Source organism: Emys orbicularis, chromosome 10 (genome assembly GCF_028017835.1).
Source record: "Emys orbicularis isolate rEmyOrb1 chromosome 10, rEmyOrb1.hap1, whole genome shotgun sequence".
NCBI lineage: Eukaryota > Metazoa > Chordata > Testudines > Emydidae > Emys > Emys orbicularis.
The window spans coordinates 20,230,973-21,237,618 of record NC_088692.1 but is presented as its reverse complement, the minus strand read 5'-3'; the positions used below and the strand labels follow the sequence as shown (position 1 = coordinate 21,237,618).

The window sequence follows — 1,006,646 nt, the reverse complement described above, 5'->3', positions numbered from 1 at the left end:
GCGCCCGCGAGAGAGCGCGGCGGCCGCGGGGTGCACGGGCTCCCTGCAGCATCCAGCTGACGGGCAAGCGCTGTCACCAAGGGGAAAATCCGATTTGGTGGGCAGTGTGGGTATGAGCGAGGGAGATGCGGATTTGGAAAGCTAAATCCGTCTAGCGAGGCGCCTGCCTGAGCCCCGGCGACGCCTCCTAGGCTGACAGTACCAACAAGCACAGCCAGAGCAGCCCCCTTCAGCTGGAGCTGGCCACTGCTCCCAGGCATTCGGTTATATAACATGGGCCTCTGCGAGGAGGGTGTTTCACACACGAGCCAAGGTGCAATAGCTGCTCCTCCCCCTCCCTTCCGAAGCCCTGACCTGTACATCGCGGCCTCTTTCTCCCCGGCCCATTCCCACCCCCCAGCTGCAGCAACTGGCCCGTTGTGAGAGAGGAGCTGCCCGCCGCCTGGGGAGAGAGCGTTCCAGTGGGGATTAAAGGGACAATCAGACACATGGCTCAGCCCTTCTGGAAATAAGAGATAAGAGGGACTGAGAAATGCTAGAGGCAGATGTCTGGGACGAGGCTGGAAACCTCGCTGAGGTGATACCCCCGATGCATTTCTTCAGGAGAGCCCAGAGAGTCACGTGGGAGACGAACAACGACCTTTGCACCAGTTTGCAATGACTTCGCTTTTACTCCGCACCTTTGGATTCTGACCTCACGTCCCTCAAAATGGGGGCAGGATTTGAACATATACGAGAATTATATGGTACTTGGAGGGCGGGGAGAGAGGCTGCCACTTTCCTGATACTTGAAGAGAACCGTTTACTATGTAAAACCCTTCTTACACCCTAATCCTCTTATCAGTCTCTTAAGATTCACTTACCCATATAACGAATGCAATAGAGGCCAGAACAATTATAAACGTGTGTGTATGAGACTATGGCTATTACATGGCAGGGAGTGTAAACATGGTGCACTAGTTCTAGCCAATGCTATGGAATGATCCTACATTCTTGTCTTTCATACCTGAACTCCCGTGGATCAGCTATTTAAGAAAGCACTTTATCAGCCAGTAAGGCTGGCTCCAGAGGACATCCTTACACCGCCGGCTATCAGATGTACAATTAAAATAACTTCCCTCCCAACGCGGCTTTGATCCTAGGAAAGACTTCTCAATGATTCACTCCATCCTGGTTACTCTACTTTCTCATCTCCACCACTTGGTTGGAAATCACCCGCAGAAATAGTGAGAACATTTTCCTGAATACTGTGCTGCCACCAAATGCTAGGAGAAGTCCATTAAAGTGTGGCTTAGCAGACTGTGGGCTGTGTTTTAAAGCAGCTTCCCATCTCCTCTTCGTATATCTCAGATTGCCTCACCAGGGCCTCTTTGCTGTTATCTCTAAGGAAGAGAGGCTTGCTGATGGGGCTCTGAAGCTGCATGTGCAGGGTGGCAGGTCGCAATTTGGTGGTGGTTCTTCCCCATCTTTGCGAGAGGGCTGGATTGCCGATGCATTTCCAGCGCTTCAGCCAACTTCCTATGGGAATTGTTAAGAGTCAGTAAATAAGCAGAAAGGTGAATCAGAGGACAAAGCAGACGTTTGGAATCGGAGAGGGCTGTAGTTAGCTAATTGCGATCCTTTGCCATCTCTTAAAAATAGACTCTAAGTACAGTGAGTCTACTGAGCGTTTTGACAGGAAGCCTGGCATCCCTGGCCAGTGGGTAGGAAATAAAGCCGTGAAATTCCACAGCAGAGGAAAACAATCAGTTCCATTCAAATCCAGCTTTCTTTGGTGTTAATATTTAATTCCTAAAACCTCCATCTTCATCTCCCTCTCTTTTCAAATCTCATCAGCAATCATCTCTCTCCTTCCTTGCCTATATTTCTCTCTGCTATTATTTATTATTTAACTCTGTAAAGCACTTTGTGGTACAGTTTGTACTGAGGATGCTGCACAAAATGAAGCTGTACCATATTTATAATCACATACAGAGATATAGGTCCCAGGCCTGCCAAGCACTTGAGAAGGTGTGTCACTTTGCAAACCTGAGTGGTCCCATGGATTTCACTTGTTAGGCAGGTGCTAAAGTGCGCTGCAGGATTGGGGCCATAAATATATAGATATAATAAAATTATAAATTAAATACAAATCTGGGCTGTTAACACTAATTTAGTTGAACCAGAGATAACAATGGAAAGATTTATTAAATTCTAATAAAGGCAAAACCTGAAGGATTAAAACCAGATTCTAATCTCAGTTACACCAGGAACTCCACTTACTTCACTGAAATGAGATCAGAATCGGTTCCTAAGTGATTTGCCCCGCGGAGTAGCACTGGGAAACACAAGGCATAATTCAAAGCCCATTGAAACCAACAGAAACACTCTCACTGACTTAAGCAGGGGTTTGGACCAGACCTATAACTCTTTAATTTGAAGTCCCTACTCCAATTACACTCTCTGCCTTATTTTATTTTATTTTATTTTTGTATTGCCATAGCACTTAGGAGCCCTAGTCATGGACCAGGACCCTATGGTACTAGGCCCGCTACAATTTATTTTTAAATGACTTCAATTACAAAATATAGTTGTTAAAAAGAATTGTAAATCATCAAAATGTGAAATCATTAAGTATAATAAATATTACAAAAGAAACAAGAAATGACTGTAGTTTACCCTTATTTCAGACACAGATTTCTCATTGAAAGCGATGGAAGTTTGCACAATGATGGGGTAAAATATGGGCCATTATGTGACAAAGGAAGTATTGCTCAACATTTAGGGCTTAATCCCAAACCCACTGAAGTCAGGGAATAGATTTCCATTTACTTCAATGGATTTTGGATCAGATTGTTAGACTTTTACAGTTTTAAGCTACGGTCTATCACTTTTACTTGCTTCCAAAACAGTTGAAAACTTTCACGATAATTATTTTCCCAACTCATACCTATGGGGTCACTCTGCTGCCCTTACTCAGGCAAATAGTCCTTAGCCATATGAGTAGTCCATTGCAGGATCAGGCTTTACATAGGATCAGATCCTACTATGACTTCCTCTCCTCTTCTCCCCCCCTCCTTCCCCAGTACTCCCATTGATTTCACTGAGATTTTCAGATGTGAATCAATGACAGGATGTAGCCCAAATTTGTTAAAATAACAGGCTTCTTGCTGGGAAGTCCTGTAGCAGTAAAAAGCCAGCTCTCAATGAGAGTTAGCTAAACAATTCAAACATCATTAGTAGCAGTAGCATTTCAGTAGCACCTAGCTCCAATCAGAGTCCTGTTGTTCTAGGCACTGTACAAACAATTAATAAATGGTGTAGATGTTAAAACCATGATCACAATCTATAAAAACGTTATGAAGTTTGTTAGTAGAGTCATGTTCTTTACATCAGCAACACATGGTTTCCACCAAGTTACCACCAAACACTATAGTGATGGACACTTCATATATTTATCTAATAAAAATATTACTAGAATTGTTCCTGGCAGGCATCCTTATCAGTCCCAGCAGTCAAACTAAGGATTACATGGGCATGGAAACAGGATGACTTTCTCACCATTAAACATGGTCTGTCTGCATCAAGGTTGAGCCAAGTTGATGAGGCATTGAGGAAGTTTGCCATACCACTGCCCGTGCTGTGCTTGTTTTATGGCTAAACAGACTTTGGTCTCTAAGTGCATCAGGCAGCACCATTCATTAAACATGTAAAATAATTTAGTTTGTATCACTATGTGTATAATATGTTGTTTTAGTATTGTATTTCACTATCTAAGGTGTCATAAACAGATAGTTAAGGGTTAATGCCTCTTTTACCTGTAAAGGGTTAAGAAGTTCACCTAGCCTAGCTGACACCTGACCAGAGGAACCAATGGGAGGACAAGATGGTTCAAAAGGAAGGAGGGAAGTTCCCTTTGTCTGGGTCAGTTTCACTTTTGATCGGAGGGAAAAGCTCCAGAATTCAGCCTCTTATCAAGTAGTGAGTATTAGTGAAGGAAATAAATAGGTTTATGTTTATTTCTTTGTAACCTGTCTTGTGCAATTAGAGGAATAATCAAATTGGGTATTTGGGTATTTTTTGTGTTGTGGGAGAAAGGAGGGGGGGGGATGGTTAATTTCTCCTTGTTTTAAGATCCAAGGGGGTTGGATCTGTGTTCACCAGGAAACTGGTGAAGTCTCTCAAGGCTGCCCTGGGAAGGGAAGTAGTACTAGGGAGTGGTGGCAGCCAGACCAGATCTAAGCTGTTAATTGAGCTTAGAGCTTCTCATGCAGGTCCCCCACATCTGTACCCTAAAGTTCAGAGTGGGGAAGAAACCTTGACATAAGGTATTAGAGCTAATCACTACAGCATCTCTTTATTGACAATGAGGAAGTAAGGTTAACAACCTTCAAGCAAGGTTGAAAATCAAGCAAGAAATAATAATTATGAATTAAACTGAATGTTGAGAGCATTTTGATAGGCAAGTACTCTAGCGATGCTGTGTACAAACCAATTGCAATTGACATGTTTAATAAATCCATATTTCATATTTTTCATTTTATAATAACAATATTGACTTCAGGGCATTTCCCTGGGATTAATGACTGACTAGGGTGAAAGGCTCAGTAGAGGGCCATAAGCCATCAATTCCTTCTAACCAGTCATTAATGCCCTGCACCTCAATCATTATTATTAAACAGACATTCCAGAGTCATGAAAATTACTACAACAGTAGCCAGACAGTACTCGATCCCTAGACAGTACTGATGCGAGGGGCATTCTCTCTTCTGAGAAGAAGTGTCGTATCAAACAAAGGAGATGATTCCTCTATACAAGTCCTTTTTCATGCTGTTTTTGGAGTACTGAGTACAGTTTTGGTCACTGATCTTTAAAGAGGACATTTAAGTGTTAGGAAGTGTCCAGAGGGTAGCTTGAGACATGGGGGAAAGGGTTCAAGAACTAAATATGTTCAGCAAGGAGGCTGCAGGAGAGCTGTGGTTTACAAATTCTCAAGGTGGTCCCATGATTTACTATATTTTTTTTGAACCTGGTTTGTTTCTTTGTAATACCTAAATGTTCTCCTTGATGGTGATGCAGCATGCCACCCTGAGCCCTGACTGAGGTCAAGTTCCTCCATTAAGAAAAGGCTGAACAAGTGCAATGGCCCAATTACCATCATACCAGTCCATCACTGTCTGAAAATCTGGCTATTGTGGTTTGATACTAAATCTACCTTTCCTGTTTCATTTTTTCTTTGGCACGTGTCTCAGTCCACTCTTGAACTCCTTTGGACCTTTCAATTAAAAAACATTCACTCACACATAATGAGATTGTAACAGAATGAGCTAGGTCTGAGAAAATGCTGATGTAGAAGTGCAATTTTTAATATTTTATTTAAATTAGCTTCATATGACAAGCATGTAACAGTGGGCTCACCAATGATATTGCCAGGCCAATGGCAAGCACTTCATGAGCTAAAGCTAATTAGCATGCAAGGCATGTTTTCCTGACTCACCCGGGGAAAATAGTTCACTGCAGTTCTACAATATTGAAACTACGTTTAACACCTGATGTTGTCCTTTTCAATCCTAGTGTAAAACTGTAAGTTTAGTAGTTGCTTAAGTTTGGGTATTTTCTCTCTTTGAATGGAGATAAAGAACCCTTGACAGTTCTAGTTGTTTAAGGTTAGATTATTCAATTCTACAAATTCAGTTTAATTTAAAATGTAATCTGAGTACTTGTAAATATATGAGGGAATCCATTTACAATGCACAGGTTATCTGTATATACAGAAAAAGGAAACATGCCAAGAAGTCCACAAAACTTTAAGCAGAATAGTTGATAAACTAGGTGTGCCCAAATTTGTCTGTTGCATGGCTATGACTTTGTCTCTGGAACACAGCAAATTGTCAGTTAATTTCTATCTTCTGCAGCATTGATATGGCTTGTGAATTATAATAGTATTTGCAAGTACATGAAAATAACTTATGTTTCTTCTCATTAAAAATCAGGGCTGTCTGCAGAATTCAGAACTATGGGTAACTTGCCCTGGGGTTTGTGGACTATTGCAATTAAACGAGTGGCCACTGCAGATCATTCCAAACTCATGACAATAGAACCTTTATAGCACACCACATTGTCATGTATTCTGGACATGCCACTTGTTACTGAAAAAAATGTTTTAGGAATGTTTTAGAAACTCATCAAAAAGAAATTAGGACTGGATTTTGTCTCCGTCTACCTGTAAAGCCAGATGCCTTTGTTCTCATGAGTTCAACTGTGAAGTGCTCAGAGGGAGCCATAAAACCGTTTTAAAATTGACTAAAATAGCATTAATATGTCACGCATTTAAAGGCAATGGGAGAAATTCTGTACCATGTGTGAGCTCAGCTCAGGCACAGTGGAAGGTGCACTGCAGGGAGAAATCCATGATCCTGTGCTGCCTGGCCCTGAGAGTAGCTGACTCACACTACTGCTTAAGGTCTATAAGGGTATGTCTACACCCAGCCGCTAGTTCGGCGGCTGGGAATCGAAGTTCTGGGTTCGACTTATCGCGTCTTGTCTGGACGCGATAAGTCGAACCAGGAAGTGATCGCCGTCGACTGCGGTACTCCAGCTAGACGAGAGGAGTACCGCGGCGTCGACGGGGGAGCCTGCCTGCCGCGTGTGGACCGAGGTAAGTTCGAACTAAGGTACTTCGAACTTCAGCTACGTTATTCACGTAGCTGAAGTTGCGTACCTTAGTTCGAATTGGGGGGTAAGTGTAGACCAAGCCTAAGTGACCCTGTGCTAGTGGAGGATCACATGTAGCCAAGCTTTACTCTAGCATGCCTTTTCTCCACCCCTAGAATACCCTGGACACATTACTTCGCTCCCCATATGCCAGAGGAGGGGGCAGCTGGTGCAGTATGCAGCTATCTTACCTCTGCCAGCTTTATGCCAGTGATTTTTCTAGAGCTAGAAGTGAGTAGTGGGTCTTGGGGAAAGCTGGGTATCTTTTATTTTCCAGTGTTATAAAGCTGCTGGTCTACATTTTCAAAAGTGCCCAATGATATTGGATGTACCAATTTTAGACACATTTCAGGAGCCTAATTTTCAGAGCGTAGGTGCTCAGCACTTCTGAAATGCTGTCTCAAGTCAGGCACCCAAAATCATGAGTCACTGTTTTGAAAAATTAGACCACCATTTTTAGTGGTGCATGCCCACAAGATAGTGAACTTTAAAGCCATGATATTTTCATATATAGAAAAGTACTTGCCCATCCTGGTCATGGGTTTTTTTGTTTTGGTTTTTTTGAGGGAAGAAAATTTCACATTTGAAAAAAGAAAAGGCAACATTTTGCTGTCAGGTTGATATTTTTAAACATGTCAGCAGTCTGAAGTTACTCAGGGGTTTAGAATGGTAAATTAAGTCACAGGAGAGATGGAATAGTAGGCATACAGCAACTAAGCTGTCGGAGCTATGATAAACTAATTTAGTCCATGGATCTGCAATTTTTCACATGGAAATCAGCTGCAAATATGTGGTATATTTATGTGGCCAACAATTTCAAATTTGTTTGCCAAAATTTACACACTCAAGGTCTGATTCAGTGTCCACTGAAGTCAACAATTGTCTTTCCATTGGCTTAAATGGGACTTGGTTTGGACCTCTCTCATTCAGAGGGCTGAGACTCACAAACACTGAAGTCAATAGAAATTCTGAGTGCTCCATGCGTCTGAAGGTCATGTCACCTAAGAGCCTAATAATGGATTTAGAAATCTAAATTTAGACACTCAAGTTTGAAAATGAGAGGGGTGTGCGCACAAATGAACATGCATGTATATCACTAGGTTTCCAGGCAGACCGTAAAAACAGCCTCTTCTTAACTTTACTCAACAGTCAATCCATAGAGTAGTATTGGAATTGACCCCAGAGGGATTTTCTTTTTTGCCTCCTAAAATCTATGATCCATGCATACTAATAGCTTGGCCAAAAAAGTATGAAGAGATCAAGATGCAAATGCAGCTTCATATATTTTCTTTCTAAAAAGGCATTGTGATATGGTTAATATGATTTATCATTTAGTATTTTTCAACACAGTACAATCCTCTGTAGCTTGAACAAAAAGAAATCCTTCCAATCTCTCTACTCTTTGCATCATGATAGTAGTACATTGAAGAATAAATGTCTTAAGTAAATAAAGTGCTCTGTGGAAAAGCATGTTTGTTATTAATACTTTGTTGTCTTTTTTTCTTGTGGTTTTGCAAACTGGGTTTGCTTGAGGTATTTTTATTTTGAAAGGGCAGTGATTCCCACAGCTGATAATTAATAGGATAGATAAAAAGGTTTTAACAGTAATGTAAAATGCACACCACAGAGTTAGGAGAAGTAGTGCGACAAGGTGCTGAAAGCAGATCCTGAGATGTCATTTGTTGCCACATTTTCTTAAATCAGCATATTATCTCTAACCTGCTAAATATCATCTAATTTTAATAACACGTTTAGGGTAGTAGCAGCTAATACATGTATAGGACATTCCTGCAGACTACATTAAGGTTAGACTTAATACAACATGCTGGCAACTAAGATCTACAATTTTTAGAATATTTTATATTTTGAATCGTCTCAAAATAGTGGTACGGGCTTACATGTAATGGAGATGTTCTAACTGTACCTGAGCATAGAATGGAAATCATATGTCTATAGGGGCAGCTGTAATTTAATTATTTTTAAAGGGCAACTCCCAATCTTGTTGGGTGAATGTGGGAGTTAGTCTGTCATTCACACCCACACACCTGATAAAAAGCTGGCCACTAAAGAGGCAATTTTGTAATTTATGTACACCTTGTACAGCCTTTAAATATGATTTCCCAGGTTTAAAAATCAATGGGATTTTTGCCATTGACTTCAATAGGGCCAAGATTTCACCTTCAGGGTCACGGTGTGATACCCATTCTCACGCTGAGTAGTCCTTTACTCCACGTGGAGTTTCATTAGTTTCAATGGTGCTACTTTAGAAGAAAGGTGCTATTCATTGTGAGCAAGAATATCAGAAGCTGGTGCTAAAGATGGCTCCCTGCCTATAAACACAACAGGATACAGGCTAGAGACAGAAAAGGTTGAATAAATGATCAAAAACAAAATGTGGCTGAAGAAAATCTAAGGGCCACTTTCTGACCTGTGCTGGATGGATGCCTTTGGGGCAGGAGGTGGTGGAAGGAGCCTTTTATTACCCAGACACCTTACAGTCCAGTGCAAGATAGCTAGTGCTCAACAGTGTATTAACAGAGAGGCCAGGGTACCATGCCCATCAGCATACCCAAAGAGGCATGGTCTACCAGCCTGGTGATTTGACCTCACACACAGCTCACTAGCTCATATGCTCAGGTGTGCAGCATGCACTAGCAGTGAAACCAATATAAAAAATCAGTAGTGTGTTCCACAACACTTGTTAGCACCCCTGCAACCTTTCAGCCATCCTGAGCCATTTTTCTGCACCCTAACTGAATGGTTCTGAGAGCAGAGAGACTGTCTCACTCTCCAAGATCAGGGCCTACCACTACAGTTACATTACACGGGAACAATGGGACAGTCATTTTCATTTCAGTGGCAGGGAGAGTATTCTCAGCAACTGGCCCATGGCTAGGTAATTCACATACTGAAATGTAAAACCCATTACTCTAATCTGTGCTTTCCATAATAATACTAACAAAAATAATGAAGCCATCTCCCCTAGGAGTTGGACAGAAAGCTAGAGATCCTTTATTGTATTTACTCTGAGAATTTGTAAGGTGCTCTGATACCATGGTGATGAGCATGGTATAAATGCCTAGCTAGATGGATGGATCCAGCTGGCACCTCTCAGCTCCTCCCACACACACCATGGTGCTCACCAAAGCAAGCATATCAGTTCACGTTTCTTATTAAGTGTATGGGAACATATTTTGCAGAAATGACACCCATAGCAAACAAACAATACTTTGCACACTTGATTAACATATAAAAACAAATATATAAATAAATATACAGTGTTCTTCCAATGAAAAAGCCCTTCATAGATCTATCTGTCTGTGTCATCTTAAAGAGGATATACACAAAATGATATTACCCTGCTTGTCCAGATAATGTTTATTATTCAAAGGTTTAGAAAGACTCATCCAAGTTGAGTCCTAACTTGCACTCTTGCTATTTACATAGGATTTGTAGAGAGATACCAGTTTTTCTTATCTCAAAGATAAATATTTACTATATCAGTCTTTGCATCATAGTCTGTGTCAGAAATATCCCAGAGATAACACAGATCTCTTAAGGAAACCAAGATTTTGAAAAGTAATGGAAACTTCTATAGTTTCACAAACTATTTCAAGGTTGGAAAGTATTTACTTTGCCTGTCGGACTTTTCCTAGTTTTGAATATTAAGCACTTTACTATTTTTGCATAATTCAAACTTTCACAACTTAAAAAAAAAACTGATTCCCCAAACAAAACTACTCCCGCAACTGGCAATTATCAGTATCCTTATTGGTAGTGTCAGCAGAGGGCAAAGACTGAATAGCTATAGAAAAGGAGCTAAACTTCATCTCTAAAAGTAGTTATTCCCAGGTCTGACTGAGGGCACTTTAATGGGCCAATGTAGGAGCAACTTGCACCGTTGCTTCAGAAAGACCTCTTAGGTCCAAAGCCTTACAACTGTCCTGTACAATTATCCAGCAGCTGTAACTAATACTAAAATATTTGTTTTCTAAAGAAACACTTTTCAAATGGTGTAATTAGTTACTAAGGCACTGTATTGGGCAAATTGCTGGATGCTTTCAAAACAATTATATTCATAAGATAAGAAAAAGACAAACAGTGGGGCAAATAAAAATGGGTGCAATTTTAATTGATTTAAATGGGATTAGCACGCCCTTTCACCAGGAGTGAATTTGGTCCTGTATCTGCATGAATTGCAAAATTCTGATTAACTGGTTTTTATCCAGAGTTCAGTTAATATTAAAATATGGAAATCAAAGCTTTGGTACTGGTACCATAACTTTTTTTTTAAACCAAAGACTCCAATGACCAAGACCTAATAGAAGTTAGAAGAGTAATCTCTTTCTATCTCTCACCTCTCTCTTGCCATTAAAAATGATCAGTTTCTTGCTTTGTATTAAATCAGATGGTGCTTATTTCCCTATTGAGGAATGGGAAGGGAGAAAACAACTCAGTTGCCCAAATTGAAGCTGCACTTCTGTAATACTGGAACCACACAGACTTATTTTTGCCTTTGAAGCACATACTGGAAGTTCTGCTACCAGTTTATTATATCATTATTTTTAGCCAACAGATGCTTCTCCAGGTCAGGGCTTCCCAACCTTTCACAACACAAGTGTCTTGTCTTTATTTACAATTTTATGTGGATTTCAAATATCATATCACATATCAAGCCTGCTTGTCATGGGCTAGGCCCAGAGGCCCCCGTGCTGGAGACCTCAGGGTCCTGCCACACCCATCCCTGGAAAGAAGCAATGGTGCTAAGTCCTCCAAGTGGCCTAGAGAGGTTGCAAAGGGCTAGCCAATCAGAGAGGCTACAGGGAGCAGCCAATCAGGGCCCAGGAGAGCCATATAAAAAGAAGCTGCAGCGCCAGATCCAGTCAGTTCCTTGCTGGAGTCAGAGGAGTACAGTGGGTGCTCTTGGAAGGGAGCTGCAGCACCATGGACAGCTCAATGCTGGCCGGGACTAGGGAAGAAAGAATGAGCTCCTGGCTGGCTGATGGGCCTGAATGAGGAAGAGCTCTAGGGTAAGGGTGCAGCATCAGTGAAAGCTGAGCCTGAAGAGAAGTAGTCCAGGGAACTGAAAGCAGTTTTGCTAAAGGGATACAGTGGCATGTGTCTGCTATTTTTAGGGTCCCTGGGTGGGGTCTTGGAGTAGTGGGTGGGCCTGGGTCTCTCTCCCCCGCGTAGGCTCCTGGGTGAGGTGGCCTACAATCACAGTGATAAACACTCAGAAGGGGATTTGAACTATGCAGTGTCCAAGCTGGGGCCAGAACAGACCAAGAGGGTAAAACCATTGCCTCTAGGGAGGAAGCCCTGGGGGTATGGCCTGATACCAGGGCAGGGACTGTAGACTGCAGACACACCTGACCAGAAGGGGTGCTCATGAGAAGTGAGTGCCACCCTGTTAGCCTGCTGTATAGGATTCAGTGGTTAATGTCTTAAAGTAGAAGATCCCTCTCAGTACATGTCCAGCAGAAGCAGCTTGCAAAGCCCTGTTCTAGGATCGGATTTCACCCCATGTCCAGAGGCAGCACTATACCTATGCACTATTTAAGGCCCATAAAACCCTTGAAATTATGGAGTCTCATGTTGCTGTTGACATATGATTCAGCAAACACTGTAGTTGAACACATGTATGTGAAGTCAAACTAATGTGACAACTGCAAACCCAGTTATATGTGGGACAGACAAGATTATCCATGCCCACTAAAGATTATCTGAGCTATATAAACATCCAGTTTATATGATTATTCAATTTATACTACATTATTTACCACCTGTGTACTGTACTAATATTTAAGCTGTTTGACTCCAGCTTATCTGAAAATATTTCTAAATGAATCTGACTTCCAATTTAATTTGACCATCTTGCTAGCAAATTAGCTTCAAAGTTTTCGGGGGGGACTAACACAATACCTGCTTCCCTATCCTTATGTTCCTGCAGAGAATATGATGATGCCCATCTTGGACATAATCTAGGTGTAATTATGCATGCTACATAGGGTGACCAGATAACAAGTGTGAAAACTTGGAACAGGAGTTGGGGGGGGGGGTGAGAGAGTTATAAGCGCCTATATAAGACAAAACCCTGAATAGTGAGACTGTCGCTATAAAATTGAGACTTCTGGTCACCCTAATGCTATATTGCCAGTGGCTCAGCAGAGGTATTCCAAAGAATGGATTCAAATGAGAATTCCTTGACATATTTACCGGAAATAATCGAGCACTATGGTGTCATGTTAGATTAGGTTTAAAAGTGCTTGAGTACTGGTGAAGACAACAAGGTGCTGTGCAGTTTGAAATTCAGAAATGAAGTGAATACATTATAAACATGACTGATATGTGTCTGTTACACACTGGAATAAAAAACTATATACTAAATTTTATATATCCTGATTCCTACTGAAAGAGAAACATTAACTGTTAAATCCAATACTACAAATCAAGTACAAATAGTATAGCAAAATCTCTACCTATTGTATCACATTTATCCTAGAGAAAATAACTATTTTACATGCTGACCAATATCACCTCCAGGAAGTAAAAACAATAGGGAATGATTAAGATTATAACATCTCCCGAGAGGTACCACTTCTTGGGAAGGCTCACATATTCTGGTTGACACTGGATTCTCCAGAGACCAACACACAAAGAAAGGACTTTTGGATAAATAGGCTGATCTTCAACTGAGTCAGGGCTTTCAGTCTGGTTCAGGATCTAAGATGGATGAACTTGTAAACACAGGGAAAACCCAGTTGTGGGTTGGAAGGACTAAAAATTACAAGATCCCTTAGGTTGGAGTTGGGGGTTACATCTAGTAAACTTTTTAGCATGCATGTAGGTTCTCTTATTGTTATGTTTTTCTCTGTAATGCTTTTACCTTAAGAATAAATGTGCTTGCTTAAAAGGAGCTATGCAGTAACTTATAACTGTAGGCCTCAGAGAGAAAGCAAAGCACAGGCGCTGGCCTTTTTAAGCAGTCTGGCTTTCTGGGGATATCACAGAGAGAGGCAGGGAGTGGTGCAGCCTTAAAATTTCCTGTTAGGAGGAAATGAGATGTGGATCTCTGCCTAAGAGAGGTGACTGCTAGGAGCCAGAAACCTGAAGTGGGTGCCCTTGCTGGACTCTGGTAGGGGAACACAGGTGTAGTTGCCTTGAAACTGACCTGCATCATACCAATTTTCTGTGCACCCCACCTCTCCACTCAGTATCAGGTCATATTCCCCTTTAAGGCCTTCAGTGGGTTACAAATGGAAACCTTGTGATTATCTCAGCCCCAGGTGAAATAATGAGGAAAAAGAGGGAGGTGGTTCTTTGTCAAGGCCTAAAAAACTCAACATTTTTAGGGTCTAAGTGTAGCGATGCAGTATCAGTGGCTGACCCTGAGGCATCAGCTATCTGAAAAAATACACTTTAACTGTAAATGCCATGAGGTGAATACAACAAATGATTGATAGGAAATGGACCTCTACAGAACTAACCATTTTACGTACAACTTCTGTCTTTTCCACAGACTTAATTAATAATAATAAATTGTTATGCTTCCTTGATGTTAAGGTCAGCAGATAAATGGTTTCATTTTGCTACCTTCACAAAAGCTCTGATAAGGGAGATTAATGCCCAAATGCTACCAACCTACACTCTAAGAAAAACATGGACTTATCTGGCTCTTTTTCCACAGCCTTAAATGCTTAGGGATATATCATGCTTCATGAACTTGTAGTTTCTAATGACATCATGTACACCATAATGTAAGTCATTAAGAATTTTCTCCTGCTGTAAATTTCCTTTTTCATGACTTCCTCCTATATACTTATACCACCCTAAGCATTTCTTAAGTTTAGAAACGCTGATAGAACTGCAAAAGAAGCACAGTCAATTAGTTCCTTCATTTGAATAATTAAACATTTTAAATATTCCCTCCATACCTTATGTTCAGCTATAAATATATTATTAATAGTCAGCCTGTACTCTGTACTGCAATAGAGTGTAGGCACATAATTCCTAGCACCTGGTGTGGGAATATTTCCTGACACTCTGAATTTACTTGCCCACTGACAAAAAGTATCTTGTTCTAATTCATGCCCATTTCACACTGTAATAATTATACTGTATGACTGTTGTACTTCTCTCTTTATGAAATTTCAACACAAAGTTAATCAAAGAAATTGTTGTGGCTGATGAATCCATCCTACTGTGTTCAGCAAAAATGTTGATCATGCTGTTCACTATTTTTAGGATGTTACTTTGTTGTTCATCCCAATAGTTTAACCTGTAAATGACTGTACAGTCCAAATACCTAGGTTTAGTTGCTCCAGCTTCTATTCTGAATGAGCTTAATCAATCTGTCACAATTCTAAGGATAGCTGCACCTCTGAACCCTCTCTGATTTTTCAAAGTGCACCCTCACAGGTGTCAGGCCTCATGCCTTTACCTCTACTGGGTTGGATTCACATACTGTAGTTCCCACTCTTAGACTAGGTTCTGGGCTACCATGCTTACCCAACAGATCCAGCCATGCTGGGTACCTGCAGGTCTCCCCTTCAGGATCTTGTGCCCAGTGGTAAATACAATGATCAGATAGCTTTCTCTAACCAAAATGCTGGTTAATTTAACAGGAACAAAGTATAACGTAAGAGAGAGGATTTTAAAACAACAAAAGGTCTATTTGCATGTCTACCTTACCTAAAGCCCTAGTATCCTGTGAAGGTGGTGTGGCAGGCCTAGCTGCTTGAGTGTCAGTCTCTTCTGTTCTACAACAGTAACTGTCCCTCCCTAAAGAGACAGTCACTTGTATCCACCCAGAAATCCTTTGTCCTAGTTTCTTGGGATTTTGGTTCTTCTGTCTCCATAAGCTCAGACTCCACCCCTTGAAACTAGCCCAGTGATCTCAGCAGAGTGTTGGAGGTAACACAGCAAGGTGAATGGCCCTAGCAATGTCTAGCTTTAGTGTTTGCTTGTACGGTGTACTTCAGGATCTATCACCACCCTTTCTGACAATCCTGCTACTGAATTAACTCAATATATGCATACAGTAAACATCACAATAACCAGATCAGCACATAATACTGATAAATTATTACAGGAAACTCCAAATTTGTGTCATAATGTGTTGAGTTTATTAGTTTTAGCTTTAGGGAACATATGAAAACTTCAGAGGAATAACTTCTGAGACAGATACCACTTTTATGGAAGAGCTATGCTCCCCTCCTTCTCCCCCCCCATCTCTTATCAAGGTAACACATTATCAAGTGGCCACAATCCAGGAACCAGAAGCAGAATGCACTGCACATGTTTGCAATTCATTTACCAAGGATTATTGTTAATATTTAGGGTCATATACTTCCCCCAACTCCATGCCTGCAAATTCCATTGACATCAACAGGAGTTCTGCTGTGGCTAATGGTCATTTTAGTCCCTGAATTATGACATGAGACCCTGACATATTTTAGAATTGTATTTTAGTAACATCTCCTCATCTCTAGTGCAGAACTCCCATTCTATAGGAAAAGTCGTTACTATTCCATCTTCCACCCCAAAAGTTAAATCCTAGAAATGTCACCGAGAAACCAGAATTTTTTGTGTTTGCACATCTCGACACTGACGGGAGACTGGGAACATAAGATTTGAGGGCGCATTGCACAGGGACTCTAATACAGCATTCTCATTAATGGGAATGGTTGATGGGAATCAAAGAACCAAACCCCTTCATAGATAAAGATCTATTCGGTCAAATGCAGGCACCCCCAAAAAAGCAGGAGAGGAGACATTTCTTCCACCTAGCAGGCCACTTAAATGCTGACATTAGCCAAACCCCTGACAATTAAAGAGCTCTGTTACATCCAGTAGTTCTGCAGACTGTGGACGGGTGGGGTGGGGATGCGGTCAGGGCTCTCCAAATACTGAGATGTACAGAAGGTCAGGAAACAGATGCTGGGAGAAGTAAATGCTTCACCTTTCAGCAGCAGGTGTATGGAGCTCTCAGCAGTGTCTTATCCCCAGGGTAATTTTAGTCACTCTCTGCATTTGCCCTGTGCCAATGCCTGACAGGCCCTCGTCATGTTTGCCAACACTCCACACATCCCCTTTGCACTGCTCATAATAGAGAGGCCAGAACATGACCTTTAAAATATCTCCTTGTGTATTGATGGCATTCTATTAGTAAAACAAACAAAGAGAATGGAGTTTGATTTACAGAGATAGCATAGCCTGTCATTCTGGGCAATCCTAAATTATTTGGATGTCTTCCTCTAATACAGTCTGTTGGGGAGAAATTGAGATCCACAATTCATACCCCTGATTTGTCATTATTAACAGTGACCTTTTTTGGCTGCAATGAATCTAAGTATAATACATTGTTTTGGTTGTGCAGTCCATCCAGGAGTTATTATCCCATTGTGGTAAATATGAGGTCTGCATCAGAATGGACTGTAGAATTATTGTTTTTTGTTGTCTTGTTCTGCAATAATCATATCAGACCATGAATTTCAAGAACGAATTTGACATCTCATCCAGGTTTTTTTTAAGGGTTTGATCCAAGGTGTCCAATCCAAAAGGCTTTACTTTCCTTACAATATGACACTTAAAATGTGGGCAGGTTTTAAAGCCTACACCTGACACATCTTGCAGAGTCGTTTATAGCTTGGTTCCATCTGTTGATTTTCATTCTTGCGGCGAGTCCCACTGCAATCTCATGATAGTGGATGCTATTTTCTGAGATGTTTTGATAGGAGAGGATCTTTTGACCATTTATTTCAGCTAATATTTCCCTTGACAGAGGATAGATCATTTGATGATTACCTGTTCTGTTCATTCCCTTTGAAGCACCTGGCATAGGCCACTGTCGGAAGACAGGATACTGGGTTAGATGGACCATTGGTCTGACCCAGTATTGCCATTCTTATGTTCTTATGATTTTAACTTTCTTCCCAAGGTGCTTTATCACATGGCCATAGAGGTGATCCAGCTCAGGTGACTTGCGTGGTTTGAGCTTCCATATTGCAACTTCTTACTCGCGTATGACAGAACTTTCTAAAGCCATGGTACTCAGATATGTGTGCACGTTTAATTCTCCATCTTTCCTCCTGAATAATCCATCTGGCATATTTTGCAACAACCCTATCCTTATCATTATATATGAGCCTACTAGTCTTGGTGTTATGTTCGACTAGCATATTCAGACTTTTTGTCATCTAATTCCACTACACCTCCACTTGGGGATTTTGGTATTTTTTAAATTGCAAGCCTTAGTCTGTTTGTTCTCAGTTCACTTCAGTATCATCCACAAATATTTTAATCTGAGGATCCAGCTGTTTACGAATCTCTTCCTACTGCCTTCATCTATTTTCACGGTGACCTCTTTTGAGGCTTCATTTCATTTTCAACTGTCCTCTTCATCTCCAGGGCCTGTTCAACTTCAAATCAAACTTGATTCCTTTCTTTAAGATTTTTTTCATGCCAGTATCATTCCAACATCGGACCCATTTATTCCTCTTGGGATGCTCTTTTTACTGTTTTTCTGCACAGCAGATTAAAAAGAATGAGGTCTTTTTCAAGGTTGTTTCATAGGTGTTTGAGAAATAATATTCTCAACTTTAAAATAGGACTAGTCACTTTATGAAAGCTCTACCTCCTATTTATCAACTGAAAGCAGACACTTTTCCTATTCCAACAAGTGAGTACAGGTCAGGGAACACTTCCAACATCCTCCAACACATTCCCTGTGCAGCTCATGGACATGCTGCTGGTCACCAGAGTTGTATCTAATGCTGACTGTGTGGCATGTGATCTTGACGTATAAGTCATAGTGCCATCATTCAAGACAACTAAATCATTGTCAGCAATAATGCTAACCAGCAAAGTTCCATTAAAATCATTCGTTCTGTTCCCCCCCACAAAAAAACTTCACTTTTGGCATTGAAATCTCCACAGATGAGTTTCCCAATGCTATCACAAGATTGTTCTTATCAGTTGGGCTGACATCAGGATGGTAGACATTGACAACTCTTAACTCCTTGCCCCCAAACTTGAACATGCATACTGAGTTAGCTTGTATCACTGTCATCTCATATATTTCCATATCTTTCATGTTTGTCTCCCTAACAATAAACATCAGACCTCCACCAGCTCTTCCCCTGCATTCCTTTCTCAAGCAGTCAAAACCCATAATAGATACACTTTGTATAGCAGCAACAGAGATATTTTCCTCATAAAGAACTTTTTCAACTTCTGATACAGTTCTGGATGCCCATTGCACTCAAATGCATGATGTTAAAGGTGGCAGTAGCATTTTTGTTGACACCTCCCTTGGAAACCACAAGAGGTGATGTTTGGTTTCCCCATGTAGTTGCATCGTATTTCTGAATGCTCTTCTGAAACTTCATGGTGGGAATATGCTTGTCAGAGCCCCATTAGCCAGAGATTCCCTCTGGAAACACTCCACTATTACAATGAGGTGGGGATGCTCTTTACTTGCAACTGCAGAGTTGGAATAGACTTGTACCATTCTAAACAGAATATTTCATATTAGAACTAATGGAAGACTCTGACCTCTCAGCAACAACAGGATAACACTTTTAAATGCCATGGTTGTCTAACATTTATCCAGTGAAAGAGAAATTATAAAAATAAGGTCCAGTCCCATGAGGTGCTGAACACATCCTGCTAGGTGCTAAATGTTAAGTTCAATGGGAGTTTAGGATACTTAGTACCCTACAGCAGTAGTTCTCAACCAGGGGTCCGGTGGACCCTTACGGGGCCTCGAGCAGCTTTCATGGGGGCCTCCAAGGAGGGCCAGCATTACTTGCTGGGGCCCAGGGCAGAAAGCCGAAGCCCCACCGCCTGGGGCTGAAGCACAGGTCCCTAAGCCGTGCCACCCAGGGCTAGGGCTGAAGCTGAAGCCTCAGCAATGTAGGTTCATGAGGGCCTTTGTGGCATGCGGCCCCGTGCAATTGCCCTGCTTGCTACCCCTAATGTCGGCCCTGGCTTTTCTATGCAGAAAACCAGCTATTGTGGCACAGGTGGGCCATGGAGTTTTTATAGCATGGGGGAGGGGAGACAAAGAAAAAGGTTGAGAACCCCTGCCCTACAGGGCGTGTGTTTTAATCGGTTGGTCTCACACACACAATCTCAAATGATTTTTAGTGGGATCCTATCAGGTTTTACAGCTGGCATGACTGAGGAACAAGGAGATAGGGTTTTTTTTTGTTTGTTTGTTTTTCTTCAGGGTCACACAGTGAACTTGCAATTCAGGCAAGCTTTGCATCTAGAGTTTCTCTCCTGCTCAGTCCTTTGCTTTAAGACAACACTACTTCTATACCCTGCCTGCTACATATACTTGCAACCAAATGACAACAGTGAAAAATACTTTTAATGGTGTGAGCCCATCTGGAGCATTGGTGAGTGAGTTTAATTTGTTGATTCTTGCCTGCTGCATAGTGAAGGTATTTTGAATGTGATCATCTCCCAGCAATGGTAGGAATGTACTAGTAAGGAGACAAGTAACATCCACTGATAAAAATCCCATTACCTCCATTATATTCAGCAACAGAAGATATTCAAAGGGAGTTAAAGCCTATTTTTCCTCATGTACATTAAAATCTGTTTCCTTCAGAACAGCTTCATTTAACACTTGGGCATGTTGCATTTGCACTATAGATTTTTAGAAATGTTGTTGTGTGAAAGACCTCATTAATCCCCAGGGTGATACAAACACCAGCAGACATTGTGTGCTGCTATCATTTGGGGACCTGTAATAGTGTAAGTGCAATGGTGAGAGACACTGAGAAATGTCAGTGTAAACCAGGTGCCTGAGAATTCTTTCACTGGAATCTAGTACATACACTGAGGTGGGAAGACATCATAGCCCATCTTTGCCTACAGCTCCTGGGATCAGGCCTGGTTGTTGGTGCTGACCTATCTTGTCAGGCTGTCCAACTATTTTAAGTATTTCCAAAGTATGCATCACTTTAATATCTGAACACTTATGTCCTGTAGAGGCCTCTCTGCCTAGCGTTCCTGTGGACATAGAGGAAACTATGGTTAGTACACAAGCAGTGTAACAGCTCAACAAATTAATAGAAAAAATATATCTTTCTAGCTAGCTAATATGCAGCCAGTATCTTAATAATGGGCAGTAAGCCTGAGATAAACCCCTATATAAGAGCTGTATGTGTTTTACAGAGGGTAGGGTAAGAGACTGGAGAATCTGCTCACTTGTTTTCCCATTTAAAGAAAAATGGTTTCTCATAACTAAAACCAAGAAAGGACCACATCGCAAGCAAGCTTATATTAAGGGCACTTTGCAGGAAATGGTTATACTTTATTCCTGAAGTATGTTTCATTGACTTGTGTGCTCAGAACTATGTTCCACAGAATTGTGAGTGCTCAGAACTTCTGACAAGCAGGCCCACTGAATATATTGACATAATAGAATATAGAACTTGTGTGGCTGGAATGGCTGTGGGAGACATTACAGGGAAGCCAGCAGATTTCCACCCAGAGTGGATTTTAAAAACACCTGCCATTTGGTGCAATCTGATGCCTTCCAAAGACAAAACAAGTTTTTTATGCTCTCCGGGGATGCATAATTTCTGGCAGAGATGACTGAGTAGTGTCCAGTGAGAGGTGACTCCATCAGAGACAGTGAATTACCTGACCTCTCCCTTCAATTGGTAGTGGCTCAATTTTCAGGCTAAGGGATGCAAGCATTTCACTGCTAGGAGTGATAGACTGAAAAAACAAATAAGATGCTGTTTAAAGAAAAAAATCTCTCTGAAGCTATAGCATATTTCTATTGTCAGATAGAAATTCCCTTTCAAGGAACTAGTTTGTAAATTCAAGTGTCGTCCAGATGAGCATTATATGCAGACTTCTGGAATAAGAGACAAGGTGGGTGAAGTAATATCTTTTGTTGGACCAATGTCTGTTGGTGAGGGAGACAAACTGTTGAGCTACACAGAGCTCTCCTTCAAGTCTGGGAAAGGTACTTAGTGTCACAGCTAAATACAAGGTGGGACATCAGGAGGTTTGGCATGTCTAAATCAGTGGTGCAAAAATGTGCATATTTTTTGCATGCTTCTATTTTTAGAAGTGCCCCTGCTATCTCAGGCCAGCAGGGAGGAAGTCACTCCCTTGGGTGCTAGTTCAGTCTGCCAGAGAAATGGGAAGGTTGGGAGTTTTGCCCTTTTAATACTGGCTGGTTCCCCCCCCCCCCCCCCCCGCCCCCAATCCTCCTGCCTCATTCCAGTACAAGGTTGGGAGAATTGACAGTTGAACTGTTCCTGGTGTAAACCCAAGTGCAGCACACAGGAAGGAGGCATCTGGCAAATATGGGATGAGGAGAAGTTTAGCACGGATCAGGGCACCCCTCATCTCTACCCTCATTCCCTTGTATGAAGAAGGGTGATGGAAGATAGAAATATCTGTCTGAATCTCAGTGCCTTACCTCATAGACTCATAGACTCATATACTTTAAGGTCAGAACGGACCATTATGATCATCTAGTCTGACCTCCCGCATGATGCAGGCCACAAAATCTGACCCACCCACTCCTCAAATAATTCTCTCCCATGACTCAGCTGTTGAAGTCCCCAAATCATGATTTAAAGACTTTAAGTCGCAGAGAATCCTCCAGCAAGCGACCCCTGCCCCATGCTGCGGAGGAAGGCGAAAAACCTCCAGGGCCTCTGCCAATCTACCCTGGAGGAAAATTCCTTCCCGACCCCAAATATGGCGATCAGCAGAACCCCGAGCATGCGGGCAAGATTCTCCAGCCAGACCCACATTGACCATTGATACTAATTACCAGCGATGGCATGTTATTGATTTATTGACTAAAATCACATTATCCCATCAAACCATCCCCTCCATAAACTTATCAAGCTTAATCTTAAAGCCAGAGAGGTCTTTCGCCCCACCGTTTCCCTCGGAAGGCTATTCCAGAACTTCACCCCTCTGACGGTTAGAAACCGTCGTCTAATTTCAAGCCTAAACTTCCCGACGGCCAGTTTATATCCATTTGTTCTCGTGTCCACATTAGTACTAAGCTGAAATAATTCCTCTCCCTCCCTGGTATTTATCCCTCTGATATATTTAAAGAGAGCAATCATATCCCCCCTCAGCCTCCTTTTGGTTAGGGTAAACAAACCGAGCTCCTCGAGTCTCCTTTCATACGACAGGTTTTCCATTCCTCGGATCATCCTAGTAGCCCTTCTCTGTACCCGTTCCAGTTTGAGTTCATCCTTCTTAAACATGGGAGACCAGAACTGCACACAGTACTCCAAATGAGGTCTCACCAGCGCCTTGTATATTGGAAGCAGCACCTCCTAATCCCTACTAGAAATACCTCGCCTAATGCATCCCAAGACCGCATTAGCTTTTTTCACGGCCACGTCGCATTGCCGACTCATAGTCATCCTGCGATCAACCAGGACTCCGAGGTCCTTCTCCTCCTCCGTTACTTCCAACCGATGCGTCCCCAGCTTATAACTAAAATTCTTGTTAGTCATCCCTAAATGCATCACCTTACACTTCTCACTATTAAATTTCATCCTATTACTATTACTCCAGTTTACCAGGTCATCCAAGTCTCCCTGCAGGATATCCCGATCCTTCTCCGAATTGGCAATACCTCCCAACTTTGTGTCATCCGCAAACTTTATCAGCCCACTTCTACATTCGGTTCCGAGGTCAGTAATAAATAGATTAAATAAAATCGGACCCAAAACCGAACCTTGAGGAACTCCACTGGTCACCTCCCTCCAACCTGACAGTTCACCTTTCAGTACGACCCGCTGCAGTCTCCCCTTTAACCAGTTCTTTATCCACCCCTGGATTTTCATATCGATCCCCATCTTTTCCAATTTAACCAATAATTCCTCATGTGGTACCGTATCAAACGCTTTACTGAAATCGAGGTATATTAGATCCACCGCATTTCCTTTATCTAAAAAATCTGTTACTTTCTCAAAGAAGGAGATCAGGTTGGTTTGGCATGATCTGCCTTTCGTAAAACCATGTTGTAATTTGTCCCAATTGCCATTGACCTCAAGGTCCTTAACCACTTTCTCCTTCAAAATTTTTTCCAAGTCCTTGCCTATTACAGATGTTAAACTAACAGGCCTGTAGTTACCCAGGTCACTTTTTTTCCCCTTCTTGAAAATAGGAACCGCATTAGCTATTCTCCAGTCCAACGGTACCACCCCCGAGTTTACAGATTCATTAAAAATTATCGCTAACGGGCTTGCAATTTCTCTCGCCAGTTCCTTTAATATTCTCGGATGAAGATCATCCGGTCCGCCCGATTTAGTCCTGTTAAGCTGTTCGAGTTTGGCTTCTACCTCGGGTACTGTAATGTCAACCCCCCCTCCTTTATTCCCCTCTGTCACACTGTCTCTATTCCTAAACCCTTCATTAGCCTCATTAAAGACTGATGCAAAATATTCGTTTAAACATTGTGCCATGCCTAGATTATCCTTAATCTCCACTCCATCTACAGTCTTCAGCGGTCCCACTTCTTCTTTCTTTGTTTTCTTCCTATTTATATGGCTATAAAACCTCTTACTATTGGTTTTAATTCCCCTCGCAAGGTCCAACTCTACACGGCTTTTGGCCTTTCTCACTCCATCTCTACATGCTCTGACCTCAATAAGGTAGGTTTCTTTGCCGATCCCTCCCCTCTTCCACTCTTTGTACGCTTTCTGCTTTTTCTTAATCACCCCTCTGAGACGCTCATTCATCCAGCTCGGTCTAAATCTCCTGCCTACGATCCGTTTTCCCTTTCTCGGGATACAGGCCTCCGACAGCTCCTGCAACTTCAACTTGAAATAATCCCAGGCGCCTTCCGCCTTTAGATCCATAAATATGTTAGTCCAATCTACTTCCCTAACTAGTCGCCTTAATTTATTAAAGTTAGCCCTTTTGAAATCGTAAACCTTAGTCTCCAATTTAATTTTGTTAATCCTTCCATTTAGTTTAAACCGAATTAGCTCATGATCACTCGAGCCAAGGTTGTCCCCTACAACCATTTCCTCAATGAGGTCCTCACTACTCACCAAAACCAAATCTAAAATGGCATCCCCCCTCGTCGGTTCAGCAACTACTTGATGAAGGAATTCATCAGCTAGCACGTGTAGGAAAATCTGAGCCCTATTATTGTTACTAGCATTTGTTCCCCAATCTATATCCGGGAAGTTAAAGTCTCCCATGATTACACAGTTCCTATTAGTATTTACTTCCCTAAAAACATTAAAGAGTTCCCTGTCCATATCCAGGCTAGATCCCGGCGGTCTATAGCACACCCCAAGCACTATCCCAGGGGAGGCTCTAGTAGTTTTTTTACCCAATGTGAGTATTGCCCAGACAGACTCCGTCTTATCCATTCCATCACTTATTATTTCTTTACAGTTTACCTCATTATTGACATACAATGCTACTCCCCCACCTTTACCTTTGTTCCGGTCGTTCCTAAACAGCACATACCCTTCCATACCTGTACTCCAGTCATGACTACCGTTCCACCACGTTTTGGTTATTCCTATGATATCCGGTCTCATTTCTCGGACCAGGAGCTCCAATTCCTCCATTTTGTTACCTAGGCTTCTCGCATTGGTGTATAAACATCTATTCCTATGATATCCGGTCTCATTTCTCAGACCAGGAGCTCCAATTCCTCCATTTTGTTACCTAGGCTTCTCGCATTGGTGTATAAACATCTTAATTTATGCCGTTTAGCCTCCCTCCCATTTGTTATCCGATTTGGTACGGACACTGTACAGCTAGTATGATCTATTAGTCTAGTATCCATCCCCCCCGTCTTCCTTATGTCCAATCTCCTCCCCCCGGCTATGTCTGTTCTTGTCTCGTCACCTTCCTTCTCAGTGTTGTAATTTGGCGTGGAGATTAACTGGACATCTCCCAACCGTCTCCCCTCTACTGAGGTTATGACATAGAGCCATGCCCTCCTGCATTTAACCATTGTTTCTGCCTGGTAGGGCTTGGAGTACTGTTCACCCCTGTTGTTAAATGAATTAATAAATCAGCCTGCTGTGTAAAACTCATCCTCTGTGTGTTGTCGTATTTCGCCTGCATGTCTGCATCAATATGGGATTCCGTGTAGTGTAAGGATCTCCTTCTCTTTTCTCCCTTTATTCAAGATTTGTAACACAGTTTGAGATATTTGGATGAAGGAACCTAGAGAAGTGCAAAATACTATTATTTATCACTAAGATAATATTGAAAATGGAAGCTTTAGATTTGTTTAAAATGATCCTTAATGGAATAGAAAGGGTGCTTGAAATTCTCTGCAACAGAAGCTCTGAGCAAAGCTGGAAGATAGTCCACACTAGAACACAGAAAATATCAAGTAATATTTAATTCTGCAATCATATTTTTTGCAAATTAAACTAAAATGTTTATAATATCAATTATCCATTCTGAGTCCATCAGTCTCAACTCATTTTCTTCAGTCATTACCTGAGTTGTAAAGACCTCAGATGGGTCATTTGTGCTTAATTTAATCTGTGACTTTTCCCAGAATAGTCGCTTTGTTCATTTCCAGTTTTAATTACAGAGAAGTATTTTGTTCTGCAACATATCCAGCACATCCAATATATGAAAGGATAGAAAAGCCATAGCAAAGTATATGTATGTTTCAATAGATGATCATTGTTTCAGGAGGTTCAGTGATTAACATATCAGTTCTGTTCGTTAGCATAGGTTATATTGATAAAACAGTTGGTAAAGTAAGTACATAGCATGTTAATAGCTGTTACACATTGAGAACACTGCACACTGCCTGAGTAAATGGGCAATGCAGAGGGGAATGCTATAAATGTTTGGAGGGACAGAATCCTTTCCCTCCCTGGACCTTAAGTAACAGCAGAGCTTCTCTTTTTCTGCTGCTGCTGCAATCTACGAGTGAGGCTACAGCCTAAAGGGAAACTAAGCAGCCTTGGCAGCTCTTGTGGCCAACTCCTACAAAAGAGGTATATGGCTGGTTGAACCATAGCATCCAAGTTTCCCTGCCACACCCTGGCTGTAACTGCACCCAGTCACTGAGAGGACAGTCCTTTAGGGGCTCTGCCCTGTCTGCATGGGCTCTCTGCATCCTGTCCTCTTTGTACAGTGGAAAGGAAATGAATCCTCTATCATTTCTTCTGTCCTCACTAAGGCAACAATTCCTCCTCAGTGAATGTGATTTAATGCTTCTGTTCTTTACTTAATTTGGTATATCCAATGTGAATGATGCATATGCTTCTCAAACAAAATTATTTGGCTAAACAGGTGACCTGAAAAGTGTTCTCCAGAGAAGACTAGAATTAACGTTCATGATATTTCTAAGGTAAAACCAAGCCATGGAAAACAGAAACCCTCTTTTTGAAGAGGCAGGGAGAAAGAAAAGTCTCAGCCCTCTTTCCGGGTCACCTGTAACAAAACAATGTATCCTATCCAATCTGAGAGGATTTCTCTCTACATGTCTAGTTCAAAAAAGGATCTGAGGGCTATGATTGTTTGAATCTTTTTCTTTTGCCATTTCAGAAATAGCAACTGCACTTTAATCATCTTTTTCCCCCAATAAAATGTCTTTTATCAACAAAGGAGAAAGGAATCTGAAAAAGCAAGATGGACCATGCATACAAAAGCCAAAACTAAATCTAGCTTCTTTTGCTAGACTAACCTTGCACATTAATGGGAAAGTTCACTTTATTTAAAAATTAGACAGTTCAAGCTCTAAACTTCAGATCTGGATCTGATCTTTCCCAAAGTTAAGGATACTTGAATCTGGGTTTTTGATCCAGGGCCACCTAGTAGTAGCCCTTAAGGCCTGATTTTTAAAAAGGTATTTAGGCACCTAAAGGTACAGATAGGTACCTAGTGAGATTTTTTTCAAAAGCAGCTAGGCACTTAACTGATTTTTTTTTTCTGGTACCTTGGGTTGTCCTTCAATCAATACTTATGACATCAGGTTTGCACCATGGCTAACTAATGCTGAGTAACAATGGTGTAGTATAGTCAATGTGTTCCTCCCCCCCACCCCACTTAGGCCAGGAAAGGATTTAGGGCAGGGGCGGGCAAACTTTTTGGCCTGAGGGCTGCATCAGGTTTTGTAAATTGTATGGAGGGCTGGTTAGGGGAGGGGGTTGTGGCCTGGCACCCACCTCCTATATGCCCCCCCCCGGGACTCCTGCCCCATCCAACCCCCCCATTCCCTGACAGCCCCCTGAGACCCCTGCCTCATCCACACACTTCCGCTCCCTATCTCCTAACTGCCCCCAGACCCCCGCTGCCCCATCCAACCCCTCCTCTCATTCCTGACAGCCCCCCGGGACCCCTGCCCCATCCAACCACCCCTTCTCCTGCCGCCACCACCATGCAGCACAGAGACTGAGTCAGACCGGGCTCTGCAGCTGCGCTGCCCCAGGAGCTCACAGCCCCGCCGCCCAGAGCATTGCGCCGGCAGCGGAGCGAGCAAGCTGAGGCTGCGGGGGAGGGGGGACAGCAGGGGAGGGTCCGGGGGCTAGCCTCCTGGGCCAGGAGCTCGGGGCCCGGGCAGGACGGTCCCACAGGCCGGATGTGGCCTGTGGGCTGTAGTTTGCCCACCTCTGATTTAGGGAGAAGCCTGTGATAATACTGTCAACAAAGGCTCTCTTTAGGTAGGGAGCAAAAGAGTCAGGATATCCAGCAGATTCAGCAAAGAATCTCCTTTGTATTTATTAGCAGTGAGTCCTTTCTCTTCTTTGTTATAATGGATTCTATAAATGAGCCCAATCCTGTGAGGTGCTGAACACTACCTAACCTGGTCTGCACCCTTCCCTGGAATCAAGCTTGCAGGAAGTGCTCAGACTTGCAGGACTGGGCCCCAAGTTTACATATATAAGCAGCACGAAGGTCAGGAACTTATGTATGTTAAAATATTATGACGAACATTTTCAGACGTAGCCTCTAACCTGAAATGCCTCCATTTTTTGGGTGGCCAACTTCAGACACCTTGAGCTTGGTTTGCTAAACACTCAAAAAACTCCAGTTACAATATTGCAAACATGGACAATATCTAGACAGAATCTGTATCCGTGTCAAGAATGGGAATTCAGTGTGCAAAACAAATTGAGTTAAATAATGTATTTAACACATTACATCAACTTTTATATCTCTCATAGTTACAATGATTCAAGGAATATATTATAGGTTTCTTGAACAAATGGAGCCTGCCCACACTAAATGAGTCAGATAAAAATCAATTACATTGTAGATTCTTAACTGTGGAAACAATCAATGTCACTTTAGTCCCCTCCTTAGCAACAGCAGATCGGTTCTGGTCAACAGATTTTCAAGTTGGTTGGTGCAAAATATTTTTTATTTTCTTCATATCTTAAGAAAAAAAGTAATATTTATTTGAGTTCCTTTGAGCATTGAAGGCTCCTTGCTATTGAAGGACAGGAATTAGTAAAGATTTATTTCTTGCCTTTGTCTTCTTTGAACAGGATAAGCATCATTGTAATGACTCACTCACACTTATTTAGTATGTCCCAAGTTACTTTCCCTTCCCATAATCAGATGGAGGGCCCCATCTCAACCTATTTAACAAATGCCAAACTGCTGCCTTTGAAACTGACATTGCAGGAGGCTTTCATAAAATAGAATTTTGAATACTTTGGGCTAAATTTTACCATCAGACACATAAACTCAGATCCCACTGAAGTCAATGGGAATTTTGCATGAGTAAGGACTTGGTAAAAACTGAATGGAGACCTCAAGATTTGGCACATCCCATTTTTCTTTAGGCACATCCTGTTCTAGTCATCCATGAACCTTACGCGCTCACCATTCTTCTGAATCACCCAGTTTACTTTCCTCCTAATATTAGAGTGGTCTGCTGGCATGCATCTCTTAGGACTGACTGGTATTTCTTGTGGTTGGATTGGTTCTTTCCTGGATAGTGTAGGATTGTGATAGGAGTGGGTGGCTGCAATATGGCACCAAAACAGTTTTCAAGCATTATTAACTTTGTCCTTTTTTGTGTGTGTGTGTAAATATGATTTCTTCACAAGTGTTATAACTACAGGTCTACTTAAATCCTGGAGAAATCACACATTTTTCACAGCAGATAACAAATTTTGCAGACGTGTTCATACAGAATATATGCAAGTATTGTACTGTACTACTGTTACCTTTGTAACTTGCCCTGGATAAGGAAGTCCGCTAAATTATTAATAAAAAGTATAATACTCAAAGTTGTACATAAAGCTTAGAAATACATGTTTATGCTTACCTAAATAAAATATCAGAGGGGTAGCCGCGTTAGTCTGAATCTGTAAAAAGCAACAATACTTCTGTTAGTCTTAAATGTGCCACAGGACCCTCTGTTGCCTAATAAAATAGTCCATTTTATTTGTAAATGCCAGCATGCAGCATCCACCAGCAGTTGCAACTGACATATTCTGTCTCTGTGGGGTTACTCCTGGGGGAATTCTGCACCACTGCATGCACCACTGCATGCGTGCATAATTAATGAGCCACGCATATTTTTAATTTTTTGTGCAGAAAAAAAGCTTCTGCTGAAAAGTCGCTGCAGTTCTGCCTTTTGCCCACCAGAGGGCGCTGTGGTGATAGGACACAGCAGCAGCTCCCAGCCAGCTAGGGAAGAGAGCTTTCTTCCCAGCTGGCCAGGTCAGGCCTGAGATGGGGCTATGGGGAGACAGTCAGCGTGGGGTGCTGGGGGGGGGGTCAGAAAAGGGCTCATAAGGGCTAGTGGGGGAGGACAGACAGGGGAAGGAACTGAATGGGATTGGAGGCATAGGGCCACGAGGGAGGGGAGTGAAGGGCCACATGATGGTTGGGGTGCAGAGCTACATAGGGACAGAGGGTGTCTGAGTGGGGGCCCAGAGACACATGGGGAGGGGGTGCAGGGCCACATGGGGATGGAGGGAGTAGGTTTCAGAGTGGGCATGAAGGGACACCTGTGCCTGACTGAATGGAAGAGGCTAGGGGTCAGCCAGGGTCTGCATGGGGGAAGCTCACGAACGGTCCCTCCCCACCCCCCCAAAAAAAATTGTTCCGTACTTTCCCACCCATACCCAACAACCCTCCAAGTTCACACCCAGGCTCCTTCCTAGCAATTATTTCCCTCTCCCTCAACTCCTCCAGACCCCTGACTCACCCAAGCCTTTGAACTGCTTCTGGGGGGTGGGGGGAATACAGTTGTATTGTAGTTTAAATGAATTAGTACTCAGTTCTGTATTAATATGCCTAGTAAGGAATCTATTTGTCAAAAAACAATTTCTGAATTTTGTTTGTTACAGACATATTTGCTGACAGGTATTTTGGAATAAATGACCAAAAATAACTGAAAATGGTGTGATTATATTGTGTTATTTTGGCAAAATATGAAGAATTTTGCAGAACTTGAAATTTTTGTTGCAGAATTTTTAATATTTTGGTGCAGAATTCCCCCCCCCACCCCCGGAGTATGGGGTGAATACCTGTCCATATGCTGAAATTGCATGTTCTGCATCCACAGAATTGGTAGGAACTGTAAGGCAGCATTTTGCCAGCTTGCAGCGATTTGGAAACCAATCACAAACAGAGTCCCAAAACTCAGTTACTTTTACTGGCATCTGGTATTCTTTGACAAAGGTCAAGTAAGCAGCACATTTATTGTCATGATCTTTCTCCCACCCAGAAATTGCTTGAGTTAGCTCAGGGTCAAAACACAGAAAAGACACCTGATTTAGGTAAAAAATGTGAATAGCACTCAAAAAGTAGGTATCTGGTTATTTAAACCAAGATGGTAGTACCTGGAGTACTGGTTTAACTTCTGCTATGGACTAGAACATTTCTTGTCTGAGGCTATTTTCAGCTTGGCAGTCTGAAAGTTGTTGCGATGCCATATCTTCAGTCCATATGATCAAATCTATCAGTTTGTTGTATGCTTTGAATCAAAACTGGCCGACTTTCAAACCATGTTAGAAGTTGCATGAACTGGATTGCATTCTCAACCATGACCTTCACTTGTTCTTCAGTGTTGCTCTCTTTTAACAGATTAGAGACTTTAAGCACAGAATGTGTGATTTCAAGCTCCTCAACCACAAATTGTTGGTAGTATTTAATATTCCTTGCATGGTAAGTGTAACAGGGTGCTGGCCAGGAGAGCCTGAGCCAGGCCCCTGTTAGCCCAGCTCCAATTAAGAGGAATTAATTGGCCTTGACTGGGTGTGGCTCGCCTAGGGTCTTGAGGAGAAACACCTGCGGGCCTTATTAGCAAAAGGGCTATATAAAGCTGGCAGGAAAGAAGCCAAAGGGGGGAAGAGGAAAGGAAGGAGCCTGTGGCTGTAGATCCCTGCTGGCTGAGGAAGCTAGCTGCGCCCCCAGGTGCTGGCTTGAACAGACTGTATATAGATGGTGGTGGGAAGTGACACTGCGAATAAAAGGGCACTGGTGCTTGCACTCTAAGCGCTCTCTGGCTGATTTGTGGCACAAGCAGCACAGGGCTCCATTACACGTGGGGGCTTGTCCGGGATATCGGAGCCAGCGAATGTGGTTGGTGACTCAGAAATGGAGGAGACTCTACAATGGCTGGTAAAACAGCAGGAACAGATGCAGCAGGCCCTACAAGGTTTCCAGCAGTCCCACCAGGCTGAGAGACAGGCCTTACTAACCTGGCAGGCTGAACAACAGCGGAGCCTGCAGGAGTTTATCCGGGAGCAGACCGGCGTACAGGAGCAGCTCCTACAACGCATGGTGAGTCCTGCAGGAGGGGAGGGCACCTGGCCGCCGGGCTGGGGACTTTGCAAAATGAGCCCAGCGGATGATCGGACGCCTTCCTTGGGACCTTCGAGCAGGTAGCCATGGGCGCCGGGTGGGAGAGGGCAACGTGGGCCCTCCGACTGGCTCCGTACTTGACAGGCGAGGCTCAAGCACCTATAAGGCCTTGAGTGAGGAACAGGCCCAAAATTATGAGGCAGTAAGAGCGGCCATTCTGGACCAGGTCAGAAGTTCCGGACGGCCCGGTGGACAGCGGCAGTGCGGCCCCGGGTGTATACCCAGAGACTGATGGACTGGGCCACATGCTGGCTGAGGCCAGAGGCGCATACCATGGGGGAAATAATGGACACCCTGCTCCTCAAACAATTACTGCAAAGCCTCCTTGAAACCATTCGGGTCTGGGTGAGGCGACACCAGCCCGGCACCGTCGAGGAGGCCGTCAGATTGACAGAAGAGTACATCGAGGCAGAGGGTCCCCGGAGGGAGGACCGACCCTGGAAGGACAGGGAGCTGGGGAAGAGGCAGGCAGAACCTTTTTACGGGAGAAGCCAGGAGAAGAAGGGGGAGCCCTGAGGAGTGCCCAAAAGGCCCACCAGGCTGACTTGTTGGCACTGTGGGAGACCGGGTCACACAAAACGGGACTGCCCAGATATGGTGGGCGTAATTTTGTGGATGGACTGAAGTTGAGGGGCGAAAAGAGGGGCAGAAATTGTCCACCATCCCCGTGAGGATTGGGAGGAAACCCCAGACCGGCCTGGTAGACATGGCTTCAGGCTGTTCACTCATACAAAGGGGGCTGGTGAAGCCGCACGGGCTGGTGGCGGGGGCAAGGGTGGCCCTCGAGTGCATCTATGGGGACAAGAAGTCCTGCCCTGTGGCCCAGGTGCCCCTGGAAGTGAGGGGCCACTTTAAGTGGAAGCGGGTGGGCGTGCTGGAGGGGCTACCATACCCGGTGGTGTTAGGTAGAGACTGGGGCCCCTTACCTAGAAGGAGGCGGAAGGGTGCCGAACGGGGGGGTGGATATCCTAAGCCCTAGGATCCCAAGAGGGGCAAAGCCCCATTGGCAATGAAAAGACTCCTAGACAACAGAGCCCAGAGAAGGTGGACCCGCGGGAAGGGTATATGGGGGAGCTGGCCAGCCTGAGCCCTTTAGAAGGAGGGACGGGGCAAGTGGAGCCCCCCACAACACCGCTCCCCGTGGACGGGATCCAGAACCTGTGCGGTAGTGTGGGGGAAACTGAGGCGCAGGAGGTCCCACCACAGGGCGGGATGGATCCGGACCCCCATCAAAGGTAGAGGGGGAACGGACGATGGGACGCCTGCCGAGGTGTGACTGATGTGATGACCTACGAGCAGAGGCGGAACTATGGGGGCAGCCACTCCCTGAGCAGTGTACGTTCTGCAGGAGGGAGATGGAGCAAACATCAGCAGATGTGGCCGGGGATCGCTCGGCCAAGGCCGGGGAACTTCCCCGGAGCGGGCCCCCTGGGAAAAGGCCGAGGTCGGCCGGACCTTGCGGCTCCTAAGTGGGGAGACCTGTAACAGATGAGCGGCAAACAGCGGAGGCTAACAGAGGGAGTTTGCCTGTGGAGAGCCCACTGAGCCTTACATCTCGCGGGCTTCTGTGAGTTGCTGCAACAGCTGAGGAAGCTCTTAGAAGGAAGGTGATATGGAAGGTGAGTGTTCAGTTGTAACCTGCACAGGTTGTGCCATGTTTGTCTTTCTTCCACAGGACAGAAGCGACTTTGTCTGTACAAAGTGCAAGCTGGTCTCCATATTGGAAGAGAAGGTTCGAAGTCTGGAGAAACAAGTATCGACCCTGCGTTGCATACGAGAAAATGAAGATTTCCTGGACAGACGTCAGGATATGCTTCTACAGGCACAACGTTCTGAAGAATCGGAGCAGGTTGCGCAGAGGGGACTGAGGGACGGTGAAGAAAATTGGCAGCATGTGACCTCCAGAAGAAGGAAGAGGAGCGTCCATGTACCAGCAATGGAGATACAGGTGAGCAACCGTTTTCATGTTCTCTCCACAGGTACTAATGCGGAGAGTGGAGTAGATGATACATCTGAGGGAAGGGAGCAGAAGGAGACTCCACCGATTGGAAGGCATGAGATGCACTGTCCTAGGGATGGGGGTTCCACGACCACCGCTCCCAAGAGAAGGAGGAGGGTGGTGGCGGTCGGGGATTCCCTCCTCAGGGGGACTGAGTCATCTATCTGCTGCCCCGACCGAGAAAACTGAGAGGTCTGCTGCTTGCCAGGAGCTAGGATTCACGATGTGACGGAGAGACTGCCGAGACTCATCAAGCCCTTGGATCGCTACCCCTTCCTGCTTCTCCACGTGGGCACCAATGATACTGCCAAGAATGACCTTGAGCGGATCACTGCAGACTACGTGGCTCTGGGAAGAAGGATAAAGGAGTTTGAGGCGCAAGTGGTGTTCTCGTCCATCCTCTCTGCGCAGGGAAAAGGCCTGGGTAGAGACAGTCGAACTGTGGAAGTCAATGAATGGCTACGCAGGTGGTGTCGGAGAGAAGGCTTTGGATTCTTCGACCATGGGATGGTGTTCCAAGAAGGAGGAGTGCTAGGCAGAGACGGGCTCCACCTAACAAAGAGAGGGAAAAACAGCTTCGCAAGCAGGCTGGCTAACCTAGTGAGGAGGGCTTTAAACTAGGTTCACCGGGGGAAGGAGACCAAAGCCCTGAAGTAAGTGGGGAAATGGGATACCGGGAGGAAGCACGAGCAGGAGAGTGCAAGAAGGGAGGACTCCTGTCTCAGACTGAGAAAGCGGGACAATCAGCGAGTTATCTTAAGTGCCTATACACAAATGCAAGAAGCCTGGGAAACAAGCAGGGAGAACTGGAAGTCCTGGCACAGTCAAGGAACTATGATGTCATTGGAATAACAGAGACTTGGTGGGATAACTCACATGACTGGAGTACTGTCATGGATGGATATAAACTGTTCAGGAAGGACAGGCAGGGCAGAAAAGGTGGGGGAGTTGCATTGTATGTAAGAGAGGAGTATGACTGCTCAGAGCTCCGGTATGAAACTGCAGAAAAACCTGAGAGTCTCTGGATTAAATTTAGAAGTGTGAGCAACAAGGGTGATGTTGTGGTGGGAGTCTGCTATAGACCACCAGACCAGGGAGATGAGGTGGACAAGGCTTTCTTCCGGCAATTAGCAGAAGTTACTAGATCGCAGGCCCTGGTTCTCATGGGAGACTTCAATCACCCTGATATCTGCTGGGAGAGCAATACAGCGGTGCACAGACAATCCAGGAAGCTTTTGGAAAGTGTAGGGGACAATTTCCTGGTGCACGTGCTGGAGGAACCAACTAGGGGCAGAGCTCTTCTAGACCTGCTGCTCACAAACCGGGAAGAATTAGTAGGGGAGGCAAAAGTGGATGGGAACCTGGGAGGCAGTGACCATGAGATGGTCGAGTTCAGGATCCTGACACAAGGAAGAAAGGAGAGCAGCAGAATACGGATCCTGGACTTCAGAAAAGCAGACTTTGACTCCCTCAGGGAACTGATGGGCAGGATCCCCTGGGAGAATAACATGAGGGGGAAAGGAGTCCAGGAGAGCTGGCTGTATTTTAAAGAATCCTTATTGAGGTTGCAGGAAAAAAACATCCCAATGTGTAGAAAGAACAGTAAATATGGCAGGTGACCAGCTTGGCTTAACAGTGAAATCCTTGCTGACCTTAAACGCAAAAAAGAAGCTTACAAGAAGTGGAAGATTGGACAAATGACCAGGGAGGAGTATAAAAATATTGCTCAGGCATGCAGGAGTGAAATCAGGAAGGCCAAATAACACTTGGAGTTGCAGCTAGCAAGAGATGTTAAGAGTAACAAGAAGGGTTTCTTCAGGTATGTTAGCAACAAGAAGAAAGTCAAGGAAAGTGTGGGCCCCTTACTGAATGAGGGAGGCAACCTAGTGACAGAGGATGTGGAAAAAGCTAATGTACTCAATGATTTTTTTGCCTCTGTCTTCACGAACAAGGTCAGCTCCCAGACTGCTGCACTGGGCAGCACAGTATGGGGAGAAGGTAACCAGCCCTCTGTGGAGAAAGAAGTGGTTCGGGACTATTTAGAAAAACTGGACGAGCACAAGTCCATGGGGCTGGATGCGCTGCACCCGAGGGTGCTAAAGGAGTTGGCGGATGTGATTGCAGAGCCATTGGCCATTATCTTTGAAAACTCATGGCGATCGGTGGAGGTCCCAGATGACTGGAAAAAGGCTAATGTAGTGCCCATCTTCAAAAAGGGAAGGAGGAGGATCTGGGGAACTACAGGCCAGTCAGCCTCACCTCAGTCCCTGGAAAAATCATGGAGCAGGTCCTCAAGGAATCAATTCTGAAGCACTTAGAGGAGAGGAAAGTGATTAGGAACAGTCAGCATGGAATCACCAAGGGCAAGTCATGCTTGACTAACCTAATTGCCATCTATGAGGAGATAACTGACTCTGTGTATGAGGGGAAAGCAGTGGATGTGTTTTTCCTTGACTTTAGCAAAGCTTTTGATACGGTCTCCCACAGTATTCTTGCCAGCACGTTAAAGAAGTATGGGCTGGATGAATGGACTATAAGGTGGATAGAAAGCTGGCTAGATCATCGGGCTCAATGGGTAGTGATCAACGGCTCCATGTCTAGTTGGCAGCCGGTTTCAAGTGGAGTGCCCCAGGGGTCGGTCTTGGGGCCGGTTTTGTTCAATATCTTAATTAATGATCTAATGATTAATGAATTAATGGAGGATGGCGTGGACTGCACTCTCAGCAAGTTTGCAGATGACACTAAACTGGGAGGAGTGGTAGATATGCTGGAGGGTAGGGATAGGATACAGAGGGACCTAGACAAATTAGAGGATTGGGGCAAAAGAAACCTGATGAGGTTCAACAAGGACAAGTGCAGAGTCCTGCACTTAGGACGGAAGAATCCCATGCACTGTTACAGACTAGGGACCGAATGGCTAGACAGCAGTTCTGCAGAAAAGGACCTAGGGTTTACAGTGGACGAGAAGCTGGATATGAGTCAACAGTGTGCCCTTGTTGTCAAGAAGGCTAACGGCGTTTTGGGCTGTATAAGTAGGGGCATTGCCAGCAGATCGAGGGACGTGAACATTCCCCTCTATTCAACATTGGTAAGGCCTCATCTGGAGTACTGTGTCCAGTTTTGGGCCCCACACTACAAGAAGGATGTGGAAAAATTGGAAAGAGTCCAGCGGAGGGCAACAAAAATGATTAGGGGGCTGGAGCACATGACTTATGAGGAGAGGCTGAGGGAACTGGGATTGTTTAGTCTGCAGAAGAGAAGAATGAGGGGGGATTTGATAGCTGCTTTCAACTACCTGAAAGGGGGTTCCAAAGAGGATGGATCTAGACTGTTCTCAGTGGTACCTGATGACAGAACAAGGAGTAATGGTCTCAAGTTGCAGTTGGGGAGGTTTAGGTTGGATATTAGGAAAAACTTTTTCACTAGGAGGGTGGTGAAGCACTGGAATGGGTTACCTAGGGAGGTGGTAGAATCTCCTTCCTTAGAGGTTTTTAAGGTCAGGCTTGACAAAGCCCTGGCTGGGATGATTTAGTTGGGAATTGGTCCTGCTTTGAGCAGGGGGTTGGACTAGATGACCTCCTGAGGTCCCTTCCAACCCTGATATTCTATGATTCTATGATGCTTTCTGAAGTATTCCCTTAGTTTTGGATTCATTTTTTTTCTAAAGGTACATTAGCAGCCTTGAAAGCCTCCACTAGCTCCATTGTAGTGCTTCCCCCCCCCCACCCCCGACTACTTTCAATCATTCTTGTAAACATCATGGACACTTTCGCTTGTTTTTTGTTCTGACCTGTAGCCTCTGTACGTGCTTTTTGTTTAATATGCAATTCAGACTCAAAATGGCAACCAATTATGTTTTTTCTGAACAAATCCAGAGTCACATTGTAAGATGAACAAAACAATTTACCACCTGAACCTTACTACATATAAGGTTCTCCATGGGTACTGCTTCACACTAACCAAAGCTGAAATGTTCTTTGCTTTTTTTGATTTGTCAGCCATCTTTATGTACAACAATCTTTCACTCAACCTGTTTGTGCTCACTTATCATAAATGTTGACACACTCTCAATCAACAATCTACTGTAGTGACTGCTGTGCTCACTTTAGTCTACGCCATGCAACTATCCACTATGATGATTGGAATGATATTGCATGATTATAGACAACTGTTTTTGCATTGTGGCAATCACAAGTTTAGCAGCATATTTTTTGACTAATACATATTTTTATTTTGAAGGTTAATTTTGTTGTTGATCCCATATTTCACATTTCTGTGAAATGGTGATCTAAGTAGGCCTCTAGTTATAACTGTTAGGGCTGTAATCCATTCTCTTATTGTAGGGTTGCTGCAAGTTTATGGTGTTTTGAATAGTATAGTGTTAAAATCAGATTTTATTCATTATATTCCTTATTTAGCTAATCCTTCTAAATCTGTATTGTCCCTTAACAAACACAAAGATGTGGTCCTTTGTATATCAAGTTTTATTTCCCTTATTTTGTCTAACTCTTCCCTCAAGGACTTGTGTATATATATCAGGACACATCAGAAACAGATGTTGATAATCCTATGTGTGTTGTTTACACCCCCAGCATTCACTGGATTCTCTGAATTCCAGATGGCACATAGACTAGAATGACTATCTATAAGATTAGAATGGGTTTAGCTTCAAATGTGCATCTGTCTGTTTTGTAACTTTAATTCCTTGGTCTAGACCGCCCTGCTCGTTTCACCTTTAGTATTCCTCCATACTTGCCTACTCTTAGTGAAGGAAGAAATCATATTGCAAGTAGCTCTTTCTTTCAATACATTTTTGAACTACTGTTCATCAGAAGGTGGTGAATTTAAAAATTAATTACTTGTTATATTAGTGCTTTATTTAAATCTCTCAGGAGTGCATAGAATTATACCTTAAATTGCAGCAATTGATATTGGAAAGATTAGAAACTGAATTTTCCACAACTTTCTAATGGTTAAGAATTCAAACTGTAGAGCAGGGGTTCTCAACCTGGGGTACATGTACCCTTGGGGATATGCAGAGGTCTTTCAGGGGGTACTTCCAACTTATCTAGATATTTGTCTAGTTTTACAACTGGTTACATAAAAAGCACCAGGGAAGTCAGTACAAACTAAAATTTCATACAGACATTGACTTGTTACACTGAAATGTAAGTACAATATTTATATTCCAGATGATTTTATAATTATATAGTAAAATGAAAAAGAAAGCAATTTTTCAGTAAGTGTGCTGTGATGCTTTTGTATTTGTCTGATTTTATAAGCAAGTAGTTTTTAAGTGAGGTGAAACTTGGGGAGGCGGGTACGCAAGACAAATCAGACTCCTGAAAGGGGTAAAGTACTCTAGAAAGGTTGAGAGCCACTGCTGTAGAGTGTGTAGTCTACTGTGTATAGTCCTAGACCAAGTCTTAGCAGACCTGGATTCTATTCCTATCTTTACTGCCGTCCTGCTAGATGACCTTGAACAGGTCACTTCCCCTTTCTGTACCTTTGTTTCCCTTCCCAGCTTTTGTCTGTCTTGTCTATTTAGGTTCTAAAGCTCTTCAGGGCAGGGAATGTCTTATTGGGTGTTTATACACTACCTACCACCAGTTTGGACACAGCACATACAAAAAGAACTCCTTCTCCCTCCCAGTCTGTGTGTGACTACTTAATCTGCTGCTGCCTTCAAAGAAAAATGAGGCTGGCTGGCTGGGGCTGCTGTCCACTGTGCTGTACAATTCCTAAGGCCTCCAGGAAAGCACACTGGAGCCATTACAAGCACAACTTATCAGAGGACGCTGATCCTGGAAAGGTGTCAGGAAGAACAGAAGGTGAACATGGGGGTCAGAGTGAGAGAGGTTGTGTCTTTGGTTTTAAAAACAAAAAGAATTTAAACAAATCCTTTGTAGAGCTGTATAGCATCTTGAATAAAAAAAAATGTTAGGAGGAAAGGGAACCGTGAACTGAACTGAAAAACAGCCTTTAAAGACAGCATGAGCCTGAGGCAATTGTTGTTACTTTGCCTGCCCGTGCTTTTAGGGAGAAACAGATTCACTGTGTTGCACAAATAAGGAGACAGTTGAACCCCAGAAACTCCCAGATGCCCTTATATTTTAATTTAAAAGACAGCCTATATTGGGGGCAGATTCAGTTCCTGTCTCACGGGCCCACGCTTTGGCTTTCACACAAGAGCCATCGAGCTGGGCACAGGCACCGCAGGCCAGCACTCCGGCTGCCTCCGTGCAAAAGTTTGCAGCGGCGATGTCCGCTCAGGGCGCAAGTGTTTTCACTCTGTGCTGTGACATGGTGCTGAAAACGCCTGAGCGAAGTGCAAAACTGCCCGCCCCAGTGGTGCTGCCTCGCCCGCCCCTCAGGGGCTGGATTCCTCCCTTTGCCGTCCTCCCTCCTGGCCAGGAGCCAGGTAGGGCTCGTCCCGCTGTCTCCCCTTTGCTTCCCCCTGGCTGATCCCGCGCTTCCCTCGGGCCCCGCCCCCGCCCCTCGTGCGGAGACGGCCCCTCCCCTCCCCTCCCCGTCGGCCCGGCCCCAGCGCTGGCTCCCGGGTTTCCCTATCCCGAAGCGCAGCAGCCATCTGGCGTTTCGGGACGCGGCTGCAGTTAGGCGGACGCTATGGCCGAGGAGCGGGACGTGTTCCTGAGGGCCCGGGGCAGGACACTGAGCGCCTTTCGCGAAGGTACGCGGCCGCCTGGAACTCGGCGCCCGGCGGAACGTTTGTGTGGGGGGCGCGGGTTTCCGCTGGGCTCTTGTCACCGGGGCGCTACCAGGCTTTGGGGGGACGGATGCGCAGGCCCCGTCTGGCGGGGTGCGGGAGGCTGGGGGAGCCAGGGGCGGGGGTGAGGGTCTAGGAGAGCGTGCAGATGCGTTGGCTGCGGGGTGGGGCTGACCACCAGGAAATGGGGCCGCCGAGCGGCGGAGGGTTACGACTCTAGCAAGGACTGTGGAACCGCGGGGGTCCGGTCGCGCCGTTGCTGTGGGGCCTGGTGGAAGGGTCACTGTCTTCCCAAGCCGCGGTGGAGGGGTCACTGGCAGCCCCCGCCCGCCACAGCGCAGCAGGAGGGCGCTTCACGTACACTCCCGCCCGTCCGCGCCGGACTCCGCAGTCTGAGGTGTCCTACACCCGTGAACTACCAGCGATAAGATGACTCCGGTTCCCATTGCCCTGCTCCACTTACTGCAGGGCCCCTCACCCCGAGTGATTAACTCTGTTAGACACAAACATCAATCCATAATATCAAATATCAAATATGACATAGAGTTGGCCACTAAGTCTAGTAGGCTGCCTCCCTCGGTAGTTCATGGCTGGTGTGTTTGAGACTATTGACTGCCCCTGGCCCATTCATACCACCTCCTAGTAACGCTTAATTCTTTGTAAGTGGTCTGGGTGATGATCAGTTTATGTCTTGATGTACGAGTTTAAGGTTACCATTATGTCAGATTTCATAATTACACATAGTCCCAGGTAGTTTATGGCTAGGTTAACAAAGATTGATTTAATATATCTTGAAAGTCAGATGTAGAAAAGGTGTAGATTTTATCTCTGTATTTGTCCTTGAATTGGTTTGCTGAGGTGGCTAGAGCGCTAAGGGCACAAAGCACCAGGCAACTTTGTCATATTTTCTTGCCTTCTTGGTGTTCATTGGAAATATTTGGTCTTATTGCCAAATTTAAAAAACAAAATCACCAATTTTGAGCCTGTGAAATACATGTTCACTCATTCTGGCAACCTATTAGTTACCGATGGGCTTGGTGGTTTGGAACAAAGCACTTAGCATTCTTGGAACAGGTAATAGACCAGCCCCCTGGTTACATCAGCTGTATAGTGAAATCTCAAGGAAGGAATATCTAGTAACAGCGAAAACATTGCTGAACAAAACTAGATCCAAAAACTTAATGAAATATGGTTGTATGAGAAGAGCAACAAACAAAATTGTCCCAAACCACATTCTTTACAAGTGTTTTCTTTTTGCCTCATATCATCTGGTAACCTGGTATCCTTCAGATACCTCCAATAAAATCATCTTTCTGCAAACCAGTATTGGTTTGGACTTACAAACTTGTGTTCAGTGTTTATCTGCCACCTCTAGCTGAGATGTTTCCTTGTTCTAGATTTAGTCTGTTCTTTTGAAAAAGGCTAAAGTTCAACGGAAGAAATGTTTAAATTATAAATAAAGTGCTGGAAAATGCAGATCCCAGGCTCCATAGGCCCAAGATTCTTCCATCTGAAAATGAAAAATATTTGTTCACATTTTGGGCTGGGGTTCCCAAATGTCTTTGTTGTTAATCTGTTCCACAGACATCATTCTGTTCACGAATCTCTCAACTACTTTGAGATGCCTCTCACTTGTAATGTTATTCTGGCATAATATTTTTTTTCAAAAAACATGAAAACACTACCCATGGGCCTCATTTCCTTTTCTTATTGTTTCTTTTGCTAATCCCTCCTTCTACATTCTATCCCAGAATTTGTGTACTCAGCTTTCACACTGCTAGTTGTAAATGGATCCATATTGACTTTAGGCTTGTTTTTTTTTACAAACTTTCCTCCAAATTCCTCATTGTCTAGAACAATTATAGTGTTTCAGTTAAGCTGCTTGGCCCTCTGTAGTTTAGATAACTAATTTTGCCAAAAAAAATCACACATTTTAAAATGCTTGGTTTGCCCAATACAGTGTATTGTAAACAATTTTTTTGGAATTGTATAGTGCAGTTTGAAAATGTGATCATATTTATCTAATGCCATAGCTAGGGCCCTGTCAATTTCACGGTTGTAGGATTTTAAAAATTGTAAATTTCATGATTTCAGCAATTTAAATCTGAAATTTCATGGTGTAGGGATCCTGACCCAAAAAGGAGTGTTGTCTGGGGGGGGGAGGTCGCGGTACTGCTACCCTTACTTCTGCGCTGCTGCTGCTGGTGGCGCCACTGCCTTCCCAGATGGAGAGCAGTGGCTCCTGGCAGGGAGCCCAGCTCTGAAGGCGGAGCTACCGCCAGCAGCAGCACGTTATGGTTGTCATGGGTTCCCCCTGGGGTGCCACCTGGAACTGGGGTACCACTGAGCCCCCTGACCAACCAGCCTGGGCTCCCACTCACACTACTGATGTGACCAGCTGCAAAACTTTCCAACTTGCACTTTCACCAGCATTCATACATGTAGGGGCATACCCAGCTGCAGTTACACATAGGCTCTCTAACCACCAGCTTCCCAGCCTGGGACCTCAGAGCAGTACTGTCCTGCCCTCGTCAAATCTGGCCAGTATATGGGTTTAATACCCGGTCTGCCTCTTCCTCAATGTGAAGAGAACAATGCACACTTATAACCAAGGAGAGATTTTCCCCAACCACTCTAGTCAAAGCTCACTGGTTTAGATTAAAACAAAAACAAGTTTATTAACTACAAAAGATAGCTAAAGTGATAGCAAACAGATTAAGGCAGATTATCTAGCAAATAAACAAAAAAAAATGCAAACTAAGCTTAATATACTTGATAGATTGGATACAATTTAGCAGATTCTCACCCTAAGAGAGGATACAAGCAGGCTGCAGATTCTTAAGGCACAAGCTGCATTAGCTTTACAGCTTGGGCTTCTCAGGTCTTTATACACAGGCTAGAAATCCCTTTAGCCTGGGTCCAGCATTCCCTCCAGTTCAGTCTTTGTTCCTCAGGTGTTTTCAGGAGTCTTCTTGTGTGGGGAATGAAAAACCACAGATGATGTCACTGCCTGCCTTATATAACTCTTGCGAATGGCAGGAACCTTTTGTTCCAAAGCTTGGTTCCCAGACCAGTTTGTGGAAAAATACTGACATCCCAAGATGGAGCCCAGCATCATGTGGCCTGGTCACATGTCCTTGTAGAGTCATACCAGCCATCACTCTCAGGCTGTTGGTAGCCTTCTCAGGAAGGCTCACCAGGTGGAAGATAAGCTTCTCCTAAGGCCTATTGTTCTCCCTAATGGCTCATTGCCCTGAATAGGCCCTTCCCAACCAGCTATCTAGACTGAAAGCATCTTGTCTAGTGGGCATTACCTAGGTGTAACTACATTTGAAATACAGAGACAGTCAATATTTATAAGTTCAGATACAAAAATGATACATGTATACAAATAGGATAATCATATTCAACACATTTTAAATTTCCCAATGACTCCTCTCAGACTTACCTTGCATAAAATGCATCATAATTATGCTACAACCATATCATAATAATATCACTATGAAGAGTGGGGTGCAGTGTCATAATGGTATTGTCGCCTTCACTTCTGCACTGCTGCTGCCTGCAAAGCTGGGCCTTCAGTCAGCAGCTGCCACTCTCCGGCCACCCAGCTCTCAAGGCAGCAGCACAGAAGTAAGGGTGACATGGTACGGTATTGCCACCCTTACTTCTGTGCTGCGGCTCGTGGAGCGCTGCCTTCAGAGCTGGGTGTTTAGCCAACAGCCGCTTCTCTTCTGTGCTGCCTTCAGAGCTGGGTGGCTGAAGTAAGGGTGGCAATACGCAACCCCCCTAAAATAACTTTGCAATTTCCCCCCCCCCCCCGGCAACTCCCTTTTGGATCAGGACCCCCAGTTTGAGAAACGCTGGTCTCCCCCATGAAATCTGTATAGTATAGGGTAAAAGCACACAAGACCAGATTTCGTGGACTGACGTGTTTTTCATGGCTGTGAATTTTGTAGAGCCCTAGCCATAGCTCCGTAGAAGTGCAGCAGAACTTCTAAGGGCAAAGGATTTGGAGGAATAGGACAGATAGTTTTCAACTGTATAGGAAGCAGGCAAAATAGAGAAAAGTGATTGTACAAGTAGCAGTACTGGCAAGCAGCCACTAGTTTGTGGAGTAGAAAAGTATGTTAAGGGAAAGGAATTTTTTGTTACTACCTTGGAACTCTTTGTTGCAAGTGACTTTTGTGGAAAGTTCTGCCAGATGCACGTTATGCTTATGTAATAAAATCTATATATTGTGGATAGTCATTTGAGAAAAGCCTTATATATATATATATATATATATATATTTTTTTTTTTAAACGAGGCTTTAAAAATTCCTCAACACATTTTACATTTAGAATACACTATTTTACAATTGCTAGTTAAATAAGAAACACTTAATTTTAACAGCATTAAGACCACCCCAATTTATTTAAAGATGATTTAAGAACTAGCTTGTTTTTCTTACCTCTTCCCCAAGGTGATGGATATCACAGTTGTTAGAGTCCCAGCCACTATTTCCACCTTGTTAGCAAGTTTTGTGATGCTTTGGATGATGGATGCTGTATAAAAATAAATTTGTATGTCTCATCTAGGGAAATACACACTTCTCCGGGCCAGCTCAGATTTTCACAACAATTAGGCAAACTTATGGCAGGTTTTGACTAATGCACCATGATTTCACGTTGCCATAACATATATTCCACCTCCCTCCAAGCCTTTTAAAAAACTTCTTTAAAAAGTCCGTGTTTTATATAATGGGATTAAATGTTAACATTTGGGGGTGAAGATGAAAAGGAATGGAAAATCCAGTGGCAAGAGGTCAGCCTTTCACAGTACTCAGTGCACGCAAACCTATTTTTCTTAAAATAATCAGGTTAACAGATGCCACTCACATACACTTATTGCCTAAGTATCTTTTAAATCTTTGTATTTTGCTAATGCATATTGTAAATATATATAAGAAACGTTTTTCAGCAGAAGGTCATGGAACAGTTTACGTTGGCCAAGAAGCAAAAGCCTCTTACATACATTCTATGGTGGTTGCTAAGACAAGACTTTATTAAATAACCCTCTGTCTTCTGGTGGTTTGCCTGATAGATGAAATCAGTCTTTGTACCTGCTCATAGAAGCAATAATGGCAACATTTTTTAAAGTCACAATTAGTGAGAATTTTTGAGTATTGAACAGGAAATTATAAATTATTTACTACAGTGTTCTCCAACCTTTTTACGCCCAAGATCACTTTTTGAATTTAAGGGCAACCCAGGCTCTACCCCGCCCCTTCCCCCAAAGCCCTGCCCCGCTCACTCCATCCCCACCCCCTCTCCTTCGCTTGCTCTCCCCCAACCTCACTCACTTTCACCAGGCTGGAGTAGGGGTTTGGGAGGAGGTGAGGGCTCACGGCTAGGGCCAAGGGCTTCACAGTGTGGGAGGGGGCTCTGGGCTGAGCCTGGGGCAGTGGGTTGGGGTGCAGGAGGGGGTACAGGGTGCTGGCTCTGGAAGGTGGGGCAGGGGGTTGAGGTGCAGGTGGGGATATGGGGTGCTGGCTCTGGGAGCGGGCTCAGGGTTGGGGTGTGGCCTCCCGCTGGGCAGCACTTACCTCCAGCGGCTCCCGGTTGGTGGTGCAGCATGGCTGCCACTAAGGCAGGCTTCCTACCTACCCCGGCCCCATGCCGCTCCTGAAAGGGGCCAACATGCTCCTGTGGCCCCTGGGGAGGAGCCCAGGGGCACATGGCTCCGTGCGCTGGCGCTCTCTGCAAGCACTGCCCCTGCAGCTCCCATTGGCCAAAGCTCCCCGGTCTCAGCCAATGGGAACTGTGGCAGTGGTGCTTGCAGGCAGGAGGAGTGCGTGGAAGGAGACCCCTGGCCGCGAAGCTGCACTGGCCACTTCTGGGAGCGGGTGGGGCCGGGGCAGGCAGGGAGTCTGTCTTAATGGCAGCCCCACTACACCATGGGAGATTGCGATCAACTGGGAGATCCTCTAGGATTGACCAGTCAATCATGATCGACCGGTTGGTGACCACTGATTTAGTAGAAGCACTTTATTTTTGAAAAACAAGCTGGCTCTGGGCTGATAAGAGTGAAAATACATTTCCTTGGAGGAGAACTGCAAAGCAGGAGGGAAAAGTTTTGCCCCTTTACCTTCTTTCTGATGTATGAAGATTGTCTTGTTTGTTTCTTTAAAAATATTAGGGTCTCACCTCTCTCCCTCTGAGTCAGCATCCTCTCTCCCACTTCACGCAGAGGGAGATCTATAGCTTAGCTTACAACCAAATGTAACATCACTTAAAACCTTCCAAGATTTTGCCAGGACTCACCAACAAAGGAAGGGAAGTGGGAACCCGATATTTCTGACATTCCATGTTTTAAAAACAAACAGAAGGCAAGCTTGGGGTAATTTTTATTTAAATGAGTGTAAATGGCAACCCAAAAATATTTTTTTGCTTTGCAGTTCTTGTTTAACCATAGTTAGCACGCAAGACAGGTTATTTCAGTGTTAATTTGTGGGGTTGTGGGGAGGTGAGTTGAAATCCCTTGAGCACTTGTCTGTCAACAGGCATGGCTGTTTCTTGGTTCTGTTTGGTTTAAATTCTTATATTGTGCTCATGCCCCTGGCATATCAGTGCCTCTGTTCTCCTTCAGTGCCATAGTGTCCATGTAGATATTGTTGTCAAGAAAAATGAATTTTATATGGACTGTCTTTATTTCATGAAGTGTCATGGTGTCTGAAAATGCCATGGTTGGTGTCTCAAGCCAAATAGTTAGTGTCTGTTTACAATGGATAATATGACCAATTTATATAAAAAGTGTATTTTATGAATGGGAAAATATGAGAGAACCGAAGAATGGCAGAGAAGATTTCAAAAAGTCATGCCAAGACATCAAGAGCTCCTTTCTGAAGACCATGAGTAAAGGCTTAAGACCCACACAGGTCACTGAAATGCCTTTCCTTGTGCCAGATCAGTCTCTCTTCTAGTGAGCTTTCCTCCTGCTCTGCATTGCTACTAGTGTGTTAGGATTAATTAATTGAGAGGTCACAGAAGAATTAATTGAGAAGTTCAAGATGTTATTGGTTCCCTCTTCTAAGTTCTCATTATTGACTCCTGAGGAAGCTATCACCTGTATCCCGTGTGTGCATGTAGACATGGTTGGAGTAGAACAAGAAGCAGAAACTGCTGCTGAAATAGGGGCACAACAACATGACATTCTGGAGCTGGCCGCCTTCTATGGCAGTTGTTTGGTACGCATACCAGTACTGGAGGCACAGGAACATAACATTCCTTGAGAATAAGAGTTCTGGGTAGCGAGTCAGTACACGCAAGTGGCTCAGGATCTTTCTTGAGCTCCAAAATGAAACTTCTGTATGTACAATGGACATTAGTGCAATAGTGGTTTGCAAAATACAAATTATTGAAGATATTTATGAAAGCTTCTGAAATTATTAAATGTACAAGATCGTATGCCATATTAGTGTCTCTTTGAAAGATACCGTGTATAGTGTAGCATCAGTATAAGTCTCGTACAAAGTTATTTGCTAAGGCAGCTCTGTTTGGGAGTAAAATGTCGTATTGTCAGTTCAAATATAATTCTAGCTATTGTAAAAATCTAGGGTTTTCTTTAGCTTTTATATGATGTACAGCTATGGTATTCTGATTTCTCTGTCATTTTCGGAGTTATGCATCCATGTGTTGCATAAATTGTTACATTTAGGTAAAGGACAGTAAAAGCACTGAAGAATCATGGCAAAAATATCTTCTGCTGGTGGACTGTTTTGATTTGTGGGTAGTGTTTCCCTTTTAAAAAAACCCTAAACTGCCATTGTGTAACTTTAATGGGGTGTAGAAGGGAGGGGAGATGTTATGTTCACAACAAATTGTAATCAAAGATCAATACATTCAGCCGAAAATGAAAAATTAAGCTAGAACCAGTATGGAGAAATGTTCCATGTGTGGAGATTTCATATAGCTAGTCTAATAACTCCTTAAGTAGTGTTGTGTCACACCACCATATTGGGAAAACAAAGTATTTTTTGAGTGACCTTGTAAATAAATAATTTCTCAGCTGGTAGAGGCTTAGAGCAAAGTGAATGTTATATCCCTGTCCCCAGAGGGACTGGCTCTTGACAATTCTAGTTCCTGTATGCATTTGTGGGGCATAGAATTCTTCCAGAGTAAGAGATTTGTGTTACTGTAGGGAGAGTTGTGGCACAGGCTATCTCTGTTGTTTGTTTAGGGATCATTTGACTGGATATTGAGTCATAAGGACACTAGATCAATTTAATTTTAAAATGTGAAACCATGCACATACCTTCAGAAAGTGAAACCTGAACTAGGAAATGTGAATTTTACCACTGCATGTAGCGCCTCTGTAGCTTGGAAAAAGGAGTCAAGAATTCAGCCTTGTTGACCAGCTAAACTTCTAGGCTGAGATTCCAGAAAGCTCCACCCAGGCAGATGTCTTTAAGCCGTTTTGTGCTTTCAGGATTCTGGGCTCGTTTGGGGCCTTTGTGCAACCTCCAGCATAAATTGGAGCAGCCAGTTAGCTGGCTATTCCACAGCTCAGAATCCCCCAGAGCGCTGTGCTATGTCCCTGTCCCCTCATGACTCCAGATCCACTCTTGGCATGACCCTCATTCCAGGTTTTCAGAGGGTGTAGCATTGAGTCACCTTTGATAACTCAGTGTGGTGCCTGTTGCTGAGGGGATTTTTCCTTGACCCCTTGTGGGGAAGGAGGGCAAAGTCCCTCCACAGTAACTCATTTAGGCAGCAAAACTGTAAACTATGATAACATAAAGTAAGACTAGAGGTTGTTTGACAGTAAGACTTTGTATGTAATGGGAAACACAACTCACTTTGTAGTGAGACATTCACCATAGTTTAGTCATTGATGAGATGCTAATAGCTTTTCAAAGAAGTTACTCAAACTTGTAATCCAATGACAATAGAAAGTAATTTTATTTTACTTCTTGATGCCAAGTGGTGGTGGGTTTAGGAAGGCTAAACTAAAAGCATTGGGGAAGAAATGAGGAAGAAATCCTGTATATACAGGAAAAAGAATGGGGAGTACTTGTGTCACCTTAGAGACTAAAATAAATAACAAATTTATTTGGGCATAAGCCTTCGTGGGCTAAAGCCCGCTTCATCAGATGCATGCAGTGGAAAATATAGTAGTAAGATTATATATATAATACACACACACACACACACACACACACACACACTGAGAACATGAAAAAATGGGGGTTGCCATACCAACTCTAAGGAGACTAATCAATTAAGGTGGGCTATTATCAGCAAGAGGAAAAAAAACTTTTGTAGTGATAATCAGGGTGGCCCATTTCAAATAGTTGACAAGAAGGTGTGAGTAACAGTAGGGGAAAAATTAGCATGGGGAAATAGTTTTTAGTTTGTGTAATGACCCATCCACTCCCAGTCTTTATTCAAGCCTAATTTAATGGTGCCAGTTTGCAAATTAATTCCATTGCTGCAGTTTCTCATTGGAATCTGTTTTTGAAGGTTTTTTTTGGTTGAAGAATTGCAACTTTTAGGTCTGTAATTGAGTGACCAGGGAGGTTGAAGTGTTCTCCAACTGGTTTTTTAATGTTATAATTCTTGACGTCTGATTTGTATCCATTTATCCTTTTGCATAGAGACTGCCCGGTTTGGCCAATGTACATGGCAGAGGGGCATTGCTGGCACATGATGGCATATATCACGTTGGTAGATGTGCAGGTGAATGAGCCTCGGATGGTGTGGCTGATGTGATTAGGTCCTATGATGGTGTCCCTTGAATAGATATGTGGACAGAGTTGGCAACGGGCTTTGTTGCAAGGATAGGTTCCTGGGTTAGTGTTTTTGGTGTGTGGTTGCTGGTGAGTATTTGCTTCAGGTTGGGGGGGCTGTCTGTAAGCGAGGACTGTCCTGTCTCCCAAGGTCTGTGAGAGTGAGGGATCGTCCTTCAGGATAGGATGTAGATCCTTGATGATGTGCTGGAGAGGTTTTAGTTGGGGGCTGAAGGTGACGGCTAGTGGCGTTCTGTTTCTTTCTTTGTTGGGCCTGTCCTGCAGTAGGTGACTTCTGGGTATTCTGGCTATGTCAATCTGTTTCTTCACTTCAGCAGGTGGGTATTGTAGTTTTAAGAAGGCTTGATAGAGATCTTGTAGGTGTTTGTCTCTGTCTGAGGGATTGGAGCAAATGCGGTTGTACGTTAGAGCTTGGCTGTAGACAATGGATCATGTGATGTGGTCTGGATGAAAGCTGGAGGCATGTAGGTAAGTATAGCGGTCAGTAGGTTTCCGGTATAGGGTGGTGTCATAACTATAAAGGGAAGGGTGACAGCTCTCCTGTGTACAGTGCTATGGAATCCCTCCTAGCCAGAGACTCCAAATCCTTTTACCTGTAAAGGGTTAAGAAGCTCGGGTAACCTGGCTGACACCTGACCCCAAGGACCAATAAGGGGACAAGATACTTTCAAATCTTGGGGGGGGAAAGGTTTTTGTGTGTGTCCTTTGTTTAAGTTGTTGTTCGCTCTTGGGACTGAGAGGGACCAGACATCAATCCAGGTTCTCCCCATCTTTCTAAACAAGTCTCTCTTATTTCAAAATTGTAAGTAAAAGCCAGGCAAGGCGTCTTAGATTTACTTTGTTTTCTCAACTTGTAAATGTACCTTTTACTAGAGTGCTTATCTTGTTTGCTATACTTTGAACCTAAGACAGAGGGGATTCCTCTGAGCTCTTTAAGTTTAATTACCCTGTAAAGTTATTTTCCATACTGATTTTGCAGAGATGATTTTTACCTTTTGCTTTAATTAAAAGCCTTCTTTTTAAGGACCTGATTGATTTCTCCTTGTTTTAAGATCCAAAGGAGGTTTGGATCTGTATTCACCAGGAGTTGGTGAAAGGAAAGAGGGGGGAAGGGTCAATTTCTCCTTGTTTTAAGATCCAAAAGGGGTTTGGATCTGTATTCACCAGGGAATTGGTGAAGGTCTCTCAAGGCTTCCCAGGGAGGGAATTCTTAAGATGGTGGCAGCGGACCAGAGCTAAGCTGGTAAATAAGCTTAGAAGTTTTCATGCAGGCCCCTACATTTGTACCCTAAAGTTCAAAGTGGGGATACAGCCTTGACAGGTGGTGTTTGTGACCATCGCTTATTAGCACTGTAGTGTCCTGGAAGTGGATCTCTTGTGTGGAGTGGTCCAGGCTGAGGTTGATGGTGGGATGGAAATTGTTGAAATCATGGTGGAATTCCTCAAGGGCTTCGATGGTCACATAAACACCACCCTATACTGGAAACCTACTTACCGCTATACAGGGCTGGTGCTACCATTTAGGCAGACTAGGGCGCCAAGATTTGGGGGTGCCAAAAAGCGGTGCCCCCATTTTTTTTTTTTTTTTTACAGTTTTCCTACGCCCCCTCCCCGAGCGTGCGGTCGCCACTCCATTTCTCCCGCCTCCCAGGCTTGCAGTGCCAATCAGCTGTTTGGCGCTGCAAACCTGGGAGGGGAGGAGAATTAGAGCGGGGGCGGTGTGCTCGGGGAGGAGGTGGAGCAGAGGTGAGCTGGGGTGGGGAGCTGCTGCGGGGGGGGGGCGCCTCAGGGTGGGGGGAGGGGCGGGGAGCTGCCACAGGGTGGGGGGGGGCACAAGGTGGAAGTTTCGCCTAGGGCACGAAACTTCCTTGCACCGGCCCTGCCGCTATACTTACCTACATGCCTCCAGCTTTCATCCAGACCACATCACACGATCCATTGTCTACAGCCAAGCTCTAACGTACAACCGCATTTGCTCCAATCCCTACTCATTCTTTTTGCTGATACAGACTAACACGGCTACCACTCTGAAACCTGTATATACAGGAATACTTTAGGGAAACAAAGGAACAACAGCTGTTAAAAAGTACATAGAATGATGGTTGAACAGTCAAAATAATGGGAACCAGCTGTTGCAGAATTTTGCATCTTTTAAAAATACATTATAGAGTGATTACCAATGCCATAAAAGGATCATTCAAAGCTGTAAAACCAAAAGTCAGCACGCACACCCTTACAATTTAGGGCACTCTGCATATCCAGCCCAGCACGTGAAGAAATTCTAGTGGTTCCTCAGACTTCTGTTGCTTAGAGAATAATTAGTGTTCTGCATTTTCAGTTTTTATTTGTTTAAAAAAAAAAAAAAATCTGGGAAATTTAGTGTTTATTTTCCAAACATTAAAACTGGAATGAAATCAGGTTAAAAGAGAAAAATCGGGAGTGGGAAAAAGAAAAACAAAAAAACTTTTGTAATATGCACATTTTACTACAGTGTAACTGAAACTATTTTTAAATGTAGAAAGGTACGTTTTGTCTCTCTCAGAGCTCGTAGTTTTTCCAGAAACCTGGTTTGCGTACACTCGCATAATTTTCTTCCAAGTATTCTCACTCATGTTAAGCCTCTTGCTTTCTTGGAGGTAGCCCAACTTTGAAAAGGTGCTCTCTGAATCAATAGATCCAGGGCTACACTCAAAGCTTGCCATGCCACTTTGCTGAAGTTGGGAAGTGTGTCTTGATGATTGTTCCAAAAAGCCAGCACATCCAGTTTTGCATTGTCAGAGTTAGGCAAGTTCATGAAAGTAGTAAATTCCCCTTTCGGATTTGAAATTCCATCGTCCGTGGCAAATGATTGAAACACTCTGGCATAAGTCATAGTCTGCTGCAGAATTCACCTTGAGAAAGGTGACACCTAAAATGACATTCCAAAAAGGATCTTTGGCATCAAACACTTTGGGGTTCAGATTACAGGTCATGGTCATCTCCCATTTCTTGCTGAGCATTGTGTTGAAGGTTTTGAATGCTTTTTTGGTTTTCTCATGCTCTGGGGTCAGAAGGATTTCCAGAAACAGCTGGGTTTTCTTGATGTACGTTTCTCTTGCAGCTGAGATTTTGGTTGTCAGGATCCAGTAAACATCTGTATTTGCAAATGTGTTGGCAATAGCTGGAGAAAACGCCAGTGTTTTCTGTGTGTCACGCAGTGATTCCAAGTTTTCAACGATGAATATTACCTTGGTGCACAGAATCTGGAGGTCATTCTGGTTATTTGCTAGTCTCGTCAGTGTTTCCGCTTTAGAACCAACAAACTCAGGATGATCGAGGAGATGCATTAGCACAGTCCACACATTATTTACATGATAGTCAACAAAGTACAAGCTCATTAGCCAACGTGGCACAAAAGGGGTAGGTAACACTGATCTACAATTTTTGAGAAGTCGTCTGCTTCAGAGATTAAAATGTGCTATTTATTATGTATTTTGATGTGCTGAATTCAAATATGACAATTAAAACAACTGATTGGCTACTGTTTCTAAGATATTTAAGTTTTTACATTTTATGTCTATGTATATTGTGTAGATAGTAGAGTTTTAATCATAAATTGTAAACCTAGGTCTCTTCATGTGTTTATGGTTGCTTTACATGATAATATTTCACCTGTCCTGTTTATGTAACACTTTAAAAATCAGCAAAAGGGTTATATCAATAAAATCTATTATGAAACAAAAGGCAAAAAACTATTCTGTACATAGTTTAGTCCTATTCAGTGTCTACTCGGCGCTTCTTGGCTTGTCTCTTGTATTTATTAAATGGAGCATCTCTTGTCACTGTCCAGCAATAGTCTGCAAGCATTGATGGGCTCCATTTGCCCTGATAGCGTTTCTCCATTGTTGCAATGTCCTGGTGAAATCGCTCGCCGTGCTAGTCGCTCACTGCTCCGCAGTTCGGTGGAAAAAAATCTAGATGAGAGTGCAAAAAATGTATCTTTAGTGACATGTTGCAACCAAGGCTTTTGTATGCCTTGAGGAGGTTTTCCACCAACAACCTGTAGTTGTCTGCCTTGTTGTTTCCGAGAAAATTTATTGCCACTAACTGGAAGGCTTTCCATGCCATCTTTTCCTTGCCACGCAGTGCATGGTCAAATGCATCATCTCGAAGAAGTTCACGAATCTGAGGACCAACAAAGACACCTTCCTTTATCTTAGCTTCACTTAACCTTGGAAATTTTCCACTGAGGTACTTGAAAGCTGCTTGTGTTTTGTCAATGGCCTTGACAAAGTTCTTCATCAGACCCAGCTTGATGTGTAAGGGTGGTAACAAAATATTCCTTGATTCAACAAGTGGTGGATGCTGAACACTTTTCCTCCGAGGCTCCAATGACTGTCGGAGTGGCCAATCTTTCTTGATGTAGTGGGAATCTCTTGCACGACTATCCCATTCGCAGAGAAAACAGCAGTACTTTGTGTATCCAGTCTGCAGACCAAGCAAGAGAGCAACAACCTTCAAATCGCCACAAAGCTGCCACTGATGTTGGTGATAGTTTATGCACCTCAAAAGTTGTTTCATGTTGTCATAGGTTTCCTTCATATGGACTGCATGACCAACTGGAATTGATGGCAAAACATTGCCATTATGCAGTAAAACAGCTTTAAGACTCGTCTTCGATGAATCAATGAACAGTCTCCACTCATCTGGATCGTGAACGATGTTGAGGGCTGCCATCACACCATCAATGTTGTTGCAGGCTACAAGATCACCTTCCATGAAGAAGAATGGGACAAGATCCTTTTGACGGTCACGGAACATGGAAACCCTAACATCACCTGCCAGGAGATTCCACTGCTGTAGTCTGGAGCCCAACAGCTCTGCCTTACTCTTGGGTAGTTCCAAATCCCTGACAAGGTCATTCAGTTCACCTTGTGTTATGAGGTGTGGTTGAGAGGAGGAGGATGGGAGAAAATGTGGGTCCTGTGACATTGATGGTTCAGGACCAGAAGTTTCATCCTCTTCCTCTTCTTTGTCTGACTCAAGTGAGAATGATTCTGGTGCATCAGGAACCAGCAGTCCTTCTCCGTGGGGTACTAGGCGTATAGCTGATGGAATGTTTGGATAATGCACAGTCCACTTTTTCTTCTTTGACACACCTTTCCCAACTGGAGGCACCATGCAGAAGTAACAATTGCTGGTAAGATCTGTTGGCTCTCTCCAAATCATTGGCACTGCAAAAGGCATAGATTTCCTTTTCCTGTTCAACCACTGGCGAAGATTTGTTGCACAAGTGTTGCAGCATATGTGTGGGGCCCACCTCTTGTCCTGATCTCCAATTTTGCAGCCAAAATAAAGGTGATAGGCTTTCTTAACCATAGTGGTTATACTGTGCTTTTGTGATGCAAAAGTCACTTCACCACAAACATAGCAGAAGTTATCTGCATTGTTCACACAAGTACGAGGCATCTCTGCTCACTTTGGCTAAACAGAAATGTGTCCCTTTGCAAAATCAAACACTGACAAATAAGAGAGCACGACACTGTATGATTTCTAGAGCTGATATAGGGCAATTTGTTCAGCAGAGTGATGTAAGCTTCGTTAGGATTGCATCATCCATGACTTCTAGGAATAACATGATGCAATTCATATCATGTATGACGCAATACCAGCTTCAGATTGCATCATTCATTGTTTTGCCTAAAAAGCAAGTACTGTCCAAACCCAGTCATAGATTTATTCAGAGATCCAGTCAAAGATGTATTTTAGTCATTTCTGGTTTAAATTGAGATCCCTTCCCTTTATAACTCACTTATCCTCCGCCATTCCCAAGTCAAGGGTCGTATATACTGACCCAATAGCATATCTTGAAAACTAGAGCCAATCAACAATTTTAAGCATCATTTTCATTCTCAGTGACCCAGAATTAGTAAAGTTTGACTACATTTATTTCAGAAACATTTTGGCTGTAGAGCAGTGTAATCAGCAGTCGACTCTGCACTCGTCTCGCATTGTGTAAAACAAAGCCTTCAACTTGTTCGCATGCTTGAAAATGGCCCCAAACCTAATGATGCAAGATTTCACATCTTTCATTTCTTCTGTAGCAGTAGCTGTTGACAGCACAATGTTAATCAGATGAGCAGGACAGGTAATGTGTAGCAACTCCGGGTTCTGATTGAGTTTAATCTCCTGTGCAAACTTAGCCATGGAGGAAGTCAAATCTGTGTTAGTTGTGGCCACATTGTACCAAGTTAGTTGGTACATCTCAAACATGTCAGTTACTTCTGTGTCACATCAGCACAAAATAATTCACTTTGAAATAAAAAAAACTAAAACAAAAGGCCAAGAATTGGATGGTCCAAGGCATCAGGAGACTCGTCAAAGATCAGACTAAGAATGAACTGATGGAAATGTGATGTCATCAGTTTAGATACAAGTATCGTCATTTTCTTTCAGATATTTATGAGTGAGGTTGTCTGCATTCGGAAGGGTTTTTGCTGGTGGACAGTATTGTTGCACAAAGTCACCAATAGGCTCCGCTGCAATTAACAGTGGTTGTCTGGCGAAACAGAGAACACACAAATTCATTGATACAATTATGCTGTGTCCTCTCTTTCATTAAAACCCTGGTGAAGCTCCTGATATTGAGTGCTTATTCCAAAGCTCACTTTCTTCTTTAAGCTACTTGTGTTGCTTGCTTTCGACATGCTCCTTTATTCTGTCAGCATGAGCACTGACCTCAATGCTGCAGTAATTGCAGCACAATGCATCCTCCTCACTCTGGTCTTTACTTTTCTTGAAAATTTTTAAGTACTGATTTTCTTGTTGGTATTCAGGCACAAATTTGCATTTTTGTCCCACATTTACCTTCTCTTTATCTATGGAGGATTGATTGATTACATTCAGCGCCGCACTAAACAGATGCAAAAAAAATAGGCGGTCAGTGTCTCCTTGTGAGCCAGTCGTACTGCGATATTAACATTGTTTGATTTTTTTTTTTTTTTCCTGACTTCCATCATGTGTGTTCTGTGTTTTACACTGAGAAACTGTTTCAATCTCAGAGCTGCAGGAAACAACAATCACATAAAGCATTAGTGTTTAACAAAAATAAATACCTGAAAAAAATAGAGTGGATTGATTTAAAATGGTGTAAATCAGTTAAAACTGAACTCCTTTTAATTAAAAAAAAAAAAAAAAAAAAAACCCTAGTAATTTATTGGTAAAAATTGAAAACATGGAACACTAAGAATAATCTAGCTTCTGGAAACAGAAGTGTATCCTCCTCCTCCTTATTGATTAAAACTCAGTTAAAAACTTTTACACCTTTTGCCGCACCTGACACATGTTTGTGGAGAAGCTATTATATCTGTTTCTCATGACTACATGTGGGAATTAGGAATTAGTGATGTTGCAGTCCATTGTTCAGACATTGGCCTTATTTGAGACTGTAGCATTACAGCCACCATGGAGATGGCGAGCCAGTTTTTAATTCTCTGGACTCTGCTAAATTATATGATGTTTCAACTTCAACTAAGATGGAAAGGATGCTTACTAATGTGGAATCTCTAGTCATTTGATGCTCTCCCTTTGAATAACCCTTGTGTTTATGTGATTATATAACCTACCCAAAGGGGTATGAAAAATGTACCTGACCTCCACTAACATTGAGGACTAAAACACCTAGCTAGAGTGATACCTGCACACTCTTAAAAAAGCCATTGCCCGTTGCAGTTTTGAAGTACAAAACTGCTGTGCAGTATCTAATTGTAATATTGTCCATGAACATTTTATTTATGAATAATCTTTCTTCACACAGGGTTTTGCAGAGGTTTACACTAAACTGGTGCAAACTGTGTAAAGAGTGGTTTATCTTGGATTATCTTAAATCTGTTCCTAATCAATTTAAGATACAGTATAATAAGGCTGGTTTAAACCAAAATACATTAGTGTACTTTTGCATTAGTGTAACCAAATTGGTATAAAATTGCACCGAGTATTAATTAAGAATTAGTAAACTGGTGGAGCTCTGTGTAAATAAGCCCTATTTTTTAAAAAAAGGAACTTACTACTTGGACTGACCAAATAGCAGAAAAAAGTGTTGAATATATTATGTATTGATCTTCATTGTTGTTTACTATGTAGCTGATCTAATACTACAAAAATATAGCTATTGACTAATTTCCGTGGCATTGTTGACTCATTTAATCAAACAGTATATTAACCAAATACTGTTTGCCCATCCCTGCTTATTGCAACTCTCAGTTTTGATATATCTTCTTCCCCTTCCTGGCTTCACTCAATTTCTTCTTTTTTCTTTCTTATAATAGGTGATGGTGTAACTTTTCCTGCATCATTTCAGTTTCTCTTTCCTCTGTTTATTCGCAATCCTTCCATTCCCATGTCTCTTTCCCTTTCTCCATTATAAGTTCTTCTGCCACTTCTCCTCATAGAATCTCTCTGTATACTGAACTTCTCTTTTCTAATGTATCCCAACAGTCTCTCTGTCCCCATATCACTCACACCAATACATGTACATTTAAGTCATGGGAACTTTCATACACCTATAAGGTAGAAGACTAAATTTACTAGCCAGTAACCAATTAGTATGAAAAAAGTAGATGTCCTTGTTGTCAGGGCCAGTAATCAGGTGATGAGCCAACTGTGTAGCTCAAGTTGTTGAAAAAGGGGTGGGTGCTGGGATTCTTTCTTTGACCCTGTTCAGGTGGTTCATTTTTGTGTAAACCTCTGTTTAGTATGTGTCTGATAAAATTGAAGCCCTCAGCCTTCTCTAACTTCTGGAAGAGAGAAGTACTTTCTCCTTGTTCCTCTGTGCTGCTGCATGGGCATTTCTGATGGGGTGCCTTATACTCTACTTTTCCCAGAGACTCCACTTTTGTATTCTCCTGTAGTGCTTGCCTCCTGTGTTGCTCAGAGCTTTCCAGAGCAGCAGTGAAACTGACTTGGTTCTTATCAGTTTCACAGCTGCCTACAGAGTTCTCACTAGCAGCAGTGAAAACTGAGAGGAATATGGTCTGTTCTCATTGTGTAGCAGAATGGAGAAACTTTGAGCAGGAACAAGCAGCACCAGACAGCCTGACCTGGGAAAGCTTCCTACTCCTCCAAACTGAATAGCTTTTTCAAATCCTCCTTTTCCTTACTAAGTCACAGAACATGTCTGCTGAGTTAGAACCCTCAGAGATGCAGGCTTCCTTAACTCATCTTTATAGCTTTTCACTTCAAAAAATCTAAGTTGATTTCTCTGCCTAAACAATGTCTTCGATGCAGCATATAAACTGATTTTTATGACAGTCGTATTTCTCATTTTCCATGCAAGACACATGAAATAAAAACCTAAATTATGTTGTGTCATTCAGCCAGTTCCAAAAGGATTCTACAGAAAACAGATGGATTGATGGATCATTTCACTTCTCTGAATAAAAACCTGTCTGAATGAGTTTTCTAATTTGCAAATGTTAAAGGTTGCATTTCAGATTTAAAAACTAATGGATAAAGGTTTTCAGTCTGTAAAATGTGAGATTTAGTGGTATTATTAATGTACAAGAGGACGATGACTATATGAATTGATAGATGATGTTAGCTGACTATAAATTGTTTTATTTAACAATTACATTTTAAATTAAGTGAAATGTAGGAACCTACATTTGGCAAAGAGATGTGGCACTAATGGCAGCAGTTAATAACTTAGAACTGATCCTGACATCTCTTGCTTTTGCTGTTGAAGGAGAGGAAAGTGGAATGGCGTGCGTTAAGAATAGCAGTTACTTTTGCCAGTCTGTGTTTTGAGTTTCAATTTTTTTTTTAAAGTGTTTCCTCCTAAAGGATCCCCAAATCAGGCTACTTATTTAGTTGGCTAAATATGGGTTTAGGAGCCTATTTTTTTTAAATTTGTTTTTGATTTTTAAGGGCTTATCTGAAAAAAACTGACTTGCTGTAGGTTGCCTAGAAATCAATGTAGCTACCTTGGAAGGATGAAGTTCTGAGCTCACCTTGATAACATTTGAATCTGTAGTTCCAGGGGCGCTGAGCGTGTTTCTATGCTAGCCTTTTATTATATTTTAATTCCACTATTGCAGTTACCACTATTCCAGCTATTATGTTGTGTAACCCTGGTCAGAGAGAATTCTGGTGGAAATACAGTTCTCCTTGTTCTGAAGCACTATAGTGGTAGAATGTGGGTTTTTCATCATGAATTTAATAAAAACAAACCAACCCACTTATCTAATAAACAAGCTCCAGGACTTCAGACAGCTACCAGTGAATGTTTTAATTGTAGATATTAAAGCAAGGATAAAACTAAAAGGGGTAAGACAAAGGGCTTGTCTACACCACAGGTTATGTTGGTACAATTTATGTCACTCAGGGATGTAAATAAGTTACACTGACCTAAACGCCGGTGTGTACAGCGCTATGTCGGCAGGAGAACGTCGGTGCAGCTGCACCACGGTAGCGTTTCTAGTGTAGACTAGCCCAAAGTGAGAGTCAGACAAACCTTAAAGAAGAGCATAAAAGGGAGAAACCCAGCTGCAGTAGTCCAAAACCAAACACTTGGAATGCAAGGAAATGCCTTTAGACAATCAGGGCAGCAACAGTATACTTTTGAAAAGTTTGTACTGTAGTTTAGAGAAAAGTTGGGACACCCACGTTCTCTTATCTCTAGCAGAATATGGTCTTAGCTATTCATGGACAAGTAATGAGAAATTTTTTCTTAGCCTGCTTTGCTATCTACATTATTTAAGGTTTTTTTTTGTGATACCCATTACTGAGATATCTGACGCACAAAAGTACAAAAAATTAACGGAAACTACAAAAATCCTATTCTTTCCTTCCATAAGTTTCTGGTCTTAAGTGGAGCGTGGGGGAAGCTGTACACATTTTAGTTTGCCTCCAGGCTCATACATTTTTATTCTAGGTTTCAGTCAGGAGCCATTATGAGCATCCTAAATTAAGGTTTCCATTTGACCCTTCCAATTCTCACTAATGACTTTGAGGCCCAATGTAAATGACCGAAGCTAGCAAATAAAAAACCAACAATAAAATAAATTATTTATAATATTTCATAGTATATTAGTAAATGTTGTGTAGCATTTTGAGACGGAAAAGCAGATCAGTAGTAGTAATATGAGATCTCCTTATAATGCTGTGTTATGGGAGTGGGGAGAGCCTTTTGTAAGTCTAAATAGTAAAACTAAAATGTATGAGAGCAGGCTTGAAAAATTTGCCAGAGAATTAAAACTACCAGCCCAAAGTTCAAGTCAAGGAGGAAGGTGATATGCCTGGACCTCACTGCCAATTGACCTTATTGGTATGTCTACACCACAGTTAGACTCCTGCGGCTGGCCTGTGCCAGCTGACTTGGCCTTATGGGGCTCGGACTGCAGGGCTGTTTATTTGTAATGTAGCTTCCAGGCTCAGGCTAGAAGCCCGGGCTCTAGGACCTAGTGAGGAGAGAGGGTACCAGCCCGAGCCTAGGAAAGTTCCTGCCCAAGCCTCATAAAAGCAATTCAGCTGGCATGGGCCAGCCCAGAGCTGCTGGGAATGAGGAAAGAATGCTGCGATTCCTACTGGGTTGCTGTCCTGCATCCTATACAGGGGATGTGTCTCTAGCTAGCAAGAGCTTTGCACTAGTGAGTGAATTTTTCAAGCTTTCTCTAGTATGGTAAGAGCAAAAAGCATTTAACATAGTAATAATTTTAAGTGGATTCCTTCTGACACCATAAAATGTAGTGTGTTTTTAATTTGTTAATTAAAAAGGCAATAATTGAAAATTAATCTCTTATGTTCCATGCTATTGAGCTATGTTGTAGTCCTGAAGTTTTAAGCACCATTTGCTTTGTTGTTGGTATGCTTTTTTTCTAGTCATCCTGTAGCCACAAGTCAGCATTGCATAATTACAATAAATAAAAATGCTCTAATCTGTTATAGGGAAATATTATGCTTTTGCTTACTCTATTAAAGTATTGTGCCTACTGTATTAAAGTGGCCTTCATTTAAAGAAAGTTACTCTTCACCTTGATAATACAGGGAAAATTTCCTTTCCCTTTAAGATTTTACTAATATATATATATATATATATTTTTAAAGATGATGAATGTCAATGGAAAGCCCCTTTCTACTTCATCCAAGGAGCGGATCCCCAGTTTGGACTGATGAAAGCCTGGGCAATTGGTGACTGTGACAATGGAGGTGATGAATGGGAAGAGGAGATCAAATTAACAGAGCAAGCTGTGCAAGCCATTAACCAGTTAAACCCCAAGCCTAAGTTCTTTGTACTGTGTGGTGACCTCATACATGGTATGCCAGGTAAGACTGTTAAAATGTACACTGGTAATCATATTCCCATTTTCTTTTTTAATTTTCGATGTGATATACAATTACCTTAGCTTTACAGTCAGGCATAGTATAAGATACTATATAGTATCGTGTTCTCATGGATGTGTACTTCTAAGCCCATGCTTGAAGTAGTATTCTGACCTCTCCAGTTGACTCCCTGTGCCATTCATGTATGCTAGCTCTGCCTCTCTGTTAGTAACTTCTTCCTGTGGCTTAGAGAAATTTGCTGTTAGAATGAAATATAATTTTCAAGAGGACATGTAAAAGTACTTTCACCAAAAGTATTACTTTCATAAACAGTATAGGGACTCCAGCCAGGTGACAGAGCAGTGCTGGGGAGAGAACCAAGGAATAGCCATGCATTTGAGTACCTAAAGGGAGTTGAGTTTGGGGCCTAATAGAAAATCTTCAGCGAGATATTTCTAATGCTTAATAGAACCTTCATCTTAAAAGTAATATACTCGATCTTAAAATGCCCTAATACAATTCAGAGAGTAGAATTCTAATCCATTATTGCAGGACTACGAGATCAGACTAGTGTTATATACTGAAGCAGGCTACAACAGAACATATACAAATATGGATTACAAGATTTAGCTGTTCCTTACTTTTGCAACTAGACCAGTAAATTTTCTTTACCATAACTGTTCTTTTTGTTTAAAAAGAAAAATAATTTTACTGGAAGTGTATAAATAGTTTCAAAGACTTTATGGGGGTTTTCTTATTTAAAAACCTCAACATCTTGGCAATTTTAATTAGAAGCCCTAATTGACGTTAGGGGGTTATAGGCCACAGAACTTTTTTTTTTAAATCTGTACATGGTTTTGATAATAGAAAAGCATAGGAAACCACCAAATTTAAACTTCCTAATGAAATAATCTGTTAAACTAAGCAAAATAACATAAGAGTATTGGATAGTTCAAGCAATTGATCATAGGATATGGTCTTTCATCTCTAGGTCACTTCACTGGTTTATTTAAATGCAGGCATCATTTAAAGTATTAACTCAAGCTGCTGCTGCTTACGATTTGCTGTCTCTTCCATTTTCTTGTATTTTGCTCTCACTCAGGATCACTGGTTGTTAACATTTTATGAATTGTTGATTGTGTGTTTTATTGTTATCTTTCTCCAATGCTTTGGATTAAAGGTGCTCCATAAATAAAGAGAATATGATGTAATCATAAAATACTTAATTTCAAACAAAATTATTGTTACACAGTGGTAAAAATATACAGTATGTTTGGTACTTAGGTTGTCGTATAGGATTTCCCTTCACTTTTTAAATTGAACTCCCAAATTGAACATCATAAAATCAATATAAAATTGTAAAACTTATTCTCCCTCAGAAGGGAGAAAAGACTAAAGGGTCATGATCCTACATCAATGGAGGCAAAACTCCCATGAACTTCAGTACTGCAGCAGATCACTTGCTAATCTCTCCATTGCATAAGGGATTGCCACATCTTTTAAAGAGTCTGACTTTCCCAGTACAAAATTGTAATGAGATTTTTCAACAAATATCCCCAGTTTGTTTTGTTTGTTTTGTTTGTAGTAATATTCCAAATTTCTTGCTTCCGGTATCCCCAGGTGGATGGAGGGGGGGAGGAGAGAGAGTGCACGGGAAACTCCAGAAACCAGCTATAATATTTCTGCTGCATCTGTTGGAGGACTTCCAGTCACCAAATTAAATAATGCAGTAACCTAATATAAAACTGGTATGTTGGATTTCACCTTGCATGGGTATTTCCCGAAAGTCATTAACATAAAATGTCTCTTAAGCCTCTGAAAAGAGTTTTGTCTACTCAGGACTCATGTCCATATAACAAGCTCCATCATAAGTCCTCTTGTTAAAAATTTCAGAGGGACTAAGGACTGAGTGGGCGTAAAGCCTGATCTATCCTCTCATCTCTAGACGGTGTCTGTACAGATCAGGTTCGGGCAGGACAGACTGCAGAAATATGTATGCTGTCACCCTTGTAATATTTTTTTTTTTTTTTTTTTTTTTTGGTGGGGTGGGAGTTGGATAGTGGACTTTTCCAACCAGTATTATCTGTCTAGCACAGTGATACTCAGACTGACTCTTGTGAACTGCAAGTGGCTCTTTAATGTGTCTCCTGTAGCATGTGATATTAAAACACTGTGTGATTTTTATTATTAATCAGGATGCCTTTACTATTACTTTTTTACTTACCCAATTGTAGTTGATAAATAATAATACTTGTTCAGTCATTTTGCTGTGAGAATATATACAGATATAAAAAACTAAATATTTCCCCTGTCACACTGTTTAAATATGAATATATAATACTATAGTAAATGAAATCATGAATTCACACTACTGTGGCTCTTTTGGGTAATGTTGATCGTTAATTTGACTCCTGAACCACTGAGGTCTAAGTATCACCGGTCTGGCAACTTTCATGAACATAGGGCTCTCATTTATCGTAAAACTTAAACAAATTTGTCAGAGTATGGCAAATTGTTATCAAATAGTCATCTTAGTTACAAAATATATGAATGTTAAACTGAACAGATTGTAGAGCTAAGACTACTTATGTTCTGTATAGTGTATTTGCTATGCATTGTATAAATATTGGCAGCAGCCTATTGCAATTTCCAAGTTGTAGCAGGAGAGAGCAGTTTCATTTGGCTTTTCACCTTTGTCTCATCTCTTCTTTCTGGTGTAAAGATAGCTAGTAACTATAGGTAGTACAGGTATATCTTTCTTTGATACTATGTAAATGTAAACGTAATCTTAAATCAATGAAGCAATATTCTATACATCTGCTTTATGCTTATTAGACACTTTATGGAGAGCTAAGGAAATAGTTTATTAAAGGAAAGTGTAGCTCCTACAAGAACAGCTCTTTCATTGCTTTACATTCTGTTTACATGTGTTTAAGTTTATACGAACGATTTACTGACGCTTTTTATAAATACATTTTATAGCCAGTAATTTGTCTTTCTGTCTAAACTGAAAAGAGACAAAGATGCTAAAGTAAATCATTCTTTGGCTAAGAGACTGTGTGTGCAATCTCATCACGGGCATAAACTCCGTCAATGTTCTTTGGATGTTTGCCCAAAAGGTCATTGAGACTTGCTTGAAGCAGCAAGTGGAATGGAAACACAGTCAGAAAAATATTCTATAGAAGATAAGTACAAAAAGAAGGATTCTGGTTTAATCATAAATGAATGAACATAAAAATATGGATGCCTTGGAGGAACTGAAATTTTTGGTGGGGTCTTGTATTTTTTTTCCTAACATTTTCTTTCACTTATTTGCAGTAAGCTTTTGGAATAATCTTAAATAAAAATTATTTCAAAAGGAGAATAAATGGAATAATAAATCAACTAAAAGAGAAGAAAATTTTGAAAACAAACCCAAATCCTAAAGAAGTCATAATGAAACACTTACTGAAAATGTTTTGAAAAATGTGTGTGGAAACAAGTCTGGATGGTTGATGGATATTTTATTTCTTCTTTTTTTTTTTTTTTTTAAATACAAGGCATTTTGCAATGAATCAAGCTCTTGGTTCCTTAACAACTCATTTGCTGTGCTTTCTCCACCAAAATTTCAATCCCCTGACATTAGAATTAGTTGCTACAGAGATTTTTATCTGATATTATCCTCTCTAATTTCCTTGTAATAACATTTGCTTCTAAGAAAACTTGAAAGTAGTGCAATCACATCTCTAGTTCCCTGCCAAGTTCCCTTTCTCACTTAAGGATTCAGATGGCTTCATTTGTTCCGCTTTTACCAAAGTAAAACTCTTTACCAGACTTCCTCTTCTGACACACACGAGTGTTTGTAATACACTGTTCTTTGTTTCCTTTCCGCAGTCACATGGTTTGGGTCAAGATTACAAAAAAAAAAAAAAATACCCTGTCACATGTCCATTGACTCCAGTGGCTATTGTTATGCTTGGATTTAATATTTTTTAACCACAATTAAAAATCAGAGTGACATTCTCTTGTCATTCAGAGATGCCATAATTAGACTGAAGCAAAGCTAAATCAGCAACTGATTACTGTGAAAAAAATGACCTGATTATGGAAATCATCATAGGACTACTTAAATTGGTCTGTAAGTGCTTTCACTTTGTTATGCCAAGAATTTGAAGTTGTAGAAAAACCTTCTGCAGCATTAAGGAGCAAAAGGCAAACTGCTTGAGAATTTAAGTATTTTTTGTTATGAATAATTAATTGATTTTTGATGTTTAAAAAATTACCTCCTTCCAAGTAATATGTTTCTGCGATGTATAACCATCAATAATCGGAGGTCTTAAAACTTAACTTTTAAAATTCAATCCAACAGACATTTCTATCTAAACAACGGGGAGTATACCCGCATAGCCATGGCACTGTAGTTATGCTGACATAGCTGTGTCTACACTGTGGGGTTGACATCAACTTGAAGGGCTTTTTCCAACAGTGAGGAACACCACCTCCACAAGTAACTGTAGTGCTGTCAGTGGAAATGTCGAGGTGTGGATTTTTCATAGCCCTAAGCAACTTAGATATGTCGACCTAAACTTTAAGTGTAGACCAGGCCCGGGACAGCTCATGTGTGTGAAGTTACTCAGATGCATCAAGTGTTTGGAGTATTGGCATCTAATATATTTTTGTCAGGTTTTTTTCTTTTCCTTTTAATTCTTTCTGATTTCACTATTTTTATCACCATTCAACATAAGATTATTTGGATCTACACTAATACATTTGTAGTGAAGAGGTACTGACTTCATTTCATGCTTTTCTGCAGTGGAGTTTTTCTAGTGATCTATGTCAATTTGTTTAATCATTTTAGTTCCATAATGTATTAGGAGGAAAGGCTAAAAAATGTTTCCTCAATGGACATAAATCACCAAAGGCATAAGAGGAGGCAATCCTTGATTTCAGTCTGACAGTAGTGAATTTGGCCCATTAATATTTCTAATTGATATATATCAAATTGATACGAGCTCTCTAGTTCAGTTGTGGTTTTAAACTACACTTAAGCTGACAAAAATAATGTTAATCAAAGAGTACTGCAGTTGTTTTCCCAATATGGTTTTTGCTTAAGAATGTCAGATTAAAGTTTGAATACATTTTTAGCATCCATGGATTTCATATTATTATCTATACTCTCTTGGATTGTATTTAAATTTTTCTGTGCTCAACTTCCATCTCAATCAGTTAAAAAAACAAAAAACCCTACCCATCTTAAATACATTTGTAACTAGGAGGAACACATTAAGTATGTAGAGCTTTGACTATGACTGAATTCTAAAGCACCGCAGATTTTTGGTCGAAATGATGTCAAGACCTTTAAACAGGGACTCCAAGAAGTCTCAGGATTCCAACAGCTAAGAGTGATGAATAGAATCCTGATCAACTAAGCTAGGAAGCAATCAAGCAAAACACTTGTTATCCATTACACATGCCATTAAAGGAGCTAAGTAATCAGTGCCAATGTCTCAGTATGTAGATGCTGATTAAAAGTGATTTATACTCAGAACATTATTTTGAAAAGTTTTTCTTGATTATGTAATCAGAAATAGTGTTACCAAGAATAGTTAACCTAGTATTGTGGCACTAAATCAAGAATTTTACGAAATACAGTTGCAGAATAAGGTATTACTAAAAATAACTTTTTCTACAAGCTCCTTAGATATTTATAACTAGATGTATTGTGATCACTGAAAACTTTTTTCCTAAAGACTTCTATGTGTATATTAAGTCAGCATAATTTGGTATAGCGAAAATGTTAACCTGCAAAGCACAAAAATGCCATTGATTGGATAATTTGCTTGTTTCACTGCTTTGCTGCAACTTTCTAATGATCGTATATTGAGTTCTCTAAATCTTCCTCTTTAAATTATAATTTTCATCTTTTTTTAACCCTTAGTGCAGGTCTACACTACAGCTAGGGTCGACACTCTGAGATCGATTCACTGGCGGTCGATTTAGCGGATCTAGTGAAGACCCGCCAAATCGACAACAGATCTCTCTCCAGTCGATCCCTGTACTCTACCCCTGATGAGAAGAGTAAGTCGACGGGAGAGTTTCTCCCGTCGACCCCCCCCACGGTGTAGACCGCATGGTAACTCGACCTAAGGTACATCGACTCCAGCTATGTTATTCACGTAGCTGGAGTTGCATAGCATAGGTCAACTTACAGCAGTAGTGTAGACATAGCCTTAGAAAGTTGTTTCTGCCAAATAGCATTTCCATTATTTTTATGAACTAAATTTAAACACATTATAATAATTTTAGCCTCAACATAGGTTGTCAATTTTGTATTTATTTTTTAAAATAAATACAACAGCCCTGTATTTAACTTACATTAAAAATGGTTTTTTTATTTATTTTTAAAAAAATAATTGATTTTTATCCATCCTGGTGGTCATATTATGGAAAAACCTGTACAATGCAATGGAATAAATAATATAGGACAAAATGTTGAGTCTCTGTAATGACATAGGCCTAATGATGATGTACTCTTAAATTCTCCAGGTGCAATGAGAGGTTCTGAAAATTTGGCTTAGGCTAATATCCACTGATTTCAAATCTATGTGCCTCTGTTGGAAAATCCCACTGGAACTGCATCTTTAGGTGCCTAAGTACCTTTGACTATCTGGCCCATAGCGTCCAGTGCAAAGTGAATAATAATAGGACTCTTGAATTTGATGTCTTTAGGTTTAATTTCTACTCTGGGAGTAGAAATTTTAAAATTACATCTAGATACTATTTATTAATTTCTATTATAAAATTAATAAATGTTAATATATAATGGGCAACCTTGTCAGAAGCTGACTTTTTTTGTCCACTAATGCACTTGCAGCATCCATTGTCAGCTTCAGAATATCAATGATGTTGCCCTTTTCCAGTTACGTGGACATGGTATGTATGTCTTAGTCTGCACTCAAACCTACATCCTTCACTAAGGTGGTTTGGTTGAATCCCTAAACTGTAAAAACCCCAGTTCTGGAATATAATTTTTTTGCATGGATCAGCTAGCAAAGGTGTCTTTTCTGGAACCCTGCTGCTGGACACCTAGTACCTTCTCTTCGATGTGTCTAGTTTGCATTATTAAATGGCCCAAAGAGGACTAGAATTGCCATCTAAGATGAGACGGAAGATGAAGTAAGTAAATTAATAAATAAATTGGGGATGATCTGAAAATCAGAACTGTTTAAAAGCTGAAACAGCTGAAAGGACACATTTCCATTTAGCACTCTGATCCCCTTTGCCGTTCTGTGGGAGACGACTGATGGACAGGCTGTGATGGTTCTTTGTGCTGCATTTTGATTTAACGTACGATACAGTGCTTCCCTCTTCATTTCATAATAGTAGTTTTATTTTGCCAATTGAAAATGGCTACAACAGACTAATATGTCGAATACAAAGGGCTGGATTCTTTGCTGGGGTAAATCAGCATAATTCCATTGAAGCTGAGAGGTTTACACTGATTTACACTAGCTGAGAATCTGACCCCAAATCTTTTGTACAGCTGAGTTGCCTTGAGGAAACTTGCTTACATTCTGTAACTTCCTTATGACACTACTGCTTGTTATTAACTTGATATACAGCTTGTATATAAATTGAATCTTTTAAAGTCCACTATATGATAGACTGTTAGGGCAGGTGTTTAATTGTGTTTCATGAATTGTATGGTGAGTGTAAGTACATGCTGTGACCTCTTACATGCTTCAGTTATCTCCAACTGTAAATTAGATATAGCTGTTAGAGACTAAATGAAACAAGTCTTGTCTAATAATGTTTATAATCGAAAAACAAGTAGAACCTGATTAACTTGATCTGTTAGCAATGTGATAATGGACCAATGAACAAATGTTTATGCTTTCACTGTTTTAGATCAATGCATTTGTGTTCATATGTTAATTAGAAAAAATTAAAATCACTAGAACTGGAAAGTATTATGGCACTTCAGCTTCATTGTGATTACGTATGCTAATTGATCTGGTTAAGTGAAGGAATAAATCCCTAATCTTTAATGTCTGCTCAAGTGCTGCTCAGGTCATAATGTGCTAAGTAATCTGACACTAGCATCTAGTTAGGCAAGCCCTAGTAGTAGAACTCTTCATTCTCTGCATATTTGTTCTCATTTTTAGTCTTGTATCCCTAGGTTGCTGAATTCAACCCTTTCTAATGGTCATGCTTCAACACTTTTGGGGAAAAAAATTAGCTCTGGCTGAGGTGAATTGATCATAATGAGTATAACAAACTCCCTATTGGATGGCATGGATGGTCCTGTGGTTAGGGCACAGGAGTGGTGATGGGGCAGTCAAGGTTCTTTTGCCAGCCCTACCATAGATTTCCTGTGTGGTCTGGGGTTAGAGCATGAGTCTGGGAACTGGGAGATCGGGATTCCAGTCCTGGCTCTGCTAATGACTTTAGATCAGGGATGGGCAAACTTTTTGGCCAGAGGGCCACTTTGGGGTTGCGCAACTGTATGGAGGGCCGGGTAGGGAAGGCTGTGCCTCCCCAAACAGCCTGGCCCCACCCCCTTTCTGCCCCCTCCCACTTCCCGCCCCCTGACTGCCCCCCTCAGAACCCCTGACCCATCCAACCCCCCTTGCCCCTTGTCCCCTGACCGCCTCCTCCCGGGACCCCCGCCCCCTATCCAACCCCTCTGCTTCCTGTCCCCTGACTCCCCCGGCCCCTATCCACACCCCCACCCCCGCCCCCTGACAGCCCCCCGGGACTCCCACCCCCTATCCAACTGCCCTCTGCTTCTCGTCCCCTGACTGGCCCCTCCCGGGACCCCCACCCAACCCCTCTGCTCCCTGTCCCCTGACTGCCCTGATCCCTATCCACACCCCCGCCCCTGACAGCCCCCCCCGGGATTCCCACCGCCTATCCAACCGCCCTCTGCTCCTCATCCCCTGACCACCCCCTCCCGGGACCCCCTGCCCCTAACTTCCCCCCCGGGATCCCACCCCCTATCCACATCCCTGCCCCCTTGACAGGCCCCCCAGGACTCCCACTCCCAACCCTCCCTGTTCCCCATCACCTGACCCCCCCCCCCGAACCTCTGCCCCATCCAACTGCCCCCTCCTCCCTGACTACCCCCCAGGACCTCTTGCTCCCTTACTCGCCCCCCCCCCCCCCCGCTCCCCGCCCCCTTACTAGCAGCAGGAGCTCGCAGCCGCGACACCCGACCAGAGCCAGCTGTGCTCCCCATGCTGCCCAGTGAGAGCGGCGGGCCAGAGCGTGGCCTGCGCGGTGGCGTGGCTGCGGGGGAGGGGGGGATAGCGGGGGAGGGGCTGGGGACTAGGCTCCCCAGCTGGGAGCTCAGGGGGCGGGCAGAACAGTCCCGCAGGCCGGATGTGGCCTGCGGGCTGTAGTTTGCCCACGTCTGCTTTAGATGATCCCTTTTTAATGTTTCCTCTTACTTTAGGAGACTAAACTAATTATTTGACACAGGCAGAAAATAGGAGTGTGTGAGGTGCACCAGTTGCAAAGGCCCCCGTCATTGTGAGATATACCCAGATAATTCTGGCAAGTGACCTGCACCCACATGCTGCAGAGGAAGGTGAAAAAACCCTAAGCTACTCTTGGCTCTAGTTTCTTCCCAGGAGTTCACATCACTGTGGGGGTTTTCGACTTCAAAGAAGTTTTCTCTGAGCGAGACACATGTTTCACTTTTTAAATCTACCTGCATAGGCCAATTCAATCCAGCCACATGTTTTCTTTTAAGTTACTAAATTAGAAATAAATTGAAGTCTGTTACAGTCCCATGCCTTACTCTCTTGGTATATCTGGTGGATACATTCTGGTTGCATTTTTTTTCTGTTAATAACACAGTCAAAGATTAAACTATAAGCACCGCATCAGAGGGCACTGCTGGAATGGTTAGCCCACATTTGGATGAGTGAGTTTGATCAAGAAAACATTAATTAGAATTCTTTAGCTCTCTTTCTCAGAACTAAACAAAATTGTCAGTTGTGTGTGGGCATTGATGGTGACGTGTATTTAACATAAATCTCCACTGCTGTCAAAATCCACTAATTTCCCTGAGTTATAGCATAGTATCAAATTATATATTATTATTATTTTGGCTTTATATTTAGGTTATCCTCTTATCTTTGTGTACATGTGAAATGTAATGCTTGTGCAGAGTGCTAGATTGGTACTCTAGAGAGGCTAACATCTTCTGTTTATCCACAGAAGAGATACAGCCTAAGTAACTGCTGTGCAAGCTTCGCCATGCTTTTCCCCCCAGCATGCCTCTACTGTGACCTGGAAGGCAACACCTCTACTAGTGAGAGAGTAGCTCATTCTGCACAGTCAATTCAGTTCTCTTCTGAAATTGATGATAAGGTGGATCACTGTCCACTGGAAATGTGACTAACCCCAAAGATTTAATGGACATTGGGTGATGTTTGCACTAAGAGCAATAAACTGTGGCATAGAAGGGCAATTCTTCATTTTCAAACTTTAAAAAATGCTAAATGTGTAAATAGAGTAGGAGGTTGTGCTTAGAAAAATAATAGACGTGGGTAACTTAAAATTGGAAAGGAGAGAAAAGCCTGCAACAACTGCTTAGTAGAGAGGCAGTTAGAGGTAGTTTGTGTGTGTCATTTATATATTTGTGCATGTGTTTATAGGACTGCATAGACAATTTTTTAAAAACTAATGATACCTTAGTCACTTTGCCTGTATGTTTAATTCCTTTCACAAAGCTTTGTCTATGCTTTGTCTTTTTAAAAAAATAAAAAAATAAAAATTTGTTTAATAAAAGATTGGAAGCTCTTCGGGGCAATTCCTGTGTCATGGTCTTTGTACAGCATTTAGCATGATGGGGGTCTCCAGTCCTTTGGGCATAGGTGTAATACAAATAATAATAGTAATCACATGTTGATAAACTAATATCTCTAGCATCACCTCTGCCCGCACCAATCTGAGCTGACTTAGAACTGGCAACTGCTAAGTGAAAGACTCTGTACGTGACTGTTACTGCATTTCTTTTTATAGCTGATAAATTCTTTAAATGTTCTTATTCATCTGAGCCACATTTAATCAACTTCTGTTAAAAAATTTTAATTAACTTCTAGTTTGTTTTTTAGCTCTTTTCACTTGTATTTTATAATTGCCAGAAGAAGAAACTCCCGAGAGCTGGCCATGTTACTCTTCTAGGATAGGGCTGCTTTGTGCTATTTCAGGCCTCTTAAGCAGGTCTGTTTACTGGAGAATTTCTCCCAACTAGGGGATACTCAGGCACCGTAGAGCTGATTCTACACCATTCTCCCTGTGACCCTAAGAGTGCTGACTGGCAAAAAGGGTTCAATGTCATGTAGCAGCAACTTCTGTCAGGCCTGAGAAACACACTATACCTAACATATAGTTGTCATGGTATTTATCTATAAAGAATGCAGTGTATGGTATCAAATGAGAACTTATATCACATTGGTCATCATAATCGTTGTGTGATGTATGTAGGGGTAACAATTAAAAAGTTGTATGCATGTACTAAAAATATGCTCAAGCCATATAACCAGGGAGAGTTGGTAAACAAGATTGTCCCAGAGAAAGAAATGTTGATATGCCCATCTGCCTAGGTCTCAAATGTAAATGGAGTAGGGTAAGCCAAAGTCTGTGGGAATTATATTTGCCTCTGAAGTCAACAGGAAAAGCAAATCATGTAGAGGATGGGAAAAGGAGCCAGGGTGCCAGCGTTCTGGGGAACAAACAACAATACTTTTCAGAGATTTACTGGACTAAAAGGAGAAGGGAGAAAAGACTTTTTGGTTATACATCACTGAGGGAACAAAGAGGTCAGTCTGTCTTGTATCTCTGAAGGGTGGATCTCCAGCCATGGGAGTTGGTAATAGAGGTGGCTTTAGGTGAGAAACTGCCTTACACAGGACTGTAGCTGGATAAGTTGAATTTTAGTTACTAGAAATTGTTATACTTTTGTTTTATTGTTACCATTTTCGGTTTCTATTATCTTTGCTTATCACTTTTCACTTTTAATAAAATTATTCTTGGTTTTACTATAAATTCATCTCGGGCTGTAATATTATAGGAAAGTATAAATCCTCAGCTGATAGGCTGGTATGTGTACTATCTCTTTACAGACAGCGTACTTGGTACTTTCTGATGTTGTCCAGTGATGGGATGGATGCTGCAGAAGAATCCTCTTCCGGGGGGCTCAGGGTATTGGGGTGCAATGCAAAGTAAGGGCTGGTTTGGCTAATAAACTGGGGTGGCAGGGAGTTGTCACTCAGTTTAGCACCAGCAAATCTCTCTCGCTAAGGCAGCGGCATAACAAGGTGACTTACAGTTCTGAATGCCCAGAGAAAGTGTCATACTCCCTCCTTCCCAGGTGGTGGTGGAGGTGGTGTGGCCAGGGTATCCCTGCATCCTACCAACCCCTGATGTCTGGAATTGCTCTTGCAGTGGTCAGCTGTTAGAGCTGACACAGATTAGATAGGCTGCTGTTGGTAAACCTGATGCCCAAATGACCCCAGAATCAGTAAGGTGGTAAGGTGACTTAAAGCCACCTTTTTGCCCTGCTGCCTCAGCTATAGCTGTGGATCCAGGGCCCATATGGTTTTATGTATTGCTATATCCTTTTGAAGTATTATTCATTAAGGGCCTGATGCCCATCATCTGTAAAGGAGAGATTCCCTCCCTCCTACCAAAGGATATTGGGACTTTTTATGTCATTTCCAAGATTTTAGTGTTTGAGATAGTGTAGTAGGAGAGGACCATAAGGAAACACCATAGCTTTGCAGAGCATTGCAGTAAGATTTTTAACATTTCAAATGAAATTAAGGGTATGGGGTTAACTATGCTTAAATATGTTAGGGTCACATAATTACTGTATGATTTCCTTTATTCAAGTCTAAAAGTTAGGAAAATATCTTTGATAATTGCCATATGCATTAAGTAAATTGACTTTCTGGTGGAATGTACATTTTGCTTGCTTTCATTTGCTATTGTGTGCTTTCTCTGTGTGTTCTTCTGTTTACATACCTGCCAAGATATCTTTCAGATCCTTAGCATGCTAAATGCAATGAGTATGATCAGCCCAGTAAAATGACAGAAATTGATATTTCTTCAGACACAAAAACTAGTTGTAGTTTTAGAGAACAGAGGGGCAGCTGGGGAGAATTAAGCTGAAACTGTCAAGTTTAAATAAGCTGCCGAATTCTGGACAGGATAGTAATAGAAAACATGAGGGATTGTTATCAACCATGACATCTTATTAAAACGTGCAGTGGGATGTTCTGCACTGATCAGATATCAAGTTAGAATTTGAGTTATGAAAGGATGTTTTTCAACAAAGCAAAGCAAAATCTACATTTTAAAATATTTTTCTGAATAGTTATCAATGTTATCACTTTTAAAATATCGCCATTCTTCTGCTTGACCTGTCAGTATCTTATTCTTTATTTTTCCCCACCTGTTTGGTCCCAGACAACTCAGCATGGAATCTGTTCAATCCACTGATGCCATCCAAAGCCTATACCATGGGGACTTGCTCTATTTTGGGATAAGGACTTAAGACATAGGGTTGGTCATGAGTGGGTTACTCTAGTTTTCAACCACATATTCTTTCTATAAAAATAACAGGAGTACTTGTGGCACCTTAGAGACTAACAAATTTATTAGAGCATAAGCTTTCGTGGGCTACAACCCACTTCTTCGGATGCATATAGAGTGAAACATATATTGAGGAGATATATATACACACATACAGACAGCATGAACAGGTGGGAGTTGTCTTACCAAGTCTGAGACTTGGTAAGACAACTCCCACCTGTTCATGCTGTCTGTATGTGTGTATATATATCTCCTCAATATATGTCTGAGACTTGGTAAGACAACTCCCACCTGTTCATGCTCTCTGTATGTGTGTATATATATCTCCTCAATATATGTTTCACTCTATATGCATCCGAAGAAGTGGGTTGTAGCCCACGAAAGCTTATGCTCTAATAAATTTGTTAGTCTCTAAGGTGCCACAAGTACTCCTGTTATTTTTGCGGATACAGACTAACACGGCTGCTACTCTGAAACATATTCTTTCTATGCTGAGGTTCTCTTTTATCCATTTGTTTATTTAATGACGATCCAACTCAGCAAGGTTCTTAAGCAAGTGTCACTTTTTACATATGTGAATACTCCCATTGAAATCAATGGAACTACTCACATGCTTAAAGTTAAGCCTGTGCTGAAGTCCCTTGCTGATTTGCAGCCCTATTGTAGTTCTCCGCCTTAGCTGCTAAGGCAGCATGTGCAATCCTCCTCATGCTCCTGCGTACTGAGGTTGTCATTTGTGTAGCTCTCCCAGGATTTCAGGACAAGGCAATCTGTTCCTGAGCTCAGGTCACTCCTTTCATCATTCTGTATGCTACTTGTCATAATTGTAAAATTATTAGGTATTCATTATGTAATGTATTTAAGTACCAGTAGTGCTGATTAGTACAGCGTTCTGTATAATGAAAAAAATCCTCTTTCCTTTAGTTATCTGAAAATGTTTGCGTTCTTCACCTGCAAGCCTAAGCATTAGTATAGGCCTACAGCTACCTTTCCCCCCTACCAACTTGTCTATAGAGCACCATCTATCTTCAAAGGAACATTGATGTAAAATGTTGTATTGACTGTATTTATTTAATCAGTTCAGCCAGTATGCCGATGTTGATAGGCTCAGTATATTAAGCATATAGTACAGTAGAACCTTGGAGTTACGAACACCAGAGTTACAAACCGACCAGAGTTACAAACTGACCGGTCAACCACACACCTCATTTGGAAGCGTAAGTACACAATCAGGCAGCAGCAGAGACCAAAAAGAAAAAAAGCAACAGTACGGTACTGTGTTAAACATAAACTACTACAAAAATAAAGGGAAAGCATTTTTCTTCTGCATAGTAAGGTTTCAAAGCTGTATTAAGTCAATGTTCAGTTGTAAACTTTTAAAAGAACAAACATAATGTTTTGTTCAGAATTATGAACAACTTCCAATCCCGAGGTGTTCATAACTCTGAGGTTCTACTGTATCCAAAATGCACTTATTTATCTTTATAACTTGTCTATTTGCCAGTGGAGCAATTTAAATCACCTGACTTTTTTTTTTTTTAAATAAGTTTTTTTTTATATATAAAACCGCAACCTGATTTGACCTATTTTGTTTGTTTGTGCTCCTTTCTGTCTGCCTTTATGCACCTGTCGTCTCTTGTCTTGTACGTAGACAGTAAGATCTTATGTGGTTGTACAGTAGCTAACACGGGGGGGTGGGGGGGTCCTATTCTGTGTCTGGAGCACCTAGATGCTAGCACAATATAAATAATAATAATTTGAAAATGTGTATCATAGCAATTGTAGTTGAATATTTCAACTGCACTAAATTATAAGCTGCCCACTAGAATGGAATGAAAACTCTCTATTAAATTGAATACTTGTTGAATTGCTAGTAAAAAAACTACTCTCTTTCCTCAAACTGAAACTTTAACTGCTCAGCAGGATTGTCTGGCTATGTGGACTCTCTCCTCAGGCCCTACGCTACCAGCACTCACAGCTATCTTCGAGACACCACTGACTTCCTGAGGGAACTACAGTCCATTGGTGATCTTCCAGAAAACACCATCCTAGCCACTATGGATGTAGAAGGTCTGTAAACAAACATTCCACACAAAGATGGACTGCAAGCCATCAGGAACAGTATTCACGACAATGTCATGGCAAGCCTGGTGGCTGAACTTTGTGACTTTGTCCTCACCCACAACTATTTCAGATTTGGGGACAATTTATACCTTCAAGTCAGTGGGACTGCTGTGGGGACCCGCGTGGCCCTACAGTATGCCAACATTTTTATGGCTGACTTAGAACAACACTTCCTCAGCTCTCGTCCCCTAGCGCCCCTACTCTACTGACGCTACATTGATGACATCTTCATCATCTGGACCCATGTGAAGGAGGCCCTTGAGGAATTCCACCAGGATTTCAACAATTTCCACTCCACCATTAACCTCAGCTTGGACCAGTCCACACAAGAGATCCACTTCCTGGACGCTACAGTGCAAATAAGCGATGGTCGCATAAACACCGCCCTATACCGGAAACCTACTGACCACTGTACTTACCTACATGCCTCCAGCTTTCATCCAAACCACATCACACTATCTATTGTCTACAGCAGTGGTTCCCAAACTTTAACAGCCCATGAACCCCTTTCACTAAATTGTGAAATCTCGTGAACCCCCTCCTAAAAATGAATATTTTCAGGGTTTTAAGTTTAAATTTCCTCAGTGTGATGGATGCCCCAACTGCCGGGCCCCGGAATCTATGAACCTCTGAAAAATATTTTTAATTGAAACTTTTTTTAACGAACATAGAAAAACCAGAAACCAAAAATGTTTCTGAAAAATGTTTTTTTGGCTTTTTTTTTTTTTTTTTTTTTTAAAAGGTTTCTAATTAATTAATAAAAATAAATTCATTTTTGGTTTTCAAAAATCAGAAAATGGTCCATTTTCAAAAACTGTTTTCATGAAACATTTTTCCGTTTCAGTTTTTTTTGTAAAATTTTCTTGGGGAATTTTGAAAAATGTGAAAAAAATTCAAAACTTTCTGTGAAAAATGCTTGGTATTTTTCACCCACCTCTAGTTTCGGGTGAGGTTGTGGCTGGTGGTAACAAGGAGGGCCGTGGTTCTGGCTTTAGATGAGATTTTGGCAAATTCCTGGGGCTGGGGTTCGGGCTGCCAGCTCCCCCGCTGACGGGGCTCGGGCTGCCAGCCCCTACTGCCTGGCCCCGCTGTCCCTGGGGCTCGGGCTGCCAGCCCCGTGCAGAGTGCTGGGGTTCGGGCTGCTGGCTCCCCTGCTGACGGGGGCAGGGCTCAGGCTGCCAGCCCCTACTGCCTGGCCCTGCTTTCCCTGGGGCTCAGGCTGCCAGCCCCGCGTGGAGCGCTGTGGTTTGGGCTGCCGGCTACCCCGCTGACCGCTGGGACTCAGGCTGCCTGCCCCAACTGCCCGGCCCCGCTCTCCCTGGGGCTCAGGCTGCCAGCCCCGCATGGAGTACTGGGATTCGGGCTGCCGGCTCCCCTGCTGACGGGGGCAGGGCTCGGGCTGCCGGCCCTGCTCTCCCTGGGGCTTGGACTGCCAGCCCCACGCGGAGCGCTGGGGTTCGGGCTGCCGGCTCCCCTGCTGACGGGGGCAGGGCTCAGGCTGCTGGCCCCAACTGCCTGGTTCCGCTCTCCCTGGGGCTCGGGCTGGGGTTCAGGCTGCCGGCTCCCCCGCTGATGGTGGCAGGGCTCGGGCTCCCAGCCCCAACTGCCCGGCCCCGCTCTCCCTGGGGCTCGGGCTGCCAGCTCCTCTGCTGACGGGGGCAGGGCTTGGGCTGCCGGCCCCAACTGCCCAGCCCCGCTCTCCCTGGGGCTCGGGATGTCTGCCGTGCAGCCGGGTCCCACCTGCTGTCTCCAATGCCCGGGGTCCTCTGTCCACCATTAGTGAAATTTTTCTGGCGAACCCCCTGTAATGTTCTGCGAACCCCAGTTTGGGAACCACTGGTCTACAGCCAAGCTCTAAGATACAACTGCATTTGCTCCAATCCCTCAGACAGAGACAAACACCTACAGTATCTCTATCAAGCGTTCTTAAAACTATAATACCCACCTGGTGAAGTGAAGAAACAGATTGACAGAGCCAGAAGGGTACCCAGAAGTCACCTACTACAGGACTTGCCCAACAAAAAAAAGTACAGCCCCCAACTAAAACCTCTCCAGCACATCATCAAGGATCTACAACCTATCCTGAAGGACAATACCTCACTCTCACAGACCTTGGGAGACAGGCGAGTCCTCGCTTACAGACAGCCCCCCAACCCGAAGCAAATACTCACCAGCAACTACACACCACGCAACAAAAACACTAACCCAGGAACCGATCCCTGCAACAAACCCTGTTGCCAACTCCGTCCGCAGATCTATTCAAGGGACACCATCATAGGACCTAAGCATATCAGCCACACCATCATTCACCTGCACATCTATCAATGTGATATATGCCATCATGTCCCAGGAAGCCCCTCTGCCATGTATATTGGCCAAACTGGACAGTCTCTACACAAAAGAATAAATGTACACAAATCTCAGACATCAAGAACCAGTAGGAGAACACTTCAGTCTCCCTGGACACTCAATAACAGACTTAAAAGTGGCAATTCTTTAACAAAAAAAACTTCAAAAACAGACTCCAACGAGAAACTGCAGAACTGGAATTAATTTGCAAACTGGACTGAATAAAGACTGAGAGTGGATGAGTCACTACAAAAAGTAATTTTCCCTCTGCTAATATTCACACCTTCTTGTCAACTGTTGGAAATGAGCCACCTTGATTTCATTGGCCTCGTTAGCACTACAAAAGTAATTTCCCCTCCCTTGGTATTCACCCCTTCTTGTCAACTGTTGAGAATAGGCCTCTTCCACCTTAATTGAATTGGCTCGTTAGCACTGACCCCTCACTTGGTAAAGCAACTCCCATCTTTTCATGTGCTATAATATATATTCTGCTTACTGTTTTTTTCACTCCATGAATCTGATTAAGTGGGTTTTAGCCCACAAGAGCTTATGCCCAAATAAATGTTGTTAGTCTCTAAGGTGCCACAAGAACTCCTCATTGTCTTAACTAGACGATCTCTAGTTGGCTTGATTGACTGCCATGGTTTTGCCGTAAGAGTTCTGATACCACATTGTTGCATCAGGCAGCTTGACTTGTTTGGAAATGGGTAAAACATCCAGCATAATGCTGTCTCTATGAAATCATTAACTAAATGAGGTGTTGGATATGGAACATATGTGAAGACGTCCCAGCCTTATCTGTGTGATCAGAATTAATGATGGTATAATGAATGGCAGCATCCATATATAGCACCTTTCCTCTAGAAGGAATTTCTAAGTTCTTAAAAGTCTAGGTCATATTCAGGCCTGGTGTAATTAGGGACAAATTCCTTTGTGGGTAAAGCCAAACTTGGCCCTCTATCTTTCATACTACTTTATTTTGCCTATTGCTGAAATGCAGTCATCTCTGGGATGGAATATCATTCTGTACCATCAATGCAAGGCAATACATTTTAAGAGGTGCAGCAAAGAAAAATGTGTCCTGTTGAAATTTACAGATGGAACATAATCACCAATGCTGGAATTTGGCAAGGGCATCAAGATTAGTAAAGAGCAGAAAATATCACTGAATATGAAATAGGTCTCTGAAGTTTAGATGCGATTATTCTAGTATTTTGGTAGGTGATTTAGGGTTCAATAAAAAAATTTGCTTACCCCTGCCTACTACTAACCAAGTGCTATACGAATATGCATTTTTCATATAAGGAAAAAATATAGTTTAAAAAAGTATTATGGGGATCCCCTAGTATCCCTTAGTGATTTGCTTATGTCACTGGTGCTTTACTTGCATTTATGACCTCTCACCCACCATTCCTAAACTCTTGTGGAAGACACTAGTATACTTAGCAATTGATACAGAATAAAAGACCCTAGTAAATAATGTTTCAGACTGTCATATTCAAAGCTTTTTTATTTTATTTTTCAAGTGCTATGTTAAATAATTCATTTCATTATTGTAATGAATAAGCTCCAGTGAGCCCTGTAATGTGCATTGAATAGGAGAGATTCTGGAATGCAGTGTATCATTTTGATTTATAGTTCTGGGGCCAGAGAGACTGCACCTGAGCAGCACTTGATGAAGCTGAGGACGGGGGAGTGGTTAAAGGTGGTTTCAAACCTCCTTGATTCTTCCCCTTCCTGGGACCTAGCTCTAGATCGCTCTTATTTTGTTTGAAGTGTTTGATTTTTGTCCATAGATTGTATTGAGAAATGTAAACAGCTCAGGGCATATGTGGTCCTCCATCCTTTGTGTTTAGCAGTCTTCCAATTCAATTTGCTCACACTCTCTAGAGAAGGTACAAAGTTTATTTCTTTAGGAACAATGTGTTTAATTTAATCAGGCATTTTTGGCCTGATGGATAAGATCAAGCAGAGTTAAATCTAATAAAACTTCAATCCACGAACCATGTCCTCTCTGGGGATGGACTCAATGCTCTACTAATAGTTAATTATTTTCAATCTCTAAGTACTACAGTCCTCAAAAACACAGGGACCAAATTCTGTACAAGCCCAATAAACTGTGTCTGCACAAAAGATCATGGGATCTAGAAATTACAAAACATATCAGACTGAAATTCTGGATATAGTAAAGTTAATATATTGTCTCTCGAAACTTGTCAAGTAATTCATCTAGCCACAGAAAAAATAGAGTACAAGTGAAGTATGTGATTTTACACAGAGTAGTGTGCAGCAAATATTCTTTGTTTGCACATTTGGATTTCCTTGTAGCAGTGACTGAACTTTAATCCAGGAGAGAGATTATTTGCTGAGGTACAGTTTTAAGACTGAATTTTAGTCATTTTGTCCACAAGAAGGAAAAACTGCTGATCTTGATGGAGGCAGAGAACTGTGTTATGTGACTAGTCCATGTCAAGACAAGATATCCATGCTGTAGTGTATAGGAATTTGGGTAGTATTGCTTTTAATAGTCTGGGATCCCACTAGTGGACCTCCCTGTCTTCTATTGCAGAAGAGCTCCCAAACTATTTAAAGCAGTACTACTCAATTCCTTTACACTACACATTTGCACAGCAAATAACATTTCTGTGCATTCCCGAATTTGGCAAGGCTTTCAGTAATTTCAGATAGGTAGATGTTCTCCATGTGAAAAAAGTAATAGTGATAATATTTGCCAAGATTTTCAAAAATTGGTGCCTAATATTAGGCTTCTAAGTTCATATTTAGGCACTTAGATAAGTGGCCTGATTTCCAAATCATTGCTGCTCCCACTGACTTCACTGCTCAGCAACTTTTGAAGATCAGGTCACAAGATGTATTAGGCACATTGATTTTTTTTTTTTTTTTTTAACTATACAATACTTGTATAAAGGTGCCTTTACAAACCATGATTAGTGCACTGTAGAGGGTGAAGTTATTTCTGTTCAGAAGAGAGAGCTTTAGAATTAAGGAACATCAAAGTTGATAGTGCTATTGTCTAGGTAGAGCTAAGGTTTCATTTCAATTTATAATCACTAACGTTTTAAAACCATTATTTTTCAATCCATTCTGAGAGACCTACTAAAGGGATTATTTTGGGGGCATTTATAGGGTTGTCTGAGAAGCATATTTTATTCAGTGTGGAACAGACGGAGGAAAAAAATACACCACTCAAAATTCTCCCAATGAAAGGCCTATATTTTAAAATCCAATGTTTTCCCTAGCCATAAAGGGGCATGACAATTATAAATATTCTAAACCATTTTACTTATGAGGCATTTCTGAGCCTGAAAAGGCACTGAACACTTGATTGCAATGGGGTCGAGGTTACATAGCACATCCCAAGAGGCTCTAAGTATCCTTCAGTGCTTTTCTCAAAAAGGGAGACTGAGATAATATTAGGCAGAAGCTCTATCTAGCTGTTGACATTTGGTCAAAAGAAGTCAGCAACACTTACACTGTAAAGGTATACAAAGTGGTAAACTTTAGCATAGTTTTACAATTGATTTAGTCTAATTGACATGCTTTCCAAACAAGAGCCTACAGTACTTGTACTTTATTACATAAGGATACTGAATTATCTTGTTCACATTTTAGCAGTTGTGGTACTTGAATAAGGTTTGAAGCCCTTTGGTGCTGCTAGTGGAATTTGGCACCCGATATGTGCTATGGATATAATGCTGACAATCTGTATTCAGGCGCAGAAGCAGAATTTATGCACTTGTGAACTGAACAATTCACAGAGAAATGACAGCTCCCATACAAAGTTTTAAGGTTGTGTGCATTGAATTATCAGCAAAATCTACAAAGAAAAGAAATACTTGAAACTTTTAAATATTTTTTTTCAAAGTGCTTTCCCCATAGTATATAATAAGTTATTGATCACTCGTCTTTGGTCAAGAGTCACTTTTGTTATTGCTGTTATACTGTCATTAATCTTGTGATAACGGTCTCCTTTGTCTTTGTAACTGTAAATAAAAGCTTTTCATATAAAATTGAAGCATTACTGCTTGCCCAAAAGGGACGGGGACACCTTTTATAAGGTCTGCTTTAATAAATAGGGATTTTATTTTAATTAACAATACTGTAGTTTATAAAAAAAATTCCCTTCCCCATTCAAAATTTGACAGCATAAATTCTAATGTATTTGTTTTGTCTGCTTATATGGCCATATTACTGTGGTTACTGGTTTTAAAAAAAATCATACTTCCAATGATATTTAAAATATGGTGATGACTTTAAAAAGTGACTGTAAACATGTCACATAATTAGAACACACATTTACTCCTTTTTGTCTTCTCGGAGCTGATCTGCTTAGTTTACTGACAGAAACAAGTTTTTGTTTTTTAACTACCATCACCATTGCACAGCTGTGCAGAAGCCAGCTGTATTCTATTTCATCTCATGCATTTTCAGCAAAATCAGTAGCTAAATCCTGATTCCAGGATCTTTGTTGGGTGGTGTGGAAGAAAACCTTCCACTTCCACAGTGGTGATTCATGATGGAGTGCGAAGTAGGAAGAGTACAACTTGATTTTTCAGATACCAGGCTGAGAATTCAGAGATGATATTTAGAAAAATGCTTGCTCTGGTGGTTAAACTGCTCAAGTTCTACATGAGTCGTGGGAGAATAACTGTGGAATATTAACATGTCTGACATTGCCTCAAGTAACATGAACTGATTTACTGCTGATGGACTGTGCACATGTGTTCTGGATTTGATCTAGTCTCCTGCCAATAAGTAACTTAAACTAATTGAATAATTTTTTCATGTGACTGTGTGTGTGCTATTTTTAAATTTGTTGTTAATTAGGAAGAAGCCAAAACTATCACAAACTTTGATGGTTTAGATATAATGGAATCCACATCCAAAGAACACTTGACTATTTTTTCTCCAAACCCTCAGCCCATTGGTAATTTTTAAGTCCAAAGACTTTCTAGATGGAGCAAAAACTGTCAGAGGGGTTTTATATTCCCTATAAAAATTCATTATATTTGTACATTACTATGAAAATATTTATTTGTGCAATTATCTGATTTCAATAAAAGCTAATGGAGCGCTCACGACCGCCAGACAACTTAGTATGAAATTGTATTTGCTATAATCATCCCATGAGCAGGGAAGTATGAAATATACTCAATGCATGGTTTACCTCTTTGACAATATATTTTTGGCTTATGGGAACAAAGGAGCCATAGTGCAGTGAAAAAGAATTGTATCTGTTGAGCAAGTGTACTCTCATTTTATTCATGTGCTATGTCCTAATCCTGCAATGAGATCTGCTGTAGTGGATCTTGTGCCCTGGATGAATCTTGTTGACTTTAACATAATGTTACCACTCTTCCTATGCTCAGACATTGTTATAATCTTTAACTACATGAACATATAACACAATATCTATCAACTTTCTTCTAAAACCTTAGATATATATTTACTTTGCAGAGTCTGCTAATTTAACTGGGTAGTCTTGCCAATAATATTTATTTAATGTTTTGTTTTGATGTATACTGAGATCAGGTGTTGAAGATGCTAGTTTGATTTCCTCCCCTCCCCCCATATCCTAGCAAAGATTTCATCCATCAAAATAAAATTATTTTTTTTACCACATCTTTATTTTTTCTTCTGTATAGGTGTAGATAGATTAGCTACAAATATTTATTGAGCCAGTGGCAATGATTCCCAGCCCAAAGAGGTTTGATTCCATATATTATTCTCTCAGGTTGTTAGGCTGCACACTCACTGTGGTATCTAAGAACCGACAAATATAATAACAATCCCATTTATTTGTGGTATGAATGAGGTGTAGCTTATATATACTGTGTGCATTCTGCATAACAAACCATTTGTCTGGCACATTATACAGTACAGAAACTCTGTTGTATAGTGTTTGCTTCCTCATTTGTCTTCTTGGAACTGTCCTTTGTTTTAAGGAAAGATCATTAAGTGAAATTCTATGTCCTATATCATTTAGGCGGTCAGACTAGATGATCATCATGGTTCCAGTCTCGTTTTAAATTCAGTGAATTTTGAAAAGGTGTATTTCAGGCCTTTTTTCTGACCATCTGAACTGAAAATTGTTTTCTACTTCTTCCTCCTTGGATGATGATGATCCATGTCCAACCAGCACCAAGTTTGATTCTGAGTTCATCAAGCTGGAATGAGATGGGGAGACCTCAATGTGCTAGTTTTCATGGAGTCAGTAGGAGACAACATGATCTATTGGGTACTGAACTGGGAGTCCTGGGATTCTTTTCCAGAGTCTGCCACAGACCATGGATGAGCTGCTTCACCATTCTGTCCCATCAGTCTGTTTTGCCTATTTAAATTGTAAACTCTTTGGTGCAGGGACTGTTTGCTACATTATTCTGTTAAGAGAACTGGTTTAAGAGTTCTTTTGCAGATATAAGCTGCATTCCTCTAGGATGGGTTGCCAGTATATTTTATCAGTATATCTATACTGGCAAACCACAGTAAGTATAGACAAGGCCTAAGACAGCAGAGTAGGGAAATTTCCCTTTCAATCTTTGCACTTTCATCAAAACAACTTTTTTAGTTTTCTGGTTGAATATAGTTGTTGGTTTTTTGTTTTTTGTTTTTTATCTTGTAATGGGACTAGAGCCACAGTTTGGTGAAAATATTTGCAGTAGATATTAGACATGTTGATAATGCCTCAGTAGGAGATGAAAAATATTATGAAGGCCTCAGAGCTCATGAGCTTCTTCTAAAAAAAGCAGTAACCGACTCTCAGAATATATTTAAAGTTTGCGTAGCTAAACTTCACCTCCATGCCTCTTGAACAAAAATAGCAATTGGAAACTAGTAGTTTGTGTCTTCAGTGGTGCTCTATTAACTTTTTTGTAACTTTTGTGTAATTATGCTAGTCTTGTCATGGTAACAATCGGAAACAAAGCATTGGCAGTGTTGGGCTGCACTTGATATGCAAGGACTAATTTGCTAAGGTATGTGTGTGGATAAAAGAGCGGAGTGTTCTTAAATGAAGCATAGTGATTATTTTCACAGCAGAAGGTGGAACAATAATTTGAAGGACTAGGTAGTTAAATGGACACCTGTGCAGCTGAAAACTAGGAAAAAAGCCTGAGTTCACAGTCATCGGTATAATGCAATGCATTGAAACTCCAGGAATAGTTAAGCTGCTGAAAGGTTCTTTTCTCCATTTGTTTTTTATTTCACTGTCATTTCAGAAATATAATAATCCATTATGAGCTCGTACTGTAGTAAAATTTTTGTATTGCTTACTTCAATATAGAATGCCCCAATATCAGCCTCTCATATCTTAGCTGTGGTAAAATGGCTATTTTAATTCCCAATGAAAAGATTCTTTTAGGTTTCTTTATAAAATAGGAAGCAATGGGTAATTTGTACCAGTGGTGTATTCATAGAATCATAGGACTGGAAGGGACCTCAAGAGGTCATCTAGTCCAGTTCCCTGCACTCCTGGCAGCACTAAGTATTTTTTAGACCATTCCTGACAGGTATATGTCTAACCTGCTCTTAAAAATCTCCAATGATGGAGATTCCACCACTTCCCTAAGCAATTTATTCCAGTGCTTAACCACCCTGACGGGAAGCTTTTCCTAATGTCCAGCCTAAACCTCGCTTGCTGCAATTTAAGCCCGTTGCTTCTTGTCCGATCCTTAGAGGTTAAGAAGAACAATTTTTCTCCCTCCTCCTTGTAACCTTTTATGTACTATAAAGCTGTTATCATGTCCCCTCTCAGTCTTCTCTTTTCCAGACTAAACAAACCTAATTTTTTCAATCTTCCCTCATAGGTCATGTTTTCTAGACCTTTAATCATTTTTGTTGTTCTCTGGACTTTCTCCAATTTGTCCACATCTTTCCTGAAATGTGGCACACAATACTCCAGTTGAGGCCTAATCAGTGTAGAGTAGAGTGGAAAAGTGACTTCTCGTGTCTTGCTTACAGCACTCTGCTAATACATCCCAGAAGGATGTTCGCTTTTTTTTGCAACAGTGTTACACTGTTGACTCATATTTAGCTTGTGGTCCACTATGATCCCCAGATCCCTTTCTGTAGTACTCCTTCCCAGGCAGTCATTTCCTGTTTTTGTATTGTCTTATTAAACTATGGTTTCAATCACTCCAATGAATAGGTATATATGTCTTTGCGCGGAGTAAAAATAAGAGACATTTCCTGGGTGATATTTGGACTTCAATCTCCAGTTTTATCAATAACACATATACTATCGTGTTTACTAAAAAGATGACATGAAACATTTTGCCTATCACAGCACAGACTTTAACCCAGAAGGAATATATTTTAAGAACATGACCACATGGAGATTATAAAATGTGGAGTATCCAATGTGCTCTTCTTGCATATATTAGTTTGAATTGTTAACCCACACGCATTTGCAATATGTTGTATTTCTGTAGCAACTTAGGAGCCCTAATCATGAACCAGGACCCCATTGTTCTAGGCACTGTATAAACCAGGGGTCGGCAACGTTCGGCACGCGGCTCGCCAGGGTAAGCACTCTGGCGGGCCGGGCCAGTTTTATTTACCTGCTGACGCGGCAGGTTCGGCCGATCGCGGCCCCCACTGGCCGCGGTTCACCGTCCCGGGCCAATGGGGGCGGCGAGAAGCGGCGCGGGCGAGCGATGTGCTGGCCGCGGCTTCTCGCCGCCTCCATTGGCCCGGGACGGCGAACCGCGGCCAGTGGGGGGCCGCGATCGGCCGAACCTGTCGCGTCAGCAGGTAAATAAAACTGTCCCGGCCCGACAGGGTGCTGGTACCCTGGCGAGCCGCGTGCCGAACGTTGCCGACAGCTGGTATGAACGCAACAAAAAGATGAACCCTGCCCTAAAGATCTTACAACCTAAGTATAAAACGAGGTCCAACAAATGGATGCGGACAGATGGGGGAGTACAAGGAAACAGACAGCATTGGTCAGCATGATAGACAGCGGTCTCAGTACACCAATGATTGTCAAGTTCTTTGTACACATCACAGAAAAGGAGAGTTCTGAGGAGAGTTTTGAAGGAGGATAGTGAGGTAGCTTTGTGGATGTTAACTGGACCTCCTCTCAAGTGTGAGGGGCATCATGGGAGAAAGCACGAAGGTGCTTGTTTGAAAATTTAACAAGTGGAAGTTGGAGGCTGGCATCATGGACTAAAGGGAGGTGGGAGTTGACGCACCAATAGTAGATGAGTGTGTAGAGTTCTGCTGTGAAGGGCCTTGAAATGAAGACAAATAGCTTATGTTTATGATAAAGAAGGGGGACCCAGAGGAGGGATGTAAAGAGAGGGATGACGTGGTCAAATAAACTGGTTAGGAAAATGATATTTGTATGCTTTTGTCAAGGCCAGAGAGAAAGATGTTGCAGTAAATGAGACATGAGTTGATAAGACCATGGATGAGAGTTTCAGCTGTGTGGATGGATAAGTAAGGATGTAGAGATGTTCTGCAGAAACAATTAGCAAGATTTAGACATAGCCTGGATGTAAGGATACAGAGAGAAGTCTGAGTCAAAAATGCCACTCAGCTTATGGGCCTTAGTGGCAAGCAGGATGATCACAGTGATTGGAGGAAACGGGAAGTTTTAAGAGCTGTTTTAGCCATGTTGAGCTTGAGCTGATGGCTGGATCCACAAGGAGACGTCAGAGAGACCGGCCATGATTTTAGTTTAGGGTATGTCTATACTACTCGCCGAATCGGGCGGGTAGTGTTTGATGTATCGGTGATCGATTTATCGTGTCTTGTCTAGATGCTATAAATCTATCCCTGAATCGACGCCTGTACTCCACCTCGGCAGGAGGAGTAAGCAGAGTCGACGGACCGTGAGGACAGCCAGGTAAGTCGAACTAAGATACTTCGACTTCAGGTACACGAATAGCGTAGCTGAAGTTGTGTATCTTAGTTCGAAACCCCCACCCGCTCCACCAGTGTAGCCCAGGCCCAAGTCAGAAGGAGAAAGTTTGGAGAAAGAAGTAGGCCTGGGAATCATCCGCGTAGAGATAGTAATTGAATTTGTGTTTGCAGATGAGATTACCCACAGATAAGGTGTTGAGGGAGAAGAGAAGGGGACCAATGGCAAAGTCCTGAAGAACCCACAGAAAGAGGTAGGGGGCTTGAGGAAGATTCTCCAAAGGACACACTGAATGAGTAATTAGAGAGATACAGGGAAAACCAGGAGAGGACAGAGGCACAGAAGACAAAAGAGGCCAAGATTTCAAGAAGAGCATGGTAGGTGGTGGCAAGAGCAGCTGACAGGCCAAGGAGGATGAGGATGGAGTACTGCTTCTGAGCTTTGGTAAGGAAGGATTCTTTAGAGACTTTGGTGAAAGCAGTTTCAGTGGAGTGCAAGGGGTGAAAGCCAGATGGAAGAGGTTCTAAGTTGGAATACTGTATATGTACCTTTGTCTTAGAGTGCTGTTTGTAGTGATCATGTGCATTTCTTTGAATGGGCCTAATTGTCTTTTTTTACAGTGATGTAACTCCACTGACATCATTGTAAATGAAAGAAGAAACAGGTCCAATATTCATTCCTCCATCAGTGGTGCTGTGCCATCTTTTGACTCTTTTAGACTTGGTACTATTTCTGCCTGAGAATTCCATTTTGGTATTATTCTTACATAAAATGCAGTTCTTCCCAGTCTTCAGTCTATCCCTGTAAAACCAAATTTGAGGAGGACAAAGCTAATTAGAAAGCCCTTTCTGACCTGGAGGAGGTCAGATAGAGAAATCATGCAGAATAGAGAGTCTATATGTTGTGCTGTGTCAACTCTATAGCCAGTAGAGTTGTATGAGTCCATGTCCATTGTTGACTAGTCTGATTATTTGGCACCCAAATTATAGGATGCAGGGACAACTGGGCACTGCAGCCCCCACTGACCTGGATAATAGGACTCCTCCAATGATTAACTCTCCTGTTATATGGTGCCTGACTAGACAGCCACCAGAACCCAAAGGGAACCACATCTCACCATCCTTACTGCATGTCAGTGGGAGATGTCCAGATGCAGCACACCTAGCCCATGTCCACACTAGCAGGGGGTTTGACCTAAGATACGCCACTTCAGCTACGCTATTCGCATCTTTGGTAGACTTACCTGGCCGTGAGGACGGCGGCGAGTCGACTGCTGCCGCTCCCCCGTCGACGCCTCTCGCGAGCTGGAGTTCCGGAGTCGACGGGGAGCGCGATCGGGGATCGATTTTATCACGTCTGCACTAGATACAATAAATCAACCCCCAATAGATGGATCACTCCCCGCACAAGTTTGCAGTCGGTAGTGCTGGCTGCCCTAGAAAAGTTTACCCACCACCGCAGGTGGTAGTATCTTGGTAGTGAGGGCTTATAAAAATAGTATCAGCTTGAAAGAAGATCTATATTGCATAATTTCTCTGTAATAATTGCAAAGGAGGGTGCACTCTAACATAAATGAAGAGTTGTCTTTTTGATGCAAAATTCACAATAAAACACGTTTACAAAACCACAAATCTGTGGCCCCAGTTATGTGGTGTTTTAAAGCATATTTGTAGCTAATGTATTGAAAAACATCATTTTTTTTAATATGTAGGTTCCCTCTGCATTGCTACCAAGGTGAGTTGTAGCATGGATTATTAGCAGAAGGATTATTACCTTTGCAGAATAAACTGCAAATACTACTCCTGCTGACTACAGCATGTTTTGGCAAAGACATTTGCAAAATAGACTTCTTCCTTTCTTGAAATGTGCTCTAAGTGAGAGAAGAAAGGTTGTCTTGACTTTTTTGAGCAATACATTATTGGAAATGTTTAGAGAAATAGAGACTTACAAATAACTTACAATAGAAAGATGTTCTGCATCAGAGATGTTGGCATTTCCCCTTTATATTTTTGCTCATGTCACTCAACTTTCAAAAAATGGTACAACAGAAAGCTCAAAGGAAAATTGCAGACAACTATACTCTAGTGACAGTTCTAGCTTCTTTATATTCCTTAAAAGCAAAACTATCCTTCATGGGCTATTAATTTTTAAAGTCATTTATCTTAGAGCAAAGCTGTATGTACAGAACATAATATATAACATCAACATAGTATGGTGTAGCTAGTGACTGAAGGCATTGTGACATTATAACTCCAGGATAAACTGAACAAAAATGAACTGTTCATTACTTTAGTTATATCCACCCTGACACTTCCCAAGTCAAGTTTCCCTGTCATGCCTTCCAGCAGTCCTCCTCCTCTCTCTGCCATTTTCACGCTTCAAGAAACAGCTACAATAAAATACAAGACTAATAAATATCACCTCACTTTTATTTAACCTTCCCCACGGTGAACACTATGTTGATATGTGTATTAGATTACATACAGTATACTCCTGTTCATCCAAGTAGGATGGGGGACATGGATTGTATTGAGATAATTGGGAGTTTGGATAATTGAGAGGCCATTGAATAAGCAGTGGGGAAAACAAAAGTGCTATCACTTTCTTTCTTTAGAAAAAGAGTGCACATTTATTGAAAAGTAGATAAGCACAAACAAATCAGGTTGCCAGCAAATACTAGCTCACACAAAGCACACTGAATACATAAGCAGTCACAGTAATCAGCTACAATACATCAAAGAACTCTGTTATAGCAACCTGCTTTTTAGTACCATTTAATTTTTCTACTGTCTGCATGCATGCATAACTTTTGGAGTAGCAAGACGTACAGGTAGTTAACGTTCTCCTGACTTCATCCAGAGTAAACAGTTGTTCAGTGCAGCAACTGCTGTCCGGTAGTTGATCCAAAGGTGCTGCTATCTTTGACTCTTCCTTGTCATCCTCTTCAGCTGCGTCCATGAACTATATAGTGACCACTATGTTGGTCATTTTGTATACTAAGAGGCAATGTGGTCCATTGAATTGGATACTGAACAGGGACTTGGGAGACCTGGGTTGTATTCTCTGCTATGCCAGTGCCCTATTGTATGACTTGGACTCTGGACAAGTTATTTCTGTTTTTTTACTGTGTGCCTGGGGTCCCCTCTCACTCTTTATCCATCTTGTTTAGTTAAATTGTAAGCACTTAGCTAAGGGACTCTCTATTTGTTCTGGGCACTGTGCCTGGATGCTCAACCTCAGTGAAGCCTCCAGGTGCCACTGTAATATAAATAACATCTAGGTCCTTAGCTCTCCATTTCTGTTGCATACACACACATTGCTACCTTTACTCTTCCTTGTTCTCATTTTTAAAAAATAAACAAATATGTATAAATTGTCTGGACCTTTACTAAAAATACGAAACCAACTATTTAATTCTCCTAAAATTACTCTTTTGACCACTTAATACAACCACCGAGGCTCTTGGGGGCAGAGACCTTGTTTTTTGTTTTGATGGCTAATTTTTATTGTTGTAAGGCACCCTGTATACCTGTGTTGCTATATAAATAAAACTCTACTAATTGAGGAAACTACTGCATTGCTGTCAAAGTGTCAGGGCTTCTTCCTTCATGTAGCCATTTGCATTTTTCAAGCTTTTTGCCACTCCTGTACTAGTAGTAGTAGTAGTAAAACACTAGAGTAAACTTCTGTCATTTGTTAGATTCAAAATGAAAGTGGTAAGGTGATTATTTTAAGCTTGTGTTTTTGTTAAATTTTCAATTCCTTTTTTAAAAGTCACTAGTAACATTTATTTAAAGTCAAGGCTATATCAGCATTCAGACCCTAGAAACTTTGAAGAAGCATGAAAAAGAAATTGTATAAACCTTATAGTGTTAGGTGCAATTAAAATAAACTTTTGTAATAGATTTTATATAAAATCTATGTAGTTGAGAATTTTAAATTTGTTTAAGTGAACATGTTTTTCATAGTTGTTACATTTATGGTCACCACTGCAATGTGAGTCTCAATTCAGATCTCCTGGTAAAGAAAGACTTTTTTAAAAAAATCCAAACCCATTTTTATAAAAATGGCTTCTTGGATTCTAAAATCCAACTATGTGAAATTTACCTTTGTAACATTGTTCCTTTAAGTAAAATACATATCTTTTTTTAGAAATGTAATACTTTAATTCATTTATAATAAACGCATAGCAACTGTCTCTATATTTAAAAAGTATTCTTTTCTCAAATGTAGAACAAACTTTTTCTACTTTTATTTAATGTAAAATAAATAAAAACACTCTTCAAAAACACATTTTTCCTAACTTTTCATGACATCGTGTATGTTTCTCCAGTGATTAAATATACATGTCCCAAGAGTAATAGGACTTCCTGTCAGCAGAATGATACTTTAGACAATCGTATTATAAATCCAGCCATGGGGGGAGGAAACAAATTGGTAAAGTGCACAATTACCCCTCCTTAAAATTAATCCCATGTTCTATTAATTGTTAAAATAATCTTGTATTATCTCAATGAATTTCTGCAGGACACTAATTGTTTTTGCTGAAGCAGTTCTAGTAATGAACAAAAACTCCATTCTTTTACGTAGCTATAAAGTATAAACCAGATGTTTCATCAGTTGCTACCTTGTACACAAACTTGAATTAAACCTTCCAGTGATTCTGCATTTTCCTCAATGGATCATCAGTCTGTATGATGTACCTAGCCTCTGTTTGCCAGAAGCTGGGAATGGGTGACAGGGGATGGCTCACTTGATGATTACCTGTTCTGTTCATTCCCTCTGGGGCATCTGGCATTGGCCACTGTCGGAAGACAGGATACTGGGCTAGATGGACCTTTGGTCTGACCCAGTGTGGCTGTTCTCATGATGGAAAAAAGGGGAGAGAGATTGTGTTTGATGCAAAATACTGACCATGCATCCTTATGGCATCTACTGTTGGGCAATCTGTCTAAATTGTCTTCGGCAGCCTTGTGCATTGAAAGGTATAGAGAATGGCAGAATACTGGCCATGGAAGGCAGGAAGGAGGGAGGCATGAAGGAAACAGACAGCAGAGAAGGCATCAAGCTTAGATGACTGATGGATATATTAAAAATATAATTAAAGAATAACATTGTACATTTTGTCTGCTGCATATTTGCTTTATCTTCGTAGCAGTGTCATTTGGTTTTTACTGTCAATGCTGTCTGTATAAACAAAATTAAGTGGTGGTGGTGGAGGAAGAGTGTAGCATAAACATAAAGGGTAAAATCCTGGTAAAATAACTCAACAATTCTTTTTATAGGAACTCAGTGGCGAAAGGACCAAGAACAAGATTTGAAAAATGTCCTGAAGAACATTGACCAAGACATTCCATTGGTATTTGTCAGCGGAAATCATGATATCGGCAATGTTCCAACACCTGAAACAATAGATGATTATTGCAAGCACTGGGGAGATGATTACTTCAGTTTTTGGGTTGGAGGAGTTTTCTTTCTTGTGCTTAACTCTCAGTTATACTTTGATTCCTCTAAATGTTCTGAGTTAAAGCAGGCCCAAGATGAGTGGCTTAATGCACAACTGGCTGTAGCTGAAAAACGGAAGTGTAAACATGTAATAGTATTTCAGCATATTCCTCTATTTCTACAAAACCCGGATGAAGACCATGACTATTTTAACTTGGAGAAGTCAGTTCGGCACGAGCTGATGGAAAAGTTTCATAAAGCAGGTATCGTTACTTTTTGCATTTGACTGTTTTTTCTTTTCAGCACTGTGATGTGAACAGCTCATATCCTGGGATACAATAAGTGGACATTGGTGGCATTTGGGTTAAGAGCTCCCCACAAAAAGAAGAGCTGCAGTCACAATAAAATGTCCCTGCTGCATATCATCATGTATTTTACCTTGATCACCTTAGCTTCGTTGTCCATTTAAAAAATGTGCTCTGCGTTAACCAGTAGCAAAAAAGAATAGGTACGGTGGTTCTAAAGCAATGACCTAGAATGTCACATACATGGTTTTTGGGGGTATGTAAGTCTATGCCTGTGTGTGTCTGTTCCCTCCAAAAATAATTGTCAATATTTTATTTCCCAAGCACAAAAACTATCACAGTAGTCCAGCAAGGATCTTTGAATGTTAACATTTTAAAGTACAGTTATTGTTTAAAACAAAAACACCACCACCACAAAGCTATCCCTTGGTACTGTTAAAATTTTAACCTTTTCTATCACAGAGCTTCTCTGACATTGCAATATACCTCACAGATGCATTATTACAGAATCATACTCTGCCACATTTTATTTTCGTTATTAGATCCCTGCTGCCAGTCTGACCCTAATATGAAACAAAATGTCCCAGGGGGATGGGAAATAATATAAGAGGTAGAAGGAAAAGTATCATCTTTCAAGACTGTCCTGGAAGATCATAGTGGAGGTTCTTGTACAAAATATAATCCTTCCATTTTATCCTTTTAATCTTTGTGAATGAAATTGTTTAGCATTTTTTAAGAAAAATACAATATGCATATCTGTTTATGGAGTTTTTAAAGAGCTGTTCATATCAGTACTAGTTTAATAGGAAATATCTTTAATAGGGTAAATACTTATACATTGTTTTAAAGTGTTTTTAAAATGTATGTGTGAGATATTGTTACTTAGGCGTTGTCTACACTGCAGAGTTTTATTACCAAAAGGCAACTTTTGGCAATGAAACAATGGAGGTGTACACACTGCAATGCCACTTTTGGTAACAAAACTCTTCAGTTTCAGCGAATAAAACCACCTCGATGAGAGGCACAGAGCTTTTTGCGACAAAGCATTAGTGTAGATGCTGCCGTTAATTATATCCCTATAACTGGCTTCCCCCAGTATCCCACAATGCCTGCCATGACTGCTCTGCTCACTGTTTTGAATTTGGCTGCCCTGCATTCCTGCTACACAGGAATGAACCCCTCCCCTTTCAAAGCTCTGTGAAGTTCTGATAGCTAAGCATGCCGCTCAGCTCCCGCAGCAAAGAGGAAATCATTAACAGGGAATGCTGCTGTCTCCCACGCTATGGAACACAGAGGCAGGCAGGCAGAGGCATAGGGTGTGTGTGTGTGTGTGTGTGTGTGTGTGTGTGTGTCAGAGAGAGAGAGAGAGAGAGACTGAGACTGCTGTGCTGTGCTGTGCAGGGAGGCGGGGGCTGATGTTGGGGGTATCCCCCTCCACCGCCTCAGGACTGGTTGCTTCTGGTGGTTGGCTGAACTTAGAGACAGCATGCCGACACACTCCCTCTCCCCCGACACACACCCTGTCTCTCTCACATACGCACGTCCCCTCCCTCTCTCTTTTACTCCCCCAACACACACTCTGTCTCTGTGTTCCCACACACACACTCCCCATCACATGCTCCTCTCCCCCCCGCAAACTTCAGTTGAAAAGTGGCTGGCAATCTAGCAGGATGCCCATGGAACGATGGGATTGTGCAACCTACATCATGTGATGCTGTACTTGTCCCATGAGGCATTGCAAACCCTTCCCAAAGAACCCTGCGGCCAGTTGCACAGTGGAATAGCTACCCACAGTGCACTGCTCTCTATGCCAATGCGAGAGCTGCTAGTGTGGATTTACTCTGCTGACACAAGGAGCATAGTGTGGGCATGCAATAGCAGTTTAAAGTGCTTTAATTAAAGCGACAAAACTCTGCAGTGTAGACAAGGCCTAAAATTAAATGGGTGTCATAAGTCTCCCGTAGGTAAATAAGCAGTAATGTAGAGTCAAAACATTGTTGTCTTCCAAGTTTATTTTCATTCGGTTGACTTACTAATATTTGATACCATTTTATAATTGTGACATTATTCCTTTGATATCAGAATTAATTTATGTAAAATGCCTTCATTGTAACTGATAAATGATACTGCATTAAGGCACTAGTGCATTATATACTCCTGGGGGAATTCTGTACCTAAAAATTCTGCACATTTTCAGATTCTACAAAATTCTGCATATTTTATTTGTCAGAAAAACACAATATAATCACACCAGTTTCAATTATTTTTGGTCACTTATTTCAAAATACCTGTCAGCAAGTATGTCTGTAACAATACAGACAACAAAAAAGATTCAGAAAATGTTTTTTGACAAATAGATTCCTTATTAGGCATATTAATACAGAACTCTGAGTAATAATTAATTTAAACTACAATACGGAACTGTATTTCCCGCACCCCTCAGAACCAGTGAAAAGGCTTTAGGGAGTCAGGGTTAACGAAGGAGCTGAAGGAGAGGGAAGTAATTTCTGGGAAGGAGCCTGGGTGTGAACTTGGAGTGTTATTGGATATGAGTGGGAAAAGTATGGATGAGGTTTTTTGGGGGGGCGGAGAGGGACTGCTAGGGAGCTTCCCCCAGGTAGACCCTGGCTGACCCCTAGCCTCTCCCATTCAGTCAGGCACATCTGCCCCTGTGTCCTTGCACCCCCTATCCACATGTGTCCTTCCGCCCCATTGAGACACCCACTCACCCATCCCCATGTGGCCCTGCACCCCCTGTCCCATGTGTCTTTGTGCCCCCACTCAGCAACCCACTTGTTCCTATGAAGCCCTGCACCCCTCCCCCTGTCCCCATGTGACTCTGTGCCCCCACTCAGCCACTCCCCCTCCCCCTGTAGCTCTGCACCTCCCCCTTCCTCTGCCCATGTGGCTCTGCACCTCTGCTCCCATTCAGCCCCTGCCCCAGTCTGTCCTCCCCCACTACCCCTTATGAGCCCCGTCTGACCCCCCAGCAGCCCACGCTGTCTGTCTCCCCATAGCCCCCGTCTCCTGACCTGGTCCAGCAGGTGCTGTGAAGAAGACCGGCTCTTTCTCTTCCCCAGCTGGCTTGGAGCGGCTGCTGTGTTCTAGCACCACAATGCCCTCTGATGGGCAAAAGGCGGAACTATAGCAAATTTCCCGCAGAAGCTTTTTTCTGCACAAAATATTAAAAATATGCACTGCTCATTAATTATGTGCACATGCAGTGGTGCAGAATTCCCACAGGAGTAATAGTGTTACTGAAAACTAGCATTCCACTTGCCTTTTAAAGTTCACGTTGTACAGTGCTTCTCCCTATCAGAATATTTCACAGAACTACATCTTGCATAGTCTTATCCTGCCATTAAACTGAAACTTGGTTGACTGAAACTTTTATCAGTATATAAAGGTCAATCATTCCTATTTTCTGGCTGGTCGCAACCATGTTAACACTTCAAAGAGCTATCTGTTCAGATAATGTTTTACAGAGTTAATTAATTTAAAGATAACATAAAATAGTACATGGCTGTGGTATTTAACTTGGTGCATCCCTGGCTTTTTTACAGTCTTTCTTCTCACAGTGATATTTCATATTCATTTGTCTAAGACATATTGGTAGCTGTAATAAAAAGTCAATACTTAAATATGTTAAAACTTTATCAGAGCACCAAGATAGCTTTAATTTATGGGGAAAAGAGACAGTAATAAAAGACCACTCTAATGAACAAATCACCCACCCCCACATAATAAGAGGCACATTCTGTTTGGTTCACTTACAGATATTTTAATGGATAATTCTGGCTTATTCTACAGAACAAGTAAATGATTTAATAACTAATAACAATCAGTCAAACATTTGTATTAATTAAACAAATGAAATGAGGATAAAGTGCTAGGAAGCTAGCAATACAACAGCCTAACTAAATAAGCTGTGAAAAATTCTCTGAATCAAAAATGGAGAGCTCTCTGTGGCTCTGAGTTTCCTTAGTAACAGATGCATTCTGCTTCCATTTTTTTTTATTCTCTTGAAGAGCCTTCTTTGTATGAGTATAAAAAACAGTTATCGTGGTAGCACAGATGTGTAGTGACACCAGTTATTTTCTATTTTTATGCTTTTCCCAAGAATTAATCAATTTCAGCACGTCCTTGGTTATGAAATTGGTTTTCCCCATAATTCACCTCATATATACGTGGAGGAAAGAGAGAGACAATAGATAAAGTCCCAGTGTACTCTGTTTGCTTATTTAAAAAAAAAAAAAAAGACACACACACTGGCTCTTGCAGGTTTAACCTTTTGATCCCTTAATATTTATTCTAATTTCCTGGCTCTAATCTGAGAAAATTATTCCGTCTTTTTAATGAAAGGTCTTTTAACACCCCTCCACGCCCTCTCCCGCCAATGTTCTAGTACTTTTCTCTCCCTCAGTGGGAATGACTTGAAATGCTATACAAAATGGTTTGTAACGATGAAAAATTCTAGTAAATTCTCTTCTGTAAAGGTTAACAAGATATTTTTGTCTGAAATTGGAATATTGTTCCTGTTTTTAAAATCTGTCTCTCTAATATCAAAAAGCAATTTTAATGTTGGGGGAGGGCGGGGAAGAAATTGCCAGGGAAAGTGAGATAGGGAAAACATTTGCACTTAATAAAGGGCTATATAGCAATAGGTAAACTTGGTTGTACTATAAATGAAGAAAAAACACATGGAGATACACCTCTACCCCGATATAACGCGACCCGATATAACGCGAATTTGGATATAACGCGGTAAAGCAGCGCTCTGGGGGGCGGGGCTGCGCGCTCTGGCGGATCAAAGCAAGTTCAATATAACGCGGTTTTACCTATAACTCAGTAAGATTTTTTGGCTCCCAAGGACAGCGTTATATCGGGGTAGAGGTGTATTTAGGAAGTAAACAGGGTGTTTTAGCATTCAAATATTGCATAAAGTTTCTTCAGATTAATTAACTTGATTTAGAAACTTCAATATCCTTTTCAAGTTTAGAGCTCAGATTTGGTGCGGTTACTCTAATAATCAGTTGCATGTTAACATAATGTTTTTAATTTGATTTCAATATCTCATTCGTTACAAGCAAAGATAAAAGACTAACTGGCAGAAGCTACATCTGGTGCGAAATGCTGAATTACATTTCTCACGTTAGAAGTGTCCTTAACAGTTGGGCTAATTAAAGATAAAATCATGTCCTTAAGATAAATATTTATAAATTGAAAATCTGGCATTTGTAAATGAGTACTATTACTTTATGAAGTTAAACCATACCGATAACTATATATCTAACAAATTATCCATTTTCCTTCCTATAGTCAAAGAGATTTTTGGTTTGGAGTGTAATAGTAGATCAGCTCAATCCAAAGCAGTTTTTATCAGCAAATAGAAATTTGTTTCTGAAACCATAATGCTATAACTTCTGAGTTTTAGGCCTCTGTTTGAAAAGGCTGGTCTCCCTTATGTGCACGCACATTCTTTCTCTTGCTATGTGAAGGTGAAGAAAACCTATGTGAAACCTATGGAGTGAAAACATATTTGACCTACCCTAACACTTGTTCATGTTAGGATTTGCACCTACAACATCAGTTAGAGCCAATGGATTCTAAAGGAGTTGTATGCATGCTCAGCTGTTCACATTTTAATAGTGCGTACACAGGTGTTTGCACCTGAAAAGTGCAGGCTCAAGTGTATGTGTACACAGTTTTGTATGTGAAAGGCTGGGTGCAGGTTGAGCTGAAAACTTGGCAAATATATATTGTTTCTTAAAACTGAACCATTGTTTATTTCATACAAAGCATAATTAATTGTGACTCTATTTTATTTAAATTAGCATAGTTTTGTCAGTAAATTACATACATTTCTGTGACTTGAAAATGTAACTACAGTTCAATTTAAGTACCCAATCCTGCCAACACTTAGTACTCTGAGTACACGAGTGACATCCATGGGACTGCTTAGATCAGTAAGTGCTTCACCCAGTAAAGTGATTGCCGATAGCCCTAATTCAGCAGAACACTAATGTGACGTTTAAGAGTTTTGTTGAATTAGGGACTAGTTTAGTGGGCAGATTTATAGACCAAAGAGATTAGGGAAGAGGAGTTTGTGGTCAGGGATGACACCAAGATTACAAACAGTGTTTTGTGAGAGATTTTGAAAAGATGATTTTGTGTCCAAGAAAGTACTACTTAGAAATGCGGAGTTGAAGAAAACCTCTTGTTTCTGGTAATGGAATCTAACAAACAAGTATAAGTCTGATTGCCTAATTAGAGAACATGTTGATATATTTTTTCTTTGCATAAATTCTACAGGAGTCCTGCATCAGTGCATTTATTAATTAATAAATTTCAGTAAATTCTGATGAAAACTTTAAAGGCACTTGTAACTAATCCCTACCCATTTTATCTTTTTAATACTGCTCCAAATTACACTATACTTCTTTAAAGCCTAAGGATTGAGAGTTGAACTCAATATTTGTTCTCCAGCTAAATTTGCAATATTTTCTGTTTTATAAAAAACACGTCAGGTTAGTAACAAGTTCTCACTGAACTGTAGTTTTGGATGCTCAAGACTTTATTTTTATAACGGAGCATAATTTAAACCATGACTTTTTTTGGTTGCTTTGCTTTCAAATATGCCAAGCAGTTAACCCAAATTGGGGAATACTTGCCTTCAAAATTTCATTGTAAACACTTTTAATGGATATTCTTCAATTTAAAAAAAAAAATCCGAGACCAAGGCCTTGTAAGCTAAATATTCCTACTGAGTTTATTTTGCAAATAAGTTATAAGCTTTTAATGAGGCAAAGGCAGACCCTTATATGGTACCCCATTTAGATGCTGGTTTTGTAGCTTGATCCCTCACCCACTGAAGTCATGTGTGTTGGATCAGGCCTTTGATTCTTCTGTTATTATTTAAAACATAGTCTCCACTTGCTGAACTAAGGGAGAGCTTTCCTAAGTAAGGTCTGTGGGAACCGGCTTACTGACAACAGGGAATGGTTTCTAAATCCATTCTCTTATACTTAGAATTCAGTATTTGTAAATCTAGCTCAACCTGCATTTTCATGATTAATATTAGCATGAAGGGGCAGAAGTAGTATATGGCTTACGAAAAAGAATACACAAAATGCACATATGAGACTGGCACTTAGATTGGATTTTATCGATTACGAAACTGACGGTGGCATTCACACACAGGCACGATTTTAATTCCTTGACAGTTTTATCAGTGTACACGTCCTTCTGTCAGACCACACTGAACAGGAAGTGATTGCTTTTTAGAGAATAACGTGAAAATTGTCTCAGCATTGTGCAGTCCTGCTAATATTACCCCTACTATTGTATTCACATCTGTGCTTGGTGCTATAGCACATGGTTGGCAGATGGCATGAGGTGAATACTCTGGCTCTTTGAGTTGTAATGAGAGAGAGAAATCAATTTCATTCCACAAGAGAGAGATATGGTGGTGTGGAAGATTACTAAAAACTGTCATTTGCTTTGTAGCACTGGAGTCTTGAAAATGATGTGGAGCACCTGACTAGGAAAAAAGGCAGTGATGTGGAAGTTCCTGGGTTGTGTCTGTGCTGTAAGAGGAACACTCTGAAGTGCAAAATCATTTTGAGATTTTCCTGTACTGGCCACAATGCATGCTTGGAATTTTAGAAAAATTACTGCATGCCTGTAGTGAAAGGAAAATCTGTTTGGGCCTAATGCTTCTGGGGAAATGCTTGAGAACACTTTGTCACAATGTGAGTTGTGACTTACACCATTGCATGTGCCAGAAACTTCTAAGTTCTTCTAATAAAGAAAGAAATATTTTTAGAGTAACGTCTATCTGAGCCATGGTGCTGTTTGGTTTTGCTTGCATGCCTGTTAAACTCTGCTACTACTAACAAACAGTGCAGATAAAACTATTGTTTGCACTCTGTGAGATTTCTGACCTTAACATAAGTACTCCCAAACTCCTACCCTTTTATTTTTACTTCCACTTCAATTCTCTTGCTGCCCCACCTCTTGCTCCTACAGTCTTTGGCATAAATCTGTGCAGCATCTGCATCACTTTCTGTTGGCACAGTTCCTGACCTAGTGTAGCCAATGCTGATTGGGTAAGGGGAGTGAGGCTGGGAATTTTTTTATATGTATATTCCATTTTAAAATGTAACTTGATTTTATTATAAGTCTTATCTAATTACTCAAACAGTATAATAAATCTGTGATTTGGAGTTTGAAGGTAGGATGATGTTGGTGCTTATATATACCTTAGGTTTTTTTGTTTTGTTTTTTGTTTTGTTTTTTTAAATAGCTCGCCAATCTAAGAAAACATGATCTTGATCCTGCACCATTCAAGTTGATGGAACTTTTCCTATTGATTCTGAATAGGAATAGAATCAAGGACCATGTGATTAAGTACTTTGATGAACTGGGACCTTAAAGGAGCCATCAACCTAAAAAAATATTTTTTCTTACATTCTCCAGAGAGTGAGTGGAAAGTTCAAGAGAAATAATACTCTACCTATTACATATTTATTATGTCATTCATATTTCCACGGACTAAGCCCTCCTCATTCTGCTACAGTCTCATTAGCTAAGGAAAGAGTTTATGTAATGGAAGCTTCATTCTTACTAAAAAATGCTGCTTTCATCTCCTATGCTGATTATCCCAGGCATGCTCTCCCTACTTACAGTTCTATAGTTAATTTTGATATTGGTAATTCTTTCCTTGCATAACATCACACACTAACTTTGCCCATATAGCTAGGCTGAGCAGTATTTGGATCCAGATTGGGGCTAGGCTATGAATTAACTCCTAGATAAAGAGAGGGAGGGTTCAGAATCTAGACTCCAGTATGGGCTCATTTCTGTTTGCATTAAGCAGATTGTTTTGTAAGTACAAGTTACCATGTGGAATTACTTTTAACAAATGTCAGTCCTTCAAGATAACATTTCCTCATTTATTTTTCATGCTATTTTAACTTGTTAAGAGCTCACTTTTCAGTTATCACAATTTAGATTCCCTGTGTGATTGGAATTCTCTTATTGTTTTAAAATATGCCATTGGTGTCCGATAATTGAATGTATCTTATAATTTCGTGAAACTAGAAAAACAAACATTTTTCATGACATCTGACCATCATTTTGCAGTTTTTTTCCTATCACTTTTTTGGCCAGACTGATTTTAAGGAACTCATTTGATCATTTCAAATCTAATGCATTTAGTCTAGTAAAGTTCTGTTATAGCTCCTCGTTCCTATAAACTATAGAACTCTGCAGCTCTGAGCTATTCCTACACAGAGCACTGGTGATTTTCAGTGGAAGTCATAATTTGATGCATGAAAGTGCCAGTCAAAACTACTCCTCTTTCAGGTTGTCGTTTAAGTAACACACCTGTCGTCAGACATTTAATGCTGAGGGTAGTGCTCTCACGTTGACCTGTTTGAGAGCGCTTCTTGTGGACTGTGATAGCCTGTACCCCTATGTTCACCCTTTTACTAAACTATGATACATTTAATACATAGTATGCCTTATGAGGTATCATTTGAAGGACTATAAAAGGAGAGAGGAGATGCACAAATTGTTCCTCCTTTCTCTCTACCCATGGCATCCACAACTTCTGAAGAACTAAAGAAACCACTTTGGACTGGGGGAGAGATCCTGACTGAAAGATTCAGCCAGTATGACTGCTAAAACATTTGCTTTGAATTCACTCAACTTGTTAAATTAGGCATTAGTTGCGATTTACTTTTATTTTCTTGTAACCAATTCTGACTTCTATGCCCCATTACATGTAATCCCTTAAAATCAATCTTTCTGTAGTTAATATACTTATTTTATTGTTTTATCTAGCCCAGTGTGTTTGGACCGTAGTGTTTGGGAAGCTCCATTTGGGATAACAGGATTTGTGCCTATCGTTTTCTATTTAATAAAATGACAGAATTTATATGAGCTTGTGTTGTCCAGGAGAGGCTGGGCAGTACAAGACATACATTTCTGGAGGAAAGTCTGGAACTGGAAGTTTGCCGGTGTTGCTCTGCAGTGTAAATCAAGGGTGCCTGGCTGTAGCACTCTTGCAGTATAACAGAGTAATTTACATGCTGGAACCTGTGTATGAGCAGACCAGCAGTGTAAAAGGCACCCCAGGCTGGAGAACTGAGGGGACACAGCTGTTCATTGGTCCAGATTGTACCCTGGGGGATGTCACAGGGACATTTTATTTATTTATTTATTGCCAGGAGCCTCCAGGAACATAGTGTTCAGGACTGCTGCTGAGCAGGTTGACTGGTGTTCCAGTAGCTCTGCTGGAGTGGACAGAGCTAATGGAGTGCTGGTCAGGATGCTCCCTGCCTTGCCAAAAGACCAGTGATAGTTGACCCCCTACTTATTCCTGATTTCATTGGGGAATTGCGAGAAGAGCCCCTGGCTCGCTCTCACACAGAAAAATTCCCTCGGGTTGTGAGAGGGAATTGTATTGCCATTTTCTCCTCTGGCCCGTATGGGGAGAATACCCATTCCCAGGACCTTTGCCTATCCAAAATATTTACATGTATATGCTTGGGTAGCTCATAGTGGAACAGGTGAAAAACATTAATAAGATGCAAATATTTTAAATAGTTCCTATAGAAATGTAAATGCAAATTTCACAATGAAATATAGCACTGGCTGCACAAAATGTACAATACCAGACAGTTTTCTTTTTAATTAAAAAAGGGGGAAAGCCTGACATTTATCTTGTAAAAATAGACATTTTAAGGCTAAATAGACAAATAGCCTTTATATTAGGCTACAGTGTGTATAAAGATGAAGATAATCAGTCTGAGGTTAAGATTGTTCCTTATAGATTCACCCACGTATGGGGTGGGAGCGATTCCAGACTTTGTGCTCTGTGGCATGCACTCTTCTTCCCCCCCACCCTGCCCTTAAAAGGGTATAGTGAATGCTCCACTTAATGGCCAGCCAATTCTGTTGGTCCATGTGGAGACCTAGCCCTTCTTTCTTCCAGGCTGTTAAGGCTGGCTAAAGGCACTAGCATCACACAGTTCTTGCACTTATTCCATTACTAAGGGAAAATGAGAGTAGAGCAGTACTGACTGAGGGGGTGGGAAGGGCTTGGAATCACAAAAGTGTAATTAAACAATAAGGCAGGACTGGGGTGTAATTATTGTGATAGAATTACCCTTCCAGGGCTTATGATGCATTACACACAACTAACTTCCTGTGTTCCACTACAGTGCAATTATATCATAATCACGCTGACCCCTTTTCCCTGGTGCTGCAAAACTGATATTCTAATGGGTAAGTAAGAATATATTTCATTAGAAGAAGATGGCGCTGCAGTTTTAAAGTTCTAAATAACTTCACTCTGCACTCTTGCTGACAGAGGAATATACTTCTTTAGGATGTTCAGCATGTGGCTTCTACTCAAAGGTGAAACCTTTCCTCGTCTGTAGTGAAGATTTAATTTCTAACAATTTTAGCTACCTAGATGTTCTGTAATTGTTTCTAATCCTTTAAAATTCTGGTCTGGCCGCTTCTACATTCCTCAGTGTTGTAGTTGTGAAATTAAACATGACTGCTAGGCCCTGAAGGGAGCGGAATATCTCAGGACCAAAAAGCCCAGGCTTGTATATAATTTCTTGTCAGAACAGTGCACTGCAGGTTGCTTCTGGTTGTACTGGGATTACCCAGTACCATAAACTGTTTTTTCATATCCACAAAGGATACATGATTTCCCCATCAGAAATCCTGCAGCATACTTGGACATGTCAATTGTATTTATAATAGAACAACCAAAACCTGCAGAGTAATTTGTGTATTTACTCATTTTAAAAACAGTTTCAGCAAAGTTCCACCATTGAAAAGAGGTCAAAATGTAACCTAGACTCTGGAATCTAGACCAGTGGTTTTCAACCTTTTTTTCACTTGCGAACTTCTACAAAATTTCAAAGGGAGGTGTGGACCACCTTAGAAATCCTAGTCATAGTCTGCAGAACCTCAGGGATCCGCAGACCACAGGCTGAAAACCACTGAGCTAGACCATATGTAATGCTTTTGACAACGCATCAACATTTAATTGATATCGTGATTATGGGTGTGGTATTAGAACTACTGAATAGCATAGCTAGAATGAATGCATTTGCTTCCAAATAAGTAACAGGAAGCTCAATAAACCTCTGATAAAAACCTTTAATTTTATAATTTTCCTGTTTAATTTCTGCATCCAAGAGCCAAAACCAGACAGGTTCTGATTGCCCTCAGCTCCCATTGATGTCAATGAGAGTTGAGGACACTGAACATCACAGGATCAGACCCTGACTCTTCACATTTGTACATATTTCTGAATCTTGTACAGTAGGAACTCCCTGGAGCCCCCACTTACAGCAGGTGTCCTGCATCTATCCTTTCCCAGTAAGTTATGCACATAGTTTAGCAGGATCTACTGGACCTTCTCTTTCAGAAAGGCCCCTTTAATTTAGCCTGCTGTTTTGGGTAATAGAGAGTTAAGAAAAAAAGAGGCTCTGGAGAATGCTGATAAATATTATCCTTCTCACAAAAAGCTACTGCAGCTCAAAAACATCCAAACCAAAGAGAGCTTGTCACTCCCCATAATCACTTCTTATTTGGTATGTTGCTCAATAACTTTTGGTTTTTAGATACTAGGCTCTCATACATTAGTATTCGTGGGGGAGGCAAAAATATTTAAAAGCATTATTTTTAATTCCCCTTGAAAATATGTACCATACAAGAAACTGTTACGAATTCTAACAGAAATTAAAAATGAATAGGGTATTCATGTAATGCCCTTGAATATTTCTCCAAAATGTGATTATTCTTTTTTTTTTTTTGCTTGATCAAGCATCCATATAAAGTGTGTTTAAAAGGTAGCATTTTGAATTACATAAACTACACGCTGCTTTCTGAAGGAATTTTATTCTTCCTTTACCTGTTCCACTGGTTAATACATATAGTTTGAAAGTTTGAGCCAAAACAACATAATCCAATGTTTATATTGGTTAGAATAAAAACAGGGACCTTTTAAAACTTATTTCATGGTCAAGATTTTCAATAAATGCAGAGTTATCAAAATTTTGCAACAACTGTTAAGTATCATTTGAAGATAAACTACACATTGTCCATTGATTAAATATGTCATGAAGCAGATGCTGCTAATGGGCTGCTGTGCTCACAGAACTGATACGCAGAAACTCATTTAAAGTCCATTACTAGGACAGCATGATTAGGGAAAAAAACCCCACAGTCAGTTATTTGGAACTACCATATCTTGTTGCCTTGTCAAAATCAAGTCAATGAGAACAGTTTTGTTGACTGGAACCATTAAAAATAGTCTCCATTCTCCTCTTAATGGCATGGTTTTATACTAGGATAACTATTAACTTCAGCAGAGTTACTCTCGATTTACCCCCTGTTAGTGGGATCAGAATCAAGCCCTGTATTTAGGCACTATTTTAAAGGAAGTTCAGGAATTTTTGAACTGTTTATTTGTGTTCAGGTGGTTGTGAAAGTTCATCTTGGGTCTACAGACAAGAATGTCAATGTTCTCAGGCATTTGTACACAATCTGAGTGTAGTTTCAGTTCAGATCGTTAGAGGCATGGTGATGTAGCTGATTGATTCATGTCTTGAAGACCTGATATAAAATCGCATTTCAATCAAAAGTGAGTTTGGTGCTAGTAGACACTTTGTCAGCATCATAAATCTTGACAGATCTCTGCATGATCGTTAGTCTCTGTTTGAGCGATGGTCATGACTTGGATCAGCAGGAGTTACAGAAAACAGGCAGCTATGATTCTCTGGGATGATGAAACTCTCATTGGTCATGAAAGACTAGTTCAAGCAGATGACAGAGCTTTTTCAACAGCCAGCCCACAACTTTCGCGCTTCCTATAGCACCAGCTGCACTTCATGTACAGTACCTTCCTATAGCTGAGGGTAATAAGGAATCCAACCACCTTCAGTACAAAGCCATATGTAGCTAGATTTAACATTCAATATGCGTTTGCGAGCGCACTCTCTGTGAGTGAGAGAGAACTGACCAGACAGTAAAACCTCCTAATTCTGTTTCTTCTCACAGTGGGGAAAGAAGAACATGGGAATGACAAGTTTGTTTTTTGTTAGAACTTCTCTACCTGCCTCTGGAGTGAAAGAGTATCGTAAATGGGTGTCTTTGTAGATCACTCACAGTTTATTTAAATTTTGTAAGACATTCTGGTATCATAATGATAGGTATAATATAATATAAAATCTAGATACAGTAGTTTTGCAGGTCAGGACTAGGGGAGCATCAGCAGAGATAAGTGTATTAAAATGTTATACAGTAACTACCTGCACTGTTCCTGGCTCTGTCCAGTGCATTTAATTTCTTGCTTTCCTGAGCACTTTAAAAAAAAAAAAAAAAAAGGCAAGTATATAATGAGTAGTCTATTATGCATGAATAGTAATTGATGCAACAGGTCCTAGTTTTTGTGAACAGGTTCTGTAAAACATTCTGTGTTACATAATTTTGGTTTAAAGCATATTTCATAAAACTGATCTAATGTATACTTGTGAAGGTGCTAATGCTTAGACATTTCTTGGCACAGTGGTTTATGATTGCTTTGTACTTCCTCTCTTGGTACCAGAGGTTTTACTAACAGCTAGTTCAGAAATCAACACCATGCCTGCAACATGAAGAATTAGCAGCCATCCACTGCTTTAATCACAATACTTTCTCTAACATAGCGGGCAGCACCATGCTCTTTGAACATAGCAAGTTATACAGAATTGTATTTAACTTATCCAAACATATTCTGAAGCAGGACATGAAATGATGCCTGCCTGGACAAAATGCAGCATTCTTTCTAATAGAATGTATTTCTGAAATAATAATTTGACAGTACTACTTGAGCAAAACATTCTAAGTGAATAAATTAAATTTGAGTGCATTACACATTTTATAAGATTCTTTTTATGTTCAAGATCAAAAGTAAGAGAAAAGTAAATTGCCTGCTTGTCATCTTAGTATTATTGCATTGAGTGGTTCACCCTGGCTTCTTATGGTGATAAGTTGAGTGTAGTTGAGTGAATAAAAATAAAAACCCAAACCCAAACTGTGCATTAGTGAAGGAAGAGGTTTCATCAAATAGACTTCTGTTAAAATACAGCAGAGACCTGTTTCTGTTTCTTTGTTCAAGATGTAACATGCATTTTTGGCCAACATTTTCAACTGAAGGTGCCTGTAGTTAGACACCAAGGGCCAGATCCATAAAAGAGCTTTAGGCACCTAAGTCCAACATGTGGGCCCTCCCTGAGATTCTGAAAATGCCCACTGAGCTGTCACCTAACCCCTAAATCCCAGGCACTTAAGTTTCCTCCAGTGGGCATGTGCAAAACTTCCTATCTCCTGCCACTGCCAAGCACCCTAGCTAATAACTAATCTCTGGGATTCTCAAGCAAGTTGTTCTCCTGCCAATCTTGCGGGTGGGGCCCAGTCTTTCTCTGAGCCATAGAAGACAGCTGAAGGTAAGCAGGGTGGGATTTTTTGGCACTTACTGTATGCATCCAGTTGTTAGAGCACTTAGCTGGGATGTGGAAGAATCAGGTTTGAATCTCGACTCTGCCTGAATTGGAGCTGGGACTGAACCTAGATCCCACGCTCCAGGAGAGTGCCCAAGCAACCAGGCTATTGGGTTTTATGGGGTGGGGCTTTCTCAGTGTCTCCCGTTGAAGCTGTTCTATTTCGTATAAATAATTAATTATTTCTCGGAGCCGGGACTTGCAGAAGACTTGTGTACATCCGTAGCCATTGGCTATAGTGTCAGTCTGTCTTGTGAATATTTAAATGATTTATACAAAGTGAAACCGCTTCAATGGGACAGTTTGAGACCCACCCCCTTTTGGAAGGTGGGACACCCTGGGTTCAAGCCCCTGCTCCAGATGAGGCAGAATAGGGATTTGAAAACAGGTCTCCCACCTTCAAGGAGCGTGTCCTGGCATCTGGGCCATTGGCTATAAAGGTAGTGGTAGTGGCATTGATGCTATTTCAGTGCTGTATTAAAGGATTGCCTTGATAAGTGTAGCTAAGTCAGATTAGCATCAATAAACATTAAATATGCTGGGGAGGGGGAACAGACCCATTAAATTGCAAAGCTGAAAGTGCTTCATATGACCTAACCACATTTTGTAACTAACCACATTTTAATTTCCCATAGGGTGTATGAACTTGTTGCAGTATGGTAACAGGCCCCCTAAACAAGTTTTGAGATTGACAAGGTGGGTGGGGTAATATTTTTTTTTTTTTTTTTTTTATTGGACCAACTTTGGTTGGTGGAAGTAGGGTGACCGGATGTCCCGATTTTATAGGGACAGTCCTGGTATTTGGGGCTTTTTCTTATATAGATTTCTATTCTCTCTTCTCCACCCCTTCCACACACACACATGCGCGCGCGCACACACACACACACCTCCTGACCTGATTTTTCACACTTGCTATCTGGTCACCCTAGGTGGAAGAGACAAGCTTTTGAGCTTCATGGAGCTCTGACTCAGGTCTGGAAAAGGTAACCAGCGTGTCCTAGCTAAATACAAGGTGGCACAGCTTGTTACGCATAAGGGTTTAACACGTGTTGCAAGAAACCACTTAAAAGGAAGTGGGCATTGAACAGCCCTGCAGTCATAGGACAAAGAAGCCTTACTAGGTTACAGAGTGTTGTAATGAGCAATAAAACACCAGTGTCTGACCATGATTTTAGTGTCTAGCAGCATTATGACGTTAAGTTACAATGCTCATCTTTTGAAGGTGTGCAGGTTTCCTTGACAACGACCCCCCTGCTTGCAGGGCGATTTGGTTGGTCTGGCTGAGTGAAAGAAACAGTGCTTTATGGCTGGGGGAAGAGGGGGAGATGAAAACTGCTGCAAAAGGGGGAGAGTGGTCACTGACTCCTCCCTTGGGAATGCAGGGTTTGAAAAGGAGCAGCATGGTGCCTGGAGCCTTCCTTTTCACAGGGTAGAATAAATGCCACCTGCAGGTAGGCTCTGTTTGAACAGGGCGTGGGTGGCAGAATGCAGGCTGGTGCAAGGGGCCAGCTTCAAGCAGTGGAATGTGCTACGGCCTCCTGTGGGACAACCCAGCAAAGCCAATGGGTCACAGTTGTGGGCTGGGTTTTTAATGGGGGTTCTTATCCCCTCTATGCAAAATAATAATGAAAGTCAGGGGTGGGGTTTGGCCATGTTGTGAAGGCAATATTTCCACAAGAATGAATTCTGAGCCATAGTGGCAGGACCATCCAACCAATTGCCGGTAGACAACTTGTGGGTTTTCCCCAAGGCCAGCTTCAAGTAGCAACGGAATGGGCTATGGCCTCCTGTGGGACTACCCCAGCAAGGCTGTTGCGTCAAATTTGTGGGCTGGGTTTAATGGTGGTTCTTATCCCCTTTATGTACAATAATGATAATGAAAGATGGGTGAGGTTTGGCCATGTTGTTAAGACAGTAATTCCACAAGTATGAATTTGGGGGTACAGTGGCAGGGCCATCCAACCAATTGCCTGAGTACAACTTGTGGGCTTTGCCTTGAGGCTTGGCTCCCGGAAAGGTTCCAGGGAATTACATTGCTTCATAACCTCTCTGGGGTTAACAATGGCATAGCACACGCCTTGTCTCATTTTCAGGTCCACTGATTTCTGGAGTTGGCACCAGGAGCCAGCTGGGAACCCAGGCAGATGCCACTAGCACTATGGAACCTTGGCGCAGAATGGTTGTCAGTGTGGTGCAGCGATTAGTTGCTCCACGCACGTGGCAGAGCTACGAGAGAAGTTTTAAAGATTTTATGCAATTTCAGGATCAGGAAAGCCAGTCAATAATATGGCCCATTATAGAGGAACAGGTACTGAGGTACATGCTGTCGTTGGCAACCCGTCAACTGGCATCCTCCACAATCTCGAATCGCCTTTCTGCTGTTACATTCGTTAGTAGGCTAAATGGTTATCCTGATCCTTGCAGTAGTTTTTTTAGTTCAAAGGTTTTTGGCTGGGTGGTCCTGTTCCGGTGGCCCCAGGGTGGATTCCCGTCGTCCCATCACGGTTTACATACTTAGGGATCTCGTGCAGATCCTTGGCGATGTATGTCATTGTTAAACTTATGACAGTCAAAGATGGGTCAAGTTGGCCGGGGTGAATCTGTTATCCTCCGGAAGGGTGGTGAGTCTGGGGTCTGCCCAGTTCAGGCTTTAAAGGTCTATAGAGTTATACGGCTGAAGAGGAAAGGGCTCCTTTTTATGTATGGTGATGGGAGTCCCCTCACAGCATAATAATTTGTTACCATGTTGAGATGGGGGCTGATGAGGTTGGGGCTGTCAGCCCATGAATTTGGTTCCCACTCATTCAGAATCGGGGTGCCAACAGCAGCAGCACTGCCTCTGCTTCCATACCTAGCTATCGGGCTTTGGCATTCGGATGCGTACCAAACATATGTAAGACCTCAGATGGCAATTCAGCATTATATTGGACGACCAGCCATGCAGACATTGGTGTGGATCTGCGGGCACAGTATTGTCTTTTAGGCTCATAGGTGCTCATCCAGGTTGCCCAAGGATTTGCAGGTGGGCTTCAGTGGTGAAGTGATGCGATAGTTGGCATGCAAGGAGGGGCATGTTATGGGGTCAACTAATACCGATGCTATATGCTGTGTGGTCCCATCAGCGGCCCCCAGATATAATTGTGGTGCATCTTGGGGGAAATGATTTGGGAATGCTTGAAGGAGTGGAACTAATGCTCAGAACAAGGAGGGACTTGGGGCTGATCCTTGAACTTTTTCCAGGAGTTAGCATTATTTGGTCAGACATGCTTCAGCGCAGGGTCTGGCAGGGAGCCGTGAGCCCCCGCAGGGTGGACAAGGCAAGGAGGTATGTGAACAGGGAGGTGGCCAAATTCCTTGGGACCACAGGAGGGACAGTAATTTCACAACCTGGCCTAGTATATGGGGCAGCAGAGTTGTTTCTGGAGGATGGGGTTCACCTGTCCGACTTAGGTGCTGTCATGTTTTAACTGATATAAAAGATGGCATTAGGAGATGTCTGGGAACCCGACTGGGTTTGGGGAGGAGGCAGCCAAGCTAATATGCCTCCTTGTGGCCGATGTCCAGTGCAGGAACCCCATAGGAAAGTGACCGGATAAATGGCTTAGAAAAGGACTTAAAAAAAGGTGTTCATTAAAGGAATGAACTGGGGTGGTTGGGGACTCCTATGATTGGTACGGCAGGGAGCCAACCCCCCATTCTTATAACCCACCTTAACCCTCCTACGAGTGGGGGGGGGGTGGATGGTAAGGTCCCGGCAATGGATTTGCTGGAGGGACTGGGAGGGAAAAAGAGGGGGAGCTGGTGGGAGCCCTTCACCCCTGGTATGGTAAGGTCCTGGCAATGGATTTGATGGAGGGTCCTGGATGGAAAAAGAGGGGGAGCTGGTAAAAGCCCCCCAGCTAATTATGGCATAAACTGCACACTGTTATCTGCCGGGTAGTCCCAGACATCTAATAATAAAGTTGCGGTCTGATTAAACCCATGTCAACTGTCTCCCGTCCTCCTTTTGGCATAGCCAGACAATGAAGAGTGAGAGGTCACATGAAGGTGAACGCTTTTCACAAAGCACTCATTCTGTTAAGTGATGGGGTGTTTTTGTGTCTCATCATTTTTCTGTGCGAGTTGAGTGTAGTATCATCTGGTTTCACCCACATAGTTGTTGGGGCATTTAGTGTACTAGGTGAGTTACACCACATGTTGTGCTAGGCATATGTAGGACCCATGGCTCTCAAAAACTGTGTTGTGGGTATTTATCATTGTAGCAGTGGCGGGACATCTGAAAGTTTTGCATCTGTTGTTAGGCCAGGGCCTGGTGCAGCTTTGAATTGGTGGGTCCTGGTCTGTGGGAAACTTGCTTCTGATGTTGAGGTTGCAGGGACAGGAGAGGGAGGGAGTGTTGTATGAAGGCCAGAAGAGGGGTAGTTGTTTGATACCCCATATGGTTTCCAACTCTTCACACTCGTAGTTGTCACCTACTTCCCCAGTCAGTGCGGGGGTACTTTTTCTGTATTATCTCTCTTTCACCAACAGAAGTTGGTCCAATTACCTTACCAACATTGTCCCTCGTAACCCTGAGACCAGCATGGCTACTACAGCATTGCAAACAAGTTTTGAGTTGTCATAGAAGGAGGTACAGCACTAAGATCAGGGCAAAACACAAGACTAAAGTTACCTATCAGACTGCATCTTGCTGTGCTACTTATGGTGCTTTTATTTCCTCTCTTACTGCTTTTCCAATTATAAAGAAAATACAACAGTAAGGGGTTTGGTTTGGGGGGGAGGGCAGCTTGTCACTGCTGGCCGTTTTCTTTCAGACCAGTAGGATTCTGGGGAAGGCAATAGGATGTCACTTTAGGAATACACCAAACAACTTCCAGCTGAAGAGAGATTATTTTCCTTTCCAAGTTTAAAAAAAAAAAAAATTGTCACACAGGTTAACGTCTCCTCACAGCTATATCACTGTAACTTTTTCATAAAAGACCAGGAGATGAAATTGAGTTCTCAGATGACATTTTCTGCCTTCTGTGGAATTGTAGAGAAGAGCCAAGAAAAGTGACAGTAACAGGAGGAGAAGGGGGGAAAATAGGCTGCAGTGGAACTTGAAGAAAAACTGCTTAGAATTTATCTGTAAAAGTGACAATATTTTCTTGAAAAAACTTAGAATTTCCCCTCACACTGACAGCACTAACTCTCTTCCCATTTCACCTAGAAAGTTATTTTACATAGCCACTAATACTAAAGGTTTAATGAAAGGTATGGGACATAAATTTATTCTTGCAGCTTTAACCCAGAGGTAGCCATATTGTATTTCTGAATGAATATATTGCAATGTTTTGATGGAGCTGAGCAGGCCTTTCATTCTACTATAGGAGAAAGTCTTACAACATAGTACTCTACAAGCAGATTAGTGTCAGGACAGAGGGGAACATGTCAGAGATAAAGGAGGTTGGTGGGTTTATTGGGGTGGAGTAGGTTGGAAGAAGTAGGTAGGAAAGGATTTAAAGGAAGAGAGAGGGTGAGGTTGGTGGACGAGAGGTGGGGAGCTGGAGCATTCTGTCTCTAGACCTGGAACAATTATATATCCATGCTACATGAATGACTGCTGTAAGTGGTGAATCATAGTGGGGGAAAGGCCAATCAAGTGATCAGGAAGGCAAGAAGGGTGGAGGTAATGTGAAAGGAATAAATTGTACAAAAATATGCTTGGGTTTCTGTTACCTTGTTATCCCCATCCATTAGTTTGTTTCATACAACTGCTGTGTCTTTCGTAAACAGATTGTAAGCTTTTGGGGCATGGGCTGTCGTCTTATTGCATGTTTATGCAGCACCTAGTGCAATGGGAGCTCGAGCATTGATCGTACACTAAAGGCCCTAGCAATAATAAAGGGAAATACGAGCAGCGCATTTGATATAGTGAACATTAAGTTGTATAAAGAGTGGGGAGACATGAAAGGAGAAACAGGTGCATGTTATACTTTTTACAGAAGCATATTTTATATCTTTTTTTAGAACCATATTCCCTTTTATAAAAAAAATTCCTCCACTAGTATCATGACCATATAGCCTTCACAATGCAGTGCTTTTCACTGAGGCTGGATAAAGGAACAGGAAACTCCAGAAATCATATTTTACATATAAATATTGAGACACTTGTTTAAAGTAAAAACAATACTGCTCCTGCATATAATGTGATTAATAAATATAAAAATTCAGGGAGAAGCAGTTTTTTTGCTTCATCCTGTTTATGAAGTTCCTTAACCTTTGCATGATGAGGAAATCTTGAGTAAAGATTTTTTTTTTTTTAACCTCTGGCATTCATTAAAACTAATCACTCAATCCTGCTGTAGTGAATTGACCTATGATTGATACTCTGGCTATGTGAATGTAAGCATCTGGATAACTGTGAATAGGCTCATGTTGGTAAGGTTTAGAGAGGAGGACTCTAAAGAGAGAATTTTTTAAACATATGGGATGGGGCTGATAAGAGGGTAAAAGCAGAGAGAACAAACAGGGACTACCACATACTCAGTGCAGAACAGTAGAATGAAGCCAGCAGCAGGACCATAGGGGCTCCAGTACAGAACAGGGTTATTTTCCTTTAATTTGCATGCACATGGTTTGGAGAAAGTGATTGATAACACCTACGAAACAAAAACAAACAAACAAAAATCTGTTAAGGTTATTTTTCAAGTCTTGCACTGTGAGATTGTATATTCCACCCAAGCCCTGCCCAGTTTTGGTACACTGCAGTGCTATTATCATCATCTCACTTAGAATAGCTGTCTAGGTTCCAAGGATTATCACATGGGGCATTCTGTTGACTGACTTCAGTGAGAATCTTGCCTGACTAGGGACTGGAGGATGAACTCCCCCCTCTCTTGAGACTAGGGTGGGCATTTATAAAATAAAACTGGGTGACAAAATGGCAGATGAAATTCAGTGTTGATAAATGCAAAGTAATGCACATTAGAAAATGTAATCCCAACTATACATATAAAATGATGGGGGTCTAAATTAACTGTCACCACTCAAGAGAGATCTTAGAATTATTGTGGATAGTGCTCTGAAAACATCCACTCAATGTGCAGCGGCAGTCAAAAAAGCGAACAATGTTGGGACTCATTAAGAAAGGGATAGATAACAAGACAGAAAATATTATATTGCTGCTATTTAATCCTTGGTACGCCCACATCTTGAATACTGGGAGTTTTCAGCTTGGAAAAGAGACAACGAAGGGGGGATATGATAGCGGTCTATAAAATCATGACTGGTGTGGAGAAAGTAAATAAGGAAGTGTTATTTATTCCTCATAACACAAGAACTCGGGTCACCAAATGAAATTAATAGACAGGTTTAAAACAAACAAAAGGTAGTATTTTTTCACACAACGCCCAGTCAAGCTGTGTAACTCCTTGCCTGAGGAGGATGTGACGGCCAAGACTATAACAGGGTTAAAAAAAGAACTAGATAAATACATGGAGGATAGGTCCATCGCTGGCTGTTAGCCAGGATGGGCAGGTATGGTGTCCCTAGCCTCTTTGCCAGAAGCTGGGAATGGGCAACAGGGGATGGATCACTTGATGATTACCTGTTCTGTTCATTCCCTCTGGGGCACTCGGCATTGGTCACTATCAGAAGACAGAATACTGGTCTGACCCAGTATTGCTGTTCTTATGTTAAAAAAAAAAAAAAAAAAAAAAGTCTTTAAAAGCATGATGGCTACAGCCCATTTTCCACAGAACCTTTTAAAGATCTGCTAAATCTTCTGGGTTTTTTTTAAAAAAACTAGTTTGCTAGATTCATACAGCTAAGTCAAGGAAGTAGTCTTTTTACGTTTATTATGGTGAATTATAGATATCACTTTTATCCTAGGCGGATTCAAATTTGGTGTGTTGCACTGGAATATTCATTTTGATCAAAAACTGAAATGGGACTACTTTTTGATAAGTGAGTAAGGAGGACTCCACCGCTGATAATCAAACTGATATTTCACTAGTCATTACGTATGTTCTATTGGGTGCACAGCAGCAGAATACTTTTCTGTTTAGAGAAGTTCAAATGGCTTTGAAAGCCTAGTTAATTTTTTCCCACAAGCAAGTGAAGACTGTTGGCCTACTTTATATCCTCTTTCAAGGCATTTAGAGGCTGTTCATGCCCTCCCACGGACCCTGCAAGTTGGCAAAGTCTGAGAGCTCAGGCTGCAGCCGAAGCCCAAACATCTACACCACAATTAAACTTGGCACAGGCCAGCTGCGGACATCTAGTTGAAGTGGAGACCTATCCCCAGGCCCAATCAAGAGCTCATCTAGAAGGAACGCCAGCGTATCCCTGGTTGGGAGACAAACTGGATTTCTTGTCCATTCAAGAGCACCATGAGGATCACGTTCTCAGAATTCCCTGAAACACATAGATTTGTGAAGCATTTGAGCGGGAAGTTCATGAACGCCCTTTGATATTCAGGCTTTAGAAGGCAAAATATCATGTTTCAAGCCCACAGCTTCAGGTACTGTAAGTCCAGGAGTTAGGAGGCTCAAAGATGCTGAAGTGATATCTATAGGAATCAGAGATGGTGGGTGGCTGGGCCAACCCTTCTGCTAACTTCTTGAAGATTCAATATCTCAGTTGACATGATGATGTGTGAATTGCCATCTGCTTAGGCAGATGACCCTTAAGCTGGCTGCTCTTTTGTTCAAATTTATGTAGTTTTAACCAGAGTGGCTTACTGTAAACCAGTTTTAATCTTTTGCATTTGTACTTTTTAGTTATTTTCTTAAAGAAAGCTTGATTCTCAGTGGCTGGTAACCATTAAACTCTGATTTGCAGCTCAGGGCATGTATGACCCATTAATGCGGAGCAAGCTGAGGTGTAAATCGGCAGTGCTCCAGTGTGCCACACAGTCACTCTGCCTGTGGACAGAAAGTTCCCCAGTGCACATTGGGTAAGACAGTACTCACTAGAGAGTTTTCAGTGCACAGCAGTAGGGTCCCCACAGCCGGTGCGTGTGCACTATGCTGGAATGCTGGATATTTGCACCCCAGCATGCTGTTAGCTCTTGTATAGACAAGCCCTAAATAGAGCCTTTACACTAAATTTGGTACTGTTTGCTAACCAGGAGAATACATTATACCTATTTATTAAAGAATATAAAACACTTTCAGCTTCTTAATTTATTAGTTAAAATGCATCATTCACCCTTTTCTGTTTACTAGATTGACTTTTTACTTGTGATTTGTATCAAGCTGAATTTGGATGGAAATTGGAATTCAATTAAAAATGCACAAAAACTAGCATTTTAAATTGTTTTAATTAAAGAAAACTACCTTAAATGTGCAGATACACAAGTTTAGTTTTTAATGCAAAACACATTTTGTATTAAAACTGATTTATTAAACAGAGGAAGTATTATCTGTAGTTAGTGAAATGGATTGATTATTTCAGGCTACTACTTCCTTTAAGATTTCAGATGTAGTAGATCTTATCCTCACACCTTATTTTTTATTCAGATTGGAGGACAACAAGTTTTTCTTCTTTTTCAAACTTTAAACTGAGCTGGCCAAATAAACTGAAATGAAAAAAATATTCTCTCTGTCCTCGCTGCTGCTGTCAAAAGGTGTTTTAACATTTTCACAAACAGTGGTTACAGATGGTTAGAGTGACTTCCACCAGATCAGTGATTAGACTTTAAAACTTTGTCAAACTTGTACTGCTTAAATATTGTAATAGACTATACTAAATTTAGGCCTTAATTAAATTTGAAATTATTACAGAGGCTCTATTTTTTAAATAAACTTGTATTTTATTTGAATTTATTAAAAAATTCTGTTTTTACCTGTCCTGGTTGTAATCATTAGATGCCTTATGTTGTGAACTGCTTGGCGAGCACACAGTGGGCGCTAGTTTAACAAAAAAAATTCCTGCTCTTGGAGCAAGAGAATTTCCCTTGCTTCATTCAGGATTTAATTTGTACTTTCTTGTTCCCCTCCTAAAGTACCAGTAAGTCATGCAGGTCCTATTGTTGCTTGTCACATGAATGATCAACAAATCCAAAGGTTATCCTAACAATAGAGGAAACACTACCCTTTTGAAATGATGGTGACTCTAGCAAGTTGTTCTGCCGAGCTTCCTGGAACAATAATTTGCCTTGAATTAAAGGGGGCCTCTGAACTCCCTCCATAGTGCTGAAGATGAATCTGGTTGCTGATTCTGGAAATACTCTTAGCATGAAAGTAGCTCTGTCAGTACTGTTTTGTTTAGGCTGTTTAAACTGTGGTTTAGCTGTAATGCACACAGAGATGGCTATTTCAGTATTCCACTCAAACTGCGGCTTTGATGATACACTGCTGTATCTGATCAAACAACTTTGTTGGTGTTGTCGCTGACACTGAAAGCAGCTAACCATATATTTTTAAATCTGTATCTCTATCTTTTAAAAAAGGAACCAAACTAGGTTGCTTTCTTATTCCCAATACCTCACAGAAATGAATAAAGTTAAATACTGCATTATTCCTCATGGAGGGGCGGGAAAAAGTCACTTTGCCTACACATTAAACAACTTACATTCAGCCTTACAGTGAATTTCTGTGCTAACATTTCTTAGCTTTAAGATGCTTGATTTAGAGCTTATTTTGTTTTATTTTTTGGCCTATTTAAACACAATGTTAATTTATTAGAAAATGGCTAGTCTAGGAATTATAGGTTGCATGTCTTGCTACCATAGGTAAGTAGTATGCAAAGTTTTTAATATAGCACAACTGTATCTCAACCTGTGTAGTGAGCTACATGCACCTAAATGTTGCACTTACATGCCTAAAGAGTGCTTACATCCCTTAGTAAATTTGGCCCCAAGCGATTTAGTAGCACAAGTTCTATTGACTTTCAATGGAAGGTATGCTCCTAAGTAACTTAGGTGCTTTTGAAAATCTTACTTTCCATTCACTTTTTAAATTACCATGAATAGTATTCTTAACTAACATCAGGTATAAAAGTCCTTCTATAGTGATACTAACCTAAAGTATACAATTAAATCATATGCATTGTATGTGATGATAAATTATAAAACAATTTTCAGATTTTTCATCCATCTGGTCCGGTAGTGTTTTCAAGCAGAATGGGATGGAATAGGATTAGATGCGGCCTTAGGGAGTTTGTAATGGCCTGACATGCAAATAATTTTGCTGGTTTTGTGGTCTTGTTTGTTCATTTTGGAGGTTCTAAATCTGTTTGTGAAATTTGCTATTTATGCTTAATTCATATTTCTAAGTTGTACTGTATCTGAAGTGATTTGCATTAAGTGTGAAAGCAATGCACATTAGCAATAAATAGCTGTAAGAATACATTTATGTTTAAATTACATGCTACATCTATTGGCATTCACCGGAAAAAAAAGAGAGATGAAAATGCCAATTTAGGTATGTATGATGGTCAATATTTCATATTTGAGTTACCATGCTCCTTTAATTAGTCCCTGCAGATGGAATTATGAGACCATTTTTATTCTTGCAGTATTTTTTTAAAGTACCAGAAATGGCATGGAGTTCCTGCTTCAGGCAGCATGCGTGGTGGACTGTCCAACAGCCCCTGGGGTCCTTGGCTCTAGAACCAGGTGGATGGGCTGTCAGGAAATCAGGCCAGCTTCCATCAGAACTGCTTCAAAATTGGACTGTCTACATGAAGCAGTTTGATTCTGATGAAGCGGCAAAGTTTGAAAACTAGGGCTGTCGATTAATCGCAGTTAACTCAGGCAATTTAACTCAAAAAAAATTAACTGTAATTAAAAAAAAATTAACCGGGTTTAATCTCCCTGTTAAACAATAGAATACCAGTTGAAATTTATTAAATATTTTTGGATTTTTTTCTACATTTTCAAATACTGATTTCTATTTTAACACAGAATACAGAGTGTACAGTACGCACTTTATATTAGTTTTTATTACAAATATTTGCACTGTAAAAATGATAGAGAAATAGTATTTTTCAATTCACCTCATACAAGTACTGTAGTACAATCTCTATTGTGAAAGTGTAACTTACAAATGTAGATTTTATTTTTTTTTTGTTACATGGACTCAAATACAAAACAGTGTAAAACTTTAGAGTCTACAAGTCCACTCAGTCCTACTTCTTGGTAAGCCAATCACTAAGACAAATAAGTTTGTTTACAGTTACGGGAGATAATGCTGCCTGCTTCTTATGTCACCTGAAAGTGAGAACAGGCATTCGCATGGCACTTGTGTAGCCTGCATTGCAAAGTATTTACGTGCCAGATATGCTAAACATTCGTATGCCCCTTCGTGCATCAGCCACCATTCCGGAGGACATGCTTCCATGCTGATGATGTTCATTTAAAAAAATAGTGCGTTAATTAAATTTGTGACTGAACTCCTTGGGGGAGAATTGTATGTCTCCTGTTCTGTTTTACCTGCATTCTGCCATATATTTCATGTTATAGCAGTCTCGGATGATGACCCAGCCCATGTTGTTTGATTTACAAATACTGGCACTGCAGATTTGACAAAACGCAAAGAAGGTACCAATGTGAGATTTCTAAAAATAGCTACCGCACTCGACCCAAGGTTTAAGAATCTGAAATGCCTTCCAAAATCTGAGAGGGATGAGGTGTGGAGCATGCTTTCAGAAGTCTTAAAAGAGCATCATTTCACTGCAGAAACTACAGAACCCGAACCACCAAAGAAGAAAATCAATCTTCTGCTGGTGGCATCTGACTCAGATGATGAAAATGAACATGTCAGTCTGCTCTGCTTTGGATCGTTATCGAGCAGAACCCGTAATCAGCATGGACGCATGTCCTCTGGAATGGTGGTTGAAGCATGAAGGGACATATGAATCTTTAGCGCATCTGGCACGTAAATATCTTGTGACGCTGGCTACAACAGTGCCATGCGAACACCGGTTCTCACTTTCAGGTGATGTAAACAAGAAGCGGGCAGCATTGATTACATTTGCAGGAGATAAACTTAATTGTCTGAGCGATTGGCTGAAGTAGGTCCGAGTGGACTTGTAGGCTCTAAAGTTTTACATTGTTTTATTTTTGAATGCAATTATTTTTTGTACATAACTCTACATTTGTAAGTTCAACTTTCATGATAAAGAGATTGCCCTATAGTACTTATATTAGGTGAACTGAAATATACTATTTCTTTTGTTTTTTACAGTGCAAATATTTGTAATAAAAAATAAATATAAAGTGAGCGCACTGTACACTGTATTCTGTGTTGTAATTTAAATCAATATATTTGAAAATGTAGAAAACATCCAAAAATATTTAAATAAATTGCAATCTATTATTATTTAACAGTGCAGTTAATCACGATTAATTTTTTAATCGCTTATTAGAATTTTTCTGATCAGCTCTACAATCTGTTAAAGCATTTTTAATCCCAAGATCTCAAAGCACGTAATTTTTATGAAGTATAAAATATTTGTTTGCTTCCTCTTCCTGCCACCATTTATGTCTGTGAGCTTTCCCCAAATCCCTGCTGCCTAGAGCTAGTATTTGGGTCACACTTTAGGGCAGGGATCGGCAACCTTTGGCACGCGGCCCGCCAGGGTAATCCCCCTGGCGGGCCAGTTTGTTTACCTGCCGCATCCGCAGGTTCGGCCGATCGTGACTCCCACTGGCCGCGGTTCGCTGCTCCAGGCCAATGTGGGCTGTGGGAAGCGGCGCGGGCCGAGGGATGTGCTGGCCGCCGCTTCCCGCCGCCCCATTGGCCTGGAGCGGCGAACCGCGGCCAGTGGGAGTCACGATTGGCCGAACCTGCGGACGCTGCAGGTAAACAAACCAGGTAATACCCCTGGCGGGCCGCGTGCCAAGGGTTGCCAATCCCTGCATTAGGGGATTACCTGAACAGAGTTCTTGAGGATAAGGCACAATTTTCTCCCCAGTTGTCTCTAGCAAGAGATTGAGTCAAAAGTATTTCTTCTTTTCAAGGCCATAGTGATGTTACCTCAATATGGTTTAAAATACAAATGGTGTAATTTAAAAACAAGATTAATTAAGTATACAGAGAAAAATTAGATTACAAACAAAATCATTGTGTAACATACTCTGCAAGAGTTAATTCACGTTATTATAGTACCTCTTTCTCTTTGCAGCTTGTCAGCCTCTCCACTCCAGGTAGTTTTCATCTTCCTTCCCCTCCCATCTAACTTAGAGGCCTCTTACACGTTTCAGGTTTCTTTGATGTGCCTGGCTTATTTATATTCCAGACATCCTTCATAAAGGGGTGTATCTCCCAATACCTCTGGACAGGAGGTCTGTCTTCTCATCCTGTAATACACAAATAAGGGAGCCACCTAGGCAGACCCATCATATCTGACCACAGCAGTGTTACTGAAGGAATATTGGGACTCAGAAAAATCATCCTCAAACCATTCACCACACAAAGGGCCAGCTTCCTCCAGAAACTCCACAAAATTATCAGGTTCCCTCAGAACTCCATCCTTGCCACCATGGATGTCAGCTGCCTATACACCAACATACCTCACAATGATGGCTGCCTGCCTCAAACATTTACAAGATAATGTACAACGCTCAGATATCCACCCCAAAACTTGTCCATTTCATCCTTACCCGTAACTATTTTACATTAAACATACACACCATAGGAACAGCCATGGGTACTAGGATGTCTCCCCAGTATGCCAACCTCTTCATGGACCACTTTGAGGAAGAATTTCTGGATAAATGCACCCTGAAACTAGTCATATACCTGAGCTACATTGATGATATTTTTATCCTCTGGCAGCTAACCTACAGACCCTCAAAGATTTCCACCACAATTTCAATTACCAGCCCTCCATTAAACTCTCGCTAGAACACTCTCACACTAGCATCAACTTCCAGGACACCACGATCAGGTTCAACAATAGAACCACAACAAACCCACGGATCGCCACACCTACCTTCACAGATCCAGTAACCACCCCAAACACACCAAGAAATCTTATCTACAGCCAGGCACTCAGATTCCACAGAATATGCTCTGAGGAGAACATCTGGGATATACATCTTAACACACTTAAAACTGCCTTCACCAAACAAGGGCACTCCACCAGAAAAGTAGATCGCATCATAGAGCAGGCCACCCAAATACTGCCAGGAGAACCTGCTTTGATACAAAAATGAAACCCCTTTTGACTGCACACCCCTAAGTTGTCACCTACCAACCATATGGGGTAACAAACCATGATAACCCATACTCAATGGTGACCACAGCCTAAAAGAAATCTTTCCTGAATCCCCCACCCCTTTCTGGCTTTTAAACAACCCCCCAACCTCATCATCAGCAAGGACTCAAAGCAGCACCAGACCCTGTCAGAACAACAGATGCAACAACCTGTAGACATCTCTCCAATGCTATGATTTGCAACACCCCACATAACACACTTCCCAATATCCAGGGGTCCTGCACATGTCTATCACAACATGTGGTACACCTCATCGAATGCATTAAGGGCCACAACAACAATGTGGATGAAACCCAGCAATCACTACACTGTTGAATGAATTCACACAGAAAAAAACATATCACTTGTGGGTGAATACTTGTCACAAACTGATGTTCTTAGATGACCTGTTCTTAGATGACCTCAGTCCTCATCCTCAAAGGAAACATGCATGACACCTTCAAAAAGACAAGAGCTTAAAGTCATAACTTTGCTAGACATTAAAAATAGTGGACTGAATGGCGACACTGTTGTGCTAAGCCATAAATCCAATTTAGAAATCCAATTAAATACCCCACACCCCACCCCATTACTGGAGAGGTGTTAGCGGGCCACTTTCACTTGAATAGTCCCTTGAAATATGTAGTAACTAGTATACTATACAACTCTGTTCCACCTTGTATTTAGCTGAGACATTTTCCAGATCTGAAGAACTCTGTAAAGGCTCAAAAACTTTTGTCTCTCACCAACAGAGGTTGGCCCAATAAAAGGTATTACCTTCCCCACTTTGTCTCCCTTCTCATCCTGTGTCTGTCCTATGTTTTAAAGTCATTCACTCTTATAATCATTATCCCTTTGAGTAAACAGGTTTGAGGGTCCTGTTACCTTTAGTTCTCCAAATGTTAATTGGAAGGTAATGTGTGGATCCAACAATTGACTTTCCGCTCCTATCTACATGCACCATCCTCTGGTTAATTGCTTGATTTAGAATTACAAAAGGACTTTCAACAACACCATGCTCTCACATTTTTACTGTTTCTGATCAAAGGAGTATTGGGAAAATAGCTGGCTTGAATCGGAGTTTAAAGATATGGGGCTCCAATATTTTTAAAGGGATTGGGAGGTTAGTTGGTCTGAATATCAATATGTTGCTAATATTTATTTTCTTCTTAAATGTAATATCATGTAACTGATTCCCTACTAATTTCACAATTTCTGAATCCATTAGATAAAAAATGTCCATTAAGAAAATAAGGGTAAGCACGACAAGTTGTAGCTGTTCTTAGTCATAAATATCTCTTCAATTATAGTGGCTGCATAAGCCTAAAAAAGGAGATCAGACTGGTTTTAAGCTCATTTTCTTCGTAGGCTGTAAGTGTTAACTAAATATATATCATAAATATAATAATATATATTATTTTTAAACAGGCATTAAAGCTGTATTTTCTGGACACTACCATAGGAATGCTGGAGGGTCCTACAAGGATCTAGAGATGGTGGTTTCATCAGCAATCGGATGTCAACTGGGAGAAGATACCCATGGGCTTAGAGTGGTCATTGTCACAGCTGAGAAGATTGTTCACAGATACTGCAGTTTAAATGATCTGAGTAGCCAAGGAATGGAAAAAGAGCTGATGGATTTGATTAAGCAAAATTAGCCATTTTCTAACTGACAAGTCTCCAGTTTTTTTTTAATTCACATCTTTTATTTCACAGATAGAAACACCAACTCAGCAAAAACAAAAAAGCCTACCACGGGCTGAAGATGATTCCCAGTTGTGTATTATGCACCAAAATAGTTGTCTTAACTCATTACCATCCTAAATAACAAAGCAGAAAGGTATGCAGAGATATTTATACCTTTGAGGGGAAATGAAACCAATTATAATATGAAAAATAATAGAAGTAATGCTATCACTATTGATTTTGTAATGGGAAAGAGCTATTCTGGGGATTAGCTGCTCTATTCCTGGATCAGACTTTTATAGCTAAGTAAGCATATCCATGAGTAGAAGCAGTGGCTTCTGGATGACAAACTCAACTCTAGTCCACCCTTCTGTTCTAGTTTGGCCAGCAAGATGCATCTCAAAACCATTATACTTAATGTTCTCTATTAAGTTCTTGATAATCCTCCAGAAAGTGACAAAGTACATGTGGCATGTTCGTATTTAGTATGGGCTAATCCAAAGCCCTTTGAAGTCAGAGAGAAGACTTTCATTGACTTCAGTGAGTTTTGGATCTCACCCTATTTCTGCTTCCTTCCAGTTGATGTCATCTCCCATCCCTAGCCTTTACTTCTGTAATATCTTCAGAACCACTACAGCAATCAGAGCAAACTGGATTCGTCTCTGCTTAGCAAATCACCATTGTGGGTGCTGTAAGAGAGACAAGACTCACAATTTGGGTCTGCAGGAGTGGAGGTTAGAAAAGCCTGTAAACTAAGAAAATATAATAGGAAAGCCATAAAGAGAAACTAAATATAGAAGAATCATTTTACCGTTGCTTTTGGCATTTAACCGCAATTAAATTTGCTATTGAGAGTTCCCTGTAAGAGCATATCCTCTTTAGAAAACAGCTGACTCCTAGACAAATGGAGATTTATGGATGTCCATAAAGAACACATACAATATTGTAGAGACAGAATACATCATCTCTCTTGTACATATAGAAATGTCATTTCTATAAGAGGATAGTAGAGAGATTTAGATATGTGAGAGACGTGCCCCTCTGTACCCCGAGTTAGTTTCGGTGAAGTCTCCGAAAGCCTGTCAGGTAGTTTATTACTTAATTTTAACTGTCAGCTTTTCCATGGAGATGCTCCACACTACATGATAGGGAGGCTGAGGAGATTCTGACATTTGTCAGGACTATTCTGGCTACTGACCGCACAAATTGAATAATTAATTAGGGTGAAATTTCAAAGTTGTGCTTAATACAGGGAAATATTTTTATAAATAGGCAGACAGGAAAACCAAGGTATAGGCTGCCTCCTACACAGCCATAGATGCCTCAGCAGGAATCAGTTTATCCACACAACCCATTATATAGCTTTCATGGTTTAAGAAAGGTTTAGAGCAGAGGTGGGCAAACTATGGCCCACAGGCCTGTCCTGCCTGGCCCCTGAGCTCCCGGCTGGGGAGGCTACCCCCGGCCCCTCCCCTGCAGCCTCAGCGTGCCACTCCTACCGGGCGGCGTGGCTGGCTCCAGCGTGGTAAGGGGATGGGGGGGGGTTGGATAAGGGGCAGGGGATACCAGGGGGCAGTCAGGGGGGGTTGGATAGGGGACAGGGTCCAGGGGAGTGGTTAGGGACGGGGGTGTGAATAGGAGTTGGGGCAGTCAGGGGCTGGGAGCAGGGGGCAGTTGGATGGGGCGGAGGTTCGGGGGGGGGTCAGGGGATGGGGAACAGGGGGTTGGCGTGGGAGTCCCGGGGGTCCTGTCAGGGGGTGGGGGGGGTGATAGGAGTCGGGGCAGTCAGGGGACAGGGAGCGGGGGGGGGTTGGGTCCGGGAGGGGACAAGGAGCGGGGGGGTTGGATAGGTCAGGGGTTTGAGGGGGGCAGTCAGGGGGGCCAGGCTGTTTGGGGAGGTACAGCCTTCCTTACCCGGCCCTCCATACAGTTTTGCAACCCCGATGTGACCCTCGGGCCAAAAAGTGTGCCCACCCCTGATATAGAGCCTCCAAGTGCCCTTACATAGTTGGATATTGTTTTAATAGTCTGGTTTTCAAGACGCCACCTCAGATTTGGCAGCTAATTTCCTTCACTAAGGCTAAGGACCAGATTTATAAAGATATTTAGGCTTGAGTTTCAAAAGCATCTAGGTGCCTAACTTCCATTGATTTCAATAGTAGTTAGGCACCTAGTAGAATTTTCAAAAGTGCCTATATGTAGCTTTAGACACTTAAAAATCTGGCCCCAAATGTGTTGAGAGTTCTTTGTCCTTACTGCTAGTTAATGCTTTAGAGTGGTGCTCCCCTTACAGTTTGTTGCAGAAGGAAGGGTATTCCAATGTTACTTATATCATTTAAGTATGTCAGTTCAGGTTATGGTAGCTCAGCGGAAAGAGCGGAGAGTATGATAAGCACTGGATGGTTCTGTTGGTTTTGCCCCATATATTAGAGTGAGCAGAAAAAAAATAAGGTGGTTCATTTAATTGTGAGGATGATATTTGGGAGAGCCGAGAGAGATTTGAAAGAACGGTTTTCCGTAAACATGAGAAATTAATAGAATGGGTATGAATGAGTGGTTCTAAAAATTTTAGAATTTATGATTTTATAAATGATATATACACAAGTGGAATGATAAAGCATGAACGTGTTTATGCAGAACCATTTTAACTATACAAACTGATAACTCAAATTTCAACATTAATTCATATTGTATAAATAGCTCCAAGTTTGCTTTTTATAAGAGATTTTTTACCATAAATTGTTCATTGTCTTCTCACTAAAGAGCGTTACTACACTGTAAAATCTTTTTAAATCCAATTAAAAAAAAATTATATTCCAAATATTGTGTACCTTGTGATTTCTAAGACTATTTTAACTGTTACAAACCCTTGTAAAAACAAAAAGATACTAGCTTTATAAAATACAAAAGCTTCTGGTGTCACATTGTTGAATTCAAATATTAGATTTACTGAATCTTATACTTTATTTGAATGGAACTAATGTTCCAGAAGTTTTGGTTTCATTTTATATATATTAATTTTCATGATTGAGTGAAGTATAAGAAGCTTCAGGAATTATACATTAATCATACAGTCTACCATGAGAAATAAATATACTGTATAAATCAGGGCTTTCAAGTCTTATTAATAACGAATCTTTCAGATCCATTCATGACGCTATGCTGGAATAAAATAAATACAAGGTTCACTGAGCCAGTGGTGCCAGCCTTGTTGCCATAGGCCCACTTCTATCATGGGTTTGCTTTTTTCCTAGGCCACTTCCTATCCTGGAGAAGTCCTCCTGAGGCTGAAACCCAGCGGACTACCCTGTCCTCCTTCAAATCCCTCCCTAAAGACCCACACTTCGACCTAGAAGAATATAAGCTGCGAGGCAGCTGTATGTTTTTTGAAAACGGAACTAACATGATGTGCTTAGTATCACCCCACACATTTAATGACGTTTAGGGATAAAACTTTGATCAGCTAAAAGTGGGGGATACTCTGACTGCAGGACATCTACAGCGGATGGCTGCCTGTCCTGCTTACCAGCAGCTGGCTCAGCAGCAAATCTCCAGTTAGCCCTCCAGCTAAGGAGAAGTAATTGCTACTTTTAAAAAAAAATCCCAAAATGTCTGATGTGTGGTCAAGTTTGGCAGACATTATGGGCAACAGGAGGTTTACCCTGGCATCCCCACTCATCCTCCACTTCACACAGCACAGCGTTTGCACAGCCTCTGCAGTGTGTATGTGCACATGCTTCCTGCTGGCTTGCAGGGTCAGCCCCTTATTGTCTGTATAATTAGAAGACCAATACATTTTAATTGGGAATTAGAATCTTGGTTACGGTGACAGGAACAATACCAATCAGCAGCAGCTAGTGCCAGTGACGTGTGAACTAGCTGTGTGTGCCTGTTTTTCCAGAGGAAGGATGCAACATGTGTCCATACTTTATTACAAAACAGGTGTCACTTTCCTGATTTTAGTCATGTTACACCCTTTTTATTGCTTAGGAAAGTACAGTAGTGTCCCAGCTGGCTATTGCAAGAATATACAAGCAAATGTCTAAAACATTTCTTAACCTGAAGGTTAAGAGATTTGAAGCAAGGGTATCTCGCATATTAAAATACATTATAAAAAAAATGTTTGTAACCTGGAACTTTATCGTGGATAATCAACACAAAAGGTAGGTTGAGGCATCGTGGTGCAAGATAAAGAATACAAGTTGCTACAAACCTGGACAGCAGATCTTTTGGGGAGTCTTATCAGTGTCTCATTCACTGATCAGATGAGTTTTCAATTCTAGATCAATTCACATTTATTAAAGCAATGATTAATACATATTTCTGGTTTTTAAAAAATAAGGCCCAATTCTGAAGATCTTGGGGAGAACGGGCAAGGGGGGGCAGGAAAGGGTGGTGGAAATCGAATTAATGGAAGTTCTACCCAGGTAATGACTGCAGGCTTGGATCTGTAGTAATTATATTTACTCTAGTCACTTTGGAAAAAATAAGTTAAAAGCTATTTCATATGCCCAAGGCCCCATTCTGAATTTTCTTTTACAATCATATTTTCCTTTAAGATGTTTTTCTCTCTCTCTCTCTCCTGTTATATTGGAGACCATTTCCCCCATATAGTTAATGAAACTGACTACGCACAAAATACTGTCAGATGCACTAAGCAAGCAAACTGAAAGAAAAAATCTAGTCGCTTAGTCTTTATAGTTGCTGCTTGTAACAACAGCAAGTAAGAGAAATGTCAGACAGACATGTGATTTAAAAGTTGATAGTGCCCCTTCAATATTGTTTGATTCAAGCCTAATCAGCCTGGATGAACCACATTGCTAGAATGGGGACACTGATCTACATTACTAAGCCATTAGTTTCTCCTGAATATGAAAGTAAAGCAGGAATATATACATACAGATCTTGGTGAGGATCTGATTACAGAAGTGACTCATGTATAGTCTTATCTCTAATAGTGGGGGGGAAATTAGATACACAAGCAAGGTCTAATATTTTTCAAACCGAACATGTTTATTCTAATTTTTCAGGAGTTTTAAATGAAATGCCAAGATGTTAGAGGTGATCAAGCTGATTACATAATTTGCCATCCGTTCAAACTTGGTTCATCTTCTAGGTTATAAGTAGAGCAACACTAGCTACGTTCGGAAGTGCTCAGAGGCAACATTCTTAGTAAAAACAACGAGGAGTCCTTGTGGCACCTTAAAGACTAAAGTTACTAAGGTGCCACAAGGACTCCTCGTTGCTGATACAGACTAACATGGCTACCCCTCTGATTCTTGTTAATGTGTGTCTAGGCATATCTAACATAAACCCCATATAAGGTGTTGACAAAAAATGAAAACCCTCTTTTCTGTAAGAGTTTTTAAACTTTGTGGGAGGTTTTAAAGCTGAATTTATTGACTTTTTGTTGGGGAGGGAGGAAACTTTAATGACCCATTTTGAACAGAAGGTAATCAACACTGGAACTGAGCAAATAATTGACTTATTAATTTGGCTTCCAAACAAAAAAAAACCCAGAAAAATAAAAAATGGTTCGGTCAAACGAAAACTGTCCTTTTTAACCTATCAAACAACAAGCTTTTCAGTTTGAACTAAATGTTTTGTTTGACTCAAAACAATTTGTTCTAGGTTTTCATTATGTTTTTTGGTGTTTCATTTCCAGTGTTCCCGTGTACTTAAATACATAAGTACTTTGAAGCACTCTACTTATTATGTTGTACTTAGTACCTGTATTTAAGTACATTTTAAAGTTATTTTATATAGCTTCTTTTTAATTTGCAAGTACTTTTTCAAAATAGATTTTTGAAACAATCACATCTCTTCCAACTGTCCCAGATTCTGGAGGCCCCCAGACCCCACTATCCCAGCTTGGGCGCTTCAGACCCTGAGCTCCAGCTTCCAGGCTTCTTTCTGTTGATCCTGGTGGTGTCTGATTGGTCATTCAAACAGGCGGTTGGGAGACTCACTCCCCAGCCCAACAGCAGTGGGGAATGGGAGACTGCCAAGAAGGAACCATCTTCAGGATGGTGTGCTGGAGATTATTGAAGAGAAATGCCCATTTCATGGAATTGATGCTGTCTGTACATATTTTATACATATATATAAATAAAATGGAAGCAAATTTATAAATTTACATTTAAGAAATTTTTTCATGGTTATTCCATGCTTGTGTCTATGAATAAAATTTCATTGTTGCGCTTCTCTCTTCCACGATGTGCTTATATTATTTAGGTAGTTGTCCGTATATTGACTAGACAATGCAGGGAATAGGGGAGCTAAAAGTATTTGCACTTATGCTTATAAATACATAGTACTATTTCTACAGCATATTTGAAAGTACTTCTGTAACAGTGTAATTGGCACTTATATTTAAGTCCATTTTATCAATATTTAACAGCAACACTGTCATTTCAAAATGAACTGTTTTGAATTAAAATTCCAATTTTTTGGCAAAACTATTTGCCAGATTTGACAAGAAGTAGTGTAAAGGTTCCAGTGCCCTGTCAAATATATCTTGCAGTGCATTTACTATTTGCTGAAAAACAAATTCATCCAGCTCTAGTCAATACCCCTAAAACAACGAGGAGTCAACTTCTGCTTCAGGTCCATTGGCCTAAATGGACTTGTATCAATGCAGGTGAGAGCAGAATGTGACCTAATTTTCAATCCAAGTGCTGGTAGATTCTTTACCACAGTGGAATTGCTTGGCAAATACCACCAGTGTTTTTAAAAAAATCAATTTCTACCAGCAAAAAATGACAAGTTTGTTGGAGTCATTTACTTTGCCAGGCATAATTAGCTAATTTAGTATTTATACTGATGTCTTAACTAATTAGAAATGGCAGAGGTCCTTATGGTCACAGTGTCTCATCTTGTTTATGTACAGAAAAATAATTCATACTGCGGTAATTTATGAGAGTCCACCCATGGAGACACTCTAATTATCATTCAAGAAAACAAGCTTTTGATGTTGTGGAGATATTTCTCTCTCTCCAACAGGGCTGATAATTTTAACTCCTGTCAGTGTATGAGTGGCTTTGGAGTGGGATGCCATGAAAACCTCAAACTGCTGATGAAACAAAGAATAATTGAGTTCTCGTGTATTTCTATGGCCCCTGGACTCACTCTAGGTGGAAAAATGTATAATCAAATGACCACAATTCATCTTAGTTTCCTGAAAGCAGCTAAAAGTCTAAGGTTCTCGCTGAAGAATTTAATCATGTGTAGAAATGTCAGGTTAAAAACACCAGAACAATCTGTGAAAGAAATCTAATTCTTCATAATTAAATTCAATCTGAAGGAGAAACCTGTGATCAGGGTGCTCACTGGACATTCAGAATAGCTTTGGCAAAACAGACGGTTCTGAACTGCCAATTTGTTTTTCATTTTAGTTTCAGAAGTAAATGCCTTTCTTTATCCCTGAACCCCCCCAAAGTTTACCCCTTGAAACTGTGTATTTGTTGTTTGAATGCAGTGACTCTTCCCTCCTCCCCTTTTACCTTTCTTGGTCCAACACTGTCTGATCTCATGTTTTTTTGTAACTGATGATAGGGTGTTAGTAGTGCAAGATGTCACTATTGTTTTTTGGGGGTTGTTTTTTTGTTTTTGTTACAGTATGCATGTTTATAAGCAAGGCAAAGTCCCTGTGCAGGAATGATTCAAACCATGGATTGAAGAGCATTATTTGAGGAGTTCTCGTTATTTAATTATATAGTTTTGTGGTGGTTCTTAATTACTTTTAGGTGTTTCAGTTTTAATACAATCAGAGCATGAGGGGAAGGAGCACAGAGCTGAGAATGCCAAAAGAAAAGCTAATCGCGAGAAGTGGATTTTGAAGAAGGGAGAGACGGAAGGTGATCGGGGTATAGAAAGGCTGTACCATTTAAAAGTGCACAAAGGGAGGTCTGGGAGGAGAAGACTCATGCAGAGGGGGATTCTAAACTGGAAGTGACTAATGAAAAAATGGCACTTTCTAAGCCAACAGACCTGCTTTACTTTAAAAAGGAAAAAAACATAAATTTTCCACTCCTAAACTTGCAGAGCCAGCACAACCGTGAGAGAATGAACTGAGTTATCCTGCTTCTTGTGCATCAACAGAATTATTAACATAGGCCTGGTCTACACTACGTGTTTAGGTCGACTTTAGCAGCGTTAATTCGAATTAAGCCTGGACACGTTCACACGACGAAGCCCTTTCTTTCGACTTAAAGGTCCCTTTAAACCGGTTTCTTTACTCCACCTACGACGAGGGGATTAGCGATAAAATCGGCCTTACGGGGGTCGGAATTAGGGTAGTGTGGACGGAATTCGATGTTATTGGCCTCCGGGAGCTATCCCACAGTGCTTCATTGTGACCGCTCTGGACAGCACTCTCAACTCAGATGCACTGGCCAGGTAGACAGGAAAAGCCCTGCGAACGTTTGAATTTCATTTCCTGTTTGCTCAGCGTGGAGAGCACAGGTGACCACACAGAGCTTATCAGCACAGGTAACCGTGATGGAGTCCCAAGATCGCAAAAGAGCTCCAGCATGGACAGAACGGGAGGTACGGGATCTGCTCGCCATATGGGGAGATGAATCAGTGCTAGCTGAACTCCGAAGCAGTAAACGAAATGGCAAAATATTAGAAAAGGTCTCCAAGGCCATGAAGGACAGAGGCCATAACAGGGATGCACAGCAGTGCCGCGTGAAAATTAAGGAGCTATGGCAAGCCTACCACAAAGCCAGAGAAGCAAACGGAAGGTCCGGGGCAGAGCCGCAAACATGCCGCTTCTACGCGGAGCTGCATGCCATTCTAGGGGGTGCAGCCACCACTACCCCAACCGTGTGCTATGACTCCCTCACTGGAGAAACACACAGGGAAGCGGGTTCGGGGTACGAGGAAGATGAGGATGGAGATAATGTAGATAGCTCACAGCAGCAAGGAAGCGGAGAAACCGGTTTCCCCAACAGCCAGGATATGTTTATCACCCTGGACCTGGAACCAGTAACCCCCGAACTCACCCAAGGCGTGCTCCCATCCCCTGAGGGCACACAGGGGACCTCTGGTGAGTGTCCTTTGTAAATATTACACATGGTTTAAAAGCAAGCGTGTTTAATGATTAATGATTAATTTGCCCTGGCAATCGCGGCCAGTACAGCTACTGGAAAAGTCTGTTAACGTGTATGGGGATGGAGCGGAAATCCTCCAGGGACATCTCCAGAAAGCTCTCCTTCATGTACTCCCAAAGCCTTTGCAAAAGGTTTCTGGGGAGGGCTGCCTTATCCCGTCCGCCATGGTAGGACACTTTACCACGCCAGGCCAGTAGCACGTAGTCTGGAATCATTGCATAACAAAGCATGGCAGCGTATGGTCCCGGTGTTTGCTGGCATGCAGACAACATCCGTTCCTTATCGCTCTTTGTTATCCTCAGGAGAGTGATATCATTCATGGTCACCTGGTTGAAATGGGGCGATTTTATTAAGGGGATATTCAGAGGTGCCCGTTCCTGCTCTGCTGAACAGAAATATTCCCCGCTGTTAGCCACGCGGTGGGGGGGAGGGGTGAAGTGATCATCCCAGAGAATTGGGTGTGGGGAGGAGGGGAGATAGTTGGGTTTGTGCTGCATGTTAACCCTGAAACCGCAGCCCCTCCTTTTACATTGCAAACCCATTTCAAATGGCCAACCCAACGGGTGCTTGGTATGGGAAATGAGAGCGCTACTGTTTGAAACCATTCCCACATGTTAAGAAGGTTAAAAAAGCCAAAAGACTGTGTCTTACCATGGCTGCCTGCAAGCCGAAATCTGTGGCCTGGCACTGCGTGAGTGATCTCTCACACCAAACCGGCAGGCCCTCAATATAAGAGGAAAAATGCGACCTTGTAATGAAAGCACATGTGCTGTGTAATGTAAACAGCAAAATTTAACGTGAAAGAGTGTACCCATTGTTCTCTAAAATGTGTCTTTTTTAACCACCTCTCCCTTCTCCTCCACCAGCTGCAAATGTTTCTCCTTCACAGAGGCTAGTGAAGATTAGAAAGAGAAAAAGGAGGACGCGGGATGACATGTTCACAGAGCTCCACATGTCCTCCCACGCTGACAGAGCACAGCAGAATGCGTGGAGGCAGTCAATGACTGATTACAGAAAAGCACAATATGCACGAGAGGAGAGGTGGCATGCTGAATTGCGGGATGAACAGAGCAAGTTGCGGGCTGAAGATGATAGGTGGCGTCAGCTTGCAGACAGAAGGCAAGAGTCGATGCTCCGGCTGCTGGAGCATCAAACTGATATGCTCCAGTGTATGGTTGAGCTGCAGGAAAGGCAGCAGGAGCAGAGACCGCCGCTACAGCCCCTGTGTAACCAACAGCCCTCCTCCCCAATTTCCATAGCCTCCTCACCCAGATGCCCAAGAACACGGTGGGGGGGCCTCCGGCCACCCAGTCACTCCACCCCAGATGATTGCCCTAGCATCAGAAGGCCGGCCTTCAATAAGAGTTAAAGTTTTAAACTGCAGTGTGTCCTTTTCCTTCCCTCCTCCCCCACCCATCCCGGGCTACCTTTGCAATTATCCCCCTAGTTGTGTGATGAATTAATAAAGAATGCATGAATGTGAAGTAACAATGACTTTATTGCCTCTGCAAGCGGTGCTCGAAGGGGGGAGGGGAGGGTGGGGTGGTTGGCTTACAGGGAAGTAGAGTGAACCGGGTGGGGGGGGGCAGAGGGTTCATCAAGGAGAAACAAACAAGTTTCACACCGTAGCCTGGCCAGTCACAAAACTCGTTTTCAAAGCTTCTCTGATGCGCACCGCGCCCTGCTGTGCTCCTCTAACCGCCCTGGTGTCTGGCTGCGCGTAATCAGCGGCCAGGCGATTTGCCTCAACCTCCCACCCCGCCATAAATGTCTCCCCCTTACTCTCACAGATATTGTGGAGCGCACAGCAAGCAGCAATAACAATGGGGATATTCTTTTCGCTAAGGTCTGAGCGAGTCAGTAAGCTGCGCCAGCGCACTTTTAAACGTCCAAATGCATATTCCACCACCATTCGGCACTTGCTCAGCCTGTAGTTGAACAGGTCCTGACTCCTGTCCAGGCTGCCTGTGTACGGCTTCATGAGCCATGGCATTAAGGGGTAGGCTGGGTCCCCAAGGATCACAATAGGCATTTCAACATCCCCAACGGTTATTTTCTGGTCTGGGAAGAAAGTCCCTTCCTCCAGCTTTCGAAACAGAGCAGAGTGCCTGAAGACGCGAGCATCATGTACCTTTCCCGGCCATCCCACGTTGATGTTGGTGAAACGTCCCTTGTGATCCACCAGGGCTTGCAGCAGCATTGAAAAGTACCCCTTGCAGTTTATGTACTCGGTGGCTTGGTGCTCCGGTGCCAAGATAGGGATATGGGTTCCGTCTATGGCCCCACCACAGTTTGGGAATCCCATTGCAGCAAAACCATCCACTATGGCCTGCACGTTTCCCAGAGTCGCTACCCTTGATATCACCAGGTCTTTGATTGCGTTGGCTACTTGGATCACAGCAGCCCCCACAGTAGATTTGCCCACTCCAAATTGATTCCCGACTGACCGGTAGCTGTCTGGCGTTGCAAGCTTCCACAGGGCTATCGCCACTCGCTTCTCAACTGTGAGGGCTGCTCTCATCCTGGTATTCTGGCGCTTCAGGGCAGGGGAAAGCAAGTCACAAAGTTCCATGAAAGTGCCCTTACGCATGCGAAAGTTTCGCAGCCACTGGGAATCGTCCCACACCTGCAGCACGATGCGGTCCCACCAGTCTGTGCTTGTTTCCCGGGCCCAGAATCGGCGTTCCACGGCATGAACCTGCCCCAGGAACACCATGATTTCCACATTGCTGGGGCCTGTGCCTTGTGAGAGGTCAATGTCCATGTCAATTTCCTCATCACTCTCATCGCCGCGCTGCAATCGCCTCCTCGGCTGGTCCTGGTTTTGCTTTGGCATGTCCTGGCTCTGCATATACTCCAGGACAATGCGCGTGGTGTTCATAGTGTTCATAATTGCCGCGGTGATCTGAGCGGGCTCCATGATCCCAGTGCTAGCTATGGCGCCTGGTCTGAAAAAAGGCGCAAAACTAGTATCTGACGGACCAGGGGAAGGAGGGAGGGAGGGAGGGAGGGGCGAGTGACGACATGGCGTACAGGTACAGGGAATTAAAATCAACAAAGGTGGCTGTGCATCAGGGAGAAACACAAACAACTGTCACACAGAATGCCCCCCCCCCCCAAAGATTGAACTCAAAACCCTGGGTTTAGCAGGCCGTTGATTTCACGGCGGGAGGGGGAAGCTAATGAATACAGAACAAATCTATTTTTTACATCTTAAGACGACGGTGCAGCATGACTGATAGCCCTCGGCATCTTCTGGGTGCTTGGCAGAAAATACTGGGTGCTTGGCAGAAAATACTGGGTGCTTGGCAGAAAATAGCATACTACGACTGATAGCCATCATCATCAAGACAGTTCGATAGGACTGAGCATGTCTGCCCAGGTGCCCATGATTGACAGCCACTGCAGTACGATGACGACGGATACCAATCATAATATACCATCTTCTACCAAAAAGCAAGGGGCTGCTGCTGTGTAGCAATGCAGCCCCACGTCTGCCAGCCCCATGTCTGCCAGCACCCAGATCGCCCTCGGCCTCTTCTGGGCGCTTGGCAGAAAATACTGGGTGCTTGGCAGAAAATAGCATACTACGACTGATAGCCATCATCATCAAGACAGTTCGATAGGACTGAGCATGTCTGCCCAGGTGCCCATGATTGACAGCCACTGCAGTACGATGACGACGGATACCAGTCATAATATACCATCTTCTACCAAAAGGCAAGGGGCTGGTGCAATGCAGCCCTACGGCTGCCAGCACCCAGATCGCCGATGAAAACTATCAGTCATGCTGCACCGTCTACCGCCAAAAGGCAGTTAGCTGCTGCTGCTGTGTAGCAATGCAGTCCCACGTCTGCCGGCACCCAGATGACATATGGTGACGGTGAGCTGAGCTGAGCGGGCTCCATGCTTGCCGTGGTATGTTGTCTGCACAGGTAACCCAGGTAAAAAGGCGCGAATCTATTGTCTGCCGTTGCTCTGATGGAGGGGGAGGGGCTTGACGACATGTACCCAGAACCCCCCGCGACACTGTTTTGCATCATTCGGGCATTGGGATCTCAACCCAGAATTCCAATGGGCGGCGGAGACTGCGGGAACTGTGGGATAGCTACCCATAGTGCAATGCTCCGGAAGTCAACGCTAGCCTCGGTACTGTGGACGCGGTCCGCCGACTAGAGCACTTAGAGCATTTTATGTGGGGACACACACAATCGGCTGTATACAACCGATTTCTATAAAACCGGCTTCTATAAATTCGACCTAATTTCATAGTGTAGACATACCCTAAGTTTCTCAGGTAAGACACATTTCTACCTTCAGGGAATCCTCTGCAACCCAAAAGAAGGCACTGGGATTGCACAGCCATCAAGAAGGGCAGAATTTTGCCCCCCCAAAAGGAAGAACTCCAAATGGATTTTTAGATCACAGTGTCAATTTCAGAGCTAGCAATGAGAAACAATATATTTTCTTGGACCAAATTAAGGCAATTTGATCTGGAAGTCTAGACACAATTGGGAACAGGCACACTGCATAGAAACAGAGGCCTTAGCTAAACTGCTTTTTCCTAGTGGAAGACACGGCCTGAGATAGAGGAAATACAACCAATGGTGTAGAAAGAGCACCTCAGTACAGAGAAATCCAGTTTTTGCCATAGGGTGGGTTTTACCAAACACATTCACAAACTAACTTTATGCCATAAAGCCATCAACAGTCAGCGTTTCTTTCTATCTCAGTTGGCTGACAAGTACTTAACACACACTATGGTGCTAGTTGAGGGCACAGATCCCCTTGCAGGAGGTACTCTGTCCCTGGCAAGATTGGGCTCCTTCTGACTGCTTTTGTACACCAACATCACAACGAAAAATATAATGCTCAGTGGTGCTGATTTCAAGAGCTTGTTATCATGTTGGTGGTTTTAGAGCCTTAGGAGAATAATTATGTATGAGTCCAACATAAGTAAATATTCACCATATTAAAACATTTCAGTGCTTAAAAGACCCATGCTCCCTCAATCCGTGTATTTCCTTGTGCGAGCCACTGAAGGCAAATGCAGTATTGTTTCCACTAATATTAACGCTGTCAATAAGCCTCTTTTGTTAATGTTCTCACTAAGCCGCCTTTGCAACTGCAGTTTGAATACTAATACGCTAATGTCCTTTGAAAGAGACACTTGTAGGTATGATAATTATTGTCAAGAATCCCTGCCACACAGAACTCTGACAGAAGCTCCCTAGCACTGTGATATGCACACATCGGCCACAGAATTCCAGCTTGTATAATGACATAGTGATATGAGGGCAATGCCACATCAATATTCTACCATAACTGTTATCTCAACATTGCAAGGGTACATCTTTCTGCCAACTCAGTTCTGAGCCCTAAGAAGTCACAACATCAAACAGTACTGGGCTCTCGTGAGGATATGCTCATTATTTAAAAAAAAAAGACAACTCCTGATGTTTTGACAGGGATATTTCCCCAAGATGGCATAGGCAGAGCAGACAAATGAAATCCTATGGAGTGACAGCTATCCCTAGCAGATGAAAGAAGGTCCGCTAAGAGACTGTAGAAACAAATAACTTCTAAATGCTGCAACCTTCACTCCCAGAATGTGGCTAACCCAGCGTAGTTCTGAATCCACAAAGAGGGAATGCAGTTACCTTACTCCATGCTACCTCAAGAGAGGAGCAAGTGATGTAGGCTACAGTCAGTGGCCCAAAAGTCTGTCACTGTACAGACCCAGCTATAATAGTGTAGCAAACTACCCCTCAACTGTATTACAACGCCTGCTCTACAGCAGTAACAGCCACAGCGCTGCTCAGTGCCAAGCTGCTGTGAGGAAGGACTCCTTTCCCATCTCTCACACCTTACCGCTCCTGTACAAAGCCAGTTTATATTGGCCTGGTCCAGGCAAGGCAGGCTTCTGCTGTCAGCCTGGCAGGGTTACTGGGCACATGAAGAACACAAAGAGAGAAACTTTGTCAATTAGGTAAATTAGGTTGAATTCATCCCTGCAGTCCTCTGGTATCAACAGATTTGGGTCAGATGCACACCTCTTGTAACTCCATGGGTAGCGATGGAACAATACGCGGGATATACGTGGCCTGGTAATTACAGGTTTGTACATTTTTTTGTTAATATTTTTTTAAATAAAAATTGTTCCTTTGGAACACTAGCAGCAGTTTGCTTCCATGCTAGCTCCCGTAACCCCCCACAAAGCAATTTTATTAATCATCCCCAGGTCGGGAAAGTCAAAGCTGTTAGATGCTGCTATTGGGACACATTTTCATTAAAAAGATCTTGTACAAACACCATCGATGGTTAGTATAGCGAGACCAGTGTGGCAACGATCACGATAACCATTAGATTAAACTCCTGTCTAAAGAAAATCCAACTCCAATACCACAGATGTAAAAAAGAAAAATAAGCAAGCTTAAAGTGACTGAGATAAACCACTCTCTTTAATCACCCGGGTGAAAAATAAAGCCATGCTTCCATTCACAGGAGGGAGCAAAAGGTGACAGCTTTTTTTTTTAATGACATTTTCATCTGTTTTCTAGAAGTAACACTATCCATTAGAACTTTTATCACTTGCAGGAGGTTGACTGACTAAGGACACCTTTTTACCTCTAAAAGACCTGTGAAAATGCTTCCCATTTAAAAAGCCGAGTGCTATTATCTAAACTTTGGGTGACTAGTAACTGACAGAACATAAATATTGCTCAGTGCTTTAAATGTATCCTCCTTATATTACTCTAAGCTTATTGTAAAACCAAAGAAAGACTTTGGCTCAAAGGCTGCAAAAAGAGGCTGAAATTTCTAACAAGCTGATAACTCCAGTAGTTTGACCTTCCAACACTGCATAAGAGTCCAATCACAGTCCTTCATACAAGAATTGGTCTTCCTCCACAATTTCTGCATAGAAGAGGAGGAAGACGGCTCTGTACTCTCCTACTGTGCAAGGGACATTTAAAGTCATGCAGCTGGCAACTTACGTATTATAGAGGAAGTGATTAGACAACAGAGATTATTTAACTATTTGTCACCATGCAAAATGTCAACTACCAAACCAGTGACTTATATCTGGATGAAAAGAGGACATGTCCATATACAGAAGTGTATCAAAATCTACTTAAATACTCAGGATTTAATAGTGACCATTAATACAGCACATTGGCTTTATAGGGTGTGCATAGGGTTTTTTTTTTTTAAATCTTTCCTAGTGGATGCTTTTAGTTTAATAATGCTGATTGATTTCCATTTATACTACAATCCAGTGCTGAAAAGTCTTCATTAGCTGTAACATGTTCAAACATTATCAGTAAGATACTGATTCCACCAGAAATGAGACAGGGACTAGGATCTGTAACATGCTTTTTATATGAGCAGTCTATCTCATCCCAATAACGATCAGAGTTTCAATCACTGGAGAAAGTAGAACTGACTCCGTTACCATGACCTAATGTGAACAGAGAAGAAATAGACTGATTAGAGTTTAGAAAACAGTATCCGCTATTGCTGTGTAGCAGTTTAGCCCAGGAGCTAAATGCATATTCAGAAGTCAATTTCTCCATACTCTCTGCCCAAAGAATGCTTTTTCTTCCCTCTTATCTTGGGGTATGTCTACACTACGAGAGTAGTTCGATTTTACTTAAATCGAATATGTGGAATCGATATTACAAAGTCGAACGTGTGTGTCCACACTAAGGACAGTAATTCGACTTTGTGAGTCCACACTAACGGGGAAAGCGTCGACATTTGAAGCGGTGCACTGTGGGCAGCTATCCCGCAGTCCCCGCTGCCCATTGGAATTCTGGGTCGAGCCCCCAATGCCTTCTGGGGAAAAAAATGTGTCGAGGGTGATTTTGGGTAACTGTCGTCATCCGACCGTCACTCCCGCCCTCCCTCCCTGAAAGCGCTGGCGGGAAATCAGTTCGCGCACTTTTCTGGTCAGTGACAGCGCGGACGCCACAGCACTGCGAGCATGGAGCCCGCTGCGACCATCGCTGCAGTTATGGCCGTTGTCAACACCTCGCAGCTTATCATCCACCTTTCCCAGAGGCAGATGCTGAGAAATCGGGCGAGGAGGCTATGGCAGCGCGGTGAGGACCTGAAGTCTGAGAGTGGCACAGACCTGTCACAAAGCACGGGACCCCGCGCTGAGGACATCATGGTGGCAATGGGTCATGTTGATGTTGTGGAACGGCGATTCTGGGCCCGGGAAACAAGCACGGACTGGTGGGACCGCATAGTGCTGCAGGTCTGGGATGAATCACAGTGGCTGCGAAACTTTCGCATGCGTAAGGGAACTTTCCTTGAACTTTGTGAGTTGCTGTCCCCTGCCCTGAAGCGCAAGGACACCCGGATGCGAGCAGCCCTGACTGTCCAGAAGCGAGTAGCCATAGCCCTCTGGAAGCTTGCAACGCCAGACAGCTACCGGTCAGTCGCGAACCACTTTGGCGTGGGCAAATCTACCGTGGGGGTTGTTGTCATGCAAGTAGCCAACGCAATCGTTGAGGTACTGCTCTCAAAGGTAGTGACCCTGGGAAACGCGCAGGTCATCATAGATGGCTTCGCCGCGATGGGATTCCCAAACTGCGGTGGGGCTATAGATGGAACTCACATCCCTATCCTGGGACCGGACCACCAGGCCAGCCAGTACATCAACCGAAAGGGCTACTTTTCAATGGTGCTGCAAGCACTGGTGGACCATAGGGGATGTTTTACAAACATCAACGTCGGATGGCCGGGCAAGGTTCATGACGCTCGTGTTTTCAGGAACTCAGGTCTGTTTAGACGGCTGCAGGAAGGTATTTATTTCCCGGACCACAAAATAACTCTTGGGGATGTGGAGATGCCTATAGTCATCCTCGGGGACCCAGCCTACCCGCTAATGCCCTGGCTCATGAAGCCCTATACTGGCGCCCTGGACACTGAAAAAGAACTCTTCAACTACCGGCTGAGCAAGTGCAGAATGGTGGTGGAGTGTGCTTTTGGCCGTCTCAAGGGGAGATGGAGAAGCTTACTGACTCGCTGTGATCTCAGCGAAACCAATATCCCCATTGTTATTGCAGTTTGCTGTGTGCTCCACAATCTCTGTGAGAGCAAGGGGGAGACCTTTATGGCGGGGTGGGAGGTTGAGGCAAATAGCCTGGCTGCTGATTACGCCCAGCCAGACAGCCGGGCGATTAGAAGAGCCCAGCAGGACGCGCTGTGCATCCGGGAGGCTTTGAAAGCTAGGTTCCTGAGTGAGCAGGGTAACCTGTGACTTTTAAGTTTGTTTACAGAGAAGCTGAACCTGCCCCCGTTTCTTTACCCAGTAAATGTTCACTATCCTCTCCAGTTACATACCCCGTTCCCCCCCTTCCAACACACGTTTAAAAATAAAATCACTTGAATTTTGTTAATGAACACCGTTTTCTTTATTACTGTTTTCGCGGGAAAGTGTTGAACCTGGGACGCAGACTGTGGTGGGGAGTGGGTGTAGTGTAGTGATGCAAAGGACGCTTCTAAACTCCAGGAATGACAGGCTCCGCAGTGGTGGACTGATTGTTTCAACGGAGCCTGCCACCCCTCCTGGTCGTGACTCTGTGTGTGGGGGGGCTATGTGACTTTGTGGCAAGGGGAGGACAGTTACAGATCCCCTGCTGCGTGGCTCTGTGATCCAGGATAAGGACCGCTGCATAAGATCTCTAACTGCCCTCCCCCGCCACAAAGTCACAGAGCCCCCCCCACACACAGAACATGAAAACCACCTCCCAGACTGACCAGGGTAACTAGTGACTGCAATGTGTGTGTGCCCTGCTGCTGAACCTGCCCCCGTGTCTGTACCCTGCTAAAGGTGTCTGTCCTGTCCAATTACCAACCCCCTTCCCCCCCTTCAGACAGACTCTCCTCTAAAAGAACATGATGGAAACAGTAATTAACAGAAACGTATTTTTTATTAGCAACTACACATGAAACTGGGGGGTGAAACTGGGACGGGGGCTTGGGTGAGGCGGGAAGGAAAGGACTTATCAAATTTTGGGGAATGAGAGCCTTCTGGTACTTGAGCAGTCTGCAGGGGTGGAGTGAGAGTTTTCACGGACTCTGCCGCCCCTCCTTCTTTGGACTTTGGGTGAGGGGGGTATGGGACTTGGTGGCGGGGGAGGGCGGTTACAGATAGACTGCAGCGGGGCTCTGTCCTCCTGCCTCCGGTCCTGCAGAACATCCACAAGGCGCCGGAGCGTGTCCGTTTGCTCCCTCATTAGTCCAAGCAGCGTTTGAGTCGCTTGCTGGTCTTCCTGCCGCCACCTCTCCTCCCATTCCATGTGTGATCGGTGCATTTGGGACAAGTTCTCCCTCCACTGGGTCTGCTGGGCTGCCTGGGCTCGGGAGCAGCCCATAAGTTCCGAGAACATGTCCTCCCGTGTCCTCTTCTTCCTACGCCTAAGCTGCGCTAGCCTCTGGGACTGTGATGCCAGGGTATTTTGGGAGACAGTCGCAGCTGTGGGATGGGAAAAAGGGAGTGAATTCCTCAGAAAGATAAATTTTTGGTTGAACAAAGAACATAGTCTTTCTCTGTGAACAAGACCATGCACAGCACCTATCACATGCGCACTCAGGACAAGGTCGAATTTTCGGCCTTCGCATTCAGTGCCTGGGGTCTTGCAGTGCAGATCAGAGAAGCGGGGCAGGACACTGGAATTTGTGTAGCAGGCCAACATGGTAAGCCATAGACTTGTGGCTGCTTAAAACTTTAATAATAGCACTGGCCTCCTTTCACGTTGAAAGCAATGCCAGTCCCTGCTGCCAGCAATCCGGCAAGCATGAACTCTGCCCCTGTCCCACCCCCTCGCGGCTGTCCCAGGGAAAGATCCCTGTATGCTGCCCCTCTCCCGCCTCCACCGCGTGGCTGTAAACTGCCGGTTACAGTTCTGTAAAGGAACAGGCAAGCAGTCCCAATACTAACATTCCCCTACCTAATTCAAAGCAGGTCACCATGAGCGACATCACTCTGATGAGGATTTCAGAGACGGAGAAAGAAAGGATGCTTCGGGAAAGCCTGCAAAGACCAGGGCCGTATGCCGCCATGCTCTGCAGGGCAATGATCCCGGAGTACTTGCTTGTCTCCTGGCGCGGAAACGTTTCTACTACGGAGGACCCAATAAGGCCGCTCTCCCCAGGAACCTGATGCAAAGGCTTTCCAATTACATCCAGGAGAGCTTCGTGGAGATGTCCCTGGAGGATTTCAGCTCTATCCCCGGACATATAGACCAGATTTTACTGTAGCTGCACTGGCAGGGACTAAACAGTAGAGCGGCTTGGGCAGAACAATCATGCTAAACCGGACATTGTTAGAATTTTTTTCAGTAATTGCACTGCCAGGGACTGAAACGTTAAGCGCCTAGGGCAAAGTAATCATGCAAAACCCATTGTTAATATTGTTAATATTCCTGTTCTGTTAAAAATTAATGTTTAGATGTTTAAAACACTTACTGACTGATCCTTCCCCTGATTCTGTGTCCGGGTTAACGCCTGGGGACGGTTGGTAGGGGATCTCTGTAAGGGTGATGAAGAGATCCTGGCTGTCGGGGAAATCAGCGTTCTAAGCGCTGTCGACTGCCTCGTCCTCCTCATCTCCTTCCTCATCTTCCCCGTCCGCTAACATGTCCGAGGAACCGGCCGTCGACAATATCCCATCCTCAGAGTCCACGGTCAGTGGTGGGGTAGTGGTGGCGGCCGCACCTAGGATGGAATGCAGTGCCTCGTAGAAACGGGATGTCTGGGGCTGGGATCTGGAGCGTCCGTTTGCCTCTTTGGTCTTCTGGTAGCCTTGTCTCAGCTCCTTGATTTTCACGCGGCACTGCGTTGCATCCCGGCTGTATCCTCTCTCTGCCATGGTTTTAGAGATCTTCTCGTAGATCTTTGCATTCCATCTTTTCGATCGCAGCTCGGAAAGCACGGACTCATCGCCCCACACAGCGATCAGATCCAAGACTTCCCGATCAGTCCATGCTGGGGCCCTCTTTCTATTCTGAGATTGCATGGCCATCTCTGCTGGAGAGCTCTGCATCGTTGCCAGTGCTGCTGAGCTCGCCACGATGTCCAAACAGGAAATGAGATTCAAACTGCCCAGACAGGAAAAGGAATTCAAATTTTCCCGGGGCTTTTCCTGTGTGGCTGGTCAGAGCATCCGAGCTCGGATTGCTGTCCAGAGCGTCAACAGAGTGGTGCACTGTGGGATAGCTCCCGGAGCTATTACCGTCGATTTCCATCCACACCTAGCCTAATTCGACATGGCCATATCGAATTTAGCGCTACTCCCCTCGTTGGGGAGGAGTACAGAAGTCGAATTTAAGAGACCTCTATGTCGAACTAAATAGCTTCGTGGTGTGGACGGGTGCAGAGTTAATTCGATGTAACGGCGCTAAATTCGACATAAACTCCTAGTGTAGACCAGGCCTTGGAAGGCTGCCATTATAAGGGAATTGTTGGGACATATTTGGCAAACTAACCTTATTTTAATAAAATCCATACAAGTAATATTTTCAGTGCAACTGGTTTAAAATTTAGAATTAGCTTTGCAGCCCAAATTCATTAGTAGAATTAGTCTGCAGTAAAAATCAGAATATCAGTGTATCTATAAGATTTGAGAAACTAGCAAAACAAGCATAGTAATACATATGGAATGGAGGAATACACATGGATTGGAAGAGAGAAGGGACTACGCTAAAGCAGTAGATGCAATACTGTAAGAATTTACCTGGTAATAGATACTTTTGTAAGGGCTCTAACTGGTATTTACAAAAGTATTTATTTTAATGCTGTTATTTAACCAATAATTGGGGCAGCAGTTTGTTGATGATAATCTTAAAATAAATCTAACTCCTCTTTTTTAAATAATACATATACTTAATGCCTCTCCTCATTGGCCTCTAAGAAATAGCACTATAAATTGTTATTTTGTTTCCTCATCAGAGACGTGCTGTATCTTTGGGTAGGTCTACACTAAGAAATTAAGTCGATTTTATAGAAGTCAGTTTTTTAGAAATCAATTTTATACAGTCAATTGTATGTCCGCATTAAGTCAGCGGAGTGCATCCTCACTACCATGGCTAGCATCAACTCACGGAGCAGTGCACTGTGGGAAGCTATCCCACAGTTCCCACAGACTCCGCTGCCCATTGGAATTATGGGTTAAGCGCCCAATGCCTGATGGGGCAAAAACATTTTCGCAGATGGTTTTGGTTACATCATCACTCTCCCCTCCCTACCTCCGTGAAAGCAATAGCAGACAATCATTTCGCACCTTTTTGCCTGGGTTACCCATGCAGACGCCATAGCATGGCAAGCATGGAGCCCGCTCAGCTCACCGCTGCTGTTGTGAGCATTGTAAACACCTGGCGCATTGTACTGCAGTATGTGCAGAACCTGGCTAAGAGACAGCAGCACGAGGACAACTGTGAGGAGGACATGGACACAGCCATTCCTGAAAGCACAAGCTGTGGCAATTGGGCCATCATGGCGGCAGTGGGGCTGGTTGATACTGTGGAACACCAATTCTGGGCCTGACAAACAAGCACAGACTGGTGGGACTGCATAGTGTTGCGGGTATGGGATGATTCCCAGTGGCGGCGAAACTTTCGGATGCATAAGAGCACTTTCCTGAAACTCTGTGAGTTGCTTTCCCCTGCCCTGAAGCACAGGAATACCAAGATGAGAGCTGCCCTGACTGTTGAGAAGCGAGTGGCGATAGCACTGTGGAAGCTTACAACGTCAGTCAGGAATCAATTTGGAGTGGGCAAATCTACTGTGGGGACTGCTGTGATTCAAGTAGCCAATGCAATTGCTGGCGTTCTGTTATCAAGGGTAGTGACTCTGGGAAATGTGCAGGTCATAGTGGATGGCTTTGCTGCAATGGGTTTCCCTAACTGTGGTGGGGCGATAGACGGAACGCATATTCCTATCTTGGCACCAGACCACCTTGCCAACCAGTACGTAAACCGCAAGGGGTACTTCTCAATGGTGCTGCAAGCACTGGTGGATCACAAGGGATATTTCACCAACATCAATGTAGGATGGCCGGGAAAGGTGCATGGCGCTCGCATCTTTAGGAACGCCGGGCTGTTTGAGCAGCTGAAAGAAGGGACTTACTTCCCAGACCAGAAAATGACTGTTGTGGATGTTGAAATGCCAATAGTTACCCTTGGGGACCCAGCCTACCCCTTGCTCCCATGGCTCATGAAGCCATACACAGGCAGCCTGGACAGTAGTAAGGAGCAGTTCAACTATAGGCTGCGCAAGCGCAGAATGGTGGTAGTATCTGCCTTTGAACGTTTAAAAGCTCGCTGGTGCTGTTTGCTGACTAGGTTAGACCTCAGCGCAACCAATATTCCCATTGTTATTACTGCTTGCTGTGTGCACCATAATATCTGTGAGAGTAAGGGGGAGATTTATGGTGGGGTGGGAGGTTGAGGCAAATTGCCTGGCTGCCAATTTTGAACAGCCAGACACCAGGGTAATTAGAAGAGCACAGGTAGGTGCGCTGCACATCAGAGAGGCTTTGAAAACCAGTTTCATGACTGGCCAGGCTATGGTGTGACAGTTGTGTGTGTTTCTCCTTGATGCAAACCCGCCCCCTTTGTTGATTTTAACTCCCTGTAAGCCAACCACCCCACCCTCCTTTCAATCACAGCTGGCAAAGGAAATAAAGTCACTATTGTTTTGAAACCATGCATTCTTTCTTTAGTAATTAAAAAAAAGGGAGATAACTGATAAGGTAGCGTGGATGGGGTAGGGTGGGGTGGGGGAGGAGGGGGGGAGGGAAGGACAAGGCCACATTGCTTATTGTAGCCACACTACAAATCAAAACTGTTTGAATGACAGCCTTCTGTTGCTTGGGCCATCTTCTGGAGTGCAGTGACTGGGTGTCCGGAGCCTCCCCCTGCGTTCTTGGGCGTCTGGGTGAGGAGGACATGGAACTTGGGGAGGAGGGTAGGCAGTTGTACAGTAGATGCAGCGGCGGTCTGTGCTCTTGTTGGCTTTCCTGCAGCTCACCAGATGCCTGAGCATGTCCGTTTGCTCCCCCATTAGCCTCAGCATCGCCTCCTGCCTCTTCTCATCGCGCTCACTTAATGCTTTCCTGGACTCCGTCACTGAATGCCTCCATGCATTACGCTGTGCCCTATCAGTGCAGGAGGACTGCATGAGCTCGGAAAACATGCCATTGCGAGTGTGGTTTTTTTCGCCTTCTAATCTGCGATAACCTCAGGGACGGAGATGATAGGGGGAGCATAGAAACATTTGCACCTGGGGGGGGGGGGGATAAAAAGGGAGAGTAAAATTTAAGATGATACATTTCTGAGAACAAAAGGGAGACTCTTTCACAGTGAATCAAGCAATTCACAGCATCCAGAACATGTGCTTTAGGTACAAGATCACATTTTGCCTTTTATATTGAGCGCCTGCTGGTATGGTGACACATCACACACGGCTGGGCAACAGAATTCGGTTTCCAGGCAGCCATGGTAAGCCAAAGGGTACGTGGGTTTGGCTTCTAACACCTTGATAACATGTGGGAATGTTTTCAAACTGCAGCGCCCTCCTTTCCCATAGCGAGCTATGCCGGTTGGGTTTGCCATTTAAAAGGAAGGGCTGCGGTTTTCGGGTGGATGTGCAGCACACACCTCCCCCTACCCCTCCACGTGGATATTTGGGATGATCCCTTCACCACCACCACCCCCGCCGCATGGCTATTCTCAGGGATGATCCCTTTTAGCCAAGCGCAAACAGCCCAGCATGAACGGGGTCCTTTTACTGTTCCCTTACAAAAATTCCCCTACTTCAACCAGGTGACCATGAATGATATCACTCTCCTGAGGCTAATACAGAAAGATAAAGACCAAATGTTGCTTGAATGCGACCAAAACCCAGGACCATTCGCTGCCATGCTTTATGCTGCAGTGATTCCAGACTACTTGCTACTGGCTTAGCATGGTAAAGTGTCTTACCATGGAGGACGAAATAAGACAGCCCTCCCCAGAAACCTTCTGCAAAGGCTTTCAGAGTACCTCCAGGAGAGCTTCATGGAGATGTCCCTGGAGGATTCCCACTCCATCCCCAGACACGTTAACAGACTTTTCCAGTAGCTGTACTGGCCGCGAATGCATCCCAAGTCTTCAGGGCAAATCAAATATTAAACACTATTGCTTTTAAACCCTGTACTGTAGTTACAAATGTGCACTCCCAGAGGGGCCTTCTCCGCCTTCAGGGTCGGGGATCCCGTCTTGGGAGGGTATTGGCTCCAGGGTGATGAAAAGGTCCTGGCTGCTGGGGAGAACGGATTCACCACTTGCCTGCTACGCATTCTCCTCCTCCTCATCCACAAAATCCTCCTCCGTGTTGCATGAGACTCCCCCCTTGCAGGTGTCCACGGACAGTGGTGGAGTAGTGGTAGGGTCCCCACCTAGAATGCCATGCAGCTGATCATAGAAGCAGCATGTCTGAGGCTCTGACCTGGAGCGACCGTTTGCCTCCTTTGTCTTTTGGTAGGCTTGCCTGAGCTCCTTGACTTTCACGCAGCACTGCTGTGTGTCCCTGTTGTAGCCTCTGTCCATCATGCCCTGTGCGATTTTGGCATATATATCAGCATTTCTTCGTTTTGATCGGAGTTCTGCCTGCATAGATTCTTCTCCCCATACAGCAATCAGATCCAGTGTCTCCCGTTCGGTCCATGCTGGAGCTCGTTCGCGATTCTGGGGGGACTGCATGGTCACCTGTGCTGCTGAGCTCGCCACGCTGACCAAACAGGAAATGAAATTCAAAAGTTCCCGGGGCTTTTCCTGTATATCTGGCTAGTGCATCGGAGTTGAAAGTGCTGTCCAGAGCGGTCACATTGGAGCACTCTGGGATAGCTCCCCGAGGCCAATAACGTCGATTTGCATCCGCACTACCCCAAATTCGACCCAGGAAGGTTGATTTTTGTGCTACTCCCCTTGCCGGGGAGGAGTACAGAAATTGATTTTAAGAGTCCTTTAGGTCAACAGAACAGGGTTGCTTGTGTAGACTCATTCATTATAAAATCGACCTAACGCGGCTAAATTCGACCTAACCCTGTAGTGTAGACCAGGGCTTTGACTGATCAATGGTATTTCACTCAAATCCTCTCAAGTTTATTTTTAAGTCTTCAGCATTTTAATTATGCGCCCTTGCCTTTGGGTTCCTAGAAATCCAATTTAAGTAGAGAACATTCAACTGGTGCTTGTATTAACTTAGTATTGAAGATAAGCATAACCATGACGTTTCTAGGCTCCTAAAAAGTATCATAACGTAAGGCAATTAAATACTTTACAATTTACTGCTCATTGTATTTTATTTCTCCATGTTTTTTGTATTAGCAGCAAAGGAGGTTATTCTATCCCAGATGACCTTAAGTATTAATTCCAAAACTGATCAAGATTAGCATCAATAAACTCAACATTTAGGTCAATATTAGGAGCTAGAAGAAAAAAATTACTTGAAAATGTAGATTTGCCAAATCCAACATTCCCAGCCTAACATATAGCTCACTCAGAGCAGGATTACGTTCCTCTGAGCTCCAAATCCTAGGCTCTTATTCAGCAAAGTATTTAAGCATATCAGCAAAAATGCTTAAAAGTACCTTGCTAAATTCATGGCCCTTCTCATCACCATTTTTAAACTTGCGCTCACACATGTAGAACTCCACATCTCTGCTATGCAGGATCAAACTCCATGTCTACTTTTTTTCAAAAGAAGAAAGGACAGTTTTCATGTAGCGCACACACACACACACACTCTCTCTCTCTCTCCCCAAGTTATTCAGAGGTTTCAGGAGTAACCTGAGTCTATAGGGAGTGTCATCAATAAAGAAAGCTAGCGTACCAGGTTTGAGGTCTGCAGGCCTGGAGTGTACACTTCAAAGGCTCCCATAATCTTAGAGCTAGGTGAGCTATCTAGCTTTGGTGCAGACACTGCAATCTGGGGTGGAGGGAACCCACAGCTTAATGAAGACAAGCTGATTAACTTTCCCAGTGCTAGTTGTACCTACTTCAGACACTGCACTGTGGGGGCTCGAGTGTAGTGAAAACCTTTTCCGACACTAAGCAGCTCTGGAATAGAGGTGGTGTTTTGAAGACCCCTAGACACTGAAGATATTTTGGTTAGCCAGCAGAGGCTATGCCCCATAATTAGGGGACCGGGAGTACAATCATCACAGTAGCACATGGTGCCATGCTCTGGCAAGTGCCAGATTAGGGATTTATCAGAAAGACACAATAAAGCCCATAATCAAATCTCAGTTAAATAAGAATATAATCAGGATTGTGCAGTACACAGTACATATATAAATTGCCCCTTTTTTGGTCTAAGTGGCTAGCCACTCTTTGGGGCATTTCCAGGATGTTTCCACTGGGGAAAGAAATTGATAAGACAAGACTCAGGTATTTCCTTGTGTACCTTCTTTGCATATAAACAGGATTGCACCTAAGTCCTATTTCCCTTTTTACAGTAGAAACAGACAGGAGGCAGACAGTTTCCATGCTAAGAAATCCAAGCCTGCCCTTCCAGCGAGAACTGCGCCTCTGCTCCCTCTTGGGTCACACTCAAAACTGCATCTCTTGCTTTCTGCCTTGCATACACATCTGCAACCAATCAAATCAAAGTTTGTTTACCTGCCGCATCCGCAGGTTTGGCCAATTGCGGCTCCCACTGGCCGTGGTTTGCCGTCCCAGGCCAATGCGGGCAGCGGGAAGCGGTAGCCAGTACATCCCTCAGCCCACGCTGCTTCCCACCGCCCCCATTGGCCTGGAGCGGCAAACCGCAGCCAGTGGGAGCCGTGATCAGCCAAACCTGCGGACACGGCAGGTAAACAAACCAGCCCGGCCCGCCAGGGTGCTTACCCTGGCGAGCCGCGTGCCAAAGGTTGCCAACCCCTGGACTAGGTTATGAATATTATTTTTTTATTGCCTGATGGTTAAGTAAAATTTTGTAATAACCTTGGATTTAAAGCGACATTAATGAAAGACACTGTGCTGCATATTTAAAAGGAAGATGTTGGTAAACTTGGTTAAATTTAATTTTAATGATCAAGGTCTCATGTTCCATATGATCTATTATAATATGCAGATAATAAATTATGTACCCTTGACAAAATATATGAGCAAGTCCCAATCAGGAGAATAACATTTTTTTTTAAAATTCAGCCAATGTTATTAAGCACCTTATTTTTGAAATATAATTAACAGTTGATTCATAATGAGAACAGCTGCTTACCTTTTGAACACGCAGTCTGGTGGGCTGAGCAGAAAAGGATTGAGTTTTTCTTTTGAGACTCAGCATGGTGGTTTAAAGAGTACAAGATGAATTGTTGCAATTTACTTTGATCTGACATAACTTTGTTTCTAGGCTGTCTCAGTGCACTATTTGATAGTTTTTTCTAAAGAGGATTATATCTTTTCCCTCCTCATTTCAAGATTAATGGCTGGCTGTAAATAAATAAATTCCATCGCAAAAAGTGTCCATACTGGCACAGAGCATATGTATTTGTGGAAAGCACTATGAAACAGTTAAGGATAGATAGATAGATAGATAGATAGATAAAGTAAACAGAGTTTATTAAATTGTGCATTCTGTGGAGCTTACTGCATTCTTGTCGGTTTGCATTGACTGATCAGTCCAGTTATTTCTTTACATAAGAACAGTCTTCTCTACATAGCAATTCTAGAGCAGTTCAGTCTTGCCCATTATATTTCCAAAGGAATCTTCCAAATGGAAGAAAGGAAGGAAGGAAGGAAATGACTCTGTATGACAGCTAAGCAGATTAACATTTCTCTATAAATACAATCTCTTGTAATGCAGCACCATTCTACACATCATTCTTTGATGCAGTGCAACGGAATCATGATGCAACATGAATGGTACTGGCCTTCAGCTCTAAGTCACTTTCTTAAATCTAGCATTAGTAGTGACAGAACATAATACAAGGGTTGATTTCTAACCTATGTAAAGTAAGTGGATTGTCCAGAGGTGAAAGTAAGCCGATACTTTAAAGCGCCGCCAGAGCTCGGGGCTCCCTGCAGCGGCCGGAGCCCCTGACCCTTTAAATCACCACCGGAGCTCTGCCGCCACTGCCCCGGGGTAGCGGTGGCAGGGCTCCAGCGGCACTTTAAAGGGACCGCGGCTCCCCGCAGTGGCAGGAGCACCGGGCCCTTTAAATCCCCACCGGAGCCCTGCCGCCGCTACCCCAGTGGCGGCAGGGCTCCTGCGGTGATTTAAAGGGCCCGGAGCTCCACGGTGGCTGGAGCCCCAGGCCCTTTAATTTGCCCCTGAGCCCTGGGCCACTTACCGGTAGGGGCGGGGGGGCTCCGGCCCCCGGAAGGGGTGGGGCTGGGGGTCAGCATCCCCCAACCAACCCTTTCAGGCCACCTGGCCCACGCCGCCTGGGGCTCCCGTGTTGATTTAAAGGGCCCGGGGCTCCGGATGCCGCTGCTGCGCTAGTGGCAGCAGCATCCAGAGCCCCGGGGCCTTTTAAATCGCCGGCTCCAGGGCAACTGCTCCCTTTGCCCCCCCCCCACCCATCGGAGGCTGCGGGGGAGGGGGGACAATGGGGCAGGGACATTAAAGCACTGCAGGGCCCTTTGCCGCGGCAGCACTTTAAGGACGGTCCTTTGCTGCGGCAGTGCTTTGAGGATCCTTAAAGCGGCTCCGTAGCAAAGGACTGTCCTTAAAGCACTGTCGTGGCAGCACTTTAACGTCGCTGCCCATCCCCTCTCCCCCCGTTGGCAGCCCTGCCAGTATGGACCCTACCGGCAGGACTGCCAACAGGGGAGGCAAAAGGGGCAGGGACATTAAAACACTGCCACAGTGGCGCTTTAATGTGGGCTGGGTATGGGCCGGATTCGGGTTCTTACTGGTATGGAATACCGGCCCATAACAGCTCACTTTCACCCCTGGCCCCGGGGCTCCCAGCTACCACCCTGCAGCTGGTAGCTCCAGGATGATTTAAAGGCCCTGGGGCTCCCAGCCACAGCCAGAGCCCCAGGGCCTTTGAATATTGAAAGGCCCCGCCTCTTCCGGTTGAGGCCACGCCCCTGCTCAGGACTCTGGCGTACCGGTAAATCCTTTAAATTACTTTCACCCCTGGGATTGTCTCAGACCAATTTCTAATAGAGAAGTATTCATATCACATATCACCACCACTCCGTTTGGCACCTTCATTGTCAGTTGCAGAGAGATCAAGAACAGAAAAGGAGACTAAATTAACATAGCGTAACTGACTCCATTGCAAGGTGTGTCACTCCAAATGTTGTGATACACCAGTTCCCCAAACCTGGTAGCATGCTGGTTGTACCACAACCTCAGAGAGACAACCATTGTAGGCACTCCAAACTGTAGGCTTTAAGCGCTTGGTGTGCTCCCAAGAACACTTGCACATTTCAAATAAGCTAGAGGATTTCTTGATTATTGGAGGTTAACATGGCACCCAGTAACAACCCAACAGGTTCACTACAGTATGTTCATTAGTCCTAATTCCTCCAAGGCCAGGTTGAAAAGGAAAGATTAGAGGAAGTTTACATTGCCAATCTGACAACTTTCATCTTTGTTTTTAAACCAGCTAAAATGTTGGTTCAGAGCTGGAGCCTGTAACGTGCTGCATGTTCTGGCCCCGACCTAGCAAAGCACTTAGCTTAATTTTCAGCACATAAGCAGCCCCCATTGAAGTCAGAATCCCTAGGAAGAAGTTGCAATTCATCAATATTGTTTAGGTGAAAATATTACAAAATACTATTTTCACTCATTATTGTGCCCAAAACATAAGAGCCACAAAAGTGCCAATGTGACATAGGCACCTAAGGCCCAGAGAAAGTCAATGGAATGTAGGTTACAACATGATTTAGGTGCTTTTGAAAGTTTTACCCACTTTCAAGTAGGTTGGGCCCTAAATTAATATTGTGCAAAATAACAAGTTTTATAAAACCCATTATGTTTTCCCAGATTAAATAAGAGAGACACACACACACATAATCTTCCTTTAAGGGTACACTTTTGATTTAAACTGTGATAGTTAAATAATAAAGGCCCGATCCAAAGCCCATGGAAGTCAATGTAAAGTCTCCCATGCATTTCAATGGGTTTTGAATGACGCTATAAAAGTGTTTGAATACTAAGGACTTGTCTACACTTAAAACGCTGCAGCAGCACACATGTACTGCTGCAGCTGCACTGCGGTAGCACCTCTGTGAAGACACTACTATGCCGACATGAGGGCTGCTGCCATTGGTGTAGTAATCCACCTCCCCAAGAGGCAGAAGCTAGATTGACGGGAGAATTCTCCCATCAACCTGCTGCTGTCTACACTGGGGGTTGGGTCATTTAACTGCATCATTGAAGGGTGTGGATTTTTCACACTCTGAGCAATGTAGTTATACCAACCTAATTTCCTGATGTAGACCAGGCCTATGAGAGCAAGTATCTAAGTACCTCAGTCTCATAGCCATTTCCTTTCTTCACTTCACAATGTGCCGGAGGTAGAAAAAACTAAGTAACATTTTAAAATCAACCTCATTGTGAAGTCTCAGTTAGTGAAGACATCTGATGTACAGCAGCAAGTCTCAAATGTGTTTTTCCCCTTACTATTTCTGTAATAAAGAGCCTAAAATGGTGTCAAGTGCATCCTGTGCTATCATTTGTTTCTCAGTAGGGGAAGTTAAAGGACCTCTTCTCTGACTCTGACATTGATTCCACACTCATTACTTTAATTCTCTCATTGAACTGTCTTGTTCCCAGTGTTTCCACAAGAGGTACTTAAAAGCTGTCTCCAACCGTGCACATACTTCTTTATAGTGAGACAGAATGTGTTAAAAAGATACAATGAGACTCCTGTGGGTTCTCATTTTGATAAGTCAGACAGAGTTGTGTCAACTTAAATTTGACAAAATGGTTTTAAATTTGTATTTGTGGCAAGAACCTACTAATGGAATTGTTCATTTAGCTCTATATTTTCAGAATGTTTAATGGAGAAGGAGAAAAGGGGAAAGAGGAATTCAAAAGACGGGTGGTTTTTCTTGTTCAGTTGAACTTTCCTTGCTAACTTGCACCATAACTGCAAGTAATGCATCACTGACTGTTCAAATGCATTGTGCCTTTTTATCACCTCAGCCCTGAGCACCCATTGTTACAGTGATGGGCACCGAATAAGACATGTGACTAATGCATTTTAATGCACTTAGAAGTCTTGGTAAAAAAACATTTATCAGACAGAGCATTTTAATAAAAAAATCAGTTTAATAAAAAAAGAGTTTGTATAGTCTTACAGTTTTTGCAAAGCAGAACTGAGTTTCACTCAAATTAAGATTTTAAAAGGCTTCAGAAACATGGTTCAAAAACATTTGATATGCTGGAATTGTTTGCCACTTTATGAGAAACATCAAAGGAGAAAAATTAAAATCTTAATAATCCTCCAAAAAATCCTGATTTGATGACTTGACCCTGGTATTAAACTATTTTGGAATGGCTGCATTCAGCAATGCTAATGTGTCATAAGTATTTTGTTCCTGGATATCAGAATTTACTAATCATAGTAGAAAACTACCAAAGATACTGGGACATTTTAGTACATAGTATCTAGCAGCAACCAAAAAATCAATGGAAGTGGTGTTGCTGCTTTGCCCTACTTATAATTTATTATTCCATATTATTAGTCAGAGCTAGGGTCGGTCAAACATATTTGCTGAATAATTCATTCAATTAATTTCATAATATATTTTCAATAAATTATTCAATAATTTTTGTATTATTCATGCAGTTTTAGCATGACACAATATAGTTTTCAAGCATTTATTCAGTGAATTTTGAAATAACATTTAATAGCTTATTCAAAAAAAATTAAGCAATTATTCACCCAGGCCTGGTCAAGAACTCAAAATTGCTCTTTTTACAAAATAATATATTGTTATTGGCAACACGTCACCAGGACACCATGTTCAGCTGTGGGAAGAAATCTTGTGGTGATGGTAGTTTTTGTTATGCAAGGTTCTGAGCAGAGGGAGCTGGGCAAGCAGCAAGAGAGTTTGCTCTCTACCTTGGTCTCTGATTGGAGTCAATTCTTGAAGTACCTGGGAACTGGGCATTTGGTGTCAGGCTGAAAGGAAGAACTGTCCTGCATGCTGTTTGACCATCTCATTTCAGGACTTATGTATGTATGTAATTAAAATAAGTTCCACTTAGACATGGGTGGCGCGTAATGGAGGCTAGGGGAGGCTAAGCCTCCCCAAACCTCACGCCACTGGGTGGGGTCTGTGGCAGATTTGGGAGTCCCTGAAATATCCCCCCGCCATGGCCCCGGGGCTGGAGGAACTCTTGCTCCCTACCATGGTCCTGGAGCCTTTTCTGATCTCAGGAACACAGCTTGGGAAGGGAGCAAGTGGGGGGCGGGGCCTCAGGGGAGACAAGGTGGAGTGGGGCGGAACAGGGGTGGGGCCATGAGCGAAGGGGCAGAACAGGGACAGGGCCGTGTGCGGAATAGGGCGGGTCCACAGGGAAAAGGATGGGGGCACAGGGGAAAGGGGCAGAACATGGGAGGGGCTCTGGGCTCAGAGCTCCAGCCAGGGCAGAGAGCTCTCAGCCCACCCCCTCCCCCGCCCCGGCTCGGGCCACGAGAGAGAGAGGCTGAGCTCTCAGCCTGCCCCCCTCCAGCCCCAGCTGGGGCCAAGCTCTCAGCCTGCCTCTCCTCCCCCGCCCCAGGTGGGGCCACAGGAGAGAGGGGCCGAGCTCTCAGCCTGCCTCCCCTCCCCCACCCCAGCTGGGGCCATGGGAGAAAGGGGCTGAGAGCAACAAGCAGGGGCGGGGCCTTGGTTGGAAGAGGAGGGGTAGGGGACTAGCCTCTCCAAGGGGAATGCTTCACCCACCACCCATGCACTCTAGAATATACCTGTACTCAGTGTCACCGATTTCTCCTCCAGTGGGAAGCCAAACTGCAAGGCCTTGGACATCTCCCACCACATAATCTTTTAAAAGAAATCTTAAACAGCCTCCAATTCCCACCCTCCTCCCTCCCAGCCACATATACAGAGGTATTCTGTTTGGTTATTTAAGAGATCTCTTTTCCCTAAAGTGAAATTTTTGCACATATGCAAAGTCCCAAACTGAGCTCTCCAGAGGCTGAAATTTTGTCTGTCCACATGGTAGGAACAGCACAGGCAGCAGAAGTGCAGGCTTCCCTTTATCCCTCAACTGGATGAAAGTATCACCAAGGAGTGAGAAGTTACTTCAACCTTTATGGCCACTCTCTAAGGCTGCCGGCAAAGGTGCAAATTGTGACAGCAACTCATTATACACAGCCATAGGGGGCAGTGGTTTCAATCATCGTTGGTAGTTAAGTAGTAGTAGTACCCTGCTCACCAGCAAGCTGTAGATTGCATGGTGAGTTACACATGCTGAGTCAGGATAGGGAGGCTGATTCTCTTTTACCTACAGCAGGGTAAAATAAGGAGCAATTGCACTGAAACCAACAGAATGACACCAGTGTAAATGAGAGGAGAATCAGGTGCAGTGAATAATGGTGTTGAGGTAGTATCCCCACCTTGCAGCGCCAGCAACAAAGGGGATTTTGGCTGCTGTTAATGTTTGTATACATTAATGTATTGCTCCAGAAAGGTACCACATTGACAACTCTTAAATCTAACTATTTGCTATCCAGAAGACTGGCACAGCTAAGCTGCAGCACTGTTATATTAAATCAAAAACCTCTTCTATAAATATGAATTAATAATAAAAGATTCTAACTCCAAGTTGGAGGTACTGTCGCTGGGGCCAAGAGGATTTGTCTCTCTATTCAGTTCTTTGTATCTATTCTGAAACCACCACCACCTAGGTTGCAAAGGCTAAAAAGCAACAATAGTAAGAGGCCAAACTGGCTCCATCAGGAGCTCTTTAATGACCTGAAATTTAAAAAAAAAAGGAAACTTACAAAAAGCGGAACATGGACAAATTGCTAAGGAGGAGTACAAAAAAGCTCAAGCATGTAGGGACAAAATCAGAAAGGCAAAGGCACGGAATGAATTACACCTAGCAGGAGACATAAAAAGAAATGAAAAGAGGTTCTATAAATACATTAGGAGCAAGAGAAAGATGGGAAAAAGAGATAACTGATGACACCAAGAAAGCTGAGGTGTCTAATCCCTACTTTGCTTCAGTCTTCACTAAAAAGATTAACAGTGATCAGATACTCAACACAATTAATATTAACCAGGGGGGAGAAATGCAAATCAGAATAGGGAAAGAACAGGTTAAAAAGTATTTAGGTAAGTTAGATGTGGCAGGACCTGATGAAGTACCCCTAGGGTACTTAGGGAACAAACTGAAGCAATCTCAGAACTGTTAGCAATTATCTTCAAGAATTCGTGGAGGACAGGTGAGGTCCAAAAGAATTGGAAAGGGGCAAACACAGTAACTATCTTTAAAAAGGGAAACAAAAAGGAGAATTATAGACCAGTCAGCCTAACTTCTATACTTGGAAAAATTCTGGCACAAATTATTAATCAATCAATTTATAAAAAGCAACAGAGGGTCCTGTGGCACCTTTAAGACTAACAGAAGTATTGGAGCATAAGCTTTCGTGGGTGAATGCCCACTTCATCAGACGCAAGTAATGGAAATTTCCAGAGGCAGGTATAAATCAGTATGGACATAACGAGATTAGTTCAATCAGGGAGGGTGAGGTGCTCTGCTAGCAGTTGAGGTGTGAACACCAAGGGAGGAGAAACTGTTTCTGTAGTTGGATAGCCATTCACAATCTTTGTTTAATCCTGATTTGATGGTGTCAAATTTGCAAATGAACTGGAGCTCAGCAGTTTCTCTTTGGAGTCTGGTCCTGAAGTTTTTTTGCTGTAAGATGGCTACCTTTACATCTGCTATTGTGTGGCCAGGGAGGTTGAAGTGTTCTCCTACAGGTTTTTGTGTATTGCCATTCCTGATATCTGACTTGTATCCATTTATCCTCTTGCGCAGTGACTGTCCAGTTTGGCCAATGTACATAGCAGAGGGGCATTGCTGGCATATGATGGCATATATAACATTGGTGGACATGCAGGTGAATGAGCCAGTGATGTTGTAGCTGATCTGGTTAGGTCCTGTGATGGTGTTGTTGGTGTAGATATGTGGGCAGAGTTGGCATCGAGGTTGGTTGCATGGATTGGTTCCTGAGTTAGAGTTGTTATGGTGCAGTGCGTGGTTGCTGGTGAGAATATGCTTAAGGTTGGCAGGTTGTCTGTGGGTGAGGACTGGCCTGCCTCCCAAGGTCTGTGAAAGTGAGGGATCATTGTCCAGGATGGGTTGTAGATCACTGATGATGCGCTGGAGAGGTTTAAGCTGAGGACTGTAAGTGATGGCCAGTGGAGTTCTGTTGGTTTCTTTTTTGGGCTTGTCTTGTAGCAGGAGGCTTCTGGGTACACGTCTGGCTCTGTTGATTTGTTTCCTTATTTCTTTGTGTGGGTATCATAGTTCTGAAAATGCTTGGTGAAGATCTTGTAGGTGTTGGTCTCTGTCTGAGGGGTTGGAGTAGATGCGGTTGTACCTCAGCGCTTGGCTGTAGACGATGGATCGTGTGGTGTGTCCGGGATGGAAGCTGGAGGCATGAAGGTAGGCATAGCGGTCGGTGGGTTTTCGGTATAGGGTGGTGTTAATGTGGCCATCGCTTATTTGTACTGTGGTGTCTAGGAAGTGGACCTCCCGTGTAGATTGGTCCAGGCTGAGGTTGATGGTGGGGTGGAAGCTGTTGAAATTGGGGTGGAATTCTTCCAGGGTCTCCTTCCCATGGGTCTAGATGATGAAGATGTCATCAATGTAGCATAGGTAGAGAAGGGGTGTGAGTGGACGAGAGCTGAGGAAGCATTGTTCCAGGTCAGCCATAAAAAAGTTGGCATATTGTGGGGCCATGCGGGTGCCCATGGTGGTGCCACTGGTCTGGAGGTATATATTGTCACCAAATTTGAAATAATTGTGCGTGAGGATAAAGTCACAGAGCTCAGCAACAAGTTGTGCTGTGTCATCATCAGGGATACTGTTCCTGACAGCTTGTATTCCATCTGTGTGTGGGATGTTTGTGTAGAGAGCCTCTACATCCATGGTGGCTAGGATGGTGTTTTCTGGGAGGTCACCAATGCATTGTAGTTTTCTCAGGAAATCAGTGGTGTCACGGAGATAGCTGGGAGTGCTGGTGGCGTAGGGTCTGAGTAGGGAGTCCACATATCCAGACAGTCCTTCAGTGAGAATGCCAATGCCCAAGATGATGGGGCGTCCAGGATTTCCAGGTTTGTGGATCTTGGGTAGTAGATAGAATAACCCCGGTCGGGGCTCTAAGGGTATGTTGATTTGTTCCTGTGTGAGTGTAGGGAGTGTCCTGAGTAGATGGTGCAGTTTCTTAGTATATTCCTCAGTGGGATCTGAGGAAAGTGGCCTGTAGAATTTGATATTGGAGAGTTGTCTAGCAGCCTCCTTCTGGTAGTCAGACCTGTTCATGATGACAACAGCACCTCCTTTATCAGCCTCTTTGATGATAATGTCAGGGTGGTTTCTGAGGCTGTGGATGGCATTGCGTTCTGCACGACTTAGGTTATGAGGCAAGCGATGTTGTTTTTCCACAATTTCTGCCTGTGCACGTTGGCGGAAGCATTCTATGTATAGGTCCAGACAGTCATTTCGACCCTCAGGAGGAGTCCATGTGGAGTTCTTCTTCCTGTGTTGTTGGTGGGAGGGTATTTGTGTATCAGTGCGCTGTTCAGTGTTATCTTGAAAGTATTCTTTGAGTCGGAGGCGGCGAAAGTAGGCTTCCAGATCACCGCAGAACTGTATCATGTTCGTGGGGGTGCTGGGGCAAAAAGAGAGTCCCCAAGATAGGACAGACTCTTCTGCTGGGTTGAGTGTGTAGCTGGATAAATTGACGATATTGCTGGGTGAGTTAGGGGTACCCCTGTTGTGGCCCCATGTGGCAGGTAGGATTTTAGACAGCTTACAGTCCTTTTTCCTTTGTAGAGAGGTGAAGTGTGTAATGTAGATCTCCTGTCTTATTTTAGTAAAGTCCATTTGTGTGGAGGGTTGGTTATTTATGAAAGTCTCCAGGTTGGAGAGCTCTTTCTTGATGTTTTTCTGTTTGCTGTATAGGATGCTGATCAGGTGGTTTCTCAGTTTCTTTGATAGTGTATGGCATAATCTCGCACTGTGGTCTGTGCAGTATGTAGATAGCAATGGATTTTTCATATGGACTCATACCAAATGGACTCATACCAAATGGACTGAAGGTGAAAAATCCATTGCTATCTACATACTGCACAGACCACAGTGAGAGATTATGCCATACACTATCAAAGAAACTGAGAAACCACTCTGATACTTGAATCAATTTATAAACACCTAGAGCAGGGGTCGGCAACCTATGGCACGCATGACAAAGACAGCACATGAGCCGATTTTTAATGGCACGCTGCTGCCTGCTAGGGGTCCCGGCCGCCAGCCCCGCTCAGCCCGCTGCTGAACCTGGGCCGGCAGCGGGCTGGGCGGGCACAGCGGCCGGGACCCCGGCAGGCAGCAGCATGCCATTAAAAATCCTGCCCAGCCCAGCCTGCTCTTCTCCACCCCCCACCCACCACTCTCTCCTGCGGGGGCAGGGGGCAGAAGCTTGGTCCTACCGGCTGCTGCTGCAGGGCAGCCTCCACCCGCAGCCAAACTCCCTCCTCCCCCGCCTCTTCCCCCAGTGTGCTGGGTTCCTGCCCCTCCTCCTCTCCCTCCCTGCGGCCGAACAGCTGATGGCCCTAGAGAGGGAGGGGGAGAAGCGGAGCCGGAACCGCAGCCGCAGTGTGCTCGCTGCTCCGGAGAAGAGGCAAGGACGGGGCCTTGGGGAAGAAGGGTGGAATCAGGGCATATCCCCTCCAGCCCCCTGTCGTGAGCCACTCAGGGCAGGGGGCTGGGAGAGTCCCCATGATTCCAGCCAACACCCCCAGGCCCCTGCCCTGACTCCTGAACCCCCCACACCACCCCAGCCCTCTGCCCTGAGCCCTGCACCCCCCACGCCTCCCAGGCCCCTGACCTGACCCATGCACCTCCCTCACACACACACAGCCCCCTGCCCTGACCCCTGCACCCCCCCATGACCCCAGCACCCTCACACATACCCAGCTCCCCCACACTCCATGCCCTGACTCCTGCACCCCCTCACATGCCCACAGCCCTCTGCCCTGACTCCTGCACCCTCCTCACACACCCCCATCCCCCTGCCCTAACTCCTGCATCCCCCACACATACCCAGGCCCCCCACACCCCATACCCTGACTCTTGCACCCCCCACATCCCCACCCCCACCCTGAGCACCAAATGGAAGCTCCTGCCCCCCCCCACATTCCTACCTGCACCCCTCAAACCAAATGGGAGCTGCCCAGATAAGCACTCCACACCCAAACCTCCTGTCCCAATCCTGAGCCCCCTCCCTCATTCTAGCTCCTGGCCAGACCCTACACCCCAACCCCCAGCCTGCTCCTTCACTCCCAGCCCTGTGCTCAGTGAACTCCCACCCTCAGCTCAGTGCAGAGAGAGAGGAAGAGAATGGGCTAAAACCAAGGAGAAGGTAAGTACCCACTCTATGTGGGCAGGGCCGGGACCCCAGACTGGCAGTGAGCTGAGTGGGGCCGGCAGCCAGGACCCTGGCTGGCAGGAGCCAGCGGATGGAACCCCAGACCAGCAGCGGGCTGAGCAGCAGCGGACTGAGCCGCTCAGCCCACTGCCAGTCTGGGGTCCCAGCCGCCGGTCCCGCTCAGCCTGCTGCTGGTCTGGGGTTCTGGCTGCCGGCCCTGTGCCAGCCGGGGTCCCGGCCGCAGGCCCTGCTCAGCCCGCTGCCAGCCTAGGTGAATGGAACCCCAGGCCGGCAGCGGGCTGAGTGGGCCGGCAGCGTAATATCAGCATTTTAATTTAATTTTAAATGAAGCCTCTTAAACATTTTGAAACCCTTGTTTACTTTACATACGACAATAGTTTAGTTATATAATATATAGACTTATAGAGAGAGACCTTCTAAAAAATGTTAAATTCTATTACTGGCATGCGAAACCTTAAATTAAAATGAATAAATGAAGACTCGGCACACCACTTCTGAAAGGCTGCTGACCCCTGACCTAGAGAATAATAGGGTCATAAGGAAGAGCCATATGGATTTGACAAGAGAAATTAGACTAGTTTGGCATGCTTTGTTTTTTTTGACAGGGTTACTGGCCTAGTGGATGGGGGAAAGCAATAGACATGGTATATTTTGATTTTAGTACAGTAATTTTGATTTTAGTTTAGTAAGGCATTTGACACAGTACCATATAACATTTTCATGAGCAAACTAGGAAAATGTGGTCTAGAGGAAATTACTATAAGGTGAGTGCAAAACTGGTTGAAAGACTGTACTCAAAAAGTAGTTATCAATGGTTCACTATCAAACTGGACATCTCTGGGGTCCCACAAGGGTTTGTCCTGGGCTTGGTACTAGTTAATAATTTCATTAATGACTTGGATAATAAAATGGACAATATGTTAATAAAATTTGCACAACACCAATCATTTGAAAGACAGGATTAGAATTGAAAATGACCTTGACAAACTGGAAAATTGGTCTGAAATTAACAAGATACATTTCAAGAAGAACAAGTTTAAAGTTGTACACTTCTGAGGGAAAAAGGTCAAATACATAAGTACAGAATGGGGAATAACTGGCTAGGCAGTAGTACTGCAGACAAGGATCTGGGGGGGATAATGGATCAGAAATTGAATACAAGCCTATGATGTGATATAGCTGCAAAAAAGGCAAATATCATTCTGGGGTGTATTAGATATGCTTGCTTTGATCTGCTTAGCTCTTGGAAGTCCAGGGGCTCCGGGCTGCTGGCCCTGCGCTGCCCGGAGTCCCTGTCTGCCATTAGGGATTTTTTCCCCAGAGAAATCCCTGTAACATTTTGCAACCCCCAGGGGTTCACAAACCCCAGTTTGGGAACCACTGATCTAGAGCAAGGGAGATTTAGGTTAGATATAGTTGGAAAGTTTTTTCCTAATAAGGATAGTTGGTAACTTATTACAGTACTTAAGGGAAACTGTGGAATCCCTACCATTGGAGGTTTTAAAGAACAAGTTAGAGAAACATCTGTAAGGGATGATCTAGGTATACTTGGCCCTGTTCTAAGGGGCGGGGAAGGGGGTGAGGACTAGATGACCTCGAGCGGTCCTTTCTAGACCTACATTTCTATGGCTGATTTATAGTTGATTCTGAAAGGTCTTTGTTTGTTGGACAAACATGGAGGTTTCTAATGGTCTGTCAATGATCTTGTTACCATACGTAGCACACTCAGTGAATGCATGATTAGAACTCATGCCCCCCATCTTTAGAATATAGATTACACTTCATATTGACAATAAAAGTTATCCAGGCAGATGCACTTCAGAAAGATTATTGCACTCCTTGTACGCTTTGGCCTTAATCCACCAGAGGCATGTTTTCCATTTTTGTCACAGAACACTACAGTAGGTTTTAAAAACGCATTTTTTCCAGGCTGAAAAAGATTTCATAAATACCAAATTTAAATGAAACTCTTTCAATACATAGCTTTGAATGGGAAAAAATTCTTAGTGAACCTTCCCTTCAAGAAGAGCGATCCAGATGAACCCTGCATCTGGCTAAAAGTCCCTTGATGCAGCATGCTGCTTAATAGTCCTCAGGAAATCACAAGCTAGAGTTATATTTCTAAATAGGCAAGCCTTTGACCACTACTACTTAAGAGAAATGACAATCTAGTCCAAGGGAAACCTTGAGTTTTAATTGAGATGTATACAGACGAAGTAGGTAGTGGATGTGTGAAAAGTTGTTTTCACACCCGTCTTCAGCACTGTGTGCTATTTTAATTTAACAACTTTTTATTTAGTAAAATCAGCTCTCAAGATACCTTTGGCCACTCCAACTTGTTCCCATGATATATCTTACACAAAAACACCAGGCAACTACAGCTACATAAGCATAACTGGGGGGGTCGGGGCAGGGATTGTACCTTCAAAAGACCAAATGGGTCGCAATCTTCAGAAACAACCACTAAATTTGCCTCCACTAAACTTACCACGTCAATGGTCTGGAACTTGACAATTCTTTATGAAACTCTTTTGCCATATTATTGAATTTCTGTCTGTCACAAGAAAAGCAGACATGAAAACTCATCTTTCAGCTGACAGCTATTTCAGTTACTATCCCCTTTACTATTCCATCTAGACATAGCAGCATAAGAGAGCCAGTCCAGATGATCTAATGATTCCCTCAGCTAAAGCGTTTATTAAAAAGATTGAAACCCATAGTCAATGAAGCACAGAGTCTAAAAGCAAAAGGACGATTCTATAGTTCTTACTTGCAGAGCACATCCTGGTGGTACTCAGGAATTGGATGACCCTTTCTCTAATTTAAAAAGCTATTTCTCATGGCAATAGTGGATGGGGGAATTCTGCAGCACAAAGTGTCTATTTTCATGTCAACAGCCAAGACACCCTTATAGCCCTTACCTTTTCCATAAGGGTGCTAGTACCTGAATACAGAGAACAAAGCAGCACATTTGGAGGAGACTATGTGCACACACTGGACTGGACAAGGAGAGCAGCACATTTTGGGCACGCTATAAATAGTACAGCTGGTTCACAATCATTCCTCAAAATCATTTTTAATATTTTGTGGACACCACCCCAAAACATCCTCACATACACTACTTTGGTTTTCTAAAACCAAAAGAACAAAACTTCTCAGCTTTCTGAAAAAAATAGATTTTCTTAAAAAAACCTGAAAAGTAGTTGTTTTTCATGAAAATTAATATTAAAAATCCTTAAAATCATGTGAAAAACTCACATTTTTTTATCCAGTCTCATACATAATTGGCCAGTTTTCAAAAAGAGCTGAGTACTCAGCAGCCCCTACTGATTTCTATGGGAGCTGGGCAATTCTTGTGAATCTGGCCACTTCATTTAGGCGCCTAAGTGGAAGCAGAGTTCTTTTGAAACTCGGAGTCAACAACAAGTTGTATTACACAGAAAACTAGCCCCATTTATATCAGCTGAGCTACCAGCCCTCAACACACTTGAAAAGAACTTTTGCAAGCTTAACACACTGTAAATCCCATCCGAGCTTACTGCTGCCAAAGCAACTCCCTGTAAAATGGCCAAAGAGCACTAGAACCAGTCTGTGCTACTGTCCAGGGAGGTAACAATAAGACTGATTAACTGCAGGTTATTTTATCTGCTGATTACAGTCCATTTAAGTCCTCTTGCTCCCCATTCACCTTTCATAGTATCTCTGCTGTCCCTGGCTAGCTCCATCTGATCACAGAATGGGAGACATTTTGCCTGTGAGCATTGCTTCAATTTCATTGAAAACATCCAGATGGACTCACTTCCACATGCAGATGGACTGTAGGGAAAGGACAGCAAAGCTTGCTGAGTTGAGTCCCACTGACTGTAGTAGTAAATGGTAGGATTCTGAATAAGGGGGAAATTAGTAAATTGGCAGTTTTCACAAGATAGGAAAAACACACCCCAAAAATGCTAAAGTTGTGATCAAATTGTGGGAGTTGGCAATACTGGCTTTCAGGACTGTGGTCAGTCCTGGATCCAGTGGTATTCAATATTTTCATTAATGATCTGGATATTGGAATGGAAAGTAGGCTTCTCAAATTTGCAGATTACACCAAAATGGGAGGGGTTGCAAGCACTTTGGAGGACAGGATTAGAACTAAAAAATGACCTGGACAAATTGGAGAATTGGTCTGAATTTAACAAGATGAAATTTAGTAAAGACAAGTGAAGTAGTTTGCACTTAGGAAGGAAAAATCAAATGCACAACTACAAAATGGGGAATAACTGGCTAGGTGGTGGTACTGCTGAAAAGGATTTGGGAATTATAGTGGATCACAAATTGAATATGAGTCAGCTGTGAAAAAGGATAATATCATTCTAGGGTGTATTAACAGGAGTGTTGTGTATAACACACAGGAGGTAATTATCCCGCTCTACTCAGCACTGGTAAGGTCTCAGCTGGAGTACAGTATCCAGTTCTGGGTGCCATACTTAAAAAAAGATGTGGACAAATTGGAGGGAGTCCAGAGGAGAGCAACCAAAATGATCAAAGGGTTAGAAAACCTGACCTATAAGGAAAGGTCAAAAAAACTGGGCATATTTAGTCTTGAGAAAGGAAGAGTGAGGTGGGACTTGTTAAAGTCTTCAAATATATAAAGGGCTGTTAGAAAGAGGGCACTGATCAATTGCTCTCCACCTCCACTGAAAGTAGGACAAAAAGTAATGGGCTTGATCTGCAGCAAGGAAATTTAGGTTAGCTATTAGGAAAAACTTTCTAACTATAAGGGCAGTTAATCTCTAGAATAGGATTCCAAGGGAGGTTGTAGAATCCCCATCATTAGAGGTTTATAAGAACAGGCTAGACAAACACCTCCCAGGGATGGTCTAGGTTTACTTGGTCCTGCCATAGCACAGAGAGCTGGACTTGATGACTTTTCAAGGTCCCTTCCAGCCCCACATTTCTATAATTCCATATAAGGCCTTTGTCTTGGTACTGCATGCCATTTAGATTAAGCAATTAGAACGATACAAAATCAACATGGTACACGCTAACTGGATTAAAAACTGGTTGATAATTCTCAAAATGTAATTGTAAACAGGGAATTGTCATTGAACGAGTAAGTTTCAAGTGGGTCCTGCAGGGATCGGTTTTTGGCCCTACACTATTTAACCTTGCTATTAATGACCTGGAAGAAAACACAAAATCATTACTGATAAAGTCTGCAAATGACAAAGATTGGGGAAGAGGTAAATAATAAAGAGGATACGTCACTAATATAGAGCAATCTGGATCTCTTGGTAAACTGGGCACAAGCAAACCATGTGTTCAATACAGCCAAAAGTAAGTTCATACATCTAGGTAAAAAGAATTTAGGACACACTTACAAGATGGGGTATTCTATCCAGGAAAGCAGTGACTCTGCATGGACTCCCAGTGCAACGCAGTGGCAAAAAGGGCTAATGTGATCCTGGGATGTATAAACAGAGGACTATCAAATAGGAAGGTTATATTACCTCTGTATTTGGCACTGGTGCAGTTGCTACTGGAATAGTTACTGGAAACCAAGTCTGGTCTCCACACTTCAAGAAGAAAAAGTGTTGAAAAATTGTAGAGGGTTCAGAGAAGTGCCACAGGAATGATTAAAGATTGGAAAACATGCCTTATAGCGAAAGACTCAAGAAGGTCAGTCTATTCAGCTTATCAAAGAGAAGATTAAGGTTTGACTTAATCATAGTCTATAACTACCTACATGGGGAACAGAAATTTAATAAAACAGGGCTCTTCAATCTAGTAAAGATATACTAAGATCCCAATGACTGGAAGTTGAATCCAGCCATATTCAGACTAGAAATAAGGTGGAAATTTTTATCAGTGAGGGTAACTAACCCCTGGATCAACTTACCAAAGTCTGTGGTGGATTCTCTATCACTCAAAAATTTTAAATCAAGATTTGATGTTTTTCTAAAAGATATGCTCTAGTTCAACCATCGCTATTGGATATGAAACAGTAATACATTTAGGTCAGACTAGATGTCCACAGATGTCCTTCTGGACTTAAAATCTATGAATTTGGCCAGACACTGATGTCAGTATAACGCCGACAGACCCCGGTTGTCAGCAGGCAGGATCGAACCGGGGACTTCTGGAGCTTAATACATGAGTCTCTACCGCATAAGCTAAAAACCAACTGACTATTAGTTAAGGCTGTAGAGCAGATGCGTTAATCTCTCTCTAAGTGGCCTCAATGCTACTAGATGGGCTGGAACACCACATCCAGAAGGTGTGTGGGTTACATTAGCACTCCCATTGTTAGGGTTTGCTAATGCCACAGAACTCAAAAGACAGAAAGGAATCAGGACACTGGATTTAGCTCATAATTGAAAGTCAAAGATAAACAATGATAAAAGTTAGAAATACAACACAGAAGACTCATAGTCTCTGACATGACCAGTGGTAAGGTCTCAGGTAAGCAAGTGGCTATATTACCAACTAGCAGGATAAGACTTTAATCAAGCCTTTCAGCATGATAGGCAGTGGTGCAGAGGTCTGGGCCTTCCAGTGGTCTGGGAATAACTGATATTGAAATTAATAAATGTCAGTAATATTCTTTGCAGGCTAGAAAGACACAGAAAGAGGTGAACCAAGCAACTGAATCGGAGCCTTCATGATCAAATGCAATGCTTGGAAATGATTACCAAACATTTAGAGTGGCCTTTATGTGCACTCTATTGGAGCTCTGCACACAAGAGTTGTGTAATGCTAATAAAGAATGTGTAGTGATATTCTGAAGGTAATTGTAACATCACCCTACTCCCCTACTATTACATTGCTAAAGGCTCATTCTTTGCCCTTTTGTACAAGGTTGTGTGCTAAGGAAACAGTATTATTTTCCATTTCGTGCAAGTTTTAAAACTTGACAGGTCAAAAGAGCACCCAAGATGAAATAGTTTTATAATCTCATTTGGCATTCAGCACAAAATATTTATGAAATATGCACAAAGATCTTGATGTCACATGTTCACAGTTCTGCCGTGTCCCACAATTTTATTATGTGATAGAAAATGCAGTGTTACTGAAGGACTCAAAAAACAACTCTGATTGACTTTGTATTCAGGGTTGTTGTTTTTCTCTCTCTCACTCTCTCTCTTCTGTCAGCAAATTGGAACTCAAAGTGCATGAAGTCTTGGGGTATGTTTATACTACCCACCGGATTGGCGGGCAGCGATCAATCCAGTAGGGGTCGATTTATCGTGTCTAGTCTAGACGCGATAAATCGACCCCCGAGCGCTCTCCCGTTAACTCCTGTATTCCACCACTGCGAGAAGCGCAGGCAGAGTCACCGGGGGAGCAGCAGCAGTCAACTCACCGCAGTGAAGACACCGCGGTGAGTAGATCTAAGTACATCGACTTCAGCTATGTTATTCACGTAGCTGAAGTTGTGTAACTTAGATCAATCTCCTCCCTCCCCCCCCCCCGCAGTGTAGACCAGGCCTTGGTGTTTACAGTGACATGAAGTGTCTATAATACTTATAGCACAATATAATCCCATTACATGATAAAGAAAACCATAACTCCTTTGTAGCAATGGAGCAATGGGACAAGATTATTTTGCATGAATACATTGAATGTAAGTTGATTTTTTTTTAAATCCGTATTGTGAAAACTTGTAATTTTTATTTCCTGGGGGAGAGTGCCAGTCTGAGCACTTGATGACTGTAGCTAGCTTTTGTGTATCCATTTTTCTCTCATTTCATATGGAATACAAATCTAGGCATTAAAAAAAAGAGAAAAGTGTTTTTTATTGCTTCATAGTACTTGAGCCTAATATTGCTGACACATAGCATTCCTGATGCTAAATCATTTACAGAGATGGGTCTCTTTGTCTAGACAACTTTCATGGCTCAGCAAGATTTTTGCCAAGATGGTATGTAGAATTATAGCTGTGGGCCAGATCCTGAAGAACGCTGAGTATCTCTTAGGAAATGCTGAGTTGTCCTCTGCTCCCATCAATTTTTTAAATTGTTATTTAGGGGTTTTTTAAATAAATATACTCAGGTACGTATTGCATATGAAATGAGAAGAAAGCGGAAGCACAAACGTCAGCCATAGCAGAATAGCCTATACCAGGAGATTGCCAACCACATCTTCTAGCAAGTTACACAAATCTAATATATCACAAACTTACTGCTGTAAAACTAAGTATCAATGCTCAGATTCCTCCTGTATACAGTATATATCCTATATTCCTTATGAGCTCTATACAGTGTTTTGGAAGTAAAGAAGGGGACAGATGAGTGCACTTTATTGTTACTATCAGTCTGGGGAATGAAAAATATAAAGGTAAAATGGACAACAGAATCTTTGGAAATACCTGCATTAATACTAGTGCTGCTACTTAGGAATTCTTAATGTAGTTGCTCCTTTAGTTCAACTGGGACGGGCCTGTGCTTTTGATGCAGGTTCAATCCCCACAGACAACTGTGGTGCTGGGATGCTGTCATGGTTACTTAATTCAATATATTTACTACAGCATTATTAAATTATTCTTGCCAAAAGAGGACATATTTCCATAAGCTAACTCACAATATTTACAAGAGAAAATGGAAAAGAAGCACCAGTTTGCTGAAATAGTTGGTGTTGCCAACTCTTGTGCTATTTGGTGTTTTTCTGAAAGTATCAGTTCCTGAAGACAAATAATTAGGTAAAAAACCTCAGCTTTCATTTAAAGACAAGGTAAGTGCTTATGGTTGCTGAGACGACTTGAAAGCAATCCAAATGCATCCTAAAGGCCCATAAACCAAAATGCAAAGAAAAAGAATGGAAAAAATATATTTTGAAAATCTCATTATTTGTAAGTCAATCTCATGATTTTGCGGGGCCTGATTCATTTTCTGAACATTTAGGGTTGGAAACGCTGAATACTCCGTTTAAAACAGGGCCCTGCCTTAGACTTGGCTGAAGCAATGAGGATCTTTCTGAATACCTCTTTTTGCCAGACATTGCTGGTTTATTGGCTCTCAAGACGTATGACATGCTTCATTTGTCTGGATATTGCTTACAGTAACTGCATTTCTTTACTTCTCCTATTTGCCTTTCACTTGTCATTTCTGACATGTGATATGGGCGGTATACCGAATGTATCTAGCTTACCAAATTATAAACACAAGAAAGATGTCATCACTGTACTGACAGGTTTTCTTTGGACAGCACAACAGATGGATATTGTAGGCCAGAGATAATGGGGATGGATGACCTCTCAAAAATATCAAATCTTAGAAGCTGAGGAGTATTGGTTCACATCATTCAGATTATGCTATAGTGTACAGGGGTGAAAAATTGCTCTTGGCCCTGTAAGTCCTCTCTAAATCATCCAGTTTCCAATATAGCACTAGTTCTGTGTTCCTTCTCAAAAACACTGTGCTTGGGAACCAGTTATTAACTAAGCTAAGGTAGAAAAAAAATGCAAAAATCCCGTGAGGGCTGCTCAACAAAAATACACACAGAGTCAAGAAATTCAAAAGTTAAGGTTCCAGCAGCAGTATCAACTCAGCTGCAATGCACATCCTGTATGTTTAATACCTCCACGCAAGCAGACTCTACCCCACTGAAGTCAGATGTGATCACATGATAGTATAATATAATTTTTTCAAAAATGATAAGTGGGTTTGTTGATCAGCTCATTACCAACATATATATGTAGCCATTAAAAATGGTTAAATTATCTCTGCTAGCATCAAAGAATTCTGATCTTTTCCCATTTTTATCCATCATATTTTCTTCTCTGTTTCAATAAGAGATTACTTTAAAATTCAGGTTGTCTATATTATTCAGATGTATTTCTCCTTGCTGCCAAGACTGTGGAAAATTAAAACTAAGAAGCTTAGGCATAATCCCTATATATAGTCATGCTACTGCCCTTCCACCATCCCCCATTAAATTTTGCCTTGTAATAATAAATTACATATTGTTAGAAAGTAATATACTTCTTAGTGCTCTCTCAGCTACATTTCTTGCCCTATCCTGTGATGAAAATAAAGAGAGATGAGTTGTGATATTTTCAACATAATCAATAGTAATGTTCATAGTGCCTACCTGCATGCTCTTACAATATCAAACCACATTCCCAGCTGGTGTAAATCTGTGTAGTTCAACTGACTTCATTTTACATCATCTAAGGATTGGGCCCATCTTCTATACGTTAAAATCTACATTTGTCTTCTTATACTTATTATTAAGGCTACATTTTAGTCACAGGTATTTTTAGTAAAAGTCATGGACAGGTCACGGGCAGTAAACAAAATTCATGGCCTGTGACCTGTCCATGACTTTTATTATATACCCCTGACTAAAACTTGGGGTGGGCGGCCCTGAGGGTGCTGCAGGTGTGCGTGGGTGCTGGGGGGGGGCACCGTGGGTGCCCGGGGAAGCACCGTGGGTGCAGGGGAGGTGGGCGCGGCATGGGGAAGCACTGCGGGTGCTCGGGAGGGGGGATTGGGGAAGGCTCCCTACCTAGTTCCTGGGAAACTGTGACCCCAGCTCCTAGCTCCACATGCTGCCTCCGCTCCGCCTGAAGCCCTTGTTCTGCAGCTCCCATTGGCTGGGAACCACAGCCAATGGGAGTTGCGGGGGCGGTGCTGTGGGCAGAGGAAGCACCTGGAGCTAGGAGCTGAGGGAGGGGAATTCCTATCGCACTTCCAGGGAGCTCCCCCGAGGTAAGCACTGCCCAGCACACCAACCCCCAGCCCTCAGCTCCCCACACCCAAACTCCTGCTGCTGGGGAACCGGGGGTTGAGACTTCCCCAGCAAGTGGCTCCTGCCCCAGCCACACCTGCAGAAATCATGGAAAGTCACGGATTCCGTGACCTTCATGACAAACATAGAGCTCTACTTATTAGTGACAGTGAATGCTGCAGATTCTACATGCCTGAAGTGCACTTTTTATTCTCTCTCTCTCACACACACACACGCACACACACACACACTCTACATTTCCCAAGTTTCATCTTATTAGAGGAGAAAAAATAAAATGGCTCTTCACAGTTTTAATTAGTAGAACATTACTAACTGCATGGTCTGCCTTTCTCCAGTTAAAGGCTTTTTTTATTTTCTATACTATCGTACAGTTTGTTTCTCAATTAGTAAATGAGATATTGTTACATTACATTATTTTGTGGCACTTTTCAATATAAACAAATGCTTCGTTGCCTGGGAACTGCACACAGATACCAAGCCAGGAAATCGTTTGTGCATTTGGGAACATTTTCCACTGATTTCTGGTGTGGCTAAAGCGAGTCAGAAAGCAGGATGGTGTTCCAGCAGATTTGTACACAGCAGAAAACTGGCTTATTTGTCTCAGAGGCATTTACAGACCTCCAATATCTACCTGCAAAAGTATTTAGACACTAACTTGAGTGATTCCTGTTACTGAGGTAACAATGGTATCATGGGCTAAATAAAGTCCAAAATGGAGATATATTAGCCTGGGATACAGTTATTACTGAAATATCTAATGAACAATATTTCTGACAAGCAACTGATTTAAATAGATTGGAGGGTTTTTTTGGTTTGTTTCACGAGATCTGGATGACATGACAAGTTTAAGTGAACATGTTTCTTGGGGACATGTGGATGGGAAGTTCTGAAAGCAAAGTGCTGTCATCTGCATACTGTAGTAACTGAAAACTATCTGTACAATGGTGACCACAGAGCAGTAACCACAGAGCATCCATACCCTTTGACAGCCTGAGACCAATCTATTTCCAGAATAATTTATAAGGAAAATATTAGAACCAACTCATCTTTGTGACACCTGCACCCGAAATAAACTGCTCTTCCTGACATAAGCTGTTTTTTCTTGCAAATCCAAGTCTCAGTTAAGATGTATTGGTTATAATGTTTTCATATCTGTCTTTTATTTCCCCCCACCCTAAGCTATGTCTCTGAATGCCATAACACTCGCCTATAACAGACCAACTGCTTCTGCCAACTAGCAGTTGGGCAAAACCACAAGACAGAAAGAGAAAGGATCTTTAAGGCCCTGATTCTGCAAACTTCTTCACACAAGGAAAAGCAGTCCCTGCATGGGGAGTAACATTTTATCATACACAGGACTCCGATGAACATACAGAATTGGTGATACGCCTGCTTTTGTTTTTAATTCCAGTAGTATGGTTTCTGTATAAACTGTCTACCATTCCCTTTGCTTGATATGGGAGATAACTCAGTTCTTTAAAAATGGAAGCTATGTGGGCAAATAAGGAAATCGTTGTCAATACAAAATCTTCTAATAAAAGGAGTAATTAGCTGAAGAATACAAAGTGCAGCACTACTTGTAAGTTTGTAGCATGGTTTTCCTGCCATTGTTCATTAAAATGTCTATTTTATGCACACTGAACTACATATTCCCACATTTCACCAACTCACACTGAATTTGAATAAGCTACTGCAATTATTACTCCTCTTGTACTCATGGGGAAAGGTAGCTGATCTTTGCTCATGTCTGTGCTCAGCACTCTGTGATGTTGAAAGAGCATGCAGGTCATGGGGGAAATTCACTCACTAAGGATATTTCCCTGAAAGAAGCCATTTGAATTTCCAGTGTTTGGGTGGGTCTCAAAAAAAAATTGCATATAGCAATAACATCGCAAGTGGTGCATCAGCAAGAAAACATCCCTTACCAGCTTTAAAGTTAGTTTGCTTGCAGGACTGTACTCGTCCTCATTAGAACCGTTTTTAATTTGCAGATTTGTTTAAACAGACACCAGCACTTACAGTAGCTGTTATCTGCTGTTGTGTTAAAACACAATGGGAAAGATAGTACAGTACTTTCAGCTATAAAATGTGTAGGACACCAGAAAAGACAGTTACCTTTTCTGTAACTGGTGTTCTTCGAGATGTGTTGCTCATGTCTATTCCACAATAGGTGTGTCTGCTCACCGCGTGCACCGGTGCCAGAAGTTTTCCCCCTAGCAATACCCGTAGGGGAGCGCCCCAGCAACCCCTGGAGTGGCGCCTCCATGGCACTGTATAAGGGGTGCTGCGTGCTCCCTCCACCCTCAGTTCCTTCTTGCCAGACAACTCTGACAGAGGGGCAGGAGGGCGGGATGTGGAATAGACATGAGCAACACATCTCGAAGAACACCAGTTACGAAAAGGTAATTGTCTTTTCTTCTTCGAGTGATTGCTCATGTATATTCCACAATAGGTGATTCCAAGCTATACCTGTGGGTTCACAAATTCTCAGGACGGTGCACAGCTCTGCCGAACCCGGCGTCATCCCTGGTCTGGGAGACGATCGCATAGTGAGAGGTGCACATGTGAACTGAAGACCATGTGGCAGCCCTACAAATGTCCTGAATGGGGACGTGGGCCAAAAAGGCAGCCGACGAGGCCTGCACCCGAGTCGAGTGCGCTTTCATAATTGGTGGCGGAGGGATTCCTGCCAGGTCGTAACAGGTAGGGATGCAAGAGGTGATCCAGTTGGAGAGCGGCTGAGTGGAGATCGGCCGACCTTTCATGCGCTTGGCCGAGGCAACGAACAGTTTCTGAACGGCTTACTCCGCTCCAGGTAAAAAGCCTGAGCCCATCTCACATCCAGCATGTGTAGGTGGCGCTCCTCACTGGATGCATAGGGCTTGGGGCAGAGGACTGGCAGAAAAATGTCCTGACCCATGTGACAGGCAGAGATGACCTTCGGGAGGAACGAGGGGTGTGGGCGGAGCTGGACCTTATCCTGATGAAACACCGTGTATGGGGGCTCAGAGGTCAGGGCCCTGAGCTCTGAGACCCGCCTAGCCGATGTGATCACAACCAGGAAGGCTACTTTCCACGAGAGGTGTGACCAGGAACACGTGGCTAGCGGCTCAAACGGGGGCCCCGTGAGATGGGCCAACACCAAGTTTAGGTCCCACTGCGGGACTGGGGGCCTAACATACGGGAAGAGACGATCCAAACCCTTAAGGAATCGGCCAGTCATCACATGGGAGAATACTGTGTGGCCCTGCACTGGCAGATGGAAGGCCGATATGGCCGCCAGGTGCACCTTGCCTGACGAGGGCGCCAGGCCCTGGGCTCTAAGGTGAAGGAGGTAGTCCAGGATAAGCTGGATCGGGGTGGCCACCGGGGAAATGCCCTGTTCATCTGCCCATCTGGAAAACCGAGACCACTTTGCCAAGTAGGCTCGGCGCATGGAGGGCCACCTGCTTTCTAGGAGGATGCGCTGAACCCCTTCCGAGCACGTCCTTTCCTCCCTACCTAACCATTGAGCAGCCTCGCCGCTAGGTTGGGGTGGAGGAGGTGGCCCTGGTCCTGGGATAGCAGGTCGGGCAGGACGGCAACGGCCATGGCGGGGTGACCGCCAGGCCCGTGAGAGTCCCTTACCAATGCTGTCTGGACCATGCCGGGGCAATCAGAAGGACCCAGGCCTTGTCCGTCTTTCTCTTTCCCGGGACCTTGCCGACCAGCAGGAACGGGGGAAAGACATAAAGAAACTGGCCTGACCAGGACAGGAGGAAAGCATCGGAGATAGTGCCTCGTCCCAGCCCGGGAGCAGAACCGGGGACAGCGACGGTTCTGCCAAGTCGCAAACAGGTCCACCTAGGGATATCCCCACACTCTCTGGGTGGAGAGACCACTCGTGCTGAGAGGAGAAGTCCCTGCTCAAGTGATCTGCCCACGCATTCCGGGCGCCCGGTAGATGGAAGGCCTGTAGGCAGATGTCGTGGACTATACAAAAGTCCCACAGCCTGAGGGCTTCGCAGCAGAGGATCGAGCCCCACCTTGCCTGTTGATGTAGCACATGAAGGCCACGTTGTCCATGAAGACCCTGACCACCCGGCCCTCCAGATGCAAGCGGAAGGCCATACATGTCAGCTGTACTGCCCTGAGCTCCTTGACGTTTATGTGTAGGGTCAGATCCCGAGCCAACCCCAGACCTTGGGTCTGAACGTTTCCCACATGGGCCCCCCATCCCAGGTCCGACGCGTCGGACACCAGCTCCAGCAATGGGGCCCTGCCTCTGAACGGGACCCCTTGGAGCATGTTTCTCGGGGAGGACCACCACCGTAGGGAGGTGATCACTGATTCGGGTACTGTGAGGACTTTGTCCCTGGCTTGGGAGAACTCCAAGGCCAACCAGAGCTGGAGGGGCCTCATCCTGAGTCTGGCATGATGGACCACATACGTGCACGCCGACATATGACCCAAGAGCTGGAGGCACGCTCTGGTTGTTGTCCCCGGAAACCTTGTGACCGTGTCGATGAGCCCCTTCAGGGTCTCGAACCTGTCCGGTGGCAGGGAGGCTCTGGCTGACGAGGCATCCATCAAAACCACCTCCCAGGGGTGCCCAGACAGTTCTCATCAGGGATCCACCCTCAATAAAGCTTCCTTTCTCCAATCGGTTGTGTGCTTTCCTCCCAGAGTGGTCGCGGCTGACCTCGGACCGATGGGTCCTTAACACCATCTCCCGGGGCTACACCCTCCAGTTTACTTCCCCCCCCAACTACGGCCAGCCCCATCCCTTCTGGGGGACCCCTCGCACGAGGCCCTGATCGAGCAGGAGGTGGGGCGGCTCCTGGGCCTAGGAGTGGTGGAAGCAGTACCCGGGGAGTTCAAAGGCAAGGGGTACTACTCCCACTATTTCCTTATCCCGAAGGCCAAAGGGGGGCTCAGGTCCATCTTGGACCCATGAGGCCTGAATCAGTACATGATGATGCTCAAGTTCCGCATGGTTTCCCTGGCCTCCATCATCCCCTCCCTGGATCCCGGGGACTGGTACGCCGCCCTCTACCTGCAGGATGCGTACTTCAACATTCATATATTCGAGGAGCAGAAACGCTTCCTCCGTTTCATGGTGGGGCAGGAACACTACAAATTTACAGTAAACTGGAGCAGACCCGCGACGGCGAGACGCCAGCGATCGACGCCCGGGGCTGTGGAGGCAATGCCGTGGCAGGGTCCTGGAGCGGGATGCCGAACGGGAATGACGTCGACGTCCGTGCCGTGACTGGCTACAATAACCCCTCCGAGACGAGAACCTTTAGCGACGTCTGCCTCGGTCCCGTCGGTGTTCGCTCCTCAAGGCAGAGCGGTGCCAAGAGTCTCAGTCAGACGGAATCCAACCAGACAGCCTGGTGGGCGTCGAGGGCGATCCACGTGGACTTTGCCCTGAACGGACGCTGGGTGGCGAATGGCGTCGGGAACGTTCCCTTGACCGAGACCGGTACCGAGCTGGGGGCGACTGCGGAGATCCCAGTGGCGGCTTGCCTCTGGAGCACGGGGCCAACATGGGCAGTGCTCCTGGTACCGGCATGGACATAACATCCCGGGTCGCCTGCAGGGCATCCGGACATCCAGGGAGACCTGCTCCGAATGGGCCGGGCTACTCCGCTCAACTTGAGTCGGAGGCCTAGTGGCCAGTGGGGAATCGAAGACTTCCCAACATGGGTCTAGCCTCTGTCCCGGGTTTACTCCGGTGCCGCAGCAAAGAAGGCCTCTTTCTAGCATTCTTGGAATGCCCCATGGACAGGGAGCGGTGCTGACTAGTTGATGGTGCCGAAGGGTTGCCATGCACCGACACCGTGGTGCCCAGTGCCGACTCGGAGCGGCGCACCAGAGCCGGGGTCAGCACCGACTCCATCAGAATAGCCCAGAGCCTAATGTCCCTTTCTCTCTTGGTCTGAGGCTTAAACAACTTGCAAATCTTACAGCAATCGCTGAGATGGGTTTCCCCCAAACAGCGCAGACAGTCCGCGTACGGATCACTCAGTGACATAGATCGCCTACAAGTGTCGCACAATGTAAAACCCGGGGCACGGGGCATGCCCTGGCCTGGGCGCTCTAACAAAACTAAACTAACTAAACAACTAACTAACTACAGGTACCATACACTGAACGAACAAGCAGTTTTGGGGACAAGCTACAGCAAAGCTGGAGCAAAGCAGTTCTGAAGCACCTTCACTGGCGGCAAGAAGGAACTGAGGGTGGGGGAGCACGCAGCGCCCCTTATACCACGCCATGGAGGCGCCACTCCAGGGATCGCTGGGGTGCTCCCCTACGGGTATTGCTAGGGGAAAAACTTCTGGCACCTGTGCACGTGGCGAGCATGCACACCTATTGTGGAATACAGATGAGCAATCACTTGAAGAAGAATTTATATTTACCCTGGACACTTGATGTAAAAACCATAATAAAATGGCAATCCCAGTGATACCCCAGGAGCAGAAAAACATACTTCCAAAGATGTATCTGATTATGATGTGAAAATTATTAGGCTATTTCTCAGTGCTTCCCTATCAAAATTTCATGCCCTGTCCTCTGTTGAAAACCAGAGATAAGAGTCAGGATATTTTCAACACAATCAATAGTAATATACTGCCTACTGCCTTCCTGAATTCCCTTGATAGGTTCTGAACATGAAGATCTATATATTTGTCTCCTGATATGTATTAGTGACGGTAGCAGACTGCAATTGTTTAGCAAGATCAGAATACTCATCAGAGGACTCCAGATATTATATTTCCCTTGACCTGCTTAATCTGCTAATGCATTTCCCCCCTATAAATGGTGCCATATAGATATAAGAAAATTTTAAGAGAGAAATTTAAGAGCAGAAATAGTTGCAAAAACCAAAATCTCTGACTTCTCTTCTGGAATGCACCCAGACTTTACTACCTGTTTATGTTGTGTGCATGCAGGATCTATGGGAAAAGATAAAGGCCTCACCTTCGGGGGAGGAGGGAAATGAAAGAATAACTGATCAAAGCAATTGTTTCTGCCTGTTTGATTACAAAGAGGAATGACAACAACAGAGAGGCTCCGGGTCACTTGTTACAATACCTTCAGCAAAAGTGACTGTCTGAATGCTAATCACGTGGGGAACTAGATGGCTCAGAAGACTGGTAATGGGACACGGAACCTTTCACCTTGTCTGCAGTGATCAAAAAATGTTATCATCATGTCACCCTCGCTGATCGTCTCTGTCCAATCCATAGTAAACAGGTGTTAGTGTGAAGCCTCAACAGACAGATAAAGGACTGGAATGCAATGACCATCCTCAGGCAGTCCCTCCTCCTCGATTTTGAGACAGGGCATTGTGGGGAAGTGTGTGCTGTCATCATCTGGTCTGTAAATAGAGGACTTCAATATCCCAGGCCAGATTATACAAACACTAAATTTACTTTAAAAAAGAAAAAGGGTCACTAGAGAATTATTTTGGTGTAGCTATTCAATTCTGCTACAATCAAATGTGTTTAAGGTACTCACAAGTATGGAGGGCTTCTAAAATAAATCTCTTTTAAAGCAAGATTTTTCAAATACATTTTACCTTAGAAATGTTATCTGTTGAACAATTCGCAAGGTCCACTAGAGACTCTGCACAGCGTGCAGGATCCAAAGAGCACACACAGCTTGGGTCCCTGTGGGATTTGTGGATCTGTTGGGGTTGCTGCAACCTCTACAGGGATTCTGTCCAAAAATAATTATTAATTTTTTTTTTAACTTAAGGAAATTCCCAAGCAAAAAAACTTTGTTACCTCATCTTAAAAAAAGCCCTTAAGAGAATGTGAATTGTCTCAAAGCTCATAAATGTTTGAAAGCCTGGAAATTCCCTTTAACATGTAAAACATGAGTGTTCGGATATGTACACTTGACACCAAACCTGATGCCTCAACGCTACCCTGTATCACCACGCTGAGAACAGAAACTGTAAGACAACCTTATCCATTTATCACACTTTTGTGTGAACTAATGAACCTGTGCAGTGGAAATGACTTTATTTGAAATGTTAACTGCTGCACAGGCAAATAAGCAGGCTGCATGCAATGTGATACGGTAGCTCTTCATGGATTTAAATACAGAGTAACACAGCACAAACCAACTACCCTGAATATCAGGGAACTATTTTGGTCTAAGGATGGACAGCCATGATCTCTATAATGACTCCTTTGATCTCTGCACTATCATTCTGTCCGTCCATTTTATTTTTACTTCTATCTGTAATATGCAAACTACAAAATCCATGCAACTAGATACATCTTTGAACTTCTACTATATCAATATGAATGTTGTTGAATATTTAGTAGTAGTTTGAATAAGATTTGTTATATGTTAAACTGCAAATCTGTTTCTCTTTTCTCCTAAGCAGTTTGATACTGATAATTACACACAGGCGTGTGTTTGCATGCGTAAATCTTGGATCTCAATACTTACTTTTTCTACACAAATCTTTAAAATTACACTAAAAGACAAGATTAGAGGCGGCACATAGACTAGCCCTAATTTGAATCCATTCTGTATCATAAAAAAGGAACGCAGTTGGAAAGGAGCAGGAGCATGAGCAAAGAGAGATTTATATTCTGTAACTGAGTAGAACAGACCAGAAGGTGAGTAAATGTCAATGCAGGGAACCTGAATCATTCTTTTTACAACTGACCCAAAGCCAGAGCTTGCATAGCTTATTTACATACCTCCACTTCTGCTCTTATTTGCAGTCACTAAAAACAAGCAGACATGGTGCTGTTGGCAGATTCTTCACCTCTTAAAATTCAGAGCTTAGAAAAGAGAATTTAGAATGTGTAACCCAGGGAAATGGGTGTTTGTTTGTTTTACAGAACAAAACCTGTGAACACTGGAAGTCTGAAAAATAATGTATGGGAATATTTCTATTAGGTTTTGGTTTTGTGAACCTGTTTACGCTCGGGCTCCCACCATTGCTAGCGCCCCTGGTGGTTAACCAGTATTAGCAACAATGGTTCCTAAATGTTTCAAAAAATGTCCCTGTTACAGAAAGGGCTAAAGAGATAAGCACTGAAGAGGCAGTAAACTGAAGCTCTACAAAACAGCAATTTACAGAAGTATGAAAAAGGAAGGAGGAAGTAGGACTGAGATCCCTGGCAGTCTGCAGCTTCCACCCACACCCTTGCCAACTGTGGCAAGAATGAAAAAGAAAGTTTCAAGAATTTGGAGTCCAATGGCCAAATTCAGCCTGGGTGTAACTATGAAACCCCAGGACTTGCACCCACGTCCACTGGGGCTGAACTCAACTGTAGATATTTGAAATAGAAATCCTGCAATAGGCTGTGAACCTACACATCAGGACTTGTTTCAGTGCAGTCCAAGGAGGAAGAAGAAATACTATTCCACAGCAATAGAGGTCTAACCGCACATGTCACATACACACCTTTATGATGGCATCAGAAAGGGCTCAGCAGATCTGGAGGCTTTTTCTGAAGGGTCCCTTATGTTTTCAAACTTTTCTGGTATGTCCAATTGAAAAACTCTGCTGAATAGCCCTAGCAACATTGGAATTCTGACAATTATCCTGAATAGTGTTGCTCATTTGGGAAAGAGTTTCTGAGCAGCAACGCAGGGCCATAGTGCCTGCACTGAGTGGCTATGGAGCACTGAGCAGTTTGCTCTCCTCCTTCTCTCCCCAGCTAGAAGACCAGGTAGCACAAGTCTCCATGTCCTATTCCTCCACCACACAGCAAAGAAAAAAGAACACCTCCCTAATCCTCTCCTTTTGAGAATCTAGCAGAACCCTTCCTTCAGTCTCTGTGAGGAGAAGGAAAGCGAAGTCCCATTACCCTTCAGTCAGTGTGGAGATGGAGGACAGGGAAAGGTATCACATACACCCCATCCCAACCCTAGTGCCACTTTCCTCTGACTCTGCATGAGAATAGATAGGGAAGACAAGAGACCTGAGGGAGGACTCGAGGAAAAGGTTACACCTTGCATGGTTTCCGTGAGCAGGGAGAAGAAAAAAGGACCTCCTCCCATTATTTAGGAGAAGGAAAAGGAAACAACCTACAGCCCTGTGTCACTGTAGGGGAAGGGGAGGAGGAAGAAATGGACCCAACACTCAGAATTCAAGCAACGAGGTAGTCAATAACTCCCAATGCCAAATGTGCACCAAGTCCTAAGAGTTGAATCCGTGCACTTCCCTACAGTTGATTCTTAATTAAGAAATGCTTGTGGCTTTACTTAAGCATGGTTGAGGTGTAAGCAGGGGTCCTAAAAAGGTAAAGACCACAATAGGTTTTTTCCTCTCTTTTTCCTTCTCTAGTGTCTTGGACTCTTCTCTTCTTCCCTTCTTCCCCACTATTTATTTTACTTTAAATTTCACCACTAGCTTTCACTAAGATAGCTCTCTGACTGGGAGCTTAGCAAGGTTTTCCTATTTAAAAAAACAAAACACACCCCACTACACAAGCTTGCTGAGAGACAGCTTTTCCCAAACCCTCACAGCTCTGCATAACATTCAAGAATGCGAACACCTACACTTTACTAGAGATGGAGCTGTAATGATCCAAAACATTCACAAGCAATGTGTACAATCAATACTCACTGGGAAAACATGGCCTGTGACTGCCTCTGCTCCCTGATTCATAATGAATGAATTATACACCCACACTTCAAGCACAACAGTGAAAAATATTGTGCTAGATGTATTTTTTTTTTAATAAAATATTTAGTTTGGGGGTTTTACTCCCCACATGGATTTTCCCCATGCCCACTGTGTTATCTTCTTAACTCTTTGGCACAAAGAATTATCAGAGTGCTTTCAAGTGTGCAACTGACTCACTAACACAGAAAGATTTAATTTACTTTTTGAACCACTGTATTATAGTCTAGAGGATAATAGGAATCTGCATCATACTATAATGCCCTTGCTCCTTGAATTTTTATACTGCAGTTGGCCACCACTGAGCAGATAAGATGTGGAAGACGTTCTAATCCATTTTACTCCACAGACATTTGTGAGTTTTTGATCTTTGACATGTGTAGGCTACTAATAAGCTATTATGCCACCCTTCTTGGCCTAAGCAGCGATTCCTTGTCATTTACCTCTCATTCAGAGAAATTGTGAACCTGTTCCTGCTTCAGAGATGAAAGTTGTCCAAAGTTCTGAGCTTAGATTCTTGTTAAGTAATGAGGGAGAGAAAGGATCAACACCCTGCTCCAAGGAGTTTCTACTACAGAAATGTGCAGATTAGGCTTAAAGCCACCCATAGTCAATGCATATTTCACTTAGCCTATGAAAGACTCAGCTATCTATATAAAGGAAATGGTAAAAGGGGGCCCCTGAGGCAAAGCCATTCCCAGTGCTGTGTAAAATATGATGCAGAACTGTAATTATATATAACAAAGAAATGTAGTATCTGCAAATAGGAAGTTACATAACTGGGAAACTAGGGATCTGGGTTTATTTGTAGCTTTTTCCATTTATAACTTCAAGAAGTGACATGAGTCCACTGAGTCAGAGAGAGTGTAAGGTAAAACACATCTCATATGCCAGGTTGTCAGTAATTTAAGAAAGCTTGTATAATTCTTCTTCATCAACCTATTTCTTAATTTACTACAAACTATTCTGTTAGTCTCATATGAAAATGCATTGCAGCAATTTAAGAATAATGATACATTGTACTGTATACAGCCTTAATGAACCACATGGGCTCTAATGGTTAGAACAAGGGATTAGGCATTCACATTCCTGAGTTCCATTCCTTGCTCTCTCACTGACTCACTGGGTAACTAGAGAACCTTTTGTAGTCCTGACCCATGTCATGTGATACAAGCCAAGAAATAAAAGCCAAACTTTTATCAGCACTCCTGTGTGTCACAACTTTATTGCACTGGGCAAGTTATTAGCCTCTACTTCCCTCCGTTTCCCCATTTATAAAATGAGGACAATAACATTTACTGACCTATGGGATGCTGAGGGGCTAGATTAATTAACACTGGTGGCACGGTTTGGATACAGTTGGATGTATGATGCTGTAGAACTTCAAAGAATTCTTATATTAGTAGTAGTACATAAAGATGTCTGATGAATGTGATGAATAATATCTAAAGGAATATATGCCCAGAACACAAACCAGACACTTTCTGAGACTTGGAAAGGTTGGATTTATATGGTTGACTGGTTACATTGTTGGTTCCAGATGGTATTGTCATGGGAGGTGCCAAAATACCATGATTCTCAGCTGGCCCCAAACTACTAAGTACCTGGTCCAGTATTTCAGGCCTGGCTGGAAACAGGAAGGGACAAATATCTCAAGGAAACCTGTTCTCAGCAGATTCCAGCTCCATTTTGCAAAGCTAAGTAATTTGGATGGTTACCAAGCTTTTTGAAGGTTGGGCATGAATAATAATATGAATTTAGCAATGAGAGCTGATTAGGAATATAAAATACTCTAATTGGGTTAATTCAGGCAATTTGCTATGGATTTTTTTTTAAACAAAGTCAGCCTCGATCAGTGGGTGACCATTTAAGACAGTAAGAAGGGAGTGATGACCATGATCTCTTTGAAAGTCCCTGGACCAAATTAAAAGTTTTTATTTTGATTCAATCTTTCCCTTTTCAGCTGAGCCTCAACCTTAGCCTCCATTTTTGTAGGTAGAATTTTGTTGGTTCAGACAAGTACTTAGACATCTATCTGTCTTTGCACCCACAGTGAATTACAAGCAAAGCAAGATAGTGCAATTATTTACAGGCACAAGGTATGTTTTTATTTCTCTCTTGCTCTCTCATATACACACAAAACTACTCAACATTGACAATCAGGCCCAAGAGTGGCAGGTGGAGAAGCATTATCCAATTCACTGCTCCTTTTTCTGTGAGTTTTTAAAGTAATGATTAGTAAACCTTTTAAATATTTCGTGTCATTGTGGCTCATATGGAATATTTATTTTAGCCTAGAGCTTATCCTGAACCAAACCTGGAGATCCACACGCCACTGAAAGGTTATGGAATGTCAGATCTAGAACGAGGATGGTCTTTAGATTTTTCCTGTGGGTTTCACAGGGAGATGCACTGCTGAAGTCTGGATTCTGTTGAGTGCAGAACTACTCCATCTTGTTGGTGAGAGAATTACAAATATTTTATAAATTAAGTAAATGTTAGCAAAAGTTGTGTTACTTTGACACTTGCTTCTCTATTAATTGGTGAGCCATTCCATCCCACTATTCACTTATAATCTTGTTTAATTTGTGAACAAAGAACAGAACGAGCAAGGTAATCAGCGGAGAAAATATTATAAAGGTTACCGCATTTAAGAACCCCGGAGTATTTCTTGCTGAATGTATTGGGCATTAGATGTCTAATGCCTAATTCTGAATCCAAACAAAAAAACAGCAATCCATTCTGTCCAGATTCACAGTAATAAGAACAGGAAATGATAAACTGTAACCAATTCAGTCATTGGATAAGTACAGTCCACAAATGCCTTTCCAGATACTACTGTATATCAAGCAGTACTGGGAGACTAATGCCCACTCTAAGACAGCACAACAGTAAGGGCTAAAACCATTTTTTAAAATCTACTTTATCTTTCCTCCAGGCTAGAGCAGGGACTTGGGAGGAGGGAGAAGGAGAATGGCAGTGCATACAGAGTCTTGTAGTTTAGCAGTCAACTACATTCCTGTAGCATGCAGAGAAAGAGCAGCTTTTGTTACCTCCTATGGGCCCAATTCTGCCAACCAACTTCTGTGGGAGTTGAGGGCAGGTTCCAAGGGGCTGCACAGACCCTGTGGTGAAATGTGGCCTGGAGCTAGGAAAGGCCCCAAAAGGGAGGCTTCAAGTGCTCAGTGTGTATTGGTACCGCTCCTCGCTCTTCCCTCCCTCACCCTACTCAGAGAGTGTGAGCAGAGCATCCCTCACTACCTCAGAACAAAGGCCACCAACAGATCCCTGCAGCAACAGCAGGGGGATCCTGAGTCCTCCACCCCTTCTTGGCACCGTCCTGGCTGGCTGGGAGGAACTGGGGCCCAGGCTGATGGTGTAAGAGAGAGCGCTGGGCCTGCACTGCGTGCTACTTCCCTGGCGGTTGCCCACAGACCCAGGCTCATTGTTCCCTCACTCAGGTAAGCAGCAGCCCTGGCTTCCATGAGCAGGAGAGGTACAGGAAAAAGATCCCTCCCTTTCTGCCCTCCCCACTCTCCCCTCCCCCCCACCTGGCCTGAAGAGAGAGGGAAAGAAGATCCCTGCCCCTCTGTGAAGGAGACTCCTCACAGCAAAGATATGCTGAGAGGGAGAGAGTCTGGGGGAGAGGGGGGAGACAGGGTACAGTGTGAGGATGTACCATCGCCATAGCAATGAAGTAGAGTGTGTGTGTGGGGGGGGATATGTGTGGCATATGTGCTTGCGCTGGCCCTGGAGCAAAGCAACTTAACGAGGCATTCAGCACCTCACAGTATCAGGCCAACTGTCTCTCCCCAACCTCCACACTTATTTATAGACTTGGACCATTGTGAAGTCCTGAGGAATAGCTTGCCAGCTAGTAGTGCAATGTTGAGAATTCTAGTTCAAGGTTAATCACCAGCCCTAAAAACAACAACATTAAAATAATTATTAAAAGGAAAAATATCATTAAACTTTTGATTCCTAGCAAGGAGTGGGAGGAGGGCAGTCTCTTTGCAGGAACAAAATATGAAATACTCATTAACAAACTGGAATGGCTAGTAATTGGAAACATCTTTCATTTGTGAAAATTCCTCAGAGCTGTCAAGTCTCATTGCAAAGAAGGAGAATCTGGCAGATGCTTTGTCCAGAGGGAAAAACTTGTTGGAGGAAACGTAGTTACCTCGGTAGCTTTGAGATGGGCTGTAAGAGAGAAGCATATTTACAGCTCTTCAAAAAACCCTAGTAGAGAGGTTTATGTCCTGCTGGAATCAGGGATGCACTAATAATGAGCTGGAAGGAGACAAGATTCTTAAGGTGCTCCCCATTTCAAAAACAAAGTCCAGTTCTAGTCAGGATCTGGACTGAAAAATTCCTAGATCTAGGTGTCAGAGCTGGTCAGAAAATTACCTTCAACATGGAATTCGGAAAACACCTGCCAGCAAGTTGTCCAACCAGCTGTGTTGCTTTCATACTCTGACTTCAGCCTTTCTTAGCAGATATCCTGTTATTATTAAGGAGGGTGACAGGTGTCTAAAATTGGACAAGATTGGAAAGGTTGACAGAAAATGAGTCTCGGAAGCTGGTAGTACTGATTCACCTCTTATCAGGAGGGCCCTGGCTCCTGGGTTTTTTCAGAAAAAAACATTGACCTACTCTTCAGGGAGACAAGAGTCTACTCAGAGGGTCTATATAGTACATGTGTACTTTCTCTCTTGGCTGGGCTCAGAAAATAAAGATTCTTTTTAGAGAATTGATACCATCCTTGATTTTGGATTTCTGTCTGGCAAGGTAAATAACATGAAGGACGTTGAGTGAATAAGGCTTTTTCCTCAACTTTATGCATCTTTTATCCTTTTGCAATATGAAGAAAGGAATATACACACTGCTTCTAAGGACATATAATTTGAGCAGACAAATTTGCATAGTCTAGTTTTAATGATGTTCTGGAGAACATTTCAATGACTCTTGACCATTAGCAACTTTGATCTTTCAATTTCTCTTTCATTAGGGCAACCAACTTGTGGTTGAAATATGAGCCGTGGTTGACTGGAATTCCTGTTTTATCTGGTGAGATATGAACTCAGCTTTTTCTTGTTTTTGAGAGAGTGTGTGTGTGTGTAAGTGTATTTTCATCCTTTTATGCTGGAGTCTTATACCATTTAGTTGGTTTGACTAGGCGAGTACATTACTATTTTCTCGCTCCCAATTTTGCCTTAGAAGTTACGTGCACATATTAACACCTACACTAAATATGTCTTTGTTAGACCTTTCTAGATGTTTATTCAGTTTCAAATAGGAGGCTGCAGAAGAGCTTCTTTGTAGAAGTAAGACACTAAATGAAATTCTACCTTTTATTCTTCTTTGTAAGTCCTGATCTCAGCAGTACTCCCTTATATGGTGTATATAGTTATGAAATTGTTAATATTCTTTTCTCTTTACTTTACCTTTAAATGTGAAAAGTCTTTGCTGCAGAGGAGTGCAGCAGTATTATGAGGCAGTTCAGGATGGCTGCTATTAGAGAATGAGATACGCACTGTGCGCTCTCACTTATATTCCTTTTTGTTTTGTTTTCCCTAATCTACAATAAATTGTTCAAAATGGCAAGTACCTCTTGCAAATTTTACACAGGAAACAACAGTCTATATCAACCATCATAAAGAATATTATTCCACCTTTCCTATGTTTGTGATCTTTCCAGAGATACTGAAGTTACTGGCACTACAAGTGTACATAATGCCACACTGGACATGACAGGCAATGACTGGGTTTTTACTTCTCCAAAATTCAAGTGCTGATATGCTATCATCCCAGGGCACTTCATGCTCCATGTACAAGTCAAAATCATGCTTGAACTCCTGTGCCTTGCAAGGGAAAATACACACAATAGTTTCATAATCACTAAAACTGTGTGACATCTGAGCCTTGACAAATAAATCAAACATTTTACAGTTGGCAGAAAGAGATCCTGATGCATAGAGTCTGTCGGGTTCATTGTGGGATATGGCTGCCTTCAGTTTGCTTTGAAATTCTGATGCAAAAACATGCACTGCAGTTTAAAGGAATTGCCTTTTGGAGTCCATTGAGTTGCGTTCACTTCTTTTAAGGTATTATGTACATTATCAGCAACTTGTAAATTGCAGTTAAGCAGTGTATCAATGCACTGTATTGGGGTGTGTTTCCATTTGCAAATGAACCTGATGGATTTTCCCCAAAAATACAAAGATAACTTGCAATACAGTTTTCGCTGGTTTCCATCACACTAGATTATCCAGCATAGTTTCATTGCCTTCTTTGAGGTGACTGCATCTTCTTCTTTAAAGTCGGTCACATTGTCCCCATATGCATGAATGAATTTTGCTGCCTCAAACCAGGAATACCAGCGTGATGGCACAACATGAGGTGGCACATGCAAACTCATTGGCTCACACTTTTACTTTCACAGACTTTATAAATTGCTCAGCTTTGCCTGTTGGCATATATAAATATCACTAGAATATGTACCACAAAGGTGTTGACGTCATGGAACACATCAGTTTTGATTGCATGCCCAATGGCTACATGCAAAAGATAAGCAATATATGGAACGTGCAGTAGATGTGGATACTTTTCTGCAAAGTTCTTTACTAAGCATTACTGTACATTGCAGAGTCATTTCTTGATTGACACAAAGTTTTCCCAAGTTTGGCCAAACTCTCACAACACTCCTTGAATCCAAACTGAAGTGACCCCCTCATTGCACTGCAGAACAGAGAATTTGAATAGAATAGAATAGTATTTATTGATTTATTTTTGTCATTGTAGAACATTGCAAGGATGTTAATTGCTGGCTTTTTAGAAAGCTCTATGGTAAGTGAATAAGCAGGGCTCAGTGACAGCGAGGCTGCAGTGGGCTCACTGTGCAACTGAGGGGGCCCAAAATACCCGATCCCACAGGCTCTAGGTGTGAGGGAGGTTGCACTCCTGGCCTGCAGAGCAGAGACTCCTGCCCAGAGCACGCCTCATCCCCTCACTTCTAGCTAGTGAACGGGGTCAGCAGCAGGGCAGCTGGGGGCTCCTTGCGTGGCTACAGGGTCGATGACAGCAAGGCTGCATGGGTCTCCCTGACCAGGCAAGGGCCCAGGATACTGGATCCTTTTAGGCAGTAGGTGCAGGGGAAGCTGTACTCACTGATTACTGTCCATGGATTTTTTTTAAATGTTGATTTGGGTGTATCAAGTGAAATTGACACTTACTGCTGGCTAATGATTTAAATCAAATCCTTCTTCAAGCCTAATTATGGACATTCCTCAGAGAGACCATTGGGTTTCCATTTGTCAGAATTTTCCTCTCACATGTATGTTTTACTGTCTGCTTGCACCTTGACTACTTGTGGTTTTCATAGATTATTTTTTGTTTTGTAGGCAGCATTTCAGGGTCTCCCAGAGCTCAGTCTTTGGTCTTTCACAGCTGTGATTTAAATATTGCCTTTGGCTGATCTAATTTATCAGCATAATATTAACTTTCATAAGTCTGATGTTGATTAACCTTGAGTTTTCTCAATGCTGATTCTAGTATTTTATAAGGACTGAAAGTTTTAGGAATTTAAACTTTGTTCAATTGAAGATCCCCAAATGCAGACGCTAGTCTAGTGGTTTTGCTTAAGGCAATTTGCAGATTGGACAACAGACTAATTGAATCGAATCAGTCCACTGTTTTCTTCATGTCAGGAATTCTGCATACGTAGGCCAAGCACTCTGCCGTAATGCTTATCTTTATCTTGGTTTTGTCTAGAATGCCTTTTCAGTCATCTAGACACAGGGCCGGTGCAACCCATTAGGCGAAGTACTAGCATTTGGGGGGCGGCATTTCGGGTCCTTTGGCGGCGACCGCGGCAGCCGGATCTTCGGCCGCCCCGGTTGTCGTCGGCATTTAGGCGGAGGGAGCTGGGGCAGGGGGGCGCGGGGAGGGCCGCCTGCAGCAAGTAAGGGGGGGGGCGGCACACAGGGGAACTCCCCGCCCCAGCTCACCTCTGCTCCGCCTCCTCCCCTGAGCACGCCGCTCCGCTCTGCTTCTCTCCCTCCCAGGCTTGCGGCGCCAAACAGCTGATTGGCGCTGCAAGCCTGGGAGGCGGGAGAAGTGGAGCAGCGACGGCGTGCTCGGGGAGGCGGCGGAGCAGAGGTGAGCTGGGGTGGGGAGCTGCCGCACAGCTCCCCGGGCCAGGGGGAACTGCCGCGGGGGGGGGGCCTCAGGGCGGAGGGGGGGTGGGGAGCTGCCGCGGGGGGGTGCCTTAGGATGGAGGGGGGGCGGAGAGCTGCTACAGGGCTCGGGGAGGGGGGGCACAAGGTGGAAGTTTCGCCTAGGGCGCGAAACATCCTTGCACCCGCCCTCTCTAGACATGACTGTTTCTAGATTAGTTGATCCAAACAGGTGGTTTGTAACCCAAGTCAGAATGCCAGGGATGAGGATATTTACTCCTGTTTCAGTCTAATCATAGTGGCTGCTGGTCTTGGGTAAAAATACCCAAAGGGTTTCTTTTATTCCTTTGCAGGAGTAGGCGCTGTCATCTCTTTCCTCCATCAGAGCAGCAAAGTCCTTTTGGTCTACCCTGGTTCTTAAGAATAGTGGGTGAAATTTTCAGCCAAATTTACCAAGCTCTACTCAGTAAAAATGGGAATGGGAGAGAATAAATAGTTTTATAGCACCATTTACCCAGCCACGCCCCCCCACACACACACACACACATACACTGATTATGGGGCTGGCCAAAGCAAGGATGGCCCTAGCACATATTAGACCAGCCTCGGTGCTGCTCTAACTCACACAGACAGATGATAACTCTCAATGGACACTCTACCAGCCAGAGGCTTCTGGAATAGGGTTGCCAACCCTCCAGGGTTGTCCTGGAGTCTCCAGGAATTAAAAATTAACCCTTAATAAAAGATTATGGCCTGTGCTGAAACCTCCAGGAATATGTCCAACCAAAATTGGCAAATTCTGGAACAAAATCACATTGACATGCTTCTTGAAAGATTCCTTATTCAGAATCCTTATTCCTTATTCATTTATGCATATGCTTAAAGGTCAGCTTGTGTTTAAGCACTTTACTCCATAGGGATAAACTTAAGGATGTGTTTAGGTTCTTTCCTGAATTGGGGCCTTAATAGGAGATCAGAATCTAGCCCAGTATGCTAATGGTCTCCATATTTTTTCCCTGTCAACACTACCTCCTCTTTGTCCTCACTCAGGTTTTTAGTTAATATTCTTTTGTTTTAATAAATTGACTTAGTTCAGGCTGGGCCTTAGCAGGTTTGTATTACTTTAAAGGTAGAGCTCTCAATAATCTAACCATAGAGCTAACACTGAGAACTCTGTGTAACAACAGATGTGTTCTTCACAACATGTTCACAGCCATAATAAAGATTTATATAAAACTTTGGCTAGTATATTTTTTTCTTTGCACATTGCATGGCATTTTCACCAGGTGGTCTTTAATTTTGCAAGATGTTTGAATTTTGTAATTTTTATCACGCAATTATTCAGTGCAGCCACTTGTGCTACTGGAAAGCAGCTTTTCATGGTGATGGAAATGGAAGTAGGTCACTTGCTAAAATGAAAAGCAAGTTTATTCCTGCAAAAACTGCCATTTCACAAAAATGAAAACGCAAGAATTTCCAGAGGAACCCACTAAATAATGTGCTTTTCATTAATCCAGTGAAAAATCAATTTGTGCTGGCATCATAAACAATAAGAATACATTTTCACTTAGCTCCATTAGTAAATACTGTTGTATTAGATGTATAAGATAAACACCCTGGAATTCTGTAAGTAGAACATTTAGGAATGCAAATATAAATGGTAGGTGAAAAGTACTTTCTACTGGCTGTAATAAATATGGCTCTTCAAGGAGAAAAGCAGTTGGAATATAAAGATATGTATTCCTGATTCTGAAGAAAAGTCTGCTTTGCTTCATGCAGCATAGAAAATTATTCAAGTATAGTTCACCTTCTAAATACAATTATACCAAGGTTTCTTAATGCCCCTGAAATTAAAAAATTACTTATTTGGCACACAATGAAATTACAGTTTTAACCACTTCAATATATGCTACAACTCTGTTTAGAGCATGAGCCCTTTTGTAAACACTAGGCTAACTGCACAATAAACTTTTTCTACTATGTTACTCTAGTATTTTTTATAATACCATTTACTGTAGCCTCATTTTCTCAGGTGGCTCCTTTTGGGGTAGCATTATACACAATCAGTCAGCGTTATGTGCTTCAAAATTGCCTCTGATGCTTTTCTTTCATACTAAAAAGACTCTGTAGTACATTATACCACTTTACAAATGAAGTCTTTTATGTACATATGTAAATTGGTTTCATTTATTTATGCCAGTGGCCTGTATGCTCTAATTGTGTAACTGGTGAGTAAACAACTTTTTTCTGCCTGAATTATTTCTTTTACAAGTTATATTTATGTGTTTCATGCCACTCACTCTAAAAAAACCATTTATTCATTAGTTTTTAACATTGTGTGGTTCCTCTGCCAAAGCAGTAACACAGTTTTGGCAGCTTTGCAGCAGGTCAGTTTCTTGTTGGAGAAGAAGTTAATGACAGAGACACAGAGTCTCATTTATTTATTTATGGTATTTATGCAAGTCCTGTTTATCTTGAACAGAGATGTCCAAAACAGCAGCATGGCTTCACAGCTCCCAGCTGCAGAAACCCCAGCCAAGAAGCTAGTGCAGAGGTCCCCAAACTGAGGGGAACATTCGGGGGGCGAGGTGGGGCCTGGGCCAGCCCCCACTGGGGGGGGAGCACCACCCAGTTCCGCTCCACTCACAGTTCTGATCTGATCCTGGCCCCGGCTTCACTCCCAGCCTCAGCCCTGACTGCGGCTCGGCACCTGGTCCTGGCCATGCCTCCAGCCTGGGCCCCTGCCTGCAGTTCTGTTCCAGGCCCTGGCCCTGCTCCCAACCCCCTTATTATCCCTGTCTGCTTCCCCCTTCCCCCCCCCCCCCCCCGGGATCTGCAGCCCTGCTTCCAGCCAGGCATGGGGGGGGGGGTGTTGGTGGGTGAACAGAAGTGGGGGGGGGCGACCCTGAAAAGTTTGGGGACCACTGAGCTAGTGTGTGCAGCCTGGTACTGGAAGAACAGAACTCTCTGACTTTTGGTCTTTGTCTCCTTTCAGCACACTCTTTGTTCCTGTGTCCTGCCTGCCATCTGTAACCACAGCTGCCAAAGCCCTCAGCCTTACACCACATGGTATAACCACTTGGAGACTAGTGGTCTCTTCCCTGATCATAGGCTAGTTCAGTGATACTCAGACTGAGGCTCCCGAGATGCAAGTGGCTCTTTAACGTGTCTCCTGTGGCTCTTTGCAGCACATGATAGTAAAACACTGTGTGATTTAATTATTAACCAATCAGGATGCTTTTACTATGCTATTAACCAATTGTAGTTGATCAAATAATAATACTTGGTCAGTCATTTTGCTGTGAGAATAATATATATATGTATAAACTAAATATTTCCCCTGTCATACTGTTTAAATATGAACATATAGTACTATAGTAAATGAACCAATAAATTCACACTACTGTGGCTCTTTTGGGTAATGTTGATCACTAATTTGGATCCTGAACCACTGAGGTCTGAGAATCACTGGGCTAGTTCATCTAGGCCCTGGGATTTAACCCTCCTTTTGTCCAGCTGTTTTGCAACATGAAGGAACTCTTCACACTTTCAACTATAACCAATGTCCACTGGAGCTGAGTTCTCTGAGCCTCTCCATTCACACAAGAGAGTACTTAACACAACTCCATTTAACAACCATCAGGGTGTGGCTGCTGCTGCCAGCCCATGTGGGGTCCTTTGGGTAAGCCTCTCTATTTTAACTCTTTCTGTGGAAAGTTTTATATCAAGCACTCATGAATAAGACATAAAACACTTACCCTGGTAGCCAATAATTTCTATGATATGGTCAAAAAAGCAATTTCCTTCCATGAGAATGTGGCTCAGAAAAACAATGACAGAGAAAAATAGGAAACACAACCATGATATGAGCTTAACCTCAGAAACTGTCTGGAGAAGGCTGGCTCCGCAGAGACAAGTTAATGGAAAAACAAATCCCCTGGACTGAACAAACTGATATTGCTTATTAGCGCTCTGACACTTAAACTGTGGTCCTGACCCTGCTCCCTGTGAAGTCACTGGCAAAACTCTCAATGACTTCCTTAAGAGCAGGATCAAGCCCATTAATATCTGCCACATTGTATATTTTTCACATATGCCAGAGAAATCGCTTTACTATTCATGAAGGACATTTTACATTACCAGCTAGCACTTTTACCTTTATTAAAGCAGCCATCACTAGAGTCACTCAATATTTTTTTTCAAAAAGCAAATCTATAAAATGCTCACTTCTTTAAAAAAAGAACAGAAATAAACATGCTTGTCCATTTGTGAAGCCAACTAACAACCATGACAACAAGCCAATTAGGCAGTAACAGATGCTAAGAAAAGAATGGGTGAAAAATGCTTGTGTAACCCCTGCTTGCTCAGAGTGGCATTTTGTCCCCCTCTAGTGATGGCTAGACCAGCTAGAGATTGATGAGCCTGCTACAGCCTGGGCTAAGAGACATATATCTTTTAGCTCATGCAACAGAAGCTCATGCATTTAGCTCCAGAGGTCCCAGGTTTGGTCCCCTCTGCCAACACTCCTGTGAGGGTTGGTGTTATGCTTGCAAGGATTTTAAACACTTCAGTGAAAGCTCTTCTAAAGATGTTTGTTAATTTTGTTTTTATTTCCATCCTTCTCCTACTAAACCCCATTATTAGATCTCTGACCTGCAATAAAAGGAACATGACATGAGCTGTATGCTCACCATTTCCCATTAATTATGTGCTATCTGTAATTAACAGATAATAATGCATGGTTTGATTCAGAAAAGCATCCAGAAATATCTTATCTGGAGATTCCTGGTCTAGAATCTCAAGCTTTCCATTATTCTTCAGGTTCCATTTAGATCAGAAATAGGCTACTCTCTCAGTGTATAAGAATGTCATCCTCTCCAGAATGAGAAAGGGAAAAGTAGAGAAAAATATGGCAGAAGTTGAGAGCAGCCAGCAGACAGGGATATTTAATAAACAGTTTCCAGTTTCCCATCTGCCAAATGTAGAGGGCTGGCCCACAGAAAGGAATGTTGGTAAAAAGTTCCTATAAGAGGGCAACTTTTCATCTGGGAAGATCAATATGGAGATAGTCACAAAAGTACTTCTGGGTTAAAACAGCTTGTATGCTTTATATATTACCACTCTGTCTGATAACACTTCCACTTCAGATCTTAGGCAAAAAGGGAGCATAGAGAAGGGCATGAAAATGAAGGAAAGTTAAACACTAATTTTCTGAGGCTTAAAAGCTTTGGGTTAAGTTTTAGGCAACTATTTAGGCTAGGCCATTTCCCCCCTGAAACGGAACCAGCACTGTCATCCCATAACTGCTGGGTTTGAAATGAATTAGTATTAGTGGTAGAAGTCATAGCATTGGTCAAAATTGGCTCCTGTTAGGATCAGATTCATTGTACTAGGTACTGTGCAAACACATATGAAGATGCAGTCTCTGTCCCTGAAATGATTACAACAAACTATTCCTCTTTGTAGGAAAAAGAATTGTGCGATTCAGGTACACAGATCTTTTGGTGTTTCGATTAAAATTTTAATTCACTGTGACTTACACATTATTTTCATAATTAGGAATATTTATTGAGTATGTTTCTGTTTAGTATAATCAGTATAATAACACTAATAATTAGTATAGTATTATAACTAAGGCAAAATAACACATGGTTCAGGAAAGTTAGAGCTATACTTAGCTGCTTCTCAAAGCTTCATCCTCTATGAAATTGAGAGGTAGTGTCGTCCAGTGAATAGGATACCAACAGGGAGCTGGAGGACCTGGGTACCATACTTGTCTCTGCATTGAACTATTTATATGGAGTTGGGCAAATCGCTTAACTTTTCTGTGCCTCCATTTCCCCATCTGAAAATGGGCATAATGATATTTACCCTGTTCTCTAAAGTGCTTTGGGGTCTTCTGCTGAAAGTGACTATAAAGTGCTGAATATTCATTATTACTGCAGATGTGCTTTATAGATTTCAGCTTGCGCCCACTGTTAAGTTATATGGCTAAGAGTCAATACAAGTAAGTCATTTATGGTACACCCTCTCTCCTCTTTTATCAGTGTTTCAGAAGAGAAAGGTAGAAAAACTGGCCCAGTAAAGAACAGCATGAAATAGAATAATTTTTCAGTCTGAGTATTAAAACTCTGCATTGAGGCACTGTGGCATATTGGAGCACCTCACAAATGCTCCAGTCTTGTGAGTTACTGAGCACCCTCCATCTCACTGATAACAATGAGCTTGAGGATGTTCCGTACTGCACAAAAGCTGCACCTTATAGCATCAGGTCTATACATCCTTCCTCTGAACTAATCGCTTTGCCAGAGCAAACCCTGTGTTCTACTACAAATGTAATGAGACATTATGACAAACTATAACCTAAAACTTCAGAAAGCTCATAATTAATGAACATCCAGGCAACATTGAATATTTTGAAGATACTGTGATCCAATTTTAAACAATCGTGATATGTAAAAATACGGTAATGGTATACCAATGGATGTATATTTTCATAGATATATTGCCAAATGAATTGTTCATGTGGTATCATGACATTTTAAATCAATAATGAAAACTTGGTCATACCTCTCCATACCCCTCCTGTGTGCAGAAATCCCTCTCTCTGTTTTTCATCTCGTCCTCCTTTACCTAGGCCCTCTGTTCCCCCAGTTTTAAGGTGTGTCTTCACTGCAGAGTTAACTTGAGTTAACCTAGCCTGGCTATGACCATGTGGTATCATGACATTTTAAGACCAGTAGAAAGAATGAAGGCATGCCAACACTCTCCACTGATAAATCAAAGAAGAATACAACCTGAAGCACTAAGCATAGTTTGTAGATGAATATACTGTAAAAGCAGCAACGAAGACGTAAGAAGATGGCTTTGTATTTAGTTTTGATTGTTTCTGACAATGTGGGAAAACCAGTCATCAGCACAAGATAAAGAGAGATTCTTATCCTCTGTGCTGAGATCACCGGGTGTATTAAAGGGGCTGTATTAAATACAGTGAATAAACACACAATGTAAGAACAAAATCCTATATTAGATATTCACAGTCACTGGCAGGGCCGGCTCCAGCATTTCTGCCGCCCCAAGCAAAAAAAAAAAAAAAAAAAAAAGCCGCGATCCTAGAGGGAGTGAGGGACCTGCCGCCCCCGAATTACCGCAGGTGCCGCCCCTCTCCCTTGGCCGCCCCAAGCACCTGCTTGTTAAGCTGGTGCCTGGAGCCGGCCCTGGTCACTGGATGAATTCATAGTATTTTTTAAAGTCCCATTTGTTTAGAATTTCTTTGGCCTAGGTGTTTATACTGGATAGATTTCAAGTCAAGCTTTTAAACTTTGTGGTTAATGTTTTCTTTTGTTAAATACTGCAAAACATTCCTTGGAAAGTTGAAAATATTACAGCTATATACTGGTATTAAATATAATTAATATAATATACTGTGTATATATCATGAATCGTGATCCAAACCCCCTGAATGTATTTGATTGATCTTTAAAAAGAGGTTTTGGCACTTTCTGACCAAATCTTCATCTGGTGTAAATCATTGTAGCTCCGTGGCAGTCAACAGAGCTATGCCAATTTACACCAGCTGACTCTCTGGTCTTCTGTTTAACTTTTAATTTAACTACTTTTAATGAGTAAAAAATGAGGAATACATAGATGATGGTAGAGCACTGGTAACAAATTTTACATAACATAAATGGTTAATAACTATACAGAGATTTTAACATTATACATTATTGACAGGTTTTGAAAATTTTGCCTGGTGCCTACTCACATAAGGACTAAGCCAAATAGACCAGGCAAAATACACCTACGCTAGCCTTCCATACACAATGCCAAACTTATTCATGTTACATTGCCAGATTGTCTCTCTTGCAAAATACACAATTTCCCCCCCAAATCAATCCTGCATTCCCAAATTAATGCTGCTGCCACCTCATTATTAACTCAATTAAAGCTCATTCTCTCCTCCCCACCCTTGATAAATCAATAATGAAAACTTGGTCATACCTCTCCATTCCCCTCCTGTGTGGAGAAATCCCTCTCTCTGTTCTTCATCTCGTCCTTTTTTACCTAGGCCCTCTGTTCCCCTAGTTTTAAGGTGTGTCTTCACTGCAGAGTTAACTTGAGTTAACCTAGCCTGGCTGTGACCAGCCATACTGCAAAGCACTACCTGAGTTACTGTGTTCTCACTGGTGCTGCACTCCTGTGTGTATGTCACTAGGCCTTCTGGGTCTGCTCTGATTCTTTCCCAATGAACCATGGGAGAACTTGTCTGTCCTTCTGGGCACCTCAGGTGAGGGATATGGGAAGCCATTAGAGGACTATCAGCAATTGAGTAGTTCTTGAGTGTCCTTGCTGTAAAGTGGATGGGTTACCAGCCTGAGCTCTAACTCATCCCCACTCCCAAACAGAGCCAGTTGCCAGGTTAAAGCACCACCAAACTCAGATGAGATGATTTTGTGTGCAGACAGGATGGGGTTCAAGGCAACACCCAAGTAAGAGTGTGAGTTAGCCCTGCAGTGATGACATAGACAGGCCTAGATTAAGCAATGTGCAGACTGTGCACTTGCAAAGGGCCCCCGATTTCAGAGGGGACCCTGACAACTGGAGATGGGGGGAAATGAATGGTGTCACACCAGGTTGAAATGCCATTCGCTCAAGTTTGGCCTGGCTGTCCCTCCATCATGATGGACAGGCGGTTGCACCAAACCTGAGCAGTGCAGGGCTGTGTGAGTATGGAGTGGGAGCTGGGATTGGGAGAAGCCACCCTAGCCTGGGATGGGAGCAGAATGTTAAGCTGTGGATGGGGGGCTAGAAAGGTCCTGGGGGTGGTGGGTGAGGGACAAGGGATGGGTGAGGTGTGAGTTGTTGGTGGGCTATGGGGAAGTGAGGAGTGTTGGGGGGCAGTGGGATGAGTTGTGGGGGCTGTGGGGACTCAGATGGTGGGGTGTGGGGGAGGATGTTGGGGGCTGTGGCTGGTGGGCTGAGGGATTGGGACTGTGGTGAGCAGCATGTATGGCACGTTGCTGGGATCGGTGGGATGGCTGTCAGGATAAGTGTGGGCTGGTGCAGAGTTGTTGTGGTATATGTGGGGCGGGAGGGGCTTTCAGGGGCCTGTGTGTGAGGTGGAGTATGTATGGGGAAAGGGTGCTTTGCTGTCTCGTTTACAGAAGGCGAGGAGGGACCCAATTTCCATAGTGCACAGGGCCCCAGAATTCTTTAATCCGGGCCTGAATATACCCTTAAAGTAGCAGGGGCTCTGCTTTCCCTTCTTGTGAAAACATATAGTGGCTCAAACTGCCCTGACCCTGCCTTGCCCTCTATCTGTACCTGGACCTGCTCCCCTCCCAGCCTCAGAAAGATCTAGTAATTCAGGCGCCACTCTGCTCTATCTTTACCCTGTGAAAAGGAACCAGCAGTTTGGAACCCATTCTGCTGCCTTCCTCATTCCCTCCTGTCCTGTTAAAGGAGCACAATGGTTACTCTACTCCTTTCCTCCCCTTCAGAGACAAGACCCAATTCAGCCCAGCCACCCAAGGGAAAATGTCTACTCTCCCTGAGGTGGTTCAAGCCCTCATGTCAGTTCACAGGCAATTCAATGTTAACATTTTCCAACATTAAACACTAACACTATAAATGTGTTTATAAGAATCCTCACAAAATTACAAAATGATGAAAATGAAGAAAAACCAAAGCTAAATGCATTAAAAACAAACCGCTGAGGGGGGTAGTAAAATCAAAGACAGGGGAATGTTAAATGCAAGGAAAAAGAACATCATTTTAGGTAATTATATGGCCCCCTATCAACATGGTATCTGAGTGGCGCCCAGTCTTTAATGTATTTATCCTCACAACACCCCTGTGTGGTAGAGAAATGCTATTATCCTCATTTCACAGATGGGACACTGCGGCACAAAAAGGCTAAGTGACTTGCCTAAGATCACCCAGGAAGTCAGACTACGGCAGAACAGCAAACTGAATCTGGCACTCCCAAGTCCTAGGCTACTGGCCCAGCCACTTCACCATCCTTCCTCTTTCTGACTAATCTTCATGTGTCAGGTATCCATCCGTGTTAGACAGTGTTATCAACAATGTAAAATCATAGCCCCCATAACGATTCCACCCAAAACATTCACTTTCATTTTATAAGAATACAGAAATAATGGCAGAGGCTGAAGTCAATGGAGTGGCTGTTGCTGACTGCCTCAGAATCAAGACCAAAACTACGCAAGCAAGAGCCAAGATTCATGTTCACAACCACTTGATACATAGCAACACTTGCATGTGGCCAGTCAGGCATCTAAATGGCCAGGTGTGCATGCAAATCCCTGACTTGCACATGGCCACCGGATAATTTGCAAGAGTACATTTGCCTCATTTTAAAAATTGAGCCCAAACTGTTTAGAACAGACTTGTTGCCATTTTCTGATCATCTGCTAGTTTTTTCATTGTCTTGATGTCTCACACCCCATGGAATCAGGGAATGGTATGTGGGAGTTTGTTCCTCTTCTATTATTCAGCAAGGGAACCTCCAGCATCTGACCAATATATGTGAAATTTACCTTAGCAGTTTTCAGTGATTTAACTGCCATTTCCAAGAGACCCAGAAACACCTCTAAGGAGCCAAGTGGTAATTTAGAGCCAATAATTTTAAATTATAAAAGTTTGATCCAAAATCCAGGCATGTTTGGCACTCTCATCATATATGGATAAAGGTACTCCTTTCCCCTGCAATGCTCTGCACCATATATATGTGCACTGATATTTGTAGGGTATGAAGGAGTGAAATATTTTAAAGTTTCATTAGATCCCTCACATATGCTGATTCTTCTAACACTCAATCTCCTCTTGTAACTTTTCTTCTTCATTACTATTGTGGTAACTAGAGGGATGCAACCATGATAGGGGGCCCCATTGTGCTAGTCACTGTACAAATACGCAGTGAGAGATAGTCTGTGCTCTATACTTATAATCTAAATAGATGAGACAGCCAAGGGGCACAAGTATTATCCCCATTTTACGGATCGGGAACTGAAGCACAGAAAGATAAAGTCACTTGCACAAGATCACATAGGATCAAGAACTTAATTCAGATCTCCTGAGTCCCAGTCCAATGCCTTAACCATAAAACCATCCTTCCTTCTTCCTTATTTCATTTGGTTGGAAGCAGTAGTACCTCTCCTTGGCAAGGGATGATCCCACTCTTAACCTACTGATTTGGGTACGTTTGCACATTAATTTAAATGAAAACAGAAACTATGCATATTAAAAGATTGCAGTAGGCTTAAGCTGTTTTTTTTTAACCAAATTAATGATCTTTAGAGATTAAAGAGTTTTCTTATATAAAAGTGTGATTTGACTCTGGGAAGTCACTCTGTTATAATGTTGTTTTGGGGAACCATGTTTATTGTTCCTCAGTGGCTCCAGAACAAAGATATTCAAGCTTACAAATTAAGAGGCTCTTTCTAGCTGGCATCCTTGCAGACCACTAGACATAGAGGCAAAGAGGGGAAATGAAATTTCCAAAAAGGAGTGCTGGAGAGAAACAAACCCTCCAAGTGCTAGCATCACTGATTGGCTGCCACTCTCCTTGGCTTCCTAGTCTAAACTAGTCACCAGGGGCTATGATTTAGGCAAAGGTGCTCTAGTTTCCTTGCAATGTGGCAGCCACTGAAGTATCATAAGGAGAGGAGCTGTAAGCTTCATCTACCAAGGAATCCCCTGTGTACTTCTTGTCACTAGGATATACCAGTCTAAGGCAAACCTGGAGAAAGCATACTTAGCTCATAGTAATTTGAATTCTTCAAGATGTGTTGTTCCCATGTGTAGAGCACTTCAGGTTGCATATGCGCTCAGGACCAGGGATTTTTCCCTAGCAGCGTCAGTCTGATCTGTGCATAAGCCACTGCTCTCCTCGTGTACTGGACTGAGAGGATAAAAAGGACTGCAAAACCACCATGCCAGTAGAGTTCCTTCTCTACTGCCAGTTCCCAGTAGGATAAACCAGCTAGCAGGAAAGGCTGGCAGGTAGTGCATTACACATAGGGACAACACCTCGCGAAGAATTCAAGTAACCCATCCTTCATTGAGTGATTGTCCTTATGTGTAGGGTACTTCAGGTGATTCGCAAGCAGTGTCTCTTTAAAGGAGTGTCCTGGATTCCTATGACACAACAGATTGCAGAATTGCTCTGTCTAGAAAAAGCATCAGAAGCAGCTCAAGGAGAAACTTTACCTCCTGCAGAAGAATGTTCTTGTGAGGACGAGGACAGGGCTGTGGGGTGGGTGTTAGGGAGAAAGAGAGAACTGGATATTGTGCACTGAGAAGACAACCTCTAGAACCCATCTGACCATCATGATTTTTGTCCAGGGAGATAGGTTGTGGGAAAGTCAGTCTCCAAAGGGAGGGGAAACCAGAAGGGTTGTGCAGATCCAGAGAGACAGTTGGTTCATGGCTGGCTCTCAGAGGTTCTGTCAAAACATCAGTTTCAAAGGTGGTGGTGGTGGATGGGAAGCAAAAAAAATGGTTGAACTTGGGCACCCTTTCTATGCATCCTTTGATGCTTGTGTGGTGATTTGTAGTGCCACTGGTGGATGGTGCTTGTTGTCTGAATTGGGGCTTACTGGGTTTTCTGTTGGTTGCAGGTGTGTAAATACCCAGCAATCAAAGTGTGGCTTAAGAGTCTTTCAACAAGTGAAGAGACTCATCCATCTTTCCACGAACAGATCCATCACAATCTAATGGAAAATCTGCCACCATGATTTGAATCTCCTTTGGGATTCCTGAGGAGGAGAGTCATAATAAGAGTCTCATCACCACAGCAGACACCATGGACCTCACCACTGGGTCTGCCATGTCTAAGGCAGTCTGAAGTGCTGATCTCATTATCAGCTTTCCTTTGTTAATCGGGGTCTGGAACTGATATCTCATGTCCTGAGGCACCTTATCGGCAAAGCTTGTCAACTTACCGTACCTAGTAAAATCATACTTGGCCATCGGAGATGGCCAGCTTGAGACTCAAAACTGAGAGAACCTGAGGAATACATCTTTCTTCCAAGGAAGTTAAAGGTAGTTGCTTCTTTGTCATGTGGTGTACATCTGGCTTGTCTCTGTCTGCTTGGTGGCCACTGACACTACTAATGAGTTGGGAGATGGGTGAGAGAATAAACATTCTGACTCTTTCTCAGGTATGAAACACCTCTTTTCAGCCCGCTTGGATACTGGTGAGATCATGGTGGGTGTCTGCCAAAGAACACGGGCAGAGTCGAGAATGTCCTCATCAATAGGAAATCGCTTGAACCCAAGTGTAGTGAGGCCGAGTGGCCTCCCTCTGAGCGGGAGAGCGAGGGACCATTACACTCCCCTTGGAGGGCGGAGCCTAGATCGCCCTATCCACCTCGCCGGAAGTACCGGGGTGTGGCCGGAAGAATAAAAGGCCGGCCCTGCAGCACAGTTGGGGGAGAGCCTGTGGAGGGGAAGGACGCTCTGCCGGTTCGGCCACGTCCCAGAGCAGAATCTTAACCAGGCGGGGTCCAATCCACAGACGCCGATGAGGACTGGCCCGGAGTGTCTGCTTCCGTCTACCCCGAGGAGCCGGAAGAGACTTGGAAGCTAGAGGTACCGAACTCCAGGGTGGCAGGAAGTGGACAAGGGGCAGCCCCGGAGCAGCTGGCTGCGGAGCCAGGTGTGGCCCCGTCGGCGTGTTGCGGCTGGATCCCCACCAACACTGGGGCAGCCAATTCTGCCCCTGCCAGGGCCCTGGGCTGGGACGCGGTGGAGTAGGGTGGGCCCGCGTCCCCCTGTCACCCCACCCCGGGGTGGCTGACCCCCTATACTGTGCAAGGAGGCTCTAGCTCTGAAGAGGAGCTTCCTGTACCAGTCACCTGTAAACTGTTTTGTTTGCTGGCTGCCTGAGCTCGACCCAGGCTAAAGCCAGCCCTGAAAGACTGTTTTGTTTGCTGGCACCCTGAGCCTACTCAAGCCCAGGCTCCAGCTCACATGTGGACTGTTTTGTTTGCTGGCTGCCTGAGCCCTGCCCAGGCCAAAGCCAGCCATGAGACTGTTGCTTGCTGGTAGCCTGAGCCTCTCCAAGCCCAGGACCCAGTCCCCCTGAAAGACTGTTTGTTTGCGGCTGCCTGAGCCCCACCCAGGCCACATCCAGCCCGGATAGACTCGGTTTAAGGGCTGACTGCTTGAGCCACCTAAACCCAGGCTTAAACCTGACAGAGACTATTAACTGCCCAGCCCTATTGAGGCTCTTGCCTGTCTTGCAGACTCTGGTCCTAGCCAGGCAGGACCCGCCTGAGTGGCCTCCCTCCGAGTGGGAGAGTGAGGGACCATTACACGTGGTGGAGAATGCAGGCACCGTCCCCTCCCCTGAGATAAGGGGACAAGCCAACCGCAAAGCTTGATAGAACCCCTCCACCCTCCACCGGGATACAGAGGATGGAGGTTGAAAGGTTAATCAAGTGGCTAGCCGAGAGCCAGCAGCAGCAGCAACAGCTGCTGCAACAACTCGGCAATCAGCAGCAGCAGCTGTTGGCGGCCCAAAACCGTGAGCAACAACAGCAAAGCCTGCAGCAGCTTGCAGCCCTGGGACCACCCAACCCCAATGGGGCAACAGGACCCGTTCACCCAGTTGTGCCCGTATGCCTGACCAAGATGGGGCCTGCTGACAACCCCGAGATGTTTTTAATTACCTTTGAGAGAGTTGCCTCCGCAGCTAAGTGGCCATTGGCCCAATGGGCCACTTTATTGGCACCGTATCTAACGGGCCCGGCCCAAGCCGCTTACAGGGCACTTCCTGTGGCCGAAGCCCATGACTATGAGTGACTACGCGAGAAGACGTATACGCTGGGAGCCCGACCCAGAGTGGTAGCCCAGCAGGTGAGAGAGCCATGCTGGCGGTGGCTACAGCCAGAACTGCGTATGGGGGCCGAAGTAGCAGAACAAGTGGCACTCGAGCACTTTTTGCATATCCTTCCAGCACGCAGAAGGACTTGGGTCATGCACCACCGCCCAACTACGCTGAGCAAGGCCGTGGCTTTGATGGAGGATTTTCTCGTGGCCGAGACACCTGGAGGACTAGGGCCCCGTCCCCCAACTGCCATGCCGGTCCATTCTCGTGAAGAGAAGACCCGGGGCCAGAGGAGCGAGCACCGACCTGTCCTAAGACCCTTGGATGGACGTGTGGTCGGCCTGGCCCGCCGAAGACCCCGGATAAGCGGGGCCTGCCAATAGATGCCCCCATCGAAGGGAGGCTCCAGGCCGTGGAGGCACCTGCTCCATCACCTATTGTGTCAGACCTGAACTCAACCTGTTTCACCTGTGGCCACCACGGACACCTCCGTCGAGAGTGCCCGATGATGAACTGCAGTTTTGGGCAGGTCTGCTCGGGGGAGGCCTGGGCCCGTAAGCAACCCTCGGGTAAATTGACTATCCCCATTATGGTGAATGGAGCCCCCGTCTCTGCGCTCATTGATTCGGGGTGTGGGCAGACGCTTGTCCGCCAGGGTCTCGCCCCTTTGCCCGAACCATCACTAGGGGTCATTCAGCTCCAGTGTATCCACGGGGATGTGCGACCTTACCCCAAGACCCCGGTGACCCTGACTGTAAAGGAGGAAACCCGGATCCTGATGGTTGGGCTAACCCCGAAGTTGGTGTACCCAGTCATCCTGGGCTGAGACTGGAAGGGCTTCACGGGGCTCCAGCGAACAATGGCTGATAGGGACTCGCCTGCAGGAACCACCCTTGGAGGTGCTTGCGCCCACCCACCTCCTGGGTTTTCCAATAAGACCCTTGGAGGTGAACCTATAGAAGATGCGGAATAAGCCCTGGAGGACCCCAATGGGGAGGACCAGTCTGCTGGCCCCCCAAACCCGGACAGCCCGGAAGGAGGGGAACCCGGTCTGGCCTGGATCCTGGCCCGATTCTACAGCTGCATCGGGAAGTCAGAGACTTTTGCAATTCTTGCCCAGAGTGTCAACGAGCCGCTCCGAAGGGAGTACCGAAAGCCCCTCTCGTTCCGTTGCCTGTCATAGGCACTCCTTTTGAGAGGATAGCTATGGATCTTGTGGGGCCCCTGCCCAAGAACGTTGCGGGATTCCAGTATATCCTAGTGGTCCTGGACTATGCCACTCGGTTCCCAGAAGCCATCCCACTTCAAAGCATCACAGCCTGGATGATTGCTGCTGAGCTCCTGAAAATCTGTGCCCAGATAGGCCTTCCCCGGGAAATCCTGACCAACCAAGGCACCAATTTTACATCCAAGCTTCTGCGCCAAGTCTGTGACCTCCTGGGGATAAAAAAATTACAAACTTCTGTCTACCACCCCCAGACAGACAGACTAGTGGAACACTTCAATCGCACGTTGAAGCATACGTTGCAGAAGTTCCCCCCGAAAGATATGTGCCAGTGGGACCAGCTGATCCCCCACCTGTTACTGGCCCTCCAGGAGGTGCCTCAATCTTCAACCAAGTTCTCCCCCTTTGAGTTGCTATATGGCCGACAGCCCAAGGGGCTACTCGACCTCATGAGGGAAAACTGGAGGGAGGCGCCATCCCCCTCACATAACCTTCTCCAGTACGTCCTGCAGCTCCAGGAACAACTGTCTCAGGTGGGGGACCTGGCAAGGGAAAACCTACAGAGTGCCAAGAAAGCTCAAGAGAAGACGTATAATCAGGGATCCTGCGTGAGGACCTTTACGCCAGGTGAGAGGTTATTGCTCCTACTCCCGTCGGAGGAATCGAAGCTGTTAGCATGGTGGCAGGGGCCTTATGAGGTTATTCATCAAGTCAGGCCGGTCACCTATGAAGTGTCCCAACCTGACAGAAAGAAGAAAAAGCAAATATATCACGTCAACTTGTTGAAGGCCTGGTGGTAGCGGGAGGCGCTCTTGATCACACTGTACCCCCCTGAGCCTGAACCTGAACTACCGGTTCCCATGACCCAGAAGAGCCGCAATTGGGAGATACCTTGACTGAGGAACAACTGAAGCAGGCCAAGGGGCTGGTAAAGTCCTTCCCTAAAACATTTACCGCGAGACCCAGACAAACCACACTGATGCAACATAAGATAGTAACCAACCCAGGGGAGGTCATACGAGAGACCACCAGGCCATTGCCACGCCGTATGCATGAAATAGTGGAAAAGGATGTACAGACCATGCTAGAGTTGCGGGTAATTGAGAAATCGCAAAGTGACTGAGTACCAGTGGGCATAGGGGGTTATTATCTTTATGACAGTAGTGAGATATCCTGGAGACTCCAAAGTTCTATCTGGGCTCAATCCCCTCAAACAGGCCGCCTGGGGCACAGTCTGGGGACGGGTGTCTGTCAAAGTCCTTTTCCAAGAGACCCAGAAACACCTCTAAGGAGCCAAGATCCAGCAGGGAATCCATCGGTACCAGAAGAGGTGGTTATCACCTGCCTCTGCTCGTTGATCGTACCAGTCTAGTTTGACCCCTATTTGTAGACAGGCACAGAAAGGGGTACTTTAGAGATATTGATACTGACTAACATCCCAGTGCTGTATATTGAGGTCTGAAGAGTAGTGACGACTCTGGTTCTAGGAGCAACAGAAAGTCTTTCAGACATGGGAAATAAGCCAGAGTCAATGGAGATGTCTCCACAGCTTGGATGCTGAAGTAGAGGGCACTTATCCAGCAGTATTGACAAGGGTTTTGGTGATGAAGAAACAGTCCCAGGGTGCTTTGTTTTTTCCTCTCTAAGAAGTCCTAGTCCATTCCTTCCTGGTATCAGAGGGTCTCTCTTTTTAGAGGGCTTGGACTAGGAACCTTCCCTTTTGTCCTTGTGGGAGCACATACATCTCCCTTCCCCATCTGCTCTGGATCTGGTTTCCAGAGTTTCTTGGAGCAAGGGGCCAGGCCCACTGACAGAAATTCCAGGCCCCAGGACCAGGGCTGTCCTTGGGGGAGGTGGGTCCCGGGGCGGAAGTGACAAATCCGTAACTTCTGGGACAGCCCACGCCGGCCGCGGGGACCTCCCAAGCTCAGGGCCCGGAGCGGTCTCGCGCACCTAGGCATCCTGCAGCCCGCTCGGGTGATTTAAAAGGGCCCGGGGCTCCCGGCCATCGCTGCTAACCTCTTTGTCTCCCACCTGTCGGCAGGCCCACCAGGGGGGCTTGGAGGGAAGAGTGGGAAAGCGAGATCTTAGAGCCACCCTGGGACTGAAGAAGAGGGGCCACACTTTCCTTCTTCAGGCCAACATATAGGGTCAGAGGTTGCTCCCACATTCATGGCTTCCTCCATGAGTAATTTGAAGGCCAAAACTTCCTGGACTGTTTAATTCTGCCCACAAATGACCTGCAGATAGTGCACCTGGAGGGGGACATGGGTTTTCCCCAGGCAGTCTGGACGGGTGTTGTGAAAGTCCATGACTAGGAAGCATTTGTGTCACTTTATGCAGTTTTTTGAAGCCAGGGATCCTTGGCATACTCCCCCGCAATGGTTGAAAGACTGAGGGGTGTGTGTGTATGTATGGGAGGGGGAGGTTCAGCAACAGCTCCCCACCCTGGAGTGGGATTCCAAAAATTGGAAACCAAACCCTGAAGCTATCTCCTAACCGGCTATACTATGAAACAAACAAACTATGAAAATTTAAAATCTTGTAAAACTATTTAAGAGAGAAGCTGAAGTGGCCAGCACAAACACTGAAACTCTGTCCTAGACCACAAGTGGTAAGAAGGAACTACGTGGTGGAAGTCCCGCAGCCCCCTTTGTCCCCTTGGTGCAGTGCACAAGGAGAGTGGGGGTGCACGCATGGAGCAGATGGACACTGCTAGGAAAAAATCTCTGGTCCTGGGAGCATAGAGCATACGTGCAAACTGAAGTGTATTACACATAGGGACAATCACTCAAAAAAAAAATCTTCTCCATGTCCTTATTATGAAGTATGTAAATGTTAAGGTAAATCTACTCTGACAATGATCTTAAATTAATTCACACTGTAGTATGACCAGAAATAATCCATGTGTAGTGGGAGAATAATCACCATTCAGATACAGCCTTTGTTTATAGTTAGTGGAATAAAATGATCACTCCTCAGTCCATTCAGAGGGATTTCCATTTATTTTAATGGAAAACAGCACCATTTGCTTCACAAAAACCAAAACAGCTCTTTAAGGATGTAAAGAAGGAATCTTTTTCACATTCCCTGATTATCCTAAATATTGCGATGATTAAACTAGATAAATTATAGATTTATTAAAAATTCACTACTGTCTCGTAGGGGATTTGAAAATGTACAGCATGCTATAATGTTCACTGTAAATCAAAAGGTGTTCTCATCAAAGAGTAAGAGAGATCAATATTGTTCGCTGGATAATACTCTCATCAATATAAAGTGAGACTTTTATGGCTATATTAAACAATGGTGGGAGAGACTTCTTTTTAGATTGTAAAATCATTGGGCAGAGGACCGGCTTTATTTGTTTAGTACAGCACCTAGCACAAAGTTGGTGCTTCGTAAATAATAATAACGCCAGCTAAAGAAAGAAATCTTGCTGAAGAAGCATTGAACTGGGACTACTTCAAATCTTGATTTCACCAATTGCAGTATGAGATTTCTTGAAGTCAGCATCCAAACAAAGATTTTTATCCAATCATACTTAACAGCACTAGAAGCTGTATAGATGAAACTCCAAGGTTTTAAAACAATTTCTATTGCAATCAAACCTTTGAGATTTGTCTTCTGAGAATAAAAAAACCAGATGTGAAAATGCTTTAAAAAAAACAAAACAAAAGAAAACAAAACAAAAACCAGCTACTTCTGGACTAGGTATTTATGAGAAACTTTTCGACAACTCCACTTTTCCTAAGTGTTTCATCCCTACGTTGGTAGGGTACATGATATGTATTTCTCGTATAAGATAAAAAATACCAGTTTTCCTAGAACACTTAATTACATCCTTCCTTGGGAAGCAAGAAAGGAGTGGGGGAACATGTGGAATGTGCACCTTCTCTTTCCATTTAACAGTGAATCAGTTGCAAGTTTGATAGAGAGGGGAGAATGCCCTCCTCTGGAATTATTTTCTCCCACATTTGCTTCTGTGCGTCACCTATACTGGCAGTTTCATAGAGCTCAGGGGAAAGATCAGTCTTTCTGGCAATTGCTCATACTGATTTGTTTGGTCTTGCCTTTAATCACTAGATATTCCTCCGAGAGGAGGATGAACTTGTGGTTAAGGTACTTGATTGGGAGCCAGAAAATATGAGTTCAGTGCCTAACTGTACCACAGACTTCCTGTGTGACCTTGGACAATTCACTTCTCTCACTGTGGCTCAGTTCCTCAACTCTGAAATAAAAACAACTCTTCCTCCCCTTGTTTGTCTTGTCTACATAGACTATAAGCTCACTGCGGCAAAGACCATCCTTTACTATGTGTATGTATGGTGCTTTGCACTGAAGTCTGTTAATTTATGAGTATACATATGAAAATGTGTGCATGTGTACATTTCAGTAATATCTGTGTGCAACTGGATTAGTAGCATATATTGTGTGTCTGATTTATCTGAAAACGGACATTGTGAAAAGGTTAGAGATGTTCATTATATATTCTCTATCTTTGCCTGTTGTCTGGTGTGTGGAGATGCAAAGACTGTCATTTAAGACTATTGTAATTGATTATTAAATAATATATCATTGAGAGGTCAGAGTTCAAATTGTATTTCAATGAAATTATCAGTTCTTTGACGTGAAGAGAACTAAAAACGGGTGTTAGGAAGTGTGTTGATGTGGTGGAACATATGACGGCAGTGTGCCAGTACCTGGATATGGGTATTACATGGCATGTGGATGTTACCTTAATTTATCATTTCCTTGTTTTCAGGTGTATGCTTTATTGTAAGGAAATACCCTTGACCATCCTTAACTCTTTTTGTAAGATAACACCTGCATTAAGGATCCCCTCCAATTCCCATTGAATTTAATGAAAAGATTCACACTGACTTCACAGCATCCCTAACCTTTCCCTCTTCCTTAAAATAAATTAATTAAATAAATAATAATTAATAGAGGAGTTCCAGAACTGGGGAACGATCACAGTCATATAGGTTGTACATTCTTGGTCACATCTCTACTCTGACAAGATACAATTTAACCTCAAGTTGCACCTGATTTGTATAGACCACAGGGAACAGTTATATAACAGAGAACAATTAAAATTAGACAAAACACAAAAAAGCAGGCAAAGGTTTTATAAGCCAAAGCCTAGAAGATTCATTAATGATTTATGTCCAAATTCCTTTTTACACTAGCATAATTTAAATACACAGTATCTGCTTCAAAATCAGAATTCCAAAACTGTGCTTACATGTAATTTACGATTACTTGCATTTTGCTTTTGCCTTATAAACCACCACCTTACAAACCACTTTCATTGCAGCTTACCCACTACCTTTCCCTTAGATAATTTGGTTTCTTTATGGGTGTTTCACTGGCAGTCTGCAGGTTCTAAATCATATATAATGAACCAATCTTAAGTATGTCTCTGTAATAAGGCTTTATAGTACTTGTGAACTGGATCAGCGTGTGGTAGGCCCCTGCACAGTAAAAGTCTTGTCATGGATGACACTTCTCTGTGGGACACTTGAAATTTTATTTCTGAGTGGCAGAATTAGGGATTCTTCATACTTTCCTAATGACAGTTATAGTCAAACATGCCTCACATTTTTACCTCTGAGGATGAAAGACCTCTCTGTGCTAACTGCAGGAGGCTATTCGTTAAAGATGCAATCCAGGTAACAACATTAGAGTGTTCCACCTTTGACTTGTTTTTTTCTTTCCTATTTTAAGATGAATGAGTGCAAACCTAAAAAGGAATATTTAATTTGTGGTCAGCAATTGTATATAGAAAAAGGTCCAAATGTGGCCCAAAACCCACCCTCAAATTTGAATGTTGATAACGGAAAATTCTCTCTACTCCATTTACTGTAGATCTTGCTATATACTCCATTGCAGTGCTGTGAGTGGTGCTGTTTTTTCCCCTTCTACAGTGAAATCCAAATTCAGTAAATAATTGGGTAATCATAGAGCAAAGAAAGCAGTTGGGGAACATGTTTGTTGGATTAAAGATTGACCTTAACTATTTATGATGTCTTTATAAAGTGCTTTCCTGTAGGCAGTAGGAGCCTAATTTAATAACAGTAAAGGGCATGAAGAAGTTGGATAGTCATTTATGGAAACAGATATTTTACCCATCCAGCAGGGATAATGGAAGTTGTGAATTTTGTAGGCTTTCTTGAAAATTTTAATTCCAAGATTTAACACACTTACTCATATTTTTTGCTATTTTAGTAAACTAGGAGATGAATCACAGAGTGTCAGAATCCAGGCACAACACATAGTATTACATAACGAGTCATTTGTTTTATACTGGAAATGTTGGCAAACTTACGTGTGTACAAGCTGACTGCTCTGCCGAGTGCTCATTTCAGCTTTTTACTTCCAGGCAAGCACTTTATACACTAATCAACTGCACTGTGACTATAGAGTTTAGTATGTTCTGTTTTGCTTCTAGTAATAAAGATGTACAGCTGACTCAGGAAAAATCGTTAGGGCTAAATTTGACATTTAAGACCCACACCAGGTGCCCGATTTATTAGTGCTTATACAAATCCAAATTAAAATCTATTAATTATTAACTGAGGAAAACTTTCAAACTGCAATTAGAGTAAAGAGAACAACGTTTTTCTCTATCTCAGGCATAGTCAACCTAAACGTCAGTTTTTGTACAGATTTGGGGCCTGACCATATAAGGTCCTAAGCAATTGATTTCAATAGGCATTGAGAGGGCGCGGCCAGCCCCTGCAGAAGGCACTCAGCACCTCACAAAACTGTCGCCCCCTTAGCTACAGAAAACTGGCTACAATGTTGAATTGTGCATATTTTTGAAACTCCACTCATGTAATAATGGCATTTTTTAACAGTGTCCAAACATGCATATTAATCAAGAACCTCCGATAGAGTACGATGTACTGTATGGTGACAGACAGAGCTGCTCTTGCCATTGGAACAACATCACATTAACATTTGTACCAGCTACCTAGCATACAGTAAGTGATAATTATTCCAAATTACATTTTCCTTTAATTCGGCCAGTGATTCTACCATAAATACTATAACTAACCTTTGTCAATATATGCTGTGAAACACTAATTTTTGTGGGAGCCAGCAGACGGCATTATTTTTTGGTTAAATGCTTATTGCTTCTTATTGGTTTTTTTTTTTGTTCCTATCACCCATGAAATCAAAATAAGCTTTGCACTGAAAAATATTTTGAGTGCAATCAAGAAGCCCCTATAATCCAATACAAACTGGAGTAAAGACTGCAGGATTGGGTTTATGAGTAATTGCTCAACACGGGGCCAAACATTCAAAAGCACCCTTTCAGAGCTCTGTAACACAAGGCTGTTTTATTCCATTCTTATTCTGCCCTCATCACCATAATATTAGAGTACCTTTCAGCAGTGTATTCAGCAACATGACTAACATCGGTCATGTGTTGTTTGTTCTCTCTCATCCTCATCATTCTCATTCACAACACAGAATTCTTTGTGCAGCGTAGTGTTTAGTATTGGTAGGGTTTGGTTTGGTTTGGTTTAAAAGAAATGTACACACACTCTGTGTTTATGTTGGAGAAGGCAGGTTGAGGAAATGTTCCTTGCACTTGGAACAGATGGTGGTGAGGTCCTGGCTCGTTCCACAGCCTTGAACCAGCCCCTGAGAAAGCTCTGTCTCAGCTGCTATTGAATGCACCCTCAGCTCCCACTGAAACTAATGGCAGGGAGAGCACTCAGCACCTCAAACTATTAGGCCATCAATTCGCACCCTCAATTTTGAGCACATGCAAATCAAGTAGCACATTTGAAGGCCTGGCTGATGTGATGCCCAGCATTTTTATGAGCCAGGATCTTAGTTTTAGAATTGTCTTCAGACAAATCATCTGCACTTTCCCAATATTTTTTTCAGTTCTCTTTCCAATATTCCACCTTTCATCAAAAAACATCCTAAACAAACAGCCATCTGGGCAGGGTTGGCTGTCTTCAGGCTTTAGTGGGGCTTTTAAACATAGGCAGAGACTGAGATTCCCTTTCCTTTGAACATAGAATAGAATAGCTTCAGCCTTCTTGCAGGCTGAACATGTCACAAAGAAGTATCCATCTGTGCGTATTGCACAGGAGCAGATTAGTTTCATAGCAGACTGCTGGAGAGCTGCCTCCACAGACTGATCATGCTGATTGTACATATAACAACACTTTGAACACCCTAAACACTGCTGTCTCTGCACTCTCTGGTGGTGGTACCATTTCTCACTCCGAAAATGGGTCAAGGGGCACACTTTGGATTGTCATGAACCCACAGACTCAAAAGACAGAATGACTATTGCAAAGCAAAATCACTTGACAAAGTAAGTAATTGTAAATAAATTTCATCCAATACATAAATAAATGAATATAGTACCTAAGTGTCTAACAGAATTCCATGCTACAGTACTAGCTTGGGCCATGAACAGGTGAGTTTCTAAGTAAGAGAGGATTACTATGGAAACAAAAGGTGATCACACGTAATTAAATATGAAACTACATGAGATGTCTACATAAATTATCTAGCACACATTCTGTTTGTTAAATGAAATTGTATTGTCAGGTTAGATCATTCATGTTTTCCTCAGTTTCTATGCCCCATTTTAGTTTGGACAGAATGCATCTCTGTGGACTTAATCAGAGTTTCACACCTTTTACGATCAAGACAGCAGAAGAGGGCTGGATGTTTCTCTCCTCTTGCCCATCAATGGCAGCCTTCAGTCAGCCAGTGAGATTTCTGGGCAGCCTAAGTGAGGATTACCATTATGATATACATGAAAATCTGTCTAGCAAGGGCATAAATTCTTTGGGCCATATCTGGCCCAGTCTATACACCTGTGCAGGGGTTTAAGGCTCATTAAGGTCCCCCAGCCCCATCACCACAGGGCCTCCCTGAACCTTGAGGCCAGGTACATAGAGCAAAGTAGCCATAGAGTAGTAGTAAGTGGCCAACCCCACATACTGAGAGGGTGCTGGGGTGATGGAGTAGAAACCTGCAAGTTACCATGTCCCTGAAGCAAAAGGGGAGTAGGGCAGCACAGCTACATGTGGCCCCTTACACAAGAATTTGTATATGCACAGTCTAGATCCTTGCATGCACTGGTTAACTGCAAACAGAATCATTTTAATGGTTCCCAATGAAATCATAAATGTTTACAACCTCCTTATACTAGCCAGGGCTATTGATCAAACAATGTGCCAGGTGTTCAGCTGGTGTAAACTGGTGTAACTCCATGCCAATTTACACCAACTGATTTGGCCCTTTATTTTTAAATGAATTATCACTGCTTGTGGAAGGCAGTAGTTTGGCAGTCATGGAGACTGAAATACTCTATGTACCCACACGAGAGTCCAGCATGGGCAGAGACATCCATTCTAGTTAATGACTGTGATGCAACGACTTCTAAGGATCCTCCTTTTCGGATGAGAGGGGCGTTCATTGTCCAGAGCCAATTCAATCTTTGACTCCCTAGTGTGGCTCCTCAGCTAATTTTCAAAGAAGTTAATAAAATTTACTTGAACCAACATTATTTACTAATTTAAGTAATTCCTACTAGACATTTTAGAGTATTAACCTTAACTAGCTAATTAGCTCATGCATTATCTGTGTAATGAATCACGTACTATCAGTGCAATGAATCCTAATGAGTATGGAAAACATTCATTAGAAGGAAATCTGATTAATTTAAATTGCTGTTATTATTTTAGCACGAGATCTTTATATCAACACTCTGTGCAATAAAATAAATACTTTCATGAGAACATGGATACAAATAAGGGCCAGATCTTTGACCCTACGTAAGTCCCATTTACACTAGGCCAGCAGCACAAAGGAAACTTAGTGAAGCAGCTGTATTACATTAGCATGAGGGAATCTTCAGCTGGTGCATTCTGTTGCTCCACATAGCAGGATGTATTCAGGAGTGGGCCAGGGGATAGATCAAAGCACAGTGCACTCCATTACGCCTGGCCTCTTGGGGGCCATTATCCACCATTGCAAGTGAGCGTAGCCCTGAGGCTCAGTTCTACTAGAGCTGACTCCGGATCTTCCATTGCATTTTTAATACTATGAAGAGCTTAATTTGTTTTCTGTACTGGAGGTGAGGGGTTAGATTTGTAGTACACTGGATTAGATGGCTACAGTACAGGAAAATGAGTCCATGGAGAAATTGACATGAAACTTTCAGCCAGCTCTAAGTTATCCTGTTTTGGCACACCCTGTGCAAGAATGAGCACACAGCAGTTCTTGCACAAGGTGCAGATGAGGTCGTTAGTTTTCATTATTCTACTTGTGCATACAAAATGGCTGCTTATCTACTTTTGAAGGTGCAATCATTTGTCTGTGCACATGGTGAGTGGCAAACAGAAACAGAGGCTCGGGCTGAAAGCATGACAAAGTCAGGTCAAATTTCTTCTCTCAGATCTGCATTGTCAATCTGAAGTCAGTATTCTGCTGTTTCTGCATGTCCAGATTTCCCATTAATCACATCTCAACGGGAGTTCTGCATAATATAGTGTGGTCAAAGGGAGTTCCAATCATGCAGAGAGAGCAGAATATCATAGTCTAGCTCTGTCATGCAGAGAGGAGAACTTTATCTGCACTGATTAGTACAGCAGACAACAGAGTATTTGTTAATTATTGACTTATCCAAAAGGATCCTGTGGCTTGACAGAATCCTTAACACATTCGTTATCTACTCGAATGCATCTCATCATGGAACATATGGTGGCACTGTGCTGCAATGCAGGAATTTTTGTTTTCTTCTCTATATACATGCATACGTTTATATATATTGTAACTCTCACCTCATTTTGCTGTGTGGGAAGAAGCTCTCTCTTGTGTTTACTCTTTCCTATTGTTTGTTTAATTATCCTCCGGTTTTGTTACTTGCAATCAATGTATGTACTGGTGTATCTGTCTCCAGATCACTTATTTTTATAAGACAGTTCATCAATCCTATTCTGTTTTTAATAATGTTAATCATTGAAAAAATCAGCCAGATGGATTAAAAACATGCAAATAATGTCTTAAAGTACTGCAAAATGCCTCATCATATTAACTGCTTGCAGTTAAAACTGCAACTCTGGATACACAATTAATTTTGTATTCCAGTACTGTGTCAAGCAAAAGCCTATTGAGGGTTTGAGTTGCTTCATGATAAATCTAGGAGTTAAATTGTACAAAGTATTAGTTTGTATCTCATGTTCAGATCAGAAAAGCAGTTCCTTCAAACAGCCCAACAGTTTAAAGAGTTCAGTGCCGAGGTCATCATCGATTTTTCTTTAGTCTTCCACTTAAGGAATAGACTGGTTTGGTAGATCAATGAAGTCAAACTACACATTTCTGATTCCAAATTATTTTATGGTGTTACCTTCTATAATTTGTGTCAATTAATGCACACACCATTTGCACCAGATGAAAATAAAATAGTGTGATACCCCCTGTGATTATAACACAGTTGTTGATATTTGTAATATGGTATGCCATTATTTAAGACTTAGTTATTAAATTGGATTTCCCAAAGTAACCAGGGAAGGCTTAGTAAGATCTTTAAGCAAGGTTTGAATAGGGTAAAAAATCATTTATTTTTATTTCATAAAAACCCAGAATGACCCAATACAGACATTCAGTCCTGAATAGAAATGTAAAAGTAAAAGCAAAACATTAAACAATAACTCACACAAAATACTCACTTTCAGATCTGATGGCTATTTCACTAATCCAAAATCTTCTTGGTCTAGGATTAGAATGCAGCATGAAGCACTGTTCTATTCAATTTGGCTATCTTCTTTGTGATGTCATACCAGCATTCTATAGCATATATCTGCACCCTTATTACCAGACACAGCTGGGCATGGAAGTGGGGCAAAGGGAAAGAGACAAAACAATTGTTTTAAGTGGCCTCTCATTCCCCCTTCCTCCATGAATCCAGATTCTTTTTGAAGGCATTTGAGGTCCTTTGATCATTTAAACCTCATTTTCATATAATACATGAAATTGGGAGTTTTAATTTTTATAATTGAAAATGAGATTTGAAAGCAGACACTGGAACCTCAAACTGTTGTGAAAGGCACTTGAACTCATGGAGGAATTTGCAAGAAGAAGGACCCAAACAGATGGGGAACCTGGTGGGAAATAAAGTTAAGAAATATAAATTTAATAACAAATATATTCAAAATGGTACAAAAAGGTGCTTAATTTTTTCATTGCTATTTTCTCTTAACCTATAACTATTTTTCACACAGAAAATATATGTAGCAAGCCTCTCAAAATCATTTTTATCACATCTTTTTCTTAATGAAACATAAAATTAAGGATCCATCCATGCCAAAGTGAGTATTAGCAGGCTGTTACTGCACTCCTCAGGTACTGGGAGGGACTCTACTTTTGGCATTGTGCCTCCCAACACAACCAGTAGCCTACACACATATCAGAGCCTTATAGTTCAAAGTATTATACATTTTCCCCAATGAACTTGACTCCTAATATATTAAAGAAAAAATATATTAAATTCGCATGAAAGGTCTGACACATCCACAAAAGCAGAGTTGAAGGGATCCTCCAAATTCTAACCTCATTCTAACCTAGAACTTAATTTATCTAATTTATTCCCAGGCTCTGTAGTTAATTTGGGGGCAGGTGTTAATCGAGCATGATTTCCACTTAAGTCAATGGGTCTGCATGACCGAGGCTAACAAAATCAGGCTTTTTCTATACTATGTCCTGTATGAGTCATTGTTTTATGTTCTCTTTGACAGGGAATCATATAGTCCCAAACACATGCCTAATATTAAGCACATGAGTAGTACAAATTCACATTAACAGCCCCATTGATTTTGCATGTGTAAAGATTATTTGTCTGAGTAAGGGTGTCCAGAACTGTTAATTTAATGGAATTTATCGAGGCTGGTATTTTCAAAGGAATTCATGGGAGTTAAGTGTCCAACTTCAAGTGACTTTCAAGGCCCCTTTGAAAATCCCAGGCCAATTTAGTTATAGGATATTCCAACACAGACAACAGGACTCTGATCTTAAAAGATGAAGCAGCAACTCCATTATTGTTAATATAATTATGTGTAATTTGCTGAATATTTTTCTTACTGGAAGCAGTGGTAGAAAAGTTCAAGTCATTTCTATTGGCGTTTGCACAATAAAAATAAACAGAAGCAGCCCTGCTAGCAAATTGGTGACAAAACAATATTCTTATCACATAATACATGCCAGCACTGATTCTGCTTTTTCTACACAGCATTTACTATGTAATGTTCCTATGTACAATATCATGCCGAATTCACAAAATCCTTTCTGAAATGGATGAAAGTATTTTATTTCAGCTGGTCATTGCATGGCGTAAGTACCATGCCACAATATTGCATAAAGAGATGTTGCATGGTAAGGAAAAATCATTTGATGCTGTCATTTAAAAAAAAAAGTTTTTTTACGATACAAAAAGGCTTTAGCCTACATTAAGGATTAACTGTTCAGTTCTGTTCTTAAGCAAGACAAAATAAAGCTTATGAAATCCCCAAAAACATTTTTTCCTGCTGTGTAAATTATAACCATATATATGGACTGAAACTTTTCTGTTCAAAACTTAGGACCCAGACTGACAAGTTGTATAGGCACATTTTTTTCTAAACAGGATTTAAAATTACTAAAATGTGAAAGGTTCAGCATTCATAGTTGATTAGTAAACAGTACTGTTAATGACAGCTGTATCCTTCAGCACTGCTGTGTTAAACTGCACTGTAACTGTCATGACTAACTGATCATAAGTTTGCTTGCTAGTTTTAAAAAAAACCTCATAAAGGACTAAGCACCTGAGCCTACAAACCCCCTTTCATTTGATAGTTCCACTGATTTCAGTGGGTCTTACACAAGCGTAATCTCTATTTACATGAGGAGTTTCACCAGTTTTAATGGAATTACTCACCTGACTATGTTGTAAACAAGCAGACCCTTCCTGCCTGTATAATTATTTTAAATTACAACTTCTTTTGTTACCTAACACTTGACTAAGTATACACAGAAGGTCCAATTTAAGCTTTCCACTCATCTTAGGCACCCAAATTTAGCAGCTGGGTTTTCGCATAAGTACTTACATACCAAGTATGCATTTTAGGTATGTAAATACCAATCTGGATATCTAAATATATGATTTCTCTGGGATCCAAATACAGATACTTGGACGCTGAACATAAGAAAGTAACCAAATGAAATGAAATAAAATAATGGCCTGTCCAAGTAAGCCTAATTCCTGTTAAGAAAATGCATTTCTGGATAACAATTTTGTATATCACACTGGCTAAATGAGATTTAATACTTTTGGCATTTATTTAGTGCCTTTCATCTAAGGCCTGGTCTACACTAGGAGTTTATGTCGAATTTAGCACCGTTACATCGAATTAACTCTGCACCCGTCCACACCACGAAGCTATTTAGTTCGACATAGAGGTCTCTTAAATTCGACTTCTGTACTCCTCCCCAACGAGGGGAGTAGCGCTAAATTCGACATGGCCATGTCGAATTAGGCTAGGTGTGGATGGAAATCGACGGTAATAGCTCCGGGAGCTATCCCACAGTGCACCACTCTGTTGACGCTCTGGACAGCAGTCCGAGCTCGGATGCTCTGACCAGCCACACAGGAAAAGCCCCGGGAAAATTTGAATTCCTTTTCCTGTCTGGGCAGTTTGAATCTCATTTTCTGTTTGGACATCGTGGCGAGCTCAGCAGCACTGGCAACGATGCAGAGCTCTCCAGCAGAGATGGCCGTGCAATCTCAGAATAGAAAGAGGGCCCCAGCATGGACTGATCGGGAAGTCTTGGATCTGATCGCTGTGTGGGGCGATGAGTCCGTGCTTTCCGAGCTGCGATCGAAAAGACGGAATGCAAAGATCTATGAGAAGATCTCTAAAGCCATGGCAGAGAGAGGATACAGCCGGGATGCAACGCAGTGCCGCGTGAAAATCAAGGAGCTGAGACAAGGCTACCAGAAGACCAAAGAGGCAAACGGACGCTCCGGATCCCAGCCCCAGACATCCCGTTTCTACGAGGCACTGCATTCCATCCTAGGTGCAGCTGCCACCACTACCCCACCACTGACCGTGGACTCTGAGATTGGGATATTGTCGACGGCCGGTTCCTCGGACATGTTAGCGGACGGGGAAGATGAGGAAGGAGATGAGGAGGACGAGGCAGTCGACAGCGCTTACAACGCTGATTTCCCCGACAGCCAGGATCTCTTCATCACCCTTACAGAGATCCCCTACCAACCGTCCCCAGGCGTTAACCCGGACACAGAATCAGGGGAAGGATCAGTCAGTAAGTGTTTTAAACATGTACACATTTATTTTTAACAGAACAGGAATATTAACAATATTAACAATGGCTTTTTCATGATTAGTTTGCCCTAGGCGCTTAACGTTTCAGTCCTTGGCAGTGCAACTACTGAAAAAAAATCTAACAATGTCCGGTTTAGCATGATTGTTTTGCCCTAGGCGCTCTACTGTTTAGTCCCTGCCAGTGCAGCTACAGTAAAATCCGGTCTATATGTCCGGGGATAGAGCAGAAATCCTCCTGGGACATCTCCACGAAGCTCTCCTGGAGGTAGTTGGAAAGCCTTTGCATCAGGTTCCTGGGGAGAGCGGCCTTATTGGGTTCTCTGTGGTAGGAGACGTTTCCGCGCCAGGAGACAAGCAAGTACTCGGGGATCATAGCCTTGCAGAGCATGGCAGCATACGGCCCTGATCTTTGCAGGCTTTCCCGAAGCATCCGTTCTTTCTCCGTCTCTGAAATCCTCATCAGAGTGATGTCGCTCATGGTGACCTGCTTTGAATTAGGTAGGGGAATGTTAGTATTGGGACTGCTTGCCTGTTCCTTTACAGAACTGTAACCGGCGGTTTAGAGCCACGCGGTGGAGGCGGGAGAGGAGCAGCATACAGGGATCTTTCCCTGGGACAGCCGCGAGGGGGTGGGACAGGGGCAGAGTTCATGCTTGCCGGATTGCTGGCAGCAGGGACTGGCATTGCTTTGAATGTGAAAGGAGGCCAGGGCTATTATTAAAGTTTTAAGCAGCCACAAGTCTACGGCTTACCATGTCAGCCTGTTACCCAAATTCCGCTGTCCTGCCCCGCTTGTCTGATCTGCACTGCAAGACCCCAGGCACTGAATGCGAAGGCCGAAAATTCGACCTTGTCCTGAGTGCGCATGTGATAGGTGCTGTGCATGGTCTTGTTCACAGAGAAAGACTATGTTCTTTGTTCAACCAAAAATTTATCTTTCTGAGGAATTCACTCCCTTTTTCCCATCCCACAGCTGCGACTGTCTCCCAAAATACCCTGGCATCACAGTCCCAGAGGCTAGCGCAGATTAGGCGTAGGAAGAAGAGGACACGGGAGGACATGTTCTCGGAACTTATGGGCTGCTCCCGAGCCCAGGCAGCCCAGCAGACCCAGTGGAGGGAGAACTTGTCCCAAATGCACCGATCACACATGGAACGGGAGGAGAGGTGGCGGCAGGAAGACCAGCAGGCGACTCAAACGCTGCTTGGACTAATGAGGGAGCAAACGGACACGCTCCGGCGCCTTGTGGATGTTCTGCAGGACCGGAGGCAGGAGGACAGAGCCCCGCTGCAGTCTATCTCTAACCGCCCTCCCCCGCCACAAAGTCCCATACCCCCCTCACCCAAAGTCCCAAGAAGGAGGGGCGGCAGAGTCCGTGAAAACTCTCACTTCACCCCTGCAGACTGCTCAAGTACCAGAAGGCTCTCATTCCCCAAAATTTGATAAGTCCTTTCCTTCCCGCCTCACCCAAGCCCCCGTCCCAGTTTCATCCCCCAGTTTCATGTGTAGTTGCTAATAAAAAATACGTTTCTGTTAATTACTGTTTCCATCATGTTCTTTTACAGGAGAGTCTGTTTGAAGGGGGGAAAGGGGGTTGGTAATTGGACAGGACAGTCACCTTTACCAGGGTACAGACGCGGGGGCAGGTTCAGCAGCAGGGCACACACACATTGCATTCACTAGTTACCCTGGTCAGTCTGGGAGGTGGTTTTCATGTTCTGTGTGTGTGTGTGGGGGGGGCTATGTGACTTTGTGGCGGGGGAGGGCGGTTAGAGATCTTATGCAGCGGTCCTTATCCTGGATCACAGAGCCACGCAGCAGGGGATCTGTAACCGTCCTCCCCCTGCCACAAAGTCACATAGCCCCCACACACAGAGTCCCGAACAGGAGGGGTGGCAGGCTCCGTTGAAACAACCAGTCCACCAGTGTGGAGCCTGTCATTCCTGGAGTTTAGAAGCGTCCTTTGCATCACTACACTACACCCGCTCCCCACCACAGTCTGCGTCCCAAGTTCAACACTTTCCCGCGAAAACAGTAATAAAGAAAACGGTGTTCATTAACAAATTTCAAGTGATTTTATTTTTAAACGTGTGTTGGAAGGGGGGGAACGGGGTGAACGGGGTATGTAACTGGAGAGGATAGTGAACATTTACTGGGTAAAGAAACGGGGGCAGGTTCAGCTTCTCTGTAAACAAACTTATTAGTCACAGGTTACCCTGCTCACTCAGGAACCTAGCTTTCAAAGCCTCCCGGATGCACAGCGCATCCCGCTGGGCTCTTCTAATCGCCCGGCTGTCTGGCTGGGCGTAATCAGCAGCCAGGCTATTTGCCTCAACCTCCCACCCCGCCATAAAGGTCTCCCCCTTGCTCTCACACAGATTGTGGAGCACACAGCAAGCTGCAATAACAATGGGGATATTGGTTTCGCTGAGATCAGAGCGAGTCAGTAAGCTTCTCCATCTCCCCTTGAGACATCCAAAAGCACACTCCACCACCATTCTGCACTTGCTCAGCCGGTAGTTGAAGAGTTCTTTTTCAGTGTCCAGGGCGCCTGTATAGAGCTTCATGAGCCAGGGCATTAGCGGGTAGGCTGGGTCCCCAAGGATGACTATAGGCATCTCCACATCCCCAAGAGTTATTTTGTGGTCCGGGAAGTAAATACCTTCCTGCAGCCGTCTAAACAGACCAGAGTTCCTGAAAACACGAGCGTCATGAACCTTGCCCGGCCATCCGACGTTGATGTTTGTAAAACGTCCCCTATGGTCCACCAGTGCTTGCAGCACCATTGAAAAGTAGCCCTTTCGGTTAATGTACTGGCTGGCCTGGTGGACCGGTCCCAGGATAGGGATGTGAGTTCCATCTATAGCCCCACCGCAGTTTGGGAATCCCATCGCAGCGAAGCCATCTATGATGACCTGCACGTTTCCCAGGGTCACTACCTTTGAGAGCAGTAGCTCAACGATTGCGTTGGCTACTTGCATCACAACAATTCCCACGGTAGATTTGCCCACGCCAAAGTGGTTCGCGACTGACCGGTAGCTGTCCGGCGTTGCAAGCTTCCAGAGGGCTATGGCCACTCGCTTCTGGACAGTCAGGGCTGCTCGCATCCGGGTGTCCTTGCGCTTCAGGGCAGGGGACAGCAACTCACAAAGTTCAAGGAAAGTTCCCTTACGCATGCGAAAGTTTCGCAGCCACTGTGATTCATCCCAGACCTGCAGCACTATGCAGTCCCACCAGTCCGTGCTTGTTTCCCGGGCCCAGAATCGCCGTTCCACAACATCAACATGATCCATTGCCACCATGATGTCCTCGGCGCGGGGTCCCATGCTTTGTGACAGGTCTGTGCCACAGACTTCAGGTCCTCATCGCGCTGCCGTAGCCTCCTCGCCCGTTTTCTCAGCATCTGCCTTGGGAAAGGTGGATGATAAGCTGCGAGGTGTTGACAACGGCCATAACTGCAGCGATGGTCGCAGCGGGCTCCATGCTCGCAGTGCTGTGGCGTTCGGGCTGTCACTGACCAGAAAAGTGCGCGAACTGATTTCCCGCCGGCGCTTTCAGGGAGGGAGGGCGGTGGTGACGGTTGGATGACGACAGTTACCCAAAACCACCCTCGACACATTTTTTTCCCCAGAAGGCATTGGGGGCTCAACCCAGAATTCCAATGGGCAGCGGGGTCTGCGGGAACTGTGGGATAGCTGCCCACAGTGCACCGCTTCCAATGTTGACGCTTGCCCCGTTAATGTGGACTCACAAAGTCGAATTACTGTCCTTAGTGTGGACACACACGTTCGACTTTGTAATATCAATTCCACATATTCAATTTAAGTAAAATCGAACTACTCTCGTAGTGTAGACATACCCTAAGATTCCAATGCACAGCACACAATTACAACTATGTAATTCCGTAAGCTTCCACAAGAAATTCAACAATAATACAGCCCATTTTTACAAAAAGTTAATTAGCTAAAAACAAAATCCAACCTGGCAGATTATAGGAAAGAGGAGTTCCAATTTCTCTGTCTCAGTAGTAAAAAGAAATTGAGGGAGAATAAAGGACGGAGGTCCCTTTATAGCCTCCTTTACGAACATGTGGCACGTGCATGCAAAGCCCATGAAAACTGCTGCCTTCCCAAAAGGTTCTAAGCTTTCACACACATCCCAAATCTGTAGATCTGTGCAGGCAATCTCTGAAGCAGCTTTATTGTTCCTGTTTTATGAAGGAAGAAAATGGAGGCAGAGGGAGATTAAAATGAGTCTAATTTTCAAAACTGTTTGATACCACATGGCAGGTCATTGGCAGACAGAAGAAAAGAACTCAGATCCTTGTGATTCAGTCCCCTGCTCTAACTCCTAGGCAACACTGGATCTAACAAAACAATGGAGTTATATGAAAACTATGATTTCAGAATAGAATGCAGGTAGTGATCTTTAACTATTCCACTGTATTTGAAATAATTATAAGAAAATATAAAAAGGTCCAAGGTGACGTGCTCTTTGTCAAATAGGTCAGTTTGTCTTATATAAAACAAAAGGTTTGCTTTTAATGTTTGAAATATTCCCATTAATAATAATGTTTTCATTAAACTCTTTTCTCCCTAATACTTCTGGGATTCCAAGACCCCATTTAATTGTATTGGTTTTTGCTTGGAACATATTTTCAATGGCAAATGTGTTTTTCTAACAGCAACATGGAAGACAAGATGAGAATATAATTGAAAGATGTTTACTGTTTTGTTTTCTTATTTGTTTGGTTGACTGTACATCTGATATCCATGTCTCTTAGATTTCACACATCAAATAATCTTCATCAGACACAATGAATGAGAATATTAATCTAATTAAAACCAGATGCCTAGTACATTGTTTTGGAAATTTAGCCCAAAGTATATTTGTATTAACTTTGCACATTTAAAAGGTGAAAATAAATCACAGATCGCTGTTTTTAAACAGCCGAGTACCACAAATAGGCTGCAAACATGCTATCTTTTACCATACAAAATACCAATTTTTTATTTTCTTGTTAGTATAGTGGCATATTTAAATGAAATTATAACAAAATTACCACAGGATATTTCAAAAGAAATATTTAATACAACAAAGTATTTAGAAAATTATATATACATTTGTTTAAAAATTCTATCATGTAAACATTAACATAACATGGTTTACAAATAATATAAAGAGTTTATAGATGCTTATCTGAATACTATATATACATATACGCTACCTTAAAATTAAAATAATCTTGCCTATTTTCTAAGTTGTGTAACAAAAACAAAAAGGAAACCCTATTGCCAGCAGGTTTGGTCCCAGACAAAAGGGTATTTTAGTCTATTTTGCTCAATAGCCAGGGCTTCTTAGAAAGTGCAGACCTTCAGAATTATGATTTCTTTTCCTTTAAATTCATTATATGTATATACTCTTTTAACATTTCAAATTATCCATGTGAAAAAATCAACTACCAGTTTAACGTTTCTCAGCGACATGGGCACTGCTACTGAAATATTGGTAAACATATTCCCATATGAATGTATTTGATCGATTCCTTCTTAAATATTACAGTGAATTACTTGTGTGTAAATTCATGTCAATATAAACAGAAAAAACAAGAGTTCTTATTAATAAGAAATCTGTATTGATAGATTTCCAGATGAGATTTCATAAATAATGCAATTTATATGTAAGAGGACCATAAAGTGAACTTTTGGGGGGGGGGGGGGAGCACAGAACATGTAACAACATTTACTGGGCCACACCATTGTCCAGCAACAGAGCAGAACAAAGGGTACAAAGCAAACATTTAATCTTTTCTTGAAAGTGTAATAAAACATAATGCACATCAACTTATAGTTTTAAACATTATTTATAATAGCACTAGTTTAATATATTAAAATGATTTTTAAGACATTGCACATATCTAATGCTACAAAACCATGCATTCAAAATGGCTGAATGCTCAGCAAATTAATATTTCATGTTGTGGTATGTGAGATAGGCCAAAAAAAAAAAATAACGAGGAAATGGTAAGGAGACAACTAAGTTCATTAGTCTCATGATCCAAGATGATGGAGCTTGAATGCATTTGCAGGAGTGGCTCATTCAAGCACCAGCAGGAGGGTGCTGCTCCTATTGATCTTAAGGACTCAATTCTGCTGTCATCTGGGCTCTGATAATCTAGTTTTCCCATATGCCTGAAGCTCCCATTGGTAGAACAGAACACTGGAGTCAAGTTAACTCTGTTGTGACAACATATCCTATATGCCTTTGTGCCATTTGGTGACCCTCCTATCTCAGAAGATAGCACCTGATCTCAGAGCAGAATTTTGGCCATGACCTCACCTGCTTCCAAAATATCTGTTCCACAGGATTCCCATGGAATTTGGGTAACTCTAAGAACACCCACACATAGTATTTGGAATTATGGGATGAAGGACAATAAAGTGTTTTTTTTCTGAAACCTCAAACACAAAAACTGTGTAGAATCAGAGAGGTCCCAGTGGCATTTTGAAGCAACGTAAAGAGAATGGCTACCACAATGCAAACAGAAAGTGAAATCCTCGAATAGAGTAATCTCATTGGCCAATAGGTGCCTTTTTAAAGCAAATAGAATTTATTTTGCTTGCTTATACACTCTAATATCAGGGTAGGGTTAAAAGCTTCAAATCAGTTTAAAAAACTTATGTGGCCATAGTTTGCAAATAGCTAATTTTATAAGATCTCTCCTCTCCCCTCAGGAATGTAACACATTTGAGGGTTTTCATTTATTTATTTATAGGTACACTTGGCTAATAAATATTAATTGATCTGGAAACTGTCCTATGGGATAATTCACTTTCCCACAGTCTTGGCAGCCCTATGCACAATAGCTAAGTGTAGGGAAGAGGAGCAAATCTGAGACTAAGAAAAAAGGAGGTTGGCGTGGGAGTCCCACGAAACATACTCCTGTAAGTATGACACTAGTTAGGAACAGAATCTGTCCTTTCTAGCAACTTAAACCTTAGATTATTGGTATATACTCCTGTTCAGCTTGTCCAGTTTACTTCCCTGCCTACCTCTTAGCTGATGTAACGCCTTTTCCATCTCCTTACTCTCCTCACGTGCTGGAAGTTAGCTCCTCCCTCCAACACATTCAGGCGAGAGCCTCATGTTGCAACATGTCTTTCATTGACACTGGTCTCAACTCCCTTCTGCCAGCTTCCATGCTAGTTCCTCCCCAACTCCTGCACGACCTTCAGTGCAATCCATTTCCCCCTATTGGCGCCCAACCTGAGCGGAAGTCACGTTGAGAAAGTGAGCCACAAGAGGAGAGGCAATTCGGATTAACTCTGAACTTCTGAAAGCCTGAAGCCTTTATTTTACAGTTTGCCCCCAACAGCAACAGAGGAAACTTTCAATCATCTGTTACAAAACCGGGAATTAGTCAGTTTCCCAAGTATTAAGAGTTTAATATTTTCCCTATTGAAGCTGGATTGATTCAGTTGCTATATTTGGGCAGGCGAGATTTATACATCAACTAGAGTCTGGACCAGCCTGCAAAATTCTGGGTTTTCTAGATTGAGGCCCATTTCTAAAACAACAAAACACAGCTCTTCACTTCTGACATACTGATAAGAAAATATCACCATGTTAGGTCATTAATATGAACTTACAGACAGCATCACTAGATCACTCAATGCTCATTCCAGGTCCCATTTATTACTAGCTAGCTGTTCTGAACCAGTCAACCCTATATATAGGTTCGAAGTAGGTTCAGTGATTTGATAGCTTGAAAAGGCATTGTTCTGTACAATAAAACATTCATTTCACAACAACAAAATGCACCTTAACATCTGGGTCTTATTTGTGAGCCAAAGTCAAATTTACTGCCATTATGCAGTATCTGCAAATATTTATCATATTAATCCCATCACAATGGTTTACAACTTGCAGTACATTTTATAAAATTATACAATTTGTTTACAACTAACCATGTGACAATGTTTTTTAAACAGGACTGGCTTAGAAATTATGAATCCTTCCACCAATGTGTGATTTAATAGACAGGTCAAGTTAAGCCTTTGCTATTGTGTCATTATCCTGCCTCCAATTAATCTTGGGATTTTTTTTTGTTTTGATTTAAATGGGAAATTTGATTTAAGACAGGATTTAAGTCAGTGCATTAAAATCTGTGTATAGAATGCAGAAATCTCTAAATAGACAAGATTCTGAATAACTGTAGTCAATATTTAACAAATTAATACTGACAGACAATCCCAGCTGTAATAAAACTGAAACTGTCTGCTGTCTACTTTATGTTTCTTAGGAAGTTATTTATTTTGAATGTAATAGAAAAACAGCATTAAAAATCTTTTTTACAATTTCTTTTAAGCATTCACAAAAGATTCCAGATTAAGACCCTGGAGATTTAAACTGTATATATACATAGGGCCCTATGAAATCCATTTTATTATTGTGTATTTTCAGATTTATTATTTTCTGATTTCTTTTTTTTCCATTAAAAAAAATTAATTAAATCTTCTCCAGCGCTGGGGTCGTGGTGGGGACATAAAGCTCCTCTGGACCCAGGTCCACAGTGAGGAGACAACTTTATTTTTTTGTATAGTGCTGGATTTTTTTTAGTGCTGGATTCATGTTTTTGTTTTTATTCCGCGATTCCATCCATGTTCTCGCTAATGCGGATTTCATAGTGCCCTAATATATAGCACAGGTACTGAATAGGAGGTAACACTGCAAGTTTCTCTATATTGTCCTGACACTGTGCTACAATCCTAAACTTAAAAGGCAACTCTATAAAAGACAGGACTATTTGATTGTTAACCTAACTGCTCAGATCACCACAAATGACTGGTGTTCAGTGATGTACATGCTTATCTACCAAGAACTGGATTGAACCCACCAACTCATTTTGCATAGGCCACTGATCAGCTATCAGAAAGTCACAGCTTTCAGTCACTACCAATCTGGGTTAAATTTGCGAAAGCAGTGTTTCATAAACAGAACGGCATGTATTTAATTAAATGATACATGGGAGAAACTGAAAGTATTCTTATACACTTACTAGAACCATTGTTATGATTACAGTATTTTTATGCATATATGATATAACCCTACTAGATTCTTTAAACTAGATGGTCAAGATTTTCAGTGCCAAAACATTTTAAAGGGCCTGATCATCAGAGGATGAGTTTTTAGCACTAACTGACTGACTAACTAACTAGGCCCCATTTGGCTCAGGTGCCAAAAATTAGGGCATCCAAAATCAGTAGGCATTTCTGAAAATCTTGGCCAGAATCTTTAGAACACTAAATTCTATTCACCTAACTCATGTGAGTAGTCTCATGGTACTCATGTGAGTAAAGCAAGCAGGATCTGGCTCATATTGTATAATCTGTTATTGAATGTTTCTACTGAGATTGCAGGCTTATGGGGGGTGTTGAGTGCAGGGAGCTCAGGGGTTGGGGCCTGGAGGCAGCGGGTCTGAGTGCAGGGGGGATGCAGCTGCAGGGGTTGAAGTTCAGTGGGGTGGGGTTCAGGTATGGAGGGCTGGGGGGGTTCTTAGTTGTAAGGGGGAGGTTTGGTGGGAGTGTCTGGGTATGGGAGGTCCAGCTGCATGGTGGTTGGGTGGATGGGGGAGCAGGTCCCCATACAGAGACCTCCCCCCACAGCTGTGAAGCGATGAGGGCAGGAAGCAGGGGAGGATGCGGAGCTTCCTGCAGCTGTGGGAGTGTGTGGGGGGGTTCTGGGTGTGGGTCTGACACAGCCCCAGCCACTCCTTGCAGGGGAAGAGGAAGTCCCATCCTCTCCTGCCTCCAGCCCAGCTGGGACTAGCAGCTGAACCCAGCTCAGGGTAGGAGTCACTGGCTGGGTGTCCCCAGCTCTGCGATGATTTACCTCTCCATTGGCTGCTCCAGGTGCCTGAAATGATGTACCTGCACAGCTAGGGAGTGGTGCATGACTGCTCTTGCAGCTTCCCTTTGCTTCCCTGTCAGAAAGTCATTTTTCTGCGGGGAAGCAAAAAAATCTGCAGGGACATGAATTCGGTGCAAGCGCAGTGGCGCAAAATTCCCCTAGGAGTAATTTTATGCTAAAATTAGCAGAGAACAACTTGTTCACTGTAAACAAGTCCAGTATTTTTGCATATTTATTCATATACTAAAAATTAGGCAAGGCAAATTAATCAGGAGAGAGAAAGAGATAATTTAAAGAGCCAATAAGGACAGTTTTAAAAATATGGATAGTACATGTCATTCTATGTTTAGCACATGTGTATCTGCTAAATTAGTTTCCTTACCATTTGCAGCTTTTCAAAGATGGGGGTGGGGGAGCTGTACATTGTGAACTATTTTCTGAAGATGAAAACAGATTCATGTGGTAAACACATCTAAATCCAATTCTCCCCAAAGGAATTTATGCAAGGTAGGCTTTCAGTTCAATCTGTAATTCAATATTAGTAGGCAAAATTTGGCACATGAATTACAGATTACACTCCTGTCAATCTTGTAAAGCCTTTAGACCTTTTAAAGAAATGAATTCTTAGTCTTTCAAAGTGGAACTCACATTCAATCTATGAATTTTTCAACAAAGACAAACTTCAAAATATAAGATATGCATCAAATTAATTGGTTCGGAGAGGCTTTACAGATTTTATTATTTTTTATTTTTAAACAAACACCCCACCCTACTGGATTCAAACACCAATATTAACTCATTTTCTGATGCAACCAAGACATCTAGCTTTTCTGATAAGCTGCTTGTTGGGATTCATTTGTAAAGGAGCTCTCTTATAGATGTGCAGAAAATACTGCAGTAGCAGATAAGATTGCAAGTAACAGAACAATATTTCATTTCTGGGACACAATTTTTCTTTTGGGGTCTCGCGTGTTAATACCTGGTTGCTGCTGGTTGCCTTTTCCCATCACTCAGTGCAATCTATGATAGTGTATGTCAATGTTAGGATTACAGGACTCGTTCTTCACACTCAGAAGCCAGGTCTGCAACCATTATTCACTTTGAGCAAACCTTATTCATGCGAGTCGTCCAACTGAAGTCAATAGGGCTACTCGTGAATAAGTGCCACAAAATGGGACAAAGGCTTGAAGAATATGGGTCTCAGTTCGTTAGACCTTTTAAAATAGCTCTACATTCAAAAAAGTGCATTAATAATAAGTGGATTCTTTTTCTGAAAAAAACCCAACCCCTTAGGTTTCTATAACTACTGTCAGGTTTTAACATAATACACTGACAGTCAATAACAAAAATGAACCACGCTGCACCTTTAAGTGGGGGGCCATTGTCCGGCTTGCTGAGGGAAAGGAAACAGTGTTTTAAGGGTGAGGGAGTGAGGTCAGAAGCTGCTGCAAAAGGGGATGGGGTGAGCGTGGCGACACTGACTCATCCCCTGGGACCGGAAGGGTGAAGGAGTTGAAGAAGGGCAAGTCCGGGCATGAGGAGCTCTTTTCCCACAGAGCAGGTGAGTCAGCACCTACCTTTCCCTCCCCTCCCCTTCAGGTGGCAAAATACCAGGTTTGGTCAGGACCTGCTGTGGGCATCACGCTAGCCGTTCCTTTTAGGGCATCTGGGAAGGACTTTTTCCCTCATCAGCAGATTGGCCTAGGTGGGGTGGATTTTTTTTTGCCTTCCACAGCAGGTTCAGGGATGGTTTTGTTATGGTTAACAGTGAAGGGAGTTAGGCTATATGTCGCAACTCATTATGTAAGTGTGGGGCGGATGTCCAGTTCAGGCACTCCACAGTGAAGGTGTACAGTGACTGGATAAATGACTTGGTAAAGGACTTAAAACGGAGGTGTTGGTTAAAGTAATGGAACAGGGTGGGAGGGGGGCTTCAGGGCTCCTATACATGGTATGGCAGGGAGCCAACCTCCCTTTCTTACAGCCCACCTTAACCCTCCTACAAGGGTGGTGGTGGATGGTAAGGTCCCAGCAATAGGTGGCTGGGGGACCTGCATGGAAAAAGATGGGGGCTGGCAGAAGCCTTCCTGGTAGTAACTGAACGAACATGGAGTTACCTGCATGATACACTTTTATCTGCTGGGTGGTCACAGACATCTAATAATAAAGTTGCAGTCTGATTAAAACCATATCAAGTGTCTCCTGTCCTTCTTTCAGTATAGCCGGACAATATACCAACCTATGGGAACACAGATTATCCAAACAACTTGTGAGAAGAGAGTTGTTCTGGTGCACAGGTAAAGCAGAATATATTCTTCAGTAAACATGAATGAATATTGGTTAAGACTCTATACATGGGGAAAAAAAGATTGCTAAAGCATAGTTTACTGCCTGTGGCAGTATAGCTAACAGATGTTGTGAACTGGATTCCAGTTGATCCATTTCAGGATTTCCAGCACTTGTAACAATTATTCTCCCAGTTTTCTTTAGTTGTTCTCACAACATTGTTACAAGTCACTTTCCAGTAAAAAGGTGACAGGCACTTTCAACTTAGGCAATCTTTTAGCAACAGCAATTTATGTCTTATAAAGTAGTTGTAAGAATGCCCAAATGTCCCCTTTCTTTATGCTGAGAGACTGTTTTTATAATAACATCAGCAAGAAATCAATAACAGAACAAAGCCAAATGCTGGAAAACTCTATTCTGTAACATGTTAACTTTGTGTTTCCTTTTTTGCTAAACTCCTTGAGCTGACTTGTACTGCACCTTGCCTTGCAGCAAAAACAAAAATTTCAATAGAAAATTATTAGAATCTCCATTTTGGTAGAATTACTCTTCACAAGTGAGAGCTTCTGGGAATATCTGACTAGAAACATACAAAAGCTATTTTTGCCCTCTCTACTGTTTTTTCTTCCGTCATTTACTTTGTAACGTTTATAAAAGACTCTTGAGTGCATCAGAGGATCATAATGAAAAAGCAACAGTCATTCCATGTCCAAAAGGCAATGGGTTAGGAAAGTTTTTTTAAGTACAACTTTCTGACAAATATTGATTAGTGATAATTACAGTTGTACTTCTAAGAAAAAAATAATATTCTCCGAACATGATGCACACAGATCTCAGGAACAGAAATAGATGGTATGAGTGTAAGAGACACTACAGCACAAACAAGGGACTCATAGTAGTGGAGTAAGTTTAGAAGAAAAGAGAAAAGAGAATGCTTTACAAAACAAAGGAAGTGTGTACAATTTGCTGAGTGCCCCATGAAGAGCCCTCATATTCCATTGGGAAAATGCTTGCTGCTTTCAAAAGTAACCTGTTAAATCAGAATGATGAACCTTAGTATTGAGAGTCTCCTTTCAGGAATTAACTCAATGCAGCTGTATTCTCCCCAGGGCCTTTCATAATCAACAGTATAGGATAGGTCAGAATCACAGGGCAGTTTAAAGTACATGGTGCTGATGTTCACAATTATACAAAGGGTCAGAGATCACCACTTTGAGGCTCCAGGTTCCGTGGCTCCCTTTGATGGTGTCGAGATAGCTTTGGAAAGCGGGTAGCCACTCTTGAGCGATTGCTTTTGCTTACTGGTTCTCCCACAGGTTGGATATCACTAGGAAAAAAGAAAAAGAAAAACACCAGGATAAGTTCATGTTGTGTGTAAATTCTCCTGTAGTTATTCTAAATGTAGAAAAAGGAGATGTTATGAGAATCCAGCCCATGATGGCAAAGTACAGTACATATCTTTAACGACATGGACCTGCATTATTTATACTGCTAACTGGAGTCTGAATTACAAATGCGCTCTTGCAAAAATGAGAACAAGTAGTACTTTATAGAAGACTGTAATTTCTAAGATAAAAACATAACTCAATGGGCTGAAGTTCAGAGATGGCATTAAAAGCATTTGAAAGTGATATATGTAAAGGCAAACTAGACAAAAGCTTGGATGATGCCCTAGTTAACGTTCTTCTAATTATGGATGGATGTATCCTTACGTGATGAAATACATTAGTAACACACTGCTGCTGGGAATTCTTCATTCTATTTTGGCCCACAACAGACTATGATCTTACATGAATGAGTCTTCTGAAAACAACTTACTTGGAAAGCAAATACTCTAAGAACAAAAAGCAGTAACGGAAATTTCTGGTTACATAGGTGTCATTCAGAGGCTATAGACACCTCCAAAAACTACAGCAGAAAGGAATAATGTTGTACTTTTGCCATACTTTTAGAGGACTCTACAGGTTTTAAAATTATACAGTTTACACACGTCTCAATCAACATCACTGATTAGCATTTCACAAACCAGCCAAATGATAACAAGGTTATGCAGCATGCAAAGTCAAAGTTATTTTGACATGTAAAAATCAGCTATTTATACCAATATTCAATCTGAGTTGATGAATTAAGAAGAGAGATGCTCTTCTGCAGTCTTTACTATTTTGGCTGAAAGCTGATGTATTTTTGAAGCAAACAATGCATTAACTCCATGTAGATCTCTTCTCCCTGCAAGATGACACTTACCACTGTGCAGAGAGCCTGCCTAAGGCTTATTTCCTTCATAAAAGCACTTGGAGAGCTACTGATGAAAAGCACTGTATAAGAGGTGGGTATTATTATTATAGGCACACTTAGATTCCATTTAAGATGTATTTTGAGGGCTTAAATGGGATGGACCTAAGTGGAACATAGGCCTCGTACAGGCTCTGTTCAAGGGTGCAAAATTCACCCTCAGGGAGCAGAGTATTTTAGTAAGGTAAGTCAGTCAACAGTACTTCATTTTGTCAGTGGTAACCATAGTTTTGTAAGGCTAATAAACAGATGCCAATATTCCCCAACATAATGGACAGTGGGTTCCAGAAAATACCCTGCCAAAATCAGTTGCTAAATTGAAAATGTTAGCAGAAAATAATGCTTTTCAAATAGCAGTGTGAAGTTTCATTGTTGTGCATTTCCCTAGCAGAATAGTTTGAAGTAGCCTCAGTTTCGAGACAGCCTTAAGTATATTGATTTTAACTAAGTTCACTAAAGTTCCTACTACAGAACTTATTCTTTCGCTGTGACCAGAAAGTCCGCAACATGAAAATAATTGCATAAAATTCTCATCAATCTCAAAACTTCTTAGCAACTCACTTGTTCTTCTTGTGTAATAGTAAGGTTTACAAATTACCACTTTAGTGTTTTGCTTGCTTGTCAATAAAATCAAAACACTAAAATTTAGCTGGGTTCATAATCTTACTCTGTGGTAGCCATAGATAATTAGATATCCATTTCAATATTTCCAGATTTTATGATTTTTCATTTTGTGACATCACAGCCCTGGAGAATCCAAATTAACAAAAGCTATATGCAGTACCTAGAAGATCCTGCTTTCTGAATCAATTTCAATTGCGTATATTAATGTTACTTCTATTCTCTTTTTATTATTATAGGTGCTGAGGGAGAGAATTTATTACTACTTATGATTATACTATTATTACCATATTAATACACCAATTATCCAAGGTAGCAAAGAGCATCATCATTAACTCAAATGAGTCTGCCAGTTGTATGATGTCATCTGCCCAAACTAAGGAGTTTAACTGTAGATCATCCAATGTCACATCCTCCAACTCATCTAACATTCTTAATGTTTAAGAACATGAAGAAAAGCGATAGTGATTCCATATCCCCTTGTCTTACACCAAACTGACTTGAATAAGTTGCTTAATTCTCTACCAATTCTTACAGCACAGTAATAATTTTTATACATAGCTTTTATAATTGCAATCATCTTATCTGAAACTCCATATGATTTTGCTACTTTCCACAATGCTTTTCTACAAACCAAATCAAATGCCTTTGTGAAGTTGATGAAAACACCAAACATCTTTAACCCCCATTCTCACTTTTTGTTCCATCAACTGTCAGAGCATGAATAATTAATAAATGCAACTTGGACTTGGTCTGAAGTTGCACTGTTCCTCGCTTACTAATTTTTCTAAAACTGGCCTTAATCCATTGACAATTACTTTCATCATGATTTTTCCCAGTACTGACGATATGCTTATACCTCTATAATTATCTGAATTTGCAGGATCTCCTTTCTTCAAGATTGGCCCAACTATTGCCTTTAGCCAGTCATCTGGTGACACCTCTTGTTTCCATACCTTTTTCTATATTTTTTCTAATGCTTCAAATGCACTTGTCCCATTGGCTTTTAAGCAATTGAGCTGTTCAGTTGTCTGTTTTTTAACTGCTTCACTTGCTCTATTTCTTCTTCTGATGGTAGTACAGATGTCCATTCTCTTTGAAAGCTGCCCTGTTCACCTAGCATGACTAGAATGCTTGCATCTGGATGAACTACAGGGTTCAGACTTTGTCAGAATGCTCCTTCCGTACTTCCAGCACCACTTTGGCATTTGTTGTTAGTTCACTGGTAGCCTTTTTTGCCGCTTGCATTGTTGGCCTGATTGTGTTTCCATATAACTTAATCTTTTTGTATATTATTTTCATATCTTGATTTCTGGAGGTCTACTCTAGTTGCTGAGCCTCTTCTTTCCAAAACTGTTGCTTGTCCAATCTTTGTAATTTCTTCACCACTTTGCATAATGCTTTTACTCCTTCCGCTCTCCCAGCAGACTTGTTTGACTTGTTTACACGTTTACAGTGATGTTCTTGTTTTGTTGCTTGTCCAGCTTTTCCTTGTTTGCTTATGCCTTCCAGTAACTTCCTCCACTGTGTTTTATGTTGTTTCCTTGAATATTTCCCAGCCACACTATAGGGAGATTTCTTCATCATCACAAATTAATAACTTGAAAGGCCTTCCAAGCATCACCTTTTATGCCTCCCTCATAGAGTTATCCTTTATCTTATCAAGATAAAATTTAGTTTCAGTTGCCACATCTTTTTTTCCTGGACATTAACTGAATTTTTCCCATGGATGATCACTGCCACACTCAGCATTTCTGTAGACTAATATCCAACAGTGACAGTCTATGCCTTTTACCGATAATAATGTGGTCAGTCTGGTTTCTGGTTTGACCATCTGGTGAGTTCTATGTAACCTTGTCTGTGTCTTTGTGAAGAAACCAAATACCACCAATAATTAGATCATGCATCTCAGAGCAAGTTTTTAACTTTTTCCAATTATTGTTTACCATCATGATGCTGTGTGGTCCAACACTATTCATTTGCTTACCATGTCCATTACTAAACTTTGCATTCATAGATCCCATTATCAGGATCATACCATGATCAGGAACCTCATCTACAGTATTATCCAGCTGCTGATAGAATCCATCCCTCTCTTCTGCTGGTGCGTAACAACAGATCACTGTTATGCATAGTTTATCGTAAGCAGTAGTAAACTCTGCTATGACAATCCACTCAGACACCTGTTTCCAGCGGTTCACTGAAGTAACTGTTTTCTTGTCCACTGTTATAGCAACCCCATCTCTATGCTTTGCGTGTCCACTTGAATGACCAGAGTAAAAGAAAGTGTAACTTCCACCTCTCAACTCTCCTGTACTCAGCCAATGTGTCTCTTGTATGGTAGCAAAGGAAACTTGTAATGTCCTTAACTCTTCTGCTACTAGCTCAGTCTGGCCTGGAGCAAATAGAGTTCTAACATTCCAGCTTGTCATACATGTAATATGTTCAGCTGTTATCTGAAATCCATGACCATTTCCATTTGTTAGGCCTGATAGTCTGGGTCGAAATGTGTATAAATCCATTTGGTTTGCTATCCTGTTTCTATAACAAGTGAGTTTCGGATACAATGACTTTTTAGGCCAATCCACCCTATCCAGCTCATGGGAATGCTATGTTATAGCCTGCTGGTCTCCTGGAACAGGTATCAGCAGTTCCACCCTAGTCACCTGTCTTCCAAGGCTAAACTGGAAGTAATAAAAAATAAATATATATAATTTTCATTATACATAAGCATCAGATTTACAAAAGGGAAGAAATAAACAAATTTTGCCTTGACTGGCATTTCTCATAATAAACAAGATTACCATTAACGCTAGGATTCAGTTTGCCAGAATGATGGCCACTGCTGACAACTGGTAGGATCATGCAGCAAAACAGACAGTTATTGACTATCCAGTAGTTCATGCTGTATGTGAAAACAGTGTTATATACATCTAGTGTAACTCAGTGCTTGTTTTACTAGAAGTATCTTTTAATACACAAGCTCCTCCTGCTGGCATGTTCATGAATTATCAGTGTTAGCCCAATAGGAAGCCACTCACCCTTGCTTTTGACGGAAAGAAGAGAATCCATCAAAAGAAAGGAGAAAGAGTTAAAAGGGTACAAAATGGATTTTCTCCTAATAAGGAATTATGGATCAATAGGACAACATCTTAACTAAGAAGTGTGGACTGCTTGGAGTATATCTGATTGGATGGAAAAAACCAAAATAGTGTGAATTAAGGATAAAAATACCAAATTCTGTTATCAGTTCCATTGGTGTAAATCCAGAGTAACTCCATTGACTTAAATGGAGCTACTCCAGCTCTACAGCAGTGTAACTGAAAACAGAATCCTAGAGCATTTGGCTTAATGATGAATTTTTTAAACCTTTTTTTAACATCACAATCTAAATTTTATTTAAATCTAGAATTATTTTGCTTAGTTTATTAAAAAAACATGTATGTAGGATTTAAAAATGCAATATTATAATACAGAAATTGGATTTCCACCCATCTACCACTCTTTTCTATGGAAACAGCCACCAGCAGCTGAAATTCAGTTTCACCTGCTAGTGCCCAGATCCGCTTCCATGGAAACAGATGTCGCATGGGCAAAAATAAGTTAGGAGCTTTCAAGACATATTTTAAAAAAAATCTTCCCCTTATCTTAGTACAATCCATTCTATGCACCTTTCAGTGGTCCTGCCAGCATCTCTAGCAAATACATATAAAGGCAACAATTCAGTGCAATGTATTCTCTCTCAAATTATTTTTACCAACAGCTTTCTGGGCACATTTATGTGCAGTGCTCTTGTCACTCTCCTTTCTAATTTGTCCTTTGCTATAAGAACAGATTTACCAGCATTTGTATTTAAGGACAAACCTTTTGGCTACCATTAGTCTCCAAGTTTAGGGTTGCCTGTATTAGGCTGGTTCATTTGAATATCCAGGTCTTTCTTTGTTTCATCACCTCATATACATCACAATCTTTGCAGGGTATATTTTGTAGGCTAACTCTGGTGGGAATTAGAATACCGCTCAAGTGTTGGCCTATTCAGCAGAAGAGCTTCCAGTTCTTTTTTACACTCTTCATTTGTTTGAGCCAGAAGATGAATGCATCCTGCTGGGACAATCAATTCCTTTTCCCCATTAAGTCATTTTAGCTTGTATGCATTCCTGATTACTCTGCCCAGCATTTGTTTTGGATACCAATTCAGTTTAATTGATTTTGTCATGGTGTCAAATTCTGCCTGAGGTGCATCTGTAGATAACAGCTTAGAATAACTGCTCTTTTTAATGACCTTCTGGTTCTTTGTTACTTTCCCCCCAAAAAGAGCTGTCTGTTGGTGGAGTCAACCAGTCACCAGGTGAGAGCTGCAGAAGGAAGTGGTTCATCTGAATAGCATCCAGGAACATGAGGATTTCATCCACAGGACGCAAGTGGAAACATCTGGGGCCGAGGATGCTAGCTGACTACAGATGACTACAGCAGCACCAGAGGAGGAAGAAGAACTGGCTGCTCTATGGGGAAGAGACTGGCTGTTGGCCACTTAGGACAATAGATAGTGCTCCACCTATCCCTCCACCCCATCCATTGGTCAAGAACCAATAAGCTGTTCTGGCAACAGGAAGTGAGGAACAGACACCAATAGCTGAGGAGGAGGCACTGCCTCCCCAAAGCTGGGAGGCTCACATGAGGTCCTGGGAGGTGTGCTGCCTGCCTGAAGCCTGCATCTGAGACGTTAAGAGAAATGTTGTCAAGGCTTAGCCGTCCCTCTGACTACTCCTCCATGCTGCTCATCCACATGGGCACTAATGATACTGTCAGGCATGACCCTGAGCAGATCAGCAGTGACTACAGGGCTTTGGGAGTGAAGATGAAGGAGTTGGGGGCACAGGTTGTGTTCTCATCTATCCCCACAGTTGAGCTTAAGGGCACAGGCGGGGATAGGCACATCCTGAAGATGAATGCATGACTGTGCAGATGGTGTCGGCAAATGGGCTTCAGCTTTCTTGAAAATGAGAGCTATTCCAGGAAGGAGAACTGCTGGAAAGAGATGGGGTTCACCTGACCAAGAAGGGGAAGGGCATGTTTGTATGCTAACTCACTAACCTACTGAGGAGGGCTTTAAACTAGGTTCAGAAGGGGCAGGCGACAAAAGCCCATAGGTAAGCATAAAAAAGGTGACCTTCTCAAGGAACTATATGTTATGGGGGACATGAAAAATTACAGCAGGGTCATAGGAGCAACAAGAGGGAAGTCAGTGGGGGAATTTGCTCAACATCTTAGGGTACGTCTATACTTACCTCCGGGTTCGGCGGTAAGCAATCGATCTTCTGGGATCGATTTATCGCGTTTTGTCTAGACGCGATAAATCGATCCCGGAAGTGCTCGCCGTCGACGCCGGTACTCCTGCTCCGCGAGAGGAGTACGCGGAGTCGACGGGGGAGCCTGCCTGCCGCATGTGGACCCGCGGTAAGTACTTTGTAGTTCGAACTAAGGTACTTCGACTTCAGCTACGTTATTCACGTAGCTGAAGTTGCGTATCTTAGTTCGAACTGGGGGGTTAGTGTGGACCAGCCCTTAGATATCTATACACAAATGCAAGGAGTATGGGGAACAAACAGGAAGGACTGGAAGTATCATTACATAAGCTACATTATTACTTAGGTGGCATCAGAGATTTGGTGGGATAAATCTCACAAATGGAATATTGGTATAGAGGGGTATAGCTTGTTCAGGAAGAACAAACAGAGAAAAAAGGAAGGAGGCACTTTATTACACATCAAAAATATATACACTTGTTCCGAGGTCCAGAAGGAGGGGAGAGGCAAACCAGTTGAAAGTCTCTAGGTAAAGATAAAAGGGGTAAAAAATAGGGGTAACTTCAGGAAGAGGAGGTGGATGAGGCATTTCTAGAACAAATAGCAGAAATATCCAAAACACAAGACCTGCTAATAATGGGGGACTTGAACTACCCAGATACCTGTTGGAAAAGTAAAACAGCAAAATACCATTTCCAATAAGTTCTTGGAATATATTTTTGTTTCAGAAGGTGGTGGAAGTTATTAGGGAACAACCACTTTAGACTTGATTCTGACCATCAGGGAGGAATTGGTAGTGAATCTAAAGATGGAAAGCAATTTGGTTGAAAGTGATCATGAAATGATAGATTTAATGATTCTAAGGAAAGGAAGGAGTGAGAGTAGCACAATAAGGACAACGAACTTAAAAAAAATAAAAGCAGACTTTAACAAACTCAGAGAAATGGTAGGTAAGGTTCCATGGGACAAAAATCTGAAAAGCTAAGAGATAAAGGAGTTCAGGAGAGCTAGCATTTTCTTTAGACGACAGTGTTAAAGGCACAGCTGCAAACTGTTCTGATATGAAGGAAACGCAGAAAGAGTAGTAAGAGGCCAATATGGCTTCTCCAGGAACTCTTTAATGAGCAGAAAATCAAAAAGGAATCCTACAAAGAGAGGAAACATGGACGCATTGATAAGGAGGAGTACAAAAGAAAAGCAGAATCATATAGGGACAAAATGAGAAAGGCTGAAGCACAAAATGAGTTACACCTAGCAAAGGGGATAACAGGCAATAAGAAGAGGTTCTTTAAATACGTTAGGCGAAAGAGAAAGACAAAGGTAAGTGTAGGGCCTCTACTTAGTGGGGGAGGGGAGCTAATAACTGACGGCATCAAGAAGGCTGAGGTGTTTAATGCCTATTTTGCTTCAGTCCGCACCAATAAGGTTAATGGTGACCAGATGCTCAACACAATTAATATTAGCAACAGAGAAGGAATGCAAGCCAAAATAGGGAAAGAACAGGTTAAAGAATATTTAGATAAATTAGATGTATTCAAGTCAGCAGGGCCTGATTAAATTCATCCTAGGGTACTTAAGGAATTAGCTGAAGCAATCTTGGAAATGTTAGCAATTATCTTTGAGAACTAAAGGACAACAGGTGAGGTCCAAAACATACAAAGGGGAACAAAGAGGAACCAGGGACACACAGACCAGTCAGCCTAACTTCAACACCTGGAAAGATACTGGAACAAATTATCAAACAATCAGTTTGTAAGCACCTAGAGGATAATAGGGTTATAAGGAATACCCAGCATGGATATGTCAAGAACAAATCATGCCACATCAACCTACTTTGCTTCTTTGTCAGAGTTACTGGCTCTGGCCCAGTAGCAGTAGACATGGTATATCTTGATTTCTGTAAGGCTTTTGATGCAGTCTCACATGACATTCTCGTAAGCAAACTAGGGAAATGTGGTCTGGATGAAATTATTATAAGGTGGGTACACAACTGGTTGAAAGACTGTTCTCAAAGAGTAGTTATCAATGGTTCCTTCTCAGACTGGGAGGGCATCTCTAGTGGTGTCCCAACGGGGAACAGTTCTGTGTCTGGTACTATTCAATATTTTCATTAATAACTTGGATAATGGAGAGGTGAGTATGTTTATATAATATGCAGATGACACAAAGGTAGGAGGGCTTGCTAGCACTTTGGGGAGAGAATTAGTATTCAAAAGAACTTAAACAAATTGGACTGAAATTGACAAGATGAAAGTCAATAAAGTGCAAAGTATTACACTTAAGAAGGAAAAATCAAATGCACAATTACAAACTGGCTTGAAGGTAGTACTGCTGAAAAGGATCTAGTACTGCTGAAAAGGATCTGGGAGTTAAAGTGGAACACAAATTGAATGTGAGTCAACAATGTGATGCAGATGCAAAAAAGACTACTGGTGTATTAAAAGGAATGTCCTACATAAGACACAGGAGGTAATTGTCCTGCTTTACTTAGCACTGTTGAGGTCTTTGCTGGAATACTGTGTCCAATTCTGGGTACCAGACTTTAGGAAAGTGTATGGATAAATTGAAGAGAATCCAGAAAAGATCAACAAAAATGATAAAAGGTTTAGAAAACCTGAACTATGTGGAAAAGTTAAAAAAAACTGGGCATATTTAGTCCTGAGAAAAGGAGATTTAGGTTAGAGATCAGGAAAAACTTTCTAAGTATAAGGATGGTTAAGTTCTGGAGAATAGGCTTCGAAGGGAGGTTGTGGAATCCCCATCACTGGAGGTTTTTAAGAACAGGTTGGATAAACATCTGTCCAGGATAGTCTAGGTTTACTTGGTCCCACCTCAGCACAGGGGGCTGGACAGTTCCTTTCCAACCCTACATTTCTACAATTCTATGTTGGGGATTGTGTGTCAAACTGTAAACTCAGATTGTGTGTTTGCTTTCTATATATGGCCATTTGAATTGCATCACTCTGTTGTCCAGTGGTGAGAATGTGCTCAGAGACTGTCTCTATAACAGGGGTCGGCAACCTTTCATAAGTGGTGTGCCGAGTCTTCATTTATTCACTCTAATTTAAGGTTTTGCATGCCAGTAATACATTTTAAAGTTTTTATAAGGTCTCTTTCTAGAAGTCTATAATATATAACTAAACTATTGTTGTATGTAAAGTAAATAAGGTTTTAAAAATGTTTAAGAAGCTTCATTTAAAATTAAATTAAAACGTAGAGCCTTCCGGACCGGTGGCCAGGACCCGGGCAGTGTGAGTGACACTGAAAATCAGCTCGCGTGCTGCCTTCGGAACGCATGCCATAGGTTGCCTACCCCTGCTCTATAATAATGGCATTTAGACTTTGGCTTTAGAATAAAAGTGTTCAATGTACACATGGATTTATTTATTATTTTTGCTACTATTATAATTATCTTTCCAGTACAGTGGAGAAAATCATTGCAATGACTATGTATTGAAAATATTGAAAATATTGGAGTAATTAAAAATAGAGAAGACTTTTATGCATCAGGATTCACAATACATTTTACATGCAAAAATGAGAGGAGTAATGTTCATTTGTTTGACAAGTAGCAATTTCAACTCACTGATACAACGCTGGATTATAGTGACTAGCCAGGGACTTCCTCCTTCATATTCTCAAGTCGTTTGCATTCAAATAGTGACAGATTGAGTGTAGACAGCCTTAATTACCAAATTAACTTTTAAACAGCTCATAATCAATATGTTTGGCATTAGAAGTAACAACAGACAGAACAGGATGAAATAGTAAAAAATGAAGCATGTAAACTATTTACAGAAAGCATGTTCTGAGACACTAACGTATTTGCAACTAATAAAAGACAATTTTATCACTATAAAAATCGTAAGCCACGCAACTCCAAATTTTTACAAAAGAAAGCAAGCAGAAGCCACACCACCCCCTCATCCTACAGGGGTGAGAAATGGAGATATTTGTCATCTCCTCTTACATCCCCTACTCTCTGCCTCTATCATATCAAGAATATTTGAAAAGTTAAGTCTTCTACTGCTGAAATCACCAACTTACCTCCTGTGCTACTATGATTCAGTTTCCTCACTAACTGATAGGAAAGCCATCACCATCTGATTGGACTACTTCAGTCAAATCTTTTAATCTTATTACTGCTTTAGATTGCTTTGTCTTGGTTGAGCCCACCTTGTTCACTACCAAACCCAGCTTCTCATGGACCACCTCTGCATCACCAGAGCTGTGGGTTTTAAAGAGATGTAGGTGCAGATGGAGGAGGGATGTAGTAGGGCTGTTAGGCCTGGTCTACACTATGACTTTAATTCGGATTTAGCAGCGTTAAATCGAATTAACCCTGCACCCGTCCACACAACAAAGCCATTTATTTCGAAATAAAGGGCTCTTAAAATCGATTTCTGTACTCCACCCCGACGAGCGGAGTAGCGCCAAAATCGATATTGTCATTTCAAATTAGGGTTAGTGTGGCCGCAATTCGATGGTATTGGCCTCTGGGAGCTGTCCCACAGTGCACCATTGTGACCGCTCTGGACAGCAATCTGAACTCGGATGCACTGGCCAGGTAGACAGGAAAAGCCCCGCGAACATTTGAATTTCATTTCCTGTTTGCCCAGCGTGGAGAGCACAGGTGACCACAGATAGCTCAGCTCATCAGCACAGGTAACAATGCAGGCCGATAATCGAAAAAGAGCACCAGCATGGACCGTACGGGAGGTACTGGATCTGATCGCTATATGGGAAGAGGATTCAGTGCTAGCAGAACTTCGTTCAAAAAGACGAAATGCCAAAACTTTTGAAAAAATCTCCAAGGGCATGATGGAGAGAGGCCACAATAGGGACTCAGATCAGTGCCGCGTGAAAGTCAAGGAGCTCAGACAAGCCTATCAAAAAACAAAGGAGGCAAACGGTCGCTCTGGGTCAGAGCCGCGGACATGCCGCTTCTACGCCGAGCTGCATGCAGTTCTGGGGGGGCCGCCACCACTACCCCACCTCTGACCGTGGATTCCGAGGCGGGGATAATCTCATCAGCTACACCTGAGGATTCTGCAGACGGGGAAGAGGAGGAGGAGGAGGAGGAGGATGAGCTTGCAGAGAGCACACAGCACTCCATTCTCCCCAACAGCCAGGATCTTTTTCTCAGCCTGACTGAAGTACCCTCCCAACCCTCCCAAGCCAGTATCCAAGACCATGACCCCATGGAAGGGACCTCAGGTGAGTTTACCTTTTAAAATATAAAACTTGTTTTAAAAGCAAGCGTTTTTTAATGATTACTTTGCCCTGAGGACTTGGGATGCATTCGCGGCCAGTACAGCTACTGGAAAAGTCTGTTAATGTGTCTGGGGATGGAGCGGAAATCCTCCAGGGACATCTCCATGAAGCTCTCCTGGAGGTACTCCAAAAGCCTTGCCACAAGGTTTCTGGGCAGTGCAGCCTTATTCCGTCCTCCATGGTAGGACACTTGACCACGCCATGCTTGCAGCAAGTAATCTGGTATCATTGCATGACAAAGCCTGGCAGCGTATGGTCCCGGTGTTTGCTGGCATTCAAGCAACATCCGTTCTTTATCTCCCTGGGTAATCCTCAGGAGAGTGATATCGCTCATGGTAACCTGGTTGAAATACGGGAATTTAATTAAGGGGACAGAGGTGGCTGTTCCTACTGGGCTGTTTGCCTGTGGCTGAAAAGAAATCCTTTCCTGCAGTTAGCCAAGTGCGGGGGGGGCGGGGGGGGGAGGGAAATTGGCCCTGAGCTTTTCGCGTTTGGCTAGCAGGGATCTTCCCTGTTACCAGCCACGCGGTGGGGGGAGGGGTACAGCGATCATCCCAGATAATTCATGGCGGGAGGGGGGGCCGGGGGGGGGTTAGTTTGGTTTCTGCAGGGATCTTCCCTGATACCAGCCATGCGGTGGGGGGAGGGATAAAGCGATCATCCCAGAGAATTGGATGGGGGGGGGGTTAGTTTGTTTTCTGCTGCTGAAGGTTAACAGGAAAACCGCAGCAGTCAACGGGCTTTGCTTGGTATGTGGGAAAGGAGGGCACAGAAGCCGAAAGACAATGGCTTACCATGGCCGCATGCAAGCTGAATTCTGTTGCCCGGACCTGCGTCTGTGATCTCTAACACCAAAGCCACAGGCACTCAATATTAAGATGGAAAATGCGACCTTGTACTGAAATCACATGTGCTATGTAATGTGAATAGTGTTGTTTACCGTGAAAGAGTATAAGCATTGTTCTGTAAATGTATCATTTTAAAAACTTCTCTCCTTTTTTTCAACCCTCCCTCCAGCAGCTGCAAATTTTTCAAGCCTCCCTCCTCCGTCCCGAAGGCTATCTCAGATAAGGCGGCGGAGAAAGAGGACGCGAGACGAGATGTTCACGGAAATAATGGAATGCACCCGCAATGAAAGAGCTCATTTGAATGAGTGGAAGGACACGGTATCTAAATTTAGGAAAGATGCCAGTGAACGTGAGGTCATGAGGGACGCTCGAGATGAGAGGTGGCAGGCTGCAACGCTGGGGCTGCTGCGTGATCAAACGGACATGCTCCGGCGTCTGGTGGAGCTTCAGGAACGGCAGCAGGATAACAGACTGCCGCTGCAGCCGCTGTATAACCTCCCTCCCCCCTCACCATGTTCCATATCCTCCTCACCCAGACGTGTAAGAACGCGGGGGGGGGGGGGGGAGGCTCCGTGCACCCTCCCACTCCACCCCAGTGGACAGCCCAACCAAAAGGCTGTCATTATATTGAATTTTTTCAGTGGCCTTTTACTTCCCTCCTATCCTCCTCCCAAACCTCACCCAGATTACCTTGTCGGTTCTCTCCCTATGTTTATAATCAATTAATAAAGAATACATGATTTTTAAATGATAGTGACTTTATTTCCTTTGAAAGCAAGCTGGGGGAAGAGGGAGGCTGGGTTCCTTACAGAGAATGAGTCAATAAAGGGGGCGGGTTTTCATGAAGGAGAAACAAACAGAAATTTCACACTGTAGCCTGGCCAGTCATGAAACTGGTTTTCAAAGCTTCTCTGATGCACAGCGCTTCCTGGTGTGCTCTTCTAATCGCTCTGGTGTCTGGCTGCGCGTAATCAGCAGCCAGGCGATTTGCCTCAGCCTCCCACCCCGCCATAAAGGTCTCCCCCTTACTCTCACAGAGATTGTGGAGCACACAGCAAGCAGCAATAACAATGGGGATATTGGTTTGGCTGAGGTCTGAGCGAGTCAGTAACGATCGCCAGCGACCTTTTAAACGGCCAAATGCACATTCTACCACCATTCTGCACTTGCTCAGCCTGTAGTTGAACAGCTCCTGACTCCTGTCCAGGCTGCCTGTGTATGGATTCATGAGCCATGGCATTAAGGGGTAGGCTGGGTCCCCAAGGATAACTATTGGCATTTCAACATCCCCAATGGTTATTTTCTGGTCCAGGAAGTAAGTCCCTTGCTGCAGCCGTTTAAACAGATTAGTGTTCCTGAAGACGCGAGCGTCATGAACCCTTCCCGGCCAGCCCACGTTGATGTTGGTGAAACGTCCCTTGTGATCCACAAGTGCTTGCAGCACCATTGAAAAGTACCCCTTGCGGTTTATGTACTGCGTACCCTGGTGCTCCGGTGCCAACATAGGGATATGGGTTCCATCTATCGCCCCACCACAGTTAGGGAATCCCATTGCAGTAAAGCCATCCACTATGACCTGCACATTTCCCAGAGTCACTACCTTTCGTAGCAGCACCTCAGTGATTGCTTTGGCTAGTTGCATCACAGCAGCCCCCACAGTAGATTTGCCCACTCCAAATTGATTCCCGACTAACCGGTAGCTGTCTGGTGTTGCAAGCTTCCACAGGGCTATCGCCACTCGCTTCTCAACTGTGAGGGCTGCTCTCATCTTGGTATTCTGGCGCTTCAGGGCAGGGGAAAGCAAGTCACAAAGTTCCAAGAAAGTGCCCTTACGCATGCGAAAGTTTCGCAGCCACTGGGAATCGTCCCACACCTGCAACACTATGCGGTCCCACCAGTCTGTGCTTGTTTCCCGGGCCCAGAATCGGCATTCCACGGCTATAACCTGTCCCATTAACAGCATGATCTCCAAAGCACCGGGTCCCGCGGTTTGATAGAATTCCATGTCCATATCCTCATCACTCTCGCCGCCGCGCTGCCGTAGCCTACTCCTCGCCGCCTGGTTTTGCAGGTTCTCGTTCAGCATAAACTGCACGATAACACGTGAGGTGTTTACAATGTTCATGACTGCTGTCTTGAGCTGAGCGGGCTCCATGCTTGCTGTGGTATGGCGTCTGCACTGTTCACCCAGGAAAAAGGCGCGAAACGGTTGTCTGCCGTTGCTTCCCTGGAGAGGGGGGAGGATATACCCAGAACCACCTGCGACAGTGTTTTGGCCCCATCAGGCATTGGGATCTCAACCCAGAATTCCAATGGGTGGAGGAGACTGCGGGAACTATGGGATAGCTACCCACAGTGCAACGCTCCAGAAATCGACGCTAGCCCCGGTACATGGACGCACACCACCGAATTAATGTGCTTAGTGTGGCCGCATACATTCGACTTTATACAATCTGTTTCCAAAATTCGAATTATATAAATTCGGATTAATCCCGTAGTGTAGACATACCCTAAGATCTCCCACTCTGTAAATCCAACAGCCTCATTGGAGCAGGGATTCAGGCAGCATGAGATGACTCCGCCTTAAGAGTGGAGCAAAGGCCAAGGAGCAGGTGCGCAACTACTGTGTTGCCTAGTTGGGAGCATTCCTCTCCCCCATTCTCCTTGAGACCCTCTTGCTCCAAGCCCAGGTCTTTGGATTTGGAACAATAGGATGATGCATCTCTCAGCAATGGAACTCACATTTTTTTCATCTTTGTTCAGATATTCCCCTTAGTAAATAAGCTTCTAAGCTGCTCTGCTCTGAGTTTTGCAAATACACCGCTTAGAAAATAATTAAAAATAAACACATGGCACAAAAGTTTAATAAGATTATTTTTAATAATGAAATCCTTTTTGTTATTAGGATAAGAGTGAACAGCATGATAAAAAGAAGTTGTGATCAAAAAAATCTTGTTTTGATCAACCAAGTCCTTCATTTTTAATTAGTCCATCAAATAAAGAAGTTTCAGCTGCTTTTCTGAAAGTAACCTCATCATTTGTCTTAGAAGGTAACAGGAGTGACATTAACACATGCAACAATGTAGAAGAGAGTCAAAGAAACCCTTTATTAGAGAAAGATTAGGATTTTGATGGGTGTTAACTAAGAAATAGTAAATAGGATAGGAGAAAAAATAAAGAAATGGGAAATAACTTTCACAGCAAAAGCTCTTCCTATTATCTTTTATTACAGATGACAACTTACGTGCTGACAATATGCTTGATACTGTGGACATCAAGATGGCCTCTAGTCTAAAGAGCTTTTGAACAGAGAAAGGCCTCACCTTGGATAAAGTTTTATAGACTTTTGGAGTTTTTAAAAGCTATTATTTTCCATTTCTTTCCTGTGTTAGCCTCATTAAAATACTAGACTTTTATGAAGGGATTTGATTGAGGAGAGGGTTGAAGCTTGACATTCTGGATTTGGAAGTACATTTCATAAATCTCATCAAGATGAGATGAAGATGTAAACAAAGGGGGCATTTGGGCTGGCGTTGAAGAAGTGCAAGGGACAAGAAGGAACATGATATGTGAGGAGGAAGTTGTGCAGTGTATTAAAAAACAGGCAAGGGGAACCTAGTAGAGCAAATCAAAGAGGGGTATGACATTGTCTGACCACTAAATAATTTTGGTTGTAGCATTTTAGCTGGATCAAAGAGGAACTATGTGGACATCACGGAGAACAGCAAGGAGGTGGCCACAATAATCAGCAACAAAAGCTGATTTCACATAGCAGCAAGTTAAAAGCAAAAAACAATCAATCTCAGTAACTAAAACCAGGTGGAATTTAAACAGAAAAACATACTAAAAAAGCGTCAGTATCTCTGGAAAGATTTAAATAATAATGAACCTTCGCTATAAGTGCTTTTGAGAAAATCTTGGAAACCCAATCTTCACTTAGGCCTGGTCTACACTAGGAGTTTATGTCGAATTTAGCACCGTTACATCGAATTAACTCTGCACCCGTCCACACCACGAAGCTATTTAGTTCGACATTGAGGTCTCTTAAATTCGACTTCTGTACTCCTCCCCAACGAGGGGAGTAGCGCTAAATTCGACATGGCCATGTCGAATTAGGCCAGGTGTGGATGGAAATCGACGGTAATAGCTCCGGGAGCTATCCCAAAGTGCACCACTCTGTTGACGCTCTGGACAGCAGTCCGAGCTCGGATGCTCTGACCAGCCACACAGGAAAAGCCCCGGGAAAATTTGAATTCCTTTTCCTGTCTGGGCAGTTTGAATCTCATTTCCTGTTTGGACATCGTGGCGAGCTCAGCAGCACTGGCAACGATGCAGAGCTCTCCAGCAGAGATGGCCATGCAATCTCAGAATAGAAAGAGGGCCCCAGCATGGACTGATCGGGAAGTCTTGGATCTGATCGCTGTGTGGGGCGATGAGTCCGTGCTTTCCGAGCTGCGATCGAAAAGACGGAATGCAAAGATCTACGAGAAGATCTCTAAAGCCATGGCAGAGAGAGGATACAGCCGGGATGCAACGCAGTGCCACGTGAAAATCAAGGAGCTGAGACAAGGCTACCAGAAGACCAAAGAGGCAAACGGACGCTCCGGATCCCAGCCCCAGACATCCCGTTTCTACGAGGCACTGCATTCCATCCTAGGTGCGGCCGCCACCACTACCCCACCACTGAACGTGGACTCTGAGGATGGGATATAGTCGACGGCCGGTTCCTCGGACATGTTAGCGGACGGGGAAGATGAGGAAGGAGATGAGGAGGACGAGGCAGTCGACAGCGCTTACAACGCTGATTTCCCCGACAGCCAGGATCTCTTCATCACCCTTACAGAGATCCCCTACCAACCGTCCCCAGGCGTTAACCCGGACACAGAATCAGGGGAAGGATCAGTCAGTAAGTGTTTTAAACATGTACACATTTATTTTTAACAGAACAGGAATATTAACAATATTAACAATGGGTTTTGCATGATTACTTTGCCCTAGGCGCTTAACGTTTCAGTCCTTGGCAGTGCAACTACTGAAAAAAAATCTAACAATGTCCGGTTTAGCATGATTGTTTTGCCCTAGGCGCTCTACTGTTTAGTCCCTGCCAGTGCAGCTACAGTAAAATCCGGTCTATATGTCCGGGGATAGAGCAGTAATCCTCCTGGGACATCTCCACGAAGCTCTCCTGGAGGTAGTGGGAAAGCCTTTGCATCAGGTTCCTGGGGAGAGCGGCCTTATTGGGTCCTCCGTGGTAGGAGACGTTTCCGCACCAGGAGACAAGCAAGTACTCGGGGATCATCGCCTTGCAGAGCATGGCGGCATATGGCCCTGGTCTTTGCAGGCTTTCCCGAAGCATCCGTTCTTTCTCCGTCTCTGAAATCCTCATCAGAGTGATGTCGCTCATGGTGACCTGCTTTGAATTAGGTAGGGGAATGTTAGTATTGGGACTGCTTGCCTGTTCCTTTACAGAACTGTAACCGGCGGTTTAGAGCCACGCGGTGGAGGCGGGAGAGGAGCAGCATACAGGGATCTTTCCCTGGGACAGCCGCGAGGGGGTGGGACAGGGGCAGAGTTCATGCTTGCCGGATTGCTGGCAGCAGGGACTGGCATTGCTTTGAACGTGAAAGGAGGCCAGGGCTATTATTAAAGTTTTAAGCAGCCACAAGTCTACGGCTTACCATGTCAGCCTGTTACCCAAATTCCGCTGTCCTGCCCCGCTTGTCTGATCTGCACTGCAAGACCCCAGGCACTGAATGCGAAGGCCGAAAATTCGACCTTGTCCTGAGTGCGCATGTGATAGGTGCTGTGCATGGTCTTGTTCACAGAGAAAGACTATGTTCTTTGTTCAACCAAAAATTTATCTTTCTGAGGAATTCACTCCCTTTTTCCCATCCCACAGCTGCGACTGTCTCCCAAAATACCCTGGCATCACAGTCCCAGAGGCTAGCGCAGATTAGGCGTAGGAAGAAGAGGACACGGGAGGACATGTTCTCGGAACTTATGGGTTGCTCCCGAGCCCAGGCAGCCCAGCAGACCCAGTGGAGGGAGAACTTGTCCCAAATGCACCGATCACACATGGAACGGGAGGAGAGGTGGCGGCAGGAAGACCAGCAGGCGACTCAAACGCTGCTTGGACTAATGAGGGAGCAAACGGACACGCTCCGGCGCCTTGTGGATGTTCTGCAGGACCGGAGGCAGGAGGACAGAGCCCCGCTGCAGTCTATCTCTAACCGCCCTCCCCCGCCACAAAGTCCCATACCCCCCTCACCCAAAGTCCCAAGAAGGAGGGGCGGCAGAGTCCGTGAAAACTCTCACTCCACCCCTGCAGACTGCTCAAGTACCAGACGGCTCTCATTCCCCAAAATTTGATAAGTCCTTTCCTTCCCGCCTCACCCAAGCCCCCGTCCCAGTTTCATCCCCCAGTTTCATGTGTAGTTGCTAATAAAAAATACGTTTCTGTTAATTACTGTTTCCATCATGTTCTTTTACAGGAGAGTCTGTTTGAAGGGGGGGGAATGGGGTTGGTAATTGGACAGGACAGTCACCTTTACCAGGGTACAGACGCGGGGGCAGGTTCAGCAGCAGGGCACACACACATTGCATTCACTAGTTACCCTGGTCAGTCTGGGAGGTGGTTTTCATGTTCTGTGTGTGTGGGGGGGGGCTATGTGACTTTGTGGCGGGGGAGGGCAGTTAGAGATCTTATGCAGCGGTCCTTATCCTGGATCACAGAGCCACGCAGCAGGGGATCTGTAACCGTCCTCCCCCTGCCACAAAGTCACATAGCCCCCACACACAGAGTCCCGAACAGGAGGGGTGGCAGGCTCCGTTGAAACAACCAGTCCACCAGTGCGGAGCCTATCATTCCTGGAGTTTAGAAGCGTCCTTTGCATCACTACACTACACCCGCTCCCCACCACAGTCTGCATCCCAGGTTCAACACTTTCCCGCGAAAACAGTAATAAAGAAAACGGTGTTCATTAACAAATTTCAAGTGATTTTATTTTTAAACGTGTGTTGGAAGGGGGGGAATGGGGTGAACGGGGTATGTAACTGCAGAGGATAGTGAACATTTACTGGGTAAAGAAACGGGGGCAGGTTCAGCTTCTCTGTAAACAAACTTAATAGTCACAGGTTACCCTGCTCACTCAGGAACCTTTCAAACCTTTCAAGCTTTCAAAGCCTCCCGGATGCACAGCGCGTCCCGCTGGGCTCTTCTAATCGCCCGGCTGTCTGGCTGGGCGTAATCAGCAGCCAGGCTATTTGCCTCAACCTCCCAACCCGCCATAAAGGTCTCCCCCTTGCTCTCACACAGATTGTGGAGCACACAGCAAGCTGCAATAACAATGGGGATATTGGTTTCGCTGAGGTCTGAGCGAGTCAGTAAGCTTCTCCATCTCCCCTTGAGACGTCCAAAAGCACACTCCACCACCATTCTGCACTTGCTCAGCCGGTAGTTGAAGAGTTCTTTTTCCAGTGTCCAGGGCGCCTGTATAGGGCTTCATGAGCCAGGGCATTAGCGGGTAGGCTGGGTCCTCGAGGATGACTATAGGCATCTCCACATCCCCAAGAGTTATTTTGTGGTCCGGGAAGTAAATACCTTTCTGCAGCCGTCTAAACAGACCAGAGTTCCTGAAAACACGAGCGTCATGAACCTTGCCCGGCCATCCGACGTTGATGTTTGTAAAACGTCCCCTATGGTCCACCAGTGCTTGCAGCACCATTGAAAAGTAGCCCTTTCGGTTGATGTACTGGCTGGCCTGGTGGTCCGGTCCCAGGATAGGGATGTGAGTTCCATCTATAGCCCCACCGCAGTTTGGGAATCCCATCGCAGCGAAGCCATCTATGATGACCTCCACGTTTCCCAGGGTCACTACCTTTGAGAGTAGTAGCTCAACGATTGCGTTGGCTACTTGCATCACAACAATTCCCATGGTAGATTTGCCCACGCCAAAGTGGTTTGCGACTGACCGGTAGCTGTCCGGCGTTGCAAGCTTCCAGAGGGCTATGGCCACTCGCTTCTGGACAGTCAGGGCTGCACGCATCCGGGTGTCCTTGCGCTTCAGGGCAGGGGATAGCAACTCACAAAGTTCAAGGAAAGTTCCCTTACGCATGCGAAAGTTTCGCAGCCACTGTGATTCATCCCAGACCTGCAGCACTTTGCGGTCCCACCAGTCCGTGCTTGTTTCCCGGGCCCAGAATCGCCGTTCCTCAACATCAACATGACCCATTGCCACCATGATGTCCTCGGCGCGGGGTCCCGTGCTTTGTGACAGGTCTGTGCCACTCTCAGACTTCAGGTCCTCACCGCGCTGCCGTAGCCTCCTCGCCCGATTTCTCAGCATCTGCCTCTGGGAAAGGTGGATGATAAGCTGCGAGGTGTTGACAACGGCCATAACTGCAGCGATGGTCGCAGCGGGCTCCATGCTCGCAGTGCTGTGGCGTCCGCGCTGTCACTGACCAGAAAAGTGCGCGAACTGATTTCCCGCCGGCGCTTTCAGGGAGGGAGGGCGGGAGTGACGGTTGGATGACGACAGTTACCCAAAAGCACCCTCGACACATTTTTTTCCCCAGAAGGCATTGGGGGCTCGACCCAGAATTCCAATGGGCAGCGGGGACTGCGGGAACTGTGGGATAGCTGCCCACAGTGCACCGCTTCCAATGTCGACGCTTGCCCCGTTAGTATGGACTCACAAAGTCGAATTACTGTCCTTAGTGTGGACACACACGTTCGACTTTGTAATATCAATTCCACATATTCGATTTAAGTAAAATCGAACTACTCTCGAAGTGTAGACATACCCTTAGAGTACACCAGAATTCTCCCATAGCTAGCTGAGCCTTAAAACCCTGGACAGAAAACTCAAAAGACTTAACATTTAAATTAAAGTATTTAGGTGGACCATACTTCAATCTAGTCATCTTCTCAGCTTTGCATGAGCAGTGGCCTCTCTCCATAAACACACATCTCCCAAAGGTGTCCCACACACCAACATGCGAAATACAGGGTTGCTAAAAAAAGTTTAATCTCCAACACACCAGTGAATTATGCAATATCAACTTGTGCTTATGTTTCCTGTCTTTGAATGACTCATTTTGTATGTCGTTCTGCTGGCAGAACCACTCAGCTTTATATTTTTCACACCATAATGCACAGGACAGCATACTTGAAAAATCAACAGATTCAGACGGGCTTCCATTGATTTATGTTTCAGATGCATTGGCAAAGAAATAAAGCAACAGAAAATGGGATTTTTTTAAAATAATTTTAAATCTGGACTATGTTCCCCAAGATAAATATAATATGTAATTATCCATCTGCCCTTAATGAATGCTCCCTACCATTCATGAATTATCAGGTGTCACCTAACTTTAAAATAATAATTAATTAGTTCATTTCATGGGATTAGCATTACAAGAAAATTTAGATTTTATTACTGATTATTGTGACCATCTCCTTACTGGTAGGTCCCATACTCCTTTATATATATATAAAATTTAAATGGCAGTAAACCTGAATGGCTGATGTATTTGCAGCACTTAGCTTATGTTGAACCACTTCAAATAAATTTCCTCATTACACTATTCTCTGCAAACATATCCCTCAAGGGCAACTGAACTGTGATACAGACCTTCTGAAATGTCAGTAACAAACAGTAAATACTAATGTTCAAGAACTTTGCTTGCGATATTTCTGAGCATGGATTACATAAGTATATTATGCCAAAAGTGTTTGCAAATGCCACACGGTGCCAAAAGAAAAGTCACAAATAGATACCCAATATAAATATTGCCCTTTCTTTAATGTACAGAGATTAATTACAGGCTCTGGGACCTGATTTGGCTAGGTGTTGAGCGTGGACAATTCTTGGGAGGTGCCTATTGCACCCTATTTCCAATGAAAGAGTAGAGTACTCATTATCTTGCAGATCTGATGCCATGAAATATATTTTGTCCCCAAATCTGCAGAATGTCCAGTTCTGTGGTGATACATTCTGTGATGAAAAAGTGTGGGGTGGGGAGAGTTGTGCCTGCTCGGGAGGAGGAAGCATTGTTCTATTCTCCTGGTCTAAAAGGAGATATGACCTGAGGTTTTCACTGCCTACCAGCAAGGTAGCATTCAGTGCAGACCCTGTATGCATATCTCACTCCATCTTCCTTGGAGTTCAGGCTCCTCTGAGCCACACAGAATCATGCCCAGAAGAACACGGGGAATGGGGGAATTCAGACTCCCCCTCCTGTTGATGCAAGGAACTGTCACTGGCTTTGGATTTGTGAGTGCAGAGCCACTAATCCATTCTACTTCAGAGAGAAGCATGCAGCCTCCATTGGGTCAACTGAACACATACATAGGGCTAGGATGACCAGATGTCCCGTTTTTAAAGGGACAGTCCCGTTTTTGGGGACTTTTTCTTATGTAGGCGCCTATTACCCGCCTATTACCCGCCACCCCCTGTCCTGTTTTTTCACAGTTGCTATCGGGTCACCTTACATAGGGCTGCTGTTCTACGACATCTTTCACCCAGCCCTTGTGGCGATCTTTGTGGATTTCATTTAAATAAAAGTTAATGCTTAGCTTAACTGGGTTCTTGGCAACCATCTTACTGAGCTTCTCATCAAAAAGAATTCAAGCTGATCATTTTGAGACACAGATGATTTGCTTTGAATGCATGTTCCAGGACTTAAATCAGAGTTGGTGGCTGGCCACTGGAGTTAGCTGTCTTGGTCCTTGTTACCAGCCTCATGGAGTCCATGGATATGTCTGCCATGAACACAGTAAATAGAGAGATTTTTCTAAGTACAGACTTGAACTTGTCATAGTTCTCAGGATGAGGCTTGTTGGGTCCTGGCATCTAGACACTGTAGTTCTAATGAAGCATGTATTTGCTAAAGAGTCTGAATGGGTCAGTGAAGAAACTCTGAAATCCCTGTCAATGTGTACAGCCTCTTGGGAGGAAATGTCCCTCAGCAGGAATTACCACATCAATTCCCAAGGTTGATACTGCTGCAAAATAAAACCAAACTTTTTACATATAAAAATTATGTAGTTTGTGATTTCCAAAATATGTATTAGTGAGGAAATTATTTTAAAGGTTATGCAGTTCAACAGAATGGCTTTACTGAGCTCAGAATTAAACCACATTAGTAGATATCTTATACTACCTCAAAGTACACTGCATTTTTATATAGTACTATAAATAACCGTGGACTCTTGAATCTTTCAATTCCATTTATGAATTTCTCTTTATCTTATGCACATACATTTAAACAGATATTTAACTATTCGATTGCATGTATTAGAGTCTTGGAAAGTCTTAGTTAATTTAAATTTTAAAGAATCACTAAAGGAATTACATAATATTTCGAAGCTTGGGGGTAGGGCATTTGTCAACAGTGGAATGACATATCTCCATCCACTAGGACCCCTCATGACACACTATCTACCTTAAAAGGCTCAATCTTTATCCAGCTGAATCTGGACTGAGCCTTGGAAAGTGCCTCTTCTTTAAACTCTCGCAGGCTTTAGTGGGTTCTACATCCCCAAGAATGTGAGATCAGGTTTTGAAGAATACCAGATCCTACTGTGCATTACAGAACAATACATGTACACATGTACAAAGCAAATGTCAAGAAAAAACATTGTTTTTAAGTATGTAGTGTTGTTGTAGCTGTGTTGGTCCCAGGATATTAGAAAGACAAGGTGGGTGAGGTAATCTTTTATTGGACCAACTTCTGTTGGTGAGAGAGACAAGCTTTCGAGCTTACACAGAGCTCTTCTTCTGGTCTGGGAAACTAAATACAACGTTTGAACAGATTGTTTAGCATAAGAAAGTAACACATATTTCAAGGGACCATTCATGATGAAGTAGTCCATTAACACCCCTCCAGTCATAGGGAGGAAAAGAGGGGGAGAGCACGGGTGGAGGTTGTTAGTGGTTACAGAATTTTGTAATAAGCCATAAATTCAGTGTCTTTATTCAGTCCATGATTTTTAGTGTCTAGCAAAGTAGTTTTTAAGGCAAAAATAGCTATTGAGGGTCATGGATCCCAGAGCTACCACAGGCCACTTGAACTTGTCCATGGACAATTTGCACGTCATCCATGCTCTAATCAACTGACCAAAGGACTTCTTATTAAACTATTTATTTGTTTTATTAGCTTACAAAATGCTTCACTGGTGGTAGTTCATGAAGATGACTCCCCAGTACCTTATTTTCTGTAAGAAATGGTTACTTGCTTTAACTGTGGTTCTTCGAGAAGTGATGCAGATGTGTATTCCACTTAGATGCGTGCGCACCTAGTGCAAGGAGCCTTTTGCCTAACAGTACGCATAGACGGGTGGCACTTGTGCCTTGTGGCTGTGGTCTCTCCCCAACTATATGAGGTGACGCTGCCCCAACCCCCCCCCCAGTCCCTTTGCACTGAAAGCCCATGAGAGGAGACTCTGATGCAGAGGGGATAGAGGGTGGGTTATGAAATACATGTCTGCATCACATCTTGAAGAACCACAGTAACAGTAAGTAACCATTTCTTCTTCTTTGACTGAATGCAGACATGTATTCCATTTAGGTGTCTCACAAGCGGGGACCCCAATCTGGAGGCAGGACTCGAAGTTTACTGAAATAGGGATCACAGGACCGCCCTTCCAAGGTCCACATCTGCTCTGGTCCATAAACATATGTATGGATGACCATGTGGCTGCCCTGCAAATGTCTAGTATGGAAATGTCACTGAATGCTATTGACATTGTTTGCGCCCTCATGGAGGAAGCCCATATCTGCTGAGGAGGTGCAGCCAAAGCTATCTCATACACAGTCTTGATATGGAATGTTATCTATCTAGAGATGGTCTGTGCAGAGATCTCTTGCCCCTTCATGTGGTCTGCATATGACAGGAACAGGCAAGGTGAAGCACGAAACGGTTTAGTCCTGTCTAGATAAAAGGCTAGACATTGCCGGATATCCAGAGTGTGGAGGCACTGTTCTACTGGAGAGAATGTGGTTGAGGGAAAAACAGGTAAATACACCATCTGATTCAGATGAAAATGAGAGACCACCTTGGATAAAAACTTGGGCATGGTTGCAGCGTTACCCTGTCCCTGGAGAATTGAGTGTTAAGGCGGCTCAGCCACCAAGGCCTGCAACTCACACACTCTTCTTGCAGATGTCATGGCTATCAGGAATGCAGTTTCCTGAGACAGGGGGGCAACAGACAGGATGCCAGGGGCTTGACTGGAGGGCCCATTAGAGTCGCCAGCACCATGTTTAGGTCCGAGAGGATGTAAATGGCGAGGATGTAAATGGAGAAGCCCTTTCAGAAACTTTGTCACCATGGCATTGGAAAAAAATTGATTTTGCCTGAATATGGGGATGAAACGCTGATATTGCTGCCGAATGCATTCAGCGAACTGAGTGCAAGGTCCAATTTCTGAAAATGTAGCAGCTACTCCAAGATGTCCTGGATTGAAACCCATGTCGTTTGGGTCCTATGGGCCAAGGACCACACCAAGAACCTCTTCCACTTTGCTGACTAGGCTGACTAGTGGAGGACTTCGTACTGTAGAGTAGGACCTGCTGAACAGCCGCCGAGCACTGCTCCTTCGCTTCATTCAGCCATATAGCAGCCATGCCGTAAGCTGCAGGGAGCTGACTGCAGAATGGAGGATGCGGCCATGCTCCTAAGTGAGCAGGCCAGGATGGACAGGAAGCAGTATAGAACGCTGAACCAACAGAGCAAGGAGCTCTGAGAACTAGCACTGTCTCGGCCATGTTGGAGCAATGAGGATGAGCTTGGCCCGATCTGCCTTGAACTTGGGGATGATCTGAAGAATGATCGGAATAGGAAGAAAGGCGTACAGTAGAGTCAACTGTAAGCTGCAGAGGAAGGTGTCTGAGAGGGAGCCAAGCCTGAGGCTCCCCCAGGAGCAGAATAGGTACACATTGTTTTCCCTTGTCGCAAACAGGTTGATCACAGGGATGCCCCATGTTGCAAAGACGACTCGGAAAACACTCGCCTTCAGGGACCACTCATGGCTCAGGGAGAAAACCCTGCTGAGATTGTCCGTTAGATGATTTTGCACTCCCAGCAAGTGGACTGCTACCAGAGTGATGTCTTTTTCGATGCAGAATTGCCTCAGGTTGATCGCCTCTAGGCAGAGTAACCTGGAATGTGCTCCCTCTTGTTTGTTCACATAGTTCAATACTCCAGAATGAGAGGTGGCAGCGCTCTCCAAGCCCGAGGGCAATCTTCGGCCCAAGGAGGGCCTCGGTACCAGATCAGGCCATATGGCCTGTTCAAGCAGGTGCTGCTTAAGGTGCAAGTCCCATGCCACCTGAGTCCACTTCCAGAACAATCTACAAATTGAACAACACACTTTAAGGTGGGTCTTGCTGAGATAAAGCAAGCACCGCACTGGGGGTCGTCCCTCCACATGAAGGACAATGTTTAAACCTCTGTGAGGGCATCACTGGGGCACTATCTAGCAACTAACACTATCTACTGACCACTAACTAACTATATACAATAAACTAGGCTAAGACTAAATGCGAGACTGTGAAACTACAACCACACTGAGCTCCAGCTCCAGCTCCAATAGTGAGAAGGAACTGAGGGGACACTTCGAGTGGTGCCTCCTGCCAGGGGAGGAGCAACAGCCACGAGACATGAGAGCCCCCCGCCACCCCCCTTTATGGGTACTGCTAGGCAAAAAACTCTCAGGCTCCGGCACACAGGGTATGCACACACTTAAGTGGAATATACGTCTGCATCTACTCAAAAAATAGAGACTTGCAGATGGTTCCTTTCTCCTGAATACAGGTTCTTTGAAACACTCCCTGAAACTAGCTGCTAGCATGCAGTCCTTAGCTACATATACTGGTATCCTACTGTGCAGATCTAGGGCTGCCAATCTTCTTAAAATGCTCTTCATAAAGAGATAAATAGCAAGCAATTATAGATCAGCTAGCTTAACATCAGTCATAGGAAAATATTATAAACAATTTGTGGGGATTTAGTGAGGGAACTCTTTAAAAAGCAAAATTTCATTACAGAGAATTGACATGGATATAGGAAAGGGAGGTCTTGTGGGGTTCTTTGAAGATATTACAGCAGTGGTAAACAATGGAAGTGCTGTGAATATCACATTCTTAGTTTTTAAAATATCATCATAGTATTCCATAGCAAGTATTACTGGCTAAAAAGAGGCAAATGGCATGTTTAGGGAAAAACTGGCTCAGAAACAGGAAATTTCCGCAAACAGCAATTTATCTAGATGGAATAAAAATACTTGTGGGTTATACATATGTCACAAACATGGTGGAGCTCTCCAGATGATAAACTGAAGAATTGTGTAGTCAATTGAATTTATCATGCACTTTTACCACCTTATCTGCATTCTTCCCACTAGTCAATCACCACAGAGACTGCTTCTAATATTCCAAGTCTCTGAGCAGCTTTAAACAACTGTTATTAAAGAAAAATAAATAGCCAGGAAAAACTGACTTCTGATTTTTATAACTACGTTTTTTATTTCAATTTGTCGGTTAGGTCAGCTGGATGCTCTCTGATCTCTTGGACACTGCATGCAGTATGAGCATGTAAGTTAATTTGTAAAGGGTTTGTGGATTATCCTATAGATCTGTCTCATATGGAAAAGTCAGAAATTGAAAACCACAATGATGACACAAGTGAGACTGGGTTCAGGTTATTACAAAAGGGAACAGACTTGCTAGACTAAGTGATTTTTTTCCTGACCAGCAATTCTTTGGCTTGAACAGGTATAGGAAGGTATTAAAAGGAGCCCATAATACCAGTTTTCAAAGTGTGCCAATTTCTGCTACTTCTTTTTTCCTTCTAAACTGATCAGGGCCAAGGTTATTATTTTTGATCCATGCAAAAGGTGACCTGAAAAAATGGAATAAAATTGAATTTGTCGTTTTTTGTTTCTCTATGATGTATAAAGAATGCCTGAAAACTTTATTATCCCCACACTTCAAAAAAGGGGTTTGCTTGTTTTTCTGTTTAAGAAAAAAGAAAAACCTAAGAAATATCAGAAAAGTTAAATCTGGACTTCCCCGATTGTACTAGAAGACTCATGAGGGCCTCAAATGTGCACTGCAAGATTTTTTCAATCCTTAATTCATGAGGGAGGGGAGTTAAATCTTTAACAAAGGTATACTTTAGTCCAAAGAATTTATTATACATTGGAATTAGATAGATATTAAACAAACAAACAAACAAACAAAAAGATCTTTAAATTGGCTGACTAAAATTCCCTTCCACTCTCATTCAGTCAGCTCAGCGTTCAGTCTCCTATCTTTGGTGATGCTACAGGCTCACTAATTCTCTGCTCAGCCATTGAGTTCCAATGATATAGAACTCAATATGTTTGACACTGTTGAAAAAGAGTTAAAATCAAAGATATGAAAGTTAAATATGACGTTAGCAGCATTAGCTGAACGGGGTGTGATCCTGAATTTAGTATGAACTGGTTTTAACAAAGACAAAGAGTATGAACTTGGCTACAAAAAAACAAGGACTAATCTGACCAGAATGTTCTTAGATTAAAATAAGGCCATTTGCTCCTCTCCCTTCCTCCCCCGCCAGGAGTCTTTTTTGAAAGACTCATATTGGTTCTGAATAATGTAAAGTGTTATGGGAAAGTAGAAAAAACAAAAGGTCTAGTTCAGAGAGGACTGAGGGAGATGACTTATAAAAAAATGGGGGTAGGGGGGAAAGATTCCTAGAAGTAGGAAATACAGAGAAAAACAGAATGTGAGTGAGAACACAGATCTGAAAGTAAATAGCTGTAAATCCAGCAACTGGACTACGCAGTATGTAGCTACAAAAAATTTTTCAGAATGAAAGCCTAGGTAAGAGGTTAAAGGTTCTTCTTAGACCTTATTCAAAAAAAGCTAAGGTCTGACAACTCAGTACTTCAATGAGAGGCAAAATTACTCCTCAGGACAGAGAAAGATATTTCTGTACCTTACGGGAATTATTTAGGATGTCAGAAGATGTCTAATACTTCCTGAAGAGTTTGGGGTCAAATCCAGAGGGAGAAAGCTGTATTTCTATGTTAAAGGAAAGGAAAAAACACTCCTTAAAATTTAACTACCTTCCAGGAGGTCTCCTTCATTCACAATAACTTGTTTTAACTCCGTTTTCCAGTTTTTACTAGTCACATTTATAAGATTTTACTACTAGAACACTTTTTTTTTGTAATAAGCAGAAAAAAAAGATAACAGTTGAACAGTCACAGGCAATTGCAATCCATATTAAAGACCATTTGTGTAACGAGCTAACAAGGAGATATTGAGCTTAACTATTAATCAAAAACATGGATTTACAAAAATAAGGCAAACTGAAAAATATTCGATTGGGTGAGCTCTTCAGTAACAAACTCCATATCTATATTTAACCTCATTTTTCAATGATAGCATCATCTTCTAGTTAGCAGCTCCACAAAAACCAAGGCTGACTTTTAATTATGAAGCTGGATGAATTAGTTTTTAAAAAAAAATTACCAAGGAAATGCAAAGAAATATTAGCAAATGGGTTTACATGCTATATATGGTGAAAGAGCTGAGACAATTAGCTTTAAACGTCAATGAAAAAAATAATTGATAATGTAAAAAGAATAACTAAAATGTTCTGACAAATTGATCAGACTGTGATTACAGTCAAAAGTCTTATCTGTATTCTGACGGCTTACAGAGTTGACTTTATGGTTCTTGCAGCACATTTTTTTCTGGGTGATCTAATGGCAATAACTGGAATTTTGTAAGAGTGAGTTCCTTGCCTGGATGAAAAAGTTTCCTAATGGCGGTTAACTAGCAAGAAGGGAGAAGAACTATTTACAAGAAGTAGCGAGAAGCTGAGAAAAAAATGCAGCTCATATTGACTATGTATACTGACACCAGTACTCTGCTATCAACAAGATAGTTGAGGTTCAGTTTCCACCAGTGCATAAAATACAGCCAGGGCTGCTGTTGTAAACTGGCATAGTGTCAGTGACTTCACACAATGTGAAATCATTACATAGAAATATGCAAGTAAGTAATTAACACACACAGTTTGCTCCTTTTTTGTTATAAGCAGGTTTTTGGACTCCATTCAGTGACATTCATCATATCTCCACTTGTGTTATCTGAATATAATGCCATTTGTAAACTCTTGTAGTCCATGTTCTCCCTTCCACAATTTGATCTCAGTACAAGAAAAATGAAAAGACAAACTGAGAGCATAAATTAAAGCTGCCCCTGGGAGCCACTGACTTGCATGACAAACAGTTGCCCTGAAATTTACTCAATAAAAGCTTTATAACTGCTTTGACAGTTCATAGTTTTATGATATTTTCTTAAATGCGGTAGACGCATAGAAGTTTGGTTTTAAAATAAGATATTTAGATGGTCTTTCACTAATTCTTAATCAAATACATTGTGCAGCAAGTCAATCTTTACTAACTGTCATTTGTAATCAGAGTCACAAAATAATCACACAATAATGTGCAGCTAATGCATTATAATTGTTGCATCACTCTGTGATGGCACTGTGTTATTTCAAGTCATCAAGTTGATGTAATGTAACACTTTTTATACCATGAAAGGAATACAGTTAAAATACAGTGTTAGACAGTCATCCAACATTTACCACTCTTTTAGCATTTTCCAAACTTATTTTTCAGCAACATTTTTGTATGTTATTTTTGTAGTATGCTTAGCTCTCTGTTTTTTCTTGATTTTTTTCTCCTTAAGTACTTATTTCTAAGGACACGGTGACTCATGTTTTAAAAGTAAAAATAGGGTTTATTGGTAGAGTATTTAAAAACGTGTCCCTGCTGAATTATGTAAATTGGCCTTACTCCAAATTCCTGCATGGCGGTGATCTTACCAACTCTCAGAGGAAGAGCAGGAGCTGCTGGAAGAGACTAGGGAAATACACCCACAGCCATACTCACAGCAAATACAGGAAAAGCTGAAAAAGGGAGCAACACTTGCACACATGTACATCTTGGAAAGCTTTTCATTCCTGTATTTAACCTAGCAAGGTCTTATCAATTTGCCAGTCAAGCTTTATATATTAAGCAAAAATTATGGACTTCCAATGACACGAACATAACAAAAACTCACCCCGAGTATGCTCAGTGATTCAAAACTACTTCTAATTTTCCTAGAAATTCGCCTGTTAAGTGTTGTGACAGATGTGAGACCTTAGAAGCATGGAAAGTTCAAAAGACTATTACACTGAGATGTACCAGATGCTATGGGCACAGGGATTACTTAGGCCTGGTCTACACTGGGGGGCAAAAGGGGAGGAGATCAATCTAAATTAATAATGTAGCTGAACTCAACATACTTAGATCGATTTACTGTGGGGTTTTCACCATGGTGAGTCGACTGCTGCCGCTCCCCCGTCGACTCCACCTGCGCCTCTCGGGGCAGTGGAGTACAGGAGTTGACGGGAGAGGACTCAGTGGTCGATTTATCGCGTCTAAATGGGTAGTGTAGACATACCCTTACAAACTTTTATCTGTATTTGTTATATATACACCTTTGAGCTAGGAATTTTATTCTAGCTCGATGGGGGCGGGTTACAAAGTTTCCCACAGGAAACCCCAGTGGGGGTAATTACTGCAAATTCCCCAGAGCAGGATACAACTTCAGAGAAGTATCACCCCCTGGAGGGAATTGCTTTTGCATATACTGGTTCATATCAGGTCCATGAGGCCCAGCAGACAAAGAACAGGCTTTTGCTACAAAGGGACAGGCTGAACTAAGTCAGAAATCCTAATTTTGATCCTTGAATTGACAAGACTCTGTAACCAAGAGGGCAAACCATGCTGGAAGGATTGGAAGGCATCACTCAATCTACTTCCTCTTTGCCTTCAATCACTCTGATCTTTCCCAACATTCTTATCCTTCTTTCTCTCTTCCTCTCTTAATCATTCTCCCAAGCAGAGGTGAAAGTAAGCCGGTACGCCCCGGTACAGCGTACCAGGGCGGCCTGGCTTCCCCAGGCGGTAATTTAAAGGGCCTGGGGCTCCCAGCAGCGGCTGGAGCACCAGGCCCTTTAAATTGCCGCCAGAGCCCCACTGCTGGAGCCCTGGGGTAGTGGCAGTGGGGCTCCGGGGGCTATTTAAAGGGCCGGGCCTCCCGCTGCCTCTACTGCCCTGGGCCCTTTAAATAGCCGCCGGAGCCCCGCTGCCGCTACCCCAGGGCTCTGGGGCCTATTTAAAGGGTCGGGGCGGTAGAAGCAGGGGGGTCCTGGGCCCTTTAAATAGCCCCCAGAGCCCTGGAGTAGCGGCGGGGCTCCGGGGGCTATTTAAAGGGCCCGGGGCTCCCGCTGCCTCTACGGCCCCGGTCCTTTAAATAGACGCCGGAGCCCCTGGCTGCCGGAGCCCTGGGGTAACAGTGGCAGCCAGGGGCTCTGGCAGCGGTTTAAAGGGTCAGGGGCGGTATCGGCGGCCGAGCCTTGGGCCCTTTAAACTGCTGCCGGAGCCCCTGGCTGCCGCTGCTACCCCGGTGGGGGAGGGCACTTACCAGTACAGGGCGGGCTGGGGCTGGCTGTGACCCCCCCATCCCCGCCCCTTCCGCCCGAGGCCCCGCCCCTTCCGGGGGCCAGAGCTGGCCCCAACCCAGCCCTGTACCGGTAAGTCCCTATTTCTACTTTCACCCCTGCTCCCAAGATTAAACTCTTCCCCTCTCCTAATCAAATCTATCCCTCAATCAAATCAATCCTCCCCATCAGAGTAAATTCCTCCCCTAACTCTACATCTAAATCAATTCATTTCTGCTTTGCTACTTAGTCATCAGTCTATCCCTCAATTAAATTGATTCACACTTACTCATTTAGTTCATGAAGCTGTTTGCACTTAGCTCACATTTGGCAGGTGTTCTTCACAACCACATGGACTAAAAACTAATTATAAATTAAAGCTAAAATTCTGCGGTCTGATGGACTTCATCTGTCACTAGAAAGGCCAGTGTGCTATATTCTGCTCAGCCTTGGACAAGCTCTAGCTCTAGTGATAAAACTCCCACTGAGTCTGAGATAAATTTTTGGTTCACTGTCCCACGCCTCCAAAACATCTATTAGCACCAAGGAAATGGTCAGTTTCAGGTATTTTTGGTATGTAATTTAATATAGATTATGAATCCTTGCTCACTGGTAAGGAGTTATTTTAATAATCTTTTTGCAGCCAGTGGAACTACTCATGTGAATAACTGCCCACTAATGTAAGGAACTCACAATTTCTCTCTTTTCAAACACTTATTCTTTTACTTTTGTGCTCTGTGGTTTTATCAGTTTAAACTTAAATCCAAAAATTCTAAGAACACTTTCTGATGCACCGCAAACTCCATACAGTAGTAATGTCTTCTTGGATTAAATAGAATAACCATGATTCATTTGTGTTGCCAGCTAGTGAATAGGAGCGGCTAATGGGAGTTTTGCAAGGGAGTTTAGAGGGGAAGTGTGTGTATGTGTGGGGGTAGATAAACTTAACATTCTTTAAACTTAAAGACAAAAACATCCCCTGATAAAAATAAAACAATAACAAAGGAACAAGATTCAAGAGTAAAAAGATGATGCAGGCAGAAGTCCAGCAACAGAGTGGGGGCTATTCAGTTTATTGCACCCAATGCACCATGCATGATTACCTGCCCTATGGACAGGTGGCGTATGTGTGTATTCGGTAAAAGGAGCTCCTTGCCGTCAGAGACCGTGAACAGGCTTTGGAGACCAGAGTGGCTGAACTGGAGGAGCTAAGGGAGACAGAGAGGTACATAGATGAGACTTTCTGGGACACATTAGTATGGTCCCACCCCCCGTCTGACAGCCTCTGTGCCGTTGAGGAGGATGAAAGTCTCAGGGAAGGAGAACATCCAACTGGAGTAGAGGGAAACAATCCCATAGTTGTGATCCTCCTTCCAGATGACCTTGTGGTATCCTCTCGCACTGAGGATACCTCTCCGGGGAGGGAACACCAGTTATTAGGAAGAGACAGGTATTAGTAATTGCCATTTCCATCATTGGAAACGTAGATCGCTGGGTTTGCGATGACCAGGAGAACCGCATGGTGACTTGCCTGCCTGGTGCGAAGGTTGCGGATCTCTCAAGACATCTAGATAGACTTATGTGTAGTGCTAGGGAGGAGCCGGTGGTCGTTGTACATGAAGGTACCAATGACATAGGGAAGGATAGGAGAGAGGTCCTGGAGGCCAAATTTAGGCTGCTAGGTAAGAGATTGAAGTCCAGGACCTCCATGGTAGCATTCTCTGAAATGCTTTCAGTTCCACGCACAGGGCCAGTTAGACAGGTAGCCCTGCAGGGTCTCAATGCGTGGATGAAATGACGGTGTAGGGAGGAGGGGTTTAGATTTATTAGGGAACTGGGGAAACTTTGGGGAAAGGGGGAGCCTATACAGGAAAGATGGGCTACACCTAAACCAAAATAGAACCAGATTGCTGGCACTTAAAATTAAAAAGGTAGTTGATCAGTTAAACTAAGGGCTGGGGGAAAGTCAACAGGTGCAGAGGAACACGTGATTAGGACAGAGACATCCCTTAGGGGAGGATCTACTAATGGAGATTCTCTATGTCCTAGTAAGAAGGAGTGGATGGAAGATGATAAAATACAGGTAGGATTTGATGAGAAACAGTCAAATGACAAAAAGTCCCATTCAATTACATCATGTAATGGCAGACAGCTAAAAAGTGACAAGTTTTTAAATTGTTTATATACCAATGCTAGAAGTCTAAATAATAAGATGGGCGAACTAGAATGCATCATATTAAATGAGGATATTGATATAATAGGCATCACAGAAACTTGGTGGAATGAGGATAATCAATGGGGCACAGTAATACCAGGGTACAAAATATATCGAAAGGACAGAACAGGTCGTGCTGGTGGGGGAGCGGCACTATAGGTGAATGAAAGCGTAGAATCAAATGAAGTAAAAATCTTAACCAAACTGCGCCATAGAATCTCTATGGATAATAATTCCATACTCTATTCATAAGACTATAGCAGTAGGAATATATTACCGACCACCTGACCAGGATGGTGATAGTGACTGAAATGCTCGGGGAGATTAGAGAGGCTATTAAAATAAAAAACTCAATAATAATGGGGGATTTCAACTATCTCCATATTGACTGGATACATGTCACCTCAGGACAGGATGCAGAGATAAAGTTTCTTGACACCTTATATGACTGCTTCTTGGAGTAGCTAGTCCTGGAACCCACCAGAGGAGAGGCAATTCTTGATTTAGTCCTAAGTGGAGCACAGGATCTGGTCCAAGAGGTGAATATAGGTGGACCGCTTGGTAATAGTGACCATAATATAATTAAATTTAACATCCCTGTGGCAGGGAAAACACCACAGCAGCCCAATATTGTAGCATTTAATTTCAGAAAGGGGGACTACACAAAAATGAGGAAGTTAGTGAAACAGACATTAAAAGGTACAGCACAAAAAGTGAAATCCCTGCAAGCTGCATGGAAACTTTTTCAAGACACCGTAATAGAGGCTCAACTTACATGTATACCCCAAATTAAAAAACATAATAAGAGAACCAAAAAAGTGCCACTGTGGCTAAACAACAAAGTAAAAGAAGCAGTGAAAGGCAAAAAGGCATCCTTTAAAAAGTGGAAGTTAAATCCTAGTGAGGAAAATAGAAAGGAGCAAATGAAGTGTAAAAATATAATTAGGAAGGCCAAAAAAGAATTTGAAGAACAGCTAGCCAAAGACTCAAAAAGGAATAGCAAAATTTTTTTTAAGTACATCCGAAGCAGGAAGCCTACTAAACCACCAGTGGGACCACTGGACGATCAAGATGCTGAAGGAGCACTCAAGGACGATCAGGCCATTGCGGAGAAGCTAAATGAATTATTTGCATCGGTCTTCATGGCTGAGGATGCGAGGGAGATTCCCAAACCTAAGCCATTCTTTTTATGTGACAAATCTGAGGAACTGTCCCAGATTGAGGTGTCATTAGAGGAGGTTTTGGAACAAATTGTTAAACTAAACAGTAATAAGTCACCAGGACCAGGTGGTATTCACCCAAGAGTTCTGAAGGAACTCAAATGTGAAATTGCAGAACTATTAACTGTAGTCTGTAACCTATCATTTAAATCAGCTTCTGTACCAAGTGACTGGAGGATAGCTAATATGATGCCAATTTTTAAAAAGGGCTCCAGAGGTGATCCCGGTAATTACAGGCCAGTAAGCCTGACTTCAGTACCAGGTAAACTGGTTGAAACTATAATAAAGAACAAAATTGTCAGACACACAGATGAACATAATTTGTTGGGGAAGAGTCAACATGGTTTTTGCAAAGGGAAATCATGCCTCACCAATTTACTAGCATTCTTTGAGGGGGTCAACAAGTATGGACAAGGAGGATCCAATGGATATAGTGTACTTAAATTTTCAGCAAGCCTTTGATATGGTCTCTCACCAAAGGCTCTTAAGCAAAGTAAGCTGTCATGGGATAAGAGGGAAGGTCCTCTTGTGGATTGGTAACTGGTTAAAAGATAGGAAACACAGAGTAGGAATAAATGGTCAGTTTTCAGAATGGAGAGAGGTAAATAGTGGTGTCCCCCCAGGGGTCTATCCTGGGACCAGTCCTATTTAACATATTCATAAATAATCTGGAAATATGGGTAAACAGTGAGGTGGCAAAATTTGCAGATGATACAAAACTACTCAAGATAGTTAAGTCCCAGGCAGACTGCAAAGAGCTACAAAAGGATCTCTCAAAACTGGGTGACTGGGCAATAAAATGGCAGATGAAATTCAATGTTTATAAATGCAAAGTAATGCACATTGGAAAACATAATCCCAACTATACATATAAAATGATGAGGTCTAAATTAGCTCAAGAAAGAGATCTTGGAGTCATTGTGGATAGTTCTCTGAAAACATCCACTCAATGTGCAGCGAAGGTCAAAAAAGCGAACAGAATGTTGGGAATCACTAGGAAAGGGAGAGATAATAAGACAGAAAATATCATATTGCCTATATATAAATCCATGGTACACCCACATCTTGAATACTGCATGCAGAGGTGGTCACCTCATCTCAAAAAAGATATATTGGAATTGAAAAAGGTTCAGAGAAGGGCAACAAAAATTATTAGGAGTATGGAACAGCTTCCATATGAGGAGAGATTAATAAGACTGGGACTTTTCAGCTTGGAAAAGAGATGACTAAGGGGGGATATGACTGAGGTCTATAAAATCATGACTGGTGTGGAGAAAGTAAATAAGGAAGTGTTATTTACTCCTTCTCATAACACAAGAACTAGGGGTCACCAAATGAAATTGGCAGCAGATTTAAAACAAACAAACAAAAGGAAGTATTTCTTCATACAATGCACAATCAACCTGTGGAACTCTTTGCCATAGGATGTTATGAAGCCAAAAGACTATAACAGGGTTAAAAAAAGAAATAGATAAATTGATAGGTCCATCAATGGCTATTAGCCAGGAGGGACAGGGATGGTGTCCCTAGCCTTTGTTTGCCAGAAGCTGGGAATGAGTGATAGGGAACGGATCACTTGATGATTACCTGTTCTGTTCATTCCCTCCGGGGCACCTGGCATTGGCCACTGTCAGATGACATGATACTGGGCTAGATGGATATTTGGTCTGACCCAGTATGGCCGTTCTTATGTTCTTAAAATGTTTAATAGGGCTACTTGAAAGTAAGGTCTAAAAAATGGGCTTTGTGTTATTTCAAAATGACAATACTTTCCAGAAACAAAAAATTACTCCTGTACTTTTAGGGACAGGATAAGCCTTCCAATTGCTAGACTGTGTAAAAATCACTAGTGCTTATATCCATTTTGGAATTGATGCCACTTTTACAGAGAAATGCTTCCAGCTTTCACAAAGGGTGCCAATGTTTCTGAAAAGCAAACAATGTTAAATAGATTACTTGACACCTTTTTCCAAAGTCAAATCCTTTCATGCAATCAAAAACAGGGAAGGATGCTTTGAAGTGTTGCATACTTAATTGTATTAGCATTTCCAGTGTTTCATGTTTTATAACTAGGATGTGAAAATCTGCTCCAGATTCAAATTTGGTAGAAATGGCCTTAAGGAATATTGGTTTTGTTATAAATTATGTACGTGTAACGACAGAATAAATGTAGGATGGCTTTTTGTCAGAAGTAGCTGTTGATTTAGCTAGCACTTAATCCACAATGTACAATCACTTTTAGTATTTTGAAAAACAAATGGAAACATATAAACTGTGAAAAGTAAAATCCGCAGTGTGTATATAGATATACATATAGATATACATATCTATATACACATAGATATAGATATATATACTCTCTATAGATATAATCTATCACACATACACACACCACTGCAGAAACTCTTATGAGGTTTGGTAAATATACATTAGAAAAATATAAGAGAATGTCCTTTTATTCAGTTTAGGCTACATTCCTCTGACTTAGATCATTTACATGAAAAGCTCTGCCTTTTATCTGAATTTCTATTATAAAAATAAACTCATCTCCCCCATTTCATTCAGAGAAACAGAGGATTTTATGGTTTTTTAAACTATATTCAAATTCTAAATTAACTAACAATTTTCTATCCTAATTTCATTTTCAAATTCAATATTTCAAGTTAATTTTCAAATGTTAAGTTTTTAAGATTTTACTTACAGAAGCTGACAAAGAAATTCACAGTTAAAACAGAAACTCTGTACTCCACCCACCACTGAAATACGGACAGCATGGGACTGAGAGAAATTTGGATACGAGTTGTTTCAAAAATTTCCTCTCAGTGTTTGATAAAACAAAAACAGTCATTATTATTATTTAAGATGTTGAGTCACAATATAACTAGAAAACTAGCAACTGTTGTTCAGAGTCTCCAAATCAGATGAGGTGTGCCCAGGGCAAGGCTATGGGGTAATGAAAAAGGTGCCTTAAATTACTTTTGCAGTCCCTGATCCTGGGGCTGGAAGATGCTTTCCCTGGCACAAATATGAGCAGACTTCGTATGCTTACTACTCAAGACCCTCAGGGATCATTTTGATTGAGGAGTGTCAGAATATAGAGATGCCATGGATATGCCCCTACAATCCATGTGCCAGGAGAGGGGTAGCATAGAAGCAGCTACAGCACCCCTAGATTCTCCTTATGCGGAGGGAATGCTCATGGGGCTATTTAGGATGGGATTACAGCTTCTTCAAGCATGGGAGAGTCACATCCCTTTAGGTCTTTTATGCATTTATGGTCTTATTTTACCATTAATTTTTTCTTCTTTCACAGACTAATCAGAAAGTATTGTATTTGTTTTAGCAAAATATATATATTTGGTGTTACTGTTTTTAATCTACAACTGCAGGAGAACATATTTACTTTTTTAAATTTTACAGAATAAAATATAGAGACCTTGATTCCTATCCACATTGGTTTTATGCTGGCATAACTCCATTCATATCAATAGTTACCCCCTGATATACACCAGTGTGACTGAAATCAGAATCAAGTACATGCTATCATTGTATATTAAAATGTGTTCTATTTAAAGTTTTCTAAACTACAACATATCTTAAAGAAAGATTTTAATTAAAAATTGAATCAGGGTTATTCTGTATGGATTTCCTTCTGCCTTCTTTCAGGTAGGGGGAGTGTATTTATGTTGTGCAGACTTTGAGGAGATGTAAGGAAAAATCCCAACTGTATTATTAATCACCTTTAAGAGAACAAAGAAGTGTAAACTACTTTCATAAAATCATTAACTGATCTTTGCTATCCTGCAGGCAAAAACACTACCACTTCATTGGAAGTATAAATCACCAGGTTTTTTTAGGACCCAACAGACTTCCAGGCAAATGCTATTACAGCTTATGCTGAATGATTAAATTGGTCCATTGGGAGTCATTCATGACCGTGGGAGACCTACCCTCATAAATATTATGGGTGCCTAAAGCTGGTCCTGTTAGCACTTCATTATAGATTTTTTAGTAATATTACTGTGAAAATTCATTAAAAAGTTGCAAGCTCCCCTGCTATGATGAGGTTTCTATGTGGCACAATTAAGTTTTCTTTAAAAAAAGGTACAAAGTCCAATAGGATTACATTCATTTTGCCACATTCCGATTCAGCTGAAACAGCAGAAGTCCAGAGGAGCTCCACGGAGATCAGAATCTAACCCATTCAATTCTTTGGGGGAAAAGAATCCCTAAATTATCTTCCTTCCTTCCTGTTCATGAGCATCTCAGACAACGAGAACAGGTGAACATGTGACAGCTTTTCAAAAACACTGTGTTCTAATTGTCCTGTTTGTCGGCTGAACTGCTACACACCAACCCAAAAGAGTCACTCACAAGCATCCATTTTTTTTCATCATTATAACGACTATAATAGGAAATTTGAGACAAGGAAAAGAAAGTGCAACCATATTAGTGAAAGAATATCAAAAGTCCTTCGTTCAGCCTAGGTTTCATTGATAAGGATCAACCCATATTCCCTCCATCCTACAGGAACCAAAATTCATGATGCCAACCACTTATCAGACTATTTAAGTCCCTACATAGCCTGAATGTGACTGCCTTTGGCTCACAGAAATTATAGATGGAAACCAAAGAGGGAACATAAATCGAGGAGGAACTACATCTTAAGTTGTGAATGAAATTTTTGTAGTATTGCTAGATGCTGCTTTATAGAAATACAGAGAAACATGAATATAGAATCTAGATTCTAGGACTGGAAGGGACCTCGAGAAGTCATCGAGTCCAGTCCCCTGCCCTCATGGCAGGACCAAATACTGTCTAGACCATCCCTGATAGACATTTATCTAACCTACTCTTAAATATCTCCAGAGATGGAGATTCCACAACCTCCCTAGGCAATTTATTCCAGTGTTTAACCACCCTGACAGTTAGGAACTTTTTCCTAATGTCCAACCTAAACCTCCCTTGCTGCAGTTTAAGCCCATTGCTTCTTGTTCGATCCTTAGAGGCTAAGATGAACAAGTTTTCTCCCTCCTCCTTATGACATCCTTTTAGATACCTGAAAACTGCTACCATGACCCCTCTCAGTCTTCTTTTTTCCAAACTAAACAAACCCAATTCTTTCAGCCTTCCTTCATAGGTCATGTTCTCTAGACCTTTAATCATTCTTGTTGCTCTTCTCTGGACCCTCTCCAATTTCTCCACATCTTTCTTGAAATGCGGTGCCCAGAACTGGACACAATACTCCAGTTGAGGCCTAACCAGTGCAGAGTAGAGCGGAAGAATGACTTCTCGTGTCTTGCTCACAACACACCTGTTAATGCATCCCAGAATCATGTTTGCTTTTTTTGCAACAGCATCACACTGTTGACTCATACTTCGCTGTGGTCCACTATAACCCCTAGATCCCTTTCTGCCATACTCCTTCCTAGACAGTCTCTTCCCATTCTGTATGTGTGAAACTGATTGTTCCTTCCTAAGTGGAGCACTTTGCATTTGTCTTTATTAAACTTCATCCTGTTTACCTCAGACCATTGCTCCAATTTGTCCAGATCACTTTGAATTATGACCCTATCCTCCAAAGCACTTGCAATCCCTCCCAGTTTGGTATCATCTACAAACTTAATAAGCATGTTTTCTATGCCAATATCTATGTAGCATCAAGCGATCACTCCTGACACCATACCAATTACATCACCAAAGAGCTGTCAATTCCTCACCATCATGGCTCTGCTTAAGAGGTCATTCTTGAAATGCTAGATGACTTTCCTCAGGAAAAGGTTTACAACTAAAGAATGCTACACTTCAGGCCAGATCAAAACTGGTGTCGAGTGGAGTAGCACCATTAACATCAATGCAGCTATGCTGATTTACACCAGCTGAGGATCTGGTCTAATCGGTATACTCATATAGCTCACCTCCTACCTTAAGCAACTTGTTGTCTATGTGTTTGTCCTACACAGTCAAACCAGCACCTGTGTTAATGATCAACCTCTATGGACAGGATGGAACATTATGTCCCTGTTTACCTGGGGTTTTTTTTGTTTTAAGACAGAAACTGGGCAGCTGGGGAAGAAAATTCAGATAGAAAGCATCCTCTGGATGTTGTTAAAGCTCTCCCTTTGGGGGGGGGGGGGGGAGTGTTTGTTTGGCATTTTCTAAGGTTTTCTGAGTATAGTTCCTAAAGTATTAAGGTCGGAAACTCCTCCTTTTGTCTCCCTTATGAATTCTGTGTGTTTTAACATATCCATTGTACATGAACAAAAAAACCTAAAGGGTGCAGTTAAAACAACCTCTCTGACGAGGGCTTGTCTACACTTAAAACGCTGCAGCAGTGCCGCTGCGCCGCTGTGGCACTTCAGGGAAGACACTACCTACAGTGACAGGAGGGGTTCTTCCATTGGTGTAGGTAATCCGCCTCCCATCACCCTATTGCTGTTAACACCAGGGCTTAGGTTGGTTTTACTGCCTCCTCCCTCAGGGGTGTGGATTTTTTACACTCCTAAGTGACTTAGTTATATCGACCTATTTTCCTAGTGTAGACCAGGCCTGAGAGAAGGATGTTAAGGGAATTTTATAATGTACTTGTTGCTTTTCTGTTTTTCTTTGCTAGACAGCAAAATCCTTTTCTTCCTCTCTCTCCCTTTAGGCTGCATTGCCTAATCGCTCAAAAGCTTCTTTGTAAAAGGACTGCTTCTGCCACTACCTTCTAGCCCCTGCAGGGGTGGGTGCAGCTTTGGTGGAAACCCAAAATACTGGGATTTTAAACTTTAGGAAGGAATTATCCAAACATTTTACAGATTTTAAATATTAAAACAGACATGGAAATCTCAACTGGTTTACTAGTTGAGATACTGTGATACTAATGTACTTGCACTGAACTGATCAGGTATGCAGTACTTTTCATTTGTATGATCGGTGTAGTATTTCTCTTAAAAAAGGAAAACAGGATTTATAGTTGCTATTATACTACATAACACACATATCCAGTCTTACTTTCCAAATCATCATCAGAATGGATTAAAAATTCTAAGAAGTTACAGAAACAAAATGGGAAAAATGCTTTATTGTTTTAAAGATTAACATTTAATGTTTTAAAAACAACTTAAATTTTTTTCAATTCATCTTATTACTAAGTAACCGTAGTAAAGATAGTTTTCTGAAATATTTTTCTTATTCGTGTTTTAAAAAGTTGATGGTAATTGCAACTTTTTCTACTAAAAATAACAGATGCCCTCCAGATGTATTTTAATCTTTCTTGCTTTCCAAACTAAATTTGACATGTTATCTGCAATAAGGTAAAATGGGGAACTGATGCCAATTACATCTTACGTTACAGAAATACTATTCTTAGGCAATGTTAAAATTATTCTGTTATTTGGCCAATTTTTGTTCCATAAATCCTAATACAGAAAATGGTCAAAATAAATAAATAAAATGCTTTCAAAATCCAGAATACCATTTTGCTATAAAAAAGTTTTGCAAAACTTCCTTGCCCGTTCACTCAGACAAGTAATTATTTTCCCCACAAGCCAGAAAAATATCATTAGTTCACTGCATTATCATCACCATTGGAAAGGTGACAAGGATATTTTAAAATTTTTATGTGTGGGCTAGTAAGGTTGACTGTTTTGCAAGCCTGCTGTAATGAAAAAATAAAACCATGTTATAACAAGAGTCCCGAAATAGCAGTTCCTTTCCCTTTTGGTTAATGTTGCTCTAATTGTCATTAGACAATGATACAGGACATGACCCAAATCCAACTGAGCTTCCAATTGACTTTAATGGACTTTGGATCAGGACCTTAATTATTTATGTTTGTTCCCATAGGAGCAAGTTTATTTGACAATTTTTGCTTTACAGTTTAAAAGTGTATCACTTGTAATTATTTGGAGGATTTACTTCGATATATAATTCATGCTTGTGCAAAAATAATGGGCATATATATTGGCTTGAGCTGAATCCATGTTGTAATTTATTAAGTGTATCTGTGTAAAATATTCTACATATTTGAACTGGACGATAATAGAGAGAGAACTGGAATGACTTCCAGCATCAAAGCTAGACTTAATGCAATATCCAAGTGGGTCTTGTTTAGTGCTGACTTCTTTTTTTTTTTTTTTTTTTTTTTAAATAAACAACCATGACTTTTCAGTGAAGCCTTTTGGATTAAAGATACCCCTCTGACAAAACTACGCAGCTCCTTTCCATTTCTTTTCCTGCTGTTTTTAAAACAATTAGAGATTTCATAAGAGTCACAGAGTTTAAGGCCAGAATGGAACATTAGTTCATCTAGTTTGAACTTCTGCATATCTTAAGGGCTTATCCAGTTACCCATTTTACCCAGTTACCCCTGTATGGAGTCCAATAACTTGTGTTTGCCTAAAGCATAGTTCCAGAAAGGCATCCAGTCTTGATCTGGAGATATCAAGAAGAATCCACCGCTTTCCTTGGTGGTTTCTTCCAATGGTTCATCACCCTGACTGTTAAAAATTTTAGCCCTATTTCCAATTTGAATTTTTCTTGCTTCGGCTTCCAGTTACTCGTTCTTGTTTTGTCTTTCTCTGCTAGATTAAAAAACCCTGTAGTACCCAGTATTTTCTCCCCAGGAAAGTACTTCTACACTGTAATCAAGTCACCTCTCAATCTTCTTTTTGATGAACTAATCCAGTGGCTCTAAACCTTTCCAGACTACTGTACCCCTTTCAGGAGTGTGATTTGTCTTGCGTACCCTCCCCCCTCAAATTTCACCTCACTTAAAAACTACTTGCTTATAAAATCAGACATAAAAATACAAAAAAGTGTCACAGCACACTATTACTGAAAAATTGCTTACCTTTCGTTTTTAACCATGTAATTATAAAAAGAAATCGATTGGAATATAAATATTGTACTTTACATTTCAGTGTATAGTATATAGAGCAGAATAAACAAGTCAATGTCTGTATGAAATTTTAGTTTGTACTGACTTTGCTAGTACTTTTTATATTACCAGTTGTAAAACTAGGCAAATATCCAGAGAAATTGGAGTACTTCCTGGAAGACTTCTGCGTACCCCCAAGGACATGCGCACCCCTGGTTGAGAACCACTGAACTAAACTAAACTTCTCACTGTAAGACATTTTCTCCACCCTTGGAATCATTTGTGTGGCATTTTTGCTGCACTCTCTCCAAATTTTCAACATCCTTTAAAAAATATGAAGACCAGAACTGTATGCATTATTCTAGTATCAGTCTTATCCATGACGTATACAGAGATAAAATCATCTCTCCACTCCTATTCACTGCTCCTCTGCTAATATAGCCAAAAACTGCATTAGCCTTTTTTGCCACAGCATCACACTGGGAGCTCATGTGGGGCCATATCCTTAGCTGGAGTAAATTGTCATGGCTCTATTAACTTCAAAGGAGCTATGACAATTTTCACAAATTAAGGACATGGTCCAGACAGTGTATTTTTAAAACAAAAACTTAACTCCAACTACCAATTCAAGAGTTTTAAAACTTGTCAACATTTTCACTCAAGATACTAGGAAATCATAGCTCTTTGGGGCAGGAACTATCTGTTCTGTCTTTGTACTGTGTTTAGTACAATAGGATCCTTGTCCTTAACTAGGGCTCCTAGGCATTATGATAATAAGACAAATACTAAATGATAACTGTTGTTATAATGTATATTAGAGGTAGGGGTCCACTCACTGCGGGAGCACCTCCTCCTGGTTGCTCTGGGGATTAGCTGGTTCCAGTTCTTACACCCTCTCCTGTCAGTTCCTTGGCCTGTGGGTCCCTCTTTCTCTGGGACTCGGGGTGCTTCTTCTTTGTGACTAAGCCCTTTGGCCAGGTCACTATAGTCTTCCCCTTCCAGGGTAACAAAGTCTCTCCGGACAACCATCCTAGGCAGTCTGCACTCCACTCACTGGTCTGTGCCACTTCCCCTGTGGCAGGAACCTGGGCTTGCTCACTACTCTGGGTTCCAGCCCAGGGACCCTTCAGCACACAGGCAAGGTCTGTTCAGACCCCAACCTTGCTGTTCATTCCCTGGGCTGCTTTCTACTCGCCTCCCACAGGCTTTCTTCTCCACCCTTCTGTCTTCAGGGTACGACCTTCCCTCAGGGCTAAAGTCCTACTCTCCTCTCTCTATTGCATAGAAGATGGCTGCAGACTTCCTCACTACAGCCCTTTGTGTTGCCAGTTTATCCTAGTCCCACCCCCACCCCCACCTGCTCAGGTGACCATCATCCTCCAATCAAGGGTTGCTCCTCCAGCCTAATCCCATAATGTGGGGCCTATCACACTAACTGGCCCTTTCTGAGCTTCCTTAACTCTTTCAGGGCTGGTGTGGGGTGCACACTCCACCACAAGAGATTCCTAAATTTGTTGGTCTGTTCTTAGAAACAGGAAGTTGTTCAAGAAACACACTTAAAATAATAAAGGGAAGGGTGAAATAAGGACAGAAGAGGTGAATGTGAGAAAAACAAACACAAGGCAAAGTGGGGGCAGTGAGAGTTTGAAGGAGAGAAAACAGGGATTTGGAAAAGAATGGAGTAAGAAAGGAACGGGAAACAGTCTTGAAGTGAAGAGAATGAAAAAGGAGGCCATGAAAAGAAAGAAAATGGGTGAGAGCAGATGATGGCACAGTGAAGTCTTCAGTCCCTTCCACTTTATTTCTTGGATAAGGTGTTAATGCTCTAGGTTTTCAGAAGTGCAGAGTATTCGGTGCAAACATATATGAGTGGAAAAAGACACTGGGTCCCACTCTCCCTTTGCTGCTGCTAGTAGTGAGGGAAAGGACTGCCCCTCAAGGAAGTGTCAGGAGAGGTGATCCTTCCAACGAAGAGACTCTCAGATAGGGCTCTTGCCTTTCAAATATGATGTGGGAGGTGGGGCATCTTACAAGATTCAGTTATTATGCTCTGTGCCCAGTGCTTCTGGCATGGTGCTCAGGGGTCAGGCTGACAATGGCCATGTGTAATATCACTAGGCTGCAGCAGTGAGGAACCAAATGCCAAACACCTCCCCCACAGTAATATTCCTATTCCTATTCATTATTCTAATCCCTGAGCCCGTGCCACTTCCCGCAGCCCCCATTGGCCTGGAGCGGCGAACCGCGGCCAGTGGGAGCCGCGATCGGCTGAACCTGCAGACGCGGCAGGTAAACAAACTGGCCCGGCTTACCCTGGCGGGCCGTGTGCCAAAGGTTGTTGATCCCTGTTCTAATGGATGTAAAAAAGCAGTAATCAGATACATTACTACTCTGAATAATTCAAACATGTTTATAGAATATTAAAGAATATTTTATATTTCAGCTATTTTTATTTAGTTTTAAAACCCATCTGAAGGATTTTAACTTGCTGACGTTTCTATGAAAAATCAACTGGGGAAGCAGTTGCCAATCATTTCATGTGTGATCCCTGGTTCTTAGCATTACAGTTCATTACTACATTACAGACATACTAACTCTTGCGAATTGATTGGGACAGTCGCGATTTCTGAGTAAAATTAAGCCTCACTCACGACCTTGTGCTAGAATTCTCAAATATCAGGATTTTTTTTCAACCCTGGCACAAATGTATTTCCATACAGGAGTTACCCCACCCTAAACAAAGGAATGTGTTAATTCCAAAGTACTTTGAAAGAAAATGAAAATTAATTTACATATCAGATTAACAAGCTCTCAAGCTAACAAGAAACAATGTGGCTACACCCCAGCAGGGAAGAGAAACTTCATCTAAGGCCTTGGCTACACTTGCAGCTGTACAGCGCTGTGAGGTAAACCTGTCTTCTTACAGCTGAGTAGGGAAAAGCGCTGCAGTCTGTCCACACTGACAGCTGCCAGTGCAGTGGTGTGGCCACACTTGCAACATTTGCAGCTGTGTTGGGAGCGGTGCATTATGGGCAGCTATCCCAGCATTCATGTGGCTGCAACATGCTTTTCAAAATGGGGGGGGGGAGGGATTGTGACAGGGAGTGTGGGGGGAGAGAGAGTGCTTTTTGGAGCATGTCAGCTCTCTATTTTGCAAGTTCCGAACTCCCGGCCCCCTGCTCATTCATTTACTCACTCAAAGCAAGCTGCAAACTGTTTGCTTTTCTCTGTGGTACGAGCTTTGAAACCGGCACTTCCGCATTCCTGCAGCCGGTCACAACAATGGAGAGGATTGGCCACTTGACAAGGTGATTAGTACAGCGCTGCAAGCGTTTACACTCACACCCGTGAGTCGTAGCCACTCCGCTGCAGCTGTTATTCCTCTCGGAGATGTGGAGTACCTGCAGCGGTGTACCCAGGGAGATACAGTGCTGTAAGTGCCCTGCCAGTGTGGATGGGGAGTGAGTTACAGCACTGGGGGAGGCTTTACAGCGCTGCAACTTGCAAGTGTAGCCAAGGCCTAAGATAGAAGGGTGGGGGAGAGCCAACCTTCAAATAAGCAATTGAATCAATTGAAAAAAATTCCTGACATTTGAGAATTCTAAAAGTGAGGCTTACTTTTACTTAGGGCTAGTCTATACTGGCAACGCTAATGCGCTGCTGTGGCAGCACTTTAACGTGCCTTGTGTGGTCGCAGCGCAGCGCTGGGAGAGAGCTCTCCTAGCGCTCTAAAAAACCACCTCCACAAGGGGTGCGGCTCCCAGCGCTGGGGCACTGTTTACACTGGCGCTTCACAGCGCTGCAACTTGCTGCGCTCAAGAGGGTGTTTTTTTCACACCCGAGTGAGAAAGTTGCAGCGCTCTTAATTGCCAGTGTAGACAAACCCTTAGAAATCCTATCAGCCGCTCCAGGTATGGCTGGGGCTCCAGCTGTCAGCCCTGGGTGGTTGCTCCCGTGCCAGCCTGGGAAGAGGGAGAGAGGACCCCACTGCAGCCCACCCCCAGGCCTGTGGAGAGTGAAGAACCCTAAGAAGCAGAGGGTGCTGCAGGGGGCCTAAAGTGAGGAGGGTGAGGGCTGATGGGGTGGGGGGGCTGTATTGATGGTGGGTTCTGAGCAGATGGGGTAAGTGCTGGGAGGGTGAACTGAGGGTGGTGGGGGGTCTGACTCATGATTTTTTATCTCTACAAGTTGGCAATACTGACATTATTACATCACATGCAAAGATTCTAGAACAGGACCTAAGAATAGGATTATAGAAAAGAGTGATCCACCTGGGGGAAGGAAATGAAAATCATACTGTGGATAAATACAACAATATTTCAACAAAGATTTTTATTCCAGTTTATTCTTGAATTATCTGCAAACCAAAGAAGAGCTGCTCATTATATTTCCCCCATTTAACCCAATCTCAAAAAATTATTTTTCTTTATTGGTTATGGAGCCAGTTCTTTGTTAATAGAATTTAAGAGACACCTGCTGCAACGCAGGAACGACTAAACGTCTAAAGTGTTCAGTGCGTGTCAGTTGGTTGTTACCAAGGAAACAGGATCACTGCTGTAATGACCCAAAACTGTAACTGGCTGCATGTTCTATTTTTGAGAAAAATGTTAACCTATTCCTAGACTGCTAGAAGATAAGCATGTTACAGTGATAATCTGCATGGGTTAGAAAACATCCTTCCTGCCAGAGGCAGGGATACTTCTGTGTTCATTTGCTGGCAATAGGGGAGTAGGATAAAGAAAGAGAAACAAGTTTTGCCAGGAATGACAACCATTCATTTCTCCTGAATGATCTGTCTTTCATTACTAATCCCCTTTATTACTGGGAGGGAAAGCTAGAAAAAAACCATGTTTCAATGCCTGGGGTCACAACCAACATACGCATACACAAAAAGCAATTAATCATGGTATATAACTAAACACAACCCAGCATGGGCCTGATTTTTCTTAAGTAGGAGTAAAAATGTGTCAGGTGACAGCATAGTTACATTGTATAAACTGATGGGTAAGCTTTGTTAAGCAGCAACCTACCCAAAATGTAATTAAAACAGCTCTGCACATTATTAAAGAGGGAAGAGAGGACGCAAGCTTAGGTGCATTGATGGTTGCTTATTTTCATGATAGGCAAACTGGCATTCTCACTTTCCCATAGGGCACATTCCATGATTTGAAAAAGAGGGAGAGGGAACAGAATCTAAAAGACACACTGGCGGCAAAAACAGTACAAAGTTTTAAGCTGGTGCTTGAGGAGCACTGTAGGGAGTTTGCTGTAGTATTGAATATCATTTCTTGTTTTCACTGTATTTCCAGTTCATCTTGGGGTTTTAGATGCACATCTGTTTATAGTGAAAAAAGAGAGCTACATACCGAGTGCATTTTGTATGCTTGACTTAAACCCTTATCGTTAATCTTCTTGCTTTAAATTTTTGCCCCAAAGACCTTGAATTAAAAGCATTCTCTAGAGCACTGCTGGTATATTTGTAAATACAAGTGCCACACACTTTTCTTGCTGTATGTCAATAAATGTATATACATAATGTCAGCATTGCCTGATTTGATTTGATTTTTTTCCTGATACAAAACTAAGGAAGCATTTCTACTTTACTCAAATGGCAACTGTAAAAGCTGATAAGCTCTCAAGTGTTCCCAACTCTGGCTGGATAGCATTCAAGTACTGTATGCACTAAATTATTCCCTTCATGAGCCCTCTAAAGGTAGCTTTGCATACAGAGAAGCTTGATGGCATCTACTTGATGGGAATATATTCATAAATACCCATGATTTAGCTATTTGTGAGGATTGTTGAACAATTCATAGCAATTAACTCTGCAGAGCTAAGTCTTATTGTAGTTATTTAGATGCTAATCTAGTTTAAGAGTCATACTGCTTGAGAGTGAAATGGATTTTTGCTTTTTAGCAAGATTTAATATAAAATGTGAGATTTTATAATACAAAGAAAACCTTCAGTATTACACATTTATTTCATGGCATGCCAGTTTGATAGAATACCATCAAGAGTAAGCAACACTGACCCAGGCGTGTTCTTTGAGGTATCTCAGACCTGAAACTGTGACAAGGTTAGGTGTTTCATTAGGGCTAGATCAGAGGGATACATTTTGATTATGAAAAAAATCAAAAGCATAACACATGAAAAAATTGTTTGAATTATATTTATCCTGGACGCTAAAATACTTCAGAACAAAAATGCCTTAAAATATTGCATATATTTTAAAGGAAGTATGGATTAGCTTCAAAACACTTTGGCTATATTCTCCACTAGTGAGCTGTACGCTACAAAAGTTGTTACAGTGTAATGTTGTAGAGGGAGGAGGAGGCAGCGAGGGCTTGCAATGAGCCTTAGGGCTTGTCTACACTGGCAGTTTACAGCGCTGCAACTTTCTTACTCAGGGATATGAAAAAACACCCCCTTGAGCGCAGCAAGTTTTAGTGCTGTAAAGCACCAGTGTAGACAGGTGGTTTTTTTAGAGCGCCACGACCACACAAGGCATGTTAAAACACTGCCAGTGTAGACTAGCCCTTAGGTTTTCTCCCAGAAGTTCAAATTCCCTCTATAACCAGGAAAACATATCTGACATGACATGTTTATATGATTACTGCACATAGTTCATGTGCTGTATTCAATACACAGTTTTAAACAGACAACTTTTTGGAAGCTTCTGAAAACAGACAAACCTAAAAGCTTAGAGAATTCTTTTAGAAAAGTGTGAACTCTAAACTATGGAAACTGGGACTTCCTGTGATGTCTTAGGGCACGTCTTCACGCTCTAAAAACCCCACCTCCACGAGCGAGAAAGTTGCAGCGCTGTAAAGTGCCAGTGTAGACAAGCCCTGGTCTATGCCTGGCAGAACCAGAAAATAAAAGGATTTGGACAAAAAAAATTAAAAAATACAGTTAGGGACAGTGACTAATTCTCCACTAAGATGCCCTGGTTGAGAGTTCTCATGAGAGAGCTGACAGACAAAGCGGACAACAATCTGCGGTACTGATAGCAATCAAGGAATTCAAAATAATATAAATTAAGGTCCTGATCCAGCACTGAGAATCATGAGGCTCCACATGGGCACAAGAGCTGCCTGTGCACGATTGGGCCTTTATCATTCCTGAAGGGTGACAAAATATATTTTTTCCTCTGATTCTAAAAGAAAAATGAAATCTAAAAATGAATTTTGAGCTTACAGACATGACTCATCAACACCAAACCTGCTTTTGTATCAATCCCCCCAAAACAGAAAAGAGTTAACTTGATAAACACATTTCAAAATTCCTGTGGAAGAAACCAAGAAAAAAATAAATTATTACAGCTCTTGAAAAAATAGATGTATAGCCTTGCCACATTCATGGTTATATCACTGTGCAACCCAACTAAATTTTATGATGTATTGGAGCAAAGATAAGATCAAATGGCTACATGACTAATACCACTAAGAACTATGATTTTTTGGTCAAGCAAATCAGAAAAAGTTCACAGGGAAATAATCCATGGATTTCTAGAGTTCAAAATATGGGAACATGTGAAAAAGAGACTAGTACTTCCAAGTGATATTTCAAAACTGATCATCATTTGCAAAATCTTAGAAAGTTATACCTGATTTATCAAAATATATAAAAAATGGGTATTTAAGAAATTTATTTGACAACATTGAGCTAAAGTACTTCCCACATCTGCCAGAACAATAAAAGTTATGACAGGGATTTTGTATCTTCCTACAGTTAGTTTAAAAAAACATAAGAATTGGAGAATTAAACTAGATTTTTCTTCAGGAGAGGACTATATAAGATAGATAATCAGATCTCTGTTAAAAAAATATAAAAAATCAGTACATTATATGCACTATTTTCCCTTACAAAACAGCAGGGCGATATTGACAATATGAGGTTAGGTGCGGGGAATTGAACCAGCAAATCTCTCCAGAGAACTGGAATGACTATGAGCAACACAGGTTCCCCTTCATGAAGAGAATATGAACAGAAAATTTTGATTAGATATTTTCGCACACCAGTCTTACCAAACGACAGAGACACAAAGTTCTCAGCAAAATGCTGTACTGGATGCCTTATTCGATTGTCCCAATCTGAAAGGCTTCTGGTCTGATGAAAGAACTATTTAAGAGATACAGCACCTAAATTCCTCTTACTAAAGTCTAAGGGAAGTACCCTGATTTGCTGAAACTAAACAAACTAAACATGTGTTAGTCTTAAAGGTGCCACAGGACTCTCTGTTGCTTTAAACAAAGAGAAATACCTATTTAGATCTCTTGCTACAATAAATGTATATCATCACTCTAGTCCCAATCCTGGGAAACAAATTGAGTGTGTGGGCAGACCCCTGAACCTGCATAGGGACAGTTTAACTTCAATGGAGCTCTACACTGGCACATGGGGACCACCCACATAGTTTTCTTTATAGGACTGGGGCACACGGGCTGCAAAAACAAACATCAGTTGAACAGTGTCCACATCTGCTGCATATTAAATTAAACAAGTTGAGACCTGGAGCTACTGACTGAAATGCAGGAGACAGAGTCAGAATTTTTAACTAGCTTTTTAGTCTGGGCTAACTTCAATTTCTTGAAGTTGACCGGAATGAAAAATTAAGAGAAATGAAAAAACTTGCTGTCCTCCCCCCCTTTTAAATATTAACTGAACTATTTGAGGAAAAACAGAAGACCAAGTGGGATGAACTTATAAAAATATCACTGGTAAAACTGTAAATAACAATACACATATTCACTATAACTTGTAGTTTATCCTGTTCAAATCCTGGTGTAATCTTTTTATATTTGTTACCCTCTATTAACACATATGCAAAAACCTGTCAATAATGTTGTTCGTCTCTGATAAAATATTAATAACGATGGATATTATTTTTCCTGATTAAAAATTGCCATTATGAGCTCTAGTTAGTAATACTTTGACCCCACCAACTTCTGCAACTCAGCATCTTTAGCACTGTATTCAGACTCAGCAGACATCTCCAGTATAATGGCTTTTTGGAATGTATCTTCATCAATATCTATTGTATAAAGACTGGGAATGCTATTGATATTAATAACACTGTACAGCGTTGACAAGTCCCAAGATGCCAATTTATGGGGAAGAAATCTCTATGGCTGCAATGAGTATTTAGACACACTCACTCAGTACTGTTATTGAAGGAATAAGAAATTGTTCATAGTCATACTGTAACATCATAAAGAAAAAAAAATACAGACACAATAGACAATACCTACCCTTGCAGTTCCCTGAAATGCTTATGGAGTACAGTAATCTGAGGAAAAGACACCACTCAGTTATGGATGGCTCTGATTCTACACTGGAGTCAGTTATTGATACCTTTGATTCTACATTAGATTCAAAAACCAACATACATTAGATTCAGTTATTGATGGCTCTGGGTTGAAATGGGAATTTCATTAACTTTCTTCAGGGTGTTGCATGCATGGTGGAATGAACAATTTTATATTTTGGATTATTGAGGCAACCATCTGGATAGCTGATCTATGTATGGCTTTCCCTGGGTCAATCCACAAAGTGTAGGCATTATTTAAACTGAAGAGCTTTAAAAAGAAAACCTCTCTAAAAGCTGAAGGATAAGGAAAGAATATCTTAAAAGCATAAAGTCCTCAATCAAATAGGAGCCAATAAACACCTTGACTACAGGACAAGTTTGATATTTAATGTGGGGGGGAAAGAGGGAGAGTGTGTCAAAGATTTTGAATCCCGACAAATGAGCTCTGGCAAGGATTCATGTCTGCATCTTATGGTTAATCCATATTTGGGCTGCTGTTAATATATGCTGTATGGCAGGGATCAAAGTTTTAATCACTTGATGAAGAAAGAGGGAGAACTCATTAGTTTGAGCCCAACACTTCCCTTAGGCACCTCTGTGGAGGATGCATACATGCAGAGCTTCCTAATTTGCTACTCTGGAGAAATTGAGCTTGTTGCTCAACAGGTTAGCTTGTTATCTGCAAAGTCAAGAACGACAACCATGTGCAGATTCTTCATTTTTAATAGATGAAGGCTTACTGCAAAGATAGTGAAACGTTCAGTTTTAGAAAACCAAAAATAACAATAATACTACTAATAATAATATTGCTAGCCAAGGCTCAAGAACCAATCTTTAGAACTCTTTCTTACTGCTTTTTTCACAATATACCAAGTCTTCTTCTCCACATTAAGTGCCCTCGGTCTCTTTTCCTGTTTGATCTCCCTTCCATCATGTCCTTTTTTGTTCCTCCTCTCATGTTTTCTGTCCTCTACATTCATTCACCTGTATAATCTTCCTTTCACATTCACAAGCATGTTCACCTACTTATAACAGAGACATTTCAATACATTCAATACATTTGTCATTCCCTCCATTGCCTCCGTCTCCAAGATTTAAGTTCCTTCATAATATTAAATAAAGATTATATGCCATTATAATACCATTTGCCAGGTACCCATTGCCTTTCTCCCCCCAAAGCTAAAAAGTTTGAGCTCCAGCAGACCGGGATTGTCCATCAAGAACATCCTTGTTGTAATTCTCGGCTCCATAAGGAGAGTTGTGGTTTCTTATGTAGCTTGGTGCCAAATCACTCAGAGTTTCAAAAATTAAAAATAATACCTTCAATTTCAGACTAAAGCATATGGGTAACCAATGTGCTACAGAGAGTACTGGCTAATTATGCTCATGTCTACCCACTTCATTAAGTACTGTATATGGGGCACTATATTCTACACTGGTTAAAACTTCAAAATGGTCTTTCTGAGACGAACTGCTGACCTAGTACTGTCTTAACCCAGTCTCCCCAAATCCAGTTAATCTAACGTCACAGTGAGATATCACATGCTGGGGCAGCACTTCCACTAGCCCTACCTTCACAATTGACTATGCTTATGCCAGTGGAATAGGTTTCCCATACAATATGTCTGTCATCAGTAAATCATTAAAAAGCTCCACTATATTCGTTTCAAAAATCAAAACATTGGCCCAAAAGTAGCACATTTTTGGTACATGATTTCCTTCATTGTCTTCACTTGTTTACCAAAGTTTATATATCTAATGTATTTTTACTTCAATTATCAGAAAAACTATAGTAACGCTGTACTATTACAAGGTAAATATCAGACAATATCTCTATACAGTATTACGACCAAATCATTCAGTTAACCTGACAATAAGTTAGCTTCATTAGCATAGATCAAGAATTAGAAAGTGGCTTTGCCAATTTTAGGAGACTTCTATTATATTTCTTTTTTAAAAAGCCACATATTTAAGCAAATGGTATTCCCAGTTTGCTTTTTTAAATTATGTTCCTCTTTATCAAACACAAGATGTTTACTTACTGTTACAGGGTGCTACATATTGAGCTAGATCTCACTTAATGCAATAGCCAGCTTGACAACATGAGCTGCCACTACTAAGAAGGATGCATTCAGGTACAAATCTGGCCACTGGCCACTTTGCTTCAGGACGTGTTAGATAAATATTGGCACTCCTGCATTGAGAGTCATGCATCCTTTTTTATAATTTTTAACATAATTCTTGATGGCAAATGTTACAGAAGTACAGATATTGTTCCTTCAGAAATTAATCTATTCAACAGTGTAATTTAACAACAATATTTCTTATCATGCTATTTTGCAGCATTTGGGTTTTTTAATTTGATTGGTAATCAGACCTGGCCCCAGAACAGAATTATTGGCACCATATATGCTGCAAAATATAAACATAGACAACAATGCTATCTTATTATTCACTGCCTTGTGAACTTTTGGCTGCAACTCCAGACCTAACAAATGCTGTGACAGGAGGAAAAGAAAAATCCTGAACATGCTACTCATTATGTGACAGTTAATACTACCAAGGACTGCACTGGTATTTAGAAAACAATGTGAATCATGAAATGGCATCAGGTGAAACATGCACAGTTACATCTTAACCAGCAGAATTTTAAACATTCATGACTCTAGTGGTATGCTGTATGCTCAGATACATGCTGACCGCTTGCTTGTCAGTATTTTCTGAAAAACATACATGATATAAGTGATCTAATAGTTCTCTCTCTGCTACAAACCATGCATTCTAACCAGGTAATGCCAAAGATATTGGCCCATTGACTATTAAAATGCACACTTATTTGAATAAGTAAATGCATATCATTATAATATAATTATCTACCTATCTAAATATATTCCATACTTACTGGCTGTTTCCTACACAGCAGAATTACTTCACATAACACTGCTCTACAGCCAAAATGCTTCTGAAATAAATGTAGTCAAACTTTACTAATTCTGGGTCACTGAGAACGAAAATGATGCTTAAAATTGTTGATTGGCTCTAATTTTCAAGATATGCTATTGGGTCAGTATATACGACCCTTGACTTGGGAATGGCGGAGGATAAGTGAGTTATAAAGGGAAGGGATCTCAATTTAAACCAGAAATGACTAAAATACATCTTTGACTGGATCTATGAATAAATCTACGACTGGGTTTGGACAGTACTTGCTTTTTAGGCAAAACAATGAATGATGCAATCTGAAGCTGGTATTGCGTCACACATGATATGAATTGCATCATGTTATTCCTAGAAGTCATGGATGATGCAATCATAACAAAGCTTACATCACTCTGCTGAACAAATTGCCCTATATCAGCTCTAGAAATCATACAGTGTCGTGCTCTCTTATTTGTCAGTGTTTGATTTTGCAAAGGGACACATTTCTGTTTAGCCAAAGTGAGCAGAGATGCCTCGTACTTGTGTGAACAGTGCAGATAACTTCTGCTATGTTTGTGGTGAAGTGACTTTTGCATCACAAAAGCGCAGTATAACCACTATGGTTAAGAAAGCCTATCATCTTTATTTTGGCTGCAAAATTGGAGATCAGGACAAGAGGTGGGCCCCACACATATGCTGCAACACTTGTGCAACAAATCTTCGCCAGTGGTTGAACAGGAAAAGGAAATCTATGCCTTTTGCAGTGCCAATGATTTGGAGAGAGCCAACAGATCATACCAGCAATTGTTACTTCTGCATGGTGCCTCCAGTTGGGAAAGGTGTGTCAAAGAAGAAAAAGTGGACTGTGCATTATCCAAACATTCCATCAGCTATACGCCCAGTACCCCACGGAGAAGGACTGCCGGTTCCTGATGCACCAGAATCATTCTCACTTGAGTCAGACGAGGAAGAGGAAGAGGATGAAACTTCTGGTCCTGAACCATCAATGTCACAGGACCCACATTTTCTCCCATCCTCCTCCTCTCAACCGCACCTCATAACACAAGGTGAACTGAATGACCTTGTCAGGGATTTGGAACTACCCAAGAGTAAGGCAGAGCTGTTGGGCTCCAGACTACAGCAGTGGAATCTCCTGGCAAGTGATGTTAGGGTTTCCATGTTCCGTGACCGTCAAAAGGATCTTGTCCCATTCTTCTTCATGGAAGGTGATCTTGTAGCCTGCAACAACATCGATGGTGTGATGGCAGCCCTCAACATCGTTCACGATCCAGATGAGTGGAGACTGTTCATTGATTCATCGAAGACGAGTCTTAAAGCTGTTTTACTGCATAATGGCAATGTTTTGCCATCAATTCCAGTTGGTCATGCAGTCCATATGAAGGAAACCTATGACAACATGAAACAACTTTTGAGGTGCATAAACTATGACCAACATCAGTGGCAGCTTTGTGGCGATTTGAAGGTTGTTGCTCTCTTGCTTGGTCTGCAGACTGGATACACAAAGTACTGCTGTTTTCTCTGCGAATGGGATAGTCGTGCAAGAGATTCCCACTACATCAAGAAAGATTGGCCACTCTGACAGTCATTGGAGCCTGGGAGGAAAAGTGTTCAGCATCCACCACTTGTTGAATCAAGAAAGATTTTGTTACCACCCTTACACATCAAGCTGGGTCTGATGAAGAACTTTGTCAAGGCCATTGACAAAACACAAGCAGCTTTCAAGTACCTCCGTGGAAAATTTCCAAGGTTAAGTGAAGCTAAGATAAAGGAAGGTGTCTTTGTTGGTCCTCAGATTCGTGAACTTCTTCGAGATGATGCATTTGACCATGCACTACGTGGCAAGGAAAAGACGGCATGGAAAGCCATCCAGTTAGTGGCAATAAATTTTCTCGGAAACAAGAAGGCAGACAACTACAGGTTGTTGGTGGAAAACCTCCTCAAGGCATACAAAAGCCTTGGTTGCAACATGTCACTAAAGATACATTTTTTGCACTCTCATCTAGATTTTTTTCCACCGAACTGTGGAGCAGCGAGCGACGAGCACTGCGAGCGATTTCACCAGGACATTGCAACAATGGAGAAACGCTATCAGGGCAAATGGAGCCCATCAATGCTTGCAGACTATTGCTGGACAGTGACAAGAGATGCTCCATTTAATGAATACAAGAGACAAGCCAAGAAGCGCCGAGTAGACACTGAATAGGACTAAACTATGTACAGAATAGTTTTTTGCCTTTTGCTTCATAATAAATTTTATTTATATAACCCCTTTGCTGATTTTTGAAGTGTTACATAAACAGGACAGGTGAAATATTATCATGTAAAGCAACCATAAACACATGAAAAGACCTAGGTTTACAATTTATGATTAAAACTCTACTATCTACACAATATACATAGACATAAAATGTAAAAACTTAAATATCTTAGAAACAGTAGCCAATCAGTTGTTTTAATTGCCATATTTGAATTCAGCACATCAAAATACATAATAAATAGCACATTTTATCTCTGAAGCAGACGACTTCTCAAAAATTGTAGACCAGTGTAACTGAAACCTCAATTGCTGTGTACACAATACGTGCATGTATATAGTACAGAATAAAGAGAAAGGGACTCCGCTTGCTCAGGGCAAAGCCTCTATCTTAATCATCATTTTTGCTAGTTTGTTTATGCTAGGGTTACCATATTTCAACAATCAAAAAAGAGGATGGGAGGAGCCCCGCCCTAGCCCCGCCCCCATCCTGCCCTAGCCCCGCCCCTCCCACTCCCCACCCCCCTCAGAATCCCCAACCCTCCCCCCCACTCCTTGGCCCCTGACTGCCCCCTCTTGGGACCCCTACCCCTAACTGCCCCCCAGGACTCCACCCCCTACCTAAGCCTCCCTGCTCCTTGTCCCCTGACTGCCCCCTCCTGAGACCTTCCTCCCATCCTAACTGGCCCCCTAGGACCCTATCCCCTACCTGTCCCCTGACTGCCCCCTCCTGAGACCCTCCCCCCATCCTAACTAGCCCCCTAGGACCCTACCCCCTACCTGTACCCTGACTGCCCAAAACCTTACACCCCCAACCCCCAGACAGCCCCCCCTGAACTCCCGATCCATCCAACCCTGCTCCCTGTCTCTTGACTGCCCCCTCCAGAACCTCCCTGCCCCTTCTCCGACCCCCTGGCCCCCTTACCGTGCCGCTCAGAACAGAGAGCTGCAGAGCAGCGCGCTCGGCAGCAGGGGAGGGGGGAGCAGGGAGAGGAGCTCCAGACTGCCGGAGGCCCGAGGCGAGTGGCCGGCGGGCGATCTGTGAATGCAGGGAGGGAGAGGAGGGGAGTGGTCTCAAGTTGCAGGGGAGAGGAGGGGGAAGCGGAGGAGGGGCTCTGGCTGCCAGAGCCCTGTTTGAGTGGCACGATCCGGCCGGCTGCCCTGTCAGCCGCGCGTGCTCTGCATGGAGGGGAAATCCGGACATTTACAAATTCCCCCCGGACGCGAATGGTAACCCTAGTTTATGCTCCATACTTCACAGAATAACCATTTTTAGGATTTTTTTAAGTTTAATGGAACCAATTTTTTGGTATCCTTCCTGTCAGCAAAGACATCTTTAGCAAAGGGTCATAATGCTGCCTTAGTATCATAAACATTGTGGAGGAAGAGAACAAATCCAATGTTTTAGAAACCTCTAAACAGCTCAAACTCATTTTCTGTAAATCATAATCTTATATTTTAATAACTTCTACCTGATGATCAGCCAGGGCTAAAAACAAGTGCTGCAACCAACTGGAGATAGGGATTCATAGCATTTCAATGGGATAAAACTCCTATACTTGAGCCTTGATGAATCATGAAATACTGGACTTCAATCCTGCCACTAGTCTAGGGGCTGGTCTACACTGCGGGGGAGGGGGAGGATCGATCCAAGATACGCAACTTCAGCTACGCAAATAGCGTAGCTAAAGTCGAAGTATCTTGGATCGAATTACCTGGGGTCCAGACGGCGCAGGATCGACGGCCGCGGCTCCCCCGTCGACTGCGCTACCGCCGCTCGCTCTGGTGGAGTTCCGGAGTCGACGGTGAGCGCGTTCGGGGATCGATATATCGCGTCTTAACGAGATGCAATATATCGATCCCGGATAAATCGATTGCTACCCGCCGATACGGCGGGTAGTGAAGACGTACCCTAGGACTGAATACTGCCTGTCCTCCAAATCAGATCAATGTCTTTTTGAGAGGGAAATTCTATAAATGGGATGAAGGGAGCTAATGGGTTTGCGGCAGGTTGTTTATAAAAATGGTTTCTGGCTGAAAGTTGCATTGCACTCGTGCCAGAGATAGACTGAGAAGTTAAAGTTAAAAGGTTAAATTTCACAATACTCCTTCTCTTCCCCACATTTGGGTTGTCAGCTCACATTCGAAGTCAAGACCAACAATGCACAAAATGTAGTGTAATATATGACTGAATGCCTCTATAATTCATTAACACAGGTAGAATGAGAACTTGACAATTACCTTTGACAGTAGTCAAGTATCAGAGGGGTAGCCGTGTTAGTCTGAATCTGTCAAAAGCAACAGCGGGTCCTGTGGCACCTTTAAGACTAACAGAAGTATTGGGAGCATAAGCTTTTGTGGGTAAGAACCTCAGAAGTGAGGTTCTTACCCACGAAAGCTTATGCTCCCAATACTTCTGTTAGTCTTAAAGGTGCCACAGGACCCGCTGTTGCTTTTGACAGTAGTATACACTAGACCAGGGGTCGGCAACATTTGGCACGCGGCTCGCCAGGGTAAGCACCCTAGCGAGCCGGGCCAGTTTTATTTACCTGCTGACGCGGCAGGTTCGGCCGATCGTGGCCCCCATTGGCCGCGGTTCGCCGTCCTGGGCCAATGGGGGCGGCGGAAAGCGGCGCGGGCGAGCGATGTGCTGGCCGTGGCTTTCCGCCGCCTCCATTGGCCCGGGACGGCGAACCGCGGCCAGTGGGGGCCGCGATCGGCCGAACCTACCGCATCAGCAGGTAAATAAAACTGGCCCAGCCCGCCAGGGTGCTTACCCTGGCGAGCCGCGTGCCGAACGTTGCCGACCCCTGCACTAGACCTCTCTCTGTAGGCCTGGCTATCACAAGCCTTCCATGGGCAGAATTCCAATTGAACAGGGAGTTCTCTGTGCCAAAGGTCATCAGGATGTTGTCTTAAGGGATCCCTTCTCCACTCTCTACACTAATGCCCCCATCTGTCAATGCCCCCACAGATCTTATTTAAACCTGTATTTCATGAACACTTCAGTGAGAAGCTGTTTTCTTTTATTCTTCGTACTTGAACAGTGTCCACATCTGCTGCATGTTAAATTAAACCATGTTGAGACCTGGAGCTACTGACTGAAATGCAGGAGACAGAGTCAGAATTTTTAACTAGCTTTTTAGTCTGGGCTAACTTCAATTTCTTTGTCCCTTTATTTTAAAATGTTTTGAAAGTAACCTTGAAAATTTGTTCAAAATGTCTTTAATGAACGTAGTCGCATATATAGTACATGCAGCTCTTCACTGTAATTTTCTCATCAGATTTGCTTAGTTTATCAGTCAAAACAACACTAGCAGCACTACAGGTATTAAAAGGAATAATCTTTTTATCTGCTCCACATATAATTATATACCATTAATAATCAATCTCAGGTTTTAAATGTTTCTGGTGACCACACTAGTACTGCCAGTTATCACTGAAGAAAGGATCATAAGAAACTTTTCCCCTAGGGTGACCAGACAGCAAGTGTGAAAAATTGGGACGGGGGTAGGGGGTAATAGGAGCGTATAGAAGAAAAAGACCCCCAAACCAGGACTGTCCCTATGAAATCGGGACATCTGGTCACCCTATTTTCCCCAGAAGTTTGGTTGTTTGATCTGCAAGACTTATGAAATCAGACATTTAATTTTTAGAAGTTAACTGAATTAATAGGTCAAATTAGTAGGTGAATAATCTACAACAAGATCTTTGGCTTGTGGTGGCTGGCAATGGCTTGGAGGTGAAATCCACCTGTCAACCAAGGCCAGAGGGCAGATCCCAGGGACACTCCACTACCCCTCCCTGGAGCAACTCCCTCCATGGAGCACTCTGGGAAAAGAGTGTATTGTTTAAGCAATAAGATAAGTCAGGAAGATAACAAACAGTTAATTTCTGTACAATTACAATTTGATTTGGAAAACATGAGACTGAAAGATGAGTGACATTAATCACCCCAGAAATGCAACTGCCCTGAAATATACTGCCAGGATTGTCATATTATGAAATGGAAATTATATGGAAAAATAAGGAAAACAGTTACAACCATATATTTATTCAGCATTACTGTCATCACTGACAGGTGATTATTCCTACAGTGTCCGACTATTTCATAATGCTATAGAAAATATCTTTTAAAATCACTCTTTAAAATATATCAATTATTAATCCATTCAAGAAAATATTTCCTTAGAATCCACTCCAGTCTATTTTACCAGAAAATTTTCCAATAAAAATTATTGAGGATTCTATCTTCTACCTGTTTTCAAACATTCTGTCAATGAACTGTAGCTCCAAGAGAACTAACCGTACCAACCTCAGGAAGTGCAACTTGACTGAACATACTGTTAAAACTGGTAAACCTCTGAGGTTAGTTTTTAATACTTTTAAAAGCATTCCATATCACTGATTTTAGTTAAACATTCATCTAGGCTTTTCTAAATATGTCCTTTACATTGTTATAAAGTATAATCAGGGATCTATAAAAGCAAGTAAGTAAAAATGGGTACTCAACAGAGCTGCTCTTTGCATGTATTGACTAACATCTGCTTACTTTGCTGATGAATAAGCTTTTACTACACATTTTACTTCTATTACCACGGCAGAGTCAATACAACTGTGGAGGTTGGAACTGTATTCAATTCTGGTTTGTTCATCAATAGAATATTTTAAGTTATAATTGCCAGCAGAGGAATAGTGTGCCATAATAAGTAGTAAAATGTAGAATATGTGTCTTGGTAGCTAACAAATACAGGTAAAAAAATTGTGTATGTATAACATCTGAGTGAGCAGTTGCTGGCTTAGCTAACAACTGGATGGAGTAGAGTTTCTTTGCATTATGGAAAAAGTTAGGGTGCACAAACTTGAATGCATATGGCTTGACTTTCAGCTCTCCGGTTGAGACTTCAGGGATGCCACAGGGGGAAAAAAAGTTTTGAACTTGTAATATGAGCATGTTTGATACAGAAATCATTGAGGTTACATCTACACTGCCAAAAAATCCAACTCAACCTAAAACAAAACCCTGCGGAAATGAGTCTCAGAGCCCAGTGACTGGTATTGTGAGGTTTCATGGTTCGTCTCAGGGTATGTCTGTCTAATTTTTTCCATCCTCGTGTGGAATAAATTTAGTTATGTGCACCGAGGTAATGTACGCCACTAGTAGAAACAAAAAACCTATATAATATATATTTTTAAAAAGTTACCATATGGATGATTACTCCAGCCAGGACAGGTTAGGCATTTTAGAACTCACTACTCAAAGAATTAAATTTAAGTATAAGAGAGAAATAAAAATTATGAAATGCATAGACCAGTCAAAACACTAAAATAACACACTTTGAAAGATTAAAATTACAGAGAATACATGTGCGTTGCAGGAAATACCAAGAAGTAACAAAAATAATACAAGTATGTGTTTGGATGTGAGTGTGAAAGACTGTGTGTGTGTGTGTGTAGACACAGTGTGTGTGTGTGTGTGTGTGTGTGTGTGTGTGTAGACACAGTGTGTAGAGAGACAGCCTCTGTGCGTGTGTATGTGGAGAGAGTCTATGTGTCTCTCTACACACACACACACACACACACACACACTCACACTCACTCACTCTGTTAGACTCTGTGTGTGTGTGTATGTGGAGAGAGTCTATGTGTCTCTCTACACACACACACACTCACTCTGTTAGACTCTGTGTGTGTGTGTGTGTGTGTGTGTATAGAGGCTGTGTGTGTGTGAGACAGATAGACAGACAGAGATTGTGTGTGCTGGGGAAGTCTCTGAGAGACCGTGCGCTGTCTCTTTAAGGTAAAGGTACTCACTCACCACCCGGAACCACGTTCAGACCTCAGACCCTCGGGGCTATCCCTTCTCCCCTGCTGGGGTACAAGGGCAGGGTGAGAGGGACACCCTGACATCAACAGCCCCGCTCTGTGCATAGCCAGCAGGAGGGTCCCAGGAGCAGCAGGAGCTCCAAGGCAGAGGGCAGGAGCAATGTGGCTGCATAGCAGCGGGGGAGGGGCACCTGACTACATGCTGCTGTCTGGATGTGAGTAGCTCTGCTAATCAACTGCACGGCACTTCAATCATTCCTCAGCGGCCGCCCACACGCGCAGCTTAGAGGGAACACAGATCTACACTGCAAAAACAAAACAAAAACCTAAAGCAGCAAGTCTTAGAACTAGGGCTGTCAAGAGATTAAAAAAATTAATCGCGATAAATTGCGCTGTTAAACACTAATATAATACCATTTATTTAAATATTTTTGGTTGTTTTCTACATTTTCAAATATATTGATTTCAATTACAACACAGAATACAAAATGTACAGTGCTCACTTTATATTTATTTTGATTACAAATATTTGCACTGTAAAAAAACAAAAGAAATAGTATTTTTCAATTCCCCCATTACAAGTACTGTAGTCCAATCTCTTTATTATGAAAGTTGAACTTACAAATGTAGAATTATGTACAAAAAAAACCTGCATTCAAAAACAAAACAATGTAAAACTTTAGAGCCTACAAGTCCACTCAGTCCTACTTCTTGCTCAGCCAATTGCTGAGACAAACAAGTCTGTTTACATTTGCAGGAGATAATGTTGTCTGCTTCTTGTTTACAATGTCACCTGAAAGAGAGAACAGGCATTCACATGGCACTGTTGTAGCAGAGGTCGCAAGATATTTACGTGCCAGATGTGCTAAAGAGTCGAATGTCCCTTCATGCTTCAATCACCATCCCAGAGGACTTGCATCTATGCGGATGATGGGTTCTGCTCGATAACAATTCAAAACATTGTGGAACAATGCACGTTCATTTTCATCATCTGAGTGAGATGCCATCAGCAGAACGTCGATTTTCTTTTTTGGTGGTCGGGTTCTGCAGTTTCTGCATTGGAGTGTTGCTCTTTTAAGACATCTGAAAGCATGCTCCACACCTCGTCCCGCTCAGATTTTGGAAGGCACTTCAGATTCTTAAATCTTTGGTCTAGTGCTGTAGCTATCCTTAGAAATCTCACAAAGCTTCTTTGTGTTTTGTCAAATCTGCAGTGAAAGTGTTCTTAAAATGAACAACATGTGCTGGGTCATCATCTGAGACTGCTATAACATGAAATATATGGCAGAATGCGGGTAAAACAGAGCTGGAGGCATACAATTCTCCCCCAAGGAGTTCAGTCACAAAGTTAATTAACACATTTTTTTTAACGAGCATCATCAGCATGGAAACATGTCCTCTGGAATGGTGGCTGAAGCATGAAAGGGCATATGAATGTTTAGCATATCTGGCACATAAAGACCTTGCAATGCCAGCTACAAAAGTGCCTTGCAAATGCCTGTTCTCATTTTCTGGTGACATTGTAAATAAGAAGAGGGCAGGATTATCTCCTATAAATGTAAACAAACTAGCTTGTTTTAGCAGTTGGCTGAACAAGTAGGAGGACTGAGTGGACTTCTAGGCTCTAAAGTTTTACAGTGTTTTGTTTTTTAGTGCAGTTATGTAACAAAAAAAAATCTACATTTGTAAGTTGCACTTTCACGATAAAGAGATTGCAACACAGTACTTGTATGAAATGAATTGAAAAATGCTATTTCTTTTATCATTTTTACAGTGCAAATATTTGTAATAAAATAATAATATAAAGTGAGCACTGTACACTTTGTATTCTGTGTTGTAATTGATGGCAATATATTTGAAATCTATTGTTTAACAGTGCGATTAAAACTGCGATTAATCGCAATTAATTTTTTTGAATTAATCATGTGAGTTAACTGTGATTAATTGACAGCCCTACTTAGAACCTAGGTCAAGTGAAGACCAGTGTAGATGTTCCCTCTCAGGCAGGAACCCAGGTTCTGAGATCCACCCTCCAACCTGACTGGAATGCCTACATTTTTAGCCCTATAGTGGGAGCACGGCAATTCCAAGTCACTTGGCCTGGGCTCAAAGACTTGCTGCTGCTACAGTTCAGGTTTTTTTTTTTTTTTTTTTTTGAAGTGTAGACAAACCCTGACACAAATCATGAAACCTCACAATACCACTTTTACAAAGTCGCTTTTCAGAATAGAACCACACTTAAAATAAATGGTATGTTAAAATTACATACAATTTTTAAGATGTAGATTTTTAAGATTTTTAAATGAGCAGAACAGAGAATAATGTTCTGATTGTTGAAAAAGTTGCCTATAATTCTGATATATGTATTTATCAAGAGTTAACATGTGCCATTCTTTGGACAGACTGAAGTTTTAATTTAAAAAATAAGTGTACTTGCTATAACAAGTGCTACTGGTATACGACATACCAATCATGAGTACAATTGTTCACTATGTCTGAGCACAGCCTTTCTTTTTAAATGGGCAGTGGCAGCTTCAGGCGCTTGATTACAGCAACCCGATTCAGTGCTGCCCAGCCCCAGCATGAATTAGATCAGGAGGGGACCTGAACTTTCTAAACTGGAGAATCCGTCTGAGTGTCCAGTTCTTCACTACATATTGAGTTGGCTGTTGAAATTTGCCTATTTATAGATTTAAGTACAAAAAAAGTGTCATCTATATACTATGAAATGAATCCTATCTATGAAGGAAACTGCTAGACCAATTTTGTGTTTGGTCTAATACAGCATTAAAATGTAACAGCCATGAACCAGCATTAAAAATATCTTGTAGAAAGAGATTCACATCAAAAAGAGAAGATGAGCATATTCAGATGAGAGCTTATAGCATTAGGAATCACAGGCCATTTAAATTTCCATCAAGAACCACCAGTATTTGCTATAGCAATGAAAAGGAAATGTTAGCAAACTGGTTCAAACAGCCATATTACAGACTGCTAACCATATCTAGGCCTCAAAACAAAGTTTGTTTTCACTTTATAACAATGGCACACTATTTCATTACAAATCATTTGGGCAATCAGGTCAGTGCTTAAATTATTGTATAAAACCATTGTACTTAAAAAGAAAATAAACAGACACTGAAGTCCTAGTTCTAGGTAGCAGCACTATTAATTAACTTCAGGTGTTTAATGTTCAGTGTGTATGTTTAAAGACATTATTTTTAAAATTTCCACTGAACATTTTCACATTTTAGGACCTCAAGTGAATTAATATTCCTGGCCCTAAAAATTTATAGACATAGGGCACCACATGAGGTGGAACTAACTGCTCTTGGATTATTCCTTTTTACATTGTTGGGAGTGTTGTGTGTAATTTTTGAGTGACAAGAAAACACTCAATGTAAGTACATGCAATTATTTTTCATTAATTATTTTTGTTATTTTACATTTCAGTGCTTTCTAATACATAGCTTCTGTGCCCTGCGGGTTTTTTTTTACTTGTATTATAGAATTCTATTTTCTGCTCTCCTGAGATAACACTAATCTTTGCTTCACAATCTGAAAGCTCGACCCACAATTGTTTGGTATCTGTAAACCGTTTTCAAGAGAAAGGTAACCCCTTCAGGAAACATATACATTTTTTTACACAGCTTAAATGGAAATACACATTACATCTAGTTTATCACTACATTAATTTATAATTAATATTTTACAATAAATGTGCTTTATTAAAAGTAGACATCTACAGATTGGAAAAAAATACAGATAATTTCAAGTACAAAATCAAGGTTTCTATCAAAGGATGTAATAAAGTTATCAACATAAGGTCCAATTCTTGTAAGTTGTTGAGTGCTTTCAGTTCCCATGGAAGGAGTTCAGAATTGCCAATGAGATGAGAGATAGGAGGCTCTTATGGGAGAGATGGGGCAGGGAGGGTTTGGTGGTAGAACTGAATCACAGTCATTTTGGATAGTATTTAAAACCCATCAGTGTTAATGCCATTTCATGACGCTCAATTAAAGGAGAAAGAGTCCCCAGATGAGACACTGGGATGATGTTGCCTTCTCTGGTTCATTGTTTCTGTCTATGTCTGAAGGGTCCTATGATATCACTGATATAATTATTGTCTAGGTGAAGAGATAAACTGACCCTGATACCTCTGTAAAAAAGATCTCATCATTTATCACAACCGAGAGCTGCCTGGGAAATATGCTGAGGTATATTTGTTTGTTTATTTTTAAGCTCTTCCAGGACCTCATTAATATTCTCATTGGAAATGGTCTATTCCAGCAAAGAGAGGGCTCTGACATTTTTCCTAATTCCATTTGAAAAAATGCCTCAGAAAGGTTCCCAGGATTTATGGGAATTTGAACTCTTCTCCCACAATCCTTGGGCTCCCAGAAAACTTCTGCAAACAAGTGCTGGAAACTGTGGGACAGGTACTCAGAGTGCAGCACAACTGTAACAATGGATCAGAGTGCTAGTGTGTACATGGGTAGAAAAGCACCCAACCGATGGCTAACATGGATGCACCACCACAATTTGCCTTGGTGTAATCCCACCAGTTCATTGGGTGTGAAATGAAAAGTGAAGTTGAAGTGAAAAGATACTTCTCATGCTTTGTGTAGCGTGATGTGTTATCGCAATGCATTTCATATTAAAACAGGACCTTAAAAGGCACTATATAAAAATGCTGACACCTTACTCAAAAGACTTTTGCTCTCTATGTGAAAGCTGCTAACTTTCATGACTAAAATGATTGTTTACTGCTTTTTTCACCTATTATCACTGAAGAGCCAATACAAGTACAGAAGAGTGAGCTTGTGCATCACCAAAAGAATTGTTAACTGGGTCCCTGATCTTTCAAGCTTCTGAACAAGGGTGAACCCCTGGGCCTGGACCTAAATTCTATTCACAGAGGCCTGGGGCCTAAATTGTATTTACAGAATCTTTACAAGAATACAGCTTGACTTTAAGATTCCAGGTTGAGTATACAGGGCTGGGCAGTTTTAAAAAACACCCTCCTTTTTATTTGACAGCTTTAACTGAGGCAAATATAGAACTCACAATGCTATTTTTACAAAGTCATTTTTCAGAATAGAACCACAAAGAAAATCAGATCAAATTATCTCTATAAGGTGCTCAATAAAAACAATGAAGAACCTCCAGAAAATCTGAGCTATCATTGGTTTTATGACAGTAGTATTCATCATCTCATATTTCACAATGTTAACAGCACAATCACTGTTAGTAAATCTGTACAACTAATGACCTTTTGGAAAGAATCTTTAAAATGTGACAAATTCTAATAAGTGGAATTAAACATTCAGTGCTAGAATACAGTTCCTGTTAAAATTTGTAAATAATCCATTATAGATTCAGTAGCAAACTACTACTTTTTACATAATTTAATTACTGCAAGGGCAAAATTTTATGCACGACTCCAAAGAACTATTTATCAATTTATTTTATCCAGAGTAACAAGTTTTTTTTTCTCATCTAATTTTAACTAGTGTCTGTTCCAAATTATTGTATCCTTTTCTACTTATTTTGATGCCAATTTTGCTCTGTTGCCACAAATTCTTTATGAGCTTCCCCAAAGACACCGTTATATTGATTGTTACAACAACTGTGTCCTTCCAGGCCCAGGATGTTGCTTGAGCTCTGGTGGAGTGAGCCTTAATTGTCAGTGGGAGAAGTACACTGGCCAGCTGATAACAAAGTGAGATAAAATGTGTAATACCCACTTTGACAATATTTGGGATGAAATAATCTGGGGACCTTGGAGTGGCCAGTTATGGCCACAAATAGATGCGGGGATAGTGTTAAAAGATTTGGTTTTCTCAATGTATTATAGCAGAGCTCTGGCTATGGCTAGAGTATGTAGCTTCCTCTTCCCTTGCATGAAATGAGGTTTAGGAAAGCACAAAGGTTGATTGGTTTAGGTGGAACTCAAACCATCTTTGGAAAGAATTTTGCATTAGGTCTAAGTATTCATAGGTGCCGACTCAGTGGGTGCTCTGGGGTTGGAGCACCCCTGGAAAAAAATAGTGGGTGTTCAGCACCCAGCAGCCACAGCTGTTTGGCAGCGCCCCCGATCATCTAATCTGGGAGGCCGCCAAACAGCTGTTTGGCAGCTCGGGGAGGAGCTTGGGGGAGAGTGGACAGCAGTGAGTGGCAGGCAGGCAGGGCCTTGGGGAGGAGGTGGAGCGAGGACGGGGCCTTGGGGGGGAGTGAAGGCGGGGCCGTAGGGGAGGGGCAGAGCAGGGGCAGAATGAAGGTGGGGCCTTGGGGGAAGGAGCAGAGCCTATGTAAGTGCCACTTTTTCTTTATGGAATGGAAGTATACAGGGGTTCCACCATCAATGTCCGAAGCTTGCTCCCTCTTCTTGAAGGGTATGTCTACACTGCCGCTACAGTGGCACAGCTATGGCACTGCATCTGTGCTGCTGTAGTGTAGACGCTTCTTACATCAACGGGTTTTTTTCTTTTGATATAGTTAATCCATCTCTCCAACAGTCATTAGTTAGGTCGATGGAATAATTCTTCTGTTAACTTAACTGCATCTGTACCAGGGGTTAGGTCAACCTAACTACAGCACTGCCGCTGCAAAATTTTTCACAGTCTGGAGTGACATAGCTAGGTCAATCTAATTTTTAAGTGTAGACCAGGCCTGAGATTAAGATGGTGGATGGATCACTCTGAGAGGGGCTGAGCACAGAGCTCCATAAGCTTCAAAAGGACAATGATGAGGGTCCCATGCTGGAGTAGTATCTCTGACTGGTGGGTAAGCAGGCAGTAGGCCCTTGTGAAATTTGGACACTGTCAGATGAAGGAAGACCAAGAACAACTGTATTGGTAGATGATATGCCGATGTTACTGCCAGATGGACATTGACTGTGCTAAATGAAAGTCCAGTATGTTTTTACGACAGCAAAGAGTCAAGAATTTTCAGTATCGGGGCCCACATGGAGAATCTTTTTCATTTGGAGAAGTATCTCTCATAGATAGCTTTTGCCTTTAGGTTCTCCCACCAACACAGCTACTGCTGCTTATGGGGGATGCAGTAATTAAGTCGATGGGAGAGCTCTCTCCCATTGGTTTAAAGCATCTGCACTAGCATTGGTGCAGCTGCACCACTGTGAGCTCTGTAGTGTATACATAGCCTAAGAATGTTTTGAACAATATCCAATTTTTGTTTGCAGCTAGGTAAATTCAGACCATATCAATTCAGTTAATCTGTACCTTAGTTATATCTAGATATTTTATTGTGCACCAAACATTTTTATCTGCTTTTTGGTGTGTTTGCTTTTTTACCTGAATAACTATTCATAAATAAAGTAAATGAATAACTATTCATTTACATTTTTATCTGCTTTTTGGTGTGTTTGCTTTTTTACCTGAATAACTATTCATTTACAATTGAAAAGACTTTGGGCCAAATTCACCACTGGCATAAGTGGATGCAACTCCATTTAAGTCAATGAAATGCATAAGCTTATATCAGTGGCAAACATAGGCTCTTTGCATCCATTAATTCTATCCCTTCCTTTGGGAAATTCACAGAATAGCACTAATAGTAGCTCTTGATGGGCAACATATGTTATGTCCTGATAGCAAGAGGGAACATGATTCTGGTTGGCAAAATAGGGTGAGATACACAATGATCTCAGAATGATGAGAGGATAAAAATTTTTTTGAGAACTCAAGCAGAAAAACCAAGTAAACAAGTACTAGACAACAGTGCAATATGTTCTTTGTCAACTGATGTTCCACTTGTTGTTTCAGTTAGAATTGAATTATAATCCCAGACATGAAAGGCCAGTGATTATCAATCAAATCATCCAGCTCTAAACTGAATTTAAAGTTGCAACTTCCATATTACTAATAATGCTGATAAGCTATTAGCAATTCACATTTCACAAAAATATGTTTAACAACCTTAAAAGTAAACATTATAGGAGAAAGAGAAATAATGATTTCATTTGAAAATTCAATTCCAAATGCGGGTTACAATGTACATTACTTCCCTCATTTGTTTAAGAAACAAAGTGAAATACAGCATTTCCTAAGAATTAATTTCTTTAAAAAGAATTAATAGAAAATTCTCTAATGATCTTTTAAGTGACAAAATGTAAAACTATTTAAATCATCACAACCTGTAGCCAATTTACACAAATTGAGTTATTTGGAGAAGGAGGTAAGTTTTTATGCCTCTACAAATGATATCCCGCCATTTATGCCAGCAACCTCAATATGTCATGTCAAATTCACTTTTACTTTGACAAAACACAGGAACAACTAAAACAACGAGAATGCCACAAAATATATTTTGGTATTCTTCCCATTTATCTATCAGTCTTTTGTAAGGAACAGGCTACTGGAAAAGCACAGATGAAGGTACAGAGAAATCAGAAGCCATCATTATATACAGACAGAGAGAAATTAAAAGATGACATGACTGTGTACCTTTGTGCAATTCTTATTTTCAACATAAAATTGCTTCTGGCTTTAAAGTGAAACGAAATACCACTGAGATTTTAAGAGAGTCAGCAAATTTTGTTTTCACACACTCAATATGTCAGACGCAATTTAAAGTGTAAGACAGGGAATGCTAGCTCATTAAAACTTGAGATATGCATACAATTTTACTTTATAACAAAAAGAACCTGGTGGTATCTTGGACAAACATACTGAAATTATGGAAATTTCCCTGTCAGAGAATGACAAGCAGAATTAGACTATGGAAGCAAGTTTTCTAATAAATGTCGGTTTTTTTCCCAGTCAACTTTCTATCCATAGAGATCTTTGCCCTGGAAAATACTACATTTCAACTTGCACGTCTCAAATGCAGCACAATATAGTGCAATTAGTACAAGCGACAAAGGAGGTTTGTTTTTTCTGGAATATATCGTACTTAATTGGGCCCTGTTTCTGCAAACTGATCCACTCGAGTGGATCCCAGTGGAGCCCCAGAAATGGAGTCTTAGTGTGTAAATTCTTTGCACTGTTCAATGAATATACAGATTGTACATGTGCAGTAACTATATATGATTAGATACTACCTGAACCAGATTCAAAGGGCAGTATGCTCCAGAGGAGATTGGACTGGATTAGGGGACAGATAACCTGGGTTCTTCCTGACTCTGCCACTCACCTGCCATGTGTTAAGCACTTTGAGAACTATTGATAAAAAGAGCTATCATACTTAGCTCTGATAAAGTCTAGAATTTCACCTCAACTACTTCATGTTTCACCTGAGCTAACAGCACCGTTTCATTATAAAATTGCAGTCATATCTGGGCCCCATTCCTGCTGCTATTGTGATCAATGACAGAACTCCCAATGGCTTCAGTGGAAGCAGGGTTGGGGCCTTCAAGACTTTAAGCATATCCTGGCTCTACTCCTACAGGTGCTGAGTTCCTTCTGAAAGATTCTGCTTGCTCTCATTTCCCATCATTCAGTATCTTGCTGGATAGGCCCCTGTTACATATTCAGGCCAAAAGAAGATCAGACATAACACAGTGCGCTTCAAGACAGTGTCAGAGAGAGAGAGACTGACACCATACTCCAAAAAACATTTCATTAATGTTACTTATCATTTTAATATTTTTTAAATAACACATATTTTAAAGGGCTGTGCTTACAACAAAATGGAAAGGTAAAAGAAAAATGCTATTCTGATATGGTGATACATTAATGTTAAAATATTCTAACACATGACCAGGTTATATGGAAGTATGTCTGGCCATTTTCTCCTATCTTTACATTTACACAACTATATTATTGTACCTGGAATAGTAATATTACTCCCTTCCTGTAGTAAGTGAAACAGTACACAGATTGCAAAAGTTCTGCATTTTCCTAGAAAAATTAGTCAGATTCCTTTAATTCTTTATTTTGGCCAGTATATAAAACTTAAATGGGGGGAGGGAGAGAAGAGGGTAGAATGGAGCACCAAAAAATAAAAACAAATCTCCCCAAAACCCAGAGAGTACAATTTTCAAAAGTACCCAATGACATTCAAAAGGACTTAGGCTCCTAAATCATTTAGATGCTTTTGAAAATTTTATAATCCGTAGTGGCCTTTATTCAAAGAAACATTTGAAATGCTGAAAAAAAAATACAGTAGATGTATAATTTCTTTAAACATATCAAAAGCATTTATCGTGTTAGTGGGCTTCTTTCTATAATAAAATGGAGATTTCAGTGGTGATGCATTACATTTTAAGTTAAACTGCAAAGAAAAAGGCTTAACATTTTGTTGAGTACTGCATGTCCATTAGACACATACTTACACAAAAAAGGGCATCAGTTGAATAAGAGTCTCTTTTTTGGGGCTAACTGTGAATTCTGGCACAGTTTGAATAATTTTGTTCATAACATTCCGTAAGTAATTTTGTAGTTGTTTGCGTCGTTCCTCTACAAACTTTGCATCCTGCAGAAGAAAAAAAAAGTTGAATATTACAAAAGATTTTTTCCATTCTAAAATGCCAGACAGCAATAATGACATGAATTCTGATTGATGACTTGTGCTTATCTCAGCCACCTGTAGCAACATATTATCTAACACATTTGCAGTCAGTGTAGACAGGGACAAGTCATGTTCAACATTATATAACTTGGTTATGGATAAAACCCTGTCCATGACTATCTGACATGATGCTGAACATAACTTATCCCTGTCTACCCGGAGTGTATTCTTCCCTGAGAGAAAGGCCTCTTCCGTGGACTAAATGTTTTCTTTTAAAGGACTGTTATTGAGGCCCAGATGTCAGGCTCTTTCAGGACTAGCAACTTATACAATCCTTTAGGGAAATGGAGGTACTTTTCCTCCCTTCCAAGAAGTTTATTAATTCCTCCTCTCCCTGCCCTCACATCATGAACTTTTCAGAGGCTGGATACATACACCTCATGATAGACCCATATTTAACTATAAGAGCAGACATATCTCCCTCCGTTTAGTAACACCTTTTGTTAACGAAATTTTACACAACAGTCTATTTTTTTAACTAGCATAATGTAGCATTGGTAGGATGCTTTGGAAAAGAGATTTTATTTAAGTGTTAATGTTTTACGTCTCTGGCACCAATGAATGGAGATAACTGTACCATTCCTCATTCCACTGTGAGATTTACAGACTGAAAGCCTAACAATAGTACGTCTACTTAGATTTCATAACTTAAAAACATGCATATTTTTGTCTGTGGGAAACACAATTATAGTAGAGTATAATACAATCTGTCAGCAAGCATAATACACTTTAGTGAGACTGTAATGGATTTACTGAGAAATCAGACTCTTTTTTGTATTAGAGCCAACAAGCTATATCTCAGAAATTCAGGCATTCTTCTCACCTGGTTTAAATGTCAGAATATGCTCTTCAGCAATGAAGCCTCAAACTATTATAAGACAATTATAGCTTTCAAAGGACGAGTAGAGTTCCTATTTTGTGTAAAATGTGTCTAATCAACCATTGTTATGAATCTTTTCAAGAAAAGTGCTTAGAAATGTACAAGTTCCTGTTTCTTGCTAAAAAAAGATATGTTTAAAATGTTACCAAACCATTCCATTTAATCAAAAACAAAAAATTAATAGGCTGGGTTGCCACATATTGGATTTGAGTTTAAGGTTAGCTCTTCTCACTGGTAGAGTCGGCTTTTCCCGGCATAAGGCTTAAATGGACACCTGTCTGGATTTTGAAGCAGTACTGTAAAGTTCTAAGAAGTTTTGCCATCTTTGCCATTAGGAAAAGTTGGCATGACATAGGTATTTTTGGAAGAAGGGTTCTTCCCGAAGAAGACAGGGTTCTTCCTAAAGAAGAAAATGAAGTGGGATCCCGGAGGACTGGCTTTCCAAAATAATTTAAATATTAATGTAATTTAAAAAAACAACAACAACAAATATTAAACATTTAGAGTTGCCTTGTCAAATATTGGAAAGAAAGGCTCCAATTTTGCAAATGCTTATGCATGTGCTTAACTTTAACTGCCAATATGTATTCTGTTCCCAGATTGCTAAATGTATAAGCCCCGTCTACAGGAAGGAATTTTACAAAATTCAGTGCAACCATCAATTGAGCTGAACTGGCTGGAGCCCTAATGTAGACAAGGCTCCTGCAACTGGATGCATTTTTACCACTGTGTCAATTAAAACTGCGTCTAAACAACATGGGATGAAACTCTAAGCCTCTGAAGTAAGTGGCAAAACTCACATTGACTTCAACAGATCCAAGATTCTATCCATGTTGTTTAACTTGGTTAAAAGCACCAGAAAGTGCCACAGTAGGACTCCCACTGGTAAAATATGTGGGATTTTTTGTAAAATTATCTGGCAAGGACATGACCACAGAATACACTACACACTTTCTCTCCTACCTCACAACACCTTGCCTTGTATAATGTTATAGAACTAGCAGAAATACCCAACTTCTACATATTATATTTGTATTAGCCATATGCTATAGTATATACTAGTAATATATTTAAAGCAGTAGTATAGTAGATTCCTATGTTAAAAAAATAGTCTTGTGTTTCTGTTATAAGTCTTTTCTCCTATTGTTTATAAAGAATCTGTGTGCATTTATCTGATAATAAATGTAATCTAACGGCATTCATACTCAAAGGCTTCTAAAGGTTATGCAAAGCCTATTTTGTCCCCCCTCTAAAAATTCTAAACATATGCAGAGTAAAACAAATATGGGCATTTAAGTAGGTGAACATCCACACCTAAAAGACCACAAGAGAAACTTAAAAGGAGAGAGGCAAAAATGATCACTGTAAAATATGGTAACAGTCATAAAGGTTCTCTCATTGTCTGCTTAATTCCTGCCAATAGCAGCAGTTACAATACTGAGAGTTTGAATAGATATTTCAAGAGTAATTGTTGGACTGGATTATCCATGGACAGCAGGTATCTGAACTCCATTTCACACTATCAACTGCTCAAATCTATTCAAGGGACATAGGTATTCAAGGGACACTATCGTAGGACCTAACCACATCAGCCACACCATCCGGGGCTCGTTCACCTGCACATCTACCAATGTGACATATGCCATCATGTGCCAGCAATGCCCCTCTGCCATGTACATTGGCCAAACCGGACAGTCTCTACGCAAAAGAATAAATGGACACAAATCTGACATCAGGAATCATAACATTCAAAAACCAGTAGGAGAACACTTCAGTCTCTCTGGTCACTCAATAACAGACCTAAAAGTGGCAATTCTTGAACAAAAAAACTTCAAAAACAGACTCCAACGTGAAGCTGCAGAACTGGAATTAATTTGCAAACTGGATACCATCAGATTAGGCCTGAATAAAGACTAGGAGTGGTTGGGTCATTACAAAACCTAAACTTAATTTCCCCAATACTAATTTCTCCCTACTGTTACTCACACCTTCTTGTCAACTGTCTGTAATGGGCCACTCTCTTACTACTTCAAAAGTTATTTTCCCTCCCTTGGTATCCTGCTTTTAATTGATTTATCTCATTAGACTGACCTCACACTTGGTAAAGCAACCCCCATCCTTTCATGTATTTATACCTGCTCCTGTATTTTTCACTTCATGCATCGGATGAAGTAGGTTCTAGCCCATGAAAGCTTATGCCCAAATAAATTTATTAGTCTCTAAGGTGCCACAAGGACTCCTCGTTGTTTTTGCTCTGATGTAGATACTGTTATGAATAGGAATGGTAATTTTTGACAGAATCAGAAAGTTTATAGTTTAGCTGTGCAAAAATGTATTCAACTGTTACTAAAAATTATTCTTAAATCTATAAACTGAATACAGTACATATAAGGAGTTAAGATTAGTCTGTCTACAGAAGAAAGTATTGTACAGTACAGGCTTTAAATGCTAACCATTTTCCTTCAAATGAATCATTTGCCGTTAAAGATTGGTAGTACTGAATTTACCACCACTACACACGACAGTTTGAGAAAAAAATGCATCAAAGTATCAACCAGGTGTTTTTTAATGATTATTGAAAAATAATTTTTGAAAAATTCTTTACGAGTAAACTTGCGCTACTTTGCTTGATGCAATCCACTCTCTAAGGTCTCTCTTTTAGCACATCATGCTCAGAGCACAGTGACTGCTCATACCAATCAGAGAAACAGCTTTCTCCATGTTCTACTGCAATGCAGAAGGCTAGACAAATGTACTGCTGAACAGAGCTCTCTATACAAGCTGCTAGAAGATACTAACAGCAGGAAATCTAATGCTTGTAGATACATAATAGTTAGAATGGAAGATAATATTAATACTATAGGAAATTATTGCTGTATTGGAATGCAACTGTATTTATTGTTTTTGTCTATTTAAACTGTTACATTAGTTAAGTAAATTTTATATTTCCCACTTTCCTATTTAGTACTGACACATTTTCCATTCAATGCTGTTTCAATGTACTGTAAATCTAGAGACTTAGTATAGTGCCTGCTGAGCTGCTAATCTGCACAACCCAATTTCACCTGCATGTGGAATTCTAACACTAACATACAATATTAAAAAGTATTTTTAGTTAGAATGAATTTTGCACTCCTAGGACCACCTGCTTCTCCCACATATGCTACAGATCAGGCATTCACAAACTTTTCATAGTGCAAACTACATCTTAATAGAGAGATGGTCTCCTAGACTGCTTCCTCTCCCATTCAAAATTGTGTGGAAAACTGCTCCTCCCATTCTTAATTGTAAAATATCGCTGTGACAACTATAGCAACTGCTTATATGACAAAGTCATATTAGCAATATATTTTAGCTATCTTTCGTGTGATAATTACTCTATCCTTTTAGAAAAAAGGTTAATTAAATGGCCTCTACTTTTGTCCTTCATTTCATCTTCTCTCCCATCTATTTTGTTGCTCTTTCCCTTCTGCTCCCCTGATCTTGCTTCTTTGCTGCTTGGCTCCCTTCTCATTTTCTGTATGTTCTCCCTTGTTGCTTGTTCTTCCATTACCCTGGGACATGCTACCTTGTCACTTGGCCCTTCTTCTCTGTTCTCCTGGTTATGCTATCCAGTCATCTGGTTCTCTATTTCCTCTGTGCCCCTGGACATAATGCCTGTACCATTCTTTTGCTTAACCATTCTTTTCTCCCCGATGTTTCTCTTCTGCAGATGGCTGACAGTTCCAGTTCCTTGAGGGAGCCCGTTTACATTCCTCCTATATACCAGTGGGTTTTATAGGGGCAGCTAGGCTGAGGGCAGATGTTGCACTCCATTAGCAGGGCCGGCTCCAGGCACCAGGCAACCAAGCTGGTGCTTGGGGCGGCACCTGGAGGGGGGCGGCGCGGCGCTCGGGCCGCCGGGGAGAGCGGGGCCACAGCCGGGCTCGCCGCCCAAACCCCCCCCCGCGCCCTCTCCCCCCGGCTGCCGGGGGGAGAGCGGCGAGCCCGGCCCTCTCGCTGCCCTGCCCCCGGCGCTCTGGCCACCGGGGGGAGAGCCGAGCCCCAGCCGGGGCTCGCCGCCCTCTCGCCGCCCTGCCCCCGGCGCTCTGGCCGCCGGGGGGAGAGCCGAGCCCCCGCCGGGGCTCGCCGCCCTGCCCCCGCCGGGGCTCGCCGCCCTGCCCCCGCCGGGGCTCGCCGCCCTGCCCCCGGCGCTCTGGCCACCGGGGGGAGAGCCGAGCCCCAGCTGGGGCTCGCCGCCCTCTCGCCGCCCTGCCCCCGGCGCTCTGGCCACCGGGGGGGGAGAGCCGAGCCCCAGCCGGGGCTCGCCGCCCTGCCCCCGCCAGGGCTCGCCGCCCTGCCCCCGGCGCTCTGGCCGCCGGGGGGGGGGGGGGGGGAGAGCCGAGCCCCTGCCGGGGCTCGCCATCCTCCTCCCAGGGCTCCGGCCGCCCTCCCCTCCGGCGCCCTCCCCCCGGCCGCCGGGGGGAGAGCGGAGCCCCCGCCGGGGCTCGCCACCCTCGCCCCGGGGCTCCGGCCGCCCTCCCCCGGCGGGAGAGCGGAGCCCCCGCCGGGGCTCGCCGCCCCCCCGGGCTCCGCCCCCCCCCGTGGAGGGGGGGGGGGCGGCCGGAGGCTTTTTTGCCTGGGGCGGCAAAAAAGCCAGAGCCGGCCCTGTCCATTAGTAACTTTTATTTCTGCTTAAAGTAGAATTCGTTTAGTTATATGGCTAAAGATGGTTTTTACTTGTTAATTTTTTGGTAACAGAATTCATGTTTCTCCAATGTGGCCAGGGTCACCCAAGTCTTTGAAAGCAAAATTCGTCATATTAACACAAAAATTAAAATTCCCCATACCACCAAGTGAAAAGAGCGCAAAGTACACCCAGTTTCCAATGGTTCCATGCAAGTATGTGGCATATAAAATATTTTGTTTATTAAAATCACTAAATGTACTGTTTATTAAATGTAGACTCTATTGTTTAAATACTTCAGTTTGCAAAATCTGCTACAAGGATAGTTTAAAAATCTTCAGGCAACTGAAAACAAATTTATCTAATTTTTATATAATTTCTGTAATCACAGTTAATTTAAAAAACAAACAAACAAACATACATATATCTGAATGTGTTCATGTATGTCATTCCAAAGCCAACAAAATTTAACATCAGGTCTGTAAAGCTAAGGTGCATTGTCCTTCATGGATCATGTTTCTTATGAATAGCTTTTGAGTACCCTCTGTATTTCTTTGTATGAAAAGCAGTCAGTCGGCTAAGGACACCACTTAACTGTGCATGTACCAGTGCTCTAAATAGGCATATTTGAAACTCTTCTGGTTTAGCTCCTAAGATCCCCAATCAAAGAATACATTAGAAATGACAATTTTGGATGAAAGCCCAGCTTGTAGAAACTGCCTAACAGCTCTGGTAGTCACTTGATGAGGTCTTACAGCTTGTGATTTCACTGTTTTTCTGCTGCTACTTTCCTATCATAATTCAATTATGCATTAAAAAGTTAATAGAGAATATTGAGAGTTAGGTCTTGCTTAAAAAAAACAGTCAAGGCTATTAAGATTTTTTTAAATAAATTCTTAATTTTATTTTGAGACCAAAAACTGATCGTTTTAAATTAAGAAAAGATGTTTCATAACAACCAAATATTTTGAAGGAAAACTGTTATAATATTAATAAAATAAAGTTAAAGTGACAAAAAATTAAATGCAGTGGGGCATGCATTTCTTTCAAGTTAATTGAAAATGAGCAAATAGTAAAATGAATAATTAAAACCACAATTCAAACAAGCAAATACTGAATACATCATGCAGATAATGACACTAATTGCTGCTTTCCATTGAATGTCTGTATGAACCTTCTATACAATGACCTTGACCAACTGTGATAGTTATTGAAAAGGTTTACTTTCTGCAGTATGTTTCAGTTGTGTATGTGGTTTTAAAATAGTACATATTCTGAAAGGACGGAAGTCACTTTACTAACCCATATCTGAAAACTACAGACAACCAACTTCCACCTTGCTTTTAATTAATCATTATACCTTTAATATTGTTGGGTGTGAAATTCACACCCCTGTGCAAAGGGCCAACACAAAAGGTATAAACCACTTAGCTCCCACTTTGATGAATTAAGTGAGAACTAAGTGATCTATAAGCCTTGTGTTGGCCATCTACATAGGGTGAATTTTACCCTGAAAACTAGAGATATGGTACACTTGGGAATGTAGTTATTCTATAGTGCAGCTTGTTTCATTATTCTGAGGTGTGCATATGGATCACAACATAATGTAAAAATATTTCTGAAAATTTATTGTTATTACAAGTTTTATCTTTTGAGTGTGAAGCAGCAATAATTTAGTAATTATTTCTAGAGACCAATATATAATTGCTAATTGGTAGCAAGAACTTCCTTTTACTGTCAATTTAAAAATTCTCATAGGGGACATCAGTGTGCAATGAATAGTTAGTCATTATGGAACTATTTAATGGTCTCACAAACATTACCAAGTAGTTTTTTTTAAAAGAAGCATCTGTTAATAAGTTAACAGAAAAGCTGAGCAAAACATCTCCATCCAATTGAAAGAAAGTTCAAAGTACTTTTCCTTCCTTAGCGGAGATCTTTCGTGTTCAACATCTAATATCAATGCTTAGAATTTTGATCATGCACTAAGGAACTTAAGATGTCCTGGTTTTGGGGGCAGGTGGGAGAGGGCAGAGACCCCTCTTATTTTGTGAAGTATGGTTTACTTGTTTCATACATTTCTAAATCCAGATCAACATTTTATATCTTACCCAACTATATTATGATGAATCACCATTTTCAGACACATCTTTGACACAAACTAGGAATGATTCACAGTTTCATTTCACACATTGCAGGTATGGAACAATAAAACTAGGAAGTTGAAGTCTAGTTAAATAAACACACAAAGATGTGAGCTGAATACCAGGCTTCTGTTTTTATAAGCGTATGCAAGATTAAGCATATAATGCAATCCAACATGGACTGTAGCGGGGTGAACACCCGCTCCAGCCCGGAAAGAGTTGGAAAAGCCCTGCAGAGGGCTGGGGCGGGGCCAGGGAGTAAAACCCTGGCTGATTGGGGAAGTGGCTGCAGCTGGGGCCACGCCCCCAAACCAAGGAACTGGGCCTTATAAGAAGGCCTGGGAAGCCAGAAGCAGCAGTCTCTCTCTGACTGGAGAGGGAGATAGGCCTGGCTGCTTAGGAATGCACCCAGGGGACCTAGAGGAAGGTGAGAGCTGGGGAAAGGCCTTAGGAGCTAGGAAGCCCTAGGCCAGCAACTCCCCAGGCTGCAAGGCCCAATTCTAGCCCACCTAGGTATTGGACTTGCAGAGGGGCAGTGTGAGGGTGGGTAAAGGCAGCCAGTCCAAACTCCTTTGCCTATGATGAGTGGCTGATACTGCAGTCTGCCCCAGTGAATGGGGGTTAGATGGAGACTGGGCAGTAGCCAAAACTAAGGCAAAGTGGGGATAGTGGGTGGGGGATCCCCTGGGTGGGGAAACCCAGAGAAAGTGGGATACTGCCAGGGGGGCAGCACCCAAGACAAGGGCACTGGGGTCCTGAGAGGGACACAGGAGGGGCCTGTGGCAAGCGGAACACTGGCCTGCAGAGGGTGCTCCTGGGTCAGAGCTAATTCCCGGAGATGACCAGCAGGAGGTGCTGCAGGGGTGAGTCTGTGCTGTGCTACAGGACCATACTAAAAAAAAATTCCTATTACACCATTTTATGTACGTAGTTATGTCAGAGACTAATATTTAAGTATGACTAGCTTTAACAGCTGTCTTATAAAATTATTACTAGCAATTACACAACACTGGTCCTTTATTTGATTATTATACTAGGAGTCTAGTCTATTATGACACATGATGTGTGAGTATGACATGCTGGGTGAAATCCTGGCCCTACTGATTTCAAATGGGAAAGTCATTGACTTTGAGGAGGATTTCATCCCATGTATTTTTGTCCTATCACTTCAATCAGTAAGGTTTTCAGGCATTCATATATATATATATATATATATATATATATATATATATACAACTAACCATTCATATAGTACCAAATCTGACCGTTTTTAACCTTTAATTTTCCTCGGCAATAATATTTTCAACTAAGTCATTACAATTACATTAACATTTGTTTTTCATATAAAAATGAAGTTTTCTCCTAGTTTCATTTATAGGCATAGTACAGTTATTTAAAAAACTCTTCATAGCCAAAAACACATAGGTAGGTAATTATAACCACGGAAGCAGAATGTTGAATGTATGCATTGCCAATTCCTTAGGTCAAAACAAGGAAATTCACTTACTGCAGATAATTATTGCATACAGGAATTCTCAAACTTAAACTCTGCATAATGTCAGAACATGTTTTGGGATGGCGATTTCCTATTTAAAAGTGTTCATTTTAGTCTTTAAAATGCAACTACTTTCCTGATGTTTGTTCTAATAAAATGCAGCAAAACTCCCAACATTAGTTATCAACATGCAGCTTTTAGCAGACAACAGTTCAGAACACTTTGATGGTATATATTTTATCTCTTATACAAATACTGAGTGATCTATCATTAAATTTTGCCATAGATTATAATATTTATTATTTATATTACCTTACCAACCTAGGTACCTACTCATTGACCAGGGCCCCATTGTGCTAGTGCTGTGCAAGCACTGAACAAAAAGAAGGTTCCTGAACCACAGAGCTTGAACTCTAAGTATAAGACAAGAGACAGACAGATGGTGGAGTACAAGGAAACTGAGACAATATTGGTCAGCATGATTGGCAGCAGTCTCAGCGCACCAGCAGCCAAAGGGCTAGTCTACACTTACCCGGTAGTTCGACGGCTGCGGATCGAAGTTCCGAGTTCGATTTATCGCGTCTGGTGTGGACGCGATAAATCGAACCAGGAAGTGATCCCCGTCGACTGCGGTACTCCAGCTCGGCGAGAGGAGTACCGCGAAGTCGACGGGGGAGCCTGCCTGCCGCGTGTGGACCGCGGTAAATTCGAAGTAAGGTATGTCGAATTCAGCTACGTTATTCACGTAGCTGAATTTGCGTACCTTACTTCGACTTGGGGGGGTAAGTGTAGACCAGGCCTAACACTGCCAATTTTTTTGTAAGCATCATGGAAAAGGAGAGTTTTGAGGGCTTTGAAGAAGGAAAATGAATTAGTTTTGCAGATGGTCCATTGTCCTCACCTGATACACTGAAAATCCAGGTCAAAATCATTCAATTTGAATGTATTTACTTTGTGGTACTAGGCCTAATACCCAAAATCATGCTGCCTAGAGTGGCTCATGTTTGTGAGTGCCTACCTCAGGGCAGACTGTCAAAAACAGGGCAGAAACTCCAAATTGGTGGTATGTGCTAAAATTATATTTCACCAATCCAGTAACAAATATGAACTCCTGGATCACTATCGTAGTCTTACGATGGAGTCACAGACAGTCCCTTTGGCTTCTCCAGTCTAGCTTGCTACCCAAACAAGCTGAACTTAGTGATAGTCACTTATACCAAAAAGTTGAAAAATATTCAGGTTAGTTCCAGTCCCAAGAGACCAGTCACTTATCTTGGATCAATTGGTACCCTATAGTAGATAATGTTTTCACCCCTCAGCTCATACACCAAAGACAATGCCAGTAGCCCATCCTGTAATAACCTAAAGATTTATCAACAAGTAACAAAATAAGATAGGTTAAAGCAAGCAAACGTATACACACAAAGGAGTTACCATCTATGATTCCTAAAGATGACAGATGTGGTAATCTGTTGATTCAGAATGCCTTTCATAGCAGACCCAGGTTGACCCTGGGAATCTTTACTTTAATTTAGTGTTTCTGGCCCTGTGAGTTCAAACAGCAAAGAGAACCATTTCTTCTTGCGAGCATCTTTATATAACTTCCCCCCAGGATTTAAGCCAATGAGACAAGGGCTCATGCATGTAACTTCTTCATGGGTGGATGGGGCAATCAACAAAGCTTTTTGTCTTAGATGGTCCAGAAAGTCTTGATAGTCCACTTGATGGGTGGCCACTCTTCTGTCTGAGTTCACAAGTTCAGAGTGGATATTTTTACTATTATAAAACACACATTTTACCTTGTAGCATGGAATACAGACATTATAAATCAGATTAATGCATGCAGCAATTTACAAGCATTTCATCGAGTCTAAATACATTCTAATAAGACTTATACCTTTTCTGAATAAAATTAACATATAGGTGAGCTGGTTTGGTTTCCAGTTATGAGTTTGTCAGTTCTTAGCTAACGCCTATGGCCTTTGCCAGAGCTGACACTTGGTTTACCAGTGTCACACCCAATACCAGGTTTACTATCAGGAATTACTTTGCCACACAGTAGTTGCTGCCAGGTAGCAGTGAAATAAGAGTGGGCTCAAGCTCCTCACATACAAAATACAGTTGGTACATAAAAGGTCAAGACAGTAATTGTCCCAGAGCTTGGCCAGTTCTTTCAGAAACTAAGCTTATAAATAGGTGACTGCCCAGGTGAATATCATTCTTTTCAGTGGACCTAATTATCTGCAACAAATATTTTCTTAGGATTATGATTACTAAATTATATGTTTCTTTGCACACTAAAGGTCCTGGGCAAGATTCTGCTTTTAATTATGCTGATTAGCGCAGTAATTTTATATACTTTGGTTGAGTTACTCTTGATTTGCAGCAGTATTACAGAGAGTGGAATTTGTCCCTATGTCCACTTAAGTTTCTTTTCAGAGAAGTCAGATTAATCTTGTATGAAGTCCTTCACCTCCATCCAGTATTTGGGGCACTTAAACAGGTTATGCCAAAGAACTGTCAGGGAGAACTTGTTGATATTGATTTTAGGAATGTATCCCCCTCACCTGCCAACCTGAAACCTTAAACTCCCTATTTGGGTGAAATGGGAAATTCTTGCTCTGAATAGTGGATAGTCTGAGAAGATCATTGAAAGACGAGAGCTTGCAGGAGGAAAGATCCAGATGCCATAGTCAGACTGAGAACAGGGTTTATAGGTCACTGGCATCTGCAATTTTGGAAGTGTCTAGTTTGGTTTTCTGTAAACAATTTCTGTTACTCCTGGGTTGCCTACCATCTCTTATGCTCTAGAAAGGACTGAGGAGGATGTTTCTCAACAAACAAAAAAGAGAAGTGGCCTGGTATTGCGTATTTTCTGGTCTGTTCGCATCTCTCAATGCTCTCAACTTGGTTTGGCTGAGAATTTGCAAATGTCAGAATTTTACTTATCTTAAACCTTGGAAGTATTTATTATAGGGGTTGGTAGAAAACAAGTTAAGATTCTAAGTGTGTGTGTGTGTGTGTGTGTGTGAGAAACACATTTTTTGCACTTTCCTCACGCCAGCTGAGGTCTAGATAGACAGTGCAGTTTTTCATACCCTGTTGAGGAGCAAGATGAATAATTTTCTCTGTACAAGTTCCAGCTGAAGACATCAGAACCCCCCCACCACCACCAGCTTTCCACCAAATCCATGCGTGCAATATTATTCTATAAGACTGTTAAACAATTTTAAAGAGAGATGAGGACGCACATTTTTTCCTAAACATTATTGCAACTGTCTTTACCTAGGATAGACATCTTTACCTAAACAATGTTCTCCTTGAAAGAAAAGCTTTCATGAAATCTGACACTGATAGAAATGTTATAAAGACCACACGTAAAATACTATGGATTTCGATAGAATGTTCTGCATTCTCTACTACACAGTGAAAACATACACTATTGCGGCTATGTGTGGGACCAAATTCATCCCTAGTGTAACTCTCTTACTTACAATAGTCTTTGACCCACTGTGTCAATACACAGAAAAAAAAACTACACAAAAAGGCATCTAAACTTTCACCGCTTATATATACACTAACTGACTTATTCTATTCTGAACATAACATCTTTTTGGCGGGGGGGAAGGAAAGGAATATTACTGTTCCTGCCAAAAATTTCTTCCGTCTTCTATACACCGGCTACACTTCCTCTGGGTTTTCTTCCCCCTTTTCCAAAGTCAAAAGAAAGCTCTTGGTAACATTCATTGATTAAAGTTTCATCCTCCTCAGGATTCTGAATAAAGGTAAATGATAGCCAGGGAGAGAAGAATTTAAGACCTTATGAAGGCAAATTCATATAATGCAAATTCAGCAGTACTGCAATGCCTTTCAATATATCCTAATTTTCTTCACCTATTGATACTCTCTCACTAACCCTGTACCCAAATACTGTATATAGTCGAGTTCTGAGAAGTTTTCTTTGTCTATTAGATTTTTTTTTTAAAGGATTTAAAATTTATCATGTCCCTGAAAGCTTTCACATAAGACCTAGTTAGTGTAAAAATTCACTTACTGAGGAATTACAATAATTGTATAATATATGCATATGCGCATAAATACATACACATAAAAATATACATACACAGATAAATCAGCAAAGTTACCCTTGCTCAAGATTAAGTATGCAGATTTGAACACATGCATGCACACACAGTGGGAACAGTGCATCTTTGTGGGTGAAATTTAGACATCAGCATTGAAAACCTGGATTTTAATAATATTAAGAGTTGGATTTAAACAGTTCAGAGTAAGGAAAATCAGTGTAGAGGTGGAAGGCTGCGATGGTGTTCAAGAAATAAAATGCACATTTTGCATTGCTCAACAATGACCTCTCTCCAGATTAAGAGGCAACATTAATCAACTCCAGTAGGACACTTGGATAGATGGAGTGAAGGAGACAGAGTATGAGGCTGACTCAATGCTTAAGGATATTTAGATAGTTCAAGTGGAATGGAAGCAAGGGAACAGGGAGAATCATAGGTAATACTGCTTTTTCATCCACAGAGAAGAGAGATCCTATAGTAATGTTTGCCAAACTATGGCCCTGATTCACGAGATCACTAAAGTACATGCTTATCTTTAAGCATATGCTTACGTGCTTTGTTGAATCACGCTCCAAATGAACACCAGGATCTTATTTCCTCAACAAAATGAAGGATTTTTTTAATTAAAGAATTTTACTTGCCATTGTCACATACATCGCTTTTTTAAAATAGGCTTTGGACTAGTTTGTTTTGGATGGAAACCAGCAGATTCTGTAGATCTAAAAATCTTTTTACAGACTGTTTTGAAAAACTGGTGCAGTGCTATATTTGTTTTCAAGCCACATCCCAAAAGGATATTTTTAAAATATTGGTATGCAAATGTTATCTATTACTATTTCTTTAAAAAATTGCTACTACACCTCTACCCCGATATAATGCTGTCCTCGGGAGCCAAAAAATCTTACTGCATTATAGGTGAAATCGCGTTATATCAAACTTTCTTTGATCTGCCGGAGTGCACAGCCCTGCCCCCCCCGGAGTGCTGCTTTACCACGTTATATCCGAATTCATGTTATATCAGGTCGCGTTATATCGGGGTAGAGGTGTATCTATAGCACATTAATTATTGCATAGGGTTTGACAATTATTAAAATAAAATATAGAAACTTTTAAAATACATTTGCACTATAGAACATACTGGCTCTTTCCTGTCCCCAATTCTGGAAAGCAGATGTTTAAGTATTGCCCTGAATCAGGACCATAGGTAGATCTGCTTGTACAATGCCATGTTTAGAGTCTTTATGAAAACACCTCAGGAGGACATGCAGAAGAATGACGACGAACACATGAATGCGTTTAAAGCAGCTGGTCACAACTTTAATACCTTTAATGTTAAAGGGGGGAGGGCTAGTCCCCCTTGAACTACCAGGGCATTAATTGGGTCCAGTGAGGGGCTGACTTCTAGACCATACAACCAAGCCAGGAGGGTTGGCTTCCTCAGTTAAACCCCTTCTATTCAATTCATGATTCAACCCAATGCTGCAACCCATCACCCTCCCCCTGAGAAGAGGAGCTCAGTCTGCAAAAATTTAAGATCTCTTTTCAATCCACAGCTAACAGGGTCCACCAGTCACTCCTGGGTCCTGTGCTTAGATTTACTCCATGAACTGACTCACAGGAGCTGGGTTTATCGATACTCTTACCGATACTGGCTACAAGTTGTGACATTACTTATTGAGATTATTATCCCTTACTCATTTTTTTTTAAAAACACACGATGCCTCATATTTTTATTATCCCCACATGCCAGCCCTCCAGGATACTGTGGGGAAGTGAAAACACACTGGACACCCTACCAATCCTGCCAGACAGAAAAAGTCCTTTCTGGTACCAAAGGTTGAGTAAGTTAGACATATAGCCAGTGTGGAAACCCAGCTCTGACAGCTACACCACCTATAGGGCAGCTTTGAGCAGCAAAAATGGCTGCTGTATGCCCAGGAATGCTTAAAAACATGGAAATTGGCTAGGGATGGGGAAGGGAGGAGAGGGTTACTGGAGCCAATCTGCTTTCTCTATCCCTCACTTCAGATTTGGCCACTGGGTGACTAGGGTGGGTGGAACTATACTCACTTCACCGCAGTCCCACTGGACATACATTCCCCACAGGTATTCTGGGCAAAGGAAGAGGAAGGGGGTGGCGGGTTCAAAGGGAACACTCAGCTGCTAACCGGAATGTCGAAGGTGGCCATTCCCTGCCTCTCTGATCAAAAATCCCTCTTCCCACACTAAGACAGGAAGGGATAGTAGATGGAATCTTTGGACTCTGCTGAATAATAAGAATTTAGGGAGGGATTCAGGTGTATTTTTAAAGCACCTAGGACACATCTGGCACTAAATAATACTGTACCTAAATTCTTAGACCATAAAGAGCTTGTGTTTATCAAAGTTCATGTGAAATGTTTGTTAAAATAAAGTTACTGTTCATGTGTATTAGCCACTTTCAAATAAAATAATTCTATGTTTTAAAATAGATTTTCTAACCCACTGGCAAAGAATTTACATTCCTGATAAACTGAAATTTTGCAGGCAGTAAAACAAGCAAAACCTTTTTTTTGATTGTACAAGTATCAAAATGCATCTGAGGAAAATATTTCACTCCCATTATTTGAAAATAAACTTAATTTCACCAAAATATTTATGAACACTCTCTTTGGCGGAGATCATGTGCCAAGTTTCTGCCCACAGCAAAGTGTTAATGCCAAATTACAACCCAGTAAATGAGGGTGTACAACTGAAATCTTGACAGTTTTTCAACTACAATGGTTTTAGCATGCAATATGACACTATAAACCTGAAATTCAGAGTCTGAATAATATTTTATATTAGCCTATTTTGCAATTTTCATTACAGGAATGGTACTTCCAACTTGCAGTTTGAGCAGTTTCAGACCAATGTTGGCCTTTAATATACATTGTTATTGCCTAACAGGTGGTTAACACTGGTATTCAGCGATTATTAATGGGACAGCTCACTTAAAATGTCCCAAATACTTTTCACAGACTATTTGAAGCAGTACATTGTCGTCATTATTGGGCATGATTTATGGATACGTAAAATATTTCTATATTACAGGTTTGACACTGCTGTAATCAACACAAAATGCACCAATTTTGTTGTCCAAGAGAATGACTGCACCGTAACTAAAAGTGGGGCAAAAGTTGTCTGGGCTTACCCAAAGAAGGCAGCTCTGCTTTGTGGTGGTTTGGGGGGGAAGGAGGAAGGTCAGAAACTGCTGCAAAAGGTGCTTTGCAGCAGTGACTCACCCCCCCCCCCCTTCCCACAGGAATGTGCATAAAGGTACGAAACCTGGGTGGGGCAAGTCTCTATGTCCAAGCAGCAAGGAAGCCAACACCCACCCTCCCTCCCCTAGTGGAGGCAAATTGGAGGCTGGGTTAGGACCTGCTGTGGGCATTACGCTAGTCACCCCTTTAAAATTTTTCCCACACCATCAGAATTGGCTTCGGTGGAGTGTGTTTTTTTTTTTGCCTTCCTCACAGCAGGTGTGAGGATAGACCTTTTCTGGTCAATAGAAAAGGTGGTAGGCCATATGTTGCAACTTATTTTGTAATATTGGGTGGATGTTCAGTGCAGGTACTCCATAGGGAGGGCAGCCAGTGACCAGATAAATGGCCTGGTAAAGGACTTAAAAGGAGGTCCTGGATAAAGGAACAGAACGGGGGAGGGGGTTCGGGGACTCCTATGACTGGCACGGCAGGAAGCCAACCCCCTCTGTTCTCATAGCCCTCCTAAACCCTCTCACGAGGCTGGTGGATGGTAAGGTCCAAGCCATGGGTTGGCTGGGGGACCTGGATGGAAACAAAGGGGGGCTGGTGAAAGCCCCGGAAAACTGAGTTGAATAAGCATGGATTAAACAAAGGGATGCTGGTGAAAGCCATGGAGAATTGATTTAAATAAGAATGGATTTGCATGCACTGTACACTTTATCTGCCGGGTAGTCCAAGACATCTATATAATAAAGTTGCGGCCTGATTAAAACCCATAACAAGTCTCCTGTCCTTCTTGCGGTATACCCAGACAACTGTTTAGCATTTAACCTCTTTTATTGTTAATGCTGAGAGAACAACTCAGTCGGGGCCCTATCTGACTCCAGTTAAAGTCAGCAGAAAAGTGCTATTGACTTTAATAGGAGCGGTATCAGGTTCTAGAATACCAGGCAATGCATACTCTCACACACATAGCTGGCAGTGCTCTTACGCAAAGAATAATCTGTTAGTTCAATAAGAAAAGAAAGTCAGATACTTTTATTCTTGCCTTGAAGTTCTGTAAAGAGTCAACTTCTTTGCCGGTCAGTCTTAATCAAAATGCCTATTATATTTATGTTCATGGCACCAAAGTGGTAGCCTAACAGTAGGGTTGGCAGTCAGAGGCCCTTGTGGGAACTAATTAAACCTTAGATTGCTGAGCCAGTTTCAAACAGCTTTGCACTGAAAGATTAATTAGATAACTGTCTATTTCCACAAATATAACAAGGAAGATGGTAACATACACTCACATAAAACCATGGACATTATTTAGGCTCAAAATGCCCACCCTATTCTCATGTGTCAGGACAGAACTCACTCACAATAAAAAAAATAATTTAAATTTATATAAGGTCTGTATCCACATACGCTATTTCTCTCACACTAAGAATGAATATGCAAATAGCACCCCAATATACCACAGTCATTTCATCTTTATGAGACTTTAAATGCTTTCATGTTAGTGTTTCTGAGGTATTATTTCCTCGGTAGCATATTTTATTTTATTGTTTAAAATTTATGTGTGGTCTGCTGGTGTGGTAAATTTTTGAACAACTTAATCCAAGTAAGCAGTATAGCTTAAGCAACAGTGAGTTGCTCTTATGGGAATGAATGATTTGGTTCATAGTTTTCATTAGGACTAAATCTAGCCATTCTTTGAAGCATCTGATGCAGCTAAGATTAACAGGACATTGGCAGTTACGGGCAGGTGTGTCCTGTGCAACAGCAATCCTCCCAGCACAGGTCTCCTCACTACCAGGGCCGGCTCTAGGTTTTTTGCCCCCCACCGTTGCCCCACACACACACCTCCTGCCGCCCCAGCCCTGGGCTCTCCCCCCCACCCCCTTCCTTCCACCTGGGTCACTGGTAACTCGCTCCCAGGGCAGGTTATTCAGCAGGAATTTTAGGTGTGCACAGAACACAGACAGGATTGGTTCCCATATGGTTACAGAACTGCAGTAAAGTGGAACAATTTTCAGCTTGTGTGATTGGAGGATATCTGGATGCATATTATAAGACTGTCCTCCATAAATGAGGAAAAGTTGAGGTGCCTTTATTATTCTTTTGTTCCACTCATTCTTTCTATGGGGAATTTGCCAATGCAATATCACTGTCTTCCGTACAAACAAACAAACAAAAAAGGCAATGGCTGTTGAAAATAGCAATTCCAGTCCTAATAACCACCTGGGAAGCATTTCTTGCTCAATTTATTCTACTTTTTCTACAGCAAGTTACAGTGGATCAGTATATTTGATTTGGGAGAAATGAAGTAACAGCCGCCCAAACTGAGCTTGAGCACTCCTGAATTTTGAGGTGTTCAAATCTGGAAGGCAGGTGCTGGGGGGGGGGGGGGGAAGGGGGGGGCTGTGGCTCCGCAGGGGAGCACGGCAGCATGTATGCAGCAGCGTGTCTGGCGCTGCGCGAAGCCAGACACGCTGGTCTGAGTGGCACGGTAAGGGGGCTGGGGGGTTGGAGAAGGGGTAGGGGGTTCCGGGGGGGCAGTCAAGGGACAGGGAGCAGGGGGAGTTGGATGGGGCGGAGGTTCGGCGGGCAGTCAGGGGCAGGGAGAGGGGGGGTTAGATGGGCCGCCCCTGCTCACTACAGGCTTTTCACACTTTGCTGCTCTTATTAGCAAGTACACCCTTGATTAGCTTGCCAGGTAGTACTTGTTGCTAACAGCAGCATACATTCTAGCCAGATACAAGTAGTTAGCTCTCCCCCTCTTCTAGAAAATCACAATGCCGTGTGCCCCTATGTGCTGGCTATTATGTACTATTCTGCCTGGTTGATTGCAAGAGAATTGTAGGGAGAAAGGAGGTAGAGAAGATCTCTATACCACAACAGTGCAGAAATGTAAGACTTAGAAATGATCACTTGAAATATCGTATTTGTTTTTACTGCTGTATTTCTGCTGCCTCGGCCGTTCCCCTGTAATGTTTGGAAATAATGAGCAAACTAGATAAAATACATGGAAAGAAAGTGACCTCTCAAACTGAATGTCGGAGGCTCCCCCCTCCTTCGCCTTCCCCCATCCCCCAGTGCCTCAGCACACTGCATCCAGGAGCGGCCCTGGACAGCGCTGCAGCGGCGTAGCTCGGGCGGGGCTTGAGGTCCTCCCGCTTGGAGCCCCGTGGTAAGGGGGCGGGGCAGCGAGCTCCGGCGGGCCGAACGGCAGGAGCTCCTGGACGCGGCTCGCTGAGGCTCGGGAAGAGGCGGGGGTAAGCGGCATGGTAAGCCCCTCTGAGCAGGGCACCCCCCGACCGCATCCGCCCCCAGCCCTGACCCCCAACTCCGAGCCCAGCCCCTCTGAGCTGGGCACCCCCCGACCCCCAGCTTCGAGCCCAGCCCCTCTGAGCCGGGCACCCCCCAGCCCTGACTCCCAGCTCTGAGCCAGGCGCCCCTCTGAGCTGGGCACCCCCCGACCGCATCCACCTCCAGCCCTGACCGCCAGCTCCGAGCCCAGCCCCTCTGAGTCGGGCACCCCCCCAGCCCTGACCCCCAGCTCCGAGCCAGGCATCCCCTGACCCCATCCCCCCCCAGCCCTGACCCCCTGCTCCGAGCCCAGCACCCCTCGACCCCGTCCCCCGCAGCCTTGACCCCCAGCTCCGAGCCCAGCCCCTCTGAGCTGGGCAACCCCGACCCCATACCTCCCCAGCCCTGACCCCCAGCTCCGAGCCCAGCCCCTCTGAGCCGGGCACCCCCCCCAGCCCAGCCCCCCCCAGCTCCGAGCCCAGCCCCTCTGAGCCGGGCACCCCCCCTAGCCCAGCCCCACACAGCCCTGACCCCCAGCTCTGAGCCCAGCCCCTTTGAGCCGGGTACCCCCTGACCCCATCCCCCCACAGCCCTGACCCCCAGCTCTGAGTTCAGCCCCTCTGAGCCGGACACCCCCCTGACCCCATCCCCCCACAGCCTTGACCCCCAGCTCTGAGTCCAGCCCCTCTGAGCCAGGCACCCCCCTCACCCCCGCAGCCCTGACCCCTAGCTCTGAGCCCAGCCCCTCTGAGCCAGACACCCCCCGACCCCATCCCCCCCACAGCCCTGACCCCCGACCCAGAGCCCAGCTCCCCACCCAGCCCTAGGCAACAGTAGCACCACCCCCAGGCAGCGACAGCCCATTGGCACCAACCATCACCATCACCCAGCAACAGCCCATAATGTAATTGCAAATGTATACATACCATTAAAGCATTTAATGTTTTTAAATAATGTATTTCATGTATTTTAAAATCATTAAAAATTAATTTTTGAATGTATTTACTGGTTATTTTTTACATTTCCAAATACATGTTACTATAGTATTGCAACTTTTTTTTATGGAAGGGGCCCCTGAAATTGCTTTGCCCCAGGCCCCCTGAATCCTCTGGGCGGCCCTGTGCAGAGCCCCCCGGACCGGTGGCCAGGACTTGGGCAGTGAGTGCCACTGAAAATCAGCTCACATGCTGCCTTCGGCACGTGTGCCATATGTTGCCTACCCCGAACTAGAGTTTGCTAATATGTGAGAACTGTATCAAGCATTTTTCCTACATATACTCATGAACTATGGGTGAAGAAGTGCCAAACTGATAAAAGGGACCTAGTAACTAGAATTTACAAATAATGGAGTTAATACAAATATCTACAATTTTAAGTACTGTGTGAATATACAATAGTTCAGGAAATGTTTGTAGACATTATCTGAGAAATTGCCCTACCACAGAAGGTGCTGAGTGCTCCCAACTCCCATGACCAGTTCTCAGAAACTCAAGTCAGAGTAATTCTAGTTTAATGATTGACTTTATTTCTTTGAGTATCCTAAGGTGGATAACATTGTTGCCCCTTCTTCCAAAGTCATTAGTGTTGCATTTCTGACACCAGGGTCAGCACTCTGCCAAGTGGTAGCACAGATCCTGGCCTTGCTGGGTCGTTTCTGGCAGAGTAAAAATCAGTGACATGAAGTCTGTATATATTGTCTAAATGTAATTTCCTTGATTTGCACTTGTATACGAGTCCTGAAATAAGATGGTCAATTAGCATGGACAATCCCTTCTTTCAGGAATCTCAGCCCAACACCAATGTATAATTCCTAGGGAGTAACTCTGCCTCAAGAACTGTCTCTAATCAGAGAACAAGGCAGAAAGCAAATTCTCCTGCTGCTCATATAGTTCCTTCTCCAGAACCCTGCATAACTGCAAACCATCAGCAACACAGCATGTTTTCCTAACAGTCTAAAGTTAATCACATATTAAGAAAAATAACTTGGAAGACTATCTGTAACAGTACCACGTGAGGACAGCTGCCATAACATTATAACTCTAAAACTGTAGTAACACACAGACCCACAGCTTGTTTAAGAAATTATGAGTAAATTCATGAATAAATCATTTTCAGGGCTGCCCAACAGCCTGATAGAGCCATTTTAATTGAAAGAATGAAATACAATTAAATAATAACCCCTACAGTAAGAAAGTAGACATGGCAATTCTCTATTATTTTATATAGTTACACAAACTACAGTAGAAAACTGCAGGCTTTAGAGGTCTCTTGTTTCTAATAATCTTTTTTTCCTATTATGATGACTTGGGAGATTCATCTAGTGCTCTCTTTTTCAGCCCAGTATAATTAAAGATCAGAAATCTTATAAATAACACTAATAAAGTAACAGAATGGTCCAAAAAGTTTGAAAACCCCCCAACTTTATCCAGTAGCCTAAGTTGGAGCAGTAACCGTCAGCTACAATAGTTGTACTCTGTCTCAGTGCTCACAAATGCTGCAGTTTTCTTTTTTCCTTTTCTCTTTCTCAGCAAGTCTGAAAACCTCCTAAGGAGCAATAAAAAAAAAAAAGGGAAGAAACTGCACAAAAGCACCAAATGTAATTTTGAAAGTCACCTCCAATACATCCTCCCCTTAAAAATCTGCAGTATCCACACAATCAGCAAGGTACAAAAATCATTCTCAGAAGTCTCCAGGAAGCAGCAGTTCACTAACAGTAGTGTCCTCTGTCAGAATTCAATAAATTGATTCCCTTATCCACTGAAAGTAACCTTCAAACAGAACTTCTTTGCTGATAATGTGCCTCATATTTCTCGCTTGGGTGTGAGTCTAGTAATCCAGGATGAGGATGCCTGCTGAAGTTTGGCTATAGAGAGCCACAGAACTGAGGGTGGTTTGCTACACTGAGCCAGATGATGGTTGATGTAGCCTTCTTTAGGCTAATTTCTCCTTTGACGTGTTTCAACCAACTATGCTCTCTGGGGAATTCTCTCTTTTTTTTTTTTAAGTTAAAATTAGATAACTGAAGGATATTCTTCTGCAGTGCATATTAACTAAACTGAATGTACTTTAGGATATTTTAATATATTTGACATCTGATTAACTGATCAGTAAGTTCCCAGTGGTTTGTTTGAGTTCCTTTTAAAAACCTCTGAGAAGGGTTTTTGGAGGGTGCTGACATAGCCATATGCAGGATGCAAGACCTCTCCCTCTGGGCTAAGCATCTTCCAAACCGCTCCCCTTCTCTAAATTTATTCCAAGAATTATTGCTAAATCCTACCACTTTTCTCCCTATGTCACTACCAAAATCCATTCCTTCTGCTAAAACTCTTGCCATTCTTTGATCATTTCTCACCTTGACTGATGTAACCTACTTTTCTCTGGCCTGCTCCCAGTAACTTTCTCCATACAATCTACTCAAATGCTGCTGATAAAGTTACTTTCTTTTCCAGCTACTGACCATTTCACCACAACTTTTGACCCCCATCACTGGTTTCCTCTCTTTTATAGCATTATATTCAAATACCTAACCCTTATCTTTCAAGGCACTACATAATCCCCCCTACCACTCTGTTTCCATTTCCATGTCACTCCTAGTCCCAATTTTTAATACAAACTCTCTCTTTTTCTATTCTCAGTCTTGGATCTTCTTTCATTTTAATCCCAAATTTAGAGCAGCCTCAATCTTCTTTCTTGCTTAGTTCACTCTCTTCTTGTCCTTCAATTCTTCTATGAAGCTTTCCTACCCTGGTCTGGTCCTCACTGTTATTTCCACAGCCTTCAGCACCAGAGTTGATTGATGTTCCATTGATCTTTACCATGAAAGAGCAGTTGAGGATAACATGTGAAAGAACACGTGCTTTAAATTTAAAATGGAGCAACTTAAATATTAAAGAAATCGTTATCTTCATTATAGAAATGTTTGTACAATGCATAATCTATCCATTGGGGATGTGACATTCTATAAAGGTAAAACATGATCTATATGATAGAAGAGACTAGCGTTTAGGGATGCATACAAAGAGCTCACATAGATTCACCTCTTACAGACTGGGATGTTACACGATGGCTGATCTCTTGACAACCCTTTGTTAATGACAGCTCATGCACTTTCTACTGCCACTTTACCATGCACGGATGATCAGCACACCCAGGGAGCTGTCCTTACAGAGGGGAAGCACTGGTGGGAAAGAGTCTAAGACACTAAATAAATTCAGGAGTCCAAAGCTACACCTGCCTCTATGTCCACTTGATCATAGATCCCAGACCAAGCTCAACAGGCTACTCTGCCACTCATCCAGAGTTGCCGGAACTATGCACTGGCTTGTCCTGGTTTCCTCCCCACACTATGACTGTGGAGCAGTTTTGCAGCCAATAACTCATATGGTGGAAGAATCCCCAACTCAACATCTGGTGATGGTTTACCATATCTAGCCTCATTTGATACAAAGGCTATCCTCTGTTTAAGGAACCTGGACATCAAGCTCTGATATCTGCATAAAAGAGAAAAACAGATTTACCATAACTCTCTTATTTTCTGTTGTTGTTTTTTTTAAGAGCGATACAAGTTGGCAGTATAGCCTTTAGTAATTATAGGAAACCACCCCAACATCCTCCTGTGGTAGATTAATTTATACAGCCAATTGCTTGGTAGAAGTTATGTTGCTGGTAAAGTATTGTCATACTGGTGCTTCAGCGAAAGGATACTACAATATCGGGTCCTCTGTTCTCTTTGGCAGGCTACGTTTGCAAAGTGATGACGACTCCCAGCTTAATCAGAAAGTCACAGTAATATGCACAGTTTTGTCTACCTGATGTGTATTAGTATGTGTATTTATAGTAGTAGGACCATTGCCAGCAGATCGAGGGAAGTGATTATTCCCCTCTATTCGGCACTGGTGAGGCCATACCTGGAGTATTGCGTCCAGTTTTGGTCCCACCACTACAGAAGGGATGTGGACAAATTGGAGAGAGTCCAGCGGAGGGCAACGAAAATGATTAGGGGGCTGGGGCACATGACTTACGAGGAGAGGCTAAGGGAACTGGGTTTATTTAGTCTGCAGAAGAGAAGAATGAGGGGGGATTTGATAGCAGCCTTCAACTACCTGAAGGGGGGTTCCAAAGAGGATGGAGCTCGGCTGTTCTCAGTGATGGTAGATGACAGAACAAGAAGCAATGATCTCAAGTTGCAGTGGGGGAGGTCTAGGTTGGATATTAGGAAACACAATTTCACTAGGAGGGTAGTGAAGCACTGGAATAGGTTACCTATGGAGGTGATGGAATCTCAATCCTTACAGGTTTTTAAGGCCCGGCTTGACAAAGCCCTGGCTGGGATGGTTTAGTTGGTGTTGGTCCTGCTTTGAGCAGGGGATTGGATTAGATGACTTCCTGAGGTCTCTTCCAACCCTAATAGTCTATGATTCTATGTGTCCTTGTTCATTTCTGCTTTATACAATATACTGAACTGTAGAGAATGGCATGCACTCAGAGATCTAGAGGCAAAATTTGTTAAGATTTTTCCATAACTCTAATAGAAAACAATGAAAAACAAATAAACGTGGATTTTAGAAATGCCTCATGGAACACACAAAATGTTGTAAAATTATGGGGAAACACAATAGCCTACTAATTAGGCTTGAGGGATGGACAGAGAGAAAAAACATTTCAGATAAAAATAAACCACATAAAATCAGAAATTATAAAATCCAGGTTTGGCTGAACAAATCAATATGAGAACTGACCTAATTAGCATGGCTTTCTTTAGTGTTTCTTGCAAAGTATAATAAAATAATATTATATATTAAAAGTTCCACCACATTAAAAGATACATTACAGAAGGATATATTTTTTTTAATTTCACTAAATACTTTATGTAGATATCTGAAAATGGAGGACAGAACAAAACAGGAAAAACAACAGTATCTGATTTTAGCCACATAAACACGGTTGCTAAAATTAGATGCCCAAATCAGTACTCACATGTGGGATTTATCCTAATAAGGTAATCTTCATTTGAATAATGCATTTAGACAGATATTGACAAATTATGGATTAAGTCATACAGTTAGTCTACATGGATAAAATAAGAGATTCCAACAGAAACAGAATGTATTAAACACATATTGTGACACTGCATGTGGTGTCTGCTTGGGGAGTGTGTGGGATTGAAAAAAATACTACTGCCCCATCCTGTTTGAAAACATGACCCAAACTACATTTTTCACCTTCCAAAACACATTTCTCCATGTAAACTAGAAACATGTAAATATATAAAGTACCAAACTTCTTTAAAAGTAGGTGGGAAGCAAAAATCACTCCCCCACTCAACACTTGGGCTCCTATCCACAATTCTTCTCCCCATATTCCACTCTCCTATTTTAATTTCAGGGCCATAGAATAATAAGATATAGATATTAGGTAATGCTAGCCCATCTCCCTGTTAAGTAGGACTGTTCCCTAAGCATATTTTCTAGCACTTTCTCCAATCTATTTTATAAATATTGCAATACTGAACATCTTCTTAAACAACCAATTTGTTCCTGGGTGCATCTTATTACATTTCTGAAGAAAAATAAACGAACAAAAAACACACCGCAGTACTTTCCTCTTAATCAATGCAAAGACAATAAAACTATGGGAGATTGTGCTGGATTTTATTCAGGTTCATATATCATCAAAAGAATTAACTAAATTTCTAATTGCAGAGTATTCATTACTGATAACATACAAGTGAGACAACACATACACTCACAGACTAACAGATTCCTTGTTAAATGTGTAAACTGGCAATTAGAAGAAAACATTTACTGGCAAATTTATATGGTCTGTCACAGCCACAAAAAGAATGCAACCCCCCAACTGCATTTTTTATAGAATTACTTGATCAGGACATCCAGGTAAATGAGTCACAGACAGAGAATGATTTTAAACATTAGGCTGCTGCAAGTTTATAAACTTTTAGTAAAACCAAGGGGGTAGCTGCCACCTAAAACAAGAGGTAATATCCAGTAAAAAAAAAAAAAAAAAAAAATAGCCAGTAAAAGAAAAACCTGGCTTTGAGCCAGACCAGGAGGAAAGGGTGGGTGGAAAGCAACTCTTAGCCTAACCCTTCATTGCCCCCAACAATGGATTCACCACACAACTGACATCCCAATCGCCATCCCTTTTGGTGGGGGAGGAAGAATGTAATACTTAAGATCTTCCTACACACTATCAGGGTCAATGTATAGAACCCTCTTACGATCTGATTTACCATGGGAGCTGTCTTCCCATCCGTTAGCTTACACACACGCCAAAAAATGGGACAATTCTGTCATTATTATAATTGACACAAATATATAGCTGTAAGTGGTCTGGTAGCAACATCTATTATTAACGGTGCCCAACGTTTCCCACTATAAGACCCCGTTCTAAATTGCTCTAAATTTGATAAGTTATTTGAGCTAAAATTTTCCCTATCCCATGTCTGCCTCAGATTTTTATTTTTTTATTTATTTCATAGACAATCTTAATTCTGTCACTTTCTCACTTTTGAGCCAAGATATCATCCTCAAAGAGACTGTCTAGGAAGGAGTACTGCAGAAAGGGATCTAGGGGTTATAGTGGACCACAAGCTAAATATGAGTCAGCAGTGTGATGCTGTTGCAAAAAAAGCAAACATGATTCTGGGATGCATTAACAGGTGTGTTGTGAGCAAGACACAAGAAGTCATTCTTCTGCTCTACTCTGCGCTGGTTAGGCCTCAGCTGGAATATTGTGTCCAGTTCTGGGCACCACATTTCAAGAAAGATGTGGAGAAATTGGAGAGGGTCCAGAGAAGAGCAACAAGAATGATTAAAGGTCTAGAGAACATGACCTATGAAGGAAGGCTGAAAGAATTGGGTTTGTTTATTTTGGAAAAGAGAAGACTGAGAGGGGACATGATAGCAGTTTTCAGGTATCTAAAGGGTGTCATAAGGAGGAGGGAGAAAACTTGTTCATCTTAGCCTCTAAGGATAGAGCAAGAAGCAATGGGCTTACACTGCAGCCAGGGAGGTTGAGGTTGGACATTAGGAAAAAGTTCCTAACTGTCAGGGTGGTTACACACTGAAATAAACTGCCTAGGGAGGTTGTGGAATCTCCATCTCTGGAGATATTTAAGAGTAGGTTAGATAAATGTCTATCAGGGATGGTCTAGACAGTATTTGGTCCTGCCATGAGGGCAGGGGACTGGACTCTACGACCTCTCGAGGTCCCTTCCAGCCCTAGAATCTATGAAACCTTTTAGATACTTGAAGACTGTTATATCCTCCCTCAGCCTTCTCTTCTTCAGACTAAACAAATCCATTTTTTCCAATCTTTCCTCATAGGTCATGTTTTCTAGAGCTTGAACCATTTTTGTTGCTCTTCTCTGCAATTCCTTCAATTTGTCCACAACTTTCCTGAAGTGTGGTGCCAGAACTGGACACAGTACTCCAGTTGAGGCCTTATCAGTGTTGACTGGAGTAGAAGAATTACTTCTCGTATCTTGCTTACAACACTCCTGCTAATACATCTCAGAATGATGATTATTTTTTTTTGCAACAGTATGACATTGTTGACTCATACTTAATTTGTGATCCACTATAACCAAAAGATTCTTTTCTGCAGTACTCCTTCCTAGGCAGCCATTTCCCATTTTCTATTTGTGCAATTGATTATTTTTTCCTAAGTGTAGTACTTTGCATTTGTCCTTCTTGAATTTCAGATCATTTCTCCAGTTTGTCAAAATAATTTTGAATTCTCATCCTACCCTCCAAACTGTTTGTAAACCCCCCCCCCCCCACGACTCCCGAGCTTGGCATCATCTGCACACTTTATAAGTATAATCTCTATACCATTATCCAAATCATTTATGAAGATATAGAATAGAACCAAACCCAGGACAGATCTCTGTGGGACCCCACTCAGTATGCCCTTCCAGCTGACTCTGAACCATTGATAACTACTCTCTGAGAGTGGTTTTCCAACCAGTTGTGCACCCACCTTATAGTAGGTTCATCTAGGCTGTTTTCCAAGTTCATTTATGAGAAAGTCATGTGAGACAGTATCAAAAGCCTTACTGAAGTGTATTTTTACACACACACACACACACACACACACACACACACACACAGCCTTCTGCATAACTAAACTGAAGCTCCAGATGGTGTGGGAAAGGTTAAAAACAACAACCCAAAGCCTCAGGATATTAGCCAATTTTGCCCGTCAACAAATTTGTTCCTGACCTCAAAAAGGCTATCCATCCAGGCCTACAACATACCTGAACAATCAGCTAAGGCAACTTCAAGAATAATTCAGGTGATGGCACTGGGCCCCATGAGCCTTTTAAGCTCAAGGGACCAGTCAAACAGAGGGCTTTTCCAAATCAGACAATTCCAGACCAGAGAGGCCTACAGTGCTGGAGATCCCCTGGTGGTCTAACCAAACTCTCTTTCCTTTGTTGAGATGGAGGGGTGTATGTGGGGTTAATTTTCAGAGCATAATAGTACTTTAAAAGGCTGCATTATTATCACAAATTTTACTCTTGGGAAAAAATAATTGATAACATTTATCTGCATATAGCTGGGTATAATATATTCTCATGAAACAATATGCATATAATATTCGATACTGCATTTATCAAATTTACTGCCTTATTGCTAAATTAATTAATTTAATCAGTCTTTAAGAGTTGTTTCTTGGATTATCTTGAACCACAGCACAGTCTCAAAGCTAACAGGTGGTGAGAGGAACTGAGTAGCGGCTGGTGCGCTCTGCCCTTATATTAGGTTGACCAGATAGCAAGTGTGAAAAATCAGGACGGGGGTGGGGGTAATAGGCGCCTATATAAGAAAAAGCCCCGAATATTGGGACTGTCCCTTTAAAATCAAGACATCTGGTCACCCTACTTTATATGCCCTCGACACAGAGCACGAGGAGTCTCATGCATCCTGTATAGATGCTGCTGGCCTAAAGATTCCGAACTTGAGTGCATGAGGCACATAATGTGGACAAGTACTTGAAGGGAAACATTTCATTATTAACCAATTAAAATGAAACTTTGATAGTGAAAATAAGCACTATTGCACATGGAAGATAAAAACATTTCACATCCATTGTGCTTCATAAACTCACTATCAAAATTAAAATGCTAGTTAAAACACAGATATAAAATGCACTATGTTTGAAGAAACTTGGGTTTTCACAAACAATAATGGGAATTCCACACAGTTTAGAAAACAAACTATTAGGCAACATTCACACTGAGCAGAGACCACAAGGTATAGATAGTAAATCTCATCACTTGCCCCATAACCTCAGCCATGCTGAACACAACGCCATCTACAGCCTCAGAAACAACCCTGACATCATTATCAAAAAGGCTGACAAAGGAGTTGCTGTCGTCGTCATGAATAAATTGGAATATGACCAAGAGGCTGCTAGACAGCTCTCTAACACCACATTCTACAGGCCATTATCCTCTGATCCCACTGAGGATTACCTAAAGAAACTACACCATCTGCTAAAAAAACTCCCTGACAAAGCACAGGAACAAATCTGTACAGACACATGCCTAGAACCCCGACCAGGGACATTCTATTTGCTACCCAAGATCCATAAACCTGGAAATCCTGGATGCCCCATCATCTCAGGCATTGGCACCCTAACATCAGGCTTGTCTGGTTATGTGGACTCTCTCCTCAGACCCTACGCTACCAGCACTCCTAGCTATCTTCGAGACACCACTGACTTTCTGAGGAAACTACAATCCATCGGTGATCTTCCAGAAAACACCATCCTGGCCACTATGGACGTAGAAGCCCTCTACACCAATATTCCACACAAAGATGGACTACAAGCTATCAGGAACAGTATCCCCGATAATGTCACAGCTAACCTGGTGGCTGAACTCTGTGACTTTGTCCTCACCCACAACTATTTCACATTTGGGGACAATATATACCTTCAAGTCAGCGGCACTGCTATGGGTACCCGCATGGCCCCACAGTATGCCAACATTTTTATGGCTGACTTAGAACAACGCTTCCTTAGCTCTCGTCCCCTAATGCCCCTACTCTACTTGCGCTACATTGATGACATCTTCATCATCTGGACCCATGGAAAAGAAGCCCTTGAGGAATTCCACCATGATTTCAATAATTTCCATCCCACCATCAACCTCAGCCTAGATCAATCCACACAAGCGGTCCATTTCCTGGACACTACTGTGCTAATAAGCGATGGTCACATAAATACCACCCTATACCGGAAACCTACTGACCGCTACACTTACCTACATGCCTCCAGCTTCCATCCAGGACACACCACACGATCCATTGTCTACAGCCAAGCTCTAAGATATAACCGCATGTGCTCCAATCCCTCAGATAGAGACAAGCACCTACAAGATCTCTATCAAGCATTCTTAAAACTACAATACCCACCTGCTGAAGTGAAAAAACAGATTGACAGAGCCAGACGAGTACCCAGAAGTCACCTCCTACAAGACAGGGCCAACAAAGAAAATAACAGAACACCACTAGCTGTCACCTTCAGCCCCCAACTAAAACCTCTCCAGCGCATCATCAGAGATCTACAACCTATCCTGAAAGATGATCCTTTACTCTCACAGATCTTGGGAGACAGACCTGTCCTCGCTTACAGACAACCCCCCAACCTAAAGCAAATACTCACCAGCAACCACACATCACTGAACAAAAACACTGACCCAGGAACCTATCCTTGTAACAAAGCCCGATGCCCACTCTGTCCACATATCTATTCAAGTGACATCATCATAGAGCCTAATCACATCAGCCATACCATCAGGGGCTCGTTCACCTGCACATCTACCAATGTGATATATGCCATCATGTGCCAGCAATGCCCCTCTGCCATGTACATTGGCCAAACCGGACAGTCTCTACGCAAAAGAATTAATGAACACAAATCTGACATCAGGAATCATAATACTCAAAAACCAGTGGGAGAACACTTTAACCTGTCTGGCCATTCTATGACAGACCTGCGGGTGGCTATCTTAAAACAGAAAAACTTCAAAAACAGACTCCAACGAGAGACTGCTGAGCTGGAATTGATATGCAAACTAGACACAATCAACTCAGGATTAAATAAGGACTGGGAATGGCTGAGCCATTACAAACATTGAATCTTCTTATCAAACTGTCTGTACTGAGCTATCTTGATTATCACTTCAAAAGTTTTTTTTCTCTTACTTAATTGGACTCTCAGAGTTGGTAAGACAACTCCCACCTGTTCATGCTCTCTGTATGTGTGTATATATATCTCCTCAATATATGTTTCACTCTATATGCATCCGAAGAAGTGGGTTGTAGCCCACGAAAGCTTATGCTCTAATAAATTTGTTAGTCTCTAAGGTGCCACAAGTACTCCTGTTCTTTTTGCGGATACAGACTAACACGGCTGCTACTCTGAAACCTGAAATAAATCTCATTGATTACACTGCTCTACAGCCAAAATGCTTCTGAAATAAATGTAGTCAAACTTTACTAATTCTGGGTCACGAGAACGAAAATTATGCTTAAAATTGTTGATTGGCTCTAGTTTTCAAGATATGCTACTGGGTCAGTATATATGACCCTTGACTTGGGAATGGCGGAGGATAAGTGAGTTATAAAGGGAAGGGATCTCAATTTAAACCAGAAATGACTAAAATACATCTTTGACTGGATCTATGAATAAATCTATGACTGGGTTTGGACAGTACTTGCTTTTTAGGCAAAACAATGAATGATGCAATCTGAAGCTGGCATTGCGTCATACATGATATGAATTGCATCATGTTATTCCTAGAAGTCATGGATGATGCAATCATAATGAAGCTTACATCACTCTGCTGAACAAATTGCCCTATATCAGCTCTAGAAATCATACAGTGTCGTGCTCTCTTATTTGTCAGTGTTTGATTTTGCAAAGGGACACATTTCTGTTTAGCCAAAGTGAGCAGAGATGCCTCGTACTTGTGTGAACAGTGCAGATAACTTCTGCTATGTTTGTGGTGAAGTGACTTTTGCATCACAAAAGCGCAGTATAACCACTATGGTTAAGAAAGCCTATCACCTTTGTTTTGGCTGCAAAATTGGAGATCAGGACAAGAGGTGGGCGCCACACATATGCTGCAACACTTGTGCAACAAATCTTCGCCAGTGGTTGAACAGGAAAAGGAAATCTATGCCTTTTGCAGTGCCAATGATTTGGAGAGAGCCAACAGATCATACCAGCAATTGTTACTTCTGCATGGTGTCTCCAGTTGGGAAAGGTGTGTCAAAGAAGAAAAAGTGGACTGTGCATTATCCAAACATTCAATCAGCTATACACCCAGTACCCCACGGAGAAGGACTGCTGGTTCCTGATGCACCAGAATCATTCTCACTTGAGTCAGACGAGGAAGAGGATGAAACTTCTGGTCCTGAACCATCAATGTCACAGGACCCACATTTTCTCCCATCCTCCTCCTCTCAACCACACCTCATAACACAAGGTGAACTGAATGACCTTGTCAGGGATTTGGAACTACCCAAGAGTAAAGTATCAGGGGGTAGCCGTGTTAGTCTGTATCTACAAAAACAACAAGGAGTCTGGTGGCACCTTAAAGACTAACAGATTTATTTGGGCATAAGCTTTCGTGGGTAAAAATGAAAGGTTTTTACCCATGAAAGCTTATGCCCAAATAAATCTGTTAGTCTTTAAGGTACCCAAGAGTAAGGCAGAGCTGTTGGGCTCCAGACTACCGCAGTGGAATCTCCTGGCAGGTGATGTTAGGGTTTCCATGTTCCGTGACCGTCAAAAGGATCTTGTCCCATTCTTCTTCATGGAAGGTGATCTTGTAGCCTGCAACAACATCGATGGTGTGATGGCAGCCCTCAACATCGTTCATGATCCAGATGAGTGGAGACTGTTCATTGATTCATCGAAGACGAGTCTTAAAGCTGTTTTACTCCAGAATGGCAATGTTTTGCCATCAATTCCAGTTGGTCATGCAGTCCATATGAAGGAAACCTATGACAACATGAAACAACTTTTGAGGTGCATAAACTATGACCAACATCAGTGGCAGCTTTGTGGCGATTTGAAGGTTGTTGCTCTCTTGCTTGGTCTGCAGACTGGATACACAAAGTACTGCTGTTTTCTCTGCGAATGGGATAGTCGTGCAAGAGATTCCCACTACATCAAGAAAGATTGGCCACTCCGACAGTCATTGGAGCCTGGGAGGAAAAGTGTTCAGCATCCACCACTTGTTGAATCAAGGAAGATTTTGTTACCACCCTTACACATCAAGCTGGGTCTGATGAAGAACTTTGTCAAGGCCATTGACAAAACACAAGCAGCTTTCAAGTACCTCCGTGGAAAATTTCCAAGGTTAAGTGAAGCTAAGATAAAGGAAGGTGTCTTTGTTGGTCCTCAGATTCGTGAACTTCTTCGAGATGATGCATTTGACCATGCACTGCGTGGCAAGGAAAAGACGGCATGGAAAGCCTTCCAGTTAGTGGCAATACATTTTCTCGGAAACAACAAGGCAGACAACTACAGGTTGTCAGTGGAAAAGCTCCTCAAGGCATACAAAAGCCTTGGTTGCAACATGTCACTAAAGATACATTTTTTGTACTCTCATCTAGATATTCTTCCACCGAACTGCAGAGCAGTGAGCGACGAGCACGGCGAGCAATTTCACCAGGACATTGCAACAATGGAGAAACGCTATCAGGGCAAATGGAGCCCATCAATGCTTGCAGACTATTGCTGGACAGTGACAAGAGATGCTCCATTTAATGAATACAAGAGACAAGCCAAGAAGCGCCGAGTAGGCACTGAATAGGACTAAACTATGTACAGAATAGTTTTTTGCCTTTTGTTTCATAATAAATTTTATTGATATAACCCTTTTGCTGATTTTTAAAGTGTTACATAAACAGGACAGGTGAAATATTATCATGTAAAGCAATCATAAACACATGAAAAGACCTAGATTTACAAGTTATGATTAAAACTCTACTATCTACACAATATACATAGACATAAAATGTAAAAACTTAAATATCTTAGAAACAGTAGCCAATCAGTTGTTTTAATTGTCATATTTGAATTCAGCACATCAAAATACATAATAAATAGCACATTTTATCTCTGAAGCAGACGACTTCTCAAAAATTGTAGACCAGTGTTATCAGGAAAATAGGACATTTTATGGGCAGGAGATAACCCAAAGGCTTCATTTGAATTAGCATGTATTAATCTGCCATACTTGCTTTCCACAAACACTGATCTAACTCCTGTTTTTAACAATCTTTATTATGTATTTCTTGTCTCTTGTAGACAGTTCCAAACTGCTACTCAGAATGTGTGCCAACAAATCTAATTATTGAACAGATGACCATTCTTTATCAATCCACTTAATTATAAATATTTGATGTCAAATACATTTGTAGACTCATTAAACTACTGCCAAACAATTTAATTTCAAGCCACGCATCATTTTTGTTGACAAAAGCTTTCTCTGTACTCACTAAAGTGTTTTTTAAACCTCCAAACATCTAGTCTCAATCTTCTCTTTCACAAAGAGTACAGATCTACCAAAGATTCTGTAACCTTTCAAATGTCTTAGATCTTCAATTCTTTGTATCTTTCAGGTTGCCCTTTGCTATATCTTCTCAATTTCCTTGTTGATACATGGTGATCAGAAAAGTGCACACTATCCCAAATGTGATCTCAGTAAGTTCTTTAAGCAACGCTGGAATTATTTGATTCAGTTGACGTTTGTTTACTATCTTTGCTAAGCATTGTGCTATAGGGCTTATACATTTTATTGTGTATGACTTCCAGATTCTTGCCCCATTCATTGTTTTATAGACTATCATTCAGTAAACATTCAAACAGCTCATCCCAATTTCCTTTATCTGAAGAAAAAATATAATCATGTATACAGTGGAAATCACTCAGTGTTTACTATTATCCCAAAATACTTTCCTCAGGGAAATGTGATCTACAGTGCAGTACACCGCTTTATAGAGGCGTTGAAATATCAGCTTTGTATCAGCAATATGTAATCTGCTAAAACTAAATGGTAAAATTTTAATTTGCAAAACTTTTATGTAATAATATACATTATTGTTGCAATTTATAATAATTAAATGAATAGAAAGTTATATGCAAGAAATCAGTTAAATGTTTTAAAGACAAATAATTTTTCAACTCTGTATAGGTACTATATTTAATATCATTTGTCATGACTGTGTTATCTCTAAGGGCAAAATTCTGTCCTCTAATATACATTGAAGCAAATGGGTGTCACTCTCATGGACTTTATTATTAGATATGCATTACAGGGCAGATTTGTCCCCACCACTGGACTGTATTAAATACTCCAAACAGTGAGATATCATCCTACTACAAAGGTGAATGCCTTACACTTGCAACTTGTGGCAGGATAAGCCACCTCTGTGGTTTAACCAGAGGGTCAGGATGAAATTCTAAAGAGAACGTGCTGCTAATTCAGTGGTCCCCAAACTGTGGCGTGCCCCCCAAGGGGCGTGGAGGAATGTTCGGGGGGCACAGTGGGACCCGGGCCAGCTCCCAAGGGGGGTGGGGAGGGAGGGCCACCCAGCCCCGCTCTGCCCCCAGCTCTGCTTCTTGTCCTGGCCCCAACTGCGACTCTACTCCCAGCCACAGTCCCAGCTTCAGCTCTGGCCCCACTCCCAACTGTGGCCGCACTCCTGATTGCGGACCCCAGTTCCTGGCCCCGGCCCCTGACCACAGCTCTGTCGCTGCTCCTGGGCCCAGCTCCCGACTGCGGCTTCCAGGGAAGCATAAACCCGGGTGGGGAGGGGGGAGCGAAAGAGTTTGGGGACCACTGTTTTAATCTACTTTTTAAAAGATTTCCCTTCTTATTCTGTGATGGTGTGTACAAACCCTGCACAGGTAAAGAAGGGGTTAAGCAGCTACTCTGGGCCCAGTCCTTCCTACCCCACTATACCTGCAAAGCATGTTTAGCTTGGAGGCGCTCAAAGTGAGAATAGACCAGCTCAATTAGGGGGCAAACAGTGGAGGTGAACTGACCTACACTGAGTTCCTGGAAAGCACTACTGGTGATCAAGCTGCCTGATGCCTCTGGCTGTGGTGACTTTACCGGACACACAGAGAAGGGACTTTTGACACTAAGAAGGTCTGAGACTTTACCTTTTTTTTCAGTTGTTTAATGTCTTTACTTCATCTGTTGGGAAACTGGGCACTAGTAGGAAGTGATCCAGGGAACCAGCAGTATAGCACTTCTGGATGCAGTACTTAGCTGCCTGCCAGTGGGCCTTGGATCAGAACCTAGTGGAGAGGGCAGGCCCAAGTTCCCCTACCAACTCATGGATGGTGAAGAAGGCAGAAAGCCTACCCCCTCATCCGGGGGAAATCAGCACAAGAGAAGACCCTGAAGTCAGAAGGATCAAGACTCTGAGACCTCAACCCAGGGGAGAACTAGGGCCCCTTAGTCGACCAACAGGACTACCCTTTGCTAGACTCTATGTATCCCAAAAGGAGTGGACATAAATGTGTGACCTGGCCAGAGGGCCAAATCACAAGAGGGGCAGACCATAGCAGGCCCAGGATGATTGTCTGCGAGGGGCACCAGGATAGGAGAGAGTCTGCTATGCCCACACTTGGCCACAAAGGGGTGTCTGCAGTGAGTGAACTCATTCACACATTCCCAATCAATTAAAAAAAAAATATTTGAAAACTGTTTACAAGAGGACAGTGCTTCCAGATCGTTTGCCTGCATAATTAGCAGTAATAGTCATACAGTAAGCTAAGTAACTGTTACTGATTTCTTATCCTTAATTTGCCTTATACATACTTAAAGTTATACTGGATAAAAAAAACTGATCTAATCCTGAATGAGTCACAGTGGTGCAAGGCTGTACACTGTACAGTGAGTCACATAAAAATAGCCTGTAATTTCAGAAATTCTGAAACAGTTATAAGTAATAAAAAGATCATCGTTTCCACCTGTCACAGTGACTACTGGGGTTATTTAGTACAGAAATCTCATACTGCACCAAAATGTTACACTTCATAGAAAGTGATTGGGATGATCAATCAAAAGACCATTCCTGTCTTGAAAACTTGATCACCCCACTTCCTGATATGAAAGCATCCAAGAGTCTCAGACCACTAGGACAAAACTTGGCAAATGACTGGTAGAGCTGCATGGCTTCAGACACATGAAGGTCAAAGACGCTGAAACTTTGTACAATTACACACTTCTGAAACAAATGAGAGGCTAGACAGAGTATTATTTCCAGTGGGCAATCTGCAGAACTCTAATATTCCAGCTTCTAGTAATAAAATCTTGTCCAGTAAAAGGAGTTTGATCCTTATACTTTGAAAGGCCCTTTTGTAATACAAATTAGATAGCCGACTTCAAATTAGGTGCATATTGAGGGCTTAATCTTGTCACCTACCTCTTCATACCTAGTGTGTCTGGAATACAAAGATGCTCCAGGTTAATCAGTCTGAGTATACTCAATCAGAAATGTTTCAAAGCAAAGAGACTTCTTCAAAACCATACTTTCATTCTAGCGGCTTTGGATTTTCCTCTCATTCTCCAGAATTCTGAAATTATACTATCATCACAAAATGGCAATGATGTAAAATCATTAAAAATAATTAGCAGTTATAAGTGGGCTTTCTATCTGGCTAAATATTAAGGCCCCCCCCTTTGATTTTTCCCCTGTACCCCAGTAAAACCTACATGATATGACATGTCACATTGTACATTATTACTTCTGTCATATCATGAAATAATGTAAACATAAAAATATGTAAAAAAAATTAAAATAAACTTTGAAAAGAAAGGTAGGTTACTTATCATGCAGTAAACCGGAATGCTTTGAAATGCCTTTGTCCACGTGGATCCCACTGTAGGTGTGTGCGCCTCGTGTGTGCAAACCTGGAATCTTTTAGCTAGCAGTGTCCATTGGTGTTGCCTTGTGCATTGTCATGACCCCTAGAGAGAGGGTAGAAAGCACCCCCAACTGCCATTCAATTCCTTTACTAATATGGAAATCCATGTAGGATGACCACATGTCCCGATTTTATAGGGACAGTCCTGATATTGGGGGCTTTTTCTTATAATAGGCACCTATTGCCCCTCACCCGCATCCAGATTTTTCACACTTGCTATCTGGTCACACTAAATCCATGTCAAAACTCCAAATCAGTGGGAAAGAAAGAAGGGTGGGTTGTAGGAGCCATGTGGACAAGGGCATCTCAAACAACTCCAGTTACTGTAAGGTAAGTAACCTCTTTTTCTTCTTTGAGCATTATCTACATGGATCCCATTCTAGGTAAGTGGCCAGCAGTTATGCTCCAAGGAGGTGGCTGTTTGGAGTCCCTATCTTAATAATGACTGTAGAAAACCTTTGCCCAACTGAGCATCTGATCTAGAACTGTGACAATGGAGTAGTGACTGGTGAATGTATGAACCCAATTCCAGGTAGCTGTTCTATAGATTTCAGAAATAGAGATCTCTCTTAAACAAACAAACTGCAGATGTCAGCAGGGCCCTAGCTGAAACGAAAGGGAATCAGAAATTTATTCAGAGAATATTCAATCTTAATGCAATCTGCATCCCATTTGGAAAGTCCCTGAGATGAAACAGTCTGATCCTTCAACTTATTACCAAAAGCCACTAAAAAAGTCTAGGTAATTTACAAAAATGTTTTGTCCTAGAAACATAAAAGGACATAACCCTATGTACATCTAGTGTATACAGTTTAATCTCCCCAGGAGAATCAGGTAGTTTAGGAAAAAGCCATGGTAGATGTATAAACAGATTGATATGAAAGTCCAAGATTATTTTTAGCATAAATTTAGGGTGCTGTTACTCTGTCTTTATGTAAGACAATAATGATGACCCTGGCATTAAAGCCTGAATTCCTACCATTCTGCAGGTGGAGGTAAGAGCAACTACAAAAAGTGCCTTAACAGAGAGGTGAAACAAAGAGCAGTGGCTCAAATGGAAGGTCCATGAAAGATGTGAGTATTATATTCCAGTCCGAAGTGGGAAAAGGCACCTTAGTATGTGGAAACATGAGTCAGACTTTTTATATATCTAGATACTGCAGGTGGGGGGGGGGGGAGAAGAGTAACTGTCAAAAGGCAGATGATATGCTGAAAGCGCAGCAAAGTGGACTCTACAGAGCTAAGTGAAAGTAGAGCATGTTTTAAAGACAATAAATAGCCCAAGGTGATTCATAGAGAAGAATCTTGGGGTTGCACATGATTCTGAATAGACCACAAAAAGAAAAGCTTCCACTTTCCTTGATACATCTTTCTGGTTGAGGCCTTTATGCTTTGGATCAAAATCTCTTGAATAGCTTCCAAGCAAGATCTTTCCACAGAATTCAGCCAACCAGATTCCACACTGTTAAGTTTAGACAACCTGGGTTCAGTTGAAGCATGAGGCCTTGGCTCTGAAAAGTGATGTCCGGTAGATTTGGAAGTGTAAGAGGTGGACTTCTGGATAGATACCTGAGGTCTGAATACCAGAACTGGTTCTCCCAGGCAGGGGCTATAATTATCACTCAAGCATTGTCTGGGTGATTTGTCCATGGGCAATGAGAAGGAGCTGAGGGGCAGAGGGAGTCTTTTATCCCTCACCGAAGTGGGTGTGAAGGGCACAAGCACAGCCCCAAGGGATACGGCTGACTAAAAGATTCAGGGCTCACCCACACAAGGCGCACTTACCTGCAGAGGGATCCATGTAGACAAATGCTTGAAGAATGAAAATGTAGTTGTGAAATGAGGTTTCCAGTTTTGTTTTGTTTTCAAAATGAAATTTTCAGAATGATTTTTTAAAATTTCTGTTTCAAGGAGCATATAATATACTAATCACAGCTGCTAGTGGAATCTGAAGCCATCATTCAGCTGCCACACTGGGCACACCAAAGTACATGCCTGTGCTCTCTGAACAGGCAGAAAATAACATCATAGCTAACTGCAGAAGTGCCACAATATGCTGGATATGTGTTCTACCTGTGTCATTGTAGGGCATGCCTAATAGGATAACAGTAACACAAGTCACAGGAAGTGCTGTATGGATCAGATCCTATAACACTAAATTTTTCTACTTTAAAAACACAAATAGACAAAAAGGCAGATATTGAAAATTGTGAACAAATGACTTTCACAGATTATATCATTTTAGCCCAAAATGACATTGCTTAACATTATCATCTGGTACCTGACTTCCTGAGAAACTGCCTCTTCCCCAAATATCATAGAATCATAGAATATCAGGGTTGGAAGGGACCACAGGAGGTCAAGTAGTCATCCATCAATTGGATGTTGTGGCTCCAATCAGCAGATATGCTTGAGCTGACAGTCCCCTTGTTTCAAAGGGGGGGGGGGTGCTAGTGGCATGGAGATTTCAGTGAAGGGTTCTTGACTCTGGAATTTACTCTGCATTAGGCTCCTGATCTAAAATAGTGTGTATTTCCCTACCCTCCAGGGCACAGTGCAAGCCCCATCTACGTGGGAGAGAACTAAGCCATGTGGTGTGGTTGGGAATTTTAACAAGGAATTTTATTTTCTCTACTTTGTAGTTCACCTAGTTGATAAATTTATTAGTTGGGCTGGTGCTGATCTAGGTTGGGTCAGCTGATTTAATTTCTGTTATTTCTTCTGGATTAATACTCTAGTTATGTGCAAACACTAAGAAATATAAGGAGAGGTGCTCTTTTATGGCTTTATAATGTTGTAAAAGTACAAGAACATGGAATGAAAATGTATAATTAATGTATTATAAGATTAATTGGACTGGTTTTCCAGATTTTATGTTACAGAAATTGAACCCATTAAAATTCTTAATGTAACCCCCAAAGAGATTATCTCCATTCCTCGGGCTCTGTACACTGGTACCTCAGGGAGAGGCAGGCTAATCCCTGATAGGAATGGGGAGTCAAGGGCAGACTCAGAGCGCTCAGCAACCAAGAGGGAGAGAGAGGAGAGACACTATTTAGAACAGGGCTCCTGTTGGCTTGGGGAAAGATTACAGGCATGGCTGCACAGAGGAGGGGGCAGAGTCAAATGACTGACAAGGGAGAGCCGAGGAAGAAGAGCTAGCTTGGCCAATAGGAAGTGGGGAGAAGCCATTTTGAGAGCAGCCTGGAGCCAGCCACAAAAAGGGCAGGACTGGCTGTGTGGGGAGCTGGGGAGTCCTAGGCCTGCAGGCAGGGTTCCCCCTGAGTACTGGCCTTGGGGACCTGAAAGCAAAATCCCTCAGCTGGGCTTTTCCCTCTCCAAGGTGACTCCCAGTTTGTAGAGCTTTGTTGGGAAAACTTCCTCCAGCCAGGCTGAGTTAGCCCTCCAGCTCTCTAGGTGAGATCAGTCACCACATGGCCAGCTCTGGCTGCTAGTCCAGGGCTGCCGCCTGTTGTGAGTGTGTCTGAGCGCTAGGGTGTGAGACTAAAGTTTGGATTTTAGTATAGTTGTGTAATCTGCACCCTGATCCGTGCACCCCTTCATGATGAGGGGAAATCCTGGCACCAGAATCATGAAGAGAACGCCTGCCAGCGGTGATTGTCAGCCTTCTGCAATGACTGAGGAGTCCATAGCCATCTCTGAACCTGAGGATCCATCACAGAGTTGTGAATGCACTATCTTTTAGTTAGCTAGTCAGGGAAATTTTCTGAGGGACTCCCTACTTCCTGATGTGTCCTCAAGCCAGGAGATAAGAACATAAGAATGGCCTTACTGGGTCAAACCAAAGGTCCATCTAGCCCAGTATCCTGTCTTCTCACAGTAGCCAATGCCAGGTGCTTCAGAAGCAATGAACAGAACAGGAAATCGTCATGTGATCCATCCCCTGTTGTCCATTTCCAGCTTCTTGCAAACAAAGGCTAGAGACACGTAGTAAGGGTTTGGGGATTTTATTACCTGCTGCCTATTAAATCTGTGGAGGGACTTACCACCTTATCCCACTTGTGAGTATTGTAGGCTGTACTAAACTCAGGCCTGGTCTACACTAGGAGTTTATGTCGAATTTAGCACCGTTACAGCGAATTAACTCTGCACCCGTCCACACCACGAAGCTATTTAGTTCGACATAGAGGTCTCTTAAATTCGACTTCTGTACTCCTCCCCAACGAGGGGAGTAGCGCTAAATTCGACATGGCCATGTCGAATTAGGCTAGGTGTGGATGGAAATCGACGGTAATAGCTCCGGGAGCTATCCCACAGTGCACCACTCTGTTGACGCTCTGGACAGCAGTCCGAGCTCAGATGCTCTGACCAGCCACACAGGAAAAGCCCCGGGAAAATTTGAATTCCTTTTCCTGTCTGGGCAGTTTGAATCTCATTTCCTGTTTGGACATCGTGGCGAGCTCAGCAGCACTGGCAACGATGCAGAGCTCTCCAGCAGAGATGGCCATGCAATCTCAGAATAGAAAGAGGGCCCCAGCATGGACTGATCGGGAAGTCTTGGATCTGATCGCTGTGTGGGGCGATGAGTCCGTGCTTTCCGAGCTGCGATCGAAAAGACGGAATGCAAAGATCTACGAGAAGATCTCTAAAGCCATGGCAGAGAGAGGATACAGCCGGGATGCAACGCAGTGCCGCGTGAAAATCAAGGAGCTGAGACAAGGCTACCAGAAGACCAAAGAGGCAAACGGACGCTCCAGATCCCAGCCCCAGACATCCCGTTTCTACGAGGCACTGCATTCCATCCTAGGTGCGGCCGCCACCACTACCCCACCACTGACCGTGGACTCTGAGATTGGGATATTGTCGACGGCCGGTTCCTCGGACATGTTAGCGGACGGGGAAGATGAGGAAGGAGATGAGGAGGACGAGGCAGTCGACAGCGCTTACAACGCTGATTTCCCCGACAGCCAGGATCTCTTCATCACCCTTACAGAGATCCCCCTACCAACCGTCCCCAGGCGTTAACCCGGACACAGAATCAGGGGAAGGATCAGTCAGTAAGTGTTTTAAACATGTAAACATTTATTTTTAACAGAACAGGAATATTAACAATATTAACAATGGCTTTTTGATGATTACTTTGCCCTAGGCGCTTAACGTTTCAGTCCTTGGCAGTGCAACTACTGAAAAAAAATCTAACAATGTCCGGTTTAGCATGATTGTTTTGCCCTAGGCGCTCTACTGTTTAGTCCCTGCCAGTGCAGCTACAGTAAAATCCGGTCTATATGTCCGGGGATAGAGCTGAAATCCTCCTGGGACATCTCCACGAAGCTCTCCTGGAGGTAATTGGAAAGCCTTTGCATCAGGTTCCTGGGGAGAGCGGCCTTATTGGGTCCTCCGTGGTAGGAAACGTTTCCGCGCCAGGAGACAAGCAACTACTCGGGGATCATCGCCTTGCAGAGCATGGCGGCATACGGCCCTGGTCTTTGCAGGCTTTCCCGAAGCATCCGTTCTTTCTCCGTCTCTGAAATCCTCATCAGAGTGATGTCGCTCGTGGTGACCTGCTTTGAATTAGGTAGGGGAATGTTAGTATTGGGACTGCTTGCCTGTTCCTTTACAGAACTGTAACTGGTGGTTTAGAGCCACGCGGTGGAGGCGGGAGAGGAGCAGCATACAGGGATCTTTCCCTGGGACAGCCGCGAGGGGGTGGGACAGGGGCAGAGTTCATGCTTGCCGGATTGCTGGCAGCAGGGACTGGCATTGCTTTGAACGTGAAAGGAGGCCAGTGCTATTATTAAAGTTTTAAGCAGCCACAAGTCTACGGCTTACCATGTCAGCCTGTTACCCAAATTCCGCTGTCCTGTCCCGCTTATCTGATCTGCACTGCAAGACCCCAGGCACTGAATGCGAAGGCCGAAAATTCGACCTTGTCCTGAGTGCGCATGTGATAGGTGCTGTGCATGGTCTTATTCACAGAGAAAGACTATGTTCTTTGTTCACCCAAAAATTTATCTTTCTGAGGAATTCACTCCCTTTTTCCCATCCCACAGCTGCGACTGTCTCCCGAACTACCCTGGCATAACACTCCCAGAGGCTAGCGCAGATTAGGCATAGGAAGAAGAGGACACGGGAGGACATGTTCTCGGAACTTATGGGCTGCTCCCGAGCCCAGGCAGCCCAGCAGACCCAGTGGAGGGAGAACTTGTCCCAAATGCACCGATCACACATGGAACGGGAGGAGAGGTGGCGGCAGGAAGACCAGCAGGCGACTCAAACGCTGCTTGGACTAATGAAGGAGCAAACGGACACGCTCCGGCGCCTTGTGGATGTTCTGCAGGACCGGAGGCAGGAGGACAGAGCCCCGCTGCAGTCTCTCTCTAACCGCCCTCCCTCGCCACAAAGTCCCATACCCCCCTCACCCAAAGTCCCAAGAAGGAGGGGCGGCAGAGTCCGTGAAAACTCTCACTCCACCCCTGCAGACTGCTCAAGTACCAGACGGCTCTCATTCCCCAAAATTTGATAAGTCCTTTCCTTCCCGCCTCACCCAAGCCTCCGTCCCAGTTTCATCCCCCAGTTTCATGTGTAGTTGCTAATAAAAAATACGTTTCTGTTAATTACTGTTTCCATCATGTTCTTTTACAGGAGAGTCTGTTTGAAGGGGGGAAGGGGGTTGGTAATTGGACAGGACAGTCACCTTTACCAGGGTACAGACGCGGGGGCAGGTTCAGCAGCAGGGCACACACACATTGCATTCACTAGTCAGTCTGGGAGGTGGTTTTCATGTTCTGTGTGTGTGGGGGGGGCTATGTGACTTTGTGGCGGGGGAGGGCGGTTAGAGATCTTATGCAGCGGTCCTTATCCTGGATCACAGAGCCACGCAGCAGGGGATCTGTAACCGTCCTCCCCCTGCCACAAAGTCACATAGCCCCCACACACAGAGTCCCGAACAGGAGGGGTGGCAGGCTCCGTTGAAACAACCAGTCCACCAGTGCGGAGCCTGTCATTCCTGGAGTTTAGAAGCGTCCTTTGCATCACTACACTACACCCGCTCCCCACCACAGTCTGCGTCCCAGGTTCAACACTTTCCCGCGAAAACAGTAATAAAGAAAACGGTGTTCATTAACAAATTTCAAGTGATTTTATTTTTAAACGTGTGTTGGAAGGGGGGGAACGGGGTGAACGGGGTATGTAACTGCAGAGGATAGTGAACATTTACTGGGTAAAGAAACGGGGGCAGGTTCAGCTTCTCTGTAAACAAACTTAATAGTCACAGGTTACCCTGCTCACTCAGGAACCTAGCTTTCAAAGCCTCCCGGATGCACAGAGCGTCCCGCTGGGCTCTTCTAATCGCCCGGCTGTCTGGCTGGGCGTAATCAGCAGCCAGGCTATTTGCTTCAACCTCCCACCCCGCCATAAAGGTCTCCCCCTTGCTCTCACACAGATTGTGGAGCACACAGCAAGCTGCAATAACAATGGGGATATTGGTTTCGCTGAGATCAGAGCGAGTCAGTAAGGTTCTCCATCTCCCCTTGAGACGTCCAAAAGCACACTCCACCACCATTCTGCACTTGCTCAGCCGGTAGTTGAAGAGTTCTTTTTCAGTGTCCAGGGCGCCTGTATAGGGCTTCATGAGCCAGGGCATTAGCGGGTAGGCTGGGTCCCCGAGGATGACTATAGGCATCTCCACATCCCCAAGAGTTATTTTGTGGTCCGGGAAGTAAATACCTTCTTGCAGCCGTCTAAACAGACCAGAGTTCCTGAAAACACGGGCGTCATGAACCTTGCCCGACCATCCAACGTTGATGTTTGTAAAACGTCCCCTATGGTCCACCAGTGCTTGCAGCACCATTGAAAAGTAGCCCTTTCGGTTAATGTACTGGCTGGCCTGGTGGTCCGGTCCCAGGATAGGGATGTGAGTTCCATCTATAGCCCCACCGCAGTTTGGGAATCCCATTGCGGCGAAGCCATCTATGATGACCTCCACGTTTCCCAGGGTCACTACCTTTGAGAGCAGTAGCTCAACGATTGCGTTGGCTACTTGCATCACAACAACCCCCACGGTAGATTTGCCCACGCCAAAGTGGTTCGCGACTGACCGGTAGCTGTCCGGCGTTGCAAGCTTCCAGACGGCTATGGCCACTCGCTTCTGGACACTCAGGGCTGCTCGCATCCGGGTGTCCTTGCGCTTCAGGGCAGGGGACAGCAACTCACAAAGTTCAAGGAAAGTTCCCTTACGCATGCGAAAGTTTCGCAGCCACTGTGATTCATCCCAGACCTGCAGCACTATGCGGTCCCACCAGTCCGTGCTTGTTTCCCGGGCCCAGAATCACCGTTCCACAACATCAACATGACCCATTGCCACCATGATGTCCTCGGCGCGGGGTCCCGTGCTTTGTGACAGGTCTGTGCCACTCTCAGACTTCAGGTCCTCACCGCGCTGCCATAGCCTCCTCGCCCGATTTCTCAGCATCTGCCTCTGGGAAAGGTGGATGATAAGCTGCGAGGTGTTGACAACGGCCATAACTGCAGCGATGGTCGCAGCGGGCTCCATGCTCGCAGTGCTGTGGCGTCCGCGCTGTCACTGACCAGAAAAGTGCGCGAACTGATTTCCCGCCGGCGCTTTCAGGGAGGGAGGGCGGGAGTGACGGTTGTATGACGACAGTTACCCAAAACCACCCTCGACACATTTTTTCCCCCAGAAGGCATTGGGGGCTCGACCCAGAATTCCAATGGGCAGCGGGGACTGCGGGAACTGTGGGATAGCTGCCCACAGTGCACCGCTTCCAATGTCGACGCTTGCCCCGTTAGTGTGGACTGACAAAGTCGAATTACTGTCCTTAGTGTGGACACACACGTTCGACTTTGTAATATCGATTCCACATATTCGATTTAACTAAAATCGAACTACTCTCGTAGTGTAGACATACCCTCAGTCAGCCACATTGCTAATTGCTGCACAGAAGATATTGTGGTCACAGGTCATCAAGGGGCCCTACAAAGTACACATGTACCAATGGGACACTAATTGTGTGTTTGCTGTATCAGGTCACGTGACTGGGGAAATTCAGTATGGGCACCGGTGACCCTGAGAATAGTGTTTTACCCTGTTATATTTATCTCCTGTTTAATAGAATTATTGTGTTAAATATATTGCATGTGTGTGTGTTATTTCTTGAAAATCTCCAACTATCTGGCAAATAAGTGGGGGGTGGAGGGGTTACCCCGTGATTAGAATTTTCTTCCTAAGCTGTCCTTGGTGACCCTGCCAGGAAAGAGTAATGGGGGTGCAGGCACCCCCAATTTAATTCATGTGGAAAGAAAAATAAGTTGGCAGGCTCCAGAAGAACCCAGGCCTGTCCATCAAAACCTGTAAGGAGATTGGCACTAAGGAAGGTAACCGGGTAGATAGGTGGCGCTACATAACTTTTTTCAAATATACTCAATGTATAGTATACTATTTTTGAAAACTACATGATAGTAACTACTATATAAAAATAATAGTATATAAATTCCCATTAGTACAGTATCTGATCCAGCAGTAGCTTTAAATGCTAGAATCCACTGGCACTGAAATCTAGAAAAAATATAGAATGGAAGTTTGTATTTCACACCATACAAAATCAAAGCGAGTACTAATGAGTACAATCTCCAGTTAAAAGATTCTTTAATATATAACTTAATTGAGGGAATTATATTTGCAAAGCCTTCTTCATTTAGTAAATGTATGCTAATTTCTAAAAAAAATATTAGACAGAGGTGGATATTAGAAAGAGGTAATTTTTAGTAGCTGCCTGTGAAGCATCAAAGTATCAAGTTTGCTCCTGAGAAATCTGCTCCCACTGCCCAAATGGTACAGCAAAGTCAGGTGCAAAACAGTAATGGAGGGAGAGATTTTAGCAAGAGGCAGCTGTCCCTCTTTCTTTTTAAAAATCACAGCTCACTACTGCATTAGACAACACTGAAGAACTAATGGGATGGAGAGCAGTTGCTACTATAAGCAACACAGCCCCTGATTCAACAAAGCATTTAAGCACATATTTTAGTACTTTAGACATCAATGGGATTTAAGCATGTACTTCAAGTTAAGGATGTGTTTAAGTGCTGTTCTGAACCAGGGCCCCAGAGCTTCCACTTCCTGCCCTAAGCTTTTACAATGTAACATTCCTTTTGTAACAAAATTGTACTCTTTTTAGCTGTTTCAAGTAAGCAATGAGTAAGCATCTTTCAAGCATGCCCTTCCAACATTTACACTATTATACATGTATCAGTTATATAGAATTGGTATGATTCATTTTTGTAAAAGTATTTCACACAAACATTGTAGGAGTATTTATTATTAAACAAAACTACATTTTCTATAAGAGCAATAAAATCATAAAAGTGGAAGTCCTGCATATGTAATTCACGAACACAGCTATGACAATGCATACAATGTCAAACTAACTTGTATAAACTGTGTTCATGATTTTTCATGTCAGTCTAGTATTGCACAAGAAATGTAATCAACAGGTTCACAAATACACAATAAGGTTCTTAGAGTTTCTTTTGCACCACATTAGCAAAATGCACTGTACACTAAAAATGAAGTGCACACATAAGAATATGTATTGAATCTTGAACATTTAACAGTATATACACATTAGCAAATTTGATTGCTAGATGCCGTAAGTACAAGGATTTCCTGAGAAACAAAAGAGCTGCTATGTTAAATCAAATGTGAATACTGAAGATAGGACAATTATACAGTATCCTGCCCTTTGGAAAGTTTCTGATTGTCTTGTTCTTGTATTATAAGAAAGGTTCCTATATTTACCTTAATTTAGTTTTCATCATTTTGTATACCTTTATAATATCCCCTCTTCTTTGTCTCCTCTCTAAACAGTCCTAATCTTTTCAATGTCTCCTCACATAAATACTTCTAAGTATTTTTATTGTCTATCTCCAAATCTCCTCTATTTTGTCTTCCCTTTTAAAAAAAATAGGGTAACCAGAAGTGAACACAGTATTCCAGGAAGTGCATAATTGAATTATATACTGCCATTATAATAATAATTTAGTACTATATTATGGTGAACATTATTTGCTTTTTTGATTGCTGCTGCACATTTTCCAAACGATGTTTACAATTATGTGCATGGGGTACATAATGAATGAAGCAAGTTTATGTTGTGAAAGAGGTTATTGCCAGTTAACCCACTGTCTCATTCACTACAGAAGCTGTAAGGGGAGGAAGGGTTGCAGGGAAAGAAAGGATGGATGGTTAAGACAAAGGACTGAGCCCATGACAACTGGGTTCTACCCCAGCACGTTAACAATTTATATAATACTGACGAAGTCTCTTAAAACAAAAATTTCAGAACTGGCCATTAATTGTCATTTTCATTTTGAGTACTAGACTCAAGATACCTAGGATGATTTTCAGACACTGAGCACTCACAACTACAATGGAAATCAGTGAATGCTGTGGGTGCTCAGCAACTTTGAAAATGCAGACCAGTGAGGTCACAAGATGGACATCCAGATATTGAAGCAACTAATATCAGGCGATACTTTAGAGGATGTTGGCTTTCCCTACCTGACAGGGTTGTTATGAAAAATTCATTAATGTTTTTAGATTACTGTGGCTATAAGCACAATAGAAAAACAGATTAAAAATTTGACATTCAGTGCAGTGTTTGGATGGTGTGTAGTAAATAAAGCATGGGACCATGTACAGAATGAGGAGGATAAAAAGAAATATTTAACAGATACTTCACTGAGGACCATATATTCTGTGCATTGAACAATGCAGGGCTCCTATAGAAAAAAATAGTACAGTCTGTGATCATGTAATTAGACATAGTGTCATACTGCCTATGAATAAGCGAGCCAAATTAAAGCTGCAGAGGTAACCTTATGGCATTTTTTAAACTTTTGAGCATTTTACTTTGTAATCTTAACATTTTTTTTAATGGAATATAAAAATGTGTCTGTGTGTGTGTGCGCATGTGTGTTTAGGTTTTTTGTATGAATGTTTTACAATGTAGGTATGTGTAGCCTTGTTATGTTGTAAAAGACTAGTTGAACAGTAGGTAGACATTAACTTACACTGCCAGGCAACTTTCTGCCTGGTGAATAAGATTTAAAAAAAAAAAAAAAACCACACATAATATAAGATGTGTAACCTATATATTGTCATTCTCATGTATTTGCAATTAAAAGCTTTGCTTTCTAAATCTTACCATTCCAAAAGAAAGATATCCTGAGGAAATTTTCCATATCCTTTTGGGTATCTTAAAACAACATGCAAATATACCTAACACTGATTAAAGACAGCTACATGTACAGAAATAGAAAGCTACTGCAGTGATCGACGGCTGTTCTGCACTACAGAAGCAATGGCAGGATTACCATTGACTTTAAGGGGAGCAGGTTTGAACTGTTAGAGACAATGAACAGTAGTGCTTTAAAATTGTGACAAAGTTCCTCCTCTACCTTGGTGGGTCCTGCGCTTATTGGCGGATTTGCTCGCCTCACAGATTCACCATGTGGGTCAGGAAACAGCGCAGAGACCTTCCCGTCTGGTAGAAGCCACAGTCCAGGTCAATTCCTCCTGTGTCTGATCAGGAGTTGGAAGTTTTGGGGGGAACCCAGGCCCGCCCTCTACTCCGGGTTCCAGCCCAGGGCCCTGTGGACTGCAGCTGTCTAGAGTGCCTCTTGGTACAGCTGCGCGACAGCTACAATCAGGGCCGGCTCTAATTTTTTTGCCGCCCCAAGCAGCAAAAAAAAGCACCGCCCCGCCGTAACACCCCCCCACCGAGCGCCGCGCCGCCGAACCCCCCCCCGCTGAGCGCTGCCGAACACCCCCCGCCAAGCGCCGCGCTGCCGAACACCACCCGCCAAGCGCCGCGCTGCCGAACACCACCCGCCAAGCGCCGCGCTGCCGAACACCCCCCGCCGAGTGCTGCACTGCTGAACCCCCCCGCGCGGAGCGCCGCCAAACACCCCCGCCCCCGCGGAGCGCCGCCGAAACCCCGCCGAGCACCGCGCCGCCGAACAGTCCCCGCTGAGCGCCGCGCTGCCGAACACCCCTCACCCCCCGCCGAGCGCCGCGCTGCCGAACACCCCCGCCCCCTGCGGAGCGCCGCACTGCTGAAGCCCCCCGCGCGGAGCACCGCCATCACCCCCCGCCGAGCGCCGCGCCGCCGAACCCCTCCCCGCGGAGCGCCGCACCTCCAAACACCCCCCGCAGAGCGCCGCACTGCCGAACCCCCCCCCGAGCACCGCCAAACACCCCCTGCCGAGCACCACGCTGCCGAACCCCTCCCCGCGGAGCGCCACGCCGCCGAACACCCTCCGCCGAGCGCTGCGCCGCTGGAACCCCCCCCCGCCAAGCGCCACGCTGCCCCCTGCCACCCCAAGATTGGCCATCCCTTACCAGGTGCCGCCCCAAGCACGTGCTTGGTTGCCTGGTGCCTGGAGCCAGCCCTGGCTACAATTCCCTGGGCTACTTCCCCATGGCCTCCTCCCAACACCTTCTTTATCCTCACCACAGGACCTTTCTCCTGGTGTTTGATAATGCTTGTACTCCTCAGTCTTCCAGCAATATGTCTTCTCACTCTCAGCTCCTAGTGCCTCTTGCTCCCAGCTCCTCGCATACACACCACAAACTGAAGTGAGGTGCCCTGATTAGCTAGCCTGTCCTAATTGATTCTAGCAGTTTCTTAATTGGCTCCAGGTGTCTTAATTATCCTGCCTGTCTTAATTGGTTCTAGCAGGTTCCTGATTACTCTAGTGCAGCCCCTGCTCTGGTCACTCAGGGAACAGAAAACTACTCATTCAGTGACCAGTATATTTGCGCTCTACCAGACTCCTGTACCCCACTGGTTTGGGTCTGTCACAAAATGTACACAAGAATTCCAAAGAAATCAACTGATACAATCACAGACTTGTAGACATCTTTAGGACATATATACACGTGTAAACACACAAAATATCTAGAGACACAAAATTTGTTAAGGACTAGCATTGGGGATTTCACTGATAGGTGACTACTGCAGAGGTCACAGGTAATTGTGTTTGTTGATCTACTCTTGGAGGAGGGAGTTATGTGGGGGGGCGGGGGGGTTGCTAATACTGAGGGCTAGCTACAGAAAGAGTACCTATATTTTGATTGCATGAACTAAAAATGATGAATGAGTGCTGCATTCAGCACTTTCTCCCAGGTAGAAGAGTTATGTTAGATCTCTGTAGAGTTCTTTCTGGGTAGTTGGACAATCAAGGCAAAGTGATTCTCTTCCAAACCTAAAGCACTGTGCATTCTTTTCATATTAGGTATCAGATGTTTTAAAGAAGAGCAATGGATATCATGCAGATATGTCAGTATTCAGTGTAATGGTACCATACTCAATTCCTACATATTCAGACAATCATTGAATTCACATAATTGGTGGAAAGTGAAGAATGGTTTCTATTTTTTGATATGTCATCTACTCGGGGGTTGAATTTGATTAGTTGTTAGGTCTTTTCCATCAATTACTGAGATCTGTTCTTCAGTCATTGCAGGTTTTCTAATGTGGGAACACCAAGTGACTGCATTCATATTATCATTATGGGACCCACAGAGAATGAGAAGAATAGGACCAGGAAATATTTATGCATTATTAATATGTAACTAGTCCAACACCTGTTTTGAAAAATTAGCCAGTATGAGTGTTTAGGAGAGCAACAACACTATATGTTTTAAATTTATAAAACATTTGGAAAATAAGGGTAAGAAAACTGTGCTCGTCCTAGGATAAAGACAACTGGGGCTGAGAGTATGATTATGTACAAAAGCATAAAGGTAATATTATTGTAACTTTTATAATTTACAAGGATCAATTATTCCTGTAATTTTATATGGGCAGGTTAAGAAGTAATGGGTTTAAGCTGTAACAGAAAAAATATAAGCTACATATTAAGGAAAACTATCAGACATAAGAACTATTAGGCAATGGGCAAGATCCCCGAGGTTGTGGAAATGCCATCAATGCAGTAATTTAAGACAGAACTTGAGACGTATCAGGGAGGATTAACTATTAAATAAATCAATCCAGTTCAAGGTGCAGGTGAATGGACTAGAGTACCATTCCAACTCTATTCTACAAAAGTTGATATAAAATACCCTAATTCTTTTCAAAATGCATATAGTCTGGCATTTGATGTGTATGCACATCATATTGCAATGGAATGGCAGTAGTCATTCCATTGTGAAGATTGCCACTGAGTAGAAACTTATAAGCACAGTTTTGCCCTTTCCACTGTAAAATAGGCAACGAACAAACAAAAAAACCCTCATATCACTGGCCTCAAAATTGGTAGCTCAGATCTGGAGGCCCAAAGAAAGGAAGTCCTGCACTTGAAAATCCTAAGAGATCTGGGGGAGGGAGAGCAGAGAGAGAGCAGAGGGCCTCTCCCCACAAGCCTTAGTAATGAACAGTAAGTGAAGACCTTTTTTGGAGCTGAGGACCCTACCACAGCTGTGGGTGAAGCCACAAAACTACATGGGGTCTCCATGAGGGGAGAAAATCCATCAAGTCTTAAATGCTCATCAGTCCCCCTCTTGAGACTTAAAAGATCCATTCCCCACAAGCATTTGGGTCATAGGAGTCGTTCACCTCTCCCCGCCCTCAACTTTAAGCCATTTATCTGGAGCCTCCTCCAACTCCCTAAAAGTCTCATTTGGCTCATTTAGGATTCAGAAGCCAATTTTGGTTCATTTGGGACTGAGGAGCCTTTTAAGGATCTGGAGTGATTGCCAAGAGGCCTATTAAGATCACTGAGGAGGATGAAGCTTTGCTGAGCACCCAAAGGCTTCCCAGGGCAGGCCACAAACCTCCTAAGGTGGGAGGTCAGAGGTAGTAGTGGAGTTCATCCCATTGTGAGACCTAGGGAGCATCAGGAGTTGAAAGGCAAATGGGGAAAGAGTCATTCCCCATGACCCTCTCCAAGTATGGGGAGCACTACGAGGGGTAGGCCACATTCCCCAGGCCCTCCCTATAGAACATAGGAGGAGAACCCCAGTCCTTTAGACATTAGGAAATTGACCGGAGGGGAGTACTCCTTGTGGAGGTGAATTATGGAGAGAGTGCAGGCAAAGTTAAAAGCATAATGGAATATATACAAGGTATCAGCAGACTGAATGAAAGACTATGATGTTTCAAATATGAAAAAACATTGCTGGAAGTAAGAAACCACTTTGTACGTGTTTGTAGATAAAAGTAGATCTTCAGTAAATTGATAGCAAATCATGACCAATATTGGTATAAGACATGTTTTAAAAAGGTATAGAACAAGTATTCACAATGCAGTTCAGATCCTTCAACATTACATGAAATGACCCATAGCTCACTGCACAGAAAGTGTCAGGTGTGAGATGGATATATATTGAATAGCATCACTATGAAAAAACATCTGCCCTGTCAGAGTCAAAGCACAAAACAAGGAAAGAGAACAAGAACAACCGCCTTGGTCTTTTCCCATTCTTACTCTCCTCTGCAATGCAAGACAGATATTGTGAAGAAATTCTGCTTATCCTAGTAAGGATTATATCACTGAAAGTTTTCTGACATCCATTTGTTCTCAGCTCAGAAAGATCACTGATAGCAAGTATTCTATGTGAAGTTCCGATGTGTAAAAAGAAACATTTGTTATATTAAAGTTTTAAATGTACTGCTATGATCATAATTCTCTATCAATTTGTGTGCATAAATAATTCAATGTAGTTCTGGTTTAAATCAAAAACATTTGGACGGGATGAGTAAGTTTTTAACTGCATTACATTAGTTTTAATTTAATATACACCTCTACCCCGATATAACACGAATTTGGATATAGCACGGTAAAGGGGGGCGGGGCTGCGCACTCCAGCGGATCAAAGCAAGTTCGATATAACGTGGTTTCACCTATAACGTGGTCAGATTTTTTGGCTCCTGAGGACAGCGTTATATCAGGATAGAGATGTATTTAAAATGTGTTGCCTGAGTACTGTAAAACAAGGTCACAAAACTGAAATCAAGTAGACTCTCTTCTCTGCAATGTAAAAGCAACGTTACTTACCCATAAGGAATCTTCCTTCTTTTCTCTCTGTTCTCTTCTTTATACTAATTTGTGATGGATTATGATGTCAGGTGGAATGAGGACAAATTATATATATATATATATATTAGGCTCTATCATAACTGCCTATACAATAGACTGATGTTTGCCCATTTAAAAGTGTTAAGACTAAATTCTAATTGTAGATATGTGATTCTGAAGAGACCATGAACTTAGAACACAATTTATTCTAGAGATAAACAAATGGAAGGAACAAGTGCACAGCAAACATAATAATCATACCAAATAATACACTGTATTCTAAATCTTACTGTTTTACAATTGTTAAATATTTTCACCTTTCACAAATAATTGCCATTGTATACAATTTCAGCAGTGTCAAAATTACAGACATCTGATTTCCTGGAATTTGACTGTTGTCATTCAGTTGCAACACTATTCTCTTTCCCCATTTTCTTTGTGACAAAGCTTCAGGACTCTCTGAACTTGTACCTGCATTCTCTCATGTCTCTATTACAGTAGGTTGGGGAGTTAAAAGCACTCCATATACTGTTCCACATGATTGTCTTCTTGGCAGGTTCACTCTTCAGTGCTCAAGTACTCTCTATAGAAATATGCTGGATAGCATTTTGTGACTTTCTGCACTAGTAGATCTAGGCCATTTCAGAGAACATTTGGTATCATTCTTTTCAGAGAGAATCCAGTAAGTGTCCCTGGAGTTGCACTAAATTTGAGAGGTGTGACTAACAACAGGACAGAGAAAAGGCCCAGCAGCTCCAGGAGGAACAGGAAGAAAAACACTACTGATTGCCAAATATCTCAATTTTGGGAAGAAGGGCTCTGAATGCATTTCTCATAAATAACATACTATAAGACATCCAAAGGATTTTTGCTGATTCTTGTCATCTGACAAGTTTTCAAGGAGCAAAATAACCTGGTTTAATAGTTTATATGAATTCACACTTCATCTTTATGAAATTGAGAGCGATAAACCCCCAGAGTTGATACTGTGTGCAGATGGTAATAAGAGCCTTGCAGAAGACAAACAGGAAATCAGAAGCCAGTTGTAACTTTAACTATGGGAGGACTCTGTCCCCCGCCATAATTCTGACCTAAGAGCAACAACTTTTATTGAAATAATTCTGTACACCCGAAAGGCCACATGTTCTAGTAGCAACTGAAAAGGAAGGGAACCATATGGCCCAGAATCATCACCAGCTTTTTCCTCTTGCATTACTCATTACATTACTATCTATCTAAAACCTATATTGGACCACCTAATCGCAAGGCTCAGATGGACCTGCATTATTCCAAGACATAGACACAATCCCATGGAAATTATTGTCCCAAGAAATCCAACTCCCTCTGGCATAGGAAGGTAGCTCAATGGCATCTCCCCATCTTTCAATCATCCATTGAGCGTAATGCTTCCTATGAGGCTACTTGTACTGTTGTTCAAGAATATGCCACCAAAAGTTGTGATTTAGTTAAATGAAAATAAAACTGAACATGTGCTTATGGTTAGAGCCCTGCAAATCCGTGGATATACGCTTTATATCCATGGACCATTTTTGTGGCTTGTGGCTCGGATGCAGATACAAAATTTGTATCCCCGCAGGGCTCTGCAGCACACACTCACCAGAGTAGCTGTAGAACGGAGCAGGTGTCACCCAGCCCAGCCCTCAGGCTCCAGCTCAGGGCTCTGAATCATGCAGCAGAGGGCTGCGATATGTGGCAATAGCCTGCTGGGAATTCTGGGAGTTGTAGTCCCCAACTTGCTCAGATGAAAAAGTTAAACTACAACTCCCAGAAGGGAGCGGGACTGTGCAGTGAGCCAAGCGCTGCATGCGTTAGAGCCGCCACTGCTACGTAGGGGTGTCTGAGTCCCCCACTGGGAGGGCGGCACTGCACATGAGGGCCCAGGATTGTAGCTTCCCTGCCCGGGACAGGGAAGGAGGTATGGCAGGGGAGGGGGACAGGCGGCAGGGTAGGAGATCTCTGGGGACAAGTGGGGGACATTGGGGGGGGTTGGCACAGCCCTGCGTCACTGCTGTGCCCTGCAAATCCACGGATATCTGCATCTACGGATGTCTGCAGACAATTTTTGCAGATCGGATGTGGATACAAATTTTGTATCCGCGCAGGGCTCTACTTATGTTTATAGAATTATTATCTACACAGTATAACCCATTCTACTGCACAAAAAGTCTAAGCCCGCACAAAAAATGTGCAATAACCTTAAAGGCGATCCACACTGCATAAGTGCACAGACAACTGAATCTAAATGGCAGGAATACTACTATACACTATTCTGTGGAAATAAACAAATGTGTGATGATGGGGAGTTCTGCAGAATACAGCAGGAGGTGCAGCAGGTAAGATGATGCTATACGGGTGGCACAGAGACAGAGATACCACAACTGACCAATAACACTGGTCTACAATTTTTGAGAAGTCGTCTGCTTCAGAGATAAAATGTGCTATTTATTATGTATTTTGATGTGCTGAATTCAAATATGACAATTAAAACAACTGATTGGCTACTGTTTCTAAGATATTTAAGTTTTTACATTTTATGTCTATGTATAGTGTGTAGATAGTAGAGTTTTAATCATAAATTGTAAACCTAGGTCTTTTCATGTGTTTATGGTTGCTTTACATGATAATATTTCACCTGTCCTGTTTATGTAACACTTTAAAAATCAGTAAAAGGGTTATATAAATAAAATTTATTATGAAACAAAAGGCAAAAAACTATTCTGTACATAGTTTAGTCCTATTCAGTGTCTACTCGGCGCTTCTTGGCTTGTCTCTTGTATTCATTAAATGGAGCATCTCTTGTCACTGTCCAGCAATAGTCTGCAAGCATTGATGGGCTCCATTTGCCCTGATAGCATTTCTCCATTGTTGCAATGTCCTGGTGAAATTGCTCGTCGCTCACTGCTCCGCAGTTCGGTGGAAAAAAATCTAGATGAGAGTGCAAAAAATGTATCTTTAGTGACATGTTGCAACCAAGGCTTTTGTATGCCTTGAGGAGGTTTTCCACCAACAACCTGTAGTTGTCTGCCTTGTTGTTTCCGAGAAAATGTATTGCCACTAACTGGAAGGCTTTCCATGCCGTCTTTTCCTTGCCACGCAGTGCATGGTCAAATGCATCATCTCGAAGAAGTTCACGAATCTGAGGACCAACAAAGACACCTTTCTTTATCTTAGCTTCACTTAACCATGGAAATTTTCCACGGAGGTACTTGAAAGCTGCTTGTGTTTTGTCAATGGCCGTGACAAAGTTCTTCATCAGACCCAGCTTGATGTGTAAGGGTGGTAACAAAATCTTCCTTGATTCAACAAGTGGTGGATGCTGAACACTTTTCCTCCCAGGCTCCAATGACTGTCGGAGTGGCCAATCTTTCTTGATGTAGTGGGAATCTATTGCACGACTATCCCATTCGCAGAGAAAACAGCAGTACTTTGTGTATCCAGTCCAAGGTCTGGTATTGCAGACCAAGCAAGAGAGCAACAACCTTCAAATCACCACAAAGCTGCCACTGATGTTGGTCATAGTTTATGCACCTCAAAAGTTGTTTCATGTTGTCATAGGTTTCCTTCATATGGACTGGACTGCATGACCAACTGGAATTGATGGCAAAACATTGCCATTCTGGAGTAAAACAGCTTTAAGACTCGTCTTCGATGAATCAATGAACAGTCTCCACTCATCTGGATAGTGAACGATGTTGAGGGCTGCCATCACACCATTGATGTTGTTGCAGGCTACAAGATCACCTTCCATGAAGAAGAATGGGACAAGATCCTTTTGACGGTCACGGAACATGGAAACCCTAACATCACCTGCCAGGAGATTCCACTGCTGTAGTCTGGAGCCCAATAGCTCTGCCTTACTCTTGGGTAGTTCCAAATCCCTGACAAGGTCATTCAGTTCACCTTGTGTTATGAGGTGTGGTTGAGAGGAGGAGGATGGGAGAAAATGTGGGTCCTGTGACATTGATGGTTCAGGACCAGAAGTTTCATCCTCTTCCTCGTCTGACTCAAGTGAGAATGATTCTGGTGCATCAGGAACCGGCAGTCCTTCTCCGTGGGGTACTGGGCGTATAGCTGATGGAATGTTTGGATAATGCACAGTCCACTTTTTCTTCTTTGACACACCTTTCCCAGCTGGAGGCACCATGCAGAAGTAACAATTGCTGGTATGATCTGTTGGCTCTCTCCAAATCATTGGCACTGCAAAAGGCATAGATTTCCTTTTCCTGTTGAACCACTGGCGAAGATTTGTTGCACAAGTGTTGCAGAATATGTGTGGGGCCCACCTCTTGTCCTGATCTCCAATTTTGCAGCCAAAATAAAGGTGATAGGCTTTCTTAACCATAGTGGTTATACTGCGCTTTTGTGATGCAAAAGTCACTTCACCACAAACATAGCAGAAGTTATCTGCACTGTTCACACAAGTACGAGGCATCTCTGCTCACTTTTGGCTAAACAGAAATGTGTCCCTTTGCAAAATCAAACACTGACAAATAAGAGAGCACGACACTGTATGATTTCTAGAACTGATATAGGGCAATTTGTTCAGCAGAGTGATGTAAGCTTCGTTATGATTGCATCATCCATGACTTCTAGGAATAACATGATGCAATTCATATCATGTATGACGCAATACCAGCTTCAGATTGCATCATTCATTGTTTTGCCTAAAAAGCAAGTACTGTCCAAACCCAGTCATAGATTTATTCACAGATCCAGTCAAAGATGTATTTTAGTCGTTTCTGGTTTAAATTGAGATCCCTTCCCTTTATAACTCACTTATCCTCCGCCATTCCCAAGTCAAGGGTCGTATATACTGACCCAATAGCATATCTTGAAAAGTAGAGCCAATCAACAATTTTAAGCATCATTTTCGTTCTCAGTGACCCAGAATTAGTAAAGTTTGATTACATTTATTTCAGAAGCATTTTGGCTGTAGAGCAGTGTAATACCAAACCCGCCACTGGCTGGCGGATACCATGATATCACCTCAGCACTATAACCTGTTCTCCGGCCCTGACCCAGCATCCTAGAGCAATTGGTAGTTATTTTCTCATTGTAAATCAGTGTAAGACTTTATGGGATCTGATATGAGAGTAGGGGAAATGACAGTGGGTCTACATATCATTAAGGTAGATATGTAGACATCAGCGAAAGTGTTGGATGAATATCGAATTTGTATAAAAATTAGTAGTGAATAGGTGGCTCACTTGCTAATTTTTGTAAGCTACTGATTCTATGAGCTGAAATTGTAACTTAGAAATAATAATGTTTTATGTAAGGTAACTGAGAATGGAAGATTCAAAAAGCTCACAAGAAGCTTTCCATAATTTAATGAAAACTGGGATCAGGGCCGGCTCCAGCTTTTTTGCCGCCCCAAGCAGCGGAAAAAAAAGAAAAGAAAAGAAAAAAAAGGAAAACCTGATTGAGCTCCTGCCGAAGTGCCGCTGAAGAGGAAGAGACGGAGTGAAGGACCGCCGCCGAATTGCTGCCGAAGACTAAATCGGAGCAGCCACCGAAGTGCCGCCGAAGACCCGGACATGCCGCCCCAATAACGGACGGAGTGCTGCCCCTTTCTATTGGCCACCCCAGGCACCTGCTTCCTTCGCTGGTGCCTGGAGCCAGCCCTGACCAGGATGATATTCCATCACACAAATCATGTCTTTTTTTTTTAAGTCAGAGTATTAATATGTATAATTTCTACTACAAAACTAACCATTAGAAGCTTAACACAGATACATTTTACCTTCTTCTAATTCATGGAAAGGACAAAATGCTGCCAGATGGACTTTCAGTGAAGTAGTCTGTACCCTGATAAGTAAGTACATTAACTCATGTCTTTATCTTGGTCAGGTAAATACTGTATACACATTACAGATCTGTGCAGTGCTCCTCACCCTAAGATCCTTGGAAACAACTCAATATTCCTGTAACTAAGGACTTATCAAGGTGGCCTTCCCTTAAAATGCCTAGCTGTGCTCCTTCAAATTTCTGTTGGCACCAGGACAGCTTTATTCAGCCCTTGCTAGTAATTCAGTACATTACTAATTTATTTTATTTTGAGATAAACATTATTTAGAGTACAAATTTATGAAATGGCCAAATGCGTTTATAATTACTCTCAGTCTCCAAGATGCAAGACTTGAATATGTTTGTGGGTGCTAAACAAGCCATCTAGGTGCATGCCCTGTGATGAAGTGGGAATTTTCCCTTGTTATGTTGTGTGTGTCCGGCTGTTTTGCATGGATGCTGTGTGTGACTTTTGCGGAAACTGCTCCAGCTGCCTGCAGGAATGCTATGGCCGCCCTTTTGTAACCTGAGACCCAGGAGAGGAATGCGACCAGGTGACTCTGGCCCGGGAAGCGAGGAGGAGCAACGGGCAGGGCAGGGGCCAGGCAGCTGGAAGCGAGTCAGTCTCGGCTCTGGGCTCCCCCAAAGATGGACTTGTCTGAAAGTCACTGATTTCTGTGCTAACAAGTTCTGCCCTACGCTGTGTTCCTGTCGACTAATAAACTTTCTGTTTTACCATCTGGCTGAGAGTCACGTCTGACTGCGGAGTTGGGGTCCAGGGCCCTCTGGCTTTTCCAGGAGCCCCGCCCAGGCGGACTCGCTGCGGGAAGCGCACGGTGTGGAAGGGGATGCTGAATGCTCCGAGGTCAAACCCAGGAAGGTTGAAGCTGTGGAAGCTTCTTCCCCTGGAGACAGTCTGCTCAGAGAGAGGAGGAGGCTCCCCCAGAGTCCTGACTGGCTTCGTAGGGAGTAGTAGTTCCAGAGCATCACCCTGGTGACTACGTGACTTGCCCCCACCTTGTTAATTTGAATGTATCCTCTGTGAAGACAAATAAGTTAACAAGTCTATAAATTTGTGCTACTGTATTTCTCACATATGATTTCCATTGGACTCTCACCCAGAAGCTAATTATGATTCCTTCTTCATGGCCCTGGAGGACCTCAGACCCAGTGGAAATGTTATCACTGCAGAGGCAGTGTGATAAATGAAGGGGGTGGGGGGATAGCTCCCTTTTATGGACACCCAGCCAGCCAGTTAGCTATAAAATCCCTCTTGGTAGCTGTTCTCTACTTGCTTTACCTGTAAAGGGTTAAAAAGTCTGACTGCATGCATAGGTAAAAGGAAGTGAGTTGGTACCTAGTCAAAAGAGCCAATGGGAAGGCTAGAACTTTTTAAAATTGAAACAAGACTCCTCTTTGTCTCTCTGTTGTTGTTCTCCCGAGAGAGGAGACGCAGAACAGGAACAGGGCTGAACTATGCTGTAGGAAGCTTTAAGCCAGGTAGGAATTGCTTATCTGAAACCCCAGATATGTAAGTAAATCAGGGAATGTCTAGGAAGACGCAATAAGGGTTATTTCTTTTATTTTTTATTGGCTTGTGGACTCCTCTGTGCTAACCCCCAAATGCTTTTGTTTTGCTTGTAACCATTAAGCTGGTCCTCAAGAAGGTTATTCTTGATGTTTAATTTTTGTAAGTGGGTTTTTAAAATCTAGCAAAAGCCTAAGTTCCAGATGTATTTTCCTTCTTTTTGTGTTTAATGAAATTTACCTTTTTTAAGAACAGGATTTTATTTTTGATGCCCTAAGAGGTTTGTGCACATGTAGTTTAATTAGCTAGTGGCAACAGCTGATTTTCTTTCTCAGCTCTTCCCTGGAGGGAGGGTGAAGGTGCTTGAGGGTACCCTACAGGAAGGAATTCCCAAGTGCTCCTTCCTGGGTTCTCAAAGGGTTGGGTTTTTTTTGCAATTGGGTGGTGGCAGCATCTACCCATCCAAGGTCAGAGAAAAGCTGTAACCTTGGGAGTTTAATACCAGCCTGGAGTGGCCAGTATTAATTTTAGAATCCTTGCGGGCCCCCACCTTCTGCACTCAAAGTGCCAGAGTGGGGAATCAGCCTTGACAGGCAGTGAAACAGGATCTGTGAAGCTAGTACATGGATATGTAGCTTGAAATCAGAAGCCAGTGTGCACAGGGAGGAAGGAAGGAGGGAAATCCCTCCTTCCCCTCACAAGGCAGGGTTTGGCAGTAAGCCAGGTAGGGGCAGGCAGGGCTGGCTCCAGGCACCAGCCGACCAAGCATGTGCTTGGGGCAGGGCAGCGCTCGATTTTTTATTTATTTATTTATTTTTTTGATTCGGCGGCGCGGCGCTCGGAGCGGGGGCTTCGGGCGGCGTGGTGCTGGGGGGGCGGGGCTTCGGGCGGCGCGGTGCTCGGAGGGGGCGGGGGCTTCGGGCGGTGCTCGGAGGGGGGCGGGGCTTCGGGCGGCGTGGTGCTCGGAGGGGGCGGGGCTTCGGGCGGCGCGGTGCTCGGGGGGCAGGGCTTTGGGTGGCGTGGTGCTCGGGGGGCAGGGCTTCGGGCGGCGTGGTGCTCGGAGGGGGCGGGGCTTCGGGCGGCGTGGTGCTTGGGGGCGGGGTCTTGGGGGGGCTGGCGCGGTGCGGCGCTCGGAGGGAGGGCAGGGGCTTCGGGCAGCGCGGCGCTTGGAGGGGGCGGGGCTTTCGGTGGCGTGGTGCTGGGGGGGTGGGGATTTGGTGGCGCGGAGATTTGGTGGCGCTCGTGGGGGAGAGGGGGTACGGCAGGGCGGCTCTCTTCTTTTTTGCCTGGGGTGGCAAAAAAGTTAGAGCCGGCCCTGGGGGCAGGGCTACTGAATCCAATACTAGCTCTGTGGAGCATGGACACTGAAGCAGTGGGCACCTATTGCAATACCTAAGCTGCACAATCAGCTGTAGAGAAGCATCACTGCTACTTTGCATCCTAGGGTATGTGCATGACTTCTCAGTCCCTGTTCCCTAGCAAGCCCAGCTGCTCAGTCTTGGAGTGAGGTGGTGGAGAGTTTATTTGGACCCAAGTCAGAGCTGCCATTTTTGAACTTTCAGGATCCACATCCATTGAAATCTTAGTGCCCACTAAAGATTCTGGAAAAAATGTAAACCATCTTCTCTTATTTGTTTTCTTGCTGTTTTAAATTACTTAATATCATAAATGCACAACAACTGCATTCATCCTTCCAAGGTAGATATCTATCACAGCTACAACAGATTACATTATTGGCAAATATGCTGGTATTATGGTAAAATAGATGGCTTAAGGAGGACAATATATAAAGGAACAGGTATCCACTGGTAAACATTTTGCTTAATATTTTTGCTTTCTTTTTCCATCATTCTATCTGTGCAGTAGGATAGGTTTAACATTTCCTTGAAGATAATTGACGAAGGGCTAATGGTATAACACGTGCATGAATGCAAAAAAGATAAAAGCCCTGATAACTGTTGATACTAAAATTGATGAAGGCAATACTCAATGGTCTACTACAGGAGATATATCAAAATGTGATGTAAAACAAATATTTTACTGGGTTAGCTCAATGTGGCTTTCATCTTTTGACTCTAGAAAAAGAAAATAATTCTCCTTCTCAACAGTTACTATAAAAATTATGCATGTCTCTAATTACAGGAAATATATTGTATTGTTCTTATGTATTGTTCCTGAACTAATGTTATGCCCTGTAGATATTTCATGAGCCTGGGATTAATCAAAATATTTTGGTAATTGCTTGATCAACACTAGACATATAACTGCAGTTCATTCCCTCTATCTCTACTGAAGCTGCAACTGAGCATAGAGACAATATTTGATGTGAACAGCCCACCCAGCAGTTAGCATTTCCTAAGCCTATAGAACAAGGAAATATGCTTTTCTTATTTCCATCAATCTTTTTTAACTAATCGGTTATTATTATTTTCCTTCAATTTTACACAGTTAAACATTAACAAATTGGCATCAAAACAGATCATGCACCAGTGTAGTGGCTATTAGAATAACTCTGCATCCATAAGATATGCTATTATTAAAATATGCCCATCAGACTCTTGACCTTGCTGAATATCTAACCTCTAACACTCAATCTGTCTGTGATAATAAAGTACGTTTTAAGAATTCTCCAGATCTGCTCTGGGCAACAATCAGTGTACTTAAGAGAAGCAATGATATCTTACTCTGCCAAAAAGAAAAGGGATCAAAGAACAATCACTACTAGACAGGAAAATTATAAGTTTAGAGTGATGACTATATTGATAACTACAATTCTTAAAAATCGAGTAGTTATCAGAGACATATTTAGATTCTTTAGTAATTAAAAAAAATATCTACCTAGCTGATACTACATATTGGATTGATTATATAAATGAGAGACTACAACTGATCATTTTGTAACCAGATTGGTTTATATTATACAGGATGTAAGACTAAATCAGCGGTTCTCAAACTGTGGGTCGGGACCCCAAAGTGGGTCGCGACCCTGTTTTAATGGGGTCGCCAGGGCTGGCGTTAGACTTGCCAGGGCCAAAGCTGAAGCCCGAGCCCCACTGCCTGGGGCCAAAGCCGAAGCCTGAGGGCTTCAGCCCTGGGTGGCAGGGCTCGGGTGATAGGCACTCAGCCTGGGTCTGAAACCCTTGAGCTTCGGCTTTGGAACCCCTGCCCGGGATGGCGGGACTCGAGCGGGCTCAAGCTTTGGTCCCTGCTCCTGGGGTCATGTAATTTTTGTTGTCAGAAGGGGGTCGCGGTGCAATGAAGTTTGAGAACCCCTGGACTAGATGATCTAATGATCCCTTCTCTCCTTAAAATCTATGAATTATTAAAGTCATTATACAAAGTTGCAAATATACAGTAGCTACCGGTAAATATGATGAAAGCAGAGCAAATAGACTGTATTGAAATTATGAATACTATATTAAATGTACGTAAATAGGCCACAATGCACATGAAATGGTACTTCTGATCTGAAGGGTACTTCCGTTTAAAAAAAGCAACTTAGATGCAGAACACATTAATGGTCATGAAGAGAATAATTATATGGCTTCCAAAAGAGTTTCCCAAAGGAGTCAGAATGAACAGCAAGCCTTACTCAGACTGCAACACTTGAGAGAACCATTTTTAAAAGTACAAGATGGGAGATACTTATCTGAATATATCTATCCATCTATTTAAAGTACATATATGGACCCCATTATTGCAGTATCTGAATGACTCACAATCTTTAATGGAAGTACCATAATTCCCATTTTACAGATGAGACACTGAGGCACAAAGAGACTAAATGACTAGTTAAAGTCACACAGGAAATCTGTGGAATGTATATGGAAATTGTTTACAGTTTACATTGATGGGTCAGGGATTAATATATACAAATAGGTACTGCTACCATATTTGTTGGATGGAACATAAAGTAGTAAAGGTTTCCTCCTTAAATATACATTCAGCTTTCAAGAAGTGTATTTTTGCTTTTGTTTCCATTTTGGTTTGCACGGTTTTATTTTTAGTGACTTTAGGACTTATTTAATAATTGGACGTAAATGTATTTGCAGGTGGTGAAGATAAAGGTTATACATAACTCCCTTATTTGTATGGCCTGGTTGTCATTAGAAAGTTTAATGAGGATTCCTAAATCCATAAGAATCACACTTTCCATGACTGGAGGATGATGCCACAATGTGTGCAGAGAAGCTGCTTGCACCTGGTCTTTTCTCCGATTCCCTACGTCAACTCAGCAATTTATTGTTTGTTTCGTTGAAAATGGTGGGGAGGAGAAGAAACAGGGTTAGCGTCTAGGCGCTCTCTCTCTCTCTCTCTCGCTCTCACAGAACTCATAACCCAGGAGGAGGCCCTATGGTGGCTTTTACATCTTCCCAATTCTGGGCTGCTCCTGGTGGCTAAAGTAGACCCCAACATAAGTTATGCAGCCCATCAGGGTTGTCTAAGCTATTGCAGGCTGTCCCCACCTGCTGCCTGCCCCCGCTTGTCCCCAACCCGCAAAACTGATAGGAAGCAGTGCTGTCCAGAATCTGTACAGTGCTACTTGCTGTGACCCCACCCTGACACATTCCCCCTACCTCCAACACCCCTCCTATGCTGGGGTCTGCAAGGGAATCCTCGAAAAATAGCCTATGACTGTTTTCCTCAGTTCCTGTACCACGGAAATTCTCGCGTCAGCTGGATCCAGGATTTTAAGAGTACCTTTATATAACTCTAGCCTCTTCACACTGCACAGAGAGGTGGTGAGTATCTCACCCTTAGCTGTCCTGGTAATGGGCCAGCTTTTTCAGAAACCCTGGGAGCTCAAAATAAGAAAGTGTCAGCAGTCCATACTAGTGCATGATCTCACATGGTTCTGCCAACATGCTGAGAGGGGCTAAATGGCTTGATATACCCTGGGGTGGGCTTAGGGTGACCAGATGTCCCAATATTGTAGGGACCATCCCAATATTAGAGGCTTTGTCTTACTTAAGCAACCTATTACCCCTCCCCGTCCCAATTTTTCACACTTACTATCTGACCACTCTAAGTGGGCTGCTGGGGGAGATGAGCACTCACATGATTATAAGGAGCATCTCATAACAGTATTGGAGGTCAGGAAGGAACATTTTCTTGTAGCACACTAACCAAGCTAGTTTCCTTTTCTTTGAGCCTTCCCCCTGGAGCACACTGAAGTGGGCCTCCCTGGGTGAGGACATGGGTGTCCATGAGTGGGGAGGGCTCATTGTTTACACATGGTTTACTGCAAGGAGACATTAAGAGCTGTATGCTAGAAGCTGTTATTAGAGTAAAGTTCCTATTTTTAAGAAAGGAAAAAAAAGTGACCCAGATAACTACAGGCCTGTTAGTTTGACATCTGTAGTATGCAAGGTCTTGGAAAAAATTTTGAAGGAGAAAATAGTTAAGGACATTGAGGTCAATGGTAATTGGGACAAAATACAACACGGTTTTACAAAAGGTAGATTGTGCCAAACCAACCTGATCTCCTTCTTTGAGAAGGTAACAGATCTTTTAGACAAAGGAAACACAGTGGATCTAATTTACCTCAATTTCAGTAAGGCATTTGATACGGTTCCACATGGGGAATTATTAGCTAAATTGGAAAAGATGGGGATCAATATGAAAATTGAAAGGTGGATAAGAAACTGGTTAAAGGGAAGACTACAACGGGTCATACTGAAAGGTGAACTGTCAGGCTGGAGGGAGGTTACTAGTGGAGTTCCTCAGGGATCAGTTTTGGGACCAATCTTATTTAATCTTTTTATTACTGACCTTGGCACAAAAAGTGGGAATGTGCTAATAAAGTTTGCAGATGACACAAAGCTGGGAGGTATTGCCAATACAGAGAAGGACCAGGATATCATACAGGAAGATCTGGATGACCTTGTAAACTGGAGAAATAGTAATAGGATGAAATTTAATAGTGAAAAGTGCAAGGTCATGCATTTAGGGATTAATAACAAGAATTTCTGTTATAAGCTGGGGACGCATCAGTTGGACGTAACAGAGGAGGAGAAGGACCTCGGAGTATTGGTTGACCACAGGATGACTATGAGCCGTCAATGTGATATGGCCGTGAAAAAAGCTAATGCGGTCTTGGGATGCATCAGGCGAGGTATTTCCAGTAGAGATAAGGAGGTGTTAGTACCGTTATACAAGGCACTGGTGAGACCTCATCTGGAATACTGTGTGCAGTTCTGGTCTCCCATGTTTAAGAAGGATGAATTCAAACTGGAACAGGTACAGAGAAGGGCTACTAGGATGATCTGAGAAATGGAAAACCTGTCTTATGAAAGGAGACTCAAAGAGCTTGGTTTGTTTAGCCTAACCAAAAGAAGGCTGAGAGGAGATATGATTGCTCTCTATAAATATATCAGAGGGATAAATACCAGGGAGGGAGAGGAATTATTTAAGCTCAGTACCAATGTGGACACAAGAACAAATGGATATAAACTGGCCATCAGGAAGTTTAGACTTGAAATTAGATGAAGGTTTCTAACCATCAGAGGAGTGAAGTTCTGGAACAGCCTTCCAAGGGGAGCAGTGGGGGCAAAAGACATATCTGGCTTCAAGACTAAGCTTGATAAGTTTATGGAGGGGATGGTATGATGGGATAGCCTAATTTTGGCAATTAACTGATCTTTGACTGTTAGCGGTAAATATGCTCAATGGCCTGTGATGGGCTGTTAGATGGGGTGGGATCTGAGTTACTACAGAATTCTTTCCTGGGTGTCTGGCTGGTGAGTCCTGCCCACATGCTCAGGGTTTAGCTGATCGCCATATTTGGGGTCGGGAAGGAATTGTCCTCCAGGGCAGATTGGCAGAGGCCCTGGGGGGTTTTCACCTCCCTCTGCAGCGTGGGGCAGGGGTTACTTGCTGGAGGATTCTCTGCACCTTGAAGTCTTTAAACCACGATTTGAGGACTTCAGTAGCTCAGACATAGGTTAGGGGTTTGATACAGGAGTGGGTGGGTGAGATTCTGTGGCCTGTGTTGTGCAGGAGGTCAGACTAGACGATCATAATGGTCCCTTCTGACCTTAAAGTCTATGATTCTATGATAAAGTCACTGCAAATACTGTACTTGGGTCCACATTGCCTAGGACATTTGTTATTAACTTCACTTGATAGACAGGAGTCTCTTGTTCTAACAGTTGATTGTCTTGGCCTCCTTTCTTAAATCTTGGACTCAGGTCAGGAAACAGCTGTGCTAAGGACCTTAAGGGATGCGGGACTTATGTACAGGTCTTATGTATAGATCCCTTCACAAAAGTACATCTTCCACCTCGACATTGGTATGGTTTGGGAGTTGCGTCCTGTCTGCTTCATCATACCATTGTTGAAAACATCTGATAGGTATCCTTGTGGCTATTGGTTATTAGGACTACGTGCATTACTAGCTGTTGGCCATAACTGAAGCTTGAGACATTTCAATAAAATTCAACCTTGATTTTTAATCCATTTACCAGAATCTTGTGTTTTATTTCTGTATCCCTCCAAATGGCATCAGCAAACATCGAATATTTAAAAACAAAACAACTAGAGACCACATTGACTGCATAGTACAATCTGAATTTTCTATCTGTAAATAATTTACTCAGTATAACTTCTGAGACTACTGAGAAATTGATTAATTTAAGTCCTATTACAGACGAATAAATTAACAGGAACGACTAATTGTAAAGTTACCAGTATTTGATTTAGTTCAGATTTTCTGCACAGACTTGTATATCAAACCTTGGTCAAAATATAGACTAAAGACCCCACCATCATTTCTTTTATACATTGAAATATTTAATTGCACATACTGAACCTGAAAACCTCCTACATATACAATACCTTTTAGACATATGTCTCTGAAAACCTACCCTTATCACCTGCATAGATTTGTAAGCAATAGAAATCATTGCTTGTTTTTACTAATCCTCTTAAATCAGGAATTAGTTTAACACATTAAAAGGTTAATTATGAAGCACTGTTTGCATTAAATAACTAAAAGGAATATATAGATCAAGTATTCAATTCACTATGCCCTACGATTTGTTCCTCGTTTCTCAACTGGGAAAATTATGGTTTGTATTGTGCATTTCATGAGATACATCATTCACAGCTACATCAAATATAATTGATATACTCACCTGCATTCATGTTCTATTTTGTTAGGATTAAATTTCTGATTATAACTTTCACTTTAATGCATTCAGTATTTAATTTCACAATATTAATAAATGTTGAGAATACGCTTTCCTTTACCTTGTTTCCAATGGCTTTTTTGGGTGGGAAGTTAAGGGTCCTTACTTGGTGGTATTTATTCTGTAGCTTGTGATGCAAGCTTCTGAATTCTGCATATCTTCGATAAACATTCCATTCATCATCTTTTATTCTGATATATACCTGCAAGTATAGACAAGAAAAGATCAATTTTAAAGGCAATCATTACATTCATTTTGTCTCTCTTTGTTAAAAGTACTGTTTGTCAACTACCTTCACCTTTATGACATAACACTCTCAGTAGTTTTAGGACTATTTACCTACAACTACATCCAACTGCAAACAGTCATCAAGTGTAGATATGTCTATTCAACAGGTCATTAATCTAATTCTCTTTTATTGGATTCAGTGGTGACATACATTAACTTGCTCATTATTACAAGACAGGGCTGCAATTTTGTGGTAAGATAGCTGCTAATGCTTTCTGTTGCCATGGTTTTCAGCAGGTTCTACTGACCAGTGCACAAAGAAAAAATTAATCTGATATAATTTACATTGATTTATGTACATTTAATAGTTTTCCAACTTCACACATGAATTTCTAGTCATAATTCTTAAGTCACAAACTTTATTTACTCATCATCGTTATGCTGAAGCAAACCACATCCTTCACGAATGAATGGGTTTTTTTAAGAAGTCAAAATGTATTATAAAATACTGGAGTATAAACTACTGAAATGTTATTATTTGGAAAATAGAAGCAGTTTTCTCTCTCTTTTTATTTTTTTGTACAGGACGTGTAGTATAATTTCACATACTGAATGTTTTTGCCACAGCTCAATTACTTTCATGAGGGTACTACCAATAATGTGCTAAATGTTCTCCTCCCTGAGGGAAAACCCATAGAGAAGGAAAACATGCTCACAAAACTCTGAGAATTAATTAATGGCTCTGGAAGTATGTTCTCTATTGGGAAAAGGGGTTTTAACCTTATGGAGGGAGCAGGCAAGGCATGGCTCTAAAACCCAGAAACTCCACAATGATCTCAGGACCCAACACCATGACTGAGGGCATTTGGGACTAGTGTCCTCTTTGGTGTGACTTCTTGCTTTCCTACCCACAGCTTCCTTGCGGAGCTATGTTTCCATTGCTTCCCTCTGCAGCACCTGTGCCCTATTCTTCCCACCCCAAACTTTCTAGTATTAATGACTTCCGCAGTTTACATAATATGCTAGAGCAGATTAGAACTGATGAGGCAAAACTGCCATATTTCTTCAACAGCATTTTTAGAAGTTTCCAGATTACTGAGATGATGATCATCTGAAAAAAGTAGTGCTAATGATATCAGAGACACAATGATCAAAAAGAAAACAGAGGAAACAGGAATAAGCAAGAAAAAAGCCAAAGCAAAAATATTCAAACTCAGGAGACTAAAATTAAATATCCAAATCCACATTCAGATACCTATATAATTGGCCTGATTTTCAACAGTGCTGAGGATCTAATTATTTTATTTAGGTGCCTAACTTTCAATACGAACATTTAAACATTTCATGGCAATTTTTTAAAGTATTACAGAAGATAATCACTTTTACAGTAATAGTGAAAAAGTCAAGAGATGAATATAGACTTCAGAAAACTATTTAGCATAGTATTTCATACATGGTGCCATGGACTCCTAAGGGAAACAAGGTTCCCAACCCCAAACCTGTCATAACTATAAACAGATAATGGACAAAAGTCCAAGAATTCAAACAATACAATGATCACAATTAAAATGCAATATTTCTAACAGTTACCACACAAATAGTATTTGAGTTACTATGGTACTGTGTACTATAGTACAGGCAGTAATCATAGTATTGTGTGATAACTTGTTAAATGCAAGCTTGTAATGGTTACCACGGTACAACACTTCACTTGCTCTTCATAATTATGATGGTAGATTCTGCTGGAGAAAGCAGAGCTGTTGAGTTTGGTCTACTTAGATTATATACGAACACACAAAACTACAGGCAATTGTATTTGTCAATAGGAACTCAGGTACTACAGTGATGGGCTCTAAAAATAGGTAGACCACATGGCCAAGTATTTAAAGAGCAATACAAATTTTAAAATAATAGCTAGTGAAATAGCTCTGCTAACTAGATTTAATAGGGAATTAAGATAACGTGACTTTATCCCCTCAGCTCTTTCCCCACCTTTCTTTAATCACTATGTTTAAAATATATTACTTTGGCATATATAAGTATTATTCAGAATTTTTCAGGCTCCTTATAAAACAAAGTATACCTAAATTATTTTAATGTAGTTATTTAATATGGAATTCCTATTTTTACTATTCAACTACAGAGAAAATTGTAATTTGGTGAATCATGCAATTCTATGTTACCTAGTAAGGTGTAACCTGTAGTTAAGTAATTAAGGAGTCTAATACACTGTAATTGAATATTTTAAAGACCGCAAAAACAGATTCATTTGTTGTATACATCGTTAAAGATTTTACTTGTTGTTCTTTGAAGAACATAGATATTGATTTCTTTGAGACTGTAAGATGTGAAGAACTGACACTAAGAGCCCTGTGTCATATTGAATTTATTGACGATCATATAATAGAGTCTGAAAGGCATATTAAAGTTCCTGCTTTAGTACAAGCATTTACAGCTTTATTATCTCAACAGGGAATACTATTCAGAAGCCAAGTTATTTCAAGACCATTAATCTCAACTCACTTGGGAAATCAAAGAAAATAAGCCCTAAATGTTAAAAAGATTGGTTAAGCTTGTTTTAGTTTAGTGCCCATAAGGCATGCAGATGGCTACTGTTAGGCAAATGAATTACAAAACGAGAGTATAGAAGGGTGGAGAACAAAATGTCTCTATAGTTGATTTACTACTATACATCACTAAATCAAGCAGCCTGGTACATGTTGGGTTAAAATCCTGACCCTACTGAAGTCAATGGGAGTTTTGCCATTGACTTCAGTGCAGGCAGGATTTCATCGCTGGCCTTTAATTACGAATTCAGCCTAATTTCTGACTATTAAATAAGCAACAACCCTAAAACAGATGCTATGATAACATCGACAGCCACCTTGAGGAACTGGGGACCTCAAATTGTGCCAGCAGAGTAGGAAAGGTCTTCAATATCATGAAATAATCTATCAAAAATGAATATTCTATATAACAGAAACTAGCACAAGTTATTTGAACCAAATTTAAAAAAAATAAACAAATGGTCAGTTCTCAATAACCTTCATACAGCAAATATAAGCCATTAATATCAATATCTTGCCAAGAATCCTATTCCTTTTCTAGTGTCTACTCATGCCTCTCCCAAACCACTTCCCTGATTATTTGTTTGTATTTATTATGATTTCATTAGTGTGGCATCTACGCACCAGACAAGCACCTCTTTGAAGTAGAAGAATTTTATCTACATTTAACAGATGGGGAAACTGAGACAAAAAGAAAGAATAAGTGATTTGCCCAGGAAGCCTGTGGCAAATTTGAAACCAGATCTCCTAATTCCCAGTCCAGTGGCCCTTCCCATTTTAGCAGAAGTTTAATCAGACCAACAGGAGAATGGCAACTCCTTGTGGTACTGGTGAGAGGAAGCACTATGCTACAGGAATGATATCATTCTTAGATAACGGAGAGAATAAACAAGAAAAATCCAGATACCAATTCTAACATTAACATTGATTTTTTTATACAGCATTTTTTCACTATAATCCATTGTTCTAGGGCGTAGACCAAAGTCATATATAATTTGACCCTGCTAGTCTCTAAACATTTAGTTTTATTAAAATAGAGAAGAAAATGATTGTCCAAACAAAGCAAGGTCCTACACTTGACTTGATGGTATTTCTCTCTGTTTGGCTGTAACATGATAACTTTTGAATGCTGCATCTGATCAATTCCAAAATTTCAAGGAATGTTCTAAGCATCAATGGGCAGAACCATGTTGATTATGGTCAAAGTCAGAAAACTATAAGGGCAAAATGATGGACACATGGAGTCCCTGACATCTGGCTAGCAGACCCATCAACTTCCACCAGTTCTGTAATAGTCTATAGATCAAAAGAAATGCATGAGGGCATTAGCATCTTCCAGCATAACATTACTCCCCATCTCAGCTCTGCCCATTGTCCCTGAAGAAGAGCTCTGTGTAGCTTGAAAGCTTGTGTCTTTCAGCAACAGAAGTTGGCCCAATAAAAGATATTATCTTACCCACCTTATCTCTTGATTGTCCCAATACAGTTTAGAATGTTGACACCCTCAAATGATTATTGGCCAGATGGAAAGAAAAGAAATAAACATTTGGGTGAAGTATAGGGAGACAGGGTACACAGAGCTCCTGGAATAGGAGACCCTGGTATAAGGGAAGAAGGGCATACAGAATACCTGCATGATGGAGAGAGATGGAGGGTGTGTGTGTGCTGGGAGTCCTTGAAATAGAGAGAGATGGGAGGATGGCACACAGGGAGCTTATGATGGGGAAATTTAGGAATGCAAGAAGTCCCTTGTGTGCACCATGCACTTGGCCTATACAAACAACAAAGTATGCCATCCTCTAGTTAATTACTCAGCATTTTCTCATTGACATTGTTCAAATTCATGTCCGTTCTTGTGCCAAAAACAAACTATAATGCTACAATTTAACAATTACATATAATATCGTCCTCTTCTGATCTAACAAATAAATAAATAAAAAGATAAAGTTAACTTGTAAAACTGCAGATGCTATTTTAAAATCATGTTTTAGAATGCTTAAAAACTCTAAGGCTTATTCATTGGTCAATTTAAAAATCAATTCCAAGACCCTCTGTATCCCAGCTCACACTGGTTTTCTGACAGATGTTTCTTTTTCCTCTGATAATCGGTTTCCTCAACTAACTCCATTAAGTAATTTTAAATTAAAGATCCCCTTACACATTAAATCAGACTCTCTCCAAGAATGGTTATTTAATTGGAGAGCAAGGATTTTTGCTTGAACATTCTATCATCTGTCTACCAAAGAAAAAGTTAGCACTTTTGTCTGTAGTATAGAAGTATTTTCCATCAACACTATCTCAAGCAAAGGCTGATTGGCAGCCTCCCTTTGTGGCCATGATATACCACATTTGAAAGACAGATGCTAATTAATACACACTAAGAATTAATCTACAATCTTCTACTCTCAAAGAGCCCTGAAGATTTGAAGAGAAGTGACTAAAATAACTGTTGTTGTAATCCTGTTTTGCAGACAGCCAGTTGGTGATATATCTGCAGTGTTTTTAGAGCCATATTGAAATTATTGTGATAGTATTGTCATAATAAAGTCAGTTCATGGCCCTTAATTCTGCTTCTCAGGGCAGAATGATTCTGTCCCCAGAAATCTCTAGTCAAGCAGCACACTATGTTAAGCGCTGTTAAACTCCGGAAGATTCCATAATCACATTCTAATATAATGCGTGCATTTATACTGATATTGTGTTCCTGTGTGCTTTCTTTTAGAGTATAAGCTTTTTGCTTTGGTCCTGATATTGCAAATTCTTGTGTGGCTCACAGAGAAGAAGTTGTCTGTAGGGTTCTATTGTTGAAGCTGATTGTGGTGTCCAGGAAATTTATGCTGGTGTGGGCATGTTTGGTGGAGTGCTAGAGAGAGTTTGATGGATGGGTAGAAGTGGCTGAAGTTGTGGTGGAAATCTATGAGGGGAAGTTAGGTTATCTGTCCAGATGATGAAAATATCATCGATGTAGCTCAGGTATATGATTGGTTTTGTAGTACATTTGTCCAGAAATTATTCCTCGAAGTGGCCCATGAAGAGGATGTTATATTGGGAAGTTATATGGGTTCCCATAGTTTGAACAAAGTGTTTATTGTTGAATGTAAAGCTGTTACGGGTGAGGATGAAATGGATGAGTTTGGCGACGTGTTTGAGCTGGATATATCTGAGTGTTGTCCATTATCTTATATATATTTGAGGCAGGCAGCAATTTCATCATTGTGGTGGATATCGGTGAATAGGGAGGTGACATGCATGGTGGCAAGGATGGTGTTCTGAGGGAGGTTGTTAATATTGCAGAGTTTCTGAAGCAGTCGGTTGTGTCCTGGAGAAAACTGGCCCTTTGTGTGGTGAGTGATTTAAGGATGGTTTCTATGAGTCCTGATATCCTTTCAGTAAGAGTGCCATGGACAGGTATGATGGGTCTGCCTGAGTCCTGATATTCTTTCAGTAAGAGTGCCATGGACAGGTATGATGGGTCTGCCTGAGTTCCCTTGTTTGTGTATTTTAGGAAGCATGTAGAAGGTCCCTGGAATGGGTATGTGGTGAATGAGCTTGTATAGTTTCTCTTGGAGTTGTTTGGGGAAGGATTTGATTATATCCCTAAATTCCTAGGAGAATTGTGGTGTGAGGTCTTTGAGTTCTTGGTAGTAGGTGCTGTCAGAGAGTTGTCGGTTGGCCTCATTGACATAGTCATCATGGCTGAGGACTAGGATGATGTCCTCTTTGTCTGCTGATTTGCTCACTATTTGGTGGTTGGATTTCATGGACTAGACAGCTCTCCTCTTGGTGGTGGAGATTGTGGTAGATGTGATTCCTGTTAAGGAATCCACCGTCGATTTTTTCCACCAAAGCTATCAATTTAATGATCAAGAGTGTTGGTTTCATCTACTGTGGCATGTCTGATTAGATTATTCTTTTTTCTTATGATTGTCAGTGGAGACATGGTAGTTGCGGGTGGGGTCACCTTTGTTGTGAAAGAATTCTTTGAGGCAGAATCAGTGAAATTCTTTGAGGCAGAATCTAATTCTCCACATAGTTAGTATGGTATCAGGTTCTGTGGTGGGGAAGAAGTACAGTTCCTGGGAGAGTACAGATCATTCAGCACTGGTTAGAGGTAGTCTTGATAAGTTGATGATATTGGAGTGTTATGGATCCTGGTGTAATGGTTTCTCCCGGAGGTGATGTTCTCTGTATGTTGTGAAGCTGGTTGCAGTTTTTTGTTTTTGTACTAGGTGGCTATGATATTTTTGGGGGGTTTCTTGCATGAGCTTCAGGTAGGTTTCCTGATTTTTTTTCCTTCCAGTGTGTGGGAGCATGTGATGATTTCTTGTTTCTTTTGCATAAATAATAATTTATTTGTGAGCAGCCTGCCTATTATGCAAGCCAAAAAACTTCTAGTTTCCCTACCATAACCTGGTGTGACATTGTCCAATTAAAATATAACCATGCAAATCATTATTGCTACTACTATTATATAATTGCAACGAATCTTATACAAAACATAACTCATGGTCAGAAAGGGTTAAACAGCTTGCAGGCTAACTAACCCAAAGCCTACCTTTAAAGACATGTTACAAATGTTAATTAGGGCCATTGCATGCTAAATAGGCTAGAATTTTGAAATGCAAACCTATGTTGTTAGAAGTTAGAGGTAATAGTAATTGTCTGTATCTTAAGTGCTACCCCTGTAAAGGGACATTACCTGTCTGTCACTATAGCTACTAATTCAGAGATCAAAAGGGAATATTAACATTTAAATGAATCTTGGGTGAAGTAATGTCATTGTTTATATGTCTCTTTGAAGTTTGTGATAGACTGCCTAATGAATAAGTTGCCCTATGTTAAGTTGTGTAACTAATCACTAGTGGAGTTTAGAAAGCAAAAGGAACAGGAGTACTTGTGGCACCTTAGAGACTAACAAATTTATTAGAGCATAAGCTTTCGTGGGCTACAACCCACTTCTTCGGATGCATATAGAGTGAAACATATATTGAGGAGATATATATACACACATACAGAGAGCATGAACAGGTGGGAGTTGTCTTACCAACTCTGAGAGGCCAATTAAGTAAGAGAAAAAAAACTTTTGAAGTGATAATCAAGATAGCTCAGTACAGACAGTTTGATAAGAAGCAAGTGTGAAAATACTTACAAGGGGAGATAGATTCAATGTTTGTAATGGCTCAGCCATTCCCAGTCCTTATTTAATCCTGAGTTGATTGTGTCTAGTTTGCATATCAATTCCAGCTCAGCAGTCTCTCGTTGGACTGTGTTTTTGAAGTTTTTCTGTTTTAAGATAGCCACCCGCAGGTCTGTCATAGAATGGCCAGACAGGTTAAAGTGTTCTCCCACTGGTTTTTGAATATTACGATTCCTGATGTCAGATTTGTGTCCATTAATTCTTTTGCGTAGAGACTGTCCGGTTTGGCCAATGTACATGGCAGAGGGACATTGCTGGCACATGATGGCATATATCACATTGGTAGATGTGCAGGTGAACGAGCCCCTGATGGTATGGCTGATGTGATTAGGCCCTATGATGATATCACTTGAATAGATATGTGGACAGAGTTGGCATCGGGCTTTGTTACAAGGATAGGTTCCTGGGTCAGTGTTTTTGTTCAGTGATGTGTGGTTGCTGGTGAGTATTTGCTTTAGGTTGGGGGGTTGTCTGTAAGCGAGGACAGGTCTGTCTCCCAAGATCTGTGAGAGTAAAGGATCATCTTTCAGGATAGGTTGTAGATCTCTGATGATGCGCTGGAGAGGTTTTAGTTGGGGGCTGAAGGTGACAGCTAGTGGTGTTCTGTTATTTTCTTTGTTGGCCCTGTCTTGTAGGAGGTGACTTCTGGGTACTCGTCTGGCTCTGTCAATCTGTTTTTTCACTTCAGCAGGTGGGTATTGTAGTTTTAAGAATGCTTGATAGAGATCTTGTAGGTGCTTGTCTCTATCTGAGGGATTGGAGCAAATGCGGTTATATCTTAGAGCTTGGCTGTAGACAATAGATCGTGTGGTGTGTCCTGGATGGAAGCTGGAGGCATGTAGGTAAGTGTAGCGGTCAGTAGGTTTCCGGTATAGGGTGGTATTTATGTGACCATCGCTTATTAGCACAGTAGTGTCCAGGAAATGGACCGCTTGTGTGGATTGATCTAGGCTGAGGTTGATGGTGGGATGGAAATTATTGAAATCATGGTGGAATTCCTCAAGGGCTGCTTTTCCATGGGCCCAGATGATGAAGATGTCATCAATGTAGCGCAAGTAGAGTAGGGGCGTTAGGGGACGAGAGCTAAGGAAGCGTTGTTCTAAGTCAGAACACATCTGACTGAACAAAAATACTGACCCAGGAACCTATCCTTGTAACAAAGCCCGATGCCAACTCTGTCCACATATCTATTCAAGTGACATCATCATAGGGCCTAATCACATCAGCCATACCATCAGGGGCTCGTTCACCTGCACATCTACCAATGTGATATATGCCATCATGTGCCAGCAATGTCCCTCTGCCATGTACATTGGCCAAACCGGACAGTCTCTACGCAAAAGAATTAATGGACACAAATCTGACATCAGGAATCATAATACTCAAAAACCAGTGGGAGAACACTTTAACCTGTCTGGCCATTCTATGACAGACCTGCGGGTGGCTATCTTAAAACAGAAAAACTTCAAAAACAGAGTCCAACGAGAGACTGCTGAGCTGGAATTGATATGCAAACTAGACACAATCAACTCAGGATTAAATAAGGACTGGGAATGGCTGAGCCATTACAAACATTGAATCTATCTCCCCTTGTAAGTATTTTCACACTTGCTTCTTATCAAACTGTCTGTACTGAGCTATCTTGATTATCACTTCAAAAGTTTTTTTTCTCTTACTTAATTGGCCTCTCAGAGTTGGTAAGACAACTCCCACCTGTTCATGCTCTCTGTATGTGTGTATATATATCTCCTCAATATATGTTTCACTCTATATGCATCCGAAGAAGTGGGTTGTAGCCCACGAAAGCTTATGCTCTAATAAATTTGTTAGTCTCTAAGGTGCCACAAGTACTCCTGTTCTTTTTGCGGATACAGACTAACACGGCTGCTACTCTGAAACCTGTCAGAAAGCAAAAGGTTACATCAAAAGCCTATTGTTTATCCAGAACTGTATGGTCAAGTGGATGTTAGAAAACTGTATAAAAGACCGTTGGGTCCTGATTCTGTCATCTCAGATCTGCTTGATGATTCAAAGCAGGGGAAGCTTAAACCACAAGATTGGGATCCCAGTGCTGACTGGTCCGTCCTGAATATGATATTGGACATTGGACTATAACCTATTAACTAAATTCTAAAGGAACTCTTTGCAACTACATAGCTCACCATCTCTGCTACGTATCTGAACCTCAAGAATTGAACTCATGTCTTTATGTATATTGATCTTTTAACCATATTTTCTCTTTTGTTTTTTAATAAATTGGGTACCTGGATGGAGGCCTGAGGCTGGGTTGCTTTAAGGGAACTGTGTTGTTGGGTTTGGGGCAACCAGTGAGATAATAAAGAAGCTGTTTTATGCTGGCTTGGTAAATTTAGGTATTGAATTATCCACTAGCTTTGGGGTTTGTCTGTCCCATTCTCCGCAGTTCACCCTAACTGAATGACCTCAGCTGGCCCCCACAGGGACCCTGGTCACACCTGGTCAGTGCCAGATCAACTTTTTCTGATCATCCTGTGCTTTGCTGTACTCCATTTCAAATCCACACTTGAGCAAGTGAAGATTAGTAGTAAATTTAACAACAGGTTTTAGGCATACTTGATTTCATAGAATCATAGAATATCAAGATTGGAAGGGACCTCAGGAGGTCATCTAGTCCAACCCCCTGCTCAAAGCAGGACCAATCCCCAACTAAATCATCCCAGCCCGGGCTTTGTCAAGCCTAACCTTAAAAACCTCTAAGGAAGGAGATTCCACCACCTCCCTAGGTAACCCATTCCAGTGCTTCACCACCCTCCTAGTGGGAAAGTTTTTCCTAATATCCAACCTAAACCTCCCCCACTGCAACTTGAGACCATTACTCCTTGTTCTGTCATCTGCTAACACTGAGAACAGTCTAGATCCATCCTCTTTGGAACCCTCTTTCAGGAAGTTGAAAGCAGCTATCAAATCCCCCCCCCCCCATTCTTCTCTTCTGCAGACTAAACAATCCCAGTTCCCTCAGCCTCTCCTCATAAGTCATGTGCTCCAGACCCCTAATCATTTTTGTTGCCCTCCGCTGGACTCTTTCCAATTTTTCCACATCCTTCTTGTAGTGCGGGGCTCAAAACTGGACACAGTACTCCAGATGAGGCCTCACCAATGTGGAATAGAGGGGAATGATCACATCCCTCAATCTGCTGGCAATGCCCCTACTTATACAGCCCAAAATGCCATTAGCCTTCTTGGCAACAAGGGCACACTGTCGACTCATATCCAGCTTCTCGTCCACTGTAACCCCTAGGTCCTTTTCTGCAGAACTGCTGCCTAGCCATTCAGTCCCTAGTCTGTAGCAGTGCATGGGATTCTTCCATCCTAAGTGCAGGACTCTGCACTTGTCCTTGTTGAACCTCATCAGATTTCTTTTGGCCCAATCCTCTAATTTGTCTAGGTCCCTCTGTATCCTATCCCTACCCTCCAGCATATCTACCACTCCTCTCAGTTTAGTGTCATCTGCAAACTTGCTGAGGGTGCAGTCCACTCCATCCTCCAGATCATTAATGAAGATATTGAACAAAACTGGCCCCAGGACCGACCCTTGGGGCACGCCACTTGATACCGCTGCCAACTAGACATGGAGCCATTGATCACTACCCGTTGAGCCCGACAATCTAGCCAGCTTTCTGTCCATCTTATAGTCCATTCATCCAGCCCATACTTCTTTAACATGCCGGCAAGAATACTGTGGGAGACCGTATCAAAAGCTTTGCTAAAGTCAAGGAATAACATGTCCACTGCTTTCCCCTCATCCACAGAGACAGTTATCTCGTCATAGAAGGCAATTAAGTTAGTCAGGCATGGCTTGCCCTTGGTGAATCCATGCTGACTGTTCCTGATCACTTTCCTCTCCTCTAAGTGCTTCGGAATTTGACAGAGACTATCCAAATTATTATTCTGGAAACAAAAAATGTATCCTGTACATTAGAATAATCATTTTAAGAAATCAGACTCTATTAAACTATTTCTGTTGGCAAATTAAATTTGTTTTCTCTTCCCTTTAGTTTATCTTTAAATAATTCTTGAGAGTACTTTTAGCACACATTTTCATCTACAGACTTTAGTTCTTAGTACATAAAGACCTCTTGTTTCAGGAATAAGGGAGGAAAATAACCATACATTCATAGAGATGCTTTAATCTCTACCAGACATACAACTTTTGGTAAAGTTCTAAAGAAGTCACAAAAGGCTTCTGCGATAACAAGTTGTTGGGTTCAGAGAGAGGAATAGTTGCTTTGAATGGATGAGAAGATTTATTCTCAAACCTATCCAACTTAACAGAACATGTACATCTTAAAGTTTCTACAAGTGCCAGTGTGAAAGAAAAAAGAGAAAACACTTGCGCTGAAATCCTGTCCACACTGAAGTCTATGACAAAACTCTTGTTCAAACTTGGTTTTCCAAGAAAATTATTAATTTGAACAGTTGTCTTTATCTGGGAGAAGATTTATATAGTGCACTCCATTTTGATGACACTGGAAAAAAGTCTAATTAAACAGATTTATACTTCTTATTTACGTAGTAAGGATAAAGTACAAACACTTTTACTGTATACAAGATGTGAATTTTGGTTACAGAAATGCAAATGAATAAAGACCCTTCATTTGGCATTCCGTCTGAACTCCCACTGACTTCTGTCAGAGTTCAACACATGGAATTATTTTAACATATTACACCTTACTGTCCCTAAGTACTGGACCTTTAATTCCTTCACTGTAAATGTCACTGTTCTATGGATTAGTATCCCATGGCCCTAAAAAAAAATTTCATTTTGATGTCTGAAATGCCTTTTTTATGTTTTGTGTTTCTAGTGTTGCTTCATTAGTAAACAATTTCTCAAGAATAACTATAAATGGGGCCTGTATTTTTAAAGGGTCATCGAAGTTCCAAATCTATTTTCTTTCCTTAAATAGCATAGGGCATGAAATCATTTGTTTGATAGTGGTCTGTACAAATATATGTATTAACTAAGTATTCTCACTGCTATATCAAATGACAATTATTGTAAGTTCATGCTGATAAGATATCAATACCACCAACCGCCAGTTATGAAAGTATTTAGAAGAAACTTTTTAGTTCACTGAGCTATGTAAATTGAAATAGACAAAGAAAAAATACACACTGGTATTTTTTTTCCTGAAAAAGGTTTTTAATTTTAAAAATGTATGAATTGAAAATGTACCCTCTCTCAGCAGAGTTGTTTTTTAGCAGGTCCAATGAAGGTGAGAAAAGTAAAATTGAACTAAATGCTCATGGCTGGGAATCTGTACTCTTCCAGTCAGCTGACTGGCCCCTATCTGTCCTCCTTACAAACATAACATTTCTTTCCATCCTCCCAAAATAGCCCATCGCCGCACTAGAGGCCAGCTTTGTGACTGGGATAGGAGCCAAAGACACAGGCCTCCATCCAGCCTACGGCCTCCACCTGGTCCGGAGACACTGTCTGCCTGAAGCCTTTGTTAGCCATTGTTCAAGAGCGTAACACATTGGAATAATTTTGCTATTAGTTAACCGGTGTGGGGGATTTGTACTGTTTAATTTTTTTCCCCAGCATTCTCTTCAACTGTAAACATATCATACATGTCTTGCTATGTTTTTCCTCCCAGGTGTCATGGTGTAACATGCTGCTGGGGACACCCAGAGCTGTGAGTCACCTTTCTGCCTCAACAAAAGTGAGCTTTGCTGGAGATTAGATGGTGTGTCAGCTCCCAGCCACACTGGCCTGTCTTCCTTACCAACAAACTCCAAGTCTCTCCCAGCCCAAACCTTGCCTAGCAGATAACAATCAGTGAACTTCAGCCCCCGAGCACCTCAGAAAGGTTTCTCTGCAATGTGCAGCCCCTATCACTGAACATTTATACAAGATACTAAGTTCACTGCTCTTTTAAAGAGTCAGTACAATATAGTTTATTAACTCAACTGGGGTAAACACACACTTCCCTTCAAACACAGCACTGAGTTGTTTCATAATAAAAAATAAAACAAATTTATTAACAACAGGACATAGGTTAAGTGATACCATGTAGAAGGAATTAAACCTAGAAATGGTTACAAACAAACAAAAATAAAAAACTTTGTAATGGCTAAGACCTACATTAACAAGCTACAGTCTTTGTTCAAGGTAGTTTCCTCAGTAAACTTTCTTTCCCAGCAATAGTTGGCTAACTCTTAGCCAGGATCCCCACCGAGTCCAGGTGTGGGTTTTCCTTGTCTCATCAGGTGAAGGATAATCCAAGTCTTTCTGTTTCCCTTATATCTCAATCTGGCTTTGTTTCAAGGGTCAAATTGATCCCCTGGGGTTCAGTATCCTGTTGCTTATGGGGCAGGGGCCACTCATAGATTCATAGATTCTAGGACTGGAAGGGACCTCGAGAGGTCATCGAGTCCAGTCCCCTGCCCTCATGGCAGGACCAAATACCGTCTAGACCATCCCTGATAGACACTCCATCTCAATTAAGATGCCCCTTGGTTTGTCCCAATGTGATGATTCCTGCTGCAATTTTACAATATCAATGTTGTCTTCCTGCATCCTCCGATATAAATGAATAGCCTAGTGAATTTGGCCACACCTGGTTTGAGGTGCTGGCCTCTTTTCTTTGTCTTGAGAAAACCTGTTTATCCACTCCCCCAACATGCTAGCTGTAAACACCTTTTAGGCTATGTCTACACTGCCACTGCAGCCGTGCCGTTGTAAGATGCACAGTGTAGCCGCTCTTTGTCGCTGGGAGAGAGCTCTCCCGGCAACTAAATAAAACCACGCCGAATAAGGGACAGTAGCTTCATCGCCAGGAGAGCATCTCCCACCGACAAAGCGCTGTCCATATTGCTGCTTTTTGTCGTTAAAACTTTTGTTGTTCAGGGTTTTTTTTCACACCCCTGAGCAACAAAAGTTTTAACAATGAAAGTACAGCGTAGACATAGCCTTAGTCACAGACTTTAAAGCATAATATAAGTATATAATATAAGTGAGTATCCATAATTCCACACACTTCATTGTCACATACATTTCACAATGATATTATTGACATTCTTGATATTAATTTGATAGTTTTCAAATTATACCTTACAAGGCATATTTTGTTCAGATATCATTGCAGCACTGTAGGGGTGAACACAGGGGTGCCTAGGTGCATACATGGATTCTGTGATTTTCATGGTTTTTTAAAAATATGACTTTGGGCATTTTTATATTAGGTAGATATGATGGTAAAGACCAGAGCCTGTAAGCCTTCCTTTCACCCACAGCCAGGCTAAGAGAAAGCAGAAGTGCAATGACAATACTGCAACAATACAAAGATAACCAGTGAACAGTACATGATTTTAAGTCTTCCAAAGAAGAGGAGGCTCTCCCTTCCCCAATGTTTATTTATTTATTTATTTATTTGGGGGTGGGGGGTTAAGTTTAAACTGATAAATTGAGTTCATACCTAACTCGCTTATCTCAACTAAAGCACTGTTCCTAGTTACTTACAGTAAACTAGGGAAATATAAGTTACATAATGTAAAACATTTGAGGTATAAAACTATGTCTGAGACACACTGACATTTTTACTATATGTCCAAGACTTCTGTCCTTTTCATAATGATCACTCTGCAATATGCCATGACATAAATGCTGTAACAACACAATTAATTCTTTGTTTGAAGTGATACACACATTACACAAAAAATGATCCAGTCTTAAAGTTAACATCTACTTGGGACAATGCTCCAGATTATAAATTCCAATTATTATTTTAACCCAATATTTTGCAATTATTAGAATAAAGACAAAACATGTAATTCATGCTCTTTGTGTAGTACAGAGCCTACAATGGTTTTGTGGCCTTCTGCTGAAGATGAAATGAGCATACATTAACTAATATAATAATCAGACAGGAAGGATGATAAAGGTCAACTCATTTAGAAAAGGGGAGAAGCATACATTCATTCATTTCAACGAGATGCCCAAGTATGTACCTGAGAACAGGATTTGGCCCTAATTTTTCCTTGTGCTCTTGCCGCTCTACCTTGGTAAGTGACTAAAAAAAATCCATTATTCATTAACTTTGGTTCTAAGGATTTAGTTTCTTTTCTTTTATTCAGATTTATTAAGTGTTTTTGTCCAGCAATATATTTAATTTCTAACACTGCTGCTTTGGGGGCCAGTTATTGAGCTCTAGAAAGTTGGTTTATGCTAAGAAAGCAGCTGACTGCACCAGCTGCAATTGGCAAAGCTAGAGCAAGCAATCCTCACTAGCCTGGGGAGAATTGCACTAAAGAAAGACTCAGGCTAGCAAAGTAATGCTGAAATTAATTCCTGCTAATCTATCTTGTGAAAGATGAATAGTATCTGCAGTTAGAATATTAAATATTGAAACTGTGGCTGCAAGAAGGCATTTCTTCATGGTTTATTTTAAATATTACCACAACTAAAATGGCTCAGGAATGTTACTGTTTTCTGTGTCAGTCCTAACAGCAGCATAGATGTCCATTTTTCCTCACATTGGTATTCTACAGTTTAAACTCACTCTTTGACAGAATAGCAACTCCAGCCAACTCCTGGTGAGTTAGTAGGAGACCAAATCTGTTTTAAAAGTCTAAACACACAGGGAGAAAAATAAACAAAATAAAACCAATACCAAACTTCTGAACTTTATGGGTTGCATAGCAATTTGTATGTAAAATAGAAGGTTGATTGAGCAATACAAAAGGGCAATATAAAATAGAGCATTGTTTTCAAGTAATAAAGTTACATTAATATGAAAATGAAAAAATGAGTTAATCTACAAACTTGGCATTTCACTCAGCAAGGTGAATTCACCACCATTAAGAACTCCCATGTCATCAAATACCACCACTTCCTCAAAAATGGAAAGCACATATCAGTGTTATGGACTCCAAGCTGATGATGTTCTTAAATTCTCTGATACTTTGGTTCAATAATCTCAAACAATTAAGCGAAGGAATACTTTGAGAAGCAGTAATCCAACAATAACACACATCAGGTCTGTAGTAGTTTATAATGTATACACAGCCATGAGTTTGCTTTCTGTTGTCTCTCTCAGACATTTAATCTAAAAAGGGATCTACTGCCAAACTGTTTAAGAATAAGAAAACTTTTTCTTTGCTTTAATTGTTATTCCCGAATGCTCATTATAGATCATGTCTTCTTTTAGTACGTGTTTATACTACTTTTGTAAATTTAAAAATACTGGATATTTCTGGTATAGGTAATGTAGGTTCAACTGCAGCCAATAAGCCCTTTCTTATACCATATGAGAAGTCAATGAAGGTTTAATGTTAGCTATTTGTACATGACAGCATAATAAAACCTTGTTATAAAAGGAATAGTTTAAGGTGTTGATGTAGAGAAAATTACTCTCTGTTTCTCAGTCTATTGGCACCGACGAGCTTTCAGAATCTGTAAAAGTTCTGAAATAAACAGCAGCTGACAAGTGCTGTGGTGTAGTCAGAGGGTACTTTAATTTACAAGATTTTGGATGGAAGCTGCAAAACCAGATTATCTTAATTAAATTGGAGTATACCCTCTGTTCCCCTTCCTTTACAGTATGCTTTTCAGAAAATGAACTATATATATTTCACAATCTATTTGGGAAGCTTTTATCAAAGTGATTTGAACACCAAGAATAAATAGAAGAAACAAAGGTGTATACCCATAGCAGAAGTACATAATAAGAAGAAAGCAGATGTATTTTCAGACTTGCCTAGAGAACAATGGGATTCTGTTAGGAATATAAATCCAAGGTGAATTCTCTAAAGTTAGCCCCAAAGTGTCACAAATAAACACAGATGCAAATTATATTTTGACACAGCTGCAAGACTGCATTTATGGTTGCTAAGTTTCCTCTTTGAAAATCACCCAATTTAAGAATTCCTGCAGTAATCGTTTCAGAGTAATGAAAAACAAACAGAACAATGGAACATTTCAGCTGGGATATGAGCAGCTTTGTGTGTTTCTTTCTAATGTATATTTAGCAGAGACATATTAGTAATTACAAGGAAGAAACTTTTATCTTAACAGTACTATATTTTACTTGCACAGACACCACACACACACACATCTTAATGCATTTTAATGCATATGCAATTTAAATTATATATTTTAATTTATAATCAACTTTTTAATGAATAATAGAAATCATAAAAATAACCAGCACGTAGCATCAAATACAGCCAGGGAGTGCATAAGCCACAAGAGTGCCATCATCATTCCACCAATTAGAGGTAAACTGGTAGTAGAAATGCCAAACTTTTCATGGGTATTGCCCCAAAACTCTGAACACTGAGTACTTGAGGCCATATGGCCAAATCATGAAGTCATTCAGGAAAAACTTCCACTGCAGTCATTGGGACTTCATAAAGACTGCAGAACCAGGTCTATAATCTTCTATGGTATGATTACAAGAGGAAGGGAGCATTTGGGTTTCTCCCACACAAGTCTTTTCTCCCTTGGCTGGATCCATTAAAAAAAAAAAAAAAAAAAAAAAAGATACTCCTGTAATCACTATACGAAACTTAAGGTGTCATTTGGATGGTAACCTACATAACACATTAGTTCTTTGAAAAACCAATTTTGTTTTTTCTATCATTTATTATATACAGATTAACATCCCTGTATTCAAGCCTACTTATTAAGTTTAAATTGTTGTGTTTTTGTTTCAGAAAAAAATTGTTAAATGAAAAAAATTGAACACACGTAGGTAAACACCACCTTTAGAAGGGTTTGTCTTATGTTCTTAAGCACAGGAAAGAGGAAAATTACAATAGCTAGCAAGGGACAATGGATTTGCACTGTTGTCTTGATTTTTAATTTTTTTAAGTTTTTATAAGAGGCTGTCTCTCTGATTGCTCTCTGTACTTCCCCTCTAGCTATTCTAAAGCTTCTCTGTTCTAGCCTCATGCTGCTCTGACACATACTCAGCTCTCACTAGGACAGCGCTGAGATGCTCACTCTGTTACTTAATGTACCTTCAGGCCACTCTCATCCTCCATCTCAGAAAGCCACGAGCCATGTCTTTCTCTCTGTTTCTCTTAAACTCTTCTGGGACACTTTCTCCTCCATTCATCCTGAACTCTTCTGGGTTAGTATCTCTGATATCACTACAAGTCTCTATGATTCTCTCTCCTTCTAACTCCCCTTAGTGCCATGATACTACTAAAATGTTCTTAGAAAAGAAACGACTAAGGGGGATACAATAAAGGTCTATCAAATCATTAATGTTATGGAGAAAGTGAATAGGAAGTGTTATTTATCCCTTCACATAAGGCAAGAATTAGGTGTCACCCCATGAAATTAATATGCAGCAGTTTAAAACAAAAACAAGGAAGCATACAGTCAAATTGTGGAATTCATTGCCATGTGATGTTGTGAAGGCCAAAAGTATAACTGGGTTAAAAAAAATTAGATAAGTTCACGGAGGGATAGCTCCATCAATGGCCATAGCCAAGATGATCAGGGATGCACCCCATGCTCCAGGTGTCCCTAAACTTCCAACTGCCAGAAGATGGGATTGGATGACAGAGGATCATTTGAAATTCCCCTGTTCTGTTCATTCCCTCTGAAGCATCTGGCACAGGTCGCTGTCAGAAGACAGGATACTGGTCTAGATGGACCATTGGTCTGACCTAAAATGGCCATTCTTATGTTTACCTGATAATCCTCCTCTACTCCCTCAGCCTGAGCAACAGCAGAGTCGATTTGAGTGGTGGAAGATTGCAGCCCCCTTCTCCTTACCACACCATTCAGCTTTAAAAGCACTTTGAGTCTGAATACATTGAAAAATACACCTTTGGAGGGAAGGGGTAAGAGGAGAGGGATGATGGGGAGTGTTTTAAACACACAATGTAATGAAAAATATTGTGAGAATGGAGACTAATCCATTTTAATCAGCAAGGCTGTTGACAGGCACATGGGTGAGGATGGTAAGTTATGCTAAAATGACAAGCATGTTTCTTGATAATCTTTTGAGGGGGTTCCCTGTTTACAAGGTAGTAATAGTATCCTGGGCAGATAAGCACATTGGCCTTCAACCTCATATTATGTAGCTGAGAAATGGTTACTACTTTGTAAAAGACGAAGCACCCTCAAGTAATCAGATAAATATTGAAATGTTTTAAGTGAGATTTATGGAATACTAGATTCATTAGCTTAAGTGTCACTTGTTTGGTAATTACAGCAATGAAAAGCATGACAAATATTAAATTTGCTCTAGAGTTTGTAGCAAAGTGAAATCTGGATTCAAAATGTATGTCTGCAACAATTAATGATATACTCTAGCTGAGAAGTATTAGAAGGAAAATAATTTTACTGCAACCATCTTGCTGTTACGTGACTATGAAAAGAGGCCGCAGGTAACGATCACCACCTAAAGATATAATGTGAATGCAACAAACTTAAAAAAAATATTTACATTGCTTTTTACATTTGTATGAACCATGAATACATTAATCAAGGAATGGTTTTGTTGTGGCAAAAAATCAGACAGAGAATCTCCTGGATATGGGATTTACAACACAGTTTTGTAGTGAGCTGCACAGATTATTTACAACAGACATCAGGTATAGTCTAATGAGGCTAGCTAGAGAACAAAGTCCACTTAAAATGCCCATGGAGTTGTGCCAGATCAGGATTACATCAACCAAAGCCCTAACTTGGAGACAAAGACCTAACATTAAAGTTCATTTATGTTTAAAATATGAGGGCTCCCTAAACTCCCTGTAGTATGGTCTTCTCCAAATGTGGCTAGCTCTTTTAATGGTGACCAGTCCAAATGGCGGCTCCAGAACCTTCCGCTAACAATCTACAGTATTTGTACACTGTGATTTTACGCACATGACTAACACAGCCTTTTGAAAACTATCACAAACCTTATAAGCAGGGGCGGCAGGTTTGTATAATTTTTGGTGGTGCCCAAAATGGGTCCAAGTCCTGACCCTCCCCCACCACACACAAACACCTGCTAAGGCTCTGGGAGGGAGTTTGGGTGCAGGAGGGAGATTAGGGTGTAGGCTCTGGGATGGAGTTTGGGTGCTGGGTGCAGGCTCTGGGCTGGGGTGGGGGTTGGGGTGCAGGAGGCAGTTTGGGGTGCTGGGTGTGGGAGGAAGTTTGGGAGCTGGGTCCTGGGTGTGGGCTCTGGGAGGGAGTTTGGGTGCAGGAGGGGATTTGAGCTGCGTGCTCTGGGAGGGAGTTTGGGTGCTGGGTGTGGGCTCTGGGCTGGAACAGGGGGTTGGGGTTCAGGAGGGGTGGGGGTATAGGAGGGGGTTTGGGGTGCGGGCTCTGGGAGAGTTTGGGTGCGGGAGGGGTGCAGACTCTGGGAGGGAATTTGGGTGCTGGGTGCGGGCTCTGGGCTGGGACAGAGGGTTGGGGTGTGGGAGGAGGTGCAGGGCGTGGGGGGGAGCATAAGACTCCCCCCAGTCTTCTCCCTGCTGGCAGCAGTGAGCTCCCGGGGGGGGGTCTCCCCGGCCTGACACTCCGCCAAGCCCCCCCCCCGGCTGCTGCTCAGGAGGTCCAGCCAGGATAAGACACACACACCCCCCCACTGGGGTGGGGGGGCGGCTGCCATGCAGCCAGCCGCAGCAATGGCCGGCGAGGGAGCGCAGCGCGGAGCGGCAGGGAGCAGCCACCCGCTGCCCAGGGCAGGCAAGGATGCTTGGGGAAGGGGCACGTGGGGATGGGGATGGGGAAGAGACCCGGACCTGAACATTGGTGGAGCTGGGCCTCCCAGGCCCTGAATTTGCTGGAGCCTGGGCACCACGGCCCATACAACTTGCTGTCCCTGTTTATAAGTAACTCCAAGCCCACATATTTCTTGTCCTTGCCCAAAATAAATCACGGAGAAATTAAAGATCTCTAGATATTTACAACCAGAAGGGACCATTATGGTAACCTAAGCTAACCTTCTGCATTACAGAGGCCAGAGAACATCATCCAGTAATTCTAGCATCAACCCTACAATTTCTCGGTTGAATTAGAATACATCTTTTTAGAAAGCCATCCAACTGCTGATTTTAAATCTGAAGCCTTCAAGTGACTGAATATCTACCGCACCACATAGTAAATTGTTCCAGTGATTAATTACCCTCTCTGTTAAAAATACGCACCTAATCTAAATTTGTCTAGTTTCAGTTTCCAACCACTGGATCTTGGTAAAGCTTTGTCTCCCAGATTAAAGAGCTCTCTACTATCAGAAATCTTCTCGCCATTTAGGGACTTATAGAACACGATTAAGTCATCTCTTAACCTTCTCTTTGATAAGGTCAGTAGACTGAGTTTCTTGAATGTCTTGCTGTAGGCAGGTTTTCCAGACTCAGAATCATTCTTGCAGCTCTTTTCTAAATGATTCAACATCCTTTTTGAAGTGTACACACCAAAACTCAACTGGATATAGCATTCCTATAGGTAATATTAACTGACTAATTCTACTTGTTATTCTGATTTATACATTCAAGGATAACATTAGCCCTTTATAACCACAGCATTGCACTGGTAGGTTGTGTTCAGTTGGTTAACTACCATCACCCCGTCCTCTCCAAAGTCACGGCTTTCCAGGATACAGCTACCCATCCTGTAAATGTGTTATACGTTATTTGTTCCTAGATATATGATCTGTCATTTGGCTATGTTATAATGCATGTTGTTCAAATGATCTGTTTAACAAGCAACCCATACCCCACTGTATAACTGACCTGCCCTTATCATTATTTACCACTCTACCAATTTTGTGGTACCTGCAAACTTTACCAGCTATGATTTTATAAATTCTCCCTGATCATTGAAACAGATATTGAATATCATTGGGCCAAGAACAGACCCCTACAGAACCCACCAGAATATACCAATTGGGTTATGAATTCCCCCCCATTATAATTACTTTTTAAGATATACCTGTTAGCCAGTTTTTATTCCATTTAATGCTTGCTGCATTCATTTTGTATAGTGCAATTTTTAAAAATCAGACTGGTGTACAGTACTAATTAAAATGCCTTACAGAAGTTAAGTATATTAGGTCAACAGAACCTTTATCAGACAAAATTTTACTCTCAAAAAATATCAAGTTTGTTTGACTGCGACCCATTTTTCATAAAAACATGTTTATTGGCATTAACTATGTTATTGTTCTTTATTCTTCACAGATTGCTTGTTTCAACCTTTACACCAGGGATTTGACCAGGGTTGATGTCAGGCCTATAGTTACCTGAGTAATTCCATTTACCCCTTTTAAATATTAGCACAAATTTAACTTTTCCCCCCAGACTTCTGGAACTTTAATAATATTCCAAAATTTATTGAAATCAACACCAATTCTTTTATTAATTCATGTGTTTTTATGTGCAATTCATTCACTAAACTTAAAGATGGAAGAAAGTTCTGAAAGATTGCTTAATGGAAGAATATACACTTTAAAAGGCTATTTTAACACACTACAACTTAGACACAACACAGTTTTGATAAACTACCTGTGCTTCTTATACTCATTTGAAAGAACTCTTCAAGTATTCAAACGTGTGGAATTTAGATGATATTTTAGAAAACTGCCAGAAGAAAAAAATTAAAAGTAAATTTCAAAGGTATTCTAACGACCACTTCTATCTTAACAGGGGAACAAATATCTTTTGATGAGATTTTTTCTAATCCCTTGTGGAGATGTACCAGTGATGAAGAGACAAGCACAGATACCTAATTCTACTCAAATCCATAAACCTCAAACTTCAGTGTACTATGAGAAAAAGAGTGGATAAAAAACTGATTGAAACTAATACAATTTAGGTAAGAAGAGAACAAAAGGAAAGGTGACAAGGAACAAAAAAAGCTCAGTTCATAAAGGAAAACAAAGAATTCTCAGTACACAATGAGAAGAGAAACTTTCAGCAGATGGGGAAGTTGCCTCAGTACGAAGTGATCAACCCAAGAGCCAGAAAGAATCTCTCAATACCAGCACTGCTCTGCAAGATGCTGCTGCTACCAAATCTCCTACTTGAGTTGGTGAGATTGTCTTGTATATGCCAAGGGGTTGGTTAACTTTATTGATGACATGGGTTTAACTGGATATTAAAGGTGTATCATAACTGAAGGTTTATTAACAGCTTCTCCTGTTAAACATTAAAGAGTTGGACATCATATTCCCCCCCCCCAGCGGCGGCTCCAGGCACCAGCGCTCCAAGCGCATGCCTGGGGCGGCAAGCTGCGGGGGGCAGCCTGCCGGTCGCCGTGAGGGTGGCAGTCAGGCTGCCTTCGGCGGCATGCCTGCGAGAGGTACGCTGAATCCGCGGGACCAGGGACCTCCCGCAGGTGCGCCGCCGAAGGCAGCCTGCCTGCTGTGCTTGGTGCGGCAAAAAAGCTAGAGCCGCCCCTGCCCCCCCCCCCCCATCAGTGTTTCTCAACCTGCAGCCCGCGGGCCGCTTTCGGCCCAATCAGCACAGAGTTGCAGCCCATATGACATCCTCGGTGCCATACAGGTAGTATTGGATGTGGCCCACATAACAGATTGTGGGCTGCATATGGTAAATAGGTTGAGAACCATTGCTCTCTCTCTCTATATATATACGCACAACACACACACAGACTGCATGTATGTGAGATTCTTCATTTTCAACAATCTGCTAGTTTCAAATCATCCTTTAAGCAAATTTGTGAGCTACCACATTCCAGCTTTTTATGTCTTTCCACTACAGAGTTTAATCTTCAATATTCTCTGTCCCTCCGTGCTCTGGGAAGTGACCGAGGAAGAACATGAAGAGGCACAAAACCTGGCAGCTCTGGCTCAGGTGGGTAAGATTCAGGGGTGTCTTGGGTATAGCTGGGTGGGTGAATCTGAGTGGGTGGCTGCTGGAGGTAGATGGGTACTAAGACTTCTGGGGAGGCAGGGATGGGCTGGGAGCTGTTCACACAGCTAGAGGTGGGTATTTGTTGCTGTTGGATTGTGCTGGAGGAGCAAAGTCTGGTGCAACTGACTGAGGATGTGTGTGTGTGTGGACAAGAGAAAGGGAGCTTGGAGCTCATACTGGGCCTCTTACTTTTTGCCACTGCTGTCTCCTGAGTGCTCGTACCTGGCTGTACTCAGCAGGGGGAAGAACAAGAGGCAGCGCTTGGCTGTCTGCTCAATAGCACCACAGAAACACTCGGTGGCCAAAAGGCAGAACTGAATGCAAATGCCTGCAGCCTTCCTGCAGCTCAGCCAAAAGAGTGACATTCAGTCTGAAAACGGATTCAGTTTCTTATTTCTGCTTCATGTACTGTCCCAAAGGACATGGAAATGTCATCCCTTCCACCTGTGCAATTCAATGCAAAAGCTTCAATGTAATTTACAAGTACTGTTCTTATTAATATCTGGAGGCTCCAAATTATCTATATTAGTTACAAACTGTTACGGCAATAAAAAAGAGAAGTCATGTACAATTAGGAAAAAATAATTTTTATTTCTTATGAAAAGCACTAGGGCTTACAATAACTAAAGAAGAACCTGCATATTTGAAGTCAACAACTCCAATTCCTGAGTTTAACCTTTAAAGCAGAAATAATACACACTGAGCATAAATAATTTTTCTTTGAACAGTGTGACGGGTTGGATCACAGAAACCCCCTTGGGAGCTGCCACCTGATGTGCAAAGACTACCCCTGCTCCTGTTTTCCCGGCCAGCTCAGGACTTCAGCACCCTGTCTTGCTGAGCCAGACACTCCCGTTTGCTTCAACACAGACCCAGGGTCTGAATCACTTGTCCCAAAGCTGCAAGTTTACCTGAAAACAGCTCACAGAAGTGTGCTTGTCTTTAGCACTCAGATGCCCAACTCCCAATGGGGTCTAAACCCAAATAAATCCGTTTTACCCTGCATAAAGCTCATGCAGAGTAAACTCATAAATTGTTTGCCCTCTATAACACTGATAGAGAGATATGCACAGTTGTTTGCTCCCCCAGGTATTAAAACATACTCTGAATAAATTACTAAATAAAAAGTGATTTTATTAAATACAGACAGTAGGATTTAAGTGGTTCCAAGTAGTAACAGACAGAACAAAGTAAGTCACCAAGCAAAATAAAATAAAATGCGCAAATCTATGTCTAATCAAGCTAAATACAGATAATCTCACCCTCAGAGATGCTTCAGTAAGTTTTTCTCAGACTGGACACCTTCCAGGCCTGGGCACAATTCTTTCCCCGGTACAGCTCTTGTTCCAGCTCAGGTGATAGCTAGGGGATTCTTCATGATGGCTCCTCTCTCCCTCTGTTCTCTTCCACACCTTTATATATCTTTTGCATAAGGCGGGAACCCTTTGTCCCTCTGGGTTTCCACCCCCCCTCACTGGAAAAGCACCAGGTTAAAGATGGATTCCAGTTCAGGTGACATGATCACATGTCACTGCAAGACTTCATTGCCCACTTGCCAGCACACGCATATACAGGAAGACTCGCAGGTAAACACAGCCATCTGCAGACAATGGGAGTCATCAAGATTCCAAACCATCATTAATGGCCCACACTTTACATAATTACAATAGGCCCTCAGAGTTATATTTTATATTTCTAGTTTTAGACACAAGAGTGGTACATTTCTACAAATAGGATGATCACACTCAGTAGATTATAAGCTTTGTAATGATACCTTACAAGAGACCTTTTGCATGAAGCATATCCCAGTTACATTATATTCACTTATATTTTTATAAAACTATTCCAGTTACATTATATTCACTTCTTCTTATGTTTTTATAAAACCATATAGACTGCACAACGTCACAAACAGGTTGCCATGCTGTCAGATTCAGCTACATATTTGTTATAGCTATGCAAACTCAAAGGGTCAAAAGTCAAGTGAGAGCAATATGCTTCCCTAAATTTATATGTACACATTTGCTCCTCCAAGTGGTAACTTAATCCTTCTCACCAACTAAATGGCTGCATTGAGGTTATATTTTTAAAATTACCAAATTCTTTTCTACTGTTTTAGTGAGATTTTGAAAAAAGGAATTACCTCTGATTTTAAAGAGCAAGTAAGTGTTCATTTGATGGGGACTGATGTTATTTTCCTCAATACACATATATTTGTGCGCGTGTGGATTGACTAGAGAAAATAATGAGTCGTCTTTTCCCCTCAAGCAATCACTTGCTCCTAAAACGAAAGGCAGCCTGTTTTTAAATGACTTTTTGCTGTTTGGACCTTACTCAAATATCTTAATGACCTGCCAACACCTTGGGTGGAGTGTGGTGGAGTAACAGCTATTAATTTTGACAGATATAATAGGTACAACACTCCTTTGCAGAAGAAGTTAGGAATTTTTGAAGATGTGAAGGGATAGAAAACTTTGCTTAAACCTTGGTTCACCAACCTTCCTTGCTGACAGAAATAGACGGAATGTCTAAAGACAAGTTCAGAAAGTTTGAAGAGGTTCAAGAATTGCGATGTGGCTTTCAGTGGTAACCTAAAAGACTTCAGGATGACGAGAATGGAACTCAATACTCTCAGGACAAATCTCCAATTTTCTAAGGCCATGGAATCTATGATTTTCCAGAGTTCGTGGGAGTTGTTTGTATTTATGACTGAAAATGTATTTATGATCATGGGCATCTTACATGTTGCAATGCGGGCCACCCTTCGAATCTCCTTTGTGTTGCTTCTATTTAGGATTTCTGAAAAGACAAGAAACTTTGCTGCCTACGTGACTGGCTTCTTCTCAAAGCAACATGATTTAATGTTCTCTCTGGACAAGTAGAAATCTCTCTGAATAGGAGTGAGATGATCCACATATTAGGCACCCAGTTGAATATTTGGGTCTACTGTTAGAGCTCTGGGTTGTGGGCACTCTGAACTGCTCACTGGTCCTCTACCAGCACTGTAATGGCAAGTTGTGGAAGCAACAAAAAACTACCATACACTATCTCATGTGCAAGAGAAGCAAATTCACTTCTTTCCGGTGGGTGCTATGTGAGACAAAGCCATCTTAGGCTCTCAAGCTTTTATACCAGTACATAAGAAACCCTCCCAGGAGTACAGAGGGCAGATGAGGCAGGCCACAGTTTAAATGGAGTCCTATATCATGGTTTGGTGTGGGCTAGAGATTCCACCACTACTTCTCTGGCTGATGAGACCAAAGGTCAAAAATCAGTGGGACTAGAAGGCTCCTTTCTGCAGCTGAGAAGCTCAATGAGATGGACAGAGCCCTTGAGCATCATCCTTTAGAGCAGTGGTTCTCAAACTTTTTTTTCCACGGACCACTTGAAAATTGCTGAGCGTCTCGGTGGACCACTTAATGATCTTTTCAAATGTTGTTTGTACCATTAGCTAACTATTGTAAAGCACTTTGGATAAAAGCGCTATATAAAAAAAACCTTAATAATTAACTTTTTTTGTTCTACAAATAAAAGCACACAACTCATATTTTAATATCAGTAGTCTTACCTTTCTAATGCGATGGATGGGCTCTCTCCCCCGCCATGGCAGCCCCCGAGTTGGGAAGGGGAGGTGTCTCTCCCCAGCAGCCGCAGCCCTGGAGCTGGGGAAAGTTGCCTCTTTCTCTGGCCGTCGCAGCCCTGCACATCCCAAATTCCCCCCACTCCCTCTTCTCATCCCACTGCCCCCTCCCACGGTCACCACCGCACCTTACATGTGCATCGTCTCCAAGGTCCAGGCACCTAATTAGTGGAGCCACACCTGCGCAGCTCCACTAATTAGGTGGCCCTTTATTCCCTTGTGTGCGGCCGCCCAGGCGCGCACCTTAGAGGGAACTATCCGCCAACCATGTGAATGGAGCTCGCGGACCACTGGTGGTCCACAGAACACAGTTTGAGAACCTCTGCTTTAGAGGCTACATTTTCGAAAAAGGGGGGTTCCTCCATGAGGCTAACTTGCAAAATACCAATAGAATAATCAGCATTTGTCTAGGAAAAAAGCCCTTTGTGAAGGTTAGAGAACATGAATTCCTTTGATACAAGTGGGTCTGTCTATGGAACAGCACCCTCATGGATTTTCAGTATGAAAATAGTATGTTATTTCCCAAGTGATAAAGATTCCACACCTAAATAGTCAGTACAGCAGGGCATCATGATTCGCAACTAATGTTAGCCATTGAGATTACCAAATTGGGGTAATTTTTACAATTTAATTGAGTGATATAAAACATGTGATTCCTATTAATCTTAAAGGGAGTATTATGGATATAAATTGATAAATCTATCTGAGACTATGATTCCCCAGCCCTCCATCCCACCACCCCTAAATTCAGCTATTTAAATTGAACATATACTTTTGGCTGCTAGGTTTGCTGCTCCTGTTTTTATATTCTTTAAAATTGATGACAAGGAAATGCTATTAGTTAACTAACGCTGCAGGAATACAATGAAACTTCAACCTATAGACCTCATATAGACCTCAGACTAAAATCTTCCATTTCTAAAAGGATCACTACTGCAGCACTTTCAAACTCTTGTGTGCATTGAGAATCCTCCTGATATTTCTAATCTTTAGGAGTATACTCCTGAGTTGCCCAACGGTATAAGAAATTGCCTAACTAGCTTCAGGACATGTTACCATTTTTATTCTGGAGCTTAGCTCCTTGCCTGCTAATGCATACCAGTGAAGAATATCCTAGCTTTTCTTGTGGCTAGCAGAGATATACTGATTTTGAACCTACATCCTAAACATACTAAGACGAAAAACTCTGAAAATGTCCTTCATATTTTGTTACAATAACATAATTTTATAACAGAATTCCCACTGTCCTTGCACCCTACTCTTCTCCCTCCTGACACTCCTCATGGAGTAGATGGTGCAAAGAAGCAACTAAAAATGCTGCACTTAGTATCAATAACTTCTGTTGGCTTACCAAATGCAAAAACTACAACTGGTTTTAGACAGGTGCAAATATCCCCTCACCTTTGGTGCCCCAATCTCTATGCCTTCCCATCTCCATGTTTGGGGGAGGGGCTTCTGCAGTCTTGGGGTAAAGGAAGAAGCATGCTGTTTTGATTCCCTGTAGCAAGCAGGTCAGATGAACAGCTTGCCTAGTGGTCATGTGGCCTTATGGTTTCTGCCAGTCCAACAGTCCCAGTGGGGGCCCCAGCTGAGGCCTCAATCACCCCCTCATGCTCAGATTACTCCAAAGGTCACTTCCCACCAGTCTGGAGCAACTCAGTTTGGGACGTAGTTGCTGGCTTAGCAGACTCTCCTCAGTTTCTTAGGTCTGGTCTATACTGCATGATGAGGTCAACGTCAGCTGCCCTGTGTTGACCTAGCTGTGGAAGTGTCTCCATTTAAACTGACGCCTGCTGACGTAAGTGCCTCTCTACATCCATTTAGTGACACCACCTCCCTGAGCGGGACAGAGTCACAGTTGATGTAATCAGTTTGATGCAGATTCAGTGTAGACACTGTGTTGCTTACATCAACTGTGACTGACTTTCAGGAGCAGACCCATAATGCCTCCCACTGACAATACAATCAACATAAGTGGTCCTGGTGAGGACCTGCACAGCCGACACAAGGAGTCAAGTGTACACACACACAAGTGATTTAGTAAGTGTGGTAGCTGTATGCTGACGTAAGTTAGGTCAAGATAATTTTGTAGTGTACACATGGCCTTAGTATCCTGTTCAGTCAGTCTCTCGCTCATAGGGCTTATCTATACTTACAGCATTGCAGTGACACAGCTGCACCGCTGGTAGTGCTTAGTGAAGACGCTACCTACGCTGACAGGACAGCTTCTCCCATTGGCGTAGGTACTCCACCTTCCTGAGAGGCAGTTGCTATATTGATGAGAAAAGCCCTCCTGTCAACATAGCACTGTCTACACCGGGAGTTAGGTCAGTATAACTGGGTTGCTCAGGGATGTGGATTTTCCACACCCTTGAGCAATGTAGTTATACCAACATAAGTTTATAGTGCAGACCAGGGCTTAGAGCTTTCAACTCCTAAAGAAAGTTGGGTAGGGATCCAAGCCCCTGCTGGTAGAGCAGCCTTCAACATAGTTTTCAGCCTTGTTTCCTGGAAAACATGGAACTCATTCCCCCTTCTCCTGGACTAGTAGTGTCCTTTTAAATTGTTCCTCCACTGGGCACATGCCTTGTACCTACTGAAGGGCAGGGCCTCCCTACCCAAGTAATGCTCTACTCCTTGCCCTGATTCAGCATGGGGCCTGTAGACCCCATCATATTCCCTCAAGTTCTTCTGCACGGTTTGAGGTTCTTTGCAATTCTTTTCATCCTCATTTGCTCATTTCCAATGCCACATGCAGTTGTGGAGGACCCCGGTGTATTTCAGTACCCTGGTTTCCTTATTTTTTGTCAAGAGCTCAGCATTTTTTTATTTTTTTGAGGGAGAAGGGGGACCAGAAAGTACAGGAGCAGTTCTAACATACACCTGTGGAGAATCAGCCATAGCAGAGTTCTGCTCTGTCACACTCTCTCCTCTCCATCACATGCATGGAATGCGCCAATATGCTGAGAGGGAGGAAATGGCTGGCACAGGAGGCAGCAGGGCCAACTCCACCAGCTTTCTGGAAACAGATTGCAGCAGGAATCTCCGCTGACTGTTTCCTGCTTTAAGGTACTTTGCACTGCTTATGTAGTGCAAAGCAGTATTAGCAGTTCAGAGACTTCAGCCCTAAATTTTCATAGCTATTTAAAAATTATACAGAAAACTTCTGACTCGTCCTGAATATAAACTGGGAATATCTCAGAGTTGCCAAGAATTTAAAGGCGAATCCAGGAAGTTAATTGTTTGTTAACTTAGAGTATTGTCTTCACTAGAAATTAGGCCATGTTAGAATATGAACTTTAACATTGTGCATGCTACCATGACTCTGAACACATCTATGGTGTCAGCATAGACTGGGACAAATTACGTTTAACATTGTGGCAGCTACTGGGACCATGCTCTAACACAACCTAATTTTCAAAACAAGCTGTCAGGGGAGTTAATATATACTAAGTGAAGACCATCAAGTACTGTCCTCCTCTTTTGAACAGGCAACCTCTCAACCACAGTTCACCAGTGCTCAAAATTAACTAATGTGCAGATGACTAACTCAAGAATTCTGTATCCAGTGTTTTTTTGCATAATTTTCAATCTCTGCAGACTGCAGTAGCCTAGATAGGCTATGATATTTTACAGCATGCCTATGAAAAGGACATTCAAATTTGCCAAAAAGATAGGAAATGTAGCTTCTAGTAAGTGGACCAGAGCATTACAACACACAAAGATCAATGTGTTTATGTAATTAATACAACAGGATCCTGATTATCTGAACCCCAGTTTCTGAACTCCCCAACTGCCAACTTGTCTATCAAACAATTTATATCCATTTGTACAATTAATTGGTACTAACTGCTTTCTGCTTATAAAACACTTAAAGCAATTATCTATTTGCCTTCTTTTATTCTTGTTGAAAAGGCGTGCAAGAGAAAACAGGCTGCTTTGATCTTATGACAAAAATTGTAAAGAAGAGTGGACATGGGGGAAAGCAGTACTATGTAAATCTACAATTACAGACAATAAGGAGGTTGAAGAAAAATGTAAAGATTTTTCTATGTTGATGGAGACCTTCCAGCTGTCAGAGCAGTGCTGGAATTATGCATCTGTTGTCCTGTTTCCCAATACAACATCAAATCTGCATGCCTGTGACTAAGGAAGGTTTTATTTTTTGTTATAATTTCCTTTAAAAACATCATAGTTTTAAAATGTCCTCTCAGAAAACAACCATAAAACACCAATGAATAAAGTCATCAAGGGCATCAATCTTAAAATAGTCATTAATGGGTTTGCAAATTCTAAGCTAAAACCATAAGATTGGGGCTGAAAAAAGATGGAGGATGCTGACCTCCTGTGAGAAAATGAAAAATCTCCCTTCTTCCAGTTACTAATGAAGAAGTCAAGCGGGAGTTGACAACAACAATTTAGCACGAACATGAACATCTCTTTGAGGGGTCATTTGTAGATGAGGCATGGGACAGATAGGGAGAGTTTATTAATAAAGATGAATATGCTAGTTAGAAGGAAAGGCACTCAACTTTTGAATTAGTGCTTACATACTATGAAGCTGTTGAGCACTTTGAAAAATGCCTGCTGTACATGAATAGCCAGAGTGACTGCTGTACCTCTTCGGTTTATGTTCCTGTATATTCTTCAACTATGCCTTCAAAGTAGCTTTGATAAAAAAATCTCAGATTTTTGCCAAAAAATAAACAACCTTTCCTAGTGCAGGAATTTTTATGCATTTGATAGCATCACAGTGAGTAGCAAGGAGGCAGCTCTGTTTCTATTTTAATTGCTATCCGTTACAGTGTTTTTCCTCCATTGACTCCTAATTAAACAAACTCCCTACAATTCAAACAAATATAAAGTCATCCATGCTGTTTGGAAAGTCAGGATTCTACTTATTCTTCCACTGAATTTTCTCTCTCAATTCACAGATGTTGCCATTTCTGTATAAGCATTCCCACAATTTTCCTTCTTTTTTCTTTATACCTTTTTATTCTGTCTGCTGCTCAACTTGATAATTATCTATTTTGCCTTGAAAAGCCTTTGTATTTTTTTCTCCTCTTAGCAGAATCCCCCAGTTGCTGCTACCAGTTAAATAATTCACACAAACATACCCATTTTTGTCCATATCTGCTCACTCATAGATTAACAGCCTTAGGTTGCTCTCCTCATGTGTCTTCTCACTGTGAGCTTTCACTAATATTATTATATATAGGGTCTCATTTTCAGACATACCATGGACCTGCCTCTCCTATTTACTTTAGGGGGAATAATAAGTTGTTAGCACTTTTGAAAATTAACTTCACCCAAGATCTACAGTTTTAATTTCTTCTCATTTTTATCATAGCCTTTATGCACATCCATATTCATTTGATATCTTTTCTTGCTCAGAATTCAACAATACATCCAATTTCCCTTTTGTACCTCTCTGATATTATCTAGATTACCTGAGACCTGAGGTGAAGTTTCAGCTCTGTCAGAAGTAGCCAATGATCTGCATCAATACAAACATTAAACAGTTTTACGTTTGAAAATTGTCGTTTTTCCATCTTCTCAGTGCAATGATTTCATTGATACATTGATTTCCCTTGTCGCCAACATCAAGTGATATTAATGCATTTCCACGTTCCGTGATGGGATAATATAATTTTTTTTATGATCAAGATGACTCTCAGAATTGAACTCATTCGTTTATCCTAATTGTTTACTCCCAATCCATGTTAGTTCATTACAATTTGGTAGAATCTGGTAAACACTCGCTCCCACAACTACAGCACTGAATCCATTTCCTGTAATCAGCAGCACACGTTTTGGCAGAGAGTTAATAGGACAAATGTAGAACTCTTCAGTGTTGTTATCCTAGGTTACTGCAGATGATACACAATCTTGAACTGAAGATTTACAACATAACACCTCTGAGGTAGTTTTAAAATCAGCCTGATGTGGACTGGATTATATCCAACAGAGGTGTAAATATATCTTTTTTCAGAATAAGTATACATTTTTTTCCAGTCTTCTTTCAGTATTTTGTACACACCAAATTTTCTTCAATAGGGAATAATAAAGAGACTACAAAGAAATTAATGTGGCTGCTACAATTCCACAACAGACCACATTGTTTGTCATATATGCAACTCCCATCATAAAATGTGCATTATCCAATTTGATCGTTCAATTAAGCATTCTTGGTGCCAAATCTATAATTTTCTAGGGGCCTCAAACTGCCCTTTTATGTGCCAAGATAGGCAAGAGAGGAACATCCTAGGTAGTTTGCTCTATTGTTTTTATGTGTCATTCTCTTCAAAAACATTGTGATTGATACAAGGAAATCATTTTTGTCTCTTTCTAAATCTTGACACATACTTCTTGCTCACTTTTTAGTACATATGATGAGCCTATTGAGCACAACCCAATTGCCACAGCATGTCAATGATCTGAAGCACAGCATAAGGAATAGAAACCAGCATCACTCAGCTCCAAAGTGTTTCACAGAACAGTAGGACAGAGTGAATGGAATAAAAAGTTGTTAAAGAGACAAGCTTTAGTTAGCCGGTGGCTAAACAAAATTTGGTATTTTCAGTTGCTGACCTTCTTCACACATTCTTGAAGACTGTTTACTGGTACCACAATATTACTGAAGCGCTCTTGAAGACAGATGATAAAAAAAATTAGATGGTCAGAAGAAAGTTAAAAGTCCACTTCTTTCACACATATAATTCAACAAGTTAAAAATTGGTTGATTGACATGACTGTCATAGGGAGTAAAATGTATTAATCTATTTCACTTGTTTAGATTATTCATTATGTAAGACTGTCCATCATTAGAAAAACTCCATGACAAAATGTGCAATACATTTCAGATATACACTCACAATACAGGCCAGCAAAAAATGTTATGCAGAGTATCAGGAACACATCGTCAATTAAAAAAAAAAAAATCATATGCATCTCTCATCTAGCACATTTATATGAGTGCAGCATGTTGAAACAACTTCACTGGAACACTACAGTTGGGGATTGGTCCTGCTTTGAACAGGGGGTTGGACTAGATGATCTCCTGAGGTCCCTTCCAACCCTGATATTCTATGATTCTATGAATACATTATTTGTAGAGGATTTGAAGAAGGTATATACTTTTCAAGAGTTGCAGGCTACCCAACTTGGGCATGGAGTAGACACAATGAAACACCTCAAAATGGATTATCATTAGAGCGACACACAGGGCTGGTCTACACTAGGGGGTGGGATCGATCTAAGATACGCAACTTCAGCTATGCTATTCACGTAGCTGAAGTCTAAGTATCTTAGTTCGACTTACCTGGCCGTCCTCACGGCGGCAAGTCGACCGCCGCGGCTCCCCCGTCGACTCCGCTTACTCCTCCTGTCGAGGTGGAGTACGGGCGTCGATTTGGGGATCGATTTATAAAGACGAGACACGATAAATCGATCCCCAATAGATCGATTACTACCCGCCGATCTGGCGGGTAGTGTAGACATGGCCACAGATCAGACTTTGATCAAGTAGTACTTTTAAAGCAACTTTTAACCACTACTCCAGAAGCCGAGAAATCAGTGATTCATGGACCCAAAGGATATTTGGAGGAGTCTTTGTGAAGAAAAAAAGGTAGCCAAAAACAACAAGAACTATTTCATTCTGCTATGTCCTATGAATAAAGGTTCTGTAAATACTACATATAGTTAAAATAGAATTTTCCATGGTAAAAGGATATTTGTTATATAATGTGATACTGTATATATTTTATAATCTGAATTTTAGCTGAATGCCATATAAAGATTTGAAAAGAATCAGAAATCCATTTGGCCGTTTTTAACAAAAGCAGTTAAAGAAATATTAAATGAAAAGGTCTGATTTCTAAATGTGTTAAATCAAATATGACAAAATGTACTACAGATACTAACCCATACTTAAAACAAGCTCATTAACATGTTCTAGTTTTTAATTCATAACTTATGCTTGTGTTTCTATTTCTGTAATTATCAATTGCTGATGAACAAATACAATGCTGTGCACCAACCCCTGGAATGCACTTGCTGGACCCCGACAGAACTCCCTCTTAAGGTATATTGAGCTAGAAAGCAGAATAAATAAGTGCTGGCTTTGGACCAGATTCTGATCTCAGTCACACCATTTTTAACAAGATGAGAACCTGGGCTTATGACTGTCATCAGTTAGCTTATCCCTCCAAATGAAAAAAGTATCAGTGGCTACTGAGATCAAAGATTAGCAAAATTCTGAGTGAAATTTCAATGTCACTTTACTACTACAACAAGGACTTTGCAATTTATTTATTACAAAGTGCAGAGGGTGAAGTTGGACAAATACAGTTGTTTGTCTCTCTAATTCTATAGCAGCACAATCTTTAATGGTTCCTGGAAAAGCTATTTAAATCCTACAACTGCTGCATTTGTTCTGGTGTCAAAAGGCAAGTTATTAATTCAGTGATTGTACCAATGTTTGCTACTGACAGGAAAAGTAAAGCAGCCTAAAATGTCCACTAGATTTAGAATCCATGTGTCTATCTCTAAGTCATTAATCACTTGGTAATTAAGGCCTTCTTCTACTCCCATCAAAGTCAACAGAAAATTTATCGTTTGACTTCAGTGACACAGGATCAAAACACAGGGGCTAGATACCACAACTCCTTTTCTGCAGTAAAGCTATGAGTTTAACTTGACACAAGACAGCAGACTCCAAATGTGGCAGACACTTTGATGCAAAAATTATTATTTTTTCAGCATAATATATTTCTGTAAAAATCAAGTGGAATACACAAATGAAAAAACCAAAGTAACACAATCTTTTTTTAATTAATCTTGGAGGAAAGAAAAATAGTGTAGTGTATTCCACAAAGCACAGGCAACACAATTTCAGGTCTTCCAGGAAGCAAAGTGATAAATTACACATATAAGAGGTTAAATGGAGTACTGAGATAAAATTAGGCAAAGGAAAGTTAGGCTAAACATTAGAAAAAAGAATTCTCTCAATAGTTAGATATGACAGACTGACGAACAGTGTTCCCACTGAAGCAATGGCAGCCTGATCAGTTGGGGGCAATTACAATAGCCTGAAGAGTGCATTTGCTTGTGGAACAATCCTGCATTATCAAGAAGATGAACTGAATGCTCCAATGTGCCTTTTCAATCTCTAAATTCTAGAATATGATCATATGTAAACAAAACAGTTTCATAAACTCCTATTTAATATTTTCTACTCATAAGTTTTCCTTAGATATTCACTTACATTGATTTCCCAGTATTGTACACTTTAGGATTTTGCACAGTTAATGACATTTCAAACCCACTTAAACTCTGTGGGCTCATTTTCCCTGCAAACTGATACTTTTGAGATCTTTCTTTCATTATACACACTTTCCTTTTACAGAGGTTGGTGGGGGAACTGAGTAACACTTAAATCATCTACTCCCACGGAATGTTTAGAATGCAGTGTGGCAGCATCAGGAGATGGTGCCGCTGAGTGGTGATAGTTTGTAAAAATGAGGGTGGAAGAAAGTAGTGAGCAATTGGTAGCAGTTTGGGGTGACAGCACAAGAATGAGAACAAGTAAGGAAAGGCTACTGTAGATCCCCTGCCCTCAATACATTTTTCCTCTAGCTGGGCTGTGGGAGCTGTGGAGGGCTGTTAGTGATACACTGGGGAAGGAAAGAGAAAGCTATAGAGGGGTGTCTAAAGAGATAAAGACAAGTCTAGGAAGGACAAAATATATATACCAAACATAAAGCAGAAATCTTAAAGCTAAATTAGTTTATCCAGCTATGCAGGTTACCTTTGTTTTTATTATTATTTTGTACTTCTCTGAAACCTCCACTGTTTTGGTTACAAAATAAAGCTCTTTTTAAACATGAAAAAGACATTTTGTTGTTTTCCACTTTGTTTTGAATATGATCTGGTTTTATACTCTGAATTTGTAGCTGCTCATTGTGAGACCTACAAAATTGTGCATATGGTGGTTTGTAGGCATAGGTGTCCAGCTTCGTCTCTAAACTTTTCACAGAGAGAAGGCAATTTAATGAACTGTGGTAACACATATGCAATCACCACAGTAATCAGCAGCAATTAAACTTGAGACCATTAGCATCAAAAATCCAGTACTTGAACCAAAGTGCCATCTCCATTAGCTGTAAGACTTAAATAGCCACTAGAAGGAGATATGGTCACATGCTCACAATAGGTAAGTGTGTTACATACCTCCACAGTTACAAAAGCTCGCCCTGTGTGCCTAAATTCAAGTCCCACGTTGAGTGCCACGCAGCCATGGTTCATAAGTGGGGCTAGCCTGACAACTGATTTTTCAGTTTCTTGGCAGTTTTGAAAAATCAGAATAAAATTCTTTTTTGGTAGAACCCAAAATTAAGTATTTTGGAATTTTCAGCAAATTGAAAAATTAATCATCTGCCCACCTCTAGTTATGAACCACCACTGCCACACACCCTTCTCTTACTGCAATTTTGTCAGTCTACTCCAATATTTTTTTGTTAAAACTATTTGACAAATACTTCCCGAATTCAACCCTAATCTGAATTTTTCAGCAAATAAACTATTTGCCTGAAAAATTTTGCCCAGCTCAATTCATAACAAGATAACACTTGAAGTACTGTGGACCTTCATCACTCAAGATAAGTTAGGGCAAACGAATGATTGACAAGAAACTTTCAGCCCATAACATACATACTTTTATTTGCTGAATTTTGGAAAGCCTGTAAGAGATAAAAGCCTTAGCATCAGAGAGAAAATGAAAGAGAGGCTCTTTATTAGATGGGAGGGAAGGCGTGATCCTTTGAAACGGAAAAATTAGGGGGAAGAGAGAAAAGATGAGACTGCAGAAGTAAAGGTTACGTTATGAGAGGCAACTGCCAAGAATGTTGCTGTGGGATCTAATCCTGGTGAGCCACATCCCCAAGGAGAACTATGAATTTGTGATTTTTTTTCTTTATAATCACATTTGGATCAACACCTTATTCCATTTCCTCAAAAAGAGAAAAACAATTTTCAAGTTAAAAAAATAGAGCCTTATTTCTTGTAATGTTTCTAAAGCAATATATTGCCTATTAAGCTTTTCCTCCCCTTAGTACTGTTAATATGCTGTATCCATACTCACAGATCAATGAAACGGCTAACACAGAGGACAGTATAATATTACTTTACAAATAAATATTGAAGACTCTGACCTGGAGAAGATAGCTCCCAAACAAATGAGTAAAAGAACTATGTTGAAGGCTAAAAATAGTATTCCTTTGTAAAAGGCTTTAAAATAACAATGTTGTTCTGCTAACACTCTCAATAGTAGAGGGCACTAAATGCCATTAGAACATTACAGGCTAGATACTCTAGCTCAGAGTATGTGGCTCGCTGGTGTGCTTTCCAGAGATGTGCTGGAGGCATCTTACCTTAGGACAGAAATGGGTAGAATGCCTCTAAGGCACTGCAGAAACTCATTCAGAAGCACCAACTATTACACACTTAAAAGGGTACAGTGTGTGCACTCTCAGGGCCAGGCTCTGGTTGTTGGAAGATGCATGTAGGGAAGGAGCTATGACCACAACTCTAGCATTCCCATGAACACTCCTCCTGAGCAGAGGAACACCTCTGTTGTACTATTCCACCCCTCACAGCACTGTCATACTATTTGCTCCCTTGGTGGGTGAACAAAGCAGATAAAAGGGATTCCCTACGTCTTCTTCATTCCCTCAGAGAGCCAAATTCAGGGAATTCTGCCCAAATTTGAGTTGAAATTGCATTCAAACAAAGCCAGAATTTAGTCCTGTATTTTCAACTGTTCATCTCAGTCCCCACTGCAAATGTCAACACACCATTGCATTGCTGCTAAAAGGAGCATCAACAACCTCAGTATAGAAGATGGGTATCTTATTTGTTTGGACTCAGTCATTCCAATTAATATTGGGCCAAAGTGGATTACAATTTTTTTGGTAACATCTAAACTCTTAATGACAGGATCTGTGTCTGGTTATACTATAAACACGCAATTAACAGATACATAATAATCTCTGTGCTTCGTTTTAATCATCTATAAAACTGCTAATATACTTAATCAGATCATGAATATTAATTGATATTTGAAAAGTTCTTCGTGTGCCGCATATGCAAAGTTTATTCACAATGATTCAAAAGCATATAAAAGAATGCAAGACTTGGCAACAATTATAAATTTCTTATTTGATAATGTCAAAGACACAGACATGAGGTTTCAACTCCAAAGAAGGTCATGACTCTGTTAATGACACTTCCTTTTTCTTCCTGTTATTCTCTGGAGTTTATCAGCAATATTCTCCCCGGAAAACCTAATTCTCAGATGTGATGAGAGCCTGTAATTTTCATCAGGCCTTGAGCAAGATATTGCATCACTTATAAGGGAAAGGCATACTAAGAAAATGGTACTATCTCTTTGCCACTAATTATGTATATTTTACACCAACTTTTGCATGATTTTTTGTTTCACTAATAATAAAAGATAATGGAATCCTTGTATGCTTTAGTTTTGTGCAGTCCATTTCTGTTGTGGCTGCATGTATTCCTTTGGTGCTAACATGGGACAATTTTGATTGAATTTGAGTTTAAGGTGGAATTCTGAACCATTATCCAGGTGAATTTTTTCTTATGGACTGGCAAGGTGTAAAAGTGACCCCTTTTTTCAGTGAGTGGGGATGAAAAGGTAGCTTAAAAGTCCTTTTTGAAGCAAGGTACAACATTTGATAAAGGTCACATTCTTTGTTCCAAGAAGAATAGTCCAACTATCTTTGAAAAAATGTTATTTGGGAAAGTTCAAAGTGTTGCAGACAGCATGTTTGACATGGGATACAGTTTTAATTGTTTGTACATTTTGCTTACAAATTATATTTATTCCAACTATGTTAAAACAACTGCATTGCCAATATGTTCTGTAGTTATTTCCTCTTATTCTGACGCAAGGAACACAGTCATTGTCAGCAAAAGCACTCAAGCTGGAGCCACCATGGTGCTGCTGGCACAGCACACCCAGTCAGAATCCATTGACTCTGGAGCTTGCCCCATTGGTCTGAAAGTCTGTGTGTTATATTGGGAAGATTTTCTGTATGGTAGGGCTTTGGGCAAGGGATATGTGTGACGTTACTGACATGAACTGTGACCGTATAGATCATTGTTGCAACCTGGGTCCTATGGTTGCACCAAGTCCTGTACAGAGGAGGTCAAGTGGGGTGTCTATGGAAAGGTTGTAGTTTGCTGGTTATGATTATTCTGTCTGTATGTGTGTATCATTTTTGTATTTGAAGTTACGAATATTAGCTATGTACTTGTATCTCAATGTGTTTGATTCTAAGTGGTCTCAGTGAAGCATTTGGTCAGCTTCTTGAGAAAGGATTATTCCCAGTAAGTGCCCAGTCAAGAAACACTTAACTGACAATGGACTTTGGGAGATGCCAATCCACATCTGAGCTTTCCTTGGAATGTTCAAACTAACATGTAAACAATGGTGTTGGCCTGCAAAAAGCTGAATCATTCATGGACATGTGACTTGCCCAGGTGGCTACAAACTCCATCTTGTTGCTGTGACTTTGCACAGAAGAACAAAGGGGTTTCCAGCCACAAGAGAGAGAATATAAAAGGCCCTGGAAGTCTCTCCATTTTGTCTTCAGCTGGCTTACGAGATGGACTCTCAAACCCAAAGAGATGCCTCAAAGAAACTGGAACAAAGGACAGTAACTGTGGGGGTGTGAGTGATTGCTGGACCCAGACTAGGAAGGAGTCCAGTTTGTGAATGAAGCTTATTGGAACATCTCTGGGGGTGAGATTTCATCTGTAATCAGTTTCTTAATGTATTATGCTTAGACTTGCGTGTTTTGTTTTATTTTGCTTGGTAATTTACTTTGTTCTGTCTGTTATTACTTGGAACCACTTAAATCCTATTTTTTATATTTAATAAAATCACTTTTGCTCATTAATTAACCCAGAGTAAGTAATTAATACCTGGGGGAGCAAACAGCTGCACATATCTCTCTATCAGTGTTATAGGGGGCGGACAATTTATGAGTTTACCCTGTATAAGCTTTATACAGAGTAAAACGGATTTATTTGGGGTTTGGATCCCATTGGGAACTGAGTGTCTGGGTGCTAGAGACTGGAGCACTTCTTAAGCTGCTTTCAGTTAAGTCTGCAACTTTGGGGTGCATGGTTTAGATCCTGGGTCTGTGTTGGAGCAGACTGGCATGTCTGGCTCAACAGGGCAGGGTTCTGGAGTCCCAAACTGGCAGAGAAAACGGACTCAGAGGTAGTCTCAGCACATCAGGTGACAGTCCCAAGGGGGTTTCTGTGACCGAACCCATCACAATCTGCATGTGATGAGTTCTTTGGGTTGGACAAAATATACATGTATTTTGAATTACCAGCTGGGTAATTTTGTTGCATGAGGGTTTTGCTATGTTGTAGGGGGAGAGGAAGATATTTCTTGTGTGCATTGCTTTATTAAATAATTGTTAGGGCATCTAAAGCTAATCAAAACACAAAACATCAAAAAAAATTGCAATCTCAGAGATTTAACAAGTATGTTTATACTTCAGCCAGTCCTATACCCATCTGTCATTTGTTACTGAACTTTTAAAAAAATAACGGTTACTTACCTTTCTGTAACTGTTGTTCTTCGAGATGTGTTGCTCGGGAACCGACCGGGTGTGCGAACACCGAGCGCCCCGCCGCGCCTGGGTGAAATGCAGAAATGGCCGCAAGGTGGACCTTAAGGGATCCAAAGGCTAGATGCTGGTCCTTATTAGGAACATCAGGTAGTCTAAAATGCGTGGAATTGGAGCCTGAAGCAGGGGCACCTGCCGCTGAGCGCACCAGCTGGAAGACCTCTTCCACTTGGCTTCGTAGGCAAGCCTAGTGGACGGCTTGCGACTTTCCAGAAGCACCCGCCTTACTGAGTCCGAACAGGCGCATTCAGCCTGGTTCAGCCACAGATCCTTCAGGCCGTGAGGTGGAGCGACTGAAGTTCCAGGTGTAGGAGACAATCGTGGTTCTGGGATATGAGGTCGAGGTCGAGAGGAAGACGTAGGGGAGCCTGAATTGACAGGTCCAGCAGAGTCGGGTACCAACACTGACGCAGCCAAGCAGGGGCTACCAGTATGACATCTGCCTTGTCCCGGCGGACATTGAGGAGCACCTTGTGAACCAGCGGGAAAGGTGGGAAGGCATACAGCAACTGGTCCGACCAGGTGATCTGAAACACGTCCGCTAACGAGCCCGGGGCTGGGCACTTCCTGTTGGTCCGCGAAGCGAACAAGTCGATTCGGGGAAACCCCCAGGTGCGGAAAATGGAATGAATGATATCCGGGCATATCGACCATTCGTGAGTCAGAAAACGCCTGCTCAAAGTATCCGCCAGAACATTTTGGATACCCGGCAGATAAGAAGCCTGAAGGTTGATGGAGTGGGCTAAGCAGAAATCCCACAGAAAGAGGGCTTCTTGGCAGAGCGGCGATGACCGGGCTCCGCCTTGCTTGTTCAGGTAGAACATGGCCGTGGTGTTGTCCGTTAGGACTGCTACGCAGTGGCCCCGCAAGTGGCGAAGAAAAGTGTGGCACACAAGGCGGATTGCCCTGAGCTCTCTGATGTCAATGTGGAGCGACAGCTCGTTCTTGTGCCATAAGCCCTGTGTTGTCAGGCTGCCGAGGTGGGCTCCCCATCCCAGGGCAGATGCGTCTTTAACCAGAGTCAGAGTGGGTTGTGGGGGATGGAACGGGACCCCAGCACCCACCATCTGAGGGTCCAGCCACCAGTGCAGGGAGTCGAGTGTGCACTTTGGGACTGTGAGGACCATTTCTAAGCTGTTGCGTCCCGGTCGATAGGCAGACGCCAACCACGTCTGAAGCGGCCTGAGCCTTAGCCTGGAGTGTTGCACCACGTAAGTACAGGACACCATGTGACCCAGCAGCCTGAGGCACTGCCTTGCTGTGGTGGTGGGAAACTTGCGGAGGCTGATAATTATGCCTGCTGATAATTATGCCTGCCAGGCGCCGTGCTTCTGGAAAAAAAGCCCTCACTTGGTTTGCATCCAGGACTGCTCCTATAAACTCTATTGTTTGAGTAGGGGCGAGGACGGACTTGCTGAGGTTTACCATGATGCCCAAGCGAGTGAACGTGTCCATGAGTAGGTGTACCTGCGACTGGACGTGATGGTGAGACCGGCCCCGTATAAGCCAGTCGTCTAGGTATGGGAAGACGTGTACATGGCGTCGGCGGAGAAAGGCAGCTACGACCGCCATGCACTTGGTAAAGACAGGAGGGGCTGTGCACAAGCCAAACGGGAGGGCTGTGAACTGATAGTGCGTCTTGCCCACCACGAAGCGGAGGAAACATCTGTGAGGTGGAGTAATCGAAATGTGAAAGTACACGTCTTTCATATCGAGGGCAGCATACCAGTCTCCCGGATCCAGTGAAGGGATGATAGTGGCTAAGGAGACCATACGGAACTTCAGGTTGACGATGTACTTGTTGAGTTCCCTGAGGTCCAGAATAGGTCTTAGATTGTGACCTGGACCTCGAGCGAGACCATATTCGCGCAGTCGAAAGTGACCTCGAGCGGGAATGGCTCTGAGATTCGAGACCGCGGGACCAGCACCGCGAGTCAGACCGGTGCCGTGAGTCAGACCGAGACCTGGGGCGGTGCCGGGACTCCGAGCGGGAATGAGAGGCTGGTCTGAGGACTGACAGTCCGAACATTGCCGGTTTACCCTTGGATGGCACCGGGGCCGTACTGGGGCCGGAATTGGGACCGGAGGCACCGGAGCCGTCATCTCGATGAGACCTCTCGCCGCCTCGAAGGTGTCCGGCGTGGACGGTAGAATGATCTCTTCTACTTGCACTGTCCCGTGTGGAGGGGTGGTTTGAAGAGATTGAGGCATGGTGACCTGATTAGAGGTCTGGCCAGGGTCTTGCCCCGTCGGGACCACGGTAACTGTCTCGATCCTAACAGAGGGTCCTCCCACGGCTTGCTTCTTGGCAGCAACCGGTAAATGGGAACAGCGCTGAGGTGGGCGTTTTTGGGGCCCGGGAGATCGCCAGTCTCGAGTTGAGCATGGGATCTTCTGCGGTGCCAAAGATGGTACCGCTGGAGGGGCGCTTCGCACCGAAGCGCTCGGGCCCGTGTCTTGAGAGGGCCGCAGGGCCGACTCCATGAGGAGTTGCCTAAGACGAAACTCCCTCTCTTTACGCGTCCAAGGTTTGAATGCTTTACAAATTCTGCACTTGTCTGCTTGATGGCCCTCCCCCAGACACCTGAGACAGGAATCGTGGGGGTCACCCGTAGGCATGGGCCTGTTGCAAGGCTTGAAGCCCTGAGATGGCATGCCCCAGGGCCCCGCAGGGCAGTCGTTGACGAGACTGCCCTCAACAGCTAAACTACACTTAATACTATAGAAAAACAATTAACACTTACTAACTACTAACTATTTACAATGAAGATAAGAGAACGCTAGGGATAAGTGGAACACTTGAAAAGACAAGAGACCACTGTTCCAACAACCGTCACAGGCGGTAAGAAGGAACTGAAGGGGGGTCGGGCAGGCAGGGGCTTATATAGATCGCCATATCGGTGCCACTCCAGGGGGTTCCCCAGCCGGCCCAACGGGTAACTGCTAGGGTAAAAGTTTCCAACATCCGTGCACGCGGCGCGCGCACACACCTAACTGGAATTGATATGCGCAATCGAAGAAGAACAAATTTGTACCTCTCAATGACAACTGAAAAGCAGCCACCTTCTGGATTGAAGTGCTGCACTCTTTTCTGCACATCATTCCACTGATAGACTGTATTTGGTCTGTCGTAGAAAAATGTGATTTGTAACAGCTGATGGCATAAATAATAAAATATAATAGGGCTGTCAAGTGATTAAAAAATTAATTGCGATTAATCGCGTAATTAAAAAAATTAAACAACAATAGAATACCATTTATTTTAAATATTTTTGGATGTTTACTACATTTTCAAATGTATTAATTTCAATTACAACACAGAATACAAAGTGTACAGTGCTCACTTTATATTTATTTTTGATTACAAATATTTGCACTGTAAAAAACAAATTGTATTTTTAAATTCACCTCATACAAATACTGTAGTGCAATCTCTTTATCATGAAAGTTGAACTTACAAATGTAGAATTATGTACAAAAAAAACGGCATTCAAAAATAAAACAATGTAAAACTTCAGAGCTTACAAGTCCACTTACAAATACTTCTTGGTCAGCCAATCACTCAGACAAACAAGGTTGGTTACAATTTGTAGGAGATAATGCTGCCCGATTCTTGTTGTCAATGTCACCTGAAAGTGAGAACAGGCATTCACATGGCACTATTGTAGCTGGAATACCACCATTCCAGAGGACATGCTTCCATGCCAATGATGGATTCTGCTTGATAATGATCCAAAGCAGTGCGGACTGACGCATGTTCCTTTTCATCATCTGAGTCAGATGCCACCAGGGTGATTTTCTTTTTTGGTGGTTTGGGTTCTGTAGTTTCCACATCACAGCGTTGCTCTTTTAAGACTTCTAAAAGCATGCTCCACACCTTGTCCCTCTCAGATTTTGGACGGCACTTCAGATTCTTAAACCTTGGAGTAGCTATTTTTAGAAATCTCACACCGGTACCTTCTTTGAGTTTTGTCAAATCTGCTGTGAAAGTGTTCTTAAAACATGTGTTGGGTCATCATCCATAACATGAAATATATGCAGAATGCGGGTAAAACAGAGCAGGAGACATACAGTTCTTCCCCCCAAGGAGTACAGTCACAAATTTAATTGACGCATTATTTATTTAACAAGCATCATCAGCATGGAAGCATGTCCTCTGGAATGGTGGCCGAAGCATGAAGGGGCATACGAATGTTTAGCATATCTGGCATGTAAATACCTTGCAAAGTTGGCTACAAAAGCGCCATGCAAACGCCTGTTCTCACTTTCAGATGACATTGTAAATAAGAAGCAGACAGCAGTATCTTCTGTCAACGTAAACAAACTTGTTTGTCTTAGCGATTGGCAGAATAAGGAGTAGGACTGAGTGGACTTGTAGGCTCAAAAGTTTTACACTGTTTTGTTTTTGAGTGCAGTTATGTAACCAAAAAAAATCTGCATTTGTAAGTTACACTTTCACGATAAAGAGATTGCACTTCAGTACTTGTATGAGGTGAACTGAAAAATACTGTTTCTTTTGTTTATCATTTTTACAGGGCATATATTTGTAATCAATAATAATAATATAAAGTGAGCACTGTGCACTTTGTATTCTGTGTTGTAATTTAAATCAATATTGAAAATGTAGAAAAAATGCAAAAATATATAATAAATTTCCATTGGTATTCTAATCTTGTAAGTGTGATTAATCTTTTTAATCGCGATTAATTTTTTTGAGTTAATCGCATGAGTTAACTGAGATTGACAGCCCTAAAAAATAACAAAAGTTCAAATATTTTTCAAGTATTACAACAGGAACTTATTTTTAATTCCTGTCAGTGGGTTGTAGTCAATGCTTTTGTAAAATAGAGAAAGTAAAAGAAGCCCTGGATTTTCACATTATATTACACTGGATCATCATTTGAAAGTGTTCTATATTTTATAATACGTGAACTATATATGGTCAGCTCTCCTGGGGAAGAAAGAAATATTTTCCCCCCATGGGAATATTGTGAATTGTACTGATGGAATTATAAAAACAAAACAACTACACCTGTCTCCTTATGAACTCTTCATTCCTGAGCTTGGCTAGATCTGTTTAATATATACTACATATATGGAAACAGATCCTCAGATGGTGTAATCAGCAACATATTGAAATAGGATTGTAGAAGAAGTAGAAAACTCAGTGAGAAAACTAAATAAAGCGTGTCAAACTTAGAACATCTTAATTTCTACATGACTAACTCCACTGGATCCTAAAGGAGAGATTATAATGTATTCTGCTTGGACCATGTTGCAGTCCTAGACTATTTTTAGGCAGAATGGCAAAAAGTTTCAGACACTTGGTTTGTAAGTATGAAGCCCACTTTACATAAGACAAGATGACTATTCCAAGTCCTTTCACACTTGGCTTAAGAAACAAAGTAGAGTGTTTATATTTTTTTCTCCTAGGGGTTGCCATAGGAAATATCCAGCATCATTTAATCTTCCTCTCAGCTCCCTGCGTTTTTCTTTTTTAATTTTTATTCTTCATTAAATGACCCCTTGTACTCACAAAAATGCACTCTCAATAAAATAAAGGAATTATTGCATAAAAATATAAATCAATATTGTATTTTTGCTGTTACCATGCATTCTATATTTAATTCAGAATAGTAATAGTACAGAAGAAAACACTAGGAGCTGTCTGACTATGAAGTCCCTGGAGCCACCACAGTTAAATTTAAACTCTTATATGGCAGATATCTTGAAAAGGAAATAACATCTGTGCTTCCTAAAGTCTTTGAATGATTTTTTTCACTGGATAATCATTCACTCCAGGCACTCATTATTATTTGGAGACAAGCCCTTACTGAAGGCTTAAATCGAGATAACTCAAAATCACACATTTTGCAAGCCTCCCTCATTTTACTGTCCAAAAATCTTTGGTATAGTCTGCTTTAACATTCACTGCAGTTGCCAAACTCCTTCTGAAACCAAATGTAAAAAACAAAGCCCATGCAGTACAACTACATTTCTGTTGACTCTTTCATTGCTGGAAAAATATACACAATCATATTCAGGGGTGACTTACTAAATATACTGCTGGCCAACAGCTTTAGTTTACTGTTTCATCTCATTCTGAATCAGGGAGGTTGTTGGGAAGCTCATCAGACTGTCAACGGGGAGCAAGGAGGACTCATGCGCCTACCGGAGCCCCTTACTAACTCCTGCTAGCCTGGGGAGAAGCTATCCATTTGTTTACAAAGGCCTATTTCTGCCACTTTGGTGTTGGCCCCTCAGTTTCACTGAAAGGACAATTGCCCTTGGTGGAGAAACAAAGAAGAACAGAGGGGAGGGGACAAAAAGAGAAGGAAAACTGGCCAGGTGCAACCTATCCCTGTATACTTCTTGCACCGACACATAAATTATAGTAAGGCTAAGCCCTACGTAATTAGGAATTCTCATATTTATACTACATTTCAACATGATGGTCTCCAAATAAGGAGATAAGATTAGCTAATGTTAGCCTCAAAAAAATGAAGAGTATCCTGCCTAAAGAGGTATATGTTCAGCATATATTCTGTCCTCACCGCTCTTCAATTCTGATGCAACTTAGTAATACAGATCAAGGTGGATACAAATTGATTACTTTTTAAAATTAAAAAGCAGGTGTTTTATTTAAATTACGTCCAGGTTCGTTTTTGTTTTTTGTTTTTTTAAATAAACCTGGATTTAAGTTAATTTTAGTGTGTTTTTTTTAAATAACCCTATTTAAAATTAAATTATGATAACCTATGTTAAGGCCTACACTTACTATAATTATTAAAATCATTTTAAATTACATTTAAAAAATATTAAATAGTACATGTTTGCTGCCAAGTTTTGAAGAAAGTGAAGCCACTGAACTGGTGGAAGCCACTGATTAATCACCTGGAACCAGTTTGTTGAAGTGCTAAAATGACTCTCACCACACAGTAAGCAGTGGGGACCTTTGTCTGGCTTGTCGAAGAAGGTGTGTTGCCCCTTTAAGAGTTATCTGCTGCCTGGAGGCAGCTCCATGCCAGGTCAGCATGGGGATGCTGACCTGACTCAACCCTCTTTCCCCAGGTGACTGGAAGAGAAGGGGACTATGTAAGCTTTGGTTGAATGTCCAGTGTAGCTACTCTGTAGGGAATGGATACGGTGATCTGATCAAATGTACTGGGAATGGATTTAAAAGAGGTATTCTTTAAAGGAACGGAAATGGGGGGTGGGGGAGTGGAGAGGTAGGAGCTCCTATGATTTGTACAGCAGGGAGTCCAACCCCCTCCTTTTATAGTCCCCTTAGCCCTCATTTGGCAGGGGAGTGGGGAGGTCCCAGCAGTGGGTTGGCTGGGGACCAAGATGGATAAAGGAGGGAGGGCTGCCAGCAGCTCTGTGTGTATATGTAATGATTATGGAATTACCTGCACTGTACAGTTTTATCTGCCAGCTACTCCCAGACATTTAGGAATAAAGTTTTGGCTTAATTAAACCACATCCGGTGTCTCCTGGCCTTCTTTCAAAATTCTGCACCTATAGAGAAATATTTTCTTCATTTTCAGTTTATTCACCTAGTTCAGTTTAGTGACTAGTTCTTTCAAAGGTCAGGAACGAAATGGGAGTTAAAAAGCAGGAAAGTTTCTTTTCTTCTTCCAATCTATGAATAGAACTAGGTATGAGAGGATGAGATACACTAGCTCTAAAATCTTGAAGAACCTGGTGACCAGAAACAATCAGTTCAGTTCACTAACTACAGATGTTTCTTTTGTTAAATAAACCAGTTACGTTTTAAATGCAAAACATGTTCTGACAGACTTTTGGTTTTTTTAATGTATCCAGCACATTTAAGGTAGTTTTAGTTAAATAATTAAAAACTAATTTAAAATGCTGCTTTTGTGAATTTAATTGAATCCCAATTTCCATCCAACTAAATCTTGATACAAATCACAAGTAAAAAATTAATCATCTAGTAAATAAGAAATGCATCCTTCACCATTTTTAACATAAAAAATGTAATATTTAAGAATCTGAATAAATGTAAATTAAGGTGTATAATCACTTAAATAAATGTGTATATTATGCATTCTCCTGGTTAGCATAAAGAAACACCAAATTTAGCGTAAATGCTATATCCAGTTGCAAATCAACATATTCTAATTGCTACCAACCAATTAGAATCACACTTTCTTTAGGAAAATAACTAAAAAGTACAAATGCAAAACAAGATTAAAATTGATTATTTAAATCAAGGTTTCTTGCTTGTCAATTTAAATCATGATTTTAATCAATCCACTCTGATGTGGAAAATTGCCTATTCACAACTACAATCAGGTCAAACATATTTTCAGTTCTAATCTAGCCAGAATATGAATCCAGATCTCCTAAAGAGAAAGGCCTCTTGGGGAGGGAGAGGGCAGGAAAAAAGTTATATTCTTCTGTCAAGGCTTTCAGGAACAATGTATTCAAAAGATTTCAAAGAGTAAAAACAAAGTAATTGCTAGACACGGCTAATGGAACAGAAAGTTAGTTTACAGCAGAGGTCCACAAACTGTGGGGCATCCTCCCTCCTCCGGGGGGCCATGGAGGACCGTTCAGGGGGGTGCAGCGGGGCCATAGGGGGCGGGTAGGGAGCACCATCCAGCCCTGCTCTGTGCCCAGCTCTGCGCCAGCCCCGGCTCCCAACCCCACTTCCGGCCCCAGCCCCAGCCTCGCCCGCAGGCTTGGCCCCCACTGCAGCTTCTGCTCCTGGCGGGATGGAGCCACTCACAGGAGGCACGACCCTGAAAAGTTTGGGGACCACTGGTTTAGAACATCTCCAATTATTAACTAAAATGAGTCCTGTGCTTTTCTGTAAGCAAAGTCAAATAGCTCTGGTCAGAGACACATAATTAGTCAGCTCACTCACAATTGATAGCTCAGTGGTTTGAGCATTGGCCTGCTAAACCCAGGGCTGTTCAATCCTTGAGGGGTCCATTTAGGGAACTGGGTAAAAAAATCTATCTGGGGATTGGTCCTGCTTTGAGCAAGGAGTTGGACTAGATGATCTCCTCAGGTCCCTTCCAACCCTGATATTCTATGAATTCACTGTACGCTTTTTAAAATTATTTTGGCAGCATAGATCTTTCTGTTTTGGAAACTTCTAAGGGGCCTGTCACTATTGTAAATATGCAAGGAATGGTGGTCACCACAAAAATTTCCTAACTAGAAACAAATTTAAATGTTGATCTTTTTTCTGACAAGAGCTACTTCCCACAGAAATTAGAGATTTGTGAGATTTAAAATGAAAACATACTTTGAAGTATCTATGGGAAAAATTCAAAATCCAATCATTTGGAGTTTTGGATATTTTCGAAACAAATTTGATTCACAAAGAATGTGAAAACGCAGAGGAAAATAAAAAAAATCCTGACTAAACTGTTATGTATTCTGATGTCCACACATTCCTATTACTCTCCATTTAAATCAATGAAAACAAACATATCCACAAGAGGACAGACTATATAAGCAACTTGTACAGATTTTCAAACACATAATCTTTGCTTTTAAACAGAAGTTTGCAGGTTAAAGATTCCCCAGGCAGTTTAAATGTGCACAACTGCATACACAGATCATTTTAACAATGAAGTCTTTGCAACGTTCATTTTCTGCAGTTTATAGACAAAATCCTTTTTGTTTCACATTTTCCCCTTTGTGAAAAGATTTTACTTGCTCAAAGCAAGGGAAATTTCACTCTGGAATCAAAAGTCCTTTGTGTCCCTTTAAAAAAGTATTTCAGAATAGTAGGTAGTACAGTGCAGTCCAGGATCTTACTCCAGGTCCACAAAGGCTTTATTTTAAAAACGGCCACCAGATAGGTGGACAGGCATGAGGAAGCCTGCATAGCTCCTGCAAGCTTGTCTCACTGAACCAAATGGGACTCTTTCCACTGACTTCAATGGACTTTGGATAAATCCCTAAATCCTATACTTACATAGGCACCAAATACACCCAAATTGTTTTCCTGAACAAAAAACGAAAGAGCAGAATGCCCATAATATACACTCATCATATATTGATTCCTAGTTACAAGAGACATTCAAAGTTGTATAATTAAATTACTTCAGAGCAAAAGAAGGTGGAATAGATATAATCTATCATGATTTAATATGCACAGCATAACTAAATATAAACCAAATTGGTGGCAAAATTTGAAATGGCTCAAATAAACATATATTTCCAAATCCTAATTCATACAAGTATCCTATATTTTGGTGAAACAAAATAAGATTAAATTCTATTGCATCTACCTATTTTATATTATATGATTAAAACATTTAAATATGTTGCAAAGGATCAGGAGTGTTCACTAAGATTTTCAAAAGTGACTAGTGATTTGAAGTACCTCAATTTTTGGATATCTAGCTGGAGACACCTTAAAGGTACATGACTTTCAGAAGGTAGGTGCTCTATGCTTTCTGAAAATCAAGATCCTTTAAAAGGCATCTCTAGTTAGGCACCCAAAAATTGAGACAACCCAAATCACTAGTCACTTTTGCAAACCTTGGCCATGATCCTTAAATTACAGGCAGTGTTTCCTAATGGACAGAGCACTGGACTCGGGTGCAGGAAATCTGGCTCATTCACTGGCCTGCTGGATGACCTTTTGCAAATCACTTCACCTCTTTGTAGCTCTGTTTCCCCGTCGGTAAAATGGGGCTAATGGTACTTATAAGTTGTAAAGTGCCTTGAGATCTACTGATGAAAAACACTATATAAGAGCTAGGTATTATCATCATACCACCTTTTACTTGATTAAAAGCCTGGTTCACACATTACAAGTCAGATCACATTTTATGGAAATCATATTAAAAGTGTACAATTATTTTTCCCATAAGGGTTTTTCTCTCTTTTAAGATAATTCCTCACCTCAGTTTACATTGAACATTCTGCAAATTAAGAACTTTTAAAACAATCAATATAGTATAAAAACCCTCTCTTCCATGGATCACTAAAAATACAATCAGCTCTGTATGTGTGAACTTCTGCATCCATAGAACCCTGCACCCCTACAGAGCCCTCCTGAAATCAATTGGGTGATGCATGGGGGCCAGGAGTCTAATAATACAGAGCTCTTTGCAGGATTGGATTTGTAATCTGGCTCAGCGCAGCTCCCGGAAGCAATCGGCATGTCCCTGCAGCCCCTAGGCCCTGGGGTGGCCAGGGAGGCTCCGCACGCTGCCCCCGCCCTGAACACCGACTCCGCAGCTCCCATTGTCTGGGATCGTGGCCAATGGGAGCTGTGGGGGCGGTGCCTGCAGGTGAGGGCAGCGCACGGAGCCTCCCTGACCGCCACTGTGACTAGGAGCCAGAGGACATGTTGCCACTTCCGGGAACCGCTTCAGGTAAGTGCCGACTGGAGCCCGCACACACACTTCTCCAGCCCTGAACCCCCTCCAGCACCCCAACTCCCTCCCGGAACCCACTGCACCCCAACCCTCTGCCCCAGCCCTGAGTCCCCTCCTGCACTCCAAACCCCTCCTCCTTGGCCCCACCCCAGAGCGCTCATGCACTTCCGCACCCCAACCCTCTGCCCCAGCCCGGTGAAAATGAATGAGTGAGTGAGGTTGGGGGAGAGCATGTGATGGAAGGAGGGGGGATAGAGTGAATGGGAGCAGGACAGGGCCTTAGGGAAGGGGAAGGGTGTTGTTTTCTACAGTGAGAAAGTTGGCAACCCTAAACCTACAGCTACTTGCCTGACTTATGTGTAGCTTTTTAATAGAGGCACATTGGTGAAAAATTCATCTGTAGGCTAGGTCTGCCCCAAATCTCCAAATGGAACGTTCCTCAAAAGCATGACAGATGCTATGGTGGAGCAGTGTAGGAATGGGACTGTTATTCAAGAAGTATGCTCCACATTTTTATGCTCACATGCCTGACCTAGGAATGGAACCTATGCACGCAAACCCCATTCAGACTTCAGTGCTAGAAGGAACTAATCTTTGCAATGGCAGGTGTGTGGGGATGTGCTTGGGTGATGGGGTTACGGGTAGTCAGAATATGGGCACACTTTATTCCTGAATTGCGCAGTGTATTTTATGTATCTGTGGATGGAGGGGGCATTTAATGGTTGTGTTTTGAATTTAGGCTATTAAGTATAAACACTAAAAAATATCTATTTTCCATCTATGCAGGAAGAAAGGCAAAATGTATGTGGTTTAATTAGACCTGTACTTTACTTGTTTAACATATCTGGGAATACCAGATAGCAATAAATCGTACAGTGCAGGTTTTAATTCTTTCCTTGATAGTTTCCACCTGTCTGGGAGGACAACAACCAGCACTTCCTCTTCCCAACCTGGTTCCTGCCAGCCCATTGTTAGGACCACCCATTGTTCGAGGGTTAAGGGGGACTGGAAAAAAGGTTTGGGTTGTCTCCCCTCTGTACCTAAATTCACTTTCAACTCAAATTTATCAAGGAACCATATCCCATCTCTAATGAGTACCTGCACTAGACACCTGCCAACTACTAAGTTGCATAATTTTCACCTGTCCTCCTTACCTATATCTCCAGATCTATGAGCTGCTGTGGGAAAGGCAAAAAAATCCACCCCACTTCAGACAAACTGGTGGTGAGGGAAAAATTATTTCCCAGCCCCAATGAAAAAAGGTTACTAGACAAGACCACAGCAGATCAAAAATTCAGTTCTATTCTGATCCCATGGGTTGGAGGGTAGGAACTGCTGACCAGTGATTGAGAGATAGCTAGTTCCTTCCAGCATGCAGGAATATAAATAACCTCCCTCATGACGGAGAAGGGAATCTATTTCTTGTATTACACAAGATTATTTGCGGACGTAATTCTCTTGCACACCCCTTTTATAACTCTGGGCTATGTTGTATACTGAACTACATGATCACACTCCATTTTTTTTGGGAGGGGGGAGGTTTGCAAATGTTCTATAGTTGAATTTGGGGATTGAGCCTGTGTTGGAGCTTGTAAAGCCTTCTTGAAACTGAACATAGGAGCAGTGACTAATATGATGAGTTACCTTACATTTAATTACAAAGTTGTTAAAGCTGGAGTCAGAAACCTTTACTTGAAAATTACTATTATATATGCCTGTGCATTTATTGATGCTATCGAAAGTGGGAGTGACAATAAAATAATAAACAGTATGCTATAACTTATTTCCATGTCATAATTGCTTTTCATGTGTGGTTTGAAAAAATGAAAAATTGAACATTTGTTAACCTAGATACAACTACTAAACCTAATAAACCAGGGTTTGAAACACATTTTCTGACAGAACAGTATCCCAGATGGAGAGCGGATTGGGTGAAAACAGATCTGTCTTACTTACACCTTCTAAAAACCCTGGGGGGTTGAAAATTAATCATCAAACAGAATAACTTTGGGAATAAGATATTGTGTATTAACCTGGAGAATGAGGATTAGTCCTGATTTTTCAAGTTTGTATCTTTTGGGTTCTTTTAGGTTTAGGTTACATCAGAAGATCTGATAGTAAAAGCTGTAGGAGTTACGTCATTTCATCTCTGTAATTTCCATTATTGTTTTTGTTTAAATACCTGCTTTCAAAAAATAAAATAAAATAAAATAAATAGCTTCAGAAGCTCTTGTCTAGATCTCATAAGGTCAGCATAGAGATTTAATGACATTATATATCATAGGTATTCCATATCACTATCTCCAAGAATTTTGAAAAGAAAACTGAGAAAATGCTTAATATATAAATAGTGATCGTTCTTATTTTAATATGTCACTAAATAGAACACTAAATAGAACACTAAAATTTAGGGCTGTCAAGAGATTAAAAAACAATCATGATTAATTGTGCCATTAAACAATAATAGAATACCATTTATTTAAATATTTTTGGATGTTTTCTACATTTTCAAATATATTGATTTCAATTACAACACAGAATACAACGTATACAGTGCTCAGTTTATATTTATTTTTATTACAAATATTTGTACTGTAAAAAACAAAAGAAATAATATTGTAATGCAATCTCTTTATCATGAAAGTTGAACTTACAAATGTAGAATTATGTGCAAAAAACTGCATTCAAAAATAAAACAATGTAAAATTTTAGAGTAGGAGTGGGCAACCTATGGCACACGTACCAAACACGGCACGCGAGCCGATTCTGAGTGGCACACTGCCTGCCCGGTGAGAGGAGGAGGAGGAGGAGGGGCGGAGGGGCCGGAAAGCGCCACGCTGGGGGAAGAAGTGGGGGAGGAGGGAAGCTTGGCTGCCGCAGGACCAAGCTTCTGCCTCCTGCCCCGGCAGGGGAGAGCGGTGGGGGGGGGTCCCTGGCCCCCCGCCCCACTCAGCCCCCCCCGCCCACCGCTCTCCCCTGCGGAGACAGGAGGCAGAAGCTTGGTCCTGCAGCAGCCAAGCTTCCCCCCTCCCCCTCTTCTTCCCACAGCTTGGTGCGTTCCGGCCCCTCCTCCTCCCTCTCCCTCTCCCTGCCAGCGATGGCTCTTGCGAGGGGGAGGGGGAGCGGAGCAGAGCCGAGCGTCAGCGTGCTCGCTGCTCCGTAGAGGAGGCAGAGAGAGGTAGGGACGGAGCCTGGGGGAAGGGGGTGGAACAGGGCATATCCCTCCCAGCCCCCTGCCTTGAGCCGCTCAGGGCAGGGGGCTGGGAGCACCCCCATGAGCCGCTCAGGGCAGGGGGCTGGGAGTACCCCCACGAGCTGAGCACCCCAGCCCTCTGCCCTGACCCCCCCACACCCCAACACATACCCATCCCTCTGCCCTGCACCCCCACAGCCCCATCCCTCTGCCCTGAACCCCCCCACACTCAGCCTTCTGCCCTGCACCCCCATACCCCCAGCCCTGTGCCCTGACCCCCACACACACACCATCCCTCTGCCCTGAACCCCCCCCACCCCAACACACACCCATCCCTCTGCCCTGCACCCCCACAGCCCCATTCCTCTGCCCTGAACCCAACACACACCCATCCCTCTGCCCTGCACCCCCACAGCCCCATCCCTCTGCCCTGAACCCCCCACACACTAAGCCTTCTGCCCTGCACCCCAATACCCCCCAGCCTTCTGCCCTGAGCCCCCCACTCCCCAACACACACCCAGCCTTCTGCCCTGCACCCCCCCACACACCCAGCCCTCTGTCCTGAACCCCCCACACCCCAACACACACCCATCCCTCTGCCCTGCACCCCCACAGCCCATTCCTCTGCCCTGAACCCCCCCACACACCCAGCCTTCTGCCCTGCACCTCCATACACCCCCAGCCCTCTGCCCTGACCTCGAGTCCCCCCCAACACCCAGCCTTCTGCCCTGTACCCCCACACACCCCCAGCCGTCTGCCCTTACCCCTGAACCCCCCACACATCCAGCCTTTTGCTCTGCACCCCCACACCCGCCAGCCTTCTGCCCTGACCCCTGAATCCCCCCACACCCCCGGCCTTCTGCCCTCAACCCCCCACATCCCCACTGCCCTCTGCCCTGACCTCTGAAACCCCCCCCCCACACCCAGCCTTCTGTCCTGCACCCTCTGCCCTGCCCCCTGAACCACCCCCCCCCCCCCCGCCAGGTCTGGGGTCCCGGCTGCCGGCCCCTTGCCAGCCGTCGTCCCGGCCACAGGCCCTGCTCAGCCCACTGCAGGCCTAGGTGAACAGAACCCCAGGCTGGAAGCGGGCTGAGCAGGCTGGGGGCGTAAGATCAGCATTTTAATTAAATTTTAAATGAAGCTTCTTAAACATTTTGAAAACCTTGTTTACTTTACATACAACAATAGTTTAGTTATATAATATAGACTTAGAGAGAGACACCTTCTAAAAAATGTTAACATGTATTACGGGCACGCGAAACCTTAAATTAAAGTGAATAAATGAAGACTCAGCACACCACTTCTGAAAGGTTGCCTACCCCTGTTTTAGAGCCTACAAGTCCACTCAGTCCTACTTCTTGTTCAGCCAAACGCTCAGACAAACAAGTTTGTTTACATTTGCAGGAGATAATGCTGCCTGCTTCTTGTTTGCAATGTCACCTGAAAGTGAGAACAGGCATTCGCATGGCACTGTTGTAGCTGGCATCGCAAGATATTTACGTGCCAAATGCCCTACAGATTCATATGTCCCTTCCTGCTTCAACCACCATTCCAGAGGACACGCGTCCATACTGATGATGGGTTCTGCTCGATAATGATCCAAAGCAGTGTGGACCGACGTATTTTCTTCATCTGAGTCAGATGCCACCAGCAGAAGGTTGATTTTCTTTTTTGGTGGTTTGGGTTCTGTAGTTTCCACATCACAGCATTGCTCTTTTAAGACTTCTGGAAGTATGCTCAACACCTAGTCCCTCTCAGATTTTGGAAGGCACTTCAGATTCTTAAATCTTGGGTTGAGTGCTGTAGCTATCTTTAGAAATCTCACATTGGAACCTTCTTTGTGTTTTGTCAAATCTACAGTGAAAGTGTTTTTAAAAAAAACAAGCTGTGCTGGGTCATCATCCGAGACTTCTATACAGGGGCGGCTCCAGGCACCAGCGCAGCAAGCGTGTGCTTGGGGCAGCAAGCCGCGGGGGGGGCAGCCTGCCGGTCGCCGTGAGGGCGGAAGTCAGGCTGCCTTCGGCGGCATACCTGCGGGAGGTCCGCCGGTCCCGCGGCAATTCGGCGGCGGGTACGCCGAAGGCGCGGGACCAGCGGACCTCCCACAGGCATGCCGCCGAAGGCTGCCTGACTGCCGTGCTTGGCGTGGCAAAATACATAGCGCTGCCCCTGCTTCTGTAACATGACATATATGGCAGAATGCGGGTAAAACACAGAGCAGGAGACATACAATTCTCCTCCAAGGAGTTCAGTCATAAATTTAATTAACACATTATTTTTTTAACGAGCGTCATCAGCATGGAAGCATGAATTCTGGAATGGCGGCCAAAGCATGAAGGTGCATACGAATGTTTAGCATATCTGGTGTGTAAATACCTTGCAATGTCAGCTACAAAAGTGCCATGCGAATGCCAGTTCTCACTTTCAGGTGACATTGTAAACAAAAAGTGGGTAGCATTATATCTGGTAAATGTGAACAAACTTGCTTGTCTTCGCAATTGGCTGAACAAGAAGTAGGATTGAGTGAACTTGTAGTCTCTAAAATTTTACATTGTTTTGTTTTTAGGTGCAGTTATATAACAAAAAAATCTACATTTGCACTTTCATGATAAAGAGATTGCACTACAGTACTTTTATGAGGTGAATTGAAAAATACTATTTCTTTTGTTTATCATTTTTGGAGTGCAAACATTTGTAATAAAAATTACACTGTACACTTTGTATTCTGTGTTGTAACTGAAATCAATATATTTGAAAATGTAGAAAAACATCCAAAATATATAATACATTTTAATTGGTATTCTATTGCTTAGCAGTGTGATTAGAATGGCAATTAATCGCGATTAATTTTTTTTAATCGTGATTAATTTTTTTGAGTTAATCGCATCAGTTAACTGTGATTAATCGACAGTCCTACTAAAATTACAATATTTTTTCTTTATAGGTTCTCAGGGTGGCCTAAATCCAATTTGTACATACCATGTAGTTTGCCTGGCAGCTGTAGATTATTGCATTAATAGCTAAAATCTTTTCCTTAGCAGTAAATCATTTAAATTATTTAAAAGCTGAGAACTTTAATGAATATACAGGGAGGAAAGATGCTGCAAAACATGGAATTAAATACATGGCTATATTTTAATCTAACTTTCCACTTTGCATGAGCCTTTCAAATCCCACTGTTTTTAGATGCTTTTTTAGTCTGTGTTTAAAATAACACTTTTGGGCAAATATGTCAGTATGGTACATGGAAAATTAATTGCTAAACTCCCAGTGGAAGCTTCTCCACTAAGTCTCAGTACATCTTGCAGAATACGTACATCAAATATCTGTACTAAATTGATAAAAAGTCAGATTTTCAAAGTGAGATGGAAACCTTGTCATCCTGTTTCACCTATTGTATAAAAATTATCCAATATTTTCTTCTGATTTATATTTCTGTGCTGTGTTGATTGCTGTCTTGTATTTTGATAAATGAAGCTACTATTATGGAAGGTAATTTAGGCTCTAAGGAGCTCAGATTCCATTGAAAGTTGTCTGACTTAAGAGAAAAAAAATCTATGACATGGTATTTTATAGTACCATTTATTTGTTTTTCTCTGCCTAGTAATAGCCTTGAACTAATGGTGGATTAGAATTCAGGGTGCCATTTTAGTAGTTTGTTTGTTTTTTAAACACAGGCTGTTCACATAACTATTCAAGGTCATTATTTACTCAATAGTTTACAGTGGGTCAGAATGATTTAAATCTCAGCACTCCAAACATAACTCTTTTGGAGAAGTTGCAGACTATTGTATGTGTTTGCTCTCTGGAAATGTTATTAAATGGATCTCTGACAACAGCACTTTTGAACAGCTTTGTATTTTGTTCTGTACTATTGGAGCTAGTACTATGTTGATACACACATTTTGATCCACTTTCAAATAATGACTTACTTTTTAACACACACATAAATACTAAAAGTATCTATTCCACATTTTAGACTAAAGCTCAACAAAATATTTACAGAAATAAACATCCAATGCATCCAAAACTGGTTAATTGTTTCAAAACTCCAGTTGTGAATATTAAAATATCAGAGATGCTATTGTGCTAAACATTTATAGGGGAAAAGAATGAGCACAGACCTTATATGTCATGTTTCAGCCTGGTGAGACCTTTAGCTCTGACCTGGAACAGTTTTGTAGTACAAATACTGAAAAATCACCTAATAGCACAGGCAGGCATATATAAAGAAGTGCAGTGCTTCATGATTGTTAATAACATCCTATTGAGAAAAACACTAACATTTCTAATTGGGATTAAAATTCAAAATATAAATCGAGAATTACACGGTGATGTTTCATATGTCACTCTATTTTATGAAAGCATGAAACTATGTGGTTGTCTAGAGTAAATTTTAAAAGAAAGATAGTTTATAAAAGTAGTTCTAGTTGAGATTCTGAAACTTAATGGGACAGGGAAATAATCTTTCTGCTAAATTCTATAAAGACTTGTTTGTTTAAAATTAGTTCAAGTACTTAAACTCAGAGTAGTTTTTTCCCCGATGACTGACATGTAACAGCTGAGTGTCAATTGAGTTTATTTACTTGAAAGAGATTGAAAATCTGTTGGATTTTAGTGGGACACTTTTTTGGAAAAAATATTAAATACCATAATGATCTTTAATTTTTTGGTAGAAGCTGTTGAAAATTAAGGTGTGTTTCTTCTTCTTCTTCTTTTTTTAATTTGGCAATGATTAAAATTGAGTTATGACTTCTCTCTTGCAAATTGGACTGAGTTTTTAATATTACTTTAAGTAAATAAGCAGTCAAACCAAGGTTTTGAACAGTGAACTGCAGATAAGTTTAGTACAAAATGCAATCATTTCATTAAAGAACTAAAGAAGAACAAGTTAGTTATCTGAAGTGACTGAATTAACCTTAATCCAAACCAAAAGTGACATAAATTCCAGGGATTTTAATAAGTGTTGTCAGTATTTAATTGTACTTTTATATAAATTGGAATTAATGCCTGGGTGCAGATGACCAAGGACTATGATTACAGCCCTTAATTTGTTCAGAGAGCACATGAGTAGGCTGGTTTCTGTGAGGGCAGATATATGCAGCATAAGCTAAAGAGGAGGGATGGTGCCTGAGATTGCCTCTTGACTGCATTGTACTGTACCACGTGTAGGGTTGCCAACTTTCTGATTGCAGAAAATCAAACACCCCTGCCCAACCCCCTTCCCCGAGGCCCTGCCCCTCCCCCACTCACTCCATTCCCCCCCACCCCCATCACTCCCTCTCCCCCACACTCGCTCACTTGCTCATTTTCACCAGGCTGTGGCAGGGGTTGGAGTGTGGGAAGGGGTGAGGGCTCTGGCTGGGAGTGCGGGCTCTAGGGTATGGCCGAGGGGTTCAGAGTGTGGGAGGGGGTGTGGGCTGTGGGAGGGAGCTTGGGTGCAGAAGGGGGCTCAGGGCTGAGGCAGAGGGTTGGGGTGTAGAAGGGGGAGTGTGGTGCGGACTCTGGGAGGGAGCTCAGGGCTGGGGCAGGCAGTTGGGTTGCGGGAGGGGGTGCAGGCTCCAGGAGGGAGTTGGGTGCGTGAGGGATCTCAGGACTGGAGAAGGGGGTTTGGGGTGTAGTGCAGGCTCCAGGCGGCGCTTTCCTGAGGCAGTTCCTGGAAGCAGCGACATGTCCTCTGACTCCTAGACACAGTGGCGGACAGGGAGGCTCCATACGCTGCCCTCGCCCGCAGGCACAGCTCCCGTTGGCCATGGTCCCAGACAATGGGAGATGCAGAGCCGGCGCTCGGGGTGGGGACAGCGGGGACAGCGCCTAGGGGCCGCAGGGACATGCCGATTGCTTCCAGGAGCCACGCAGAGCCAGGGCAGGTCGGGAGCTTGTCTTAGAGCTGCTGTGCCACCGACTGGACTTTTAACAGCCCGGTCAGCAGTGCTGACCGGAGCCACCAGGGGTCCTTTTTCGACTGGGCGTTCCAGTCGAAAACTGGACACCTGGCAACCCTATGTAGCCCTGGCTTGATGTGAATAATTAAACATGGGGAAGTTCTCATTTTTTGGACAGCAGAATTAGGCCGGTAACTAGATCAGCAGGCTGAACATGCAGTGTTTGTGCTAAGATAAGTAAATAGGTCTGTGAGTTAAAAAACAGAATGTTTGAGCTAGCTAAGATAAAAAAGGGGAACAGCCAGGGAACAATTTACTAAGAACAAAATGACAGTGGAAAAGAGAAGTCGGGAGCACAAAAATTAGGTAAAGTCAAACATGGACAAAGCATGTTGTACAGGGCTTGGTTACTGTAAAGTGCAATATACAATGAATATAATATGATTTACAATGAATATAATATGATGTGTAAACGTATATAAAGGAAGAGGGTTTTTGTGTAACATTGGATGCGTGGTATACCCTGTACCTACTTCTTACGTTTGAGCCTAATCAACTCAAATCAATCAATCAATCAATCAATCAAATTAACTACTGAATGATCAGATCTCTGGGGAAAATTCTAAGAAAAAACAGAACTCTGGTGAGCAAACCCATTTGTTCTTGAGAGCTTTAGACAGCAAGTTCACTGCCATTCATTCAGTATAGCACAATAATAGCAAGTAATTTTAAAAGACTCCTGACTTTTAGTCCTATATTTCATAATGAGCCTAAAGCAGGGGTGGGCAAACTACGGCCCGCGAGCCGGATCCGGTCCTTCAGGGCTTTGGATCCGGCCTGCGGGATTGCCCGCCGTGGGCCCCGTGCCACTCTCAGAAGCGGCCAGCACCACTTCCCTGCAGCCCCCGGGTGGGGGGGGGGGGGCAGAGGGCTCCGTGTGTTGCCCTTGCCGCCAGGCACCGCCCCCTGCAGCTCCCATTGGCTGCGAACGGGGAACCGCGGCCAATTGGAGCTTCCGGGGAGGTACCTGGAAGAGCAAGGGCAGAGCACCCGGAGCCCTCCGTCCCCTCTCCCCCAGGGGCCGCAGCGCTTCCTGGAGCGGTGCAGGGCCGGGGACAGGGCAGGCATGCAGGGAGCCTGCTTCTCTGCCACAATCCCTTGCCCTGAGCCCGTTCCTGCACACCGCACCCCCTCCCACACCCTGCACTTCCTACACACCCCAACCGCCTGCCCCGGCCCTGCATATAATTTCCCCACCCAGATGTGGCCCTCAGCCCAAAAAGTTTGCCCATCCCGGCCTAAAGTCATATACAAAAAGATGGTTACTATTGTACTAGTGAGGGATTCAAACTACTCTGTGTGGGCAACTGGGAGCTGTTGAAACCATATACTACATGATCTGAACAAGATCACTACACCCTGAGCTTAGCTTACACTGGGTTTTATTTGGTTTCTCTGAGCAGAGGCTGGAGTGTTAAAGAGAGGGGAGAATGGATAGAGACATAAAAAAGGTAGCTGTGAGAATGGTTTGGGTTTTTTCCCCCCAACTCAGTACCAATAACTAAGATGAGGACAAAGAGTGAGGGTTCTTGGTGCATGTTAGCTTCATAGTGCTTAGTAAATCCAGATCAGTCAGATGTAGTCTTCTTGAAAATACCATCCACATTTTAGATATTTTTCATGGCTGAAATGTACACTTGCTAAAGCCCATATTAGAGCCAAATGGAATTCCTAAGGCACTTAATGCATAGTTCCAAAATCTTGATTTCAGCTGAGGTCTCCCTGAAAAGCTGGGATTTGGAATTAAGCACTTTTCACTATCCCTGGTAGATCACGAGATGGTAGGTCATGAGATATCAGACCTTAAAATTGCAACATAAGGGTGTATAGAAAAACTATATTAGATCAGGGATTTCTGATATGAATTAGCTGAAAATTCTCTCTCCCTGGAAGGCCTCTACAGATAAACTCATGTCACAGTATTATGGCAACCTGCCTTTCCAGGTCGAAGGCTATGAAAAAAGAGTTCCAAGAAAAACTGTAATAATGCTTACAAAATGCTCACAAGGTGAGAGGGTCCCAGAACCCAGACTCCCTCCAAGCCCAGGTGACTTAGTTTTTTAGCTCTACAGCCTGAGTCTCACAAGCCCAAGTCAGCTGAAATGGGTCAGTCACGGGTATTTACTTGCAGTGTAGACATACTATTAGATACCACCTTGAACTCTTTGCAACTTCCAGTATCTCTCTGATGCCAAAATGTTAGCATTATGGAAGTATTACCTGCTGCTTCTGTCTACCCGCTCCATGACAGTGCTCCTAGAGAGGCAGGGATAGCAAGAGCCCTCACACTATCCCGTACTAGAAAACAATTGTTTCAGTTCATGGGGGGATTTAACTGCAAGAATTGGATTGAAACACAAGGTCCTCTGGGAGAGGTATGCCAGTTTGGAGTGCCTGGGAGGCCTTTAGGAATAGGACTGCCAGGTGCCATGATTTTTATTCTCATACATGTACACAGGCATGATTAATACACATGTTAATCCTGATATTCTGAGCACCGCCTTCTGGTAACACTTGATGCAAATTTTCTGTGTAATAATTATCAGAGTCCATGTTAGTGAAAAACAGTATTAACAGTCCAACACATCACCTTCATATTGGTGCACATAACAAAAGTCATGTGGTGGGGGTGAGGCTGAGGGATTCGGCGTGTGGGAGGGGGCTCAGGGCTGGGGCAGAGGATTGGAGTGTGGGTGGCTGAGGGCTCTGGGGTGGGGCTGGCGAATGAGGGGCTCAGGTACGGGAGGGGGCTCAGGACTGGGGCAGAGTGTTGGTGTGCGGGGGGGCACGGGCTCTGGGGTGGGGCTGGAGATGAGGGGTTTGGGGTGCAGGCTGCCCCAGGGCTGTGGTGGGGAGAGAGGACTCCCCCCAGCCCTCTCTCACCGCAGTAGCTTGGGGCTGGGGGAGCTCCGGCAAGGCTGGGCTGGATCGGGCCGAGGGAGGGGCTCCTCTCCCCGGCAGCTCCGGCGAACCTGGGCCCGGCAGGACCAAGGAAGGGCTCCTCTCCCCTCGCGGTAAGTCCAGGGCAGGTCCACGATGGGGCCGGCAGGGAGGGGTGCCTCTCCCTGCCATGGCAGGTCTGCGCTGGGGCCGGCGGGGAGAGGCATCTCTCCCCTCCACAGCACTGAGCCCTTGCCCGGGGCTTAATAGGCAGCTGCTTGGCTGCGCAGCTTACAGAGAATTTAGGTCCTAACAATTTAAAATATCCAGCTACCATTATAATTACCTTAAATTAACTCTCAAACTCTCAAGGAACTTTCTGCTCACCTGTCCTTCTGTATATGTTAGCAATGCTAAGGGTATGTTTACACTACAAACCTAAGTTGGCCTATATTAGGTCGACTTACAGCCACCACAGTAGTTACTGCACTGGTGCATGTCCACACTACCCTCCTTGGGTCGGTAGTGCACGTCCTACCAGGAGCCTGGGCTTCGGATCCCAGCTGGGAGCAGGGTCTGAAGCCCCCCAGGCTTCTCTCCCCAACTCCCAGCCAGGAGCGAGGGGGAAGCCCCACGGGCTTCTCACCCCAGCTCCCAGCCCTCTAGGGAAGTGGGAGCTTTCTTGTCAATTTCACAACTCCTGCCATGAAATTGACAAGAAAGGGATGCAGTGACATAAGCCTTAGGCTACGTCTTCACTACGGGGGGGGGGGTCGATTTAAGATACGCAAATTCAGCTACGCGAATAGCGTAGCTGAATTCGACGTATTGCAGCCGACTTACCCCGCTGTATGGACGGTGGCAAAATCGACCTCTGCGGCTTCCTGTCGACGGCGCTTACTCCCACCTTCGCTGGTGGAGTAAGAGCGTCGATTCGGGGATCGAGAGGTCGATTTCTACCTGCCGATTCAGGCGGGTAGTGTAGACCTAGCCTTATTCCTCTCATGGATGTGGAGTTCTTATGTCAGCATAGTATGGCACTTACATAAGCTGCCTTATGTTGACCTGTGTGGTGCAGGCCAGCCCTAAAATGGCCAGCTTTTAGCCAATTTAATTTAAAGGAAAACTATAAAACTTATTAAGAACCTGTTGACAGTTATATTCCATTACTGTTATGAAGAGCTGGTTTATAGGAGCATTCCTCTACCTAATGAACACTGAAAGGATTATTTTATTATTTGCCTGGCAGCTGTAACAGGAACACTCTTGAAAAGACATCTCTAACAGTTTTTTTTAAAATGTGTATATAAAGAACATTATACCTCTCACTCTTCTTTTGTTAGAATGTTAAATATATAGTTAAGGTTGAATTCACCATCATCTAGATGCAAGGGAGTAATGCCAGGGATCCTTACTGCAGTGAAAGATCCAATTCATAGAAATAAAATATTCAGAGATGTGATTGTGATGAGATGGGATTCAGATACATTATCTTCACTCCAATCCACAATACTAATGAGAGCAGCCGATGGTGGCTGGGTTGGGGTTTTCTCTCCATTTTCTTCCCAGAGTTGGGAGGCAATATTTAGGTAGGAAGGAAGGCAGACACCAAGCTAGGAGTACATGCTGCTAGGTATGGAATTTCTAATAAAGTGACCAGGGATGGAGAAATATTAGTGAGGCAAATGTTTCACAATAAAAAGTGGGAACTAATTCAGCTGTCTGAATAGCAATGGTGTTCATGTTGCTTGGGAAATTTAACATCTTCCCATCCATGGTGATGTGCAAAAATAAAATAAAATTATGATCAGACTCAATATTGTAGAAACACTAGGGTTTTTTGCATGGAATAGACATACAAGTGTGAGGTTACTTAGTTAAACTACATTGAACCTACATATTTAAATGAAAACCACCCATTATAGTTAGATGTTTGCATTATGTACTTAAATTCCATGTGCTGAAATTTCAGAATTTCCCAAATCAAGTATTGTCATCATGATTAAGTTTCTTCACATTTTCAGAAGCTACAGATCTAGCAGGTATAGCACTACTTCCTCCAAAGCAGTATTGCACATATACCTGAATAATTACTTTTTGGAGTCTCTCGCCAAAAGGCCATGTACATAACAAATATGATTATAATAATTTCCCAACTTCACAGATTGTGGTGAGTGGCAAAGAACTCCCCATCGCTCAGCTTAAGTGATAAACTGCTTACAATGATATTTAAAGTAATACAGCATACTAAATTACATTTGCATTTATGTTTCTATACAGTTATAGATTGACAGGTATTTAAAGTAGATCTAGATATAGAATAAATTGCGTCATGGAACGGGCCACCCAAATACCCGAAGAGAACCTGCTTCAATACAGAAATAAAATCCCCACTGACTACACACCCTTAGTTGTCACCTATCACCCCTCACTAGAACACATATGGGGTATCATCAAACAATTACAATCCATACTCAATGAGGACCACAGTCTGAAAGAAATCTTTCCTGAACCCACCTCTTCTGGCTATCAAGCAACCCCCCAACCTTTCCAAGCTCATCGTCAGAAGCAAACTCCCCACAGACCAGGACACACCAACTAAAAGCGGCTCTAGACTCTACCACAACAACAGATGCAAAACCACTGCCACAAAGATCCCTGATAACTATGTGGGTGAAACCAGATAATCACTATGCTCTCAAATGAACTCACACATATAAAAGACAAAAACACCATATTGCCTATAAATGAACACTTTTCACAAGTGATCACTCTATATCTGACCTATCAGCCTTCATCCTCAAAGGAAACCTGCACAATATGTTCAAAAGACAAGCCTGGAAGCTTAAATTCATAACTCTGCTAGACATCCAAAATTATGAACTGAAGAGACACACTAGATATATACAGGTTTCAGAGTAGCAGCCGTGTTAGTCTGTATCCGCAAAAAGAACAGGAGTACTTGTGGCACCTTAGAAACTAACAAATTTATTTGAGCATAATCTTTTGTGGGCTACAGCCCACTTCTTCGGATGCATAGAATGGAACATATATTGAGGAGACATATAAACACATACAGAGAGCATGAAAAGGTGGGAGTTGTCTTACCAACTCTGAGAGGCCAATTAAGTAAGAGAAAAAAACAGAAAAGCTTCAAAAACAGACTCCAGCGAGAAACTGCTGAGCTGGAATTGATATGCAAACTAGATACAATCAATTTAGGCTTGAATAGGGACTGGGAATGGCTGAGCCATTACAAACATGGAATCTATCTCCCCTTGTAAGTATTCTCACACTTCTTATCAAACTGTCTGTACTGGGCTATCTTGATTATCACTTCAAAAGTTTTTTTCTCTTACTTAATTGGCCTCTCAGAGTTGGTAAGACAACTCCCACCTTTTCATGCTCTCTGTATGTGTATATATGTCTCCTCAATATATGTTCCATTCTATGCATCCGAAGAAGTGGGCTGTAACCCACAAAAGCTTATGCTCAAATAAATTTGTTAGTCTCTAAGGTGCCACAAGTACTCCTGTTCTTTTTACTGGATATATAGCTTATCACAACAATCTATAACTGACTAACCACCCCCGCCCAAGCTATTTTTTCCCTTTCCCCCCTATGAATGGGGAGGTGTTAACAGGCCACTTCACCTTGAATGGTCCCTTGATATATGTATTAACTATTTATGCTTAACTATCTGTTCCACCCTATATTTAGCTGTGACACTGTGAGTACATTTCTCAGACCCAAAGAAGACCTCTGTGTGAGCTCAAAAGCTTGTCTCTCTCACCAACAGGAACCGGTCCAATAAAAGATATTACCTCACCCACCTTGTCTCTCTGATATCCTGGGACTAATGTGTCTACAACACCACTGCATACAATAGGTACTCAAGCAATCTTACCATTTCTTTTAGCAGTTTACTTAGGCTATGTCTACACTACAGACCTTACAGAGGCACAACTGTACCGCTGCACCTGTGCCACTGTAAGGTCTCACGTGTAACCATTCTATGCCGACAGGAGAGAGTTCTCCTGTCGGCATACTTAAACTACCCCCAACTAGCGGCAGTAGCTATGTCAGTGGGAAAGCGTTGATAGCTTTGTTAACATCTCCTGCTGACACAGCACTGTTCACACTGTTTTTTTCACAGCCCTGACCGACAGAAGTTTTACCAACAAAAGTGCCAGTGTACACATAGCCTATGTTATGTTAGCATAATGCCTGTATTTACCAGGCTTCTCACTATACTTTCTGCATAGAAATATAAGCCAGTGATGTTTAAAGGAGAAATGTAAATGGTTTCATCAACAAAAGTTATAGCGTTCAATACTTAATAGAAGTTTTCCATCTCATTTAATTTGTTACTTCAAATGCATTGCATCTAAATCATCTTTAGAAATATCTTACTGCAGAGAAGCAGCAAGCCTCCTACTATTTAATGGGCTCATCTTTCTGAAGTGAATAATGCTCTGGACAACTCCTAAGCAAACACAAAAGCATTTAAAAAAAGATCGAAAGCTAAAACTATAAAAAATTCACGAAACCCCCAAGGATCTGTGCATGGCTATTTTACACCAGAAAGTTTTGTTTTTTAGCAATGGCATGGGTGATAGATATTATTTGCACAATATGTTTTTCATAGAGAACACATAATTTACAATATTCCTTTTTCCTGGATTTAATCTAAGGATAATTAACATCTGAATTGTAATTTAATTTTAATAGCAATTAAATGTATGTACATAAATAATAACTTCTTGAGTATTTTTGTATAATACATTATCAATACTTCAAGTTTCTTTTGGCTCTTTGGTGGTAAAATAATTGTTAATTAAAATCTAGTTATGAATATTATTATTCTGATAGTGCAAGGTAATTACGCTGTAAAATACTGATACTTCAGTATGTATTAATTTAATAATTTTCAGAAACTTAGTACAGATACTAAGAAGTATTAGTATATACTTGGGGATGTTGTACTTCTACATCGCTAAAACATTCTTTGGAAAAGGGTGCTATGTATTTTCTATATAAACTGTAGTTCAAAAAAGAAACCTGCCTTGGAGCTTAAATTCATAAATGTGTTAGACACTAAAAATCAGACTTAATAAACACACTGAATTTATGGCTGATTACAGCAATCTATAACTTTCCTTTATCCTTTGACTGCAGACGTGTTAACTGCCTACTTCACGTTGAATGGTCTCTTACAACATGTTAACTCCTTATGCTAAACCATCTGTTCCATCTTGTATTTAGCTGTGACACTGAGTACCTTATCCAGAACTGAAGAGCTCTGTGTAGCTCGAAAGCTTGTCTCTTTCACCAAAGGAACTTGGGCCAATATAAGATATTACCCCACCCACCCTGTCTATCTTTCCAATGGTGTTTTAACATTTGAAACAAGAAAAAAAAGTGGACTGTGACCCCCTTCTCTAGAAATCCAAGTATAAACTCCAAAAGGAAGTTATGAATTATATGCCATAAATACCTTATTCAACATTTAAAGCTATAGAAAAGTGGCTTGTTAAATTACATAAGATTTTGCTACAATGGTTACTTTTCCATTCAAAATAAGTAACTACCATACCAACCTCAAAACATGTAATATACATACACACACACACACAGAGCTGAGCACAGAAAGATATGAACACATTGTATATGGTGTAATTATCTACTTGGGGCGAGGGGGGGAGGGAAGAGAAGGGGGAAGGTCAACACCAAGGATAAGTTTTAGTTTTAAAAGCTCATTAACAAGGCACACCAATAGCAAACTCCAAATCTATTATTTCCCTAACAGTGCAATGTCTATTATAAGATGTCGATGCTGGAGACGGCTGTCATATACATAAGCTAAAATATACTTTTCATTCCCGATTCTAAAGAGTCCTTCTAAAACATTCAATAACTCTTTTGGATTATATCTTAACCTTCACTTCTGTATCCCAGTGGTTTTCAACCTTTTTTCATTTGCGGACCCCTAAAAAATTTCAAATGGAAGTCCGTTGGCCCAGGGGTCCGTTGGCCACAGATTGAAAACCACTGCTGTATGCTAATTTAAGGACTTCCCAATGTTGTATTCCAGTTGACTAATAAAACCTAATCTCTTTCTCTTGGCAAGCCATATGAAAAAGAATTTGACTAATGTCATCAGGGCCATAGCTTCTCCCTAAGACAATTTTATTTCATACTAACTGGGACTGAAAGAAATAAGGAAAAGGGAGCATGGTGTAATCCTTTGCCCCTTAATCTGATTTACAAATATGTTTTTTGGGATCATGAAGTGACACCTCCTTCTCTCACTCTCTCTTTAACACCAATATCTCTATCACTAGCCACTGCCACTTTTCCTTACATATTTCTCCTTTCCATTTTGTGAAATGTCATGTCTCTCAGACAGATGTTTGAATGACAATACCACAGCCAACGACATCTCATAAATTGGGATAATAGTAAGAGAATATGGTAAAATTATGAACTGGGTATATAAAATAAAATAATTTCTTTAATGAAATGGCCAATATAGCATTTTCCAGGATCATTTTAAAATAGTTTTTGAACAGAATTAGAAGAAATTTTTTTTCAAAATGATTCAGAAAATGTATTTCTACACTAAGGAAAATGGCACTGGCAGAATTGGCATTTATAAAATACAATTCATGTAACAAGGCACACAATTTATAGGACATCGCCACAAAGTATTTGACCCTGACCTGAAAATGCCCTATATTGAGATAAAAATTGCATACAGCAATATTCAGCCAATAAAGTAGCTCTCTAAAGTATCATGATTTTTTACCATAAATCTTATTACAAATCACATTCTTTCTACTTATTAAAATGATCAGAAAGAAATTATAAAAGCAATGTAAAATAAAGGTTATTGCAATTTGAAAGCTGACTATGTTTGATGTGAACCTCAAGACTAATAGTATATTTAATCCCATACAAAGAACCAAAGGAATAAATCTGCAATCACGTCAAACTCTTTTATAAAAAATAGACTTAACATATAAGTAAAAATGGTCTATTTCAGTGAGTTCAATATTAAACTTGTATAGTTAACTGTTCAGTTTTTCTTACTATTTCAGTAACCACTGCCACATTTTGATCATAATATAGGTAACCTCAGTATACACTTAGGGTATGTCTACACCCAGCCGCTAGTTCGGCGGCTGGGAATCAAAGTTCTGGGTTCGACTTATCGCGTCTTGTCTGGACGCGATAAGTCGAACCAGGAAGTGATCGCCGTCGACTGCGGTACTCCAGCTAGACGAGAGGAGTACCGCGGCGTCGACGGGGGAGCCTGCCTGCCGCGTGTGGACCGAGGTAAGTTCGAACTAAGGTACTTCGAACTTCAGCTACGTTATTCACGTAGCTGAAGTTGCGTACCTTAGTTCGAATTGGGGGGTAAGTGTAGACCAAGCCTTAAAGAAAAAACAGGGGTATTACTGTCTTGTGTATATTCAAATCTTCCTGTTGTGTTCAAATGTACATTAAAACGAATTACTAAAAATGGTTTTATGCAATTCATGTGACTTTAGTTTCTCAGCATAAATATTATTTAATTACAGATTAACATCTGACCATTGAGACACATGGGGATTATTACAGTTATTCACTACATACACATTGAAAGTAACATATAGAATTAGACTATTAATTGTAACTATCATAAATCAAAGAGATTAGATTATAATCACTTTTTAATGGCTCAAGTGCAATTATACAGTAATCTACCTAAAACATGTAAATATTATACAGTGATACTCTCATTTAGAAGATATGGCCCTTTCCTAAATTTGGATCTGCATGTATACCCGTTTGCTTGTCAGAGCCCCACTGACTTCGGTGGATCTCTGCATAGATATAAGAATCTGTCCCTGCAGATCTGATTGCAGTCAAGATCTGGGCCTATATATAAGTAATATATTATTGCCACAAATTAACAATGTCACTTATGTTACAGGCACAGCCACTAGCCCGTACTTACAAGGCAATTATAAATAGGCTGGCAGAATTCAAATTTTATTTTTTTATAATAATATTAGATATTATTGATATAGATATAGATAATATTGATGTTCATTTTTAAGGTTTTTTCCGATTTTTATTTATTTTAAATTTTCACAGTTGTGTGAAATTATGTGGCGGTAAACATCAGATGTAAAAATATTAGGGCTGTTAAGCGATTAAAAATTAATCGTGATTAATAGCGAGATAAAAATTAATCACGATTAATCAAAGATTTGATTGCACTATTAAACTATAATAGAATTGGCATTCTATTAATGTTTAATAGTGCGATTAAAACTGCAATTGTGATTAATTTTTTAATTGAGTTAATTTGTTTTGAGTTAATCACTTGAGCCAACTGTGATTGACAGCCCTAAAATAGTCGTATTCAATCACACTGCATCACAAGTTGCACAGGTGAAAAAGAGCAGCAGCAGCTGACATGCAGAATCTTTTCTGCTGCATGAATCCAGGAGTGGAGGAGAGGAGAGAGAGAGAGAGAGAAAGAAAAAGAAACCGACACAATTCAGTAGTGGCTTGCTGCCTATAACTCGAAAGCCAAATGAATGAGCCAAACAGCTAAGTAATTCCACAGCTGGCATTAGCTACTTTACAAGTGAACAGCTGCAGCGGGGCATGATGTCTCCTTAGGGACCAGAGGTGAACAGGATCATTATTAAGTCTAAACTGTCCAAGCCACAGTAGAGCTTTACTAAATGTAGCACTGTGCACCCAATAAATAGCTCCCCAGTGTTGAGGAAAAAACTGTATCAGTTAATTACACTGCTCTACAGCCAAAATGCTTCTGAAATAAATGTCGTCAGACTTTACTAATTCTGGGTCACTGAGAACGAAAATGATGCTTAAAATTGTTGATTGGCTCTAGTTTTCAAGATATGCTATTGGGTCAGTATATACGACCCTTGACTTGGGAATGGCGGAGGATAAGTGAGTTATAAAGGGAAGGGATCTCAATTTAAATCAGAAATGACTAAAATACATCTTTGACTGGATCTAGGAATAAATCTATGACTGGGTTTGGACAGTACTTGCTTTTTAGGCAAAACAATGAATACCAATCTGAAGCTGGTATTGCGTCATACATGATATGAATTGCATCATGTTATTCCTAGAAGTCATGGATGATGCAATCATAACGAAGCTTACATCACTCTGCTGAACAAATTGCCCTATATCAGCTCTAGAAATCATACAGTGTCGTGCTCTCTTATTTGTCAGTGTTTGATTTTGCAAAGGGACACATTTCTGTTTAGCCAAAGTGAGCAGAGATGCCTCGTACTTGTGTGAACAGTGCAGATAACTTCTGCTATGTTTGTGGTGAAGTGACTTTTGCATCACAAAAGCACAGTATAACCACTATGGTTAAGAAAACCTATCACCTTTATTTTGGCTGCAAAATTGGAGATCAGGACAAGAGGTGGGCCCCACACATATTCTGCAACACTTGTGCAACAAATCTTCGCCAGTGGTTCAACAGGAAAAGGAAATCTATGCCTTTTGCAGTGCCAATGATTTGGAGAGAGCCAACAGATCATACCAGCAATTGTTACTTCTGCATGGTGCCTCCAGTTGGGAAAGGTGTGTCAAAGAAGAAAAAGTGGACTGTGCATTATCCAAACATTCCATCAGCTATACGCCCAGTACCCCACGGAGAAGGACTGCCGGTTCCTGATGCACCAGAATCATTCTCACTTGAGTCAGACGAGGAAGAGGATGAAACTTCTGGTCCTGAACCATCAATGTCACAGGCCCCCCTTTTCTCCCATCCTCCTCCTCTGAACCACACCTCATAACACAAGGTGAACTGAATGACTGAATGACCTTGTCAGGGATTTGGAACTACCCAAGAGTAAGGCAGAGCTGTTGGGCTCCAGACTACAGCAGTGGAATCTCCTGGCAGGTGATGTTAGGGTTTCCATATTCCGTGACCGTCAAAAGGATCTTGTCCCATTCTTCTTCATGGAAGGTGATCTTGTAGCTTGCAACAACATCGATGGTGTGATGGCAGCCCTCAACATCGTTCACGATCCAGATGAGTGGAAACTGTTCATTGATTCATCGAAGACGATTCTTAAAGCTGTTTTACTGCATAATGGCAATGTTTTGCCATCAATTCCAGTTGGTCATGCAGTCCATATGAAGGAAATCTATGACAACATGAAACAACTTTTGAGGTGCATAAACTATGACCAACATCAGTGGCAGCTTTGTGGCGATTTGAAGGTTGTTGCTCTCTTGCTTGGTCTGCAGACTGGATACACAAAGTACTGCTGTTTTCTCTGCGAATGAGATAGTCGTGCAAGAGATTCCCACTACATCAAGAAAGATTGGCCACTCCGACAGTCATTGGAGCCTGGGAGGAAAAGTGTTCAGCATCCACCACTTGTTGAATCAAGGAAGATTTTGTTACCACCCTTACACATCAAGCTGGGTCTGATGAAGAACTTTGTCAAGGCCATTGACAAAACACAAGCAGCTTTCAAGTACCTCCGTGGAAAATTTCCAAGGTTAAGTGAAGCTAAGATAAAGGAAGGTGTCTTTGTTAGTCCTCAGATTCGTGAACTTCTTCGAGATGATGCATTTGACCATGCACTGCGTGGCAAGGAAAAGACGGCATGGAAAGCCTTCCAGTTAGTGGCAATACATTTTCTCGGAAACAACAAGGCAGACAACTACAGGTTGTTGGTGGAAAACCTCCTCAAGGCATACAAAAGCCTTGGTTGCAACGTGTCACTAAAGATACATTTTTTGAACTCTCATCTAGATTTTTTTCCACCGAACTGCGGAGATGCTCCATTTAATGAATACAAGAGACAAGCCAAGAAGCGCCGAGTAGACACTGAATAGGACTAAACTATGTACAGAATCGTTTTTTGCCTTTTGTTTCATAATAAATGTTATTTATATAACCCTTTTGCTGATTTTTAAAGTGTTACATAAACAGGACAGGTGAAATATTATCATGTAAAGCAACCATAAACACATGAAAAGACCTAGGTTTACAATTTATGATTAAAACTCTACTATCTACACAATATACATAGACATAAAATGTAAAAACTTAAATATCTTAGAAACAGTAGCCAATCAGTTGTTTTAATTGTCATATTTGAATTCAGCACATCAAAATACATAATAAATAGCACATTTTATCTCTGAAGCAGACGACTTCTCAAAAATTGTAGACCAGTGTTATTAAAAACATATTCTAGGAAATCTTTCTTTCCATCTAACCAGGGAGATTGCAATGATTCAGACTCCAAAAGTAGTAATGAAGAATCTTATTCTTTCCAGAGCAGAACGTAGGCAATTTAAAAAAGCAGCTTACACATTTAGTAAAAAAACTATTTTTAAATTGTTTTTCTCAAATACTCAATCTCCCCCAGATTCCTCTAAAACAGGGGTGGGCAAACTTTTTGGGCTGAGGGCCACATCTGGGTGGGGAAATTGTATTCAGGGCCGGGGCAGGCGGTTGGGGTGTGGGAGGGGGTGTGGTGTGCAGGAAGGGGCTCAGGGCAAGGGATTGGGGAAGAGGAGGGGCGTGGGGTGTATGAGGGGGCTCAGGGCGGGGGTTGGGGTACAGAAGGAGTGCAGGATGCAGCAGGGAGCTCAGGGCACAGGGTTGAGATGCAGGAGGGGTGCGGGACGTACGAGGGGGCTCAGGGCAGGGGGTTGGGGTGCAGGAGGGGTGCAAGATGCAGGCAGGGGGCTTAGGGCAGGGAGTTGGGGGGTGGGGTACAGGAGGGGTTCGGGATCCGGCCCGGCACCGCTTACCTCAAGCGGCTCCGGGGTGGCAGCAGCGCACACCGGGGCCAGGGCAGGCTCCCTGCATGCCCCCTGCATGCCTGCCCTGTCCCCGGACCCGCGCCGCTCCCGGAAGCGCTGCAGCCCCAGGGGGAGGAGGGGCGGAGGGCTCTGCGTGCACTGCCCTTGCCGCGCCTCCGGGTACCTCCCCTGAAGCTCCCATTCGCTGCGGTTCCCCGTTCGCGGCCAATGGGAGCTGCAGGGGGCGGTGCCTGGAAGCAAGGGCAACGCATGGAGCCCTCTGCACCCCCACCTGGGGACTGCAGGGACGTAGTGCCAGTGGCGCCGCGGGCTGGACCCAAAGCCCCGAGGGGCCGGATCCGGCCCGCGGGCTGTAGTTTGCCCACCCCTGCTCTAAAAAATACCCCTGTGCTATTTTTTTCTTTTATTTCTTATCACAGATGTTCTGTCTATTCAATTCTGGCAACTCTGAACACCAGAACTGGCAGCATTTTTTGTAAATATAATTTTCCTACTATGTTGTAATGGCATTGCTATTGGACTTGGGAGCTTTGGATGGTACACAAAAATAGGTTTCCTCTCGTTCCTTTATCTATCACAGCATCTTATCCTTCGAAAGGCAGGGGCTGCTTACAGCTACAATTTCCTCCCTTCCCCAAGCAGTGTGCAACTAGAAAAATAACTGATTTTGCTGGGTTTTTATAACAGAAAACAAAGAAATAAAGTAAAAATAGCAAAGAAACCCACAGTTTAGGCTAATCTGCTTTTTGTTCACAAGTTCCAACTGCCTCATTTTAAATAAATACCTCAACAAATATCTACCTACCTCTGTAATGACTTGTCACCGTCTGGGCCGAGTCCTTGCAGGGCGGGGTCCCCCTCTTTCGTGCAGGCGAGCCGTGCTCGCCTTATTGCCGAAGAAGGGGGACCTCCGCGATTTACGGAATTGGCGTCCCATCTCGCTCCTCAGCACGGACTATAAAATCGTAGCGAAGGCCATCTCGCTGCGGCTAGGGTCCGTGCTGGCGGACGTGATCCACCCAGACCAGACCTACACCGTCCCGGGCCGCACCATCTTCGACAACTTGTATCTGGTCCGGGACCTCTTGGAACTCGGGTGTAGGGATGGTCTGTCGTTCGCCCTCCTGTCCCTGGATCAGGAGAAGGCGTTCGACAGGGTGGACCACGGGTATCTCCTGGGCACTCTGCGAGCGTTTGGCTTCGGGCCCCAGTTTGTGGGTTTTCTCCAGGTGCTGTACGCCTCCGCAGAGTGTTTGGTCAGGCTCAACTGGACCCTGACCGAACCGGTCAGCTTCGGGCGAGGAGTACGTCAAGGGTGCCCCCTCTCGGGCCAGCTGTATGCTCTGGCGATCGAGCCCTTCCTCTGTCTCCTCCGTAGGAGGTTGGCAGGGTTGGTGCTGCGGGAGCCGGAGCTGCGGCTGGTCCTGTCGGCGTACGCCGACGACGTGCTCCTCGTGGTCCAGGACCCGGGCGACTTGGTGCGGGTGGAGGCTTGCCAGACCATCTATTCAGCGGCCTCCTCCACCCGGGTCAATTGGGTCAAGAGCTCTGGCCTGGTGGTAGGGGACGGGTGGCAGGGGAGCTCCCTCCCACCCACGCTTCAGGCCATCCGGTGGAGCGCGGGTCCGCTGCTCTAGCTCGGCGTTTACCTTTCTGCCACGCATCCGTCTCCGCCGGAGAACTGGCTAGGTTTAGAGGGCAGGGTGTCGGAGCGGCTCCGGAAATGGACAGGACTGCTCCGGTGTCTCTCCCTTCGAGGGAGAGCACTGGTGCTCAATCAACTAGTCCTGTCCATGCTCTGGTACCGGCTCAACACCCTGGTCCCTGCCCCGGGCTTCCTGACCACCCTCCGGACGTTGATTCTGGAGTTCTTTTGGTCAGGACTGCACTGGGTCTCTGCAGGGGTTCTCCATCTACCCCTGGAGGAGGGAGGGCAGGGCCTGAAGTGTCTGCACGCTCAGGTCCACGTCTTCCGCCTCCAGGCCCTGCAGAGGCTCCTTTATGGTGCAGGTAGTCCGGCATGGAGCGTATTGGCACACGCCTTCCTGCGCCGCTTCCGAGGGCTCAGATATGACCGGCAGCTCCTTTGTCTCCATCCGAGAGGTCTTCCGCGAGGCCTCTCCGAGCTGCCGGTCTTCTACCAGGACCTCCTCCGGACCTGGAAACTGTTTTCAGTGACCAGGTCCGTGGCGGCCACCGTGGGGGCAGATCTCCTCGCGGAGCCCCTGCTACACAACCCCCAGCTTCGTGTGCAGGTGGCGGAGTCCCCCATGGTGCGCCAGAGGTTGGTCCTAGCAGAAGTCACCAAAGTCGGAGACCTCCTGGACTACGACCGGGGAGACTGGCTGGATCCCCTGACACTCGCTCAGCGCATGGGGCTCTCCAGACCTCGTACTCCCCGGCGCGTACTTCAGGAGGTGAGGGCCGCTTTGCCGCCCGCTGCTCGGGACTATCTCGACCGGGTCCTGCGAGAGGGCACACCCCGCCCACCCTCCACTCCGAGCCCTCCAGACTTTTTCATCGGGCCCCTGCCCCGTGGACCCAACCAGCCCCCTCCCCGTCCATTCGCCATGAGCCGGCTGCACCATCTGCAGCCGGTTCTGTTCCGGACTGCGCCAAGGAAACATCTATACACGCTCGTGCTCCATGTTCTTCATGTCCTCACCCTCGTGTCCCGCCCCGATACGAAGTGGCGGGACCTTCTGCCACCTTTGGAGGGTGAGGAGCCCCGGTGGGACAGCCTTTATTCTGCTCTGATCCCGAAGTCCCCGGGGACATCAGTTGGCGGCTCCTTCACGGAGCCGTGAGCACGGGCGTGTACTTGGCGCGGTTTACCCCTATCCCAGACACCTGCCCCTTTTGCGGCGTGAGGGAGACCCTGGCGCATGTTTACCTGGAGTGCGCCAGGCTGCAGCCCCTATTCCGGCTCCTCACGGATATTTTGTTAAGATTTTGGTTGCACTTTTCTCCTCACCTTTTTATTTATGCACTCCCTATCCGTCGCCCCACAAAGTCGCGGGACCTCCTGGTCAACCTCCTTCTGGCCCTAGCGAAACTGGCCATCTATAAAACCAGAGTGAGGAGGTTGGCCGATGGAGTTTCCTGTGACTGTGGGGCGTATTTCAGGTCCTCCGTTCTTTCACGTATCTGGGCAGAGTTCCTCTGGGCAGCGTCCACTGGCTCCCTTGACGCCTTCGAGGAGCAGTGGGCGCTGTCTGGGGTTCTCTGCTCGGTGTCCCTGTCTGGTTCGTTTCATTTGACCCTTTGACCTCACTCCTGTCCCTGTTTTTTTATTAGTTGTCCCCCGTAATTTTTTGGTCTCCAGGTCCTGTGGGCCCCCCTTTAGGCTGGGGGGGATCCTTTAGCAGGCTTCGCCCGCCCACTCCCTGGATCCCAATAGGTCTGTAATGACTTGTACCATGCCACAGTCATACTTTTATGTTTAAAGTAATTAAAGGGTAGTGCATAACAAGAAAGAAAAATGAGAATGAACTTTTCGTCCATTGGGTAACTGTGACGGAATGCATTCCAGTATTCACATCTAACACACTATTGTAAATCTTTGTACAAAGTTTGCCTTGTGAAGTATCATTTGAAAACTCATAACTTACTGATCAGTAATATCATGGTAAAATGTGTGCATCAGTATTGTGTGTAAAGTTATAAACTTCTCCCTGTATAATGTATAAAAACTTCCTAAGTGTAAGAACAGTAGGACAGTGAAACAGACTGCTGAGGGAGGTTGCGGAAATTCCTTCAGTGGAGATTTTCAAAAGGAGGCTGGATTGCCATCTGTCTTAGGCACAACAAACCCTGTGTCTTGGCAGGGGGTTAGACTAGGTGACCATTGTGGTCCCTTCTAACCCTGTGATTCTAATTACCCATGTAATTCTATGATTCTAATGTTAAAAATACATGTTCAGACTCAGGTAGCATCAAACTGGTCAAACAGACCTGTTTTGAACAAAGGAGTGTATGCTTCTCATAATTTTCCATAAACAGAGTCATCAAGCAGGAAGGGAGAAAACAAAGGAAGTTCACACGGGTGAAAAACCCTGCAGGGAACATCCTTCCACACAAACACTTTGTCTCCTGGTTCTCAGATAGAAATAGAGAGGGACTGAAACTATAAAAAGGGGGGCAAACATCCCAAGGGAACCCTCTCTTTCTCTCCCTGTCCATCTCACTCTTTGCACCTGGGAAGACAAAAGAAACATCTACTGGACTCTGGGAGAAGGGTCCTGACCTGAGAGTTTGGTCGGTAATATTGGGAGCATGTGGGTAAGAGCTTTACCTTGAATTAAGTTTAGCCTGTCGAGTTTAGCATTAGAAAGCCGTTTATCTTTATTTTTCTTTTAACTATTTCTGACTGTATTGCCTATGCTTATTCTCATTTAAAATCTCTATCATTGTAGTAAATAAACTTGTTTGATTGTTTTATCCAATCCAGTGTGTTTAAATTGAAGTGTCTGGGTAACTCCATTTAAGGTGACAAGTTGTTTATATTATTCCCTTGAAGGAATAATGGACTTAATATATTTGAACTGTCCAGGAAAGGGATGGACAATACAAGACATACATCTCTGGGGGGGAGTCTGGGATTGGGAGTGTGTTGGGGTCACCCTGCAGTATAACCAAGGCTGATGAGAGCCAGGGTGTCACTTGCAGGCTTCAGTTACACGCACACACACCTGGGAGGAACCTGCGTGCTGGAAAGTGGTTTGTGAGCAGTCCAGGTTGAGCGCTATAAGAGTAAGGCATTGCTATGCCCCCCAGGTTACCGGGCAGGGGGGGACACAGACTCCCACTGGTCTGGATTGCACCCTGCTATGTCACAGTAACTTTCTTTCTTATTAAGCCAGATGAGGAGGAGGCGGCTAGTAAAATGCAAAACACAGGCTATGGACCTGCCATTCAGAAAGACAAGAGAAAATGTCTTAACAGTTACAGTAGTTATTAATTATAATATTTCTACTGAATCACACTATAGAAAATATGTATATATTCAGCTGCAGTAATCTTCTAAAAATGATTTACTTGAGTCTGCTGTTTTCTCTTCTCCAAGATCTTAACTACTGAATGGCAAGATTTCTGGCAATGGAAAAGATCTTCTCTGCTGTGTGGAAACCTATTCACTAAAGGCAACAAACCTGATGCTGTCAGAAGCAGTCCTCAGATATAAAGAGGGAAGATACAAAGATTTCTGGGGCTTTACTGAATAACTATAAAATAAGAAAAACTGTAGCTAGTTCAAATGCTGAAATTAATTATACTCAGTGGGACAGAGAAGAGAATAAAGTTCAAAGTAATGTCTTCATGAAGAGATCATAAACACTGTTAGAGAGATGCAAAAATAATGCTATACAGAAATGCTAATTGTTATATGACATTTCTTGACATCAGTAATCATAATGCCAAAGCTAAAAGAGCGGGAAATGTGCTTAACTCTTTAAAAGCAATTTGGTACTAAGTGAGTACCTGCTTATCATCAATCGGAATGCAATGTTAGTACTCCTGCTCAATGATGCTCAGCTCAAAAAAATCAGACCACTGGGTAGGGCATTCAAGAGTCTTTATATGGTCAGGAATACTGCAGACCTCATCTCACAGATAATCACATCTTTTCTGAGTCTGTCTCATTTAGTCTTTAGCTTCCAGAGACAGAAAATTGCTAAGTGGCTTCAGAAAAGAAAAACATGTCAAGAATCTGTTAAGGTAGATCGCATTCTGCCTTTTGATAGATGAACTGTCTAGATTTTTTTTTTAAAGAGATTCTGTGGAAGAGCTTAATGCTCTACAGAATAGTACTTGTCAGGCACTAAAGCTGTACATGTAAACAAATCTGCTCTTTGATTGCTGACTGTCCAGCTTAAATCACTCTATGCAGAGAATATGTACATATTCACATTCTCAAATATTTAACTGCTCTTCCTAGAGGAACACAAAATATAATATCTTTCACTGGGTCTTCTCTGCCAAAAAAAAAGTCTCTCCTGCTAACAGTATTTACTGTGAGAAACATCTGCTGTTGTACAGTTCTTCCCACTGTTCTATATGTGCCGCCCCTAAAAAACTTCCTGAAGGTTCAATTACTAAAGACCCATTTCATTAAATAGCTGTAATGAGTCAGCGTGCACTCTCCTTGAAACCAAGCAGTAAAAAGGTGAAGTGTAACACTGGGTTTTAGAGATATTGGATAGAAAGAGGTATATAAAACCTGCAGATATTATAGGATAACTAACTGTTCACAGGAAATAAATGTTTGAATACAATACTGGAAAGATCACAGATCAAGAGCCCAGGATAAAGTTTTCATAAGTGCTTAAATGACTTAGGTACCTAAGCCTTATCTTCAGAAATGACTCATGCACTTAGATGCTTAAATCCCATTGACTTTCAGTGAGACAGACTCCTAAGTACCTATGTTACTTTTGACAATGGACTTGAGCTCATCTGGAACTCTTTTCCTAAGAGTATATACATGCTCCGAATAGAAAATAAGAGTGACAACGCTAAATTCCTTATGGAGGAAAGCATCTTAAGACACCTGAACCTAGGAAAGAGTGGGGGAAGGAGTAATACAAGACAAGAATTCCACTTTTATAAATAGGTTTAAACAAAGCAAAACATCACCATAATAGTAATACCTGTGCTGTTCCACTAAAATTAGAAGAATCCACAACAAGACACAGCAATTGTGAACACCACTTGAACTAAATTTACATAGATGGCAAACATATCTCATTTTAATTCAGAAATTTCCATGTGGTATGGCATCTTTTTGTTTTAGTTCAGGTGAACTTATGCTTTCTCTCTACTCTTCAGAGAAAGCTTGGACCCTTTTAATTGAAAATCTCAAACAAGTTATAAACTAAAGGGGAAAAAAGACCAGAGTGGGTAGAACCTAACTGCAGAATTTAAACAAATATTTGAACATATGCAAATATGGCTTAGTTGCTAATACTTTTCTGCCTGAGGCTAGTACCTTGACTCTATTGCTAACACATTTTCGTGCCTGAGCTAGACAGAAGTAGACAGACATCTCACATGAGGGTTTGATTTCAGAACCAATATAGACAGTTAAGTATAAAGGCTTCTACAGTGCCAGAAATAATGTTTTTGCAATAAGCCACTACACAGAAGTCATTTCTATTCCCCACTGGTGTCTGTAAAGGTAAAAGTAAAGAACCTCTGGTACAATTTATAAAGGTAGCAAATAGCCCAGGTTTTCTGGCTACTAATCCTTCCAATAGTTAAATTTGCATATTTGTGTACATGTGTGAGAAAGAGTTGCTGTTGAACACTGAATGGTTGTCTCGTTTGCTTACAGTCACTGTACCACCATTTTACTATGTTACTAGGGTCCTACCCTGAAAATACACACACGAGTAACTCTGCTCACCTAAATAGTTCCAGTGAGCTTCTCACACAAGTAAAGGTATTATCCCCTGTGCCTAAGTGTTCAAAGACTGGTCCCTTAGTTTGTGATTCACCTTCAGACACAGAGAATATTTTAGAAGTTTGTCAGTTATTTCACTTATGGAAACCCCTTGCAAATATGATTTCTTAAAGTCACATTACATACCTGGTAAACATGGAATGCATTAGCAGCTTTTCCTCGTAGAAAGACTGAGGGAATCCAAACATTAATAAGGGCACGATTTGATCTGAGCAAAAGAAGAGACAAGTTTAAAATAGGGAATCATCTTACATATAAAAATAAAGCTACATAGAAGTGTCTACCTCCAATGCTTGCAAAATGTCCACAGTGAGCAACTGAACCAAAATTTTCTGAACACTTAAAACATCACCATTTTGCCTGAATATTGTGTACTTATTATACCTAAAAGTAACAGTAAGTTAGGAACCATTAGGATAGATAATAAGACAGTAAATATCTTAATGTCACTACATAAATCCATGGTATGCCCCCATGTCGAATACTGTGTACAGTTCTGGTCATCCCATCTCAAAAAAGATATATTAGAATTAGAAAAGGTACACAGAAGGGCAACAAAAATGATTGGGGTATGGAACAGCTTCCATATGATGAAAGATTAAAAAGACTGGGACCATTCAGCTACAAAAAAACAACTGAGAGGGGATATGACAGAAGTCTGTAAAATCGTGAATGATGTGAAGAACATGAATAAGGAAGTGTTATTTACCCCTTCACATAACACCCAATGAAATTAATAGGCAGCAGGTTTAAAACAAACAAAAGGAAGTATTTCTTCACACAATGCACAGTCAACCTGTGTAATTCATTGCCAGGGGATGTTGTAAAGGCTAAAAGTATAACTGGGTTAAAAAAAGGACTAGATAAGTTCATGGAGGATAGGCCCATCAATGGCTATTAGCCAAGATGGTTAGGCACGCAACCCCTAAGCCTCTGACTGCCACATGCTGGGACTGGACAACAGAGGATGGACCATTTGATAATTTCCCTGTTTTGTTCACTTCCTCTGAAACATCTGGCATTGGCCACTGTTGGAAGACAGGATACTGGACTAGATGGACCATTGGTCTGACCCACTATGGCCCTTCTTACTTTCTTATATTTAAGTTTGATTAGTTGGAGATCTTTTATCACATCAGTATTATTTTGAAAATAATAAGTGGAGATAAAAAGTATTTTTAAATGGTTTTGCATTTTCAGAAAACAGTAAAATTTCAATCATGAAGCATTAGGAGCAATTAAATAACACTATCATTTTAATTCCAAATTCTTTAAGATACATAAAATCAATTTTCCTTCACTTGCCTTCTCTCAAAAAGGATCAGCTAGATATATGGATTTTAGGCTAACAAAGGTTAAACTCCAGAAAAATCACACATTAAAATAATTCAGGCCGAAATATGGGATTTTTAGTGCAACTGTATTTGTTCAGTACTTTTTTACAATTTTCTTTTTTAAAAAAACTGTGGTACACTAATGTTCATCTTCTGCAGCGGGGAATGAATAATTACAGAAGAGCACTGCAAAACAAAAGCAAAAGAAAGAAATCACTTTTTAGTTATGCCATTAACCCTGCCTGGCATTTCCACGGGGATTTAGTTGGTCACAACTGCTGCTGAACCATTAGCGGACTAAAAGATCCAACTGAAAACCAAAACAAGCTCCCAAAGGATGTTCAGATGCAGCATAAAACTGAATTCCTTCTGTCCCAAGAGTAAAATAAATAAATAAACAGGACAAAGATTCTGAAAGTTAGCTGCATTATTTCCAATAACAGAATACCCTATCTGATGATTCATTTATTGGAAATTATGTAGGGAAAGCAATGTATTAGATTTGATCATTTGTTCCCCACTCCCACACAGATAGTATAAAGATACAAAATTTCACATCAGCATTTACTGCAAACTTACATTTCAAAATCTGACAAACTCTGGTCTTCAGATGTCTGACTCAAATCCCCAGGGACCTGACATCATCAAAAAAAATCATGATTATTAACTTTACCAAAACCATTACTAATTCCAAGTCATATAAAAACATGCATTTCTGAGAAAAATAATTAATTAGAATTTAATATATAAATGGTGCCCCTCATCCCTATATTCTGGTGCAGAGGCCATTACCCAGTGTAACTGGTGTGGTTCTGCTGCAGAAGGAAGGAAGCAGGATGCTGGGACCTCAACACAGTGTAGGGTGACCAGATAGCAAGCATGAAAAATCAGGACAGGGGTTGAGGGGTAATAGGTGTCTATATAAGACAAAGCCCTGAATATCCAGACTGTCCCTATAAAATCGGGACATCTGGTCACCTTAACACAGTGTGTCTGTACCTGCTATATGCCAGACCAGACCAGCTACACAGGGACTCACATAGCACTCCAATATGCACACAGGGAAAGTTGTGTGCGTGAGTGGAGCTGGTTTGGTAAATCTGACATTATGTGGCATCCTATCCTATCAGCCATTATGTGGCTATTCCTTCCCAATGCACCAGCGCCAAACAAGCTCTGCTTCTACTCCATAGCTTCGGGGGAGGATTCTCTTTTGCAGCTGGTGAGAAACTTAACAGCACACAGTCCTGTTACTCAGGTTGTTTCCTGGGTTCTGGATTTATCCTTCAAAAAAAGTCTAATGGACTCTGCACAAATTCCCTCTCCGGAGTTTTTCTTTTAGATTTCTAGAAAAGGCTAGTACTACACATAACAAAACAAAGTAGGCATGCAATACTATTGTAACCTTCCCCCTTCGCTCTTTGCCAGGCTTCCAATTAGCCTTCAGCTTTTACCACGATAACAGCTACCAGTTGGCCTGCCTTTAATGATTATTTTCTTCTATTAACAGATATAGAAGAGGCATGAGACAAGAAAAATTATTTGGCTAATTTAAAAATAAAAAAAGTGACTGTTCAAAGCAGCCCTGTACACACAAAATTGAATCCAGGTAATATTAGGAGAAGACTAGAGTTAGCCAATGTATATATTTGTTAGGGGTATGGCATAATATATTAATATGTATTACACACATAATATTTATATTGTACACATATCAGATATAAATGCTGAGTAGTCATGCTAAGTTGTACAATTATGAATTGTATTATGTTTTTCCCTGAATGCTCTTTACTCCTATTCACTCAAGCTAACGTATATGCCCCCCCCTAACATTTTGCAACAGTTGATTCAACTCTTGGCACAATCAGATACATGTCGGAAATCAGACATATGTCCTGGTACTCTCAGGAGGTGCTTCCATGGCCCACTGACACCTGGAATGTGGTATGCACAATAAAAGATAAGGAAGATACTGGATGGTACAGAAAAACAAGATAAGAAACAGGTGCAGATTCGTGGGTTGAATCTTGGGTGATATATAGAGTGCTTTTAGCTTGGAAACAACTACAGTATAAATACTTCAGTGCATATTGTGGGAGCAGACCTTGTATAGAAGGTGAACTCTGAGAGATTGCTTCCCCAAAAGGGTGGTATGTATGTCTCTTTTTCATGTTGTACTGCTTTATTTTTGACTAATAAACTGACTATGCTTGGCTATTTGGTATCTTAAATATTTTTAATATCAAACCAGAAATGTAATCAAGTAATACCTAGTCACTAGTGGGTACTTCCAGGTCTGTGAATTTCCTGCTGCCTTGGGTATTTGATATGGCAGATTCAGTTATCCTTCTTGGATACTGGGGTTTAAAGATAATGCCTGCAGCATAGTTAAAACTCCAACACCAAACTCTACTTTTCAACACCAAAACAACATTACCTTGCATCTTAACCTGGCTAAGCATGGAAAAATTCCTTCCTGTCCTGAACTGTGGTGACTAGCTACACCCTGATCCCAGTGAGAACTGTGATTCCCTGACTTAAATCATCCTTAATGGCTGATAGATGTGCTCTCTAAATTGGATCAAACTATCCAGGGGCAGGAAGATGGGACAAGCTCCCTCAAGGCAAGCAGCCATTAGTTCCTCTGAGCAGACATACTGGCAGGATTTGAAACACCCTCCAATTCCAGAGGCAGTCCCTTCCTACACAAGGCAATCCAGAGGCAAGTGGGATGGGAGAATATCTCTGCCTCTTCCTGAACCAGAAGGTTGCACGTTTATATGAAGGATAGGGGAGTGAGGTCTTGATTGCCAGAGGCCACCTCACTTTTTGCCAAACCTGAGCAACTGGGGATGATATGTGAGGAGATGGGAATCTCCATTTTAAGGACGAGCTCATAGATGCTGGAACTAGTGGTGCTGCTGTACCTCTTGGCTTGAAGTGGTTTCCAGCATATCCAGGGTTTACAGTTTGGTTCAATGGCTCTCAGCACTCGCACTATACAAATTGTTCCAGCACCCCTGAATCAGCTATGCAAAAGGACAATGGGAAGATACAAATTACTTCATGGCATCGTGGTTTCACTCCATATTCTTTATGAAAATATGCTTATGATATGAATATGACATAACTGAGATGTACTTTATGCATGATGGGTCTTGTAAGATATCATTGGAAAGGTTATCATTTACTGAATGCCATTATCTAATTTGTATCATTTCTGTATCTGAAGTTAGGAATATTGACTATGTATCTGTATTTCAACTATGCTACTTTGGATGACACCCAATGCTAACACTTCAGGTAAAACAATGGAAAAGTCAGACAGGGCTGATGGCTCATCAGCGAGGACAATGAGCTGTGAAAAGCTTGGCCTTCCTGCGGACACTCCATACTGCCTCTGACTCATGGACACTGTGATACTACAGAGTCAGGTGGTCTTGTCACCTGATACTAAACATTACCTGGGACTTCTTGTAACTTTCCACTGCAAGGTTTGAGAAACAGGATTCTCGCCTTATGTGAATCCTATTTAAGGTGAGGAGAAAGGCAAAGGGAACTCCTCCTCTCTATGGCCTGTCTGCCCAAGAAGAAAGACTGCTAAAGCCACCTGAAGGGAAGGCGGGGGGGGGGGGGGGGGGATTTCCAGTCTGAAAAAGAATATAACTGGAACTCTGAACCACAGAAACTTTGCAACCTGCCTAAAATAACATTTAGGGTGAGAATTTACATTTTGTATCCTGTTTCTTAAGTATATTGAGTTTAGCTCGCGTGTTTTGCTTTATTTGGTCAGTAATCTGCTTTGTTCTGTTATCTCTTATATTCACTTAAAATTCACCTTTCGTAGTTAATAAACTTATTTCTTGTTTATAATATAACCCAGTTTATGTAATTTCTAACTGGGGGGTGGGGGGAGGGAAGTTGTGCTTATTTCCCTCAATGTCCACATTGAGGGAGAGGGCGAATTTCACAAAACCTCTGGGTTTGTACTCCATAAAGGGAGTGGGCCCCAGAGTGTTGGGGCAAGCCCCTAAGGCTGAATCTTTCTAGAGCGGATCTCTGTCTCTCTGTGCAGCTGAGTGTGGCCCTGCCTGTGTGCCTGGCTGGAAGGGGACCCAGGCTAGCAGAATAGGCTGACTCAGTGGCATCCCAGCACAGCAGGTGACACCCTAAAGGGCCCATACCCATCACAATCACTTCATGTCTTTTCTCCATGTATATGTTTTATAAATTGTTCTGAGTTTGTCTGTGTTTGACTAAAGAGGATTATCCATGAACATTTAGAACCTTAGGGTATCCCCAGTCTCTCATATGACAAATCAGATATTTCACACAAAGGTAAGCTTTACAACAAACAGCACAGTTATTACAAGTCTATGCTCAGAACTTTCATGTAATGTCAACAGCTGGGGAAAAACAAAACAAAGATAGCCAAAAAATATGAAACCTGTTTCTATCGAAGCGGTTCTTGGTGCAGGTTATTGCTATCACACGTTCATCGAATAACAGTGTGTTCACAGTTATTTTTAAAATGCAAATTTTTAAATTTTTAAAATTTAAACATCTCCGAGTATAATTATTTGAATCAATAATGCAAAGTGGTATATACCAATAGATGTCAGCAAATGAAACAGAACCCCAGGCTTGATGGCAGATTCTATGCAGACGGTGTTGAGTGAGCACAGGGGGGAAACGAGAGGGGGAAAATTTAAGGCAACAGAGAAAAGTGATGAGGAAGAAAAGCTGCAGGAAAGGAGACAGGTAGTGTAAAAAGAAAAGGATTCTAGAGACAGCTGCAGGTGAAGAAGCAGAAAAGGATACAAATGGTAAGAAAGCTGTTTGGCTCATATACAACATATTATAAAAATTTAAATACTCCAAATCATACAGCAAAAACTGACATTTAATCTCCATGATCTGGTGACACTGAGCAACTACAGAAACTTAATTCCTAGCAGTTATGAAATCAGTGGAATCCCCCATAGGTTATGAAAGCCAATCTATCACCTGAGTCCGTGCTTTCATCCCCTGTAATCATGCTGCTAATTCTACTATTCATAATTAAACCTAAGAAATGCTCTGTTGATTAAATAACCTGATAACTGAATATCCTTTGCTATATTTCAGCTGTAATACTGTCGGTGGCTGTAAGATCAGGCTTCCTTGTTAGCCTAGATAGCACTTCCACTTCCCCCATCCTTGTATTTAAGGAATTAAAATTTCCATGGTTAAATCTAAGCTTTAGCTTCAGAATTCACCCCTCTATTCCTTTGGTCCACCAAAGCCTGGATTTGTTATATTTTTGGGGCACAGTGTATAGCACATCTTTTCCTCAGGGTATTTTGATAGTGAGACTGCTGATTGGTGTTATTATAAGCAGAAAGTTTTTATGTTGTTTGTCCAAGCAGTTTAATAACATCACTGAGTTCAAATAACATGTAACAAGGTTATACTGTTCATATGAAACTGTGGTAAAGCCAAAATGTAAGATGAATGATGAAAAACAATGAACATTCTCAATTTAAAAAACATTCTGTAATAAGTTTAATGAAAAATTTCTAGCAGCTCTTGTATTTTTCTCAATGAAAAATAATCTTTTATTCAACTGAATTTTAAAATAAAAATAGCATCTCTCATATGACACTAACTGTAAGAATTTGCAAGGGACAAATAAGCCAACCATTCAATACTATTAAATAAAACAAACAGGATTTGTCCCAAAGCTAAGATGACCTTATGGTTAAGCAGCAGGTCCAGCTGCTAATTATCATAAATATAAGCTGCTTCAAGAGTAGGATAGGGATTCAATCCCAGCTTTATTTTATTTATATATAAAAAATGCAAACCAACTTTTCCTCTAGCAGATGATCCTGCTCCTGCTCCTTTTCTGTACAGAAAAGAATGATACCCATGGCAGGAGCAGGATCAGCTGCTAGAGAGAAAGCTGGTTTGCATCTACTACAAACACTGTGCATCAGCAACCAGAGAATATGACTCTGTCAGGAATTATTTTTGTTTACTGAACTAATGTTATTATAATATTGACCAAAAACATAAACTCCTAGTCCACCAGATTTCTAAAATGAACATAAACTGTGTCTATCTTCAGACTTCATAAACAGCCATTGATTAAGAAGATGGGGATAAAAAAAATTTGGAAATAGGCAAAATTATCAAAAACCAAAATGGAGTCTTCTCTTTGACCTGCAAAATGTTTAAATAGGTGTCTCTGCTTGAGATAAATCTTCAGAGCATAACAGCGTCTGAGAATTTTTTCCTTTAGATGTAAAATAGGATAAAATAATCAATACTGTCAGGCTGGAGGTATGGTCCATTTATCGCTAACTGAGCATGCACACTATATTTTTATGATTACAAGTGCTATGATTACATCTAGCTGAGGTGTTTAATGCCCATTTTGCTTCAGTCATCACTAAAAAGACTAATGGTGGCCAGATACTCAACACAATATAACAACAAGGGGGAAAGAACACAAGCTGAAATAGGGAAAGAACAGGTTAAAGAGTATTTAGATAAGTTAGATGTATTCAAGTCAGCAGGGCCTGATGAAATTCACCCTAAGGTATTTAAGGAACTAACAAGCAATCTCAAAACCATTAGCAATTACCTTTGAGAACTCAAGGAGGACAGGTGAAGTCCCAAAGGACTGGGAGAAGGGCAACCATAGTACTGTACCTATCTTTAAAAAAGGGAACAAAGGGGATCCAGGGAATTACAGATCCATCAGCCTAACTTTGATACCTGAAAAGCTACTGGAACAAATTATTAAACAATTTGTAAGCACCTAGAGAATAACAGGGTTATAAGGAATAGCCATCATGGATTAGTTAAAAAAGAAATCATGCCAAACCAACCTAATTTCCTTCATTGACAGGGTTACTGTCCCAGTGGATGGGGGGAAGCTGTACACGTGATATATCTTGATTTTAGTAAGGCTTTCGATAAGACTCCCACATGACAATTTCATAATATGATCTAGATGAAGTTACTATCAGGTGCGTGCCCAAATGGCAGAAAGATCATACACCAAGAGTAGTTATCAACAGTTCGCTCTCAAACTGAGAGGGTATATTTGGTGGGACCCTGCAGGGGTCAATCCCAGGCCTGGTACTATTCAATATTTTCATTAATGACTTGGATAATGGAGAAAAGAGTATGCTTATAAAATCTGCAGATGACACCAAGCTGGGAGGGGTTGCAATCATTTTGGAGGGCAGGATTAGTCTGCAAAACAATCTTGACAAATTAGAGAATTGGTCTGAAATCAACAAGATGAAATTCAATAAAGTGAAAAGTACTACAATTAGGAAGGAAAAATCAAATGAACATCTTCAAAATGGGGGGAAACTAGCTAGGTGGTAGTACTGTAAAAAAAGAATCTGAGGGCTATAGTGGATCACAAATTGAATATGAGTCAACAATGTGAGGCAGTTCCAAAAAATGCTAGTATCATTCTGGGGCGTAGTACCGGGAATGTCCTATGTAAGACACAGGCGGTAATGGTCCCACTCTGCTTAGAACTGGTGAGGTCTCAGCTGGAGTACTGTGTCCAGTTTTGGGTGTCACACTAAGAAAGATGTGGACAAATTGGAGAGAGTCCAGAGGAGAGCAACCAAAATGACAAAAGGTTTAGAAAACATGACCTATGAGGAAAGGTTAAAAAAAAAAAAAATGAATGTTTAGTCTTGAGAAACTAAGGGCAGGTCTACACTAACCCCCCAATTCGAACTAAGGTACGCAACTTCAGCTACGTGAATAACGTAGCTGAAGTTCGAAGTACCTTAGTTCGAACTTACCACGGTCCAGACGTGGCAGGCAGGCTCCCCCGTCGACTTCGCGTACTCCTCTCGCCGAGCTGGAGTACCGCAGTCGACGGCGAGCACTTCCGGGTTCGACTTATCGCGTCCAGACAAGACGCGATAAGTCGAACCCAGAAGTTCGATTTGCTTGCCGCCGAACTACCGGGTAAGTGTAGACCTACCCTAAGACTGAGGGGGGTTTAGTCTTGAGAAACGAAGACTGAGGGGGAACCTAATAACAGTCTTCAAATATGTTAAGGGCTGTTATAAAGAAGATGGGGATCAACTTTTCTTCATTTCCACTGAAGGTAAGACAAGAAGTAATGGGCTTAATCTGCAGCAAGGGAGATTTAGGTTAGATATTATGAAAAACTTTCTAACTATAAGGGTAGTTTAGCTCTGGAATAGGAGTCCAAAGGAAGTTGTGGAATTCCCATCACTGGAGGTTTTTAAGAACATGTTGGACAAACACCTGTCAGGAATGGTAGGGTTACTTGGTCCTGCTTCAGAGCAGGGTGCTAAACTTGATGACTTCTTGAGGTCCCTTCCAGCCCTCCTTTTCTATAATTCTACCTACTACAGTTGATGAGGTTCAGTTTTCACTGTTAATCTGCAGACAAGGAGTAAAAAAATACTTATTAGAGCAGTATTCTTTCACAGGGTTCTTCACCATGACTTGGTTTTATCACTTACTCACAAAATGAACACATAAATAAATGATGCACCCTAGTGTGACTTATTCATTTACATTTTGGGTATACTGCAAATGATGTCAATTTGAGGGGGTAGTGTCATGAGTTGTCAGTGTGATAGCATATATAATAGTCTTCAATGCAGTCATATAATTTCATATATTTACTGCTATTGCCATAAAATAATGTCATCTACATTAACTGAAAAAAGTGTCATATCTACTCTCAAACAGATTTGCTTATCTTACAGTTTACTGGAGTGCAGACTGAGTTAGTATATTCATAATATTTATATCCCGCCCAGAACTATTTTCTTCCTCTCTCTGAATGAAAAGCTGATACTAATCTTCCTCAGTTGCATTCTGATGATTGTTCTGCTACAAACATAAGGCTCTGCTCATCACTCCTTACTTGGTCCACCACTCCTCACTCTCATTGCAGTAAGAACAAATTTCCAAATAGGCTGGCAATTATACACAATTATTAGACATTGGGAAAAGAATCAAAATATTCACTGTATGAAATGAAATTTACTGATCCAAAGAACGATAATGAAAAAATGCATAGTATTCATCATGAACCTGATTTTCTGTTGCCCTTCATCTTTGGTTTGTCTAGACCAAGCTTTTAGTCCTGTTTTAACTCAAGTTAACTAACAACAGTAAATGCTATAAATTAACAGCAAACAAATATTTGCTCCAGGACACCCTGATCTCTGAAACAAATTACCATGTCTACACTAGCATTTACAATTGTGCTAATTAACTTGACATAACTGACCATTCAATTAACTTGAATTACTACAAAACCACAAACTCTAGTCTAGACAAATCCATTGTGCTGTTATTTACACAGCACAATGTGACTGTAAATTCCACCAAATCAGAACAGTAGAGTTTTGAACTCTATACCAGTGAAAGTAACTTTGCAAGGAGCAGGGCAGCAGACAATCAGGTCCCCCTTCATAAATAAAGTATAGGATACCTGGAATTTAATGAATGAATACTTTGCCCAATTTAACTTCTATAATAAATGGGCTGCTGGGCACAGTGTGTACAGAAAATGGTTTCTCTAGATTAAAGTTTCATGCAAAACTTAAACACTGCTCACTGAGGGCCAGAATCTATTACTCATACTCACACTGAGTATTACCCTGTTCTGGGAATGGCACACTGTTCTACATGATTAAGAGTGGCAGAATCTGGTGCTAAATTAATATAGAGCATATGCTGGGAGATTTTTCCCACACCCGAACAACATAGCAGACCATCATCATTAGATTTGTACTAGCACTGGATCAATTAATCTTGATTTCATTTTCAAAGAGGTTTATTTGCCTTGATATAATCACTTGAATCATTCAGTTTTGTGAAAAGTGACCGACTTTAAAATATTATGTACCTTGAAACCTACAGTGATGTCGTGCAATGTCATGTGACAATCCAGTGACCTATATACTACATACAAAGTCAGTAACAACATTTGCTACAAGTTTATACAAAATCACCTGAAAAAAAATTGAGTAACATTAGCTGGAAGCTGTTGCCTGGTGTCCTAGCAGAATGGAAGCAGCCTTCCATTCCTGGGGTGGCTGCACTTCATTGGCTGCATATCAGCTCTGATGCCAAATAGTTTATGAGTACTGTTTATATAATCATTTCATTCTACGCTTTCAAAGGCAACATTCAGTATCTATTTAGGATGTATTTAAAATAAAAATAAAAATTAAGAACAGCATAAATTGCCCAAGAGAGTCTGAATATTAAATGTAGTATGCTGATGACAGAAAAAAAAATCAGAAAATATTAAAAATAAAACACTTTCAAAACTTCTATGCAAACAAGCTTTTTGTGTTTCTACTAAAAAAAAGGGGGCACAGTTTTCCCCACAATTGGAAGTCTTGTGATTTGCTTTGGATCTACAGGGAGAAAAACAGTCTATCCCAAAGGTATGTATCATTGATGTTTTATAGATGCTTCACAGTTGAAATCATTTGTATTTATTTCATAAAATGCCACAGTGGAAATCTAGGAGAACACTTACACACTATACTAACATTTTAAAACCTGCCAGAAAGACAAAGTAGGTGTTTCTTATTTAACATTTATATTGCGGTAGCACCTAGAGGCCAACCAAAATAGGACCCCATTATGGCAGGTGCTGTACAAACATACAGTAAATGACACTCCTTTCTCCTATTTGGGGCTTTGTAAAATGCAAAACATTTTTCCTGTTTTTCTAGTTTGGATTTTAAAATGTATTATCTTCTTTTATCATTTTAGTGACAGGAAGGTGCTGGACTGACAGCCTTGGAGGCAAAATTCTCTGGACAGATACACACTAGAAACATCTACACAAACCTTCCATCAATCCAGACCTGAAGTAATCATCTCTAGTGGCAAGGGTCTCTTCTGCCTATTTATTCAATATCTCCTTTGCTGAGATCTCTATCAATCATGGCAGTTAAGGACAACTGTGAGAGTGAATTTTATGTAAATACCTGCCCACTAACAACATTAGCAATTTAACAACTTTGTGTCAGTTCCAAACTGGGTAGTAGTCAAGCTGAAGAGCTAGAGATGAAAGGTTCCAATTAACATTAATCATCTCTTGAGACATATACATTTGCTATCAGACTTGCAAGGGGACAGACAGGCCAATCAAAACCCCCTCTGTTTGCTGAGTCAAAGGTTTACAGTTTGGAATGGAAAAGGATGCAGATGTCCTGTACTGTGGAAATAAGCCGGGGGAGGGAGGAATAAATAAAAGCATGGGTGCAGACCATACTTTGGTGACTGCATGAATGTGATCAGGAATTTGTGGCAACTCTGCCATTTGGGTGGAAATCAGTTGATTGCACATGTCAATCACATGTCAATCAGGCTTGTCCTGATCACAGATGCATAAACCAGGATTACAATCCTAACTGGAGAAATCCCTTCACAGGCAGATGGAAAACCTGTGCTAAACAACAGCTCGTGTATATAGAGAATGAAAGGAGAAGATTTACCTTCAAAACCCTGAAAGTAATTGCAAGGCCCAGACAGTTGGCATATAAAGAGTGGAAAGGGGAGCGTGTCCATTTTCGTAGGTGAGAACATCTTGGGGGATGGTCCAGTTCTTGGGTGTGAATGAGCAGCAGGACAGGGAAGAGAGAATTAAGAATGGAGTCCTCCCTATGGATGTAGGCCACAACCCAGAAAGGGATTGCTTCAGAGACCCAATAAGCAAGATAACAATTAGGTTTTCCAAGGATAATCTGTTCTATATGCTTTCACATATTTAACAAAGTTACAGACTGTTGCTTTTTTTGCACAGTATATTGTCAGTGTGTCCTTCTCAATGTGCCAGAAGCAATACTTCCAACAAGTACATACGGTTCCTTTCATCATTTGAGAACAGCCCCCCTGACTGTGTAATTCAGCATGGTAAACTAGCTGAGTCACTGAGATCCAGTAAGAGCTCTTTATCAGAAGAAACTTGGCAAATGAGTTTGCCTTATTTAAACTACCAAAATTGCTGAAGAAGTTTTGGTCATTAAGAAGCCATATACACACAAATGAATAACAATCTCATTTCATTAGTACTGAGAATGCAATGTGAGTTGCTTCCCTCATGAGTAAAACTATTTTTAAATGTGCTAACTTGTCTTCCATGCTACATTATTTCCAACTGATCTGAATATCTCTCAGTCTCTTAAAATTTGCCTGTCAATTTTTATTATTATTCAAAACAGATGATTGTCTAACGGAACAGTTTTAGTAAACTAATCAACTTAAACCCTGTTAAGAGATGGAATTCACTTCAGCAATTTAAATTAATGGATGCAGGCCATAATCCACAATAAAATCCTCTCAGCAGACAACGAGTGACTTTTCATCCTATCCACCACCGCAACGAATAACTGCATTGACTTTGCGAAACGGCTTAGTCTTGTCAATGTACAAGGCAAGTGCCCTCCTGATGTCCAGGGTGTGCAATCTGTGCTCCTTTTCCGATTTATGAGGTTTCGGAAAGAAGACCGGTAAGTATACGTCTTTGCTGGTATGAAGCTGTGAAACTACCTTGGGAAAGAACACTGGGTGCAGCTGCAGTTGGCCTTTGTACTTGTAGAACACCATACAGGGTGGTTCTGAAGTAAGCTCCCTGATCTCAGAGACCCTACGGGCAGACATTATTGAGACCAGGAAAGAAACGTTTCAGGAGAGGAAGAGAAGGGAGCAGTAAGCCAAAGGCTGGAAGGGAGGACCCATGAGGAGCGACGCACGAGGTTCAGGTCCCAAGGAGGGACAGGATCCCTCACGTGCGAGTAGAGGCGCTCCAGACCTTTCAAAAACCGGACCATCATATCGTGAATGAAGACTGATCTGCCTTAGAGTGGAGGTTGGAAGGCCGAAATAATGGCAAAGTGGATTTTGATTGATGACATGGCCAACCGTTGGAGCTTGAGGTGCAGAAGATAGTCCAGGATCGCCTGCAGTGAGGCCTGCTAAGCTTGAATACCCCCAGTCCGAGGTCCACTTGGCCAGGTAGGTCGCTCTGGTGGAGGGCTTTCTGCTACCCAACAAGACCTGTTGGACATGGGCCGAGCATTCCTGTTCTTCCACATTTAGCCTGGCAGAAGTCATGCTGTGAAGTGCAACACCGACAGATTTGGATGCAGAAGACTGCCATGTTTCTGGGACAGCAGGTCCGGCCAAGGAGACAGCTGAAGTGGGGCAGCTACCGAAAGGTCCATCGGTGCTGCCGAGGCCACGCAGGGGCTATCAGCATCACCTTTGCCTTGTCCTGTTTGATCTTCATAAGGACCTTGTGGATTAGTGGCACCAGTGGGAAGGCGTACATCAGAGCCCCTGAGCACAGGAGCAGAAAGGCATTTGACAGGGAGCCCCTGTCCAATCCCCGGAACGAGCAGAACACGTGGCATTTCCTGTTCTGATGAGAGACACGAACAAGTCCACCTGCGGAGTCCCCCACCTCCGGGGAATCACACTGACCACCACCGGATGGAGCGACCACTCCTGGCGAGATGAGAAGGTCCTGCTGAGGTGATCTGCCAAAGCGTTCCTGGCCCCGGGCAGATGTGTGGCTACCGGATGGGAAGGTGTGCTGCACACAGAAGTCCCAAAGGTGGAGAGCTTCTTGGCAAAGGGCCGATAACCTGGATGCACCCTACCTTTTGATGTAACACATCGCAGTGGTATTGAGTGTCAGAACCTGCACCACCTTGCCCTTGAGATGGGGCAGGAAACCTGCCAGGCTAGGCAAACCGCTTTGAGCTCCCTGACGTTTACATGGAGGGACAGATCATCCCATGATCAGCGGCCTTGTGTGCTGAGCTCACTTAGGTGGGCTCCCCTGCCCAGGTGCGAGGCATCTGAAACCAGGTCCCTCCAACTCCGATTCGGGGCTCAACCACCAATCCAGGGACAATCGGATGTGAACCAGCACCCTGACTACCCAGTCTAGATAGTGTCTGTTGGGGATGTAGACCGACGCCAACCATGCTTGCAGTGGCCAGAGATGGAGTCGGGCGTGCCAGACCACGTATGTACGTGCAGCCACATAGCCTAACAACCGCAGGCAGGTGTGGGCAGTGGTGAGCAGGTAGTTTTTCACATGGGAGATTGGGTCCTGGAAACGCGCCGCTGGAAGGAAGGCTCTGGCTCGTGTGGAGTCAAGAACCGATCCAACGAACTCTATTTGTTGCACTAGCCTTAAAGTCGATTTCTTTTCGTTTATCAACAGGCAGGTGGTGGCAGGTGGAATGAATCAGATGGAGGCTCCCCTGCACCTGTTTCCAAGATCTGTCCTTGATGAGCCAATCGTCGAGATACGGGTAGACCTGAACCCCTCGACGCCTCAGGTAAGTGGCCACTGGCACCATACATTTTGTGAACACCCTCGGGGCAGACGAGAGACCAAAGTGCAGTGCCGTGAACTGGAAATGGCACCTGCCCACCATAAAATGGAGGAATTGTCTGTGATCTTGAAAGATGGAGTTATGGAAATAAGCATCCTTCAGATCGAGGGCAGCGTACCGGTCTCCTGGATCCAGGGAGGGGATGATGGAAGCCAGGGAAACTATGCAGAACGTCAACTTTTTGAGACACTTATTAAGGCACCACAGCTCCAGAATGGGTCTTCAGCTGCCTTTTGCTTTCGGGATTAGGAAATAATGGGAGCAAAACCCTTTTCCTATCATGTCCTGAGGGACCTCCTCCACAGTCCCCAGCTATCTGAGGTTCTTGACCTCTTGAACGAGGAGTTGCTCGTGAGAAGGTTCCATGAAGAGAGACAGGGAAGTGGGGTGGAGGGGACAACCAAGAATTACAAGGTGTAGCCCCGAGTTAAATCTCTAGCATCCAACAGTTCAAGGTGACCCGCGACTAGGCCAAATGGTGGGAATGAAGACAGTTGAGGAAAGAACAAGGCGGATCCGGGAAATTCACCGGAGCGTTGCTCTTGAGCACACCCTGAAAATGAGCGCTTCTGGCCCCAGTTGCGCAGGGGAGCAGGAAGACGAAGGGCGGCGACGACTAAAACTCGTGTCTCTATCCCTTCTCCTTGTGGGCCCCTGTCGAAGCTGCCAAGGCCTTGGCGGCAGCCAGAACTGCTTCCTCATCGACTGAGACATATGCAGAGCCAGTGAGCGAAGGGTAGCCTGAGTGTCCTTCAGTCCGTGCAGCCTCGCATCGGTCTGCTCAGTAAAGAGACCGTTCTCATCAAAGGGAAGATCCTGGACCGAGGCCTACATTACCTGGGATAGGCCAGCGGTCTGAAGCCAGGAACTGCACCTCATGATCATTGTCAACACGACCACCCTAGTGCCAAATCACCCGCATCCCCCTGGGTGGCAGCCTTCCCACCAAAGACTGCTTGTTAGCTCTCCCCTGCCTAAGGATTAGAGCTCATAGACTGCTCATTAGTTCAGCCCTGCCTAAGGGTTAGAGTGGACAGGCTATTCATTAGCCCAGCCCTGCCTGAGGGCCTAGGTCCTATTGACTGTTTGGGGTTCCACCCTGTTACAAAGGCGGGATGAGAACGCCTACTCTGCTAATTCCCTTTACACTAGGCCGTGATCCTGGTGATATAGTGAGGTGGTGTGGCCTCCCTCCGCCCCAGAGGGGGAGGGACGACTGCAACACCATTATAGGACTCAATAGGAAGAATCAAATGTTAGCTCAACAGACTACATAACCCCACCAATAAATCCCAACAATATTTCAAAAACACCCTTTCTCACTCCCCTCTTCAGCCAGCACAAACCTCAGATCAACCTTCTCTTCCAAACATGAAAGTCCAAAGGAAAGCAATAGCTGAGGGAAAACATAAAAGCAGCAGGAACTGTGACCCACCCATGGCTCTCAGAAGCAACAGAGGCAAGCGTCTCAAAACAGTGTTGGCAGCAGCTCAAAAACAGAAAACAACAATGTACATCATCCTCAAAGCTCTTGCAGACATCCCACCTCAGCAGCACTTATGCTGACAAAATGATCCTCCCCAATTTCTCTAAAATTGTTTTGAAGGAAACAAATCCCACTCAGTTATTTATTCACCACAGATTTCACCAATACAATGTGCAGATCTGAAAGGTAGGAGCTAAACAATTCATGATACTTGGAGTCTAACTGAGATGTTTAGAATGCTCAGATGCCTAGAAAGGTTTCACAGGCTGTTTTCTGCAACACTAATGTAAATTTGTTCTCTCCACAGAAGACTATCTTGGGTTAGAATGAGTTGCCTAGACTTCAGTTCAAAATATTTTCTATATCATTTAATTACAAAAACAAAAAAAGAGGAGGTTACTTATCTGTAACTGAAGGTTCTTCGAGATGTGTGATCCCTATCTATAGTCCACTGAAGGTTATACATTCGTACCATGTTCCCAGAGTCAGAGAATTTGAAAGTAGTGACCGCCGAATATAAACAGGAATCACACAGCTCAAAGAACCTCCCGTTACAGGTAAGTAACCTCCTCTTCTTCTTTGAGTGATGGTCCCTATTATATTCCACTGAGGATGATTAACAAGCCGTATCTAAGTCGGAAGAGGGTGCGAGGATGAGGACAGAATGGTTGCAGTGGAAAACTGCAGCGCCAAAGGAGTCGTCGGTTGCCAAGTCCTGCACTAAGGCACCGTGCATTGCAAAGGTGTTCACAGAACTTCACATGGCCGCCCTACATATGTCCTGGAGTGGCACATCCTGGAGGGAGGCCGGGGTAGAAGCTGTTGTGGAGTGAGTCCACACCCTGGTATGGGGAGGCAGATCTGATAATTGGTAGCACAGTTTGATGCAACCCAAAATCCATTTGAGATTCTTTGGGTGGAGATGGCCTGTCCCCTGAGTCTTTCTGCTACTGCAACAAACAGTCTGGGTGACTTCCTGATAGGTTTCATTCTCCATAGGTATAAGGCTAAAGCTCATTGGCAGTCTAAGGAATTGAGTCAGCATTCCTTTGTACATGTATGGCTTTGGGAAGAAAACAGGTAAGTGAATGGATTGATTGATTGATGTGAAACTGAGAGATTATCTTTGATAAGAACTTGGGATGCAGGTGCAGGGAGACTAACTTTGTGGAAAATTGTAAAAGGTGAGTCTGTCAGCATAGCTTTAAGTTCACCAATCCTTCTTGCGGAAGTGATAGCAACACAGAAGGTGACTTTCATGGAAAGGAGGGTCATAGAGCATGATGGCAACAGTTCAAAGGGTGGTTTCATTACTATGGCTAGAACTAGGTTCAGGTCCCATTGAGTTGGGTTGGACAGGCGGGATGGTTCTGAGGAGGCCCAAAACCTAGCAGTTAGCAAATATGTAAAGAAAGAGTGATCTTCCACAGGAGGGTGGAATGAGCTAACTGTTGCCAGGTGGACTTTCAGAGAGTTGAAGGCGAGACATTCAGGGACAGAATGCAGTCCAAGAGGAAGAGGATCCCCGCTGATTCTGGTGGAATTCTCTTTTGTTGGGCCCAGGAGGCAAAGTGTTTCCACTTGGCCTGGTAACAGTGCCTACGGGATTCCTTCCTGCTGCTGGAGAGGATGGCATGGCTGAAGACCAGGTCTGTTTTAAGGCAGATGCCCATACAAATACCATGCTCTGAGGTGGAGTGCCTGTGGACTGGGATGTCTGATCTCGCTGTTGCACTGTGTCCGCAGTTTGGGGAAGGTGGGGACAGGAATTGGTGGACGGGTTGACATGTGAAGGAGATTGGGAAACCAGAACTGTCTGGGCCAGCAGGGGGCAATCAGAATGACCTTTGTTCTGTCTTGTTGGATCTTGTGGAGTACCCAAGGGCAGGAGCAGTAAAGGAGGGAAGGCATAGTTGATTTGGTCTGATCAGGACAGTAGGCGCACGTTGCCCTGAGACTGGTGGCTGAGAGCTTCCCTGGAGCAGTAGGGGATGCATTTGTTGTTTATATGTGAAGCGAAGAGATCTCTCGTTGGAATCCCCCATCAGGTGAAAATGTTGTGTTCTATCGAATTGTGAAGTTCCCACTTGTGGTCAATCACAAAATGTCTGCTGAGTGAAGCTGTGAGCACGTTCTGTGTCCCGGGAAGATAGGCTGCGGACAAGAGTATCTGGTCTCACAAAACTGGGTGACTGGGCAACAAAATGGCAGATGAAATTCAATGTTGATAAAGTATCAGGAGGTAGCCGTGTTAGTCAATATCCGCAAAAACAACAAGGAGTCCGGTGGCATCTTAAAGACTAACAGATTTATTTGGGCATAAGCTGAGTGAGGTTTTTTACCCACGAAAGCTAATGTTGATAAACACAAAGTAATGCACATCGGAAAACATAATCCCAACTATACATATAAAAGGATGGGGTCTAAATTAGCTGTTATCACTCAAGAAAGAGATCTTGGAGTCATTGTGGATAATTCTCTGAAAACATCCACTCAATGTGCAGTAATAGTCAAAATGTTGGGAATCATTAAGAAAGGGATAGATAATAAGATAAAAAAATATGATATTGCTTCTATATAAATCCATGGTATGCCCACATCTTAAATACTGTGTGCAGATGTGGTCGCCCCATCTCAAAATATATGTATTGGAATTGGAAAAGGTTCAGAAAAGAACAAAACTAGGCTAGATGACCTTTGGTCTAACCCATTATGGCTGTTCTTATGTTCTTATAGTAAGTAATGCACCAATTCCAGAGATTGACTGCTTCTGCGCATAAAGCAGTAGATCTCATGCTCCTGTTTGTTGATGTAGAAAATAGCAGTGGTGTTTTCTCTCATGATGAGAACAAGATGGGAATGGATGAATGGAAGAAAGGATCAGCATACTTTCCTTACAGTTCAGAGTTCCAGGATATTGATGTGCATCCTGGGTTCTCGAGGAGACCACATTCCCTGTGTCACGTGATTGTCCATGTGTGCTTCCCAGCCTACAAAGGATGCGTAGGTGATGATCATCTTGTCTGGAAAGGAGGGAACCCCTAGGCAAACATGACATGGGATGTCAGCACCCACTCAAGGGATGACAGCACCCAGGCAGGGATTGTCCATAAGGTCCATGGGGTGATATTTTGGTGAGTAAACTGTCTGGAGTCACATCTGGAGGCAGTGAAGGTGGAGTCGAGCAAAAGCAGTCACGTATGTACATGAAGGCAAGTGGCCAAGAAGGCAAGTCCTGGCCAGTACATAAGGATTGTTGACAATGAAAGTTATGATTTCTCTCATTGCCTGGAACCTGTTCCTTCGTAAGCAGGTCCATGCTGTGACTCAACTGATGGTGGCCGCTATCAAATCCAGGGATTGCGGGGGATCTAGGATCCATTTCTCAACATTGATGCTGACTCTGAGGGACGAAAGAAGGCTGAATAACATGGAGGTTGAAATTTGGGCTTCGAGCCTGGACCGTGCACCTAGGAGCCAGATGTCGAGGTATGGAAACACCAGGACCCCAAGACGTCTGATATAAGCTACTACAATAGAGAAATCTTTGGTGAAGACTCTGGAAGCAGTGGCTATTCTGAAGAGGAGTTCCCTGTATTGGACATGGTGGGTGCTGACTATGAATCGCAGGATGCATCTGCGGGCCAGATGGATATTGATGTGAAAATAGGTGTCCTACATATCGAGAGCAATAAATCACATATTTTTCTATGGATGGGATAATAGCTGCCAACTTGAGTTTGTGGATGAGGTGATTGAGATGATGGCGGTCAAAGATAGGTCTCCACCCGCCTTTCTTCTTAGGTATGAGGAAGTAAGTCGAATAGAACCCCGTTCCTTGATATTCTGGGTATTCTTGATATTCAGCCACTGTAGCAAGGAATTCACTTCTTGGGTGAGAATGCTGTCATAAGAGTGGTCCCTGAGAAGGGATATGGAGGGGGGTTCAGAGGAGGTAGCATGATAAATTAGATCATATAGCATGGTGGATGATGTTCAGCACCCATTTGTCCATTGTTATTGCACTTCAAGCTTGGGAAAAGAGTGTTAAATGATCCCAAAAGGGGGCAGGGTGCTTGTGAGGTGGTTGGCAATATGATTGGCTGCCCTCGAGGTTATCTCATAAATATCTCCTAGTCGGAGATTTAAGCTGTGAGGTGGAAACCTGTGAAGGGCGTCCCGGGAGGCAGGATCTTTGGGTTTTCTGTCACTTCCTTGGTGGCTCTTAAGTAAGGCTACATTTTAGTCACAGGTATTTTTAGAAAAAGTCATGGACAAGCTCCCTGGAAGTGACCAGCATGTCCCTGAGGTTCCTCGGGGGAGAGAAGGCCAGGGGGGCTTTATGCGCTGGCCCACCATGACCACCAGCTCCGCAGCTCCCATTGGCCGGGAACCGCAGCCAATGGGAGCTGTGGGGGCAATGCCTGTAGGCAGGGGCAGCAGCTCACAGAGCCCGCTGGCCCCTCCGCCTAGGAGCTGCAGGGACATGCCAGCTACTTCTGGGGAGCTCTCCCCTCCCCAAAGGTAAGCATGGCCCCACACCCCAATCCCCTGGCCCCAGCCCTGAGCCACAGCCAAACTGTTGCTGCTGATGGCCCTGGGGCTGCCCAGCTTGGCAGCCCCTGAACCAGCTGCAGCAGCCACTGCGGAAGTCATAGAGGTCAGGGAACGTCATGGAATCTGTGACTTCCACGACCTCCGCGACAGACACGCAGCCTTGCTCATAAGGTCTCTGAGGGTAGAATTAGGGGAATCTATAGTGTTGGGTGGGTGGTGGGCGGTAGAATTTACACTTCAGGGTGGCAATGTAGATGCCCAGCAAGCAAAGTGTGGCTCTGGAGTCCTTGATAGTATGTAGCAATTCATCAGTCTTTTGATTAAATAGATGGGATTCATCGAAGGAGAGCTCTTCGATAGTGTTCTGTACCTCACTAGGAAAGCCAGAGGAGTGGGGCCAAGATTCCCTACACATAATTATGGCTGTAGCCATGGTCCTGGAGGATCTGCATCCACTGCCAATTGGAGCCCTGTTCTTACTACCAGCTTCCCTTCCTCAGTGAGCTCCGGAAAATGAGTCTGATCCTGTTGTGGAAGGCTATCAGCAAATTTAGCAAATTTGCTGTAATTCAGGGAGTCATATTTGTTTAGTAACACCTCATTGTTCATAACCCTAAATTGGAGGCTGGCTGAGGAAAAGACCTTACACCCCAAAAGATCCAAATGCACGTCTTCCTTGTCAGATGGTGTAGAGCGAGGGTGCTGTTGTCTGGCTCATTCCTTGCTTAAACAACCAGGAAGTTTGGAGGGAGGAACTGAGATGAGAAACTCAGAATCCTTAGCCAGAATGTAATAGTGTCTTTCTGCCCCTTTGGGGGTAGGTGTGCATGCCATACTGTCCTGGCAGGCTCGAGAATGGCATCATTAATAGGCAGTGCAACCCTAGTTGGTGCCTAGGAATGGAGGATATCCAGGAGCTTCTGCTGGGTGTCTTGGATTTCCTCTAGGGGAATGTGGCGTTCCCCCAATACTCTGCACAGCAGTTCTTGGAAATACCTGAAGTCATCCGGAGCTGAAGGGGACACTGTAGTCACTGTCTCATCTGGAGAAGAAGAGGGAAATCTCACTGGTTCCGGCGGCACTCTTGGAGCCAAGCTAAGGGTTCCTCCTCCACCCAGCTTATCCAAGCACCTACTAGAAGGGGCCCTCAATGGAGAGGCAGGTGAAGGTTCCCAGTACATCAGCCTTAGGGGTATACTTCCTTACCTCCCAACTAGGCCCCGGCATGGGGTCCATAGGTGTGGTTCTCCTGGAGCCAGATTCGGACTCAGTAGCAGGGGGAATGCTCCTCATTGTTTCAGGCTAATGCACTGGGCGTGAGGTCCCCCAGCTTGGGGGCATAGTCCAGTACCCACATGTGAGTATGGGGAAGGGGAGGATAGAGAAACAAACCCCCAATCTATCTACACTAATTACTAAAAACTATGATAAAACTACAATAAAACTGGTAAAACTACTATAAAAGTCAAATTCTAAAAGCTATTAACAACTGTGTATTTAAAGGTGCGTCAGAGACAAGGGCACTGAAAATTCCGACCCGGACCAGATGGCGGTGAGGAGGAACGGGAGACATGGTCGGTCCACCCCACACTTTATCGTCTCAGATGAAAGCACGACACGAGCCAGGGCACACATGTGGACCAGTGGACACTATTTTCAAATTCTCAGACTCCAGGGACATGATGCATATGTGTAACCCTTAGTGGAATACAATAGCGACCAAGAAGAACCCTCCAGATTTTTACAACACAGCAATACATAAGAGTAGAATTTGGTCCAGCTATTATTACCCTCATGTTGTTTGCATAATATGTAGTACATGAAGAACACTACACATAGAGCTTAATGTTTACCACACCAAGATCTGAGCAAGCAACCAGCCTGAAAGAATGGAATTCTGTAAAGGAGAAGAAAGGCACAGTTTTCTCTTCCTCCATGGAAAACTGCCTCCCATGCAGATGATGCAAGAAGAACCTGAAAGCCCTATTTCAAAAGGACATATCTGCTACTGGGAAGAGACCTGGAAAAGTAGTGTAATGTGCTGAATGGGGCAGAAGCAGAGAGAGTTGAGTCAATTTGGGAGTGGGAGACAGAAAGGAGGGTTAGATAATCAGGAGGAAGAAACCAGTAACAGAGCATTCTGGAGTCTGGGAGTGGAAATACAGCCTTATAATGCAGAGTGGAGATAGACTATGTAGCAAGAGGATTCAGAGAATTGGGAGCTGAGGAACCATAGCTGGGGAGGGAGGTAGAATTCAGAGACTGTGTAGGGGGACGTGGCAAGTACAGCCCAGTAGTTACTGCTAATGACTGCACCACAACTAAGGTGGGGCAGAGTTTGTCTGGGGCTTACCCAGGAAGGACAGCTCTGCTTTATGGGGGAGGGGGCGGGGTTGGAGGAAGGAGGTCAGAAACTGCTGTAAAAAAGGTGCTCGTTGGTCAGCTTTGCAGCAATGACTCACCCTCACCCACCCACCCCAAATCTGAGGTCCGAAGGGCATAAAGGTATGAAACCTGGGTGGGGCAAGTCTCTTTGTTCCATGCTGCGAGGAAGCCGGCACCCACCCTTCCCTAGTGGAGGTGAATGGAAGGCTGGGTTAGGACCTGCTGTGGGCATTACCCTAGTTGCTCCTTTTAAAGGGGGGCTGGGAAGGAATTTTTCCCGCACCATTTGAATTGTGGAGTGAGGTTTTTTTGCCTTCCCCAAAGTGGGTGTGAGGGAGGACCTTTTCTGGTAAGAAGAAAAGGTGGTAGGCTGTATGTCGCAACTTATTTTGTAAGGTTGGGCGGATGTCCAGTGCAGGTACTCCATAGGGAAGGCAGCCAGTGACAAGATAAATGGCCTGGTAAAGGACTTAAAAGGAGGTACTGGATAAAGGAACAGAATGGGGGAGGGGGTTGAGGATTCCTCTGATTGGTACGGCAGGGAGCCAACCCCCCCCCCACACACACACACACCCCATTCTCATAGCCCACCTTAACCCTCTTACGAGGGTGGTGGATGGTAAGGTCCAAGCCATGGGTCGGCTGGAGGACCTTGATGGAAACAAAGGGGGGCTAGTGAAAGCCCCGGAGAATTGATTTGAATAAACATGGATTTGCCTGCACTGTACACTTTATCTGCTGGGTAGTCCCAGACATCTATATAGTAAAGTTGCGGCCTGATTAAAATTCATAATAAGTGTCTCCTGTCCTTCTTCCAGTCTACTCAGACAATGTGAAGGTGCAGCTATGAAACTTCCCACAGATTGTGTTTGTCTCATTTCTATTTTCCTTTTTTCCTGCCCTTTTTTGTTTGAGAAACTCAACAAACTGTCTCTAATGCCTTAGCATCTTTTAACTCAATTGCCTAGTATGATGATGATGGGCGATCACTCGTTACCGAGTATGATCATCTTCCATGGGAGTTATGGGTGCTCAGGTGGCTAATAAGGCCAATCCTTGAACCACAAGTTCTATTACATTGAGGGCAGATGTTTTCAGGCTCAGCAGGAGGCTGTTGACCATGACTGGAAGCCAGTGTCTCCTGCCTCCTGTGCCTCTTGTCCTCTTCAGTTTGTCAGCGAGCAAGTTCAAAATGTAGGGGATCATCACGTAGGACTTCACTCCATTTTAAGTGTGGGCAAGTGTCTCCCAAGTGTCAATGTCAATATGACACTTTAGGTTGTCCTTCAGCAAGTCCTTATAACGCTTCTGTTGTCCACCCATGTTACAGTACCCTTCTTTCAGCTGAGAGAACAGGGACGCGATGGTCCGGCATCCGGACAACGTGACCAGTCCAGCAGAATTGCTGACGGATGATAATTGCCTCGATACTGGTGGTCTTTGCCTCTTCCAGAACACTAATATTGGTGCGCCTGTCATCCCATTTGATCTTCAGAATCTTACGAAGGCAGCGTTGATGGTGCCTCTCAAGGACTTTCAAGTGGTGCCTATAGGTTGTCCAAGTTTCGGACCCATACAACAGTGTTGGGAGAATAACAGCTTGATCAACAAGAATCTTGGTGTCTGTTCGAATGTCATGCTCTTCAAAAACCCTGTGCCGTAAATGAGAAAAGGCTACACTGGCACAGCTCAGGCAATGTTGAATTTCTGCATCAATATCTGCCTTGGAGGAAAGATGACTTCCAAGGTAGAGGAAATGATCGACATTCTCCAGTGCCACTCCATTAATTTTGATAGATGGGGCATGTAATACCTCATTTGGAGAGGGCTGATAGAGCACTTTAGTCTTCTTGATATTAAGAGTGAAACCAAGACATGTGTAAGCATCGCCAAACACATTCAAGATAGTTTGAAGATCTTTCTCAGAGTGGGCAAAGATTGCGTTGTCAACAGCATACTGAAGTTCAACAATAGATATTGTGGAAATCTTACTCTTGGCTTTCAGCCTGCTAAACCTGAATAGCTTTCCATCCATTCTGTAAATGATTTCAACGCCAGCTGTAAACTTCCCAGCAATTAGGTAAAGAATGACGGCAATAAAAACTGCAAACATGGTTGGAGTGATGATACAGCCCTGTTTGACTCCTGTTTGTACTTTGAAAGGTTCACTCTAGGAGCCAGTGCTGCTCAGAACAGTCGCTTTCATGAAGAAATTTTAGGACATTGATGTGTTTATCAGGACATCCATGCCTAGTATATAACATAATTATTTATATTTATCACTCCATGCCTGAAATACTTTGCCTTTATATTCTTTCCAAAAGTCCTTAGCTTATCTTTGAGAAACTGAATTGCCCTAGGAACATTACAAAGTATTTTCAGAATACATTGACTATAGATGTCTGAACATTTACAGGTAATACATGTAACCCGCTACTTGAAAAGCTGCCAATTATATTTACTCTAAATGTATTGTGCCAACTTTTCAATATAAAAAATTCAGATTAGTAATAAAGATAAAGGACAATTTATGAGTTCTTGGTTCAAATGCCAATTTAATTTTACTATTCTTTTTCAATTTCTGGTAACGAATACTGCTAAAGACGAGATAAACAACAAAGGAAGAGACTAGAGGTCATGAGTTATTGACAGATGCATTATTAACCACATTATTCTTTATAAAACAATAGGCATTTTATTTTAAGTGACCTTTCCAATAGGAAAAACTTCTAAAACTATTACGCTGTAGTATATTTTGAAAATTAGAGAATAAGCAAGCTGTGAAATATACAAACACACTTACTGGCCCTCTCAAATCAATGAGTTCCTGCCTCATTTGGGATATAAGAGCTTCTTTAGCCATCAAAGCACGGTGTAGTCGCTCATTGAATTCTATAAGCTCCCCATGCATTTCTGCCACCTGAAAGACATACAACCAAAATGTTAGATAGAAGAGAACAAATCTCCCGAGATGAAGACATTTCTCTCTATATTGAAAAGATCAACAATATAGTTTCATATCCATGTATACAGTTCCTGTGAAATCAAAAATATGTATTTCCTAATTAATGCATAGTATTGTTAACGCAGTAGTTTGGACAGTAACATTAATGACAGAAAAATGCTGTTACAACACATAAAAATCTCGGCCTGACTCATACCAACCAGGTTACCTTGCAATTGTAATGCAGATACTGGCATCTACTTCTATCACACAACATTTCAGTTCAAACTTTATATCCTGTATCTGAGAAAGGTGGGTGACAAGGGACCAATAGTGTAGTAATTCATATGATACTATTGTCGGTTTAATTGTTTGGATGAATGAAAAGCGCTCATAAAAGTAATGGATTAATTGAAGTAATTTAAATTAGAAACAGTGCACACAGGCAATTCATATACAGCTCTGCTCCAGAGCTGTGCCCTGCAATGCTCCTACTATCCCACTCAAGCAGAAACTACCAAATTGTCCCAAGTTGTATGATATTTTGTGATAACAAATCGGGCTGAAAGGAAAGGGTATTTGCACAGTCTCAGAAACCAAATAACCCAACCTTTTGCTGCTGCATAAAAAACAAAAGATGAAACTCAGACTTATGGTGAAAGAGAATATTGACCTCCAAAATTTTACTTACAGAAAGGTATATTTACATAAAAATATAATTTGTTTAAATATTGATTTTAAAACAAAACTTTCTAATGGTCTAAATAATACATGACTACATTCTATTTTGTAGTAATGTGTAGAACAGTTCTGGATTTTGTTAGCAGCCATTTACATGACTTATTTTTTTCAGAATAGATCTGTATTCTCCTCTTCAAAGGAGCAGGGAACCAGGCCCAGTGGAAGTTAGGATGCCTGGGTAGCTAACTTACACGATTGGCAAAATGTCCTTTAAGTCTGTACCACACCACCTATCCATCTTATGGGAGAATGGAGAAGGAGGTGCAGCAGATGCTGGCACAGGAGCCACTTCCACCAGCCTTATGCCATCGAAGATTTCTCCTGCACAAGGCAATTCTCAGCTGGTCATCTCCAACCAGAATCCAGAATTAGGACAGAGAAGACTGGAGAATTCAGCCCATGGTCTTAACATGACCCAGAAGAAATGAATTTATATGCACTGCTATAAAACAGTACATAACGCTTTATAGACTTTCTGAGCCTATTTTGCTTTCTGAACTGTAATTTTTTGTGAATTTATCTAAAATACTCAAAGCACTTCAGAACATTTTATAGAGATTTTGTTGATTTCTTTGTTTCTTGTGTTATAAGAGAAATACCTAAAAAAGAAAAACATTTTACTGAGATTAAACTTTTACCACCCAATTCTAATTTTCTTCCAAATTGAACTTTTCATTTACAGGCCACTAATACTAGTACATCCTCTGTTTGGTATCCTATGTAAAATATGCCCACTGCAACCTTTATGCACATGGATCTTTGTCCAGCTAGCTGGAAGGAAAGAGGTGTTGCCTTTTTAAGGGCTCCCTTACAGCACATGAGAATATAGGGAACAGTTTATAGGGATGGACAGGAAGAGCAGGAAGCAGTTGGGGCCAAGTTAGGACAAGTCACTTCACTGCTCTTCCTGTTGATCAGAAGAATGTGTGTGATTGGGGGAGGAGGGGGAGTATTTATGCCCCCTGTAGAGGCCCTCTTTACCAGGATCGGGCTGGCAGCACCCACCCACGAACTTGGCATAACAACTGGGTTCCCTTTTGATCTGCTGTGGGCATTACACTAGTTGCCCTTTTGCTTGGGAGACTGGAAAGGAATTTTTCCATTGCTGCCAATTGGCCAAAGCAGACTGGGGTTTTTTTACTTTCCCACAGGGGGCGGGAAGCAGGCTATGTCACAACTTAATATATAAAACTTGTGGCGGATGTCCAGTGCGGGTACATTATAGAAGGGATACAGTTATTGAATAAAATAGATTGGAAAAGGATTTGAAGGAAAGCATCTCTTAAGGCAACTGAGTAAGACGGTTTGGGGCTCCTACGTCTGGAACAGCAGGGAGACAATCCGCTCCTTCCCTCACCGTACAATTGTTGCTGGGTATTCCCAGATATTATTGTAGCCCAGTGGTTCCCAAACTGGGGTTCGTGAATGTTACAGGGGGTTCTCGGGAAAAAATTCCCTAATGGTGGACAGAGCTGTCCCTAGTAACCCTGGGCAGCACGGGGTCAGCAGCCCGGAGCCCCTGGACTTCCAAGAGCTAAGAGGATCAAAGCAAGTATATCTATCACACTGAGATTTAAACTTCAAGACTCCTTATAAGAAATGGAAAGGGAGGTGGCTATTTTTTGCTGTTTTTAAAATTAAATAGGCAGCTAGTATTGTTTTTAAAATGATTATGATGAACACGTTTAAGCTTTATTGTAACGTGCGTTGTTTGCCTGGACTGCTCAAGACCTGAATGCTTGTGTAGGAGGAACTCTTTGAGTTGGCTTCTTAAATACCTTCATGCTGTTTCACATCTGATATTCCTTGATGAAACATAGGAGCCTTGTCTTATAATAGGCTTATTCAAAGTGATACAAGCTATGAAAGTGAGATCTTGGAAGTGTGTTGCCATTTTCATAATGTAATACAAACACTGTAATGATGAATAAGAACATAAGAATGGCCCTACTGGGTCAGACCAAGGGTCCATCTAGCCTAGTATCCTGTCTTCCGACAGTGGCCAGTGCCAGGTGTCCCAGAGGGAATGACCAGATCAGGTAATCATCAAATGATCCATCCCCTTTCGCTCATTCCCAGCTTCTGGCAAACAGAGGCGAGGGACACTTAATAATAAACAGTGTATAATAAGCATGTCATAAAAACAAATTTTATATTTCCAAGATCACTGCTTTTATAATTTATACTCAGGTAAACGAGAAAATCCCTGGAAATATTCATTTTTAGGAGGGGGTTCGCGAGACTTGACATTTTACTGAAAGGGGTTCAAAGGTTGTTAAAGTTTGGGAACCACTGGCCTAATTAAACTACATCCATGGCTTCCTGTCTTTCTTCTAGTGCGGACAAAGAGTTGGGCTAAGGCCAGTTCTTTGTTTACTGTGTCATCAATGTCCAAACAATTGTGGGAACCTCAGCGAATTGTGAATTATTAAATGGTCACAAAGATTAAACTAACCACTCTCTCTCTTCGTTGTGGTGCTATGGGAAGAACTTTAAAATTACCAGAAAATTCAAAAGTGAAGGTTCTCATAGTAATGTTAACTCAGCAGAACATACATAGAAACTTCTATCATTGTTTGTGTGGTTAAATAAGAAGTTTAATACTAACAGTGTTAATTTTAAATTATATGTAACAAAATATGCAAAACTTGTAATATGGTTGAGTTGACACTTCAGCTTTGAACTTTCTGACTTTTTAAACTAGGAAACCTTAACACTGCATTAATATATCAGTTGTTTGCTTGTTGTGTGCAATTTTAATTCACTGCCTTTGTTTCTGTACTTGTCATGCTTTTCTGTTCTACTTAATCCCATTAGAGGGGCTCACTCCTCAGCCTCATTTGATTTAATAATTAGAGACTTCCTCATTAATTAATCTATTCTGGCTTCTTTTGATAAGATCAAAACATTAAGCCTTCCAACACCAACAACTATGGCATTATGTATTCATATCCCAACTGTTCACTGAACATCAATCTTGATGAAGGCTGTTTAACTTCAAACACTTGCTAGTAAATTAGTAAGCTTATTTTAGTCAAAATAAAAGATACCTAAAAACACAATTTCTGCATCTTAACTAAAGCCAGGTCTATAACTACATCTCTCAGGGGTCTGAAAAATCCACACCTCTGAGTGACATTGTTATACCGACCTAACACTCTACATAGACAGTGCTATGTCAACAGGAGAGCCAATGCAGCATTTTAAGTGTAGATCTGCCCTCATACATAGTAGTCTCTGATTAGGCACAAGTGGTGTTAAAATGTCTACTTCTTCACAAGTGACACTATACACATCACTAACAAAACTGCTAATATCGACCACTTTAAATAATGAATTAATGCTATTAATTCTGTGCATGCCATAGCTCTACCACCTGCCATACCTCTACCACTAACTCCATGTCAGGCTGTTTGCTTTGAAATCCACCTCTATCACAGGTAGCTACGGGACTATTTCATTTTGGGATCTTTCCTGGTGTTTCTGTTTACAGTTAGAACTTCAGAACAGTCAGTGCTTTCTTTCAAATAAGCAATCTATTTACCTCTTTTCAATATCTACTTTTTTCTCTTAAAAATTTCTCTGGCTTCTAAGAGGACTGAAAACTTCTTTGGAATAGCAATAAATGATCCAGGATAATCCAATTACTTAGAAAAATACTCATTGTTTCTCCAGAAGGAATATGAAAGAAAAAGGAGAAAGAAAATCTGACTGACGCATTTATGCATAAAGCTCCTCCAAACGCCTCTCAGAGGTACAGGCTTTCAAAGTCTGGTTTTCAAAAGCCGCTTTAACTCTATGCATTTTTAAGGAACACTAATAGCCACTAATATGCAATTAAAACTATACAATCTGATCAACAGAGATCTTAAAACCACATTAATATTTAAAATAAGCAGCATCCTCAACATGTGGTCCTCTATAGTTTGACATATTACGTTTCTGTTAAAATCACATGACTAACACACTTTCATATTAATCAATTAATCAAAGAACCATCTGGAATTACCTGTGGAAATCATAAAACCAAGACTTTGTGATCTGATCCTATGGGATAGCTTTCCAAACTGTTAATTACCAATAATGTAATTACCTGCAGTATTTTAGAAAGTGGCATTTTTGCAGCCCTTGACTTGACTAATGCAGAAAGAGGTTGATTTTTAATTTACTGGCTTGTTTATACCCAGCAGAAAAAAGATGCAACCCCGCCCCCACCCCACCCCACCCCCAATAACAGAGACATGAATATAATGCGGAAACTCTCCACCAGCTACAGGCCGTGCAACAAACACAGAATAAGGGAAGAGGTAGAGTGAAGACAATGGAATGGTGAAGAAAGGACCACAGTTAATATTAGTATTTAAGAGCAAACAGCATGGGATCATAAAAAAGGTCCAGTCCTCCCCTAAAACCCAGAGAGTGATAGCAGCTTGAAGAAGTTTGCTAAACTCTGTATCTACAAATGAAGTGGGAATTGTGATGGCATCCATAAAGCTATCCAGAACACAGTATTTCCAGTGCTGATATTTTTGCTTTTAATGTCATATCTCTCTCTCTCTCTCTCTCTCTCTCTCTCACACACACACACACACACACACGACACTACCTTTCTCAACAGACTTCTATTGTTGGGAGATTGGTGATATGCATTTATAGAGAAGGGCAAGACTCAGCTTCTGTAGATTTTGAAAACCAACCATCCTAACAAGAGCACTTTGGTATGATTTAAGCTAAGGCATGAGCTAGAATGATGGCTAAATTACTGAATGAGAAAATAAATCTGGAAAGGCTTTATGGTGCAGTATGGACATTGGGGCCCACTATACCAATTCTCCAAAAGTTGCCAAAAATACTAAGAAAAGGGAGATTCTGGAAGAGGTCCGATTAAGCTGTAGTAAACTGTGATTTAATTTAGGGGTGAATCCTGTGAGGTGCTCAGCATTTTGGCACAATCCAGCAGAGTACTTAAAAACGTGGTTAACTACAGGCACATGAGTAGACCCACCGACCTCAACAGAAAGGAAGTGAAGAGGTACCATGGTAACAAAATGGCAGTTGCTCCAGGTTAATCAAGACACCTGGGGCCAATTAAGATCCTTCGAGAAAGCCGTGGAGACAGCTAGGTTGATTGGGACACCTGAAGCCAATCAGGGGCTGGCTGAAACTAGTTAAAAGCCTCCCAGTTAATCAGGGAGGTGCGCATGTCAGGAGCTGTGGGAAGAAGTTGCGCGGTTGGAGAGACTGAGCAGTACACACCATATCAGGCACAAGGAAGGAGGCCCTGAGGTAAGGGTGAAGTGGAGCTTGAGGAAGTGGGGGGCTGCCGTGGGGAAGTAGCCCAGGGAATTGTATGTGTCCTGTTTCTAAAAGATCAGCTACCATAGCTGATACTATTAGGGTCCCTGGGCTGGAGCCTGGAGTAGAGGGTCGGCCTGGGCTTCCCCCTTTGCCCGCCTGATTAATCACTGAGACTGAGAGAGAACAGAGACTGTGCAAGGGAGGATAACGTCTCCTCACCTCCCTTGCTGGCTTATGATGAAAATGGCTCAGTAGGCTGTGACCCCTGCCTCTAGAGAGGGAAGGGCTATGTGAGCCTCTGAGGCTAGTGAAATCCACCAGGAAATGTGGGACCCACGGAGACAAGGACAGAGCTTTGTCACAATAGTATACCTAAGATATTATTACTACCTACAAGACATACCTCAGATAATTAAGATCAGTTGTCTTTGCTTCAGATATATATAACTTTTCAGATAGGACATTCTATAAATTATGATGAAAGGTCACAGATTTCCAGGGCTGCTGATGGCAAAATAGCAAATTACACAGTCTGTAATAATAGTAGAAGGATAAAGGCAAAACACTCATTAATATAACAGTACTCCATTCAAAAATACTTCCTCTGACATCACTGAGAATCCTGTCTAAATAAAAAGTGCCATAAAGAGGGCATTTAGACTGTCTTCTCCTGATGAGAAACTTAAAAGAAGAAGTTTGGGATGGGGGAGGAAACTCCACATGAGCTCCCATATATATTATTGGGTTGGGGAACAGGTAGTGAATCCCCAAGGATCTAAGGGAAGCAGCCCTGTGTTTACACAAAAGCTCCGGCCTCCTGTGTACCTCATCCTCTTGGACTCTCTTGATTTTGGTCTATTACTTATTAGTTTGGACTGAGAAATTCAATAAGATATTTTAAGAAAGAGGTATCTACAGATTTTTCTGGAGAGATTAAAAAAAAGAGTAACATTCTATTCATCTGAGTATGGGATGTAAAGATCGCATTCTCATGATATCATTGTTGATTTTTTATTGTTGTTGTATATCAACCAAAGGAACAAGCATAAAACATCTGAAAAAAATGAAGATTAATCATTTTCATATATGTACTGTGACAAATGTTATAAAGCATATACTATAACTAAAGCCACACAAATAAAATTAGATAAATAAGCTATACACCGTTATCTTTGGATTCTCAGTGTAGCATTACACTACGCTTTTTTCTAATATTAATGTATTTTTACTATATCAATAAAAGGAAGTGGCAGCAAGAAAGACCTCATTTCTCTCACGTTGTACAACTTAATTTACCTGATTTCATAGTATGTTAGTAATTATCACTCATTATGATAAGCCAAAATGTTACATTAAATCTAATTCAAGTAACTGGGTATCTAATTACTGAAAATGTCCCTGCTGACTTCAAACTTTTCGCCAACAAGAGCATCTCTCTCATACACTTTGTTACTGATTTGCTCAATATAATTTTTCAATATCTGTAAAACTGTAAAATCTGCTAAATCAACAATTAACTAACCAGATTAAGAAATCATATTATATTATATCACACTGGAATGCTACTTTTACATCTAGTATGCTATTTCTCTGTACCAAATAGAATTTTTAAAGGACGGAAAACATTAAATGATTTAGTGACAGGTTTCAGCGTAACAGTCGTGTTATATCTTCCTACTGTATTTTCCACTGCATGCATCCGATGAAGTGTGTTTTAGCCCACGAAAGCTTATGCTCAAATAAATTTGTTAGTCTCTAAGGTGCCACAGGTACTCCTGTTCTTTTTTCATAAAATGATTTAGTTTTTGAAAACATTCTTATTTCTTTTTGAAAGAAATAAAGGACAGTTCACCTTTTCAATCAGTGAGTTTGAAAAGATACGGTGGCAGGATCAGACTCTGCAGTGTCCCGTTGTGAGCCCATCCTGGCACTATTCACTTTGCCTCAGTTCCCTGCCCCCCCATGGAAACCCTCCCCAGGCAGCAGTCTCTCTTGGCACTACCCAGCGAGGTGCTGCTAAACTCAGACAATAGTCCCAAAATCAGCGTAGACAAAAGGGTCTTCTGCCCCCCTACTCTCCGTTCTTTCCTGCTCTTCCACAGAATGCTGGCTCCCAAAGTTCCCACCACCAGGAATCTCCACTGCGGCAGCACCGGTCACCACAACGAACTGCCCATCTTCAGTTCATCCCCGCAAATGAGGTCCTTGACTCTTCGTAGGCATTGCAGGTTGTCCTTTCCTAGCTAGGTCTAAGAATTGAACAAGCCATCTGACCCCTAGCCAATCAGGATCAGCTGGGACAGCAGTGATCTACCACATGTGAGGCTAGGCAACCTCTTCCGAGTTATTCTAACTTCTAGACTCTTCTAGAACCCTTCTGGAAATCTGTGGTTGTAGTTAACACGTCTATTACATACTAAAATTAAATGTCTATTACATACTAAAATGAATCAAAAAATGCAGGGATGTGATCTCCAGCATAAGAAGTTGGGTTGCCATGGGAAGATTAGTAAACAATGTGATGTTTAATTAAATGTCCAAGGGCAGCTTTAAAAACAGGACTGATCAAAAAGCTATTATGATTCTGGCTTGAAAAATTGTAAGCTGTTGACTGTATGGAAGCCCTCAACTCCTAGAGCAGTGGTTCTCAACCAGTGACCCAATCAGCACACAGCTGCAGCCCAGACATCCTCAGGGCCATACAGGTAGTATACACATTGTGTGGATGTGCCCAAATAACATGTAGAGAGCTGCATATGCAGCCCACAATGGTAAATAGGTTGAGAACCACTGCCCTAGATAGATGGCAACAAGTGTCACTATCTGCAGTAATTGAGTATTCAAGTATAATATGGAACACAAATTTTCCGCTGCTAGGATAGTATTTTACTTATATAATAGTTATATATATATATATATTTTTAACCTTAAGGATGTCTCGAGAAGAAACATTGAGCTAAGAAGGTATACTCCTTTCTTCCCTTTTCAGAGCTTGACTTCATGGGAGGTAAGCAGCATAGCATCAGGTTCTTAAGGTTACTTGTTGAGTACCAATGATGGTAGCTATAGCTCTCATGCTCTGAATCATGGTATTAAGAGAGAAAGGGGATTTAAAACATTGTATTACTGAAATTAAAGAAAACTAACATCCTCATGCAATATAACTGGGGGAGCTGAATACTAATAATAGAAGTAGGCGTAATGAAGACAGGCTTACAGCAAATCATGTAACTGAGCCTAAGAGAATAATTCTTAAATATGCGCATTCTGCAAATGGCCTTTGCAGCAGGTTACGTTTCCTGAATTCTGAGGAAACAATACAACATGGAATGGTTCTCTCATTACTTGCCCACTAACTATGGAAATGTGGATTAAATGTGAATGTCTGCTATGTAACAGAGTAACTTCGGGATGAAATAGACTTAAGCCAGGTTAAAATTCAATTTCTTTTCTAAACAACTGATCAACATCCCACCTTCATAATGACTCAGCCTTTGAATAACTAAATGAAACATGTAGCTAGAAAGGTACACGTCTTGAGGATAAAAATTCATTACAACCCTTTCTTTATTGTATTGAGCCTTTACCGAAGTGAGATGATTCATATTATTCATTTGGGAGTGGCTGTCTTAAAAACCCAAGTTTAGGATGGGGACTGTTTCAGAAAACAGTTTTTGAAAATATGTATGTTAAAATTTTAAGGGTTTACACTAACTTTTAAAACTTTATTTTGAGCCAGTCTGAACTTTTTTATAAAATCTGGATGCTTTGATTACAATAAGGTTGTTACTTTTTTAGATGCAGACAGCCATGGAAAAATTCAGTGATTACATTGGTTGTACAATGCAAATGAGAGATAGAAGATTAGGAAAGAAGGTCAGTATTTCAGAAAGCAAGCCATGCTTTTTGGGTTTGGGTGGGGCAACAAGACTTAACAAAGAGGTGATGTTCTAAGAAAGAGAGCAAAAATGAAAACATGGGAGTTGCCTTAGCAAGTGGCGGGTCAGTGCTAACGAGCCAATTCAATTAAGGTGGAAGAGGCCTATTTTCAACAGTTAACAAGAAGTTGTCAAAGAAGTTGTCAACTGTGGCAACTCCCATCTTTTCATGTGCTGTGTATTTATACCTGCCTACTGTATTTTCCACTCCATGCATCTGATGAAGTGGGTTTTAGCCCACGAAAGCTTATCCCCAAAGAAATTTGTTAGTCTCTAAGGTGCCACAAGGACTCCTCGTTGTTTTTGCTGATACAGACTAACCCGGCTATCACTCTGAAACCTGTAAAATACTTGGTTCTTTCATTCCCCCATCACCGTTAGTAGACCAGCAGATTAGCCTTAGAGGACACTGCCTTCACTGACAATCATTATTTGTTTATATCTGGTATAGCTATAATAGGAAAGGGTTTGGGGTTATGCATGAAAAAAGGCAGCAGAGAGAAAGTAAAGTAAACAAAAGCCATACCGGCCCACTCACATTAATCCCCATTACTAAATCTCTGCTCAAAGAGGAGCTAACCCTCTGTCAAACTTTGTGCCTGTAGTACATGAGGCAAGGGAGCCTTTCTGCAAAATGTTGTGCTTGAAGTTTAGGAGAAATGATGTGAGGGAGGGTCTACGGTCCTTTTGGCCTAAAGAGTAAAAAATGAAATTGTAGACATAGCCCCAGTACTGACTATAAAAACAGCAACATCATACTTAACATATTCGCTCCTGGGTTACCAGTCATATTGAATTATTTTACTGAAAAAATATAGCTCTTACTGCTGTTAGGATTTCAGAGCCAAGACAGCTATGGGAGAGTAATCTAGATGCTATTAATGTACCCTATGCATGTCATCCAAGTTCTGACTGCAAAATCAGTATTACAGCTAAGAGGCACAAAGAACACAGCTTGATTTTTCAAGGCTGAGTTTGCAGTGCTGGCAGTTAGAAAGGTGGCTTGTAAATAGAAATGTTTGTTCTCCAGGCCACACAGAGGATAAAATGGCCCACCACAATGTCATATTCAGTCACTTTTCTGACTTTATATGCCCCTAAGAACAGCAGCCAACTTGCATATCACAATTTTAGATTTACCTACAAGACAATACTTGCCAAGAAACTGTTTTTAAACTGTGGCCTCGATAGTCATTAGATGCTCTACAATGCAAAATAGTCTTCAAAATTTCACCACAACAAATGTAAGATTTAAAACAAACAAAAAGAAAAGATAATCCAGTTCTAAATAATGTAAATATTCAACAAGTATTGCTTCCAGGTAAAAAGTAACTATATTTTCTTTCAAGGTCTAAAGAGAACCTCTTTGTGGTAGTAACTATAACCAGGATTCCACTCAGAATATCTCAAAATGGAACAGTGATCACCAATCACACACACACAAACAAAGTTGGGGGGTCATATATTTTAAGAAGTAATCTCCTTTTTTGTTTCCATTACCTTAGAATCTAGGCTAATATGATTATTATGAAATTTAGCCTTCCCCTAATCACATCTATTGCTTCCCAAATTGGCATTCCTGGAGGAAATACTTATTCCCGATAATTGACAAGAGGCATATGCACTGTCTGAGATGTAAATTGTGTTTGTCATTCCTTCTATTTTTTGTTCCCATCATAGTATTTCAAATTCTCTCACTTTGCCCCTTTCCCTCTCAGGCCAATTCTCTGCCATTGTTCCCTCCTCCTCTGTCAAACACCCTTCTAACCCTGTACTCTTGATCACTCTCCTCCCAAAGCACTTCTGGCATCAAAGTATTAGAAATAGCAATTCTAGCATCTCATGTTAAAAGTGATGCCAATGTTTGACATCTAACACAGGTAGTGCTTTAATAGTGGTTATTGTGTCTAACAGGAGTAGTACTTAGTGTTCCCCACTGGGATGGCATGTCATGCTGTCTCACAAGGGGAAAAATGTTAAAATCAGATTGGGTCTGAATGCTCTGTATGCAAACCCATAACCTGAAATATATATTTAGGAAATCATAATTTTGAACCCAACCTTATTATTAAGTTATTTTAAAGAAGCAAGCTAAAGTCTGTCCTAATATTAAATCTGGGAACACTTTACAGATGCCATGAAAGTATTTCAAAATAGCTGATAATTCAGTGACAGGGAAGGGATGAATCTGAATGGAATCTGAGTGTTTAAAGATACCCATCCCAAACCAGAGAACTGTAAGACATCTCATAAAGGAATTATTATTACTTTTGTATGTAAGTGCTGTTACCATGCTGGGTGCTATACAAGTATAAGACTGCCCCCATCCAAATCTTATTTGTTTTGCTTTCATCTGTTGGGAGAAGAAACCAATCCTTATAATGTATTTTAAAATGGATTGGGTGGGGCTCTAACACACTCAGGAGTAGAGCTCGGTGAATATTTTTTTTGAAAAATATTTTATTTGATGAAAAAAATAGTTTTGATAGGGTTACCATATTTCAACACTGAAAAAAGAGGACACTCCATGGGGGCCCTGCCCCTGCCCCCAACTCCGCCCCTTCCCCGCCCCCATTCCAACCCCTTCCCCAAAGTCCCTGCCCCAACTCTGCCCCCTCCTCTGAGCACCCTGCATTCCCCCTCCCGCTCTGATCTTGGTTGGGGGTTGCTAAGTGCTTCCCTGCTCCCCACTCGCCCTGCAGCCCCTGCACCCCCCCCGCGCCTGCAGCCTCTGTGACCCCTGCTCCCCACTCGCCCTGCAGCCCCTGCACCCCCCCTGCCCCTGCAGCCTCTGTGACCCCTGCTCCCCACTCACCACCCCTGCGCCCCCCGCCTGCCCTGCCTCTGCGCCCCCTGCCCCTGCAGCCTCTGCACCCCCCCGCCCCTGCAGCCTCTGTGCCCCCTGCCTGCCCTGCCCCTGCGCCCCCCTGCCTCTGCAGCCTCTATGCCCCTACCTGCCCTGCTCCTCCTCGCCCTACAGCCTCTGCACCCCCACGCCTGCCCTGCTCCCCTGCTCACCCGGCAGCCTCTGCCTGGTGGGGGCTTCGGAGGCTCAGCGACGACAGAGGTGGCGCGGGTCCCTGCAGCCCCGGCACAGACCGCACTCCCCGCCGCCTCCTTCCTGCCGCCGCCGAGCACGTTCCCCGGCCTGTCCCCACTGGAACAGCTCCCGCGGCGCTGGGTTCCGAGCCACGCGGGGCGACAGGGCCGCAGGAAGGGTCCCCCAGTGGCCGAGGGGTGCCCGGCCTCCCCGTGGTCCTGCGGGCTCGGCTGGGGCGCGCGCTCCGCCCGGCCTGTGGGGGCAGCAGCGGCCCCTCCGCCACCTTCTGCGGCTGCGCCCCCCCCCCGCCCGAGCTCGCTACAATGTAGCCGGGGCGACTGGGCTGCGCTGCAGACCCGGCGGATCGTGCTGGGGCCGGGCGGACCCTGGCTTATGCCTCCCTATTTCCCCAGACATGTCCGGCTTTTTGAAAATTCCCCCCGGACGGGGATTTGAGCACCAAAAAGCCGGACATGTCCGGGGAAATCCGGACGTATGGTAACCCTAGTTTTGATCTACCAGAAACTATTCACGAATTTCACACTGTGACGCATAGCCAGAAAGGGTTAAACATCCTGCAGAATAAGATTCAACCCTTAAAGACATATGGGGAGATAATGTTTGTGTTTTTGTCTATTTACATATATATGGAAACTTCCTTAAAATTGTGGCGCTGATGGCTGAGTTTGATGCTGTACTCCAGGAGCATCTAGGAAGAGTCACCACCCAAGAAATGTACACACACCACTACCTTGGAAAAACAATTCAAAATGAGATCATACAGTTACTGGCAACACAAGTCAAACAGAAGATTGTGGCAAATCTGAAGTCAGCAAGATATTACTCTGTTATTCTGGAACATCAGCCATACGGAACAAATGACTTTAATGGTGCATTTTGTAACAACAACAGAACCTAGTGAAAATGTCCCTGCAATGGTGACTGTCAGAGAGCATTTTCTAGAATTTATTGACATTGATGATACTACAGGAGCTGGTATGACAAATGTGCTTCTTAAAAAGCTGGAAGATACGGGAATTGCGATAGATGACATGAGAGGTCAGGGCTACGATAATAGTGCCAACATGAGAGGAAAGAACAGAGGAGTGCAGACACGGATCCAAGAATTAAACCCTCGAGCTTTTTTTGTCCCATGCAGTTCTCATTCATTGAACTTGGTGGTCAGTGATGCATCATCAGCTTCTAGTGAGGCTGCTGAATTTTTTAATGTAATTCAAAGCATCTATGTATTTTTCTCTGCATCAACTCATCGATGGCAAACTTTTTTATTGAGTCTTCAACTTCTTTCTTTGTGATGTGAGATATATCTAATACTGTGTGTTTTTGTCAAACTCTAGTTTGTCAGACAATAGTTTCTTGCAGTGTTGATCTGCTGAGCCCCTCTATACCAAATATACTGAAGTAATTCACATTCTAAGCTGTATTTAAGTAAAACGCTGCATTTAAAAATTTTTAATTTTTTTTTAAAATCTAGTTTACCAAATTACTTTTCATCTATATATCAGGCATAAATTACTCGAGAGAGAGAGAGAGTGTGTGTGTGTGTATATATATATATATATATATATATATATATATATATATATAAAATTTACAATTTTATGTTCTGGTTAACTAAATATAATTACCATGCTGGTGTCAAAATCCTAAAATATCTCTCAGGAAGCCAAATACTATAATCTGGTAAAACAGATTTTCTGGAAAAATACTTTGAAGTATACAGCTTCAAAGAATTACTCTTTCTTCCTAATCAATGTGTCTTAAAATATTTTTGCCATGAGCTATGGGTTGCTTTGTTCCTGCAAGATCCTAAAACATGTAGTTATTCTTTTTTTTCCAAATAAAAATTAACAATGGCTATATCTGGTCTACTTGCAGTCTTTGGGAGTATGAACAGATGTTACTTTATATATACACACCTTATTTCAGTACTCCATATTAATAAAAATATTCATAAAACACATTTTTCAATAAGCTCCACCATATATCAAAAAATCTTCCCTGAAAATAAGGAAATATTGACCAACACTGTTGTTGCTGAAATTAGTGTGTCTGGTTTTTTTAACTCCATCTAGTTTATAAAAATATATTTTTCCTGCATTCCCAGAAAGAAATTGGATTCCCACTAATTTAATAAGTTTAACAGCAGCAAATATGATCAAAAATATAAGCCTCATATCTCTCATTACCTCAAATATATAACCAAATCAGATGGGCCTCCTGGTCCACTTCCATAGCCTGACCAATGGTGTCCATGTTCATAAATCAGCAAATTTAAAATTGTACCAAAGTCATCAGTGCAAGTTTTGTGTAAATAAAGAGAATATAATGTATATTGATAAAAAAAGAGCCATTAAGAAAATTAAATTTTACCAAATTATTTTAAAATTTTAGCTATACATAATCAGGCACAAATCCCTTAGAAAGAATACACTTGCAACACCTAGGGGGAAAAGAACCTTGAGTCTAAGCTGATTTGTTTTCTTATTCTTAATCTTGTATTTATTGCCATCCTGTGGATACAGCATGTCTTTCGTTGATCAATATTTATTGTTTCCCTGCTTTGAAATGCAAATAAGTACTTTGAAAAAAAAGTTGAAAGGCTGTCTGATTTTTCAGACCTTGCAACGTTTGGTGAAATGCTGTTGTGCAACTATGAATAGAAAAACGTAGTAAAACACAACTGATATCTCCATGTCAAGCATATAATTAATTAGTCTTCTTACATTCCTCAGATACAGGATATCAATGTTGCAAAAATATGCCCTGGCCCTGCACCGCCCCCGGAAGTGGCCAGCATGGGGGTGGGGTGGGGCAGGCACCTCCACCGCACACTGCCCTCGCAGCATTTTACTTAAATACAGCTTAGAATATGAATTACTTCCATATATTTGGTGTAGAGGGGCTCAGGAGATCCACACTGCAATAAACTGAAGCTCCCATTGGTTCCCCATTCTTGGCCAATGGGAGCTGCAGGGGGCGGTGCCTGCAGGTGAGGGCAGTGCACGGAGCCCTCTGCCTCCCCCCCCCACCACCACCAGGGGCCGCAGGGACGTGGTGCTGGCCACTTCTGGGAGCGGTGTGGGGCCAGTGCAGGCAGGGAGCCTGCCTTAGCCCCGCTGTGCCACAGGGCTGGCAATCCTGCAGGCCCGATTGAAAGCCCTGACAGGCCAGATCTGGCCACGGGCCGTAGTTTGCCCTCCCCTGGCCTAAGAGTACAATTCAACACCCTAATGCCTTAATTTCCTGACCCTTTTTATAAGATTACATCGTGTCCTTTATATTTATTTCTGTTTAATTCCTGAAACAGTGGCAGGCTCATATGTGCAAAGACATAGGAAACTAACATATATAACTCAACTGTCTATTCGTGTATTAAGAAAAAAAAAGCCAGTAATAACTAATTTCCTAGCTGTCCTGCAATGAGTAATTCCTATCAGCCATTCACTAGACTAGTATGAAAGGCATGTGGGTGGGTGGGTAATCGAGAAGAGAACATGATATTTCTTGCTATAAAAGCAGGCAGGCAGAAAACTTACTTGATCTAGAGATCTGAGGAATCTGCCACATCCTCAAGTGCCTTATCTAAACACCAAGCTGGCAAGTCCATTGTTGACTTCAGCATCAAGTGTGCAGTAAAGTGCACTGCACTGGCCTGTTGTGTAGAATCCAGCACTCAGCTCTGGCATGAATCCTTCAGTAAAGGTCACAAAGTCTGTTCTTACCCACTGTTTTTGTTTTTCCGCATCAGGGCTGAATTTGGCCCACAACTGTCTTTATTTATATATCCTACATAAAAATGTTAATTAGATCCATACAATAAAAAGGACTAAAATTCAAGTCTTGGCAGAGATCAAAGAATTAACATATATCTGTTTCCAAAATTATATATATATATATATATATATATATATAGACCCCTGCACCATATGTTGAGTAACTGTTATCCATATAGGGAGCAATCATTTTCAATTAACAGGTGAGTGAAAATAAAATGGCATCTGGGTGCAATGCTGTACACAGTGTTGGCTAATCTGGTAGCAGAACAAAGTTGGCCAACAACAATGAGAGCAGCCAGGGATGAGACGTTCACATGCAGAAGCCACCTGTAGAGAAACCCATTCCAGACGGCAGGCCGGTTCTGTATCACACACCAAAATCACACCAGCAGTTGGCTTCAATTCAGAAATTAACAAAGACAAAGCACATTGTATGTCAGCACTAGAAAAATGCAGAATGAGAACTTCAATTCACATGCCAAATGTGCTTTAAAAACTGTTATTTTTAAAGTGGAAGTCATGTCAAAATAAGATTTTTCTGAAAAACATGAATATGATATTAATATGAATTAGCAGAAGGAAAAATGCAACATTCTGTAAGAAAAAGCATTTCTTGGCTCTACAGAATCTCAGACCAGAGTAGTAAGTTGCAAAAGAATTGTTTTTAAGCCTAAATCCATCTTGCCTTTGTCAAACATCAATTAAGCACAAAAAGGTAAGAGTGAGGAGGGGAACTGAGAAATGAATTGAAGATGTATACACTGAATCTGATTCCAGACCTCATTGTATGATTGGCCATTACAATAAATCTGTTAATTTTTATTAAAAAAATGATATTTTATTTAAATTAGTTACTTGAAATGAGAAATAACACGTATGCACTCGTTGAGGCATACCATGGGGAACTAGCACTGCAGCTCAGACTCCATTAGGCTTCCGTGACAGGCATACCCACGCTGACTCAGGTGACTACAATAAAACCCATTTGAGTGCCAAGCTGGGCTACCGTCCAGATGTTATTCCCCCACTATGGGCTGATCAGGTCTTATTCTCACCTATTTCCTCACTGTGAGTTTCCTACCTGCAGATCAAATTCTCCAGCTTCCTGTTGGGGTTGATGAAGTTTCCCATTCTTAGCAAGGGAAACCTACCTGATCAAGAGTTTGACCATCTATGTGGGTCAAAGGTTGGGGGGGGGGGAGGAAATGGCATATACCCCAATAAGCAGCCAATTGTATGTTTCTTGTAGGCTTTTTTATAGGTCAACTGTACATCTCTAAGGCCTGGTCTACACTACGACTTTAATTCGGATTTAGCTGCTTTAATTCGAATTAACGCTTGACCCGTCCACACAACGAAGCCATTTAATTCGAATTAAAGAGCCCTTTAATTCGATTTCTGTACTCCTCCTCGACGAGAGGAGTAGTGTCAAAATCGGTATTGTTAATCCGAATTAAGGTTAGTGTGGCCGCAATTCGACGTTATTGGCAATTAGATGTTATTGGCTACCCACAATGCAATGCTCTGGAAATCGATGCTACTATGGTAGCTTGGACGCACACCACCGAATTAATGGTGCCTAGTGTGGCCGAATACATTCGAATTTATAAAATCGGTTTCCTAAATTCGAATTATATAAATTCGGATTAATCCTGTAGTGTAGACATACCCTAAGAACTAAGCAATGTAATCTGTGATGTACACAATTCAATTATCATTAGTAAACTTTCTCCATGTGAACACGCCCATAGATTAAATCTTTCATGTTCTCAGTAGCCAAAAGACATAGGCATGTAGGTGGGATGTGTGAACAGTGGAAGTAGGAATGCAAGGAGGCCTCCAACCAACCTGCAGACCTTTTACAGAGCTAGCTCTCCTTATCTTTCAACTGGGCAGAGAGAGCCTAATCCAAATTTATACCACTCTGCAGTTTGGAGGAGCAATTAGCAGATCCAATCGAGGTGTCTAATCATAGCCTGGACTTAATGAATGCCAAGCTGTGACTGATTCCCCCATGTGGCTTCCCAAAGGGTCCTTTTGCCTAATGGGCAGGAACCTCCCCACATATTTACACATTTGAAGATAAATTCTTCTGAAATGGGAGTAGATTAAAATGCAGTAGGGAAGTTTTAGTGTGCAGCAACAGGGTTCGCAGATACGCTTAATATGTGGCAGGCTAGTGAGAGGTAGATTTACACCCCAGCTTTCCATGAACTAAGTGTTCATGTAGACAAGTCCTATAATGCTCCATTGCACACAAACATGCAGATTTCTACTCTGTAATTTCTACATAAAAAATTATATATGTAGAACACAGATCACTCATTCACTAGCTTTTCCTAAACATTACAGGAAAACCATATTTCATAGCCATCATTTCTCATCTGACACTATGCCAATCGAAAGTTACATACACACACCATTATAAGAGCACAAAGAATTAAGCAAAATGTAATTTATGAAAGCCACACCAAATCCATATTAATCATGAATATACACTAATATATAACTAATAAGGCTGGAGGCTCAGGGATGCATTTTGCTCAGGAGGAAGGTGGACTGTGGGCATGAAAGGCAGTCATGACTTAGAAAAGGAACTGATCATAATGTAGATGGAGTGATGAATGACATAACTGCATATTTGCTTGCTTTCCATGGGTTTGCATTGCTGGGATATGCAATCCATGAACCTTCCATTTAAATTACTCTATGGAAATTATATTAAATTCCATTAACTAACAACGGACTTGATCTGTAGCTTCTGCAACTCACACTGAGTAGTAATAGGTTTTATGGGTGCCCAGCACCTCTGAGGATTATCTATTTGCAATAAACAGAGTAGTATATTTTACTTTAAGGCCTTGATCTAGCAGTGTACATAAGCATGTGCTTAACTTTAAGTACATGCTTAAGTCTCTGCTGGACTGCAGCCAAATATCTGCTACTGATAAGAGAATACAATAAATCTAATATGCCTTTCCTATGTCTAACTTCCATGACTTACAGTTTAACTATCAAAACCGATATTGGTTAATTATACTCTGTATATTTTAATAAAATATTATGGATTTTCATAAAACCCCTATGAATTTGATATAACTAGCATTAATATTTTGGAAACAATGATTGAGAAAAAGCACATAGGCAATGTGTAAATGACAAATCGAGCATATTAAATATCGGTTATAAAAAGGTAAAGAATAATAAATTTCACTAGGAATGATAAACTGGGTCACTACAGAAATTCCAATTCTTCATGCATCAGTAGTTGACTCTCTGTTGTAAGTGGGGAAAAACTAAGCCTGCGTCCTCATGTACAGCAGCGCAGCTGCAGCGCTTTAGTGAAGGTGCTACTACACCAATGGGAGAGCTTCTCCCATTGGCATAGTTAATCCACCTCCCTGAGAAGCAGTAGGTATGTTGATGAGGGAAGCTGTCTACACAAGGAGTTAGGTAGGTCTCACTACGTTGTTCAAGGTTGTGGATACTGCATTAGTCTAAACAGCCAATTGCATAAGAAAACCATTTATAATCTGCCATAAAACTATTTATTGTCATACTGTAAAATAATGCTGCATTCTCTAAATCCACTTTTTGAACACGGGGAGGAGTAGCATCCCCTCAACTTCATAAAATAGAGCTGAAGGATTTTTCTATGCAGGAAAAAAATTACAAATTATTAAAAATTGTTTCGCTTGGGGTAAATATTAGCAAATTTGTGTGGTGCTTAAAAATAAATATAAATTATGTGCCTGAAACTCAATAAAATCATTTTCAATATCTATCTTGCAGATGGGAGTCCTACGAACTGAAATTAGTTGGAGCTGGGACTGTTCAGCACCTTTGGAAAACCAGGTTACTTCTAATTAGGTGCCTAATTTAGGAATCTAGATTTGAAAATTTTAGGCATAGTTTCAGAAGTAACTCTTGAGTTTTTGCCTGGTCATGGTGTTTTAAAACTCCTGTGTATTGAATAAAATGTAAATACCACCCATGGAAAACCACTGTTTATGCACCAGCACCTATGATAATGGTTAACTAAGTCAAAGTTGCTATTTTTAAAATTTGGTATTGGGCTGGCAGAGCTACAAAATGAACAACCTATATATTTAGAATCTTGTAGCATTTCCTATTAGATTACTACCATAATCAGGAAAGCCAAATGTGGTGATCAAAAAACAGTGTCACTTTATATGCTCAGTAGCTAAATTGTTAAATATTAAAGGAATCAAAATAAAATGTTACAATTCTGAAAAATCTAGTCAAAGACTCTTTCTAATCCAGAATGTTGGTAATATTGAAATTTCCTTTTCCAAGAGAACTATTTGAGTAGTTTAATTACTAATAAAAGTAATTTCAGCAAACAACACGTGTATCAATTTGCCCTTGTGATGGTGTGTGACAGGTAATTCAGTTCTTTAATTTGCTGGCTCTCTCTTAATTATGACTTCACTTTGCTAGGGCTTTTTATCTACAGCTGTCTTTCTTGTAATGTTTGGAGAGCTTTAAAATTTACATTTTAATCCAGTCTAAGTGGAAAATATAAAAGATATTCCAAGGTCATAAAAAGAAAGGAAAGGAATGTATTATATCAGATATTGCACACACACACAAAAAGGAGGGGTATTTCAGATTTTATTCTTATAATAAAGACTGAAAAATTAAATGATGTAAAATATTCAGGTACAGAACAACCTATGATATTTTTGTATCATACTTTACAAAACCTTTATAATGCTATTTTGCTTGAAGCATTTTAAACCCCTTACATCAATGCAACTTTTCTTACTGTTAGAGCTGCTTAAAAATGTATATAGAATTAAAGTAAGGGACACTCTTTGCGTTGCAGTATTTGCTATTTGAAGACTCCATGGTCTTACTGATATGTAAATGAGCATACTAGACACAACAAACAGACTATTAGCAAGTAAAGACCACTTGGCTCTCTAAGGCCACCATCCTCTGTTCTTACTATATCCCTTTATATTCCCTTCTCTGGAAATATGACAGGATGTGTCTAATCTATTTCTACTAAATTGCTTTTTGTTACTTTGAGAAGAAAAGTTTATTGGAATAAACTTTGTTCCTTTGCCTATGTATTACTAAATGGCAGAAGAGACTTTATGTACCTTTGTAATATTTTATGCAGACCACTGTCCCTTTTTCATGCGCTGTATATTTAGAAGTAGTAATGGTGGCTTATTGCCATGCTGTAATTAGGGGCTATAGAGGTTCATCTGAGTGACATTGAAATTTAGGTTATGATTCTCCACCAGCAGTATAGAATTCCACAAGGAATAACTTTGTAAAAGTATTTTTAACTGAGGAAATCACTAGTTTCCAATGAAGACAGGTTGGTACCACATGAAAGTTCAAATTCACAGGGAGACTAAAGGACTGTTTCTTTTTATATGCATCTCTGAACCTCCTTCACTGATGATGAGTAGGTTTTTGGGAACTCAAAATGTTCTTGCAGACACTCCTCTCAAAGATTAAAAGTTCTCCATTGGGTGTTTCTCCTAGCATGATTCTACTTTAAAGGGAAATTTGGTGTTGTGAACATGTTCATGGCGAGCTAATATTTGAGGAACAATCACTTTATCCCTTTTAAAAAGAACACCTTCCTTAAGATTAGTCATTCACAATGTAAACCATCTGAAGGGAATACCAGCAATGTGGTATATTTGAAAAAGCTCCCCATAAAAAATAAAACTGAAAGCTTAAGACTAATTGTGAACCAGGGTGAGTATAACTTTCACATTAGCAGTGGTACAAAAATGAATCACTGAGGGAGTCTTTTGCCAGTGGGTACATTAATCTTCATTGAAGCTTCTATGTTCTAGCATTAGTTATTATGTTAGCTACTGAGTTAATAAAATATAAGACTCTTATTAAGATATTGACCACTTGCTTGTGTGAGAATTTATATATCTTTATTTTCTGCATATTAGCTTTTTGTTTTATTACTTTATTGGTTTTAAACAAATGCTCACATAAGAGTGTTAAGTACAAATGACATCTTTTTGTAATGTTATCTCATTGACAAAGCAACACATTTTAGGTTTTCATCCCATATCCTCACTCTGCCATTAAATTCGGTCTTAAATTTTGATATCCAGTAACAAGATATCTAAAAGATTCAACATTCTTTGATTCACTCTTATCCAAATTAACATTGAATAGAACTGAATTAGCAGATAAATCTCTTGTACCCTTTTTTTATGACTGCATTTTAAAAGAAGACCTTTGAAATGCAGTCCTTTGTTATAAGAGCTATTCACTACCTAGGTGTAATGATTTTATACATTGTTACAGGTTTGGCCAAGCTTTGAAAAAGTGCCTACTGATTTTGGATACTTCCATTTTAGGATGTCCAAATTGAGATGCCATAAAGAAGCCTTACTTTCAGAAAGTGCTAAGAACCAGTCCTCTGAAAACCAGGTCCCTTTAAAGTGTCTCAGGTTGGGCTCCCAGAACAGAACCCTCCAAATTGCCAGCCACTAATCAAAAATCTTGGCCAGTGTTTATAGGTTTACTCCTAAAATGTGTGTGTGTGTTTTCGTGCACTTCAGTGAATGCAAATGAGTTCTCTTGTGGTTAGAAATACAGCATTTCCCCCTCAAAACTTCAGTGCTTGCTCTTTGAGTAGAGAATGAATTTTTTAATTTTTACAGTTGAAGTGATTTAGATTTGAGTTAAACATTTTTAAATGAGTCTTTAGCACCATGTATCAGGCAACTTTTTGTTCTGAATGATCTTAATGGATCAACACAGACTGTTCATACTTTCCTTGCAGTTAAAACTCATTAAAATATTATAGGCCATATTTGAAGAAATTAGTCCAGGATTAATAGCATTTTTTGCTATTATTCATAACCGGAACATTATTCTTTACCTTCTGACATACCGGGGTGCAATCCAGACTGGGGGGGGGGGAGAGAGGGGGCTGCGTCACCCTTGCCCTGCAACGCCTTACTGTTGTAGCTCCCCACCTGGACCGCTCACAAACAGCTTGCCAGCAATCAGGTCACTCCCAGATGGGTCTGTGTTTACCTGCAGCCTGCCAGTCACACGGTGGCTCTCACCAGCCTTGGGTTATACTGCAGGGTGACCCTAACACACACACAGCTCCAGATTTTCTTCCAAAAATGTATGTCTTGTACTGCCCAGCTAGGACAGTACAAATATATTAAGTCAATTATTCCTTTAAACAGAGTTACCCCGACACTTTTACTTAAACACTGGATTATTTATAAAACAATAAAACAAGTTTATTAACAACAAAGAGATAGATATTGAGAATAAGTAAGGAGGCATAAAAGTCAGATGTATTTACAAGAAAAATAAAGAGAAAACATTAAATTAGGCACTAGAAAGCAAACTATATTAGACTCAAAGCAAAGTTTCTCAACGCATGCTTCCAGCAGCATTAATGACCAAACTCTTCAGGTCAGGCCCCTGTCCCAGAGATCAACAGGTGTTTCCTTTGTCTTCTCAGAGGCGGACAATGAGATAGGCAGGAAGACAGAGAGGTGTGTGTTGGGGTGCTTTTATGGGTTTTTTTAGCCCCTTTTTGAAAAGTATTTCCAGCTGAGAACCAGGAGACAAAGTAGTCTGCTGGAAGAAGTAGACTCCATGCTGTATCTTTGCTAAGATGCAGATCTCTTTGTCCCGGCCCCCTTCCTTGCCAAAGACTGGCCCATTATCTTTGTTGACACCTGACTGGGCTGTCAGCTTGCCCTTTGTCTTTGAGAAACTTTGAGAACTTTAACCACTCCCCAGATTTATCTGGGAAGCATACTTCAGTCATGATTTCACCTCATGTTCATAACTTTACGTATAACATTGCTATATGCACTTTACCATTACACTAGTGATCAGCAAGTTATGAGTTTTCAAATGATACCTCACACAGCATACTTTATACAAAGATTATTACAATAGCATGTAGAGTATGAACACAGGAGTGTATTCCGTTTCATACGCCCTGTTGAAGAAAATATTTCTTCAGGTAATTCCACAAAGAACTGCCCACTTTCTGGCTGCCATCTCTCATTGTTCTCAATGTGAGTAAGGTTAGAGGTTTCTTGCAGGAAGATACCCCTCTTCAAAAATGGCCACTGTTCCAGGTGGGAGTGAAGCCAAGCTGCATCAGGAAAGAGAGGCCACCATTGAACATAACTTAATATTTTATATAAAAAGCCACGTGATTTCCTTTCTACGAGTGCAAAACAGTCAGAAATTTAGAACAGTTGGTACCAGCTCTCTTTCTCTCCATATTATGAAAGTGCTTCTAACTCTCCTGCAATATTATTTGAATACAGAATGATGTCAATTTGTCCTTCACTGTCTGATTAAGAACAAATTACTTAAGAATCTTTTAAGTGTCAGATAAATGAAATCAAATACATTGCAATAACCCCTAAAGGCATAATACTTCAGTAGTAGTAATAATTTTATCATTTTGCCAACATCAAATAATAATAATTAAACTAAAAGTTATCTTCAGTTTCAGCCTTAGGATAATTTGGTCATAAAGATTGTGCAATCTACAGTCAAAGAATTATTTTATTGCTGCAATAAATGACACTGCAACCCAGGACAACAAATTTAAGACTGTTTTCAAAATTCCAATTTTCTACTTATCTACTATTCAAACAACTATAATCACTTCCCATAAATATCCTTAAAGTGACTTCATTAATTCCTTTTTGTTACTCCTTCTTTCTAGATACAAGAAACTGATTTTATTAACTACAAACCAACAAAAAGAAAATACAGTACAGTCCTTTTCAATTCAAAACATTTTGGGAACTGCATATTCGTAGATTACATATCAGAGTGTGCAATAAACCCTCCTGTGTCAGGTATATACAATATAATCTATATTTATCAAAAATGATTTCTCATACACAAAGCAGGGCCAGGGCCGGTGCAAGGATATTTCGCGCCCTAGGCGAAACTTCCACCTTGCGCCCCCCCTCCGGCCCCGGGACCCAGGGCTGACCCTAGCTATTTTGGTGCCCTACGCAGCCGCCCCGCGGGGGGGCTGTGTGGGGCCCCAGGCCTCCACAGGGGGGAGGAGGGGCTGGCCACAGGCCTCCGCGGGGGAGCTGTGTGGTGCCCCGCCCCAGGCCTCCATGGGGGACGGGGGCTGGTCCCAGGCCTCCGTGGGGGACGGGAGGGAGTGGGGGGGGCGGTTCCCCCCTCCGGCCAAGCCTGGGAGCCAGAGGAGCAGAGCAGGCTGGGGCCGGGTCACTCCACTTCCCGCAGGAAGTATCCAGCCCCCCGTCCCCCATGGAGGCCTGGAGCCAGCCCCCCCCCCCCCCACGTGGAGGCCTGGGGCCCCAGCTTGCTCTGCTCCCCTGGCTCCCACGCTTGGGGGAAGGGGGGCGGAGCAGGCTGGGGCTGGGGCTGGGTCACTCCACTTACCATGCGGTAAGTGCAGGGTCGGGCCTGCCTGCAGTCTTCAGGGGAAGGGGGGGAGGGGGCGGGGCGGGGCCATCGGGCATGGGGGGGAGCCCCCCCGTGGCAACTCCCAGCCCTGCGGCGCCCCCCCTGCGGCAGCTCCCCGCCCCCCCTCCACCCAGGGAGCCCCCCCATGGCAGCTCCCCGCCCCAGCTCACCTCCACACCGCCTCCTCCCCTGAGCCGCTTCACTTCTCCTGCCTCCCAGGTGTGCGGCGCCAATCAGCTGTTTGGCACGGCAAGCCTGGGAGGGGAAGAGAATTAGATCGGGGGCGGCGTGCTCAGGGGAGAAGGCGGAGCAGATGTGAGCTGGGGCAGGGAGTGGTTCCCTTGCACGCCCCCCCTTTACTTGCTGCGGGCAGCCCTCCCCGCGCCCTCCTGCCCCAGCTCACCTCCACTCCACCACCTCCCCTGAGCGTGCTTTTTGGCACCCCCAACCACTTGGCGCCCTAGGCGGCCGCCTAGTTCGCCTAGTGGTTGCACCGGCCCTGAGCAGGGCACAAACATTTCAGATCAGCACCAAGGAGGGCAGTCAGTATGTGTATAGGTTCTTCTCTGCGCTACTGAAATAATACATTTACATGCAGATAAAATGGCCTTTGAACTATTTCTTTAATGTATTCGGCATCAACATGCTTCCTCCTCCTCCACAACCAATTAATACATTTGGATACCATCTATGTGTTTAATATATTTTCTGTACAAAATTAAAGGAAATTCTCAGTAATCATTTGTATTTTATTTTTTCATTTGTCTCTTACAATTTGTACAATCAAGATTACAGAATGGTGTTGCACAGTTTTAATATTTGAAACCCTACTTTGACAGGTCCTGTGCCTGAACAGCCAAAGATAAAGTTCACAGAATGCCCAAAATCAACTCTTTGGGGTTCCAGATAGTTTTCAGGAGTCCTGGTTTAATCAGAGTATCAAAAGGTTGGAAAAACCTCTGGCTGCTGCATCCTTCCATTTATCCTCATAGACAGAGAAGTCTAACATTAAAATATACCAACCAGCAAACAGAGCTGTGTTTATGTTTCCTCAAAGCTCCAGAACCTGCCTTCTGATCAGCAAATCCCATCTCACTCCTTTGGGAATTACACAGTCCTATAAGGTGCTGAGGCTACCTATTATCAGCCTCAGCTGATTAAGTCCCAGCTGGGACTGCCTCCCTAAGGTGACTATATGAATCTTTTTGGGGAGTTAAAACCACAGTGCCATCTGGCTCAATGTATCCTCTTTATACAGCCACTACTGAGGCAGGTGCAGCAAGATTAAGAGGTCCTGTACGGGGACACCAAAAGATGTGACACCATCATACCTCCTCTGAGGGCACACACAGTAACCACAGGCCATATTTAATGAACTGCTGCACATGTAGGGTGAAATCCTGGCCCTAATGAGGACAATGAGAGTTTTGTCTTTGACTTCAATAGGTCCTGGATCTCACCTCCAGTACCTAAAACTGATGTTCCTCATTTTAGATAAGGTTTGTCTACAGGTGTGTATAGTAACTGGAGATGTTAGCTTCAGGGAATTCTAAAGTTCATGCATCATAAGCATCAGCATGAGGCACTTCTCTAGTAGTTTGCAAGGAAACCACACTGTTCCTGCCTCCAACAACCTGCAAAAAGTGAGTGCATGAGCAGTTTTGTCCATGCATAGTCTTATACACTGGTCCAAACAGGAAACCTCTTGCATGTTCATTCAAAATCAACACTCAAGTACACAGCTATCTGAAGCTTTCCTCTTGGCTCTGTCTACACTGGGAAAATGCATTGTTACAAAACATGGCTATTAGTTTAGGAGATTAACCACAACATGTGTTTTTAAACATGACTGTCCAAAGTTGTGTTTAAAATCATATTAGTCAAAACATTTTCTAACACAGTGCATTTTCTAAGGGTAGACATATCCTGTAAGTAATGGCAGAATGTTTTTTGGATATTTTCCGTGAAACCACATAAAGAAATTTCACAAAAATGAGACTGTAGTATAAATGAAATATTTGCAACAAAGCCTCATGAATTCAGCCTCTGCCGAGATTAGAATCAATTTCACAGGGATCTTACATGAAAACAATTAAAGGTCTCTAAAGTTTGTATCTTAATTGCCAACAAAAGCAAACAATTAAAAAACCTCCCTACTCATAGGATGATTATTTATTTATTTAAAAAAGAAAATGGCATAAGGTGGGTAAAATCTCCAAATATACTTCCAAAAAAATAAAATTAGCAAGAACTGAAACACTACAAGGGAGTTGGCCACAGGGAAAAGAAAGCAGGATTTATTGTGGGGTGGGAAAGACTTCAAGAGAGAAAAACAAGTATAACTGTTCTTAGTGGCATTTAGTCAAGCACACTCATCCTCACTGCTGTAAGAGAGGGTCACCACTGTCAGAATAGTACTGTTGTCAAGAATGGTTCTAGCCTTGAAAGCACTTCTTGACAATGGCTGGCAGTTCTCTATGGAGCACGTGTGAGTGGTTATACAGATGCCCGCTAGTGCTCATTATTTGTATTGTGGATTCTTGGTTCCTCGGACAGCTGGTGTTTGCCTTGAACTTGACTTTTTAAAGAACACTTTATACTATTGATTGCATGCTGTTTTCCATGGGTTGCTGTATCTATTCTTTCATTTTCCTGATATATATAATTACAGAGCATTTGCCATCACATACTTTAGATGCTATATGCAACATTCCAGATTGTAGAAACGTAATACATCATTTATTGGTGTTTCAGATGATATTATGATTAAAATAATATTATGATTAAACATAAGACGTCCATGATACATCCATTTAGCCATTGTTCTGTGTGTCTTTGGTAATCTGCCTCAATCATGGCAGCTGTGGATAAAGTTTTTTTGTGGGAATTATTTACTTTATATTGAAAAGTACTCTCGAACATTACATAAACTAATGACTGATAAACTCCAGCAGTTTGTACCACCATGAAGAAAATTTAGCCCACCTATGAAATTAGCCCCTCGACCGTTAATTCAATTCACTTTATTTTATCACTATTCAATAAAAGTCCAAAATTCTGCTTCAAAATTTATGACTAAAATAACTGTGAATCTAAAAACCTCTCAATGCCAACGGGTAAAGGACTCACTGTTCTGTAACAGTAACTCCTGGCAGATCTGACAAACTCACTACACTCAACATATTGTTTTTGCAGTATTTATCTAAAGAAGGTCAAGTGAGGTATCTAATAAAAGCTTATGTGATACCAATGCTAATAATCATTGTGAGATATACATACGGGTTATATTTAAGTTTTGTTAGCGTACTGTTTTGCATATGGAGTCAACCAAGGACGTGAAGGCAACTTGGATCCAGCACAAACAGAAGGGGATCACAGGTCATCCTGTAACTCTTCACTGAAGAAAGCCTTTGAATAGCAGGGGATGTTCATGAATGCTTAGATCCTTGCTGACTGAAAACCCACTAGCTCTAGAAAAGACTAAATCCTTGGGGGGAAAATCTACTGTATTACTGTAGACCCAGGTTTCATTTTATATTTTTGTTTTATAAGTAACCATTTCTGTTTCCATTACCCTTATTCAGTCTCTTAAATCTTAGCCTTTGATAATAAATGTACAATTGCTTTCACTATAATTGTATCTCAGTGTTGTGATATTATAAAGGACCTGAATCAGAGTTCTACCAGTCAAGCTGTGTGTATACTGTTCCCTTGGGGACAGTAAACCTGGTAATTTCTGAGAGTGTCAAGTGACGGGGGCACGATACTACAGGCGGACGCTTTCAGAAATGCTTGGGGGCTGCAATAACCTCTAAGGCAAATGAAGGGCTGGCAGAGTTCCTGAGGAGATTGTTTGAGTGGCTAACAGACTTGACTGGATATCAGTTCTCTGACACCACCACCACAAGCAAATATTCCTCTTGCTAGATGCGGGGGGCAACAAGATGCCCAAGAAAGCAGCACAATGACCAATAAGTTCATTTACTGATACCAATATCTTCTCTATCCTTTAGAAAGAAACAAGGAAGAAAATGTATCCATTCATACCGCAAATTTAGGAGGTAAAAAGCAGCACAGGGATTTACTTCAAGAGGGAATAGCAATATATTAGCATCACAAACTAGCTTTCTCTTGAAAACAAATTATATGCATATATTACATAGTCAAAGCCACACTACCATAAAACAGCTTATTTAGGAAAGAATATTCAGAACAGCAATTGACATGCATTTGACTAAAGTTTTAAAGTAATAAACCACCTATTAGTGTGAACTGAATTAACTTCAAGTTAGGTTATTTTTTTCCTGGTTGTCTGTTGATTAGGTTTATTTGCTTTTTTATTGTCTTGAACCAAAAACTAAACTGGAAGCTGGGCTTCAGACTGGAGCATAATCAGTGGCTGCCAAAAACAGAAGAGCTGGGATATGATAATCAGTAAGACTGCGGTAAGTGATAATCTTATTTCATAAATGAAAATTTAACAAAATAATAGTTAAAACTGTTTTCAAGGCTATTTTTGATCTAAAGGTTCATGGAAAGACTCACTGACTTCAAATCGACTTTAAATCAGACTTTTTAAAAGTATTTTTTCAGCATGATAACACACATGCCACCCATTTCTCCACTCTATGTTACAAATTAGAGATGGGCCAAATCTGGAACCCCAAATCAGAATCCCTAAGAAGCTCAAGAGATAAGCAGTGCAGATTTGAATCACCAGATCTGAAACCACTCCTACAATTTCAGTTCCAAGTGTGGTATTACACTAATCTGGATGTAAATATTGCTCCCTTGGCCCATCCATAAATCACGAAACAGCACTACATAGTACCATGGCAAGACTTTAAAGATAATGAATACAGGCCCTTCTAAATATAGTAGTAATAGGTTTTAGTAATGAAAAGGTGGTGCAGCCTTGGGAATGTGTGAAATTACTTCAAGACATGCCTGAGCAATTTATCCTATGCCTCCCAAATTTATCAGACATATCACCTACACACACGTACACATACCATTATTTTATATATAAAACATATCAGAAACCATCCTACACATTGTATTTTAAAGTTTAAGAGAGAGCCGAAGTGTTCACAGCAACATTATTATTCACTCAGACCAATATTTTGTCGGGAACTTTCAGACGATAGTTTTAAATGGTAAACACTTATCACAGCCTACTTTTCTGCTAACTGAGTCCCAGCATCAGTGACTTTGGGTTTAAATAACTGGACAAAGAAAAAAAATCTGACCAGAGATGAGTGTATTAGCAAATGGATGACTAATTACGGGCATTGAATGATGGGACTGGAAGGGACCTCAAGAGTCCAGTCCCCTGCACTCATGGCAGGTCTAAGTTTTACCTAGACCATTCCTGACAGTTGTTTGTCTAACCTGCTCTTAAAAAATCTCCAATGATGGAGATTCTACCATCTTCCTAAGCAATTTATTCCAGAGCTTAACCACCTTGACAGTTAGGCAATTTTTCCTAATGTCCAACCTAAACCTCCCTTGCTGCAATCTAAGCCCATTGCTTCTTGCCCTATCCTCAGTGGTTAAGAACAACAATTTTTCTCCCTCCTCCCTGTAACAACCTTTTATGTACTTGCAAACTGTTATCGTGTCCCCTCTCAGCCTTCTCTTCTCCAGACTAAACAAACCCAATTTTTTCAATTTTCACTCATAGGTCATATTTTCTGGACCTTTAATAATTTTTGTTGCTCTTCTCTAGACTTTCTCCAATTTTTGCACATCTTTCCTGAAATGTGGCGCCTAGAACTGGACACAATACTCCAGTTGAAGCCTAATCAGCACAGAGTAGAGCGGAAGAATTACTTCTCATGTATTGCTTTCAACACTCCTGCTAAAACATCCCAGAATGATGTTTGCTTTTTTTGCAACCGTGTTACACTGTTGATTCATATTTAGCTTGTAGTCTACTATGACCCCAGATCCCTTTCTTAAGTACTCCTTCCTAGGCAGTCATTTCCCATTTTGTATGTGTGAAACACATGATTGTTCCTTCCTAAGTGGAGTAGTTTGCATTTGTCCTTATTGAACTTAATCCTATTTACTTCGGACCATTTTTCCAATTTGTCCAGATCATTTTGAATTTTAATCCTATCCTCCAAAGCACTTACAACCCCTCCCAGCTTGGAATCGTCCGCAAACTTTATAAGTGTACTCTGTATGTCATTATCTAAATCATTGATGAAGATATGGAACAGAACCGGACCGAGAACTGATCCCTGCGGGACCCACTTGTTATGCCCTTCCAGCATGACTGTAAACCACTGAGAACAGTTTTCCAACCAGTTATGCACCCATCTTATAGTAGCTCCAGCTAGGTTGTATTTCCATAGTTTGTTTATGAGAAGGTCATGCGAGACCGTATCAAAACTTTTCTAAAGTCAAGATATATACCACGTCTACAGCTTTCCCCCCCTCCCCCATCCACAAGGCTTGTTACCCTGTCAAAGAAAACTATCAGGTTGGTTTGACACGATTTGTTCTTGACAAATCCATGCTGACTGTTACTTATCACCTTATTATCTTCTAGATCATTGCTTCTCAGACTTTTGTACTGGTGACCCCTTTCACATAGCAAGCCTCTGCGTGCAACCCCTCTTATAAATTAAAAACACATTTTTATATATTTAACACTATTATAAATGCTGGAGGAAAAGCGGGGTTTGGGGTAAAGGCTGACAGCTCGCAACCCTCCATGTAATAACTTCACAATCCTCTGAGGAGTCCCAACCCCCAGTTTGAGAACCCCTGCTTTGCAAATTGACTGCTTAATTATTTGCTCCATCGTCTTTCTGGGTACAGAAGTTAAGCTGATGGGTCTGTAATTCCCCAGGTTGTCCTTATTTCCCTTTTTATAGATGGGCACTAAATTTGCCTTTTTCCACTCTTCTGGAATCTCTCTCATCTTCCATGACTTTTCAAAGATAATCGCTAATTGCTCAGATATCTCCTCAGTCAGCTCCTTGAGTATTCTAGAATGCATTTCATCAAGCCCTGGTGACTTGAAGACATCTAACTTGTCTAAGTAATTTTTAACTTATTTCCCTATTTTAGCCTCTGATCCTACCTCATTTTCACTGGCATTCACTATGTTAGACGTCCAATCACCAGCAACCTTCTTGGTGAAAACCAAAACAAAGAAGCCATTAAGCACCTCTGCCATTTCCACATTTTCTGTTATTGTTTTCCCCCCCTCATTAACGGGCCTACCCTGTCCTTGGTCTTCCTCTTTCTACAAAAATGTATTTGTAGAATGTTTTCTTTTTACCTTTTATGTCTCTAGCTAGTTTGATCATTTGATGATTATCTGTTTTGTTCATACCCTCTGGGGCACCTGGCATTGGCCACTGTCAGAAGACAGGATACTGGGCTAGATGAACCTTTGGTCTGACCTAGTATGGCCGTTCTTATGTTTTTATGTTGTTGGATAATCTGTGCCCTGCTATGTTATTTTCCCAACAGATGTCTGAGTAGTTAAAGTCCCCCATCACCACCAAGTCCTGTGCTTTGGATGATTTTGTTAGTTGTTTTAAAAAAGCCTCATCCACCTCTTCTTAGTTAGGTGATTACATAGTCTGTAGTAGACCTCTACCATGACATCACCCTTGTTTTTTACTCCTTTTATCCTTGCCTGGAGACTTTCAACAAGTCTGTCTCCTATTTCAAACTCAACCTCAGTCCAAGTGTATATATTTTTAATATATAAGGCAACATCTCCTTCCTTTTTTCCCTGCCTGTCCTTCCTGAGCAAGCTGTACCCTTCTATACCAATATTCCAATCATGTGTATTATCCAAACAAGTCTCTGTGATGCCAACTATGTCATAGCTGTGTTTATTTACTAGCATTTTGAGTTCTTCCTGCATATGCCCCATACTTTTCGCATTAGTATACAGACATATAAGATACTGAGTTGATTTCCCCCTCCAGTTCTGTCTTGTCTCTCCCTTATCCCTGCTATAACAGCCCATCCTCCCCCTAAATGATGACCCAGATTTGAAGAAGAGCTCTGTGTAAACTTGAAAGATTGTCTAACTAACAGAAGTTGGTCCAATAAAAGATATTAGCTCACCCACCTTGACCCATGGATATGTTATTTTAAAAAATAATAATTTTGACAGGAAAGCGACACAGTTGATCTCATCCATGAGAGTCCAGTCTGTCAGTAAGAGACACTCTGAATGTGTAACTTGGAGAAATCTCCCAATGTAGTGAATATTTTGAAACAACTGAACAGTATCACTGAGTGGATTACTAGCTTGCTGTCTCTCATGCGCCTTTTGTATTATCAAATTTCATAAGATGGCCAGTGTGTCTTGGGCAGAGCTGGCTTTAGGGGCGGGCGAAGTGGGTATGCCACAGTTGGGGGGAGCCATGCGCTCTGCACATGTATGGGAAGCCGGAAGTGACCAGAGGGATGTGGGATGGCTGTGGGCTCAGTCAAGATGCAGTTCCCATGTGACAGCATGGTGCCCACCTTGAGCCATAGGCCAAGCACCAGGCACCACGAGTCGCAGCAGCAGAACGTGCAGCTGCAGCAGAAGCTGAGGGAGCTGCCGGAGCTTCTGCAGAGCAGCTCCCACTGACCCCCCCAAGGTAGTGAGTGTCAGGGCAAGTCACTGTCAGCTCCAGAGCCACCGCCACTGCTGGAGGGGGGGCTGGGCAGGGGGAGTTCAGACACTCTACGCTCTAGCTCCATGTCAGTGACAGGAAGAGGAGGGGCTGGAAGGGGGGCAGGAGAAGGGGACAGACGGGAAGTGGGGAACCTGGCTTATGGCAGCACACCAGCTTCACAGCCAAATGATTCCTAAAGGGCTCTCTGGACGTGAGGCAGGGGAGAAGAAGAGTGTGAAAGGAAAAGCGAGGGAGTGGGGCAGTCTAGGCCAATGCAGCCAATCTCAGAGCCTTCCCTTGGAAAGAGCAGGGCTGACACTTACACCATCACTCCCGGCTTTATGACAACAGCATCTGCAGTGATCCCCATAAAGATCCATGGATACAAGGGAATCAAATCCCAAATATGCCCTATAGCGCCAGCCTGAGCAGATGTTGAGCGTATCTTACCTACCAGACACCTGGTCTTTCCCCTTTTAGATTGGCAGCTCATGGGGCCCTTGGTGTGTCAAAGAATTTTGACAGCAGTTAAGATACAAACTACAGGGAGCTCCAGATTCTTATTTCAGAGAGTGCCAAATTGGTCAGGAAGGAATTCCTGTCACTGGTATTAAATGGCACAAACAGTTGCCTTATTCCTTTGAAGACGCAGCATTGACCTCTGGTGGTGAAAAAGTACCAGGCTCTAGAAGCTTTGGTCTGTCCTGGTACAGCAATTTTTATTATCCAAAGACAGTGCCTCTTGCTGGGCATCTAATAACAGTGAGGTAAAAGCTCGTAAGGTGGGCTTTCGGACAGAAAACACACACATGCAATGATTAAAGAAACCTGCCCTACCAGGCACCAGGAACCCCATATACCTGTCCTAGGATACATTATAGGCCCACTATACCCATTCCAGGAGATACCAGGGCACTCTCCATTCCCCTTGTGCTCATCCCAGAAGATGGACTCCCACTTATCTGGAACAGACACCAGCCTCCCATCCCATACACAGCCACCCATTCTAGCAAGTGGCTAGGCCCCCATACACCCTTAGCAGGTGTTTAGAGACTCCAGCCTCACAGATGGGCAATGTGGTCAAGAGTGTGTTAAATGCATGCCCCTCTTTGCAAACAGCCCACATCCAGCCCGAGCCCTCAGCAAGCCCAGGCTCTAGGCAAACTGCCCATTTCCCCTCCCACGGCAGCGAGGGCCTCAGTAACTTTAACACATGCTCCATGCACGGGGAGGGATCCGCAGGCAGCACATCCACACAGGGGTCAGGGGCTGCTGCAGGGGCGATCCCAGCAGAGAAGCCCTGCTCCATACCCCAATCCTCCCAACAAGGGCAGTCCCACTCCCGCTGCCTCCGTCTGGCTGCTGCTGCTCCTGCCCCTGCAGAGGGGCTGTGAGCCCACCTGCCTACTCTGTTCTGCCCTGCTGCCCCTGCCCAGCGCTCACTGCCAAGCTTCCTGCACAATCCCAAATTAAGTATCCCCCTCGCTGGGAGTGAGGTGTCAGCTGATGTCTCTTGCAGTGCAGTCCAAGTTTCTTCCAAAGGAAGGGTGCCAAAATACAAGTTCACCCAGGGTGCCATTTTCGCTAGGGCCAGCCTGGTCTTGGGGACAAGGAATTTGCCCATATGCCATATTTTGCATTGGACCATAATTTCTTAGGGGGGAAATGAATAAATTTTGATTGAGCATTACATTCAGAGTTTGCAGTCATTTTAATTGTGTGGTGCTGTAAGACAGCCAACTTTTTCAGAGAACTGCAAAAGTAAAAACAGTCTGCCCTAGTACCAGGAGATACTAGATAAAATTACACTTAATAATATTTCAAACAACTATCTGACAAATAAAAGCCACAAATGGGTTTGCCATTCCACAGTAAAGTGATGGGAAAGTTATTAATCTATTTTTATATTGATTTCTAACAATTGCACTGACATTTCATGACAAGCCTGCATACCATGCAAAGACCGTTGGAGGAGACCATAGCATGATGATTACTGAAACTAGTATGTTTGCAAATGTACTGCTCTCAGTTGCCTACTGAAGAAAAACACGTGCTGCATTCGAGCATACTATAAAGTAATTGATAATGCCGATAAAGAATATTTGTGGCCAGCACACGAGGCACATCAAAATAGTATGGTTTTATATGATATACTAAATGGACACAGAACTTGCATTTTAACTACATTTTCAAATCCCTGATTCACAAAGGTACCGATTTTCGCTTCTCTCCCATAACTCAAAGTCAAATTAAACCAAACAAATGTATTTATCAATATATTGCGAAGTATCAGATTGACTCAAGAAAGGTATTTTATTATTTTTTAAGGGAAGAAATAAGATGGTAAAGGCAAGAGTCAATAAACACAATACTTCTTTTCCGGTGATCCAGTAAAAAAGACCATTGAACTCTCACCATGCAGTTCAGTTCAAAACCCACCTCTTGAAGATTTGATTAAGGGTTGAAATAACTTAACTCCTTTAAACAAAACAACAACAACAAAAACAACTCTTCATCCCCCTTTGCCCCCCGTTAGACCCAGACACTCCTTGCCTTAGATGCAGTAAAGGGGTTCCTAGGCCTTGTTTGAAGAAAGTAGGCACACAATATGCCAGTCCAATGAAAAGAGGTTCCTAGCCATGAGGAACACCTCTTCCCACATTTATCAAACTTTCACGAACATCGGCCAAAGATATGAAGGAGTGCAGAACAATAACCCCGGAGGTACAATTTATTCTTTTATTACAAAAGTCTGAAAATAAAAATGGTAAGCCATCCAAGTAATCCATTATAGGCAGATTTTTACATTAATTTGTCCTGATAAATATTACCTTGGTATATTTCTGTGATAACCTTTTCACAAAATTATCTTCACCCTAAAGAGTAAATTATTGGAAATATCATTTTGTGCTTACACTGACAAAAATAACCTTGCCATCAGAATTCCCTCTGTGGTCCAATGTGTTTCCTGACTGCAGCATCTGAAAGAATTCCTTATTAAATTGCTGTCTGGAATGCTGAATTGAAGAACTTAATTGAAAAATTCTACTAATTAAAAAATGTGTTATGCAAATAAAACTATTCCCTGTATTATTTGTAAAGTTCCATTACTAATGAAAAGCCAGTCTATGAAACTATCATTTATTAGAAAGAACACTATCAGCACAAAGATCGATACTTGTTTGACAAGAACACTGAAAGCTGACAGACAACTCCATTTTCACGAGACTGCACTATTTCATTATTATATGAAAAAATGTACAGAAACTGTTCTAAGACGTAAATGTATTCTTTTCATGTAACTATTGAATAAGAACATAAGAACGGCCATACTGACTCAGACCAATGGTCCACCTAGCCCAGTATCCTGTCTTTCGACAGTGACCAACACCAGGTACTTCACAGGGAACGATCAGAACAGGCAATCGAGTGATTTATCCCATCGTTCACTCCCAACTCCTGGCAAATAGAGGTTAGGGGGATACAGAGCATGGTGTTGTATCCCTGACCATCCTGGCTAATAGCCATTGATGGACCTATCCTTCATGAACTTATCTAGTTCTTTTTTTAACCCTGTTATAGTTTTAGCTTTCACAACACCCCTTTGAAACAAGTTCCATAGGTTAACTATCTGTTCTGTGAAGAAGTACTTCCTTTTGTTTGTTTTAAACCTGCTGCATATTAATTTCATTGGGTGGATCCCTAGTTCTTGTGTTATGTGAAGGAGTAAATAACATTTCCATATTCACTTTCTCCACACCAGTCAAGATTTTATAGACCTCTATCATATCACCTCTTAGTAGTGTCTTTTCCAAGATGAAAAGTCCAAGTCTTTTTAATCTCTCCTCATACAGAAGCTGTTCCATACCGCTAATCATTTTTGTTGCCCTTCTCTGTATCTTTTCCAATTCTAATATATCTTTTTTGAGATGAGGTGACCAGACCTGCACACAGTATTCAAGAAGTGGGTGTACCATGGATTTATATAGAGGCATTAAGATATCTATCCCTTTCTTAATGGTTCCTAACATTCTGTTAGCTTTTTTGACTGCCGCTGCACACTGAGCGGATGTTTCAGAGAACTATCCACAATGACTCCAAGATCTCTTTCTGAACTTAATACAGCTTAAACACCTTTGACTAATTTGAAATGAAATTAATGAGAAACTAAAAGTTAAAATTCATACTGAATCAAGAAAGCAGTTCAAAGACAGATAACAGCTCGATTCTGAGGCCTCAGAATCCAACTAAGTACTTAATTACTCTAAAAAAAGCATGAAAGATGTAAAAATTGACATACAAAAGTTAAACCAAAACATTCAACATTTAGTTTAACATCATGTAATTGTAAAATAACTTTCACAGATATTGTCTCAAATGTTTCAAACAAGCTGACTTTGAAAACACAGCCAGATAATTTGTCAGGAATTTGAAAACCCAAACTTAACCTTTTTTTCCCCATAGATGTCAAATCTCAAATATCTAAATATTCATAAATGAACTCTGTCGAGTATTATTAGAATAGAGTAATTCAAATATTATGTTCACATGATCAGCATGTGGAAGTTCTGAATGGAAGAAAGTTATCCGATCTCACATTCTAAGTGTATGGAAATTAACTCTTTAGGCATGACAAACAAGTATAATGCAATTTTAGTACTTTTATATAACTTTAAATGTTTGAGGGAAAGACATGGTAAAGTATTACAAAGCCTCTGAGAAACTCAAAAAAGAGAATCAAAGCTTTTGGGGAAACTGAGCTCTAAATCCTGAGCAATGTATTTCAACAGACATTTTTAGGTATAAAAGACAATAACTGGCTCCCGAATATGCCTTTGCACATGCTACAAAAGCCCAGGAGACATGGATATTCTCCACCTATTCTGGCTCTCCTCCACAAACCTCCCATGACTACAGTAACAGAGGGCATTCCAGGGATCAGGGAACTGTGGTCCACAGTTTCAGTGTACAGAGCCTCTGTCCCAGCACTGGGTCCATCCCCTTTATTTCCCATTTCCTGACAGGAATAATCCGCATCAGGAAATAGAAGGCCCAATTTTAATTATTGAGTCTTTAGCAGCATCTTCGTAAGACACATTAGGGGCATCTTGAGCAAATTTTTCAGCATAAGTTATAATTTAAATTTGATGAAATGCAAGTTTAAACCATGAATAAAATCAATCATGAATAAGGCCCTAAATTGTACAAGCCTGAAACTGCAAGGAAAGCTGAATTCTGTTCTCTGTAATTAGACATACTTAAGAAAAGTCACCGAAAAATTAGAGTGTCAGATATATTTTTTTTCCAATTTTCCATTATGAGTGCTCATCTCTTCATTTCAGGAAATGTTCATTACTAGTCTATAGCCACAAAAAGAAAGACACTGTAAACAATAGTGTCCCTTATGGATATCAACCCAGCCACAGATCTTGTTTTTGTTTGCACATCCTGAACATCAGTCACAGCTGTTTTTTGTTTTGTTAACTAATCCTTAGCAATGCCAGCTCTGCTAGGACAGCAAATGTTCACTGACTATTTATTTTGAGGGGAATTGTGATGCAGGCTATAAGGAGTTTACATTTCCCAGTAGGAAATGTAAGGTGGAAAAACTTCTGGAGCAGGTGAAATTATTTAAACAAATCCTTCAAAACCAATGCAAATCAAAACACTCATGTTTATTCCTTATGTACAACAAAATGACATTAACAGCACAAAGCAAAACATGTCTTACTGTGCATTTAAACTTGTTTAATTGTTCATGGACTTGCATTATAAATATCTCTAGAGTCCATTTTCCTTTTTATACAGGACAAGGTAAAATTTGAATCTGGTCTCATATTATACGAGATTGACTAACTGAGAGCCACATGTCAGGGGACAAACATTGCTCAATGTTACCCAAACACACTGTCAACCACTCAAAATATTAGGGGCTCTGGGACTGATCTCAAACTTTTGCATTAGAAGAAATCATGGTACCAAGAATGATGTTCTTTATGTGGCTCTTTCTAGAGAGCGCCATAGAATTTTTTTAGTGTAGAATTTATGCAAAAGTAAAACATGTCTCAATAAATATTCATAATGTTTAAAGCACTAATAGTGCTTCTAATATGTTTAATATGGAAGTTTATTAAATCAACTTTCTACTGCTTTTTTGTATCTTCATTATATGTTTATACATTTCTTTTGTTAAATCAATCCATTCATAAAACAGCAATAAAGAATAATAAAGTGTGTTTGAATAAAACTCCATTACAAATGATAAGAAATTCAGATAATTTTAATATAATAAATGGTAATAATATGCACTCATGAGATATCACTAACAAAACTCTCCATAATGGAAAACCATGAAGAACAACTTCGGATATTACATTCTATTACATGAACATTTCAGTTCAGCTTCTGTTATACCCGTTTTTAATATTTCATCAGCAATCAAGGCTTATCTCCTATTTCTTTAGAGACTGCAGGATCCTGACCATCTGGTGACAAGTTCATGAGGGGGTCTCTGACCTGATGTGAAATGTTCTACCAGCCACATGGGTCCTGCAAGCAGTGTGCCTATAGCTCTGGATTACCTTAATCTGGTCAAGCCAACAGACCCTTTCTTTCCCCCAGCTCCTGCTCCATAGCACTGCCACAGCAGCATTCAGCAGTGTTCCCCTTCCTACTCCTCAACTTGACAGCTAGAATGGGCCCATGTAAAAAGTGACAGCAGAGTTGGTACCCTGCACTTGTTGAGAGAAAAAGCAGTGTCAGTAACAGCACCTGGATTATTATAGAGTCATGTCCCCACTTTTGGCATGTGAATCTATGAACACAACATCCTACACTGGGCAGAAAGTCAGGCTGCTTGCATTAGATATGGTTTGCAGCTAGGCTTTACAATGGAGCAGGCGTGTCTGCAATTCTTCAGAATCAGAGGAATTCTGAGAGACCAACTATTGGCAGCACTGTACGGAAACTTTGTAGTGTCATCGGCAAATCCTGAACCTCTGGGAGAACAATATAGCAGCTGAAACCAGGTTGGTTTTTTAATGTTTATCAAGACATTTTACCTGGATTCTTTACTAAGGGCAGGTCTTCACTACGGGGGGGGGGGGGGGGGCGGCGATTTAAGATACGCAAATTCAGATACGCGAATAGCGTCGCTGAATTCGATGTATCAGAGCCGACTTACCCCGCTGTGAGGACGGCGGCAAAATCGACCTCCGCGGCTCCCCGTCGACGGCGCTTACTCCCACCTCCGCTGGTGGAGTAAGAGCGTCGATTCGGGGATCGATTGTCGCGTCCCGATGAGACGCGATAATTCGATCCCCGAGAGCTCAATTTCAACCCGCCGATTCAGGCGGGTAGTGTAGACCTAGCCTAAGACATGCACCTCAGACAGGTTTGGCAACAGAAAAAGGCTAGATAAACCCATAAAAAGGGCATACCATTTCAGAAAGTGGTGACCAAACATAAAAGGATTACTTGTACTTGTCCAAACATGTTTTCGAAGGATAGTATCCAGCTGTCCAAAGAATGGACTGTTTTTCTCAATATTCTCCCTATAGCTAGATGAGAGTTTGATTATCCAAGAGGTTTGAGCAGATGGGAATACACGTAGCCTCCCTCAGGTAAATGAAGCATGGTCAAAGATGCAGATTTAAGGTGACTTTGGAATGTTTGGGTAGAGGCAGGGGTATACTGCAATGGTTAATTAATTTTTTAAGGGATGTATCTGTTTGATCTTAACATTTAACTTTTTTTTTGTCTGTGAATTTCATTTTTATTGAACCTTATAACAAACATTATGTCTCTAATCCCTTTTTTTTTTTTAATAAGCTTAATAGCCTTCAAAGGTGGAGCTCATGAGTAAAGCTAAGATTTTGTCATGGATATTTTTAGTAAAAGTCAGGGACAGGTCATGGGCAATAATGAAAAATTCAGGGAAGCCTGTGACTTGTCCCTGTCTTTTACTAAAAAATATCCGTGACAAAATGGGGAGCCTGGGCAGCTGCGTGGGGGCTCGGAGCTCCAGGGTCCCCCTCCGCTGGTGGCTCTGAGCTGGGGGGTTCCCCCTGCTGCCAGCAGCCACCAGGCGTTCTGGGGTTCCCCCAACCACTTGGGGCGGCCGGGAGCGGGAGGCTTGTAACTTCCATCAGTCATTTCAGTATTAACATCACATCCATGGAACTCAACAATTTACACCAATGCAGCACTAACAGACTATGCCACAGTTCTGGAACATCAATTAGGAGGTGTTAAGAGTCCTCCGGGAAGTTACAAGTTTCACGAGATACGCTATTAGAACTTTTAAGTTCCATAAAGTCTCAAGAAAGGTAAAAGTGCAGCTGGCACAGGCAACAAAGCTTGTAATTTTATGAGGTCTTGAAGTGAAGGTTGTAACTTACATGAGGCCTGAAACATGTGGCTCAGGGCAGTTACAAACTCAGGAAGTAACACTGGCAGCAATTGTAACAATTGTGAACAATGTTTTACTCAAGATGACCCTCAAATAAGTTATCGGTGTCTCAAGCGATTCCAAGTATTACAAGCTGATTCCAAAATTAATAGTGTAATTAAATATCTTTTTAACATGGAAAGTAAACAAAACCAGTATTGTACACAATTTTTTTAAACTGAGAACAAGTATATATGATACATTTGAAACTGGTAAAGGGTAAGTCAATTTTGATACTAAAGTGTGGATGTTAAGAATACTTTCCCCAAGAGGAAAAAAAAAGTTACTTCTCAAAATTTCCATGGCTAAAAATTATAGCTTCTTCAATCAACCTACAACTTTTGAAATAAACAGTTCAAAGCATTAGAAATATCAGACTGTTTATTTAAAGAATTAAAGGGAGACACCAAAATTCAGGCTAAGAATGGAAATTGTCTTTCTCCTTGAACTGTTAAGTCACTGCTATTATCTACATAATAAAATTCCAGGATTGTCAACCTGTGTGTCACTCTAAAGCCTAGAATGTCTGTTGAGTCATTCTGAAGAAATGGAAACAGCTATGTGGTTGAGAACTCATTTTGTTCAGATTATCACAAGGTTGAATCATTACTGGGATTTGCAGTCTGTTACCATCCAAATGTTTACATTCTCAGCCATTTTGACTTTGTGAATTACAGTTGTGCAACAGCAAGGCCTGTATCTATGCCATGCCAAGAGTCTCAGACCATTGTGATATCAGAGATAACTCAACTAGTCACCACCCTGACTATACAGCTAATGTGAACGCAACCACTTAATTGTTTGTATGAGATGGTGTATTACTTGGCCCAACTGCCACAGCTGTCTGACAGCATGGGCTTTCAGCTACTTGCTCCGTAATAAAACTTTTAAAGTTTAACAGATTCTTACCTCAATCAGTTTTCTTTCATAGGAGTTTGCTAGTTCCTCGTTGTTTTCTACTTGCTTTTGCTCAGGTATGGTAAATTCCCCATCAATATTCCAAAGGTTTGGCAGAACTAAAACAAAAAAAAAATACAAGAGTAGTCTACAAAGGAAATAAATGTAGAAGCTCTTAAATCTCTTAAACAATCTTTCGAAAATGAACAGCTTTTTAAAAATGTTGATAATAAGTACAGTATCCTAATATGGTGCAAATTGTATGTGAGTAATATCACTAAATAAACTAAATACTGAAAAAAGTAATTTCAATGCCAAGGGTGCTTTCTTATAATGTTTAAGTAACTTCCCATAACATAACAGCAAACATAAAAAAAGAAACTGATTAGCTATTTGTGTGCATGTTTCCCTAATTCATGCATGCATCAATATAATTTTACACTTAAGCTATCTGAAAATTTAACTCTTAACATTTCTTTTCTATAACACATTTAAATTTAATTTTTTTATATTATCTGTATGATTTACAGACTTACAATTCCCATTTGTTCTGTGATTCACCTACTATGATTAGATTATTTATTCTTCACTAAAGGGGAAGCTGACCTTCAATACCTTTACACAACGTATTGATGGGGACAGACCTCAAGAATATTTAGTAAGTATCAAATAAGTAATAACCATTATTAAGACGTTAATAATTTTGTGTGCACATTCACAATAACTGTGTTCTAAAATTAGATACACAATTTTATTATTAAATTATTTAAAAGCCTGACCCAAAAATATATAACTACTCCCTAACTTGAAATTTGCATAGTTTCAAAGATAGTTGATTACATTTCCTTAATCGAGATATAACTACTGTAATTTTAAAAAACCAATAAACTGTTGTTCAGTGAGAAAAAGTACACCAAAACTCCATAACCTTGACTAAATTACGTTCAACAAATCTCAGAATACAATTCCATTTCCCTACAAGTCAATCAAAATTTTCTGAATAAACTATGATGGCGCCATGAAAAGAGAGTCCAATGTTGCCCAAACTTTAGATTACATATTAATTATATTGATTACTTAAGAATCCCCAGTTATCACTTTGAGGGTTGAAAGGTTCTTGCCCCAAGATCAGGCCCGGTATTATTCAAATTATTATATAGCTGGGAACCCCGACGTGAACAGTTTCAACACTCACGGTATAGGAACTCTTTTATATTTACAAATATAGTTTATTAATACATTTAGCACAGTCGCAAACACCCCAACTCGGTAAGGTAGATAGAGATACTACAGAATGTACATCTGCACATCCATATACTCTCACCATCTGAAATCTTAGCCATCATCTTCCTCCTCACCCTTACCTTCCCCATCATCACCAGTGGCCATCATTCTGGCACCTCCCAAGGACTACATATCTCTCTCCTACTGCCCCTAGGCTGGGATACCACTTTTATAATACATTACACTGACACCACTATGTTTGGTGCATATTCAGTAGGGGATTTTCCCCCTTTTCCTTATTTGTATTTCATCACCTTACTAATGTTGGAGTGTTTTTTTCCTATAGGTTAGTATATCAGTGATCTCAACTTATTATCATATACATCCATTCGTTACCACGGCCCTTTCATGGTTAGGTATCCCATTTGTTATTTCTGTCCTAACTGGTTATTTCGATTCTCTCCAAGTTCCAAGTTGTGGTGTACCTGTTAAGTTTAAAAGGGTATGAACTTAGGGAAGCCCCTATGCCAACCTGCTTTAACGCATCCTATATGTTAAAGGTCGCAGCCATATATGGACCTTACGCTTTAGCTCATCACCATCCATCTAGGTGAAAGGTCCCAAACATACGTATACTAACTTTGCCTTTGCTCAGCATACAGGATGTGACCTGCAGGTCCCTTGTGTTACAGCCAAAATATACTCTAATATAAATCTATAAACCTATTATAATAAAACAAATAATGAAACCCATAAGAAAATAAAAAACTTATAAGAAAAGATACATAGCCAAGCAAGCAGGCTAGCCTTAGATGTAACTCATATACCTGTTATGTACGTCAGTTCGTTGCCAGGACACTTCTGTGGTTGACTCATGTACCTGTAGTCAGAACTACCCCTTAAACTCTATTTTCAGCTCCCCAAATACTTGGGGTTTTCTGTTGGGCTGTTTATTTGTGCAAAGTTTATCCATTCAAAGTGCAGAGGTCTCAAGCCTTATGTTAACTTGCTGAAGCTAATGTCTTACAGCATACAGGCCTGTAGGTTTCTTGCATTACTGCTGAATATAATGCAAAGCAGTAAATAAAATAAAGGCAAGCTAGCCCACTGGGCTACATAAACAATACAGAACAACATTTGAGAGTGATCAGATAGGAGAGGAAAATAAGTCAATTACAGCTTTTTCAGTGCATTAATTCTGAATCAAGTGACCAAACATTTAATAAAAAAGCATGTGTCAATGAAACTATCATTGAATTCAGAAAAACAGTGTTACAGAACGTTCGGAAATAACTTGACAGTAAAAGTTAAGATTTAATTAACTATTTGGGGTCCATATTCTGAATCACTTGGGTATGATTAAAATACTATTATTTACGTGTTACAAGAATAGCTAATGTTCAGAATTTTTCTTACACAAGTTGCTGCAGCATTTAGGGGACAACCTGAACTGAAATTATTTTTCTATTTTTCAGAACTGCCAGCAAATGAAAAAATCAGTTATTAGCAGAGCTCTAGATTTTGAAATTGTCATTAGTGATGGTGACGAAAAAGGAAGAAAGATCATAGCTTGATATTCAGAACTCAGATTGAATTTGCATGGTTGGCAGAAGATAATTATTATATATGTAATAAAATACAGTTCTTAAATGGTAATTTGTCAACTGTATGCTACTAATATACCTGTGGTACTTGAAAATGTGATCAGCAGCCAATAATCTGCTGTGAAATGATGCATAATTGCCACCACTAACACCACCAAAGCTGATAACATTATGATTTATATAGACATCTGTTCTCAGTTAGAGGCAATTTTTATCCTACATTTATAACTACACAACAGGAAGATATTGTTCAAATACAAAAAAAGGGTAAAGGAAAAAAAATTGGCAGAACACAATCTGATCTTAAATCAAAAGTCAAATTTGCAAACATATTAGGCTAAAACTGGAAATCATTATTTTTAAGGTACAGAAAGACTACTTTTTAAAAGTGTATTTTTAAACTATTTTTTTTTAATTAGGTAATTTACGTTTAGAGTATTTTTGAGGTTTGCTTTTATGGTCCTATTGTCTTCAGACCCATCTAATTTACCATTATTTTTCGAAATTTGCCTAAATTAGTTTGAAAGACAGGCAAGAGCTGTTTTTATTCATATGAGCAGTACAGCAGAAATGTAAGTTTTATGGATTAACTATTTAGACAAAACCTAACACTCTAGAGAACTAAATAGCATCTGCTTAGGCTCGGAAGGATCAGATATTTATTGATAACTGTCAGTAATCACCAATTTCACCATATACACACAAACCAATGAAAAAATATTTTCATTGATAATTGAAATTTACAGAAAGGTAAAGTAAGAATAATGCTGCTTGGGAATTTAGAGTTTGATTTAGGATATTCATTTTGTATATTTTGACATGTAACATTGGAAATCTGTATTTTAATGGTTATAAAGCTTTAACATTTTGAATGTCAATGTCTACTGTCATTAAATAATGAAAGTCAAATGGAGTTTACAAGAAGTCACAAACAAAGACCCAAAGCAGAAGATCTCTAGCTTCAATCTGCCACAAAGTTTATGGGCAACCCTACACCACATCCACACAAACCATGGCAGGTGTGGATACTTGATGCACAAATGGAATATTAAAAGCTCTCCAGTGTGCGACTGTGGTCAACCAAAACAGACCATAGAAACTAGAACAACTCAATGCCCAATTCACAAATATGAAGGAGGCATCACAGCGATAAACTCTGCTACTCCTGATGCAATTACCTGTCTTAACCACGTAAATGTAAAATTATAGTTGTTGTTCTACAAGTACATCAGTCATACAAAGAAGAAGATTAATTAAGTATTGCCTGAAATCCCTACTGTCTGATCCCTATTGTCTGATTCCCACAACTGTAAAAACATATGTCAATATAAATTCCCCACCCTCAAAATACTTAAAATCCACAATTTTGCAAAGTGTGGAGATGTACATAGATAGACATAGAAAAAATGCTTTAAAATAAACATCAATGTTGTCTGTCAAAATTCTAAAAAATAAACATTGAATTCTATCAAGCCTGCATATGACTACGTTACGTTTTTTTAAGATGAGGCTTAATTCCTATTTGACAATGATAGAGTAGATATAGCAAGATATACTGTAATTTTACATTCTGAATTGCTTTTATTAAGCTTGGATTATTTTCTTTTCCTATAGTCAATTCTTTGAAAGAGTTTCAATGCATGTCTTTATGATCTGAGACATCAAACTCAGGGAAACAAAAAGGCTGAGCATAAATTACAGCAGAATACACTTTGTCAGGGTACTGTACAGCTCAAGGGATTGCCAGTGCATTACAGAGCCTTTCATTTGTAGGGCTCTTATTTAATTCCAAGTCAAACTGGCAATGATCAAAAGCAGTCTAGTGGCCCATGTGAAATGAATGAGTATGGAGAGCGAACTTCCATTTGCCCCTCAGCTATGAACCTTCTAGGTCAAAACTGATTAATAGGGCCTTACCAAATTCAGGAAAAATGCGTCACGGACCGTGAAATCTGGTCTCCCACTGGGAAATCTGGTCTTGTGTGTGCTTTTACCCAATACTATACAGATTTCACAGGATAGACCAGTGTTTCTCAAATTGGGGGTCCTGACCCAAAAAGGAATTGCAGGGGGGTCACAAGATTATTTTAGGGGGGATGCAATATTGCCACTTCTACGCTGCCTTCAGAGCTGGGTCGCTGGATATCGGCAGCTGTTGGCCAGGCACCCAGCTCTGACGGCAGCATCCCACCAGCAGCAGCGCAGAAGTAAAGGTGGCAATACCATACCAGGTCATCCTTACTTCTGCACTGCTGCCTGCAGAGCTGGGTGGCCAGAGAGTGGCAACTGCTGATTGAGGGCCCACCTCTGCAGGCAGCAGCCCAGAAGTAAGAGTGGCAATACCATACCATGTGATCCCTGCCACTCTCCAGCTGCCCAGCTCTGAAGACAGCGCCGCTGTCAGCAGCAGTGCAGAAGTAAGGGTAGCAGTAGCACAACCCCGCACAACTCTTTTTGGGTCAGGACCCCTACAATTACAACACCATGAAATTTCAGATTTAAATAGCTGAAATCATAAAATTTACGATTTTTAAAATCCTATGGCTGTGAAATTGACCAAAATGGACCATGAATTTGGTAGGGCCCTAATGATGAATATTGGCAGGATTCTATGGGCAGGGGCGGCTCTAGGCACCAGCAAAGCAAGCAGGTGCTTGGGACAGCCCATTTGCAGGGGCAGCAGCCGGCAGGGATCCAACATGGGAGCTGAGAACCAACAGGGGGCCATGGGAGCTGTAGTTCCTTGGTTAGCTCCCTGCCTATAGAGCCAGCCCTGGAGCAGGGAAAGAACTACATTTCCCAGCATTCCCTTGGCCGCTATCAACAGGAAAGGGAGGGGGAGGAAGTATGTAGCTGAAACCTCATGCTGCAGCTTGCTGTGAATGGAGAGCTCACTGCTAGAAGTGGTGGTCCTGTGAATGGGGAACAAGTGTGCCCAAGGAGTAGAAGGCTTTGCCCCAGAGATCCCCTTCAGAAGACATCCCCAGCCTGGATTAGGGATACTGCTGTGACCTCACCTTGCAGCCCCCCAACGAAAGAATTGGGTGGACTAAATGGACAGTGCACCTCTCTATCTGAAGCCTAGCAAGGGAGGTACGTGGATCCCACTAGAATTTAAAATGAAAAGTAAGGGAGGGGAGGCTCTGCTAGAGGATTTGGGCAGTTTTAGATACAGTACCAGGCTCATAGGAGGATTTCCACTTCTGAGCCATGGAAGCAGAAATTGACTTTTCCTTTCCAGATTTAGCTAATATTCAGAAAGGGAATCTAGCACCTGCCTTCCAGATTTGAACACCCTCAAAATTCAGGGGTGCTCAAGCTCAATTTGGGCAGCTGTTACTTCATTTCTCCCAAATCAAATATACTGATCCACTGTAACTTGCTGTAGAAAAAGTAGGATAAAATTGAGCAAGAAATGCTTCCCAGTGGTTATTAGGACTAGAATTACTATTTTCAACAGCCATTGCCATTTTTTTTATTTTTAGTTTTATTTGTTTAAAAGGAAGTCAGTGATATTGCATTGGCAAATTTCCCCATAGAAACAAAGAGTGGAACAAAAAAATAATAAAGGCACCTCAACTTTTCCTCATTTATGGAGGACAGTTTTATAATATGCATCCAGATATCCTCCAGTCACACAAGCTGAAAATTGTTCCACTTTACTAGAGTTCTGTAACCATATGGGAACCAAACCTGTCTGTGTTCTGTGCACATCCAAAATTCCTGCTGAATGACCCACCCTGGGAGTGAGTTACCAGTCACCCAGGGCTGGGGTGGAAGGAGGGTGCAGTTGGCGGGGGAGAGCCCAGGGCTGGGGTGGCAGAGGGTGTGGGTGGAGGGGGGAGAGCCCAGGGCTGGGGCAGCAGGGTGTGTGTGGGTGGGGGAGGCACAGATGGGGGGAAAGGGAGGAGCCCAGAGCTGGGGCAGCATGGGGTGCAGGTGTGGGGGGGGGAGAGCCCAGGGCTGGGGCAGCAGGGAGGTACGGGTGGGGGGGGAGCTCAGGGCTGGGGCAGCAGGGGGGTACGGGTGGGGGGGGAGCTCAGAGCTGGGCAGCAGGAGGTATGGGTGGGGGGGGCTCAGGGCTGGGGTGGGGGGCAGCCAAACATTTTTTTGCTTGGGGCAGCAAAAAACCTAGAGCCGGCCCTGTCTATGGGGAAGCTTGTACTGCCACTACCAGGACTTCTGTGGCAAGAGTTGTGAATTACATACAAGTAGTAAACTCAGAATACAATATTTTATCCCCAGTTACAGGACAGCTAATGTGCTTTGCTGTTGCTACCATGCAGGATGAAATGCTGATTTTTCCCACTTTGTGTCATTTTCATCGCAGAACTGGACATTTTTATACAATTCCAGGTACTCGGTTTCAATTTATTCAATTCCCAAGTTTTGTGAAATTCTGCCGAAAGTATTAAGTGCAATTTAAATTTGACTTTCACCTTTTAGATGGCTCACTTCAGTTCAGCAAAGCTCTAGTATTTCACCATACTGGTGGATGATCCTGTTTTTGCCATGCATTGTTTAAAGAGGCAGCAGGACATCCATGAGGAAGGATGACAGAAAGAGCAAGAGATGGAGAGAGATGCAAGCCTGGACAGCGAGAGTGAGCGCCAGGAATGGAGAATTAGCTTTGAGAGTTGTTTGGATAACCTTTCAAAAGGGTGCAGATTTATTTACTGGACAACGACCACAACGTTGAATACACTTCTCTGGTTGGACCAGTTCCTTCTACTTCGTTAAGTTTTTCTATGTTAAGTTTCCTCTCTTAAATGGCTTGCAAATTATCTAAATATATGAGAGATTCATAAATACATCTTAGAATGAATGCATTATTATAAAATCCGAACTGTCATCATACCCGTCACAATCGCATTTTCACTTGCTCACTTGGCTTGCAACTTCTTAGAAACAGAAGTTTTGCTAAATGAAAAGCAGCTTGACAGTGAAAATTACTTCTGGCTTATAACAAAATTCAGAGAACTGTCAATTTTTGGTCATACTGCAAAACCAATTAAAAAGATCTATTGTGGGGGTGCGGGGGGGCATATTTTGTGTGTTAATAATTCTTTATCAAATTTTCTTAGTTTGCAAGTAATGAGCTAGAAGGGTTTTTTTTATTCCTGCAAACTTAATTTGGTGTCTGAAAATCAAGCTATGTTCCTTCATTTTCATGCATCATCTTCAGCAGTAAAAATTCTGCAAAATAAATTAGATCCTCAGTCTTTATAACACACATTTGTAACATCATGGCTATTTTCCCCCAAAACTTTGCTCAAAAGACAGTTTCTCACCTAGCTTCTGACATGTGAAAGTGACATTTTTTAGTTACACGGGCAACAAAAAGCTATGTCCCAAATTGTACATAAGGAACACTTTTCAGAATAGAACCACATTACTGAGATGGTCAATGATGTTTGATATGCACTGTGGCTATGTTTGTATATGAGTCCAGACAGATAATACGTAACAGTTGAATGCTCCTCTCAAGGTTAACTATGCTGCCAGTAAGTGCTTTAATAAAGTTTTATACCACAGTAAATTGGATCAAAATGGAAAAGTTAAGGTAGTAACTTACTTCAAAAGAGAATATTCAATGGAATAAAATTGTCACATTATGGTGTAACTTTAATACTTTAGAAATAAAGTAAGTTCGATCCAGGACACTCTTAAAATTAGTCTGAGCCAAATTAGTTTCCTTGACTTAAGAGAGTTTATGAGGTAAGGCTCTTACCTAGGCAAAAAAGAAACATAAGTTTAGCAGTAGGATTGGAGATAAAGGAGCAGATTTTAGAAATGGCAGAGAAGCAGCTACAAGATTTGGCAAGGATAGGTATGTGGAGAGTTGGGCATAACCCCGAAGTTGTGATACTGAGTGACTGGAAGGATGGTGGATTTGTTAACTATGGCCTGGTCTACACTACGACTTTAATTCGGATTTAGCTGCCTTAATTCGAATTAACGCTTGACCCGTCCACACAACGAAGCCATTTAATTCGAATTAAAGAGCCCTTTAATTCGATTTCTGTACTCCTCCTCGACGAGAGGAGTAGCGTCAAAATCGGTATTGTTAATCCGAATTAAGGTTAGTGTGGCCGCAATTCGATGTTATTGGCCTCCAGGAGCTATCCCACAGTGCACCATTGTGACCGCTCTGGACAGCAATCTGAACTCGCATGCACTGGCCAGGTGGACAGGAAAAGCCCCGGGAACATTTGAATTTCATTTCCTGTTTGCACAGCGTGGAGAGCACAGGTGACCACAGAGAGCTCATCAGCACAGGTAACCATGCAGGCTGATAATCGAAAAAGAGCACCAGCATGGACCGTACAGGAGTTACTGGATTTGATCTCTATATGGGGAGAGGATTCAGTGCTAGCAGAACTGCGTTCGAAAAGACGAAATGCCAAAACTTTTGAAAAAATTTCCAAGGGCATGATGGAGAGAGGCCACAATAGGGACTCAGATCAGTGCCGCGTGAAAGTCAAGGAGCTCAGACAAGCCTATCAAAAAGCAAAGGAGGCAAACGGTCGCTCCGGGTCAGAGCCGCGGACATGCCGCTTCTACGCCGAGCTAAATGCATTTCTAGGGGGGGCCGCCACCACTACCCCACCTCTGACTGTGGATTCCGAGATGGGGATAATCTCATCAGGTACACCTGATGATTCCGTGGAAGGGGAAGAGGAGGAGGAGGAGGACGAGCTGGCAGAGAGCACCAAGCTCTCCGTTCTCCCCAACAGCCAGGATCTGTTTCTCACCCTGACTGAAGTACCCTCCCAAGCCTCCGAAGCCAGTACCCAAGACCATGACCCCATGGAAGGGACCTCAGGTGAGTTTACCTTTTAAAATATAAAACATGGTTTAAAAGCAAGCATTTTTAATGATTAATTTGCCCTGAGCACTTGGGATGCATTCGCAGCCAGTACAGCTACTGGAAAAGTCTGTTAACATGTCTGGGGATGGAGCGGAAATCCTCCAGGGACATCTCCATGAAGCTCTCCTGGAGGTACTCCAAAAGCCTTGCTTCTGGGCAGTGCTCCATGGTAGGACACTTGACCACGCCATGCTAGTAGCAAGTAATCTGGTATCATTGCCTGACAGAGCCTGGCAGCGTATGGTCCCGGTGTTTGCTGGCATTCAAGCAACATCCATTCTTTATCTTGCTGTGTAATCCTCAGGAGAGTGATATCGCTTAGGGTAACCTGGTTGAAATAAGGGAATTTAATTAAGGGGACAGAGGTGGCCGTTCCTACTGGGCTGTTTGCCTGTGGCTGAAAAGAAATCCTTCCCTGCATTTAGCCAAGTGCAAGGGGGGGGGGGAGGATTGGCCCAGAGCTTTTCGTGTTTTGCTAGCAGGGATCTTCCATGATACCAGCCACTTGGTGGGGGGAGGGAGAAAGCACTCATCCCAGAGAATTCATGGCGGGTTGGGGGGGGGGGGGGTGTTAGTTTGGTTCCTGCAGGGATCTTCCCTGATACCAGCCACGCGGTGGGGGGAGGGAGAAAGCACTCATCCCAGAGAATTCATGGCGGGGGGGGGGGTTTAGTTTGGTTCCTGCAGGGATCTTCCCTGATACCAGCCACGCGGTGGGGGGAGGGAGAAAGCACTCATCCCAGAGAATTCATGGCGGGGGGGGGGTGTTAGTTTGGTTCCTGCAGGGATCTTCCCTGATACCAGCCACGCGGTGGGGGGAGGGAGAAAGCACTCATCCCAGAGAATTCATGGCGGCGGGGGGGGGGGGGGGTTAGTTTGGTTCCTGCAGGGATCTTCCCTGATACCAGCCACGCGGTGGGGGGAGGGAGAAAGCACTCATCCCAGACAATTGGATGGTGGGGGGGTGTTAACCTTCAGCAGCAGAAAACAAGCTAACAGGAAAACTGCAGCACAACGGGCTTTACTTGGTATGTGGGAAAGCAGGGCGCAGAAGCCTAAAGACAGTGGCTTACCATGGCAGCATGCAAGCTGAATTCTGTTGCCCGGACCTGCGTCTGTGATCCCTAGCAGCAAAGCCACAGGCACTCAATATTAAGAGGCAAAATGCGACCTTGCACAGAAATCACATGTGCTATGTAATGTGAATAGTATTTGTCACCGTGAAAGAGTATAAGCATTGTTCTGAAAAATGTATCTTTTAAAAAAATTCTCTCCTTTTTTCACTCCCTCCAGCAGCTGCAAATGTTTCAAGCCTCCCTCCTCCTTCCCGAAGGCTATCCCAGATAAGGAGTCGTAAAAAAAAGACGAGAGAAGAGATGTTTGCCGAAATCATGCAATCCACCAGGAGTGAAAGAGCTCATCTGAATGAGTGGAAGGAGACGGTTTGCAAGTATAGGAAAGAAGCCAGTGACCGTGAGGACAGGAGGGACCAACGTGAGGACATGAGGGACCAACGTGAGGACAGAAGGGACCAACGTGAGGAGAGGAGAGACGCTCGAGATGAGAGGTGGCGGCAGGAAGATCAGAGGAGTCGGGATGCAACGCTGGGGCTGCTGCGTGAGCAAACAGACATGCTCCAGCGTCTGGTGGAGCTTCAGGAACGGCTGCTGGAGAACAGAGTGCCGCTACAGCCCCTGTATAACCCCCCTACCTCCTCACCATGTTCCATAGCCTCCTCACCCAGACGTGTAAGAACACGGGGGGGGAGGCTCCGTACACCCTCCCATTCCACCCCAGTGGACAGCCCAAGCAAAAGGCTGCCATTTTTTAAACCTTTTTTTAGTGGGCTTTTACTTCCCGCTGATCCTCCTCCCAAACCCCACTCAGGTTCTCTCCCTCTTTTTATAATCAATTAATAAAGAATAAATGATTTTTAAACAATGGTGACTTTATTTCCTTTGAAAGCAAGCTGGGGGAAGGGGGAGGGTGGGTTCCTTACAGAGAATGAGTCAATACAGGGGGCGGGTTTTCAGGAAGGATAAACAAACAGAAATTTCACACTGTAGCCTGGCCAGTCATGAAACTGGTTTTCAAAGCTTCCCTAATGCGCAGCGCTTCCTGGTGTGCTCTTCTAATCGCCCTGGTGTCTGGCTGCGAGTAATCAGCAGCCAGGCGATTTGCCTCAGCCTCCCACCCTGCCATAAAGGTCTCCCCCTTGCTCTCACAGAGATTGTGAAGCACACAGCAAGCAGTAATAACAATGGGAATATTGGTTTGGCTGAGGTCTGAGCGAGTCAGTAAGGATCGCCAGCGACCTTTTAAACGGCCAAATGCACATTCTACCACCATTCTGCACTTGCTCAGCCTGTAGTTGAACAACTCCTGACTCCTGTCCAGGCTGCCTGTGTATGGCTTCATGAGCCATGGCATTAAGGGGTAGGCTGGGTCCCCAAGAATAACAATTGGCATTTCAACATCCCCAACGGTTATTTTCTGGTCCGGAAAGTAAGTCCCTTGCTGCAGCCGTTTAAACAGATTGGTGTTCCTGAAGACACGAGCGTCATGAACCCTTCCCGGCCAGCCCACATGGATGTTGGTGAAACGTCCCTTGTGATCCACAAGTGCTTGCAGCACCATTGAAAAGTACCCCTTGCGGTTTATGTACTGGGTACCCTGGTGCTCCGGTGCCAAGATAGGAATATGGGTTCCATCTATCGCCCCACCACAGTTAGGGAATCCCATTGCAGCAAAGCCATCCACTATGACCTGCACATTTCCCAGAGTCACTACCTTTCGTAGCAGCACCTCCGTGATTGCTTTGGCTACTTGCATCACAGCAGCCCCCACAGTAGATTTGCCCACTCCAAATTGATTACCGACTGACCGGTAGCTGTCTGGCGTTGCAAGCTTCCACAGGGCTATCGCCACTCGCTTCTCAACTGTGAGGGCTGCTCTCATCTTGGTATTCTGGCGCTTCAGGGCAGGGGAAAGCAAGTCACAAAGTTCCATGAAAGTGCCCTTACGCATGCGAAAGTTTCTCAGCCACTGGGAATCGTCCCACACCTGCAGCACTATGCGGTCCCACCAGTCTGTGCTTGTTTCCCGGGCCCAGAATCGGCGTTCCAAGCCTATAACCTGGCCCATTAACATCATAATCTCCAAAGCACCGGGGCCCGCGGTCTGAGAGAATTCTGTGTCCGTGTCCATGTCCTCATCATGCTTGTCGCTGCGCTGCAGTCGCCGCCTCCTCCTCCTCGCCTCTTTTTTCTGGTCCTGGGTAAGCATAAACTCCACGAGAACGCGCGAGGTGTTTACAATGTTCATGACTGCGTTCTGGAGCACAACGGGATCCATGCTTGCTGCGGAATGGAGTCTGCAGAGTTCACTCAGGAAAAAAGGCGCGAAATGGTTGTCTGCCGTTGCTTTCAGGGAGGGAGGGGGAGGCTGTACCCAGAACCACCTGCGACAATGTTTTTTGCCCCATCATGCACTGGGGTCTCAACCCAGAATTCCAAGGGGGGTGGAGACTGCGGGAACTATGGGATAGCTATGGGAAAGCTACCCACAATGCAACGCTCTGGAAATCGATGCTACTACGGTAGCTTGGACGCACACCACCGAATTAATGGTGCCTAGTGTGGCCGAATACATTCGAATTTATAAAATCGGTTTCCTAAATTCGAATTATATAAATTCGGATTAATCCCGTAGTGTAGACATACCCTATGATACAGACAGGCAGATGGGGAAAGAAGAGAAGTAGTGTAAAAGTGTCAGGAGATTCAAGGGGAGATCAATTGAGAAAGGAGTTAGAGCCTAGAAATACATCATGAATGTTTTAGAGTCATCCCCAGAGAGGCAATAGTATATTAATTCAGTTTCTGAAAATAAAATTTAAAAATCATGGGAGTCTACAAAAACTCAAAGAAATAGGAGGCTAAATACTGTACAAATCAAATTAATGAATAATGAATACAAAAATGTAAGCACAGAAAAATATAGAAGACTAGGAAAGAACAACTAAACTTGGTAACAGATTTCAGAGTAGCAGCCGTGTTAGTCTGTATCCGCAAAAAGAACAGGAGTACTTGTGGCATCTTAGAGACTAACAAATTTATTTGAGCATAAGCTTTCGTGGGCTACAGCCCACTTCTTCGGATGCATAGAATGGAACAATAAATTAACTTGGTAATAAATTAAACACTGGAACGAATCAGTAAAAAAAGAAGTATTTCTGAGATACATGAACGCAAACAAGTCCATGCTACCAGAAGTTGCTGAACCTTGATTAGAGGGTGGGGCTTCTTATAATGGCAGCCAACCAACCAGCCAGTGGCACAGGAGCCAAACAGAGCTGAAAACAGGGGAATTTGAGTGGGAGTTTGGATGACAGTGTGTGTGGTGTTTTTATGGGTTTTTCTTTTCCTCACTTCTCCGCAGGAGCTTAAGAGGGAAGGCTATGACAGCTAAAGAGGCAGCAGTGGCAGTGACCCAAGGAATGGAAGAGACAATGAAGATGACTGGATGTGCAAGCTGTAGAATGTACATTATTCTGGAGAAAGTACTTGGTTTGTATGAAGCTGCCTGACAAATCTGATGGAAGAGAACATCCAAGGTTTGGAGATGCAGCTAGAAACTATGGTTGAATTTTGAAGGGGATTGGAGGAAAGAAGAGAGAAGACTGAAGGGAAACCTCATGACCTGCAGATGTGAGGGTAGCCTGCTGAATGAAAAAAGTGGCAGTAGAAGCACAGGACTATGAGAACAAGGCAGAGGAAAAGAACAGCTAATGAAGGAGAAATATTGCTCAGGAACAGGTGTGCTGAGTTGAAAAACGAAGGGGAGATGCAGACAGTAGAAGGAAGAAGAGAAGAAGAACAAGTAGTTCTACAAGCAGACAATGGAGACAGACAGAGTTTGAAGCCCCACAAGGACAGAGGATGACTCACAGAAGATTGCAAATGAGAACAGAAGACAAAAAGCCTTGCAGCCCGAAACTGCAATTCTCCAGCCTTCCCCCTTCTGTTCTAACACTAAGAAGAGACATGAGGTACTTAACTGGGGACTCCCTACTAAGAACAGACAAGCCTGTCACCAGAGCTGATCTAGGAGAACTGAAGAGTGTGCTGTCCACTTGGAGCTAAAATACAGGATGTGGATCTGAGGCTGAAGAGGATCCTAATGGGAGCAGGAAAGAATCCACTGATTGTCCTTTACATGGGAACAAATGATACTACTAGAGCCTTGCTGGGATGCATCAAGGAAGACTACACCAGCCTGGGGAAGATGCTTAAACAAATGGCGGCTCAGGTGATCTTCAGTGGGATTTTACCTGTCCTTAGAAGAGGAGAGCAAAGGCAAGACGAGATTATGATGATCAACAGATGGCTTGGGCAATGGTGCTATAAGGAGCACTTTTGGATGTTTGACCAGTGGGAAGCATTCATGGACAGAGTACGTTCTCAAGGAATGGACTCCACCAGAGTACAGAAGGAAACAGACTTCTGGGATGGAGGCTGGCACAACCGAATAAAATAATTTTAAACTAGGAATTTGGGAGAGATGGTTGGAGATGCTCATGTAATCTCCATGCCTGATTCAAATATTGAGCGGGAAGAAAATCAAGTAAAAGAGGATACAGAAATGGGTCAAGGAACAACAGAAGGCAGAAGAATGGACAAGAAGCAGAGACATAGTGCCAATACTACTGACAGTAACTGTCAGGTAGGCAATACTGGCAGTAAAATGACTGTTTAATCAGGTTAGGAATCTGTATAAAGCCAGGCAGAAACAATTAAGATGTCTGTACACCAATGCAAGGAGACTGGATAACAAAATGGAGGAACTAAAGCTACAGGAAGTAAAACCAGATATTATAGAGATGACAAAAACATGGTGGAATAGTAGTCATGATTGGAACATGGATATTGAAGTGTAAGTGCTGTTCAGGAAAGCCTAAAATAAAGGTAAAGATGGTGGAATAGCATCATATATTATGTATTATGATGAGGTTGGCTGTAAAGAAATTAGAAGGGATGGAATGGATAAAACAGAAACTGTTTGGGTCAAAATTACTTTGGTGAAAAAAGGTAATAGAGGCTCCACTGGGATAATGCTTGGGGTCTGCTACAGACCCCCAGGATCCAATTTGGATATGGACCTCTAATATTTTTAATGAAATAAATATTGCTGGGAACTGTGTGATTACAGGAGGCTTTAATTTCCCCCAATATAAATTGGTGGAGCCAGCTCTGAGGGTGCCAGTAACTGGTCCAACTCCTCAATTGTCCAAAATGAGGGAGGATTGGTGCTGATGATAGAAATGGTATCACCAGCACCAAGTATGCTTCCATTGTACCTGGAGCCAGGAGTGGCATCAAGCCCAAAGTCAGTAGTGTAAGCAAAGTAGCTGAAGTGGAGGACAGTGCTGAAGTGGAGGGCGGTGAGTGCCACCACTGTAACTTTGGCAGCACAGAACACAACAGTGGGTCCCTTGTGCTGAGTCTGGCACCGGTCCCACTTCCACAGACTGCAAAAGGGAAACATCCGGGTTCGGTGCCAATGGACCCAAAGGTTCAGCAGCCCACCCAACCAATGCAACTATAAACAACATAGCTCTGGCAAAGTCCAGAACCAAGACAGAAGTCGGGACAGAAAGGGAGATGAGATCTGTTGATGCCTGATATGCCAACGATGTGGAAACAGCCAGTGCCAGCATCACCTTTATCAGTACCAGATTCAACAGAAACCCTGGTGCCAAACTCAGAGTTGATGGTATAGGGTCTCTAACCTTCCCGTGGGTTCTAGGGAGCAGTTTGAGAGACCTGCTTCATCCTGCATCATTAACTCTGTGCCAATCCACACTCTTTCTGGAGGAGAAGAGTCTCCATAAGACCTGGCGTTCTCTTGACTGGTCTTATGTGACCTTTTCCTCGGTGTACTCAATGGGGGGCAGCTCTTCTCTGTCTCTTTGGAGAGGGCACCGGCTCCAGAGTGTAAAATGGAAGCACTCTCAGAACCCGAGGGAGACCTCTGATCCGACATAGGCCTTGAGGCCGAAACAGGTTGCATGGTCTGTTTGAGTAGCTGCTTTAAGCAAAGGTCTCTTCCGTGAACGATTTACAAATCAAATACCACTCCTCAACATGGGCCGCACCCAAGCACAACAAGCACCGAATATGGGGAACGCTGTTGGGGATCACTCCCCCTCATGGCAGACAACATTTAAACCCTGATGAGGTTTCACCAGGGAAATACTCAACTAAATCTAACCAACACTAAAAGTACCAACTAACTATATACAACTAGAAAAAAGTCACTACAAGATAGAGAAAGACTGAATTTGAGAACCACACAGAGCTCCAACTTCAGCCATAGTTAGTGAGAAGGAACTGAGGAGGGGATGAGGCATTGCTGCCTCATATAGCCAGGGGAAGGACTATGAGAAAGAGGCCCATGCTCCACCTCATGCTGGTACTACAAGGCAAAATTCTCCAACTCTGGCACCCTGGGCACACACACACACACACACACACACACACACACACACACACACACACCACCTAAGTGGAATACACGGCTGCATCTACTTGAAGAAATCCCAAGCAAGAGAAAAAAATAGGTAGGGAAGGGTTGCAGACCAGATTGGATGAACAAGCATCTCAAACAGGTTATTAAGAGAAAGCATAAAGCCTACGAAGAACAGAAGAAGAAATGGATCAGCAAGGAAAGCTACCTCTTGGAGGTCAGAAAGCGTGGGAGAAAAGTGAGAACTGCCAAAAGCCAAGCAGAGTTGGACCTTGCAAATGAAATTAAAACCAATGGTAAAAGGTTGTTTACCAACATAAATAAAAAGAAACCAAAGAAAGAAGAAGTGGGACCAATAAGCGCTGAGGAGAGGGGTGGAGATTAAAGATAATCTAGATATGGCCCAACACTTAAATACTTTGCCTCAGTTTTTAATAAAGGTAATGAGAAGCTTGGGGGCAATAGCAGGGTGGCTAATGAGAACAAGGATATGGAAGAAGAAATTATCACATCTGAGGTGGAAACGAAACTCAAACATCTTAATGGGACCGAATTTGTGGGGTTGGCTGATACTCTCCATCCAAAAATGTTAAAGGAACTGATACACGAAATTGCAAGTCCAATAGCAAGGATTTTTAATGAATCCATAAATTCAGGGGTCATACCCTATGACTAGAGAACTGCAAACACAGTACCTATAATTAAGAAAGGGGGGCGAAAAGTGATCCGGGAAACTAAAGGCCCTTTACTTTGACCTCAGTAGCATGCAGGGTTTTAGAACAAATTTTGAAAGTGAAAGTAATTAAGAACATAGAGGTAAAACGGTAGGTGGGATAACATACAACATGGTTTTACAAAAGGTAGGTCATGCTAGACCAACTGATCTTTTTCTTTGAGAAAATAACTAAAATTATCTAGACAAAGGACATGACGTAGATCTAAACTACCAGGATTTCAGTAAAGCTTTTGTTACAGTTCTACATGGGAAATTATTAGTTACATTGGAGAAGGTGGGAATTTACTTGAGAGTTGAAAGGTGGGCAAAGAACAGGTTAAATGGGACAATACAAAGGGTCATGCTGAAAAGTGACTTGTCAGGCTGGAGGGAGGGTACTAGTGGAGTTCCTCAAGGATTGGTCTTGGGACCAATCTTATTTAATATTTTCATTGATGACCTTGGCATAAAAAATAGGAGTGCGCTAATAAAATCTGTGAATGACACAAAATTGGGGGGGGGCAACTACCAATATAGAAAAGGACCCGGATATCATACAAGAAGATGTGGATGAAGTGGGAAACTAGAGTAATAGAAAGGGAATGAAATTTAATTATGCAAACTCAGGCACTTAGGAACTAACAAAAATAATTTTTGCTATAAGCTGGAGATGTATAGGTTGGAAGCAACAGAGGAGGAGATAGACCTGGGTGTATTGGTTTATCACAGGATGACTATGAGCCACCGATGTGATGCAGCTGTGAAAAGGGCTATTGCAATCCTAGAATGCATCAACAAGTTTAGGCTTGAAATTAGACAAAGGTTTCTAACCATCAGATGAGTGAAGTTCTGGAACAGTCTTCCAACAGGAGTGGTGGGTGAAAAAAATTAACTTGTTTTAAGATTGAGTTTGATAAATTTATGGAGGAGATGGTATGATGAGATTGCCTACAATAGCATGTGGCTCGCTCATGACTGCTATTAGCAAATATCTCCAAAAGCCAGAGAAGGGACACTAGAGGAGGAGGGTGTCCAGTTATAGAGTATTCTTTCCCAGACTTCTGGCTGGTGGGTTTTGCCCACATACTCAGCATCTAACCACCATATTTGGGGTCGGGGAGGAATGTCCCCCATGTCAGATTGGCAGAGACTCTCTTGGGGTTTCACCTTCCTCTGCAACGTGGGGCATGGGTCACTTGCTGTTTCAACTAGAGTAAATGGTGGGTTCTCTGTAACTTGAAGTCTTTAAATCAAGATTTTAGACTTCAGTAACTCAACCAGAGGTTAAGGGTCTGTATTACAGGAGTGGGTGGGTGAGGTTCTGTGGTCTACAATGTGCAGATAAGTCAGACTAGATGATTATGATGTTCCCTTCTGGCCTTAAAGTCTATGAGTAACTTTATCAGAACAAACAGAAACTATAAGAGATTCGAGAACTGGGGAGTGACACTGCACCCCATATTCTTCATAGTGATATTATTATTATATGATTATAGCAGAATTATGATGTATTTTATGCAAGACGGGTCGTGTAAGGTGTCATTGGAAAAGTTATTATTTGATATAAATAGTATTATCCTATTTTCATGCATATATAATTTTTGCATCTGAAGATATAAATGCTGACTATGTATCTGTACTTCAAAAGTAGTTACACTTGGGTAACGCTCACTAGACAAGATGCTTTCAGTCTAGATAGCTGGTTGGGAAGGGCCTATTCAGGGCAATGAGCCATTAGGGAGAACAATAGGCCTTAGGACAAGTTTATCTCCCACCTGGTGAGCCTTCCTGAGAACACTCCACACAGCCTGTACGTAATGGCTGGTATGACTCTATGAGGACATATGACCAGGCCACATGATTCTGGACTCCATCTTGGGATGTCAGTATTTTTCCACAAACCAGTCCGGGAACCAAGTTTTGAAACAAATGGTTGCCGCCATATGTTAAAGCTATATAAGGCAGGAAGTGACATCACATGCTGTTCTTTACTCACCACAGAAGACGACTCCTAGAAACATCTGAGGAACAAAGACTGAACTGGGGGAAGTGCTGGACCCAGGCTAAAGGGATGTCTAGCCTGTGTATGAAAGACCTTGCTGTAAAGCAAGTACAGCTTGTGCCTTAAGAATCTACAGCCCGTTTCTATCATATGTCAGGATGAGAGATTGTTAATTCAAATCCTATCTTTCTAGTATGTTAAGCTCAGTTTTCATTTTTGTTTATTAACTAGGTAATCTGCTTTGATCTCTTTGCTATCACTTATAATCAATTAAAACCTATATTTCATAGTTAATAAACTTGTTTTTGCTTTATCTAAACCACTGAGTTGGAGTGACGCGTGTGGGGAATCATAGCTCAAGGGTCAAAGGCTGTTGCATATTCCCCTCCACATTGGGCGGGAGAGCCCGAACTCTATGAGCTTACAGCTGTGCCGTTCCCTGTGCAGCGCAAGACAGTGTAATTTTGGGTTTATGCTCCAGAGGGGAGTGCATGCCTGGGGAGCTGCAAGTTACCTTGGGTTTAGCCTTTCTACTATTGGTTTGTGCAGAGGCTAGTCGGGGAGCCAGCATGTAACTGCAGCTGGGTGTGTCCCTACCTGTGTCTATGCTGGTGGAAGTGCAGGAACGGAAGCGTGTCTGCAGCTTGTCACAGCAGCACAGTGAGAGAGGAAGCCCAGGCTGGTGAGTCAGGGGGGCTCAATGGTACCCCAGTTCCAGGTGGCACCCCGGGGGGGACCCATCACAGGGGGAAAGGGAGGATTTTGAGAAAATGTGGGGGGGGGAATGTAACAAAATGATGAATTATCAGAAGTCAGTGAGCAACTACAGACTTCCTAAAAGACAATAAAGGAACTAATGACAGAAGAGAGAATCTGCTGCGAAACAGATTGACTTCAATAAAAAAAATTAAGGGTGGATCAAGAAGATCATAAGTGTGGCAGAAAGCAAAACATTTTCTAATGGACAAAAAAATAAAAAATTACTGGAAATGAGGTCGCACAAAAACTTGATTTAAAAAAAAAAAAAAAAAAAGGTAAAAGGAGATTGCCTGCATCCAGGAATTTTAAGGGAGGACTGCTTTTCCTTGCTCAGCAGAAAAATAAAAGACCAGACTATGATGGATATGGAAAACACTGTTGTAGGCTAACAAGTGTCTCTTATATTATCACATAAAAATATATATGAATCAAGACACTACAGCAAAAAAACAAGAAAAAAGCTTCACCTAAATGAAATGGTCACATGCCACAGAATCCATTAGATCAATATTTGCCAGCAGATCAACAAGCAGGCAGGATGCTAACAAGCATAAAAAAAAATGAAAAGAGACAAAACAAAGTATATCAAACTAGCTGCTTCTCAGACCTGAATGTATTCTCTGATCAAAACACATCAATCAGATATAGTAAATAAGAGCATTAAAGGCTTCAAGTGAAACCAGAGTAGTAATGAATTCAGACTCTTCTCCCTTCCTAACTACGATGGTATAAGGAGGTAGGGTTTCTAGTTTGCTTTGAACAGGATCTAAACACACTGTATTTATTTAGTGCAAACAGGCTCCCTTCCTGGGATTTCTTTTTACTGGTAACCCAAAGGGGGAAAAAACCATCCCACACAAAATGTAAACCTCAATCTTAGCTTTTACTTGGGTTTCTCTACAAAGACCTCTCTGTACTAGACCTCAGCAGCCAGTGTCCAAAGCACAGCTCCTCCCTCCCTTACTTCCAGGGTGGAGCTAATGAGTTGCACAAGCTGCAACTAGTCAACAGAAATCAACAGCTGGCATCTCCCTGCAATATTTTGATATGGACCAATGGGGTGCATCCAAGAAAGAATCCAGCCACATGTTACAGAAGCATGATGAGGTTTTGTATATCTTGGTACAGCTTATGTTGAGGATGATAGATACACTGGGGGGGGGGGGGAAATAGGGCAGTCAGAAGCAGCAAAAGGAAACCTCCTCCCTGTTGCTAAGAGAGTAACTTGTAATGTACTGGCTTGAGTGTATATGCACCTCTATCCTCCACCTGACGGAAAGTGACAGGACTGCCTTGGTAAACACCTTGGTTAGCTAGGGTTACCATTCGTCCGGATTCCCCTGGACATGTCCGGCTTTTTGAGCTAAAAATAGCGTCCGGGGGGAATTTGTAAATGTCCGGACTTCCCCACCCCACCCCCCCATGCAGAGCGCGCGCGGCTAACAGGGCAGCCGGCCGGATGGTGCCACTTACATGGGGTTCCGACAGCCAGAGAGACCCCCTCCTCCGCTTCCCCTGCAGCAGAGATCACTCCCTCCCTCCCTGCATTCACAGATCGCCTCCGGCAGTCTGGAGCTCCTCCCCCGCTCCTCCTCCCCTGCTGCCCAGCATGCCGGGACGAGCGGCAGGGTAAGGGGGCCAGGGGGTCGGAGAAGGGGCAGGGAGGTTCTGGAGGGGGCAGTCAAGAGACGGGGGGGGTCGGGAGTTCGGGGGGGCTTTCTGGGGGGGCTGTGGATAAGGTTTTGGGCAGTCAGGGTACAGGTAGGGGGTAGGGTCCTGGGGGGCAGTTAGGGTGGGGGGGTCTTAGGAGGGGGCAGTTAGGGGACAAGGAACAGGGAGGCTTAGGTAGGGGGTGGGGTTCTGGAGGGCGGTTAGGAGCAGGGGTCCCAGGAGGGGGCAGTCAGGGGACAAGGAGCGGGGGGAGGGTTGGGGGTTCTGAGGGGGGCGGGAAGTGGGAGGGAGTGGAAGGGGCAGGGGCGGGGCTGGGGCAGGACAGGGGCGGGGCTCCTCCCGTCCTCTTTTTTGCTTGCTGAAATATGGTAACCCTAGGTTAGCAATTAGCTGAAGGCCTTTTAAAAAGTAGGGGAAGGTATATGAACTCCACTGGCACTTATTTTTATTTGAGAGGATAAAATTTCTTACACTGCAGACAGTGTATGTGGTTAGATGACATCTTTGCAGTTGGTTTTGTAATATGTACTATTTTTGACCATGACTTGCTACAAACGACAATGTTTATTGATGGGGACAAAAGATCAGAGAGTGGGAATAAAAAAATCCAATAACTAAAGTGATCAGAGTTTAAAAATATGATTAAGTAGGGTAAGTCTCTCTGTGAATGTTTACGTTCAACCAATGGAGAAAACAGCTAGAAGGAAGGAATTTACTTTTTTTAAATGGTGCTAAAGTGGATCTGATGAACAATTAGACAGCTGGCTGAGGCAGCTGGTCTATCAGTACTGTAGGTAGGGCATTTGTAAAACTTGTAGAACCAACCAGTACTGTGCCGAAGGTGCTGCATGGCTGTGTTCCCACAGCACTCAGCTGCGTGTTGCATTTTACATTACTTTTCCAGATTTTAGCTAAGAAAAATAAGCAATCATAGTCACTTTGGAATTATCTACAATATGACATTTACGTTTTTGTTAGAAATATATTAATTCAAATTGGCATAGAGACTGTCTTCATTTTGTGACTTTACCATAATGTGTACATTGTTAGAACTTAGCAAACAACAAATATCCATGTTAAAACACTGTCAGCAAACAATTAAGGTTGCTAAATACAACTCCAAAGAAGGTGTACCACTACATAAATTATTTAAAACAACCCAAATATTATAAACTATGAAATACACACAGTAACATTTTGTAATCCAACTGGACATCAACTTTGATACCAATTCATATATGCACACCAACAAACAAAACAATTAAACACCAAACCAAACAACTTTTTAACTTTTCCCCATAACAATATAGCTACCAAGCATATAATGATTCTATTTATCCACCCATCAACTTACACTCAGAATCGAGCATCAAAGTCTTATTCATAAAAGCTTGTATAAAGGAGTAGGCAGAAGATTGAACTAACTTATAGCCCCAAAACTTTTCAAACTGTTTCATCCTATTAGAAGTTAGAAAAGTTAGAAAAAAAGTTAATGGTGAAAGTCTAGACACGGCCTTAACTATGGAATTCCAAGTGATATCTCCATAATAATAAACATAGCTCTTTATAGTGTAAATACCTTACTTGTTAAAGTATCTAAATGTAAAAATACAGTAACCTTTACACTCTTACTAAATAAATGTACACAAGAGGAACGAAGACTATTTTTATTTCATCACTTGCTATAGAATAGTCTCATCTATTAATACTTTCTGTGTGAACACAAGACAGTGAACATAAAGGCAGTACAAGTACCTGTACACAGGATGAATGTCCTATGGCACAGATAAGTCTAAAGCAAAATTTACAAGAGTACTGAGTTAAAGCTAAAATACACACGCTATACCAGATAAGCAAAACATATCAGGGATAAAGCTGGCAAAGAACATTTCCCGCATAGAAAAACAAAAGACAGTTGTGGATATCTGCACCAACAAGCGTCTGATCAGTAGTGCTGACACAACAGCTGGAGGGAGTCCTGAGAGGAAAGGATCAAAACTACCAAGGAAATCTGGTATTCAGCTGATAATGTAATTGGCAACAAATATTACAAGGAAAATTAATATGTATATTTTGATAATCACTTTATCTTAATGCTATGGCAGCATTTGCCAATCAAAACTATATTTTGGACAAAAACTTAGTAATTCAAAATATAACAATTATGTTCTAAAAACAAGCGGTAATTCCCCTTTTACCTCAAATCATAATTAAAAAAATACTAATGTAAATTCTGTGGATGAGCTATTTCTCCACTCCAAAAAGAAAGCAAACTAGAACGCTACAATTAACAGTTGCAAAATATTCACCCAAACTGTCTGTTTCACATCACATTTGCAAAATACATAAACACTTCATAATCATAATAATACCTTGTATTACAATATTCCTAGTTAATTTTTCCCATCAATTACTTTTCAAATACTCCAATATCAAATTTAAACAAGATTTTGCCTTGATTTAGGTTTTAGACAGAAGATTACTTATGTTACATATTTTAGTGACCTTCCACAAGTTATTTAAAATATATATATAATACAGAAATAATCCTTAAAATATAATGAGGGATTGGCAAGGAAGATACTGAACTGTAAAAGATGTCATTCTTCAGATGAGATATTGGTCAAATTTTAATTGGTCTAAGACACTTTTCAAAAAGATTTAGGACAAATTACTTTCATGATCAATATTTATTCTCATTAAAACTGACTTTAATGTCCAAGATGGAAACACTACAGTCTTTTAATAAGTGCATAATGGCAATTGCCATTCCAAAAATACCACTGTATTACCAGTATCAATATCATTGCTTTGTAATACACCTTGGAATATTTTAGGTACCAATTTCAGTCAAGTGAATAAGAATTAACAACAAACTGCAGAGTTTTGCAAATGACAATAGAACAGATAATATAGTATATGAATATTATTGCCAGCATACATCCAATACATTTATAATTTGTAAACTACCATAAGTCTAAAAGTGATCTTGAATTTTCTACTTATCTAATATATTTTAAATACTCACTACACAAATGTACTAAACAGAACAAGCAATCAAAATAAAACACTGACTAATAAGGTCAAAACACTAAACCCATTCAGGTGGCTGAAAATATATTCTTAACATATGGTATACCTATGCTATTCATATTTGACCTCAGGTATAGATGCCTTCCCCCAAAATGTATCTGATAGAGTGCATCATATTGTATGAGATTATGATTAAGACAGGACCTACTTTCGGCACACATACAGATAGCACAATTATTCTCTAATTTTTAATGTTTGTGCCATGCCTTGCCTGGAGAAAACTCATAGGGAAGGCCTGCCCTCACTGTTGAAGGAAAGTGTTATTCACTCCTTTCAACAAAGTAGTATGCTAGCTGCCTTTCCAGGAAGCAATTCCATGGCCTCTGCTCCAAAATTCACTCAATGTGGACAAATCAAGCCAACTATCAAACCTGTTTGAAACCTTCCTCTTTAAGTAACATTGAGGAGGGAGTGTAGAGACTTCTCCCACAGTATCTGAAGGACCCAGATTTCCTTGACAGTTTGGTTAAACTGGGTTCAAACTTGGGTATGGTATGCACACTGCCCTTGTTGCATTGGTCAATTATCTCTTTCTGGCAAAGAATGAAGATACAGTATCCTCACTAAAACTGTTCAATATATTTGCTACCTTCAATGTTGTTAATCATGTTCTGAACTACCTGCAGATGTTAATATAAGTGGATGCTAGGGTCAAGTGACTGATTCTACTTCTTTCTTTCTGGGAGAACCCAAAGGGCAGTATTCAGCAATTGTTGTTCTGCCCAGAGGGATCTTATGTAGAGCTCTGCTTTTGTCATCCATCCTGCTGAATGCATGTAAGATGACATAAGGGGGTTAATGGAGAGACATGTTAATGGTGCCTTTATTACGTTAATAGCACCCAGCTCCACTCCAACATCTCATCTATCCTATATGGTGTAGTTGGGTACATTAACCAATGTCTGGTTAGATCGGGACATGGAAAAAATTGGCCCTTCATTCTCTCATGTGCGGCTGCCCAGGCGCACACCTTGGAGGGAACTAGCCGCAGACCACCTGAATGGCGCTCGCAGACCACTGGTGATCCACGGACCACAGTTTGAGAACCTCTAGACTAGTGCATTGAGTTCTAAGTTATGGAGTTATATTTTAATAATATTACCAAGTATACTGCTCTTCTGAAAATGGGGAAACATTTCATCCCGACACCAGCAGTGATCAGTTTCTGACTAGAAGCTTGAGTACTGATAGCCCTTGTAATTTTATTCTAATATGTGTAACTCTAGATACTATTCTTTTTTTGGTAACTTTTACTGCTTAGCTCCCCAGGTGACAGGAAGAAGATTGGTAGAACTGGGCAATATACTGCCAAAATTTCCCTATTTCAGCTAAGCCACAGAGATCAGATAAGGCTTTCATGATTTGCTAAAAATACATACTAAACTCAGTGCTGAATCTATAGCTGCCATCTCTTATTCAAGGCATTTTGCATAAAGCCCAGAAGAGAGGTAGATCTCAGAACCCAGGCTCCAGACTGAGCAGGAAACTCTACACTGTTATTTTAGCCCCATACCACGAGCCCGAATTAGTTGACCCAAGGTCTGAGACTTGTTGCCACAGTATTTTTTTTTTTTTTTTTTTTTTTGCAGTGCAGACTTATCCTACCTGAACACTGATTTTTTCCCCCCAAATACATACATGACTGCTACAAAGTAGAAGAAAGGCACTGTAACTCATCTGACTAAACACTCTCTAGGCAAGAAACTGATTGTTGCTCCAAGGAAGAATATATATATATATATATATTTGGGGGTTAATTATTATTTGAAGCAAATTTTGAAAACTATTTTAAGAACTGCTGAATCTCTTAAATCTTTCTTCCAGTAAAACTCTTTAAGCAAGACACTTCTGAAATCAGTCATTTTCATAAATATGATATGGTTATATCCAGCACTTCTGGTGAAGAGAGCACATCTGTTACATTAAAAACATCCTGCATAAAACTTTTTAAAATAAAATGAAGACACTATTTTCTGCATGTGTATGATGAGTGCAAAGGAAGTAAGTGCAGACTGAATGTATTTCAACGAGAATGCTTGGGTTATAATAGTTATAGCCCTATAAGGAGGAGGAATGATAGCAATGGATTCTCTGATTACACAATGTGTCTCATTATATCTGGCCAGAGAGACCACTCATGATGACTGGTGAAAGATCTGCTTAAGCGGTTTGCCAGACTGCTCTGGTCACTCAGAAGAAGGAAGGCTTTGAGGTGAATCTTGGTGATACAAATCTCCCAAATGTGTATTGCCACTTGGCATAAAAGACCCAACCTCCCTTGGCATGTACAACCTCACTGCTGTGTTATCAGTAAAAACTAGTAAATTCTCTCTCTTGATGTGGGGGAGGAAAAAGTGACAAGCTAGACTATTAACTCTTAACTCCCTTATGTTTATGTGGAGAGCTAAATCTTGGCCAGACCAGAGACCCTGAGTCTGCAGATTCCCCAGGTGGGCAGCCTGAAGAGAGGTCCTAACATCCAGCTTTCCTTCATCCACTACTGCCTGAAACTCTTGGGCTGACATCCTCCAGTAACTTGTCTGAAAAATCTAAGAACACTCTTCCCAGTAGGTCTTGCAGAAGGAAGCTATACACTTACAGAAGGAAGCTATCACGCTCCAACTACTGATCACAGACAGTAAGAAGGAACTGAGGGGGGTGGCTCTGCCCTTTATACCATCATGCAGCAGCACAAGCCAGCAGAGGGCACCTCAATGGGTACTGATAAGGTAAAAATCTCCAATCTGGTGGACTGGGCACACACACACCTAAAGTGGAATGGACATGTGCAATCACTTGAAGAACTGTCTATGATTGTCCAGGGGAAACAGAGAGGCTAGACCAACTGCCTTATTGGGTGGATGGGATAATACCCCATCTGAAGCGGTGGTACCACTAGATCTGGCTCATCTTCCCCTTCTTCTGTGAGCTCAGGGAGTTCAGACTGACCTCTTGGAGGAAAGGGGTGGTAATACTCCCTTTTGGAATGTACTCCAGGTACTGTGTGTATGGGTCCCATGGCGTGTTGCGGTGGCCCCCAAAGCATTGAGTATCACTGGTCCAGAGGAGCAAGTTCCTGTCTACAGGGCTGATGCTGGTTCCAGGAGCTTCTTGAACCCTTATCTGGGCTGAATTCCATGTGTGGGGGAGAAGCTGATTCCAAAAGAACATCTGATTCTCCTGAAGATGAAATGGTTGGATCTGGGTCCATTGGTGGTGTCACTGGCTCCATGGAAAGGAAACTGCAGCTAGTGGACAGGATGGGCAATTTTCCCAGAGTCCTAGATTCCCACCGTTGTTGGTATCTCTTTGGTGAGGATTGGTCCTGATAACAAGGGACACTTTGGGTTCACGAGGATGAAGATATAAATCTCTGGCACCTTTGGAGATTGTGTTTTGTCACTCTGTGCCACCAGAGTAGATGTAGAGAGCAGTTCCTTATGGAGCCATGACATTACTGCCGTGAACGAGTCTCCAACATCATGGTTTTCAACGCTACCAGTAGTTCCCAGTCCTTCGAGACCCAGTCTTTCATTTTTGATGGCACCACAGTCAGGGTCAAAGTTGATGTGGAGGATGGTACCAAAGTCTATTAGTTTTTTCAACATGCCTCTGTGGCTTAGGAGGGCTTAAGTCCTCGTGGCTTTAGCATGAAAGCTCATCTGATTTGGATGGGGTTCAGGAGGGATCTCTCCCCTTAGAGCAGGGGCGGGCAAACTTTTTGGCCTGAGGGCCACATCGGGTTTCGGAAATTGTATGGAGGGCTGGTTAGGGGAAGCTGTGCCTCCCCAAACAGCCAGGCGTGGCCTGGCCCCGCCCCCTATCTAACCCCCCCCCCCGGACTCCTGCCCCATCCAACCCCCTCGTCCCCTGATGGGGGACTCCTGCCCCATCCACACACCCCTGCTCCCTGTCCCCTGACAGCCCCCAGAACCCCTGCCCCTGACTGCCCCCCGTGGCCCATCCAACCCCCCCCCCTTCCTGACTGCCCCCCGGGACCCCTGCCCCCATTCAACCCCCGTTCCCCGCCCTCTGACCGCCCCGACCCCTATCCACCACCCCGAACTCCCCTGCCCTCTATCCAACCCCCCCTGCTCCCTGCCCCATTACCGCGCTGCCTGGAGCACTGGTGGCTGGCGGCGCTACAGCCACACAGCCCGGCTGGAGCCAGCCACACCACCGCGCAGCACAGAGCACCAGGTCAGGCCAGGCTCTGCAGCTGCGCTGCCCCAGGAGCTCGCAGCCTCGCCACCCAAAACATTGCACCGGCGACGCAGTGAGCTGAGGCTGCGAGGAAGGGGGAACAGCGGGGGAGCGGCCAGGGGCTAGCCTCCAGGGCCAGGAGCTCAGGGGCCAGGCAGGAGGGTCCCGCGGGCCGGATGTGGCCCACGGGCCATAGTTTGCCCACCTCTGCCTTAGAGGGTCGAGAAGAGGATCTGCTTTTATGGTTATGAGGAGGCCCAGCCAAAGGGTTTTTCCCTCTGGCTCCTCTCCGCACCTGAGTCAGACATAGTATTAGGGATTACGCTCCTTGCAAACTCTGGCCAATGTACAGGGGATCTCCTTGGCCTGGGTCTGACTGACATCTGATTGCACGCTCTATTAGGTGCTTCCAAAGCCAAAGCTCTCAGACCTGCCAGGTACTACTGGGAAAAGAGCGGCAGATACCACACTTAGTGGAGATATAAGCTTCTCCGAGGCAGTAGACCAAAAAGAGTGATGACAGGAGATGCAGTTTTTGAAGCCTGGGTCTGGGCATAATTTAAGTCCCATGCTGAGAGACTGGAAGGGTTCCCTGGGGTAAAGATTCTAACACTAGGGAACCATAAAAACACTGAATAATATATAAGTGTGAATATTTATAGGAAGAAAAGAAAGGATGAGTTCTGGACACTAGAGGATTCCAACTGAGGCATGCAGCAGTCTGCCCTGCCCTTTATACCCTCAGCGCGGAGCACAAGGAGAACTGTGGTGCAGGCATGGACCAACGGACACTACTTACAAGAATTCTCTGGTCTCCGGTTCATGGAGTGCATGTTCCCCCAGTGGAATATACACAGAGACCAGCACTTGAAGAAAAACACAGTTTTGTCTGTTAATACACATATCAGTGCAACTATAGCTGCAGAAAATATTATCATAGAGAAAAATACCTGCATAAATAATTCATGCGAGAGATGCACATAAATGAAAACTACACATTTTTAGAAATCACTAGTATATTAAAAAGAAAATGGCACCCAAGCAAACCAGGAGACCAGACAGTCCTCACCATTTCAATCATTTAGAGATCCTAAACCTATTCCCAAACTGCCAAGACAACTGCTAAAGCTGCCAAGTAGCCAGATGCTCCTGTTGTAGCAAAAATTATGTTTCACAGTTCATCATCCAAGTCCTGTGACAGCTATGTAACCAGAAGGAGGAGGAGAATTGGCACAGTGCTACAATAAATTCACATTGTTCCTAGGTCAAGCATTTAACACATATAGTTAAATGAAGTTTATTAGATAATTTCTACAGCTTGTTTTGAAAAAGAAACCTGCCAATTTAAAAAAAACAACAAATTAATAAGTTTTCTTTAATTAACAGTGAGGCAAACTAGAAGAATATAGGTAACGTGAATCCTGGCATACTGAACATCTGTCTTTGAACATTTATTATTAGGATGAATTAATATGGAGATTCTTACCAATCTGTAAACAACTGTTACTGTCTATTTTTCAAATTATAGGAATTGGCTTTTTTAATAGAAATCATGTTTGTAAATGAAAGTTTTATCATCACTGTAAACTAAATGTATGTTACAAATATTCCACTTCTCCTCCATAATGTCAACATACATAGATTTTAGATCCCAAATCGGGGGGCATTTATGCATATCCTTAGTTTAAGCACATGCTTAAACACCCTGGATGAATAGAGATGTTTCCTGACTTGGGACCTTAGCAGTTTGTTCCGTTCTCAAAAGCACATTAAGACTTTTCATTAACAGTGATTGGTGCTGCACACATATGAGGACGGAAGAATTTGCTAGACTGGTACATATTGTTTGCAATTAGTTACTAACATAGTAAAAGCATCCTGACCGGTTAATAACTTCGATTGGTTAATAGCACTGGTCTACAATTTTTGAGAAGTCGTCTGCTTCAGAGATAAAATGTGCTATTTATTATGTATTTTGATGTGCTGAATTCAAATATGACAATTAAAACAACTGATTGGCTACTGTTTCTAAGATATTTAAGTTTTTACATTTTATGTCTATGTACATTGTGTAGATAGTAGAGTTTTAATCATAAATTGTAAACCTAGGTCTTTTCATGTGTTTATGGTTGCTTTACATGATAATATTTCACCTGTCCTGTTTATGTAACACTTTAAAAATCAGCAAAAGGGTTATATAAATAAAATTTATTATGGAACAAAAGGCAAAAAACTATTATGTACGTAGTTTAGTCCTATTCAGTGTCTACTCGGCGCTTCTTGGCTTGTCTCTTGTATTCATTAAATGGAGCATCTCTTGTCACTGTCCAGCAATAGTCTGCAAGCATTGATGGGCTCCATTTGCCCTGATAGCGTTTCTCCATTGTTGCAATGTCCTGGTGAAATCGCTCGCCGTGCTCATCGCTCACTGCTCCGCAGTTCGGTGGAAAAAAATCTAGATGAGAGTGCAAAAAATGTATCTTTAGTGACATGTTGCAACCAAGGCTTTTGTATGCCTTGAGGAGGTTTTCCACCAACAACCTGTAGTTGTCTGCCTTGTTGTTTCCGAGAAAATTTATTGCCACTAACTGGAAGGCTTTCCATGCCGTCTTTTCCTTGCCACGCAGTGCATGGTCAAATGCATCATCTCGAAGAAGGAGGACCAACAAAGACACCTTCCTTTATCTTAGCTTCACTTAACCTTGGAAATTTTCCACGGAGGTACTTGAAAGCTGCTTGTGTTTTGTCAATGGCCTTGACAAAGTTCTTCATCAGACCCAGCTTGATGTGTAAGGGTGGTAACAAAATCTTCCTTGATTCAACAAGTGGTGGATGCTGAACACTTTTCCTCCCAGGCTCCAATGACTGTCGGAGTGGCCAATCTTTCTTGATGTAGTGGGAATCTCTTGCACGACTATCCCATTCGCAGAGAAAACAGCAGTACTTTGTGTATCCAGTCTGCAGACCAAGCAAGAGAGCAACAACCTTCAAATCGCCACAAAGCTGCCACTGATGTTGGTCATAGTTTATGCACCTCAAAAGTTGTTTCATGTTGTCATAGGTTTCCTTCATATGGACTGGACTGCATGACCAACGGAATTGATGGCAAAACATTGCCATTATGCAGTAAAACAGCTTTAAGACTCGTCTTCGATGAATCAATGAACAGTCTCCACTCATCTGGATCGTGAACGATGTTGAGGGCTGCCATCACACCATCGATGTTGTTGCAGGCTACAAGATCACCTTCCATGAAGAAGAATGGGACAAGATCCTTTTGACGGTCACGGAACTTGGAAACCCTAACATCACCTGCCAGGAGATTCCACTGCTGTAGGCTGGAGCCCAACAGCTCTGCCTTACTCTTGGGTAGTTCCAAATCCCTGACAAGGTCATTCAGTTCACCTTGTGTTATGAGGTGTGGTTGAGAGGAGGAGGATGGGAGAAAATGTGGGTCCTGTGACATTGATGGTTCAGGACCAGAAGTTTCATCCTCTTCCTCTTCCTCATCTGACTCAAGTGAGAATGATTCTGGTGCATCAGGGATCCGGCAGTCCTTCTCCGTGGGGTACTGGGCGTATAGCTGATGGAATGTTTGGATAATGCACAGTCCACTTTTTCTTCTTTGACACACCTTTCCCAACTGGAGGCACCATGCAGAAGTAACAATTGCTGGTATGATCTGTTGGCTCTCTCCAAATCATTGGCACTGCAAAAGGCATAGATTTCCTTTTCCTGTTCAACCACTGGCGAAGATTTGTTGCACAAGTGTTGCAGCATATGTGTGGGGCCCACCTCTTGTCCTGATCTCCAATTTTGCAGCCAAAATAAAGGTGATAGGCTTTCTTAACCATAGTGGTTATACTGCGCTTTTGTGATGCAAAAGTCACTTAACCACAAACATAGCAGAAGTTATCTGCACTGTTCACACAAGTACGAGGCATCTCTGCTCACTTTGGCTAAACAGAAATGTGTCCCTTTGCAAAATCAAACACTGACAAATAAGAGAGCACGACACTGTATGATTTCTAGAGCTGATATAGGGCAATTTGTTCAGCAGAGTGATGTAAGCTTCGTTATGATTGCATCATCCATGACTTCTAGGAATAACATGATGCAATTCATACCATGTATGACGCAATACCAGCTTCAGATTGCATCATTCATTGTTTTGCCTAAAAAGCAAGTACTGTCCAAACCCAGTCGTAGATTTATTCATAGATCCAGTCAAAGATGTATTTTAGTCATTTCTGGTTTAAATTGAGATCCCTTCCCTTTATAACTCACTTATCCTCCGCCATTCCCAAGTCAAGGGTCGTATATACTGACCCAATAGCATATCTTGAAAACTAGAGCCAATCAACAATTTTAAGCATCATTTTCGTTCTCAGTGACCCAGAATTAGTAAAGTTTGACGACATTTATTTCAGAAGCATTTTGGCTGTAGAGCAGTGTAATTAACTGATACTGCCACAGTGTAATTAACTGATACTGCCACACAGTATTTTAATGTCATGTGCTACAAAGAGTCACAGAAAATAAATTAAAGAGCCACTTGCGGCTCCCGAGCCACAGTCTGAGTATTACTGGTATAATCTATTAAACATTTCAAAATCTATGCTCAGTCTGAGAACATGCAGTAGAAGCAGAATTTCTGTAGCAGATACAGGAGCAATTTTACAACTATATATTATTTTTTATAATTGCCTTTCACTTACACATTTCTGCCATTTATACTGTACAACTACTTTTAATTGAGGTCCTGTAGGAAAATAAAACCACCACCAGTTGAAACGTTTTGACAGTTGGAAGGAACAAACCAGATGGCACTAGGTAACTCAAGATTAATTGTGTTCATTTGTTAGATTGAACTTTCTAAAGCTCAGTCTCTTTTTACTTTCTTGACTTCTTGCAATAATAAAGGCATACAGCAGTTTGCAAGTTAACGCCCAATTCAATCAATGGAAGTCAAGGACACTCAGGTCTTGTCTACACTGCAGAGTTTTGTCGCCAAAAGTTATGCCGCTTTAATTAAAGCACTTTAATTAAACTGCTGTTGCATGTCACACTATGCTTCTTATGTCGGCAGAGTGTATCCACACTAGCAGCTCTTGCATCAACACAGAGAGCAGTGCACTGTGGGTAGCTATCCCACTGTGCAATTGGCAGCGGGGTGTAGGGTTGCCAACCCTCCAGGATTGGCCTGGAATCTCCAGAAATTAAAGATTAATCTTTATTTAAAGATTATGTCATGTCATGAAATCTCCAGGAATACATCCAACCAAAATTGGCAACCCTAGCGGGATGCTTTGGAAACAGTTTGCAATGCCTCGTGGGGCAAGTACAGCATCGCATCATGCAGGTTTCCATCGGCATCCTACTGAATTGCCAGCCACTTTTCAACTGAAGTGGGGGGAGTGTGTGTGAATGTGGGGGGGGAGACAGAGACTGTGTGTGTGTTGGGAGAGTGTGTCGGCATGCTGTCTCTAAGTTCAGACAGCCGCCAGAAGTAACCTGCCCTGAAGCAGAGGGAGGAGGACACCCCCGACATCAGCCCCCGCCTCCCTCTCTGGCTCTGTACAGTACAGCAGTCTCTCTCTCTCTCTCTCTCTCACACACACACACACACACACACACACCCCTATCTGCCTGCCTGCCTGCCTCTGTGTTAGAAGTGCGGGAGAGAGCAGAATACCACGTTAATGATTTGCTCTTTGCTGCCAGAGCTGAGCGCTTAGCTGTCAGAACTTCATGGAGGTTTGAAAGGGGAAGGGCGTATGACTGTGTGGGAGGAATGCAGGGCAGACAAGTTCAAAACAGTAAGCAAAGCAGTCATGGCGGGCATTGTGGGATACTGAGGGAGGCCAGTTATGGTGATATAATGAAAGGCAGCATCTACACTGACGCTTGTCACTTTAAGTTTTCCACAAAAAGCTCTATGCCTCTCATCAAGATGGTTGTATTTTGTCGCCGAAACTGAAGTTTTGTTGCCAAAAGTGACATTGCGATGCATTCACTTCCACTGTTTTGTTGCCAAAAGCTGCCTTTTGGCGACAAAACTCTGCAGTTGAGGCCTTGTCTGCGTGCCTTCAGGGAGGAGGTCCTTAACGTTGTTTTCTCAACTGTAATTCCTTTACTCAATATTTTGAAGAGGTTTAAGTCTCAATTCTGTTTTATTAAGTGATATGTTGATAAGTTTCTGTTTTGTTCACCTTCATTAAAAACAAAAGCTTCAGAGACAGAGTTGGGAGAAAGTGTTTTCATTCTCTCAGTAGTAACTGATCTGTATTAGCAATATTTAACAAAATTCATTTTACCCATCTCCTTCCCCACAGTTTTATTTTCTTTTTTGTGAAAGGCAAGAAATCTTGAATTAACTTTCACTTTCCGCGATGTAAGGTTGTATTCAAGCACTTAAAAAATATGCCAATCCTATTTCAATGTACCCAGAGTACAATTTTCCTATAGAAACATTTCTTCGGAAAGGTGAAACTGAAGTATTCTCAGCTCTAGAAGCACTAAAGTTGTTCAGAGTTTGAAACATCATGCACTCCCAAATGAAACAGTGAATAAATCAGCCCTCCAAACAGAAATTTATTCAAATTAGGACCTATATTATCGTTTTCTTAGACTTTTGAAAATGTTTTTCCATTCAAACATGGATACTACTCCTTTTAAAGAAACTGAAAGCATATTAATAAACAAGCTTTTTATTTTATCAAATAAGTATTGCTATAACTGCATCACATCATGCCATGTGTATCTCAAATAATAAAGGTAAACACATGATCAGGCATAACTGGGAATTTGTTTTCAGGGTACAGTTAGCTACATCAGTCCTTACATCAATCACTTCTTTACATCCATACTGTGAATGAATCCCTTCTCCACCCCCCCCACCCCCACATCTGATAAGTGATCAGGTCATTCATAAGTACACTGTATGACAATCAATCCCCCTCCCCACACACAAGCAGGTTGTTCATAAAGGCACTATTCTCCCTCTTCCATTGGTCCACGCAATTCCATAATGTGGGAGCACAAAGCATTCCTGATTTCTGTTGCCTGAGTGCATCCAGCTCCAGCTGTGGCTGGTGCACTTTCTGACTGAGTGTACCAGCAGCCCCTTGCTGTCATAGGTCCATAGGGGGAAATGTCTTACCTCTGGCTTCACAAAGAATGTAACAAGTACAGCAAGCTATCTCCAACAGGATCTCAATCGGTCAAAACCACATTCAACAACCATTCTACCCCTGCTGAGAGGGTAATTAAACCTTCATTTGCCAGGGCCTATGATAACAGGGTAAGGTTTCATAAGCCAATGCAAAACAGAGGTTCATGCAGGATTCCCCAGAATAATGCTGGCGACAGTAATTCCCATCATGACAATGTCATTTGGTGGGAACAGAGTCCCAGCCTGTCCATGAACGTAGACTCCCAATCACCAAAAAACACTTGCATCATGAATTTTCCCAGTGCAGCCCATGTTGACATTCATAAATCAACCTCTGTGGTCCACGAGGGCCTGCATTACAATGGAGTATTACTCTTCGTAGTTTGTGTACTCAGGTGCTCCTTGAAAAGGGAAACTATCGGTAGGAATATTTTTTATGCCCACCACCTTGTGAAAAACCACACACCTGATTGCCTCAGAAATCTCTGCCACCACTTTACCCACAGTTGATTTTCCAATACCCAACTGTGGCAGTCTGGGTGGCCAGCTTCCAGATGGTTATAGCAACCTGCTTCTGGACGGGCAAGGCCGCTCTCATGAGGATGTTTCTTTGCTGGGCGAGGAAGGGTGTGAGGCCAAGTTGCTCACAAAGCTCCAAAAATGTAGCTTTCTTCATACAAAAAATTTTGGACCCCCAGCTGGTCATCCAGGTCTGCATGGTGATGTGGTCCCAACAGTCTGTGCTTGTGGCCCTGCTCCAGAAGTGCCAGTCTACACAGGAGGCATCAGTGGCTATACTGAGCGTCATGAGCAGCATCAGTCACGTTCAAGTCTGCCATGTCCTCCTCCGTCATTAGCTCTGTCATATGCCTTTGATAGGTGAGAAAATACTGCCAAACTGCCATCAGCGTCTCATGGAAGCTTTGTCCTGAAACAGGAGCAAGAGCAAAGCAAAAGAAGTTCTCGAAACGGCAACTCCTCTGTGTTGCTGGCTCCAGATGCTGGAAATGCTCAGCAGGATGCATTGGCAGGCTGTTCAAACTTCCTGTAATGAGCAGGGTGGACAGTGAAATTTTCCCACCTTGCACCATGGTCAAAGAGCTAAAGCAGGCACATTCCAGGAGGGTGCTGGGGAGTCAAAGATATGGTTGGTTTGACTCAGGTCTGTGTGCTGCAGTGTGGACACCAGAACTCTGGGTTCAAGTTCAGGCTAGAAAATTCTTAACCTAGGGTCCACTGATTCGAGTCCCACTAACCTTGGGCTTACACTGCAGACATAATCTGACTGCAGACATATTCTGACAGTCTTGGACAGTGTCTTTTATAATCACTTCTATAGGATTTACCACTATGATTTTTTTTAATTCACCTCAGTATAATACAGTCTTAGAGTTTCAATTTCAATAATTTTAAGAAACCATTTTAAAGTCACAGACTTGACTCTTTGACAATACTTGATTTGAATAATTTTCCAGTGTAGCGGGATGGTCACCCGCTCCTGCCCCGAAGGGCTTGAAATCAGCCCTTGGAGAGGGCTGAGCCTGGGAGAGGGCTGCTGCTAGGAAAGCAGCAAGCCTCGGCTGATTGGGGAAACAGCCACAGCTGCAGCCATGCCCCAATCAGGCCACAGCTGGCCTGTATAAAAAGGCTGGGAGCCAGGAGCTCAGAAAGGCTCTCTCCAGTCTTGGAGGGAACAGGGCCTGGCTGTCTGCAGAAAGGGTACTGGGAGTGAAGCAGGGCTGGGGAAAGGGGAGCAGGGGTGCTCAGGACAGGGGCACTCAGGCTGGGAACTCCCCAGGCTGCAGGGCCTGGTCCTAGGCCCACAGAGGTACTGGGTGATAGAGGAAGGCAGCTGGTCCAAATCCCCCTTGCCTATGATGAGTGGCTTTTACACTGCAGTCTGCCCCAGGGCACGGGGGCTTGAAGATGACTGGCAGTAGCCCAGACTGAGGCAAGGTGGGGATTAGAGGGTTGGGGGTTCCCCAGAGAGGGGAGACCCAGAGGCAGAGTGTGGGGGTATTGCCAGGGGGCAGCACCCCAGCTAAAAGGGCACCGGGGTCCGGGAAGGACACGGGGCCAGCAGACAGCGAGACACCGGCTGGCAGAGGGCGTGCTGCACTGGAAAGAGCCAATTCCCAGACGACCAGCAGGAGGCGCCGCAGGGGTGAGTCGTAGTGCTGCTACATCCAGCAACAGTGTTCTATGCGCATCGTTTTCTAGTTACAACATAAAATCCCAGACAGCAGCAATTCAATTTATTCTCAACCTTTCCCTGTGGCTTCACAGTAACTCTAAATACACAATGTTCCAAGGTCTACAGTATGTTTACCAAGACTTTTCTTTGGATACTCTTAGAACATAAAGAAGATTAATCACCACTAAGAGATTAATCATTACGATGGAGTGGGGCAGCAAATGAAATAATTTGTATGCAACAGTTTTTCTGTCCCTGGTGAATGCAGCTTTCACCAGAATGTCAGAAAAATGATAGCTGGAAGATTTCCAATTTTAAAACACAGAACTCTATTGCTCCATCTGTCTGTATCTAGGCTAGTTAAAAGACAAGATAGTAGCCTCATTAACCTCAATTTATGAATAATTTAAACATAAAAATGATTGTTAAAGAAAATATTAGATCTCTGATTTAAGGTAACAAAAGCAGGGAAGTTAGCAGTTCATTCTTTTTTTTCATCCCATTTTCCCTACACATTTGTAAGGGTCTCAGTACATTATGAAATCGTGCAAAAACGTGCTGCCATCCTTTGGTACATGTCGGTGAGGTAAGAGCAGAATCACCTTGAAAATCTTTGTTTCAGTCATTTTAAGTTATAACAACTGTATTTTACAGGATTGAAGAAAAGAAAAGATCTTCTTAGGCTCTCCAAAAGTTTTCCTACAGTTAAAGTGGCCTAGCTAGCACATATTTGTTAGCCTTATGCTACACTTACAAAATCATACGCGTGATTATCTTTATGCATTCTTAACGTTGGAAAGCAAGGATCACATTCAAGGATCGTTCTTCCTAAAAGTGGAATGAAAAATCAATAGCAATTTTCTAAAGAACGAAGGCTTGTAGCTGATGTGAGTCAAGGTGAAAAAGGGTAGAGATTAAGTGGTTTTCGTACAACACTGTTTCCATTCACAAAAACTTTTTTTTTTTGAAGGTACACAAACACTTGATAAATTCTATTACTCTTCTTAAATATTTATCTTATAGTATAGGGATAATCTTTTCAAATTAGCAGTTGTGCCTTTTTACATGACAGAGTTTTCCATGTTCCTCTCTATATTTGAAAAGAGAAGCTACTTACCTGTACGGTAACTGGAGTTCTTCAAGATGTGTTTTCCACATACATATTCCACTGATGGTGCGCACACACCAAAGATCAAAGTCTTTTGGCTAGCAGTTTCTGTAGTAGCAGCGCATGTGCCCTAAGTGTATTCATACCCGACATAAAAGACATAAAAGGATGGAACAGACCAATTGCCACTCAGTTTACTCTGCACAACAGAATCCACGTGACACGGGAGTCTGAGGTAGAGGGGATGAGAGCAGGTAGTGGAATATGTATATGTACAGTTACTGTACATGTAAGTAACTTCTTCCTCTTTCAAGTGATTGTCCATATACATATTCCACTTACAGTGACTCCCCCAAGCAATGGATGAAATGTAATAGAGTTGAGAGATTGAAGTCTTCGGAGAACAGAGACTGATGTACAGACTTTCCAAACATAGCATCTGGTTAGAAATTTCAATGATAGCAGAGTGTTTCATAAAGGTGTGACTAGATCCCCAGGTGCTTGCTTTGCATATATCCATAATAGAAACACTTTTTAAAAGACGCTGCAAAGGCTGCCTGAGTTCTGGTGGAGTGAGCTTTGAGAGAAGTAGCGGGGGAATCTCCTTTAGTCACTTCATCACAGCTCTCACACAGTCAGATATCCACCTAGACAGGCTGAGATGAGATAGATTTCATTTTCATCCTTTCTGCTACTGAGACAAAGTCTTGGTGTAGATCTAAAAAGTTTTGCCCTCTGCAAATAAAATGCCAGCAGATGAAGCTTAGCCTCTTCCTTACAAATGTGTAGCTTAGGAAAAAAGTATAAACAGGTGAATCTGCTGGTTTAGATGAAGGTCCATGACAATGTTTGGGAGAAACTTACAATCTGTTCTAAGTAGAGCTGTCAAGCGATTACAAAAATAAATCGCAATGAATTGCGAGATTAAAAAAATTAATTGCGATTAATCACACTGTTAAACAATAATAGAATACTATTATGTAAATCTTTTTGGATGTTTTCTACATTTTCAAATATATTGATTTCAATTACAACACAATACAAAGTGTACAGTGCTCACTTTATATTTATTTTTAATTACAAATATTTTCACTGTAAAAAAAAAAAAAAAAGAAATACACCTCTACCCCGATATAACGCTGTCCTCAGGAGCCAAAAAAATCTTATCGCGTTATAGGTGAAACCGAGTTATATCGAACTTGCTTTGATCCGCCGGAGTGCAAAGCCCCTCCCCCCCCGGAGCACTGTTTTACTGCGTTATATCCGAATTCATGTTATATCGGGTCGCGTTATATAGGAGTAGAGGTGTAGTATTTTTCAATTCACCTTCTACACTGTGTGGCAGTCTCTTTATCATGAACGTTAAAAATAAAACAATGTAAAACTTTAGCGCCTACAAGTCCACTCAGTCCTACTTCTTGTTCAGCCAGTCGCTTAGAGTCTGGTTCTTAACCTTTACTGCAGCCTACACCCCTTTGGTTCTCAAAATATGTTCTCGCACCCCTTATCAAAAATCATTAAAGTAGGTCAGTTCTTTAAACCTAGATATATTTTTGTTTGTATATTACAGTAATAATTAAAAAATATATAATGTTAATAAATACATAGGTTTGATGAAACAAAGTAGTTTTACTTACGTGCGTGCCTGTGCTTAATTTGTGTTTTCGATGATTTGCCTTCTAAAAAAATCTGGCATGTCTCGCACCCCCAGAAAGGGCATCATGCACACCAGGTTAAGAACCACTGGCTTAGACAAACAAGTTTGTTTACATTTGCAGGAGATAATGCTGCCCACTTCTTGTTTATAATACCACCTGAAAGTGAGAACAAGCATTCGCATGGCATTGTTGTAGCTGGCGTTGCAAGATATTTATGTGCCAGATGCGCTAAAGATGCTGATAACGGGTTCTGCTTAATAACCATCCAAAGCAGTGCGGACTGACGCATGTTCATTTTCATCATCTGAGTCAGTCAGATGCCACCAGCAGAAGGTTGATTTTCTTTTTTGGTGGTTTGAGTTCTGTAGTTTCCACATTGGAGTGTTGCTCTTTTAAGACTTCTGAAATCATGCTCCACACCTTGTCCCTCTCAGATTTTGGAAGGCACTTCAGATTCTTAAACCTTGGGTCGAGTGCTGTAGCTATCTTTAGAAATCTCACATTGGTACCTTCTTTGCGTTTTGCAAAATCTGCAGTGAAAGTGTACTTAAAACGAACATGTGCTGGGTCATCATCTGACACTGCTATAACATGAAATATATGGCTCAGGTCAGGGAAGTTTGAGATGGCAAATCAGTAGACAGGATGATATGTTCAGTAGGTTGGGGAACCAGAACTGTCTGAGCCAGAAAGTCATCTAGCTGTGATGTAGAAGGAGGAACCACAGCCTCACCTGGAGATAATATGGATAAAACTGGGGCCCAACAAGTCAGCACAATGGGATGGGATCTCCTTGACTAAATCATCAGGTTGAGGAGAAGTCTGAGTAAGGTTTTGCTCAAGAGCTGCCTGAGTTGCTGATATAGTACAATGAGATGTTTTATGAGTCTGAGGTATCTCATGAAAAATCTCCTGTTCACATGAAACCCACAGACCCCAATAAGGCTACACAACCAGATAAGAACCTTGTGGCCATATGATAAGTAACCATGGCCCAATCCTAGAACAATCATGTCCATAGTATCTGTCAGGAATAAGTCTCTGGTTTCCTTGAATGAGGCAGGAGAAGCAGGAGGATACATACTTATAAAGTACATGTTGGCGTACCCTACACTGTCATCAGATGCCGCTGAGGACAGTGATGAAAAGAAGCACTATATGTCTATTGGTGAAGCTGAAGAAACAAGTCTTGAAGGCTGAGAAATGGTGTGCATTAAAGTAGAAGTGCTAGGTACCACAGGTAGAGGTGGACCCAATACTGCAGGCATTAAACAAGTAGAAAGTAATAGGGATTAAGGCTCTGCAAGATCTGTAGATCCCCCAGTACTGTATATGCCATCAGAATTGTACAGTGCAGCATGGCCAGCAGTGGAGCCAGGGTAGAGACGGGTGGAGTCAATGGTGCCAAAGTATTCAGAATCAGACAAGACATTGACAGTGCCAAGGAAGCATCCTGAAAAGTTGACAGTACCAAGCTCTGAGATGAGAAGGGAGACTGAGACAGTACCTCACGTGTCAGCTCTTTAATGTGCCATTTTGGTGCTGAAGCCTAGGTACCAACATGGGTCCGAGCTTCCCGACACTGGACCTGAAGACATAACTGACTGGGCTTGAGATGTTGTAGACTCCATGTTGACAGGATCACTCAGATTCAGTCAGATTGTTGGGTTGGGGGGGAGGGAAGAGTGATATGACACAGGGTCCAAAGCCAGTCTCACTGTTTGGATCCAAAAGCAAGCCAGAAAGCGTCTGTGTTAATTCAAATTACCTACCAGATAAAGGAAGAAAAGTATTGCCCATAAATAGCAGCACAAAGAAGCTGCAGATAAAGAACATACCTGGTTAGCAAACTGTCCAAATAAAAGGCATAGTATAACAAGATACCTTTAATAGATTTAATGTTAATAAGTACCCCTGTAACAATGTATAGTGTGTATGATTTTTGGAAAAATCCTTTAAGGTCATATGGTAATGATGCTTCTCAGCTATTACCTGTGAATAAACTTAAAGCTTAGCACAGCAGGAAAAAAAAAACAACCATTACAAACCTGGTCTGCTGTATGAAAAGGGAAACTAAGGTATACCACCTCATGAATTTAATGACTGAACAGTGGGATAATTTCCCATAACCCTTAAAAGGTAGAAGCCATTGAAACCTGGCCTACCTATAGAACAAAAACACAGGAAAATATGGGGGTAATTCCTCTGTTTTGCCTGCAATCAGCAAGGGTATTTGTAAAAGAAAGGAATATTTGAAGCAATAATCTGCCACCCCAAAAGTGGTAGCAATATGTTCTTTTTGTCTTTCAGAAAATCAGAAAAAGCTGATACCAGCTGAAGAGCAACCCAAAATACCATGAATCTACTGTCACAATAGAAATTGTGTTCTATGTTTTGTCTTGTGGTGTTTGTCTTGTTGCTAGCACTATTGTGTATCAAATACTGCAGGGAAACATCCTCAGGTAGCAGACACCATATTAGGAGAAATTGGTTTTGGAGCAGGGATTATAAATACTGTAGAGCTGGAGGTAATTAAGAATAAATGAAGCTCTCTGTCCCAGCTACAGGACAGCCTAATACAGAAACAAATGGAAGTAAAAAAACCATACTGCTATAGCTATGGGATGTACTGAAATGCAGATACTCGCATTGTCCACCTTGGAACACAAAAATGTTTTGGGTAATACCAAGAAACACTAAGGTTTTGATACACTTGCTAACACAAAAAAAATATCACTGTTTGATACTTATCAGTACGAATGGATGCAGTATGTTTCTAGCATAGTAAGGCCAGACCTTTTAATTGGGAAAATTGTTGTTAAAATCACACACCAACAGGCTCTGGAAGCAAAGATATGGAAAGTTAGCCCACTCCCCATATTGCACATGGGATCCTTCTGGCTACCCCAGACCTCGAGCCAGTGGGCTGGACACCAGAGATTGTACCGAGTGGACTCCTCAAAAGTGGGTGTGTTTGTCCTTGCCTGTTGCTCCAGAGCCCTGTAGTAAAGACATTTCACTAGGATCCTGTATGTGGGATAAAATGGATAATGAGACCAAAGTACTGTATAATGGGCTATGTGTATGTGTTAATTCTTGGGAAGAAGTGTTTTGGGAGGATAAAAGTGTTAGCAACCCACCAGTAAACAAATGTAAATGTAATGTAAGTACTGTGTTTACCAATAATCACATTTACTATTTGCCACAACCAAAAAAGTCTCAGCTTACTGTGAGCACGGATTTAGCTGAGTTCTCTATCAATCTTGGCACTGAATGGCAGAAAGTTACCAATCACCTGTTAAAAGGTAAAAAGGTAACGCAGTTCCTAGAACAAACAAAAAGGCAATGTGGGAAACCGAACCATTCATATTATACATGCAAACGGGGACATGTTAAAAATTGCCACTGCAGAACGACAAACAGCTTACCATTGGTATGACATATTTTCTGGATGGTCTCCCACAACTACTGGCATACTATCTGTAATGTTACACCCCCTAATTGTTTTGGTTTTAAATTGTATTTGTTTAATTGGGATGTTTGGAATGTGCTGTTGGATAAAACTAATGTATGCAAAGCTAGAGCCACAGGCCCAAATCACCTCCCAGTATTTTCTATTACGCGGTCTAAATAAGAAGTGACACTGGCGATTAATAATCTTAGTGTCAAAAGGGGGATATGTAGAAGCAGGATTTTATAATTGTACTATGAGAATTAATGTATGATTTGATTTCATCCTGCCAGCCACCCTTTTTGAATAGCAGAAAGGAATGACCCTCTGGGACATTGGTAGAAATGCATCTGACAGACTGCCAGTGTCTGTACTGATGTTAAGGCAGGGACAGACCAGAACAATCCTTACGACTGATTATGGTCACCCTTTTGTTTTAGGATAAGTTATATTGTCTACTATGGTTTCCTATATGTATTACAAATTAGGCACTCTACTTAAATATACATTTCTTTGTTTGACGGTTTAGTAAGTAAGAGACAGGATCTTGTATTGTGTCTATGTTAAGGAGATTAGAGGAATGTTGAAGGCCTGGGCCGCAATGTGAATTGTTTTGATTATAAGATTTAGGAAGGCTTAATTTACAATGTCTTATGCTCTCAAAGGTCTCTATGAAAGACTGTTTGTGTGAGTGAGGAATGTATGCATCAGGAAAAGATAAGGTGTGAAGGCCATTGTTATAGCCAGATGGTCAATGAAGGAGTGAAGAGACTTAAGGACACCAGAGAATGCGCATCCATAATTAAGGAAGGGCAGATTGACAACTCTGAGGTGAAGGCTGCACCCCTAAGGACAGGATGACCCTCTTGGAGGTGTATTGGAATGTTTACATCAAAAGATACCACCAATTAAGGAGTAACAGGTCATAAACTGACACAGTAAAATCCATAGACTTCAACAGAGAAAAAGGACTATAAGAACAGGGTGCTTTGCCATGGGAATTTGGGTTTGTCTTGTTATTACTCCAGGAGCATCGGATCGCGACCAACAGAGCCCAGCTCCCCTCTGCGACCAATCTGGCTGGCCACTAGATTGATCCAGACTCTGGACTGGTAACTATAAACATCAACTGGCAGGACTAAGTGTGTGTGCATGATATGTGTGTGTGTTTGAAAACCATATGCTAACTGCTGTATTCTCAATAAATGCGGCTTTTTTGCCTTCTCCCCTACAAAGATCCCGTGTGCTTTGTATAGAATAACATTCAGTCACAAATTTAATTAATACATTGTTTTTTTTAGTGAGCATCATCATCATGGAAGCATGTCCTTTGGAATGGGGGCTGAAGCATGAAGGGGCATACGAATGTTTAGCATATCTGTCACGTAAATACCTTGCAATGCCAGCTACAAAAGTGCCATGCGAACGCCTGTTCTCACTTTCAGGTGACATTGTAAATAAGAAGGCGGCAGCGTTATCTCCCGTAAATGTAAACAAACTTGTTTGTCTTGGCAATTGGCTGAACAATAAGTAGGACTGAGTGAACTTGTAGGCTCTAAAGTTTTACATTTTGTTTTGAGTGCAATTATGTAACAAAAAAAAATCTACATTTCTAAGTTGCACTTTCATCACGATAAAGAGATTGCAACACAGTACTTGTATGAATTGAAAAATACTATTTCTTTTGTTTATCATTTTTACAGTGCAAATATTTGCAATCCAAAATAATAATATAAAGTGAGCACTGTACACTTTGTATACTGTTATAACAGAAATCAATATATTTGAAAATGTAGAAAAACATCCAAAAATATTTCATAAATTTCAATTGGTACAGTAACTCCTCACTTAACGTTGTCCCGGTTAACGTTGTTTCATTGTTACGTTGCTGATCTATTAGGGAACAAGCGTGTTTAAAGTTGCGCAATGCTCCCTTATTATGTCGTTTGGCAGCTGCCTGCTTTGTCCACTGTTTGCAGGATTCTTTGAAAGAGCAGCTCCTCCTTGTGAGGATTAGAACCGGGGAGGGGAGCAGCAGCCCCTCCTCATCAGCTCCCCTAAATTCCCTGTAAGGTATGTGGCTCGGCAGCTGCCCAGCAGCAGTTCAGCTGTCCCTCCCCCCACTGCAGTGCTGCTCCTGCCCTCGAACTGCTCCCCGGAGCTTCCTGCTTGCTGGGGGGGGGAGGGGAGAGAAGAGGAGTGCTGATATCAGGATGTCCCTCTGCTCCTGCCCCACCCCTGCTCTGTACCCCCTCTCCACAAAGCGGAGGAGGGGGACAGGGCTCAGGGACAGAAAGGAGGGAGCTTGCTGGAAGCTGTTGCTTCCTGTCTGATATGCTTAAAAGGGCAATGTATTTGAAGTAGGGTCAGCATACTTAAAGGGGCAATGCACGTCTCTCTCTCTCTCACTCATGCACGCACCCCCCAGCACCTTGGAAAGTTAGCACTTGTGCAGCTATGCATGTGCTGTCAGGAGGAGGGAGTGGTGCGCTCCAGCTGGATCGCATGGGCTCATCAGCATGTTCAGTTTTTGCAGGGAAGTGTTTGCAGCTACTGCCCTGAATCTATTGTGTTTCCTCCCTTCTACCTCAGTCCATGCTGCCTTGTAGAGTGTGAGGCTATATTAACAACAGCGTATTAACCCTTGAGGGCTCAGCTGAGTGCTAGTTCATCATTTAGCAGCAAGGCATTCCCTTACTCCACCACCTCAACCAAGCTTCACAATCATTCATTGCTGTGTACAATATTAAACTGTTTGTTTAAAATTGTTTAAAACTTATGCTATATATGCATATAATGTCTTTTGTCTGGTGAAAAAAATTTCCCTGGAACCTAACCCCTCCTATTTTCATTAATTCTTATGGGGAAATTGGATTTGTTTAACATTTCGCATAAAGTCGCATTTATCAGGAACATAACTACAACGTTAAGTGAGGAGTTACTGTCTTCTATTGTTTAACAGTGAGATTAATTGCAATTAATATTTTTAATCATGATTAATTTTTTTTAGTTAATCACGTGAGTTAACTGCGATTAATCGACAGCCCTAATCAGAACCATACCCTATTCCATGGCTTTGAGTGTCTTGCAAGGTGTGAATTCCATAAGTCTTGGAGGAGCAAGGCACATATATTGTGTCCTATGTTTCTTTTACCTACCAGCTGCAACTATACGAGTACGTATCTATGCATGCCCCCAAAGACAGAAGTTTTTCAGACTTCTTTCTACTATAAAAGTAACTAAAACTAAACCTTGTGTCACTCCCAGGTACATTATCAAGATTATTATAAAATGAGTGGGAACATAAAATCAATTTGGGAGTAAAGAACTCAAGTAAACACTGAATATTGCCAAGGAGATTCGGAAAAAGGCAGCTCACAAGACAGTGATATTATGGCACAAAGGCCAAAGCAACTTCTTTAAATAAATGAACATCAACAATATAAACCAATGACAGAGGCAAATGAACTCAAGCTTTGTGGTAAAAGGTGGCTGTAGTCTCTCAGCCCAACCGTGGGCCATTTTGTACCATCTGGCAGATCCCAACGTGAAAACAGCTATACAGCCAGGCCTAAATGTGTGGCTTCCACCAAGCTATGCTCCATCCCTTGAGATGGTTAAAGCCATCAGTGAGATACAATCCAGATAGGCTGCCATAAAGTCTCTCTGTATCAGCCACACATCTGAATCCCACAATTCCAGGAGACATACATCCCCCTACCACCTACTGCACTGCCCTAAACAGCTCAATACATTTCTTTACTGCACATGCTACCCCTAAAAAGTTGCAACATAACATACTGAAATCAATGGAAATCCAAACATGATTCTACCTTGATCTAAACAGAAAAGAAAATATAATGGCTACTCAATAGAACAGCAGCAACATATATTCAGCAATAACATGACACTATAATCTTTCAACCACACCAAGCACATTCCACAGCCATTCTTGTATTTCTGAGTTCTGGGACTCCTGACCCCCATTACATAATTGGCACCGTAGCCTTTGGAAGATCTGTAAAAAACGGCTGCCACAACCCAATGCTGAAGTGATGAAGTTGAAGCTTATACTATGAGTTTTGTTTATCCTAGAGTTCACCAGTTTCCAACATGACTCTCCTTCCTCAACCCCATGGAATAAGCTCATTACATGGAAAACCCATTTCTAAAAAGAATGGATGGTGTGAAGTCTTGTGGCCATGAAGGAAAATACCACAGGTGAAATTCACATGTAGACTGAGGATTATGGTCTATATCATATTTGTACCTTTAAGCGCTTGAGTAGTCCCACTGACTTCCAGGACTATTTACATGTATAAAGTTATGCACCTACTTAAAGTACCTTCCTGAATCAGATCTGTATTACTACAAAGATTCTTACATAAATAATCAATAACAGCTAACAAAAAACACTTATTTTGTAAGAATAGTATATGTACAGCCTACAATATAGGGAGAATTATTATGAACAATGCATGTAGCTAAAATTTATTTTGAGCATTACTGATGACAATTATGGGAAACTTAGCATAGATTGAGGAAATACACTTACAATGTACAGCACAAAATTATTTATTTTTAGAAATGTTGCTACTGTTCCCCACCCCCATTTTCTCCTATAAAATCTGACCATCCTACGCAGTTTCTATTCTTATCACTCACTAATTTGCGTAATTTTAACACAGGCTAGCTATATTCTGCAATATTTTTTTTCATAATTACACTCATCACAGAAACTGTCAGTATCTAATGAAGGATAATTTCTGCTATTATAAGATGCTTAAAAGATCGTTTTCATGAATAATTCTTAATATGAATCATTACATTCAAACAATGTCAGAAATAAAAATTGTATGTAATTGCAAACAACATTCTCTTTTTATGGAAAAATATGGTTTTTGAACTACATACAGGTATAGTAATTAACCTTTCAGAGCAGCACTAAGAAGGCTGAATCACTTCTGCAAGGGAAATGTAAATCTTAGTTTTCATACAAAGTCTATTAGGTTAAATATTTATCTTAGAAATAGTAGTCGTACAGTGTGCACCAGAGATGCTGAATTACTTACACACACACACACACACACACACACACACACACACACGCAAAAAAATAATGATATGGTCCTACAGTTCAACACAGGACAGTAATGATCAAAAGCTGTTACTACGTAATGACAGCTCGGTGATATACTGGCACATAAAATCATCTCAGTGGTAGGTCTCTATCTAGACCCTTGTGGACAAATGTCCACATTGCAAAACTAACTGGTACTCTTTGGCAGGGTCAGAAGAGCCACCAGGGATAATGGGCACAGAGACTAAACTATCTTCTCATCCTTAGAGCTGGTTCTTTCAGAAAGGGGGAAACAAGAACTGCTGCTGCTCATATTGTTTTTGTTCTGTGAACTTCATTCTCCAAAATCACAAGAGGGGCTTGGGATAGATAATCTCTAAAACAAAATATAAATTCATTTAAAAAACACAGAAAGGAAAGTTACTTATCTTTAACCTGGAATTCTTCAAGATGTGTTGTTTACATTTGTTCCACTTCTGAGGTGCGTGCCCCGGAGAGCAGAATGCTTTAGCCAGCAGTGTCAATTGGTCACATTTGCTCTCAATGGCCTTGATCCCCTCCCCTCCTCGAAGGTATAAAGGGGGCTAAGCAGGAGCCTAACCAACCCTTAGATCCTGCACCACTATCAAGTCCAGGTTATTAGATTCAACAGTGGGGAAAGAAGGGTGGATTGTCGACACATTTCAACAATACATCCTGAAGAATTCCATTTACTAATGGCATGTAGGAGGAAAAATACCTTCAACTTCAGTCATTTTGGTGTTAGAATTTACTGTTTCACACTGTAGTCTCACTCTGTCAAAGATCAATTCTGTTACACACCTTTACAATGGTGTCAGCCCCAAAATGAGAGGCAAATTTAGGAAACAGGCTGAAATATCAGAATAACTCCTTGAAAAATATATACAATTTTGTGTAATAGCTTCATAATTCAACAGTAATTTTAAATGGACAACGGTCTCATTCCAGCTTTTGATAGAAGAAAGATAATCAGAAGATTAAACAGACATCAAGTAATGTGGTCAGAGCATTTTAACAGAACATGTTCCCCCCTCTGTCCCTCCCTTTGCCTGGTACAAGCAGTGCTGCATGGGACCTTGTTCACGTCAGAATACAGCTGTTTTGGCAGAAATGCAATTGTCCAAGCCTGTCTGTATCAAGGAATCAAATAGATCTTGAATTTGGCTCTGAAGTGTAAAGCTCACCACAACAATTACTTTAAGAAACTGGAATTTTTTGCACAGACATGTACTATATTATTTACAGTTCCAAAGATTAAATGAATTATTAATAGGCTCCACACTGCAATAGGTGATGTGTAAATATTACAGCTAAACTTTCTAGTTGTCTATTCTGTATAAGGGACAATAGATTGACTGTCATGAAATAGTTAAGCAATAATGTTGACAGGATTTAAAATAATGTTGTTTTATAAGCACACTTCTGTGAAGCATGAACTATAATCCCACAACCAGAAGTTAGAAGACCTTTAAGTAAATTATTATAAAACTCTGGCAAATGAGATTTAGCCAGTAAAAGTGAGATATCAAATTACATAGGTTTAGCCATCTATACTAGTGTTTCCCAAACTTGGGACGCTGCTTGTGTAGGGAAAGCCCCTAGCAGGCCGGGCCGGGTCGTTTACCTGCCGCGTCCGCAGGTCCGGCCGATCGCGGCTCCCACTGGCCGCGGTTCGCTGCTCCAGGCCAATGGGAGCTGCTGGAAGCGGCGCGGGCCAAGGGACGTACTGGCCGCCGCTTCCAGCAGCTCCCATTGGCCTGGAGCAGCGAACCGCGGCCAGTGGGAGCCGCAAATCGGCCGGACCTGCGGATGCAGAAGGTAAACGACCCAGCCCGGCCTGCCAGAGGCTTTCCCTACACAAGCGGCGTTCCAAGTTTGGGAAACACTGATCTATACCATGCCCATCAACAAAGCATAGGAATATTACAATACCCATCACCTAACAAAGTTTCTCCCCCTCAGGTTAAGCTACTTTCCATAAAGGGGAAATAATTCCATATGGAAAAGGGGCCTTTCACTTCAAATTATAAGTGATTGTTGCACTTCTTGATAATGCATACATTTCTATTATACAAACAAATCACTTTCCAAATAGGTTGTTTACACTGACCTTAGAGTTTGGTGGGGCAGCTAGTACAGCCACTCCCCATCACCAACATGGTAACAGATTGGGACTAAGGAGAGAGGTGGGGGGAAAAAAGCCTCGTGCATTAATGGGACCAAAAATGGTATTACTCATTCAGTTGCTTCCGCTCGACTGTTCATTAACCTCACTCTGGTTTAAGATGCTCAATATTACACCATGGTATTACAGAGCCCTAGTAAGCATTAGTATCTGTAACAAATATTACTATTTTAGTCCCAAAGTGAGGTAAGTTCAACCACAAAACATACAGTTGAATGAAATGCAGAGTCCAGACCACAATCCTTTCAAAACAGTGAAGGTGGCCAAGAGGGTCAACAAACCTAGGGTGGACCTCAGAAAATGTGTTTCATAACAAGATATTCGGACCAGAGAATACATCAAGTAAAACATTCCCCACCTTCACAACTGGGGAGGTTTTCTTTCGAGTCAGGAGATATTGCTGAAGATACTCACAGAGATATTGCTGTAGAAAATACATCTTTTATTACCATCCTAGGTGTCTGTTGTAGGCATTGTCTCTCCTGAAACAACTTTAGAGGTTGGTTCTTGAAAACGGTTTTGGGTAACAAAATTTTGCTGGTCAGTGTGGACTGGACAAAACATTTTTGACCGCAGATAAGCTACTGGTTTTCATTCTTCCATTCATTGACAGCAATGAAGCTGTGTCAATTAACACTAACAGAGAACATGGACCAACTTTTTAGGTATGATATGGTTTAAGCCCATATTTAAAAGTGTTTTAAAACAGGTGAAAGAGTTGAAAACAGTGTAAGTATCTTTTTGCCAAAGTTTTAACATGTCATTGGTGGCATACTGGTTTCAGCAAATACCTTTCAAAAAAACTACCAAATGTGGGATCAAAGGATAGATGCGATAACTCAGTGCCAAAATGCTGCTTTTAGCCTCTACAAGGGCAAACATTTCTTCTGCATGGTGTACAGCTGCAAGAGATTGAATTACAGCAGCAACTCTTGATGCTAGCAAATAGAACTATGGTCAAGTCACTTGAGAAACAAATCGTAAGTACATTGGCAAGCTTTAGAGTTTAAGGCAAAAAGGGACCATCAGATCATCTACTCTGACCTGCCATATATTACACCACCACCACCGAGCACCCACACACTAAACCCAATAACCAAAATTAGACCAGGTATTACAGCCCTCCGGAGACTAAACTATTATGTGCCAGAGGCAGAGGAAAGGAGGAACTGAGGTGTACCAAGGCCCCTGCAATGGCAGGGAACTGATTAAGTGAGATATACCCAGATAATCCTGGCAAGTGACCAGTACTCCATGCTGCAGAATAAGACAAAAAACAACCACCACCAAAAACCAAGGTCATTGCCAATCTGACCTTGGGAAAAATTCCTTCTCAACCCCACATATGGTGATCAGTTAGCCCCTGAGCATGTGAGCAAGAATCAGCCAGCTAAGCACAGGAGAGAGAGAATTCTCAGTGCCACCTCAGAGCACTGGCCCAACCTATCCAGTGTCCCATCTCTAGCTGTGGCCCTCTCTGATGCTTAAGATGAAGGAGACCAAAAAACCCCAGAATACGTTGGAGGCAGGAGAGGAGAGGAAATATTTGCACTGTAAAAAAAGTGCAATCTACAGGTTGAAGCATGAAGGGCAAATATTTGTAATAAAAAATAATATAAAGAGAGCACTGACACTTTGTATTTTGTGTTGCAATTGAAATCAATATATTTGAAAATGTAGAAAAACATCCAAAAATATTCATAAGAAATTTAAACTGGTATTCTATCACTGTTTAACAGTGCGATTAAAACTGATTAATGACACTTAATTTTTTTTAATTGAGTTAATTTGTTTTGAGTTTACTGTGATTAATTGACAGCCCTAATAGTTTAGCTGTTTTCCAGTAAGGAAGGTCAGACTTTGATAATTGCAAAACACTACACCACAATATTGATTTAAAGAATTTCACTACAAGAGTAATCAAATTCTTTCATTCACAAAGGACACCAGGAAAAAAAGACTCAAAATGTAAGGATTCAAGTTGTGTATGTCAATGGAAAATACTTCCATATTTAAAGTACTTAAAAGAGCACTGAAAAGGTTTTTACTGCCTGTCAAGAATTTTTTCCCTGCTACTTTAGTTCTCCAATAAAAAAGTTTCAATTAAAAAAAACAGACATTTTTTTTCCAGTCTTATACTACACTGCAAAGGAATCCAATTTTCAGTTCCACACAGGACACTCAAAAAATCAAACAAATCTCAGCTTCTCCAAATGTCCCTTTATAGAATAATATGATATACATGTGACAAATGGGAGAAGCTTCACAATCAACCTCTATGAGGTATTTAAAGGTATAAGCACAGCAGATCTAGTGGAGGATGAAACTACTTTACCCTTTGTCTTACTCCAACAAAAGTGTAGTCTTCTAGACCCGTGTCCATTTTACCTTACTATTAAACCTTTCATCAAAGCCACACACACTAATGCACTTCTGAGCTTAATTCCTCTTAATGCAAGTTATATCTAGTACTGGCACTCTCACACGTTTTCAAGGATATTATAAAGAGATAAATGCTGACTCCCACAATGATCTCTCCCACATTCTATCCAGGGCCAAATAGACTGAGGAATTTTGTGTGCCACCAGGAGGAGGATCACTGGAAACAAAAATAACACAATATTTAAAAAACACCCTCATCTCCTCATTAGCCAAAATTTGCTTAATTCAAAATAAAATGGGTTCTTACTGAACACTTGTAACATCAGAGGTACTAAGCTTACAAACGTGTTAGCTTGCTGGAGATGAAACCTGCCCCATTCTAACTACAGTAGAGTCCTTATTATAGGCACCAATTGGGGACTGAGGAGTTCATAAAACAGAAAAAATCTGTAATACTGAATATCTCAAAATTACAGTAGGCATGATGCATACGTGACAGAATGATGCACTGCATCACTGTCGTGTCCTTCAAGGTGATATCAAGTGCATTGAAGGCATCAGAATGTGAAAGGATGTCAATGTGTTCTTCATTGGCATAAATTTTACTATATGATATTTTTTCCCCATCAGGAAAAGATGGTTTATATAACTGGTCACTCATAAGATTAGTGTATGTAACATCAATGTTCTACTGTATCACACATTTTTTGGTCTACCAAAAAATATTCCCTAGTTTGGCATTTAAATAGTCTCCAGCATAGTGGTATGAGCACTTCCCAAATATCTGAAATAGAAAACACTTACTCTCTACTCCCAAACTGAACCAGCAGCAATCTATTCAATCATCTCTCATTACAACCATTCCTCCTTCAACATAATGGGCAAAAGTTCATAAAAACATACCTCAAAAGGGTGCCATCACCTTATATATAAATACCATTCTAAAACTCTGTAGAGACCTTGACACTCCTCTACTTGAAAAGTGAAAGACAACTTTTTTATCTATATTCCTAATGCAGAAAAATTGTCTTGTCAAGGAGAGGTAACCTAGACCTATTCTTGTAGTGAGGATGCCTTGCAGCATCTCCCAGATTGGGAGACACCACTTGAGTATTTCTTCCTCATTATTATTAGAGTTTAGGAGCTCTCATCATGAACCTGGACTCTATTGTACTATGCCAGGGGTCGGCAACCTCTGGCACGCGGCTCGCCAGGATAAGCACCCTGGCGGGCCAGGACAGTTTGTTTACCTGCCGCGTCGGCAGGTTCAGCCGATCGTGGCTCCCACTGGCCGCGGTTCGCCGTCCCAGGCCAATGGGGGCGGCGGGAAGCTGCGGCCAACACATCCCTCGCCCGCGCCACTTCCCGCAGCCCCCATTGACCTGGGACGGCGAACCGCAGCTAGTGGGAGACGCGATTGGCCGAACCGGCCGGCGCGGCAGGTAAACAAACTGGCCCGGCCTGCCAGGGTGCTTACCCTGGCGAGCCGCGTGCCAGAGGTTGCCGACCCCTGTACTACGCACTGTATCAATATAACAAAGACAGTCCCTGACAAAAAAAAAATTAAGTGCCTTAAGCACTGTCCTTTTGCTCTGGACTTGCAGCTGAAGCACTCTCCAAGGTCCTCTTTTAAACTTTTTCAGATGTACAAGTTAGTTAGTTTTTCATTTTCTACAGCACAAAGTCACAAATAAGCATTCCAAAAAAACCCAAACCATTTTCAGATAGTACTTAACTCAGCTGTAGAAATGATGACCACTTTAGACAGAGATGTAGTTAGCTCTTAATAGGACTGTCTCTTCCTTATAAGTCTAAACATCACCTAGCATGCTTTGGGCACTACTGTAGTATAAATAATAATGGAACAAAAAAGACACCTGACCTTGGGCTCTGTGGAGTGTGTACCTCACCAACTTTGCAAAACATAAAAACTTTAGTTGTCTAAAATACTCAAACCATTGTAACAGCTTGCCTCTTTCTACATTATTATTAGCCAAAACATTACATACTAACGCATGGCTTTTTTTTTTTTTCAAAAATATTTTCTATGGTGGCTCATAATCAATAAATTCTTCACTAATGGACAGCAATCTTTTTGTCAATAATGATGGAATGATATATGCTATGTGTCTTTCCTGTATAGATTTTTCTCCTCATTTTCTCCTTACCTTCTGCTGTTTGACCTTCTCTTTTCAGCATCTGGACAGCTCCTACATACTTCTTGAGTTGTACTTTCAGCACTTCATTCTCCCTGCAGGTACAACAGTAAGAGAAAAATATTAGCACATTACCAAATATAAAAGACGATATCATTTGTTTCAGATGTAAAATGGGTTAAAAATCAACATTCATAAATATTACTATGTTCTATCTTCAAAACTAAAAGCAGTAACCTGTAAAGAGAATTACCACAAAGGTAGTATCTAACATATACGTCAGTAACACTGCAATAGGGAAACTAGTTTTCCAGCATGAGGGAAATATGTGGCCAAGTGAAATATAGGCCAATCAATACAATATAGTAGATCATTTATACCCACAGCTTCTACATTACTTTCTGTCTATATTAGGCATCTCTAACCACATATCCACCATCATCATAGATCTAAGTGACTGTGGCTTGCATGACAAAAGTACAGCTGGTTAATAATTGAGGGTGGACTATAAACAAAGAAATGCAGTGGTTCACATTACATACTAGTTATTTTATTCTATTTTTCCTATGGTCTAAGTATTTACTGCTGAACAAATAAATAAATAATTCAGAACTTGAAACTGACTGTACTAGTGAAAGACACTGACAGCCCTCTTTGTAAAAAAAATATTCAGAATGTAATTTTCAATGTACAGCTGCTAATTGAGAAGAATTCAGTAAAGTGTAAGTTATACATTTTTATTCTGCTATTTTTCAAAGTTTATCTTCTACTTCCTTATTATTTTCAATTGGAGTGAAGCAAGTATTTAAATGTCCCACTATTTTTCTGCCACTAGTGACACTAAAAGCTTTAGTTAAGGTCTGAAATAGAAAAGGATTGTAACAGCTTAAATTTCAAACAAAGATATAAATCAGCCACCCCTTTGAGTTCATTCAGTCTCATTAATTCAATAGAAGCATTTATACAGAAGAAACAGAATTTAACTTTGTCAAGCAAGTGAATACAGAAAACCCTTATATAATAAAGCTTCTAAATAATCTCACTCAACATGGCATAAAAAGCACTTCATACTGCAAATGTTTTGCAAGTGGTTTGGAAGTAGACTCCACCTGTAACAAGAAGAGACTTGGCTTCCCAATAGTTCCCTCAAAACAAGAGGCTTTTTTCAGTATAGTAGACACTTGTCACTCTCAAACTACAGATTTATAACTCTGCAGAACAGTCTGCCACAGAAAATTAGAAATGAAGATGCAGATTCAACTGTTTAGAAAGATTGCTTTTCTGAAATAGATATACCAGGTGGAAAAGCTTTGGAGGCACATTCTCCCTTAGAGGAAGCATGCTAAATTGTACATTTGGCAGTTAGACTGGTTAGGGGGGGAAAGTATGCAATGCCTCAGAGGCGGTCCAAATAGCAGTCCAAAAAAGGCAGTCCAAAAAACTTTAAAGAGCTACAACTATCCCAATAGATAGTTCTCTCAGGTCCCTACAGAAGGGTATCTTCTGTAGGAGTGCTGCCCGCCCCTCAAGATCCTCTTCCACCCCACTCAAAACATAAAGGGCCGCAAATTGCATTCCAGCTAATAGCACTATGCCACCGAAAGATACCGTCAACAGAGTCGATAATTAAAAGAGTTCAACGTAATTTAGTATTTGTTATGCAGGATGAGGAAAGGGGACATTAATGGGAGAATGTAATACTAAATTAACCTTTTTAAAATGGCTAATTTCAACCTAATTATGCAATGCCAATGGAAATAGGACGAATCTGAAACTTTAACACTCTTTTAGAGTTGATATGGGGCTATGAAAACTGGACAGGAACACACTACTTGAATTATTTTAAATATTGTCGAAAGCATGAAATTAGGTGCCAGCAATTGCACTTAATCCTCTACCACACAGCAAGCAGACTTAAATCTCCACAGCAAAAGTAAGAGCGCTCTTACTTTCTCACCATTAATCTGGACTCACTGGTTCCACTTTCCTGGCGGGAAAGGTTTTCAATTTCCAATCATTCTGCAATCCCACAATTGCAACATCAAATACTGCCTTTGAGTCTGAAAGTAAATCCAACTATTCTGCTAGATTCCCAATCAAATTCAGCCTAGAATAGTAACAATAAAATTTTTAACTGTAGCCTCGAGTTTGTGACACAATCTAATAAAAATATTGAGAAAGTCATACTTATTTTGTCACAATTGTGCTGCCATCAAGCAATCCACACTTCAGCTGCAGTAATTTAAACACTCACTGTTAAAATAAAGGGAGGGCTTTCCCTTGGGACTATCTTAAGAAATGATTACTATATAAAAATGACAATACAGAACATTCTTAGGAATTTACTGGAAAATTAGGCTGCTGCTATATTCTTTATTTAAAGGCCACACAGTTGTCAAGTCAGATTTCTGGTCAATGCAACCTCAGTTTAATTCAGTCCCTTAATAGCAGTTTGCTAAATCCTGTGGGGAAGGAACTATTCATTACTTAACTATGAAATTTTAATGAAGTCCTTGAATGTTTTATGCATTTTAGGATATTTTTAATTTCCTAACTATGTCAGCTACAAAAACAAGTCTTTTTTTCTTCAGATGGAAAGGAGAGAGGTGAGATTTAGAATAAGAAAACACAGAAATATTGTTTAATCTCATGTACTAAATGATGATAGGATTAGGTAACTCATTCTTGGAAAATATTATATTTTATACCAAAATCATGGAGGAAACATTTGTCATTAACAGTGCAGACATATCTATATTTATAACTATATTCAGTTTTGAATTAGGAGGCTTAAACATCAAAAGAATCGCAAGGCATGATAAACACTAGAATCTTAAAGGGGCATTTTTAAGTTTGGGAAGATGGATAGGGAATCTGTCTATACTGAGAAACTAATACAATTTAAAAATATTAAAATTATACTATTGTATCAAAGAACTCAAAAAAAACCCCCAAAGTACACATTCACTTCACAAAGGTGGTTAAATCACATAGGATTTCCTATTTAAGACAATTTCAAAGCAAGCTATCATAGTTCAGTTCACATCTCATTTTCAAATGTGTCTCTTTATAAATCAATTGGCCTAATATTACTTATTAGTCCTGAACATTTATTTTATAAGACCAGCAGCAACAATCTAAATTCTAACATAGCACCCATCCCTGTGGTGTGTGAATTTCTATAGCTTTTTATCTAAGGATCTCAAGACACATAACACCTGATTTAACACCCACGGAAATTGTCTTTCCATTGACTTCACTGGAGTTAGATCAGGCTTGAGGGAACTTTGATTGGAACTGGGAGGGAAGAGATAGGGAGCAGAAAAGGAGATAGGGAGTGTGGGGAAGGGACAGATTGGCTGGACAAAGTTGAGTGGGACAAGGAGTGGGGTTTGGGGTGGGCAAAGAGCAAGAGACAGGACTGGAATAAGGACAGTGTGGAGAAGACAGGAACACGTGTCAGGCAAGTGGAGCAAACGTGCAGAAAAGTCTGTTCCCACTAAAGCACACTCTCCTCCAGAACCTGAATAGAACCCAAGATTCTCAAGTATTCCTCTGCAGTGAGTAAATAGCTGTGAAACCCACTAGCAAAGCGTGCCTCTCATCTCCCTCTAATGGCTGGCCCACAGAGGACAACAACCTACTATTGCTATCAGTCTGTTAGCTCAACTGCCAGAGGTCTATGCTGTGGATTGAAAGGTTACAACCCTGCTGATGACCCATCTAGATGTCAATATGATGCCAAATAATAGAAATTCTGTTTTTTCAGTTTGCTTTTTTAAAACCCCAGGAAATAACACACAAAAATTATGTTTAAAAAATGCTAAGATTGATAAGGCAATCATGCAAAAAAGTTAGAAAATGGTAGATCTAAGATTGCTCATGCAACCTTAATTCAGCCCCCTCCTCCTCTCCCCTCTATACAGTCTTTTATTTGAGTATGTGACATATAAACAAACTAACCAGGTGACTAATTTTTTTTGGGGGGGGGGTTCAAAATTACACACAATTTCCCATTTTTGTGTAGACAATATTACAAAGTTTGCTTTTGACAAAACAGATTTGTTTTCCAAATTCTCTTTTTTAGTAGGATGATTAGACAAATACAGCATAAACCTACATTTCAATATAAAAAGTGACAGCTTGTATACATCTCTAAAGGCAAGGGGGATTTTTGTCAAACTAATATTCAGTCTGAAATTGATTCAAGTAGTAGGAGGTGGTTGTCAATAGTTTTGCAACTGTATTCCACAACAAAAAATATGGAATGTATTTCAAAGTTTTAACAAATGTGAACATTTTGTATTTCAAAAATTCATATTAACCTTTTATCAAAACATGCTTTTCAAAGCTAATTTCACTGGCATAGATAATATTGTAGCTTCTCGAGACTTTATAATTAAATGATATAGTTAGCTTTTTCCTGTGTAATTTTTCCCCAAGGCAAATCAAACAATTACAGACTTTCTTGACTAGGGAGTTTCCGCCTTTGATAACAGTATTGCTTTGAAAATAAAGTAAAAATATGTCACTAACAGTCACGAAGTACTACTGGACTATAATGCATTACAGGCAAAAGAACAGAACACATTTCACAGGAAAGTAAATATTAAAACTCCAACAGCAATCCAAGAAAAACCAGGAACTTGCTAAAAGGAAGAAGACAACAGGCTGTACTCAAAGGTGAACTTTTGGACTTCTAGTGGCGTTCCTCCAGGATTGGTTTTGGGACCAATCTTATTTAATATTTTTATTAATGACGTAGACACAAAAAAGTAGGAGTGTGCTAAAGAAATTTGCTGATACAAAGTTGGGAGGATTCAATAATACAGAGGAGGATTGGAATATTATAGAGGAAGAACTGGATGGCCTTGAAGACTGGAGTAACAGAAACAGGATTAAATGTAATAGGTCAAAATGCAAGGTCATGCACTTAGGGTTTAACAACAAGAATTTCTGCTATAAGCTGGGATTTGTCAGTTGGAAGCCACAAAGGAGTAGGGAGACCTAAGTGTGTAGGTCGATCACAGGATGAGCTGCAAATGTGATGCTTCTGCAAAAAAGGCAATCGTAGGATGTATCATGTGAGGCACTTCCAGTAGAGACAGAGAAGTTATTAATGTCATTGTACAAGGCACGGGTAAAACCTCATTTGGAATACTGTGTACAATTCTCCTCACTCATGTTCAAGAAAGAGTAATTTAAATTGGAACAGGTGTAGAGAAGAGCTACTAAAATGATCAGGGGAATGGAGGGCCTATCTTATGAGATATGACTAAAGAATGTGGCTTGTTTAGATTAGCAAAAGGAAGGCTGAGAAACATCAGGGGTAAACGCCAGGGACGGGGAAGAGCTATTTAAGTTAAAGGATAATGTTGCCACAAGAACAAATGGGTATAAACTGGCCATGAACAAATTCAAGCTGGAAATCAGAAGAAGGTTCTGAAACAGCCTACCAGTAAGACAGTGGTTCTCAAACTAGGGGTCATGACCCTCAGGGGGTCACAAGGTTATTACATGGGGGTCACAAGCTGTCAGCCTCCACCCCCAAACCTCACTTTGCCTCCAACATTTATAATAGTGTTAAACATTAAAAAAGTGGGGGGAGGGATAGCTCAGTGGTTTGAGCATTGGCCTGCTAAACCCAGGGTTGTGAGTTCAATCCTTGAGGGGACCACTTAGGGATCTGGGGCAAAAATCAGTACTTGGTCCTGCTAGTGAAGGCAGGGGGCTGGACTCGATGACCTTTCAAGGTCCCTTCCAGTTCTAGGAGATAGGATGTCACCATTAATTTATTTAATTTATAAGGAGGGGGTCGCACTCATAAACTGTGTGAAAGGGATCACCAATACAAAAAATTTGAGAACCACTGCAGTAAGCGTTCTTGGGGTGTGTGGTTGACTGATCAGTTCATAACTCAGGTGTTCGTAACTCTGAAGTTCTACTGTATCTAACTTAATTTCCTGCCATTAAAGGGGTCTTGGGCACTGGTGCACCTTGATCCCTTCTATTCTCTGCCTGTGGCACATAATTAAGGCTGCGAGTTTGTCACAGAGGTCACATTTGTCATAGAGCTGCGGGGACAGTGCCTGCAGTAGCACTAGATTCCCATTACTGATGTGAGAATCATGGCTTCCAAGACTCTAAAATGAAACACAGCTAATAATGCTTAAATAGGGCATTAATTTTCAACAGCAGTGTCAAGCTTCTTCACTGTTTTAAAGGAATGGTTATGGTAAGAAATTCATTCTTACACATGTATAAAATATTGCTTTGCTGAAGACAGGCATTCTATTTTCACAATAACTATTAATGACACACAGACCCATACTTCCCTAGCAACAGTTAATACTGTTCATACTGCCTTTCTTTAAAACTACATGGGAAGAAGAATCATCAAGTAAGCAGTGATTGCAAGTCTTCCAATAGTTAAAAATCTCTATTTCCGCAGTAATTCTGAAGTTGAAATAATTATCTCTATCCCCATTTTATCTTAGACAACCTAGTACTCAAGGAAACACTGCTTAAAATTACTCAAAAAAACCCCAGAACTACTCCATCTTTATGTATTTTGGCAATATAAAAAGTGTCAAAATTTTGAAAACTGAAATGATTCTTAATATGACTGCACTTAGTTTAATGTACCTGCCTTTTAATTCATTTTAATAGATAGATATATATATAATATATATATATTATATAATTTTAATTTTAATTTATATATATATATATAAAATGAATTAATAATGAATGTATAAAAATATAATGAATATATAAAAAATACTCTATACAAAACAGAAAATTCTACAAATCAAATGCAATTCCTCGCCTACATTACATGTCAACTCTGAATAGCTAAGTTTCCAAAATTGTAATATACTGAAGCAACCAAATTTAGATAAGCTACGCCAATAATAATGGCTATACAAGTGATGCAAAATTAATCAGGGTGGCAGCTGGAGGAGCAGGAGGCAGTTTCTGTTCAAGGACTGGCTCAGTAGCCTTGGCAGCTGGCAGACACCGAACTCATTCAGCACCAGTTCAATAAGCCTCTCCAGTAGCGAATGCTCCCGTTCCCTTTGGCCTCCTGCTCCATGAACCAGTTCATTAGCAGTGACTCCTGCTGAAGAGCCTGCTCCTGCTGTGCCCTGAGGAATTCAAACTGCTCCTGATTTCTCCTATCCATCTCTATGAACAGCTTTTCTAGGGTCCTTCTCCATCTGCCTCTGATGTCTCTGGAGTACTGCCCTCCTTGCCGAAGGGTTTTCCTCTCAGGTAGCAAAGGTCCTGCCAATTCAAAGACAAAAGTCGCATAATATTTTTTTTTTCCCTTTGGAAGAAGCTGAGAAATCCTCCCACATAACACAACTTTTCTGTAGAAGGCCACAATTTCGATACTTTTCAGCATTCCAGGAATGCAGCTGTTGGACTATCCTTGATTTTCAGACAACTTTTGCAGCCCATGAGGAAGGAGCAGAAGCTTCTAGTGGTAAAATGCAAATACTAATGTTTTAAAAAATGTAAAATGTTCACAGTGTCTCAAGGGGAGAGGGGCAGGAGCAGTTCCTTCTAGGGCCTATATTGCCATTTGCAATTTCTTCTCCAGATGTTGGCAAGTCTTTAAAGAACATGGCAGTTTTCAAGGTACCAAAATGGAAGAAAGAAGTCTTCCAGTTTTGTGAAAGAGATCCAGCAATCTATGCCAGAGAGATGTTTCTGCTAATGTTCCCCTTTACACGTTGCTGAATGGAGGGGTTTGGTCAGTTATGAAGGTGGACCAAGCAGATTTGCACTGCCGTTGAACCTCAAGACTCAGCTAGAGTTTCTGCTACACCAGAAATTTGCTTAAATATGCTTAAAGGACTGGCAGGCAATTCAACTGGAAGTTGACTATATTCTCAGCTAACATACAGCGTTTCCGTGCAAAGGGAGATGCAAACCACAAACACTGCTCATCCGACCCACTCAGGCATCACCAGAAAATCCTGTCCTTGTGCCTGCATAACAACAGTGAAATGGACAGGGAAAGAAAGAGACACACCACAACTTTAGTTTCCTGAAGTTTCACATCAGCACAATAAACCACTTGCCTCTCTGTTGCAAAGGGACACTGCACTGTGTTTATTCAACTGCCAGGCTGGATCCTTCTCCCATTCCCATTTCCCCCAGCCTCTGCAGCATGACTCAGTGTCAGGAGAGACCAGACATCAGGGACAGGGATGGTAAAAATTGTGTCATCTTCCAAGGGGCAAAGGATTGATGTGACTAACTTTTCCTCAGACAAATGATACGGCTAGCTTCTCGCTGGAACATATCAAGGGAGACTATGCCAGGCTGGGAAAGACGCTTAAGAAAATCGAGGCTCAGGTGATCTTCAGTGGGATTCTGCCTGTTCCTAGAGAAGGGCAACAAAGGTGTGACAAGATTATGACGATCAACAGATGGCTCAGGCAGTGGTGCTATAAGGAAGGCTTTGGGATGTATGGCCACTGGGAGGCATTCATGGACAGAGGACTGTACTCTCGGGATGGACTTCACCTGAGTAAGGAGGGAAATAGACTTCTAGGATGGAGGCTGGCACAACTGATTAAGGGAGCTTTAAACTAGGAATTTGGGGAAGATGGTTGGGAGATGTCCAGGTAATCTCCATGCCGGATTTTAACATTGAGAGGGAAGAAAACCAAGTAAGAAAGGATACAGCCATGGGTAGGAGAACGGACATAAGGAGGAAAGGTAGTGCAGATACCAGTCTAATAGGTGATACTGATGGTAGAATGTCTGTGCCTAATCGGGTAAAGAATGTGAGCGAAGCCAAACTGCAAAAATTAAGATGTTTGTACACCAATGCGAGGAGCCTAGGTAACAAAATAGAGGAACTAGAGCTACTGGTGCAGGAAGAGAAACCAGATATTATAGGGATAACAGAAACATGGTGGAATAGTAGTCATGACTGAAGTACAGGTATTGAAGGGTATGTGCTGTTTAGGAAAGACAGAAATAAAGGCAAAGGTGGTGGAGTAGCATTGTATATCAAAGAAAGAAGTAGTGATGGAATGGATAAGACAGAGTCTGCCTGCGCAAAAATCACATTGGGGAAGAAAGCTACTAGAGCCTTCCCTGGGATAGTGCTTGGGGTGTGCTATAAACCACCGGGATCTGATTTAGATATGGATAGAGACCTCTTTAATGTTTTTAATGAAGTAAATACTAATGGGAATTGTGTGATCATGGGAGACTTTAACTTCCCAGATATAGACTGGAGGACAAGTGCTAGTAATAATAATAGGGCTCAGATTTTCCTGGATGCAATAGCTAATGGATTCCTTCACCAAGTAGTTGCTGAACCAACAAGAGGGAATGCATTTTAGATTTGGTTTTGGTGAGTAGTGAAGACCTCATAGAAGAAATGGCTATAGAGGACAACCTTGGTTCGAGCGATCATGAGCTAATTCAGTTCAAACTAAATGGAAGGATAAACAAAAATAGATCTGTGACTAGGGTTTTTGATTTCAAAAGGGCTACTTTTAAAAAATTAAGGAAATTAGTTAGGGAAGTGGATTGGACTGAAGAACTTGTGGATGCAAAGGTGGAGGAGGCGTGGAATTACTTCAAGTCAAAGTTGCAGAAACTATCAGAAGCCTGCATCCCAAGAAAGGGGAAAAAATTCATAGGCAGGAGTTGTAGACCAAGCTGGATGAGCAAGCATCTCAGAGAGGTGATTAAGAAAAAGCAGAAAGCCTACAAGGAGTGGAAGATGGGAGGGATCAGCAAGGAAAGCTACCTTATTGAGGTCAGAACATGTAGGGATAACGTGAGAAAGGCCAAAAGCCATGTAGAGTTGGACCTTGCAAAGGGAATTAAAAACAAAAATAAAAGGTTCTATAGCCATATAAATAAGAAGAAAACAAAGAAAGAAGAAGTGGGACCGCTAAACATTGAGGATGGAGTGGAGGTTAAGGATAATCTAGGCATGACCCAATATCTAAACAAATACTTTGCCTCAGTCTTTAATGAGGAGCTTAGGGATAATGGTAGAATGACAAATGTGAATGAGGATATGGAGGTAGATATTACCACATCCAAGATAGAAGCCAAACTCGAACAGTTTAATGGGACTAAATCAGGGGGCCCAATAATCTTCATCCAAGAATATTAAAGGAATTGGCACATGAAATTGCATGCCCATTAGCAAGAATTTTAAATGAAGCTGTAAACTCAGGGGTTGTACCGTATGACTGGAGAATTGCTAACATAGTTCCTATTTTTAAGAAAGGGAAAAAAAGTGATCCGGGTAACTACAGGCCTGTTAGTTTGAAATCTGTAGTATGCAAGGTCTTGGGAAAAAATTTGAAGGAGAAAGTAGTTAAGGACATTGAGGTCAATGGTAATTGGGACAAAATACAACATGGTTTTACAAAAGGTAGATCGTGCCAAACCAACCTGATCTCCTTCTTTGAGAAGGTAACAGATCTTTTAGACAAAGGACACGCAGTGGATCTAATTTACCTCAATTTCAGTAAGGCATTTGATATGGTTCCACATGGGGAATTATTAGCTAAATTGGAAAAGATGGGGATCAATATGAAAATTGAAAGGTGGATAAGGAACTGGTTAAAGGGGAGACTACAATGGATCATATTGAAAGGTGAACTGTCAGGCTGGAGGGAGGTTACTAGTGGAGTTCCTCAGGGATCAGTTTTGGGATCAATCTTATTTAATCTTTTTATTACTGACCTTGGCACAAAAAGTGGGAATGTGCTAATAAAGTTTGTGGATGTCACAAAGCTGGGAGGTATTGCCAATACAAAGAAGGACCGGGATATCATACAGGAAGATCTGGATGACCTTGTAAACTGGAGTAATAGTAATAGGATGAAATTTAATAGTGAAAAGTGCAAGGTCATGCATTTAGGGATTAATAACAAGAATTTTTGTTATAAGCTAGGGACGCATCAGTTGGAAGTAACAGAGGAGAAGAAGGACCTCGAAGTATTGGTTGATCACAGGATGACTATGAGCCGTCAATGTGATATGGCCGTGAAAAAAGCTAATGTGGTCTTGGGATGCATCAGGCGAGGTATTTCCAGTAGAGATAAGGAGGTGTTAGTACCGTTATACAAGGCACTGGTGAGACCTCATCTGGAATACTGTGTGCAGTTCTGGTCTCCCATGTTTAAGAAGGTTGAATTCAAACTGGAACAGGTACAGAGAAGGGCTACTAGGATGATCCGAGGAATGGAAAACCTGTCTTATGAAAGGAGACTCAAAGAACTTGGCTTGTTTAGCCTAACCAAAAGAAGGCTGAGGGGAGATATGATTGCTCTCTACAAATATATCAGAGGGATAAATACCAGGGAGGGAGAGGAATTATTTAAGCTCAGTACCAATGTGGACACAAGAACAAATGGATATAAACTGGCCATCAGGAAGTTTAGACTTGAAATTAGATGAAGGTTTCTATCAGAGGAGTGAAGTTCTGGAACAGCCTTCCAAGGGGAGCAGTGGGGGCAAAAGACATATCTGGTTTCAAGACTAAGCTTGATAAGTTTATGGAGGGAATGGTATGATGGGATAGCCTAATTTTGGCAATTAATTGATCTTTGACTATTAGCGGTAAATATGCCCAATGGCCTGTGATGGGATGTTAGATGGGTGGGATCTGAGTTACTACAGAGAATTCTTTCCTGGGTGTCTGGCTGATGAGTCTTGCCCACATGCTCAGGGTTTAGCGGATCACCATATTTGGGGTCGGGAAGGAATTTTCCTCCAGGGCAGATTGGCAAAGGCCCTGGGGGGTTTTCGCCTTCCTCTGCAGCGTGGGGCACGGGTCACTTGCTGGAGGATTCTCTGCACCTTGACATCTTTAAACCACGATTTAAAGACTTCAATAGCTCAGACAAGGTTAGGGATTTGATACAGGAATGGATGGGTAAGATTCTGTGGCCTGCGTTGTGCAGGAGGTCAGACTAGACAATCATAATGGTCCCTTCTGACCTTAAAGTCTATGATTCTATGATTTAATCAAAGTGTTCTACAGCTGTGTTCTGTTTCCTTCCTGGACCTAACCCCACCCCACCCCTCCACTTCCCACCCTACCTCACCCCATAAATCTGCATGGCTCCTGTTTGTACAAAGCACTGAACTGTGTAATCTTCCAAGGGACAAAAGATAGCTGTTACTAACTTTAGAACTGCAACTGTGAGTCTTCTACAACTGTCCTATTCCTAACTGGGACCCTTCTAACCCACCCCTTCCCCCAGTTCACACCTGACTGTGCCTGTCCAAGGAATGCACAGACAGAGGAGCACAATGATTTTTTCCTTAACAGTCTGTTCTTAAGAAGTATCTTTAGCCAAATGCATAATAGTTGTTAATCAGACATCAATAAAATCATTGACCTATAACTGTGTCCTGCTTGGGGACCATTTTGGGATAGATGGATGGGGCTGGATGGAGGGGAAAGTTGGAGGAGTTTGGTTAGGGCATGACAATGGCATGCTTTCAGCACTGCAATTCAAACAGTTCAGAGACATAGTAACACATAGTATGTGGTCTAGGGAGGAAAAGTCAGTGCACAGTACTTCAAAAGCCTTCAATCTTAAAATCAGGAATTCAGCACCAGAGCAAGAGGGGACATTTGAAGTGAGGGTGCGGGTCCAGTGCAACTTATCAGTCTCAGGTTCTGGTTCCTGCCACGACTCAGGGTCCTCCTCAGGTTCGTTGAGGAGGCTTCCTCAACCAGCTTCTCCGAATAAAGGTACAGAATCATATGTTCCTCATCCTCCAGGTCTTCTGGGGCATCCTCCATGGGTCCCTGTTGCTTCCTTGCCCTTGCCCTCATCAGTATCCATCAGGCAATGAAGCCAGCAGGGCTGAGACTGAGATGGAAATCATGAGCCACCTCTGGCTCTGTACTGGGAGCCTGTGACAGCTCCTCATAGAAGGGGCATGTACAACAAGCCCTCCCAGCATGATTGTTCGAGTCTTTGGCCTTCCTGTACATGAGACTCAAGTGCTTGATGAGTTCCCGGCACTGGGCCAGAGTCCGCTGAATGCCCACCTGCTCCAGCCTTTGTAAAATTCCCGGTACAGGTGCATGTTTCTGACACTTCAAGAGAAGTGGTGGAGGACAGTGTACTCCAACCACACACTGATCAACACCCAGGTATGGTAGAGGGGCCAACCAGCTGCTCTTGGAGCAGGATCCATTTTCACCTGTATTGATCTGTAAAGAGTGCAGCGGAAAGCTGTTCTGATATGGTCAGTGCAACTTGCTACTATCACTGAAAATGGGGAGACAGGGTCCTTTATGAACTGGGAAAGGGCCAGGAAGAAAAAGTGCGTTGTGGGAATGGGGTAGAGCACTATTGAAATTTGAGACCTGGTACATGTCCCTTACACTTATACATGTGCAAACTTACACAGATATGGGACCATGCCACAGATGAGGTATGTTCTCATCTCTCAGGCATGCTAGCTCACTCACCCCTCTACTTGCCTTCAGATATGTGCTTCTGGGGTTTAGGTGCAGACAATAGGGGAGTATGGCACAACCATGCACACTGACGCATATAATCACTAGCGTAGACATATCATAAGGCAACTGCTCTCCAACCCCTTATACTCCAGGACTGTCTTTCTATCACAATTCCCTTCATCACATACATCCCATTCTTTTCCCATGAATCCATCTCAACCTCTTCATCACCCATTACAGCTCCGCTGGGAGCAAAGAAGCGGGTGGAGGTGGCTGCATGCAAGGAGGGTATAGAAATAAGTGGGAATAATGAGAGAATAGTGAGGTAGGGGAGGAGGATGGGGTCAGAGAGAAGCAGCAGTATGCCTACAGTTAAGGTCAGAAGGCCTGTGCTATGGGAAGAGTGCGGTATTAGGGAGACCAACATCTCTCTCCATTCTCCCGCCTCAGCTCTCACGGCAGCACTGACTTGGTGCACAAGACGGTAGTGCAGTAAGGAATCTTTCAAGCACTCATATCCAAGCTCGGATAGTGTCAGGGAACCTTAAAGAGCTGTGACAGTCGGGTTCAAGGAATGTACTAATGAGAACTCTTGACATGTGTCCAGTCTCCCTCATATCGCTGATTATAACAACCACTAAGAACTGTGACATACAAATAGCTATGAGGAAGGGTGACAGTTGATTGAGATACCTCTGATGATACAATGGTCGTACTAGAGGAACCCGAGCCGTTAACCTGGGCTTTTCCATACTGTCATAACATTTAGATACAAAAATAGTTAATAACTTGGCTTAATTATAACCTTGTTTCAAATGTAGTCTATGCACAAGATTTCAATGGGTTTTACTTATGTGAAAAGTTTGAAGACTTTGTGTTATTCCATTATTAAGATCACTTAGAAAGACAAAAACAAAGGTCTGAGACTATTAATTTAAAGGTCTCAATTTTAATTTTAGCTCCAACCAATTAACTTGTAAATTCTCATAAAAATCCTTCTGTAGTAAAAGAATAAATGCTGTAATTTGGGGGAATATACACTGCATTCTTCACACAGAACAAAAAGGTTGAAACCCAGCCGTGGGACTGTGGCTAGCGCCTTCATAATTTGTGATCAGATAGCTCCTGAAGTCCCAGTTAGAATCACAGGCCTTCCCCAGGAAATATCATGGAGTAGTTAATAACTATATCACATGTCAGATAGCCATGCTTAAAATCTTTTGTGTGGTGGCTGCTGAGTTTTTGGCTTGCTCATATGTGAAAGTGTTTAGGTCAGGTGTAATGCCCCTAAAGATATCCAACTACATCATGAAAATCATGTTTCACTTTGATTAACCAGTTCAATTAATGTGAAACAAATCAATTAAGAGATGAATCATTAACAGTTCAAATATAATTAGTAATGTACATGAACATCAAGACTTTTTGGTTTGATGCACTTTATCCTTTTACATGCTATACTTATGAATACTCACACGCACAACTAATTAAGCTTTTGGCATTTTACTCTGAAGTAACGTCAACCATCTCATATCTTAGGCATACATTTCTCAGTTTCTTTCATTGCTTTACTTTCGATTTTGCAACAGTCTGATACAAATAAATATTTGCTACAGTTTTGGCCTTTTTATTGAGGACAGAAGATTTATTTCAAAACTCATTTTTACCTATCCATAAATAGTTTCTTGGAAGTTATGTTAAGAGAAGATTTTTTACTTCTTCGGGAATTTTAGTGCACAGTAGTTGTTTATAAAGATAAAATAAAACCGGATAATGCTTTAGCTCTAGAGTCTCTCTTGGATTTTTGGTTTATGAAGAATAATCAAAGACATTGGCTTTATACAATGCCTTTCCTCACCTCCCTTGCCTGTATACATCTGAATCTATACTCTAAAATATTGAAGTTGGGAAATGCTCTGGTTTGTGAAAAACTACAGAAATTCTTGCAGATCTCTGCTACATCTTAAGATTATTATTTTAAAAACTACTTAAAGTAATTGTTTGTATTCCTCCTACTATTGCTGGATATATGTCTAAAGGCTTGAATAATATCTTAGTAACACTAAATGACATCTGAGCCACTAATAATCTGGATAAATTGAGTCTACTTTTTGGTCTATATTTTAAAACCAATTCTCCCACAATACTCCCAGAACTATATATTTGTTGCTTTATGGGAGATCTGGCCCCTTAGTTGTGGTATATGCCCACTCAGTAATACCACTGTATATTGTTAATTTTATTTTTTCCAAGCGAACCAAGCGAATTAAAAATTCTAGTGAACATAAAGTCTCCACAACTTTTCAGCCCACTGTAGTTCTATTCTAACACACATTGGCATTGTCTGTTTTTTGTCTTTACTAGAATTACCTCTCTCTCTTCTATTGTTTAAATACATTTCCAAAGTGCTCATTGAAAATAAATGAGGTATGGAAATTGTTAAAGAGAATATTTTGGCAAATTTGGCAGAGAGGTTAGAGAAGTATTTTTCTTTCTGCTTTGATAATTTTTTCAACCATTATCCACTGCAAAAAATATATATTTGCTACTATGATTCATGCTGTAATTTTTAGAGAGTTTTTGCTTTAGTCAGTGCAAAATGCAAGTTAGTCTAAAACAATTTAAATCATCAAAATTACATGGTGAAGACATGCGAGTTAGACTGACGATCTACTACACACAATATTTTCTCATACACTGTTTAAAAAAAAATCATCTTCAGGTCAGAAAGCTACTTTTGTAAGTTAAGAATGGAACAGAGTAACACAGTGTAATCTTTTATATATCTAAACTATTCTGGCCTGAAGAGAGTTTTAATTAAATGAATAAATTTCTAACAATAATACTGGATGTTAACGGGTACTTTGTCAGGAACTGAAAACACTCGTCTTGCTTCTAATCCAAGATTTACACAGAAATCCAAACATGTATTTTGTTCTGCTGACAACATACAATTTTTAAGACGCTTCAAAACATTATATAGTTTTACATAAATCTAGTAAATTAACTGGAATGAAAAAAAATGTTGTACGAATGTCTCAGTTGTGCATATATCCAAACAATATTAGTAAGGATATGGTTTGATCACAGAGGTCACGTATTCCGGGACTTGAACAGATCTCCATGACTTCTTCGGCTTCAGCCCCACCATGGCGCGGCTCAGGCTTCGACTACAGCCCCGCAGTGACCTTACCCTGATTTTGTACATTTTTACCATGACTGCTCCGTGAATTTTGCCTAATTTTACCATGGAAAAATCGTATCCATACATATGAGGTATAAATACGACATTAACTGGAATCATAAAACTCCTGGGATTGCATGAAGAGCAGGGGTGGGCAAACTATGGCGTGGGGGCCACATCCAGACCTCCAGCCAGTTTAAACTGGCCCTCGAGCTCCTGCTGGGGAGCGGGGTCTGGGGCTTGCCCTCCTCCCGCGCTCCAGCCAGGGAGCAGGGACTGAGGCCGCTTTGCGCGCGCATACTGAGGCTCCCGGAAGCAGCAGCATGTCCCCCCTCCAGCTCCTACACTTAGGGGCAGCCAGAGGGCTGTGTACACTGCCTCCGCCTGAACCGTCACCCACACAGCTCCCATTGGTTGGGAACTGCGGCTAATGGGAGCTGTAGGGGCGGTGCCTGTGGACTGGGCAGCGCTCAGAGCCGCCTGGCCGCACCGCCGCATAGGAGCGGGGACATGCCACTGCCTCCAGGAGCTGCTTGAGGTAAGCGCCGCCCGAAGCCTGCATCCCTGACCCCCTCCCCCATGCCCCAACCCCCTGCCCCAGTCCTGATCCCCCTCCCACCCTCTGAACCCCTTGGTCCCAGCCTGGAGCACCCTCCTATACCCCAAATCCCTCATCCCCAGCCTCACCCGAGCCCGTACCCCCAGCCAGAGCCCTCACCCTCTCCTGCACCCCAACCCCAATTTCATGAGCATTCATGGCCCACCATACAATTTTCATACCCTCGGGCCAAAAAGTTTGCCCACTCCTGATGTAGAGCCTGTCATCACACCACTAAACATGACTGCTAATGCAACCAAGTCTTTAAAAAAATTGCAAGGAGGCATAATTTAACAGAAGAGTTTGTCACAAAGGAAAATACTACATGCTTGGAAAGCTGTAAAATTGTTTTCTTTTGGCTAACATGGCATAGATCATGACCCAATGTAAAGTGTATTTGTGCTTCGTGTTCAAAGTTTTCATGGTAATCTTCCCATTCAAAAAAGTTTATACTAAGTATGAATGCCAAACAAGGTGATATGTCTTCTCCTGCAATATCCTTTGTAGTATGGACATTGTCTACTGAACAGCCTGTTTGTTAATTTGTCTGACTGACCTTTAATGTTAAAGCAATTCTATCTTCTCACTGCCTTTTCTTGGCATAGATGTCACATCTGTGAGAACACGAAGCGTTCACATTTATCTTTTCAAGATCAGGCAATTTTCTGATCTTCCATCTGAAATATTACATTTCACTGGATTTTCTATGTTTAAGAATACAAAAACTGTTTTCTCTTTGTGGATTCATTTTTAAACTCATCCTTTGGTGGTTTATGGAATGGCAGAAGCCAGCTTGCCATCATACAACAAGTAACTTAACAAACTGAAAGAAGCCTCTGAATAAAGAACAGTTCAGATAATTTTCAGAACCCAGGTCAATATGGTGATACTTTATTGCTCTATCTCTCTACACACATTTGTTGTAAGGTAAATCATGTACACCATTTCAGTTTAACAGAGCATATGCGTTATGAATGGCTGTCAAAAATGGTATTGTTTAGATAATCATTAAGTCATTCTGACTGACTTCATTGTATTGTCAAATGACAAATTATGGGGTAGTACAACAACTGTGTAAAAACTGAGCAGGACCTTGTGAATGCCACTTTTTAAAATAGTTCCTTGCATTTTTATGGGCATGTTTACATCTTGAAGAATACCAAAGCATTTATAAGCAACAATATACGTGAATCATTTCATCCAACACTGAAGTACAGCTGTTTCTGAATGAGTATAACACTAGATAACAGCTGAATACAAGATGCCAAATTCAGAAGGGATGTGCATGGAAGAACCATTCCTGTGAGTAATTTACATGCTGGGTAGAAGAGGTGAACAGATTGGTTTGTAGCAGAAGCAACAACAGGAGGATGTAACAAGGTTTAAGATAAAGCATAGCCTGTTCCCCATTTCCACACACACACTTTATCTTACATCCTGCTCCTTTTCAATGCTTTACTTGCTACAACCCTGCACTTCTGCCCCCTCAGTTAGTAAGATACACTGATGCCAATTTATTGAAGTGTAAACACCACCATCTTTGAATTTGAGCCAACGTGAATAAGATTACCCAGTTTCATTGTAAACTTCTATATTCTTAGCTTGACACCTCATATAAAACTGTACAGAAAGAATGCAAAAACCTCAAATAATACATTCTTAACATCCTCAAGGAGCCCATTGCCTCAGTGTGCATGTAATTTCAGAAAAATTCTTTGAATAGTCAAAGATCAGCATACAAAATGATACCAAAAAGTGCAGTACTACACCAGAAGGCTAGCAATTCACCATTGCCCAGTTTAAATGTTTTAAGTGGACATTTAAATCCAGTATGATGGTTAATAGCTAGAACTAGTTAAAATATTTCATGAGAAGGACTGAGTTCACTGCCACTTCTAACTTAAATGACCCAAGAATTCTTCTGTGTTTTACAAAGAAATCCACAGCAGAGACTTCCCTGGGCAAATGAGTCTCTTCTCTAGATTTAATAGACTGTGGAGAAAGGCAAATTTTGGTAGTTTTCTAGATTACAAATGACATCAAAGTCATAAAGAAATAATCATTCCAACAACTGACTGATGACATTCTAAGAATTAGGGAACACTCAAAACACAATTTTTGGTCCTGAAAGATGAAGAACTCCATTCCTTCAGAAGAAAGGGAGCAATATAGTTGAGAGAATTTCAAGGCTAATGCAGATCATTTTCCCAATTAACAATATAATGGATTTGCAGTGTAACTTCTCAGAAAAAATCTGTCCTACTATATTGCCAGTTTCTGGTTAAAAAAATTAAAAATGCATTGCCAGCAGAAGTTAGTTGGCTTGTTAACAACTACTTCAGGGACACAGCCAATCTGAAATCTAATCATTTTTTAAAAACTAAGTTCAAAATAGTTTCAACTCCTTCCACGTATGCTGATATCCCATTTTGTAGTTCTGCAACCACATTTGCCTACTTCAAAATAATTTTCTGTCCCTATTGCTGTGTGAAGCACAGTTATTTGTAACAATATCAGATCAAAAACATTTCGTGCCAAAGTCTAATATTTTATTATGGATGTCCCTTCAGATCAAAGTCCAAAGAACCTATTCTTCTGCTAAAGGGCTCAGATAGGAAACAACATACTGCACAGTATCACGACATTCATGCACAGAAACTATATTTACTCATCATATCAACTATATGGTTTAATTTCTAACTACTCCATCAGAGTTTCATTTGGAGAATTCTCCTCAAGTGTACTCCAACTTTCAAAACACAGAACTTCAAGAACAGAAGAATCTCAGGGTTATGAACACCTAGGGAATGGAGGTTGTTCGTAACTCTGAACAAAACATTATGGTCGGTCTTTCAAAAGTTTACAATTGAACACTGACTTAATACAGGTTTGAAACTGTACTATTCATAAGAAAAATGCTGCTTTTCATCATTTAAATTCAAATGAAACAAGTAGTTTCCTTACCTTGTAAAATCTTTTTTTAAACTTTCCCTTTTTTTTTAGTAGTTTATATTTAACACAGAACTGTAGTGTATTTGCTTCCCCCCACCATCTCTGCTGCTGCCACCTGATTGCGTACTTCCAGTTCAAATGAGGTGTGTGATTGACCAGTCAGTTCATAACTCTGAGGTTCTACTATATCTTCTTTATCACTTCACTCTGGACTCATCTCGTTCTGTCCAAACTAAAATCTCAGCCTGCCTTTTAACATATTTTTGTTTATATCCAACCATCAGTTAAGCCTGAAAAAATCACCAAAACTGAACTCTTGCTCTTCCTCCTGCCCAATCCTTTCACTTTACTCTCACTCACCATGGACAATGCCACAATCCTCCTTCTCACTCAGGCCTATAATCTGGGTATCATCTTTGAGAGATCTCAATATACATCCAAGCCACAGTCAGGTCTTGATGTTTCTTCCTGTATAACATCTTTATGATTGAGCCTTTCCTCTCCATCCACAAAGGTAAGATGCTCATCCAGGCCCTTGTCATCTTATCTTGACTACGTCAAGCTCCTCCTTTCTGCCATCTTGCCCTCCTTAAACCTATTTAAAACACTGCTGGAAAGGTTATCTTCCTACCTCAGCCTGATTACCCCTATCCTCGTTCTGTATCCCTCCACAGGCTCTGCCTATTAAACTACACCAAAACCTACTCATGCTCATTCTCAAGGCCATGCTTGGCTTATCCTGCCATGCTGCCATACTTATCTCTTACGTGCTATTAAGTCATCAACACCTGCCTGGGCTCCACCAATGATGACATGACCTATTATTCATTACTGAATTTTTCCTACAAGTACTGTTGCACTTTCTCTCAGTGCCCTTTATGCAAAGGGCATGCAAAGTGCCCTTTATGCCCTTTAAAATCTCTAAAGCCACTACATCATCCCCCTTCAAATCTCCCCTTTGCAGCAATGCCTTTAAAAATCATTTTAAATCCTTTTGTTTCAATCCAGTGAAATGAATTTCATTTCATGCATTTTGACAAAAGCAAAGGGCATGCAAAGTGCCCTTTATGCCCTTTAAAATCTCTAAAGCCACTACATCATCCCCCTTCAAATCTCCCCTTTGCAGCAATGCCTTTAAAAATCATTTTAAATCCTTTTGTTTCAATCCAGTGAAATGAATTTCATTTCATGCATTTTGACAAAAGCAAAGGAGAACTAGATTCACAAACCATGGGGAGGGTAGGAAAGAGGCTATTCATCATCATCATCATTCATGATGGCAATGGAGAGTCAGTCAACCAGGCAAGAAGAGGGATAACAATTCTATAGCCTGCCAGTTAAGGTATTTAGCTAGGATGTACAAGACCAAGTGCAAGTCCCAAGTTTCACTACATGTTTGTACAATGCCTAACACAATGAAGCTCTGATCCCTTACTGGACTTTCTAGGGCTAACACAATTCAAATAATAATAAAAACAAATGTAATGAGAAGAGCCCTATTGACTTTTTTGTTCTTTTCCTCTAGTTATTCTTGCCATCAACTGAAGCCACTTGCATTCAAATACATCCAGATAAATATCAAAATAAAATTTCCTAAAAATTTCCAAATAGAGTAGCTCCTAATATAAACCAGCAGTAAAGGCAAAAAAATTCTCTTGCCCTCTGATGGGACAATTTGAATTAATCTCCACAAGGAATTCCTCAAGGAATATCCAAGTAAAATCTCTCTTCCCATAGTTTTTAAATGTGTAAGGGGACAATCTAACCCACGAATATTAACTATTATAAGCTGAAATACTTTGTGCCAACAAATTACACCAGTAAAGTCATTATTAAATGTCTGTGCTTATTCTAAAAAGTCTCAGAATATTGCTACCTAGTGAATTATTGATCAAGTATTAACACTGAAAGTTGTAATAACATGCCAGCTGTACCAGAATTTCATATTACACAATATCTGGAATTTAGCTTAATCCTACCCAGTGTAATAGTCTTTACCCAATTCTGCAGAATGTACTGCATTGCAACTAAACCTTAAAAAAATCCATAACAGCACACTACCAATATATAGTATTCCATCTCTTCTTCAGTGACAAAATCATTCAGTTTGCCCAAAATCTAGATGTGCAACTATCTATATATACTCTTTCAATATTTCAGCAGCGTCAATTACAAATTACAAAGTAAACAGACAATTGCAGCTGGAAAAAAATAAAATAAAATCACTATATAGTGTAATGTTTCTGTTATATTATAAAAGAATTTCTAAGATACACATTTAAAGTCCAAAACTATTTGCACTACAGTGACCACTTGTTTCACTGGAAGGTACACTGCCACTACATTTTTACCACGTCCAAGTATGCCAACTCCAAGAGCACCATCAACACGACATATGTTCCCAATATGTCAGCAGAACTCAACAATTTCTATTATTAAACTTATTTCAAAAACATCTATTTTGCATTTTAATCCAAGTGAGCATCTCTTTAGGCCTTGGTACCCTATCTGTTCTTCAAAACAGTATGTGCATGCAGGGCCGGCTCCAGGCACCAGGCAACCAAGCTGGTGCTTGGGGCGGCACCTGGAGGGGGGCGGCGCGGCGCTCGGGCCACCGGGGCCACAGCCGGGCTCGCCGCCCTCCCCCCGGCGCTCTGGCCGCCCTCCCCCCCCGCGCCCTCTCCCCGGCTGCCGGGGGGAGAGCGGCGAGCCCCTGCCGGGGCTCGCCGCCCTGCGCTCTGGCCGCCGGGGGGAGAGCCGAGCCCCAGCCGGGGCTCGCCGCCCTCTCGCCGCCCTGCCCCCTGCGCTCTGGCCGCCGGGGGGAGAGCCGAGCCCCCGCTGGGGCTCGCCGCCCTGCCCCCGCCGGGGCTCGCCGCCCTGCCCCCGGCGCTCTGGCCGCCGGGGGGGGGGGGGAGAGCCGCGCCCTCCTCCCAGGGCTCCGGCCGCCCTCCCCCCCCGGCGCCCTGCCCCCGGCCGCCGGGGGGAGAGCGGAGCCACCCTCGCCCCGGGGCTCCGGCCGCCCTCCCCCCGGCGGGAGAGCGGAGCCCCCGCCGGGGCTCGCCGCCCCCCCTCCGCCCCCCCCCCGCGAGGGGGGGGGCGGCCGGAGGCTTTTTTGCCTGGGGCGGCAAAAAAGCCAGAGCCGGCCCTGTGTGCATGACAAATATGATTCACCCATATGATGTCAATGCAAATTTAAAAACTGTGGGAAAAATGAGTCAAAAAGGTATGAATATACAAATCCCATAGCCTAAAATGTGAATATTAAGTATGATAATTCGCCTTATCTCCACTGCTGTACGTCTTTTTAACGTAAAGCCCATTTACACACATTTCTGCCTTACCCTGACTCCCCAAAGTGACAGGTTTCAGAGTAGCAGCCGTGTTAGTCTGTATCCGCAAAAAGAACAGAGTACTTGTGGCACCTTAGAGACTAACAAATTTATTAGAGCATAAGCTTTCGTGGGCTACAACCCACTTCTTCGGATGCATATAGTGTTTCACTCTATATGCATCCGAAGAAGTGGGTTGTAGCCCACGAAAGCTTATGCTCTAATAAATTTGTTAGTCTCTAAGGTGCCACAAGTACTCCTGTTCTTTTTCCCCAAAGTGAGTAGTTAAAAATTTTCAAGTGTGATCAGAAATCGAGTTAATGGCACCCCAAATAGCAAGCAAGTAAATCTCTTAAATTTGTCAATCTCAGCTACAGGCTCTGTGCTGCAACAGAGTTCCTAAGAATCTCATAGGGTAACTGCCAAGCATTATTAACATGTGCACTTGCACATATTCCTCTGTATCTGTAGATAGCTGTCTGGTATGGTCAGTAAGTTTATCACCTGGGGTGTTACTATTTTGTTTCAGATTGAAACATTGAATCAAGTCTGGTATTCCACATATACAGTAAATGTTCCAAGATTTTAGACACCAACAGGTTTCCCTATGGAGTGTCTATAGTTTAATTAAGAGGGCAAGACGAAGAAAATTGTGCCATTATCGCTGTATTTAACTTCAGGATTTTTTTCCTACATAAATGTAGATTAGGAAGGGTTTTAAGATTCTTTTCTGACAGAATATCAACTATCGAGTTGTCAAGGCTGTATCCCCACTTTGAACTTTAGGGTGCAAGTGTGGGGGCCTGCATGAGGACTTCTAAGCTTAACTACCAGCTTAGTTCTGGTCCGCTGCCACCATTCCCTTCCCTGGGAAGCTTTGAGAAACCTTTCACCAATTCCCTGGTGAATACAGATCCAAACCCCTTGGATCTTAAAACAAGGAGAAATCAATCAGGTTCTTAAAAAGAAGGCTTTTAATTAAAGAAAAAGGTAAAAATCATCTCTGTAAAATCAGTATGGAAAATAACTTTACAGGGTAATCAAACTTAAAGAGCTCAGAGGACCCCCCTCTGTCTTAGGTTCAAAGTACAGCAAACAGAGATAAACACTCTAGTAAAAGGTACATTTACAAGTTGAGAAAACAAAGTAAAACTAAGACGCCTTGCCTGGCTTTTTACTTACAAGTTTGAAATATGAGAGACTTGTTTAGAAAGATGGGGAGAACCTGGATTGATGTCTGGTCCCTCTCAGTCCCAAGAGCGAACAACCCCTTAAACAAAGAGCACAAACAAAAGCCTTTTCCCCCCCCCCAAGATTTGAAAGTATCTTGTCCCCTTATTGGTCCTTTGGATCAGGTGTCAGCCAGGTTACCCGAGCTTCTTAACCCTTTACAGGTAAAAGGATTTTGGAGTTTCTGGCCAGGAGGGATTTTATAGTACTGTACACAGGAGAGCTGTTACCCTTCCCTTTATAGTTATGACACGCCCCCCAAATCACAGATAGTGTTGGACGTCCGGTTCCACACTGGCTGTGATTTCTTCCTGGAGCTCTAGGAGAAAACAGAGTTAATAAGACACATGTACCTTTAGACATACTACTGATTATATAAAAACTAACAATATGTTCCAGTCCAAGAACAATTTTTAACCAGTTGACTCTGGGAAACTTTCCTGGGAGAGTGCATCAGCCACTTTGTTAGAAGCTCCTGAAATGTGTTGTATTTCAAAATCAAAATTTTGGAGAGCTAAACTCCACCGAAGAAGTTTTTTGTTATTCCCCTTGGCGGTATGAAGCCACTGTAGCGCAGCATGGTCTGTTTGTAGTTGGAAACGCCGTCCCCAAACATATGGGCGTAGCTTTTCCAGCGCGTACACAATGGCGTAGCATTCCTTTTCGCTGATTGACCAGTGGCTTTCCCTCTCAGACAGTTTCTTGCTGAGAAACACGACAGGATGGAATTCTTGATCCGGTCCTTCCTGCATTAAAACTGCTCCCACGCCTCGCTCGGACGCATCTGTGGTTACTAGGAACGGTTTGTCAAAGTCTGGGGCCCTTAGCACAGGGTCAGACATGAGTGTTGCCTTAAGCTGGTTAAAGGCCTTTTGACACTCATTAGTCCACTGAACTGCATTTGGCTGTTTCTTTCTGGTTAGATCTGTCAGCGGGGCGGCGATTTGGCTGTAGTGTGGTACAAATCGCCTATAATATCCGGCCAAGCCTAAGAAGGATTGGACCTGTTTCTTTGACTTTGGAACCGGCCACGTTTGGATAGCATCCACTTTGGCCTGTAGGGGATTTATAGTTCCTTGACCCACCTGGTGCCCCAGGTACGTCACTCTGTTTTGGCCTATTTGACACTTTTTAGCCTTAACAGTTAGTCCTGCCTGCCGGATGCGCTCGAAGACTTTTTCCAGGTGCTCCAGGTGTTCTGTCCATGAATCAGAAAAAATGGCCACATCATCGAGGTAGGCAACTGCAGATTCTCCCAATCCCGCTAGGAGACCATCTACAAGTCTTTGGAAGGTGGCGGGTGCATTTCGCAACCCGAAAGGGAGTACATTGAATTCATACACCCCTGCCTGGGTGACGAAGGCTGACCTTTCCTTAGCGGGTTCATCTAGTGCCAGTACCCTTTTGTTAAGTCTAAAGTAGAGATGAATTGGGCATGTCCCAATTTCTCAAATAGCTCATCTGTGCGTGGCATTGGATAGTTGTCAGGACGAGTTACAGCATTTAGCTTACGGTAGTCCACGCAAAAGCGTATTTCCCCATCTGGTTTGGGAACTAGAACCACTGGAGATGCCCATGCACTGTTAGAGGGGCGGATTATACCCATCTGTAGCATGTCCTGGATCTCCCTTTGTATAGCAGTTTGGGCATGAGGTGACTCCCGGTAGGGTGGGGTTCTAATTGGGTGAGCATTACCGGTGTCAATGGAGTGGTATGCCCGTTCAGTCCGTCCTGGAGTGACTGAGAAAATTGGTGCAAAGCTTGTGCACAGCTCCTTGATCTGCTGTCGCTGCAGACGTCCAAGGGTCGTGGAGAGGTTCACCTCTTCCACGCCACCATCCTTTTTTCCTTCGTAGTAGACACCTTCAGGCCACTTCGCGTTATTTGTTTCCTGGGCTGTAAACTGGCAAATGTTTAATTCTCTGGAATAAAAGGGCTTAAGAGAATTAACATGGTATACCTTAGGCTTTATGTTGGAGGTGGGGGAGGCTATGAGATAGTTAACAGCTCCTAGGCGCTCCTGGACCGTGAATGGTTCTTCCCACGACGCTTTCATTTTATGGGCCTGGAGCGCCTTTAAGACCATGACTTGGTCTCCTACTTTGAAGGACCGTTCTCTGGAATGTTTATCATACCAGGCCTTTTGCTCTTCCTGAGCATCCTTTAGGTTTTCTTTAGCAAGGGCTAAAGAGTGTCGGAGGGTGCTTTGTAGGTTGCTTACAAAGTCTAGAATGTTAGTTCCTGGAGAAGGCGTAAACCCCTCCCATTGCTGCTTCACCAACTGTAATGGCCCCTTAACCTCGCGGCCATACACAAGTTCAAATGGTGAAAACCCTAAACTGGGATGTGGTACAGCCCTGTAGGCAAAAAGCAACTGCTGCAACACTAGGTCCCAATCATTAGAGTGTTCATTTACGAATTTACGTATCATGGCCCCCAAAGTTCCATTAAACCTCTCCACCAGACCATTGGTTTGATGGTGATGAGAGGTGGCAACCAAGTGATTCACCCCATGAGCTTCCCACAGGTTTTTCATGGTCCCTGCCAGGAAATTAGTTCCCGAATCTGTAAGGATGTCGGAGGGCCACCCTACCCTGGCAAAAATGTCTGCTAATGCCTGGCACACACTTTTAGCCCTGGTGTTGCTTAAGGGTACAGCTTCCGGCCATCGGGTAGCAAAATCCATGAAAGTCAGTACGTACTGCTTTCCTCTGGGTGTCTTCTTTGGGAAAGGACCCAGAATATCCACAGCTACTCGCTGAAATGGGACCTCAATTATGGGTAGTGGCTGGAGAGGGGCTTTAACCTGGTCTTGGGGCTTTCCCACTCGTTGGCACACCTCACAAGACCGGACATAATTAGCAACATCCTTGCCCATTCCCTCCCAGTGGAAGGACTTCCCCAACCGGTCTTTGGTTCTGTTCACCCCAGAATGGCCACTGGGATGATCATGGGCTAAGCTCAAGAGCTTTACCCGATACTTAGTGGGAACTACCAACTGTCTTTGAGGATGCCAGTCTTCCTGGTGCCCACCAGAAAGAGTCTCCTTGTATAAAAGTCCTTGTTCTACAACAAACCGGGATCGGTTAGAAGAGCTGAGAGGCGGTGGGGTGCTCCGCGCCGCCGCCCAAGCTTTCTGAAGGCTGTCATCTGCTTCCTGCTCGGCCTGGAACTGTTCCCTTGATGCTGGAGACATCAGTTCCTCCTTGGACTGTGGACTGGGGCTTGGTTCCTCTGGAAGCGATGCAGGTGCTGGGGCTGTTTCCATTGACTGTGAACCGCCGTCCGCTGGTGCACTATGTGGTATTTCAGGCTCTGGCTGAGCCTCTTGGGTAGGGTTATCTGCTGCTTCCACCAGTTCAGGCTCGCTGGTGCCCTCTGGCGTTGGAGTTGTAGACGGGTTTGCAAGCGCTGGACTCAGTGCTGGCAATGGTTCTGGTGCTGGCTGCGTTGCCAGTTTCGGTTCTGGGACTGTCTTTGGCTGGGCCTCAGGGATTGGATCCACTACGGCTGTTGCAGTCGTTGGCAGGGGATCCGGTTCCACCACCTTTGTTTGGGTCTCTGGTAACACAGACGGGGCCCTGGTGGACGGCTCAGGAACAGGGATGGGGGTGAAAGCTTGCTTAGCCTGGCTGCGGGTGACTATTCCCACCCTCTTGGCTAGCTTCACATGGTTGGCCAAGTCTTCCCCGAGCAGCATGGGGATGGGATAATTGTCATAGACTGCAAAAGTCCACATTCCTGACCAGCCCTTGTACTGGACATGCAACTTGGCTGTAGGCAAGGTTACAGACTGTGACACGAAGGGCTGAATGGTCACTGAAGCCTCCGGGTTGATGAGTTTGGGGTCCACTAGGGATTGGTGGATAGTTGACACTTGTGCCCCAGTGTCCCTCCAAGCGATAACCTTTTTTCCACCCACTCTCAAGGTTTCCCTTCACTCCGAGGGTATGAGAGAGGCATCTGGGTCTGGGGATCTTTGGTGTGATTGGGGTGTAATGAACTGTAATCGGTTGGGGTTCTTGGGGCAGTGAGCCTTTATATGCCCCAGTTCATTACATTTAAAACATCGCCCTGCTAAGGTATCACCGGGGCGATGTTGGTTGATGGAGACTGGTGTGGTGGGGTGAGAAGGCGTCTGGGGTTTCCCTTGGGATGTGGGTGGGGCCTTGGGTTGTCCCCGGTGATAAGGTTTTGTTTCGGCTTGCCCCTTCTGATATTCGCTCCAACTGCTACTAGCTTTTTTCTTTTCTGTCACCTCCACCCATTTGGCTCCAATCTCCCCCGCCTCGGTTACAGTTTTGGGCTTCCCATCTAGGATGTACCTTTCTATTTCCTCAGGAACACCCTCTAAAAACTGCTCCATTTGCATTAGGAAGGGCAACTCTTCCGTAGATTTAACATTTGCTCCTGATATCCAGGCATCCCAATTTTTCCCAATGTGGTAGGCATGTCGGGTAAATGACACATCGGGTTTCCACCTTAGGGCTCTGAACCGCCGACGGGCATGCTCAGGTGTTAGCCCCATTCTGAGTCTGGCCTTGTTTTTAAAAAGTTCATAACTGTTCATGTGTTCCTTAGGCATTTCAGCTGCCACCTCTGCTAAGGGTCCACTGAGCTGCGGCCTCAGCTCTACCATGTACTGGTTTGGAGTGATGCTGTATCCAAGGCAGGCCCTTTCAAAATTTTCTAAGAAGGTCTCAGTATCATCGCCTGCCTTGTAGGTGGGGAATTTTCTGGGATGGGAAGTGGTACCTGGAGAGGAGTTGCTAGGATGGGCTGGTGCATCCTGCCTAGCCCTTGCTACTTTCAGTTCATGCTTCCTTTCTTTTTCTCTCGCCTCCTCTTTGGCTTTTTCCAGCTCCATCTCTTTCTTGTGGGCCTCCTCTCTCTGGCTTTCTCTTCTCTTTCATGGGCCTCCTCTTTGGCTTTTTCTTCTCTTTCTTTCTGCTCCCTAGCCCTCTTATCAGCTTCTTTCTCGAGTTTTTTAATTTGAAGCAGTCTCTGATGTTTTTTCTCATTTTCTTCTGCTTCTAGTCTGGCCAGTTCTATTTTGTTAGCTACTTCTTTGGTAGTCATTTTCCTGTTTTCTTGTGCTGGGTCACACCCCTCTGCAGTTGACTGAAACTGGGATGCACTTAGCTCAGGCTGCTGCTGAGTTAACAGAGACTTTTTAACTAGCTACTCCCGAGGATGTAAAAAGAAAAAAAACAATTCAGCTTGTAAATTCCTTTTACCAGTCAAAGTTTGCTCATTAATTGAACCCTTCTCTTAACAAAGGCTCTTGTTAAAAAAAACTTAACACCTCTGCCTTCAGGCAAGGAGAGATAAGATATGCATCTACCTTCAGCTCTGCTTTCCAAGCAGCTAGAAGGAAAAAAAAATCTCTTACTGGCTTTTGGGTTTAAAACGATCCCACCTCTGCCACCATGTCAAGGCTGTATCCCCACTTTGAACTTTAGGGTACAAGTGTGGGGGCCTGCATGAGGACTTCTAAGCTTAACTACCAGCTTAGTTCTGGTCCGCTGCCACCATTCCCTTCCCTGGGAAGCTTTGAGAAACCTTTCACCAATTCCCTGGTGAATACAGATCCAAACCCCTTGGATCTTAAAACAAGGAGAAATTGACCCTTCCCCCCTCCTTCCTTTCACCAACTCCTGGTGAATACAGATCCAACTCCCTTGGATCTAAAAACAAGGAAAAATCAATCAGGTTCTTAAAAAGAAGGCTTTTAATTAAAGAAAAAGGTAAAAATCATCTCTGTAAAATCAGTATGGAAAATAACTTTACAGGGTAATCAAACTTAAAGAGCTCAGAGGACCCCCCTCTGTCTTAGGTTCAAAGTACAGCAAACAAAGATAAACACTCTAGTAAAAGGTACATTTACAAGTTGAGAAAACAAAGTAAAACTAAGACGCCTTGCCTGGCTTTTTACTTACAAGTTTGAAATATGAGAGACTTGTTTAGAAAGATGGGGAGAACCTGGATTGATGTCTGGTCCCTCTCAGTCCCAAGAGCGAACAACCCCTTAAACAAAGAGCACAAACAAAAGCCTTTCCCCCCCCCCCCCCCCCCCCAAGATTTGAAAGTATCTTGTCCCCTTATTGGTCCTTTGGGTCAGGTGTCAGCCAGGTTACCCGAGCTTCTTAACCCTTTACAGGTAAAAGGATTTTGGAGTTTCTGGCCAGGAGGGATTTTATAGTACTGTACACAGGAGAGCTGTTACCCTTCCCTTTATAGTTATGACACGAGTATTACACATTAGCCTCTGAACAATGGGCAGCACCACTACCAGGAACTGGAACTCAAACAGAAAAAGCAACTTTGAGAATTATATTACCTAACCCAGACTGAGCAACCAGGCTAAAAACAATGCAAGGAAAAACAGCCAAAAAGTCCTAGATGAAATGTTAATAAAAATACAACATAAATAGCAAGGACACACAGGGCTCAATATAACTTTTCTATGAGCCCAGAGATTGCCACAGTATGTTGTTATACTGACCCAGCAGCCCAGGAAGTAGATGATGACTCCAAGAGTAGCAATCTCCCTTCCAGTTTCTCCACTGCTCTAGCAAACGCATAAATTGCATCAGAGGTATAACTGGTGCAATATATGTTCCCTAACATATCAGAGAAGCTATGCTGGACGGCACATAGAGCTGGAGGGGGTGAGAAGATGGCACAGTCAAGGCTTCACCTATTCCCTGCCCCCTCCCACCCACATGTATGGGGAAAGATGTAGTGGCTCTGCGGAGCCTACTTCCTCTCCTATATTACTAGCCATAGTATGAGTAACCCATGCAAGGGAATGAAGGGGTACCTTACGCTCATTTTCCCATACAAGTTCACTGTCTGCTTCTGGGCTATAGTTTTCATTTAAAATTTTGTTCCCTTTTTCTTTGAAGATGACCAATACAATTCTTCTTCCCAATGATTGTCTACAGCACTCTCCAATTAGCTACCCTGTATTCCTTTACAAAGGGCAGTATTTATTCTGCTTTTGGTAGCTCATTCAAGGAATTACAGCATCTCTCATAGAGATCGTTAGCCAGACCAAACAGACTTCAACAACTCACTTGGGTCAAAAGATTCCATTCATGCACAGACCCTAGATAACCCCACTTCATTTCAAAGCTAGTTAAGATTGCAAAATAATAAGCCTTTCCCTATAATATCGTTTGCAAAACCCAAGCACTTAAAACTAATGAAACAAATAAAGACATAACTCATACATTGATCACATGCTGAAATACTTATTTCACAAGCTGCACAGACATACATTGTGGAATATTCTTTAATCCTCTGGAATCCCAACTAAAGTTGTCAATATCATCATGTATAGAGATACAAAGTGCTCAGTAAGGGTGAACAACCAGACAGTGTGGTTCAGACTGGTTCAGTGTGGAGACAGGACTGCATTTTATCTCCACGGTTTGGCACTGCCACAGACTGGATACTGAAGTGTGTAAGCAACACAAATATTTGTACAGCATGGGAGACCTAAACTTTGCTGATATTGCACTACTGAGCAACACCCCTGAAAAGTTACAAACAAAGACAGACAGACAACCTGGCACAAAAAGCAGTCAAGCAGGGCTCAAAATTAGTTATGCTAGAACAAATATCCTTAAAACTCAGATGCCAAGCAGTACCATCACATTAAAAGGCAAAAATATCAAGAAAGCAGTTCATCTACCTGGGCATCACTATATCGGCCAACAGAGACCTTAAGAAGGAAGTGACATCAAGGATAGGAAAGGCATACTAAACAACATATGGAAATCAAAGATATATAACTTCAGAAGAAAACTGAGAATTTTCAATTCAAATGTAGTCTCAGTACTAATCTATGGCTGCGAGAGCTGGAAATCTACCAAAACGTTAGATAGAAAACTAAATGCCTTCAAAAATAAGTGCCTACAAAAGACTCTTGGCATCATTATTACAAACAAAGAGATCCAAGAAGCCACCAACCATCAGTTCTTTCTACCAGTATCAGAAGGATGCGCTGGACATATTTGGGTCATGTACTTGGATGCCAGTGCACAGACTCCCACATGAAGCTGTCAAGGAAAAACCAACTAGTGTGGGGAAATGAAGGCATCCAAGAGAAACTTTAAGAACTCTTGGCACAAAGGACAGAACAGTCGACTTTGAGCACCATGACAGAGAGGAATGGAAGGGACTAGTTTCTGCCCAAGTGTGGGAAGGACACATGTAATAATAATTGTGGAATAGCAGCATGCTTCTCGGAGAATTGTGGGAGCTTGGGGTCAAGTTCCCATAATTCTCTCTTCCATCCTATAACCTTCTCTCCACTCCATTTTTTAAAAATTCCCAAAGTTTTTCGTGTCGGTTCTCAACCTCTCCGCCATCTTGCTGGCAGAAGTACGGATGTTGAATAGATCAGCAGAGCTCTTGTGTCCGTTTGAGGGAACATCTACATGGCAAATTAATGTACAGCAAGCCAGGGTGCGAATCTCCAGCATTTTAAGCTGACACACACTAATTTGCCATGTGGACCCTGCTACAGTCCACTAAACATTCCGTAGTGCACTGCGACACACTCCCATTTGAAACAGCAGAATGTTAACACATACTACAGAACTTTTAGTGTGCTGTAGCAGGTAAATGTGGCAAATTAGTGCAACTGCAGATTCACACCCTGGCTTGCCACACACTAACTTGCTGTGCAGACAAGCCCCTAGAGAGAGGGTGCTTGCAAGAACTTCAACACGTACCACAGTGGCTGGCCATGCCACAGTGAAAATGAGAAAACTTCAGAGCGAATGATGCAGTGAATGAAAGTTGCCAAGTGCTAGAGGCGTTCACTGACTAAATGCACAAGGTGGAGAGGCACTTCTGGGTAAGTGAAACAAGCACACAGTGTGCCAAATTTACATCACAATCTGATCCCTCCAGCACAGACACACCAAAATGAGAGCTGTTTTGACAGTGGAGAAATAGGTGGCAATCACACTCTGGAAGCTTGCAACCCCAGACTGCTGTTGGTCGGCTCACAGTCAATTTTGTATTGGAAAGTCTATGGTGGAGGAAGCTGTCATCCCAGTGTGTCATTAAGCACGCCCTGCTGCACAAAACTAGGACTCTGGGCAACGTGCAGGAAATAGACAGACAACGCTTCCAAAGACATGGTAGGGTGATATCAAAACGACATATATCCTGATTCTGCCCCACCCTACACCTGAGAACAAGTGGCACTTTTTCTAGGGTTATGCAAGTGTTGGTGGATAACAGGGGAAGCTTCCCTGACATTAATATAGGATGAACAGGGAAGGTGCATGATGTTTGAATCTTTTGGAATACAAGACTTTTTAAAGCTACAAACAGGACCTTTTTCCCAGACCAACACATTCACATTGATCGGGCTGCAATGCCAGTTGTGATACTCAGGGACGCAGCCAAAACTTTGTTTCAGTGGCTCGCGGAACCATACACCAGGACAACAGCGAGGAAAAATTTAACTATTGTCTCAGCAGGTGAAGGATGAGCGTTGAATGTGCGTCTGGCAAACTGAAAGGACATGGGAGAAGCCTCATGACTAGGCTGCACCTCAGTGAGCCAAATATTCCTACGGTTATTGCTGCACGTTTGTTTTACGTAATATTTGTGAAGCAAAGGGAGAAACATTACCAGCAGCAGGGTGGATGGGGAAAATGGAAAGACTGCTGATTCCAAACAGCCACACATGAGGGCAATTACAAGAACAAACTGAGGCACTTCATGGCTGAGGGAGTCCTTAAAAGCACACTTTGGCTCTGTGCCATAACAACACAGTGTGCTGGTTTGTGTGAATTGGTGTACTTAGCTTGTATATTAATTTTAAATGAACTGTTAACATATTTTTGATTTTGGTGGGAGTATTTATTTTTTTGCAGGGGTATACATGTCTGTTTTGTAAAATAAAGTAAATAAATCTTCATTTTTCAACCTAAAACTTTATTGAGCAGTAATAAACAATAAGAATACTTCTAAAAAAGGTTTTAACTATTTAAAGAAGTGCAAGGCGCTGACTGTTCCTGCATGAACAACACAGTTGTCAGTGTAGACAAAGTCATAGCAATTCACCATATCTTACAATAGAGTTAAGTGGAAGGGATACTGTGACATGCTATGCTGGCACTACAGTCCAGGCTCCAGACAGATAAATTTGTCTATGAAGTGCAATGGCTGCTGAATGTAAGTGTTCCAGGCATTTTGCTCCATAATCCTTTGTAGCATTTGTGCTTTCTGTCTCAGGATCCACATAATGTCTTAGTGGACTTCCCTATGCTCCTCCCTGTTCTTTTGTCTTTCCTCTCATGCATTCCCGCCACTCATTTGTTTTGTGGCCCCTGGACTTGGAGCTTTTGAGGATATCTGAGAACATGTTTTCCCTTGTCCATTTCTTCTTCATCTTGATTAACGTCAGTCTTCCAGCTGGCATGGAAGGTGTTGGGGGCAGAGGGGAGGAGCAGGGCCATCCTTATACATATGCAGCATACGCGGCTGCGTAGGGCACCCAAAAATTTGGGGCACCCCTGACCCCTGGGTTTTAATGTCCACCCTCCCACCTCTTCCTATCCTTGTTCTGAGCCTTCCTGCAGGCTCCCACAGCTAGCTGCTGCAGCCTGGTGACTCTTTACTCCACAGGGGATCTAGGCCTTGGCTACACTCGCGGATTCACAGCGAAGCGCGAGTATAGTCGCGCCGCCAGCGCTGCGAGAGCTCTCTCGCAGCGCTGCAAGTACTCCACCTCTCCGAGGGGAATAGCTTGCAGCGCTGCAGGCGCTGATTACACTGGCGCTTTACAGCGCTGCACTCGCTGCGCTCAGGGGGGGTGTTTTTTCACACCCCTGAGCGCAGCAAGTGCAGCGCTGTGAATTGCCAGTGTAGCCAAGGCCCTAGTAACTTAAAAGTGAAAAAGCCTTCCAGCCTGCCAGACCTATTAGCACAACATTGAAACTGTTAAAGAGCCATTCAAGTGGTAATGAAGCCATTTAACAGGCATTTACTGACAAAAACAGTTGTGCATTACTGTAATATTTATTCAGAACATGTTAGGCCTTGGCTACACTTGCGGATTCACAGCGCTGCCACGGCAGCGCTGTGAAGCGCAAGTGTAGTCGCGACGCCAGCGCTGCAAGAGCTCTCTCGCAGCGCTGCAAGTACTCCACCTCTCCGAGAGGAGTAGCTTGCAGCGCTGCGAGGGAGCGTGCAGCGCTGCAGGCGCTGATTACACTGGCGCTTTACAGCGCTGCACTCGCTGCACTCGGGGGGGGGTGTTTTTTCACACCCCTGAGCGCAGCAAGTGCAGCGCTGTGAATTGCCAGTGTAGCCAAGGCCAAAGTCTACAGGACCTTAGTTTAAAATTTGCTTTAAAAATATTTCATTGGTGTATTGCTGAAGATGATAAAAATCACATCTCTAAAACATCCTTGCATAGATTTTTAGATGCACAATCTGAATATTCATCTTTAGCCTTAAATGCTTGGATCTTCAGACATACAGTTTTTTAAATAAATCCTTCAAAGGACCACTCTTATCTAAAATACACATTTTAATTTTAATTACTATAGTACAAAAAACTTGCTTCCAAAGTCTTCCTGTCCTTTCTGTCCATCCCTTTCTCCCTTCACCCCCACCTCCCTTCACCCCCACCCCCGTTGAAGAGAGCCCTTAAAGGGACAACACCCCTTTTCCTGCCAGATAGCTGGAAAAACGAGTTTCCTTTTCTTTATTTCTGACTATTTGATGAACTAGTTTTAAGAGAACCCTCTAGCAAAATCAGTACCTTAGTAAAATCTAAAATCCTTTGTTATGCCTAAAATCTTTGGAAAAAATATTTTGTAAAGTTGGTGAAATTTCATAAACATGTCTATTGTTATGGAGATCACAAAGTAAATTAGTGTTCCCTTTTTCTAAAAGCAATGAACATTGTTATGAACAAACTAAACCTCTGTGACTGATTAGTTTAAAATAATGTCTTTGTTTCAGTGAGTTAAATATGTAGTAATCTGGAATGATTACTTTATGAAGCCTTAAGAGTACATTTAAAATATAAAATCATCTTAGAAATACTGATTAAGAAAATGTAAAACAGAGAAGAGCTGCATCATGTATTCCATAATATTTAATGTTGTATTCAGCAGGACAGCTGACTTGCCCTTACTACAAAGTTTTTGCAAATAAATCTCTGATAAACTACAGGTATATCAAAAAACCCGTGACTGACATTTTTTTATTCCCAAGTTTAGTGTTTTTAATTAGGTACCTCCTGCACGTCCAGACTTCACCTTCTGGCATGCAGTGGAAAACATGCTCCATTTTCTTTAGAAAAAAATTGCAGAAGAGTGTTTTTTTCAAATGTCATTTGCTTCAGTTGGGTTCAGGGATTTGGCTGGAAGGGGGTGATCGGGGAGGGGGAGTGAAGAGAGGATGGAGACAGTGGGGAGAGGGCAGTGCCTGGGCAGAGTGAGGGCGGGGCCTGGAGCAGAACAGGGGTGGAGTATGGGCGGGGCCAGAGGTGGGCTGGGGAGCTATCCTCCCCAAGCGGCAGCTTCACCCACCGCCCATGATAGCAGGTAAGAGTGGGTTGGCTCCCGCACACCCAGTGCGCGCTGCAGTCTCCTTAAGCAGGGGCCGTATTCACAGAGACAAATGCGCCAGCGCTGCACATTCTGCATGAGGGAAAGGGTATGGGCGTCTCTGCGGGGAACTGTGACTCTCCGGCACTGTGAGGTGGGCCGGGCGGCTCGGTATCCTTTGCTGCCTCATCCCTCACCCCAGGGCTGTGAGCCCGGACTGCCATCAGGCAGAGGGGCACCAGTTTAATAATACTGCGTAGGGCCCCATAAATCCTAAGGATGGCCCTGGAGAGGAGGGTCAGCTATACAACCTTGCCTTCCTAAGTGATAGTACTCCCCATGGGTTTCCACCAGCTATCTGTCTGGCCTGAGACAACTGACTCTGGAGTATTAGTAAGTAATAAACAACTCTTTATTAAGGAAGCAAGGTTACAGAACATCAGAGCTCTGCTGTTCAGACAGAGTCATGGTGGGGTAACATGTCCAGCAGATAATTCCAACAAGCTACCAAAAGCATACAACTTATATTTACTAATTATTTGGCAATCGATAAAAACCAAGTGTCTATCATACGAGCCATTATTACGATCCTTGCTGAACAGGTGCCTTTCATATGATTTATGAGCATAAGTGGTTTTCCAACTCTCATGTAACCACAGCTTTTCTATGCCATCCTCCATTACTACTAAATTCACAAACTGCAGGTAGTGACTCAATTTATGTTGGTAGCATTCCAAGTGGTTTTGGCCTACTCCTTAGATAAGGAGTTCCTTCTGTGCATGTCTGGACCTGTTTAACTTTTGTCAATGCAACCTATAGAAAGGATATCCTTTTCATTTGCTTCAGGATCGTTTTCTTCAAGACAGTTCAGTGACCCGCAGCATGGAGAGTATATGTGGTAATTTTCAAAACCTGTAGCCATGAAGGGTGTGAGGTGGACTGTGGTGTGTCCCAGGTAACAAATGCGGGGATAGTGCAGTAAGTATTGCTAAACTTACTATAGGTATTGGTGATTCTGGCCAATATATCGCTCATGAGGATGCCAAAGCCCCAGAGAAGGCAATTGTTCAAGGCAACTCCAGGCTGCCCAGGCCTGTCTGCTGCCAGCCCCCTGCAGTGCTACCAGATCACTGCAGAGTGTCCTACTGTAGCGGAAAAAAACAAAGCACCCCTTCCTAGAAAAGTTCAGTCTAAGCTTAAAAAAATACCTGCTTGAAACCTTTATTGAGATTATGACAGACAAAAAGAGATATTCATACCAAGATCAACCTAAAACTCTAAAACAGAAGGGTTGTCACTGTTGCTGAGCTCTGCAAGTCAATTCAAAGCCAAGCCCCCTGAGCCAGCAACAAACCATCTCTAACTCTTTCTATCCATGAATCTAAGCCAGGGGTGGGCAAACTTTTTGGCCTAAGGGCTACATCTGGGTGGGGAAATTGTATGCAGGGCCACAAATGTAGGGCTGGGGCAGGGGGTTGGGGTGTGGGAGGGAGTGCAGGGTGTGGGTGCAGTGTGCAGGAAGGGGCTCAGCGCAAGGGGTCCAGGGTGCAGGAAGGGACTCGGGGCAGAGGGTTGGGGTGCAGGAAAGGTGTGGGGTGTGGCAGGGGCTCAGGGCAAGGGGTTGGGGTGCAGGAGAGGTGCAGCAGGGGGCTCAAGGCAGGGAGTTAGGGGGCTCAGGGTAGGGAGTTGGGGTGCAGGAGGGGTTCGGGGTACCTCAAGCAGCTCCAGGGTGGCAGCGGCGTGCAGGCGGGCTAAGGCAGGCTCCCTGCCTACCCTGGCCCCGCACCACTCCCAGAAGTGGCCAGCATGTCCGGCAGTTGCTCCTGGGGATGGGATGGGGTGGGGTGGGGTGGGGTAGGCGGCTCCGCCACGCGAGGCCCTCACCTGCGGGTACCACACCCAAAGCTCCCATTGTCCGTGGTTCCCCTTTCTCAGGCAATGGGAGCTGTGGGGGGTGGTGCCTGCAGGCAAGGGCAGCCCACAGAGCCCTCTGCCCTCCCCTCCCCCAGGGGCTGCAGGGATGTGGTACCAGCCGCTTCCGGGAGCGGTGCAAGACCAGGGCAGGCAGAGAGCCTGCCTTAGAGCCGCTGAGCCATGGGGCGTGGGCCGGATTGAAAGCCCTGATGGGCCAGATCCAGCCCGCAGGCCGTAGTTTGCCCTCCCCTGATCTAAGCACAGCATGCAAGTAATTTGTTGTGAACTTGGACTAAAGAACCAAAGTACTGTGTTTTAGGTTTACATTACATATTTACCATCCAATTAGTAATAAAAAATCATGTAGGCTGAATGACCAGTTAATGGACTGCTTGCAAGGATTGTTTTAAATTTTCTATGTATTTTAACTGAATGCTCAGGTATCCATTTCAGTATATTTTCTTTTTCTGTTTGCATTATCAATTTATATTACTAGAAATACTATCTGCCTGCTCTGGCTGAAGCATGCATTTGGGAATGTTTGTATATTGCTTATAGTTAGGGACCTGTGTAAATCACTATTGCATGGTGATCACAGAAATCATGAAAATACTCCCAAACCGTGACTTTTAAAAATACTACCTAAGTTACCATGATCTTTTAAATATTACCTTAGCTTACAGTGCTGTCCCCATGCAGAGAAACAGAGTGCTGTGTGCCTGTCTGTGAGGAAGAATGGAGTACTGTGCACAAATGCAGTAAATTTCAAGGATGGAATGAATTTCACCAGCAAACTTTGTCGATGTCAAGACTAAGTTTGCTGGTTACATTCGTTCCATGAAAACTCCATGAAATTCAATACTTTGCTTTACTTACACTATTTTTGTGTCTTATTTTTTGTGTCTGATTGCCAGTGAATATTGTTCAAACAAAGGCTACTTCAAAAAGGAATTCCTTTGTTGTTCCCTGCCTACAAGGGGTTGCCATTTTGAGGGGCCCATGAAATGAGTAAAAGAAACATGTATTAATGCACCTATACCTGACCTCCCTTCCCCTTCCTCAGAGGATTCCACCTCTGGGATTGTCTGGGTCAGGTTTGGCTGGCTCTCAATGAGCTCCAGGCTCTCTGCAGAGTCTGCATCCTCCATGTCCCCCTCCTAAACAAGCTTTTCATCACTGTGCATGCTGGGGCTCCTTCTTCCACGTCTTCTGAGATGCCAAGTGTCACCTGCTGGCTGGTCGCGGTGTCCTCACCTAGTATAGGATCCAGATCTGCATAGCACCGGCCAATTAGTACTACTAGTAGAGCTCCCAGATTCTGACGAGATACTCTGCCTTCTGGTAGGACTGTTGTAGTTCTTCCCCTTTGCCCAGCATTGCTGCTCATCCCCATACAACTTTTGCATCCCCTCTGCAATGTCAGAATAAACATGTTTATTCCTGGAGCAATTACACAGCCAGGCTTGCACTGACTCTTCTCTACACAGGCTGTGGAAGTCCAGGATGTCTTTCTTAGACCTAACTGCAGCATGAGGCTTGCCTGACATTTTCTTAGCTGCAGCTTTACCTGCTGCCCGTGTCTATGTGCTAAGGTAACAAAGATGTGCTCGATAAGGTGGACTACTAGAATAAGAGGAACTTCCAAAACAGGCTGGGGATTTCAAAGCAGGGAAGGGAGAAACAGACTTCCAGTCACTGTAGCCCTTGGGCAACAGAATTCAAAATTAGGACCAGAGTGGTCACTCACAGGGACAGGAGCTTTGTGGGATAGTTCCTGGAGGGCTATTTCCATTGGTACAGGTAACACATTCTAATAGTGGAGCAGCACCAGTAGAGGGCTTATGTCAGTCAAGGAGGTGGTTTAACTTGACTGACACAAAGTCAGTGTTTTACCAACAGGACTCAAAATTGAGTGTGGACACATGCAATAATGTGTTGACATAAGGCAAGTTTTACTGGTAAAACTTGGTAATGTAGACCAGGCCTTAGTCAGTCACGGACATTTCACCTTAAAAGAGGTACCAAGTTTAAATCCTGATTTACTGCTAATCTCTACCAACTCAACATCCGCAGGTGGTATGTCGGTATAAGGCAAGGGTCTAGGGCTAAAAAGTCAACTGACCTTAAAGCGGATAAAGTTCCTGTTAGAACCGCACACACTGCTGCCAGGCCCCATGTCACTGACCCCAACAGCTAGCCAATACTTTGTATTTTTAAGGGAAGACAGGTTTCTCAGATCAGGAGATCATTCTTCTGGTGGGAAGCTCCAGGTTCCATCATTTTCAAAAAAGCTGCAGTGTTGCTGTATGATTAGGGTCCTACCAAATTCACAGTCCATTCTGGTCAATTTCACAGCCATAGGATTAGAAAATTAGTCAATTTCATATTTACATCTGAAATTTCATGGTGTTGTAATCGTGAGGGTCCCGACCCAAAAGGAGGTCGGGGAGGGGGGGTGTCACAAAACTGCTGTGGGGGCCTCCGAAGGCAGCAGTCTAGGAGCTTCCTGGAGGTGGAGATGGGTCTGGTCACCCCAGCTGGGCACTCCTAGCTGCTATTCCCGGCCGGGCTGGGGAGGCACAAGACTTGCCCTTCCCTGTCACACCATTCTCAGGGGGAGATTGGACCTACCTCTGGGTACCTCCCCCAGCTGCAGGGTGCTCCCAACAGCACGAGGGAGATCAGACCCACCTCCACCTCTGGAGGCTGCTGCCCAGCAGGGGAGGTACCCGAAGGTGGGTCTGATCTCCCCCCGAGAGCGGCTGTGCAGTGGAAGAGTAAGTCCCATCCCTCCTGAGCCCAGTGGAGACTCGCAGCTGGAGCCGGGGACACAGTAGGAGCCCCCAGCCAGGGAACCCCCCAGCCCTGCGCCTCCCATAACTAGATTTTATGGAGAAATTTCATGATCGGTGACACGTTTTTCACGGTTGTGAATTTGGTAGGGCCCTATATATGATGCTGTAGATTCAGAATTCAATTCACCTTCATTTGTTCAGGAAGTCAACAAAGGCTGATATGTCTTAGGCTACATCTATGCTATAAGGGAAAATACTCAGCAGGCTAAGCTGTGTCTCCACTATTGCTACCCACGCTACTACGGCTACACTGCGATTTATACTCAGCCTAGCTGTACAAGGGCAGGGGAATAACACCCCTACCTCACAGAGCTAGCACAAGTATGTGTAATCACACCCCTAACTCATAGTGTAGTCATAGGCATAGTGAAGGGTACACTCCTAGTGGATGGGCAAAAGGTGTTTGTACTGACACTCCCACAAGGTAGGGATGTAAAATGTTAACCAGTTAACCAGTAAGCATTAGTCTTACCGGTTAACCCGCCTTAACCATTAACCTGCTAATCCTGTTAGCCCCAGCCGCGTCGGCCAGATCGGCCCCAGCTGGTTAACCGTTTAAACTAAATATTTTTAATCATTTAAACAGTAAACTTTTTATACAGTATTTACACCCCTACCAGAAGGGGATGTTTACCAAGGGAAGGCAGCTGTACATTGTGGTGGAGATTCCATAACATCCCTCCCACATCCCTCCTCATCCAACTCTGTCCTGCCTCAACCAAACCCTTCACAACGGCCTTAACAAAAAGTGAAAACAGAGGCTTTTCAGTATGCTTGGAAGGTAAACAAACATGGGCTCTAGGGGACCAAGTGGGAGACTGAGTCCAAAAAATAGAGGACCTCTCACAAAGAATGCTCTGCCAGCAGTTCCCCTCATTTTTATTGAGAAAGGTGCAGCTCAACACATCTTGAATTCTACCCAGAAGTTTATTGGAAGTCGATGCAGATCACAAAGCACTGATCTACTGTGCTCCCAATATACAACCCCATTTAATAAAGAGGTTGCAGCATTCTGCTTCACCTTCCAAATGGCCCCAAGGTATAATCCCACGTAGACAGCTGTAAGGGGGTGGGTAGTTTTACTAATCAGGGAAAGGAAATAAAGCTCCTAGCATTAGTCCTTTTAAGGCCCATTACTCAGGGCTTGCTTTATTATCCACAAAACAGTCACAGAACCAAAGTCAACTGAAAAAAACATTTGGCAATAATCCCCAGAGGCTTTCCTTATTCAGCCAGTGTGGAGGGGAGAAAACACACCTTTCCCCTTAGTTCCCCTTTGATCCAACTTCCTCTTATACTCTGCCCTGAGTAGTCATGTGACCAGCCAGTTCCTGTAAACCATTTACAGGCTCCTGCTCTGTGACAACTGGGGATATATTGTAATTATTAAAAGAGTATATCCCGCTCTATAGCTGTCAGATACTATATAGTAAATGCATATACAACACACTAAATGCACTGCAGCTTATGTCTCTTAACTAATCCTACCAATAGCCTCATATACACAATGAACAAGAGAGGTGGCATACTGCCTACTGCAACAGAGGAACAGTTGCCCATAGCTACTCTATGAGTTCTGTCACAGAGATAAGAATGGAGTCACTCAAGAGCATCTCTGCTAGCGTTCCCAAGACAGCTAACAAAATCTTTTACAGTCAACTGTAATAAAGGTTTCTGACATATCTAAAAATCAGCATGGGCCCTTTATCTTCATCCATTGCTAGGAGATCATTAACTAAAGCAATCACTGCAGTTTCTACCTCATACCCAAGCCTATAACCAGATTAAACATGATTAAAAAATCTGAGGAATCAAAGAACTGCCAGAATTGCCTTGACACAACCTTCTCGGTGACCTTTCCTAAAATCTGAGCTATGACACAGATCAATAGTGAGCCAGAAAATCAACATTAAGAGTTAGTTTCCTGAGCACAGGCCTTACATAGTAGCTTCTTTAAGAGCTGCTGGTACCCTGCTGCATATATGGAAATATTGACAATCTTGACCAACAGTAGCCTCTGTACTCTTCCACTGGCCTTCACCAGCAAGGACAAGGTTCTAATTTGTATGTTGTGGCATGAAGCTGCCCCAACATCTCTAACTTCAACAAGCAATTGTGGTTGAAACTCAAGCAAACACAGTGTTTGTCCCCTCACAACACTGTTCTGCGTCCATGGCAGAGGATAGCTCAGGCTGAATCTAAGCATTTTCAGTTGCAAAAAACATGAAAATTTTTCATAATGAGAAAAACAAACACCACAATAATTGAATGGAGACAGCAAGGATTCACCAAGCCACCAGCCACTCAGAACAATTCAGCTGTGCAAGACTTTGCAAATGATGATGGATGTGAAGTATATTTCTTGCTTCCCGCATGCAATCTTAACAACTCAGTATGAAGCAATCAGTCCGATTGGGCTCAAGACTTCCAGCATCAACACTAGCCAACTCCCATCTTCCGTTATCTGTCGCAAGTCATCTGTAAACCATAGTGACATGTGAGGACAAAGCCAGAACAGTCTGTACTTAAGGCTCACTGTAACAGTGGAGAATGAAAGATTGTCAATGGTTTGATAAGACTTTATAATAGAGTGGTCTGTCAGAAGAACAGATTTATCCCTTATGACCACCTGGAAAACACACTGGGGGTCCATGAACCTCTACAGGCAAAACCATCAAAACAGGTAAGATAGATGCATCCTAATCTCAAATTGAAGGAGATAAGGGTTGGTCCATCACAGGGGTAATTATCCATCTCTCTAGTCTTACCTCTACCCCAGACCTAAACCACAAGAGCTGGAGTATGCCCTCTCTTATGAGTTTGCAACTACCTGCAAACTATAGAAAACAAGAAGACACCTATAGCCTAGGATAATACAACACAGCTTAGTACTTGAGAAAAGATTGCTCAAAGTGTTTTGCTGAAAGACCATTAATCATATTGACTTGGATTTAAAATAGAATCAACAGAGAAGACAAACTCATTTATACTTTGTGCCAACACATATTTGGCAGAGTAAACTTTGCTCAAAAGAAGATCCAGGCTGGAGAAAATGTAATCCTTAGCTTGAACCTCCTATTGTTATTTGGGGATTTTTCTAGCAAATATTTAGATATATTTCTGGCTATATAGCAGCTGACAGTTGACCTATTTGCTTAAACATTGAGTGATGTAGTTTCTTCTGAAAATGTTGAAAAATGCTTATACATAATACTATGCTGTTGGAAAAATAAAGCAAGTTTTTGATACAGGTGAAGTTATGACCATAGATATAAATCATCACAGTGACAGTTTTCCATACCTATTTCAAAATTAAGCATTAGGCGTAAAACAGTAAATGGCGGCAAATAAAAAAGATGAATGACTTGAAAGGAAATTTGATTAATTTAAACAGCTTGTTTGCAGGAAACATTCCCTCTCCCTCCCCCCCACGCACTTGTTTACTGAATACTTAGTACAGTATTTTAAATATATGAGAAATAATGAGTAAGAAGAAAATCAGATGTGCCCACACAAAGTATTTACTCTGTTATTAAATTTAAAAAGAAAGTTTTCCATTTCCATCTTAAATGAAGCTGAAATTCACACTTTTTAAAAGGTGCAGTATTATTGCTTTTCTTGTATCACACTCTTTAGAGGCAATACAATGCTAACATCTCATGCTTTATGTTCACTGATAACATCAGCATGGAGACTATATTATTTTAATAAATTATTGAAATATTTTTTCCTAAGAGGCTCATGTGGCACTTCACAAATCATGCTCCACTAGGGGATTGAGGACATGGACTTTATAGACTCATGTGAAAGGGCATGGCTTAAGACAAAATACAGGCAAAGGGAGACTTAAAAAAAAATTAAGCCCATCCCTTTTTATGGTCTTTAGACCCAATGCCTAACTGTTGCTATTTTTATTGTCTCTAGATTTTAATCCTGGACTATTGCTTTGTTATTTTTTAAATTTAACTTGACTCCACACAACTGCCAGTTACTAATATCCCTTCATCCCTCGGCTGCCATTTGTGGGTTTTAGGTCCTTTTTCATTAAGGTTGTTAATCCTTACCTATTTTCTCCTGAGTAGTTACTTTTTAACCCTTAGTAACTACTGACAATTAATTTAAACCTCATCTATTGTAGATTTTTATTTTCCCCCCTTTGGGAGAGGAACCCCCAGAATCTTATTATATTCCAATGTAAGACTGTAAAAGATACTAAAACTGAATAGCCCTACTGATTATGTCTACGGTTTAGATACATTACAATAAGCATGTGAGGAAAACAATTTGGTAAAGACAAAATCTTTTCACCAACTACAAGATAACAAGAGATTCACATTTTCTTTTCATTTCAGATCTTTTGGTTGAGTACAGCATATCTGCTTGGAGATGAAACTTTGAAGGCTGCTCACATACAGAGCACAAAGGCAAGTGAGCACAGAATAATAGACTATGAGTAGATATTAAATTATTTCAATAAAATTGTATCAACATCTTAAATTACGCTATTTTCAATACATAATATAGTCTTTTTCTGTTCAGTAAGTACAGAAGTAGGCAAAGCCATTTAGTTACCAGTTAGTAAATTGAAAGTTCATGGGACAAGAGGAGTGAAAGGAACTACCTTACTTTGAAGATAGTAAACTTTTCTTCTATTCCCTTAAAAAGCAGATACATTCCTATTGACTCTTACCCAGAAGAGTCTTCCTTGCATTCTCTCAGATCCTTGACTGCAGAACATTATTACTAGTGAAAGTTATTGGTTTTGACCAAGTCTACAGCTTTGGGAGGAACAAACGTGGAGCGGGACATCTGTCTAGCCAGCCATATCAGCCAAATCAACCTTGGAAATCAGTGGGGTGACAACTGTCAGCATTTTACTGTCCTCACATCCAAGGTTTTTTTTTCCTCCAGTAACTACAAAAAAATATCTTCCCAATGAAAATACGCACAAAGATATGTTTACACAGAACAACAAAATACAAAGAATGAAGTTTGTTAGTGAAAATTACATTTCTCTCTGATACTTACCACACAATTTACACCTAGAATGGTTTAAAATGATGTGTTTATGCACTTCATAGAACAGATTATGAAGTACATAAATCACCTACTCCTGCATATTTGTGCATCCCTTCCTCTCCTTACCACCAAATGAAGTCTTTCCATACGCAATTCACCTATGTAGGTCTTTTCTAAAGAAAGCCAAGTATATTTATTCCAAACTTTACCCAATTAGCTACTTGCTTTCAGTGATGGCTTCACCTCCCTACCTTGCCAAGGCCTGGATCTTTGCTGCATGTCGCTCCTCATGCTCTGCTACTTTCCTTCTCAAGTTTTCAATTTCTTGCCTGAGTAGTGCAGAATGTTCCATCTCTCCATCGAGCAGGTTTCGCAGAGATCTGGAAAAAGGGAACTTCATCTGTTATAACCAGTGCTGTATATATAAAGCTGGGTGGGGCTCAACCTACAATCACTGGGGGAGGAGGGGGAGGAAATGGATGGGGTTCATCAGCAGTCCCTACATTTTTAAACCACATTAAGAATAAGTTACAAATAATTAAGTCACACTTTAAACAATAAAAATGCAGGACATTAAAAAAAGCCACTTGAAGGTGTAAACTGCAATCTGTATGATTGTAGTATGTGTCTCAAACAATTCACCTGGAGAAAAGACCACACCTTCTTTATATTATTTCTATGCTTTTACTTATGGTGTTCCAAACAGACTGAGTAAGTACACCTCTACCCCGATATAACGCGACCCGACATAACATGAATTCGGATATAACGCGGTAAAGCAGCACTCGGGGGGGGGGGGGGGGGGGAAGCTGCACACTCCGGCAGATCAAAGCAAGTGCGATATAACGCGGTTTCACCTATAATGCAATAAGATTTTTTGGCTCCCGAGGACAGCGTTATATCGGGGTAGAGGTGTACATAGCTGGGATAAGAAAGGTTTTTGCTTCTCTATTTCATTTTGTTATTAAAAATATTTTTTAAAAGTTTAATTTTAAATTACATAGCATTTTTCATCCAAAAGAAATAGAAAAAGATTTACAAACTATACATTCACACAACTCTAGCATAATATATTTATATCCGGTGTGGTTTATACTTCTGGTGTGGCAGCTAACCGACATACAAGATGCTGCGTAACTGAGAAAAGAGGAGAAATTCTGGCCCGAGGTACTAGGGCAAACCTGTTCTCTTATGAAAAGTATCCTGAGATCTTAAAATATTATCTTGACCACAGATTTAGTCTTTGTAAAAATATAGTTTAACAAAAATTCTCAGCTCAGTCAATTCAATGCAATTTTAATTCTAACGAAAGTTTGTTTGCTTGTAAATCATAGAAATCATAGACTGTAGGACTGGAAGGGACCTTGATACAGTCATTTAGTCCAGTCCCCTGAACTGAGACAGGACTAAGAATTATCTAGATTAGACTATCCCCTACATGTGTTTGTCAAACCTGTTCTTAAAATCCTCCAATTACGGAGATTCCACAACTTCCTTAAGTAATTTGGCCCAGAGCAGAATGACCCTAACAGTTAGGAAGGTTTTTCCAATGTCTAACCTAAATCTCCCTTGCTGCCATTTAAGCTCATTCCTTCTTGTCCTGTCCTCAGTGGGTCTGAAGAACTGTCACCCTTCTCTTTATAACAACCTTTTAGTACTTGAAGATTTATGTCCCCCATCAGTCTTCTCTTCTCCAGACTAAACAACCCCATTTTTTTTCAATCTTTCCTTGTAGGACATGTTTTCTAGACCTTTAATCATTTTTGTTGCTCTCCTCTGGACTTTCTCCTATTTGCCCACATCTTTTCCCAAGTGTGGTGTCCATAACTTGACACAGTACTCCAGTTAAGGCCTTATCAGCGCTGAGTAGAATGGAAGAATTAGTTCTTGTGTCTTGCTTACAAAACTCCTGCTAATACATACCAGAATGATGTTCGTTTTTTGCAACAGTATTACACGGACGACTCATATTTACTTTGTGATCCACTATAACCTCCAGAACTTTTTCTGCAGTTCTTTTTCTGAGGCAATCATTTCCCATTTTGTATTTGTGCATTAGATTATTCCTTCCTAATTACAGTACTTTGCATTTGTCCTCATTGAATTTTATGCTATTAATTTCACACCACTTTTCCAGTTTGTCAAGATCATTTTGAATTCTAATCCTGTCCTCCAAAGCATTTGCAACCCAGCTTGGTATCAACCGCAAACTTTATAAGTGTATGCGTCATGCCATTTTCCAAATCATTTATGAAGTTATTGAATAGAACCGGACCCAGGACAGATCCCTGCAGGACCCCATTCAATACGCTTTTCCAGCTTCACAGTGAATCATTGATTATTACTCTGAGTAGATAACAGTTACACATCCACCTTATATTAGGTTATAGAAACACTGCCGCATTTTGCTTGTTAAGTTGCACAAAAGGAATACAAGCACCAAGCAGAAGATAACTGCTTTAATAGCAATTTTTCCTACATGTAAAGGAGCTAAGTGACAAAAACATAAATATTATGAAATTATACATGGCATCCAATGTAGAAATAGAAAGTTACCTGTTCTGTTCTTCGAGCTCATCCTTTCTGTTCATCATGGCCACAATAGCTTGCCGAAGTTCATCTGAGAAGGGAAGAAAATATAAATGAACTATGCATCCTTTTATCGTTTCAGATCAAAAGGTCATAAGTACTATGGCCCCAATTCAGCAAAGCACTTAAGTATGTGCTTACATTTCATCAACTTAAAGTGATCTTTTAAGAAGTGGTATAACTTGACACCTGCAGTATGCAATAGTATACCTTGTTTAGTATTGTAAATCAGTCTGCATGAGGCTGTAACTCTAATTTTAACAATGCAGTCTACTTCACTGCAGCTGCTGTCTTCTGACACTGCCACGTACAACACCTTAAAATAAGTTAATGTTTTCAATGTATGTAGACGAACAAGCCAAACTGTCATAGCTTACTATCTTTACTTCGCTCAACCTCTCAACTGAACATTCTGACAAAGGAGATCTGCCTTGACAAGATAACTCCTCTTTCCCTAGTTTCTGAGGGAGACTTACGGGCACATCAAGTTACCAGAAATAAACTAATCAAGAGTCTCTCACTTTCTTGTTGATCAAAACTAAAAAAAAAATAAAAAAAGTTTAATTAGTACAGAGTAAGTCCCTTTTAAAACCAGCTTTACTTGTTCCATAACTCAATCCCCGCCTTCTTGATGACACTGGAGTGTCTGTATTTTTTAACTAATTGAGAATTCTCTTGGGGGAACAAAGGAAAGAACAAATATGAGTCAGAAAATCCAATGACATCACATCAAGTTTTTAGGGTGAAATTTTACACTGCTGTGCAGAATTACTAAACTACATGCAATAATAAATTCCTTCTGCATCCTCACAAAATTGAGAAATGCTAGATCTGAAGACCAGTCACATCATTATTCTAGATATTTTATACTGCACAAGAAAAACTTATTAAATGGACACATAAAATGGCAATTACACTAATGACGTTTGGATTTTTACTTATGAAACCATCATTCAGAGTGAGAAAATTCAGCCATCAGTAACTAACTTGGCAGAAGGTGGTGGCAGATTCGGGGACCCACATAAGTTCACCTCAGGCAAAAATTTTCAGAAGCACCTAAGGGCATGTCTACACTGCAATGTAACACCAGGGTTAGTGGAACTCAAGGCAGCGGCCCCTGGATTTGAGAACTCAGAGCTTGAGCATCTACATTGATTGCCAATGATAGGTTAAGAATTTTTTAACCAGCACCCATACCTGGGGTTCCAGCATCCACACTACAGTACACAGACCCAGGTCCAACTAGCTGTATCCCAGACTTCCCAGCGGCCTCTTGAAATGTGGCTGCTCTAGCCCTTTCTTTGTGGTGCAATGTGGGAAAACTTGACTATCCACGCTGGACATTACAGGAAGTTTAAACACTCTGCCAACACATTCTGCTGAGTAGTCATTTTGGTCTGCACAGTTCCAGCAACTGGAGCCAGTAACATGGAGGACATTTCAAGAACTTTTATTGCTTGGGCTCTCGCTCCTGTTTCAGGACACGGGTAGCTGAATTTCCATGAAAACGCTGGTGGGCGGTTCGGCAGCATTTTCTGACCCACCAAAGGCACGTGACAGAGCTAATGATGGAGCAGGATGTCGATAACACAGGCCTGGTCCACACTACCCCCCCACTTCGGACTAAGGTACGCAAATTCAGCTACGTTAATAACGTAGCTGAATTCGAAGTACCTTAGTCCGAACTTACCGCGGGTCCAGACGCTGCAGGCAGGCTCCCCCGTCGATGCCGCGTACTCCTCTCGCCGAGCTGGAGTACCGGCGGCGACGGCGAGCACTTCCGGGATCGATCCGGGATCGATTTATCGCATCTAGACAAGACGCGATAAATCGATCCCAGAACATCGATTGCCTGCCGTCGGACCCGGAGGTAAGTGTAGACGTACCCACAGACATGACAGACTCAAACTGGCTGATGCTGCTCATGACACTCAGTATAGCCATTGTTGACTCCTATATTGTCTGGTGCTTCCGGAGCAGGGCTACTAGCACAGAATGTTGGGACCACATCACCATCCAAACCTGGATTACCAGCACGAGTTCCAGCACTTTTGCATGAAGACATTCATTTTTCTGGAGCTTTGTGAGCAGCTTACCCTGACCGTCCAGCATAAAGAAACACATGAAGGGAGCCTTGCCAGTCCAGAAGTGAGTTGCTATAACCATCTGGAAGCCGTCTACCCAGACTGCTACAGGTCGGTTGCCAACAGTTTAGTGCTGGAAAGTTGACTGTGGGGGTAAAGTCGTGGTGGAGGCTTCTGAGGCAATCAGGTGTGTGGTTTATCTCAAAGTGGCAGGCATAAAAGATATTCCTGAAGTAACGGTTGGCTTTGAGAGAATGGGGTTTCCTAACTGCATCAAGCCCATTGATGGAACTTATGTGCCCACATTTTGCTTCTCCTCAAGGAGCATGAGTACATAAACCACAAAGGAAACTACACCACAGTTATGTAGATCCTCCTGGACTACAGAAGCCTATTTATGAATGTCAATATGGGCTGCACTGGAAAAGTTCACAATGCCAGGGTTTTCCAATGACCTGGAGTCTTCATTCATTGACACGCTGGGACTCTATTCCCACCACATGGCATTGTCATAAACAGAGTTACCTTCCCACTGTTACTCTGGGGGACCCCACATATTCCATTTTGCCTTGGCTTATGAAACTTTACTTTGATTTCAGAGTCCCTGACAAAAGAAGGTTTAATTACTTTCTCCACAAGTGTACAATGATAGCTGAATGTGTGTTTGGCAGATTGAAATCCCGCTGGCGATGTTTACAGACCCATTTAGATTCCATCTCTTGCATCTGAAGAAGTGAGGTTCTTACCCACGAAAGCTTATGCTCCCAATACTTCTGTTAGTCTTAAAGGTGCCACAGGACCCTCTGTTGCTATTTAGATTCCAGTGTCATCAATGGTGTCTGCATTACTGTGCTCTTCACAATCTTTGTGAAACCAGAGGAGAGCCATTTCCCCCTGAATGGACTGTAACAATGAGGGGCTGCTGAATCAGTACACTCAGCCAGAAAGTATATAATAATAATAATAATAATAATAATTAATGGAGATATCCTATCTCCTAGAACTGGAAGGGACCTTGAAAGGTCATTGAGTCCAGCCCCCTGCCTTCACTAGCAGGACCAAGTACTGATTTTGCCCCAGATCCCTAAGTGGCCCCCTCAAGGATTGAACTTACAACCCTGGGTTTAGCAGGCCAATGCTCAAACCACTGAGCTATCCCTCCCCCCTGCTAGAGCTGGATGCACCTGGGCAACAGAAGTCAGGGATGCTTTTTTATAGCTGAATTACTACAGGGGTTTTTGCATACAACCCCCCAAGTTATCCCTGATCATGTGTTCACCTTTATAATTTGAAATACACATTATATGATGTGTTGCAGTGATGACAATAAAATTTCTTTTTCAAATAAAATCTTTATTTTTTTACACATGTATTGGAAAAGTACAATATTAAACCACTGCCTGGCAGGCCAGCTGCTACTAGCATACCAAAACACCAAAAACACCAGAAGCTTTAAAAGTAACCGAGAACAAAGTGCATAAAGAAGTGCAAACAGTTCAACTATGTACAAGATAACCCCGCCCCAACTATTGCATGTCTCCTGACCCCTCATTCTTCTTTCCCTTCCTTCCACGTTTGCCTTGCACTTGGTGCCAGGCCAGGGGAGTGGAGGCATCCACTGGCGTGGGGTTCAGCACTGAGGACTCCATGGGGCACATTTGCCCTATCCAGCAATTCAGATGGGCCACCCAGCCATGGAGTTGTCCAAGCTGTTCCTGGAATGCCGGTCAGGGTAACCCAGAGGGGATGCAGCCTGTGGTGCTGGCACAGCAGGAGCCTGCACTCTTGCAGCCATTAGAGACAGCAGCCATTCAAACAGTTCTCTTTGTTGTGCTCTATCTTCCTCCCTTTACCATCTTTCCTATTCCAGGAACTGTAAAGAGAGTACCTGCTCCCTGCCACTACCGTATCCTCAAGCTGCAAAGCCAGACTGAGTCCTTCTACTTGCCTCTCAGCGTGTCTTTCCTCTTGCAACAAGTCCCCTTTCCTTTGATACTCAACCTGCTTCTTGGCCCTGTCCAGAAGTTCAACCATAAGTTCACCATGAAAACGTCTCCTCTTGGAATGATCCACAAAGGTCTGGTGAGCCAGACTTCTGCAGCATGGGTGAGCTACAGAGGTATTGCAGCCTTTAAAGGTCAAGGGGCCTGCAATAGGACATGACACAGGTTATTGTCTCAAATAGCTCGGTGTAGGAAAACAGAAATAAAACCATTTTGGAATTTCAAGGACAGAAAATGTTACTTTTTTAAACTGAACTTCAATATATTGTGAGAGGGCTGCTTCACACCACAGAAGCTCCCTGGACAGAGCTGGGTTAATTGCAGTAAAAGTGCTGAGAGACTGGCAAGTTAAAAATCACAACTTTTTTCCCGTACTCCCAGCCCCAAAAATTGGAGTTTGGCGGGAGGTCAGTGGCCATGCTGTACTACTTAAGCCTTCTCTATCATTTTAGGCATCACACATTTTGGAGGACGTAACAGTTCTTGGGGTGCCCAACTGGCAAAGAACAGTGTTACTCCAAGCTGCTGGTGCGAAACCGGCACGTATGCAACCAACATATTTAACTGTATGGTGATTGAACAGCATATCTACAAGTGGCATGGGCAGGTGAGCCACCAAGGTAGCCCTGAAAAAACACCCTTCCCTGAAATCTGAATACCTATCTGGAGTTCCTACTAAGGGAAAAGTTTGCAGCTATCAGCACCCGAGATTGGTTCACAATTAATGACAGATTCAACAAAATGCTGTGTTAGCTTTCATATGGCTTAGTACCTCCCCATCTCTTCCAATATAGCCTTTTAAGGACTGCATGGAAACACACACAACCCCACCAGCATCCCTCTTCTCCCCCTGGCAAATTTCTGGGCTGAATTCAAATCCCCAGTAGTAGCTGGGGCTAATGATTTAGTCACCCATGGAATGCGTGAACTACATTAACAGAAATGTACTACATTCACAAATGGACTGAATTTGAACTTCTTCCCCCACTCCACCCCATACCATTCAGTCTTTTCAGGTGGCTCAGATACCCTCTTGGGTTGATGCCAAGCAGCGTACATAAAGGGAAGGTCATAAGATTCTTATTTTAACAAACCAGAATGTGCTAGCAAAAACATGTACCTTCCTTTTCTTTAACATGCTTGTTTTACAGTTTAGGTTCCCCAGTCTCCATTTTTTATTCCACTTGGTGGGGGTGGGGGAAGAGGGACACCAAGGTGTTGGCATGCAATCTGCCATTAGCAGATACACGCTACTATCTGGGCCTTGTATCATTTGCACTGGTTATTGAAGGGAAATCACTCCCATTCCTATATTAATAAACACAAAAATGAAGCTAGAAACTTACCAGGCTCCAGGGAAGCTTCTCCCTCTTCCACTTCTGCTGTCAGTTCTGTGGAGGACTTTTCCTTCGGGGAGGGGGGAAGGGGACATCAAAAACTCCTCGAAGTACAGCCCCAGGATGTGCTGCAGCTGCTCCTGCGACAAAGTCTCCTCTAGGACCGGTTTCATCAGCAAAGTCACTTTATTTGCCTCATTTGGTACCTGCTCCTGGCTCCCATTGATTCCCATGCTGGCTTCTGGGGCCAGCAGGGTGCACTCCTAGCTGACCAAGTCGTCATGCACCACTGCTGGCTCAGTGCTCAGCACAATCCCCCAGTAGCCAGTTAAATTTATCATAAAACAGGCCCAATGTTGGCAAGTTGCCAGATGGGCGATTGTGGTCCCTGGCTTTTTAGTACTCCATCTTGCCCTGCTTAATCCATTTCATATGCTGATCACTGGTCCAATAAATTTCCAATACCACCAGCTTCTTCGCTATTTGCTGGTATGTGGGGTCTTTCCTACCACTTCTTACTAAAGTCAATTGTTCTGCTGGCCTCGCATCAGAGATTAGCCAAAATCTGGCTGTGCTCCCGCAACCATGATGCAGCACACTTTCTAAAGAACTTCTTCTGGTTGGTATCTATTGCAAATGCCGAAGGTTCTCCTAACATGAGTTTGCAGCTTGGCAGTCAGAATAAAATGGAAGGTGTACATACAAGTTGCTGTATTAAAACAAGGTGGGGTGTTTCCATTTCCCTGGAGTTGAATGGCGATTCTTGGGAGACAGAGGACCAAGGAAATAAGCCCACGGAATTGTGGGATACTTTTGGCAGACTCCAAGAACCAGAGTCCAGAGGGGGGCTGCTTCTACACTGCAGAAGGATAGGGCTCGAACCCTGAGTCCTGCCTTGACTCAGGCTTGAAACCTCCACCCTCATAGGGTTTTAGGACCTGGGTCCAAGCCCAAGTCCAAGAGATTTGTGTGTAGACGGAAGGGGGGCTAGAGTTTAAGCCTGAGTCTGAGCCTGGGCTTACACTGCAGCATAGATGTACCCTAAGGGCATGTCTACACTGCAATTAAAAAACCTGTGGCTGACCCCTGCCAGCTGACTTGGGCTAAAGGGTATTTAATTGCGGTGTAGACACTCATGCTTGGGCTGGAGCCTGGGCTCTGGGATCCGCCCACCTCGCAGGGTCCCACAATTAAACAGCCCCTTAGCCCCAGTCAGCTGCCATGGCTGTACACTGCAGTGTAGACATACCCTAAGTGACTTAGGAAGTTATATCCTATTTTCAAAAGTGACTTAGGCACTTCACAGCTTTTTAAAATTTTAACCAATCTGGAAAGTGAAAACATCTGCTGGGAATTGAAAGCTAGATTGACTCACAAGAAAAAATCACAACAGATGTCTCTCAACTCATTAAAACATGGGACAAGGCAGAAAACAGAAATAGTTTGAAGGAGTTTTAAAGAAAAGGAATTTGTCTACACCCACAAAATCTGACATAACCAACTATAATCCAATCTTATTACCTTTATGGGATACAAACGTTTTGATATAAAGCTACATTCTATTATTAAAAGCTGCAGAGCAAAGCATATAGAGAAAGAGTTAACCTTTAAAGAGGGTCAGATTCTGAAACCTTTACTCACATTGGATAGTACCTTACTCAGCAAGCAGTCACTCAGTTACAAAATAGTGACTTCAGTGGGACTACCTGTGGAGAAAGGTACTACCCAACATGAGTAAATGTTTCAAAATTTGTCCCTAAATGGTTAAACATTCATACAGAATCAACTCTACTCTTGCCTTTATGAGTTAAGCTCAGAAGGTCTATTTAAAAGCCAAAATCCAAATGAAATTGTGTGGATTATACCTCTTTCCATTATGATTTGTTTTAATTTTAACTCAAAAGACAACACTATAGAGCAAATAATCAATTTCAGCAAGCACAAAGAATTACTTTACATTTATTTTTTCTAAATTAAAGTACTATATTAGCTTTGCAATTGAAGTGTCAAACCACAAATCCTATCCTATCAATATGCAATGCACATCCCATCTGTTTATTTTTCTTACCACAATATAGTCCGGGCTCCATTTTTTAACTAAGATATGAAAGCAAAGTTTAAAGGTTTTGTTTTCCAAACTGACCTTGTCTAAGAAGATAAATCTATCTTCTCTCTGGACAGTCACTTTTGCATGTTTCTATCAAGTATCGGCCTTCATAATACTACTAATCCGCAAAAGGATACAAAATATGCCTAAATTATAGGTTGCACTCACAGCAATGCCTATCGTTAAGGTTGCTTAATACTTTCCATTACAAGACGACAGTTCAGAAATGCAAGAATTAAGGTTGCTTGTGAAATAAAAAAAATTTCTGGCCCATTTCTGAGTATACATTATGAGACATTACCTGATCACATACTATTTTTTCGACAGGGCCTGTCTCATTGCCTATGCACCTTTTTAATTACTTACTTACTTACTCTCTCTCTCTCTCTCTCTCTCACACACACACACACAAACTATTGTTTGGGGAGGATGCAAGGTGGAGCGTATATATTTAAATTATGCTCTCCTTACCCCTCAAACAATGCTTTCTAAGACATGGGTTTTTTTTTTACATTTGCACAACTTCAAGTCAGAATGTCAATTAGCTACTAATATGGACAGGGCTGGGGGAGAATAAGAAGATTTACTACTTATTTCTGAAAACTCAGAAATAATATTTATTCTCATATCTGCATTCTTGTTTACATTCGTTTTTCAGCGGCTTTAAGATCCAACTGTGAAGCTCTAAACTTGTCCATATTACGCACAATGCAGTAACAGGAAAGGCAGAAACATTTATGTATTTATAAATAAGTTCAAAGCTAGCCTAATAAATTATCTCCATAATAAATTACCCTAAAAAAGTTCGATTTAAAAGATCTTTGTCTAAATCAGTACATTTAGTGAGGCAGCTTCATCTGTCTTCACCTGTAATCTCACTGAAAATCCTATAGCTCTGCAGGCTTCAGCTCTGCCTACGGTAGTTTGTTCACATACTCTGAGCTTTGAAATAGTAATACAACATTTTAAGTGATCCAACAAATTACCACATTTTAGTAATAAAACCTTTCTGGTACACTACTTAAATATTTATAGAAAAAAGGAGTAAGCCTTCAGATTTCTGTACTATTCACTTTTCTAATTCAGTTTATAAAATGACAATTTTCCCTAAAGATGTAGTTCTGTTTCCATGTAGCTAAGCACAAAGAGGTTCTAAACCCTGTACACACTAGGTGCCGGTTAATCAGCTGGTTTCTAATCATGTAAAAGGAGCAGAACTACCATGCTAACTACAAATGTAACACTGTTTTACAGTTTCATTGTAAATGTAAATTGGGATTTTTCTGGGAACTGCTTTATTTCTTCATGGCAAATATTAATGCAAATTTTCATATCATCAGCTTCTCTGAATGACTCAACCTTCATACCCAAAAGGAAAAATGATCTAAATGAACGAGTTGTAATTACAAGACTATAGGTAGATAGAAACATTTTCTTATTATTGTTGTTTTTATTAGTGGTGCCTAGAGACCCCCTATCAGGGATCAAGGCCCCACTGTCACAGGCACTATACAGATGTGACGTAAAAAGACAAGTCAGACATCAAAGGAGTTTACAATCTTGGTTTATGATAAAATGCAAAAATCACACAAAACAAACAGAAGGCAGAAGGAGAAACAAAAGGGGAGGAGCAGGTAAGGGAAATGAGCAAGTTTTGCACAGTAAGCAGTTGTCACAGCTCACCAGCTACCTCAATCTGTTTAGAACATGTACATGAACATATTTTTCAAGCAACATTTCTCGGACTTAGCATTTGGGGTAGTAAATGGGAAGCCTACTCACTCTGCCGTCCACTAATGGTAAAGTACAACAGACTTAAATTAGGTTTTTTTTATAACTCCATTCTCTAATCTAACCACTGAACACTGCAAGTGAATGTTGAGAACTAAAACTGCAAACATCAGAATCATGTTTCACCCCTTGGAGAGCAGATACAGCAAAAGAAACTCAACTACAGTGATAATGTTCTTTTAAATGGAGATAGGGATAAGCACAGCCCCCACAATAGACAATCCCGTTACATCCAATAAATGCTTTTAAATAGTTATATCAGGAAAAAACCTGAAAAATGATCATACTGAGGTTGTATTATCGAAGATTTCTGCTGATCTTCCATGAAATACGATCAGCAACCGTTCTTACTGGACCTCAAAATGGCCAATAAAATCCAGTATCAGATAAATAATTGCAAAAACTAGATATGCCATTTCCAAAATTTGACTACTTTTGATCCCATATAAAATAATGCAATAATCTTAGCAAAACATTTATTTCCCTTCAACCCATAACACAGATGTATTGTTTCAGTATCTTGAACGTCTCAATATCCTTACCAATACATATGTTGTTTGTGCCACTTGCAATAGCAAGAAAAATAATATCCAGGTATTAAGAGTCATAAAGACAGCCATCATACTAAGAATCGTTGTCAGTAAGGTACACATTAGTCTAAGGTACTAGCAACTCTTATTGAGGGGGGAGATCAAATCTACTGAAATATGGTGTCCATATAAAACCCTTTTCTCTAAGGATTCCAATACCTTTACTTTTCACAAATGTACATCCCTCTTACTTGGTTTTAGTTTCTCTCACACAGCTAAGTTGGTCATTTGGATTTTATTTTTTTATATCAAGTACTAAAGTTTGCCAAATGAAGCTAAATAAATTATCTTACATATTTCAATTATTTTAGTCTATCCCTGCATTTTAAACTAAAAAATAACACTTATCAAATACAATACTTTTTCAAAAGCTGCCCTTTTTAAAAATGAAAATGTCTCCCTATTTAAAGTAAATGGAAGAATGGGTGAGAAATGCAGTTTAATTCATTTTCACAAATTACAAACATGATTCATTATGTCACACCTTTTCCCTTTCTGTTAATTCCATTTACATACTGAACAGCCATGCAGTTTCAAACTGGGATGTCAATCAAAATGGTGCAGTGCAGATTTAATCTTCAGTCAATCTATGTGAAGAGACCCCTTCACCTTTATTAGAAGTTATAGAGACTTATATGCGGAGCATAAAAATTATAAATGAAACCTAATTTAGAATACTGCATTCTAGTTTCTGAGAATAAGGGGGGGGGAAGAGCTGGATGCAGCCAGCAAAGTTGCAACACACTTTTATTCTGTGTGCGCTATGAAGAAATAATAATTTGGACACTGATCTTCGTTTAGAGTTAAAAATAGCATTCCAAAAGTGCAGCCAATCACAATTATGCATCTAGGGAATTTCTTTTTAAATATACAACTATATAAGTTTTAAGTGGCTAAAAGTTTTCCTAAATGGATTTTAAACATGGTTAGGCTTGCAAACGAGCAGTCACGCCCAATTAGAAGAAAAAGAAAAAACAGCAATTGTGGGAGCATGAGTAACTTGTGCAAGACATCCAGAAAAATACAATATAAAGAAATGACTGTGTATTGCACTTATCAATCAATAGGTCTCTTGGTAATCGTTAACTTCCAGTTTCACTATTTCATTGCTAATATAAAGTACAGCAAGAATTTGGGGATCTTTTGAAAAATGTTTTCCACTAAAAATTATTACAATTTTGTGGAAAAAAACAGAAGTCTTATTCATCAGATTCATTTCAGAAAACTAAATAGGTATTAGCTGTCTAAGGACAAAACAATTTAAGGGAAATTGGTTTAATCATTCATAACTTTAATGTATTAAATAATGTCGGAAGGCAGGTCCTAAATTTAACTTTAGGAGAGTGCTTGTCTTAATTCATCCCTCTCAATCAACAAATGAACCCACAGTACCAACACACAGTACACCACTCTGGGTTATCCTATAGGCCACACATAGTCACTTAAATGTCATTGTACAAACAGGCCATCTCTTGTCCTGAAAGCTTGAACCTTCCTAAATCTAAGCACCCTTTAGCTCTTAATGGTTGGCTTTTCTCAGGCTGTTGCAGAAGGGTAGCCAATTTGCTGAACAAACTGTACCAGGGTTGGAGGCCACAGACCCCCTCACAAGGGTTACATATTTAAATAAAAAAAAAAGAGTAGGTCTAAAAGCTGTGAGGCATGAGTATACAGAAAAAGGAAACCTAAACACAGCATATGTTACAGGAAATTAGTGACTTGGTGTGCCCTGTGTCTTCCAACCCATAGTTAACAGATTCATCTGTGGCTCAGTATCCTTACAGAAAGAATAAAGGCAATGACTAGAATAAGGCCTGGTCCACACTACCCCCCCACTTCGGACTAAGGTACGCAAATTCAGCTACGTTAATAACGTAGCTGAATTCGAAGTACCTTAGTCCGAACTTACCGCGGGTCCAGACGCTGCAGGCAGGCTCCCCCGTCGATGCCGCGTACTCCTCTCGCTGAGCTGGAGTACCGGCGGCGACGGCAAGCACTTCCGGGATCGATCCGGGATCGATTTATCGCGTCTAGACAAGACGTGATAAATCGATCCCAGAAGATCGATCGCTTACATCCGGACCAGGAAGTAAGTATAGACATACCCTAAGAGTGGGGGAAAGAAATCAGAACACTGCCTTTATGGCCACCAAGATGACCACTACACAGGTATAGATACACCCAGTCACCAGGCACCCAGTCAAAATGGCCAGAATGTCACCACTGCATATTCGCCCCCTTTTTCCTGACTCTCCCAACAGCCATAAAGGAAGTCAGCATTTTAGTCCAACACAGAAGAAGGTCTATGTATTAAGCCATGTACAATCAAGGAAACTGCACCTCCTTCTCTGTCCTTCCCTTCTCAATGCTAAGCAAACCGAGCTCAGCTGCAAAACATAACCAAATTACAAAATTGTAACTACACACGAAATTAAGGTTACCGTATTCTTTGACTCCATTTTAACCAACCTTGAGGTTTGTGTTTATTTCAAGTGGGCTTGACAGTGGAGCTAGAGCAGATTCCCAAATTTTTTAGTACTGCAGCTTCCTTACAGATATTTTAAAACTTGGTGGTTCCCCACAAACAAATATCTTTCTTTTTAACCAATTCAGGACACTAGATTCAAGAGGGACATCAGAGTTTGGACATTTTTGCAACTTTATACAATTACATACACAGTTTAATTACATAATATGATCTAGGCTTTTTAAATTATATTTTGAAAACATGGATTATTCTGATGTTCAGACACTAAAATTTTAGTAAAAACAACAAGGAGTCTGGTGGCACCTTAAAAACTAACAGATTTATTTGGGCATAAGCTTTCGTGGGTAAAAACCTCACTTCTTCGGATGCATCTGTTAGTCTTTAAGGTGCCACCAGACTCCTTGTTGTTTTTGTAGATACAGACTAACACGGCTACCCCCTGATACTTAAAATTTTAGTGAGAAGAATGGACCTGCTTTAAATTGCATAGGTTGGTTGACTCGCTCATAGCACCAGAGGTAAATCATTTTCCAGGTCTGAAAGCACCACTTCCATAGCTTCATCACTGAATTCTTTGTATTCTCCTTTAACAGAAACCCAGAATTCCTGGTTCATCAGATTTGAACACTTGGTCTTCAGCACATGATCATTTGACAATTCTAAGAGATTTTCTTGAGCCAAAATATTTAAGGTTGGAATGGAGTAAACTCTTACTGAGAACGCATTCTGAATCTAATTGGTATCTGGAGATTCATGTTCAACTCCAGGAAAATATTCATTAGAATGGAAATAACATACAAACAAGTTAATATTTGGACTTCAATAATATTTTGATCACTTTCACTCTCTTGTTTAAAGTCTGATAACACGCTGAAAAGGGAGTTAACTCCAAAGACAAAGCTTCTTCTTCAATCTCCCGATTTTCTCTTTCATATCTGTATGTATTCCTACCTTGAAATGTTAGGTTCAGCCCATTCAATTTGCCGAATACATCCACCAAGTAAGCTAACGTAGTCAAGTATTTCACATTAAACATATAATCTTCCAGGTCTGTTTTCCCAAAGAGGAAAACTCTGATTTCATCATCCAATTTGAAGTCACTTTCCCATGTGACAACCACCTGACTTCACAGTGAAACTGAAATTGAAAGTGGTCAAAGCCCATCTGACAGAAACCAAGCATGAAGGGTCAGACTTTTGGTCAGTGCAGTGGCAGTCACACCTAGTGGATCCCCAGGAGGGAATTGCCATTGTAGCCCGAAGCAGGCAGGAGAGCACCAATGGGTCACTCCTGTGGCACAGGCTCCCCTTTCCCTCATTCCTCACGCTGCAATCCCCTGCCAAGCTGGACAAGAACAGCCTGGCTTTCCCCCACCCCCACCCCCAAACCCTTACCCTCTCTCCTGGCTTGAGGTTTCCTGACGATTCTTGGTGCCAAGAGGAGCTGTTGTGGGTTCTGGTAAAAAGGCACAGCAGGCAGAATGGGACCCGAGTAGTGGTGGGACTCCCTCCCAGCAAGAGGACCACTCTGCCCCCCACATTCTTTACCCCTCCTTGGCGACTTAAGACTTCCTGCCATTCTCTGGGACCACGAGGAACTGCACAGATTCTGGCAGCAGGAGCAGCTCACAGGTTCTGGCCAGGCTCCCTCACAGCAGCCTCCCAACCTCTCAATCCTTACCCCTCCCAGCAGTCTTGAGGCTTCCCATCGGGGAGCTCCCATGGCTTCTGGCAGGTAGAATAGGACCCAGGTGCTGGCCCCGTTCCCAACCACATGAGATGCATGCACATCCAGGCCTGGCTGCTGTGGGTGCAACTGAAGCACAGCTACAGCTGCCCCGGTTTCTCTTTCATAGAAGAAACAAAGATGGGCACATCAATTAATTTGTTCCCCAAACACTTGGGGCTCCCCCATGAATCCTTCATGGCTCTCTGAGGAAGCCATGCCTCACAGTTTAGGAAGCACTGAGCTAGAGGGCAGATGCTTTAAGGGACAGGTGAAGGGGAAACAGCTAAGTAAGTTTATGAAGTTACAACCCTTTGCTTAGTGAAATACTTTGTTTACTTGTGATACCATACACACAATTGTACTTAACACACAGTTGTGTTGGCTCAGCAAATGTAAAAATGTGGCGCTCAGAGGTGAAAACTTGTAAATATTCTGAATAAGTTAGAATATAAAACTGAACAACATGCCTATGCCCCAAGGACATAGAGAGCTATCAACAGGGAATGGGTATCCTTGTGCCCACGATAATTTCCACCCACAGCCAAGCTTATAGGGAGCACTGACAACAAACTGGCATGCCGATGTAAAAATTACATGCCTGGATCGCACACAGAATATTTATTTACCAAATAAAGCATGAAACTAAATAAGTTAGATCTACTGCCCCAATCATAACTGAAGGGTTAAAATCCATGTGCATTTTATATAACAACCTGGTATATGGCTTGTGCCAGCTCTTTTCCAGACCCAAAGTCCAGAGTTTGGTCTGGAGACCAGAGGCTTAGCAAATAGTGATCAGCTAAGAGAAAGCTGGGGTAAACAAGATAACGTTGCCTTTGCTAAGATATGCTTGGTCAGTAGAAATGCCAGATGTTGAAGCAATAACTGAATAATTATGTTTCATCCAATGTTTCAGATTGAACAAAGGATCCCTGTTCCTATTGTGTCAGTCTCTTCTGTAGGGAACGTTCTTCCCACAGATCCAACCTTGAGTTTAAGAAAATTGGCACATGTCGGTATAAGATATGGCATCCTTCCACCTCCCTTCCAAGGGACCAATGCCCTGCCTTAAGACATAAAGGAGACAATCTGTATTGTCATGTACTTTCACTGTTTCTTTGCTTTAACCCCTAGGAATGTACCTGTTGGACAATCAAAAGGAGTTGCTCCATTTCTATGGACCCCAAATCTGAATTTAACATATATATTTTATACAAATAACATTTTATCAAAGTATTAATTAAATGTTAACTTGCTAACTTGAGACCATAGGCGGAGACATTATGTAACCTTTTAACCATTGGCTAATGTGCTATCTTGTCTTGCTGCAAAACCTATCCCGGGGTGTGGAACTGCCTACCCCGTCACTTTCCCCCGCCCATGGAAAAACTATATATTCTATTGTAATCAATTGATTGACAGTGTCTCTGAGCCTAATAAGCCAGGTGACACTCCGCCAGCGCTGTGTGTAATAAACTCCTATGCTTGACCTCTACACGGTGTGGATTTATGTCCTTCAATAACCCACATATATTCATTATACACCTCTACCTCGATATAATGCGACCCAATATAACACGAATTTGGATATAACGCGGTAAAGCAGTGCTCTGGGGGAGGGGGGGGCTGCGCACTCCAGTGGATCAAAGCAAGTTCAATATAACGCGGTTTCGCCTATAATGCGGTAAGATTTTTTGGCTCCCGAGGACAGCGTTATATCGAGGTAGTGGTGTAGTACATTTAAGCCTATTTTAAATCTCAAACCAAAGTTTAACAGTCATTTCTTTTACAGGTTTGCAAATACCACTAATACAGGTCAATACTAATCACTAAGGGCTAAACCATGCAGCCCTTAATCACACTGCTGAGCATATACTCCTACAAGAAGTCACAATGGAATTCTTCATTGAAGTAAATGCCGTTTACCATTGGTTTAAGAAATGATGCAATGCCAGTTAGTAGTGCTGTAATTTGACCTGGGCTTCTCTCCACTTTGACTTCTACTTTGTGCTGCAGCTTTAATATTTCTGAAGTGATCAACAGCAACTCTCAGGTTTACTATATGGCAATTAATCATTGAAAAACTGAGGAAGCTAAGTAATACATATAGAACTTCAGGGAATACATTCCACACACCTTTTTACTGCTGATCTTTTTATTACTAATTTTGCATACATGATTAAACAAACCAGGGTGGGATTTTTTTAAATAAGAGGATTTTTGCAAAGATGTTGAATTTAATATCCCCCCAGAAAACCAGCAAGAGAAATACTCATGGGTTTATCAATACAATAAATTTGCCAACTGTTATTAAAAGTAACGAAAGCAGATGATGTCAGCAGGTCGTCTGCGCTTTCAATTAAGCTAAACTAATTGGTTTATGATTTGTACTGTGCATTTTATTCTAGGATGAGAAAGCAACTTGTCTCTCTCTACTTTGTACTTGTTCAGTTTTCACTTCACCTACATATTTTTTCTTAGCACTCTTCATACTTGCACTGTTTTTTTTAATCAGACCTATGTCTTAGTTTTCCATGGTACCTATGCAAAATAACATGTAAAGAGCTCCATCCTTCCAGTGATGGACAAAGATTAAATGTTTATACTTATACAATCAGATACATCAATCTCTGATAACTCTGACCACAAAATAGGACTCACCTATGGAAACCAGCAGACAAATGAAGTAACACTTGGATTTGTCTCTCTGAGGAATAAACAAGTAGTGCTCGTTGACTGCTAAGCTGCCCAGAGGGTTCTCTCATGTAGGGTATACTATAGGGTTCTATTGTCACTCCTCCTGTTCAATGTGTATGTTAAGTAGCTAGAAGATAGTTTGTTTGGGTTGCAGTACCATCAAGATGCTGACTCAGCATGTTTTTCCATTAGTCCTGGACTGTTCATTCAATAATTTTCCCATTGTCTACCCAACACTCGGGCTAGATGAGAGCTAGTTGACTGCAATTCAACCAAGAAAGAGTGTTGGTAGGCTGGGAGAAATGGTCAGATGAAATGATGGAGATAATACTTGCTTCACTGACTGTGGGTTTGCCCACATTATTAATCAAATTCACAACCAGGGTGGAAGCATTTTGCAGTCCATTAGTTCCACAGAGGAATAATGGTTACTTTCCCTACAGCAACTGTGGATCTTTGAGATGTGTTGATCACATAGATTCCAACAGGTAATGCAGGCCAAAAGAATCTTGCCTTGTACGGCACCATAAGTGGAATTTGTGTGGACAACATAACTCAAAAAAGAACTTTCTTTTGTACTGCTAAAACTACTGTTAGAAGAGCAGTGTAATGCATGAGTGAGCACCAAACCTACAATAGACAGACAAAATATTCTCTAGATGTTTCTGCCTCTTGGTATCTGATATTAACAACTCAGACTCATTAGCAAGAAAGTGAAAACAAAATAAAAGCACAAGTACACCACATTACAAACAGGTGCTTTGTTCATTTATTCCAATTACTATAGGTTAGATTTAATAGGCTACTTTATGATGCACTAATAGAAATAAGCTACAGCACTTTGTGAAAATAATCAAGTGTTAGTATCATGAGGCCTTACTACAGCATTCAACTATTAGATTTTTAAAACTCTGCAATTATGACACTCAGCACTCAACCCGTGGGGCGAGTGCCAATTTGAAGGCAGCTTAGAGAGATTCTACTGTCGTAATAGTTGCCTTTTTCCAGCAGTGAAAAATTGGTGTTTAGTAAATAGCAGATACTAATACTAATTAACTGGCATTGCTAACTATGGACCAGATCCTGCCAAATTACTTGTGAAACAAACAATATTCAATGGGAGAAGAGGTGGTAGAATCCAGCCCTGCGTTAATATGGTTTAAAAAGTGTACAACACAACAAGTGTCTGAATTAACACAATCACATCCTGAAGTAAGTAAAAGCAACATCTGTATTATCATGGGCGGGATGAATTCAGCATCACTCTGTAATGCATCATCCAAGTTGCATTATAACTATTTTAAGAGAGGTTTCAGAGTGGTAGACGTGTTAGTCTGTATCAGCAAAAACAACGAGGAGTCTTTGTGGCACCTTAGAGATTAGCAAATTTATTTGGGCATAAGCTTTCTTGGGCTAGAACCCACTTCATCAGATGCATGGAGTGGAAAATACAGGAGCAGGTATATATATACATAGTACATGAAAAGATGGGAGTTGCCTTACCACTCCCATCTTTTCATGTACTGTGTGTATGTATATATATATATATATATATATATATATACACACACACACACACACACACACACACACCTGCTACTGTATTTTCCACTCCATGCATCTGATGAAGTGGGTTCTAGCTCACAAAAGCTTATGCGCAAATAAATTTGTTAGTCTCTAAGATGCACAAGGACTCCTCGTTATTTTAAGAGAGTCCTTAACATATTAAGAGACTACAATCTGAACAAACTGCCATTATTGCACCAACTATGGCTGAATAAACTCTAATTTGATCAGGAAGTATATCAAATGAAGCACTTTGAGAAATTACTCCTGGGGGAATTCTGTGGCAAAAAAATTAAAATTCAGCAACAAAAAATTAAAAATTCTGCAAGCAATGTTTTCAAATTCTGAAAAATTCTGCATATTTAATCTGTCAAAATAACACAATATAATCACAGCAGTTTCAATTATTTTTAGTCATATATTTCAAAATACCTGCTAGCAAATATGTCTGTAACAATACAGACAACAAAAAAGTTTCAGAAAATGTTTTTTGACAAACAGATTCCTTACTAGGCATATTAATACAGAACTCTGAGTAATAATTCATTTAAACTACAATACAGAACCATATTTCCCGCACCCCTCAGAAGCACTGCAAAGGCTTGGGGGAATCAGGGGTAATGGAGGAGCTGAGGGAGAGGGAAGTAATTGCTGGGAAGAAGTCTGGGTGTGAACTTGTAGGGTTGTTGGGTATGAGTGGGAAACGTATGGAACAGGTTTTGGGGGGGTAGGGGGGGCGGGGAAGAACTGTTAGGGAGCTTCTCCCATGCAGACTCTGGCTGACCCTTAGCCTCTCCCATTCAGTCATGCACATATGCCCCATCCCCATCTGTCCTTGCAACTCCTGTCCACGTGTCCCTCCACCCCCACTCAGACACTCCCCTGTTCCTATGTGGCCCTGCACCTCTTCCCCCATCCCCATGTGTCTCTGTGCCCCCACTCAGCCACCCCCCTTCCCCCTGTAGCTCTGCTCCCCCTCTGCCCATGTGGCCCTGCACCTCCCTCCCCGTGGCCCTGTGCCTCCACTCCCATTCAGCCCCGTCCCAGTCTGTCCTCCCCCACTAGCCCTTATGAGCCCCTGTCTGACTCCCCCAGCAGCCCCACGCTGTCGTCTCTCCATAGCCCCCGTCTCCTGACCTGGCCCGACAGGCACTGTAAAGAAGGTAGGCTCTTTTTCTTCCCTCGCTGGCTGGGAGCTGCTGTGTTCTAGCACCACAATGCCCTCCGGTGAGCATAAGGCAGAACTGCAGAAGTTATTTTCTGCTGGGAGCTGCTGCTCTGTTCTAGCGCCATTAATTATGTGCACGTGCAGTGGCACAGAATTCCCCCAGCAGTAAGAAATGTAATTTCATACTATTTTCCCCTTGAAGATGAGTATTACTGGTAAGGGACTAATTCAGATAATGAAGAGGGATTTAGAGGTTATTGCCATCTTCAGAAATGGAACAATATAAATGCACTGAAACTAAAGTTTAAAAAAAAAAAAAAAAAAAAAAAAGCCTTGTATGGAAAGCGGAATAAACTTTCAGGGAACTGCTTCCTTGATGCTTAAAAAGCTTTAAAAGCATAGGGCTGAACTTTGAAAGTATACAAAGCCAGTTTACATTTTGTAAGACACATTTGGAACCAAATTCTGCCTCAACTTGCATCCCTTCCACCTAGCTCATTTATTCAGCAAAGATGATTTTGATATTCATAGCAAAAGCCTGAAAATTTAACAGAGTTTGATTAAAGGATACACGTATGATGGAAGAACACAATTTGTGAGAATAGGATTAACTGAAATAGTATTTGAACCTCTCAGATTATACAGGTTAAATACACTGCTACAAGAAAACAAATTCATAAAAAAGCAGGGCTCAAGTTATTTATAAACAGGCTAATATTTTATTTTACCAAATCTAGCCCCTGAGTCTACGGAGTCTAAGGCTGCTTGAAGGCTGCTTCTGGCAACGAGCTGACCCTCTGAACAAATTGATTTAAAGTCCTCTATTAGGACAGGGAGTGGCTTGCTAGAAAAAGCTGCTTCTTTGTCCCACTGAATACAATTGTATTTGGTCTGCACGTCTAAGTAGTTTGCAATTCTAACTAGAACAGAAGCCGAAAAATACACTTTATGACCAAAGAGATCTAATTTTTTGGGATTGTTCTCTTGAGGTGCAGATTTGTAAATGCTTGGACTGATCATTTGCTGCAGTTACAAGAGATGACAGTGACAGTCGTGAATAGAAATAATCAAATCCCTTAGGAAGGATGTGATACTTTTGCTCAACTGTTTTTGAAGTTGTTGAAATAGATGCTGGAATAGCCCACAATCCCTGAGTGCAGAATTCTCCACTGGGGGCCTTAAGCAGGTTTCAGGGGGTCTGCCAAGTAGGGCCGACATTAGACTCACAGGAGCCCAGGGCAGAAAGTGGAAGCCTGAGCCCCAAAGCCAGGAGCTGAAGCCTGAATGGTCAGCTGTCTGCTGATCCAAGAGCTTCAAGCTCCCTTCCCCATAGTTTGCTTTGCTCAAGCTTCCACTGGTCACAGAAACCCCCTTGGGAGCTGCCACCCGATGTGCAAAGACTACCCCTGCTCCTGTTTTCCCTGCCAGCTCAGGATTCCAGCACCCCGTCTTGCTGAGCGAGACACTCCAGTCTGCTCAAACATAGACCCAGGGTCTGAATCACTTGTCCCAAAGCTGCAAGTTTACCTGAAAACAGCTCACAGTAGTGTGCTTGTCTTTAGCACTCAGATGCCCAACTCCCAATGGGGTCTAAACCCAAATAAATCCGTTTTACCCTGCATAAAGTTTATGCAGGGCAAACTCATAAATTGTTCGCCCTCTATAACACTGATAGAGAGATATGCACAGTTGTTTGCTCCCTCAGGTATTAATACATACTCTGAGTACTTGTACTTGTCTGTCACTTTAGAGTCAAGGTAGGTGAGGTGATATCTTTTATTGGACCAACTTCTGTTGGTGAGAAAGAGGAGCTTTCAAGCCACACCTGAAGAAGAACTCTCTGTGGCTCAAAAAGCTTGGTCCCTCTCACCAACATAAGATGGTCCAATAAAAGATATCACCTCACCTACCTTGACTCTAAAGTGACAGACAAGTACAATTAAAAAAAACTGAAGAAAGAAAGACATTAATAATAAACTAGGAACAGAGATCTTTATCATCAGGAATTACCTACATCTGAATCTGAAGAAGAGTTGCATGGAAAAAATTTGAACATAGTACACTAACCAGAAAAGGCTTGAATCAGATCCACTTTGATAACTGTGGAAGCACCTCTGCCTAGCACACATTTCTATTATACTAGTATCTACAAAAGTGCTCTTCAAGACTTGTGATATTCTCACTTTCCATAGAGATGCCTATACGAATGACAGAAAGAATAACTGGCAGGAAAACAATGAAGAGTATTTTTCTCATTTAAAAAGCTTGACCGGACATTAAATTTATATATATATTTAAGATTAGACTCTTTTGTGGAAAATAAATACAGAACCACCTTGGACCTTGATCCTGAAAAGAGGCAGAGCCTTGTGCTTTCACAGAGCTACACTACTTCAGTGGAGGTCCATCTGTATGGTTCTCTTTGCAGAATATAAGCTTTATTCTAAATAGTGTCTTTCACATAAATTGTTCCCCAACGTTTTATAGAATTAAACAGTAGTTCAAATTTTTTTTAAATGAAAGCAGAAGGAGAACACAGAGTTGGAGGCAAAGGGAAAAAAAGTTTTGCCACTAAGTTCAATGGAGCTAGGATTTCACGCATGGTGTTTATTTTAAAATTTTATTTATTTATAGGGTTTGGGGACTTTTTATATGGCACTTATCATGATGCAGGTGCTGTTAAGATGCACATTGCTTTATAAACACCAGGTAGCAAACACAGTTCTCATACCATCAGTGACCAGACTGCATGTCAGGGGAACAGAGATAAGGCTGGTGCTATAAGATCAAAGGAAAAGGAATAGAGACAGTATATAGCATATGCAACAAAATTGAGTTCAATTCATGTTTCATTTTATAATTGTTATCTTTAAAAATATAACTGTAGAAAGCTACTTGTCATTGGAGGCCTTATGGCTTTTATTACTGCACTATTCTATTTCATTTTGTATGTCTGCTATGTGTTTAGAATTGTGTTGCTATGCAACAAGCTAGAATCCTCACGGTTTAGAAACCATTCTTCAGATTATAACAAGAGCAAAAGCCAGCACTAAAAATCTTTTCTGTAATATTGAACTCTCCCCCCCCCCAGTACAGATGCCAATAAAACTTAAAGACCTATAATAACAAATCCTAAAAAAGAAAACATCTGAGTTGAACATTAACAAAAAACAGACTGCCATCAATATTTATACAAATATTCATGACTAATCAGTCGCATCTTAAGAAAAATGTTGACAACAAAAAATATTTATTGAACAGATCCACAGCTTTTAAATTATTTACTATGATCTATCTCTTCTCTCAAACAAAAAAACAGTAATGGAAAATTCATTTTAATGTTAAATGTTAGCTTTCATCTTAGCCAGAAAAGGCTAAATAACCACTGAAATGCAGATCATAGTCAATTTTAACTTTTTTAATTTTATAGTAGATTAACTGGACATAATTCCATAGGCTGGAAATCAATTTCAAAGACCAACTGCTCCCCCTAGCGGTGACCAATTGTTCTATGTTGCTATAAATATTACAGCTCCTAATCCACAATTCACAAAATAATGCAGGAAGGCACAGTTTCCAGCTTGACTTTCTATATTTCAGCCGAAGTAATAAAATAATTACATTTAAATTATTTTAGCAATAACATGAACAGACATTCTCTGGCATAAAATACATGTACAAACCCACGATACACAACTAATACTTAAGTATCAGAGGGGTAGCCGTGTTAGTCTGAATCTGTAAAAAGCAACAGAGGGTCCTGTGGCACCTTTAAGACTAACAGAAGTATTGGGAGCATAAGCTTTCGTGGGTAAGAAGAAGTGAGGTTCTTACCCACGAAAACTAATACTTAGAGAGACAAGGTGGATGAGGTAATATCTTTTATTGGACCAACTTCTGTGGCTGAGCGAGACAAGCTTTCAAGGCACACAGAGCTCTTCTTCAGGTCAGGGAAAGGTACACCCAGCATCACAGCAAAATACAAGGTGGAACAGACTGTTTAGCATAAGTAATTAGCACATATTGTAAGGGACCATCCAAGGTAAAGTGGCCCATTAACACCTCTGCAGTCATAGGACAAAAAGAGGGGGTTAGTGGGTTACAGATTGCTGTAATATGCCATAAAGCCTGCGTCTCTGTTCAGTCCATGATTTTTAGTGTCTAGCAGAGCAATGAATTTAAGCTCCCAGACTTGTATTTTGAAAGTGTTGCACAGGTTTCCTTTGACGATGAGGACTGATAGGTCAGATATAGAGTGATTGCTTTGGGAAAAGTGTTCATAGGTGATCGGGTGTTTCTGTCTTATATCATTTTCCTGTGTGGCAGGGTCTGGTACCACTTTAAATTGGTGTGGCCTGGTCTGTGGGAAGCTTGCTTCTGATGATAAGTTTCAAGAGGTTGGGGGGGGGGGGGTTGCTCGGACAGGGCTTGGGAAGCCAGCTCCCTCCCCTCCTCCCAATAGCAGAGCTTGGGCAGTCCCGCCTCTCCCCCCCGCCCCATGGACAGGTTGTGGGCTTCCATGAATTTCTGTTTATTTCCTGTTTCAGAGTAGCAGCCGTGTTAGTCTGTATCCGCAAAAAGAACAGGAGTACTTGTGGCACCTTAGAGACTAACAAATTTATTAGAGCATAAGCTTTCGTGGGCTACAACCCACTTCTTCGGATGCATATAGAGTGAAACATATATTGAGGAGATATATATACACACATACAGAGAGCATGAACAGGTGGGAGTTGTCTTACCAACTCTGAGAGGCCAATTAAGTAAGAGAAAAAAAACTTTTGAAGTGATAATCAAGATAGCTCAGCACAGACAGTTTGATAAGAAGCAAGTGTGAAAATACTTACAAGGGGAGATAGATTCAATGTTTGTAATGGCTCAGCCATTCCCAGTCTTTATTTAATCCTGAGTTGATTGTGTCTAGTTTGCATATCAATTCCAGCTCAGCAGTCTCTCGTTGGACTCTGTTTTTGAAGTTTTTCTGTTTTAAGATAGCCACCCGCAGGTCTGTCATAGAATGGCCAGACAGGTTAAAGTGTTCTCCCACTGGTTTTTGAGTATGATGATTCCTGATGTCAGATTTGTGTCCATTAATTCTTTTGCGTAGAGACTGTCCGGTTTGGCCAATGTACATGGCAGAGGGGCATTGCTGGCACATGATGGCATATATCACATTGGTAGATGTGCAGGTGAACGAGCCCCTGATGGTACGGCTGATGTGATTAGGCCCTATGATGATGTCACTTGAATAGATATGTGGACAGAGTTGGCATCGGGCTTTGTTACAAGGATAGGTTCCTGGGTCAGTGTTTTTGTTCAGTGATGTGTGGTTGCTGGTGAGTATTTGCTTTAGGTTGGGGGGTTGTCTGTAAGCGAGGACAGGTCTGTCTCCCAAGATCTGTGAGAGTAAAGGATCATCTTTCAGGATAGGTTGTAGATCTCTGATGATGCGCTGGAGAGGTTTTAGTTGGGGGCTGAAGGTGACAGCTAGTGGTGTTCTGTTATTTTCTTTGTTGGCCCTGTCTTGTAGGAGGTGACTTCTGGGTACTCGTCTGGCTCTGTCAATCTGTTTTTTCACTTCAGCTGGTGGGTATTGTAGTTTTAAGAATGCTTGATAGAGATCTTGTAGGTGCTTGTCTCTATCTGAGGGATTGGAGCAAATGCGGTTATATCTTAGAGCTTGGCTGTAGACAATGGATCGTGTGGTGTGTCCTGGATGGAAGCTGGAGGCATGTAGGTAAGTGTAGCGGTCAGTAGGTTTCCGGTATAGGGTGGTATTTATGTGACCATCGCTTATTAGCACAGTAGTGTCCAGGAAATGGACCGCTTGTGTGGATTGATCTAGTCTGAGGTTGATGGTGGGATGGAAATTATTGAAATCATGATGGAATTCCTCAAGGGATTCTTTTCCATGGGTCCAGATGATGAAGATGTCATCAATGTAGCGCAAGTAGAGTAAGGGCGTTAGGGGACGAGAGCTAAGGAAGCGTTGTTCTAAGTCAGCCATAAAAATGTTGGCATACTGTGGGGCCATGCGGGTACCCATAGCAGTGTCGCTGACTTGAAGGTATATATTATCCCCAAATGTGAAATAGTTGTGGGTGAGGACAAAGTCACAGAGTTCAGCCACCAGGTTAGCTGTGACATTATCGGGGATACTGTTTATTTCCTGCCACCTGCCTGTGACTTTTACTAAAACTACCTGTGACAAAATCTTAGCCTTACTGATAAGCTGTATGCCATTGCCTATATCCAAATTCCATTAACATTAATGTTAATAGCACGAGATTGGTTCCCCACAATATGTTGCCATTAATTGGAAGCTGCTAATATCAGGATTGCTCTTAAGCAGAACCTACTGTACATTTTTGCAGATGAAATTTGATTGTTATTTCTGTCCTCCTGAATGTGATCATGAAATACTGTTATAAAGACAGAGTTTGAGGAAACAGGCCCTGTCCACTAGCCCATCTGGAAAGCCGCCTGCAGAGCCAGCCAGACAGTTGCCCTTCTTAAGTAACTGGGGAATAATAAAGCCTGGAGAACAAGGATACTTTTTTAAAGCCTTTCTAAAGAGGTTGCAGAGATGCAAGGTTAGAGACTATGTAAATAAGTTCCCCACCTCACCTAACTTCTACTAGCCTCATCCCTCAGAACTGTTAACCCTTCTAACTCCACTGCAGTGGGTGGGAATATGGGAGAGGTATGGAGAGGAGTCAGAGTCATATAAAAAGCAACAGAGAGTCCTGTGGCACCTTTAAGACTAACAGATGTATTGGAGCATAAGCTTTCGTGGGTGAATGCCCACTTCGTCGGATGCATGTCACCCACGAAAGCTTATGCTCCAATACATCTGTTAGTCTTAAAGGTGCCACAGGACTCTCTGTTGCTTTTTACAGATCCAGACTAACACGGCTACCCCTCTGATACTTGAGAGTCATATATGTGATCATGGCAGGATTGAAGTATTTTCCATATCGAATGAGTAGAATGAGTGGCAATGGGAGAAGTGGAGGGGTTTTCTACTCTGGCTAGATGTCAGGCAAAATAAACAGTATCTCAACAAAAAATACTGCTTAAGATCAGCTCTCCGCCAGCCCTTCTGTGGTATTTTATCAAATTAAACAATTACTCTGGTAATTGTTAAAGACATCTCTAATATGACAGTATTTTGAGTAGTTTTTGGAGAAAAAAGGCTGGTGTCACATTGGCAACACAGTATCACTAGGTGGGAACTGCCGATTCAGAACCATCTCAGAACTCTCATGCCCAGTGATAGCCAGCAGGTCAAAAGAGAAGTACTGTGTGTTCATCAGAGCAAAGGCTTTGCCTCACAGGAAACGTCTCAGAGAGCGAAAGAAAGCGAGTGCGCAAACTATCAGTAGAGCTTGAAAAGCTAATTCTGAAAAGCACATACTGTCAATCTAAATGGTTCAAGCAAGTACTTACTAATTGTCATTGATTCTGGCACAGTGGTTGAAGGCAACATATTGCTTAAAGCATTCACTTGAACAGGAGGACTGACATCCACTCTAGTTAAAAAGACAGAAGATCACTAATATTAACCAGAGGAACACAAAATGCTCAATTCAAAGACTAATAAGCAAGATTTGTAGAAGTAGAAATGATCAAATGACCACAGTCTATTCACCATGTGTACATGTAACTCAAACTAACATGCTGAAGCCATAAAGAGCAAAATACTTTTATTTTAATCCAAACTTATTTGAAATAAAAAAAAATCTAAAAAAACTTCTGCATTAATCTTAATTTATAAATATTGAAAATATTAATATTCAAATAGACAAACTATAGGACTAGTATATGGTGCAAAAATGACTTCCAGATGAAGTCCAGATACCATTTGACATGGCTCCTTTAGCATCATTAGAGATCACATAAAATATTAAGAAGATTATGAAAATATGGAAGTATGGACTTAGGCATTTGTCTTTCCAAATGTTTATAGCATTAATCTGATTAGTGGTGTGTTTCGAGTACTGAGTAATTACGGCTTGGGTGTCAACTTTACTTTGCATGTGCCTGTTTACCATTAAGTACTTCTGTTTTATAATTAGAAAATCTAACTTTGATTTACCTATAAGGAAGTTCAGATCCTCTCTGAGCCAGTTCTACTGCAAGAACAGCACTTTCATGCCCATCTCCATTCTCCAGGTTACCTAAAGTAGCATGCACAGGACATAAATTAGTTAATGAAAAAAAATCCAACATACAAAATGAGCAAAATGTAATAGTTGTCTGTTACACTTGCAACTAATAAAGGTAGTAAGGGTAAAATTTTCAAAAGCACCTAAATCAAAATTTCAGTACGGAAATAGGCTTGTAAGTGTATAAGCCCCATTGACTGTCAATGGACTTAGGTGCTTCTGAAAATTTTAGATTTAGTCATATTACATTTAGTGTGCTGACATTTTACAGTCAGAATTTCATGTTTCAAAGTTCTGAGGAAATGCCTTCCCTGAAATATCACAAATCCTGATGCTTAATTTAATTAAATATGAAATTTGATACTCATCACAAACTGAGAGCTGTGGGAAGTGAACTGGTGGTTTAAATCCAGGCATAAATTGACATTTTGTAAATTTAAAAACCCACTATTACAACCGACATCTTTGTTGGCAGTCTTCATACAGAACATGAGGATTAAATAAGCATAGAAGACCATTCATTTCCAGAGGTCATTCCACCATGTCAGGGTTTAGACATTAATGGGTCAGTGTAGAAAAGTTTATACCTCATACTGTATCTGTTCTGTATATTAAGAAGTTAATTTTTCTAAGCCATCTAACACTGACTATTTTATGTCCCTAATAAAAGTTAATCCATATTCATACCATCATCCTACATACAAATGCTGTCTCTATTTAATAGCCCCATGGGCCATTCAGTCCCTTATAAAACGTTCAAGTGAAACAAAAATTCAGTCATATTTCACTGACATTTTCTGCATATATCCTAAATATATTTTATCATAATGAGGTTACCATAAAATAAACCTAGAGGCATATGTTAAAACAGTACTGGATTTTTAAAAAAAAAATGGAGAGAGAAGGTTGACAATGTTTTGACAGTGATGTTGGGTTGAATAAGGAGGGGCATGTCTGTGTTTGTTTTTTAAAATGGTGGAGTCATTACTGAACTCTCCACTTTGTTTCCAAGCAACTGAATTTCAACCCAAGTTGTGCTACCTCGCAGAACATGGAGACTTGATGCGTCTTGACACATCCTTGAAGCATTACAATAAGAACTGAAGTCAAGGCACCCTTACAAATTAATGAAAAAGTATATTGTAACAATTTCAAAGTTATATCAGCCTTGATACTAATCACTGTAATAAGCCTATAAATCAAGATGAAATATTAGGATGTTAGTACATACCATATCAATTCTTCAACAATCCAAACAGTATGCTTTAATAACAATCTTTTCATACTACTACCCTATTTTCCAATCAATTAAAACACTAAATATTTCCTCCCACCATTGCAGAGTAATTAGCAACTGTTTGTCACAGACCAAACTCCAGTGTTGTCAACTAAACAAAGGCAAAACCAAACAAAGAAATCAAATAACTTAAATTATATTAGCAAACAAAATAGTTTCTCTCTGTGGGTGTTTTGGTCTGAAACCTGATATAAAATTTAAAGACAAATGTAAAAACTCAGAAAGGTTGCTGATAGGGGTCTGAGGCTCAGAATTCTTATTAAATCTAAAAAAAGGGACTGCTCGGTTCTTCTCTATTCAACTACTGGGACAAGGTAGTAGCTTTTATGGACCAACTTCTTTTGGTGAGAGAGACGAGCTTTTGAGCTTAGATAGAGCTCTTCTTCAGGCCTGAGTCAGATCTGAAGAATAGTTCTGTGTAAACTCAAAAGCTTGTCTCTCTCACCAACAAAATTGGTCCAATACAAGATATTACCTCACCCACTTTGGCTTTCTAGTACCCTGGACCGACACAGCTACAACACTGCATACAACTATTCAATTACTGATATTTTATTAGTTGCAAGTATATGAAACAACAATAGAGGGCAGTACAACATTACTTAATTCTTTTCAAGTTATATTCTTTGATTTTTACCACCATAATTATACAGAAAAATTGTTAAAAAACACTGCCCATTTATCTACCTCATCAATTAATGGTTCTCAAAAACTATGGGAATATACACAGCAGATTCAAAACGGAAGAAAGGTTTTACTTCTGAACTGCATACATTTGGAATGCTGCTGAACTGTTAAGTAGTCATTAAAAAGAGAACACATTCAAACAAACATGTTATTTTTTTAAACAATTAGCCAAGTAACTAATCAAACTATATATTCTGGTGACACATTTATGGCAAAATAAAGAATCTTTAATGTACTCAGTTTTACAGACTCACTCCCTGCCCTGGAGTTTGTGTTCCATATCATCTCAGGATCATAATCATTCAGAAAAATGATGATGTAAGGGATTACTGCTGAGTTGGTAAAAGGATTCTGGAAAGAAATGGGTTTTGGGGTGCAGTGTGCAAGGAGAGAGTGTTCCATCTGTAGAAGGCAACAGGATAGGCATGAAAATAAGAGTGTAAGAAAGATGAATGGGGCAGTAACATAAAAACTAGGAACAGTGCAGAAGGAAATGAAAGCACAGGTGTAGGAACACAGACATTAATAGACAATGGTAATTTTAAAGTAACGACATTGTTAGTTACGTACATCTGATTTGGTAGTTTTAATGGGCCATAAAAAAAGCTAGCCTTACCAAGGTCTTTCCATTTAAATGTCAGAGTACGGTAACTCCTCATTTAAAGTCATCCCGGTTAACGTTGTTTCGTTGTTAAGTTGCTGATCAATTAGGGAACATGCTCATTTAAAGTTGTGCAATGCTCCCTTATAACGTTGTTTGGCAGCCGCCTGCTTTGTCCACTGCTTGCAGGAAGAGCAACCCGTTGGAACTAGCTGGTGGGGGCTTGGAACCAGGGTGGACTGGCAGCCCCCCCTAAGTTCCCTGTGTGGCAGCTGCCCAGCAGGCTATCAATTGCCGGCAGTTCAGCTTTCCCGCCCCCCACTGCCATGTGCAGCTCCTGCCCTCTGCCTTGGAACTGCTCCCGGGAGCCTCCTACTTGATGTGCAAGGGAAGGAGAGAGGGGGGCTAATGTCAGGATGTCCGTCCGTCCCCCTGCTCCTGCACCCAACTTACCCCATCTCCATGGGGGGAGGGGAGGGACACGACAGGGCTCAGGACAGAGGGAGCTTCCTGGCAGCAGCAGCTGCTGTCTCAACTTTCTGATCTACTTAACAAGGCAGTGTACTTAGAGTGGGATCAGCCTACCTAAAGGGCCAATGCGCATCTCCCTCTCTCACACACAGTGTGCGTCTCTCTGGGCTGGTCCACACTAACCCCCCAGTTCGAACTAAGATACGCAACTTCAGCTATGTGAATAACGTAGCTGAAGTCGAAGTATCTTAGTTCGAAATACAAGGTACTTACCGCGGGTCCACACACGGCAGGCAGGCTCCCCCATCGACTGCGCGTACTCCTCTCGCAGAGCAGGATTACCGGCGTCGACGGCGAGCACTTCCGGGATCGATTTATCGCGTCTAGACAAGACGCGATAAATCGATCCCAGAAGATCGATTGCTTGCTGCCGAACCAGCGGGTAAGTATAGACGTACCCTCTGTCTCTGCCATGCTGTCTCCCCTCCCTCCATTCGTGCTGCCCTGTAGAGTGTGAGGCTACATTAACAACAATGGGTTAACCCTTGAAGGGTCTGCCAAAAGCTAGTTCATCATTTAGCAGTAAGGCATTCCCTGGAAAATATCCGACCCTCTTCCACCCTCTGACTTCACCACCTCAACCAAGCTTCACAATCATCATCGCTGTGTACAGTATTAAATTGTTTGTTTAAAAGTGGGGGGGGGGTGTCCTTGGCTGGCGAAAAAAATTTCCCTGGAACCTACCCCCCATTTACATTCATTCTTATGGGGAAATTGGATTCGCTTAACATCGTTTCGCTTAAAGTCACATTTTTCAGGAATATAACTACAACGTTAAGCGAGGAGTTACTGTATATCCAAATTAATCCACTTTCAGTCCCTACGGAAATCCTGTATTTTCTCCATGGCTCCTCTAACATCTAAATAACGCTACTGTAGATATTGGAGGATGACAAATAAGTAAATTGCTATGAGAATTCAGTTCTCCATAGACCTTTATGGTTGGGGGGTGTAGGGGAGTGGGGAGAGAGAATGGGCTATCATACGCACCCAGCAGATGAGATTGAGACATAGCATTCAGCCAAACAGCCATATTTTGTATATTCCTGTATTAAAACAACTTCATGTGACTTTGGTTAGAAGTTATTTTTCTCTAGTTAGTATCTGCCTAAAATTTCTCTTCTATAACTGAAACTTTACATTCCTTGGCCTCAACCCAACAGTGAATTCTATTTTTGAGAAGATTCATTATAGTTTTATACACACGTGAATTATACACACAAATTTAACCATCACCTATTGCACATATTAATCTTGTAATTTTACTATTGCAATATAATACTAAAGTATGCATATAATCATTTTGAATCAGCTATATTCGAGTCCTTCAACGATTAGGCTTTTCAGGATTTGGAAGTGTCTGTGGTAGGCATCTATCAGAAACCAAAGCTTTGTTCCACGTCAATACATTAAAATTTGCATTAGGCCATTCTACATCTGTGGCATCCTGTTACTCCTTGACCTTTCAATCTCCACTTTTAGACAAGTGGTATTGTTTTTTAAATTTAAATAGTTTAGGTAGACGTTGTGTCACGAAATCATTCTGGAGGTCTAAATTCCATGTCAGGCACAAACAATACAAACTGACATACAGAAAACCAACATCCATATTATTAACGTGTTTAGGACATTTAATACTTCGAAACTTCATAGTGATAGTACCAAACTATTTATTAAAATAATGTATTTTTTTTTAAAGAATAAAATCTATTCTATCACAACTGAAATGTTGACTTGAGTTTACTCAAAGTTCATGTTCGCCTGGTCAGGCATACAGCATAAACTGCTAAGGATTTCAGAAACACAGCTGTTTGCTCCCCTCTCTAACATGTTATTTTTTTGGCAGTCCATGTAAAAATAGGAGTATGAGTGTAATTCTTAGTTCTCGTCTATGCTAGCAATTTTTTCAGTGAACTGTTGAAAAATTACAGGTAGCTTTGTTTTACAGTATATTCACATCTCCCATATTCTGAGGTGCTGAGCAGCGCCTGCATCAATTGCAACGGGAAAGAGAATATTCAGCACCTGACAGGATTGGGAATCAAGTCCTCTTAATTTATATACTGTGCACAATTTAGCTATTCATATAGTGCCAGATTCTGCAAGGTACAGAGAGTCCTCAACTCCTGTTAATGTAAATGAAAGTTGAAGACTGTTCAATACATCTCAAGAAAATGCTTAGCACCTTTCAGAGTTGGGCTCACAGAAGTCAAAAGAAAGCTGCCAACAACTGATGAAGTGCCTCCTCCTGAACAATCGAATATCATTAACTGTGAATTTAAGATGCACCTCTCTCTCTCCCTCCAACCGCAGCTTCCCCCCCAGGAAGAGCATTGTCATGGCATCCTCAACCAGGGTTACAACTCAGGGGAATTACATAAATTTGTTGCTCTCAAAATAACGGTTCTCAGCCTGTGCTCTGTATCCCTTTCACACCTCAACACAAACAAGTGTACTGTTGTTTACTGTTATCTACACACACTTAGGACTGCACAATTTTTTTTTTTTTTGGCTACTTTTAAAATATTTTTATTACTGTCCTCATCAGGCACACCTCTACAAATTGATAAATATTCCAAAATTCCAGTTCTAAATAATTTTATTTTAGTTAACAGTTCAACAATTCAACAGAAATGTTTACATTTTTTAGTTAAGACAACTATACATTCCTGCTATGAGATCTTTTACTGTAAACATTTTCACTGAAACCATTAAGGTATTTCATTTTAAGTCCACAGTGGTCTTCAAGATGGCCAGTATACTTAGTCCCACTGATTACTGAAAACCTGTCAGCTGGAACACTTTCCACACTGGAAGACATGCCAGAGAAAAAAACGGTTACCTACCTTCTGTAACTGTTGTTCTTCGAGATGTGTTGTTCACGTCCATTACACATTAGGTGTGCGCGCGCCGCGTGCACAGACGTCGGAAACTTTTTCCCTCAGCGGCTCCCGTCAGGCCAGCAGGGTCCCCCCTCCCGCCAGAGCGGTGCCCCGCTCTAGCGTATATATATCCCTGCCGGCCCGACCCTCCCTCGGTTCCTTCTTGCCGGTGACTCCGACAGAGGGGAAGGAGGGTGGGAAGTGTAATGGACGTGAACAACACATCTCGAAGAACAACAGTTACAGGAGGTAGGTAACCGTTTTTTCTTCTTCGAGTGATTGTTCACATCCATTACACATTAGGTGACTCACAAGCTTACCATTGGAGGAGGATAAGAGTCAAAGAACAATTGATTGAAGCACAGCCCTGCCGACCACCGCGTCCTCTCTGGTCTGATGATGGATCGCGTAGTGGGCTGTGAACGTATGTACCGACAACCAGGTGGCCGCTTTACAGATTTCCTGGAGTGGAACCTGCGCCAAGAAAGCCGCCGAGGATGCTTGGGCCCTAGTCGAGTGAGCCCTGATCTCCGGGGCTGGTACGTTGGCGAGCTCATAGCATGTGCGTATGCAAAGCACAATCCATGCTGACAAGCGTTGCGCCGAGATAGGCTGGCCTTTCATTCTCTCTGCAATGGCAATGAACAGTTGCGTCGACTTGCGGAATGGCCTGGTCTGTTCTAGATAAAATGCCAAGGCTCTACGGACATCGAGGGTATGCAGGCTGCGGTGGCTTGGGTCCGTATGGGGCTTAGGGAAGAACACCGGTAAACAAATGTCCTGTCCCATATGAAATTGCGTGACCACCTTAGGAAGGAATTTGGGGTGCGGCCTCAGTTGCACCTTATCCTTATAAAAAACTGTATAAGGAGGTTCTGAAGTGAGGGCTCTCCTAGCCGACGTGATGGCCACTAGAAATGCTACCTTCCATGAGAGGTGCATGAGGGAGCAAGAGGCTAGGGGTTCAAAGGGCGGCCCCATGAGTTTAGTTAGGACCAGGTTAAGATTCCATGCAGGGACCGGCGGGCGCGAGTAGGGAAACACCCTCTCCAGGCCCTTGAGGAATCGGACTACTGTGGGGTTGGAGAACACCGAAACTCCCAACTGTCCAGGGTGGAACGCCGATATGGCAGCCAGATGCACTTTAATTGAGGCAGGGGCGAGCCCTTGATGCTTGAGGTGCAGCAAGTAGTCCAGAATTGATGGGACAGAGGCCTGCAGAGACTGTATGTGATAAGGCTCACACCAGTGGGAGAACCTCTTCCATTTGGCAAGGTAGGTCGCTCTTGTGGAGGGCTTCCTACTACCAAGAAGAATTTGCTGGACCTGGTGGGAGCACCTGTGCTCCGTATCGTTTAGCCAGAGAGATACCACGCCGTGAGATGTAGCGACGGTAGGTTCGGGTGGAGTAGGCGACCCCGGTCCTGTGTGATGAGGTCGCGATGGAGGGGGAGAGCAATCGGGGTGGTCACGGACAGTTCCAGCAGGGTCGTGAACCAATGCTGGCGTGGCCACGCCGGTGCGATGAGGATGGCTGTCGCCTTGTCTCTGCGGGTCTTGAGCAGGACCCTGTGGGTCTTGAGCAGGACCCTGTGGATGAGCGGGAATGGTGGGAAGGCATACCTCAGGCTCCCGCCCCACGGAATTGCGAAGGCATCCGCCACTGAGCCCGGGCTGAGGTTCTGGAATGAACAAAACTGAGGGCATTGGCTGTTGTCCTTGGTAGCGAAGAGATCCACCTGGGGAAACCCCCACCTCCGGAAGACTGAATGCAGGACGTCCTCTCTCAGAGTCCATTCGTGCTTGTGGTAGGACCGGCTGAGGCGGTCTGCTAACCCGTTTTGGACCCCTGGGAGATATGCTGCGAGTAGGTGGACTGAATGGGCTATACAGAAGTCCCATAGGAGGAGCGCCTCGTGACAGAGGGGAGAGGATCGGGACCCACCCTGCTTGTTTATGTAGAACATGGCGGTAGTGTTGTCCGTCAGAACTGACACACTGTGGCCTTCTATGGTAGCGTGAAAGGTCTGGCAGGTGAGGCGAACTGCCCTTAACTCCTTCAGATTGATGTGAAGCAACTTTTCTTCCCTGGACCATAAGCCCTGGGTCCGTAGGTCCCCAAGGTGTGCCCCCCAGCCCAGATCCGACGCATCTGTTACTAACGTCAGAGTGGGTTGCGGGGTGGCGAAAGAGACCCCTTCGCAAACCTGCTGCTGATCGAGCCACCAGCGGAGGGAGTTCGACACCCGAGCTGGGATTGTCACTACTAGGTCCAAGGGGTCTCTGTTGGGGCGATACGTTTGGGCCAGCCACAACTGTAACGGCCTGAGTCTTAAGCGGGCATGTCTGACTACATGTGAGACCATACGAAAACGTGCCTTGACCAAAAATTTGTTTAGTCTGCGAAGGTCCAAAATGGGATGGAGGCCCCCTTTTGCTTTGGGAATGAGGAAATATCTGGAGTAGAACCCTTTTCCCCTTAGGTCCGGAGGAACCTCTTCCACTGCTCCTACTTTGAGGAGGGCCCGCACCTCCTGCATGAGGAGTTGCTCGTGAGAGGGGTCCCTGAAGAGGGACGGGGATGGGGGGTGGGAGGGAGGGAGGAGAACTGAAGGGTGTAGCCCGCCTCCACCGTGCGCAGGACCCAGCGGTCCGATGTTATACGGGACCAAGCATGGTAAAATTGGGACAGGCGGTCCCTGAAACATAGAGGGGGATCCGGTATAGGGGTTGGTACGCTGTCCTCGATCGCAGCTTCAAAACCCTTGCTTATTTCCCGGCTGCGGTTTGCCTTGGCCGTGGTTTTGGCCCTGGTTAGGCGTGTTGTTACGTCTACGCCTGTTATCCATGCCCCTTCTGCAGTACGGTTCCTGCCTAGGACGAGGGTGGTATTGCCTCTGCGGTGGTTGGGGCTTAAAGGGTTTCCTCTGTGTCACTGGGGTGTGCATTCCCAACGACTTGAGGGTTGCTCGAGAGTCTTTGAGGCTATGCAGTCTGGCATCCGTCTGGTCCGAAAACAAGCCTGACCCCTCGAACGGAAGGTCTTGCAAGGTGTTTTGCACCTCTGGGGGAAGGCCGGAAGCCTGTAGCCATGTCGAGCGCCTCATCACTACTCCTGACGCGACTGTCCTAGCAGCTGCATCCGCGGAGTCAAGGGAGGCCTGCAGAGAGGTTTTGGCTACTGCCTTCCCTTCGTCCACTATAGCCGCAAACTTGGGTTGTGAACCCTGGGGCAGGGATTCCTTGGTTAGCAATCCTCAACTGGAGGCCCCCGGACGAGTAGACCTTCCTCCCAAATAAGTCCAAGCGTTTTGCCTCCTTGGCCTTGGGGGCCGGGGCTTGCTGGCCATGTCGCTCTCGTTCGTTGACCGCAGAGACGACCAGCGAACAGGGTGTTGGGTGAGAGAAGAGGAAGTCGAACCCTTTAGAGGGGGCGAAGTATTTCCTCTCCACACCTTTCGCAGTTGGTGCACTGGAGGCCGGTGTTTGCCATACTGTTTTATAGTTGGACTGAACCGTTTTTATGAGCGGGAGCGCAATCCTGGAGGGGCCCTCCGGGCTTAGGATGTCAACCATGGGGTCCTCCTGCTCTACCGTCTCCTCCGCCTGAAACCCCAGATTGAGGGCTACTCGGCGGAGCAGTTCCTGGTGCGCCTGATGGTCAATCGGGGGAGGGCCGGACACTGTCGTGCCCGCCACTGCTTCGTCTGGTGAGGAGGAAGAGGTTAGGGCCTTTTGTGCGTCTTCCTCTTCCTGCAACTCCTCACCGACTGGCCGCTCCTCTGGAGTTTGCCCTATGATGTGGGTCTGAGACGGTGCCGGGCTCGGTGCCGAGTCCGCCCTTTCTCGCTCCGGTGGTCTGGAGACCATGACCTCCTTGCGAGAGGAGGGGCGCCCCTGCGGAGAGCGGGACCGGTGTCCCGAGGGGCCAGATCTGGAGGTCCTGGACGGGGGGCCTTGCTGGTGGTAGGCCCAAGGGGTCCAGAATGGCCATTGTCCTGGCTGGCCCCATTGTGGGTGCCAAGCGGCTTCGTGTTCCCTACTGGCCTGTGCCCTGTGGGTATATCTGCTGGACCGGCCCGAGTCTGCCTCAGAAACCACGGACGGTGACCTGGAAGGCCACGGCGGTGCCGTGGGACGGTGCCGGTCCGGGGTCGGAGAGTAGTGCCTCTTGCCGACCTGGACCTGAATCGGTACCGGTGACCTCGGGACCGGGAACGACTGCGGGTGGTCGGTCTCGGGGATCGCGTGCCTGACACGTCCCGGTGCCTACTCGAGTAGGGCTGCTGGGTCGGTCCGGGCGCTTATTGGGGCCCAACAGCTGTGCGGTTCTCTGCGTGGAGGGAAGCCGGGACTCCACCGAGGCGGAGCTCGACCGGGACCGGCACCGTGAATGGTGCCGAGATGGTGACCAGGATGGGCGCACCATTGCCGGTTTGCCTCTGGATGGCAGTCTCGGCGGATTATCTTTAGCTTGGAGGGGGCCCTCAGCGGACAATTCAATGAGGTCCTTTGCTGCCTCAAATGTGTCCGGGGTGGAGGGCTGTTCCAAAAGCTCCTCCAGCCCTTCCTCCTCACTCGATGCGCCTATCCCGGGGCTCGACGGGCCTTTCGGCGCCGGAGCCACTGTCACCGGGATCTGTGCTGGGGCCGCAACACCCTTAGGCGCTCGAGGTCTTTGCGGGCGCTACCCTCTTATGTGGGGAGCGTCCTCGGGCCTTGGGTTGGCCCTTCGATTTTGCCGGCAAAGACGACCGGTGCCGGGGGTGTTCCTGCTGTTTCTGTGCCGTAGGCTTAGGGTGCCCCGCCGGTGCCGGATCACGGACCGATGCCGGGGCACTCCGCACCAAGGTTGACGGTGCCGCTCAAGTGGAGGGCTGTAATGCCGTCTCCATGAGCAGCTACTTAAGGCGAAAGTCTCTCTCTTTCTTAGTCCTGGGCTTGAAGGCCTTACAGATCTTGCAGCGCTCTTTTTGGTGTGCTTCCCCCAGGCAACGGAGACACGAGTCGTGTGGATCGCTTATCGGCATAGGCTTGCGGCACGTGGCACAAGCCTTGAAGCCTTGGGCGTGCGGCATGCCCCGCCGCCCAGGGCCGGTGTCGGGATTGACCAAACACCTAACACAAAGGAGCTAAAGTATTTCTAAAGTTCTGATAATCTTAGCAGTTAACACTAGCTACTAAAGAACTGATAACTGCTAAGATTAACACTAACTACTACGCTAAGGGACACTCTCAGACGAGAGACAGAGTTGTTCCAATGCTGTCACGGACGGTAAGAAGGAACTGAGGGAGGGTCGGGCCCGCAGGGATACATATACGCTAGAGCAGGGCGCCGCTCTGGCGGGAGGGGGGACCCTGCCAGCCCGACGGGAGCCGCTGAGGGAAAAAGTTTCCGACGTCCGTGCACGCGGCGCGCGCACACCTAATGTGTAATGGACGTGAACAATCATTCGAAGAAGAACTTGCTCTTCCACAGCACCCCAGTATGTCTGATGTGTCATATTATAATATGGAATACTCATAGAAAAACACACATTTTCTGGCATCAGCAAGATAATTAATGTGCAAGACAACCCATGTGCTGCATGGATCTACGTCCATCCTCCATTAGCTAAATTTTAAGTTAATTATCTAAATAAATTGTACCAACTATCAGGTTTTCTACCTGAAAACACCATCCTGGCCACCATGGATGTAGAAGCTCTTTACACCAATATTCCACACAAAGATGAACTACAAGCTGTCAGGAACATTATCCCTGATGAGGCCACGGCACACCTGGTGGCTGAGATTTATGACTTTGTCCTCACCCACAGCCATTTCAGATTTGGGGACACCTTATACCTTCAAGTCAGCAGCACGCTATGGGTACCCGCATGGCCCCACAGTATGCCATCATTTTTATGGCTGACTTAGAACAACGCTTCCTCAGCTCTCGTCCCCTAGAGCTCCTCCTCTACTTACACTACATTGATGACATCTTCATCATATGGACCCACGGGAAGGAGGCCCTTGAAGAATTCCACCTGGATTTCAAAAATTTCCACCCCACCATCAACCTCAGCCTGGACCAGTCCACACAAGAGATCCACTTCCGGGACACTACAGTGCAAATAAATGATGGTCACATAACCACCACCCTATACCGGAAACCACTATACTTACCTATATGCCTCCAACTTCCATGAAGGAGGCATCACACGATCCATTGTCTACACCCACGCTCTAAGGTACAACCTGCATTTGCTCTAATCCCTCAGACAGAGACAAACACCTACAAGATCACTATCAAGCATTCTTAAAACTACAATACCCACCTGGGAAAGTGAGGAAACAGAGTGACAGAGCGAGACCGGTACCCAGTAGTCACCTACTACAGGACAGGCCCAACAAGGAAAATAACAGAACACCACTGGCCATCACATAGAGCCCCCAGCTAAAACCTCTCCAGCACATCACCAACGATCTAAAACCTATCTTGGAAAATGATCCCCCACTCTCATAGGCCTTGGGAGGTAGGCCAGTCCTTGCTTACAGACAGCCCCCCAACCTGAAGCAAATACTCACCAGCAACTATACACCACACCACAGAAACACTAACCCAGGAACCAATCCCTGTAACAAACCCTGTTGCCTTCTCTGTCCCCATATCTACTCTAGCGACACCATCGTAGGACCCAACCACACGAGCCACACCATCAGGAGCTCATTCACCTGCACATCTACAAATGTGATATATGCCATCATGTGCCAGCAATGCCTCTCTGCCGTGTACATTGGCCAAACCAGACAGTCTCTATGTAAAAGAATAAATGGACACAAATCAGACATCAGGAATGGTAACATACAAAAGCCAGTAGGGGAATACTTCAATCTCCCTGGACACTCAATAACAGATTTAAAAGTAGCCATTTTTCAACCCAAAAAAACTTCAAAAACAGACTTCAAAGAGAAATTGCAGACCTACAATTCATTTGCAAACTTAACACCATCAATTTGGGCTTAAATAGGGACTGGGAGTGGCTGGCTCACTACAAAAGCAATTTTCCCTCTCTTGGTATTGACACCTCCTCATCAATTATTCGGAGAGGACCACAACCACTGAATTTGCCTTCAAAATTGGTTCTCCACTTGTAAGGTAACTCCCCTCTCTTCATGTGCCAATATATATTTATGCCTGGGTCTGTAATTTTCACTCCATGCATCTGAAGAAGTGGGTTTTTTACCCACGAAAGCTTATGCCCAAATAAATCTGTTAGTCTTTAAGGTGCCACCGGACTCCTCATTGTTTAAATAAATTGTGTAATGCACAAAGTTAGAATTCAGAGGATATGAATAGAACATTCATCGAGTCAGAATGCATGCTGAAAATGTGGTGGAGAATAAAAAGGGAATTGACTTCTTGAAGTTTACACAATATATGCCAAAACAGATGCAATTATATTTTATAGCTAAAAAGGGTATTTTTTTTTCCATTTACTTAAAATCCAAATTCTAGTATATGGCTGGCTAAAGCCCATTTGAGAGATTCGGGAGTTCATATAAATAATACATGGCTACTGTATTACAATCACTAATAAAGAGAAGCATGTGGAATTGATAGCATGTCAAATCAAATACATACAGGTAGAATATGAACTTATATGTTTATCAAGAATGATAGCACTGAAGTTGTATAAAATTATGGTATACCAGAACATGGTTTGAACACAGTAGAGAACTAGAGCAGTTTATTGAAATTAGATAATAGTAAATACCTACCAATCTGGGAGTAAGAACCAACAGCACTGACAGGAAACAGAATACCTGAATTATCATTCAGGATCTGCAGGGGAGTCCAAGTGCATATCTGTGAATTGCATGTGTCCCCATCATATGGCCTAAATAAAAACATATGATGGGCAGTGATCAGTGTTTTATGAATTTCTTTGAAATATAATATATAATTATTCATTTTGTACAGCATTTTCAGGATAGAAGTTGCTATGAGTTATGCTAGGAAATAATTGTATCTCAGTTCCCTCTCCCCTCCCCGACCCCAATCCTTGTGATTAGATGTATGAAGAAATGTTTCAAACATAACACAGATTCACAGCAGAGTTGGCTGGTCCAAAGTAGACAGGCAGGCTGGACAGTGCCCTGTTCTCCACTTTCAGTGCCCAGTGGTCTGCCAAACATGATCAGGAAAAGGATGGGGGATGCAATTTCAAAAAACAAAATATTAAAACTGTGTCATTTAACTATGTATTTTGTTTCCCCCAACCTCCCATTTAAAAAACAAACATTTGACTTTACAACCAAAATCCAAGTGATCACATACAAAGGATGGGAAAATCTCCAGTGGGTAAGGGTTGGTTTGAATTTATCATCCAGAAGTTTGGATGACTATTTGAAACTTGAGTCTGAAAACTCAGCTGGAAATCTTGTAAGGAAACTCCTGGAAATCTCACACGTTTTTCTTCTGGTCCTTGCCAGAAATAACAAGTGAAGAATACCAGATTTTACATTTTTACCATGTGAATTATTTGGGTAAGTTATAGTTTGATTCTAAAAATAGGTAAAAGTTTAGGGATCTTATAGGTTAGGCAAATTAATTTTCCTGTTCCTATGAAGCACTTGAAGCAAAGTAGAACTGCACAGACAGTTTAGTTTTGGCTCTATGTACTCACTTTTCTGAAACTTTTGTTTCATCTTCCATGCCTTTGTTTCCCAGTACCTTTCCATATATCTCTTCCTCATTTTCATCCACATCTTCATCATCAATACTCTTCACATCAAGCTTCTGGTAAGTACACTCTCCATTCAAAAACATGGAATCGCTTTTCCACAAATGGGTATTCTGATTTCCATTTAAATTTTGTACAAGAGATCCTTCAGAGGAAGGGAACACAAAAGCTGAAGACTTGTCTGAGTTCTCTTCTGAGCTTTCTCCTGCAACTGCTGTCTTTAAAGTATCTCCTAAATTTTGTTCATCTTCCTCCTCATCAAATGAGATGATGTGTGTCACCCTTTTCTTCTTCTTTCGATCTTTTCTACATTTTAAATCTGGTGACAACAAAAGATTGATTTACATATTTTAGAGAAAAGCAGCTAACAAATGGAGATACCTAATTCATGTTTTAGGACTTTACTGCCTTTCCTTAAAGAGCAACAAAGAGTCCTGTGGCACCTTATAGACTAACAGATGTATTGGAGCATAAGCTTTCGTGGGTGAATACCCACTTCGTCAGACGCATGTAACGGAAATTTCCAGAGGCAGGTATAAATATGCAGGCAAGAATCAGTCTGGAGATAACGAGGTTAGTTCAATCAGGGAGGGTGAGGCCCTCTTCTAGCAGTTGAGGTGATTGAACTAAACTCATTATCTCCAGACTGATTCTTGCCTGCATATTTATACCTGCCTCTGGAAATTTCCATTACATGCGTCTGACGAAGTGGGTATTCACCCACGAAAGCTTATGCTCCAATCATCTGTTAGTCTATAAGGTGCCACAGGACTCTTTGTTGCTTTTTACAGATCCAGACTAACACCGCTACCCCTCTGATACTTTCCTTAAAGAGGTAAACATACATGATGATGGGACAGGGGAAACAAAACACACACAAAAAGATTTTCCAGGACTAAGGCTACCAAAGCAAGTTTGCACACTGCTAAAATGACATATTTGAAATAAAAAGATAGTAATGTATTTAATATCCTCCCTGCCCCAATCAATCAAGTCACTAACATTTTTGATAGCTGCTCAGGGAACCTTGATGGGAAGTGTTTCACAGGAAGAAATTCCAGATACTTAAAAAGATTATTCCGTGGCAATTATTTAAGAGTACTATTACAAACAGAAAAGGGTTAAAATGACAAAGAGTGACAGATAAAATTAGTGTTTGCAGTGTTGTTGCAGCAATGTTGGTCCCAGGAGACTAAAGGTAGTATCTTTTATTGGATCAACTTCTGTTAGTGAAAGAGAGAAGCTTTTGAGCTACACAGAGCTGAAGAAAGCTTGTCTCTTTCACGTTCAGAAGTTGGTCCAATAAAAGATTTTTCCTCACCCACCCTGAGTCTCAGACAAGATTAGTGACAGGCCATAGGATACTTATAAAACCTCATGGGTTTATATTCTTTACATTTAAATGTACTTTTGAACCTGTTAAGCAGTTTATTTAAAGGACCCCTAACTAAATGGCTCAGACTTTGAAGAGTTGTTTTTGAGGAGGTGGGGGGATGGAGGTCATATTGGTTTGTGGCAGCATACTGGAACTCTCTCAGAGAAAGAAAAGTTCAATATATATTTTGAAATGTCTCATTTTGTCCCTTGCCCCCATACCAGCTACCCCACCTCCCCCCCCCACACACACACATACATACATATACATATACACACACACACACACACACACACCATTCAGCTAAACTAATATTACAGTTTTCTGCTTCCCCTTTTGATCTAGAGGGCAGAGTGGATTTGATTTAAATCACTAGGCAGGAAGACTCAATGTAATCATGGATTTCTACATAAAAGTGCATTCTTGTTGGTTGTTATAACCTTAATACATATTCTTCACAACTCAGAGATAGATGTAGGTTTCATTTTTAGAAGGTACACACTATACATTTTTAAGTGATTTATTTTGAAAACTTTTCAGATAAGTTTTACAGCTATATCAGAAAATGAATGATTGTTTGGTTATTTTATTTACCAAAGGTAATTGAAGCAGATATTTATGAAGTCATTGGGAGGTGAACTATCTCCAATTCAACAGGTTAACCATTAATATTTGGAGGATTTTCTTGCCATTCTGTATTAGGAAGAGAACATCACCAGACAGACATTTAAATTGTTTTATTTAACTAAAACAACGTTTTGTATTCTGGATTTTTTTCTTCAACAGCAAACATATAATATTTTAACAAAACAAGTATATGAATTTTTGAATTTAGTTAAATATTCAAGTTTTTTTAAAATCAGGTTTGTTTGTTAAAATTGTTTTTAACTAAAATTATTAAATGAAATATTTTAAAAAAAATTAAATCGACTGTGTCAGCCAGGTCAACATGAGAAACTTAAAATATTGGCTTCTGCAGCTAACTCAGTTGTCTTCATTTTCTTGTTTGTTCATAATCTGGAAAAGAAAAACAAGCTTTCCTGCTTTTTCAGGTCCCAAACAATTTTTCAATTTGGAATGAATTAGTCCAAAGGAAGAAAATATTTTTTTCTACACCGTCAGAAGAAGCTACTGCTGTTAAAAGTGAGATTATCACTTCAACAGTCTCTGAATCCAAGAGCTTAAGTGACTTCCACCAGTTCACTGGTGTGACTTTCTTTAAAACATCGTCAGCAAACATATATTTCTTGAATGGTTCACCCTTAGCTCTGAAGTTTATTATAGTTGGCATTATGGAGGGATGATTGCTGGATGTCCATGTCATAGTCAACTCCTCTTCTTCAGCAGTTAAGGTTTGACCCTGGTACCAAGTATTGAGAATATTTGCAAGAAAATGAGCTGGAGATAGTGCTTGTCCCATTCGTTTTTTTAATGCTTGAAATTTAACTCTTTCATTGCATATTTCTCTTTTTAAGATCTCACTCAGTTCCTTCCAAATTTCAACAGCGTCAGCAATAAAACAGCTATTTCCCTGCATTTTGTTCAAGGCTACAGAAATAGGCTTCAGGGTACTCAGCATGTGTTCAACATTTCTCTTAAGCCCAAAGTTGAGAACTTTGGCTGTGACAGTGCCATCTATTTTTTCACAATTTTGTTCACAAACTGTCATCAGATTAGGCCAGTTCTTGATATAGTGCTCTAAACAGTCCACTACTGAGTTCCATTGCACGTCTTGTGGGAGAGTTAGCTTGGTTCCTCCCAATTTTTTCAGAGTAGCTGCTGCAAAGTGGTTGTTACGGAAGTATTTTGCAATTTCAACATTAGACTTTATTTCTGGAACACTAAAGTCTTTGGCTAGGAGGTGCATCAAATGAGCACTGCAACTGTGTTATTAGCTTGGGACTCTCTTCACTCTCTTCTAAATAATTTCTTCTCACCTTGGATACATTTGCAGCATTGTCTGTGACCAAGCTGAGTACTAGACATTTGAATTTTTTTTCAGTTTGTTATAGCTTTTACTGCTACTTCTTGCAAGTATTCTGCTGTGTGTGCATTTCCTGATGTATCAATTGTTTCTGTAAGGAAGACATTCCCTTCTTCTATTGTCACACAAGCACATACAACAGGATCATTGTGGATATTGCTCCACCCATCAAGACTCAGGTTAACAATTTTACCCTCTAACCTTTTGCACACTGCTCAATTTCTCTTTCATACACTTTATCCAGCAATTTGCCTGCTCTGTTGGATGAACTGTATCCTGGTCTTAATGACTGAACCATGTTAATGAAGTGTGGGTTCTCAACCATACGGAAAGGAGAGTTTGTTGCATAAACAAACCAGGCAATTTTTTCATCCATTACCTCTTTTTGTAATCTGCTGGTTCTTATCACAAACTTATCTATGGTTGTTTCTGGATGATGGAGGTTTTTTTTCTTTTTGCTACAAGTGGTATACTGTGGCTATGTGACATACATGATGTGACCGAAACACTATCATTGGCAGATAACTCTACATCTATGAAAATGATGGTGATCTTGAAGGTGGATAGTCTTCAGAATCCTGTATGTTGAGGATGGATTCTCCTAAACAAAAGAAGTCAATGCAGTTATTTAATTATTATTACCATACTGCTCATTTAGTATTATTCATTGACACTCAGTACTACTTTAAAGGTGAAATTGTAACAGGAAGATCTGCCTATTCCAGCTATTTATTTTTTTATCACAACTGCATCTAAAATTTTAGTACCATAGAGTAACAACTATATTTTTTGCTCAAACATGAGAATTCAAGAATAGTCCAGATGGAAGACAGGCAGTCCTTAAGAAAGAAGTATAAAATAAAAATGTTTACCAACCTGAAGATCCTGCATGTTCAGATATGTTCCTTTCATCATCTTCAACGCAGCTTCCTCCTGAGAAGGAACACTTCTCATGATGTTGTTTCATTCAGGCCTTGCATTTCTTTGTTGCACTGTTTGCATTTTGCATGCATGCTTGTCTTACCCACAGGTAGAGGAACTTCATTAAAATATTCCCAAACTGGGTCTCTTTTACGGCGTGCTGCCATTATTGGTTTTCCCTTCTAGTGAGAGAATGGTATGGGAGATCTCAAAATCAATGAAGGCTACACTCAGAAAGACCTCAAGACTTCTGGAATATGCTGCTCAAACACCTTCCCTTTTGTTTCTACTGCCTGTCCCTCCCTTCTCACATTTATCTCCAGAATTCTTCTCCTTGTCCAGATCTATTCCGCCCACAATAATCTTTTATTTATTGAACTTTTTGAAACTTTGCACTTTTAGAGAGAAGTAAGGGATTGACTCTGTGTACACAAATTTGCAGAGGGACAATAGGGTTGAGGTCTGTTATTTCTCACCTCTATATATTATTTATTTATTTATTTAAAAACATTTTTGCTGTTAACGAGCATGTTATCTCTGGAGACACAAATCCACAGTTTGAGAACTGCAAAACTAAGCATCGCTGATGGTATCTTCTGGACTGAGCACTAGTCCCATTGGGTAGATAGAAAGATTAACCTAAATAATCTATACAGAAGTCCCTGGAACCCCATAAGATTGGGTCCCCAATCCATGAACTATTGGAACTCATTTACAAACCTTTTCTTAAACATTACATGAATATATTGTCTCATACTATAGAATTAGAATTTATAATCCCTATTCCATGATGAGATATCTTTGAGCTATAATGTATCTTAATTAAAACTATCTTTAGATAAAATGCTTTTTGAGGACAAAAATCTATCAAAAAATCCGATTTACATAAAAAAATCCAATTTTTTTTATTTTTTTAAAAAAAATTGATTTTTATCCACCCTGCTAGAGGGAAGTACAGCTGTTATTTGCCATGGGTGTACATCCCATTTCCCATCTAGTTTACTAAGTACATTGTTTTCTATATCTTATTATTTACTCAAATGTCAGTTACTAACCTAAATAATTATTCTAATCACTTAAAAAATGATGTTCTGCATTTTAAAACAAATAAACTGCTTGCCAGGCAGTGGCATATACAAGAAACCATCATGTGTTAGTAGATCCAAGGGCAACACTCTTCTGCTCCATCCCTTACGTCTGTGACATTAGACTCATTTTATCTGACGATATATCAGGTCCCGTCTATACAACAACAATGATGACAAGAAGAGTTATTAAAAACAAATAAAAAAACAGTTTGGTCCCATTCTGGAAAGGAGCTAGTTGATTTTCAAAAGCCATTTTAACCTTTTCCCACAACTAGGCAGTGATGTAGTCTCAGGATTGGTTTTCAAGAGCCCTTTTAACCAAATTACGCCTAACCTGTTTTGGCCAAAAAAAAAAAAAAAAAAAAAGTTTCCTGCTCCTGCCTTTTTTGTAATGTAGATGGGATGTAAGTCACTTCAAATAGCTACATGTTATTTTAGTGCAATCCAAGAATACCAGAAACACATAGGCCTGGAAAACTGGTATTGTGGACTGATTCTTTTCTGCCCCTCCCCACCCCAAATCTGACCAGCATATATCCACAGAAAATTTCTCCCTAATGATAAAATGAGGATGGAATATATTCTGAACACAAATAAAAGAAGCAACAGAATACAAGCAACAAGCGTGATTTCAATGGAATCACCTGACAAATTTATTCTAAAAATTCAATTTACTGCTGTATTTGAATGCATCTAATGTTTCTGTTCTAACGAAGTTGCACACTAATGTGCAGCATATGGTCAAGTATTCTGTTGTTCAAACTGTAGAATGCATTTTGAAATAATAAAAGTTATCCCAAGTATGGAAGCATCGCAACCCTCTTAATTCAATTTAGTTGAAAATCCGCACAAAAACCTTGGTGTCAAGATATTTTAAAAATGCATTTTTAAAATAAACAGCATATTTTAAATGCCAGAAAAGTAAATAATTTCTGCTCTCCTGCCCCACTCACACCACGCACATTTACACATTTTCGTAGTTCCACTGGAAATTCATAGGGCATCAAAAACCTACAATGAGTCCTCTTCTTCTATCATCTAAAGCAATTCTACTTAAGCATCTCAAAGTTAGACTTTTTATTTGATGAGTACAAGACTGCCAAAATGATGCTTTATGTTTGCAACTTTCAGTTTCCGGAGATGAAAATTTACCCCTTTGATACTTGCATAGCAGGCTACATATAAGTGAAAGCTGCATCTTACTGCACTATTTTAAACCTACAGTAGACTCAAGTCTTCACAGACGCTGTGAGTGGCTGTCCAAAACTATCATCTACCATGTTTGTGCTAGCTGCAGCATAGCAATAGCACATTCAAATATTCTAACCTTGTGTGGCTAAACTATGATCTATAAAGCATAATTATTTATTATTTGTTAAGGGACTTTATAGACTATATACACTGTCTGCCCAAACAGTTAACAATCAAGCTGGAGTTTGTAATCTAGATATACAAGCATAGGCATCTCTCACTGTACTTATCACTGATAGGTAAGGATATGTGCCAAAAGTAAACACATTATTATTAAAGGGACAATGAGTCACGAAATTAGCATCTGCCAGGTATGATATAATGATTTAGAAGTTGTGCCATAACAAATTTCAAGTTAAAATCCCAAACTGTCTTCAAGAGATTATACTTTTCTGCTCCCAGAGATACAAATAGCACAATGCATATATCCATTATACAGAAGAGCTTTTCATTTTCCTTCACACCAATATTTCCAAAGTACTTTTCTTAAAAACGAACCTACCAGTTTTAAGTTTAAATTGTAACAAACAGGATATTTAAATTATGTGTAACAAATATCTTTAATGATTTAAAGAATTTATTCTTGATATTCTTTCAGAGTCTTCCTTAATCTAAAAAAATTAAATATTTGAGCACTTTATATACTTTTTAATTATGTTAGTATCCCCAAAATGCTTACCAGCACTAACATTCTTTGATAGAACTGGAAGTGGGTCAGTGTCTTGATCGGGTTTGATTAAAATGGAAACAGCAGAGGATGCTGTTATCTCTCTTAGAAGGCTGCTAACACCTTGGGTGGATTCCTTCAACAATGAGGTTACATTTTGCGTGGATTCTTTTAAGAGATCAGAGACGGTAGGAGTGCATTTGCTCTGCCCATTTAAGTCCTTGTTGTCGATGTTGATTGCAAAAAGAATGGAGTTCAGACCTTTAGATAAAGCAAAAAGAAAAACCATACAGCAACATAACTGAGTGCATATATGCAATGATATTTCATACACAAATGAAATTAATAGAACATTAAGGCTGCAATGAGGAAGTGTGAAAATAAATCCACAATGAAGAGTAGATTTTAACACTGCCTCCTTCGGTTCACTAGTCACATACTATCTCAAATATCACATAGTGGAAGATCTGTGCTGATGACTCACAGATCTACCTCTCTCCTCTGGACCGGTCTCCTTCCGTCCAATTAAAATATCATCCTGTCTCTCTGACATTGCTTTGTGAATGTCTAGCCATCACCCAAAGCTTAATGTGGCTAAAACAGAGTTCTTAACCATATCCCTCCTCCAACCAGCCCCGCTAATTCCTTCATTGATCACTGTGGACAACACCTCTGCCCTGCCTCTCACTTAGGCTCCTAATGTGGGCATCATCTTCAACTCGGAACTCTCTCTAGGTCCTCACATCTAGGCTATGTCTAAATCTTGCCAATTCTTTATGTATTAGAACTCTAAGATATGACCTTTCTTATCCATCCATGCAGCTAAAAATTCTCATCCAAGCTCTCATCAAGTAGCATTTCAATCACTCCAACATCATTCTCTCTGCCTTTCACAAATACAATCTTGCCCCATTTACATCCATTCAGAATGCTGCTACAAAGATCATTTTCCTAGCTTATTGCTTTGGCCATGTCATCCCTCTCTTTATATCCTTCCACCAGCTCTATTACATCAAACATAAGCTGCTTGTCATCACTTCCAAGGCTCTTCAGGGTCTATCCAGATGCTACCTATGATCTTGCATTTGCTATTAAGATGTTGATGCTCACCTATGATCGGCCCATGATGCCAGCCTCCTTCACCCACTTGTTAAATTTTCTCACAAGCACCTCTGTGCTCTCTCCCATGCTGCCCCTCATGTTTAGGAGGAGCTCCCAATAAATATCCACAAAACTAACTCATTATCCTCCTTGAAAAGCCTCCTCAAAAATTCTCCTTTGCTGTAATGCCTACCAAAAAAACCCCACTCGACAACAGGTAGGCTGCTGGTTTGCTGAGACCACTGCCTATCATGTTGACCAATATTGTCTTTGTTTCCCTGTATGACTGTATCCACCCGTTGGCTCTTGTCTTATACTGAGACTGTAAACCCTTTGGGGGCACAGATTGTCTTTTTTGTTGTTTGTACAGTGGCTAGTACAATAGAGTCCTAGGCCATGACTATGGCTTTTACGCATTAATGTAATAAAAATAAATAAGAAGGAACATTACACAGAGGAAGGATGGTCCAGAGGCTAGAACATTAATTTGGACTTGCCAGACCAAAGTTCAATTCCCTATGATCTTGGATGCAATTCAAGAAATAGTATGCAGCCAAGTAAGACTACTGCATTGCTGACACTGTCAAAATGCTGCTTTAAGTTGTTTTGCTGTTTAAAAAAAAAAAAGTCAGTGCTCTTTTGAATAACATATCCTAATTATTTTCTTTGCTAGTGTACTGATACAGCAATATAAACTACAATTTTGAAAGATCAAGGTTTGTAAGCGAAAAGTTAAAGCTCCCACACAAAGTATTCCCACCAAGTAGAGACCTACAAAATCTCAATATTCCCTCTGTAATTTAAGTTGGTGCCAATATCCAATGTTATGTATGCCCCATTACTGAGTACATAAAATGAACCAGCACTCGCCTCACCAACAGCACCCAACTCATTATTTTATAAAGAGCTTTGCAATTACTACAGAAATAAGCACATTCCAAAAATGAAGTCTCTCTCACAACAGTATCATTCAAGAGTTTGCCTTAAAATGTCCAGGCTTACCAGCTGCCATCGTAGGTATCATACTAGAACGTTCTTCATCCATCATAAAAGACCAGTCTTCATAGAAGACACTATAGATTAAAAGGTAAACATAAAGCCACATTGTTGCATATTCTTTATTTAGCATACACTGTTTTTCAAAAGAGGAAACCTGACACATATCAGCTGCACAGAGGCTCAGATACATCAGCTGATCCAAATACAAAGTGCAGTGGCCCTTTAAAGAGCCTGACATGCATGAGATGGGAGAAAGAGTAATATAAACTCTAGGCAATTCTAAACTAAAAGTAATGAAGCCTATTCAAATGTGAGTTGTATAACAGTGAATACTGGGCGTTAAATTAAATAGTCTGCCTTTGATCTTCGCATTTTCTAATAAGATGCAAGTCATTCAGATCAGGACTCTCTCAGCTGTAAGACTAAGTTTACAGTAATACTAGCAATTACTTCTGGATAAACAGCTATATTAACAGCCATATCACTTACCACTACATATCCATGTAGTTGCCATATTTGAGAAATCCAACATTTCACCCATAGCTACCAAACCATTTTGGAGCAAGTTAGAAAGGATAGATATAAACAAATAATGAGAACAGAGCAAGATCCCGTGTTAAAAACTGAGCTGTTGAGCAATGAATTATCAGGCCCAACCAAATTATTTAGGCTCTTGCTCAACCAGGATGTAAAGGCACTAAAGAATCAAAGGGAGGTTGATGTGATTCCTGTAAGTAATAGGCAAGAGACTGGTAACTAAACATGTTGGGCTGAACCCTTTCCTTAGCAAGCACCATACTCTATCATTACACATTAAATGAATGGTTAAAGAATGGGATAGCAAAGAATTTATTGTGACAAAAAACTGAGACTGAGTTCTTATAAAAGAAAATAAATAAAGGGAAGAAAATGGATGCAATCTACCAGGTTTTGTACTTTGTAACATTTTGCGTGAACACTGTCTACTAATTGTGTTGTTTATTTAGATGTTGACTCTTCAGATCAAGGACTGTCATAGAATGTGTATGAAGAATGGTGCCCAATCCTGACTAGGGCATTTAGGCTCGTTCGGGCTCTTGCTCGCTCTCTCCCCCTCTCCGCTCGCTCTCTCCCTTACCCCCATCTCATGCAGAACATTAGGCCTTCACCGCTGCCTTCCATCTTTTCCCATCTCCTGCTGCAATCTTAATTTCTTCCAGTGTCACTTTGATAGCTTTCAGTTCTGCTTCTATTGTGTATTTCCATGTTTGTTATCCTGAGTCTACCTCAACATCTCTTGCCTTGGGGATTTCAGTCCAATGCCCGTCTCATCATGTTATTTGGGTCTTTCCTCCATGTATGTCCTAGACATCTCCATTTTCATTCCATAATTTCCTGTCCTTAGTTTCTGTTTTGTCCTCCTCCAGAGTTCTTTGTGTGTGATTTTTTTCTGGACATCTAGTATGGAGGATTTGTCTAAGACAACTGTTTATGAAAACTTGGAGTTTAGACAGTAAGGTCTTAACAAGACTTCAAGTTTCAGCGCCGTATAGTAAGACTCATTTTATAATCATGTTAAATATTTGAAGTTTATTTCAGAGGGCAAGATTTCTGTTTCTCCAGATCAGCTTTGGCATTACAAAGGCATTTCTGGATTTCACTATTCTGGCTTTAATGTCTTACTAGGCTGCCAAGATATGTGAACATCCATGACATCTGTGACAGAATCGTATCCCTAGTCATAATAGATCTGAATGTTCACAAATTTTTGAAGGATAACATAATGGCATAGCAACTTCCATAAAAGTGTTCTATCCTCTGTTCCAAAGGCATTTTGGAAATCTTTATAATTCATATAAAGCAGCGACTATCACTCTATCAATAGTTCTTTCAAGATACGTTGCTATTTGCTATCCTGTTTGAACCCAGCCTGTTCTTGTCTGTGATGCTTCCCAAGGGGGTACCCAGGGTTGTGAGGCATCTCGCCACCACCTGCCCTTGGTGTGAGGTCTGTGCCTGCTGTGAATCAGCTCCCTGATTCCAACACCCTCTGGCAACAAAAACACTGTCTTCCAGGCCTCCACAGAGGACTCTCTGTGCAGGTTAGCAATAGGCTCACATAAATCCCTTAGTCCTCTGAATGTCCCTCTGGAGAGCCCAGACATTAGTCCACCAAACACTCACATAACTCTCAGATTCTCCACTCCCAAAGGAATAGTTTACACCAAGATATTTGATTCCTCTCATGATCACCACTCTGCTTAACCCACAGCACTCTGATACATTAATAAACTTATTCCTGTTTTCGTTATAATCAAAGAACAGAGATTAAAACAATAGTAAATAAGTATATTGGAAACAAATAGTTACACATAAAGCCTCTCTCTGCACCTCAGATATACCAGATCAGACTTTTGATCTTCATCAGAAAAGAAGGTTCCCATCCCATCCCTTGCTATTTACCTCTTCCTGTTCATTTCCTAATGAAGTCTCCACAAGCTCTTCATTAGCATTTGACTCAGTATGCTAATAGACTTCTGTTGCAAGACACACAATACACAGTGGTCCACCAGGGGGAGATGTTTCTCCCCACCTCCTGTATGGAGAAGTTTGTCTCAAAGGCCTGGTCTACACTATGAGTTTATCTCGAATTTAGCAGCGTTAAACCGAATTAACCCTGCACCCGTCCACACAATGAAGCCCTTTACCTCGACATAAAGGGCTCTTAATATCGATATCTGTACTCCTCCCCGACGAGGGGAGTAGCGCTGAAATCGGTATTGCCATTTCGAATTAGGGTTAGTGTGGCCATAATTCGACGGTATTGGCCTCCGGGAGCTATCCCACAGTGCACCATTGTGACCGCTCTGGACAGCAATCTGAACTCGGATGCACTGGCCAGGTAGACAGGAAAAGCCCAACGAACTTTTGAATTTCATTTCCTGTTTGGCCAGCGTGGAGAGCACAGGTAACCACGCAGAGCTCATCAGCACAGGTAACCATGCAGTCCGAGAATCGAAAAAGAGCAGCAGCACGGACCGTACGGGAGGTACTGGATCTGATCGCTATATGGGGAGAGGATTCCGTGTTAGCAGAACTACATTCCAAAAGACGAAATGCCAAAACTTTTGAAAAAATCTCCAAGGGCATGATGGAGAGAGGCCACAATAGGGACTCACTACAGTGCCGCGTGAAAGTTAAGGAGCTCATACAAGCCTATCAAAAAAGAAAGGAGGCAAACGGTCGCTCCAGGTCAGAGCCGCAGACATGCCGCTTCTACGCTGAGCTGCATGCAATTCTAGGGGGGGCTGCCACCACTACCCCACCTCTGACCGTGGATTCCGAGCAGGGGGTAATCTCAGCCATGCCTGAGGATTCTGCGGACGGGGAAGATGAGGAGGAGGAGGATGACGACGAGCTTGCGGAGAGCACACAGTACTCCATTCTCCCCAACAGCCAGGATCTTTTTCTCAGCCTGACTGAAGTACCCTCCCAACCCCCAGACAATGAGGCCATGGAAGGGACCTCCGGTGAGTGTACCTTTGTAAATATAAAACATGGTTTAAAAGCAAGCGTTTTTTAAATGATTAATTTACCCTGAGGACTTGGGATGCATTCGCAGCCAGTACAGCTACTGGAAAAGTCTGTTAACGTGTCTGGGGATGGAGCGGAAATCCTCCAGGGACATCTCCATGAAGCTCTCCTGGAGGTACTCCAAAAGCCTTGCCACAAGGTTTCTGGACAGTGCAGCCTTATTCCGTCCTCCATGGTAGGACACTTGACCACGCCATGCTAGTAGCAAGTAATCTGGTATCATTGCATGACAAAGCCTGGCAGAGTATGGTCCCGGTGTTTGCTGGCATTCAAGCAACATCCATTCTTTATCTCGCTGTGTTATCCTCAGGAGAGTGATATCGTTCATGGTAACCTGGTTGAAATACGGGAATTTAATTAAGGTGACAGAGGTGGCCATTCCTACTGGGCTGTTTGCCTGTGGCTGAAAAGAAATCCTTCCCTGCAGTTAGCCAAACGGGGGGGGGGGGGGGGGGGAAGAGGGATAACTATAGGCATTTCAACATCCCCAATGGTTATTTTCTGGTCTGGGAAGTAAATCCCTTGCTGCAGCCGTTTAAACAGATTAGTGTTCCTGAAGATGCGAGCGTCATGAACTCTTCCCGGCCATCCAACGTTGATGTTGGTGAAACGTCCCTTGTGATCCACCAGTGCTTGCAGCAGCATTGAAAAGTACCCCTTGCGGTTTATGGCTGCCCTGGTGCTCCGATGCCAAGATAGGGATATGGGTTCCATCTATCGCCCCACCACAGTTTGGGAATCCCATTGCAGCAAAGCCATCCACTATGACCTGCACATTTCCCAGAGTCACTACCTTTCGTAGCAGCAGCTCAGTGATTGCTTTGGCTACTTGCAACACAGCAGCCCCCACAGTAGATTTGCCCACTCCAAATTGATTCCCGACTGACTGGTAGCTGTCTGGCGTTGCAAGCTTCCACAGGGCTATCGCCACTTGCTTCTCAACTGTGAGGGCTGCTCTCATCTTGGTATTCTGGCACTTCAGGGCAGGGGGAAGCAAGTCACAAAGTTCCATGAAAGTGCCCTTACGCATGCAAAAGTTTCGCAGCCACTGGGAATTGTCCCACACCTGCAACACTATGCGGTCCCACCAGTCTGTGCTGGTTTCCCGGACCCAGAATCGGCCTTTCACGGCTATAACCTGCCTCATTAACAGCATGATCTCCAAAGCGCCGGGGCCCGCAGTTTGATAGAATTCCATGTCCATGTCCTCATCACTCTCGTCGCCGCGCTGCCGTAGCCTACTCCTCGTCGCCTGGTTTTGCAGGTACTGGTTCAGCATAAACCGCACGATAACGTGCGAGGTGTTTATAATGTTCATGACTGCTGTCTTGAGCTGAGCGGGCTCCATGCTTGCCATGGTATGGCGTCTGCACTGTTCACCCAGGAAAAAGGCACGAAAAGGTTGTCTGCCGTTGCTTTCCCGGAGGGAGGGGGAGGATGTACCCAGAACCACCTGCGACAATGTTTTTTGCCCCATCAGGCATTGGGATCTCAACCCAGAATTCCAATGGGCGGAGGAGACTGCGGGAACTATGGGATAGCTACCCACAGTGCAACGCTCCGGAAGTCGACGCTAGCCTCGGTACATGGACGCACACCACCGAATTAATGTGCTTAGTGTGGCCGCATACACTTGACTTTATACAATCAGTTGCCAAAAATCAAATTCTGTAAATTCAGATTAATCCCGTAGCGTAGACATACCCAAAGCATGCTATCTTTGAGTTTTCTGCCTTTAACTACAATGCTAGAGAACATAATTTTCAGCATATATACACATAACTCCTCACATATTTTCCATATATACATCTCACAATGATTATGACCACTGTGACACAGTCTTTCATTAAAGACCTTGCATGTCATTCTTTCGGTGAATCCAGGGGATCCCTGTACCCCAGGCCCTCTCCCAGTTGGCATCAAGAGGTCCTTGGGTCACACTATCATAACCCTGAATCTACCTCTTTCTTTATTATGTATAGACACTACCACTATACAAATAAGAGTACTTCCCTTAGACATTTGATAAGATACCAAATAAAAAACTTGAAGGTTAAGTAAAAAACTGGAGGCGTTTGTGAAAGATTGGAGGTCTTGAATGTTAACTAGCTAGCAGGAAGGCTAGAGGAAGTCAGAGTAGATGGAAGGAAATCTTTTTTCTATGGAGTGGAAAAGTAGGTCCCCAACAGCTTACTGCTAGGAATGATCTTGCTTGCTACACCCATAAAGTGATTTAGAAAGGGGAGCAAACTGCTTGATATTAAAAGGAAATCTTTCTATTGAATTCAACAGGAGTCGGATAAGGCCCAAAATCTATGGATGACAGACACTGGAAGGATAACAGATATTCTTGAGAATCTTCAGTGACAGGAGGATCTAAGCAGACTGGAGAAAAAGGACAAAAGTATGTCACATAGAACTGAATGTGATTAAATGTAAAATCAATAACATTACCCACTTCCATAGTGCCTTTCATCTGACGATTACAAAGTGCACGTTAAATTATTCCTTAACACTTCTATAGCACAATATCCTTTTTACAAATAAGTTGAGACACAGTGATTAAGTGACTTCCTCAAAGTCTGACAGAGCCCTGAATCCTGAGTCCAAAATCATAAAAACGTAACAGCAGCCATACTGGGTCAGACCAATGGTCCATCTAGCCCAGTATCCTGTCTTCTGACAGTGGCCAATGCCAGGCGCTTCAGAGGGAATGAACAGAATGAATGAATCATCAAAAATCCATCCCCTGTGGCCCATTCCCAGCTTCTGGCTAACAGAGGCTAGGGACACCATCCCTGCCCATCCTGGCTAATAATCATTGATGGACCTGTTCTCCATGAACTTATCTAGTTCTTTTTTGAACCCTGTTATAATCTTCCCAACATCCTCTGACAAAGGGTTCCACAGGTTGTGTTGTGTGAAGAAATACTTCCTTTTGTTTTTAACCTGCTGCCTATTAATTTTATTTGGTAACCCCTAGTTCTTGTGTTACGAGAAAGAATAAATAACACTTCCTTATTTACTTTCTCCACACCAGTCATGATTTTATAGACCTCTATCCTATTCCCCCTTAGTCATCTCTTTTCCAAGCTGAAAAGTCCCAATCTTATTAATCTCTCCTCATATGGAAGCTGTTCCATACCCCTAAATCATTTTTATTTCCCTTTTCTGTACCTTTTCCAATTCCAAAATATCTTTTTTGAGATGGGGTAACCAGATGTGCACGCAATATTCAAGATGTGGGTGTACCATGGATCTATATAGAGGCCATATATCATATCATCTATCCCTTTCCTAATGATTCACAACATTCTGTTAGCTTTTTTCACTGCCGCTTCACATTGAGTGGATGTTTTCAGAGAACTATCCACAATGACTGCAAGATCTCTTTCTTGAGTAGTAACAACTAATTTAGACCCCATCATTTTATACGTTTAGTTGGGATTATGTTTTCCATTGTGCATTATTTCCTAGCCTCTGCGCTAGCCACTGAAATTTTTAGAACACTTTGGACAGACTATAAAATAAATTGTATAGTAAACAGTTGTCTACGAAAAATTTAAAACAGCAGTTAAAAGTGTGATACTAAGTGGTTTAACTAAAATAAAATGGACTACTTCATCGACTACTAGTTTCAGATATTTTTAAATGCCAGTGCTTAGTCTGCAATTGCATGCATTCCTCCATTATTAAGTCATTAAATACAGTTACCTAAGTCGATTTTTATCTGCAAGCAGCATATGGACATATCTTTCCAGAGAATGTTCATTTAATGCACAGCGTAGCCAGGCACGGCCTCTGCCAATATCTGTAGTAATAGTCCTCAGAGAGTAGAAGCGCTGTAGTTCATGTTTATTCAGAACTTCTCTTACGTAGTACCAAAACACTGGCTCTGCAAGATATATTAAGATACAAAAATACACTTAACTCATATGTCTGGTCTATTTTCCTCTCTCCCTATCACAAAGTCATTAAAGAGAATACCATTTATATCATTTCTATTCTTACCTCCAAATTTTTATGCCAGTTTTTTCAAATATCATTCTAAAGCCAATATAATTACTATTTCATGCTTAAGCACACACAATAAACTGTCTCCTATCTATAGAACATGCTATTTTACTAAAACAATACAATTACCTGCTTATGACCTTGAACATAGATGAATCATTTCCCAGCTTGTTGTAACCCTTCAGTTTAGTAGCTTGCTTACTTCTACAGAATTTCTCTGAAGCTATTGACTGTAGATATTTGTGATAAGAATTATCCCTGCAGGATTCCACCTTCACTCCTAAATCTACTATATATTTAAAAAGTCATCCAATTTACCATTTCATTTATAACAGCAGGGCCAAAATTTCATCTGGGGATGCATATTCCTATCGTTTTTAAAAACACACCTATGCTCCAGAATTGATAAATTTGTGACTGATGTAAGATAACTTAAGTTTGCTGGCAACAAATTCTACTTACTATTAAAAACCTCCCATCAAATTACCGTATTGCAGTTAACTACCATTCTACTCTATATAGGTTCTTATACCATGCTCAACATTCTGACATCTGACCATTTTCCAGCAGTGCATTAAGCAATATGATTAACACTTGTCCTGTGTTTGTTCTCTCCTCCTGTCCCTAGGAGTGGGTTTTGGGTTTGGTTGTTGTTGTTGTTGTTTGGGGGGGGGGGGAGGTTGGAGACAAGAGGAGGGAGAATTTGGTCTGTTTTTTTAAATATGCATGTTGCTATGTGTTTATGCTAGAGAAGGCATAGTCAAATAAATGTGCCTTGTACTTGATGTGGAAGGTGGTGCAGATTGTCATTATTTCTGGGAGGAGTTAATCCCACAATCTTGAACTGGCCCCCAAGAAAGTTCTGAATTAGAGGTAATGACAATACACATGTCAAGAACAGCATACGTGTGTACAATAAAACACTTTTACTTCACCACATTTTTCAATTAAACTCAAGATGTTCTCAGGATACTTTTATGCCAGGTCACATCCTCCCAATTCACTGGGGAGAAAGGAGCAGCCATCTATTAGCTTATTCCTTGCCATTAAAATAATATTTTTAACAAGTTATATGCAGTTTGACAATTACTATTGACCATCAGTATTGCATGAAATATATATATTGCTCAAAAACAAACTATACAGCAATATTAGCATTAGAGTCTCAGTACCACAAGATATTATTGAAAAAAATTAGGGAAAAATATTAAAGTGTGAACAAGAAAATTGGCAGTTCCGCTAAATGAGATGAAAACATGTAAGAGATAGGAACCTCACACTTCAAAGACATATCAACCACATATCCCTGGGGTTATAAAGAAACTTCCCCCATGGGCATGTTTATCACAGACATTTTCATTTGGGGGATTTATACATTTCTGTGAAACACAGAATACTGGACAAGATGGACCACTTGTTTGATCCAGTATAACAATTCTCATTGTCCCCTGTTCCTTTACACACGGATCCTACACATGGACTAAATTTAACAATTAAAATGGAACTACTCACATGTGCAAAATTAAACATGTGCTTACCATGGATTAGGGCCTTATATAATGAACTAACATGGAAAAGATAAAGAGGGCCACACTATATGTGTGGAAGCTTTATTACTATTTCTGTAGCTCTGGTCTGGCTTGCATTTATTTGGATCTCTCCATTTCAAACAGTTAAACTGGCATATCTAAGAAAAGAAAAGATTCCTTAAAATAAAATACATCAGTAGCAAAACTACCTCGATTTACTTCTTTTATGAAGAGAGTCTCTTATGATTGTTTATGAAAACATGCATTCATTTGTGTTTCAGTAAGACGGAAAAACTGAAGGAGGAAATGAAAATGTTACTGGAATGAAAAAACAAGTAGATTTCCCCTTCTGCTCAAAGCTAACAATCCCATGGTTTCCTGGCACTCTGCTTATTGACAGCAATCAAGGCTTTCTGAAAAGGATGGAATTTCGGGCATCAACAGTTAATATTCAAAATTTATCGAATATAAATTAAATACTAGCATTACATACTACAGTCCAGTATGAACATATTGATATAAGGTGGGATTTCCAAAAGCACTAAGTCAATGATTAATTGGGAGCAGACACACAGAGCTTTTGAAAAATCCCACCTCTCAGGTTCACTATACTATTTCCCAGTCTGACAATCACATACAAAAATAATAATCAGGAAGATGATCTACTCTGTATTCAATGTATCCTGCATAAATGTGAGGCAAAATACTGATATTATGCAAGTTACTCAAATATTTACCCACTTTACACAAAATAAAGTTTACATAAATTATACATTCAGTTTTGCTCTATTTGATTATAGGTTCCATAAAGCTCCCATGTATTATACATTACTCAGCTGTGTATTACAAGGTTATAATGCCATCCTGAAGTGGTTTATTGGGCAAGGACGAACTAATTTTGAAGTCTGGTTTCAGAAAGTACAAATCTATGGCTTTTTGATGGGGAGAAGGGGAAAAGCCCAAAGTTCACAACTTAGGCATTGTAACTAGCTTGTACTTAAATATTTGCCTTGTAATTAGTTGGAAAATGTTTTTAAACATTTTATAGCATTTTTCACATTAAGTGGCATTGTACAATATTTTGACATTGCCTTTTCTGTGCTATGTGAATAGATTTTTTTAATTTCTTATTTATTCACAGCCAAGCAGGTGCAAAATTTTGTTGTTTTTAATTGGTCGTTTGATTAGATACTAATATTTTAATTCCCCCATACACACATTGATATAAATTAGTCATTCTTCTTTATAAACATATACAGAAAATGATGGTGGTTATCACAGAAGTCTTCTGCATTATGAATCATAAGACACTGTAGGGAGGGTAATCACTGCCTATAATACAATAAGATGGCATGCTGTAAAGAAGAAAGAATGTTTAAGATAAGAACATAAGAATGGCACTCTTGAGGGAATCCTGCGCCAAAAAATTAAAATTCTGCAAAATTCTGCATATTTTATTTGTCAAAATAACACTATATAATTGCATCAGTTGCAATTATTTTGGTAATGTATTTCAAAATACCTGTCAGCAACTATGTCTGTAACAATAAAGACAACAAAAATTCCCCCAGGAGTAGAGTGTTAAAAAAAAACCCTACGACAACCCAGTTCCTGTATCTCTGCCCCCTCCCACCCAGAGCCGAGATGGGGGGGGGGGGCAGACACCCATACCTTCTGCCCACAGAGCCCAGCCATGGGGCACCCCTCAGCCCAGACACCCACAACCCCTTGCCCCCAGACAACCCCTTGCCCCCAGAGCCCAGCTGCAGGCACCCATGCACCCAGACACCTGCAACCCCTCCCTCCTCAGAGCCCAGTTGTAGGGCACCCCCGCACCTCCTCCCCACAGTGCCCAGAGGGAGAAACTGCCTGATGCTGGGTCACAGGCTTGTACTGAGTTTCCTGAATGCCGCCTCCTTCCTTCAGAGTGTGCCGGGAACTGTAGCTGCTGGGAACCCTCTAGCTCCTCCTTCCCTGTCCCCTGGCGGGCCTTCTATTTGCAAGCTAGGAAGCTGGGCTCTGCTGGATCCAGCAGCCCCTAGTGGCAGCCAGCAGTTCTGCAGTGCCAATTCTGCAGTGAAAAAGAAATTCTGCGCAGAACAGTACATAAGAACATAAGAATGGCCATACTGGGTCAGATCAAGGGTCCTTCCAGCCCAGCATCCTGTCTGCCGACAGTGGCCAATGCCAGGTGCCCCAGAGGGAGTGAACCTAACAGGCAATGATCAAGTGAGCTCTCTCCTGCCATCCATCTCCACCCTCTGACAAAGAGAGGCTAGGGACACCATTTCTTACCCATCCTGGCTAATAGGCATTAATGGACTTAACCTCCAAGAATTTATCTAGTTCTCTTTTAAACCCTGTTATAGTCCTAGCCTTCACAACCTCCTCAGGCAAGGAGTTACAGAGCTTGACTGTGCGCTGTGTGAAGAAGAACTTCCTTGTATTTGTTTTAAACCTACTGCCCATTAATTTCATCTGGTGGCCCCTAGTTCTTATATTATGGGAACAAGTAAATAACTTTTCCTTATTCACTTGCTCCATACCACTCATGATTTTATATACCTCTATCATATCCCCCCTTAGACTCCTCTTTTCCAAAAGTCCTAGCCTCTTTAATCTCTCCTCATATGGAACCCGTTCCAAACCCCTAGTCATTTTAGTTGCCCTTCTCTGAACCTTTTCTAATGATAGTATATCTTTTTTGAGATGAGGATACCACATCTGTACACAGTATTCAAGATGTGGGCGTACCGTGGATTTATATAAGGGCAATAAGATATTCTCCATCTTATTCTCTATCCCTTTTTTAAACATTCCTAACATGCTTTTTTGACTGCCACTGCACACTGCGTGGACGTCTTCAAAGAACTATCCACGATGACTCCAAGATCACTTTCCTGATTAGTTGTAAGCTAAATTAGCCCCCATCATATTGTATATATAGTTGGGGTTATTTTTTCCAATGGGCATTACTTTACATTTATCCACATTAAATGTCATTTGCCATTTTGTTGCCCAATCACTTAGTTTTGTGAGATCTTTTTGAAGTTCTTCACAGTCTGCTTTGGTCTTAACTATCTTGAGCAGTTTAGTATCGTCTGCAAACTTTGCCACCTCACTGTTTACCCTTTTCTTCAGATCATTTATGAATAAGTTGAATAGGATTGGTCCTAGGACTGACCCTTGGGGAACACGACTAGTTACCCCTCTCCATTCTGAACATTTACCATTTATTCCTACCCTTTGGTTCCCTGTCTTTTAACCAGTTCTCAATCCATGAAAGGATCTTCCCTCTTATCCCACGACAACTTAATTTACGTAAGAGCCTTTGGTGAGGGACCTTGTCAAAGGCTTTCTGGAAATCTAAGTACACTATGTCCACTGGATCCCCCTTGTCCACATGTTTGTTGACCCCTTAGAACTCTAATAGATTAGTAAGATATGATTTCCCTTTACAGAAACCATGTTGACTTTTGCCCAACAATTTATGTTCTTCTATGTGTCTGACAATTTTATTCTTTACTATTGTTTCAACTAATAGTTCCGCAATTTCACATTTGAGTTCTTTCAGAACTCTTGGGTGAATGCCATCGGGTCCCGGTGACTCGTTACTGTTAAGTTTATCAATTAATTCCAAAACCTCCTCTAATGACTCTTCAATCTGTGACAATTCCTCAGATTTGTCACCTACAAAGGACGGCTCAGGTTATGGTGTCTTTGAAAAGTGTCCATGTAGCTTGCAGGGATTTCACTCTAGTCACTATACCTTTTAATTTCTGTTTAACTAACCTCCTCATTTTTGCATAGTTCCCCTTTCTGAAATTAAATGCCACAGTGTTGGGCTGTTGGGGTGTTCTTCCCACCACAGGAATGTTAAATGTTATTATATTATGGTCACTATTTCCAAGCGGTCCTGTTATAGTTACCTCTTGGACCAGATCCTGCACTCCACTCAGGACTAAATTGAGAATTGCCTCTTCCCTTGTGGGTTCCTGTACCAGCTGCTCCAAGAAGCAGTCATTTAAAGCAGTGGTTCTCAAACTAGGGCCGCGGCTTGTTCAGGGAAAGCCCCTGGCGGACCAGGCCGGTTTGTTTACCGGCCGTGTCCGCAGGTTCGACCGATCGCAGCTCCCACTGGCCGCGATTTGCCGCTCCAGGCCAATGGGGGCTGCAGGAAGGGCGGCCAGTATGTCCCTCGGCCCGCGCATTTCGTCCTGAAGTGACATGTACCCAGTCAATATGGGGATAATTGAAATCCCCCACTATTATTGAGTTCTTTATTTTGATAGTCTCTCTAATCTCCCTTAGCATTTCATCGGCACGATCACTGTCCTGGTCAGGTGGTCAATCATAGATCCCTACTATTATATTCTTATTAGAGCATGGAATTACTATCCAGAGAGATTCTATGGAACATGTGGATTCATTTAAGATTTTTACTTCATCTGATTCTAAATTTTCTTTCACATATAGTGAAATCCCCTCCCCATCACCACCTCCCCCCACAACCTGTTCTGTCCTTCCGATATATTTTGTACCCTGGAATGATTGTGTCCCATTGATTGTCCTCACTCCACCAGGTTTCTGTGATGCTAATTATATTAATATCCTCCTTTAACACAAGGCATTCTAGTTCACCCAACTTATTTAGACTTCTAGCATTTGTGTACAAGCAGTTTAAAAATTTGTCACTGTTTATTTGTCTGCCCTTTTCTGATGTGTCAGATTCTTTTTTATGTGAATGTTTCTCATCTGATCTGGCCCATATTTCATCCTCTCCTCCTGACTAAAACCTAGAGAATCTCTATCAATAGACTCTCCTCTAAGAGAAGTCTCTATCCAATCCACGTGCTCCTCTGCAGCAATCGGTTTTCCCCCATCTCTTAATTTAAAAACTGCTCTGCAACCTTTTTAATGTTAAGTGACAGCAGTCTGGATCCACTTTGGTTTAGGTGGAGCCCATCCTTCCTGTATAGGCTCCCCCATCCCAAAAGTTTCCCCAGTTCCTAATACATCTAAACCCCTCCTCCCTACACCATCGTCTCATCGACGCACTGAGACTCTGAAGCTCTGCCTGCCTACCTGGCCCTGCACGTGGAACTGAAAGCATTTCTGAGAATGCCACCATAGAGGTCCTGGATTTCAGTCTCTTTCCTAGCAGCCTAAATTTGGCCTCCAGAACATCTCTCCTACCTATGTCATTGGTGCCTACATGTACCAAGACCACCGGCTCCTCCCCAGCACTATACGCAAGTCTATCTAGATGCCTCGAGAGATCCGCAACCTTTGCACCAGGCAGGCAAGTCACCATACGGTTCTCCCGGTCATCACAAACCCAGCTATCTATGTTTCTAATGATCAAATCTCCCATTACTAACACTGTGCAAATTCTGCATTGCGCAGTGGCGCAGAATTCCCCCAGAAGTAGAATGGCCATACTGGGTCAGACCAATGATCCATCTAGCCCAGTATCCTCTCTTCCAACAGTGGCCAATGCCAGGTGCTTCAGAGGGAATGAACAGAACAGTCAATCATTGAGTGATCCATCCCCCTGTCATCCACTCCCAGCCTCTGGCAGTCAGAGGCTAGGGACATCCACAGCATGGGGTTGTATACCTGACCATCCTGGCTAATAGCCATTAATGGAGCTATCTTCCATTAACTTATCTAGTTCTTTTTTTAACCAAATTATAGTTTTGGCCTTCACAACATCTCCTGGAGTTCCACAAGCTGATTGTGTGTTGTGTGAAGAAGTACTTCCTTTTGTTTTAAACCTGCTGCCTATTAATTTCATTGGGTGACCCCTGGTTTTTGTGTTATGTGAAAGGATAAATAACACTTGCTTAGTCACTTTCTCCACATCATTCATGGTTTACAAGTATAAGTTATTTGTATTTTCAAGTTCTGTTCCCTAGGTCTGTCACTGGCTCTTCACATGGCCTTAAAAAAGCCACTCAACTTCTGTGCCATGGTTTACCATCTATAAAATAGATTTTGCAGCTTCCAAGAATGGATCACTGGGTTATGATTTATTAGTATAATCCTGGAGCATCCAAGGTAATGGAACAATCTATACCAGTATATTATACCTGAACTACATAGGGGGAGATGATGCAACAAAGAAAAGATAAAACACATGGGCACAAGAGTATCACTGACAAGGGGCAAGAGCAGAAGAGTTCTAGTGAGCAGGGAGAAGAGAGAAGCAAGCACCTAACCTCTGCTTCTGTTAAGACCATTGTGATAACAGAAGTGTAACTGGGGGAGAAGAAAGAGGAGGAATTCTCTGCAAATATTTTGAATCTTCTCAAAATACTGTTCTACCCATTATTCAAACAAACACTGCAAGGAATGCAGACCCTTTATGCTAAAGGACACTAACAAATACCAAAATCTTGACTGAACATCAAAATGAAGTCCTGTATTGTTATTTCAATCCAAGAGAACACAAGAATAAAGGAACATCAAACTAGAGACAGAGTTGCGACACTACTGAGGAAGAAGGGACCTATAACAATTGCACATGCCTTTCAAGATTACATATAGCTACAGCCCTTAGAACCACATTCGCTCTCAAAGGGCAAAAATGTTTTTTTCAGAATCTTGCTTACAAAAAACAAAAATATAATATTTTATATATATTTTTAAGTACCACAGGCTTTTTAAAGATCCACTCAAAAAGGCTGCTCTTTTTCAAAGCGTATCTTTGGTAAAAATACTCAGGTTGTATTTAATATGAATAAAAATAAAACAATATTAAAAGATCAGCACTGATGTAAAAAGCAGCATTGTAGATGTTTTACAGCGATTCTGGATCACATTTTGTCATAAAATTTGCATCCATTAAGTTCAGCTGAGTTGTCCAACTTTTTTACTGCCAAAGATTGCTGCTAGAGCCACATTTATACAGCTGAAATGTAGCATTCAGATATGTTAATCACAGAGTTCATCTATTCCTTTGTGTTATAGCCACCCTGAATACAAACCAGATCAGAATCATTTTCCTGACAGTACTAACAGTATTAAATTACATTTGTACCTGTTTTGGAGATGCACAATCATTCAGAAAAATAAGTTTACTTGCAAATAGTCACTGACATATTGATCATATGTTCTCTTCAGTCACTATTCGGTGTTGTTAAATTTGCCTGCTGCACCACATCCACATTCTCACTCTTGACTGAGCTTCCACATGTTACTCATTATTATGGTTTTCTATGCAGCCAAAAAAAGATACTCCTCTCCTCGAAGTACAAAAAGAATCTCATATTACTGACAGGCAGCCAAGTAAAATGCTTTTTTTTTTTTTAAACGGTTATATGAGCACATGGAAGCTTGGGAACAATTTAGCTGAGCTAGGTAATGTGGATGGATATCTCAGAATTTTAAGATTAAGGAAGTTCACAGATGGAACAAGGAACCTCACATGCTTCTGATTTTACCACCAACCACACAGTGAGCCCTGAAGCATAATAGTTAGGGCCCTACTAAATTCACGGTCCATTTTGGTCAATGTCACAGTCATAGGATTTTAAAAATCATAAATTTCATTATTTCAGCCATTTAAATCTGAACGGTGTTGTAATTGTAGGGGTCCTGACCCAAAAAGGAGTTGTAAGGGGGGTGGGATCCCAAGGTTATTGTATAGGAGATTGTGGTACTGCTACCCTTACTTCTGCGCTGCTGCTGGTGGAGAGCTGCTTTCAGAGCTGGGTACCCAGCCAACAGCCGCCGCCCACCAGCTGCCCAGTTCTGAAGTCAGCGCAGAAGGGTGGCAATACCGTGCCCCTCCCGCCAAAAATAACCTTGTGACCCTCCTGCAACTCCTTTCTGGGTCAGGACCCTCAATTTGAGAAACGCTGGTCTCCCCAGTGAAATTTATAAGTATAGGGTAAAAGCCCACAAAAGACCAGATTTCACCAGGGGGGAGGCACGACCAGATTTCATGGTCCGTGACACATTTTTCATGGCCATGAATTTGGTAGGGCCCTAATAATAGTGAGGAATATAGGAATGCATTTAAATGTCAAAGTATTGTGATCACCAGGAGCAGTAAGAGGTAACTGTAGAAAAGGAGATCTTGGATTAGGAGAGGGCAGAACAGCTGCTGAACAAAAGGATGAGATTGTTGATTGGAGGCTGGGGAGGCTATCCACTGAAGAAACTACCAATGGGAGGAGGGACAAAGAAGCAAAGCATTCTGCCATCCCAATCCACACTAAAAAAAAGGCAACAACAGGTACAGAAGAAGCTAGGATTCCACAAGGATCTGAATAAGCAGCTGAACTTTTATTTGTTTATCCAGTCTGAACCTCCAAACTGTTTTGAGTTTTGCCCATCACTACCGAGGAAAGAAATGTTCAAAGCTATCTATACAAACCACACTGAAAGGATAATTCAGAGAACGTACACAATAGTTTCCAAAGAAAGACAAGTCTTTAGGCTTCAAAGAAAACATTAATACAAGAGTCCAGAACACCAGCACAACTTATCTTAGCCCATGACCAACAAGAACAAAAACCGCATTAACTAAATTATGAGAAAAAAAATTAGATTAAACTACAAGTTCCTATTGCACTTAACTGTATTTGTAATATGCCACATAACAGTATTATGGAAACTGTAGGTGGAGGTCACAGTAAGTATAATAAATTCCACCATATAGAAGGATTAAATGTCAAAATATATTACTTCAACACTTGTTACAGTTGAGTGATTTTCAGAAACCTGAAGATTATGGTCCCTTATAATTAAGACTACATTTTAGTCACAGATAATTTTAGTAAAAGTCATAGACAGGTCACGGGCAGTAAACAAAAATTCCCGGCCCGTGACCTGTCAATGACTTCTACTATATACCCCTGACTAAAACTTGGGTGCTCTGGGGTAGGGGGCAGCCCAGGGGCACCGTGCAGGTGTTCTGGGGCAGGGGCACGTGGCCCGGAACCAGAGGTGAAAGTAAGCCGGTACGGGCCGGAATGGAGGACCAGTAAGAAAAGGTGCAGTCTGACTCCTCCTCCAGCCAGGCTGAAGATGCTAGGCTCCATGCTTTCCCCCTGCCTGGCTCTCAGCAGTGGCTGAAGGGGGGGCTCCCCTCTAGCTTGCAGCAGGGAGACTGGCTGAGCGGGAGAAGCAAGCCTAACCCCTGCATAAGAATAGTTTAAACTCAGCTGTTCCCTGCGCCATTCAGCCCCTGGGGTTAGGAGCCATTTCTGGCATCCTTGTTAATTTCACTCACAGTTGCTGGGGGTCGGGGGAGGGTGTGTTTGACCATGGCAGGGGCAGTTCTTTTCTGCCCCCGGGATGAGGGGATCTCTCCAATACTAATATACACAACAAATACAAGCATTTGGCTGCACAGCTTAAATCCTCCCCACCCCCCACTCAGCAGGGGCTCTCCCATCTAGCTGCCTGCATAAGAACATAGGGCGCAATCTCAGATCTCTTTTTGTTTTGTCCTGCCTGCAGAGTGCAAAGGCTGAAATTGACAAAACTTTCTCTAAGTATCTTGTATATTTCATGAAGGCTATTCCAGTTGTCCTTCATTCACCCCAGCCCTGCCTTCCCCTACTACTAGCCACCCACTGGTGTGCCCCCTGCACTCTTTTATGTGCCTGGAAGGGAAATTAAAAAATCCTTGATATCTGACTTGCTAGGAAATAGGGAGGATCTAGGGAAAGCGGGGCACTGGTGAGCATGGTGCAACGCAGTCCCTTGCCCCCCTGGCTCCCACTATGTGGGGGTATGGCACTCAAAAGCTAACTTTGGAACATCCACATGAATGTCTTCCTGGGAAAACAAAATCTTCTTGTCTTGCTTCACAGATCTAAATCTACTCTGATCCAGGTATGTTCTAAATGTATAGGTACAGCATGGATGGAGCTCTCAAAAAAGATAGCTCTTCAGTGTAGGAGTTGGACCAACAGCCCCCTGGGGAAGGACGGACTCCATTAAGCAGCACACATTAAGCAGAAGTTCCTGAGGTGTTAGCCCAGAAACACTTGTCTCCCGCCACCCCCCTCCCCTTAAAAGGGCACTGGCACCTTCCCCACAGGACAGTAATACATACAGTATGTATGTGTATGAATGTGTGTGTCACAAACAATGCAGCTGCAGCCTGCCGCAGACTGCCCTGACCCCAGCAACCGGCCCCTACTATTGTATTCTAGTAGTATTGGAGATCCCCTCATCCAGGAGGCAGAAAAGAACTGCACCTGCCATGGTCACACACACCCTCCGCTTCCCCCCCCCCCAACAACTGTGAGTGAAATTAACAAGGGTGCCAGAAACGGCTCCTAACCCCGGGGGCTGAACAGCGCAGGGAACAGCTGAGTTTAAACTGTTCTTATACAGGGGTTAGGCTTGCTTCTCCCTCTCAGCCAGTCTCCCTGCTCCCTGCTGCAAGCTAGAGGGGAGCCCCTGCAGCCGCTGCTGAGTGCCAGGCAGGGGGAAAGCACGGCCTAGCATCGGCAACCTGGCTGGAGGAGGAGGGAAGACATGGAGAAAAATGTGACAGTGAGTTTTCACTTTTTCAGGCTTATTCCAATAATAAAGTTTTATTACAGACAGTATTTTTAGTAGTAGTAGCAGCTTTATTTTCTATATCTATGTCATGCAATGGGAGGGATCCATGAAGTAGGTAGGAGAGGTGGGTTGCTTGCGATTGGACCATATGGGTAAGAAATGTAAATTACTTTCACCCCTGCCCAAACCCCAGGGCTCCCAGCCGCCTCTGCAGCTGGTAGCTCCGGGGGTGATTTAAAGGGCCCGGGGCTCCCAGCTTCAGCCGGATCCCCAAGCCCTTTAAATCCTGATTTAAAAGCCCCGGGATTTAAAGGCCCCACCTCTTCTGGTAGAGGCCACGCCTCTTCCAGTTGAGGCCCCGCCCCCTCCGCAGGACTCTGGTAAGTCCTTTAAGTACTTTCACCCCTGCCCGGGACTCCTGCTGCTGCTGGGGGAGGGGGAAGGCTGGCGGGCTCCCTGGCGGGCTCCGCACGGCTCCCAGAAGCGGTCAGCATGTCCCTGCAGCCCCTAGGTGGAGGCATGGCCAGGGGGGCTCCGCACGCTGCCCCCACCCCGAGCGTCCGCTCCGCAGCTCCCATTGTCCAGGAACCACGGCCAATGGGAACTGTGGGGGCAGTGCCTGTAGGTGGAGGCAGCACGCAGAACTGTCTGGCCACGCCTCCACCTAGGAGCTTGTTGCAGCTTCTGGGGAGACCCCCCCAAGGTAAGCACCAACTCCCTGCCTTAGCCCTGAACCCCCTCCCACACCCAAACTCCTGCTGCTGACGGGGAGGGAGGACAAGGGGGTGCAGTGGCCCGAGACTGCCCCAGCACCCGAACTGCTCAGGCGGCCCCCGGGCTAGTTGCACCAGCCACTCCAGAAGTCACGGAGGTCCCGGAAAGTCATGGAATCTGTGACTTCCATGACATACTCGCAGCCTTACTTATAATACCTTAAAACTGTTATCTCTCGGATGAGGAAGGGAAGACAAACACATCACTGGAGGCCAAGCAAAGGAGACATCATGAAGCTGAACTGTTTAAACACAAAGTGTGGATAAATAAATATGGGGGAACGAAGGGGAGAGAAGAAGAGGAGCAGAAAGGAAACAGAGCCCAACACAAAAGCAAAGTGTTCACTAAAAAAAGAAAGTATTTTGACCACAAAAATAAAAAATGGCAAATAATACTCCACCCAATACAAGCAGCATAAGCTTTGTTTTTAAAATTCCTATTGAGGCTTACTATCTCATGCCCACTGCCATAAATTTTGAAAATTAAAAGCAGAATAAAATAGGGTTAAAATGGAACAATACCATTACAAAAGCAACATTACAATTATATAATGTTTAGCAATATCAACTGTTACCAAATAAAACGTGCCTTGGAAAGTTCTTACCATAGAATTGTATGGACTGAGAACTCCTGAAAGTAGTGGAAGAGATTTTGGGCTAAAACTGATATAAAAATGAAACTAAACTTAAAAAAAATTTTCAGAGAGTTTATACTGCTATTTACAATCACTTTAAGAAAATAAATTCCAGCATGTACTAAGCTAGTATTAACAGCATCTTGGATTTTTATACCAATTTTTAGATATTCAAATATTAAACACTCTTCAACATGAATACGTACAACATGCTACATAAAAAAGTGAATTAACAAGCATTTTTATTTTATAATGAGACTTCAGTTAAGTATATTAAAAATAGCTTAGAGTCTGGTTTGTTTTCTTAAACCCAAAAATGAGAGGTTATGTCAATTGCTTACACATAACAAGGATAATATTTTGACATTTTTCAATAGGTCAGTTGGAACAGTGCATTACCTGTTTCTGTTCTGCTGGAGAAACCTGCTGCCTGTTTGATTGCTGCTGCTGTTAATGCTAATCCTCGGCTCCTCTTCAAACCGTGCTGTAGTACAGCTTCAAACTGAGCACACAGGCAAGTCACTCTGCAACAGAATACGTGATTAATTAATTAAAGACAATGTGAAAAGAATAAAAATCAATCAATTATGTTTAGATTCAGTGGATTTAGACATCTGGAATAAATGCAGAATGTGCAGGTACATGCAGTTCCCTACATGGAAAGTCCTTTACTTATGCCAGCGGTACTCAAACTGTGGGTCGGGACCTCATAGTGGGTCGCAACCCTGTTTTAATGGGGTCGCCAGAGCTAGTGTTAGATTTGCTGGGGCCCGGAGCTGAAGCCAACACCTGAGCCCCACTGCCCAGAGATGAAGCAGACGCCAGAAGGCTTCAGCCCTGGACAGCGGGGCTCAGGTTACAGGCCCCTTCACCCAGGGCAGTGGAGCTCCGGCGGGCTCAAGCTTTGATCCCCCCTCCTGGGGTCGTGCAGTAATTTTTGTTGTCAGAAGGGGGTTGCAGTGCAATGAAGTTTGAGGACCGCTGATTTTGGGAAATCTTTTTAATATGTGAAAGTTCTATAAACCTATTCATATCCACTAGGTTACAGTAACTATACAGAGCCACGGGAAACTGCTTGTTAAAAAACGTTAGCAGCCAATTTAGAAATTGATCTTTACATGTTGGAGTGTTTTTTATATCCCATTCATTTCAGCTCCTCTGTACATAACACAATTACATTTTAAACAGATAAACTTCAAAATTTACAACTACTTCATGATTTTTTGGAATATGCTGACAATGTACATGTACAAGTTCTAGGCAACTTTACCTGTTTGTTAGTGATACTTTTGCTGTTTTTCAGATGTACTGTAATACATCAAATGCAAAGCTTATTTTCATTTGTGCAACTGGAACAGCGTCAAACCCACGACACATGAAAAAGCTCAATTTTTATGAGAAAAAGCAAGCTACACAAAACTTGTCAGAGTAACATGCATACACCTTCACTTATGTCTACATCTTGATAGCAGCTGAAATTTTAGATTTCAAGTTTTCTGTAATTATCTTTAAAACTTAAATTATTCAACACAATCTGCACTGCAAACCTGATCAAGAAAATAACATAAAAATGTATATTGACACTCCTCAACTATTTTAGGCATTATAAAATGAAGCAAAATCTGCCTAGAAAGTAATTTAGACTTTTTTTAAAAATTGATGTCAACCTTACTACTTGACATTTTAGTAAATTTAACTTATTTTTTAAAATTAAGCCAAAGTCCACTATACTCCATTTCTGAATACTCCTCTACCCCGATATAACGCGACCCAATATAACATGAATTTGGATATAACGCGGTAAAGCAGTGCTCCGGGGGGGCAGGGCTGCGCACTCCAGCGGATCAAAGCAAGTTCGATATAACGCGGTTTCACCTATAAGATTTTTTGGCTCCCGAGGACAGCATTATATTGGGGTAGAGGTGTATGTCATAACAAATACAGCAAAAGCTTTGTTATCTGGCATGTTGGGAGAATGGAAGGTGCCAGTAAGTCAAAAATTCCAGGTAACTAAGAGGGAGGGAGTTTGGGCGCGTGAGGGAGCTTAGGACTGGGGGTTGGGGCGCAGGAGGGGGTGCGGGCTCTGGGAGGGAGTTTGGGTATGGGAGGGGGCTCGGGGCAGGGTGGTGGAGTGCGTGAGGGGTTTTGGCGGGCCAGATCCGGGCAGCGCTCACATCGGGCATCTCCCTGCAAGCGGCGACATGTCTGGAGAAACACGGCCAGGAGACTCTGCGCGCTGCCTCCGCCCGCAGGCACCATCCCCGCAGCTTCCTTTGGCCGCAGTCCCCAGCCAATGGGAGCTGCAGAGCCAGTGTTGGGCAGGGTGGGGACAGTGCATGGAGCCCCCGTGGCCATTCTTCCGCCTAGGAGCATTGACCACGGCCAATGGGAGCTGGTGGGGGGAGCGCCTCTCCAGACATGTTGCCACTTGCGGGGAGCCATCGGAAATGCCGGTTTATGGAGCTTTCCAGTTTGGAAAATGCCAGATAACTCAACTTTTCCTGTATAGTTCTCTCACACTTTGTTTTGCCAAACTATGCATACTGAAGAATGCACTGCAGGCAGCTAGACAAGGAACAATAATCTCTCCGCAAACATTTGAGAGCTGTTAAGGGACAATATCAGGACTATTAGCTTTGATGATTTTGCTTCCTCTCCATCTAATCTATAAATTGGGTTGGACCAAGACAGGAAAGAGCCCACAAACACAGGAGATCAAAAGAACTCTGGCAAGTTTAAAAAGGAACACTCTTTCAAAAAGGGGCGGTAATTATTTGGGGGAACCAGACAAACACAGGAGACCGCAGATAGGAATTTCTGAAGAAGTTAAATCTGCCTAGTTATCATCAGAAGACAGTAAGTTTTTACATGAGATAGACATGCGTGTAGACAGTCTTAAAATCTGTGTTTTCTTCTCAAGCTTTGTTCCTACTGTTACATAAATAATACTTTGGTTTTAAGGAGGCAGTCTGATCACCATATATCATTGGTGACAGTAGGGTTAGTTTACGTCTGGGTTTTCCCAGACATTGCCTCTTTTTTTGAGCCTCCGTCCTCTGTCTGGGCAAGCCCTGTAACCATGACAGGTTTTTACATATAGAATAACTTTGGTGAGAAATACTAAGGAACCATGACAGGTTTTTACATATAGAATAACTTTAGTGAGAAATACTAAGGAAACTTCTTTTGCTATTACTCTGATAAAGTAACACATTATGGAAAAGATAAACAAGATGGAATTTTATGAACAAATGTGAATAATTCAGTGTTTTGTTAAAGATAACTGCTATTAATAGGAATTTCAAAGTTTGAACAAAAGAATCTACTTGATTCTTGCAGTTCTAAAAAGCAACAGCTAACACAGAGATTCTAGTTCCTCAGATAAGGAAGATATGTCAATCAAATGATTAAAAGCAGATGCATGAAGCAAGAAAACTGAATAATACTGAATATTACTATGAAAAACTGAATTATGTCTCCCAAAATGAAATGGAAACATTTTTCATGCTGGAGTAATAAATTCTATACAGTAATCTATAGAAAAAGCAAAACTATATGAAAAATAATAGACACTGGAAACTAAAAGTGTTTCAATCACGTGTATTTTGTATGTAGGTAACATATACTATCACAATGATGTGTGCAATATAAGAGTCTATATAGAACAAACCAACAACAAAATGGCCCTTTGTTTACTGGACACTGGAGAACTGTGAACAATTAAAAAATCCAGCTATAAAAAAGGCTGAAAGAACATCATTGAAATTAGTAAATCTCGTAAAATTTGCAACCCACATAAGGCCTGGGCTACGCTATAGAGTTAGGTTGACGTAAGGCAGCTTATGTCGACCTAACTCTGTCAGTGTTCTACATTACAATGGTGCTCCCACCGATGTAAGTGACCCACTTCATCAACTTAATAACTCACCACCACGAAAGATGTAGCACTTAGTTTGATGTAGTTAGACTCACGCAGTGTCCGTGTAGACCCTGCATTACTTACATTGTCTGTTGGCTGTCAGCCAGGCACCAAGCTCACAATTGGAGCCCTCCCACCTCCCAATCCCAGGGCTGACAGCCAGAGCCAGAGATAAAATTTGAAATAATAGCAGCCATGAAACTGACAAGAATGTATATTTCACTGCTGGTAGGCTCCCTACTGTGAAACGGAGCCCTGCACTGGGCTCACATCTCAGGCTGTCAGCCCTGTGGGCATGGGGGCTCCAGCTGTGAGCCCCACACTCCGACTGTCAATGCCCCACTTCAGTTGGTGCAAGCGCACCTGATAAGAACGTGCACCAGTGGCAGAAGGAGGGCAGTGTGGACACCAACAGCAAATGTAATTGCTCCAGTGGCTGTAGGTCAACCTAACTTCAGTCGACCTAATTTTGTAGAGTAGACAAGCCTTAAGCGTGACTTATTCTCTCCTCCAAAAATATTCTCAACCACTGAGCATAGCTCCAAATCACACTGGAAAAATGTGTGATCAGAAATCTCTACATGTAAAATTTTCACTTCCTGTTTAATTAAGACTTAAGCTGCCTAACTACAGCCCAAATAGCACGATTGAGCAAGATGAGCATTCTGCCTGATTCAAGAGACTATTTGTGAGTAAACCATGTCATATTTTGGCTTAGCATTAGGCTTTTTAAATTCCAAATGTCCATGCCTGTCAACATATCAATCCTAAAGGGGATACCCAAACCGCTAATTCTTGACAAAGTGTTTCAGAAATAGAGTAATGTTGCAAAAAGTAGTAATTTGGGTCGGAAGCTTTTGCTTTGAATCTGGAGATAACTACTTCTATTTTAACATTACAGTTCACACTCAGGAAGACAGTCCCTGACTCCAGGAGCTTACACAGTAAGACAAGCAACATACAAAGGATGAGGGAGAGGTATAATATACACAATAAAAATAAGAATTAACAATTCACAATTGCCATTTTAATTCACTTTCTATGGGGAAAAAAATCTAGGTATTCCGTGTAGTTTGTAAGAAACTGATCAATGGATGACAAACTTCACTTGAAAAGGCAGCTGAGCGCATAAGGAAGAAGTAGCTGCCATTTCCACCCCTAGTCTAGGTACTTTTCTCCAAAGACAGCTGAACTAAGTTCAAGGTTAGTTTACAGAACTGAAATGGGAGTTGGTTTAAGAATTTAGGACAGGCAGCAGTGGAGTTTAATGTATGTTCTGGTAGACTGTTAGAATCTTTCAACTGGTCTCTGCTGGCTTTCACTAAAAAGGACAGCAGTCCTAGTAATTAGTTACACTATCAACCTGTTATTCGATGCCATAACCTAATTGACCAACTGGAACCTAAATGACAACAAAAACTAAATGACAATTTTCAATTGGCATTTCTACCATTGAGAAGAGGCAGCTTGTAGCAGGAGGAGAGGAATAGGAAGAAAATGTTTTTGCAGCTAAAGAACATTGGGAGTAAGAAAGAAAAAAAACTTGGGTTTTCATATGTTCATTTTTAATTGGTTAAAATATGAAACCCATAACAGAACAGGGCTAGATTTAAGACATCTATATAAATATAAGATATATAGTCATTTTAAAAACAGAAATATTGGGGTAAAAAATAAAGTTCTTCTTTACTTATATCCAGACTTCAGAATTCAGCATGTTGCCTTAATCCTGCAAACACCTGAGTAGCCCTTTTGTCTGGAATATGATTCATGTGCACCAATATGAGGAAGGCAACCAAGAGTTTCTCAAGCATGTTTTTAAGTGGGTCAAATACTCTACTGGACCAAATATCTTTTTACTATATAGCCTAAGTAGTAATGATATATAAATTTAAACATGCTCCCTAAAGCTTTTTACCTGCTATCAGAATCTGAAGCAATTTCTTTTCTTCCTCCAAACCGGATTTGACACTGTAATAAATAAGTTTAAATAACACGAGTGTTAAGAAACTGAAAATTCTTAAATGCTCTAATTTTAATTTTAAAAACAAAAAAAAAGAAGAAGTTATATTTCAAGCAACATAAAAACCTAGAAGCAAGGCAGGGCTGTAGAGCAGGGCAGTTACAAACCCGTCCTGCTGTCAGAAAGAATACTTAATCACATTTTAGCATTATCCTCCCTGACAAAACCTCCACAGAGCAAATAGATTCAAACAGCACAGCAGCAGAGTCTAGATGCACTACTAAATTACTGCTGCTTCTGAAGCATTATAACAGACGAGCCAATATCTATCATACATATCATTGATTTATATTGCCACATATAGTTGTCCTTGTACAGCTTCCTTTTAGTTATCAGGACACCAATTAAAAGTTGGGGAAATTAAATAAAGTTCTGTTTTTCAGCAAAGAAACATTCGGAAAATAAAGACTTTAAAAGTTATTTTAAAAATAATTTTAATACGTCAAGTAACTTCTCTGTTAACTTGTCTGGAGGGTCAAGAATCCAAAACCGGTTTCATCAAGATGATGATGTTCTCCATTTCTAAATCAAATTACTAATTCAGGCTTAAATCTGCACACACTTATTGCTTCCAGGAGCAGTATGTACTTCAGTGAGTAGTCACAGAAGCAAGCACTATACCCTGTATTGTATCCAGGATTGCACCAAAACTCACAAACAATAATAATTTTGCACTTGGGACGGGGAAGAAAAGAAGTGCATCATACCTGCATTGTCTCTATTTAACCTTATGGGATAAAAGAGGCAAGCAACGTTTGAAAATAGCAAAAAAAATCAACATATATCTGAATTCAAAGTAAATAAGTTACTAATGTAAACTGTTTACCACTATCTCCACTACCAGCACACAGGGCATTATCAAACCTTTCTATCTTTTAGCTGCTAACTGAAAATCTGTCATATTTGGCAACCCAGATATCAAAAGCATTGCATTTTCCTAGATTATTTTATTAATGTAACCAACTTAGAATTTTTTTATTCTAAACTTCTGAAAACTTCCACACATTTTTTAAAGTTGTCAGAGATTGCTCAAAAAATTTCTGAGTTAAGCTATTAATTATTTAACTTATTTGCATGTATTTTCTTGTAACATGGTCTCAAGAGTTTTGACATTCAGTTACAGAATTAGGGCAGAATTCGCCACTGGACCACTATGCACAGACGTAGATCACAGAAGCAGAACCCCATACAGAACACCAAACTTCCCTTCACATTCTACCCACAACCCTCCAATATAAGTTGATCATAATAGTCCCTTCTAGCCTTAAAAATCTATCAAGTTCTTGGTTTATAACATTTGAGTGAACAAAATGCCATGTCTATATGGGGCCAGGAGAGTGCATTTTTTAACTCTGTAGATAAAATGACATTAAAATCCTAGTGTAGACAAGGTAAACTGTAGTTTTAACAGCATTTTAACTGGTCAAGGTAAATCCCAGGCTACCTGCTAGGGTTTACCTCAACTAGTAAACATGTGTTACAACTATAACTTGCCTTGTCTGCTCTGGGATTTTAATACATTAGCTAACACACCTTTTTTCCTAAAGACCTGAGAGAACTTCTTAAGAAGAGCAAGTTTCCCCCTCCATCTATTGAAGAGGGGAGGGAAGAATAATAGCAGCTCTTGACAGAAACGTCAACTCAGCATTTATACACTGCCGAAAGATTTTTAGAATTGGGGCAAACTTGCATTTATTGTTTTGATTTCTTACCTGTTTAACTGCATCCAGTAGCCGCTCTAGAAGAAACTGTCTTTTGTCATTGTTCTGTGATCCTAAAATTCAACACAGCTTTATTATTTTAACAAAAATATATTAGTCCTAATTCTGGAAAACTTTCCTCACATGTACTAGTCATCCTACGGAGGTTAATGGAAGTACTTCTACGAGTAAGAGGATGCAGGATCAGACCTTTGTTTTGTTTTTTTTAAGATACCCTTTATTTAATATGCAGAAACAATGCATCTGATTTTAATAAGTTATTCTTTTTGTGGAATCAACAAAAATTACCCTAGAGTTCTTAAAATATTAAGAACAGTATTAACAGTCTTCTCTGTGTTAAATGCCAGTCAGGTAAAGTTAATTACCGGTAGTAAGCAAGCCACTACACATAAACATTAATGCACAGGCCACAACATTTAACTTTTTAATCTAAATCATTTCAATATGCAGTGTCAACTTTCACACCTTGCTTGGATGAACACCTCTTATAAACATGTCTGGCTGCACATAAAGCTTGCTGTTTAATTAGGCTAAGTCACTGAGTTATATGCAGTGTTGTTGTAGCTGTACCGGTTCCAGAATATTAGAGAGACAAGGTGGGTGCGGTAACATCTTTTATTGGACCAACTTCTGTTGAGAAGAGAAAGAAGCTTTTAAGCTTACACAGACCTGAAGAAGAGCTCTGTGTAAGCTCAAAACCTCGTCTCTCTGACCAACAGAAGTTGGTCCAAAAGATATTACCTCACCACCTTATCACTCTAGGTCTTAAGTTAGACCATTTTGTGCCCACACTTTTCTTCTTGTTGTTCTTCTTCCTCCTCCTCCCATAGAACATTCAGCTTAATATAAAACTCTGACCTTTATATCAGAATTCTAACTGAATAAATTTCCCTCAAATTTCCCTAGCAAAACCTACCGCCCAAACAACATTGAAGAACTGGAGAAGGTATAAGGGATGGAAAACATTTCTCTCTTCTTCTTGCAACCCATCACCCTGGAGCACCTCCTGCACAATCTCATATGTGTTCTATTCCTGCACAAAGCATCTCCAATTTACCCAAGCAGGAGAAGAGATTAGAACTGACCACAATTCATTCTATGGAAGCTGCTCCTCTCCTGCAGAGGAATTTCTAAAACCCAGACAAGAGCTGGGCTCAAAAAAACACAGGACGCCTGTACCAGATGTGAATCCATAGTTAAAGAAAACAAGTATATTTTATTACCTAAATTACTATTATCTAATTACATAACAGCTTAGGGTGCTTCACTTGGAAACCACTGCTATTTTCCATTATTAATTTACAGAGGGTTAACTTTAGATTTTGAACTTTGAATCAAGTTGTGCAATCATTATGTGAGTTTTTTTTATTTTTTTTTAAGAACTCTGTGCACATGAATGTGATACTAGTAGCTCTGGCTAGAGCCATCAGACAGTTATGCCAATGCACATCAGCCATGACCTGTATAATCGTTATTATTTCAGTCCTGAGAATTTTTATCAGAGATTCCAACTTTGCTGAATTAAGTCATATTGTACTATGGTTTTATTTATATTTTTAGGGAGTAAGTAATCTGTAGGTCTAAGTGTGCCACAACTAATCAAAATCACTTACAAAACTGTACAAGAAAAACATGCCAGTGAGAGTACACGCTTAATAAAATCCAGCCATAAACAAAACCACCAAATAAACACATGCATGGCCCCATGTTGCCTCAGTCTCATTCCTTCAATATTCCCATTTCTTTCCAGGTAACTGGGAAAATACAACGAGATGCTTATCTTAGGGTATGTCTACACTACGAAATTAGGTCGAATTTATAGAAGCCGGTTTTATAGAAATCGGTTTTATACAGTCGATTGTCTGTCCCCCCACATAAAATGCTCTAAGTGCATTAAGTCGGCGGACCCCGTCCACAGTACCGAGGCTAGCGTCGACTTCCGGAGCGTTGCACTGTGGATAGCTATCCCACAGTTCCCGCAGTCTCTGCTGCCCATTGGAATTCTGGGTTGAGATCCCAATGCCTGATGATGCAAAAACAGTGTTGCGGGGGGTTCTGCGTACATGCTCCATCAGAGCAACGGCAGACAATCGATTCGCGCCTTTTTACCTGGGTTACCTGTGCAGACAACATACCACTGCAAGCATGGAGCCCGCTCAGCTCAGCTCACCATCACCATATGTCATCTGGGTGCTGGCAGACGTGGTACTGCATTGGCAGTAGACGGTGCAGTATGACTGGTAGCCGTCATCAGCTATCTGGGTGCTGGCAGACGTGGGGCTGCACTGCTATACAGTAGCAGCTCCTTGCCTTTTGGCAGTGGATGGTGTATTATGATTGGTATCCATCATCGTCGTATTCCTCAATGAGTTTGGTCAGAGGCACCTGGGCAGACATGTTTTGTCTCCTGGAGACTCAGGCCTGCCGGCAGTCCTATTGAACGATCTTGACGATGATGGCTAGCAATCGTAATACAGCATCTTCTGCCAAGCACCCAGAAGATGCCGATGGCTATCAGTCATGCTGCACCGTCTGCTGCCAGCCTAAGATGTAAAAGATAGATGGACCAGATTTGTTCCGTATTCATTTGCTTCCCCCTCCCTCCATGAAATCAACGGCCTGCTAAAACCAGGGTTTTGAGTTCAATCTTTGGGGAGGCGATTCTGTGTGACAGTTGTTTGTGTTTCTCCCTGATGCAAAGCCACCTTTCTTGATTTTAATTCCCTGTAAGTCATGTCATCACTCGCCCCTCCCTCCCTCCGTCAGACAATAGTTTCGCGCCTTTTTTCAGCCCAGATGCCATAGCACTGGGATCATGGAGCCCGCTCAGATCACCGCGGCAATTATGAGCACTATGAACACCACGCACATTGTGCTGGAGTATATGCAGAGCCAGAACATGCCAAAGCAAAACCAGGCGAGGAGGCGATTGCAGCGCGGCGACGAGAGTGATGAGGAAATTGACATGGACATAGACCTCTCACAAAGTACAGGCCCCAGCAATGTGCAAATCATGGTGTTACTGGGGCAGGTTCATGGCGTGGAACGCCTATTCTGGGTCCGGGAAACAAGCACAGACTGGTGGGACCGCATCGTGTTGCAGGTGTGGGACGATTCCCAGTGGCTGCGAAACTTTCGCATGCGTAAGGGCACTTTCATGGAACTTTGTGACTTGCTTTCCCCTGCCCTGAAGCGCCAGAATACCAGGATGAGAGCAGCCCTCACAGTTGAGAAGCGAGTGGTGATAGCTCTGTGGAAGCTTGCAACGCCAGTCAGCTACCGGTCAGTCGGGAATCAATTTGGAGTGGGCAAATCTACTGTGGGGGCTGCTGTGATCCAAGTAGCCAATGCAATCAAAGACCTGCTGATATCAAGGGTAGTGACTCTGGGAAACATGCAGGTCATAGCGGATGGCTTTGCTGCAATGGGATTCCCAAACTGTGGTGAGGCGATAGACGGAACCCATATCCCTATCTTGGCACCGGAGCACCAAGCCACCGAGTACATAAACCGCAAGGGGTACTTTTCAATGCTGCTGCAAGCCCTGGTGGATCACAAGGGACGTTTCACTAACATCAACGTGGGATGGCCGGGAAAGGTACATGATGCTCGCGTCTTCAGGAACTCTGGTCTGTTTCAAAAGCTGGAGGAAGGGACTTTCTTCCCGGACCAGAAAATAACCGTTGGGGATGTTGAAATGCCTATCGTTATCCTTGGGGACCCAGCCTACCCCTTAATGCCATGGCTCATGAAGCCGTACACAGGCAGCCTGGACAGTAGTCAGGACTTGTTCAACTATAGGCTGAGCAAGTGCCGAATGGTGGTAGAATGTGCATTTGGACGTTTAAAAGCGCGCTGGCGCAGTTTACTGACTCGGATAGACATCAACGAAGCCAATATTCCAATTGTTATTGCTGCTTGCTGTGCGCTCCACAATATCTGTGAGAGTAAGGGGGAGACATTTATGGTGGGGTGGGAGGTTGAGGCAAATCGCCTGGCCACTGATTACGCGCAGCCAGATACCAGGGCGGTTAGAAGAGTACAGCAGGGCGCGGTGCACATCAGAGAAGCTTTGAAAACCAGTTTTGTGACTGGCCAGGCTACGGTGTGAAACTTCTGTTTGTTTCTCCTTGATGAACCCTCCCCCGCCCCCCCCGGTTCACTCTACTTCCCTGTAAACTAACCACCCTCCCCTCCCCCCTTCGAGCACCGCTTGCAGAGGCAATAAAGTCATTGTTACTTCACATTCATGCATTCTTTATTAATTCATCACACAACTAGGGGGATAACTGCCAAGGTAGCCCGGGAGGGGTGGGGGAGGAGGGAAGGAAAAGGACACACTGCAGTTTAAAACTTTAACACTTATTGAAGGCCAGCCTTCTGATGCCTGGGCAATCATCTGGGGTGGAGTGGCTGGGTGGCCGGAGGTCCCCCCACCGCGTTCTTGGGCGTCTGGGTGAGGAGGCTATGGAACTTGAAGAGGAGGGCTGTTGGTTACACAGGGGCTGTAGCGGCGGTCTCTGCTCCTGCTGCCTTTCCTGCAGCTCAACCACACGCTGGAGCATATCAGTTTGATGCTCCAGCTGCCGGAGCATCGACTCTTGCCTTCTGTCAGCAAGCTGACACCACCTATCCTCTTCAGCCCGCCACATCTCCTCTCGTTCATATTGTGCTTTTTTGCACTCTGACATTGACTGCCTCCACGCATTCTGCTGTGCTCTGTCAGCATGGAAGGACATTTAGAGCTCCGAGAACATATCATCCCGAGTCCGCTGTTTTCTCCTTCTAATCTTCACTAGACCTCTGTGGAGGAGAAACATTCGCAGCTGGTGGAGGACAAGGGAGAGGTGGTTAAAAAAGACACATTTTAGAGAACAATGGGTGCACTCTTTCACGTTAAATTTTGCTGTTCACATTACACAGCACATGTGCTTTCGTTACAAGGTCGCATTTTTCCTCTTATATTGAGGGCCTGCCGGTTTGGTGTGAGAGATCACTCACACAGTGCCAGGCAACAGATTTCGGCTTGCAGGCAGCCATGGTAAGCCACAGTCTTTTGGCTTTTTTAACCTTCATAACATGTGGGGATGGTTTCAAACAGCAGCGCCCTCATTTCCCATACCAAGCACCCGTTGGGTTGGCCATTTAAAATGGGTTTGCAATGTAAAAGGAGGGGCTGCGGTTTCCGGGTTAACATGCAGCACAAACCCAACTACCCCACACACACACACCCAATTCTCTGGAATGATCACTTCACCCCTCTCCCCCACCGCGTGGCTAACAGCGGGGAACATTTCTGTTCAGCCGAGCAGGAACGGGCACCTCTGAATGTCCCCTTAATAAAATCGCCCCATTTCAACCAGGTGACCGTGAATGATATCACTCTCCTGAGGATAACAAAGACCGATAAGGAAAGGATGTTGTCTGCATGCCAGCAAACACCATGACCATACGCTGCCATGCTTTGTTATGCAATGATTCCAGACTACGTGCTACCGGCCTGGCGTGGTAAAGTGTCCTACCATGGCAGACGGGATAAGGCAGCCCTCCCCAGAAACCTTTTGCAAAGGCTTTGGGAGTACATGAAGGAAACCTTTCTGGAGATGTCCCTGGAGGATTTCCGCTCCATCCCCATACACGTTAACAGACTTTTCCAGTAGCTGTACTGGCCGCGATTGCCAGGGCAAATTAATCATTAATCATTAAACACGCTTGCTTTTAAACCATGTGTAATATTTACAAAGGTACACTCACCAGAGGTCCCTTGTGTGCCCTCAGGGTCTGGGAACACGCCTTGGGTGAGTTCGGGGGTTACTGGTTCCAGGTCCAGGGTGATAAACATATCCTGGCTGTTGGGGAAACCGGTTTCTCCGCTTCCTTGCGGCTGTGAGCTATCTTCATTGTCTTCATCATCATCTTCCTCGTACCCCGAACCCGCTTCCCTGTTGCGTGATTCTCCATTGATGGAGTCAAAGCACACAGTGGGCTGGCATGCAGCTCCGAGTAGAAGCGGCATGTTTGCGGCTCTGCCCTGGACCTTCCGTTTGCCTCTCTGGCTTTGTGGTAGGCTTGCCTTAGCTCCTTAATTTTCACGCGGCACTGCTGTGCGTCCCTGTTATGGCCTCTGTCCTTCATAGCCTTTGAGACTTTTTCTAATATTTTGCCATTTCGTTTACTGCTACGGAGTTCAGCTAGCACTGATTCGTCTCCCCATATGGCGAGCAGATCCCGTACCTCCCATTCGGTCCATGCTGAAGCTCTTTTGCAATCCTGGGACTCCATCATGGTTACCTGTGCTGATGAGCTCTGCGTGGTCACCTGTGCTCTCCACGCTGGGCAAACAGGAAATGAAATTCAAAAGTTCGCGGGGCTTTTCCTGTCTACCTGGTCAGTGCATCTGAGTTGAGAGTGCTGTCCAGAGCAGTCACAATGAAGCACTGTGGGATAGCTCCCGGAGGCCAATAACGTCGAATTCCGTCCTCACTACCCCAAATCCGACCTGCAAAGGCTGATTTCAGCGCTAATCCCCTCGTCGGAGGTGGAGTAAAGAAGCCGGTTTAAAGGGCCCTTTAAGTCGAAAAAAAGGGCTTCGTCGTGTGGACATGTCCAGGCTTAATTCGATTTAACGCTGCTAAATTCGACCTAAACTCGTAGTGTAGACCAGGCCTTAAAGTCAGCAGTCTCAGACTATTTCAGAATGAGAGTTTGTAGGAATTTCACAAGGTGAGCAGCTTTCATTCAAATGGAAACACGTTTTATAATATTAATTATGTGGAGGAAGGTTGTCTTCAGGTACAACACATGTGTTAATTTTCAAATCCATACCACTCTGCCACCATTATATCCATTAACATAAAAACTTTGATCACCTAGATACCAAACTGGAAACAGAAATTCATAAATATGTAGAACATACCAGATTAAGCTTATCACTGTAGTGCAGACTCTACTAAAAAACTGAATGGTGTGATACCAGCAAGTCAGCATACAGCCATGTATGGATATGAAATTAAAGCCGAGTCCACACTACAGTTGAAACTGTACTCGTCTCAACCATGGCTGCACATGGCTGTTGCTAATAATTTTCTTGAGGAGTTTGGATGATTCCAGCAAGAACAATGTTATAAAACTATGGATAGTTTTCAGCACAGTTTGATCAGTACAACTTTAAAAAAATTGCCGTTTCACACTTGTCAGAAAACTATGATATTGTTGCGTTTGACATGTATATTTTGTAAGAAAAAGAATACATGTATATCTTGTAAGAATAATTTTTAAAATGTAACTCTTTAGTAACATCAGCAACTCACAGTACAAGAGGTTCACAAAGTAAGACTAGTCAGTCTAGTTTCATTATCCAAGCACAGTAAAGTAAAAAAAAAAAAAAAAGCATTTTTCATCTTTTATAAGCTTAGTAGCTAGTAATATTTTTAGAACTATATATTTTACCCTGATTCTCTTTAAAGGAACATATTAAATGTAATATATCAGGGATCGGCAACCTTTGGCACGTGACTCGCCAGGGTAAGCACTCTGGCGGGCCGGGCAGGTTTGTTTACCTGCCGCGTCCACAGGTTCGGCCGATCGCAGCTCCCACTGCCGCAGTTCGCTGCTCCAGTCCAATGGGGGCTGCGGGAAGCAGCCCAGGCCGAGGGATGTGCTGGCTACCGCTTCCCGCAGCCCCCGTTGGTCTGGGACGGCAAACCGCGGCCAGTGGGAGCTGCAATCGGCCGAACCTGCGGATGTGGCAGGTAAACAAACCGGCCCGGTCCGCCAGGGTGCTTACCCTGGCGGGCCACATGACAAAGGTTGCCGATCCCTGTAATATATAAACACAAAATAGTATTACAAGCCTCAGTTAACTGTTATGATCCTTTAAAGCAGGGGTCTCAAACTCAATTTACCTTAGGGCCAGTGCCAGTCCTCAAATCCTCCCAGCGGGCCAATGTCACTCATGTCGCCCAGAACCCTCCCCCCAAAAACTCCACCCCCCACCTGCCTACGGCTCTGGAAGGGAGTTGGGGGGGGGAGGTCTGGGGTGCAGGCTCTGGGAGGGAGTTTGGGTGCAGAAGAGGTGAGAGGTTGGGCTCTGGGAGGGAGTTTGGGGTGCAGGCTCTGGGAGGGAGTTTGGGGGCTGGGGGTAGGGAGGGGTGCAGGCTCTGGGAGGGAGTTTGGGGGCTGGGGGGGACAGGGTGCAGGCTCAGGGAGGGAGTTTGGGGGCAGGAGGGGGTGTGTGGGAAGGGGTTGCAGGCTATGGGAGGGAGTCAGGGGGTGCAGCGCTTATCTGGGGCTCCAAGGCAGGGCGGGCCGGGGGGCCTCCGCGCCCTGCTGCCCCCAGGCACCACCCCCACAGCTTTCCATTGGCCACAGGGGTGCTCGGGGCGGGGACAGCGCGCGGAGGCACAGCCCCGACCTGCCCCGCCCCTGGGCCGCAGGAAGGGGCCGGCAGCCACTGAAGCGAGCAGGCAGATGCTGCTCAGCTGCGCTGCGCTGCTGGGGCCCGGGGGCGGCAGGCAGGACCAAGGGAGAGACCCAGCCCCAAAACTGCTGGAGCCCCACGGGCCACATTGGGGAGGCTCGTGGGCTGCAGATGGCCTGTGGGCCGGGAGTGTGAGACCCCTTCTTTAAAGTCCTAATGATACCCCTTGATAAGTCTTAAAAAAACACTACTGAAAGCCAATTTTACCTATATTAAATTTTTCTTCTTTTAAAAAAGGATACTAGGGATATTTGCATAACAGTATCTTTGTTGTTTTTAGTATATCAGCCCCTGATTATCTCACTTGAAGTCCTAATTCTCCATTCATAGCATCACAGTTGGCTGCTGTGGAGAAGAGTGTGATGAGAGGTGGATTAAGACTTCAAGCGAGGAGTCAACAACAGGAATGAATAGCTGATCTTGAAAACAATATGCATACAAGATATGCATGCATAATTACTACTCCCTTCTAATGGAGTCTCACAACTGTATCTGAGGACATAAAGAGGTCCAGAATATTTTTCAAAGATTTCTAGGAGGCATCAGTTAGTTCTGAGGTATTATTGTCTACAGTAGCACCCTAATATTATTTACATTGTCTTCAGCTCAATTATCTATGCTATTATGAACTGCCTTGATAGTTTGAAAGGCTAATTGCCTTATATTAATGAATGCAGCCAGTTTTTCTGTGTATGCATAGGAAATAGAAGATCAGCTTCAAAGCAACAATATACGCTGCCTATTCTTCATCCAGGAAAGGTCTTGCTGTGGCAATTGTTATCAAGAGGCTTATCAGCTTGCCAGAAGACTAAAGAAAAAGTCCCGGGCCTGATCCTTTTTATCTCAGGTCTGCTTAAATTTTGACAGGCAAGGTCTAAGTCACAAGACTGAGGTCTCCAGGTTTACCCTGGAATTCTAATGGAAGAATTTGAACAAACTCTACACCTGGACTAACTATTGGACTATAACTTTTTTAATTGATTCCATAAAGACTTTTTACAAATCACCAGCCTCACAGTCTTTGCTATGAAACTGACCTCAGGACTTTTCACATATCTGTATGTATATTGATCTCTTAAACACTGCAACTCTCTTCCTTCTTTTTCCTTTTGTCATTAAAACCTTTAGTTTTAGTTACTAAAGGATTAGGATCTGCATGATTATTGGGTAAGATCTAAAACTCATGATGACCAGGGGATCAGTGTCCGGTCCTTTGGGACTGAAGGACCTAAAATATGGTAAACATGGTTTTCAGTAACCATTCACTATATTACACTTGGCTATCTAGATAGAGGTCAAGAGCTGGAATACTTAAAGGGGACTGTATTTGGCTTCTTGGTAACCAGTGTGGTATTACAGAAGTTGTTTTGTTACAGGCGTGGTGAATCTAATAAAGAATAAACCACCAGTCTGGGGGATTGTCTGCCCTATTCCTTGCAGTCTGTCCTGAATATAGCATCCTCAGTGTGGCCCATTCAGGTACCCAGTCACAAGGGGGTACCAATTAAGAGGGATCTACTGCATTCCATTTCACAATTTACACACAGCTAAAGTTATTGTGATGCCCAGGCCTAAAGCTGGGTGGCTGAACTGCTCCCATGCAAATTTAAATAGCAGTAAATTTGCAGCACCATATATATTACTGGGGGTTTTTTACATTAAATATGTCACACTGAGGGGAGGAAAAGTTATATTTAGATTATTATGTAAAAAAAAGGAAGTCCATACAGAAGTCTAAAAATGACAATGAAAATATGAGTTTAAAGAAGCAAAAACTAAGAAACGCATGAAGAGACTCCTTCCATTTAAAAGTAATCAGTTTCAAAAAATGAGCTAAAATTAGTTTCAGGTACTGCACCTGCCTCTGAGTCACCTCACATTTTTGGTGGTTTTACAGACACACTTTTCTATTTTTAAAATGTTTTTCCTGTCTGCATTGTATGAGAAAGATCCAAACACACATGAGTAGAAACTGACTGATTATGCAAGTGGAAAAAAAAAAGTTTTCATCTAATCCTTCTAAGTTACAGTGATCTTACGAACTATTTGTAGAAACTATAGTTAAAATAACTCAGACAGAAGCATGATTTTTAAACTGATTGTGTCCCTTTAATTCATCCTAATACACCCAATCACTACATATTCAGCAAATAAGATTAAATTCAGATACGAACAAAGATCAGCTTTTAAAAATTGTATTTGAATTTAGTACTCAATGGTGCTGCCTTGAATTAGCCATACTACAGAAAGCTTTAGTACCTAGCTCTGTCAATACACCTAATTCTTGTCAGACCATACTGATACTATTTGAGTCCTCATCCTCTCTTTTGCAAAGACAATTACAGTGAAGGCAGTGGTGCACAAATAGAGCTTAAAATGAGACTCTTCAGGTTCCTGTTTTCTTGTAACCCAAGTCAGGATTTGAGTCAGTTTCAGAAAGTTAAAGGCAGATACACTTCTTCACTGCACTACCCAAGCAGATAAAATCATCTTGAATAAGTGACAAGTTAAAGACTTTGTTGGCATTAAGACTAAGTTTACATTAGAAGCATAGTAAATCTGTTGTATCATTACACCTACAGTGTCTTGTAATGGTAAAAAAAATTAGGCTTGCCAAGCCACACAACTGACCACCTATTATTTGACAAGGGTCAAATACTGTCAGATATTCCACCAAGAATGCCCTGATGTAGATGACAATCAAAAAGGTAGGCTGCATCATGGTGCCATCTGTTAGCAAGCCTACTTAAATGTACTGATCACTCACTTTAACATATGCTAATGGCAACTGTTTGGAAAAAGGTGAACTAATTGAAAGCTGAGCATCTTGACTGATTGGAATCTCCAGAACAAACACTATATGTATATATCTGTATCTTTATTTGTATACCTGGCCATCACTGTACATGGCAGTTTACAAAACACATTAAACAAGTTAAAAGATATGATCCCTGCCTCAAAGAGCTTAAATCTAAACTGACTAGACAAATTTACAGAAATTAACTCAGAAAAGAGTGGGGGAGAAAGAGGAGCATTCAGTCATTAAGTCTTCTCCCCTAACACACAGAAAACATGCACAAGCCATTAAGATGATTGAAGAATTGGCCTATCAAGCATAAGTGCCTTTAAAAAGGACTCTCAGAGTTGCTATGTGTTTTATTTCTGTTTAATTTTATTTTACTTTTTCATTGTAACTGGTTCAGTCTTGAATAACGTTCATGTTTAAATGCTAACCCATTGCTAAAAAGGGTAATAAGAGTAATTATTTCTTTCATTTTTTAAAGATTCATTTCATTGTGTTTCATATTCTTCTGAATTGAAACTTGTTTTTTGTAATTAGGCATAAATATCTAAGGCTAAGCCTATTAGAGACCATAACATCTTACACTTTTGTGTTACTATTCTAATAAATTAGTGCTTTAAAATATTTGACCTGTTATTTTTGGACCGCTCAAATGCCAACCCTAAATATATATACAGTATATATATACACAGCAGACCCTTGCTAGAACGCGCATCTTTATAGCGCAAATTCGGTTATAGCGCGGGACCGCGCATGGATCCCAAATGTAATTACTGTACCTTCATTGGAATCCATGGTTACGCGGTCCCCGCGTTAACGTGGGACCGCACATGGATCCAAAACCCCGCGTTCTAGCGGGGGTCCGGTGTATATAATTTATTTTTAGGTTTGGCATTTGAGCAGTCCAAATATATAAAAATATATACACACACACACACACACACACACACACACACACACACCAGAACCTTGTTTAGCCAAAGCCCCCTTTGTCAAACCACCTCCACATCTAAAATTAGGCTATGTCCCCTGATATGAATCACTTACATTGAAGAGCCTCCAATTCATATGAATAAATCTCTCTCATTCTGTTAATAAAACTGGGTTCTGTCACACAATAACCTAAGAAATTCCACAGTGTGCAGATTCCAATATGCAAAGTTTGGTAATTACAGTCAGCAAATGTAGCGAGTTGATTATTTGTGTGATGGTCCCTGACAGTTTTAGCTATTCAATACTGTGCATGGCAAGTCCAAAATGCTATAATAGCCCCACAACTGAATACAGTTCGTGTCTATATTAATTGGGGTTGTCATCTCACCCACACAAAAATATTCTAGCATGTAAGAGTAGATCATGACTATTAATGAAGTAGATATAATTGTACAGGAAATATCTATCAGGCAGTATTTCATACATGAGTACAGTTCCACATTCGGTTAAAAGGACATTATCAAAAAAGTCACACCATAAAATACTCAATCTATGTTACTAAGGCAACAGATTAATAAAACTAATAAACTTACCAGTCTAATTAAATTTTTAACTTTTGTACCATATTTGCATTTCAATTTGAAAAAACAGTGGTCAGAGGCAATTCCTGGTTCTCGCACACTAACATTTATACTTTTAGAGTTCATAATATCATAGAAAAATGATTGACAACATTTTAACTGACTTGTTTAATGCATGCAAATTGTCCTATTCATCTTTAGTTTTAAGACTAAGATTTTAGACTAAATATGAAGAACAGTGCAAAATCTTGATCTTAAAACAAAAAAGATGGATAGAAAAATTCACACGCATTAAACAAATCAGTTAAAACTTTGTCCTTAATCATTTTTCTATTATATTATAAACTCTAAAAGTATAATGCTAGTGTCTGACAATAAATGATTGTGTCCCAGCCTCAAAAAGAGACATACACCTCTACCCTGATATAACGCGACCCGATATAACACGGGTTCGCATACAACATGGTAAAGCTCTGACACGCTGCTCTGAGCAGCATGTTAAGGGTGCCGGGCTGGGCCGGGACCGAGGGGTTGGATAAGGGGCAGAGGGTCTCGGGGGCGGTCAGGGGCTTCCCCCCCCCAGGGTCTAGGAAGCAGGAGCTGTGGGGGGTCAATTTGGGGGGCCCCGCAGTCCCAGAGTGGCCCGGGGGATTAGCGGGGGGCCGAGAGCAGCCTGCTCTGCTTCCCTCGCCCCAGCCCCAGCCGTGTCGCTTGGGGGACAGGGCTTGGGGGGAAGGGATCCCCCCCGCACTCACCGGTAGCGGCGGAAGCAGAGCTCCACTCCACTCCACTCCGCCAGCTCCCAGCCACGGCGCTCCGCTTCCCGCAGCAGGTGAGTGCAGGACCTTTCCCAACCCCCCCCCTCACCCCCCCAGCGACATGGCTGGGGCAAGGAAAGCAGAGCGGGCTGAGGCCGCATCACTCTGCTTCCCGCTGCCGGTGAGTGTGGAGGGCGTCCTTTCCCCAACCTCCCCGCACTCACCGGCGGCAGGAAGCGGAGCGCCGCAGCTGGGAGTTGGCGGAGTGGAGCGGAGCGGGCTGGGGCCACGTTGCTCCACTTCCCACCGCTGCTGGTGAGTGCCTGTCAGGGGGCATGGATAGGCATCGGAGCGGTCAGGGGACAGGGGGGTTGGGTAGGGGGTGGGGTCCTGGGGGTGATTACGGACAGGGGTCTCTGGAGGGGGCGGTCATGGAACAAGGAACGGGAGGGCCAAAGCAAGTTCGATATAACGCGGTGAGATTTTTTGTCTCCCGAGGACCGTGTTATATCGGGGTAGAGGTGTAGTTGAAATAGATTACATTTAAGTTTGCCTAATTCTCTACCTAAATACAAGTGTGAATATGATGCATACTTTCTCTTTCCTGCTGCTCTGTTCCATGACGCCCAAATTTATGTTCCCATAAACCCTACTTTTTTCAGAAGAAAGAGTTATATTAATATATGTTTCACTTTATTGTTTAATTAAACTCATAGATCTTGGCAAGATTTACAAGTTCATAAAGGTAGGTCAAACATTTGGCCAACCATCCTTAATAACGTTGCTTTATGCATAATCCTGTCCTGGATAACTGAAAAACATTTCAATTTAGAGAGAATTCTACCCGCATCATACATGTCTCTCTATTGGTAAAAAACAGATGAAGGCTTTAAAAACAAAGATTTGGTAATTCATAAAAATAGTGATAAGAAATATAGTATATAAACAAACTATAGACAAAACTGCTGCTAATAAAACAGCTTTCAGAGTTTTTCGTAGAGATGTCAACTGTTATTTTTAACTGTAAAAGGAAATTCCATTGCTCAAGTGTGCAAAGACTTACCACCCAACAACAACTTAAGCCCTGATCCTACATCCAGGTTGAGCTAACTGCAGGACTGGAGCAGCACCTAAAAAGCAGATGCAGGCCCCTATAGGTTAAGAGGGTAGTTTTGAAGTATATATGTATGTAGTGGCAAAACTTGAAATGAAGCTGAACATCTGAGAAAAGATTTTTTGTGTTTTGAACGTTTGAATGTTACCTGCATTTCACAAAATACTAATAACTTTCCCTGCAGGTCTATGATCATCTTTTTCATCTCCTTTCAAGTGAAAATTAGAAAAGTTATTTATCAAAATAAATACAAATGCCAGATAATCTGAGAGAAAATGTTACTAAGATGCTTTCACTTTCATCTGTTGTATAGTTTCTCTTTCATAGCCAATGTAATTCATGAATCCACACCGGGTTTAGCTGCCTCAGTTAATACTTTAAATGTTAAAATTGCACCTTTCATCAATAGGGGTTAAACATTTTGGCAGTAGAGTTAGAACAGAACCCAGGACCTAATTCCCAATTCACTGCTGCAGAAAAAAGGACAGTCTCAGGGTCAGGGATGATTTCCCTCAGCATGCTATTTGTGTTTTATGAGCAACTCTGACAGGCCTTATTTCAAGTCAATTTTTATAACTAAGTTATCTCTCTATTTGAATGAAGAATGTGTCAATCTGCATTTTGAAATAACATTTAAAATATCACTCACGTAAGAATCCCCTTTGAAGATAACTATTGTTAACCGTTACTACCAGTCCTGGTACTTCAACTTGTGTGACCAATACTCACCCTTCCCTCCACCTCAGAGATTAACCTCCATGCTGATTCTCCCCTAATCCCTGCAAGGATAGAATTGCCCTAGATCCAATATTTATGAGATAAATGGCGAGTTCAAGAAAAACTGAGGCCTGTGGAAAACCGTACAATTCTTCCTCTCTCATTACAATCTTAAGATTCAGTGAACACCATCTTGCCTCACTTGACCTTAAATACCCTGCAGTTAATTTAGGGTAGAAGGAAAAACACGTGTCCAGAACTGGTGTGTGTATTTCAAGAGTTACAGATGGAGGTTTCCTATTGTCACTTAAAAAAAAAATCACATCAGCAAACACGTTTCTTTGCTCAGGTTACTAACCACACCTCAGTGTATTAAGTCAAGTAAGAATATTACGTTATTTATGCTCTGTTTACTTTCTGCACTTCGCTCAGTTTAGGCAACTTGATGCCAAAGCAGTCGGCCTTACAGGTGTTTACAGTCCGTGTGGCTCTCAGGGGCTCAGCGCTGCAGGGTCTGGGATTTCACACGTTGCTAGAGGGCTGAGCTTCACACAATAAAAATGAAGGGGGAGGAGGGGAGATGCGCCTCACTCAGGGCTCCGAAGTAGGAGGGGCCACCTCCCTAGTGCCCAGGGGCTAGGATACCCCTCCAGCACGTCAGCCTGCCCCCAGCGGGAGCCGACAGCCTAAACCGGCCCTTAGCACCGGCTGGCACGGGGCGCGCCATGACCCCCGGCAGGCAGGCAGGCAGGCAGCACCGCGGCGCCACAGAGAGAGGGGGAGGCTGTGACGCAGGCTGAGCCCCCATCCCCGGCTCGGGCGGGCACTCACCGCTCATGATGCCCTGAGTCCGGTCCCTCCCCGGTACTGCAGCTAGCCCCCCTGCTCCCGCTGAGACAGCTCCACAGAGGGAAGCGGGGCCGGAGACACACAGAGCGGACACCCCGCCCCGGAACTGAAGCCCCGCCGCCCCGGAAGGTAAATACTGGAGCCTGAGGGCGCGCGCGAGAGAGAGCTCCGACATTCCCTCGCTCCCCGCCGCGTGCGCTTCCCCAACCGCCTAGCAGGAGCGCTGAGAGCTGCCTGGCCTGGGGAAGGGCGCTCTCGCGGCGGGGTCCTGTGATCGCCCCGGGTGGGCGGGTCTCTGGCTAGCTCGAGGGCAGGCTCTTCTCTGCCCCGCTCACTGTGGGAAGGGCCCCATTCAGCCTGTGGCCGTTCCCAGGCCCCACGCCCAGAGCCGTTTGGAAGGATGCTTGGAAGGATGCACAGCAGAGCAGCGGCTGTTTGGAAGCAAAGTAATAACCACTTCAGTGGGAGATTTAGGTCCAGTTTTCTCTGCTAACTAATTACCTGGGTTAAAGAATCAGAGGCAGTCAAGGAAAAGGAAAGCTGGTGCTGTCAGAAAGCAAAAGGCCAGGTCAAGATTGTGGCACTAGCAACTTCAACTTGGGGAGAACTGGGGTATCCATGCAAACTTTGCATCATGCGGGTGGTTGGGTTTTTTTGGTAAGGTGAACCAAAAACAAAACAGATTATCAATTGTGAACCTTTTTTCCACTCCTGAACATAGAAATGCTGCAGAGCCTGATCTGTTTTCAGAGTAGCAGCCGTGTTAGTCTGTATCCGCAAAAAGAACAGGAGTACTTGTGGCACCTTAGAGACTAACAAATTTATTAGAGCATAAGCTTTCGTGGGCTACAGCCCACTTCTTCGGAACTTCATTTCTTGGGACCAGCCCCTTCTGATGGAACTAAAGTAGAAACCTACATTCACAGTTCAGGCCTATCTAGCAGCAGCATGAAGCAGCACTTGAACTCCAAGCCATTCTACTCTTAGAAACATAATCATCCAAATGTGAACATCCACAATAGATGTAGTCCTGTGGTAATTTGGAAGCTTCTGCAGTATTTCTTTTCTAAAGTGCTTCCTAAAGCAACTTCCCCTTCACTGATTCTTTGCATGTACAGATAATTGTTTCAGAGCAAAGCTGTATCTTCATAATACTAATTTGAAATTATAAATACCATATATAAATAAAAGATGGGTTAAACTAGTGAAAAATAAAATATTCTAAACTTTTAAATACAGGTATCAGGTATCATTTAACCAAAAATAATCCCAAATTGTTGATGTTTCAAAATACACAGCACCAAGAATAACTACAAAAGTAATTGGAAAAACTAGGTAGCAAAGCAAATAAGGATAAAATCTACTTTCTTTGATTAAGGGCTATATCCACACATAGATCCAAGGACTTGTACAGGTCCCAAGCACAAATGAAGATTAATGCAATTGTTATAACAAAAACAGTTACAGTACATCTTATTTAGATTCTCATGATATATGGCTAGGCCAAAATTTTCAGACTTGTGTGGCCAGAGTTACGCATCTAAATCCATAATTAGACGCCTAAATATGTGGCCTGTGTGTCAGAAGTGCAGAGTGTGATGTTCAGCAAGTTTCTTAATCTTTTTCCTTCCAGTTCCTCAATTTCCCCACCTTTAAGATGTGGGTTATTCTTGTCTTAATTCACTCATGATTGTTTGTTCACTCTGAGATCCTTGGATGAACAGTGCTCTAGTAGTACAAAGGTGATTATTGCTGAGCACAAACAGCCTTCATTGACTTCAATGGGAACTGCAAGTGCTCAGCAGCTATGAAAACACTTATTTAGGTGCCTAAGCATACCTAATTTTAGGTTGAATTTTTAGCATGTAGCTAGTTGATACTACTAGTAAATCCCTGCTAAGTACAAATAGATCATTATGGAGATTTTACATTTTTTGAAAATGTTTGATTCATAAAAGAAAGCCTTCCTCTACTATCAGAAATCAGATTGGCAATTAGAGGCTATGCAATACCATCTCCTCTTCCAGTATAGCTCACAGCTGCTATCTTAACTGGGTATAACTGCATATTCCATAAATGTATCCAGTATTAGAGCACTTCCTTTGCAAGCATTCCCATTTTCATTGGGCCCCAAAGTCTCAGAACCTGGATCTCTGAAGTGGTACAAAAGTGATGCTACATAACTTTTTTTTTTTTTTTTTTGCACCTCTCAGTACTACAAAAACATTTTGTACAAGATTTATTTGTGTGATATAGTCATTAAATATATATTTGAGCTTGCTTATTGATGGCATTTATGCACATCCAACCTTTTGACTAGTAAATGTAGTCTTTAATAAGCAACAGAGGGTCCTGTGGCACCTTTAAGACTAACAGAAGTATTGGGAGCATAAGCTTTCGTGGGTAAGAACCTCACTTCAGATGCAAGCCCTTGCATCTGAAGAAGTGAGGTTCTTACCCACGAAAGCTTATGCTCCCAATACTTCTGTTAGTCTTAAAGGTGCCACAGGACCCTCTGTTGCTTTTTACAGATTCAGACTAACACGGCTATCCCTCTGATAATAGTCTTTAATGATAGTGCAGAAAAGTTTTCCCCACATACGGGTTCTTATAGCTTATAAGTTCCAGTAAATAGCTCCCAAGAGAGACTAAAATTAGAAATAATATAATACCAATTAAAGTTAAATGCAAGAGCTATAAAGAAACCACATGTACTATCCTTCTCTACTGACAGCAAATAATAAAATTTATGAGTATACTTATACTGGATGAGCTGATTGATTATTATGTAGTAAAAAATGCTTCCATTTCCCTATCACAGAGTCATCATAGCACCTGGAATATAGCTGCAATATTCAGAAGTCTTTGTGGTGACCAGAACAGTAGCTCCTTCCTCTGTCGCTGGTAATGGGAATGAAGTATCAAAGCCAGTTTGGAGTTTCACCAAGCCACAGTCCCCGCAAGTGCATTCCTCCACTGAATACATCAGTGATGCTTCACTTTGGAGGGAATCTCCAATTATATCTGTATTCACACTGGTCTCAATATCAGCCTTGAGTATAACATTCAGCTCCACTGCAGACTCTATGAAGATATGAAAAGATATTTTAGTTCACGTGTCATGCTATCTCAGTAGTCAAGTCAAGTCATAGAATCTACTGAACGTGTCCCCCGCTCCCAAATTTAGGATGGGCATGTATGGAATCTATTATATATATACTATCATATACATAAATAAAATTAACAGAAGCATGTTTTGCTGTAAATATCTATGGATATGAAAAGGTCAAAAATTAATTTAATTCTTTCTGCCGCAGGGAAAATATACTTTATATATGGCTTTGAGAGGCTACAGGGTTGAATCAAGTCAATTTACACTTTACAAGCTGCAAGGCTAATCTTCCATTTTTATTCTCCCTCCGGGTAAAATTCCATTTGACTTCAATGGCAGGAAGGACTGGGCCTTGATAAAGAAATTCTGTTAAGCGTTTATAGCAATTTTCCAATGCAAAATAGGATAAGCAAGTTAAAAATATATATTGAAATAAAAAAGCAAATGTGATTCTGTAGCCAAGACCAGCGGGCTCCTAACTACTATTGGCTATAATATGATATCCTTACCCATGTTGGGAAGTACTTTTTGCCACAGTTAGCCCCATTGACTTTAGTTCATCTATTTGTGGAATAATGTACTCTCCAACATGAGTAAAACTATCAGAATCTGGTGATGTAGGCTATATTAAAAATTATAAATTAAAATAACATAGAAATTCACAACAATCTGAAAATATTTTACAAAGAATTGTATTTATTGACAATCATATTCTGTACCTGTGTTTTTCAGTTCTTCCTTTGATTGTTTTGGGTGCCTCATTTTAAACAAGACCATTAATATGAACACTGTGAATGTTAAAATCACTCCTATTCCCAAACCGATCCAAAGAATTCCATCTGATACTTTTACTTGACCTGTAGTACCTTTTAAAATAAAGGAGACATATTATGTACATTAAAAACAACAAGCAATTAATATATAAATACATGGCCTAATCTATAAGCCTCTCACATCTCTAAGGAATAATTTCTTTTTCTGGTGAGTGACAGCTAGGTAGCTTGAAACATTTACTTTTCCTAACATAGTTCAGTTGATATATAGACTACTGTGTTTAGGTCTTCAATCTTGTACAGATTTTATACTTGGTCTGGTAAACTTTAGTGACATTTTTCATGGTTTATATTTAGAATCAATGCAAAGTATAAATGTGAAAATGCACAGCACAAACAAATAATGTTACAGAATTGGTACTTACTCTCATTACAATAGCTCTGACATGAAAAAGGTGGCTTACTGGAACATCGAAGGTGACAGGGTATACAAGATTGCAGCAAGCTGTCAAAATACTCATTTTTGAAGCAATGTTGAGCCATCGGGGTCAGTAATTAGTGAACTAGGAAGCCACAGAAATGGTTAAAGAGTAAGGACAAGCTAAGGAGGAAAAATGTTTCCACTTCTCACTTTGTACAAACAGTGGTAAGTGTGGCCAGCAACACCAGCTAAATATCAAGGTTCTTCTTTAAAAGAGTATATTAAATAATAGGGATTTCACCCTGAGGCTTCTCAAGGGACTCTGGCTGCTCATTTGAATAGCAACTGCAGATTCAAGTTTCTAGAAGGACCATCCAGCTGGATGGAAGTAATTTTCAATGTAAATTCTGTCTGAAACAGAAACTGATTATTTATAGAGGACATTTCTCAAGCAGGTGCTAAACACTACACACTAGAAAAAGTCTGAGGATGCCTAAACAAGCATTTTCATTAACAGGTAGTCCCTTTCTTCAGGAGTTTGTTGTATTCTTTCTCTCGAACTGATGGATCCATACCAATTATATCTCATTCTAGACTGCAAACTTCTCCATGAAGCATTGGTTTAATTTTTATTCTTTTCTGTTCCATTGCCACCACCAAACAACGTACTGTATTGTTGATGAATAGAGGACAAAAAGAGGACAAAAAGAGGCCGTGTTGTCTAGTGGATAGAGAAGGGGGCAAAGTCAGTACACCTACAGAATGTATGCTTGGTGAGGCAGGTGCTGTACCCCTCCTCCTCTCGGATCCTCCGCTTCCCATTGGCTGGGCTGGGAGGATGGGCGGGCTGATTGTTTCTCAAGTTCCCTTCCCTGCCACCTTTTTAAACAACTCCTCAGCTTTTCAAGCTGCCTTGCCCTTCCTCTCCTTACTTGCAGTTTTTGGATGCTGCAGATCTGACCTATTGCTGTTTTGGGGTCAGGATTGAATTTTTCCCATTGGCCCAAATTGGCCACGGTCTGCTGTTTTTTTTGTTTGTTTTTTCACTTTCTTTGCAGTATCATGGAGGCAAAGTAGCATTGAAAGGAATAGGACTTGAAAGTGTAATAATAGGAAGTTTATGATGACTGTTTAGCTCATTGCAACTTGCAGCTAGTCTCCAGCATGGATTAACGCTAAAAGGGCCAACTCCCAGAGGTAAATGAGGCCTAGGACTTCACTGGTTGACTTTGTGTCTATTGGAGAAATGGAAACCTGACATTGTCATGGACCGAGATCCCTCCTTGCTATCCTTGATCCCCCCACCACAGGGGGAGAGTGTGACAAATGTGGACATTTTCTGTAATATTTTTATGAGCTATTTTTGACTCTCTACCTACCACCTTGGCACTGTTACACATTGGGGGGAAAGAATTCATTTTCTTGCTAGGACATGAAAGATCCAGCTAGGTATTTGAGACATCTAGCTGTTGGATTGTCTGGGCAGGAATCATTTGAATGGATGACCCTACATAGACAAATGGAACCTTCTATCTATCCTTCATTCATACTGAAGGATAGATGGGAACCGGCATACTCTCCTACCCTCTTTCCCCATATCCCACCACACCAGTGCTTGGTCAGCATCATTTAGCTTTTCATTTTAATAAGTCTTCATAAAGATGTTTTGTAATTCTTTTCATGAATGGTTCACAAATGCAAGCCTTGAGAGGATCCAGCAGCAGGGCATTCTCCCTAATAATCCTGAAACTAAAGCAGGTCCAGCAGTCCCCACAGCACACAATTAAATATCCCCATCTTCCCTAGTGGGAACAAAGGTGAATCCTCACCTCAAACATAAGGAAGCAATGATCTGGCCTGGGTCACTTTCATCCCTGAGTCACTAATTCTGTCAAATACACAAGATATGAAGTGTTCCCAGTTGTATGCGTAGGGCCTTAATTCACCTGGGATAAGCCCATGGTTCTCAATAATGACCACGAGATTTCAAAGAGAGAAGGTGGGTGAAGTAATATATTTTATTGGACCAACTTCTGTTGCTGAGACAGACAAGATTTTGAGCTTACACAGAGCTCTTCAGGTCTGGGAAACTAACTCAGAGTAGTTTCCCAGACTCGAAGAAGAGCTCTGTGTAAGTTCAAAAGGTTGTCTCTCTCACCAATAGAAGTTGACCCAATAAAAGGTATTACCTCACCCACTTTGTCTCTCTAATATCCTGGTACCAACACAGCTACAACAACACTGCATACATGAGATTTCAGGTCAGTCCAGAAAATCCAGTGTCCACATGGACACTGAAGTCACTCAAGGCAATAGGCCTGGATGTATTTGAGTAAAATACTTGTACCCCAAGCTATTCCAGATATGCAGACACTCCTTCAAAAGTGGCCACTGATTCTGAGTGCTTCTGTTTGTGGAGTTATCTACCCAACAATTAAAGCTCCCAAAATCAGTTTTTAAAATGTTGGCCTGAAACTATCTTGACATTTACACTAGATAAACAACCTAGAACAAAACTGTCATTGAAATAAGGAATGCCCTGCATCTGAAATTGGTTACAAATGGGTAACTTTCTCACCCTGACCCACCCTGGCCTTCTTTTGCACTATGTATCCATCTAGAGCAGTGGTTTTCAACCAGGGGCACGCGTACCCCTAGGGGTATGCAAAGGTCTTCCAAGGGGAACGTCAACTCATCTAGATATTTGCCTAGCTTTAGGCTACATAAAAAGCACTAGCTATGTCAGTACAAACTAAAATTTCATACAGACAATGACTTGTTTATACTGCTCTATATACTATATTATATGGCAACATAACGTGCGTATACGCACTGTATTAGACATGCGTTTTATGTCATTTACTGATGTATGCAAACACATTAATGAGGTTGAAGTTGTCATAGAGATTCAAAATATTAGTGTCACGGCCTTGCATGGATAAATTTAGATCATTCAGATTGCTAAATAAATCTGTGAAGTAGGCAAGTTGAGCTAACCACACAGTATTGTCGAACACAGAGGCAAGAGGGGATGAATGATCGAAAAGAAATCCGTGAACATAAGCAATCAGCTGAGCTTCTCCACTAGTATATGCGGACTCATCAAGTGGAAGGGCAAATCTTTTTGCCTTTTTATGTTTCTCTACAAGTGGAGAGACAACATCCTCAGCTATAATTTCAATTCTACAACACACAGTGTCATTTGATAAGGGTACTTTCTTGAGAGTATCAGCTGCTTTTTTATCAAGCATGTTTTCTGCAAGCACCGTAGAGGCAGGCAGAATAAGATCTTCTGAAATTGTGTACAGCTAATTTGATTTTGCTACAAGAAGGGAGACAGCATATGAAGCTTCAACTGCTTTTGTAGAAATACTTAAAGCTTTTTTCATTTTAAGCTGCTAAGTCTGGAACTCAGAAAGCTTTCTTCAAAAAAATTCTTCTGTGTTATCTGCATGCACGGGATGTTTTGTCTTCAAATGTCGTTGCAAATGTGCTGGTTTCATACTGTTATTTGATAGAGTTTCTCCGCAAAGAAACACAAAGCTTGAGGTGGATCACTATTTGTAGAGATGTGAATCCAAAAGCAATGTATTGTTTGCAGAACTGATTATATTTTTTTTCAGTCATTTTCAATTTCTTACCATTTTCAGGTTTCAGAATAGCAGCCGTGTTAGTCTGTATCCGCAAAAAGAACAGGAGTACTTGTGGCACCTTAGACACTAACACATTTATTCGAGCATAAGCTTTCGTGGGCTACAGCCCACTTCATCGGATGCATAGAATGGAACATATAGTAAGGAGATATAGATACACATACAGAGAACATGAAAAGGTGGGAGTTGCCCTACCAACTCTAAGAGGCTAATTAATTAAGATGAGCTATTATCAGCAGGAGAAAAAAACTTTTGTAGTGATAATCAAGATCGCCCATTTCAGACAGTTTGACAAGAAGGTGTGAGGACACTTAACATGGGGAAATAGATTCAATGTGTGTAATGGCTCAGCCATTCCCAGTCTCTAATCAAGCCTAAATTGATGGTATCTAGTTTGCATATTAATTCAAGTTCAGCAGTTTCTCGTTGGAGTCTGTTTTTGAAGCTTTTCTGTTGCAAAATTGCCACCTTTAAGTCTGTTACTGAGTGACCAGAGAGGTTGAACCGGACAGTCTCTATGCAAAAGAATAAATAGACACAAATCTGACATCAGGAATCATAACATTCAAAAACCAGTAGGAGAACACTTCAACCTTTCTGAGCATGCTCATTTTCCTGAACAACGAAATCATTTCTCTCCTTCTTAGGGAAGTGTTTGCAATTAGCTTCCCAAGAAGGTCATCTGGACAAGACATCAGCCTTAGTGGGCTTGTGCCCAGAGTTCTATGTGACTGTGAAATCACAACCTACAATTCTTCCAACCACCTGGCAAGTTGCCCTGAATCTAAAGAGCAATCGAAGGGATGCATGGTATGTCCTGACCACAATCTTCTTCTAATGCAAATAATGGTGAAAATTTTCTATAGAGTTAACTACTGACAGAAGTTCCTTTCGGGTAATGCAATAATTTCTCTCCAGAGAATTTAGACTCTTACTGTAATAAGTCCCCACCCTCTCAAGTCTTTTGCTTTCTAATACTTATGTCAATACTGCCCCCAAACAGTAAGCACTAGCATCTGTATAATATGAAAGGAGTTTAGGCTAAGACAGGAGCCACAATAAGAACTTTTTTCAATTCTGAAAATGCTAAATCACACGCTGTTGACCACTGAAGTAGTTTCCCTTTCTCACCCATCCTACGCAATCGTTTTGTAATACTGGCAAATCCACAAATAAACCTTCTATAATAGGAGCAGAGCCCTACAAAACTCGGCACATGTGTGAGTGTCTTCTAAGACATTGGCCAGTTCTGAACAGCCTCAATTTTCTTTTTGTCAGTGGAAACTCCCTCCTCACTGTGTGCCCAAGGTAAATTCCTTGTTTTGAAACTACTCACATTTGTTTAGGTTCAGTTTGAGATTAGTAGCCTTAAGCTTATCACAGACCATTTATAAATTTATCAGTTCTTGTTCAAAGGTTAGCATGCGCCACCATATCACTAAGTAAACAAACGGGACTAGAGAAGCATGCCCTGCAATACCCTCTTCAAAAAAGTCTCAAACATGACCTGGCAATACATAAGCTAAAAGCCATCACTTTAAATTGCCACAGGCCTTATCCTGCTGTGAAAAGCAGTGTTTTTCCTGTCCTTTGGATCCACTCCAACTCACCAATACACATCTTTACAATCCAGTGTGGAAAACCAGACTGAATGTGCAACAGCATCCAGGGTATCATCAGGAGCGCCGCCAGCTTTTCTGCCACCCTAGGCAGCGGAAGGTCCCGCCCCGAAATGCTGCCCCCCACAGAGACGGCGGAAGGTCCCGCCGCCGAAATACCACCGCGGTCACCACCCCCCAAATTGTAGTGTCCTAGGCGACCGCCCTAGGTTGCCTAATGGGTTGCGCCGGCCCTGGGTATCATATATTTGTGGTAATAGATAAGAATTCATTTAATTTTCTATACAGACGTCCCCCGACTTAGGCAATCATTCCGTTCTGGAAAGCCTTGCGTAACTCGAATTTTGCGTAAATGTATACCCGTACGTTATGCAAAAATTTCCGCAACTCAAAAATCCTATTTCTGGCTTATGGAACTTTTTCCGTAAGTGTGAATTTGCATAAGTCCGGTCTTGCGTAACCCAGGGAGCGTCTGTAGTCCACTCTGTAATAGTATGTTACATTACATTATACTGTTCTGCCAGTAGGTGGTGTTATGTGCTCCATAACTTAACTGAGCATACAATATACCTGACAGCGCATTAAAGATGTATCTCTCTGGGGTGGAAGTTCTGTAATCAATCCATATCTGGTACATCACACACACAATCTGGTGCTGCCATCTTTTTTCTTAACCAGAACTATGAGTTAGGCCCAAGGACAGGTTGAAGGGTTAGTTATCCCTTCTCGATACATTTCTTCAATGGCTTGTAAGCCTGTTTCCTCTTTGCTTCTAGTAAATGGTGAGATGGCTGTTTAATGGGCCTGTTTTCCCCAGAATCCGTCTTGTGCTGGACCGGTGCTGTACAATCTGTATTGTGCTGGACACAGTGCTGTACAACTACTTCTGATTCTAAACCAGAAAGTCTTTTAGACCATTCTGCTTCTCATTTATGTACAGCACTAGGCTAGAACAAGTCCTGGAGAAACTCTGAGCGCTCACCTTTTCCCCCTTCTGCCTCTTATTTTTCTTCTATACCAACATTTACTAGATCCACTCATTCACAGTGGTTCCCCTTTTTTACTATTTGCAGAAACATTCAGCAAATGGACAGGAATCTGTTCCTGCTTCAAATCCACAAGAACTTTGGCAGCAAAGGTTCCCTCAAGAACCTAGGTCTTAAAGTAGATCTTGATCCTAGATCCATATGCTAGTCTCATGCTCAGTATGGCTCAGTGTGCACAGAGGCATCAAGTAGGAGCAGCAGTTTCGGGAAGACTTGGCAGCTACTGTGCACTTCCAGATCCCTGCTGAGGCCACAGCTGTTCGTATTCCAAGCAGCAGCAGTGCTGCCTCACATAAAACCAGCCGCTGAGTCTACAGCAAGTAAGCCAGCTTTGCATTCTGGCAGGCAGGCACCAAGTGGGAGAAGCCACAAAGGAAGAAGTCTGCAGCCTCTGGAGTAAATGACAGCAGTTTGGGGCCATCACTTGGAACTCCTGCTCTAGCATGATGCTGCCACATGCCATGAGCTCCATTAAGCACAAGCCCAGCATGCAGGGATGCCTGTTTCTGCCTCCTCCATTGGAACAATCATTGTATTGGGCAAATTTTTGCAATTTCCGCACAGTCTGTGACACTGATTTTTTCAGGGCTCCTGGAGGGAGGACAAACTTGTTCATTGCAAACCAACTGCCTATAAATAATTCGCTTCACCTGGGCCACATCTTCAAAGGTAATTCCCACACTGAATTTGTAGGACACCTTTCCTGGCATTTATTACACAGTTATTAGGCATAATTAAATCCATAATGTAATTAGTTCATCTATTATCTGAGCTTCCAGACTTGTTCAAACTCTAGAGATTCAATTTTTAAGCCCAATTTTGAATGGGTGCATGTTCCCCAGTCACTGTCTCCATTTGAGATCAATTAGGGAGTGTCACTTTACTTATTAGGCTCAGAGACACTGCAGAACAATAGATTATATAGGGCGGAGAGAAGCGACGGGGATGAGTTTTCCCAAGCCCCTGTATAGGTTCTAGCAGCAAGACAAGATAAGTACAATAAGCCAATGGTCTAAAAGATTACATAATGGCTCCGCCCATGGCCCAAATTAACATATTGCTGACACACAGGTAATTACCCCCAAACTATGTCTATTAAAGTGTATAGGTTAAATCCTAATTTTGGGGTCCAGGGGAATGAGGTAGCAGCTCTCCCGGTTGACCAACAGGTACATTCCTGGAGATTTAAAGCAAAAAAGCAGTAATTAGTATTTAACAATAACAATTGTTTATAATTTACCTTTGCATTTCTGCGGGCTAGGATTGGCATACATCTGTGAGAGGAGTGTGTCATAACTTATGTCAATTATATTAGGCCTCTCCCTGAACTCTGTCTGGGATCTGAGGGGTATTGTACCACTATCTCCTCCCTGCATTAGGGAGTAACTGTGAGGCCTTTCTCAGCACTTCATGTGTCTATAACTCACGATAAGGATGCCCAATTACATTCAGAATTATGCTGACTCTGCTCACTGACTTGAAACACACAAGGTTATCTGTTTACCCCAGCTTTCTCTTAGGCCTGGTCCCCACTAAGCCCCCACTTCGGACTAAGGTACGCAAATTCAGCTACGTTAATAACGTAGCTGAATTCGAAGTACCTTAGTCCGAACTTACCGCGGGTCCAGACGCTGCAGGCAGGCTCCCCCGTCGATGCCGCGTACTCCTCTCGCCGAGCTGGAGTACCGGTGTCGACGGCGAGCACTTCCGGGATCGATCCGGGGTCGATTTATCACGTCTAAACCAGACGCGATAAATCGATCCCAGAACATCGATTGCCTGCCGCCGGACCCTCCGGTAAGTGTAGACGTACCCTTAGCTATGTATTGTTCTCTGTTAGCCGGCCTCCATGCCCCAGGCCAAGCTGTGGACTTCGGGCCTATATGAAAAGTTCTTAGCAAAAACTGCAGTTAAGATCTTACATCCACAGCAAATGGATTTTGGCCCTTCATTATTCAATTCCTGCTGTTCTGTGTAAGCTGTAGATAAACAGAAAATTCATTTTTCTTATAGGGTTCTTTTAAATCTCTGTAAGTAGATGCTCTTTTTCAATCCTACAATGATTCCTACCATAATATTTTCAAACCCCCATGTTCTATTACAAAATTATGAATATATTAATAATCTACACACATTACTTTTTTCAAATTGCATTGGAATGTGGTAATGCAGTTTTAACATTTATTTGATTTTCTGATTAAAAGGCTTCTAGAAATTGATAACAGCAAATACCTGCTGTGAATAAAATGAATCCCTTCTTACAAAATTTGTAAGAGCATATTCATAATGCTAATGGTACCATTTTCAATATAAAGTTAAATTTACTAATTTGTAGTTTCTTGATCTATTTTTTAAATAAAGCTTATAACTCTAAAACAGTCTTTTCTTGCCAGAGTAATTTTCCATTTTAAAGCTTTAATTAATCGAAAAAGGACATTCAGACAGTGTATATTCTAGTATTTGAAATTACTACCACCATTTTTCACCTCCAACTACTTAACAATAGTTAAGAGAAATGATACTATATGGTGCAGGGGCAGCTTTTAAGTTTAATATGTATAAGAAAAGAATTACCTGCACTGATTAAGGTTCTTTGGTTCCTTTCATGGCTAAACCATGACCTCCTGTGAGAAGGGCTGTGGAAAGGCAAAATTTAGATGGAAAACTCAGTAACCTTGAGGTTATGGTGTTTCTGCAGCATTGTCCTGCCAGGGTCAGGATACAGATAGAGCGAGAGAGGAGTCATCAGTGGTTCACAGTCAAGCTGGAAGGGCATATCAAGTGGGGTCCTGCAGGAATCAGTTCTGGGTCTGGTTCTTATCAATATCTTCATCAATGATTTAGATAATGGCACAGAGAGTACACTTATAAAGTTTGCGGATGATAACAAGCTGGGAGGGATTTCAAGTGCTTTGGAGGATAGGATTAAAATTCAAAATGATCTGGACAAACTGGCGAAATGGTCTGAAGTAAATAGGATGAAATTCAATAAGGACAAATGCAAAGTACTCCACTTAGGAAGGAACAATCAGTTGTACACATACAAAATGGGAAATGACTGCTTAGAAAGGAGTATTGCAGAAAGGGATCTGGGATCATAGTGGATCACAAGCTAAATATGAGTCAACAGTGTAACGCTTTTGCAAAAAAACCAAACATCATTCTGGAATGTGTTTAGCAGGAGTATTGTAAGCAAGACACGAGAAGTAATTCTTCCGCTGTACTCCGCTCTGATTAGGCCTCAACTGGAGTACTGTGTCTAGCTCTGGGAGTCACATTTCTGGAAAGATGTGGGCAAATTGGAGATAGTCCAGAGGAGAGCAACTAAAATGATTAAAGGTCTAGAAAACATGACCTATGTGGAAAGACTGAAAAAATTGGGTTTATTTAGTCTGCAGAAGAGAAGATTGAGAGGGGACATAACAGTTTTCAAGTACATAAAAGGTTGTTATAAAGAGGAGGGAGAAAAATTGTTCTCTTTAACCTCTGAGGATAAGACAAGAAGCAATTGGCTTAAATTGCAGCAAGGGTGGTTTAGGTTGGACACTAGGAAAAACTTCCTGTCAGGGTAGTTAAGCATTAGAATAAATTGTCTAGGAAGGTTGTGGAATCTCCATCACTGGAGATTTTTTAAGAGCATATTAGATAAACACCTGTCAGTGATGGTCTAGATAATACTTAGTCCTGCCATGAGTACAGGGGACTAGACTAGATGACCTCTTGAGGTCCCATTAAGTCCTACAATTCTATGATTCTACAGTGTCTGTTGAGGAGATGGAAGATCAAAGGCCATTGTGACATCGGAGAAACGTAGACTGTTCCCAGAAATCCCATGGAATCCTGAGGAAGCAAATCTGTGCACCTGTAGGTTGGGGATGACAACGGATCTGCCAGTATACCCACAGAGTTGAAAGTTCAGATGTCCTGCTGGCCTTCTCAGTACAGGACATTGTTACCTGAAATTGGGGCAGCTAGTAAGCTTAGGGAGGACTAATGACCCACCAGAGTTTGGCAGAAAGCAGCATGTTTATTAAACTGATAGCTAAGCTCAAAAGAAGGGGGGGTGTCACACTCATACTTGCATACTCACGCTCCCAGGACAGGCACGGCACTGGAGATGTTAAGATCCTTGAAGGTAAGTGTCCCACAGCACAGTGATGGACGGTGTGATGAAGGTAAGTCTTCCCGAGGCACGATGAAATGCAATGCAGCGAACCACTGGCCAGGCGGTCCAGGCGAAAGGCCTTCACGGGAGGTACAAGCTTGTGAGTGCACTCCTGAGCACATGGCCCCTTCCCCTTTTAAGGACCTGCTCCTCATGGCCTGCGACTAGAGATGGTTTGGCTGCATCTGGTTGGTCACACTCCACCTCGGGCAGTGTCCATGCAGTGTCCATGCACTGAGTGTGTGATCGCTGATTAATCAGAGTGTCATGGCCTGCGACTAGAGATGACTTGGCCGTGTCTGCTTGGTCACACTCTACCTCGGGCAGTGTCCATGCAGCATCCATGCATTGGGTGTGTGAGTGCTGCCTAATTAGAGTCCCAGACACCTTGTCTACCTGGAAGCTCTTCTGATCTTCCAGCTGTTCAACCAGCCCATTCATCCCACAAGCATTCCAGGAGGGGAGGGAGGGGGAAAGCCACTTCACAGGTATTCAGAGAGGGAGAGGAGACAAAAGAGGGGGAAGTGTAACAGACCTTTTGAGCATACAGGTTATACATAGCATACAGATCACTGGTGCTCCTGCAACAGACATCATGCCACTTGAGCTGCCAAAGTTCTGGATCAATGGACCGCAGGGCAATGGTGGTGGGCTGAGGGCTTCACATGAGATAATGCTGACAAAATCCCTTTGACATTAGTGGGAGTTCAGCACATCATCATTACTGACTCTTTCAGGACTGGTCTTTCTTGAGTAAGTGACCTCAACTATGAAAACACTTAATACTCTAAGACAAAGGCCTTGGCTACACTTGCGAGTTACAGCGCTGTAAAGCCGCCCCCAGCGCTGTAACTCACTCCCCGTCCACACTGGCAAGGCATTTGCAGCACTGTATCTCCGTAGTTGCAGCACTGCATGTACTCCACCTCTCCGAGAGGACTAGCAAGTATTGCGCTGCCGCTGCAGTGCTGCGGCACCAGTGTGGCCGCCCAATGCGCTGTGAATGGCCTCCAGAATTATTCGGCAGTATCCCACAATGCCTGTTCTAGCCACTCTGGTCATCAGTTCAAACTCTACTGCCCTGGCCTCAGGTAACCAACCATGTGACCCACCCTTTACATTCCCCGGGAATTTTAAAAATCCCCTTCCTGTTTGCTCAGCCCGGCGTGGCGTGGAGTGCTATCAGCGAATCTTTCCAGGTGACCATGCCTCCACGCGCCAAGCGAGCCCCAGCATGGAGCAATGGCGAGTTGCTGGACCTCATCAGTGTTTGGGGGGAGGAAGCTGTACAGTCCCAGCTGCGCTCCAGCCGTAGGGATTACGATACCTTCGGGAAGGTTTCAAAGGACATGATGGAAAGAGGCCATGACCAGGACGCCCTGCAGTGCAGGATTAAAGTGAAGGAGCTGCGGAGTGCCTACTGCAAAGCCCGCGACGCAAACGGCCACTCAGGTGCTCCCCCTGCGACCTGCCGATTCTACAAAGAGCTGGATGCGATACTTGGGGTTAACCTCACCTCCACTCCGAGCACCACCATGGACACTTCAGAGCCGGTGTGGGGGGAGGAGGAGGAGGAGGCAAATGGGAGTGATGGTGGTGGGCCGGATGGAGACACCCCGGAATCCCTGGAGCCATGCAGCCAGGAGCTCTTCTCGAGCCAGGAGGAAGGTAGCCAGTCGCAGCGGCCGGTACTTGGTGGAGGACAAACAGAAGAGCACGTTCCCGGTAAGTGGTTGGTTTTTTTTGGGAAGGAATTTTTTCGGTGCGGGCTCTTTGGGAGAGGAGGGTTAGGCATGCATGCCTAGATGCGGAATAGTGCATCGATGTGGTTTATCACATCGCGGTAATCGGCCTCGGTAATCTCCTCAAATGTCTCATCCAGAACGTGTGCAATGTGCTTGTGCAGGTTTATCGGGAGAGCCACCGTGGTCCTTGTCCCAGCCAGGCTAACATGTCCGCGCCACTGTGCCGCGAGGGGCGGGGGGACCATTGCTGCACACAGGCAAGCTGCATATGGGCCAGGGCGGAAGCCGCATTGCAGTAGAAGACCCTCCCTTGCTTCCCAGGTCACCCTCAGCAGCGAGATATCGTCCAGGACGAACTCCTGTGGAAAATGTTGGGACAGTGTTCAGTGTAGGTGCCCCCTGAAGCTGTTGGCTCTCCCCAAGGCACAGAAACCCAGAGGACAGTGCAGCCCTGAAACAATCAGTCCCCCTTACTCACCATTTTGAGGCTCCCGTGGGATATGTGTGCTCTGTTTCGGACGGGAAAATTATGCTATTGTGTAGACCCTGTGTGTTTTCTACTCCTTAAGTGCGGGGGGAATCATTACTCTGTCTGGTATAAACAATGCTGCCTCTGTTAAATGTTGCATTTTGCCTATACAGCAGCATCAACCTTGAGACCTCAGCCGTCCCTCTTATCGCCTGCTCAGAGACTGCAAAGACTCAGGAAGAGACCGCGAAAAAGCAAAGAAGACATACTGCAAGAAGTGATGCGGAAATCTATTAAAGAGAATGAGAAAGCACAGAACTGGAGGGAGAGAGAAAGCAGGATCCGCCAGGAAAACGCAGCGCACCGGCGGCAAAGCACGGAGCACCGGCAGCAAAGCACGGATCGGCTCATAAGCATCCTGGAGCGCCAAGTAGACGCTATCCAGGAGCTCGTAGCCATGCAGAAAGAGGAGCAGTACCGCAAACACCACCCCCCCCACAACCCTTGTCCCAAAACTCTTTCCGTTGTGCCCCACTGTCACCTCCAACCCACTTTCCCCAACTTCTGTGTTCTTCACGCCACCCGCTGCCTCCAACACCAGTATCTTCACCACCCAGCCCTGAAAACCATGACCCTTACCCTCTGCACTCAACCCCCATCACCATGCAGTATAGCTATCCTGAAGTGCAGCACTCACTGCACAGCACACCAGACAGGACATACACGAATCTATGATTGTACCGTTCCCCACTCCACCCCCTTGTTTCTTTTCAATAAATATTTTTTTTTTCTTTTCAATAAATGGATTCTTTGGCTTTGAAAACATTCTTTATTATTGCATAAAGTAAAAGACTCCTTAGCCCAGGAAATAAACAGGCACTGCAAGTCTGCTTGTCTGCTTTGCAGACACTGATTCCTAAAGATTGGAACTACTGCACTTCACTCCCGTGCAGGGCACCAGATATCACTGCTGGTTTTCAGCCTCAAATTGCTCCCTCAAGGCATCCCTAATCCTTGCAGCCCCGCGCTGACCCCTGTAATAGCCCTGCTCTCTGGCTGTGCAAATTCAGCCTCCAGGTGTTGAACCTCGGAGGTCCATGCCTGAGTGAAGCTTTCACCCTTCCCTTCACAAATATTATGGAGGGCACAGCACGCGGATATAACCGCGGGGATGCTGTTTTCGGCCAAGTCCAGCTTCCTATACAGAGATCGCCAGCGGCCCTTTAAACGGCCAAAGGCACACTCCACAGTCATTCGGCACCGGCTCAGCCTGTAGTTGAACCATTCCTTGCTGCTGTCAAGGCTCCCTGTGTAGGGTTTCATGAGCCACGGCATTAACGGGTAAGCGGGATATCCAAGGATCACAATGGGCATTTCAACTTCCCCTACCGTGATCTTCCGCTCTGGGAAAAAAATCCCGGCCTGCATCTTCCTGAACAGCCAAGTGTTCCGAAAGATGCGTGCGTCATGCACCTTTCCAGGCCAGCCTGTGTTAATGTCAATGAAACGCCCACGGTGATCCACAAGCGACTGGAGAATATTGGGAGAAATACCCCTTCTGATTAACATACTCGAATCCTAGGTGGGGTGGTGCCAGAATAGGAATGTGCGTCCCATTTATCGCCCCTCCAAAGTTAGGGAACCCCATTTGTGCAAAGCCATCCACTATTTCCTGCATGTTACCCAGAGTCACGGTTCTTCTGAATAGGATGCGATTAATGGCCTTGCAAACTTGCATCAACACGATTCCAACGGTCGACTTTCCCACTCCAAACTGGTTTGCGACCGACCGGTAGCTGTCTGGAGTTGCCAGCTTCCAGATTGAAATAGCCACCTGCTTCTCCACTGGCAGGGCAGCTCTCAATCTCATGTCCTTGCGCCGCAGGGTGAGGGCAAGCTCCTCACACAGTCCCATGAAAGTGGCTTTTCTCATCCGAAAGTTCTGCAGCCACTGCTCGTCATCCCAGACTTCCATGACGATGTGATCCCACCACTCGGTCCTTGTTTCCCGAGCCCAAAAGCGGCGTTCCACGGTGCTGAGCATGTCCGTGAATGCCACAAGCAATTTTGTGTCGTACGCATTACACAGCTCGATAGCATTGTCGGACTCCTCACCCTCACTCTCACTGTCACTTTGGATCTTAAGGAATAGTTCGACAACCAAACGTGACGTCCTGGCGAGATAAGTCAGCATACGCCTCAGCAGTTCGGGCTCCATTTCCCGCACACAGATCGCGCTGCACAGAAACCATTGAAAGATGGCGCCAAAGGTGAACGGAAACAAAGGGATTTCTGGGATGCGAAGCGATGCATCACGGGGCGTTGGGACAGGACCCAGAATGCCCCGCACCCACGCCCCCTTCCCACAACCCACGGCGCCAGAATGGGAAAAGGTGCTCTGTGGGATAGCTGCCCATAATTCACCGCTCCCAATAGCGCTGCAATTGCCGCAAATATGGCCACGACAGTGCGCTGGGCAGCTGTCAGTGTGGACAGACTGCAGCGCTTTCCCTACTCAGCTGCACAAAGTCAGGTTTAACTCACAGCGCTGTACATCTGCAAGTGTAGCCAAGGCCAAAGCGAAGAAAACAAAAAGAGGGCAAAGCTCTTTGAACAGAAATGGTATGTTAGCCACAGTGTGGATCTATCTATTGCATATTCTGCACTCATCCATACATGAAATTCCTGTTGATTTCATGAAACAAATAAAAAAAAAGGTACTGTTGGTAGGTGTACATATTATATACATATAATACAGATACAGAAAGAGAAATCCATGAAAATAGCATGCAGTGTTTCCTTGTAATAATACTTCTATTTTTTTATTTTTTGTTTTAAATTGTTAGTTCTTTTTTTTAACCAGCATCTCTTCTTCCAGTTCTAAACTGGAGTACTATTATATATTCATCATCTTGACATCCACATCCACTATTATATATTCATCATCCACATTTAAATGTTTAAAATTAAATACAAAAAATCCTCAATAAACTAGCAATATAAGGCAAGCCGCATTGAAAATACCCATCTGATGTCACTATGACATGAAATAGATTATTAAAATCCTGGGCTTATTTGAAGCCAAGCTGACCCCTTTGTATCATTTAATTTCACTTTCTTTTGGCTTCAGAATGAGGAGATAAAAAATATTGTCAGAAAATAGCATAATTTCAGAGCATATTATTATGTCTGACACAGTGAGGGACAAATGAATGTTATTTTTCTGTGAAATTCTCAGCACATGGCAATTCACAAACAAGTTACCTTCGGCAGAATATTCCATGGAGCACCAGATCCATTAAACCTCTGCGGATGGCTCTTCAATGACCTGTGTGAAATAAGCTGGTGAATCTCAGTCCAGTTCCAAGGGGGTGGATGTGTTTATCACAAACATCCCTACCATAGTATATTAGTTGGCACCCTGATTAGTAATGTCAGTGAAAAGGTCAGTGGCTGAATGGGCATGGAGACTGAACTACTCTCTCACCAGTAAAGATGATCCCTCCAGAACAAAGTTGCAGAGCATTGACAAAGCAGTGTGGGAAACTTGCAGTTGCAAGAGCCTAAGATGTACTTGTTTTGTAAATAAATAGGAACCCTGGTTCAAGAAAGGACAATGGGACTGAAGTGTCTGCTTAAATGGAAGCAAGTTCTTAAATGTTGTCTTGAATATGACTGGACTTAAGCATGTGTTTTAGTGCTTTCCTGAATTCAATTGTGAGATGTGTGGGACAGTGATTTTTTTTGTAGCTTCCTTTTTACAATTGTTTTTGGCTTTACTTACATCAGCACTTCTGGTACCACTAAATATTAGTAATTAGTTCCTTTCTGCAATAGCTCTTTGCAGCATGTTCTAACATAGCATTACACACATATGTGAAGAGGGCTTTAACAGGACCACATCCTGCAGTCTTTACTCTGGCAAAATTCCTGTGAAATCATTAGCCCTCAAATGGCAAACTCTTAAATTGTATTCACACCTGCCACGTGCTTTTTTACATATTTTAGCAAATGTGGTCCAAGGAAATCACATAAAATTTAGCATAATAGATGAATGAGCACAGATCCTTAACCACAGTTTCACATTTTCGTTCATACTTTGGAGGGGGTAGGGAAATAGCAATTGTGAATGTATTTTTCTTTGTTTTAGCTGCTTTTCTTATAGTTTTCACACATACCCCAACAGTTAAGTACAACGTCAATGGCTTTCCTTTCAAGACTGAAGAGAGTGTATACAATTACTCTGATTGAGCATTAAGCTCTTTAACTATCTTCAAAAAGATTTCACTAAATACACGGATGATATCTGTCTGATATTCAGTCATTATACATCTCTAACATTATGCAGAAAAAAGTAAGAGTTAGGTTCAGATTGTCAATACTAGTGAAGGTTTTTGGTGGAAGAATGTAACCTAATGGTATCACATGATAACTGGAAATCAATAATAGGCAATGTAGAAAATAGTGTTATGTTTGAATTTATATACAATATTTAATACATTCTGCAAAATATTAAGTGCTTATCATGAAGAAAGAAATAGGCTCAAAGCACACCGGCTGCTGATGAACAATATTAAAGAAAACACCTAGCATGTCATTTAAAACAAAAATCTTCAGAAGACTTTGATGGAAGCAGAGGTGCACATATAACTTATGCATATACACTCATTCAAATTCTAACCTTAGGTCTGAGTTCCAGCAATCAAGTATACACGCGCCAGAAGTCATTAGTTATAATTAACTTTATAAGTGCCTCTTGGCAATAAAACAAAATGCACATGAGGTGGTATACAACATCAGGCTCTGATTCAGCAGAGATTTTCAGTGGAAGTAGATTTATTTTGAAAATACTGGCCTTACCTTGTTTGTACCATTGTGAACACTGGGGATATAATGTATGTGTGGTGAGGAATGAGGGACAGTATTTGTTCATGTCCTAGCTACTATGTGAGGAAAGTGGAAGTTGCCTTCCAAGAAGGAGATGTGGTTACTGTGTGCTCCCCTCCAGAAGTAGGGTTAAAAAAGATTCTAGAGTGAACAAATGAAACTGGCCAACACAGCAAAAACGTGCTTGCTTTCACCCTCTGCACATCAGATTGCTGCAGTCAGTATTAGTAGTACTGCTGTGGGATAACTATTCCTTTGGGGATCGTATTTATTTGCCAGATAAATCAGTTTAGTATTAACAATTATATCTATTTTACATTATTAGCGTTATCAGTTAGTAAGTGTTGGGACTCTTTGATTCTTCTCCTATGGGTAAATTCAGGCCTGTGCAGACCACCAGCACAAGGCTTATGCATTACTGAAGAGCTACTTAAGCTTGTTCTGAGGGTTTAAATGGTGCATAGGCCATGTACTGGCCTTCTGCAAAGGGGTGAATTTCACTCCTAACAAACAATATCTCTAACACGTGTGATTTCGTTCCTTAGTTATGGTATGAGATGATAGTGAAGTCAATAGAGTTACACAAAAGATTGAAGAATGAATTTGGGCCAATATATTAAAAAAAATCTTCACCTGCAAATCAAAGTGTAGGTGTTTGAAATTGAAGTCAGTGAGGTTTCACTGAAGCAACACTGGTGTAACCAACTTTGAAATCTCCTAATTCAGCTTCTGTGAACAATACAATTCTCTGAAGTCATGCTGATATGGTGTGATCTTTCAGTGAAGCCAAGTGGAGGAAATATTTAATATTAATATTCAGCTTTCCTATGGAGGAAATATTTAATATTATTAGTCAGAAAAGCATCATAAATAAATACACCAAAAAAGGAAAGAAGCAAAGCAATCACCTTTTTTGTAAAGAATAAAACTTATACTAAAATATTTCTGAAACTGTTGTAGGCTGACTCAAGAGTGACACCCAGTGACAATTTATTATACTTTATTAAATTGTTTCTTTCATCTTGTTAGGAAGTTGTTACATTGGACCTCTGAACCATTTACCCTTCCTAGAATTGGCAAACAATATGTCACTTGCTTAAAAAATCAGGCATGGTGGAAATTTTACTATGGTGTCAAGTGTAATGGCAATTTAATTAACAGCATTTCAAGAAACAAATAATTCTTCCTTTTTTGAAATGCAAGAAGAAAAGTGTATTTTGAGGAATGAGACTAAAATTTTATTTATTCCCCTATTGTCAGAAGAACATGGAGTTTTCCACCTTATTTATTATTATTATTTATTTACTGAAGAAGCATAATACAGTGTTAACCCTTGACATCCTAGCTAGGATACCAATCTATTTAACATTAATCAAACTAAGAGTGGGGTTGTACATAAACATTCTGGTAGCACTCTGAATGCAATCTATTTCATGTCAGAATAGTGTAAATGGACAGCATTGCCATCCCACTTGAAATGCAAGACACACAATATGGATGTTGTCCTTACTCAGCCAATTGGAATGTACAAATGTAATTCAAAGCTGAATTTGGGCCTGAGTTTCCTATTAACTTATTGTTTAGAGCCTCTTCAGATCATTAGGCCAGCCAAAAAATCTTGTCTTACTCCATCACTGCAGATGATTAAAAAGAAAGGGACTGCAAAATCTACATTGCAAAAGGCATTATTAGGCCTATATTATTGCATCATTGGAAAGCACACCTACAGATATGGGAGAGGATTCTGTTTTTTAAATAAAACATGGAATGAAGAAAATAACTATTGAGACTTAAATAAAAAATTCTTTTACACTGACATCTTTATGAAACCATTAGAAGAAAATCAAACAATACTGATGTGTTCTGGGACAGTTTACAAGAAAGGTGATACTGATACTTATAAATCAGAAATATTACAGTTGTTGAAAAAGGTACAAAGCTGAAGGTGGGGGGCGGAGGGGGTGTTAAAGGAAGGCAGCCACTGTGTTACAGAAAACAGTAAACCCCTTTCAACTTGGGTGTGTGGTGGGGAAAGATATTAGAGGGACTCATTAGCACTACAAAAAGTAATTTTCCCTCTGTTGATATTCACCCCTTCTTGTCAACTGTTGGGAATGGGCCACATCCACCCTAACTGAATTGGCCTCGTTAGCACTGACCCTCCCCCCCCCCCCCCCCACTTGGTAAGGCAACTCCCATCTTTTCATGTGCTGTATATTTATACTTGCTTACTGTATTTTCCACTCCATGCATCTGATGAAGTAGGTTATATCCCACGAAAGCTTATGCCCAAATAAATTTGTTAGTCTCTATGGTGCCACAAGGACTCCTCATTGTTTTTACTGATACAGACTAACACAGCTACCCCTCTGAAACCTGTCACCATGCTGTCATAGAAATTTCTGTCCGTTCCAGCTGAGGAATAAGGAGAGATGGACACAGCTAATCAAGCAAGGAGCCCCGGGAGGGGCGATCCGTTTATTTCAATTGCAATTGGGTTCGAGCTCATAAGTCAGCAAGAACAAAGAAAACACTTACACCAAAGCATTATATGCAGTTGCTTATGATAATCTATCGCTCTATGATTGGCCAAAATTTGCTATCATTACCATACATAATTAGCAAGCTACATGTATCTGCCCCTCTTATGACCCCTTATTGTTCATCTACTTGCCCCCTCCTCCTTGCTTATTTTGCAAACCAAGCGGTTAGCTATCTACAGGACGCAGGCACAGAAAGGTCCATTGTCTCCAGGTTTGGAGTTTGGCTACATTTCCTCTTGAAGGAACTTCCTGACTACCTATAGCTGACCCTGCATTTTGTCCTTCTTCTTTCTCCCATGTGTACGTGACAAATTTGCCCCCTGGCAGTTAAGTAGAATAATTTTATATCAATTTCCCCCCTTTGATCATGACCCATATAATGGGCTTATGATCACACTTTTCACAGCAGTAGGAGTGTTACAGCAAATATGTAGGGGTCAGAATATCAGCATCTGGCGTGGTTTCCGCCTTTGCCAAAACCCGTCTTTCTTGTAAAGAGACAAATATTCCCTTCGATTTGCTAGTAGCCCTAGCACATTTAGACATTTTGCACATGGACAGTTTAAACACACACAAAAAATAAACACAATCATCAGTAAAATCATAACACCTCCTTTCAGGAGTCCCTTTAACCAGCCTGTTAAGGAAGGGAACCAGGAAAATAAACCATCAAACCAATCATGTGTCCAGCTACCTTCATCAGACCTGTCTTGGACAATGTCTCTTAAGTGGGCTGCTCTGTCAAAGGTATCTTTATAGGTGTCATTCACAAATACACAACACTCTTGGCCTATAAGGGCACAAGTTCCTCCTTGAGCTGCCAAAAGAATATCTAAAGCCATATGATTTTGTAAAGCTAACTGTCTAAGTTGCTTAAGCTCAGTGGCTTGATTTGTAACTATGGTAGCAGTTTCATTAGCCATAATTTCTAAAATACCCTGGAGTCTTATAACCCCTCTCCTAAGTCTGCGATTATTAGGGAATGTTGTCCATGTCATTGGTTCAAGGGCTGCATCCTCTTCAGCTTGAGGTTTGCTAGTGTCCCTTACATTTCTAATCTTGCCTTTATGTAATTGCTTCACAATACGAGTGGGGGGTAACAACCAGGCAAGATAACAAGAACCTAAGAAGTGTACTGGAAGGGTATGATAGGCTTTATTCCCATACACCCAGTAAGAACCGAACCCTGCTGGAACAGGGCCGGGAGGAGCATCCCATGTCACTCCCAACGCTTTTTGTAACAGGGATGTATAACGTCCCGTAAACCCAATAGGCCCATGCTTCGAGGAGATATCTCCGTCTCTACATTTCTGCCTGCATACAGACATTGTTCCATCGGATTCAGAGTAGCAGCCGTGTTAGTCTGTATCCGCAAAAAGAACAGGAGTACTTGTGGCACCTTAGAGACTAACAAATTTATTAGAGCATAAGCTTTCGTGGGCTACAACCCACTTCTTCGGATGCAGTTTTCCCATACCATAGTGCAGCTTTCATAGCAGACCCTATTGGCGCAGACATTCTTGCGGTTAATGTCGTCAGTGGTGTCAAAACAATAAACGAGGGGAGTGACCCACTCTCCATCACCATCTGGGCCCACATAGTATTTGCAAGTACTGTTCCCTAAAAACAGGCCTAGCCCATTTCCCAGGAGACACCACTCACCCTGCACCTTGAAGGTTAACAAATACCCGGAGTTAGGGCTTATACCTTCTTGTTGCCAGGTATGAGTCGTAGCCTGATGGGGAGTAACATACACCTTTGAATGAGTAATATTTGCAGCCGTCAAAGGGATAGGAAGGAAAGAAAGTCCTCATTCTGCATTGGGAGGCACCAAGGTGCACACCCAGCATGAATCATTCCCCCATTTTGGGATTCTATTCCTCACCACATGGTTAAATCTAATGAAATTATTATGGCCATAAGAAAGGGAAGGGGAAAAACAACAAAATCAACAGAGGAAACATTTTCACAATAGGTTAAAATACCAACAAATAAAAGAAAAAAGAGCAATAAACCCTAATCCAAATAATACAGTTCAATCTTCTATATCCATCAAAAACTGATATCAGTCGTTTAGGGCCTCGGTTGCCCTGTAGTCATCTACTTCGGATTGGCCTTGCCGGTCGGCCAACAAGCGTCGCTCCCTCGCTGGGGACCCTATTTAGGGGTTCCCTTTCAAGTGAATTTAAGTTTCAGTCCAGGCAAGGTCTACACCATCCACTGATTCTCTAGTCAATCTTTCATTAGTGAAAGGTTGGGTATTTCGTTAATTTAGAAGGAGAGTAACCACATGTGGAACTTTTACCGCTAGGTGATGTCCCTGTACCAACTCTTGAGCTTTCTCAACTAACAAAGTTGCAGCAGCTAGGGCTTTAAGACATTCTACTGCTTCTCTTGCAACAGGATTCAGTAGTGCTAAAAAATAGGCCACAGGCCGTCACTGTGATCCTAAAGCTTACCCTAAAGCTGTAAGAACACCAGAGGCCACCCCCGCCCTTTCATGAACGAATAAGGTAAAAGGTTTCCTATAATCTGGGAATCCCAAGGCAGGTGCTGATGCAAGCAGGGCCGGCTTTAGCAAGAGCGGGGCCCGATTCCTGGGGGCGAGGCTTGCAGCAAGCCCCGCCCCCAGGAATCGAGCCACGCTCCGGCCGTGTTCGCCGGGCTTGGGTCCGGCCCAGAGCCCCTCGGCGGCCGGAGCTGCGCCGCGGGGGCCGGGCCGGGGGGCCGGAGCCGAAGCCGCGCCGCGGGGGCCGAAGCCGCGCCGGGGGGCCGGAGCCATGCCAGGGGTCCGGAGCCGAAGCCGCGCCGCGGGGGCCGAAGCCGCGCCGCGGGGGCCGGGCCGGGGGGCCGGAGCCGAAGCCGTGCCGTGGGGCTGGAGCCGAAGCCGCGCCGCGGGGGCTGGGCCGGAGCCAGCCGGAGCCGCGGGGGCCGGCGCGCTCGGCCGGAACTGGGGCCGGACTAGGCCGTGCCTCCCCGGAGCCCTTCTCGCGCCCCCCGCCACCCCGGGTTACCTGGTACTGCCTGCCCGCCCCTGCTTCTTTTCAGACTTCCCGCGAACCTCTGATTCGCGGGAAGCAGGGGAGGGGGAGGAGCAGGGGGCGGAGCGTTTAGGGGAGGGGAGGAGGGGGAAGTGAGCTGGGGGCAGGGTGGAGAGCTGCGGCGCGGGGCCCTCTTAGCGCGGGGCCCAATTCAGCCGAATCGGCCTAAAGCCGGCCCTGGATGCAAGGGCTGTCTTGATGCTCTCAAAGGATTTGGTAGCATCTTTAGTCCATTTCACTGGGTCAGGTTTATCCGTGGTGGTCATCTGCACTAATGGTTTTGACATTTCCCTGTACCCAGGAATCCAGGACCTACAGAATCCTGCCATGCCGAGGAACCCCCTTAACTGTCTCTTTGTCTTGGGCTGGGGTACATTTAAAATGACACTTATTCTTTCCTGAGCAAGGCTTCTCTTTCCTGGTTTTAGTATGTGCCCTAAATATTTCACCTCCTGTGAGCAATATTGAATCTTTGAGGGTGACACCTTGTGTCCTTTCATTGCTAAGGCACATAAAAACTCTGAGTCCTGCTTATTAGTCTCTTGTGTTTCTGAGCATAATAAAAGATCATCCACATACAAAAGCAACATGGACTGTCCTGGGAGAATTACATCTTGCAAATCTTTGTGCAAGACAGCTGAAAATATAGCGGGGGATTCCACATACCCCTGAGGGAGACGCCCCCATGATATCTGGGACAACCCCCTAAAAATGACTCAATTAAGGGAGTCAGTCCCTTTATTGCCTCTCATGGGAGAGGGTATTGGGGAATGCGAGGGGGGTCTATGTCTGTCCTAACACATATCTCAACTGGCTCAGCTGACTTTAGTAATCCCACGTCAGTGTTTTCTGTTCCCCATACCCAAGGCGGGACAGCATTTTCCAACTCCCTGGGGAGCATTGCTAAATATGAAGGAGTTTCGGGATTCATTAGAGCCATTAAGGGGATGACAGAGTCATCTGGCAGGCTCAAAAGAATGCCTTGGTCAGAGCAGTGAATAGTAGCCCGGAGTTTGCACAGCAAATCGTGTCCCAATAAACTGGTTGGCCCTTGGGTAAGTAGGAAGGCGTGTTCCTCAGACAGGGGCCCTATGTGTACGCTTAAAGGTTTGGAAATCTGACAACGAAAAGGATTTCCTTCAATTCCCATAACACGTTCAATTCTGCCATTCTTAGGAAGATCCAAATCAGTCAGGGTGGAGAGGGTGGCTCCTGTGTCTAATAAGCAATCATACTGTTTTCCTCCGATCATCAAAGGAACTAGGGGATCATTGTGGGATAAGGAAAACACTGGTCAACATAACAACGTGGAACCCCCTTCATCCCATCAGTCATAAAGTCCCCATCCTGCATTACCCCCTGGAAGGGTTGATTAGGCGGTGTCCAAGCTGGACCTTGGCCCTTATTAACACCTTGAGGAGGTTTAAGTTGTCCCTGGGCTCTCAGTTTACAGTCTTTCTTCATGTGCCCTTCTTGATGACAGTAATAACAAATTAAAAGTCCTCTGGACCCCCCTTTACTGGGTCCCACTCTACCAATGAACCCTTGTCCTCTTCCTTGGCCTCTACCGACACCAGGCTCTGCTCCCTTCAATACAGCTGCCAACATTCTTATATTCCCTTTTTTCTTCCTTCACCCTCTCAGCCTTTCGTCAGGCTTCTCGCCCATTAAACACTCTGGTGGCAATAGCCACTATCTGAGAGAGAGGCATCCCTGCAAATCCTTCCACATCATTTAATCTCCACCTTATATCTTCTGCAGCCTGGTCTTTAAACAATCCAATCCTCTTATCACTGGCATATTAGCCTCTGCTTCAGGATCTAGACCCCCAAACAACCTAGCAGCTTTCATCAGTCTTTCATAATAGTCTGAGGGGTGTTCATCTGGGCCTTGATGGACAGAAGTTACATTACTCCAATTAGTAGTTCTCTGTCCAGCCTTCTTAATTCCATCTAAAATTACAGTCTTTAAAGAGGTTAATTTATATTGATCTCCAGCATTGTTGTTATCTCAGTTAGGATCACCCCCAGTTACATCTCCTGCTGTCAGGGCATTCCGTCCTGGTGGTGGTGGGGGTAAATCACCTATAGACTACTGAGCTCGATTGAGCACTTGTTTCCTTTCTTTCAATGTCCTATGTACAGATTCTGGGTCATCCCTGACCTTTGGGGTGGTAATCTTCCAACTCAATAGGTCACCGATAGAGAAGGGAGTGTGGACATAGCGGTCAACAACCTGACCCTCTCCGGTATGAACAGGGTACTGTCTTAAGGGCAATTGGAGTACCGGAGAGTCCTGTCCTTCTTGTTTAATTAACTTGAAATTGACGTCTCCAGGAACACACTCGGGAGACTAACTCCATGAGCCGGTCGAGGAGTCGGGCAGACTTCGCCTGCGAACGTGGCTTCAGGTATTATAGGCCACTGGCAGATCAGGATACAATGTGGCTCGGGGTCGGGATGGGGTTAGAGGCAGATCCTACACCGGTGCAGAGGCGGTCCCTGGGGCCACCTGATTTACCTGAACGGGAAGGGGTTGAGGGGACGCAGCTGGTGGGGGAACAGGCCTATAATCATCTTCCTCTACTCTACACTGCTGGTAAGGAGGAGGTTCAGTTTGTTGTAACATGAGAGTGCACTCTTTATCTTTGCAAATTGGAGCAGCGCTATAAAACAAATACAAATAATTCATTCGTTCTGGTCTTAAATCTTCCACGATGGTTCTCAAGGTTTTGAGGCGAAGTCTTCCCCAATTCCTGAGAACACATCCCAAAAGTGTGCCGGCATCGAATTTCCCCTAACAATTTCCCATGTCAGGTCTAACTGACTCCTAAATTCCCTGCTTCAGTTCTCCACCATCCGCAATATTACCGACAACAAAGCCCTGGAGTCAGTGACGGTTTCCTTTATGTCCCGGGGAGACCACCCAGCCTATCCAGTCAGCCTCTGTTCCTGCCTGGGTAATCTCCTGTCATCCGAAACTTGTTTTTATACTGGGCTGGCACTCTCAGAGTGTTTAACTCCCAGACGGATGTCCCAGTAATTTCACCGAGGCTGTCCCAAGGAAACCGTCGGGTCTAAGACCCCCGTGTACACATAACATAAAACAGAGACAATTTACCCGTCTCCTGATGAGGCCTCTTCCAACGCGATCTGTCTCGTTGCTTGTGGTCCGTCTCTCGGAGTCCTCCTTATCGTCCCCGCCGGGGGCCAACTCCCAAGACAATACAACCCAAGGTAAACTCACCTCGGCGCACGCTGGTTCTTCTCGAGGGAGGGGCCCCGGAGCGGTTCCGAGCTGGAGATATCCCTTCGTGGTCGCCAAAACTGTCCATGAACCATTGGAACTAATTTACAAAACTTTTCTTAAACATTACATGAATATATTGTCTCATACTATAGAATTAGAATTTAGAATCTCTATTCCATGATGAGATATCTTTGAGCTATAATGTATCTTAATTAAAACTATCTTAAGATAGATTTTTTTCCCTCAAAAAGCATTGTATCAAAAAAAAATCCAATTTAAATAAAAAAAATCTGATTTTTTTTATTTAAAAAAAAAATCATTTATTTTTATCCACCCTGCTAAACTCCTACATGCCACACCAGTGGTACCCTTAACTCACCCAACAATATTGTTAATCTATCCAGCTATACTCTTAGCCTGACAGAAGAGTCTGTCCTATCTCAGGGCCTCTCCTTCTGCCCCACCATCCCCAAGAACATGATACAGTTCTGCGGTGACCTGGAATCCTACGTTCGTCATCTCCGACTCAAGGAATATTCCCACCACGCCACTGAACAGCACACTAACCCACAGAAACCTTCCTACCAACGCTACAAGATGAAGGATTCCGCATGGACTCCTCCTGATGGTCGAAACAACAGAATGGACTTCTACATAGAGTGCTTCCGCCGACGTGGACGAGCTGAAATTGTGGAAAAGCATCATCACTTGCCCCATAAACTCAGTCGTGCAGAACACAACACCATCCACAGCCTCACAAACAACTCTGACATTATAATCAAAAAGGCTGACAAAGGAAGTGCTGTAGTTATCATGAATATGTCGGAGTATGAACGAGAGGCTGCTAGGTAACTCTCTGACACCACATTCTACAGGCCATTTCCCTCTGATCCCACTGAGGGGTACCAAAAGAAACTGCACCACCTGCTCAAGAAACTCCCTGAAGAAGCACAGGAACCAATCTACACAGACACACCCCTAGAGCCCCGACCAGGGGTATTCTATCTGCTACCGAAGGTCCATAAACCTGGGAATCCTGGACACCCCATCATCTCAGGCACTGGCACCCTGACATCAGGATTGTCTGGCTATGTGGACTCTCTCCCCAGGCCCTACGCTACCAGCGCTACCAGCTATCTGAGGAAACTACAATCCATTGGTGATCTTCCAGAAAACACCATCCTAGCCACTATGGATTTAGAAGCTCTCTACACCAACATTCCACACAAAGATGGACTACAAGCTGTCAGGAACAGTATCCCCAATAATGTCACAGCAAACCTGGTGGCTGAGCTTTGTGACTTTGTCCTCACCCACAACTATTTCAGATTTGGGGACGATTTATACCTTCAAGTCAGCAGCACGCTATGGGTACCCGCATGGCCCCACAGTATGCCAACATTTTTATGGCTGACTTAGAACAACGCTTCCCCAGCTCTCGTCCCCTAGCGCCCTTAATCTACTTGCGCTACATTGATGACATCTTCATCATATGGACCCATGGGAAGGAGGCCCTTGAGGAATTCCACCTGGATTTCAACTATTTCCACCCCACCATCAACCTCAGCCTGGACCAATCCACACAAGAGATCCACTTCCTTGACACTACCGTGCTAATAAGCGATGGTCACATAAACACCACCCTATACCAGAAACCTACTGACCGCTATACTTACCTACATGCCTCCTGCTTTCATCCAGACCACATCACACAATTCATTGTCTACAGCCAACCCCTCAGATCAGCGGCGTATTATCGCCTAGGCCAACAAGGCCTAGACCTAGGGCGGCAAATTTGCAGGGGCAGCAAATTTAAAATAGCAGCCCAGCATTTTTGTAATCGCGGCATCGCGCGCCGTGATTCTACCAATCATGATAGCGCATATTGAAACCACTACTGATGGCGCGATAGAGACGCCATTTAGTAAACAACATATTCGGGACTGGAGTCGCGACAATCCTAAGCGTTAATTAACAATATGACTGGAAGGAAGAAATTAAGCGGTGCTCAGTTAAAAAAAAATGCTATACAGAAGAAAGAAAGGAAAAATGAAATGATAGCAAAAATGCGCAAAATTGATTCCTTTGTTGCATCAGTTAGTGCCAACAGTGAGACAGAAAAAAAAGTTGAAAGAAGTAGTAAAGTAAAAAGTGAAAATATTGGTGTTGATATTGAAAATATTGATGTGTATAAAGTACATATTAAAACTAATGAAGAAATTCCGGCTGCAGTTAGTGTTGAAGAAAATGTTCCAAATACTAGCGTATCAGAGACTACCGGGAATCATGTTGCTCTGGATATCTTTGACAATACTGCAGAGATTTGCGAATCACATCAATCAGAAATTCAATCTGACATTGGAATATCTACCATAAGTGACGACCCGGCCCAATGGATATTGAATGATGCTACAATTGAGTATTTATCAATGCATGGTATTAAACAAAATATCGACAGTGATTTCACTATCTCAAAAAGACAATATACTGATAAAATGTGTGTTCTAACAAAAAATGTGTTTGAACGACATCTTTTAAACGGTGAAGTAAAGCCACGGCAATATCTTGTATATTCGGAGAGCAAAGGAGCCGTGTTTTGTGCCCCATGTCGATTATTCAGAGGGATCTCTAGTCTGGCAACGAGTGGATACCATGACTGGAAAAACATATCAGCTCGACTACGTGAACATGAAAATTCGACTGAACATAAAACGTGTGTACTGACAATGGTGAGGAGAGGCGAGATATCTGGAAGAATTGATATGAATTTAAAATTTCAAATGGAAGAAGACATTATGTATTGGAGAAATGTGTTGAAGAGGATTGTAGTAGTGGTAAAGAAACTTTCAAGCAGAGGACTTGCATTTAGAGGTAAGGTGGAAAAATTTGGATCACCTTATAATGGCAATTACATGATGGCCCTTGAGCTTGTCGCAGAATTCAACCCATTTTTAGCAAGTCACATTGCACGTTATGGAAATGAAGGCTGAGGTAACGTATCTTATCTTTCATCCTATATATGTAATGAATTTATAACATTGATGGCTTCAACTGTGATCTCAAATATTATTAAAGAAGTAAAAGAAGCCAAATATTTCTCGATAAGCGTTGACTCAACTCCCGACATATCTCATGTTGATCAATTGGCTTTTATACTGAGATATGTAAACGATGATGGCATACCAGTAGAGAGGTTTCTTTGTTTTTTACCAAATACTGGCCACAAATCAGAACAGTTAGCTGATGCTGTACTTTCAACTTTGAATTGTTACGGATTAGATATCGCAAACTGCCGTGGCCGGTCGTACGACAATGCCACTCACATGTCTGGTGTATATAGCGGGTTGCAAGCAAGAATTAAGAATATAAATCCTTATGCTGTGTATGTGCCTTGCTCTGCGCATTCTTTAAATCTGATTGGAGTATGTGCAGCAGAAAGTTGTCAAGAAGCATGTTCATTTTTCTCAACTGTCCAACATCTTTATTCATTTTTTTCTGCCTCTACTCACCGGTGGGAGATTTTACTATCTAATTTGAAGCCAGGCAGTAAAGTAATAAAAAGACTTTCTGAGACTCACTGGTCATCTCGAGTGGAAGCTTGTCATAATTTGAGTGAAAACTGGAATGCTATAATTAAAGCCTTAAATACAATAAAGGAAGATGCTACTGAGAAACCTGTTACACGTAATGAAGCTGCAGGCCTGCAGCGAAAACTCGATCGACTTGAGGCAGCTTTTATGGCTGTATTTTGGAGCTCACTCTTGGAAAGATTTCATATAACTAGCCAAAAACTGCATAATGTTTATATTGATATACAGACAGTTGTAGAACTCTACAACTCACTAATAAGCTACATTAACTCTATACGGGACTTGTTTGATATGTACGAAGAGAAAGCCAAAGAAAAATCTGAAATTGAAGACTACGAATTTGACACAAAGTGAAAAAGAAAGCGTAAACTGCAAGCTGAGGAGACACGCGAAGTTGAAGTGGAAATGTGTGGTAGAGATAAATTTAAAGTAGATACCTTTTTAACAATACTAGACCTTGTATGTTCCGAATTGAAATGCAGAAGTAATGCGTATCAAGAAATTTATGGCAGATTTCAGTTTCTCTCTAACATTACCAATACTTCAAGAGCAGATATAACAGTTCATGCTAAAAAATTACAGCTATGCTACCAAGGAGATTTAGAAGAATCATTTGTGAATGAGTGTCTACATTTTCTATCGTATTTGGAAGGTGTTGAAATTCCTGAAAATGAAAAGAAGTCAATTATAAGATATTGCAGCCTTCTTCGAAATCGAAACATTCATTCAGTATATCCAAATCTTGATATTGCCTTCCGAATGTTCGTTTGCACACCTGCTACAAACTGTTCAGCGGAACGATCATTTTTGGCATTAAAAAGGGTAAAAAACTATTTGAGGGCTAATCTCAGTGAGGAAAAATTAAACTCCCTTTCTCTCCTGACAATTGAAAAGGATCTAACAACTTCTCTGGATTATACAGAATTAATTAATAAGTTTGCCGCTCAAAGGTGTAGGCGTAAACAAATGTAATTACTTACTACTCAAATACTTTTATTTCTTTCATTGTATCTACATAAAATAAAAAATAAATATTTGATATAAAACCGGACCCCTGCTTGAACGCAGTGTTTTGGATCCATGCGCGGTCCCGCGCTATAACCGAAATCGCGCTATACAGACTAAAACTAAAAAAACTAAAACAAGTTCATATGGGGCCAGCCGCTGGGGGCGGCAATTATTTCAGGGCCTGGGGCGGCAAAATCATTAATTTGCCACTGCCTCAGATACAACCGCATTTGCTCCAATACCTCAGACAGAGACAAACACCTACAGGATCTCCATCAGGCATTCTTAAAACTACAATAGCCACCTGGGGAAGCGAAGAAACAGATTAACAGTGCCAGAAGGGTACCCAAAAGTCCCCTACTACAGGACAGGCCCAACAAAGAAAGTAACAGAATGCCACTAGCCATCACCTACAGCCCCCAACTAAAACATCTCCAGCGCATGTATCATCAAGGATCTACAACCTATCCTGAAGGACGATCCCTCACTCTCACAAACCTTGGGAGATAGGCCAGTCCTCACTTACAGACAGCCCCCCAACCTGAAGCAAATACTCACCAGCAACTACAAACCACACAACAGAAACACTAACCCAGGAACCAACCCCTGCAACAAACCCCATTGCCAACTCTGTCCGCATATCTATTCAAGGGACACCATCATAGGACCCAACCACATCAGCCACACCATCAAGGGCTCGTTCACCTGCGCATCTATCAATGTGATATATGCCATCATGTGCCAGCAATACCCCTCTGCCATGTACATTGGCCAAACCAGACAGTCTCTACGCAGAGCTAGGAATATACTCCAGAACAATGAGTCCTAGTCCTGTACTAAACTATTAGCCCATAATCTTTATCCCATCCATACCCCATTCAGTAAGTCCTCAGCTTTCACCAGCTGATTTCTTCTATTAACACATGCACACACAAGAGATGGGGTTGTTGTTAGGCTTTATATTGACTTGTATTATAAATACACTAACATATGTCAATATTTGTATCAATAGTAGGATTTTCAGGGGTTCATTGTTGTAGAGTTTTATCTGGCAAAAAGCGTGGGTTCCGTCTTGATTTGCTAAATAACCTGCTCATTTATTGCACCTGTTTGTTTACAAAGAGTCTTTATTCTGGGTTTGCTCAATTGTTCCTAATGATTCATTATTCACTTTTTATCCAAAAATCTTTCTAATGCACTGGCTGCAAGGTGCTGCTTTGGGACCTGAACCAATAGCTCCTAGAGTCAATGGGAGTCATTCCATTGACTTCTATGGATGCTGGACTAGGCCCATAGAAAAGTGTTTAAGAAGAATACCCTATGTCTGTAAAAAGAAAATATAAAAATTAAGAGAAGACATTGTAGAGCTTTTAAAAAGGCTTTTCCTGTTGTCAGTGACTTTGCAAATGTACTGAGTTACAACAATGCTAACGAACTATTGTGTACTAGCATGCTACCATTTTGAGAACATATTTTCTACAGTTAGACATGAAAAAAGCCTTTTCAGATTTATAGTTCTCAAATGTATAAAATGCATTCAAATGTTTTGTCATTTTTTCTGTAATGAACTATGAGGATGCCCATCTTCATACTAAAGTATGGCCAGAGGTCCTGGAATGGCACATTTCATTGGCGGAACATAAGTACTGTAGTAACATGAATGTACTGCATATGACATTTCTTCTTAGTGCCCACATTTGCAAGCCTTGATCTCATTTTATGATCATTGGTCTGTTTTGACATCTGCAAAAGCTTAGCACTGGCAAAAATCCCAGTGTTAGTGCCCATTTTAATTCATTGGGTAGGATGAAACTGGAATATTTTTTCTGTATTTATCCACTGATTCCACCCTCAGTCCAGAGTCTTGGTTCCAAATCCAGTTCATGTTGTTGTGGCTGCAGTTCCACTGATGTTGAAAGAACTTAGTCATATGACAAGACTGAGGAGAATTTAGTCTTTAAAGTGTGAAAAAAAGTATTGAGAGTTTCAGCACTGAGATAATAGGAATGTATTTCTGCCATATAAACTTAAATGGACAATCCAAAAGAATAACAGCATATTATATCAGCAGTTAAACATGCAGGCTGAAATTCACCCCTGCACAGAGAAACAACTCAAGGCCTATGCAACACGTAGGCCCTCAAAAATAGGGCCTTGTGCTAGCCCTCTATATGAGGGTGAACTTCACCCATACTATACCAGCATTAGATTCTGTAAATCTAACTGTGGTACCCAGGAATACAGCCCCATGTAATTCCCATCATTATAGCAGTCCTAAAAGCTAGGTAAGTTTGGCATACAAACAGTAAAATCTTCAGTGTTTCTCCTTCTCCCTAATGATTACCACATTTTCTGTGGCCTTTTTAGCAAAGCTTTGTGGAAGACAGGAGATACTACATATAGTAATATCATGAAAAGCCTTAAAACTGTCTTGATTAAATAAGTGATTTTTAGAAATCTCGCTTCCTTTATCAACAACCATGTGTTTCTTAATTCTGTGGTTTGGAGTAGAGAGGTGAATTGTATCTTGTGGCGAGAGGGGGCACACTTTGGTTATAAACAAGGAAAGAAGACTGTAAAGAATGTTGCATGTGAATTAACTCTTACATACAAGAAAGAACAATGCCCTTCCTTAAGCACAGCACTGTATAATATGTCATGCAGGCATTCAGTGGGATCAAGAGCAACAGGATTTCACCTGTTTGGCTCAGCACATTTTAATTAGTGCTTGTCTACACTTGAAACATTACACTGGCACAGCTGCAATGCCTCAGCTGCTCCGCTGTAGTGCTTTGGTGTAGACACTATGTATGCTGACGGGAGGGGTTCTCCCACTGGCGTAGATAATCCAACTCCCCAAGAGGCAGTGTTTAGGTCGAAGGAAGAATAATTCCCTCGACCTAGCGCTGTCTATGGGGCTAGATCAGCTTAACTATGTTGCTTGGGGCTGTGAATTTTTTATACCTCAGAATGAAGTAGCTGGGTCGACCTAACTTTTTAGTTAGGCCTTAGATCACTGCTTCCAAGAGAGTGATGCTGTTGTTTACAATGTTGCTACATCTGGTATTTCAAAAAAGATTAAAGACCAAAACAACTAGACACAGAAATGCTCTTTAAACATAGTAATTAAAATACCAATGGTGCAAACACTTGTTAGCTAAACATCAGAAAACTTCCTGCAATCATCACATTGAAAGCTTATTTAACTAGGAATTGAATTACAGAAAACAATAGTGTATGGTATGGAAAAAGCAGTGTTCATAGATTGTAAACTCTATGGGTCACAGACCATCTTTTCATTTATCTGTAAAGAGCCAAGTACACCAATAGTATTATACTTTATCAGAACAATGAATAATACAGTAGTTGTGCCAAATAAGTTTGGATTGAATTGTACTTGGTAGAATGCTATAAAACCACATTTTTTCTGATGGTTACAACAGTGTCTGCAGAATATACACTTTCATTTGAAAAAAAAATTATTGAGCCTTGTGGTTTCAAAGATAATCTTCCATGCATTGCTTCCAGATGATGATGAAGAGACAGCTGGACAGATATTATGAGTGGCATCATCATCATGAACACTAGCATGAAAAGACTGAGATGACCCATTTCTAGTTAATCCAGGCAGTTTATGTGCTTTTACAGTCATTTTTGTAAAAGACTATTGTCTTGCATTGTGAATTAATATTCGAGCTGCTCCATTATATACTAAAAAAATTAATCCTATGCCTTCTACATGCTAAACTTCTTTTTGAGATGCTAAAATTTAGCTTCACTTTCACTTAATTTGATTTCTAACAGACTTCACTTAATCTGTCATGGGATTTTCCTTAAACTATTGGGGCTCAGCCCTGATAGACCTGGGGCATCACTCCAATACTGACTTTCAGCCAGACCCCTGTCCACAGACTTGAACACAGCTGCATACCTCCTTCCTGCAAGAGAAATACAGCTACATTTTAAAATAAGAAGCGCCAGTACAGTTGTTAGCATAAACATTCTTGTGCTGGTTTGTTTTAACTAGTTACTTTTTAACATTCTATTCTACTAATCCAATTACTTTCACTCTGCGGGTACATCTATACTTACCTCCGGGTTCGGCGGTAAGCAATCGATCTTCTGGGATTGATTTATCGTGTCTTGTCTAGATGCGATAAATCGATCCCGGAAGTGCTCGCCGTCGACACCGGTACTCCTGCTCCGCGAGAGGAGTACGCGGAGTCGACGGGGGAGCCTGCCTGCTGCGTGTGGACCCGCGGTCAGGGCCGGCTCCAGGCACCAGGCACCCAAGCACGTGCTTGGGGCGGCACCTGGTAAGGGGCGGCGGGAGGAGCGGGGCTCGGCATTCCACGGGGGGGGGCGCTCCGGCGGCGCTCGGCGGGGGGGGGGCAGCGCTCGGCGGGGGCGGGCTCCGGCGCGCGGCAGTCGGCGGGGGGGGCGGCGCGGGCTCGCGCTGGGGGGTTTCCGGCGGCGCTCGGCACGGGGGGGCGGGCTCCGGCGCGCGGCAGTCGGCGGGGGGGGGCGGCGCGGGCGCGGCGCTGGAAGGGGGGTTCCGGCGGCGCTCGGCAGTGGACGGGGGCGGGCTCCAGCGGCGCGGCGCTCGGCGGGGGGGGCGGCGCGGGGCTCGCGCTGGGGGGGGGGGTTCCGGCGGCGCTCGGCGCAGGGGTGGGTGGGCTCCGGCGCTCGGCGGGGGGGCGGCGCGGGGGGGCAGCGCTCTGGGGGGGGGTTTCCGGCGGTGCTCGGCGGGGGGGCGGCGCGGCACTCGGCTGGGGGCGGCGCGGCCGCTCGGCTGGGGGGGGCTCGGGGGTGGCGCTTTTTTTTGCTGCTTGGGGCAGCAAAAAAGCTAGAGCCGGCCCTGCCCGTGGTAAGTACCTTGTAGTTCAAACTAAGATACTTCGTTGCGTATCTTAGTTCGAACTGGGGGGTTAGTGTGGACCAGCCCTGAGACATGTATGTGCTTCTGCTTAAAGGAAGAGAAAACTAACAAACTCAGGACAAGTATCAGAGGGGTAGCCGTGTTAGTCTGGATCTGTAAAAAGCAACAGAGAGTCCTGTGGCACCTTTAAGACTAACAGATGTATTGGAGCATAAGCTTTCGTGGGTGAATGCCCACTTCGTCGGATGCATGAGGACAGATTTTTGGTGCATTAAGTATTGATAACTGTCCCTTTGAGTAGACAGGATTTTCTGTTCAAAGGTTCAATTAGAAATAGCCAAGCAACAAATTCTTTCTGCTCTTAGGGCTCCATAATTGAACCTCCAATAGCATTTTGTGCATCTGCAAGTCTTTCAAAGGTAAAAAACAGTTTCTCTGGCTTATCAGAGAGGTTTTACAATTAATTTCACTTAGTTCTCTCAAGTCTCTCCAATTTTTAAGTGCCATCCTTTCAGCTGGAGGCTCTGGCATTAGTTCAATCTCTGTCACTTGCTTAAGTGTGTTGTCTGATCATGTCTTATAACTTTTCCACAGCAATTAGTGACGACAATTGTAGAACAAAGCCTAATGTATATTAAAGCTACTGTGTTTTATCTTAGTGTCATCTTACATAGACAGATACTGCAATTTAACTCTCCTTAAATTGACCTAGCCCACCTTTGCTTCTCTTGAGTGTGTTTTCTGTCTGTATGTGGAGCTATCTATTTGTATAAGTATGGGTCCTCATCACTATAGTATCCTAAAACAAACTGGTCATTTCTACCTTGAACACTTGGTAAGTGAGGTTTTTCTGAGAACCAAATAAATGTTTACTCCTTTCAAACTTATTTTCCTCATACAGAAGTCTGCATATTATGCTGTGAAAAACTGCCACTCTGTATTTTTAATTCCATGTAATTGAGAATGCATCCTCTCCCAACCACTGCCACCACTAAATAAATAAAAATTGTAGGATTCTATCTTTCAGATAAGACACAAAACCAAGGTCTTGATTGTTTATAGCACTTATCAGAAAAGTCTCCTGGCCAAATCTAATTTGAGACATTCTGGCTCCCTAAACTCCCTTTCTCTTTGACAGTTGAATATCGAATTCTTCTCCTGTTTCTTTCCTAAAGTGTTATGTAGTATTGCTCTGTAGTGTTAATCAGCTGCTGCATTTCACCCAAGAAGTTGTATTTGAAGGGTGGATAAAACGTTCCTAAATTATTATAATTTGTGTATCAGTTTGTAAGGCATTGGGGGCTGTAAGGCACTACTTAAATGTAAGCTATTACTAACATTTAGGGTGACCAGATGTCCTGATTTTATAGGGACAGTCCCGATTTTTGGGTCTTTTTCTTATATAGGCTCCTATTACCCCCGACCCCTGTCCCGATTTTTCACATTTGCTGTCTGGTCACCCTACTAACATTTAATTATAATTCTTACTATGATCTCATTTGTGAACTAGCAAGACTACTTTCCTGATGAGTTCTAAAAGGGAATTTGATTAATCCTCTTAATCAATTAATCCTGCTGGAAAGGTACTGTCCTTCTCAGAAACATTGTCTTGTGGTTAAGGCACCAAATTGGGACGATGGAGACCTGCATTCAATTTCGAGCTCTGCCACAGTCTCCCTGGAGCACAGCCCTTGTGACCCTGCCTTGTTGACCACCTGGTCTCTCAGGGGAAGATTTTCAAAGGTACGAAGAGTAATTATGCACCAAACGCTCTATTTACAAAAGAAAATATTTGGAAGTCGATAGGAGTTTGGTGCCTAACTGCTTCTGAAAATCCTTCCCTTCACCCACACCTCAGTTCTCAATCTGTAAATGTAAAATTGGGATAATAATACTTTCCGACCTTACAGTAGTGTTGTGAGGCTAAAATAATTGATGTTTGTGAGATGCTCAGATACTACAGACATGGAGAAGGACCATATAAATATATATTACCAGACAGTCCCCAGACAGAATATTTAGCTGCATAAAATAGAAATGCCTACTAAATCCAAAGAAATTTGGATTGGATCAATAATGAATAAAGAGTCACAATAGCTGTTAATCCTACTAAACTAACTATAGATGATGAACATGTGATATTTGCATAATTAATCTCACTTTCTTGTATTTTTGGTTCTGTCATCTCCAAAAACCTGCACACCTCCATTTGCCTCTAAAATGTTTGTTGCCTGAACTACTGTTGTTCTGGGAAATTGTTGCTATCTTCTTTGTAAAATAAAGATCAGATTTTGAACTGAAATCTCTACCTTAAACAGCACAAAACACTAGACAATGTACAGTAGGGAACAATCCTGCAGTAGCATATATTAAAGACCTAATAGATCTCCATACCTAATGGGCAAAATGCTCCCTCCTACTGAAAATTCTGGGAGGGAAGAAAGGGAGAGGAATGTGCTCCTATATGTCTGCATGGAATTAGTGTTGCATCCCCTCCTCAGGGGGAAGAGTTTTCAGTCTATAAGGCGCCTACTATCTTGGCTGCTGAACACTCATGTACAGGCAGGAGGTACACCTAGAAGCCCCCCTGTGGAGCTTAAGGATATACATGGAAACCTAGAGAGGCCCCGTCCCATACTACTCCCCAGAAATTAATTTATACCTTGCAGCAAGGCTTATTCAGGAGTCATGCAGCCATTAGCTCCCCACCATCCATGCCTTTGCTCCCAGACCTCAGGACACTTCTAGGACATATCCAGACTAGAAAGACAGGTGCTTTTAAAAACTGAGTTAGCTAACGTGATTTGAAACATCTCATAACACCTTGCACTGTATATACAGATTAAAACCTCTGAAATTGTGCTGGCTCTTGTCTACATTACAGTTTTTTACCTCACCAATTAACGTGAGTTAGTTAGCAAGGCTGCTCTGGACACTTCACAGATGTCTCTTCCAGGACACAAACGTTAATTTACCCTAGGCTGAGCTCTGTACTGTCACCTTCATAATAACAAAAGGTCTTACTTTCTCTTATAATCTATATTGCTCCTTTTACTATAATCTCAAACACTGCAATTTTTGCCCCTGAGATTTTGCCTGCAGAATGAAAGCACCTCCAGTCTCACAATATGCTTTATACCCTGAGGCCAAATACTATCTGAAGGCATATTTTCATCAGCAGTGATAATGTGATGTGCTGTGCTGTAGATATTGCTGTAGTATAACAGGAGTCCATTTGTACCATCTGTTTGTATTTGAACTGAACACTGGAAATAAAATAAAATAAACCCCAAAGCTTCACTGATACAGCCAAAATTCCTAGCATAACAGAAACCAAAATGGATTGAATTAAATTAAAAGGCAGCGCCATTCTGGCTGCTGTCACCAGACTCTGCAGAAAGTTTGAAAGCTGATGGGAGGGGAGACTTCTGAACAGAACTCACGGGAGAGATTCATACAGCCACAGTGGCTTCAGGCCTCACCATCCATTTCCTTAACAGATCTTAGCACAAGTGGGTGGTCTAGGATGCTCATCTTATCAAAAAGAGGACAGCTGACATTAGTCATAAGTTCATACTAGATACTATGGTCCTTTTTTAAGGGAAGGGGCATTTATCAGCTTCCTTTACAAACATCAGCTACTTCATCTGGGTGTAGGATTTTCTGATAGAGCATCTATTTGTTCAATAAAAGCAAATGTCAACAACAAATGGTGCACTTTACACTTGTACATTACTTAGTGGAAAAGAGCTGAAGGTTACAAATATTCAGTTAAAATTGAACTGTTCTAGATCAAGATATTTCAGCTTCAAACATACCAGGTCTTGTACAGATGTCAAAGTCTCCTGTTGATATACCTACATTTCCAACAACTCCAATTAGAGTTCCAGGGTAGGATCAACTCTTAATACCCCGAAGTTAAATCAGTATCATGATATAACATATCCATGTTGTCCCAGTTCTCAGCTGATATCTTTAAAGGCTGGGCTAAACACTGACTTTACATCAATTTAACTAGATTCATTTCTAAATGCTTACAATCCCCTGGTATAGGCACTCTTAACCAAATTAAGTTAAATCAATGTTAGCCACTCTATTCTGGTTCTGCCCCAGACTCACTATGTAACTTTAGGAAAATCACCTAGAACAAAACTTTTGAACATGTTTGCTTAAAGGCAGACATCTAAATCTACATTTAGGCACTATAAGATAGAAGGGCTATATACAACAAACAGCAACTCCCACCTGACAATTTCCTACTATATACTACTTCTCCCTGGCTCTTTTTATGGTAAACTTATTTTCCCAGCATGCCTTTCTGGGTCTTGCCCTTTACATTTGGTTGAGACACACAACTGCAATCCTAAAGTAGTCATATTGCATCTCACTGCTACATTTTTCTCTTCCTACTGGTAAGTCTTAACTTTTTCATTTTGCTGAGTAAATGGCATGTTCTCTTAGTCTTCTTTTCAGACTCACTACTCCCGTTGACTTGAAAGCACCTCTAAAAATCAGGTTACTTTTTAAAATACCTAAATGTGGATTTAGGTATCGAACTTTAGGTTGAATGCTTTTGCCTTATCCTGTCTCAGTTTACATAACTGTAACAGAGGTACTTCACAGGTGGGTCTATGTGAGGCTTAATAGTTTAAAGTACTTGTAGAACCTTGAATGAAAGATACTATAGAAGTGCCAAGTATTATTACTAATATGACAAGGATAGTGTCCTCTCATTGATTGCTGCAGAATGAATTTCTGATCCCCAAGAGCTGGGAACCCACAAAACCAGGGGTCAATTCTCTACCCCACTATAATTTCTGTAACTAGCTCAGGTGACAATACCGGTGAAACCCCAGCAGCATGGGTGTGACAGCTCAAGTACATTCCAAGGGTACTGTGCTACAAAGGTTAATTGCTATTATTACTGGAGCTAGCTTTGATCTACACATGTTATGATCACACCTCCCAAATTCAGTGTAGATTAGTCTCTCTGTACCTCAGTTCCCCACTTGTAAACTGGAGAAGTGCTTCTCTACCTCCTAGGTTATTGCAAAGATAAATACACTAAAAGATTTGTGAGGTGCTCAGATATTACGGTAATGAAGGCCATATAAGTACCTATGATAGATATATACGGGGTAATTATTACTGAAAGACCTTTTAAACTTTTTCATCTCCCTTGCATTATGGGTCCTTTTACATTCATGAAGAAAACCTAATGAAGCAATCATGCTGCAATGATGACAGAATCTGACAGAATGATGTAAATCAATAATCTAATTCAATTTAAGGAATGGCATCAGTCCATTACAAGAATTTTGGCAGCAAACATGGGTGGTTCTAGAATAAAAAATTCTTCAACAAAAAAATACGTAAGAGCTTTTTCTTACAATTTTAGTTTTAATGGCTGGATGATATAATGGGACTATTTGAAAAAGTAAAAAGCTTTATATTGCTGAGACACCTCAATAAAACATCACTATCTATATTCCAACAGATATTACCCAGTTAAGTAATCATGATTCTACTTGTTTGCTTAGCTCTTGTTTTTAAGTACTGCCTAATACTCCAGGTTGAAAACACTGAAAGATATCAGCTCAGTTAAAACCTTAGGGTTTCGCTTTACTCACTTCTTATGCGTGGAGAAGCCTGCAGAACAGGTTTGCACACCCTTAGGAACACCTGGGAGGGCCACAATAGCTTCTGAAATTATGTCTGACGATCACAGTATCTAGGGAATAAGTGTCAGGCTTGACAGACACTGCAAGTAACTTTTCTTCCATAGAGAAAGTCTCTGAGGCTTCTGGAAACATGTACTCTGGAAACTATCAAACCTGTTTGCATTTATGTGCCAACCCGCCCACCCCATACACACGCACAAACCCATGAACAATGGAGAAGAGGCAAGAACAGAGTTCAGGGATACTGAGGGATGCCAAATCCAAGTTGTATTTCAGATGCTTTGAAGTCCAATCTTCTAAGGGATGCCAAAACATATGTAATAAGATAGTACTGCCCACAAGCTCTGAGTGCAAGTCATAATCTCAAGGCAGACACTGGCAGAACTAAAATCCTTTCCCCACAAAGGAGGTAGCCAGCAGAAGGGACAAATCTCCAAGCTGTTAACAAAAGAGAGACTGTGGAAGCCTTTCTAAATGGGGCAAAAGAACTGAGAAAATCCCTTTCCTGTATGGCATTTGGTTGAAGGTAAGAACTCACTTGACCTCTCAGTAGAGTAAGAACTCACATAATAATAGGCTTACCAATTGGTAATGTGATAGTTATAAAACTGAGCAAATAGGGGCTTATCCACAACTAAAGGGAAACCATAAAATAAAAATTTACCAGATACCAAATAGCCAGAAAATGTCACCTATTAACCAGAAGCCAATACAAAGATTTATGGAAAGTTGGGGCACCAGAGAAGTCCTGGTAAGAAGCCAAGCCTTCCTTCCCATCAGGTGAAGGGTGTTGGGACTTCTTTCAGGGTGCTCCTACCTATAACTCCTTGCTCAGGAGATCTATTTTTCACATATCGGGGGTAGCCGTGTTAGTCTGTATCCACAAAAACAACAAGGAGTCCGGTGGCACCTTAAAGACTAACAGATTTATTTGGGCATAAGCTTTCGTCCAAATAAATCTGTTAGTCTTTAAGGTGCCACCGGACTCCTTGTTATTTTTCATCTGTTTTCTGGCTATTAAGTATCTTGCTTTTGCCTCCACACTCCTCTGGATGCTGAAAGAAGGATCACCCTTTTCCAACTCCAAACCCAAAGACCCCATGACTGTTCAGGAGTGGTACTAATTTTGGCAGCTTCAAAGAGCGGGAAAGTGACCTCCACTACTCTGCTCTTCCTCAGAATTCTGGTTGTTGTCAGGTGGGGGGGGGGGTCCTTTTTTTCAAGTCCATGTCTCATATGGCTAGCACCTAGACTGTATCCTGCTGCTCATAACCCTCCCATATGGCAGCTGAATAAAAATGAGATGACTCATCCATTTTACAAAGTTCTGAATAGTCCAGTGGTGAAACAGATTTGAGTTTCACCAAACTGTGAAACTCTTCACAGAAACTCTTCAAGATTTCACTCTTGAAGAAATCTCTGAGCAGCAACAGAAGCCTGGAAATGCCTACTCAAGAAAATAGCACTGCATCAGGTCACAACTGGAATTTTTTTCATAACCATAATACTTTTTTAATGGGAGTCTAGATTCTTCAGAAATTGATGGAGTTGGCCCTTTGCATGATAGGGAGAGCTTTGCACTTGGAAGAGGAATGTAGGAGAGTAGATTTTTAAGTCTACATACTTCAGAAGTTTATTGTTTTAGTAGTATCTATTTTACTCAGTTTTAAACAACTCATGACCTAGTTACTTACATTTCAATCTTTTGCCTCCTATGTTATGTGGGATCAAATGCAGAAGGAAAAATAACAATGGTGGTACTTCACGCTCTGCCTACAAATGAAGCTCCACCCTTTGAAATGTACTCACAGCATATAGTTAGGGAGATGCTCAAAATATGATCATGGGCTTGCCTCCCACTGGGTGTGGCTCAGATGTCCTATTGAACATGCCTAAACGCCTTGCGCTTGGCCACTTCTCAAAGGAGGAATACATCGTGGTACTCTATCACTTCACATTGGTGGTGCCAAAATGAGATGTCACTCACAGGAGATTGCGCAGATCTTTATAATATGATTGTCCCTCTCCTTTCTCTATATGCTTTGGTCAGCTGTAACAACACTGACACTTAAATTATCTTCACTGGACACCTGATTAAAATTAATTGAGGCAGTTGTTACCTCCCATAGCTATTGTTTCAGGCTCTCTGCAAACTCAGGCAAACATCATTGCATCAGTTACACTTGATCCATGTTCTGATTATTTTCTTCGCAACCAAAATGGCTAGAGACTGACATTTAAAAAACTTTACTTTAAATTAAAGCTGTGATTTTGAAATGTGAGGTGGCACTTTGTGGAAGATGGAGACACAACATATGCCCCCAGTTTGAGTCCTGCATATTATAATCTCATTAGTTGTCCAGAGAGTCCTTAAAGGAAAAATAGGGAAATCAAGATCTAATATTTCTAAGTGGGGAAAAATTCAGGGCTTCTTTGTACATTATAAAGAAGCAAAAAGGCAGAGTTTGTTTTTCATTCTCACAGTTTGTAAAATATTTTGTGTACAACTGCAAATAGGAACATGCAGAATTTGCATATAGAGATAAGTATAAATTCCTAAGGTTATAAAGAGAGACAAGGTGCTTCAGGTCTGGGAAATGTACTGCAAGTGTCACAGCTAAATACAAGATGGAACAGATTGTTTAGAATAAGTAAACACATTTCAAGGGACCATTCAAGGTGAAGTGACCAGTTAACATCTCTCCAGACATAGGGGGAAAGGAGAAGAAAAAAGCTGGGGGGAAGGGGTTAATGGGTTATATAGAGTGTTTTAATAAGCTATAAATCCAGTGTCTCTATTCAGTCCATGATTTTTAGTGTCTAGCAAAGTTATACATTTAAGCTTCCAGGCTCATCTTTTGAAGGTGTTGTGGAGGTTTCCTTTGAGGATGATGACTGAAAGGTCAGCTATAGAGTGAATGTTTGTTAAAAGTGTTCACCCACAAGTGATATGTTGTTTTGGTCTTTTAGCATTATTCTGTGTTAGTTCATTTGAGAGCATAGTGATTACCTGGTTTCACCCACATAATTGTTATTGGGCCATTTAGTACACTGGATGAGGCATACCACATGTTGTGATAGGCATGTGTAGGACTCATGGGTCTTGAAAGGTGTGTTATGGGGGTGGTATTGATCATCGTCAGAGTGAAAATATGTCTACAGGTTTTACATCTGTTGTTCTGGCAAGGTCTGGTGCCGTTTGAGTTAGTGTGTCCTGATCTGTGCGGAGCTTGCTTCTGATGATGAGGTTGGAGAGAGGTTGGGGGGTTGTTTGAAGGCCAGAAGAGGAGGTTCAGGAAAGATTTATTTCAGGCTGTGGACCTCATTGACTATGGATTGTACTTGTTTAATGACACCCAGTATAGGTTCCAGTGTAGGGTGGTAGGTAACAACTAGAGGTTGGAGGGGGTTTTATTTCCATATTGAGGCAGGTTTTCTCAAGGTATTTGGGTACACATTCCATGATGAAATCTACTTCTCTGGTGGAATATCCTTGTTTCATGAAAGCAGTTTTAAGTGCGTTAAGATCATGGGTGGCGGGTGAGGCTTCCCCTGCGGCCCTGCTCCCATTCTGCCCCCGCTCCACCTCTTCCCCTGCCCCCACTCGCTCCTTTCAGCCCCACCCTCACCCCCCACTGTGTCCCTAAGACCGGAAAAGCTGGGTGGCCCTGCCATGGCCCCATAGCCAAAGTGGGGAGCAAGAGCCCTCCAGCCCCGGGGTCGTAGTGGGGGGTGACTTTTCTGGGGGCCCCAAATTGGCCAGGGCCCCTGGTCATGGGTCCCTGTGAAGTAATCTGCCACTGCCCCACCCACCCCCCCACCTACATTTCCCACCCCCGGCGGTGCCACCTATCGTTAAGATATATATCCCACCCAGACTTTCTCCTCAGAGCATATTCTGTGGTATCTGAGTGCCTGGTCATTATATGCCTGCATCTGTAACTTTCACTCCATGCATCTGAAGAAGTGAGGTTTTTTTACCCACAAAAGCTTATGCCCAAATAAATCTGTTAGTCTTTAAGGTGCTACCGGACTCCTTGTTGTTTTTGTGGCTATAGATAACAAATTTCTTGGTGTGTTTGGGGTGGTCACTGGATCTGTGAAGGTGGGTGTGCTGATCCATGGGTTTCTTGTATATAGCTGTCTGTGGCGTTCCATTATTCGAGCTGATTGTGTTGTCCAGGAAGTTGATCCTAGTGTGGGAGTGTTCTAGACATTGTTTAATGAATGGGTGGTGGTTGTTGAAGGTGTGATGGAAACTTATGAGGGCATGTAGGTCCTTTGTCCTGAGGATGAAAATATTATTGATGTATCTCAGGCATATGATTGGTTTAATGGTGCATTTGCCCAGAAATTTTTCCTCAAGGTGGCTCATGAAGATATTGGCAATTTGGGGAGTCATCCTAGTACCCATAGCTGTTCCCATGGTTTGGACAAAGTGCTTGTTGTTGAATGTAAAATTGTTATGACTGAGGATGAAACAGATGAGTTTGGTGATGTCTGGGGTGGATATCTGAGTATTGTCCATTGTCCTATAGATATTTGAGATAGGCAGCATGCCATCATTGTGAAAGGTGTTGATGTACAGGGAGGTGATATCCATGGTGGTAAGGATGGTGTTCTGAGGGAGATTGTTAATTTTATGGCGTTTCTGGAGGAAGTTGCCTGTGTCCTGGAGGAAGCTGGCCCTTTGTGTGGTGAGTGGATATATAGAGTAATATATACTATATATCTAGAAAGAGAGAGAGGTTATATAGAGTAATTTAAATACTTGCAAATTCCATTCCATTTATTCACAAAATGTCAATGATTATTTAATAATTTGGTCAAGGGAATTAACCACTGAGGATATGCCTACATGGCAAAGATAAACCTGCTGCTGGCCTATGCCAGCCGACTCAGGCTTGCGGGACTCTTTCATCGCTGTGTAGACTTCCAGAATTGGGCTGGAGCCTGAGCTCTGGGACCCTCTCACCTCGCAGGGTCCTAGAGCCCAGGCTCCAGCCCAATTCTGGAAGTCTACACAGCAATGAAACAGCCTCGCTGGCTGGCATGGGCCAGCAGTGGGTGTCTACTTGCTGCACAGACATACCCTTAGGGTGGGTACAAGTTCATAACAGCAGGGAGAATATGATGGCAGGAGAGCATATGGAATCTGGTGATATCAAGATGACAGTTTGAAAAGGAAAAGGGTTTTTTCTGGTCAAGGTTTAAATTTTGATAGATAAATTATTGAGGAATTTTTCACTTAGCAAGTTATGAAGAATATGAGGGGTCTGTGAGATCAAAGGTGTGGTCTGCGTTGTATAGCATAATCTTTTTCTGTGGTTCTAATGTTTTTCTGTTTTCTTAAACTGGTAGAGTATAGAGCGTATTAAAACTTCATATTTCTATAGATCTCAAAGTGCTTAACAAGCCTTAATTAAGCCGCAAGTTAACACAGTGAGGTTGGTAAGCAGTATTATACCCATTTTACAAAAAGAGCCATTGATTTCTGGTGCTTCCAGTATGGTTACCTAACTTGAGACACTATAAGTATTCTCAATCCAAAGTGTTAAAAAACCAACCAACCAACCATGACATTGCCTTAAAAATCATAAAAACCTTTAAAAAAATATTTTGAGTTCTTTTTATTTGTCTTCCAGGTTCTAAGCCTTTGATATACTTTGAATCACTTTTTTTTTCAGGCTTTCTCTGCAGCCAAGAGCTAAGTTATGCTATCCTTTTAAAAATAAATAAATAAAGAGTCTCATGTAATCACTTGACTCCAGGAGCTGGAGCTTTAAGAAAAAACACCAAATATCATGAGACTAGCCATAAAAATCATCAGAGTTGGCTTCACTGCCTTGGTCCTAACCTTTTTTCAGGAGCTTTGGGCCTCCACCAGTCCAACTTAAGTCAATGGGAGACAGAGGGCTCCACACTTCCAATTAATTGGAGCCTGCAGATGTGGACTGGAAAAGGCTTGTGTTTAGGGGGTGGAGGTCCCACATCCCCAGGAACTTCTATAGAATTGCGCATGTGAGGTTACTTCATGTGACACACTCACCTGAACTTGGAAGGGGGAAAATTGAGCCCCTCCAACTTGGTAGCTCTCTGATACTATCACCACTGAAGACCACCAGCTGCCATCCACCTTTCCTACTTCTAGGTTAGTTATGGGAGGGGTGGTTGTTCTTCCTAGTCAAGGGGGGAGAACTACATTTCCCATCCCTCTATGCGGTGGCAAAAAAAGGTTGAACAAAGCAAATAAACACGCAGTGCGTGCTGGGATTCGGTGTTCTCCTTCAGCATAGCTCCCGCGAACTACATTTCCCGTCTCTCTGTGGCGGGAGGGAGGGGAAAGAGGCGCAAAACCGAGAGAATAGTGCGTAAAGCCCGCCGGGAAATGTGACCCAGCAGGCCAAGAGAACTACATTTCCCGTCTCTCCCAGTGGGAAGGCAAATATGTGCGCGCAAAGCCTAATGGGAATCGTAGTCCCTACACCTCAGCACACTCATGTTATGGAATGGGAACCAGGGAAGAAATAACTACCAAGATGGCGGCGAATGAGTCTGTCGGGAGGAGGCTCGGGAACTCCGGCAGGTCACACTGCGCAGGGCGGTGGGGCACACGCGGAGTCGCTGGAGTGAGGGAGTGCTGAGTCGGTGCTGCCGCCGCCGCCTTCTCCCGTACGGCTTCGGAGCCGCAGAGGTTTGTGGGGCAGCCACAAAATGGAGGCGAACGGGAACGGCAGCGGGAGTAGCAGCGATTCGGCTCCCGACTGCTGGGACCAGGCGGACATCGAGCCGGGCAGCGGCGCCGACCCTGGGTCCGCCCCGCCGGCCGCAGAGGCCCAGGCCGAGCAGCCGGAGCTCCTCCTTGATGCGGCTTTCAGCCGCCAGCTCAACGTGAACGCCAAGCCCTTCGTGCCCAATGTCCACGCTGCCGAGTTCGTGCCGTCCTTCCTGAGAGGGGGGGCGGCGCCTGGACTACCGCCGCCCTCCCCCCCACCTGGCCTGCCGCCGCCCCCGCCCCACGGTAACCGCCGCCGGGGCCACGTTGCTGGAAAAAGGGGTGCGGGGGGGGGGTGGCCACGTGCACCGGATGGGGGGTTGCAAACGCAGCCCCGGGGGCGAAGAGGAAATGAGGGAACGCGGGGGGAGGGCCTGGTGGTGAGTAGGGCCCTGGCACATTCAGGTATGAGGGGCTGCGGCCCGGGGAATAGGGCTGGGGGCGGGGATATTGGGGGTTAGGGTTGGAGGAGGGGGTGTGGAAGCCGAAGTCTTGGGGAGTAACACCTGGCTGTGGAGCCTTGAGGAAAAGATTGATGGTGGGGCTTGTGAATAACATTGACAGGAGGGAAGGGGAGCGCTGGGAGGCATCACTGGAAGTGGGATGTGTGGGTATTGCTGGGGGCCATACTGGGTATGAGGACAACATGTGGGGCAGATGTAGGGAGCTTGTGTTGGAGAAACTTGGGGGCTAGTATTCCTGGGGCCTGTGGAAGGGAAATGGACTGTGAGGCTGCTGAGGGGAAATTTAGGAGCACGGGATTGGAGTCTGGGAGGAGAATTTGGGTTTGGAATCGGAAGGGGAGCTTTGAAAATGAACTTTGTAGAGGGAGAAGAGGATATCAGAAAGGTTGGTGGTACATGGGGAATTTGAGCATAATCTTGGTGTGTGTGGAGAGGAAGAGGGGCTGAGGATCACATTGCAAAATCTAGCTAGAAGAGCCTTAGGACAGCATAGAAATGTTTATTGTGACTCAGGATACAGCCACAGGGATGGGGGTGGAGTTATAGTGGAGCAGGGCAGAAGGGCACTTTGTGGTACAGTTTAGCTACTGGAGCAATGTGCTGAGCAGTTTTAGGAAGGAGACAATAGGGTACAATTTAGGAGTCTGAACAAGGGTGCACAGTAAAGATATCCTTATTGTTAAGAAGCAGAGATGGAGAATGGGGTAATTCAGTTTTAATTAGTACCGTGTTTCATATACTATCTATATCCCAAACCCTCTCTACATTACTTTTTTATCTTGCTTTTCATCCTGACTGGTCAAAAAGTGCCTTAGATCAATATACTTTTGAGAGATGGGAGTGGATGGGCGGGGGAGGGGAAACAGTGTAGAAAAAGGAGATAAGTCACAGATCTGGGTGGTAGTAGACATGACATGGCTGGGAGATTGGCCCTGTAGCTGCCACCAACAGTTTCAGGGAGATCATTTATGCCTTTATGAAGAGGATCACTTTAAGCATTTAATAATCTTTCCAGTGTGACACTTTTTGTGAGGTGGTTGGGGAGGAGGGCTGTCTAGCTGGCAGGGTTCTAGCTTAATATCTTGAATTTCTATATTGCTTTTAATTTCCAATGATTTCAGAGTATTTTGCAAACAGCATATGCATGGTGTTCACTTTTTACATAGGTGAAATTAAACAACAGCTACTTATTAATACCTGTTTCAAATTGAAGGAGTCTCCTTCCAAATGTCAAAAACGTGGATTCATTTTCTGACAGTTTGTCATTCATAAATTCTTATTAATAGATTACAAGGTTACTCTTGTGATTTAGGATTTGGAAACTTGTTTGAATATGACATTTAAAACCTCACTATCGATTTTTGAAAACTTCCTTTATTCATATTAACACAATGTGAGACAGCCCTCTATTTCAGATATCAGGGTTGCAGTAATTCATAGTCACCAATTTGTTATACAGTGTTTAATAAGCCATACCCAGCAGGAGATCATGAGTTATTAATTATTGCATGCTGACTTAGTATCTGAATGAATATCATAGTCCCCTTAATATTTAACTTCCATATGATGATGATTGAAATCAGTAACCAAACTTTCACTTATTGGCTTGTAGAAAAGTGTATAAAATATTCAATATTAAAAAGTAATATTCTTCTGTTAAACAATTAAGTATAGAGCTCTATGTTCTTTAAGTCTGACTTAGTTTTATACTGCATACTTTCTGATATTGTAAATTTCAGGCTATGTATTATGTGGGCAGCTGACAATAGGCATGACCTTGTGCAATACCATTTAAAATATTATTTGGATAAGGTTTGGACAGACTCCTTGATTCCTATTCAAAGAATCCATGCACTTTCATGTTCATAGGTAAATGTAAATTGTAAAGGTGCTGCAAATAGTTGAGGTTGTATCAGAATTTGTATTATGAACCCTTGAAAAATATTTGAAGTTCACTCCAATATGAAACTTGGAATTAAAATTTAAAAATAATTCAACAAGTATTTTTACAGCTTGTACATAATCCATCAGAATCTTTTAAATTTAAACATAATGAAAAAGTTTACTTTTAGATCCCCTCTGCTTCTGTAACTCACATCATCTTCTCCTAAAGGAGAACCATCAGAGTTGTGTTCTGTACTATGAACAAGGACTCCTGGTGGTGTTTGAAATATTGTTATCAATATTTGAATAATGGCATGTGCAGTAACTTTTTTCCCCAGTTCTTTTTATGAGGCTGGCAGTTCCTTGGTAGGATTTTTTTTTTTTTTTTTGTAGGCTGGATAATACTTTCCCTCATTTCCTATACTGTATGTTGCCCCTTTTCTGCATTCTCACCACTCTTGAGGCCTGGGGACTCAGCTTCCATATTTCCACATAGAGACTAGCGGAGATTTAACTGAGAGCCAATCAATATGGCTTCCTAGGTGTGGTCAACACTTAAAATTTAGATTGACCTAGCTATGTTGCTCAGGGGTGTGAAAAATTTACACCACTCAGAGCTGTAGTTAAGTCGACCTACCCCCCAGTGTGGATAAGGCTAGGTTGGGGAAGTGGATTGCCTACATTGATGGAAAAACCCCTTCTGACCATGTAGGAATTATCTGTACTATGGTGCTAAAGCGACACAGCTGCAACTGTGCAGCCATAGAGCCATAGTATAGACATGGCCTTAGTCTTGCGGAGTGGACAGTCTTCACTCCTTTCTTTCCAGCTGCTGAACACACTGCCTATGTAGCAATACCATCTTTGGCTGATTTGGAATTTCTGGCTTGTATAATAGTCATACCTTCTAGATGTTTCAAAGGTTTAGATTGGTACATTACTAAATATTTACTTGGGTTTTCATAATATTAAACTGTTGTCTATTAAAAGCACTTTTGTCTATCTTGGAGCAACCTTCTTCCACTATGAGGCTTTTGCAGTTCCAAACAATATCTTCTTATCTCGTTCCTTGACCAGGCCATCATTGCTGTGACCCTTTGAGGCTGGGAGTACCTAGTCACGTTAAGTAATTGATGACCAAGATATTGGTGGAACCAAGATGGTTCTTTTGTGTGGTTCTATTTTACCCCATTAAGTTGCCTCCTCCTACTTACATGAACATCCGTGACACTTCTGGCCAGGAGGTGGAGTTTGCCCTGGAAATCGGTCAGTATAGCTCATGATTAGCAAATGGTGCTGAATAGGTTGTTTGAGCAACACTGTCTGACTTTTCCCATTTCCTCAGGCACTTAAGTGTTCTGCAGCAGTCAGCCCCTGCCAGCTTGTGGAACAATTTGATTCACATTTGTTATATGTATTATTATTTATTATTTGCATTTCAGTAAAACGTTAAAGCCCTAGTGGTGGGCCAGGACCCCATTGTGCTGGGCACAGAATAAAAAGATGATCCCTGCTGCACAGAGTTTACAATCTAAGTGTGATGATCTGGAGGAGTATTAATGGTTATTGTGTGCCAGGCTTCTTTTAGAGAGAAAATTAAAGGGTTAGATGTCAATTAAAATGAGTTAAGTGGCCTAAAATTTTAGGTTCTTGTAACACTCCTTCATAAAACCACAACATATTCAGTCTCTTCAGGAAGAGAGTCCGACTCAAAAGGATGGTGCAGGTCAGGAACAAGGTACATTAGCAGAACTGAAATGAGAAAATTGCACCAGTATTGGTTCCTTTCATAAATACTAAATTTACTTCTTATATTTTTAAAATGTATTTAATAGACTAGAATGGTAGTTTTTGATTAAATAGCCATTTGAGTGTTTAATCCTCTTTCACAGAAGATATTTAGGAAAGCCAATTCTAAAAATTGTCTTTTTTTTTTTTAAATCTGGGAAAAACTCAGGTTTTAGTTTCCGAGTGGTAACCGTGTTAGTCTGTATCAGCAAAAACAACGAGGGGTACTTGTGGCACCTCTGGTTTTAGTGCCATACTTGCACTGTTATGCCTTTATTTTATACATGGTTTTCTGCCATTTGCAATGGAGTCCACTAAGGAGAGTGTCTCCCTATAATTTTTATTTCCTCACTTTCCTTTGTTACTTTTAATGTGACTAGAATTTTTGTTCAGCTTAATATGGCTGTCATAAATACAATAATATGCCTGACTTTGGAAGCAAAATCACCATCAGATTATACATAAAATGGCATTTTACTTAGTTTCTTTGGCCAAACTGTCATTTTTCTCCTTTAAGAATTATTCCAAATGCAATATCTAGCTTTTCAAGAAGTCTTGGTTTTATCAGGTTCAACTAATAGTTTGACTAAGGTACAAGAAGGTTGACTTATCCAAAGTCATACTTCGTGATGCTCCACCTGGAATTTTAACTGAGAATCTTTCTCCGTTTTCATCTGTAATTGAATGCCATCCTACACTATCTTCCACTAAATGTTTAAGTATATTATAGACAAGCTATGCTTTAGAGAACTTATTTTATGCAGCCATCTCTAAAGTATTAAGCTGAACTAAATTAATTGGAGCTGAAAGTAAATCTTAGAATTACAGTTCGTGTATGGGCCTCAGAACATTTCTGTCCACCGTAATCACTATTTCTAATCTCACCATTCTATAGTATATATTTAATTCTCATCACACTTTATTGCTTTTCCTAAATACATATAAAAGAGATGTTCTGAGCTCATGCGTTGTTCCTTATTTTGTATCTCTAGAGGATTTGAGATGTTTATGCTTTAAGTAGTGAGGAAGCAGTTAAAAGAAAATGCTTTATCTAGGACAGTGGTTTTCAACCTGGGTCCGCAGACTATGTCTAAGATTTCCAAAGGGGTCCGTACCGCCATTTGAAATTTTTCAGGGGTCCGCAAACTAAAAAAGGTTGAAAACCACTGATCTAGGATGAGTTCCTTAAGGTTACAACTCTTGTTTGGCAATCTTATCAGACAAATGGGTATGGAAACAAAAGTCATGTATTTTGAAACTAAAGAACAGAAGTGAGTTAAGACTCTTGAGTAATTTTTATTATAGTACTCTATAAAATCTAGTCAGTGTAGTCATGATGTTTTCTATTGTGCGTATTGTATTTTGTGACTCACTTTAAAATGGCTTTTAAAGATTGCTGTGGTTGTGGTATGTAAAATTTTGAAGAATTTTACATACAGAGGTGATGAGAACAAAAACTGAAGGCAAAAGTTGTAGAGCAAGTCAAGATGTTGAGTTACCTTTAATGGCACTAACATTTCTTTCAATGTCTTTTGTTTGCTTCTAGCAAATTTCTGAATGTGTTTAGCAAGGACTCAACAAATAGGTTAAACAGAACTGTTTTGCAGACAACAGTCTAAAACGGTCAAAGGTCCAACACCTTTTAGGTGGCTTGGTTCTCTACATACACTTCAACACTCTTTGGAGATGGTTATCTAGGAGCAGCTGGAGACCTTCAGTTTCAAACACTGTTAATAAACTATCTTCTCTCAATCAAGGGAACTTCCATCTTTCTGGTTTCCCTAACCTGTCAACACTAATTGTCTTGTGAGGGTTGACCTCCCTCAGCCAGCTAGCTCTTAGGTCATAATGTCCCACTCTCAACCAGACACTAAGGGCTTGTCTACACTGGCAATTTACAGCGCTGCAACTTTCTGGCTCACGGGTGTGAAAAAACACCCTGCTGAGCGCAGCAAGTTTCAGCACTGTAAAGCGCCAGTGTAGACAGTGCACAGTGCTGGGAACTACTCCCCTTGTGGAGGTGGCTTTTCTCCCAGCGCTGCGCCACGACCACACAAGGCACGTTAACGTGCTGCCGCGGCAGCGCTTTAGCGTTCCCAGTGTAGACTAACCGAGAGTAACATATTTTGTTTTCTGTCAAAGCCCACCATTTTGGAAATAAGGTGGTAAATTATCTGTTGCATCACTTTCTCAAAAATAGTTTAGTCTGCCACATGTCTTTTTTTTCCAGCTTTGTATAACTTATGTGAACATTAGGCCATCTGCTCTTTAAGCATCTTTCCAAAATAATATGCATAGTCACCACCAGTCTTTGTTCAGCTTAGCTCCCACTCTGCACCTTTGCCGATTAACACCTCTGCATTTTAGACAAATTATGAGTTTGCCCTAGACCAACAGCTCAGTACTCGGATAAAAATTATATAATTGCTCAGAAGTTTATATACAGTTCATTAATGTGTACATTTAAAATATCCACATATTAGCTGTCTTTTACAGACAGAATTGATTCCACAAATTTTAATGTACTTCATGTACATGTTTTCAACATCTGTGAGATCTTATTGATTGGTCACATGGAGGCAAATCTGTTTCATATTACATGTGAACAGTTCATCTCTTTGAGTGGAGTATAAAAATGTTAAATTAGCATGAAATGGAATCTTGAATTAGGTGATAACTTGACTTCATCTAGATAGCAGTAAAAAGTTTGGTACTTAATGGGACTCTGTCAACTTGAAGTCTAGTTTTACAAAACAAAGTCAGAAATGGTTTTGGGTACTTCCTGAATCCCCCTTGCACATTTGGGGTTTTACATTTTCATTTTCATTTTCCTAGTTTAAAAAAAAAATTTTTTTCTCCCCAGCTTGTTGTGTTTAAATATCAATACAAACAAAAGAAGAAGCTTGCAGGGTGAAATAATGAAACTCACTGTAAACAAAGTTTTGCCAAATACAAGAAGTTAAGACGAAGATTTTTTTTTTCTCTAATCTAATTTTATGGTAATGTTGCCTATTACTTATAACAATATTTGGTTAAAAGAGTGAGTTTAACTTGTCTGCAATAACCTTTTGCTGCTTTATAGATGTGTTCTGGCAAGAAGTTTTTAAGTAGGCCTTTATGCCTACATCAAAATGCAGTTGCTCAAGTTTTAGTAATTCTTAGAATATATGTTGAAGTTAGACAGTGTCTCCATACTCTGGGTACCCCAGTTAGCTGTGTAAAGCAAGGTATTAAGTACAGTTAATGCAGTACACCTCTACCCCGATATAACGTGACCCTATATAACACGAATTCGGATATAACGCGGTAAAGCCGTGCTCGGGGCGGGGGGGGGAGGAAGGGCTGTGCACTCCGGCGGATCAAAGCAAGTTCATATAACGCGGTTTCACCTATAATGCGGTAAGATTTTTTTGGCTCCCGAGGACAGGGTTATATTGGGGTAGAGGTGTATTGGCAAATAAATGTAGAGTATGTTATATTCTTTGTAATAGCTTGGACATTAGAACTAACTTTGAGTTAGTGTTAAGATACTGAGTTTGATTCTATCTTAAGTGCCATGGAATGTTAAATCTGTCTCATAATCCATCAGGGATATATGATGTTTTATTTGAAGGTTGGAATTGGAACCCGTAACTGTCTTAATACTGAGCTTGATTCCTTGATCTTCTGTTTCAAAGGCAAGAGTGCTACCAATTGAGCCTTGATTTTTAATCTTACGGGAAGTGATCTCTGAGGGCGGTGGGGTGTATGGTTTATTCTTTGAGAATCGACAGGCTTTCATAAGGCCTAGTTGTGTGCCAACATGTAGATTTTAGTGAAACAGGTAAGATACTTCACTACAAGAAATGGGGGTCTTGACACATACCAGTTAATGCTAACTAGTTAACTAACATGAGGTAAAATCCTAGTGAGGACAAGGCAGTTTGTAGTTTTCCCACATGTTGGCGGGTACAAGTTAATGGGGGAATGGGGGAGCCTATGGTTTTACCTCAACCTGCCAACTCACATTAAAACTACAACTGCTTGATTTTCATTGGGATTTTACCTCATGTTTGTTACCACATGTAAAGAACATATTTCTTTTCCTAGGGAAGACAAGGCCTCAGGTTTTGAGGTAGAGAGCAAGACTTTCAATAAATCATTTAGGGCCCAAGTGTAAGTGATATTTTTACAAACAGCTTTATTCACCTGAAGTGAATTTCAGAAACTCTCTCGGAAAATGTTTTTCTTTCTCTATAATTTTAAATATTGTTCATGTGAAATATTTTGAACAGCTCTTGTGCTTACTGTCCTTAACTAGATCATACTGCTTATATTAACTGAGTCTCACAATTTTTACTGTTGGCTGTGATTCTCCTGCTTTTATATTTTTAAGTCAGATCTTTAATCTCTTTTTTGGTTTGATTTCCTTTTTCTCCACTTCCTTTTTAGAGAAAGGATAAACATCAGTAATAATTGTATGAGAACTGCTGAGACCATATGGTTATTGTGTAAATATGGTACTCAAATCAGATATTCAAATCACAAGCATGGAGCAATGATGGAGTCCTAAGGTTACTCAGTTTATAGTCAGTATGGGCATCTTGCATTTCTTCATCCCCCAGTATTCCAGGAATTGCTGTGAAGAAATTTATGGTGTTTGTGCTGCTGCTGGAGCAGCAGAGGGAAAGTGACCAAGAACAGGTCAGATTTTCTCCCATCAGTTATGTTTTGTGCAAAGGCTGCACAGATGTAGGATGAGAATCTACAGAGGCCATAAAAGGAGGGTGCGGGGGGATAAGAAATGAGTATGACTCAGGCAAATAGAGAGGAGACAGACAAAAGTATGATAGTTATACCAGTAGTCTAGTGACATCATCTTTAGGACCAAAATCAGTCTCTTGCTCCCTGGTGCAGACGGAAATAGGAGTACTGTGGAATTGGGCTCTCATTTATTGGATGAAGTTAAAAATTCATTGATCCCTTCCCCCATCTATTGAAGAGGCAGTTTGGGGCTATTTATTGAACCACATCAAGCCCTTCTGAGCCAAAGGAAGGGTTGCTATCATCCAGGGTATTTAAAGTGGCAGATGGAAATAAAATGAAGGGAAAGGATAGGAATTCCAGAACCACCTCATAAAAGAAAGGAGAAGTTCAAAAGAGGTGGAGCATGAAACATAGTCAAGAACAAAATTGACTTTGTAGCTTAAATAATTAGAAGATTAACAGTCACTGAGCAGTTTTTAGCTAGATTTATTTCTTGTATCCCAGTTTACACTGACTCTGCTAGCAGCCACAGGACCCTCTGTTGCTTTTTACAGATTCAGACTAACACGGCTACCCCTCTGATACTCTGCTAGCAGTTGTATTCCTATATTTTAGCCACTCTTTCTTTTTTTTTTTTTTTTTTTTTTTTCTTCCCAGTCTCCACAAGCTCTCTCTTCTGGACAAAGAAATTTAACTTCCTTTTAATTTAAATATCAATCCAAAGCAGCTTTCTGCTGTTTCTATACAGCAGTAAACTGTACAGTGAAACTTACCTTGCTAGTACTGTAAACTGCTAATGCTATCAACTTGCTGACTTACGCTCATCGTTCTCAACAAAAACAAAATAATAAGTTAGTACTTCAGAAAGTGGAGCATAACTTGTTTTTAGAGCCCTACCTCTCTTCTCCCTTCAGTATTCCAAGGTCTTGGGGCTATTGTACAACAGAAATATATAGAAGGACAAAATACAATATAAATAATAAGCAACAGATCTATGTCAGCTATGGTAGAATAATGTGGATTATATAGGCCATATGGTGCATTCTTGCAAAGTTATTTGGGACACTAGAATAGCGCTTTAAAACATTAGGATGCATGATCCATTTTGTTGTAATGCAGTTTTATACAGGCTCATTCTGAGTACACTTACGCTTTGCCAGAGTCAGAGCTCACTCTAGAAACTGAGCTCTTACCTAATGCAAACAGTATACTGCATTACACTATATCTTTTCTGATTTTCCACCCTTAACGATCCTGTGTCCGTTGTTGGAAAGATCAAGTGGCGATAAAGCTGAACAATGTTCCAGATCTCTAACATCTAGGAAGACTGTACGGTCTGTTTAGCTATTGCTGCCACGTTCCACAGTCACTGTATTACCACTATGTTTAATGCCTACTGTAATGTGCTTTGAGAATGGGTGGAATGTGAAAGATGATACATAATACCAAATTCTGTTATGTTAAACTATGTGTAACTGCAAAATTTTGCAGTGTTTTATGTGATCTTCTGTAACGCTTGGTGTGAATTAAGATTGACATTCTGATAAAATTGGATTTCCTGGTAAGCTGATGACACCTTGATTGTAAAGACTCTTACCAGAATGACTTACACAGATAACAAAGAGCTAGATTTTCAAGCAGAATTTAGAAGTGTGGATAAAAATTTCATATTGTTCACTTAGGTATGCTGTGTATGATAGCAGATGCTACACATGATCTACTAAAGACTGCTTTAGTAAACTGTTGTAAAAAAAGTAAACCCTTAATAATATGTTGTCTAGACACTTCATGTGGCTTGTGGAAAACTTAAGGAAGTATGAGAAACCTTAGGTATTTGCTACAGTATTGTCGGAGAAAACAGAAGAACACAAGATACAGGAAATATCATTTAGGACGTTCCCCATTACCTCCTTTGCTTCACTTTACCTTCAGAAGTGCTGTGTTGTTGTGACCTTCTCTCCAGCTGATGAAATCTGGACTTGGTTACCTCAGCTGAATTAATCTGCCATGAACATATCTCCAAGTGGGTCAGTAGAGGCTTTCAACTTTTTTCATACCCTAAACCCACATTGAGCCATCCAGACAGTCTGCCTCAGCTAGGCCTAGGAATTGTTTGGAGCCCATCAGAGGAGATGCCATTTTCCAGGGTGTTTTTGTAAAGCGTAACATTGACTTAGGCCTGGTCTACACTATGAGTTTAGGTCGACTTTAGCCACGTTAAATCGAATTAAGCCTGGACACGTTCACACGACGAAGCCCTTTCTTTCGACTTAAAGGGCCCTTTAAACCGGTTTCTTTACTCCACCTCCGACGAGGGGATTAGCGATAAAATCGGCCTTAGGGGGTCGGAATTGGGTTAGTGTGGACGGAATTCGACGTTATTGGCCTCCGGGAGCTATCCCACAGTGCTTCATTGTGACCGCTCTGGACAGCACTCTCAACTCAGATGCACTGGCCAGGTAGACAGGAAAAGCCCCGCGAATGTTTGAATTTCATTTCCTGTTTGCTGAGCGTGGAGAGCACAGGTGACCACGCAGAGCTCATCAGCACAGGTAACCGTGATGGAGTCCCAGGATCGCAAAAGAGCTCCAGCATGGACAGAACGGGAGGTACGGGATCTGCTCGCCATATGGGGAGATGAATCAGTGCTGGCCGAACTCCGAAGCAGTAAACGAAATGGGAAAATATTAGAAAAGGTCTCCAAGGCCATGAAGGACAGAGGCCATAACAGGGACGCACAGCAGTGCCGCGTGAAAATTAAGGAGCTAAGGCAAGCCTACCACAAATCCAGAGAAGCAAACGGAAGGTCCGGGGCTGAGCCGCAAACATGCCGCTTCTACGCGGAGCTGCATGCCATTCTAGGGGGTGCAGCCACCACTACCCCAACCTTGTGCTATGAGTCCCTCACTGGAGAAACACACAGGGAAGCGGGTTCGGGGTCTGAAGAAGATGAGGATGAAGATAATGTAAATAGCTCACAGCAGCAAGGAAGCGGAGAAACCGGTTTCCCCAACAGCCAGGATAGGTTTATCACCCTGGACCTGGAACCAGTAACCCCCGAACTCACCCAAGACCCTGTGGGCACACAGGGGACCTCTGGTGAGTGTACCTTTGTAAATATTACACATGGTTTAAAAGCAAGCGTGTTTAATGATTAATTTGCCCTAGCAATCGCGGCCAGTACAGCTACTGGAAAAGTCTGTTAACGTGTATGGGGATGGAGCAGAAATCCTCCAGGGACATCTCCAGAAAGCTCTCCTTCATGTACTCCCAAAGCCTTTGCGAAAGGTTTCTGGGGAGGGCTGCCTTATCCCTTCTGCCATGGTAGGACACTTTACCACGCCAGGCCAGTAGCACGTAGTCTGGAATCATTGCATAACAAAGCATGGCAGCGTATGGTCCCGGTGTTTGCTGGCATGCAGACAACATCCATTCCTTATCACTCTTTGTTATCCTCAGGAGAGTGATATCATTCACGGTCACCTGGTTGAAATGGGGCAATTTTATTAAGGGGACATTCAGAGGTGCCCCTTCCTGCTCTGCTGAACAGAAATATTCCCCGCTGTTAGCCACGCGGTGGGGGGGAGGGGTGAAGTGATCATCCCAGAGAATTGGGTGTGGGGGGGAGGGGAATTAGTTGGGTTTGTGCTGCACGTTAACCCTGAAACCGCAGCCCCTCCTTTTACATTGCAAACCCATTTTAAATGGCCAACCCAACGGGTGCTAGGTATGGTTAATGAGAGCAGTACTGTTTGAAACCATCCCCATATGTTAAGAAGGTTAAAAAAGCCAAAAGACTGTGTCTTACCATGGCTGCCTGCAAGCTGAAATCTGTGGCCTGGCACTGCGTGAGTGATCTCTCACACCAAACCGGCAGGCCCTCAATATAAGAGGAAAAATGCGACCTTGTAACGAAAGCACATGTGCTGTGTGATGTGAACAGCAAAATTTAACGTGAAAGAGTGTACCCATTGTTCTCTAAAATGTGTCTTTTTTAACCACCTCTCCCTTCTCCTCCACCAGCTGCAAATCTTTCTCCTTCACAGAGGCTAGTGAATATTCGAAAGCGGAAGCGAAGGACGCATGATGAAATGTTTACAGAACTACAGACTGCCTCCCACGCTGACAGAGCACAGCAGAATGCGTGGAGGCAGTCAATGACTGATTATAGAAAAGCCCAATATGAGCGAGAGGAGAGGTGGCGTACTGAATCGCGGGCTGAAGATGAGAGGTGGCGTCAGCTTGCACACAGAAGGCAAGAGTCAATGCTCCGGCTGCTGGAGCATCAAACTGATATGCTCCAGCGTATGGTTGAGCTGCAGGAAAGGCAGCAGGAGCAGAGACCGCCGCTACAGCCCCTGTGTAACCAACAGCCCTCCTCCCCAAGTCCCATTGCCTCCTCACCCAGACGCCCAAGATCACGGTGGGGGGGCCTCCGGCCACCCAGTCACTCCACCCCAGATGATTTCCCGAGCAATAAGTGTTAAAGTTTTAAACTGCAGTGTGTCCTTTTCCTTCCCTCCTCCCCCACCCATCCCGGGCTACCTTTGCAATTATCCCCCTAGTTGTGTGATGAATTAATAAAGAATGCATGAATGTGAAGTAACAATGACTTTATTGCCTCTGCAAGTGGTGCTCGAAGGGGGGAGGGTGGGGTGGTTGGTTTACAGGGAAGTAGAGTTAACCGGGTGGGGGGGGAGGGGCAGAGGGTTCATCAAGGAGAAACAAACAGAAGTTTCACACCGTAGCCTGGCCAGTCACAAAACTCGTTTTCAAAGCTTCTCTGATGCGCACCGCGCCCTGCTGTGCTCCTCTAACCGCCCTGGTGTCTGGCTGCGCGTAATCAGCGGCCAGGCGATTTGCCTCAACCTCCAACCCCGCCATAAATGTCTCCCCCTTACTCTCACAGATATTGTGGAGCGCACAGCAAGCAGCAATAACAATGGGGATATTCTTTTCGCTAAGGTCTGAGCGAGTCAGTAAGCTGCACCAGCGCGCTTTTAAACGCCCAAATGCACATTCCACCACCATTCGGCACTTGCTCAGCCTGTAGTTGAACAGGGCCTGACTCCTGTCCAGGCTGCCTGTGTACGGCTTCATGAGCCATGGCATTAAGGGGTAGGCTGGGTCCCCAAGGATCACGATAGGCATTTCAACATCCCCAACGGTTATTTTCTGGTCCGGGAAGAAAGTCCCTTCCTCCAGCTTTCGAAACAGACCAGAGTGCCTGAAGACGCGAGCATCATGTACCCTTCCCGGCCAGCCCACATTGATGTTGGTGAAACGTCCCTTGTGATCCACCAGGGCTTGCAGCAGCATTGAGAAGTACCCCTTGCGGTTTATGTACTCGGTGGCTTGGTGCTCCGGTGCCAAGATAGGGATATGGGTTCCGTCTATCGCCCCACCAGAGTTTGGGAATCCTATTGCAGCAAAGCCATCCACTATGGCCTGCACGTTTCCCAGAGTCACTACCCTGGATATCACCAGGTCTCTCATTGCCCTGGCAACTTGGATCACAGCAGCCCCCACAGTAGATTTGCCCACTCCAAATTGATTCCCGACTGACCGGTAGCTGTCTGGCGTTGCAAGCTTCCACAGGGCTATCGCCACTCGCTTCTTAACTGTGAGGGCTGCTCTCATCCTGGTATTCTGGCGCTTCAGGGCAGGGGAAAGCAAGTCACAAAGTTCCATGAAAGTGCCCTTACGCATGCGAAAGTTTCGCAGCCACTGGGAATCGTCCCACACCTGCAACACGATGCGGTCCCACCAGTCTGTGCTTGTTTCCCGGGCCCAGAATCGGCGTTCCACGGCATGAACCTGCCCCAGGAACACCATGATTTCCACATTGCTGGGGCCTGTGCCTTGTGAGAGGTCTAGGTCCATGTCAATTTCCTCATCACTCTCGTCGCCGCGCTGCAATCGCCTCCTCCTCGCCTGGTCCTGGTTTTGCTTTGGCATGTCCTGGCTCTGCATATACTCCAGGACAATGCGCGTGGTGTTCATAGTGCTCATAATTGCCGCGGTGATCTGAGCGGGCTCCATGATCCCAGTGCTAGCTATGGCGTCTGGTCTGAAAAAAGGCGCGAAACTAGTATCTGACGGACCAGGGGAAGGAGGGAGGGAGGGGCGAGTGACGACATGGCGTACAGGTACAGGGAATTAAAATCAAGAAAGGTGGCTTTGCATCAGGGAGAAACACAAACAACTGTCACACAGAATGGCCCCCCCCCAGAGATTTAACTCAAAAGCCTGGGTTTAGCAGGCCGTTGATTTGACGGAGGGAGGGGGGAAGGAAATGAATACAGAACAAATCTATTTTTTACATCTTAAGACGACGGTGCAGCATGACTGATAGCCCTCGGCATTTTCTGGGTGCTTGGCAGCAAATACTGGGCGCTTGGCAGTTAGCCTTCAGGCCTATTGCACGATCTGCTGCTCAGGGAAGACTCAGCTAACGTGCGATGAACCAACAGGGCGCGTGGCAGAAAATGGCATACTACGACTGATAACCATCATCATCAAGACAGTTCCATAGGACTGAGCATGTCTGCCCAGGTGCCCATGATTGACAGCCACTGCTGTACGACGAGGACGGTTACCAGTCGTAATAAACCATCTACTGCCAAAAGGCAAGGGGGCTGGTGCAATGCAGCCCCACGGCTGCCAGCCCCACGGCTGCCGGCACCCAGATCGCCAATGAAGGCTACCAGTCATGCTGCACCGTCTACCACCAAAAGGCAGTTAGCTGCTGCTGCTGTGTAGCAATGCAGTCCCACGGCTGCCGGCACCCAGATGACATATGGTGACGCTGAGCTGAGCGGGCTCCATGCTTGCCATGGTATGTTGTCTGCACAGGTAACCCAGGTAAAAAGGCGCGAATCTATTGTCTGCCGTTGCTCTGACATCACAAAGTCAATATGCACAAACCCAATTCTTTTTCCTTTGTAGGGTATGTCATTTTTAGCTTCCTTTATTTCTAATTATATCTTCTACCATATTACATTTTTCTGGTGTTCACGTTTTTCTTTATGTATTTGCAGATGTTTGTGTTATCCCTTTCCTGCTCTAGTGGAGCTATATATATATTAAAATCTTTCTGTTTTTTATTGCAAGACAGTTCCTCCAGTTTGTTTTCATCTCCTTAGTACTGAGGTGCCCAGAACTGATTGTCTAGGTCAGGGGTCGGCAACCTTTCAGAAGTGGTGTGCCGAGTCTTCATTTATTCACTCTAATTTAAGGTTTTGCGTGCCAGTAATACATTTTAACGTTTTTAGAAGGTCTCTTTCTATAAGTCTATAATATATAACTAAACTATTGTTGTATATAAAGTTTTTAAAAATTTTAAGAAGCTTCATTTAAAATTAAATTAAAATGCAGAGCCCCCGGATTAAATTAAAATGCCATAGGTTGCCTACCCCTGATCTAGCTGCAGTCATACTAGATTGTATATATCCACCGCCTAGCTCTGTGAAATACTGCTGTGGATGCAACTCAGAGTGGCACTAGCTCTTTTGCAGTTGCCATATTATATGGTACTTTCATATCTAATTTGACTGATACTGCTGTGGCAAAGTATGGCCTTCGTTGCCTCAGCCTTTCTCCCTCAGACAGTGGGGGCCCAGAGTGAATCAGTCTTACTCCAGAGGTTTTTAATTCTTCACTCTGATTTATTTTTTTAATATTTACAAGGTGAGCCTCAGGGTAGACACAAGTAGCTCTCTTAAGCAAAACAAAAAAAACAAACTCTCAACACACAAAAGGAGATACTTTACCCTGCCCACTTTCCGGGGTTTTACCTTATTATGCTGGTTTCTGGTTGCCAGCCCTTCCCCAAACAGCAGTTAAGTAGGCTTCATTGGGAGGAAGAGCAGCCTTCCTCCCAAGAGAAGCCTTTTCTCCCTTCTGCCACTAACTCTGCTGTAGTTTGTTTCTCATCCCTCCTCACTCTATCTCAAGGGAAGAGGGGTGTTTAAAGGTCACTGTTAGCCTTTAATTGATTCAGGTGTCTCTGAGAGGAAAGGGCCGTCATCATTTTAAGGCTGATATTACTTGCCTTCTACCACTCTTATAGCTGTCAGATCTGACTTTGTCACATTACCTTAATAGAAGTTCATAATAGCAGCAGTGCTGCTCCTACTAGGTCAACCCACATTCCCTACTTCTTTGTGTGATACTTCCCATTTCCAGTATCTCAATTCTCTGTGGAGGAGTCGCTTTCTTGTTGCTGTCCTCAAACCCATTGTGCCTATGGGTTTAGAAACCGTAGCGCAGAGCTTCAGCAAGCTTGCTTTTGATCCAGTACTATGATGAGAGAAACTGAACAGAAAATAGCTTTTCCTATCCTGCAAAAAGTTTTGAGATTTCAAACCTGTTCCTGTTCTGCATAATGATGAAAGGAGACACCTTTTGACTTTTTTGCAGGAAAAAATTAGACACCCACCCTAGAATAACAAATAGCCTGGTGGGTAGGGTGCTCATCTGTGATGTGACCGAGAAGGGACTTTGAATCTGGGTCTCCCACATTCCAAGTTAGTGCCCTAACCATTGGGATATTGGCTATTCTGGGGTATCACTCTAACAGTTTTAGTTTAGATGAATAGGTGTTTTTCTATGAAAAATGTTCTGTCAGATTCATAACCTGCTCAAATGATGTGTGCTGCTGTGCATATGGTTTATAAGAGGGGAAAAACAAACAAACCTCTTTGATCTACTTATCATAGTGTTTCTATTTCAAGGCAAGTGAAAGTACAATAAACATTGGATAGATTTTTTTCATTTGCAGACGAGACCATGTGGAAAACTTCAACCTAAAGGTGAATGTCTTGAAAAATCACAAGCATGTGTAAATGAGATTGTAATGGAAATGATTTTTCAGCCTTGACTACAGAGAATGCATTATTAAGTTGCTAGTTGAAATTTCGGAAGTGATGTAATCTAGAAAAAGGAGTTTGGAGTTGGACTTAGATTCTAGTTTCAGCTATGCCACTTAATGTTCAGTGTTAGGTGAATAAGACAATTTTTGTTTCTTGGATTCCCATCTGTAAAATGGGGGTCTTTTATAAAGAATATTCAGGTCCTCAATTCGGATGAATTGTACTATAAGGCTGAGAGTCTGTCATGGAAGTCATGGATTCCGTAACTTTCCAGGACTTCTGAAGCGGCTGGTGCGACCGGCATGGGGGCCACCTGAGCAGCTTGGGCAGCCCCTGGGCCAGCCTCAGCAACTGCTGCTGGGGCAGTCCCGGGCCACCGCACCTCTCCCACCCCAGCTCAGGGCTAAGACAGGGAGTTGGGATGCGGGAGGGAGTGAGGGCTTTGGTTGGTGCTTACTTCGGGGTGGGGAGAGCTCTCTGGAAGTGGCAACATGTTCCTAGGTGGAGGTACAGCCAGGCGGCTCTGCGTGCTGCATCCACGTTCAGGCACCGTACCTGCAGCTTCCATTGGCTGTGGTTCCTGGCCAATGGGAGCTGCGGAGCAGGCGCTCGGGGTGGGGTCAGTACGCGGAGCCCCCCCTGGCCACGCCTCCACCTAGGGGCCACAGGGACATGCTGGCTGCTTCTGGGAGCTGCGCGGAGCTGGGTAGGGAGCCTGCCAGCCTCATTAGGCCCCCCCCCCAGCACCAGCATGACCCATGTCCCCTCCCGTCCCCTTCCTGCAAGCCTTGTAGTCTAGTATTCTGCCATTTTCTCCTGCACTGCTCCAGTCTATGACAGCCTGCAATGAACACATGCCATAGAACTAGAGCAAAGTGGCTGAGGGTACAGTTTCTCTTCATTGCTCTCTGTGATGCTTTGAGAAAAATTTTCAATTTTCAGGTCTTTTGTGAATATAGTTCAAATAACTAAAGTAGTACAGGAGTCTGGGCTGTATGCTAAGTGTGGAGGGAGGAGAGCTAACAACACAGTAAAGGATATGGGACTGGTAAGGAACTAGTCAAAGGTAAAGCAACAATGTGGGTGGACATGCTGTTTTTGACATACTGTAGTTGCTCATGTCATTTCACAGAGACCCTTGAGGTCTGGTTTACCCTAGAAAAATTAAACTGATTAAATCCCCCAGAACACTTTGTACTCGCATGTAAAAATGTTCCAAAGAATCAAATGGTCTAATAACTGGTTGGAATGGACTATCTGAGCAGGTTTAATTAGTTACAACTCAGTGTGATCCAATTTAATGGTAGCATTACTGCAGACCAATTGGAATAGTACAAGGAATGTTTGGTTGAACTTGACTCCAGGTCACTAATGGCCCTGTGAAATCTTCTAGAATGTATTTCTTCTTGCAACTGTACTGAGGTTTATAGGATAGAGTGTATTGTGACTAAAATGGCTTAAGATGCCAAAGTGAATATTAAGGAAAATATCTTAAACCAGTTCAACATGTGTGGATGCAATAAATCATTATGCTTAATCTGGTCCAATTACAAATGGTTCAGTTCTTCAATATGGAAAAAACATTAGAGAGAATCTTTGATATTAGGGAGGCTCTTAAAATTTATTAGGCTTAAAAAATGAATTTACCAGTCACTTGTTTTTATTTCTTACCATGTTTGGTAATTATGGCAGGTCTTTGCTTAAACAAGGGCTCACTTGTTTCCTACCCTGTTTTAATTTCCTATTTGATCATGCAGTGAAGCTATTAGACATCCAGATACTGTGGTGATGGGCACTATAGAAATTCTATAAGATGAATAACTTTTCTATACAATAGAAAGATCTCACAAACAAAAGATTACTTCATTGCAGATAGTGAAGTTACATTTCAGTGTATTAAACTCTTAACAAAACCTGAATACCTAAAATAGCTAGAATACACAAAAAGAATGGTGAAGTAAAATGCACATGTACAACAATTGCTTCCCCTAAATTTGCTTTGGAGTCTCTTAAATGCAGGGGGGACGGGGAACTTCCCCCTCAAACTGTCATATGTAACATAGTTCTTAAAATACAATATACCAGCTTTAGTATAATTCTTTCACACTAGAAGGTTGTATTTAGTGTCCCCTTGTAGGGAGGAGGGAGTATTTTTATTAGATATGGCTTTATTTGTTGCCGTGATAAATTTGATAGAACTCTGGTCTTTATGGGATTATCTTGAAATTAATAACATCTGATTCTTGTTTTAAAAGTAACTTTTTTTTGTTTAAGGAGCATCTGCAGAGTCTTCTCAAGAGGAGCAAACAACATCTTGTGAAGGTACTGGGTTTTCATGTTTGAAAATCTTTTGTAGCGCCAATTAATGGGATTAAGAAAAATAAATATTTTTAGTAATTGCAGAAAACATCTTTATTAAAGTGTTCATGATGGTATTCCAAAATTGTTTTTGATATTGCTGGCTTCACATTAAGCAAATGTACATAATGCCTCAATTTTTTGTTTAGGTTCAAATGTTGCTGTTAGTATGGAAGTCTCAGAACCTGTTGGTAAGACATGGCCATTAACAGTTTCTAATATCACTTGGGTTGATTTATTGTTAGATAAAATGAAGGCTGCCTTAGTTGGGCCTTTGCAGTTTGGTTGGTACAAAACTCTCAGTATCACTGCTGTGTGCCTGAATCAGAAAAGAGACTGCAGTAAATTTTGTGATGGCAGACGTAATGGGATTATTTGAACACTGAAGAAGAATATTCTGTATTTTCTACACTTCTTTTCTTCAATACATTCATTATTTCAAATTGTAAAATAGTCTCAATATTTCATGCTATGGCATGCTCCCTATTGAGTAAGTGAAACAAGTCATAACGTGTTGAATGTAAAGATGCCATATTTTTCCTGATTTTTGTATGCAACTTTCCCTTTTCCTGCTAAAATTGTGGTAGTCTTCAGTGTAGTTTTCAGTACAAATATTAGTCTGTAGTTGACCATTATGCTATTCTAAGTCTGTGTTTGGGTTTTCTTTTTCCCCATAAAAATGCTGCTTTGTTAAAATTGAAGTCTCTTAAATCCCTGAGAGTCATAATTTTCTGATGTCAGCAACCAAGCTTGCTTGAAAGCTAGCGGTAATATCCATTTCAAACGAAGCAGAGAGTACCTGCTTTGCATACCAGGACATCCACAAACAGAATATCTGAAAAGCAGAAAAGTTGCATCTTGATTTAAAAATATATATATATTAATTAGTTATTGCTGGAGTAAAAATATTGACTAGCTTTTCTGAGTTACATTCTTAATTTATTTGAATGTACTTCGTTTCACTCTAGTAGAAAATGGAGAGACAGAAATGTCCCCTGAAGAATCATGGGATCACAAAGAAGAAACATGTGAAGCAGAGCTAGGAGGTGGCCCATCAGGAGATGCAGGGCATACTGAGGAGAGTGTCCAGGAAATGATGGAGGAAGAGGAGGAAATACCAAAACCTAAATCTGTAGTAGCACCACCAGGTGCTCCTAAAAAAGAACATGTAAATGTAGTATTCATTGGGCATGTAGGTAAGTTACAGATAAACAACTGCAGGGCAAGGGATAGAGATTTCTGATAACGTGAATAATAAGTTCTTGTATAACTCTGTCCTTTAATGAATCCAAATTGTGACTTTCGCGCTCCCTTTCTAGGTTAACAAGATACTAGAATTGGCAGAATAATTTTTAGATAAGATTGACAAATATTAGTAATATTTCTTTGGAATCTAATAAACTAGGTTATTATGTACAATTTTGGCTCAAGATTTGAATCCGTATGGAAGAGACTTTACTTGTCTAGAATAATTAGGTTGCATGAATAACCCCATCATAGATGAATGATCATTGATAGCTCTTCCAGTATCATATTCTGATACTTCTTAATATAAAAGTTAATATCTGTGAAATACCATTTTCTTTCTTTTACAAAAATGCTACTGCTGTTCAATTTTATGACATTCTTTAGAATGACCAGGGCTGGCCTCTCGCCCACTGCATAGCTGGTGCTGTGTTATAGGTTAGGTGAAGGCTACCCAAAAACCTCTCCTGCAAAAAAACAAAAAGTCCTTTGCCAGAGAATGTTTTCTTTTAATCCATTTCTGGTAAAAACCATACCTGAAATATTGGTGCTACACAACCAAAATGTTGTTAACAAATTGGAGAATTCGGAGAGAAGCAACAAAAATGGAGGAGTTGACTAGAAATTGAGAAACACTTATATGCCACTGTCCCACTTTAAGTGTTTTTAGACAATCAAAAAAAGTGAAGGATGAAAGTATGAAGGATGGAAAATAATTATTAAGGGTGATAGGGGAAAATACAGACTGAATATATTTTACTGACAATGAAATCTTAAATTGTGGAATAATCTTCCAAGAGAAGTGGTAGAAGCTCCATTGGGGCATTTTAAAACTAAACAGGACAAATTACTAAAAAATATGTCCTACAAAACAATGCTATATTGTCATGAAATGGGTTTGATGGACCTAACTTTCTCTTTTTTTTAAATACTTAAAACTAAATAACTTTGTAAAGTATCTTTGTTTTGTATGTTTGTTAGATGCTGGTAAATCAACCATTGGAGGACAAATAATGTACGTAATTTTTTAAAAATAAGATTTCTTTGAACTCTTACAATCTTTAATATTGTGATTTATAACACTTGGGAAGTAAATAGTATGATTGATGGTTTTAGTGAGCATAGACTGTTTTTTTTTTTAATGAAATACCACTCCAGGTCTATGAATTTTGTAAGTCATTGTCTTTGATTTGTTAGCTTCAGTGTTCCAGTCTTATTGCTCAGGATTTGCTTAACGAAAGCATAACTATACAAAGGCATATTTTACTAAATAACAAAAAAATAAGTTTCTTTAGAATATTAGATACCATTTTTTCTGAGAGCTGTTCTTTAAAACTGATGTTCAGATTGATTCATCTCTTGTTAAATTTTGTCCCATGTGAGATTTTTAAAACTTTTAATTTGAATATGCTCAGCCTCTGATATTAGCATTATCATTCATATATTGAAATCCAGATATTGATTTTAAATCATACCAGATTATAAATTGTCAACTTTCTTTATATACATTAAACATTTACGGAACAAATCTGGAATAACTTTCCCATAGGAGGAGTTTCTTCATAAGGCTAGCCTTTTAGAAGTTGGCTTTTACTATGCAGCACAATGTCACTCTCTTAAGCCACAAGAGTATATTTTAATATCTGTCAAGCACTCATAATTCACTTAGGTGTTAATTTTTAAAAATTCTGTGAAGATACTTTGTATCAATTAGTTCCATAAGTTCTGCAGTTTTTTTATTTTTGTTATGCCTTTTTAAATTTTGTTGAATATCCCTTTTTATTAGAAAAAGTAAATAGTGTCTGTTGTACCTTCTCTCAGCCATTAATTATTCTGAATGCTGCTATAATTTCCCCACTTACTAGTTTCCTTTCTAAATTAAACAGATCCACTCTTACCATTACAAGATCAAATTGATGCTTTAAGGAAAAGCAACATAACTGATATGTTAGTATTATACAAAGAGTATCTAATATAGATCTCTAGGCTTTTAATATGCAAAAGATCTGTGGGAAAATGGCAATTTTCCTTTCCTTGCCAATTTAAGAAGGCGCTGGTCAAAAGTATCCGTCTTCAGACTTCACCCAACTGTTAGCATTTTTCTTTTATGTAAACTTATCATATGCCAAGGTTTCTGATTTGTATTATTACCATTTTGTAGTTCTATGGGCAGTGACTCAGTCACTTATGATCTGGTTTGGTTTAGAATATAATGCTTTTACTTGCTGATACCTCTTTTCTTTTCCTTTTCTCCTTTTATATTTTGTGTGTCTTGTACGTGGTTTTATTGTTGTCTCTAATATTTATTTGTTTTAAGATTAACAAATAAATTGGATTAGTCAAAACTTCCAATCTTCTGTAACTGTTCTGTTCTAACTATGGATGTCTGTGTATGCATATATTTTCCTTTAAACACTTGTTTTAAAATAATCCAGAAAAATAGTACTTGCTTGATTAAAAGACATTCTGAATGAAGACAGTTCCTTGGGAGGTCATGTCTGTGAAATGAATATATTAGATTTTGTACCCTTTTTTAAAATTTATTAAATTGAAGCATTTTAAAATGCAATATACAACGTTCTATTTTTTGTTTTTAAGTATGTCATTTGTATACCTTTTAAACAGTAGAGCTCATATAGTAGGTAGGCTTATGCCTTGTTTGCGCTTTACTTTCTTAACAGATAACCATGCCTTACTTTTTGAATTATGGAATTGCTCTTCTGAGAGCAGATATTCCATTGTTACCCTTTTCAGACCGTACCTCAGATCTACAGAGTAATCGGATCATATACTCCAGGGGTTCTCAAACTTCATTGCACCACGACCCCCTTCTGACAACAAAAATTACTACATGACCCCGGGGGGGGGGACCAAAGCGTGAGCCCAGGCGGGGGGCCAAGGGCTTCAGCCCCAGGCGGGAGGACCTGTAACCTGTGCCCCACCATCTAGGGCTGAAGCCCTCGGGCTTCGGCTTCATCTCCAGGCAGTGGAGCTTGGGCTTTGGTTTCGGACCCGGATCCCAGCAAGTCTAATGCCAGCTCTGGCGACCCCATTAAAAGGAGGTTGTGACCCACTTTGGGGTCCCGACTCACAGTTTGAGAACCGTTGATAAACTCCATTAGAATAGAAACTTAGCTGCCATGTAGTTAATGTAAAATGTCTTCTTTTTTTTCTTCCCCATGCCCCAGGTACTTAACAGGAATGGTTGACAAAAGAACACTTGAGAAATATGAAAGAGAAGCTAAAGAGAAAAACAGAGAAACCTGGTATGAATCTTACCTAAGACTATACCATGGCATCCTTTTTTAGCTTCTGAGAGGAGACTGTTTTGAAGTTTTCCTTTTAGTATTTGGTTCCTTTTGATTTTTCCAGCCAGGGCTTTGATGTGTGCCACATTATGCAGTGCATTCCATGCTGGAGCAGATTTTGCTTCCATATCGTACAGAATATTGCCTTAATTTGTGGTGCTGCACAATAGCAGCTGACTGGTAGGGGTGATGGAGGAAGAAAACCATCCTCAGACAGCCAGAGGACCCTTGTGTCTTCCTGCCCTTCCCCTATAAGTTGTATGAAAGAGGTGTCAGAGAAAGAGCCTTACCGTTCTGTGGGATAGGGAGGGAGGTAGCAGGCTGGATCACAAAACTTTTCACCTAATGGGATGAGTGAATGAAATAGGGCCCTGAACTGTTAGCCTCCCAGGCTGTGAAGAGCCACCCTGCTGCCTCCTTCCTCCGCCAACAGTTCCTGGGCGGCTGTGTACCCTCTCAGAAGCATCTCCTGCTTCTTGGAGGGGATGGAGACGGCGCACAGTAGAAGAGGACCTCATTAGAGGCAATAGCTATGAAGCAATGCAAAGAGGTAGATTTCGACCTGAATTAATTGTATTTGGACAAGGTATACAAGGGATAGAAGGTGGCATGAATTAATTGTACTGAGGTAAGCCTATGTGGGGACCACCTTTTCCATTAGAATCCTATGACAAAACCACATAGGGTCCCTCCACAAAATCCTGAGTATTCTGAGCAGAGACCTTCTCCCCCATCCATATCCTGTTTCAGAAATGCTTTGAGTCATACGGTGAGGGAACATCTTTTAAAAACAAGTTTCAAACTTAAAATATGGCATGATGTGCAACTGAAATGTGAAACACAGATTTTGTCAGTGGTCACATATTTTAGTGACACATTAACAGGCTTTAAGACTAACAGAAGTATTGGGAGCATAAGCTTTCGTGGGTAAGAACCTCACTTCTTCATTGCATCTGCATTACGTGCATCTGAAGAAGTGAGGTTCTTACCCACGAAAGCTTATGCTCCCAATACTTCTGTTAGTCTTAAAGATGCCACAGGACCCTCTGTTGCTTTTTACAGATTCAGACTAACACGGCTACACCTCTGATAATTAACAGGCTTGAAAGTTGAGAGGTATGTCTTCAGCTTTACTATATATCGGGCCTTTGCCCTGTTCCTTTTGAGGGACCCCTCTCATGTGTTAACTGCTTCTTCAGCAGGTCCAGACTGTGTGCTCTGGAAGTTATAGGAGGTTCCTCCTTTTCATCAGAAAAAGGGATTCTACTCTCAGTACTTCCTGATCCCCAAGTCCAAGGAAGGGGTGAGACCTATCCTCAGTCTCTGCGATCTCAACAATTCATGTTTATGAGATTCTGTGTGGTTATCCTGGCTACTTTTTCCCCCCACATTGAATCACAATGATGGGTTTGTTCTCGGTCTTCAGGACACCTATTTCCATGTAGCAATTTTCCCAGACCACAGGAAATTTATGAGCTTTTTTGTTGCCAGTCAACTCTATCAGTACACAGTTCTCACCTTTGGCCCATCGTCACCCTTGTGCATCTTTACCAAATGCATGACAATGGTAACAGCAGCCTATCTCAGAAGAAGGGGAATTCATATCTTCCTGTACCTAGACGATTGGCTAGTGAAAGGCTTTTCTGAGGAACAAGTCCTCAGTTCACACTGGACCTCTTCGATTGATTGGGGTTGACTTTGACTCCAACTCAGAAATCGAGTTCTGTGGGGCCTACTAGACTATGAATTTGAGTGCTTTTCTCCCACATGTGCGATTGCAAATAGTTCAATTCGTTGTCTGGATCTCCAATCTCATCTGACCATGGTCCGTGTATGCCTGAAGTTAGTTACATGGTTCAACATGTGAAGTTGTCTTCATCCTCTTCAGTCATGGTTGAAGTTGGTCTGTCGTGAGCTGCCTGTCGTAGGAAAGGCTTGTCTGAGGGCCTCCAGAGATACTGGACACTCTACAGTGGTGGGAAAAACAGAACAATGTGTACCAGGGTATTATTCATTTTGCCCATCCTCTGCCAACCAGAACTGTAGTCACTGATGCTCCCCCACATATTGTGGACACACATCTAGGAATGTTAAAGGTTCAGAGTTCGTGGTCAGGGCAGAAAGCATCATGTCGTATCAAAGTAGTGGAGTTTCAAGTCATTTTACAGTGCCTTCCGGGATCCGACGAGGGAAGCAATGGTTCACATACTCACCAACAATACCATTGCAGTGTGTTATGTGAACAAGCAGGGAGGAGCCTACTCCAACCAACTTTGTCAGGAAGCAATAAATTTTTGGCATTTCTGCATCAAGGAAGACATTGTACCCACAGTAGCATGCTTACCGGGCTCTCAAAACCAGTTGGCTGACCATCTCAGCGGGACTTTCTCCAACAATCACGAGTGGTCTCTAAAGAGCAGCATGGTGAGGCTATTTTCAGGGAATGAGGCATCCCTTTGATCAACCTAGGTGCAACAATGGACAACAAGAAGAGCCGTCAGTTTGGTTCCCGAGGGGACTTGGTGCAAGATCTCTAACCAATGCCTTCCATCTGTACTGGGGAATGCACCTGATGTATGCCTTTCTCCATACCCCTTTCATATTATCCTCAAACTGGAGTTGGTCCAATTCATACTTTGTCTTGGCCAAGCCAGCACACTATGTTGATTCTCCATCTTTTTCAATTTGTCTGTTCGACCACCCAAATCTCTTCCTCTCCTTCTGGCTTACTTCAGTACCATGGCCAGGTTGTTCATTTGGCACTGAGTAATCTACACCTCACGACATGGCTGCTGGTACATGGCTAGAGGAGAAAGAAGGGTAATTCTCAGAAGCAATTCAGAAGATCCTGCTTAATAGTAGAAAAGTATCTATTAGATCTACTTCTTTGGCTAAGTGGATGCATTTTTCGATTTGGTTGATATCTAAGGGAATTCAGCCCATGTTGGCTCATGTTCAGGACATTTTGGACTATCCTTTACATTTAAAGTCCTTTGGGTCTGGCTCTTAGCTCATTGAGGGTTCACTTGGCAGTTCCATCCTCCGTTCCAAGGAAAATTGCTTTTCTTAAACTTCATGGCAGTGAGATTTCTGAAAGGTATAGTCTCCCTGTTTCTTCCTGTGAAGGAAATGAACCCATTGTGGGACTCTAATACTGTGCTGGCCCCCTAATGGTTCCTCCATTTGAGCTGATGACAATCTACTCATAGGCTATCTTTTGGGAGACGGGAGACACTCTTGTGGCTATAACATCTGCAAGAAATCCAGCAAATTACAAACCTCTCTATAGTCAGTTTTTCAAAGATCGTGTCCTTAAAACCACATCCAAAGTTTTGGCTAAGGAGATTTCATAGTTTCACCTTAATCAGGTTATTTATTTGACTATTTACTTTCCTAAGCCACACTCAAATGCAGATGAGCAGTATCTCTATATGTTAGAATGCAAAGCACCACTGCACATCTATCTGGAAAGCACTAAACCATTTACTTCACCACCTCAAATATTTTTTGTCTCCTATGCGGATTGGATGAAAAGTCAGCCGATCTCCCTGCAGATGATTTCCAGACCATGGCTTTTGGAGTAGCTCAGGCTACACCCCACAGACATTACAGGCTCATTCTATGAGAGCCCAGGTGACATCGATCTCATTTCTCAGTCATGTTTCAATATTGGACATTTGTAGGGATGCTCAATGGTCTGTCGTGCATACTTTTACCAAACATTATGCTATTACCACATCATCTAGGTCAGATGCAAACTTTGCGACAGTAGTTCTGCAGTCATTGTTCACTGCCTAGTGAAACTGCTTGTGAGTCACCTGAGTGGAATATACATCTGCCACCATTTGAAGAAGAAAAACGTTTACTTGTATTGTAATTGCTGTTTTTCGAGATGTGGGTGCAGATGTGTGTGCTACTCAGGTTGTGCATGCCTGGCGTACCAAAGCTGGAGTAGAATACATGTCTGCACCCAAATCTCAAACAGTTACAATACAGGTAAGTAAGTACCTGTCTTTTCCACATCCCTTCCTCCCTCCCTCCCCCAAAAAAGCTTGAATCCATGTCTACACACTCACCTTTGAGATCTAGAAAACTGATTCAGAAGCATGATCTGGCTTCCTGTAGTATGCCTCCTTGGGAGATCATGAAATGTTCTTTTCAGATAGCAAAGGATATCTCCTCTTTCTGCCAAGAAAATAACTTAACATTTGTTTATTGAAAGGGGAATAGTAGGAGATCCTAGCAATTCCTGCTACATGCTATGGCACACCAATTACTTGGGGTGAACAGATCATCTCAGGTTTGGGTCTCTCAAAATCGGTCTTTTTGTTTTTTGGGTTGGGGGGGGGGGGTGTTAGTTTGTGTTCTTCCTAGAAGGCATCAGATCTGCCTTATATCCAAGACAAGGTTTCACCCATATATAATACAGGTAGTAAATAGGGACTATTAAAACATTATTATTGAAGAAACAACTGTCTCTACAGCTTGAATCTTTGACACAACATGTTTTCTTCCTTTACCTTTGTCAAATAGACCTTTATTTGAAACTATCAGATTCCCTATTGAAACAAGGACTTTATAATTGCATGACCAAGTTTGGGTCAACACACTCTTCCATCCTTTACCAATAAATAAATAATACGAAATTATGATGGAAAAAGTTAGAAAATAGAGAATTACAGTTGTCATAGCAATTTTAACTCTGTTCCTGTCTGTCACGTGGAATATTGTATACCAACCTGGTGTTAGCATTAAAGGATTAAGATATTAATTGAGGCATCGGAAAAAGTAACTGAACTTCCAGTCATGTGAAATCTGTTTTGATATTGTGACAACAATTTTGGGGACTTGGAAGTAGAGTGGGTGGTGAGTGTGAAAGAAAGTTGAAGCAAAGGTACATTTATTTGATTCTGCACTGACAATCACATTTGAATGCCTAGAAGAGCATGTATATGAAAGAGTGTACAGAATTGCACGTCTATTTGAAATTGTGCCTAAGAGCAGTGAGCACTCGAGTGGGCAAAAATTGAAAACCTAGGCACTAGAAACATCAAACTTCTTCCTGTAATTGTTTTGATGCCATAAGGTCATATTTCATAGCTAACTTTTTTTTAAACTTAACAAAGCACACATTCTCTAGGAAGGATGGTATGTGCCAGGTCAAAACCAGTTTTGTTATCTGTACATAAAAGGCAGAAAGCATTGAAACTTTTTTTCCATTATCAAGTTGACCATTAATCTATTGGAGTTTCTTCAGATAGCAATTTATCTCTAAGCTGAGGAGAAGCATGAAGTGCATGTATGTGCTCAAAACGTAACTTTGGGGAATTAAGTTATGAAAGTAAGGGTTTGGAATAACAGTATCTTATTAGCCATCACAGAGGTAGAATTAGCTTAGTGCTATATATGTAGTAGTAGTAATGATTTAGCACTACAAGGGTGTCCACCTGTCTGTACAAAATTTTACATCTATCTGCCACAATCTTAGAAATGCTTATAAAGTTGTCAGTGTTGTTGAGGCAGTTTAAAACATGGTATATGAAAAACAGTCTTTAAGAAAACCAAAATATTAGTGTAGTAAATATTAATGCAGAACTAGAATAATGTATTTTTGCAGGTACCTGTCTTGGGCCTTAGACACAAATCAAGAAGAACGAGACAAAGGTAAAACAGTAGAAGTGGGCCGTGCCTATTTTGAAACAGAGAAGAAACACTTCACAATCCTAGATGCCCCAGGGCATAAGAGCTTTGTTCCAAATATGATTGGCGGGGCTTCTCAAGCTGATCTGGCTGTGTTGGTAAGAAAAACAAATTGGACATCTACACGTAATGGTATTGCTACAAATAGCTAGATCAGAATTACATATATAAGAATATATCGGCAGTTGTGGTCTCTGAAATTTTCAAATCTTACTGTAGCAATCTAGTAATATTTGTATGTAATTCAGTTCTGATAGGTACACTGTAACCCAGCTTCTAATGTCAGCACTGTTAAATGGTTTTGAGAGTTAGATTGTGATGTTATTTGTGTGTTCAGGGTTTATTGCACTATTGAATGTAAGGCTGTAAATCATGTATTGTCCTTTGATTTAATTGCAGAATAACTGAGAATAATTCTAATTCTTAAGTTTTTTTTTTTTTTAAATACTTAACACTTTTTTAAAATGTAGGTTATTTCTGCAAGAAAAGGAGAGTTTGAAACTGGATTTGAAAAAGGGGGACAAACAAGAGAACATGCCATGTTAGCAAAAACAGCAGGTGTAAAACATTTAATAGTTCTTATTAATAAAATGGATGATCCAACTGTAAACTGGAGTAATGAAAGGTGAGTGTTTCTATGAAGTAAAAAATATTTTTAAATATTTTAATGTAATTAATTATAGCTGAACTACAAGCTACAGTAGTTTACAGTTAGTGCTGTTTTTTGCCAAAGCCTCATTTGATCCTTGACTGGAAGGATGGTGGGCCTAAGAATATAAGCATAATCTGCAGAGCACATCTACTGGCAAAGTAGATAATTATGTATTTTAACGGTTTGTTGTGCATGTATGTCTAACAAAGCCACAAGCTCTAATATCAATTGAGAGTTAGGAAAACTTTCCAAGTTTCAAGGAATTTAGAGCAAGTGACACACACACTCACTCACTCACTCTCCTCTCTCTAGTTAGTTAGTTAAATTCAGTTTGCCAGACTTTCATCTACTTCAACAATAATTTGAATAACTCCAGTAACTAAGCTAAAAGGGCATTCAGCAAATTTATGTTAAACTTTCTTTCTTATCCCTCAGCTTGTTTGGGGGGGCATTAAGCACACATTGCTAAAGTAGCTGCATGTGGCAAATTGATTGGCAAGTCACTTCCAGTAAACTTGATCAAATCCAGAATATTGATCTAACCAGCAAGTTTTCTTTTGAATTTTTATTGTAATACTAGATTTCAAATAGAAAAATAGAACTTTACTGGAATTTCTTAATTTAGCGTGATTGAGCTGCATGTCAATTTTTAATAGATATGAAGAATGTAAAGAGAAGCTGGTGCCATTTTTGAAGAAAGTTGGCTTCAATCCCAAAAAAGATATTCATTTTATGCCCTGCTCGGGACTGACTGGAGCAAACCTTAAAGAGCAATCGGATTTCTGTCCTTGGTATATGTAAGTAACTTAGTGTTGTTAACATGTTGGGGACATAGTAATAGTTCATTAATAGGCAGTACTACAGTACAGCTAGGTGGAAGTATAGGTTTGTATCTTGTAGTCAGATCCAATATGATTGACTAACGTATACATGAGGGAAGACTATCATTGCAAAGGCAATAGAAAACAATATGACCAAGAAGTGAAGCAGAAGCATTTGAGCACTGTTGAAGAAATTCGCTACAAAAGCACTATTTCTGTTGTATGTTGAATTAGGTTACCACAGACCATAACAGTATTTTCCTTGCCTTGTGAGGTGTTGAAAGTTCCAGTGATTTCACGTTGGGTGTGTGACTAGGGTGAAAAACAGTTTGATGTGAATAGTCTGTGTAGAACCTGAATAAGATTGTGGACATGGCTCATAGCCATTTAATGCTATGTTTGCTGATATGGCTCAAGGCAATTAAACCATGTTAATGAAAACCACTCTGAAAACTAGCCTATTATGTTCACGCTCCTGGAACAGATTTAGCATATCTAGCAAGAGTCTCAATGGACTAATGAACTGTTCTAAAAAATGCTTGTAATGTGGTTTTAAAATTAAATGGTGTGAATGTAAGCAGTATAACCACTTTTGATCTGTTAACATACACAAGTTAGTGGTGTTAAGGATTTCATTGTTTAGAGGTTAAAGTTATTTCCCTTTGCTGTGTTTGGCTGAAATCCTTTCCTTGATTTGTAATGAATAAGCCATACAGTTCGGCTAAACTTTAAACTAAGTGAAATGTTTATTTAAATAAATATTTTTACTCCTTTTAGCGGATTACCATTTATTCCATATCTGGATAATTTGCCAAACTTCAACCGTTCAGTTGATGGACCAATCAGGCTGCCAATTGTGGATAAATATAAGGTACAAAATGAAACTAGGATTTGAAATTAGTTATGTTACCTTCAAATAGATGGCCCAGTCTTACTTTATTTTCAAAGGAGTCCCGTAGTTCTGTCTTAAATGTGGTGGGCATTGTCATTTACCTTTTGATATACTGGATTGACTGAAAAGGGTGACATTTGCTTTTAAATATGTTCTTATGCTCACCATTTCATGCTTTAGATGCTTTTCTCATTGGAAAATACTAACTTAGATGCAATAATGCAACATCACTTGATATATCAATTGATGTATCTGCGTTGGCTACATTTATGATTAAACAGTAAAACACAGCATTATTTTAAGAAAAATAAGCTTTTAAATAGTGTTTCTGTTTTTTACAAAGGATATGGGCACTGTGGTCCTGGGAAAGCTGGAATCAGGCTCTATTTGCAAAGGACAGCAACTTGTGATGATGCCAAACAAGGTATGGCAAGTTTTCACCTTCCATATTTAAGAAGTTTCTAAGGCTATAATCAACTTGGTTTACAGTAAGTAATTTGATCAGAACTAAGAGCTTCCATATATGACACTGTGTCAAACAGGATTCAGCTTTATATAACTGCCTCTGAAAATATTCCATGTTTTAAAATCATAGGACTGGAAGGGACCTCAAGAGGTCATCTAGTCCAGTCCCCTGCACTCCTGGCAGGACCTAGTATTATCTAGACCATCCCTGACAGGTGTTTGGTGGAAACTTGTAAAATGTATGGGAGAAAACATCAGTGCTTAATATCTGAGTTTAGCAGTTAACTTTTTTTCTGGATGTTGAGTATGTCTTTGATTTCCTCAGCATTCAAAAGTAGAATTGCACTTCATCGCTAAACTCCAGTAACCCTTGGGTCATCAAATCAGTCTGGCTTATCCATTGGCCTGCTAAACCGAGGGTTGTGAGTTCAATCCTTGAGGGGGCCATTTAGGGATCTGGGGCAAAAATCTATCTGGGGATTGGTCCTGCTTCGAGCAGGGGGTTGGACTAGATGACCTCCTGAGGATTCCCTCTATGATTTGAGCTTTAGTTTGCTTTGCAATAGGTATGTTTGCCTAGTTGAATCCTTTTTCTGCTGGGAGTTAGTCACCATCTTCCTCGCACACTGTATCCATTTTCAAGTGAGAATGGAACAAATTCCAAGGATATAAGCTGAGGTATATGTTATTTTTATTGGCTTAAGTTGAGAATTCCTTTACCTTTTCTGTTCCAACAGACTGTCAGTGAAAATTAAGGGTGTCTCAGCATTCATGCCAGAACATAAGATGAATCTCTTGTACACTGGAAACTGAAATTTTTTTATGCAAAATCCATTGTTGCTTAGACTGATTTCCGTGTCACCTCTTCTGGAAAATTAGCAGCTGCAAGTTAATAGTATGGGGCATGTTTTTGCATTAAAGATTTAAAAATTGAGAGTACAAAGGAGCTAGCTTTGTGTTGCTACCATCTGATGAATAGTATCCAGTAGTGTGATTAAAAGTAGATTCTGTAATCTAATGTCAAAGGTCTTGAAGGTTGCATCATATTTGTTTTTGACAGTCTGTCTATACCTGAATTAAGATTCCAAGATAAAAAGAAATTTTCAGACACTGTCTCCAAAAGTTATCTTGCATAGTAACCTCTACTCTATTTAATGTCCAGTCCACCTTAATTTAGGGTATGGAGAACCAGTTAGATCAATATTAGGGCTCAAATTACCAGCATTTGTTCTACTGGTATAGTGACTAAAGAAATGAATCATCACAGCACTGAACAAAATAATTGCTCCTGAAATTTGAGTAAAAGACAAGTTTATCAACATGTAGGGGAAAAGTTCCATAAGGGTCAAATGCATTAGTAACAGAATATTTTTCTTGTTAAAACTTAATTTGCCTATTTTGGTGAAAATTGAGTACTTCTCTGGACTCTTATACCTGGCATTTCTTATTTGCAAGTGGTTTAGAAAATATTGTTTTAAAATACACCTTCCATGGAACTTGCGCAATTATTCCCCCAGGGGGAAAAAGGAAGACGACTCAACAATTTAAAGAACTAATTTGAGATGTAATTCTCAGATGAGCTTGTACTTTTTGACTTAAGGTACTTTAAGTAGCTATTTCCTTTTCATCACAAAACTGTTTGACATATGATCTGCAAACAAAATCACTTCACTCATTTATTCTGACATATTATTCCTTTTATCAGAGTGCTCAAAGGGTACGTTTTAAAAATGTAACCTTGGCACATACTAGCTTTTCATCTTTTGAATATAAAGTTCTCTAAATTTAAAACTTGACTGTTGTGGACACCTGGACTAGTTCTGGTTCTAATATTTAAAAAAATACATATTTAATGTAATACATATTTATAACACCACAGTAATCACTCCCCAAAGTGGATGAGACTTATCTCTTGCGTATGATCTCCATAAATGTATGTGCCTTTTGCTGTGAGGAAGCCTTTTGAAACTTGCTCTAGACTAACATTTAAAATACAATGTATCATAATGTTGTATAAATTGGAATATTGGACAGAACAAAAGTGCTAGATTATATTTTAATAACTAAGTGATACCAGGAAATTTCCTTCTCTGCTCAAGTTTTTCATACAATTGTGAATTATAATGCATTATAATAATAATTAGGGCTGTCAAGCAATTAAGCGTTTAAGCGTGCGATTAATCGCATTGTTAAACAATAAAAGAATACCATTTATTTAAATATTTTCCACATTTTCCAATATATTGATTTCAATTATAACAGAATACGAAGTGTACAGTGCTCACTTTATATTTATTTTTATTACAAATATTTGCACTGTAAAAAAAACAAAAGAAATAGTATTTTTCAATTCACCTCATACAAGTTCTGTGGTGCAATCTATTTATCATGAAAGTTGAACTTAAAAATGTAGAATTATGTACAAAAAATAACTGCAATCAAAAAATTTTTAAAAAATTAAAACTTTAAGCCTACAAGTCCTCTCAGTCCTACTTCATGTTCAGCCAATCGCTCAAATAAGTTTGTTTACGTTTGCAGGAGATAATGCTGCCTGCTTCTTGTTCACAATGTCGCCTGAAAGTGAATACAGGGGTTCACATAGCACTGTTGTAGCAGATGTCGCAAGATATTTACATCCCAGATTCATATGTACCTTCGTGCTTCAACCACCATTCCAGAGGACATGCATCCATGCTGATGACAGGTTCTGCTCAATAACCATCCAAAGCAGTGTGGACCGACACATGTTCATTTTCATCATCTGAGTCAAATGCCACCAGCAGAAGGTTGATTTTCTTCTTTGGTTGTTCGGGTTCTGTAGTTTTCGCATCGGAGTGTTGCTCTTTTAAGACTTCTGGAAGCATGCTCCACACCCCGTCCCGATCAGATTTTGGAAGGCACTTCAGATTCTTAAATCTTGGGTCGAGTGCCGTAGCTATCTTTAGAAATCTCACATTGTACCTTCTTCACGTTTTGTCAAATCTGCGGCGAAAGCATTCTTAAAATGAACATGTTTTGAGTCCTCATCCAAGACTACTATAACATGAAATATATGGCAGAATGTAGGTAAAATAGAGATCGAGACATACAATTCTCCCCCAAGGAGTTCAGTCACAAATTTAATGCATTATTTTTTTTACAAGCATCATCAGCATGGAAGCATGTCCACTGGAATGGTGGCCGAAGCATGAAGCGGCATATGAATGTTTAGCATATCTGGTACATAGATACCTTGCAATGCTGGCTACAAAAGTGCCATGCGAATCCAGTTCTCACTTTCTGGTGACATTGTAAATAAGAAGTTGGCAGCATTATCTCCCGTAAATGTGAACTAACTTGTTTGTCTTAGTGATTGGCTGAATGAGAAATAGGACTGAGTGGACTTGTAGGCTCTGAAGTTTTGCACTGTTTTTTTTTTTTTTTTTTTTTTTTTGAGTGCAGTCATGTAACAAAAATAATCTACATTTGTAAGTTGCACTTTCACGATTGTACTACAGTACTTGTATGAGGTGAATTGAAAAATACTGTTATTTTTACAGTGCAAATATTTGTAACAAAAATAATAAAGTGAGTACTATACACTTTGTATTCATTGTTGTAATTGAAATCATATATTTGAAAATGTAGAAAAACATCCACAAATATTTAATAAATTTCAATTGGTATTCTGTTGTTTAACAGTGCACTTAAAATTACGATTATTCACGATTAATTTTTTTGAGTTAATCGCATGAGTTAACTGCAATTAATCGACAGCCCTAATAATAATACACCTAGTGCAACATATTTAAATTAATGCAGAGATGTAGCTGACAAACTGTATAGGTCTAATGTACTCTTTTGTATTAGTGATTTTTTTTGTGAGATGCGTTAAGTAAAACATTTCATATGTCAGAAAAACTGAATCTCGCTTTCTTTAAGCACAACGTGGAAGTTCTTGGAATCCTTTCTGATGATGTAGAAACTGATGCTGTAGCCCCAGGTGAAAACCTGAAGATTAGACTGAAAGGAATTGAAGAGGAGGAGATCCTTCCAGGATTTATACTCTGTGACCCTAATAACCTTTGTCATTCTGGACGCACATTTGATGCCCAGGTACACTAGCTGAAATATAGTTCTGTAATTCCTTGGTTCTTGTATCTAATGATGGTGAATGACACTAAACAAGACTACATCATTTGAAATTTAGTTAGAAATTTCACAGCTGCTGTAAGACCACTGTGTGATTTCATAAATCTTAATGCAAGATTTAAAATCATTGCTTTAAAAAAAAAGTCACGAGTGAATTACATATTTGTTCTTTGAACAAATGTTCTCTGAATGTGAATATTCTAATTGAAGTTTCAGAAATCCCTAATCTTAAAGCAAAATTCTATTTTCCTTCTTATAGATCAGTTATTTTTCAGTAAGCATATTTCTGTATTATAAGACATTCAGTCATTGGGGGGAGAGATAGCTCAGTGGTTTGAGCATTGGCCTGCTAAACCCAGGGTTGTGAGTTAAATCCTTGAGGGGGCCATGTAGGGATCTGTGGCAAAAATCTGTCTGGGGATTAGTCCTGCTCTGAGCAGGGGGTTGGACTAGATGACCTCCTGAGGTCCCTTCCAACCCTGATATTCTATGATTTTGCTGCTCCCCTAACAAGAGTGTGGGGTTGGCCTTTTGCTTCTGAAAAGTTTTATTCAGTGACGTGACGTGCCACGTATATGAAGTTCTAGATAAAAATGTGTGATAGCTAACCCTTAACTGGTTAGTCTCTGCCTCTTTAGAATATAATATGTGAGGAATGCAGTTATATTACACTTCTTATATTATTTTACAGATAGTGATAATTGAGCACAAATCCATCATCTGCCCTGGTTATAATGCGGTGCTGCACATTCATACCTGTATTGAAGAAGTCGAGATAACAGTGAGTTTATATTAATGCTTTAACTTTAAGTTAAGTTAAAGCATTCAGTTCAGAGCAGGAACTTTTTATTCAATTGTTTGTACAGAAAATAGTACAACAGGTCTCCAGTCCAGATTGGACCCTTGTGCACTAACACAACATAGCGAATAATAAGCATCATGTATACATGTTATGAACACTTTGGGAGCCCTGAATGCTACTGTTTGTTCAAACTTGATATCATAAAAGGACATGGTCCACTATCACACTTTGGTCTGAATATCTTCCTAAAACTACCCAAAAAAAAAAAAGGGGGGGGGGGAGATATCTTTCTCCTTTTTTCAATTTGTTTACTTGTGGATTTGACAGCATTTTGTATGTCAGTTTCACTATATTCCAAGTATAGTCCATTTGTGTAGTTTTTCCCGCAGTAACAAGGGAGAGGGGTATTTGCAGAAAAAAATTATTGTAAAATCATAGAAGTTGGTGGGGGTGAGTGTCTCATGAGCAAGTGTTAGGTAAACCACTGTTACCTTTTCAAAATTGACTAAATTTCAAGTAGACAGTAGTTTTAAAGAGGCTTGGTGAATACTGATGCTTTATTTCTGAGGGGAAAATATAATTGTCAATGAACTGTGTTTTGCTAGCACTTAAAACTTCTCATTCTTGTGCAGGCCTTAATCTGCTTGGTAGACAAAAAATCAGGAGAAAAAAGTAAGACACGACCACGTTTTGTGAAACAAGATCAAGTATGCATTGCCCGTTTAAGGACAGCAGGAACCATCTGCCTTGAGACATTCAAAGAATTCCCTCAGATGGGTCGTTTTACCTTAAGAGATGAGGGTAAGAGTACTTGTGCAACTATTAAAGTTTGTTTCTGTATATATACACCATTTTATTACACTTAGAATAAGAAATCTCAAACACTGAAATGAGAAATTGGAAATGGAAATACTAGCTGTCCCTTTTCTAACTGCAGTACTTAGTAGAAAATTCTCTGTAGAAGAATGTTCCTTATTCTTCCTGCTGCAAAATAGATATGCCATTGTACAGTATATAGAGAGGAGACAACAGGGCTGCTGCTAATAACAGAAATGCATTCACAAGTATTGCATACTAAAGATACAGTAACTCCTCACTTAACGTTGTCCCGTTGTTACGTTGCTGATCAATTAGAAAACATGCTCGTTTAAAGTTGCACAATGCTCCCTTATAACGTTGTTTGGCAGCCGCCTGCTTTGTCCACTGCTTGCAAAGAGCAGCCCGTTGGAGCTAGCTGGTGGGGGCTTGGAACCAAGGTGGACTGGCAACCCCCCTATGAGCTCCCCTAAGTTCCCTGTGCGGCAGCCGCCCAGCAGGCTATCAACTTCTGGGCAATTCAGCTGTCCCTCCCACCCACTGCCATGTGCTGCTCCTGCCCTCTGCCTTAGAGCTGCTCCCGGGAGCCTCCTGCTTGCTGTGCAGAAAAGTTAAAGAATACAGGACGTTTCTCAAGATCTGAGGCCCAATTTGGGAGACTAATAATATTGTGACAGGTTTCAGAGTGGTAGCCGTGTTAGTCTGTATCAGCAAAAAGAACGAGCAGTATTTGTGGCACCTTAGAGACTAACAAATTTATTTGAGCATAAGCTTTCGTGGGCTAAAACCCACTTCATCGGATGCATGCAGTGGAAAATACAGTAGGAAGATCTATATATACACAAAGGACATGAAAAAATGGGTGTTACCATACTAACTATAACGAGAGTAATCAGTTAAGGTGGGTTATTATCAGCAGGAGAAGAAAAAACTTTTCTAGTGATAATCAGGATGGCCCATTTCTGACAGTTGACAAGAAGGTGTGTAACCGTGGGGCGGGGGGGGGGAATTAGCATGGGGAAATAGGTTTTACTTTGTGTAATGACCCATCCACTCCCAGTCTTTATTCAAGCCTAATTTAATGGTGTCCAGTTTGCAAATTAATTCTAATTCAAGTCCTTAAGTCTGAATTTTCAAAGCTGAGAAAAGGATGTGTGCAGCACGAAGGGTCCATCCATTTTCTATACGTGTCTCAGGTGCTTATGGACATACAAAGAGTTGGCTGTTAGTACAGATCCCCATTCTTTCTATTTACTTGCCGTATCCTCATCAGACTGGCTGAATATGCTGTTGCTCAGCTTTTTATAAAAGCAGCCACTTATAAAATGTAATGATAGGCAGGAAAATGTGGTCTCTTAAAATGTCAGCATTTCTGGATGTATTAGCTTTTTCTGGAATAATGCCCTTGTCAGGAGATGACTGCAGCTTAGTTGAAAAGTAAATGGTTTCCCGAGAGTTTCTCCCATCTTCCACATCTTTGTAAATGGTTTCCCGAGAGTTTCTCCCATCTTCCACATTTTTCTCAGTTGAAAAGGAAAACAGGCTGTTCTGAAATCATAACACTTTCTAGCTGATAGCACTTGGCGTCACTTCAAAAAATGGACTTGAAAGCATGATTTCCTTGCTATTTAAACACTGGTGAGCAAAAAAGGCAGGTTCATACTGGAGTTCTGAGATTCCACCATCTTCCCAAACTGTTGAAAAATAGCCATGTACTGTCCGTAGCTTCAGCTTTAGTTTATGCCAATCCCTACTGTTCACTAACCTGGTCAGCATGATACTGTTTGGCTCTTAGTCTCTACTCTTTTTTTTCCCCCCCTTCTACAATAATTAAGACATCAGATATATCCCTTGTAATCCATTGTTGTTTCATGATGAGCTACCCAAGTTAACAGCTTTAGATTCTAATAGTCAAGAGAATCAAACTGAGGAACATGAATCCTGGGTCTTGTAAGTGAGGCATAATATTTAGGGCTGTTGATTTAATCACAGTTAACTCACGATTAACTAAAAAAAAATTAATCATGATTAATTGCAGTTTTAATCACACTGTTAAACAATAGAATACCAATTGAAATTTATTAAATATTTTGGATGTTTTTCTACATTTTCAAATATATTGATTTCAATTACAACACAGAATACAAAGTGTACAGTACTCTATTATTTTTGTTACAAATATTTGCACTGTAAAAATGATAAAAGAAATAGTATTTTTCAGTTCACCTCATACAAGTATTGTAATGCAATCTCTTTATTGTGAAAGCGCAACTTAAAAATTTAGCTTATTTTTGTTACATAACTGCACTCAAAAACAAAACAATGTAGAACTTTAGAGCCTACAAGTTCACTCAGTCCTGTTTCTTGTTCAGCCAATCGCTAAGACAAACAAGTTTGTTTATATGTGCAGGACATAATGTTGCCCACATCTTATTTACAATGTCACCTGAAAGTGAGAACAGGCATTCACAATGCACTGTTGTAGCTGGCGTCACAAGATATTTACGTGCCAGATATGCTAAACATTTGTATGCCCCTTCATGCTTTGGCCACATTCCAAAGGACATGCTTCCATACTGGTGATGCTCGTTTAAAAAAATGTGTTAATTAAATTTGTGACTGAACTTATTGGGGAGAATTGTATGTCTCCTGCTCTGTGTTTTGCCTGCATTCTGCCATATATTTCATGTTATAGCAATCTTGGATGATGACCCAGCACATGTTGTTCATTTTAAGAACACTTTCACTGCAAATTTGACAAAATGCAAAGAAGGTACCAATGTAAGATTTCTAAAGATAGCTACGGCACTCGACCCAAGATTTAAAAATCTGAAGTGCCTTCCAAAATCTGATCAGGACAGGGTGTGGAGCATGCTTTCAGAAGTCTTAAAGGAGCAACACTCCAATGCGGAAACTACAGAACCTGAACCACCAAAAAAGAAAATCAAACTTCCGCTTGTGGCATTTGACTCAGATGATGAAAGTGAACATGAGTTGGTCCTCACTGCTTTGGATTGTTATCGAGCAGAACCCATCAGCATGGACACATGTCCTCTGGAATGGTGGTTGAAGCATGAAGGGACATATGAATCTTTAGCGCATCTGGCATGTAAATATCTTGCAACGCCAGCTACAACAGTGCCATGCGAACGCCTGTTCTCACTTTCAGGTGATATTATGAACAAGAAGCAGGCAGCATTATCTCCTGCACATGTAAACAAACTTGTCTGAGCGACTGGCTGAATAAGAAGTAGGACTGAGTAGACTTGTAGGCTCTTAAGTTTTTACATTGTTTTTTATTTTTGAATGCAGTTATTTTTTGTACATAATTCTACATTTGTAAGTTCAACTTTTAAGATAATACAAGTACTGCAGTGAAATCTAAGTGAATTGAAAAATACTATTTTTTATTTTTACAGTGCAAATATTTGTAATAAAAAAAGAGTACTGTACACTTAGTATTCTGTGTTGTAATTGAGATCAATATATTTGAAAATGTGAAAATATCCAAAAATATTTATATAAAAAGTATTCTATTATTTAACAGCACGATTAATCACAATTAATTTTTTTAAGCGTGATTAATCACGATTAATTTGTTAAGTGTGATTAATTTTTTTAAGCGCTTGACAGCCCTAATAATATTCTACAAACTTTGCTGGAATCAGACACTGAAAAGTAGTTCCCTTTTCCCCCGCCCTAGTTTTTCTGTGCCAACAACTGGGTATCAAACACCTGCACAAAAAGTTTCTCATGACATCTCCGTCAAGTAAAAATGACTTACGATCACATTATTTAAATCCATTTAGCTTGAAGCAGGTGTTTCTAGTAAAGCAGAGTGCAGGAGCTCACTGATACTCCAGCTGCTAGCTGAACTTCAAACAAGAAGGAAAAAGTGGTATTCCCAAATAACTTTTCACTAACCTGACAGAACATGCCTTATGGTCACAAAATATTATTATGACTTGAGGCAATCTTTGTTTTGCCATTCATTCTAGACTTCTGGCTATATGCATCCATAACAAAACTTATGGAATTACTTCCTGAAATAACATGCTTTTGCTCTTTAAGAGCTGTCCCTTATTGATTACTTAAATTCTTACATTGTAGGACAAGGGAATACATGGAACTTGCAGGAATGGTGTCTTCAACCTGTACAAGTTGGAATAGCATAACTTAAAGCACTTATGATGAAGCCTCTCTTAGCAAGCAAAAATTCAGATGAATATAGAACAATCTCACTCTTTGTATCTATATTGATTTCTCCTGTGAGAGAGTGGCACTGTTGCTCCCATTAACACACTATTGTACTCTTGTCATGAAAAGTAATTTTCTCTAATATATAATTATCTGTGACACCATGAGGAATCTATGTTTTAGAAGCTTTCACACTTCTAGATGTAAGTGCATTGTTCACCAATAAAGACCTAACACAAGCATCTTTCTCCTTGGTTTAGGTAAGACCATTGCAATTGGAAAAGTTCTGAAACTGGTTCCAGAGAAGGACTAAGCATTTTTCTTGATGACCCTGCACAATACTGTGAGGAAGATTGACTCTGCAAAAGCCTACTTCACACCGCCTTCTTATTTTCTGCCCATTGATAAACTTCTCCCCATATTTTGCAAAGACAAATTTCACAGCCAAGGTCCACATTATGTCAGCTTTCTCATATTGAGAGCTCTGCTATGCCACTGTTGAATTTCCCAAAAAGAGGGGTTTTTTTCTCCCAAATTCTGCTTCCTTGCAAAGATTCGGCAATAGCTTTGTAAGTGATGTGGACATAATTGCCTATAATTATGAAAATATAAAGGATTTTTAATGTTTAATTTCCCCTGGCATATTAAGACATCTTTTTTCCAGGCAGATCACTCAGTGTGTGAGTGTGTGTACACATGTTACAAAGACAACTACCATGTTAATAAACTATTCAATTTGAAATCCTTTTTGGTATTGGAATTGCTTTTGAATAATGTTTTTTATCTGGATGTAACACTGTTGCATTAGCTTTTTAACTTTCCAAGTATTCTAAATGTTCGATTACTTGGAGTTTTCTAAACTCCTCAGCGGCTCTCTTCCTCTTCTCCCTTCCCTCCCCCCCTCCTCCCCCCCCCCCCCAGTTTTAAATGAGGTACTTAGACAAATGACCAAGTTTGTATAAAAGGAATTCGTTTTGCCCCATCCTAATAGTGTTTAATGCATTCTTTAAATTAAATACCTTTTTGCAAATGTGGCACTACTTTATTAGCTTTATGTTGGTTTATATCTACAGCAAACCTAAGTTGACTTAACATAATTTCTTAGATACAGTAAGTTGGTTTTGAATGCTAGAATTACATACTGTCTTTATAAAAAGTACAGCATAATCAAATTCTTACCTTCAGAAAATGCTAACAACCAGTAAATCAATGGAAGTTGCAAAAACATGGTAATTGTGGCAATAATGCCTATATTGGTATTTATAAGAGTTAGATTTTGTCTGAAAACTGGGCCAGTTAAAAAAGTGCCAGTTCTACAAGTCACTTAGTTCATTCTCTGTTAGAAGGCTGGATAATCCTTACTGTTTTAAAGATCTGTCTGAATTGAGGGGAGGGACTATTTAAGACCCTAAGTGTTTGCACATATTGAAATTTAGGAGGTGCAGAATCAAGTACAATCTGTAAATTATTGCATATCAAGCCAATTTAAGCTTGTGTAGACTGGTAAAGAGCTTTCTTGAGAAAGTAAAGCCATAAGCAGTTTAAAATTAAGCTTCCTCGATACAACTTGAAGGAGCTAAATATTAAAACCCTACGTAGTTGTAGGTAAAAGTGGACTATCTCCTGTTGCCATCCTGGTTCGAACGATGTGAAAGAGGGTGAATGGGAAATGAGAGAAATACAAAGTATTAATGGAAATTTCCATTATTAGTTTAAAGGGTTAACTTCAGAGCTTCTTCAGAATACTTTTCCTTAAACTAAATATTTTGCAATTGTAAAATTAAATAGTGGTGAGCCCTTGCCTTCCCCAGAAGCTGACAGTCACATGACTGTTTCAGTTTACAGAACTCAAAATTTTAAAGAGTTTTATCCTTCTTGTTTCTTTGTAACTGTGGAATTCCCATTCATTTCACTTAAGGCTAGCGCAAGTTATTGTCCTTCAGTTTCATATGATTACACTTGTAGCTACCGTAATGCATGAAATTTAAATAAATTTTATTAAGTCTGCAAATCTCTGGGCTTTTATTTTTCTGGGAAATCTGAGAGCTTTAGACAAAATATAAACAAACACCTTCCCTTCCCCCCTCCCTCCCACAACTAAGTGAACAACAGCAAACCACAGACACTTGGATCTTAAACTGGCATAAAAATTAGTCAAGGAAATTCTTGCAAAGCTCTGTTTTTCTGGTTTGACTGAAAATTCTAAAGTACATAAATTGGCTCCCAAAATGTTTATGCTTTTGAAATTTTCTCCTTATTAAAACTGTCTTTGGGGAGTGACAGTTCAGGGAGGACCTAATGTAAAGTTATGTTTTTTTATTTAAAGCATTGAAATGCAACTGAAGCACTAAATATCTGAATTATCACTTTTGAGCAAACTTATAACGAGGACTTAAATTGATTAGTTTGATCATGGATTGAAAACAGATTCATCACTGAAACCTGAAAATCAACTGATGGATGGAAATGTAACAGGTACATGGAACTGTCAAGGATTTCTATAATACACTAGATTTACGATGGAATATATTTGAATCCTATTTACATAAATCCAATTAAAACTGCCTTGTATGTTAAGGGAAACTGAATTAAGATGGAAGTGCATTAACAATATGTTCAAAGGTAGGTTGTAGATCTTGTTAAAGCAATACAACATTTTTATAAGGTTGTAAGGTGTTCTGTTTGAATATTTTACAACCTTTAAGCATATTAATAGCAAAATGCAAAGCAAAAGTATAGGGTATTTGGCTTCATTTTTAGGTATAAGAGCTAAATATGTCTATATACCTTTATCCTATTTTGATCATTGACTTTTTTTTTAATCTTCCTCAAATTGCGTAAGTTTAATGTACTCCATTAAATCTTCGTACCACATTGTTAGTGCAGTTTTTACTACAATTGATGGGCTGAATTTAGATAATTAAGGAAAAAGGAATGGTGCAGCTGCTTTGTTTTGAAATAAGTACTACTTGCTAATAAGTTCCTCAATGTAATAAACTTTTTTAAACAGTTGTCATTTTGAATCCTTATTTCCTTCTGTCAAAACACATGGCAAACTACTTTGAAGATGAAAGAAATAAAGGATTTATCCAGCCATAAAAGGAAAAAATGTGAACTAAGACATGAAGAGTTGAACTGAGTGTAAGGAAATGGCTTAACTTATCAACAGATAAATATACTATACTGACTTTACATGATTAAGATCTTTTGTTACTGAACTGAAAGCCTTGATGATATATGTAATGATTAAATGCAAAAAATCTTTGTGGAGTACCAGAGTCCTAATTATTCTGTAACATGAAAAATGACAGTTCATTCTTTCCTGCTAGTTATAAGAGGAAACAAACACCACATAAAATAGGGCTTTGGGCATGCTAATCATGCTGGTGATATGGCTTAAGGCTACAGATTTTTCAGTGGCACAAGGTGCCCAGTGAAAATTGCTTAATGAATAATCTCTGCCACCAACTCATTAAATATTATTGTCATGAGAAATATAGCCTTCATGAGAGGTCTATATATGTCCTCAGACATTGGGGTTTTTTTAGATGGTGAACCATTCCAGAAGTCTGAATAAATGTTATGTCTTGCCTTTTTTGTGTTGGTAGTGCAGAATGTTTAGATTATCTGCTGAAACCTGAGCAGATGGAGTTTTCTCCATACAAGACTTCATGGCTTTTTCTCACCCAGCACTCCAAGAAATTTGCTCAGTCAGCAACTCAATAGACCTAATCTCCTTCTTTACAGTCATCCCCATGTGGGATCCTTACGGAAAAGTATACCAACAAAGTTAGTTCTTAAATAGCTATTGTTCTTAAGGAAAATGGTAGGTTCTCAATTTATGTCAGTGCGCTATGGACCTCGGTTATCAAGTCAGTTTATTTTCCCCCCCATGGAGAAGAGTTATCACTGATTACTTCTGACTAGCTGATACATACGTTGGATTACCTTGAGCTCTGGGTATAATGGCCTGTGTGTTCTCTTGTTAAATTTCATATTAACTCTTGACTCCTGTCCCACCATTAGCTGGATTTCTGTTGCCAAAAAAATCTGCTTGGCAGAGTGGAAGAAAGCATGACTTCTCCAATTCTTTGAGGGTGGCTCAAGTTACTGCATATAAAAGCTCTTCCAAGAAGTATTAGGATTTGATTAAACCACCCTCAGGTGGTCAAGTTGTTTAACCTGTTCCTGTAGGGCAATCTAAAGAAAAACACGGAGAATTAAGCAGATGAAAGTTACTTCTGCTCACCTCAAAACACTATATGATCACTGCCTGCCTAGACAGTGCTTGTAGTTCTGTTCCCTGGGTAACGTAACTCTGTGGAATAGGGGACAGGACAGAAAACCTTCCACATCCATCACTACACCTCTTCTAGATATTTGTTCTTCTAAATGTTCTGGTTGGTTGAGTCGCATTGAAAAACTTACATGTGTTGAATGCTGTAGAAGGATCAGAATCTGTTCTTCAAAGGTGTCATGTGAATGGGGGGGGAGAGAATCTGGCTTCTGCATAGTGTATAAAGGCCTGAAATAATGTTTCTAAAGTACTTTCTTTTTTAATAGAAATTCAGACCTTGCTTGTACTGCTTGTCTAGAGAAACTATGGACCACTGCAGAACTAATAGGTTTATTATTGGCCGTTACTTACAGTAGTTCTGAGGCCCCAATCATGAGGGGGGTCCCATGGTACTGAGTACTGTACAATTACAGAGGTAGGGATGGTCCCTTCTCTTGAAGAATGAGTAGCTAGGAAGTGAAACCTAATTATTCAAGGGAAATAACTATTATTCATACTGTGATAGTGTCTAGATGGCACAATCAAGCTTGTAGTAGGCACTGTATAAATATGTTGTAAGAGTCAGTTGCTGTCTAACAAACTTACACACTGATTTCAAGTTGGGAAGTAACAAGTGACTATAGGGGAGAGAAAAAGGTGGAAGGAAATGAAAGCTTAAACAAGAATAGGACTTTGAAAATGCTGTGGAGGAAGAAGTAGTAACCAGAAGGATTTGGCCAGGTCCTGGGTCTGTAGGGTAAGAAGAATGGAGTGTTACATGACACCCATGTTGTGTGACAAGGAAGATGACGGCATTAACAGCAAGAGAAGAGGGAGAGGGTTTGGAAGGAAAGGTGAGAAGTTTTGTACCAGATGAAGTTTGACGAAGATATCTAGGGAGGGTCAGAGACAGGTCAAGATGCTGAATTGGATAGGAGGAAATAAGTCAGCAGTATGTAATGTGAACAGAGACCACTGTAAAAACAAAACAAAAAAAACTAAACCACCTAAAGTGGAAGAACAGGTGTCCTAGTTAAAAATTAACCACATCTGTCCCTTTAATTAAGGGCTGAATGCACAATCCACTTCTCTAGGTCCTCCACCATGACTTCTAGCCAAAACAGAGAAGAATGGGCTTTAATCCTACAATTTCCAAGATAAACTAAAGCACTATTATTTTCATAGAATCATAGGTCATCTAGTCAAGTCCCCTGCACTCAAGACAGGACTAAGTATTATCTAGACTATCCCTGACAGGTGTTTGTCCAACCCGCTCTTTAAAAATCCTCAATGATAGAGATTCTACCACATCCCTAGGCAATTTATTCCAGTGCTTAACCACTCCAACAGTTTGAAAGTTTTTCCTAATATCCAACCTAAACCACCCTTGCTGCAATTTAAAAGTTTTTAAAACCTTTTCAGGTCTTTATGTGTCAAGAAGAGAGGCACTAACTGGAACCGTTTTTTCCATTGCAGGTCACTTCTAATAATGGCTTTGGTAACAATAAAATGAGCAATCAGATTTTTTCCCCCCCTCATATGTAGAAATACTGGCTTGAGGCTCCAAATACCAATTTAAAAAAAAATTCTGCTTTTGGTTTCCTGCCATCAACTCTAGTCCACAGGAAGCTTAATCCCAGCCTGCGTCAATGACAATCTGCACACTACACCTCTACCCCGATATAACGTTGCCTCGGGAGCCAAAAAATCTTACCGTGTTATAGGTGAAACTGCGTTATATCAAACTTGCTTTGCTCTCAAGCATTTCCATTATTAATAGCAAATCATTTTTGTTAAAACTAACAGTGTATGCAGTAAATAAATCTGTTCTACAATGGTTAAATTGTATCTCCTCTCTTTAATTACAACAATTATTTTATAAGCTTACTTAAAAGATACAGTGTATTAACAACACAGGTACTAAACACTGCTAAATGCAATCATGTGGGCTAGGTTTCATCATACATCAATCGTTTGGTCTGCATGTAATGCTTAGGAAAATGAAAAATTCACATAAAATATCAGAAAATACTTTTAATTACAAATCCTTACAAATTGTTGTAAAAAAGGATTTTGGTATTTTAGCAAATAGGAGCATGGGCCACTTTGTCACTTAGCCAACTACGTTATACGTAGATTGTTACGTAATATGAACTGTTAACTATTAAATACACTGTAGTTTGAAAACTTTTGGGGGGTACAAGATGCTTTCTTATTTAAGATGCACCCCTTAACATTTTTTTTTAATTTAAAAAAAAAATTGTTATACTTTGTTGCTTCATGCTACTGCGAGCCGCTGCTTTCGCCAGGTCAATTATGGATTTTATCTGCAGTATTTGCAGTCTATCCACATCCTGGCTTTCTAGCCACTTAAGCCCAATCTCTAACCCTACAACCGCATCAGCAGCTTTGGGCGGTGGCTCCGAGGGTTCTTCGTCACTATCCTCAGGGTTAGACACACTTTCTGAGGCACCAGGTTGTTGAGGGGCAACGTTATGAATTATATCTACATCTGTAAGTCGTTCATAGGTTGGACACATAGCATCCACCTCCATCCACTCTTGAACATCAGCTATCCCACTTTGAGCCATAAGTTCCCTGTAGACTCGTTCTGCCTCCATGGCCTCTTCTTCCATAAAACCTTCAAAGTTGTTCTCATCTTCGTCTTCTTCCTTATCTTGGTTGTCGTCGCTTTCAGTGACAAAAGCACTTTTGAGACCACGATGCCAACATTTCTCTATCATTGACGGAGTGATTCCTAGCCAGGCTGTCTCGCCTAAGTTAAATACATCCAGCAAATTCAATTTATTTACTAAGGCTTTATGATAATTCATTTTAAATGTGGCTATAATGCCTTGATCGAGGGGCTGTATTTTGGACATTGTGTTCTTAGAAAGGTAGCTCACCTTTATCTTCCCGTCTTTGCTGGTTAAGGTCTCAACTGGGGGGTGGGCGGGACAGTTGTCAAGTAGGAGCAATGCCTTTGGCTCCAGGTTTTGTCTGCGTAGATGGTTCCGGACAGCTGGTACAAAATATTTCTTAAACCATTCCTCGAAAATATCTGATGTCATCCAGGCATTTTTTGAATGGCGATGAATGAATGAAAGCGAATCCATGTTCTTATGGTGGAAAGCCCTGGATTTGCCTATGCACAGAGGTTTAAGTTTATGTGAACCGGTTTTATTCACACAGAAAAGTATTGTCACTCTCTCTTTTATCACCTTAATACCTTTGGCCTTTTGTTCTTCGGTCCTAGAAGCAAGTGTTCTATCCGGCAGCATACGGTAACATAAGCCAGTTTCATCAGCGTTATAGATTTGCTCTGGAGCATAGCCACCCTTGATGATGATCTCTTGTAACTTTAGCGGGTATTCATCGCAAGCTTTTATATCTGCGGAGCGCGTCTCTCCTGAAATTGCGACTTGCCAAATGCCATGACATTTTAAAAAATGATTAAGCCATCCACTGCTAGCTTTAAATTCGTTACCTTGATGTGCAGAAGTGTCCTCGCCCGAGCATCTAAAATCGAGATCCTTCTTCAATTTCTCCGCTTGTTTCCTTATAATGTCACTGGAAATTAGTGTGCATTCAGAGTGTTCTTGGGTAAACCACGTAAATACTGCTCTATCTAGTTGGTTATCCTGGGCAGTTTTTAGGCACTTCAAGGCCTTCGCTTTCATCCAGTTCAACTAGCATTGATCGTAATTTTTCCTCATCTTTGATCCACCCTCTTAATGTTGATTCCCCCACTCCTAGTTCTTTTGAGACCTTTGCTTGGCTCATTCCTGATTTCAGTCTGTCCAAAGCTTCCAATTTTTCTTTGACTGTCCATGCCTTTCGTTTCCGTGGCTGTGAACTACTTGCCATCATGTCAATGGTATTTTAATACTGTATTAATGCAAACCATTTTTTTGTTTTGTTTAGAAAATGTCAGCACAGAGTTACGTTTCCAAAATACAACTAGTGAGACAACTTAAGTTTAGTCTATACTGCACGCAATTTAGAAACGAGATTAAAATAGGCGGGAGAGATGAGAACGCCTAATGCATGGGTGGGCAAATTTTTTTGGCCCGAGGACCACATTGGGGTTCAAAATTGTATGGAGGGCCGGGTAGGGAAGGCTGTGCCTCCCCAAACAGCCTGGCCCTGTCCCCTATCCAACCCCCACCTACTTCCTGCCCCCTGACTGACCCCTCAGAACCCCCGACCCATCCAACCCCCCCCGCTCCTTGTCCCTGACCACCCCCACCAGAGACCCCCCCACCCCAACCACCCCTACCAAGACCCCACCCCCTATCTAAGCCCCCCTGCTCCTTGTCCCCTGACTTCCTCGACCCCTATCCACACCCCCGCCCCAACAGGCCCCCCGGGACTCCCACGCCCTATCCAACGCCCCCGTTCCCTGTCCCCTGACCGCCTCCCCCAAACCTCCGAACCATCCAACCCCCCGTGATCCCTGTCCCCTAACCGCCCCCCAAGACCCTCTGCCCCTTATCCAACCCCTCAGCTTTGGCCAGCACCCTTAACATGCTGCTCAGAACAGCGTGTCGGAGCCAGTCACGTTAACATGCTGATCCACTGGAGCGCGCAGCCCCGCCCCCCAGAGCGCTGCTTTACTGCGTTGTATGCGAACCTGTGCTATATCAGGTCGCATTATATGGGGTAGAGGTGTACTTATAAATGACTACAAAAACTATTTGTAACTTGGAGCATAATAAATAGGGCCCTACCAAATTCATGGTCCATTTTGGTCAATTTCACATGGGATTTTAAAAACTGTAAATTTCATGGTTTCAGATATTTAAATAGTAAATTTCATGGTGTTGTAACCCTGGGGGTATGGACCCAGAAGCGAGTCACGAGGTTAGTGTACGGGGGTTGTGGTATTGCCACAACCTTACTTCTGCACTGCTGCCTTAAGAGCTGGGCAGCCAGAGGGCAGCTGCTGGTTGGGCGCCCAGCTCAGAAGGCAATGCTGCCTCCAGCAGCAGCACAGAAATAAGGGTGTATCATTAGCATAGGCTGCCACTGAGCTGGGCGCCCAGCCAGCAGCTTTCACTCTACAGCCATTCAGCTCTGAAATCTGGTCTCTACAACAGCCAGATTTCATGCGGAAGATCAGATTTCACGGTCTGTGATGCATTTTTCATGGCCGTGAATTTGGTACTAAAGTTTGACATCTTCCCTTGTGTTTAAAGCATTTGTTTTTAATTTTTACACTTTGAGTGTAAACGTCTGTGACAGTGTACCCCATAAGGCTTTATGTGGAGGGGGTGCTTATAAATGTATGTATGACATAACTGGAATATATTTTGTGCTGCCTGTGCCAGGTAACATATCTCCGTAAAGGTTATGGTCTACTATATCTATTCATCCTATTTGTACATATATATATCATTTTCTACTTGAGGTTAAGAATATGGACTGTATGCTTGCTTGGTTTCTAAGTAAGCTTTGGGAGGCATTTGGTCAGCTTCTTTAGGAAGGAATTCGCCAGGTTAAGTACCTGATCAGGAAACACTTGGGGAACAATGCATCTTGGAATGCTCCTAATCCACATAAGAAGTCTTCCTGGAGACATGCAAGATACCATGTGGACAATGGCTTCAGCCTGTAAAAACTGAGTCATGCAGGGACATGTGACTTGCCCAGGTGACTCCAGAACTCCATCTTGGAGCTGGACTTTGCATAGGAGGGAGATGGGGGGTCTCCACCCACAAGAGAGAGTCTATTTAAACCTGGGGGAGACCCCTCCATTTTGTCTTCAGCTGGCTAAAGAAGGAGCCTCTCCACCCCCACCCCCGAGGATACTTGAAGGAGACTGAAACAAAGGACAGTAACTACAGGGGGTGTGAGTGATTGCTGGACCCAGGCTAAAAGGAGATTAGCCTGTAAAAGGGAGTGCTCTGGAACTGGTGAGGAAATCATCTGTATTTAGTTTGATTAGACATAGATTTGCGCATTTTATTTTACTTTGCTTGGTGACTTACTTTGTTCTGTCTGTTACTACTTTAAACCACTTAAATCCTACCATCTGTATTTAATAAAATCACTTTTTATTTAGTAATTTACTCAGAGTATGTATTAATACCTGGGGGAGCAAACAACTGTGCATATCTCTCTATCAGTGTTATAGAGGGCGAACAATTTATGAGTTTACTCTGCATAAGCTTTATGCAGGGTAAAACGGATTTATCTGGGTTTAGATCCCATTGGGAGTTGGGCATCTGAGTGCTAAAGACAAGCACACTACTGTACACTGTTTTCAGGTAAACTTGCAGCTTTGGGGCAAGTGATTCAGACCCTGGGTTTGTGTCTGGAGCCAGACGGGAGTATCTGGTTCAGCAAGACAGGGTGCTGGAGTCCTGAGCTGGCAGGGAAAACAGAAGCAGGGGTAGTCTTTGCACATCAGGTGGCAGCTCCCAAGGGGGTTTCTGTGATCCAACCCGTCACAACGTCCATAATCTTTTTATCTCTAACTCAATTATTCTTATTTGCATTTATCAGATCCCTATTCTTGGGGAGAGGAGGAGTGTAATCTAAGATTACACAGAAAATATATTACTAATGAATGAACTCTTAGAACAATAGCAAAATTTTCCAATGTCTCCAATAATAGGTTCCTTGCAAATTCCTCCTCAAAATGTTTTTCTTACAAATTTCTGCATATTTTCCTTCTACAATTTAAGGCAAGTAGTACATATGGTCCTGATAGCATATGGATTTCAGAAATTTGCCTCCAATGAAAAAGTAACCTAGTCTGGGGAAATAAAAAAACTTATCAAAAAAATTGGAATCCTTAGGGAGTACAGTGAAGAAAAATCTAATTTTATATTTTTAGCTCTAGCTCTATTTGCAAAATCAAAGACCTGCTAGATATAGCAGAAAACTTTAATTCTCCTTGTATGCTCGTTTCAAAGAAATACTAAGTAAAAAATAAGGGAGGTCTAAAAGCATTGGTTTAGATGACAAAAGCCGGAACATTATGCAGTTTTGTCATTCCAGGAATCACCACATTATGGGTGTGGATTGTAGCTGGGTAAAAATATATGGAAAGTTTTCACTTATGTGTATGAGAAAAAAAATTGTGAAGATAAAGGATAAATTATAGCAGAGTAATTTTAACTTTACACCATGTTTCGAATGAATGAAAATTACATTCAATTTTGTTATTGGAAGCAATTAGTCAGTGTGAACTTTCTAAATCAAAACTAATCACGTAAACATTTAACTCCACTGTAGATAATTAATGTTAAAATACATTTGTTCATTTACCTATGTCAAAAGGCTAAACTGGGTGTTTTGATCAAATGATATTCCCATTAATCACATAGTTTTAAGACAGAAATTGACTATATCAATAAATTAGCTAAATTCTTTTTTGTGAAGTGACTGCTCTGTCAAGTTCTAAGCTGGCACAAAAATTATGACTGTATAATAATGAAAATGAGAAATAACTTAAGAGTTGGGGAATCTAATCATGTTTCCCTATTTTTACCTTAGTGATGAGATTACATAGCTAATGCTATGCTGATGGATAGTCCAAACATCCTTCATTCATGACTTCAATTTATTCAAATGTAGCTTCTGGCTGGCAAAAACTTCAGCCTGCTCATTTTTATAAAGGCTTCCTGCATAGTCAGCTGACATTTTTCTGTTTTATTAAAACAAATGTGTGCACAGAATAAGAAAAACGATACCTATACACACACGTGCTAATGCATACAGAGAGAGGAGGATAGTAAATTTTTAATAAAGTGACAGCTTATTCATTAGATTGTACACACCACATTCCAACAAAAAAATTCAAAATATTCCTATGTGCCAATGTCATTTAGCCTCCAATTTAACTGCCCAGTTTTATACCAGCCTTGCAAAGATTGTCTAGTCAATAGTGTTTACACTACAGCCATGTGGCACTAAATACTGGCCTTTCTTTCTAATTTGTTTCATTCAAACCACACAGAGGGACTGGAGAAGGTTAGAGTTCCGTTTCTAATACACCTCTACCCCGATATAACGTGACCCAATATAACACGAATTCGGATATAACGCGGTAAAGAAGTGCTCCGGGGGGGGGGGGGGCTGCGCACTCCGGTGGATCAAAGCAAGTTCGATATAACGCGGTTATAACGTGGTAAGATTTTTTGGCTCCCGAGGACAGCGTTATATTGGGGTAGAGGTGTAATTACATCTTTCATCCTTCAGTAATAATAGTAAAAACAGACTTTACAGCAACTGATGACTTCTGAAGCTCCTCCTTATTCTATTTCTAATCTTGGAACGAATATTGCACCAAATCAACTAGATTAAAACTGGCTCTTTCCAGCTCTATAAACCAAACTCATTACAAATTGTTCACAAATTGTGACCTACTTTATATTCAAATTGTTCACAAATTGTTACCTAGTTTATATTCTACTTTTTTTCCAACAGCTGGTTTGCTGACTTAGAACTACAGAAAAACTAAGCTTTAGTTTTGGTATGTACTACCCACACATTGACTCAGAAGAGCAGTTTTCATTTGACAACCACAATCCTAGACAATCCTTCCATTGAGGAGACTGACTCAGGCCATGTCTATGCTACAGCTACTTCAGCTGTGCTACTGTTGCATAGACACCACCTACATTGATGGAAGGGGGGTTTCTGTTGTAGTTATTCCACCTCCCTGAGAAGCAGTAGCTAGATCGAGGAAATTTTTCACAGCCCTGAGTGACTTACCTAGATTGATTTAATTTGTAAGTTAGATCAGGCCTCAACTGTCTAACTTCCATGATTATCCTCCCTCTATCCTCCTGTCTTTGTGTATGTCCAGTATCTGAAACAGGAGTCTTAAGAAGGGGCATAGTTTGGGGGGGACATGATGGGTGTAGCCCCCCTCAAACTGCAAGGCTCGGGCAGGCATGTAATTTGCCCCTATGTGCAGCCCTGTTGGCCTGGCTGGAGCTCCCCCCCCCTCCCCAATATAGAAATAAAACTATAAAACTTGAGGTCTCTGTATCTTCCTTCTCTCCAAAGATCCCTAAAACACACACGTTCTTTGCTGTCACCTGTTTTGCTACCGTTTTCACTTTGCAGAGCCTCTACTGATCTGAGGATAGGACTTTAGATTTTGTGACCATCAATTCACTCTCCACATCCTAATGCATCACAGCAATGTGCTTTTGGGACCACCACTCTGTGCTGTGACACTGCTCTCTATCTGCAAGCTCTAAAAAGCTTTCTCTGATTTCAGCATAAGCTTCCTTGTCCCACACCTGCTTTGCCAGAAATCCTCCAACAGGTAGAAGAAACATGTTCTAGTTATGTTGTTTAGGCCACACCATCTACAAGCTGTCCTACCACACTGCTAGCAGATGTGCGGGGCTGACACATGTAGTAACATATATAGATCTCTGCAACTTTGAAGCTGCTGCCTTGCTAGTCTACTCCAATCTCTTATCTAGGGCAGAGGAAAGTTTGAAATCACTGTTAACTACTCCACTGTTACCCAGTAGATCGGGGTGGGAAACTTTTTGGCCTGAGGGCCACAGCGGGGAATAGAAATTGTATGGCGGGCCACGAATGCTCACAAAATTGGGGTTGGGGTATGGGAGGGGGTGAGGGCTCTGGGGTGGGGCTGGGGATGAGGAGTTTGGGGTGTAGGAGGGTGCTCTGGGCTGGGACCGAGGGGTTTGGAGTATGGGAGGGGGATCAGGGCAGGAGTGCAGGAAGGGGTGCAGGTTCCGGCTGGAGGTGCAGGCTCTAGGGTGGGGCTAAGAGGTTTTGAGTGCAGGAGAGTGCTCCGTGCTGGGATCGAGGGGTTTGGAGAGCAGGAGAGGGATGGGGAGAGGCACAGGGGTGCAGGGTCCGAGTGGCGCTTACCTCAAGCAGCGGCATGTCCCTTCTCTGGCTCCTACACGGAGGCGCGGCCAGGAGGCTCTGCACACTGCCCCATCGGCAGGCACTGCCCCTGCAGCTCCCATTGGAGCGCTTAGGAGCCAGAGTGGGGCCATGCCGCAGCCTCCGGGAGCCGCGTGGAGCGGCCCCTGACCCCGTGCCCTGGCTGGAGCGGGGCCCGGCCAGGTGGTGCAGCCCCGATCCTACGCCCCAGCTGGAGTGCCGGAGCAGGGCCGAGCCATGTGGTGCGGCCCGCAACCCAGCTGGAGCACCAAAGCGGGACCCAGCGCCCCGGCCGGAGCAGGGCTGCACCGCGTGGTGGGGTCCCTGACCCAGCACCCCAGCAGGAGCAGGGCCAAGGCGTGTGGTGGGGCACCCAACCCAGCGCCCCGGCCAGAGCAGGGCTGTGCAGTGGGGCCCCCGACCCAGCAGCCCGGCGAGAGCTGGGTCGCGCCGCGTGGTGGGGCCCCCGACCCGGCGCCCCGGTCGGAGCGGGGCTGAGCCGCATGGTGCGACGCTGGAGAGGAACTGTGCTGCTGCAGCCCCCCAACCCAATCACAGGAGCACTGGAGCGGGGCCAAGCCACGTGGTGTGGCCCCAGATCCAGCGCCCTGGTCGGAGCACCGGAGCAGGGCCGCACCAGCGCCCCAGCTGGAGCGCCGCAGCAGGGCAAGCCCCAGACCTCGCTCCCCACCGGGAGCTCGCGGGCCGGCTTAAAAGGGCTCGCAGGCTGAATAAGGCCCACAAGCCGTAGTTTGCCCACTCCTGCCGTAGATGCTAGAGCCAGCTATCTGAAATGGCTGCATGGAGTGTGTCAGAGACCAGAGTATTTTAATCCTTGTATTCTATTGGTACTGGCACATCAACAGAACAACAAAATGGGGAAGGAGATCTCACAGAACGGAGTGAGAGCAAGACTGAAAGGCAGAGAGAATAAAATAAAGGGGGGAAATGAGCAGAACTGCCAACTCCATATATTCAAGCATGGCCTCCCTGCTGCCTTTGTTTCTGTACCTGCTACAAGCCCTGCAGCTAAAGAGTGATAGGGTTAGAGCAGAAATGCATTTTGAGCCTTGCCTGAACTTACAGGCCATGTTGTTCAGAAACCCCTCACATGACATCCCCTCTCACCTGCCACACACCCCGTTAATTGACATGTAGCACTGGACAGCACTAACTCTTTAAAACAAAAACAAACCCATGCCAACCTTTATCAGTGTTACCTAGGGCTGGGCGAACCTTCATCCCCCAACATACAGATTTGTTACATTTGTTTCTCTCCATCAGGTCTCATCCTGGTTTCCAAAGGTAAAATCCATATAGCTCTAGCCCTGTCACCCTATTACTGGATTCTTAGGCCAGATATTCTGTTTCTCATGGGTATAGTCCCCTGATTTTCCCTGTATTTCTTCACGTTTCCCATTTTCTGTTACTGTATTCATAGGTATTTCAACCAACATGCCTCTAGAATAGACTAGAACAGTCCTCCTTGTATCCTTTTGCAGATGGGGAGAAGTATACAATAATAGTACGGCTGACAAATGATTAAAAAAATAATTAATCGTGATTAATCGCCCTATTAAACAATAGAATACCATTTATTTAAATATTTTGGATGTTTTCCAAATTTTCAAATATATTGATTTCAATTATAACACAAAATACAAAGTGTACAGTGCTCACTTTATATTTATTTTTATTACAAATATTTGCACTGTAAAAACAAATGTAGAATTATGTACAAAACCCAACTGCATTCAAAAATATAACAATGTAAAACTTTAGAGCCTACAAGTTCACTCAGTCCTACTTCTTGTTCAGTGAATCGCTCAGGTGAACAAGTTTGTTTACATTTGCAGGAGATAATGCTGCCCGCTTCTTGGTCACAATGTCACCTGAAAGTGAGAACAGATGTTCACATGGCACTGTTGTAGCCAGCATCACAAGATATTTACATGACAGATGCGCTAAAGATTCATATCTCCCTTCATGCTTCAACCACCTTCCAGAGGACATGCATCCATGCTGATGACGGATTCTGCTCGATAACAATCCAAAGCAGTGAGGATCAACTCATGTTCATTTTCATCATCTGAGTCAAATGCCACAAGCGGAAGTTTGAGTTTCTTTTTTGGTGGCTCAGGTTCTGTAGTTTCCACATCTGAGTGTTGCTCTTTTATGACTTCTGCAAGCATGCTCCACTCCTCGTCCCGATCAGATTTTGGAAGGCACTTCAGATTCTGAAACCTTGGGTGGAGTGCTGTAGCTATCTTTAGAAATCTCACATTGGTATCTTCTTTGCGTTTTGTCAAAACTGCAGTGAAAGTGTTCTTAAAATGAACAACATGTGCTGAGTCATCATCCAAGACTACTAGAACATGAAATATATGGCAAAATGCCAGTAAAATAGAGCTGGAGACATACAATTCTCCCCCAAGGAGTTCAGTCACAAATTTAAATAATGTATGATTTTTTTAACAAGCGTCATCAGCATGGAAGGATGTCTTCTGGAACAGTGACCAAAGCATGAAGGGGCATACGAATGTTTAGCATATCTGGTACATAGCTACCTTGCAATGCTTGCTACAAAAGTGTCATGCAAATGCCTGTTCTCACTATACTACAGACTGCACTACAGTACTTGTATGAGGTGAATTGAAAAATACTGTTTTTTTGTTTATCATTTTTACAGTGCAAATATTTGTAATAAAAATAATATAAGGTGAGCACTGTACACATTGTATTCTATGTTGTAATTTAAATCAATATATTTGAAAATGTAGAAAAACATCCAAAAATATTTCATAAATTTCAATTGGTATTCTATTGTTTAACAATCCGATTAAAACTGAGATTAATCACGATTAATTTTTTTGAGTTAATCACGTGAGTTAACTGTGATTAATCAACAGCCCTAAATAATAAATAGGGGAACTAATTAAGAAAGAATTCCCCCATGATAGGATGCCTGAATATACACACATCAAAGTTTAAATCTAGTGCTTGGAGTAGGAAACTAGGTGTCAGGCCTGCTAGATTTTATTCCTGAGTATTTGTTTTGGGCAAGTTGACACTCTGGTGAGTCTGGCTTTGTCTACATATGCAGACAGGGCTCTGGTATTTCTACTACTGTGTCATGCAAACCTGGTCAAAACTGCAAGTAAAAACACCTGAACCTTGCAGCATACTAGATTTTCATTTAGAAATTTCCCATCACTAAACAGCTACTGGTAGAGCTGCCCTGATGATATTATGGTAGGAAGACAGGGTTATGACAGATGCCCCCGCTGGACCCCCATTCCCCTTGTTTTTACAGCTGGCTTCCCTTCCTTGCATCCCCAGTCTCCCTATGCCCACAGCCCATCCCTTCCTGGATCCCTACTCTCCCTGTGCCTGGAGCTCCCGCCCCATTTGGAACACCCCGCCCCCCACTTCCTATGCCAGCAGCTCCACCCCGCAGACCATTCCTGTACCCACAGCTCCCTCCCCATTTGGACCCCCCACTCTCCCTATGTCCTCAGCTCCTCCCCCCCACCTTCACACCTCCCTGTGTGACCATAGCTCCCACCCCCCTCAGCACTCTCCCCCACCCCCTCAGAGAGCTCCCTCAGAGCCCTCCCCTCAGAACAATCCCCCCCCCCATGGCCACAGCTCCCTACCCGCCTAAAAGCAACCCCCCCCCGCCCCGTGCCCACAGCTCCCTCCTTCCCCTCAGAGCGATCTCCCCCCCGCCCGTTCCCGCAGCTCCCTCCCCCCCAGAGCGATCTCCTCCCCCCCGCCGTGCCCGCAGTTCCCTCCCTCCCCTCAGAGCGATCTCCTCCCTCCGTGTGCCCGCAGCTCCCTCCCTCCCCTCAGAGCGATCTCCTCCCCCCCGCCGTGCCCGCAGCTCCCTCCCTCCCCTCAGAGCGATCTCCTCCTCCCCGCCGTGCCCGCAGCTCCCTCCCTCCCCTCAGAGCGATCTCCCTCCCTCCCCTCAGAGCGATCTCCTCCCTCCGTGTGCCCGCAGATCCCTCCCTCCCCTCAGAGCGATCTCCCTCCCTCCCCTCAGAGCGATCTCCTCCCCCCCGCCGTGCCCGCAGATCCCTCCCTCCCCTCAGAGCGATCTCCTCCCCCCCGCCGTGCCCGCAGCTCCCTCCCTCCCCTCAGAGCGATCTCCTCCCCCCCGCCGTGCCCGCAGTTCCCTCCCTCCCCTCAGAGCGATCTCCCCCTCCCCGCCCGTATCTCCCTCCCTCCCCTCAGAGCGATCTCCTCCCTCCGTGTGCCCGCAGCTCCCTCCCTCCCCTCAGAGCGATCTCCTCCCCCCCGCCGTGCCCGCAGCTCCCTCCCTCCCCTCAGAGCGATCTCCTCCTCCCCGCCGTGCCCGCAGCTCCCTCCCTCCCCTCAGAGCGATCTCCTCCCTCCGTGTGCCCGCAGATCCCTCCCTCCCCTCAGAGCGATCTCCTCCCCCCCGCCGTGCCCGCAGCTCCCTCCCTCCCCTCAGAGCGATCTCCCCCTCCCCGCCCGTATCTCCCTCCCTCAGAGCGATCTCTCCGTACCGCAGCTCCCTCCCACCCTCGGAGCGATCCCCCCCCAAGACCGCCCTCCCCCAGGGCCCGCAGCTCGCTCCCTCAGACCGCCCTAAGGTGACCAGATAGCAACTGTGAAAAAACGGGACAGAGGGTGGGGGGTAATAGGCGCCTATATAAGAAAAAGTCCCAGAAAACAGGACTGTCCCTATAAGAACGGGACATCTGGTCATCCTAGACCGCCCCCCCCCCCCCCATTCTCCGAGGATCGCCAAGCGAAAGCACAGCAAGAAAACTCAGTCAACCAATACACCGCCCAGAACTTGCGGTCGCTGTTTACGTCATCACGACGCGACATCTGCGCATGCGTGTGCGCAGGAACCGTGGCCCACACACACGTGTCGGTCTGCTGCGGGGACTCGGGAGCATGGCGGCGCCGGGCCAGAAGCTGGATCGCCCCCAGGTACCGGCCGGTGCTCGGCCAAGCAGGGCTTGACTCGCGTGTCGCGGAGGCCCGAATCGCTGCGGAGATCCTTCACTTCCGCAGCGCGGACTCGTGCCGAGGAGATCCTGAGCCTTGTACGGCTGCTGGCGGGGCAGCTCCTCTGCCTCAGGCCTGAGCCCTCACCTGGCACTCCGCTTGGGCACTGGGGACGAGCGGGAGGTTGGGGTTCCGCGCTCGCCCGGCTTCGGCTGTGTTAGGGGTCGATGCGTGGGATGGGGGAGGCGACAGGGCTTGGAACTGCGTCCCTGGGGTAGAAGCAATTCCGCAGTGACTTGTGCTATATCTAGGGGGAACATCAGTTCTGGCAAACCGAACACATTTTAACTGTAAAGCTGAATCTCCCTTCTGGTGAAGGGAGAGAGAGAAAAACTGGTCTGCCAGGCAGTACTACCATAGAGTCTGTGTCAGCCAATAACTCACTTTGATTCACACTAATAGGAAAACTCAGGCCTGGCCTTAACATTAATGTATCTTGCTGTTTCTCTACCCTTCCAGGTTAAAAAGGCAGTGCAGGCCTTGCTGGCATACACAAAGACCAAAGATAAAACAGATGAACTGCTTTTGAATGAGAACGAGAATGTATACTTAATGGTGACAGTATGGAAAATCCCACCACAAGAACAAGTTATCAAAATGTAAGAATTCTTACACTTCTGGTTTTCCTCAAAGGCTCTGATTTTCTGTATTCTATAATAAATACTTTTCATCTGCTGTGGCCTGCAGTGGATTGAACTTACATTCATTGCTTGTATCCCCATAAGACCACCATGTTTAAAAAAAAAAATTATTGGTTTCAAGAATTGTTAGTAGCATCAAAAGTTTGGAGCACTGACTGAGCATGTGTGGGAGTTTCCTTGATATATGAGTCAGATATATAAAGGATCAGATCTTTCATACCTTTCTCACTTGAAGTCATTTAGATTAGTTACATAAATAAAACACGATTTAGGCCTATAATCTCTGTATCTAGTGCACCAATCCTCTTGGTTTCTGAGTAGTTGGTATCTGTTTTTAAGCATTCTTCTCAGTTCAGGAAATAACACTACATGTTTTTTCAGTGCTACTAAAAATCGCTAAAAGATTCCTCCTACTTTCTTTTGTGCCATTGATTAGTAGACGTGAGACCCAAATTTTATTTTGAGCCACAGTGATGCTGCATGAGAAGTTATGGATCTATCTACTAATGGCCCCAATCCAGCAAAGACTTCAATATATGCTTATCTTGACACTTTTTAAGTAGTCCTAATGAGGTATGTGGGATTACTCAGTACTTAAGCATGTGAGGGTATGTCTACACTTAAAATGCTACAGCTTCAGTGTAGACACCATCTACGCCAATGAGAGGAATTCTCCCATCGCTGTAGGTAATACACCTCCCTGAGAGGCAGTAGCTAGGTCAACGTAAGAATTCTTACATCAACCTAGTGCGGTCTATACCGGGGTTAGGTTGGTATAGCTACGTCTCTCAGGCATATGTAGCTATACTGATCTAAAATTGTAGTATAGAACAGGCCTAAGTCACTGAAGGATTGGGGCCTAAGGTCTTTCTGAAGTACTCATAACTGTAGTGATTTTGAACTTCTCTGTAGGCCTAATTTTGGAAAGGGAGATTTGTATTCCATCTCTGAATGTTTCCACCCGTCTCACCTTCTTTTTATAGCCCACTTCCTCATGGTATTCGACCAGAAACATCTGAAGTTTGCCTCTTCACAAAAGATGAACCTGAATTATCTGGAGAACAGACCGAAAACTTGTACAAGAAACTGTTGATCCAGAATGGGATCACAAGTATCAGCCAGGTAAGGAAGACATTGGAATATGATATGGGACAATAATGTCTTGTCTTTCTCCTTAAAACTTCAAAAGAAGAAAAACAGGTGTGTGATTTCTAATGCAAAATATTAACTTAATTCAGATGGTTCAAAACTTAGGACTTCTAATCAAATTTCTCTAGCTTATCAAACTTTCAAAACTTCAACATTTACCCAAAAGTGTAAAATTGTCATTGCTTTCAATATTATGCAAGCAAAATAGATCAGAGCACGCTTATTAATTAATAGTTCCTTTTGCTTCATTTTTAACATGCCATTAGTTTACAATAATTTGAAAATAGTTTTTAAAGCATTTTTAGAAAACTTTTTTCAGTGTCTGCCAGTGTGGTTTCAACATTAACTGTCATATGACTTAAATAAGATAATCTTTCATAAATGGAAAATTGAATACTCTTTAACATGTTTATTTACTGGACAAAATTATATAGTGTTTGACATGTGAATTATTAAGCAGAGTTTGTTTACACAAGCTGAAACAATTCACAGTTCTCCCATTCTCAGCTGTGTTGGCTCCTATGTCCTAATAGGAATTAAAAGCAGTCAAAATTTGTTTTTGAAATGGGTGGTTTTGGATTGATTATGTGTGACCATATGTAGTTCAGCTACCATTTGATGGTTATATATATATTTTTTATTGCTATCTAATATCTGTATTTTGATTTTTTTTTTAAAGGCTATTACCTGTTTTTTAAAAACTAAAAAAGCATTGTGCATTCTTCAGTTGGAATTTATACAAAAAAGAATGTGTCAGTGTTTTAAATAAAGTAGAGAAGACAACAGAATGCATTTTAATGTGGAAGTCTTAATGGATTGGCAGTCATGCCACTCAGTTGTATATAATCATAGAAGTATTCCATTCATTCTTGCAAGGGAGTTTAATCCTAACATTACTTTCACATTACAGATCATCTCCTATAAAACTCTCAAAAAAGAATACAAACCATTTGAAGCAAAGCGTCGTCTCCTGAACAGATTTGACCTCTTCCTGGCCGATGACCGAATTAGAAGGCTTTTGCCCTCACATATAGGGAAGCACTTTTATCAAAGCAAAAAGTAAGTCTGTAGCTAATACATATTTATACCATATTGTCCTGTGAAGCTGAACTGTTCTTAGTGAATTGTGTTTTTCTTTTCCTTTTTTGTTTTTAGGGCACCTTTATCTGTGAACCTGAAAGCCAAGAATCTAGCTAAGGAACTAAATAAACATATTCAGGGAACTATACTTCCAGTTACCAACAAGGGGTGTTGTTAGTAAGTATCGATTTTTGGCTTGTGCTTCACTTGAAGAACAGTATTGTGCTCCTAATAGTAGGGTCAGGATACAATACTAAATTAATTTATTTACTTTCCCTCCAGTAGGGCTTTGAATAAAATGAGGTAAGGGTTCACCAAAATGCACAGTACTTGCAGTGGACATTGGTTTGTACAGAGAGACTGGGGTTGTTGTTTTTTTAATAGAAACTTTGACAAGGAGTTTTCTTTTTGACCTCTTGACTGTAACTTTAAAAAAAAAAATTAGATGACATCATAGCCCTAATAATCACAATGCATTAAACATTAGTATTAATCTCCCATCCTGCTGAATTTTTATGTGGCCTAATAGATTGCATAGGGTTATTTACTACCATTAATAACAAATCAGTTTACTGGGACACTCTATTGTATGAGAAGGTCTTGTTTCTGTAAATCAGTGATAACTGCCATATTAATACACAGTCCTCTTTTCTGTATTTTAAATCTTTATTTTATGATGGGAATAACACTTAGCTATTCTAATGATGTACATAGGTAGCTTGAAGATTTATGGATAAAATTTTCAAAAGCTCCTAATGGACTCTTGAACCATAGATCCCATTGAAAGTCAACAGATCTTAGGAAACGAAGTCACTTAGTTTTGAAAACGTTACCCTTATGACTTTTGAGAGACAACTCCTTGTTTTTACCAATTGAAGTATCTTTTTCTTAAGATTTCCCCACCTTTGTTTATTTTATATTTAAATACTTCTATAACTTCTTTAGGCACGATTAGTTCCTGCTACAAATATAGGTATTCTTTAAAGATTTAATAGCATCTTGCAAAACAAAAACTAAAAACAAGTGTCCAAATACTGAAAAGGCTAGTATAAAATAGTTACAATAGATCTTATTTCCCTGTGAAGTCCAGCATTCTTTTTTTTAAATTAAGATCATTGTGAATAGACAGTACTCATAGTCAATTTCTTGATATGCCTAAAAGCAAGTGGTTCAGTCAGAAGGTCTGTTTTACTGTAGGATAAACAGCACACCTCTCTTTTCTTTCAGTACAGCACGTGTAGGTCACACTGGAATGAAAGCTGATGAGTTATTAGAAAATGTTTCTGTTGCTGCTGAGGTGATTTCCAATAAGTTGCCAAAGGTACTATCACTTGATTAAATTAGAATGTGAAGTGGACTTGATTTAAGCGTTTCTTTGTTTATATTTACTCTTCTTAATTATTGCAGAATTGGAAAAATATTAAAGTTCTTCACCTCAAAACACTCAAATCTGTTGCTCTCCCAATCTTCAATTCATATATCTGCAATTTAGATGAGCTTGACAAGCAGCCATCTCTCCATCAAAAGGGAGGACAGGTAAAAACTTCCTACTAACTTCTTTACAGAATAACTTTCCACAACTTATAGCACAAGGTGGTGCTATAACTGGTTATTTGAATAAAGTGTTTGTCATGTAAGTTTAACATATTGGCATTGGGAATATTTGCCAGACATCTAGGTGCAGTACACAGACAGCAGTACACATAAGTGATGTTGAACTGTTCTCACCCAGCACTTGTTAGCATGACTGCATGCTTTTCAAATGGTACATGGTAATAGGAAACCACTGTTTCTACTTGAAGTAGTGGCAAATTGAAAACGTAATCCTATAGTGTTGCTAGTATCCTCCCTTAAACTGGTAGGGGATGGGATTCCCTCACTTTTTTTATATCCTTGTTTCTACCTTGAGATCTGGTCTTCTTCATGGACCAGTCAGGTTACGTGGCTTCAGTTATTTTTATAAGGAAAATACAAAAAATGAAAATAAATACTTAATCGTATTAATTAATTAAATTCATGCACAGCTCAGGAGGATGCATCGATTACTCATCAGCTGAACTATGACTTCAATATTGTTTGGGTAATAGACTCTAAAAAGTTTGGGTTATTTTAATTTTTTTTGTCTTATTTGGATGTTGTTTCATCAGTTTAATCCACTTGAAGAATGTCAACTATTTCTTTGCATTGAATTCTGCAATTGATTTCCCGTACTTAAAATAGTTGATTTTTTGCTTAATTGCTCACAGCTCTACATTTTGTGAACTTGTCAATTTTGATGTCAGCATAACTTCTATACAGGGAGGAGGAAGAATTTTTAAAAATGTAGATATATAATAATCCACTAAACCATGTAATTTATCGATATTAATACAATATGTATTAGTCCATGTATGTCATTCATACAGGATTACTATACCTTTAGCAAGTTCTGTAAAAGTAAAACTCAGCATTGTTTTCCTCCTTGTCTGTTGCTGAACTGCTGCATAGCAAGATGCATGATAACATTGCTTATAAAATTGCTGTTACCGAAGAATTGTAATTAGTGTTAGTTTAGAAGTTAGCACTCTTTCAAGATCTTCAGTTTCAGAAGTTCTACAATAGTGGACTATTCATTCTTGCCTTTGTAGTAAAATAGATCAATATATTTGTAATAATGTTTCGGACTGGGGTGGAGGGGTGATGTGTAACTGAAGATGTTTTGATTCTTCCTATAAGAAAAAGAAAGGGAAAAAAAGGAAACAGAAGGCAGTCACAGAACAGACTTCACCTAAAGCCAAAGTGACAGCTGAAAAGAAGAAGAATGCTACTACCAAAAACCTTGAGATGGAACAGAAGAGAAAAGCAGAAACCTTGGCAGTCACAGAACCAGATGAGGATGATAGAGAAATTCCGCAACTTGTTCCTATTCAAACAGAAGCTAGTATAGCTGGGCAGGAGGTAATTCTATTTAACAACAAGTTTGTGAAATCTAGAGTTTAACTTTAACTGAATGAAGATTTTTAATGTGGATGAAATATACCTTTAGAAAGGAAAAGGCTTGAGACAGGCTAATGGAAACAGCGAGCAAGTTAAATCATTGGTATGTCTAACCTAATGCTTGCAGGGCAGTGTGTTTTAATATACTTGGAGTGCAACATGTATTCCTGGGGACATCACAAGAGCAAGGGATTCTTGGGAGTTTTTACAAGCCTGACTAGCACAAATAATAGGTTCTCTCTTAGATAAAACAATGGCTTCTGGAGTGAAATTTTATCTACTGTTTGCACTCCAGATGTCCAAAATCTTAACTAGATTGGTCAACTCATTTTCCACATGTCTGCTATTTGGAAAGATGAAAACTATGCACTCTGTAAATGGATATTCTGCCCATATATGTGTCTTATGTACCATTTCATCAAACTGTTTGACATCAGTATGTTGGTAAAGGACTGGTTGCCATAGATAATCATAGCTGTCTGGTAGCAATTCATTCCCTTACTCTGACTTTTGAGATAGAACAGCTTTGAAGCAAGTTCTGAATCAAATAAATCTCTTTAAATGTGCCTCCTTTTGCCTGAGTGGAGGTCACTATTTAGGGGAGAAGTAACGTCAAATCTTTTGTGGACTAATACATATAATTTACACTTCTGATAGCAACAAAATAGGAAAGCCAAAGGCTATTAAAAATTGAAAGCCTTGGTGCACTCTTCATACTGATCAAGTCATTACTGGGAATGGAAATACTCAGGATCATATACCGTATATACTCATTCATAAGCCAAATATTTTTGGTAAAAAAAAGTGATGCATCATAAGCAGGGGTCGGCTTATAAACAGGTCTACACCAAAATTTGATGGTTTTAAACTCTATGGAATCATTGAATTGAATATCTAATACAGGGATCGGCAACCTTTGGCACGCGGCCCGCACCGCTTCCCGCCGCCCCCATTGGCCTGGAGCGGCGAACCAGGGCCAGTGGGAGCCGCGATCGGCCAAACCTGAGGACGTGGCAGGTAAACAAACTGTTGCGGGCCACATGCCAAAGGTTGCCGATCCCTGATCTAATACATTGTAGTTTTGTTTACTGGGAGCAGCTCCCATTGGCTGGGAACAGCGAACCGTAGCCACAGGGAGCTGAGGGGCTACATGCCTGCCAAAAATAACAGGAGTACTTGTGGCACCTTAGAGACTAACAAATTTATTAGAGCATAAGCTTTCGTGGGCTACAACCCACTTCTTCGGATGCATATAGAGTGAACCATATATTCATATATATTCTTCTATATGCATCCGAAGAAGTGGGTTGTAGCCCACGAAAGCTTATGCTCTAATAAATTTGTTAGTCTCTAAGGTGCCACAAGTACTCCTGTTATTTTTGCGGATACAGACTAACACGGCTGCTACTCTGAAACCTGTCTACATGCCTGCCGACGCTCCAAATAAACAAAACATCCCGACCCACCAGCGACTTACCGTGATGGGCCGGGAACCAAAGTTTTTCAACCCCTGAAATATAGGGTCATACAGTTTTCGCTACTTTTCCCTATCCATTTTGGGGGGTTGGCTTGTAAACGAACGGGCTAATGAACGATCAAGCTAACTTTGGAGGATGTTGGTATTCACATCTCTAACCATGCTCAGTTTGCAGACATATCTAGCAAGTCTGTGTTAAATATCCAATGGAGAGAAAATGAATGAACATAAGTTACAAAGTTGTTCTAAAATGAAAAATAGTCATCTTGGATTTTTTATTTAAAGCACAACCTTTCAACTACTAGTATGTTCTCCTTAAGTCTGATCCTTTTCTGTACAGTATCAGTGAAAATATTTTTTTTCTTGGACCCTTTCATGGTTGAGTTGGTTTATATTAACCCTTGCACAGCCTACCTGAAATATGACCAATTGAGTTAGGGCAGAGAATATTCTATTCAGTGGATGGCACTGATCTTTAGTGCTAATGTTTTTATCAATCTTGTCTTGCGAAACCATTACGATGTGTCCTTTGTTGTAAGATGACACTTTTTCCCCCCGTCTCTTATATACAGAAAACGGAACCAAATCAGACTCCAGGAAAAGGTGTAAACATGAGCAGAAAACCTGAGACACCACTTGGTAAGAGAAAGATGACATCGTTGGCTCCAGAGACTCCAAAAACAAAACTGAAATTGGCTGAAAATGAGGAAGATTTGCCAATACCAGCTCAACAGAAACAACCCAAGAAGCCCAGGAGCCCAAAGGAAGTAGTAAAGGAGAAGGAGCTGAAAAAGACTCCCAAAAAACCAGCAGCAAAATCCTTTGACACACCTCATGGGGGCAAGCTTGTAAAATCAGCCAAGAAAGCTCTCAAAACACCAAAACAGATGCCCAAGAAAATGAAAGTCCCACAATCAGCCTGAACTCTGTCAGTTATATTATTGCTTTATCCTATAAAGTGAACTGATTAAAGGTATTTGCTTTGCTTAAAAAAAAAAATCACTATAAATTAGAGAAAACAGCTTGATTAAAAAGCCTGAGCATAGGGAGCTGTCTTCACCAAGGTTTGTAATTGCCCATCAGTGTTTCCTACCAGTAGCAGTGGGGCTATGAGACATGTAAATAAACATTTTTCTAACTTGGTTGTTTCTACATTTCTTTGTGTCAACCCCCAGGCTGTATTATTTCCTTTACCTATACTAAAAAATACACTTCAATGCTTTATTTAGCTAAGTGGATGCTCCAAACAAGAGTGGTTTCCTTTTAACAACACAGAAGGGAGAGAAGAAAGAGGATAGTAAAGATGAGGGAAATACAGTTTTTGTTGATGCTCTCAGGATAGAGGGAGGCTGGTCAATGATAAAGATGCTTTGGGTTGGCCACAAAGCTGTTGCTGTGGATACTAGCTCACCTCTGGGACAACGTCTGCTTGATCGGGTCAGGTCCCTTTCCTTTACTGGTCCTTCTCAGCTGAGCAGAGCTGGATGGGCAGTCTCAGCTTGCTGTGCTGGTGCTTTGCAGTACAGTTGATTTCAGGATCAGGTGAAAAGCAGAGAAAGAACAGGAGGAAGATTGCAGGGGATGGAAAGGAACATATGGGGTTGGGATAAGAGGAGAAGACAGAGCAGGATCTCACATGTCAAGCTGGGGTTCTCTCTGGCATAGCAGTGATGGTCAAACATCCCCATTGCGTTACCAGGGACTAGTGTCACAGCAATAACCCTTGCTGAGGGGATGGTAAAAAGTTGTTTTTCTCCCACAAAGTGTTTTCTAAGGGCTCTAAAAAAGCAGTGGGTGGAATCCTCTTGTTATTTTGCCCACCAAAAGGCATAATTTCCATAACGTGTATTTTGGTCCATTGATTTTCTGTCCTTATTTACCAGTCATAATTTTAACACAGTCCTTGAGTGATATCAGTAAATCCTTTCTGTTTAAATTAATTCAGTCTTTGTCTCCTCACATTTTTTCTTAAACAGTTTTATAATTATAATGGTCAGTTGAGTTCAATATTAAGGTAAATTTGTAGGCCCCATTATTACAACAATCCTCATCCTTGACCTGTCAGCTGCTTTCTAAGTCATCATCCATGTTCTTGAAATCATGTTCTCCCTTGGCTTCCATGTCACTGTTGTTTCTTGGTTTTCCTCTCTCTCTAACTGCTATTTCAGCATGTCCTTTGGAGGATCCTCCAATGTTTTGTGGGAGTTCAAGGGGGCTCTGTCTTTGGTTCCCTTCTCTTATCTCTCTACACCTTATCTCTGGGTAATCTCATCCGCAAACATCAATTCAACCACTATCTCTATGTGGATGACTTTCAGATCTCACTCGCTACTGCCTCCTGTGCAAACTAAAATTTCACCTGGTCTCTCTGACATTTCCTTATGGATGTCTAGCCATCAGCTCAAGCTCAACATGGATAAAACAGAGCTTTTAATCTTTCCCTCCAACCCATTTCTTCCCCCGCTGCCACCTTTCTCGATCCTTGTGGATAACAGCGCCATACTGCCTGCCAGGCCAGCAACCTGGGTGTCATCTTTGACTCCGAACCATTTTAAGGTTCTTACATCCAAGCCCAGTCTAAATCTTGCTGATTCTTTCTGCATAACATTGCTAAAATACAGCCTTTCCTGTCCATCAATGCATTTAAAACTCTCATCCAAGCTCTTATATCGTGTCTTGATTATTACAACATCCTTTTCTCTGGCCTTGACAAATGCAATCTTGGCCTCCTCCTCACAATGCTGCTGCAAAGATCATTTTCCTAGCCTGGCACTTTGACCATGTAACCCCTTTCTTTGAAGCCGTCTGCTGTCTTTGCATCTATACCATATCAAATATAAGCTATTTCTCCTCATTTTCAAGTTCCTTCAGGTAATAGCTGTGATATAGCTGTTTGTAAAAGGAAAGATTAAAGCTCTGAAACTAAACAGTGATCAAGGAAAATATGTCACGCTTTCAATAGCAGGCCTGTTTCTAATCTGTGAAACAACTAGGGCTGTTGATTAATCACAGTTAACTCAAATTAATTGCGATTTTAAGAAATTAATCATGATTAATCGCACTGCTAAACAATATAATACCAATTGAAATTTATTAAATATTTTGGATGTTTTTCTACATTTTCAAATATATTCATTTCTATTACAAAACAAAATACAAGGTATACAGTGCTCACTATATATTATTTTGATTATAATTTTTACAGTGCTAATATTTGTAAACAAGAAATAGTATTTTTCAATTCACTTCATACAAGTACTGTAGTGCAATCTCTATATCGTGAAAGTGTAACTTACAAATACATAACTGCAAAACAATGTAAAACTTTTGAGCCTGCAAGTCCACTCAGTCCTATTTCTTGTTCAGCCAATCACTAAGACAAACAAGTTTGTTTATATTTACAGGAGATACTGCTGCCTGCTTCTTTACAATGCCACCTGAAACTGAGAACAGGCGTTGCAAGGTATTTATGTGCCAGATATGCTAAACATTCATATGCCCCTTCATTCTTTGGCCACATTCCAGAGAACATGCTTCCATGCTGAAGACGCTCATTAAAAAAGAATGTTAATTAAATTTGTGACTGAACTCCTTGGAGGAGAATTGTATGTCTCCTGTTGTGTTGTACCCGCATGCTGCCATATATTTTTTGTTATAGCGGTCTCGGCTGATGACCCAGCACATGTTCATTTTAAGAACAATTTCACAGTAGATTTGACAAAATGCAAAGAAGGTACCAATGTGAGATTTCTAAAAATAGCTATAGCACTCAACCCAAGGTTTAAGAATCTGAAGTGCCATCCAAAATCTGAGAGAGACAAGGTGTGGGGCATGCTTTCTGAAGTCTTAAAAGAGCAACACTCAGATGCGGAAATCTACAGAACCCGAACCACCAAAAAAGAAAATCAACTGGTGGCATCTGACTGTGATGATGAAAATGAACATGCATCGGTCTGCTCCCCTTTGGATTGTTATCAAGCAGAAGCCGTCATCAGCATAGAGGCATGTCTTCTGAAATGGTGGTTGAAGCATGGAGGGACAATGAATCTTTAGCGCATCTGGCACGTAAATATCTTACGACGCCGGCTACAACAGTGCCATCTGAACGTCTGTTCTCATATTCAGGTGACATAAACAAGAAGCAGGCAGCATTATCTCCTGCAAATTGTAACCAAACTCGTTGGTCTGAGCAATTGGCTGAACAAGAAATAGAACTGAGTGGACTTGTAGGCTCAAAAGTTTTACATTGTTTTATTTTTGAATGCAGTTATTTTTTGTACATAATTCTACATTTGTAAGTTCAACTTTCATGATAAAGAGACTGCCACACAGTACGTGTAGGAGTGAATTGAAAAATACTATTTCTTTTGTTTTTTACAGTGCAAATATTTGTAATAAAAAATAAATATAAAGTGAGCACTGTATACTTTGTATTCTGTGTTGTAATTGAAATCAATATATTTGTAAATGTAGAAAACATTCAAAGAGATTTAAATAAATGGTATTTTATTATTAACAGCATGATTAATTGCTTGACAGCCCTAGAAGCAACACAAACCATTCTGTACTATATATATATATATATATATATATATATAAAATCAATCTTTTGGCTTCTTCCTCCTCTCATTCAACTACTCTTCATAACAAATTTTTCAAGGAGAGTGACAAGTAAAATGTCCACAGGAAATGAAGGATGTTTATCAACTATTAAGCTAAAAAAACAGAACCCAATCCTATGAACTACAGAATAGATGTAACCCTCTGCTTATTCTAATACCTCTGTCTACTATTTTCATTTGCTAAAGTGATTTCAGGTTAAAGGTAGAAAGGGTGCTAGTAGTACACAATCTTTAAGGTTTCTTAGCAAGTGTACTTTCACCTACTAGTGAGATGTTCAGCAATTACAATTCTCAGCCTAAATAATAATACCTACCTATTACATAGTACATTACAAAGGAGGTAATCCTCATTATCCCCATTTTACAGATGGAAAAACTGAAGCACAGGGGGAGTGAAGTGACTTGCATAAGGCCACCCAGCAGGCCAGTAGCTAGACCAGGAATAGAATCCAGATGTCCTGCGTCCTGGGCCGATCTTCAATCTGCTAAGTCATCCTGCCTCCCTGCAAATGAAAACAAAATTATTTGATCCCCTGGATAAATAAAACCTATAGGCCAAAATTAATATATAACCACCCTTTTATGAAAGCAACAATAGAAATCTGGGATAATTTATTCAGAAAGCTAAGCCCATACCCATCATCTGAAATGCTTATGTCATATAGTTTTGATAGGACAATTAATAAACAGGGTTACACATCTAAATGTAAGAAAAACAGATGTTTGGATACTACCAACTGACAAGACAGAAAAGGAACTCAAAGAATAGAAAACCATCAACCACCATATGTGATCAATGCTACAAAGTTGAGGAAGGTAGCAGGTAGGTCTTGTCAATAGAGCTTTAGGGACTTTCACAGGCCAATTTATGATTGTGTATACTATGTTTATCACTATGTTACAAAACAAGTTTTATAAGATTTCTATTTTAAAAGAATGGATCCATTAATAAATAACAAATAATTTCTACTTCTGTATAGATACATGCCTTTTATTCAAACATTTTGGGAGCTACTTTACAACACTGTTTTTCTTTGTCTTCCACTTACTCTCTTTGGTCTGTGCTTTTAACTTTGGTATAGATTTTTTTTTTAAGAAAGAGGGGCAAGGACCAATATGAATTGTGCTCCTAGATTCTTAGTACCAATCTGTCATAATAGAAAAATATCCAAATACAAATTAAGTTTAGAACTAGGTATTCTAGGCCACTTCCTAGGTTTCAGAAAATTAGTTTTATTGGTATAGCAATAGGACCCTACCATTTGCTCTCAGATAACACTGGAAGGAAGGTCTGATCTTGCAGGATCATTAGTTAATTAGTTACTTATTTAGACAATAAGCTGTTAGGGGCAGGCACTGTTTTTGTTTGTACTGTGCCTAGAACAATGTGGCCCTAATGAAAAACCTGCAGGCACTACTGAAATACAAATAATTAATAAAATAATCCCAGCAACCAAACCTATGTACAAGATGCTCAGGCAAAGAGTGAACGGGTTAACAATGCTGCTTTCCAAAGAATGGAAAATGAGTTCACCACTGCAACTTTCTAAGGAGGCAAGGGCTGGAAGACATACCTATTGTTAGCAGCAATGGAGACCTAGTAAGCCCTATTGCTGCATACGTTACCCTCTCATCTATTTAGTAGGTATATGAGGAGTCTTCACATTTCATATAGGATCAAACCCCATTTAAAGAAAACTCACTCGTGCCTAAAATAAGGACACTACAGTTTGTATTCATAACACATTGATGACGTGCAATGAAGGAGCTGTGAGTGAGGGACCTGTGGCTGAAAAAGGTAGCATTATTGGCTGTTCTGGATTCAGCTTTAATCCTAGCTTTCCTGCATTGTCAGTATCTTTTTCCCTCAGAGGTGTGGTCTGATATTCAGGTATGCGGACAGAAACTTATCAGTATGTTGATAGCAGCAGCCTCAGAATATTTGTGTCAGTTTTAATGTAATATTTTCCAAAGTACACTGATAATTTGAAAAAAAAAAGACCATTCTTTTTTGAAAGCTGATCACATTCTATAGTTGCTGTAAGTGGAAGGAAATAACCATCTAATTCAGTTTTTAAGTCTCTTTGCAGAGACACACTGAACGGTTTAATACTTTGCAATCCTTCAGTGCTTTCTGAGGCTCTCAAAGTCTTTTCCAACTATTAGAAAATTAAGCCTGTTTCTTCCTTGTTACCAATTTCCTGTAACCATGAACTGCAAAACCACTGGCAGCTTCCATTGTAGCCCATCATCAGAGGGCATCAACTGCTCTATTAATTCCAAATATGATAATTGCACCTTAGTCCTCTCTAAATAACTCCCCTTAATCTCATGTTAACTAATTATGGCCAATCCACCTCAGACCCTGCCTCTGACAGAATATTATCCTCAGCCTTGAAAAGATAGGGACTCCTATCACATTCTAGCCCAGAACTGATAAGACTTTTAGCAGGGCCCTGTGTATTGTGTGATCCTGAGGCCATGAAATTTGCTGCAGAATTATTCACCATTTTGCTGCACAATTATTCTCTAGAATCTGATCTTTAATTTAAAATAAAAATGTTTGTAGTTGTGATGTTACAGAGAAAACCTCAAACATTAGCTGAGTGTCATCAGTCTATATTAGGGTACCATCCGGCTGGCATTTGACTGGCCTGGCCATTATTTTTATGGATTGGCCAGTTGCCAGAAAAAAGTAATCTGCCAGTTTTTTTTCACATGGGTCTAACATTTTGCATTATTATCACAATACACTTGGATACCTAATGTTAAATGTTTGTGTCCAACTAAAGATGCTGCAGTGTTCTCCCTTGCGCAGTTTAAGTAAAAAAATGTTATCAATCTTATCTATATATATGTTATCTCTCTAGATACTATAAGTGACTGTTGAAGAGGGGGGTGCAGAGTTGCCTTGTGGGTGGGGTTGCTGTGGGCTTGCCTTGTGTGTGTGTGTGGGGGGGGGGGGGGGGGGTTTGCTGGTTTTTTTGCATTTCAAAGTTGGTAACCCTAGTCTACATCCGCAGAGAACCTTAATCAATAGCTCTGAGAGGTGCAACTTGCCCCATTCATCTCATGCAAGGGTCTGTGTACTCCCCAGTTTACATAATTTGATATTTTCCCAATATAAATATGATGATATGATGGATTTTAGAATTCCTGTCATGAAATTAACCATTTTGCTGCAGCCAGGCACATGAAATTTATTCTCCCCCTGCCCAGCAGAGATTGCATGAAGCTGTGGTTTATTCTGCAGCTTTCCACCAGGGAAGAATTAACTAAATTACAGTGTGTGATCGCAGCTCTGTTCCATGGAGCTAAGCAACAGGAAGTTGAGGAGCAAAAACTGGACTCCAGCCTGTAGACAAGGAGCAGGGGAGACAGGAGTGTAGGCAGCCTGGAGAACAGTGCAGTGGAGGCCTAGGGAGCCAGGGAGATGAACTGTTGAAGCCAAAAAGAACAGGAGTACTTGTGGCACCTTAGAGACTAACAAATTTATTAGAGCATAAGCTTTCGTGGGCTACAACCCACTTCTTCGGATGCATATAGAGTGAAACATATATTGAGGAGCTATATATACACACATACAGAGAGCATGAACAGGAGGGAGTTGTCTTACCAACTCTGAGAGGCCAATTAAGTAAGAGAAAAAAAACTTTTGAAGTGATAATCAAGATAGCTCAGTACAGACAGTTTGATAAGAAGCAAGTGTGAAAATACTTACAAGGGGAGATCGATTCAATGTTTGTAATGGCTCAGCCATTCCCAGTCCTTATTTAATCCTGAGTTGATTGTGTCTAGTTTGCATATCAATTCCAGCTCAGCAGTCTCTCGTTGGACTCTGTTTTTGAAGTTTTTCTGTTTTAAGATAGCCACCCGCAGGTCTGTCATAGAATGGCCAGACAGGTTAAAGTGTTCTCCCACTGGTTTTTGAGTATTATGATTCCTGATGTCAGATTTGTGTCCATTAATTCTTTTGCGTAGAGACTGTCCGGTTTGGCCAAATGTACATGGCAGAGGGACATTGCTGGCACATGATGGCATATATCACATTGGTAGATGTGCAGGTGAACGAGCCCCTGATGGTATGGCTGATGTGATTAGGCCCTATGATGATGTCACTTGAATAGATATGTGGACAGAGTTGGCATTGGGCTTTGTTACAAGGATAGGTTCCTGGGTCAGTGTTTTTGTTCAGTGATGTGTGGTTGCTGGTGAGTATTTGCTTTAGGTTGGGGGGTTGTCTGTAAGCGAGGACAGGTCTGTCTCCCAAGATCTGTGAGAGTAAAGGATCATCTTTCAGGAAACTTCAAACATCTTTCAGGATAGGTTGTAGATCTCTGATGATGTGCTGGAGAGGTTTTAGTTGGGGGCTGAAGGTGACAGCTAGTGGTGTTCTGTTATTTTCTTTGTTGGCCCTGTCTTGTAGGAGGTGACTTCTGGGTACTCGTCTGGCTCTGTCAATCTGTTTTTTCACTTCAGCAGGTGGGTATTGTAGTTTTAAGAATGCTTGATAGAGATCTTGTAGGTGCTTGTCTCTATCTGAGGGATTGGAGCAAATGCGGTTATATCTTAGAGCTTGGCTGTAGACAATGGATCGTGTGGTGTGTCCTGGATGGAAGCTGGAGGCATGTAGGTAAGTGTAGCGGTCAGTAGGTTTCCGGTATAGGGTGGTATTTATGTGACCATCGCTTATTAGCACAGTAGTGTCCAGGAAATGGACCGCTTGTGTGGATTGATCTAGGCTGAGGTTGATGGTGGGATGGAAATTATTGAAATCATGGTGGAATTCCTCAAGGGCTTCTTTTCCATGGGTCCAGATGATGAAGATGTCATCAATGTAGCGCAAGTAGAGTAGGGGCGTTAGGGGACGAGAGCTAAGGAAGCGTTGTTCTAAGTCAGAACACATCTGACTGAACAAAAACACTGACCCAGGAACCTATCCTTGTAACAAAGCCCGATGCCAACTCTGTCCACATATCTATTCAAGTGACATCATCATAGGGCCTAATCACATCAGCTATACCATCAGGGGCTCGTTCACCTGCACATCTACCAATGTGATATATGCCATCATGTGCCAGCAATGTCCCTCTGCCATGTACGTTGGCCAAACCGGACAGTCTCTACGCAAAAGAATTAATGGACACAAATCTGACATCAGGAATCTTAAAACAGAAAAACTTCAAAAACAGACTCCAACGAGAGACTGCTGAGCTGGAATTGATATGCAAACTAGACACAATCAACTCAGGATTAAATAAGGACTGGGAATGGCTGAGCCATTACAAACATTGAATCTATCTCCCCTTGTAAGTATTTTCACACTTGCTTCTTATCAAACTGTCTGTACTGAGCTATCTTGATTATCACTTCAAAAGTTTTTTTTCTCTTACTTAATTGGCCTCTCAGAGTTGGTAAGACAACTCCCACCTGTTCATGCTCTCTGTATGTGTGTATATATAGCTCCTCAATATATGTTTCACTCTATATGCATCCAAAGAAGTCGGTTGTAGCCCACGAAAGCTTATGCTCTAATAAATTTGTTAGTCTCTAAGGTGCCACAAGTACTCCTGTTCTTTTTGTGGATACAGACTAACACGGCTGCTACTCTGAAACCAGTTGAAGCCAACTAAAACTTCAAACAACATAATGGGAGCCAATGCCTGGGAAATAGAGCCAGGTTTCATGGAGAGCATAAGAAAAAGCCATCCCCCAAAATAATCATCAACAAATTTCATGTCAGTTAATATTTTTAATGATGAACCACAGTTCTGTGTGAATGTGTATTGACTCTTGACTATCTGTGGAGGTGGAGGGGAAATAGGAACAAAGAACATTTCATGGTGAAAGAATAAGCTAATGCTGCCATGGAATTTAGGGACTGCTGCAGCAGAATTTGGTCTCTTTATGCTGCAAAGCACATGAGGTCCTGGCTATTAGACAAACCATGCTGATTTGAATTTTCCATTGTTACTGTAGGTAGGGGAGCTCCTTTAATTAGTCTTGTAACTCAGGATTATTTAGAATAGAAAACCTGTGGGGGGTTAATTACATTTAATTTACATTTAATTACCATAAATTTTCATTTAGAAGCCATTCACAATTAATAAGCACCTTGTTTAGAAGCAGCAACTGAATAGTAAAAGTTGCAGGGAGCAAGTGATTTATATTGAATTTATATTGAATATAAGTCACAGCTTCTAAACAAAATATATATGCCCCCAAGGACAGTGTTGGATGATTAAGGGAGTTTAATTCCTTTTTGTTTATTCAGAGATGTCTCAAGAAAGACAATTCTTATTAGCAATGTTTTCTTGCCTCCTCAGGAGGTCTTGGCAAACCTGTCACTCTGCTAATCACCAAAGAAGGAATAGGAAAAATGTACCTTCCTTAAAAATAACTTAAAGGCTTAACTGTGCCTATTGATGAAACATCAAGCAATTAAAAGAGAGACCTGTATATTCTCCCAAGTGTGAAACACTCAGTTGGTATCACTTTACCAATTCCAGGATAGCAACTCTAATGATCAAGCCATGTCTTCACCTGCTGTATGTAACTGCTGATGAAACAGAGAAGAGGTTTTTTTTGTATGCTCTCTATTAATGGTCGATTAGATAGAAAACACCTCCCCAAGGGCAGACTCGTCACTCTGAAAGGCACACCAGTGGGCATTAACGTCTGTCTTAAATCAACAGCTACTGCGCAATGGCCATTTCAGAGCTGATTAAGGAAATTTCTGTGAATTAATATCTCTAGCCAGACTGTAAAATACATCAGGTATGTTCAGTTTGAAAGTATCTATACATGTTTAGAAAACAAAAATTTTCTTTCCCTTAATGCTTGTTTTATTTTAAGGGGTGTTTTTGAAAAAAGTCTGTTAAACTGTATTTTTTTATATTCTGTTTGCTAACTGAGTATTTGCAGTCTCTTACTCTTATATCTTCCTTCCAAAAAAAAGTGTGCCTCTTTGTCCTAGTTCTGAGATACAAGTAAACTGGTATTAATATTAGAAGACTACATTACCATTGAATTTATGAAGATTGGACTAGATTTCAAATTACTTATGCCACTGGTTTTGAAGTTACATTTTTGGCACAAAGCAACACTTACTTTAGGAAGGTGGTTTTTTTCCTTATAAATGCTTGGTTTTTCTTTTTGGCAATAAAAGTGTAATTTTACATCTATTACTTAAATAATTGTTTGTAGACTGGAAGTACCTCTTAAACTTAATGTCAAAATGTCCTAAAGCCTTCTAAGAGTATTATTGCTGCTCAACTTAAATATTGCAGGGTCTCTTTTGGAAATGTATCTATTTATTTGGGTAAACTACTTCAAAGGGACTTGACAGTGTGAACATTTCTAAATATGAATATTCTACATATGAATTTACAATACTTGGCATATATATGGTGCTAGTGTGAGAAAGCATAGATATTTTTGAAGTGCCCCCCGATGTTCCTATGTTGCCAATTAATAAAATAAAACCCGCAACTTGTTTGCCGTTAAATAAATAGCAGATGCTTTAAGACTGTTAATTTTCTTAACACTTAAACACTTAATCCAAATCAACCCACTGTAGTGAGATTTATCACTTATTTGAAAGCTTTATTGTAAACTGATGCTATCAAAATGTATTTTTTTTCTCTCTCTCTCTCTGCTAGGATACATTGCAGTCTTTTTATTTGGAACTGATTTTACATTGAGGATAATGTCTACTATACTTGTACAAGTCTTTTTTAACCTCTCTGCCTCAGTTTTTCCGTATCTATTTAAACTGAAGTTATAGTTATCTACCTCTCAGGAGTAAAACACTGCAAAAAAATAGAAATGTGTCAAAAGACCACTACAAAATTATTATAGATTTGCATCAACAGTGAAACAAATCCAGGGCCAATTTCTGCACTAGTTTACAACCCTTGTTGCAACTCTGACATCTAAGGTCCTCTCTCTTTAAATAAAACTCTTTAAAAAAAAAAAAATCCACTCCAGTGGTACAGACAATTTTAAAAAGAGCTTCAAATCCCTATAACTCAGATTCATAAGGCTGTGTTACCTTTATTAAGCTATCTAGTGGAAATCACCTGGCACACTTTGATATTGATTTAAAGTATTGTATAAGAAAATGCTTTTAAAATAATAGTACCTAAAATTGTTGTGACCATGAGCTACTTGCTTAATCTCACTGCATCTTAATTTCACTGTGAATAAAATGAGGTGTGCACTTAAACTTCATAGAGCACTTTGTGATTACCAAGAAATGTTAAAACAAACCACGCATTGGCTTTTGGATTTGTGGTTCTGCAAACAATGCTGAAAGAATTGAAAATATAGCAGATCAACATTCTGAACATAGCTTGCACAAGTAAGATATGGGGTGAAATCCTGGCCCCACTGAAGTCAATGGGAACTTTGACATGGAATTCAATGGAGTTAGAATTTCACCTCTGATCTGTAGTGAGGTCAGAGATACTTGACAGAAGCAGAATCTGAGTTCATCGTTCTTTCTCCTGTTACATGGGGTCATTTCACAAAGATCTTGGGGAGGGTAAGGGATGCAGCTCTTTGAAGAACTTCAAGTGCTTGTGAAGTGATCAACTTTGGCAAGAGAAACAGAATCATGAAACCGGATCCTAACCGATATAATAAAAATTCTCTTTTTTTATTATAGTAGCACTTAGAAGATCTAATAGTATCAATACCCATTGGACTAGGGGCTTAAATTTTGAGGATAAGTGTAATTTTAATGCTCTGCAGATACTTTGTGTTTAAGATCACAAATTGATTTGCATCTATTACAATGCATTTTAGTTCAGCAAACGTTTTCTGAATCATAAAAACATTAGTACTGCTTCAGTAGTGCAGCATTATGAAGAATACTCATCCCTTACTATAAAAGGGCATCTTGCTTTCCTATAGTTTTTCATAATGGTGCAAAACTTATGAGACCATAGCCTTTTATATTGTTTCCAACTGTATATTTACCCATCTGTCAATGAAGTGCACAGAACCATATTCTTCCATAGTAACCTACAGAGACCATTGTATTCCTGTGTGCACCTGAAAGGACCAGAACACAAATATACTGATTAGTTCCTAGAGGGCTTTTGTATTATCTAGGGAAGATAAAGCAAAGATTTAATTGAGTCCTATCAAATAAAAAAAAATCTCTGAAAGTAAATACAACTTGTCAACATTTAAACTGTTTTCACAGCTAGTTATTAGATCTTATGACTCTGAGGGTGTGTTTTGGTGCTTATAGTCAGAAATGTCATGGAGACAAATCTAACATATTAGTCAATTTTTCCAGCAAAGCCAAACTGATTTCTTTCATGTCAGTTCTTGTAGCACCTGTTGCAGTACATCTGGCCTCCCCCAATTTGGCTTTTCAGCCTGTAAATGCTCATATTTCTGACCTGAGCAAAATTGGTGCTGTTTTTCTGGAAGGGCTGTATGCTGTCCTAAGAACTCCTACTGATGTCAGAATATGGTCCTAAACTTTGGTTGTTCTCAACAGCCATTTTTTATCCAAATGGAATGGAGAACATGGAATTTATTCAGATAATGTGGTGTCACTCATGTAGTGATGATCATTAAGGGACATGTACTACATTCAAGAATTTGGATAATATTTGGCACAATTTGTTTCCTCTGTATATATTCAGTTACCTTTTATGAAGGGGGTTGGAGGAGGTGAGTGTATGTCATTCACCCCATAAGGTACAGAATATTTTTTAAAGAGGAAAATGTGACTCTACAATCAAATCAGTAGTTGTTGCACCTGGAGCTACTTTAAAGTTCCAAAATGCAAGGAACTCTGTGGAGTGGGTGGACCCACATACACTGGCTTTCAGTCTTGTGACTTAACCACAGATATTTTAAAGTAGATTCTTAATTGGAATTTGCTGTTGCTTTTGAAAGAGAAACATCACATTTGCAACTCCCCCCCCCCTTTTCTTTTCAGAAAAACATCCTGTGGTACAATGTCTGCAATAAAACCACTCCCCAATGAAGAAGTGGTTTTACCTGTTGCTAATTCTCCAGCTTCAGTGAGAGTAATGACAAACGAACCCAGTTTTTTGGTCAGAGATAAAAGTCCATGGACTTATTATAACAAGCCCATTACACTCATTGCCATTGGAGGACTGGTCTTTTTTGGTGGTGGTATCCTCACTGCACTGTACTTTAAATATGTAAGTGTCCCATATGCCCTGGGGCCTGTTTGTCTTTCCATTGGACTGATGTTTCTCATCACAGGAATTGTGTGGATGCCAATCATTAAACAGACGATCAGATATAATGGGCTTCTGAGAAGAAAATATCCAAGAAAATCCAGAGCTGCATGCAGTTCCAGTGTATGAACGAAACTGTTTTTTAAAATGGTGTTAAGTTCATGTAACTTTTCTTCAAAAAGATAGTTCGAACTATCTTGTGCCAACTACTACAATGCCAAAGGTGAACTGAAAAAGATGTAAAGATCACCTCCATTTTACTTGCTTCTAAGGTCTTAATCTTTTGCCTTTGTATTAAAAAAAAAATAAAGCTTCTGCTTTGAGACAGCTAATGTGATAAATATGCAAATACAGTACTGAAGTTAAAAACTACTAACTTAATCCTTTTTGGAAATGTCAAAATATAGCTTGCTTTAATAGAAACCAACAGTTGGAAGACTTAAATGTTCTCCATGGCGGGGGAAGGTCTTCACATTCCACCACTAAAGGGTGTAGGCACTGTAACAGTTCAGGGCAACTGCAGCTGTATTCCCCCTCTAGGTTCCCAGCTGTCATCGCTCTGGGCTGGAGCCCCCCCCCCCCCTCTTCCTCCTCTCTGGGGTCTCTATAGCACACACAGCTCCCTGCCTATACTGTGACCTCCTCAGCAAAGTCAGGATGCCTATGCTAGCCTCCTTTACTTTTCTCCTCAGAGACCGTACACAGTGTAATTGCCTTTAGTTAAGCTACCACACAGCTCTTTCTAAGCAAGTGCACTTTTTCTTAAGGTAAAAGCATTAGAGGAAACATTGAAATTCTTGAGAATGTCCTTCATAGCAAAGTAGTGTGTGTTTAAGTACAAGCCAGACAGGGACTGTGGGTACGCTGGCATCTTGCTAGTCCACACTGAAGCCCATGCTGCCACATTTATGCTATTACTACTCTGTGTACTAGCTAGATGAAAGTATGCTTACTTCTGCTACAAGCACACCTTCATGCTGTAGTAAAGACTCAGCTGGTGAGGCAAAACAAATGTAGCTTAAAGTTGCATTTTTTGGAACTAAAAAATTGGCCTAAATTTTTGCTGCCAGCACCTATGCTGATTCACAACAGCCTGGGCAGGTTTATGGGGTGAGCACTCCAGACTCTCCATAACTGATGTGCCACAATGATGCACTTTATCCTGGAGTTTTTGAAGAGACCAGTGTTGGGCCATTACCTCTAGCCCTAAATTGTCCCCCTGAACCTGGGGAATCATCCCTTCTTCTAGCCTTTGAGGCACAATTGCACTCCTTGTAGGTTACTTGGTGGCCAGGACGAACACTAGGGTTGCAAATTTTCTGATTGCAGAAAACTGAACACTCTCTGCTCACTCCATCCCCCACCCCCCCGGTCACTTGCTCTCCCCTACCCTTGCTCATTTTCACTGGGCAGGGGCAAGGGTTGGGGTGTGGGAGGGAGGGAGTGAGGGCGGGCACCGGCTAGGGGTGCGGGCTCTGGGATGGGGCCAGGGATGAGGGGTTTTGGGTGTGGTAGGGGGCTCTGCCTGGGGCAGGAGGTTGGAGTATGGGAGGGGGTACAGGCTCTAGGTGGGCCAGAAATGAGGGGTTCAGAGTGCAGGAGCAGGGTCTGGGCTGGGGGTTGGGGGGCAGGGGGTGAGGGCTCCAGCTGGGGGTACAGGCTGTGGGGTGGGGCTCAGGCCAAGGGGTTTGGAGTGCGGGAGGGGGCTCAGGTTGGGGTGCAGGACGGGGTGTGGGCTCCAGGCAGCGCTTACCTCAGGCTGCTCCCAGAAGTGGCCAGCACATCCCTCTGGCTCCTAGGCAGAAGGAGGCTCCACGCGCTGTCCCCACCTGCAAGCGCCACCCCCACAGCTCCCATTGGCCGCAGTTCCTGGCACTCAGGGAAGCACGCCGAGGCCCCCTGGACACCCCTATGCCTAGGAACTGGAGAGAGATGCTGGCCGCTTCTAGGAGCTGTGCGGAGCTGGCCGCTGCGGCCTACCGGACTTAGTCGATACCTCGCAACCCAAGGTGCACCTCCCCACTATCTGTGCAAGCTCTTGTTCAAAGGCTAAGAGCTGTGCTTAGTCAGAGCTGGCTTTCCTTGGGCCTGGCCTAGGTATCTAGATTTAAAATAGCTCAGCTCCATCTGAGCCAAAACCCTGAAGGAGAGGGACAGGACTGGATGGGGTGTGTCTGCTTCAAAGAGCTAATCTGGGTCTGTATCCTGCCTCTGTGCCTGTAGGGCAGCAGGTGGTGTAGTGACTTCAGTGGGGATGGGGCGATAGGATGAATGGGCTCCTCTGGCACCAGGCCCCTGCTGGAGTTGGCTGGAAGGACTGAGGGTGGGTGCTGGGGCTGCCTGACAAGTGGGGGTAATGAGTAAGCCCTCACTGCCTTACAAAGCCCTGCAGGAAGTGGGTGGGGAGAGGGAAGATAGGCAGGTGCACCCAGTGTTTTCCCCAGGAATTGAAATTAGGGGTATGTTCAAGTTTATGGAGGGGGCTGATGAGGGGTAAAACCATGAGGGTGAAGGTAGGCTGTATGGCACCATAGTAAAAACTGAAAATGTTTCATGACCATTTTATTAGATTTAACTAATGTTTTAAAATCATCACACAAATTAAAGTTGACTACTTGAGCCTTCTATGAAGCACTACATCTACATCCTTCTTGGTATCTGGTTATAATTTTGCACAACTTTGTTAATGAACTTCTTGAATGCAATGCATTCATCTTTGGTGGCTTCTCGTATGTCCGGTACTTCCATTCCTTCAATTGATATGCTCATTAGTTCATTCACATGATCAGGCAGAAGGCGACTTCTTTCAGAACACAAAATTCTATTCAATGATGAAAAAGAATGCTCAGCTGTAGCTGTTGTGACTGGGAGTAGCAAGAGATGAATTCCTACTTCTTTCATCCCAGGAAACATAGCATAAAGATAGCATCGAGCCACTAGTAGTTGTATGATATTCCATTCTGTGTTCAAATTCTCTATTCTGTCCTGAGCACATGGCAGCCCCATTGCTAGTAGTGCCTCACTCCACTCAACTGTCAGTGTTTTATAAGACAGGGATCTGTAAAAGCTACGTAGAGGTTAAGTAGAATCTAGAAGTCGCTGTTGTAGATTTTTAAGAATCAAGTATGTGTACTTTTTCAGTTGTCTTAACAAACACTTCTTGTCCTCTTCACTTAAGGATTCAATATAAATGCCTTCATTAGTCAACTTCTAGACTGAAGTCTTTGCTTCTTCCACTACTTTTTCAATGGATAGCTCTCTGATTGATCCAAATGTAGCTTCTATTGCTGGACAAAGATCTACTACTGTTGTAGCAGATGCCTGGATGGCATTATTTAATGACCCAAGTGGTTTCAACAGTAGACTTACAAAAGAGAGTATGGCAATAGTCTTCTCTGAATGTAGTAGCAAAAGTAATCCACCAGTCTCATTACTTAGGTCCATCCCATCTTGGTAGATACTTTCCAAAGCCAGTAATAATGGCTGGAGTAATTTTAAGACAACAGCCAAGGATCGCTCATGAGAAAGTCCAACCTGGTAAAACCCTCTGGCTAATTCGAACTTCAGTCCCAGTGTATCTTCTATATTTTCCAAGATATTCAGTCTTTTTGGACTCAAGCTGAAAAAAAAGAATATAATGAAGACATTAAATGTATAGCTTTTTAAATGTCTTTTGAAGAGTCTGCAGCTCGTACTAGTGCTAGTTGGAGTAGATGGCCTCTGCAGGGTGTATAGGAAAGATTAGGGTTACACTTTTCTCTGAGCAAAGCTTGTACTCCACCATGTCTTCCAGAGAAGTTTGCAGCTCCATCAAATGCACAAGCAGCCATCTGTTTGGGGTCCAGTCCAACTGACAAACATTTAACTCTTCTAAGATGTGGGTTGTCACAGATTCAGCCAATGTATCTTCTATAACTTGAACATCTAGAAATGCATCTACTGGCCTACTACTGACCTCAAGGTAACGTACACGATGACTTAATACTTGATGCCCATTTGCATCGGTGCATTCATCAGCCATGTATGCAAATTTTTTGCATGTGGTGAGAGTGTTCTTCACTTTTTCAACTGTTGAGTCTTTCACTGTTGCGCCACATGCTTCTAGCCAGTCAGTTGAGTTTCTTACAGAAAAATAGTGAGTATTTGCTGGTCTCGTTCGGAACCAGTGTTCAACTTCAGGATGAACAAGTGACAATGCACTTAACATTGGCCTCCAGTTTGTAGCGTGTGGTATCTCTTGCCTATGTAATCCTTCTGCCCATCTGAGTTGGCAGCAACAAGGGCCGGGTTCAGTATCTAGGGGTTCTGTTTCAATAACACAATGCAAAACTGGCTCGAGCCCCCACCCAGTGACCTGGGACAATTACATATCACCCCCCTGGGCGCCTCTAAGAGGCAATACTTCCCCTCTCGCAAGCACGGAGTCTGAGTGTAGCAGAAAATGTTTAATAACATGAGGTAAACGACATCAGCAGTAAATTGGAAAAACACCACAAACAGGATTCATAACACAAACCCTGAGCAAAAGACTCACCCCAGCAAATTGGGCTGTGTCCTTTCCCTTTGGTTCTTGAATACAGCAACCCAAAAATCACCCAAAGTCCCCAAAGTCCAACACCCCAAAAGTCTCTGCCCCTGGTCAGTACAGCCCCAGAGTTCAAAAGTTTATCTGCAGGGTTTTACCCCCCTAGCCTGGGTGGAAATGGAGGGGGGGGGGAAAAGAGGGCACGCATGGTGTTATGGGGCACCTTACATGGTCCAAGGCTGACTGCCCGCTTCTCCGTGGGGTTCCGCTGCAGCCTTCACCACGAGCCGCTCCACTCCACCAGCTGTCCCGCGAGCCACTCCTGCTGCCCCACGAACTGCTCTGCTCTACCAGCTCCTCCAGCCATCCCCGCAAACTGCTCAGCTCCACTCCGCTCGCCGTTCCATGGGCCGCTCCAACCGTCCCACAAACGGCTCCGCTCTACCAGCCGTCCCGCAAACTGCTCCGCTCTGCCAGCTGCTTAGCAATATAGCTTCAGGCTCCCCCACTAGTTAACACAGCACTCAGTGATCTCAGCTCTTAGTAACATTAGCTCTTTAGTGATTTCAGCTCTTGGTGATTCCAGCTTGTAGTAGGGGAGCCCCAGTGCTGATGCACCATTGGCCCAAAGTGAATTCCACATAGCAACCTGTAACTAGACTCTCAATAGAATCAAAATTAGCTCTGCTATTCAACAGTGGAGAGAGGAGGTGGTGCAATTGGTGTTTCATGCCCTCAAAGGGGGCCCATACCATCAGGTACAAATACCTGTCCCCATCCTCTCTCAATTCACTGTGTTTTGGAACCCATGTCCCTTGTCTAGGTGATTGTGAGACCCTCTGTCATAAAACAGTTTCATTGTCCTTGATTCACACAATCAGGGTAACAACACTTTATTCCTCCTGCCCCAATAACAGAGAAACTGGGGATCCCACAGCAGCCAAAGTGACCATTTTGGGCTTCCGTGGGCTCATACTAGGCGGGGTGGGTGTGCCTATGCAAACAAGATCAGTCCCTGGATTTCTTTTCCAGACTTACCATAATTCACCACCAGATGTCAGGGTAGAGCTCATCCTGACTCTGCTTACACCTAAATAGAAAGTATGATGCCACAGCTGTGTTTGTTCACATGAACTGTGTTGTATCTCCAGCATTCTTAACAGCTCATTAACACTCACCGGTGTTGTCCTTGGTCAGTGGAGGTTCAGAGGTGCTTTCACATGAGTTCACCTCCCAGGTGGGGGGCAAGAAAGCACCTTGCTCGTTCCTCCAGCTGCTCACTGTTCGCTCTGGCTACTGTTGTTCGTTGTGCCACTGTTCACTCCATCGCTCTGTTGCCAATGGCCCTTCACCATCACCTTCTGCTACCACTGTGACCTCTGCAAGTTGGTTGCTTGAGGTTCCACCTAGCTGTCAGTGATTTGAGCTAAGCTCTCAGTGGAACCTCACTGCTAGTGCAGACTGAGCTGTCTCTTCCACAGAAATACAGTCCCACAGCAGGTCTAAGCACTTAGACCTGATTATCAGTGATGTCAGCTGTAGTAGTCACTTAACAAAACAAGACTATCTATGGAGCCTAATCAGCTCTGTCTTTAAACAGTGGAGGGGGCAGGTCAAATAGTATCTGTGACTCAGGCAGACCATCAAGCAAAACACCTGTCCCCACCTGCCCTCAATCAGCACAGGCTAAAAGTACAGTTCTACTGCCCTTGACTCATTCAGTAAGAATAACAACATTTCATTACACCCCCCCCCCCGCATTCAAGCGATTTGTAACCCAACCCCAGCCTAAATCTATCACTTAGGCAACACAGCTCTGTTGGCTGGATACCTAGGTAGATTAGGTGTGAATGTAAATACAATCTGGTCCTGAAGCCTTTTTCCCCAGCCCCCAGCTCATCACTAGCTGTTAGGGAGAACTCATTTAGCCTTTGCTTATAAATCATAATTTGAAATTATTAGGTTAGCCAACATCACTGAAATGAATGCACAGACATTGTCATAAAAAACAACAGCTGTATAAGGAAGCTAGTCTATGTTTATACTTTTCAAATCTATTATACTTTTTCAGACACATGTATTTTATCATCCACTTTATATGCTTTTAAAGTGTGTATTAATGTTTCAATTTCCAAACAATCACTAAATTGGCAACACTGTATGTAAGTAGTTCACAAAACTGGGGGGGTGTTGGGGAAATTCAGGGGGAGTGTAAGGAAATCCCTGAGTGCACCCACTCTGCACAGCCACCTTCCACCGGGAGCAGCTGCAGCGCAAAGGGGCTCTGCGGCTTCCCCCCGCGGGGTGGGGGTGGGGGTCGTGACTGACTAGTGAAGTGAAATATCAGGGGGTAGCCGTGTTAGTCTGTATCTACAAAAACAACAAGGAGTCTGGTGGCACCTTAGAGACTAACAGATTTATTTGGGCATAAGTTTTCGTGGGTAAAAACCTCACTTCTTTAGATGCACCTAAAGAAGTGACAGGTTTCAGAGTAGCAGCTGTGTTAGTCTGTATCCGAAGAAGTGGGCTGTAGCCCAGGAAAGCTTATGCTCTAATAAATTTGTTAGTCTCTAAGGTGCCACAAGTACTCCTGTTCTTTCTAAAGAAGTGAGGTTTTTACCCAGGAAAGCTTATGCCCAAATAAATCTGTTAGTCTCTAAAGTGCCACCAGACTCCTTGTTGTTTTAGTGAAGTGAAAGGGGCGTGTCCTCTTCTCAGGCCGGGGAGAAGTAGAAAGGGGAGTGTCCCTTTACCTAGGGGCGGGGAGATTTTTGTCCTCAGGTGTAGAGGGGCGTGTCCTCACTCTGCTGTGTGCGCGGCCGCGCCCGCCCTGAGGCTTAGCCGGCCCGGGCTGCTCCCAGTCCCCTCGCCATGGCAGCTCCTGGCGGGCTGGGCCGCTGCGTGGCCGCCTTCTGGGTGGCGCTGGCTTTCGACGCGCTGGGCCTGGTTGTGCTGCTGACCGGGGTCTTCGCCAACCTTTTCTTCTCGGACCTGCTCATTTACGCGGGCGGCATCGGCATCTTCCTCAGCCTCATCTGGTGGGTGTTCTGGTACGCGGGCAACCTGGAGGTGCCGCTCGCCGAGTTGCGCGACGACGTGGGGCTGGACCCGCCCAAGGGCCGCGGGGACAGCCTGCTGCGGGGGCTGGTGAGGGGGCTGAGCACCCGCATCTCCACCGTCTTCTCCTCCGCTCCTCGCTCCAGTCCCCCGGCTCCTGCCGCCGCCACCACCATGGAGCTCCAGCCCGCTGACAGTCCTGCCCGCACCCAGCCCGTCTGAGCCCCGCGCCGCCAGGTGGGACCAAACACGGCTTCAAAGTCACGGAGAAGCAGCGATGGCAATGACACGGGGTGAAGGGAACAGCGCCCCCGGGCCGGAGGAGGGTGGGAGCGGGTGCCAGTGCCCCCGCCCGAGGGACGCCCCTCTTCCTGCGCCGGCCGTGCCCGCTGGCACCAGGAGGTGCTGTAGCTATGGGGTTATTATTATGCCTCATTTCCGAGCGGGGAGAGGGGCTCCAGCCTAGCTGGCGGTCGCTGCGATGAGCCAGTGTGGCGCTAGCGGGTGGGTAGTGGAGCAGGGCGAGCTGTGCCGCGATTGCGGCGGGGCCGGGGAGCTTTGACATGGAGTGTCTGGGAAACACAAGCTTGGGGCGGGACGAGGCTGCTTTTCCTCGGACAAACAAGAGAGAACTTTCAATGCTGTTTCCATGGTACTGGCACGGGACCGCAATGAGGGTGCTACAAAGGGGTGTAGCTTAGAATAAGGAGAACTGATTAGCGAGGCAGAGCAAAAACTTGTTTTGGATAGAACCTAAAGAGATTTTTTTTCCTACCTGGGTTTTTTATCTGATTGAACATTATATTTAGTTTGAAATATTGCTGAGCTTTAGTAATATGATAGTATTGAGAAAAGAAAAAATTGGTCCGAGTACCAGGAAAAGTCCTAAAGCTGGGTTATAGACTGTGGGGACATAATTCCTTGGGAACTGTTGCTTGATGTATTTAAAGACAAGGCTGGACAAAGCACTGGTAAAAGTGATAGTGAGTTTGCACTTGGGTGGTTTAATGAACTGATGGTGTCTTCCATCTTAAAGTTATGAATCGCTATACACGGTACATGTAACAAAGGTTATCTTTGCCCCCAAAGAGTTTACAATCTAAGAACGTACTATTATGCATCTCACCAGGCTGTTCAAACTTGGAATATCAACTAGAAAGAGGCCAGTGCCTTAAAACAGCTGAACAAACCTTTAGTCCTGTTGGCTTCATAGTCTTCTTCAATCACTTCTAATTACTTGGTATACCTATCCAAGAGAGAATAATACAGTGAAATCAAGAAGGACATTGCATGTACCACTCTTGCTTTCTTATATCCTTAGAAGTAGAATTGCAGCCAACAGCTTAAAATTCTACATACAGTGAAATAGTTCCTTTCCCTGATCTCTATAACCTCCTAAAGTGGACTTGCCATTACATACTGGGTAAAATTTTCATAGTCACTCAAGTGACTTAGCAGCCTAAAACCCACTTTCAAAGGTCACTTGATTGCAAGTCCTATTGAAAACTTTGCCCAATGTGATTATTAACCAAATATGTATATTTAAGGAGAAAAGTATGCTTAATAAGTAATGATCTAACTATAAAAACCTGTCAGTTGCCATAAGAGAGACTGCTATACTATGATATAAGCCAGGGGTAGGCAACCTATGGCACGGGTGCCGAAGGCGGCACACGAGCTGATTTTCAGTGGCACTCACACTGCCCGGGTCCTGGCCACTGGTCCAGGGGGCTCTGCATTTTAATTTAAGTTTAAATGAAGCTTCTTAAACATTTTGAAACCTTATTTACTTTACATACAACAATAGTTTAGCTATATGTTATAAACTTATAGAAAAAGACCTTCTAAAAAGGTTAAAATGTATTACTGGCACGCGAAACCTTAAATTAGAGTGAATAAATGAAGACCCAGCACACCACTTCTGAAAGGTTGCCGACCCCTGATATAAGCAAACTTGCTGACCACTAAACACTTTACAGTGTCAGTCCTGTTTGTGCAAAATTAACTTTTTAACAAGCAGCAGATAAAAAGCTGAACTAATTGAAAGGGCTACCCACCTTCCCTCTCTTCCCCCCCCCCCCAAAAAAAGTTCTTGTTTGCTAAAAATGCTGCATAGATGAAAGGAAATAAGACTAATTTTTCTCTGTACTGGCCCTTCTGAATTCTGAGCGGAAACCTTATAGGTGGGGAGATAACTTAAAGCAGCATGCCAGCTCCACTTTCCTGTATGTGAAACCTATAGGAGGAGGTAAGGGGACAGCACAGCATTGCTCCAGCAGGTGACTTGGTGGCATTTAGTTTATCATTAACTATAACTGCAATTAAGAGAGGCTTTCATTACCAAATGACGTGCTTTTGTTTGCTTCTGGGTGTGGCTGTCACTAAACTTCTGAAGTTTAATATCTTGACTTATGGCAATGGACACATTTTGAGCTGAAGGAGAAATAACCAAGATTCACAAATAACTAATTGTTACTAATATTAATATTAGTTACTAATTAGTAACTAGTTAGTAATTAATATTAGTTACTAATACTAGTATTAGTTACTAATAACAAATAACTAATAACTAATAAATAACTAAGATTCACAAATTATTAGATTTATACTTGCACTACAGAAAAGGAATGCTTTGAAAGAAAATCTGTAAAGTATGGCTAATGTTGTTTATCTTAAGATTGTTTTTATTATAGCACCCAGAGGTCTCAAATAGCACAGTCCCTGACTCAAAGGATTCAGGTTAGGATTTTCAAAGGGGCTAAAGGAAGTTTTGTGTAAAATGGATTAGAACTACCCATATAAGTAAAACAAGTAGGTGGTATCTGCAAATTTAGCTTACTTTAATGAACATGAGTTCAATCAAATGTTACTTCAAATGATAAGGTAGAAAAGTTCTCTGAATTTTAACTAGATTTCATATTCTCCAAGTCCTATTCTTTGAAATGGGATTCATTTGTGGCTTCTATTTTTTTAGTTACCTGTATGGAGCCAAGTTTATTAGTTACATTTATAAAGTAAGGTATACGTGGCACTGTGTAATAAATGAGCTCTGCCAAGTAAATAGTAGGTCTCTGCTTCAAATAACTTTTTGTCTAATTGCATCGGTGAGTACAACACAGAACACAAACTGAATTACATAAGATTCGAGGTAGTAAGCTTCACCTAATACATAGCGCTTTTTTTTTTTTTCCCCCTTGGGTAGGGGTAGTGGTGTTTGCATCTGAATTAAACTGAGTCTCCATTTCATAATGCTTATGAAAATTGTTTTCTAGAAGTACTTGGTATTTTGTCCCATAAATGAAGATTGCTTGCTGCTGGGACAAACCTGGGAGAAATTCCTGAACTTGACCTACTTGACTGACTGTTTGGGGCAGAGATGCTGGAAAGATTTCTCTGTCAGCAGAGAATGTTTTGCACTGAAGTCGAAGACATTTCATTATTCATTAACTTTATATTACTAGAAGTCTAAAAAGGTTCAAGCTTTAAGCAACTGTCTATATTTGTAATCAAAGTAAATTTGTTCTAAAATAAACTCAAATTAAGTTAATAAATATATTAAAGGTAAAGAACACTTTGGATAACTTATTTGCCAGAAATATAGGTTAAAACATCAATTTTTATTTTTCCCCCCCTTCAGCATCCACTGAAGACATGACTACTGATATTACTGCCACTTAAGAAAAAACTGTTGTAGTGGCATGTTGGAAAACTGGAAAGAAGATTTCCCTGTTGAAGAGGATTCTTTCTTTATGGAATAATCTCTACTACCTTACTGGAATCTGTACCAAATAGACTTATAGAGCCATCTCTCTGCCAAATGTACATATTTCAGTGTTGGACTAGAGAATTTTAATTGTATTTATTGACAGCATTTCAAGCCATATGAAAGATTCCTCTGTTTTTTAAATTAAGTTATATTAGATTTCTCATGTGAAAACTAATTGGTTTACACTTTTAACAAAATCTTAAACAGTGTTTCATAAGTAATTTCAGCATCTCGTGTATAAATACTTGTTTAAATGCCTGAAAAAGTAGGATGAAAAGCTCTCATTTTAACCAAGGTATAGAAGTTAAATTACTGTGAATGTGTTTTTACTGTGGCAGTGCGATGCCTTATTTGTAAGGGTGCTTTTGGTATCCCTTTGTGAAGCAGTTTTGGAAACTGCTGGTGTAAGATTATAAACTTCATAAAGTTTGTTTTTTTTACTGTAAATACACAACTTACTGTGACCCAATGTTTAATCATTAATGTCTGAATGTACTCCTTTTCCAGATTTTTTTAAAACTGTTTTAAGTATCTTAGCTGGACAGATAAAATTAGTGAGTGTTTTGACATGGCAACCATTTCTCTTCTGGGAGAACAGGAAGAACTGCTGTAATGTGAAGAAGCAGGATCGAACTATGAGAGGAAGCCTTATCCCAAAATACTGTCCTAACATTGCAGCATTCTAGAAACTACAGACTTTTTTTTAAACTTGAGTAGAAGACCATTGTTTTTTGGTAGTGCTTAACCTACATAGTATTACTAGTTTGATTTAATTCCCCACCTCCACCCCCCAGAAATACTGTTTAAAAATAGCAGATGTAAGAATAAGGAGGAAGAGGGTTTATATTAGAGCTAAAGGTAGCTGAAGACCTGTGTTGGACAGGTTCCTGCATGAGTTACTTATCTCTCTTGCTGAATAAAGTGAGCATGGGATTCAGCCCTACCATGGGCAAATAAAGGTGGGTCTTACACCTGCATTGGATTTCTGGGTGAATCATTCTTGTGTGCCACTTGCAAGTTGTCGATAATGAAGGAATTAATGCAAAAAAATCTGGGTCTGTCACAACTGTGGCAGTCACTCAAAAAATCCTCTCCAGTAAATGGTGTTAAGGTCTCCTTTTCTGCTGGTTACTTCCTCTTTGTTTTATAGAGATTTTTATCTCCGATTCTGTCCAGGGAAATGGAATAATCTCCTTTTTCTGTAAAACTACCCAGTGGCCACCTTGATCTTTCCCTGTCTGCTAATGACTGCCTGAAATCATCTTCTTTAAGGCACAAACTATATCCTCACTTCTGCTTGCAGTACTGCAAGAGTAACATTCATAGAGGGTTTGTTTTTTAAAAAATATTACAGCTAGAGTAGGTTCAGATGCAGGGTTGTTGTTTTTTTAAAGTTCCTCTATGTACATTCATAAATTTTAATAATGCAGTTGCTAGGAATATTGAAAATCGCTTTTTGGTTCACTAGTGTGCTCTGAGCTAAGTTAACTACTTTAGGATTTGGCTAGGAAGTACCATAACTTCTGTCTGTAAACTGGATGGCTTTGAATTAGACATACAAGGCAGAGATATAGTAATGTGAAACTACTTTAGGGATTTTCCATACCTGCTCTTAAGCTTCCCAGTAGACAGTCACATCTATTTACGTTAACTACTGTTGTAGTTGTAGTGCTAACCAATTTATGGGAAGAATGAGATGGAACAGAATTTAGTTAATTCTAACTGATTTATAAATCCTAATTTTGTACCTTTATAGGAGTGGTTATTTGTGAGGCAGACAGAACAGAACTTGATTTTGAAGTTCCTCACTGAGTTGCAAGAATTAGTGACTGCTGCATTTGTGAACAGTTTACTATGCAAGCTTTTAAAGCTAAATTTAATCAGTGCTTTTCTCACTTAAAGAAAAAAATAATGTATTTTAGAGAACAGTAGCGATCTGCAATCTGTTTAAAAAGTACTTTTACCCCTTCCTTATTTTAGACACACTTCCTGATGATAGTATGGCCGGGATTTTATAAATAGTGTATTGAGGTGTTAGCTATTTCAAGTTTATATTATTTTACAAATAGAAAAGGCAGCCTGCTTTAATTAAGGACAATTCGATGGATTCAGTCTTCCAAACGTTGACTTTTAAAATGTTTCCATCAGCAGTATTTCCCAAATGTTGTTGTCAAGATGTCGTCTTTGGATGATGTATTTTCTTCCTGTGAATTTGCAACAGAACATCTAGCTGTAAATAAGTGGAATATTAGTTCTCTACATTTAAAATATTGTGTTTTTTAATAGAAGACCCACAATAGTACCAATAGGCCCACTGTTAAACTCCAGTTAGTAATGTCTTTAGCTATTTCTAACACACTTCCATTTTAAGATATGACCACCATATAGATATGAAATCCTCTTCAATTTCACAATTAAACAAACGGATAGGCAGCACGGGGGATTGACCTAAATCACTGATTTTAATCTCAGTGTGCTTTACTCTTACATATATCTTCAGTTACCAGCATTAACAGAAGTTAGGCAGATAAATCTTTCTCCACAGCAAATTTTATCTTATATGACTCAGCAGTGAATTTTTACAATATGATTTTTAGTACAAACCTGCCCTTTGTTAGGCTTTCAAATTATTGTTTCAGTAGAAGCTGTATTTCCAATTAAATTAAAAATGTTATTTACCTAAATGGGATTTCTAATGGCTTAATTTCTATATGATTATCTTAGACATTTTCACAAAAGTAAATATAAAGCTACTGTTATGTGAAAAATTATAAACTGTTACAAACCTGTATGAGATTTCATTGATGCAAACAGTTTAATGCTTGTCTCTCTAAATTTTCTTTTCAACACAAAAAATACTGGGCTAAATTTATCCATGGTATAGCTTTAATGAAATAAGTGGACTTATACTAGGGATTAATTTAGCCCACTGTATTTGTCTGAAGTCAGTGTAAACATCAAGAAAACTAGGGCTCGTGCAATTAAAAAAATCACACAATTAAAAAAAAAGAATACAATTTAAATATTTGTGGATGTTTTCAACATTTTCAAATATATTGATTTCAATTACAACAGAACAGTGTACAGTGCTCACTTTATTTTTGATTACAAATATGTGCACTGTAAAAAAAAAAAATAGTATTTTTCAGTTTACCTAACACAAGTACTATAGTGCAATCTCTTTATCATAAAAGTTGAACTTGCAAATGTAGAATTATGTACAAAATAACAATAAGAATGTAAAACTTAGGAGTCTACAAGTCCAATCAGTCCTACTTCTTCTTCAGCCAATCACTCAGACAAACAAGTTTGTTACATTTGCAGAAGATAATGCTGTCTGCTTCTTGTTTACAATTTCACCTGAAAGTGAGAACAGGCGTTTGCATGGCACTGTTGTAGCTAGGGTCGCAAGATGCACTAAAGATTCACATGTCCCTTCATGCTTCAATCACCATTCCCGGGGACGTGTGTCCATGCTGATGATGGGTTCTGTTTGATAACCATCCAAAGCAGTGTAGACCAACGCATGTTCATTTTTATCATGAGTCACATACACCAGCAGAAGGTTGATTTTCTTTTTTGGTGGTTTGGTTTCTGTAGTTTCCGCATCAGAATGTTGCTCTTTTAAGATTTCTGAAAGCATGCTCCACATCTTGTCCGTCTCAAATTTCGGAAGGTACTTCAGATTCTTAAATCTTGGGTTGAGTGCTGTAGCTATCTTTAGAAATTTCACATTGGTATCTTCTTTGCATTTTGTCAAATTTTCAGTTAAAGTGTTCTTAAAATGAACAACATGTGCTGGGCCATCATCCGAGACTGCTATAACATGAAATATATGGCAGAATACAGGTAAAACAGAGCAGGAGACACAAAATTCTCCCCCAAGGAGTTGTCACAAATTTAATTCATTTTTTTTTATTATTTTTTTTTAACAAGCGACATCAGCATGGAAGCATGTCCTCTGGACCAATGGCTGAAGCATGAAGAGGCATATGAATCTTTAGTGCATCTGGCACATAAATGTCTTGCAACGCCAGCTACAACAGTGCCATGCGAATGCCTGTTCTCACTTTCAGGTGACACTGTAATTAAGAAGTGGGCAGCATTATCTCCTGTAAATGTAAACAAACTTATTTCTCTTAGTGATTGGCTGAACAAGAAGTAGGACTGAGTGGACTTGTAGGCTCTAAAGTCTTACATTGTTTTGTTTTTGAGTGCAGTTATATAACAAAAAACCCTACATTTGTAAGTTGCACTTTCTTTCATGATAAAGAGATTGCACTACAGAACGTGTATGAGGTGAATTGAAAAATACTATTTCTTTTATCATTTTACAGTGCACATATTTGTAATAAAAAATATAAAGTGAGCCCTGTACACTTTCAATTCTATTGTAATTGAAATACATATATTTGAAAATGTAGAAAAACATCCAAAATATTTAATAAATTTCAGTTGGTATTCTATTTAACAGTGCAATTAATCCTAACTAATTTTTGAGTTAATCATGTGAGTTAACTGTGATTAATCAACATCACTAGAAAAAACAAAGTCACATGACTGTGCTGCCAGGTCTCACTTGTAGTTCTAGATAGGGTGTTTCACAGCCAGCTGCTGGGAGTTTTAATTTTGTCACTTCCCATTATGTGCCATAATGCCTTCTGGCACCGATTATTTTTTATTTTAATTACTCCTTGGGGAATTCTGTGCCAAACAGTTAAAAGTTCTGCACCAAAAATTAAAAATTCTGCACACAATATATTACAATACTTCATACTTTGTGTCAAAATAACACTATGTAATCACATCAGTTTCTATTATTTTGGTAATTTATTTCAAAAATACCTATCAGCAACTATGTCTGTAACAATACAGACCCCAAAAAATTCCTCCAGGAGTAGAGAGTTAAGGAAACCTTTATGACAACCCAGTTCCTCTTTCTCTGCCCCGTCCTCCTAGAGCCCAGCTGGGGGGTGTCCCCCAGCCCAGCCACTTGCATGCACCTCCTACTCCCCAGAGCCAAGAGGCCGGGCACCCCCAGCCCAGACACCCACACCACAGGGTGATCCCAAAGACACTCGCGCACACACACCCTACTCCCCAGAGCCCAGCCGTGCCCCCCCCAGCCCAGACATTCACACACCCTCCCCACCCGAGCACAGCTGCGCCCTCCCCCCCAGCCCAGACACTTGCACACGCACCCCAGAGCCCAGGAATCCAGAGGGAGAAACAGCCTGATGCTGGGTCCTGGGTTTGTACGGAGTTTCCTGCATGCTGAAAACTGCCGCTGCCAGGAACAACCCAGCTCCCTCCTCTGCCCCCTGACCCTGTCTTCTACTTGCAAGTTAGGCTCTGCTGGGTCCAGTGGCCCCTAGTGGCAGCCAGTAGCTCTACTGCCCATTTCTGTGGGGGTGAAAGGAAATTCTGTGCAAAAAACCATTAATCTTTGTGCAAATGCGCAGTGGTGCAGAATTCTCCCAGGAGTACTGAATTCTCCCTTATAATATTTCATATAACCATCTTTTTATGTGAAGTTGTGAGTAGCAAAAAAGTATTTTTCTCTCTGAACCTATTTTACTGACATCTCATGACTATTATTTCTATTTACTGAATTAAAAATAGTTTAGAAATATTCTATTCATCTCTGACTTGGTACAGTTTTAAAACTTTAGATTTTTGTTTTGGAAGCTTTGTTACTCAGAAAACCTGTCCCTGCAGGGCAGTTCATACTTAAATATCTGTACTATAGAGCTACTGTTTCACTTTTCCTCGTTACAGGTTTGTAACATGTTTGTCAGTGTACTAAGAAACAGCAAATATACATGAAGATTGACCTGAGAATCTCAATGTAGAGAGCTAAACAGATGAAAGAAAGAAAGAAAGGGAGAAGGGTAATGCCTATGTTTAAAACTGCGTTTCTGTTGGATAGTCTAAAGGCAAAGGCAAAATGAACTGTTGGTATTTAGGACATTTGATTTAGGAAACAATCTCGTCAGAACTATTTTTAATACTAGAAAGGTTATTGAAAGAGCAGAGCAACGAAAGATAAATCAGTTAATCTACAGACTATCAGTTTCCATATAAATAATCTTGATGCACTGTGTTCAACAAAAGAACTTAAAAGCTTATTACATTATTCTGAAATGTTAATTTAATTAAGCTCTTGCATTCTCTATCTTGGTATAATTGAACTGGCAAGACCTCTTAAATTTAAGGCAAAAGTTGAGAATTAATATATAAGTATTTTATGCACTCCGTAGTGGGAATAATAAATTGATTTGGAATGACTGATGCTGTAATTACAGCTATATTTTTCATTTCCTGCAAACTGCCAGCCTGCCCTTCACAAACTAACAATAGTTAAGAGTAATCCCTACCTGCACTGAAAACAGGTTTAGTGGGACTCTTGGAGAGCTGTATGGTAACTCTCATAGCAGTTAAAAAAAGAAAACAAAACCCCCAAGCCCCATCCCCAACCCACTTTCAGCAGTGAATACTGCTGGTGAACAGTTCCAGTGGGAAAGGCTGGAGACTAGCAATTCCCTTGCCGGGACCTTACCGACCACCCCCCTCGTAGGAGGGGTTAAGGTGGACTATAATGATGGGGGGTTGGCTCCCTGCCGTACCAATCAGAGGAGTCCCTAACTGCCCCCAGCTCACTCAATTACCAAGCACCTCTTCTTATTTCCTTTTTCAAGCCATTTATCCATTTTTTTGTGCCTTAATTTATGGAGTACCTGCACTGACCATCTGCCACAAGGAGGCGCCACCCATTAGCTTGGCTGCCTCCTCCCCACATCCAGCCGGGTTCCCAGACATCTCCCAATGCCCTCTTTTATATCAGCCAAAAATATGGCAGCACCTGAGTCTGACAGGTGCACCCCATCCTCCCGAAATAACTCCAGTGCCCCATAGAATATGCCAGGATGTGAAATTACTGTCCCCCCCAAGGGCAGCAAATAACAGTGGAAATGCAAGCTTTTCCCACACTGCCATCAGTGTCCCAAATGCGCTACTGAGGGACCACCGGGGCAAAATGTTAATTCATTCAGTACAAGGCTCGCCTATGGCACTAGAAAAAGAACCATGTCTAGCAGAACTGATTTTAACACATTTTTCCCCTAACTTGCTTATAACATTGCATTACATAGTTAAGAGGAAACCTTAACTGTGATTCCTGTGGTTTTAGTACATTTAAGGAATAGTTTGGTCCTGTCTATAAAATGGAGCTCTGTGGTAAAACAGTTGGCTTACAACACATCTGCTACATCTGTTACAACACGTCACCCATCTCCTTGCAATATAACTATATTTGTAATCTGAGATGCACCTGTTGTTCCTTCAGTCTTTAGCCTTGAGACTGAAAAGTGCAAGGTAAGGCAGTGGTTTTTGTTACTTGGATATCTATCCATTAGGAACAGAACTGAGGGCACTTGTCATACCAGTTCTAAATACTGTGTGTTTTGTACTCTCTCTTTCTTCTAAAACAGTCTGTCATGCACCTGATATTAAGTGCAATAACCAAACACACAACTGATTGAAAGGACAAAGGCCAAGAATAATCTCACATATTGCTAGAGCTATTTCAGGTGAATTACTTGGAGAATAGAAAGTTATTTATTCAGCTAGGCTATTCTGAAATCCTTTGAAGTTGCAGGCAGCTTGCCACTCATGACAAATGTACCCGAGGATAATATTTCAATGTACTTTTCACTGTAAACAGTGGTACATTATTTAAGAATTAATGGTGGAAAAAACTCTCTCAGTTTTTAAATCATAGTTTGTCCTGGTTATTCAGAAAGCTTTTGGTATGTCTATGTGATTCCTATTACTAAAACAAAGCGGTGGCATTGTAAATTCCCTACAGACAATAGTGTGGACACAGTTTTCTTAAAGCAAACTTCAGGGATAATCTGAAAAGTTTAGATCTGTGGTGTAACAAGGCTGCACTGAACAGATACACTTTAGTGTTGACAAAATACATTAGCATTTAGCCACAGAAGTAATGAGCAGGATTGAACTAGACATGAAAAGTAAAACTTTGTAACAGACTGTGGATTAATAGCTTAACACAACTGTACAGGTGAATAACATTTGATTTTTAAAAATGTATATTTATAACAAGAGGGGGAAAATCATTTCTAGGCTTCTTTAACATAGTTTGAAGACAATGTCATAACCCAGCATTCCTATGCCAAAACCAGAAAATATCCAGAGATAACCAGACACTACTGTGACAATACCCTGCCACACCCACAAATACCAGCCAGAGTGTTTAGTTAGGATTCAGTGCTCCCTATGCACTCTGCTCCATCCTAACACCTTTCCATACCATTTGTACTTTATTTATACACACCCATCTCCCACTTAAACCACACACCGGAACTAACAAACTAGAGGTGTAGTCAAGATAGAATGGAAACCCTTAATTCCTTGTCTTCTTGCTTAAAAAGGACAGAATGGGAAAAGTTGATAGGAAGAATGAGGTAAGATGCCCCAGTCTTCTCCAAAACCAAAATAGGGTTACTACTACTCCTTTTACCCTTATGTAAAGTCCCTTCCTCCACCCTAAGCAGAGCTGAGATATGCCTGCAGGTAAGCTTGCCCTGCAGATAGAGAGCAGACTTCATTCATCAGGGGTATCTCACTATGTGACCTTGAGCAAATCACGTATTCTCTGTATCTCAGTTCCCCATCTATAAAATAGCAATAATAATCTGATGCCTTCAGCAGCACTAAATCCACACAATTTTTTTAGGGCAGTTTATGGTGGTCTGCAAATATTCAAATTAACTCATTACATTATATGTAAAACCAAGCATACATGGAGCTCCGCACAGCTTGGTAGGTATGTTCATTGGGCTTGAGAGGTTGGGCGGGGTTCCTGATATCACTCTTGTAATGCTAACTCAATGCAATCCATCTCATTTTACTTTGCTCCTCAGCTCTTGAAGGCATAAGAAAACAGTGTCCTCTGTGGTGAAGCATTGCTAGCTGGGCAGCACTGGGTGTCTTGCACTGCTTATTTTCCTCTCATGACCATACTTCATATTATGTTGCATCATAACCTCATAAATGGTTTATTGATTCTTCTCCATATTCAAAGCCTGCACTTGCAGTTTTGCCTGTTTTGATGCTTTGCATATTTGTATGGCTTTTAAAAAAAAGTTAACTTTATAGTCTCTGAGCAAATACATACCTTCTGTTCTGCAGCCCACCACCAACCTATCTCTACTCAGAAAATGTTTTAAGGGGGGGGGGGGTGTCACAATTTCAAGGCTGTCTCTTTACCTTCCATTCTGTAACATTCCTCAATATTTTCTTGTGCCTTTTACACTCATGTGGAAGAGGAATCTTTCATAGATGTCATTCTTTTTAGGTATTCTGCTAGGGTCCCATTAAAATCAGTCCGCTCCATGGGTGAGAGCTGGAAGTTATTAAAAGTATCTATGACTCCTGCACCAAGTACAGTTAGTAAGACCACTTTATCAACAGCACCACTCATTGTCTCTGCATCCACATACAATCACCTCTGTTTGAAGCACTTTCATAATTCATGCATCCTTCCCTTAATTCTAGTGATGATCTGGCCATCCATCCTTACCAGTAGTGTATGTACAATTCAGGGGTCTGGAATTACTGTGAAAATTCTTCCTGATTGTTCTCAAATCTGTCCACTACTGGTATCATGCATTGTTGCTCTCAGTAATGCAAGGGCTTATACTTAATAATTGTGTTATTTTTATTTAAACATGGTAGAACACATGGCAGACAGCAACTGCTGTCTGCAATTCCCTTATCAGTATCTACAGTCCAGAGCCCACACCTCACCTTCCAAGATGGATGACCTTTGCTCTCTATAGCCAGCCACACCTCATGTTCTTACATAATCACTGCCTCATATAGTCTTGAGGAACTTCCTGGGACCTGTTAGAGGGGAGCTCCCTGTCTGGAAACACAGGAGCTGATTCTTGGAGTAGGTCTGTCAGTCCTGTTATTATCTAGGAGTCTAGGGTTTAGAGACAGTCAGAGAAGGAGGGAGGAAGACATATATAAAGTGTCCCAGAGACTTGGGGCTAATACCACTGCTCTCTGATGATGTTCTGGAGATATCACACAACTTTTTAAGCAAAAAAGGTCAGTGTCACATGAAAGTGTGTAGAAATAGGAAAATGTTGTCATGGGTGGATATCCAGTCTTTAAAGACTGTTGCAGCCAGAATAGTTCTGGTCCTAGTATGAATGGGCTACATTTGCCAAGGGAGTTAGGCTTTTGAACCCTATAGGGTTCTAAACTCACTTGGTGCTTAAGTTTTTGCATTCAGACTTCCCCTATAATGAATGGGACTTAAGCACTTAACTGCCACTTTAGGCACCTAAATCCTAGAATCAGGCAGCACTGATATTCACAAACCCCCGGTTTAGCTGCCACTTTGTGAATCTAGCCTGGTCTGACTTAAGTGAGGCAAAATACACAGGCCTCAAAAATGGGCCTAAACTACATAAGGTTGTCCTCATTATACTAACAAACATAAAAAATTCCTTTTTTTAAAAACTCCCACGCATCAGATCATACTCCATTTATATTGGGTACCCTCAATTTCTCCATTGACTTCAGTGGGAATTGAAGTAACAGTTCTATCACAAACCATATTTATACAGAATTCAAATGGTTTCCATAACTATGCTAGCAAACAGTATAGTTCACAAAACAGTTCTTTTTTTCCCCTCTGCATAGCTTGCAGAGATCTCTAGTCACACTATAGATAAAATAAGAGATCTTTGTAATAGCTAGCTATCAAGATTATAAAAAAATCCGGATGTATTTATGGAGCTCCAATAATCTGTGGAGTCTACCTGCTGCTATTACAATTACATTGTTGATTACATGAGTTTACAGTGCAATTGATCACAAGACCATCCTAGGTTCCATCATTTTTTGGGGGTGCAGACAGATACTGGTCTCATCTTCCACAAAAGACTATGCACAGTTTTGAAACAGTGAGCGTTATTAGCTAATTTCAGATCAACATCATAAAAATTAATGAATATATTTGAAAATGAAGTTTTTAATTAAATCTGGCATTCCATTTTCCAAATCAGAAGTTCAAACAGTGTTAACATTGAAGTTGTCTCAAAAGTATTGTCCAGCAACATTTTTTTCAACTATAATCTATTAAATGTTTACTTTCCCAACTTTTATAAATGCTAAATCCTATCATTATCCTCATTTTACAGGTAAGAAAACGGAGGCCCAGAGAGGTCAATGGCAGAACCAAGAAGTAAATCTAACCTCCATCCACACCCAATCTGTGTGCCCTTCAGTCTCTTCCCTATTTGCTCCCTCTACCTCAGGTGCCTACCCCTCTGACCCAGTTCCCCTCCTCTTGCTCCCTCCACCCTTTCATCTAAAAGTGTGCCACTGCCGCTCTATTTATTTTTATGTAAGTTATTTCATTATCTAGTTTACATATTTTAACACTTTACATACAACTATAAACTTTAGTTTAAAACAAGAACACCTTTCCCTGTGATTGTCCTCCATAAAAAGAATATTGACTAATAATGTTCTGCTGTGTCAAGTAGACAGGCCCCCACATCTCTTGAGGACCCCTCTCCCTCCCTAGCACAAGATAAAACAGTGCTAAATCAATTTTACTTTTATGGAAGACAGGCAAAGGGGAAGCTTAAGCTGGACATTTGTGCCCTCTGGGGATATGTTCTTGATCATGAACAGACGGTAGCTTTTCTAGAAAGAATTCCAAACCAGAGACATCTGTGTCTATCCCCAAGCAAAACCATTCCTCTTTCATACTCTATCTGATTTTAATTACTGCCCTGTACTATAAACCCCAACCCTTCTCTTATCCATTTTGCTCCCTTTCCATGTCTCAGTGAACTGTGTGACATTTCTGCAAAAGGGGCCCCACTGTATTTTTAATTCGTCCCCAAACTGCCGTTTCATCTACACATTTTAGATTCCTTTTTAGTCTTTAAAGGACCAGAGTCAGATGACTGATGGGCTTGCTGCCGCCATCTGACAGTACATACGTGGTAGAGGCACTACCTGTAGGGTGACCATATTTCCCTATGCTGAATACGGGACACCTGGCAAAATAACTCGTATTTAAGCGAATTCAATGGCAATCAATCGGAACTATACAGTACAAACATTCAAATTAACATCAAGTTGACTGAGCCCGTTAAAAAGAAACACTGCTAGTTGGATTCTTTTTATTTACCTTCTTATTTTTAAGGCTTTAGGGTTCACATGGGGAGAGGTGACACACACATACTCCTGGACACGTCTCTCACACAGGGGGGTGACCAACTGACGGACCCTCTCTGCCCAGCGCTCACCGCCCCCCATGCCTGGTTGGGCCCCCGGGACGGACACATCTCTCCTGTACCTGGTGCCGCATCTTCCCACGGCAACATGTGGCGAGACACACGGGGTCACATCCCCCTCCTCCCCCCCCCCCAAATTTCTGCCACAGTTCACACCAGAATGTGTCCAGCAGCAGCCTTTCAGCACTGTGTGGGAGGGAATGGACGGGAGCTGCTTCCAGCCGCAGGGGAGAGGGGGGAGGGAGGGATGACCTGACCCCTGTCTTTGCAGAGCTCATCTCTTCCCCCAGCCCCCGCCCGCCTCCCCCCCCCCCCTTCTGGAAGCAGCTTGTCCCTTCCTGCCCGCACAGTCTGGAAAGGCAGCTAACACCTCCAGGCTGCTGCTGGCCACAGACATAACCCAGCCACCTCCTATCCCCTGGGCTACAGCACGGGCAGGAAGGACTTAAGCCCTAAGGATGCATTGTGCACCAGGGCCCAGGGAACCTGACTGCAGGGGTTTCAGCAAACCTGGCCAGAGAGGTGTCTCAGCAGATGAGAGTGCCTAGGGGATGGAGCAGCCCTGCACTACCTGGGGGCAGGACCCAGGGCTGGGGAGGGGTGCGTGAAGAGGGTGCTAAGCTCCTGCCCGTGGTCAGGGCATGAACAGGATGGAAATCACTCCCCCGTCCCTCCCCCCCACTCCAGAGCTTAGCTGAGAGGTGGAGAGGCTTCCCTGTGCCAGCGCTATATGGTGCTTTGGCACATGCAGGGCGTGGCTCCTCCTGACCAGCACCCCAGGCTGGAGGGTCTTGGGCTTTCCTGGGGCACCGGCCCAGCCAGAGGCAGTTGGGGAAGGAAGGAGCCTGCCGGCCAGGCTGTTGGTGAGCTGAGAGCTCCGACCAGGGGCTAGTTCTCTGCACAGCGCTGGGAGTGGGACGCACCCCGCGGGGGGGGGGGGGGGGGAAGATATGGAGGAACAATGGGGCTGGGGGGTGAAGGGGCAAAGCAAGGAGAGGACTGGGAGAGGGGGAGCACATAAAGGGCTGATGGGTGGGTAGCAGGGCCAACATGTACCTGCCCACACTCACCAGCCACCACAGCTCACACTGCGCAGGCGGTGGTGGCTGGAAAGGGGACAACGGCAGGGCCCTGCTGACTGAGAGCTGGCACGCAGCAGGCGCCGCTGATGGACTAGCAGGGGGAGCGGCTGACCCCACATGCTGCAGCTTTGCCCCGCCACCAGCCTTGCACACCTACCCCCATTGTCAGCCTCTTCTCCGCCCCCCCCCACCGCTGGTGGGCGGGTGAGCAGGGATATGGCCAGCAGCAGGACCCACCAGTACTGATGTGGTGGGGGAGACAGAAAATACAGGACGATTTGCCTGTTTTTAAGAAAAAGTTGGGATGCCTGCAGGAGGGCTGAAATATGGGACTGTCCCTTTAAAAATGGGGCGTCTGGTCACCCTAACTACTTGTCTCTGTTCGAGAGGGACATACAGTCTCTATTTAGTTATTACTGCCCAGAATTTAAACACCCCTGGCCCCCATGACCTACCATACACAACCCGTCTACTCCCCTCCAGTTAGTGCCCCATTCGGAGCACGGACCGCGAGCGCCTCTGCAGCAAGCTCTATGAATTGGGGATTCGGGAGCAGCGCTGGGATTTCCATTGCCCCAGCAGCTGTGGGGGGCCGAGTGCTGACCAGGGGGAGGGGGGCAGCCTGGGTCAGAGGGGAAAAGGCAGGCTCCGGCCCCATCGCCTCCTACGCTGAGGTCCCGTTACTGGGCACCGCAGATGAAGCACTGCGTAGGACCCAGTAGGGACCCCAACTAGCGGGAGGGGGGCACCGCAGCCCAGGGAAAGCTGAGCCTGCAACGGCTGTTATTAGCAGGATTCAACGCGAGAAGGGGAGAACCGGAGCCCGGAAAGCCGGAGGAGCCCTGAGACCGCCCCACCCCCCAGACTGGGCGCCCGGCGGCGGGGAAAGCCGGAACCCCGAGATCCCCCTGGGCTGGGTGAAGTTGCCACTACCACCCCAGAAGCCGAGGCGGAGGAACCTCCTGAGCCAAGCTACAGCCCTCACCCCCCAGGATGGAGATATAGCTGTTCCGGTCTCAGGTGCTCGGCGCTGCCCACCGCTGCAGAGGCCCCGGTTCAGAGTAAGCGCCTTTCTCTGGAGCGCAGGCGCGGCTGGCCTATAGCCGGCGGCCTCGTGCCCGGTCCGGGGCAGAGGCTCAAGCCCCTTCAGGCTGAGCTTGGCCCACGCCAGAACTTAAACCGTGCCGCGAAGCATCTCTGCGAGTGGGCGGCCACCAATGCCGCCCTCTCTCCACGCCAGTCCTCCAGGAGTAGCGAGAGCAGAGCTAGAGCAGCTGTCCCTCCGCGCTCTGTTCTTGCCGCCGCGCGAACCTCTCTATGGGTGGAGAGGCGTCGTTTTCACTTCCGGGGAGGTCGCCGAGTCCTTTCCTGTCCCGAGGCAGCATCATGGAAGTGGCTGGGCCGGCGGCGCGAGGAGAGGGAGGCGCGCGGGACCAGCTCAACGGCTAATTGAGACCCCCCCGGCGGGGAGCGCTGCAGAGTCTCACGGGCCCTGCCCGGAGTCGGGGGAGGGCCGGCTGGCGGAGGGTGAGGAGCTGGGGAGGGGGTTGGAAGGAGGCGTTTCTTCCCCTGTCCCCTTCCCTGCCCCACAGGTTGGGATCTGTCTGTCTGAAGAACAGCGGGGCATTTTAACCGCTTTAGGAACGTCTGTGAGGAGTTCTTCTCTTCCTGACCCTGGGGCTGTGTTTACAGGCCAGGCTCGTGTAACGCTGATGTGCCGCGTCTGGCTTTAAAGTGTAGATTTCTGACAGGCGGGAGGTAATAAATGAAATGTCGAAGCCCAGCTGTCTAACAGGCGTGTTTTCATGCTGTTTTAATCTTTCGTCTTTCTGTATAGACGCTAACATGTTGGGAGGAGATGAATTCATCAGTTCCCCACCGAGGAAGACTGTCAGGTTTGGTGGGACGTTGACAGATGTCTTGCTGAAATACCAAAAGGTGACTATACTTTTTTTTTTCTTTCCAGAAACTCTCTGCGGAGAAGCAGTATTTTCGGTGTATTCGGGTGTTTATGCCAGTGTATCATTTTAAGCATGCATAGTCAAGTTCTCTATTGCACCAATACATGCCTCTTGACTTCAGGAGGGTCCTTCCGACTCTCCTCTCTCTTTTTGGTATTTGGGCACACTTGTGAAGGCCTGACTTTGCAGACAGACCGATGATATTGAGTTGAATGTCACATCCAGTAAATTCCAAAATTTCAGGGACTGTTCTAGGGCTCGGTGGGTGGAACCCTGTTGATTTTGGGGAAAATCAGAAAACTGAAGGGGGAAAATGGGGGCTATATGGAGCTCCTGCCATCTGATTAACACAGCTACAGCTTCAAGCACCACTGCATTTGTCAGACAGCTGGTTGTTGGTACCCATTAATGCTTTCCAGAATAGCATGATTTATCTTCCAAACAAAAGAATAATGGTGGTGGAGTGTGGAATGGGGGCTTGTACACAGCCCCTGGCAATGGGGAGAGAATGGGGGTTCCTGGTATAGGGGAATGGAGCACACAGAATCCTTTGTGGGAGAGTATTGGGGGGGATCCTGGAAGTACATAGAGCCCCTAGCATGGGGAGGGGGGAAGGTGGGAATGGAAGGCAGAGTCCCTGACATAGGGGGAAACTGGGGACCCTAGAATCAGGGGAGATTGGGAACTAGGCACAGAAACCCTGGGATGGGGGGAAATTGGGGAAAACTGGTATGGGGGGAAGGGGATACACAGAAGCAGGGCCGGCGCTTCCACTAGGCGACCCTAGGTGGTCGCCTTGGGGGGGCAGCATTTTGCCGCCCTTGGTGGAAATTTGGCGGCGGGGGGTCCTTCCGCTCCGGGTCTTCGGCGGAAATTCAGCGGCGGATCCTTCACTCGCTCCGGGGCCTGCCGCCGAAGTGCCCCGAAGACACGGAGCGGAAGGACCCCCGCCGCTGAATGCTCAGAGGAGGAGCGCTGCTGCCGCTCCTGCACAGAAGAGCCCCTGGCATAGAGAGTAAAGTGCAGATACGGGGCACACAAAGCTGTTGGCATGTGGGGGAAGGATGGGGACAGCATTCCCTCTAATTTTTTACGTCCATGTACAGAATGAATTTTATGTGCACCAATATGGAGGTGATGTGTGGCGGAGGTGGGGGCTGAGGAGTTTGGAGTGATGGAGGGGCTCAGGGCTAGGGCAGAGGGTTGGGGTGCGGGGGACGAGGGCTCGGGCTGGGCTAGGGGAGGGGTGCCTCTCCCCGCCTGCGCAGCCCTTTTTAGCCTGCTGTGCGGCTGCACATCTTAGAGGGAACTTAGAATGGGGGGTGCACAGAACCTTTGATGGGGGAGATTGAGGCATATGATGGAAAGGAGTATGGGGAGGGGCACAGATGCCCAGGCTCGAGGGATGGGGTATGGGAAGTTGCAGGGAGTCCCTAACAGAAAGGGGAATGAGAGGTTGAGACATAGTGTCCTCATGAGGTGGAAAAGATGAATATAAGGAGCCCCTGGTATGTGCCATAAGCTTGGCCTATGCAAGCTACAAAGTGTGTGATTCCCTAATATATGTATGAAGAGAAATTGACTCTCCTGAGGCAGCCTAATCTGAGGGTGCAAAGGGATCGCATTTTATAAAATAGTGACCTTACAAGCATTTCTTTTCAGAAACAAGTTATTTCTTACAAAACAGCATTAGCTAAAATTGAGAACCAATCTATGAATACTACTGCTGCGTTTCATGGGATTTCTAGTGTTTATCAATTATTTGCATAGCTATTATTATAAAGTGTAGAAAATAAGCTTGTATTTCAAATTGTTTAGGTGTACTATATGGCAGAAAACAGTTTGTGTTTATTTTCTCAGGGTGAAACTACAGACTTTGAGTTGTTAAAGCACCAGCTGTTAGATCCGGAAATAAAGGTAAAAAATGGTCTGAGATCATTTTGATTTGTCTTTTCCTCTGAGACTGAATGTAATTGTGGGGCAAATTGTATTTGCTTAATATTAAGTTTATTAATTGTTAAGATTAAACTTGGGGCAGGTTTAGGGTAGTGCTTTTTTATCTAGCCTGACTGTATTTGCTTTGTAGTCATCTTTTGATGACAAAATTATTTTTAAAAATATATTGCAAAGCGATATGAATGTTGCAGTGTGCCTAATGCTGTATTATTGGGTTGCTGTGTTTTCTCCTCTCAAAAATAACCATAAATTTATACGTGTAATCCATTCCTGTAGGGTAAATTTGATGATGAGGGGGCGCTGATGTGAAAATCTCCTCTCAGTTCTGCTACTGCGTTCAAATCCTAATTTACAGCATCTCTACTATTCCAAGGCCCAATTGCCCCTTTCTGAAAACCACCCCCGAAACCCTTAACTGAGACCTGGGGAAGGAAGACTAAGGATCTCAGTGTGCAGTTTCCTCTAAATTGATCCTGTAGTTCGGAGGGAGGAGAAGTGAGGGGAGAGGGTGTTGTTTGCATTGGCCATCTGTGGAGGAAATAAGTGGTTTTTTTTTTTTTTCTCTCAGAATCTGTGGGTCCTCTGAGATCTGTCAGAGGTACAGGGCTGACCATGCAAAAAGCTTGTGCTTCTGTACTAGCTCCAGAGTCCAAAGCTGTTCTCCCCAGGTCCATTGGAGCTCTGGTGCCAGCGAGTTCCCTGTCCACCGCTTAAAGGGTTGATCCCTCAGCACAGAGGGAGCTCTGTTTAGGAGTTAACATAGCATGAGGTTATATTGACTCCTGGGCAGACTCCCTTAGGGTTGATGGGGAGACAATATGCTTCACTTGGGGTGCCCATAATCTCTACTAACCCCTTACACACTTGCCCTCTTCAGCACTGCAGAAAGCACTGTACGGGGACAAGAGAAGAGTGCGTGTAGGGAAGCAGATGGTACCTTGCCTGCAGGAGTGGTAAAATCTGCATGCAGAGTATCATCCCCTTAAATGCATTCTGAGGGGGAAAGGAAGGCACCCAGTGTTCTATTTTGAGTTCTATTTTTACATTGTATGTGGTTTAACAATATGGACAAATGCAAGTTTGGATAAAACCATTAAACTTGCTTACTGAGGTTCAAATTTAAATCCACATCTTTAGATGTGAGAGTAGTGCGTTCATTTACTGTGCCACTGTATTCATTCTTGAAACAGAAGTAGATTCAAGCTAAAATGTCTGTTCTCCCAGTGATCTTGTCTAACTCACACTAATGGAAGTTCTAGAAATTCATGTCATGTAGACGAGGAAATAGCCACTCTGTTTATAATCGTCATGTTTGATTTGGGTTTTAAAGATTTTGAAATTGGCTTGTAAGGTCATATTATTGAAATTGTTATATCTATCTTGTCTGATTTATTTTAAGGATGCCCAAATCATTAATTGGCTGCAGGAATTTCGGGCTTCTGTTGCATACTTGACCAAAGACTTTGAGCAGCTAGTCAGCATTTTGTTGGTAAGTATAGTATCCAGATATTACATCTGGAGATCAGTAGTTGAATTCTCAAAATGTCTTTGTATTTCACATTATTGTTTCTAACAGCGTGCTATTTGCAATAATACAGAAGCTGCCATGGTTGAGCAGAAGTCAAGATGTGGTGGAAGAATATTTGGGTTTTCTTGGTAATCTAGTGTCAGCACAGACTGTGTACCTTAGATCATGTCTCCGCATGATTGCTTCACATTTTATACCCCGTAAGTTTTTTTGTTATCTTTTATTCATTATCCAAACATTAGGTTAGCGTGTATGCAAAATTAGAATGCTTTACTGTAATTATCACTTATGTGTGTTGTATATTGTGCATTTATTTGGACAACTGAAATGCAATAGAGAATTATGTTAAGTGTAAAGTCTTTAATTTACCTGGATTTTTAGAAAAGTCATTTTAAATCAATAATAAAAACTCTTCTTCCTAAAATAACTTACAAATTATGCTAATTTTCATGAAAAAACACAACTAAAATGAAGCTAGTACTATGATGCCATGTGGAGAATCTTCCCAGCTCCCAGAATGGAAAAAACCCTGTGATCATCTTATGTTTTTGGTGTAATGTAGATAATTTTGGGGCTGTAATTCAGATGAGATCTTTCTTCTAATGATAATTTGATCTGTGCCATTGAGACTGTCATCTTTAAGTTTTATATGGTTATGTAATAATTATCCTATTTCCTATCAGCTCGAGTAACCATAAGGGAGGATGATGTGGATATTTCAGATTCTGATGATGATGAGGAAAGTGAGTATTAATGCATCATGGTTTAAGTATGCTCTATTAATTCTTTTAGCAAAAATGTTTGTATATTGTGTCTTTTTGCAGACTTTTTTCACTGCAGCTTTAATGGTGATGCGTACTATTGAAAACCTGTGTAGGAAAATGAGAAATCCAGTAGAAAAAGTACAAAGTATTAGCACCTCCTGTACTTGAATGCACACAACTCCCATTGAAATCAACTGCATGATAATCTGGCCCTTCTAATCCATTGCCACTAATACAGTAGTTGTGGTATTGAGATGAGTGCATAGGAAATAGAAATGTATGTCAAAGGCTTAGAACCATGATTGTTATTAAAAACAAGTTAACTTGGGTATTTATGTTTGTTTTCCTTTGGTTTAGGTAAACAAAATATAACCAAGTCATAGTTGAGGGGCACTTAAAAACCTTTGCTAGGTTCTTGCTTTTATCTGATAGAATTTCTGCAGCAAACATAAATGTTTGTAAGATATGGATTTCCTTTCCTTCTCACACTTCCTTATGAACAATAGTTGACTCTGTCTAGAATGACTCTCCTGCATAAATTCTGCTGATGGCTGTGTAACTACAGCTCTAGTTTTCTTATAGGAGGTGAGCCTTCTGTGGGCTTTTTCCTCCCAATATTGCACATCTTTAATAATAAATAAATAAATAAATAAAGTGTAATCTGATCCTTTAAGGCCTGTATAATTCCTGTAGCAGTCAATGATTATCTTTCTATATACTTTAATTAGTTTCAGCCCATAGCGAGTTTAAAAAAAAAAAAGTGGAAATGTGCAACATTGTGGGTGAAATGTGCACCTTCCTTAGCATGTAGTCAGACTCTGATCTCTAGGGAGATCAGTGATGTAGGGGTTGTAATAATATCTTGCTTTGGTGGTGGTTATTTAGGGTTGATCATGGTTCAATATTCACTGTATTTTACATGTGGACAGTAACTTTGGAAGTAAGGAGACTCCAAAAGCCAACTTTGGTAAATGTAGTTTCCCCTGGTGAACTATAAAGCATGAGTGGCTAGCAGAATGTATTTATGCTGGCTCCTAGAGTAGCCCCTTGCATGTAACTTGATAAGGGAAATAATTCATAACTCATTTTTTGTTTTTATAGGTCTTTCTGGAAACTTTAACACATGTCATAGAGCACTGCAAACTATAGCAAAATATGTTCCTTCGTAAGTATATCATTCCACAGTTTTGTATATCCTTTTCGTTAATACAAAGCTTTGTTTCACCAATGGGCAAATGTAAACTAATTGATTGAGCAAAGCGAGGTTTAACTCGCAACTTTATGGTATTTGCTTGGCTGTAACATAGTAATGTTAGAATGCTGCATCTGATCAATTCCAGAGTTTCAGGGACTATTCTAGGCATCAATGGCCACAACCTAATTGATTTTGATGCAAACCAGAACAGTAGAAAGGTCTGAATCAGAGAAATATCATGGCCCCCAGACTGCCTGGTGCTGCAGGCAGAGGAATCTCTCTGCCGCCTAAACATATCAGAGGCAGCAGCTTAACTTTCTGCATAGGGTGATTGTCTGTAGTCTGGATTCTTAACAGAAATAAAAGAGCCTTACAGGGAAGGTTTGTAGGGGGAGAGTGGGGGAATGATGGGAGAAATGGGGACTCAGAGAGGGAAAGGGCAAGAGTGCGGGTGTGGGGAAAGCAGCAGAGACTAGAGGGATGGTGTAGAAGTGCTGGGGGAAGCAGGAAGTGTGAGGAATCAGGGACTCGGAGAGGACTGATGGTGGTGGGGGAAGCAGAGACCCCAAGGAGAGTGGTGGTGAACTGGTGTGGGGGAAAACAGGGGAAAACACCTCGAGGAGGTGGGTGAAGAGGACAGCAGGAAATTGGGTGGGAAGTGATGGTAATGAGGGAAACAAGGGCCTGGTGTGGGAACTGTATGTGTGGGCAGGCGTGGAAGCAGGAATTGGTAGTGGGGGGGAGTGGAAATAGGGAGGGGAAAGTGGGGTCCTGGAGGGAATAGGGAGAACAAAGACCCTGCCATGAGGGGGCAAGGGAGAATGGGGGCACATACAGTTCCCCTGGTATGTGGTGGAGGGGAGAATGTGGGGCACACGGAGCCTCTGACATAGGTGGTGGTGGGGAATGGGGATGCACACAGACTCCAGGGTCTGGGGGGAAGAAGGGGATTGAGGAGTACACATCGTTCCTGCCAAGGGGGGGAAAAATGGGGGACAATGAAATGGGGGGAGAGGTTACATGTGGGGCACACAAAGTCCCTGTCATGTGGTGGAGAAAGGAATGGGGGACACAGAGCCTGGCATTAGGGACGGGGTAGGGAGAGTTGCAGGGAGTCCCTGAAATAGAGGGGCATGAGAGGGTGGCACACTGAGAGCTTGTGGGGGAGAACAGAAGAATGCAAGGAGCCCCTGGGGTATGCTATGCTCTCAGCCTACAGAAATTGTGAACTGTGTGACATCTCTAGTTATAATAACTTGTATCCAGTTAGGTCAAACAAGCTTATAGCAGAATTTTACCAAGTTCTGTATAACACATAGTAATACTGTTTGTATGTTTAGCAAAAGTATTCAGTATCAAAACTGGAGAGTAAAAATTGCAGTACAAAGAAAAATCTATTCCAATGAGCAATTCAAAAGTTGTTAGTGATGTGAATTGTTCCAAACACATTGAAGGCTTACTGTGCAGTCAACCTTCAACTTTTCTTTTTGGTGTAGCAGTTCTTTACTGTGATCTGGTAAGATCCTTATTATCAGAATCCCGGTTTATCTCTACTTACTTCAGGTATAAATCAGGGTCCCCATCCTGCAGTGTGTTGCATGTGACCTCTTCATCTTCATGCAGTCTCATTCGCTTCAGTGGCTCTGCATAGGCACAGGGGTCCATCTGTGTGCACCACAATCCAGGTTCAGCACATAGGCTTCTGTGTCCTCAAAACTAACTAGAATCCAAGTCCGCACAGTAAAGCCAACATAATGTAGCTTGAAAGAATGATATGTCAGATAAGTATAAAGGGTCAAATGTTCCCCTAATGTGGAACATTAGTGCTCAAAAATATCATTGCAACTGACTGCAAAGAACTGATTTTACTTCGCTTAGTAGGGAGACGATTGCAGTTGTGTGTAATGGTAGTTTATGTGAAACTCTGGTCCTTGACCCACCACCACTTGGAAGCGTAGCTTACTAGCATAACAAAAGCCATGCTGCTGTTGGTTCCTCTAGCTGTGCACTGAAAACCCTTTGTTGTGGGAGGAATGTTAATACTTACCTCAGTTGCAGTAACTTCAGTGTGGATTTCCATATGGAAATCTACTGGGTAGATAGGAGACCGTGCTGCGCTCCATCCTCTTCCCCCCACCAAATAATGGATTCTGACAGCTTAATGTTAATATTGGAGGAGCTTCTGTGGAATCAAGTAATGGAAGAGTGTGCTTTCTAACTTTTTATTTTTTATTTTTATTTTTATTCTTGCCCCTCCCAAGATAATGGTGGGGGAACTTTTGATTTTATAAAAAATTAACACTTTTTTGTGGAAAGTTTATATAATACATTAATGGGTTATAGAAACATCTTGTACAATTTGTTATCCTACAGCTGTGAAAATAAAACTGTCTTGAAAAATGCTTGTTTCAAACTTCACTTGTAGAAAGATTCAATACATGCACGCTCCGTTTCTTCTGTTTTGGGTAAAGCTTCCTGTATTTTCTTTATTACAGAACACCACAATTTCTCATGCCGATACTTGTGGAAAACTTTCCTTTCATTAATAAATCAGAAAGAACTCTGGTAAGAGCAGGCAGACTATCTATCTTTTTAAAATGTATAAGTAGTAGAAAATACCATAGTTTGGCATTTGATACATTGCATAGTCTAATACAGGTGCTTTAGTGCTCACCATATTGAATAATGTAATTTTAATATTGTTAAGTAATTTTAACAGAAACTGTACTTTTTCTGTAGTTGCTTCATTGCTACACACCCACTGAGAGGAGGATCCAGTAGTACTGTCAATTATTAAGGTTTCCCAATACTTCCCATTATAAGATCTTGTTTTCAGTTGCTTTTAACTTTCGAAAACTTAAACCATTTGGACTGAAATTTTCTTTCTGGGTGCCTGCCTCGGGCTAATTTTTTTGTTTTTGTTTTTTAAATTTCAGCCAAAACAGTTCAGCTGTTTCTGAGAATGAGGCTAGGGAAAAAATAAGTTGTTTTGCCCATGTTAAAAACTCCTGGTTCTTTGAAAACCTCTATCACCCCCATTCTTTGGAGCAAGATCTTGACTATGAGTTGGCGGGGATGGGGGTGGGCAGAGCTTTTTGTCAGGGTTCTGCCTTTTGCCATCCCTGTAAAAATTTCCCCAAATTTATCCAAGTTATAAACTTTGAAAAATGAGTGATTTGTACATGCTCAGAAGAGACTTCTTAGATTTTAGCAGCTAAACTCCCGAAAGATTCCGTGAGCCAGCCGAGCAGTGCTTTTTTCTGCAATTCCAGGTCTGGGCTGCTGTGGGCCGTACTGGGTCCAGGCCCCTGAACTGAGAGCAGGGAGCCTGTCTCTCCTGTGCTTTCAATGACCCCTGATAGGTCCAGGCAGTGTGGAAGAGGATTCAAATGTAGAGCGGACATGAGCCGAACCTTAAGGGTTGTGGTGGATAGATTAGGAGAAGGAGTCTGGTGGGAAAGGTGGGAAGGGGGAACTGGGACTGGAGGCTGGCAGGATTTCACTGTTGCACGTGTACTCTTTAGATGTACTTGAAAAAATAGATATGAAAAAGATTGACATAAGTTACTGATGCCCTCATCCTCTTGTTTAAGCACATCGTTTGGATTATATATTGACTTATTTTTAGCAACTCTTTAGAAGTTAGGACAGAACTGTAAGCTGTTCAACATTCACATCAGTTTCAAATCTTTAGATAAGAGATAATTTGTGGTTCAGCAATTTTGTAACTATATTGCTTCTTCTACTTTCTAAAATCCTTAAAAGAAATGACTCTGTCACTTTGAATTCAAGGGAAAATCCATATTTATGATAATGTTGTATTACAGGAATGTTATGTTCATAACCTGTTGCGAATTACTGTGTATCTTCCAACACTGAGGCTTGAAATTCTGGAACTTATTGTTGAAAAGCTATTAAAGATAGATGTAAGTATGGAACAAACTATCTTTTAAGAAACTTGCTGTCTCTTAAGTGCCAGCAATGACATGATTGTTTTAATATTAAACCTCAACAGAAATTATACTCAAATAGGGTTCACAGTCTTAAGCTACAAAAGCGAGTAAATTAAAATTGAAGAGCTGAAGCTCCACCCTAAAACTGTACAATCTGTGCTTAGATGTGGAAGCATATATGATATACAATATTACTCTTTGTGTGGAAATTCTGTAGCACAGTCTTGAACATGCCAAAATAAGATTTGGATTACAGGATTGAGTGAGTAGCACATATCACCAGAGGCTTTTTGAATTATGTGGTGTGTTGCATCCACATACTGGAGATTCGAATCTGGGCCCAAGGATACATCTTTATAATATTCTGCTCTTCATGTGTTGAACATCTGTCCGTGTTGCTTTAATATAGGTGTTCACTCATCAAAACATTTTGAGTGATTAGGACTTCATGGGTCTCTATTTTGGAGCACATCAACGTAAATCAATCTGTCAGGTTGTTAGTGAGCACACCCTGTGAAGTGTGTGTCTGCTCCCTCCTTAATATTCCCAACTCCTGTTTGGCCAGGGATTTGGAGACCATTAAGAAATGGACCCTAGAACTTTCACATCAGTGCGGTGTCAGTAATAATTGTAGGCCACATGACCTGATACTTGACCTGTTATGGTCCCTCTTGCAAGCACAGAATTTAAGTTAGTGAAAGTCAGTTTCATGCACATAGCTACCAAATCATGCCCTAAGTCCTTTTGCCGCCCCAACCCTTAAAAAAAAAAAAATTAGGAAAATGTACTTCCTGGAAGTATCTGAGTGAAGTTTTAAGCAGTTTATATTGTGTGTGTTTGTTTATATAGTTAGTTTAAAAAAAAACCACACATATATTTAGCCCCCAAACTCTGTTAATAGTGTCATCTATATCTGACTTAAAGAATATAGCGTGGTTACATTTTCCTGCACCGAAGGTTTCTTTAAAAAAATCAGATTTTTTTTATTTTTTTATCTCTAACTACAGGTAAGTGCCCCACGACAAGATATTGAGGATGCTGAAGAAACTGCTAAGAATTCTGATATCAAGGAAAAAACCACAGAGGAAGGACTCTTTGACATGGTTGGCTGTCTAAGCACACTAAAAATGAATGTTTATATTTAAAAAATTAAATAGCAGTTGAGTCATATTAATTTTTGCTTGTAAAGTGGCAATGAGGTACAAACTTGCTTTGTTATAACTAGGTTGTAAGTGAACTGCCAAGAAACATCCAAATCTTCAGTCAAGTTGGGGATTTTAGCCTTTGCAATATTTTAGTAAGTAGAAAGTAATGACTGAAGTGGAATTTGGCCAGGACCCCAGGACATGGGTTAACCATAAAGCTGATTGGAAACAGTTATATGAAACATTTTGTCAGAATTTGCAATGTCATCGAAATTGAAACCGTCTACAGGACCATGTTGATTTTTGACAAAATTCCACTGAAAACGAGCCAGCTTGCTTGCCTCGCTCTTCAGCAGCCCAGGCTCCTGACTCGTTGGCAGCCCCCCTGGCTGACTAACAGAGCGGTGAGCCTGGAAGCCCTGGCTTCCTGGCAGCCTGAACTCCCAAGGCATCCAGAGCCCTAGCTCCACGACAGCCTACCAGACCAGCTGTCCTGGTACTGGGGTTTCCAGGGTCCCTGACGATGTCCTAGAGTCGGTGATTTCAGGCTCCCCACCTGGTTGCCTGCCCGGACTTCCTGTGGCACTTTGATGGAAAGTTTTGAAAATGTTGCTTTTTATTCTGAATTGGAACAAAAAGAAATTTCAAAATCCTCTGCAAAATGGAATTACCAGTTTCCACCCAGCTCTAGTTAGGACCTCTGCATAAGAACATTAAGGAACTCAGGGCCTCAACTTTGTCTTAGACTTACTGAAAGTTGGTACCTCCAGCCGTACAGTCCCCTAACGATATGCTGTGGCATTGGAAGGAAAAATTCTAGCCACTGAATTGCCGTTGTTGATTTGTGTTAAAACAACACTGAACATCTGAAAGCAAACCCGAAGAAATTTTACAGTTAAAGTTAAAACTGTGGGCTGACATTCCATTGATAATTCATGGGGGTGTAACTCCCATTAAAAACCTATGTCCAGTCTACCTGGTGCTCCACTGGCAATTTACCATGGGGAATAAATATTCCCAAAGAGTTGACAATTATTAACCTATTCGCTCTGTGTCAGAGATTGATTTGTGTTCAAAGGGGAGTGGGGCTTACACAAAAAATATGCGCAACTACCTCTAGAGCCTATTACAGAGTACTAAGTAATTGACTTAAGCCCATCATCGGTACAACAAAGCAATATTTGTATATATTTGCTTGTAGCTCTTATAACTAAGCTGAACAAGAATTAATTACATAGTTGATGGTGATTATTTTGGTAGTGTTAAACACCTATTTCATAGAACTGGAAGGGACCCTGAAAGGTCATCAAGTACAGCCCCCTGCCTTCACTAGCAGGACCAAGTATTGATTTTGCCCTAGATCCCTAAGTGGCCCCCTCAAGGATTGAACTCACAACCTTGGGTTTAGCAGGCCAATGCTCAAGCCACTGAGCTATCCCTCCCCCCTGTATGACTTTGAACAGAGAAAGTATGTTTTGGTTTATTTATAGCAGGGGTTCTCAAACGGGGTCGGGACCCCTCAGGGGGTTGTGAGGTTATTACATGGGGGTCGTGAGTTGTCAGCCTCCACCGCAAACCCCGCTTTGCATCCAGCATTTATAATGGTGTTAAATTAAAAAAAGTTTTTATATATTTATAAGGGGAGTCGCACTCAAAGGCTTCCTGTGTGAAAGGGTCACCAGTTCAAAAATTTGAGAACCACTGATTTATAGTGACTGTCTTTGTTGTACAGTACATATGAGAGCTTTTTAACTGCTACTTTATCTGACAGGAGGAAGATGAAGAAACAAACGAAAACAAAGATACCTTCAGTAGGAGTGACATGATGGCCCATCCACTAGCAGAACGCTTGGATATTTTGATGAACATTCTGTTTTCTTACATTAAAGATATCTGCCATGTAGATGGTAATAATGTACCTGAGCCTGTTGTTTTGTTAGTAATTAAATATAACAGTAAGAGTTCTGCTAGTGCAGGATTGGTCCTCTAGAATCTGTTTTTTCACCTGTAAATTTCTCCTCCCAGCAACATGATATAGGCTAGATTTTTTTTTTTTTTTTTTTCAAGCTGTAACAAATATCTGCTGGGCATAGCTGCAGTTGGACAATGAGGCAAAGAAGCCAGTTTTGGCTCCCTGATGCTGGGACCTATTTTATACCAGCCCCAGTGTACTTTTGAGCAGCCTCGTTAGTCGTACTCTAAAGTATGGCAACTGGCTATACACCTGCTGAGAATAGCTGGAGTGCAGTAGCAATAATGTTCTGACTAACTCACCACTCTGTTCCCAACCTGACATGTCCCCTATGTCAGGAGCCACATGAGACAGGTAAAGGAGCCAGCTGTGTTGTCTAAGGAATCTGGGGGATTCCTCAGCTGGGGAGAGCCATTGGCTTTTCAGCCACTTTGTGCTGCCAGACTGGCACAAAGGGCCAGAACGGTGAAGAGAATCTGGCCTTTCAGCTGTTGATTTGAGCCCCTTCTTTCTCTTTTTCCTGTCTGATCTTTTTTGTTTATACTCAGTTGGCCCTATGTATTTATTTTTCCTGCCTTACCTTGGACTTTGCTTCTGTGGTGTCTTGGTATTGTAAAATTTCTTAAAATTTCTGTAATACCCTCAATGCCCCCTTGCTTCTACTTGATGATAACTTTGATAATTAGAATTATAGATTATTTTTAGGGTTGTCAATTAATTGCAGTTAACTCACGCAATTAACTCAAAAATATTAATCGTGATAAAAAAAATTAATCGCACTGTTAAACAATAGAATACCAATTAAAATTTATTAAATATTTTGGATATTTTTCTACATTTTCATATATATTGTATTCTGTGTTGTTATTGAAATCAAAGTGTATATTATTTTTTATTACAAATATTTGCACTGTAAAAATGATAAACAAAAGAAATAGTATTTTTCAGTTCACCTCATACAAGTACTGTAGTGCAATCTTTGTCGCGAAAGTGCAACTTACAAATGTAGATTTTTGTTTGTTTGTTATATAATTGCACTCAAAAACAAAACAATGTAAAACTTCAGAGCCTACAAGTCCACTCAGGCCTACTTCTTGTTCAGCCAATTGCTAAGACAAACAAGCTTATTTACATTTACAGGAGGTAATGCTGCCCTCTTCTTAGTGTTGCCTGAAAGTGAGAACAGGCATTTGCATGGCACTTTTGTAGCTGGCATTGCAAGGTATTTACGTGCTAGATATGCTAAACATTTGTATGCCCCTTCATGCTTCGGCCACCATTCCAGAGGATGCTGATGACATTTGTTAAAAAAATAATGTGTTAATTAAATTTGTGACTGAACTCCTTGGGGGAGAATTTTGTGTCTCTTGCTCTGTTTTACCCGCATTCTGCCATATATTTCATGTTATAGCAGTCTCGGATAATGACCCAGCACATGTTGTTCATTTTAAGAACACTTTCACTGCAGATTTGACAAAACGCAAAAAAGGTACCAATGTGAGATTTCTAAAGATAGCTACAGCACTCGATCCAAGGTTTAAGAAGCTGAAGTGCCTTCCAAAATCTGAGAGGGACGAGGTGTGGAGCAACACTCAGATGCAGAAACTACAGAACCCAAACCACCAAAGAAGAAAATCAGCCTTCTGCTGGTGGCATCTGGCTCAGATAATGAAAATGAACATGCGTCGGTCCGCACTCCTTTGGATTGTTATGGAGAACCCGTCATCAGCATGGACGCATGTCCTCTGGAATGGTGGTTGAAGCATGAAGGCACATGTGAATCTTTAGCGCATCTGGCATGTAAATATCTTGTGACGACTGCTACAGTAGTGCCATGCAAAATGCTTGTTCTCACTTTCAAGTGACATTGTAAACAAGAAGAGGGCAGCATTATCTCCTGCAAATGTAAACAAACTTGTTTGTCTGAGCGATTGGCTGAACAAGAAGTAGGACTGAGTGGACTTGCAGGCTCTAAAATTGTACATTGTTTTATTTTTGAATGCAGGTTTTTTTGTACATAATTCTACATTTGTAAGTTCAACTTTCATGATAAAGAGAGTGCCCCACAGTACTTGTAGGAGGTGAATTGAAAAATACTATTTCTTTTGTTTTTTACAGTGCAAATATTTGTAATCAAAAATAAATATAAAGTGAGCATTGTACACTTTGTATTCTGTGTTGTAATTGAAATCAATATTTTTAAAAATGTAAAACCATCCAAAAATATTTAAATAAATGGTATTCTATTATTGTTTCAGTGCTATTAATCGCATGATTAATTGCAGTTAATTTTTTTAATCACATGATTAATCACGGTTAATTTTTTTTAATCGCTTGACAGCCCTAATTGTTTTGTATAATTTGTATATCAGAGGTAGCTATCCCGCAACCAACCATTCAGTTCAAATTGGAATTTAAATCATATATTGAAATGTGTTTTTTCTCTTTTGAAATTTATAAGAACAAATATCTGAAAGGGACATTGGTAGGAGGAAAGCTATATTTAATCATACATCTGTGGCGCTAAGCCTCAATTATTAAACAAGCAAGAATATTTAAAAATCAGATTTATTTTTTGTATTTCACTCGTCTGGAACACAGATACTATGCGACTTAGTTTCACTTTCTGGCTGTTCTGCACTAGCACAGTATTGCAACATTTGCATATCTAACAGCTCTGGGGAATGTTTTTATTTTTTTTATTAGGGAAGCTTGATGTTAACAATACGAAGGACTTGTATCGGGATCTGGTTACTGTCTTTGACAAGCTCATTTTGCCAACCCATGCTTCATGTCATGTACAGTATTTCATGTTTCACATCTGTAGCTTTAAATTGGTGAGTACAAGCATACACTTCCTAAAGTGCACCTCTCCTATTATATCTGTTGCATGTTTTTATTTTGTTCTCCTAGCCGATAAAATTGTGTTAAGCTGATTAATTTAACTGATAACCCAGTGCTAATCCATACCTGGCTGAAAAGGCACATCTTTATTCCTATTCTCTTTACTTTCTTTCTCTTTTGCCAGCACAGTGTTAAAAAACAAAAATATACAAATTCTCAAAGGACATTCCTTTCAGCATTTGTAGGAGTATTTGCATATTTTTTTTTTGTAGTTATAAATTTTGTAGTAAACTTTTGTTTTTAAAAAGGTTTTTGTTTTTTGTTTTGTTTAACAAAAATGAGTACACTGGTGTCAGGAGTCTCTGTTTATAGATGGCATCAGCATTAGGATTAATAGTTTGAATGTGTTTTTGTTTTGTTTTGCAGGGGTTTGCAGAAGCATTCTTAGACCATCTTTGGAAAAAATTGCAGAATCCAAATAATCCTGTGGTGATCAGACAGACTGCTGGAAGTTATATTGGCAGCTTCTTGGCAAGGGCTAACTTTATTCCAATTGTGTAAGTAATGTTGCTAGATCATTTTAAATATCTTATACTTTGTATATGGTCAAAAGTGAAGGATTTATGGCATATACTAGATTTAAGTATGGAAAGATAATGTACCAGTTCCCCTCCCACAACTCTGACAATGAGCCATAACTCTGATCTAAAATATCCTTGTTGTTCCCCTTTTGGGGTTCTCTGAGTTTTCCAAAAAAGTTTTGTGTTTATGGGATGTGGACTAATGCCTGCTGGGTGAGGATGAGGTAATCAAACACCAGATTTATCAGAGGTACTAAGAATCTATAGTTCTCTTTGACTTTGTTGGAATTGTGGGTGCTCAACGTGTGTGATATTCAGCCCCTAAACTTATGTTTGAACATACATCTTCAAGTGTGATAGGTATTGCACTAAGCCTCTGAGACATTTAGTGCAATTATTCCTATTCATTGTATAGATTAGTCTCTGTAGTTTGCGTGCTCAATAGGTGGATGAGTAGACTTTTTTTTTTCTTTGTAACAGTTATATAATATGGGATATTGTCTTCAGGATTTCTGAAGCTGTTGTTAAAAGCAGTGGGCTTAATGACTTAATGTTGAACCTAATTTGACATTGGAACCAGAAGGTTTCTCTTGTTGTTTGTGCCTCACAGCTCAGACAAGAAGATTTCCAAACTTTTTATTTGGTGGGCCACTTTGCAAATGATCCTCTCATGAACTCATCACTCCTACCAATACTTCAATCTTCCTGATGCTTGGGGTTCTCAGTATTGTTGCAGACAGTTCAGTGACTGCTGGCACAAAGGACAAGACGGGCAGTGTAATCTACTTCTTTATAAAATGATTTCTGTGCTTATTTGCATGTACAGTACACATTAAGCGCCTTAAATATTTTTAAAACATCTTTCATACATGAATTCAAATGGTGTTCTTACAGACCATGTTTCTCCATTATAGTACAGTGAAAGCATGCATGGATCTGTTAGTTAACTGGCTGCACGTTTACATTGACAATCAGGATGTGGGGACAAAAGCTTACTGTGATGTTGCTCTTCATGGACCTTTTTACTCCACGTGCCAGGCTGTATTTTATGTTTTAATTTTTCGCCACAAGCAACTTTTGGATGGAAACTTAAGGAAAGGTGAGTACATTGAAAGTGTCAGTACTATAAAATTAAAACAGAATTCATGTGCAAGCTCTAAAAATATTAATTTCCTAATGGTCAATTTGGTGAAGTGAATTATGGGAAGGTTAAGTTACTATATTTTAAACAAAGTGCATAAGACTTTGTATTTGTATTGGAATACAAAGCTGGATAACTTGCTTTTTAGCTAGTAAAAATCAACGCAGATAAAATCATTGGGCCCGCTAGTGGGTGCTCTGAGTTATTTTACCAGCACAAATCAAAGTAAATTGGTGGAGGGTTCCCCTTGTGGCACAGAGCTGGTGTAGTGGGTCTATGCCACCCCTTCAGTTACTGATTCATGAAGTGTGACTGAAGTGTCCCTAAGCCCTGATGATCCTGGCTGATGGAAGGGCCATGTAAGACTGTGAGCAGTTGAGCATAAATTAGAGCAACCTGCTGCTGTTCTAACTTAAACTGGGGGCTGGTCCAGAACTTGGAGGTCTACTAATGAATAGTACTATGTAAGAGGTAGGGGGCATTTTTTGATTGATTGGAACATAAAATAATCATAAAGCCCCATGGCCATTACTGAGCATAACTCTGCCAGACTGGAGAATCTTAATTATGAATTAAGCATCTACTGTATCTGTAATAGCATATTAAATATGGAATCCTGTTATGTCACAAAAGCTATTTGTGTTCTCTACTTGCAGAACGCTGTGACTTGTTCTTTACAGACTTCTGCATTCACCACAATTTTCTTACATTTATTTTATAATTATTAGTAGAGTCTCATTATATGACAGAATAGCCCGGCCTGGGGACTTCCTTGTTATATTTCTTTTTTCTCTCCATCTTCTTTAGATGTTCTGCAAAAGCTTCCTTCTGTTGCTTTACATGCAGCTGCTTGACAAGTTAACATCCCCAGCTGTCCCCCAACATTATATGTTGCTTGATGCAGCCAAAACTGTGATTTTTTTTTTTTTTTTTTTAAATTCAGTCTGAAAAATCTTAATGCTGAATAATTTTAAAAAGTCACTCTAGAATTTCCACATACTGTATATTTGTACCATCATCTGGCATATGACTGAAAAGGTGTTGCTGCTTTGTTTGTGCAGGCCCCGAGAGTAAGTGCTGCATAACTTGCAGGCCGGTCATCTAATGCTTATAATCTAATATACAATTTTTTATAATGAATTCTTGCACTTGATTTCAAAGTATTCTCTGAACCAGGAGAAACGTGATCTTGCCCTTTATTACTCTAAAGTAATAATGAGAAATTGGTACAAGGTTGGGAGAGTTCTAATATAAACTCTGCTATTGACTTGCTGTGTGGCCTTAGGGAAAAGTCACTTCTTTCTGTTTCCCTATCTGTGAAGTAGGAATGATTATCTACCTTCATGGGGGTTGTGAGACTAAGTTTAATCTGTACAGTGCTTTGAACATGGAAAAACACTGTATAAATCCATAGTATTTATTATACACCATTCTTATTTTGAAGGTTTGGCCTACCTGCAGAACTTAAATTTTGAACGCATAGTCATGTGTCAGCTAAACCCTCTGAAGATTTGCTTACCCTCCATTGTTAACTTGTTTGCTGCTATTACCAGGTAACTATTATTTATTTTTTCAGTTTAAATTTTATATGAACCATAGCAATCTGGATAATAACCATAGTGTAGTATTTTGAAGACTAACATTTTTTTGTAAACTTGTATGTTTGTATAATGACTATAGATTATAGTATAGTATAATATAATATACGATAGCCCCTTCAGTGTTAGAATATTACCTATATACTGAGTGGGAGCAGTTTATAGCTAATACACATACAATGAAACCCTGTAGTTAAATAGAGCTGTTTCATTGCTTTGTGATGGTGCAGATTGTTATACTACAGTAACTCTCCCTTAACGTTGTAGTTATGTTCCTGAAAAATGCGACTTTAAGTTAATCCAATTTCCCCATAAGAATTAATGTAAATAGGAGGGGGTTAGGTTCCAGGGAAATTGTTTTTCACCAGACAAAAAACTATATATTGTATAGATATACACACAGTATACATTTTAAACAAACAATTGAATATTGTTCACAGCTATGATGATTGTGAAGCTTGGTTGAGGTGGTGAAGTTAGAGGGTGGAAGAGGGAGGGATATTTCCCAGGGAATGCCTTGCTGCTAAATGATGAACTAGCACTTGGTGAGCCCTCAAAGGTTAACACATTGTTGTTAATGTAGCCTCTCACACAAGGCAGCACGAACATAAGGGAGGGGAGACAGCATAGCAGACAGAGACAGACACACACCTTGTGTGTGTGTGTGTGTGTGTGTGAGAGAGAGAGATGCACACTGCCCCTTTAAGTAAGCTGACCCACTCTTAAGTGCATTGTCTTTTTAAGTGGATCAGGAAGTTGAGACAGCAGCTGCTTCCCCAAGCTCTCTGTCTCTCTTCCTCCGTGTCCCCTCCCTGCTCTATATGGAGAAGGGGTAAGTGGGGTGCGGGAGGAGGGGGACATCCTGACACTGACATTAGCGCCCCCCCCCCCCCCCCGCACATCAAGCAGGAGTCTCTGGGAGCAGCTCCAAGGCAGAGGGCAGGAGCAGCACGTGGCAGTGGGGGGAGGGACAGCTGAACTGCCTTGATAGCCTGCTGGGCGGCTGCTGCACAGGGAACTTAGGGGAGTGGGGAGCTGATAGGGGAGCTGCCGGTCCACCCTGGTTACAAGCCCCCACCAGCTAGCTGCAATGGGCTGCTCTTCCTGCAAGCAGTGGACAAAGCAGGCAGCTGCCAAACGATGTTAGAAGGGAGCATTACACAACTTTAAACGAGCATGTTCCCTAATGATCAGCAACATAACAACGTTAACCGGGACGACTTTAAGTGAGGAGTTACTGTATTTGCAATAAAGTTCTGTTGAGAGTAGAATTGGTTAGATAGACTTCATTTATAAGCTCCCTTTATTCTGATTGTATTGTTAACTCCTGCTGTTAGTCATAAAATGGAAGTTTGTGCTAGAATTTGGATATTTATGTAATATATCTCAGCCCATTTCAATATCTTGTGAAATTATTTGCTTTCCCTGTAGTTAGAGATGCTTATACTCATCAGTGTTTTTTGTTTGTTTAAGGAAATACCAGTTGGTGTTCTGCTACACCATTATTGAAAGGAACAACAGGCAATTTTTGCCAGTCATCAGAAGCAGCAGTGGGGGTGATTCTGTGCAGACTTGCACTAACCCGCTTGACAGTTTTTTCCCATTTGATCCTTACATTCTCAAAAGGTATAGATTTCCAATGCAATAAACTAATTTCTGCCTTGCATAAAATAAATTCAAAGAACATACTTAAGGTGACTGTTCTACTCTTCTAAAATGTATTGTTGTATTATAAGTCAAAACACTCTAGTTCTACATAAGTTGTTTTTGTAGGACTGAGACTGTCAGAAGCTGGAGAATTGGAGTTTGTGCACTCTGTAGGTTTTGGGTGTGGGGAGGGGAAAAGGGCCCATCCTCTCATACTGCATTTGGTAAAAGGTTACTTTAGGTAAATTTTCTTTTATCTACCCCTTTTTAATGAGTCCAATTCATAATATTAGCATAACAAAATGTACTGAGGTCCGTCCGAGTGGTAGTTTCTTGCATCTCTGGGATTGGCACCATATGCGAGAGGGCATCTGGTTTGTTTTCAGAGGCTTTTGTTATTAGTTAGATAGGCTGTTCTTGAAGCTCTCTAGCCTGGAATGCTTATATTCTTTGATCCATGAATGTTTGTGCAGATGGGTTCTTTAACATACAAAAGATGACCATCTTAAATAGATTTTTCCGCACAAGCCATCTTCTAGCCTGAAAAGGGCTGCAGTCAGTCCTTGCTCTAAAGGAATAAAAGTGCTGGACAGAAGTCCAGTAAATCCTGTGGGTAGGATTACAGGCTAGAAGAAAATTATAGTTGGCTGAGGGAGCACTGCCTACGCATTCAAATACATAATTGGAAGAGCTGAGTTCTGTTCCTGATCCTACCACTAGCAATCTCTTCAGGAAAACCTATATAACTTCTCTATGCATCATTTTACCCAGCAGTGAAATGGAGATAATTTACCTACCATGGGAAGTGTTCTTTGGATTAGTCTGTAAAGTGTATAAGAGCCTCTGCAAGGCACTAGAGAAATGTAAAGAATTGCATAGTACAATATTAAAATGAAATGCTTGGTTCATAACTTCTTGTGTGCAACTCTATTCAGCTTATTTGTACTATGCTGCAATTTATGTTCTCAGATCAAAGAAGACCATTGATCCTATTTATCAGATTTGGGAAGAACTGAGTACTGAAGATCTTCAAGAACTTAAGAAACCCTTTAAAAAGGTAACTCCTTCCTGTCAGAAATCGTGTGTGTGTGTGTGGTTTCTGGGGGTTTATTTTATTTTATTTTTGGTTAAAGAAAATAATCTTAAATCCTGCATCAATTGACACTTAAGGAAGTATACTTCCATTTTGGGAGTAACTTTTTTTTTTTTTTTTTTTGGTCACAAATTGCTTAATGTTAGTGGGAAACCAGCACTGAATTATTAGCTATGCAGAATTCAGGAAGCTCTGTGTACATAGAAAATGCATTCTTTATCTAATTTGTGGGGAGAGGGGGGATCATCATGGCCCTCAGATAACTGTTTGATTTCTCCTTTTGTGGATGTATTCATAGTTGTGCTCTGATGCTAGCACTATGGGCCAACTGCTGTGAATCATCAAACAGTTACAGTGATATCTCTGTCCTGACTGAAGGAGGAGCTGACATACAGGCTGGTGGGTTAGGATGCTGGTGCAGATCGAGATCAGTGTAGTATAAGAGATTTAGGTGTTTGTTTGGTTTTTTTTTTTTTCATTAAACCCCTGTGATGATTCCTGTGGATGCCACTTTTAGATCTGTTTTGGATCTATTCTCACAATACACTACAGTTATTAAAGCTCCCCTCTGCCCTGCCAATGATTCCAGCTTCTGTCTATGTAAAGTATTCCTAGAACAGCTATCTCCACATTATCTAATTGATTCACTTCCTTCTGCCACTCCTGTCTACATACACTTTGCAGTCTATGTGTGGAATTCTCTTCCCATCTGTCTGCCAAATAGCCACCTCTCTTCATTCAACTCCTTAAAACTGTCTGACCTCTGGGAGGCCTACAAACCATGAACTTCTTAAAAAGAAAATCCTCTGGACTTTCCAGATCAGCCAGATTCTTATGACTGAGCTTGAAAACTCTTTGTGGCAGGGGGTGTATCTTTGTATACTGTACAGTACGTAGCACATTGTTAGAGCTATATGAATAATAAAATAGTATTGCTTGTATATATATGTATTGTGGTAATTGGCCGACGCAGTCTTGCTTTATCGGTTTAATTGGTAGACTGTATTATTGCAACATTTTGAATTATTTCAGAGTTTATTTAAAAACATATTTCTGGTTTTCAGCACTTTATCTAATTTTCTGGCAAAAAAAAAACAAAAAACAAAACAAAACACTTTTAGCAAATAAATACCAGAAATGCCCAAATTTCCAGGACTTTTCTCCGCTTGTCTAGACATGTGTACCTGTTGGTCAGATATATGCTTCTCTATGGTGTGAAATCTACTAGCTGTGTTAACTCAGAGACTGGGAGCCTCCTGAGAACTGTTTTTTATTTTACTGGGCCAACTAATACACTCCGGTAAATCTCATGTGGTGTTCAGATAACTTTTCCTGGTGAAGAAATTTAAACCTAAGGCTTAAAACTCTATTTAAGATACTATAATGTCTTTCTGTTTTCACTAACATTTTTTCTCTTTGCGTAGTGTACAACTGAAGATGAAGACGATGACTTTCTGAAAGGAGAAACACCTCAAAATGATGGCATGGTTGGAATTACTCCAAGTTCTTATGACTCAAATATTCTGAGCCCGGCAAGCAGTGTAGGATCCTCTCCAGTAACATATGTACAACGGCACCTCTGACTTTGAGAATCAGAAATTAAGTGGATCAAAAGCTATGTGCAATTTTCACTCTTTAAAGAGACTTTCTGAGCAACTTTCCAAACTCTGAAGATTTTACTTGTTTTGGTAATCATATTAAAGAAGAAAGACTATTTTTTTCTTAAACTTGCTCAGATTTCTACAGAGATGTGTTCTGATTAATTTCATACATTGCTAGAAAAGGCTAGAGAATAAACTGCAGTATTTTACAATTTTCATATTGAAATAGTTTATACATAATTTATAGTTATTTTTCTTGATTAGTTTTTGTTTAATAATGTTTCCTCTATAAGGATTTACATAGTAAGGGTGAAATCCTGGCCCCTCTTCTCATTGACTACAGTGGGACTAAGATTTCACTCTAAATGTTTAATTGTGTTTTGATTGGGTATGTTTTTAAGTTATCTTTCTAACAAGTAAACTGAGCATAGGATGAGGTACCAGGGCCTGAGTTCTAATTCCAGCCTGACATTGCCTCCCTCTGACCTTTGACAAATCACTTAGCTTCTTTTCCTCAGCTTCCCCTATCTGTAGAATACGTGGTAAAGCACTTTAAAGATGGACGATGCTATTATCACTGCATAAGATTTTGTCGGAAAAAATTTAAGTGTGAAAGTTCAGACTTTCAACACCTCAGACAGTTGTCAGTTTTGACAGTGACATGAAAGCAGCTTAATGTGTGATCATATGATATGTAGTCAGTTCAAGAAATGTTGTGCAATGCTTTAAGTTCTGGGGATGAAAAGGACTGTATAAGGGTAGGTATTTATTATTTTTGGAACTCTATATTTAAATGTGAATTGTGAAACTACAAAAAAACCCTTTGTTTGTAGAAAGGAAAAGATGCAATTCTCCTCATGTGTCACTGCAGGGAATTTCTTTACTTTGTTTTGTTTTACATAATTGGATTTTTAGGCGGGAGAGGTTTGAATACATATGTAAATAATTACTGCAAAATGAACTGGAAATATCTGCACAGTGCTTCAGTTAGATTACAAACACTTTAAAAAAAAATAAGTATGAGTTTATTCTGTTTGAAAATAGTAAAATTTTAAGTATTTTGGGCCAAATTCTCTGCAATTCCACTGGTCTGACCTTTTGTTTAGACTTTTATTTGTTAGACTTTCGAGACTTGAGCATTGGGTGGGAATCAGAATAAACTTGACACATGCAGATACTTGCAAAACATAGACTTACACAAAAATAAATGGAATTCTATATATGATCTAGCCACTGGAGGATGACACAGGATGTGGTAGGATGGGTTTCAGAAGCACCTAATTTGGCATGTTCCTTCTGAAGGACTGTGTGACGATACCGATGAGGTGGAGACTTTGGATGAGAGAGGGGTTTGGGGATGACATGGCAAAATTAATCTTCCGGTATCTATAAATGAACTGGTTTTTTTGTTTTGTTTTAAATCTCATCCCTTCTGCTGTCATTCCAGAACAATAAAAAGAGAATTGCATTTGAAATTAATTGCCTTATCTCCCAACATAAAAGTACTTATCTTAAGCAACAGTAAGGAAAGAATGGTTCCAAAGTGATCAAAAGATTGCATTCTTCCCCATGACACCAATGGCTTTGTCAACATGTTGGGTGAACTCAGATATAAGACTTTTTTCCAAAACATAACGCCAGTTTTATCTTCTGGCTAACATTGCTATATCTTATATGTGATCTGGGGATTTGCGCACGTGTGTGAGATTTTTTTTTTTATTAGCTCTAGAAAAATATTTGCTTTGTATCTAGACCCACATTTTGGGACATCTTGAAAATTGTAATGTTAAAAAATGAGCACATATTCAGTTGTCCTAGCTAGTCAAACAATCAACCCCAGACCTTCCAGGTTGTTAGATTGTCAGGGATCTTCTGTGTAAGCAATATTTTAACAAGGGCTCCCACAATGTTTCTGTGTCTTAGTCTCTGATAAATCCCCTGATTAGGGCTATGTGTGATCACAAAGACTATGGACCCTACATTCTCTTTGCTTGTTTTTCCCATTTATGCTTTTATAACCATAATAAAAGGAGGCAACAACACTTAGCTAATAAGCTTATTACGCTGCACTTTGCTAGAAGTGTTTATCCTTTGCTGGGCAAAATTATAGTGAGAATACTGAGAATACAGCTGGCTGGAAAAAGAAAGGGGGAGTCTGTTTTTTCTCCCAACATCTTTAAATTTTCCATTCAGGTCTAACTAGCAATACATATAGCCCACTGCTTATCATGTGGCATATGACGTTTCATAGATTCATAGATTCTAGGACTGGAAGGGACCTCGAGAGGTCATCGAGTCCAGTCCCCTGCCCGCATGGCAGGACCAAATACTTTTCTAGACCATCCCTGATAGACATTTATCTAACCTACTCTTAAATATCTCCAGAGATGGAGATTCCACAACCTCCCTAGGCAATTTATTCCAGTGTTTAACCACCCTGACAGTTAGGAACTTTTTCCTAATGTCCAACCTAGACCTCCCTTGCTGCAGTTTAAGCCCATTGCTTCTTGTTCTATCCTCAGAGGCTAAGGTGAACAAGTTTTCTCCCTCCTCCTTATGACACCCTTTTAGATACCTGAAAACTGCTATCATATCCCCTCTCAGTCTTCTCTTTTCCAAACTAAACAAACCCAATTCTTTCAGCCTTCCTTCATAGGTCATGTTCTCAAGACCTTTAATCATTCTTGTTGCTCTTCTCTGGACCCTTTCCAATTTCTCCACATCTTTCTTGAAATGCGGTGCCCAGAACTGGACACAATACTCCAGCTGAGGCCTAACCAGAGCAGAGTAGAGCGGAAGAATGACTTCTCGTGTCTTGCTCACAACACACCTGTTAATACATCCCAGAATCATGTTTGCTTTTTTTGCAACAGCATCACACTGTTGACTCATATTTAGCTTGTGGTCCACTATAACCCCTAGATCCCTTTCTGCCGTACTCCTTCCTAGACAGTCTCTTCCCATTCTGTATGTGTGAAACTGATTTTTTCTTCCTAAGTGGAGCACTTTGCATTTGTCTTTGTTAAACTTCATCCTGTTTAACTCAGACCATTTCTCCAATTTGTCCAGATCATTTTGAATTATGACCCTGTCCTCCAAAGCAGTTGCAATCCCTCCCAGTTTGGTATCATCCGCAAACTTAATAAGCGTACTTTCTATGCCAATATCTAAGTCGTTAATGAAGATATTGAACAGAGCTGGTCCCAAAACAGACCCCTGCGGAACCCCACTCGTTATGCCTTTCCAGCAGGATTGGGAACCATTAATAACAACTCTCTGAGTACGGTTATCCAGCCAGTTATGCACCCACCTTATAGTAGCGCCATCTAAATTGTATTTGCCTAGTTTGTCGATAAGAATATCATGCGAGACCGTACCAAATGCCTTACTAAAGTCTAGGTATACCACATCCACAGCTTCTCCCTTATCCACAAGACTAGTTATCCTATCAAAGAAAGCTATCAGATTGGTTTGACATGATTTGTTCTTTACAAATCCATGCTGGCTGTTCCCTATCACCTTACCACCTTCCAAGTGTTTGCAGATGATTTCCTTAATTACTTGCTCCATTATCTTCCCTGGCACAGAAGTTAAACTAACTGGTCTGCAGTTTCCTGGGTTGTTTTTATTTCCCTTTTTATAGATGGGCACTATATTTGCCCTTTTCCAGTCTTCTGGAATCTCTCCCGTCTCCCATGATTTTCCAAAGATAATAGCTAGAGGCTCAGATACCTCCTCTATTAGCTCCTTGAGTATTCTAGGATGCATTTCATCAGGCCCTGGTGACTTGCAGGCATCTAACTTTTCTAAGTGATTTTTAACTTGTTCTTTTTTTATTTTATCTGCTAAACCTACCCCCTTCCCATTAGCATTCACTATGTTAGGCATTCTTTCAGACTTCTCGGTGAAGACCGAAACAAAGAAGTCATTAAGCATCTCTGCCATTTCCAAGTTTCCTGTTATTGTTTCTCCTTCTTCACTAAGCAGTGGGCCTACCCTGTCTTTGGTTTTCCTCTTGCTTCTAATGTATTAATAAAAAGTCTTCTTGTTCCCCTTTATTCCCGTAGCTAGTTTGAGCTCATTTTGTGCCTTTGCCTTTCTAATCTTGCTCCTGCATTCCTGTGTTGTTTGCCTATATTCATCCTTTGTAATCTGTCCTAGTTTCCATTTTTTGTATGACTCCTTTTTATTTTTTAGATCATGCAAGATCTCGTGGTTAAGCCAAGGTGGTCTTTTGCCACATTTTCTATCTTTCCTAACCAGCGGAATAGTTTGCTTTTGGGCCCTTAATAGTGTCCCTTTGAAAAACTGCCAACTCTCCTCAGTTGTTTTTCCCCTCAGTCTTGATTCCCATGGGACCTTACCTATCAGCTCTCTGAGCTTACCAAAATCCGCCTTCCTGAAATCCATTGTCTCTATTTTGCTGTTCTCCCTTCTACCCTTCCTTAGAATTGCAAACTCTATGATTTCATGATCACTTTCACCCAAGCTGCCTTCTACTTTCAAATTCTCAACGAGTTCCTCCCTATTTGTTAAAATCAAGTCCAGAACAGCTTCCCCCTAGTAGCTTTTTCAACCTTCTGAAATAAAAAGTTGTCTGCAATGCAGTCCAAGAATTTGTTGGATAGTCTGTGCCCCGCTGTGTTATTTTCCCAACATATATCCGGATAGTTGAAGTCCCCCATCACCACCAAATCTTGGGCTTTGGATGATTTTGTTAGTTGTTTAAAAAAAGCCTCATCCACCTCTTCCACCTGGTTAGGTGGCCTGTAGTAGACTCCTAACATTCTGTGTGTGTCTTTTGAGAAGGATGTCAGTTTTGGTGATCTGTATCTCTGGGAAATTAATTTGAAAATACATGACATTTAGTGTAGTCAAAAGCAAAAATGCTTCTACAAAAGTATTCTTATGAGGAGTTAGAAGTAATCTCCACCAGAGATTTGTAGTAGTATCCAGAGAGGGCTGATTTCATCCCAATATTTCCTTCACTTCAGTTTGCTGATGACAGTTTTTGAGGGACCCTTCCAGTACAACTCATATTTTAGTAATTACGTCTGATTCCGCTGACTTTTGTGGAGAAAGAAAAAGCAGATTTGTTTAAGACTTAAATGAATTAATGCAATATATGTCAGACCACAGTATCACTTCCCAGCCTGTACAAGGTCTGACTTGGGCCATTAGAAGTGAGGGTTGTGCTGTGAGTGCTGCAGATACCAAGCCAGTGCATAGGAAGTGGGGGCTGATTGAAAATACCCAGTTTTAAATAAATATTTCTGAATATGCCTCAAGCAATTAATTATTTACTGCTTTTAAGGTATGAAACTCTTAATTTGACATAATGTGCTAAATTTTCAGCATGGATCTAACTGTACCCACAAAATGTGTGGATGTGGGGGAAGAAAATCTGTATGTGTGAGTATATCTTACTGCCTCTTCTTATCTAAAGACAGGATTTTTACATGTACAAATGGCTGGGCCCACACATTCAGTGGGCCTCTTTTTTTTCTGGTCTGCTGAAAATTTGGTTTGATGAGTATTTGTGCCCTGCTTGTGTAATTGATGGTACTCTTCATGAGAGAACTAAAGCCTACTGTAATGGGCAGTTTCCATGATGGGTCATTATATTCTGCCTGCTTAAAATGCCCCCTGTAGTTTCCATTAGAGATGGTTTATTTTAAATACAGCCCTGCTGGAGTTCAGTAGTCCCTGTCCTGGAGGTGGAAATTCAGACAGATCTGCAATTGTCCTAGCTGTGAACCACACATTTCTTCAACCCTTTCTGGGGTTGCAAGTTTCATTTTAAGAGGGGAGAGTACCTATGCTGCTCTCTTGGGAGTGGGGGTGAGGTGGTCTACCGTGCATCAGTATCGTTTTCTTTCCCCGCCCTTAGTTGAAGTCAGGTTTGTGCAGGCTCCGGCGGCAGACACTCCGGCTGCTTGCACAGAACTACTCAAATCCAAACCAGGCTTCTCCATCCGGACTACATCTCCCAGAACCCCTTGCGATGTCAGCCCATGCAGCCTCCCCTCCCAGCTGGCTGCTATCGGAAGTAGTCCGCCCGGCAGCCTCAGGAGCGGGCGCTTCCCAGAGATGCCTCTGCTGATTAACGGGGATCGGATCGACCTGGCCCAGCCCCCGGGGGAGCTGATCCGCAACTACTCGCACCTGGAGGTAAGGGGACGGGGGCTGCGGCAGGGGTGCAGGGAAGGAAGGGCAGCCCCAGCGGGGAGGCAGGAGGGTTGTCGGACTCCAGCCAGGAAGGCTGCAGTGCCCAGTTGGAGGGAGTAGGTTTGTGCCATCTCCCGAGCTGGCCGGGGTGGAGCAGGCTTTGGACGGGAGGCCCCTCTCCTCTAATGAGAAGTCCAGAGCCTATTGGCTTTGACGGGGGAAAAGGGGAGTTTACCAATGTCACAGGTAACTTACCAAGTAGGATGGGGGTCTGTACGCCTGTTTGGCGCTCTCAGTGGGCTAAATGCCCTGGCCCAGGGTATATGCAGTTTTGTCGCGATGTGGGTCCCAGGATATTAAAGAGAAAAGGTGGGAGATGTAACATCTTTTACTGGACCGACTTCTGTTGGTGAGAGAGACCAGCTCTGGAGCCAGACCTTGTCTCTCTGGCATAGGGTGCTCTCCGGTGTTGGAGGCATGCAACCCCCCCCCCCCCAGTGTGGGGTGCTGGGTGGGAGGGCAGAAGCCCTGATGTGGTGCCCGCATGTTGGAGGCATGGACATCCTGGCATGTGGTGTTCTTGGGGGCCCAGAAGCCCTGATACAGGGTGTTCTGGCATGGGCAGTGCAGGGGCATAGATGTCCAGCTATGGGTATGGGAGGGAGGGTCTTTATGCATCATCAAGAAGCAAAAAAGCCCAAGCTCTATTTCCCCCCCCCCTTCCCGTACTAGAGAATGCTATCGTGTTATAGCCACTGGAAATGGAGAACCCCTATTGAATCATCAAGTCCATACCCTGTAATAATGTTTCTGGCTAGATTCTCACAGTACTGAGCCCCTGCAGCTCCCAAATCAGGCTATGCATAGCCAGTCTTAGACATTGCTAGAACAAAACAGACTCAAGTTTGTGATTGGGTATTAAAGTAAATCAGTGTTGAATGATGTGTGTGGTCAGCTTCAGGAAACAGAGTACTCAGTAACAGTTTGGTTTATGGGAAGGAGGGTTACATAATGTTTTGTGGAGCGTAGCTGAGCAAATATCACTAGAATCTATCCCTCTACTGCATTCAAGCCAGCGGGAGGAGTTTCTTACCAGCTAAAGAAATGAACATAGTGTTTGTGCTTCCAAGACCGCTTCTATGGGGAGACCCAGAGTCATTTGAGCAATCCAGGGTTTGCTGGTACAATAGACTTTGGTTCATTCTCCAAATAGGAGGCTTATGTATGTTAATTCTCTAGTACTAATATAATAATAATAATTAATAATAATTAATAAAGATTTATAATGAATGAAATCATCAAATAAAAACAACTTACAAGTAATCAAGTTGATTATTTTGTTCATATCTTCTGGTATTTTAGCTCTAGATTGTGATTACCTTACTCACCCTGAACAGTACTTTCCTCCATAAGGAGTCCTTTTGACTTTAGCAGGACTACTCATGTTGCATCATGCTATTTGCTAGATGTGTGTAAGGTTATCACAGTCAAGCCTTTAAAAATTATCCTTTGTGAATGTCTCTTAAAAGCATCCAAGATAACAACTATAGGGAAGCTAATAGATCTGACTTAAATATTTAACTGTTCTAGTCATAGCAGTAGACTGAGCACAGGTCTAGGAGCCAGAAACTGCTGAGTTCAGCTCTTGTACTGATTGATGATTATGTGGCCTTGGTCAAGTCCCTTTCTTTTTCTCTCTCTCCATTTTTAAAGTGGGGATGACAGACTCTTTGTGTCTGAGGTGATGTGAAGATTAACTGGTTAATGTTTGGAAAAAGCCTCGAGGATGTAAAACGCTCTTCTTTCTTGCCACTTACCTCTTTGGGGATCAATGACTTTTATAGCCTTCTTCCAAAACTCATGATTGTAGGCTTGGCTGTTGTGGAAACCAGTCACACTCAGGTCTGCTGATATCCAATCCATGTTCCGAGTCTTTGGCCTCCCCCTTTGTTACTGAAGATGTAAAACACCATGAAATGTAAGTATTTATGGTGAATCTCAGCCTTCATGGTCTTCCCGGAACTGCCACCTGATTCCCTCTGTTTTCCAAAGGCCTGGTTGGGTCGGTGTCCATTCTAGTACTTGCTGTACCTGCTCTTTCAGCCATTTTAGTCTGAGTGCAATTTATTTACAGGAGAAAGCAAGAGTTCTAAGAGGCCAACCTGCTCAAACAGTGGGACCCAAAGGACTTCTATACATCCAGCAAAGAGAGTTTGCAGTGACCACCCCTAAAGATGGTACGTGGGGATGCAATAATGTTAGCTATTGAAGCAACAGGCATGACGGCCAAATTCTTACTGTATTTCTCTCCTTTAAAACAGGTTCCGTGTCCATCCTTGGGTCTGATGATGCAACTACGTGCCACTTGGTGGTGCTCAGGCACACAGGTATCATAAAGGAAACCTGGACCATGAGATGCATGTTTCTCAAATAATGGCTGTGTAATGACTGTTATTTCATATGGAATTTCCACATTTGATGTATTGAGCTTGCACTGGGTGTTCTAATTCATTTATTCTAGTTTGCATGGGTCACGTTTTAAGAAACCTTGCTATTACCAGCCTGCATTACCTTCGGCAGCATACACTAGAACTGCATGTTCACTCTAACCCTTAGGGTACGTCTACACTACGGGGGGGGGGGAGGGGGGATCGATTTCAGATACGCAAATTCAGCTACGGGAATAGCGTAGCTGAATTCAACGTATCTGATCCGACTTACCCCGCTGTGAGGACGGCGGCAAATCGACCGCCGTGGCTCCCCCGTCGACGGCGCTTACTCCTACCTGGGCTGGTGGAGTACACGCGTCGATTCGGGGATCGATTATCGCGTCCCGACGAGACGCGATAAATCGATCCCCAAGAGATCGATTTTCTACCGCCGATCCCGGCGGGTAGTGAAGACCAGCCCTTAGACCACAGGAGTCTGCTTTGTTGGTTAAGTAAGTGACTTGTCTAGTGTCATACAGTGACCCAGGGCCTGTCTATGCTAAAGAATTTAGATCGATCCAGATTTAGACTGAAAAATCCACCCCCTTGTGCAACGAAGTTAAACCGACCGAAGTCCCTGTGTAGATAGCACTACGTCAGCAGAAGAATTCTTCCATTGACCTAGCTACTGCCTCTTGGGGAGGTGGATTACCTATGTTGGCGGAAGAACCACTCCTGTTGGTATAGGTCAGGGGTTCTCAAACTTCTGTGCACTGCGACCCCCTTTTGACAATAAAAATTACTACATGACCCCAGGACGGGGGACCGAAGCCTGAGCCCGCCCGAGCCCAACTGACTTTGGGAGGGGGGGGCAAAGCTGAAGCCAAAGGGCTTCAGCCCCAGGCAGGGGGCCTGTAACCTGAGTCCCAACACACAGCGCTGAAACCCTCAGGCTTTGGGTGGTGGGACTCAAGCTACGGCTTCGGCCCTGGGCCCCAGCAAGTCTAAGCCAGCCCTGGTGACCCACTTTGGGGTCCCGCCCCACAGCTTGAGAACTGCTGGTATAGGTAGTGTCTATGCTGAAGTGCTGCAGTAGTGTTTCAAGTGTAGACAAGCCCTTAGTGACAGAGATGGGAATGGAACTCAGTCCCTTGCTCTTATGAAGGCAGCACAGGAGACCTAGTGGTTTCAACAGGATATTGGGAATCAGGAGACTGAGGTTCTGTTCCTGACTACACTGAATTTGTGTGATATCAGACAAGTCACTTAATCTATTTAGTGTCAGTTTCTCCTCCTGTAAAATCTGGATCCGGTTTATCCATTTTATAACCTACTCTACAGAATGACAAAGTTTTTGTTGCTGTTGTACAGAGCTGTGGTCAGGTAAATGTTTGCTTATTGCCCGCCTTTCAGGGAGTGGGGCTACCTGCTTGACACACTGTGATGGATCCAGCACGCAAGCCGAGGTGTCGCTGATTATGAGTGCAGTAAAATCTTTTTCTAATGACACAGAATGTGGAAGGTCAGCTCTGCTCTATTATGTCTTGTATACGGTACTTCACAGGGGTCACTGTTGTGTGTAAGCTGGGAAATTCTAAATGTGATCATTTGGGGCTCAGATAAAGAATTAGCGGCTTGCTGAGCCAGGGCAGGAAAACACATCTCAACAAGGTACTGTTTTCACAGTGATATTTTTTTTGCCTACTGGCATTGTTACAGATTTAATAGCTTTTCTTGTTCTTGATTTACTCAGAACCATCGACGTTTGTATGTATATATTATTTTTGTAGTTCTTTTAGCAGCGCTTTAATTTAAAGCGTGAGTCTGCTTTGAATAGTGTCTCTGTAAAACTGCCATTGTGAGGTTCCATGTTTATTGGGTCTCAGTGATTTCCATCTCAAATGTGCTTAGTTTCACAAATGGATTTTTGCTTTTTTTTAAAAACTGTTGGTTCTGTAAACTCATCCTGGGATCTGAGTTAATCTGGAAGTTTCTGGCTTGCACATAAAACAATAAAGATTCTGAATCAGAATTTAGTTATAAATTCTGTTGCTGTTGTGGGAGCCAGAAAAGAATCCAGCTTAATTCCTTTTGATTGTGTTTACTCCTGTTAGACCTGTAGAGGCAAAACTTGGTAAAGTCGGCAGATACAATGCTGAATACACCTGGTCCAAGACTTACTCAAAAGCAAGTAGTTGCTTTTGAGTATCTTACTTGAAACACCTTAAAGGGGCCTGATTTTCAGCTGGTGACTCCTCAGCACTTTCCAAGAATTGGGTCCCTTTACGGGGTCCCCTGAAGTTGGATACCTGAAAATCACTAGTCACTTTTGAAGAGCTTGGCCACGGAGAACAGACCTATAGAGTGAAAGAGGAGCCATATTTACACAGACGTCTCACCAAGACCCCTATCTTAAGGTTTGCGTGAGTTGTAAGGAAGTCACTGGAGTACATTTAATTGATCTTTGTTGAGAAGCTTAAAACATAGCTTTGTAATTTAAGGTCCAGTCCTGTGAGGAGCTGAGTACGTGTAAATCCCATCAAGCTCAGTGGCAACTTCCCATGTTCAGTGCCTCTCAGATTCAAGTCCTTAGTTTGTGTTGCTCATCTGATATTCCCTATAGTGTCCAGAACAAAGAGGTTACTCACATTAGGTCATGAGGTAATACACAATCAACTGGCGCATGTGACTGTAATAAATGAGCCTTCTCTAATGATCACTGTACGGTGTGGGCTGGGGATTGTATTGAAAAGCTATTCACATTGGGATGTCTTTTTAATTGCTGTTTCCTGTTATTCCATCTCTGTTTGTTAGGCTGGAAGTTCACCTAGTTGGAGGTTTCAATGATGATAGGCAGTTATCACAAAAACTTACTAATCAGCTTCTTAGTAAGTTCATATTTTTTCCATTCTCATGTCCAAAAACTAGAATTCTGGCTGGATTTGGGGTGTGTGTGTGTGTGTGTGTGATCTTAATCCTCAATTATACAGTAGAAAAAAATCTTGGATTTGAGTTTTTCTCCATTTGGGAATTTGAAGTGCGGCATGTGTTTATACATGGGGATGGTGCAGTGAGATGATTTACACATGTACTATATATATGTGTGACATGCTGTATGATCTTGGGCAAGTCTCTTCTCTCTCTGTACCTATATTTACCCATATATAAAATGGGTATTACTAATGAATGTACCCTGCTAAATGTGTAACAAACTAAACCTGAGATCACAATGCCAGAGCTACCTTAAACAAATGCTTGTAAGAGGAATAAAATGTTGATAAACAAGGCTTTCTCTTTAACAACTTTCTGCCCTTGCCAATGGCCAGTTGTGTAAATTACTGTTGTATAGAGTAGCTTTCTCTTTATTTTATAAGAGCAAGATATTGAGACATATCTGGAAAACACACACTGGTCCATTATCTGTATCAAGAACAATGGAGTGGGAGATTTCCTGCTAGTAATGAGGGCCTCACGTCTAATCTGCAGTGCACAGCATTGATATACCCCATAGTTTATATGCAGCACATGCCTTGACATGAGTCAGTTTTATACCTTGCTGCTACTGTTGTTGCTGTAGGAACATTTGATCTCCAGCAAGATGATGTCCATTTAGTGACTTTCTGTGTGACAGGTAAGAGTTTCAATGTTTTCCCTTTTGTAAAAGTATGTTTAGTCTTTGAAATAAATGTGAGGCTCTTCATTTTAGGAGAGGCAACCTTTCGATCTGGCCTGTAAGCTTTGTGAGTCTGTGAGCTCTAGGCACATGAGGGCTTATTGCCTACAGTGTTTTTTGCTGTTGTATACTGATCTGTTCATTTTAGTTGGGTACTCCAGAGTCAGTATTCTGGAAGTAGTGATTTACCACAGCACACTGCAGGAAGGGCAATGGCTAGGGCTTCTCTTCCCAGAAGTGCTACGGCAACTTGCAGTTGCTAATAGGACCTGTGGAAATAGCTGAAGTATTTCACCCATGTGGTCCTGTGAGCACTCCAAATTTTAGACGTTTGTGTTTCTGCTGGGAAGGAAACCTAAACCCATCTAGATTGCAGCAGACAGATGAATGAAGTGCGTAGGAGACACATGCCCCAAATTATTGTTCTTTTATCATCCTTTCCCTCTGTCCCCTCTTCGGTTTCCTTTTTCCAATTCAAGTCTGATTATTTTTGATGTCTCCTCATTTTCAGTGAGAACAAGAGCTGTATTTTCACACTGGCTGTAGCTTAAACCTTTGAAACATGGCATCATTACAGCTGTATGTTTTTGGCATGTGAAATTGAGGGGCCAATAGCTTTGTCTAGAGCCAGTCATGGTGTGGGCAGAAGAGTTACACCTTTCCCATGCTGCCCTTGTCAATGCATTTTAATCCTGAGCAGCTGTTTCAGTCCCAGGCCTGTTAGGATGTGAATGATTTCTATGGTGTATTCAGAGTAGCAGCCGTGTTAGTCTGTATCCGCAAAAAGAACAGGAGTGATTTTATATAGTCTGGTTCTGTTCTGTGGATAAATGTTCACCAAAGATAAGGATTAATTCAGAACTGGCATAAGCAGTTGCCATTCTTCTGAGATGGAACTACCCTGACTGTGTCTGAATTTGTCCTGTATACCATGATAATAGCCATGGTATAAAAACATAAATAGATAAACTCACTTCACTTGAGTTAAACAAGGATATGAACCCAAGTCTTCAGTTCCCTTGTGGCTGCTTTATGTTGCATGTCCCACAATTTTTTATTTTTTTATTTTTTTTTGGTAAGGTCTGGGCACCTCCCTGCCTAAAGCTAAACTAACGCTGCTTGGAAATAAACATGATGATAGTGGCTGGATTATTTGACATATTTGTTCTTTTTGAAACAGAATTAAATGATAGGAAGGAAAAGGACAATCATTTCCCAATCATTTATGGAATAGGTGAGTACAATGCATCTTGTATACTATTTTAAACTGGTTGCTGTTCAGACTTGTAAAGGTAACACATTTGCCAGCCAAGGCTAATATAGAAGATATAAAATACCCTGGTGCACAGATCAGTGTAGCTCTGATGCTAACTCTGGTAGGACAGGGCTGCTGTTAATACCACTCAGACTGGCTTTGCTAGACACTGAAGATGTACTGCTGCTTGGGAAATGCCTTTGGAAAGGGTCCTCTTGGTCAGGAGCATGTGTATATTTTTTTCTTTTCCTTTTAATGAGATCATAGAGCCCGAAGGGTTATTTCATGGCATTTAGCTGAACTATTGGCCTGCAGTGAGCTAGACTACTTGATCCTTTGCCTTTTCTGTTTGGAGTCCAACTCCTTTCTGCTGGGTTTAGTTGATTTTGTTCTCTTCCTTTTTTTTCTTTCTTCTAACTACTTTCAGTTTGTGATCTTTATACCACTATAGGAATACAATTTGTCCAAAAATTGTATTCCCATAGTCGTATCTTCAAATTGACCATATTCTTTTAAACTTTCCTCGGGGCTGCTAGAAACCCAATAGCACTGTGAAAATACAAGTGAACCAGAAAGTGTTTCTCTGTCATAGCCTTTGATATTAGTGTCTGATAAGTTCTGAAATTCATCTTTGTCTGTGCCAAAGAGCGCTGTTGGTCTGGAATGCTGTGTTTGTGGGGGGATGGACATTTTAAATGACGTCATTAGCTGGTTAACTGTGTCTTATTCAAACCATTTTCTCCCCAGCTGTGAATGTTAAAACAGCAGAGATTTTCCATGCAACTTTTCCAGATAAGGGACCAGATGAGGATTTGCGTTCAGCCCGTATGTTAACAGGAGCACCAGTGAGTGAATACATACACACACACATACACGCACACACACACTTTTATTTATATATATATATATATAAAAATGTGTGTATTGGTGGGGGGAGGGGAGAACAACTCTTAAGAGAAAAATACTCCTGATATTTTGTCTGTGGCAGAAACTAATAGTTACTCCTTAAGGAGAAATTACTCTTATGATAAAATACTGCCAGTTTGTGGTTGTGTAATCAGAGACCAACACTGGACATACCAGCCAATATCTGTACTACAGCAGCTGCTGGTACCTGATGGAAAACTTCGACAAGTATTCTATTTGGAAACAAGGACAGACTTCAGTATTTGTATTAAAGTAGCTCCAGGAGGCCTCAGCTGAGATCAGAGTACCACTGTGCTAGATGCTGGACAGTCAGTCCCTGGCAGAGGAAGGGTGAGAGAGGGGTAGTGGTGTTAATCCAGTTTTACAGACCTGGAATTGAGGTACAGAGACTAACTGACTTGCCTGAGTCACACAGGAAGTCTGTGGCAGAGCTGGGAATTGAACCCAGCTCTCTTCGGTCCACACGATCTCTCAGACGCAGGCGTGCTACATAAAGACACTGCTTTCGTCCAAAGGCTAACGACTTCAGTAAGAAGACACTCGCACAAGGAAGTATTTGCAGGCTCTTGACCCATGTCTACTAAACCATAACAGGGGAACACCCTCCACTGTCCCCAGGATCATGGTGTAGAAGCAGCTGGAATATCTGTGAGTTTAAGGTTTGCCACTTACGATCTTGAGCCCAAAATTCTGGCACAAAAAGGCTATTTCGCCTCTTGGATAAGGGCAGAGCAGCTGTTTTGTCCAATCGTTTGGTTAACTCAGGGCAGAGCAGGGAGGGAGAGTTGTCCACCCTGCAGTGCTGCTACACACACACACAAGGGAGCTGAAACAAGACAAGCAGTGAAGGAGAGGTAGATGGCTGAACAGGACAGGAGCAGGGGACACTGAAGAATAGTCTGGCCTAGGACAGGAGCTGCAGTTTGTTGCATATCAAAGGGTGGGGGAAGTAGCTGTGGAGCCAGCTCTAAGCTCATTCCCCTTCACGGCATGGTGGGTTCAGTTCACTTACTGCTGCTCAATTTCAATAGGGAAACCCTCAACGTCTGTTCCCTGTTACAGATGACTAATATTTATGATGCAAAGAGAGAGCAACTCCACATTGGACCTTACTTCTGGATGCCTTTCCCACACGTGGACTTCTGGTTGGAGCAGGATGATAAACAGATATTACAGGTAACTGAAGTTACAAAAATGTGTTTTGTGCTAGCATTCCGTCAGCCCTGATGGCTTTTCTGTGCAGTGCTGAAAGGGGGGTGCATTTTGTCTAGGCCAGAAATTAAAGCTAGAGGCACCAGTAGCCATGTAATGTTCTTATCCATCTGGTTTGAAATAGCTCATGACACCATCTTGTTTTTCAGAATCTTTCCACATCGCCTCTGGCTGAACCACCCCACTTTGTTTCCCACCTTAGATCCGCATTGCTATTTTTAAAAGAGCATCCATTTCCCGATGACTCCCTGTTTCCTAACAGGAAACCTCGACTTTATAAAAAGACTGAAGAAGGTTTATGGGAGAGACTGTTTTGAAACAATTTAATGTTGAGGCAAACACTGGAGGACACGCTTTGGGAAAGCACAGCCTTGCCAAAAATGTGGCTACTTTGCTGCAAGGAGCATCTTTCTGAATCCATGTTGGTCAAATTCCCTGCTGGCCCTGAGATCAGACTAGCCTTGTTTAAGGCTTTTCAAAGTAATATTTTGGCAGAGGTGCATGTGTTTGCCCTGTTACTTACATAAGGGAGTGAATGTTTACTACTAAAGTCAATATTTTCTTGTTTTCAGATGTGCCCTTCCCCATTTTTACTTTTGGTGCTAATCAGTTGTATATTAAGGCCTTCTGCAAAATCTACCTAGAGAGAGATTTAATATGCACTTGCCCTTTCAAAAGTGCTTTTTCAAGCTGGGACTAAGTGTCCCCTTAAATACAATTTGAAGTATAAAATGCATACAAACTTATTCATTGGTAATTGGGTTTTTTGAGAGAGATTTATTTTAAACAGCCAAACATTAAGTCCTTGACTGAATAAATAAAAAAGAGTAAGTTTTGGTGATACAGATGAGATTTTTCACTAGTTGGCTGGGGGCTTTTCTACACTGAAAGATATAATCATTAACCTTGCAGGAATGATTGCTGAGCATAAGCCTTGAAAGCATATTTGTTAAACAGTGCCATTTTACCACTGCTGTTGGAGTAATAGTGTATGATTCAGTACAGCTCTTCAATTCTAAAAATGTCTATAATAATAAATCTTTATATTTACTAATAAGTAAACTGGCGATGTCACTAAACTTTGTCACTGGGCATCTTCTGTTAAAATAAACATTAAACTCAACTTTTCACCATTTGGGTTGTTTGCTTACTTGTTGCATTTCTCTGAAGCTTGGACAATGGAAATAAAACAGCTAAAGGTGCTCACTCACCACTACATTGTTTGGGTTGCAGAGACTACAGGAAAAGATGTAACGTCACATGCTGTGGGTGGAGTTTAAGAACATTCATGGAAATATTTCTGCTACTCTGATTGCTATTTTTTTTTAAACACCTCTTTAAACCCTACCTCGACCTTGATACTTTTTTACATTAAGAAGCTCCACGGAAGATGTCATGAAATACTTGTGAGGTTTGTCCCCTCTGTTTTGTGGGGACATATGTACATCCCTGCACTATGAAAACTTGACAGTTTGGTTATTCTGAAACTGTGGCAATTTTTGATAAGTAAATCTGTTTTAGTTGTCTATAATGACTACCTTCTACAACTCAAACTGTGAGACACTTAACAGCAGCTTTAAAAGCCCTAATAAGTTTTCAGTGTTGTAGATAATCTTGTTTCACAGGACTAAAATCATAGGTAAAGGATCACAAAATACAGTAAGTTATGGATTTCAGGTGAATTGTGTAGTTATTCATCTCTCAAATATTGTTTCATTTTCTTTTTGTACATCCACCTGTGAAGTCAGGGCAATGCTGAATTTGCTAATTACAACTTCAGTAGAATAATGAGGCCTATAATTCCATGTCCAGTAAGAAGAGTAGATTCACTGCTTGCAGTGCCAGGCATGGCATAGCAGCACTTGTCATCTAGTGCCCTTTGGTTAGGCCCTGGAGTGATCGCTCCTTGTCACTTGGCCCTCTGGCCAGGTCTGTTTTAAAGTCTCTTCCCTTAATCTGGGGTATCAGTATCCCACACAACATTGGTCATCAGCCTGCCATTTTCTCCCCTCCAGAGCTCCTCTTTTGTTCCACTGTATGAGTATAGTGGCCCCAGGGCTTCTCTCTGGAGTCTTTTAACCAAACTCAAAAGCAACTTCTGTCCTGCCCTGGGCCTGAAACTTAAACATCCTGGGTCCTCCCCACAGTAATGCTGAGTCTCGGGCTACCTTCCTCGAGCCTTGTCGGAGCCTTGAGTGAACTGGAAGTAGCAACAGTTGGAACACAGAGGCTGTGCAATATATGGATAGAGATTGTAGTAGAGGTGTTTGACACTCCAGTTTTTCTTTGGTACCTAGAACCACCACCCCCATCAGTCAAACACCTGTTTTCATAAACTACAGCACAGATTTTAGTGCAACTTTCTTCAACGGTAATTGAATTATCAGATACTGTAATTTGAAGAATCTTTATTGAAACATTCGGGTAATATCTAAAGTATGTAGCTCTAGTCCAACAAAACCACTAGTTCAGCAATTCCAAATATAAAAATATTAAATTAATTTTTGATTTTGCCCCCCACAAATATACCCATGTTAATGTACTTCATTACCAAATAAACTAATAAGGAAGACTAGTTGACTTAATTGTTTTTGTACTTAAGAAAAATTGCACTCTGTTTTATGAGAAATATCTGAAATTATAAACAAAGTTTGACTTAATATACTTTAACTACAGCTCCCCAGCCCCAGAGAATCAAAAACTGAAAAGTTGACAGTACATATAAATCAACAAAAAATCCTTAAAATATCACAATGCTATCCAATCCTGTTACCACTAGAGCCATCATGATGACCTACGCAAGGTAGTAATTTACGCACATCCTATTTATGAAAAGGAAATACTGGTGATAGTGTTAAGTCAATTTTGTAGGGCTGGATCCATTTTTTTTTAGTGTATCTGTTTTGCTTCTACACTGTAAAGTCAGTTTCTGCCGGTGAAAATACTTCTGAACATTAAACTTGTCTAATATCACACGTTAACAGATTATAAAGGAGCTATGTGCTGTAGTGTATGTAACCTATAATTTCTTCAATATGTACAATATCTACTAAAAGTTAGTTATGTTACTCAAAAATCAGAATAGTGTAGAAACCATCACCAACATGACTTTTTCAAGCTTTACTAACAAGTATCTTTAAAAATACATAACCAAAAAGAGTCCAGTAACTCTGTTCATAGGACCTGGTTATAGAGGGTGTGCAGCAGTAAATAAGGATAGATCTGTGTCATGCAGAGGCACTATTACTTTCTAAGAGGGTTAACAGAAGCCCTGTAAGATTAAGGAGCTTAACAAGTGGGCCAATTCATACAACAGCAAAAAAAAAAAAAAAAAAAAAAATTGATGGCAAAGTAGTATTTACATATTCATAATATACACACGTGTACATCCCTGTCACTCATTGCACCGCAACTGCTTGACAACCTTTTTAGTAAGAGGCAATGGATTTCTAATGAACATTAGGGATTAAAAAAGCAATGAGATGACGTGCACTACAGCTAGCATGACTACCTACTTTATTGTGCTTTTTTTTTTTTTTTTTTTAAGATTAAAATATAAAGGTGAGCAACTGGCAGGTTTATTGAATATTTTTAAATTAGGCCCACTTTACAAATATCACCAGGTGCATGCTTAACCTTAATTCAAATGTATGATCAACTCATTAAGCACTATAATGCCACCTGGATTCATACAATAACTGTCACTCTTTTGCCAAAAAATATTCCTTCAGGCAAATGTTTATAAGCCATTAAAATAAATCAGGTATTTTAATATCACTTTGGAGATAATGTATATAGGGTTGAAACAATTGTCATAAGTGTACAATAAAACAAGTTAACTGGCCCCTAGGGGAAAAAGCTTTGTTTTTAACTTGCTTTTGTGCAAAATCCCTGTTAACTGTGAATTACAGTAGTAGTTACTGTACTAACGTGTGGCACTGTTCACATTTTGAATACATCATAAACTTCCCTGCCGTACAGGGAATGTGGTTATTATACAAAGTCTTCATTCACAAAATCTGGATTTTATCTTAGACTTTCTTGTTCCTCTACTTTAGTGCAGTCATTTCCTGATCGTTGTGATTTGTCACTTTGCAGGTCTTCAGTTTTGTCATTTGTTACCTGTACGATCTCATTCTGCTGCTCCGCTTTCTCTGTCTCCACAGTCCCTTGCTCTTGTACAGTAGACACAGAATGGGAGAGTTGCTCCATCTTTTCCAAGTCATCAGTGTGACTAACTGAACTGGTCTCACTAAATCCATCAGAGCTTCTTAAAGATCTTTTAAAAAGCTTTTGACCTGTGGAAATGTTTAATGAATATAGCATTAGAAGGCAGTAAATGCACAGACTAATCAATACAAACTATAAGCCACATTTTAAAAAGCTGGCCTCTATTTTTAAAGCCGTGGATGCAATTTAGCACAGCATTTAAGTTCATTTAGACATACAAGCACAGATGTGTAACTGATGTAATCTGCACCAGTAAACAGTAACCCAGTTAAGGCTTGGCTGGATAAAGTGACTGTCAGTAAAAAGAGCAAAAGCCAAGGGACACATTACTTGATAAAACTGTTTTGGATGGGTAAATTACTACAACAGGTCACTGTGCCCCAAAGGATTAATGACCAACTAGAGAAGCTGACAGTCCAAACTAAAGTCAAACTTAAATCTGACCAGAGGAAAAAGGACACGACTGTCAGTATCGCTTTGCCAGCCTAGATTTGGCTAATCAACTCATTTACACAGTGAAAGGAAAAAAGCTCATCTTGCCTCTCCTGAGCAGATTTATGCTGTTGTGTGATTTCATCAGGGGTGAAAGTAAGTCCAGTGACTTAGCGGTACGCTGGGGCCAGCTCTGGCCCCCGGAAGGGGCGGGGCCTAGGGCAGAAGGGGCATAGCTGAGGGAGACAGAGCCAGCCCCAGCCCACCCTGTAAAGTAAGTGCCCCCCCGCCCCGGGGTAGCAGCAGCAGCCTGGGGCTCTGGGGGGCTATTTAAAGGGCCCAGGGCTCCCCTGCTTCTACCACCCCGGCCCTGTAAATAGCCACGGGAGCCCTGGGAAGCTATTTACAGGGCCGGGGCGGTAGAAGCAGCGGGAGCCCCGGACCTTTTAAATAGCTCACAGAGCCCTGCTGCCCTATCCCAGGGCTCCAGCAGTGGGGCTCCGGTGGCAATTTAAAGGGCCTAGGGCTCCAGCCCCTGCTGGGAGCCCCAGGGGAAGCCGGGCTGCACCGGTACGGCAAACCGGCTCTTGCCAGTACGCCGTACCGGGGTGTACCGGCTTACTTTCACCTCTGGATTTCATGCTAAGATATCATTACTTCCACAAAATACCACGTTTGTGTAGCACAGCAAAAAAAAAAAAAACGGCAGTGGCCAAAATAAATAAAATACATTGTCCTTGTTTTTTTGCGGTTGTGCGTTTGTTTTCTTGCTAATTTGCAAACTTCAGTAACCCTCAGTGTGAACTAGAGAATTTACAATTCTAGAATATTTTCCAGAGGAAAAAGCCCTGTGGTCAGAGGTAGTTATTGCTGTTTAGAAGGATAGCTACCTCCCCTGCAGTCCCAGGATTTATTCCTTCAGAGCACAATGGGGGTGGGAAAAGATGGATTTGAATGGTGCTCCATGGAATGTTTAGCTCCATTCTGGGTCTTTTTGACTGCTGCACTGGTCATTTAAAATCAACAGGAGGACAGGTATAATGACAAGACTACTTTCCTGATCATGTCAAACTAGAGCACTAATGTACAGTAACTCCTCACTTAAAGTCATTCTGGTTAATGTTGTTTCGTTGTTACATTGCTGATCAATTAGAGAACATGCTTGTTTAAAGTTGTGCAATGCCTTATAAACATCGTTTGGCAGCCGCCTGCTTCGTCCACTGCTTGCAAAAAGAGCAGCCCGTTGGAGCTAGCTGGTGGGGGCTTGGAACCAGGGTGGACCAGCAGCCCCCCCCCCCAATCAGCTCCCTGCTCCCCTAAGTTCCCTGTGCAGCAGCTGCCCGGCAGGCTATTAATTGCCTGCAGTTCAGCTGTCCCTTCCCCCACTGCCATGTGCTGCTTCTGCCCTCTGCCTTGGAGCTGCTCCCTGGAGCCTCCTGCTTGCTGTGCGGGGGAGGGGGGCGTGGGGGGGGAGGGGGGAGGGGTGCTAATGTCAGGGTGTCCCCCTCCCCTCTGCTCACCCCATCTCCATAGAGCAGGGGGGACATGGGAGGAAGCTTTCTGGGAACAGCGGCTGTCTCAACTTGCTGATCTACTTAAAAAGGCAATGTATTTAGAGGGGGGTCAGTGTACTTAAAGGGGCAATGCGCGTCTCTCTGTCTCTGTTGGCTGTCTTGCCTTGTAGAGTGTGAGGCTACATTAACAACAATGGGTTAACCCTTGAGGGCTCAGCCGAATGCTAGTTCATCATTGAGCAGCAAGGCATTCCCTGGGAAATATCCCACCCTCTGACTCCACCACCTCAACCAAGCCTCACAATCAGCATTGCTGTGTACAGTATTAAATTGTTTGTTTAAATATATATAAAAATATATAGTCTTTTGTCTGGTGAAAAAAAGTTCCCTGGAACCTAACCCCCCCCCATTTACATTAATTCTTATGGGGAAATTGGATTCGCTTAACTTCGTTTTGCTTAAAGTTACATTTTTCAGGAACATAACTACAATGTTAAGAAACGAGTTACTGTATGTGGAGACGAAAAAGCAAAACTCACTCTGATTAGGCAATAAAACTCCATTATGTACTAATTAGCTTTTTGAACAAAGCAGAGTGTACTTTAGTGTCAAACTGCACGTTTATTAAAATTAATTGGAGGAAACTTACCAGGAAGTCTTTGTTTAATGCGATTGGGAGTCGGAGTCGGGGGTGGGGTAGTCCCAGTCCCCTGCGCTTTTGATACATATGTGGGTTCTGTGGACTCTAGAGAGCCTGCCAATGGAGGGAAAAAAGTCTTTAAAGAGACAGTTTTATTGACACCACTAAATAATATTAGAACCAGGTAACATGTTAACTAAGTACACATTTTTTAAACTTTTCTGGTGCTCTATATTTAACTCACTCTCCTGCCTGTCCCCAAGCAAGTATTAAGGCCCAGATCATCAAAGGTATTTAGGTGCCTGACTCCCTTTGAGAATCTGGGCCTAAGCCCCCTTTCTGAAGCTGTACTTGCCAACTCCCCATAAATCTGTGCCATTCTAATCACAAACAGAATATACTATGCTTCAGGTACAGAAAGGGACATGAACTATTGCATACAGATTCTCAAAATAATCAAATGACTGACACCCACTTTATAACTTCTACCATAGTGAACATTCTCCTTTCCCTCCACCGCTGGAAACTTGATACAGCCTCAGCTTCAAACTTCCTTTCAAGTCCCTGTGAGCACAGCACTTTAAAGGAACATTTGATCAGAAAGAGGATAAATCCTTCTCAGGCAAATCTTGCCTTTTTCTGCCAAAGGAATCTTCCATTCTGTGCTTCAACCACTGTGGGAGAAGTGAAGCAACACAGTGAACATGCTTCCCCCACCCTCCTAGCTTAAAAATAAATATAAGGCTGGCCTGACATATATATAAATATAAGGCTGCCCGCAGGCCTCTGCTACCACATTCTCAGCCTCCCCTAGTCTGAAAACTTACAGTCTCAGGGAAAACTAGGCTAGTACTTACTCCAGAATGACTTGCATGAGATACAAGTGGAATCCAACTAGGATAATTTTTCCATTCACTCTTTTACACTGCCATGGATTCCCTCCACATAGGCATGTTCACACTATACCCACCATAGTCAAGAGCTAGTCCCGATTCAGTTCTAACCTGCTGTTCCCAGACTAATAATGTCTTATTGTGCAGACTAGTGAAGGTTGGGAACATGACAGGTCAGAGGATACCTGAACCAAGAACTCAAATAGAAAAATTAGTTTAGTTAGAGCATGCAGGTCAATTTAGTGCCACATAATATATAATGTTCACTATGTACACATACATATAGATATATCGTGCTTGTATATATTACACACTTGGAGGAATGATCTTATGACACTATTAAGTGCTCTCCATCCTGCTGTTTTTTGTACAAGAAGTTCAAGCAGAAATCCAATTTTCCAACGTACACATCTGGAATTCGCACAGATGAATTGAAGAGCCCTTTCTAGTAATATAGTGGAGGGAACAACAGCCAAATCCAGCAAATCGCTTTAATTTGACTTGAGAATTGTTAAGTATTGAGATTTAAAGGGAACTGGACAGATGGTGGCAGCAGATATTTTCTTATTCAGTGTTTGAGAAGGGGTGGGTAAACAATGTTCCTTTAGATTTTAAGAGTTCCTTTTTAATCACAAAATTTGGACGTCTTATAAATCAGTTAACAAGAAATCTCCGTAACATTGTAAAAGTTTCCACATTTTACAGAATTATTGCTAATGTACTATTGCTGCAGATGTATTTATTCCTACCTGCTGTTAAGTTAAATGTTCTTCCCTTTGGTGATGCTTGAAATGGAGAAAACCAGTTCAGCACAGAGCCAACTACAGGAATCTGTCGTAGCAGGCCCTGTAAAACATGCCGTTAAAAGATCATTCTAGTGAATGACCCATCTAAGTGTTACAGAGTTATGTGATGTAGATAACAGATTATTTTGGAATTCTTACCTCTTCAAGAAGTCTTTCTTCATTTGCTTTCTGAAGCTGAACCTGCGCTTCCTGTATCCCCTTTCTAACGACTTCAGTCATGTTTTCCAGCAGCTAATTAAAAATGGAAGAGCATGCATTACTGCACTTAAACTGGCTTCTTGGTCCCTTACATGAAGATTAAATTTAAATGGGGACATTTGTGCATTTTTCTAAATTAGGTCAGTAGTTGACTAATGCCATTTATTTAATACTATAAATAGACAACTATAGATTGAGAGTAGCTTTTTTTTACATGGATCTTGTAACACATTTAATTGCAAGGGCATGAATTTCTCTTGCTTAGATGTAGGCTACTCACCTCTAGCCAGAGTTCTTTGAGTGTCCTCTGTATATTCACACTCATGAATATGCCAGTGGTGCAGCTGTGCTGATGGAACCTTTAGATTGCAGTGCTTGTTGTAACGCTATTGCACCCTCACCTCACCTATCTCCTCCTCTCACTGTTCCTGAACTTTCTGAGAGCCCCAGCTCAAATAGGGAGCATCGGTGAAGGATATGATTTTGGATAGATTTTGTTCTGGCAACACTTTGATTTAACAGTCATCCAAGTACAGGTATATGTGCATCTCTTGTCTCCAAAAATGTGCTGCCACCTCCCTGAGGCACTTTGTAAAAACTGGGGGGCAGTAGAACAGCTGAAGGGAAGGACTCTGATTTGAAAATAATTCTCCTCTACTAGGAAGCAAAGATATTGGCAGTGTAATGATCTGATTGAAATAGACTTCAAATTGAGAACAGCAAACCAACCTTGTATAGAGAGGGAAGGTATTATAGATGCCAGTTTAAAGAGATAGAATCAGAACTTCCTGATAAAGGAGTTGAGTTTTTTCAGGTCTAATATAGGTCAAAGACGCAGCAGTGTGGGGATCTGAAGAAGCCTTCCTTTTCTTTTCAAAGTCCTTATTGCTCCCTTCCAGATTTGACCCAAGTTAAGGTTGTGGCTCCACATGACAGATCTTAGCTACCACTGTCATGGTCAGTTACTGAGGAAGTTCAGAATGGAGAATTGAACCCAGTCTATCAGCAATGACAGCTGTTTGCTTCGTTAGACTGGGACATGCCTAACCTCTGCTCAGCACCAGCAAGCTAAGGGCACATGGGAGTCAGTGTTTGGATCCCCTTACCGCAGTATGCTAAGTGTCCAACTGGGGAGCTCAACCAGATCTGTGACAGACTGCTCTAGACACATCCACTGACTCCCGAGGCTCTGCTGATAGAGTCCTTCTTTGCACCCTGAGTTCCCCCCCCCAAAGTTCCTGGTTCCAAGGAAGGTGTCACTCCTGCAGATTGGCTCAGTGAGCAGAGCCAATCACCAACAGGTTATTTCCGCTTTTCAGTTTCAGATCCAATGGATCAGGATCCTTTTTAGGTACCAGAGATTTCTTGGAGATCTGAACTGAAGATGGCATCTTATGGAGAGGTCTCTGCTGCCTCTTCTCTCAAGTAGTATCAGGGTCTGTTTGCTTGCTCACAAATGTGTACAATATCCAGAGGGCTTGTCTGTCAAAGCCTCCTGCCAGCAGGACCATTTGCAGTCTGTTCTTCCCATACTCTTGGGGTGAAAGCACTTCAGATTGAACCCCTGAGGGACAATGTCCCTCCCTGACGGGCATCTCATAAGCATCAAATGCAGGACAAAAGGTGCACTTCTTAATAGCTGATCTCTAGCTCTTCATAACCACCATTGGATTCTAATAGTGGAACCAGAGATGAACTAACAACTACTTAGAACATTTAATATTTCCTTTTAAAAAAACTCCTAACCCTTAAAATGCTAACACAAGAAAAGTAATCTAAATTTATGCTTAGCATAATGGGCACTATTCAAGCACGGGATTCAGGCTAAGAGTCCAAATGCAGTTCCTGATCCGCTGCAGCAATTGGAAGGAACTGAGGTGGCTAGAGAGCCAAGACCCTCTTTTATAGTCTCAGGACCAGTGAGGGAAGGAACAGGAGAGGTGCAATAGCACTCCACCAGGCACTGCTATCAATGGTTCCACAGGCACAGCTACATAATCAGCACATCCCCAGGAGTGGGACTATTCCGAGTACACTTGAACAAGGATTTATTCTGTGGGTGCAGTAGGTTGTTGTTCAAATAACCACCACTTTCCTTTTTACTGAAGGTTTTGTTATGACAACTTCAATAGGCCAGATATTAACCAAAGCTTCTCAGGTAATCCTGTATCAGCACCAACGTTTTTACTAGCAATAAAGACACTGTAAATCCAGTTTCCAAGCTGTTGGTTTAACAAATAAAATGAATGGAAAACATTAAGTGGCAGATTTTCAAGCTGGTGTGTTGGCATAGTTTCACTGAATTCAATGGAACAACTTACACCAGTTGATGATCTGCCCCAGATTATTCAAAAAGGGAAATTTTTTTCTGATGGCTTAAACCATTATGGAAACCGTACAGTCACTGAGTTTGCCTATTTCCGCACTAGAAAAGTATCTAATGCTAGCAGAAGAGTTATAAACACAAAAATGTAAACCTAAACCAAGGTATCATGAGAGAGTCATAATACTGTGAAGTTCTCTCACCATGTAGATGCAAATCACTATATAGCTAAATACGTGCAATTTTCTTTCACATCAAAGAATAAGAAGTTGCCCTGAAACCAGTTTGGAGAAAACTAATGCTAAAACATTTTGTAAATTTTGAAAATAGGTAAGATTTCAATACATACTCTAGAATTTTCTTCAATTTCTCTGCCTGTTGCTGCAATAGTTTCTACCAGCTCGGACACATCCAGATCTTCAGTTACCATGCCGATATATACACAGTTCTTCTCCCCTCCAAATTCTGGGCCTGTGAACAGAATGGAGATTCCATATTTTTACACTTTTGCAGCAAAATCTAAGTGCCTCTTTAACAAGGTTTAAAATTACAAAACATAATAGATTGTGTAGTTAGTAAAAAGGGAAAAATATTTAGCTTCATAGAGGAAGATAACCTTTCAACAGGCACCCTACTCACACTTATGTGCCAGGGAATCCAACCATATTTTTGTTATCGTACTTAAGTGTAATCTTTGCATATGCCCAATTCACTGAAAGTACTTGGCATTGCACTTCTTCAAAGAGGAAAAACATAACTAAGTTTAGACAGGAAGTAATACAGTAGATATTTTATATAACTGTGTGCTTATAAGAAGCAGCAACATTAAAAGCTGCATGAAATCACCGATTGTGAAAAACAGAGCATTTAAGCAGCTGAGTTTTCTATTCCAAAAGCTGTGGTGTTCTGAGGGATGCCACTAGGCCCTTTCTTCCCCCTACTGTTGAACACAGATGGGTTAATGAGGCATTTTTACAACGAATACTGTATATACACACTTAAATAGCACATTATTGTACCTTCTAAATAGCCACATTATTCTGGGACATCTTTCAACAGCATGGATCCATAACTCTGACACATTTAAACTTATTCTTAGAGATGAATATGGAAGATTAGAACTCTCGAATAGAAAAGTCATGCTATATTAGCACTGCCTTAAGTAGAGGTAACAGCAACACTTACTGATTTTCATCTTCAAAGCAGTCTATAACCATTGATCCTTACAACACTTGTGTAGTAGGCATTATAATTCTCATTTTACAGATGGAAAAAAAACAACAACAAATGTATGTAGGTTAAGTGGCTTCCACAAAGCCAAAGGCATCATTAGCATGATAAAAAAATAGTTTTGCCTAAGGTCTGTAGGATTGGGGGGGTTTAAAACTGTCAAAGATCTGGAAGACAGAAATTCCTGAGTTCATGTCTTGGAGCGGTCACTTAACCTCAGTATGAGGGAAATTAAAATACCCACCTCATAGGGATGGTTACTGAATTATGTTTACATAGTTCTTAGGAAATTAATAGCTCTAAGGGCATGATCCTATGAAGTGGTGAGCACCTCCTGCAAGGTATGGCTCATCTTCAACTCCCACTAAAATCAATAAGACTAGACACCTGTTGATTAGCACCTCTTGAGATTTGGCCCTTAGTGCTATTATTATCATTACTAACTCATGGCAAAACCATCTAAAAATGTTCACTTGCTATATTTTTAATGTTCCCATTTCACCTTTGAGAGAAAGCTGAAAAGAGCATACCTACAGCTGCTGCATGAGTACTGTGTGTAGTCTTTTTAAAGCAGAAGTAGCACTGAGAGGACCAGGCAAGGTTCACCTGGAAATTCCATGTGTGCACAGAGGCCATTGTATAAGTTTATGCAGAATCTCATGTTTCACTGATTTTATATCACTCTAGTGGGGTTTTAGACAACTGTTTCTTTAAGCACATTCACACATGACATCTAGGCCATTTGCTTTTTAAAAATTAAAAATGAGTGGCTTTATTAATTAGTTACAGTAAGACTGGAAACCACTAATGTATCAAAATGCAATACATTCCTACCATTTCGAGGACAAACAAAACACATTGTAAGACATTAATTTACTCATGCAATAGAGTGGTTAAAATGTAACTGAGTGTTTCAGTTATATATTATAGCCAGAGTCACCTAAAACATCTAACCTAGTCACAGAATGCAGTAAGCAGCCCAGTTTGAGATTAAGTTCCTGCTTCAATTAGGTACAATACGAGGCAGACACCCCTCCAATTTGGCACAAATTATAAACACACCCGGTGGTGGGTAATTCACTTGCACAATCAACTTATAGCTGAGAATGCAGTACTGGTATTAATGATCATTAAGTCCAACATGTTTATGACTGGATGCTTTTCTTGTCTAGCATATGCCACCTCTGTAACAATCAGAAATAGACTTAGGGTTGGGGGACCACCGGTAAGCACTGCATTAAGAAATGTTCTTTGCTGTTCCTAAACTAACAGCAAATTTTTGAATTTTCCCAGTTAAGCCTCCACACCCTCAAAAACAAAATATAAGTCAGAACTTTGTCAACATAAGCAATATAACATTTGGGTTTTCTAGGATGAAAACACTTCTCAGTTTAGGATAATCATGCTTGAGGTTTGGTGAGTACTCTGGGAACAATGGATGTACTCTGCTGAAGCTGTTGCTGACAAGAAACACTACTGCTTTCTAGTAGGCCTCAACTGAAACGAGCAATGGGGAAGGAAGCAAGATCAGAGAGACAATATTTGTAGAAACGCATCTACAGTTTAACGTAGAAGCGGACAGAACTTTTTAATAATACATGGTTATATGACTTGTAGTGAGATTTATAATACAGTTTGGGGAAAAAAGAATTGAGGGCATTAACCTGATTATTTACAGAACTGATATTGCCAACAGTGATAATTACCCAAAGAAAAAGTGAGATCCGATTCCAGTTCATTTAATTTTTTCAAAAGTCCAGTGTTAATTTTCTCTGCTTCTTTCTCTTGTTTGTCATCATTCTTCCCATCACAGTTATACTCATACCTTTAAAATCAAGCCAGAGGACAGCAAGCCATTTTATTTTACAATACAAACAAAAACAGAACAAATCTGCACTTCTAACATCTTTCAACAATTTACCTACATGTACCTGTAAACTTGTGTAGTGGGTGAAGTTTGAATAGTGATAGCAACCAACCAAGTTGGAGAAAATTTGGTAATGTTTGCAGTTGAAGGAAAAGCATTTTTGGATACAGAAAAATTTCTTTAATAGCTTTTTGGAAGTATTGTATTGATAATGGCTCAGCTCTTTCTGACCACATAGGAACCTTAATGATAATGATCTCCAATATATGAGCAGCACTGTATTTGCCAAAAGAGACAAATAAGTTCTACTACTGATTAAAGATAAACTGACTGCAGTGGTAGGCTAAATACATAAGGTACACAGGTACATTAACGTTTACTACAAACGATCCACAATGCTCCTTAAATTCTACTTGTTAACTCAATTATTTTGGCAAACCAGGTCTTTAACTTCTAGGAAGTTCCAAACTCCTAAGTAATTTCACAAAATTCAGACATCCTCTTAAGAAAGTGTAGTTTATTCACAAGTCAGTTAAGGAAATTGCAGCTGTGCCATAAGCTAGATTTTGCTGGTCCAAAGGATCACTAGTGAAGACGGCACTTATTCTCTCTGCTGAAGGTACTGTCTATCCAAATACCTCTTGAAGTAAAGCTCAAACAATGTCATGTCTGGAGCTACCTAATACTTACCTTACAACACCTAGTCCTGGCCAGCTGAGGTCTTCAATATATGACAAGCCTACTGTTCTTTTCACTTCTTGCTCAAATTCCTCTCTTAGCTGCAGTGTGCATGTCAGTATTGATATCTTCATTTTCAAGCAGTCCACCAACTGATCTACATCTTGTACTTCAGTTCCTAAAACTGAAGAGCTAATGAATTAGCATGTGAATTACTGAATTGACAGAGTTTTCATATGTTAGATACGGTAAGACAGGTGTCATGGTTACCTGTATTTATAGATAACCCACTTTACAAGCCAATCCTAAATTAAATAATGTTCAAAAATCATATTATCTTAATCTGTATGCTGAAGGCTGTTTTTCTTCAGCTTGCCATTCACTGAAAACACTCAACACATCAAAATGGCTGGAGTCAAATATTAAGGAGAAAAAAATAAGCTAATTGTAATACCAATAAATTGATTTTCTGATATTCTAAAGTAATAATGGTAGTTAACAACAGGAAATCCCTCCCTCTATAGCCAAAAGGTTACAAAAAAGATCAATCAGCTTCAGCTTTAATTACAAAGTTCAGTATCACCAACTAAGGTTACTCATTAAACTGGAATCCCTTGTTCTGTCATTTAATTTCTAATTTAAAAGTTCTTCCCAGTAGCTACCTCCATCTCTTTGTAACATCAGAGCCTACACCCTCTTCTAGGAGAGAGAGGGAAAAAGTTTTCTTTACAGTACTAACGAAAATAACCAAGCTTTAATGGATACTATTTTCTTCTTCCAATTAGTCTATTATATTCTAAACATGGGCTCAGTTCCTGTGTCTAATCATATGAATAAGCAGGCCAAATTCTTCCTTCATTCTGTAAGTAGATGAGAGAGGGAAAGGCAAGGATATTTCATCTCCAATGTTTCTGTATTCTGACAGTTTAAGACAGGAACATTACTCAGCTTCGTACCTTGTTCTCACCAGTAAATGTAGACAGTATAAAGTAAAAGGCTTTACAGATGTGGTGTGACATAATGCTATACAAGATGACAAAGCTACCGGAAATTCAGCTACTTCTAACGTAACTGCTACCAAGGCACAATAGAATATTGAAGTTGTTTTTGTAGTGTTAAAACAGCTTCTCACTATAAAAATAAGGAAAAAAGCAAAGCCAAGGAGAACAGATTTAAACATACAGATGTTTTACACATGCAGGATATTTACAATTTTAAATAGCAAATTCCAATTTTTTTCACCTCAGGATGAAATATCTATGTAAGTGGCTAAATTAAGTGACTCATTTACCTGCAGAAGTCATTAATGGGCTAAAACGTACACATGTGCCTTCATCTTCTAGTTCTACCACATCAACTCCACTGGCAGGAACTAACTGTGCCAACTGTTCACCTAGCTGAAGGGACAAGGCAAAATTAGAGGAATTTATTGAGCATTAATTTCTCATTATTGCCAACTTGCATTAGACTGTTCCCGTAGTTTCAACGAACCATTTGTCTGTTAAATTGTCCCTAGTAAGGTTTCTCTCTCTTTACTTCTTAAAAGTTAACTATTCATTATTCCCTGAAGCACAGTAACATTTTTGCTGTGAGCAAGCTCACAGCACCACCTATAAAACAAACAAAAAAGTTGCACACTTATATTAACAAAATGAAAACCTACTTCACAATTTCTAAGCAAACCACAAAATGTGTAATTTTTTCAGTGGTTATTGCAAGATGGTTACCGACTCTCCCATAAAGCAGGAATATGTTTACTTCCAAAATAATGAGTTTAAAAACAAAATCATGCACTTGTTTGTTTAAAAGTACATTTTAGTAGGAGTTCTACTAGTAGCAGCTGGAGAAAAATACTGAAATTGCAGTATATAAAGGGAGGCTATCAGCCAGAAATCTACTCAGTTAAAAAAAAAAAGTAAAAAAAGTAAAAGTAAAAGTAGTTTCAGATATTTAAGCTGCCATTCAGTCCATTAGCCAATTTTTGTGATTTTACAATCACTTAACAAAAAAAACAACAAAAAAAGTTTCTCTCTCCCTGTTGCTCTGTAAAAATTTTACACTAACAAGGGCTGCTTAAGTAAATGCATCAAGTAAAACAGAAGACTATCTGTCGTCATCTTTTGGTCTTATTTGTAACAATAGTAGATAAAACAGTGTAATTTTTAAGTTGGCAGCTTCCTGTTAATACAACTAAGATTCACTGTTATTTATAATGGCAAGGTCTCTTTTCTGAAGATACCCAAATCCTTCATTCATAAAATCAGTTGCAAAGCCACAAAATTTCTGCTAATTCATGCCAGAAGTACTTTCTATTGTTTTTATTTTGAAGAAATTGTGTTTGCCAAGGATCTCTAAGTTGAATTTCATGCCACTCTTGACCCTGAGCATAAATGGGTTATGAAAAATTCAAAAGGAAGGTCGGCATCTGTTCAACCCACACTAATGCTACATGCTGTCATCAATCAGTGGGATTACATGTTACGGAAACATGCAGCATAATTTCTCCTTTCTGCTGTCTTGTTTCTCATCTATTGCGTTTCCCAGCTTGGAAAGTTGTGTTTTAGCTCCACCTCTTGACTTTCTAGTCCAACTAGATTTCCAGGTGGCTCAAAGCCTCAAAATGGTTAGGGAAACAACTGCAGGTGGGCAGTGGTCAAGGAAGGTCATGAGTACATAGAGGTGGAAGGAAAAAGTAACAGGTGGAAAGGTTCCTGAACGAAGTCCCCCTACATGTGTTCCATTGCATAGGATCCCTAACAGAACCTAAGGCTGCCTTTGTTATTGGGGTCACAAACAGGTTGGCAATGCATAACAGTTCAAATAATTATTAGAGTATGCATATTTTATGCAATTAGAGAGATGCATTTTCTTAACACATAATGCAAATGTTGCTCCCACTCTGAATGTGAGGGAAAAAAGAAGAGGCACACATGATTTCACATAAGGCAAGGCATGAATAAGGAAGTTGTTTTGGGTAGGGAAAGAGGGTCCTGACACTTGGTAGTCTTGCTTCCTGTGACGAAGTGGGGGATTTTCTTATCTTTTCGTGGTTTTCCAATGGTTTGTATGCAGAGGGAGTGGGACTCAGTGCCCCTGGGTGTTACTGGTTTAACGAGATGAGGGGAGAGGGAGTTTGTTGTTGCAGAGGACCGGAGAGGGAACTTGGGACCCCAGCTGATGGCCTGGAGGAGGGACACCCCGGCGACTAGTGACCTGACGACCCTCACCGGAGACCCAGCTCAGGAGTCGCAGCCAGTTCTGGCCAGTGGGAGGACAATGGGCTGCGAAGAGAGGACCCCATGACCTAACCAGCTGGTTCCAGCCAGACGGGGGGGAGACGATGGAGAGGAGAGGAGGCCCAGAGGACCCTGTTTACCTGGAAATAAGACAATGGACAGAGGCGGGGCCTGGGGCCGGTGATATCAGATGCCCAGCTGGGAAGCAGGGGGGCTCTGGGCTGGAGAGGGGGAGCAGGCAGAGCCCACCTGGATGCAGGGGAGACTGGGATGTGCTGTGCTGAGGGAGGCCAGGCCTGAGGGTTTCCTGTGCTGTGTTCAGTCGCTCAATAAACCCTCCTGTTTTACGCTGGCTGAGAGTCACTCTGGTCTAGAGAACAGGGTTGCATCAACCCCTTCGGGGGGGGTGGAGGCCCCAGGGGTCCAAAGCGAGTGGACTCCCTGAGGGAGCCCATGGCGAGAGACAGACGTGCTAAGGCTCAGAGAGGTGCGACTCCAGGAGGTGGAGGGGCCTGACCCCGAGAGAGAGTGGACCCCCGAGAAGGGCTGTCTCACTGAAAGGGGCACCCCGCACGGGGCCAAGAGTGGGCACAATCTGTGAGTCCGTGACACTTCCTCCTTCCTCTAGTGCTTGTATAATAAAAAGATTCATAAACCTAGACTGGAATAGGGAAGTAGATACAAAGTTTCTAAGATTGAGTGGAAACTGACATTTCAAATGGATGTCAAAAGTAAATCAGCTGATCTTGCTGTAGTTCTTGATGTGTCAAAATTACTAGTAAGCAGTTTAACACCTTAAATTTTAGCTTACTCCACTTCTGAGCAGTAGAAACCTAGACAGGTTTTTGTGGCAAGAGGGAAGAGACACTCACTCCTCTCCTAGGATATTGGACTCCCTAATACAGGACATCCCTCACCTCCCAAAAGTACCAATTTAAAATGGAGACATAACTGTTGCAAAGTGAAAGCAACATAACTCTCAGATCTGCTTTTTTTTTTTTTTTTTTTTTTTTTTTTTTTTAATGCCTGAGGAAAAACTAAATGTATTTAATCTCAGTATCTCAGTGGCCTAAAGAAACAAAACACACACCTCTTGAGGTATGCAAGAATTAAGAGAATCATTGTTTTCATCATAATTATTTTGTACCTTAAAACATATGAAAGACACCAGGTTGCCAGTGCTTCAGACTAAAACCATCTTTTTTAATCCCCAAAACTCTGCAGGCTGATTTCACATAGGATACCAAATAGCCATTTGGTGGCAACTGTCACTACTGACCTAGTCTGTTCTAGGTTATATAATTCCCTGAGGCACCCAATCCTCCTGTGTTTTACAGAACATCCATTTTAGTTCTTAAGAGAAATGAACATCAAATCTTACCCACTGATTGAAGGTGTCACAAATATGTCTCTCATTGCTGGTTATAGGGTGTTGAATTATAGATGCCGGTCCAGCATGTAGCATCTGATCTGAACCCAAAGAGACAAAAATCGCAGAGACAGAGTTTCATTTATTTAACTAAAAGCAAAAGGCAATTTTTTTAGACAAACAACATTTTTATGAAATTTTATGACATCTAGGAAAATTAAACTCTATTTGACCTCAAAAGGGCAAATATGGGATTTAAAAAGATATCATTCCAAAAGCAATTATAGCATTGAAATGTATTTATTTCAACAATTTGTAATCACCTTCCATTGTCTCAATGCAATGGAACTCTGCAACAAGAGTACAATTTATGAGGTGGTTCTAACCACTACTGTATAAACAAAACTTGTTTTATGTTCAGACTAATTAGAAAAAGTGCACAATGTAATGTACCTAATAAAACTAGCTTATTGAATTAATAGATCTGAAATCATCATGTTTTGTCTATAAGTTACACACCTATATTTGGAAGTTCTGGGGAAAACTTGAATACCACTACAGGAGAGCTAAATTCATCTTCAACCTAAAAATGGAATTAAAAAATCCATGTTGTAATGAAAACACTTAAAACAGCTTTATTGTTGTAGGTACAAAACTGACAGTAGAGACCACCACATCATTTGGTTTTGTCAGTATTAACAATGTTCTAGTTTCCGTAATGTTTTGACTCAGTACTAACAAAAAATTAACTCATCATAAAACTTTGTGTAAATGATCTGGAAAAAGAGGGAAACAGTGAGGAAACAGACAATACAAAATTACTCAAGGTAGTTAAGTCCAAAGCAGACTGCAAAGAGTTACAAAGGGATCTCACAAAACTGGGTAACAAAATGGCAGATGAAATTCAATGTTGATAAGTGCAAAGTAATGCACATTGGAAAGCATAATCCCAACTATACATACAAAATGATGGAGGCTGAATTAGCTGTTACCACTCAAGAAAGAGATCTTGAAGTCATTGTGGATAGTTCTCTGAAAACTTCCACTGAATGTACAGCAGAAGTCAAAAAAGCAGAATATTAGGAACCATTAGGAAAGGGATAGATAATAAAAGACAGTAAATATGCCACTATATAAATCCATGGTACACTCAGACTTTGAATACTGCATGCAGTTCGGGTTGCCCCATCTCAAAAAAGACATGTATTAGAAATGGAAAAGGTACAGAGAAGGGCAAGAAAAATGATATGGAACAGCTTTCATATATAAGGAGAAATTAAAGAGAGAATATTCAGCTTGAAAAAGTTGACTAAGGGGGGATGTGACAGATCTGTAAAATCATAAATGGTGTGGAGAAAGTGAAAGTGTTATTTACCCATTCACATAACACAAGAACCATGGGTCACCAATGAAATTAATAGGTAGCAGGTTTAAAACAAACAAAAGGAAGTACTACACACAATATGATCAAGCTGTGGTACTCGATGCCAGGGGACGTTGTGAAGCCCAAAAGTATGACTAGGTTCAAAAAAAGAACTAGATAAGTTAGATAGGTCCATCAATGGCTATTAGCCAAGATGGTCAGGGATGCGACCCCAAGTTCTGGGTGTCCCTAAGCCTCTGACTACCAGATGCTGGGACTAAACGATGAGGGATGGATCACTTGATAATTGCCCTGTTCTGTTCATTCCCTCTGACAGGTTAGAAGACAGGTTACTGGGCTAGTTGGACCAGTGGTCTAACCTAGTATAGCCACTCTTATATTCTCAATATATACACTAACATAGCAAAGTAAACTACCTCTCACATAAAAAGGGATTGTATTCTATTTCAGTTACACACAACTGAATTTTGGGCACTATAAAGTGAAAAATGTGAATACATTCACTGACAGGCATTTAATTTTTTTTTTAAAAATAGAGCACCAAGGAAAATTAAAGCTATGAGCAAAGTTTCTTCCATAAATCTCTCTGAATAGATAATTGAGCTGTTCAATGACATAGTAGATGCTAACAAGAACATATATAGTGGGAAGGTGGAATGGCTACAGTGGATCTCCATAACTCACGAGTTCTAAAAGATTATTTTCACAAATGAAATTACTTTGTCACTCACAGTGATCTGTGGTCATTTGTTTTCCAAGGAAACTAGCATGAATACAGTATTTATTCTAATACACAAAGGGTCAGATCAATAAAAATATCTGTTGAATAGGGCATCTTTTCTACTGAAACTGGATTAGAAGCAGCTGCATTAAACATTAATTTAAAAACTAGAATGTTCAATTAAGAGCAGTGGGTTTTTTTTTTTTAAACAAACATCACTCTCCTGTATCATAACACCCGCACAGCAGGACAACTACTTTGTCTACAGATATAAGAACATCCACACTATATCTATATCTGGCCAGGGTACTGCTAAATCCATAGTCAAGAATGAATTTCAGATATAAAAAAGTGCACCATAAAAGAATATTGAATAAGTTTTAATACATTAAGCACTACTCAGCAACACAGAGGCAGCCTCTGAGCATTATATCCATAGCTTGAGTGTGCGTAGAGAGAAACAGCAATGGGACAAGGAATACAACCTAGGGACCAAGTCTTGCTATATGCAAATAAATTTATACAATTCCATTGACACTTTAAGGGGTAATTTCAGTAGTCAGAATGATACCACCATCACCACCAAGGCTGTGGGTAGGGTCACATTTTTTTAAAGATAATTGGTTTCACAAAAATTTTGATATTTAATAACCACCAGTTGCTAAACTACTCCAAGTATTAAAGGCAGGTTGTACCGAAGTTTTAATGAAATCCATGTTCTTCAAGTTTTCCAGCAACCTCTGACTCTAAAGAACAAAGGATAAAAAAACAAAGATTTTTTGGTTTAAAATTACTTTTCACGGACAGAGACAACACTAACTCAACATCCATAAGTGTGAGCTTACATTTACAAAGTTTAAATTTAGGATGCTACAAACAAGAATCTCTAATTAATATTACCAATATCATGGAATTTTAACAGTATATTATTTAGGAAAATGGTTTATTGTAGGACTCAAACATGTGCATATATGTATACACCTAAGCTTTGCAGATAAAATTTACATTTTATTTAGTCCGTTCAAAACGCTGTGGATGTATAAATTCCCACATACTAATGGGAGAGATTAGCACCTATGGACAACAGTCAGCCCTTGGGTGCTTGTATACAGCTCCCATTAACTTCAACTGGGCATCAAACACCTGAGAAGAATTAGCATCTATGTGAAGAAGGATTATAGTAATCTATTGGTTATAGTTAAGGCTACGTTTTAGTCACGGGTATTTTTAGTAAAAGTCACGGACAGGTCATGGGCAGTAAACCAAAATTCACAGCCCATGACCTGTCCCTGACTTACTATATACCCCTGACTAAAACCTGGGGGAGGGGCTGCCCGAGGGTGCTCGGGAAGGGTAGCCTGGATGCTGGGGGTGGGGTGGGGAGCAGGCTGCAGGTCCCCCGCTGGCGCTGGGGGGGGGGGGGCACATGGCCAGCTGTGTGGGACCCCAGCCGGTGCTGGGGGGAGGGAGGGGGCAGGCAGTGGAACGTGGCCCGGGACCCCTGCTGGTGCTGGGGTGAGGGGAGCAGGCTCCCTACCTTGCTGTGCACCCACCTCCCACCCCCAGCAGCAGCAGAGTTTGGGTATGGGAGGGGGCAGGGGGTTGGGGCACGGGACAGGGTGAGGCAAGTTCTGAGTGGCTCTTAACTGGAGGGGCTCCCCGGAAGCGGCGACATCCCCCTCGCTCAGGTCCTAGGCGGAGGTATGGCCAGGCAGCTCTGTGTGCTTCCTTCACCCAGAGCGCTGGTTTCGCAGCTCTCATTGGCTAGGAACCTTGGCCAATAGGAGCTGCAGGGGTGGTGCCTGCAGGTGGATGCAGCACGCAGAGCTGCCTGGCCATGCCTTCGCCTAGGACCTGAGCGAGGGGGATGTCACCGCTTCTGGGGAGCCCCCCAGGTAAGTGCCACTCAGAGCCTGCCTCACCCTGTCCCGTGCCCCAATCCCCTGCCCCCTCCCACACCCAAACTCTGCTGCTGGGGGTGGGGTGGGCGCGGTGGCCCGAGACTGCCCCAGCAGCGACCAGTGCAGGGACTGCCTGAGCTGCCCCTGAGCCAGGTGCACCAGCCGCTGCAAAAAGTCATGTAGGTCACGGTAAGGCACGGAATCCGTGACCTCCATGACAAAGTCGTAGCCTTAGTTATGGTCAAATACTATACATGAGAGAGACACTATCTCAGTTTTCACTGAAGAGCTATAAACTTCCAAACAGTTCTTGCTACTGCATTTAAGAAACCCTCAGTACTTCCATTTGGAACCCCTTGTCTCAGTGATTTATAAATTACTACTTATTATTTGCATTACAGTAAGCCTACAGACCCCCATTGTGCTAGGCTCTGTACAAGTACATAGTAAGAGACATTCTATACCCTGAGCAGCATACATTCGAAATAGAAAAGAAAGGATGGGGGAAAGGAATAATTATCTTCATCTACTGATGGGGAATTGAGGCACAGGGATTAAGTGACTTGCCTAAGGTCACACAGGAAGTCTGTGGCATTGCCAGGCACTGAACCTTTTAAGTCCCAATCCAGTGCGTAAAACAAAAGGCCATCCTTCCTTTAAAAGTAAAAATACTCAAGGGCTGCCTTAAAGGTAAACTTTACAATTAATTTTAAAAATCTGATTTGATTCCATATTCTTGGTGTAAGTTTTCAGCATGAAAGGATCCCACTACATCTTTAGATTCCTTTAAATAGTTTTGATAACTAACAACTGCTTCGTAAACAATGTCCAACAACAACAAAAATGTAAAACCTATAAACGCCTATCTGGATCCCTTTCTAGTGGGCATATTAAGGCAATGCCTCATTGCAAAGAGTGGTGTTTTTTTACCTTGAGATAGCTATCTCAATGCAAAATCCTAGTGGAGACAGGACACGGTTAGTTTTTATCTCAGTGTATCTTGTCAAGGTCTACCCCTATACTCCTCACCTGGGTTTTTTACCTTGATGTAGCTAGTCAGGGTAAAAACTACCCATGACCTGTATCCACTAGGATTTCACTTTGCAATTCCTAATTTCCCTCCCTCCCCATAAAGAGGACATAGCCTAAAAAGAAGTGCCAATACTGTAGCTGTCAACATGGCTGGTCTTAGTATAGTATGCACTAATACGACACCTTCAGCATATTTGGCAACAATTCTCACTTTATTTCAGATCCGCTGCACCTGTTTTTGAGATGCTTCATCATATTCAGAGATTTATTTTAAAATGGTTATCAAAGTGGTCTTAAATAAAGAGGTGAGTATTTATATAGTGCTATTGATGCCCAGATGACAGTAACCAAACCAGACACTGCCATTTAAACTAACTTTCTGTCTGGAGAATGAACTTATTCAAGTAAGATGACAGAAAGATCCTTAATAAGATCCCCCTGCCCACACTCAGAAAAGCAAAAGTTAGCACGTCATTTGAAGACGAACTACTACTTACCAGCTGAGACGCATGCTTTATTCTCTCTACAATCCCATCATGTCCCAGGTACTGCAAGGATAGCCACAGGGGCAGGGCACGGAGTTTCTCTACTGGCTGACTTGATGTCAGGCCTGCAGCTAAGGACTAAAGGCAAGAAAGAATACGGTCATTGAATAACTAAAATTTCAACACAATCTGATTTATTCTAATGCTATGATAGCACAAAAACATATCACAACATTAACAGAAGGATCTTTTGCAACGTATTGTTTATTTAGGCATCTATAAAGGAACAAAAGATCATGTCATGGTTGCAGTTTTAAAGTCTCTAGTATCTAAATATTCATTAAAAAAAAGTCAAAGCTACCAAAGAAGGATCCTCGTGTCTGTAGAGTGTCACTGCAGGTACTGCTGGGAGACCCAGCCAGGAACCCAGAGTAAGAGTCATGCTGTCACATTTTGTTGCAGCCTAAAGAGGAAACATTTAAGTTATTATGGGCCACCTAAATTTTAATTATGTAACAACTTTAAAGTCTAGAGCATTATACTTATGACACACCAATACATACCAGTACTGAAGAGGAGACATAACCTAAAGCCAAAGTTGCCAAATTCACTCTGGAAAGGAAAACAGTCTTAGCTAAATTAATTATTTACAGCTTTTCTTCAACTAAAAGGTAGCATTTTAATCTTCATTTTAAATATTTCATGCAGTTGTATAAAAGGAAGTCATTTTTGTTCATGTGTTTTTATTGCACATAAAGTAGAGATTGCAATTTAATATTCCAGAATTCAGACAAACTAAAATTTCATTTTAGTCTAGATATCAGTCCAACTTTTTAGAGATATTAATCCATCCTGTGCTAATCATACTTCATCAGTAGGATTCTGTCAATAATTCACAGCATGTCATAAATGTATGGTACACAACTGTGTACAGTGGTAGCTCAGGGCCAAACAGGTAACAGGCTCTGTCTGAGGGACTCGCAGGCTAAAAGCAGGGGCTCCTCTATTAACACTACTTATTCTGTTACTCCTGTTCTCAATCATGCTGCCTATTGCACCAGTTTTCTTAGCCACCACATGTCCTCTACTCCTCTAAATTTCATCTCTTCAAGCACTCCAGCCTCCCTTTACCTCTGCAATAATCCCTACTAACTGTTACCTTGTGTCTTGTCTCATTTAGATTCCAAGCACTTCAAAGCAGGGGCAGGTTACTCACATCCATATACTGACTCCATGCTGAGTAATTACATATAAACAAAACCTTTTGCAACAAAACAGTGACATCTGCAGGGCTCTAAATTTTGTAGAGTGGCAAATTTATGTTGGCATATAAAACATTTAATAATGGCAAAACAGCTGTGGACATTAGAGCATGTTAGCTATGGAATTACAAGTTGCACCATTATCAGAAGTTTCATTAGTGAATATGATTACACAGAAAGAAGTCTCAAGTTCTGTACCCTTCTACATGTAGCCACATGTTATACTGCTCACAAAGTTCTTTCAGTCGCCCAAGCTTGTCTGTATGACCTGCTCCTGGTGTACCTGAATTGAAAGGGAAAAAAAGTCACTTTAAATATCAAATGTGTAAGTCAGCAAACATAAACTTTGATTGTGCGGTGTCTTTTTTCTTTTCATTAGAAATTCAAGTCTTATCTTCTTGATGGACTCATGAAGAAGTGGAGAGAGAGCTAGTGCAGTTATGACATTGGAAGTTCAACTTGATTGACTGAGAATGTGATTTTTATTCATAGTATTTAAAGCTCTGTGTTTTCTTATCTATTTAATTAAAAGTACTTGGGAGACTAGATGTCATAAGCATTCAAAAACTCAGCCATTTCCATTAAAAAAAAGTTCAATACACCTAATTCATCAAAGAATGACCTCTGCCAAAATAAAGAAAATCCTTACTATTTCTAAAGGGAAAAAGCAAGCACAGCACTTTCTTCCCACCTCCACTTACAAAAAAAAAAATAAAAAAATAAAAAATAAAATAAACCTTTTCTCACTAAAGAGGAATTGAAACGTTTGCTCAATTATTCATTCAGAGAAAGTTAATGTTTGAAGTTAATGGCATGTACAACACCATAGAAAGGTTCTTGGTCAGCTTTAGAATCCCATTTTTCAAAAGCTAAGCTGTGCTCACTAAGGAACAAATTGTGGAGCCCTAAGTCATGCAAGCACGCCCGCTGACATAAATAGAACTACTTTTATGAGTAAGTTCTCATGAGTGTTAATAACGTTGTACAATCTGGTCCTAAGTAACTCCTTTAAATAACTTCTTGGACAGCTAAATATTATGCAGTCACTATGATATTCTGTATCAAAAAACAAATAATCTACTCTAACACAAGTCATCAATATTATCTACAATTCCAAGTTCTAAAAAATAAATACTAATTTTTCTAGGATACTGTTTTACTACTATCTGATCAGGATACTTACCAGCATTCGCCACTAGTAATAGTGGCAGCTTTCCAGAGTTAATATCGTCTTTAATTAGTCTGTCCAATAAAGCAACATCCTGTCACCAATAAGAAAAAATATAAACACTGCATTAGACATACAGTACATAATATGTTCCTGTTGAACTGGAAAATTGGGGTTTCTAAAAGTAGCACAGAATAGTATCCTGACATTTTAAAAGCTGATCCACTGATTAAATTCTTAATACCTTCTTGTCTGAGTTTTCAATTTCCCCATAGCCCCAAAGACAAAAAAGGTCAAATACACCATAAATACACAGATAAAATAGGTGCTTTTAAATTCATTGAATTTACACTGGACATAATTCTACGGAAGAAACCTATTTAATTTATACTCTTCTTCTTAAGAAGCATGGACTCAACAGTACTTTCCAATGCTACAAGCTCAGAATGTCTTTCTATTGCCTTCAATGGGCATTATATTGGGTCATGGTATACTTAGGGTTCGTCTTTCAACTCTAAAAATCAGGCTTTTGTAACACAAACTTCCATGGACTTTTATCTGTGTGAATCTATTAAAACACAAGGAAAAGTTTAATAATTCATCACAATGTCATACACAGCAACAAAAAAGTTTAGTGTTCAAGCCTAAACTTCTCCTTTAAAAATTTATCTTCGAGGGTCTACATATTTCCAGAGTCTCAAACTAGAAAGCCCTTACTGACTGCACCAAAATACACACTGCAGATAATAAGTACAGAGTTCAGGATACAAGTGCTACACGTATTTCTGATTTGATTACTTTTAAGAGAATAAGGCCAATTAATAGCCAATGTTCGGTTACATCTACACCGAGAAAGCTCAGAGGATGAAAAAGTCAAATATTCACCACTCTTTCCTAATAACATTCTCAAATCATTCCTTAATAAGTGTTCTGCAAAGCAAAAAGTAAAGGTCAGTTTAAAAAGACAATGCCCAAAACTTACCATCTGATGTTGGGATCCAAACATGGTGTTACAAGGCACGCGGCACATGCATGAAAGGGGCAACCCAAGCTGCAACGAGAAAGATGGAATTTGAACAACTCACACATGATTTATGTTACTCATTTAAACTGCTCACAGAACTAGAAGGAGGAATCAAAAAAAAAAGCCATTGAAAGAAGCAAACACATAGTGACAGAGGCTCTGCTACCAAGTGATTTTCCTTGCATTTTAAAAATGAGTTTTCTGCTAGAACTTCTGATCAGACTAAGGGCAGGTCTACACTAACCCCCCAATTCGAACTAAAGTACGCAACTTCAGCTACGTGAATAATGTAGCTGAAGTTCGAAGTACCTTAGTTCGAACTTACCTCGGTCCAGACGCGGCAGGCAGGCTCCCCCGTCGACTTCGCGTACTCCTCTCGCCGAGCTGGAGTACCGCAGTCGACGGCGAGTACTTTCGGGTTCGACTTATCGCGTCCAGACAAGACGCGATAAGTCGAACCCAGAAGTTCGATTTACTTGCCGCTGAACTACCGGGTAAGTGTAGACCTACCCCAAGAGTGGAGAAAAGGAAGAGAGTGAGACCACTGTAAAGTAACAAAAAAGTTGTAAAATAACAGTTAGCTTTTATGAGTAAGGGGAAGTAGACAATAAGTTAAACCTGGACATTTTTCAGAGTTTGTATCTTGTCTGCAGGACTGCACTACAAGTGGGCACAGATAAAACACTAATCTTCACCAAGGAAATGAGGCTGCTCACAATGGACTCAATCCTGCTCAGTCCAGAGCACTTTGGCCTTAATCCAGCAAACGTTTAAGCACATGAGTAGGCCTATTGAAGGTGTATATTATATATATATATTCACTTATGCAAAATTATTATTGCATAGTAGAGAGTTAAGACAAGAAATTTTCATACAATTTATGCGATATATTGCATATATTTTTACAACATGCTGTTGTATATAATGTTGGCCTTTTTTCAAAGATTAAATTTAAAAACCACAATTTCTCTTATTCAGGACCTATCTACAAGCTCACTATTCCAAGTAAAAATTCAGATTTTTTTTTTCAAAGAACTTGGATGCAGAAAAATATTCCTAAGAAAAAGTAAAGTTCAACAGTAAATTGAGACATCTTTCAGTAATGCTTTAGTGATAATACCATTTCAAACAAGAAGCTCATCATGCAAAAGAAAATGATTATTATACTGAAATGTCTACATGAAACCAGGAACAATCACCCTTAATAAAATATCAGATGCAATTGTTTCATATGAAAAGTTCAGAAAATTCCTCTCTACAACTCTCACATCATCACTGCTGGAATATACAAACTGTGTGCAATCAGAAAACATCATCTTGCTGTCCAGATGAATATTGTAAACTAGAACCCTATAGCTCCATTCTGGGCTATTTTAGTTTATTCCCAATATGTTTATGTTCTTTTTTATGTTTTGGAATTGCTTTGGAATCTTATAATTAATAAAACAGTCTTACAAACTGTAACATTATGTTTTATTATTGTTTTTGCAGATTTTTTGGTTGGCTTCAGGGCATGGTTTCTCCTCCTTCCTTGGCTGGCTTCAGGACAATCTTATTTGTGATTTTCATTGTTTATTCATACATCAGTTATTACTAACTTTGATTAAAAGATAAAATTTAGAAGCGTCAAGGAAGTTGTGCTTAAAAAACTAAAAAAAAATAAAAAAAATTGGACCATTAGGACAGTACAAGAAAACTTAAGTTCAGTGTGCGCGTACACACACACAAACTTAAAACAAAAAAACCTCTAGAAACGCTATTTCTTCCACAAGCTGGGAAGAAAGAGAGAGGGAGAAGGGTATTTCTGTTATTTAACAACTCGGAAGAAGCTCAGATACCAGGATGATGAGGGCCATGTGAATGCACAAATAGCACTGTTGCAGACACAGCATGCTCAGCCACCCGAGAGTCAGAGAACTTCACTTTGCTCAAAAAGATCCTCTCTGGTTGACAGAGTATCACTGGCAAACTGAGTAAAGCCCCATTGAGAGGTCAGCAGTGGATGCTCTAGAATGGAGATAAATGAAGGACCTTCTAGTTACAACAGGGATGGAAAGGCAATCCTCCACCCACCCATTACTCACCCGCAACAACCCACACAAAAAGTGTGCTGCTTCTGCAACGTACCAGTCTCTAACTGTGAACCTCTAGATCCATTCTCAAAATCTAGCTAGGCTGCCACTAGGCATGATGATGCCTGCAAGTTTCTATATGCAGCAAAGACTCAAAACTTTACACTAAAACTACTTACCTGATTGCAGAGAGTTTGGCCCAAGCCTGTTCTGGCTGCAGAACTAATGTATATAACAGGCTGCTTATTATATAACACATTGAATCCTTCTACTGTGTAGTCTTCGTAGCAAGAGTGAATAACAAGCCTACAGACTTTTAAGAGACCTTCACGATCATCTTCATGGTAATAAGCTGACCCATTTTCATACCTGTAAGACAAACCAACAGAAACAGTCCCAGTTTAGTTAGTGTGTGTAAATACTGAGCAGTTAAAAAAGTGCATTCTATCTCAGGCTATGTCTACACTACCGCAGTAAGTCGACGTACCTTAGGTTGAGTTACCACGGGGTCTACATTGTGGGGGGGGGTCGACGGGAGAAAATCTCCCGTCGACTTATCTTACTCTTCTTATCGGGAGTAGAGTACAGGGGTTGACTGGAGAGTGATCTGCTGTCGATTTGGCGGGTCTTTACTAGACCCGCTAAATCAACCGCCGGTGCATCGATCTCAGAGCGTAGATCCCTGCCGTAGTGTAGACCTGCCCTCAGATACTCTATGAAGAGGTACATCAGTATAATCATTGGGCATATGAAACTGAGGCACAGAAAGGCTAAGTACGCTGCCCAAGACCAGAGTCAAAATTAGACCTCAGGAATTCCTTGCTTCCAATCTTCTGCTTTGTCTCTGCTATATTACATTTATTGGTTTAAATAGCATCTGAAACAAAAGTATCTAAGTGCTGTTATATGTTAGTATGTTCTGGCTCCTCATTAAATTAGAAACTCCATCCAACCCCAGAACATTACAAATAAAACAAAGCCAAGATAGAAATCAGATGAAGGGCAAATCATTAATTCTAGTTTTATAAGGTTTTAATTTGATCTCCCCCATCCAGTCCAGAGACACGTTATTATAATCACAGGAGTTTGTGACTCCAGGAAACAAAGACTATGAAAAAAAGATTCAGAGGATCATGGTTCTGACACGAATAGTGGAAGTGACCTTTGGAGAGCTAAAGAGAGGGTAAAGGAAAAAAGAAAAAAAAAATGTATTAAGATAAGGGAGAGCACAGTAAACTATGTTGGCACAAACCGAGATTAGTAACTATGAAAGCTTACTTTACATTCTATTTCTATTTACAGTTACAACAAAGTAGATATGGGATCTTGGGCAAGAAAACCGCTCTTTAAAATCCTCAAAGTTTGCAAAAATATTTTCTCAGACTTATATGCACTGAGTGAAACCACCAGATCATAAAATGTAGATGGAAACATTTGAGGAACAGGAAAGATTTTTCACTTTTAAAAAACTCCATTACAAAATTAACCTCAGCAAGTGGGTATGGCTCACATCTGTAAGAATCATAAGAGTCAGTGAGGAGGATGCAATATGATGCAGGTTCAAAGCACAATATTGTAAATCAAGAGTGAAATAGATTTTTTTTTAAAAATAGAGTTAAACGTGGACAGGATCTTGCAAACTTTAGTACAAAGCTACTACCAAACAAATCCATAATAGCCAACGTTACTCATATCCTATTTTAACACTCCTTGAAATACAAACAAACAGACTGCCATTTAGTGCAATTTATTTAGTACACTGCCATGTCTACTGCCTAGGAAGTTGGACTACAAATCTGTACAAGCAGTTAATTTGTTTTTATCTCTCTGAACGAAGGATTTTGGCTTCAGCGGTGATATGCACACTAATGTTTAAAAGCCAAGAAGAGACAATAGTGGAATTAGGTATCTAATAAAAGTCTGACAGTTCCAGTGTAAAGAAATATAGCCACCTAACTAAAATGAAGGAACAACAAGAGGAAGAGTAGTACAGGTCAGGATTTATTAGGTGACAAGGAAGTTGGAGTTTTGCTACATCATTTATGTCCAACATGTATATCAATAGTCCTGAATAACCTAAGAGTCGCTCAGTCCATCCCTCAGCTTAAATTTTTTTAAATCCTGCAGCATCCAGCCTCACCATAAATTACCCAAATGACTGACATTCCATCATGCTTTATGGTAGCCATGAAACCTTTTTGGAGCTGAACTAGAAGGTAAGCTAAACGTATTTTTAGAAACATTTTAAAAATTATTCATAGACTCGTTGGGATATATCATATAAATGCAGTTGTAAAACCAAATATACCACTCATCTTACCCTACACACCTGTTCCAAGGTCCAGCAGGTATTCACGCTTGATGTGAAATCACTGCTAACATGCATATTAGGTGTCAGAATGGGACCAACTGCTCCTCTAAGACTGGGTATTAGGACCATCAATACATAAACTGTCAAATAGATGGATTTTTGCTTAACCCATCTGCATCTCACCTTTGAGCCATGAAACCTAGCCTCATATCCATGTAAGGTTTCAAAAACTTTTTAAGTCATACAAGAGTTTACTAAATAGCTAAATACAGATATTCATTCATCTTATGTTCTACCAACTAGAGAATGCTGATTATATTGGCTCTACAGAAGGTCCATTTGTCACTGTACGCAGCTAAAACAAGCCTTCATTTATCATCTATAGATGGGGATAATTTGTACCTTTAATAGCTCTATGGCTGGGTCAGTTTTAGTTATTTCCTTTATCGCTTCATTGGTTAATTTAATGAAAAGCCCATGCCTCATTCCTTCCTCCTACAGGAAGGCTCAAATGATTTGATATTGAGACATCTACTGGACAATATATCCTTTTCACATAAGACTAAGATTCCCATCAGGAGCCCCCAAAACCTAAAGAAACGTCGTGATATTAAAGTGAAACAGTTCCTGACTAAATTTGTCTTAAGTTAAAGCTCCCTTCAGATTCTTGGTGTGTGTTCATATAAAAGCCCTTAGTATCATTAATTTCCCCTCCCCTTGCTGCCTTGGCTTTAATAGTACTGAATACTTTAAAACTCAGTTTGCAGACACTCATGGCTAATCACACCTCTGTGTAAATCCGCTTTGTTGTACCATTTGTCTTTGTCAGCGCTCTAGACTAGAATCCTATCAGGACAGAGACCAGTTATGAGTTTGTCACTGACCATCCACTGCATACAGCATATAATAGCCATATACTACAATAGCCAGTGCTTTCATGGCAGGGGACTGGAGTCAGTCAACATAATATTCCGTCCAGGGTCCCACTGAACACCATGTGGTATCCCTATTACCCTTCCTGCTGTCTGCAAATTAACATCCTGTATTTTACATCATGTCCAAACCATGTTAGTCCAGGGTTAGTCATTCAACCCAGGTCTCAAGAACTGCGGGGATAGGGAATACCTCTAGATTACCATTAGATGAGATATCAGTGAGGCTTTGTCCCACCCAAAAGTTATTTCTTTACCAAATGGGAACTATTTCCCATATTAGCAGCAGCCAGATTTCATTTTAATCTGCAAGTCAGCCAGCTCTGGCACCAGAAATGCATTGTTTTCACATACATTATAGCATATCTAAAGACTAAGGCACTTTGAGTAAGAATCTTACATGAAATTAAGCCATACAAGGAAATAACCTAGCTGTTTGACTAAGTTTCTTTTCACCTGAAGTATTTCTTGTACTTTTCTTTCCCCTCCAGTGCTGGATCTAAATTACAAGTTCAGGTAGACCTTCAGGAAATATACTTGCTACACTGAAAATTCTTCAGCTGTTCTATACATAAAGACTAAACGAAGTCTAAGGCAGAACCAATGAGAGGTTCGCTGGAAGACCTCTTTTAAAAGCGCTTAAAGGCTCAACAGCATATATATGCTTATATAAATGGATATTCAACCATCTGTCTACCCACTATTGTACTTTGGCCCCTAACTCCATTGTAAATTCCTTATAAAAAACCACTTTTATGACTGGTATATTATTGACAAGTTCTTGGCTTTCAAGAACAGCATCCTGTAAACAAGTGTGCTGTATTTAAGATCTTTCACCGTACCATTCATTTAAGGCATAAGGCTATCAAGATAACAAATCGTACTTCAGACTTTTTTTTAAAAACCATTTTTACTACGCAACTGTACATAATAAATAAGCAATTCATGACTTACCTGAAGAGTCTGCAAAGCCACAGAGTGGTGTCCGAAAGGATTCTAGTTGTAAGATTTCTCAGCCTTTCCCTGTTCAGCACTGAAATATAAGCTGCCAGACTATGTCCCAGTAAAGCCATGTGACCTTGTTCTCCAACATTCTGAAGTCTGCAAACCAGAAACATCGTATGAGAATAACTGTCAGCTTGATGCATGTCATGCATATTTATAATGGGTTTATGTTTTCTCTTTTTACTGGATATGCCCAGAATGTCATAAAACTGGTTAAGATGCAATATTTTCTTCAACTATATATCAGAATGAAGTATAAAACAGCCATGTCTACACTAGGAGAAAAGGTGAATTTTAACACATTAATTAACATGTTAAAATCAGTGTAGACACGGCAGTTGTAGTTTAGACACCTTTTAGCTGCTTGAGATAAACTCTATACTCCTTTTTAGGGCTTATCTCAACCTACTAACATATTAAAACTGCAACTACCCTTTTACAATATGATTTTAGTGTGCATTAAACATATGCCTAGGCCTGGTATATACAAAAAAAGAAAGCAGACGCTATGAAACTTGGAAGTTTAGACTAGATCTTTTCTCATAACTATTATTGATATAACATTTTAAATCTTCAAACAGTTTTGCAAATATTGATCTTCCACACTCCTGTGCAGGTAGGGAATCTAGTAGTATCACCATTTTATGGGGAAATGGAAGGAGAGAGATTAAATGTATTGCCCAAGGCTACAAATAAATCAGTACCAGAGTAAGGATTAGAATTCAGTGACTCCCATTCCCAGGCTCAGACTACCCCACTTTAAAAAAAAAAATCCATATGCAGAAATACTATGCAACTTGTAATTTACAACTATACTATATCTGATGCAACTAAAAATTCTGAAGGTAAGTCAAAAAATTAGACTTCCACAGAATGCAGGCAGCATAAGCAATGCTCAGAAAGTTGAGGACAATTTAAAGAAATTGAGTTGTCAGCCAGGAATAATTCCCTGCTATACACAACTGCTTTTAATAATTCACTGCAGTAAAGAGTATGGCTATTTTGAGGAAAACATTACCACGAAGTCATCGATAGTTACATAATTTCAACCCAATTTCAATTTGCTATCAGGACTATTAAAAAAATTCCTATTAGGTATGTTCCACATTTTACTTTTTCTCCTGGTTCAGTGTATAATGTAACAAAGGTTTAGTTAAAACACCTTACACTGTTGCAAATTTAAAATTAATAAAAAAATCTGTAAGTACAATTTGTGGCTTCAAAAATTATCACAGCAAATATAGTTATCAAGTTATAATCTTCCAAATAGAACAATGCAATTTAGCATTACCGGTAAGACTGTGATGACTCATCTTCCTCCTCTCCATGCATGAGGTTCTGTACTAATTGGAGAATGCTCACCATATCTTGCCCACTAGGGAAGGAAAAATGGTAAGTAGATGAGCAACTCTAGTGCCTCAGGATACAGATTCTAAAGGCCACTTACAACAGTTTTGCAACAAGACACAAGGGTTTTGCTCTATAGAATGTTGGGATGGTGGGGAAAAGTTGTCAGTGGAGGAGTCTACTACTGACCTCCCTGACACAGCAGGACCGTAGTGGGAAGGCTGCTATATCAATGAGTCCAGATCCTCTTGACTTATGCATGGGGCATTTCAACAGGCCTAAGGAACTGGCCCACATAGAGGCTCCCTTGAAATCTGAGGATTTGGACTGACAAGCTTGACTAAGCAATCGTTCAGCCCTGGAGTGCTGGATTGTAGGTGAAGACCTTGCCAGTAGATGTCCAAACTCAGAGGATCCAATCATGAGCTCACAAAGTTGAGCACATCTCTCAGTAATATGATTATCTCTAAAATACACTGATTACTTACAAACATCTGTTCTAGTGAACAGAAAGTGTTTCTTGAAACCATTTCTGGAACTATGCTGCCTTACAACTGCTAGAAGTGCAAAAATAAAAGCCACCACACACCAACCCAACTTGAAATAGTATCAAATTAAAACCTATATTAATAAAATGAAAAATAATGAAAGTATAGAAGAGGTAACAGTTACACTAATAAAAAGCATTCCCAACTTCTTACAAGTCTGTTCAACTTCATCGATTCATACCAGTTTCATTAACTTCCATGAAAGACAAGTTTTTTTTAAAATGAAAACAAGTTGTGTGTTCACAATATTCTTCTGCTGTTAAACCCATGTTAAATTAGAATGGAAACTGAATTGCAGTCTTAGTTTGGGCTCATGAATGATCTTGCAGAAGAAAGATTATGACAATGCAAGTCTGAATCTTATTTTTCAGATGCAATAGTCAATTTAATGCACAAATCATAGCATGTAAACTTTCAGGATGTTAAGCTGAGTGATGTATAGTTTTCTGTGAAGGCCAATCATATTCCTAAACATGGTGCTTTGTGCCTCACATAGTGTGGAATATCATTCTCAAGTACGAATTTCCTGTCTGAATGTGTGTCTCAAACTCATTGAATGCAATATTTCAGATTTAAAAGTAAATCTATATAAAAATTATGCTATATAATAAAGACATAAATCTCCATTAAATTATCTTCTCTAAGGCTTTATTAGAACTCAAGAAGAGCTCTATGTAGCTTGAAAGTTTGTCTCTTTCACCAACAGAAATTGGTTCAATGCAAGACATTATCTCACCTACCTTATCTCTAATATCCTGGGATCAACACAACTACAACATTGCAAACAACTAATGCTTCATTAGCTACCAGTGACACAAAATCCTACTCACAAAGGGCAAGTAATTTTTTTGATCCATAAATAAAATATATCAATCGTGGGCATAGTCAGGAGACCAGATTTTGTGGCTGGACAGGTAAATTTTCATGATAGTATATATTATAAGTTCCTTGCAAAATTATTGCAAACATGTTTTATTTAAGAGTTTGTACACTGAATATGAAGAACACATTGTCACCTACCTCCCTTGGAGTGGTCCAGGAATATCGTTCCTTACATACTTCTTTTCATTTTCTTCCTCAATTTTTCTAATTTAAAAATACAAGAAAAAGAGTTACTTACATTTTAACTTTTTGTTGCATAGTAACAAATTCCTAGTGCAGTTCAATGCTCAAAAATACATTGGCATGTTCACAGGTGACAAAAATCACTGAATACAATTTGAATAGATCAACAAGACTAATATAAGATTTAATTAAGGATGGCCTTAAAAAGAGTTGTTGATTTGACTTTCCTTTGATTAAGAAGAAAAAAAAACTTTAAAAATATGCTTTATAAGGCTGGTGAAAACCTTTATCAGCAGATCATGTGAGATGGAAGTAAAAGTTACTTGTGGAGCCATGATTCACATGCTAAGAGCAAGTCAAAGCCTTTAGAAAATGTGTCCTGGTTGGATTTAGACTGAATGCTACAAAATATGTATTGGATTGGCCTCGCAAATATTCATTAATAACAAACACCCTCAGTCAAGAAACATTCTTGATTTGAATATGGCAGAAATTAAGTACGAATATCTGATAATGATCGGTCCTAGAATTAGTAGGAAAAAAAACCCATTCCACTTGCTTGAAGACATTGGCATCAATATCTACATGTGTAACATGTATCTGCTGTGCTTGCAGCCATTATTCTTTGTAGATACCTTTGATTGTCTTCCAGCATCTTCATGGCCTCATTAAGATTCTTTCCCATTTCTGCTAAGGTAGGGTCAACCATCTATTATTGGGGGAGAGAAAAAAAAAAAAAAGGTAATCCCAAATGCCGCTCTTACTAACTACTCTAACAGTATAATTATTGCTTTTACCACTCAGAAGAAGCTCAGATTTAAAGTTACATACCGGTAACAAATATCAAGTACTGCATCTTCAACTCAAAATATACTAAATTAATAAATATGTGTGTATTGAAGTAAAAAATTATACTGGATAGCAACATGGATTTTATTACAGATACACCTCTACCCCGATACAACGCGAATTCGGATATAACGCAGTAAAGCAGTGCTCCGGGGGGGCGGGGTTGCGCACTCCGGCGGATCAAAGCAAGTTCGATAGAACGCGGTTTCACCTATAATGCGGTAAGATTTTTTGGCTCCCGAGGACAGCGTTATATCGGGGTAGAGGTGTAGATCCAGAGCAAACCTCTCTTCAACAAGCAAACCAAAGCTCATTCCAAACACTTAAATTTGCAGGTTGTCTCTTTTGGGGTGGGGAGGAAGGAGTGGAGCAAGAAGAGGCAGCAAAGGGAGGAGGCTAGTTTGAAATCCAGATTGAAAAAACTTCAGGAAAGTTAATGGTGTTCAAATTAGGCCCACTACATATAGCTTGGATCTGCAAATTCATCTCTGTGGTATCCTTCAGTCCCAACTGCAGCTATTATTCACAGTCATTCTGAAGCCCCAGGAACCTCTCACTTACAACTTCTAGGAACCGGTGTATGTAAAGTAAAAATATAAGCCTTTGCAAGATCATATAATTTATAGAAATTTTTCTATATGTAGAATTTATACGATATCGTGTTGAAAAATCCTGATAAGGGATATGCATCATAAAATTTCTGCAAAATCTGGGATATAAGCTAGAGTGACAAATTCAGCTTAGTTTCAGATACACAGGCTCTCACCCTCACCAAAAACTAATGATACAACAGTGAAGGGTTCAGAGCAACAGGAAGAAGGAATAGAGGAATCAGAGACATAACATTGGATATATGAACATCATCCCTAGCAAAAGGAAACTTTCCTCCTCCGAAGGCCCCAAATACTAAAAGTTTTGGTAAGTGACTGAAAACCTGACTGTAGTGATTCACTTCAACTTCAGTAAAAAAAAATATATACACACACACACACACACACACACACACAGTATGCAATGTAATCTTATTCATATATTTAGATTAAGGGCCTCTCAGTTTAACTCTCAAACATGCTTAAGCTATCAATTATAGGGGAAGTCAAAAACAAGAGGCTAAACTTTTATATTAATTTTAACAACTGTAAAGAGAAAGGAAGTTTTAATTTAAGGCTGTCACTCTGTCCTTAAGTTCACACTATGGCTCAAAAGCCTTACAACACAAATCTGAAAGATTACAGTATCATTCAACTTAGCCTGTTGTGCCTCTATACTACCCTAATTTTCAAAACAGACTAACAACCTTAACTCTATTTCCTTGCATTTTTTAACATGATATACTCTTAACCTGATTTTCAATGCTGATTTATGTAGGAGATTTTCCCTCTAGTTGACAAAGGCTGAGAACTTGTTACATCTTCGTCTGGTCCAACCAAGACTAGTAGTATTACCAGAGTGGTCTCATCCTCCAACAGTTTGTGGATGTTTGTGGAAGGGCTTGTCACAGAGTGTAAAGGCCCTTTAAGGATACATGTACCCTGCAACTGTGAATGAACTTCCCAGCCTACGCAAACAGACTTGCACTAGCATGCTAAAAATAGCGGTGTGGGCGTTAAAGCGCCAGCAGAGACTTGGGCTAGCCAAACAAGCTCCACCAGTGCTGCAAAGTCCACACGGCTGTTTTTTAGTGCACCAGCATGAGCCCAACTAGCATCAATCAGTTGATCTGGGCTGGGAGGCTCACTCCCAGCTGCAATGTAAACCCAGCCCAAATTCCTTAGGATTATAGTCCCTACCTGTGACTAGCCACTTGCCTCCTGCCTGATGAGATAAAAGGCCAACAAGCAGCTTAATTAAGGATGGGATTGGGGAAGCTTTTGCAGGAGACTCTGGGTCAGAAAAAGGTGCTGAAAGGGGGCTTCCCACACCAGCTAGCCGCAGCAGAAGCCCTCTTAGGCAGAGGCCCGAGGACTAGCCAGGTGGCAGGACCTGTTCTGATTGATGCCAAACTGTGTTTCTTTTTGAACCACATATGCATCCCTGGGAAAAGGGAAGGAAACACTGACACTGGTGGAAGCAGCCAGCCAGCCGAATTACATGAGCTGGGAAATTGAGGCAGAGACCGGTTTTGATGCCGAGCTTGGGGAGATCCTGTTACAGGGGCTCTCTCCTTTCCTCTGCAGACCAAACTTATCAACCCCCATCCGAACCCTCCCAAAAATAGGCATAAGCTGCGTCATCTAAAAACTGAGATTTAGTCCACCTTCACAGAATTGGTCTTGAGCTCAAAGCTTCCACCACTGCAGTAGTTTAGCCTTCAACATTTTTGTCCACAATTTTTTATCTAGAGATATTAAAAAACCAAAAAAAAAAAAAAAAAAAAAAACCACCAACAACAACAAAACACCTTGTACTAATTGTACTGTAGGGATATACTGACTCTTACTCTTTTGCTACAGTAGCTGAGAAACAGTACTCCCACTGGCTTGTATATATGCCTGCCATCATCACTAATACTGGCACACTTGGGTGGGGGAAGGAGAACAGAATGCAGGCATGTTTATTACTGCAAAAGATGGATGGAATATGAATTTGTATGTATTGTATGCCATTTCCTTCTCAAGGACTAACTCAGAAAAAATTCAGTTTACAGTTCTCATTTTAAAGACTACTTTTATGACAATATTTAGAGATGTATTTAACCCATGTATGTGGAGGCAAGGAGTGATAATGGTGGAGTGGGTAAAGACTCCACACTTACAAAAATGAAATGAAAGTTCCAAAAATTTTATCATGGAAATAGCAACTGACACATAATTATAGGTTGACATTCAAAACATCAGAGTGTCCATTTGTAGTCAAGTTTTTAAGATAACATTAATGGATGGGAATATGAGAGTCACCATAGAGAAACAAAAATTGAATCCAGTTATGCTATTTATATTTACTGGTAAAATCTCCATGCAGCTCCACTGATGTTTTCACAGCATTCCTTGCACCAAATCCAAAAACTTTTGCAGCGATCTCGCACACAAATAAAATAACCTCCAAATCCATAAGTGAATATTTATGCAGAGTAATTGATTGAAGAATATTATTGATTATAGAAGCCTATATATTGGAGTTATGAAAGCCTGAGTGGCATTCACAAAACATTAAAAATACCTCACTGGAAGGAAATAATTTGTGTTAAACAACATTAGAAATCTTTTTCTGGCATTGCATGCAAAATACTTGAACAGATCTGTCCTGAATGGTGACATTTGTGGAATGATCTGTAACAGCCATTGTGATACTGAGCTATAAACAAACAAAACAGCTCACAATTTCTCTGTTGCAATTATGTGTTAAGTAAAAACTTACCAATGTTTACCTTTCCACCTACACACAAACACATTGTCTTTTTTTCAACTATAGCTACCATATATGCAAGCCTTTTGCCAGTACAACTAGTAGATTATAGCCAGTGAAGTCTTGTTTGCTCCAACTACTTTTCTGTCATCATGAAATAAAAAAGTTATTCTAAGTTACATGAGATGTCATAAAATCCAAAAAGCCTTTGATTTTTGAAGTGGACCTTCATTGTGAACTAAATCCCTGATTAAATATTTCTTATCCAATTAGCAATCAAAATAAGCATTTTCTGAACTTTTCAAAGTATATTTAAGGTACGTGATTTTAACAATACAAACAGATTAAAAATTAAAGAAAGTTAGTCAATTATGATTCAGAAAAATCAAGCATAATTCCCTACCAATGACACTGAAACCACATCCAGTGATGACATTCCTTATCCCCACTCTCCAACATGGGCGAGCGTGTCCTCTAACAGAGGATGGGACTGGAAGTAAGCCCACTGAAGTCAGAGTCTCTTTCCACTAATTTCATGTGTGACCTTGTGCATGATACTTCTGTTCCTCAGTTTCCCCATACATAAAATGGGTATAATATTTATCTCACAGGGATCTTAATTACTGTTTGTAAAGTGCTTCAGGGTCCTCTGATGGAAGGGAAAGATAACCTGTACAGTAAGGATGGGCTCCACCTAAATCAAAATGGAACCGGACTGCTGGCATGTAAAATTAAAAAGGTTGTAGAAGATTTTTTAAACTAAGGGCTGGCAGAAGTGTTGACAGGTGTGAAGGAGCACACGGTTTGAGTGCAGCCATCCCTCAGGGATCAATTTATTAAAGGGGGAACTCTATATCCTTGTGAAGGGGATAGGAAAGAAGTTGATAAAGTACAGGTAGGAGCTAGTAATGAACAGTTATATATTATAGACTTATAGAAAGACCTTCTAAAAACATTAATATGTATTACTGGCACGCGAAACCTTAAATCAGAGTGAATAAATGAAGACTCAGCACACCACTTCTGAAAGGTTGCCGACCCCACAGCCAAAGCGAATAGGGAAGTGTTATTTACCCCTCCACATAACACAAGAAATAGAGGTCACCCAATGAAATTGTTTTAAACCTGTTGCCTACTAAACAAAAAGAAGCACTTTTTCACACAATGCACAATCAGCCTGTGGAACTCATTGCCAGGAGATGTTGTGAATGCCAGAAATATAATGGGGTTAAAAAAAAAATTAGTTAAGTTCAGGGAGGATAGGTCAATCAATACCTATTAGCCAAGATGGTCAGGGACACAACTCCATGCTCTGGATGTCCCTAACCCTCCGACTGCCAGAAGCTGGGACTGGACAACGGGGTGGATCACTTGATTGCCTGTTCTGTTGATTCCCTCTGAAGCATCTGGCATTGGCCACTGTTGGAAGACAGGATACTGGGCAAGATGCACCAGTGGTCTCACCCAGTATGGCTGTTACTATCACAAAAACACGGAGTGTACATAGACACGGATGCTGATCTCATTCTATGTCTCATCATGGCTATTGGGGGGAAAGTCAAAATGGGATTCCCCTTTCAGATCACACTACCTGAAAATCCTGTTATTTTCAGCCCAAATTCCTTACCCTTGAATCAGAGGCATTTTACTTTGATAGGTCTCTGTCCCTCTAGTTCAGGGGTCGGCAACCTTTCAGAAGTGGTGTGCCGAATCTTCATTTATTCACTCTGATTTAAGGTTTCGTGTGCCAGTAATACATATTAATGTTTTTAGAAGGTCTCTTTCTATAAATCTATAATATATAACTAAACTATTGTTCTATGTAAAGTAAATTAGGTTTTTAAAATGTTTAAGAAGCTTCATTTAAAATTAAATTAAAATGCAGAGCCCCCCGGACCGGTGGCCAGGACCCGGGCAATGTGAGTGCCACTGAAAATCAGCTCATGTGCTGCCTTCGGCACACGTGCCATAGGTTGTCTACCCCTGCTCTAGTTGTTTGGGTTATAACAAACAGCACTGAAGCTTGAAAGCGTACAACTCATCAACTACCATTTCCCTCATCAGGGATTTTAACAGTTTGGAGCCTCCCTCCTCCTCCAGTCCACCGAAATACAGAGAATTCATAGCCTATTTCACCTTTTATCATTTGTTTCCTTCAAATCATAATCATCCCATTCTCTGCTTCAATAATCCAATTTTTGTTTATGTCTGCATTTCCTGCAAAGACATCCTGTTTTGGCCTTCCTTTAAGGCTTTGCACTGTGTCCAGCTGTGTAGCTAGTGCCTCAGACACTTGGCAACAGCTGAAGTGTGAGAGATCTTATTTTCTAATTGGGATGAGACTGAAGCTTTGTGAAAAACAATCACTGTGTGTCAAGCCAATCTCTCATTTTTGTTCACTTTTTTCATTTTACATTCCTAGTACAGTTTTAGACAGGCCAGCAGAATTTCCCCCTAGAACTGCTCAACACAACTCATAAAAACATCTATATTCATAAAGGAATAGTTTGTAAGAACAAGTTGTAGTATTGTAAATGCTGCCAAAAAAAAAAATCATCATAATTTGTGACACATGCAGTGTATTTGTATTTTAATTAAATAATGTTATTTTCTCTTCAGAAATGCCTTGTTTGCAAATTGTTACTCTTTCTTTTATCATCAATAATAAATGATGCTTTGTTTATAACAGGGGTCGGCAACCTTTCAGAAGTGGTGTGCCGAGTCTTCATTTATTCACTCTAATTTAAGGTTTTGCGTGCCAGTAATACATTTTAACGTTTTTAGAAGGTCTCTTTCTATAAGTCTATAATATATAACTAAACTATTGTTGTATGTAAAGTAAATAAGGTTTTTAAAATGTTTAAGAAGCTTCATTTAAAATTAAATTAAAATGCAGAGCCCCCCGGACCGGTGGCCAGGATCCAGGCAGTGTGAGTGCCACTGAAAATCAGCTCGTGTGCCGCCTTCGGCACACGTGCCATAGGTTGCCTGCCCCTGGTTTATAACATTGATCTGTTTCCCAGCTAAAGTCATATTATCCTGAAGGTTTATTCACTAGACCAAGTCAAGTTTGCCACCAAAGCAGGTACATGAAAAATAGCTTGCAGGGGAATGGGGGAGAGGAGTGGGGAGGGTAGGAAAGGGAAGACAACCAATCTATCTACTTCACAATTACAGCTCATTCAGATTTTTTTTTTTTTTTTTTTTTACTTTTACTTATATGTGTATTTTGGTCCCTATTATTTTCCTACCCACAGGTCTGTGATCACAAGTTTTCAGCAAAAGTTACCAGGATATCGTAGTGATAACAGCAACAACACAAGAGTCAAAAGTCATAGGATGGACATGGAACCAAAATACATTTTCCATGTTTAGGGAAACAATGAGCATTTCTAAACACAGACATTGCCATATATTTACAGACTACTGAGCCACGTACTCTGAAGCTACAAAGGAAGGCGAAAATCCCACAAAAGGCACCTGACCACTTGTGTACCAGTCACGACTGAGGTTTTAGCAAGGTAAATTTTGAGGAAAGTGTTGGAAAAATCAAGGTACAAGTGAAAAAAAAGTTACAAATTTGTGTTCGTCAGACTATTTTTTTAAACCCACTGCAGGTTTCCAAGTTTAACCCCAATTTCTTGTGAGGTTCCAAACAGAAAAACTTTCAGGAAATGTGTAATATGATAGAGCAAGAGAATCCCCCCCCAGTTTTCCTGGGAATTAAAGCTCACCCCAAAAGTCCATTTGTCTGGTTCTATACTTTGTGTCTGAGGCTCTACTCTGTATTGATCTCCCGTGCAGCACCAGGGAACAATTTCTGCAGTTCTTAAACTTTGTTCATCTGGCCTCAGCTTCATCTGTATTTGTACAGTGCCCTGCACAAACAAGACCGGGGCCTATAAGCACTACCATATTATATATGTGAGTGATGGTCAAATAATGGAATACTTTTTGGTGAAAATTTACAGTAGAAAATGTGTCTTTTTCATCAACAAATTTCAAAGGTTTTTTTGATCAGCTCTAATATGTTTTTAACAACTATTTACCATTACATCTAAATAAAGCACATACAACTTGTTCATCCACCATTTTCTGACTTCTCTACCTATCTGGCCACTGGGAAGTTTTCCAAGAGGAGCAGCAAGTTTTAAACCAGGGAAAACAAGATTTTATCACATAAAAGAGTGCAGGGCTTTCACCATGCAAAAAAAGCCAGGTATGCAAAAGAAGGAGTGTGGAGTATGACTCCCCATATCTATCTAATTTTTTTACATATATAATAGAAAGATTTCAGAAGGGTTTGGGAATAGTCTTGTGCTTATAATTAATTAAGCACAAGCTTAATTCTTTATAGGATCTGAGCATTACTCTCCTAAACCTCATCTATTCTGAAAAAAACAACCCACATTGTGTTAACACATTATTAAACATGATTTTGAACCTAATGTGGGTACAGATGGTTATGTTTAAAAATGAACTAGCTGGTCCTGGTTAATCATAGGGTCCTCCATAAGGAGTTAACTTAGATCAGGGGTCGGCAACGTTTGGCACGCGGCTCACTAGGGTAAGCACCCTGGCGGGCCGGGCCAGTTTATTTACCTGCTGACGCGGCAGGTTCGGGCGATCGCGGCCCCCACTGGCCGCGGTTCGCCGTCCCGGGCCAATGGGGGCGGCGGGAAGCGGCACGGGCGAGGGATGTGCTGGCCGCGGCTTCCCGCCACCCCCATTGGCCCGGGACGGCGAACCGCGGCCAGTGGGGGCCGCGATCGCCCGAACCTGCTGCGTCAGCAGGTAAATAAACTGGCCCGGCCCGCCAGGGTGCTTACCTTGGTGAGCCGAGTGCCAAACATTACCGACCCCTGACTTAGATAATTTTTTCACATCTTAGCTCATACTTTTTCTAACATGGTGCTTTCTCTCAGTAGAGACAAGTCCTTAAGTTAAAAACAAATACAGAAGAAAATCTAACCGTCTCTTTATGGCAGCCTTTAACATTTAACCCCCAAACTATGCTTTTTATGGTTCTACTGTGGTAGAATAATAAATAAGGTAAAAAGAAATTTTCCATTAGTTTGGCAGTAGTGTAGGATACTGACTTTACAAGATGTGAAGAAAACTCCTGTCATAATGCATCACATTCTGTAAATAACTGCATAGTTTACTATGCAGTCAACTAGCCTTAGGCAGAAAGTAGATGGCATTATGAACTAGTAACTGTAATTAAACCTCACTCAAGCAGTTTGAATCCTTTAGAACCAGGATCAACTGTTGTAATTTTTGTTGGCACTTTGGAATAAATACGTTGAGCTCTCCAGGCCTAGCACATAACCTTCACAATATTACTCTCCTCAACCAATTTTAAAATCTAGTCAAATTGTGGGAAATGAACCCTTAGCAAACACCACAAAGATATGTTTTGGCTTTCACTACCTTACTCACCTAGCTGATACCCAAACAAGCTATAAAACTGAAGTATCAAAGTTACTGTGTTGTGTATACAGTATATATTATGTAGCAGTAGAAAAACTGCCTACACTTTTCTTAACCACATGTAAAATATATAATATTCTTAATAAAGTTATGCAAAAACTGGTGATAAATATCAATGAATGATATGAAGACATCTGGTTAAACATGTAATACAATTACTCCCTTGTGACTTGTAGAACAGGTCTCCTGCTACCATTCATGCACCTGCTGTATTTCAGTGGTGTATCATGCTACCATGAGTGTTACTCTGTAGTAGTTTTCTAGAGCAGTGATTTTCAAACTTTTTTTCTGGTGACCCAGTTGAAGAAAATTGTTGATGCCTGTGACCCAACGGAGCTGGGGATGAGGGGTTTGGGATGTGGGAGGGGCTCAGGACTGGGGTAGAGGGTTGGGGTGCTGTGGTGAGTGAGGGCAGTGGGGCTGGGAATGAGGGGTTCAGGGTGTGGAAGGGGGCTCTGGGCTGGGACAGGGGGTTGGGGTGTGGGAGGGGGGTCAGGGCTCTGGGCTGCGGGTGCCAGCTCTGGGGTGGGGCTGGTGATGAGGGGTTTGGGGTGCAGGAGGGGGCTCTGGGTTTGGGGGGGCTCAGGGCTGTGGCAGGAGGTTGGGGTGCAGGAGGGGGTCAGGGCTCTGGTCTGGGGGTGCAGGCTCTGGGGTGGGGCCAGGGATGAAGGGTTTGGGGTGCAGGAAGGGGCTCCACGTTTGGGGGGGGCTCAGGGCTAGGGCAGGGGATTGAGGTGTGGGGTTACCTCGGGCGGCTCCCAGTCAGCGGCGCAGCATGGGTGCAGAGGCAGGCTACCTACTTGTCCAGGCACCGCGGACCACGCTACGCCCTGGAAGCAGCCAGCAGCAGGTCCAGCTCCTAGGCGGAGGCGCGCAAGCAGCTCCGCACGGCTCTTGCCCGCAGACACCGCGTTCCCCCCCGCTCGGGGTGGGGGCAGCATACAGAGCCCTGTGTCGTCCCCCCCCCCCCCCAAACACACACACCTAGGAGCTGGACCTGCTGCTGGCCGCTTCCGGGGCGCAGCGCGGTGTCGGAACAGGTAGGGACTAGCCTGCCTTAGCCGGGCAGCACCGCCGATGGGACTTTTAACAGCCTGGTCGGCGGTGCTGACCAGAGCCGCCGCGATCCAGTCCCTTCCATTCCAGAACTGGGTCGTGACCCACGGTTTGAAAACCACTGGTCTAGAGCAGGGGTTCTCAACCTTTTTCTTTCTGAGCCCACCTCCCCCAACATGCTATAAAAATCTCCACAGCCCACCTGTGCCACAACAACTGTTTTTATGCATATCCAGTAGATTAAAAGCCAGGGCTGGCATTAGGGGGTAGCAAACAGAGAAACTGCCTGTGGCCCCACACCACATAGGGTTCCGCAAAGCTAAGTTTGGCTTCAGCCCCGCGCAGCTTGGGCTTTGGCTTTCTGCCCTGAGCCCCAGCGAGTCTAATGCTGGCCCAGCTCTCCGGTTTATTTTGGTGAACCCCCTGAAACATGCTCACAGCCCCCCCCAGGATCCCCCAGACTCCTGGTTGAGAACTGCTGCTTTAGGGACTCACTTAAAGATTGTAACAGAGGGCACAGGATTTTCTAACAGTGACTTGTGGGCTTTACAGGGTTCACACTTGTGTGTTCAGTGTGTAGGACAGCAGAACAGGAAGTATGAAAAGGAAAAAAAACATCACATCAAATGCACAAGGGGAAAGGGATTAACTAACATTCCCACCACTATCCTGTTCTTCGAGACCAACATTCTCAGGAAATAAGCTTCACCTCTTTTAAAGTGCACACATAGGATATATTCCCAAAGGGGGAAAAACACTGAAAGGTATCTCAAAACATAAGCAGATTCACAAGTGTTTTGAGCTGTAAGAAGCATGGCTGGAAACTGTTTTTTGTTTTGTCTGTGACTCAGTGCTTCGTGACATGAACTGACTGCTCATACCAAAGTTGTTTGCAATGGCACTGGACTCAGGATATTAGAGAGAAAAGTGCTGTTTGGGATTTCTTACATGATCTCCAGGTAGGTTTCCTGATATTTTCCATTGGTTTGTGGGAGTATGTGATGATTTCTTGTTTGAGGTGGTCCCTTCTAGAGCAGTGGTTCTTAACCAGGAGCATGCCTATGGAGGTATGCAGAGGTCTTCCAGGGGGTACAGTAACTCATCTAGATATTTGCCTAGTTTTACAACAGGCTACATAAAAACCATTAGTAAAGCCAGTATAAACTAAAATTTCATACTGACAATGACTTGTTTATACTGCTCTATGTACTATACACTGAAATGTAAGTATATTTATATTCCAATTGATTTATTTTATAATTATATGGTAAAACTGAGAAAGTAAACAATTTCTCAGTAATAGTGGGCTGTAACATTTTTGTATTTTTATGTCTGATTTTGTAAGCAAGTAGTTTTTAAGTGAGGTTAAACTTGGGGTACACAAGACAAATCAGATTCCTGAAAGGGGTACAGTAGTCTGGAAAGGTTGAGAGCCACTGTTCTAGAGTATGCTTGAACCAATGTCACTCACCCTTTCTCCATTCAGAAGGGCTAGGTAGCTCTGGGACACCATAAAGGGCCCTGTGTCATCAGATCATCTGATACCCAGAACAGAACAACAAAACACTGAACAACAGTCACCAAATTAATCCCCTCTTTCTCAAACGTACATTGTTGAGGTGAGGGGGAGAATGAAAAATGACCCCTGGCTTCTTGCTTGTAAATACATTATTTAATTTATATTTAGTTACAGGGAGGCAATGGGGGGAGGGGGATCCTCACCCTCCTTTCTCCCCATCCTTCACCATAAACCTGCAGACCCTGGCTCCAAACTCTGCATGGCTTCTCAGCCAAGGAGAGGATGTTTTTCTGTGGCTTGCAAGATAATCCTCTAAAAACGGTAGGACTCCACACCCCTTACCTACCAGGCACTTTCACTACTCATTGAGTGCCTCTTAGCAGGGCAGTATATCCCCCCTGGGGGGGATAAGCCCTTCACTAGCAAAACATACCCCCCCCCCCCCAGCCTCCCTTCCCTGCTCCCTCTTGTATCAGCCCGGTTCCCCCTCCTCCCTTCCCCCCTTGTGTCAGCCCGGCTCCCCCCCTCCCTTGTGTCAGCCCGGCTCCCCCCCCCCCACCACCTGCCTCCGCTCACCCCGTATCAGGCCGGCCCCCAGTCTCCCTTCCCCCCCTTGTATCAGCCCCCCCAACCTAGGCACCCCCTTGCCCCTTCACACTAGACACACCCTCAACGCTTCTCCCCCTCGTCCCTCAGCGCCCCCTTGCGTCGGCGCCCCCAGCCAGGCCCTATGCCCCCTCCCGCACCCACAGACCTTCTCCAGGGAGCTCTCCATGGCCAGGCGAGTTCTTGGGTACGACTCCTCCCCTCCGGGCACTTCCGCCTTCTCGGCCGGCCAGCCGGCTCCACGCTGGCAACGCTGACGAGACCAGCTGAGGGAAAAGGGAGGGAACGCGCTCGCCGAGGGGACGGAGGGGACAGGGCCTTCCACGCACCCGTAGTCGTCTGTGACAGAAGTGGGATGTACCAATCTGGGGGAATACAGGGATGGGACAACAGGCAGACCGGACAACATGCCTTCAACGGACCCGGAAACAAGCTACGATGACAGCAGGCTGAATGCGGGAAGAACTGACCTCCGTCTTCAACACCAAAAGTAACCCCTTCACTTCTGATTGTCTCCCCCCTCTTTTTAGACAATGGAACATTCCAGAGGCGAGGGGCACCGAAGCGAGGATGTCTGAGCATGCGCAACGCTTCTGCAGTGTACCGTGCCCAGGAACAGGCTGGTAGCGGGGGTGCTGCTGGGCAGGCAGAGCCCACTAAGAGCTCTATAGCGCCCCGTGGAGCTGCCGGTTCGAATCTAGCCCCAGCAGGGAGGGTGGTAGTGGCAGTGCGACTAACGGGGCGAAGGGCTGCAGGGATTCTCGTGAATCCCTCCAAGACTGAGGGGCGGCTGCTGGTCGG

At 42.0% G+C, this 1,006,646-nt stretch overlaps 10 protein-coding genes across 13 annotated transcripts; 6 read left to right on the top strand and 4 right to left on the bottom strand.

The window, feature by feature from the left end:
- Positions 1-41,056: 41,056 nt before the first annotated feature.
- On the top strand, positions 41,057-129,476 carry CPPED1 (calcineurin like phosphoesterase domain containing 1). Its single transcript, XM_065412423.1, has 4 exons — positions 41,057-41,207; positions 63,115-63,333; positions 96,556-96,978; positions 129,204-129,476. Exons 1-4 carry the CDS (start codon positions 41,144-41,146, stop codon positions 129,431-129,433), a joined length of 936 nt encoding a protein of 311 aa, XP_065268495.1. The 5' UTR covers positions 41,057-41,143; the 3' UTR covers positions 129,434-129,476.
- A 114,124-nt stretch (positions 129,477-243,600) lies between these two features.
- Positions 243,601-752,883, bottom strand: SNX29 (sorting nexin 29). The gene is made up of 21 exons (XM_065411740.1): positions 752,691-752,883; positions 736,466-736,527; positions 734,649-734,701; positions 729,211-729,335; positions 715,048-715,228; positions 707,764-707,834; positions 705,673-705,921; positions 698,318-698,693; positions 697,410-697,528; positions 683,578-683,659; positions 682,929-683,011; positions 655,888-655,951; positions 653,583-653,711; positions 606,196-606,278; positions 549,118-549,224; positions 504,707-504,823; positions 479,620-479,675; positions 477,833-477,914; positions 391,878-392,018; positions 320,226-320,365; positions 243,601-243,730 (listed from the first exon to the last, which is right to left on the bottom strand). The coding sequence occupies exons 1-21, from the start codon at positions 752,881-752,883 to the stop codon at positions 243,601-243,603; spliced, it is 2,643 nt and encodes an 880-aa protein (XP_065267812.1).
- A 2,632-nt stretch (positions 752,884-755,515) lies between these two features.
- TNFRSF17 (TNF receptor superfamily member 17) lies at positions 755,516-757,136 on the bottom strand. The gene is made up of 3 exons (XM_065411741.1): positions 757,019-757,136; positions 756,540-756,686; positions 755,516-755,792 (listed from the first exon to the last, which is right to left on the bottom strand). Exons 1-3 carry the CDS (start codon positions 757,134-757,136, stop codon positions 755,524-755,526), a joined length of 534 nt encoding a protein of 177 aa, XP_065267813.1. The 3' UTR covers positions 755,516-755,523.
- A 48,150-nt stretch (positions 757,137-805,286) lies between these two features.
- Positions 805,287-849,239, top strand: GSPT1 (G1 to S phase transition 1). Of its 3 annotated transcripts, XM_065411552.1 has the most exons (15): positions 805,287-805,667; positions 825,394-825,441; positions 825,627-825,668; positions 826,449-826,673; positions 827,704-827,737; positions 829,911-829,988; positions 835,648-835,828; positions 836,201-836,355; positions 837,039-837,179; positions 837,981-838,074; positions 838,439-838,519; positions 842,482-842,655; positions 843,383-843,472; positions 844,126-844,294; positions 848,767-849,239. In XM_065411552.1, exons 1-15 carry the CDS (start codon positions 805,304-805,306, stop codon positions 848,817-848,819), a joined length of 1,929 nt encoding a protein of 642 aa, XP_065267624.1. In that variant the 5' UTR covers positions 805,287-805,303; the 3' UTR covers positions 848,820-849,239. The 3 variants fall into 3 exon arrangements, with proteins under 3 accessions (XP_065267624.1, XP_065267622.1, XP_065267623.1); XM_065411550.1 differs by lacking the exon at positions 805,287-805,667 and having other exon boundaries at positions 826,446-826,673; XM_065411551.1 differs by lacking the exon at positions 805,287-805,667 and having other exon boundaries at positions 825,399-825,441.
- Positions 849,240-855,025: 5,786 nt separating this feature from the next.
- LOC135884576 (jerky protein homolog-like) lies at positions 855,026-856,462 on the bottom strand. Its single transcript, XM_065411998.1, has one exon. It carries the CDS (start codon positions 856,460-856,462, stop codon positions 855,026-855,028), a length of 1,437 nt encoding a protein of 478 aa, XP_065268070.1.
- Positions 856,463-867,533: 11,071 nt separating this feature from the next.
- RSL1D1 (ribosomal L1 domain containing 1) lies at positions 867,534-876,132 on the top strand. The gene is made up of 9 exons (XM_065412239.1): positions 867,534-867,632; positions 868,170-868,309; positions 869,335-869,473; positions 870,411-870,559; positions 870,656-870,757; positions 871,808-871,901; positions 871,988-872,116; positions 873,296-873,517; positions 875,606-876,132. The coding sequence occupies exons 1-9, from the start codon at positions 867,534-867,536 to the stop codon at positions 875,954-875,956; spliced, it is 1,425 nt and encodes a 474-aa protein (XP_065268311.1). The 3' UTR covers positions 875,957-876,132.
- Positions 876,133-897,280: 21,148 nt separating this feature from the next.
- On the top strand, positions 897,281-897,688 carry LOC135884575 (transmembrane protein 238-like). The gene has a single exon (XM_065411997.1). It carries the CDS (start codon positions 897,281-897,283, stop codon positions 897,686-897,688), a length of 408 nt encoding a protein of 135 aa, XP_065268069.1.
- An 18,818-nt stretch (positions 897,689-916,506) lies between these two features.
- On the top strand, positions 916,507-941,106 carry RRN3 (RRN3 homolog, RNA polymerase I transcription factor). Its single transcript, XM_065411614.1, has 17 exons — positions 916,507-916,599; positions 918,483-918,539; positions 919,978-920,067; positions 920,177-920,306; positions 920,790-920,849; positions 921,972-922,035; positions 924,561-924,630; positions 925,893-925,991; positions 927,026-927,121; positions 928,935-929,070; positions 931,842-931,972; positions 932,406-932,536; positions 933,475-933,659; positions 935,146-935,254; positions 936,773-936,925; positions 937,916-938,003; positions 939,464-941,106. Exons 1-17 carry the CDS (start codon positions 916,507-916,509, stop codon positions 939,620-939,622), a joined length of 1,851 nt encoding a protein of 616 aa, XP_065267686.1. The 3' UTR covers positions 939,623-941,106.
- A 4,585-nt stretch (positions 941,107-945,691) lies between these two features.
- NTAN1 (N-terminal asparagine amidase) lies at positions 945,692-956,437 on the top strand. Of its 2 annotated transcripts, XM_065412006.1 has the most exons (10): positions 945,692-945,811; positions 947,943-948,045; positions 948,130-948,195; positions 949,651-949,759; positions 951,052-951,125; positions 951,815-951,868; positions 953,091-953,144; positions 953,913-954,010; positions 955,155-955,268; positions 955,454-956,437. In XM_065412006.1, the coding sequence occupies exons 1-10, from the start codon at positions 945,731-945,733 to the stop codon at positions 955,619-955,621; spliced, it is 921 nt and encodes a 306-aa protein (XP_065268078.1). In that variant the 5' UTR covers positions 945,692-945,730; the 3' UTR covers positions 955,622-956,437. The 2 variants fall into 2 exon arrangements, with proteins under 2 accessions (XP_065268078.1, XP_065268079.1); XM_065412007.1 differs by lacking the exon at positions 947,943-948,045 and having other exon boundaries at positions 945,727-945,811.
- Positions 956,438-959,259: 2,822 nt separating this feature from the next.
- On the bottom strand, positions 959,260-1,006,070 carry PDXDC1 (pyridoxal dependent decarboxylase domain containing 1). The gene is made up of 23 exons (XM_065411627.1): positions 1,005,994-1,006,070; positions 993,613-993,686; positions 992,933-992,998; positions 991,309-991,392; positions 989,967-990,113; positions 985,949-986,138; positions 983,656-983,724; positions 982,689-982,767; positions 981,704-981,788; positions 980,807-980,855; positions 980,605-980,706; positions 980,256-980,381; positions 977,521-977,571; positions 975,240-975,303; positions 974,733-974,821; positions 971,407-971,512; positions 970,128-970,299; positions 969,277-969,395; positions 966,690-966,811; positions 963,958-964,050; positions 963,763-963,859; positions 962,130-962,234; positions 959,260-959,602 (listed from the first exon to the last, which is right to left on the bottom strand). Exons 1-23 carry the CDS (start codon positions 1,006,012-1,006,014, stop codon positions 959,331-959,333), a joined length of 2,382 nt encoding a protein of 793 aa, XP_065267699.1. The 5' UTR covers positions 1,006,015-1,006,070; the 3' UTR covers positions 959,260-959,330.
- Between the last annotated feature and the right edge of the window lie 576 nt (positions 1,006,071-1,006,646).

Bases quoted from the DNA above. Each gene is read 5' to 3' on its own strand.
- LOC135884575 (XM_065411997.1), top strand. From the start codon at position 897,281: ATGGCAGCTCCTGGCGGGCTGGGCCGCTGCGTGGCCGCCTTCTGGGTG.
- CPPED1 (XM_065412423.1), top strand. From the start codon at position 41,144: ATGGCCGAGGAGCGGGACGTGTTCCTGAGGGCCCGGGGCAGGACACTG. The intron at 41,208-63,114 runs GTACGCGGCCGC...ATATTTTTAAAG, and splicing joins ACTGAGCGCCTTTCGCGAAG to ATGATGAATGTCAATGGAAA. The intron at 63,334-96,555 runs GTAAGACTGTTA...TTCTTTTTATAG, and splicing joins CCTCATACATGGTATGCCAG to GAACTCAGTGGCGAAAGGAC.
- PDXDC1 (XM_065411627.1), bottom strand. From the start codon at position 1,006,014: ATGGAGAGCTCCCTGGAGAAG. The intron at 977,572-980,255 runs GTAAGTAGTAGT...TTTGTTCTTTAG, and splicing joins TAAAGCATGCGTCTCAGCTG to AGTCAGAGGTTGCTGGAAAA. The intron at 962,235-963,762 runs GTAGGAATAAAT...CTCCATTGGCAG, and splicing joins AACATTTAACTTAACAGCAG to GCTCTCTAGAGTCCACAGAA.
- RSL1D1 (XM_065412239.1), top strand. From the start codon at position 867,534: ATGCGTGTGCGCAGGAACCGTGGCCCACACACACGTGTCGGTCTGCTG. The intron at 868,310-869,334 runs GTAAGAATTCTT...TTCTTTTTATAG, and splicing joins CAAGAACAAGTTATCAAAAT to CCCACTTCCTCATGGTATTC. The intron at 871,902-871,987 runs GTACTATCACTT...TAATTATTGCAG, and splicing joins TTTCCAATAAGTTGCCAAAG to AATTGGAAAAATATTAAAGT.
- RRN3 (XM_065411614.1), top strand. From the start codon at position 916,507: ATGTTGGGAGGAGATGAATTCATCAGTTCCCCACCGAGGAAGACTGTC. The intron at 927,122-928,934 runs GTTGGCTGTCTA...TTTATCTGACAG, and splicing joins AGGAAGGACTCTTTGACATG to GAGGAAGATGAAGAAACAAA. The intron at 938,004-939,463 runs GTAACTCCTTCC...CTCTTTGCGTAG, and splicing joins TTAAGAAACCCTTTAAAAAG to TGTACAACTGAAGATGAAGA.
- GSPT1 (XM_065411552.1), top strand. From the start codon at position 805,304: ATGGAGGCGAACGGGAACGGCAGCGGGAGTAGCAGCGATTCGGCTCCC. The intron at 829,989-835,647 runs GTATGAATCTTA...GTATTTTTGCAG, and splicing joins GAGAAAAACAGAGAAACCTG to GTACCTGTCTTGGGCCTTAG. The intron at 838,075-838,438 runs GTACAAAATGAA...TTTTTTACAAAG, and splicing joins CAATTGTGGATAAATATAAG to GATATGGGCACTGTGGTCCT.
- SNX29 (XM_065411740.1), bottom strand. From the start codon at position 752,883: ATGTCGGAGCTCTCTCTCGCGCGCGCCCTCAGGCTCCAGTATTTACCT. The intron at 736,528-752,690 runs GTGAGTGCCCGC...GTTGAATTTTAG, and splicing joins GACTCAGGGCATCATGAGCG to GATCACAGAACAATGACAAA. The intron at 683,012-683,577 runs GTAAATCAAAGT...CTTTTTAACTAG, and splicing joins GGATCTGAACTTCCTTATAG to AGTGGATGTCAGTCCTCCTG.
- LOC135884576 (XM_065411998.1), bottom strand. From the start codon at position 856,462: ATGAAAGCGAAGGCCTTGAAGTGCCTAAAAACTGCCCAGGATAACCAA.
- NTAN1 (XM_065412006.1), top strand. From the start codon at position 945,731: ATGCCTCTGCTGATTAACGGGGATCGGATCGACCTGGCCCAGCCCCCG. The intron at 948,196-949,650 runs GTATCATAAAGG...CCCGCCTTTCAG, and splicing joins GGTGGTGCTCAGGCACACAG to GGAGTGGGGCTACCTGCTTG. The intron at 951,869-953,090 runs GTAAGAGTTTCA...TTTTTGAAACAG, and splicing joins AGTGACTTTCTGTGTGACAG to AATTAAATGATAGGAAGGAA.
- TNFRSF17 (XM_065411741.1), bottom strand. From the start codon at position 757,136: ATGGCTCAACATTGCTTCAAAAATGAGTATTTTGACAGCTTGCTGCAA. The intron at 756,687-757,018 runs GTAAGTACCAAT...TTATTTTAAAAG, and splicing joins TCAGAGCTATTGTAATGAGA to GTACTACAGGTCAAGTAAAA. The intron at 755,793-756,539 runs GTACAGAATATG...ATATCTTCATAG, and splicing joins GGAAGAACTGAAAAACACAG to AGTCTGCAGTGGAGCTGAAT.